This window comes from Carcharhinus amblyrhynchos, chromosome 15 (assembly GCF_965287045.1).
Source record: "Carcharhinus amblyrhynchos chromosome 15, sCarAmb.v2.hapA, whole genome shotgun sequence".
Taxonomy (NCBI): Eukaryota; Metazoa; Chordata; class Chondrichthyes; order Carcharhiniformes; family Carcharhinidae; genus Carcharhinus; species Carcharhinus amblyrhynchos.
Genome location: NC_137338.1, coordinates 17,685,564 through 18,831,517, shown reverse-complemented (window position 1 = coordinate 18,831,517; position 1,145,954 = coordinate 17,685,564). Strand labels below are relative to the sequence as shown.

General features: G+C 43.1%; 5 protein-coding genes and 2 pseudogenes across 7 annotated transcripts; 5 read left to right on the top strand and 2 right to left on the bottom strand.

The window, feature by feature from the left end:
- Positions 1-59,151: 59,151 nt before the first annotated feature.
- On the top strand, positions 59,152-64,765 carry LOC145353518 (NXPE family member 3 pseudogene; annotated as a pseudogene).
- A 75,289-nt stretch (positions 64,766-140,054) lies between these two features.
- Positions 140,055-168,317, top strand: zpld1a (zona pellucida-like domain containing 1a). Of its 2 annotated transcripts, XM_080203221.1 has the most exons (10): positions 140,055-140,160; positions 143,716-143,936; positions 145,564-145,745; positions 145,845-145,917; positions 150,787-150,884; positions 150,971-151,051; positions 154,228-154,399; positions 159,651-159,765; positions 164,472-164,501; positions 168,145-168,317. In XM_080203221.1, the coding sequence occupies exons 1-10, from the start codon at positions 140,055-140,057 to the stop codon at positions 168,315-168,317; spliced, it is 1,251 nt and encodes a 416-aa protein (XP_080059347.1). The 2 variants fall into 2 exon arrangements, with proteins under 2 accessions (XP_080059347.1, XP_080059348.1); XM_080203222.1 differs by lacking the exon at positions 150,971-151,051.
- Positions 168,318-202,703: 34,386 nt separating this feature from the next.
- On the top strand, positions 202,704-226,211 carry LOC145353517 (zona pellucida-like domain-containing protein 1; the record flags this gene model as incomplete). Its single annotated transcript, XM_080204326.1, has 9 exons — positions 202,704-202,937; positions 205,900-206,084; positions 207,744-207,816; positions 211,607-211,704; positions 212,605-212,688; positions 218,728-218,896; positions 221,148-221,262; positions 223,795-223,818; positions 226,072-226,211. Coding segments are annotated over 9 exons (1,122 nt in total), but the record flags the coding sequence as incomplete, so codon positions are not given.
- An 8,696-nt stretch (positions 226,212-234,907) lies between these two features.
- Positions 234,908-376,238, top strand: LOC145353114 (E3 ubiquitin-protein ligase DZIP3-like). Its single transcript, XM_080203487.1, has 25 exons — positions 234,908-234,960; positions 246,201-246,234; positions 252,366-252,400; positions 253,565-253,614; positions 265,691-266,005; positions 271,738-272,043; positions 277,909-278,559; positions 280,528-280,575; positions 282,827-282,924; positions 285,491-285,544; positions 287,482-287,549; positions 295,575-295,651; positions 311,838-312,001; positions 314,940-314,993; positions 315,515-315,664; positions 320,283-320,422; positions 325,611-325,679; positions 329,742-329,838; positions 331,065-331,168; positions 336,360-336,450; positions 338,552-338,659; positions 344,442-344,566; positions 368,112-368,211; positions 370,368-370,463; positions 375,866-376,238. The coding sequence occupies exons 2-25, from the start codon at positions 246,202-246,204 to the stop codon at positions 375,959-375,961; spliced, it is 3,129 nt and encodes a 1,042-aa protein (XP_080059613.1). The 5' UTR covers positions 234,908-234,960; position 246,201; the 3' UTR covers positions 375,962-376,238.
- A 144,108-nt stretch (positions 376,239-520,346) lies between these two features.
- Positions 520,347-807,524, top strand: alcama (activated leukocyte cell adhesion molecule a). Of its 2 annotated transcripts, XM_080203485.1 has the most exons (16): positions 520,347-520,681; positions 757,377-757,477; positions 763,076-763,295; positions 767,339-767,403; positions 769,670-769,751; positions 773,084-773,266; positions 779,052-779,176; positions 780,137-780,266; positions 781,656-781,768; positions 785,340-785,475; positions 786,956-787,071; positions 788,980-789,118; positions 791,570-791,617; positions 795,733-795,859; positions 797,568-797,692; positions 805,243-807,524. In XM_080203485.1, the coding sequence occupies exons 1-15, from the start codon at positions 520,609-520,611 to the stop codon at positions 797,668-797,670; spliced, it is 1,761 nt and encodes a 586-aa protein (XP_080059611.1). In that variant the 5' UTR covers positions 520,347-520,608; the 3' UTR covers positions 797,671-797,692; positions 805,243-807,524. The 2 variants fall into 2 exon arrangements, with proteins under 2 accessions (XP_080059611.1, XP_080059612.1); XM_080203486.1 differs by lacking the exon at positions 791,570-791,617.
- Positions 807,525-815,163: 7,639 nt separating this feature from the next.
- cblb (Cbl proto-oncogene B, E3 ubiquitin protein ligase) lies at positions 815,164-1,004,612 on the bottom strand. The gene is made up of 17 exons (XM_080203484.1): positions 1,003,907-1,004,612; positions 911,220-911,366; positions 893,332-893,488; positions 890,727-890,848; positions 874,720-874,857; positions 874,469-874,556; positions 873,143-873,274; positions 870,748-870,945; positions 865,564-865,749; positions 863,177-863,539; positions 848,748-848,848; positions 835,302-835,457; positions 832,100-832,179; positions 830,289-830,405; positions 827,723-827,863; positions 823,233-823,346; positions 815,164-819,008 (listed from the first exon to the last, which is right to left on the bottom strand). Exons 1-17 carry the CDS (start codon positions 1,004,299-1,004,301, stop codon positions 818,728-818,730), a joined length of 2,916 nt encoding a protein of 971 aa, XP_080059610.1. The 5' UTR covers positions 1,004,302-1,004,612; the 3' UTR covers positions 815,164-818,727.
- A 115,423-nt stretch (positions 1,004,613-1,120,035) lies between these two features.
- Positions 1,120,036-1,120,112, bottom strand: LOC145353575 (small nucleolar RNA U3; annotated as a pseudogene).
- Positions 1,120,113-1,145,954: the final 25,842 nt, after the last annotated feature.

The following is a 1,145,954-nucleotide window of genomic DNA, read 5'->3' as shown; positions in this document are numbered from 1 at the left end:
ACGTGTGATGATGTCATCCATGTCGATGATCCGGCATGTCTTGCAGAGGTTGCTGTGGCAGGGTTGTGTGGTATTGTGGTCACTGTTCTCCTGAAGGCTGGGTAGTTTGCTGCGAACAATGGTCTGTTTGAGGTTGTGCGGCTGTTTGAAGGCAAGAAGTGAGGGTGTGGGGACAGCCCTGGCGAGATATTCACCTTCATCAATGATATGTTGAAGACTCCGGAGAAGATGTTGTAGCTTCTCCGCTCCGGGGAAGTACTGGATGACAAAGGGTACTGTGACAGACTACCATCAGTAAGGATAGGCAACAGCACCTCCTCCACAATCATCCTTAACACTGGTGTCCCACAAGGCTGTGTTCTCAGCTCCCCACTTTACTCCTTATATACCTATGACTGTGCAGCCAAATTCCCCTCCAATTTGATTTTCAAGTTTGCTGATGATACCACCGTAGTGGGTCAGATCTCAAACAATGGTGAGACAGAGTACAGGAATAAGATAGATAATCTGATGAACTGGTGTGGTGACAATAATCTCTTCGCCAATGTCAACAAAATGAAGGAGATTGTCATAGATTTCAGGAAGTGTAGAGAACATGCCCCAATCAACATCAACAGAGGCAAATAGAAAGGATTGAAAGCTTCAGGTTTTTAGGTGTCCAAATCACCAACAACCTCCCTGGTCCTCCCATGCCGGGCAGGGAGGATACCAGACAACTGGAAAGTAGTGAATGTAACACCATTGTTTAAGAAGGGAGGCAGCACGTGGGCAATTATAGGCCAGTTAGCCTGACTTCAGTCATTGGCAAGATTTTAGAGTCCATTATTAAAGATGAGATCACAGTACTTAAAAGTCCGTGATAAAGTAGGACTGAGTCTGCACAGCTTTGTCGGACAAATCTGTTGGAGTTCTTTGAGGAGGTAACAAGGAAGTTAGATAAAGGAGAATGAGTGGATGTGATTTATTTAGATTTCCAGAAGGCGTTTGACAAGATGTCGCATAGGAGACTGTTAAATAAGTTAAGTGCCCGTGGTGTTAAGGGTAAAATCCTAGCATGGATAGAGGACTGGGTGACTGGCAGAAGGCAGATGGGGATACCACAACCTTTCACAATATTAACAATTTGGAGGAAGGAACTGAAGGCACTGTTGCTAAGTTTGCAGACGATACAAAGATATGTAAAGGAACAGGCAGTATTGAGAAAGGACTTGGACAGGTTAGGAGAGTGGGCAAAGAAGTGAAAGATGGAATACAATGTGGAAAAGTGTGAGGTAATTCACTTTGGAAAGAGGAATGGAGGCACAGACTGTTTTCTAAATGGGAAAATGCTTAGGAAATCAGAAACACACAGAGACTTGGGAGTCATTGTTCAAGATTCTCTTAAGGTTAATGTGTAGTTTCAGTCAGCAGTTAGGAAGGCAAATGCAATGTTAGTATTCCTGTTGAGAGGGCTAGAACACAAGAGCAGGAATGTACTTCTGAGGCTTCTGGTCAGATCCCATTTGGAGTATTGTGAGCAGTTTTGGACCCCATATCTAAGGAAGGGTGTGCTGGCCTTGGAAAGGATCCAAGGGAGATTCATAAGAATGATCCCTAGAATGTCATATGAAGAACAGTTGAGGACTCTGGGTGTGTACTTGTTGGAGTTTCGAAAGATGAGGGGGGGATCTTACTGAAAATTATAGGATACTGCGAGGCCTGGATAGAGTGGACATGGAGGGGATGTTTCCACTAGTAAGAAAAACTAGAACCAGAGGGCTCAACCTCAGGCTAAAGGGATGATCCTTTAAAACAGAGATGAGGAGGAATTTCTTCAGCCAGAGAGCGGTGAATCTGTGGAACCCTTTGCTGCAGAAGGCTGTGGAGGGCAGGTCATTGAATATCTTTAAGGCAGGGATAGGTTCTTAATTAATAAGGGAATCAGGGCAATGGGGAAAAAGGCAGGAAAATGGGGATGAGAAAAAATATCAGCCATGATTGAACGGTGGATTAGACTCGTTGGGCTGAGTGGCCTTATTCTGCTCCTATGTCTTTTGGTCTTATGCCAACACTATAAAAAAAGCCCACCAATGCCACCACTTTCGCAGAAGACTAAGGAAATATGACATGTGACACCGTGCTCAACAACTTGTACAGATGCACCATAGAAAGCATTCTTTCTGGTTGTATCGCAGCTTGGAATGGCTCCTGCTCTGTCCAAGACCGCAAGAAACTACAAAAGGTTGTGAATATATCCCAATCCATCATGAAAGCCAGCCTCCCATCCATTCACACTGCCTACAATTCCCACTGCCTTGGCAAAGCAGCCAGCAGAATCAAGGACCCCACGCACCCTGGACATTCTCTCTTCCGCCTTCTTCTGTTGGAAAAAAGGTACAAAAGTCTGAGATTGCGTACCAACTGACTCAAGAACAGCTTCTTCCCTGCTGCTGTCAGACTTTTGAATGGACCTACCTTGCATTAAGTTGATCTTTCTCTACACCTTAGCTATGACTGTAACACTACATTCTGCACCCTCCCGTTTCCTTCACTATGAACAGTATGCTCTGTCAGTATAGTGTGCAAGAAACAATACGTCTCACTGTATGCTAATATGTGACAATAATAAATCAAATCAAAATCATGATTTTGTAGACCTCTATCAGGTCTCCCCTTACGTCCAGTGAAAACAATCATAGTTTACTCAAATTCTCCTTGTAGGCTAGCAAAAGATAAACTGTATTCAACTGAAAGCAGACCTAGCAATGTTCTACTAGTGCCATGAAGAGAAACTCCCAGGCATTTTTATGATGCATGTTGATGATTTTCTCTGGGGAGTTTCTGTGGAATTTGAGCAATTTATTACAGGTAAAATAAAAGAAGAATTTAAGATTGGAAGTCAGACTTTAAGCAGCATTTAAGTATACAGATTTAAGCATTAATCAGTCTAAGGGCAGAATTTTATGTGGAAGGTTTGGGTGCACGCCTGACCTGGAAACATGTGAAATTGGGCGAGAAGACATCAGGAGGTGACCACACTGGCTTGGGAGGATATTGCCAGGCAGGGCAGTGCCTGAGACGCACATAGGAGGACTGTTCTGTGGTGCAGGAAGTGAATGAACGATCTACTGCACTCTGACACTTTCACTCTCTCCAAACTCACTCCCTGATGCCTGAGGGCATCAGGCAGGCTCAGTATTTGAGTCCACAGTGATGTCACACACTACCCACAGATGGCAGGAATCGTAGTATTCTGGGATCGCCAGTTCATGTAAGACCCTGCATACACGGACACTTAATCACTTACTTGGGAGGGGTCAGCACACACAGATGGCAGGTTTGCTTTACAAATGCTCATACCCATCTTCCTTCATGCAGGATAAGATCACGCATAATTAGTGGGAGAGACTGAAGACAAGAGGGGGGGTAATGTGGAGCCGATAATATTCTAGTAGGTCACAGAGCTCGCTCACGAGGGTAGAGATTGTTCCTGTGCAGTGGGTGAAGTTGGCCTCTCTCAAAAGGCCTGTGAGGATTCATCCCGTATACAATGGCCACAGATGGATGATGATTCTGCGTAACCTACAATGTTAAAACCAACCTTGTCAATTATCTCTTCTCTCTTCCAACTATCAACAAGAAAGGGGAGAGAAGAATTCAAGCCAGCGCTTCAGCTCCAATCCTCAGGGAGCCTCAGTTGAGGGTGTTGCAACACCATTGGATGAGGATCTGTCACTGAGATCACCTGCACCTTCCACCAGGGCAGATTCACGCACCTATAGTGGGTTCCAGTTCTACAGCAGACTCACTATCTGGTGATCACTCATGGACACATGGCCACAGCAGGGGGAGGCAGGTACAGTCCAGATCTCTTGGAGGATTGCTTCAGGCCAGGCATGTGCAGAGCCCAACTCCAGTGGCAAGCCTCTAGAATTGGGTCTGAGAGAAATGTTGACAATGCAGAGAGGGGAAAGGGATATGTCAGGACAAGTTATTGGAGGCTATGGCCATACTAAAACCAAGGATGGAAGATTTTGTTCACATTCTGTCTGATCTGCACATTGAAATCTCCATAGGGAAAGTGGAGGTCACCTTGGAGGCCCAGGTCCCCTCTGTCTGGCTGGGAGACCCCAGGGGCAAGCTGCCCCCATGGGCAAAATTTTCAGGATGGCTCAGCACTCGCCACCCTGAATGTGTGCAACAGGGTGGAAGTAGAGAGGAGGTTTTCTCTTGTTGGATAAACTAGAAGTTGGTGTCAGTTTGTTTAAAAATAAGGGATCACTCATTTACGACAGAGATGAGGGGGAATGCTCTTATGTTCTTATGAATATTTTCTCTCAGAGGGTTGTGGGTCTCTGGAACTCTCTTCTTCAAAGGGCAGTGGAAACAGAGTCTCTGAATGTTTTCAAGGCAGAGCAAGATAGGTTCTTGACCTGGCCTGTTGGAGGTTGTTGGGGTTACAGCTGAGGGGATTCGGAGCAGCAAGACACCTTTGGAGAGTCCTGGGTGGATGCCCCAGGAGTTTTTAGCTGACACACTTCCTACCTCTTGGTGCCTAAAGGTCCCTCCGGCCGGTTCTTGCCAGATCTGTGGTCAGACATACACATTTCAGCAGTGGCAAAGCAAGTGGGGGATAGGGCACTTCAGCCTCCCCCCAGATGCCCTTCTCCTCCAGGAGTAATGTAAATGGGTATTCCCTGGTAATGTAAATGGGTATAGTATGATAATAATGTTTTTTCTCTTTTCATTCACAGGTTTTAAGTCGGTCCACCTCGTGTCCAACGAGGGGCATACACGTGATGGGTCGTACTGGGGCTGCTCTTGGTTGTTCAAGATTGGCCTGGTGCTTCATGTCATTAGTGTATGCCTAAACTGGACAAGATACTGGGCAAGGCGACAGCTCAGTGACTATCGCTGATTGCTGTGCAGACACATGGATTTGGGCCAGTGTCTGCGGGAGTTTGCGCATTCTCCCCGTGCTTGCGTGGGTTTTCTCCGGGTGCTCCGTTTCCTCCCACACCCCAAAGATGTGCTGTTAGGCTGATTGGCAGGAATAAATTGTCCCTAAATCAGTTTCCCTCAATCTGGATGGCCATAACACATCAGACAGGGGTCGTGGGTAGAGAGGTGGACTGGTGGTGTTGAGATGGCAGCCTGGGCTCGTTGGGCCGAAGGGCCTGTTTCCCGGGCTGATTTTGTTCTTTGTTCTTTGTAGTCAGGGAGGGACCATCAGGATAGCTTGTTGGTGATCTGGACACCTAAAAACTTGAAGCTTCCCACAATCATAGCTCCTTGAAAAGTTGAGAGGCTGCAGCAGTGCAATTTGCAAGGGCTTTGTGCACATCCTTCAGCTGACAGAATGCTGAGTGCACCAGGACCCAGCAGCACCACAAGACCTGAGAACAGTGCTGAAACCTGGTCAGTGCTGCAAGTCGGACATCGGAGGCCTACAGAGCAACAATCCTCCCCCCCACACACAGAGCTGCCACCGACCTGAGAAAGAAAATGGTCACAACAAAAGGACACCCGTGAGCAAAGAGCCGTTGAATGCTACACACTTGCCTCCTCACTGATGGAGTGCCTGAATCAGACTTTTATGGAGCTTGTCTGTTTCACACCGATTCTGGATTGGCGAACACAGTGGTAAAGGGGGAGGTGCTGGTAAAGGGGGAGGTGCTGGTAAAGGGGGAGGTGCTGGTAAAGGGGGAGGGTGCTGGTAAAGGGGGAGGTGCTGGTAAAGGGGGAGGGTGCTGGTAAAGGGGGAGGGTGCTGGTAAAGGGGGAGGGTGCTGGTAAAGGGGGAGGTGCTGGTAAAGGGGGAGGGTGCTGGTAAAGGGAGAGGTGCTGGTAAAGGGGGAGGTGCTGGTGAAGGGGGAGGGTGCTGGTAAAGGGGGAGGGTGCTGGTAAAGGGGGAGGGTGCTGGTAAAGGGGGAGGTGCTGGTGAAGGGGGAGGGTGCTGGTAAAAGGGGAGGTGCTGGTAAAGGGGGAGGTGCTGGTAAAGGGAGAGGTGCTGGTAAAGGGGGAGGTGCTGGTGAAGGGGGAGGGTGCTGGTAAAGGGGGAGGGTGCTGGTAAAGGGGGAGGGTGCTGGTAAAGGGGGAGGTGCTGGTGAAGGGGGAGGGTGCTGGTAAAAGGGGAGGTGCTGGTAAAGGGGGAGGTGCTGGTGAAGGGGGAGGGTGCTGGTAAAGGGGGAGGGTGCTGGTGAAGGGGGAGGTGCTGGTGAAGGGGGAGGGTGCTGGTACAGGGGGAGGTGCTGGTGAAGGGGGAGGGTGCTGGTAAAGGGGGAGGGTGCTGGTAAAGGGGGGGTGCTGGTAAAGGGGGAGGGTGCTGGTGAAGGGGGAGGGTGCTGGTAAAGGGGGAGGGTGCTGGTAAAGGGGGGGTGCTGGTAAAGGGGGAGGTGCTGGTGAAGGGGGAGGGTGCTGGTAAAGGGGGAGGGTGCTGGTAAAGGGGGAGGGTGCTGGTAAAGGGGGGGTGCTGGTAAAGGGGGAGGGTGCTGGTGAAGGGGGAGGTGCTGGTGAAGGGGGAGGGTGCTGGTAAAGGGGGAGGTGCTGGTGAAGGGGGAGGGTGCTGGTAAAGGGAGGGTGCTGGTGAAGGGGGGGTGCTGGTAAAGGGGGGTTGCTGGGAGGGTGCTGGTAAAGGGGGAGGGTGCTGGTAAAGGGGGAGGGTGCTGGTGAAGGGGGAGGTGCTGGTGAAGGGGGAGGGTGCTGGTAAAGGGAGGGTGCTGGTGAAGGGGGGGGTGCTGGTAAAGGGGGGTTGCTGGGAGGGTGCTGGTAAAGGGGGAGGGTGCTGGTAAAGGGGGAGGGTGCTGGTAAAGGGGGGGGTGCTGGTAAAGGGAGGGTGCTGGTAAAGGGAGGGTGCTGGTAAAGGGGGAGGGTGCTGGTAAAGGGGGAGGGTGCTGGTAAAGGGGGAGGTGCTGGTAAAGGGGGGGGTGCTGGTAAAGGGGGGGTGCTGGTAAAGGGGAGGGTGCTGGTAAAGGGGGAGGGTGCTGGTAAAGGGGGGGTGCTGGTAAAGGGGGAGGGTGCTGGTAAAAGGGGAAGGTGCTGGTAAAGGGGGAGGTGCTGGTAAAGGGAGGGTGCTGGTAAAGGGGGAGGGTGCTGGTAAAGGGGGAGGGTGCTGGTAAAGGGGGGGTGCTGGTAAAGGGGGAGGGTGCTGGTAAAGGGGGAGGTGCTGGTAAAGGGGGGGTGCTGGTAAAGGGGCAGGGTGCTGGTGAAGGGGGAGGTGCTGGTAAAGGGAGGGTGCTGGTAAAGGGGGAGGGTGCTGGTAAAGGGGGAGGGGCTGGTAAAGGGGGAGGGTGCTGGTAAAGGGAGGGTGCTGGTAAAGGGGGAGGTGCTGGTAAAGGGGAGGGTGCTGGTAAAGGGGGGGGGGGGTGCTGGTAAAATTGGGTGTCCAGCCCATTAATTCCATTTAAATGGCTGCAGTGGTCGTTTTGGGCACGGTCCCAATCACGTCCATTTTCAGACCTTGCTAAAGGAGGAACTAGCGTAGCAACGGGTGCAGATTGCGCTACTCACCTCACCAAGTTTTCGTGCCCGAAATGGTCACAACACAGTGGTAAATTCAGGCCCCTAATATCTAGCTCAATGTACAGATGAGAAATAAGCAACAAATTGAAATGGGAATTAAATTTCCCATAAGACAATAAGACCAGCAGGTGTCGGGATTAAGAAACAAGCTTTTGGAATTTAAAAAGGACAAGTTTAGATCTGTGCCCTTACTGAATAATAAGTCTCACAACATCAGGTTAAAGCCCAACAGGTTTATTTGGTAGCACAAGATTTCAGAGCCTCAAGCTCCTTCTTCAGGTGAGAAGGTGACTCAGGTAAAGATGGAGCTTGAGGCGCCAAAGCTGGTGCTGCCAAATAAACCTGTTGGACTTTAACCTGGTGTTGTGAGACTTAATAATGTGCCTACCGCAACCCAACATCGGCTTCTCCACACCCTTACTGAATACTCAGTGCCAGGTTGTAGAATTAAAACCAGGTGAAAAAGATAAAGTGGAAACTGGGTTGTTGGATACATTTTTTTTGCAGAGTTAATTAGGGACCAGTCGAATAAGAAAGGGGAGAGCAGAAAAATTGTCAAATTGCCACCCAGCCAGTTGCCTCACCCAGTTGACAAGCAATCAGGAGGTGAAGCAAGAATTGAACTTCAGTCTGAGAGCAATCGTGTCTCCAAGGTCATGGAGAAGATTGGGGGCGGGGCGGGGGAGGGGGAAGAGTGGGTAGACCTTCTTCTCAAACAAAAGGGGAAGAGAGTCTGTACGAAGGCAGAGTGTATGGGAATTAGCGAGAGTGGAGCAGGGAAACCAGGGGTGGGTTGGAAAATTCCGGCTCCAGTCACAATCATAACAATCTTATAAATTCTTGTCTATGTAACAGCTACAGTTTCCCAATGCAGGGTAGTTCCACACAGAGCACCAAGGCGCGCTCTCAGCATACAATACAACTTAGTTTTGAAACTATTCTTTTCATTAGTGGCATAGTAACTCAGGATTACCGTTTCAAAGTGTACTGGAGGCAGTAGCCCGCCTTCATACGGATACGGATGTTATTTGGCTATTTATTTGATCAACCTGGGGCTTTGAAATTGTCAAACAATAATGATTCAACGACGGCCCATCAATCCTTTGTTTGAATACCTCCATTTCATTCCAAATTCATGGGCGATTTAACATCGAAAAGATTTATGAAATATATACAGTCACGACTTACCCAGATTTCCATTCTTATCAACAATTAAGTTCACATTCCCAACAGTTTTCCATGCTATTTAATTCATAAACTCTCCTCCGTTAAACCCATTCAGATGTTGTTCTTCGGGGTATGTTGACTTCTACCAAACTAAATTGCATCGCAAATCCAGATTGTTGTACTTTATTAGCCAACTTTCACGGTTTGGCTCCTGCTAAATGCTAAGTTTCTCTATCTACCATTTCCAAAATGTCAACGCACAAGCTCCTTGGGCGTTTGTGCATCCGGTTTCTGTTTCTCACTTGACAATCGGCACATATATTACTAACCTCAGCTGGAAATGCAATGGGATGAAAACAGTGTTAACACCTTGCCAGTTCGCTGATGCCTGGAGGATTCCTCGTAGACACAACTCTTCCACTAACCTCAGTGTACAATCTGCTTCTCTATATCTCCGTATCACGGGGAGGAGCTACCAGGGTGTGTTTGAGCACAGGATAAGAGATATCCTCCCTCAGGCGTAATTAAAACAAAACATTTCTTGTTTTTAATCCACTATGTGCTGACATGTACGCCTGGTAATAGCTGGATGGGATGAAGGGAGAACATCATCTGAGGAAGAAAACTGGCTCGAGTTTTGTAAGGGGAACCAACAATGTCGGAGATGACGGAGAAATAAAGAAATCACTTCAGGGTAAAAGAAGGTGACATTCCTCGAGAATGCAATAGAAACAGGAAGTGCTGAAAAAACCCAGCACAGCAATGATTTGCACTCCCCCTTCAGCTTGCATGGCCACCAAACATCTCGAAGGTTTTCACAGCCAGTCAAGTCCGTTTTTTTGAGGTGTGGCCGCTGTTGCCCTGAAGGCAACAGCCAATTTGCAAGCCCTCACTAACAGCAATGTGGTTTCAACAGATATGAACATAAGAACATAAGAAATAGGAGCAGGAGTAGGCCATCTAGCCTCTCGAGCCTGCCCCGCCATTCAATAAGATCATGGCTGATCTGTCGCTGCTCAGTTCCACTTTCCCGCCCTCTCCCCATAACCCTTAATCCCCTCTCTTATCAAAAACCCATCAACCCGCATCTTAAAAATATTTAGCGAGGCAGCCTCCACCACTTCAACAGGCAGAGAATTCCAGAGATTCACCACCCTTTGAGTGAAGAAGTTCCTCCTCAACTCCGTTCTAAACCACCCCCCCTTTATCTTGAGGCTGTGCCCCCTAGTCCTACTGTCCTTTCTGAGCAGGAAGAGTCTCTCCACCTCTATCCTATCCATCCCATTCATCATCTTATATGTCTCAATGAGATCTCCCCTCATTCTTCTAAACTCTAACGAGTACAAGCCTAGTTTATTCAGCCTCTCCTCATAGCTCAACCCCCTCAACTCCGGTATCAGCCTAGTAAACCTCCTCTGCACTCCCTCCAAGGCCAAAATATCCTTGCATGAGTGTGGCGACCAAAACTGCACACAGTACTCCAGCTGCGGCCTCACCAGTGCCCTATACAGCTGCAGCAAGACCTCCCTACTTTTATATTCAATCCCCCTCGCTATGAAGGCCAGCATCCCATTAGCCTTCCTGACCACCTGCTACACCTGCAAGCTGGGTTTTTGCAACTCATGCACAAGGACCCAAGGTCCCTCTGCACTGTCGCCTGCTGCAGTTTTTCGCCACGTAAGTAATAGTCCTTCCCACCATTATTCCTACCGAAGTGGACCACCTCGCACTTGCCAACATTAAATTCCATTTGCCAGTTCCTGGCCCATTCGCCCAGCCTATCTAGATCCTTCTGCAGACTCTCCACACCCTCTGCGCAATTTGCCGTTCCACCAATCTTGGTGTCATCAGCAAATTTCGACACCATACACTTGGTTCCCTCCTCCAGATCATCTATATAAATGGTAAATAGCTGAGGCCCCAGCACCGACCCCTGGGGCACTCCACTAGTCACCAACCGCCAATCCGAATAGCACCCATTAACCCCCACTCTCTGCTTCCTATTTGACAGCCAATCCTCTATCCACACTAACACCCTACCCCCAACTCCATGCCCCCTTACCTTCTGTAATAACCTCTTGTGAGGTACCTTGTCAAACGCCTTCTGAAAATCAAGAAAGACCACATCCACCGGCTCTCCTCTATCCACCACCCTAGACACATCCTCATAGAACTCCAATAAGTTTGTCAGACACGACTTCCCCTTAACGAAACCATGCTGTGTCTGCTCTATCAAGCAATTCCCCTCAAGCTACCTGTAACTCCCACGATTTTCCTTGGCTTGCAAAATCTTACAAACTGTCCTGGCTTGAGATAATTGAACCTGTGTTTAACCCTCTGTCCACTGGCATTGTCTCTATCTGAAAAGACTTGCTTACCTGTTAAGAGTTGCAGTCCAACCATTATCTTGTAATTGCCTCTCTGCCTATATATGTCCTGTTTGTGAACCCATCCATTGACTCTGTCTACACATCCCACTGCCTCCGCAAAGCAGCCAGCGTAATTAAGGACCCCACGCACCCCAGACATTCTCTCTCCCACCTTCTCCGGTCTGGGAAAAAGATACAAAAGTCTGAGGTCATCTACCAACCAACTCAAAAACAGTTTCTTCCCTGTTGCTGTCAGATTTTTGAATGGACCAACCTTGCATTAAGTTGATCTTTCTCTACTCCTTAGCTATGACTACATACATGATGAAATGTAGCACTACATTCTGCACTCCCATCTCCCTCTCTACGAATGGTATGTTTTGTCTGTATAGTGTGCAAGAAACAATACTTTCCACTGTATGTTCATGCATGTGACAATAATCAATCAACTCTCCACTCATCTGATGAAAGGGCAGCGCTCCGAAAGCTCGTGCTACCAAATAAACCTGTCAGGCTTTAACCTGGTGTTATGAGACTTTGCACAGTGTCAACAAATAAAACATCAGATCATCAATCAATTGAGGGATAAAAACTGGCCCGGGTATGGTACATCTGCTGTTTTTATTTCCGGCCTTGAGGGAAGGTGGAGTCTTGGTTTGATTCAAAGGTGACTCATAACTCAGACTGCAGTGTGATGAATGCTGCCTTTACTAAGCATGTGCTAGAAGTTGCTCTCAATTTACCCTTTAATAAGAGTGAGTGATGACAGTCTCATCATTAGTTCTACAGCAAAGTCCAGCCCAACGTAAACCTGGTCCAGTCTCGACTTTGATGGACTTCTGACCGAGCGCCAAGTGAAGGAAAGGACCTCCTCGCAGTGTGGGAGATATGTAGACCTAAACAGGAGAGGGATGTTATGTTGCCCACAAAGGCCACAGGGATGATCTGTAAATCTTCCCTTGGGCTTTACAAAGAACAAAGAACAACACAGCACGGGAAACAGGCCCTTCGGCCCAAGAGCCCGTGCTGCCATTTTAACATTATGAGTGCCTTCCTCTACCCATGACCTTTGCCTACACCTATTGGGGAAGATTGAGGAAAGACTAATTTAGGGACAATTTGTTATACCAACCAGCCTAAGAGCAAGTTTTTTGGGATGTGGGAGGAAACCGGAGCACCCGGAGAAAACCCACGCAATCACAGGAAGAATGTGCAAACTCCCGCAGGCACTGGCCCAAATCCATGTATCTGCACAGCAGGCTTTATGGAGTATAAACTGCCTAATTAAGTGAGCAGAAGATCCCCCAATGGGAAGCATCCAGCAGAGTTTTGGTATTTTATCTTTTTTAAAGATGTGGAGATGCCGGCATTGGACTGGGGTGGGCACAGTAAGAACTCTCACAGTACCAGGTTAAAGTCCAACAAGTTTATTTTGTACCATGAACTTTCAGAGCGTTGCTTCTTCAGGTGAGTGGAGTGTTGGGTTCACAAACAATGCATTGATAACTTGTAGAGACTCACATTCAACCATTATCTTGCAATTGAATCTGTGTCTTTATATGCCCTGTTCATCTGTCCACCCACCTGATGAAGGAGCAGCTCTCTGAAAACTCATGATACCAAATAAACCTGTCGGACTTTAACCTGGTGTTGTGAGACCTCTTATTCATTTTTATTCAGAAAGTGGTACATCTGCTCGAGGCACATCTTTTTCTTTCTTTTCTTGATACATCAACTTTCCGTTGACCCTGGAGGAGTAACTCATTCCTCATTCAATCTGTCATGTTTTCCACCCTATCACAAACCTTCCTTTTGTCCTTGTCCAACCCACCCCTTGCTATAAACCTAAGGACTGACCTCTTCTGGTCTCTGGACAATCACATTCAATGACCTGTACACAGGAAATGATGTGCCTTGGTGCTGGAGACCTCACTAGTGTGGCTACAGACATGGGGCTTGGTTTTAGCACTGCTTTGCGCCTGTTTTTGGGCACGAAACTTGGTAAAGTCGGGTGTGAGATAAGTAGTGCGATCCACGCCCGCCTCCGCGCCTGTTCCCCCTTTACCGAAGCCCAAAAGTGACTGTGACTGGGACCACACCCAAAACAGGTGCGACAGCCATTGAAATACATTTACATGCATTTAAATTGACTTAATGGGCTGTATGCCCAACCGTATCGGCATTTCCCCCTTTACCGCTGCATTTGCACATCCAGAATCGGTTCGAAACAGACATGCTGCACAAAAGTCCGATTCGACCATTCCAGTTAGTGAGGAGTATCCATCGGTTCTCTGCTTGAGATCAGTGGGAGGCAAGGGTGGCTCGGGGCGGGGGGGGGGGGGCGGGTTCCGCTGCTACTCTGCCTGAGATCAGTGGGGAGGAAGGGGGTGGAGGGGTCCACGATCAGTCTGGGTGGTGGGGGGTGGAGGGATACGAGGTCAGTAATTTTGTGGGAGTGGGGCAATGAATGTGTGGGGGCCAGGGGGAAGCATTATCCGGCCTGGGAGCGATGCGGCAGGGAAGCACCATTCTATCAATTTTTTTCAGCCCCTGTGCAGTTGGAGGTGCCAATTGGAGCTGCAAGGTTTTGGGCGCGTTAAGCTCAGCCCACAAGCTTGTGCAGGACGATTCGGAATTGCTGATATTTTTGCCGGCAATGTGCGTATGGGGGCAGCCGAGAATGGATCTAAAAGTCAGATCTGAAACACTCCCAGTTTCAACTCCGTCCAGAACTTAGAATCAAAATGGTAAAATAGGGCCCATGGTGTCTAATAGTTGCTGCTTTTGCCCAGAATCTGACTGCACATCTGCATCCGTGTCTCCTGCGGGCTATTGAGAGGTCTATAGTACACTCCCAACATTGTGATTTCACCTTTCCTACTCCTGAGGTCCATAACACCTCACTTCAAGGTCCCTCCAACGTGTCCTCCCTCAACACAGCTGTGAGATGGTAAAAGGTTCCTAATCGGGACTTTCACTGTTGAACTTGTAAGAGGCTGCAGAGCATGTGGAATACACTGCGATGCTGTGCACAAGCTGTTGTTTCAAAAAACCTCACATTATAATCCGCCAGTAGTATCTACATGCTAAGTGACCAGTCCAAGAGTAGCACCAAGGAACTAAAGAGAGAAATGAAAGTATTTTCAGTCAGAAAACACCCTGCCCAACATGCACAAAAAAGAAGCACAGGCTTTGCATGGGTGGCATGATGGCACAGTGATTAGCACTGCTGCCTCACAGCACCACCAATCCGGGTTCGATTCCTGGCTTGGGTCACTGTCTGTGTGGGTTTCCTCCGGGTGCTCTGGTTTCCTCCCACAGTCTGAAAGACATGCTGGTTAGGTGCATTGGCCATGCTAAATTCTCGCTCAGTGCACCTGAATAGGCGCCGGAGTATGGCGAGTAGGGGATTTTCACAGTAACTTCGTTGCAGTGTTAAGGTAAGCCTTACTTGTGACACGAATAAATAAATTTTGAACTTGTATTTAATAAATGTTGCAATAAGTACGGCAAATGGAATCACTTTGCTAAATGTTGCAGGTCAAGCAACAACTTCCCAATACCATAAGGCATGCTGCAGCTAGCTACTCCTCCAAGGTTTGAAACGTGAACAAAGTGAATGAGCTGGAGGTGAATCTCAACAACTAGAGCATCAAACTCCTTCAAGCATTTAACTGTGGAAATGTTGATTTTGTCACCAGAAAAGGTGAAACATTCATAACATTAAAACATTGCTCCTAGCAATGCACAACACAAAGTCAAAATCAACACTGGGGCAAAAAGCAATGGTTTGCCAAAGCCAAGAATCAAGCTAGAGAAACCTACTGGAGTTACTCCAGTTTTCATGCGAATTTGGCACTTGAAATATTTTGGGAGAACCATGCCCCAGATTTTTATTCAATTCAATTCAAATTTCACCATCTGCTGTGGGAAATCGAATACTGGGTTGCACTAGATTCTGCAGGGAACCAAATGGAAATTCTGTGGGAAGTCAATCCTTGTGCTCTACCAGATTCCACCAACAAAGTGAATCTCATTGAATACTGTGGACAAACCATACTCAAGAAACGTACAGTCACCCTACACTGTGCACAGGGTAAGCTGCAGTTCCACATTGTCGACCAGGATACCAAACCACCACTGAGTCTCTAGGGTACCTGACAGTGCCAAACCAAAGAGAAAGTGGAATACAAAGACCTGTTCAACTGTGATATTATCGGGAAGATATAGAACATAGAACACTACAGCACAAACAGGCCCTTCGGCCCACTAGTTGCGCCGATCACTTGTATACCTACTAAGCCATAGACCTATCTATAATCCCCAATCCCATTAGATCCCATATACTCATCCAGAAGTCTTTTAAAAGACCCCAGCGAGTTCGCCTCCACCACCACCGACGGCAGCCGATTCCATTCACTCACCACCCTCTGAGTGAAAAACTTACCCCTAACATCTCCTCTGTACTTGCTTCCCTGCACCTTAAATCTGTGTCCTCTCGTAGTGACCATTTCAGCCCTGGGAACTAGCCTCTGAGAATCCACCCTATCTATTCCTCTCAACATCTTATAAACCTCTATCAGGTCGCCTCTCAACCTTTGTCTCTCCAGGGAGAAGAGTCCCAGCTCCCTCAACCTATCTTCATAAGGCATGCCTCCCAATCCTCTGCACCCTTTCAATAGTTTCCACGTCCTTCCTATAGTGAGGTGACCGGAACTGCACACAGTACTCCAAGTGGGGTCTGACAAGGGTCCTATAAAGTTGCAGCATTACCCCCCGACTCCTAAACTCAATCCCTAGATTAATGAAAGCCAGTACACCATATGCCTTCTTGACCACATCCTCCACCTGCGAGGCCGATTTAAGAGTCCTATGGACCCGGACTCCAAGATCCCTCTGCTCTTCAACACAGCTAAGACTCCTACCCTTGATATTGTATTCCTTCATCCCATTGGTCCTGCCAAAATGGACCACTGCACATTTATCCATCTGCCACTTCTCCGCCCGGTCTTGCATCCTATCTATGACCCGCTGCAACTTCTGACATCCCTCCAGACTATCCACAACACTATCAACCTTCATATCGTCTGCAAACTTGCTAACCCATCCCTCCACTTCCTCATCCAGGTCATTTATGAAAATGACAAACAGCAAGGGTCCTAGAACAGATCCCTGGGGCACTCCACTGGTGACTGACCTCCATGCAGAAAAAGACCCATCCACAACCACCCTCTGCCTTCTGCAGGCAAGCCAGTTCTGGATCCACAAGGCCAAAGCCCCCTGGATCCCATGCCCTCTCACCTTCTCAAGAAGTCTTGCGTGGGGGACTTTATCAAACACCTTGCTGAAGTCCATGTAAACCACGTCCACTGCTCTTCCTTCGTCAATGTGTTCAGTCACATTCTCAAAGAACTCAACTAGGCTTGTAAGGCATGACCTGCCCTTGACAAAACCATGTTGACTATTTCTGATCATTCTAAACTTCTCCAAATGCTCATAAATCTTGTCCCTCAGAATCCTCTCCATCAACTTACCAACCACTGAGGTTAGGCTCACTGGTCGGTAATTTCCCAGGCTATCCCTGTTCCCTTTCTTGAAAATAGGAACCACATCTGCAATCCTCCAATCCTCTGGAACCTCTCCCATCTCCATCGACGATGCAAAGATCATCACCAGGGGCTCTGCAATCACTTCCCTCGCCTCCCACAGTAACCTGGGGTACATTCCATCCAGTCCCGGCGACTTATCTATCTTGATAGAGTTTAAAAGTTCTAACACGTCCTCTTCCTTAACATCCACATACTCAATCTTTTCAGACTGCCGCAAACCTGTAGTACAACCTCCCAGATCACTTTCCATCGTGAATACCGAGGCAAAGTACTCATTAAGCACCTCTGCCATTTCTTCCGGTTCCACACAGACTTTTCCCCCTTCACCTTTTATAGGTCCTATCCCTTCTCTTCTCATCCTTTTACATATTTGTAGAAGGCCTTGGGATTCTCCTTAATCTCACCTGCCAAGGCCTTCTCATGACCCCTTCTGGCTCTCCTAATTTCCTTTTTAAGCTCCTTTCTACAAGCCTTATACTCCTCGAGATCCTTACCATCTCTTAGCTCTCTGAACCTCTTATACACCTTTCCTTTCTTCCTGACTAGGTTCACCACAACCTTCGTGCACCACGGTTCCCGTGCCCTACCAAAACCTCCTTGTCTCATCGGAACGTTATCGTGCAGAGCTCCAGTCAAACATTCCTTGAATATCCGCCACCTTCCTTCTGTACTTTTCCCCAAGAACGCCTCCTTCCAGTTTATTTGTCCAATTTTCTGCCTGATGTCTTCATATTTCCCTTTACTCCAGACAAACACCTTCCTAGCCTGCTTGATCCTATCTCTTTCCAATGTTACCGTGAAGAAGATAGAATTATGATCTCCATCCCCAAGATGCTCTCCAACCGAGAGATCCGACACCTGTCCTGGTTCATTAGCCAGCACCAGGTCAAGTACAGCCTCTCCCTCGTGGGCTTATCCACGTACGGTGTCAGGAACCCTTCCTGAACACTCCTAACAAACTCCTCCCCACCCAAAGCCCTTACCCTTGAGATATTCCAGTCGATGTTTGGGAAATTAAAGTCTCCCATCACGACAACTCTGTTATTACTACATCTCTCTAGGATCTGTTTCCCTATCTGCACCTCAACTTCCCTGTCACTATTGGGTGGCCTAAAGAAAACACCCAGCAAAGTTATCGACCCTTTGCTGTTCCTAACTTCCACCCACAATGACTCTGTTGGCAGTCCCTCCACGGCATCCTCCTTCTCTGCAGCCATGACACTGTCCCTGATCAACAATGCCACTCCACCACCTCTTTTGCCCCCAACCCTGTCCTTCCTGAAGCATCTGAATCCTGGCACTTGAAGTACCCAGTCCTGTCCCTGAGATATCCAAATCTCTGTAATGGCCACCACATCACATTCCCAAGCAGCAATCCACGCCCTAAGCTCATCTACCTTATTTACTACACTCCTGACGTTAAAATAGACACACCTCAGCCCCTCGGTCTGGACACTTCTCTTCTCCACCACCCGTCTAACCTCCCTCTAATACCATCTACAGTCCTTCCCTACCCGGGAGCTAACCTCCTCAGTCTCAGTCTCCTCATCTCTGTTCCCTCCCCCCAACCTTTCTAGTTTAAAGTCCCCCCAGTAGCCCTAGCCAGTCTTCCCGCCGAGATATTGGTCTCCCTGGGATTCAAGTGCCACCCATCTTTACTGTACAGGTCACACCTGCCCCTAAAGAGGTCCCAATGATCCAGGAACCGGAATCCCTGTCCCCTGCTCCAGTCCCTCAGCCATGCATTCACCCTCCACCTCATTCCATTCCTGCTCTCATTCTCCCGCGGCGCAGGCAGCAATCCTGAGATTACTACCTTCGCATTCCTCTTTCTCAGCTGCCTACCCAGTTCCCTATAATCCCTTTTCATGGCTGCTTCCCTCTTCCTGCCTATGTCAGCGGTACCCATATGAACCACAACCTGCGGTTCCTCACCCTCCCCTTTCAGGATGTCTGGGACATGCCCAGAGACATCCCGGATCCCAGCTCCAGGGAGGCAAACCACCATCCGCGACTCCCATCTGCGTCCTCAAAAACGCCTGTCTGATCCCCTCACTATGGAGTCCCCTATTAGTACTGCCTTGCTGCTCTCTTTTTTAGTTTTTTGAAGTACTGGCTCAGCTCCAGAGAGCTGGCCACTGCTTCCTCCTCCAGATGAGCTGTCCCCCCCAGCAGTACTCAGGCAGGAGTACTTATTTTGAAGGGGGACATCCACCGGCGTGCTCTCCATCACCTGAGGTTTCCCCTTCCTAATAGTTACCCACGTGCCTGCTTCCCGTTGCCCTGGTGTGATAACTTGCCGATAGCTCCTATCAATGATCTCCTCACTCTCTCTAATGAGACGAATGTCCTCAAGCTGCCTTTCCAGTTCCTTTACCAGGTCCCGGAGGGACTGCAGCTCCACACACCGAGCACAGGTATGGATGTCTGGGAGACCAGGAGCCTCCAAGACCTCCCACATATTGCATCGGCAACAACATACTGTCCTCACACTCATATTTGCCCTTTTTAGAAATACAGAGAAAAAGGTAATATAAAAAAAAACTTATAAACTTACCTTGCCTCACCCTTTTTGCTTTGGCCTTCTGAGCCAAAGCCCTTACAGCTCACGCAAAAACAAAAGCAAACTTACCTGCTCTCACTCAGAGCCTCTCTAGCTCTCTCTTTTTTTGGTTAGAGGAGGAGGGAGGGGTGGGATACTCTATCTGTGTAGAGTATCGGGTTTCTTCAACTTTCCAATTTATGGGGGTCCAGAGAGAAAAAAAAACTACTTCCCTATGACCACTTCCTGTCTCCAATTTTAAACAAAAAAAAGCTTTAAAAAAAGAAACACAGTAACTTACTCACCAGTCTCTCCCTCTCTGATGTGCTCCCAAGGAACAATATATCACATGAGGCTGGATAACTCAGTAACGCCCACTGTCTGTCCTCCAATTAGAGTACCCGTCGCCATGAAACAGGAGGTAGTGGGTGAATTGCATAGAATGACAAGATTGGGTAACATAGTCTCCATAGTAGGACCACAAAGTAGTTTCCTATAATGGTACACGTGGTAAAGAAAGACAGCACTGTCAGGATCTGCACTGATCCAGTTTGCCTGAATAAGCTATCTCTGAGACCCCTTTCGTGTTGTACTGGAGAATTTCTTGTTTCCCGAGTTGTGATAATTAAACTTAACAATGTTTGCTTTTCTAAAACCCAGATAGTTTTTATTATCACAAAACTGCATGCAGTATATGGCTGAATCTTGGACACAGAGAGCAGTCCGCACTAATTCTATCCCAAGACTGCAACCACTACAAGGATCAATTCAATAATTATACGTTTTCTTAACAGCTTACATGACGTTAGTAATACAAGCAGTGGTACATTGAACAAAACAAATTCTATGGCTCCCTCATCCCCGACCTTATCTAATGTCTCATATGTTATCTCACGTTATGTGGAGTCACCTGTGTAAAGGTCGGCTCTCCCTGGTGTTAACCATGTCTCACCCAGGCTGTGCGAAGTCAACATTATCAAAACAAGCATTTGGCCTTCACTGGTTGTAGTCATTTCTTTGTTCAGAGTCAGTCAGCTTTACAGGGGTCTGGCATTTTGAAATGGCTTGGTCTGCTGTCCTTACTTTATACTAAATACTTGACCATTTTTCCCATCGTGCCACTGCTTCATGTCGTACATGCCGATTTGTACACTAACACATTGGGGTCTTTGGAGATGGTGTCACTGGACTAGTATTCCAGAGAACCAGGGTAGTCCTCTGGGGATCCAGGTTCAGATCACAGCATGGCAGATGGGGAAATTTGAACTGAATTGAATAAAAATTTGGGGGTGATTTTCCCAAAATATTTCAAGTGCCAAATTCACATGAAAACTGGAGTAACTCACGTAAGTTTTTCCAGCATGATTTTCAGAGTGAATCTCCCACATTCTGAGCACTGCAGAGTGCACAAGCGAGATTCACTTTGAAAATCAGTGGGCGGAACCTATTCCCACTGGAGTGGCTGGCAGCATAGCGCTGAGTGGGCCATTGCGCATGTGCCGATCTGTCAGCACCAACATTGGCACATGCGCAGTAGCCTCACACTGCTGACCTCTCACTTGCTGGCCAGCTAAGCTGCTGGCCAGCTCCATGGCCCCGATTGTTGGCCTCCCAGACCTCGCTAGGCTAGTCTCAATGTTGTCCTTCCCCTCCCCTGGTCAGCTCTGAACCCCCCCCTCCCCCACCCCCATGCAGATGGCTAACCCCGACCACCCCCTTCCCTCCCTCTGCCAATGGTCATCTGGCAGAGTGCCAGCGGGACATCCCATCCCTGCCAATCAGCCCCCCAATGGGACCAGCCCCCTCTGGCTCCACCCCCTTGGCACTGTCTGGTACCTGGTGGGCAGCGCCAAGGTGCCGCTTGGGCACTGCTATTTTGCCCCATGAGTGGTACCAAAGGACCACGCTGGCACTGTCCAGGCAGCACCACCCCCTTACCCATGATCTCCTAAGGTGGCCCACTATGGTCTCTCTTCCAGTGGGGTCATGCTGTCTGTTCCCTGCTGGTGGGGAGCAGTTATAAACCCCGCTGGAGGGAACCACTCCTGGTGAGATGCTGATGGGTCCAGAGACTTCAGCCCCAGGCCCGCTAATAGGATGGAAATAGGGATCTGAATATTCAAATCGGCTCTGCACCAATGTCCTCTAGGAAAGGAAATCTGCCATCCTTACCTAGTCTGGCCTACATGTGACTCCAGAGCCACAGCAATGTGGTTTACTCTTAAATGCCCTCTCAAGGTCAATTAGAGATAGGCGATAAATGCTGGCCATGCCAGCGATGCCCACATTCCCTGAAAGAATAAAAAATAGCATCCGATGAAGATGATTAACAGATTCTAGCTGACATGCCAAATGCTAAAGTTTTCAGCAATACTGGACCTCCTCTTAGGGAATGTTTTGAAAAAAAAAATTTTTTTTTTTTCCTTGTTCTTTCCACCTGGCCTTTTTACCTTCAAGCCCTTTTTGATATTAAGCCCTAATAGCTCACTCTGCTTCCCTCTCACTCCGCTGCCCGGTCCGACGCTGCCCGCTATCTACACCAGGCCTCCTTTTAAACTTGGCGCTGATTTAAAGCTGATGGGCCACAACTGCCTGATAATCACTCCCTCACAATTCTTAAAGCAGTAAATACAATAAGTAAATGCTTTAAACAGTTCTACAAAGAACAAAGTGCTTTAAACTTATTTTAAACAGGTGTACTGTGTGCAGTTTTGGGCGCCGCACCTGCGCAAGGATATTTTGGCCTTGGAGGGAGTGCAGAGGAGGTTTACTAGGCTGATACCGGAGTTGAGGGGGTTGAGCTATGAGGAGAGGCTGAATAAACTAGGCTTGTACTCGTTAGAGTTTAGAAGAATGAGGGGAGATCTCATTGAGACGTATAAGATGATGAATGGGATGGATAGGATAGAGGTGGAAAGACTCTTCCCGCTCAAAAAAGACAGTAGGACTAGGGGGCACAGCCTCAAGATAAAGGGGGGGCGGTTCAGAACGGAGTTGAGGAGGAACTTCTTCACTCAAAGGGTGGTGAATCTCTGGAATTCTCTGCCCGTTGAAGTGGTGGAGGCTGCCTCGCTAAATATTTTTAAGAAGCGGGTTGATGGGTTTTTGATAAGAGAGGGGATTAAGGGTTATGGGGAGAGGGCGGGAAAGTGGAACTGAGCCACGACAGATCAGCCATGATCTTATTGAATGGCGGGGCAGGCTCGAAGGGCCAGATGGCCTACTCCTGCTCCTATTTCTTATGTTCTTATGTTCTTATGAATGTTAGTCGGGAGCACTTTGGGTCCAGTGACCATAACACTATTAGTTTTAAAATAGTTATAGTAAAAGATAGGATGGGTCCATTGGTTAAGGTCCCATACTGGAGCAGGGGCAGTTTTGGGGGCATTAGGCAGGATCCTGCAGAGGTCGATTGGGTGAGTCTGTTTGGAGGGAAATGGGAGGCTTATATAAGTGTAGTATGAAGAGTTCAGAGACTGTACGTCCCTGTTAGGGTGCAGGGAAAGGCTGGCAAGTGGCTGATGAGGACTATTGAGACTCAGATCAGGAAAAAGAAGAAAGCATACATTACATTTGAAAGGGAAGTCAGGAGGGCAAAAATGAGAATATGAGATGGATCTGGCCATTAAGGTGAAAGAAAATCCCAAGAGGTTTCTGGAGCTATAGTAAGAGTGAAACGGTGGCTAGGGAGAGAATAGGACCCGTTAAAGATCAACACGGCTGTCTGTGTGTGGAGATGAGTGAGATTTTTAATGAATTCTTCTCCTCGGATTTACTGAGGAGAAAATCGTGGGTGCTGAAGAAATAAGGGAACAAGCGGTGATGCCTTGGGCCACATGCATTTTACTAGGGAGAAGGTGTTTGCCGCGTACAAACGCAGTAAGGGAGACAAATCCCCTGGGTTTGATCAAGTGCATCCTTGGATCTTGCAGGATTGTCACTACTGGGGAGTTGAATATCCAGGGGCATCAGATTTTTCAGGAGGACAGACAGGAAGATAAGGGTGCTGGTGCAGCTCTGGTGGTTAAGGATGACATCAGGGTAGTAGTGAGAGATGAGAAAAAGGTGGTATCCACTTGGGTGGAAATTAGAAATAGTAAGGAGAAGAAAGACACTGAGTCTATAGGTCACCAAATAATAACGTCATGGTGGGGTGAGCAATAAACAAAGAAATAATTGATACGTGTGGGAAGGCGATGGCCTAGCAGTATTATCACTGAACTATTAACCCAGAAACTCATCTATTGTTCTAGGGACCTGGGTTCGAATCCTGCCACGGCAAATTGTGAAGTTTGAACTCAATAAAGAAAATCTGGAATTAAGAATCAACCAGTGATCACGAAACTATTGTTGATTGATGGAAAAACCCATCTGATTCACTAATGTCCATTAGGGAAGGAAATTTGCTGTCCTTACCTGGTCTGGTCTAGGTGTGACTCCAGAGCAATGTGGTTGACTCTCAACTGCCCTCGAGCAACTAGGGATGGGCAATAAATGCTGACCCAATACCAGTGTCAAAGGAGACTACAATGAGATGAGGGAGAAATTGGCTAAGGTAGACTGGGACCAAAAACTTGATGGTGGGACAATTCCAAAACAATTTGTCACAGCAAAAGTATATACCCAATGATAACAAGAATATATATGTAGAAAAAGAGATAATCAAGCCATGGACATCAAAGCAAATAGAGGATATCAAATTGAAAGAAAATACATATGAAGTAGCAAAGATTAGTGGGAAACAAGAGGATTGGGAAATCTTAAAGGTGAACACAAATCCAGGAAATCCAGGAAAAAACCTATAACAAAATGTGACATAGATTGTGAGAGTAAACTAGCTCAGAATATAAAAACAGATAGCAAAAGTTTCTACAAATGTATAAAAATAAATAGAGTGGCTAAGGTAAACATTGGTCCTTTAGAGGATGAGAAGGGGGATTTAATAATGAGAAATAAGGAAATGGCCGGGGCATTGAACAGATATTTTATGTCAGTCTTCACAATGGAAGACACAAATAACAGGCAAAAATTGATAACATGAAGGCTATGGCAGGTGAGGACCTAGAAACTATTATTAGCACTAAAGAAATAATGTTGGGCAAGGGAATGGGGCTAAAGATAGACAAGGGGTGGCACAGTGGCACAATGGTTAGCACAGCTGCCTCACAGCACCAGGGACCCAGATTCAATTCTGGCCTCAGGTCACCATCTGTGTGGTGTTTGCATTTTCTCCCTGTGTCTGCGTGGGTTTCCTCCAGGTGCTCCGATTTCCTTCCACAGTCCAAATATGTGCAGGTTATGTTGGTTGGCCATGCTAAATTGACCCTAGTGTCAGGGGGATTAGCAGGATAAAATTTAGGGTTACGGGAATAGGGCCTGGGTGAGATTGTGGTTGGTACAGACTCGATGGGCAGAACGGCCTCCTCCTGTACTGTCGGGATTCTAAGTCTCCTGGCCCTGATGGAATGCATCCCACGATACTAAAAGAGATGGGGGGGGGAAATAGCAAATGCACATCTAATTTACCAAAAATCGCTGGGCCATGGGATGGTTCCGGCAGATTGGAGAACAGCAAATGCGACGCTACTGTTTGAAAAAGAAGGTAGCCAAAAGGCAGGTAGCTATAGGCAGGTTAGCTTAACTTCTGTAGTGGGGAAATCCTTGAAACTATCGTCAAGAAAGAAATGGCGAGACATCTGGATAGAAATTGTCCCATTGGGAAGATGCAGCATGGCTTCATGGAAGGCAGATCATGTTTGACTAATTTAGTAGAATTCTTTGAGAACATTATGAGCACAGTGGACAATGAGGCATCAGTGGCTATGGTATCTCTGGACTTCCGGAAGTCATTTGACAAGGTGCCGCACCAAAAGTTGCTACATAAGATAAAGGTGCACAGCGGTATGGGTAATGTATTAGTGTGGATAAAGAGTTAGTTTACTAACAGAAAGCAAAGAATAGGAGTAAATGGGTGTTTTTCTGGTTGGCGATCAGTTGTGTGCCTCAGGGATCAATGTTGGGACCGCAATTGTTTACAATTTACACAGATGATTTGGAGATGGGGACCAACTTTATTGTGTCAAAGTTCGCAGATGAATGGTAGAGGAAAGTTTGCTGAGGATACTGAACGTCTGCAAAGGGATATAGACAGTCTAAGTGAGTGAGCAATAGTCTGGCAGATGGAGTGTAATGTTGGTAAATGTGAGGCCATCCATTTTGGTAGGAATAACAGCAAAATAGACTTCTATTTAAATGGTAAAAAATTGCAGCATGCTGCTGTGCAAAGATACCTCTGTGTATCTTTGCATGAATTGCAATAAGTTGCAGATGCAATTAAGAAGCCAAATAGAATCTTGTCCTTCATTGCTAGAGGGATGGAGTTTTAAAATAGGGAGCTTATGCTGCAGCTGTATAAGGTGCTGGAGTACTGTGTACAATTTTGGCCTCCTTACTTGAGAAGGGATATACTGGCACTGGAGAGGGTGCAGAAGAGATTCATTAGGTTGATTCTAGAGTTGAGAGGGTCAGCTTATGAGGAGAGGCTGAGTAGACTGGGACTATACTCATCGGAATTCAGAAGAATGAAGGGAGATCTTATAGAAACATGTAAAATTGTGAAGGGAATAGATCAGATAGAAGCAGGGAAGTTGTTTCCACTGGTGGGTGAAATTAGAACTAGGAGGTATTGCCTTAAAATAAGGGGGAGCAGATTTAGAATTGAGTTGAGGAGGAACTTCTTCACACAAAGGGTTGTGAGTTTGTAGAATTCCCTGTCCAGTAAAGCAGCCACAGCTACCTCATTGAATGTTTTTAAGGCAAAGTTAGATTGATTTTTGAACAGTAAAGGATTTAAGGGTTATGGTGAGCAGGCGGGTAAGTGGAGCTGAGTCCACAAAAAAAATCAGCCATGATCTTATTGAATGGCAGAGCAGGCTTGAGGGGCCAGATGATTATTCCTGCTCCTATTTTTTTAAGATCTTATGTTATGTTCTTATCTTGTGGGAGGCTAGGGAAGAAATTGCATTCACCTTGCAGAGATATTTCCTTCATCTCTTCCCACTGGCAAAGTTCTGGGAGATTGGAAGGGTGGCTAATGTTTAAGAAGCGTAGTAAAGACAAGCCAGGAAATTACAGGCCAGTGAGCCTGACATCAGTGGTGAGTAAGTTACCGGAGGGGATTCTGAAGGACAGGATCTATCAACATTTGGATAGTCAAGGTCCAATTAGGGATAGTCAGCATGGTTTTGTGCGTGGGAAGTCATGCCTGACAAATCTTTAGAGTATTTCAAAGAGGCAACCAAGAGGATGCATGAGTATAAGGCAGTAGATGTGGTGTATATGGACTTTAGCAAGGCCTTTAACAAGGATCCACATGGCAGGCTAGTCTGGAAGATTAGGTCACTTGGGATCCAGGGAGAGCTAGTTAATTAAATTCAAAATTGACTTGATGGTAGGAAGCAGAGGGTGATGGTCGGTGGGTGTTTCTCAGTCTGGAGGCCTGTGACTAGTGGCATGCCTCAAGGATTGGTGTTGGGACCCTTGTTATTTGTTTTTTATATAAATGATTTGGATAAGGTATGGCTAGTAAGTTTACGATAATACTAAATTAGGAAGGATCATTGATAGCGAAGAAGGTTATCAAAGATTACAGGGGGATCTTGATCAGTTAGAGAAGTGGGCTGAGGCTGGGAAAATGGATTTCAATGCAGATAAGTGTGAGGTTTGCATTTTGGAAAGTCAAAACAGGGTAGGATTTATACAGTGAATGGTAGGGCCTTGGGGAATGTTGAGGAACTGAAGGACCCAGGAATACAAGTATATTTATTGAAAGCGATGTCACACGTTTAGCACGCTGGCCATCATCAGTCAGGACATTGAGTATAGGAATTGGGATATTATGTTACAGTTCTATAAGTCATTGGTAAGGCTGCGCTTGGCATATTGTGAACAGTTTTGGTCGCCTTGTTATCGGAAAGACGTTGATAAACTGAAAAGAGTGCAAAGGAGACTTATGAGGATGTTGCTTGGACTAGTAGGCCTGAATTATAGGGAGAAGTTGGCCAGGCTTGGACTTTATTCCCTGGAATGTAGGAACATGAAGAATGACCTTATTGAGGTGTATAAACTCATGAAGGACATAGATAGGACAAATTCATATAGGGTGCAATTTTTCGGCCACACTCGCCCCAAGACCAGAAAATCTTGCCCAAGGCCAGTAGACCTTTGCATGGTCTATATCCTGCCCATTACAATTCCCATGGCGGAAGGCACAGTAAAACTCCCCCATAGTCTTTTTCCCAGGGAAGGGGGATTGAAGAGGGCAAAGCTTTAAGGGGAGAGGGGAAAGATTTAAAAGAGATCTGAGGGGTACCTTCCTCACACAGAGTGTGCTGCAATTTTTGAATGAGCTGCCAGAAAAAGTGGTTGAGGCAGGTACAATAGCAACATTTAGAAAGCATTTGAATGAGTACATGGATGGGAAAGGATTAGAGAGCCAAATGTGGGCAATTGGGAGTAGCCGGGAGGACACAATGGTCAGCATGGACTGGTTGGGCCAAAGGGTCTATTTCTGTGCAATATTGCTCTGTGACTCTACCCTGGATGCGAAGTGTGGAATTGACAAATCCTGCTGGATGAAAAATCTTTGGATCTCAGTATGTTCATGTTTCCATTGGGCAGATATCATTTCCTCCTCATGCCCTATGAGATGTCCATAGGTTTCCAATGGTCTATGGAACAACGCTTTGCAGAAAAACCCTGTGAAATCATTGTCGAGGACTCCCTGGACTGGGGCTGTGCAATATAACAACGTGATGCATGTCTGCGATTGGTTCCCGAAGGAATCAGAACATAAAATTGAAGATCAACCCTGCTAAATATAAATTCAGAGTCAACCAGGTAGGTGCAAAGCACCCGATGGCTCTCTGCTTGAGATCAGTGGTGGGCGGTGGAGGGGAAAGTGGGTCCGATGGCTCTCTGCTTGAGATTGGTGGGGGTGGGAAGGAAAGGTGGGTCCATTGTCATTCTGCCGATGATCAGTGAGGGGAAAAAGGGTTCCGCTGCCACTCTGCCTGAGATCAGTGAGAGGGAAGGGGGGTTCCGCTGCCACTCTGCCTGAGATCAGTGAGAGGGAAGGGGGGGGTCCGCTGCCACTCTGCCTGTGATCAGTGAGGGGGAAGGGGGGGGTCCGCTGCCACTCTGCCTGTGATCAGTGAGGGGGAAGGGGGGTTCCGCTGCCACTCTGCCTGTGATCAGTGAGAGGGAAGGGGGGGGTCCGCTGCCACTCTGCCTGTGATCAGTGAGGGGGAAGGGGGGGTTCCGCTGCCACTCTGCCTGTGATCAGTGAGAGGGAAGGGGGGTTCCGCTGCCACTCTGCCTGTGATCAGTGAGAGGGAAGGGGGGTTCCGCTGCCACTCTGCCTGTGATCAGTGAGAGGGAAGGGGGGGGGTCCGCTGCCACGCTGCCTGTGATCGGTGGGGGGGAGGAGGGGCCCACAATCAGTCTGGGTGGCAGGAGAGAGATGGGGAGATAAGGGGGTCAGTAATTTTGTGGGGATGGGGCAATGTTTGTGAGGGCCAGGGGAAGACATTATCCAGCCCGGGAGCCACATTCTATCATTTTTTGTCTGTGCATGCATGGTTGGAGGCACCAATCAGAGCTGCAAAGTTTGGGGGCAGTGAGCCCCACCCACAGGCTTGTGCAGCACGATTTGGATTCACTGGTATTTTTTCAGGCAAAGTGTGTATGGGGGTGCCGGAGAACGGGTCTAAAAACACTCCCAGATTCAAGTCTGGCCAGGACTTCAAATCAAAATGGTAAAATAGGGCCTTATGTCTTATTCAGTCTCCAGGAATGGGTGACAATGACAGGACATTATCTCATACATAGCAAGTTCCAAACACTTTCATACTTAAGGCAAAAAGGATTGATGAAGAGAAGTTGAGCTAAAACGCAAATACTTGGTTTCTATCCTTTTCAATACATCTGTCTTGTCTTTGATTACAAACTCAGCGTCTTTACAAAGCTGTATCTCAGGGGACAGCCTCCCCAACTGCTTCACAGACACATCCCAATCGCTGGCCCCTGACGGACTTGGGGAGGATGGTGCTGGGGTCAGGCATGGGGGCTTGGAGGCTGTCAGGTGTCAGTGGGGGGGGTGGGAGGGGCATTCAGACCTGGGGGGGGCAGGTGGGGGTGTAGGGTCAGACCCGGGTGGGTGCGGGGACAGACAACTAGGGATTGGACACTGGGGATGGAGTGCTGTAAATTGGGGGTTTGGGGGGGTGTCGGACATTTGGGGGATGGGAGGTCAGAATATGGAAGGGTGGGGTGTCAAAACTCAGGAAATGGTTGGATATGAGGGGTGGGGGGCAGATATTTAGAGTTGGGTGTTCAACTGTCAAGGGGATTGGATAATGTGTGAGTGAGAGTGTCCAACATTCAGGGGTGAGTGGGTTGGATACAATGGGTGTGGGAGGTTGGGTATTGGGAGGGGTGCGATCATTGGAGGTATCAGGTACTGAGGGGTCGTCATGGGGAAGTTGAAATTGTGGTAACTGGTGGGGGGGGGGGGGGGGGTGGGTCGGACAATGGGGGAGTGGGAGGTTGAACATAGAGTGGGTCAGACATCGGGTTGGGGGATGAAGAGGGAATCTAACTTGGGCTGGGTTGGATAAAGGGATTGGATGGAGGTTGGGTTGGGTTCAGGGTTTGGTTTTGGGATGGGTTGGGGGTTGCCTGTTTTTGGGTCACTGTGGAAGGGGCGGGGGTGGGGTGGTGGTTGAGTCGGTCCGGTCAGGTAGTCTGGTTGAGGGATGAGAGTCCTGTAGGGGTTCAGTGATGGAGTATGTAATTGGAGTCAGTGCTTAGTGAATAATCCCCCTGGGGGTGGGGGCAAGGGGGTGGGAGGGGTCAGAAGTGTGGGGGCTTGGAGTGGGGGTGTCCCAAGTCTGAGTATTTAAAATAGACATGCTGAAGTTAGAAGTGCTTTTGCTGTTTCTCATCTTTCAACATAATACTGATCGATTGATTTTGATTTAATTTATTATTGTCACATGTATTAACATGCAGTGAGAAGTATTGTTTCTAGCATGCTATACAGACAAAGTGTACCATTCATGCAGAAGGAAATGAGAGGGTGCAGAATATGATATCACAGTCATAGCTAGTGTAAGGAAAGACCAACTTAATGCAAGGTAAGTCCATTCAAAAGCCTGAAGGCTGAGAGAACTGGAAGAACCATTTGAAGTTAGTGATTAAAGAGTTTTGTTGGATGGTTCCCAGAGCAACACAATTGTCATGGAGAAGGTAGCATTTTGGACATATTCACCAGGATGCATTCTGTTCTGCGTTCCCACAAGGTGAGGAAGGAGGAAGTAAAATCTGGCACAGTTAACGCTTAATAAATCGGTTGGACTTAAACCTGGTGTTGTCAGACTTCTTACAGTTAACCCTCACCAGTCTTTTCTGTTGCATTGTAGTCAGATAGAACAGCATTGGCAGAGCATTGAGATCAGATCGGCAGAGTGGTTGTCTCTCAATTGAAGAATAGTGCGTGTGGTTAAAGGGAAGTAATTGAAAAGGAGATTAATTAAATTATAAAATAGGTAGAAGCAAACTAATTAGATATAGGAAATATACTTTTGCGTATGCTCATCACAAGAATTCCACTGTGCGATTTATATCTCTATTACATTAACACATTGGTAAATCTGCAGATCCATTTTAGTATTCTGTTGTTTGAAATGATGTACCCTCCCTGTTTCATCCCTGTTAACATAATGTGCCTTCGCAACTTAAATCATGTTCCCTTTTCCGTTTTTAGGTCTCAAATTTTTCGATCTTGGCAACCCTAAAAATATTGGTCCTCACCTTGCTGTGGACGTGGAAAACAACATCATGGTAGAATATCACCCTCATGGCCCACCAATCCGATTCAACACTGTCTCCAGCCAGGATCTGCACTACATTGCAAACGAACTGGATGAAATTAAAGGAGGAAAGGGCACAGTTATAGCCATCACCCTGTGGTCTCATTTCAGCACTTTTCCAGTCGAAGTCTATATCCGAAGACTACAGATTATCCGGAGATCTGTTCTACAGTTGTTAGGCAGGAATCCGGACACAGTGGTGGTGATGAAGACAGCTAATGTCCAGGCCCTTCCAGGAGATGTCAGTTTGTACAACAGTGACTGGTACTCTTACCAACTTGATACAGTGATGAGAAAGATGTTCACAGGCATGAACGTGGTGTTTGTGGATGCTTGGGGGATGACAATTGCACATTACCTGCCACACAGCTTACACCCCGATCGAGTCATTGTAAAGAATGAAATAGATGTGTTTCTCTCTTATGTGTGTCCATCATAGCTCCTTGAAATTGGAGTCACAGGTGGACAGAATGGTGAAGAAGGCATTTGGTATGCTTGGTTTCATTGGTCAGAACATTGAATACAGGAGTTGAGACGTCTTGTTGAAGTTGTACAAGACATTGGTAAGGCCACACTTGGAATACTGTGTGCAATTCTGGTCATCCTATTATAGAAAGAATATTATTAAACTAGAAAGTGTGCAGAAAAGATTTACTAGGATGCTACTGGGACTTGATGGATTGAGTTATAAGGAGAGGCTGAATAGATTGGGACCTTTTTCTCTGGAGTATAGGAGGTTGAGGGGTGACCTTATAGAGGTCTATAAAATAATGAGGGGCATAGCCAAGGTAGATAGTCAATATCTTTTCCCAGAGGTAGGGGAGTCCAAAACTAGAGGGCACAGGTTTAAGGTGAGAAAGGAGAGATGCAAAAGTGTCGAGAGAGGCAATTTTTTCACACAGAGGGTGGTGAGTGTCTGCAACAAGCTGCCAAAGGTAGTAGTAGGGGCCGGTACAATTTTATCTTTTAAAAAGCATTTAGATAGTTACATGGGATAAGGGCCAAATGCAGGCAATTTGGATTAGCTTAGGGGTTTTAAATAAAAACGCGCAACATGGACAAATTGGGCTGACGGGCCTGTCTCCTTGCTGTAGACCTCTATGACTCTATGACTGAAAAGGGATAATTATTGTATTGGACCTGTTCTAATCAGGTTTTAGCCATAAGGTGCTTCATATGAACGTAGGAAATAAGAACAGGAGTAGGTCATTAGGTCCTTGAGTCTGCTGAGCTATTCGACTGGATCATGGCTGATCTTCTTCTTCAACACTGCTTTCTCAAACTACCTACATACCGCTTAATGTCTTGAATGTATAGAAATTGTCACTATGATGTGATTTGTGCATGAATGATAACAAGCTATCATTTCACTGGCTGACCAAGCACATACCAAACTGTTTAAAAAGGACTCCTTAAAGATATGCAAAGACATTGACTAAAGGACATAAGAGCATAAGGGCAAAGATGGCAGTCACAAGTCATCTGACATATGGTATTGCCAGCTCACATCTTTTGGCAAGTTCCAATGTGAAATTACAATTCAATCTTCGCAATTTGAATTGAGACAGAGTAAATTGCTTTAAATGCAGAGTTACATTTCAAGATGAACTCCCAGGAAACATGTGAAGTGAGAGAAAATTCCATTAACCCAGATAACCAAAGCTCATAACCATTATGGTGGCACAGTGGTTAGCACTGCTGCCTCACAGCGCCAGGGATCTGGGTTTGATTCCCAGTTTGGGTCACTGTCTGCGTGGAATCTGGACATTCGCCCCTGTGTCTGCGTAGATTTCCTCCAACAGTCCGAAAGATGTGTTGGTTAGGGTGCACTGGCCATGCTAAATTCTCCCTCAGGGTACCCGAACAGGTGCCGGAGTGTGGTGGCTAAGGACTTTCACAGCGTTAATGTAAGTCTACTTGTGACTGATAAATAAGTAAAATAAAGGAAAAGACAAAACCGTGCAAACTGTGAGGTACTGAAACAATGGCTGTCGGACACAGGCCCACTTAGTACCCACAGAAGTACGCAATGGGTGAAATAATTCTTGGCCAGGGTCCAGCTACTGCTTAAAGATTGCAAAGGAAGATTTCATCAGAGAAAACAGGCTGACACTGGGCTTTCTCTATCTATCTCTCTCTCTCTCTGTCTTTTGAGGTAATATGCATCACATAGTTTGAGAAGCCAACAACCAGAAACCTAGCAGTGAATCTTGTAGGAGTTCCATCTCCTACATTAGAATACATTGAGGAAACCCGCTCATCTAAATCACCCAAAACATCTAAAATCTGCACTTCAATGACAATCAAAGGACGCGTAACCATATATTCTTTTACCTATTTTTTGAACTCTACAATTTACTTCCAATACCTGTATGGGTGTGAGAGCCACTGACTGCATGAGAACTGAATGCTTGAGATCACATTTTTATTTCTTTCTCTCAGATTTAGCGATGAATAAATTTGCTCTTTCTTTAACTTAAGAAAACCTTTAGTTTGATTGGTTCCTTGTTGCTCACAGCGTAAATAGTTAAGTATCTTTTGATTTGAAAAAGGCATTTCCTCATGAAAAAGAAACCTAAACTTTTTGCTGTGACTAACTGAGGAGGTTGAATACAATGGAGTCTGTTCACCTTTCACCCGCTCCAAACAAAATCTATCAGCATACTACCTACAGTGCAGAAGGAGGCCATTTGGCCCATTGAAACTGCACCGACAACAGTCCCATCCCGGGTCCTATCGCCATAAGCCTCCGAATCCCCCCGACTCACTGAGGGTCAATTTAGCATGGCTAATTAACCTAACCCACACATTTTTGGACTGTGGGAGGAAACCAGAGCACTTGGAGGAAACCTATACAGACATGAGGAGAATGTGCAAACTCCACACAGACAGTGACCCAAGGCCAGAATTGAATCTGGGTCCCTGGCACTGTGAGGCAGCAGTGCTAACCATTGTGTCGCCTCTGTCATGACTATGCCCAGTGACTGAGCTTCCACAGCCCTCAGGGGTAGAGAATGCCAAAGATTCAACATCTTCTAAGTGAACAACAAATCCTTCTCATCTCAGTCTGCCTCTTATTCTGAGATTGAATAAGCCTGCAGGTGTTAGATCCTCCAAGCCAGCGCACGCATGCTTCTTGCATTTAACTTGTCAAACCCTATAAGATTCAACATAATGTCATGGATATGATTCCAATTCCAAATCTCTACAAGGCAAACCTTTGTTTGTTTCCAGTTCTTCCTGGAACGGGTCACTAGTCTGTTACCAGGCCTGCCACTCCACATCAACTGTGGCTGACCAGGTTTCTCTCCCTTACCGCCAGCCATTAGAAGGATTTGCAGGTTGACACTCAACCTCATTTTTCGAAGTTGTGGATGCACTTCCTTGGCTATCAGGCTCCAGTGTGTTTAACTTTATTTATTAGTGTCACAAGCCAGCTTATACTAACATTGCAATGAAGTTACTGTGAAAACGTCCTAGTTGCCACACTCCTGTTTGGGTACACAGGAGGAGAATTAGGAAGTGAACAAAATGATTGTGTAACCAGAAAAAAAAACCTATCTACACAACTGGAACCAATCAAAAGATTTCAAATGTGGGTAAATGATGCTCCATATCGATCTTTTTCACCATTGCCTTCGGACTAAAAGGGTTTGAATACTGAGGTAATCTTGGTCATTTGTTTGTTTTTAGATAGTATTCCCATTGTCTTATTTTACTGGAGATAACCTACTGTCTTTGATAGTGGATTAATGTTTAGTCATCTTAGAAGCTAAATGGAGAAGCCTTTCTGTAGTTCAGAGTATAAATTGCAGGCAAAAGTATAATTCGGTAAATTTCGTTTTTACTTTGTTTGTTATTACAGTAGAAGTCTCAGAACTGAAATCTTGCCTTGGTCTTTTCAATCAGTCACTGTAATTCAAATATCTTTTTGAATCTTTCTGTAATGTAGGAAACATAGAAGCCAATTTGTGCACAGCAAGCTCCCACAAGCAACAATTTGATAATCATCAGATAATCTGTTCTGGTGATGTTGACTAAGCAGTGAACCACTTTAAGTTCTTTGCTTTTCCTGCACTTTTCAGTTTCCTCTCTTCCCATCTCACTTGGGTGTGATGCACTCATTTCTTGCCAGGACTCTGCAGGTTCTATGATTTATGTTGGTGCCTGAAATGGAGTGTTTGATGTATGTTGTTGTGTTGTGCCAGTGCCAACGTCAATCGTGGCAAGCTTGAGCCTTGGCACTGCCGACGAGGATTTCAGGGGCCCCGACTGGTTGACCAACTCTGAGGAAATGAAGAAAGAGACACTGGCTGGGGACAGCTGGTGAGGGAGTGCTGGAGGAGTGCTGGTGAAAGCGAGATGTGGCGTGCCCCTTGAAAGAATATCACTACAACTGAAAGTCTCTGTGGACATAGAATCCCTGCAGAGCAGAGAGAGGCTATTCGGTCCATCAAGTCTGCACCAACCATCTGACAGAATATTTTACTCAGGCCCTCTGTCACACCCTATTTCTGTATTCCCACACATTTGCCACAGATAATTTCCCCAAACTACGCACCTTGGAACACTAAGGGGTAACTTAGCTAATCCAACTAACCCACACATCTTTGGGCTGTGGGAGGAAACCGGAGCATCCTGAGGAAACCCACGCAGACACGGGGAGAACGTGCAAACTCCACACAGACAGTGACACAAGGTGGGAATCGAACTTGGGTCCCTGGCACTATGAGGCAGCTGTGCTACCCACTGTGCCACCATGCCACCCGTACTCTCTGATTCAATCACGGAGAAGACTCAATAGTGACCACTTCAGTAACAGTGAACAATACTTGGTTTTTTTGGGCCTCCCCAATGGCACTGACAGCGGTTCTCCATCAGTTTTCTCTGACCAGTGGGAGAGACCTCATCGGCTGAACAGATCCAGGTCATTAACTTAGTTTCTCTCCACAGATGCTGGCAGATTTGCTGAATGTTTTCAGAATTTTCTGTTTTTATTTCAGATTTCCAGCGCCTGCGGTATTTTGCTTTTGCAGCAAGAATCCACTGGTGTGTTTCCAATTGATGTCTGATCCCAAATGTCACCCAACCATTGGCAAAAATGGGGCAGTTATGTGACACGTTGTGATTTTTCAGTGCCCAGTCATTTTTCCTGCCCAGTAGTGGGGATTAAAATTGACCCCACCATGTCTCATGTGCCTTCCATTCTGCTATCATTTTCTGGCTATAATTTTCTGGCCCGGGAGTGGACATGAGGAGTAAGATCTACATTCTTGGGCAGACACATCAGGAAAGCAGTCTATAACTCTTGGGGCTAAAGGGATCAAGGGATATGACGGGGAGGCAGGATCAGGATATTGAATTTGATGATCGAAATGAATGGTGGAGCAGACTCAAAGAGCCAAATGGCTTACCCTTGCTTCTATTTTCTATGTTTCTGTATTTCTAAATAGAAAAAGGAAAGCCAATAGTTTTGGGATTTTAATGGGATAAGTCACTTGGGGTGGCACGGTGGCACTGCTGCCTCACATAGTACCCGGACTCAATTCCGGCCTCGGGTCACTGTCTGTGTGGAGTCTGTACATTCTCTCCGTGTCTGTGTGGGTTTCCTCTGGATGCTCCGGTTTCCTCCTACAGTCCACAGATGCGCGGGTTAGGTTGATTGGCCATGCTAAATTGAAGGGTTGCTGGAATAGGGCATGGGTGGGATTGTGGGCAGTGCAGACTCGATGGGCCAAATGGCCTCCTTCTGCACTGTAGGGATTCTATTCTATGAAGTCACCTAAAGTATTGTGTGTCCTTACTGCCTTTAGACAGTCCGATTAATTAACCCTCCTATCATTACTAGTTAATTCTTCTTAAGCACAAGTGTGTGTTCACCTTCCTAAAATAAATGGCTTTTGTCATAAGTTGCCTTTAAGGGATAGCAGCATACTATTCACGAGCAGGGAATTATGTCATGTGATCCAATCCCAGTTTCACTTTTGCTTTCGAACAGACCATATGGCACAGAGTTCTACTGCTAATGTCTTTAAGCTTTCTACCCATGTATATGTTTTCTCATGTGCCCAGCATTTTAAATAAATCAACCCACAATATGTTTATCCAATGACGTATGAGTGATCAGTATCTTCATATCATAACAAAAATATGACAACATTAGCATCACAGATTTTTCAAATTCATTTATGGGAAGTGGGTGTTGCTGGCTAGTCAGCATTTATTGCCCGTCCCCTATTACCCTTGAGAAGGAAGTGGTGATCTGCCTTCTTGAACTGATACAGTCTATGAAGTATAGGCACATCCACAGTGTGGCTAGGGAAGGAGTTCCAGAATATTCATCCAGCAACAGTGTAAGAGCAGTGCTATATTTCCAAGTCTATATTGAGTGACTTGGGAGGAGAATGTCAAGATATCTGCTCTCCTTGTCCTTCTAGATGGTGGTGGTCATTGGTTTGGAAGGTGCTGTCAAAGGAGCCTTAGTGAGTTTCTATAGTGCAGTCATCAATGGACATCTCCACTTCTGACTTTATAATGGGGGAAGGTTATTGATGAAGCAGCTGAAGATGGTTGGATCTAGGACACTCCCCAGGGGAGCTCCTGCAGTGATGAGTTGGAGCTGAGATGATTGATGTGAAGTAACCACGACCACCTTCCTTCATGCCAGGTATGACTCCAATCAGTGGAACGTTTTCCCCTGATTCCCACTGACTCCAGTTTTGCTAGGGGTCCTTGATGCCATACTTGGTCAAACGCAGCTTTAATTTCAAAATCTGTCACTCTCACCTCACCACTGGAGTTCAGCTCTCTTATTCATATTTGAACAGAGGTGGAATGAGGTCAGGAGCTGAGTGATCCTGGTGAGATCCAAACTGAACATCAGCGAGCAGGGTTATTGCCAGGTAAGTGCCAGTTGGCTGCATTGTTAATGATCACTTTCATTGCTTTACTGATGATCAAGAGTAGATGCATGAGATGATAATTGGATAGGTTGCATTTGTCCTGCTTTTTGAATACAAAACATACCTGAGCAATTTTTTACATTGCTGGCTAGGTGCCAGTATTGTAGCTGTACTGGCACAGCTTGGCTAGGGGTGCAACAAGATCTGAAACACAAGTCTTCAGCAGTATTGCTGGAATATTAATAGGGTCTAAAACCTTTGCAGTCTCCAGTGTCATTTCCTGATATCACATGGAGTGAATTTAATTGGCTGTGATGCTGGAGACCTCCAGAGGAGGTCAAGACACATCATCTACTCGGCATTTCTGGCTGAAGATGGTGTGAATGCATAAGCCTTATCTCTTACACTGATGTGCTGGGCTCCTCCACCATTGAGGATGGGGATATTGATGGAGCCTCCTCCTCCAGTGAATTGTTTAATTGTCCATTATCATTCACAGTGGACTGTGGATCTTAGATCTGATCAGTTGGTTGTGGAATTGCTTGGCTCTGTCCATTACTTGCTACTTATGCTGTTTGACACACAAGTACTTCTGTGTTGTAGCTTCACCAGGTTGACACTTCATTTTTATGCAAGCCTGATGTTACTCTTGGCATTTCTTCCTGCACTCTACATTGAATATGGATTGATCTCCTGGCTGGTGGTGATGGTAGAGTGAGGGATACGCTGGGCCATGAGGTTACAGACTGGTTGAGGACAATTCTGTTGCTGATGATGGCCCACCGCACGCTGTGTTACCCAGTTTTGTTTTGCTAGATTCCTAGGACAGGACTTACTGTCCTCCCTGCGGTGTTTCTCGCACATTTTCCCCATTGACTGCATTCCGTCAGGAAACTTGCAGCAGGGGGAAACCGTTGGCGGGATCAGAAGATCTGGCTGGCATGAACAGCCATCAAACACTTTTTCAGTCTAACCACATTTTCCAATGTTTAGTGCATAGCATTATATGCTATGGAACATCAAGTACTCATCTAAATGTTTCTTAAGTGTTGTGAGGATTCCTTCTTTGCCACTCTTTCAGGCAGTGAGCTCCAGATTCCCACCACTCTCCAGGTGAAAAATGTTTTCCACAAACCCTCTTATCTGAAATCTATGCCCCCTGGTTATTCAGCCCTCGACTAAAGGGAGAAGTTCCTTCCTATCTACTCTATCTATAATCCCTCATAATTCTGTACACCTCAGTCAGACTTCGCTCCCCCGCCCCCCCAAATCCTTCTCTGCTCTAAGTAGAACATCCACAGGTGCTGGGATCTGAATCAAAACAGAAAATGCTGGAAAATCTCAGCCTCTCTTCATAGCTGAAACTCTCCAGTCCTGGCAACATCTTGGTGAATCTCCCCTACACTCTTTCCAGTGCAAATACATATTTTCTATAATGTGATGACCAGAACTGCACACAGTACTCTGGCTGAAGCGTAACGAGCGTTTTATACAATTCCATCATAACCTCCCTGCTCTTATAGCCTATGTCTTGGTTAATAAAGGCAAGGATCTCATATGCCTTCTTAAGCACTTTATCTACCTGCCTTGTGTTTTCAGGGATCTATGGACATGATCCACATATCCACAGTCCCTCTGATTGCATTCTACCATTCACTGTGTGTTTCTTGCCTTGTTAGTCCTCCTCATATCTTTTAAGGTTAAATTCCATTTGCTACCCCTCTGCCCATCTGAGCAGCCCGTCTGTATCATACTGTAATCTAAGGCATTTCTCCTCACTACTTCCCACATTACCAGTTCTCGTGTCATCAGCGAACTTACTGATCATACCTTCACTTTGAGATTATAACGTACAGTAACTTGCAGCAAGTGACCCAGCACTGTACCCTGCGGTACACCACCAGACACAGGCTTCCAGTTACAAAAACAAGTTTTGGCCATCGCCCTCTGCCTCTTGCCATTAAGCCAATTTTGGATTCAATTTGCCAAATTGCCCTGCTTACCAATTCTGAGATTATTGTTATGTGATCCCTGTGTTCTGTTTGCTATTGCATCAGCATGTGGTAGTATTGAGCTACAGAGAGATCAATCCAACTGTAACATGGGAGGCATTCGCAGAGAATGTGGATGATTTCACAAAGGTTAGTGGGGTTCTCTGGCCGCGCTCACCTGAAAACTGGAGATTCCAGCCCAACTTCAATGAGCCTTTACATGGTCCCCTCTCCCCTCCTCCTTACCTGCTAGAATTCCAGTGGCAGGTGGGAAGGAAGAACTCTGGCCGATAAGTTGCCCTTGAATGATTGATTCAGCGGCCAAGGGTTTAAATTCTGCTCCAGAGATGTGAGCCTGAAATCCAAGCTGCCTCTCCAATGCAGTAGTGAGAGAATGTTGTACCGTTCGAGGCGCAACATCTTGGATGAGTCATTAAACCAAGGCCTCTCTACTCGCTCCAGTCGGTGCATAAGCTCCCATGAGATTCTCAAAGAAAAACAAAGGAGTTCTTCCTGGTAACCTGGCCAATGTTTATCCCAGAGCCAACAGTACTGAGAAAAAAACAGATGGTTTGGTCAATGTTAAATTATTGTTTGAGGAACCTTGCATTGAGTAACAGGGTTGCCACACTTCTTTCAACAGTGGCTATTTACCTAAAATATTTTATTGGCTATAATGCTCTTTGGGGCATTCAGTATTGCAGAAAGCATGACCCAAGTGCAAAACTTTCCTGTAAAACATTGACACTGTTCCAGGACATTGGCCACTTAAATCTGGATGTGTACGGTGCAATTTTAACTTTAGGCAAAAATCTGCATCTCAACACCTGATAGAAGTCTACAGAATTATTCGAGGTGTGGACAGAGAGGATAGTCAGAAGCTTTTCCCCAGGGTGGAGGAGTCAATTAGGGGGCATAGGTTTAAGATGCGAGGGGCAAGGTTTAAAGGAGATATACAAGGCAAGTTTTACACAGAGGATAGTGGTGCCTGGAACTCACTGCCGGGGGAGATAGTGGAAGCAGATATGATAGTGACTTTTAAGGGGTGTCTTGACAAATGCATAAATGAGAATGGAGGTTCTCTGTTAACACATAAATTAAATGTTCCCCCACCTGCAACTTTAGGCGAAGCTTCTTTCATTATAATTGGTCAGCCGTTCATGCTGGTCCTTGTCCAGTGTTGGCCTGGAAACATTCAGTTTTATGAAGATATTAGAACTTACCTGGTAGCATTGGGGGTGGCATGGTTAGTGGTTGGCATTGCTGCCCAGGGACCGGGATTTGATTCCCAGCTTGGATCACTGTGTGGAGTTTGCACATTCTCCCCATGTCTGCGTGGATTTCCTCTGGGTCCTCTGGTTTCCTCCCACAGTCCGAAAGTGTTGGTTACGTGCATTGACTCAAAAAGGCGTCAGAGTGTGGCGACGAAGGGAATGTCACAGGAACTTCATTACCGTGTTAATGTAAGCCTTATTTATTACTAATAAGTATATTATACTTTTTAAAAATTTTGTAGAATACAATTTTGAAATGTATAAAGTGTCTTCTTCAGAAAGCAAGGGAAGTGTGGCGAGATGACTGGTGTTTGGTTGACAGTGTTTATATTTTGTTGTTTAATTTTTTTGATTTTATAATTAATTTGCATGGTTATAATTCTACATTAACCTGTCACAAATTACGATAACTAGTCCCTTTACTTGTGCTGCTAAAGTATTAATGAACAAAGCTACCGAAGAGGACACTGTGAAGGAAATTGTGGGGAAACTGATCGCAGTACATTGCAGGGAGTGCCTTCCTGTGTAGCTATTGCTTGGTTGGCGGTGTGACAGGGTGAACTGGGTGCGATGTTGCAAAGAGGATGCCCAGGCATTCGTCCCGTAAACCAAGAAATATGAAACAAATACTTTCAATCGTCCAGCTGGGGGCACGCATTAGCTAAAGCTTGAAGGAAAGCGGAACAACGAGATGGGAAAGAAAGCGAGACTTCTTATGAAATACCAGTAAAATTCAGCAAAACTATTGCTTCCAAAAATAGAATGAGATATCAAAGGAGTTTGTGGACGGACGTTTTTCAGATAATTCTGTTGCTGGTGAAGAAAGAGCTGCTGCATGAAAACGAGCGGAGTGTTAAAAAAATGTTGGTTAGCATTGCGAAATGTATTGGCACCTGTGTTCGCACAAAGTGAATAATAATCAACGCGAGTCAATGTACTGAAGAAATGCGGCTGAATGCTTTTACGATGATTCGCTAAAGGAACGAAGTAGCCTGGCGTGAAATCCTGCTCTGTTATGGTTATGTGCAACTCTTAAAATCTCGTGGAAGATAGTTACTGCTGGAAAATGTTTGAAGAATTGACAACTGATTGTTGTGGTTTGATGTTAACAGATGGTTTCCTGCTTCGACTGCTTACTCGTTTTCATGTTTGTCAGGGAGAAAGATATAAAACTGTATGCAAACTCTGAAAGTATGACCGCCCTCGAGTTTACCTATTGTGTTTTTCTTTCCCGACAGAATTTAAAGTGGACTGTCCCATCCAGACGTATCCTTATCCATCATTTGTATCTAAGAATGGCATCCAAATTTATTCCCTTTATCAAGTTTGTCCCTACATTCTCATAATCGAGCTTGTGACAACCTTGAACATATCATGGGAATCCAACTTCTGTTATTTCCTTAAACTTTTCAACTGTTGTGTAATATGTCCCCTTAATCTTCCTCCTCTGGCATACCATCCATAATGATGAAATCATTGCTGGCTAAAAAGCACCCCGAACTGAGGTGCAACAGGGACCTTGGTTCAATTCTGGCTTTGGGTGACTGTGTCTGATTGCACATTCTCCCCATGTCTGAGTGGGTTTCTTCCGGCTGCTCCGATTTCCTCCCACAGCCCAAAGACGTGCAGGTTAGGTGGATTGGCCATGTTGAAATTGCCCCTTAGTGTCCCAAGATGTGTAGTTTAGGTGGATTAGCGGTGTGGGAATGCAGGGCTACAGCAGGGTGTGCATCTGGATAAAATTTGATTTGCATTAATTTATTATTGTCATGTGTTGGTTTACAGTGGTTCTTGTGCACTATACAGAAAAACCATACCTTTCATAACATACATAGGGGAGAAGAAAAGGAGAAGGTGCAGAATATAGAGTTACAGCCATAGGTAGGGTGCAGAGAAAGATCAGCTTATTATGGTAGGACCATTCAAAAGTCTGATAGCAGCAGGGAGAAACTGTTCTTGAGTCAGTTGGTACATAATCTTAGACTTTGTATCTTTTTCCCGACTGAAGAAAGTAAAAGAAAGAATGTCTGGGGTGTGTAAGGTCCTCGATTATGCTGGCTGTTTTTCTGAGGCAGCTGGAAGTGTAGATGGAGTGAATGGATGAGAGGCTTTGCGTGATGGACTGGGCTTCATTCACAACACTTTGTAGTTTCTTGCGGCCTTGGTCAGAGCAGGAACCACACCAAGCTGTGATACATCCAGAAAGAATGCTTTCTATGGTGCGTCTGTAAAAGCTTGGTGAGAGTCACAGCAGACATGTCAAATTTCCTTAGCCTCCAGAGAAAATAGAGGCATTGGTGGGCTTTCTGAACTATAGTGTCAGTGTGGAGGGACCAGGACAAGTTGTTGATGATCTGAACATCTAGGAACTTGAAGCTCTCGACGATTTCTACCTCATCACCATTGATGTAGGCAGGGGGCAGGTCCTCCAACACGCTGCCTGAAGCCGATGACTATCTTCTTTTTACAGACATTGAGGGAGAGGTTATTGTCGTTGCATCATTTCACCATGTTCCTTATATCTTTCCTGTCCTTTGTTTCATCATTGTTTGAGATCCGACCCACTACGATGGTGTCATCAGCAAACTTGAAGATTGAGTTGCGATGGAATTTAGCTACACAGTATGAGGAGTATAGTAAGGGACTGAAGACACAGTCTGTGGGCATCGCTGTTGAGGATAATCATAAAGAAGGTGTCATTGCCTAACCTTACTGATTGCGGTCTATGGGTTAGGAAGTCTAGGATCCAGTTCCAGAAGGAGAAACCAAGCCCTAGGCCACGGAATTCGGACTGTTGACTCACCTGAGGGAGGAGCAGCACTCCGAAAGTTTGTGATTGCAAACAAGCCTGTTGGACTTTAACCTGGTTTTGTGAGACTTCTTACTGTGCCCAGCCCAGTCCAACATCATTCATAATGATGGATGTCAGAGTCATTTGGCAATAGTCATTTAGACAAGCTCCCTGGCTTTTCTTTGGTACACGGATGATGTTCATCTTCTTGAAGCAGGTAGGAACCTCAGATCGGTGCACAGAAAGGTTAATACCCCTGCCAGTTGGTCTGCCCAGGATCTGAGTGTTTATCAGGATATCCCATCTGGGCCGTTCACTTTCCGAGGATTGACTTTCAAGAAGGCTGATCTTATGTCTGCAATGGTGGGTGACCTTGGATATCGGTTCTGTGGAGTCTCACCAGGGCAGAGGGCATGCTCTCGCTGCCCTCTTGCTCAAAACAGGCAAAGAATGCATTGAGCTCATCATGGTGGGGTGCATTGTTGCCGGCAATTGTACACGCCTTCACCTTGTAGTCTGTTATGTTATATTGTGGTAAGATGCTCTTTCAGAAAGTTGGTGCAGGCTCAATGGGCCAAATGGCCTCCTTATGCACTGTAGGGATTCTATGATACAAAAGCAAGCAAGAAGATGAACTTAGAAACAGTCAATAGAAACTTCCTATTGAAACTCCTGCAAATTCAAATAATAGGTACGAAGCAGTAATACTGGGAATAATAATAGGAAGCAGGGCAGAAACCAAACCGACAGTTGAAATATAACAGAGAAATGTCCCCATTGGCCAAATGTAATCCTAAATTTCAGACAGGAAGTGGGCTGAGTTTACATTTTCAATGAAGTTGATTCGGTTCCTAATACATCGCTGAAGCTTTTTGGGGTCTGAGGCTTCAGCAACGGAACAATGATGGCTTTCCATTCCCTGAACGAGTAGAAGTTTTCTACAATTAAAAATTCAGAAGACTGAGGTGATTGGCCTTGGCCTCCACGATCAACTTCATTCTCTAATCTCTGGCTCTATCAAAATCCATGGCAATATTTGAGGCTGAACCAGGCTGGTTGTAATGTTGGTTTTGAACGTGATGCCCTGAGATAGCTTCTGACCACATAGTCATTAAGACCAGCTATTTCCACCTCCAGAACATCACCTGGCTCTGTCTCTGCTTCAGTTCATTTGCTACTGAAACCCTCAACCATGTCTTTGTAATGTCTCGACTCAACTATTTCTCCACACTCCTGGCTGGTCTCCCATATTCTATCCGCCATTGAGGTGATCCGAAATTCTGTTGGCTGCAGTCTAATGCACACAAATCACTCCCACCTATCACACCAATATTTACTAACTTACATTGGCTTCCAATTAAACAATGGCAACATTTTAAAATTCTCATCCTTTTTGTTGAATCCCACCCATTTGTTAAATGGACCCAAAGTGAGATGGTGAAATATGAAATTAGGTATGGATCCTGTTCCTGATAGTTGGTTTGTTTTGAAAATGCAGCAGTACAAATATCTGTCTCTCACCCACTGACACCCAGTGATGCATTTTAATACTCATTTGATAAATCGATTGAATGGATAATCAAACGATCGTCATCTTATTTAAGGGCTTCCTTGGATGTACTTTTGGAAAGTCAGCAAGGCTCCAAGGATCTTTAAAGTGGCATTTGTACTCAATTTCAGGATTCCAGGTCCCATTCCTGGCACCCCTAAGTTTTGATGTGGAGTCTAAGCTATGTGCCTTTATACGCCCTGTTTGTGAATAGAGCTCCCATTCATCTGATGAAGGGGCAGCGCTCTGAAAGCTAGTGGCTTTTGCTACCAAATAAACCTGTTGGACTTTAACCTGGTGTTGTGAGACTTCTTATTGTGTTTACCAAGTCTTGTCAACATGTGATAAGGGTCCAGGCTGGTGTGAGTATGGGCCCACAACAGCTCCCCATACTCTATGGGAATTCACAGGCCTTCAGAGGTGTTATGAGCCATATTCTGGATAAGGGAATCCTTTAGAAGGTAATTTTATTCATGCCCTCCATCTAGCCTCTGCCCCTTCACCCACTTCCATGCCTGCTCATAGGCACCATGCCAACCTATGCCTCTCCACTGATCTGCCTTCAGGGCACCTCCTAGCCTCCATGCCAATCTATGGCACTTCCATGCCCTGAGCATATGCTCTGTTCAGAACCAATGAAACCTATGGTAACAATGGTATGTGTGGCAAAGATCATAAAAACTCATTCATTCAGAACTGTCTTTTAAAAAGGCTGCTTTTAACTCACCCTATAAAAGGGTCAATCAACTAAAACTATAAAGTAACAATAGCAGAAATGAAAAGCACTTGACACCTCTTTGTGTAAAAGAACTGTCAATCAAGCATTCTTTCCCTTGGGCAGATTTGGTTCAAAAGTGTATTGGATGTCTGAACTCTCAGCCAAGCCTCATTATGAATTAGAAACATAGGAATAGAAGAAGATAGGAGTAGGGGTAAGCCATTCACCCCATCCTGCCACCTCTGCCATTCAATTCAGTCATGAAAGCTCATCCACTTCAATGCTACTGTCCTGTGCTCTCTGCTCTCTCTAAATCTAGTGATGATATTGGTATCCAGAGATCTATTGATTCCTATCCTGAGCGTGCTCAATAATTGAGCACCTCTCTAGGGTAGAGAACTCCAAAGATTCACCACCCTCTGTGTGGAGAAGTTCCTCCTCATCACAACCCAAAATCTCCTCCTACCTCTTATTCTGAGACTGTGTCCCCTGGGTCTAGACACAGCATACAGGGGAAACATCTCATCCAAATTTACTCTCTGACAGCCTGTAAGAATGTTGCCTTTTTAACCTCTTACTCTTCTTTCCCACCTGTAAGAATAATGCAGCTATAAATCCAGCCATTATCTTCCTGTCCCTCTGCAGTATCAGTGCAAAACAGACAAGTGTGAGGATTTATCTCTATGGGTCGTCTTTCTCTCAATAATTCAGCAGTGAATGTGGGGTTTGTTCTGGTGTGGGACAGTATTTGCCCCGGAAATGATGAAATTCCACCCCTCTTCCCTCACCCAGTCTGCTATGACATTGTTCTAGCCAGGAGCTTGGACATGCCACTTTCAGTGCCCAGGCTCTGGGAGCCTCAGTTACTGCACTTTAATACTACACTTTTGGGGATAAGCCTGAGGGTAAATATTTATTCAAGAAAGTTAAATTATTTGCCGGAGGGGTAGTTGGGGGTGGGGGGTAGCAGTCTGATGCTTCCTTCTAGTGAACCATCTAGTGGCAACTTTCTAACAGGCTCATTCTGGAGCTCATTCATTTATCCAATAACTCTGGAGTTTGTTATGACCCTGGGGAATTCCCACTCTGCGAGCAAGGGGTTAAAACAAGGATATTGATTACTGCCACTTTGCGAGATTAGATGTGTATGAATGGACATCATACCTTCACTCTGCTGCAGCCACAGAGATTCCCTCATTTCAATATTCTGCAGCATTGCTGCAGCTTTGGAGACGGGAGCTCTCACTGCCATCCTTCCTGTGTGAGCATGAAAACCAACTTCCGTTGTCCCAGAGGTCCTCACTGTTCAGGTTTCCCTCCCTAACAGACCTGTCCATCCATCTCCTATATTCCTTGATTCCCTTGTGTGTCTGGTGGATACCCTATTAGTTATCCCCTGAACATTTTGATGTGGATGTGCCTGTGGCCTCTGTGGATCTTACCCAGGGGGCCACGTGAGGCCATTTACACTGTACAATGTGCCACCCCATCCCACCCCACCACGCCCTCCCCCCAGTCCTGAGACTGAATGTAACCTTCCCCACTTGTAAACTCCAGTACAGGCCTAGCCTGGAAGCTCCTTCTGCCTGTAGCCATATGTCCCCCGACTTCCCCAGGGCAGCCATTACCCTGCAACCCATTAGAAGTCCACACTGCCTTAATGCTGCTCTGGTAGGTAGAGACCTACCGGTTACAACCATTTGAAAGCAATGTGATGCTGGCTGTGAAGCCACCCACTGATTCCGACAATATACCAACTAATCTCAAAGTGACGAGGTTGTCAGGTGCACATTGCATAAATACTGTTGTGAAACAAGTTGTTCTAATTGCATTGTGCTGTGGCCTTCAGTGTTGGGGGGTGAGGGGGGATGATTTTGGCAAGGGGATCTTATAATGACATGCAGAGATATTGAAATGATCTTCCAGATGTGTCACAGCAGAAAATGTGGCCTGCCATTGAAGGCTGGAGTGCACAATCATGAACTGATTTATAGAATCACAGAATTATTACAGCGCAGAAGAAGGCCATTTGGTCCATCATGTCTGCACCAGCTCTCCAAACGAGCATTATGACTTAGTGCCATTCGCCTTTTGAGTGTCTTTAAGACAGAGATAGATAGGTTCTTGATTAATAAGGGGATCAGGGGTTATGGAGAAAAGGCAGAAGAATTGGGATGAGAAAAATAGTCAGCCATGATTGAATGGCGGAGCAGAGCCGATGGGCTGAGTGGCCTAATTCTGCTCCTATGTCTAATGGTCTTATGGTCATATGGTCTTTCTTCCATACCCTGAATACTGTTTCTGTCCTAGTAATCATCCAATGGCCTCTTCAATGCCTTGATTAAACTTACCTCCACCACACTTCTAGGCAGAGCATTCCAGATCTCAACCACTTACTGGGTGGAATTTTCCCATCCTGTGCGCCAGGGGAATCGTAGCGGGTGGAACACAGACATCACAAAGATCCATTGACCTCCAGCTGGATTTTCTGATCTTGGGGCAAGCGCAGCCAGAACTTCCCGCCAACTGTGTGAAAAGTTTTTTTTCTCACATCTCGTCTGCTTTTTCTGCAAATCACTTTAAATCTGTACCCTCTCGCTCCTGATCCTTTTGTGAGTGGAACTGTTTCTCCCTATCTACTCTATCCAGCCCTCCTCATGATTATGGACGTCTCTGTCAAATCTCTTTTTCCTCTCCAAGGAGAACAGTCCCAACTTCTCCACTCTGAAATTTCTCAATCCTGGAACCATTCTTGTCAGCCGCTTCTGCACTCTCCAATGTGTCCACATCCTTCCTATTGCATAGCACCCAGATCTCTACACAATGTTCCAGCTGAGGGTTTAACTAGTGTTTTGTATAAGCTCAGCATAACGTCCTGGCTCTTGTATTCTATGCCCTATAAATAAAAGCCAGGAAAGTGTATGCTTTATTAACTGTTCTCTACACTTGTCCTGCCACCTTAAATGATCGATGCACATATACACCCAGGTCCCTCTGGTCCTACACTCTTCTAGAATTTTACACTTTACTTTATATTGTCTATGTACTTCCTACTAAAATGCATCACCTCGCACTTCTCCACAGTGAATTTCGTCTGACACTTACCTGACCACTCCACCAGCTTGCCAATGTCCTTTTGCAATTCTGCACTGTCCTCTTCACAGTCTACAATACTTCCCAATACTTTGCAGCATCCACAAACTTGAAATCATCCCCTGTACACCAAGATCTACATTGTTAGTATGTATTAGGATAAGCAAGGGGTCCAATACCCCAGGGGAACTCCACTATGAACCTTCCTCCAGCCCCAAAACTACCCATTGACCATTTCTCTCTGCTTCCTATTATTCAGTCAGTTAGGACATCACAATTTTTTGGCGATATGTTCCACTGTTGCTTGCCATGATGCCCACTGCAAACAGGAGTGGAAAGTCCTAGTCTTTATCTTTTCATATATTTAATTTGTGTCTAATTTTCTTGAAGCGTGTAAAAGTTTCATTGACAGCAAATAGGAATTACTCTCCTTCACTATAACCTCCACCACGAAACATAATCCGTCTCTCTGCTTTCAATGGCTTCAGCATATTTTCCTCTCTACTATCTCCGCTATTTCTTGCAATGGCAACCTGACATTAATAGCCAAATGCACGTTCATTTGTTGGCATGTTACGATGTAAGGAAAATATAAAACAATGTTGGAGATATATATGTGGTAAGAATGGTCATATGTTTCTCTGGTGTTTATCTCGGTTGTGCTTTTTATTACAGATTTCAGAAGTAGGAAGGATTGGTCCAATTCTGATAAGATAGGTGCTCTGTGAGTTCCAAGTATGGATCAAAAACCCATAATGTCATTGCTTTCCTCTTCCACATTCTTGTGCCTCTTTATTCTGCTGATAATGTTGGCATTGTTAATTCACATTATATACATCGATCGGATGAAGGTGTGTAAAGTAATAAAACAGTCTGTTAAGAGTAAACTGATATGCATGAAGTGGCTATGATTGAAAATATGATGTGTGAATTAAACCTGAGTGCAAATGGTAAAGTCTTCGTGTTTTCTTTCAATTTTATTTCCCATGAGATTACCTCTTCCATTTTTCATTTTCTCTTCAACTTTTTCCACTAATTTCTGACCCTCCCCTCCTGTGTTGGGATCCTGTTCTATGGGCAACAATCTTTCTCCAATGCCTTACCCGTGTTTTCCACGAGCATGTCTTGACATTGTCACCCAACAAGGTGACAGGATGTAGGGACATTGAGCATCGCAACTAGACCTATTCACTGGTCCCTTTTCATTCAATGATGACCCAAATGAGCTCTTCACTTTAACTCTCCTCAATTTCGTACAGGACTCACGCTGATGATCACTCAGGAAAGTATCTTCCCATCTTGTATAGGTGATCATCCTCTCGCTTGGTCTTTCTAGTGAGAAGTGAACCGAGTGCAGGGTGTCGAAATTTGCTGATGACACCAAGATTGGGGGAACGGCAAATTGTGCGGAGGGTGTGGAGAGTCTGCAGAAGGATCTAGATAGGCTGGGCGAATGGGCCAGGAAATGGCAAATGGAATTTAATGTTGGCAAGTGTGAGGTGGTCCACTTTGGTAGGAAGAATGGTAGGAAGGACTATTACTTACGTGGCGAAAAACTGCAGCAGGCGATGGTGCAGAGGGACCTCGGGGTCCTTGTGCATGAATCGCAAAAACCCAGCTTGCAGGTGCAGCAGGTGGTCAGGAAGGCGAATGGGATGCTGGCCTTCATAGCGAGGGGGATTGAATATAAAAGTAGGGAGGTCTTGCTGCAGCTGTATAGGGCATTGGTGAGGCCGCAGCTGGAGTACTGTGTGCAGTTTTGGGCGCCACACCTGCGCAAGGATATTTTGGCCCTGGAGGGAGTGCAGAGGAGGTTTACTAGGCTGATACCGGAGTTGAGGGGATTGAGCTATGAGGAGAGGCTGAATAAACTAGGCTTGTACTCGTTAGAGTTTAGAAGAATGAGGGGAGATCTCATTGAGACGTATAAGATGATGAATGGGATGGATAGGATAGAGGTGGAGAGACTCTTCCCGCTCAAAAAAGACAGTAGGACTAGGGGGCACAGCCTCAAGATAAAGGGGAGGCGGTTTAGAACGGAGTTGAGGAGGAACTTCTTCACTCAAAGGGTGGTGAATCTCTGGAATTCTCTGCCCGTTGAAGTGGTGGAGGCTGCCTCGCTAAATATTTTTAAGAAGCGGGTTGATGGGTTTTTGATAAGAGAGGGGATTAAGGGTTATGGGGAGAGGGCGGGAAAGTGGAACTGAGCCACGACAGATCAGCCATGATCTTATTGAATGGCGGGGCAGGCTCGAAGGGCTAGATGGCCTACTCCTGCTCCTATTTCTTATGTTCTTATGTTCTTAAGTCTCACAACATCAGGTTAAAGTCCAACAGGTTTATTTGGTATCACGAGCTTTCAGAGCACCGTTCCTTCATCAGGTGAGTGGAGCTCTGAAAGCTTGAGATGCCAAATAAACCTGTTGAATTTTAACCTGGCGTTGTGAGACTTCTTACTGTGCCCACCCCAGTCCAACACTGGCATCTCCACATCTTGACCTTTCTAGCAAGTCACTCCCCCATTTAATCAATAGTTAACTGGTAAATTGACCACAATGGCTAAGTATTTAAATCTGATGACTTGCACACAAGTGGGGGACGACAAGTGGAATGGGTGGCAAACATGCACAATACAAATACTAAGTAAGAGCATTGAGATGGACAACTTGGAGCTAATCTTTCCAGCTCCTGCTAATGACAGTGAGTCTCTACAACAACCACCCTGTACTGCCAAATAAGAGGTCACTGCCTACGAATTCTTTGTTTATTGAGAATATAATGCAGTAAAAACAGACTGTTGTCTTTAACTTCAACCATGGGGTGAAATGATTTTTTAATGTGAGTAATCCTTTATTTGAAAGCACGTTTCCTCAGTTCTTTTTCGACTGAAGGAACTTTCTTGACTGGCGTAAGTGGTGTATTGAAAAGAATTGGAAAATTTTTAAAATATTCACTATATTAAAAAGTTGTCCCTTTTCATAGTATAACAACTATTCAGTCAATGGAGCAAAGTAAAATTGGAGGTGTTTTTACTCCATTTCGAAGTTTCATTCCACAAAGATGCAACAAATGAAGTCAGAGTGGGTTCAGTGGACAGACAGACTGCTGCAATGTGGCTACCAGAATCACAGCTTCACCCCCGAAGAAAGGTCAGAGGGGACGTTCCTTATGAAAATGATCCAATGGCCAAGTCCACCTGACCCGCTGTCAGAGAGTCAGTACAGACTCGATGGGCCAAATGGCCTCTTGTGCACTGTAGGGGTTCTATGATAATGGATGTTTATGTTCCTTTTGGCCCAATTTTCTCTCCAAATTTTCTCTCCTCCTCCCTTCTTCTTGGGCAGTGATTAACTTTCTGGAATAAGTTACCACAGGCGGCACTACCTTATCCTATCTGCTACCTCTTCCGAGTGGCTATTAATCCCGTATAATGTAAAACGATGAAAGGCTAAATCCAATCTTGCCCTCATGCACTCATACATGTTTGCAGTGAAGAAACCACATTTTGCTTTTGTTAAAGGTCAGGTTTTCTCCCCATCTTTTAAACTTTGCCTAGCTATTATTTTCGGTTAAAGGGTATTTCTGTCAGGAAGGATGTCCCCAATTTTTTTCATTCATTTATGGGACATGGGCATCGCTGGCTGGCCAGCATTTATTGCCCATCCCTAGTTTCCCTTGGAGGGCAATTGAGAGTCAACCACATTGCTGTGGCTCTGCACTTACATGAAGGCCAGACCAGATTTCCTTCCCTAAAGGACATTAGTGTATCAGTTTTTACAACAATCAAGGATGATTTCAGAGTCAACAGTAAATTCTTAATTCCAGATTTTTTAATTGAATTCAAATTCTACCATCTGCCGTGGTGGGATTCGAACCTGGGTCCCCAGAACATCAGCTGAGCTTCTGGATTAATAGTCTAGCATCAATGCCACTAGACCATCACCTCCCCATGTCCTCTGTGAGTACTAACAAAAATGTAACTGGGGGGCTGCCATGGACATCCTGTGGGTAGATATTCCAACATGGTGTCTTATTAACACCAAGCTGACACATCGCAAGAAGCCAGGCAGCAAAGTGTAAATGCCAATCAGGCAAGTGGGCACTGCAACAGCAATCAGATAAGTGAGAAACCAGAGGCTGGGGCTCAGGAGATCATAGAGTCAAGAGGAATAGGAGCAGGGGCAGGCCATTTGGGCCATCAAACCTGCTCCACCGTTCAATAAGATTATGGTTGACCTAATTGTGGTTCTTCGCTCCACTTTTGTACCTGCCGAATAACCCTTGATATCTTTGCTAATCAATAATCTATCTAATTTATCCTTTAATGTTTTCAGCGGCTCAGTCTTCACTGCTCACTGGGGAAAGACTGCTAATGCTCTGAGAGAATAAATTCCCTCTGCTGCAAAAATCTGGTTTACATATTTTAGAAATGACGTTTAGCTTTAGGGCTTAGGGGCTTCTGAATGGGAAACAGTAAAGTAACTCTTAGAGGCAATAGGCTTATTATACTTAAAAGCTAATCCATGTTTATCTTGCATCAGCAATGTTGATGGTGAACATCTTGAGCACTTGATGATCCATCTATACGATTATAATGGAGTCGGGAAGTTTGAAAGGAATTGTTATTATTATTTATGTTGGTTTCAGAATCAAAACATTGTATAAAGGTATGTAATTGGTTTACATGTCAGGTTGAACCCATCCCAAAGCATGCCAAGTTGCCTTAGAGATAATGATTCAGAGTGGACCGTTGGTTAGAATGTGCTTTTGTTTAATTTACCTGTGTATGTCCGCCTACAGAAATTCAGGGTTTTGTGAGGGATAAGCGGCTGGAAGATTTACACTAGCTTGCAGTTAATGGGAGAAATCCACAGTGATCCCTACAAAGCTTTGTGGCATCAAATGGCCAGCTCAAGTACTTTGCTTGGAGAGAGTTACATAAAAGCTCTGGGAACAGATTAGGAAGAACGGTTTACTTAGATCCAAAGCCAGGAAAAAGAACTGAAGTGTTGACTGTCATGAGGTCTGAAGTAAGAAGACTAAACCTATACAGTTTTCTAGGATAAAAGCGTAGATTCTGGAAATCTAAAATAAGGAGAGAAAATGATGGAGAATCGCAGCAGGCCCTGACACCATCTGTAGAGAGAGAAACAAGGTTAGCATTGTCAATCTAAAATAACCCTCAGTACTCGAGATATTCAAAAATGCCCAGTGCATTTGGAACAAGATTTCTCCAGTTTCCCCTTGAAATAAAGGCCAACATTCCATTTGTCTTCCTAATTACTTGCTGTATTCACAAGCTAATCTGCTGCGATTCATGTACAGGGACACCTAGACTCCTCTGTATTCAAACATGCTGCTGTTTCTCCACATTTAGATAATACTCTGCTTTGCTATTCTGCTATTTTCCATTTTAAAGAAACAAAATAAACTTCATTTTACAAGGTCAGATAGATAAAACAATTTACAATATCTATCTTCTGTGGATGCTGTAATGTTCACAATTGACATGAGTTATATGTGGATTAAAAGACAAACCATGTTCAAATCAATCATACTACAGACTAGCATTATCACAGAATCACAGAATACTACAGTGCAGAAGAGGAGCCTTAGCCCATCGAGCTTGCACCCATGCATGAAAGGCCCTGACCTGCCCACCTAATCCCACTTGCCAGCACTTGGCCTGTAGCCTTGAATGTTATGATGTGCCAAGTACTCATCCAGGTACTTGTTAAAGGATGTGAGGCATCCCACCTCCACCACCCTCCCAGTCAGTGACCCAAGCCGGGAATTGAACCCAGGCCCCTGGCGCTGTGGGGCAGCAGTGCTAACCACTGTGTCACCATGCCAAAATAGGAAATATTTAAAATTTTAATCTCACAGTTGACTCAAATCCATATTTTGTTTGGGAGCAGCTGGGTTAGAATTTCCCCTGGTGATATATTGAGCTTTCCTCTATAAGCAGTGACACAAGAGATTCAAAGCTGTGGTAAACAAAACTAAAATGCAGGCTGTTTATTTTCCATGTTAAAAACAAGAGGAACAGAGACCGAGTAAGAGATTCAACCAGGAAGATGCGGAGAAACTATTCCCTCTAGTAGTGGAATCCAGAGCAAGATTTAAAGCTAAAATTTATTTATTAGTGTCACAAGTATGCTTACATTAACACTACAATGAAAATCCCCTAGTCATCACACTCCAGCACCTGTTCAAGTACACTGAGAAAGAATTTAGGATGGCCAACACACCTAACCAGCGCATCTTTTGGACTGTGGGAGGAAACTGGAGCTCCCGGAGGAAACCCACACAGACACAGGGAGAGCATGCAAACTCAACACAGACAGTGACCCAAGCCAGGAATTGAACCATGGTGCCTGACGCTGTGAGGCAGCAGTGCTAACCACTGTGCCAGCGTGCCGTGGTGGAATCATTAAATTAGAAGTGGCTATTTCAGAGTGAAATAAGGAGACTTTCGTTTTCGCTAAAAAGGTGAAAACCTGGGACTCACTCCTTAAAATGGCTGAGATTGATTGAGTTGCCATGGATGGTGCATGGGGATTTGGGGTGGGGGGAGACACCATGGTGAGGGCCAGAGGGCTGTTTTTAGTTTCAGTGTTTTGTTTTACCACTGGGACAAAGCCCGAGAGCAGAGTGGTGGGCAGCCTGCCTCAGCACCCAGCAGGTCCGGTGCCTCTGTACACCAACCTCCCCCTTGCACCCACCCCCCCCCCCCCCCACCCCCCCCCCCCACCCCACCCCCCCCCAACCCCCACAGCTTCCAGGATGGTGTGTCTTGCTCCAGTTAGAACCCATCTCCTGGAACGAAATTCCAAATATTCAGGACACTTCCTTCCGATTGCAGAGTCGGGAATGTTTTATCATTCTGTGCTCCTGGACCCACAAGTTAAAATCCCTCCCTCAGAACAAGCTTGTGTGGCTGAATGACCAGTTTCTAATACCGTGACAGATATTGCTTATAAACTAATTACAATATCATCCTTTTAAGATACAAGGAAATATCGAGACGAGGAGGAAGTCCTTCTGCCAAGAGGTGGTGAATCTACAGCATTCATTGCAATCGAAGGATGTGCAGGTCAAATCATTGAGTGCATTTAAGACAGAGAGAGGTAGGTTCATGATTTGTAAGAGGGTCAAAGGTTATGGGGAAAAGGTGGGTAAATGGGGCTGAGAAACTTATCGGCCATGAGAGCATTGGGAGCAGCTGGGTTAGAATTTCCCCTGGTGATATATTGAGCTCTCCTCTATAAGCAGTGACACAAGAGATTCAAAGCTGTGGTAAACAAAACTAAAATGCAGGCTGTTTATTTTCCATGTTAAAAACAAGAGGAACAGAGACCGAGTAAGAGATTCAACCAGGCAGATGCGGAGAAACTATTCCCTCTAGTGGCGGAATCCAGAGCAAGATTTAAAGCTAAAATTTATTTATTAGTGTCACAAGTATGCTTATATTAACACTGCAATGAAATTACCGTGAATTACCGGAGCAGACTCGATGGGCTGAATGGCCTAATACTGCTCCTATGTCTTATGGTCTCTCCTTTTATGGGCAAGGCCTGTTGTACTGTGGTGTTCTGTATAGAAACATTGAAACATAAAAGATAGGAGCAGGAGGAGGCCTTTTGGCCCTTCAAGCCTGCTCTGCCATTCATTAGGATTATGGCTGATCATCCAACTCAGTAGCCTAATCCTGTTTTCTCCCCATAACCTTTAATCCCATTCACCCCAAGTGCTATATCCAGCTGCCAGTGGCATCAACTACTTTTGTGGTAATGAATTCCACAGGGTCACTACTCTTTGGGTGAAGATACGTCTCCTCACCTCCATCCTAAATGGTCTACTCTGAATCCTCAAACTGTGACCCCTGGTTCTGGACTCCCCACCATTGGGAACATCCTACCTGCATTTTCCCTGTCTAGTCCTGTTAGAATTTTATAAGTCTCTATGAGATTCCCCATTCATTTGTCTAAACTCCAGCGAAAGCAACCCTAACCTAGCCAATCTCTCCTTATACATCAATCCCACCATCTCTGGAATCAGCCTGGCAAACCTTCAGGGCACACCCTCAGGAACAAAAATATCCTTCCTCAGAAAAGGAGACCAAAACTGCACACAATCCTCTAGCTGTGGTCTCACTGAGGCCCTGTATAATTGCAACAATACATCCCTGCTCCTGTATTGAAACCTCTTGCAATGAAGGTCACCATGCCATTTGCCTTTTTTGTCGCCTGCTGTACCTGCATGCTTACCTTCAGTGATTGGTGCACAAGGACACCCATGTCCCATTGCACACTCCTCTTTCCCAATTTACAGCCATTCAGGTAGTAATCTGCCTTCTTGTTTTTGCTTCCAAAGTGAATAACTTCACATTTATGCAAATCATACTGCATCTGTCATTGATTAGCCCACTCATGCAACCCATCCAGATCATTCTGAAGGATCTCTGTATCCTTGTCACAGTTCACCCTCCCACCCAACTTGGTGTCATCTGCAAACTTTGAGATATTACATTTTGTTTCCTCATCCAAATCATTTATATATATTGTGAATAGCTGGGGTCCCAGCATCGATCCCTGTTCTACTCTCCACTAGTTCCTTCCTGCTAATCTGAAAAACACCCATTAATCCCTACTCTTTGATTCCTCTCTGCTATCCATCTCAACACACATACCCCAGTCCCATGTACTTTAATGTTACACGATAATCTTTTGGATCTGGACTTTGTCACACACTTTCTGAAAGTCCAAATATACCACATTGACTGGTTCTCCCTTGTCAACTATACTAGTTACATCTTCAAAGAATTCCAACAGATTTGTCAAGCATGATTTCCTTTTCATAAATCCATGCTGACTCTGTTTGATCCTGCCACTGCCTTCAAAATGCTCCGTTATAAAGTTCTTGATAATGGATTTGAGAACTTTCCCCACTACTGATGTTAATCTTACTGGTCTATAATTCTCTTTTTCCTCTCTCCCTCCCTTTTTGAATATTGGAGTGACATTCTCCAATCTGCAGGAATTATTCCAGAGTCTGTAGAATCCTGGAAGCTGACCATCCATGCACCCTCTAATTCTAGAGCTACTTCTTTAGATATTCTGGGATGTAGATTATCAGGCCCTGGAGATTTATCTGCCTTCAATCCTATCAATTTTCCCAGTGTCATTTCTCTCCGAGCATTGATCTCCCTGAGTTCTTCCCTCTCACTAAATCTTGCATTCTCTAACATTTCTGGTATTTGATTTGTGTCCCCTTTTGTGAAGGCAGAACCATGTTTCTTTTTATTTTTGTGTTCCTATGTTACTTCCCTCAGACTGTTTAATTTAGAATAGATCAAGGATTGAACATTGCACCTACCATATAGAATCATAGAACCCTACAGTGTAGAAAGGGGCCCTTCGGCCCATCAAGACTGCACCGAACACAATCCCACCCAGGCCCTACCCCATATCCCTGCACAGTTACCTCTAACCTACGCATCCCAGGACTGTGGGAGGAAACCGGAGCACCCGGAGGAACTCCATGCAGACACGAGGAGAATGTGCAAACTCCACACAGACAGTGACCCAAGCCAGGAAGTGAACCCAGGTCCCTGGAGCTGTGAAGCAGCAGTGCTAACCACTGTCCTACCATGCTGCCCAGAGTGGTAGGTACCATGATGGGCCTTTTTTTCACAATAACACTGTTTGATCTGTGCCTGGAAAGCATTTGCTTTCACCATCTGGATTTTACTACTGAGACCAATGGAGGTTATTAAATTGTACATTTCGGCGCTTCAACACTCCTGCCAATGCCATAAACTGTCTACTTGCGAAAGAAGTTTACATTTCTGGAGATTCCACTATATGCCAGTGGTACGAATATTTGACAAAATTTCTACCAGGTTTAGAAAAGCCATTTGTATTTTGGTATTATGGTTTCAGCTGATTTAAGTACCAATTCTACACCAATCTGAAACCAATTCCTTATATTTGTTCTTCTATGAATGGGTGCAATTTGGAACAGTAATACCTGATTATTTTTACATGGCATATCTATAACTTCCTGCTGGAGAATTTGCTGTTAGGGGCTACTGCCAGGGTTACAGATTTTTTTACTATTTGCACTTGTAATGCAAAACAGCTGTTAATTTTTACTGCTAAACTATCCTGCTTAGGGCTACTCCTACTGCATGATCTGCATGATGGCTTGTGCCATCCTTGAGTGTCCAATGTAGCTCGGCCGCAGAAACTCAGTCATGTCTATCATCCAAACGTACTTGGGTCAATTGCCTCTTTCTGCTGCCCTCCACTTTGTCCTTCAGAACAAAGAAAATTTGATATGTTGGCTACGACTCCTACCAACGTTTACAGATGCACCATAAAATGTATTCTTCCCGGTTGTCTCACAGCTTGGTACGGTTCCTGCTCTGTCCAAGACCGCAAAAAACTACAAAGGGTCGTGAACAGAGTCCAGTCGATCATGCAAACCAGCCTCCCATCCACTGACACCGTCTATACTTCCTGCTGCCTCGGAAAAGTAGCCAGCTTAATCAAGGACCCCGTGCATCCCGGACATATTCCTTTCCAATTTCTTCCATCGGGAAAAAGATTCAAAAGCCTCAGGACACGTACCAATCAACTCAAAAACAGCTTCTTCCCTGCTGCTATGACTTTTGAACAAACCTACCTTGCATTAAGTTGATCTTTCTCTACACCCTAATTATGACTGTAACACTACATTCTATACCCTCTCTTTTTCTTCTCTATGTACAGTATGCTTTGTCTGTATAGCACACAAAAAACAATACTTTTCACTGTATGTTAATACATTTGACAATAATAAATCAAATCAAATAAAAAAGGAACAGTTTTTTCAGCTTTTCAGCTCTGATCAAATGGCCAAAAACCTGAACTTTTCTTTTTGCCACCTCTTAATTCCTTTTGCTCTTGCAATTTCAAATAGCTTGCCATTTATCGTATGGTCTGTATATGTAATTTCAGGGTGGAATTCTCCAAGCCCCTGCTGGTGTGTTTGATGGTGGGCACAGTGTGAGAGTTGAGCGCGAGGTCCAGAATTTGGTTTCATTTAGAAATTGGAACATTTATTGAATTGAATTGATTTATTATTGTCATGCCTATTGGGATACAGTGAAAAGTGTTACTTCTTGCAAGCTGTTACAGACAAAACATTACATTCATAGAGCCCATAGAGGAGAAAGTTTTCATTTGATTTGAATTATTATTGCCACATGTATTAGCCTCCAGTGAAAAATATTGTTTCTTGCGCGCTATACAGACAAAGCATACTGTTCATAGAGAAGGAAACAAGAGAGCGCAGAGCATAGCATTACAGTTATAGCTAGGGTATAGAGAAAGATCAACTTAATGCAAGGTAGGTCCATTCAAAAGCCTGATGGCAGCAGGGAAGAAGCTGTTCTTGAGTCAGTTGGGGTGCAGAATATAGTGTTGCAGTTATGGATAGGGTGAAGGAAAAGATCAGCTTAATGTATGATAGAACCACTCAAAAGTCTGATGGCATCAGGGAAAAAGCTGTTCTCGAATTCCATCTGGTTCAGTAATGTCCTTCAGGGAAGGAAATCTGCAATCCTTACCTGGTCTGTCCTACATATCACTCCAGAGCCACAGCAACGTGATTGACTCTCAACTGCCCTCGGGCAACTAGGGATTGGCAATAAATGTTGGTCCAGCCAGTGCCTCCCATGTTCCATGAATGAATAAATACAAAAGTGGTTGGTACATGTTTTCAGGCTTCTGTATCCTTTTCTGTATCTGTTTACTGCGGGATCTTCCACTGGTGCCCGCCATGGTTTTTTGGAAATCCCACCGGGGGCTAATGTAAACCTCATCAGCATTCTGTTTAAGGGATGGAAATGAAGGCTCTATCCCAAGCCAGCCTCTGCCATTGTCAGATTCTCCGCATTGCTGGCAGAAAAACACACCAGCATAAAACACATTCAGAACACCATGGTGTGCACATCAGCACTCATCCTGACCACTTCCGTCTTTTTTGTTTTTTTGTTGTGGGAAGAAAGGGAGGGACTGATGAAGCCAGTATGATATGGCAATACCAGCAGAGATCCAATCGAAACTTACTACAAATATGCTGCCACCAATCCACAACATCATTTTAGTCATTATTTGGTATGTCACTAAAGGTTTATGCTGCAATTGCCCAGGGTATTGATTGTGCTGCCAAAGAATGCCAGCACCTTCTGCTGCCATCTGCTGATGATCTTCTGAGGGTTCCTGCAGTTTTCTCATAAAGCATCAGTGCTCTGCCTATTCATCAGAGGACTACAACAACTTGTGTGTGTGTGTGTGTGTGTGTGTGTGTGTGCGTGTGTGTGTGTGTGTGTGTGTGTGTGTGTGCATGAGAGAGAGAGACTATTATGTGTATATATATATATTATATATATATTATCAAAGGTAGTTTGCATGATCAACATTTTGTACTGGGTATAATTTAGTACTTCTGTTTAAAGAATGCGTAAACCTATAGTTCAATTCATGCTGGACAGATGATTGCATTTGGGGGTTTTTGGTTTCAGATAAAATTGTACTTCAATTGCGCTTGGCGAGAGTTATGGCATGAAATGTAAACAAATGTAGGGAGAAGTAGAAGTCATTGCTTAGCAACCAGGGGCAGCTTTAGGATAGGGACTTTTGAGTGTAGGTTTAACTGAATTCATTAGCAGTTGGTTTTCGAAGGCTAGAGAGGGAACAGCCTTCTTATCTTTGCTGGAAGAAAAACCGTACTATAGAATAGCACATAAGAAAATGAATGCCAGAAACTTAGACAACAGCTATTCAAAGAAATTAGAAAAATGAAAAGGAGTTTCCAAGAAATCTGAAGTTAAATGAACAAAGAGGAATTACCTTGAGAGTACGATACTGTTTCTGAGAGTCAGAGTCAGACCTGGAACAAGAAGAGCTGATGGCTATAGACCAACCAAATGTCTAATGGAACTGTAAGGTTTGGCATCTTTATTACCAGTGTTTGAAATAATGGTATTCTGTTAGGGACTGAGTAACTTAGATTGTGTGAAAGCATTCAACATAAAAGAGACCTGGAAGGAAACCTGATGCTAGATTCTTTGTTAGAAGTGGAGTGGAGGCTTTGTTTGTAAGGATAAATGGAAAACATGGAGTGGATCTTTAATGCAAACAGCTGATGGAAAATGTTGTTTGAAAGAAGATTTTAAAATGTGACTTTTTGAAGTTGGAGTATATAAACCCTTATTAAACATTTGTGATGATAGTGGTGCAATTGATTTGGATATATTGGAGGGAATGCAGCTCAGATTTTGGGAGAGCAGAGTAATTACTCATTTCATCTTGGCAAGTGATTATGTTAAGTAGAATTAATGAACTTTTGCTTACTTAAGTTCCCTTAGGATTTTAGATTAGAGGGATTGTCAAGGTCATATGATGATGAAGTTTATGTGCAGAGAAAGAAACAGATTTCGTAGAAAGGAGGGGGAGTTTGTTTGTTCTGACTGAAGTTAGGAGAACTTTGCAGGCCTCTGTAAGGTCTACATATCTACTTGAAAACTTCAAGGCTGACTACACTTATGATAGCAAGTATATCTGTGGTTGCTAACTCAATTTAGAGTAGCACTTAAGTCCCTAAGGTGTGTTTGCATATTTGGAACTGAAACAGTAATAAGTTGGAAATTAAAGCTGTTTCATTTTTAAATATGGTTCAGTGTTAATAGTTAAGTTACTTCATTTGTTTGAGTTATATCTAAACTATTATTAGATAAAGTTTTTTTAACCATAAAAAAAATCCATATTTTGCCAGTGGAATCATTATTGAAAAGAAGTATCCTTTCCTCCTATGTCAAAGTAGAAAAATTGTTGGGGTATACTTTGGCTTGACAATATCCCTTGGGGTCCTGGTCCATGACTCCAACACAGACATCTGGGGGGATTGTTAGAGAAATCTATGGAAGATTAGTTGAGTGACATCAGTCATTTTGTTTTTAGAGCCAGTGCTATTTTTGAAAACTATACATTTCTGAAGCTAATTTTCTAAATTCAATCATGGACTTCACTGGCTAGGCCAACATTTATTGCCTGTCCCTAACTGCTCTTGAATGACAGTCAGCCACATTGCTGTGGGTCTGGAGTCAATGTAGGCCAGACCAGATAAGGACAGTAGATTTCCTTCCCTAAATGACATTAGTGAACCAGATGGGTTTTTCTGACAATAGTTTCATGGTCATCAATAGATTCTTAATTCCAGTTTTTTTTACTAAATTCAAATTCCACCATCAGTGGGATTCAAACTCGGGTCCCCAGAACATTTGCTGAGTTTCTGGATTAATAGTCTATTGTTAATACCGTTGGCCATCGCCTCCCCTTATGGACGAGTAAAAAAAAATTGTTTTATAATCAATGTTCTCATGTTCAATAAATGTGTTTTTTCTTGTTGTTAAAATTACCAGCCCTGTGATTCTGTTCCTCCATATTTTCGTTAAAAAATGTAAATGTTATTATCTTCTGAGCCAGAGTTCCATTCTAGAATCTAACCCTGCCCCCACCACCCCCCACCCCCCCACCCCCACCCTCAACACCCTGATAGTAACACCAACTGGGATTGTAGCACTTTATTATAACAATATGCAGAGTACTGCCATAAGTTTGAATTTCTTGCTCATATGTCCTGCTTTAAAATTGTCAGTGCTTATCTGTAAAATGAAAACTTATCTTCTTAATAATATGATTATCTTCTGTTTTAGATCTTTGAAAGTTGAACATTGCCAATCATATAAAGCTCAGCCCTCACCTCTCTGTGGATAAGGTAAACAAGATCAAAGTGGAATATTATGCCCGTGGCAAACCCATCCGAATCGCCCCCATTGCAAGTCAGGATCTGCCATTCATTGCAAACAAACTGGATGGGATTAAAGGAGGAAGGGACACAGTGATAGCCCTCACCATATGGTGTCATTTCAACACTTTCCCAGTCAAAGTGTACATCTGAAGGCTCCAGAACATCCGCAGGTCAATCTTACGACTGCTGGATAGGAGTCCAGACACATTGGTTGTAATAAAGACTGCCAATGCCCAGGCCCTTCCACGAGATGTCAGTCTCTACAACAGTGACTGGTATTCCTATCAACTCGACTTAGTGATGAGAAAGATGTTTGAGGGCATCAAGGTGGCATTTGTGGATGCCTGGGAGATGACAATAGCCCATTACCTGCCACACAACGTACACCCCCTGAGGATCATTTATAAAGAATGAAATAGGTATCTTTCTTTCACACGTGTGTCCATCCGCAAAGAGTTGTGGACTGGTTTAGATGTGTTCTAACCAAGACTTTGCAATCCTAATCTTAGTGTTGAAAATACTCTGAAAACAAACTGCCATCAGGATTGTAAGCTTTAGGGAACTGCCTTACATTAATGTACATGTCATTGATTTCTACAAGTGTTTACCTAATCATCCATTAAACATTAAAAGTTTCCAAGGAAAAGGTGTCAAACATAATGCCCATGGGCAACTAGAGTTATCTCTAACATTAACACACTAGCCTAGAAATCTGAGTGTGGGATCCTTCATATGGTGTGGCTTCAGATAAAAGACTTTTGCTTCAGTTAAAAGATTTCATTTAAGGTATTTCTGCCTTTGTGACTAACTATGTTAAGCTTTAAAGCTAATTTGACCTCATTTTAGACTCAGCTGGGAATTTTGGGATGACCTTAGAAATTGACTGCATTCTTTCGAAATACAATGTTAACCAAATCTAACGTCCATCAACTGCCATGGTGGGATTCGAACCTTCATCACCAGAACACTGTCTGGACTTCTGAATTATTAGTCTAAGTGACAGATTGTGATGCCACTATCTTGATCTTGCAGTGGGGATCTCAAACAGGACTTCCATCTACCTTTATAGAAAGACCACGAGGGCGATTTTCCTGAATTGGGACTAAGTGCCCACACCAGCGGAAAACGTGGAGACATAAGAACATAAGAACATAAGAAATAGGAGCAGGAGTAGGCCATCTAGCCCTTCGAGCCTGCCCCGCCATTCAATAAGATCATAGCTGATCTGTCGTGGCTCAGTTCCACATTCCCGCCCTCTCCCCATAACCCTTAATCCCCTCTCTTATCAAAAACCCATCAACCCGCGTCTTAAAAATATTTAGCGAGGCAGCCTCCACCACTTCAACAGGCAGAGAATTCCAGAGATTCACCACCCTTTGAGTGAAGAAGTTCCTCCTCAACTCTGTTCTAAACCACTCCCCCCCCCACCCCCCCACCCCCCCACTTTATCTTGAAACTGTGCCTTCTAGTCCTACTGTCCTTTCTGAGAGGGAAGAGTCTCTCCACCTCTATCCTATCCATCCTATTCAACATCTTATACGTCTCTATGAGATCTCCCCACATTCTTCTAAACTCTAACGAGTACAAGCCTAGTTTATTCAGCCTCTCCTCATAGCTCAACCCCCTCAACTCCGGTATCAGCCTTGTAAACCTCCTCTGCACTCCCTCCAAGGCCAAAATATCCTTGCATAAGTGCGGCGAGCAAAACTGCACACAGTATTCCAGCTGTGGCCTCACCAGTGCCCTGTACTTTCCTGTTGGCATTGGCAGCATCCATCCCAGCTGATGGATGCTAATTTAAGCACAGTGGGAAATGTGCTGGCCAACCCCACTGTTCCGAGACTGGATCATCATTTTTAAATGGTAACCCAATCTCTGCGCTCATTTACTCGACCCCCCTCCCCCACAAAAAATGAAATGGTGCATCCCTCCCCCACACACTGACCAGGGGAGCACCACTAACCTCTCACCAAATAGGGGCATTCTCCCCTTCACCTACAAATAACAGGTGATTCCCATCCCCTCACCACGCAGGCATGAGAGTGACTCCCTCTCTTTCAGACCCCACTCTCAGCCCCCTTCCCCCTCAGATCCCCCCACTTGGCCCCCCCTTCCCCATCAGACCCACAATCAGCTTCCCTTTACATCATGCACATTGGCAGTACCCCTAGACACCCTGGCACTGACACCCTGGCCTGGTGCCTTGGGCACCAAGGTATTCGGTGAGGTAGGTTCACTGGCCATTTGGTCTTTTGCTGCTGCCAGGCTACAGAGGGAAGGTCTTCCAGGGTTCCAAGGGGGTTGGGTGGGCTCAGGCTGGGGGCAAGTGGTTGAGTTCACCACTCTCTGCCAGACAGGGATCCAATGGCTGGATGGTCCCTTCTAGTCCTGGAAGATCTGAAGATCACTCCAGCACAGTGATTTCAGGCAGCACCATGATCAATTTCTGCATTCCTGCCTGTCAGCTGAGCGAGTATAAACAGCGGGCCCAGAGAACCCCCCTCCCAAATGCTTGTGTCAGGTGTGAACTTGGTGCATGATTTATTCAACTTTGATGTGGAGTTGCCAGCGTTGGACTGGGGTAAGCACAATAGGAAGTCTCACAACACCAGGTTAAAGTCCAACAGGTTTATTTGGTAGCACAAGCCACAAGCTTTCGGAGCGCTGCCCCTTCATCAGGTGAATGGGAGCTCTATTCACAAACAGGGCATATTTGGAAACAGGGCAAATATGCCCTGTTTGTGAACAGAACTCTACTCACCTGATGAAGGAGAAGTGCTCTGAAAGCTAGTGGCTTATGCTACCAAATAAACCTGTTGGACTTTAACCTGGTGCTGTGAGACTTCCTATTGCGCTTATTCAACTTTACCAGTAGGGTGGCAGTAATGAGCATGCACTCAAATAACAGGCAATGGAAGTTTTCGCTTCAATGGCACTTTCTTGAATAATTCAAATGTGAAAGTACTCACTATAAATCTGCTTATTCACTTTGAATGAGATCTGAAAGTGCTTGTGCTTTATTTTTCAACTGCTATTACATTAACAAACTCCATTTGATTTGATTTGATTTATTATTGTATATGCATTAGTACAAAGTGTTGTTTCTTGCACACCATACAAATAAAGCATTCCATGCATGGAGAAGGAAATGAGAAAGTGCAGAAGTGCAGTGTTACAGTCATAGCTAGAGTGTAGAAAAAGAGCAACTTAACATAAACCAGGTCCATTCAAAAGTCTGATGGCGGCAAGCTTGCACTTTAGATATTATCACACTAGCTGCTTAACTGCAAACAACATCCTTCCCATCAATAAATATTGGATGAGAATTGTTCTATCTATCCATTAGATCTTGAAACAAAATGATTTTTATTTGAGATCTTTGTCTGGAGAGATACCTAGCCTGAGGAGAACACACCATCATTCCAATAACTTCCCTTCACATTGACACCAGTGGACATTACAGAATTCAGTTAACTTCTACCTCACAATATTAAATTATCTTTATTTCAAATTTAGTTCACACAATAAACGTTTTCTTTCCCTTGTTCTTACTGGATTTATTGTTTCTGTATGCTTCTTTACAAGCTTAATAGTAGCTTGTGGTTGAATACGATCATTTATATTTTTGTATGGAAATAAAAATGTCTAATAAAAGTGATTAGTATCTAAAGCTCAGGACTCATCCAGTGTCTTTCTGGATAAATGCGCAGTATAGTTTGTAAAATAAAGTGGACGCGTTATTTAGGAATTGGGTTTGGCAATTCTGGATATAGTAATAATATATCAGGAGGCAGACAAAGAAGGACATGAATGATGATGTAATGGAAGGAGTGAGTTCAATACCAAGGCTGTCTGCAGGCAATGGAGAAGTCAGAAAAATGGGACCTGATATTAACGGCTCCACAACAGGTATTAGGAGTTGGCAGAAGTTTAAATGCTAAAGGATAAGGAGCATGCTCTCAACCTGACACACCTACTACGGTGATTTGTTGTGATTGTCCCTTTCGGGCAACACAGCAGAGTAAGGGTGATTCAGCCTGGGTGACCAGATGGAATTCAAAGTGGGCAATCACAACAGGGGTGGAGTCCTTTCTTAGGCAGGAGACATGTAGGGCACTAGGCGCAACCTTGAGGCTACTGTTTTCTTATTAATAAATCCTTTCTGTATTGACAAATTAAATCTGTGAAAGTGCAGCACTACATGCAGCAACAAAGCGTTGGCAATGGAGAGAACACAAGATGGTCCTGGGTCAGAATCCACAAGAAGGAGGAGCGAAATGCAGAGATGTATCTCCACTTACATTGTGGACAGCCTGGGAGGCTCAGTTCATTGGAAATCTTGAGGGCCAGATGCAAAACAAACCTGAATTGGCTAGTACAAACAAAACTTGTACAAAGAAATGTACAAAATAGGAGAAAATAACCCACTGAAGCAAGAGCTGTGGCTTTAAGTTAAAAAAAAAACAAAAGGCAGAGTTGCTGCTAAGTTTTTTTAAAAAAGAGAATTCAGGAAGCAGTGCTTCAAGTGAGACAGAATGCCCCAAGTGATCTGCAGTGAGGGGTCCCTAAGCATGTGAGAATCAAGGATCTGAACCTGACAAACTTGGATATACTCAGCGCAAAGTATGTGGGGGTTCCATGCTAGCATTCATCACACTGATGGCTTTCAGGCAAGCAGAGAAATTCTCAACCTATAAATCTATTAAAAAAGAAGGAAAGTTAATACGTTCCTTTTAAACAAAACAGTCCCAACCACACCATGAGAGCGTTGAATTTCCAAGTGTAGGCGAAATAGACAAAAGCCAACACCTTTGGAGAAATAAAAATGGTCTCTCCAGCCAACTAAAAGAAGCAAAAACTCCACAGATCATTGAAATGACCTTCCTTTAGAAAAGGCAGAAGTTTTAAAAGTACATAAAAGAGCAGCCAGATTCTCACTAAAACTCCAAAAGCATGGGAAAAGCACAAAGAGAAAGCCGGCAGTTTGCTGACAGCTGAGTAGAAAATAAAGGCAGTCTTAAAGAAATAGTACCCTTGAAAAGGTAATACTTTTAAAGTGACATTGCACTTAAAGCAACCACCACAAGAAGGAAATGGCTGTGGGCAGAAGATTGGAGATGACCCCAGATAGAGGGCAATTCTCAAAAAAGGGCCCATAAGTGATGAAGACCGCAAGGAAGAGGCAGGAGAAGACCTCAGAGAAAGCAAGACAACTCATATTAAGTACAATTCGAAATATATGTGGGTTAGTTGAATTGGCCATGCTAAATTCTCCCTCAGTGTACCCGAACAGGTGCCAGAATGTGGCAACTAGGGGATTTTCACAGTAACTTCATTGCAGTGTTAACGTAACCCTACTTGTGATAACAATAAATAATAAATAAATACATAATATGATATAGTGTCATAATAGGAAACTTTGGTCGTGATTCAAGTTGAGTTTAAAGTTTTAAAGTTTATTAGTATTACAAATAGGCTTATATTAACACTGCAGTGAAGTTACTCGGAATATCCTCTAGTCGCCACACTCCGGTCCCTGTTTGGGTACACTGAGGGAGAACTTATCATGGCCAATTCAACTACCAGCACATCTTTGGACTGTGGGAGAAAACTAGAGCACCCAGAGAAAACCCATGCAGACACAGGGAGAGAGTGCAAACTTCACACAGACAGTGACCCAAGCCAGGAATCAAACTCAGATCCCTGGCACTTGAACCCCTGGAATTACTGGGGGCAATCTTACCAGAATTTGGCAATGTGTTGGTTCTGGCAAGAAAAATAGAATCTTGCCAGCTGCAGCATAATTTCTGATTGAATCCTGAGGCGCTCGATTCAGCCACGAGAATCACATCATGGTCACAGTGACTGCCCTCTGATTCATCAGCCCTGGCTCAGCTTACTTGCTGTGATCACTGGGGAGTTCCATATCACTGGTTCCCCAGCACTTTTTCCACAGCGACTGCAGGGGATGGCAGCCAGGAAGCCCGCAATGTGATCCTCAGAGGGACCCTTCACTAGACTTCTTGGTGGTGTGTAACAGAGGCGAGATGTACCCTACCCCTGCTCCAGGAGGTGTCCTTCCAGCAAGGTCACCACCCCCGCTGGGGATGCAGTGTCAGTCCTTGTGCGTGCCAGCTCACTGGACAACAGGATGGGGCAGCAGCGGTGCGAGAAGTTGAATGATGTTCTTCGCTCAGCCAGGGTAAGCCAGCCTCATGCAGTCTGTTTCTGGACATCCCCCGCCCCCCCACACCTCCAACCTCCACCTTCATCTCTCACCCAACCACTCCAACCTATGCCAACACCCGTAAGGAGACCCTCCTCTCAATCACTTTATGCCCCACAACTTGCTGCCATGCTCCTCACACTCCGGCTCCCACTCAAGACCCACCCCTGCCTCACTTCTTCACCATCTTCAATGTCATCTCTGTTGCCTACACTCTCTGAATCTGTGTCAAACTCAACCATGCCAAGTATGAGCAAGCACACCCAACTGGAGTAATACCGCAGCTCAGAACCCTTACGCCACTTGAAGTGTGATCCCTCGAGCTGGACAGGGAGGAGGAAGAACACGTTTGCGCTGATGGTGAAATGCAGGCAGCAGACAAATGTGAAAATCCTCAAGACACGCTGTCATTCCTCAAGTCTCAAGTGAGTAACAGATGTTCCCTCATTTATCCCCTGTAATGCACTAATGCCAATTCCCTTCTCTTCTGGGCAAAGCAGCCAAGCAGCCCGGACCATTCTTTTCCCCCTGGACCCTCCGGACACGAGCACCTCCGAGGGAGACTTCTCAGACCCCACCGCTGAAGATGCGTCACAGCCGTCACCCGCACCCAGCACCAGTGCAGATACTCACACCATGGTGGGTTCACTAAGCAGGTAGGCTCCTGGATCACTCACTGGTGAGCACCTCACAGCTGAAGATCCACAAGAGGTGAAGGCAGGGTTGTCCTAGGGACACAGCACTCGGAGGGATGCTGGAGGCCAGGACTCTGCTGGTTCCCTGCCCGGTGATATGTCCCTGGGTCGAGTTGTCCAGAGTTGATGGAACTGTGAAGACAAAGTCCCAAGCATCAGAAAGGGATGACAGCATCTCTCCTCAGACTGCAAAGATTACCTTCCGTCAGAGAAAGTGATGCCATCACTCCTACGCAGTGAGGCCAACACTGTGAAGGTAAAAGCAAAAATAAAGTTTATTTATTAGTCACAAGTAAGGCTTACGTTAACACAGCAATGAAGTTACTGTGAAATTCCATTAGTCACCATACTCCAGTGCTTGTTTGGGTCAATGTACCTAACCAGCACATCTTTCAGACACCGGAAACCGGAGCACTTGGAGGAACCCACACAAACATGGGGAGAATGTGCAAACTCCACACAGACATTGACCCCGAGCCGGAATCGAACCCAAGTCCCTGGCACTGTGAGGCAGCAGTGCTAACCACTGTGCCACCGTGGCACAGGACATGCATTCCATGATAGCAGATGTCCGTTCCATGATTCAGCTTATGACGTCCATGTCTGAGGGCGCGAACCCCATGGTGCAAGGCTGCAAGTGCATGGCACAGGCACAAATGAGAACTCGCGGGTGTCTGCGCCAGAGGATGGTAGGGCACCTGGACCTCACTCCAGCTGCCCCTCTGTCCCATGGAGGAGCACTGGGGCCATCAGGCACCTGGAGGGATGAGGATCATCTGGGGCACAGCCCTGGGTCTTCCACCCAGGATACCCCTGGCGGGTCCAGTCTGAGTCCTCACTTTGTGAGTGACACACCCCCAGTCCCACACACTGATGAGGGCACCACTGCAATACCCGTGCAGCCTGACAGCAGACCAGGGCCTTCAATGTCCAGTTGCACCCCGCCCCCCCACCAGGCGACACCCACCAAAATAATCTCCTGCAACACTGAGTGGAAATCAGCTGGCCTCCTCAACCTCAATAGTGGATCCTGGGAAAGCACTTATATGTAGTGGGAGGGTGAGGAAGACTAAGAAGTGATAGGAACCTGGATGGCATGAGTGAACGTAGGCACAAGTGTAGAGAAATCACCGCTGTATATAGTTACAAATACTAAATCGCCCTGTTCACAGAGGTTGTACGATAGCACATTGGTTAGCAGTGCTGCCTCACAGTGCCGGGGATGCTGGATTAATTCCAGCCTTGGGCCACTGTCCGTGTGGAGTTTGCACATTCTCCCTTTGTGTGGATTTCCTCCAGGTGCTCTGATTTCCTCTCATACTCCAAAGATATGCAGATTAAGTGGACACCATACTAAATTGCCCTGTTGCGTCCCAGGATGTGCAGATTGACATGGGAAACATGTGGCATCACAGGGTTGGGTGGGGGAGATACGCTGTCAGAGATTCAGTGCAAACTCGATGGGCCAAATGGTTTCTTCTGCACAGTAGGGATTCTACTCTTTATTCCCTTCTGTTCTATTTTTACTGGCACGACAGCTAGCCATAAAGCATGATTTTCAAATTGCAATGCCATTTGCAGTTAACTAGGGGTACAGTTATTCAGCTCTTTCTGAATCATTTCAAACAGTGAGGTACTCCGAAGGATGGTCGCTATCACTCTGGCTGAAAGTCCGATAAGGAAAATTAGCCCACCAACCCAAAACTTAACACATTTCTCCCTTCCAAATACCAATCAACTGTGTGAAATGTTCAAAGCTCAGATATGGATATCAAATAGATCTGAAAAAAAAGAATAGCCTTGAATTTAGCTAAAGGCACTGAGGAAAATATCTGTTGCCCTATAGGGAACTGAATTGAGAAGATTATTTTAAAGCATCAATCCACCTGTTCCCACTTTGACCATTAGAGCGAATCTGGCATGTGTCGCAGGGGCATTCAGCAGATAATGGTGAAACGGTGGTTGGAGCCCTTGTAAATGACGGAAGGGGAATTACATTTTGGACAGCTACCTTGTTAAAATGTTATTTTATCTCCTCGCTCTGAGTGCTACCTTATTCCTCTGAGTGTAGGCAAGCTTCTAACTTGATCCGAACTGATAAATTCGCACTCTTGCGGCACAAACAGTAGGAAGAACTAATTCAATTTTAGGTCCATTAAATTCAATCCGAGGTGATGATGAGGCTCAGAACAAATCCCGCTCTACAGCTGCAGCACATCATGTGTTGAAGTCAAGTGGACCATAGATTTATCACACGAAGCTGTTAAGGCACTTGTCTGGAATAAAGTATCTATATAACCTGCACTGATGCTACAAAAGCCTCATCACAGGTGTTTACATCATGGAAGGAGGTTCTTTACGAGCGTGCAGCCATTTGGGTTTATAGACTCAATTAACTAGGTCACAGTTAAAACAGTGTACAGTTTGGAGTGCTTTATTATCAAAACAGTATTAAAGCCATAAATAGCATTCAGCAGAGTTTCACCAGAACTATTTTAGGCACAGGAAAAGCTCTAATTATTAAAGTTTGATGTACCAGTTTGAGGTACTGGTTCGATTCCTGGCTTGGGTCACTGTCTGTGTGGAGTTTACATGTTCTCCCTGTGTCTGTGTGGGTTTCCTCCGGGTGCTCCGGATTCCTTCTGCAGTCTAAAAGGTGTGCTAGTTAGGGTCATTGGCCCAAACAGGCGCCGGAGTGTGGCAACGAGGGGAATTTCACGGTAACTTCATTGCAGTGTTTATGTAAGCCGTACTTGTGACTAATAACTAAACGACTGTAATTCCACCTGAGCAGAGAAGGCCAAGAAGCTATTAATCAAGGTTATTTAGAGATTCTGAACAGTCTTTTTCTAGAATGAATAGGGAAACTCTACTTCAACTGGCTGGGAAGTTGAAGGAGACACTTTTTTGCACAGCAGTGGTTCGAAGTATAGAATATTTTGCCACAGATAAACATTTGTGGGCAGCACCGTGGCACAGTGATTAGCATTGCTGCCTCACAGAGACTCAAGTTCGATTCCAGCTTGGGTCACTGTCTGCATGGAATTTGCACATTCTCCCCATGTCTGCATGGGTTTCTTCAAGCGTTCTGGTTTCCTTCCACAGTCTCTAAAGATGTGCAGGCTAGGTGCATTGACCATGCTAAAATGCCCCTTAGTGTCCCAGGATGTGTATGTTAGGGGGATTAGCGGGGTAAATATGTGAGGTTATAGGGAAGAACCTGGGTGGGATTGTTGCCAGTGCAGAGTCAATGGGCCAAATGGCCTCCCTCTGCTCCATAGGAGTACTATGATTCAGGGAGGAACATATTTTTAATGAAAAATTAGAGAGTTATTTGAAGCAGAGAAAAATATAGGAGAATGGGGAGAGAGTGGCACAGGAGAATTAATTTTAGTTTCCTGTAAGATTATCTGACTAACCACTCTCTATTCTGTCAACGTCTAATGTGCAATGCTTAAGATACCTGTATCAATTTTAGAGACATGAAAAATTGATGAAAGAAGGAGGTCATTCAGCACAAAGTGTCAACGTCAACCAGCTTAGTCCCATTTTCCAGGGCTTGGTCCCTAACCTTGTAGGCACTAACACAATATCCGAGTACTGCACCTTTCCCTTTCAGGCAGTGAGCTCCAGATTCCCAGTCTCTTTTTAACTCCTCTTTAATCCTCCTCCAGATTACTTTAAAAGCATACTCCTAATTACTGCTCATGGATATATGTCCTTCCTATCTTTTCCAGTTAGGCGCCTCATAATTTTATGCACCTCAATTAAATCGCTCCTCAGTCCCTTGTATTTCAAAGGGACCAACCCCAGGCTGTTCAAGCCTTCCTCATAGCTACAGTTCTCCATCTACCTCCTAATCTCAACCTCCTTGTTACCTCAAAAAGTCCAATCAGGTTGTTGGCATCGTTTTCCCTTAACTAATCCATTTGGGTTGTCCTGGGTGAACCCATGCCTTTCTAAATGATGACTTAGAACTTTTTCTATTAATTTTATCACCACTGAGGTGAAGCTGATTATCCTGTAGGCAGCCCTTTGATTTATAAACAGTGGTACAAAGTTAACCATTCTCTGGCACCAGTTTAAAGCTTTTTTTTTATTAGTCACAAATAGGCTTACATTAACACGCAATGACATTACTGTAAAAATCCCCCAGTCACTCCGGTGCCTATTCGGGTACACTGAGGGAGAATTTAACATGGTCAATGCACCTAACCAGCACGTCTTTCAGACTGTCGGAGGAAACCGGAGCACCTGGGGGAAACCCACGCAGACACGGGGAGAATGTGCAAACTCCACACAGACAGTGACCCAAGCTGGGAATCGAACCCAGTCCCTGGTGCTGTGAGACAGTAGTGCTAACCACTATGCCTGTGCCTGATCAGTGGAAAGCCATGGTCAGAGACTTTGCTACTCCTTCCTTTGCTGCTCTTGGCAGCCTGAGACACATTTCACCTGGACCTAGTAGAATCATAGGCCAGGATTTTACCAACACATCTGCCCAGATTCTGGGGGAGGGTAAGGCTCAGAGAAGGGCATTCTCCATTGGCCTCGGATGGAATCATACAAACCTCGGGTGGATGAGCTGGTAAAATTTCGCCCATAGAATCCCTGCAGTGCAGAAGGAGGCCATTTGGCCCATTGAGTCTGCATCAACTACAATCCCACCCAGGCTCCATCTCCATTACCCCATGCATTTACCATAGCTAACCCCCCCGACACTAAGGGGCAATTTAATATGGCCAATCCACCTAAGACGCACGTCTTTAAACTGTGGGAGGAAATCAGAACACCTGGAGGAAACCCACGTAGACATGGGGAGAACTTGCAAGCTCCACAAAGACAGTGACCCACGCCAGAAATCGAACCCAGTCCCTGGCACAGTGACTAATAAATAAACTGATTCTTTGAGGGGTCCAGCATGCCAGTTTAATGTCCAGAGCTAGATCTAGATCTAGTTGCACAGTCTGGAGGCAAAGATTAATCCTTTGGAACACCCAGCCCTAAAAATGTAGAAGTGCCTTTCAAATCAAGCTTCAGTAATACACAGCTCATGCAGTGAAGGACCCCAGGCAAGGTAGGCTGGTGATAGGAGACCCCATTCACTCTGTTCAATATCATGACTAGCACCATTTTTGAGGTGCCCTGTCAGGGTGCAGACCTTGTTGTCATGCATTCCCCTGGATGCACTTTAGTACAGGCTCAGGACGAATATTCTTTGACAGGGTGGCAGGGAGTGGAATGTGGGGGTCAGATGCGATGAGTAGATGCTAAACACTATTCATCCTGCTTGAGTACAGAGGGAGCTATGTGGGGATGTGGCTGTAATGTCTGAGGGGTTGCTGTGAGGGAGAACAGAAATTCAGGTGATAGGAAACACTAGGGTGGAACTCACTGGTGCAAGGAACAATGAGGGTCAGGGCTCTATTGGGACTCCCCAGCTCACTGTGGTGTTCTTACTCTTTTAATGCATGATTTGAGGGTGGCATGATGGCACAGTGGTTAGCACTGCTGCCTCACAGTGCCAGGGACCTGGGTTCAATTCCACCCTCGGGTCACTGTCTGTGTGAAGTTTGCACATTCTCCCCATGTCTGAGTGGGTTTCCTCTGGGTGCTCTTGCTTCCTCCCACAGTCCAATGATGTGCAGGTTAGGTGGATTGGCCATGCAAGTGTCAGGGGATTAGTAGGTGCAGACTCAATGGGCTGAATGGCCTCCTTCTGCACAGCAGGGATTCTATTCTATGCTCACCAGAATCATGGAGCCAGTTGAGTTGGCCTTTCCATTGATTTTGATTGACCAGAAGCAGAGACTTCACTGCTGTGTGTGGCCAGCACCATCAGCCTGCAGCTACTCAGGGAGCAGGACCATACATGGAGGGAGAACATCAGAGACAGCGATGGCCAAGAATCTCCCAGCATCAATGTTCCTACTTTTAGTTGTCCGAGCTGCAGTGCTGGTGAAGCCTGCATCTGTCCCGGGAGACAGTGGGCCACCTCTGCCACGTACTGCATGAGCTGGCACTCCATGTAACTGAGGATACTCAATGCCTGAGGCCCTTAACTTTCAGCCGCTCTGGACTTCTATGCTAGCAGTATGTTCCAGGACAGCACAGGGGATATCTGTGGCATCTCCCAGTCTGCCACTCACTAATGTATTAAGGAGCTGACAGATGCCCTTTATGTGAGAGCTGATAGTTTATGAACATTGACAGGAACAAGATGAACCGGGACGCCAGGGCCATGGGTCTCACCCATCTATCAGGGATGCCCCAGGGGCAAGGCCTGATTGACAGCACTCATATGGCTCTTAAGTCAACACTGTAGCAAGTAACACCATTCAGGAACAGCAAGGGATTCCACTCTCACAATGTTCAACATGTATGCGACCACACAATGTACATCATGCCCGTTGGGTGAGTGCCCATTTCCCGAGGAGTGCCCATGACAGTTACACTGCAAATCCCAGCTGTCTTTGAGGGAGAACGATAGCTGGAGGAATTGGCTCCTCAGGGACAAAGGATACCCACTCAGGAAGTGTCTGATGATGCCATTGTGGAGGCCATAAACACCCATAAAGACTTGTTACAATGAGGCTCACACATCAATGGCATCTTGGTGGAGCAGGCGGTCAGACTGTTGACGATACAGTTCAAGTGCCTTTACGATTAGGGAGTGCCCTACAATGCAACCCCCAGAAGGTCTCCCGCATTATTGCGGCCTGCTGCATTTTCCACAACTTAGCACTGCAGAGGGGAGACAACCTGGAATTGGAGGAGATGGGAAAGTGCAGGATCTGATAGTGGACAGTGAAGAAAATTATCTCACATTGCAACGAGATCTTGATCAATTGGGCCAATGGGCTGACAAATGGCAAATGAAGCTTAATTTAGATAAATGTGAGGTGATGCATTTTGGTTGATCGAACCGGGACAGGATTACTCAGTTACTGGTAGGGTGCTGGGGAGAGTTACAGAACAAAGCGATCTAGGGGGTACATGTTCATTGCTCCTTGAAAGTGGAGTCACAGGTGGACATAGTGGTGAAGAAGACATTCGGCATGCTTGGTTTCATTGCTCAGAACATTGAATACAGGAGTTGGGGCATCTTGTTGAAGTTGTACAAGAAATTGGTAAGGCCATAGTTGAAGTACTGTGTATAGTTCTGATCACCCTATTATAGAAAGCATACTATTAAACTAGAAAGAGTGCAGAAAAGATTTATTAGGATGCTACCAGGACTTGACGGATTGAGTTATAAGGGAGGCTGGATAGACCGGGACTTTTTTCTCTGGAGTTTAGGAGGCTGAGGGGTGATCTTATAGCGGTCTATAAAATAATGAGGGGCACAGATCAGCTAGATAGTCAATAAGTTTTCCCAAAGGGAAGGAAGTCTAAAACTAGATGGCATAGGTTTAAGGTGAGAGGGGAGAGATACAAAGGGTCCAGAGGGGCAACTTTTTCACACAGAGCGTGGTGAGTGTCTGGAACAAGCTGCCAGAGGTAATGGTAGAGGTGGGTACAATTTTGCCTTTTAAAAAGCATTTAGACAGTTACATGAGTAAAATGGATACAGAGGGATATGGGCTAAATGTGGGCAATTGGGATTAGTTTAGGGTTTTAAAAAGGGGGCAGCATGGACAAGTTGGGCCGAAGGGTCTTTTTCCATGCTGTAAACCTCTATGGCTCTATGACTCTATTGTAATTCCACATGCAATGACAAACTTAGTTATTGATATTAAACCCCACAAGGTGGCAGTATAGGATGCTAACACCCTGGTGCTAAAAGAGCGTGCTGAAGAAATTTGTACATTGGGCACTGTGCTGACTCACATCGGCTCCTTGGAGACTGGCAGCACCACAACTCACTATTTTCACAGCTCATGCAGTGTTTTTCATTGGTATCAATGAGGAACATATCTGCAGTACTACCTGTGCCAGGGAATCAATGTTAGTTTGCATAGCACTTGCCTAATGACTGTCAATGCACATACATGTGCAAATTGAAGGCAGATGCTATTAAATAAACAAAGCCTGATCCGGGTTATATTCTTGCCCAAGCCTCAATTCAATGTTTTGAATTTATTCCACATTAAGGTTACTGATGGTTGTGAGGGTAAAAATTGAATTCAGCCAGAATCTTCCAATTCTCCTGTGGAGTAGTGCCATGAGAATACAGGGGATAGCAGTGATTAGCACTGCTGCCTCATAGCTCCAGGGACTGAGTGTATGGAGTTTGCACGTTCTCCTCATGTCTGCCTGGGTTCCCTCCAGGTGCTCCAGTTTCCTCCCACAGTCCGAAAGATGTACAGGTTGGGAAAGTCGCCCCTTGGTGTCAGGGGATTGGTAGAGGAAATACATGGGATTACAGGAATAGTGCCTGGATGGGATTGTTATCGGTGCAGACTGCATTGGCGGAATGGCCTCCTTCTGCTCTGTAGTGATTCTATGATTGCATATATTACACCCCGTCCAAAAATTGGGAGTGCAATACATTCAAAATGGACTGACTAGTCACCCTAATATTAGTGATGGGAAATCTTTGGAAAATAATGAATTAATAAATATATATCTGTGAAAGGCACGTTTATTTTCGAGATGTATTTTTTATGTATGAAATATATATCAGTGACTTGACCTGGACGTACAGGCATAAAGTTTAGAAATGATAAAATTATTATAAAGCTTGTAATAATTGTGGAGAATAGGTGCAGGATTCTTGGATGCTGGTGAAATGGTCAGACACCTGAAATTTACCAGAGAGCTGAATGAGGAAAAGCAATCTGAACAAAATGAGGGAGTAGAGGAGATGGTGGCGTAGCAGTATTATCGCTGGACTAGTAATCCAGAGATCCGGATCTGGGGACCCGGGTTCAAATCCAACCATGGCAAACGGTGAAATTTGAATTCAATAAAAATCTGGAATTAAAAGTCTAACGATGACCATAAAACCATTGTCAATTGTCAGGAAAATCCATCTGCTTAGAGAAGGAAATCTGCCATTCTTAACCTGGTCTGGCCTACATGTAACTCCAGAGCCTCAGCAATGTGGTTGACTTTCAAATGCTTTCAGGAATGGCAATAAATGGGCCCACCACCCATGAACTGTTCAAAACAAAAGAACAGAGATATTTAGGAGTATGCAAATCTTTAAAGTAGAGGGGTATGACATGTTAACAAATTTGTTAAGAAAATTCCTTTATAAAGGAATCGAGTTCGAAGGCAGGGGAGCCAGGTCAAATTAGTTTGAACTCTCTCTAACAGCTCCAGCAAACCACCCAATGAGATCATTGGCCCCAGCCCTGTTCAGCTGTAACCCATCCAACATGCCCAGGCCCCACCTCGGACCAGCACCCATCATCAAAACTGGTGCCAATGTCCCAGGAATCTAAAGCCTTTTCTCCAGCCTCACACTCATCTGTTTTATGCTCTTATGTTTATTAGTGTGTCAGCAGAAGCAATCTGGAGATCACTACCTCTGAGATCCTGTTATTCACGTCTTTCCTAGCTCTCTGAAATTTGCCTACAGGATCTTCTTCTGCCTCTTTCATTTGTACTGATATGGAGCACGGCCTCGAACTGTTCACACTCCCTCTTCTGAAGGTTCTGCTTCTCTCAGTGATATCTTGGGTTTTAGATCTTGCAAGCTGTGCCCACTAATTCAATTTTTACTGTCTTTCCATGCTTTTAAAACTCTATTCTATCTCTTTTCAATCAGACGTTTGGATAGACCTACCTCGTTTAAGTTGACCTTTCTCTGCACCCTGGCTATGACTGTAACACTACATTCTGTACCGTTCTTACGTATGGTGTGCTTTCTCTGTATAGCGCAAAGGAAACAATACTTCTCACTGTATATCAATACATGTGACAATAATCAATCAAATCAAATCAAAAGTACCAAGGAGGCAACATGTCATCCTGCAATCATGTCTACAGCTTCAGAAATGCCTGACTTTTCCCCTAAGTATTGAATGTCCAATATATAGCCATGTCTAACCCATTCTTACATGACATTGTCTACATGGCCTTTGACAAGGTACTGCATGGTAGGTGTTGCATAATGTTAAATCTCACGGGATCCAGGATAAGGAAGCCAATTGGATACAAAACTGGTTTGACAATGGAAGACAGACGGTGGTTGTAGAGATTGTGACCAGCAGTGTGCCTCAGGGATCACTGCTGGGTACACTGTTATTTGTCAGTTATATTAATGATTTGGATGAGAATTTAGGAGAAGGTTAGTACGTTTGCAGATGACACCAAGATTGGTGGCATTGTGGGATGGCGAAGGTTATCTAGGATTGCATCAGGAGCTTGATCAATTGGGTCAGTGGGCTGATGAATGTCAGATGGAGTTTAATTTAGATAAATGTGAGGTGAGATATTTTGATAGACTGAGCTAAGGCAGGACTTAGTTAATGGTAGGGCATTGAGGAGAACTATAGATCCATCATTCATGGATCCTTGAAAATTGAGTCACAGGTGGACAGGCTGGTGAAGAAAGCATTCAGCATGTTTTGTTTCATTGGTAAGAACATTGAATACAGGAGTTGGGATGTCTTGTTGAAGTTGAACAAGACATTGGTGAGGCCACACTTAGAACTGTGCAGTATATAGTTCTGGTCAGCCTATTATAGAAAGGATATTATTAAACTAGAAAGAGTGCGGATAAGATTTACTAGAATGCTATCAGGACTTGATGGTTTGATTATCAGGAGAGGCTGAATAGACTGGGACTTTTTTCCCTGGAACGTAGGAGCTTTGGATGCACATCTATAAAATAATGATGGGCATAGATAAAGTAGATAGCCAACATCTTTTCCAAAAGTTAGGGGAATCTAAACTAGAGGGCACAGGTTTAAGGTGAGAGGGGAGAGATACCAAAAGGTCCAGAGGGGCAGATTTTTCACATGGAGAGTGGTGAATATCTGGAACAAGCTGCCTTAGGTAGTGGTAGAGGCGGGTACAATTTTGTCTTTTAAAAAGCAATTAGTCAGTTACATGGGTAAGATGGGTATAGAGGGATATGGGCCAAACGTCGCTAACACCTGGCAAATTACTCACATCCTCCTCCGTGAAGACTGAAACAAAAAAGTTATTCAGGGCCTCAGCCATTTCCCCATCCCCTACCACTAAGTCCCCCCTCTCATCCTCTAAGGGTCCAACATTGGTGATTATTTTCCAAATGTCGCTGGATTCCGGGGAAGTGCTGGAAGATTGGAAAACGGCTAATGTTACGCCATTGTTTAAGAAGGGTGCCAGGCAAAAGGCGGGGAATTATAGGCCGGTTAGTTTAACGTCTGTTGTAGGTAAAATGTTAGAATCCGTCATCAAGGAGGAAATTGCGAGGCAGCTTGAGGGGAATTGTTTGATAGAGCAGACGCAGCACGGTTTCGTTAAGGGGAAGTCGTGTCTGACGAACTTATTGGAGTTCTATGAGGATGTGTCTAGGGCGGTGGATAGAGGAGAGCCGGTAGATGTGGTCTTTCTTGATTTTCAGAAGGCGTTTGACAAGGTACCTCACAAGAGGTTATTGCAGAAGGTAAGGGGGCATGGAGTTGGGGGTAGGGTGTTAGCGTGGATAGAGGATTGGCTGTCAAATAGGAGGCAGAGAGTGGGGGTCAATGGGTGCTATTCGGATTGGCGGTTGGTGACTAGTGGAGTGCCCCAGGGGTTGGTGCTGGGGCCTCAGCTATTTAACATTTATATAGATGATCTGGAGGAGGGAACCGAGTGTATGGTGTCGAAATTTGCTGATGACACCAAGATTGGTGGAACGGCAAATTGTGCGGAGGGTGTGGCGAGTCTGCAGAAGGATCTAGATAGGCTGGGTGAATGGGCCAGGAACTGGCAAATGGAATTTAATGTTGGCAAATGTGAGGTTGTCCACTTTGGTAGGAATAATAGTAGGAAGGACCATTACTTACATGGCGAAAAACTGCAGCATGCGACGGTGCAGAGGGACCTGGGGGTCCTTGTGCATGAGTCGCAAAAACCCAGCCTGCAGGTGCAGCAGGTGGTCAGGAAGGCGAATGGGATGCTGGCCTTCATAGTGAGGGGGATTGAATATAAAAGTAGGGAGGTCTTGCTGCAGCTGTATAGGGCACTGGTGAGGCCGCAGCTGGAGTAATGTGTGCAGTTTTGGTTGCCGTACTTACGCAAGGATATTTTGGCCTTGGAGGGAGTGCAGAGGAGGTTTACTAGGCTGATTCCGGAGTTGAGGGGATTGAGCTATGAGGAGAGGCTGAATAAACTAGGCTTGTACTCGTTAGAGTTTAGAAGAATGAGGGGAGATCTCATTGAGACATATAAGATGATGAATGGGATGGATAGGATAGAGGTGGAGAGGCTCTTCCCGCTCAGAAAGGACAGTAGGACTAGAGGGCACAGTCTCAGGATAAAGGGGGGGCGGTTTAGAACGGAGTTGAGGAGGAAGTTCTTCACTCAAAGGGTGGTGAATCTCTGGAATTCTCTGCCCGTTGAAGTGGTGGAGGCTACTTTGCTAAATATTTTTAAGACGCGGGTTGATGGGTTTTTGATAAGAGAGGGGATTAAGGGTTATGGGAAGAGGGCGGGAAAGTGGAACTGAGCCACGACAGATCAGCCATGATCTTATTGAATGGCGGGGCAGTCTCGAAGGGCTAGATGGCCTACTCCTGCTCCTATTTCTTATGTTCTTATGTAACGTGGGTAATTGAGGCTAGCTTAATGGTTATAAAAAAAGGGTGACATGGACAAGTTGGGCCAAAGGGCCTGTTTCAGTGCTGTAAACCCCTTTGACTCTCACTTTATACCCACAACCATTTCCAGCAGTGCAATTAATAGAAGGAAATGTGCTTTATTCCCCAATACTAATACAAAGGTGCTGAGGCCAATTTCATTGGCCCAATCCGTGCCATATCTGAGATCATATCAATTAGCACAGACCAAGGATTAAGCCTTCAACTTTCATCAGTTCAAATATTGTTTGCACAAGGTTTCTGAACTATCAAGAGATCATCTTTTACCATCATCATTTTACACTAGTGGTGGAAGTAGTTGTGCCTATTTGTAGGCAGTCCCCAGAGCTTGACATCACTCTGACAAATGAATCAGCCCACTGCACACTGAGATTTAGTGAAAACTGGAGGCAACTAGGCCAGCTGATATTCTTCGCTACATAAATCACATTAACTGGACTTGTGTGAATACTAAAAAGGAGAATAATTACAGTGACTCGAAAGTTTAAAGTGCATTCAGCACTCACAGTTAGAGAAGCTGATTAATTCCAGCTAGAGACGAAAAGCAATTTGCAAGCTCCGGCAGCTGTCAGATTTTTGTTAACAGTGTACAATAGGTGATGCATTCCAGAACACATTGAACAAACATTCCCACTTCATTTTTCCTCAGTCTTCTCTCTTCCTCTCTTAAAGGGGCTGGCTCATTCCAAGGTGTGGTCCCACGATTACTGACAGTCTTTTTGTCTGCGTGACCTGCTCTCACTTGGACTCAGCTGGCAATCTGACTATGGAAGGTGTTGGCTCCTTAAAATAGATGGAGGCAAAACTGGTTTGAAATGAAACTTCTTTCATTGAGCGTCATTTCAAATTATGAACTACGGAAACGAAAAGAGGCTGGAGAGAGAAAGAGAGAGGGAGACCAAAAGCTGATCCCTTTTCAGCCTTGATCTTGAACTTGTACAGGATTCAACTGAATACACATAGCTGTGGCCACAATATATGAATTCTTATCTGTGTTACGAAATTACTAGGAACAAGCAGTGTCTGTAACTTACAAAAACAGTTCGCAGCTGTGACCATGAAAACTTCTGTTTATGAAAAACTTGCATGGCACTTTCAAAAAATACAGCCAACTTCTAAGCTAGTCCCAGAATTCCCAGCTGAGTTTTAAATGTGGCTAAGTTAGCTTTACAGCTTAGTATAGTTAGTTACGTAGGCACAAATGCCTTAAAATGAAGACATTGAACAAAAGCAAACCATACAAAGGATCCCACAGAGGGCTTCACAGGCAGGGGAGGTGATGGCGTACTGGTATTATTGCTGAACTATTAATGCAGAAACTCAGCTAACATTGACTGGGGGCGGCACAGTAGCACAGTGGTTAGCACTGCTGCTTCACAGCGCCAGCGACCTGGGTTCGATTCCCAACTTGGGTTGCTGTCTGTGCAGAGACTGCACGTTCTCCCCATGTCTGCGTGGGTTTCTTCCGGGTACTCCGGTTTCCACCCACATTCTGAAAAACATGCTGGTTCGGCGCATTGTCCCGAACAGGTGCCGAAGTGTGGAAACTAGGGGAATTTCACAGTAATTTCATTGCAGTGTTAATGTAAGCCTTACTTGTGGCTAATAAATAAACTTTAAAAAAAAACTTAAATGTTCTGGGAACCCAGATTTGAATCCCGCCACGGCAGCTGGTAGAATTTGAATTCAATAGAAACATCTGGAATTAAGAATCTACTGATGACTGTGAAACCATTGTCGACTGTTGGGAAAACCCATCTGGTTCAATAATGTCCTTTAGGGAAGGAAATTACCGTCCTTATCTGGTCTGGCCTATCTGTGACTCCAGAGCCACAGCAATGTGGTTGACTCTCAACTGCCCTTCAAGGATAATTAGCAATGGGCAATAAATGCTGGCCAGCCATCGACACTCGTGTCCCATAAATGAATTAAACAAAAGTTGAATCTTTCATTCACTTGACATCCAGATGTGTACTTTCCAGAAGGGCACATAGAATAGAAACTATACTTCTGTGCTGTCTACTCTATAGTTCCACAAATGTCAGTTTGGCTGAATATTCCTCATACCCATGAGGACTGAGGCTCATTTTTTCTTTATTTCTTTATTTATTCATATGATGGCAATGTGGCTGCCATAGCCAGAATCTTTTGCCCATCCATAACTGCCATGGACAAGGTGGTGATAGAACCTCCCAGTCCATGAGGTAAAGATATTACCACAGCGCTGTTAAGTTGGGAGTGCCAGGATTTTGACAATGAAGGAATGGCATTTGGAGGATGCCTGATCAGGAAGGGAACTTGCGGATGGTGGTGGTATTCCCATGTGCCTGCTGCCCAACCCTTCTAGGTAGTAATGGTTCTTGTTTTTTGAGGTGTTGTGGGAAAAGCCTTGTTGCATTCTTACAGTGATTTTTGTAATGTTAATACAGTGCAGGCACAGCTGGTGGTTTATCACCTTAAACCAATCTTATGCCAATCAATCAAGTTACGCCATAGGCATGCTGCCAGCCTCCTTGATTGTTAATGAAGTTGCACCCATCCAGGCAAGTGGAGAATATTCGATCACACTCTTGACTTGTGCTTTGGTGGTGATTGAAAGGTTTTGGTGAGCAAGAAGGTGAGATAGAATGACCTATCTCAGGGCTATCCTTGTAGCTACAGTATTTATGCAGCTAGTTTAGCTAAGGTTCTAATCAATTGTGATTCCTAGAATGTTGATGGTGGGGATTCAACATTTGTCAATGCAGCTGAATGTTGAGGCAAGGTAGTTGGACTCTTTTATTGGAGATGCTCAATGCCAGGCACTTGAGTGACACAAATGCCACTTACTGCTTATCAATCCAGACTTGTGCATTCTCCAGGTTTTGCCGCACGTGGGCACAGACTGCTTCATTATTGGAGGAATTATGACTGGAACTCAACACTTTGCATTCACTGGCAAACATTCTCGCTTATGACCTTATGATACATTGCACAGTTCTCATAAAGTGTACATTCCACTGAGAAATAAAGATTCCATGGGAAGAGAGATCCATCCATAACTAACTAAAGAGGTTTAGGATATTATTAGATTAAAAGAAGAGGGGGGAATTTTCCCATTAGACCTGCCATTGTAGCAGGTTGAGGGAGGCGGGGCAGTGGGGGGAGGGGGGAACGGGGTTGGGGGGGTGGGGTGGTGTGGAAATGGACCATGTGAAGGCAGGATTTTCCAGTTTTGGGGCGAGCGGAGCCAGAAAATTCTCCCCGAAGTGTATTATTGCCAGGAAGAATAAAGTAAAAGTTTATTTATTAGTCACAAGTAGGCTTACATTCACACTGTAATGAAGTTACTGTGAAAATCCCCCAGTCACCACACTCCGGCTTTAGCTACACTGAGGGAGAATTTAGCATGGCCAGTGCACCCAACCAGCACATATTTGGAGTATGGGAGGAAACCAGAGCACCTAGAGGAAACCCATGCAGACATAGAGAGAACGTGCAGACTCCGCACAGACAGTGACCCAAGCCGGAATTGAACCCAGGTCACTGGTGCTATGGGGCAGCAGCGTTAACCACCATGCCACCGTGCTGCCCCAGTAAGCCTGAGGTTTGGAAAAGTTTCAGATCCCAGAAAAGGATGACCCAAAAAAAGGGAAAATAAAATGAGTAACCTCACCAGGAAACTAAAAACTGATTGCAAGAATTTCCAATGGTGTAAAAACAAAAGTAAAACAAATATAAACATGAGTCCCTTCGAGGCCCAGTCTGGAGAAATCTTAATGGCAGAGCCATTAAACAAATGTTTTGTGTTCATCTTCATTGTAAGATGTACCCGAAAAACTGGGGAACCAAGGGTCTATTATGCATGAGGAACTGAAAAGGGATTAAGATAAAAGGGATTAAAGAAAAGGTAGGAAGAGAAATTAATGGAACTGAAAGCCAACAGACAGCTTGAACCTGTTGACCTACATCCTAGGGTTTGAAAAGAAGCAGCTGCAGAGAAAGTGGATATCCTGATTGTGGTCTGATAACATTCGAACTGTCCCAAAGGAGTGGATTAGAAAATATAACACTGCTCTTAAAACGGGAGCGAAAAAGTAGAGAGCTGCAGGCCAATTAACCTGACATGAGCCATTGGGAACATGCTAGATTCCATCACTAAGGAAGAAGTAATAGGACACTGAAAGAAACCACAATATGGTAAAAGTGTCAGCCTGGCTTTATGAAGGGTAACTATGTCTTTTACAAATCTATGAGATATTTTTGAGGACATAACTCAGTCTCAATAAAGGAACAGCAGGTCATGTAGTATACTTGAATTGTCAACAGGTATTTGATAGATTGCCATAGGTTTGGGAATAATTAACATAGATGGAGGATACAGAGATACAGAGCAGGGATAAATGGGTTACTTTTCCGGTCGGTAGGCTGTTACTAGTATGGTGTCACAAGGTCCTAGTAGGGGCCTCGGCCACTTACAATGTAGATTAAGTGACTTAGGTGAAGAAACTAAGTGTAATATCTCCAAGTTTGCTGCTGATACAAAGCTAGTTGGAAATGATGAGCCATGCAGAGGACATGATATTCTGAAAGCTCTAATTTAAGAAAGCCTAACTGAGCGGGAAAAGAAGATGGTAGTTGGAGTATAACATAGGGAAATGTGAGGTTATTCACCTTGGTAGGAAGAATAGAAAGCCTGAATATGTTATAAACAATAGAAACTACAAAGTGTTCACAGGGTTTTGAGTGTCCTTGTACAAGAAACACAATTAAGAAATCAAGTGACATGTTGGCCTTCACTGCAAGGGAGTTGGAGTATAAGAGTAAGGAAGTACTGGTACAATCATGTAGGGCTTTGGTAAGACCAAACATGCAATACCGTGTGCATTGCCAATTATAGAGATATTCGAATCAGGGAGGTCAGAATTGGAGGAGTGCAGATATTTTAGTGGGCTGGGGGAGATTACAGAGCCAGGGAAGGATTGGACAATGGAAGGTTTTAAAAAGCAAGTTGAGAATATTAAAATTTGCCGACATATTTGATCTTCTATCTCCACTGACTATTTAGGAATTTAGAATGTATTCCCAGCAGTGGGCATACCCCTTTGATATTACCCCTCCTCACAACTGTGATTGTTTCCTTTAGGAATAATGTAATCTCCACCTTCTTTCCTTTCTGTTCCATCTGAACATAAGAGCTGTCATATTTCTGCCCTTCTTTAAGCCATGTTTTAGCAATAGCCACGATATCATACTTCCAAGTTTCTATCTACACCCTCAGCTCATCTGCATTATTCACTAGTCTCCGAGCCCTGAAGAATATGAGACTAATCACCGAACAATTCTTCGTCATCCAATTACCCGCCTTTTTATTCCTCTGCCTTTCACCCTCACTTGCTAATTTCCTACCTTCCAGTTTTCCTTCTCTCCTATTTGAATCTATGCTCTGCTTCACATTCCCCTGAATAATAGACAAGCAGATAATATTATTTCACCCATTGCTGTGAGAAAATATTTTAGCACTGATAAAAAGCACTTTACAAAAGGCATAAAATAAAAATCACTCCCTCTTGTTCTCCTACAGCACCATTGATGGTGAGAGATAACACCTTTCTGAATCAGTGCTTTTACCTTCCAAATACAAACATGCTCATCACGTAATTTTAAAGTCATATTGGAACAACTTCCCTATAGCTTTTTTGGTAAGTGCACCAATGTAGCTCTGTGCAGTGTGGAACTGAACCATATAAGGTGCAAATGCCAGTCAGCTGGTCTCAGTACTGAAATTTGGATGGAATTTAATGAAGCCCAGTTGCCTGGACATGATACCTAGAGGCGGCACAGTGGTTAGCACTGCTGCTTCACAGCTCCAGAAACCTGGGTTCGATTCCCGGCTTGGGTCACTGTCTGCGTGGAGTTTGCACATTCTCCTCGTGTCTGCGTGGGTTTCCACCGGGTGCTCCGGTTTCCAGTCCAAAGATGCGCGGGTTAGGTTGATTGGCCATGCTAAAAATTGCCCCTTGGAGTCGTGAGATGCGTAAGTTAGAGGGATTAGCGGGTAAATGTGTGGGGACATGGGGGTAGGGCCTGGTTGGGATTGCAGTTGGTGCAGACTCGATGGGCTGAATGGCCTCCTTCTGAGCTGTGGGGGTTTCTATGATTCTATGATGTCAGGGCTGTGGGGAAGCGAAATGGGAGAATTGGGCAGGAATATCTGCACCATGAGAATTGTTCAAGTTGGGGGTGGGAAGGGTCCAATGGCTCCTGCTCAGATCAAGACTGCAAGAAGCTACAAAGAGTGTGAACATTACCCAGTCCATCACAAAAACTAACCACCTTTCTATTGACTCCGTCTACACTTCCTGCTGTCTTGGAAAAGCAACCAGCCTAACCAAGGGCCCTGTGTACCCTGAACATTCTCTCTTCCATCTTCTTCCATTGGGAAAAAGATACTAAAGTCTAAAAACATGTGCTGACAGATTTAAGAACTTTTTCCCTGCTGTAATTAGACTTTTGCTTGGTTTTACTATATATTAAGTTGAACTTTCTCTTCACTCTACTTATCACTGCAACACTATATTTAGCACCCTATCTTTTTCTGTTTCCCCTATGTACTCTATGAACAGTATGCTCTATATAGCGCACAAGAAACAATACTGTTCACTGTTTCCCAGTACATGCAGCAATAATAAATCAAATCAAATCAAAGTGAGCATTCCACAAACTGGCGCTAGAATGCCAATTAGACTCATCAATAAGCTACTTGAGAGCAATTACTTTTGAGGCTACTGGAACTTAGTTGTGTTTCGTTGATCTAATGGGATCCCCATAGCTTCCCTGTGCCTTCCAAAGGCAGCCCACCAAGCCTTGTAGCCCTGTTGGGACATTCAGTGCCTGATTAAGTGACCCAGCATCGGAAAGGGTTTAGCTGGCCCTCTTACTCTCGCCTTCAACCCCCTCTGCCCTTTCCACCCGCCATTTTCCTGCAAACCCCATCCCAGCCCACTCAGCTGTGTCCAAGGATCCAGCGGCAATCCCCAGGCTAGGTCTCGGAGCATTGCTGGCAGCAGCCACTCCCCCTGGTGGCGCAGTCGGCAGTGAACAGCTGATGGTGTAGGATTGGCCAGAATCACAGTAGTACAGTGGTTAGCACTGTTACTTCACAGCACCGGGTTCAACTCCCAGCTTGTGTCACTGCCTATGTGGAATTTGTACATTCTCCCCGTGTCTGCGTGGATTTCATTTTCTTCATTAACACTGTGAAATTCTCCCAGTCACCACAGTCCGGCACCTGTTTGGGTCAACATACCCAACCAGCATGTCTTTCAGAATGTGGGAGGAAACCGAAGCACCTGGAGGAAACCCATGTAGGCATGGGGAGAATGTGTAAACTCCACACAGACAGTGACCCAAGCTGGGAATCAAATCCAGGTTCTTGGAGCTGTAAGGCAGCAGTGCTAACCACTGTGTAACCGTGCCACCCCCAACTTCATTGCAGTGTTAATGTAAGTCTTACTTGTGACGAATAAATAAACTTTATACTTTAACTCTCAAGGACCGGATTTCCGCCCTTGGGCTTGATTGTATGGGAAGTCCAAAGCTGTGTGTTCATGAGCCTGAGGGCACATTGATCATGTTGGTCCTCCCTCAGGGAAGTGAGACAGTGCTGTGGCGGGTGTGCCATCACTAGCACTAAACCCCAGCCATTACAATCGACCATGGTACGGGCAATAACCAATTAATGCTGACTGCTACCCACCGATGACCTCTGAAAAATACATATGCATAAGATCCATTGAGGTCAGGCAAATTCCCCGTAGCGTTTAATAGCTTGCTGATCCTTTGGCCCGATAATGGAAATATCATCAGACAGCTGAATGAGATGGCAGTGTAAAAGGAGCTAGAAAAAAAATGATGCCCTCTGTTCATTTAATTAGTTCTCTGTCACAGATAAGATAGATGAATGCAATGCTGATGCATACGGGAACTCATTTCCATTTTCTCCAAGTGGGTGCGGCCCCTGTAAACAATATGGTGCAAAACATTCCAGGAAACACAAAGAACATTTCTTGGATGTGGAATTTGCTTTTTGAGTCGGACATTGACCTCGATAACTAAAATGCTGTTAACGACCTGAATTTTAAAAAAACATTTTCAATTCATCCTTCGTTGTTGATGGCAATGGTCTCCGCGATTTCTAATTCGTTTTTTCAACTTCTTATTTAGAAATCAATTCACTCTGGGTATCACTCAGCGCCCTTTCCCCAGCTGAGGAGATTAGGCGATTTGTTTTCAGATCTTTGCCAAGCGCCACGACGCAACCAGTCACGAACATAGGAGATTAACTGAGTTTATCCGAGGTTCTTTCTGCCTCCCCGTCACTGTTGTGAAATTGATCGAGGTGACCTAATTAGTATTAATTAAGCCATACGAAATGACTGTCTCCGCCACGCTAATTCATACAGGGCCTCGAGGCACTTGAGAGGCTTATTGCATCCAGGTGGATGGCAACAACCTAGAAAACTGAACCCCGCCTTGCATTAAAAAGAACGACACTTGATTCTAATCTTCTGGAACATTTCATCAGATTAGGCATTTTCCTTGGGCGGGTTAACATGACAATTCGGCGAAGACAACCTCATTCTTAACCAGCTGCGTGTGTTGAGAGGACGGGTACTGTACGATAGCAACAACCAGAAATCCGCAAAGGCTTCCTGACGCTAATCTATTAGATTTCAGCAAAATGTATGTGGAAAAGCATAAACCAGCTGTTTAGACAATCATCACAATATTTCACAACCATCTGGAATTTAATGAATGAAAGAGATGCAATTATTATATTATTATCGTTGGTAATAAGCAATATATCATTTAGGGAGAACTAAATAGAACTTTAGGAGAACTTGGGATGACAAAGTTGTTAGCCCTGCTGCCTCACAGCTCTAGGGTCCCAAGTTCAATTCCAGTTTGGGTCACTGCCTGTGTGGAGTTTGCACGTTCTTCAGCGTGCGTTTCCTCCGGTTTCCTCTCACAGTCCGAAAGATGGTGCTGGTTAGGTGCATTGGCCATACTACGTTCTCCCCCCGTAACATAAAAAAGTTAAAGTTTATTTATTCGTCACAAGTAAGCTTACATAAACACTGCAATGAAGTTACTGTGAAAATCCCCTAATCGCCACACTTCGGCCCCTGTTCGGGTACACTGAGGGAGAATTTAGCATGGCCTATGCACCTAACCAACACATCTTTCAGACTATGGGAAGGCACCAAAGCACCCGGAGGAAACCCCTATGGATAGAGGAAGAACGTACAAACTCCACACAGACAGTGACCCAAGCCAGGAATCGAATGCAATTCGAATCATTGCAGTGTTAATGTAAGCCTACTTGTGACACAAATAAATAAACTTTAAACTTGTTTGTGATCCTAATAGAGAAGGAAATTTTAATCCTAAACAGAACTTCAAGTTAAAATCTTAACTTCAAGTAAGGCAACATGAAAGACAAATTGGTAAAAGACAAGTTGAGGGTTGGTGGTAGCAAACACATTTAAAGAGTCATTAATACGTGGGCTGGTGGTGGTCAAATATATGGAGCGACCCAAGAAGCAATTAGATACTATGATAAAGGTCAAGGCAAGTTTCAGTGAACGGTTGAGCTAGATAATCAAGTGTCTACTTACCTTTGTGCTGTGGTTCTATATAAAGAGTTTGAAGGTGATTGGAATTCAGTGTTGAAAGGATCAGAATTAGCTGACATTTTGGAGAATTTAACTCTAAGGCAAGAAGTAGAACTGCAGAAAAGTTCCATAAAATTAAATCAGACGCATAAAAATGAATTGCAATTGCCAGACCATTTAGAAGGCACATGTTAGGCCACATTTGGAATACTATGTCTACCACACTACCAAAAGGACACAAAGGCTTTGGAGAGAATACAGAAAAGGTTTAACAGGATGTTGCCTGGTATGGACAGTATTAGGCAAGAGGAGAGATTAAATAAACTGGGATTGTTCTCCCTGGAAAGACAGAGGCTGAGGAGGCGACCTGATTTTTTGATTTGATTTGATTTGATTTATTATTGTCACATGTATTAACATACAATGAAAAGTATTGTTTCTTGCACGCTATACAGAGTATACTGCTCATAGAGAAGGAAAAGAGAGTGCAGAATGTAGTATTACAGTCATTGCCAGGGTGTAGAGAAAGATCAACTTAATGCAAGGTAGGTCCATTCAAAAGTCTGACGGTATCAGGGAAGAAGCTGTTCTTGAGTCGGTTGATACATGATCTTAGATTTTTGTATCCTTTTCCTGATGGAAGAAAGTGAAAGAGAGAATATGCAGGTGTGTGAGGTCCTTGTTTAAACTGGCTGCTTTTCCAAAGCAGTGGAAAGTGTAGACAGAGTCAATGGATGGGAGGCTGGTTTGTGTGATGGATTGGGCTACATTCATGACCTTTTGTAGTTTCTTGTGGCCTTGGGCAGAGCAGGAGCCATACCAAGCTATGATACAACCAGAAAGAATGTTTTCTATGGTACATCTATAAAACTTGGTGAGAGTCGTAGCTAACATACCAAATTCTCTTCGTCTTCTGAGGAAGTAGAAGCGATGGTGGGCTTTCTTAACTATAGTGTTGGCATGGGAGGTCCAGAACATGTTGTTGGTGATCTGGACACCTAAAAACTTGAAGCTCTTGGCCCTTTTTACTTCATCCCCATTGATGTAGACAGGGGCACATTCTCCTTTACGCTTCCTGAAGTCAATGACAATCTTCTTTGTTATTTTGACATTGACCCTAGCCCTTGTCAATATCCTGTCTCCAGAAGTCCCCTTTCCCCCAGATTTGAGTGGAGTAACTCCCTACCGCACAGCCTAAGGAGTCCATCCCCTCTGTCAGGCACTTCCAAGAAGCCCCTGGGTGCAGCAGCAGAAGAGATCCTCAAGATAGAGCTTTTCACACTTGACAGTCTATCCTCTGGTACAGCCCACCCCCGAGTCAAACCCCCTGCCCCCAATCCCCCAAGTCAAACCCCAATCTCATTCTCCCCTGGGTTAATCCCCCATGTCACCTGAATTTTACCCCCAGTCTCTCCCGACTAGGCCCCGATACCCTTAAGTCTTATCGCTTATCTCCCTTGACTAAGCCCCCAGCATCCTGGAATCTTTGTCCCCAGCACCTCACACCTAGGTCTCCAGCACTCTGAAGTCTTTCCTTTGGTAACCCCTGACTAGGCGTCCAGCACCCTGGAGTCTTACGAGCTCCATCCACCCACTCCTCCCTGTCCTAGTCTCCTCTAACTAGACCCCCAGAACCCTGGAATCAACCCCTCAGAAACCTTCCAGTGTTACCTTGGTCTCCCTTGAAAATAGATTGAGACCCTGGTTATCCATGCGTGAGAAGGAGCAGCACTCCAAAAGCTCACAGTTCCAAATAAAACTGTTGGATTTTAACCTGGCGTGGAGAGACTTCTTACTGTACACACCCCAGCCCAACGCCGGCATCATTGCACTTGATGATCAGCCATGATCAAAATAAATGGTGAAGCAGGCTCGAAGGGCCGAATGGCCCACTCCTGCTTCCAGTTTCTATGTCTCACACACAAATGCCACAGTACCACGACCCAGCGCAACAATCGTGGCTCTGCACAACAGCCTAGGTAAAATAAAATATTCCGACTCATAGCAATCAATCCATGAGACAATCTCATCTTCTTTGTGTTAACAAAAGGATGAGAAACAAGACATTGCAAATTAACGGTTCATCCAACAGCCAGCATATTGTAAAGTATTAGATTTAATTCATAAAAATTATCCCAACTTTTCCTACTGCAGTAATGACAGTGGTTCCATGCAAGCGGACTGACTAGATATGATTTATGTATGTCACAAATGAGTTCTTATTAACCAAGTCTTTATTTCTAATTTGTCATTGCTAAAGAAGCGAGAGTGGATTTAATACGAGTCTTGCGTACCGTAGTTTTGAGCTAATACCACAAAATGTGGACACTGGATCACAAAACGCATTGCCATTAAAATATCTTTTGACAACCAGTTATGGTAACCATAACAACAGATCTGGTTGCATATCAGAGTCAATATTTCAGTCGATACTTCTGAAAAACCTGGAGGCAAGAAGAACAGCAGCGAAGGATTCGTAAAATTCGATGGGAGCCAGTGAAAAAATGCTCCCCTGCAACAAATAACTTCACGGATCCTGAATTGTGGCGTTCAAAAACTGCACCACTTTCAATCACTAGAACCCTCCTGTAGTTTTTAATGGGATATTCAGGTGATTAAAAAGGAACTAAATTCAGTGAGAAAGTCATGCAGTTCATTACACGACTTATTATTAATTAAGGTGACCTTTTTCACAAATGGATTCTTGTTCCTTGTGGCAAGATGTTCTGAGTTCAATTATTTCAGCACCTTAGTTGCCAAGCTTTCTTTTCTCCCTGTAGAAATTATAACAAGATAAATAATGCGACATGGACTCTGCTTTTGCACAAAAGGATTACCGAGTCAATATTCTTGGTTCACCTTCCGTAAATAATCCTCCGCATGTGAAAGCGATTCATTTAACACTTATTCAGATCTTCGCTGAGCTATTAAGTAAGAGAAGAGGATTTGCTGATAAGATGTGATGTTTCTTCATGCATTGCTCTTTAGAGCTGGGCTCATAATCTGAGTTAATTAGCTATCTTGCATCAACATTTTCCATTTCTTCGCAAGTTTTAATCGTGTCATATGGTCATAGAGTCATAGAGTACCATTGAAAACACGCTCAGCACGGGCGACCGCCACGGCTCCTGCCTTGTGAGATTCCTAGCAAGCCGTGATTAAAATTCGTTGTGGGCTGGTATTGACAAAATCAAAAACCAACTTCCAAACAGTGGCATTAGGATGTTTCACCAGCCAGCCTATGAGTGTTTACCATCTCCATCCTCCTTATAAATAACTTTTTTAAAAAATATATGAAGCTCAGGCACTTCCAACATCCCTTCAGAAGTAAAAATTTCACTGGCTAGGGGAAATCCAATAAGCCACACTCTATCTATTTGACATGACATCCAACAAGATTTATCATCTCCATTTTGAATCTCAGCCTATCTATATATATGTGTGTGTTCTTATCATCGAATCATAGTATCCCTACTGCGCAGAAGGAGGCCATTCGGCCCATCAAGTCTGCGCCTACAACAATCCCACCTAGGCCCTGTACCCCCACATATTTACCCTGTTACTCTCCCTGACACTGAGGAAGAATTTAGCATGGCCAACCAACCTAACCTGCACATCTTTAGATTGAGGGAGAAAACCAGAGCACCTGGAGGAAACCCACACCGACATAGAACATTACAGCGCAGCACAGGCCCTTCGGCCCTCGATGTTGCGCCGAACAGTGGAACCAATCTAATGACCCTCTAACCTAAACTATTCCAGTGTTATCCATATGCCTATCCAATGACCATTTGAATGCCCTTAAAGTTGGCGAGCCCACAACTGCTGGAGGCAGGGCATTCCACGCCCTTACTACCCTCTGAGTAAATGGGGAGAACGTGCAAACTCCACACAGACAGTTACCCAAGGCCAGAATGGAACCTGGGGTCCCTGGCGCTGTGAGGCAGCAGTACTAACCACTGTATCATCCTCACTTATCTGAATGAGATGGCCTAACAGGCCACCCAGTTGCATCCACGGTTCAAGAAGGCAGCTCACCACCATCCTCTCAAGGGCAACTAGGGATGGGCGGTAAATGCTTGCTAGCCAGTGGTGCCCATATCCCACAAATGAATAAAAAATGTTATTTGTGGTAGCAGAAGCAAGCTGCAGCTATTGAGGTGTTTAAGACAGGTGAGCTGGGACGATTGGGAGTGAAGCTCACTAATTACATTGTGATGGATGCAAAAAAATGCAAATTGAAGTTTCACCCATTTGGGTGGGCTCCTGATCGAGTTGATTTTTTAAAAATTGCTAAAATGGGAATGGGTGCAAAAGTGGGCACCATTCCCGCTGTTCATATCACACCCCATTTTATGACATTATTCCACCACAAAACGGGCGCGATGAGGTTGTAAAATTCCACCCATAGTGTCTTTCATGACCTTTGTGTCCACCACAAGGTGCTTTACTGTTGAAAGGTTGCTCTTTAGAAAACATCACATCCAAATTGTACTTGGGTAGCTCCCACAAATGCTGGTAGCTTGGAATTCTTTTCCTTTAGTGCTGCTGTGACTGAGGGATAAACATTAGCTCTTCTTTAAATTAGTGTTGTGAAATCATTTGAATTCAACTGAAAGAACAGCCTCATTGAATTTCTCAGCGTCGCCACCATTGCAGCACTTCCTCAATGCTTCACTGGAGTGTCAGCCTAGATTTGCACATACCTAGTCACCGGTGTGGGCCTTGAACTGACATTCTCCTGACACAGAGACAAGAATGCTACAGTTGATACTATCATTACAGCCATCATCGTTACTTTAACAAGTGTAGATACAATTCATGTCAACATTAAGTAGGAGTCCAGCATCGCTGAAGACAACAGAACATGAATAGAAATTTAATTACCACGGGAAGTACATCACTAGAGGGAGTAACATCTCAACTGGGCAGCACGGTAGCACAGTGGTTAGCACCGCTGCCTCACAGTGCCAGGGGTGTGGGTTTGATTCCTGGCTTGGGTCACTATCTGTGTGTTGTTTGTACATTTTCCCTGTCTCTGCAGGGTGGTGCTCTGGTTTCCTCCCACAGTCCAAGACATGTTGGTTAGGTGCATCGACCATGTTGCATTCTCCCTCAGTGTACCCGAACAGGCGCCAGAGTGTGGCGACTGTGGGATTTTCACAGTAATTTCATTGCAGTGTTAATGTAAGCCTACTTGTGACATCAATAAATAAACTTAAATCAACTTGTGGAATTGGGAAACTTCCTGATTGGTGAGGAAGCTACCAAGCCATTTAAACATCTGTAGGTGGTGGGATTGAACAAAACCTAGAGGCTACATCACTTCAGAAAACCAGCCACAATGCTTACATTTAAATAAATTAAAATCCAAAAAATTCACAATTTTTCCTTCCAGCTCGCTCAGGCAGAAGAAATCTCAAAATAAAAATACTGTAGATGTTGAAAAGCTGAAATAGAAATAAAATATTCAGCAATCCTGGCAGTGTCTGTGGAATGAGAAATGGAGCTAACAATTGAAATTGTGATCTTTCATCAGGAGGTGAAAGTTTGCCCCAGTTTTACTGTCTCAAAGTGGACTATCTAAATTGAGTAGATTTTGGGGAGGAAAGAACAGTTATTCCTTGCATCTTAAGCATGTCCTGAGAAACTACGGACTGGATTCTCTGACCTCACCCACAGTTAGGATTCTCCAGTCCCACTGCAGTGAATGGAGAATTGGCTGAGCGCCAAATTCTCCGTTTTCGCTGGCAGTGGCGGCAGGGCATGAATGACTAGAGAATTCCGGCCTATGTGTTAGACGTCGGGGATGAAAGTTTCTGTCCTGGAATGACAAAACCATCTATCTATCAATGGAGATGGAGGAGAATTTGGGGAAGGACTCAATGAAGACAAGTCCATGCCTTTTGATCTCCTATAAAATTTCTATACACTTTGGGAACAGTGGGAACTTTGCCCATTAAGAGATATATTAGGAAGCCTTGCAATCTTAATATTAAAAGTATTTACGTTTTCAGGTCAGGTTTTCCATAGTGCATTGAATTGCAGGTTGGAAACCAACTTTTAAAAATTAACCTTTTTAATTGCAACTTCTTTAAGAAGTCTCATTTCCTTGTGGACAATTCCCGATGAGAACTTCCTGAGAACTGGCCCCAGCTGTGTAATTAAAAATGCGGATAGCCATTTGATCCATACAAATGCTCCTTAGTGACTTAATTAGTTCGTTAATCTCAATTAAAAGTAGGGCACTTCTTTTTATTCTTTCATAGGATGAAGGCATCACTGGCAAGGCCAGCTCATCTCTAATTGCCCTTCAATTAGGCCCATTGCAGAGGGCAGTTAAGCATCTGGACTAACATGGAGGTTGGGCTTCCTTCCCTAAAGGAGATGAATTAACCAGGCAATCAATGATAGTTTCATAGCCACCATTGCTGAAATTAATCCCAGATGTTATAACTGAATGCAAATTCTACCAGCTGCCCTGGTGGGATTTGAACCCATGTCCCCAGAGCATGATTGGTCCTGTGACATTACCACCATGCCACATGGGTCTCTTGTACATTGCACCGCAAATGTATCTGCAATTGGCCTCCAGGGGAATTTTAGGACTAACCTATTTATAAGGTTTTGGGTCTTTCATTATGAGGGACATGGATTTTATTTAAACCCTGTATGACTCTGACAGTCTTACAACACGCTGTGCCCCATTTTACCATCACATTGTGCCTGTTTGAGGGCATGAAAACTTGGCAAATTCAGGCGTGAGGCGAGAATTGCAATCTGCACCCGCATCTGCGACAGTGCCCCCTTACCCAGGCTTGGAAATGGTCGCAATCGGGATTGCGCCTGAAACGGGTGTGACGGTCATTTAAACGCATTTAAACTTGACTTAATTGGCTGCACGCCCAATATTACTGGCACTTCCCCCTTTACCTCTGCATTCACCAGAGTATAGTATATTTAGATAACACCTTTTGTGTAGCAAACATCCCAAGGTGCAAAACAAAATATTATACTGAGTTTCATTAGGCGATATTAGGTCAGATGACTAAAGGTTTACTCGGAGTAGATTTAAGGAGTATCTTTAAAGGAGAAAGCAAAGTAAAAAGGTAGAGAGGTCAAGGAAAGAATTCCAGAGCTTCAAGCTGAGGCAACCAAAAGCACAGCAACCAATCATAGAGCGATTAAAAGGAATGATCAAGAGGCCAGAATCACATAAACACAGTTATCTCAGATGGTTGTGGGGCTGGAGGAGATAGTTTAAATTTATTTATTAGTGTCACGTGTAGGCATACATTAACGCAGCAATGAAGTTACTGTCAGAATCCCCTAGTCGCCGCTCTCCAGCACCTGTTTGGGTACACTGAGGAAGAATTTGGTGTGGCCAATGCACCTAACCAGCACATCTTTCGGACTGTGAGAGGAAAGTAAAGTAAAGTTTATTTATTAGTCACAGGTAAGGCTGTAGATAAAGGTCAGCTTAATGCAATTATGTTACTGTGAAACCAGAGCACTCGGAGGAAACCCACACAGACATGGGGAGAACATGCAAATTCTGCACAGATAGTGACCCAAGCCAGGAATTAAACCCAGGTGCCTGGCGCTGTGAGGTAGCAGTGCTAATCATTGTGCCACTGTGTGCCAGAGAAGGGTTATCAATTAATTCCAAAGCTAGATGGTAAAGTAGAAAACCAAACACTATTTTTGTTTCTTAATGCTAGATTTACTTACAGAATGCAATGCTACATATACCTCCCTCCACCTTAACCCACACCTGCTGGCCCAGCATTCTTTATTCATTTGCTCTCTTAATAAAACTGTAAATAAAATTAAAAAGGAAAGGTCTTTATTTATATGTGGCCAAGTTACTGAATCAATGCCCTTTATCTATGTGTCCTTAACTTTGATAATACAATTTACATGACATTAACATACAATTAACATGACTGAAGTCATGGAGGTCATAGAAAGAATAAATTGTCTTGTAATGGGCACCCAAATCGAAAAACAAATGGGTAAGGAGGTCACTTATCACCAGGATTACGGATGGTAAATGTACAACTTGATGTAGTTCTTGCTTTTCATGATTTCAACAAGTCACACCCTGTGCCCTAAATTTTAGTTGTCAATTTTACTGAACAGACAACTGTGAGGGTTATTTTATGATAAGTAATCGAGTATCCTGTTGACAACACAATGTTTGTTGCCTGGATTCGGCTTATGCCAGTATGGGCAACAAAGCTGCTGTTGCCTGCGGCTGAATGACAAAATGATTTTTATCCTCTTGACATGGCATTCATTTATATTCACTTAGCACAGCTTTGCATCTTTTGAGGTTAGTGAATCCATATTCTGTCTGCAAACAGACTGAACACTAAAGAAGACAATAATAGTCTCTGTTAGTTGCACAGGTAGAGACAGCATTTTAATTCAACGGGATCCCATTACCAGATAAAAAGGGTACTAATGAAACATTCTTGTGAAGATAGCAACCAGGCATGTTTCCAATAAAAAAGCATTCAAACATTGCATTAAATGTCCACAAAATCTTACCTAAAACTGACAGTGGTAAAACTTAACTAAAACAAAGCAGCCAGCATAAGTAAAGACCCGACGCACCCCGGACATTCTCTCTTCCACCTCCTGTCGGGAAAAAGACACGAGTCTGAGGTCACATACCAACCGACTCAAGAACAGCTTCTTCCCTGCTGCCATCAGTCTCTTGAATGGACTTCCCTTGCATTAAGTTGATCTTTCTCCACAGCCTAGTTATGACTGTAACACTACGTTCTGCACTCTCTCATTTCCTTCTCTATGAATGGTATGCTTTGCCTGCGTATTGCGCAAGAAACAATACTTTTCATTACATGTTAATACATGTGACAACAGTAAATCAAATCAAATCTGTGCGTTGGTTACAGAGTGAAAAACGGAGTGAATCCGGTTGATGTTGCCAATGTGATTTCAGTCCAAATCTTATCCTTATTAGCAATAATTTTTATGTCCACTAAAATGACCTGTGACCTGTTCTCTCTGGTTCACCTGGCCCATGACAACTCCATATAAACAGTCCCCCAGCACTTGTTCTACAATGACTGCAGGCCATGGCAGCCAAGAATTTCAAACCTCGCTTTAGAGGGAGTCTTCATCAGGATGGAATGGAGCAGAGGGGAGATACACTCCACCCCTGTTCCAGGAGACAGCTGTCGAGCAGGGCCACCCCCCCACCCCTGGCTGGGATGCTGTGTCAATCCTGGTCAGTGCAAGACCATTCCAGAAAAGGACGGGGCAGCTGTGTCAAAAGAATATGAACAACCTCTTTGCTCAACCAGAGTAACTGAACCGCCCCCAGTCTCCAGTTGGATCCATTCCCTGCGCACCCTGAACCCTTTCTCTCGTCCAACCATCTCGGGGGTTGCCAACACCAGTACAAGGCCCCCTCTCCCTCCCCCTATCACCATGTTTCCCCCAGTAGCTGTTATGCTTCTTGTACTCCCATTTAAGCCCCACACCTGCCGCACCCCATCACCATCTTCAATTTTCCCACTCCCACATATACCCTCTTTACCTGCGTCATTGCAAGACAAACTCATCCACAGCAAGCGTGAGCAGGCACCGCCAGCCGGAGTCATGCCTGAGCTCAGAGCTCTCACGGGCTGCCCCGGGTGGAGGAAGAGCATGTCTGCACTGATGGTGAAGTGGGGGCAGCAGACAAATCTGAGAACCCCACGACACACTGTCATTCGTCAGGTCTCAACTGAGTAGTCAATGTTCCCTCCAAAAGAGAAATTGCTGGAAAATCTCAGCAGGTCTGTAAGGAGAGAAAAGAGCTGACATTTCGAGTCCGGATGCCTCTTTGTCAAAGCTCATGGACGTGTGGATATGAGGCCAGGATTGCTGTATTGAAATGTCAAGCAACTAGAAGGTGTGGGTCCTGCTTGCAGACGGACTGAAGGTTTTCTGCAAAATGTTCCCCCAGTCTCTGGTATCGAGGAAACCACATTGGGAGCCGTGAATGCAATAGACCGAATTAAAGGAGATGCACACCTGGAAAGATCATCAAAGGTTCATCTGGACTCGAAACGTCAGCTCTTTTCTCTCCTTACAGATGCTGCCAGACCTGCTGGGATTTTCCAGCATTTTCTCTTTTGGTTTCAGATTCCAGCACCCGCAGTAATGTGCTTTTTATCAATGTTCCCTCCATCTCCTGTGTAACGCACTGGTGCAATGTCCCTTCTCTTGCAGGCTGACCCGCCCAACAGGTTCTTGTGGCACCTGGGCCCACCAGACACGAGCAGCTCTGAGAGAGATTTCTCCAACCCAACCTGGAAAAGGCATCACAGCTCTCACCCGCACCAGGGACCACCAAAGATATTCACACCTTGGTGGGATCACTAAGTAGACAGGTTTCTGGGTCATTCATTAGATCCATCCTCCCTTCCCTTCCTTGACCTCTCTTTCTCCATTTCTGATGATGAAGTGTCCACTAGTAACCATTACAAGCCCACTGACTCCCACAGCTACCTTGATTACAGCTCTTCACACCTCACACCCTGTAAGGACTCCATCCCATTCTCTCAGTTCCTTCGCCTCCATCCCATCTGTTCCAATGATGCCACTTTCCAAAATGGCACTGTTGAAATGTCTTCCTACTTCTTCAATCGTGGTTTTCCGCCCACTGTGGTTGACAGGGCTCAACTCATCCCTTCTCTGTCCTCACCTCCTTTCCTTCTCTCCCAGAACCAGAATAGGGTCCCCTTGTCCTCACTTTTCACCCACCGCATTCAAAGCATCATCCTCCGCCATGTCCACCAATTCTAACATGATGCCACCAAACACATCTTCTCCTCACCCCCCATCAGCATTCCACAGGGACCCCTCTCTCCGGGACACACTGGTCCACTTCTCCATCTCATCCAGCACCTCACCCACTGCCCAGCCATCTTCCTATGCAATTGTAGAAGATGCAACACCTGCCCCTTTACCTCCTCCCTGCTCACCTTCCAAGGGCTCAAACACTCTTTTCAGGTGAAACAGCACTTCAGGTGCATCTCCTTTAATCAGGTCTATTTCATTTGGTGCTCCCAATGTGATCCACTCCATACCGGAGATTGGGTGAATGTTTTGCAGAATGCCAGCTGTCTGCCAGCAGGACCCAGACCTTCCAGTTGCTTGGTATTGCAACACAGCATCCTGCTCTTATGTCTACATGTCCATCCTTGGCCTGTTGCAGTATTCCAGTGAAGCCCAATGCAAACTGGAGGAACAGTATCTCATCTTTCAATTAGATACTGTACAATCTATCAGATTTAACATTGAGTTTACCAACTTCACTCTATTTCCATTTATTTTATTTTACGTCACTTTATTTTATCTTATTTCTTTTTTTCAAATTTCCATCGTTCCATTTCTCCACCTTTTTTTAATCTCATAGAATCATAGAATCTCTACAGTACAGAAGGAGGGCATTCAGCCTATCGAGTCTGCCTACCGACCACAGTCCCACCCAAATCCTATTCTCGTAACCCCACACATTTACTTTGCTAATCCCCCTGACACCAGGGGCAATTTAGCATGGCCAATCAACCTAACCCCCACGTCTTTAGACTGTGGGAGGAAACCGGAGCACCCGGAGGAAACACATGCAGGTGCAGGGAGAATGTGCAAACTAAACACAAACAGTGACCCGAGGCTGGAATTAAACCTGTGTTCCTGGCGCTGTGTGGCAGCTGTGCTAACCACTGTGCCACTATGCCACCCCATCTCGCCGTCCATCTTTTCTCTCCCCCGATCTCCTCTCCCCCACCCCACGGGGTCCATGAGTTACATGTCTCAGGTTGTCCTTGGATACTCTGCTTACCTTTGTTCTGCCATTTACACATTCGGATCTCTAAATAGCCGCGATCAGCACCCTTCTTAGCCATGACCATAGAAACATAGAAGACAGGAGCAGGAGGAGGCCATTTGGCCCTTCGAGCCTGCTTCACCATTCATCACAATCATGGCTGATCATCCAACCCAATAGCCTAATCCTGCTTTTTTCCCATAACCCACTTTGATCCCATTCGCCCCGAGTGCTATATCCAGCCGCCTCTTGAATACATTCAGTGTTTTGGCATCAACTACTTCCTGTGGTAATGAATTCCACAGGCTTACCACTCTTTGGATGAAGGAATGTCTCCTCACCTCTATCCTAAATGGTCTACCTTGAATCCTCAGAATGTGACTCCTGGACTCCCCCACCATTGGGAATATCTACCCTGTCTAGTCCTGTTCGAATTTTATAAGTCTCTGTGAGATTCCCCCAATGCATTTGAACTCCAGTGAAAACAGTCCTAACCTAATCGACCTCTCCTCATACACCAGTCCCACTATCCCACTATTTCCATTCCCTTTGTCTCATTGTCTGTAACATCTTTGTCAATTGCCTCTCCCCATCACCCCCCCACCTCAACCTGAGAGTATAAATCTCATCCTATTTTCTATTGTCTTTAGCTCTGACAAAGGATCATCCAGACTTGAAGTGTTAGCCTAATGCTCTCCTCACAGATGCTGTCAGACCTGCTGAGATTCTTCAACATTTTCTGTTTTTGTTTCAGATGCCTCAGAAGTGCTGCCCTGGTATGAGCCACTCACATTGGAATTCAGAGCAGCTGTGAGTTTAAGGGTCACAGATAGTGGGTGACAACCACCCCCCACCCCCACACCCACTCCCTGCCACATTCCATGTGGCACCACATCCTGCAGGTTCTGGCATTGCCACATGTATTAGTGTATAGTGAAATGTACTGAATCTTGTGTGCCGTACAGACAAAGCATACTATTCATAGAGAAGGAAATGAGAGAGTGCAGAATGTGGTGCAAGATGCAATTTCCTCACTTATGTCAGCATAGAAATAATATTTAACCAAAGTTACGTTAAAACAAGTAAGAAGTAGTCCATCAACACTTGCAATGTCAATGTAAGGGACAAAGAGTGAAGTCTGACTTGCATTTATGTAGCACCTTTAGTGAAGTCAAAACACTCTAAAGCACCCTATAACCTATGACGCAGTTTTGAAACAAAGGGAACACAGTGAGCAACGCACACATAGCAAGCTTCCAAAAACATAAATTTGATAATTACCAGATAATCCTGCCTGCTCGTCATCAAAAATCTTGCCATACGATCTTTTTCGTCCACCTGAGTGTGTAGACAGGACCTTGATCCACATGTCAAACAAAAGATAGCAGCTGGGATTCTCCAGTGTCGAAGCCACTGCTACCGGTGAGAACAGGGAACTTGGAACTCAGCCCACCTTTCATTCACTGCAGCGGGAATCTCAGACCTCATAGCTGGGCTGCAGAGAATGATGTGCCACTCAGTTGGCATTTAAATATGGCGCCAGGAAAATTCAGCCCGCAACGGGGCAGTAGGCAATCTAATCAGTGCCCATCCTACCACATGATTCAATGAGCAATTCATCTGTGCCTAATTAGCGGCCTCACAGCGCCAGGGACCCTGGTTCAATTCCCAGCTTGGGCCACTGTCTGTGTGGAGTCTGCACGTTCTTCCTGTGAGTGTGAGGATTTCCTCCGGGTGCTCTAATTTCCTCTCACAATCTGAAAGACGTGCTGGTTAGGTGCATTGGCCGTGCTAAATTCTCCCTTAGTGTACCTGAACAGGTGCCAGAGTGTGGCAACTAGTGGATGTTCACAGTAATTTCATTGTAGTGTTAATGTAAGTCTACTTGTGACACTAATAAACAAACTTTAACTTTAATAAGACTTCATGCAGAAGCTTGGGCACGACGCCCTGACCTGCCAATTAACAGGAAACATGATGCTAACCCTGCCTGCCACTGCATTTAGGGTGGAATCTTATCAACGGTTCACAACCCACTGCCACGGCATTGATGATGGAGAATTTGGCGCCCAAACCAAACCTTAGTTCATTGCGGTAAATGAACAGGGAAGTAAACCCCAGTACTCTGGCCAATATTTATCCCTCAATCAACAGGAGATTATCTGGTAATTATCACATTTCCGTTTGTGGGAGCTTGCCGTGCCCAAGTTGCTCACCGCACTTCCTACATCATTTCAAAAACATGAATGATTGTAAGATTCCGGCCTTAGTCCCTGATTTTACTGGCACAGCTGCCCTGAAACCAAGGTGGGCAAGGCTCACAGAACATCATTCCTCATTGGCCTCGGGTGCGATCTTATGGCCCTAGTTTCAGAATGGAAAATTCCATCCAGTGTGTTTAGAACATTGAACATAGAAAAACTACAGCACAAACAGGCCCTTCAGCCCACAAGTTGCACCGATCATATTCCTACCTTACAAGGCTTACCTATACCCTCAATCCTATTAAGTTCCATGTACTCACCCAGAAGTCTCAAAGACCCTATCGAATTTGCCTCCACCACCACCTCTGGCAGCTGATTCCACACGTCCACTACCCTCTGAGTGAAAAACTTATGCCTGACATTTCCTCTGTATCTACTCCCCAGCACCTTAAACCTGTATCCTCTCGTAGCAACCATTTCAGCCCTGGGAAAACGCCTCTGAGAATCCACCCGATCAATACCTCTCAACATCTCATAAACCTCTATCAGGTCACCTCTCATCCTTCATCTCTCCAGAGAGAAAGGACCGAGCTCCCTCAACCTATCCTCATAAGGCATGCCACCCAATCCAGGCAACATCCTTGTAAATCTCCTCTGCACCCGTTCAATAGCTTCCACATCCTTCCAGTAATGAGGCGACCAGAACTGAGCACAGTCTTCCAAGTGGGGTCTGACAAGGGTCTTACAAAGCTGCAGCATTATCTTCCGACTCCTCAACTCAGCTCTTTGATTGATGAAGGTAAGTACACTATACGCCTTCTTAACCATATCCTCTACCTGCGAGGCCGATTTAAGAATCCTATGGACCAGACCCCAAGGTCCTTTTGATCCTCTACACTGCTAAGAGTCTTACCCTTGATATTATACACCTTCATCCCATTGGACCTGCCAAAATGGACCACTACACATTTATCTGGGTTGAAGTCCATCTGCCACTTCTCTGCCCAGTCTTGCATCCTATACTGAAAGCAACAAAACGTTTATTCTGAAAGCAACAAAAGGTCACATTTTTAAAGCAATGAACTCGCTGTAAGGCACTTGCAGATGTCATTGTGAAGTGGAAAGTACTGTAACAAATCCAGCTTCTTACTTTCCTCCTCGTAGAGATATGGGGCTGCTCTTACATAGTCTTCATCCAAACAGGCCATCAATCATACCCTGCGGTAACTCAACAAAAGATTTTATCCTAAAACACAAACAAGCACCAGGCTGCAAAATCAATTGGATTCTGTTCAATACTTTAAAAAAAATGGACATTATGTGCAAAAAAAAACACCTACATGCTCGCCTGGTATACTAGAGACCATTTTGCCCCTGAGACATATTTACGGTTTTATTACTGGCTGAAAAATATGAAAAGAATCAACAACAAAGAATGACTGAAGACCTGACTAAACACTTGTGCCTAAAAAAATAAAGAAAATCGGCAACTGTTCCAACACTAAACAATTACTGGACAGGAAGCCTTTTAAATAACCCTCCCTACAGAGCACCAAAGGATATTACTATAATATTGTATGTGTTTCACTATACTGCCAGGCGCGTTATACTGTGCAAATTGCACTGATGCAATGCAACTTGGATTCACATTGACATGAACTACCTATTTAGAGTGCAACATGACCCAAAAACATTATTAGACAAGAAATGTGGACCTTCAAACCAGACCACAACCATTGCAATACAGTCCAATACCAAGTTTAAACAGTTTCCAGGTAATGGATTATGTGCAGTGATTTTCAATGCTCCTGCACTTAGTAGATTGAGTTCAATCTAATCATTTCTTGGAGTACAAGAATGACTTACGTATAGCTGCTTTAAAATAATAAAACAGGAATATTAGAAATCAAAACATGACACCAAGTCATGAGGAGATATTGGATAGAGAATTTGGTAGAATTTCGGATCCAGCGTGAAAATCAGAATGATTCTCACCAACGCTGCTTGAAATGAACCTGCCATCTGGCCTATTTGGGAAACCTGATTCTGTCAGTGCATTCTCCAGTGCCTTTGATTGAGAGGTGATCTGTTATACACAGGGCATAATTTGTCCATGAAGGAATGGAAATGTTTCATTCCGCTAACTTCTGTCACCAAATCACCCATTGCGAGGTCAAATCTATGGTTCAGGCAATGCCAAGTAATAAGTCTGTAAGCTACACCTGTTTAGTGTCCTGTATCACACTCACTCCATCACTAGCAAATGCTACAAGATGCTGCTTCACGTAGGAGTTGTCATGTTTTCATGAGGCATGCGAAAAGATGCTTAACTATTAGATTAGATTTTTGATCTGGATGTTCAATCAGATCTAAAAATACAAAGGGCGGGATTCTCCACCCTTCCCCACCAGTGGGATCTTCCACTGGTGGAGCTGAGAGTGGGGGCAGAAAGTCCCACCTGAACTGTGGATCACCCTTCTTATCACTTTCACATCTCAGGTAATCTACATGGTGGTGCAGAGGTTAGTACAGCTGCCTCACAGTGCCAGGGACCCAGGTTCGATTCCTGGCTTCGGGTCACCGTCTGTGTGGAGTTTGCACATTCTCTGCGTGTCAGTGTGGGTTTGCTCTGGTTTGCCTCCACAGTCTAAAGGTGTGCAGGTTAGGTGCATTGGCCGTGCTAAATTCTCCCTCAGTGTGCCTGACCAGGTGCCAGGGTGTGGCAACTAGGGGATTTTCACAGTGACTTCATTACAGTGTGAATGTAAAATATACTTGTGACGTGAATAACTAAGTTTTACTTTAAACTACTAGAGTAATTCTGTTGCTGAGGCTCAACAATAAGAATCACAATTTTACTCAATTACTTTGATATGTTCGCAAATTTTCTTCCTCAGCATGGTAGCTTTGTGGTCAATAATTTGTGCTGCAATGGGAACACAACTCAATTCCCATGTCAACACCATGTGCACTTTGAAGTTCTAGCAAGGCCAAGTAAAGGTACGTTGTCTTTGATCCAGACAGTATGCATAGTGAAAAACCACCTTTTGATAAGATGTATCCCGTTGGTCAAAAACATTTCCAATGGATGTCTTCCTCTGCATTTTCCACGATTTAAGAACATAAGAAATAGGAGCAGGAGTAGGCCATCTAGCCCTTCGAGCCTGCCCCGCCATTCAATAAGATCATGGCTGATCTGTCGCTGCTCAGTTCCACTTTCCCGCCCTCTCCCCATAACCCTTAATCCCCTCTCTTATCAAAAACCCATCAACCCGCGTCTTAAAAATATTTAGCGAGGCAGCCTCCACCACTTCAACGGGCAGAGAATTCCAGAGATTCACCACCCTTTGAGTGAAGAAGTTCCTCCTCAACTCCGTTCTAAACTGCCCCCCTTTTATCTTGAGGCTGTGCCCCCTAGTCTTACTGTCTTTTTTGAGCGGGAAGAGTCTCTCCACCTCTATCCTATCCATCCCATTCATCATCTTATACGTCTCAATGAGATCTCCCCTCATTCTTCTAAACTCTAACGAGTACAAGCCTAGTTTATTCAGCCTCTCCTCATAGCTCAACCCCCTCAACTCCGGTATCAGCCTAGTAAACCTCCTCTGCACTCCCTCCAAGGCCAAAATATCTTTGCGCAAGTGCGGCGCCCAAAACTGCACACAGTACTCCAGCTGCGGCCTCACCAATGCCCTATACAGCTGCAGCAAGACCTCCCTACTTTTATATTCAATCCCCCTCGCTATGAAGGCCAGCACCCCATTCGCCTTCCTGACCACCTGCTGCACCTGCAAGCTGGGTTTTTGCGACTCATGCACAAGGACCCCGAGGTCCCTCTGCACCGTCGCCTGCTGCAGTTTTTCACCCCGTAAGTAATAGTCCTTCCTACCATTCTTCCTACCAAAGTGGACCACCTCACACTTGCCAACATTAAATTCCATTTGCCATTTCCTGGCCCATTCGCCCAGCCTATCTAGATCCTTCTGCAGACTCTCCACACCCTCCGCACAATTTGCCGTTCCCCCAATCTTGGTGTCATCAGCAAATTTCGACACCCTACACTCGGTTCCCTCCTCCAGATCATCTATATAAATGGTAAAAAGCTGAGGCCCCAGCACCGACCCCTGGGGCACTCCACTAGTCACCATCTGCCAATCCGAATAGCACCCGTTGACCCCCACTCTCTGCCTCCTATTTGACAACCAATCCTTTATCCACGCTAACACCCTACCCCCAACTCCATGTCCCTCGACCTTCTGCAATAACCTCTTGTGAGGTACTTTGTCAAACGCCTTCTGAAAATCTAGAAAGACCACATCCACCGGCTCTCCTCTATCCACCGCCCTAGACACATCCTCATAGAACTCCAGTAAATTTGTCAGACACGACTTCCCTTTAATGAAACCGTGCTGCGTCTGCTCTATCAAGTAATTCCCTTCAAGATGCCTCGCAATTTCCTCCTTAATGACAGATTCTAACATTTTACCTACCACAGACGTTAAACTAACCGGCCTATAATTCCCCACCTTTTGCCTGGCACCCTTCTTAAACAACGGCGTAACATTAGCCATTTTCCAATCATCCGGCACTTCCCTGGAATCCAGCGACGTCTGGAAAATAACCACCAAGGCATCCACTATCACCTCCGCCATTTCTTTCAGAACCCTCGGATGCATTCCATCCGGTCCTGGGGACTTGTCCACAATCAGCCCCTCCAGTCTGTCGAGCACCGCCTCTCTAGTAACAGTAATGTCATTGAGACCCTCCAGTCCTACCACCTTTCCATCGCTAACACCCGGCAAATTATTCACGTCCTCCTCCGTGAAGACAGAAACAAAAAAGTTATTCAATACCTTAGCCATATCCCCATCCCCTACCACTAGGTCCCCTTTCTCATCCTCTAAAGGACCAACATTCACCCTAGCCAGCCTCTTCCTTTTTATATATTTATAAAAACTCTTGTTATCCTTTTTTATATTAAGCGCTAGCCCAGCTTCATAGTTTCTCCTACCCTTCTTTATCAACTTCTTTGTCAATCTTTGTTGACATTTAAACCTCTCCCAATCCTCTTCTCGCCCACTACTCTTAGCTACTCTAAATTCCTCCGCTTTTAATTTAACACTTTCCTTCACCTCCTTCGTGAAGGAAAGTTGCGCAATGCCGTGAGCTTGCAACAGTTTACATTCTACATTTTAAACCTTCACTCCAGCTGCATCGATTGTGCCTGGAAGTTTCCAGCAGTTCACTTTGGCGGGAAGTTCTGGCCCCGCAGAGGGTGCATCTCTGCCGCATCTTCCCTGGCAGCATGGAGTGAAGTCAATAGGAAATCCCATTGATAGGTCATCCTATTATAGAATGGATGTTATTAAACTAGAAACAGTGCAAAAAAGATTTACTAGAATGCTACTGGGACTTTGAGGTATTAGGAGAGGCTGGATAGACTGGGATTTTTTTTCCCTGGAGTGTAGGAGGCCAAGGAGTGATCTTATACAGGTCTATAGAATAATGAGGGGCATGGATAAGGTAGACAGGTAATCAACAACTTTTTCCAAAAACTAGAAGGCATATGTATAAAGTGAGAGGGGAGAGATACAAAAGGGTCTAGAGGGGCAGTTTTTCACTCAGAGGGTGGTATCTAGAACAAGCAGCCAAAGGCAGAAGTAGAGGCTGGTGCAATTTTGCCTTTTAAGAAGTGTTTAGACAGTTACATGGGTAAAATGGGTATAGAGGGATATGGGCCAAATGTGGGCAAATTGGGACTAGTTTAGTGGTAAAAACTGGGCAGCATGGACAAGTTGAGCCAAAGGGCCTGTTTCCATTCTGTAAACCGCTATGACTCTATGGTGGGACCAGAAGATCCCACTGCCAACTAACAACACGCCACTTCCCACTGCCAAGATTCACACCAAGGGAAGACCAGAGGATCCTGTCCAGAACATCATTTGGTACAAATGCCATCATTTGAAAGTCTCAGACGTGAAAAGTGATAAGCTATTAATATTCACAAATATTTTACACTCATGTTTTTCATCCTTACGGTCTAATCAAGGGTGTGTCTTTTTTTTTCCACATTCCCTCTGTCCACACATCTGTGCTGGGATACAGACCTGCCATTGCATCGAGCTCCGATCCAGATATATAATGTGCGGTCAATTTGGATGCTGATTCTGAGGCAGCAGCCATGGAACTCCCCCCTTTGTCAATATTCTGTGTGACAGTGCTCAAATGTTCTTTCTTCACTTTCTTTATGAAAGAAGGAGATTATGTGTTTTTTGTTTAGTGGCCACAGTGTTGCTATCAGGTAGCTTTGAAGGTGTGTCCTTTTTCCTCCCAATTACACATACAGCACGCTGTTGAGTTTGGAGTTTTTAAGCAATTGTCCTGTTTCCTGTGGGCAGCTGTTACGAATTCTGGGTGAGGCCTTTCCCCCTTCAGGCTGGAAGTGCAGGACAGCGGGTTTTAGGCTGTTCGGAGGGAGATGGGGCTTTGGGTGGGTCCGAGGGGTGGAGTGGGAGAATCCTGGGGCTGGTTGATTGAGGACATGGAGATGTTAGAGGTGCCTAAATGCACTCTGGCAGTGCTACACCATTGCAGGAGATGGGGAACCAGCAAGCCTCCAATTAAGTATTGAACTCATTGTGGAGTCTATTAAGAGTGTTTGGAACAGATTTGGGGACAGGGGAAATGAAGGGTCGGGTTACTTTAGGGTGCAGCTGTCATGAAGCTGGCAGTAACAGTGCTTTCCTTAAGGCTGAATAACTAGTGATAAGAGTCAGAGGAAGCAGTCAGGAACAAACAGGGGACTGATTTGATAAAAGTGCATCTTATAAAATCTTTACTTTTCATGACAGCCAATCTTTATCACTAAAGATACAAATTGGAGTCTTTCTTGCTGACACTGTCTGCCTCTGGGAGAATATCCAGTCTGGCCATTACACAAAATTGCTCTGAATTATGATGTGATTTAAGAGCAACACACGCTGTGAGTGATTTTAAAAGCTGACCAGGAATTTGTGAGACAAGAAATAGGCTCTTGAGCCTTGTTCAAAGGATTATCTGACCTTACTCTTCACACTTCTCCGGTCTTGTATGGTTGTGAAGCACCCAGTCTATGCTCCTTTCTTCCATTTATTTGAATGGACTGCAGGAAGGATGTGCGCATTTCTTTGCAAACACATTCAAGCTGATTTCTCCTCATCAATAACATTCGTTTAAAAAAAATCGAGACTGACTTCTTTAATCCAAGTAATAGGATTTGATGTTGCAGAGTTAATGGTCTCAACTCTCCCCAACAAGGGAAATTCTTTGTTTGGGTTGATTCAGTGCATAAAAATATTTTGTGCGCAAATGTAATCCGGTGCCTTAACAAAAGGGAACTCAGTTTAAATATTGGGAGTGCCTATCTCTCTCATTTCTGTTATTGTAATTTCAATAACATTCAAGCAAAGCTGTCCAAACGTCAATGCGGGGATGATGGATATTAAGCAAAGTATTCACTGAAAGGAGTAATTTTATTATCATATTTCAAAGGAGAAGGTGCTTGTGTTATTTAATCGCCACAATTAAATTATTGTGTAGACTTCCAAAAAAAACAATCTCAAAACACAGGTTTATATCAATTACATCCCTAACAGCATTGACCTTTAAGGCAACTCATACATACAGTAATAACAGAAACATGGCTTGTGAAGGGGTTGACACAATGAGAATGACAGCATTGTTCCCTAGGCATCATTATCAGTAGCCTGATATTATGTCCAGCAAATTCTGAACCATCTTTTCAGAGATTGAATGACTAATTCCAGATGTCATTCTCATGAATCTGCATTTTTTTAAATAAAGGAACGCTAAATTTAACTGTTGGCATGTTTGTTTTTAAATTTAGAAAGAGCAGAAAATGCACAGAATGTCTGTCAACAACTAAAAGGATCACAAGTCAACACTTCAGACTGGTATGTGATGAAGGGTACCCTCCTGACATGCTAACCTGCATTTTCTTTCAAATTCTGATAGAAACTTCTGCCTATTTGCAATATCTCATTCACATTTCCATTTTCTTCTCTCTTATCCTAAAGCACTTCTTCTTCGAGTATCAAAATTGGGTTCCACTCCAGCTGCTTTCAAAGATAAGTCCTGATGATTATTCAGAGTCCCACGTGAGTATAGTTTGGAAATGCACCTTTCCCAGTGGGTTTAAATCCACAGTGCAAAAACTTCCAATAAACCCAGCAATAGATCAGATCATCATTGATCTGTAACTTCCTCAGAGTGGCAATCACCGGTGGATAGCCACTCTGCTGGAATTCCAAAGCCCTGGTCTCGCCAAATCTTCCTCACTCAGGCCGGGTGAGACAAGTTCAGTGAAGCCCACTCCCGACTGCATCAGTGTGGAGTCAGTGAAGCACAGCCAGGAAGGATATAAGAACATAAGAAATAGGAGCAGGAGTAGGCCATCTAGCCCTTCGAGCCTGCCCCGCCATTCAATAAGATCATGGCTGATCTGAAGTGGATCAGTTCCACTTTCCCGCCCTCTCCCCATAACCCTTAATTCCCTTGTCTATCAGGAACCTATCTACCCGTGACGTAAATATATTTAGCGAGGCAGCCTCCACCACTTCAATGGGCAGAGAATTCCAGAGATTCACCACCCTTTGAGTGAAGAAGTTCCTCCTCAACTCCGTTCTAAACTGCTCCCCCCTTATCTTGAGGCTGTGCCCTCTAATCCTGCTATCCTTTCTAAGCGGGAAGAATCTCACTACCTCTACCCTATCTATGTGCGTTTAAAGGGACCATTCAAAGGGAGAAGGGAAATGGGGGTGGGGCTGGTATTTCAGACACACGACTGGGGGGATGAGTTGGACCTAGACACGGGGTGCAAGTCCACGGTGTGGTGGGGGGGGTCGGGGTTGAAGTCAGGAGTAGGACCAGGTAGGGGTCAGAGTCAGACTTGATGGCGGGGAGTGGGGTGAGGTCAAATCAGGTCAGGAAGTGGGGGAAGAGTCAGTATAGACTGGGTAGGGGTTTTTGGGCCAGTGCTGGGATGTCAAGCTGGCGATGTGGAGGACGGGTCAGTGGGCATGTTGCTTGATTGCGGGGTATTGGAGGTGATAGTTCAGGCATCAGATTGAAAGGTTGGAGTTGAGGGATGAGGGGTGTTGGTGGGTGGGCGTAGGTGACCCATGCAGCGTTCAATATGGATGTTTGAAATAGTTATTCTGAAGTTAGAGATGCCTTATAACTTTCTAACTCTGTCAGAATAACTGTTAGCATAAAACTGGCAGGGCCATAGAAGTTTGCAATTTGAATCACTTTGTCGGATGCTTCCCAGCCTAGTGCAGGTGTCCAGAGGAAGGTAGCATTCCTGGGCAATTGCTGGGTCAATATTTACATGGCAACTTCGGACAAGTTGTTGGCACTGCTGCCTCACAACCCAGGTACACGGGGTTCGATTCCCGGCTTGGGTCATTATCTGTTTGGAGTTTGCACCTTCTCCCCTTGTCTGTGTGTATTTCCTCCAGGTGCTCCAGTTTTCTCCCACAGTCCAGAGATGTGCCGATTAGTTGGATTGGCCATGCTAAATTGACCCTAGTATCAGGGAGGTTAACAGGGTAAACATGTGGGATTATGGGAACGGGGCCTGGGTGGGATTGTGGTCAGTACAGACTCGATGGGCAGAACGGCCTCCTTCTGCATTGTAAGGATTCTATGATTCTAAGAATTCCCCAGTGCCCCCAAGATGTATTTTTTGAATCCATTTGTGGCTCATGGGGGTCACTGTCTGGCCATTTATTACCCATCTCTAATTGACTGAGAGCAGTTGAGAGTCAACCACATTGCTGTGGGTTTGGACGGCAGATTTCCTTTCTTAGAGGACATTAGTGAACCAGGTGGGCTTTTCTGACAATCGACAATGGTTTCATGGTCATCAGTGGATTCTTAATTCCAGGTTGGATTTATTATTGAATTCAAACTCCACCATCTGCCATGGCTGGATTCGAACGCAGGTCCCCAGAGCATTACCTCATGGGGTTGGCAGGCCAGGAAGTTATGGGCTTAATCACTGCTGTAGTTTACGAGGACAGTAACCAGTGCATCAAAAACATTCCTCAAATTAATGTTGTCAGGTTGTATTTCATCTATCAAATATTTTTTTCCGAGTGACAATTCATTTTGGCTGCACACTGTCACTAAAAGTTGCCCAACACCAACATTAGAACGAATGCTGCGCTTTTTGGATTTTATCCTTTTTCTGCTTTTGAACAGTGAAGGCGCTGATTAATGTAGCTCAGTATCTCAGCAAGGTCCTCTGCCTCCACAAGAAGATTTTGGTTCCTACCCAGAAGGAAAGAAAACATTAAAATCTGGGAAATAAGAATACTTGTTCAAGTTGTCTTTTTCCAATTGTGTAATTAATGGTGAAATCTTGAACCTGAGTTCGCCGTCTATAAGGTTCCTCGAATCCATAGAAACTCCACAGCGCAGAAGGAGGCCATTTGGCCCACCAAGTCTGCAGCAACTCTCTGACAGACTATCTTACCCAGGCCCTCTCCCCCAACCTATCCTCATAACCCCACACTCTCCCCATGGCTAATCTCCCCAACCTACACATCTTGAGACACTAAGAGGCAATTTAGCATGGCCAATCTACCTATCCTGCACATCTTTGGACAATGGGAAGAAACCGGAGCACCCAGAGGAAACCCATGCTGACATGGGAAGAATGTGCAAACTGCACACAGACAGTGATCCGAGGCCAGAATTGGACCCGGGTCCCTGGCGTTGTGAGGCAGCAATACTAACCACTGTGCCAGCAGGTGCTCAAGACCCAGAAGTCGCAATTCTCGCTGGCGGGCACATGACTTTGGATTGTCCCCATTCCTCATTGGCAATATCATCAGGTTCACGCCAATAATGTGCATGAACCTGCTTTAGATGCCTTTGCATGCATTTTGATATCATTAAACACCGCCATATTTTGACCCCCTGCCATATCTTCATATCACACTGACATGACATCACATAGGTACGGTTTACAACAGGCTCACACGGATGTGAATCTATCCTGGGAGATTCCCTGTGGGATGCAAAGATAAGTAGGGGGAGTGGGACATGGGGGAAAGGGATGTGGCCAGGCAGTGCCCTGGCAATATCACCTGTACTGCCCTTGGCACAGGTTGACACTGCCAGGTTGACACATGCCACAGTGGGAACCCCTCATGGTGGTGGAGGGCGAAGGGGCTTATGGTTGTGGGGTTGAAGGAGGATGATGATCATGGCAGGGTGATGGAGAAAACGCCGATGATCATGGAGGGAGAGAAGATTGGGCACTAAGCTCTGTGAACATTGCCCACTGCTAAAGCAGTTGGATGAAAGAAAGGGTGGCTTGCCTGAAGACAATATAAATTTATTACAGTGCGTGGTTCGGGCAAACAGGCAAGTCCTGGCTATCAGGGTTGGGGTGGGAATATTCCAACAGTGACTCCTGAGACATGGTGATGACAATTGCCAGTTGGGTGATCCACCATGGGCGAAGGATTAACATTAGAGAGGGTGCCCTGCCATGGCAGGATCTGCACAGAGGTTGCTAGGATTTACTTGGCAGTCTGCCCACACAGCAGCAGACTATCCTGACCTGGGTAAAATGCTGGCAGGGTTGGGCAGTGGCCATTAATTTAGCCTTATTTGATTCAATTGGCTGCTCACACTGCTGAGATTCCTGCTGCTGGGAATATTCCGTGACAACGGATAGATTTCATGCTCTCGTCCCAACAACTTCTCCACTATGTTTAGGACAGTCACCCAGCCTTCCAGCCAGTCACAAAGAGCTGGTAAAATACAGTCTCACATCTTCAGGAACTTTGGTCCGGATTTCAGCCTAGAGGCAGGTTCCGTGCAGAAGGACTGTTGTGATTTCCAGAGGAACAGGTTCCCAGAATGACCACAGGTAGCCTGATTGGTCAAGTTTAGAGATCTTCAGGCACTAAGCCTGTTTCACAAGGTCAAAGTATACTGGAGTGGCTATGTGTATTGGGACAATGAGAGAGGTGCAGCTCTCTGCAGTGATCACTACAATTGCACGAGGGTGCAAGGGATTACACTGACAGATCTCAGTTGCTGGGGCTGTGATGGTGTCCAATGATGGTGGTTAGGGAAGGATTCTGATTACACTCGGGGGTTTCTGATGATTTCAGTGGGTGGGAGATTTTATCTCTTGAAAGCTCCAAGTGCCAGGCATCCATGGTCCATGGGGAGCTGCTGGGGCATAAGGATTACCCCTGAAGTGGTAACACATGGTGCCCGTCCAGTCTCCAGCCACTGATGCAGAGCGATCTTATAACCAAAAGCATCTGCTTACATCCTTTAATATATAATCGTAGAATCTCTACAGTGCATATGAAGGCCATTCAGCCCATCAAGTGTGCACTAACTCTCTGATAAAGCACCCTACCCAGGTTCCATTGCCATAACTCCATGTATTTAACCTGCTAAACTCCCTAACCTATGCATCTTAGAAAACTAAGGAACAATTTGTCAAGGCCAGCCAACATAATCCGGACATCTTTGGAGTGTGGGTGGAAACCACAGCACCTAAAGGAAACCCATGCAGACATGGGGAGAATGTGCAAACTTCATACAGTCACCTAATGTTAGAATTAAACCCAGGTCTCTGGCACTGTGAGGCCAGTAAGAAGTCTGACAACACCAGGTTTAAGTCCAACCAATTTATTTGATAGTAAACTCACTGTGAGGCAGCAGTGTTAAGCACTCTGTCACTGTACCACCCCATGTATCTGCATTGAACAGGTACTGACATCTTGAATTGCTTTCATTATCTTTGTCAGTTGGATGGTACCCTCCAATATAAGTTAGCTACGGTAGCTTGTATTGTGATCATTGGTTGCACACTGCACAACATGACCAGACAAAGAGGTCCCAACTTGGATGACATGGATAATTTGGAGGAGGAGAGAAAGGAAGAAGAGGTTGAGGAAGATTAAGTAGGTTCCTGAGGGGTCCAGAGCCGAGACATTAGAGAAGTTCATTGGAGCTCTTCAGGGGCAATTAGCAAGCTGGTGTGAGCGCCATGCAAGTTCAGCATGGTTTCGTTTGAGTGATTCTCCACCATTATGACTGGGATGATCTTTTCACTCAGCTTCCATCATAGAGGGAAAATAGCCAGCAAGCTCACAAATCTAAATCATCCCATCGATACCCACATTAAATGAAAGTAGGATCTCCATCACCAACTGTTTTCCCCAACACAGACTATGGCCTGACATGACCTTTTCCCCTTTAACTCCATCTTCCTTTTGACACTGAGCTATGATAAAATTCAAGTCTGCTCATTGGCCTAATCAATGATAAAACAAAGGCAAAGTAAATGAACATACAAATTGCAGAGAACATCACTCAATTGACCCAGACTATCTACTACCATGACACCTTTATTCCCATCCACTTGTACACAGTGCTTTTCGGGTGGCTAAGAATGAGATGGAGGTGGCCTAACTTCTTGTCTCTGCTCACGTCCAAGATGCCTCTGACGACTGTCTTCATCAGGGAGGTGCTCATGGAGGCTTCGCTGTTGTGCTTGCGTCATTTGAGGGGCAGCCTTGGTCATGGGACCTTGTGTCATGGATGTTTTCCCAGTCTGAGGAGTGGATGATCCCTCAGGGATTTCCCCTCACCAGCCTCCTCGACTTGAATGCTGGATGAGGCCACTAGCAACAATGCAGCTGGCATCCATTCCAAGCATCACTGTGCCATCAGTGACATTGAGCAGACAATCTTACTGAGTCTCTCTCTTCCTGTGCATGGCAGCACATACATATAGTGAAGTCTGCGACAGATACATCGAACATAAGAACATAAGAACATAAGAAATAGGAGCAGGAGTAGGCCATCTAGCCCTTCGAGCCTGCCCCGCCATTCGATAAGATCATGGCTGATCTGTCGTGGCTCAGTTCCACTTTCCCGCCCTCTCCCCATAACCCTCAATCCCTTCTCTTATCAAAAACCCATCAACCCGCTTCTTAAAAATATTTAGCGAGGCAGCCTCCACCACTTCAACGGGCAGAGAATTCCAGAGATTCACCACCCTTTGAGTGAAGAAGTTCCTCCTCAACTCCGTTCTAAACCGCCTCCCCTTTATCTTGAGGCTGTGCCCCCTAGTCCTACTGTCTTTTTTGAGCGGGAAGAGTCTCTCCACCTCTATCCTATCCATCCCATTCATCATCTTATACGTCTCAATGAGATCTCCCCTCATTCTTCTAAACTCTAACGAGTACAAGCCTAGTTTATTCAGCCTCTCCTCATAGCTCAATCCCCTCAACTCCGGTATCAGCCTAGTAAACCTCCTCTGCACTCCCTCCAGGGCCAAAATATCCTTGCGCAGGTGCGCATAGGTTATCATGGAGTATACGAGGTGTCATGTGGTTAGAGGGACACACAGTGGCACGGATGGGTCATGGGAGTGAGGTGGCGATGAGGAGGTGTGAGGAGCGGGGCCTAGAAGATTGCTTTATGTTTTTTATGCTAACTGCGATGAAGCTCCTGGACACCGAGGGGGGCTTTTTAAACAGACCACCCTGGTGCGTAGTAGGCACTATGGCTGCCTCCTCACTGCTTCCAGAGGGCAGCAGGCCCGACTCCAGCACGCATCTGCACCTCAGAGCAAAAACTCTGCAATATGAGGCAGCTTCCCCAAGCTTTATTCACAGAGTCAGGAACTATCCCAATTCTATACAGCTGACTCGGAAGTGAAAACCTAGGCCCAAGATCCAGGGCACAGGCTGATATATATACTGGATAAAAGCAAATTACTGTGAATCCTGGAATCTGAAACCATAAGAGAAAATGCTGGAAAATCTCAGCAGGTCTGGCAGCATCTGTATGCAGAGAAAAGAGCTGATGTTTCGAGTCCAGATGACCCTTTGTTTTACGGGGCATTGACAAAGGGTCATCTGGACTCGAAATGTCAGCTCTTCTCTGTCACACAGATGCTGCTGGACCTGCTGAGATTTTCCAGCATTTTCTCTTTTGGATATGGGTTGACTTATTTACCTGGAAACTGCCAAAGGGAATGGGCCAGGAACTGGCAAATGGAATTTAATGTTGGCAAGTGTGAAGTTGTCCACTTTGGTAGAAATAGTAGTAGGAAGGACTATTACTTACATGGCGAAAAACTGCAGCAGGAGACGGTGCAGAGGGACTTCGGGGTCTTTGTGCACGAGTCGCAAAAACCCAGCCTGCAGGTGCAGCAGGTGGTCAGGAAGGCTAATGGGATGCTGGCCTTCATAGCGAGGGGGATTGAATATAAAAGTAGGGAGGTCTTGCTGCGGCTGTATAGGGCATTGGTGAGGCCGCAGCTGGAGTAGTGTGTGCAGTTTTGGTTGCCGCACTTCCGCAAGGATATTTTGGTCTTGGAGGGAGTGCAGAGGAGGTTTACTAGGCTGATACCGGAGGTAAGGGGGTTTAACTATGAGGAGAGGCTGAATAAACTAGGCTTGTACTCGTTAGAGTTTAGAAGAATGAGGGGAGATCTCATTGAGACATATAAGATGATGAATGGGATGGATAGGATAGAGGTGGAGAGGCTCTTCCCGCTCAGAAAGGACAGCAGGACTAGAGGGCACAGCCTCAAGATAAAGGGGGGGCGGTTTAGAACGGAGTTGAGGAGGAACTTCTTCACTCAAAGGGTGGTGAATCTCTGGAATTCTCTGCCCGTTGAAGTGGTGGAGGCTGCCTCGCTAAATATTTTTAAGACGCGGGTTGATAGGTTTTTGATAGGCAAGGGGATTAAGGGTTATGGGGAGAGGGCGGGAAGGTGGAACTGAGCCACGACGGATCAGCCATGATCTTATTGAATGGCGGGGCATGCTCGAGGGGCTAGATGGCCTACTCCTGCTCCTATTTCTTATGTTCTTATGTGACTGAGATGAACTAACTGGTAGCAGACTCGAAATCAAATCTGGCCTGTATATGCCAATACCACACCAAGTGGCCTAATCAATCCACTCAGCAATTAAGCTTAAGTTTATTTCAGAAGTGTAAATAGACTTATACCTAATTAGGCTTACATTCATACTGCAATGAAGTTACTGAGAAAATCCCCTAGTCACCACACTCCTGCACCTGTTTGGGTACACTGAGGGAGAATTTAGAATGGCCAATGCCCCTAACCAGTACATCCTTTGGACTGTAGGGGGAAACCCATGCAGACACGGGGAGAACATGCAAATTCTGGACAGTGACCCAAGCCGGGAATTGAACCCGGGTCCCAGGCATTGTGAGGCAGCAGCATTAACCCATCGTGCTATCTCACAGCACAAAGAGTTGGGAACTCCTGAGATTCTTAGGGAGTTCAGCACACACATCCACAACAAAAGTGTTTAAAGGCCTCAGGACTTTAACCATCATTTAAAAGAACTTCAAGTTAATAGGCTCATGTGTTTGGCAACACTGCCCAATATGGAGGATAAAATCAGCCATTGCCACACTTTGAAAAGTTCCGTTGCTTGGGAGTGAAATTATAATCATACTGCATGGAAAAATGTTGAATTTTTTGTGTTACGACTGCTTTTGAATGAATACGTTTTATTACCAGAAGCAACCTTCTAGCTAGCAACTTGAAAGGCCTGCTTTTAACATTGCCTGTCTGACAGGAATAGAATGGGCAGATGATTAAAGTCGAAGTTGCGAACTTTCCATTGTACTCCCAGCGTAATTGCTCTTGCTGCTACTTGAATACTGAATTTCAGAGGGATGAGGGCTACTTGCCAAAGGCAAATGGAGGCCTGAATATTTAAGAATCACAGCACTATGATGCCAATGGTGTCTATTTTGCTGGGCTTGTAAGCGAATCATAGTGGATCAGGGCTAAAATATGACCAAACCTTTTTAAATGATACCATTTCTTAATGGTTATCTCCAGACCTTACCAGAAAACCTTCAGCATCCACCAGACCAGATTTTTCTTCCTCTCTCTTGACCATGATTTCTCTAGAAACCTCCCAACTCCCCGCACCACTTACCAAACCACCAGCTACCACTCCCTAGACTCTCCTGCCCTGCAAAAGCCTGAAATAAAAACAGAACGCTCGAAATCCACAGCAGGTCAGGCAGCATTTATGGAGAGAGAAATACTTTGACTTGAGGGCAATGCTCCTTCAGAATCCCATCCCTGCCCGCCAGCCCAGTTAACCATTCCCACTGGATTTGGGTGAGATTATTAGCTCCTATACGGTAATGAAGCTCAGGGTGTTAAAACAGCACAGCTCTCAAACTGGCACCATTGTGTACGCTTCCCAAGCATTCATCCCCTGAGTTAAAATCAGGGCTCGAAAGTGTTTCAGATGTTATTTTTGCAGGATCAACACAGATTGAGAAAATACTGGTATACTCAGGGGGTAGGTTAATGGTTTGCTTGCAGGTATCATTTCTGCATTTTTTTGCGCCGCAGACAATCACCTCTTCACAATGAAACAAATGTAAAACTACAGTTCAGTTAAGACTGAATGGGTGAAACATCCTGGCAAAATACATAATTGACTCTGATAACCGAGGCTCGCTTTCAGGGTCTGATTTATTCAGCAGTTAGTCTTTCCAGACTTATTGTACACACTGCAGACAGGAATGGTCAACAGTCTTGATGATTCAGTAGTTTCGCTAAATCGACAACTTGCAGTGTAAATCTCACAAAAAGATAGTGCATTGAAAGGTGGAGATGAAACAGAAAGCGCAGTCAAAGCCCAGACCTCACAATCTACTCAGGTTTCTGGGCTGCTGAAAAGAATGCTACAATAAATTCAGATTTGGTAACTTTTCCCATGTTACTCCATGTACAGTTTTTTTTTAATCGCCGTGCTTAAATAATGAATTCTTCTGTTTGCCTTAGGTTACCACTGCTCCTTTTTTTCTCCTTTCCCCCCCAGTAATATTCTGTATGGCAAGAGAGCAGAAAACTTGATCACATGAAGAAGGACAAGGCATATGGAGCACAGTTGACCTGCCAGCTACAAGTTACTTGGGTAAGTGGAAAGATGATTATTAAAACAAAAATGCTTTTACTCACTTATTTTCCATGCCTGTTAAACAATAAGTAACGTTGACCCTAACTTAGCTCCTATTTTTTTTCTTAACAGAGCTAAGAATTTGTACCCTCCAACATTATCATCCTTTTTTTACCCAAAAAAATTACAGAATCCAGAGATCACTTCTGGAGCGCTTAATATCAGGCAACACCTAAAATTGTCATCTAACCCTTACTGTTATTGATGCCAAGTCCAATGAAAGCAGAACTTAAAATGAATTCCACGAAAGGATCTCACAAATTGTAAACTTTAAGATATCCTAATTTCCCTACCCATTAATCTTATTGAACAGTTTTTTGAATATGCGACAATTTAACTATTCACCATTTTAATTCTAATTTGACTGGCATATTAAGGATGAAAATTCCCAGATACCTTCGCTGTTCCAACAAGACTTTTATAAAAAATAATTTTATGTCATGAATTGAAGTCTAATTTAGAATGAACCTGCCCACAAAATGTGACGGTTCCAAACATTTGTTCGTCGACAGATTACTTGTTTGCTTATCCTCCGTATCGACGATATTATGAAAAGCTAATCCTACTTTGAATCAGTTCTACCTGATTTGTAGTCATCTCTTCATGAGCATGGGGGAATATAATATTGCCTTGCAAATTTGTTATTTACCTTTGTGTTGATGTCAGAAAGATGTTTTTATATAGGAGACAAACCCAGGCAAAGGCATCAAGTTTGGAAACAAAGTAGGAGAGAAGTCAATGCAGATTGGAAAAATATGATCACTGAAGTCTAGTTTGTCATTTAAAAACCCAGGAACTGTTTGGGGAATGGGAGTCTGTGATGAGGGTAGAGAGATTTGTAGGCATGAGGTCCTGGAAAATGTGAAGGTGCCTTGATTTTAGTGGAGGCAAGGATCAGAGAAGAGTGAGCATGAATGAGACAATATATTTTCATCTTGGAAGGAGCAGATAGAGAGAATTCTCACAAGTAATGAGATAGTATTGATAAAATGGAGAGAGTCAGCAAAGCCTGTGGTATGACTTGAGGCAAACACCAACCATAGGAAGATCATTCAAAATAATTCAAAATTAAATAAATTGAAACACAACTTCTAATGTGTTTCATAGGTCTTCACAAAACCCTATCAACAACATCTAAAATGTAACTTAGTTTCCTTTTAGCACTTAAATGGGACGGGATTGGGAAGAGATAAAACATTGGAACTCCTGATAATTCTATTATAGCAGAATTTGTAAAAGCAAAACAACTGATCGAGGTGTTCAAAATTATGAGAGGTTTTGATGGGGTAAATTGTTTAAGAGTTAAAGTTCATTTATTGGTGTCACAAGTAAGGCTCACATTAACACTGCAATGAAGTTACTGTGAAAATCCCCTAGTTGCCACACCCTGGCGCCTGTTCGGGTACTACACTGAGGGAGAATTTAGCATGGCCAATGCATCTAACCAGCACGTCTTTTGAACTGGGGCAAAGTATTCCTACTAGTTAGTCAGTCCGTAACTAATAGACTCCATTCAACATCATCACCAATATAAAAAGCAAAGAAGAAGTTTGGGTGAACGTCTTCATCTGAGTATTGTCAAGAAATGGAAACATTTGCCAGAAACAGTGTCTGGGACAGAATTCAAAATAGATTTTAAACATTAAGTGTATGCCCATTTGAAAGCAAAATGTTTAAGTGGTCTGCTGTGGGAAAAAAATATTGAACGGGTTATATAGATAAGTCTTTCAGGGAGATGTTCAGCACATGATGGATCAAATTAACCCCTACACTGGGTTATTTTTCATCTTATGCAAAAGTTTGAAGTGGGTGATAACAGTTCGGCAGCCTGTTCAATAAAAATTGCAGCTTGTCTGGTCACTTCCAAGGAGAAACCAGACAAAATGGGATTGGTCGCCGCTGAGCAGCGATGGTTATGGAGGGAGATAAAATCTTCAAAGTTATGAAGAGTTTTGATACAGCAGACAGGGAAAAAAACTGACTCCACTGGAAGTGTTGGTAATTAGAGGACACGGATTTAAGATAATTGACCAAAATTCCAGGGAGGAAATTAGGGAAATGTTATTATATGCATTTGTCATAATCTGGACTGCACGACCTGAGAACGTGATAGAAGTTGTAACCTTCAAAATAAAATTGGATTTTATCTTGGGGAAGAAAGGATTTGCAAGGTTATGGGGTAAAGAGCAGCAAGCAGGACTAATTTGATAGATCTTTCAAAGCAGCGGCAATAACTTGGTGGGCCAAGTAACCTCGTTGGGTGTCTTAGGATTCTATGTTTCATTGCTCTTTGTGGAATCTTGAGGTTCAATGTTTCATACAATAGTGGTTACAGTTTGTTGGCTGTAAAATGCTTTGGGACATCTTGAGATTCTGAAAGGCGCTATATGAATGATTTTCTGACTCAGGCATGAGAGAGCTGCTACTAAGCTAAGGCATCACATTGATTGCTTTGATTGAAAATTGTCTTCAGCGCAGTATTGAATGATTAGACCATTGGTTATCAGATCAGTTATTTATTTCTGGTAATCAAACCACAACCTGTGAATTAAATATTAAACATAATTAATTCAAATTCACGTTTTAAAAATAACTGGATTCCTCAGATCATAATATATTTCATTAAGGCAGGCCATTCATTTTTGTAAATTATACCAACGTGCATTATACAAAATTATCAAATTGTATTCTTCCTAATTGACGATAAATTTATATTTGCTTAGATTCATTAAAAGTATGAAAACATTAAACTAAGAAAGCTGACATGATAGATATGAGCAATGCTCTAATAAATACATTTTTTCATTGTCATTAAGTCAAATTGTTGAATTACTTCCCATTGTGACATTTTTACATTGAAATGCTGAATTACCACAATTCTATTTAAAATCTACAAGATCTGTAACTCATGAAATCTGGAGCACTGGCCATTTTTGCCATTCGTGTATAGTTTGGCTTCTTGTGTAGCCAAACTGATGTTGTGCTTTCCTTGGTTAAAAAAGCTATTCAGAGAAGTAAAATGAACAAAGGGACAAGAATAAAACTAAGGGTGTGATCTTGCCTGCTGTTCATGCCAACGCTTCCACTCCAGCGAAGTTGGCATATTTGGCCGCCAGCCAAGTCTCCGTTCACTGCGGCAGGATAGGAAAATCCTGCCGGCGTGAACGGTAGTAAGATTCCAGCCTAACTTATTTATCACTTATCACTGTTTTCCAAACAGCACTGTAAAGGTTCAACAATATAAGACATTTTCAGTGCATTTCCTTGGTAGACACACTTCTAACGCTGACTTTTGTCTTTAAAAATTAACCTTCGTGAAGTTTTTGATCGGATAAACATGTTTTATCTTTTAAACATGGAAGAGGCATAAAAGAAAATATTTCCAATACTGAATGAAAATCCTCCAGGCCAACAATAAATTCTTTATTTATTCTATCAATTTTTGGACTGTGTGCCTGAAGATGTTAAGGGTGATAATTTGTCAATACAAGTGGCTCCTGTCAAGCGTAGAATGTGTTCTTTTCTACCTACATGTTGGATAGTCTAAAGCTGAAATCAATCAGAAAGTCTAAACAAATCAGGTGATGTTGAGATAATGCAAAGTTTTCAAAATTAATTAAGAGACGTACAAGATTGGTAGCAGCCAATTATATGGACAACGGAATTCCACTAGGAGTTGTTATAAATCCTATACTGCAGATTAATCCAATTACCTGCATTATCACTAATGAAGAATGAAAATACATTAGTCATTCTGCTTTGTGCTGTCATTGCGTTGACGAAAGGTATGAATGCGCTGGTTAGAGATTAAATTATCATTGCCGTGTCATTATGTCACAGAAACAGACAACTAGATGTCGACACAGAAAAAAAATCCTCATTAAGAAGAGATTGCTCATAAACACCAGAAAATTACTCACTATTATTCTGAGGAAGTGCTAAATCTGCGTGACGTGTATTTTTTTGCCGGGTGATGAAGCATCTATTGAGCACACAAGGCAGCCACTTCATTTTAATATAATCCATGTGGAATACCCTAAGAACAAGTTAGAAAGGCGATGGAACGTGGGGGAGAGATAAACTTTGATAGCCAGTTTTTTCAGGTTCTGTAGGGAGTAAGGGGAACATCATGTGAAAAGCAGTAAATTAAAAAGTGAAAATTGTAAATGCTGAAGTGAAAGTGAAAAATATTGGAGAACACAGCTGGTCAAGTCATGCCAGTATAAAGAAAAGAAGGTTGTGATGTTATGGGTGTGTACTCTTCATTCACATTTGATTTGATTTATTTATTATTGTCACATGTATTAGCACACAGTGAAAAGTATTGTTTCTGCGCGCTATACAGATAAAGCATACTGTTCAAAGAGAAGGAAATCAGAGAGTGCAGAATGTAGAATTACAGTTAAAGCTCAGCTGTAGAGAAAGATCAACTTAATGCAAGGCAGGTCCATTCAAAAGTCTGACGGCAGCAGAAAAGAAGCTGTTCTTGAGTCAATTGGTATGTGACTTCAGACTTTTGTATCTTTTTCCCAAAGGAAGAAGGTGGCAGAGAGAATGTCCGGGGTGCATGGGGTCCTTAATTATGCTGGCTGCTTTGCCGAGGCAGCGGGAAGTGTAGACGGAGTCAATGGATGGGAGGATGGTTTGCGAGACAGATTGGGTTACCTTCATGACCTTTAGTAGTTTCTTGTGGTCTCAGGCAAAGCAGGAGGCATACCAAGCTGGGATACAACCAGAAAGAATGTTTTCTATGGTGCATCTGTAAAAGTTGGTGAGAGTCGTAGCTGACATGCCAAATTACCTTCTGAGAAAGTAGAAGCGTTGGTGGGCTTTCGTAACTATAGTGTTGGCATCCATATATACATCTGGGTACACACATCATAACCTGTCTTTCCTCTTCACATATGCTGACTGGCCGGCTGTGTTTCTCCAGAATTTTCATTCTTTATCAAGACACAAGTGTCTTGAGATTCCATCCATGGCAGAAAATGACTGAAAGATTGCACACTGTGTTACAAAGCAGGGGAGATATCTGAAAGAAGATGTCAGATTTGAAAACAGCTATAAAGGTAACAAATTAAATTTAATGTGCATGGCATACTTGTCACAAATAAATGAAAAGGAACTTACCCTAATCTGCTTGCTCCCAAAAGATAGCATGGTGAATTTATAAATGCAATGAAATAACCGTGAGAATCAAGATTGACGTTAATATGAGGCAAGATGCAATTCTGAATAGGATGTGGAACACAAGCAGCAATTAGGAGGCTATTTTTGACAGTCAAGTCGTGCAAATGAACTTAGCAAAATTATTATCATTTTCTTTGGACATCCAACACATGTTCACCTTCCACAACACTGCAGAGGATGGCATGCAGTGACAGTGTTGTCCCAAACTGCTTAACAAAGATTATGGAGATGAATTCACTGTCCTCATCAGATCACCGGCGTAAATCCCGATTCCCCGTTTAGTGGGACGCCAGCCAAAAGTTGGGATGCAGGCTATCAGAATTCACTCACCCCTCCCCGTTGGTCCTGATTGGTTTCCCACTCATAGAGGGCATCAACTGGACTGTTTTGCAAGCCCGTTAATTGGAATAATACAATTAGTGGGTCTGACAGCACACTTGCTAGTTCCCTGTCAGTCACCCACCTTTCCAGCGGGCAACGCTCCAGGTGAAGAAGATTAGCTGTGAGGATTCAGTGTGTTGGACCCTGAGGGACTTCAAGGAGCTAGATCCAGTGTCCACTTTCCCCTTTTCCACTGTTAGGCTGCAGAGCTGGGGATCCCCCATGTGTCCTGTAGGTTGGATGGGCTTGGGCTGTGGTCAAGGGGTTGAACTTGCCACTCTCCCCAGGGATGGGAATCTTGTCTCTTCTAGCCCTGACAGGCCTGAAGGTCACCCCTGGCATGATGGTTTTAATGTGTCGATAGTAGTCATGATGTGGAGATGCCGGCGTTGGACTGGGGTAAACACAGTAAGAAGTCTGACAACAAGTTAAACCGGGTATTGTCAGACTTCTTACTATGATGGTTTTAGGCAACTCAATGATCAACATTTTCATTCCTGCCTGGACATTTCAAGTGGCCTGATCAGGCCTGAAGCAGCCCCCGGAGTTGAGAGGGTTGGACTATGAAGAGAGACTAAATAGACTGGGTCTGTACTCGTTGGAGTTTAGAAGGATGAGGGGGGATCAAGATAATGAAGGGGAAGGATAGGGTAGAGGTAGAGAGATTCTTCCCGGTTAGAAAAGATAGCAGGACTAGAGGACACAGCCTCAAGATAAGTTGGGGGGGGGGGGAGCAGTTTAGATCAGAGTTGAGGAGGAACTTCTTCACTCAAAGGGTGGTGAATCTCTGGAATTCTCTGCCCGTTGAAGTGGTGGAGGCTGCCTCGCTAAATATATTTAAGACACGGGTAGATAGGTTTCTGACAGACAAGGGAATTAAGGGTTATGGGGAGAAAGCGGGAAAGTGGAACTGATCCACTTCAGATCAGCTATGATCTTATTGAATGGCGGAGCAGGCTCGAAGGGCTAGATGGCCTACTCCTGCTCCTATTTCTTATGTCCTTATGTTCTCTTATGGCCTGATCACTTCAATCTCCATGCTCCGTGGAAAGCTGGCAAACTTTTACCTCACATTTCACTCCGTTCTGCAGCGGGGATTTCCCTTTCTCTCTGTCAGAAACTGCAGATGTGAGCAGACTCCTTTGAAGTTCTCTGACAGGGAGGAGATGCCATTTTTACTGGGGGATAGGTTCCAGTGAAAAGCTCTGAGCACAGCTGTTCACTCAGCCGCAATGTATTAACACAGCTTTAATTTGAAATTTGAGCCTTCCTAGAAAGCTGAAGCTTTTGAAACCCTCTCTATTCCATTTAAAACATTTGATCTGTTTCAATTTCATCGTGCAACACAATGGATGTCTACTCAGCCTCCAGTCAGTTGTGTTTAGTGACTTTTCCCTTCACATTTGAATGCATCTCAAGCACGTCCATTGATCTTAACTGCAATGTTTTAAAGTCTCTAAGCCTGTGGTTTCTTCAAAGGGAGTCAGTGGTCTGCAAAAGAGAAGTAAAATCCTTCGTTCCCTTTGAGGGGCATGGAGATTAAAGTGATTTGGCCATTTCAAATGTTCACAGCTAACAGGCAGGAATGAAAGTGTTAATCATAGAGCTGCCTGATTTTTTTTTATTCATTCGTACACTGGCGGGGCCAAAATTATTGCCCATCCCCTGTGACCCGAGGGCAGCTGAGAATCAGCCACATTGCTGTGGTTCTGGAGTCATACGTAACCCAGACCGGGTAAGGATGGACATTTCCTTCCCTAAAGGATATTAATGAACCAGATGGGATTTTCCTGACAATCAACAATGTTTTTGTGGTCATCAGTAGACTCTTAATTCCAGATATCTTTTATTGAATTCAAATTCCACCATCTGTTGTGATGGGATTCGAACCTGGGTCCCCAGAACATTAGCTGAGTTTCTGGATTAATAGTCTTGCATTAAACTGCTAGGCCATCGCTTCCCCCAGCCAGGGGTGATCTTCGATTCTACCAGAGCTAGAAGGGGCAGTCCAGCCATGAGATGCCCCTCCGGGGGTGAGGTCAACCCCGAGCCCCCAGCCCAATCCCAACTAAACCCAGGACCTGTGGGGGACCCTTCTTCTCCAGCTGGGCAACAGCAGAGAGCATGTGGGCAGTGGGGTTATCTGTAAAGGGGACAATTAACTGTTGCCACTGCCAAGGCGTGTGGCCTGAAGGCGGGCCTGAGCGGTGGTCTGAGCGGGGAGGTGGGCGATGAGGGTCTGAGGCAGGATGGGGTCTGAGGGGCTGAGAGGGGGCTGGGAGGGGGAGTTGGGTCACCCTCATGTCTGCATGGTATGTGTGGCAGGGGCAGGTGAGCCGCTATTTGAGTGGTAGAGGGTAGGATGCCTGCCCCTTTGCTGAGGGATTGGTGGTCCTCCATTGGTCAATGGTGTTCCAACCTCTGAACAGCGCGACTGGCTGGCATGAATCGTGCGATGCATAATCAGGTGGGTGAATCCCAGCTAACACACGGTCCCAGCATCTGCACAATTCACTCCTGTTTACACACCAGCAGGAGCATTTAGCCTGACAATGGGTGAATCGTAGCCCATATCTAGATATCACAGTCTTTAGCTATGGACTCTTGCCTTTGCTGCTGTCCTCCTGGAATGAGAGTTCCAACCCCCATGGATTATCGATACTTTTTATTCGCTTCCATGATGTGTATTCTTAGAAGAACAAAATTATGCCACACTCAGAATAATTCTCAGGATCTGACTTTTCCCGTCCCTCCTGTTCCTCCGTCCTCACCCCACATCCCCAACTCATTAACACTCGGTTTCACTGGTGCACTCACTCATTGGACGTCAATGGAATAGAATCCTTTTCCATTCATGTCTAACAGGGCAATGCATACAAGGTAAGCATGGTTCTGTTGGTCCATTCATTAATTCATCTCAGTCTTATTATGGCAGCAATTCTGGACAAATTGGTTACCCTATCCTGCTTTTGCAATTGGTACATGGTGAACTGAATATATGTGTTTAAAGTTTGTTTATCAGAGTCACAAATTAACACTGCAACTAAGTTACTGTGAAAACCCCCTAGTTGCCACACTCCAACACCTGTTCAGGTACACTGAGGGGGGTCTTAGCATGGCCAATGAACCTAACCAGCGCGTCTTTCGGACTGTGGATGGAAACTGGATCACCCGGAGGAAACCCATTGCAGAAACAGGGAGAATGTGCAGACTCCACACAGATAGTGATCCAAGCCGGGAATCAAACTGGGGTCCCTGGTTCTGTGAGGCAGCAGTGCTAACTACTATACCACTACGCAGAGTGGGGTAAGATATTGTGATCTCAGCAACAATATATGCAGTACAAACTAGCTGACATAATATGTCATTGCCAGTACTTGCCAGGAATGATGAGTTGCATGGATATTTAGTAATGTGGTGTTCACCACTGCCACCAGTAGTGACATGTGTTTTTAGGTTTTCTTCCAAAAGACAGCACAGATATGTCACTGTCTATAAGTTAGTCTGAGCAATTTTGATGCACTGATCCACGATGATTTCCAAGTCAGTATGCATTGACGAGTTGAACTACCTAGTATTGGCAGTAGCTGGCTGTCATTTTACTTTGTAAAACTCCCTCTGATATTCATCCTGATCCAGCTCTGCTGAGTTAACGGCTCAGTAGTAGCACTCTGAGCCCTGATTGAGAAGATTGTGGGTTCAAGCAGCATAAGAGCATAAGAACTTAAGAAATAGAAGCAGGAGTAGGTAATCTAGCCCTTGGAGCCTGCCCCACCATTCAATAAGATCATGGCTGATCAGTTCCACTTTCCCGCTTTCTCCCCATAACCCTTAATTCCCCTGTCTATCAGAAACCTATCTACCCGTGACTTAAATACATTCAACGAGGCAGCCTCCACCACTTCAACGGGCAGAGAATTCCAGAGATTCACCACCCTTTGAGTGAAGAAGTTCCTCCTCAACTCTGTTCTAAACTGCATTCCCCCCCCCCCCCTTATTTTGAGGCTGTGCCCTCTAGTTCTGTTTTTCTTTCTAAGCAGAAAGCATCTCTCTACCTCTACCCTATCTAGCCTCTTCATTATCTTGTACGTCTCTATAAGATCCCCCCTCAGCCTTCTAAACTCCAATGAGTCCAGGCCCAGTCTATTTAATCTCTCCTTATAAGCTAACCCCCTCATCTCCGGTATCAGCCTGGTGAACTTTCTCTGCACTCCCTCCAAGGCCAATAATCCATACGCAAATAAGGGGACTAAAACTGCACACAGTACTCCAGCTGCGGCCTCACCAGTACCCTGTACAGTTGCAGCAAGACCTCCCTCCTTTTATATTCTATCCCCCTCGCTATAAAGGCCAACATTCCATTCGCCTTCTTGATCACCTGCTGCACCTGTAGACTGGGTTTTTGCAACTCGTGCACAAGGACCCCCAGGTCCCTCTGCACCGTAGCATGCTGCAGCTTTTCACCCTTTAAGTAATATTCCTTCCTACTATTATTTCTACCAAAGTGTATAGGGCATTGGTGAGGCTGCAGCTGGAGTACTGTGTGCAGTTTTGGGCGCCGTACTTACGCAAGGATATTTTAGCCTTGGAGGGAGTGCAGAGGAGGTTTACTAGGCTGATGCCGGAGTTGAGGGGGTTGAGCTATGAGGAGAGGCTGAATAGATTAGGCTTGTACTCGTTAGAGTTTAGAAGAATGAGGGGAGATCTCATTGAGACGTATAAGATGATGAATGGGATGGATAGGATAGAGGTGGAGAGACTCTTCCCGCTCAGAAAGGATAGTAGGACTAGGGGGCACAGCCTCAAGATAAAGGGGGGGCGGTTTAGAACGGAGTTGAGGAGGAACTTCTTCACTCAAAGCGTGGTGAATCTCTGGAATTTGCTGCCCGTTGAAGTGGTGGAGGCTGCCTTGCTAAATATTTTTAAGACGCGGGTTGATGGGTTTTTGATGAGAGAGGGGATTAAGGGTTATGGGGAGAGGGCGGGAATGTGGAACTGAGCCACGACAGATCAGCCATGATCTTATTGAATGGCGGGGCAGGCTCGAAGGGCTAGTTGGCCTACTCCTGCTCCTATTTCTTATGTTCTTATGGATAACCTCACATTTGCTAACATTATACTCCATCTGCCAGATCCTCGCCCACTCACTCAGCCTATCCAGATCACTCTGCAGACTTTCCACGCCTTCCACGCAATTCGCTTTTCCACTTATCTTCATGTCTTCAGCAAATTTTGTTACCCTACACTCAGCCCCCTCCTCTAGATTGTCTATGTATGTGGTAAACAGCTGAGGCCCCAGCACCGATCCCTGCAGCACTCCACTAGTCACTAACTGCCAAACAGAAAAGCATCCATTGATTCCAACTCTCTGCTTCCTGTTAGATATCCAATCCTCAATCCACGCTAACACTTTACCCCCAACTCCGAGTACCCTAACCTTCTGCAGCAACCTTTTATGAGGCACCTTATCAAATGCCTTCTGAAAAAGGACAGTTTAAGGACATAATCTGGGCTGATTCCTCAGTAGAGTTGATGCAAAGTGCTGCACGTTGGAACCATCATCTTCCCGGTGTGATGTTAAAACCAATGCTGCATCTGCCCACTCACCGAATGTGAAAGGTCCCATTACAAAACATCAGAGAGCAGGGGAATACTCGAGTGAGCTGACAAACAATTATTCCTCAATCAATGTGAACCAATCATTACCGCTGTGGGAATGTGCTGCACAAATATTTACCCACCTTATATTTTCAAAATACGTACTTCATCGGCAGAAATGCAGTTAGGAAATATACAGTAAATGGCAGAACCCTTAAGAGTTAAGGCATTAACATTAAGAACCCTTGATAGGCAAAGGGATCTGGGTGTACAGATGCACAGGTCACTGAAAGTGGCAATGCAGGTGGAGAAGGTAGTCAAGAAGGCATGTTTGCCATCATCGGCCAGGACATTGAGTTTAAAAATTGGCAAGTCATGTTGCAGCTTTATAGAACCTTAGTTAGAGGTCATACTTGGAATATAGTGTTCAATTCTGGTCGCCACACCACCAGAAGGATGTGGAAGCTTTGGAGAGGGTACAGAAAATATTTACCGGGATTTGGCCTGGAATGGAGGGCATTAGTTATACGGAGAGGTTGGAGAAACTTGATTTGTTCTCATTGGAACGATGGAGGTTGAGGGGTGACCTGATAGAAGTCTACAAGACTATGAGGGGCATGGGCAGAGTGAATAGTCAGAAGCTTTTTCCCAGGGTGGAAGAGTCAATTACTAGAGGGCATAGATTTAAGGTGTGAGGGGCAAAGTTTAAAGTACGAGGCAGATTTTTTACACAGAGGGTGGTGGGTGCCTGGAACTCGTTGCCGGGAGAGGTACTGGAAGCGGATACGGTAGTGACTTTTAAGGGGCATCTTGACAAATACATGAATAGGATGGGAATAGAGGGATATAGTTCCCGGAAGGGTACAGGGTTTTAGTTAAGACGGGCAGCATGGTTGGTGCAGGCCTGGAGGGCTGAAGGGTCTGCTCATGTCCTGTAATTTTCTTTGTTCTTTGTTCTTTCCCATGTCCTGAGCACGTGAATAACATGATTGAAATAATTGTGCATTTAATTTTAGCTGTTGTCCCAAATGCAAATGCAAACAAGTTGTTTCTGCAATGTGCTGGTTGCTACTGGCAACTACGGGCAGGGAGGCCTCGCAGCCTATATTTACCAGCGGGAAAATAGAGTCAGCAGCGGGAATTGTCCACAATGGAGAACCAGGCCCAGGGCTAATAGGCTCATAATTGAGCCAATAAAGGTCATCATCCCCGAGCCCACTGAGGTTTAGTGGTTGCTCAGGGATTCTCCCAAACCAGCAAGGGTTTCCAGTGTCTCCTGAAGGCCTTTCAGCAAACCCTGCCAGATTTCCCACTGGCCTCTGAGGGGATTTTCTCCTTTCAAAGGCACCGACTGAGGGATCAGAAAGAGAAGGTGCCCGTTGAGAGCCAACTTATGCCCTGACTTCCCATCTCCTTCCCCTCACTGGCAAATCCCTGCCCACAACGTATTCCGCACAACCCACCTCTCTCCAGAGAACTGGCATGTTTCCTAGTGAAGACCTCGCCATTATACTGGCCACTAATGCCGGCAGGGGTAGCTGGCGATGGAGAACTGCCTGATTGGCATCTCGGGGGAATAGGGTTTCTGTCACTGGGATCCTAAATCCGGGAAGGCCTGATGCTGATCAGTTAAGTGTCTGCCAGGCATTTAATCTGATCGGCCTCTTCCACCAGGTAACATGAGTTTCCCACTGGTTCTCCAAACAGTGGGCTGGACCCATGTCAGGTACATAAAATCTGAACTCTATACTGAGTTCATGAGGGAACGCCTTTTAGAAGCAGCAACAGAAATAGGAAAACGCAGCATGATCATACACAAGCTAAATTCCTCTAGATTAGCAGATGATTAACGTCTGTGGTAAAGTAACAACAAGGGGTGTTCTCAGCCTGGTATACAGGACAGCACGGTGGCACAGTGGTTAGCACTGCTGCCCTTCAGCGCCAGGCACCTGGCTTCAATTCTGGCCTCAGATGAATATTTGTGTGGAGTCTGCACATTCTCCTCATGTCTGCGTGGGTTTCCTCCAGGTGCTCCAGTTTCCTCCCACAGTCCAAAGATGTGCAGGTTAGCTGCTTTGGCCATGTTAAATTGACCCTTAGTGTCCTGAGATGCGTAGGTTAGCAGAGTAATTGTGTGAGGTTATGGGGAGAGGGCCTGGGTAGGAATGTTATCAATTTAGACTCAATGGGCTGAATGGCCTCCCCCTGCACTGTAGGGATTCTATGGTTCTATGACAAATACATTTCTAAACACTTTATCCAAAGTAAAGTTTAAGTTTATTTATTAGTGTCACAAAAATGCATGCATTCACCCTGTAATGAAGTTACTGTGAAAATCCCCTCGTCGCCTCAATCTGGTGCCTGTTCAGGTATATAGTACAAATAATAAAATAACAATTAATAGATATGCCTTATTATTTTAATTGTGGAAAATTGTATTGGGTAGAATAGAATGGCAGTAAAATGCTTCTTAAACTGTACTTTAGGAAAGCAGCTCGCATTTATATAGCACCTTTTATGATGTTTGGACTTCGCAAAGCGTATTACAGCCGATGAAGTACTTTTGAAATGTAATCACTATTGTGGTCCATGAAATGCAGCTGGCAATTTATGCTCAACTCCCACACATAACCATATGATAGTAGGCTGAGAATCTGTTTCTGTATTGATAATATTCACAATATTGATGGCGGGGGGGATTATTGAGGAGTAACGCCCCTGCTCTCACTCAAATAATGTCATGAGATTCTTTATATTCACCTATAAAGGGGGTCGATCTAACATTTAATGTGAAAGACAGTCGCCGAGATCTTATTGCCGTTCACGCCAGTGGGGTTTTATGGTCCCACTGATGGTGCACCCCCGCCAAGGCTTTCTCGGCGGCAAGGGGTCAACTCAATGTAACACACCATTCACAGCACCATAAGATTCTGCCACTGTGCAACAAACCACGGAGAGGGAGAAACATCCCGCCCGGAAGCCCACACAGCGCTGCAATGGAATAGCAATCTTACTTTTTGTACTCTAGCCTTGGAGTGGGACTCAAACTGATAACCTTCGAACTCAGAAGCGAGAGTGCTACTAACTGAGCCACAGCTGACACCGACAGGTTATGCTTATGCAACTTGTTCACTTGCTTTTTCAACAGCTTTGCAATGAAGCAGTTAAGCTTTCTGCTGCTATTAGCTGTCAAGATACACTCAGCAGATGGACAATTCAATGGGTACAACTGCGATGCTAATCTTCACAGCAGGTTCCCCGGTAAGTTGGATCCAAACTTGGCAGGAGGCCGAGGATAATGGTCGTTGAACGTTTTGTGAGCGGACAGCTGTTTCCAGTTATGTTCGGAAAGGCTCAATATTAAGTCCTTGCTTTCCATTCTTTGTAGCAATATTTAAACCTTAAGTGCAGAGGGCATGATTTAGAAGTTTGCAGGTAATACAAAAATTGTCAACGTGTGTTAGGGAGGAAGAAAGCTGTAACAGGAGGGTATCAATGGATTGGTCAAGTTGGTAGAGAATTGCCCAATGGAACTCTGTCCAGGGAAATCAGATATTACATTTGGGGAGGACAAATAAGGTAGACAATAAGTGGTTGGATACTGAGCAATTCAGAGACATAAAGAGATCTTGGTATGCACGTCCGAAGACCCTGAGGATAGTGAGACATATAGAGAAAGCCATTAAGAAGACATAGGGGATACTTTCCCTTATTAGATGAGGCGTAGACTATAGGAGCAACAAATATGTGCTTGGACTGCATAAAATTCTCATCATGCCACATATCATATGCTGCCTGAAGTTCTCATTACCACGTTACAGAAAGGATGTGATCAGAACAGAGAGGGTAGTGTAGGTTTAAGAGCATGTTTCTAGGATCGGATAATTTTCACTCAAGGCAATGCCAGATAGACAGGAGTTGATTAATTTGTAACAGAGGAGGTTGAAGGAACATTTCATTGAGGTGTATCAAACTATGGGATACAAAGATTGAGTAGATAGAAAGGATCTATTAATTGTCCAAAATTCCCTGCAAAGATCCCAGTGGATTAGTAAACTGCAAGCACAACACGACTATTCAAGGAGGGAGGGAGACGGAAAACTGGAAGCTGTAGTCCGACATATGCCCTTGGGTAAATGCACTATTAGGAAGGTATTAGCAGGATACCTAAAAAAATCATAATACAATCAGGCTGAGTCAACATAGTTCTGTCAAAGACAAATCATGTTTAATAAATTTATTAGAGTTCATTGAGAGTGTCACAAGCAAGGTGGATAAAGATGAACCAGTAGATATAGTGTATTTGGATTTCCGAAAAGCATTCAATAAGGTGCCACAAAAAAGTGTTCACAGTGTTGGGCTGGTATATTAGCATGGATAGAGGGTTGGCTAACTAGCAGGAAACAAGGAGTTGGCATAAATGAGTCATTTTCAGGTTGGCAACTGTAACTAGTGGAGCTCCACAGGGATCAGTGTTAGGGCCTCAACTATTTATGAACTATATTAATGATTTGGATGAAGGGACAGCCTGTAATGTGACAAAAATTACTGAAAACACAAAAAGATATAAAGCAAGTTGTGAAGAGGATATAAAGAGTCTGCAAAGGGATGTAAATAGGTTAAATGAGTATGCAAAAAATGGAATTATTCTGAGAAAATATGAGGTTGTTCAACTTGGCAGGAGAAATAGGAAAACAGAATGTTATTTAAATGGAGAGAGATTTTGAAATGCTGCAGCACAGAGGGATCCTAGTGTTCTTGTACATGAATCAGAAGAAGTTAGCATGCAGGTACAGCAAGGATAGCAAATGCAATATTGGTCTTTACTGCAAGGGGATTTGAGAATAAACATAGGGAAGTCTTGCTACCGTTATACAGGGTGTGGGTGAGACTGCAGGCAGAGGACTATGTAGAGTTTTGGTCTCCTTATTGAAGGAGGAATATACTCGCATGGGCAACAGTTCAGCGATGGTTCACTCGGCTGATTCCTGGAATGAAAGAGCTGACTAATGAGGAAAGATTTAACAGGTTGCACCTAAGCTTGTTGGAATTTAGAAGATGCAGGTGATCCTATTGAAACATATAAGATCCTGAAGGGGTTTAACTGAGTAGATGCTGGGAGGATGTTTCCTCTCATGTGGGAGTCTAGAACTGAGGACACAATTTAAAAATAAGTGGTCTCCCACTTGGAGGTGAGGAGGAATTTATTTTCTCAGATGATTTGTACCTGGAGTTCTCTTTCACAGGTTTTCTATGAGCTCGTGCCAAACTGTACATTCCATCTGTCTGATCTGTTAATGAAAAGCTAGTGCTCAAAGCTGAAAATTTCTAATTTTACTCAATCTCCTTTCTGCTAGGACGTAAAAGCTTTCTGAAGAAAGACACTAGTTTAATTCACTCTGAAATCAGCATGGCGATTTATGTTTGATAATCATGTATTTATCCACTGGCAGTGTATTTTCTATCTTGTTCATTTGTAACAGCTTTTCCTTTAGTTGGGTTTCTCTCCCTTATCTTCTGAAAGCTATTATAGAATCCCTACAGTGCTGAAAGAGGCCATTCGGCCCATTGATCCTGCACCGACAACAATCCCACCCAGGCCCTTTTCCCTTAATCCCACGTATTTTCTCTGCCAATGCCCCTGACACTAAGGGGCAATTCAGCATGGCCAATCTACTTACCCTGCACATCCTGGAAGGAAACCAGAGGAAACCCACGCAGACATGGGGAGAATGCCCAAAATCCATGCAGTCACCCGTGGCCGGAATTGAAGCTGGGTCCCTGGCGCAGTGAGACAGCAGTGCTAAACACTGTGCCACCATGCCACCTTTAAAGAGCATCTTTCTCATGCAGTGATATGAAATCATTGATAATGAGTCCACAACCAATCTCTCCCAGTCTGGAGAGATTTGTAAAATGGGCTGCAACTTACTATTTTTCATAAAGTAAACATCCATCCTCATGATTCTTACTGGGGTACCATTCTGAACTATTCCAAGCATTAGTGGCCCTCTGAAGCTGTAAGTAAATGAGTCCATAAGGGTGATTTACAGAAAGTTAAAATAACTTGATTTGACCAAATGACATATCCTCAAAATGCATTTCCACGCCCTGGGAAAGATTTCTTTCCCTGCTCTCAGTGCATTAGTGACATTGCTGGATGATTTCCCATGTCTGCTGTTCTTAGTCAAATCACAACTGCATTCAAAAAGATCAAGGAAATTACAATCAGGTAAATTGTTCCGCTGTGTTTACAATGTCGCTAATGCAGAACAACCCCAGGGAAGAATGTCACCCAATTAACAGTGCTGATAAGTGTGTTATTTTGTGTAGATAATTGAAGATAGATTAGGCCCGAATTTCTTCCTCTATCAACTTTGCAAACGGACTCACCACACTGCCAATCCATGTTTCACATTTCCTGTTCCAAATTGAATAACCTTCCATTGTCCAAGTTAAAATTGAATTACCATTCTTCAGCTCCATCAGATAATTGATCTGAATTTTTTTTGAATGCTATCTTGTGCCCTTACACATATCACTTAGTGGTATCAATTGGCATCATTAGCAAAGTTTATAATGTTACTAGAATCTAGAGAAGAATTGAATGGTCACCATCTGACAACCTGAATGAAGTTATATCATTTATAACATGATGTTTATATTCCAAGATAAGTATTTGTCAAGTACGTATCAACAAAATTAAATTTAACTGCAGTAAGTGGCGATGTTGTTCGCAATATATATATCGGTCTATCTTTGCTTAACTTATTTGATCCGATTATAATTGACTGAATTCAACATTTCTTCCTCCAGGTGAAAACGACATCCTTGTCTTTTGTGGAGTTCAGACCATAACAATCAAGATCAATTTTTGTCCAGTACTATTCTCTGGCTACTCAGAAACAGATTTAGCATTAAATGGCAGACATGGCAATGCACATTGCAGGGGTTTTATTAATAACAGTACCTTTCCCACAGTTGTCATATTCACCATCAACCTCAATACACTAGAAGTCTGTGGAAATAGCCTAGTGGTAAGATTAACTCTCTTCTTTCTCTTGTGAACAATAGATTATAGGTAATATTTCAAAAATACCTCAGAGACATAGAAACACTGAATTGCAGTGTGAACCTGTCATCTTGTTAAGCATCCAACATTTTCCATGTATGAATGTGTGGGAAGACTCACTCTAGATGTAAAGTATTAGATTCGATGCTTCTAAACGGATTCTTTTCATGTAATGATTCACTTGCTCTCAAAAGCTAGAGAAAAAAGCTAATAGCACCAGCCTTGTCTTTGCAAATAATTCTGGAGTGATACCTAGGTCACATTGGAGATGGAAAAGCGGAGATAAAATCACCTGGGGTTTCTCTCATGCACATCATAATGGCGACCTATACTCTTGGCTAGCAGATGATGCAGTTGCGACATGCTTTTCAATCAGGAATGCCAAGTGCAGCCTAAGATTGGGTCCTGAACCTTTTGATTGAATGAGGCTGCCATGTAGTTGGTCTGCCCCACCTCCAGGGATATCTTCCCCATCCACAGGAAGAGAATATTAGACATTTGCATCATTGGCATTGGTCCAAAGTTAAGGCTGGGGAGGGGATTGGCGAGAAGGGAATTGTGGATTTGGAGAGGATTTCTGCTTTGCCTGATCCCACAGAAAGATGCTTTTTATAAATCCAATTTTACCTTAATCTGCGGCAGCTTTTGAAGAAGCCGCAATGGATCAGGCTCATCTCCTGCTTCTCTCAATGGGAAACAATTTTCCAAAGGAATCCCTAACAGACTTTAGGTTCCTTATTGTTACATACCCCTATTCAATCCCATACCTCATAGGACATCCTTCCCCATGTGCCTAAAGCTCTGTGATTGAACATCTCCCTGTTCAGTCGTATGAAGACTCATGGCAGAAACCTATGACTCTGAATAGATACCATCCTCAAATCAAGGAACAGCCAACAATGAATGAATAACCAGGACACCTGGAAAATGAACACAAAAAACTTGATAGCAGCCAGAATATACAAATGGATTGACATGGACCTTCCCAATGTGTAATGAACTCAACAAAGCCCATGAGGTTGGCCTCTTGGAGTATGAGCTCCCTGATTGAGGTTGGCTGCCGAATCAGGAACCCTTACCTGTATATATAATAAGGAGTGTTAAGCCTATTCTGGATTCTGATATTGGACCTGAAAGCACTCTTAAGAGTAGTAAGAAGTCTCACAACATCAGATTAATGTCTAACAGGTTTATTTGGAATCACGAGCTTTCCGAGCGCTGCTCCTTCATCGGGTGACTCACCTGTTGAAGGAGCAGTGCTCCAAAAACTCATGATTCCAATTAAACCTGTTAGACTTAACCTGGTGTTGCGAGGCTTTTTACTGCGCCCACCCCAGCCAAACGCCACATCTCCACCTCACTCTTAGGGGTGAAATTGAGTTTGCAAATGAAGGGAATCTGGTGAAGGGAGACCAGCCTCTGAGGCATTATTTCACATTGGTACATTTGTTATTGTTGTATTCCTGGAATCAGCCAAAATTCCTACATTGCTTTCAAATTCTCCCTTGATAAATTATATTCCCAGGAGGTACACATGCCTCCTGTTTTGAACTGTGGAGTCAGTAAAAACTGTTTTGTGAACTATTTTGTAGGTTTCTGCTGCTCAAGGACTCAATGCATTAGGTAATATTTCGATGGTGCAATTTGGGAACATTTCAGGTTATATTGACACGCCAGATCCACCAACCATTATTAGCTATCTGCCAGGGCTACTGTATAAGTATAGCTGCAGCTATCCATTGGAGTACCTTATCAACAATACCCAGCTGGCTTCGTAAGTATACATTTTAATTGGAAATATACCTCATTTGCCTTCGATCTTGACAAATATTCTGGCACAGTTTTTAAAGTACTTTTACAACATTGTTTTTAGATCATCTGCAGCAATTTCAGTGAAAGACAGCAATGGTACATTTATCAGTACTTTGAACTTACTCCTGTACAATGTAAGTTTCCCATTAATTTGTCGACTGTAATTCAATTCGCAGTAGTCAATATAGCCATACTTCTGTTCATCAAACAGCTCCAAATTAAGGAATGAATGCAAAATGGCCATGGAGAAACAATTCTTTAAAGTCATGCTTTTGTTCATTTTCTGTATTGTGTACGTATCATATCTCTGCAAACCATGGTCAGGGTTTTAGAACCCCCTCTGCCCCCGCAATCTGTCCAGCAGGATATTCCAGTGCCTTTGAACTGAAAGGAGATTTCAATGGCTTAATGTGTTTGAAACTGGAAACATCTGGGCCAGGATTTTACATCCCTACTGTGGCAAAACATCAGCTCTTTTCTCTCCTTACAGCCTGCCAGACCTGCTGAGATTTTCCAGCATTTTCTCTTTTGGTTATTTATTTAAATGGCTTGCCGCATCTGCCGGGGAAGGAGAAGGGGGAGGCACTCCACAGTAGGGCCATAAAATCCTGGCCCAGATACTTATAGTTTCAAACACATTAAGTGACTTCTGTTCGAATCGTATTGTAGTTCTTTGTAATTGCAAGTTCAATTCTTGCACTATGAACTAACTGGCTGACACTTCAGTGCGTTACTGGTCCCCGGAAGGATAGAGGGTTTTAATTCAGCTGGGCAGCATGGTCAGTGCAGGCTTGTAGGGCCAAAGGGCCTGTTCCTGTGCTGTAATTTTCTTGGCTCTTTCTTTGTTCTTTGGTGGAGTGCTGCACTGCCAACTTTCATTGGATATGAAAGTCAGGAGCAGCACTCCTGTGATACCCCGACATGCACTCCCAGCTGGTGTTTCCGAGGACTTATGCTGGGTTTGCAATTCAAAACTGGAGATATATATCATTTCACAATACGATCTCAGGGGGATTGATGATACATAAAACATTTAAGAAGATGTCATACGAACCTATAAATTAGGAGCAGGAGTTGGCCATTCAGCCCCTTGCTGTCATACACACGTCTCAGAATCTTACCACTGTTCACATTAGCGAGATTACTTTCCTTCCCGCTATACTGAAAGGAGACTTGGCTGGCCACCAAATTCTCTGACCTTGCTGCAGTGGGAGCGTGGCCATAAGATCATGCCCAACAATTCTTTCCACTGGCTTATTTTTAATTTGTCTTCTTCCCTCTCTCTCTCTCTCCCTTTCTATGACACACAAACAATTTCAATTTTCTATATCTCTTCCTTCCCTCTCCATGTGGAAGTGTTTTCTGCCCCCTGTTTTCTCTTTGCATGATGTTTATTCCATTCTGTGTCTGTGCCTCTAACACTTCAGCCAGTTTACATTCTTTTAAAGCCTAGGGCCACTTACAAGACGGGAGGAGTTACTGTTTGCATTGGGAGTGAGTGGACGAGATCAGGAATGCACCACATGAAGGGACACAACTATTTGCTCAAGCTTCAGCTGAGGATTTGTGATGAGGTTTAAATGCCCATTGAGCATTGCTCCTTAACTAATGGTGCACATTCACACGAAAGTACATGACCTTTTGCAGCTATATTTGAGTTGGCCTGATTGGCCTTCTGTTCCAGAAAAAGGCATGTAAAAAGGGACAGTGGATGAAACATGCAAGAGCCATGGCTGCTGGACAGAAGCTGTTTGCACACACCAAGTCTTAGTATTTTATTTAAAGTTTCCTTTATGTTTATTAATTAGTGTCACAAGTAGGCTTACATTAACACTGTGATGAAATCACTGTGAATATTCCCAGTTTAATGGTCATGGCTTACAAGGCACAATGCCTAAAGACATGACATTATTACATTACTAGACATTATTACATGACATTATTATATGACATTATTACATTATTAGAATAGATTATCTATTCTTAGTGTAAACTCATGGAGGCAAGCTGGCCATTACCTGACAGATAGTTATCACACATGGCTGTATTCACATTGATCCAGACACTCTTTTCGAATGTGCGGTCTTATCTGAAGGGGAGGATCAGCCATCTTGAAGCTCCAGAATATCTTTCACCAACAAGGGGTGGACAGGGATGCCATGTCTAGGATGGAAGCCAGGCCAAAGGCTTTGCACTGGCTTCCAGGGTTTGAGATGGAGAGAAACTTAGGTGGCACAGAGGTGCAATGATTAGCACTGTTTCTTTAGGGACTTGGGTTCGATTCCGGCCTCAGGTCACTGTCTGTGTGGAGTCTGCATGTTCTCCCTGTTTCTGAATGGGTTTTCCTCCCACAGCTTCCTCCGGATGCTCCGGTTTCCTCCCACAGTCAAGGATTAGGTAATTGGCCATTGGCTAACTCGCCCCTTAGTGGCCTAAGATGTGTAGGTTAGATGGATTAGCCATGGTAAATGTGTGGAATTACAGGGATAGGATAGGAGAGAGGGCCTGTGTAAGATACTTTGTCAGAGAGTCAGCAGACAAGATGGGCTGACTGGCCTTTTCTGCACTGTAGGGATTCTATGAAACTACATAGGGAAAGTTAAAATTAATCCTCAGATTTATTTGTTCATAATTACAAAGCTGCAAATGGAATGGGGCCCCAAGCAGTCCAAGAAGCTTTCAAATGGGGACAATTCAAAGAAGACCAGGAGCCCGCTCACAATTCATATATGAAAATGAGCAGATGCTGTTACACGTCCAGGGGACAGGAGACAGGGTAGAAGGTTGGCCTGGCTGGAAGACATCAAGTGTGAGCTGTAATTCCTCTCACAACAGATTCAGAGTTGTAACCCTGCCCCAATACCATCATGTCCACAAGCACTGCAAAATAGGTTGATGAGGGAGAGAGTGATGGGAGAAAAGTGGCCAGGACCCACAGGAGTTAGGAGGGCTTGGGCCTGGATTAAGCAACATGTTCACATCAGGATGGATCTGGGACAGGCAGGGAGGCCATCAGAATGGTGACTGGGGCCTGAGAGAAAGGGGAGATTTCATCAAGAGTAAAAAGAAAATAGCACAGATAGAAGTGTTCTTACTTTAGTTCATTCAGAGGATATGGCAGCACTGGCATGACCAGGAGATATTGCCTATAACTGGATATAGGTGAGGGGTGGCATGGTGGCACAGTGGTTAGCACCACTGCCTCACAGCACCAGGGACCTGGGTTCAATTCCCAGCTTGGGTGTCTGTCTGGGTGGAGCTTGCACGTTTTCCCTGTGTCTGTGTGGGTTTCCTCCAGGTGGTCTGGTTTTTTCCCACATTCTGAAAGATTTGCTGGGTTGGTGCATTGACCCGAACGGGCGCCAGGGTGTGGTGACTAGGGAAATTTCACAGGAACTCCATTGCAGTGTTAATAGAAGCCTTACTTGTGACTAATGAATAAATAAACTTTTTAACTTTATCTTATTGAACCAATTCAAAGATAAGAGTTTTGATGTGCTTCTGGTGTCACATTTAGATCAAACCCAGTAGGGAGGACAGATTTCCTTTGGTAAAGGATGTTTGGGAACTGCATGTGTTTTTACAGCAATCCAGTTGTTGCATGGTGTCCCAGTTATTGACACAGTCATTTTATTCTAGATGTATTTGAATTAACTGGTTTTAAATTCTCCAGCTACCAAGGGACAATGTGACAGCCCCAGATCCTTAACCCAAACCCACCACTAAAAAGCTGGCCCAGTATCATAACAAATATAGACTAGGAGAAGCCTGGGATATAATTAAGCAGGGGCCACAATTGAGCCTGGGAGTAGCTGGCAAAGTGCCTGGAGTGGAAAGTTAACAAAAGAAACAATGGAGATTGATGTTGAAAGATAAAGCAATTTATTTTCCAGTTATCTGATTAGTTTGTGGTGTGATAGAGTTAACATAAACTCAACACCAATGCTCACTAAAATAATGTCATCAGCCAACATTACCGACAGAAAAAAGGATTTTTAGATGTATTATGTTGGATTTTCTAAATAAGAAGCAAAAACTAAACACAACTTTATGCATGGATCATCGATTATTGATATTTACCCCTGTCTGGGATCCAGACGGGTCGAGTATGGAATCAGACAATGAACACATTATGTGGCGCGACGGTCCCTCCCCTGGGATGGCGAAAGAAGGAAGTTTTGTGGAGGGCAGCAGGCCAGCGATAGAACTTGAAAAAAGAAAACAAGAACAAAGAACAAAGAAAATTACAGCACAGGAACAGGCCCTTCAGCCTTCTGACCATGCTGCCCGACTGAAACTAAAACCCCCTACCCTTCTGGATACCATAAACATCTTTTCACATTCTATTCATGTATTTGTCAAGATGTCCCTTAAAACTCACTATCGTATCTGTCTCCCCAAGCAGCGAATTCCAGGCACCCACCACCCCCTGTGTAAAAAAACTTGCCTCGTGCATCTTCTTTAAACCTTGCCCCTCGCACCTTAAATCTATGCCCCCTAGTAATTGGCTCTTCCACCCTGGGTAAAAGCTTCTGCCTACCCACTCTGTCCATGTCCCTCATAATCTTGCAGACTTCTATCAGGTCGCCCCTCAACCTCGATTGTTCCTATGAGAATAAACCAAGTTTCTCCAACCTCTCCTCAAAGCTATTGCCCTCCATGCCAGAGCTGAAAAGATATTCTGGTGTTTTATTTTGATTTGCATTGTGAACTGGAAAGTATTTGATCAGAACTTTGGGATTGGAGAGTAAAGGGATGAGAGTACTGAGCATGATGAGGTAACACAGTGTGACACAAGGTTGTGACCCTGAAGCTCCAATCTTCACAGGTCTGCTGAGATTTTCCGGCACTTTCTGTTTGTTTTCTTGATTGTCTGAATGTCCGTTTCTCATTTCACACTTTGCTTCTGACTTCTCACATGTTACTAACACAGAATATGATAAATTGGAAAGCGGAGGTAACCAGACTTCTGAGAACTTTGAAAAATCTTTTGATTTCTCCAGGATTCGGCCTATAATCTCCCTCTAGTGATCCCACCCGTGGGCCTACCTTTAAAGACCAAAGTGTATGCAGCGGTGAAAGCTACAAATCTAGATGGAAGGTAACAGCACGATTTTCACATTCATTTGATCCATTGTAAATATGATAAACGTTCTGGATTTAAAAATGAATCTCTTGTTTGCGTAGATGGCACGTCTTTATGGATTATTGTTACACCACACCGTCTGGTAATCCAAACGATGAACATAGATATGATCTTTTCTTCAGGTGAGTCATAGCTATAGGGCCAATAAGCGCCAGTACTCATATACCAGCTTGGTATGGCTCCTGCTCTGCTGAAGACTGCAAGGAACTACAAAAGATCGTGGATATAGCCCATTCCATCTGGCAAACCAGCCTCCCATCCATTGACTCCGTCTACACTTCGTGCTGCCTCAGCAAAACAGCCAGCATAATTAAGGATCCCACAGACCCCAGACATTCTCTCTTCCACCTATTTCCGTCGGGAAAAAGATACAAAAGTCTGAGATCATGTACCAACCAACTCAAGAACATCTTCTTCCCTGCTGCTACCAGACTTTTGAATGGACCTACCTTGCATTAAGTGGATCTTTCTCTACAACCTAGCCATGACTAACCTAGCCATGACTAACTCTACATTCTGCACACTCTCATTTCCTTCTCAATGAATGGTATGCTTTGTCTGAATAGCACGTAAGAAACAATACTTTTCACGATATGTTAATACATGTGACAATAATAAATCAAATCAAATACTGCATTCTGGCTGTCTATCCGTAAGTTAGATTATATCCTATACTTAGAATGCAGTTGGTAAGGTTTCAAATAAGTATAAATGAATAAAAGCACAAACAGCACACAGTGCTACAATGGTTAGCGCAACTGCCTCACAGCACCAGGGAGCTGGGTTCGATTCCAGCTTGGGTCACTGTGTGGAGTTTGCACATTCTCCACATGTTAGCATGGGTTTCCTCTGGGTTGCTCCAGTTTCCTCTCAGAGTTTAAAAGACATGCTGGTTAGATGCATTACCCCTGCTACATTTCCCCTGAGTGTGCTTGAACGGGCTCTGGAATCGGTGGCTATGGAATTTTCACAGTAACTTTATTACAGTGTTAATGTAAACCTACTTGTGACACCAATAAACAAACTTTAAAAGCTTTTCAGTGGCACTGAATTGAAATAAACCATTAATTTCCTGCAAGGATTTCCTGATATCCATTTCTGTGACAGTTATAGCAACTGTAAAGTTGGAGCTATTTTTAAGCTTTTCCACATTTTGAATTATATATAAACATCAGAGATAGGAGCTATCTTCCCCTGAGCCTGGTTTACCAATCATTAAGTTCATAATTGATCTTCGATCTCAACTCCACTTCCTCGTCCTATCCCCATATCAATCTCCTTAGTGTCCAGAATCTCCCAACCTCAGTCTTCATTATATTGACCGACTGAGTACCTGCAGCCTTCCATTTCGGAGATCCACATCTGCTCAGAAAATAAAATTTCTCCTAGTCTCAGACCTACACTGCGAACGCCTTAATCTCTGTGATAATGAACCACAGTTGTAGACGCACCGGCCAGGGAAATCCATCCCTGTCAAACTTGCTAAGAATTTATGTTTCACTGAGATTAACTCTTATTCATCTAAATCCTAGAAAATGCAGGTTCATTCTATTTAAACGTTCCTCGTAGGACTTCCCTCTCATCCCAGGAATCAATCTAGTGTCCATCATTGTACCCCATCTAAGGCACATATATATTTCCTTAGGTCAAGAGATCAAAATGGTACACAGTACTCACCAAAACTCTAAATAATGGCAGCAAGCCTCTCTCACCTTTGTACTCAGGCCCCTTTGCGATCACTATATTATTAGCATTCTTAATCATTCGCTCTGCCTATGTGTAACCTATAGTTATTTATATATAGAATTCCACACCAATCTCCCTTCATTCCAATGTTGACTAATTTTTGACCTTTTAAGGAATATTCTGCTTTTTTATTCTTCCTATCAAAGTGGATAATTTCCCTAAATGATACTTCATCTGCCACTTTCTTGCCCACAGAGTTAACTTGTCCATATCCCATTGCAGGATTAATATTTCCTTTGAAAAATTATTTTTGTGAGTGGAATTAAAATCATTTCCCCCCATCCATAAGGGGGAAAAATTAATTGTACTGGATGATATTCTCCAATTCTCCCTGTATACATCTATGCTTATCGGCACTCTCCATCAGTTGGGAAGATTTCAGATGCTCAATGCTGTTCTGTCCATGGCAATAACTTTACCGTACAACTGGAAAATGACCAATCCAACAACAGTAGTTTGAGCTCCATGAATTTGAACAGAACTTCACTTTGGCACATTATGGAAGCATGGGCTTGGAGCCCCAATTTTACACCTACTTCAAGTGAAGGGATAGAAATACATACTGAGTATATATCCAACTTCCCAATGTACACTGGGAGTGCACATTTATAAAACCTACCTTACATTGATAGGTGCCAGAAGTAAACAGAATGTCGAACAATGATATTTTAAGCAATTAATTTAATGATTTGATTTGATTATTATTGTCACATGTATTGGTATGCAGTGATACACATTGTCTCTTGCACGTTATACAAAGCATACTGTTCAAAGAGAAGAAAAGGAGACGATGGAGAATGTAGTTTTCCAGTCATAGCTAGAGTGTAGAGAAAGATCAACTTAATATACGGTAGGCCCATTCAAAAGCCTGATGATCGCAGGGAAGAAGTTCTTGGGTCAGTTCGTACATGACCTCAGACTTTTGTAGCTGGAGAATTTAAATCCAGTAAATTCAATACGTGTTTTTCCTGATGGAAGAAGATAGAAGAGACTATATCTGGGGTGCCTGGCGGTTTTGTTATACTGGTTGCTTTGCTGCAGCAGCAGAAAGTGCAGAGTCAATGGCTGGGAGGCTGGTTTGAGTGCTGGACTGGGCTCCATTCACAACCCTATGTAGTTTATTGTGGTCTTGAACAGAGCAGGAGCCATACCAAGCTGTGATACAACCAGAAAGGATGCTCTCTATGTGCATCTGTAAAATTTATACTCTTCCTTAGGAAGATAGTTGAATTTAGTGTGACATGTTGATTTGTGTGGTTTCAATCTGGATTCATTTTAGGTTGGTAAGAGTTAGTCCAGGTCAAACCAAATTAAATAACCAAATATAGATCCTTACTCATCCAAATGATAAATGCAAGGTGTTGGTTTGCTTGGATCCTCGATATACTCTCAATATACAATTCATTCCTTTATTGTAAGAATAGTGACCATTATAGTAATGTGGATGAGTTCAAAGTGAAAACTATTAAACACTAGCACTTGCTGGGAGTGGGCGTTGGTCAAGTTTCTCACTCTTGCTAACTTGGCTGTTTTTTGTTGTTGGTGAAACCAGCTGTACCAAGGATCCACAGACAACAGTTATAGAAAATGGCAGGAGTCAGATGGGCAAATTCTCATTTGAAGTTTTCCGTTTCGTGAAACACAAAAACCAGAAGATGTCTCCAGTGTTTTTACACTGCGTAACAAAGCTTTGCAAGGCAGATGACTGTCCCTTCTTGGCACCAGTAAGTGGCATTATTTACATTTATTCAAAATAGGAGTTTTTGAGACTGTTCTGTTGTTTGGATCCTGGATCAGAATCCCAAATCGCATTAGGAAGCCAAACTAAGAACAACGAAAATTACAGCACATGTACAGACCCTTCAGCCCTCCAAACTTGTACCAACCATGCTGCCCAACTTAACCAAATGCCCCTACCCTTCCAGGAATCATATCTCTCTATTCCCATCCTATTCGTGTGGTTTGTCAAGACGCCCCTTAAAAGTCACTATCATATCCGCTTTCACTATCTCCCCCGGCAACGAGTTCCAGGCACCCACTACTCTCTGTATAAAACGTCTGCCTCGTACATCTCCTTTAAACTTTGCCCCTTGCACCTTAAATCTGTTCCCCCTAGTAATTGACTCTTCCACCCTGGGAAAAAGCTTCTGATTTTTGACTCTGTTCATGCCTCTCATAATCTTGTAGACTTCTTTCAGGTCGCCCCTCAACCTCCGTCACTCCAGTGTGAACAAACCAAGTTTCTCCAACCTCTCCTCATAGCTAATATCAAGCAACATTCTGATAAATCTTTTCTGTCCCCTCTCCAAAGCCTCCACATCCTTCTGGAAGTGTGGCGACCAGAATTGAACACTATATTCCAAGTGCGGCCTAACTAAGGTTCTATAAAGCTCCAACATGACTTGCCAATGTTTAAACGCAATGCCCCGGCCAATGAAGGCAAGCATGTTGTATGCCTACTTGACTACCTTCTCCACTTGCAATGCCACTTTGTGACCTGTGTACCTGTACACCCAGATAGATTCCTTTGCCTATCAGTAATCTAATGGGTTCTGCCATTTACTGACTACATCTGAAGAATTTTCTTACTTTGGTATACATGTGTGGAAAGGACGCTTCACACCAGGAATAATTCCACTGACAAATTAGGGATCTTTTATCGAAGCAAGCTTTATTCACAACATAGATTAAATATAACTCTGATGAATGAAATTGCTTAACAATTAATAGTTGAACAATATTTTAAAATAGTGAAAGGAAACAACTTCAATTTCTAACTCATCACTGTTTCAGGTCCAGATAAGCAACACTCTCTTGCAGACTTAAAATTCAATTTTAAAGAGAGCCATTTACAGAGCCATTATCGCATAAGGCACTCTCTATTTTAATGCAACATTGGAAAGGAATGATAGTACTCAATACTCACTGGCTTTGAGTTCAATAATCATAAAACAAACAAGGAATTATAGATTTTAATCCTACGGGAGCCCCCAGTTTTGTTAAGGAACAGATCAGAAACTCCAAAGTATATTTTGATATTAGCTTAGACTGCAATTATTTTTTTGATTTTGGCATTAGTGTGAGCATAAGGAGTTTTTCTCCAGGTTTTTCTCCATTGACCCACTAGGAAGCTTTTATTAAAACAAACTTTATTTACCATATCGTTCCATTGTAACAAAAAGAACTAAGATAACTTTTACCAATTGAAATATTTAAACATGGCAAGGTCTATATCCTAACTGCATGTTATCTCTATTAGTTCCATCTTAAGCAATATTCCCATATATGTAAACTCCTCTTCAGTTAGCAAAGCACACAGGCTTATATGAGTTGCTAGTCCTCCAGTCTTTTAACTCCTCTGGACAGAGATACAGAGAGAGACACCTGTCTTCTGACTCTCAGACAGCATCCTCTAGAGCAAGACCTGTCATCTCACACAGCAGATCTCCAGAGAGAGATACCTATTTTCTAGCAGGTCCTAGACTTCAATTTCCAGAGAGACAGGGGGAGAGACAAAGGGTTATTGCTCCTTTTTCAAATTCAAACAGCAACCACCTGCATGTCTTCTGTAAGCCAACCTCCACCCATTCACACAACTTCTGTCAATCAATCTAATTAAATCCTACTCTGAAAGCTGAGGGGACAACCCTAAAAATAACAAAAATGCTTTCACTCAGATTAAAACAAACACCCCATTAACTAAGAGCAATTATTCTTCTGCATTCTTAGCATGTGAACTGCCAGTTGCAGACAAATCAACACCGTAACCAGAGCTGAAGATTCCCTTCACACGAAACATGACACAAATACACTTCTTAAAGGCACAGTCTCATCACAATTGTACCAAAAGTCCTCCCAGATCTATCCTATTCAACCCCTTCAGAATCTTAATGTTTCCGTATGATCATCTCTCATATAATTAGTACAGGCCCAATCTGCTCAACACTTCCTCATGTGACCAGAACTATTATGTGGGGCTTTGGTAAGACATGCCTGAAGTACTGTGCACAGTTTTCATTTCCTTACCTAAGAAAGGACATTCTAGTCTGAGAGAGAATTCAGGAAAGTTTCACTACATTGATTCATTGTTAGGAGGGCTCTCCTACGAGGCGCGATTGAATAGAACAGGTCCATATTCTCTGGGGTTTAGAAAAATGGGAGGTGATCTCATTGAAATACGTACAATTCTTAGACTGTTTGACATAGTGGATGCTGAGAAAAAGGCAAAATACTGCAGATACTAGAATCTGAAACAAAAACAGAAAATGCTGGGAAACATCAGCAGATCTGACAGCATCTGTAGAGAGAGAATACAGCCAACATTTCGACTCTGGGTGACCCTTTCATCAGAGCAGAGAGTCTGTTTTCCCTGGCTAGAGAGTCAAGAATTATGGTTATAGTTCCAGGATAAGGAATTTAAGAAAATGACAAGTAGAAATGTCTTCACTGAGAGGATTGGCAATCTTCAAAATCCTCTGCCACAGATAGCTGTGGATATTCAGTCAGTGAGCGTATTCTAGAATGAGGTTGATAGGTTTTTGAGCACAAAGGGAATCAAGGGAAATTGTGGGAAAGTGGAGCTGATGTAAAACCATGGCATAGTGGGCAGCACGGCAGCACAGTGGTTAGCACTGCTGCCTCACAGCGCCAGAAACCCAGGTTTGATTCCCGACTTGGTCACTGTTTGTGTGGAGTTTGCACATTCTCCCCGAATCTGCATGGGTTTCCTCCAGGTGCTCCCGTTCCCTCCCACAGTCTGAAAGATGTGCTGGTTAGGGGCATTGACCCAAACAGGTACTGGAATGTGGCGACTAGGGGAATTTCACAGTTATTTCATTGCAGTGTTAATGTAAGCCTTACTTGTGACTAATAAATAAACAGCTAAACTTTATTGAATGGCAGAGTATGCTACAGCAGCTACAAAATCTAACCTTGTCCCATTTCTCAGGTTCTTAAGCCCTTTGGTATCTCCTGTTCATTTCATTCAGAATGTGTGAGGTATTTAAAGTGAGGTAGGTTTAGAGTCTTGGTTCAGTGCTCCATGTGCCAGGGAGACACATGTTGAGAATGCAGAGGTCAGAAGAGGAAAAAATGTAAGGTTTTTGTCTTCAAATACATGTGTGATGGAGATGAGAAGATTTTCTTTCCTCCCAGGGGGGTCATTGGTTTATGGAATTCTCTTCCCTGGATAATAGTGGGAGTAGGGTCATTAAGTATTTTTACAGGTGGAGTTAGATAGATTCTTGATTGACAAGGTGGACAGGAAAGTAGACTTGAGACCATAATCAGATCAGCCATGATCTCCTCAAAGGGTAGAGGGGACTTGAGGGGCCGAATGACCTACTCCTGCTCTTAGTTCATCTGTTTGAATGTATGTTTGTATGTCGGCCTGCATAGCAAGGAATGTGAAGCGAGCAAGCAGGAACTTTATTGAAGTCTTTGATTTCGTCTTACCCTCTTCCCTTTAAGATGATCCTCATTTGCTCCCTCCTTCAGCTTCTTTGTTTTCCACCTTGACATAATAGAAAATCAGTCTGTACAGGTTAGTACAAAGTGGATAGACTTTCTGCATTCGACCTGCAGTCCATCTGAATGGATAACATTAGTGCGTCGACATTCTGGAGGGAGATGCATAGAAGGACGGTGAGAAGGGATCCACTAAAGGAATCCAAGGGTCAGCAGTTGGAGGGGTGAGTTGGACAGGAGAGGATAGGCAGTATAAATGACCAGTGGGAACACTGTGTGAGAAGATCAATGGGACAGTGGGATGGGGCAATTAGGCCTGCTTTTCGTAAAGCCAAGCGCCTCACTGATCTCTTCTGAGGATGTCAATAGAGGCACAGAAGGAAACTAGTCTCAGCTTGGAGGATATCAAGCTCGGAAGAACAGAACGAGAGCAGGGATAACAAGGATTAATGAAGAAATAGAGAATTGGAGGATAGAGTGTCTGAAAGTGGGGAAGTAAAATGAGGCATGATAATAGCAAAGAGGAGTCTTGGTGAGGTAATGAGAAAAGAACTTTAAGAAGAAAGAATAAAAATGGAAATGGATGGATGGACTCAGATCCAGAGAGGCAGCTGAATTGTGCACATGAATGAGCCAGGGGAAAACCCAGGCTACATGTTTAAAAATAACAAACAGAAAAACCTGATTGTAAAAGAGAAATGTGAAATGGACAGTAGATAAAAGCCAGGAATCTAGAGTTATGATGGGACAACAATGATTTGAGTAGGGTGGAGTCAGCAATGGAGCACTAATGAGTTGCTGTCCCAGTTCGGAGACCAATTTCATTTTATTCATTCGTGGAACATGGGCATCTCTGGCTGGCCAGCATTTATTGCCCATCCCTAGTTGCCTGAGGGCAGTTGAGAGTTAACCGCATTGCTGTGGCTCTGGAGTCACATGTAGGCCAGACCCAGGTAAGGATGGCAGATTTCCTTCCCTAAAGGACATTACTGAACCAGATGGGTTTTTTTGACAATTGACAATGGTTTCATGATCGTTAGTAGATTTTAATTCCAGACATTTTTATTGAATTCAAATTCTACCATCTGCAGTGGCGGGATTTGAACCTGGGTCCCCAGAGAATTAATTGAGTTTCTGGATTAGTAGTGATAATACCCACCGGGCCATTTTCACCACTGCCCCTCCCCCCCACCCCATCTCCGCCCTCAGCCTCCATGTCACAAGTCCAGAAGCTGTTTGAGGGCAGTGTCGGAGATATTTCTGTACGAATAAAGATCCACAAAATATGTAGAGTTTCCATAGTGACGACAAACAACATTTCTACTTTCTTTGGTTCAACTTTAGCTAGCTGATTCCAATTAGTGCAACCACCCAATTTTATTTTCAGTTACTGTTAACCTCAAACATTTTCAAATGCATGATGAAACGCGGTCCATTAGAAATGACTTCACATTAGGGGAAGTATCATCAATGTCGACTGAGTAAATTATATTTGATTTCAATTGACAGAATTGCTACAAGAGAAAGCGAAGAGACATAATGGAGGTCACTACCACAATCCCTCGCAGTTCCACTGGGAATGCAGTAATTACTGCAGGACCTATTATCACCAGGAGTGAAAGTGGTAAGGTTAATCTGCTACAGTGCGACAACAAACATTCATTATCAGTGTTAAGATAAGTTCAGATTTCATGTGATTGTATCTTGTGCTGTAAGGCTAGAAATTACTGTTGGCAATAATAAGCAGATGAACACTTCAAGGATAATTTGATGAGAGAACTCATGCGCACGCCATATCGAAATTGGATATCTACCGTACATGATTTTCCAACTAAATGGCTTTGAAACATTAGTGATGGCTGTTAATCATTGTTATTTCACTATATGACCAATTTCTGAATCATGCTTTAGTATTCTAATTGTCCAGATTTTCCACTCAATGGCAAACAAATGGCACTGTGTTTGTTCCGTTGTATTTGGTTATAGACTTTGTTATGATCTTTGACCAGACCATTATGCTTTTGATAAGATTCAGTTACGGACTAATTATATATACCAAAAACATTTGAGATTCCAGATACTTGCTCAATGAATAAAGCCACAGGATTTCACAAACAAATAAACTTTACTATACGAGATCAGATAGATAAAACAATTTATAATATCTACTTCATACTCTAACATTCAGGTTAGTATAAGGCGAGTTATGTGAATTAACAGGCAAGCTGTGGTCGAACACATCACACTTCACACTAAATATCTAATGCAGGCTATACAGATATTGGAAATGGCAACAACCCCGTAAGTTATTGACAACAATCTACATAGTTCACCTTGATTGTAGTTGAGGGCCAAGGACTAAGCTTGATGGGTCAAGGTTGACTTCAGGGAATTAAATTAAATTGGTTAGAAAATTTTAAAAGTAATGAAGGGCGGAGAGCTACATGAAGTCCTCAGGAGGTATGAGGATTTATAGCAGGATGAATTGGGAAAAATCTGAGGCTTAAGAGCCAAATTTCATATGGATCTGGAAGGTACACCTAAGTTCTACAGAGCCAGACCTGTGTCTTATTTGTTGCCTGAGAAGGTGGAGACCAAACTTAGATGATTAGAAAATTTGGACATCAAAAAGTTTGTGCAATTTGCGGAGTGGGCAACTCTGATTGTGCCAGTAGTCAAACCTGATTAGATCATATGATTTTGTGGAGACTAAAAAGTAACAGTAAACTGGGCAGTGAATTTACAGAGGTACCCTGCACCAAAAATAGGGGACTTATACACAAAACTGGTTGGGATCTAACATATACCAAGTTAAACATTAAACATGCGTACCAGCAGCTGGGACTGGATGATGCTTCTATACTTATTAGCACAAGTAAGGGCTTGTACCAGTACACCAGATTATCATTTGGAGTCTTATTTGCTTGTGCAATTTTTTAATGCACAATGGAAGACCTATAGTAAGATTTGTCTAAAGTAGTCATTTACTTGGATGATGTGCTAATCAAAGAAGCCACAGGAGAGGAGAACCTAACTAACCTGGAGGAAGTTTTAAAATGGTTCCAGAAAGCTGGAGTAAAACTGGAGAGAGTGAAATGTAATTTTAAGGTGGATGGGGTGACTTATTTGGGCTTTAGAGTGGATGCAGTAAGATGAACTGAGCTGTGAAGATGGTGTCATTCTGTGGGGAGTGAGGATGGTCATCCCCATGCATGGCAGGAAGTTGTTACTTTAGGAGCTACACCCAGGGGTGTCCAAGATGAAAACGTTGGCTCGCAGCTATGTTTGGTGGTCTGGGCTAGATGCAGATATAGAGAGCATAGTTAAGCAGTGTAACCACAAGCAGCACACTGGCACAGTGGTTAGCATTGCTGCCTCACAGCGCCAGGGACTTAAGTGCATCTGCAAGCATTTAAATTAATTCAATGGGCTGCATGCCCAAACTTACCGGCACTTCCCCTTTTACCACCGCGTTCGCCTGTCCAGATTCGGCACAAAACTGATATGTTCCGCAAAGGTCTGATTCGGGTGCTCTAGCTTCTGAGGAGGTAAGTTCCGAACATCTAGTGGCTCTCTGTCTCAGACTGGTAGGGAGGGAGGTGGGTCAGATGACTCCACTCATATCGGTGGTGGGGGGGAGGTGGGGGTGCGGAACGGGCAGGAGAGCAGGGGAGTCCGCTGCCATTCTGTGTGTGATAGGTGGGGGGGAGGGAGGAGGAGCCCACAATTGGTCTGGATGGTGGGTGGGTGGGGGGATAAAGGGGCTAGTAATGTTGTGGGGGTGGGGCAATATCTGTGGGGGCCAGGGGGAGGTACTATTCAGCCTGGGGGGGATGTGGCAGGCGAGCAGCATTATATCATTTTTATTCTGCGCGTGCGCATTTGGAGGCACTGATCAGAGCTGCAGGGTTAAACTCCATCCACAGGCCTGTGCAACGTGATTCAGAATCCCTGATATTTTTCAGGCAGAGTGTGTATGGGGACGCCTCAGAATGGGTCTAGAAGTCAGACCTGTAACACTCTCAGTTTCAAGTCCACCCAGCGAATGGTAAATAGGACCTTGGTTTCCATTTCATGTCAACAAATAGCATCAAACATATACAGACCACACCTTACCACCACTCATCAAATGGCCTCACTGAGAGGGCTCTATAAACCTTTAAGGCAGCCATGAAAAAGCAACCACCAGCATCCCTGCCAACAAAATCAGCACATTTCTCCTTAACTATAGGATGATGCCACTAGAGAAACTCCTGCGCAGTTGCTGATGGGTAGACATATGAGGACCGGGTAGGACCTTGTGTTTCCCAATTTGGCAAGGAAGGTGGAGGTGTCTAAAAGAAGAGTTACAATTCAACAAGGACTAAGAGGACATTCAAAGTGGACAATCTAGTATATGTCAACATTTGGGACTGGTTTGAGTTGGGTCCAAGGTGTTGCCATTACCAGTATGGGCCAGTATCACATGAGGTAGAAGTTCAAGATAAAATCCTGAAAGAGCATTTGGATCAGTTGAGAAAAAGGGAGTCACACAGAGGGCCAGTGGGGCAGTCTGCTGCAATTATACCTGTAAAGCTGTCATGAGTGCAAGAAGTGCAGAAGAAAGTCAACCTGAGGGAGGGCCAAGTAGGGTTCCTGTGTGAATTGAAGAAATAATAATGACAGAAGCATCTTTCCAACTTGTGAGTCCAATTTCTGAAAGTCAAACTGAAGTTATGACAGTTATGGAGACACCGTCAACTAAATCACTCCCAGTAGAAGAGAAAGTCCCCTGAAAGAGTATGTTAAAAAACTAATTATTTTTGTTTTATTGTAAATAGTTTAACTTTTGTCGGTATATGGTAATAAGGGACTTAAAGGGTGAGGGATGTAGGAGCAGGCCATTTTAGGGGGTGAGGTTTCGGGGTCATGTGACCTGATTGGCCAATCGGATCCAGGGGCTGAGCACAAGCTTTCCCACCCGGTTTAAGACTGGAGTTGAAATAATCGGTAGCACGGTTCTTGCACTCTGCACATAGTTTATTCATTGCAATAAATGGTTTGTTTACTTACTAGACTTGGTGCTCGTCAATCCCTTCGGATATTATAGGATAACAGTTATGAAAATGGATAGGAAATCTATTCTTTCTTATTACCATGCGGCTGGGAAGGATGGAAAATCACTAGGGTTATACATTAAGGAAAATTCCCTCCTGGTCAATAAGTACAAACAGCAAAACACGACACCAGTTAAAGCTGGATTCTAAACTAAGTTCCTTTTACTTTGTTCCAACAAGCTCTCCAAACTTCTAATGTGAATGTTTCCGTTTTCCATCTTTGAACATCTTTATGTTCAATCTGAGTGCGACTGACAATTTGGGCAATTTTCTGCTGTGAACACATACAATCCAGGACATTACTGACATTGTCCAAACCCTTTTCACATCGAATCCTCGCAATCAGCACAGAGAAGAAACTTTGATCAGAACACTTTGTGCTTGATTCACATCCAGGTACTGGAAGTAAAAAGATGGCTTATTAACACACCGTGCCACCCAGTTCAAAAGATTGCTTTCATTGTGCCCTCTTTGAGAAAAATGCCTGACACTGTTTTGGGTTGACTTGACTCCATTACTGAGATGACAGGTTGCAATGAAGAATAATGGGTGATTGAACACTATGATGCAGTATTGCAATGGGCGTTTCAACCTGGAGTTATAAGATTACCAGAAAGTAATATGTATGCTCCAATGTAATATTACCCCGATAAAAGATATTTGCCTTTCAGTTTAATAAACATTTATTAGCAAGGGACAAGCAAATGTTGTCGGAATTAAAATACTTTGCTACAAAATCATTATAGGATGGGAAAACAAATAAGTTCAAATTTCATCAGGGTAAATATTTCAATTGTTGAAGTTTTTATACATTGCTGAACATCTGGGATATATTCCGATGGAGTGTTATTTTTATACAGGTGTGAACATGTTAGGTGGCATGGTGGCACAGTGGTTAGCACTGCTGCCTCACAGTGCCAGAGACCTGGGTTCGATTCCTGGCTTAGGTCACTGTCTGTGTGGAGTTTGCATGTTCTCCCTGTGTCTGCATCCGAAAGATATGCTGGTTAGGTGTATTGGCTGTGCTTAAATTCTCCCTCAGTGTACCCGAACAGGTGCCAGAGTGTGGTGAAGAGGGGATTTTCACAGTAACTTCAATGCAGTGTTAATGGAAGCCTATTTGTGACAAATAAATAAACTTTACTTTATTTCAGCACTGTGCAGATCTATAAATTACATCAAACCTTTGTTCACATATTGCCTAATTACTTTACTCTTCTTCTGCCTCTGACAGATGACACAGCGACAAACAAATCCCAAGTTGGTAAGACATATTCTGTTTTTTTTCCTCTTTTTATTTATTATTGTCACATGTGTTTGTATGCAATGAAAAATATTACTTCTTGTATGCTATACAGACAAAGCATACCAAAAATAGAGAAGGAAACAAGAGAGTGCAGAATGTAGTGTTACAGTCATAGCTAGGGTGAAGAGAAAGATCAACTTCATATAAGGTAAGTCCATTCAAAAGCCTGAAGGGAAGAAGCTGCTCTTGAGTTGGCTGGTACGTGACCTCAGACTTTTGTGTAAAAGCAAATTACTGCGGATGCTGGAATCTGAAACCAGAGGAGAAAATGCTGGAAAATCTCAGCAGGTCTGCCAGCATCTGTAAGGAGAGAAAAGAGCTGATGTTCAATGTCCAAATGATCCTCTGTCAAAGCTAAAAGGCATAAGAAATGGGAAGTATTTATACTGCAGGGTGAGGGAATGAAAGATGAGTCATAGTCACAGAAACCAGGGGAAAAAACTGCTAATAGCTGTCCACAGAGAGGATGAAGGGAATGAATGGCCAAACAGCTGAGAAGCTAAGATGAAGATGTTGGTGGGGGGTGGTGGTCGTAGGAGAATAGGACAGAGGTAAGATTTAGAAAAGGAGAAGCAAAGGGGAAGAAAAGGTAAGGGAAAGGGCATGAAGTAGGGAGAAAAAGTTTTGGGGGAAGAAAAATGAAGAGAGATAATAAAGAAGTAAAAGGCGGAGAACAGTAAGAAATAAAATAACTTGAAACATCAGCTCTTTTCTCAGACTTTTGTATCTTTTTCTCGATGGAAGAAGATGGAAGAGAGAATGTCCGGGCTGCAAGGGGTCCTTAATTATGCTGGCTGCTTTGCCAAGGCAGCAGGAAATGTAGACAGGGTCAATGGATGGGAGGTTGGTTTGTGTGATGGACTGGGCTTCATTTACAACCCTTTGTACTTCCTTGTGGTCTTGGGCAGAGCAGGAGCCATACCAACCTGTGATACAACCAGAAAGAATGCTTTCTATGGTGCATCTGTAAAAGTTGGTGAGAGTTGTAGCTGACATGCCAAATTTCCTCATTCTCCTCAGAAAGTAGAGGTATTAGTAGACTTTCTTAACGATAGCATCTGCATGAAGGGACCAAACGGTGTTTGAGAAACATCATCCACAAATTTCTGAAGTTTAAAATGTCTCGTTGTCCCTCACAACATACTTTACTAAAACCTTCAACACAGTCAAGGGAAAGTAATTGCTTGGCTTGCTATATATAACATTATAATTGCGGTCCTTAACATTAAGTCTGACCAGAACCTGCTTCTTCTGAACTTGTACGTACAATAAAGCTTGTACTGGTAAATTATAACCAGCAGAGCCTAACTCAAAAGGAATTAAAAAACAAAGGTTTGTGCGCAGGGTGCTCCTGTGGATTATTACAAAGGCTGCAAGAGCGTCCAAATACTTTGTACTTTTACTCTGGGTTCCATCCTGGCTATTGCAAACTGGAATTCTGGCTCTGAATTCAGGCTGTGGAGATGCTGGCATTCGACTGGCGTAAACACAGTAAGAAGTCTCACAATACCAGGTTAAAGTCCAACAGATGTATTTGGCAGTAAATGCCACTAGCTTTCGGAACAAATGCCCTGTTTGTGATCAGAGCTCTCCACTCACCTGACGAAGGAACAGCGTTCTGAAAGCTAGTGGTGTTTACTACCAAATAAACCTGTTGAACTTTAACCTGGTGTTGTGAGACTTCTTACTGAACTCAGGCGGCAGGGATGTCCGCATCTGGTGAATGTGGATCCTGCCTCCATCCCCAGACCCCCACCTGGTTTCCCCACCATATAAGATGTGGCAGCCCATAAAGCCCATCATAGAGGATTAACTACCAAACTGGCAACCATATAAGGAGTTTTGATGTCTTGTCTGTGAGATAGTTATTCAACCCGTTAACCCTCACACCTCTTCACATGTTTCTCCAAGGGGTGGAAAGGAATGAAAACAACACAGAACGCCTAGAATCTGGACTAATAAATGCAGAGTTGTCTAAGAGACATCAGCAATTACATTCATAGTTCCATTATTTGAACATGAGAAATAGGAACAGGAGTAGGCCATTCGGCCCCTCGGGCCTGCTCAGCCACTCAGTAAAGCCAAGGTTGTTCCAACCGTGGCCTCAACTCCACTTGCCTGTTTGCCCCCTTAACCCTTGACTCACTTGTCAATCAAAAATCTATTTAATTTTCTGTTGAATATATTATATGACACAGCCTCTACTGCCGTTTGTGGAAGAGAACTCCAAAGATTTATGAACTTCCAAGAGAAGAAATTCTTCCTCATTGCTGTCCTAAATGGGAGATCCGTTATTCTGAATCTGTGCTCCTTGTCCTGGATTCTGTCTTGAAGGATGCTGTCTCTCAGCACCTACCCTATCAAGCCCCTTCAGTACTTTTTATTTTAAATTAATTTCAAATGATGTAGCTTTCACTGGCTAGATCAGTATTTATTACCCATCCATTAATGCCCTTCAGTAGGTGGTGATGAGCTGCCTTTTTGAACTGCTGCAGTCTGTCATGTGCGTACCCCCACAGTGCTGTTAGGGCGGAAGTTCCAGGATTTTGACCCAGTGACAGTGACAGTGAGATATTTCCAAATCAGGATGGTGAGTGACTTGGAGGAACTTCCAGGTGGTGGTGTTCCAGTGTATTTGCTGCCCTTGGCGTTCTAATTGGTAGTCATGATGCAGAGATACCGGCATTGGACTGGGGTAAACACAGTAAGAAGCCTCACAACACCAGGTTAGAGTCCAACCAGCTTATTTGATAGTAATCTCCCAAGCTTGTGAGATTACTATCAAATAAACTGGTTGGACTCTAACCTGGTGTTGTGAGACTTTTTACTGTTCTGATTGGTAACCAGGTGTCAGGCAAAGATGGGCAGGACCTTTATGGGTCTTCTCTACCCATTATGGGTAAACCTCCTCCCCCCACACCAAGCTTACACCTTCCACTTTATCCTTCTCCCTTTCCTCTCAAACCTGCCTCCCCTATCTTCTGACCACCCTGACCCCAGCAAAATCTCACCCCCCCGCCCCCCCAACTTACCTTGCTGTCCATTTCCATTGCATGGAGTCCCAATAGCAGCTACCATCTTGGGAGCACAAAGCTACAGGCCACCTGATTGGCTGGCAGCTCTCTGAGATGGGACTTCCTGTTCCTGAAGGGTGGAGATCCCACCTCTCTTGGCCAATTGCTCATTAAAAGGACTGCCATTTTTCCTGTGGGCTCCCCGCTGACTTCCTAGCTGGGGTCTTTATGCCTCATAAAATCCAGCCCTATGTTTTCCTGCCCCTGCCCACCAACATTCACCTACAAATCATCAGGAGAGAAGAATCTGGACAAGTTAATGTTGTGTTTAACAATTGCCTAATTTTTCTTAATAGGTACCAAGGGTGCGTGAAGTTAGCAAATACTCAAAACATTATCCGCTTTAAGAGATGCTTGAATCAGATCTCTATAGACTTAGATAAATAAAAGAATCACTTCAGCCTCAAAATCAGATTGCTAATGTTGAAGTGGGATATTATTCAAAACAACACAAGATAATTTACTGTTAGATAAACAAACATTTTGCAATTAGTAAATCTCTGACCTTTTTTATGTTTTCCCTGCAGGCAACATAGGAAAAACTACCTTTCATTTCAACTCTGTGACAACTTCATTAGTTTCTGGAATCGCTATCCTGAGTGTGCTGACCATTTCCTTTTTTATAACCTCTGTCATTCTTAATAGGAAATGGCAAAATAGTAGCGCTTTAACTGGAATCAGAAATCCTGTTTTTAACTAGCTAGATCTGGGTATGGTTTTCTTATCTATATAATACAGTTGGTTAGCATATTTCCTGATTCCGCTATTTTAGGGCAGGAGCTAATGAGATTTTGTTTTAAATCCAAAGAATCAAGCATAGATGTTGTTGTAATCCAGTTCATTTACATTTCCTACCATTCAACAGTCAGAAAAGAACACGCAATTATTCCCATAAAATTCTTGGCGATAGTTAAAGGTAATGTCCCATTTCTTAGACATCAGCTAGATTGTGGTACAGGAGGGACTGGCTCCAAAAGGTTGATAGCAAGCTAAAGAGTTGGCAACAGCAGTGGCATCTGCTTGATATATTAATTTGGGAATGGAACACGACTATCCATTAAACTTAAATACGAAAGGGAGATAAGAAAGAGTGAGTCATTGTGACATTTCAAGACTGTTTTGATTAGATTTTAAGCTGAGCATTGTTACCACAGGCACCCCAGTATTGACATCAAGCATTCCCAGGTCAGAAAAAGAACATTTCCTCTCTGGATCTGTGTGATATTTCCAATTCCCACACCATGGCTAGGTTAAGTGAGGTTGTCATTTCCATGCCAAGTGGAAACCAATTTTCCGCTGTGGGTGCATTGTTGCTGGAATTGGATTGAATTTACCAAAACCTATTACATGTAGCTCTCTTAACACTAACAGTTAAAGGAGATTTTTATTCTATCAACGCTAGCTGAATTTGAAACCCCGTAGCAAGTTCACGCCATCGGAGGTGGCCCGCTACTGGCCGGCGCAAGATTTTTTGATGCCCGTTCTGTGCATCCCCTGCCACCAGGAAACCCGTGACGCAGGTTCGCAGCCAGAAGATCCTGTCAGTGAAAATGTCCAGAAAATTCCAAAAGTTCTATCTCAGAAGCAACAGAACAACAAATTCATCGTCTCACCCACATTTTGTTTGAAAAGCTGTATTTTTCACACTATAGTTTGAAATGTCGTCCTTGTGCAAACATGACTTGTGTCCATTTTTCTGTCAGTGACATATCACCATGTCTCAATTCTTAAGCTGTCTTGCTGGCTCCATTTGAGGTATTTATAAGATCATAGGACACTGGGTATCATGTATTTCAGTTAGTGGCTGCTTTTTGCATACTTCAACATCACAAAGATTTCACCTTGAGGATGTTATACTCAATAACAAAAAAGAAAAATGGGCAGAATCTATAACTGCCCATTGCTCAGAACAAAAATTGTCTGTAAAGAAATGAAACATTAAATGCTGACAACAAAGTAAGTCCAATGAGAAGAAAGGAAGAGTTTCATTTCTATAGTGCCTTTCATGACCACTGCACATTCCAAAGCTTTTCTGTCAATGAAATACTTTAGAAGAGTTGTCACTGTTGTAATGTAGGGACTGTGGCTTGTCACTTGTACCCAACAAACTCCCATTAACAGCAATATGATAATGACAAGATAATCTGTTTTTTTATATAATGTTGACTGAAGAATAGATATTAGCCAGGACACTGGGGGAGGTAGTTTCCCTGCTTTTCTTCAGAATAGTGGCATGGGATGTTTTGCATCCATCTAAGAAGGCCGATGAGGTGGCAGTATAGTGTCTCATCTGAAAAAAAAGCACCACTTTCAATAATGCAGTACTTCCCCCGTACTGCACTGGAGTCAACCATGACTTTTATGTTCAAGTCCTGAAGTGGGGACTTGAACCCAAACCATCAGATTCAAAGGTAAGTGTGCTACCAACTGAACCACTGCTGACAATACCCCCAAAAGCAACAGAAAACAAACATGGCACAGCGGTTAGCACTGCTGCCTCACAGCACCAGAGACCCAGGTTCGATTCATGGCTTGGGCCACTGTCACTGCAGAGTTCTCCCCATGACTGCGTGGGTTTCCTCCAGGTGCTCCGGTTTCCTCCCACAGTCCAAAGGTGTGCAGGTTGGGGGGATTGGCCATGCTGAATTGTCCATTAGTGTCTGGGGGACTAGCTAGGGTAGATGCATGGGGTTTTGGGGATAGGACCTGGATGGGATTGTGGTTGGTGCAGACTGAATGGGCCGAACGGTCTCCTTCTGCACTGTAGTGATTCTGTGATTCTAAAACAGGCAATGCCAAGAACACAGATTAGCCAATAACACATTGGGAGAAAGAATCCATCACAAAAGCACAGGCTTTCTGCCCCGTGGACTGAACTTTCTTGCTGGGAATTCAGGATCAGAAACATTATCCATATTTTATCTGATGGGAGCAATCTCCCAAAATTGTAGCTGTGATGGCAAACCTCCCTCTCAGTAGTTTTAGCAAGAAGTTGGGTGTGTGCATTCCATTAAAATTCAATGTAAAATTATTAGAACTATTCTGGCACTTTATTAACTTTAATAAACAATTTGCTACATTATCTAGATATTGAAAATAACCATTGCCTATTAATTTCAGCTCCGTCGTCTAACTGTAATACGTCTGCTAGCCTGCAGTTCATTTGTGCTTTTTTCTACAGACTTTTTTAATATGTTAAAAATGACCTGGGTCACCTTTTTCACCGTTTCTAGTTTTGAAAATACCAAAACTATTCTGCACCCTAAATAAGTTCAAACCTGTGCAAATGGAAATCCATTAACAGAAAACACTGCCGAATGAGAAGCCTGAAGATAAAGTCGTTATTTTTTTTTCAACCTTTGGAGGCGATGGAAATGCAGAAGCAAAGCAGATTTTCCCATCAGAAACCAAAACACTCAGAATGTTCTAGAAGTCCACAAGTTGGTGCAGTTGTAAAATATGTTATAAGTTTTGAGTTATTCTTAGTGTAAATTGTAGCATCGGCTGAGAAATGGGCTACCAAGGTCTGATTGCCCATAGTGGAATAACGATCTGTAACATTAACTCATGTATGGATAACTCCAGTGAATGAGTCTGAAACACATCATTCTCTTGATCTGCAATACCTCAGTAACAATGTGCACTGCAGGGCTGTACTCTGATGACATTGTCATTCATAAAACCATTATATAATAAATTGTATGTAAAGAGAATATCTCAGTCTTCCTTTTCTTGCATCACATTACAACATTTGAAAACTATTTTGCTCCTTTTAATCCTATACATAGTAACAGTGGTTACACTTCAAATTCCATCAATTTGAAAAGACTTTGGGATGTCTATGCCATAGTGGCACAGTGGGTGTCACTTGCTGCTTCACAGCACCAGGGACCTGGGTTCAATTCCTGGCTTGAGTCACTGTCTATGGAGTCTGCATATTCTCCCCGTGTCAGTGTGGGTTTCCTCCGGGTGCTCCGGATTCCTCCCATAGTCCAAATGATTTGTTGGTTAGGTGCATTGTCCATGCTAAACTCTCCCTCAGCGTACCCGAACCTGCGCTGGAGTGTAGCGACTAAGGGACTTTCACAGTAACTTCATTACAGTGTCAGTGTAAGCCTACATGTTGACATGAATAAATAAACTTAAACTTCAAATATCTCTCAAAATAATTTGGAACCAAGCCGTTGAATTAGATACATGTACTTGAAATCAATTTCATCTTTGGGCAGACTTCAAATTTACCAGAAAATTAGTCAGATAATTCAGAGGATATTATTCTACATGTCAGTATGGGGTGACATTACAAACAGAAGTGAATGCCCAGGAAATTCAACTCTATTGTGGCTACATTTGACTTGATGGTAGGGATCAAAAAAGCATCTGGGCCAAGCATAGATACATCTGATACAGCACACACCCAGGCACTCGTTTTGGTGAGCACATTAATGCAGGCTTTGAGAGCACATGTCAGAAATACACAGATAGGGACATCAGTAACACTGATTTGACACCAGTCAGTTCTGGCACTTTTAATCTTGCTGTTCTCACTTGTATCCTATCCTAAACCCATACAGTAGAATGTGCATTCAGGAACACCCATCGCTGACTCAGGCTTACCACCTGCCACCGAACCTGAACATTGAGTGCATCTTCCCCCAGCATGGGATGGTTGGTCATCCTTGGATGTCACTCGTAGCCACTACTCCAGTCCTCAGGCCACACTCACCATTGCCGTCCCCACCTGGTTCTCAGGCCTCAGTTGCCACCACCATTGCTGATCTCAGGGCTCGCTCACCATCACCTTTCTGGTACTTGGGTCTTACTCAGCATCGATGCCACATCAGTTCTCGGGTGCATCTTGCCGCCGGCCACCATGAACCTTCTACCTGCACGCTTTTCCTCCAATCACAGGTTGTTTCATGGCAACAGCCATTGTCCAATCAATTCTCATGCTTATTCCATAGCTGCACATCCTGTTCTTTGCTGCTCTCATGGTTCTCTGAGTCCTTTTAACCATCAGGCTTTGCTGGTGTCTTCACTTTGCTGGTCTCTTTATGAATACACATCAGGCTACCTCAGTCATACACTGGAATTGGAAAAATCACTTTACACCAAGCTCAGTATCCACCCCATCATGATAAATCTGGGAAAGAAAATATCAATGCTGAATATATTTGCCCTGTGTACACATTAATAATGCCTATAAAACATATCCTTTCATCAATTTACATTGATGTTACTACTGGATAAGAAGGTCACGGAATATAACCCTGGCTCAAAATACTGTAACTTTTACCTTTTTTAGAGAATATGGATGTACAGAATCACAGGACCATCAATTAGCTTTTAACAACAAGAAAAATCATTCATTAAACAGAAAACCTTTGGCTATAATACATTACTCCTTCACTCCTCACTTAGCTTTACAAATATATACACATTTCAAGGATGGTACATGTTAAACAATATATCTTATATTATAATGTTCTCAGTAAATATACAGTTCCTGACATGCAACCGGTTAATAGGGTCAGACCACAACCCACTCCAAAAATCTTGTGGAAGATGCCACCCAATCGATCATCTGTAGATTTCTCCTCAAAGGACCCCCAGATGATTGTCACACAAGTGTTTTCAAACTCCTCTCTCAAAAAGATAGGCAATAAAATCTTGTTTCAAACAATTATTTCTCTGAGCTATTTTAATTAAGGATCAGTCTCCATGTTTTCCAACTCCCCTTTCTGTATTCCATTGAGAATTTAGCATGGTCAGTGTGCTTAACCAGCACATCTTTCAAACTGGGAGGACACCAGAGCACCCAGAGGAAACCCAAGCAGACACATGGAGAATGTGCAAACTCCACACTGACAGTGACCCAAGCCAGGGATTGAATTTGGGTCCCTGGCGCTGTGAGGCAGCAGTTCTAACACGGTGCCACCCGTATTCCAGTCAATTGCTTTAATGGATGGATGAATTGTCATAGCTTGTGCTGCTGACTCCCACATACCCTACTGATTGAAATATCACATGATAATCTTGATGACACGTGCCCAACATCTTCTCACCAGATTTTGGATTGGGCACAAACCCTCTTAGGCAACATAAAACTCTGACCTGGAGTCATTATGCCACAAAAGGAAATAATTCAATGCACCGAGTCCATGCCAGCTCTCTGAAGTGTTATCTAGTCAGTCTCATCCCTCACTCTATCCCCATATCCCTGCAAAGATTACTTCCCTCAGGTGCCCATCCAATGTCCTTTAAATTATTGATCGTTCCTGCTTTCATCCCTCTCAGAGGGACTCCACACTTCTTCCAATCAATAATAAATCCAGCATCTGCAATCTATCCCACCCTAAGAGGTTCATGTCATTTAGAACCCATCTTGGTACTCCTGCACCCCCAGAGGTGATGGCACAGTGGTATTAGCACTAGATTATTAATCCAGAAACTCAGCCTATGGGGACCTGGGTTTGAATCCTGCCACAGCGGATAGTGGAATTTGAATTCAATAAAAAATATCTGGAATTAAAAATCCGCTGATAAACATGAAAACATTGTCAATTGTCGGAAAAGCCCATCTAGTTCACTAATGAACTTTAGGGAAGGAAATCTGCTGTCTTTACTTGGTCTGGCCTACATGTGGCTCCAGAGTCACAGCAATGTGGTTGATTCTCAACTGCTTTGTGAAATGGCCTATTAGGCCATTCAGTTCAAGGGCAACTAGAGATGGGGAACAAAAGCTGGCCAACCAGTGACACCCATATCCAATGAATAAAAGAAGACTCCAAACTTTACAACTTTATCAGTTTCAGGCATATGACATCATCAAACTTGAACACTTCCTAAAAAATGTTTACTCCCATCCTCTTCTCACAAAACTCATCCCTTCCTTCTTTTCAAAGACAATATATTTACAATCTTTTCAATCTCTGAGAATATAATTTTGGCCTGCAGAAACATAATAAACATTTTTTACTTTGAGTACAAAATATCTGAATGCACATAGCATTTGGAACAAAACTGATGGACTGATAATAAAGAATAGTAAGGATGATCTAATCCCCATCAGAGACATGGTTGCAGGATATAATAGATTGGAATCTGAATATTGTAAGGTATATGACATTTAGGAAGAATAGAAAGCTAGTAGGGATGGCTCTGTTAATTAAAGACGACTTTAACACAATAGGGAGAGATAACGTAAGCTGAGAAAATCAGGATATGGAAGCAGGTTGGGTAGAGTTGAGGAAAGATAAATTGCTTGTGGGGGCAGGGAACCATTGAGGTATGGTAATACCTTGGGCAGGTTTTCAATAGGCACAGAGTGCCCAAACAAAAGGTACCATCCCTGTCCTGGTCACAATGCTACCAGGTTTTACCTGGCAGACTGAACAGTTGGCACCAGCCTGCACTGGAAGAAGTTTCCAATGCTTTAACAATCTTTATTCTCAATTTGCTCAATGTGAATTTAACAAGCTTTGAGTGATTTTAGTGATTAATAATAGATAAATAACAATAATTCAGTCTACATTGTTGCTATCAATAGACCTGGTTCCAAAGTGGCAATTGCTCCTGAAGTCAGATGCATTATCCCCAGGGCTAAAGGGAGACAATAGCACAGTGATATTGTAGCCAAAGTAGTAATCCAGAGACCCAGGGAAATACTCTGGGGGCCCAGGTACGAATCACAGGGAAGGAAATCTGTCTTTGTTACCTGGTCTGGCCTATATGTGACTCCAGATCCACAGTAATGTAGTTGACCCTTAATTGCCCTCAAGAATGGGCAATAAATAATAGTCCAACCAATAATGCCCACATCCCATGAAAAAGTTGCACACAATGTGTGATAACACCCATGATTTGAATGGGGAATCACTGATTGACCTCCCTGTAGGACTCATTGAATATGAGATCCCTGGGGATTGGCATTAACAAACCAGGTGGAACATGTATATTGAGCCCTATATAAATCAGCCCCTGAGTAGGTCCATTGTTTCATATCCTGGTTGGGACCTGTTGTGTTCACCATTGTACAATAAAGCATTGTTCCTTTACAGCCCACTCCTGGAGTTATTATGCAATACAACAATCCTTTAATTACTTCCATACTATCATTCCCTATACCCCTTGCCATACGGTGGTTGACATAATTTGAAGCAGATATAGGGGAATTTACTTGTGTAACAAGGTCAGCTACAAGCTTCATTAGTTATGTAACTCACCACAGGATAAGAAGGGTGTTACAGCCTTTGAAACATAGAGCCAGAATAACTGAAAGATTATGAGTGATTGCATAAATTGACCATGTTCTCACTGGAAAAGGGAAAGTTGAGAGTGAATATGATTGCTGTATCTAGAATTCTAAAATTATTAGAAAATGCTGACCATCACAAACTATTTCACCTTGTTGTGTACGCCAGGCCCAGAGGACACAGCTACATTAAAAACTATTCTATAGATGGTGTTCTGCCCTCCCTGTTGCATATATCTTGTGACAGGAAGTGGCATGCCATTCACCTGTGGTGGGGTCTTCTGGTCCCGCCGTGATCAATGGGAATTTCTATTGACTCCACACCCTGACGCCAAGAAGCTCACGGTGGGGATGTACATCGCTGCTGTACATCCAGCCGATGTAAACTGCCGGAAACTTCCAGCCGATCAGTGAATAGGTGGTCAATCTATGGAACATATTCCCGAGATGGATGATGGAAATAACTGGTATTGATTCATTTCGGTATAAATTCGAGAAACTTATTTGATAAAACAAAATTTGGGGAGAAAATATACGATTCATACGAGGCATGACATTTGGTAAATTGTTCATGCAGAAGAGGAAGAAGGTGGCTTTGGAGTTATGATCCCCAAAGTTCTCCACCACTGAAGTTTTCCCTAGATCACCTCTGGGTCTGTTGTTGACTAATGGATGTGCATTTGCTACAACTCCATAGTTATTGTATCATGTGACCAGTGTCCCATCCATTGACTCTGTCAACACTTCCCGCTGCCTCAGCAAAGCAGCCAGAATAATTAAGGATCCCATGCACCCCAGACATTCTCTCTTCCATCTTCTTCCAACAGGAAAAAGATACAAAAGTCTGAGGTTATATACCAACCGGCTCAAGAACAGCTTCTTCCCTGCTGCTGTCAGACTTTTGAATGGGCCTACCTTGCATTAAGTTGATCTCTCTCTACACCCCAGCTATAACTGTAACATTACATTCTGCATTCTCTTGTTTCCTTCTCTGTGAACGGTGTGCTTTGTCTGTATAATGTGCAAGGAACAAAAGTTTTCACTTATGTTAATACATGTGACTATAATAAATCAAATCAAATCATGTTTCTACCAGGATGGCAGAAGGCAAACTAGATAGACCATTGTTCCTACAATGACAGGAGTCATTGAAGGTGCCAATTTCTGCATTTCTGTGACTATTAATAACTGACTCACAAAATTAAAGTTACTCTATAATTCCCCTAGTCGCCATACTCTGGCACCTGTTCAGGTCAATGCATCTAACCAGCACATCTTTCAGACTGTGGGATGAAACCGGAGCTTAGTTACTGCATCTTAGAGATACCATGGAGCGGAAATTTTGGGTCCTGTAATTTGCTGCTGGAAGTGTAGTGAGGCTGGACCTAACTTCCGCAACCTAGATTGATTGCTTGTTTTTAAAAAATAGAAATCTTTCATGAACATGTTAATGTGTCCATATTTTGATACTGCATAGAGTTATGCCTCTAATTTTCCGTCCACATGTGCCCCAAGACCAGAAATTTCCACCTGAGGTCAGCAGACCTTTAAACGGTTGCCCAAATTTTCTGTCTTGTCAGCTACGATTCCTGCTGGAGGCAGGAGCAGAATCTCTTGCGGGTGACTGCAAACACCCAGAGTTAGTGTGCATCCTGCATTAATGGGGAGTTATGGTGGGTGTTGGCAATGCCTCCTCTGGATAGCCATGCAAAGTGCATTCATAATAAACGTGGCATGCACAGAAAAGATAAATTAGAGGGAACACTGCTTTCTGTTGGAACTCACAAGGTAATCTGGATCCATTGCCATTATTTCTCAAAGCCCTCAGATTTTTGACCGGGAGCTGTTTATAAGACTATCAAACTGAAATTCCCTCCCTCACAACGTTGTGGGTCAACCTACAGAACATGGACTGCAGTGATTCAAGAAGGCAGCTCACCACCAAGGGCAACTAGGACTGGGCAACAAATGCTGGCCAGCCAGCAACGCCCATGAGTGAATAAAAAAGACATATAGAACACAAAATTTCAATGGGAAGGAAAAGCGACTCCTGTTAGTAACTTAGTAAGTAAGATGCTAGGCGTGACCTGAGCTATTGCTCACACTACGTTCCCGCTGCAGCAAGATCAGGGAATTTGGCGGCCAGCCAAATCTCCATTCACTGCAGCAGGGTGGGAAAATCCTGCCAGTGTGAATGATGGTAAGGTTCTGGCCATTGCATGATGTTTATCCTTCTGATCATTAAGCTTAAACTCTGCCACAACTTCTATTGACTTAATAAGAAATAGGAAATAGGAGCAGGAGTAGGCCATCTAGCCCCTCGAGCCTGCCCTGCCATTCAATAAGATCATGGCTGATCTGTCGTGACTCAGTTCCACATTCCCGCCCTCTCCCCATAACCCTTAATCCCCTCACTTGTCAAAAACCCATCAACCCGCGTCTTAAATATATTTAGCGAGGCAGCCTCCACCACTTCAACGGGCAGAGAATTCCAGAGATTCACCACCCTTTGAGTGAAGAAGTTCCTCCTCAACTCCGTTCTAAACCACCCCCCCTTTATCTTGAGGCTGTGTCCCCTAGTCCTACTGTCCTTTCTGAGCGGGAAGAGTCTCTCCACCTCTATCCTATCCATCCCATTCATCATCTTATATGTCTCAATGAGATCTCCCCTCATTCTTCTAAACTCTAACGAGTACAAGCCTAGTTTATTCAACCTCTCCTCATAGCTCAACCCCCTCAACTCCGGTATCAGCCTAGTAAACCTCCTCTGCACTCCCTCCAAGGCCAAAATATCCTTGTGTAAGTACGGCGCCCAAAACTGCACACAGTACTCCAGCTGCGGCCTCACCAATGCCCTATACATCTGCAGCAAGACCTCCCTACTTTTATATTCAATCCCCCTCGCTATGAAGGCCAGCATCCCATTAGCCTTCCTGACCACCTGCTGCACCTGCAGGCTGGGTTTTTGCGACTCATGCACAAGGACCCCGAGGTCCCTCTGCACCGTCGCCTGCTGCAGTTTTTCACCACGTAAGTAATAGTCCTTCCTACCATTATTCCTACCAAAGTGGACCACCTCGCACTTGCCAACATTAAATTCCATTTGCCAGTTCCTGGCCCATTCGCCCAGCCTATCTAGATCCTTCTGCAGACTCTCCACACCCTCCGCGCAATTTGCCGTTCCACCAATCTTGGTGTCATCAGCAAATTTCGACACCATACACTCGGTTCCCTCCTCCAGATCATCGATATAAATGGTAAATAGCTGAGGCCCCAGAACTGACCCCTGGGGCACTCCACTAGTCACCAACCGCCAATCCGAATAGCACCCATTAACCCCCACTCTCTGCCTCCTATTTGACAACCAATCCTCTATCCACGCTAACACCCTACCCCCAACTCCATGCCCCCTTACCTTCTGCAATAACCTCTTGTGAGGTACCTTGTCAAACGCCTTCTGAAAATCAAGAAAGACCACATCCACTGGCTCTCCTCTATCCACCGCCCTAGACACATCCTCATAGAACTCCAGTAAATTTGTCAGACACGACTTCCCTTTAACGAAACCGTGTTGCGTCTGCTCTATCAAGCAATTCCCCTCAAGATGCCTCGCTATTTCCTCCTTGATGACGGATTCCAACATTTTACCTACAACAGACGTTAAACTAACCGGCCTATAATTCCCTGCCTTTTGCCTGCCACCTTTCTTAAACAGCGGCGTAACATTAGCCGTTTTCCAATCTTCCGGCACTTCCCCGGAATCCAGCGACATTTGGAAAATAACCACCAAGGCATCCACTATCACCTCCGCCATTTCTTTTAGAACCCTCGGATGCATTCCATCCGGTCCTGGGGACTTGTCCACAATCAGTGCCTCCAGTCTGTCGAGCACCGCCTCTCTAGTAACAATAATGTCATTGAGATCCTCCAGTCCTACCACCTTTCCATCGCTAACACCTGGCAAATTATTCACGTCTTCCTCCGTGAAGACCGAAACAAAAAAGTTATTCAAGACCTCAGCCATTTCCCCATCCCCTACCACTAAGTCCCCCCTCTCATCCTCTAAGGGTCCAATGTTCACCCTAGCCAGCCTCTTCCTTTTTATATATTTATAAAAACTCTTGCTATCCTTTTTTATATTAAGCGCTAGCCCAGCTTCACAGTTTATCCTACCCTTCTTTATCAACTTCTTTGTCAATCTTTGTTGACATTTAAACCTCTCCCAATCTTCTTCTCGCCCACTACTCTTAGCTACTCTAAACGCCTCCGCTTTTAATTTAACACTTTCCTTCACCTCCTTCGTTATCCACGGCTTATTACCTCTCCTCCTACGGTCCTTTTTAACCATCGGAATAAATTTCCGCTGAGCACCAAGAAAGATCTCCTTAAAGATCCTCCACTGCTCCTCAGCAGACCTACCTTCCAACGTGCTCCCCCAGTCAACATTCGCCAATTCTTCTCTCATCCTACCGTACTCCCCTCTGTTCAAACAAAAGACGCGTGTCCAGGAACCCACTTTCTCCTCCTCCATCTGCACCAGAAACTCCACCATACAATGATCACTCTCCCCAAGAGGATCCTTCACCGCAAGGTCCCTAATTCTACCCACCTCATTACATAACACCAGATCCAAGATAGCTCGCTCCCTCGTCGGCTCCAACACACTGTTCAAGGAAACTATCCCGGCAGCATTCCAAGAACTCCTCCTCGAGCCCACCGCGTCCAACATGGGTCGACCAATCAATATGTAGATTGAAATCTCCCATAATTATGGTCGTTCCATTCCTGCACGCCGCACTTATTTGCGCGTCAACTACCCGCCCCACCTCCAGATCATTATTCAGGGGCCTATAGAGGACACCCACCAGCGTCTTCCTCCCTTTGCTGTTCCTAATCTCCACCCACAACGATTCCACTTTCTGCTCTTTGGTTCCTATATCATCCCTTGCTACCACCCTGATGCTATCCTTAATCAGCAGAGCTACGCCCCCCCCCTTTTCCCTCCCGCCTATCCTCCCTAAACACTTGATACCCCTGGACATTCAGCTCCCAGTCCCTGTCACCTTGCAGCCACGTCTCTGTAATGGCCACCAGGTCATATCCATTTGTGCTGATCTGCGCCACCAGCTCATCCACTTTATTCCGAATGCTTCGTGCATTCAGATAAAGTGCCTTCATCCCAGCCTTCACCTGGACCCTATTTGCCAGAACGCCACCAGCCATACTCACGCCCCCTACTCCCTTTATTATTGGGACATCCTCGGCCTCTTCCCTTACCTGTACCCTCTCCTTAACCTTAGACCCCGTAATGTCACCTACCCTCGCACCCTCCCCCCCCCTAATTAGTTTAAAGCCCTGTTTACAGTCCTATTTACACGATTCGCCAGGACTCTGGTCCCAGCACGGTTCAGACCAACCCCATCCCGCCCAAACAGGTCCCACCTACCCCAAAACTGATGCCAATGCCTCATAAATTCAAACCCATTCCTCCCACACCAATCCCTGAACCACCCATTCACTTCCTTAATCTTATCAACCTTACGCACTCGGTTCAGGCAGTAGCCCAGAGATAACCGCCTTGTCGGTTCTAGTGTTGGCTATAATACAGGAGCTCCACTGAGAAACAAATGGAGAAGATTGGAAGCCAATAATAAGGAAACAGAGAAGATAGATTTGGACATCTGTGGTTGCTAGAGATGTTTGTAACATGATAATCTAATCTCCTATTGTGAAATGAGACGCATTGTCTGACCCTTTTTATTTATACATAAAAGCAAGCCAAATTGAAAAGTAAGTGAATATTTGACAAAGGGATTATTAAATTACATAGTTTCTCAAAATAATATGTGTAATGTAATCTAAATAGAACAGGAACTACACAATCTCTGTAAAAAGAAATGTAATGAAGCTGATTAGCACGCCTCTCATATAAAAGAACACTACTCATCTAAGATCACTCAGCACCATGATTTTAGCCAGTGATTAAGCTATCAGACTTCTGTTAGGATTGGCAATTCTAACATCTTTAATGCTATTTGAAATTATAGTGCCCAACAGCTATTAAGGATTTCCTGAAAGCATTCTGAAATATATGGGTGAAAAATCTTGCGCAGTGCATCTTTGCTAGTATTGAGCATGTTGGAGAGTTAAAGGTCAATAATTGAACTCAATCAGATCATCCAGATTATTTCAATGATAAACATGGGATTCGAAAAGAAGGAAGGACAAGCTTTATTTATCAAATATCTAATCATCCTCTATAAGAAATAACTGTGCAAGGAAATTGCAGAATAATGGGTTAATGGATATGTTAGAATGATAGAATCAAATGGCACAGAAGATGTCCTTCAGCCCCTTGAGTCTGCGCCAAATGCAAAACACACCTGACCTCCTACATAATCCCATCTACCAGCACTTGACCCATAGCCTTGAATGTTATGATATGCCAAGTGCTCATCCAAGTACTTTTTAGAGGATTTGAGGCAACTCACTCCCATCACCCTCCCAGGCAGCGCATTCCAGGCCATCACCGCTGGCTGGGTTAAAAAGCTTTTCCTCGCATCCCCCCTAAACCACAGTTCATCACACTGTGGCCAACAATTGGCAACCCAAGAGTGATGGTAAGTGAAGTAATAAATTTGCAATGGGGGAAGAACAGACTCAGAAAAGAGAGGAGTGGACATTGAGATACACGTGATGTTAATAGTCACTGAGTAACTACTACCCATATCATAACCTTTCTAACATATTCAGGACCTGCAGCTAGGATGGAGTTCTGGAAGAGATAGTTTGAAAGATATAAAATGGCTTTGTGTTTACAAGAGAAACCTCAGAAACATCAGGTCTGTACATTTTTCTATGCTGTGGGAGCCACAGCTGATGATGACCTCATGTGGCAAGGCATCAACAAATCCTAGCATTATATGATGAGGTTGTTGAGGCTTTTGAGAAATATTTCAGCCCCCAAAAGAATTTGGTTCTAGAAAGAACATAATTCAATCAAAGGAGCTAAAGGCCATGGGAATCTATGATTCCTTCATTAATGAACGATATTAATTGGCAAATACCTACAGTTTCCAGAGCCATGAAACATAAATTGGTTAGAGACTGCATCGTTGTTGGTGACCTCGATGACATACAGTCTGTTTTTGACCCAAGGAAAGGCTAAACAATTCACCAGGCAGACTGAGTTAAAACTCTGAAATCAAAGTGACATCAAGGCTTCAGGGAAGTTGATCCTGTACTTAGGCGCAAGGTCAGGAACCCCATCCAATACAACCTCTGAGAAAAGGCCATCAAAAACATCAAAGAGGCAGGGAGAACTCTTCCATCTATATTCAAGTGCTCCAGATGTGTTACAACAGACAACATGAAGATTGTCAATGTATCAACAATTCCACTCTTCACTACCCAAAAAGAAGCAAGATATGTCTCTGGCTTTATCATTACCAGTAAAAAATAAAATCATGAGTAAAGTGTTTTCAGATCATAATGTGAATAATTTGAATAATGAAGAGGGTTTGGAGCTTCTGTTGAAGTTTTTGGATAAATTTTCCAGAAAGGATGACTTATTGGAAGCATATGAACCTTGGTAAGCCTTTCACAGATTTTAAAAAACAAGTAATCTGTCCATGGAAGAATATAACATGGACTTTGACAGATGTTATTAGGCGCTGAAAAGATTTTAACTTGATATCCTGGAGTCAGTATTTGGATTTAACTTACATGACTATTGATTCATGTTGATAGACTTCTAGTATTGACTGGGCTCAATTCTGAAGTAAAGACAAATATTGTTGCCCTAAAAAAAACTGCTCAGAAGACAGTCATTACCATCTATCATCCAACTGAAAACAGGTAACTCTGTGATAAAGCAAAGGAAGGAGGATTCAGCAGTGGCCAAGTTTCAAGATCGACAAAATATTAAAGAAAAGATGGGCTTATTAATAGACAGTTTGAAGATGGCTACACCTGTACTTATAACCGATTTGAGAGTTGAGACAAAAAGCAGGTCGAGGATGGCAGTCTCAGACACATCAACCTGAGAACTTCACAGGGAATGGTTAATCAATGTTACTGGTATGATTCCAAATATTGTTGCTTTGCCCATAGTGAAAGTATCAAGCTCTCGAAATAATGCATGAAGCAGATAATTCCAAGGCTGGGAATGATGAAAAGGATTGCCATGAAGGAATTGTGTTGGTCTCTGACAGGTTAAATCCAGTGATTAGTATTTTGGTGGCTGATTCATTTAATTGTGCAGTTTTAGATAATGGTTGCAGTTCCACATTGTGTGCGGTGGACTGGCTTAAATGCTACCTTCATTCTCTTGATGAGACAAATTGGCGCAAGGTCAAGGAATATGAAAGTGTGCTTCAGGTTTGGAGATGACAACATGCTAGCATGTTCCAAAAGGATAGATATCCCTTGTGGGATAGCTGGATTCAGACTTTTCATCAATACAGATGTGTTTTCTAGTGACATAGCTGCATTGGCAGATTTCTACTTATCGACTACAGTTCAGCCTTCTACACCATTATTCTTACGAAGCTCATCTCCAAGCTCCGCGCCCAGGGGCTCGGCTCCTCTCTCTGTGACTGGATCCTGAACTTCCTAACTCACAGACCATAATCACAGACTAAAGATAGGCAACAACATCTCTTCCACAGTCATCCTCAATACCGATGCCCCGCAAGGCTGTGTTCTCAGCCCCCTACTATACTTCTTTACACCAATGACTGTACAGCCAAATTCCCCTCCAACTCGATTTTCGAATTTGCTGATGACACCACCATAGTGGGACTGATCTCAAACAATGACGAAACAGAGTACAAGAAAGAGATAGAAAATCTGGTGAACTGGTGCGATGACTTCTCCCTCAGTGTCAGCAAAGTGAAGGAGATAGTCATCAACTTCAGGAAGAGTAGTGGAGAACATGCCCTTGTCTACCTCAATGGGAATGAAGTAGAAATGGTCCAGAGCTTCAAGTTTTTAGGTGTCCATGTCACTAACAACCTGTCCAGGTCCTTTCGTGTTGATACTGTAATTAAGAAAGCCCACCAATGCTTCCAATTTCTCAGAAGGCTAAGGAAATTTGGTATGTCTGCTCTGACTCTCACCAACCTTTACAGATGCACCAGAGAAAGCATCCTTTCTGGCTGTATCACAACTTAGAGTGGCTTCTCCTCTGTCCAAGACCGCAAGAAACTATAAAATGTCATGGACAAAGCCCAGTCCATCACGCAAAACAGCCTCCCACTCATTGACTTCCTGCTGCCTCGGAAAAGCAGTCAGCATAATTAAGGACCCCACACACCCCGGACATTCTTTCTTCCACCTTCTTCCATTGGGAAAAAGATACACAAGTCTGAGGACACATACCAATTGACTCAAGAACAGCTTCTTCCCTGCTGTCATCAGACTTTCGAATGGATTTATCTTGCATTAAGTCTATCGTTCTCTACACGGTAGCTATGACTGTAATACGACATTGTTCACCCTCTCCTTTCCTTCTCTATCTACTGTATGTTTTGTCTGTATAGCGTGCAAGAAACAATACTTTTCATTGTATATATGTGACAATAATAAATCAAATCAAAATGTCTATGTCCTTTTGAAGTTCATCGAAGTTGAAGGGAGGGTAGGTGTTAGATGGAAACTGTAAACAGCATAGGAGGTTAATGTAATTGTTTATGCTATGGTGAGATGTAATGGTGACATAGGTTAGTAGATATGTTAATTGGATCATAATCTTGTTAATGATGTAATTCTTTGTAAATAGGTTTTAATTAATTGCTTAAAGTTGATATGGAGACAGTGGTGTAGTGGTATTGTCATGAGACCAGTAATCCAGGCAGCTAAAACCCTTGGGACCTGAGTTCAAATCCCTTGTCAGATGGTGAACAGTGAATTCAATATGACTCTGAATTAAAAGTGCATGGGATGATTGTTGTCAAAACCCACCTGGCTCACTAATATCCTTTAGGGAAGGAAATCTGTTGGTCTGGCTTAGTCTACATGTGACACAATGTGGTTGACCCTGAGGTGGGCAATACATCCTGTAAATGATTTTTTTAAATTCACATTGACTAAAATGATATTAGTCCGGCAACAGCACTGAAACAGAAATAAGTAATAGAGACAATATCAGGTGATAAATATATGGTAGCTAATGACTACAGTGTAAAAAAAAAGACAGAGGAATTAATTAGCATGACACAGAGAGGGTATTTAGAAAATTATACTGTCAGTAAAACTGCTCTTTAACAGATTCAAAAATAGACATTTCATAAAGTGTCTCTGAAGTAGGCAAATTCTGTTCATGGTTACTCCTCATTCAGTGACCTGTTCATTTCTGAGAGGGATTGCAAGGGGGTATGCAGCTGTTTGTTCAGCAGGGACCAGCCCCAATTAAAACTTCCATACATTTCATAAAGCCAACCTGCACCTCTTAAGGTGCATGTCCATTCTGGCTGCAGCAAATGCTAAAAGTGGCAGGGACTTCCTGAAAAGAAATAAGCCAGAGTAATGGAGCAGTAGGCCTGAGGACTCTGAAGATCTTTAATGCAGTACGGGGCCAATAGTGCAGGAGTTGGAAAGAAGGAGAATGATCACCTTTCTGCAGTAGATCAGGAAGCTGCCCAAACATGCATGGTGAAGGCAATGAGAGCAGATTGCCACAGAAGTCAATGCTGGGCACCCTGGAGACTGTATCATCATAAATTCAAAGACCTCACACAACTGATCAAGATTAGCGAATGCATCTTTAAATACTATCTGCTCCTCACCACAATATGAGCCACACATATTGCTCATTGCAGCACACCCCATCATTCATCCCTCAGTAACCTCTAGCAAGCAAGGAAATTATTGACCCGAGTAGCAAACTAAGTGATAGGAAACAAGATGAGGAAGCTAGGCAGCATTTTAATTGGCAAAATGTAACTAGTGATGTCTCGCAAGTGTCTATGTTGGAGCCTCTTAGCAATTCACTGTAATTATTTATGACCTAGATTTTGCAATAAAAAGCCTCATATCCAAATTGACTGATGATATTAAGTTGGGCGCACGATATGTAGTGTAGATGGAGACATAAAATTGCAGATAGAGGTTGATAGATTAAGTAAATGGGCAAAACCATGCAAATAGACTTAAAGATGGGCGGATATGACATCATCCATTTGGGACATAAAAAGGATATAGAACAGGATGTTTTCTAAATGTTGAAAAGTCTTAAGCAGTGGAGGTTCTCAAAGACTTGGAGTTCCAGATACACAGACAATTAAAACAACATGGCCTGAATTAAAAATGCTAATTGAATACTGGACTTAATGTAGAGAAATGGAATACAAGGCATGGGTGGCCAGGTTGTGGGAGGGTTTGAGATTCATGCTTCAGTTATACAATACCTTCTTTAGACCACCCGTGGAGTATCCTGTGATGTCCTGAACACCACAACATGTTGTGTAGCAGGACTTTCAAACAAGTGGTCACGTGCAATCTTACACGTGCACTTTTTGTTTGCTGTCAAGGTGGAATCACTTTGCCAGAGGGTACTGTGCAGCGCAAAAGCTGGCAGTGATTACAGGGCTGCCTCTAGTTGATATGATTCTGTAATATAAACTTAGTCTAATTGGAGAACTAAGTAAAATATCTCAGGGGAGTTGTAGCCGGCTACTTTGCTTTAAACTACCCATCACGATTTTAGCAATTTTGAATTTTTGCTGTTGTCAATCAAACTGTTTCATAGTTTTACACAACCATACCTTTCCTTTCCACATTAGTGAACTCAGATACAATTATTCACTGTATCCCACTACTGACAGGGTCTGTTCTTTTCAATCCTAGGCATTCCAAATATCATGTTACCTAAATAACGCAAAATAAATTCAGTTCCGATGCATTATGAAAAGCCAAATACAGTATGGTGAAAAGTATGTACACACCTCTTACAAGACTCTTTCTTCCCTGTGTTTCCCTGACAGGGGAGACCCATTTTTCTGTTTGGTCTTAGAAACTGCTACTTAATACGTAGCTCTGCTTTAGTCACAGTGTCTCACTCCAAAAACCCATACTCACTGGGGCATATCCTCTACAGGTTGACAGCCATATATCAATGCAAAGTGCTCACCGTTCCTTTAGAAAATGCCTACAGCCAGTGGTAAAGTTACAAAGCATGATTGATGAGTAAGTGCGCATTCACATTCTTGCATGTGGCAGTTGCTTATTGCCATTGATATTGCAGTATTTGCCCTGTAGCATAAACAGAGTGAATTCGATATGGCACCGGCAGTAAAAGTTGTCAAAATTGCTTCCAGATAAAGCAGTTCTGCCTTTAAACTCGAGTGTAAATTACTTGATCAAGTAGTAATATTTTCAAGGCTACGGTTTTAAATTACCTTCATTACCACTGACAATTTGGCTCATTTTACTTTCTTAAACTTATCATTTAATAATGACATTGCCATTTTAACAATCCTCAGGAAGTTCTGACACCATTATCTTTAAAGAACAAGAAGCAAGCATGAATTTCTTAGTTATTTTCCGCATGTTAACAGGAGTCATTTCCTCTTTCAAGACAGAACGACCAATATTTCTGAGCAGCTTTGGGATACCCATACCCAGGACTTTGTTCTTCCTGCCATCCATGTCCTTCAGAAGAGTCCCTATGAGAGGAAGTTATACATTTTCTCTCTCCTGGTTTCACACCATTCCCTGTGATGCCCTCTGAGCTGCTTGAGTTCTGAATTCTATCCAGGTATGATAAACGTACTTGCAAGACATGTAGTGAGGTTATGCCTCTACTTTCTCAGGATGGTAAGGAAATTTAGCATGTGTGCTACAACTCGCCTGAGATATTTTACACCGTTCTCCAATTAGACTAACTTTTACAAATGCACGGTAGAAAGCCTCCTTTCTGGTTGTATCACAGTGTGGTATGCTCCTATTCTGTCCATGACTGCAAGAAACTATAAGGAGTCATGAACGAAGCCCAGTCCATCATGCAAAACAACACATCCATTGACTCTGTCTACACGTCCCGCTGCCTCAGCAAAGCAGCCAGCATAATCAAGGACCCCATGTACCCGGAACATACTCTCTTCCAAATTCTTCCATCGGGAAAAAGATATAAAAGTCTGAGGATATGTTTCAACCGACTCAAGAACAGCTTCTTCCCTGCTGCCATCAGACTTTTGAATAAGAACATAAAAACTAGGAGCAGGAGTAGGCCACCTGGCCTCCCGAGCCTGCTCCGCCATTCAATAAGATCAGGGCTGAACTTTTTGTGGACTCAGCTCCACTTACCCACCCACTCATTGTAACCTTTAATTCCTTTACTGTTCAAAAATTTATTTATCCTTGCCTTAAAAACATTCAATGAGGTAGCCTTAACTGCTTCACTGGACAGGGAATTCCACAGATTCACAACCCTTTGTGTGAAGAAGTTCCTCCTCAACTCAGTCCTAAATTGGCTTCCCCTTATTTTGAGGCTATGCCTCTTAGTTCTAGTTTCACCCGCCAGTGGAAACAACTTCCCTGCTTCTATCTTATCTATTCCTTTCATAATCTTATATGTTTCTATAAGATCTCCCCTCATTCTTCTGAATTCCAATGAGTATAGCTTCAGTCTACTCAGTATCTCCTCATAAGCCAACACTCTTAACTCTGGAATCAACCTAGTGAATCTCCTCTGCACTCTCTCCAGTGCCAGTATATCCTTTCTCAAGTAAGGAGACCAAAACTGTACACAGTACTCCAGATGTGGCCTTTCCATCACTTTATACAGCTGCAACATAATCTTGCTGTTTGATGCCATTATTGGTGCCATTATTAGTGCAAAATCCAAATAAGCTACTGAGCTATCAGGATGAGAACAATGGGAAAAAGGCACTGATCTTTCTGTACACTGTAGCAATGACAGTAACATTACATTCTGCACTCTCTTGTTTCCTTCTCTATAGATGGTATGCTTTGTATAGCACACAAGAAACAATACTTTTAATTGTATTCTAATACATGCGACAATAATAATCAAATCAAGCTATTTGAGTGAAGTGAAAGAGTAAATAACTATTCCTGTCGTATCTGCTTGTCCATTGGTTTGCTACTAAAATGATTTGATTTATTATTGTCACATGTATTATCATACAGTGAAAAGTGTTGTTTCTCGCGTGCTGTACAGACAAAGCATACTGTACGTAGAGAAGGAAATGAGAGAGCGCAGAATGTAGTGTTACAGCCACAGCTAGGATGTCGAGAAAGATCAGTGCCTTTTTCTCATTGTTCCCATCCTGCTAGTTCAGTAGCTTACGTAGATTTTGCATTAATAATGGCACCAGTGGCTAGACCCAGGATCATCCTACATAAATTCCTTCAGAGGCCATAGGTGAACCCAAAGGTTTTTGTCCAAGAGCCAGCACTAAGGAAATTCCAGTCCGTGCATTTTGTTTATGGCTTAAAGTACTTACTGTCTCGCTGCTTTGTCATTACATGTTAAAACCTCTTCTCTTTTCAAACATTTAACCTTTGATTCACTGCTACTATCTATTTTAGTGATCTTCCTTGGCCAATGTCCTATTCCAGGATATACCAAGCTATTATTTACAGTGCTGGACCATGGTGAAGCAACAGGAGCCTTTATTTTCTGTCATGTGTATGTGATGATCCCTATCACAATGTTATCTGACTGATACTGGAATTAATTCAGCTCTTCTGCGGGAAGTGAATGGAAGATAACCAGCAACCTTCATACGAATGTTACGTGGCACATAGCCAAGTCAACATCTGAACTAGCCAATAAGGCACATTACTCACAAAAATCAAGGACAAGTAACCAACATCAGAGACATTTGTATTTGACTCAAATCACAACTCCAGAACTGCAAGTGTTGAATGAGTAATGAAATCAGCTGGCAGGTATGATTATGCATGAGCAAAGACGCTTACCAAGGCAATGTCTTGAAAACAAAGGGTGAGTTCTTAGAATTGTAAACAAAGGAAACAAGAATCCACTGAGCAGGAATTGTGGTACTTTTGTTAAGATTGCACCTGGTAAGAATTTCCCTTGCTATCCCACAACTGACTGTGGCAAATATTCCAGGATTTATAGGGGATTCCCTCATTCTTATTGGAATTTACTTGCAAATCAAATCGGTCAAAAGCTGCTGAGTGAGCACATGGAGCTACCTGGGCACCATCATCCTGAATATTTGAAAATCCTGTCACTTGAATAACAACCATGCCTACAAGCAACCTGGAATTTAGCTGCAATGTCTTTTAGCAAAATTTGATCAATTGCTGCAGATCTGTCAAGCCCAGATATATTAGTGATCAGCATTCTCATTTGGCAGGGGAACAGTTGGTAGGAGACCTTTTTCCTTCAATGATGTTCACAGGGGTGGCACGGTGGCACAGTGGTTAGCAATCTCTTTTCAACCTTGCCCCTCGCACCTTAAACCTATGCCCCTCAGTAACTGACTCTTCCATCTTTCTGACTATCCGTATAGGGAGCATGAGTCAGATCAGGACACCATGCTCAGGTCTATGAAACAAGCTTTGCAAAATTTTCATTCAGCTATTCTGACCAGAATTTACTTCACCGTGTCTGATGAATGAAATACTCACCATTTTTAAGGGAAGCGATGGCCCAGTGGTATCATTAGATTAATTAATCCACTAACTCAGCTAATGTTCTGGGGACCTAGATTCGAATCCCACCATGACAGGTAGTGGAATTTGAATTCAATAAAAAAAATCTGGAATTCGGAATCTACTGACAACCATGAAATTATTGTTGATTGTCGGAAAAACCCATCTGGTTCACTGATGTCCTTTAGGGAAGGAAATCTGCCATTCTTACCCGGTCTGGCCTACATGAGACTAGTGACACATCAATGTGGTTGACTTTCAACTGCCTTCAAGCAATTAGGGATGGGCAATAAATCATGTATGAATAAAAAAAAAGCCTGTGAATGAATACTTGGGTGTCTGGGAAGTCTGAAATTACCATTTTAAAAAGAAACTCAAATTCCATGTTTTTTGTGATTCAATTTTTCAAAATTTCTATAGGATGAAACCCACCAAAGCAAAACGGGGACCACTTGACAATATAGTCAGTGGCTCTTAAACACAGGTAAATTAAGGGAAGGAGTGGAAAATGTAATCCATATTACTTAGATCAACTGATTTGTAAATGGAACAAATATTTTGGCTTTCAGTTGATATCACAATAGCTGCGAACATTATACCTGTGTGAGGATACAAGCTCCTTAGTTTTGAAATTTCGCCTCAGGCAAGTTGTGTCCTGTAATAAAGAAAAGTTCAATTTTTTTAATTCTAAAATTTACATCTGAAAAGTATGCCACACAGTGACATCAATGCTATCCAATCAGCTGCGGGGAAAGCTCTATAAAAGTGCAGGAGCTATAGATCACTAAATTCAAGTCAGCAAAGCCATACAAGAGGCAAAGTATCACTATTTTCTGGATTGTTTCATACTGGTATGTTTTACATTAATATTATTTGTTGACTTATTCATTGGCTGTAACTGCCTATTGACTTGTCCTGCTACCTATCGATTTATTTCGGTGTATTACACATAATCTAGGTGCTTGTTTATTATCTAAACACATCGTAACTATTTATTGATTTTTCAGAATCAATTTTGAAATATTTTACTTAGTATTTTGGAAACAGGGAACATGTGTCGTATACAGAACTAAGATGATTAGTATGAATATTGTGCTTCATGGTATGATATATCTGGGAAGTATGTACGTTTTAAACAGAGGAGTATTTGTATAACATTGTACGACCCCGGATTAACTCTGAAGTTTCCTTTAGTTTAGTTTCATTCTCATCGTATTACTTGTGCAGTTCTCCAGGTTAAGTAGAAGTTTGGTGTGAAAATAACTTTTGTGAAGTAATTTTCAGTAGAAATGCTACAATTAAACACAGTAAATCAAGACAAACTGGTAAATTTGCCCATGTGTAAAATGTTAGGACAGCTCAGCAAGTTTACGTGATGAGTAGCAGAACCATCCAGATGGGTAACGCCCCACAATGAAGTCCTGATATTCAATAGGTTAGCAGGACCATCAAGGTGGGCAATGCCCCACAATGGAGACCTGATGTTCACCAGGCTAACTGATCTCGGATAGTGCAGCAGCAGCAGTAGACACAACATTGTCTTCCCCACATAGGAGACAGGAATAGGATTGACAACATCAGACAAAAGTTCTCCCTTCTGGAACTCCAGCTGACTCCAGCATTGAGCAAAGACTGGATAGAGACAGCATGCTGCCCCTGCAGTCAAATAGTGTAGTGGCATTTACTATTTGGTTTCAGGTACGAAGAATGATTCATAGGGCAAGGTATCAGCCTGCATTACGGAACATCTTCCAAAGAAGCAGGCAACATCTTCACAGGTGAAGAGGGACAAAGCAGTAAATGCATTGTGAAAAGCGGTTCAATGTGTGTTGCATGCCAAGCTTGTTGATGTCAGTTTGAGCAGAAGTTGGACTATTAGGCTTCAGAGCCTTGATCTTGGGAAAAGAACAGTGAACCGGGGGTGTGCCATGTTTAATTGCTATGAAGTGACTGGAAAGTGTCTGTGAATGTTAGTAACAAGTGGGAACAGAATCGGGTGTAGCTGTGATGATGTCCACTGTTCAAAAGCCTGCTGAGATTTGGGCTCAGCCATGAAGGTGAGGACTGTTAGGGGCCACAGAAATATCAGCCAACATTTACAGAGAAAAGGAGTGGAATAGAGGAAAGGAAATTCAAACAATTATTTTAAATTGTGTCCCCAATTCAGTCAAAAAAGCTTTGACAAAACTTGAGATATTTATAATGTTTTGATTACTTTTTCCATGTATGAGTTGGCAAATATCCAGATAAAAATACATAGTTCCACAATTTTATTGATATCTGTTTGTGCGATGACTTATTCAAATGATGTTGTGTTAATCTAGGGAACACAAACATTGAATGAAATGTAAGAATACAAGATACACAATGCTTATTCGGATATTTACTGTTGTTGCTGTGAAGTTCTCCAATATTTCCTCTTGTTTATTCTACTGCCTGACATCTATTGTTGGGACAAATGTTGGAAGCAATTAATAAGGAAGTAATAGCAGCGCATTTGGTAAATCATAATCTAATCAGCATGGCTTCATGAAGGGGAAATCGTGTCTGATTAATGTACTAGAGTTTTTTGAGGAAATCTTGAGCATAGAGGAGAGCCAGCAGATGTGTTGTATTTGGATTTCCCAAAGGCATTCAACAAGGTACTGCACAAAAGGTTACATCATAGAATAAGAGCCAAGGTGTTGGAGATAGTGTATTAGCATGGATAGAGAATTGACTAATGGGCAGGAAACAGCAAGGGGGGATAAATGGTTATTTTTCAGGTTGACGACCTGTAACCAGTGGGCATCAGTGCTGGGACTGTAATTGTTTACACTGTAGATTAATGACTTGAAGGACGTCTATGTACTTTAGCCAAATTTATAGAAGGCAAAAAAAAGGCAGAAGGCAAGTTGTGAAAGGGACACAAACAGTTCACAAAGAGATATTGATAAGTTAAGTGAGTGAGCAAAAAGTTGGCAAATGGAGAATAATGTGAGAAAATGTGAAGTTGCTCATTTTGGAAGGGAGAACAAAAGAACAGAGCATTATTTAAATGGAGAAAAACTGCAGAAAGCTGCAGCACAAATGGACTTGGGGGGGGGGGTACTTGCGCGTGAAATACAGGAAGGTCTTCCTGCAACTGTACAAGGTAATGGAGAGACCATGTCTGGAGTGCTGTGAGGAGTTTTGGTCCCCTTATTTAAGGAAGGATTTTGGCAGTGATTCTCCCAGCCTGTTGCACTGCTCTTGTAGCTCAGTGGGCCGGGAGACTCAAACGGAGGCCGTTTTGCAGGTTCCTCACTGGGTACCATGGCCTCCACAGCTGGCTTTCCAGCACCATCAGCTCTGCGCTAGAAATCGGCACAGAGCCGCATAGTTCATTTAAATCATCATTTAAATGTATTTTGAATGTAATTAGTGGGCCCGGGACTTAAATCTCCAGAGCTGTTAGCCTCTCCACCCCTCCCGGATTGTTTCACTCCAGCAGAATTTACTATAGCTCCCCACGTGCAAGGAAGTGGCAGGCTGACCCCGCTGGAGAGAAAGAGGCCATTGAAGCCCCTCAGAGGGGCAGAGTAAGGGATGGGTGCCCCCCGGGCATTGCCACCTTGGCAGTGCCAGCCTGGCCTTGGCACTGCCCAAGGGACAAAATGACAATGCCCAAAGGGCACCTTGGCATTGCCCACCAGGCACTGGCAGTGACAAGGGGGCAGGACCTAATGGGGGCGTGGCCTAATGTGGAAGGGCCTCTGAGGGAGATCGGTGGGGGTGGGGGGGGTCCCCGCCACTCTGCATTTGGGATCGCAAGGAGAGGGAGAGAGATCAGCGATCGGGGCTGGGCATTGGGGTGGGAGCGGGGGGCATTGGCCTGCTTGGGGGGTGGGGGGGTGGGGATTGCGGCTACAGGGGAGGGGGTGGTCGGAACTGTGGGGAGGGGCCGATCAGGACTGTGGGGTGGGAGTGGAGGGCATTGGCCTGCATGCGGGGAGGGAGGGGGTGGGGATTGCGGCTACAGGGGAGGGGGTGGTCGGAACTGTGGGGAGGGGCCGATCAGGACTGTGGGGGGGAATGGTTGGGGTTGCTGGTGGGAGGGGGAGATCAGGAGATCAGGGCTGTGGGTAGGCTAGGGGGAGATCAAGGTGGGCTATGGGAATAGGGATGAAGGCTGGCCCGAACATGTCCTGGAGGCCAGCAATTGAGTCATGGGGGGGTTGGTATTGCATAGTCAGCAATGTAGGGCTGGCCAGCGATCAGGAGGTCGGCAGTGCAGGGCCACTGTGCGTGCAACAGTCTCGGCACTAACAGATCGGCGAATGCACAGTGCCCACTCAGCACTGTGCTCCAGCCTCTCCAGCGGGAATAGGTCCCGTCCCTTGATTCCTGTTAGTGCACCCTGCAGTGCACAGAATGTGAGAGATTCATTTTGAAATTCCTGCTGAAAAAACCAACAGGCGTTACTCCAGTTTCTACACAAATTTGATACTTTGAATTTTTTGGGAGAATTGCCCCCATTATTTCATTTTAAAGTAGCTCAGAAAAATGGATAATCCCTGATATGGAGGAATTGTCTTATGAGGAAAGTTTAAAAAGGTTCATTGAAATTTAGAATAATGAGAATCGTAGAATTCCTGCTGTGTATAAGGAGGTCATTTGGCCCATCAAGTCTGCACTGATTCTCTGATAGAGCATCTTACCCAGACCCTATTTCCATAACCCTACGTAGTTACCGTGCTAATCTCCTTAACCTACACAGCTTGGGACACTAAAGGGCAATTTAGCATGTCCAATCAACCTAATCTGTACACCTTCGGACTGTGGGAGGAAACCAGAGCACCCAGAGGAAACCCACGAGGTGTGATCCTGTTGAAATCTTAAGGAGCTTAACAGGCTAAATGCTAAGAGAATGTTTCCCCACCATGGAAGAGTCTAGGACCAGAGGGCATAGTCTCAGAAAGAAGGAGCACCAATCAAGTCTGAGATGAGGAGGGATTACTTCTCTCAGAGTCATAGAATCATAGAACCCTACAGTGCAGAAAGAGGTCCTTCGGCCCATCGAGTCTGCACCAACCACAATCCCATCCAGGCCCTACCCCCATATCCCTACACATTTTACCCTCTAACCTACGCATCCCAGGGCACAAAGGAACAATTTTAGCCTGGCCAATCAACCTAACCCACACATCTTTGGATTGTGGGAGGAAACCCACACAGGCACGAGGAGAATGTGCAAACTCCATACAGACAGTGACCCAAACTGGGAATCGAACCCAGGTCCCTGGAGCTGTGAAGCAGCAGTGCTAACCACTCTGCTACAGTGCTGCCCCTTGGGACTTTGGGACCTTTTACTATAAAGAGTGTGGGGACAGTGTCCTTGTGTATATTTTAGGCTGAGATCGATAAACTTTTGATCAGTAAGGGAATTAAGGGCTATGAGGAAAGGGCAGGAAAGTGGATGTGAGGGATGTTGATCCTGTTGAATGGTGGTGCAGGCTGAAGGGATCAAAAGGTCTACTGCTGTTTCTATTTCCTAACAGAATTATTGTAGGCTTCTCTCTGGTAGCTCAACACAGTGGGATAACAGTGAGAATGAGGAAAAAAGCTTACTGCTGCCTCACAATTCCAGTCTCCATTTCCTCCGTTCTACCTTGTCAAGACTGTAGTTGTCTTCCCTCCGAGCTTGAAACCACATGTAAATGCTGGTGGAGAGAGTGAATCCAGTTCTGGGTTTACTTCCATCTCAGATGCCTCAGTCACCTCTGTTTCCTGGAATCACCATGTGTAAGATGGTATTCGGACTATGCTAGTGGTAGTAGTGGTCCTATGCTCTCTACTAGCGGGTACCTATATTTCCTGACCCCAAGACCAGAAATTCTACCTTTAACCTACCATGCATAATCAGTGACCATTAGTCATAGCCGTGGATTGGAGTTACGGTCAAGTTGAAGGAATGGGTGGGAGCAACAAGTGGGCTAAAGAAGATAATTTAGCCAACAATTTCACATACCCCTGTATAATATTTTGTTCCATCATGACTAAACTGCATAATTCTATGTCAAAAACTACCTACCACCATATTAATAATAAAGTAAATATTAAAATGCCTCCAATGTCACATCACTTTATTTGCCAAATAATCCCTTCCTTTTTGAATTGGGGCGTCACATCCAAAAATGACCAAAGTTTTCCAATCTTTCTATACTTCTCCAGAATCCAAGGAATTTTGGAAAATTACAACAAATGCATCAACAATCTATGTAGCTATTTTTTGGGGATCCTAGGATGCAAACCATCAGGGCTAGGGGATTATCTGCCTTCAGCGCCATTAGTTTGTCTAATACTGTTTTTCTAGTCAAGGTGATGGTGCTTAATCCCTACCACATATTCCCTTAGTATTAAGGGAATGTTCGAAGTATCTTCCATCGTAGTGATGGTTAGATGACCAAGAGTAAGAACCTACGCTAAACTAATTTCTATTGAAAATATTTTAATTAGTAACTATATATAAGTGCCCATAGAGACAGTTCCTGATAGTTTCCTGGTTTACATTTGAGCATGTGGCATAGCTGCTGAGACCAACAGCAATCTTGCATCTGTTATTCTATGTTGAAGCAAATAGTTAAACCCCCAGCCTACTGTCATCCAATTAAAGTTCTTGATTTACTTCATCTTTCATCAATCTCTTCCTAAACTTGGTGGTTCCATGTGGCTCTTCAGTTGGGTTTGATAAGTTAATGAAAAAAATCAAAATGGAGTGCAATTATATGGTTGCAAAGCAGTAATAAAGAAATAGTATATATTAGAGAAGCTAAAGAGGGCAATGACTTTGACATAAACTATGTGTAACCGATGTATATTCATTTTATATTCAGAACTTAGAATGATTCGGATGATAACAAGACAGCATGCACACATTTTTAGCCATGCATACAGTTAGTTCTGGATTATAACTAATCTGTTGGAGAAAGAATTAGGCAAAGTTAAAGCATTTCTTTTCCTGAGAGAAGACAGAAATGAAAATCACAGTGTCAATCAACGTGAGATCCTCACGCACTTAATGAGAGCTTATAGGGTATTGGCAGAAGGTGGTGAACAGGCTTTCTGATGCAATGCTGTTGTCCACCAGACAATGAATGGAAAAATCAAAATAAACAATGGTACTTCATAGGACAGAAGAAGGAAAATATACCGCATGTCTCAGTGTGTCTATGTTTTGTCATTTACAGATATCTGACCTATAAACAGGGAAGATGCTATCCCCCATCTATTCACTGATTGCTATTACAATTATCAAAGGAATTAATTCTCAGTCTATTGTTATAAAGGGTCAAGATTGTGGTGAAACCTATCGGCTTCCAGGTAACCTCATATCTCTGACAGAATTCTAAACGTACACCTATAAAATGCCATGTGAAGTAGTTTCGCCAATGGTGACAATACAAGCATTTTTCACTGACTAGAGATACCAACTCATTCTAGCCATGTTCCATGACAACTCCTTTCTTGGGGATTAGATTCTTGCCCTTAATGGTGTCCAATTGCATAATTCCGTGTATCTAATGCATTCTGAATGCATTTGAGTGTTAAAATTAGCCTCAGCAAGCCTAAGCTCTACAACTGATGATCCATGCTGGGGAGCTTTCAGGTGTGGTCAGAACAGGGCTTCACTATGAGGCAGTAGCAGGGATGGTGACATCCTTTGCCAAAGTTCAGTATGAACAATGGGCATTTGTTGGCAATAACAGAAATTTGTTGAAATCTTAGAAATGTGCACCAAAAAGAATCAACATAGAAGATAAAAGCAGGGGAGGCTATTTGGCCCTTCGAGCTTGCTCCACCATTCATTACGATCATGGCTGATCATCCAACTCAATAGCCTAATCCTGCTTTCTCCCCATATCCTTTGATCCTGTTCGCCCCAATGCTGTATCTAGCCACTTCTTGAATGCATTCAAGGTTTTGGCATCAACTACTTCCTTGGTAATGAATTCCACAGGCTCGCTACTCTTTGGGTGAAGAAATGTCTCCTCATCTCCATCCTAAATGGTCTAACCTATATCTTCAGACTGTGATCCCTATTCTGGACACCCCCACCATCAGGAACACCCTTCCTGCATCTACCCTGCCTAGTCCTGTTAGAATTTTATATGCCTCTATGAGATTCCCCTCCCTCATTCATCTGAATTCCCGCGAAAACAATCCTAACCCAGTCAATCTCTCCTCACACATCAGTCCCGCCATTCCTGGAATCAGCTTGGTAAACCTTCACTGCACTCCCTCGAGAGCAAGAACATCCTTCCTCAGAAATGGAAACCAAAACTGCACATAATATTTCATATACATCTTCAGGAGAGCAGAACAGAAAGGACAAAAAGATCATAAACACAGCATTTACAAATGTTATTTATTCATATAGCTAATATTACCTGAATTAAGAAATTAATTTAATTTTAATTTAATTAATTTTGTTTGTTATGCAAAATATAGCTAAATTAATACAGATAAATGCAATCAGAAGTAATTGAATTGTTAGCCCGAGCACTCAAACAGGTTTAGAACAACGTCAGGTGTCCAGGTTAGCACAAATCATAAACCACTCTCAGTCCTCACTTACACATCAGTACATCTTAATCATTCTGTGTAACTGATATATATTCATTTTCTATTCAGAAGTTAGAATGATTCAGATTGCAGTAATGTTTGAAAATACAACATTAAAGTTTACTTATTAGTCACAATAAGGCTTACATTAACACTGAAAAGAAGTTACTGTGAAATTCCGCTAGTTGCCAGTGTCCGGCGCATTTTTGGGTCAATGCACCTAACCAGCACATCTTTCAGAATGTAGGAGGAAACCCAAGAAGACAAGGGGAGAAGGTGCAAACTTCACACAGACAGTAACCCAAGCTGCGAATTGAACCCAGGTCCCTGGCACTGTGAAGCAGCAGTGCTAACCACTGTGCTACCGTGCCGCCCCACTGTGCTACTTTGCCATCCCACTGTGCCACCTTGCCACCCCACTGTGCTACCTTGCCGGCGTTGCAGAAAAAAATTGAGATTTTGATGTAATGTATAAGATAACAAGGTTATCTTCCACAGTGCCCATTGCAACTTTGGAGAAAAACACAGAAAAACACTTTGGTCTGGATTTTCAATGAGTACGGGGTATTTGGCGCTCAGTCAAATCTCCGTTCACTGCTGTTGAACCAGAAAATCCCGCTGGCACAAACAGCTGGGAAATTCAGCCCTGTTTTTTTAGGGATTGGACAACTTTTCCACCGAGGAAACAAGCACTTGGTGCCTTCTGCCATTGACTTCAGTAAGTGACCTTAGTCACTCACACAAACCGCAATGATCAAGGCAGGATGCCCCCCCTCCCCCTCGTGGAGTGTTGAAAACAACGGAGGGTCAGGGAGTGGAGGGGGGGGGGCAAATGGTAGGGAGACAATGGGATCTCCCAGTCCCACTGATGTCAATGCCGTTTTGTATTGTTCACCAGTCATGCTGCTGGAGAACCTGGTGTGTGTGGGGGGTGGGGGGTGGGGTTAGCTAGGGCATCAGTGAGACTGGAAAATCTCGCTGGAGATTGAGGCAGAAAATTCATGCAGACTTGTTTTCAAAATTGTGTATCAATTCTTCCCAAGGACAATACCACAATGGAAAAGTTGCCAAGGAAATAGTCACAACCCCATCACTTGAAACCTTTAGGTTATTTTGATATAACAGTTTCCATTATATGGACTGCTATTTCAGCAGATTAGGCCTGGTTTAGCTAGCACTCACCATATAAATGTTGGTGGAATATGAATGGTCTGTGATGGCAACACAATGAAAGCTCAATCAGAAATTAAAGCAAGCAGGTCAAGAGAAGGAACACTAACATTTTACGTCAGGTTTTACTGGAATACAAATTTATGCTACCACAAGAAATACTAGCCTAGAAGTTAGTTTTTAACAATATATGCTTTTGAGTAAACAAAAAGCAAATGAACAGATAAACTAATTGAGGACTTTATAAATGTGATAAAGAAACTTGAAAGAAAATGTAAATACTATCTTGGAAATTGATAATGCATCCCATCCCTAGTAACACCCACCAAGGCCACAACACTGAATATTCCTTCTCTAAAGAGAGGAGGGTAGTGGAAGAGAAAAAGATAATTGAGTCAAGCACCCCATCCCCTCAACCACCTCTGGACCTGCTCATGACCACTTTGGCCAGGTTCATGAGCAGGCTACTAGAAACTCATTCCCAAATGTGGGACTTGAACCCATGAACCTTGGATTGAGAACCCCATTAGCTGCTAACTGAGTTATATACGTGAACGAGCATTTTTGCAAGTCCAGCCGCCATCCTACCAATCTAACACAGATGCTAATTTGTTTAATCTGAATGTGTTCACACTTCTCCTAAAAGAACAGAAAAGGGGAAATTTTTAATCCATCCTGCCCACGAAATGGTGCAATGATGTGTCGCAAGGTTAAAATTGTCACGCAAAGAGTCGCTCACTTCTCTGCTTGATTCCTGCCTGGTGCCATCTTACCTTTTTCAGGCAGCTGAATCTCCCTTTCAATACGGCCAGGAAGGCACCACCTAGACTCATGAGGAAAGATTGGTTGTCTCCTTCCTGAGCCTGCTTTTCCAATCAACAAATGTCTCCAATTCCGCACTACTTCCCTTGATGCTGCAGGGCAGCATCCAGGTTCCATTAATGTAAGCTATTCGGAGTTAGCTACTTCTCAACCTCAGCCGCGGCTCATTTCAGGTAGACAGCTAAGTATGGAATGACATGGACTGGAATTCTTTGACCTAGGCAATGAGTGGGATTCTCTGATCCCGCTGCAGTGGATGGAGTTTTGGCTGAGCACAGAATTCTCCATTCTTGGTGAAGGGTGGACAAGATCAGAGAATCCCAGCCCTGGTCTTCTGAGTGCTCTATACATATCTTCAGTTAATTTCCAATACATGTTTTTACTGAGTTAGTACAAGAATCACAGGGAGAATTGAATATGAAAATATGTGCAAATCACGGCAAGAATTAATAAAAGCCCTGGCCACAAACTGATAATATCTGACTGTCAGAAACCTGTTCCATGTTAAAATCCATTCTAACAAATGGGTTTAACCCAAAACAGTGATTTTAGCTACTATCAATTACTGTAACGTTTTCCTTCCTGATAGTATAATCTATACAATTTCTTTTGGCAGATAACAATGATATCAAAGTGACCTGTGGGACTCAAGATGTGCAATTATCAATCTTCTTGTGTCCAATTTACTTCGCTGGCTACAACGAAAGCCAAATGGCTTTAAACAATAAATTTGATGACAGCAGATGCAAGGGAACAGTTGATGCATCAGTTTCTCCTCCCCTTCTCAGATTTTCCTTTCCCATCAGTGACATAAACTCTACTTTCTGTGGAAACAAACTTGAGGTATGTCAGTCTTAGATACCCGAAGAAATGTCGATGATAGCGCATGTTGCTATTTGATACATGTTATGTACAGAATTTAAACAGAAGATATAGCGCATGATAACAAACATACAAATAGCAAAGCGAATGGAGTGACAGGGACCGGAATTCCCCCACCTCACCAGTGGCTGGGATTCTCCGGTCCTGCTGCAGCGGATGGAGTTTTGGCAGAGCACTAAATTCATGGGTTGGGGGGTGGTTTTGGGGGGGGGGGGGGGGGGGGGGGTGTATATAAGTTCAGAGAATTCCAGCCATGGTCTTCCCACTAATCTCCAGGTATTTCCAGTTATGTATATACATATATACTTATTCAATACCAACAAGAGTTAGAGGCAGAATTGGATACAAAAGTAGATTGCAACTTGGTACTTTTTTTCACGTGAATTTCCATAGTAAATTAATGTTGGCTAAAAAAGTGTAAAAAAGTGATGCCGCAGTAAAAGTGAGACACGGCTCGTTTGTACAGTTGTCCGACTCATCCATCCCTCTTGAAGGGCGATGTCATCAAGAGCGTAATCTTTCTGTTGAGGGCCAAAATCTCAATCGATGAATTGTTCAAGGGTCATTTGCTGGAATGCTGTAATATTCCATATCATGGAGTGATGGGACACAAGTTGGCAATTGCTATTTCCCAAACTCTGAGGTCCTTGTTTCAACAATATTACCATCGAGTGACGCCTAAACAATTCCTCATTTGGACAGGAAGGTTAATGGACTATTAACAGGGTCATTTCACTTACATTATGGAAGCCCTAGCCTTTGATAGCATTTGGGATTGTCTTGCCTTTTTTGCTGGCAAACAATAAAAACAAAGAGAACAACACTGTTGACATTGTTGTTATGGGTGGTAAAGTGGCATAGCAGTTGGCAATGCTGCCTCACAGCGCCAGAGACTTAGGTTCGTTTCTGGCTTAGGTCACTGTCTATGCGGGGTTTGCATGTTCTCTCTGTGTCTGCATGTGTTTCCTCCAAGTGCTCCAGTTTCCTCCCACAGTCCAAAGACGTTCTGGTTAGATGGATTGGCCATGCTAAATTGACTCTTATTTTGCTCCCATTGTCAGAAAAATTTGTGATGATGAAAGATTGGAGAAACTTGGGCTTTCAGGTAGTTAAGGAAATATCTCGGAGTTTTTTTAGGTATGTAATTAATAGTAAGGAAAGTGTGAAATATTAACTTAAATTAATCTGTACAGACAGAGAACACATCTGGCAAGGAAGAAGCACAATTAATATTCATGTCACACAAGTGCTAGGCAATGGTCACCTCAAACAAGAGAGAATCTAACCATCGCCCCTTGACGTTAAATGGCATTAGCATCGGTGAATCCCCTATCAACATCTGGGAGTTAACATTGACCAGAAAGTGAATCGGACTAGCCATATAAATACTACCTGAGCAGGTCAGAGGCTCGCTGCAGATCCTGCAGTAAGTAACTCATCCCTGACCCCACAAAGCCTGTCCATCATCTACAAGGTACAAGTTAGGAGTGAAATGGTACATTCTCCACTTACCTGGATAAGTGCAGCTCCAACAGCACTGAAGAAGCTTAATACTATCCAGGACAAAACAGCCCACTTGATTGCTATCCTTTCTGCAAACATTCACTCCCTCTACCACTGGCCAACTGTGACAGCCATGTCTACTATCTACAAGATATACATAAGAACATAAGAGATAGGAGCAGGAGAAGGCCATCTAGCCCTTCGAGCCTGCCCCAACATTCAATAAGATCATGGCTGATCTGAAGTGGATCAGTTCCACTTACCTGCCTGCTCCCCATAACCCTTAATTCCCTTATCGATCAGAAATCTATCTACCCGTGACTTAAGCATATTCAACGAGGTAACCTCCACCACTTCAATGGGCAGAGAATTCCAGAGATTCACCACCCTCTGAGAGAAGTTCCTCCTCAACTCTGTACTGCAGAAACTCACCAAAGCTCCTTACGCAGCTCCTTCCAGACTCATGACTGCTATCATCTAGGATAATGGCAGCAGATATATGGGATGCTACCACCTGGAAGATCACCTCCAGGCCACTCACATTCAGGATTTAGAAATATATCACCATTCCTTCTCTGTCACCGGGTCAAAATCCTGGAACTGCCTCTCACTATGGGTGTACCTACACCTTAAGGATTGCAGCGATTTAAAGAGGTTGTCACCACCACCTTCTCAAGGGAAACTAAGGGTGAGAAATAAATGCTGGTCTAGCCAATGACACCCACAATCTTTCAATGAGTTAAAAATTCAATTTGGAACAAGGAAAAGGTAACTTTAGGACTGATAAGAAGTTGTTCTCCCGATAGAATGGACAAGTGTGCACAGCAATGGAGAAATTTAAAAAAGTCCTGATATGTAGCAATGAGAGGATAGGGTTGTTCTAATTTGATTAACTTTCTTCGCACCTAAGTATTTCTTTTGAACACTGTCTCCCAGATCAGTTACTACCCTCGTGTGTGTAATAATCTGGGAGGCTCCAAACTAAATGAAGCAGTGAGGTTTGTGGAGAATATGGAAGCTGGTCTTATTTTTATTTATTTATGAAGCACAAGGCTTACATTAACACTGCAATGAAGTTACTGTGAAAATCCTCGAGTCACCACACTCTGGTGCCTGTTCAGGTACACTGAGGGAGAATTTAGCATGGCCCGTGCATCTAACCAGACTGTGGGAGGAAACTGGAGCACCTGGAGGAAACCCATACAGAGACAGGGAGAATGAGCAGACTCCGCACAGACAGTGACCCAAGCTGGGAATTGAATGTGGTTCCCAGGCACTGTGAGGCAACAGCGCTAACCACTGAGCCACTTGACAGCCATGTTCGGAATACCACCGCCTACCAATATGTTTCCTTCTTGAATATCTTTTGAATATCCATTAATTTACCCTGGTATTTATTTATATTTTCATCTACATACAGATCACCAGTGCTGAAGGAACGGGTGCTTTTAAAGACTTCTCAAACATCCAGTCTGTCGAAGTCAGTGGTACAATACAAACATATGATCCAATAGCAAATGTCATAACATATAACCAGGAACTGTTGTATTTGTATTCCTGCTCCTACCCTTTGGAGTATTTTATCAATGATACTAGGGTGGAAGTGTAAGTGAAGAATTTGCTTCTTGTTTGGTTAAGTGAATCCACTTTAGAATAGAATTTTTAAAAATCTGAGTTAGATGTCTAACTATTTAAGAGTTAACATGTTCCTTTAGAAAATGTATGATTTAATTCTATTCTTGTTGCATCCTTTGCTGATAATTTTTAATATAACTGCTCGCGATGTTTTCTGATATATCCAAATAAAAGGTGGGAGTAGGAATTTTCCACTCTTTTTTTTTGGGAAGGGGCGTGTAAAATCCCGTGTGAGTCCCAAGTTGCCTCTTACACCAGTGGGATTTCCTGTTGAGATTGTCCCCAACACCACCAATGATGTAACACTCGCATAGATTCAAATGTCGTATCAATATCATATCATTATCATTATCTGTACCCAATAATCATTCCCTCCCCCCCATCCCGGGATTGTCAATTCACATTGGCTTGAGTACAGTCTGGATTCCATTGGGACACTGCCAGGGAGAGGAGTTCTGTGGCCAGGGATGGGTAGCAGGGATGGGGTGGGGGGGTGGGGTGGTGGGGGAGGGGTGTTGCATGGCAGGAGTTTCTACCTTCATTTTTCATTTAAAATCATACAATCCCTACTGTGCAGAAGGAGGCCATTCAGCCCATCAAGCCTGCACCGACGACAACCCCACCCAGGCCCCGTAATTCCATATATTTACACTCTTCATTTCCCTGAGCAATTAGCATGGTTAATGCATCTAACCAGCATGTCTTTGGACTGTGGGAGGAACTCGGACCACTGGGAGGAAACCCACTGGAGAGAATGTGCAATCTCCACATAGACAGTCACCCAAGGCCAGAATTGAACCCAGGATCCTAGTGCTGTGAGGCAGCAGTGCCAACCACTGTGGCACTGGGCCCCCAGCATTGGGGCACCCTTTCAAAATGGCTCCTCAATCTTTTGTAAACTTGAGCTCGCCCCACCAGCATGACGCCGTGGGGCCTGCCCGTTAACTTCCTCTTGCCTAACTGGCTAGAAACGTGGCAGAGGAAGCCGATCTTGGGGTCGGTGGCTTCCACCCCACTCTTCCCACCCACTGCGCCACTCTGCACAAAAATGAGAAAGATCCACCCACCCTGTGCCCAACCCCAGCACGGTCCAAACAGAATGGGGTCTGATTAGGGCGGGTTGATGGGGATTGCACTGCATTCATGTCTATCTCCATCGTAACCTACCTGTGAACGGGGGCAGGAAAAGCATCCACTCCATCCGGCGGCTCTTACTTTACACTGACAAGTCACATCACAAGTAAGTCATGTTTACTCACTAGTTTGTGATCAGCAGTGATAACCCTGATTGAATTCCCTCCCCTAATGCCGAACTACACTCCAAGCAGCACTCCTGCTGAGAATAGCAGTCCCGTGTCACATTCCTCATTTCTTGCACTCATTTTAGCCTCGCAATCCTCTAAATACCCTGTTTGATTCAGACGAGCCAGAAAAGTCAATGCTCCATTTGGACAATGGAGTAATCTTTACAAATCTGAAGCATTCAATCAATTGGGTAGATTTCTCCTGCCACATTATTACAGAGAACAATCTGATAAGTGTAATGGATTGAGTGTGATAATAAGATAACTTGGATGCAATTTATCATTATGATTTCATACTGATTGATTTATGTAATTGTATTTACAGGGCAGGAGTCAGTATAGCCATCAAGGATAATAATGGCACCTTCAGAAGCACCCTTGCCCTTCAGCTTTACAGTGTAAGTAACCGCATCATCTGTGCAGTCAGCAAGCGAACAAAGTTGCAAAATTTCACCAGGGCTTAATTCACAATGGATAAATGAACTCAGTATTCAGCCTCCATCTCCTGACTTCAATATATTACAAGCAAGAAATCTGAAGAAGAATTTGAAGATGTACAGGCAGATTGCAATGCCTGGAGTTATTAGATCCTGACCAATTCTTCTTTGGCCATTCATTTACATTCCTGGAAAATTGAACAAATTCCACTATAGATTAAAGTTCATTTATTGATCACAAGTAGGCTTACATTCACATTGCAATGAAGTTACTGTGAAAATCCCCCAGTCACCACACACCAGCACCTGTTTGGGTACACTGAGGGAGAATTTAGCATGGGTAATCCACCTAACCTGCACATCTTTGGACTGTGGGAGGAAACCGGAGCACCCAGAGGAAACCCACACAGACAATGTGCAAATTCCCCACAGATAGTGACCCAAACTGGGTCCCTGGTGACGTGAGGCTGCAGTGCTAACCATGGTGCCACTGTGCCACCAAAAGCTTGAGGATGAAAACAATTACTGGACAGAGTAGATAGGGAGTAATTGTTCCTGTTCATAAAAGGATCAAAAATAAGCAGGTCCAGATTTAAAATGATTTGGAAAAGAAGCAAATGTAAGAACAACCTTTTCCACACAGTGAGTGGTTGAGGTCTGGAATGCACTGTCTATGAGTGTGGTGGAGGCAGGTTCAATCGAGACATTCAAGAGGGCATTAGATAGGTATTTAAGTAGAAGCAATGTGCAGGAGTACGGGGAAAAGGCAGGGAGTGGCACTAAGTTACATTTGGCTTGTTTGGAGAGTTGAGGGTGCAAGCATGATGAGCCAAATAACTTGCTTGTGCACTGTAACAAATCATTGAAAGTGGTGAGACAGATTAAGAAAATGCTTAACAGTCAAAGAGGGCATAAATAGAGGTATAGAATACAAAAGCAATGAAGTCATGGTGAAACTTTATAAAATGCTAGTTTGATCTCCACTGGAGTATGTTGTTCATTTCTGGGCATTGTCCAATGGGAAGGATGTGAAGAATTTAGAGACTGTGCAAAAAACACATATGAGAACAGTTCCAGGGATGATAAACTTCAATTGTGTAGACAAGACTGGAGATTCTGGGATTGTTTTGCAGAGTCAGTACAGACATAGCAGGCCAAATGGCCTCCTGTGCTGTAACTATTGCATGATTCTATAAGTTCAGAAGGCAGAGTAAGCTGTCATTTGAGATGATGTCTTAAGAAGAAGAAGATCTTGGTAAGCAATGGAATTGTAAAGTGATGAAACACCTCCAGTAAAGTGATTATTGAGGCTAGGGAAATTGAAGTTAGCCACTTGACAGAGAAAAACACAGTAATCGCAGACGTAGATAAATCGAGATTTGATTAAGTTTAGAGAGTAGAATCCACATAAAAGGGATATACAGTGAAAGTACAGTGAACTGGGGAAAAATAGTGACCGACAGGGCTGCTTGCGAAGCTTTGAGGAAAGATAGGAAAGAGCCGTACAGGATAGGATTATGAGATTGGAAGTAGGGTGGGCAAACATTAAGAAAAGAGACAAACTCCTTTCAAGTCCAATTTGGTACTCAGTGATCGGTCAGGTCCTGGTCAGAGGGAGTAATGAACCGGAGTTGAACTGTTGCACTTTCTTTCAGTGAGATAGATGTGCTTGTACCATAGTTTCCAGATTTACTGGTAATGTCTAAGCTGACATAAGAATGAGGAAGTAGTGGAATTCATATCGCTAATATTGCGGTGGTGATTTTCAATGAAAAGGTTGACTGACGTTAACCACATTGCCAGATGTAAACAAGGCATTTGGGTGGTTAAGACAGTGCCCTTCAAGAGGCAATGCTACAGTGGAATTGTCACAAGACAAGAGATCCAGGGTAATGCTAAATGCGGAATCAAATCCCACTATGGCAAATGGTGAAAGTTTAATTCAATAAAAGTCTGGAATTAAAAGTTTAATGATGACCATGAAACCATTGTCTATTGTTGGAAAAGTGTAATGTGTATACTAATGCCCTTTAGGAAATTAAATCTGCTGTTCTTACCTGGTCTGGCCTACAAGTGGCTCCAGCCACACAGCAAGGTGTTTGATTCTCAAATGCCCTGTGAAGGGCAATTAGGGAAAAAGTGGTGGATCAACCAACGGCGCCCACAACCCATGACAGAATATAAAAATCCTCTGAGTTTGCAATGTACTCTTGCTCACCTGTTTCAGGCAGGCCTGAGCATCTTCATGCTGGTTTGCTGCTGTCCAAGAGATTGTTCTCAATTCCTACTGGTATTGGGCAGGAGAGTCACCTGCAAAATAGAAATAAAGTGATCAAAGGTTATGGGGAAAAGGCGGGAGGATGGGGTTAAGAAAATTATCAGCCGTGTTCGAATGGCTGATCAGACTTGATGGGCTGAATGATCTACTTCTGCTCCTAAATCTTATGGTCTTAAGATGAAGTAAGAATGGAGATGGTCACAATTTAAAAATAAGGTGTTGCCCATTTAAGACAGAGATGAGGAGAATTTTCTTCCCTTCAGTAGGTTGTGAATCTTTGAAATTCTCTTCCTCAAAAGCCATTGGAGCAGTGTCCTTAACTATTTTCCAGCCAGAAGAAAATAGCAATATGAATTCTATTACTTCCTCAATCTTACTCCAGCTTAGACATTACCAGTAAATCTGAAAACTATGGTACAAGCATGTCTACCTCACTGAAATAAGGCTAACAGTTTGACTCCCACTTATCACTCCCTCTGACCATGACCCAACCGCTGACACCAAATTGGACTTGTTATTAAAAAGACCCAACTTTCACTGGCATGTAGTGGTGAGTTTGACACTCCCCCTGGTGGCCCAACAACAAACTTGAGTTAAAATTGGCACTTGAGATAAAACAGAAGGCCAGATCAAGAGGAACAAGAAGTTGGCAACAAAAGAAAAAATAAAGGGAAGCTTTCTGCACAGAAGAAAGGAGATGAAAGCAAAGAAAGAATCCTACCCAATGTCAGCAGGGTGAGGGAAGAGATCACAAATACTGAAAAGGCCTGGATAGAGCGGACGTGAGCAAGACATTTCCATGATTAGAAGAGACTAGGATCCAAGAGCAAGCCTCATAGCAAAGTGATGACTCTTTAGAATTGAGATGAGAAGGAATTTCTTCAGCCAGAGAGTGGTGAATCTGTGGAATTCGTTGCCATAGAAGGCTATGGAGGCCAAATCATTGAGTATATTTAAGACTGAGATAGTAAGGTCTAAATTGGTCAGGGAATCAAAGGTTACGGGAAAAGGCAGGAGAATGGGGTTAAGGAACATTAGCCATGATCGAATGGCAGAGCAGACTTGATGGGCTGAATGGTCTAATTCTGCTCCTTTATTTTGTGGTTAGATTATGGAAAGATTATTGGGAATAGGCAGGAATGTTGAGTTCAGATCAGCCACGATTAAACTGACATGGGGAGCAGGCTCAAAGCATCGAGTACTCCTGGTTCATATTTGCACGTAAGCTCGGCCAGATATAATGAAATCAAAAAGACAAAGGACAACTGAAATGGTAAAAACACAGCAAAAGGCAGCAAGACAGTTGTGGGATCAGACAAAAGGGAGATTTAGTTGAACATGGCTTTCAAAATCATGAATATATTTTGATTTGAATTATTTTCAGATTTAGGTCTATAAATAAAACCAGATTACTGCACAGAAAATGTCACAACTATCATGCCACAAATGTAATAGAACTGCTTTCTTTTTCAGGATGCAGAATACACAAATGCCTTGATCATACCAGAGTCTGGACTCATCTTGAAAACCAAGATTTATGTGGAAGTAAAAGCTATCAATTTAACCAGCAAGTAAGATTTGTTCTATTTGTCATGCCTGAAAAATTCTGATTGCTTTCATAATTAGAATAAAACAAACTTTTGTTTCACAAAAGATTATTGTCCTGAGAAATGCCACATGTGAGTTTGTGTGAACTGTTGAAAAAATATGGCCAGAATTTTACCAGGATGGCAGGGGAGCCTGTGGGGGTGGGGGAATGTTAATAGCTTAAAATAGCATGGACACTATGATCTTGTACACGCTGACCCAAGTATGATTTTATGGTAGGACAGACTGTGCTTCGGACTGGACACCTGCCCTTGTCCCTGTTCAGGCCCTTAAGCAACCACCTAAAGGCCTTTTCCGCCCAGCCTCAATTTTTTAAGCCGCGGGCACCCAATGACTGAGGTTGGGAAACAGAATAAGTCCTCACCTTCACTCTCAGGTGGGAAGGGAGGCACCTCTATTTGAAAGGCCTGTTCAAACTGGGGAGGTGGTGGCATAGTGGATTTGTCACTGGAGTAATAATCATAGATTCAAGGGACCTAGTTTCAAATCCCACCACGGCAGATGGTGATATTTGAATTCAATAAAAATCTGAAATTAAAAGTCTAATGACGATTGTTGTAAAAGCCATTGGTTCACTAATGCCCCTTTAGGGAAGGAAATCTGCCATTCTTGCCTGGTCTGGCATTAATGCGATTGGCTCTTATTTAGAATGCCCTCTGAAAGGCACAGTATGCCATGCAGTTAGGCAATAAATAGTGGCCCAGCCCACATCCCATAAATATAACATCCTACTGTTACTGCTCGATTAAAGTCCTACAAAATCAACTCCTTATTGCCATCAGGGGGAGACAAAATCCATAGGTAATTTAAAAATTGGGAAACTCCCATGCACTATTTACTATAACCTATTTTCCACCACACAGGTTCAATGTCCTTCTTGATCGCTGCTATGCTTCAACCTCACCTTTTAATTTAAATTCTTCACAGACTTATGATCTCTTCATTGGGTGAGTATTCCAAACCCCACTGCTTATAATAGGTTTATTAATTATTAATTTTTTTTTCTATTAGCTTACTTGTATGCAATTCCATTCACTCCCCATTGCAACTCGCATATTGCTTGAAATTCTAGGGATGAACTGTCAGATGTAGAAATCAGATTACACTTGTAAAATAGCTTTGATGAAGAGCCAAGGAAAAGAGCAAGAAATAGCTTCTTGAGCATCTCCTACATTCAAAATAATAAGATGGTAGACCCAGGAACAATCTCTCAACGTATTTACATCTGTTGTAAATCATATGTTTTCCAAGTATCAGTTGTCTGCAACCTGTCCAATAAAAAGCACCATTTACCCATCATCATTATCCTCATGGGCTTACATTGCCTCCATGTTCAACACGCACTGAATTTAAATTTTCAACTAAAAACCACTTCACTGCCTCATTTCAGTCTATTTCTACATTCTCAGCCAGCATTTATAGATTAGAAATTTATCTCGGTCAGCATAACAAATGAGCAATATTAAATTAATCGCCCGTTTGTTCTATTCCATTGCTGTCAGATGAATTTCAAGTCCTGTATCTCTTCTCATATTCTTCAGCCTTACGATTATGGTAGTATGTTATCCTGCTCTCCTTTTGTTCCACTGTCGATGACAGAGCCTTCAGTCACCTTGACTCCCCTGCCCAAGAATTTTCGGCCCTTAGATGCTACAGTAATCATGAGTGACTATAGATTGGGCTAAACAAGTTAACAATCATGTTGCGGCAGAAGAATTTCAGGAGAGTGTACAGGGTGTTTGTATTGAGACCAATATGTTGAGGAACCAGTTGGGGAAAATGCTATTTTAGATTTGGTATTATGCAATGAGAAGGGGTTGATTAATAATCTTATTGTGCGGGAAGATTTAGGGAACAGTGACCATAACATGATAGGATTCTTCATTAAGATGGAAAGTGAAGTCCAGTAAGAAATGAGAGTCCAAAATCTAAACAAAGGAAACTATGAAGGTATGAGGTGTGAGCTGGCTAAGATAGATTGGGAAATTTCATTAAAAGGCATGACAGTGGATAATATTTAAGGAATGACTGTATGCATTGCAACAGTTATACCTTTATTCTTCCTGCTAAAACAAACTATTTCACGTTTGCCCAAGTTGAACTCTATTTGCCAATATTTGGCCCACTCACTTTGTGGAGAAAATAAAAGCATTCATCCACTTGTGGCACTGGATTGCCAACCTCCTAGGCATCTCCTGTGTGCTAACGGCTTTGACTCCCTGTGCCCATGTCAAGTTTGTTCCCCTGCTGTGCCTCCTGCTATCATCAGCCAGATATAGAACATCCTTCCTAACCTCAATATGGTCAAGGAGGATGTGTAGGGAGGTATCGTTAACTTAGGTCCATGACTCATTCACCTCCCTTTCGTGACTTCTCCTCATTGGTAAACGATGACAATAAGGATTCTGGACATCTTTTAAAAATAGTGCCTGAATATGGTGGCTGGATGCACGCCACCAGACCTGCCCCACCCCAGAATACAGCACGAGAAACCAGATTGTGCAACTAATGTGATCGGGGCCAGAAGAGATGGGGCTGGAAGAGATGGCATGGTTTCCTACTGACCTCCATGGTGGGAAACATTCCCCTTCCTCACCATGGGACTGAGTCTCAGGTTGGAGAATTCTGCCTAATGTTTACAGATCTATGCAAATCAGAAAATACCTGTCCTTTGGACCTTTGCTTTGTGAGAGAAGTCGCTACAGATCTGTACAATCTGCTGAAATTTAACTGGACACAACACCCAGATCAAGAACAGCTCTTTCTATAGAAGGAATGATAGGTTCTTCAAGTAATTGCATCTTTCAAACACACCAGGGAGCAGCCACCTTATCACTCAGATCAGCAAGTAACAAGTACTCTATTTGCTCAGGGCAGTACCTTCATCACTTTCCCTGCATTAAGGAGCCATTTTTCAGATAAGGCACAGAACTTGCACCAAATGGCAGGGTGTCCTCACATTCAGCAAATTATAGATGTGACTCATGTGAGTATCGGCACTTCTAATATCCTCAAGAGTCCATGAATATATATTCAGCCAAGGTTCAGGAGATATCTGTTGTTAACATCTATTATTCAAGAAGCATTGAAGATGGCTTTCAATTTACAACAGCTCATTGCATCTACATTTTTGGAAGGAGAGAAAACAGCTGGTTGAGGATATTTTGGAAACCAGCAAGCATAGCTGCTGACCACATTGGAAAACCTTCTTCTTCTTAGGCAGTCTGGCTGGATCGAGGATGACTTGATCCCACTCCAATTCTGCTGTTCTTCTCAGAGTCTCCTGCCTTGAGCAAGTTCTGAGTAGAACAATTGCCCCAGAGTCTGGTGCCAGGCATACAAACTACATGCCCTGCCAGGCAATGCTAGTTTTGAGTGATTAGCACCTCAATGCTGGGCAAGTTGACTGGGTTGGGGACAATGCTGTTGGACTGTATTTCTTACCAATAGATTTGGGGGATCTGGCAAAGGTAGTGTTGATGATACTTCCCAGTGCTTTGAAATACCTTGTGTAGGTTGTCCAAGTCTCCATAGAATACAGGAGAGTGGGAATCACTGCTGCCTGGTTAACCATGACCTTAGTGTCACATTGGAGATCCTGATCCACAAATACTCTTTTAGTTTGTTGGCCAAAAGCTGAGCTGCCACATTGCAGGCAACGATGAATTTTGTCACCTGTGTCTGCCTTCTTCAAGGGGGCTGTCAAGATATAGAAAATGGCCCACATTTTGCTGACCGCTCTGGGAAACACTCAGAAAATAGGGAACTGCTTTGAGGTAGAAGTGAGACATCATTTTGCTCTTCTTCAGTCATCACCTCCAATTTCAAGAAAAGTGATCCTCCAACTGTAGCAGAATGGTATTGTGTGATAAGCATCAGCGGTATTGGAAAATGCTTGAACTGGTGCCTCCCGCAAGTTGTCAAACTCCCACCCTGGGATCATGTTATTCTTAATGGACTCAATCAGAACCATGTGCAAAGCCTTTGTTCCTTCCACCATTCCCCTGTCGGGAATACCCTCTGTCACGATTCTCCCATCCCACTGCTCTAATTTGTTGACGCAGCAGGTCAGAGTATCTTGTGGCTGGTGATGCGTGGGATTCGCGCATGCGCTCCCACTCCAATAGAGTCTGCTCCACGTTGGAAATTGGCGAGGAGGTGCGGAAGCAATTTAAATTTTATTTTAAATTGAATTTAAATGTGATTAGCAGAACCAGGATTGAAGTCTCCAGGCCCGCTAGCCTCTCTCCCCTCCCCTTCTCTTCCTCCCACCAGAGTGGTTCACACCAATTGGGTTTAGAGTAGTTCCTTACTAATGGGGAAGTAACAGCCCAACCCCGCTGGAGTGAAAGGTGGGGCAATCAAGGCCTCCTGGAGTTGGGCAACAGGGCGTTGCCCCCATGCTTTGGCACTCTGGCAGTGCCAGCCTGGGCCCCCTGGCACTGCCCAAGGGGCAAAGGGCTAAAGGGCACATTGACACTGTCCATTGGGCATGTGGCAGGGCCAAGGGAGCAGGACCTATGTGGGTGTTGCCTACAGGGCAGGGTCTAGAGGGCGTTTGGTGGGATGAGGGATCCCACTGCCTGTCTGCATAGGGACCGGTGGGAGGAGGGAGGGAGGTCAGAAAGGGGGTGGTGTACCTCTATGGGGGGGGTAATTGAGGGGGTGGAAATTGGAGCAGGCCAGGAGGGGCGGTGTGGGGCTGACCCACGAATGGTGGGGGGGGTCATGAAATCGGGCCATAGAGACACGGAAGGCTGGCGATGCAGGGGTAATGGGTCGGCCAACAGATCAAGTTGGCCAGCAATCAGGAGGTCATCAGTGTGGAACATTGCGCATGCGCTGATCTCAGCATTGACAGATCAGCATATGTGCAGTGGCCTGCCCAGAGTGCCTGATTTCAGCCTCTACAGTGAGGATAGACCCTGTTCCCTAGTTTTTAATGACATTCACACTGGCGGTCTCCACAGTGTGGGAGATTCTTCTCTGAACTCCCACTGAAAAACAACAGTGTGAATTACTTGTTATGAAGTAGCATAAAAGGTTAAAAATATGGTGTTTGACAAATTAAATATTGAAAAGAAATGCCAAAAAAAATCATATAGCATTGTCTCTTTAAAAAAATGTGTTTTTGTGCTTGGGTTTTTAAATTAATGAAAGTAGGTTGCAGAAGCCAATTTTGCAGCATGTGTCAACAACCAGAGTTCCAGCATAGCAAAACAGGCTTTTGAATTGCAGCAATGAGCTTGAAGCAAACACTCAAAGACACAGATCCGATTGAATTCAAATGTGAGGGCTGTTGACAGCCTCAAGCCACTCAAATTGCAGAAATACTGTGAGGTAATTCTAGGTATTTAAAACTGGACAAGAGGAACTAACAGTTAGGGTAATCTTGCCGCCTCTTTCATCAGAAGAAGGGAGAGACGAGTCTCTCACATAGAATCCTGCAGTTTAATGTGTCTTCATAAAACTCACCATCAAAAATAGATCAACACGGAAGATTTGTCAGACCTGAACAGCAAAACCTTTAGACTTCTAACAAGTGTTGATTGTATGTATATCCTTTTGAGAATGACTGGCATTTAGAAGCCTTTGTTTCATTCATGTATTGTACTTTCCAGACAGCATTTTATTGGAGAGTTTATACAGTTTATCATTAAGTGTTTTAATAAGGTTGTCAGCTGTTTTAATTTACCAAAACTAATACCTTCCTCTTCCCTCACACATACTTACTTAAGGTTATGAGGTGAGGTATATCCCTTTGGGTGGTTCCAAAATAGTGCAGAGGACTCCATCACCTCTGCATTGTAACATACTCCAATTTTCATGTGAATTTGACACTTCGAATTTTTTTGGAAGAATTCCAGCCACTATTTCATCTGCACTGATCATGATCTATTGGTAAGGAATATCTTAATAAGGGAATTGGTAAGCATAAATGTAGCATGTTGAGAGTAGCCGGAATGAAGTCCTCCATCTGAACGCAATTTATGGTCAATGTGATTATAGCCCAATGCCGGGGCTGGGTCACAGTACGGAGCAGATCACGGGTAATAGTCCTAGAAGATCACACTTGTTGAAATACTAAGTCATTAATTGAATGCTTTGTATATTGATTGCTATCATGGCAGCAAGTCCAGGAGCTATGACTGGACACAGCTATTTTTCTGCCCCAGAATGCAGGCGCATCCTGCCCACATCCCTTCCACATTCCCTGTTGTTTCAATATAATTCAAGGCACCGCTGGCTAAAGCAGCTTTCATTGCCCATCCTACACACTCTGGCTTCCCCCCCCAATAGTGAGTTCCAGTTCATTAAACTATGCTGTCTTTTCTAACTTCATACTCCTCAGCCAAATTTTCTGGGTAAGCCTTCCATGTTCAGGCAGGTTATTCAAATGGTGGCACAGTGATTAGCACTACTGTCTCACGGCGCCAGAGACCCAGGTTTGATTCCCAGTGGGTCACTGTCTGTGTGGAGTTTACACATTCTCCCCTTGTCTCCATGAGCTCCCTCCGGGTGCTCTGGGTTCTCTGTAGCTGAGAGTCCGATAAGCTGTATTGCCTGCCCAGTGCCAGGGGTATCTGCTTGGGGATGGCGAGGAACTTTCAGACGGAGGGGGAGAATCCAATTTTCACGGTCCACATAGATCCCAACGATACAGATAGGACTAGGAATGAGGTTCTACTTAGGCTTCCTCCCAAAGCCCAATGATGTGCGGGTTAGATGCATTGGCCATGCTAAATTGTCCCTTAGTGTACCCAAACAGACAACTAGGGGATTTTGCAGTAACTTCATTGCATTGTTTATATAAGCCTGCTTGTGATTAGTAAATGAAGTTCACTTTAAGAAATTCCCATTGTAAAGTTTGACTTCTCCAAGCTGGCAGCACAGAAGGGCCAGCTGAAGCTCAACCTTTGCAAGACTCACAGAATTGGGGCTTTTCTGTTGAAATCTTAGCTGAAATAATCTATTTGACCTTGTAGATGTAATAAAGAAGAACAGACCAATATAGTGTCCAACGGGAAGGATCAGTTTGCCAGGTTCTACTTTGAGGCATTCCGTTTCACTGAGCATCGAAACCTGTCAGTCTCTACATTCTATCTACACTGCATAACACGTCTCTGTGCAAAAGCAGCTTGCAGTGAATTTTATGTAAGTACAAAGCACATGTATTTTTGAGTAGAAAAATAGGAGTTGAAATTCAACTGCATGTGAGGCAGGAGAGTGGATCAAGAAGGTAGAAGTGGGGAAGCCTCAACCTTTGCAGTTATTCAAGAGGTTTGAGGTTCTTGCAGCTTGTATGGATAAAAGCAAGGGTTGCAGGGTGTCATCATCGAATCCTACAGCGCAGAAAGAGGCCCTTCGGCCCATCGCGCCTGCACCAAACACAATCCCACCCGGGCCCTACCTCCATATCATATCCACTAATCCCTCTAACTTACACATCCCTGGACACTAAGGGGCAATTTCTTAGCATGGCCAATCAACCTAACCTGCACATCTTTGGACTGTGGGAGGAAACCGGAGTACCCAGAGGAAACCCACGCAGATATGAGGATAATGTGCAAACTCCACACAGACAGTGACCCGAGACGGGAATCAAACCCAGGACCCTGGAGCTGTGAAGTAGCAGTGCTAAACACTGTGCCACCGTGCCAGGTGGTTGAGTGAGCAGACCATGGCACCATCATACAAGAACCGTACAAGCAGGAGAGAGTTTAGAAATATAGGCTGGGATTTTACGACCTCGCTGTAGCAGGGTTAGTAAAATCTTGCCCAAGGCCAACAGAGAATTCTGTTCTGCGTGCCTCGCCTGCCCCAATTCCGAAGCGGGTGTGGCAGTAAAGTTCCAGCCATAGGACAGGATTTTACAGCCTTGCTTGACCTGAGACAGAAAAATCTTGCCCGAGGTCATTGGACATTTCCATTGTCCAACCTTCGCCCACTCCGATTCTGTGGTGGGCAGGGCAGTAGTCTTAGAGGATGGATAATCAAGCGATAGATACAGTCCTCTGTAGTTGAGAGTCTTGCTCAGTGCCACGGGCATCTGCTTGGGGATGGCGAGGAACTTTCAGAATGAAGGGAAGGATCTAAGCTTCGCAGTCCACATAGGTACCAACTATATAGGACTAGGAACGAGGTTCTGCTTAGGGAACATGAACAGCTAGGGACTAAATTAAAAAGGAGAACTTCAGATCTGTGCCCTGAGCAAATTAGTGTAGGATAAGTAAGATTAGAGAGCTGAATGCATGGCTGAAATATTGGTGTGGAGAAACGGGTTTCAATTCGGGCCGCACAGTAGCACAGTGGTTAGCACTGCTGCTTCACAGTTCCAGGGACCTGGGTTCGATTCCCAGCTTGGGCCACTGTCTGTGTGGAGTTTGCACATTCTCCTCGTGTCTGCGTGAGTTTCCTTTGGGTGCCCCGGTTTCCTCCCACAGTCCAAAGATGTGTGGATTATGTTGATTGGCCAAGCTAAAATTGCCCTTAGTATCCTGAGATGCGTAGGTTAGAGGGATTAGTGGGTAGATATGTAGGGATATGGGGGTAGGACCCGGGTGGGATTGTGGTCAGTGTGCAGACTCGATGGCCAAATGGCTCTTTCTGTGCTGTAGGGTTTCTATGCCTATGTCTAATTCATGGGGCACTGGCTCCAAAACTCAGGAAAGTACCATCAGGCCAGTCTTCACTTCAACCATGCTGGGCCCAGTGCTCTGGCAAGTTTGATAACTCAGGCATGCGAAATGGCTTTGTGAAAATACTTTGGTATTAATATATTTTACATTTTAAGGAGAACTGCTTAAAGATTGAGCATCTTATTAAAGCGAGTTGGCTTATCTGCAGAAAATATGGCAGATGCTGAAAAGCAGGATAATTACTCATTTTAGCCATGATTATTTAGCAGAAGGCATAATGGACTTTGGTTTACCAAAGAAAAGGACCCCTTTTCAATTAAAGTAATGGAAGGCGAGTTAGGCATACAGGGTCATATAGTCATGTGATACTAGAAACGGGAGGAAATCATTTTATAATTGAGAAAAACAGTTTGCTGTTCAGTTGGCAACTAGAGCTGTTAAAAATAGGGGGTTCTCTCAATCTCTCCGAAAGCTCCGAGGGTGTTAACCAAGTTAAAGCGTGTACGCCTGGATTTGCTAACTATATGTAAGTTGTGGAGTCACATCCCAAATTGTACAGGCAAGATAATGTACATAATCTGGACAGAAGGCAGGAATGTTTATGAAAAATGTCATATATGTGTCTGTAACCTATCTGTAACTGAAAATTAGAGTGGAAATGTCGAAGAAAGTGGTGCACTCTGGATAATTAAGCTCAGCTACTCTTTTCAATTTTTACCTGCAGAAAAATTAATTTGCATCTATTTTTCTCCTTTCATCATCTTCAGAACTGCAACAGGAGAAAGAGAGAAGCACCAATTATAGTCTCTACTCCTGTACCAGTTCAATTATCTGATCCTTCAACAATTATCTCTGAACCAATCTTGACCAAGAATGATAATGGTATGTTTTCATCATTTTAATTTATATTAAAATACACAAAATAAAAAAAATGGAGATGTAATTTACACAAAGTTAAACAAAACAATGATCCACCACTATTCTAAAGGCAAGGGAACAAGCAAGTAAAAATGAGGCTATTCTTCATTCTATTGTGTTCCCTGATTTTCCCCCAGAGCTGGAGCCAGTTTTAGCAGAACTGCTACTATCCACTAATACAATTAATACAGTATGAATTTTGCACTTTATTTACTCTTGTTCTGGCCTAAACTGATCTGAAATTTAAAATATTGAGCCACCTCAATCATAGGTTGATTCTCCCGAACTAGACTTCACTATGTTCTCTGAAACTCACTCATTATGATTATCAATCATATTATAGTTTGAGTTTATTTATTAGTATCACAAGTAGGCTTACATTAACACTGTAATGAAGTTACTGTGAAAATCCCCTAGTCGCCTACTTTCTCCTTTATTCCAAGAACTAGAATTTGCTCACAAATCTATTGTGTACCAAATGTCTTGGGGAAGTCCATGTACACCATATTAACAGCATTACCCTCATGAACCTTCTCTGTTATTTTTCAAAAAAACTCCAGCAAGTTAGTTAAACATGATTTTCCCTTAAGAAATTTGTGTTGCTTTCTTTTGAATCAGCCGATATTTTTCCATGTGACTATCGATACTATTACTAATAATCGTCTCTAGAAGCTTCCCCACCACCAAAGTTAAACTGACTGACTGAAAATATGGCCAGTGCTCCTGCAATTTCCACTTTACAGCTGAAACTCCTTCCTCCTATCTTCATCCTGCCCTGCAGTGAGAAACTTCTCTTTGCCCTGCAGTGAGAAACTTCTCTTTCATGTTAATTTCAACCTTGACCTAAATTTCCCTGGTTCACGTTCCTTTGATCCTTCTTCACTCTTATTCTCTCTCTCTCTCACCCACATCTACACCTATTCCTATCAGCAGCTCCCTAGATTTGGCCATCTTCAGAAATCCTGCAACATCTAAATCTCTATTTGAGGTAAAGCCTTCTCTAATAAATATTTTTGTTACGTCTAATATTCACATTGCCTGTTTTAGGTCACTGTATTATCCCCCTCTGTCCCTGGAACTTTAACATTTGCCAACACTGTCTCAAACTCCCAAAGTACACTCCTGTAGCTTCCCATGCATATAGTGCATTCAACTTGCCAAATAAGTCTCTTCTTTCTGCACCTTTTAAGCTCTAATGCAATGGGTAACACGGTGGCACAATGGTTAGCACTGCTACCTCACAGCACCAGAGACCTGGGTTTGATTCCTGATTTGGGTCATGGGCTTCCTCCAGATGCTCTGGTTTCCTCACACAGTCTGAAAGACTGGTTAGGTGCATTGGTCATGCTAAATTCTCCTTCAGTGCACTCGAACAGATGCAGGAGTGTGGCGACTAGGTGATTTTCACAGTAACTTCATTGCAGTATTAATGTAAGCCTACTTGAAACACTAATAAACAAACTTTAAATTAACACATCTCCTGTAATGTCTTTTCAGCCTGCCTTTATCATCATATTGGGCATTTTCTTTTCATTTTCCATAAACTGTCCCTTTGCACCATCATTCATAGACATGGAGTCTTCTTTGTCATGTCTGCTGCAATACCCTCATCAATATCTCTCCCTCTGCTCCTAACTGCTCAGCCACCACAGCTGAGCACAGTGACTACCGGAAAGCTGGAAAGGTGTCAACATATGCCTACAAAGAAGAATCCCAATTATTTGCACTCCAAGCCACTCAATTTTCCAACATTCATTGATTCCTTGTTGTGTTTTCACAACTTTCCTGTAAAAATCGGTCCTCAAAGATACAGTAGACAATCTAAATATTGGAACTCCAGCCTTCCCTGATGTATCCTCGCCAAATTCCCTCACCGAGAACCCCTACCTCACCAGTGCATTACATTTGCTTTCCCCCTCAAAACTGGCAATAGTTTGATTTGATTTATTACTGTCACATGTATTAGCATACAGTGAAAAACATTGTTTCATGCCAGCTATACAGACAAAACATACCGTTCACAGAGAAAGAAAGAGAGGGTGCAGAATATACTGTTACAGTTATAGCTAGGGTGTAGAGAAAGATCAATTTAAAGCAAAGTAGATACATTCAAAAGTCTGATGGCAGCAGGGAAGAAGCTGTCCTTGAGTCGGTGGGTATGTGACCGCAGGCTTTTGTATCTTGTGTTTGTGTTGTGTTGTGATTGTTGGGCTTTGTAACGACACAACAGTGATTCGATTTGATGTGTGAGGGAATGTGCGATTTTGGCCAAAACGTTACACAGTTTAGTCCATTTAGCACAGATAAAGGCCAACGGCTCATTCTGATCACAGATAGAATTTTTCCCTCTCGGAAGGCCAATCTTTTATCACGTTTATCTTTAGAATTAAACTCTGATAAATTGGGAATAATATTTACTTATAGTTATAATATTTATATATTAATTAAATATTAATAGTTTCTATAATGGTTTTTGTTTTGTACTTTTATCCACAGTGGTGAACACAAATGGTGATTCAGGTAAGGCAAACTGCTGCCACAGCACGTTTCAATGCTCCACAAAATAATTTTAACCAAATTAAAAATCAAGAGAGATGACAGTAAAGGCCAAATACTATAATAGAATTAGAAACAGCATATGATGCTCAATTGTGGTTTCAGAACCAGTTGCTCTTGATTAACAGGATGGAATTTCCCATTGGTATTTGCTAGCACTTAGCATTAGTTTAAAGTTTACTTATTAGCGTCATAAATAGGCTTACATTAACACTGCAATGAAGTTATCGTGAAAATCCCTAAGTCGCCACACTCCACCATCTGTTCGGGTACACTGAGGGAGAGCATAGCACCTAACCAGCACGTCTTTTGTATTGAGGGAGGAAACCAGAGCACCCAGAGGAAATCCACGCAGACACGGGGAGAACGCGCAGGCTGCGCACAGACAGTGACCTAAGCCGGGAATCAAACCCAGGTCCTGGGGCTGTGAGACAGCACTGCTAACCACTATTGCACCGTGCCACCCCTGAACCTGTCAGAGAATGGTCAACTTATTCCTACATAATACTTATTACTTTAGACATAAAAACCTGGCAAACAATTGTTCAGATAATTAGAAAAATATGGAACATCCAACATTCAAATCCATTCAATTCCGTTCGGGATCTTCTTTATGTCCCTAAAGATGGACAGCTGATGTACAGTCCAAAATTATTTCTGGCAGAAATGAATTGGTGCTGACCATTGATATTCTCTTGGGTTCAATGGTGTCAGCCACATCCATAAGTCTTTGGTACTTTTATTGGTTGATGTATGACCACCACTGATCTGTATTGATTTGCACGGAAACATAATGACAGCATCACTTTGCAATCTGAACTAGATCATAGCTTCCCTACAGTGCAGTAGGAAGCCATTTGGCCCATCGGGTCTGCACTGGCTTTCTGACAGGGCATCCCATGCCTTATCCCCGTACCTCCACATATTCATACCATTCGGCCCCCTAATTTACACATCTTGGGGATTACACTTAGGGAATAGTTAGCGTGGCCAATCCTCCTAACCTGCACATCTTTGGAATGTGGGAGGAAATCAAAGCACCCGGAATAAAAGCCCACAGACTCCACACAGACAGTCACCTGGGGCTGGAATCGAACCTGGGTCCCTGGCGCTGTGTGGCAGCAGTGCTAACCACTGTGCCATCATGCCACATGCAGATATCCATGCCAATCATACGAATCCTTCTTTACTCTCTTCAAAGACAGATTAAGTAAATACGTGATGACATGAGGTTTCATGTTAATCCCTGTAAGCCTGGTAGCCGTGGGAAATATGGTGTATAGAAGACTTCTCTCTGGCAATGCTTGAGGGGCCCAAGTCGAGGCTTAATCAATATGCTGTTTTATTGTGGCACGGACATCTGACTAGTAGTTCTGATTAGACGTATAATCATTTATATTAAAAATGCAACAGGCTACCAGGCTGGCACTGCCCAAGGGGCACCCACCCCCCCCTCCACTCTCAACCTCCTGGGGGACCTCAATGGCCTCTGTTCCCTGCAGTGCAGTTAGGCCAGCAGTTCCCTGTTAATATGGAGCAGTTGTAAACCCCGCTGGAGTGAGCCACAACAAAGAGCTGCCACCAACTGCAGCAAGAGCCCACAGCCTTGTTTGGGGAGGTGTGGGGATGAGGGGGAGGGACTGTGTGGAGGCTGTAACGAAGTGCAAATGAAAATTTCCATGTGCTAATCAGCTTGGTGTGGGACTGATTACTCTGTAAATCTTTGGCTGGGAGACTCATTGTGCAGTGGGCTGGAACAATCAGCCCCAACATCACAATTCTACGGGGGCTGGCATTTCCCTGGGCAACATCACCAACGACTGAAATTCCCCTGCCCCCCACCTCTCCAAATGAGACTGTGGGTTCTTGCTACAATGGTGGAAGCCCTATGTCGTCTTATTCAAATATCCATTACACATATGTGAACCGAGATTATGAATGGGGGTATTCTATTCAACTTATTGGGCGTCACAGTTGGGTCCAATCTTGACCTATTTGCTATCCATATAATTGTACTGAAGTTACTCCTTGGTAAAATCCATCTTATTCTTCCTCTGCTCGATGGTCTAGGGATGATGAGCCTGACTGTAGCATTCTCATCAAGTTTCTGATTCAATGTTCATTACTGGATCATTATGCTGTTTGTGAATTACAAGCAGGTGCACTGTTATATTTCTCACACACTGTTTAATATGCTTATTCTTTTTCCCCTTCCAGCCTTAGCTACTAAACAAGCTATAGAAGTATATACCGGACTGGGAGTTGGTGTGGGAATCCTCGCAGTCATCTGTATTGCCATGATGGCAGGTGGTGTACTGATCTACCGAAAATTCCAGCGAAAAAGCAACTTGCATTAGGTTGGAAAACCCATGGAGGAGAGCAAAAATAAACAACTTCCCTTCACCAAAAACTTCATACAACATTGAAGCTTCGAGTAGTGCTTTTTAAAGTAGATATGTTGGGTCATATTTTATCTTTACTTGCAATACAAGCAATATTTCCTGATGTATAACAATGCAAACTTTATTTAATGTCACTAGTGATGAAAAACATTTTATTTTATTCTTCATGTTGACTGCACCTATGCTGGGATTGTGCTGTGACACATTGGCGCGAAGGGTGTTCGCCTATAACCAGCTTAAGTGAACAGGGTGCAGTAACTAAATTCGCATCAGGAAATGATAGTGTGCACAGTGCCGCAAAATATTGGTTCAGAATTCCTCTTGAATGATTCCATGATTTAAATATTCTGGCTGGCCAATCAAGTTACTTAAATTACTGCTTCTCAAAGTTGCAATTTCTTTGCCACATCTATATTCCTGGAACATTTCTGTCCTTTTGGTCTAACGTGTAAACAGGAGGCAGATGCAGAGCAATGTTGTGCTATAAATGAGTAAATTCGTAAATTTGTGCAAGTATGATTTCCACACAACTTTTAGCCAATATTCTATTAGCGTAGAATTAAAAAGTAAAACCAGAGCCACTCCGTGGCTGAATGTATATACCGCTCAGTTTTGCTATCAAGTCAAATGAACATGGAAGATCCCTAATTTAAACCCTGGTCTTTCGCTGTTTCCGCTGAATTTAGTGTTAGTTGTGCTCACCTGAGTTGACAATAGAGGTGAACAGTGGCAGGTTGAAATCAGTGAGTCAGCAACATCTAATTGCTATCAGTAGTTCCAGCTACAAAATACCCTAAGTTGATGTCAGGTGAAGCCAAGATTTGGTTCTACATGGGTAATTAGCCCACTAGCATTCACTATCCCACCTCGTACAAGAGGATTAACATGTTTGATGGTATACCCCTGGAATCGTAGTCTCATATGATTGACGAACTTCAAAAGAAATGGATAGGAGGAAACATTTAATGGGGAGAAATATAAAATCAGACTTTTTGAGGGTGACTGCCTATACACTGAAACAAAACACAAAGGTATTTAAATTTAGTTGATATTGTTCAGCAGTTCCCCTGTAAAAACCATACCTTTGTTGCACTCATATAGTTCTGAATTACTTTGTTAACATGGAACAGCTCGAGGAATCAGTAAGCTACATAGCATTAAGTTATATTTCTCACTAGTGTCCTTTAGGGTATCCTTACCTGCTGTGGCCTACATGTGACTCCAGAACCACAACCGTGTGGTTGATGCCAAATACCCTCTGAAATGGAGGGCAGTCAAGGATGGGCAATAAGTGCTGGTCCAGCGATGCTCATATCCCGTAAATGAATTAAAAACAGCTCGCTGGACTCCACTGGGGGTATTTGCCTAGATTTTGGGATGCTGGAAATAGTTGGACATCAGATGGAACTGTGCGCGTGCATTTAATGGAACCCACCTTATTATCAGGTATTCACTGCACCCTATGCATCTGGATGCAGGCCCTGAACAATCTCTCTTTTTGGGCACTATCTTACCATTCATGCCCCACTGCCACCGCAGCAAGGACACAGAATTTGGCGGCCAGCCAAATCTCCATTCACTGCTGCAGCAGGGCCAGAACATCTCATCGCTGTGAACAGCAGTAAGATATCAGCCACGATTCTCCCATCCCGTTGTGCTAATTTTTTAGATGTGGAGATGCCAGCGTTGGATTGGGTAAACACAGTAAGAAGGCTCACAATACCAGGTTAAAGCCCAACAGGTTTATTTGGTCGCACATGTCACTAGCTTTCGGAGTGCTGCCCCTTCATCAGATGAGTGGAAGTACAGAACTCTCACTCACCTGATGAAGAGGCAGCGCTCCGAAAGCTAGTGGCTTGTGCTACCAAATAAACCTGTTGGGACTTTAACCTGATGTTGTGAGACTTCTTACTAATTTTTTAGCACAGCTGGCCAGGAGAATCGTGCGGAGAGGGGTGGGGGGTGGGTAGGGGGTGATGAACAGCATTCAAGAGTTCGTACCCTGCTGGCATCTCCAGATTTCAGGGGAAGTTAGCCCTTCTGGACAATTGCTGGGTTAAAAAAAAGCGTAGAATATCTGGGAATTTCCAAGAGGAATTCCCCAGCACATCTTGGGTTATCTTCCCTAATCCAACGCTGGGGACCCAAGATGTTACAGGCCAAATGTGATGAATACAAAGACTTTTCCAATGGGTGTTGGACATCCTATTCTGCAATCTCAAACTACTTTTTTGTCCCTTTTTGAAATAACAAATTATATTAACTACATTTCAACTTCATGAATCCAAATTTGTCAAATTGGGATGAATTTACAAAGGAAAGGAATGTAAGATTTATCTTGTGCCTTCAGAAATCCAGTTCTACTGCTTTTATTAAATCTGATAATACCAGTATTCTCAATATCTTTCATTGGCATATTAGCTTGTAAACAGTCCTCAGTTTTGAATTCATGCTTTTTTGCAGCACTTTGACATCTCTTGTCATTTGGTTTTGGTTCTTCACAGTATATGTGTCTAAATATGTCCTCAAAGTGTTAAGACAGCAGATGGTACAAAAGCTTTTTTAATGCTGGATCAATATTAACCTGCTAAGCAAACATACTGTAAACCACAAATAATCAAGATATTTACATTGTTGTATTTTCATACATTCTAATAAATGTTCACTCTGTAGAAGTGACACTCTTGTTTCACTAGAAAATCTCCGTACATTGCCAAGTAAATATATTCGTGTGCATGACAACATATCAGTCCATTTCCTGTGATTAAAGAAATGTAATATTACACTATTTTCAGAAAGCCCGGGTCTCATATTGCATCGCCGTACCTAAGTTGGCGTAGTTTAAGTGTACCAGACAGTTACATTGAACTGACCTTCAGTTCTCTGAAGCAATCCCATTTGATATTACTGTTGGATGGGAAGGTCCCAGAAAAGAATCCTGGCTCAAAAAACTATAACTTTTACCTTTTGTTTTAAGAAAACATGGATGAATAGTCACAGGATTGCCAATTAACTTTAAACTGACAAAAATATATTTATTAAACATAAAATGTTTGACCATAGTACGATCCTCCTTCACTCTCACAATGCAGATTTTGAGGATAACAGAGGTTACAAAATAAATCTCATGCTCTGATGAAGAGTCATCTAGACTCGAAACGTTGGCTCTATTTTCTCTCCAGAGATTCTGTCAATCCTGCTGAGATTTAACAGCATTTTCTGTTTTTATATCTCGTGCTATAATATTCTCAGTAATTACACAGTAAAGGAATGGGCTAACTGTGGTCAGACAAACCTGACTCTAAAACCAAGTGGCAATATCACCCAATCACATTTCTGTGCATTCCTCCTCAAATCCCCCCAGATGATTATTACACTATGAGCCAGCTGATCTCACTGGACTTTGGCTTCCACACAAGTGTTTTAAAACTCCACTCTCGCAAAAACATGCTTCAGAGTCTGCAAGCATATCTTTCTCTCAGCTGTTTTCAGCAAGGACCCAGTTCCAGGGTTTCCAACTCTCCTTTCAATGGTGGCACAGTGGTTAGCACTGCTGCCTCACAGCAACAGAGATCTGGGTTCGATTCCCGGCTTGGATCACTGTCCGTATGGAGATTGCACATTCTCCCCGTGTCTGCATATGTTTCCTCTTGGTGCTTTGGTTCCCCTCACAGTCCAAGCTGTGCAGGTTAGATGGATTGGCCATGCTAAATTCTTCCTCAGTCCAAACAGGCACCAGAGTGTGGCGACTAGGGGATTTTCACAGTAACTTCTTTGCAATGTGAATGTAAGCCAACTTGTGACTAATAAATGAACTTTACTTTAAACATGTTTCCACACAATCGCTAAAGTACATAGCCATCGATAGAACACATTGCTTCTCAGGCTGTATTAAGATGTCACCAAACATTTGTTACCCCTGATGTTTGGTTCCTCAGTTTAAAGCTGGTTACTGCAGCTGTCTCTTTAACTCAGAATATTTTCTCTGCCTTTTACTTGAATTCCAATCAACAGCACCGTGTTCAAATTCCAGTTTATTTTGCCTGTCTGTCTACAATTTTCCTGGAATCTTTTTTCTCATTCACTGGTTTCTAGAACTATTTGTTCTTTACTATCTGTGACTTGCTTTCTTCCCATTACTCCATTGTCCTGATTCTGGCACAGCTCTGAGAGTTGTTTCTTCTCCAGCTGCTAATCTCCAACTGCCGTGGGTCCAGTTAAAAATAACTCAAAAGATCTTTCTAACTTAAAGGTGGCCTCTGGTTGCTAAGCAACAGCCATGCCCCTCACTAAGCTCTGTTTGCTTTACACATCCTATTCTCTCAAATCGGAATGAAGACACAATTTGAAATGAAAGCAAAACTCCCATATATACAAACAGTCTGGACAAGTCTGGAAGAGCCTCTGACGAATGGTCATCCAGACTCAAAATGTTGGTTTTATTCTCTCTCCACAGTTGCTGTCAGAGCTGCTGAGATTTTCCAGCATTTTCTGTTTTTGAATAAACATTGTACTTTTGATAGTTCCTGAACAATATGAAAGCCAGTTCTCACTTCAGCAGGAATTCAGCATTTCTGTTTTCAGAAACAGAAATTTCACTATGGTGGGAAACTCCCTTATCCTCCCATATCATAGAATCCTATAGTGCAGAAAGAGACCTTTTGGTCCATCGAGTCTGCACTGACCACAATCTCACCCAGATCCTATCCCCATAATCCCATACATTTACCCTAGCTAGTCCCCCTGACACTAAGGGCCAATTTAGCATTGCTAATCCACCCCATCTGCGCATCTTTGGGCTGTGGGAGGAAACCAGAGCACCCAGAGGAAACCTACGCAGACACAGGAAGAATGTGCAAACTCCATACAGACCAAGCCGAGAATCGAACCCAAGTTCTTGGCGCCGTGAGGCACCAGTGCTAACCACCCAACCCACCCTGAGTGGCATGGACCATAACAGCAGGAAAAGATCAACAGGCGGGAAAAGTGTTTGTAATAATCAAAGAGATCTTAAACAGCAGGGTAATGGAGATATAATCGAGGCTTGGTGTCCTGATGATAAGGGAGTGCAAGAGGCTGAGGCTATTTTCACTCAAAGGGGTAAAGCAGATCCGAACAGATTAACAATGTTGATGGGTTTAATGATTTCAGAGGCCAGAAAGAGATGTTTGGACACTGGTGGGCACAGAAAATACAGTAGCATGGGTGATCCGTGTCCATTGGGACACAGTGGCCAGTGGGAAGCTCAGGTTGGTGTGAGGAAAAGGGTTGGAGTGGCTGACGTGGGGTGAGTGTCTCGGGAGCAGTAAAGGAGTGTAATGTCTGTTGAAGATTGATATTCTGGTAGGAATAATAATTGCAATGGCTGTGATAGCTGGGGACAGGATAACTAGCCACGTGCAATCTAGTGCTCTTCAGCTCATTATGTGTATCTCCATGAGCAGCTCAATGAATCTTGCAGCAGACTGCTTCAGAAGTCGCTGTCCCTACCATTACCTCATGGAGTCAAGGGTCCAGGTATCATCTTTGTCTGGCTGCTGCTCAGCCCTTCCCCATATTCCTTCCTCCCTCCCTTGGTCATCTTCCATGCAACTTGCATTATTACCATCAGATCTCCAGCATAGGCTGGCACTTACAGACGCTTCCCAAAGAAAACAAATGCAACAACTCAGTTAATTATGGAAAATCATAGAATCCCTACAGTGTGGAAGAGGCCATTTGGCCCATCAAGTCTGCACCGACTCTCTGACAGACTTTCTTACCTCTCTCTTGCCCTGTCCCTGTAACCCCACGCATTCAGCATGGTTTATCCACCTAGTCTTGCAACAATTTAGGAGCAACTTAGCATGGCTAATCCACATAACCTGCACATCTTTGGACTGTGGGAGGAAACCGGAGCACCTGGAGGAGTTGTAGACAGTGCAGATGGATGTTACAGTTTGCAGAGGGACATAGATAAGCTACAGAGCTGGGCTGAGAGGTGGCAAATGGAGTTTAATGCAGAAAAATGTGAGGTGATTCACTTTGGAAGCAGTAACAGGACTTCAGAGTATTGGGCAGACAAGGAAGAATGTGCAAACTCCACACAGACAGTCATCTAAGGCTGGAATTGAACCTGGGTCCCTGGAGCTGTGAGGCAGCAGTGTTAACTAACTGAGATGCCATCCCACCCACTCCAGGTGTCTACTTCACCAGGTGCATGCCATTTATATGCAGTTGTTAAAGTGAATATTTTAATTTCTCACTGGAAATGAACATAATTTGGACAGAGATCTTAACACTAGTGAGCTAGCTTCTTAAATGAGCAAGCATGATATGTTGACGCACACAAGAGGAATTCCCAACATTATTTGTCAGAAGGTTTGACCCGCCTTTAACTCTTCATTAAACGCCCAAGAACATAGGGCGGAATTCTCCCAAAAAAGTTGTAGGTGTTGATACGTTGGAAAACTGGAGTAATTCATGCTGTTTATTTCAGTGGGAGTTCACACGAGAATCTCCCACACTCTGTGCACTGCAAAGGCCACCAGTGTGAATATCATTAGATTACAGGGGCCAGGGCCTATTCCCCCATGGGAGGCTGAAATCAGTGGGCTCCTGTTCATGTGCAATGGCCCCGGAGTTCAGCCATTAGTTCGCTGGCCAGCTTGATCACTGGCCAGCCCGGGACCCTCACAGTGCTACCCCCCCAGCATCCCAGTCCATTCGTGGGCCAGTTCTGAACCACCCTCCCCTGTCCCAGCCCATCCCGATCTCCAGCACCCACCACCATCCAACAGTGATGATACATCCTACACCCTCCCCCACCTGGCAGCACCCCGTCTGCCCCCAGCAGCCCCCCAACTGGCCCGATTGCTGGCCTCTATCCAGCCCCAGATTCCAATGCAGAATGGCAGCAGGACTCCCACCCCTACCGATCACTCCCTAGGCCCCAACCCTCGCAGACCCCGGCCCTCCACTCAATCCCCTTGACACTGCTCCTTTCCCGGTGGGCAGTGTAAAGTTGCTCCCTGGGCATGGCCATTTTGTCCCTTGGGCAGTGCTGGGGGCACAGGCTGACACTGCCAGATGCCTTTGCCCATGAGGCACCACCCCCCACTACCTGACCCTCTGGGGGACTCCGATTTCCTCACCTTCACTCCAGCGGACTTGTCCCGCTAGTTCCTTGAAAGTGGGGAGTTAGTCGGAATCCTGCTAGAGTGAAATACACCTGGCAGGGTAGGAGCTGCTTGTGAACCTGGAAGTTCAGTCGCGCGCCTGCTACTCACATTAAGATAACATTAGAATAAGATTTAAAGTACTTACCTGATGTTCCCACCGGTTTCCAGCGTGAATCAGATGGTGCTAGAAATCCGGCGCTGGGAGATGCACTGTGGCAGGAACTAATGCACAAATCCCGCTCATGCCTGGACAAGAGATTCTCTCACCATGCCTTGCTAGAAAACTAGTATGGTGGGGTGGGAGAATCACCCCCATAATTGCTGAAGTTTATCCTGCCCCCAAAAAACTGATTTTTGGTCTTGTGCCAATTTAGTTTCCCCCATCCATCCACCCACCTACCACTGGTTTATGCCTTTTGTAGCCTCCACACAACTTGCGTCCCTACCTATCTTCATATCATCCGTAAATTGTAGGCTAGATTACAGCTCCTTCATCCAAGTCATTAATCCCAAATTATCAAGGCCCCACACTGATCCTTGTAGCACTCCATTAGTTACAAATTGCCAATCTGAAAAGGGCCCATTTATTGTAACTCTCTGATTCCTGTATCCAATCCTCAGCAAAACAAGACTTAACCAATGGCTGATCTGAATGCCAGAATTCACATGAGATTCATAGCATGTTCTTCCACACCTAACACACAGCTTCTCAAGATGGTGAAGAGAAAGACGAGTTCAATATATTCAAAAGTCTGATGACTTGCCTCCATGCCCACCCTGTCATCAGACTTTTGAATATATTGAGCTGATCTTTCTCTTCACGTTCCCTGTAACTGCAGCACTATATTCTCTACCCTCTCCTTTCCTTCTCCCCTATATACTCTATGAATGGTATGCTTTGTCTGCATAGTGTGCAAGAAACCATGCTTTTTTTACTGTGTCCCAATACATGTGACAACAATAAGTTTATTTATTAGTTACTAGTAAGGCTAACATTAACACTGTAATAGTCGCCACACTGCTTGTTCAGGTCAATGCAGCTAGCCAGCACGTCTTTCAGACAATGGGAGGAAACTGAAGCATCTGGATGAAACCCATGCAGACACAGGGAGATTGTGCAAAGTCCACACAGAGACCCAAGCCAGGAGTCGAACTGGGGTCCCTGGTGCTGTGAGGCTGCAGTGCTAACCACTGTGCCACTGTGCAGAAATCCATAGAAATCCAGCTGCCTCTCTCCATCAACAACAGAAAATGCTGGAAAGTCTCAGCATTTCTGACAGCATCTGTTCTTCCTCCAGCAGATGTTGTCAGAACTGCTGTTACTTTGCAGCATCTTCTGCCTTTCTGCAGGCATTCTGTCGCGCCGCTCTCCACGCTTGGGTGCTGGATTTCTTTGGGCTGAGTGCCGTTGCTGGCAGGTGCCTTGTGGCGGCGCTGCTGGGGGCGGGCGGGCTGGGAGACGGGAGGCGGGCCATCGGGGATGATTCGGGGCTTGTTGGTGAGGAGGCGTTGGGCCGGTGGCTGAGGGCTGACCAGTTGAACAGGTAATGAAAGCAGCTGGATTCTTAGCAGTGTCAATGGGAACCGCGTCGCCGGGTCGTTGTCGTTTCACAATTCCTTTACATTTTGCATCAGTGGAAGTTAAATTTAGAAAAAGTGTGTTTAGGAGCAACTTGGTTGTGAAGTTGGGAATCAAACTGGGAGCTGTGCTGTCAACAACCTGGAGCACTGAACAACTGCAAAGGACAGTTCCACTTTCTCCACCCTCACTACATGATAGTTACTTTGATTATCTTCTGCCCCCTCCGATCCCATTGCTTTTGGGATTTGAATTGATTTATTGTTGTCACGTGTGTTAACACAAGTGAAGATTATTGATTCTTGCGCGGTATACAGACAAATCATACCGTTCATAGAGGAGGAAAGGTGATAGTGTAGGATGTAGTGTTACAGCCATAGCTAGGATGTGTAGGATGGAGTGGCACAGTAGGATGGTTAGCACCACTGTCTCAGTGCCAGGGACCCGGGTTTGATTCCCGGTCTGGATCACTGTCTGTGTGGAGTTTGCATATTCTCCCTGTGTCTGCGTGGGTTTCCTCCCGCAGTCTGAAAGATAAGAGGCTAGGCGCATTGACCCGATCAGGCGCAGGAGTGTGGCGACTAGGGGATTTTCGCAGAAACTTCATTGCAGTGTTATTGTAAGCCTTACTTGTGACTAATAAATAAACTTTTTTAAGGAAGATGAACTAAATGCGAGGTCGGTCCATTCAACAATTTGACATCACTAGGGAAGAACTGTTCTTGAGTGGGTTGGTACGTGACCTCAGACTTTTGTATCTTTTTCCCAACGAAAGAAGGTGGAAGAGAGATGTCCAGGGTGCATGTGGACCTTAATTATGCAGGCTGCTTTTCCGAGGCAGCTGAAAGTATAGACAGAGTCAATGGATGGGAGGCTGGTTTGTGTGATGGACCGGATTTCATTCGTGACCCTTTGTAGTTCCTTGCGGTCTTGGGCAGAGCAGGAGCCATACCAAGCTGTGATACAACCAGAAAGAATGCTTTCTATGGAGCATCTGTAAAAGTTGGTGAGAGTCGTAGTGGACATGCCAAATGTCATTTGTCTTCTGAGAAGGTAGCGGTGTTAGTGGCTTTCTTAACAATAGCATTGGCATGGAGGGACCAGGGCACATTTTTGGCAATCTGGACACCTAAGAACTTGAAGCTCTCAACCATTTCTGCTTCATTCCCATTGATGTAGACAGGGGTATGTTTTCCACTACACTTTCTGAAGTTGATGACCATTTCCTTCATTTTGTTGAGGGAGAGATTATTGTCATTACGCTAATTCACCAGATTCTCTGCCTGTTTCTTGTACTCTGTTTTGTCATTATTTGAGACCTGACCCACTACAGTGGTGTCATTGGCAAACTTGAAAATTGAGTTCGAGGGGAATTTGGCCGCACAGTCATTGGTATATAAGGAGTATAATAGAGGGGCTGAGGACACAACCTTGTGGGGTATCACTGTTGAGGATGATCATGGAGGAGGTGTTGTTGCCTGTCCTTACTGATTGCAGTCTGTGGGTTAGGAAGTTCAGGATCTAGTGTGGTTTATAAAAACTTGAGTTGCTTAATTTTGCACTATTGGAGTTTAATTTTTTTATTTATTAGTGTCACAAATAGGCAATGAAATTACTGTGACAATCCCCTAGCTGCCACATTCCGGTATCTGTGTTCGAGTAAACTGAGGGAGAATTTAGCATGGCTGATGCACTTAACCAGCATACCTTACGGACTGATCGAGCAAACCAAAGCACCTGAAAGAAACCCACACAGACATGGGAAGGATGTGCAGACTCCAAACAGACAGTCACCTAAGCTGGGAATTGAATCCGGGTCCCTGGAATTGTGAGACAACAGTGCTAATCACTGTGACATTGTTGATTATTGGTAGCCATGGCTTTGAGCGAAACAGTACTCTTCATTGTGTCCCAATAAGTATGTCAATAAATCAAATCAAATTGCCTCTGAATTGGTTGTTGGTACAAGTTTCACATCAGAGAGTTGAGGACATGATCTAGATTGACTCTCAGTATGGTGTGGGACTTGCTGCTCTTCGGATAGGATGCTAAACTGTGTCTCCAATTGCCTCATCTGTGGACATCAAAGATTCTGTGATGCCAATTTAAAGAAGTGTTCTGAAGTATCCATGACCATATCTTTCAACTAAAACATCACGAAAATAAATAGTCTGGTACTTAACAGATTGCTGTTGTGGGAACTTGCTGTAAGCAAATTGCAACTCTGTTTAAAAAACTGTTAAGAACAGAACAGAAGTTGGTGTTTCAGCCCCTAGTACTTGCTGTCCCGTTCAATAAGATGATGGCTGATTGGACTTTGGCTCACTCCATTTTCTTTTTATTCGTCCAAATGAAGTAGGTGTCACTGCCTAGGCCAGTATTTAATGCCCATCACGCACTGTTCTTGAAAAAGTGGGAATGAGCCACCTTCTTTAACTGCGCCATGTGGTATTGGTATACATCAGTGTCGTTAGAGAGGGAGTCAGCGAAAGTGAAGGAATGGTGATATATTTCCAGGTCAGGATGATGAATGGCCTGGAGGGACCCTTCCAGATGGTGGTGTTCGCATGTATCCATATGACAATAAGAATTGTGAACAGAAGTTGGCCATTTATCTCCTCAAGCTTACTCTGCCATTTAATAAGCTGATGGCTAATTTAATGATTACTAAGTCCATTTTCCTGCTTTATATCTCCCCTTAGTGACTAAAAACCTATCAATCTCAGCCTTGAAAATATTCACCACTCTTTGGGAGAAGAAATGTTTCCCCATATCTGACTTAAATGAGCACCCCCTTATTCTGCAACTATATCCTTTGGTCCGACACTCCCCCATGATTGGAAACATCCCCCCAACATTTGTCATGTCTAACTCCCTGAGAATCTTTCAATATTCAATCATATCACCTCTCACTCTTCTGAACTCCAAGCAGTATAGTCCCAACCTGTCCAGTGTTTCCTCACGTGGGAGTTCCTCCATACTCGGGATCATCCGAGTAAATGACCTCTGTCCTGCCTCCAAAGATGTATTTTTCCCTCAGTAAGAGGATTGTAGTAGCTAGCCCCTTTAAGGGGTGTACATTGGAAGGGTCATTTGACCTGATCACCGAATGGGATCGAGCTTGGGGTCCTTAAAAAGTTTATTTATTAGTCACAAGTAGGGTTTCGTTGACATTGCAATGATGTTACTGTGAAAATCCTCTAGTTGGCACACTCCGGCGCCTGTTCAGGACACTGAGGGAGAATTTAGCATGACTAATGCACCTAACCTGCACATCTTTGGACTGTAGGGGGAAACCGGAACACCCGGAGGAAACCCACACAGACACAGGGAGAATGTGCAAACTCCACAGAGACAATGATCCAAGCTGGGAATTGAACCCAGGTTCCTGGCGCAGTGAGGCAGCAGTGCTAACCACTGGCCATGCTGCCCACGCGGCTGAATGTGGGAGTTTGCAGCCAGAGTGATCCTGGTGGTGTGGAATGAAGACATCTATTATTGTACTCTGTAAGAAAAGGCAATAAACCGGTTGCTGTTCATTTGCTAACTGGTGGTCACCTATCATTGCATTTATTACGTTGGCAATGCAGAAAGCGGCAACTCCATTTACAAGGGAAAATTTGAAGGAAAGTTTTATTTGCATGAGTTGCAGAACAAGTCCAGTCAAGTCAAGGAAAGGAGATAACCATGCCTGTCTGGAAAATTAGAACCTTTACCAGTAATAGGGAAAAGTGGGTACAGCATGTGGAGCATTTGAAACATTTTTTTATGCTCATGAATTAGAAGGGGTGGATAATGGGGGGGGTTATATTGCTGACTGCACGTGGGACCCGGATGTATAATTTGATCTGAAGTTCAATACTCTTGGATGTTCTCAACATGAAAACACTTGCAGAGCTCGTTGAGCTAATAAAGGGACATTGTCACCTTCAGCCCTCAGTAACATTACAGAGATACAAATTTAATTCTACAGGGAGAACCCCAGTGGAGATCATTGCAGCCTTTGGAGGAAGCCTCAGACAAATTATGGAGCATTGTGATTTTTGAGCAGCGTTAAACAACATGTTAATGGACCAATAGGTATGCAGGGTAAACATGATTCCAGTGTGTTATAGGCAGCAGTCAATACAACTAACTTTGATAGGGATGTTGGGCCGAGTTATAGACAATCCAAGAGATCAAATTGAAGTGGCTAGAATTTTTTTTAAATAGAAGAGGGGCCTGCACAAAGTCATCAAAATACCAGGGTGTGTTCCAGGAGGAATTGGGGAAGATCAAAGGATTACACGCAAAAAATTCACGCAAAAATCCAGAAGTGACTTTGAGAATTTTTAGAGCAAAATCTGTGACCTATGCCTTAGTAGAGAAGGTTGAGATAGAGCTAAAACAACTGAAAGACCTAGGCATCATTAGACCCATACAATTTGCAGAGTGGGCAACACCCATTGTGCCAAGAGTTAAACCAAACAAGACTGTTTGTATTTGATTACAAGCCAACAGTGAACCAGGTTATGAATAGGTATCCCATCCCCAAAACATAGGATCTGTATGTGAAGTTGGCTGGTGATCCAAGCAGTGGCCAAAGAATGGTTTGATCGAGCAGATGCAGCATGGATTCGTTAAGGGGAAGTCACGTTTGACGAATTTATTGGATTTCTATGAGGATGTGACTAGTGCGGTAGACAGGGGAACTGGTGGATATGGTGTTTTTAGATTTCCAGAAGGTGATAAGGTGCCTCACAAAAGGTTGCTACAGAAGGTTAGGGTGCACGGAGTTGTGGGTAAGGTGTTAGCGTGGATAGAGGATTGGCTGTCTAATAGGAAGCAGAGAGTTGGTATCAATGGGTGCTATTCTGGTTGGCGGTTGGCGACTCATGGAGTGCTGCAGGGATCGGTGCTGGGGCCTCAACTATTTACCATTATGTAGATGATCTGGAGGAGGGGGCTGAGTGTAGGGTGACGAAATTTGCTGATGACGCTTGCCGATGACACGAAGATGAGTGGAAAAGCAAATTGCGTGGAGGGTGTGGAAAGTCTGCAGAGAGATCTGGATAGGCTGAGCGAGTGGGTGAGGACCTGGCAGATGGAGTATAGTGTTAGCAAGTTTGAGGTTATCCACTTTGGCAGAAATAATAGTAGGAGGGATTATTATTTAAAAGGCGAAAAGCTGCAGCATGCTACAGTGCACAGGGACCTGGGGGTCCTTGTGCACGAGTCGCAAAAACCCAGTTTGCAGATGCAGCAGGTGATCAAGAAGGCGAATGGAATGTTGGCCTTTATAGTGAGGGGGACAGAATATAAAAGTAGGGAGGTCTTGCTGCAACTGTACAGGGTACTGGTGAGGCCGCAGCTGGAGTACTGTATGCAGTTTTGGTCGCCGCACTTGCGGAAGGATATATTGGCCTTGGAGGGATTGTAGAGGAGGTTCACTAGGCTGATACCAGAGATGAGGGTGTTGGCCTATGAAGAGAGGCTAAATAGGCTGCGTCTGTAATCGTTGGAGTTTAGAAGGATGAGGGGGGATCTTTTAGAGATGTATAAGATAATGAAGGGGATGGATAGGGTAGAGGTAGAGAGATTCCTCCTGCTTAGAAAGGATAGCAGGACTAGAGGGCACAGCCTCAAGATAAGAGGGGGGAGGGGGACAGTTTAGATTGGAGTTGAGGAGGAACTTCTTCACTCAGGATGGTGAATATCTGGAATTCTCTGCCCGTTGAAGTGGTGGAGGCTACCTCGCTAAATATATTTAAGTCACGGGTAGATAGGTTTTTGGTAGACAGGGGAATTAAGGGTTATGGGGAGAAAGTGATCCACTTCAGATCAGCCATGATCTTATTGAATGGCGGGGCAGGCTCAAAGGGCTAGATGGCCTACTGCTCCTATTTCTTATGTTCTTAGTTAGAATTGGACAATGCAACAAGGGGATATGTCACCAAAAATACCCTTAAGGGGTTGTACCAATACACATGTTTATTGTTTGGGGTTTTGTTAGCTTGTACCATATTCCAAAGTACCATGGAGAGTTTGCTACTAGCTTTGCCTAAAGTTGTCATTTATTTGGATGACGTTTTAATAACAGGATCCACTGAAGAAGAATATTTGACCAATTTGGACAAAGTTCTGCAGTGATTTCAGGAGGCGAGAGTGCATCTCTAAAGAGAAAAATTCACTTTCAAGGTGTAGGAGATGGCTTAATTGGGTATTGAGTTGCTGTACAGGGGTTGCACCCCATGGAGGACAAAATGAGAGCAATTAAGAAGGCACTGGACCCCCGGAATATCTTGGAACTTACGTCCTTTCTTGGAATGGTCAGTTATTATGGGCAGTTCCTCTTCAATCTATCAACATTGCTAGCACCCTAGCATGTGCTGTTAAAGAAGCACTAGTGATTATGTTGAAAAGCACCACAAAAAGAAGCTTTTTAACCAAGTAAAGCAAGTACTCCAATCATCTTGCTTACTTGTGCATTTCAACCACGCTAGAAACCTTGTATTTACTTGTGATGCATCACTAAGTGAGATCTGTCTCATAGAATGGATGATAGGTTTGAAAGATCAATTGAATACACGTTAAGAACGTGTGAAACTTGGGTACTTATGGATAAAAAAGGGCGGCCTAGCCATTATTGACAGCATCACATAGTTTCACCAACATACATACAGGCACATTTTACTATCATCATAGACCCGAAGCCACTTTTGAGGCTTTTCAAGAAAGATAAATCAACTCCACCAATTGCTTCTGTTAGGAGACAACGATGGACTTTGTTCTTATCAGCCTATGAATATATCTTTGAGGATAGGCATGGGGTGCAAATAGCTAATGCAGATGTTTTAAATCATCTCCTGCTGTCAGAGAGTACATTACCCCATCTAGTGCTGGAAGATATTGTAATAGCCTTAAACTTTCTGGACACTTTATCAGTGGCTGCACAAGTTAAGTATTAAATAAATAGTGACCCATTGTTGTCGAAGATTTAACATATGATAATATATGGATGGCAGAATGAGAATGCATCAGAAGAAATGAAGCCTTATCAGCTCAGGAAAGATGAGCTTAGTTGTGATGATGCTGTCATCCTTGAGGGATCCAGAGTAGTCGTCCCCAGACCTGAGTGAGAATTGCTGGATAATGCCCTTCCAGGCATCTCGAAAGCTATGATGCTGACAAGAAATTATATTTGGTAGTCTCGCATTGATGCTGATCTAGGAAAGATTGTGAAGCCAATTACAAAAGAATTGCCCACTAAAGCCCTTTTACGCCCTGGGAATGGCCAAGTCGGCAATGGGTGAGAATTTATGTGGGTCTGTTTATGGGCAAAGGTGAGTGGGGTGCTCGAAATGTAAGCCGCAACTTCATACACCACAGCAGAGAAACTGTGCCACTGCTTTGCGATCTACACGGTACCAGAAGTATTTGTCCTGAACAACGGATTGACATTCACAAGTATTGAATTCCAGAAATTAATGGAATTTAATTGAATCAAGCATATTCGAACTGCACCATATTATCCTTCATCAAGTGGGCTGGCTGAGTGTGCAATTCAGACCTTCAAGGCTGAAATGAAGAAACAGACATTGGACACCAAACCAGTAGGATTCCTCTTAGCCTATAGGACCACCCTGCACAGCTGAGCTACTCATGGATCGCTGCTTGAGAACTTTATTAATCAATTCTAATATTTTTGAAACAACCAAAGGAAGATTAACTGACTGGTAGTTTCTTGCAATTTGCCTCCTTTGCTTCTTGAACCACATTAGCCATTTTACAATTGTTTCTGACAGTTCCAGAATCCAAGGATTTTTGGAAAGTGACTACTAATGCATCCACAATCTCTGTAGTCGCCCCTTTTAAGATCTTGGGATGCAAACCATCAGGTGCAGGAGACTTGTCAGCTTTTGAACTCCATTATTTTGCCTAAACTAATTATCTGGTGATGGTGACTGTATTTAATTCCTCCCTTTTTTTTTACTATTTTTGGGATTCTTGGAGTATCCTCTACAGAAAAGACTGGCATAAAATATCCATTAAACTCCTCTGCCATTTCCTTGTTCCCCATAATTACTTCCCCAGTTTCATTTTCTAAGGGGCCAATGCTTTCTTTTACTTCTCTCCTCCCTTTAAAACAGACAACAGAGCTTTTTTAAGTGCATTAATGTTTCTCACTAGCTTGCTACTGGTTTATTTTCTCATTCCTGCCCTTGTCCTTCTAGTTGGTGGAGATTGTGGGTTTGAAATGTGTTGTATAAGGAACCTTAGTGAGTTCCTGAAGTGTATCTTGTAGTTGGTACACAATGCTGCCACTATGCGCCATTGGGGAGGGAGCGAATGTTTGTGGACGAGGTGCCTTTCTGCCTGTTTCCCATTATGTTAGACAAATTTTGAACAATAGGGAGTCAAAGTTGCAGCAGTGACTCTGCTTCAAAATGACTTCATTGTCTCTAAACTAGACAAGCTGAGGTCTTGAACTGTGCTGTGTAAAAATGCAAGCCTTTTGTTTCAATTTCACAGTTCCAAATCTTAATTGTAGTAAAATAATTTTTAATAATTTTCTAATCTTGCATAAAAAAAACAATGTCTTTACTTAGTAAATTAATGAAATATGAATCTATTAATAAGTGGGGCTGAAGATTGTTGTTGATCTACATGTGGAGATATGAATATTTCCCATGACAGGTTATAATAAATTCTGATTTTTATAAAATGTTAAGCCATGTTTATATTTGTTGGCAAGGGAGCACCTTTCTGAAAATATTTGTAGAAGCCATGATGACTGATGGGGGAGAGGGAGTGGTGGTGGGGAGGGGAGAGAGAGAGAGAGAATGTTTGAATGTTTACTGCTGTCCTTTGCTAATATTTTTTGTTTTTCATTTGAGGGACATGCCACTGGCTGGCTAGCATTTATTGCCTATTCCTTGTTGCCCTTAAACTGAGTGGCTTGCTAGGCCATTTCAGAGGGCAGTTGAGAGTCAACCAGATTGCTGTGGCTCTGGAGACACATGTAGGCCAGACCAGATAAGGAGGGCAGATTTCCTTCCCTAAAGGACATTGGTGAACCAGGTTTTTCCTGACAATTGACAATGGTCAAATGGAATTCTTAATTCCAGATATTTTTATTGAATTCAAATTCCTCCATCTGCCGTGGTGGGATTCGAACCTGGGTCCCCAGAACGTTAGCTGAGTTTCTGGATTAATAGTCTAGCGATAATTTCACTAGGCCATCGCCTCCCCTTGATTAACTCAGCAGGTTAAACTTCAGTAGTACCATTGTACGATTTTGGTTCCCTAAGCATTGGCTATCGTCATCCAGTGTTTTAAGATACTCAGATTTAGTTTATATCCCCATGATCAAACAGAAATAGATATGAAATTCCGAGATGCTTGGCTTGTGTCTCTCTCGATGCCTGAGTTTTCACACTTATTATTTCACACCTGACCCAAAAGGAAGCAACACAGTTATCATCAGCATATTTATGATCCTGTTATCATTGCTGTGAGCAGAATATATTTATGCAAACTCTCAGGTGAATTACATTTCATTTATTTGTACAAAATGTTTAACTGATTTTTTTATCATAAAAATGCTAGTTAGGATTTATTTCTTTATTACTTGTGTGTATTTATAGAAAGCAAACATTGCCGACATGATTGGGTCTAAGACTATAATTTTGGTTAGCAATCTTGTGGTGTAATGTACATTTTACAGCTAAAATAAATTAGTTTTGAAACTGAGAGGGAGAACCTTATGATTCTATGAACATGGTTAACATCAGTAAATATTCTTCATAGTTCTTCAAGACCAGACAAATTAAAATGTGGGAGCCAAAGAGATGAATTTGCCAAGTATAAGGGAGTCTTCCTGGATGATCGCTGTGGATCAAAGATTCCTTGTTTTCATTCTAGCTTGATGGGTTCTTAGATGGCTGATAAGTCCAGTATGCAGCCTATAGACTCCCCATTGTGGGGCGATGGCTGTGTGGTCAGGTAGATAAATTGCTTGGAAATTCATGCACCATCCCTCCAATGCCTTGACTTTGCCTTTGCATGTCTGATGAAGTGTCTCGATGTGGTTGGTGTCTTTTCAAATGAACCTTCTCTATCTAGTTAGTCGCAGACCTGGGACTCCCAGGAACCAGCATGAATGTTTGATTGCTTCAGGGAAACTTTGGGGACATCCCTTAAGTGTTTCTGCTGTCCCCTTGGGAGATTTTCACCATGACCAAGTTCTGAGCTAAGCAGTTGTTTTGGGACTTTGGTGTCAGGTATATAAAAGACATGTTCTGCGCAGCACAGCTGGTTTTGAATGATTAGCCTTGATACTAAGCATGTTGGCTTTGGAGAGAACGCTGACCTTGCGAATACACTGTTGGTGGTATTTCTCCTGTTCGTGGTGGTTTGCTGAAGTTTCTGAAACAGACAAGAATGTGGGGATCATTGATGCCCAGTAAAACATGCCCTTAGTCTCAGGTTTGAGTTTCTGGTCCTCAAATCCTCTTTTTCTCAGTCAGCTGAAGACATAGTTGGCACCTTAGAGATAATGATGAATTTTGATATGTGTCTTGCAATTTAAGACCTTCTAGCCCTCCCCCAACAAGTCTCCCTTCCCTTTGAATATCCACAAGAAGTTATGCTTGGATTAGAGCCCTGTTCAAGAAAGAAAAGCTTTGATAAGTTGGATCTGGATGCAACTCTCATTGGCTCTCAGTGAAGCCAGAGACAATCAGCATCCTTCTAAGCTTTAAAAAGTGAATTATGGTATTTGAATGCAAGTCAAAGCAATTTTTGGCTAATATAAATGTTTAATTTTTATATTACTGGCATATGTAGAGTTATAAACCCATCTGAAAAATTCACAGTGCTTTACATACCTTTGAAGAGATGTAACTTTTGTCACATAGACAAGCTTTGTACTAGCAATGTCCCATGGATGACAAGCTAAATAGGCTTCTAAGGGACATTACAAGAATTCACACTTTAGATTTAGTGATTGCACCAACACTAAACTTATGGGATTTGAATGCAGCCTTAGGCCAACTGTTGATTATACTTGTCATTGGTTATCTATGTTCTAATCATTGTTTGCATAGAGTAAGAAAAATTTATCCAGTGGGGAAAATACACTATCTTTTCCAATAAATTTAGTTTCTTTCCATGCTCATTGTTTGATTCTTAATAACTAACCATGTTTCTTATTATCTCCTGTAGAATGGATGAAAAGAAAAAGAAGTTGGAAAAGCCTGTAAGTACATGTATTTGCTGGTGTCCTAATGGATAATTTAAACACAACTCTTGTGGCGAAACGTAAATAGCGTGTATCAATATGTTGCTTATTTTTTAGCATTCAGCTGTGATAAGTCCAGGAAAAAGGAGAGGACCTTTAAAAATCAGAGAAAGAATTTGAGAGAAATTTCTTTAAAATTGGTGAGGTTGGCCCTCAGTGCTACATAGAATGGTTAAAGCAGGTAAAATTAACACACTTAAAAGGAGACTTAAGGGATACATGCATTAGGAAGTAGTAAGAACATAAAGGGACATGGGGGCAGATTGGGACAAGAGATTTGAAATGGGAGGAAACAGGTATGCAGTATACACATACGCAAAGATTGTGGTAACACCTTGAACAATCAGTCCACTTTCCAACTAATCAGCATCCTTTTCCCATGCAGCATAAGTTCAGTGTTCCCTTTAAAATTTGGTATTCTTGTGATAAACAGCATGCATCTTTTCTCAGCAATACAAAATAAAATTATGCTAGAGTCATAGACCTGAAGGTTTACAACATGGAAACAGGCTCTGTGGCCCAACCTGTCCATGCCGCCCAGTTTTTACTGTTAAGCTAGTCACAGTTGTCCCTCTGTACCAATCTTACCCATGTAACTGTCTAAACGCTTGTTAAAGGACAAAATTGTACCCAGCTCTACTACTACCTCTGGCAGCCCACTCCAGATACTCACCACCCTCTGTGTGAAAAAATTGCCCCTCTGAACCCTTTTGTATCTCTCCTCTCTCATTTTAACTTATGCCCTCTAGTTTAGACTCCCCTACCTTTGAGAAAAGATATTGACTATCTACCTTATCTATGCCTTTCATTATTTTACAGACTTCTATAAGATCATTCCTAAGCCTTCTACGCTCTAGAGAAAAAAGTCCAGTCTATCCAGCCTTTCCATATAACTCAAACTATCAAGCCCCAATAGCATCCTAGTAAATCTTTTCTGCAATTTTTCTAGTTTAATAATATCCTTTGTTCAATAAGGTGACCAGAACTGTACACAGTATTCCAAATACTATTCAATGTCTTATACAACTTCAACATATTCAGTGTTCTGACCAATGAAACCAAGCATGCTGAATGCATTCTTCACCACTCCGTCTACCTGTGATTCCACTTTCAAGGAGCTGGGAACCTGTACCTCTAGATCTCTTTTGTTCTATAACTCTCCCCAACATCCTACCATTAACTGAGTAAGTCTTGCCCTGGTTTGATCTACCAAAATGCATCATCGTACGTTTATCTGAATGAAACTCCATCTGCCGTTCATCAGCCCACTTGCCCAATTGATCAAGATCCTGTTGCAGTCTGAGATAACTTTCTTCACTGTCCACTATATCACCAATCTTGGTGTCATCTGCAATTTTACTAACCATGCCTCCTAAATTCTCATCCAAATCATTAATTCTTAAGGCAAATAACAGTGGACCCAGCACTGATCCCTGAGACATACCACTGGCCACAGGCCTCCAGTTTGAAAAACAACCCTGTACAACTACCCTCTCTCTGTCTTCTGTCGTCAAGCCAATTTTATATCCAGTTGGCTACCTTACCCTGGATCCTGTAAGATTTAACCTTATGCAATAACATACCATGTACCTTGTCAACAGTTTTTTTTAAATTTATCGTGGCATGTACCATCATTAGTAAAGTCAGTGTTCATTTTCCATCCATAATTTCCCTTGAAAAGTTGGTGTGAGCCACTGCCTTGAATGTGATGAGTGGCTTGCTAGTTTATTTCAGAAGATCTCATTGTTATGGATCTGGAATCACATTTAGGCTAGAACTCTTAAGGATGGCAGATCTCCTTTGCTGAAGGATTTCAGTGAACCAGATGCGTTTTCCTGACAATCCAGTAGTTTTCTGGCTAACGTTACTGATACTGTATTTTTTATTCCAAATATAATTAACTGAGCTTATTAATTCCATGTATCTGGATCATTCGTGATGTGGAGATGCCAGCATTGGACTGGGCTGAACACAGTAAGAAGTCTCACAACACCAGGTTAAAGTCCAATCAATTTATTTGATAGTAAACTCACAAGCTTTCGGGGTTTGCCCCTTAGTCAGGTGAATGGAGAGTTCTGGCCTCAGACAGAGCGTATAACAGCACACACAGTTTACAGATTACTGATGAGATTGCAAGTCTTTACAACTAACCTGCTATTCAAGTCTTAAAGATGCCAACAATGTGAGTGGAAAGAGCATTAAGCACAGGTTAAAGAGATGTGTATTGTCTCCAGACAGTACAGTAAGTGAGGTTTTGCAAACCCAGGCAAGTCATGGGGGTTACAGATAGTGCGACATGAACCCAAGATCCTGGTTGAGACCATCCTCATGTGTGCGGAACTTGGCTATCAGCCTCTGCTCAGTGACTCTGCGCTGTAGTGTGTTGTGAAGGCCTTCTTGGAGAACGCTTACCTGAAGGTCAAAGGCCGAATGCCCATGACCGCTGAAGTATTCACCAACAGGAAGGGAACAGTCTTGCCTGGTGATTGTCGAGCGATGTTCATTCATCCGTTGTCATAGTGTCTGCATGGTCTCCCCACTGTACCATGCTTCAGGACATCCTTTCCTGCAGCGTATTAGGTAGACAATGTTGGCCGAGTTGCAAGATTATGTGCTGTGTACCTGGTAGATGGTGTTCTCACGTGTGATGATGTCATCCATGGCGATGATCCGGCATGTCTTGCAGAGGTTGCTGTGTGGTTTTGTGGTCACTGTTCTCCTGAAGGCTGGGTAGTTTGCTGCAGACAATGATCTGTTTGAGGTTGTGCGGTTGTTTGAAGGCAAGAAGTGGGGGTGTAAGGATGACCCTGGCGAGATGTTCATCTTCATCAATGATATGTTGAAGACTCCAGAGAAGATATCATAGCTTCTCTGCTCCGGGAAGGCACTGGACGATGAAGGGTACTCTGTCCACCGTGTCCCGTGTTTGTCTTCTGAGGAGGTCGGTATGGTTTTTTGCTGTGGCATGTTGGAACTGTCGATCGATGAGTCGAGCACCATATCCTGTTCTTATGAGGGCATCTTTCAGCATCTGGGGGTGTCTGTCACGATCCAGGATCATTCGTCCAGGCCTCAGTCTCGATAACTAGTCTTGTAACACAAACATAATGCTCCCATATCCCACTGTGACCACACACACCTCATGAAGCTAGCCAGTAACACCAAAGTAAACTTCATAAATTCTCAGGGGCCAGCATTTAATGTGACTTTTTTTTTAAATAGAGGCAAACAGTACTCAGCATGTTTTAAAAGTAGCTAAATAAGTGCATAGAAAGTAATGAGCTGGCCTAAGGCTTCATTTCCAATGAGATGATTCAGTTCAAGGTCCCACAGCACAGTCTTGTAAATTATTTGATTATTTGGATGAACTCTTCATCATTCCTGGCTGAAGTTACATTTAAATGAAAAGCCCCATGGGGTTTATGCCAGCAGTCAGGAAATATCACTAACATGATTGAGATCTTTGAAGTAATAGATATGAGAGGCAGTGTGATTGCTTTTGTGCACATGGACCTGATAAAGTTCCGCAGCATAGACTTGTTTGCAAAATTGAAGCCCGAAGGTTTAAAGGAACAGTAGCTGAATGGATACAAAATTAGCTGAAGCACGGAGGGCAGAGATGAACGGTCATTTTTTTTAGACCCAAAATGAATGTCCAGTGATCTTCCTCATGGGAGAGCATTGACAACCAGGGCTATTTTTGGTGTATAGTCAAGTCTTGGTTACTAATGTATAAGGAATAATTTCAAAGTTTGTAGATGACCCAAAATTCAATAATATAGTAGTTAGCAATATAATTGCGGAAGTCATAGAAATGGGCAGACACATGGCAGATGACATTTAATGCCTAGAAATTTGGTGTGATTCATATTACTAGGAAAATGAGAAGAAACTGAGAGAGATGAATTTTTTTGTGGGAGGTGGGGGGGGATTGGGAGTGTGGTGTTTGCACACGGTTTTGAAGGTATTGAGAAGACATGTGGATCCTTGGCTTTATGAGCAGGTACATATCGAATGGATGAGCAAGGAAATTGTGCTAAACCTTTATAAAACTCTGGTTAGAATCTGATGATGAAAAATTCTGGGTACACGTTTTAAGAAAGATTTCAGTGCCTAAGAGAAGTTTGATAGAAATTTACCAGAGATGAAAGGCTAAAGAAATTGGGGTTGTTGTCTTCAGAGCTGAGGTTAAGGGGGATTTGACAACAGTATTCAAAATAATGTGGAATTTTAGTTAAAGTTACTAAGGAGCAATTGTTTCCAATTGCAGAATAGTCACTAACTAGAGAACTCATTCAAGATACGTAGCAAAAGAGCCAAAGGTGACATGAGGAAAGAAAATTTACAGTACAAGTTAGAATGAACTGCCTGAGTGGGGGTGAAAAGAGATGTCCTTTACCTGGTCTGGCCTACATGTGACTCCAGATCCACAGCAAAGTCTCAAATGCCCTCTGGAATGGGGAACAGTTAGAGACGGGCAATAAATTTGGAATTCCATTCTTAAACTCGCTGCTCCTCTCCTTTAACATGAGCCTTAAAATTTACTCTTTTGGCAAAGTTTTTGGTTTCCCGTCCTAATGTCTTCTGATTTGGTTCGGTGTAAAATTCCATTTGATAATGGAATAACGTACCTTGAAATATTTTACTTTGTAAAAGGTGCTGCTTGTTTAAATGTTGTTGCAGCAGAGCAGTGACCAAAAATGGAACAGTTTTGTCTATTTGTGCGCGTCTTCAATTCAATATTGGATTGCAGCTAGTAATGCTGGTGCTTTCGGGCTGTTGATTGAATTGGATTTTGAGTGATTAGATTAAATTGAGCTGTCACTAAATCATCACTATAAAAGCACAAAATTGGGTTTCACTTGTACAAACCTTGTATCACATTGAAGTGAAGTCAAAATGAAAGGGAAGTAAAGTACATGATAGGGCTTAGTTTTATAATTTTGCGCTCAATACTGACATGAAACACTGATGTTCTGTGCATTTCTGAGTTTTACTTGGAATATTCAACATAGGAACAGGAGAAAGTGATTCACCCTCTCAAGTCAGCTCTGCTATTTGGGGTTTCATCATTGCAAAACTGTACATTAAATCTACTGTTCTGCCTTCACTCCATATCCCTTATTATCCTTAACTGAAAAAAGATATATTAGTCTGGCTTGTAAATTCTAGTTTACCTACAGTCCACAGTCTTTAGGCAGGAACATTTCCAGATTTCTATCACCTTAAGCGTGCAAAAGTGCTTTTTGAGTTCTCTCTGAATATGGCCTAGCTCTAATTTTGTGATTATGTCCACTGATTCTTGATTTTTCCTTCAGAGGAAATAGTTTATTCACACCTACTCTACAGGTGGCTTGGCGGACACTGGTTAGCACTGCTTTGATTCCCAGCTTGGGTGACTTTCTGTGTAGAATTTGCACATTCTTCCCGTGTCTGCATGGGTTTCCTCCAGATGCTCTGGTTTCTTCCCACAGTCCAAAGATGTGCATGTTAGTTGCTTTGATCGTGCTAAATTGCCCCTTGAATCCCAGAATGCATAGGTTAGAGGGATTAGCGGCATAAATATATAGGGTTACAGGCATAACGCCTAAGTGTAATTGTTGTCGGTGCGTGTTTGATGGGCCAAACGGCCTCCTTCTGCACTGTAGGATTTCTATGATGAGTCCTTTTAACATTTTAGCACTTTCATAAGTTTGTCCCTTTTTCCGTTATTTTTAAATAACTCTTCAGTTAGATTTTGCGTATTAATTTCTCCTGTGTCATACTCACTGGTAAAATTCCCTTCTCGCAAGAATAAATGACTTACTACCAACTGTCCACCAGAATAGCTTTCGAGGCTGATACAGGTTCTGTGGAAAACCACTTGGTTCATCATCGAGGTTCACATGGGAAATTATTGCTTTGTAACTTGTTGCTATGTGACACAGCATGTTAGAACATGCTGTGTACTGGAAAATTTCAGCTTGCTGTATGTTTTGCAAAATGGTCTTTAAAAGGCTTTTCACATGACTTTTTCAATCAACATTCATTCACAATTCATACATGAATTCGTGCCATGTTACTAAATGACAATTTTGTTTTTTTTACAGGTTAACTCTAACGCACAAAGCTCTAGTGATGCTAGGTAAGGGATGTACTTGTAGTTAATACATAATCAGACTTGCTGATCACTGAAAAATAGAGTACATTATTTGCAAAAAAAAGGGGAGGGGCTTAATAGCCATGGCTGAGCAAAGATAACAGATGCTCAACAAATCTACTGAATAGCAGGAAATGAAATAATAATGAAACCTAGTTCAGTAACATAACCAGTAACGAACTCCAAGGGCCAGCCTCTAAATCTCTGCTTTGCATAAAATTTTTAAGTGATTTGAATAAACTGTCAAAAAAATGAAATATGCCAAGTTATGTAAGAAAATAGGAAGATAGGAATGCAAATCAAATAAATTAGTAGACATAACAGTGCAAAAATAAATCACAAATGAAATAACTCACACAGTGGCACAGTGGTTAGTACTGCCGCATCACAGCACCAGGGACCTGGGTTCAATTCCTGGCTTGGGTCACTGTCTTTGTGGAGTTAGCACATTCTCCCTGTGTCTGTATGGGTTTCTCCCCAGGTGTTCCAGTTTCCTCCCACAATGTGAAAGATGTGCTGGTTAGGTGCATTGATCTGAACCTAGTTCAGTAACATAACTAGTAACTAACTCCAAGGGCCAGCCTCTAAATCTGAAGTGGCAATTAGGAGAATTTCGCAGTAACTGTTAAAGGAAGCCCTACTTGTGACTAATAAATAAATTTTAAACTTTAGAGTGTGTGCACAGCAAGAATCATAAATCTAACAAATCATTCATGTTGTTTTGAATTATTGGGCTTAAATTAAGAATGTTTTACATCTCAAGCAATCACAAAACTAAAACTGCATGGGTGAAATTGTCAGTGTCACACTTTCTGATTTAAGTTTTGCATGTAATTTCTTCTAATTTCAATTTTCATTTACCCTTCTGTGTATGAAACCAGCTGATTCGTGCCCACTTTTCGAATTGAAGGCAATTCTCAATGACTATTTGTGCCCAGGAGTTAAGTATTGCATAAAGCTGCTGGGAGGCTTTGAGCGAAAATACATCCAGAATATTTTGAACTGTTAAAAAACGAATTGCATGTTTCGCACAGTGGTTCATCAGTTTTATTCAGTGAGTAGTGAGCTATACAGTCAAGAAGGTCACTGGTTCAATATCTGATTTGTGCTGAGTTGTGTAACAACAAACGTCTTTAAATTCTTCCTTAGGACAAAGCAAATGTCTGAAGCAAAAAATGAAGCTATCCGCCCCAAAAGAGGTAATAAATCTTTTAATAAATTGTGTTTTTAGATATTTAGATAAGATTTCAATGCTGAGATTTAACCAAACAATTGTGTTTACAAGCATTTCTGTTCAACAAACAGTCTCAGACATGGCAGATGCCAGGCATCTAGCCAATGTTGGTTGACGCTGAACATATTAGATAGTGATATTTAAAAATGTCATCTAATGGCAGAATGCTTTGAATAGAAATATGATGATGGATCCAATGCAATTTGGTTTCTTTCACAGGATGATCAGATAATTTGGGCACCTACTTAAAATCTTGGTGAACATTTAGGCATATTTAATAATCATGCAAATTGAAAAAATAAGTTAGCTTCCTTTGTTAGTTCCCTCCCACCTCGCTTCTAAGACGCAGCTTCGACACTTGCTGGAGTGAGGCAATCCTGCAAAATTCCAGAAACTTTCTCATGGCAGGCATGCCACATGTTTCTTGGTTATTTTGGACAATGCCCACTCCCTAAGTTTCCGTTCATATTTTTTCGATAATAAAAGAAATATGAACATAAGGGGTAGAATTTTACCACCTTGCCACACCAGCGATCAGTGCAGCGAGCTGGAAAAATAGCGTGCAAAGCTAAAAATCCAATTCGGGCCCAGTGCACAATGATTTGCCATCTTCCCAGCCCCTTTAGAATGGTGCTAACTGCCTCACGCCCAGAAAGGGCAGAAAGTTGATTGGCATGAGATTGACTGGATTTCAGTATCATTAACGAGCTCAGCATGCAATCGTTTCCCCTCTCCCAGCTGCTTCTCACTTCTCTGACAGGAGGGTACTCCAGCGAGGATCACGACAGGTCTTCATTAGTGACGTGATAGATGTGACAGGGGAGCTTGAAGGCTATTGAAGACCCGGGTGGTCAGGGGCATGGCTGGGGCAGTGCACATCAGGCTATGTCCACCAGGCACCCAGCAGTGGCCTTTGTGCCGGGGGGTGGGGCAATGATTTAGGTGGGGGGGGGGGGGGGTGCGGCGGTGTTTGTCTAGGGACCCATTGTGCGAGCCCTGATACCCCTATGCTGGAGACTCATGGGGAGAACATGCTGCCGATGAAGAGGGGTGTGACCCTGCATCAACCTAGGCACCGAAAACGACAATGGTAATCTGTTGACCCTGTAATGTCCCCCTGACTATCATCAGGGAACCTGTACCAAATTTTAGAGAGCAGGCCACAAACTAGTCAAGCAACAGCCTGGCACAGTCATATCTATGGAATCGTACCTTACAGACAGTGTTGCAGACATCACCATCTGAGGTACGTCCTGTCCTAGCAGAAGAGGTGCTGGCAGCACAGTGATATACAGCCAGGGGCAAGATGCCCTGGGAGTCTTCAACATTGACATGGATGCTATGACGTCTCATGGCATCAGGTCGAACGAGGGCAAGAAAACCCGCTGATTACTACCTCCCCTCCTCCTCTCTTCTGGTGAATCAGTACTCCTCCATGTTGAAAACCACAAGGAGGAAACACCGGGGATCATCATTGAGAGTGGTTTGGGAGCAACATCTATTGACTCAGCTGGTCGAGTCCGAAAGGATATAATGGTGAGAGTTCCAACATGAGGGGAAAACTTGCCTGCCACAGATGTATCTGCCCATGACAATATCTGTGGGAGTGACCACGCACAGTCCTTGTGGAGACTAAGTGCTGTCTTCACAATGAGGATGCCCTCCATTGTGTTATGTGGCACTATCGCCATGCTAAATGGGATAGATTTCAAACTGATCTTGCAGCTCAAGATTGGCAACCATGAGGGCTGTTATCCATCAGCAGCAGCAGAAGTTTTACCTATGCACTAGTTTCAATATATTGTGAATAGGCACCCAAATCCCTTTACTTCCACATAGTGTGTTGACATTTGAATCCAACGCTGAGAAAACCGAAATGAAAGCTGTAAATGAGCTTTACCTTACAATGCAGGTACCTTACAATCATGACTATGTGGTGTCTGTGACGTAGCAAGATTATCATGTGATTTTTTTGCCAAACAATGTGCCTCAGCACCAGCTCTCTCCAGCAGTACATGGAGATTGAGTGCTGTAAAAGATTATAATTTTCCATACACTTGTTAATTTACTGCTGTATTAAAGATGGTTTGGGCTCTTAACCACCAGAAAGCAACAATTTGTCCTTTATGAACTGTAGAAATTTGACATTTCTAGATTTTATCTGAATTACAGAATCCAGCAGAAGAAACTAACCCTTGGCAATTGAGAACCAGAAAAATCACACCTCAGTGATTCAAAGTTCAAAACATTAATGAAAGAAAGAAGACAGTGCTTAATGGCACAGTGGTTAGCATTGCTGTCTCACAGTACCAGGAATTTGGATTTGATTCTGAATAAGTTTGCATATTCTCCTGGTATCTGCATGGGTTTCCTCCAGGTGCTTCAGTTCCCCCTCTCAATCCAAAGTTGTGCAAGTTAGGTGGATTGGCCCTTAATATCTCAAGATATGTAAATTAGGGGAGATTAGTCGGGTAAATATGTGGGGTTGAAGATGTGGGGCTGGCTAAGACCCACTGGTCGGAGAGTCGGTGCAGACTCAATGGCCTTCTTTAGCCCTATAGGGATCCGTTGCTCACACATTACGCTGATTAGTGATGGACATTGAAAATCCTTGAAATTGCTGGCATAAGATTAGATATTTTTTATTGATATAAAGGGGCAATTCTAAAAAATGGTTAAACGATCATAAAAGAGCAGCCCCATTAATTTAGCGCATATGCCATCAGGGATCCAAATTTACCACAAAGAAACCTATTCTTGATGGAAAGAGAATAGTAAATTTTGTAGAACTGTAATAGATTACAGTGCAGTCCATCATATCTCTGCCACCTATTTTCCAGAGGAATCTCGCTTCCTCTGACTCGTGCATGAGAAAATCAGATCTAATTAAGGTTTCCAATTCTGGGCTGACATTATGCAGCTTGTTGATTGGAAAGACAAACATTGGGACTGGTGCTGATGTACAGCATTTTACTCTGGTTGACTATTCTTTTCAATGGGGTGGGAGACCAGACACAACCAAGCACAGATCTACAGAAGCAATCCTATGCCAGTCCCAATTCTAATTCCTTTTTCTCCTCCCTCTCTAAACTCCTACCTGTTCTCTCCTTTGAAAAGGAGTATGATAATGTCTAAGCCATGAACTATCCCCATCAGTATCACTGGGCCTTAGCTGCCTGAAGGCATAGTTTAGATTCTCTTTCTACATCAAGGTGAGACATAGGTCAGTCAAGTCATTCCATTTTAGGATAAGACAGTTCAAATGACAGTAAACTTGAAACAGTGTCACTATTGGTTCTCTGTTGCTCGATCTAAACCCTGGAACCCCTTACCAGCACCATGGGTGTACCTACACCACATGAACTGAGGCAGATCAAAAAGGCAGCTAACCATCCCTTTTTCAAGGTCAGTTAGGGATGGACAATGAATGCTGGTTGAGCCAGTGACACCCACGTACCGTGCACAAATAAAAAAGTAAAGGATTAGATTCAAAATCCTGGGGGTTCAGTTATGTGGTAATTGGATTGTGCAGCTGTTTGTTGAAGGCAGAAAACACTTGGCTTTCAGAAACCTTTTAAGAATGATATCTATTATCGTGAAAAATATTTCCAATTGAAAGTGGAGTTTCTGGCAGCAAAAATATTCTTCTCTGGGCTATTTATTCCACGTGCTTTCCGGCCATCTCATTTACACCGTAACACAACCGTAATGAGAGCATAAATAACAATCACCTTACTGTGCTCGATTTTTCCTGCAATGTAAAAACTGAAATCAGATACCTACATAAAGGAAAAAAGTCTTTACAATAAGATTGTTGTGGCCAGCTCAAATCACCCTGGAGCCAGTTTACATAGTGTAGTATTCGTTCCACTGTTATTTTCTCAGATCTAGGACATGATTTAGATGAAAAATTGGTGACTCCTCCTGAAAGTATTTACAGTATATCACTGTGGAAGCTGCAGAGATGAATTCAGCTTTATTACTGTAATGGGAAATGAAGCGAACTTGCTACGTTTGGAAGGTTCACCAGTTTTGCCAGTGTCTCTGGCAGCAGCAAGCTCAACACATCTCTGTGGCCCAATGATTAAATCTCTCATACAAACCCTTCCCAGGGGAATGGTGTAGCACTGCAGCCAAATAATAAAATTGAGAAATAACCCTATCAAAGGAATTACATGCAAGTTTGTCTGTCAGTTGCGCCAGTGATATGAAAGCTAAATGGAGCAAATTCCACAGCACAATGTCTCTGTATTTAACTGAACAATGTCTTTAAGCAGTTCTAAAATAATAAATAGCAGGCAAGTGGTATATTGAACTTAATACTGAGAAGTGAGGTGAGATGCCTGAAGATCAGAGTGTGGCAAATGTTGTGTCTTTGTTTAACAAGGGCCGCAGGGAAAGCCTGGGAACCGCAGACCGGTGAGCCTAATGTCTGTAGTGGATAAGTTGTTAAGAGGTATTTTGAGAGACAGGATCTGCAGGTATTTAGAAAGGCAAGAACTGATTAGGAACAGTCAGCTTGGCTTTGTAAGTGGAAAATCATGTCTCAGAAATTTGATTGAGTTGTTTGAAAGGGTAGCTGAGAAGGTAGATGAGGGCAATTCTGTTGATGCTGTCTAATGGACTTTAGCAAGGCCTTTGACAAGGGACTGCATGGTAGGTTGTTGCATAAGGTTAAATCTCATGGGATCCAGAATGAGGTAGCCAATTGGATACAAAATTGGCTTGATGACAGAAGATGGGTGTAGAGGGTTATTTTTCAAACTGGAGGCCTGTGACCAGCTGTGTGCCTCAGGGAACAGTGCTGGGTCCACTGTTATTTGTTATTTATATTAATGATTTGGATGAGAATTTAGGAGGTATGGTTAGTAAGTTTGGAAATGACACCAAGATTGGTGGCACCATGGACAGTAAAGAAGGTTATCTCAGATTGCAGCTGGATCTTGATCAGCTGGGCCAGTGGGCTGATGAATGGCAGATGGAGTTTCATTTAGATAAATGTGAGGTAATGCAGGACTTACTCAGTTAATGGTAGGGTGATTGTGAAAAGTTACAGAACAAAGAGATCTCGGAGTTAAGGTTCATAGTTCCTTGAAAGTGGAGTCACAGCTGAATAGGGTAGTGAAGAAGGTATTTGGTATGCTTGGTTTCATTGCTCAGAACATTGAATGCAAAATTGGGATGTCTTGTTGAAGTTGTATAAGACATTAGTAAGGCCACACTTGAAGTACTGTGTCCTGTTCTGATCATCCTATTATAGAAAGGATAATATTAAATCAGAAAGAGTGCAGAAAAGATTTACTAGGATGCTATGGGGACTTGATGGTTTGAGTTATAGGAGAAGTTGGATAGACTGGGACTTTTTTCCCCGGAGTGTAGGAGGCTTAGAGGTGATCTTATAGAGGTCTATAAAATAATGAAGGGCATAGTAAAGTAGATGGTCAACATTTTTTTCCAAAAGATGGGGGAGCCAAAACTTAGAGGGTTTAAGCTGAGCAGGGAGTGATACAAAAGGGTCCAGAGGAGCTGTTTTTTCACACAGAAGGTAATGAGTGTCTAGAACAAGCTGCTAGAAGCAGTAATAAAGGTGAGTTAAATTTTGTCTTTTAAAAGAAGCATTTAAACAGTTATATGGGTAAGATGGGGAGAGAGGGCATGGTCCAAATGCGAGCAATTGGCACTAGCTTAGTCGTAAAAACTGAGTGGCATGGACAAGTTGGGCTGAAGGACCTATTTCTGTGCTATAAAGCTCCTAAGTGTGAAGTGTTGCTTTTTGGCAAAAAGGTTGCAGAGAGGCAATGCAGATTAATTTGCGTGGTTTAAGTACTGTACAGGGCAGAGCAACCAGGAGATGCATGTGCATAGATTTTGAACGCAGCATAACATATTGCAAGACTAGTTAACAGAGCATATGGGATTTTAGGCTTCACCAATAGAGATATTGCGTTATGCCAAATCTTTCATTAGAGGCAACCATATCATTGTGTCCAGTTCTGCTCACCGTTTTGAGAGGGTGCAGAGGAGATTTACCGCAGTGTTTCCAGGGATGAGAATTTCTTTTTGATTAGTTTGGAGAAGCTGGCATTTTTCTCCTTGGAGCAAATGAGATTGAGGGGTGATATTATACAAGTTTCCAAGACCCTGATAGGTTTAGTACTCTAGTTCTACCGATAAAAAAATGAACGCACCATTCAACTTTTGATTAGTTTTTGGACCCTTTCTAACATTTTAATAATCTATGTACCTATCTCTTTAGACATTTTTTTCTTTGTTCTTACATGGGATGTGGGTATCACTGGCAAAGCCAGCATTTGTTACCCACCCCTAATTGCTCTTGAACTGAGGACAGTTAAGAGTCAGCCACTTGGGTCTGGAGTCACATATAAGTCAGACCATGTACTGATGCCAGATTTCTAAAGGACATTAGTGAACCAGATGGGTTTTCACAATAATCGATGTTTGTTTCATGATCACTATTACTGAGGCTGGTTTTATATTCCAGATTTAGTGATTGTATTTAAATTCCATCATCTGCCATGGTGGGATTTGAAGCTTTTCATCATTTTGAAAGTACACTGTTCTAACTTTTTTAGTGGATGACTTCAGATTTGATGATATTGAAATCCATAGTTTTGCCCATTCACTAAATTTATCACTGTCTCTTTGTAATTTTATGTTTCTATCTACGCTGCTTGCAATACTGCTTTTCTGTTTTGTCATCAGGAAATTCGGATGTATGGCTTTTTATCCTATCATCTAAATCAGTAAGCGAAGTAATCTTTAACGCCATCATAGATCCTTGTGGAACACCATTATTTACACCTTGCCATTATTCCTATTCTCCACCTCCTACCTTTCAGCTAATTTCTTAACCAAATGAATAATTTGCCTTCAGTTCCATGAGTTTCAACTTTTTAAAATCATTTATGAGTTTTCAAAATTGCTGGCTAGGCTAACATTTATTACCCATTCCCAACTACTCTTAACTGCCTTCTTGAACTGCTGCAGTCCATATAATGCAGGTGCACCCACAGTGCCCTTAAAGAGGGAGTTTCAAGATTTTGACTCAGTGGCAGTGATGGAATGGTCAAGTGAGATTGGTGTGTGACTTGAAGGGGAACTTGCAAGTGGTAGTGTATCCGTGCCTCTGCTGCCCTTGTTCTTCTGGGTCCAAGAGTCATGGGTTTGAAAGGTGCTGTTGAAGGAGGCTTGGCAAGTTCTAGATGGCACACTGTGTGCCACTGTGAGCTGGTGTTAAGGGAGTAAATGTTTAGGATGAAGGATATGTGTGCCAATCAAATGTGTTGTTTTGTCCTGAATAGTGTGAAGCTCCTTGCGTGTTGTTGGAGCTGCACTCATCCAGGCAAGTGGAGAATATTCCATCACATGCTTGACTTGTGCATTCTAGATTCTGGACAGACTTTTGGGAGGCAAGAGGTGAATTACTCGTCACAGAATTTCCAGTATGTGACCTAGAATTATGGTATTATACAATGCTGACAACACACATTGTGACTCTTTGCAAGAGCGATTTGTCTAGTCCTACTCCCCCAACTGTTGCCCTGCAAACTTTTTCTCTTCAGACAATTGTCCAATTTTCTTTTGAAAGTCGCTATTGAATCTCTCTCCATCACACTCTCAATTGACTGAGCGGCAGAAGCAGAGGTTGATGGTAAAGGGGTGCATTTCTAACTGGAAGCCTATGACCATTTGTGTCCCACAGGGATCAGTGTTGGGGCCCTTGCTGTTTGTGGTTGATATGAATGATTTAGACTTGAATGTAGGAGGATTGATCAGTAAATGCACAGATGATGTGAAAATGGTAGGGTAGTTAATAATGAGGAAGATAGCCTTAGATTACAGGAGAATATAGACAAGCTGGTCAAATGGGCTGATCACTGGCAAATGAAATTCAAGATGTGGAGATGCCGGCGTTGGACTGGGGTAAACACAATAAGAAGTCTCACAACACCAGGTTAAAGTCCAACAAGTTTATTTGATAGTAAACCCACAAGCTTTCAGAACGCTGTTCCTTCGTCAGGTGCGCGGAAAGTTCCACTCACTTACCACTCACCTGATGAAGGAACAGTGTTCCAAAAGCTTGTGGGTTTACTATCAAATAAACTTGTTGGACTTTAACCTGGTGAAATGAAATTCAATACAGATAAGTGTGAGGTGATGCAGTTGGGCAGGGCAAACAAGGCAAGGGAATACAGGAATGGCAGGATCCAACGGATCTTGGTGTGCATGTGTGCAAGCTCCCTTAAGGTTGCCGGACAGGTGGATAAATCGGTAGAGGAGGCATATGATATACTTGCCTTTATCAATTGAGGGATAGAATTTAAGAGCAAGGTGGTTATGCTGGAACTATACAAAATGTTGGTTAGGCCACAGCTAGAATATTGTGTGCCGTTCTGGAATCCACATTATAGGAGAGTTGTCATAGTACAGAAAAGATTGCAGACAAGATTTACCAGGATGTTGCCTGGACTGAAGAGATTTAGTTTGAAGAGAGATTGGATAGACTGAGGTTGTTTTCTTTGGAGCAGAAGAGACTGACGGGACAGGATTGACATGTATAAAGTTATGAGCTTTCGGGTTAGTCCCTTCGTCAGGTGAATGGAGAGTTCTGGCCTCAGACAGAGCATATAAAGCACAGACAGTTTACAGATTACTGATTAGAATGCGAATCTTTACACCTAACCTGCTGTTCAAGTCTTAAAGTGGCCGACAGTGTGAGTGGAAGGAGCACTGATCACAGGTTAAAGAGATGTGTATTGTCTCCAGACAGTACAGTAAGTGAGGTTTTGCAAACTCAGGCAAGTCACGGGGGTTACAGATAGTGCGACATGAACCCAAGATCCTTGTTGAGACCGTCCTCGTGTGCGGAACTTGGCTATCAGTCTCTGCTCAACGACTCTGTGCTGTCGTGTGTCGTGAAGGCCGCCTTGGAGAATGCTTACCCAAAGGTCAGAGGCTGAATGCCCGTGACCGCTGAAGTGTTCGCCAACAAGAAGGGAACAGTCTTGCCTGGTGATTATCGAGCGATGTTCATTCATGCGTTGTCGTAGCGTCTGCATGGTCTCCCCAATGTACCATGCTTCAGGACGTCCTTTCTTGCAACGTATCAGGTAGACAACGTTGGCCGAGTTGCAAGAGTAATTACCGTGTACCTGGTGGATGGTATTCTCACGTGTGATGATGTCATCCGTGTTGATGATCTGGCATGTCTTGCAGAGGTTGCTGTGGCAGGGTTGTGTGGTATTGTGGTCACGGTTCTCCTGAAGGCTGAAGACCCGGCCGTCCCATCGTATCAGGCAATGGGACTCTGTGTGAGAACCTCTCTGGCTACGTTGAGGGCATCCTGAAACCCATTGTACAAAGAACCCCCAGCTTTTGTTGCGACACTATGGACTTCCTACAGAAACTCAGCACACATGAAGCAGTTGAACCAGGGACACTCCTCGTCACAATGGATGTCTTGGCGCTCTACACCAACATCCCCCACAACGATGGCATTGCTGCGACTGCCTCAGTACTCAATGCCGACAACTGCCAATTTCCAGATGCAATTTTACAACTCATCCGCTTTATCCTGGACGACAATGTCTCCACCTTCAACAACCAGTTTTTCATCCAGACACACGGAACAGCCATGGCGATCAAATTTGCACCTCAATATGCCAACATCTTCATGCACAGGTTCGAACAAGACTTCTTCACCGCACAGAATCTTCAACTGATGCTATACACTAGATACATCGATGACATTTTCTTCCTTTGGCCTCATGGAGAACAGTCACTGAAACAACTATATGAGGACATCAACAAGTTCCATCCCATCATCAGACTCACCATGGACTATTCCCCAGAATCAGTTGCATTCTTGGACACATGCATCTCCATCAAGGACGGTCACCTCAGCACCTCACTGTACCGCAAGCCCACAGACAATCTCACAATGCTCCACTTCTCCAGCTTCCACCCTAAACATGTTAAAGAAGCCATCCCCTATGGACAAGCCCTCCATATACACAGGATTTGCTCAGATGAGGAAGATCGCGACAGACACCTCCAGGAGCTGAAAGATGCCCTCATAAGAACAGGATATGGCACTCGACTCATAGATCGACAGTTCCAATGCGCCACAGCAAAAAACCGCACCGATCTCCTCAGAAGACAAACATGGGACACGGAGGACAGAGTACTCTTCGTCATCCAGTACTTCCCCGGAGTGGGGAAGCTATGACATCTTCTCCGGAGTCTTCAACATTTCATTGATGAAGACAAACATCTCGCCAGGGCCGTCCCCACACCCCCACTTCTTGCTTTCAGACAACCACTCAACCTCAAACAGACCATTGTTCGCAGCAAACTACCCAGCCTTCAGGAGAACAGTGACCACAATACCACACAACCCTGCCACAGCAACCTCTGCAAGACATGCCGGATCATCGACATGGATGACATCATCACACGTGAGAATACCATCCACCAGATACACGGTAAATACTCTTGCAACTCGGCCAACGTTGTCTACCTGATACATTGCAGGAAAGGATGTCCCGAAGCATGGTACATTGGGGAGACCATGCAGACGCTATGACAACGGATGAATGAACATTGCTCGACAATCACCAGGCAAGACTGTTCCCTTCCTGTTGGCAAACGCTTCAGTGGTCACGGGCATTCAGCCTCTGACCTTTGGGTAAGCATTCTCCAAGGCGGCCTTCATGACACACGACAGCGCAGAGTCGCTGAGCAGAGACTGATAGCCAAGTTCTGTACACATGAGGACGGTCTCAACAAGGATCTTGGGTTGATGTCGCACTATCTGTAACCCCTGTGACTTGCCTGAGTTTGCAAAACCTCACTTACTGTACTGTCTGGAGACAATACACATCTCTTTAACCTGTGATCAGTGCTCCTTCCACTCACACTGTCGGCCACTTTAAGACTTGAACAGCAGGTTAGGTGTAAAGGTTCGCATTCTAATCAGTAATCTGTAAACTGTCTGTGCTTCATATGCTCTGTCTGAGGCCAGAACTGTCCATTCACCTGACGAAGGGACTAACCCGAAAGCTAGTGAGTGTACTATCAAATAAATCAGTTGGACTTAAACCTGGTGTTGTCAGACTTTTTACTGTGTTTACCCCAGTCCAACACTGGCACATCCACATCACATAGTTATGAGGGACATAAGTAAAGAAGACAGGAAGAAACTATCCCTTTGGTGGAGGGATCAATGACCAGGGAGCATACATTTAAGGTTCGGGGCAGGAGGTAATGCAAGTAATGTTGTAGCTGAAAAGGGGAGGTCAACTTATACACCTGAGTAAATGCAAAACCATGATTTCTGTGGCCAAACAAATATGCTTTTCTTGTATGCCGAGTCAACTTGTATGCTACAATCTACAGTCGTTTTTTTGCAGCACTTCACTGGGCTCCATTTCATTTTCTAATGTGTTGGCTTTCAAAGTGGCTCACACATGAAGAAAAGCACTTTGAAGGTGACATTAGAAGTCTGTTCACTTTTTGAGGGAAAGAGGTCACTCACTATCACTTTTTCAAAGGGAAATTGAAGATGGGTAGTAGACGTCAGCCTTACCAGGCTTATGTCAAATTAAAGAATTAATATAAAGCACTAAACAAAAATAAGTTAGAGGGAAAAATGTCCCTAGAAAATTCCTCTGGACGATCTGTGTAATGGGATACTTTTTCAGAAGAAAAGCATTCATATATTTAATTCATGCTTGTATTTTTGTGATTTATGGATGTTTTGTACTGTGCAACAAAGCCAGGAATTCCATGCTGCTGATGCACAGATTCCATTGCCTGGTCTTAGATAATACAAGGCTTATGAACTTCTCCCAAGAAAGTACACAATGATGATTTTAGACTGCAGTTTTTGTAACAATGCAAAGGCAAAAAAAGTAGGTCTGAGACCCCATCAAGCATTCTCAAAGTTTGAAAAACATTGATTTGTCCTAAGTAGTAAAAGCTGCATTGTTAATTCTCCATTCATTTTTGTCTCTGTCCAGTTGCTGTGCCAGTGGAAGAACCAAGCAAGTGTTACTTATTGCGAGAACTCTCAGCAGAGAGATCGTCCATTGAGAAAGGAATGCTGGATGTTGATCGACTCATTTTAAAACTCTTAACCTCTGGCACTTTGGACTTCATCTCCCTGAACAATATTACAAGATATCCTGTCAGGAACGACAGGACCCGAGCTCTCCTGGACCACTTTTTACAAATAAATAATAATGGCATTTTGAGGCAATTTGTTTCTCACATGAGGGACCCAGTAATACTAAATGCAGAAGCACTAAACTGGGCTGAGTATATGCAGGGATGCAGTAAGTATACTTCCCTTTATCTGGTTTCTACTTTGATGTTTGTCGTACTTTTTATGCTCAGTCCAGTATGTATTTTTAGTATCAATATTAACTGATCTAGGGAGTAGGATGCTTTTACTGTAATGAAACTAAACACACCACCTGAGCATTGCGCAAAGCTGAAACGCCAGAATTTTTCCACCATTGCTGGAGAAGCTTAGCTGCTCCACCAGCCCCATTTCATGGTGGTTCAGTGGGAATTAATTGGTGAATCAACCAAGTGGTCCATCACCATCTTGTCACAAAATCAGTTTTTCAATTTCGCTCCAAAATGTAAAACTAAGTACTACATCCTTGAGTCTTATAAATCATGGATTCTGTGTTGTGTATACAGATCAGGAGAGGATTGGTCTCTTTTCCCCTGTCGGAAAGAAGGCTGTGGGTGAGAGATCTTTAAAACGGTGAAAGATTCTGACAGAGTGGGTACAGAGAGAATGTTTCCTTTTATGGGGACGAACATTAATAGAAGCTGTCAATATAAGATAGTCGTCAAGAAAAAGCGGAAAGATTTTAAAGTTCACCTAGCAGGAACTGTAAGATCTAATCATGTATTACAGATTGTTCAAATCATAAACTGAAGCTGAAAGTGTTTCATTGGGAAGCAACAGTTCAAGACAGCACATAAGCAGAATAGATATTGTCGACACACTACTCATGGTGGGTAAGGATCCCTGACCTTGGATTGAAAGGGCAGAATGATCTAGTGTCTGCCTTCTACCATAATAATCTCCTGCTTGCTGTTTGGCTAATTAGGGCATTAAGCTATCTCTTCCCTTCATTTGTGCCTTTTCCCTCTTAACCGCTTGTTTACGTACATTATTTTTAGAGGTTAGTGGGTATTTCATGCTAATCAGTTGCTCAGTTACATTTTCCCATCCAGTTGTCTAATCGTCCATCAGTCCATAAAAAGTGGGAACAGGAGTAAGCCCCTTGAGCCTGCTCCACCATTCAGTAGGATCATGGCAGATCTGACGTTCTTCATGTTCACTTTCCAGCCCCGACCCCATAACCCTTGATTCTCTTTCTGATCAGGAATCTATCTATCTCAGCCCTAGATATACACAAGGACTCTCAAGACACAGGTTTGTAAATTACACCCCTTTCACTCCAGCCCCTGGTCCATAAGGTTACCCACTCTGCTTATTTCTTGGAAGGATTTCTGCTAGTTAATTTCACTGAGACAAAATTATGTAGTTAAGTGGGAAAGAGTTCCATCTTATCAAGCCTAGTAATGCCTACCAAAGAACAGCTTCCATGTCGTGTCCTTGGACAGATAACAGGACTCCTAATGAAAACATAAATCAATCCTGACTGTTATTCTATATCTGTCTTCACTCTGGCACAATGCTGAGGACTTCTTCTTAATAAGGGAGAAAAGGGAGAGAGAGAGCTACTTTGAAGATGTGCAATTAATTTTGTAAGATTTTGTAGTGTCATTAGACAATCATTTTGTACAGGCCAGTTTTGCCCCAAGGTAACTGGAGGTAATTCCAGATGAGCGGGTGAGGGATGGGCCAGCAGCACGCTGCAACTTTATGGAGTCAGCTCTTGCTGACAACTAAATATTAAAAGGTTTCCAGTATTTTTGGGCCTAGTTTGTTTGGCTTCCTGCAATCCCTTTAAGATTGCTAGTTTAGATTGCTGAAAATCCAGAAATGCAATAGCTTCACTGCTAACTTAATCCAAGTAGGCACTTCAGTGTCATCCAAAGGAAGTGTTGCATTGCTACCTAAGACATTAAACCGAGACTGTCCCTGTTTGGATGGACAGAAAATGCATTATGGCATGTTCACAAAGAAGGGCAAGGAATTTTCTTGATGTTCTGACTTGCATCACCAAGACTTGGTTATTCGTCTCATTGCTGTTTGCAATTTTTTACTATGCGCACATTGCTTACATCAACAGGGAGTGCGCTTCAAAAGTAATTAATTAGCTGTGAAATGTTTTGGGACATCCCAAGGACATGATATGTGGTATTAAATGTAATTCTTGTTTAATTGGATTTGGGAAACTTTGTGCATAGCATGCATGTAAAAATGTCATCCAGATGGTGCAGATACTGCCAGTACTTCTTGTGTTATATAAAGGCCCGTGCTGTATGTACAGCATCAACTTGTTTCTTCCTGAGCTGAGGAGGCTGTACCCACTGCCCTTTGAGTTATTACCTCTCGTTGAAGGAAAGGTTGTGGTTCCTCCTCAGAAGTAGATTAGATTGCAAAACTTCCAGTTGACCCATTGTTCTTTCAGGATTTTCTGACAATTGTAAGATTCGGATGTCACAGGATGGGGCAACAGTAGTAGTAAAAATAAATTTGGCCTCCTTCTGAATGGTGTGAGAGCAACGTATAAACATGCTGGACAGCAAGGAGAACTGTTTTTAGATCACATAGCAATAAATAGCAAACAGTTACATGGTTACAGGCTGTCATTTCAAATGACATTAAAAAAGCAGACAAAAAAAAGGCCTGAGACTTGGATTTACAGTCAAAAAATTGTGAGTCTGCTGTTCTACTGCCAATCTGTTAACTGTGGACAAATGTCACATAATGCTTGCAGGAAAACAAAAATAAAACAATGCATTCTTAGTTGAGATAGTATATTAGTACCAATCCAGGTCAGAATTTTGAATAATGGGAAAAATTCAATACCCTATTCACAATTGCATGATAAATGATGAATGCATTAAGTGCTTTTTGGAAATTTGGATTCTCCAAGTCTACTTACAAAGAATGTATTGAGAACAAAATTGAAAAGGCAGTGTTCCAACCTCAGTCGGCAGCCATAGATTGTCCAGCCACTTTGCTGAATAATCTTGAACATTTATTGACACTTAGCTTTACTAATGGAAATTCCAGCACTTAATTACACCAAGCATTCATTACAAGCATCCAGCAGCAGGGATGCGCCAAGCTGGTGTGAAATCATGCTGGCATAAAGTGGTGCCAAAGACATTTTGATGCTAATTGGGGCTGGCAAGTTTTTGACATTGGGCAATGACACAGACTTGGCACTGCCATTTGATTTGAGAAATGTGCCAGTGCACAACCATTCTGGGGACATATTGGCACCAGTCTCTGTTAAGGATGCATTGACTTTAATTGCTTCTGAATAATATATGAACCAGAGAGAAAGACACTCACTATTTCAAACTACCTTTGTGGAAAGTAGTTTTAGATTTTCAGATTTCATGGGCAAATTGAAATAAAGAATGGCTTAAACCTATTCACTTTGGCCAATTCAATAAATATCATACTTCTTCCAGTAGGGAGACAGCTGTTGCCTGTCGCAAGTCTGTTTTAACCCTTATACGATGGACAAATAACTATGAGTAGACATCTTTGTAGTACAACCAATATTTATTTAAACCCACACAATCAATAATCACCCAGCCAACCAACAATAAGTTATCTTACAGGAAAATATTAAAGTTCAAGTCCAATACAAGACCTTGACTTAACTTTGTGTGACTGGCAAGTACCCAAGTAGATATTGGCCTTTATCTGTGCATTGATCTCAGTAGTTGTCTGCATAGTTTGGTCCTTTGGTCTGGTCTGGCACTCTGGCTCTGGTCTTCCTTCCTTCCTTCTCAGATGTGGTGGGTCTCCTTGTGCTGGTCGTCACTGGCGATGGTCACCATTGTTGTAGCTTGTTCGTGGGGTAGAGAGAGAGAGAAGATTCCTGGTTGCGCAGCACCCTTTATACCCTATTGGGTTTCATGCTCCTTTTAGCCATTGCCAATTAATTGATCAGAACGTGATCCCCCTGATCAATAAGAGTCCAATCAGGTAGTGTCACACCAATGTCTGGGTGTGTCCCCAACAGCCATGTCTATAGGTGCTGGAGACACGTAGGTCACTTACCTCCCTCCTAAATAAGGGTTCACTGTGCCCTCATGCCTGGTAAACAACCAAGTGTGACCATAAAGTCTCTTTCATCCTGGAGAAGACCCATATCCTGTTTATTCACTCGTCAGGGTTGCAGCCTGTTTGTCTCTGTCTTTAAACTGTAGCCTGTTGTTTTAGTTCTTGCCCAATTGTCCCAGAGTGTTTTACAAATCGCCATTTTAGACGGCCCGTTTGGCCACACTGCATTACTGATTTATGACTTTTTTTGTACTTAATAGAACAAGCACAATAGAATCCACTCCAAGCATCTTCCTCCATTTGATTTTCTCCATGAAGTTCACCGCAAAATGGGAAAATTATTACGGATGCAATGATATTGAGAAACCATTCAGTAGGGTTATCTAGGGTTTCACAGGTGGCATCTATAAAACAGCCAAATGGCATAACAGATTTACAAAGCCTTCATATTTAAATGTGATAGTTGCTTAAGATCATTTATCAGAAAGATCGACCCTGACAGCTGGTGCAACATTTACGCAAAGGACCTCTTTCCAAATGTGTCGATGTGCTACTCCGATGTATGGAGTATATAGGGAAGAAAGATGGTTTAACTTAAAGAAAGATGGACACTTAGAAAAGTGGCTGTCGACTATATATTTTTTCTCACAATTCATCCGTGTAGGATTTAATCCTACTTTGCGAAAGATGCAGATAATTTGAAGAGTCTTTTTAATCTGTTTTGAAGCACTAAGAATGGTTATGATGCCATTTATGTTTAATATAATCATAATGTGGTATTGATGGTCACCCCTCTCTTGCATTGTCCAAGGGGGGGCCTTTTCGACTTGATCTCTAACATATTAGATCCTCTTTTACTAGAAAGGCATTAGGGAAAACTGTTTTCTTACATTTAATGCTTTATACTGAATATTTGTTCCATGAGAAAATTAATCATTGCCTAAAATTATTTACTTCTCTGCCCAAAATATCATTCTACTTCAATTTTTCAATTGCAGTAGGTTGGAACATGTGAAAACATGTTTATATCTATATTTTCACACAAATAATTTATCAGCCTATAGAATCAGAGATCACAGTCCTTTAATCAATCAATCATATCCCTTTAATCAGTCCTCTCAAAAGGCATATATAAAATTTACAATGGTACGGTGGCACAGTGGCTAGCACTGCTGCCTCACAGTGCCAGTGGCCTGGGTTCAACTCCCAATTTGGGTCACTGTCTGTGTGGAGTCTGCACGTTCTCCCCATGTCTATGTGGGTTTCCTCCAGGCGCTTCAGTTTTTTTCCTACAGTCTGAAAGACATGTTGGTTAGGTGTATTGGCCGTTCTAAATTCTCCCTCAGTGTACCTGAACAGGTGCCGTAGTGTGGCGACTAGGGAATTTTCACTGTGACATCATTTTGCAGTGTAAATGTAAGCCTATTTGTGACACAAATAAATAAAACTTTTTAAAAAACTTTATTGAGCAAAAGAGGTGACACCTGGAGGAGATATTAGATAATTTATATGGATCAAATCCAACACCTCTTTTGTCTATCTCTACAATATTGTCCATTCATTTTAACGAAATTAATGTGAGGAATTCTAATCCAATTCCTAGCCATTAAGTCAAAAGTAGAAAACTAATTTAAATCTTTGGTCAAAATAGGTATCTCAGTACCTATTCCAAGATTGTTCTTGAGTTAGTGGGGCAATAATATCTGGTGAGTATCCTACCAAATCAGGCCAAACCTTTAAGCATTTTTGGGCGCTGTCTTTGTCAGCACAATTACTATAAAAATAAATTGTGCCATTTTTACATATCTCCCCTGGATTTTTGTTGCCTAGGTGACAGCTGCTGCATGTTCTTCATTAAGAAATATGCAGATGTTTTTAAATACGTCTTGGAGGAATATGGCGTGGAGCGCTTTGCTGAATACTTTGTGAAGTCTGGAATGCTGAAGGAATCGGAGAGCAATGATTTATGCAAGTACAACTATAAGGAGGGAGCAAAACGTTTTATGCACATCCTGTTCACCAAAAAAACCATTCTGTGTGTGGCTGACATGTGGTTTACATTAGTGGAACATCAGCAAGACCTCCCTTATCTTGGGCCATACATCAACAGTTTCCTGAAAGCATTTGATGAACAAAGTAAGTGTGTTATTTTGTTTATACCTGTGTAGTGGTGACAGAATTTCCTCTGATTGCAAAAGTAAATTTGAATCTTAAACATCAAAATCTTGTGTAAAATGTATGCTTTTTTGACAGACATATAAAAACCAGAGTCACATATAGAAAATATAAGACTGCTGATTTTTCCCTGATACTCCAGCAGGTGGCATTGTGATGGCACTTTAAGGGGGGAAAAAAGTCTTTCTGACATTGTATATAATGTACACCTACACAAGTCCAAGTGATCAAGGAATGAACTGATTAAGACCAAGCAAAATCAAAATGTGTTTAATATAGAGGAACACGACTCAGTTAACATTTCAGCTCAACTCTCTTTGCGCCCCTTCCTAATTCTTGGCTGGGAGGTTTGATTTTGATAATGCGCCCCACCTCCTTGAATAGAACTTCAAGGATCTGACTTAAGAAATCCTTGAAACTGAGAACCATAGAAGTCGAAGGATAACCTTCAACAACTTCTCGGGTGACCTGTTGAGGAATGTTTAGGTCACCTCAGTGCTAAAATTCCATTTTCCACCACACAGCCCAAAATTGACAGTGGATCTGGTAGAAGGAGGGACAGTGCACCACTTCTCCATGCCATTTTCTGTCCACTGATGAAAGTCTGGATCTGTGGACATAAGGGAGCTCCCTGCAACCTCCTTCCTCCACTCCTTCCTTTTCCTTGTCCCATTATCCCCTCTAACCCTTCCTGACATAAATATAGTACTGCACTGAATCTTGACTCTCCAAGTGCGGTGTCACAGGAAATCAACTATTTAATGAATAAATACTAAAATTAAGGAACTTAGTCATGTAGCAAACTCTCTCCATGACAGAGAAAACCTAATTATGAAACATGATGAATTTTCCATAGCTTCTCTCAGTATACACAGTGACTGGCTAATTTATGGATATGTGTGAAAATTGAATATTTCTCGCAGAATCAAGCATTAGATTTATAGCTGTAATATTGCTTTTACACTTTAATTGGCTTGAGTATAAACATCTAGTGGAAAATTCTGTGTATGGGTGTGAGTTCCCACACAATTCTGCCATATCACTGGGGGAGGTGTGATGAGGAAGGTTGGAGCTTCCTGACAAAAAAAAAACAGCAAAGTAAAATGAGATTGAAACTTGTCGGGGATCATTATACTTTAGCCATTGACATGGCAATTCAAGGAGACTGATTATTTATTTTGTTGGGCTTGCCAGTCCCAGTAATTCCACCAATTATTTCATCATCCAAAAAGAAAGGATTTGAGTGTAGATGAAAAATTATTGCATTTATAAAGTGCCTGTGACATAGCTATGTGACACCCAGCCATAGAAGAAGATTTAAGAAACAAAAACAGAAAACATTAGGAATATGCAGCACATTAACAGAGTTAACATTTCAGATTGAATGGGTCAGGCTGAAGGATGAAGAGGAATAGTTTACTACAGTCGCATCAGATGTTGTTTATGAATTTTATAAGGGCCGTTTCTGTAGAATGATCTTTAACGTCAGATGTAGGCTCTTTTCAAAGGATGAGGAGGAATTTCTTCTGTCAGAGCTGTCAATCTTTGGAATTCTTTTCCACAGAGAGCAGGGTAATTGAATATATTCAAGGCTAGGTTAGATGGATTTTTGATCAACAGAGGAGTTAATGGTATGGGGAGAGGCAAAAAAGTGGAATTAAGACCACAGTAAGATCAACCATGATTTTATGAAATGGCGGAGAAGGCTCAATGGGTCAAGTGGCCTACCTCTGTTCCTATATTGTACATTTCACACCAGTTTGAAGTAATTACTTTTTCTTATGTTCAACTGATCAGCTGATCCTGGTAATTTTTAAACAGGATAGTAGTTTTTCTTTTAAATATCACCATTTTTATTAAAAAAATGCTTAGCAACCTTTTGTTTATTTAAAAAAATAGCACACTTGGGTACAGATCAGCCATGATCTTATTGAATGGCAGGGCAGGCTCGAAGGGCCAGATGGCCTACTCCTGCTCCTATTTCTTATGTCCTTATGTTCTTAAACTGCGTCAGAATCATTATGTGTAGCCAAACTCTCTCTCTTCCAGTGTTGCTTCTACAGTTGTCCTGCAATGCAATTGCACCGTAATACACTGTGCCACAAGTGCTCCCACAAACCAGTTACTCCTGCCTAGCCTCCCAGTTGCTCTTGCATTCCTAAAATGGTTGCAAACCTGAGGAGGCCAAAGAATAAAGAGAACAAAGAACAGTACAGGAACAAGTCTTTCGACCCACCAGGTCTGTGCTGACACAGATGCCTCTCTAATCTAATATTTTCTTGCCTCTACGTGGTCCACATCCCTCCATTCCCTGCCTATTCATATATCTATCCAGATGCCTCTTAAACATTGTGATAGAATCTGCTTCCACCACCTCCTCTAGCGCCATTCCAGGCATTCACTGCGCTTTATGTGAAAAACTTGCCCCTCACCTCTCTTTTAAACTTTTCTCCTTTCACTATCAACCTGTGCCCCCGAGTAATTGATCCTTCACCCCTGGGAAAAAGACTCTGACCATCCACTCTTTCCAAGCCTGTCATAATCTAGTAAACCTCTATCAGGTCCCCCCTCATCCTCCAACACTCCAATGAAAACAATCCAAGTTTGTTCAACCTTTCTTCATAGTCCATATCCTCCAAACCAGACAACACCCTGGTAACTCTCTTCTCCACCCTTTCCAATGCCACTCTGCAGTGCACTGTGACCTTGCAACCCCCTCACACTGTGTCTGAATCCTCACCCATCCCTGAATCTTTCTGCGCTGACACTGCTGCGACTTACCCATGCTGAGGCTTTGTGGTCCCCCTTTACAGTATTGACTTACATCAGAAATGCCTCAATGCTAATCCTGTGTTTATAAGATAGAAGTAAAGAAATAGAAATTAAATACAAAGTAAAGGGATAACTATTAATTAAGATCATGCAGTTACAGTTTCATGGAGTAATGTCCAGGGTCATGGAATTCAATCCCCAAATTATTGGTAAAAATCTTGCGAAATTCCACCTTCATTATATCATTAGCAGAACAAAGACTACATCAATATAAGAGTTCTAAGGAATCCAACAAGGATTGTCACATAATGATTATCTCAAGTGATGTAAAATGGCTTCCTGGAAGCTGTTTGATTTAGTATATTCCAGACAAATTGGGAGTTGACTCAGAAATTATGCTGCCTGTTTCTCAATGATACTTGGACGGCACGGTGGCACAGTGGTTAGCACTGCTGCTTCACAACACCAGGGACCCAGGTTCAGTTCTGACCTTGGGTCACTGTCTGTGAGGTGTTTACATATTTCCCCACGTCTGTGTGGGTTTCCTCTGGGTGCCCTGGTTTCCTCCCACAGTCCAGAGTTGTGTGGGTTAGATTGATTGGCCATACTAAATTGACCCAAGTACCAGGGGGTCAGCAGAGTAAATGAGGGTTATGGCAATAGGCCCTGGGTGGGATTGTGGTGGGTGCAGACTTGATGGGCGAAATGTCCTCCTTCTGTACTGTCGGGATTCTGTGAATCTAAGATGTTATATTAAGGGAAAATAGCAGGTTCTCAAAGTCTAATATTTCTGCATCACCTTCATAGTAATATGATGGTGATAAAATAAGTAATATCAAATTGCTAATTCTGTACCATTTACAAATTATGATGCTGTCACTGAAAAACAATCACCTGCCAGGTGAACGTTATTGTTAGAAGTGTAATACAAGGAGCTGATATTATACCTCTGATTATTCAAATCAAAAGACAAAATACTGATAAAAGTAGACATTCCAATTTCTTTGGAACTCATCAAACCATTGTGCAGGCATGTATGTAGTGGTTCATGTATTACTAACATGACTGGAATGTGTGCAGTGATACCTGGATTTTGAAGAAAGATGTCTTTCTGGTGTATATGTTTAGTATAACTTAATTGGCACAGTTGGAACACTTTGCATTGTCTAATCTTTGTAGCGAGGTTTCATGTTGACTTAAGTTACTACTCTGATATGTTTCTGTCTTTAGCTTATGAGTTGGAGGGCTTATAATGCAGTCTAAAGATAGAAAATGCTAGGAATACTCAGTAAATCTGGCAGCATCTGTGTGAAAAAACAGAATTAATGTTTCAGGTTCAGTAACCTTCATTATATTGTTTATATGTTGGTTTTAATTTTCCAGACATTCCTAGATTCCAGGACGGTTCCATTAGATTGGAAAGTAGCAAATGTAACTCTCTAATCCAAAAAGGGAAGAAGACAGAAAGCAAGAAACTACAGATCAGTTAACATTAACATCTGTCATAGGGAAAATGTTAGAAGCTATTACTGAAGAGGTTATAGCAGGGCACTTTGGAAAATTCATGGTAACATGGTCTTCTGAAAGGGAAATCATATTTAACCAATATATTGGAGATATTTGAAGAAGTAACATTTGCTGTGGATAAAGGGGGACTGATGAATGTGCTGTACCTAAATTTCCAGAAGACATTTGATAAGGTGCCACATCAGTGGTTATTGTGGAAAATAAAAGGTCATTGTATCTTAGATAACATATTGGCTTGGATAGAAGATTGGTTAGCTAACAGGAATCAAAGAGTAGACATAAATGGGTCATTTTCTGGTTGGCAAGTGAAATGCAATTCCACTGTCTTTTCCTTTTTGTCTGTTCTTCCGAAACACTGAATACCCTGGATGTTCAGTTCCAATCCTAAGTCACCCTGCAGCCATGCCTCTGTTATCCCAACTATATCATAACCCGTTTACATTAATTTCCGTGATTATGTTTCCACTTTATTGTGAATGCTCCATGCATTCAGGCACAATGCCTTAAGGTTTGTTTTTTTAACATTCCGTGTCCCGTTCCCATTATTTTTCACTGTGGCCCTGTTTGATTTTGACCGTTGGTTTCTCTCCCTGTCACTTTTCTTTCTCCCCTTTCTATATTTAGTTCTTATCCTTGTTTCCCCCTCCTCTGACTCCTTGCATCCATCTGTCATTTTAATTTAAACCCTCCCCAAACTCTCTAGCAAATATTCCCCCGAGGACATCTGTACCAATCCTGCCCAGATGCAACTGGAGCACTGTATACAGTATTGGTCTCTTTATTTAAGGAAGGATTGCAAGCAGTTCAAAGAAGGTTTATTAAATTAATCCCTTGATTGGGCAGGTTGTCTTATGAGGAAGGGTTAGACAGGCTTGGCTGAAGCAACTTGATTGAAACATTTAAGATTCTGAAGGTTCTTGATAGACTGGATGTGGAAAGGATGTTTTCTCTTACGGGAGAATCTAAAACTCAGGGTCATTTTTTGGAAGAAGACAGAAATGAAGAGAATTTGTTTATTAGAGGGTTGTGAATTTTTGGAATACTTCCTCAAAAGGTGGTGGAAGGAGAATTTTTGAATATTTTGAAGGCAGAGCTAGACAGATTCTTGGTAAGCAGAGGATAAAGGGGTTGGAAGAGGTGGGATTGGGGAGCTGAGGTCACAGTCAGATCAGCCACAGACTTTTTGAATAGTGGAGCAAGCTCTTGGGGTGAAGTGGCTGACTCCAGCACCTTGTTCGTCCGTTCAAATGTAACTGTTCTGATCAAGGGTAATCAACCTGGAAAGTTAACTCTGTTTATCACCAGAAAATGCAGCCTGACCCAAGTATTCCAAGGTTTTCAGTTTTTATTTCTGATTTCCAGTGTCTGCAGTATTTTACTTTTTTGTAACAATATGGTCTGGTGGTAAGTGGACCCCACCTTTGCAATCGAGCTTGCTGTAATTTTTCTTTTATGCATTCTCTTTATAGAAGACAAATATGTGTGAGCTTATGAATTTTCCATAACTTTTTCCTTCTTCATATTCAGCTGGACCCTTCTGCCCACAATTTGACCCTGAATTGCCAGTCAAACCACTATTAATAAAGAAATGCTACGTTAACATGTATCGCCTACTTCATTTAATACATGTGGAAGGCACAGAGGCTGTTCGGACTATTTTTGATGCCCACATCTCACCAGAAGAATTGGAAGAAGAAATTACAAAGAATAAAGTCTTAATCAAGAATCGCTTAGAGGGAACAGATTTTAGCAACGTCAGAAAAAAATGGATGAATATTATTTATTCAACAGAGAAATCAAAAACTCTGCATTTTACACTGCCTCTGTTTCAGTTTCTTGCTGTGTTTATGAAGAAGTTTCCCCGTCCTAAAAAGGGCTGGACTGGGCGGCTTGCAAGATCAGACACATCCCCGGGAGCATACTTGCGACGGATTTGTGAGATGAGAGATCACCTTTTGAAAGATGTTTTCCACGTGGACCTAACTTATGAAAAATTTGACAGAATATGGAATGAAGCAGCAGAGATACTTGTTCACCTTGGAGTCAATGATGAAAGGCTCCAGGAACTTCGCTTACAGCCGATGAACATTATCTTCGTTGATAGGAGATACATGGAGAAATACTTTAACAAACCATTATCCCAACTTTTGGAAGAACTTATTGTTAGACATCACAGTGGTAATTTTTTAAAATTTCTTAAATACCAGTTGGATTATTCACATTTGTTTTTCAGTGAAAGTGTTACTATTGTGCTTGACAGATGCCCAGAATATTTTTTACCAGGCCTTTAACAACCGTTAGAGGAAAAGGACCAATAGTTTATTGTTTCATCTGAATTGAACCGATATCGAAACCAGCTGCAGCCCCATCTTTTATGTTTAACTTGAGTCTTGTGTTTTTGAATTGTTTTTAAAAATCTGATGCATTAAAAAAACTTGCAGCAGTATCAAAAGTAAAACCAACAAAAATTCTGAAAACGTCTCCCTAAACACATTTGATAAGCACATGCCCAGGTTGATATACAGTCAGGCAGATAAGGGAAGATTCTTCGGGCTGTACTAAGTTAAGTGATCTCAGCTGATCAATGATAGAGCACTATATTTGTGTTTTGAATCTCTGTGATATGGAGGAGAAAATCAGACAGGTTTCCTGATGTCATTATGTGCCCAATAACTTGTCCCTCACAGTTGAATACAGTCTAGAGGACAAGTGAAGCATGCCATTTGAGTGAAGCACTGGAGTGTGACCCATAATATTGGGACTGTCACCTTCAGGAAGGGAAAGAAGTAAAGTAATTTGGACCTTCCATGTAAGGAGATGTTGACACAACCCAGACTTTTCCCGCTTAATTCCATGAAGGATAAAAAAAACGGTTTGGGGACAAAAAGAAATATAGGTCAGAATTTTACTGTGCGTGTGTGTGTGTGTGTATATGGGGGTGTTGGAATCCGGCCGCCAGCTTCCCGTTAGAAATTCGTGACCCGGAAATGCGCGAAGGCTATGGCGCCCAGCGGGAAGCCCGCTAAATAGCCCCCAGTGGGAAGCCTGCTCAACAGCCCTCACTGATGTCTCATCTCTGTTATACTATCTCTCATAAAGTGCATCACTCCATACTTGCAAACATTAAATTGCATCTGCAATATGTCTGCCCAATTCACCAGTTTGTCTGTGTCTTCCTGAAGTCCACTGTTATCGTACTCACGATTTTTAATGTTGCCAAGTTGGTATCATCCCCAAACTTCAAAAATATGCGCTTATATAACCAAATGTAAGTCATTTGCACAATAATAATTGTACAATTCATTTGTATAATAATAAAAGCAGTGGTCCTCATACCATAGATTTTTGATAGACAAGGGAATTAAGGGTTATGGGGAGAAAGCGGGAAAGTGGAACTGATCCACTTCAGATCAGCCATGATCTTAGTGAATGGTGGGGCAGGCTCGAAGGGCTAGATGGCCTACTCCTGCTCCTCTTTCTAATGTTCTAATGTACCAGCCCTATGGTACATACTTCTCTCCTGCCAGAAAAATATCCATTCATCACTATTCTCTGCCTCCTTCCCCTTTGACAATTTGCAGCCAAGGCAATTGTTTCATTTAAAACATTGTTGATTGAAAAAGTTGTAGGATGTCTCTACTGCTGTGGTGGACTTCGTCACAGCTGTCAAAATGTGAGCATAGTTTTAGAGCAGGTTGTTGGATGTAGTTTGGCCTGAATTCTCCTCAATGAGATGGAAGTTCCTTTAACAAAAAAATATTTTTTTTTAGCTTTGTAGTCATAGAACATTATCGGTCTGGGAAAAGCAGTGTAATTGTAATAATATTGTATTAACTCTGTGTAGCGAATGCATGTGCTCTACTATCTCCTGAGTGTCTGCTTCACTTGTTAGTACCTGGAATAGTTTTCCAGCAAGGGGAAGGCAGCAACAGCCATGAAATGGAACATGTATAACTGTGAAGAGTATGAGTAAATGTTTACTCTTAGCTGACTGATTGCTTTCTTTAGGCTTACAGCTTCTTGCAAAGGTACATGTGGTCTTATGGCTGCTGGATAGTGTACAGTTTGATACCTGCTCATGTAGGTGAATATTTGCAAATTTCTGTTTTTTGCCTTTGTGCAACAATGCTGTTTCTCTTTCTTCAGGTATCAGTTCAATTTGTGCTTGCTCATTGGCAGTGGATCAGTGTGCAGGTAAGCCTTACAGCAGTCAAGTGTTCTTTTTGGAGAATTGATTTTTTTTCTTCTAAATTAGTCTGGCTAACCCTTCAAGTAATGTTTCACCTATGTATTTGAATATAGAGTGAATCTGATGAAGCAATCTATTAGTGAAGTTTCTCCAGTCAATAACACTAGCATAAATAGGAGATTAAAGACATTTCACCCCTACAATGGTTCTTTAAGATCTTTGTACGAAATCAAAAATAATACCAAAAATCCGTTTTGTATGAGGCTATACGATTGCAGTTTTCATTCAATCAATTGCACACCAAGAAACAGCAATCACTACACCTGCAACCAATCACGGAGCACGCCATTAGCTTTAGGCTTCTGTTTGCGTACTGGCTCTTTAGTCTGTCCTTTGAATCGATCAAATCCTAGAAGTTTGTAACCAGAGATCAGTCATATTTTAAGATATCCCTGGACAGAGCATAGTAAAAAAAATTTCCAGTGACAATTGAGCAAAGTAATACTTATTTGGCAAACAGTTGTCCTGACATTTCTTCACTCCCAATCTAAGTAAAAGTTCAGCATTTATCAACATCTTGAGGCCACTCCCAACAATTTTTTCTGGGCAGCTTGATGCCCTGTAATGGGCCTCATGAACAACCCTACTCTTGGCTACACCCTCCCTTCAGACTTCATAGTGTGTTGAGTCATGCAGGATAGACACTTGTACATACACGTTTCATTATGTCCGCTCTTCCTTCACTGTTGTTTATATCATTATAAAACTTTATATAGCAGTTCATCTGTTGGGCATGTATATACAGTACTTTGTGGTTATTGATCTGTTGATGTACGTAATAATGGAATGATTTTTATATTCAATAGTTGGATGTTAACGAAAATATTTTGTCCTTTGTGTTTCACATACCTGATTGATTCAAGTTAATTATGCTCCTGCTAATGCATAATGCCTGTTGTGGTTACTTGCTTCCTGCCTAACTATCCACTTGCAGCCATTGCCCCAACATAAAAGGTTCCTCCAAGTCCAAGTGCCCAAGCTTTGTCTCAGCTCTCAAGTCTGGCATCTCAGTGACTCAGCCTAGGCACAAATATGACGATCTGATCTTCAATGCAGGATGGGAAAGGAGAAAGATAAAGGAAAGGTGTGTCAGAGAGTGGCAAATAAGCCTGCAAAGAATCAAGAAGTAAAGTGTGAAAGATATGCAGAGGATGAAGAACTGAGTGAGTTGGATATATTTAGATTAAGGGAATTATCGTAAGACACGGTGACGGCAGGAGAAAGTCTGCAAAGCATGAGGAGGGAGGCAGGGTGTAAGGCAAACCAAATGGAGAAAGAGATGAAAAGAGTTGGATTGGAAACTATACAGAGGAACATTTACAAAACGAGAGACATTTTTCTCACCTTTTTCTGAATGGCACTGTAAATCAGCTAATTAGGGTAAAAATGGATGCAAATTTTCTAAACCGACAGAGTTTGCCTTCAGGAATATCTTCTTTGCTCATAGTGGTGAGAATGTCGAACTCACAACCACATTGAGTGATTGTGAGGATTGGTATAGATGCATTTAAAGAAAAGCTAGGTAAATCCATGAGAAAGAAAATAATAGGAAAATACATTGATAGGCTGAGATGAAGTAATGTGGAAAGAGGCTTGTGTGGATCATAAACACAAGTACATAGAGCCTTTTATGTACAGTAAAATTCTATGGAATTCTAATTGTGTCAGAATATTTTCACATAGTGTCAATGTCAGGTTGCTATTTTGCTTAGATATGCAAAGTTATGCAAATAGGATAATTACCTTTTTTTATGAAGTACTTGGTGCAATTTTCAACAACATAATGTCTATGGATTAAAGGCAACCCTTAAACTATTTTGATGGGAATGGAGAAGAGATCCAGAATTATGATTGTTAGCCGGTGGTCCTTAATTCCTGCAAATAGTTGTGTGGTCCATTGAATTCAGCAGCTGTGTATCACAGCAACGCTGCAGACTGGTAAACAGCATTACAAACAGTTCCTTGTTTTTATTTGTTTTTTAATGAGATGTGGGAAGGTCAGCATTTGCTATCCAATCCTCAAAGCTCTTGCTGCACCGCAGCTTTCCCAATTATGCTCTCAGTTCTGCCACTTGTTCCTGTGGTTTAAGCTTAAATGATATAAATTAGCATCATGAATTAATAGTCTGTCAAATAGAAATGGCAATTCTAAATATGTTATCTTTTTTTTAAATAATCAAGCCTCTTGCACTGCAGGGCAACAAACCAAAAGACTTGGCGTAAAAGTGGTTGATGCTGAAGATGAGCAGAAGGAAAAGGAGACTTCCGAAGATGAGTTTGCGAAGTCTGTTCCTGTAAGTTACTGACTTTATGAATCTAATATAGCATCACATGGTCTTTGGTATTTCTTCGTCTCTGTGTCAATAACAAATATTGCATCACTATTTGTGGACTGAAGTCCAGGGTTACTGTGAAACAAGTAATCACGTAACAATAAACAGAATTAGAAGCAAGCTATACTGACGCTCATGTTGAGTTCAGTAATACTCAGTATTTCGCCCCCACTTGGTTGTTCCTGAAAGGATTTATTAAAAATTGAGGAGTTACTGTAATTATTTTCCCCTCCTCTCCAGGCTCAGGAGATTCCACATCCAGCAATTCTTCTTTGGTCATTCAAATGGCTGTTTTTTCTTCTCATTCCTGAGGTATGGACATTGCTGGAAGAGCAGCATTCATTGCCCATCCCTAATTGCCCTTGAGAAGGTGATGGTGAACCTTTTTGTTCAGCAACTTCAAAGCACCAGAATAAAATGGATCCTTGACTTTGTTGGCAAATATACAAGGTAGAAGGTTGACTGTTTAGCAGTTAGTTGAGGGAATCCAAGTTAAAGTCCAAAAGGTTTACTTGGTAGCAAAGGCGCTAGCTTTCGGAGCACTGCTCCTTTGTCAGGTGAGTGGGAGATCTTTTCACAAGCAGGGCATGTAAAGGCACAAACTCAGTTTACAAAATAATGAGTGAAATGCGAGTCTTTACAGCTAATCAAGTCTTAAAGGTACAGACAATGTAAGTGGAGAGAGCATTAAGCACAAGTTAAAGAGATGTGTATTTCTCCAGACAGGACAGTTAGTGAGATTTTGCAAGCCCAGGCAAGTCTTGGGGGTTATAAATAGTCTGACATGAATCCAAGATCCCGGTTGACGCCATCCTCATGCGTGCGGAACTTGGCTATCAGTCTTTGCTCAGCGACTCTGCACTGTCAAGTGTCGTGAAGGCCACTTTAGAGAACGCTTACCTGAAGATCAGAGGCCGAATGCCCATGATCATTGAAATGTTCCCCAACAGGAAGAGAACAGTCTTGCATGGTGATTGTCGAGCAGTGTTCATTCATCCATTGTCGTAGCGTCTACATGGTCTCCCCAATGTACCACGCCTTCGGCCATCCTTTCCTGCAGCGTAGCAGGTAGACAACGTTGGCCGAGTTGCAAGAGTATGTACCGTGTACCTGGTGGATGGTATTCTCACGTGAGATGATGGCGTTCGTGAAGTGGTCTGAAAGCTAGTGGCATTTGCTACTAAATAAACCTGTTGGACTTTAACCTGGTGTTGTAAGACATTTACTGTGTTTAACCCCAGTCCAATGCCGGCATCTCTACTTCTTGGAATCAAGGGAACCAGAGGAGGACTTGTAGAAGGGATGAGTTTGGAAAGGAAGCACAGAGTGATGATGGATTGGAGATAGAGTTGGTACCAACCTTGGTTGGGGGTGGGAGGAGAGTTGGGGTGCAAAAACAGGAAGAGGTCCCAGATGCAATTATGTGGATAGTTTAAATCTTGAACAGAAAAATCCATGGGCTCTTCATATTTTGTATTGGACAAAAGGAAAGAAGTATAGGAAATGGAAAAGATGTCATAGTCAATGATGAGACATTAAAATTGAAGTAGCCACAAGAGATGAAATGAACTGACAGCATATAAGCATATAAGTAACTTTTATTACCTGTTGCATCATCAAGATGGACTAAGAGTGAACGTAACTACTGGTACACTTTTACCAATTAGTATAGTCACCATGGTATTTAGTGAATACTGTTTGGCAGCTTACGCTTTGTGATAGGAAGTAGCAAAATACTTCACGCAATACAGCAATACATCTAATCGTATTTCACCCCATTGTAGTGGATCTTTGTGCATCTGTAGGTAAGCCAGGCTGCATGATCAGTTTTATTAATGAGAAACAATTGAGGTGGAGCTGTAGATCAAATAACCATCTCTTCCTAGTTTTTGTTTGTGAGCATTATGAAAAATTTAACCTTGCGTATTTGAGAATGGGTCTGGTAATCCCTGATATAGATTGTGATCATTTCCTCTCAATTCTGACATGGGCAGAACTATGTACACATTAATTTTGGAATAATTTTACAAATTTGTACCTTTCAGCAGCACATGAAAACATACTCGACTGTGCATATTGTTGACATGGTGTCATTGAAGATTATGAAAATATGTACTGTGTTACAAACATTGGATTTCAATTTTTGCACTTGCCTTTTGGAAGAAGATTTATTTGTCACCACACACTTCCCATTTTGTGTTGCAAGACTGGGATGACCCAAGTTATAGCCTGTAACTATAGTGATCATTCCAGCAGGAGGTATATTTACTGCTTGCCATGAACAAAAGATTTCATTTTTCTTCACGCACACAACAATCCTTCTGCAAAGTAGCAAAATAACAAATCATACTAACTGTAATTTTGGAATTTGGATTAAAGGTTGCTGCAAAATTCAGGTTCCAGATTATTCATTCTGAAGTGAGCATTTAGCCACTATACTATAGCCCATTCAAAAGTTTATTTTGCTTTTTTAAAAGAAATTTCAAAAGGTTAAAATATTTTGTATCAATTTATGTTGGACAAATAGGCAACAGGAGACTCGAAATCAAAGAAAAGACGGAAAAAGTCAAGAGGTAAAAAGGTACGATTTTACAATGTTTTAGTGCATAGTTGTATGTGATTTGAATGTGTTACTGTATTTTCCCTGAATAATCAGAGGTGTATTAATGCTGTCTTTTTCATTTCCAAAAGCTTGATTGGATTGTAGTAAAAATCACCTCATGCCATTTGCAACATAAATTTATTGTCTACTTCAGTGGAGTGTTTGATATAGACCGAGTGTCTCCCTGTGTCGATATGCATACTCTTTACATTGCAACGTCTGTTGGCGTCCTGACTTCGTACTTGGGATGTAAAGAGGTCAGTGCAGCTGTTTTTGAAGGAATGGCAAACCACTTCAGAAAGTGGTTTCCCAGATCCCAGTATAAGAAGCAGCATCATCAATGACTAAAATAAACCTTGATTTGATTTGATGTGATTTATTTTTGTTACATGTATTAGTATACAGCGAAAAATATTGTTTCTTGTGCTCTTTATAGACAAAGCATACCGTACATAGAGAAGGAAAGGAGAGAGTGCAGAATATAGTGTTACAGTCATAGCTAGGGTGTAGAGACAGATCAACTTAATGTGAGGTAGGTCCATTCAAAACTCTGACGGTGACAGGGAAGAAGCTGTTCTTGAGTCGGTTGGTACATGTCCTCGGACTTTTGTATCTTTTTCCCAATGGAATAAGGTGGAAGAGAGCATGTCTGAGATATGTGGGCTCCTTGATTGGCTGCTTTTCTGAAGCAGGGGGAGGTATATACAGATGGGATGGGAGGCTGGTTTGCGTGATGAACTGGGCTTCGTTTACAATGCTTTGTAGTTGTTTGCGGTCTTAGACAGAGCAGAAGCCATACCAAGCTGTGATACAGCCAGAAAGAATGCTTTCTATGGTGCATCTGTTAAAGTTGGTGAAAGTCATAATAATCATGCCAAATTTCCTTAGTCTTCTGAGAAATTAGAAGTGTTGATGGGTTTTCTTAACTATAGTGTCAGTGTGGATGGAACAGGACAAGTTGTTGGTGATCTGGATGAGCTAAGATGTCTGTGGGGAATTAAAAATGTCTTCAGGCCCATTAACCTTTCCCAGCCATTCCAAACAGTCACCAGGTGCAAACATCTGTCATATGTTTAGACTGTCTATTTAGATTTCAGCTATAATTAGGATGTTAAATAAGTTTTAAAATTTTCATTGCTGGATGTTTGCTTGTAATTGCTAAATTTAATTAAACTTTATTTAGTGAATGAAGTTGAGGAACCAGTTCTTGATAGTATAGTCCCTGAACAAAAATTATATTGGGTTTGTTTAGATTCCCAGTCAAAATATAGAAAGTATTATGTGGATTTGGCTGATAAATTTTGAGTACGGTTTTACAAGAAACAGATCACAAGATTTAGTAGTCAATTATTCTGAAGGTGTGTGATAATTTACTACTCTCCACTTAGAGAATACATTGTGGTATAAACTGATTAACTCAGTTAATAGGATAAATTACAACCTTTACTGGTTTGGAATTAAATTCACATCTCTTGAAGGTGAAAACAAGCAATTATACTTACATTAATCAGCCAACAAGTCTCCTGTTCTATTTTGAACGATCTCAGCTCATACATGCTAGCCCCAAACCTGCAGATAAACCATCTAACTCTATTCTCATCTCTTGTAACACTGAATTATGGAGGCCTGCTTGCAGAATTGCCATTTGGGGTCAGTGCAAGATCTAGTGTTCTCTCAAAAATGTATATGCTCTACAACGAAACCACCCAAACCTGCAACTTCAGTCTGCTGTGGCTGGATTGTGTTCGAGTCCTAATTACAGATTTCAGACTTGTGTGAAGAAGATCCTGACCTAATTGTAGCTCTGTTATTCATAGAAGAACTTCTCTTTATGTATCAGCAATGCTCTCTCACTATCTATCTATCTAAATTTAAATGAAGTACTGCCACTGAAAGTAATCATTATGTGAATACAGGGTAAAAAGATTGAAGCTGCAGCCCAGACACTTTCACAGGAAACTGAAATGCTCAAGGAATTAAAAAGGTAAGGATTCTTCATGATAACTCAGACGTTTAAATATTTCTCTGATTTTTTTTCACGAGATGTCAATAAACACGATGATCATATATAGGTAATTTTCTTAAAATGCTTTTATGGTGATTGCCCATTTTGTGGCTGTTTCAGTGATTTTGGTGCCATTGCTAGCTGCAGGTTCCCACACTAGTTGGTAAATAGTGCGTTCTGCAGCCCTTGTGCAGCTTTTTAGCACTTTCTGCCAGCAGCACTATCTCCATTGTTCAGTTAAAATCTATGCTGACAACTGCAAGCAATCTGCATTGAATAACGCCATTGTCCAAGCACAGACTAACCTGTTCCATAACATATCATTTAGGATCACTTCAAAATCACAATACTCCGATGATTACTTCAGTTCAGCAGTTGCTTTGCCTGGAGATTTCACCCTCAAAATAAATTTGAATCTCTGCAGTATGACTGATTGTAGTTGAGCCTTCACTAGATCCACAAGCTCACTAAGTAATTTGGGGGCCGGCACACTCATGGTTTTAAAACTGGAAATAAGGTCATAGATCTGTCTTCCATAAATACTTAGGAGAATTACTTTGCATTTTACCTCCTTCCCTGTTCCGTTTGCTTGGCGATAATACCTAAGATGTTCTGTACGTTGTGTCCAGTCGTCCGTTAAGGAGTCAAAAGAGTCTATTTGTCCGAAGAGAGGCATGCTGGCACATATATATTCTCTTTTTCTCAGACTTCGATTAAAACAAGATACTCAAAGGTGTTGGGCTAGAGGCAGTTCAGGATCGTTTATCCTTGTCACCAGATGTAATGATGTGCTTTTAGAAAGCACACCACTTTTAGAAAGTGAACAAAAAGCGATTTGTTTCATGATCTTCAAGAGCAGCAGCATGTTTGCAGCTAATTCTGAGATACTGTGCTTAGGAGAACCCCCATCCACTGGGGTGATTCTCTACCCTGAGCTGCAATTGGTCACCTAGCCCAAGTGACCCTTATTCTGCTGTGTTTCAGTTAAAGGAACAATTACCACAGTTTTCAACTTTTAAAAACAACTGTTTTGGCCGTTACTGAAGTAAACATTTCATTGTGAATCTTGTTAGGTGTTTTGCAATCATTTTACAGGCTGTGTGTCTAAATACAGTATGCAATTGATGAGCATCATGCCATTTTCTCAACTTACATTGTATTCTAAGAACCTAACCAGTAAAAAGTAACAATGAATGCCTTGACTCGTTATGTTTATTGTGAAGGATCCTGAGGGTTACAAGATTATTATTGAAAGATGCATTTATACACTGCAAAGCCAATGATTTTGCATCAATAGTAACATGTACTGTATAAACGAATTTTTAAAATCCAAAGTTGCTCTGGAGTGAAACAGACTCTCTTCAGGCAAATTCACCACACATTGTCCCAGTGATGACTCAAACTGGGATTCAACATCTGCTTTGTAATTGCAGTATTACTATAAAGGAATATAAAAGAGCCTTTCGGATTTTGACCTGCTTTGTGGTGTTTTTTTCCATGGAATGTGTATTGCACTCTTTTTCAGGATAATTGTTTTTAAGTACATGCAGATTGTAGGCCAACTCTGAAGCTACTATGCCTTCTTAACCATCCATCAGGGGCCTATCGGTTCTTGTCCACTTTCAATCTAGTTCTTAATTTTGTTAATACTCGGGAGAAAATAATCTTTGCAGTCATACAGCACTTTGCATTCATACAGTACTTTATAGAACATTGCAAAGTGTTTTGCAGCATTTTAATCACTTTTGAAATGTAGTTAGTTTCTGTTGGAATATAAGCAAATGTGGAGGCCACTTTTCACAAAGCAAATCATAAAAAGTAATGAGAATCGTGACCAATTAACCTATCTTCTGGTGATGTTGGAGAAGTACACCAAGAGCACCCCTGCTCCTTATAACAAAAGTTGTTTGAAATATTTTAAACCCATCTGAACTGACAGACAGACGGCTCTCACTTTATATCTCTTCCAAAATTAGATGCCTCAGACAGTGCAGCACTCACTTGATACTGTGCCAAAATGTCAGTCTAGACTCTGTGGTCCCATCGGAGTGGGGTTTCAATCCACAATCTTTTGACTTGGGTGAGAGTATGACCACTGAACCTTACTGATAGCCTGAAGTTCCCCAAAATAGCAATGTTTTGAAAGACAATGGGCGAAATTTATTGCCCGCTACCCCCACTCCCAGACAGGTTCAGTGGTAGATTGGCTGTACGAAGGGTGCTGGGTGAATATCCTGCAACGTTTCTGTCTTCCTCTATTTAAGTCTGGGGCAGGAAGGCATTCCCACCCAGATGCCAGTTGAAGCTTTAATGCCCACTTAAGGGCCAAAAGAAGGTATCTGGCATCAAGAAGGGGAAAACTACTGAAACCACTTCTGTTCTGTTTCTTCTGGATGCTGATCCACATCTTTCCCTCATTTGCCTTTCTCCAGTGATCCCTGGTAAAGGTCCAAATGAATTTGTGACAGTAGTCACCACTCCAGGTGGCCCTGCCGGTAATGGAAACCCACTGGCCTCTGATTGGCCAGCAACTCCCGGCGGGTTGGAGGGGCAGAGATGGAAGTCATGCAGTTAAATATCCACCATGGAGCCAGGAGCCCTGGCACAGTGTTCCCACCGCCAATTGGGGATTTAATTCACCCAGGCTCCCAGAAATCGCGTCGACAGGGAACATATACCCAGTTTTGATGGTGGAGCCAAACCCCCACAGCCCTCAATAATTTCTGCCTAATGCATCTCTGATTCCTTCTCTCCCTAAAACATTCTGCCTGATTATTATCTCTTATTTTAAAACACATCTTAAATCCTAACTCCATTGGTGCAAAGAGCTATTTGTTTCGCTCTGCGTCAAATTTTCTTTAATGATGCCCCAGAGATTTGTCTTGGAACTTCTGATTATGTTAAAGGTATGATATTAGTACAAGTTGTTGAAGCAGGAGAAAATATCAACATTGCTGATATTCCTTATCACTCAGTCTTGACCACAGGAAATTGTGCATTTCTGAATTGCTAACCATTGATACTTCCATCAAAACAGTTTGCTGACATTCACTGCAGACCCTCACATGATGACAAACTACTTCCTGAGGTACAGAAGATAAATTCTTTGGAGTGGAAACACTGATGCAGGAGAGGCAAATGGTCGGAATGAAAATAGACTCTTTAAATTGATCAGAACAGTGAAAATTCAGATTTGTGATCACATCTTTGTTTTACTTACAAATTTATAAATTCTTAATACTTATTTATAATCATATCCTGACAATCCTGGATTTCTCCTTCAGTGCATTTTAGGAATTTGTTTCTACTGTCTTGATTGTGTATGTAAATGAATAGATGGTTTTTTTTGTCACTATTAACCAACTTTGTTCTGATGTTGCAAATTTTGTAGTGCATTAGCAATTCGCATCTAGCGTTCCAAATTTTGCCGAATAGAATGTTTCAGCTAATGTGTTTCTTGCACTGAGAGATACTGATGAGTGCGTGAGGCTCTTTAAGTTACATTACTTCAATTCACAGTAGAGTTAGACTGCCCAAAGACAATTGCAGTGTAGTTCCCTTCAAAACCTGGAGAATTACTGACCAGGTGTGTACTTTAGGCATTTGATATTCTATTATGCACATATGTGTGACATGTAATGATATGCATATGTGTCAATGCTTGCTTAATGGCATTTGGTATTTTGTAAGAAACCAGAATGTCCATTTGAATATATATGGTCGGAAGGCTATTATAGAAGCTGTATTGTTGGGGGTCCCAGACCCAAACCCCAAGGTATATTGTGAAGTTACTTTAGACTCCAACAATTTTATTATTGTTGGCATAAATGTGGCGATAGAATGCTTTACCCCAGGTGTGACTTAACTGACAAATTAAGATTCTTTTATCAAAACAAGGTTTGTTCATAACACACTTTACATATAGTGCAAACAACATGAAGTAACTTAACTTTTGACAGTTGAACAATACTTGAAATGAAAGGAAACAATTCTAATTTCTAACTTATAACTATTTCAGTTCCAATTAAGCAATATTTCTCTTATAGACTTAAAACACATCCTAATTAAAGCTAGCAATCACAGATATACTTGCTGTGACATGGGTAACAGTTGTGAAGGTTCCAGAGAGTCTTTGCAGAGAAATTGGTCAGAGAGAGAGAGAGCAGCTTATAGGATTCTATCTTTTTAACAGCCCCCTCCAGTAACAACACGCAAAAAAAATTTCTGCTATAAACCCAACTCCTCCCACTTCTAGTATCACATGACTATATAACTCAGTACACCTAACTCACCTTCCATGACTTTAATAAAAAAACAGTAAAAAGTCTGACAACACCAGGTTTTAGTCCAACCGATTTATTTGATAGTAAACGCACAAGCTTTCGGGTTAGTCCCTTCGTCAGGTGAATGGAGAGTTCTGGCCTCAGACAGAGCATATAAAGCACAGACAGTTTACAGATTACTGATTAGAATGCGAATCTTTACACCTAACCTGCTGTTCAAGTCTTGAAGTGGCCGACAATGTGAGTGGAAGGAGCACTGATCACAGGTTAAAGAGATGTGTATTGTCTCCAGACAGCACAGTAAGTGAGGTTTTGCAAACCCAGGCAAGTGTTGGGGGTTACAGATAGTGCGACATGAACCCAGGATCCTTGTTGAGACTGTCCTCATGTGTGTGGAACTTGGCTATCAGTCTCTGCTCAACGACTCTGTGCTGTCGTGTGTCGTGAAGGCCGCCTTGGAGAATGCTTACCCGAAGGTCAGAGGCTGAATGCCCGTGACCACTGAATGCATTCAGCCTCTGACCTTTGGGTAAGCATTCTCCAAGGCGGCCTTCACGACACACGACAGCGCAGATTCGTTGAGCAGAGACTGATAGCCAAGTTCCACACACATGAGGACGGTCTCAACAAGGATCTTGGGTTCATGTCGCACTATCTGTAACCCCCAACACTTGCCTGGGTTTGCAAAACCTCACTCACTGTGCTGTCTGGAGACAATACACATCTCTTTAACCTGTGATCAGTGCTCCTTCCACTCACATTGTCGGCCACTTCAAGACTTGAACAGCAGGTTAGGTGTAAAGATACGCATTCTAATCTGTAAACTGTCTGTGCTTTATATGCTCTGTCTGAGGCCAGAACTCTCCATTCACCTGACGAAGGGACTAACCCGAAAACTTGTGCGTTTACTATCAAATAAATCGGTTGGACTAAAACCTGGTGTTGTCAGACTTTTTACTGTGTTTACCCCAGTCCAACGCTGGCACATCCACATCATGTTTAATAAAAAAAACAGGGATCTTCTCTAGTTATAAATGAAAAGCAATTAGCTTCATTCTAAGTAAACACTACAGGGCTAAAGTGAATATTTATCCTGCTTTCCAGCATCTGCCGCATTCCCACCAGACATACCAACTGCTTTGAGGAAAATAAAAACACAACTTTAAATACTCCACAGCAACATAAAATATTTCAATAGCACAGTATCATCACACTATCAATTAGATATGGATAGAATAGTGTCAGTATATAAGAAATAGGAACAGTAGTAAGCCATATGGCTCCTGAAGCATGCTCTAGTCTTCTATATCAATTTCACTTTGCCACCCCATTCCCAAATTCTCTAACTCCCTTAGTGTACAAGAAGCTATCAATCTCAGCTTTCATATCAATCCTCATGAGGTGTTGCCAATCCTTTGTATTGATTGTCATCTGTTTCAATGATGCAAGAAAATATTGCTAAATACCAGCAGACTGAGCATGAACCAGACGGTTGAAGGATAGTACCAACACATTGTCCCGATATCCATTCTTGTCAAAGTGGTTGACAAGCTTCAGAAGCAGTTATAAGGTTCTCATTAGTTTCTGGTGGATTAGAGAAAGAAATTAAAATTTAACAGGACTAATCAAGATAGCTTACATTTTTATTTGATGCACAAGACCTTTTCTCCCCCTCCTGATGAGACTCTTGAATTCCTTTCTGCGCTGAAGCATGGTCTTTTGGACAGTATTGACAGTTTTAATGTTTGCTGCTTGCTGCCATGCTCTGCAGATCACTGAGAACTTTGCGACCATGGCCTGGAAAGAACACCTAGCTCCCCTGGTTAACCTCGATCAACAGTCATTTAGTTGTAAATATAGGCTGCCTTATCCCTCCAACCTGCCTCACTGCCATTTCAACCTTTTGTGTATTTGGAAGATAAATCTTTGAATCCAGCACCAAACTAAAAACATCTGCTCATAAAATGGCCCCAATTTGTTCTAAGATCACCAGGCTGATACTGGAGATGAGGGGGTTAGCTTATAGGAGAGATTAAATAGACTGGGCCTGTACTCGTTGGAGCTTAGAAGGCTGAGGGGGGGATCTTATAGAGCGTTACAAGATAATGAAGGGGCTAGATAGGGTAGAGGTAGAGAGATTCTTTCTGCTTAGAAAGGAAAACAGAACTAGAGGGCACAGCCTCAAAATGGGGGGGGGGGGGGAGTTTAGAACGGAGTTGAGGAGGAACTTCTTCACTGAAAGGGTGGTGAATCTCTGGAATTCTCTGCCCATTGAAGTGGTGGAGACTACCTTGTTGAATATATTTAAGTCATGGGTAGATAGATTTCTGATAGACAAGGGAATTAAGGGTTGTGGGGAGAAAGCGGGAAAGTGGAACTGATCCACTTCAGATCAGCCATGATCTTATTGAATGGTGGGGCAGGCTTGAAGGGCTAGATAGCCTACTCCTGCTCCTATTTCTTATGTTCTTAAAAGATAATTCAGTTAAAAAGGTTTATTTATTCGTCACAAGTGAGGCTTACATTAACATTGCAATGAAGTTACTGTGAAATTTCCCAAGTTGCCACACTCCGACACCTGTTCATGTCAATGCACCTAACCAACACATCTTTCAGACTATGTGAGGAAACCGGAGCACTGGGAGGAAACCCACACAGACACAGAGAGAATGTTCAAACTCTACAAAGATAGTGACCCACGTCGGAATCAAACTTATCGGTTATCCACTTTGGTAGGAATAATGGTAGGAAGGACTACTACTTACAGGGCGAAAAACTGCAGCAAGCTACGGTGCAGAAGGACCTGGGGGTCCTTGTGCATGAGTCGCAAAAACCCAGCCTACAGGTGCAGCAGGTGGTCAGGAAGGCAAATGGGATGCTGGCCTTCATAGCGAGGGGGATTGAATATAAAAGTAGGGAGGTCTTGCTGCAACTGCACAGGGCACTGGTGAGGCCGCAGCTGGAGTACTGTGTGCAGTTTTGGTCGCCGCACCTGCGCAAGGATATTTTGGCCTTGGAGGGAGTGCGGAGGAGGTTCACTCGGCTGATGCCGGAATTGAGGTTGAGCTATGAGGAGAGGCTGAGTAGATTGGGCTTGTACTCGTTAGAGTTTAGAAGAATGAGGGGAGATCTCATTGAGACGTATAAGATGATGAAAGGGATGGATAGGGTAGAGGTGGAGAGGTTCTTCCCGCTCAGAAAGGACAGCAGGACTAGAGGGCACAGCCTCTAGGTAAGTGGGGGGGTGGGGGGGGGGGCAGTTTAGAACGGAGTTGAGGAGGAACTTCTTCACTCAAAGGGTGGTGAATCTCTGGAATTCTCTGCCGTTGAAGTGGTTGAGGCTACCTCGCTAAATATATTTAAGACGCTGGTAGATAGGTTCTTTGGTGGGCAAGGGGATTAAGGGTTATGGGGAGAAAGCGGGAAAGTGGAACTGAGCCACTTCAGATCAGCCATGATCTTGTTGAATGGTGGGGCAGGCTCAAAGGGCTAGATGTCCTACTCCTGCTCCTATTTCTTATGTTCAAATCCGGGTCCCTGACACTGTGAGGCAGCTGTGCTAACCACTGTGTCACTGTGCTACAGTGCTATCGCTGCAACTGTGACAATTTGAAGTTATTTGATAATTAAGCAATTGCGTTAGAAGGAAATCATAAGCTTGCTGTCATTGTGCCATAATGAGGCTGTGTATTCCATTGACCATTGTTCTGTTATTTTGCAGTTCCCTGGTACAGAATAATGAAAACCCCGAGGAACAGAATCAGGAGCTCCCACAGGAGCCTGAAGCTACAGGATCTGGTAAAGTTGATCTTATTTTTATCCACAATGGTGGGGAAGATATGAGAATGATTGGTATCAAGAATTTCCTACTTAGAAGTTTAATGGGATTAATTTCAACATTTCAAACCTTACCTTCCTATGGAATTTCAGGTATACATGTGTAGTCAAGGTAATTAAGTGTCCCATGCCACTAGATAAGTTGGTACTCTACCTTCTTTTGTACAGTTGGACACTCAGGCCCTGATTTTACCAGCACACCCGCCCTGAATCGGGGTGGGCGAGGCTCGCAGAACAGCATTCTCTGTTGGCCTCAGACACGATCTTACAAGCCTCGGGTGGACATGCCAGTAAAATTCCAGCCTGTGTGTGTGTCCAGTCACAGCTGGGATTCCATGTCCTACCAGTCAATGACAACCTATTAGTTAACTAAGCCACTCATACCCCTTAAGCGTATTGGGCCATTAAATACTATCAGAAACAACATGCTATGGTCAGTTTCATGTGAGCCAGTTTGCTTTAAGATCGACAGTCCTGGTTGTGCTATAGGTTGAGGAAGCCACTTGATTACTAATGAAGGAGGAATTTTGCCATTCTGCACAGAGGGAGGGAATTACTTACATGTATATCTTGTAATGAGCCTTTTTGTTCTCATTAAAGAGTGTGGATGAATTCTGCTAACTCTGTTAGGACCAAACTGCAAAGCAATACATCTCTCTCAGCAAAAGCAGAAAAGACAGGTTACAAAAGCTACCAACAAAATAATTAAGGAAGTAGCAAATAAAAGGGATTTGGTTCAGACTTGTTTCCAACTAATTAAATTGCAAAGGCAACTCATTTTTAAATGTCAAGCATGAACCAGTAGAGTTCAACTGAGTTCTGAGTTTCACCACCAACTCTTTCCCCATTAGCAACATGAGCAGTCTAAACTGGTATGTCTGCTTTTGTAGAAAGAATATCTGAAGAATATTTGAGAAAATCTAATAAAGCTTAATTAAACCATATAGGAGGAAGAGATAAATCTAGCAAGTGCACTCAAAACACTTAAAACTGATCTCTGCACTTGTATGCAAGCCAGTACTTTGCACCTCTTCATCTATTCATGAAAAATAAACAATAAAGCCAGTAATTTATCATGAATTCAAGAGAACAAAGATGTTGACCTGAAAGAAACAGTAAAATGGTATGGCAGAGAAGGAGTGAATGTCAAATTTAAAATTTCATTAGAATGACAGCTAAAGCAGTTGTTGTTTATGGTCAAATCAACCTACTTTCTTTCTGTGACAAAAGGTCACAGACCTGAAACATTGGGTAGAATCATGTGCCCCCATTATGGCGTGTTTGGTGGCAGGCAGCATTTAAATGGTTGCAAGGGTGGGGACCCCGCTGCCTTCTTGCCTTCTGTTAGGAGATCAGATTAGAAACCGGTGGGTATATTGTGAAACCAAACTAGACTCCAGCAATTTTCTATTTTTATCATTACTGTGAGGATAGTATGTTTCATTCCAGGCATGTTTCTACTGACACACTGGAAAACCTTTAGCAAAGCAAACTTTATTTAATGGTACATTTACATTAAAACAAAAGAATTAACATTTAATAATTGAACAATACTATAAGACCATAAGATATAAGAACATAAGAAATAGGAGCAGGAGTAGGCCATCTAGCCCTTCGAGCCTGCCCCACCATTCAATAAGATCATGGCTGATTCTGAAGTGGATCAGTTCCACATCCCCGCTTTCCCCCCATAACCCTTAATTCCCTTGTCTATCAAAAACCTATCTACCTGTGACTTAAATATATTTAGCGAGGTAGCCTCCACCACTTCAACGGGCAGAGAATTCCAGAGATTCACCACCCTTTGAGTGAAGAAGTTCCTCCTCAACTCTGATCTAAACTGCCCCCCCCCCTTATCTTGAGGCTGCGCCCTCTAGTCCTGCTATCCTTTCTAAGCGGGAAGAATCTCTCTACCTCCACCCTATCCATCCCCTTCATTATCTTACACGTCTCTATAAGATCCCCCCTCATCCTTCTAAACTCCAATGAGTACAAACCCAGTCTATTTAGTCTCTCTTCATAGGCCAACACCCTCATCTCTGGTATCAGCCTAGTGAACCTCCTTTGCACTCCCTCCAAGGCCAATATATCCTTGCGCAAGTGCGGCTACCAAAACTGCACACAGTACTCCAGCTGCGACCTCACCAGTGCCCTGTACAGTTGCAGCAAGACCTCCCTACTTTTATATTCTATCCCCCTCGCTATAAAGGCCAACATTCCATTCGTCTTCTTGATCACCTGCTGCACCTGCAGATTGGGTTTTTGCGACTCATGCACAAGGACCCCCAGCCCCCTCTGCACCGTAGCATGCTGCAGCTTTTCGCCTTTTAAATAATAATCCCTCCTACTATTATTTCTGCCAAAGTGGATAACCTCACACTTGCTAACATTTTACTCCATCTGCCAGGTCCTCGCCCACTCGCTTAGCCTATCCAGATCCCTCTGCAGACTTTCCACACCCTCCATGCAATTGCTTTTCCACTTATCTTCGTGTCATCAGCAAATTTTGTCACCCGACACTCAGCCCCCTCCTCCAGATCATATATATAAATGGTAAATGGTTTAATGGTAAATATGGGAGCAGAATTAGGCCACTTACCCCGTCAAGTACTCCGCCATTCAATCATGGCTGACTTTTTTCTCATCCTCATTTTCCTGCCTTTTCCCCAGAACCCCTGATCCCCTTATCAATCAAGAACCTATCTATCTCTGTCTTAAAGACACTCAATGACTTGGTCTCCACAGCCTTCTGCGGCAAAGAGTTCCACAGATTCACCACCCTCTGGCTGAAGAAATTCCTCCCCATCTCTATTTTAAAGGATCGTCCTTCAGCTTGAGGTTGTGCCCTCTGGTTCTAGTTTTTCCTACTAGTGGAAATGTCCTCTCCATGTCCACTCTATCCCAGCCGTGCTGTATCCTGTAAGTTTTAATAAGATCCTCTCTCATCCTTCTAAACAGAATTCTTAACTGCTAACCTATCACTGAGTTAGCAAAACACAGGCATACTTGTTTTGACTTAAGCCACCAGGCTTGAAGCTTTCAGAAAGCCTTTGGAGGGAGAGAGAGAGAGACACTGTTTTCCTCTAGCGGCCCAGACAGCAACTGCCTGTTTTTCAAAATGCAAATAAAATTGTTTCTTTAAGCTTAGCTCCTCCCATTAACCACATGAGTCTGTGTCTGTTAATCAACCTGATCAAAAACTCACAGGACTCTGCATTGCCTAATCTAAAATCACAGAAGGTCCATTAACTCACATTTCTAGCTAAAATCAAGCATTAGTCTGTATTCTTAGCATCTGCTGCATGTTTACCAGACATATCAACTCTTGTAACAAAACACATCCTTCTAAAGTAACCCCACCTTAAACACAAAATATAGCACACTATCATCACACTCCATCTTGACTAAGTCAATAGTGGGCAAGTCCATGGATAGCTGTCCCATCGCACCACAATAAAAACCCTAAAGTGGACAATTACTACCCACTTTTAAGGGCTTCATCCTGCTGCCCTATTATTAACCAGGCAGCTTGAAGGAGGCTTGCAATGTGGGGAGCATGGTGTACATATCCTGGTATGTTTACTTGGGAGCTTCCGAGGGTATCCCTTGATCACTTGTTCAGATGCCCTTGTTGCCTGACTAAGTGTCCAAGCAAGACCCTCCACCAAGAACCACCCCACCTTGTTGTGGAGCCACACCCCCACCCAGGGAAGGCTGACTGCTGGCCTGTTAAATGCCTGAGGGTTACAAGATGTGGCAAACTTTCTTGAAAAGAAGCAGCATGAGGATCTCACCAACTTTCCAGCCAATGAACCCCATCGCTTTCTCAAGATTCTGCCCATTAACTCTGTTTCTCGCTCTAAAGATGCTGCCAGACCTGCTGAGATTTTCCAACATTTTCTGTTTTTCTTTCAGATTTTTAGTAGTGGCAGCATTTTCCTTCTTTGCTTACTGATTTACCATAATTATAATTTGGATGCAAAGTGATTTGTCATAGCTGGCATTATTTAGGATGATGAATAATCAAAGGGTGATAATCTAACCATTCTGATACCATATTCATATGATTTAATTCTACATCAGCAGTTTTACATTTAATCACAGAAACAATGATCTTGTTTCTTTAAAACGCAGAGTAAAGCAACAATATTTCTCTCTCATAACCTGTTACAATTCAAGATACATTTACATATTAGAAACATTTTCTCAAATCTCTTGTTAAAGACTCTCTTCTATTTTCCTTGCTGCAATACGAAATTTATCTCCAGCAAATTATCCACAGATGTGGAGATAATCAATTCCTTCTCTGAAGTATATGAGGGAATGGGCCCTTCACTAAATAAATAGAAAACCAAGGTCCTTTTCCAACCTGCTCCCACAGTACAACATCTACCCCATCGATTATGAATGCAGACCATTTTCCATATCTTGTGAGCTTCCTCTTGTTGAAAATAAATTTAGACAAAAATCATCTCCAATGTGTCAGCTCAGTCTTTGGCCAATTGAATAAGAGTCTTTTGAGGAGTAAAATTTCAAACCCAAGACTAAAGTCATAGTTTACCAGATAGCAGTGATCCCCATTCTCCTGTATGTTAGAGACTTGGCGACCTACAGCAAGCATCACAGAACACTGGGACAAGTACCACCAAGACTGTCTTTGAAAGATCCTCCAAATTCAATAACAAGAAAAGTAGTCCAACAGCAGCAGCCGCTTCCAAGCTGACTTGCCCACCATCAAGGAGCTGATCACTCATAAGCAGTTCCACTGGGTGGCACGGTCGTTCGTATACGTGACACCAGACTCTGACAGTAACTGCTCTACTCAGCATGATTTTGATATCATTCTTAACCATCATGTTGTCTATTGCAGCCTGGTTTTCTTTTTAAGAAACTTCACGAAACTGTGAAGAAAATATTCAAGCAACAATGCTGCAGAGCTGTAGAAATCTACAGCCTTTTCCGTTATCTCCACTAATGCATTCATAAGGCAAAACAGCTTATCAACTAGAGAGATTATATGAAACAGGTTTGAATGCATAATTCATCCATAGTATCTCTGAATCTCTTTTATTTCTCCTGATTAATTTAGCGGTATGATTAGTCTAACAGTATCCAAGCAAATTTTTGCCATGGTATTAGTTTCTTCAACTAGATGTGATATGAATTTTATTTTCCATAGTGATGGTGGATTTATAATCCATGGATGACAAGGTTCTAAATTAGATGTGATCAATTTTGCATGCAAATAAAAATTATATTACACCAAACTCCAAAAAACAGCTTAAAGCATTTGTATTACAAAATTATGTTAGTAACAGCTACACGTTATCATCTTGGGGAGGGTGGAATCTACATTTCACAGGGTGAGGGCATTGCTGACTAGGCCAGCATTTGTTGCCCATTCATAATTGTCCTTCAGGAGATTTGGTGAACATAGGCGGCATGGTGGGAAATTGGCTAGCACTGCTGCCTTACGGCGCCAGGGGTCCGGGTTCGATTCCTGGCTTGGGTCACTGTGTGTGTGTGTGTGTGTGTGTGTGTGTGTGTGTGTGTGTGTGTGTGTGTGTGTGTGTGGAGTTTGCACATTCTCCCCATGTCTGCACGTGTTTCCTCCAGGTGCTCCTGTTTCCTCCTACACTCCAAAAATGTGCAGGTTAGGATGATTGCCCCTTAATGTCAGGGGTAAATACTTGGGGTCACAGGGATAGGGTCTGTGTGGAATTGTTGTCAATGCAGGCTCGATGGGTCGACTGGCCTCCTTCTGCACTGTAGAGATACTATGATTTCTTAAACTGTTACAGTCTGTGTGGTGTAGGTACCCTAACAGTGCTGTCAGAGAGGGACTTCAAGGGTTTTGACCAAGCAGTGGTGAAGGAACAGCGATATGTTTCCAAGTCAGTATAATTTGTGTTTTGGAGGGAACTTGCAGTGATGGTGTTCCCATATGTCTTCTGCCCTTGTCCTTCTGGATGATAGTGGTTTTGGTTTGGAAGGCTGCCCAAGGAGCAGTACAGCGGTGGCATGGTGGCACAGTGGTTAGCACTGCTGCCTCACAGCTCCAGGGACCTGGGTTTGATTCCTGGCTTGGGTCACTGTTTGCGTGGAGTTTGCACATTCTCCTCGTGTCCGTGTGGGTTTTTTCTGGGTGCTGTGGTTTCCTCCCACAGTCCAAAGATGTGCAGTTTAGGTTGATTGACCATGCTAAATTTCCCCTTAGTGTCCTGGGATGCCTAGATTAGAGGGAGTAGCGGGGCAAGTATGTAGGGTTATGGGGATAGGGCCTGGGTGGAATTGTTGTCGGTGCAGTCTCAATGGGCCAAATGACCTCCTTCTGCACTGTAAGGTTTCTATGATTTCTATGATCTTGTAGATAGTGCACACTGCTCATCAATGGTGGAGGGAGTGAATATTTGTGGAAGGAGTGTCAATCAAGCAGGCTGTTTTGACCTGGATGGTGTCGAGCTTCTTGATTACTGCTGGAGCTGCACTTATCCAGGTAAGTGAAGAGTATTCCATTACACTCCTGACTTGTGCTTTGTAGATGCTGAACAGGTTCCGGGGAATCAGGAGATGAATTGCACATCACAGAATTCCTAGTCTCTAACATATTTTTGTAGTCCCCGTACTTACATGGTGCATTCAGTTCAGTTTCTGATAACCCCTCAGGAGGTTTATAATGGGGGAATTCAGTGGTGGCGATGTCATTGAATGTCAAGGGGTGATAATTAGATTCTGTCTTGTTGGAGGTGGTCATTGCTTGCCACTTAAGTGGTGCAAATGCTACTTCCTTCTTTATCAGCCCATGTCTAAACGTTGTCCAAGTCTTGTTGTATTAGAAATGGCCTGTTTCAGTATCTGAGGAGTTACGAATTGTACCGAATTTTGCACAATCATCAAAGAACATTCCCATTTCTGACCCAGTGACCTGGAGGATGGTCAGTGATGAAGCATCTGAAAATGATTGGGCATAGTAATATCCCTAATTAAATGATGAATTATAAAGGTGCACACATATTGCATCTTGAACAGTGCCACAAACCCCAACCGGTTGCTGCTTCACAACAGTGCTCATGCAGAAAAATAGCAAAATATTCTGGATGGTGGAATCGGAAACAAAAATTGAGAAAGCTGGAAAATCTCAGCAACTCTGGCAGCATCCGTATAGGGTGAGAAAACACAGTTAACATTTCAAGTCCACGTCAGCCTCCTTCAGAAGCAGAGTTGGAAAATTATGATTATATATGAGAGAGGTTGGAAGAGCTGGAACAGTGATTAGTGGGAGCTGGGAGAGATTGCAACAAAGATGTAGCAAAACTTAAGAACAAGTAACAGAAAGCCTGGCGCAGGGGGAAGGATTTTTGTACAGGAACAAAAATGCTTGAGATATAGAAAAAGAGTAAAAATGGAGAAGAATGTCACAGTCTAAAAGGTTTGTTTGTTTGTTTATTTATTTATTTATTAGCCACAAGTAGGCTTACATTAACACTGCAATGAAGTTACTGTGAAAATCCTCTAGTTGCCACACTCTGGCATCTGTTCAGGAAAATTTATCATGGCCAACACACCTAACCAGCACATCTTTGGACTGTGGGAGGAAACCGAAGCACCCAAAGGAAACCCACGCAGACACAAGAAGAACGTGTAAACTCCACACAGACAGTGACCCAAGTCGGGAGTCAAACCTGGGTCCCTGGCACCGTGAGGCAGCAGTGTTCTGATTGATAAGGGAATTAAAGGTTATGGGGAGCAGGCGGGTAAGTGGAACTGATCCACTTCAGATCAGCCATGATCTTATTGAATGGCAGGGCAGGCTCAAAGGGCTAGGTGGCCTACTCCTGCTCCTATTTCTTATATTCTTATGTTCTTAACCACTGTGCCACCGTGCCATCCCCAGCATTGAGTCCAAAGAACTGTAATGTGCCTTATCTGAAGATAATGTATTGCACCTCCAGTTTGCGTTGGATTTCACCAGGACATTGCACCAGGCTAAGGAAAGACCTGTAGGTATGAGAGCAACTTGCTGAGTTGAAATGGCAAGCCACAGGAAGGTTGAGTTCGTGCTTGCAGGCCGAGCAAAGGTGTTCCGCAAAGTTATCACGCAGTCTACATTTAATCTCCCAAATGTCGAGGATGCTGCATTGCACCATCTGCTCATGCAGACTTGATTTAAGAAAAGCTTGAATTATCTCTTCTTAAGCACTGAATAAATCTACATGAAATTGATGTAAACATTCAGCATGCAGATGATCAAGCTCCCCTTCTCTGAGCAGGTAAATTTCAACCACAGGACATGAACACTCGGTAGATGCAGTGCTCTCTCCTTTCCTCTACAGATTTCCCCTGTTATATTGCAAGGGGTCACCACAATGCAGGTTGATCACCCTTTGTTTTAGATTTGATGGGTGGCTTTACAGTCAAATGCTGTATCTGCCACCAGCCCTCTCAATTTATCTGGATTGGGTCTTTCATTGATGCGTACTGGTTTGCATGTACCAGTGGCTGGATTAATGAGTTCTTTCTCTAGTGAATCAAAATTGCAGTTCAAACAAGGCAAGGTAAACAATATCTCGGACAGTCAACTGCAATATAAATACATCATTTTTATTGTTGCTTTTCTGCAACTGGATAAGTGTTAAAAATTTACAGTTACTTCAGCTTTGTGATTTCCGTCAAAAGGAGTGGTAAATATTGTTTCTAACGTGTAGAGTACCTTGATGTGCTGTTGCAGAATATCAGCAGGTAGCATGGAACAGATACATTTTCATTGTAGCTGTTCATCTATTTCTAGTTCTCTTTTGGACTTTTTTTTTACAGCTGAAGAGACTGATTGTAAAATTTGGTTCAATGTGCTTGTAGGTGACATGTTCTCACCCACAGAACTTTTCACTCACAGGATCAGTTTCCTCCATGTTTCTGTCATTGTGTTTAACCCCATATTAAAGCTCCCTATAATTGTCCTTGCATTTTAATAGTCTGAATGTAAGTTATTGTCAAAGCTTTGACAAAGGGTCATCTGGACTTGAAACATCAGCTCTTTTCTCTCCTTACAGATGCTGTCAGACCTGCTGAGATTTTCCAGCATTTTCTCTTTTGGCTTACAATAGCAATAATTGGCACTCAGATTTGGGGAAACTCCGAATTTGATGTTAATGCCAATCTGAGGTTAATGACAGGCTGCCTGCTGCCTACCTTTCTCTGACTTGCTTCCCGGTTCCATCACGCCAGATTAATGTGATTTTTGGTACGGTTGAAAATTGGCCAGTTAGAAAATGTTGTATCTTCATTAAATCTGAATGAAGGGAATTCTTTGAAATCTGCTTCTTTGCCAAGAATATTTACTGCCAAAAGCTGTCTGGAAATCTGCTGCTAGTCTGCTGTAACCTTTGCAAAGGGGATCTTTCTGGCTGCGTTAGCTATCGTTTTCAAATCTTTCATCAACAGTCATCAATGTCACTGCAGCTGCCAACTAAAGCAATATAGCTAAAAATCAATAAAACATATTTGGAACAGACCCCTGGATTGCCAGTAAGACTCCCATGTATCATTCTAAACTTATACATCGTATACACAGAATCATATAATACTCACCACTAAACATATCACTGTCGTAATTGAGAATAATTGCACAAAGAATGGAGGAAAAAGAGAAAAAAAAGGAGGCAACTCTCCCATTTTAGAAGTACAGGACAATAACATTATGTGGAATAGAATCTAAATGTCCTTTTAAGATTAGAAGGTATTTAATTGCTTTTCAATTTAGAAATGAATCCTGGGGTCAGTTACAGGTCAGGCTCTGAAGCTTCACATAACAATTAGATGACAAATCAGGCTATTCAGACTGACCTGTTGTTCTTAATATTTATCCCTCCATTGAGGAATTGGTCCTAATCCCATATACGTTCCCTGTTTTGAAATCCCTTTACTCGCATTTCTTTCAGCCACCCATCTAATTTGTTATTAAATGCTAAAAATGTACCTGAAGATCAAGCCTTGATTTTGCTTGACTGGCAATCAGTTAAGTTGTTGGAAAGACATTGGTAGATTCTTATCATGAGAGATAGAGGTGAATTGCAACACATCTTAAGATGGTTTTGCATCCATTAGGAAGGGAGTTGCGTGCAGCAGCTGGAAGGCGTAAGAGTTTCTAATGGCAAAGGATGCTAGTTGACAATTTTTAAAAGCCCCACCCTATACACATATCTTGTTTGATCGTTTGTAACTTGCTTTAATTTACTTCCCTAAGGTGTGCTGCAGCTGTTGGAAAAAGTGAAAATCAGGGCTGGTAGACCTGAAGTCAGTCACCTGGGAAGAAAAGCACAGCTAGTGTGGCAAAATGAATCTGCCTGAATGGGAAAATGTTTGACTATGACTGGAGTGTTAGAGAAAAATAGGACATACAAATACTTGACACAATGTATAATGATGAACAGATAGAACTTAGGCCATGAATCTCCAACTGTGTGTACTCATGCACAGATTGAGCTGCAGCTGTAAGGGACCAGAGAATTGCAGGGGAGAGGCCATAGCACGTTTAATACCAGAGAGAACCCTTTCGGGATTCTCCCAGCCCCCGTGTCCCGATGTAATTTGGTTCATGCCCAGTGAGGGCATGAACGACATTAGCATATTTAAATAATCATTTAATTATGTGGGACCTGTTTAGAGCCAGATCATCCCAGCTCCGGCAATTCACTGACCCTCGAGTGCAGCGGCAACCTGGCACAAATAACTACTGGTGTCCGCAAATGGAGACCAGTTGTCATGGCCACACCAAGGGGCTCAGAAGCAATTGAAACTCCGGAACGGTTGGGAATATGGCTGGCCAGGGCCCTGGCATTAGGCATTAACCCTGACAGTGCCAGGTTGGCAGTGGCAAGAGGTGTAGCCTGAAGGAGGCAAGGCCTCAAAGAGGCTTCTGAAAGGGGCGGAGCCTCTAGTGGGGTTTCACCCGCTAGAATGGGGGGAGGGGCAATGCTCTGATGCTGGTGTGGAAGGCGGGTGGGGGTGAGGAGATGCCTGGGGAGGGTTGGGAGAGACCTTCAACTTAACTTTGAGATTGGGGTGCCCTTTAAAAAGTGCCCCAGTCTCTATGGAGCTGGTCTCGCTGGCACCATTAGGTCTCCACTTCAAGAATAATTGTAAGTGTGGGAGAAGTCGGTGGGAATCTCCCTTAGCAACAGAGAAGCTTCTCAGTGTCATTAAATTGTGACTTAAATCGTGTTGACCCTCCCAGTGGGGACCTCAATGGTTTCCAGCTGAGAACAAAACCAAAACTTTTGGGAGAATTGCACCCTTAGCTTTTTATATAAATAAAAGGCTTGTGTGCTCCTTTTGTCTGCATGACTTAATTTCTAGGTATTAGTGTTTTTTTTGCAATTTATGTTGGATTTTCCCATGAACTTCAGGACCCTAATGTCATAACAAATGGATGGACCTGAGTCTGCATGTTCTGGCAGTGCAGCTGATGACACAATCTGTCTGGAGGTGGACCCCTAATTGTCTGCAGTGCCTCAATGCTTGTCCTCCTATTAAGGAAGGTGGGAGTGGGGATGCAGTCAATGCCACTGCCCAATCAGAGGACTGACAACTATGGAGTCTTGGCAGCCCCTACCCAGGAGTGCCCCTGGAACAGACCTCGGAGGCATGCATTTACAATTAAAATTATTAGGGATGCAACTTGTTGGACCCTTTTTACTTCTTCAGAATAAACTTGAGCATGACTGGTTTGGAGTAAATACTCCTTTCCTCCCAACCCCATGTAGTGCAGCCAACCCTGCAGGCAGACCCCTCCCAAGCCTACCCAAACGTGGCCTCCCTCCTGCCTCATTGATCCCAATGGACAGTGGCAGTGGCCCCCCCCCGGGTTGCTGATTTCACGTAAATCTAATTTTAGTGTAACTAGCGTGCTTGGGACTGAATTCTCCAGACTTGCGAGCATCTCCCACCCCACCAGAATGTTTCATTCCAGGCAGGTTCAGAGTAGCTCCCCACTTCTGGGGAGCTGGGAACCCAACCCTGCTAATAAAGATTTAAATGACTTACCTCTCTTCCTACCAGTTTCCAGCATGGATCTGGTGGCACCGGAAACCTTGCACCGGGAGTTATCCGCACAGCAGGAACGTCGTGCATGCCCAGCCGTGAGATTCTCCCACCCCACTGTAGTAGAACAGCAGGGTGGGAGAACTGCTCCAACATGTATGAAAAAGTGTGAAATAACAGATTAAACATTTTTTAAACAGTATTTTTCAACATCTTTGTTAGCCAGCTGGTTGTTACGTGAAATCAGCAACAGCATGACAATGGCCCAAATTTTCTTGTCAAAATAGCAAGTGCGGTTCGCCTTACTGTTATTATTTACATGAAAATGCCACAGCAGTTTCAAGCAAGGGTCAGGTAAGCCATTAAACTCAAAAATCCAAAGATTGCTTTCCCAATTGGCTCCATCATTAACTTTCTGAAAACAGTACCTTACTATCTGCCTCAGTATCCAAATGTGTTGAATGGATTGAAATTGCTGTACTTGTGTGGAGTTATGAACTTAACTCATCATAGAAAGTTATCTTGTCCATTTTAGTTACAGTCCTCTATGAACCTTATAATGGTTAATTACTGCCAGTCACTCACTAATTTATACTTCCTTCTCAGTCCTTATGTTGTTAATTTCACAATCCTACAAACTGATTGGCTAAAGAATCATAGTATCCCTACAGTACAGCAGGAGGTGATGCGGTCCATCGAATCTGCACCGACCCTCCAACAGAGTGTCCGACCCAGACCCTGTCCTCGTATCCCCAAGTATTTACCCCGCTAATCTCCCTAACCAGTGGTTAGACAACTGGCTCAGAGTGGCAGGGGCCCGGGTTCGATTCCCAGTTTGGGTCACTGTGCAAAGTCTGCACATTCTCCCCATGTTTGTGTGAGGTTCCTCCCACAGTCCGAAAGGCAGGCTGGTTAGATGCATTGGCCATGCTAAATTCTTCCTCAGTGCACCCGAACAGGCACCAGAGCGTGGTGACTGGGGGATTTTCAGTGATTTCATTGCAGTGTGAATATAAGCCTACCTGTGACACAAATAATTATGCAAAATAAAATCCTACACATCTTTGGACGCCAAGGGGGCAATTTAGCATGGCCAGTCAACCTACCCTGCGCATCTTTGCTGTGTTTATTTAGGTCTCAGATGTCCCATTCCTGTCCCTGGAATCTTAAATGAGAAAAACACAGATGTTTGAAAAATACAGTCATCCTCACCCAGCTCAATTAGTGGTATAATTTTACCCATAATTTTACACTAGTAAATAATAAAAAAAACCTACACACCTTGGGACACTTTCAGCAACTTACCCCATAAAAAAACCCTTAAATGGACAAGTACAAGCCTAACTGTTGGTAGACATCATTATTCTCACTTTCTCATTTTTCTGATTTTTCTTATTTTCAGACTTCTGGTCTCTCCCTCCGAGTTATTTTAATTAAGTCTTCAAGGTGCTGCCAGGCAGTGCTATTTCTGTCTTCTCATGGTCCATGCCACAGTAAAAGTGCAGTTGTTTAGTTCAAATGATGTCTCTTTATTTTTCTCTCTCTGTTTCTTCTCTTCCCTTCCTTATGCGCTGTAATCTTACTGTCAATGTATGCTTAAGTTCATTCTCTATGTTTAAACCCATTTTTACCTAAGCTTCTATATGTTTAAATCGAACAATGATATTATTATTTGTGCCTTCATGAAGTATTTACTTGAAGCCTCAGTCGCTACAAAATGACTGGTCAGGAACTTGATATTTGAACCCAAAGCTGTGTTCTGGTCTTGGATTGTGGAGCTTGAAAATCTATCCTAGGATAGATTAAAATCATTCAACTAGTTGCATTGATGATAGTTTCAGCTCAGTTAAGGTTTCTTTTAAAATTTGAATTAAATTATTTAAAGTTCCATTTTGGTAAAATTTGTAATGCAGAGGAGGTTCACTAGGCTGATACCGGAGATGAGGGGGTTGAACTATGAAGAGAGGCTGAATAGACTGGGTTTGTACTCTTTGGAATTTAGAAGGATGAGGGGAGATCTTATAGAGACGTATAAGATAATGAAGGGGATGGATAGGGTAGAGGTAGAGTGATTCTTCCTGCTCAGAAAGGACAGCAGGACTAGAGGGCACAGCCTCAAGATAAGGGGGATGCAGTTTAGAACAGAGTTAAGGAGGAACTTCTTCACTCAAAGGCTGGTGAATCTCTGGAATTCTCTGCCCGTTGATGTGGTAGAGGCTACCTCGCTAAATGTACTTAAGACACGGGTGGATAGGTTTTTGGTAGACAAGGGAATTAAGGGTTATGGGGAGAAAGCGGGAAAGTGGAACTGAGCCACTTCAGATCAGCCATGATCTTATTGAATGGCGGGGCAGGCTCGAAGGGCTAGATGGCCTACTCCTGCTTCTATTTCTTATGTTCTTATTATGTTCTTATGACATTTTAAAAACTTGACAGTATGTATCTGTGTCTGTGTGTTGCAATAAAATGGCAAGTATATAGATTACACCCCAGTTTCAGCTTTTGGCCGTTATTGCAAAGGGGATTGATTATAAAAATAAGGAAGTTTTGTTGCAATTTGAGAGGACATTGATCAGACCACATCTAAAATACTGTTTATAGTTTTGGTCTCCTTTCTTCAGGAGGCACATACTTGCATGGAAGTAGCTCAGAGCTGGTCCACTCAGCTGATTCCTGTGATGAACAGACGAGAAGAGGCTGAGCAGGATGGGCCGATAATCATTGGAATTAGAAGAATGAAAGATAATCTTATTGGAACATTTAAGATTCAGCTCTGACAAAGGGTCATTTAGACTCGAAATGTTGGCTCTACTGTCTCTCCACAGATGCTGTCAGACCTGCTGAGATTTTCCAGCATTTTTTTGGTTTTGTTTCCAATTCCAGCATCCACAGTATTTTGTGTTTATTTAAAATTCTTAGGGGGCTTCACTGGGTGAATGTTGAGAGCGTGTTTCCCTTCGTGGGGGAATCTAGAACTAGGAAGGATACAGTTTGAAATAAGGGGTCTCCTGTTTAAGTGGGAGATAACAAAGAGTTTCTTTTCTCAGATGGCCGTTAGTCTTTGGAATTCTCTACCCTGGAGAGCTGTGGAGAGTGAGTCATTGAATGTTAGATTTTTGAACCAAAGGGAGTGAGGGTTAGGGGACCTGGGGCAGAAAATGGGAAAGTGAAATAAAAAAGTCAGATCTTATTGAATGATGGAGAAGGCAGTGTGGGCTGAATGGCCTACTATTCCTATTTCTTATTAACTGTTTTTGAATCTGTAAACATCAGAAAAATCATTCAGCTGACAGTGGAATGAAAGGCACAAAAAAACTACTTCATTTTTAATTTCAATTTTCAAACAAACATCTGTAAAATTCTACGCCAACTATCTAATTTCTGTTTTTGTAGTTTGAAAAGGTTGATGCCCTGACCAAGTAACTTATATTTTTTGATTTGTTTCGATTTGCATTATTGTCACTGTATTAGCACACAGTGAAAAGTATTGTTTCTTGCTCAGTATACAGACAAAATATACCGTTCATTGAGAAGGAAACAAGAATGCAAAATGTATTGTTACAGTCATTGCCAGGATGTAGAGAAAGATCAACTTAATGCAAGGTAGATCTGTTCAAAAGTTTGATGGCAGCAGGAAAGAAGCTGTTCTTGAGTCAGTTGGTACATGACCTCAGACTTTTGTATCTTTTTCCTGATAGAGGAAGGTGGAAGAGGGAATGTCCGGGGTGAGCGGAGTCCTTAATTATGCTGGCTGCGTTGCCGAGACAATGGGAAGTGTCGACAGAGTCTGTGGATGGGAGGCTGGTTTGTGTGATGGATTGGGCTACATTCATGACTTTTTGTAGTTTCTTGGGATCTTGGGCAGAGCTTATATTATGAAAGTAAACAAAGATTTGTTGAGGAAATGGATAGGAAGAAAAAATAGGCACAGGGAGAGACAAGCTGAGAATGAGATGTTTCTCCTCTTACCAGCCTTCAGGGAGTAAAGGGCATGAGTTCATTTTAAGTCAAAGACTTGGGAAATAATATTTGTTTTAATCTTTGAAGTATAGTTTTGATATAAGTTTTTCGTTTGTTTTTCAAATTTCTTTTTCTGTTTTGGTGCTAGGTTTGAAACCAGTTCAGGACAGTTTAACAATTACATCTGATCTCAAGGATAATCAGAGGGTACCTTCACCACTTCTAGTCTCTGCTACTTCTCCAGCTGAATCCTGTGACTCCAACAATAGAAGTGAAGATGAACCTGAAAATGAGGAGACTAGCCAGATCAAGGTAAGTAGCTTACAATGTGAAATCCTATTTCTTTATCAACACCAGCTGCATTATGGGATATATATCGGAGAATTTCACAGTAACTTCTAGCAGTGTTAATGTAAGCCTTACTTGTGACTACTGAATAAACTTTAAACTTTACTTTATTATATTCTCATTTTAAAGTGTTATAATCTAATTGCGTGGAAGGTTATGTGGATGCCTTGGTTTGACATTTGCAGTTAATGAATAAACCGTTGTGGGGTCACATATAGCTGGAGCTATCCACATATATCTATATACATGTGTATCATTGAGTTAATTTCAAAGTGGGTGAGTGAATACCAATGAGTTAAACATAAAGCAGCGCAGTGGGCCAAGAACCTCAAGTCGAGGCTGCTTAATAGGCTTCCTACTGGTCTCCACCAGTCTCTGGCCGCTGGATTTCTGGTGCCTTCAGCTCTGTGTCAGAAATGGTGTATAATTTGTTCAAATGAAGATTAGCATCTTATTAGTGGGCCCAGGACTGAAGTCTCTGGGCCCGCTAGAGTCTTCCTGCCCTCTGACCAGGAGTGTTTCACTCCAACGGGGCTTACTAGCAGGGAGCTGGTGGCCTGACCCCACTGGAATGAGAGGGGGCCATGGAGGCCTCCCAGGGAGGTTGAGGGCACAGGCGGTGCCCCCTGGGTATTCCTAGATTGGTGGTGCCAGCCTGGCCCCTTGGCACTGCTCAGGAGAGTGAAATGGCAATGCCCAGGTGGCACCTTGGCGCTGTCTAATGGGGGCAAGGCCTCTGAGGGGAGATCAGTGGGGGTGGGAAGTCCCACTGCCACTCTGCACTCGGCGGTGACAGAGGGAGGGAGGCCAATGATCGGGGTGGGGCGGGTAGAGAGAGAAAGATTGGGACTGCGTGGTAGGGGAGTGAGAGATCAAGGTGGGCAGTTGAGGCCGTGGGTGGTTGAGACTGGCCGTTTGGGGGGTGGGGTTGATTGGCCAGAGATGCAAGGTCACAGAGCTGGCAATCGATCAGGAGGCTGGCAGAGCGGGGTTACTACTCGTGCCAATCTCCACTCTGACAGATTGGTGCATGCACAGTGGCCCGCTCAGTGCTATGCTACCAGTCTCTCCAACGGGAATAGGGCCCACCCACTGAATCACACTAGTGCACTCTACAGTGCACAGAGTGTGGGAGATTCATTTTGAAACTTCCGCAGAAAGAAACCTGCGAGATTTATCCTAGTTTTTATGCGAATTCGGCACTTAGAATTTTTTAATAGAATTCCACCCAGTGTACTTAGAAGATGTTCGTGTAAGATTCGTCAGTGCAGAATCTCATATAATTGCAAGTTGTACATGAAGGTTATTTTCCAAACATACGTTAATTTGTTCACAAGTCTCACAGGGTTTCTAGTTGTCAGGAGGTACTGCTGAACCACTGGAGTCTTCAGTAATAGTGCTTCCGCAGTGGTGTTAAGTGCAGTATAGGGAATTTTCAAATGATGTCCCAGCAACAATTAGAGAACAGCAATGTATGCTCAACTCAGAATGAGTTGTGACTTGGTAAAGAGCCTGCAGGTGAAGATGTCTATGACAATTTCAGTCTTATCCTTTATCATGGTAATTGTTGGGAGGTTGGGAGATGTTGTTGAGGTCAGTTTGGCAAATGGTTTTGATGTGTCCTGCATACCGCAACCATAATGAGCCTGTGGTAGTGGGTGTGGATGCTGAATTCAGTGGTTGAGGTATCAGTGAAGCTAACTGCCTTGTCCTAGATATATTGAGTTTCTAATAGTTGTCGCAGCTATAGCAATCCAGTGTCCTGCTACTGTTTCCATCATTAACCCCATGAACGTTGTTAGATTTGTATTTTTATTGTCCACCTGAATTCTTGCCTCCTCCATCCTGGAAAGCTAACAAACCTTTTCACATGAATGATGTGGCGTGAATGACTGACAGGAATCCTTGGTGCAGTTGGATTGTACATTTTATTTTCTGTCCCTTGGAGATAAAGCCCTTTGCCATTAGGTGGCACCCAAGTAATTCTGACCCATCAATGTTGGCGCTAATCCTTTCAGACAGTACTTTATAATGAAGGGAACACTTGTTTTTATGCTGTTGCATTTGACAGCCTTGCTACTCCTTTATTTTTGTGCCCCAATTCATTTAATTAGGTAGGTTGACATATCATCAATATTGTCTGCCTAGTTTGTATTAACAATATTCAGCACAGCTAAGAGATTCTTCCTTTCCATGCCATCCATATAATCTGCACCAAAGTATATGCCCTAAATTAGGCAACTGCTCTCATGTCCTGGGGAGCGAGAATAGAGCTAATGTTTTGAGTTTGGATCATCCAGAGTTGAAACGTTGGCTCTATTCTCTCTCCACAGATGCCGTCAGACCTCCTGAGGTTTTCCAGCATTTTCTGTTTTTGTTTCAGATTCCAGCATTCACAGTAATTTGCTTTTATGCTCTCATGTCCTGAGTTGTCAGTTCAATTTAGGTAAGGTCATGGTTTGCCTTTGAGTCAGAAACTTATGAGCTCAAATCTTAGTCCAGAACTTCAAAACATTGTTATGGCTGACATTTCAGTCTGGTACCGAGGCAGTGTTGCATTCTTAGAGGAGCGGTCTTTTAAGTCAGATGTTAAACTGCATCTTAAATCCATCTGTTCCAGTGGCTCAGTTAGATGTTTAAAATGTCATGGCACTATTCAAAGAGCAGGAAATTCTGATATTCCATGTAACAATAGTAACAACACAAAGTGCTTTGTGATGTTTCTAAAATATGTTCAGATGTCACATCAGTTCAATTTTATTCCATTGTTCAAATAAATCATTAACTGAATGAACAAATAAATGGGCTACTTTATAAAATAAGTAGCGTCTACTTGTGGGCTGGAAGAGAAAGGTAAAAAATACTGTGTTGCTGTCTCACTTGCGCTCTGTTTAATTTGCAGATTTTGGACGGAATGGTTGATGCTTATGTCAACACTGATGATGTTGATTTCAAGGTAGTTTGAATAATTACTTTTTTAGAAACACAATGCAGTTTTTTTTTGTCTTTCTCCATTATTGTTAACCCAGTTTTCATGCTGTTCATTCTCCTTGGCAATATGGGTTTGAATTCACCTTAAACTGATGTGAAGCCTTCTCTATGTGGGTCCTATGTGAAATGAGTTCAATAATTTCAACTCAGTTCCTACAGGGGATTGAGAGTAACACAGAAGTTGCTCTTATTTTGCCACCCATGGCCAGAGAGGCCATGGGGATTGGTCAAGTGAGAAGTGGAAAACACTCTCACCATTAGTACACAGATAATCCAACTGTTTGTCACTTAGTTTGAACATGGCCTCATTTTGCCGTGTAATGTACCGTGTGATGGAAAAGATAAGCATTTAAAATCTGTCTCTTGTTGATCCATATAGAAGGCATTCATAACATTTCATACATAGTTCTCAAAATTGCAAAAAAAAGGTTATTTTAATTCAATCAATTAACTTTTTATTAGAATAAGTTCTACTCTTCTCTGTAGGAGACTTTCAAGAAAATAGAGGAAGAGAGGAATGGATTGATGCATACCATTGAGGACCTGCGTGACAGTTGCAAACAAATAGAAAATGAAAGCCATCTTGAAATAAAAGCATGGAAACAAAGAATCCAAGAGAAAGAGAAACAGTGTGTGGTATGTGCCTAATGTTTATCATTAAACAAGTATCATGAAGGGCCAATATGAAGCTATAGTGTTGCTTTAGTTTAAAGGAATAAGACATTTGCTTTGCATTTTACCTCGGTAGGATTGCATAGGATATATGACACAGAAACAGGCCTTCAGGCCCAAACAGTCCATGTTGTATTTATGGGCCACATGAGCCTCCTTCTGTCTTCTCTCATTTAGTCCAACATAGTAACAATCTATCTCTCCTCGTAAGTTTGTCTAGTTCCCCCTTAAGTGCCTATGTTTGCAAAGATATGTCTGGTACATTCTATACAATGCTTCAAGACAAATGCAGGATGTAGAAATTTGTGTTATTGCCAAAATGATTAATCAATGAGCATGTTGGAATGTGAACAAATACTTGATTTAAATACTAACCCAGGTTTAGGCATCACATGTGGCATCATATCACGCTAACATCCAAATGCAACAAAAAGGTGCCTGTTAAAGTCACCAGATGTTACTCAACCTGTGACGAAACTTGTCTATCCAATGCCTCTTGACATTCAATAGCAATTTGACAATTTGAATTTAGATTTTTTAGTATTTGCTATCAGTAACATAAAACAGGTGCATCATTATATAAAGCTAACTTGTTCACTAATGCTCTTTAGGAAAAATAAACTGACTGTCCATATCAAATCTAACTATGCTTTGTTATGTTTATGTGTCTTAATCTAAATCTGTACCAGAGCTATTTATTTCCATACAATGGACCTTATAGTACTTTCGATAAATGAAAAAAGAAAAATATTGCATTTAAATATTGTCCTTCATGACCTCAGAATGTTGCGAAGTATTTTACAGCTAATACAATACTTTGGAAATGCCATCATTGTTGTAGGAAACATGGCAGCCAATGTGTGCACAGCAAGCTCCCACAAACATGTATGAAAAGAATAGTTTTGGTAGTGTTGGTTGAAGGACAATAGAGTCACGACACCATGGAGAACATTCCTGGCTCTTTGAATAGTCAGGATGTACAGATGCCGGCGTTGGACTGGGATAAATACAGTAAGAAGTCTCACAACACCAGGTTAAAGTCCAACCAGTTTATTTGATAGTAATCCCACAGCGTTTCCGAAAGCTTGTGGGATTACTATCAAATAAACTGGTTGGACTTTAACCTGGTGTTGTGAGACTTCTTTCTTTGAATTGTGTCATGGGGTCTTTTACGTCCACCTGCGAGGACTGAATGGGCCTTGGTTTAATATCTTATCTGAAGGAAAGAATTCAGTTGAATACCAGTTTATGCAACATTATGCTATTTTATGGGATTGAGTTTTACAGGGCCCCCTACCCCATAAATGTCAAGGCAGACCCAGTTCCACTTGGCTAGCTCACCCCTCAGTCACATAAAGCCATACTTTAAAGTATGTCGGGGGTTTCCTTGAAGCCAGTTTAGCAAGTCCAGGTGAAGAGGTGGGGGCCAAAGTGGACCTGGCAGTGGGAGATGGGAAGTGGGGGTTGAGAACACCTTGAGGTGAGGAGGACCCTCCAATGGGCACAGGAGGCCCAAAAGGAGGTACCCCACCTTGATTGGCCACCAGCCTGATCAGTGAAATCTGCTGGTCTGCAAACTTGGCATGGACTTCTCTTATCACAAGTAAACTCACAACAGCGAAGGGAGGAGACCCTTGAATGACCGACAGTTGGCCTTTATGGACCTCAGTTGGTCTCCACAGGAGACTGGACTGATGGCTCCCCTGCTACTGGTAATTGCGAAGGGGCTAGATGGGTATGTGCCAGGACTGTTTCCTAATTCTAAAGCTCACCCCCGCCACCCCACTCCCATCCTCTGACTTGCCAACCCGCCAAAAAATCCAGCCCATAGTGCTTACTAAGTGACTGTGTTGAGACTCCCCTCACCAATGTCATGAAGTACTCTTAGAATCAGCAAAAAGTGAGTGGAGAGTAAATTTGGGTGGAGCCAGATCCATCTGGCAGAGATAAAAAAGCAGTGTGCTAATAATGGACCACAATTTAAATTTTAAAATCCCTAATATAGGAATGTGGGCTGGAATTTCCCGGCTGTTCACTCTGGTGGGATCTTCTGGTCCCGGTGACGGTGGCAGCGTGGGATGCAGTCAGTGGAAAATCCCAGGCAATTCCGGTGAATGGCATGCTCCCCCCCACCCCCTCCCATCACATGAGAGAACAACCATGGGGATGCTAGGAAATCCGGTCCCTCCCAATCCCAAGCATTTAATAGAAGAAGCAACTTTTAATAAGAATTTGGAAATTTGAAACACATTCTTGCAGAAGGAATTTGTTGCTGTGATCAGTGTAATGAACCAGTGAAAGGGCTTAATATCAAAATAGATTTTCTGGAATTGTTAATGAGAGTACATCCTCCATTTCACATCGCTAAGTTCGCAAAGAGCACAAAGTGATGCTGGGTATCAATATTTAATTTTGTTTTCTGCCTTAACCATCCATTAAACCCATTAACCACCCAACAATATATTTCAAATGGGTACCATTTGGAACGTATGGATTTGATGGCCTGGGCAATTATCTGAAATTTACATGCAGTGCAGAACAGTGTTTTAAAGATAATTTTCAACTCCTTTCTGTAATTAAATAAATATAATGAAAATAAATGTAATGCTTCCACTGGAAGTGTTTCATGTTTTCTTTTTTAATTATTTGCATCACTAGCATAATTTTGTGCACTGCCTTGCACCGGATTAGCAGAAACTAATTGCAATTAAGCTAAATATTAGAAGATAAAAAGATTAAAGTAGATGGCTGGCCAGATAATTGCAATGCTATCAGACTAAATTTTGTATGTTGTGGATTTGACCTTTGCCTGAGGATACAGAGGTCCCATACCTATGAGGTTATGCTGCACTTGATTGTAGGAATTTTCTCTACTTGTGCCCTAACCTGTGTATTCTTTAAAACTGCTCAGCTTTATTGACCAGCATCACTGAAAATTAGCATAAACAATTGCGTTGACAGTGTGCCCAGTTTGTAGTTAGGGGTAAGTTTTTCATTCAGAGGGTGGTGGAATCGGCTGCTGGCGGTGGTGGTGGAGGCAGATTCGTTAGGGTCTTTTAAGAGACTTCTGGATGAGTACATGGGACTTAGTAGGATTGAGGGTTATAGGTAAGCCTAGTAGGTAGAGATATGTTCGGCACAACTTGTGGGCCGAAGGACCTGTTTGTTCTTCCAACTGAGACAAAAATATGAATTTTAGAAATGTGGCTTAAATTAGTTTGGAGATAGTGGCTGCCACAATGGAGAAATCAGTCCCAATGGTTCAACATTCTTGTATACAGTGCAGTGATATGTATTTATAAAGGGGCTTTAATGTAATAACACACCCTAGGTGCTTCTCAGGAACATTAAAATAAAACTGAGTCACAGAAGGAAATCTTAGGTATGATAACCAAATGCTTGACCATAGACTTAGGTATTAAGGAGTCTCTTAAAAATAGAGAGTGAGATAGGAGAGACAGCAAGATTTATGGAGGGAATTCCAGAGTTCAGGGCCTTGCCAGCTGAAGAACTGGCCACCACTGGTGAACACAGTAAGAAGTCATACAACACTAGGTTAAAGTCCAACAGGTTTATTTGTAGCAAATGCCACTTGCTTTCGGAACTGGCTGTTCCTTAGTCAGATAGATGGGAGTTCTGATCACTTGTTCCAAAAGCTAGTGGCATTTGCTGCAAATGAACTTGTTGGACTTTTATCTGGTGTTGTGAGACTTCTTACTGTGTTTACCCCAGTCCAACGTCAGCATCTCCACAATGTGACTGCCACCGGTGAAACAATTTAAATCAGGAATGTTCAAGAAGCCAGAATTTTAAAAGTGCAAATATTTTAGAGGGTTCTAGAGCTGGCGACCATTGTAGAAATAAGGAGGGTCTAGCCATGGAGGGATTTGAATACAAGGATGAGAATTTTAAAGTGGAGGTGTTGCTTAACCAGGACCCAGTGTAAGTCAGTGAGCACAGGGGTGATTGGTACATAGATTTAGTGTGATTAAAAATACAAACAGCAGAGTTTTGGATCTCTTCAAGTTTACAGGGGTGAGAATGGGGGAGGCTGGCCAGGACTCTGCTGGAATAGTCAAATGCATAGGTAACTAAAGACGTGGATTATGGTTTCAGCGGCAGATGAGCTGAGGCTGGGATAAAGATTGGCAGTGTTACAGAGGTGGAAATGGGCAAATTGAATGATTATGCAGATATTTGGTCACAAACTCATCGTGGGGTCAGAACAGACTGGTTCAAGGATTAAATCAATGGCTGTGGAATTGAGTTTGCCCTGGGAACTGAGGATAATGGTATCGGTCCACAGTCTTGATAGTAGTAGAAAAGGAACAAAGCAAAAACTCATGACCCACTTGTAGTTCAGTAGTTTTACCTGTCTTAAGTAATTTAGAAACATTTCACTACACATAGTAAAAAAAAGTGCTATAATTACCTTTATTCTTTCGCAAAACTTTTGGCCATTAATTTTCAGAAATTTTTATCTTTGGCCACCCTCATCATTCGCTTCTGCAAGAATGTTCATGTTTCAATTACAGATTATCTTAATGTACTTATTTAAAAGACAATTTTCTTCATCCCTCAGGGCCTCCAGCAAGAAATTGTCAGCATCCAGCATCAACTCCAGGAGGAATCTTACAGGTTGCTCCAAGAACAGAAAAACCATCAAACGCAGATAATAAAAGTCAAAGAACAAATTAGAGTCAAAAAATCTCAATTTGAAGGGTACTGTAGCATTTTAAATAGAGTGCATTTGTGCATTGGTTGTAACAATTATTACTGTTAAAATTTGAGCTGTTGCCCAACTTTCTTTTGCTCTGCATGTCAAAGTGCTGTGCGGTTTAAGTAAAAGGGAATAACTTGCCACAGAATTAACAATTACTCTTTTATACAAGCTTGCAACATGTAATCTTGCCTCCACCAAAAGGTGGACAGTGTTTTGTTGTAGATCGTGTAGTTCAAGATAAAAATTAGTGAATAGAGAATGTACAAAATTAATAATTACCCATACAAAAGAGTATATGCAATCAACAACACAGGTATTGACTTGCACAGAATTTTATTCTGTCTCAAATGTTTAAATTTTCTCAAATTTTAGAATCTTTTTCAGAACCATTTAACTGAGACATGAATAAAAGTTATGCAGGTGCTTCTTTGTCCCACAGAATTGTGTCTCACCACCATGACAAGGAAACAGGGGCTGCAACAAATAAATGTGCAAAATAGGGAAAACTGGCAGCAATTATATTTATTCTAGATAAGTTATTGGCCACATCAAAAGTCCCCTCACTGTAATCATATGAGAGTGTTATTAACTCACTTGATGTTTCAACCAACACATTTATGAAATGTGGTTACTTTTAACACCTGATTTAGGCATCAGATAGGTTGATATTGATTTATTATAATATAGATTTGCATGCCAGCTTTTTTCTGTCAATGTTATAAGGGGCTGCCTTGAAGCTGAATTGTATATTTTTGATGTTGTTGCTGGCTGCAGGAAGTGGCAGCAATGCATAACCTGCCCAGCTGGGGGTTCACTCACCAAATGTCAGTGGAAGGACTTCCATGTTCTTGCCCATATGTAATATTACAAATTGGAGTGAACAGGGTTGACATAGTGAATGGCCTGCCCTTATTCTGTACTTTGTAACTTAATTAATAGTGGATTTTCATTCATGTTGTACATCTTAGAAAGAGTGAATCCCTACCCACTGAGTGAGTTCACTGTTTTGTGTCACTCCTCCAATACCCAGTTTTACAGTAAAAAGCAAGACATTTTCAACTGGGTTTCTTGGCATTGTCAAGATTGGTTTCAGAGTGTAACTTGTTCATTCCCTAAGATATTCATTACCCTTCTGTCTCTTCAATACATAATTATTTCCACCTCCTAGCCCACATAGATCTTCAGTACTCTGAGAGCTTTTAAATAATATTCTGCTTTTTTATTTGTATGATCAAAGTAAATAAATTCGCACTTGTACATTTTACACCATTTGCCATCTTGTCCTCTCACTTAGGCTGCAAGTATATAGACATTATCTGTTTCTTCCACAAAATTTAGTTTCCCAGCTAGCTTGGTATCCTCAGCAAACTTTGATATATCACTCTTTGTCTCTTCATGTAAGTCATTAATATAGATTGTAAATAGCTGAGGCCCCAGCACTGATCCTTGTGGCACTCCACTATTCACAGCCTGCCAACTTGAACAGCTGCTTCATTTATGCCCACACTCTGCTTTCTATCTGTAAACCAATCCTCTATCCTTGTTAAAATATTATCCCCAATTCCATGAGTCCATATCTTGCCTATTAATGTTTTGTTTGGCACCTTATCAAATGCCTTTGGAAATTCAGGTATTCTGCATCCACTGGGGAACCAGTAGATGTAGAGTACCAGTGTTTATCTGCCCTACTAATTACATTCTCAAAAGCTCTAATATATTTGTCAAACAGGATTTCCCTTTATAAACCCATGTTGATTTGTTCTAATATGCTATGCTTTGCATCAGCCATTAAAAAAGCACAGCATTCTCTCAATGAAACCTGTCTGAACAAGACAAGCAACTGAAGAACTGTAACAGAAATAGATTGAAGAACTATCATGGAGCAGCACAATCAGAACTAAGTAGTATCAGTAAAGATATTTCATCCAGAGTCAAATCAGGTATTGAAAATGAAGTAGAAAGAGAAAAAGAAGATTGAATTGAGAAAGAAATTATAGAAAAGGAAAAAAAAATAAAATATTAATCTGCAGCACTAATTAATTTATTTGTTTAACTGCATCATTACCAAAAAATACTGACTTAATTAATCCAGACTGGGAAATTAAGATCTCCAATACACAATGTGAAACTTGACTGTGGTAAAAAATTAAATGATTTTATCAATGTTCCATAAGTTCTTTTTCTTTCCACCACATTGTATATGGGGTGGAATTCCACGTTTACTATCAGAAAGTGGTATAGCTACCCTATTTCCTATGAGAAAAAGCATAACTGGACATCTGTAAAGTTAGTTGAGTTAGATCTTGGAAGAGAGTCTAACTTAGTAAGATTTAATCCAACAATTCATGCTACCAGTCAATTAATGGAATGTTTGCAGAATCAAACTTCTTTTGATCCAGTTTCAGCATTACATAGATGTTTTGCCTGTGATGGATATGCATGTAACTACCAGATACTTTGTCCAGTAAAGTGGTGTCGGGGGGATTGTAAATTGACAGTATTCAGTTGTCGGTCAAACTAAGTAGGAACGCAGGGTAGCCTGTATATTGGAGTTAAAATCAGAATGTCATTTAGGTGGCCTGAGGGTCTGACAGTTCTGAGTTGTATGCAAATCTTCTGTTTAACAATTAGGTGATTTGACACAGATTAAGACCCTCCTTGCAGTAGCTGAGGCAAAGAGAAGATTGATAATAAGCCAATGATAATTACTGTTTTTCACAATAACAAGGGGAAATAAAGAATTCATTATCTTGCCTCCGAGACGTAAAGGATTGTCTTCCTCAGACTTGGTCTCAACGAGCAGTTTGGTTTACAAGTTAATCAATGAGTCCCTGAACAGAGAAAAGGCTTGAGCGAGGAATAGCTATCCTACTTCCTTTAAGAAAAGGCATAACTAGATGTTTGCAAAGTCAGTTGAATTAGATTGTGGAAGATTTGATTTGATTTGATTTATTATTGTCGCATGTATTAGCATACAGTGAAAAGTATTGTTTCTTGCGTGCTACACAGGCAGAACATACCGTTCATAGAAAAGGAAACGAGAGAGAGCAGAATGTAGTGTTACAGTCATAGCTAGGGTGTAGAGAAAGATCAACTTAATGCCAGATAGATCCATTCAAAAGTCAGACAGCAACAGGGAAGAGGCTGTTCTTGAATTGGTTGGTACGTGACCTCAGACTTTTGTATCTTTTTTCTGAAGGAAAAAGGTGGAAGAGAGAATATGCGGAGTGTGTGGGGTCCTTAATTATGCTGGCTGCTTTGCTGAGGTAGTGGGAAGTGTAGGCAGAGTCAATGGATGGAAATCTGGTTTGTGTGATGGATTGGGCTATATTCATGACCTTTTGTAGTTCCTTGCGGAGATGGGCAGAGCAGAAGCCATACCAAGCTCTGATACAAAGAGAAAGAATGCTTTCTATGGTGCATCTGTAAAAGTTGGTGAAAGTAGTAGCTGACATGCCAAATTTCGTTAGTCTTCTGAGAAAGTAGAGGCGTTGGTGGCCTTTCTTAACTATAATGTCGGCATGGGGGGACGGTGGGGTGGACCAGGACAGGTTGTTGGTGATTTGAATTCTTTCTACTTCACCCCGTTGATGTAGACAGGGGCACGTTCTCCTTTACGTTTCCTGAAGTCAATGACAGTTTCCTTCGTTTTGTTGACGTTGAGGAAGAGATTATTGTTGCCGTAGCAGTTCACCAGATTCTCTTATCTCATTCCTGTACTCTGGTATATAAGGAGTAAAGTAGGGGGCTGAGAACACAGCCTTGTGGGGCATCTGGTTTGAGGATAATCTTGGAGGAGGTGTTGTTGCCTATCCTTTGTGATTATGGTCTGTGAGTTGGGAAGTTTAGGATCCAGTCATAGAGGGAGGAGCCCAGGCCCAGGCCACGGAGTTTGGAGATGAGTTTTGTGGGAATAATGACTTTGAAGGTTGAGCTGTAGTCAATAAGTAGGAGAGTCTAACCTAGTCAGATTTAATCCAACAATTCATGCTACCAGTCAGTTGATGGAATGTTTGCAGAATGAAACTATTGCCATAACCTCAGGAAAAAAATCAAGGCTGAAGCTGTTTCAACTGACAAAATAACATAAGTGATAGAGGTGATAGTTACAGGTTGTTTCAACATTCAACTTCTCTTGAGAAATGAATTTAAGTTACCATGAAGAAATTCATTGCATCCGCCTCTTGACTTAATGCACATTCTGAAATCTGTAGACCACAAAAACATTATAAATGTGTGAGTAATCAACAATTGTTTTTAATTCTTGCATATTGCAGAATTTTCAATTGCATGAGGAGGCGGGCAAGCCCACAAATAGCTGACACCCATTATCAGTTTGCTGGTATGTTCCCACCCACAGCCCATTTTGGAACATGCCAGTTTGGGTAAGAAATGGCTGCCTGCCTGCAAGTGGCATTTGGAATTTTCCAGTTGACAGGTGGGTCAACTGCAGTGACCAGAACCCAGCCAGGGGATGGAGGTGGCCTCCCCGCGTCAGTTAAGAGTACAAAACTCCAGTTGACTCTTTAAACCTTCTGCTCCCAATCTTCAAAGCCGTGACTTGTAACTGACCACTGTGGTCAGTTTTTAATTGCAGAAATGTTATCAGCTTTAAGAGGGCACCTCCATCTTTCAGGTTCTCTCTGTCACACATCTTCATCAACAACACTGACCTCCGATGGTGGGGCTGCTGCTCTTCGTCAGCGCTTAATGATATTCCTGCCTTGGAAACTAACCTGCCATCCTTAACTGGATTGCAGTTATACATTTGGCTATGAAATTTGACTGTTAGCTTGCCAAAACAAATGGACAGTGATTGCTAAAAGCTAAAACGAGCCCCAGTTGTTCAATTGCAGAATAGTGCAATCTAAGACAATAAAATAAGTACATGGCACAGTGAGAATAGTTTTCATTTTTCTAGCAAAGAGCCTGGACAGGGAAGGCAGGCAGAAAGGCCAACTTTTGTGATAATTAAAAGCTAACTCCCTTTGGAAGAATTATTTATTTCAGCTAGGTGGAAAACTTTGCCCAATGGATATATGATGCAAGTTGTGATGTCTTTGTAAGTCGCAGCATGCCAGATGTATACCCTAGGCACAAAGCTGTTAAATATGTTAAGGTATAGATATTTCAGAATTCTCCAGGGATTTTTGTGGGGATTTCTTATGCACTTCATTATTGTTTCAGATATGAAAAATCAATGAATGACAAGAATGAGGAAATTGAGAGATTAAGAAAAGAACTCCAAAATGAACAGTAAGTACTGTATTTTAACCCTTGATAGCTATTATTTTTAAAATATTGTTGGTAATTCTCCTGCGGTGAACAGAAATGAGTTTGAATTTATGTAGTATTCCAAGGTAAATCTGTACTCTAGACAAGGCTAGTTGAACTTTTGAGGTTCAAGAACCATAGAGTCATAGAGATTTACAGCATGGAAACAGGCCCTTTGGCCCAACTTGTCCATGCAGCCCCTTTTTCTCTCTGCCCCCAGAAAAGAAAAAACATATGTTTGGGCGGGGAAAGAAATGGTGGAAGGTTTGTTGTGGAGCAATTAAAACAATTTTCCCAAAAAATGTGTACATGAATTATAAAAAGAATGAAGGCATATTTTTTTAAAAGAGAAACCTCCTTTAGTAGTGCAACATAGCCAAGGACAGTGATTCTTCTTGCACATCCAGTCATAAAATTACAGCGAAGTCAAAACATTTATATTAAATGCAAGATAGATTGCCTGTTTTGTGTAGCATCCTTTGTTATTCTCCATTCCTCACATCGTAACTATGCGCGTAAGCATTGCAGCTAAACAAAAGATTCAGAGAGGCACATTTTTGCTGCATACAGCTAGCCAGTCTTCGGTTGATCCATCCCTTCTCTAGACTAACAGTGTGACAGAAATCAGTGGAATATTTTACCAGCACTACATTATCACGATCTAATTGTCACGATTCTAAAATACTTTTCATGATCACCGTAGGTCGCCATGCCCTCAGCTAGGAAGAAATCCTGCCCTAATCCCTAAATGGGAAAACCAACTTCAATGGGGTAAGGACAGACCTGGGCTAAATAAATTGTAGGCAAAGGGAGAAGGCATGGGTGGCGCAGTGGTTAGCACTGCTGCCTCACAGCGCCAGGGACCCGGGTTTAAATCCAGCCTCTGGTGACTGTCTTTGTGGGGTTTGCACATTCCTGCCATTTCTGCATGGGTTTCCCCACACTCCAAAGATGTGTGGGGGGTAGGTTGATTGGTCATGATAAGTTTCTTCTTAGTGTCGGGGGACAAGAAGGGTAAATGCTTGGGGTTACAGGGATAGGGCCTGGTTGGGATTGCTATCAGCATGGGCTCGATGGGCCAAATAGCCTCCTTCTGCACTGTAGGAATTCTATGATTCTATGAAAGATTGGTTGGAAAAGAAGGTAACAGAACAATGGCCTATCTTCGAGCGAATTCTGGTGCAGTCAAGTTATATTCCCTCAGAAGGGGAAAGGAGGGCAAACAAATCCAGGGAACTCTGGATACATGAACGCAGCAGGCATGGCTGTGATATTAAGTGAATACTTTGTATCTTTCTTTACAAAGGAAAAGATTAGTGCTCAGGCCAAGGAAAAAGTGAAGATAATTCAGATGCTAGAATGGTTAAAAATTGATGCGGAGAAGCTATTAAATGGGTTGTCTGTATTTAAAGGTGATTAGGTACCAGACCAGGTGACATGCTTCCTTCAGTGGATGTTGAGGGAAGTCGGACTGGAAATTGGAATATAGTGTCCATTGACATTCAATGGTACACCATTACCAAATCCCCCAATATCAATATCCTGGGGGGATTACCATTGACCAGAAACTGAACTGCACTAGCCATATAAATAATGTGGCTACAAGAGTGGTTAGAGACTAGTAATCCTGTAGCAAATATTTAACCTCCTGACTCCCAAAAACTTGTCTATAGTCAGGAGTGTGATGGAATATTCTCCCTTTTCCAGAGTGAGTGCAGCTCTAACAATACTTAGGAAGTTTGACACCATCCAGGATAAAGCAGCACACTTGACTGGCATTTTTTCCACAAAAACACTTGCTGCTCCACCACCAACGTACAGTTGCAGAAGTGTGCATCATATAAAAGATGCACTGGAGCAACTCATCTGGACTCTTTAGACAGCACCTTCTAAACCTGAAACTTTCACCACCTAGAAAGACAAGGGCAGCAGATATGTGGGAAAACTACCACCTGAAACTTCCCCTCCAAACCACTCACCATCCAGACTTTGAAATATAACAGTTTCTTCACTGTCACTAGGTCAAAATCCTGGAACTCCCTTCCTAACACCACTGTGGATGTACCTACCCATATGGGCTGCAGCAGTTCAAAAAGGCAACCCCCCAACACCTTCTGAAGGGCGATTAGGATGGGTAATGAATGTTTGCCCAACCAACGCAGCTCACATCCTGTAAATTAATTTTAAAAAAGAGTTCTGGGCACAGTACTTTCAGAAGGATGTGAGAAGCATTGAAAAATGTGCGGAAAAGATTCACAAGAATGATTCCAGGGATGAGGAATTTCAGCTACTGAAGATAGCTTGGAGATGTTCAGAAGAGAAAGTTGAGAGGCGGTTTGATAGATTTGTTCGAAATCGTGAGGGGGCTGATCAGAGTGGATTGGAGGAAAACTCGTGATAGAATCAAGAAGACGGGTGCAGATTTAAAGTAATTAGCCAAAGAAGCAAAAGCAGCATAAGAAGAAACATCTTCATGCAGTGAGTTTTAAAGTCAGGAATGCGCTGACTGAAAGCATGGTGGAGGTGGGTTCAATTGGAGCATTCAGAAGGGAATTAGACTGTTATCTGAAAAAGAAGAATGTGCAGTTACAGGGAGATTGGAGAAGCATGACACTAAGTGAATTGCTTGTCCAGAGAGCTGCGCAGACACAGTGGGCTGATTGACCTCCTTCTGCACTGTAACAATTCTGTGAGTCTGTCATCCTCTCTACTTCTCTTTCCTCCTAAGGCTTATTAAAGCCTACCTCTTTGTCCAAGCTTTTGGACTCTGTTCCATTATCTTCTGAGGTGCCTTGGTGTCTGTTTCATAATGTCGCCTCTAAAGCACTAGGCAATGTATTATTGAAGTTAAAGGTTCTACATAAGTACAAGATGTTGCTATTATCCTGAAATAACTGGTCTGCATTATCTTTCATCTGCAGTTTCAGAGCAAGAGTTATATCTGATGGGGGACAAGTTCAATTGGAAATAACAAAAAGTATAAATGAATTATATAAATCCGTTTAGAAAAAAGGAAACTAATTATTCAAAGTGTTTCCCTACTTTCTGCACAAATACAATTAGGAATACATGTGCTACTAGTTAAATATGTATTCAATGAGTAGCTTTTTCAGTCAGAATCAGGCAGCTTTTCATAAGTTGCCAGACTGATCTCAAATTGCAGACCCTATTCAAAGGGATGGAACTTCCTGAGACTTCCTATAAGTGACATTATTAGGAAGACTAGTGAGAAAGACATCCAATATGGCAGATGGGAAATGTGATATTTTAAATAGTAAGAAGTATGTAATTTTAATAATTTGCATTATGTATATCTTAGAGGAGTACAAAAAGCTACTACTTTCGAACATACTATCACTGTTAAGGCACAGCCAAATTTTCTAACCTTTGGTAATGAATGATCAGAACATGTAGTGCCACATGTCTAAGTGCACTTGTTTTTTTAACCACAAGGCTCAGTCTGCAGCCTTGCTCGCCGAGTACAAATCGGAGTCCTACAGAATTCGATTAGTGATGATCCCAATTTTCCTGTCATCCAATCAATTTACCCTTTTATTTCAAACCAGTGATGGATTATGAAGGTACAAAATTCATATCTTTCAAACTCCACTGAAAAGTCTGACCCTTTGATTTTCCCAGGATTATCGATGGAGGTGATTGTACGTGTTACCGTATAATTGGTACCGCACAACTATTAGGGGAAAAATTAAGTTGTATACAACCAAAACATCATTGATCCATTTCACTTTATTTTAGAATAGGATGTATATCAAAGATGATCGAAAACATGTCACTTTGCATTAATATTTTCAGTGGAGGTCGTGCAGCTTCTGGCTGTGTGTAAATTAAGTTGCTAATATGGATGAAACTTCAATTTAACTTCATATCAAATTGATCTGTTAGACTCGTTTAACCTGTCATGTCCCTTGTGGCCTCTACCTTTGATGAGTGCTGTATCTGAGTTACCAACATTGAGTCGGGGACAATAATCCATTTATAGCTCCGCAGCATAAAATATTTTAAGTACTGTTGGCATTTTCACAGAGAACAATGGCGCCATGAAAAGCTACAGCTGGAGGAAGAACTTGCAATTGCACAACAAAATGAAGTGGAGAGCATAAGGAAAGCAATCAGTCAGGAGGTGAGATGTCTGGTTACACTTGCACAGATTCGTTGATGGGTACTTAGTGACACTTGGATATTATCTTTTAATGCTGCATCTGTCTCCATTTCAACTTAAATCAAGGGTGTCAACAGATGATCAGATGATATAGTATTATGGCTTGAAAAACAACTTTTATTTCTATTTCTTCAATCTAGTATTGACTGGTGGCTGATGTGGTAGTTTGTTTCTGAATTTGTGGAACATTGCTAATAATGTAATATTCTATCAGTAAGTTATGTTTATCGGCAGCTTCTTTTTGACTTACTGTAACATGCAGCAAAACTTACCTTTTACAGAACAATGTAAAATATTTAAGGGAAAGTATTGTGGTTTCTATTTCACACAATGTGGCCATCGCTGACTGGGTCAGCCTCTATTACCCATTACTAATGACCCTTGAGAAAGTTGTGGTGAGCCATCATCTTGAACTGCTGCAGCCCATGTGGTGTAAGTACACCCACAATGCTGTTAGGAAAGTGGAGTAAGGGACATGCCAGGTGATGAGGTCACAGTATGTCTTTGTATATAAGTCTGCTGCTGCTTTTGGCCCACAGCGGCTCACGGATGACCAGTTTTGAGTTGCTAGATCTGTTTGAAATCTAAACTGTCTAGGACGGTGGTAGTGCTTCATAATATGATAGAGGGTTACCTCACTATGAAGGCAGGATCTTTAATCTGATATTAAAGTATTTTGTACAATGAACAATTAAATGCTAACTTTGTAATAGATAATAACTGGATATGAAACTCTTTTAAAAGGTCCAGTTCCTAGAAAAAGATCAGTCCGTCTTAGGCAGCAGTGGATATTCAGGGACTGTGCGGTGCCTACTCCTACCAGTACTGTCATGGGCAGATACAACTATGACAGGTAGATTTGTCTGAATGAGGTCAGGTAGGTTTTTCCTCTGGTTCCCTCACACACCTGCCATAGACCCTGTCTAGCAACCACGTCCTTTAGGACTCAGCCAGGTCAGTAAGTTGTGCACTCTTGGTGATGGATATTGAAGTCCTCTGCTGGGGTACATTCTATGCCCTTGCCTCATTTTAAAATGAAATACTTTCTTGATTATCTTAACATGTATAAGGGAGGTAATATCCACTTGATTCACTGCCGAACTGTGATTTGTAGTTATGTTCTTTATAAAGGTAGACTTGAATTAAGTGAAGGAATACATATTGAAGATGTTATGTTTTTGTGGCAGAGTCTTTTGCTGGAGATGCGCAGAGATTTCTTACTCGGAAACCTGGAAGATGCCTTGCTGGAGACGGAACATCAGCTGAGCATGCTTGGGGATAAGATGAGGGGGTATGGTTATTTCATTTTACTTTGACTCGTATCTACGGGCAGTATATTACCTATAAATAAGAAGAATCTTTGCCTTATTAAATTATTGCCCTTATCAAATTAACAAACAGAAGTTAAAACTTAACTCTCAATAGTTCTGACAATCATTTGTTTTTAATTTTTGTTCTCAGGAGAGCATCTCATTTTTGGTTCCATTAAGGACCATTAGGTAGGCTGCACACAGATCATGTTCCTCTTAACACAGTCTAAGGCAGCCCAGTTTTGCAAAAGAATCCTCAAACAGGTTTAGGTAATTTTTTGCTAACCCACTGAATGTAAAATCTGTTTTGGTTTTGGGCCCTGGGCACTTCTTTTTCTGCCTTTGCCAAATTGCCTTTCAATGCACTTTGATGCATGTTGTTTAAAAACATGAATTAGAAGCAGGAATAGTCTATAGGGCCCCTCAAACCTGCTCTGCCCTTTAACATAATCTTGGCTGATCCTCAACTTCAATTTCCATTTTTCCACCTGCCCACCTTAGTTCCCTTGGTACCCAAAAATCTACTCATGTTAGCTCCAATTAGCCTCAAATGACTGAGCATCTAAATCCATCTGCAATAGAGAATTCTGGAGATTCACATACATCTGAATGAATAAAAAAAATTCTCATCTCAGCCTGAAACTGCCCCGAGTTCTAGTCTCAGCACCAAGCAAAACAGCCTCTAATCATCTCCTTTGTCAAGCTTTCTGAGAAACTTGTATGTTTCAATGAGGTCACCTTTAATCCTTCAAGACACGAGGGTATAAGCCCACTCTACACAATCTCTCCACTCATCCCAGGCATCAATCATCCCAGGCATCCCTTCTAAGGCAATTATTATCCTTACTTGGGTACAGAGACCAAAACTGTACACAGCACTCCAGGTGTGTTCTTACCAAAGCCCAGTACAGTTGCAGCAGGATCTCTTTACTCTTATAGTCCAATTCATTTGCAGTAAAGGCAACATGCTATTTTTCTTTGTCAAACTTTTTCTCTTTCTTTCAAAGTAGAACATAGAACATGGAAAAACTACAGCACAAACAGGCCCTTTAGCCCACAAGTTGCGCCAAACATATCTCTACCTACTAGGCTTACTTGTAACCCTCGATCTTATTAATAGAACATAATTAGATAATAGATAGATCATTATAGAACAAATTCTAAGGAATGCAAGCTCCAACAACTCATTGATACCAATGGCTAAATAAGACCCTCCTCTCCTACCCGTCCTTCCCAATCCCAGCCCTTACCATATATTCGCCAACTCCTCTGACCTTCCCCTCTGAGAGTGATCATGCTGTGCTCAGCAAAGACTTGGCTTCATACCCTCACACCCACTTCAATGTATTTCCAACTCGACATGATGCTGAACTTTTCTGCTGCCGCCTTTGTCTCCTTGCTCACTTCCTTGGGCTGGAGTCCACCACCTGCTAAACAAACCAAGCATGTCTTCCCCTCACTCCCTATCAACATTCCGCAGGTGCTGTTCCCTCTGGGATACCCTGGTCCACCTCTCCATCACACCCCTCCCCACATCATCTTCCCATGCAATCTCAGAAGTTGCAATACCTGCTCCTTTACCTCCTCCCTGCTCTCCATACAAGGGCCTAAACACGCTTTTCAGGCATCTGCACCTCTTTTAACCTGGTCTGTTGCTTCCAATGCAGTCTATTTTATATCAGAAAGACTAAATGCAGATGGGTGACTGCTTTGTAGGACACTTTCAGTCTGTTCGCAAGCAGGACCCAGACCTTCCATTTGCTTGCCATTTTAACACATCACCCTGCTCTCATGTTTACATATCTGCCTTTGGCCTGGTGCAATGTCCCACTGAAGCCCAACACAAACTGGAAGAACAGCTCCTGGGGTGGATTTTTCCCATCCCGCCCACCACGGGAATCATAGCAGGCAGGACAGAACCATGCAAAGGTTCATTGACCTCGGGTGGCATTTTCCAGTTTTGGGCAGGATTTTCCAGCCGTGCTTACCCCTGATCTTCCAGTTGGGCTCTTTGCAGCCTTCTGGACTTAACATTAAAAAGTTGTTAAAGTTTATTTATTAGTCACAAGTAAGACTTATATTAACACTGCAATGCAATTACTGTGAAATTCGTCTAGTCACCACAGTCTAGTGCCTGTTTGGCTCAATGCACCTAACCAGCACATCTTTCTAAATGTGAGAGGAAATCGAAGCACCTGGAGGAAACCCACATAGACACAGGGAGAACATGCAAACTCCACACAGACCCAAGCTGGGACTTGAACCCGGGTCCCTGGTGTTGTGAGGCACTGTGCTACCATGCTCCCCCATTTGAGTTGAATTCAACAAATTCAGACTATGAACTCTCTCCTGCACCTTCACCTTACTTTCATCAATTTATTTTATTTATTTATTATTTATTTTCATTTCTTCTGTTGCTTCATTTTTCAATTTCTTAAATCTTGCTTTCCATCTATTTCCTTTACCACTGTTTCCATCAACCCCGTCCCACTGGGGTCACTGTTACATGTCTCAGGTTGCCCTTGGACACAGAGCTTACCTTTGTTCTGCCATTTACACATTCTGATCTCTTAATGGCTGTATCACCATCCTTCTTAGCCATGATCAGCACTATTTCCATTACCTTTGTTTTTTTGTCAGTGGCAACTTTGTCAATCTCTCCTGTCTTCACCAACTGCTGGCTCTCAATCTGGCTGTCACAAATTCTGCACCTCCTCATCACAACAATATAAATCTCTTATTTTCTATTGTCTTCAGCAATGACAAAGGGTCATCCAGACTTGAAACATTGAGCAGGATTCTATGAGAAAAATTCAAAGTATCCACCTAGCATGAAAATGGGAGAGTTGCCAATCTGTTTTCAGGGCATGTTTTTACTCCCAATCTTTTGAACATACTGATTGAAAAAATAGACTAGACGGTTTCTAATTTCTACTCGCAGTGGACAGGACTTAATTCTCCAGGCAGCAGAGGGAGACCTCTGTGGCTGCACATGCTCAATTCCAACAGCAGAGGCCTGAGAGAAAGAGAGAGAACTGTCAGGCCTCTGCTGTTGCAGCCAGCCTCAACACAGTGCCTCCCCCACCCTGCAATTGCAGGAGTGCGTGGCTGATTGTGAGCCCCACAGTGCCTAAAAAATGTATCCCCTGCCCCTTCTGCTACCCAATCACGTCACACCATGCCCCCGCCCCCCCCCCCCCCCCATGATCACAGGTAGACTGGCAGCAGATCCCCCCTTCCCTCCCTCCATCGCCCATGGGCAGAGTGACAGCTGTCCCCAGCGTTCCCACCCCCCCACCGATCACACCTGCAGTGTGCAGCGGATCCCTCTCCAGTCAGGCCACGTTGGCCTGACCCTGTGACCCCATAGGCCCTACCCTCTTTAGGATCCATCCCCTGGCACTACCTGGTAGACAGTGCCACGGTATCAGACTGGCAGTGCCAACGTGCCAGGTTGGCACTGCCCAAGTGGCATTCCCGTCGCCCTCGCTTTCCCCAGGGTGCCTCAATGGCCTCCAGTTCTACTGGCAAGGCCAACACGACTGTTCCCGTTCATGGGGAGTAGGTGCTTTCCCCGCCAGAGAGAAAATCTCCTGGTGAGGCCAGAAGGCAAGTGAATTCGGACAAATTGAGTGCCAGGCTCACTAAACACATGCAAAACACTATTTAAATATATTTAAATAATTTATTCAGTCTCTCGTTGGAAATGGGCAAAATAGGCAGGGCAAGTCAGTAAAATGGCTGCTATTAGCTCTGTTCTGTCTCCACAGATGCTGTCGTCCCTGATGAAATTTCCCAGCATTTTCTGTTTTTGTTTCAGATTCCAGCATCTACAGTAATTTGCTTTTGTACAATTATCCTTCCTAATCTGCTGTATCTTCAGGTTAACTTTCTGCATTTATTATACAAGCACACCAAAATCCCTCTGAACACCACTTAATAGTTTCTCAACATTTAAAAGATATTCTATTTTTCTATTCTTCCGCCCAAAATGAGTAGCCTCACATTTCTCCATATTGTGACTGTAATTCCCCCAAAAGAATTCTAAGTGTTGAATTTGTGTGAGAACTGGAGTAATTCACACTGGTTCTTTCAGTGGGAGTTCACACTATAATCTTCCACACTCTGCACACTGCAGAGGGCATCAGGGTGAATATCATTAAAAACTAGGGGACGAGGCCTATCCCTGCTGAAGAGGCTGAAATCAGCACACTGGACAGGCCACTGGCATGTGCCAATCTGTCAATGCCGAGATTAGTGGATGCACAGTGACACCACACTGACAACCTCTTGATCACTGGCCAGCCCTGTGACCCCTGCAGCTCCTGCTCCCTGCTCCCCCCCGATGGCCTGATCGCCTGTCCCCTGACCATTCTCAGACTGCGTGCTGACCACGCCCTCCTGCCTGAAACTTATCCTTCCTCTGCCACCCCCACAGACCCAATCACCTTGCTTGCCTTGTTCACTGCCCTCCCTCCTTCCCCCACCAATCCCGACTGCAAAGTGGCAGCAGGACACTCTCACCTCCACCAATTGTCCCCAGGCCCCACCACTCCCCATATGCCACATCCCCGTACGCCTTGCCTCCTTGGCACTGCCCCATATGCACTTTGCTCCTCAGGCAGTGCCAGGGGGCACAGGCTGGCACTGCCATGGTGCCAATTCCCAGGGGGCACCCCTGCTGCCTAAACCTCTGGGTGACCCCAATTGCACCCCTCCCTTTTACTCCAGTTGGGCCGCCAGTTCCCCATTAATGGGGAGCTACTCTAAACCCCACTGGAGTGAACCACTGGGGGAACTCTAGTGGGCCCATAGCCCCAGGTCCGCTAATCATATTGAAATTCCATTTAAAATAATATTTAAATTATTTCTGCCCCTCCCTGCAGTTTTCAGTGCAGAGCAGACGCTGGCAGATAGCGCTGGAAGATGCTATTGGGGTGGGAACGCATGCTCTCTAGTTTTTCAGTGCAGCAGGATGGGAGAATTGCGACCTTTTCATCATCCTTTTGCCCACTCAGTTAACCTATCTGTGTATTTCAGCAGACTCTCTGCGTCCCCCTTAAAGCTTGCTTGTATTGTTAGCAATATGAATGAGGTTTAAAAAGTAGGTGCAGCACCAATGAGATTTTGGGCTGAATGTTTACTTTGTGCACATGTGTACTGAAATTGCAGGCAGATTGCTGACCCATCACAGATACAGGCTGCTATAAACAAGTGGGACGCTGTTGCTGCTGATCTCAGAAGCAAAATTGAATACACAAAGGTATGTACTGTCTAAGTTTTACTACCCCTTTCCTTTGAGGAATATTGCATTATAATTTTGTAAACACATCTGATCTAAGTTAGAACCTTGAGTCTACTCAAACAGCCATTAAAATATACCTACAAATGCAATCCTTTTTTTAAAACCTTGTGTCTTTTATGGAAAATCTTGCCCTGTGTTGCTATGGTACCTTGTTTCAAGTAAAGCCAGTAGTAGGATGCATAAGCAGACCCACATCTCTTAAAATCTAACACGTCACATTTATTTGTATTGAAACTCATTTGCCCATTCTGCAAGTTTATTAATATCTTTTGTCATTTACTGCAGTTCTCCTTAGTATTGACTGTCCCCTCCCTATTTGCTGTCATCTGTAAGTTTAGACATAATACTTTTGATTCCAAAGTTTAAATTGTTAATATAATTGTGAACAACAGTGGCCACAGCAATGATCATTGTGGTATCCTACTTCCCACTTTCTGGCATTCTGAATAGCTACCCTTTACCCCTATTCTCTGCTATGTGTCTTGAATCCAGCAGGCTATACATATTACTTTTAATCACCCAAGTTGCCCATACATTTAGTCCATTCCAAAACTCAACTTCTCTATGCTTTCAAAATCTTTAAACTGAGTCTTTGAGTAATATAAACTGGGCACTTTCACTCCACAAAGCCTTTCCTGTTGCTGCGACGTAGACGTGTAGGGTGAGAATTGGGATTAATAAAATAAAATATTGCAAGGCTATGAAGAAAGAACAGGGGATGAAATGAATAGCTCTTTCAAAGAACTGGCTTTGGAACAATGGGATGAATGGTGTTGTTCTGTGCTCTGTGATTCTGTGAAGGCTGCTGTTGAAATATATTTGTGGTTTGCTTTGAAGCCAAGCCGCCTTCATTTGAAGACCTCAGATCAAAGCAGTTCCTGGCTATTACACATGCAAACGAATTATCAAACAAATTTCCTACCCTGACAGAAAATGAACACCAGCTATTTTGTTGTCTTTTTTTCTCTTTTGATACTTAGCGTATCTACCAAATAGCATAGTTCCCAGGACAACTCTATAGTATCTGTCAAGCCTTTTTAAGCATTTAACAAAGGGATATAAGGGAATGGATGATGTAATTAAATTGTGCACATAAGTAATCATAGAAGGTATGGCAAGCAATTGTGAAAACAAATGGCATGCTAGCTTTTATTGCAAGAATGTCATAGTGTAACAGTAAGAAATTGTTTCAATTATACCTTTGGTGAGACCACACCTGGAGTACCCTGTACAATTTTGGTCTCCTTATCTAAGGAGCAATACAGTTGCCTTAGTAAGTGCAGTAAAGGTTCACCAGATCGATTTCATGGAATGAGAGGATTGTCCTATGAGAAGATATTGAGCAGAATGGGCCTATAGTCTGAAGTTTAAAAAAGGGTACATGATCACACTGAAGTGTATAAAATTCTTCAGTTTGACCGGGTACATGCTAAGTGGCTAATTGCATTGGCTGGAGAGTCTGGAACTGAGTCATAGAGTCAGAAAAAGGGTTTGACCATTTCATACTGTTGAATAGAAATTTCATCTCTTGAGATGATTGCAAATCTTTGGAATTCTCTATTCCAGAGGGCTGTGAGTGCTCAGTCATTGAATATTTTCAAATGTGAGATTTTTTGACATGCAGGATATGGGATTAGAGTGGAAATACGATGTTGTGGTGAAAGAGCTATGAGTTATTGAATGACAGAGCAGGCTGAAGGGGTCACGAAGCCTACTCCTGGTTCTATTTCTTACATTCTTTTGCATTGACAGTAAACAACCCATATCTACTTAATGGAATTAATCCAATCCCCTTTCAACCTGGGTTATTTTCATTCTTCCTATCTTCAGAACTATAAAATTAATTTGATACTCATCTCACTAACATCAGCTGAGATCAGATACTTAATTCAATACAAACCAGATTTCGATTTGAAACCTTCCTGGACTGTAAGACCTAAGTGCATATTAAGCAAAACAAATACTCATTCACGATGATCTGGAATTTCAAACAAGTTAGTTTCCAAAGGAGAAAAAGACACAAAGCAGTGATTATTAACTGACCTTTTCCACCGTTTAGACAAACTTCAATAACCATATCTACCTGATCAAAAATGGAGCTAAGTTGAGAAATCTTCCTGTGCTCGACAATCCTGAACCACCAACCCAGCTTGCTTTGCGCATTCTGGTGAGTAGATTGTTTTCCCTATGCAATAGAATTTGAATAAGTAAATAATTGATTTTATTGCCATTGTACAACAAGTTCAAATGGGTTTTTTTTTCAGTTTATTTATTAGTGTCACAGGTAAGCTTACATTCACAAACTGCAATGATGTTAATGTGAAAATCCTCCAGTCGCTACACTGCGGCGCCAGTTCAGGTACACTGAAGGAGAATTTAGCGCGGCCAATTCACCTAACCTGCACATCTTTTGACTGTGGGAGAAAACCAGAGCACCCGGCGGAAACCAACACGGACAGGGAGAATGTGCAAAGTCCGCACAGTGACCCAAGCCGGGTCCCTGATGCTGTGAGGCAGCAGTGCTAACCATTGTGTCACTGGTGTTGAGAACATGGAGAACAGAAAAACATGAAAGATTTGTTGGATTTCTATTTAGCTCTTAAAAGCAGAAAATAAAATAGTCATACACTCTAACATTTGTGTTAACATAATGTGGGTTCGTGTTAAATCCATCCAATGTTTGTCTTGAACCAATATTGCCAGATATTTACATCCATTTTTCCCATTATATTTGGCCTTTTTGAAGGGAAACTATGGAAATGTTAGTAATATTATAGAAATCATTGTCGAACCCCTACAGTACAGAAACGTAGAGACTATGTGCCAAGGAAGCAAGTCAGTATGCTTCCCAACCGGAAACCATGGATGAACAAGGACTGTAGTATCCACTGTTTGCTGAAGCCCTAGCCTGAGGCATCCAAGTCAGGTGACCCTGACTTACACAAGAAATTCCGATACGATCTATAGAAAACCATAGAATCAGCTATCGAAAATCTATAGAAAAAAAGTTTAGGAGTCGGGAGGTAATGCTGCAACTTTATAAGACCCTTGTCAGCAGGTCGAATGGGATGAAGGAGTACAATATCGAGGGTAGGGCTCTTAGCAGTGTTGAGGAGCAGAAGGACCTTGGGGTCCGGGTCCATAGGACTTTTAAATCGGCCTCGCAGGTGGAGGATGTGGTCAAGAAGGCCTTCATTAATCGAGGGATTGAGTTTAGGAGTTGGGAGGTAATGCTGCAACTTTATAAGACCCTTGTCAGACCCCACTTGGAGTACTGTGCGCAGTTCTGGTCGCCTCACTACAGGAAGGATGTGGAAGCTATTGAGAGGGTGCAGAGGAGATTTACAAGGATATTGCCTGGATTGGGAGGCATGCCTTATGAAGATAGGTTGAGGTTGCTAGGTTTCTTCTCCCTGGAGAGACAAAGGTTGAGAGGCGACCTGATAGAGGTTTATAAAATGTTGAGAGGTATAGATAGGCTGGATTTTTGGAGGCTATTTCCCAAGGCTGAAATGGTCGCTACGAGAGGACACAGGTTTAAGGTGCTGGGGAGCAGGTACAGAGGTAAGTTTTTCACTCAGAGGGTGGTGGGTGAGTGGAATCGGCTGCCGTCAGTGGTGGTAGAGGCGAACTCGCTGGGGTCTTTTAAAAGACTTCTGGATGAGTACATGGGATTTAATGGGATTGGGAGTTATAGACAGTTCTGTGGCCTGGTAGGTATGGATATGATCAGCACAACTTGTGGGCCAAAGGGCCTGTTTGTGCTGTAGTGTTCTATGTTCTATCAAAGATGCCAAGAGACAGCACCAGACTAAGCTAGAGTCCCAGGCTGGCCACATGAACTCCCACTGACTATGGCAAGGTCTGCAAGACATAACAGGCCACAAGATAAAAGGATGTAGAATCACCACTACTAGTGTATCCCCCCTGATGAGCTCAATGCATTCTATGCCCGTTTTGAGAAAAAGGTCAGCGAGAGCACACCTTTCACCCTAGAAGCCTTGGTCGAACAAGTATCAGAGGTCACCTTTGCAGACATTAGATCAGCCTTCTCGAAAGTTAACCCATGGAAAGCGACTGGCCAGGATGAGGTACCTGGATGAACACTCAGATCCTGTGTGAACCAGATAGCGCAGACATCTTTAACCTCTCCTTACACAGATCTGAGGTCTCTATCTGCTTGAAGAATACAATCATCATCTTCGTGCCGAAGAAAAGCCAGGCAGAGTATTTTAATGACTGTCGCTCAGTGACTCTGATATCCATCATTACGAAGTGCTTCAAAAGGTTAGTCATGTCACAGATCAATACCAGCCTCCCAGATTGCCTGGTTTCACTACAGTTTGCCTATCGCTGCAACAGGTCCATAGCAGATGCCATCTCCCGGGCCTTACACCCAACCCTGGAACACCTGGATAACAAAGACATTTCTGTCAGACTCCTATTTATTGACTACAACTCAGCCTTCAACACCATTATTCCTACAAAACTAATCTGCAAACTCTGTGGCCTAGGGCTTGACTGCTCCGTCTGCAATTGGATCATAAACTTTCTAACCCAACAACACCTCCTCCATGATTATCATGAACACTGGTGCCCCACAAGTCTGTGTCCTCCGCTCCTTACTGTAGCCATTATACACCTATGACTGTGTGGCAAAATTCCCCTCCAATGCGATTTTCAAGTTTGCTGATGACTCCACTGTAGTGGGTCAGATTGCAAACAATGATGAGACAGAGTACAGGTAAGCAATAGAGAATCTGGTGATCAAGTGCGATGACAATTTTCTCTTCCTGAGTAAAATGAAAAAGATAGTCATCGACTTCAAGAAGTGCAGTGGAAAGCATGCCCCTGTCTACAGGGATGAAGTGGAAATGGTCGAAAGCTGCAATATTTTAGGTGTCCAGATCACCAATAACCTGTCCTGACCCTTCCATGCTGATGCTTTAGTTAAGAATGCCCACCAACGCTTCTACTTTTTCCGGAGGCTAAGGAAATTTAGCATGTCTGCCACAATTCTCACACAGAAAGCATCCTTTCTAATTGTATCACAACTTGGTATGGCTCCTGCTCTGTCCAAGACCACGAGAAAGTACAAAGGGCCGTGAACAAAGCCCAGTCCATTACACAAACCAGCCTCCCATCCATTGACACCGTCTACACTTCCTGCTGCCTTGGAAAAGCAGCCAATATAATTAAGGACCCTATGCATCCCAGATATAAAAATTGTCAGGATATTGAAACCTGGAGGCTATTTGACACTCTACATACAGTTTTGGCATTTTTTTCTATTTAATTGAACCCTAGAATCATATGATCCTACAGTGCAGAGGGAGGGCATTCGACCCATCGAGTCTGCAATGACCACAATCTAACCCAGGCCCTATTCCCGTAATCCCACGTATTTAACCTGAGAGTCCCCCTGATACCAGGATCAATTTATCATGGCCAATCAACCTAACCTATTGGGTCCAGAGCAATTAAGGCCCATGTGACTACCTTGCTGAGCGTGACATTAACATTGGCACATTTATGGCCTGTATGATTCAGAGTTGGATTAGTAAATTTGCTGATGACACCAAAGTTGGAGGTGTGGTAGATTGTGAGGAAGGGTGTCATAGTCTGCAGGGAGACTTAGATAGGTTGCAGAGCTGGGCCGAGAGGTGGCGGATGGAATTTAATGCGGAGAAGTGTGAGGTAATTCACTTTGGTAGGAGCAACAGATGTGTCGAGTATAGGGCTAATGGGAGGACTTTGAATAGTGTGGATGAACAGAGGGATCTAGGTGTGTGTGTACATAGATCCCTGAAAGTTGGGAATCAAGTAGATAAGGTTGTCAAGAAGGCGTACGGTGTCTTGGCGTTTATTGGTAGGGGGATTGAATTTAGGAGTCGCAGTGTAATGTTGCAACTGTACACTACTCTAGTGCGGCCGCACTTGGAGTACTGTGTGCAGTTCTGGTCCCCGCATTACAAGAAGGATGTGGAGGCGTTGGAGAGGGTGCAGAGGAGGTTTACTAGGATGTTGCCTGGTATGGTGGGGAGGTCCTATGAGGAGAGACTGAGGGATTTAGGGTTGTTTTCGTTGGAAAGAAGGCGGCTAAGAGGGGATCTTATTGAAACATATAAGATGATTAGAGGTTTAGATAGGGTGGATAGTGATAGCCTTTTTCCTCGGATGGAGAAAGCTAGCACGAGGGGGCATGGCTTTAAATTAAGGGGGGGTAGCTACAGGACGGATGTCAGGGGTAGGTTCTTTACCCAGCGGGTGGTGAGGGATTGGAATGCCCTGCCTGCTGCAGTTGTAAATGCGTCTAGTTTGGGGGCGTTTAAGAGATCTCTGGATAGGTTTATGGACGAAAAGGGATTGGTATAGGCTAGTGGGTCATTGTTTTTGTAACTGGTCGGCGCAACATCGTGGGCCGAAGGGCCTGTTCTGCGCTGTAATGTTCTATGTTCTATGTTCTATGTTCTATGAGTCATGCGGTTATTGCACTTGCCTAACAAGCTGCTTTGCACCTCATGTTTATGATTTACTTTGATCTATTTTTAGAGACTTTGAGTGCAAAGTAAGGAGGTAATGTTGAACTTGTATAAGAACCTAGTTAGGCCTCCAGTTCTAGGCACCTTACTTGAAAAACAATGTGAAGGCATTAAATGGAATACGAGGAGAACCACAAGAACATAAGAAATAGGAGCAGGAGTAGGCCATCCAGCCCTTCGAGCCTGCCCTATGAGGAGAAATTGGAGAGGTTGGGACTGTTTTCTTGATGAAAATAAAGCTGGGAGTAGCTTTGTTGGAGGTATTCAAGATCCGATGTGCTATGGACAGGATAATAGGCGGCATGGTGACACAGTGGTTAGCACTGCTGCTTCACAGCTCCAGGGTCCTGGGTTCGATTCCTGGCTCGGGTCACTATCTGTGTGGAGTTTGCACATTCTCCTTGTGTCTGCATGGGTTTCCTCCAGGTACTTTGGTTTCCTCCCACAGTCCAAAGATGTGCGGGTTAGGTTGATTGGCCATGCTAAGAAATTACCCCTTAGCGTCTAGGGATGCTTAAGTTAGAGGGATTAGTGGATATAATATGTGGGGATAGGGGGGTAGGGCCTGGGTGGGATTGTGTTCGGTGCAGACTCGATGGGCCGAAGGGCCTCTTCTGAACTGTAGGGTTCTATGATTCTATGATAAATATTAAGGAACTGTCCCGACTCAACAGAACATCAAGAACCAGAAGGCATCGATTCAAAATAATTGTTGAAAGGAGTAAAAATGATGTGAGGAAAAGAATGTTTGCCCAGAGTGTAGTTGGAATCAGGAACCAACTTCCTGATAGGGTGGTGGATGCAAATTCAATCAGGTTATCAAAAGGGAATTAGATTGCTCTCTGGAGATAAAGCAGGGGAGAGAGGGACTTGGTAGAATACTCTTTCAGAGAGTCAGTGCAGACTGAATGAGCTGAATAGCCTCTTTCTGCACTGTAAAAATTCTTTGATTCGTTATTTAGAGCTATTGACTTTTTTCAGTTCCATTTGGTATCATTCATGCAATCATACTTGTTTTGAAAGCAGAGAGAGTGAATAGTGAGAAGAGGAAACTTTGTATATGAGAGGCATTATATCTAATAACTCGACCTCACATTCTCACTAATGTGTATAATAAGAGCACTTTCCATCAGGGATAAGAGTCAGATCATTAATGCTAGCTGTCTTAGCTCTTCCCTAGGTCTGAGATGATGATATCAATTTTAATACCCGCAGTTCTAGCCATGCTAAGAGCTGAAGACCATGAATTAAACTTCATCTGTATGGCTCAGCTACAACACTGCCTTTATCTACTAGTATTCAAGAAAATCGTGAGATGTGTTAATAGGAGACCTGGGAAGAAAGTTTAATATTACAAATATTCCACAGCTACTACAATATTGTGTTATATTTAAATTCTATTTATAGAAATCTGGAAGGAAAACAAGCTGTCAGCATTTACCAGGGTTCCAGCATTCTCTGCAAATGCATGCCACAACTGCTACTACTTCAGCAAATGCAACATCCAGCCTGCTACAAGGGTACAGAAACCGGTAAGTATTAAACCAATTGTAAGTTTGTTTGGTACTGATTTCTTAATGGAGTCAAATTCATTACCATTGAACATACCTACTGATTATAATGTAAAAGCATCTCCTGTAGGCCACTGATTTGAATACATTTGAATTGGTACCACTGATTATCATCAACCTCCTACCATTGAAATCACACTTTCTTCCCAAATTGCATATGAACTGAAAAATGTACCATTTGTTCCTTTTTCAATTTATTTTGGCTGCAATTATATTGATATTGTTTCATCAGTTATCAGAATCCTAAACCAAGTATAATTGAATGAAATCTTCATAGTTGTCAGCAATACCGATAATTTCAAAATTATTCCGTTAATCATCACCACCGAGCTATGCCACAGCAGCTTCCTCCATGGCTAAGCAAGGCTGTACAATAAGTAATGATCTATGTAGATCCTAGGCTCCATTACCATTACACATTGAGTTTAGATATATCAGTTCAGTTAGTGGTACTCCAATTGTCTTTAGTGCTTCTGGACCAAGCTAGAGAAAGAGGCTCAGGGATCTATTTATTACTGTTAGCCAATGACCCTTTCTAGAATTGTTTGTAGTAATTAGGTACAAAGTATTTGACTCCGTTATGGTGTCTCCAGTGGGAAAACAGTCTCCCAACAGATGAGATATTGGGAGACATTCATGTTGCAGTAACCCAAGAAGAAGTTAACAATTCCAGAGTGGAAAGGGAGAAATTGGGTGAAATAAAAAGATTGAAATCTTTGTTCCTTTCTAAATTGGCATAGTTTTTTTGTTTAATAACGATACATTTGATATCATTAACTCAATTATCATTAATTCAGTTATCATTCTCTCCTAATTTCCTCACTGAATTGTACGCAATACAGAAGCCAAATGGTGCCAATGAAACTCATTTGTTTTCTTGCCTTCATTGTAACTAAGAAATCTGACTTCATGTATCAAAATGTCAATATTTTTAAAAACTGAGCATGTGATAAAATTACATAAAAATGATTACATTTTGTATTTTGCATTTTGGCACCAATGTATCATGTTATTTAGAAATAAACCTATAACAGTGAGAATAGACATGTGCAAAATCATGCAAATCCATCAGAGCAGTTCCATAATCACTGTCACCTTGGAAAGTATTGTCATGACAGTATAAATAGGCTGGTAGAATGGCTGGACTTGTAACAGACGTAGTTTAATGCAGAGAAGTGTGAAGTGACATGAAGTGAAATCATAAGGGAACACCACCACCTGCAAGGTCCCCTCCAATTCACATCCCACCCTGACTTGGAACTTTGGCACCATTCCTTCACTGTCATTGGGTCAAAATCCTGGAATTCCCTTTAGTCATAGAGGTTTGCAGCATGGAAACAGGTCCTTCGGCCCAACTTCGCCCTTTTTTTTGAAAACCCTAAGCTAATACCAGTTGCCCACATTTGGCCCATATATCCATCGTACCCATGTAACTATCTAAATATTTTTTAAAAGATAAAGTTGTACCCGCCTCTATTACTATCTCTGGCAGCTTGTTCCAGACACTCACCACCCTCTGTGTGAAAAAATTGCCCTCTGGACACTCTTTTATCTCTCCCCTCTCACCTTAAATCTATGCCCTCTAGTTTTAGACTCCCCTACCTTTGAGAAAAGATATTGACCTTGTCTATGTCCCTCATTATTTTATAGACCTCTATAAGGTCACCCCTGAGCCTCATACGCTCCAGAGAAAAAAATCCCGGTCTGTTCAGCCTCTCCTTATAACTCAGTCCATCAAGTCCCGGTAGCAGCCTAGTAAACCTTTTCTGCACTCTTTCTAGTTTAATAATATCCTTTCTATAATAGGGTGACCAGAATTGCACACAGCATTCCAAGTGTGGCCATGCCAACATCTTGTACAACTTCAACAAGACGCCCTAACTTCTGTATTCAGTGTTCTGACTGATGAAATCAAGCATGCCAAATGCCTTCTTCATCCTTCTGTTCACCTGTGATTCCACTTTCAAGGAGCTATGAACCTGTACCCCTAGATCTCTTTGCTCTGTAATTCTCCCCCAACACCCTACTATTAACAGCAAGTCCTGTCCTGGTTCAATTGACCAAAATGCATCACCTCACATTTGTCTAAATTAAACTCCATATGCCATTTGTCAGCCCACTGGCCCAATTGATCAAGATCGCGTTCCAATTGGAGATAACTTTCTTCACTGTCCACTATGCCACTAATCTTGGTATCATCTGCAAACTTACTAACCATGCCTCCTATATTCTCGTAGAAAATAGAACATTACAGCGCAGTACAGGCCCTTCGGCCTTCGATGTTGCGCCGACCAGTGGAACCAATCTAATGGCCCTCTAACCTAAACTATTCCAATGTTATCCATATGCCTATCCACTGACCATTTGAACGCCCTTAAAGTTGGCAAGTCCAGAACTGCTGCAGGCAGGGCAGTCCACGCCCTTACTACCCTCTGAGTAAAGAACCTACCTCTGACATCCGTCCTATAACTACCACCCCTTAACTTAAAGCTATGTCCCCTTGTGTTAGCCATCACCATCCGAGGAAAGGCTCTCACTATCCACCCTATCCAATCCTTTGATTATCTTGTATACCTCAATTAGGTCACCTCGTAACCTTCTTCTTTCTAATGAAAATAACCTCAAGTCCCTCAGTCTTTCCTCATAAGACCTTCCCACCATACCAGGCAACATCCTGGTAAACCTCCTCTGCACCCTTTCCAATGCCTCCACATCTTTCTTATAATGCGGCGACCAGAACTGTACGCAATACTCCAAGTGCGGTCGCACCAGAGTTTTGTACAGTTGTAACATGACCTCACGGCTCTGAAATTCAATCCCTCTACCAATAAAAGCTAACACACTGTACGCCTTCTTAACAACCTTATCAACCTGGGTGCCAACTTTCAGGGAGCTATGCACATGTACCCCGAGATCTCTCTGCTCGTCAACACTACTAAGAGTCCTTCCATTAGCTCTATATTCTGTACTCCTGTTACTCTTACCAAAGTGGATCACCTCACATTTTTCCATATTAAACTCCATTTGCCACCTCTCATCCATATCATTAATATAAATGACAAATAACAATGGGCCCAACACTGATCCCTGAGCACACAGCTGGTCACAGGCCTCCAGTTTGAAAAACAACTGTCTATAACCACCCTCTGGCTTCTGTAAAGAAGCCAATTTTGTATCCATTCAGATACCCCACCCTGGATCCCATGAGATTTAACTTTATGCAACAACCTACCATGCGGTACCTTGTCAAAGGCCTTGCTAAAGTTCATGTAGACAGCATCAACTGCACTGCCCTCATCTACCTTCTTGGTTACCCATTCAAAAAACTCAAATAAATTTGTGAGAATGATTTTCCACTCACAAAGCCACGCTGACTGTCCCTAATCAGTCTTTGTATCTCTAAATGCCTGTACATCCTATCTCTCAAAATACCTTCCAACAATTTACCCACCACAGATGTGAGGTTCACTGGCCTGTAGTTCCCAGGTTTTTCCCTGCAGCCCTTTTTAAACAAAGGCACAACATTTGCCACTTCCAGTCTTCAGATATCTCACCCTTGACTAGCGATGATTCAAATATCTCTGCCAGGGGACCCGCAATTTCCTGCTTAGCCTCCCACAATGTCTTGGGATATACTTCATCAGGTCCCGGTGATTTATCTACCTTGATGCACTTTAAGATCTCCTTCTCTGTAATATGTACATTCCTCAAGACATCACTATTTATTTCCCCAAGTTCCCTAACATTCCTTTCTAACAGCACTGAGTGTACCTGCACCACGGGGACTGCAACGGTTCAAGAAGGCAGTTCACCACCACCTTCTTAAGGACAACTAGGTATAGACAATAAATGCCTTCATTGCTAACATTGCCTTTGCCTTCCTAACTGCCGACTGAATTTGCACATTAACCTTAAGAGAATCTTGAGCAGTTACTTCCAAGTCCCTTTGTCCCAAAAATAAAATTGGCAGGGAGAATGAGGAGGCAAAATAAACTAAAGGGTGCAGTTCCAAAGTGGGTGCAAGTTCAGAGAGAACTAGAGGTATTAAAGTTTGTTTATTTGTTAGTCACTAGGCTTACATTCACACTGCAGTGAAATTACTGTGAAAATCTCCTAGTCGCCACGCTCTGGTGCCTGTTCAGATACGCTGAGGGAGAATTCAGCATGGCTAATCCACCTAACTTGCACGTCTTTTGGACTGTGGGAGGAAAGCAGAGCACCTGGAGAAAACCCACGTAGACAAGGGGAGAACATGCAGACTTCACACAAGCAGTGACCCAAAATGGGAATCAAACCCAGGTCTTTGGTGCTGTAAGGCAGCAGCGTTAACCACTGTGCCATCGTGCTGCATAAACCATTGAATGTTGGAGGGAGATGGAGAAAATGGACAAAAATGTTTATGGGATTTTGCATTTATAAGCAGAGGCTTATAAATGCAAGGAAGTTGTGGTGAACTTTTATAAATACAGCTTCAGCAGGAGAATTGGGTCCAATTCTGCGGACTGCACTTTAGAGCCCTTTCTGGAGGGCTCAGAGAAGATTTATGGAAAAGATTCCAGGGATGAGAGACTTCAGTTACTTGTATAGGTTGGAGAGACTGGGGTTGTTCTCCTCAGAGCAGAGGAGGCTGGGAGCAAACTTGATAGAGGTGTTCAATATCTTGACGGGTTTAGATAGAGGGAAATTATTCCCATTGGCAGAAAGGTTGAGAACCAGAGGACATGAATTTCAGATGTTGGCAAAAAGACCAAAGGTGACATGAGGAAACAATGTACACAGCTGGTAGCTGGGATCTGGAAAGCACACCTGAAAGTGTGGTGGAGATAGATTCAATAGTAGCTTTCATAGGGGAATTGAATTAGCACGTAAAGTTGGAAACATTTGCAAGGCTAAGAAGCAAGGGCAGGAGAGTAGGACTCGCTAAATTGCTGTTGCAGGGAGCTGGCACAGACTCAATTGGCCAAATATCCTGCTTCAGTGATGCCGCAGTTCTATGGTTTTATACTTCCCAATATTATGCATGTCCCAGATCCCCTATAATCCGCCTAATTCAAATAGTCTATAAACATGACAGTCTAATCCCTTCGTTACTTTGAACCTCAATCAAATCTCCATATAGCCTACACTTAAAATAAGATCTAGCTCCCTAAGCCAGTTTGGTAACTAAGGAGCTTTAAGTTTGATATCTATCTAGTGACTTCTCACCCGTCCTTTTATCTGGTCTTTCTGTGACATCGTGTGTGGGAACCAAAGCTCAGTACAATATTTTAGATGGCACTTAATCATGGTCTTGTACAACAATACTGCAGTGATTTTTATTTCACATTGGATTATCCCAAAATGCATAATATTTTGTTTGATCTTACTACGGCCTTACAGCACCAACTTATGTTGCAACAGATTCCTGTACTTAACATCTAGGATACTTGCTTACTCAAGTCTTAAACCCTAAACTGGCACAGTTTACAGGTGCATAACATTGTGTGTATATTAGGTAGCATTTCCCAGACACAAGACTATTCCGTCCAGATCTTATGGTATTTCTTTTCTCGCCTATGGTTCTGATACCCATCTAAATTTTTGTATCATTTGCAAACTTGCAAGCAGTTTTCCCAATACCTTGCACTAAATCATCAATAAAGATTATAAAGAGTAACATTCAAAATACTGATTCTCGCAGGAATCCACCTGGTAGCAGATCCCTACACCAAGCCAATGCTATTAGTAACAACTTTCTGTCTTTGAAAGTGCAGTTTGTAGCCAACATATAACTGCCCAGCATCTCAGTAATAGTCTAACTTGTATAGTCTATAGTCTATAGACGTGCCCAGCATCCCAGTCTATAGTCTATCTTATATAGTCACCACGTGTGATATCTTGTCAAAAGATTTTTGAAAAGTTCAATTACATGACATCAACGGGCTCCTTTTCTTATTTACCTCATAACTTACCACTTACCTGACGAAGGAGCAGCGCTCTGAAAGCTAGTGGATTTTGCTACCAAATAAACCTGTTGGACTTTAACCTGGTGTTGTGAGACTTCTTACTGTGTTTACCCCAGTCCAACACTGGCATCTCCACATCAAAACTGAGACATCCAGCAATTGTGAAAAATGCTATATAAGTGCTTGTCTTTTTTTCTTTTAACTGTGGCACAAACAGTAAAATCCTTTTCAGCTAAATTAGTATCCTTGTACCTCCTAAACCATGTGTGCAGGGCTATACAGCAGCCTGGAAAGGTACCACACAGGCCCTGTTCATTTTTAAACACTATGCCTGTGTAAAACAAATTAAGGTTGCCATGCACTGAAAAAGTGCCTGTGAATGAAGTAATGGGGAATATTCATCAGAAATCAAATGGCTGCACATGACTTCTGATAGAGTCCTCAGGACAGGTGAAGGTGAATATCCAGAATAACACAGATTTCAAATGACTGTGTCGCATCAATCTTCACTCTAGTGGGTGATATTCACTTCCCAATAATGCAGCGCACCGCTGATTCCAATTCCGAAGTGTCAAAGTAGATGTGGATGTAAGCCTTGGATAAAATAAAATGTCTCAAAACATTTGGACAGCTGGTCCTGATCACATTCATACAAAGATGCTCACAGAAAGCTATGTTCAGCTTGTTCATATACTTAACAGCTAACAATAGTCTGGGACTGTTCCCATAGTCTTCAGTAAGGCCAATATCCATGAATAATAACAAGGCAGAACCAGGAAATTACAGACCTGTGAGCTTAACTACAGTTGTAGGAAAGTTGCTAGAAGGGATAAAAGATATGCCAGGTAGGATTCTCCAGCTGAATTCACCCTAAAACCAGGGAGTCCCACCCGAGACTAATGCACCTTTGCGTGGTCCACTACCTCTCCCACCCGTCCGCTCCAATTCCCGTGGTGGGCAGGACAGGAGAATTCCCCCCACTCTATATGACCATATTGACAGAAAAATGTTTAATAGAGATCTCAATGTGGCTCCTGGGCACTTACCTGACGAAGGAGCAGCACTCTGAAAGCTAGTGGATTTTGCTACCAAATAAACCTGGTGTTGTGAGACTTCTTTGTGTGTCTCAGTTTTCACAGCCAATAAAGTACTCCTGAAGTGTAAGCGTAGTGCAGGAATCCTAAACTCCTACAAATAGCAGTGTGATAAATATCAGATAATCTATTTTTGTGAGGCCGATTGAAGAATACATATTGGTCAGAACACCCTTGCTTTTCTTTGAAAACGTGCCCTGGGCTCTTTCACTTCCACCTGAGTGGACAGGTGGTCCTTGTTTTAACATCTCATTTGAATGACAGAAACTCCACCACTGCATCACTCCCTCAGTCCTGCACTGAATTGTTAACTTTGATTTTGTGCTCAATTTTTGGAGTTGGACTTGAACCCAGAACTTCATCTTCATCAGCTAACTTTTAGCTGCACTGATAGCAGCTTTTGTTGCCTTTACTGTTGTTATTATCTCTTAGTTTGTAAAGAGCAAGTCTCTACTTGTCCTTGATCAGTTAAACACTTTGTTTTACTCTGAGGACATAGATTTCTTTTGCACTTGAATGGTTTTAAAGGTATTCCATTTCTCTTCTGTGTTGACAGTTTTCCCATCCAGTAAAATTGCCCAGACCATCTCTTCGCAAATTTAGTCCAGATCTGGAACTACTATTATGTTTTTGTCAACTTTCATTGAATCTAATAATGTTATAGTCACTGTTGCCTAGGTATTTAATACCGTATCAGGGTTGCCACTAGTAACTAAACTCAGTACCTGATTATACATAATTTCCTTACCAACACATGTTAGGAACATTTACTATCTTTAAATCTGCTTGCTGCCCTTTCCTCACTATTAGAATACTTGCCTATGGATGAAATAATCCCGAGGGAAATTAAAATCTCTGACATTCTACAGACATTTCAATATTTAAACGGCTACTAGTAGTGGCTCTATTTTCTTTAGCTTTCACTATCTTTCATAAAAGAGACACTAAACAGGATGAATCTACTCTTGGTTTCTAAATATGTCTACAAGACACCACTGAATAAAGCTTAGGTAATATTGCTCTTGGAGACAGTCAGTACTTCCCTGGAAGAATCAAAAAAGATTCTGGACGAAGGTGGCATGACAGGACAGTTTACAGGAAGAAATGAATGGAGTGCATAAGAAAAGCATTGCAATAGTTATGGGTGACTTCAATCTACATGTAGACTTGGACGAATCAGGTTGGCAAAGATAGCCTGAAAAATGAATTCATGCAGTGTATTTCAGGACAGTTCCTTAGATCATATGTTCCAATGTCAGCCAGGGAGCAAGTTGTTTTAGACCTGATAATGTACAATGAGACAATTAGTCAATAATCTCCTAGTAAAGGAGCTCTTTGGTGATAGTAATCAGGACAAGATAGAATGTTACATTCAGCCTGAAGGTGAGAAGTGTGGACCTATGACTGAAGTTTTTAATCTTTGTGAAGGTAATTATAAGGGCATAAAGGCAGAGATGGCAAAAGCAAACTGAAAAACTAGGTTAAAAAGTAAAGCAGTTAACATACAATGGCAGACTTTTAATGAAATATTTAATAATTCTCAGCAAAGTTTTATCCCAGTAAGAAAGCATACTCGAGCAGACTGCATCACCGTGACTAAATAAAGAAAGTTAAAAATAGCATCAAATTGAAGGTAGCACTGTGCAATTCTGTGACGGTCAGTGGTAGATCCGTAGATTGGACAGATCCAATAAAGAATAATGGGAGAAAGTAGAGAATGAACGAAAGCTAGCTAGAAATATAGAAGCAGAGAAACATTGTTATAAGTATTTAAATAGGATAAGAGTAATTAAAGTGATTGCTGATCCTCTAATGAGTGAGTCTGGAGAATTAATAAAGGGAAACAAGGAAATGGTAGAAGTGGTGAACAGGTATTTTGTATCTGTCTTCAGTAGAGAAGATTTAGAAAACCTTCTCAAAGATACTTGACAATCAAGTGATGAAAGAGAGAGACAAACTTGAAACAGTTGCCTTCTCCAGGGAATTGATGTTGGGAAAACTACTGGACCTAAAGACTGATAATTCCCCAGGACCTGAGGGCCTGCATGCCAAGGTCTGAAAAGATGTGGCTGCAGACATGGTAGTAGTAGATTGGTTATGACCTGCCAAAGTTCATTTGATTCTGGAAGAATCCCAGTGATTATTCAAGAAAGAAGGAATACAGAAAGCAGGAAGCAGTTAGCCTAACATCTGCCGTAGAGAAGATGCTGGAATCCATTATTGAGGAGGTAATGACAGGATATTTAGAGAATCATAATGGGATCAGGCAGAGTCAACATGATTTTGTGATAGGGAAAACATGTTGAACTAACTTATTGCAGTTCTTTGAGGAAGTAACAAGCAACATGAATATAGGGGAACCTGTAGATCTAACATGATAGAATTTCCAAAAGACTTCTGACAAGGTGCTACATCAAAGTTTATTACACAAAACGAGAGCTCGTGGCAGAAGGGGATATAATAAGGATTAAGAATGGTTTAGTGAGCAGAAAGCAGAATAGGGATCACTGAGAATGAAAACTGCACAAGAGGCAGTCAGGAGATTGAATACAGATTGATTGGAGAGACAGCAGATTGAATACAGGGCGAGTGGAGAAAGAGTCATGAGATTGAATACAGGGAGAGTGAAGAGACAGTAAGGAGATTGAATACAGGGAGAGTGGAAAGACAGTAAGGAGATTGAATACAGGGCGAATGGAAAGACAGGAGATTGTCTCTCCACTTGCCAGGTATTCGATCAGGAGATTGAATACAGAGCAAGTGGAGAGGCAGTCAGGAGACTGAATACAGGGTGAGTGGAGAGACAGTCAGGAGATTGAATACAGGGCAAGTGGGGAAATAGTCAGAAGATTGAGACAGGGTGAGTGGAGAGGCAGCTAGAAGATTGAATACAGGGCGAGTGGAGAGACAGGAGATTGGGTAAAGGGGGAGTGGAGAGACAGGAGTTTGAATACAGGGCAAGTGGAGAGACAGGAGATTGAATACAGGGCGAATGGAGAGACAGGAGATTGAATACAGGGCAAGTGGAGAGACAGGAGATTGAAGATAGGGCGAGTGGAGAGACAGGAGATTGAATACAAGGCGAGTGGGGAGACAGCCAGGAGATTGAATACAGGGCGAGTGGAGAGGCAGCCAGGAGATTGAATACAGGGTGAGTGGAAAGACAGGAGATTGAATACAAGGCAAATGTAGAGACAGGAGATTGAATACAGGGTGAATGAAGAGACAGGAGATTGGATACAGGGCGAGTGAAGAGACAGTAGATTGAATACCGGGCGAGTGGAGAGACAGGAGATTGAATACAGGGCAAGTGGAGAGACAGGAGATTGAAGATAGGGCGAGTGGAGAGACAGGAGATTGAATACAAGGCGAGTGGGGAGACAGCCAGGAGATTGAATACAGGGCGAGTGGAGAGGCAGCCAGGAGATTGAATACAGGGTGAGTGGAAAGACAGGAGATTGAATACAAGGCAAATGTAGAGACAGGAGATTGAATACAGGGTGAATGAAGAGACAGGAGATTGGATACAGGGCGAGTGAAGAGACAGTAGATTGAATACCGGGCGAGTGGAGAGACAGGAGATTGAATACAGGGCGAGTGGAGAGACAGGAGATTGGACACAGGGCGACTGGAGAGACAGGAGATTGAATACAGGGCAAGTGGAGAGACAGGAGATTGAATACAAGGCGAGTGGGGAGACAGCCAGGAGATTGAATACAGGGCGAGTGGAGAGGCAGCCAGGAGATTGAAGACAGGGCGAGTGGAAAGACAGGAGATTGAATACAAGGCGAATGTAGAGACAGGAGATTGAATACAGGGCGAATGAGGAGACAGGAGATTGGATACAGAGCGAGTGAAGAGACAGTAGATTGAATACCGGGCGAGTGGAGAGACAGGAGATTGAATACAGGTTGAATGTAGAGATAGGAGGTTGAATACAGGGCGAATGTAGAGATAGGAGGTTGAATACAGGGCAAATGGAGAGACAGTTGGGAGAATGAAAAGAACATGCAAAATCAAATTGTAGCATCACAGCAAAGATGCAGTTTAATTGAGTGGAGAATAAGCTAGCTGCTTGGTGAGAATGTGATGAGTATCTAGTCAGTGTTTAAGATTTATTCCATTCCTTAGGTTTAAAATCATATTTAATAAAACATATAAAAAGCACCATAAATAATTAATTTAATTCAGTAATTATTTATAACACATTAAGGATAGCAGGCCTGGTGATCTGTCAAAGTTACAGTATGTGGGAACTTCTGAATAACAGTGTGATCCAAGCTAAACCCATCTGTAATGAGTGTGTGTGGCTGGATGAACTTTAGCCCAGCGTCATTGGAGGCTGGGCTGCAGATAATGCAACATATCACCGAGGAAAAGAATTAGCTGAATCCTTTGTTTCAGGAGGCAGCCAAAACTCGCAGGATGGGGTCTTTTGGTTTGGAAAGTCATCAGAGATAGGAGGGTGTGACTGGAACTGAGGCAGGTAAGGGAACCCAGAGGGCAGGTGTGTCAGCCTCTGGAATTGTCCAACAAATTTGAGGTTTTCTGAACTGCTTTTGGATGATTGTATGGCCTGCAGGGTGTACAGGCTGACTGACCATGATACAAGAAGCCATTCAACTGAGGGGAAGCACATAAGAGCGTAGTGGTAGAAGAAGGCAGTAAAGTGAAGGGGATCGACATTCTTCCCTGCAGCAAGGAACCCCCAAAATCTAGGCGGCTGTGTTGCCTTCCTGGTGTCAGTGTTCAGGACAGCTGCCCCCGGCTAGAGAGGAACCTGCAATGGGAGGGGAAAGATTCTGTTGTCATGATCCAAGTAGGTACTAACAACATAGGCAGAATGAGGAGAGGTTCGGCATAGAGTTTGAGGAGCTGTAACAACAGGATCTCCAAGGTTATAATCTCTGGATTATTACCTGAACGAAGTGCAAATTGGCTTAGGGTATATAAAATTAGAGCAATGAATACATGGCTCAAAGACTAGTGAGGGAGAAGTGGGTTTTGGGTCATTGGCACACTGGTATCAGTTCCGGAGAAATTGGCAGCTGTACTGTTGGGATGGCCTAGATTTTAATTATTCCAGGTTTATGCAAACTGCATAACTAGGTAAGAATTTAAATAGAAAGTTGGAGGGGGAGGGTTCCAGAGAGGGGACTAGTAGACTAACAATGTAAAAGGAACTCGTGACTTTGCAAAACACCTATTTAGGAAATGATACCCAGAGCAGCAATTAGGGTCAAAGGGAGAATAATGGTAAAAGACAAAATTAATAGCCCTTAAATACAAGTCGTATTTATCATAAAATAACATGAGGTATGATTTTATAGCCATTTCAGAGACGTGGTTACAAGAAAATCAAATCTGGGAACTAAATGTTCAGGAATATGTGACTTTTCATAAGGGCAAACAGGAAGGAAAATGTGGTGGGGTAGCTTTATTCATGAGATATGGAATGAGTACGATTGCAAGAAATGATCTTGGATCGGAAGATGTAGAATTCGTAAGGGTGGAGATAAGAAATAACAAGAGGAAGAAGACACTGGTGGGAGTAGTCTATAAGCCTCCTAACAGTAGCTTTAGTGTCGGATAGAGAATAAGTCAGGAGATAATGAGGGTTTGTAAAAAGTCAGTAAATGGGTGACTTTAATCTTTGATTTGATTTATTATTGTCACATGTATTAGCGTACAGTGAAAAGTATTGTTTCTTGTGCGCCATACAGACAGAACATACCGTTCATAGAGAAGGAAACGAGAGAATGCAGAATGTAGTGTTACAATCATAGCTAGGATGTAGAGAAAGATCAATTTAATGCGAGATAAGTCCATTCAAAAGTGATGGCAGCAGGGAAGAAGCTGTTCTTGAGTCGGTTGGTACGTAACCTCAGACTTTTGTATCTTTTTCCTGATGGAATAAGGTGGAAGAGAGAGTGTCCTGAGTGCATGGGGTCCTTAATTATGCTGGCTGCTTTGTTGAGGCAGCAGGAAGTGTAGACAGAGTCAATGGATGAGAGGCTGGTTTGCGTGATGGTTGGGCTATATCCACGACCTTTTGTAGTTTCTTGTGGTCTTGGACAGAACAGGAGCCATACCAAACTGTGAACCAGAAAAAATGCTTTCTATGGTGCACCTGTAAGAGTTGGTGAGAGTCGTAGCTGACATGCAAAGTTTCCTTAGTCTTCTGGGAAAGTAGAGACGTTGGTGGGCTTTCTTAACTATTGTGTCTGCTTGGGAAGAGCCAGGACAGGGTTGTTGGAAATCTGAACACCTAAAAACTTGAAGTTCTTGACCCTTTCTACTTCACCCCCGTTGATATAGACAAGGGTATGAAATCCACTTCTTCTGGATTGGGAAAATCAAATTAGCAGAGGTAGCCATGAGGAAGAATTCATAGAGAGTATTCAGGATAGTTGCTAGGATATATTGTGGACCCAACAAGAGATCAGACTGTTCTGCATCTGATAATGTGTAATGAGGCAGGCTTAAGAACATAAGAACATAAGAAATAAGAGCAGGAGTAGGCCATCTACTAGATAGATAGATAGTGCACTAGAAAGCTTTAGATTGGCTAGGAGGGAGTTGAAGAGTGAGTTGAGAAGGGCTAAAAGAGGACATGAGAAGACTTTGGCTGATAGGATTAAGGAGAATCCTAAGGCGTTCTATAGGTATGTCAAGAACAGAAGGTTGGTCAGGGCAAGATTAGGGCCAGTTACAGACAGCAGGGGGAAGTTGTGTGTGGAACCGGAGGAGATTGGAGAAGTATTGAACCAATATTTCTCTTCGGTGTTCACGCAGGGGGACATGAATATAGCTGAGGAGGACATTGGGTTGCAGGGGTGTAAAATAGACAGTATTACGGTTGATAAAGAGGATGTGCTGGAAATTCTTGAGGGGCTGAAAATAGATAAGTCCCCTGGTCCGGATGGGATCTACCCTAGGATTCTCTGGGAGGCTAGAGAGGTGATTGCAGAGCCTCTGGCTCAGATCTTCAGGTCGTCATTGGTCTCTGGTGTAGTCCCGGAGGATTGGAGGATAGCGAATGTTGTCCCATTGTTTAAGAAGGGGAACAGAGACTTTGCCGGGAATTATAGACCGGTGAGTCTTACTTCTGTTGTGGGCAAGGTTTTAGAAAAAATTATTAGGGATAGGATTTATAGTTATTTGGAGTGTAATGAATTGATTAGAAATAGTCAGCATGGTTTTGTAGCAGGTAGGTCGTGCCTTACTAACCTTATTGAGTTTTTTGAGAAGGTGACCAAAGAGGTGGATGGGGGTAAGGCAGTTGACGTGGTATACATGGATTTTAGTAAGGCATTCGATAAGGTTCACCATGGTAGGCTTCTGCAGAAAATGCAGATGTATGGGATTGTGGGTAATCTAGGAAGTTGGATCAGGAATTGGCTATCAGATAGGAGACAGAGGGTGGTGGTGGATGGTAAATATTCATCATGGAGTGCAGTTACGAGTGGTGTGCCTCAGGGATCTGTTTTGGGGCCACTGTTGTTTGTAATTTTTATTAATGATCTGGATGAGGGTATAGTTGGGTGGATTAGTAAATTTGCTGATGACACCAAAGTTGGAGGTGTGGTAGATTGTGAGGAAGGGTGTCATAGTCTGCAGGGAGACTTAGATAGGTTGCAGAGCTGGGCCGAGAGGTGGCGGATGGAATTTAATGCGGAGAAGTGTGAGGTAATTCACTTTGGTAGGAGCAACAGATGTGTCGAGTATAGGGCTAACGGGAGGACTTTGAATAGTGTGGATGAACAGAGGGATCTAGGTGTGTGTGTACATAGATCCCTGAAAGTTGGGAATCAAGTAGATAAGGTTGTCAAGAAGGCGTACGGTGTCTTGGCGTTTATTGGTAGGGGGATTGAATTTAGGAGTCGCAGTGTAATGTTGCAACTGTACACTACTCTAGTGCGGCCGCACTTGGAGTACTGTGTGCAGTTCTGGTCCCCGCATTACAAGAAGGATGTGGAGGCGTTGGAGAGGGTGCAGAGGAGGTTTACTAGGATGTTGCCTGGTATGGTGGGGAGGTCCTATGAGGAGAGACTGAGGGATCTAGGGTTGTTTTCGTTGGAAAGAAGGCGGCTAAGAGGGGATCTTATTGAAACATATAAGATGATTAGAGGTTTAGATAGGGTGGATAGTGATAGCCTTTTTCCTCGGATGGAGAAAGCTAGCACGAGGGGGCATGGCTTTAAATTAAGGGGGGGTAGCTACAGGACGGATGTCAGGGGTAGGTTCTTTACCCAGCGGGTGGTGAGGGATTGGAATGCCCTGCCTGCTGCAGTTGTAAATGCGTCTAGTTTGGGGGCGTTTAAGAGATCTCTGGATAGGTTTATGGACGAAAAGGGATTGGTATAGGCTAGTGGGTCATTGTTTTTGTAACTGGTCGGCGCAACATCGTGGGCCGAAGGGCCTGTTCTGCGCTGTAATGTTCTATGTTCTATGTTCTATGTTCTATCTAGCCCTTCGAGCCTGCCCCGCCATTCAATAAGATCATGGCTGATCTGTCGTGGCTCAGTTCCACTTTCCCGCCCTCTCCCCATAACCCTTAATCCCCTCTCTTATCAAAAACCCATCAACCCACGTTTTAAAAATATTTAGCGAGGCAGCCTCCACCACTTCAACGGGCAGAGAATTCCAGAGATTCACCACCCTTTGAGTGAAGAAGTTCCTCCTCAACTCCGTTCTAAACCGCCCCCCCTTTATCTTGAGGCTGTGCCCCCTAGTCCTACTGTCTTTTTTGAGCGGGAAGAGTCTCTCCACCTCTATCCTATCCATCCCATTCATCATCTTATACGTCTCAATGAGATCTCCCCTCATTCTTCTAAACTCTAACGAGTACAAGCCTAGTTTATTCAGCCTCTCCTCATAGCTCAACCCCCTCAACTCCGGTATCAGCCTAGTAAACCTCCTCTGCACTCCCTCCAAGGCCAAAATATCTTTGCGCAGGTGCGGCGCCCAAAACTGCACACAGTACTCCAGCTTAAATAACAATCTCAGAGTAAAAGATCACCTGGCAAACAGTGACCATAACATGGTAGAATTTAGCATACAGTTTGACACTGAGAATCTTGGGTCAGAAACAACAATGTTAAACTTAAATAATGTAGTTACAAATGAATGAGGGCAGAGCTGGCTGGAGTGGACTGGGAAAGGAGTTTAGTAGAAAAGACTGTTCATCAGCAATGGTTGTTACTCACAACAAAGCTATATCTCAATGAGGAAGATAGATTCTAGGAAGGGGTTAAATCAACCATGGTTAACCAAGGAAGTTAAGGATAGTGTTAAACAGGAAGAAAAAACATATACAGCAGAATTTTATGATCTCACTTGACCCAAGACCAGAAAATCATCATCATAGAAAAGAATCATACAATTAGAGGCCCTTGGGTCCATCGAGTCCACACTGACACACCAGAAATACCTGAACTCCCACCTAGTCCCAACTGCCAGCACTTGGCCCAAAGCCCTGAATGTTATGATGTGCCAAGTGCTCATCCAGACACTTTTTAAAGGATGTGAGGCAGCCCGCCTCTATCTCCCTCCCAGGCAATGCATTCCAGACCATCACCACACTCTGGATAAAAAGTTTTTCCTCACATCCCCCTAAACCTCCTGCCCCTTACCTTGAAGCTATGTCCCCCCGTGATAGACCCTTCAACTAAGGGGAGTAACTGTTCCTTACCCAGTCTGTCCATGTCTGTCATAATCTTGTACACCTCGATCAGGCCACCCCTCAGCCTTCTCTGCTCCAACGAAAACAACCCAAGCCTATCCAACTTTCTTCATAAATGTTCCATCCCAGGCAGCATGCTGGTAAATTTCCTCTGTACTCCCTCCAGTGCAAATACATCCGTCTTATAATGTGGCAACCAGAACTGCACACAGTACTCTAGCTGTGACCTCACCAAAGTTCTATACATCTCCAATATGACTTCCCTGCTTTTGTAATCTTTGCCTCAATTGATAAAGGCAAGTCCCATATGCCTTTTTCACCACCCTACTAACATGCCCTTCGGCTTTCAGAGATCTGTGGACAAACACACCAAGATCCCTTTGTTCCACAGAATTTACTAGTGTCCTATCATTCGTTGAGTACTTTCTTATCAAATTACTCCTTCCAAAGTGTATCACTTCACATTTTTCAGGGTTAAATTCCATTTGCTATTTAACTGCCCATTTGACCATTCCATCTATATCTTCTTGTAGCCCAAGACACTCTGCCTCATTGTTCGCCACCCATCCAGTATTTGTGTCATCCACAAACTTACTAACCCTCCCCCCACGTAGTCATCCAATGTCATTTATATAAATGACGAATAATCGAGGTCCCAACACAGATCCCTGCAGAAGCCACTGGATACTGGCTTCTAGTTATACTCACCCAACGTCAACAAACCTTCTCATTGTCTGCCCCTTGCCCACTCTGATTCCATGGCTGGTGGGGCAGTAGAATTCCAGTGACAATGTGGCATAGATTTGCGGTAAGACTGAGGATTAGGAAAGTTTAAAAACCAACAAAAGATGACCAAAAATCAGAAAGAGGGAGGAGATAAACTATGACAGTAAACTAGCAAGTAATGTAAAAACAGACAGTAAGATCTTCTTTAAATGTATAAAAAGGAAGAGAGGGGCCAAAGTGAATCTAGGCCCCTTAGGAAATATGACTGAGGAAATAATAATGGGGAACCAGGAAATAGCAGAGGAATGAAATAAATACTTTTCGTCAGTCTTCCTAATAGAAGAAGACATTAATTCCAAAAATAGTAAATGATCAAGGGACAAAGTGGGAAAGGAAATAAATGCAATAACTTTCACTTGAGAAGAAATACTAGGAAAAATAATGGGGCTGAAGGCCAGTAAGCCCCTAGACCTAATGAATTGCATCCTAGGATAGTAAAGGAAATAGTTACAGAGGTAGTGAATGCACTGATGATTATCTTCTAAGAATCCTTAAATCCTGGAAATGTCAGGAATTCTCAGGTGACTTGACAGGGTAGATACTGAGAGCTTGTTTCCCCTTGTGAAAAACATCCACGACCAAAGAGCATAATCTCAGAGTAAGGGGTTGCTCATTTCAGAAAAAGATGAGGAGGAAGTTCTTCTCTGAGAGAGTAGTGTATCTGTGCAATTGTTTATTGCAGAATACTGCAGTGGCTGAGTTGTTAAGTATGTATATGGCTGAATTAGATTTTAATCAGGAAATCAAGGGTTATGGGAATAAGGCAGGAAAGTGGAGTTGAAGATTACCATCTCAGATCAGTCATGATCTAATTGAATGGCAGAGCAAACTCAGTGGGCCAAAAGGCACACTTCTGCTCCTACATTTTATAGTGAGTTGTGTAACTCACTATGGAGTGCCGTAGTCATCAGTCTTGGAGCCTCAACTATTTGCAATCTACATCAACAACTAGGATGAAGAGACCTAATATACCATAGATAGGTTTGTTGATGACATCAACATAGGTAGAAAAGTAAGTTGTCAAGAATAGGTAAAGAGTTCACAAAGGGATCTAAGTAGGTTAAGTGAGCAGGCAAAATTGGGCAAATGCAGTATAAAATGGGAAATAATGAATTTGTCCACTTTGATAGGAATAATAGAAAAGCAATGTTCTATTTAAATGGAGAAAGATTCCAAAGCTTAGCCATACAGAGGGATCTAGGTGTCCTGGTACGTGGATCACGATAGGTTAGTATGCAGGTGCAGGAAATGATTAGGGATTGGTGTGGGAGGAATGGGTTCGAATTTATGGGGCATTGGCACCAGTATTGGGGTAGGTGGGACTTGTTCGGGCGGGATGGGGTTGGTCTGAATCGTGCTGGGACCAGAGTGTTGGCGAATCGAGTAAAGAGGACTGTAGACAGGGCTTTAAACTAATTAGGGGGGGGAGGGTGCGAGGGTAGGTGACGCTACGAGGTCTAAAGTTAAGGATAGGGTACAGGTAAGGGAAGAGGCCAAGGATGTCCCAATTGGTGGCGTTACGGCAAATAGGGTCCAGGTGAAGGCTGGGATGAAAGCGCTTTATCTGAATGCACGAAGCATTCGGAATAAAGTGGATGAGCTGGTGGCGCAGATCGACACAAATGGATACGATCTGGTGGCCATTACAGAGACGTGGCTGCAAGGTGACAGGGACTGGGAGATGAATGTACAGGGCTATCAAGTGTTTAGGAAGGATAGGCAGGAGGAAAGAGGGGGTGGCGTAGCTCTGCTGATTAAGGATAGTATCAAGGTGGTAGCAAGGGATGATATCGGAGCCAAAGAGCAGAACGTGGAATCGTTGTGGGTGGAGATTAGGAACAGCAAAGGGAGGAAGACGCTGGTGGGTGTCGTCTATAGGCCCCCGAATAATGATCTGGAGGTGGGGCGGGCTGTTAACACGCAAATAAGTGCGGCGTGCAGGAATGGGACGGCAGTAGTTATGGGAGATTTCAATCTGCATATTGATTGGTCGACCCATGTTGGACGAGGTGGGCTCGAGGAGGAGTTCTTGGAATGCTGCCGGGATAATTTCCTTGAACAGTGTGTGTTGGAGCCGACGAGGGAGCGAGCTATCTTGGATCTGGTGCTATGTAATGAGGCGGGTAGAATTAGGGACCTTGCGGTGAAGGATCCTCTTGGAGAGAGTGATCATTGTATGGTGGAGTTTCTGGTGCAGATGGAGGAGGAGAAAGTGGGTTCCCGGACACGCGTCCTTTGTTTGAATAGAGGGGAGTATGGTAGGATGAGAGAAGAATTGGCAAATGTGGACTGGGGGAAGTGCGTTGGAAGGTAGGTCTGCTGAGGAGCAGTGGAGGATCTTTAAGGAGATCTTTCTTGGTGCTCAGCAGAAATTTATTCCGATGGTTAAAAAGGACAGTAGGAAGAGAGGTAATAAGCCGTGGATAACGAAGGAGGTGAAGGAAAGTGTTAAATTAAAAGCGGAGGAATTTAGAGTAGCTAAGAGCAGTGGGCGAGAAGAGGATTGGGAAAGGTTTAAATGTCAACAAAGATTGACAAAGAAGTTGATAAAGGAGGGTAGGAGAAGCTATGAGGCTGGGCTAGCACTTAATATAAAAAAGGATAGCAAGAGTTTTTATAAATATATAAAAAGGAAGAGGCTGGCTAGGGTGAACGTTGGTCCTTTAGAGGATGAGAAAGGGGAGCTAGTGGTAGGGGATGGGGATATGGCTAAGGTCTTGAATAACTTTTTTGTTTCTGTCTTCACGGAGGAGGACGTGAATAATTTGCCGGGTGTTAGCGATGGAAAGGTGGTAGGAATGGAGGGTCTTAATGACATTACTGTTACTAGAGAGGTGGTGCTCGACAGACTGGAGGGGCTGATTGTGGACAAGTCCCCAGGACCGGATGGAATGCATCCGAGGGTTCTGAAAGAAATGGCGGAGGTGATAGTGGATGCCTTGGTGGTTATTTTCCAGACGTCGCTGGATTCCGGGGAAGTGCCGGAAGATTGGAAAACGGCTAATGTTACGCCGTTGTTTAAGAAGGGTGCCAGGCAAAAGGCGGGGAATTATAGGCCGGTTAGTTTAACGTCTGTGGTAGGTAAAATGTTAGAATCCGTCATTAAGGAGGAAATTGCGAGGCATCTTGAAGGGAATTGCTTGATAGGGCGGACGCAACACGGTTTCATTAAAGGGAAGTCGTGCCTGACAAATTTACTGGAGTTCTATGAGGATGTGTCTAGGGCAGTGGATAGAGGAGAGCCGGTGGATGTGGTCTTTCTGGATTTTCAGAAGGCGTTTGACAAGGTACCTCACAAGAGGTTATTGCAGAAGGTCAGGGGACATGGAGTTGGGGGTAGGGTGTTAGCGTGGATAGAGGATTGGTTGTCAAATTGGAGGCAGAGAGTGGGGGTCAATGGGTGCTATTCGGATTGGCGGTTGGTGACTAGTGGGGTGCCCCAGGGGTCGGTGCTGGGGCCTCAGCTATTTACCATTTATATAGATGATCTGGAGGAGGGAACCGAGTGCAGGGTGTCGAAATTTGCTGATGACACCAAGATTGGGGGAAAGGCAAATTGTGCAGAGGGTGTGGAGAGTCTGCAGAAGGATCTAGATAGGCTGGGCGAATGGGCCAGGAAATGGCAAATGGAATTTAATGTTGGCAAGTGTGAGGTAGTCCACTTTGGTAGGAAGAATGGTAGGAAGGACTATTACTTACGTGGCGAAAAACTGCAGCAGGCGACGGTGCAGAGGGACCTCGGGGTCCTTGTGCATGAGTCGCAAAAACCCAGCTTGCAGGTGCAGCAGGTGGTCAGGAAGGCGAATGGGATGCTGGCCTTCATAGCGAGGGGGATTGAATATAAAAGTAGGGAGGTCTTGCTGCAGCTGTATAGGGCATTGGTGAGGCCGCAGCTGGAGTACTGTGTGCAGTTTTGGGCGCCGCACCTGCGCAAGGATATTTTGGCCCTGGAGGGAGTGCAGAGGAGGTTTACTAGGCTGATACCGGAGTTGAGGGGATTGAGCTATGAGGAGAGGCTGAATAAACTAGGCTTGTACTCGTTAGAGTTTAGAAGAATGAGGGGAGATCTCATTGAGACGTACAAGATGATGAATGGGATGGATAGGATAGAGGTGGAGAGACTCTTCCCGCTCAAAAAAGACAGTAGGACTAGGGGGCACAGCCTCAAGATAAAGGGGAGGCGGTTTAGAACGGAGTTGAGGAGGAACTTCTTCACTCAAAGGGTGGCGAATCTCTGGAATTCTCTGCCCGTTGAAGTGGTGGAGGCTGCCTCGCTAAATATTTTTAAGAAGCGGGTTGATGGGTTCTTGATAAGAGAGGGGATTAAGGGTTATGGGGAGAGGGCGGGAAAGTGGAACTGAGCCACAACAGATCAGCCATGATCTTATTGAATGGCGGGGCAGGCTCGAAGGGCTAGATGGCGTACTCCTGCTCCTATTTCTTATGTTCTTATGTAATGAGAATGGATATAAAAATGGAACCCATATAGGGCCATGGAGAGTCCAAGGTGCACTGTGTACTGTTTTACTCTTATTTGAAAAAGAATATAAATGCGTTAGGAAAAGTTCAGAGAAGGACCAATTGACTTATTCCTGGACGAAGAACATATCTTACAAAGAAAGGTTGAACAGATTCAGCGTTTATCCACTAGAGTTTAGAAAACTGAAACGGATGAGAACCTGAGAGGACTTGAAAGGTTGGAGACTAGAACTAGAGGACGTAGTTTAAAAATAAGAGGTCTCTCATTTTAAGATGGGGATGAGGAGAATTTATTTTCTCAAAAGGTTGGTGGTCAGTTGAATTCTCTTCCTCAGAAAACAGTGGCGACTGGGTCATTGAATCTATTAAAGGCAGAGTTTGCTTTTTGATAGTCAAAAGATTATGAGGGGCAGGCAGCAAAGTGGACTTAAAATCATGATCAGCTCGTTCATGATTATATAAATGGTGGAGTAAGCTTGAATGGCCATTTGGCTTCCTCCTGCTCCTATGTCCAATGTTTCTGTGGCTGAGCAATACTTTTTTCTACCCTGGGGTCTTAATTCAAGTCCAACAATTGATATGAATCATATTTTTCTGTCAGCTGTAAAATTCCAAAGTGGAATGAATTTAGAGTCTTTCTTAGCCTTTCACAATATAAATTGCTAGTAAGCTAACAGTGCTACTCAGCAAAGACTGTAATAATGCATGGTATTGGGAAAGGAAAATTTCCACTTTAACCTGGGAGGAGCTTTGATATTTAAATTAGATACTATGGCCTGTAAATGTGGCTGTGCAATTTTGTTGGTGGGGGGTGGGTGTGGAGAGGTTAGCTAAACAGCTTAGCCTCTACTATGGAGATCAGAAAGGAGAAGCTCATTGAATATTGGAGGTGCATGCCTGCCATCTTACTAAAGGCCAAACAATCAGTATGCAGTGCCTATGCTCCAAATATATGTTAGGGCCTTTCATTTGCAAAGATCCAGCCACCACTTTACTACAAGCTTTGAGGCCAGCATTGCAAGATTGGTTTGCCCTGAGGCGGTTGGTGCTGTACTCAGAAAAACACGATCTCCCTGCAGACAGCAAATGGTCCTCAAGGAGACCATCCATGAGGCAACAACCAACAAGGTATGGTATTATAATACACCTGCCTGAGCAGAAATACCCTTTCTGACACCAAACTCAAAGGTAGCAGATTGCCACTGGCTACTGTGTCCTGTCCTGCCTCCCTCCAAACTATTGAACACCACTACCCACCCCTTCTTATTGATCACCACCTTAATTGTCCTCCCTTCATTCCTGATCTATAGATTGCCATATTGTCTGCCCAGCCGTTAGTCTCACTTTGTTTGCAAACTGCATATTGCTGGCCCCAGCTAGCCAGCTAAATGTTGATAAAGATCCCAAACTAAAACCTGGTACACCTTGAGATGAGTACCTGCATAAAATAAGCACATGTGAATTTCGAGACCATTGTTTGTGTAGCATTGTGTAATTGTATGTCATTTTTCTTGCAGATCGGAATTAAGCAATTTTGTTGACCAAGGAGAAATTGAGCAGGAGTTGTGGGTAGGGATTGAAAATCAAAAAGCCTCAAAGCAGTTGGTGAAGCAGGAGGTATGAAATGAAATCAGATATTGATTGTATTTCTAAAATATGGTTAGTGAAATATCTGATCTTGAAGGTGACCAACTGACAATTTACTACTTTAAATGCACTTCTTTGGAGCAGGCAATCAATGTGTTTTAAAATAGTTTGAAAAATGAGAGGAGACCTCAGGGTGAAGACTGAGGGGTAAGTGCATCTCAGTGTGATACTGCTTCTTAACATGCCATAAGGCTGTTAGTCTTCACTGATTTAAGTTGATGTCTGGGAGGTGGGGGAGGCCACAGCATAGACTGCACTCAGTCTCAGAGCTCTTGACGGAGGAGAGGAAAATCAGCCACAATCCCTGTTGCTGATTGTCATCTGGTGACCCAAGCTCGAAAATGCACATGTTCCTGTCAGGTCAGGATGGCATTGGGGTTCACCTCATGGTAAAATAGTCTTACAGCATGCTTTGGATTCTATGGGTAGAAGTTTATCACAACAGTAATATCGGATGGGCGAGGATTGCATTGTCTGTCTGTCGTATGAAGCACACAATATTCAGTTTCATCTACTTTAATAGAACTGGGCATCCGGTGGGATGTATATTGCGCAGACAATACCTGTACCATCCAGATTTCTGCAATGCCCAGGATTAATTTGTATCCAGTGTCTGAATAATGACAACTTTGGCAGATTGCTGAAGAACTGTATGTTCCTATCGTGTTGTCCTACAGTTTGAGCACTGCCCTCAGAGAAGATGGGGAATAAGAGGAAACTAGGGAAGGAAAGAAGCATGTAAAATCACTGCTTTTAATTCTTCGCAAAATGACCAGAATTGCCTCCAAAATCAGCAAAGTCCTTTGGTGGGTGGGAAAAGTAGCGCTGTGCCTGTCGACAGCAATGGCAGCTTTTTCCGCCTTGAGGGGCATAGATCATCTAGATAGTCAATGTCTTTTCCCAAAGTTAGGGGAGTCTAAAACTAGAGAGCATAGGTTTAAGGTGAGAGAGAGAAATACAAAAGTGTCCAGAGGGGCAATTTTTTCACACAGAGGGCGGTTAATGTTTGGAACAAACTGCCAGAGGTAGAAGTAGATGTGGGTAAAATTTTGTCTTTTAAAAACCATTTAGACAGTTACATGGGTAAGATGGCTATCGACATGGGCCAAATGCAGGTAAGTGGGACTAGCTTAGTCGCTAAAAAAAAGGGCGGCATGGACAAGTTGAGCCAAAGGGCCCATTTTCTTGCTGTAAACCTCTATGACTCTATTGTATGACACTTTGAAAGAAATTGACAGGCATGGGTTGTGCCCGCCCAACCACCCAAAGCCATGGTGTCACTTTGGGAATGCTGCGCCAGCTTGGGTGCACACATTCTGAGCTCCCTCAGAATTTACCTCATCAGGTGCATGCTATTATTGACTCCATTAGAATCCCTACAGTGCAGAAGAAGGCCGTCCAGCCCATTGAGTCTGCACTGGTCACAATCCTATCCAGGTCCTACCCCCATAACCCCATGTATTTGCCCTTGCTAGTCCCCTTGACAGTAAGGGGCAATTTACCATGGCCAATCCACCAAAGTAGCATGCCTTTCGGACTGTGGGAAGAAACTGGAGCACCTGTAGGAAACCCACACAAACACAAGGAGAACGTGTAAACTCCACACAGACACTGATCCAAGCTGGGACTCGAACCCAGTTCCCTGGTGCTGTGAGGCAGCAGTGCTAACCACTGTGCCACCATGCTGCTCTGTAATATGGGGGTATGAGTCCAGCATATGGGCCTGATAATGATAGTTAATATATTACAATGAGGTTCCCAACATTGAACGGCAGGAAATGCTGTCCACTCCTGCGAGGCGGGGGGAGGGGGGGGGGTAATATTGTCCTGCATTCACATTGGCATGGAATGTAACTGATTTCTTTTCTACTCTCTCTGCTAAACGCAAATGGGAGTGGAAAATCTCAGCCAATATGTCTGAACAACATCCCTGACAGTTAAACACATTCCATCCCTAATAATTACCTCCTTACTTCAAGGGCAAAATCTTAAGTTTGTTACGAAGCAATTCTGATCCAGATCTAGAATTAAAACTTGAAGTGCGTGCAGTCTGAATTTCAAAATATGTTGAAGCTAAAAATTCATAACATGTTAATCCGTTGTAATTTTATCCTTTTGTGTTTAAGAGTATTGAGGAAGACCCTTGCGTCATTTGCCATGAGGAATTAGTTCCCCCAAAGGATTGTTATGAGCTGGAATGTAAACATATTTTCCACAAAAAGGTGGGTGTGTGCTGTAGCATTTTTAATATACAGCTGTATGATCTTCCCGAGCACTGATTATGATCTAGACTACATTTTAAGTAAAAGATTATGCTTATTTAATTTATTATTACCTCAAAAATTCAAAGGCTGAAGTAACCACCTCCTCTAAGATATACATTTTGAAGCAAGTATAAATGTTGTTTATCGTTGAGATAAGTACATGAATTTCACATTTTTCCACCACAGATCATACCAAAAACAGGGAAGTTATGAGTGTGGCTACTCCAGTAAAGTAAAAAGCTTATTTATCAGTCACAAGTAAGGCTTACATTAACACTGCAATAAAGTTACTGTGAAATTCCCCTAGTCACTACACTCTGGCGCATCTGTTCGGGTCAATGTACTTAACCAGCACATCATTGTGGGAGGAAACTGGAGCACCCAGAGGAAACCCATGCAGACACTGGGAGAACATGTAAACTCCACACAGGCAGTGACCCAAGCCAGGAGTCAAACTCGGGTCCCTGGCACTGTGAGGCAGCTGTGCTCAGTGCTAACCACTGCGCTACCGTGCAGCTCCCAATAGGTTACAGCTCAACCTAGACTCTAGGAGGGTTTACTGTGTCTGTTTGTAGACAGGTATTAATTGTTTCTCTCCCACTGTCTGTCCAACTGAAAGAATTACATGCATAGACTTCTTCATAGGAACTTGTTGAAGTTAAAAATTTCATAAACACAGTCAAATTTTCAGCAATTTTGGTTGTGCTAGAAATGTAAAATGTAAAAGTGTAAAACTCACGAACTTGATCGAGTTTTTCAAGGAAGTGACAAAGATGATTGATGAGGGTTGGCAGTGGATGTTGTCTACATGGACTTCAGTAAGGTCCCTCGTGGCAGACTGGTGCAGAAGGTGAAGTCGCATGGGATCAGAGATGAGCTGGCAAGATGGATACAAAACTGGCTCAGTCAAGGAAGACAGAGGGTAGCAGTGGTAGGGTGCGTTTCTGAATGGAGCGCTGTGACAAGTGGTGTTCCTCAGGGATCAGTGTTGGGACCTTTGCTGTTTGTAATATATATTAATGATCTGGAGGAAAATGTAACTGGATTGATTAGTAAGTTTGCATATGACACAAAGGTTGGTGGATTTGCGGATAGCGATGAAGACCATCAGAGGATACAGCAGAAAACTGATCAGTTGGAGATTTGGGCGGAGAGATGGCAGATGGAGTTTATTCCGGACAAATGTGAGGTAATGCATTTTGCAAGGTCTAATACAGATAGGAAATACAGTAAAATGACAGAACTCTTAAAGGTATTGATAGGCAAAGGGATCTGGGTGTACAGGTATACAAGTCTCTGAAAGTGGCAATGCAGGTGCAGAAGGTAGTCAAGAAGGCATAGAGCATGCTTGCCTTCATCGGCCGGGGTATTGAGTTTAAAAATTGGCAAGTCGTGTTGCAGCTTTATAGAACTTTAGTTAGGCTGCACTTGGAATATAGTGTTAAATTCTGATCGCCACACTCCCAGAAGGATGTGGAGGCTTTGGAGGGGTACAGAAAAAATCTACCAGGATGTTGCCTGGTATGGAGGGCATTAGGAGAGGTTGGAGAAACTTGGTTTGTTTTCACTGTTGCGATGGAGGTTGAGGAGAGACCTAATAGAAGCCTACAAGATTATGAGAGGCATGGACAGAGTGGATAGTCAGAAGCTTTTTCCCAGGGTGGAAGAGTCAATTACTAGGGGACATAGATTTAAGTTGCAAGGGTCAAGGTTTAAAGGAGATGTAAGAGGCAGATTTTTTACACAGGGAGTGGTAGGTGCCTGGAACTCGTTGCCGGGGAAGGTATTGGAGGCGGATACGGTAGTGACTGGTAAAGGGCGTCTTGACAATACATGAATAGGATGGGAATAAAGGGATATGATCCCCGGAAGTGTAGGAGCTTTTAGTTAAGACGGGCAGCATGGTCGGTGCAGGCTTGGAGGGCCGAAGGGCCTGTTCCTGTGCTGTAATTTTCTTTGTTCTTTGTACTGTTTACCCTATAACTAAGCAACTGCAGAAGACACCTCTGAGAAAAACTTTGAAATCGATCTCCAATCTTTATAAAACATTTGCTTTTCAACTGAGCTACATTGCTTAAGTAGCACAAAATGAACACTGTCCAGCTGAGTGTTTTAGCCAATATCGGGCCTCTGTTCGTTTTTATCTTCACCAAACTATTGGCTTGTGTGCATCAGTTAATTTAGAAGTAATGTTGCTGGGTAAATATCTGTGGTTTAAAAATAGACCTTAAAATTAGAAACATGTTTTTTTTTGTAAATTCTTTTATGGGATTTCGATGTTGCAGAGTTGCCAGCAAGGCCAGCATCTCATGTTGTCTTTGAACTGAGCGGCTTGCTAAACCATTTTAGAGGACAATTAAAAGACAGCTATAGGAAAATTATGGCACAGAAAGAGGCTATTCAGTGCATCATGTCTGGCAGCCAAAAAATAAAAAAAATTAGTCTCCCATTCTCATCTCACCTTTTGATACCCGGTCTGTGGGCTTGTAGGTTACAGCATCTCACATATTAATCCAGGTACCTATTAAATGAGTTGAGGGTTTCTGCTTCACCCACCACCCTCTGAATGAAGAAGTTTTCCTCATGTCCCCTCTAATCCTCCTAACAATCACCTTAAATGTGTCTCCCTAGTAATTGACCTCTCCACAAGGGGAAACAGGGCAATCCTATCTACTCTAGCTAGCTCTCTCATAATCTTGTACACCTCAATTCTGTCACCCATCAGCCTTCTCTATTCTAAGAAAACCAACCCCAGTTGATCCAGTCTTTCATCATACTCGACACGCAAAAGATCATTAGCAAAAGAAACGAAGGCAAGATGATGAGAAACTTTTTCACGTCGCAAGTGGTTAGCATCTGGAATGCACTGTCTCAGAGTGTAGTGAAAACAAATCCAATCAGGACATTCAAGGGGAAGTTGGATTCTTACCTGAAATGGATGACTACGTAGTGCTACAGGGAGAAGGTAGGGGACTGAGGTTAGGAATTTGTTCCTATGGAGAACCAGTGCAAACAGGACAAGTCAAATGGCCTCTTTCTGGACTGTAACAATTCTATGATTCTTTAAGAGAAACTCTACTAAGTATAGCAACAGAAAAGCTGATTTGCAAAGGTGGCTCAGATGTGGAATGTACTCAGTTATTTTGTATAAATATAAAAATGGCCATTTAAAAGCTAATTCAGTTAAAATTAGCGCTAGCCAACATTCACCAAAAGGTTCTGACCACACCGCTACTACGGGTATAATCCTTATTAAATGTAAATCATCCAATCAACATGAGACACATTTATTTTTCATGAGCACTTGACAATAAATTAACATTTATTGCTTGATTATATTTTGATTTTTTTCAAGGTTTCAGCACGATGGCACAGTGGGTTAGCACTGCTGCCTTACAGCGCCAGGAGTCCAGGTTCAATTTCCGGCTTGGGTCATTGTCTGTTTGAAGTTTATGCATTCTCCCCGTGTCTGCGTGGGTTTCCTCCAACTGCTCCGGTTTCCTCCCACAGTCCAAAAGACATGCTGGTTAAATGCATTGGCCATGCTAAATTCTCTCTCAGTGTGCCCAAACAGGCGTCAGAGTGTGGCGACCAGGGGAATTTCACAGTAACTTCATTACAGTGTTAATTTAAGCCTACTTGTGACTAATAAATAAACTTTACTTCTATTTTAGAAGGGAAACAGCAGTTTCTTCCATGATAAATGTACAATGTTTCGGGCATCTACACATGTACAACCTTGTTGCCCTGAAAAGTACTGCCATTCAAGTTGGTTACTTCAGCTTATGCTCACAGCATTTCTATGTGTTTTTAAATTAGAAATTATTTTTAGTATAATATACTTATTTTAATGGTGCAAAGACATGTTTTATACAATAAAAATTGGGCCAAGAAACATTTCTTCAATAATCAGTACAGCGAACTTGAGAAATTCAGAATTAAAAAATTAGTTCCTTTTGTATGCACAGAAGAGATGCTAGAGCTGGCACAATCTAAATAAATTAATGTTATATTGGCATCATGTTGTGAATAAACAGTGAAAAATTTAAGCTGGAGAGGACGCAGAAGCAATTGTGCCAACAAACATCTTGGAAAAAAGTGGAAACCAATGCGCGCAATTCTCCAGTCCATTCACCGATCACACAAATCCCGTTATGGCCCTCTTGCAAGGTTTAGCGGCCATAAGAGGATCTGCGCAATGGTGAGATTAGATTACCAAGTACATTCATGCCCAGAAAGGTTATGAATCTGATGTCCATAAATTAGAGTGCGCTTAAATGTGAGTAGATTGCTTTCCACTATTGCTTCGGGCCATGTCAGATGCCTCCCCCTGCTGGTGTGATCTCCACAAAACCAATTGCGATGACCATGTCGGGGGCACGTTGGTAAGTACAGCCCCCAGGTGGTGAAGGACAAGGCTGGGCAGTGCCCTGGCCTGTGCTGTGGAACTGCCCTCTGCCAGCTTAGCATTTCCAGATTGGTATTGTGTAGGAATGTGTGTTATGCCAACATGGTGGTGAGGGGGTGTCACTGAGAAGGAGGATGCCCCCCTCCCCCTCAATGCCATTGGAGAGAGGGTTGCCCAGCAATTTGGGGAAGATGGGGAGGGGGTTACTGCCTGATGCCAATGAAGATGGGGAGGGGTCACTCTGACGCTTGTGTGGTGGGGGAGGTTGGCCCTCTGATCAAAGGCTGGGGCTTCCCACCTTGGGTGCCAGTGGCCCTGATGGCCATGTAGGGGGGTGCCTATAATCTGACCTTGAGATTGTGACGCTCTTTAAAAACAGCACGCCAGTCTCTGGAGCTGGCCTTGCTGTCTTTATCAGACCCCCTCCTGCCAGAATGATGGCCCACCCCTGCTTTAGTTTGGCAAAGTGTCAGAAGATCTAGAATGAAAACCTGGCTGTGTTTTTGGGGAGAAACATGCCCGTTTCCACTCAAAAGCTGACACTTTGCTGTTTATTCAGTCCAACATATATTGTTAGTTTTATACATGTAAGTTTTATGGTTCCATTTTAATACTGCCCAAGACTGATTTTCGCCCAAGACTGATTTTCATCCAAAACCTAGGGCTTTAAAGATTGCTGTTTATGTCTTAGACCCTTATTTCCAGATAAGTCATGTAATCGGTGGTTCTGGTAGCCCAGTTTTCTGGGAAAAGATAATTCATCCACCATGTAGAACAGCTAATGAAATTATACCTTTGTAACTCAAACACTACCTAATTTACGCAATGACAGGCATCAAAGTGTATGAACCTATCATTGGTTTTAAATTGTACACTATTCTCTATCATCTAGCAATGCAATGATTTTCTGCCTTGCCATCTAATATCTGAACTGTTACATTTTTCTTTCCAGTGTATTGATTACTGGCTGAAGGAACAAAGCACATGTCCGATTTGCAGGATTCTTGTACTAAAGCCCGAGGACTATCCACAGCTTTCAAAAAAATAAGGTTATTTTCGTGCTATTGGACAAATTGGGCTTTCAAGCAAGAATATAAACATTGGATTATGAACCTATATTTGAAATAAACATATTCAAATACTGATTGTACAGAATCTGATGGTTGGAAATGTTTTGGTGATCTCTTTCACAGTATTTTCTTTGACTGAGTTAATCCTTAATAATTTCAAACATCAAAGTTTTGACATATGCATAATATTTTCATGTAATTGTTGTAAAAATCATTTTATTCTGTTTCTAATGCCTAATGTTACGGTGTTGATATCAGGAGTGTAAATAAACATGTTTGATTTGCATTAGTCCCTTGTGAAATTAATGTAGAAGATAAAAAAAAACATGAAATAGGACTTTATTTTCTTTTTACAAAGCATCAATCTCCTTTAAACTACTGCCTTAGTCATGTAGACTCTCCCCCTCTGGCATCCAGACACTTCCAGCAGGGATCACAGGTTAGCATTCAGGAGGCAGCAGTCTCATCAGATTTGTTTTTTCCTTCCTCCTTGTAGGGAGATTTGAATGTGGGACCTGTCTGTCTCAATTACTCTCAGAAGTGCATTTACCAACTAAGAAGGTATTTTTTTAAACAGGAGACCAAAGTGCACTTCCTTAGCTGAAGAGTGAAAGAACAAGAAAAATAACAAGTCATGCCTAGTAACGAGAAAGGGTGAGAAAGTTCAGTTAAAACAATTGAAAGAAAACAATCAGGTTGATGCCATCAAAATTGCAATGTAAGAGAAGTTGCAAAAACTTGGCATTCAAGAACATGAACATTGTGTAATTTAGAATTGTTTACCTTACTGCACTTGTTTAAAATTAGAATCCCTACAGTACAGAAGGAGTCCATTCTGCCCATTGAGTCTGTACCAACCACAATCCCACCTAAGCCCCAGTCCTGCAACCCCACACATTTACCCAGCTAATCCTCCTGACACTAGGATCAATTTACCATGGTCAATCAACCTAACCCGTACATCTTTGGTGTACTTTGGTAGGATAATGTTAGAAGTAGTGCCTGTGAAAATTGCAATATTTATGGATATAAATTACAACAGCTAAAAACGCAATGACATTACGTAGTTAAATACACCATAGTGACTGTGTTACTGGGATAATGGAAGAAAAGAACAATGGACAATCCAGAGTAAGAGTAATTAACTGGAGGAGAGCTGCCTTCAATGGGGCAAGAACAAAGCTGGGCTGAATAGACTAGAGCCACAGGTTGGTAGGAAAACTGTAGCTGAATAATGGACTACCTTCAAAAAATAAATGGTTCTGGCACAATCAACACATATTCTGTCAAAAGAGAAACGTAGGGCAAACAAATCCAGAACTCCGTGGATGAGAAGAAGAAAGAAATTAAGATAAAGAAAAGTTGCACTTATGATTGATGCTAGACAGAAAATACAATTTGGAACCTGGCTGAATACAGAGGTTCAGAAGTAAAAATGAAAAGCAAAGAGGGATAATGAGAAGAGGCTGGCAGCCAACATAAAAGGAGCAGTAGGGATTTTACACATGGAGGTAGAGGGCATGGTTGAAGTGTTACATGAATACTTTGCATTGCCTTTAATAAGGACGTAGATGCTATGCAGACCATAGTGACAGAGGAGGAAACTCTGTCATTGGGAGGGTTCAAAGTTTAATAAGGAGATATTGTTGGACGAAGTGCCAATTCTTAGTTGACAAGACACTGGGACCAAATAAAATGCATCCAAGGATATTGAAGGAAGTGAGAATAGAAATTGCAGGGGCACTGACCATAATCATTCAGTCTTCTCTAGGGCTTAGAGGAGGTAACAGAGGACTGGAGAATTGCAATCAGTATGCGCTTGTTCAAAAAAGGCTAAAGCAAAAAACCATGGATGCTGGAATCCGAAACAAAAACAAAATGCTGGAAAACCTCATCATCTGTGGAGAGAGAACAGAGACAAATGTTTCAAATCTGGAAGACCCTTCATCAGAGCTATTGCGATAAAAGGTTGTACGGTTAAGTCCTGCAATTATAGATTAGTCAGTTTAAGTTTGGTGGTGGGGAAGCTTAGAGAAACAAATATTCAGGATAGAATTAGTAACCACATGGAAAAATGAGCATTGATTAGGAAGAGCCAGCATAGATTCTTTTAAGGGAAAATTGCTTTTAACTAACTTGCTGGAGTTTTGAAGAAGTAACAGCAAGGGTTGATGAGGGTAATCCTGTTGATATGGTGTAAATAGACTTCCAAAAGACATTTGCGACAGTGTCACACTTGTGAAAAGGGTTCTAGCTCATGAGATAAAAGGGACAGTTAGGAATGTGGATATAAAATGAGTAATAGGAAACAGAGCAATGGTTAATGTATATTGTTTGTGCTGGAGGAAGGTTTGTAGTGGAGTTTCTCGGGGGTTTTTCCAGACACATTATTGATCTTGATCTCGGGGCAATTTCAAACTTCGTGCTTGACTCAAAACTTGGAAGCGTTGTAAACTGAGGAGGACAGTGCAGAACTTCAAAAAGACATAGGTAAATTGGTAAGTGAGCAGATAGGTGGCAGAATAAGTTCTGTGCAGAGAATTGTGAGGTGATTCATTTTGTTCAGAACAATATGGAAAGACAGTATTAAATAAAGGGTACAACCCTAAAGGATGTGCAGGAGAAAATGAGAAACTTCCTATGAAGGTAGTTAGGATTATTCTCCTCAGACATCAAAAGGCTAAGAAGAGAATTGATGAGATCTGTTCAAAGCCAGGAAGGGGGTGGGGCTGGACAGAGTGGCTAAGGAGAGACTGGGCCCAATTTTACAATCGAGTTGTGTCCGCTTTTGGGCATGAAAACTTGGTAAAGTTGGGTGTGAGGCAACTAGCGCGATCCGCACCCGCTTCCGTGCTGCTTCCTTCTTTACCAAGGCCTGCAAATGGCCACAATTGGGACAATGCCCAAAACGGGCACAACAGCAATTTAAATGCATTTGCATGTATTTGAATTGACTTAACACCCAACCTTACTCGCACTTCCCCCTTTACCGCCTCATTCGCCCATTCCGGAATCGGCGCAAAGTAGACATGCTCCGTGAAAGCCCTATTCAGGCACTCCAGTTAGTGAAGAGGTAAGTGCTGAGCATCTGATGGCTCTCTGCTTGAGATCGGTCAGGGGTGGGAGGAGGGGTCTGCTGCCACTGTATCTGAAATCAGTGGAGGGAAAGGGGGCGTCTGCTGCCACTCTGATTGAGATCAATGGGGAAAAGGGGGTCTGCTGCCTGAGGTCGGTGGGGGGAAAGGAGGGAGGAACCTGTGATTGGTCTGGATGGCAGAGAGGGTGGGGGGGGTGGATAAGGGGGGGGTCAGTAATGTTGTGGGGGTCGTGCAATGTCTGTGGGGGTCAGGGGGACGCATTATCGAGCCTGGGAACAATGTGGCAGGAGAGCAGCATTCTATCTTTTTCTCTGCGCATGCACAGTTGGATGCACCGATTGGAGCTGCAGAGTTGTGAGCACGTTAAGCCCCGTTCCCAGCGATTCGAACTCGCTGATATTTTTTCAGGCAGAGTGCTTATGCAGGCGCCTGAGAACAGATCTAAAAGTCAGCTCTGAAACACTCCCCAGTTTCAAATCCGCCCAGCACTTAGAATCAAAATCGTGAAATCGGGCCCACTTGTTGCTGTTTGTAAAAGGATTGCGGTCGAGTGGGCACAGATTTAAAGTGATTTGCAAAAGAAGCAAATATGTCATTAAAAACATTTTTTTTTCCACAGAGTAGCTCAGGCCTGGAATGCACTGCCTGGGAGTGTGGTGGAGGCAGGTATGCAAAAGGGCATTGGATTATTGAATTGAAACAATATGCAGCATTATCGGGAAAAGGATAGAGAGTTTCATTCAGTCAGAATGCTCGTGCAGAGAGTGGGTGCTGACACAGTGAGCCAAATGGTTGCCTTCTACACTGTAATAAGTCTGTGATTCCTAGCAAAGATCTTACACTTTGTAAATGTTATGACCCAGGAGGAGGGATAAATTCATTTCCCTTTATTCAGTCTACTCGCAAAGATTTTTATTAAGTGTATTTTCCCCACAGTTGCATTTTCCAATGAAAATGTTCCTATCTTTTTAATAAGAACATAAGAAATAGGAACAGGAGTCGACCATCTAGCCCCTCGAGCCTGCCCCACCATTCAATAAGATCATAGCTGATCTGAAGTGGATCTGTTCCACGTACCCGCCTGCTCCCCATAATCTTTAATTCCCTTATCGATCAGAAATCCATCTACCCGTGACTTAAACATATTCAACAAAGTGATTAAGGAGCCAGTCAAACCAAATTTTTGAGTCGAAGAATGGGGAAGTTTATTTGTTATTAAATCCAAGAAAAAATAATAAAATATACAATGACACAAACACACACACGTCAAAGGAAGAAAAGTTAGAGTCCAAATAGAAGTTAAAAGAAGTACAATTAAGTTCTTTTCTTGTTCTTGAACCATAGATTTCTGCTTGAAGTTAGCTGGTTTCCTTTAAAATTCAGGAGTTGAATTGAAGTTCAGAAAACTACACTTTGTTGGAGACAATTTCCTTTTAATTCCATGATCCTCTGCCCAGAAATTTGTGGAAGTTCTTTCTGAGGAACTGCGCTATCAATGCAATGCTTTTTAGACTGTTGCGAGGAAAGATTCCTTTAGCGGTTTTTCCAGAGGACTTTGATCACTTTTCTCTGCATCTAGCTTGCCAAAACCTATTCTTAAACCTCCTGTCTGTATATCCCAAGAAAGGATTAACATGATTAACAAGTCTTGTAGTCATTGTTGTGAAACAAGTAATCACATTTCTTAACTTTCATCTCAGAAACATTTGTCATATTTCAGGATAGCAGAAACCAACAGGAAATAGAGTTATTTCATCCTCCACAGAATGCTTTGAGCATTTGTTTGAAGAATGCAGCTGGTAAGCAGTTCCTAACATCTATACTGCTGATTACAATGCAGCATTTTGCATATATAATGCTTTCTTTTCAAGACTCCTTGTTTGAAGTGAATCTTGACCTCACTCCCCCCGGTATGAAATTCTATGCAACATGTCAGGGCAGATCAACAATTCAAACCATTGAAGAACTTTACTGAATAGTGGTCAACTTAGAATACCAGACATCAGGTGACCGGTAGTAGCCATCTTTGGTCAGTGTCTTGTATTTTTTTGAAAGGTCCTCCTTAAACAGTTCAGTATGTTTTTAGTTGGCTCAATGAATTTGAAGGTGGAGCCAAACAGGGTGGGCACTGTTTACATAAAAGGAATGGTTGCATCTCCAACTATATCTACTTAGTTTCCTCACTTAGTTATGCAATCTCCCTTGCCTGATGATGTGTGACATTTGCTAATAAATTATGACGAACACTATTAGCCTCATCGTTAGCTTGATAGCAAATTTTAAGCCAAAGTGTTTGCCAGCAAAATGACATGAATGCGTTTCCCTGGGATAACTGGATCCCAATTCAAGAAACCTATGCCAGAAATTTTTGTGTTTGACACACCATAAAAGAAATAAAGAATGATCTGCATTTACGTAGGGGCTTTTCATGACCACAAGGTGTTTCAAAGTGCTTTACAGCTAATTAAATACTTCCTGAAATTTATCACTGTTGTAACGCATGAAAGCCTCCAGCTAATTTTCACTTAACAAACTCCCATCCGCACAATGTGAAAATCACCCGATAAACCTGATCTCTGTGATGTCAACTGAGGGATAAATATTGATCCGGTTGCCAGAAATAATTCCCCTGCTCTTTGAAATAGTGCCACGGATTTGTCTGCATCCACCCAAGCAGTCAGATGGGGGGCGGGGGGGCCGGGGGGGGCGCAATTTAACATCTCACCCAACAAAGGCAGAAATATTAAGAGATAAACGTGAATGCGTTTTTAGGGATTGTCATGCTCATTAAAATATCAGAGGAATGTAGTCCAAATAAACTAAGCTTTCACTCACCAGTGCCGCCAAAGGTAAAATTTCAGCTGCTATTATTATGTCGAGTACATAAACATTTTTAAATGTAGAATGGCATTGGACCAATAAAAATGAAGTTATTACATTTTGTTCTTTACTTGATCAATCCAGGAACTGTAGACTGCACTCCTCATACTTCATTTCAATTAGTATGTAACAGCTACAGAGCACAGACATGAGAATAGCGGGGTTTTCTCATGCAGTTGCCATAGACACTTAAATTGACAAGATTTATTTTGTTGCAGAACATCTGCCTACACAAGCTGCTGACAGGTTATGAATCAAATTTTCTTGTGGAATGTTTCAGTGAAAAGGTTATCAAAAAGCATAATCTAATTTTATTTGTACGTTATATGATCCAAACAGCACAAAATCCTTCTGAAGTTCCCGGTTAGAAGATGGGCCAGGAGGCTTTGAGTAGATCCAGTTCGCTTTATTTGGATGTTTGATCGTTCTCTTACTGCAAATTAGGACATGATGAGTAAAAATTCTTGACATAATTTCACACAGTTATAAATTATATATGTATTTTTTTTTAAATTGTAACTGGTTAGCCACAGTTTGTTTCCTGCCAGCAATGTTACTAAAATGCTTGTTTTAACATGAAAATGTATTTGCCTTATAAATGAAAGGGTTATCATCTATGGTGGTATGGATTCATATCCCACTCCTGGTTTCGGAAACACACCAGAAGCCTAGGCATTGGCTGAGGAAGCTACTGTCTACATTCCTTAATAGGCAACGTATGTAGCTCATTGATTGCGTAAGTGAAATCAAAGGTTATCCCAACAAGGAAATAGCGGATTAACTTTAAGTGCTTGATTTCTACATATCAGCCAGATGATCACTGGGGCTACTCTCCCCTCTGAGGGGCAGAACTGACTGGTTGTGATTTAACCCGAGGATCACTACACCTCGAGTGAAAAGGTGAGGCCTTTATGAATAATCTCAGCCAGTACAGGAATTGAACCCATGATGCTGGAGTTACTCTGCAATCCTGCCAAGTTGGTGCCGGAGGGTGGCAACTTCTTACAAGCTGTGCCCAGCATACCATCTAATTCAATCTTTTACTCTCATTCTGTGCTTCCAAAGCTTTGTTCATTAAGTTGTTCCAGCTATGACTATAAAACTACATTCTGCACTCCTTTCCTTCTCTATGAACGGTGCGCTTTGCCTGTATACCATGCAAGAAACAATACTTTTCACTGTATGCTAATACATGTGAGACAATAATAAATCAAAAAAATCATAGCCACCCAGCCAAATAACTCCCCAAATTTAGCACATGTCACAGTGTCCATTGGAGATATATTTTCAATTGCAGCATTAGAAAATATAATGACCCATTGAGCACTGTGCTGTGATTGAATTGAGAACAGTACATTATGATGCAAATTCTCTTGTGGTTGACAATTATTTGGCATTGGTCTAGCAAGTTTGATTTTATCAGAAGTTCCTGTAATGTAAACCAATTTCTTTCCACTACCACTTTGCCATAATGGTCACTGAGGGAAGTAAGGATAGAAATTACAGAGGCTCTGGTCGCAATCTTTTAAGCCTCCTTAAATAAGGAAGTAGTGAAGAGGACGGGACAAGTTTACATGTTACACTGCTGTTCAAACAAAAATGGAGAGGGGTAAACTCAGCAATTACAAATCAATAAAATGAGACTGAAGAAATAATCTGATGCAGAATCCATGAGCTCTTGGCGAAAACATATTAAGTCAATCAGTAAAAGCTAGCACAGATTTGTTAAAAGCTAAATATCTTGACTTGACTGATTCCTTTTGATGAAGTTACAGAGTGCTGAAAGGAGTTGTGTGGTCACTGTGAATCGGACTGTCACAAGGTATTTGATAAAGTACCGCATAAACTTGTTCACAAAATTGAGGCCAGTTAGATTAGACTGTATAGCATGGACAGACTGACTAAGAGAGTCGGTGCAGACTCAGTGGGCTGAATGGCCTCCTTCTGCACTGTGGAGGTTCTATGGAATCTGTGGATGCAAATTGGACCAAAGGATGGAAGGCAGAGTAGATCCAAATGGTTGTCACTCTGAAAGGAGGCACAGGGGTCAGTATTAGAACCACTGCTGCTGTTAATTATCTGGATTTGACTTGTGTTTACATGGCAGCAAGTCAAAGTTTGCAAATGACAGGAAACTTATAAATACTACAAACAATAAACAGAATAGCTACAGACTTAGAAGGACCAACAGATGGACAAAGTGCACAGATATGTGACGACACTTAAAGCAGAGAAGTATTAAATGATTCATTTTGGTGGGATAAATGCTGAGAGGCAACAAAATAAATGGCACAATTTTAAAGTGAGCACAAGAAAAGAGAGACCTGTGAGTGTATCTTCATAGCTCTGTGAAGGTTGTAGAATAAGTTGCGAAGGCTGTTAAAATAGCACAATGGATCCTTGGTTTCCGAAGCACAAGCATGGAGTACAAATGCTAAGCATGTATACTTTAGCCCCAACTGGAGTAGTATGGCCAATTCTGGATACTATATTTTGTGTAGGCTATCTAAGACTTAGAGGGAATGTCAGGGAAATATAGTGGATTAGGAGCAGTGAAGTACGTTATAATCTTAGCCCTTTTTTGGGAACTAATCTAGATCAGGCATACTCCTTGGATGATTATTCTCACTTAAGGTTGAGAAAGATGCATTTCACAGACATTTATCTGAAAAATGGATCCAATTGTTCCTGAAGGAAAGGAGCCATCAAAGAATGTTACCGTGTTTCAGTTAACCTTTTTAACAAGTTTTAGCCAGACTATAACAACCCAGATTTTATAAGAATTTGAGCAATAGTGTACCTCTCCACTGAAGAGTGTGAGGAGATGCGACCTAGAGTTTGAACATAGACAATGGGCTGGATTGTCTGGCCTCCTGCTGTGTATTTCTTGTGGCAGGAGACAGCACGCTGTCCACTGGTGGTGGATCATCTGGTTCCGTATCTGTCAATGGTATTTCCCATTGATTCCACCCAGCATGAATGGCCGGAGAATTCCAGCCAAGATAACCTACAAGTTAAATAGAATTTTATTAAAGAACCCAACACTCAATTCATATTTGATGGTAAGTCAATTGCAACATTGGTAGTTCTAGGAAAAGAAGGTATAATCTTGTTTCTATTAGAGAATTCAAGTTTAAATGTTATGGAGGGATATTTAAGATATCCATCAGTTCAAAGTAAAATCTAACTTGAATTCCTGACTGGAAAATTACAGAATCTCGTGAGAAAAGAATGGATGTTGGGGAACTTGGGGAAAAAAAAGTGGTATCTTGAGGAGTGTACATATTACAGAGAAGGAGGTGCTGGAAGTCTTGAAGCATATCAAGGTAGATAAATCCCCACGACCTGACGAAGTGTGTCCCAGGACACTGTGGGAAGCTAGGGAGGAAATTGTGGGTCCCCTAGCCGAGATATTTGAATCATCAATAATTGCGGGTGAGGTGCGTGAAGATTAGAAGGCGGCAAATGTTGTGCCTTTGTTTAAAAAGGGCTGCAGGGAAAAGTCTGGGAACTGCAGGCCAGTGAGCCTCACATCTGTGGTGGGTAAGTTCTTGGAAGGTATTTTGAGAGACAGGATCTACAGACATTTAGAGACACAAAGATTGATTAGGGACAGTCAGCATGGCTTGGTGAGTGGAAAATCATGTCTCACAAATTAGATTGAGTTTTTTGAAGGGGTACCCAAGAAGGTAGTTGAGGGAAATGCAGTTAATGTTGCCTACATGGACTTTAGCAAGGCCTTTGACATGGTACCGCATAGTGGGTTGTTGCATAAGGTTAAATCTCACGTGATCCATGGTGAGGTATCTAAATGGATACAAAATTGGCTTGATGGCAGAACACAGTAAGAAGTCTGACAACACCAGGTTTAAGTCCAACTGATTTATTTGATAGTAAACTCACACATCGATGGCAGAAGCCAGAGGGTGATTTTAGAGAGTTTTTTTTTCAAACTGGAGGCCTGTGACCAGCATTGTCCCTCAGGGATTTGTGCTGGGTCCACTGTTACTTGTCATTTATAGTAATGATTTGGATGAGAATATAGGAGGCATGGTTAGTAAGTTTGCAGATGATACCAAGATTAGTGGCACTATCCATTAGTGGATAGTGGAGAAGGCTATCTCCAATTGCAATGGAATCTTGATCAATTGGGCCAGTGGGCTGACAAATGGCAGATGGAGTTTAATTTAGATAAATGCGAGGTGATGCATTTTGGTAGATTGAACCAGGACAGGACTTACTCGGTTAATGGTAGGGCGTTGGGGACAATTACAGAACAAAGAGACCTAGGGGGACAGATTCATAGCTCCTTGAAAGTGGACTCACAGGTGAAGAAGAATTGGCATTCTTGGTTTCATTGGTCAGAACATTGAATACAGGAATTGGGATGTCTTGTTGAAGTTGTACAAGACATTGGTCAGGCCACACTTGGAATACTGTGTACAGTTCTGGGCTCCCTATTATAGAAAGGATAGTATTAAACTAGAAAGTGCAGAAATGATTAATTAAGATGCTACTGGGACTTGATGGTTTGAGTTTTAAGGAGAGGCTGGATAGACTAGGACTTTTTTCTCTTTTTCAGCATAGGAGGCTGAGGGGCAATGTTATGGAAGTCTATAAAATAATGAGGGGCATAGATCAGCTAGATAGTCAATATCTTTTCCCAAAGGTAGGGAAGTCTAAAACTAGGGGGCATAGGTTTAAGGTGAGAGGGGAGAGATACAAAAGGGTCCAGGGGGGCAACTTTTTCATACAGAGGGTAGTGAGTGTCTGGAACAAGCTGCCAGAGGTAATAGTAGAGGCGGGTACAATTTTGTCTTTTAAAAAACATTTAGATAGCCACATGGGTAAGATGGATATAGAGGGATATGGGCCAAATACCCATATACGGTCTACTGAGACTAGCTTAGTCATTAAAAGAAAGGGCAGCATGGACAAGTTGGGCTGAAGGGCCTGTTTCCACGCTGTAAACCTCTATGACTATGATTCTGTCTTACAATTTTTAATGCCTTGCTGAGGTGATGTAGTGGACAGTTTTTCAGGAATGCCATGTATTAAAGGATACACTGAGGGGAATTTTCAGCCCGTGTTCGCTGTCAGACAGAACAGCAACATGGGCTGAAAACCCACAGGTAATCAGGAAATGTGATTCTCTGTGGACAGATTGCGTTCCGCGATTTTCCCCGCCACTCATTGGCAGTGTCACAAGGTTCACACCCACAAAACGCAAGAGCCTCAGTTTAATGTATTTGAATAAATTTCAATATAATTATCAGACCCCTTTCTCCCTCCCCTCACCCACCAGATTTTCCCTCTTCACTGCATTTTCACGACATCGTCTTGGTGAGGTTTACAACCAGATCATCCAGACGTGAATCTGTCAAGGGGATCCCTCCAGGGGCGCAAGGGTGTGAGTCTAGCCTCCGGGGCCGAGGGATATGCCTGGATACTGCATCCTGACGATGCCCCCTGGCACAATTTGACAGCCTGGCAGTGCCAACCTGTGCCAGGGGTCGTGTCGGGGTGGACTGTGGACTCATGAGGGTGGGGGGTCATGTATGTGCAGTGGGGGCCCAGGCAGAGAGTGTGCACTGAAAGGGGAAAGAAATGTGGCAGTGGTCAGTGGGAGGGGGGAGGGAGATGTTGGTGATAATCGGTGGGGCTGGGGGGGGGGGGGGGCGCGGTGGTGGAGGGGGAGGTTCCTGAAGAAGAGAGGAGGGGGTGGAGGTGAGGGAGATGCTGGGGACAGCGTTGAGGGTGGAGGAAGAGGGAGAAATCGGCAGTGATTAGTGAGGGGAGAGGGAGTTACGGTGATGGTTGTTGTTTGGGAGGTGCTGATACTCCCACAGTGGGGTGGGGGAAAGATTACATTTTGCCCTGATCTGGAACATGGAAATATTTCAGATGACTCGATACAGATAAAAAAAAATCAAACCTGGGACTTTAGAGTCAGCAAGACTGGCCTTTACTAACTGAACCTTCGTAGAGCTGTCTATCAATTTTAATTAACAACAAAGAAAGTTGGGCCTCAGCCCACCCTTGTTAATCTTACCCTCTACTTGTCTTTAAAAGAGTATATCTTAAAATCCCTCATGAAGCACTAATATGTGACAGGTTGTCAGTTGATCATGCTTTCGCTGTGAGTCAGTTACTGAAGTATTCTCATTGAAGCAAACAGCTAGAAAAAGACAGAAAACAAAACCAGCTACATAAATAGTAGTTGAGACTGTTAATGAGTGGTAACAAGACCGTGGCACAGTGGTTAGCACTGCTGCCTCACAGCGCTGGGGACCAGGGTTCAATTCTTGGCTCGGGTGACTGCCTGTGTGGAGTTTGTATGTTCTCCCCGTGTCTGCATGAGTTTGCTCTGGTTTCCTCCCACAGTCTGAAAGGCAACCTGGTTCAGTGCATTGACCCGAACAGATGCCAGAGTGTGGCGACTAAGGGAATTTCACAGTGACTTCATTGCAGTGTTAATGTCAGTCTTACTTGTGACTAATAAATAACTAAAATAAACCCATGAGAATCGCCTAATTTATAGTCACAAGCTTTATGGATTTTAGGTTATCTTTAATCTACTGTAATTAGTCATTCTTCCCTAATTCTATCATATCATATTGGCAATTTCATAAAGAAAAAGTTGTAAATATTTCAACTATTTATAGAAACAGTTAACAAAAAGATTTTTAACAGTCTTAGGAAAGCTTGCTGATCATTTTATATTTGCTCCACTGCCAGTACATCTGAGGCAATGCCTTTCCTATTCCTACATCGTAAGTAGTCTTACACCAGGTTAAAGTTCAACAGGTTTATTTGGTATCACAAGCTTTCAGAGCACTTCCCCTTCATCAGGTTCTTTCATCCACCCAATTAATGAAGGAGCAGCGTTCCGAAAGCTCATGTTACCAAATAAACCTGTTGGGCTTTAACCTGATGTTGTGGGACTTCTTATTATGCCAATTCCAGTCCAACACTGGCATCTCCACATTATTCCTACATAGTCAATGTTGTGCTGAGCTATGTCCAATCCCAAGATCGAGCTATCCCCTTCCTCCAAACCTACCATCCCGCACCTCAGTTTCTCCTTTCCCAATTTCATAGCGTTCTCTGAACTTCACTCCCTTACTCTCTTTTGCTTTCTTTTTAAAAAGATCTTCCCCAAGTCTCTTTTAAGCCATCTCTCCTAACTTCACTGCAGTTTGGCTCACATTTCACACGTTTTCTCTTCCCCCTATACTGGGTGTGGTGTCTGAAGGCCATTAGACATATGCAAATATGACCAGAACGCACACGGACCCAGAAACTTTCTCACGTATGTCAGAAGTGATCAATTTGCAAGCATTTGAATTGTACGAGAACTTGTGTAATGAATCCAGCTTGAGCCTGCTGATCAGGACATGTGAAGAATTGATGCTTATTGATTATTTTGTGTGTACTGTAATCTAAATGCTAAGGAGGTGCCAAGCCAGGTGGGCAAGCATACTAACTACAAATTTGAACAAGAGACATTTTAAATGTTGAAAGCAGTCAAATTTTATTCAGATACCAATGATTGCATTCAGATGCACCCTAATTAAATCTAATTAACCAGAAGTGACCTGTGGGGATTTTTGCACATATATCCAAATATCAGCTAAGTACACAATCCCATGTTACGATTATCCTTGCCATCAATGTCTGTACTGGAATGCAGATCAAGCAGGTTGGCTGGTCTTGTGCAACAGTAAATACAAGTGCCCCATGGTGAAAATAACTCTATTCCAAACAAAAAATAATTTTAAAAGTCCTTGGTCTTTGAAACACAGAATATAAAGGTGTTTTTCTCAATCCTATAAAGCACTCAATAGCCCACAATGCTTGACACAGAACATTACTTTAAATGACCTTCAATTGCCTCAGCTAGGTACACAGCAATTGACTGAGGATTCACAGTGCCTGAAGTCATCCAAAATACCTTTGGAAACTTAGAGACTGGAAACTATTGTTGATTGTGGTTTGGCCATTTGTATTATTAAGCACTTATTGTTTCTTCTACAGATTATCTTGAAGGGAAACGTTTCTGATGCTGCAAAAAGAGCCAGTGCAAATTGGGGAGCAAGATCAACCTAGCTTGCAGTCTCTATATTTCAAAAAAGCGAAGTTTCCAAGGACTTCAGCAAATGTTTGTTGTATGAGGAATGGTTGAGAACTCTGGCTCTGTACTTGTTGGAATTCAGAAGGAAGTGGAAGGCGGGGAGGTCTTATTGAAACTTACAGGATGCTGCGCGGCCTGGATAGAGTGTACATAGAAAGGATTTTTCCACTAATAGGAAAAAGTAGAACCAGAGGGCACAACCACAGACCAAAGGGACAATCCTTTAAAACAGAGATGAGGAGGAATTTCTTCAGCCAGAGAGTGGTGAATCTGTGGAGCTCTTTGCTGCAGAAGGCTGTGGAGGCCAGGTCATCGAGTGTCTTTAAGGCAGAGATAGATAGGTTCTTAATTAATAAGGGGATCAGGGGTTTTGGGGAAAAGGCAGGAGATTGGGGATGAGAAAAATATCAGCCATGGTTAAATGGCGGAGCAGATTCAATGGGCCAAGTGGCCTAATCCTGCTCCTATGTCTTATGGTCTTATGAAGTTGGTTGATACTCCAGTGCTGTACTGAGGGAGTGTTGCACTCTCAGAGTTGCCATCTTTCAGTTAACGCAATAAATCAACGTTTTGTTTGCTCCTTCAGTTGTGCTTGGGTATTATTCAAAAAAGCACAGGGAAACGCGCTTGATGTGCCGGCCAATTTTACTAACAAGTTAAAATGGAATATCTGGCCATGTATTTAATCGCTGTTTGCGGGATCTTGCTGTGCATTCTGTCATGTTTCTTACATCGTGACAAATGACTAGATTTCATAAACACTTTGCTGTATTGGCTGTACAGGCTTCCTGACAGCAGGGTGGATGGACCTTCACCACGTGGACTGCAACAGTTCAAGAAGACAGATCACCATCACCTTCTCAAAGGCAAATAAGGGCTGGGTGACAACTGCTGGCCACCGACAGCCACATCCCATGAAAACAAAACTTAAAAAGTACTTTGGCACATTCTGAGGTTGTGAATGATTCAGTGTAAATTTAAGCCTTTATTTTCCTGTATTATAGATAAATGTGAGGTAATATATTTTGAGTGGAAAATCAGAAACTTGAATTAGACACTCAAGACCTAATTTCCTGAAAGTTCATAATACGCACAAATAAAACCCTGGGAGATTTTCAGGCTGTAATAACAGTGGTGGGTTGATTTGTTCTGCTACACCTAAGAAGTGTGGTAGGGGTGACGAGGTGGCACAGTGGTTAGCACTGCTGCCTCACAGCACCAGGGACCCAGGTTCGATTCCCAGCTTGGGTCACTGTCTGTGTGGAGTCTGCATATTCTCCGCATGTCTGTGTGGGTTTCCTCTGGGTGCTCCGGTTTGCTCCCACAAAGGACGTGCTGGTTAGGTGGATTGGCCATGCTGAATTCTCCCTCAGTGTACCCATACAGGCAACGGAGTGTGGTGACTAGGGGATTTTTCACAGTAACTTCATTGCAGTGTTAATGTAAGCTTACTTGTGACGAATAAATAAACTTTAATATTCAAGGCTTGGGAGTAGCAGGCAGCTAGGATGAGAATGATTTCCCAGCATTGGCCTTCTGAATGATTCCTGCATTACTGTGGGACCAGCTGTTTCAGAGGAAACAAGACATCCTTTATAGTAGGAGGATTTGTCGGATGTGAATGCCACAGCAGTCTTTGTGTTATAGGGATCTGAGTAAAATTACTTAGTAATTACCCAGTAAAGTACATATTGACTTTTTCATTTGTTAAAAAGTGCTCCCTATTAAATAAGGCTATTACCTCATATCACAGGCTTATCTGAAAATACTACAAATGATGAGTTATCTATTTGACTGCATCTATTTTAATTTCCACAATATTTCCCATCTCCGCCTGCAAAGTCTTCATTCAAATTCGACTACCCTCATACAATCCCACCAACTTTCTCCCTCCAAAATTGTCCAAACTGTTGTTTGGTCCCATCCCACACCAAGTCCTGTTTAGCCACCACCTCTGCCCAGTATATTAATGATTCTGTGATTCTTAGAAACCCTGCAGTGCAGAAGGCGGCCATTCGGCCCATTGAGGTGACACTGGCAACTATCCCACCCAGGTCCTACCCCCATAACTCTACGTATTTACCCTGCTGGTGCCCCTGACAACGAGGAATAGTTTGGCATGGCCAATCAACCTAACCCACACATTTTTGGACTGTGGGAGGAAACCCACACAGACACAGGGCAGATGTACAAACTCCACACTGATAGGGAGCTGAGACCGGAATCAAACCCAGATCCCTGGCGCTGTGAGGCAGCAGTGCTAACCACTGTGCCACCATGCCACGCAGAACATGCAAACTCCACACAGACAGCAGGGACCCGAGGCCGGAATTGAACCCGAGACACTGGCGCTGTGAGGCAGCAGTGATACTTGTGTTTAAATCCCTCTGTGAACGTAACATTCCTATCAGCAAAACCTTCTCCAGGTTTACCAATTTTGTTCCCCCAGTTCTGTTCCTCTAACTAAGGCCTCTATTACATCTACACAACCCTTCCTTTTTTCCATGTTGAGTGTAAGTTTGGCTCACACTCTGGAATTCCCTCCCCAAATCCCTGTGTCTTCCTCCTCTCTCCTCTCTTTTGAAATCGTGCCCTTCCCCCCATGTCCTCCACCCCACCTACCTCCACCTTTGACCAAGCCTATGGTCGTTCTTCCCAATCAGTCCTCCTTTGGCTCAGTTTCCCTCCGGCATTGTGGAATGTTTTCTGTGCTGAAAATACTATTAAAGAAAATGGAAGCCACTATACCTGGTTGGATAAACCTATCGTGCAACACAAGTATAAATTGTAAGACCATTTTCTTGTACCATCACCATGAAAATGAGTCTGAAGGATGAGGATCAGAAATCTATTGTTATTTATTGAGAAACCAGCAATACTTATCTGAATTCAGAGAGATCTGTAAAGATGCTGCATTATGTTGCATAGTTGTTTACCAGCAGATAAATGGCATCAAAAGGTAACAGCAGAGTCCTGCAATCATACATTATTAAATAGAAAAGTACATCTTCTCATTTCAAAACTCAAATCTTTTCTTTGTCAGGAACAATGCCTGGAACTATGTCTTAAGCCATACATATTATTTGTTTTTCTACTCAGCATCTGGTGCCATTTTCTGTCTCTTGGCAACTTTCTCCTCTCTCCTCACTTAGACCATAAAGCAATAGTTAGAATCCCTACAGTGCAGAAGGAGGCCATTTGGCCTGTCGGGTCTACACCGACCACAATCCCACCCAGGCCCTATCCTCATAACCACGTGCATTTACCCTAGCTAGTGCCCTTGACACTAAAGGGGCAATTTTAGCACGGCCAATTCACCTAACCCACACGCCTTTGGATTGTGGGAGGAAACCAGAGAACCCGGAGGGAACACACAAAGGCACAGGGAGAACGTGCAAATTCCACACAGACAGTGACCCCTAGCCAGGGATTGAACCCAGATCCCTAGCACTGTGAGGTAGCGGGGCTAACCACTGTGCCACCCCAGGATACAACATAGAAGGAGGCCATTTGGCCTGTTGTGCCTTTGTCATCTCTTTGAAAGAGATATCCACTCCACTGCTCTTTCTCCATAGTGCAGCAAATTTTGCCTTTGTAAGTATTCATCCGATTCTCTTTCAGAAGTTGCAATGAAATTTCCCTTCTCCATCCTTTCGCACAGTGTGATCTAGGTCATTAACCACATGCTGCCTAAAAGAAAATCTTATACTGCCTCTGGTTCTTTTATCAATAACAGAAATCCATGTACTTTGATCACAGACTTTAATGTCATAGAAACATCGAAGATGGGAGCAGGAGGAGGCCATTTGGCCCTTTGAACCTGGTCTGCCATTTATTATGATTAGTGCTGATCATCCAACTCAATAGCCTAATCCTGCTTTCTCTCCATAACCTCCGATCCCATTGCCCCAAGTGCTATATCCAGCCGCCTTTTGACTAATTCAGTGTTCTAGCATCAACTACTTCTGGTGGTAATAAATTTCACAGGCTCTTTGGGTGAAGAAATGTCTCCTCACCTCCATCCTAAATGGTCTACCCTGAATCCTCAGACTGTGACCCCTGTTCTGGACCCCCACCATTGGGAATATCCTCCCTGAATCTACCCTGTCTAGTCCTGTTAGAATTTTATAAGTCTCTATGAGATTCCCCCCACCTCATGCGTCTGAACTCCAGTGAAAATAATCCTAACCTAGTCAACCTCTCCTCATACATCATTTCTGCCTTTCCCGGAATCAGCCTGGTAAACCTTCACTGCACTCCCTCGAGAGCAAGAACATTCTCAGAAAAGGAGACCAAAAGTGCACACAATATTCTAGGTGTGGCCTCACCAAAGCCCTGTACAATAGGCACACACTCTGACTCCTGTACTCAAAGCCTCTTGCAATGAGGGCCAAGATGCCATTTGCCTTCTTTACTGCCTGCTGCACCTGCACACTTACCTTCAGTGACTGGTGCAGAAGAACACCCACATCTCACTGCACACTCCTATAAAAAACCCATCTGGTTCACTATTATCCCTTCGGGAATGTGGGAAGAAACCAGAACACCCAAAGGTAACCCACGCAAACATAAGGAGAACGTGCAAACTCCACACAGACAGTCACCCAAGGTTGGAATTGAACCCAGGCCCCTGGAGATGTAAAGCAGTAGTGCTCACCACTGTGCTACTGTTTTGCCTCGTGTTAGTGGAATCAATTGCTCCCTATTTACTCTATTAAAACCCTTCAAAATTTTAAACGCCTTTCTTAAACTCCCTCCTTAACCTTCTTTAAAGAGAACATCCAAGTTTTTCAACAATGAAGCTTTTCAACCGCAGTATCGTTCTTAGTAAAAAGGCGCAGTGATTTCAACACCAACCCCTTGGAGCATCACTGTATATTTTCCTCCATTAGGAAAAAACTCCAGTCATTCCTACTCTCCATTTTCTGTCCATTAACTATTATCATATCCACACAGCCGCTGCCCTTTAAGCTCAAGGACTTCAATTTTGCTAATAGGTCTATTAAGTGGTACTTGATCAAATGCCTTTTGAAAGTCCGTAAATACATCATCAACCACATGCATTCACTAATCCTCTCCAATGAACTCAAATCAAGTTACACAAACATGATTTACCTCCAGTAAACTGCACTGCCTTTCATTTATTAACCTACTTTCCAGGTGCCAATCACCTTTATTCCAGATTTTGGGCCCGATTTTATCATTGCGTTGCCCCTGTTTTTGGTCATTTATCAACGCCCAAAAAGGCCACGATTGGGACCGCACCAGAAACAGGCGCATTTAAATTGTCTTAATGGGCTGTACGCCCAATTTTACCAGCACCTCCCCCATTACCACTGCGTTCGCCCATCCGAAATCGGTGTGAAACAGACATGCTCCATATAAGTTCGATTTGGGCGTTCCGTCAGTGACGGTTAGTGAGGAGGTAAGTGCCGAGCGTCAGACGGCTCTCTGCTTGAGATCAGTGGAGGAAGTGGGGGAAGGTACATCTGCTGTCACTCTGCCTGTAATCAGTGAGGGGGAAAGGGGGGGGTTCCGCTGCCACTCTGCCTAAGATCAGTGAGGGGGAAGGGAGGGATCTGCTGTCACTCTGTCTGAGATCAGTGAGGGGGAGGGGGGGGGTCCGCTGTCACTCTGTCTGAGATCAGTGAGGGGGAGGGGGGGGGATGTGCTGCCACCCTGCCTGAGATCAGTGAGGGGGAAAGGGGGGGGTCCGCTGTCACTCTGCCTGAGATCAGTGAGGGGGAGGGGGGGGGAATGTGCTGCCACCCTGCCTGAGATCAGTGAGGGGGAAGGGGGGGGGTCCGCTGCCACTCTGTCTGTGATCAGTGAGGGGGAAGGGGGGGGGTCCGCTGCCACTCTGCCTGAGATCAGTGAGGGGGAAGGGGGGGGGTCCGCTGCCACTCTGTCTGAGATCAGTGAGGGGGAAGGGGGGGGTCCGCTGCCACTCTGCCTGAGATCAGTGAGGGGGAAGGGGGGGGTCCGCTGCCACTCTGTCTGAGATCAGTGAGGGGGAAGGGGGGGGTCCGCTGCCACTCTGTCTGAGATCAGTGAGGGGGAAGGGGGGGGTTCCGCTGCCACTCTGCCTGTGATCAGTGAGGGGGAAGGGGGGGGTCCGCTGCCACTCTGCCTGAGATCAGTGAGGGGGAAGGGGGGGGTCCGCTGCCACTCTGTCTGAGATCAGTGAGGGGGAAGGGGGGGGTCCGCTGCCACTCTGTCTGAGATCAGTGAGGGGGAAGGGGGGGGTCCGCTGCCACTCTGCCTGAGATCAGTGAGGGGGAAGGGGGGGGTCCGCTGCCACTCTGTCTGAGATCAGTGAGGGGGAAGGGGGGGGTCCGCTGCCACTCTGCCTGAGATCAGTGAGGGGGAAGGGGGGGGGTCCGCTGCCACTCTGTCTGAGATCAGTGAGGGGGAAGGGGGGGGTCTGCTGCCACTCTGCCTGAGATCAGTGAGGGGGAAGGGGGGGGTCCGCTGCCACTCTGCCTGAGATCAGTGAGGGGGAAGGGGGGGGGTCCGCTGCCACTCTGTCTGAGATCAGTGAGGGGGAAGGGGGGGGTCCGCTGCCACTCTGTCTGAGATCAGTGAGGGGGAAGGGGGGGGTCGGCTGCCACTCTGTCTGTGATCAGTGAGGTGTTGGGCAGGGTCCGCTGCCACTCTGCCTCTGATCGATGAGGGGGAAAGGGTGGAGGGGCCCACAGTCAGGCTGGATGATGGGGTGTGCTGGGGATAAGGGGGTCAGTAATGTTGTGGGAGGGAGGTGGGAGGTGAGCAGCATTTTTTTTCTGCACATGCGCAGTGGGAGGCGCCGATCGGAGCTGCAGGGTTTTGGATGCGTTAAGCCCCGCCCACAGGCTTGTGCAGCGCGATTCAGACTCGCTGATGTTTTTTCAGGCAAAGTGTGTATGGGGGCACCGGAGAACGGGTCTAAAAGTCGGATCTGAAACACTCCCAGATTCAAGTCTGCTCAACTGATTCAAAATGGTAAAATAGGGCCCATCGTTTCTGAAAGTGACGTTAGGCTGACGGGCCTATAATTGCTTTTATTCCCTTTCCCTTCTTATTGGAAATGATGTGACAATTGCAAACCTGTAGTCCTCTGCTACCACTTTGTTTTCTTAGGAGATTTAGAAGATTGTGGCCAGAACAACCACAAATTCTATCCTTACCACCCTCAGCAATCCAGGCTACATCCCGTCTGGATCGGACAGCTTTTCCATGTTGATTATTACTTTAGGTAGCTCTCTACCTATCTGCGTCTTCCAATTCTCTCCTTTGGTTTGACATTGTCGGCATCCGCATCTGTGACGAGGACAGATGCAAAGTAATCATTTAATATCTCTGCCAGCCCCTCTGCCTCCACAAGACAGTTCTCTTGTTGCCCCCCAATAGTTCCACTCTTCCTTTAGCTGCCCTCTTGCCCTTATATGCATAAGAATGTAAGAAATAGGAGCAGGAGTAGGCCATCTAGCCCCTCGAGCCTGCCCTGCCATTCAATAAGATCATGGCTGATCTGACAGTTGTTTAGTTCCACTTACCCGCCCTCTCCCCATAACCCTTAGTTCCTTTATTAGCCAGAAATCTATCTAGCTGTGACTTAAACACATTTAACGAGGTAGCCGCCACTGCTTCAATGGGCAGAGAATTCCAAAGATTCACTACCCTCCAAGAGAAGAAGTTCCTCCTCAACTCTGTTCCAAACTGACTCTCCCTTATTTTGAAGCTGTGCCCTCAAGTTCTTGTTTCCTTTCTAAATGGAAAGAATCTCTCTGCATCTACCCTGTCTCGCCCCTTCATTATCTTATATGTCTCTATAAGATCTCCCGTCAGCCTTCTAAACTCCAATGAGTACAGGCCTAATCTACTCAATCTCTCCTCATAAGCTAACTCCCTCATCTCCGGTATCAACCTGGTGAACCTTCTCTGTACTCCCTTCCAAGGCCAATAAATCCTTTCGCAAATAAGACTTCCCCCCTTATAAAATTTTTAAGCTTCCTTTTATCTTAGCCATTAATCTATTTTCATACTTCCCTTGGGTCCGCCTTGTTCCCTTTTTTAAATTTCAGCTTGGCTCTTTATATGAACCTCGCATTTGTCATTTTTGTGTTCTTTTCCTCTTTAAGTTTAATCTTTATGGGCGAGATTTGCTGGCCTCCCAGCCGCATGTTTCCTCCGGCAGGAGGTGGCCCGTCGTTTGCTAGCGACGGGATTCTCTGTCCCCGCTGCCACTAATGGGAATTCCCATTGACATCACTCCATGCCCGTGGCAAACCCATGGGCAGAGGGGTTGGGGGGGTGGGGGTGGGCGCAGGGGGGTGGGGCGGTGCGTACAGTGCCAGCCGGACCAGAGAATCCCACCGCCATGATAATTCCAGCTATATCTTCAGTCATCCAAGGAGCTTTAGTTTTGGATTCCCTTGCTTATATGTAGTCTGTACCCATCGTAAATCTTCCTTAAAGTTACACCCCCGCACCCCCCATTACACTTTCACTGTTTTACCTCCCAACATTTAATTCATTTCCACACGGACCAGACTAGCCCTCCTGCAGTTGAGTATTTTTACCTTTGATTTTTTCTTATCCTTTTCCATGGCTACCCGAAATCTTTAAGCATTGTGATCGCTGTTACCAATACAGATTTTTTTAAGTTTAAAGTTTTAAGTTCATTTGTTAGTGTCCCAAGTAGGCTTACATTAACACTGCAATGAAGTTACTGTGAAAATCCCCCAGTCGCCACAGGCCTGTTCAAGTCCACTGAGGGAGAATTTAACATGGCCAATGCACTTAACCAGCACGTCTTTCAGACTGTGGGAGGACACTGGAGCAAACCCACACAGACATGGGGAGAACATGCAGTCTCTGCACAGATGGTGACCCAAGCCGGGAATCGAACTCTGATCCCTGGCACTCTGAGACAGCAGTGCTAATCACTGTGCCACTGGGCAGCATGGTGGCACAGTGGTTAGCACTGCTGCCTCACAGAACCAGAGACCTGGGTTCAATTCGCGGCATGGGTCACTATCTGTGTGGAGTTTACACATTCTCCTCATGTCAGCGTGGGTTTCCTCTGGATGCCCCGGTTTCCTCCCACAGTCCCAAGATGTGCAGATTAGGTGAATTGGCATGCTAAATTCTCTCTCAGTGGACCTGAACAGGCACTGGAATGTGGCGACTGGGGGATTTTCACAGTAGTGTGAATGTAAGTCTATTTGTGATTAATAAATAAACTTTATTTTTTGCTCCACACCCACTGAAAGATATTGCAGTTGCCTCATTTCATTCCTCAGAATTAGACTCATCATTGTTTCCTTTGGATCAGAATTATGCTTATTAAGAATGTTCTTCTGAAAACTTGAAGAATTCCTCCCCGTCTCTGCGCTCTCCCTTTTTATTTTCTTTTATCATCTCCCATTATAACCACTGCTCTAAAATTCTTACATCTTTCTACAATTTGCCTGCAAATTTGCTGCTGCATCTCCTTCTCGCAATTTGGTGACCTATATTACACACCGAACAAGTATAATAGCTCCTCTATTGTTCGCTAATTCTAACCCGTTATGCCTTCAAGTACATCATCCTTTATCATGTTATAACATTATCTTTGATAAATCCTGCTAAAAGCACCCTCTCCTCACGTTCCTTTTTCCCTTCTCTATCTTCCTTGAATTTATTGTAGCCAGGAATATTAAGTGCCTGTTTGAGAGTCAGACCTTCATTATTGCTACTATATTATAATTCCACGTGATTACTTCAATATTCGGCTGACCAAACTTGTTTACCACCCTATGGACACCTATGTGTTTGTATTCTAAACCCATCCCAGTCCACCTTGCATTTGCCCCTATCCGATCCCTTCTATTTCTGAATTACAACATCCTTTACCCTAATGTTGTTTGTCTCTCCCAGTTCTCTATGCACCTTGTGTCTCTACTTTATTGCTTCATCCTAGTGCTCCTCCTCCTTTCTAGTTTGTTTAAAAAACCCTCCCCTATGCTCTCGTTTCACAAAAGCTTATTGCCCTCTAATGAGTGTTATTCCACTTGGAGGAAACACTAAGGGTGGCAAGACTCTTTGGTATCCATCACCAAGAGTGGTTTGGTAGTATCATCGCAGACCGAGCTGGCCAGGTCCTAAACTGCTAAACTGGGTCTAAACTGGGTGGTGAGTGAGCCAACAATTGGGAAAAATATACGTGACCTCATCCTCATCAATCTGCCTGCCACAGATGACTCTGTATATGACAGTATTGGTCAGAGTAACCAATGCATAGTCCTTATGGAGACAAAGTCCTATCTTCACATCGAGGATACCCACCATCATGTTGTGTAGAACTTCCACTGGGTTAAATGGTATTGGCTTCCAACAGATCTAGCAACTGAGCAACCTAGCCTGAGTCATCAGTGCCGTGGGCCATCAGCAGCAGCAGAATTGTACTCAACAGAATCCATAACCTCGTGGTCTGTCATAACCCTCACCAAGCCAGTGGATCAGCCCTGGGGAATGCCAGTAGAGTATGCCAGGACCAACACCTGGCATACCTGAAAATAAGATGTCAACCTGACTAAGCTACAACATAGGATTTCTTGCATGCCGAACAGCAGGAGCAACAAGTAATAGACCGAGCTAAGCAAGTCCACAACCAATGGATCATCTCAAAGATCTCGCAGTCCTGCCACATCCAGCCGTGAATGGTGGTGGACAATTCAACAATTCAACGGAGGAGGAGGCTCCACAAATACCCCCATCCTCAGTGATGGAGGAGCCCAGCACATCAGCGCAAAAGATAAGGCTGAAGTATCCACAACAATCTTCAGCCAGAAGTGCCGAATGATTGATCTATCTCAGCTTCCATTCAAGGTCCCCAGCATTACAGATGTCACTCTTCAACCAATTTGATTCACTCCACATGTTATCAAGAAACAGTTGAATGCACTGGATATTGCAAAGGTTTTGGGCCCTGTCGATAATACTGAAGACTTGTGTTCCAGAACTTGCCACACACCTAGCCAAGCTGTTCCAGTACAGCTACAACACTGGCATCTACCCAGCAATATAGAAAATTGCCCAGGCATGACCAGTACACAAAAAACAGGACAAATCCAACCTGGCATTAGTCTTTACTGATGATTGAGAATAGACTGATGATCAGTAATTGGCTGGGTTGGATGTCCTGTGGTGTAGTTTCACCAGGTTGACTCCCTTTCCATCACTTTACTGATGGTTGAGGGTAGTGATGGAAGGGGGTGGGTGCTATAATATTTAGAACTGATGCCACACAGCACCAGGGGCCCAGGTTTGAAGGGATGATTTGTGGAGTTTGCACGTTCTCCCTGTATCTGTGTGGGTTTCCTCTGGGTGCTCCAGTTCCCTCCCATACTCCAAAGATGTGCAATTTAGGTGGATTGGCCATTCAAAATTGCCCAGAGAATGCATGTTAGGGGAATTAGCCATAGTAAACGTGTGGGGTTACAGCAATGGGTGGAGGGATGGACCTGGGTGGGATGCTCTGTTGGACAGTTGGTGCAGATTCGATAGGCCAAATGACACCTTCCACACTGTAGGTTCTAGGGAGTCCATGGGTCATCAATAGAGCTATCAAGCGACACTTATCATAGAATCATAGAATCCCTACAGAGCGGAAAGAGGCCATTCAGCCCATCGAGCCTCGACTGACACTATCCCAACCAGGCCCTATCCCCATAATCCCATGTATCTACCCTGCTAGTACCCCTGACACTAAGGGACAATTTGGCATGGCCAATCCGCCTAACCTGCACATCTTTGGACTGTGGGAGGAAACCGGAACACCCAGAGGAAACCCACGCAGACATGGGGAGAATGTGCAAACTCCATACAGACAGGGACCCGAGGCCAGAATTGAACCTAGGTCTCTGGTGCTGTGAGGCAGCAGTACTAAGCACTGTGCCACCCTGCTGCCCACTTTTTCAGCGATAAACTGCTCACGGATGCACTGATGCTCAGTTTGCATTCCACCAGGATCATGCAGTTCCTGACCTTATTACAGCCTTGGTTCAAACATGAACAAAAGAGCTGAATACCAGAGTTGAGTTGAGAGTAACTGCCCTTGGCATCAAGGCACCATTTGATCGGATATGGCATCAAGGAGCCCTAGCAAAACTGGAGTCAATGAGAATCCTAGCACAAAGAAAGAGGTTTATGGCGATGGGAGGTCAGTCATCTCAGTTCCAGGACATCTCAGCAGGAGTTCCTCAAGGTACAGTCCTCAGCCTAAACACCTTTAGCTGCTTCATTGATGACCTTCTGGCCATCAGATGGTCAGACGTGAGGATGCTTGTTGATGATTGCACAATGTTCAGTATCATTCATGACTCCTGAGATACTGAAACTATCCATGTCCAAATGCAGCAAGATCTGGACAATATCCAGACATGGGCTGACAAATGGCAGGTAACATTTGTATCACAATAGTGCCAGCCAATGAACACGTCCAACAAAAGAAGATCTAACTATTGCTCCTTGACATTCACTGATTTATCATAGTTGAATCCCCCACCATTAACATTCTAGGGATTAACATTAAACAGAAATGGACTGACCAAACAAATATTGTGGCTATAATTGCAGGTCAAAGGCTAGGAATCCTGCGGTGAGTAACTCAAGTCCTGATTCCCCAAAGCCTGTCCACCATCCACAGGTACAAGTCATGAGGGTGATGGATGAGTGCAGCTCCACAACCACTCAAGAAACTTGATACATCCAGGACAAAGCAGCCCGCTTGATTGCTATCCCTTCCAGAAACATTCAACCCCTTCACTGACGAACAGTGGCAGCAATGTGAATCATCTACAAGATTTCACTGCAGGAACTCGTTAAAGTTCCTTAGGCAGCACCTTCCAAACACGAGACCATTTCCTTCCAGTAGCAACGGATACCTGGGACCACCAACACTTGGAGGTTCCCCTCCAAATCACTGACCATCCTGACTTGGAAACATATTGCTTTTCCTTCAGTGTCGCTGGGTCAAAATCCTGGAACTCCTTCTCTAACAGCATTGTGGGTGCACCTACACTGCAGGGACTGCAGCAGTTCAAGAAGGCATCTCGTCACCACCTTCTGAAGGGTAATTAGGTATGAGCAATAAACCCTGATCTAGCCAATGACGCCCACATCCCGTAAATTAATTCTTAAAATTCACGTGCAAAAACCTTCAGTTTTTAACGCCTGCGTTTTTCAGCTCTTCAGTTTTATTCTCACAATGCAGGAGTAAATCAGTCTGAGGGATGAACCTGAGATTCCAAGGCATCTTCAAAGAAAATCATGAAAGCAAATTGGGGACTCAAAGGTGCTCGCAGGTGCTGGATTGTCATACATTCTTCAAATGTTCTTAAAGTCTTCAAGATTTTGCTCCTCTTTCAAACCTTTTGCATTCTACATGCCTCAGGCACTGCTCAGCCTTTTCTTTGGTCATATTCCGGATGATAACATCAAGAGCACACCCTTGCCTCTGATCAGAGCAACATCAACATTGTTATAATTCATGTCAGAACTCCAAAGTGTTTTATGAAGTCTGCCTGGATCATAGGTTTTCCACTTTAAATAGGCTAAGGTGAGCATGAGACAGTTCACTTCAGGTATGATTCAACTAACCCATTAGAGAGCTTTTATCAAACCATGTTTATTTATGAATGCAGCTAACTTGTATAGAAAGAAAATTAGCAATAACTTTTACCAATTACTAGCAAGAAAGGCAAAAAACAACCGTGATATTGTACAACCCCTTAATAAATATATAAAATGTTCCAATCAAACAAATGTCCCTATACAAAACCCTTGCCACAGATTTAGCACAGAAAATATGAATGCTCACATGATGCTGGAACGTAGTCCCTTGGTTGGATAGTACAGTTCTCTTGATGCACATACAGACAAGCTTGAAGTCAAAACAGCTTCCCAAAACATCAGGGAGAGAGAGAGAGAGACTCTAAATACTAGCTATCAAAAACATCATCAGCAGAACTTTCACTCCAGAAAACTCCTGGAAGCTAGCCAGCAGAATTTCCAATACCATGGAGAAAGAGAGAGAAACACTGCTTTTCAATTTAATGTCTACCCCTTTCTAAACTAAAACCTGAAGCCAGAACCAAACTGAAAATGCAACCTTGAATTCACTAGGCAGGGAAAAAAAAACTGCCCAAAGCACATACCCTGCCAATTAGTTTTCCTCCTAACAATGCAGGGTCATAAACCAAATCCCAGAAAGTACCTGAGGCCCAGAGTAAAAATAAACAAAATCCCATTTAAACCATTGATGCACCCATAAAAGAACTTCTAGCAGACAGCCTGGCAACAATGAAACCAGAAGGCCTGCTTACAACCGCAGAGAACGTGATTTAAAAAAAAATTCTTAAAGGTACAATAACATCGCAATCATAAATAGCAAGAAAAGCAATTTCAACCAATGAAGGTATGGAATTATCTACACCTGCCTGATTTGATGCTGAACCTCAATCCTGAGATACACACACACACACACACAAACACACACACTTTGTACTCGTGACACCACCACATATATTGTCTGCTTACGTCATCACATAATGTTATTGTGTATGATTTCCATAATCTCAGGGTACAGAAGAGCAGAAGAATTTTAGCTTTTGAAAGGCAGAGGTCAGACAACACAAAAATGCTTTAATTAAATCCAGAAACATCCTGAAATCCATCTCTGGAAAGTGATAAGCATCCATTTTGGAGGTCACTATTTCTGCTAACCCATTTGACCTATTTGACACACTGACCTCCTCCATTGGCCACACATGCATATTTCCAACAGATGTTCTGGATAGTGATCAGGAATGGGAATCTGAGACAACTTTCACTTCTCTTATTCCAGAGAGCTAATAGTACCTGTGTCTTCATCAACTCACCCAACAACCCAGGGGTCCAATATGGAACTTTCATAGTCCATATGGCTCAGCTACTCACTGAATAAACTCACTGAACTATTAGGGGAATCTGTTCGGTACACCTGGGAAACACAAATTTCTTTGAACTCCACTTGTTCAGGGTGGTACGGTGCAACAGTGGTTAGCACTGCTGTCTCACAGCACCAGGGTCCTGTGTTGGATTCCCGGCTTGGGTCACTGTCTGGATAGAGTCTGCAGTTCTCCCTGTGTCTGCATGGGTTTCCTTTAGCTGCTCCGGTTTCCTCCTACAGTCTGAAGCTTTTCTTGCTATTTATGATTGCAATGTTATCGTACCTTTAAGAAATGTTTTGTTTTTAATCACGTTCTCTGCGGTTGTAAGCAGGCCTTTTGGCTTCATTGTTGCCAGGCTGTCTGCTAGAAGTTCTTTTATAGGTGCATCAATGATTTAAATGGGATTTTGTTTATTTTTACTCTGGGTTGCATGTACTTTCTGGGATTTGGTTTATGACCCTGCATTGTTAGGAGAAAGACTGATTGGCAGGTTATGTGTTTTGGACAGTTTATTTTCTCCCTAGTGAATTCAAGTTTGCATTTTCAGTTTGGTTCTGGCTTCAGGTTTTAGTTTACAAAGGGGTGGACATTAGATTGAAAAGCAATGTTTCTCTCTCTCACTCCATGGTATTGGAAATTCCGGTGGCTAGCTTCCAGGAGTTTTCTGGAGTGAAAATTCTGCTGATGATGCTGGTTAGGTGCATTGACCATGCTAAATTCTCTCTCAGTGTACCTGAATAGGCGTCAGAGTGAGGCGACTCAGGGATTTTCACAGTAACTTCATTGCAATGTTAGTGTAAGCCTACTTGTAACATTAATAAATAAACCTAAAACTTAAATAGCCACGTGGCATGATGTGGTTATAAGTCAGACAGGCCGACAAGGCCCCAGATTTGTAAAAACATAGAGAAAGAAACAAGAAAACCCAGTAGGTGCGCAGACAGCAAACACGGTGGAACAGCATGTTATGTGCAATAGTGTATTAGATGATTTCGGATTATTCTTATATCTAAATTTTCCAGTCCTGTCCTCATCCAAGTATTCATCCAGTTCGATTAAAGTTGATTGGGGCAACATCATCAGCGCTTTTGCCCATGGATTTACTTGACACATTTCTGTGGGAAGAAAATTCCTTTTAACCTCATTCATAACTTGGTCATTTCTGACTTCTTTCTGTTTCCATGCTGTATAATCAAAGGCAAAAAGCCTATTTACATCTCCATCACTGATTGCTCTCAGCACCTTAAGATTCTGGATATTTTTTGAGATATTAAAGTCCTTATGAGAGTAAGGAATCCAACCAATCTCCTGAGTAGGAAGGGATAAACTTTGCAAATTTCCATCCATCAGCACAGCCTCTGTACAGCCGATAAGGAACTACAAAAGGTCATGAATGTATCCCAATCCATCACGCAAACCAGCCTCCCATCTGACTCTATCTACACTTCCCGTTGCCTCGGCAAAGCAGCCAGCATAATTAAGGATCCCACTTACCTGAGACTTTCTCTCTTCCACCTTCTTCCGTTGGGAAAAAGGTATAGAAGCCTGAGGTCATGTACCAACCGATTCAAGAACAGCTTCTTCCCTGCTGCTGTCAGTCTTTTGAATGGACTTACCTTAAGTTGATCTTTCTGTATACCCTATCTATGACTGTAACACTGCATTCTGCACTCTCTCTTTTACTTCTCTATGAACTGTATTCTTTGTCTTTTTCTTTTATTTCAGAGGTTGTGGATGTCATTTAATACCCATCCTAATTTCATTTGAACTGAGTGGCTTGCTAGGCCATTGAGGAGCCCAATTAAGAGTCAACCATATCACTGTGGACTTGAAGTCATGATGTGGCGATGACGGCGTTGAACTGGGTGGGCACAGTCAGAAGTCTTACAACACCAGGTTAAAGTCCAACAGGTTTATTTGGAATCATGAGCTTTTGGAGCGCTATCTGGATAGCCAAGCTTCTTCCCTGAAGGGAATTACATTTGTCAAACATATGTGTTATTACAATAACTGATGATAGTTGTCATTCACACCATTACTAAGACAAGCTTGGTATTCTGGATTTATTCATTTAATTTAAATTCTATCAGTTGCCAATGTCTCAATAACATTATAAGTTTGGGCAGCACGGTAGCACAGTGGTTAGCACTGCTGTTTCACAGCTCCAGGGACCTGGGTTCGATTCCCGGCTTGTGTCATTGTCTGTGTGGAGTTTGCACATTCTCCTCGTGTCTGAGTGAGTTTCCTCCGGGTGCTCCGGTTTCCTCTCACAGTCCAAAGATGTGCGGGTTAGGTTGATTGGCCATGCTAAAATTGCCCCTTGGTGTACTGAGATGCGTAGGTTAGAGGGATTATTGGGTAAATATGTAGGGATATGGGAATAGGGACTGGGTGGGATTGTGGTCGGTGCAGACTCGATGGGCCGAATGGCCTCTTCCTGTACTGTATGATTTCTATGATTAGCCGGGGTCTGTGGGTTACTGGCCCAGGGACATTGCCACTGTACCACCACCATCCTTTTCCCTGCATCAAACAAGTGCTGCCCAGCATTGCTCACAATCTATTGCCTTGAATCATCTTAGTTACTTTTCCTTGAATACTTTGAGATATCAAAGTCCTTCAGAAAGAAAGGAATCCAACCTTAATCTCCTGAGTAGGAAGGGATAAGCTTTGCAAACTTCCATCCATCAGCGCAGCCTCTGTACAGCCGATAAGGAACTACAAAAGGTCATGTAGCCCAGTCCATCACGCAAACCAGCCTCCCATCTGACTCTATCTACACTTCCCGTTGCCTCGGCAAAGCAGCCAGCATAATTAAGGATCCCACTCACCCCAGACATTCTCTCTTCCACCTTCTTCCGTCGGGAAAAAGGTACAAAAATCTGAGGTCACGTACCAACCAATTCAAGAACAGCTTCTTCCCTGCTGCTGTCAGACTTTCGAATGGACTTACCTTAAGTTGATCTTTCTCTATACCCTATCCATGACTGTAACACTGCATTCTGCACCCTCTCATTTCCTTCTCTATGAACGGTATGCTCTGTCTGTATAGTGCGCAAGAAACAATACTTTTCACTGTATACTAATACATATAACAATAATAAATCAAATCAAATCAAATATACTGGAAAATCACAACTTAGACAAGATGTTATTGGTGGCTTGAACAAAAAACCTGTAAAGTGAAGGACAATAATGAGTCTTTCAGTGCATTATGCTTGACAGTTCATTACTCTCAACAAAAATCTAAACTCTCCCGTTGTGTTTCTCTCCATTTACCTAGTAGATTATTCCACACTTGTATTCTTTCATTCATTAAACCTTTTCTGAGATCTTTTGTAAATTTATTCCTCCCTAATGGAAATTTATGTCCTCTGTCCTGCCTGTCTTTATCGTAATTTTCTGTGTTCATCTTATGTATGTTATTTCGGTGGCGCAGTGGTTGGCACTGCTACCTCACAGTGCTAGGGAACCGGGTTTGATTCCAGCCTTGGCTGACTGCCTGAGTGGAGGTTTTGCGCGTTCTCCTTGTGGGTGTGCTCCAGTCCCTCAACTCCACAGTCCAAAGGTGTGCAGGTTAAATGGATTGGTCATGATCTACACACAGGGTTACGGGATATTGGACGGGGAAGTGGGCCTAGATAGGATGGTCTTCCATGGGCGGCATGGTAGCACAGTGGTTAGCACTGCTGCTTCACAGCTCCAGGGCCCTGGGTTCAATTCTCAGCTCGGGTCACTGTCTGTGTGGAGTTTGCACATTCTCATTGTGTCTGCATGGGTTTCCTTCGGGTGCTCTGGTTTCTTTTCACAGTCCAAAGATGTGCGGGTTAGGTTGATTGGCCATGCTAAGAAATTGCCCCTTAGTGTCCAGGTTAGAGGGGTTAGTGGATATAATATGTAGGGATATGGGGGTAGGGCGTGGATGGGATTGTGTTCAGTGCAGACTCGATGGGCCAAAGGGCCTCTTTCTGCACTGTAGGGTTCTATGTTCTCGGATGATCAGTGCAAACTCAAAGGGCTGAGTGGCCTCCTTCTGCTCTGCAGGGGGTTTTATTGTTCTAAATGCAGCACTAACACTTTAGTCTTTATCTTCTCTCGGGAATGTGCAGCTTATACTTTGTCTATTCTTTCTACGTTAGTCATTCAGTTTGAACTGAAGATAATTCTTGTTACTTGTCTGTGCACCTTATCTCATGCATGCATGTCATTTTGAAATGTAAGAACCAGCACTGCACATGATTCCGTGAGTATCTAATGAATGCGTTTTGAAACTTTAGCGTTGCTTCTTTAGACATTCTTTTCTGCAGATGTAACCCAACATTTTCTACACTTTTCTCCACCTTGTCTTGACATTCAAGGTGAAGTGTTCATTGAGTTTCAAAGGTAATCCCTGTGTTAACTTTATTCCATCCACTGAACACGATATTGCATGTTCTTTTCCCCAAATCTAACCAAGCATAGAATTATGGTTAATTTGATATTAATTAGCAATGCTATAAGGCCTCAAGGCAGGGAACAGGAAAATCTCAGACTGGTGCAGTAGGTGGTGCTCTTCAGAGGACAGAAGGACACTGTTTTGTCAGGGCAGATTAAATTTGCAGCTGGTATGGGAACCCTCAAGGCTGGGACCTGGAGCTTCAATTTGGATCCACAATTGACATTTTGCACTCCTTGGTTAATCAAAGTATTGCAATTGTAATTGAGACTAGCTTGAAGGAGTTACTGAGCTTGACAGGATGCTAATTGTCACCTCCCGATACTTGCTTGGTATTGTGTACAACCTGAAATGGATAAAACTTCAAATTGTATCTCTTTTAGATTGGAGAAGGCTATGGACAATTGCCTGTCCATGAATCTTGAATGTTGTGAATCTTAAACCTTCTCCGTTTTCTCAGTGGAGGTTGAAGAAAAGTTTTCTTACCCTATTTTGCATCCATAATGGATGGCATGGTGGCACAGTGGTTAACACTACTGCCTCACAGTGCCAGGGACCCTGCATGTTCTCCCCGTGTCTGTTTGGGTTTCCTCTGGGTGCTCCGGTTTCCTCCCACAGTCTGAAAGATGTGCTGGTTAGGTGCATTGGCCATGCTAAATTCTCCCTCAGTGTACCTAAACAGGCACTGGAGTGTGACAACTAGAGGAATTTCACAATAGCTTCTTTGCAGTGTTAACGTAAGCCTTGTGACAATAATAAATAAATAAACTTAAACTTAAATAACGTTGGCCAAAACACATCAGTGATCTAAAAGAGGAGGCAAAGTGTAATCCAGCATATCATGATAAGAAACATAGTGGCCATGCCCATTGGATCAGGGCAAATGCTGCTTGTCTGCCTAATGTCAGTGACAAAAACTCCTTGTGATTAACTTGCAGGCAGGAAGGGGCCAACATTGAAAACCCAGCCACTTATGGCAGGATGTTAGTTAGGTTTCAGAAATGAGCCAATTGACACCAATTATCCCTGAGGCTATTGGAAGTATGTGGGAGCCCAATGATAAATGGGGGTTGCATGGCTTTCCAGTGCCTACCATCCAGCGAACCCTGTGAGGTTCACCAAAGGACAACCGTGTGAAATTGGGATCTTTCACTCTCAGGTATATTGCTCAATCGAGGGACTCAGCAATGAGAAAGGAGACCGTAGAAGGCCATTCCCCTGTCCTTGTCTCCTACCTCTCTGCCCTCTCTCCCGTGAACCCCTCCCCACAACACACATCCTGTCCTTATTCATCTTGTTCAAAGGTCCAGATGAACTCCCTGCAACAATGCCAACTGCTCCTGGTTAAACCATAAGACATAAAAGCAGAATTAGGCTAATCAGCCCATCAATTCTGTTCTGCCATTCAATCATGGCTGATATGTTTTTTACCCCATTATCTTGCCTTTTCCCTGTAACCTTTAATCCCATTACCAATCAAGAATCTGTCTCTGTCTTAAATTACACTCAATGACCTGACTGCCACGTCCTTCCATAGATCCACTACCCTCTGGCTGAAGAAATTTCTGCTCATCTCAATTATAAATTGTTGTCCTTTTACTCTGACGCTATGTTGGATCCTAGTCTCACCTACTAACAGAAACATCTTCACCACGTCCACTCTATCCAGGCCTTTCACTCCTCTGTAAGTTTCTCTCTAGTGATAGAAAGTTGCACCATCTGATTGGCTGGCAGCTCCTGGTTGGCGGGATTCAGTTGTCGGGGTCCTAACTCCTGGGGAAGACCCGGTGCTGCCCAACTAAGTGTGTGAGTGACATTTCATTTGGTTGGACGTCCCCTGTGGAAGCAACATCAGTCATCCAACCAGTGGGTGGAACCTTGTCAGGAACATTAAATTGGGCTCAGAAATTCCAGCCGGCTTTTTTTTCCATGATGCTGGGTGCCTAGGCAAACTAGATCGTACCCACCCCAACTCTCTCACCAACCCTTCATTCATCTCTGCCTGAACTCAGCTATTTCAATACATTCAGGAAAACAAGTTGGCACCTGTGGTTTATACGGTTCACTGCTACACCAGGTTAAGTGAGTAATTATTACAATACCTTTGCTAAAGATGTTCCAGACACTTGCACCTGACTATAATGGGTCAAAGAAATGGGACTAAACACTTACAGTAAACACAAAACAGCGCCGAGTATCAGTGGAACTCACAATCCATATAAAGGTCAATTTGGGAAGTTTTCAATTTCTCTAATGAACTTTAAACTTCCAAAAAGAGCAAGCTGCCATACAGATTGATAGGTAATATAGTGTAGCTGCTGAGAACCATGTTGTGTTACGGGTTCCTTAGATTTCTCAATCATTAGATCTTGAGACTTGTATGTTTAAGCATTAACTGTTTATTGTTAATCTTTAATATGTACACAGCCCAGATATTGGGTGGCATTCTCCAGCCACTCTCACCCCTAAACTGGAGAATCCCACCCAAGGTTGATGGACTTTTGCGTGATTTGCCTCCTACCTGCTATGATTCCCGTGGAGAGCAGGATGGAAGAATTCCCCTTCCCTTTTATCATGCATGATGCTATCTCCATGCGGAGTGCTCACTCACCATGTGACTCTTTACATTATACTGTGGCAGTGCTCTTCTCCAGTGCCACACTAACCCTTGCCCTGCTGAGCATCTTTTCATTACAACAACATTTTGGCACAAAATACAGCAGGTGCAATACTTCATTCCCTCATCATGAGTATAGATGCAGGATGACATGTGGGGCAGCATGGTGGTACCATGGTTAGCATTGCTGCTTCACAGCACCAGGGACCCAGGTTCGATTCCAGGCTTGGGTCACTGTCTGTGTGGAATTTGCATGTTCTCCCTGTGTCTGCATGGGTTTCCTCCGGGTGCTCTGGTTTCTTTCCGCAGCCCGAAAGACGTGCTGGCTAGGTGCATTGGCCATGCTAAATTCTCCCTCTGTGTACCCCAATAGGTACTCTGCGGCGACTAGGGGATTTTCACAGTAACTTCATTGCAGTGTTAATGTAAGCCTACATGTAACACTAATAAGTAAACTTTAAAACTTAGATTGGGACCTGAATATTAAAGGGCATGTAACATTTAAGAAAGACAGGAAGTAGAGAAATCTGGAGAGGTGGCTTTGTTAATTAATGATGGTATTAACACATTAGTGAGGGATGACCAAAGTTCTGGAAACCAGGATTTAGAAATAGTTTGGTTAAAGATGAGGAATAACAAAATCAAGATGTCACTTGTGGGAGTGGTGAAAAGGCTCTCTAACAGTAACCATACAGTAGGGCAGCACTTGAAGGAAGGAATAAAGGGAGCTTGTCAGAAAGGTACTGCAATAATCACAAGAGATTTTAATCTACAGATTGACTTGGAAAATCAGATGGGCAAAGGTAGCCTAGATATAAATGATACTTTAGAACAGCTTATTCTGGCATTAACCATTCTTTACTGGGGTCGGGGAGTAAGGGTGGCACAGTCTTTATATGACCAGTTTAGTTCAGTTTCTGGTCAATGGTAACGCCCCAGGATGTTGATAGTGGGGGATTCAGTGATGGCAATGCCATTGAATGTCAAGGGTGAATTGTGCCAGGTTGCCCAGGTGTGTGGCCATCTGATTGCGTCATCTGACTCCCAGTAAAATCCTCTTACTGGTCCAGGGAAGTTAATACTAATTGTAGTGACAACAGCACTGCTTTAACTAAGGGAATAAGGCCAGGATTGAACATGGGGCCTTTGTGGTGTGTGTGGATAAGTATCACGCGACACCATAAGCTTATCCAATAGTCCACTAGGAAATATTTGCACCGGATTTTGTTCAGTTTTCATCATTTTAGGTTTACAATGGCCTATCCCTTTAAAATATTTTGGGATATAAGCAACAAAGGACAAAGCATCCCTCTGAATAAGTTTGCTGCTATGAGGCTATCATTACTCCCCTACTGTTACAGTGAATGGCAACCAAACAGCTGGCACAATAGTTATTACCATAGCAACAAGTTTCGTCATTAGATTTGTGCATTTTCTTCTTCTCGGTACTAGAATGGGTGGGAGTGGGGCTGGGAAAAAGAGAAAGTGAGTCCTGGCTAATCAGCAGGAAGAAATCTGACTCCTGGAAATTAGCAAGGAGCTTCCATCTGCTTTTCCTGATGTTTCAGGTGGAGCATCCATCTGTTGTCCCTGATAGTGTTGGTGGGGTGATTGGTAAGATGATGACCCTCGTGTTACGGCTGATGTGGTAGGAGTGAATATGTGTTGGACATTGTAACAGCGTAGTACTTCAGTTTTACTCGTACATAAGAACATAAGAACATAAGAAATAGGAGCAGGAGTAGGCCATCTAGCTCCTCGAGCCTGCCCCGCCATTCAATTAGATCATGGCTGATCTGTTGTGGCTCAGTTCCACTTTCCCGCCCTCTCCCCATAACCCTTAATCCCCTCTCTTATCAAAAACCCATCAACCCGCTTCTTGAAAATATTTAGCGAGGTAGCCTCCGCCACTTCAACGGGCAGAGAATTCCAGAGATTCACCACCCTTTGAGTGAAGAAGTTCCTCCTCAACTCCGTTCTAAAACGCCCCCCCTTTATCTTGAGGCTGTGCCCCCTAGTCCTACTGTCTTTTTTGAGCGGGAAGAGTCTCTCCACCTCTATCCTATCCATCCCATTCATCATCTTATACGTCTCAATGAGATCTCCCCTCATTCTTCTAAACTCTAACGAGTACAAGCCTAATTTATTCAGCCTCTCCTCATAGCTCAACCCCCTCAACTCCGGTATCAGCCTAGTAAACCTCCTCTGCACTCCCTCCAAGGCCAAAATATCTTTGCGCAGGTGCGGCACCCAAAACTGCACACAGTACTCCAGCTGCGGCCTCACCAATGCCCTATACAGCTGCAGCAAGACCTCCCTACTTTTATATTCAATCCCCTTCGCTATGAACCTCCCATCAAGAGTCATATATTGACTTTACTTGCCAATTACCTCAGTCTGCGCCTCACCTATTAAGAAAGACGTCTCACAACACCAGGTTAAAGCCCAACAGGTTTATTTGGTAGCACAAGCCACTAGCTTTCGGAGCGCTGCCCCTTTATCAGTTGAACCTGATCAAATAAACCTAATGGACTTTAACCTGGTGTTGTGAGATGCCTCACCTACTCAGACAGCTGAGAGCGTTCCAGTTCCCTGTCTCTGCCTCGTGCACCTTTTGGGGGTTTGTTGAGAAAGGATACAATAGCAACGTTACCAAGATTTCCGAGTTGAATCTCCCCTACTCCTTGCAAGCAGACGCCACAGCTTCTGACCAGCTCTTGGTTACTCAGCACAGAAAAGGAACTGAGTGTGATTCAGCTGATGCCCTCCTATCCCAAGGTACTTTGTGTTAGTTCTCCAAATTACACTGGAGGGGTGGGGGGGAGGGGGTGGAATTCTACCATGCCCCTGCCAGCAGAGTCAATGGTGAGCAGCGGGGTGGGGGGGAGGAATTCAGCTGCAGGCAAAGATTAGATTTCCCATCAGTGTGAATTTACAGCAGGACCTTCTGACGATACCTGCCATGGTAGATCAGGAATCTCATTGGAGCTTGGCATTAAATTAATTTGCATTCCACTAATGGGGTATAAATGAAGGCCTAACCAGAATTTCCACCCCCCCGCCACCCACCCAATTCTCCATTATACACCAATGGGGAAACATGCCACTCCAGAACATGCCACTTAACTGAAGGAGACCTGAGGCTGCCTCCTGAGTACAGGATGGAGGCCACCAGCAATCCTGGACCACAACATCCATCAGGTGGATTTATCAGCTTCCGTGCCCTCGAGGAGGCCCATCTTGTCTCATCAGGTGATCCACCTTCTTCATTCAGGAGGACCATCTCCTTTCTTCAGAAGTGGATCAGTGATGTTGGACGCCTTTCCAACACGCGTTTCCACAAAAGGCATTTCCACAGAAGGCAATGTAAAATCCCTGGATGCTTAACTCATCAGACCAGGAGAAGAAGACATGCCGCTGTTGTTTCCTGTCAGCCTCGCAGCAGGAAACTCACCCCACTCCCACCCCCACCATGTCAATTCCCACGGGGGGGGGCAGTTTTCCCATCCCACCTGCCACGGGAATCGTAGCCAGCAAGGGGGACAGACCATACAAAGGTCCATTGTCTTTGGGCAGGATTTTCCAGTTTTGGGATGAGCACAGCCAGAAAATCCCACCTATTGTCTCTGTGCCAATAAATCATAGAATCCCTACAGTGTAGACGGAGGCCATTTGCGCCCATTGGGTCTGCATCAACCACAATCCCACCCAGGCCCTATCCTCATAGCCCCATGCATTTACCCTAGCTAGCCCCCCCGACACCAAGGGGCAATTTAGCATAGCCGATCCACCGAGCCCGAATATCTTTGGACTGTGGGAGGAAACCGGAGCATCTGAAGGAAACCCACGCAGACACGGGGAGAATGCACAAACTCCACACAGACAGTGACCCAAGCTGGGAATCGAACCCGGGTCCCTGGTGCTGTGAGGCAGCTCGATGAGCATTTTAAAATCTCCGCTTTGATCCTAACTTTAATGATGTGGGGATAAAATCGTAACTTTGCTTTGTACTCACCGCTACTCATTTATCCACAAAACTTTGGCAAATCAAAGATTTGAAAGCTAAAGTATTTTGGGGATTATGAACATTTATTTGTAACGTCGATCCAGTTTTATTTTATTTTCATGTCTTCTCCAAAGCCTTTGGACTCTGAGCATTCAATTATTACAGGATGTGATCCAGTCACCATTATCCCATTTCAAACAAGTAACGAGTGCTAATTGATCCTGCTTAATAAAAATTGTCCATTTTGCTGCAATATTCATAAACCTTTCAGTTCTGTTTCAGAACCTAGATGGATTGATAATAAAATTAGACAGAAAATCAAAGGACCGTTTTAGTACCTAATGGCAATTACCATGTCATGAATCTTTTAAACTTATTACAGGAATCATTAAAGTGCATAATACTATACATTTGGATGTCTCTCACTTAGGGATTATAATTTTTAACATTATCATAAATCCACACAGGGCGCTCCCTTTAATGATCTCACTTCCGAAAGCAAATATTTTATGGGCAGAGAAAAGCATTTGCAGTACATTAAATGGAGTGATGGCAACCAGTCCATTACAGTGTAAGGGAATTCACTAGAGTGTAGCTGGCCTGGACCTACAGTGATTGGAGAATAGGAGTCCATTCAGATTCTAACCAAGTCAAAGTGCTCATATTCATCCCCCCCCCACCCCCGCATCACCCCCAGTCAACCTCACAAAACAGCTTATCTGTTCATTACCACACTGCTGCTGGAGGGAATTTGAATTGGGCAAAAATTAGCAGTCACATTTATGGAATCATCAAATTTTACAGCCCAGAAGGAGGCTATTTACTTCCTGCATTACAACAGTGAGTTCACCCCACAAGCATGTAATTGGGGTGTAATAGCCTTGAGTCATCTGGTGGCCATGAGAAGCACTATATAAATGCAGATCTTCCTTTCTTCAGGCCACCAGGAGCAACTAATCTGGATATCTACAATACTGTACTCTCATGTTCTTTGTGATGTTTTGAAATACCAGCCCTTATTGTTCCAAAAAATCGCTGCAAGTGTTTTTCTCTGTGTTTTTTTCCCATGAGTGTCAGGTTACGGTCCTAACATGCTTTATAACGCACATATTATAAACTATCCACCACAACAATTAAATTTTATCTCGGTATCCTGTTTCCAGTGTTCTTTTACTATCTGCATTCCAAGGGCTGGAAAACTTGACACCTCAACAAGCCAGGGGCAAGGAAATTTTGTCAGCCTTAGCAAGCTGAAATGCAAACCAACTTGTTAATATCCCACTGATGCCAATTTGTCATTATTTGCTTCTCAATTTTTCTGCTCATCTGCTGCACTTTACTTCCTGACTATCTTGAGTAGTATCTGTTCTTTTCTTTACAATCAGATATAGAACATAGAACATAGAACACTACTGCACAAATAGGCCCTTCAGCCCACAAGTTGCGCCGATCATATCCATACCTACCGGGCCATAGGACTATCTGTAACTCCCAATCCCATTAAATCCCATGTACTCATCCAGAAGTCTTTTAAAAGACCCCAGCGAGTTCGCCTCCACCACCACTGACGGCAGCCGATTCCACTCACTCACCACCCTCTGAGTGAAAAACCTGTGCCTCCTCTCGGCGACCATTTCAGTCCTGGGAAGTAGCCTCCGAGAATCCACCCTATCGATGCCTCTCAACGTTTTATAAACCTCTATCAGGTCGCCCCTCAACTTTTGTCTCTGCAGGGAGAAGAGACCTAGCTCCCTCAACCTATATTGGCTAAAGGTCAGAAGAAAGAGGGGTGAATTTCCTTGGGGTTTTTCCCCATTTCCCCACCAGAACTGCAGGGAAAACTCATTTACATACAGAAACAAAGATGTCAGTCCAACTTTGCCAAAGTTACTGCAGCAGGGCGGAGGAAACATGGAGGAAATTGGACCCGCACCCCACCCACTTTGGTATCTCCCCTGTTGTCCCTTTGCTGCCACTCTTAGAAATCTCGCTATTTCTTCACCAGTAAGGGAGCAAAACTAGACACAAAGCTCCACAGGACTGACTTTGTGAATGAATGTACCATTGACAGATTTGCAAGCCATCTCCAGCATTGGCTTGGAATGATCCAGCGATATGGGATGTTAATGGTGTAATGACCTACAGTAAAACCCAGCTACATAGATCAGCTGATGTGGCAAGGGATGGTATCCTCATAAAGATACAGTCTCTGTACAAAGAATGAGTCTGGGAGCTAGGAAGCATTTATTTTCTTAGGTATTAGTGTCGTTTGAAATAAATTGCTAAACTATCATTCACTAAACATTGACATAGACCTCTGAAAAATTTGAAAATTCTCCAGTGAGGAGGACAATTCTCCTTATCGGGGTAAATTACCATTTAGTTGAGATTGCACTGCTGTTTCCCAGAACTTTGCTTGGGTAGCCAGACAGAAATTACTCTGGGTTTTCTCTGATATCAACTGCAGGTCTTTTTTCCTCTCTCTCTACTTATCCCAGGAGAAAGCCTTGATCAAAGGTAGTATGAATGGTGCGTGGGATTGCATGTTATTGAGATAGGATGAGATTAATGGGAACTGATGGCCCATTTTCCCTATTTCTGTATATTCAGAAATATACAATGTCTTTTGTCCTTTTTATCAAGTGTTTGCCTTAAGAGCTTTTTCAGTGAAGACGGTGAGATCTTGTGACTGTCGGCTATTCCTCAATAAAACCATATGAGATTTATACGGCCGTGATATCCTTGTGCTGGATTCTGTGAAGCCCCAGCAAATACCACCAGCATTTTGCCACTGAATGTTGAGGGAGTTGGTATGCTTCAATTATCCTGATAAGGGCTGAAATATTACCAGCTCCCAGAAGGCAGGATGGAAAGTGGGGGGCAGGCCTGCAGTAAAATTGCACCAAGCTCGGTCAGAACAGTTTCCCGATGATGTCCCGCCATTCGGGCATTTTACCAATGGCAAGGACTGGAAGCGGGCAGGCTACCAGCACCATGGAGCCAACTTTCACAATGCCCAATTAGGACCCATTTAAGCGCGCCCAAGACATTCGTCGGACAGATCAACTGCACCACCGTGTGAAGAGGCCACCAGTAAACAGAACCAGCCATCCAGTGACAGCTCAGGGAGAAAACAGCAGAAGGCCATGAACAGGGAATGTAGCCCTCATGATATCCCTAAAGCGGTTCCCTCGCCCCCCCCCCCCCCCTCCATCACTCAGCCCTGTAATTATTTACAAAAATCTTCCTCTCACCAGCCTCCTGTCATGACCACATGGTGCTCTGCTGTTTGCCCCAGCAGCTCTTTGGGCATGGGGGGGCAGGAGCCCCAGCCAATTGATTAGCTGCTGCCTGTAAAGTGGGGTCCTGAGCCTCACCAACCACCTCCCAAGGAGGAGTCCCACATTCAACCCCCATCACTGCATCCCAGCTGGAGAGTGGGACCACTGCCCTTTCTCAAGAAGCTGCCTTATTTGTGCCTCTTATACGTCCTATACATACCTTGCAGGTGAACAGGAATTTCTACGGATGTGGACAGTTTGCAACACGGAGCCTAACAGCAGGTTTTCCTCATGTTGAAATAACATTTCAGGATCAGGATTGTCCAGATTGGATATACCTGAGACTATGCAATCAGTGCCTGTGTCCTGGGCCAGTTCCTTCAGGCACTCTGCATTCCAGAATATCAGACTAGGGGACTTGAAGAAGGGAATACATCATTCTCTGATACCTCATATGTTGGAATTCTCCATGATATTGGCTGATGTTGGGCGAGAAAAGCAGCGTTGATACCGTTGATGGTACTGGTAGCTTTTCCGCCGTATAGTGCTTTGAATTCCAGTCACAGGTCCCATGACATATTGCTGGTGGGGCAGCATCTGACTCACCCACCCCACCATCGACACAGACCCTCACTGATCCAGGGTGCCATTTTTAAAGGCCACCCCAGTACACAATGGGTTCACCAAGTGCAGCAGTTGACACCACCAACGCCAGCAACATCTGACACGCCCCCCTTGGCAGTGTCTGTGCACTTAGAACCATAGAATCCTACAGCACAGAAGGAGGCCATTCGGCCCATCGAGTCTGTGCCAACCACAATCCCACCCAGATTCCGCAACCCCACACAGTTACCCTGCGAGTCCCCTGACACTAGGGTCAATTTAGCATGGCCAATCAACCTAACCCGCACATCTTTAGAATGTGGGAGGAAACTGGAGCACTCAGAGGAAACCCACACAAACACAGGGAGAACATGGAAACTCTGCACAGACAGTCACCTGACGCCGGTATCGAACCTGGATCCATGGCACTGTGAGGCAGTAGTGCTTACCATGGTGCCACTGTGCTGCTATGGTGACACAGTGGTCACTACCCAGGCACTAACCTGACATCAATCCAGCATTACCAGTGGAGTGCCAGTTTAATGCCAGGGTAGGGCTTGAGCAGTATTTAAACATGACCCTCTCCCTCCCTGGACAATGCACTCACCTGAGTGCTCTGGAAGATCTGCTTGACAGGGGTACACCAGTGGAGACCAGTCGTGCTATGAGCCGTTCTGCCATAATACCAGTGTAAATGGATATTTTGACGTGAGGAGGATGATTCCAGCATATGGACCTGATAACAATATGTAAATTTATTACAATAATGTTCCTGATGTTGAGCCTCAGGTCCAGCACTGACAGGGGGGGGAACAAATGGCATCTTGCATTCATACATACATGATTTTGCATTTCTCGTGATATTTTCCACTCCTGTTGCTGAACCTGCCTGATCTGAACAAGTTCAGAAAATCCCAGCCACAGAATTATTACAACACAGGAGACCGTTCAGCCCATCGTGTGTGTATCAGCTCTGTGACTGACCAATTCTCCTAGTGCCATCCCCCTGACTTCTCCTCTTAAGCCTACACATTCTTCCTTTTCAGATAACTGATTCCTTTTTGAATTCCTCGATTGAAACTTGCTTCCACCACACCCTCAGGTAGTGCATCCCAGAACTTAACCACTCACTATGCAAAGAGGATTTCCTCATGTTGTTTGATCCTTCCAGTGCCAATGAATTTAATTCTTGATGCTGCCATGAGTAGGAACATTTTCTCCCTCTCTACACCCACCAGACCTCTCATGATTTTGAATACCTCTTATCAAATTTCATCAGCCATCTCAAACTTACACGCTGAGTTCGCAAGCATTCAAGAGCGGGAGCAATCCCTGATGGATGAGAAGGAGCAAGAAGGGCTTTGTTGATGCCCATCCAAAATCCCAGCTTCTCTTCCTGATGTCACCAAAATATTTTTAACATTTCCTTGGCCATTTTCTGAAGAGCCTGCAGAAATTCCTATGTGGAACCATACTTCAAGCCTGGTCCTCCCATGCTGACATTATAGTTAAGAAAGCCCACCAAAGCCTCTGCTCTCTCAGAAGACTAAGGAAATTTGGCATGTCAGCTACAATTCTCACCAGGTTTTGCAGATACACCATCGAAAGCATTCTTTTTGGCTGCATCACAGCTTGGATGGCTCCTGCTCTGCCCAAAACACAAGAAACTACAAAAGGGTCACAAATGTGGCCCAATCCATCACACAAACCAGTCTCCCATCCGTTGACTCTGTCTAAACTTCCCGCTACCTTGGAAAAGCAGCCAGCATCATTAAGGACCCCATGCATCCCTGACTTTCTTTCTTTCACCTTCTTCCATCGGGAAAAAGATACAAAAGTCTGAGGTCACGTACCAACCGACTCAAGAATAGCTTCTTCCCTGCTCCCATCAGATTTTTGAATGGACCTACATCACACTAAGTTGATTTTTCTCTACACCCTATTTTTTATTCATTCGTGGGACATGGGCATCGCTGGGTGGCCACCATTTATTGCCCATTTCTATTTGCCCTTGAGAAGGTGGTGATAAGCTGCCTTCTTGAATCACTGCAGTCCAAGTTCTGTGGGTTGACCTACAATGCCGTTAGGGAGGGAATTCCAGGATTTTGACCCAGTGACTGCGAAGGAACGGCGATATATTTCCAAGTCAGGATGGTGAGTGGCTTGGAGGGAAACTTGCAGGTGGTGGTCTTCCCATGTATCTGCTACCTTTGTCCTCCTAGAAGGAAGTGGTCATGGGTTTGAAAGGTGCTGTCTAAGGATCTTTCGTGAATTGCTGCAGTGATCTTGTCGATAGTACACACTGCTGCTACTGGGTGTCAGTAGTGGAGGGATTGAATGTTTGTAGATGTGGTGCCAATCAAGTGTGCTGCTTTGTTCTGGATGGTGTCAAGCTTCTTGAGTGTTACTGGAGCTGCACCCACCCAGGCAAGTGGGGAGTATTCCATCACACTCCTGACTTGTGCCTCATAGACAGTGGCTAGGCTCTGGAGAGTTAGGAGGTGAGTTACTCGCCACAGTATCCCTAGTCTCTGCCTGCTCTTGTAGTCACTATGTTTATGTGGTGAAGTACAGTTGAGTTTCTGGTCAATGGTAACCCCAAGGATGTTGACAGTGGGCGATTCAGTGATGGTAACACCATTGAATGTCAAGGGGTGGTGGTTAGAGTGTCTCTTATTGGTGATGGTCATTGCCTGGCATTTGTGTGGCACGAATGTTATTTGCCACTTATCAGCCCAAGCCTGGATATTGTCCAGATCTTGTTGCATTTGAACATGAACTGTTTCAGTATCTGAGGAATTGTGAATGGTGCTGAACATTGTGCAATCGTCGGCGAACATCCCTACTTATGACCTTATGATGGACAGAAGGTCATTGATGAAGCAGCTGAAGATTGTTGGGCCTAGGACATTACCCTGAGGGACTCCTGCAGAGATGTCCTGGAGCTAGGATGTCTGACCCTCCACAACCACAACCATCTTCCTACGTTCCAGATATGACTCCTAGCTATGACTGTAACACTACATTCTGCAGTCTCTCCTTTCTTTCTCTATGAATGGTATTCTTTGTCTGTATAACACGCAAGGAACAATACTACTCACTGTCAACTAGCACATGTGACAATAATAAGTCAAATCAAAATCAAAATCACTCACCATCTGGTACAAGTAGGCAGAGTAGCCATAGACCATGTGGCAATCTTATGACTTGGAGTTCCACAATTCCTCCCAAAACGGGCAGCTGTCCTGGTCACCTGTATCTGGTCCTTATCCAAGATGGCCGTAGCCAGAGCAGCAGAGGGCAGTCAATGACCAAGATGTGGCAGCTCGTCGTGTCTGCTCAGAAAAGCTTGTACATATTTGCAATTATGCATAAGTACTTTAGCTTTCTTACATGTTTCAATCACCTCAGGGACAATTCCATCTAATTCCGAATGATATGCTGCAGTCAACAATGGGGGGATACTTTCGAGTAAAATGAATGGTATTGATTGTAAATCTCACTAAATATATTAAGGTTAAGTGACTGATTTTGAGGTTGAAAGGAGCACAGCATTGAAAAACCTTTCTCCTACATTGGTACCTTTCGCTTACAGAGGATACTTTTGTTTCAACTTGTGGCATGGAGTGTTTGATTGCGTTTTTCCAGCTTTTATGGAGTCTTGTTAATTGGTCTTTAATTGTTAACCCATTTTGTTGTTTTGCTGCCTTGCCTGAAGGCAAGCTTGTTGAGAGCTTAATAAAGCTGCAGCCATCTGTTAATCTGTGTGCTTCCCCGGGGATATTTCATTGTCTGGTGCACATATACACGCCTTGACATCCCATTGCCTGTCTCTGTACTTTAAAAGCTTATTTATTCATGTCACAAGTAGGCTTACGTTAATATTGCAATGAAGTTGCCGGGAAAATCATCTAGTCATCACACACCGGTGCCTGTTCGGGTACAGTGAGGCAGAATTTAGCGTGGCCAATGCACCTAACCAGCACAGCTTTGGGGTTGTGGGAGAAAATTGAAGGAAACCCACGTAGGCACGAGGAGAATGTGCAGATTCCACACAGATAATCCAGGAATCGAACCCAGGTTCCTGGCGCTGTGAGGCAGCAACGCTAACCATCGTGCTACCGTGCTACTTGCGGGCTGTGTGTGTGGGTGGAGGAGGGGAAACAGAGGTGGCACCACCAAAAGGATGCCTTACCAGATTAGGCAATGATTTAGGATGTGCCCTTACGCCACCACAGGCGAATTGTACTTTGAAAAATCCAAAGAAATCTACACACAAAGCCCGTGGCTTCCCTAATGTGCTGTCACAGGCACTCTCAGATTTGGTGACTACTTTGTGGACAAGAACTGGTTGAGCAACACCTCTCATGGTGGCAGCTGCATTAAGCTTTTGTGCCCTTGAATGCTCTAAGCGCTAACGGTGTGGTTGCTGCGTCCGCAATTGTTTCACGCAGCTAAGCCGCACTTTCCCCTGGAGAATGCGATGGCTGCTAGGGATGGGTGTTTGTCTCTCAGGGCAGAGTTAGCCGAAAGCCTCATTCGTAGAGGAACTGCCCAAACAGCATTAACAGATTGTATATCCAATTGCTTTTAAATAATGATGTGTATTTGAAAGGAACTAAAATTAATGGTTGCAGAAAACAGCACAATGGAGTAACATTAGACGATGAGCTTTTGTTAAAGAAGTCGTGTCAACAAATATGCAGTAGCCTGAATTAGCACCTGTAGTTTCTATGATCTGGATCTTACAGACCCCCACCAGTGTGTTTGAAGGTGTGAAGGGGTCAAGAACTCGCAAAATGCCGCTTGCGGCCTTCCCAACTGCCCCTGACCAGTCAGTCTCCCATTTCATGTTGGACGAGGTGGGGTATCAGACAGCTTACCCATTCTTAGGCTAATTGAGTTCTTTAAGTAGCCAAGTAATGACCACCGAAGAGCCTTTATCTGCCTCCACTGCTATTTTACCCACAGTGGCAAGGGGCCCATGCCAGCTGGGCAACCCACAATTTTTTTTTAAACTTTATTCCAATCCAATCAAGTCAAATTAAACCCAATTCAGAGTCCCAACAAGTTGGGACTTTCCCGATCCAAGCTGACAAGACAGGGCTCTCACCTCCTGTCTTGGGCTTGATCTACATGATCCAAGCTGACTGGAGTAGGTGTAGCTCCTCCTCCAGGGCTTGATCTTATTTGCATCTTAGCCAAATCACAATTTTTATTGCATGGGCTGGTGTTGAGTAAGTCGGGGATTGGGGGAAGCCTCTTTTGGATGTAGCCATGGCCTTTGAGGACCATCCTTAAGATCATGCTTCCCCTTTATCCTCCCCTTTTCCTTCCTCCTCCAGCCTATCAAGCCCAACGCCTGAATCACCCCCCCCCCCCCGCCCCCCCACCCCCACTCCAAATCTTTCTTTGGTATCAACCAGTCAGACCCAACGTATACCCTGGACTTACCTTAAAGCCCGGCTCCATACCTCCTCTTGTTTGGGGACTACATATTGTCTCAGCAGTGACCAGCACTCAAACCTGGCACTGCTGGGGCCACAGTCAATCAGATTGCCCTCTGGATCTCCGAGATACGACTTCCTGCCCAGGTGAGGGTGGAAGAGTCAACCTGTGACAATGAATGTTGCTTCAAATGTAAAATGGCTGCGGGATAGTTGGCTTTTTGGTGGGCAGGTTCCTTACTGATGTTTCAGTCAGAGGTGCGAGGAAGCAAATCTATCAATTCAGTGGTCTCTGCTGGAAAACATATATGTGGAGGCTGAGCTTGGTTGTGATGCATCCCATTGTCAAGTAGCCTGCTGACATTCATTGTCTTATTTCACATATGATATACAGGGAGGTCCTGCATCAGTAGATGTGGAACTTAAGCACAAATCATGGCCTCACGGAGGAGGGCAGCCATGGGGCAAAAATTAGGGGGCATGAAACTTGCCTGAATGCCTCAGAGATTGATTTCAACACACTACAAGAAGGAGAGGCCTTCATTTTAGTCCCTGATTTGAGATTTTGGTGATTGGAACCAGAACAATTGCCGGTGTCCTCGGAATTCCTGTTAACAGAAAGGTGCCAGGCAAAAGGCAGGGAATTATAGGCCGGTTGGTTTAACGTCTGTTGTAGGTAAAATGTTAGAATCCGTCATCAAGGAGGAAATAGCGAGGCATCTTGAGGGGAACTGCTTGATAGAGCAGACGCAGCACGGTTTCGTTAAAGGGAAATCATGTCTGACAAATTTACTGGAGTTCTATGAGGATGTGTCTAGGGCGGTGGATAGAGGAGAGCCGGTGGATGTGGTCTTTCTTGATTTTCAGAAGGCGTTTGACAAGGTACCTCACAAGAGGTTATTGCAGAAGGTCAGGGGACATGGAGTTGGGGGTAGGGTGTTAGCGTGGATAGAGGATTGGTTGTCAAATAGGAGGCAGAGAGTGGGGGTCAATGGGTGCTATTCGGATTGGTAGATGGTGACTAGTGGAGTGCCCCAGGGGTCGGTGCTGGGGCCTCAGCTATTTACCATTTATATAGATGATCTGGAGGAGGGAACCGAGTGTATGGTGTCGAAATTTGCTGATGACACCAAGATTGGTGGAACGGCAAATTGTGCGGAGGGTGTGGAGAGTCTGCAGAAGGATCTAGATAGGCTGGGCGAATGGGCCAGGAAATGGCAAATGGAATTTAATGTTGGCAAGTGTGAGGTGGTCCACTCTGGTAAGAATAATGGTAGGAAGGATTATTACTTACGTGGCGAAAAACTGCAGCAGGCGACGGTGCAGAGGGACCTCGGGGTCCTTGTGCATGAGTCGCAAAAACCCAGCTTGCAGGTGCAGCAGGTGGTCAGGAAGGCGAATGGGATGCTGGCCTTCATAGCGAGGGGGATTGAATATAGAAGTAGGGAGGTCTTGCTGCGGCTGTATAGGGCATTGGTGAGGCCGCAGCTGGAGTACCGTGTGCAGTTTTGGGCGCCATACTTACGCAAGGATATTTTGGCCTTGGAGGGAGTGCAGAGGAGGTTTACTAGGCTGATGCCGGAGTTGAGGGGGTTGAGCTATGAGGAGAGGCTGAATAAATTAGGCTTGTACTCGTTAGAGTTTAGAAGAATGAGGGGAGATCTCATTGAGACATATAAGATGATGAATGGGATGGATAGGATAGAGGTGGAGAGACTCTTCCCGCTCAGAAAGGATAGGAGGACTAGGGGGCACAGCCTCAAGATAAAGGGGGGGCAGTTTAGAACGGAGTTGAGGAGGAACTTCTTCACTCAAAGGGTGGTGAATCTCTGGAATTCTCTGCCCGTTGAAGTGGTGGAGGCTACCTCGCTAAATATTTTTAAGACGCGGGTTGATGGGTTTTTGATAAGAGAGGGGATTAAGGGTTATGGGGAGAGGGCGGGAATGTGGAACTGAGCAGCGACAGATCAGCCATGATCTTATTGAATGGCGGGGCAGGCTCGAGGAGCTAGATGGCCTACTCCTGCTCCTATTTCTTATGTTCTTATGTTCTTATGTTTCCGATGACTTTTCACTCTCGGCAGCTGGAAGGTACGTGCGTGTGTGCACTTTATTCAGGAAAGGAATACACTGTCAAACCTCATAGCCGTCTGGGTTCATGCGTGGATTCTGATTATGTCAATTAGGTAACTGGTGTGCAACCCGCAATGAATCACTCTCAGGAGTGAAGGAGGAGAAAGCTGGGCAAAACACTGATCCATGTTAAAACCAATCACACAATGAATACAGAATGAGTCGCTGCCACTGCTGATGAGAAGGAAAGCTTGGCGCAGGCATTATTACTGGATCATTCTCCTCAACAATATTTCCCCGGAGTAGCACGTTACTTTGTGGCTCGGGGATCGCTGGCGAGTAATTTCTGGAGCAGGAATGGCAGTGACAGGGATTACATGTTTCAGCTTGTCTCACACCTCAGGCTTCTTTAAATTAATAGCAGCATTGCCCACGCATCGCCCACAGAGCTGACCCAGAGATTAGATTTGATAAGCATTAATGTTTTCATCTGTTTTCCAAACAAATTTAAGCTTCACCTCCCCCGCCCCCCCCACCCCCCCCACCCCCCGCCTCTGTCCCAAACCAAATGATGAGATGATGGCTAGCACTTTACAACCATAGAATTCCTCCAGTGCAGAGGAGGACATTCAGCCCATCTAGCCTGCACTGACAACAATCCCTATCCCCGAAAACCCACATATTTACCCTGCTAACCCCCTTGACACTAATGCCAGGATTTTAGCTGCACTCCCACCCCCGTACTGGGGCGGACAAGACTCGCAGAATGGAATTCTGGCCTCAGCAGGACCTTACGAGCCTTGCCCGAGTGAGGTCGTAAATTCCCAGCCTAAGGATCAACTTATCGTGGCCAATCCACCTAACCCACAATCTTTGGGCTGTGGGTGGAAACAGGAGCTCCTGCAGGGGACCCACACAGACACGGGGAGAATGTGCAAACTCCATACATACACCCGAGGCCGTAATGAAACTGGGGTCCCTGGCACTGTGAGGCAACAGTGTTACCTATGGTGCCCCTATTCTTTAAATTAGAATTGTTACACTTGTTACATGGCGCAGCTGAATGAATGAATGAACAAGAGTTCTCTCATGAGATGGCCAAGCTCCTCACTCGAGTGATTACCAAACACAAATTAACTACCTATTGCTCTTAGCTGTCAGTTGTGGGACCTTGCTATTTGCAAATGGGTACCTATACAGCAACACTCATTTTACTTCAGGCTAATTGTATTTGGAATACTTTGAGACATTCTTTCCGCACTGTAGGATTCTATGATCTATGATCTATGATTACTGAATGGAGTGTTAAGTGCAGCATAAATGAACATATTGGTGAATACAATGAAGTGAAGTAGTTATAGGGGCCAATAAATTTTTAAAAATGTATAAAACTTCCTTTATATTTCCAAATGGGAAACAGGAGTGAAAAGTACCTTTGCTGTATTGTTTGGCCCAGGGGTCAGCAACCTATGGCTGCTGTGGCTCTTTAAGCTTTTTTGTTTTCAGCTGCCAGTTTTTTTCTAGTCGGATTGCATTAACATAAGAAAAGACTCAAAGAAATTAAATCAAGCAAAGTAAGAGCGTGTTTTTATTCTGAAGATAAAAGGCTAATCGTTGTGCTGCACTTGACAGTTTCAAATGATTCTTTCAACAAAAAAACGTAGTTATGCTTTAAATAAACCTGTTTGAACGGTATAGCTGCATCTTGGTTATAGATAATACCTCAAATTCGAGGGTAGTCCTGATGTGAAGATGCCGGGTCTTTGTTCTCTTCCCGTTGGGGAACACTTCAGCAGTCACGGGCATTCAGCCTCTGATCTTTGGATAAGTGTTCTCCAAGGCGGCCTTCACGACACACAACAACGCAGAGTCGCTGAGCAGAGACTGATAGCCAAGTCCCGCATACATAAGGACAACCTCAACCGGGATCTTGGGTTCATGTCACACTATCTGTAACTCCCACGACTTGCCTGGGCTTGCAAAATCTCATTGACTGCCCTGTTTGGAGACAATACACATCTCTTTAACCTGTGCTTAACCCTCTCTCCACTCACATTGTCTGTACTTTTAAGACTCGATTAGTTGTAAAGACTCGCATTCCAATCATTATTCTGTAAATTGAGTTTGTGTCTTTATATGCCCTGTTTGTGAACAGAACTCCCACTCACCTGACAAAGGAGCAGCGCTCCGAAAGCTAGTAGCATTTGCTGCCAAATAAACCTGTTGGACTTTAACCTGGTGTTGTGAAACTTCTTACCCAAATTCGAGGACCAGGGTTTCATGGGTTTTTCTAATATAGCTGAGACAATAAATTATTTTAAAAAGGTGCTATTAGAAGTTCTTTTTTTAACATGCAAATTAATAGCAGAAAAAATGTCTTATCCTAATCTAAGATGGTTAGAATTCTGTCTTAAGCCATAGAAGGAGGCCATTCGGCCCATCAAAGGAGCATCTTATTCATCCACTTATAGTTAAATTCAATACATGTATTATATTTATTATATATTGACTGATTTATTATTGTCACATGTATTGGGATACAGTGAAAAGTATTATTTCTTGTGCATTACACAGGCAAAATATACTGTTCATAGAATACATAGAGGATAGGGTGCAGCAATGTTGCAGTTACAGTTAGGGTGAAGAGAAAGATCTGTTCAATGTGTGATATGACCATTCAAAAGTCTGATGGCAGTAGAGAAGAAGCTGGTCTTGAGTTGGTTGGTACGTGACCTCAAACTTTTATATCTTATTCCCAAAGGAAGAAGGTGGAAGAGAGAATGTCCAGGGTGTGTGGGGTCCTTGATCATGCTGGCTGCTTTGCCGAGGCAGCAAGAAGTGTAGACAAAGTCAATGGATGGCAGGCTGGTTTGCGTGATGGACTGGGCTACGTGATACATGCAAATTATACATTCTACCAGAGATACTTGGCAATTTGCCATGTATTTGGTATTGAAAAGCTGAATTTTCATCTTGTTGCTCCCAGTAGTGTTCATTTTAAGCATTTCTTTTTTTAAAAGAAGGAGCTGTTCAGGCATAAAAGATTGCTAACCCCTGGTTTAGCACAAGCCCGACTCCTGAAATACAACTGCTCACATTTCACCAGATGGCATTTCTGAGTTAATTAAGATACATTGAATGATGAAGACTAATGCAGTATAACGTAGAGAAGGGATTCGAAGGCACATTGATTCTGGGTCAATCTTAAGCTCATCAAATATAAAATAGTATACTTCTCAGGTGATACAACTTTAAAATTCTGCTGGGTAATAATAGGTGCAGGAAATGTTGGCACAGTGATATTGTATCCATTGAAGAGGCTTGCTACTTTTTTTGGAATGGTGAATGGAGCCAGATGATAGTTTTAGAGACTGCAAACAACATTACACAGAACATTGACATTGGCAGTAAATCTGGAAGATCCATAACCTTTTATCACCCAGAACAAAAACTAACAGGAAAGCCACTGGGTGAGAAGTTGGGAATTGCTTGCTCTCATACTTGTGGAGATGCTGGCATTGGACTGGGGTGGGCACAGTAAGAAGTCTCACAACACCAGGTTAAAGTCCAACAGGTTTATTTGAGAGCACGAGCTTTCAGAGTGCTGCTTCTTCATCAGCTGAGTCACTTGATGAAGGAGCGACACTCCGGAAGCTTATGCTACTAAATAAACCTGTTAGACTTTCACCTAGTGTTATGAGACTACTTACAGTGCTCTCATACTGTGGGAGCTGTGAGTGCCCGTCGTGTTACAAACTGGTATCTGCAGCGCACGCACGCACTTTAAAGTAAATTGGACAATATTAGTGAGGGTGTTAGAATAAGTGCACCAGGTGCGTTGCTATTGGATAGATAATGACATTTTGCTGACTCTGAGGTTTTTTATACAAACTAGTTGTACACAGACACGGGTGTATGAAGAGGCATTCTCCTTGGAATACGGTATGACTTGCAAAATGAACGGAGAACAAGCTGAATGAAGAGGGAGAGAGGCATTCGAAAGGAAGCTATTTCCAATTAGGGAGCAATTCTCCTACCTGAAACTCAGTGAGGATGAATGTGTGGGATATCTGTACTTCAGTAAGGACAGTCTCCTTACAAGTGTGGTCAGCCACATCCTCAGTGAGTAGCCCAAAACCGCAGCCTCTGAGCACCCTGAAGGATATCAGGCATCTGAGAGTGGCTGAGAAAGTAGGAGTTGCGCACACCCCCTGGAAATCATGTACAGATCCGCAGGATGCAATTGGTATGGTAGCAGACCAGCTGAATATTTAGTGGTTCATTTGGTTGATGGCTTGATGCTATGGAACTCTGAGTGCCACTGTAGTCAATGGCATCCTGTATCTATGAAAAACATGAGATCTATGTAAATTCCAGTGCCCTTGCTTCCTGGCCCACAGTCAAAATGGAATAAGCCGTACGCCTTCACAAAGACTGCGACCATGATCTCCAAGAAGCACTTGTGTGTGAAGGGTTTGTGGGGTCCTGTAGAGATCACGTGTGAAGCCCTGGAAGGAAAAATTGAGCTCCACAGTCACTTTCACTGACATTGGCACTGGATGCCCTCCAAGTCCCTGCGACACCAAATCTGGCATCAAGGGACAGATGTGACCAATTCATTCCCTGGACAATCTTTGGCAACATTGGTTCTTGTTTCTCTACAGAAATGACAAGGGCCATCTCTAGATCTTGGGTCCAGCTTGGTGCCTACAAGTGATGACGCATCATCTATGTGCAGAGGAGGCCCTGTCACCCCCGACCTTGAGAGTTCTGCTCCTGCCTTTGGTGAGCCAAGTGCACATCCTTCTTCATCTCCTCCGCTGCGATAAGTGATGATATGTACAGATAGATCACCATACTCCATCTTCCTGACAGCCTCATCATTGCAGTATTAAAGAAGGAGACTTGACGGTCAACATTTGTCTGTTAAGGATCACTCTTTGTCCATTCATCGTTCAAAGCTGCCTCTCAAGGCTCATTGCCATATGTTGGAGGATATGGGATACAGCATGGATGCCCAATATTTAGTGCACATGATGGTTGGGCAAAACTCCACACTACCCCTGCCCCACACCACATTACTGAGTAACAATACCTCTGGCCACCTGACTACATCCCGAGCTCTCATTGCAGCATGGGTACTTTCTGCACAATAACCCAAGCCCCAGCACCACAAGGCAGCCACAAAGAAGCTTATGTCATCCCCCACATTCCGCCCCCCACTCCAAATGCTTGGAGCCACACCTCGAGCGCTGCGTCATGTTGAGAACAGTTATCTTGGTGCTCTGTTCACCAGCTGCACGTGGCTGCCTCACAGTGCCAGGGACCCGGGTTCGATTCCCACCTTGGGTCACTGTCTATGCAGAGTCTGCACATTCTCCCCATGCCTGCATGGGTTTCCTCTGGGTGCTCCTGTTTCCTCCCACAGTCTGAAAGATAATGCTGGTTAGGTGCCTTGGCCACGCTCAATTCCCCCTCTGTCTACCTGAACTGGCGCCAGAGTGTGGGAATGAGGGAATTTGCAAATAACTTCATTGCAGTGTTAATATAAGCCTAACTGTGACACTAATAAATAAAATTTAAAACTTTGAAAACTGTTATACATTGTGTTACGAGACCATGCCACTGCCGCGGGGTTTAAATATGATGTGGGGAATCATTCCAACATGCAGGCTTTATACTGATATGCAAATACCTTGTAACGACAGTCCTGATAATGGACAGTGGGAAATGCCATCCGTCACTGACCCAGGCAGGGAGTAATCACATTCTGTATTTATATCACTGGGAAATGAGGCTGGGGGTACAGGGAACTTCCAAAACCACATTCCTGCTGGCACAAACCCTGTCTTGGTCTTGATCTACATGGTCCAAGCTGATTGGAATAGGCAGAGCTCCTCCTCCAAGGCTTGATCTCACTTGCATCTTAGCCAAAAGGCCGAGATGCCACTTTTAAAAATTGCTTCAAATGAAGCTGAAATGTAACCTAATGACTTCAATCAAGCACAGCATGTTGAGACTACACTTGATCTTAGCCAAAACTCCCCTTTAGAACTTTTAACTTTAGAGTTCTTCGTGAATATTGAAGCAGCTTTAACAGGCTTAGAGAAGAGCAGGATTCCTACCTTGTTGGCACTGTGAATGGCATCTGGAAACAGACACAGTGCCCAGTGCCAGTATTTCCAGGGCCGCCACTCCCATCTTTTGGGGATCCTGAAAATTTAGGCCTTGGGCTCTGAAGATATTTTAATACCCGGACGATGTGGAGACTTTGTTCAGGAGTGCAGAGGCTGGCATGCAAATGGTTTGCCATGCATATTTATTAACTGAAGCTACCTACTGCCCTGTGGAAGACAATACGCCTCCCCAACATCTGTGATGCAGGTGAACACACATTACACGGGTCGTGTCAATTAACTTACGGTGCCGTTTAATAACCTAACTGGTCAGAACAATGACCTGCCATGTCATAGCAATCTCGATCATTGGAAAATTTGGACTTTGAATAATTCATGGTACATGTCTTACAAGTATACTCATATCTAATTACCTGCATTAATTTGCTTTGTTAATACACCTCGTACTTTGAAATTGGTTTTAAAGATATGGCACCTGCCATAAATCTTAATGAGATCCTAATTACTGGCAACATTTTTAACACGGTAATGACACCAACTCGCCATCTGTCGTAGGGTGGTACTATATGGATATGACATCAGCTCTGACAGAAAGCACTGAGATTAGTGGTCAGCTCAAACCTCCATTTTTAGCATCCATTTAATGTCAAAATAAATGAGTAAACCCATTCAGAGTGTTCTATTTTAATAATATTCCTATTTCTTATGTACCTCGAAATGACGTGTAGCTCAAACTGACAGGCAAATATTAAAAAATGCATGGGAACTTAAGGACCTATCCGTGAACACGCTGGAAATTCTGATTAGCTGCAGTCAAACTGTCATGTTTCCCTTATTCATCACTGTATCTTTATATAGCACAGCAACAACTAGGCAGCAGGCACTTTTAGTGCGAAAGAAAATGTTCCAAGGTGCTTCACGGAGCTGGAAGGAAAAGTTGGCCAGAGGTTCTTCCGGGAGGAGAGGGAGGCAGAGAGACAGAGAACAGGTTTCAAAGCGTTCTGCCTGGACAGCAGAAAGCAGCACTGTCACTGGAGTGTGCGTGCCACAGGCTGAGATAAAAGAAGCACAGAATTCGGGGTGAGGAGCTGAGGGGGACAACTGGAGAAAAGTTGAGATAGGAATGGCTGTTGTCATAGAAAGATTAAATTGTGAATTTTAGCCTCCAGTAACACCCGCAGTCAGAGGTGTGTTGGGTCTAAAAATAGTGCCACTGGCCTGTGTGCGGTTTCATAGAATGTCCTCACTACAGAAGGAGGCCATTCAGCCCATTAAATTTGCACCGACTCTCCAACAGGATATCCCACCCAGGACACCCTATCCCTGTAGCCCCACATATTTATCCCACTAACCTACCCATCTTGGGACACTAAGGGGCAATTTAGCATGGCCAGCCCACCTAAACCTGCACATCTTTGGACTGTGGGGGGAAACCGGAGCACCCAGAAGAAACCCACGCAGATACAGGGAGAACGTGCAGACTCCACATGAACTGTCGCCCTAGACCGGAATCGAACCCAGGTCCCTGACTCTGTGAGGCAGCAGTGCTAACCACTGTGCCACTTCCCAAGCTCCATTCCAACCCGAGTCATTTTAATGGGGGGGGGTGGGGGGGGCGGAGTGGTGGGGGGACGTGGAGTTTGGTGGAGGGTAGGGCTACCTGCCCACAAGAAGCTGGCAGTTGGTCCAACTTGTGAATGCCCACTTGAGGCCAATTAGAGCAGACTCCGTAGGTGACGAGGGCCTGTTTCATCACCTGGACGCTGCCTTCTAGTGGCAAGCTGAAGGGCCAGTTTACCCAGCAAACCTTGAGCTCCTCCTGCCTGCCCAGATTCCTCAGCAGCAACAAGCCGCCCTGCAGAGGGGAACCTCCTCCAACCAGTTAGAGACAGCGTTCCGCTACTTTCTCCTTCAGTGACTTGCTGTGAGAGCCTGTTGCCGCTTTTAAGCTCCGATAGTCTGTCCAATTTCAACAGCCTGCCTCTCATCCTTAACTGGACGGTAAACCAGCCCTCTGGCCATTAATTAGCTATGAAATGGAGATGCCAGCATTGGACTGGGGTGGACACAATAAGAAGACTCACAGCACCAGGCTAAAGTCCAACAGGTGTAGTTGGAATCACAAGCTTTCAGAGCATTGCTCCTTCCTCAGGTGAGTAGAGAGGTAGGTTCACAAACACGATATATAGAAGCAAAGACACAATTGTAAGATAATTACAGGTTGGAATGTGAAGACTGGTTGGAATGTGAGTCTTTACAGATAATCAAGTCTATGCAGGTACAGACAGTGTGAGTGGAGAGAGGGATAATCACGAGTTAAAGATCCCCTTGGCAAATCTTATTTAATCTTGTACGATTTTAAACATTGAATATGCTTTTTCACACCACAAGTTGCATCATTAATTTTAATTGGAGTGCAAGCATTCTTCTCCTCAATGCCTTGTTTACTCATTAAGTTTCTATTAATGTAAACTCCTTTCCATGTTGTGTTCTGTTCTTTCTGCTCTACTGAACTCTTTTTGCTTTTTAATTTAATTCAATTTATTTTAATTTAAATCTGTTTCACATTTCAAATGAATACAATAAGAAGTCTCACAACACCAGGTTAAAGTCCAACAGGTTCATTTGGTATCACGAGCTTTCGGAGCACCGTTCCTTCATCAAGTGAGCACAGACAATGTGAGCGGAGAGAGGGATAATCACAGGTTAAAGAGGTGTGAATTGTCTCAAGCCAGGACAGTTAGTCAGATCTTGTAAGCCCAGGCCAAATGGTAGGGGGGGTTACACAAGTGTGACAGGAACCCAAAATCCCGGTTGAGGCCGTCCTCATGTACACGGGACTTAACAATCAATTAGCTGATCCAGGAAAAACCATCACAGCGGGACTCTGCTCCCCACACAGTGCAGGCAGGTTGCAAATCCACATCAGTCAGGTTCAGATGTCCGCAGAGAAAACCTAGCCCAAGGATGAGAATTTAAAATGTAACATGTGAGACTGCGAGGTCAGGGAGGACACAGATAATGACTGAGCGGAACTTGGTGTGGAATCAGATATGGGCAGCAGAGTTTTAGATGAGCTGATTTTTATGGAAAGGTGAAATCTTGAAATATTCAGGCCCAGAGGTAACAAGGTGTCTTAATTGTGCTGTGTCTACATTATTGATGAATACCTACCTCTCAATACGCTGTATATATTTACTTCAGAAGTGTGCTGCATTCATATTTTTCTGTTCGTTTCAACTTCAGAGTCTTCTTTTAAAAAAAATCCTTATCATATCTCGAAGCACTTCTCATACATAAATTCATCCGGTTGAGGTTCAGTTAGAAAGGCACGTTCTCTAACCATTCCATATGCAGTGAAATCTCACACACACCACACTTAGATGAATGAGCAGGTAATTTATTCTGAGTGTTGGCTATGAGGGAAAGTTTGGCCAGAGTCTGAGCTTAAAGTTTGATTTTAATACTAACACCTCATTCAAAGTCATCTTCCCTGGTGACTGCACTGAAAGGCCATGGACTCATACTCTGTATCGATGCTGGGGCCCACACACAGCCTGTGCGCAGGTAACCAACGGAGGCAAGCAGATGCTGCAATGCAGATGTGAAATTATTCCTTGTCGATTGAGCCTTTTTATCCACTCGGTGCAGCGTTCTGCTTTCGTTTGTACCTGAAACTGGAACTGACAGAAAAAACAAGAAAAACCAGATCCCCGCTGTTAGACACGCAGCAACTGCCATTCTCTACAGCTGACCTTGAGAGAATATGTGGGTCAGGAGGAGTTCAGTAAATTTGAATATCTCAGGCAGACAAGTGGCCGAGACAAAGTGCAGCATGGGAAGTGCAGGCCAGTGAGGATGTCATAAGAACATAAGAAATAGGAGCAGGAGTAGGCCATCTGGCCCTTCGAGCCTGCCCCGCAATTCAATAAGATCATGGCTGATCTGAAGTGGATCAGTTCCACTTTCCTGCTTCCACCCCATAACCCTAAATTCCCTTGCCTATCAGAAACCTATCTACCCGTGACTTAAATATATTTAGCGAGGCAGCCTCCACCACTTCAATGGTCAGAGAATTCCAGAGACTCACCACCCTTTGAGTGAAGAAGTTCCTCCTCAACTCCGATCTAAACTGCACCCCCCCTCTTATCTTGAGGCTGTGCCCCCTAGTTCTGTCGGGCCTACTCAAGAAACTGCCTGGCACCCCTCTCATCAGACCAATTAGCAAAATGTTCAAAATTTATCCCCTCAGGGGCACTGGCCGCAGTGAGTGAATCATAGAATCCCATAGTATAGAAGGAGGCCATTTGGCCCATCAAGTCTGTCCCGACAACAATCCCACCCAATCCCTATTCCCATAACACCACACATTTATCTCATCCCCTGACATTAGGATCAATTTAGCATGACCAATCCACCTAACCAGCACATCTTTGGACTGTGGGACGAAACTGGAGCACCCGGAGGGAGCCCACGCAGACAACGTACAAACTCCACACAGACAGTGACCCAAGCAAGGAATCGAACCCAGGTCTCTGGGGCTGTAAGGCAGCAGTAACTATCCACTGTGCTACAATGCTAGATAACACCTCCTTCTGGATCTTCCTGGTGGCTAGCAGTCCTCTCCCTACCTTCCAGGCTGAAGAAGGGAACGTCTTCAACCTCACCTTCCCCAGTGGCCATCTTAAACATAGGCTGAAGAAAATGACCCAGCTAACAGTAATGGCTTCAGTCAGGCAATTGAGGTGGACCTGTTAGAACTCCCTGATCAAGGCCAAATTGACAGGCCAATCAGGGAGCCTCTTGCTTCGCACTTAACCAGGCGTGTCAGTTCCTCTGGGGCTCCTAGCATACAATGCTAATTGAAAGCACTTTGTGTGCCGTTGCCAAACTTATAAATAAAAGGATTTTGGTGAAGGGATGTCTGCCTCCGAGGACTTATTATGGACAGAAGGGATTTTTTTTGTTTAGTTAGGGCATCATGATTGGCACAGGCTTGGAGGGCCGAAGGGCCTGTTGCTATGCTGTACTTTTCTTTGTTCTTTGTTCTTAAGCTGTGCTTAGAACATTTTGTAGACATATAGATAAAGGGAGGGAGGACTGGTTACAACTGATAGCTCCTTCGAAGAGCCAGCACAGATACGGTGGGTTAAATGGCCTCCTTAGCTGGAATACTTTAGTCCGAACTTCATTGTACCATCAGAGAATTGTACAGTGCAGAGGAGGCCATTCAGCCCATCAAGTCTGCACCAACTCCCTGACAAAGCGCGTTACTCAGGACCTACATGCACAGGTCACAAAAGATCCGCCGCGATTTTACTGAATGGCGGAGTAGGCTCAAGGGGCCAAATGGCCTACTCCTGCTCCTAGTTCTTATGTTCTTAAGCCTAGTTTACAGTCCTTCCGGCACATTCCCATTAGAATGATGACAGGAAAGCAATGGAAGCTGAGAGTTTCTGGCGATCCCATGTTGTATCAATACTGAAATGTTGACCTCACCCTCTCTGGGTTCTCAACTGTGGTGCCTTGGGACATGTATCATTTTTAATGCTGTGTTTACAAAACAGAATATTTCTCTGAAACCGGAGGAGACCACTTGTTTTTAATATATACACAGTTGTTCATAAATCAGAATTGGTGATTACATTTTGGCTTCAGATCTTTGGCTGGGCTTGCTATGTACAAAGAGCAAATTTCGTGGAGCTATTATATCCCTTCTATAAAGATTTTTTTTCAAGTTTATTCATTAGTCACATGTATCTTACATTAACACTGCAATGGAGGTACTCTGAAAATCCCCTAGTCGCCCCCCTCTGGCGCCTGTTTGGGTACACTGAGGGAGCATTTAGCATGGCCAATTCATCTAATTAGCACGTCTTTCGGACTGTGGGAGGAAAACAGGGCACCTGGAGGAGATCCACGCAGACACAGGGAGAACGTGCAGACTCCACATAGGCAGTGACCCAAAGTGGGAATCGGACCCAAGTCCCTGGCGCTATGAGGCAACAGTGCTAATCACTGTACCACCTCTCTGATGCGGCCTAAAATTGCACAGATATTTTACCTGCATGTTTTTTTTCACAAAATAATGCTTGTTTTAGTATACTACTCCTCTTGGAGTGAGCTGCAAATTGCCATTTGTCATCCTAATTATGTTTTTAACCCACCCACCCGCTTCTGAATATTCATATATCCATCAACCTGAGCTCCAATGTTAACCCTGATGACCTGTCAGGAAAGGGGTGAGTGTATGGTTAAAATAACAGCAGAGTATTTACTACCAGTTCGTAAGTCAGCTGTTAACTATTCAGAACAAGTGTGTCCCTGTGAAAATAAAGGATAAAGATGGCAGGATTTGGGAACCCAGGATGACAAGAGAGATTGTGAGCTTAGTTGAAAAGAAGAAGGAGGCATACATAAATTTCAGGAAATTGAAGACGGATAAGTCTCTTGAGGAATACAAAGATAGCAGGAAAGAGCTGAAACAGGGACCTCGGAGGGCAAAAAGTGGCCATGAATTGTTCATAGCAGGCAGGATTAAGGAGAATCCTAAGGCTTTTATGTGCATATAAGGAAGAAGAGCATAGCTATGGAAAGGATAGGTCCGCACAAGGACAGTGAAGGGAATTTGTGTGTGAAGCCAGATGAGGTGAGTGACGTCCTTAGCGCATACTTTTCATCAATATTCATAAAGGAGAAGGACATGGTGATTGTAAAAAGGATGTTGACATTCTAGGACATGTTGAGATAAAAAGGGAGGGGGTATTGCAGGTTTTGAACAGCATTAAGATGCACAAGTTCCCAGGCCTGATAGGGTCCATCCCAGAATACCGAGAAAGGTGAAGGAAGAAATTGCTGAGGCCTTGGCCAAATCTTTGTATCCTTTTTAGCCATGGGTGACATACCAGTGGATTGGAGAGTAGCTAACATTGTTCCTCTGTTTAAGAAGGGCTGAAGAGACAGTCTGGGAAATTCCAGGCCTGTGAGCCTGGAGAAGATTCTTAAGGATAGAATGTTCTCATATCTGGAAGAGATATTGCTTATTAGCAATAGGCAACATGGTTTTGTGAAGGGAGGCTGTATCTCACAAACTTGATTGAGTTATTTGAGGAAGTGACAAGAAAGATTGATCAGGGCGGGGCAGTGGATGTTGCGTACATAGACTTTAGTAAAGCCTTCGTTAAGGATCCTTATGCAAGCTAATACAGAAGGTGAAGTCATATGGGATCCGAGGTGAGCTTGAGCTTAGGCATAGAGAACAGACAGTAGCAGTGGAAGGGTGCTTTTCTAACGGGAGGCCTGTGACAAGCGGTGCTCCATAAGGATCAGTGCTGGGGGCCTCTGTTGTTTGTAACACATATAAATGGTTTGGAGGAAAATGCAGGCGGTCTAATTAGCAAATTTGCAGATGATACAAAAATTGGTGGAGTAACAGATGGTGAGGAGAGGTGTCAGAGGATACAGCAGGATACCAAAAGATGGCAGATGGAATTTAATCTGGGCAAATGTGAGGCGATTCAATTTGGAAAGTGTACTGCAAAAGGAAAGTGTACAGTAAAAGGTAGAACCAACTTACTTAGAAATATTAGCTACAGAGGGATCTAGGCATGCTGATCCACATTTCCCTGAAGGTGTATGGTCTACTGGCCTTCATTGGTCTGGGCATTGAGTAAAGGAATTGGAGAATCATGTTGCAGCTGTATGAGACTTTGGTTAGGCCGCATTTGGAGTATTGTTACAATTCTGGTTGCCACACTACTGGAAGGACATTGATGCATTGGAAAGGGTACAGAAAAGATTTACCAGGATGTTGCCTGGTCTGAAGGATATGGGCTATGAAGAAAGGATGAACAAACTTGAATTGTTTTCATTGGAGCATCAGAGAATGAGGGGGAACCTGGTAGAAGTTTAAAAGATTATGACAGGCTTGGAAAGAATGGATAAATACCCAGTGTGGAAGGGTCAATTACTTGGAGGCATAGGTTGAAAGTGAGAGGGGAAGAATTTAAAAGACATTAAGGGACAGGCTTTTCACACAGAGTTGGGTGAGTGCCTGGAACGCATTGCTGGAGGAGGTGGTGGAAACAGATTCTATAACAACATTCAAGAGGCAACAAGATGAATAGGCAGGGAGTAAAGGGATATGAATCATGTAGAGGCAAGAAAATATTAGATTAGAAAGACATCTGTGTCGGAACAGACTTGATGGGCCAAAGGATCTCTTCTTGTGTTGTTCTGTTCTTTGTCCTTCATACCAATGCAGTTTCGAGAGGCCAAATAGCCTCCTCCTGCACGGCAGGGATTCTATGATACCATATTTTCAGCACACTCCTGCTCATTGTCCTATTATGTGGAGATGCTGGCATTGGACTGGGGTAAACACAGTAAGAAGTCTCACAACACGAGGTTAGAGCCCATCAGGTTTATTTGGCAGCACTAGCTTTAAGGAGATTGAGACCCTGAAAGCCAGTACTGCCAAATAAACTTGTTGGACTTTAACCTGGTGCCTGTGTTGTGAGACTTCTTACTGCACTGTCCTATTAAACAGGGAAGCAGCTGAAAGCAGACTCGGGCACCATGAATACATTTAATCCTGCAGTAAGGACTCTAATGCCCTCATGCCATTTTGGCAGTAGGTTGTTGCCCCATCCCTGTGTCACGCGAGCTCTGAGAGACGCTATTAAAAGGGGCACACACTTGCGGCAAACTGGATTTCAGGATCTCTGTGCTATTTGGGTTCTCAAGCGAGATACCAGTACCCAGACCGATTTCTTCTTCCTTTCTCTGCCTCAGTAAGATCATCATGGCTGGTATTTTCAGTAAGTCGATATAGTTAGGGAAGCAGCGGTGGAAGAGCAGTGGCATCTTCTATTAGAGGGAAACAGGTGAGAGCATGGGCTTGGTAGTAGCATGGGCACTGGTAATGGGTGCAAGCACACATAGTATGCAGACAAAGGGTTGGATTTATGGAGAGGTGTATTGCTCACCCCTCCCCACCCGCAAACTGACCAATTTTAAATATGCCTACCCCCCGCCACTGTGATATTATGCTGTGGGCGGACTTAATGAGCTCGATGTGGCACTTCTGCTCATCAGACAAAGAAAGTTGCACACTTGAAAGTTGCCAGCCGATCTCAGTTGTGGGCGCTGTGGAGACTGAGTCCCACGAGAAGCGAGCAAGTGAATCATGAACTCAGCAAAACACAGCCAAGTTTGCACTGCTGCCTCAGAGCTCCAGGGTATCGAACCATGACCATGCTAAATTCTCCCACAGTGTATCCGAACGGGTGCCAGAGTATAGCGACTAGGGGATTTTCACAGTAAATGCGTTGCAGTGTTAATGTAAGTGTACTTGTGACATTAATAAATAAACTTTAAAATCCTTGGTTTTTGGATCTGCTTTTGAGTTCAGAGTTGGTGAAAAGTGACCTTCCCCCCTCATCCCCAACTCTTCCCCCCCTCAGTACATTGGCAGTGTAATATTGGGGTGAATTGGTTTTTTAACAAGCTCTATTGTCTATTTGTGAGGTTTTGTATAACTGTGGGTGGATAAGTGGGCTGCTGCCATGTTATGGGAAAATGGTGCGTTGATATCAGGTTCGTGACCTGTTGTCACCATGCCAGATTTCATTCACCTGTGGGACACTAACAGTCTCAATTTCCACATGTAAAATGCTAGCCCTGAAGTCAATTCTTTGGATGTATTCAAAGTGTCAGGAAATCTGCTTCATGTCCTGTTGAGACTTCTACAATGGGACCTACCACCAGACCACGCTTTGCCATTTGCTAACAAAGTCATCACACCATTAACATCACTGTCATGGCCTCCTTCCTGCTTCTAGAGAGAACATCAGTGACATCTTCCAGTGTGAATTAAACACCTTGCCATGACCCTCTTTGCCTGGACTGACCACTACATCAACCTTTTCACATACCTATACCTTAACATGAGCAAATGGAGAGATGGAGCAGTGACCTGTTTCCCTTGCGTCCATGACATCCTTGTTGTTATCTGTACCTAATATCACAGTAGTGTCTGATCGCAAAAACTACACACTGAGGAGCATAGAAAATAAAGTAACATTTATTGGGGCCTCAGTTATTTACCATTTATATAGATGATCTGGAGGAGGGAACCGAGTGTATGGCATCGAAATTTGCTGATGACACCAAGATTGGTGGAACGGCAAATTGCGTGGAGGGTGTGGAGAGTCTACAGAAGGATCTAGATAGGCTGGGCGAATGGGCCAGGAACTGGCAAATGGAATTTAATGTTGGCAAGTGCGAGGTGGTCCACTTTGGTAGGAATAATGGTAGGAAGGATTAGTACTTACGTGGCGAAAAACTGCAGCAGGCGATGGTGCAGAGGGACCTCGGGGTCCTTGTGCATGAGTCGCAAAAACCCAGCTTGCAGGTGCAGCAGGTGGTCAGGAAGGCAAATGGGATGCTGGCCTTCATCGTGAGGGGGATTGAATATAAAAGTAGGGAGGTCTTGCTGCGGCTGTATAGGGCATTGGTGAGGCCGCAGCTGGAGTACTGTGTGCAGTTTTGGGCGCCGCACTTACGCAAGGATATTTTGGCCTTGGAGGGAGTGCAGAGGAGGTTTACTAGGCTGATACCGGAGTTGAGGGGGTTGAGCTATGAGGAGGGGCTGAATAAACTAGGCTTGTACTCGTTAGAGTTTAGAAGAATGAGGGGAGATCTCATTGAGACGTATAAGATGATGAATGGGATGGATAGGATAGAGGTGGAGAGACTCTTCCCGCTCAGAAAGGATAGTAGGACTAGGGGACACAGCCTCAAGATAAAGGGGGGGCAGTTTAGAACGGAGTTGAGGAAGAACTTCTTCACTCAAAGGGTGGTGAATCTCTGGAATTCTCTGCCCGTTGAAGTGGTGGAGGCTGCCTCGCTAAATATTTTTAAGACGCGGGTTGATGGGTTTTTGATAAGAGAGGGGATTAAGGGTTATGGGGAGAGGGCGGGAATGTGGAACTGAGCCACGACAGATCAGCCATGATCTTATTGAATGGCGGGGCAGGCTCGAAGGGCTAGATGGCCTACTCCTGCTCCTATTTCTTATGTTCTTATTTATTAGTCACAAGTAAGGCTTACATTAACATTTCAAAGAAATTACTGTGAAAAATAGGACTAAGCCATTCATCCTTTTGAACTTCCACCATTCACTATGATCATGGTTGCTCATCCAACTCAGTAACCTGTTCCACCATTCCCCATATCCTTTCATCTCGTTAGCCCCTAGAGCTACATCTAAAGTAAAGTTTATTTATTAGTCATCAGTAAGGCTTACATTAACACTGCAATGAAGTTACTGCAAAACTCCCCGAGTCACCACAGTCCGGCATCTCTTTGGGTCAATGCACCTAACCAGCACATCTTTCAGACTGTGGGAGGAAACAGGAGCACCCAGACAAAACCCAGTCAGAGGGGAGATCGTACAAACTCCACACAGACAGTGACCCAAGAGGGAATTGAACCTGGGTCCCTGACACCGTGAAGCAGCAGTGCTAACCACTGTGCTACAGTCCTTCTTGAAAGCATACAATGTTTTGGCTTCAATTGCTTTCTGTGGTAGTGAATTCTACTGGTTCACCACTCTCTGGGTGAAGAAATTTCTCCTCATCTCAGTTCTATATCGTTTACTCCATATCCTCAAACTATGACCCCTATTTCAGGACCTGCTCACCATTTGGACCATCCTTCCTGTATCTCCCTTTGTCTAGTCCTATTAAAGCCTTATAGTTTCCTATGAGGGTTCTATGAGACAAGGATGTGGTGGCATTGGAGACAGTTCAGGGGAAGTTCACCAGAATGATTCCAGGGATGAAAGGGTTGACGTATGAGGAGAGATTAAACTGTTTGGCAAAATACTGCAGCTGCTGGAATCTGAAGCAAAAACAGAAAATGCTGGAAAATCTCAGCAAGTCTGACAGCATCTGTGGGGAGAGAATAGATGTAGAGATGTCGGCGTTGGACTGGGGTAAACACAGTAAGAAGTCTGACAACACCAGGTTTAAGTCCAACCAGTTTATTTGATTGTAGGTTCCACACACCTGACGAAGGGACACAGTTTCCGAAAGCTTGTGGGATCACTATCAAATAAACAGGTCGGACTTAAACCTGGCGTTGTCAGATTTCTTACTGGGAGAGAATAGAGCCATCATTTCAAGCTTGGATGACCCTTTGTCAGAGTGGAAAGGAAAGGGAATCAGCAGAGATTTATACTATGAGGGCTGGGGGGGGTGGAGGTTGAATGGGCCAAATGAAATGTCAATGAGGATACAGAAAGCTGAGAAGGTGCTAAAAGTGTCCATTAAGCATCAGAATGCGTGAGGTGGCAGAACAGAGGTGCAGATTGTAAAGGGACTGCCTGAGGAATGTGGCAGTCACCCTGAAGGGGAGAGAGGGAGGAAGGGGGCAAGAAGGAGAGCTGGAATTGAGAAGTGGAAAATGGAAGGGAGAGAGAGGAACGATGAAATGGATGAATGAGGTGAAAGAAAGCGAAATAAAACAAATGGAAGTGGAGTGTAGGTGGGAGGAGAAAGTTCATGCTCTGAAGTTGTTGAACTCAAGTGCCCAATCGGAAGATGAGGTGCTCCTCCTCCAGTTTGCGTTGGGGTTCATTAGAATATTGCAAAAGGCTGGGAGGGTGGGGGTTGGGGGTGGGGGGGGGCATGGAGGTACACAATGCAAATCCCACTAACGGATAACTGAACTCGATTTCTCGCGACACAGATTTATGATTGTCCCTTTGTCACGATGGAGGGGTCCCAGACAGGCACTTTCAACAATCCCCGCTGGAGTGAAAATAAGCCCTCTCGCCAGCCCTCCCTAAAGCAATCAGACTTCCTGTGAGCCTTTCATTACACTGAAGAACAAGCCACAGCTGCCAGAGATCTGTTTTGGCACGACATTATACATGAATTTCAGAATAAAGTTGACATATGAAGAAAAATATGAACAACTTGCTGCGCAAAAAAAAATTAAGCGTCAAAGCATTACATTGATAATTTGGAGAAATGAGTAATCGATAAAAATGGGATTAAAAAGTGCCAAGCAGCTGAGCTAACTAATAAAGCATTTTTTTCCTCTTTTTTTCTTGAGAAGCAGGGCCAGTGAGAGACCAGACAGGCCCCAAGTCCTGGTTACCATGGTGAGGGGAGGGGAGCAGCTGGAGAGGGCCAGGCTAAGGAGTTGGGTTTAACCCCGGCATCCACAATATTCCGCTGTTAGTTAACTGGCACCAATCTTGCATTCACCGCAGCGGAGTTCATATACATCCGGGGAAGCAGGTTGCCTTTCAGCCTGGGATTTCCACCTTGCCAGGCCCAGGGTGTGGATGGTTTTTTGGGGAGGGAGGAGGAGCTTTGGGCAGGTGTGTGTGGGCAGGTGTGTATGTGAGTGTGTGAGTGTGTGTGAGTGTGTGAGTGTGTGTGTGTGTGCATGTACATGTGTCTCACTCCCAGTGTCAGGGTTCTCACTCACTTGCTCTCACATGCACTTATACCCATTCCCACCCACGAAGGAGGAGTTCAGGATGACGGTGAAGGTGGCAAACACACTTCCCCTCCACCCTGTCTGACACTCCAGCTGTCTCAGGCCTCGCTGTTGCTCCCTGGCCTAGGCTTTGCCACCCTGCCCCCTGTGGTCATTTTTTTGTTTATTCATTCTTGTGACACAGACATCGCTGGCAGGCCAGCATCTATTGCCCATCTCTAATTGCCCTTGGAGGGCAGTTGAGAGTGAACCACAATGCTGTGGCTCTGGAGTCACATGTAGGCCAGACCGGGTAAGGACAGCAGGTTTCTTTCCCTAAAGGATATTATTGAACCAGGCGTGTTTTTTTGACAATAGTAGATTCTTAATTCTAGATTTCTTTTTATTGAATTCAAATTCCAGCATCTGCCATGTGGGACTTGAACCCGGGTCCCCAGAATATTAGCTGAGTTTCTGGATTAATAGTCCAGCGATAATACCACTAGGTCATTTCTCCTCCCCCTCCAGCCCCCACTTGAATTTAGTGAGAGCACCTGCACAGGAAGGCAGGAACATGGCCAAGGGTGAGCCATATCACCCAGCATGCACCCTGGCTGCCAACACAAATGGCCACATGGATTTAGCTCTCTCTGTAATACAGAACTCTGTTCTAGGGTGGAGCGCCTACGACATGCTTGTGTACCATGAAGTGGCTACTTGGGGAGGCAAATGCCTAGTGGTATTATCGCTGGATTATTAATCCAGAAACTCAGATAATGTTCTGGGGAGCTGGGTTCAAATCCTGCCACGGCAGATGATGGAATTTGAATTCAATAAAAATATCTGGAATAAAGAATCTACTGATGATCGTGAAACCATTGTCGATTGTCAGAAAAACCCATCTGGTTCACTAATGTTCTGTAGGGAAGGAAATCTGCCATCCTTACCTGATCTGGTCTACATGTGACTCCAAATCCACAGCAATGTGGTTGACTCTCAACTACCTGCATCAGGCAACTAGGGATGGGCAATACATGCTGGCCAGCCAGCGATGCCTACGTCCCACGAATTAATAAAAAAGAACTTGTGAGAGGGGTGGCCCTGCTGGTAAAGGCAATAACTGTGAGTTGAGCCCTGGCCCTGAGAAAGCACAGGTCCCAGTGTTTAGCATCTTGGGCACATCCTTCTCCTGAGCCTTGGCTGTATGTATGGCTCAAGAGACCTCTCCACATGGAAAATGAACAAGCATACGGTGAAATATTGGTGTGCAGAAGGAGACTATTCTGCCCATTGCTCTTTTGTAGAGTAATCTATTCCCCCAAGCCCCTCGCTGCTCTTTGATTTGATTTGATTTATTATTGCCACATGTATTAGTATACAGTGAAAAATATTGTTCCTTGCGCACTATTTGGCAGCCGATACATGGGAACACCATCAACTGCAAGTTCCCCTCCAAGCCACTCACCCTTCTGGCTTGGAAATATATCTCCGTTCCTTCGGAGTCGCTGGGTCAAAATCCTGGAATTCCCTCCTTAACGGCATTGTGGGTCAAACCTCAGAACATGGACTGCAGCGATTAAAGACAGCAGCTCATCACCACCTTCTCAAGGGCAACTAGAGATGGGCAATAAATGCTGGCCTAGCCAGCGACACACATGTCCCATGAATGAATAAAAAAATACAAAACATGCCGTTCATAGAGAAGGAAAGGAGAGAGTGCCGAATGTAGTATTACAGTTATAGCTAGGGTGTAGAGAAAAATCAACTTAATGCAAGTTAGGTCTGTTCAAAAGTCTGACAGCAGCAGGGAAGAAGCTGCTCTTGAGTCGGTTGGCACGTGATGTTTTGTATCTTTCCCCAAACCACTGTGTTTTATTTTAACCTTTGAAGGATTTGTCAACAGGAGGATTATCGAGCACATCATCGAGCTGCTGATGTCAAGGTTTAGGGTGGCTGGAGAATTCTGGGGCCGAGCTTAAATATTCCCCTCAGAGAGATTCCCAGCCACGGATCATGCAAGCTCACCGTGCGGAGAGAGCTACACTGCAGAGGCATCGAGGCAGGCACTGGGGGAAGGGGAGGATCCAGCTGGAGAAAGAGGGCCAGTTCAACCAGGGTTATGCGGGATGATCTAATTGGTCACTATTTCTGGTGTCATAGTCATTGCTCTGCCTTCAAAAACTTACACAGAGCCTTCGCATTAGTAGCGTTTTTACACGCTTCACCACTGTCTTAATCCTGCATTAAAGGACATTCAAACCATTCATCAACCTCTATATCAGTGACATACTGACAGTGCAGCCTCAGAAACTGCCATGAAGCCACACTGCAGACACGTCAAATGTGATTAAGGTGAGGAATAAAAAAGGCAAAGATAATAATTGCCTTTCATCCATTTTTCACCCAATTGTGAACCCAGGCTGCCTTCCATATCAGGAGGATTGATATTTATCAGGTCCCTTCGAGATATTCGTGCTCACTGATTTCTGGGATCCCAGGCCTATGAAGGCCCAACTGCTGCACCTCAGCTGCTTTTAGGCCAGTCTGACCCAGCAGACCTTCTGGCACTGGGGTGGACATCAGGTTTAGCGGTTAGCGAAGGAGCAAGGCTAATGAAATCCAGAGAGAGGGCAACAGATACTATCCCACTGTGTCATTGCCACTCCTGTGGTGGCAGGGTGGCACAGAGGTTAGCACTGCTGCGCCAGGGACCTGGGTTCGAATCCCAGCTTGGGTCACTGTGTGGAGCTTGCACGTCTGCATAGGTTTCCTCTGCGGGCTCTGGTTTTCTCCCACAGTCTGAAAGATGTGCTGGTTAGGTGCATTGACAGGTGTGGGGACTAGGGGAATTTCACAGTAGCTTCATTGCAGTGTTAATATAAGCCTTACTTGTGACTAATAAATAGACTTCACTTTTACGTTTCCTGTGGAACTAGGACTCAGCACCGCTCTGCAGGGGAGCGGGATGGTCAGCTTTCCACTGCTCTGGGAAATGAGCATTATGGCAGCTCCCTCCCAGCTTCTCAAGGACAATTAAGGGATGAGAAATAAACACCTACCTGTCCAGTGACACTCACATCCCATGAATGAAAGCGTGTCAACGTTCTCCCAAGCAGCAGCTCCACCCAACACATCATCAACCTCTTGTAGCTTGGGGTATTTTCTGTTTGTTAATTTCCGGGTGATGTTGTGGACATTGGGGAAGGTGTTACAGGCAAAGCAGTAACTATCTGTATCTGACTGGGATGTCATCTGATTGGTCTGCCAATTGTGCAAGGCGACGCCTGTCTCACTAAGGTAGTGCACCGAGACAGTATGGCGGACACGCTCTTCCCACCAGAGCTGAATGGTTTAACCAGGGTGGCACAGTGGTTAGCACTGCTGCCTCTAAGTGCCAGAAGCCGAGGTTCAATTGCTGGCTTGGGTCATTGTCTGTGTGGAGTTTGCACATTCTCCCCGTGTCTGCATGGGTTTCCTCTGAGTGCTCCGGTTTCCTCCCACAGTCGGAAAGATTTACTGGTTAGGTGCATTGGCCATGCTAAACTCTCCCTCGGTGTGCTCGAATAGGCACCAGCGTGTGGAGACCTGGGGATTTTCACAGTAACTTCATTGTAGTGTTAATGTAAGCCTACTTGTGATACTGATAAATAAACTAACTGAACTAGGGTTATTGAATCCTTTATGAGGGTGTGTCTGCAGCACCCTGGAGATGATCACACTCTCCTGAGTGGGTGGCAGAGTTCCAATGCCACTCAACGTGACACCGCAATGGCAAGAAGCTGACTCCTGCACGTGTTAGCCATTTGACTGAACCATTTAGCAAGCCAACCAAACTACTCAACGTACTTGCACTCAGCCAGAAGTTTTCTTTGAAGCCCTCATCTCTCTGCTGCTCAGATGAACTGGGAGAGGATCGGATGTCCAGCGAACTGTGCCTTGAACTTTCCCTGCTCTTGGGACTTGCTGCCGCCTACTTGGCCATTTAACCATGAGCTTAAATGTCTGCTCATTATTTAAGCTATACTAGGTGCCAGTGGCTCTGTTGTTGATTCGAAGCGGGGAACTCAGTGAGATGGCACGGTGGCACAGTGGTTAGTATTGCTGCCTCACAGCTCCAGGGACCCAGGTTTGATTCCTGGCTTGGGTCACTGTCTGTGTGCAGTTTGCACATTCTCCCCGTGTCTGCGTGGGTTTCCTCCGGGTGCTCCGGTTTCCTCCCACAGTCCAAAGATATGCAGGTTAGGTTGATTGGCCATGGTAAATTGTTCCTTAGTGCCCCGAGATGCGTAGGTGAGAGGGATTAACGGGGTAAATATGTGGGGTTATGGGGATAGAGCCTGGGTGGGATTGTTGTCGGTGCAGACTCGATAAGAACATAAGAATTAGGAGCAGGAGTAGGCTATCTAGCCCTTCGATGGGCTGAATGGCCTCATTATGCACTGTAGGGATTCTATGATTCTAATTCGTAACCTGAAGAAATTTGCTCACGTTCTGCAGGATTGAAGAATGTCGAGGAATCCGTGTGGCATTAAAGAGATGGACATTAGCAAGTGATGGTCTTGAAAATGGAACTCAAATTGGGAAAGCCAGCTGCATATTTGCTTGGGTGACTGAAAGGTTGTGAGTAATATGGAAATATTCCACGCAGGTGACTGCAAGACCTGAGCTGTTGTGAAAGAAAGAGCAGAGGGACCAGCACTGATGTGTTGGCAGGAGTCAATAGTGGCAGAACATTGGCAGTGCTTAGTTTGTGCATGGGTGCTAGGGCACTGAATGAAAAGGGAAAAGGAATCTAAGAATTACTGAACACTCTGTTGTCCAGGCCCCTAGATATTCCTCTCCCCCCCCCACCTCCCCATCCCCCAACACCACCAAAACAACAGTGAATGGACGGGCTTAAAATCAATTAAAACAACTTCCTGTCCCAGGCTGTACCATCCCTGCTTAGCAACATTTTAAAGTTTAAACCTTATTTATTAGTCACAAGTAGGCTTACATTAACATTGCAATGAAGTTACTGTGAAAATCCCTTCATTGCCAATGGGTTGGCAGTACCCAACTGGCAGTACCCACCTTGTAGTGCCCACTGGACTCACTGGCAGGATCCATCCGGCACACTGGTGATGGGGCCTAAGTGGGACTATGATGGGAGCGCTATGCATGGAGAAGCTAAGCATGGGGATTATGCAGGTGGGGGGTAGTGCAGAGGGGGTTGTGTGGGGAGGCTCATACAGTGGTGGAACATATCAGGGGTCCTGAAAAAGGGGCATGTCGAGGGTGCTGAAACGGACTCATTGGGAGGGCCCCAATGCTCTGATGCCCGCAATCCTGTTGGGGAAGGGGTGAAGAAACATGCCACTGATGGGGGGAGAGGAGGGGGAGGCGCTGCACTGGCAATCCCGGTGCCTTTGGGGTGGGAGGGGGTTATCTCCCAGTGTACTGAGAGATTGGGCACTCTTCCAACGTAGCACGCGATCACTTTGCAGCCGGGCTCACTGCCAAGTTAAGGTCCCGCAACCCCCAGAATCAGCACACAACTCACCACTCTCACAAAAAATGACTGTGTATGGGATGATTACAGTCAGGATTGTGTCAGGCAGACCAGCACTGAGCACCCCAGTCTTCTCGCCATTACGACGCATCAGTTTTTTGGGAGAAAATCACAGCCAACTACATGCTGAGGCTATACCTGTCCCTGGCATTGCAAAGGATAAATGCTGCCGTGGAACATTCCTAGTCAAGACCATGCTGTACCACTTGTCTCTTGTGGAAACATTTATGCAGAGAAATACCTTTGACCACAAATCCATCAGGCAGTGGTCTGTGCAGAATGTCTTATAGGCTGTGCAGGAAATGGAGATGGTGGGTGGTTCCCTGAGCAGAATATCAAGGTCACCTGGCAGAATGCCACATCACCAGAACTTTTAATCAAGTACCAAGACCTAGCTTCACTGAGGGTGGTAAGAAAGACCCTCCTTGTTAGATCCTTCCCACAGACCCGGAGTCTCGCTCCATCTGTACATTGCCCTCAAGGTGACTGTGTTTGGGAAGAGACTGTTGTCCACCTCCTTGTGGAATGTAATTTGCAAACAAGGCCTGAAGAGAGAGGAGGCGGATTTTGATAAGTTTCATTCCAAGCAGCTCTATGACACAGGATTCTGTGCTCCACGGACTGTTCCCACACCGAGACAACATCAACTGCTTCTGCTGGAGGATCATCAACTTGATGAAAGACGATCATTTGTCCATCTGAAACTTGTTGCTCTTCCAGTGCCAAGGGTTATCCCCGACTGGGTAATGCAGACTGGCACATTCGAGGACTATGCACTGAGGGAGGCACTGAAGCCTGGGGCAGCTGCTGCAGAGACACAGTGGGGAAAGATTGCTGTTAAAGATTGTTCAGCCATTGTGCACTGAGGGGAGGGGGATTGTACACATCCCACTCAGGCTGTATAACTGATGTTGAGGGTGGAAGTTTCCTGGGAATCATAGTGGGCAGGGGTGGGCCATACAAATGCCCATTGACCCCAAGTGAGAACTTCCAGCCTTTGGGTGAGCACAGCGGGACACTCCCACCTTGGATGTATACAGCGAATATTGCGTATGTCACAATTGTATTGAAGCATCTTAGAGTGCAACATCATTTATGTAGACAGTTTATCTCCTCACAGAGTGACCATCAAGGCAGGGTTTTTCAGCTGCACTCAGCCCGAAACTGGAAAATCCAGCCAAAGGTCAACAGCCCTTTGCATAGTCCACCCTCTGCCCGCTACAATTCCCGTTACGGGCGCGACAGGAACATTTTCCTCTCTGTGTGGAGTTTGCACATTCTCCCTGTGTCAGCATGGGTTTCCTCCAGGTGCTCCAGTTTCCTCCCACAGTCCAAAAATGTGCAGGTTATGTTGATTGGTCATGTTAAATTGGCACTAGTGTCAGGGGGATTAGCAGGGTAAATGAGAATTACGGGAATAGGGCCTGGCTGGGATTGTGGTTGGTACAGACTTGATGGGCCAAATGGCCTCCTTCTGCACTGCAGAGATTCTATGAACGATATGTTAGGATTGCTCATGTATACTGCAATGTTTCATTCCTCTCTTGTATGTTCCTCTAACTTTAGGAGGAGCCCCCCAAAAAAATGGATTTAAACACAGAGTGTTCATGTATACTGAAGGTGCCGCAGCAGCAGAGTTGAAAGGAACCTGGAAAAGCTCCAATTTTGTGACAGAATTTTCAGTAGATTATCAGTAGGTTATCAACCTGTAAATGCCATCAGCTCCTGGCTGTATCTAAGATCAAACAAACATACTTTTGAGTTGCATAGTAGCAGAAACATTGGGTCAGATCATGTTAGAGCAGATCATCTTGTGCTATGTTTTGTTAATTAGATTTTACATCGGAAATACTGCACAGAATCAAGGCATTCGGCCCAACCAGTCCCTCACATCCTTTGGCTTGACAGTATTGTTCCCTGAAAATTGGCGAAAACGCACGCTTATTTGATTTTGATTTGATTTGATTTATTTACTTCGAACATACAGTGAAAAGTATTGTTTCTTGCACACTGTACAGACAAAACACACTATTAATAGAGAAGGAAAGGAGAGTGTGCAGAATGTAGTGTTACAGCCACAGCTAGAGAAAGATCAACTTAATGCAAGGCAAGCCCATTCAAAAGTCTGACAGCAGCAGGGAAGAAGCTGTTCTCAAGTCAGCTGGTATGTGACCTCAGACTTTTGTATCTTTTTCCCGATGGAAGAAGGTGGAAAAGAGAATGTCTGGGGTGCGTGGGGTCCTTAATTACACTGGCTGCTTTGCCAAGGCAGCGGGAAGTGTAGGCAGAGTCAATGGATGGGAGAACGGTTTGTGTGATGGACTGGGCTACATTCACGACCTTTTGTAATTCCTTGCGGTCTTGGGCAGAGCAGGAGCCACACCAAACTGTGATACATCCAGTAAGAATACTTCCTATGGTGCATCTGTAAAAGTTGGTGGGAGTCATAACTAACATGCCAAATTTCCTTAGTCTTCTCAGAAAGTGGAGGTGCTGCTGTGCTTTCTTAGTGTCGGCATGGGGGCCCAGGACAGTTGTTGGTGATCTGAACACCTAAAAAGCTCTCGAACCTTTGTACTTCATCCCCGTTGATGTAGACAGGTCATGTTCTCCTTTACGCTTCCTGAAGTCGATGACAATCTCCTTTGTTATGTTGACATTAGTTTGTTGACATATTACTGACACAGCAAGGGCAACAGAGCATCAGAGACACTGCGAAACGCTGGGGCGAGTCTGCAGCACTGTCTCCTTTCCTTCTCTATGTATGGTATGCTTTGTCTGTATAGCGCACGAGAAAGAATACTTTTCACTGTATACTAGTACGTGTGACAATAATAAATCAAACCCAAATCAAATTCTCGTTGATGGATGAATTTCAAGGATTCAGGGGAACAAATTGAAGAAGCAAAGAGAAGGAAATAGATGGCATTGGAGTTGAATTAGAATAAAATTAAGTAGAAAATAAGAAATAAAGAAAGGGGAAGCAGATTGGATGAAGAGGCAGAGAGAAAACAAAACAGTAAGAAGTAAGAAAAATTTAAAATTTGGGTTTTAAATTTTAACAATTTTAACTTTAATTTAACTTTAACAATGATACTACATGCAGGAATGTAAACTCCAAGTTAATTATTCCCATCCAGGCTGGAGAGGTTGAGTGGCATTGTGGTAAGATAAACCTTCCCCTGAAAAAGATAGTTACATGATAAATAACAGCCCTCACCTTTTAGAGCGGTTTTTCAAAAAAATTTATTTAATTATTTCAAGGGGTGTGGGCATCACTGCCAAGGCCAGCATTTATTTACTGCCCATCCCTAATTGCCTTTGAACTGAGTGGTCTTCTCAGCCATCTCGGGGGTGGGATGGTGGGGGGAAGTTGCTGCTAAGAGTCAAACACTTTGCTGTGGGTCTGAAGTCACATGTCAGGTAAAGACAATGGATTTCCTTCCCTAAAGGGTATTAATGAACCAAGTGGGTTTATACGACAATCGATGATAGATTCACGGCCACCGTTACTGAGACTTTCAATTCCAGTTCGATGAGCAATTAATATGATAAAAAGCCAATTTCACAAAATCAACATTTGAGGGACGCTGATGTTTTCAGGAGGCTAACATCAGAGTGGCATAAATCACCAGGCAATTTGTGCCACTTGAGAATTTTCAAGGTATCACTTCCTCCACACAAGCTGCTGAAGGATTTACACATTAATAACTACTGAACTTGCTGTTATTTTAGCAGTAAAATCTGATAGCTGTTTTCCCCCCATCCCAGCACAGGGTCACTGGTGACAATCTATAATAATTGCCACCACAAACAGCTTGACTCAGATTGACTAACCTAACGTTGACCTAGGATCGCGGGATTTGCTTCAAACATACAGTTCAATATCAGACCCTGAACTATGTTAAACCACGAGGCAACTGGGTGGTTGAGAATAATTTTTCACAGTTTTCTTGTCTTGCATGAAGATGTAAAGCTACAGTGAAGAACTCTCCTCACTGTGGAACGTGTATAACACTGTATAACGCTGCCCAGGCAAGCTCGTGCTAAGACAAATACAACTTGGGGCTATGACCGACCCACAAAATCCATGGTAATCCCAAAGAGCCAGAGGGTGGGATTTTCCGTGCCCCCCTCCCTTTGGTTAGGTTTATTATTGTCACATGCGTTAGTGAAATGTATTGTTTCTTACGTGCTGTACAGACAAAGCTTACCGTTCATAGAGAAGGAAACATGAGAGTGCAGAATGTAGTGTTACAGTCATAGCTAGGGTGGAGAGAAAGATCAACTTAATGCAAAGTAGGTCCATTCAAAAGTCAGACAGCAGCAGGGAAGAGGCTGTCCTTGAATTGGTTGGTACGTGACCTCAGACTTCTGTATCTTTTTCCCGACGGAAGAAGGTGAAAGAGAGAATGTCCGGGGTGTGTAGGGTCCTTAATTATGCTGGCTGCTTTAATTAGGCAGTAGGAAGTGTAGGCAGAGTCAGTGGATAGGAGGCTGGTTTGGGTGATGGATTGGGCTACATTATAGTTCCTTGGGCAGAGCAGGAGCCATACCAAGCTGTAACTAAACGATCAAAAAGAATACTTCCTATGGTGCATCTGTAAAAGTTGGTGAGAGTTGTAGCTGACATGTCAAATGTCCTTAGTCTTCTGAGAAAGTAGAGGCGTTGGTGGGTTTTCTTAACTATAGTGTCGGCATGAGGGGACCAGGACAGGTTGTTGGTGATCTGGACACCTAAAAACATGAAACTCTCAATCCTTTCTACTTTGTCCCAGGGCATGTTTTCTGGCTGCAGAAGTGGCTCACTTTTGCCCGATCTTTGGTCCCGCTGATGTCTACGATGGTTTACATGGCATCCTGCCACCATGGAAATTGCCTTGGAGGTGGGGGAGGGGGTCACTTTTAGTGAGACTGGAAGATCCTGTACAGGGACACTGAGGGGAAAATGCACATTACTTTGCATATTATAAAAAGAAAGGATGATTTGCATTCATACAGTTCTGATGGCCATTATATGTCTCAAAGTGCTTTAAGGATAATCTAGTACTTTAGAAGCATAGCCACTGTGATATGGAAATGCAGCCAATTTGTACTCAGCAAGCTTCCATAAACAGCAACATTACAATGAGCAGATATTCAGTTTCTGTAATGTTGTTTGAGGAATAAATAGTTGCCAGGTGACCAGGGTTCTTTTATGTCCAGCAGAGCATTGGTTCAATGTGCCACCCAAAAGGTGACAGTAGCTGCACTTTGTCCATACAGAAAGTCCTCACCCTTGTGTAAGTTTTCCCACAATGGAGAGTGGGAGAACTGTAACCTCATTCACCCTCATTGTCTGTACTATATCCAAATTGCATGTTTTCAGCTCCCTAACAGCAGTCTTCACCTGTCCATGATTCCACCCGCAACTGTCAGTCCTCCAGTTCATTTGATGATGACTCGAGCAACACCTTCATGAGAAGCTATTGTTTAAGTTAGACTTACAGGTTTAAAATAGGAACACATGAGCCACTACAGTTAGACTCCAACAATGTATATCAATTCAAGAAAGTCTGTGCAGAAATGATAGTGAAGCTACATGCGGGTAGGGAACGTAGCCCAGTCCATCACACAAACCAGCCTCCCATCCATTGACTCCATCTATACTTCCTGCTGCCTCAGAAAAGCAGCCAGCAAAATCAAGGAGCTCATGCACTCTGGACATTCTGTCTTCCACCTTCTTCTGTTGGGAAAAAGATACAAGAGTCTGAAAACACATACCACGTCTCAAGAATAGCTTCTTCCCTGCAGTCATCAGACTTTTGAATGGTCCTATTATATATTAAGCTTCGCCCTGCCTGTAACTGCAACACTATATCCTGCACTCTGTCCTTTCCTTCTGCCCAGTGTACCCTATGAACCGTATGTTTTGACTGTATAGCTTTCAAGAAGCAATGCTTTTCACTGTATCCCACTACATGTGGAACCATGGCACAGTGGCTAGCAGTGCCAGTGACTGGGGTTCAATTCCCAGCTTGGGCCACTGTCTGTGTGGAGTTTTCACGTTCTCCCCTGTGTCTGTGTGGGATTCCTCCAAGTGCTCTGGTTTCCTCCCACAGTCTGAAAGATGTGCTGGTTAGGTGCATTGACCAGAACAGGTGCCGAAGTGTGGTGACGAGGGGAATTTCACAGGAACTTCATTGCAGTGTTAACGTAAGCCTTACTGAAGACTAATAAATTAACCTTAATAATAAATCAAATTTTAAAAATCAACATCACTCTCCCAGACTATATCACCGCAAGACCTTTCTTGCAGACGCTTAGATACAAATGTAGCCACCATTTTCTGAAGCTGGAGTTAACTCTACTTTGGGAAATTGTGCTTTTGCTGACACTGTAATGAAACAATTTCTCCAACTTTTCCTACGCTGGGTTTGTGAAACAGCTGCCTCTTGTTATCGTTGTCCCTGGCTACATCCTTTTCTTCTTTCTGCCTGGTAATACAGAAAAAGCCAAACATTTTCTCAGAAATAAATGCCTGGCAATTAGAGCAGCTTGCTTCAACAGCTCCTTATGTAATAAAACATCCCGAGGCGCTTCACAGGAGAATCATCGAAAAAAATTTTTTTTTGACATGGAGTCATGTACGGGGATATTAAGACGGTTAATAAAAGCTCAGTCAAAGATCTTGGTTTTAAGAAGCATCTTAAATGAGCAGAGGAAGATGGAGAGGTGGAAAGCTTTCTGAAGGTTGGTCAGTAGCTGAAGGCACACCAACCAGTAATGAAAATCTGGGGTGCACAAGAGAACAGAATTGAAGGAGCTCAGACTAGACTGAAACTATCTCAGTTAGCACAGGGGACTGTTCTGTTCCGTTTCTTTTCTGCAGTCGTCCCAAATGCTTTCAGCATCAACACACGTACGCTTTTGAACGAAGTCCTTCAGGAACAAGAGCTCAGATAATATTTCCCCTGGTGAGTGTCGGTGCAGTGAGAGCAATAAATGCGACCTCATCAGCACTCCCCCACCTCCCAAGAACATATATGCATATTTTTTAAAATAAAAAGTTATCACAGCACAATGACAGTCTTGAGATGTTCTGATCTGCGTGGGCCAGTACGGCACAGCATGATGCATCCAAGTCATCAGGGAAACTTGCCCATTACATTCTCGCAGTGACAGATTCTTGTTTCCACACACACAGGGAGCCTCATGCACACTTGTTTTCAAATCGCCAACGATCTCTAACACACATCTGCAACCCTTGTGCGAAATGCAAACAAATATTCGGCTGTATTAACTGAATCTTATTGTTGTCACAACCTTGCGCAGGAAGGGTGGGGAAACCAAATGTGTTCAGTTCTTTCCCGAGTGGGTGGGTTGCAGCTTTTAACATGATTGCTCAGATGCTGCATTTTAACCTGATGAAAATCGAAAGGGAAGAGTTTCCAGATTGCGAATTGCCCATCTCTCAAAGAGCACTGCAGAAGTGCTTGCTTGATTATGAAGGTTTCTTCACATCAGAGCGACTCTGTTTATTGCACAGGCAAATAGCCATCAGTGGGTGCTTAAGCACCTCATTTGTGCAGCGGTAATAATGACTTCGGATCACAAGTCCGCGGGTCAATTTCAAAGAAGTTAATGATTGGTTGTGGAAAGGATTAACTTCTTAGAATTCTTGGAGCCAGCTCTTGGCCAGATACTCTATTAATGCTTTACATGACCTTTCAGCTTTCATCTTCCGAGAACATCATGCTTTGATATGCCCCTTTGAAATGATGATGTGTTGGGATGATTCACAGGATGGTTACAGCACAGGTGGAGGTCTTTCAGCCCATCCGTGTCTGTGCTGGCTCTTGGAAGGAGCAATTCCCTAGTGCCACATCCCCACTATGTCCCCAACTGCATTGTACTTTATTCCTTTTCAAATAACAATTTCCATCCCATCTTGAATGCCTGAATTGAACCAGCCTCCACCACACTCTCAAGCAGAGTGTATTCCAAATCCTAACCACTTGCTGTGTGAAAACATTTGTCCTCATATTACAATTGCTTTCTTTGCCCATTATCAGAGGGTGGCACAGTGGCTAGCACTGCTGCCTCACAATGCGAAAGCTGTGGGTTCGATTCCAGGCTTGGGTCACTGTCTGTGTGGAGTTTGCACATTCTCCCCGTGTCTGCATGGGTTCCCTCCGGGTGCTCTGGCTTCCACCCACAGTCCAAAGATGTGCTGGTTAGGTGGATTTGGCCATGCTATGTTTACCTGAACAGGCACTGGAGTGTGGTGACCAGGGGATTTTCACAATAACTTTGTTGCACTGTTAATGTAAGCCCACTTGTGACTAATAAATAATTTAACTTTACCTTAAATCAGTGCTGTATTGTTCTTGATCCTCCCACTGAAAGTTCTAACAGATGCACTCAATAATTGGAATCAAATGAATCTTATAACACCAAAGTCATTCCCTGAGAGAGATATCTCAATTTACCTGGTAGTTATTTGCATTCTCATTTTGATTCTACGTTTTAAAAAAATATTCTTTCCATTTCTTCCCTTACTTTTCTGAAAGCGCTTGTTTATGCTGATGTAGAGTGCAATTTTCCTGCAAAAAAACTAAGTGCCCATCAGGCGGGAATACAGGAGTTTTTACTGCCCATTTTTTGGGCAAGATTAGCTGAATGAATTTACAGCACTCTGCATATCACAGAGCCCATCAGGTGATTTATGCCAGTGAAGGGCCATGGGGTCTAATCCTGCTCGAGAGGCTGGCATTAGACAGCAGAGAGGGCCAGTGCATGTGTGCTGATCTCCCAGTATGCTGGGAGATTGACTGATAAATGCCTTCCCCCCCTGCCCCCTATCACTGGCCTCCTGAGGGCTGCACCCAGCCTCCAATCCCTGACCAACACCCCCCTTCCCGACCTCCAATCAATCACTGGCCTCCTGATGGCTCGATCTGGCCTCCAATCCCTGACCCCACCACCAACTGCTACACCCCCCCACTCCGCATGCAGAATCCTCTCTTCCCTCCCATCCTATCTCCCCCCACTACCCTTGGTCTGGCTCCACCCCATCTGGCTTTGCTTCTTCAGATTCCAACCCCTTGGCACCGTGCAATGCCCAGTGGACACTACCAGGGTGCCAGGCCAGCAGTGCCAGGATGCCAGGTTGGCAGTACCAGGGTGCCAGGCAAGCCTAAGGGGCAACCCTCTACCCCTGGCCTCCCAGGGCCCTCAATGGCCTCTGGTCCTGCTGGCAAGGTCATCACACCTGTCCCCCATTGCTGAGGATCATATGTGATCCCTGCTGGCATGGACCTCCACCAATGGGGGCAGAACCTTTAGCAAGCCAGATGAATGAGTCCCGGGCTCACTAAAGAGATGCAAATAAGCATCTGCATAGTGTAATCATCCTCACACTGTTCGCAGCACAATGCTGATTACATTGTAAGATCCCACTTTTTTTCCCTCCTGCTGACATTGCCCGGCCCACTGTGCTACTCGAGCAGTGCTGCGGGCCTGGAAAATCGTGCCTGTATCATTTTGTAGATCCCACAAACCATCTGGCTCCTCACCCAAATATCAGTCTTCATGTGCAAGCATGGTCAGTGAACTCAATCACGTGTCAGCCAAAGTCTTCATAGCAGGAGTGATTTTAACCAAACTGACCCCCTCCCTCCCTCCCTCCCTCATCAGGCCCAGATGCCATTTTAACTGAGATCTGAGCCACCGTGCTTCATTCACTAATTCACTTACAAAAGCACCTTCAAAATCCTAATTCGCTTGCCTCCATTCACCATAGAATTTCGGCTGCTCCCTCTCAGCCTCCCCTCCACCTTTGATGCCCTAGTCCCCAAAAACCTGTGCTATCTCTCAATCTTGAAGTTCTCCCCATTCACCGAATGCGAGCGTCATTGGTTAGACCAACATTTATTACCCATCCCTAACTATCCTCTATTTCAGAGTCATCCACATTGCTGTGGCTCTGGAGTCACATGTAGGCCAGACCACATAAGGCTGGCAGATTTCCTTCCCTAAAGGGCATTAGTGAACCAGATGAGTTTTTCCAACAATCAACAATGGTTTCATGGTCCTCAGGTTTTAAATTCAAATTTCACCGTCTGCCAGGGTGGGATTTGAACCTGGGTCCCCAGTTCTTGCCTGGGTCTCTGGATTACTAGGCTGTTGACAGTATCACTATGCCACCACCTCCTCTACATTCATTCTATTAAGCCCATTAAGGGATACAGGCCTGAAAGGATATTGGTTTAGACCAAGTCTGGTTGATCATCGTGAAGTACTGCTAAGTCTGCCCTCATAGAATTCAAGCTTCCCTATTAGGCAATTGAAGGCTCGCCCAATACAGAAGGAGCAGCGGGGGCGGCAGGGTGGAATGGTGTTTAAAACCAGTTGGCCCCATTCAGGATGGTAATCAAAAGACTCAGGGTTGATCTGTGCTCTGTAGCCACTGAACAGTGTTCACAACACACTGTAAATAAAGGGTGATCAGAGATGGAAGACTGGCCTGGATAGATTATTACACTAATCACAGCCAGAGTGTCACTAGCAACGCTTTCTGTTTCCAGGCCCTATCATTATCTCTGCTGTGCTCCTTTGTCCCCTCCTATCCCTCTTCTACTGCTTCTCCCCACTGACATCATCCAGAAACTCTGGGCGAGATTTTCTGGCCTCGCTCATCCCAAAACTGGAAAATCCCACCCGAGGTCAATGGACTGTTTCTCCTGTGTGGCACGGTGGCAGAGTGGTCAGTACTGCTGCTTCACAACACCAGGGACCTGGGTTCAATTCCAGCCTTGGGTGACTGTGTGTGGAGTTTGCCCGTGTCTGCGTGGGTTTCCTCTGGGTACTCCAGTTTCCTTCCACAGTCTAAAGATGTGCAGGTTCAGTTGATTGGCCATGATTAATTGCCTGTTAGTGTCAGAGGGGATTAGCATGGTAAGTATGTGAGATTACGAGGGTAGGGCCTGGGTGGGATTGGTGTCGGTGCAGGCTCAATGGGCTGAATGGCCTCTGTCTGCACAGTGGGGATTCTGTGGTCTGCCACCCTCTCCCCAACCCGCTACGATTCCTGTGGCGGGCAGGATGAGAAAATCCTCCCCCCTTATCTGACATCTTGTTATGAATGAAAAGCCATTTCCTTCAGTTAAATATTTGGAAGGCGGAAGTGATTGCTTTCAGTCCCCAATCCAAACTTCACTGCCTAGTCACCAACCCCCGCCCTCTCTCCCTGGAAACTCAGATTGATCCAGTCCATTTGCAACATTTTTGAACCAAAGTTGAGCTTCCAACTACATATCCTCGCCACCATTAAGATGGCCTGTTGTAATATCGCCCAACTTTGCCACTGCCTCAGTCCATCCCCCGCTGAAACCTTCATAGAATCCGTACAGGGCAGAAGGAGGCCATTTGGCCCATCGAGCATGCATCGACAACAATCCCATCCAGGCCCTATCCCCATAACCCCAATATTTACCCTGCTAGCCCCCTGACACTAAGGGCAATTTTAGCATGGTCAATCTACCTAACCCGCACATCTTTGGACTGTGGGAGGAAACTGGAGCACCCGGAGGAAACCCACATAGACATGGGGAGAATGTGCAGACCCCACACAGAAAGCCACCCAAGGCCAGAATCAAACCCAGGTCCCTCGCTTTGCGAGGCAGCAGTGCTAACCACTGTGCCACCATGCCGTCCATTCCTTTGTTTCTTCTAGCCTTGAATTTACCAATATATTTCTGGATGATCTCATCTTGTTCTCCCTGCCTTAAGCTTGAGGTGAGCCAAAACTCAGCTTCCCTGTCCTTACTTGCATCGAGTCCTGTTCTTCTTATCACGCCTGTCCTTGCTGACCTACTTTGCCGCCTGACTGAGCAACATCTTGCTTTTAAAATTCTCATCCTTGTTATCAAATCCCTCGGTAGCCTCACCTTCCCTGTCTCTGCAATCTCCGCTATCCCCACAGCCCTCCGAGACCTCTGCACTCACCATTTTGTTCCCTTGAATGTCAATATTAATCTATTTAGTGGCTTTTTAACAATTCAGCAGCTATTTCACTGGGAATGCACAATGCAGTTAATATGCTCATTTAAATTATTGTACGGTTAAAAATGTGAGAAATACTTGTGTCTGTCGTTTGGAAATTGTGTTTTTATGAATTATCTCTTGGATTATTTTTCTTGCATGTGTTTTATCTCTGAAATTTGTATTAATCGAGTGTTCAAAGCCGCCATTTCAATTTCAGCAAAATTCAGAAGGTAGGATTCCGTCTGGTACTCAACGTGTCAGATGTCACTCGGCAAAGCAGTCTGACCTCTGACCCTGAAAGTAATGGATTCAAGCACCACTTCAACAATTTGAGCATAAAATCAAAACTGACACTCCAGTTTTAAGGCAGCTCGGTGGCACAGTGGTTAGCACTGCTGCCTCGCAGCATCAGGGCCCCAGGGTCGATTCCCAGCTTGTGTCACTGTCTGTGTGGGGTCTGCACCTTCACCCCCTGTCGTGTCTACGTGGGTTTCCTCCGGGTGCTCCAATTTCCTCCCACAGTCCAAAAGACGTGCTGGTTAGGTGAATTAACCATGCTAAAATTCTCCCTCAGTGTACCCAAACAGGTGCAGCAACTAGGAGATTTTCACAGTGACTTCACTGCAGTGCTAATGTAAGCTTTATTTGTGACATGAATAAATAAACTTAAAAACTCAATGCAGGACCACATTTGCCCAACCCGTCCTCTAAGGTGGTAATAAAAGATCCCGTGGCACTGTTTACAAAAGAGCATGTGAGCTCTCATTGTTTAATCAACACTATCCAAAATGAATTATCTGATCATTTGTCTTGTTCCTGCCACAGGACAAAGAATTGAGAGAGGTCCGATTATTGAGACAGAGATGTCAGGGTGGAGATCCGAACCAGATATCCCCAAGGTTGTCTAGCATGGCAGGAAGACCTCACACTTGCCGGAGTCAGGCAAGTAATTAAGTGTTTAAAAAGGCAATTAACTTTAATTTTAACAAGGTTTTCTGCAAGAAGTCACGGGAACCTTTTTAAAAATTATTAATTTGTGGGACATGGCTGTCGCTGGCTAGCCAATATTTATTGCCCATCCCTAGTTTCCCAAGAGCAGTTGAGAGTCAACCACATTGCTGTGGCTCTGGAGTCACATGTAGGTCAGACCAGGTAAGGACGGCAGATTTCCTTCCCGAAAGGTCATTACTGAACCAGATGGATTTTTCCAACAATCAACAATATTTCATGGTCATCAGTAGATTCTTAATTCCAGCTATTTTTATTGAATTCAAATGCTACCATCTGCTGGGATTCGAACTCGGGTCCCCCGAGATTAGCAAAGTTTCTGGACTAATAGTCTAGATAATACCACGAGGGCATCACTTCCCCTTCAGAACCTCACCAGGTGTAAGTAGGCAGGGAGCTAGTTCTGGATGAGATGGCATCCATCATGAGACATAGTGAGCCTTGGCAGATAAGATGGTTCAATGTGGGCTTTTCCATAGTCAGCCCAGAAAAGAGGAAAAGAGCAGTGGGACATTTTGCAGGAGTGGCATATAGAGGGCTGGCACTTGCAGGGGTTAAGGCAGAGGTAGAATGGGGCACAGGCAACTGAGAGTGTTTATGAGGCATGGGCCTCCTCTCACATTTTGGCTCTCCCAGTGAGGAAGGGTGTCAGAGAGGAAGAAAACTGCAGCCACAGGCAGAGGGGTAGCTGGAGCACAAGCCCTGGTTGGGGGAATGGGATGAAGGAAGGAGAAGGGCACAAAGTGGCACACAACCAGCATTTTTTAAATTCATTTACAGGATGTGGGTATTACATGCTAGACCAGCACTTATTCCCCAACCCCTGAGAGGTGGTGGTGATCTGCCTTCTTGAACTGCTGCAGTCCATGTGGCGTACAAACACCTAGTGTGCTGTTTGGAAGCAACTCTGGCTCAGCAACATTGAAGGAACAAAGCGATATAGTTATAAGTCAGGATGGTGAGTGACCTGGAGGGGACCCTCCAGGTGATGGTACCCCTTGTGTCTGCTGCGCTTGTCCTTCCAGATGGTAGTGATTGTGAGTTTGGAAGATGCTGCCTAAGGAGCCTTGGCAAGTTCCTGTGGTGGATCTTGCAGGTGGCACACACAGCTGCCACTGTTGTCGATTGTGTTGGCAGGATGTGGAAAGAGTGCCAGTCAGATTGACTGCTTTGTCCTGGATGGTGTCAAGCTTCTTGAGTGTTATTGAAGCTGTACTCATCCAGGCAAGTGGACAGTATTCCATCACACTCCTGACTTGTGCCTTGTAGATGGTGGACAGACATCAGGGGTCAGGAGGTGAGTTATTCGCCACAGAATTCCTAGCCTCTGGCCTGTTCTTGTAGCCACAATATTTATATGGCTAGTCCAGTTCAGTTTCTTGTCAATTATAGCCTGCAGGATGTTGACAGTGGGGGATTCAGCAATAGTAATGCCACTGAGTGTCAAGGAGTGAAGGTGCTCCCTTGTTGGAGATGGTCATTGCCTGGTACTTGTGTGGCATGAATGTCACTTGCCACGTGTTAGCCCAAGCCTAGACATTGTCCAGGTCTTGCTGCATCTGGACATGGACTGCTTCAGTACCTAAGGAGTCATGAATGGTACTGAACATTCGGCAATCATCATAAAACATCCTCACTTCTGACCTTTTGATGGAAGGAAGGTTATTGATGGAGCAGCTGAGGATGGTTCGGCCTAGGACACTACGCTGAGAAATTCCTGCAGTGATGTCCTCAAATTGAGATAATTGACTTTCAACTACCATCTTCCTTTGTGCAATGTACGACTCCAACCAGCGGAGAGTTTTCCCTGATTTCCATTCACTCCTGCTTCTTGATGGCACCCTCAGTCAAATGCTGCCTTGCTCGCAACAGCAGGTAATCTCACCTCACCTTTGGAGTTCAGATCTTTTGTCTGTGTTTGAAACAAGGCTATAATGAGGTCAGGAGGTGAGTAATCCTAGCAAAACCCAAACTGAGCATCAGTTATTGCAAAGTAAATGCTGCCTGATAGTACTGTTGATGACCCCTTCCATCACTTTACTGATGAACAAGAGTAAACTGATGGGGCGGTAATTGGCCAGATTGGATTTGTCTTGCTTTTTGTGATTACCTGGGCAATTTTCCACAATGCTGGATAGATACCAGATGGTTAGCTGTACTGGAACAGCTTGGCTACAGGTGTGGCAAGTTCTGGAGCTTAAGTATTATTGCTGGAATATGTTGAGGGCTCAGGGTCCATCAACTTTACAGTATCCAGTACTTTAAGCCAATTTTTTGATATCATGTGGAGTGAATCAAATTGACTGCAACCTGCCATCTGTGATGCTGGGGATCATGACGTGGAGATGCCGGTGTTGGACTGGAGTAAATACGGTAAGAAGTCTCATAACACTAGGTTAAAGTCCAACCAACTTATTTGATAGTAAACTCACAAGCTTTCGGGGTTTGCCCGAACCACATATAGGTAATTAAACTGTGATAATCTGTGACAAACTGTGAGGCAGTATGGTGGCACAGTGGTTGGCACTGCTGTCTCACAGTGCCAGGGATCTGGGTTCAGTTCCTGGCTTGGGTCATTTTCTGTGTGGTGTTTGCACGTTCTGCCTGTGTCTCTGTGTGGGTTTCCTCTACGTACTCCGGTTTCCTCCCACAGTCTGAAAGATGTGCCCTGAAAGCTTGTGAGTTTTGTACAAAAATGCTGGGCTCACCCTCTTTGAAGTTGAGGATATTTGTGGAGCTTCTTCCTCCAGTAAACCCCGATCCCCAGAGCATTACCCTGGTCTCTGGATTATTAATACCACGATACACAATACCACTATGCCATCACCAGCTGTGCGAAGAACAAATTATCACAAAAATAGTAAATGCTGGAAAATCTCAACAGGTCTAACAGCATCTGTGGAGAGAGGATAGAGCTGGGAAGACAAATGGTGATACAGACTCGAAATATTGGCTCTATTCTCTCTCCACAGATGTTGTCAGACCTGCTGAGTTTTTCCAGCACTTTCTGTTTTTGTTTCAGATTCCAGCATCCGCAGTATTTTGCCTTTATACAGACTAAAGTAAAATTAAAAGTTTATTTATTAGTCACAAGTAAGGCTTACATTAACACTGCAATGAAGTTATTGTGAAACCCCTCTAGTCGCCACGCTCTGGCGCCTGTTCGGATCAATGCACCTAACCAGCATGTCTTTCCGACTGTGGGGAAAGCCGGAGCACCCGGAGGAAACCCACGCAGACATGGGGAGAATGTGCAAACTCCACACAGACAATGACCCAAGCTGGGAACTGAACCCGGGTCCCTGGCACTGTGAGGCAGCAGTGCCAACCACTGTGTCACTGTACTACCTCACAGCTTATCACAGATTATCGCAGTTTAATTACCTATATGTGGTTTCACACCAGTGTAGACAATCAGGCTGAGAGGGTTATAGAATTCACTGGATTCTCCCAATTGCAATGGACTGTATGCACATGGTCATCAAGGGTGCCACAGACATAAGAACATAAGAAATAGGAGCAGGAGTAGGCCATCTAGCCCTTCGAGCCTGCCCCGCCATTCAATAAGATCATGGCTGATCTGTCGTGGCTCAGTTCCACTTTCCCGCCCTCTCCCCATAACCCTTAATCCCCTCTCTTATCAAAAACCCATCAACCCGCATCTTAAAAATATTTAGCGAGGTAGCCTCCACCACTTCAACAGGCAGAGAATTCCAGAGATTCACCACCCTTTGAGTGAAGAAGTTCTTCCTCAACTCCGTTCTAAACTGCCCCCCCTTTATCTTGAGGCTGTGCCCCCTAGTCCTACTGTCCTTTCTGAGCGGGAAGAGTCTCTCCACCTCTATCCTATCCATCCCATTCATCATCTTATACGTCTCAATGAGATCTCCCTCATTCTTCTAAACTCTAACAAGTACAAGCCTAGTTTATTCAGCCTCTCCTCATAGCTCAACCCCCTCAACTCCGGTATCAGCCTAGTAAACCTCCTCTGCACTCCCTCCAAGGCCAAAATATCCTTGCGTAAGTGCGGCGACCAAAACTGCACACAGTACTCCAGCTGTGGCCTCACCAATGCCCTATACAGACCCTGCCAGACTTGTGCCCAGTAAGACATAATACTGTAACATAGGGAGTGCGTCCATTCACACAGTGTCTTCCCACCCGGCAAACACTTTGATGGAGCCAGGGAGCTCCAAAAGTCCCGGCTGCACACAGGAAATGCAAGGAGACCTCAAGCTTTGCCACATCATACATAACGGTGGAACAAAAAAAAATCACAAGGCTGCAAGCTTCCAAATAAGAGGAAGCTGTGAGCCCGCGTCTCTTCCGAGTGCTCCTCCGTTATTCTCCTCCTGCACTGTCAGCTGAGGTGGGGGCAGTCTGCTGACATCGCTGCCCGATGACTTGGGGTGATGTCGCCCCCTGTCTGCCTCAGGCCAGGAAGCCTCCAGCATACTGAGGGTCTCCTACACAAGTGGAGGAACCCCCCTCCTGTTCTTGGAGCTCACTATGGTGCTGGTGCCACCAACAGGGGGGGCTGTGAGATGCACGGTCAGAGATCCTCCTCTCCTTCAGGGGTAGAAGGCTGTCTCCTGGTCTCTGCAGCTGTTGGATCTGGTCTTTGACCTGTATGAGAGAAAAGATTATTTGATTTGATTTGATTTATTATTGTCACTTGTAGTTACAGTGAAAAGTATTGTTTCTTGCGTGCTATACAGACAAAACATACCATTCATAGAGAAGGAAAGGAGTGCAGAATGTAGTGTTACAGTCATAGTTAGGGTGTTCCATCACATCCTTATGTCCACTCAAGGGTAGAACACCTTGTGATCTTTGGTGGACACGTAAGCACCATGTCTTGTTTCACCAGAGAATCTCTTGCGCTCATCCATTGACCCACTCACTCTCTGTGTCTCCATACCTGCACCCCACCCCCCGCACTGCTGTCCTCACTTGACCTCTGCGACTGTGGATCAGGTTGCAAGGTAGGGGACACCACCACAAATCTTCACCCATTCCTTTACATGCCAACTATTTGACCTCCCCATGATGGTGCTAGGTTGAGTGCCTCCAGCATGCAGTCACATTGAGGCAGTGACAGGCCGGGATTATCCAGTCAAATACTGCCAAGCCTGCCACAGGCAGTGCCCCATTATCAGGGGCTGGTTTAGCATTCCTTTTCTAGCTAGCACGCCCTGACTCATTGCCACATGAGCATCCCTAAGGCTTTCAGAGTGTGGTTCACTCACCTGGATTACAGGAGGCCATTCACCCACTTGTGGCACTGCTACCAGATTTTGGGGACAAGCCTACAACTGCTGACTGCTCTATGATATCCAAACAGGCTTGCTTGGTCTGATGTGTAGATCCCTGGGGAAGAAGATCTCCCGCCTTACTGAGCATCCTGTACGAGAACCTGCAGGGAGCCATTGTAAAACCATTGTTGGACAGGGGCAGCAAGGTGGCACAGTGGTTAGCACTGCTGCCTCATAGTGCCAGGGAATTGGATTTGATTCCTAGCTTGGGTCACTTCTGTGTGAAGTTTGCACATTCTCCACGTGTCTGCGTGGGTTTCCCCCGGGTGCTCCAGTTTCCTCCCACAGTCCAATGATGTGCAGGTTAGGTACATTGGCCATGCTAAATTCTCCCTCAATGTACCCAAATTGGCGCTAGAGTGTAGTGACAGGAGGATTTTCACAGTAACTTCATTGCAGTGTTAATGTAAGCCTTACTTGTGACGAATAAATAAGCTTTACTTTTCAATAAATAAACTTTTACTTTTGGTGACTAGTGGAGTGCCCCAGGGGTCGGTGTTGGGGCCTCAGCTATTCACCATTTATATAGATGATCTGGAGGAGGGAACCGAGTGTATGGTGTCAAAATTTGCTGATGACACCAAGATTGGTGGAACGGCAAATTGCGCGGAGGGTGTGGAGAGTCTGCAGAAGGATCTAGATAGGCTGGGCGAATGGGCCAGGAACTGGCAAATGGAATTTAATGTTGGCAAATGTGAGGTTGTCCACTTTGGTAGGAATAATGGTAGGAAGGACTATTACTTACGTGGCGAAAAACTGCAGCAGGCGACGGTGCAGAGGGACCTCGGGGTCCTTGTGCATGAGTCACAAAAACCCAGCCTGCAGGTGCAGCAGGTGGTCAGGAAGGCGAATGGGATGCTGGCCTTCGTAGCGAGGGGGATTGAATATAAAAGTAGGTAGGTCTTGCCGCAGCTGTATAGGGCATTGGTGAGGCCGCAGCTGGAGTACTGTGTGCAGTTTTGGTCGCCGCACTTACGCAAGGATATTTTGGCCTTGGAGGGAGTGCAGAGGAGGTTTACTAGGCTGATTCCGGAGTTGAGGGGTTGAACTATGAGGAGAGGCTGAATAAACTAGGCTGAATAAACTTGTTAGAGTTTAGAAGAATGAGGGGAGATCTCATTGAGACGTATAAGATGATGAATGGGATGGATAGGATAGAGGTGGAGAGACTCTTCCCGCTCAGAAAGGACAGTAGGACTAGAGGGCACAGCCTCAAGATAAAGGGGAGGCGGTTTAGAACGGAGTTGAGGAGGAACTTCTTCACTCAAAGGGTGGTGAATCTCTGGAATTCTCTGCCCGTTGAAGTGGTGGAGGTTGCCTCGCTAAATATTTTTAAGACACGGGTTGATGGGTTTTTGATAAGCGAGGGGATTAAGGGTTATGGGGAGAGGGCGGGAAAGTGGAACTGAGCCACGACAGATCAGCCATGATCTTATTGGATGGCGGGGCAGGCTCGAGGGGCTAGATGGCCTACTCCTGCTCCTATTTCTTATGTTCTTATGTTCTTAATAGCATGGCCTTAGGCTTCCATCGGCAGTTTAGTGGGCACCTCTTCTGCCTCCAAGTAATTGAGTAGCCATTCACCATATTCTGAACCATCCCCCCATCCCAAACATCTGAGCTTCTCACCCTTGGGACTATAAATGTTTCAGGCTGCTGTTGCACATCACAAGCATTGAGTCTGATCCCTCACTGAAACAGCTCTGTAACATTTAATGCGGCAGCAGAAACAGATTCAGCTTTACAGATGAACAGCAAGCATTGCGCTGCTTGAAATCCTGTGCTCTCAGGAGGCAAGGAGCCAGTTCAAAAACAGGCTGCAGTGTTACACTACAGTGACATTTACATGGTCTGCACAGCTTCATCGAAGTTGCATTTTGAAAAGTATAACTCCAGGGTGAAGAGTTCACTCCACACAAGCTAATGTGGTATTGAACATTGCGTTGTGTGCATGAGAGTTTACATATTCTGTGTGCATGCAGCTTGCCCGCAGCACAAATCCCTATCCGTACGTTCTGGGACTAATCCAGTGTTGCCTCCTTTTAATGTTTGCTTTGATCTTTTCATCAATGCCCTATTCTTGAATTAGGAAGCAGAACATGTAACAATGTCTCTTCTAATGTTTAGCTAAGCTGGGTTAACGTGGCGGTGGTTTGCACATGGCTTTACTCTGCTGTTACGGTTGTATTTCCTTTTATGCTGTCACTCTGAACTTGCTGAATCCATTTTTTTTCCTCTGCTAGATTCCAGTTTTGTCTGTTGCAAACCAGAGGCACTGTCTGGGATGGTGGCTTTATCTGACCTTGCGTCCTTTCTTAATTGGCCATTATTCACTTATGTCCCTCGGCAGTGTGTGTTGGTGGGTTAATTGTCGACAGGGGTGTCATAGCCGATCTTTATTCTCTCCTCAACAGACATCTGCCAATGCACATTTTCCAATAGAAATTGCTGGAAACTATTTTGAAATAGGAATGCGGAAAAAATTCCCCTCCCTAATCTAGGTTAATTGTAGCTTTCCAACTATCACCCTGCTTAGATGACAGAACATAGCACAGACTAGAATCTTCCTGAGCTCTAAAAATCAGCCCCCAATTAGATAAACCTTCTCAGAGGGAATGCTGCCAGTCATTTTTAAAGGAACAACATTTTTAGTTCCAATTTTATTTTCTTCTTCTCCTAAGAAAGCTGATCTTGCTGGGTTATGGTTTCACAATGGGAGCCGTCTAATACCTCACCTGGTCCATCCTATATACAGCACCCTTGATGATGAGGCCCTCCCAGTTCTGGGAGTCCATTCAGGCAGAGTAAGTACAGAATCGTGGAACGCAACCTGCTCTTAAGAACAACAACTTGAACTTAGATTAGAGATCTTGGGACATTGGCAGACAACTTATGTCACATAGGACAGTGACGAGGGGTGAGGGGTGAGCAGCACTTGGTGTAGATATGATGTGGGCAGTGGAGCTTTCGATGAGTTGAAGATCATGGATAGTGGAGGATTGAAGATTAGTCAGGAGAACATTGGAATAGTCATGTTTGGAGGGGAAAACAGCATGAATGAGATTTCTAACAATTGATATGCTGAGGCAGTGCAGCTGAGTGATGTTATAGAGGTCAAAGAGGGGAGTCTGAATTTGATTTGATTTGATTTATTATTGTCACATATATTAACATAAAGCGAAAAGTATAGTTTCTTGCGCGCTACACAGACAAAGCATACCATTTACAGAGAAGGAAAGGAGAGGGTGCAGAATGTAGTGTTACAGTCATGGCTAGTGTGTAGAGAAAAATCAATTTAAGGTAGGTCCATTCAAAAATCTGACGGCAGCAGGGAAGAAGCTGTTCTTGAGTTTGTCAGCATGTGACCTCAGACTTTTCTATCTTTTTCCCGACGGAAGAAGATGGAAGAGAAAGTGCCCAGGGTACATGGGGTCCTTAATTATGATGGCTGCTTTTCTGAAGTGTAAACAGAGTCAATGGATGGGAGGCTGGTTTGCCAAATGTTTTGGGCTACATTCAGTCCATCAATCCAGACGTGCATCTTGGTGATAAATAGTATCTAAGGTCAGAATACCGAAGCTCTGAACATCCAGTTCAATCAGGTAGAGAGACAGAAGATGTAGTCCTCTCCGCCAGGATACTAGTAAATCGGCTATCACCTTTCTAAATTCCAGAGCTTTAATGGAAAGCTATTCAAAACTTTTCACTTTTGGAAAGATGCACGTTCACAGACTTCATTAATGAACCCAGAAGGTATTTATTAATAAGAATTGTACAGCAGGCTATTTCCCAGAATGCCTAGGAGACTCTCTCACCGTGAGTCCCAATTGGTCACAAGTGGCCCTTACACTGTGGTGTTGCCCTTAAAGGGACAATCACCACAAGTTTGTAAACATCAGAGTAATATATGCAGTTGTGAAAAGAATTGCATTTAATGTTGATGTTCATTTTATTGAGTGGTCTAAATTGATCTGTTGATGGATATGTTCTGACATAATCAAAGTGGTTGTATTTGGAGTTTGGAGCAAAGACATAGAGATTTGTGATGGGGGTTAAAGAGTGGTGATCTGAACAGAAATTAATGTTCTGATGGTGTGCCATAAATACAACGGTTGAGATTCTGTGGCCTCCCGGCCGCATGCTTCCCCCCGGTGGGAGGTAGTGGGTTGTTTCTTAGCGGCAGGATTCTCTGGTCCCGCTGCTGTCAATAGGAATTCCCTTTGATGTCACCCCATGTTGGCAGGGCAGGGGTGAGTTGCCAGCAGGACCAGAGAATCCCACTGCTGTGAATGGCTGGAGAATTCCGGCCAACATTCTTCAAAGTGCTTTGTCTGAAGACAGGTGAATATTAATGATACAACACTTGGAATGATATACATGCAAAGGTGCCTTGAACCATAAATATGACCATACCATATGCACAATGTCCCTTGGATGATGATTGTCAATATTGTCCCCTATGTGTTTGTATTGGGTTCTTAATGAATTTAGTTCATATTGACAAAGAAAAGAACAAAGAAAATTACAGCACAGGAACAGGCCCTTCAGCCCTCTAAGCCTGCACCGAACATGCTGCCCAACTTAACTAAAACCTTCTACCCTTCCGGGGACCATATCCCTCCAGTCCCATCTCATTCATGTACTTGTCAAGACACGCCTTAAAAGTCATTATCATATCTGCTTCCACTACTTCCCCCGGCAACGAGTTCCAGGCACCCATCACCCTCTGTGTAAAAAATCTACCTTGTACGTCTTGCCCCTCGCACCTTAAAACTATGCCCCCTAGTAATTGACTCTTCCACCCTGGGAAAAAGCTTCTACCTAACCACTCAGTCCATACCTCTCATAATCTTGTAGGCTTCTATCAGGTCTCCCTTCAACCTCCATCGCTCCAGTGAGAACAAGTTTCTCCAACCTCTCCTCATAGCTAATGCTCTCCATACCAGGCAACATCCTGGTAAATCTTTTCTGTAGCCTCTCCAAAGCCTCCACTTCCTCCTGATAGTGTGGCGACCAGAATTGAACACTATATTCCAAGTGCAGCCTAACTAAGGTTCTATAAAGCTGCAACATGACTTGCCAATTTTTAAACTCAATGCCCCAGCCGATGCCATATGCCTTCTTGACTACCTTCTCCACCTGCATTGCCACTTTCAATGACCTGTGTGCCTGTACGCCCAGATCCCTATGCCTATCAATACTCTAAAGAGTTCTGCCATTTACTGCATATTTCCTATCTATATTAGACCTTCCAAAATGCATTACCTCACATTTGTCCTTAACAAAGGCAAAGAAATGCTTGGGTCAAGGATGTGAAAGATCTGCTAAGTACCCATTCTTGGTTGCTTTTCATGCTGACATTGAGGATATGTAAACACTGTTCTGTGGATGGGATTAGACTGTGAATGGCTCCCACTCTTGAATATCCTGCCAGCTGTTACTCGCAAAGTTTAATGTGAATCATGGCAACTTGGACAGAGTTTCAGAGGGTGACCAACAATCAAACTATGTCACAGTGAAGGAGTCAATGCCTATAGGTGGGCAGCACAGAAAATTGGGAAGGAGAGTTTGAAGCAAAGAATAGCAGTGTTTGAATCACAGTCCAATTTTTTGCGAGCGAACTGAGACTGGAAGTGTCTGCCTCACCAGCAGCAACACAAATCAAAAGGAAATACGTCAGATTCTAGCTGATATGGTTGATGATCAGTGGACTGAATCCAAACAAGGAATTTATTGTCATTGTCAATGAGATCAAAAGCAAAAGAAAAGGAAACCAGTTTTGTGAAAGTTCAGATAGAGCCACAAGTACTGTATCTGGAAATTACCTCATTTTTTAAAAGGAAACCTGAATATGGAGGAGCTGGCAGAACAACCTATAGTGTTTCGAATCATATAACCAGAACTATGAAGGGTATTTTACACAATGGGGCTTCAGTTGCAGTGTCAATATGGTAAAATGACCTCTTTATTCCAGGGATATCAAGGGTCCCACAGATATGTTGATGCAAACAAAACACTTCAAATAAATACACTGCCCATCTTGCATTAAATAATCATGGTGCTATTCTATGGAGGTTTTTCTGTTTTGAATTATTTTGGTCTATCTGGTTGCTCAGACAGCCAACTCACTTTTGATAATTCTGCTCTGACAGCAGATGCAATTATTCTCCATGGAACCCTCCAGTCAGCCATGTTTTTATATATTTATATATATACAGTGATGTTAGTGCACATTTAAGAGAGATTTTTTAATCATGGTCACAACCTTGGGTGATATCATTGCCTGAAGGAAAGAAAACTGTGGGCAGGTCAGGTGACAGAAGTTTTTCAGTTTTCAGTTTTGCTTTGGCCGCAGTGTTAGAGGCAGTCTGAGAAACATGCTGGAAAAGAAGTCTCTTTCTCTCTCTGGATTTTGCTTTGAAATTTTTTTACCAGTTAGCTGAAAGGTTTATTGCCATGTTGCAGTAAAGAATCTGTGCTCTGGTGTTTTGGGGAGCTGATCAGATGCAAACTGCTCTGAGTTTTCAATACCATTTGACATCAGCATTCAACCCAAGGAACTGGATTCCAGTATCATGTGAGCTTTAGCCTGCGCAGTGATAAATCTGTTTAAAGGTTTTGGTTTATTGGATATTGGGTTTGATTGGAACATCTGATACATATTAATTAAGGATTATGCATTATTGTGGTTGTTCTGTTTTTGCTTGTAACTGGTAAAAGTTATTGTTAATTTTTGTTCCGTATTTGTTAGCTATATTCTTAAATAAACTTTGTTTGATAAAAGCTCCCTAGTGGATCTTTTGAGTCATGCTGACTGAGGTGAAACATATCATCTTATCCTAGCCAAATTCAAGATACAAAACTTATGATTCAGGCAGGGTCCATAAAATACTTTGGAATTTCCAACCTGAATTGTAACTACACACATACATTCTCCTTGTCTGGTTAAACTGAAGGCAGCACCAATGAAAATGCTTCTGTTGTTAGACACACAGTGAGGATTGGGGTTCCCTCATACCCTTCTCACAACATCAGCTCTGGTTTCGGGGAACTAGGGAACAGGCAGACTTTGAATTCTGGATCACATAGGTATCTGGAAGACAGTCTTCATTGGTTCTTTACAAATGCTCGGGCTGTTTTCTTGAAGCTATATGCATTCTCCCCAAGGGGATATTTTCCATCTCTTGCATGATAGTATCCTTTTGCTAGCTGTTATCTTTCAGAGAACTTCTTTTTTGCCCTGTGACATGGATGAGTCAATCAGAAACCAAGGGTGATGAGGTGACCAGCCCTAGTGCAATTATAGGGATGCTTGTCATGCTTCTGGCTTCATTTAGGGTTTGCACATCCAATTGTTGGTTCAATAGGGGTCCACTGCAGCTGGAGGTCATTGCCTTCCATTTATTAAAAACTGTTCTTTGTATTCTGGCAGAAATACACCATAGTCTGTCAATTGCTTCATTTTACATATCCTGTGTAGTATTGTATAACCTGTCTCATTTCAAAAGTAAAGAATCGGAGATGATACTTGAAATCAGTTACAGATTATTAATTCTTTTCAAATGGCGTTGTTTGTATAGCTCTGCTTGCACCAATCAACCTTAAATGGCTAACTGCAACATAATGTAGAGATCCTCAGTCCATCTGCACTGGTGTGTCAATAGGCTTTCCTCCAATACATGTACAGATGCCCCATGCAGAACCCCTGCTCTCCTTTCCTTCTTCCATACTGTCTGTGTAGCATGCAAGAAATGATACTTTTCACTGTGTATCAATATATATAACAATAATAAAGTAGATCAAATGTATGAGTGAGCAAGCACAAAGGCAGCAGTTTGTCACTGAGTGCAGCTAGTCACGGAGTGTGAATGTAAGAATTTGGTGAGTGAAAGCATTTGGTGCAGTGAAGGGGCAAGAAACAGCGAGGTCGTTGGTGAGTATTTTGCTCATTTTGTTTTTCCGCACCTGGGTAATTTATTAGTAATTGTGAAGTTTACTAGCGGTAGGGGCTTCTTCACACAGAGAGTGGTGGGAGTGTGGAATGAGCTACCAGATAAAGTGGCAAATGCGGGGTCACTTTTAACATTTAAGAAAAACTTGGACGGGTTCATGGATGAGAGGGGTGTGGAGGGATATGGTTCAAGTGCAGGTCAGTGGGACTAGGCAAAAAATGGTTCGGCACAGACAAGAAGGGCCAAAAGAAGGGCCTGTTTCTGAGCTGTAATTTTCTATGGTTCTATGGTTCTATAGTCAGGTTAGAGTCATAGGACTCTATTTTACCATTTTGATTCTAAGTGCTGGGCAGGCTTGAAACTGGGAGTGTTTCAGATCCGAGTTTTAGACACATTCTGAGGTGCCCCCATACACACTCTGCCTGAAAAAGGTATCAGCAATTCTGAATCGCGCTGCACAAGCCTGTGGGTGGGGCTTAATGAGCCCGAAACCCTGCAGCTCCGACTGGTGCCCCCAGCTACACATGCGCAGACAAAAAAAGATAGAATACAGCTCCCCTGCCACTTCCCTCCCAGGCCAGATAATGCCTCCACTGGCTCCCATAGACATTGCCCCACCTCTACAACTTTACTGACCGCCTTATACCCCCACCTACCCATCACCCAGACTTATCCCTCCTCCCTTTTCTCACTGATTACAGGTAGAGTGACAATGGACGCCCCCCCCCCGACCTCCTTGCCCCTCACTGATCACAGTCAGAGTGGCAGCAGACCCCCTTCTCCCTCCACCAATTTCAGGCAGAGGGCCATCGGATACTTGGCACTTATCTCCTCACTAACTGGAGCGCTCGAATTGGACTTTTGTAGAACATATCTGTTTCGTGCCAAATCTGGATGGATGAATGTGGCAGTAAAGGGGGAAGTACCAGTCAGGTTGGGCATGCAGCCCATTTAAGTCAATTTAAATGCATGTAAATGCCCATTTCGGGCGCAGTCCCAATCATGGCTATTTTCAGGCCTTGGTAATGGGGAAACCAGCGAGGAGATGGACGTGGATCTCACTACTCACCACATGCCTGACTTACACCCGGAAACAGGCACAACGCAATGGTAAAATCGAGCCTGTAGAGTCATAGAGGTTTACATCATAAAAACAGGCCCATCAGCCCAACTTGTCCATGCTGCCCCTATTTTTAAACCACTAAGCTAGTCCCAATTGCCCGCATTTGACCCAGATCCTTCTGTATCCATCTTACCCATGTAATTGTCTAAATACTTTTTAAAAGACAAAATTGAACCTGCCTCTACTACTACCTCTGGCAGTATTTTAAAAACATATAAAAAATACCTGAATTACAAAGACCAAAATAAAGTTCATAATTCTCAGCATTAAGTATCAATATGCCTTACATACTACACAAAAAAAAGACAAGGTGCAGGATTTTATGGCCTTGCTCATCCCAAAACTGTAAAATCCCACCCACGCTGTACAAGGATTCTGATGCTTGTTGGAATAAAGGGAAAATTAATAACCTTTTGCAGAGGTTGTCATAAAATAGTGCGAAGGCATTGGACAAATCTATCATCGATTTGGAAATCGATAAAGTAATGAATGCATTTAAAAATAATAAAAGCCTGACTCTGCTGGCTATATGCACAAATTTTGTGAGACATGTAAAGATGTATTTACATTTTTACTTCAGCTTGTCTATCATTATTCTGTAGATCGTTGGCTCCTTCATGGACAGATGCAGTCATAAGTCCTTCATAAGGAGGGTAGATACCTGACAGAGTGTGAATCATATTGCCCCGTTTCGTTATTAACTGCAATCTGATAATTCTAACACTAATACTAGCCCATAGAGTAAATAGGATAGTAACTGAGATTAGACCCCATACCAAACTGAATTTATAACAGGACATTACTCTGGAGATTATCTCCACAGGATATTTAATATTATGACACATGCCCAAATTAGTGGCAGTGTGGCCATAATCTTGGGGTTGATTCTCCCAAAAAAAATGAAGGAGCACCAATCAACACCTCGCCATGGCCAGAACCAATCCTTCCCTCCACGTGCAGTACCAATTTCCCCAATCCGCACCCCAATCCTTGCCCCTCCTATTGTACAGCCCAGATCGCCCCCCCCTCAACGTGCAGCCTCAATTGCCCCCTCCCTCCATCTCCCATCGATTCCTAATGCAGAGTGCACTGTGTCCCCCCCCCCCCCCACTACCACCACTGATTGGCACTGCCCCCAATAGGCCACACCACTTTGGCACTGCCTGGTGGGCAGTCCCAAGTTGCTGGGCTGGCAGTGCCCCAGGAGCACCCCCACCCAGCCCGACTTCCCGATGTGGGAGAGCCTCGGTGTCCTCTGTCCCCACCAGTGAGAAGACCCCATTGATGGGGACTAGCTTTAATCCAGGCTGGTGAGAATCTCTCCCAGCGGGGGTGGGAGACATTAGCGAGCCTGGAGAATACCGTCCTGGACTTGCTAATGATATGGAAATGTGCATTTCTATTTTGTAATCTGCGCGGCTTATTACATCAAAAAACGTTGCCTGGGAGACTCGCCATTGCCGGACACCAGTCACAAGTCCCGCTACAAGCCCCCCGCTGATGTCTCTAGGTGCAAGACTGCTCGGGCAGCGCAACAGGCCAGGAGAATCGCTCCCCTCCCCCCTTATCTTTAGATGCTGAAAAGCTCTCTGGCTGTTTGGACAGCACAGTGGTTAGATCACAGTGCCAGGGATATGTATCCGATTCCTGGTTTGGGTCACTGTGTGTTCTTCCCGCGTCTGCGTGGGTTTCTCCGAGTGCTGTACTTCTGACAATAATAAAATAAATAAATGATTAAAGTGGAGTATCATGGGTATACCTATTCCAGACTTTAGATCGGCTGAGATCTGGACCTAGCTTTGGGAGATGGATCCATATCCTCTATTCAAATCCATGGGCCTCTGTTAGAATGGTCATATTTCTGAAGCTTTTGGGGTTAGAGAGGGGGACAAGACAAGGTTGTCCTCCGACTCCCCACCTCCCTCTGTTACATTTATAGAACCCTCATTACAGAGACAATACATACTTAAAAGGTGTTATAGCTGAAGAAGACCACAAATTGTCATTATATGCTGATGGTATCCTGCTACACTTACCAGATCCTACGACATCCACAATTTTTCAGAGGACAGTTTTAAAAGGTTTGGCTATCACTCAGGTTACAAATTTAATGTTGATAAAACAAAAGCAATGGAAATAATGGACGGCATGCTGGCACAGTGGTTAGCACTGCTGCCTCACAGTGCCAGAGACCCACGTTCAATTTCCAGCTTTGGGTCACTGTCTGTGCGGAGTTTGCACGTTTTCCCCATGTCTGCATGGGTTTCCTCCACGCACTCCGATTTCTTCCCACAGTCCAAAGAGATGCTAATTAGGTACATTGGCCATGCTAAATTCCCCCTCTGTGTACTCAAACAAGCGCTGGAGTGTGCCAACTAGTAGATTTTCACAGTAACTTCATTGCAGCGTGAATGTAAGCCTACTTGTGACTAATAAATAAACTTTACTTTAAATGGACAGATCTTCAACCGTATTGTGGCACACAGTGCCTTCAAATGACCAATCAGGGCATTAAATATCTCAGTATCCTTGTTGCACTATCAATCGGTAGATTATATAGAGTAAATTCCACGCGTATCATTAACTGTATCAAAAGTGATTTGGATTAGCGGCTGACCCTATTCTGCTTTCTGTTAGGGTAGATTATAATTATTAGGATTAATGTCCTCCCTAGATTTTTGTACCTGTTGCAGATGCTACCCATTCAGATTCGAACATTTACTTTCAATAAGCTGGTTCGTGTGAACTCCTGTTTTATATGGCAAAGAAAATGGCCCAGAGTGCGATTTCAAACATTACAGCTGACTCAGGTGGAAGGAGGTTTAGCATTCCCCAATTTTAAATTCTATTTTGGGCAGCTCGACTAAAAATCCATGACAGCTGGGTTAACAGATAAAAGTAGCAACGTTTGCTGAGCCTGGAGAAACTTCAGGTACAAACTCCACATACACAATGCTGGGAATTGAACCTGGGTCTGACTGGCACTGTGAGGCAGTAGTGCTAACCACTGTGCCACCATGCTATCCATTATTTCCACTGCTTTTGTTTTGTCACTATTAACTTTGTAACCTGAGTCCTAGCCAAACCTTTTAATACTCTCCTCAGAAAAATTGTGGATGTTGTAGGATCTGATGCCAACTTCCATTAACTGCACTGCCATTTATGGGTAATAGCATAATGGACAGCAGAATGAGTGAATGGATGAGGTTGATTATCTATATTTGGAAAGAAATTCAGAAGTCATTTAATTTACCCAGTTCAATCTCGGCTCTGACCACTATTGGGTCTGTAAGTAAATTTCATACCTCCAATGCACAATAAGGGCTTTAAGAAATGGCCTGAATATGGTCTTGCCTTCCTTCACCAGGTATTTAAGCAGGATACTTTGAAATCATTTGAGCAGGTCAGAGGGGAATTTGGCCTTCCAAATACTGACTTTTTTAGATATCTATGGGTAAGACACACTTCCTTTTAAAACATGAAGACCTACACATAGTAAGAAGTCTATCTCCAACAGAGTCATACTTTGCAAACATTCAATGAGATGTCCATGTAGACTACATCAACTGCATTACCTTCATCTACACACCTAGTTACCTCCTTGAAAAAGGCATTCCTCTATATGGGCCCCACCAATTCCTTATATATTAAAAGGGAATGGGAGATGGAATTTTTCAAAGAGATGACTAGGTGTGTAGATGAAAGTAATGCAGTTGATGTCATCTACATGGACTTCAGTGAGGCTTTTGACAAGGTCCCACACAGGAAACTCATCAAGAAGATAAGACTTCACAGGATCCAGAGCAATCTGGCAAATTGAAACACTTCAGCTATTAAGAGAGGCGGGTTAAGCTGGGATTGTTTTACTTGGAGCAGAGAAGGCTGAGGAAGGACCTGACTGAGGTGTATAAAATGATAAGGGGCATAAGAAAGAACTTTTTCCTTTAGTAGAGAGGCCAATAGCAGGGGGCATAGATTTAAGGTAAGGGACAGATTTAGAGGGGATTTAAGCCAAAGCTTTTTCACCCAGAGAGTGGTGGGAATCTGAAACTCACTGCCTGAAAGGCTGGTAGAGGTGGGAACCCTCCCAACATTTAAGAAGCATTTAGATGAGCATTTGACATTCCATAGCATACAAGGCTACGGACCAAGTGCAGAACAATGGGATTAGGATGAATAGGTACCCGATGGCCGGTGCAAGCATGATGGACCGAAGGGCCTCATTCTATGCTGTAAAAATTTATGAATCTATGACTCTGATTCTAACTACAACAGGAGATACGGGTGGAAGATTGGAAGAAAATCTGTTCTGTGTCCCATCGTGTATCTGGAGAGACTGTTTGGAGGATCTTGCTGTATGCTATTCGACTTCCCACATTACTACATGGGAAAAGAATCTAAGGTTCAGAATAAATCTTTATTTAGAAAGAAGCAGATTAATCAGTCAGATTGGATTTGCTAAGGAAATGTTTGTGTCTCACTAACATGATTGAATTCACTTTGATGAGGTGATAAGGAAGGTCAGTGAGGACAGTGCATTTGAGATGGCCACTTGGATTTCAGCAAGTCTTTCAAGTCTTTTTCTGGGCCCATGGGAACAAAGAACAAAGAACAAAGAACAACCCAGCACGGGAAACAGGCCCTTCGGCCCAACGAGCCCGCGCCGCCGCATCACCCTACACCTATTCTACCCTGCATGTCTACGAATGGGACCCTACTCAGTCAGATTCAGGGAAGAAATAGTGTCAATTTGGTAAAAACCGATTAGCCTAAGAGCACATCTTTGGGGTGTGGGAGGAAACCGGAGCGCCCGGAGGAAACCCACGCAACCACAGGGAGAATGCGCAAACTCCCACAGACACAGGCCCAAATCCATGTGTCTGCACAGCTAGCAGTGCTAGTCACCGAGCTGTTGCGGCGCCCGTCTACCGGTCCAGGATCAAGCACACACACCGACACGAAGTACTAGGCCACTCCTGGACTTCCAAGAGCAGCCCACGCACGACCCGCCGTGTGCATGCCCCTCGCTTGACACGAGGTGGACCTCCACCTGTGGAATAAAGACAAAAAATATTAATCATACAGCCTGCCCTTCCGGTGTCTCCCGAGGTTTAACCCTATTTAATAGCCCCTACCATATCCCTCCATTCTTGTTTCACTCATGTGCCTATCTAACTGCATCTTAAACGAGTCCAACGTTCCTGCCTCCACCACCCTACTCGGTAGCGCATTCCAGACCCCCACAACTCTCTGCGTAAAGAACCTTCTTCTCACCTCCAAATTATACCTCCCCCCCCTCACCCTTAAATGATGACCTCTCGTGTTCGTACCCAGTCTAGGGAGCAGTCTCTCACTATTAACTCTATCTATTCCCTTCAGTATCTTATATACTTCTATCATGTCCCCTCTCAATCTCCGTCTTTCCAAGGAGAATAGCCCCAGTTTCTTCAACCTGTCCTTGTAACCCAGTCCCCCCATGCCAGGCAACATCCTGGTAAACCTCCTCTGCACCCTTTCCAGAGACTCCACGTCCTTCCGGTAGTAAGGTGACCAGAACTGGACGCAGTACTCCAAATGCGGTCTAACCAACGTTCTGTACAACTGAAGCATTAGACGGCAGCTTTTATACTCTATACCCCTTCCTATAAAGGCTAACATCCCATAAGCCTTCCTAACAACGTTCTCCACTTGTGACGCAACCTTCATGGATTTGTGAACCTGCACTCCCAGGTCCCTCTGTATGTCTATACTCCTAATCGGCCTACCTTTTATCACATAGCTCCTCTCTGCATTATTCCGTCCAAAATGCATCACCTCGCATTTGTCAGGATTAAATGCCATCTGCCACCTATCTGCCCACTGCACCAACCTATCTATATCCTGTTGTATCACCTGACAATCCAGTTCCGTACCCGCCAACCCTGCCATCTTGGTGTCATCAGCAAACTTGCTGATCACACCACCTACGCCCTCTTCCAAGTCATTTATGTAGACTACAAAGAGGAGAGGTCCCAGTACTGAGCCCTGCGGCACACCACTGGTCACTGGCCTCCAGCCCGACAAGGTCCCCTCCACAACTACCCTCTGTCTCCTATTTCCCAGCCAGTTCTCAATCCACCTAGCTACCTGGCCTCGTATCCCATGCGCCTTATATAGAAGTACTATATTGAATCCAAAATTAGCTTGGAGACAGGAAGCAAAGGGTGGTTGGGTGTTTTTGTGGCAGGAAAGCTGTTTCCAGTGAAATTCCCTAGGGATCAATGCAAGGTTCCTTGTTTTTTGCAGCATATATCAAATATTTAGATATGAATGGAGGGGATATGATTAAAGAGTTTGCACATTATACGGAAATTGACTGGGTGTTTGAAAAAGTGGTAGCAAGCTATCAATGGTGTAGTCAAGTAGGCAAAACAATGTTGAAAGCACCTGCCCCCCAATACACTGCTGAGGAGAGGATTACATTTTGTCAATAGAATATAAGAGCAGTGACGTTATTTTGGAACTGTAATTAAACACTGGTTAGGCCATGGCTGGAGTACTGTGAGTGCAGTTCCGGTCTCTGCATTGCAGAAAAGGTGAGATCGCACTAAAGAGGGCCCAGAGGAGATCTGTGAGGATATTACTTGGACTGGAGTAAGTATGGGGCAGCACACGTGCACAGTGATTAGCACTGCTGCCTCAGAGCTCCAGTGACCTGGGTTTGATTCCCAGCTTGGGTTACTATCTGTGCAGAGTCTGCACGTTCTCCCCATGCCTGCGTGGGTTTCGTCCCACCGTCCAAAAATACGTGGGTTAGATGCACTGGCCATGGTAAATTGCTCCTTAGTGTCCCAGAATGTGTAGATTAGAGGGATTAGCGGGGTAAATGTCTGGGGTTATGGGGATAGGGCCTGGTTGGGATTGTTGTTGGTGCAGACTCAATGGGCCAAATGGCCTCCTTCTGAACCTTTGGACTGCAAAGTTTAAGTTATAAACAGGGCTGAGGTGTAAAAGTAAGCATCCAAGCTGGTGACACTTCCGGGCTGGTTCCTCGTTAGCCAGCACAGACACAATGGGCTGAATGGCTTCCAACCTTGCTATTCATTTCTGTGATTTCTTTTGCTGTCACTCGGCCAGGATTTAGGAGCAACAAGATATAAGTATGTTTTAAGAATGTCTTTACACCAGCAAGCAAAAAACATTGTTAAATTTTACGCTCGGAGGTGTTCTAGATGCTAGTGTCAGGGGATTACATTGACCGTGGGTGGGTGGAGATTTAACGACAGGCAGAGAGTGATCCTCTGCTTGTGATGCAGCAGTTGTGAGGCATACACAGGGTCTGCTGTTAGATGACTTTGCTGCAATATTTGAGTCCAATTACCTGCCATCCCCAATCTGCTGCTAAAGGTCTTTCTGACAAAGATTACACTATTTTATCAAATAACTCTCTGAGTCTGGGTTTTCAAACTAATAATCATTTCTTCAGTATACAATCTTTGCTGAAAGAGAATGTTCTCTAAGTAATTACTTCTCTGAGCTTTATTTATAAATACTCTAGCTGGGGAAAGTGAGCAGAATACTAACTTTCAGTATAATGCGCTTTCAGTGCATGGGGCCCGCTATTGATGAGGAACCCACTAATGAGTGGAACAGGCTTTGCCCTGACATTAGAGTTTAGCCAAGGTATTAATTGGAGCAGACTGCTCATGCCTCAGAGATTAAAGGAACGCTGGCAGAGGAGAGGATAGATCCTTGCTACAACTATCAGGACAGAGACAGCACCTTCGATGATGGAGTCTCAATTGAGAGGCTGCCTCCCCATTCCCCCCCGCTTCTCTGTAGCCTGCCTGGAGTACTCACCATATAATGGTCTAAAGACCCTCGTTGACTTCACTTTTCTTCGCTTTAGACCAACTTAAGCTACAGCTCCACTCATCCCTCATTCTCCCAAGACATCTTCTCAAACTCCCACCTGAACAGCTGCCTCAGACACTCAGCCTTACTTTAGTGGTATCTCACACCCAATGCACACAGTCACTCCCACCCACCACCACAAACAGGTTATGTCCTCCATCTTCTCACCGCATTGTTTTCCTCACACCGAGAACGCTTTACTTTCTCCATTTGAAGGGGACAAGATCACAGGATTGCAGGGAGAGGCAGGGGCTGAGTGTGGCCTTCACTAGTCACCACCCTGTCTGCTGTGGAGAATGACATGCTAGAAATCAGTGTAGTGCCAGAGTCTGTGCTCCTTGGAAATGCGGGGAATGGGCTCTCCCGGATAACTTGTGACACGGTCAATATCACGTAGTACGTGGTACAGAGCAATTAATTCTTGGTAATTTGGAGTCACCTGCATCTGACATATGTCCTGCATAATGATAACCTTGAATCCTTGCCTAATTCCAGTTTTAATTCATATCTTTTATCTTCCACAGATTCCTTCAAATGTGATACTGTAGATGGTGTAAGAGACACATTCGTACCACACAGTGCTAGGCAGTGACTATCTCCAACAAGAGAGAATGTAACCATTTTCCTTTGATATACAGTGGCTGTATCTCCCACTGTCAACATCCTGAGGTCATCCATTGACTAGAAGCTGAACTGGATCAACCATACAAATAGTATGATTGCGATAGCAGCTCAGACACAGAGAGTTCTACTGCAATAACTTACCTCCTGATTCACCAAAGCTTGCCCACCATCTACAAGGCACAAGCCAGAAGTGTGATGAAATACTCTCCACTTGCCTGGATGAGTGTTGCTCCAACAACACTCAGGAAACTTGAATCCATCCAATATTAAACAGCCCGCTTGATTGACACAATTGGCAGCCCATTGGCACAGTGGTTAGCACTGCTGCCTCACAGTGCCAGCGATCCAGATTCGACTCCCGGCTTGGGTCACTGTGCGGAATCTGCACGTTCTCCCCGTATCTGTGTGGGTTTTCCCTGGGTACTCCGGTCTCCTCCCATAGTCTGAAAGATATGCTGGTCAGGTACATTGGCCATGCTAAATTCTCGCTCCGTGTGTCCAAGCAGGTGCCAGAGTGTGGCGACTATGAGATTTTCACAGTAACTTCATTGCAGCGTTAATGTAAGCCTACTTGTGACACTAATAAAAATAAACTTTAAACAACATCCACCGCCTTCATCAATCGCCCCATCCACCACCAATGCACCTCTGGAAGCAGCATGTACCATTTACAGGATGCACCTCAGCAATTCACCAAGCCTCTTTCAACAGTACCTCCCAAACCAATAACCTTCGCTTGAAGGACAAAGGCAGCAGCTACATGGGAACACCATCACCTTCAAATTCCCAGTCAAACCACACACCATCCTGACTTGGAACTATATCACTTTTCCTTCACTGTTGCTTGTCAAAATCCTGGAACTCTCATCAGAGAATCATAGAATCCTACTGTACAGAAGGAGGCCATTCAGCCCATTGAGACTGCACCGACCACAATCCCACCCAGGCCCCATGCCCACAACCCCACATATTTATCCTGCTAATTCCCCGACAGTAGGGTCAATTTAATGGCCAATCCACCTAACCCGCACATCTTCGAACTGTGGGAGGAAATCGGAGCACCTGGAGGAAACCCATGCAGACATGGGAGAATATGCAAACACCACACAGACAGTGACCTGAGGTGGAATTGAACCCGGGTCCCTGGCACTGTGAGGCAGCAGTGCTAACCACTGTACCACTGAGCAGCAGTGAGGGTGTACCGACACTGTACGGACTGCAGTGATTTAAGAAGGCTGCTCACCGCCACCTTCTCAAGGGCAATTAGGGATGGTCAATATATGCATCCTAGCCAGCAATACCGACATACTATGAACTGCTAAATTCAGAGAAAGACCAAGGAGTTCTTGGAGGAGGTCACACACTCTGAGAAGATGTGCACCCTCCAGCAGCTCAGATATACAAATATTAGTGTGATCCTCAAGGTAGTCAGCTGATTTGCCACATGATCAATCACATTGTCAATGAGCAGGTGCTGGGTGGAGACAGGGACATAAGTGGAGAGTTCCGTGTAGTGAGAGGACCATGTAGGATGCTTTAAGCTCTGCTCTGTCGGACATAGGTGCTGAGCTTTGGAGGCCCAGGACAGAGAGAAAAATTTTGGAGCAGCAGCAGAAATGGTGTGCGGCTCGGTCAGCATTGTGAGAAGTCTCACAACACCAGGTTAAAGTCCAACAGGTTTATTTGGCAGCACGAGCTTTCAGAGTCTCACACTCCTTCTTCAGGTGAGTGAGTACTTGTGTTTGCAAACAGGGCATATGTAGATACAAACTCAACTTACAAGAAAATGGTTGGAATGTGAGGTTTTACAGGTAATCAAGGCTTAAAGCTACAGACAATGTGAATGGAGAGAGGGCCAAGCACAGATTAAAGTATATTGTCTCCAGCTAGGACAGTTGGTGAGATTTTACAAGTCCAGGCAAGTCATGGGGGTTACAGATAGTGTGACATGAACCCAAGATCCCGGTTGAGGCTGTCCTCATGTGTACGGATCTTGGCTATCAGTCCCTGCTCAGTGACTCTGCGTTATCATGAGTCGTGAAGGCTGCCTTGGAGAATGCTTACCTGAAGATCAGATGCTGAATGCCCGTGACTGCTGAAGTGTTTGCTGACTGGAAGGGAACACTTCTGTCTGGTGATTGTCGAGCAATGTTCATTCATCTGTTGTCATAGCGTCTGCATGGTCTCTCCAGTGTATCAAGCCTTGGGACATCCTTTCTGCAGCATTTCAGGTAGACAACGTTGGCCGAGTTGCAAGAGTATGTACCGTGTACCTGGTAAATGGTGTTCTCACGTGAGATGATGGCATCGGTGTCAATGATTCAGCATGTCTTACAGAGGTTGCTGTGGCAGAGTTGTGTGGTATTGTGATCACTGTTCTCCTGAAGGCTGGGTAGTTTGCTGTGGACAATGGTCTGTTTGAGGTTGTGCGGCTGTTTGAAGGCAAGAAGTGGGGGTGTGAGGATGGCCTTGGCAAGATGTTTGTCCTCATCAATGATATGTTGAAGGCTCCGGAGAAGATGTCGTAGCTTTTACGCTCCGGGGAAGTACTGGACCATGAAGTATTTTCCCCCAAGTCATCCCCACGACACCACAATCTACTACCCTGCCACAGCAATCATTGCAAGACATGCCAGATCATCGATATGGATGCCATCACCTCGCATGAGAACACCATCCACCAGGTACACAGTACATACCCTTGTTACTCGGCTAATGTTGTCTACCTGATACGCTGCAGGAAAGGATATCCTGAGGCATAGTACATTGGGGAGACCATGCAGACACTACGGCAATGGATGAATGAACATCGCTCAACAATCACCAAACAGGAGTGTTCCCTTCCAGTCGGGAAACATTTCAGTAGTCACGGGCATTCAGCCTCTGATCTTTGGGTAATCGCTCTCCAAGGCAGCCCTCAGGACACATGACAGCGCAGAATTGCTGAGCAGAGACTGATAGCCAAGTTCCACACACATGAGGGCGGCCTCAACCGGGATCTTGGGTTCATGTCAGACTATCTGTAACCCCCACGACTTGCCTGGGCTTGCAAAATCTCTCTAATTGTCCTGGCTGGAGACAATACACATCTCTTTAACTTGTACTTGGCCCTCTCTCCACTTACATCGTCTGTAGCTTTAAGCCTTGATTACCTGTGAAGACTCGCATTCCAACCTTGTAAATTGAGTTTGTGTCTATATATGTTTGTGAACACAACTCCTCACTCACCTGAAGAAGAAGCCGGATACTCTGAAAGCTTGTGCTGTCAACTAAATCTGTTGGACTTTAACCTGGTGTTGGGAGACTTCAGCACCAGTCCAACGCCGGCATCTCCACATCATGTCTGTCAGCGTTCCCAAAGGCACTGCACATGATTGGAGAGAGATTGGAGGAACTGGCTCCAGCATGAGTGTCATGACGTCTCAGGCCTTTTGTGCTGATGTTCACTCCATGGAAAGAGTGAGCAGTGCATGGAGCATCTTTCACCATTGGCAACAAAGACATGCCAGCTCTGCCCAATGGCCTGCTCAATGGCCTGGATACTCAATCGATCACTTGGAAGATTTTGAGCACAGGAGTCAGAGACTCCTAAGATAAGAAGTTGAATATTTGTAACCTTAAGGTAGTTTATTTAATTTATTAAGAAGTAACTGTTTAAATATGATGCATTAGCTATATAGACAGGGAAAAGCCCAAGACAGTTGTGGACAGTTCACCAATCCCAGAGTCGATGGAGAGTTGGTACAGAGTGTGTTAATAATTTGTGATGACAGCATTCTGCTCTCTATTCATAGTGTCCGAGAACTCTTCTCTTGGTTCATTTTCACTAATCCATCTTCCATCTCAAGAAGATAGCTGCCTGATGAGAACTGCCCCTCTGTGTCCAAGTACTCATTAATATACTTCCTTTGGCTGGTATTTTACTGTATATCAATCACTTGTTTGAACATTTCCAACCAAAGAATACAGGAACCAATAGCCATGATCTCAGGATGGTCCCCTTTCCTCTGTCCAGCACTTAGCTCAAGGTCATTTTCCAAATTATCTCATGATGAGGGTCACGTGTTAACCCTCAAACACTTGTCCTGATTAAAGGGTATGCAAGGCTCCATTTCATGTCATGCTGTTTGTCAGGTAACTGTGCATGTGTGAGACCTGTTCTTCAATGCAGCTTCACCATGTATTCCTATATAGTTACTTCAGAATGACTCCTGTACGTTTACACCAATGCCCCTGAGTGATGACTTCAGCGAGGCTAATGAGGCTGGCTTGTTAGGGTGTGAATTACCTGATGAATCTTCTTTGATGGTTAAGTCAGGGAGCCTCACGTTCCCTTTTTAAAGCAGGCGTGTCGGACTCCCAGCCTGCATTCAGCAGGGAGTAACTGGAGAGCTGCTGTGTACAGATGTATGGTGTAAATAAAGTAACTTGGTGACGGGACTTTCACCTCCGTGGATTTATTACACACTGCTCCTTCTTTAATCCATTGTTAAAATTCCACTTTCTTAGGTCAGCTTCACATTTCCTTACCTGCTGGATGTGGTCTTCAGTGACAGTTTTTCCCAAATCTTCAATCTAAGCAATGAAGACCCCTTCATTATCTACTGTAATATTTAGATCAGAGACAGTGTTGAAGTGCTCCCATTCACGCACCATGCTTTTTGGTAACCTTTCTACCTTTTCCCACAGATACTCCTTTCGCATTTGTTGAAGGTTTATCCGACCATCTGGGATTTTACCGTATACCCTGCCAATCGACTGTATCATCCAAGCATTCACTGTCCTCAAAAAGGTGATGCGGAGATGTCGGTGTTGGACTTGGGGATGGGGAGCGGGGCACATTAAGAAGTCTCACAACACTAGGGTTAAAATCCAACAGGTTTATTTGGTATCGCCAGTTTTTGGAGCGCTGCCCCTTCATCAGGTGAATGGAGCTCCAAAAACGCATGATTCCAAATAAACCTGTTGGACTTTAACCTGGTGTTGTGAGGCTTCTTAGTGTATTCAAAAAGACACACCATTCAATAATTCTCAAAGGAAATAGAAATTTGGCTGTCACCATTGAACTTACTTCCTTCCTGAGCAAGGTGTGCACACCACACAACACACGCTCCATCCGAAGAGTCTTCCTGATTTTCAGGTAACTTTTTCACAAGATCGAAGGGAGTCTCTGATTTAAGATTATTGTTTATTTCCTCCTGCATAACCCCAATGTTTCAGATAATGGCCAGACGATCTAATGCAGTTTCTTTAAAACGTTTATAGGCAAAAACACAAATAGTTTCAAGAGAAGGCTATCAATTTATTGATTTCCTCGATACTTTCCTTTCACTAGAATGTATATTAATACATATATACTCCAAATTTGCTGATGACACCAAGATTGGGGGAACGGCAAATTGCGCGGAGGGTGTGGAGAGTCTACAGAAGGATCTAGATAGGTTGGGCGAATGGGCCAGGAAATGGCAAATGGAATTTAATGTTGGCAAGTGTGAAGTGGTCCACTTTGGTAGGAAGAATGGTAGGAAGGACTATTACTTACGGGGCGAAAAACTGCAGCAGGCGATGGTGCAGAGGGACCTCGGGGTCCTTGTGCATGAGTCGCAAAAACCCAGCTTGCAGGTGCAGCAGGTGGTCAGGAAGGCGAATGGGATACTGGCCTTCATAGCGAAGGGGATTGAATATAAAAGTAGGGAGGTCTTGCTGCAGCTGTATAGGGCATTGGTGAGGCCGCAGCTGGAGTACTGTGTGCAGTTTTGGGCGCCGCACCTGCGCAAAAATATTTTGGCCTTGGAGGGAGTGCAGAGGAGGTTTACTAGGCTGATACCGGAGTTGAGGGGGTTAAGCTATGAGGAGAGGCTGAATAAACTAGGCTTGTACTCGTTAGAGTTTAGAAGAATGAGGGGAGATCTCATTGAGACGTATAAGATGATGAATGGGATGGATAGGATAGAGGGGGAAAGACTCTTCCCGCTCAAAAAAGACAGTAGGACTAGGGGGCACAGCCTCAAGATAAAAGGGGGGCGGTTTAGAACAGAGTTGAGGAGGAACTTCTTCACTCAAAGGGTGGTGAATCTCTGGAATTCTCTGCCCGTTGAAGTGGTGGAGGCTGCCTCGCTAAATATTTTTAAGACGCAGGTTGATGGGTTTTTGATAACCGAGGAGATTAAGGGTGATGGGGAGAGGGCGGGAATGTGGAACTAAGCAGCGACAGATCAGCCATGATCTTATTGAATGGCGGGGCAGGCTCGAAGGGCTAGATGGCCTACTCCTGCTCCTATTTCTTATGTTCTGATGTTCTTATGTTCAAGGTGAGTTATTTCCATTCCCATTTGGTGTGGTGTATTTTTTCTAACTCTGCCGCTGACCCTCAATCATGGCATCATGAAGGCATAGTCATTAGCAATGCTGTGTCACAGCACGGAGGACCCAGGTCTCGATCATGTCCGTGCGGAGTCTGCATGTTCCCATCATGTCTGCGTGGGCTTCCTCTGGGCGCTCCAGTTTACTCTCACAGTCCAAATGACATGCTGGTCAGGTGCATTAGCCATGCTAAATTGTCCCTTAGTGTAGCCAAACAGGTGCTGGAGTGTGGCGAATAGAGGATTTTCACAGAAACGCCTCTACTTTCTCAGAAGACTAAGGAAATTTGGCATGTCAGCCACAACCCTCACCAACTTTTACAGATGCACAATAGAAAGCGTTCTTTCAGGTTGTACCACTGTTTGGTATAGCTCCTGCTCTGCCCAAGACCGCACAAAACTACATCGGGGCTTGAATGTAGCCCAATCCATCACGCAAACCAGCCTGCCATCCATTAATTCTATCTTCACTTCCTGTTGCCTCAGAAAAGCGGCCAGCATAATTAAGGACTCCAGGCACCCCAGACATTCTTCCACCTTCTTCTGTCAGGACAAAAGTCTGAATTCACGTATCAAATGATCAAGAAGGTGGAAGAGAGAGTGTCCAGGGTGTGTGGGGTCCTTGCTGTTGTCAGACTTTCGAATGGACCTACTTTGCACTAAGTTGAACTTTTTCTACACCCTCGCTATGACAGAAACACTACATTCTGCACTCCCTCTTTTCCTTCTCTATGAATGGTATGCTCTGTCTGTGTAGCATGCAAGAAACAATACTTTCCACTGTGTACTCATACACGTGACAATAATAAATCAAATAACTTTATTGCAGCATTAATGGGTACCTAATTGTGACACTAATTTCTTAAGAGTTCATATTGTTTTACACATTGCCATACTTATCTCATTTTTATCTCATTCACGAGCCCTGGAGAAATTTGCAGCCAATACAATTCTTTCAGAATACCTCTAAAACAGAAATTAAATGTTCTCCCTTGATTCCTGACATGACCATAATTTGATTGTTCGTTCTTTATCTTAAGCAACATTTTATTTTCTCAGAAGCAATTCGTTAGATTGTGCCTGACTTCTCGTTTTCATTTTAAAATTATCCCAAACTCAAAGAGCAGTGCTGCTGGGCTGACAAGCTGTGTTAGTATTCAATTTATTTCTTCCCAGGACAATTTTTGTTTGATACGTTGAAACCATCCGGACTGTTTTTCTATTTGCTGTTTTAAAAATTGGAATTTTTTTTATCCCAATAAATGTAAAATAGATTCCCCCATTGAAGGATTGAATTGGCAAAAAGTTATTCTATCAATTCCAATTTCAGGAATAATTATGCCTTGGCTTGGTGGTTTTAAATGTTGTTTTTACATCAGAGACAGAATGTTAACATCAGCTTTTTGAGAATTTCCAACACCCAAAACAAGTTTGGGAAGGATTTTCTGCACCATGCCCTGAGGCATGTTTTGTGATGATGGAGGCAGCCCCACCATTAGACGGCAGTGGGATCTTCTGGTGTCACTGCTGTCAACAAGTTTGCACATTGTTCGCAAGATCTGCTGCCAGAAAACCCACGGTGGGGTACCACCATCAACAGGACGGAAAGATCCCATCATTGGGAACAGCTGGCCTTTCAACCCTCATCCAGGAAGGTAACGAATGGGTCAAATGGTTAGAGCCAAGTCTCTGAAATGCAAAATCTCAAATTCAAATTTAGTATCAGTAGTTAAATTCCTTAATTTGCAACATTGCAGTTCTTTTCTATGATGTTACTACTTCCTTGGCCAAAATTTAGATTAAGGGTGGTACAGTGGCACAGGGTTAGCACTGCCACCAGGCACCCGAGGTTTAATTACAGCCTCAGTTGACTGTACGTGTGTAGTTTGCATGTCCTCCCCGTGTCTGTGTGGGTTTCCCCCGGGTTCCTCCCACAATCCAAAATGTGTGGGTTAGGTGGATTGGCCATGCTAAATTGCCCCTTAGTGTCAAGGAGATTAGCAGTGCAACTACATGTACTATACATTTGAAACACCATCAAGTCATTGTTAAAGCAGGGTGTTCTTTGTTAACATAAAAGTTACTGGGTGAAAGTATAACCTCATAATGTACTTGTATCGCTGTGAAAAGATTCCACTGCTTGTACAAAGATATGTCATAAGTGATGAAGAAGTTAGGCAGAAGTCCAATTTAAACTTGCCATGACATTTGTACCAAAGCTCTCAGAATCAAAGAATCCTTTGGCATTTCCTTCTGCGACGGGATCCTGAACTTCTTAACTCACAGAACACAATCAGTAAGGATAGGCAACAACGCCTCCTCCATAATCATCCTCAACACCAGCGTCCCACAAGGCTGTGTTCTCAGCCCCCTGCTATACTCCTTATACACCTATGACTGTGTGGCCAAAATGCTCTCCAATTAGATTTTCAAGTTTGCTGACAACACCAACGCAATGTGTCGAATTTCAAACAATGAAAGACAGTGTACAGGAATGAGATAGAGAATCTAGGTGAACTGGTGCAGCAACAATAATCTCTCCCTCAATGTCATTAAAACAAAGGAGATTGGAAGGTTCCAGGAAGCATAAAGGAGAACTTGCCCCTATCTACATCAAAGGGGATGAAGTAGAAAGGGTCGAGAGCTTCAAGTTTTTAGGTGTCCAGATCACCAACAATCTGTCCTGGTCCTCCTATGCCAACACTACAGTTAAGAAAGCCCACCAACACGGCTACTTTCTCAGAAGACTAAGGAAATTTGGCATGTCAGCCATGACTCTTACCAACTTTTACAGATGCACCATAGAAAGCATTCTTCCTGGTTGTATTACACTTGGTATGGCTCCTGCTCTGTCCAAGATTACAAGGAACTACAAAAGGTCATGAATGTAGCCTAATCCATCACACAAACCAGCCTTCCATCCATTGACTTTGTCTACACTTCTTGCTGCCTCGGCAAAGCAGCCAGCATAATTAAGGACCCCACACACCCCGGACATTCTCTCTTCCGCCTTCTTCCGTCAGGAAAAACATACAAAAGTCTGAGGTAAAGTATCAACCGACTCAAGGACAGCTTCTTCCCTGCTGCTGTCTGACTCTTGAATGGACTTAGCTTGCATTAAGTTGACTTTCTCTACACCCTAGCTATGACTGTACCACTACAGTCTGTGGTGTGTGCAAGAAACAATACTTTTCATGCGAATACATGTGACAATAATAAATCAAATCAAATCCCTACTGTGCAGAAGGAGGCCCTTCAGCCCATTGAGTCTGCACTGAACACAATCCCACCCAGACCCTATCCCCGTAATCCATGTGTTTACTCTGCTAGTTCCCTGATACCAAGGGACAATTTAGCAATCAACCTAACCTACTCTGGAAGGAAACCAGAGCAGAAGAATTGCTAAAATTCAAATGAAAGAGTTAAAGTTAAAACTTATTTATTAGTCACAAGTAAGGCTTAGATTAACATTGCAATGAAGTTGCTGTGAAATTCCCCACATTTTACTGACTGTTTCTTTCAAAAGTGGTTAAGCAACAAACATCAGAACTTGAATAGAAGCAAATGACTTGCGGATGCTGGAATGTTGGAAAATCTCAGCAGGTCTCACAGTATCACTGGAGAGGGAATGGAGCCAACGTGTCAAATCTGGATGACTCTTCATTAGAGTTGAAGACAAAGAAAATAGGATGAGATTTATGCTGTTAGGGTGAGGGGGGTGGAGATGAGGAGGAGTAATTGACAAAGATGTTACAGACCAGAAGACAAAGGGAATGGAAATTGTGGTGATCATGGCCAAGAAGGGTGCTGATAATGGCTATTAAGTGATCAGAACATATAAATGGCAAAACAAAGGACAGCCTGAGACATGTAACAGATGGACCCAGTGGGTTGGGCGAGGGTGGGGGTGGGGGAGAGATGTGGAGGGCAGGGAGACAAGACAGAAAGCAAGATATTGCACCCTATTTTACCATTTTGATTCGAATTGCTGGGTGGACTTGAAATTGGGAGTGTTCGTTTGACAAGAGGTTATTGCAGAAGGTCAGGGGACATGGAGTTGGGGGTAGGGTGTTAGCGTGGATAGAGGATTGGTTGTCAAATAGGAGGCAGAGAGTGGGGGTCAATGGGTGCTATTCGGATTGGCGGTTGGTGACTAGTGGGGTGCCCCAGGGGTCGGTGCTGGGGCCTCAGCTATTTACCATTTATATAGATGATCTGGAGGAGGGAACCGAGTGCAGGGTGTCGAAATTTGCTGATGACACCAAGATTGGGGGAAAGGCAAATTGTGCGGAGGGTGTGGAGAGTCTGCAGAAGGATCTAGATAGGCTGGGCGAATGGGCCAGGAAATGGCAAATGGAATTTAATGTTGGCAAGTGTGAGGTGGTCCACTTTGGTAGGAAGAATGGTAGGAAGGACTATTACTTACGTGGCGAAAAACTGCAGCAGGCGACGGTGCAGAGGGACCTCGGGGTCCTTGTGCATGAGTCGCAAATACCCAGCTTGCAGGTGCAGCAGGTGGTCAGGAAGGCGAATGGTATGCTGGCCTTCATAGTGAGGGGGATTGAATATAAAAGTAGGGAGGTCTTGCTGCAGCTGTATAGGGCATTGGTGAGGCCGCAGCTGGAGTACTGTGTGCAGTTTTGGGCGCCGCACCTGCGCAAGGATATTTTGGCCCTGGAGGGAGTGCAGAGGAGGTTTACTAGGCTGATACCGGAGTTGAGGGGATTGAGCTATGAGGAGAGGCTGAATAAACTAGGCTTGTACTCGTTAGAGTTTAGAAGAATGAGGGGAGATCTCATTGAGACGTATAAAATGATGAATGGGATGGATAGGATAGAGGTGGAGAGACTCTTCCCGCTCAAAAAAGACAGTAGGACTAGGGGGCACAGCCTCAAGATAAAGGGGAGGCGGTTTAGAACGGAGTTGAGGAGGAACTTCTTCACTCAAAGGGTGGTGAATCTCTGGAATTCTCTGCCCGTTGAAGTGGTGGAGGCTGCCTCGCTAAATATTTTTAAGAAGCGGGTTGATGGGTTCTTGATAAGAGAGGGGATTAAGGGTTATGGGGAGAGGGCGGGAAAGTGGAACTGAGCCACAACAGATCAGCCATGATCTTATTGAATGGCGGGGCAGGCTCGAAGGGCTAGATGGCCTACTCCTGCTCCTATTTCTTATGTTCTTATGTTCTTATGTTCAGATTCGACTTTCAGACCCAATCTTAGGCACCCCCATATGCACTCTGCCTGAAAAAATATCAGTGAGCCTGAATTGCGCTGTACAAGCCTGTGGGTGGGGCCTAATGCACCCTAAAACCCTGCAGTCCTGATCGGTGCCTCCAACTGCGCATGCGCAGAAAAAAAAGATAGAATGCTGCTCCCCTGCCACGTTGCTCCTGGGCCAGAAAATGCCTCCCCCCTGGCCCCCACAGAGATTGCCCCACCCCCACAACATTACTGACCCCCTTATCCCCCCAACCCACACCATGCAGACAGATCGCAGATCACTCTTCCCTTTCCCCTCACTGATCTCAGGCACAGTGGCAGCTGACTCCCACTTCCCCCCTACTGACCCCAGGCAGAGTGGCAGCGGACCCCTCTCCTCCACTACCAATCTTAGGCGGAGAGCTGATGGATGCACAGCACTTACCTCCTCACGAACCAGAGTGCCCAAATTCGACTTATGTGTAGCACGTCTGTTTTGCGCCAATTCTGGATGGGTGAATGCGGTGGTAAAGGGGGAAGTACCGGTAAGGATGAGCAGGCAGCTCATTAAGTCAATTTAAATACATGCAAATGCATTTCAAAGGCCGTCGTGCCTGTTTTGGGCGCAGTCCAAACCGCAGTCATATTTGGGCCTTGTAAATGGGGAACTGACGTGGAGGCAAGTGCAGTTCGTGATCCTCAGCTCACCCCTACTTTTTGGCACAACGCAATGGTAAAATCGGACCCATTAACTTGAAAACTGTTTTAAAGGAGAAAAAGATAAACAAAATAGACATGGCAACAATTCTGTTCCTTTTCTACAGTTGGTCTGTATGGTCATAGTGTCTTTTTAAGAATGGTCTCTCTTTAAATATTTTGGTCTTAAAATCCTGGTTACAATAAAACAACTGTTGCACGAGAAACATCTTACAAAAGGCAAGAATGTTATGAAACAATTTGAATTGCATAGAATCATAGAATGCCGACAGTGCAGAAGGAGGCCATTTGGCCCATTGAGCCTACACTGACAACAATCCCACACAGGCCCTATCCCCGTAACCCACATATTTACTCTGCTAATCCCCCTGACGCTAATTTAACATGGCCAAGCAACCTCGCCTGCACATCTTTGGAGTGGGGGAGGAAGTCGGAGCACCCGGAGGAAACCCACACAGACACGGGGAGAATGTGCAAACTCCATACACACAGCCACCAGAGGCCAGAATTGAGCCCGGGTCCCTGGTGCTGTGAGACAGCAGTGCTAACCACTGTACCACCGTGCCGAGGAGGGGGAAAGCTGGGCTCCTATTGTGCAGTCACGGGCATGGGGGCCCAGATAGTGGCAATTAAAAGAGCGCACCATGTCACCATTTCTGGCATCAAGTTCCTGGACATTCCAAGGTTCTGGCCTGGTATTGCAGCCTTGAGAGCTGTTAGCTTAGACTTTGCTGGTGCTTGGATGGTCACAGCAGATATATTCTCCAAACAGCACTGGAATGGTGGATCAACTCATCCCAGGTCTATGTGTTATAAATGCTCAATGTGCTACAGAATAATGGCTGGAGTCCTTTCCAGAAAAGCATCTTAAATTTAAAGGGTCAAAATGTGCATCATTGTCATCTTCCTCCTTATTGCTCCCTTCTCGAGTCTTAGGGTAACAGTTACACAGTCTCTCTCTATCAGTACACTCAGACTTTTGGTTGGGTTCTGTTTTACGTGAAATAGAACTTTGTGTGAAAATCAATATTGTCTCGCCTTAAGGCCCTTTATCATCTTGGTGAACCACTGGCCATAATGTCTTCATCCATCTTACTTTTTAACACTAGGGAATAAGCAGCTAAGAGGATCTGTTTAAAATCATCACACTCTGCAGACGTTCAAAGATGTGTGGGTTAGGTTGATTGGCCATGCTAAATTGCCCCTTAATGTCAGGAGGACCAGCTAGAGTAAATACATGGGGTTCTGGGGGTAGGGCCTGGGTGGGATTGAGGTCGGGTACAGACTCAATGGGCTGAATGGCCTCTTCTGCACTGTAGGATTCTATAACTCTGGGTGGAAGTTCCCATTTTGGCATAAGGAACATGTGGTTGGTACTCATATCCTCTGTTACCCAGACACACTATCAGAAGGATGTGGATCTTTGGAGAGAGTACAGAAAAGGTTTACCAGGATGTTGCCTGGTATGGAGGGTATTCACGATGGGGGGAGATTGAACCAACTGGGATTGTTCTCCCTGGAAAGATGGAGGCTGAGGGGTGACCGGACAGACATCTATAAAATTATGTGAGATATAGATAGGGTGAACAGTTGGAAGCTTTTTCCCAGGGCAGAAATGACAGTTACAAGGGGACACAAATTCAAGATAAGGGGGGAAAGTGGGAAAATTCAGTGGAGATGTGCGGGGGGAAATCTTTTACGTAGAGCATGGTGGGGGCCTGGAATGCACTTCCAACTGAGTTGGTTGAGGCAGATATGTTAACGACATTTAGGACTTATCCTGATCGGCATATGAACAAATGGGGAATAGAGAGGTATAAGCGGTTGGTTTAGATAGGACAACGTGAACGGTGCAGGCTTGGAGGGCCGAAGGGCCTGTTCCTGTGCTGTACTGTTCCTTGTTCTTTGTTCTTTCAGTGCCCCACTCTAAACGGAAGAAAGGTATTTGTGCAAGGTTTCGGGTATGACCTCTTTCCTGACCTGAATGGCTGAAAATGGTTTTTCACCATTCCTAACACATTGTTCTACCTTGCTCCTCACTTGTCCTGTGTCTCTAGTCCATGTGCCCACACGTGGTGGCAATTCCGCATCGAACAGGAGCGGCAAAGCAGAGGGGGAAGTGCTTTCAACTATATTTTTTCCAGCAAAGGTCAGGGGTTTGGAGACAGCAGTGCCCGCTTTTGACCAATTTGTGCCTGAAGCTGCTCGACTTGACCTCAGCATTGGGGAGTCATCTGCTTCAGGGGAAGTGAAACTTTGGATAAAATTTTGAATTTGCAAGTGATCCGCACTTGCCGCCCCGAGGGTCAGCGTCCAATGCTCAGCTGCCAACCCTCTGACTGACATTTAACACTCAATTGAACGTTGATTGGCAGTGGGCAGGCCTTCCATCTGCCTTGGAAGGAAGTCTCACCTGCCAGAAATGGCAGACAGCCTAGCCACCAGCGTTGCAGTGGTCAGAAGCGGTACTGCAACCTGGGGCATAGACCAGAGACTTTGGAGAAGGTTAGCCTCAGGGATCTGTGCAGCAGGAAGGTAGAGGATGCCTGGGTGGGTGCGGGGGTGAAGTTGGGAGAGTACCAATCACTTCATTGTGGGGGGGTAGGATAGGGGAGGACAGGGACCAGAAGCCGCAGCATCTCGGGGAGGGAGGGCACCCCCCAGCCTGAGGGGGCCTTCAGAGTGAGACCGTTGATAGCTGTTACCTTCGCTGAGCCTCTGAGGGAGCTGCCTGAGAATGGGGAAAGATGGAAATGCCCATTTCTCACCTTGCCTGCACTCGCCAGCCTAAAACCAGCGGCTCGAAAGGGTAAGGCACTCAAGTTATCATGAGGTGCTCCCCTCTTAAGGGTGTTAATCGGTGTGTGGGCAGGTTTCTTGCCTGCGGACCTGCCCACCTAAGCGTGCAGTGGGTTTGGGTGAGTAGCTTCCTGGGAGGAATCCCATCTATTCAATTTTGCACCCCCCCCCCCCCCCCCCCCCCCCGCACCCTCCAATGCCCCACTGCTTCGGAACCTGCCTTGAGGGAGCAAATTCTATCCTTTGTTGCCAAGTTAACTTCCTCAAAACCCCCTTTGCATCATCTAACTCCTCTCGTACTCTGCTACATTCTACCTGTAGATCAATGTTTTACTCCAGTGTTTAGCTTTCTTTTCCATGTATAACTCGCTCCATCATGTGCCTGCCAGTCGCAGTATAACTGATTGTGTCAGAAACCAATGCTGTCCTGCCAGCCATCAATTTCCTTTTGCAACATATTGACCTGTTCACTGAACTGTTTGTCCTGCTGTAAGAAAACACATAAACACCACAGGCCAACCTATTACAGGTGTTTCCCGACTTCATCTTTCTTTTCTGAACCAATGCAGAACACGTATCAAAGGTACAATCATAAGGGGCATTCCTCCGCCCCTTTTAGGAATGGGGCAGGGCTGTAAAACCTCTCAATCCAAGCATGCCTGCTTTCTTACTCAAACTCTTTAGCAATCATTCCCCAACATATCCCGATGTCATTCTGACTCCTGGCTCCACTTGATAACTACTCTATGGTCATGATTTTACCGGCTATTCATGCCATGCTCCCACTGCAATCAGGTTGGAGAATTTGACTCCCAGCCAAATGTCCATTCACTGCAGCGGGATGGGAAAATCCCTCCGGCATGAACGGTGGTAACATTCCAGCCTATGAACTGAACTAGTGCTGGAAAATGATATTAGAATCAATGCGGGCTGAACGGATGGCACAGTTAAAGTTAATTTATTAGTCACAAGTAAGGCTTAGATTAACTCTACGGTGAAGTTACTGTGAAATTTCCCTGGTCACCACACTCCAGCACCTGTTCGGGTCAATGCACCTAACCAGCACGCCTTTCAGAATGTGGGAGGAAACAGACGCGGGGAGAACATGCAAACTCCATACGGACAGTGACCCAAACCAAGAAATCGAACCCAGGTCCCTGGCGCTGTGAGGCAGCAGTGCTAACCACTGTGCTGCCTAAGGCACAATGGGTTGAAGGGCCTTTTACTGTGTTCTAATGACTAGATGACTCTGCTGAGGTGACCTTATGCTCTGCTGACCATTTGTGTAAGAATTCTATAATAATTCTGGAAAGTAGCTATGAGGAGAAGTTGGAAAAACTCAGTTTGTTCTCACTGGAATGACAAAGGTTGATAGAGTTTTACAAGATTATGAGTGTCATGGATAAAGTGGATAATCAGATGTTTTTTCCTCGGGTAGGAAAGTCAAGTACTCGGGGAGATAGGTTTAAGATGGGTGGGGAAAAGTTTAGAGAAGATGTGCGAGGCAGGTTTTTTTATACAGAGGATGGTGAATGTCTGGAACGCACTGCCTGGCAAGGTGGTGGGAACAGGTACGATAATGGCATTTAAGGAGCAACTGGACAAATACATGACTAGGATGGGAGTGGAAGGATGCAGACTCTGTAAATGCATATGGTTTTAGTTTAAGTAGGCATCATGATTGGCGCAGGTTTGGAAGGGCCTGTTCCTGGGCTGTACTATTCTTTGTTCTTCGTATAATTTATCAAAGGTCCCATTCCTTACAGATTTCAAATTGGATGGAGGAAGTCTGCCATGAAAGGGAAGATGCAGAAAGAGCAGATGGAAGTGGGGACTTTGCCCAAGGTGCTCCCTCTTGTGCTCATATCCACCCTCCCACTCTCACCCACCCAACCACAAGAGCCTTACACCCTGATGCCAGGAACAGCTGAGTCTGCTTCTGCACAGGTGCAGATGGCTGGTGGGCCAGAGGATGCAGGTCACAGGATCTGAGCAGTCAGAGCAGGGAAATGAGCCAAGCTGGAACCATGCCGAAACAACAGAAAAGGGAAAAGAGAGAAGCTGAAGGAAAACCATTTTGTCGGAAAGCGCTCGGATATTTAGCAGCGTGCTGGTGTGGCAAATTAATTGAAAATTCTTACGAACCATCATTTTCATTTCGGATCTCCATTGGTGCCTTTCACCTGCTAAGTGGACATAAACGTTGAGGTAAATGGTAACACAGATGTAGGCGACAAGCAGTGGGTGTCAGTGAAGTGGAAGGGTTATTGATTGTGAGAATGTTCTTCGTGTTGTGGGGGAAGACAGCTCACCACCACTTTCTGAAGGGCAACTTGAGATGGGCATTAAACACTGGCCCAGCCAGCAACACAGATATGCCGTAAATTATATTTTTAAAGCAGTCGAACAGTATCCATGGACTCAACAATGGTGTGAGTAAAACTGGTTTCCAACATCTGAAATATATATATAGCTCCATGTTTGTGGCTGATTTCAGTGAGTGGCACTATATTGCTGGAAAATGGAAGGATACAAAAGAGTGAAACGTGGTAGCAGCCAAGACGTAGAGATGCAGGCACAGGAGGTTTGCAGGATATCTGTTGAGAAGGGTGAAATTGGAACTACATTAGGGCTATGTCACAGTCTGGATGATAGAATGAGGCAGCATGATAGCATGGGTCACTGCACCACCATCTGTGGCAAAATCTGGAAGGAATAGCATATGGTTGCATTATGGGTGGCACAGTGGCACGTGGTTAGCACTATTGCCTCACAATACCAGGGACTCCGGTTCCATTCCCAGCTCGGGTCACTGTCTGGGTGGAGTCTGCACGTCCTCCTCATGTCTGCATGGGTTTCCTCCGGGTGCTCCAGTTTCCTCCCACCGTCTGAATGATGTGCTAGTTAGGTGCATTGGCCATGCTAAATTCTCCCTCGGAGTACCCGAACAGGTGCCCGAATGTGGTGACTCAGGGATTTTCACAGTAACTTCATTGCAATGTTAATGTAAGTCTACCTGTGACGCTAATAAATAAATAAAATAAACAATAACAAGACATAAAAATGACTGACTTTGGCCAAGTCTGTGGTTGGAAAGTGAATGGCACTGGAATAATTTGACCTGGAAACGGTGGGAAAATTGAGCATTTGAAAAACCTGGAGGTGAGTAAGAGGATGGAAATAGGATTGGTCTTTAAAGTGGTTGGAAGGATTGAAAATGGCTTTTTCAGAAAGCTACAAAATCCAGTCAACTGACAGAGTAGACACCCAGTTTGTTCTAATCTCAGCAGTGGCAATAGGACCTCAATTCCAGTGGATTAGGGAAAAAATTACTGACTGGGAGTTCTAATCCTAAATGCAAGAAAATTGACATCAGTTGAGAAAGGATGAATCAGACAGTGATATCCCCACTGCACTGCATGGATAAAACAGCCTCCACATATTCACCTGATTATGCAAGCAAAATGGTCTCTTAGGAAAATTTCAAAGAGCTGCCAGAGACGATGGAATGGTGTTTTAGTAAAACACAGCATCTTCCAGCAAGAAGAAAGGGAAAAGGATTTTTTTTTAAAAAAAAAGCTTTTGAACTGTAATAGCTAGTGTGTCGGTGGTAGTATGATAATTTATGATCTGTTTCTTCGACTGTTCAGCCACCAAGCCCGTCTCCGACTGCTCTGGGAAGTAAAACTGCTTATAAAGCTTTCCATCAGGGTGATGCTTCCTTTGCAAGAAAGATCTGTTGGTTTCAGTGTCCGCTTAAAAATAGAACTCCTTTCTTCCTCTCTAAAGCTTAAAACATCCCTATGCTCACAGCAGCAATTGGAAAAGTCATGGCAGTAGTTCTGTACAAATCCACCCATCACCATCCCATGCTATATTTATGTTAATTTTCCAGTCTGTTATAATACTGAGTTATGCAGCACTGAACGAACTGTCAATCTGTCTCACCTTTTACTTGGATTTAACCATATTCTAATTTTCCACTTTGTCAACCTAACTCGCAGCAATTTCCGTACATTTGTAATGTTCCCTTGCTTTTATATCATAGAACCTGTGCACTGCAGGAGGAGGCCATTTAGCCCATCGAACCTGCACCGACAGCAATCCCACCCAGGTCCTGTCACTGCAACCCCATGTATTTACCCCTTGACACTATGGGGCGATTTTACCACTTTGATTCTAAAGTGCTGAATCTGGGTATAAGTCAGATCCGAATTGGAAACCTGTTCTCAGGCACCCCCCCCCCATATGCACTTAGCCTGAAAAAAGAAATTGCAAGTCTGAATCGTGCTGTGGGCGGGGCTCATTGCACCCGAAACGCTGCAACTCCAATCGGAGCCTTCACCTGCGCATGTGCAGTGAAAAAATATTTGAAAAACTCTCCCCTGTCACATCGCTCTCGGGCCGCAAAAAGTGGGTAAAGCGGCCCGGGAGCGATGGCCCCCACAGACATCACCCATCCGCACAACATAACTATTCCGTTTATCTACCTACCACCCCTCCACTACCCAGGCTGATCGTGACCCTCTGCCCCCCATTCCCCTCCACCGATTGCCCACAGAATGGCAGTGGAACCCTCCTTCCCACCCATCGAGCGCCTGCAGAGTGGCAGCGGACCACCCCGGCCCTCCCCCTCCCTCCACCAGAGATCCATCTGATCCATCTGGCCTCTATCCTGCTCTCCACCCTCCCACCAGAGAACGACCTGGCCCTCCCTCCTCCCCCCACCCCCACCAGAGAACAAAATGACCTCCCTCCTCCCCCCAATCCTCGCCAGAGAGTGATCTGGCCCTCCCTCCTCCTCCCACAACCAGAGATACATGTGGCCCACCTCCTCCTCCCTCCCCTCCCACCAGAGAGCGATGTGACCCACCTTCCTGCACCACCCCCCCACCCCCACCCCACCGATCTGTTAGAGAGCCACTGGAATCTCTGAACTTACCTCTTCAGAAGCTGGAGTGCCCAAAGCAGATCCTTGCCAAGCATGTCTGTTTCTCGCTGAATCTGGGTGGGTGAACGTGGTGGTAAAAGGGGAAATGCTGGTAAGATTGGGCGTCCAGCTCATGAAGTCAATCTAAATGCATGCGAATACATTTAAATTGATGTCGCACCCATTTCAGGCGTGGTTCTGATCGCAGCCATTTTCGGGCCTTGGTAAAGTGGGAATCTGCGCGGACACAAGTGCAGATTCACACTCAACTTTACCAAAATTTCGCGCCCCAAAACGGGCGTAACCCAATGATAAAATCAGAGTCTTTGGGGCAACTTAGCATGACCAATCAATCTAGACTGCATTTTTGTGGGAGGAAGCCGGAGCATCTGGAAGAAACCCACACAGTGACGGGGAGTATGTGCAAACTTCACACAGCCACCCGGGGCTGGAATTGAACCTAGGTCCCTGGCACTGTGAGGCAGCAGTGCTAACCACCGTGCCATTGTGCTGCCCAGTGTTGCTTATGAGATCTAATCATAAACCAAAATTCCCATCACAATAAATTAGGCAATAAGATTAGACCTTCCTGAATGATTGAAGGATTAAAACTATTATTTTGCTTTTGAAGGTTCTGAGTCCTGTCCCAATGTTTGAACACAGTAATGATTCTGGGTCAATTGTGTTTAGGAGATCTGTACCAAAAAACATCATGAAATGTGCCACAGACGCGATAGTTTTGATACAAAATGCCAGGAAAGTCGTCATTATTGCTTGGATGAAAGAGTAATGTTATTGCACCCAGCAGACTTCCCTATCACCAGCTTTTTTAATTTCCCCAAATAAATGTTATTCCTGTTCCGGTCAGGCTTTCTGTTAGCAATTACGAAGGGATGAATAAGAAATTATTCTGTAATTGTCATGTTTGTACGTCTCTCAGATGAACACGTGCCAACTTTTTAACAGTGTCTTCACAATATTACAAGGTGCAGTACGAGTGAATGAAGAAGGACAGAAGTTATAACTAGTCATTAGTACATCAATGGAGTATTTTTCATCTGGTAAGAATGTTTCTGCATCCAGAATTGCCCCATTCCTTTCCGCATCTATGTTTGACAATCTTCTCCATGTAAAAAGACCAACCAAAGTTTTTAGATTATGTCATTAAAATTCACAAATATAAATTTATGTTTGTTGTATGCATGCTCACTTGAATAGCAATAAACCAGGGCATTTTTTTATTATGTATCTTTTCTGGATAGATTGCTTCACTCTAACCAGCTTATTTCAGGTTTTCCAAAAGGCATAATGTTTTTGCCATGATAGGTCCGTCAAATTTGGGTTTTTATCCAATTTCCTTAATATTTTAACCTTCCCTCTCAACTCTAAGAATTTTTTTTTACAATAATCTTATATATAATGCAGCAACTGTTCTTGAATACCTCTGTTTGCAGTACTCTGCAATCACTGTAAACTTTCTCAAGGAAACGGTGGCAGCACAGTGGCAGGGTGGCACACTGATTAGCACTGCTGCCTCGCAGAGATCTGGGTTCAATTCCAGCCGCGGGTCACTGTCTGTGTGGAGTCTGCACGTTCTCCCCGTGCCTGCGTGGGTTTCCTCCGAGTGCTCTGGTTTCCTCTCACAGTCCAAAGATGTGCAGATTAGTTTGATTGGCCATGCTAAATTGACCCTAGTGTCCAGGGGGACTAGCAGGGTAAATATGTAGGGTTATGGGAGTAGGGCCTGGATGGGATTGTTGTTGGTGCAAACTTGATAGGTCAAACGGCCTCCTTCTGCACTGTAGCAATTCCATAAACACAAAGCAAGTTGCATTTTTATGGTGCATGAAATGTAGAAATAAATATCGTAAGCTGCTTCACGATGTAAAATCAAACAAAAATTGACAGCGAAGCAAAGAATGCTAAGATTGAAGTGGCTAAATGCTTGGTCGGAATGGGGGAGGCTTAAAGAATGCTTAAAAGAGGAGATGGAGGCAGAGGGGTTTAAGTAGTTAATTCTCTATACCGTTTGCAGAAGAGCAGATGTGTTCTATCAATGCTTTGACTAATTTGTCTTCAGCCGACATCACTAATTCACATTGTCTGGTTATTGATCTAATAAGTGTTTGGAGGACCTTTCTGTCTGTTAATTTGCTGCCGCTTTTCCTTACATTAGAACAGTGACTACACTTCAAAAGCACTTAACTGGCGGGGGAAGCACTTTGCAATATTCTGAGGTCATGATAAGTGACAGATAAAAGCATATTCTTTTATTTGCTCTTTGACGATCGGGGTTTCGAAGCAACAAAAATAAAGGCGCCATTAGGACATCCTCACACCTGCAGTCACAAATACTATTAAATATTACACTCGAAACTGCCCTCAGTCTTTGTGTCAGGAGATTGCATTGACTGTGAGTGGGTGGAGATTCAGCAACAGGCGGATGGTGATCCTGCACTAGTGATTCAGCTGCTGTGTAATATGCACGGGTCTGCTGTTAGCTGACATTGCTGCAATATTTCAGTCCAATTACTTGCCATTCTCAATCTCCTGGTAAAGGTCTTTCTGACGAAGATTGCATTATTTTATCTAATAATTCTCTCAGTCTGGGCTTTCTAGCTAATAGTAATTTCTTCAGTATACCTTCTTTGCTGAAACAGAATGTTCTGTAAGTAATTACTTCATTCAGTTTCGTCTGTAAGCAATAAATACAGAAACTGGAAATATTGGTTCTGTTATATGCCATCAAGGAGGAAAGCGGTACAATATTCCAGCTTTTACTTCATTGGGAACTCTGGTCACACCCCTACCATTCAAATATTTTGTTGCCCTGAAGACTCATTCATGGCTTCATAGTAGACAAGCAGTTATTCATGGAATCAAGAATGGTGTGAATAAGGCTGGGTACAAGCTACCAACATATGAAAGTTGGCACCACGTTTTTGACTAATATCAATGAATGGCACAATATTGTTGGGGAATGGGAGGGTGGGAAACAATACAGCAGATGGGAAGCATGAAGCTGACACAGGAAGAAATGCCATTGCAGAGCATGTGGCGAGGCAGGCAGAAATGGAACCACATCATATATGTTATCTCACAAAGTCACTGCATGAAAACTGTGGCAAGATCAAGAAGGAATGATACATGATAGCAATTATGAGACGTGTAAGTTGGTGACTTTGATCAGGGCTGTATGTGGAATGAAACAGCACTGTAGGAATTCAGCCACAGACTGATTGATACAGAGTGAAACTTACACACTCACGTTACCCTTTAGGGAAGGGGATCTGCTCTCATGACCTTGTTTGCTCTACGTATGACTCCAGAGCCACAGCAATGTGGTTGACACTCAACTGCCCTCAAACTGCCACTCAGTTCAAGGGTAACTAGGATGGGCAATAAATGCTGGCCAGCCAGTGAAGCCCATGTCCCACAAATAAATACAGAAAAAATAATGGTGGGAAAACCAGGTGCATGGTTGAGTGGAGATCCATAAAGTTGAACACAAAAATGGAAATAGAATTGGCCCATAAAGTGGCTGTAAGGTGGGCTTTTTTAAAATCAGCTGCGCAAGCCAATCCCAATTTGTGCTATATTAAGTACTCTCAGCAATGGCCGGAGGCTTCCGTACCATTAGATGAAGGAGGAAAATACCTAACTGGGATTCCTGAAGCTAAATGTAATCCTGTGATTTCTGCATTGGCATTAGGCGAGACAAGATGAATTAAGCTGTGATAGCCCTACAATTTCTCATGGTGAAACAGCCTCCCAAAGTGGACCCATACAGAAAGGATATACTGGCACTGGAGGGAGTGTTGAGGAGATTCACTAGGTTGATTCTGGAGTTGAGAGGTTTGGCTTATGAGGAGAGACTGAGTAGACTGGGGCAATACTCATTGGAATTCAGAAGAATGAGGGGAGATCTTACAGAAACATACAAGATTATGAAGGGAATAGACAAGATAGAAGCAGGGAAGTTGTTTTCACTGGCGGGTGAAACTAGAACCAGGGGCATGGCCTCAAAATAAGGGGGAGCAGATTTAGGACTGAGTTGAGGAGGAACTCCTTCACACAAAGGGTTATGAATCTGTGGAATTCCCTGTCCAGTGAAGCAGTTGAGGCTACCTCATTGAATATTTTTAAGACAAGGACAGATAAATTTTTGAACAGTAGGGGAATTAAGGGTTATGGTGAGCAGGCAGGTAAGTGGAGCTGAGCCCACGAAAAGATCAGCGATGATCTTATTGAATGGTGGAGCAGGCTCGAGGGGCCAGACGCCAACTCTCGCTCCTAGTTCTTATGTTCCTAAAAGCAAACCATTGCAGATGCTGCCAATCTGAGACAAAAACTGGAAATGGTGGAAACACTCAATAGGTCTGGAATCATCTGAAGAGAGAAACAGAGTGAATATTTCAGATCAATGTGCCTTCCATTGCCAGCATTTTCTGTTTTTAATTTATCCCAGCATTCAAAACCTGACTAGGCATGCAAAATAGCCTCTCGAACATGATATCGAAAACTGCCAGCGACAAAGGAACTGTATCTCAATCTTCCAGAAAGCAAAACAAATAAAGGAAAGATATTGAACTCTCACAGATAGTGTGTCACTGGTCAGATAATAATCTATGATTTGTTTACCAGACTGTACAGTCGCCAACCTGTCTCTGACTGCTCTGCCAAGTTAAACTACTCATAAAGCTCTCCATGAGGACAGTACAATTCTTGCAATGAAGACCTTTTGGGTCTCATCATTTGTTTAAAATTAGAACCTGTCTCTTTCTGTCTCAATTGCCAAAGCTCCCATGCTCAGAGCAGCAACTGTAGAAGGGAGCTATGTACAAATCCCCCTTTTATAATCCCGTGATATATTCTGTCAATTTTCCAGTATCTTTTAGCACTGAGTTGGGCAACACATACACAGAGTTAAAATGAACTATCAACTGCCTCACCCCTCTCCTTCAATTTAACATTATTTTTTCAGATTCTCAACACACTACATCACACCATTCATGCATTTTCAATGCTCCATTTCTTCTATTTCTTTTCATGGGATGTGGGCATCACTTGTTGTCCATATCTAACTGCCCTCAACGATGAGCATCCCTCTCGAACTGTTGCAATCCATGTGGTGTAGGTATATCCACCATGCTGCTGAGAAGGGAATTTGATCTAGTGATAGTGAAGGAACAGTGATAGAGTTGCAAGGCAGGACAGTGTGTGACCTGGAGGGGAACTTGAAGGTGGTGGGGTTCCCATGTATCCCCTATCTTTATTGTCCTAGGTGGTAGTGGGCCCCGGCTCAGAAGGTGTTGTCAAAGAGCCTTGATGAGTTGCTGAGGCACATCTTATTTCAGAGAGTGTATTTCATAGAATCCCTACAGTTCATAAGGAAGCCATTCAGCCCATTGAGTCTGCACCAACCACAATCTCACCCAGGCCCTATCCCCATAATCCCATGCATTTACCTGAGCTAGTACTCCTTAACACTGAGGGGCAATTTAGCATGGCCAATCCACCTAACCCACACATCTTTGAACTATGGTACACACTGGTGAAGGAATGCATGTTTAAAGTGGTGGGTAGTGTCAATCAGGTAGGCTGCTTTGTCCTAGGTGGTGTTGACCTTCTTGAGCATTGTTGGAGCTGCACTCAACCAGGCAAGTGGAGAGCATTCCTTCACAAATATGTGCCTTGTAAATGGTGGACAGACTTTGCACAATCGGGAGGTGAGTTATTTGCTGTAGAATTCCTAATCTCTAACCTCGTCTTGTAGCCGTAGTATTTATATAGCTAGTCCAATTCGGTTTCTGGTCAATGGTAACCACCCTCAGGAGGACTCAGCAATGGTAATGCCCTTGAACACCAAAGAAGACGGTAAGCTGTTCTCTTGCTGAAGATGGTCATTTTTTTTTGCAGTACAAATTTTATTTGCCCCTTATCAGCCCAAACCTGATGGAATCTTGCTGCATATGGATACAGACTGCTTTAGTAGCTGAGGAACTGTGAATGAGCTGAACATTGTACAATCATCAGCCAACATATGCTCTTACGATGGAGGAAAAGTCATTGATGCGACGAGGGAGCGAGCTATCTTGGATCTGGTGTTATGTAATGAGGCGGGTAGAATTAGGGACCTTGCGGCGAAGGATCCTCTTGGGGAGAGTGATCATTGTATGGTGGAGTTTCTGGTGCAGATGGAGGAGGAGAAAGTGGGTTCCCGGACACGCGTCCTTTGTTTGAACAGAGGGGAGTACGGTAGGATGAGAGACGAATGGGCGAATGTTGACTGGGGGAGCGCGTTGGAAGGTAGGTCTGCTGAGGAGCAGTGGAGGATCTTTAAGGAGATCTTTCTTGGTGCTCAGCAGAAATTTATTCCGATGGTCAAAAAGGACCGTAGGAGGAGAGGTAATAAGCCGTGGATAACGAAGGAGGTGAAGTAAAGTGTTAAATTAAAAGCAGAGGCGTTTAGAGTAGCTAAGAGTAGTGGGCGAGAAGAGGATTGGAGAGGTTTAAATGTCAACAAAGATTGACAAAGAAGTTGATAAAGAAGGGTAGGGGAAACTATGAAGCTGGGCTAGCGCTTAATATAAAAAAGGATAGCAAGAGTTTTTATAAATATATAAAAAGGAAGAGGCTGGCTAGGGTGAACGTTGGACCCTTAGAGGATGAGAGGGGGGACTTAGTGGTAGGGGATGGGGAAACGGCTGAGGTCTTGAATAACTTTTTTGTTTCGGTCTTCACGGAGGATGACGTGAATAATTTGCCGGGTGTTAGCGATGGAAAGGTGGTAGGACTGGAGGGTCTCAATGATATTATTGTTACTAAAGAGGCAGTGCTCGACAGACTGGAGGGACTGATTGTGGACAAGTCCCCAGGACCGGATGGAATGCATCCGAGGGTTCTGAAAGAAATGGCGAAGGTGATAGTGGATGCCTTGGTGGTTATTTTCCAAACGTCGCTGGATTCCGGGGAAGTGCCGGAAGATTGGAAAGCGGCTAATGTTACGCCGTTGTTTAAGAAGGGTGCCAGGCAAAAGGCAGGGAATTATAGGCCGGTTAGTTTGATGTCTGTTGTAGGTAAAATGTTAGAATCTATCATCAAGGAGGAAATAGTGAGGCATCTTGAGGGGAATTGCTTGATAGAGCAGACGCAGCACGGTTTCGTTAAGGGGAAGTCGTGTCTGACAAATTTATTGGAGTTCTATGAGGATGTGTCTAGGGCGGTGGATAGAGGAGAGCCGGTGGATGTGGTCTTTCTTGATTTTCAGAAGGCGTTTGACAAGGTACCTCACAAGAGGTTGTTGCAGAAGGTAAGGGGGCATGGAGTTGGGGGTAGGGTGTTAGCATGGATGGAGGATTGGTTGTCAAATAGGAGGCAGAGAGTGGGGGTTAATGGGTGCTATTTGGATTGGCGGTTGGTGACTAGTGGAGTGCCCCAGGGGTCAGTGCTGGGGCCTCAGCTATTTACCATTTATATAGATGATCTGGAGGAGGGAACCGAGTGTATGGTGTCGAAATTTGCTGATGACACCAAGATTGGTGGAACGGCAAATTGCGCGGAGGGTGTGGAGAGTCTGCAGAAGGATCTAGATAGGCTGGGCGAATGGGCCAGGAAATGGCAAATGGAATTTAATGTTGGCAAGTGTGAGGTGGTCCACTTTGGTAGGAATAATGGTAGGAAGGACTATTACTTACGTGGCGAAAAACTGCAGCAGGCGACGGTGCAGAGGGACCTCAGGCTCCTTGTGCATGAGTCGCAAAAACCCAGCCTGCAGGTGCAGCAGGTGGTCAGGAAGGCTAATGGGATGCTGGCCTTCATAGTGAAGGGGATTGAATATAAAAGTAGGGAGGTCTTGCTGCAGCTGTATAGGGCACTGGTGAGGCCGCAGCTGGAGTACTGTGTGCAGTTTTGGTTGCCGCACTTACGCAAGGATATTTTGGCCTTGGAGGGAGTGCAGAGGAGGTTTACTAGGCTGATACCGGAGTTGAGGGGGTTGAGCTATGAGGAGAGGCTGAATAAACTAGGCTTGTACTCGTTAGAGTTTAGAAGAATGAGGGGAGATCTCATTGAGACATATAAGATGATGAATGGATAGGATAGAGGTGGAGAGACTCTTCCCGCTCAGAAAGGATAGTAGGACTAGGGGGCACAGCCTCAAGATAAAGGGGGGGGCGGTTTAGAATGGAGTTGAGGAGGAACTCCTTCACTCAAAGGGTGGTGAATCTCTGGAATTCTCTGCCCGTTGAAGTGGTGGAGGCTGCCTCGCTAAATATTTTTAAGACGCAGGTTGATGGGTTTTTGATAAGCGAGGAGATTAAGGGTGATGGGGAGAGGGCGGGAATGTGGAACTGAGCCACGACAGATCAGCCATGATCTTATTGAATGGTGGGGCAGGCTCGAAGGGCTAGATGGCCTACTCCTGCTCCTATTTCTTATGTTCTTATGTTCTTATGAGGCAGCTGAAAAATGTTTGGACCTAGGGCACTACCTTGAGGAAGTACTACAAAGCTGTTCTGAGATTCTTTCTAGTTCTATTATATTCTCATTATAGTTCTAATTATAAGTCTCAGTTCTCCTCACAACAAATTGGAGAATAATATTAACACTCACTTAATGATTGGAGGGTTAAAACTTTGGATGTCATGAGTACACAGCATGGTGGCACAGTGGTTAGCACTGCTGCCTCACATATCCTGAGACTCAGGTTCAATTCTGGCCTTGGATGACTGTCTGTGTGGAGTTTGCACATTCTCCCCGTATCTGTTTCTGGGTTTCCTGTGGGTGCTCCAGTTTGCTCCCACAGCCCAAAGATGTGCAGGCTAAATGGATTAGCCATGGGAAATGTGAGGGGTCATGGTGAGAAGGCCTAAGTACAAACTTGATGGGTTGAATGGCCTTTTCTGCACTGTAGGGATTCTATGATTGATCTGGACACAACAACAAGCTGCATTTACAGGTCATTTATACAAATTAAAATGAGCCAAGGTGTTTCACAGGAGCAGACGGCCAGATGCTTGGTCACAGAAGTAGATTTTAAGGAGCTCTTAAAGCAGGAAAGAACGATTGAGTGGAGACGTTTAGGGAAGGCAGCTGAAGACATGAAAACACATATTGGAGCAATCAAAATTGGGGATGCTTGGGAGCCTGGAATTAGATAACCTCAAGTGTTTCAGAGGGTTATGGGATTGGAGACCATCATGAAGAAACATAATTTTAAAGCAAGGATGAGAATTTTAAAATGGAAGTGTTGCTCGACTAGGAGCCAATGTAAAAGGTAAAATCATTATCATCACAGATGACAATAGGCTGCTCTACCCTTTGAGTGAGGGGAGTGGTAGTAATTCAACCTGAAGATCACCACACCTCAGGCAAGGGGCAGGGTTGGGAAAGTGGGGCTTTTGTGAATAACTTCAGCCAATACAGGAATTGAACCCATGCTGTTGGCATCACTCCACATCACAATCCAGCCGACTGAGCTAACTGACTTCCCACATTCAGTAATATGTCACAGTCTCCAATGTTCTCCATGGGAGATGCATTTTCAGTTGCAGCATTAGAAAATATAATAACCCACTGAGCACTGTGTTTGGAGTGAATTGAGAACAATTAAATATGATAGGGATTCTCTTGGGGTTGCCAATTGTTTGACTTTGGACCAGCGAATCTGATTTTTGAGTAGCTTCTTCCCTGCTGCCATCAGACTTTTGCATAGTCCTACCATATATTAACCTAATCTTTCTCTTCACCCTATCTGTAACTGCAGCCGCTATATTTTGGACTCTATCCTTTCCTTCTCCTCTATGTTCTCAGTCAACAGTATGTTTTGTCTGTATGGTGCACAAAAAGCAATACTTTTCGCTGCATCCCAATACATAAAAAGTTAAAGTTTATTTATTAGTCACAAGTAAGGCTTACATTAACACTGCAATTAAGTTACTGTGAAAATCCGCTATTTGCCACCTTCTTACACCTGTTTGAGTCAATGCACCTAACCAATGTGTCTTTCGGATTGTAGGAGGAAACTGGAGAACCTGGAGGAAATCTACGCAGACATGGGGAGAATATACAGGCAGTGACCCAGACCAGGAATCGATCCCAGGACCCTGGCACTGTGAAGCAGCAGTGCTAACCACTGTGCCATCCTGTCAATAATAAATCAAATCAAACCAACATCTTTATCATTGAGAAAATTCCATACAATGAAGTAGAGGAAGCCAGGGTGAGGATGCAAACTGGACCAGAGCTGGAGGGAAGAGAGAGAAACCATTTGCACTGCCAGTCTGGGCACTTGTTGAAGATAAGGAGAGACTGAACAGCAGCCCTGAGAACTTTAAATATGGGGTGTTGTGGAGAACATAGAATTGATGTAGGAATGAATATAAAATGAAGTGACTTCCTTGCTAAGATCAGACTTGGGGGAATGAGTACTGAAGGTCTCAGCGGGATAAAGAAGGGAATCTAGGTTGGGACAATTAATGTTAACTAAATTTCAGCTCTGATGAAGAGTCACCCAGATTCAAAATGTTGGCTCCATTCTCTCTCCAAAGATGTTGTCAGGCCTGCTGAGATTTTCCAGCATTTTCTGTTTTGGTTTCAGATTCCAGCATCTGCAGTATTTTGCTTTAAAATAAATATCAACAGGTGAGAGATTTAACTGGAGAGTGTTTTTTTAAAAAGCTCTGTAGGTGGTACAGTGGCAAATACTGCTGCCTCACAGCACCAGGGACCCAGGTTTGATTCCCAGCTTGGGTCACTGTCTATACAGAATCTGCATGTTCTCTGCATGGGTTTCCTCCGGGTGTTGCAGTTTCTTCCCATAATCCGAAAGACGTGTGGGTTAGGTGTATTGGCCATGCTAAATTCTCCCTCAGTGTACAGACAGATGCCAGTGCAGTGACTAGGGGATTTTTGCAGTAATTTCATTGTAGTGTTAATGTAAACCCACTGTGAAGCTAATAAATAAACTTAAAAAAAACTTAAGTATGGAGCATTGTGGAGTACCTAGAATGGATGTAGGCATATAAAATGAAGCGACTTCCCTAAGATCAGAATTGGGGAAAATGTGCAAAAGGAGATCTCAGGGGATTAAAGAAGGCAAGCTAAATTGGGACAACCTAAATAAATATCAACAGGTGATGGAGATTTAACTGGAGGCTTTTCTTTAATGCAATGTTGAGACTTATGGATGGCACAGTGGTTAGCACTGCTGCCTCACAGTGCCAGGGAGCTGGGTTCAATGCTTGGTTCACTGTCTGTGTGGAGCTTGCACATTCTCCCCTTGTCTGCGTGGGTTTCCTTCAGGTGCTCCAGTTTCCTCCCACAGTCAGATAGACGTGCTGGTTAGGTGCATTGACCATGCTAAATTCTCCCTCAGGGTATCCAAACAGGTGCCAGCGTGTGGATTTTCACAGTAACTTCATTGCAGTGTTGATGTAAACCTGCTTCTGACACTAATAAATAAACTCCGGGGGATATTCTGTAGATATCATGCAGCAGGGTTTTGTTTCTGTTTGTATTCGAGATTTGCAGAGCTATTTTTTTCCATTTGAAGCAGTTGTGCAGGGGGAGAGCGAGACAGAAAGAGGAGAGAGAGATATAGATGTGGGGACTGCAAGTTCCAGGAGCCGTTGCTGTTGCTGGTGAGTGCGCATGTATTGCTTTCGCTGTGGGGCTGAGCCGTTCACCTGCTCCAGGAGCCTGGCCGCCCTCTTTCCCAGCAAGAGAAAGCGCTCTGTCACAGTGACAGCGCCCAGCCTCGCTCACTCACTCACTCACTGACACACACACGTGACATAACGCTTGTTCCCGAGGAAAGTGGGCAAGAAACTTCCACAGACGGATCGAGAGAGAAGGGGGAATAAAAAAAAAGTTTTTTCCATTCCCTTCCCCCGTCTCTTCAACCCAGCCTTTCGACTCGTTAAGTGATCCGCAGCGAGAGAAATACTGTAAACAGACGGGAAAATGGGAGCGCCTGGCACTGGAATCCTGCACCCGGGCTTAATCCTCCTGCTTCTGCTGGGGTTAGGGATGCAAGGTGAGAGATTTAACTGTCGACCGGTTCCTTTTTCCCCAAATGCAACCTTGAAATGCTGAGATTTGGAGAATATGCTGTAACTTTTTTTTTGGAGTTTATTCGGGATTGTCTCTCGCGTCGGAAACAAGTTAACCAAGTTCATTCCCCATTCTTAAATTGTCTTTTTTTTTGTGTTTTTAAAAAGCATGGGATGAGTTTGTTTATTCTGTTTTGTATCCATGGCCAGTACATTTGTTTGTTTTTTTCTCTCTGTATGTGTAACTGTAATGCTACCATGTTATTTTGATGGTTACATTGTTCTGTCTTTTAAACACCACTCGTTGCTTCAACATCAGCTCAGCATCAGTTGAAGGAAAAGGCGGGGAGTAGGGGGTGTAGAGTTGCGGGGGGGGGGGGGGTGGCAGGTGAGGAGGACTCGTTCATCTGGTCCTGCAGGTAGGGCATCTGCACAAAGCTGCAGATCGAATATCCTTTTGATAAATTTGGATTATAATAACAACAAAAAAAGTTATGAACCATTGGGAAGTTATTAACTTGTTTTCTTCTTTTTTAAAAAAAAGAAGGGTAAATGTGTACAATGAATGTTGTGGAAGTTTCACGGCTATTCGACTATAGTGTATCTCACTCTTCACAACTGACCAAGAGTTCAAGTTCAAGATTCGAGCAAGGATGGATGCCTGCCTGCCTGCCTGCCACTGAGGGGGGGGGGGGGCAGGCGGTGGGGTGCTCAGACTCTCCGAACAAGGAAATACAATTGTAATTATACCCTGTGGTTCAACTACAATTAGCACCTACCAATCGGTGGTGTAAATTGGGTTAAAAAATTATCATCTTATGTCCATTCACAACTAATAATTGGGATCACATAATGCACAGTTGTCCAATTATTATTTATCTACTGACCTCCAGACAGAAGAATGATGGTAACAAAAATAGGTTTTGACCAGTGATTTCATGAGCTGTGGTTCAATTAGATCCTTCTGTGCACATTGTGTGAGGAAAGCCTCCCTTTATAATACATACAAGGTCCTTGGCTGTTATCTGCAGCTACGGTTTCTCATCAAGAGTTTCTCTGTCGAATTTTAGCAGCTAGCGAGCTTACGTGATGTTTAAACTTGTGATTTTTAACTCTTGCAAAGGACGATAGCTAGTCTTCTTTGTTGAAAGAATGATAACCATATCCCATAAATAATACTGATATTCCTTTTTTTCCACATTGCTGGACTGAATTATTATTTGGAAATAGGCAGCAGGTTAATTTTTTAAAAAAAAACATCTTGCACAAAGCCACACAGCCTCATCTTGCACAGCCATTGCTGGTGAATCTGTGTTGAATTCTTGACATGTTGCCCCCGGAGTCCAACTTTCTCAATTATTGGATGTGACATGAATCACTTGCTAAAGGAGAAGTCGAATTGAACCTCCGGCATGCCTGTCCGGTGACTCCCCCGCGTTGTGTTGTGTGCACTGTGTGTAGATCGGGACAGGTCAATGACATTCTCACATGGTGCACGGAAAGGGATTTCTGCTGCGACCTGGAAGCGCCACTCCGCTAATATTAGACATCTAAGGAGAATGAATAGGCTTCTTTAAACAAAATAATGGATAATATAAAACTTATCACCGGAAAACGTGTCCATTTGAAACAGGTCGAGAAGTGTTGAACTTTTCGCAATTGTGACTTTTCTTGCTTTTTAACTTTGGAAAGCTCAGTTCTAAACATTTTTTAGCTTGTGTATTTTTTTCTCTCTACCAGTCACCAAGCGTCTACGAGGGCGTTGGTTAGCGTTATATTATTAATGGCATTGCTGTCACTGTAAGTCTGAATTGCGCAGACAGGATGTCGAGAGTAGGGAAACTTTTTTTTTGGATATCGTCCTTGATTTTTATAAACTCAGAGGGGGAGAAAAAGGGGAAACATTTTTACTTTTCTGAACTTTCCTGTTGTAGCTATCTGGGCGGGAATTATTGTGCTTTTTTAAAACTTAAGGGGGTCTCAGAACATCAGGTTAAAGTGCAACAAGTTTATTTGATAAAGCCACAAGCTTTCGGGGTTTGCCCCTTCGTCAGGTGAGTGGGAGTTTCCTTACTGTGTTTACCCTAGTCCAACGCCGGCATCTCCACATCATGACTTTTTAAACCTGCCACTGGATTTCCTTAATCCCTTTGAATTCATCTGACTTGAAGAGGGTCGGTCTTGAAGGCTGACTGAACGTCTCATGGTTGGCTTTTAAGTTCGAATGCAGTGCTATTCTGGTTAAGCGCCTGTTTGATATCCTGTGTTCTGAAGTATAATTATATCAGGTGTTTACTCTTCAGATATAATTTAATTCATCCTGTAGTAGGAGGACTGATTTAATGTTGTCAAAACAATTGTACTTGTGAACAAAGGTTGTTGTAAACTTGTACAAAGGAAGTTTTGAAAGAAAAGTGCTGGAATCTGAAAATACATTGCGAGTTATTCATCATCAGTATTGAGAAAATATAGACCATTGTGTCAGTTAAATTGAGTTTTAAATAAGAGTCTGTGCCTGAAATGTTAATCTAGCTTTGTTCCTGATAATGATGCATCTGTTTTGTGTATTCACTATTTTTTACATAACAAAATATGTCCAATACATCAAGTACCTTATGTCACAGGGATTGCTAACGTTTAATCGACAATACAATGTTTCAATAACTAACAATCTGTAGTTATACCACACCCACATTTGGCAAAAGGAAAACAGAATGCATTGTTTTTGGATCTGTGTAGTCTAAGGTCATTGCGGTGACATTTGAATGTACTGTTCCAACAGGTCCCGATTTTCCATTGCATTGTAATAGGACAGTTCTGGAATATCTCAGTACTGTATCATTTTGCCTCCACCCATCACAATGAGGTCAGCAGTACCGGATGAATTAAAGATGTGTTGGACAAATAAGTAATTGTTCAAATCCTCATTTCAAGATTTAGTTTTGACCGGTTGTCTGATGTCACCATCTGTCACCTTGAACCAGGAACATCTAGGACAACCTGCTTTATCTACACTTCTGCTTGAATCCATCATTGGGAAATAAGCCCATGCATGCTTGTCCTTTCCTTTCTCTCGCCGTTGCTTCCTGATTTCTCAACTTGTACTCTCTTGCATTTATTCTCTGAGATCTAACCTGTTTCACTTCGAAAATATCAGTGATATTAACTCGCCGAGTCAGTTTTTATGCCCGAACCTCTGTCAACCAGCAGCATAGAGTCCCAGTTATGTGAAGGCATTCAACATTTCACCGAAACCAAACCTTACACGAAAAGATCACTGTCTTAAGATATGAGTGACTTACAGCAAAGTAATTAAAACAATGTGAGACTTATTATCATCATAAATGGGTGGTACCGTAGTATAATAAGAACATAAGAAATAGGAGCAGGAGTAGGCCATCTAGGCCCTCGAGCCTGCCCCGCAATTCAATAAGATCATGGCTGATCTGTCGTGGCTCAGTTCCACATTCCCGCCCTCTCCCCATAACCCTTAATCCCCTCGCTTATCAAAAACCCATCAACCCACATCTCAAAAATATTTAGCGAGGCAGCCTCCACCACCTCAACAGGCAGAGAATTCCAGAGATTCACCACCCTTTGAGTGAAGAAGTTCCTCCTCAACTCCGTTGTAAACCGTCCCCCCTTTATCTTGAGGCTGTGCCCACTAGTCCTACTGTCCTTTCTGAGCGAGAAGAGTCTCTCCACCTCTATCCTATCCATCCCATTCATCATCTTATACGTCTCAATGAGATCTCCCCTCATTCTTCTCAACTCTAACGAGTACAAGCCTAGTTTATTCAGTCTCTCCTCATAGCTCAACCCCCTCAACTCCGGTATCAGCCTAGTAAACCTCCTCTGCACTCCCTCCAAGGCCAAAATATCCTTGCGTAAGTGCGGCGCCCAAAACTGCACACAGTACTCTAGCTGCGGCCTCACCAGTGCCCTATACAGCTGCAGCAAGACCTCCCTACTTTTATATTCAATCCCCCTCACTATGAAGGCCAGCATCCCATTCGCCTTCCTGACCACCTGCTGCACCTGCAGGCTGGGTTTTTGCGACTCATGCACAAGGACCCCGAGGTCCCTTTGCACCGTCGCCTGCTGCAGTTTTTCACCACGTAAGTAATAGTCCTTCCCACCATTATTCCTACCAAAGTGGACCACCTCACACTTGCCAACATTAAATTCCATTTGCCATTTCCTGGCCCATTCGCGCAGCCTATCTAGATCCTTCTGCAGACTCTCCACACCCTCCGCGCAATTTGCCGTTCCACCAATCTTGGTGTCATCAGCAAATTTCGACACCATACACTTGGTTCCCTCCTCCAGATCATCTATATAAATGGTAAATAGCTGAGGCCCCAGCACCGACCCCTGGGGCACTCCACTAGTCACCAACCGCCAATCCGAATAGCACCCATTAACCCCCACTCTCTGCCTCCTATTTGACAACCAATCCTCTATCCACGCTAACACCCTACCCCCAACTCCATGCCCCCTTACCTTCTGCAATAACCTCTTGTGAGGTACCTTGTCAAACGCCTTCTGAAAATCAAGAAAGACCACATCCGCTGGCTCGCCTCTATCCACCGCCCTAGACACATCCTCATAGAACTCCAATAAATTTGTCAGACACGACTTCCCCTTAACGAAACCGTGCTGCGTCTGCTCTATCAAGCAATTCCCCTCAAGATGCCTCGCTATTTCCTCCTTGATGACGGATTCTAACATTTTACCTACAACAGATGTTAAACTAACCGGCCTATAATTCCCTGCCTTTTGCCTGCTACCCTTCTTAAACAACGGCGTAACATTAGCCGCTTTCCAATCTATAATGGTTAGCATTGCCACCTCATAGTGCCAGGGACTTGGGTTCGATTGCAGCGTTGGGTGATTCTGTCCTGGATGTTCTTCCTGTGTCTCTGTGGGTTTCCTCCGGGTACTGTGGTTTCTTCCCACGCTCCAAAGGTGCACGTAGTTAGGTGGATTGACTATACTAAATTGCCCCTTGGTGTACCAAGATGTGTAGATTAGATTAATCATCTATGGTAACTGGTGTGGTGTTATGGAGAGAGCCTGAATTTTAGATCGTCTGTGTAGCCTCAATGGATCAAATGGCCTCTTTCTGCACTGTAGGAATTCTGTGGTTAAATGGACCTTGTGGTAAGAGCTGCATTAGTCATTCTGTGATTTTACAACGAGATTGGAGGTGAACTTCAGTTCACAAACTGACACCTTTATCATTTGGGACACTTAGACTGGAGGGAATGAATGTAATCCTAAAATCAGCAAATAAACGGAACACTCAAACAGTGTGGGACTGTCTGGTGTTGTGCATGCTAGGAGGATGAAAAGTTGGATGGAAGACTTATTTTCCCCTAATAGATTTATACGTTTAGAACCTTTGAGGCACAGAAACATTACACATCAGTAATGTTATAAATCATTCTGTCGCTGTCACGACACTTAAGATTGTTGCGGCCGGCTAAAACTTACACCATCTGAAACCAGAACACAGAAACCTCTTTTAAAGCAGCAGCCTGTTCTGTAACCTGGCAACCACCAAGGGTGTCTCAGCATCATGTTCAAGTGCTGGATCCGGGGAGATGCTAATGTGACACAAATCGGTTGCGCATTTTGCTGTCAAAATACAGGAACAGTATTGTAAATTATAATTACAGGAATCTACAGAACCCACTCCCTTTATTTATCGTGATTTGCCACATTATTTAAAGAGTCAGATTTGTTTATTTCAGTGTTATCACTGTCGTCTACAGATAGTAAATTAGGGTGCTAACCAAAATGAAATCTGTCAGCATTGGTGACTAGAGCATTTCCCGTTTTGGAGACCACTTTTAGCAGCAAATATTGCTGGGCCAGATGAAGCACTGCCAGCTGCAGAGCAAAGCTTACTGCACAGTGCCAACTTTCTGAATCTCCAGAGACACCCCCTGCAGCACCATGTGGCACTGCCATTGGCAAAGTGGATCACCAATCTTATTGCCCTCCAACAGGAGGAAAGTTTGGTATGCTGTAGGCCCAAAGCACATTGAAGATTGGCAAAGCGATTTAGGTGGCATTTTCTGAACTCATTTAAATGGGGTCTCTTGCAGTCAGCAGGCCGAAGAGAATTTCATTCTACCACTCAGATTCAAATCCAGAGTTTAAAGACAGCCTTCCAAATTCCTGGGAGAAGTGAGAGTGGTGAGAATATTGACAGTTTTGCAAGATTCAGGTTTTTTTCTTCAGCTGATAGTACGAGTTTGGATTTTACTGGCTGCGCACAGTGCTAGTAATGCTGAATAAATTCCATGAGCCAGTAACAGCACTGAGAGGCGCATCCTCCATAATTCATAAAGTTCCAATGAATAATGTCAGTTGAAGTGAAAATGGATTGATGAGTGGGGATGAGAGTGGCTGGCACTGCAACATGCCAGGGAGGAGATTGGGTTACCACAGGCACGCAGGTGTGAGAGCAGCAGTCAACACAGGTTAGCAATTGGAGCCATTGCAGTAAGAACTGTGGAGGCCAAACGATGAGAGTCTGGAAAACACCCAAGTGTGGGAGGTATTTTCTCAACTTCAGGAATTTGTGTTGTACCCTCTTTAAAGACTCAATATCCTCCCTGCAGTGTGGCGCTTGATGCTACACACAGCACTGCTGTCTTAACGCCACACAAATGCTCATAATTTCCTTGGCTTTTTATATTCTATGTCTTTTTTGATAAAACGCAGTATCCCATTAACTTTCCTCTGTGATATTTTCAACTTGAAAAGACGCTTTTCATGTCATAGAATGTTAGAATCTCTCAGCACAAAATGTTATTTGGCAAGCGTGCCTGCACAGAATATTTGAAAGACTTGTATAGTTTCTTTCCGTGTTCTGGTCTATACCCTTTAACAGTGCAGATTTATCCACGGAGCACATCCAATTGACTTTTTATAAAAACACCCATGAATCTGTCTCCTATACCCTTTAATGTATTGTGTTTTAGATTTTAAACCTATGTGTGAAAGAAATGTCTTCCCAATTTCCTTCCAATTATTTAAAATTTATGACTTCTGGTTGCTGACTCACTTGCTGAAGAAAGCAGTGCATCAAAACCTTCCATTAGTATGAATACATATGTTAGGTCTCCCCAGAATTTCCTCTGCTCTTCGAATCACAATCTGAGTTTCTCCAATCTCAACCACGTAATTGAAGTCTTGGCACCATCTTGGCAATTTTCTTATTTATTCTGTCGTGGAATGTATGTGAGGTTGGCAACAAATCCCATGCCAATCTATAATTTCTCTCAAATTGAATGGTTTACACAGCTAAGAATAAACCCACATCAGTCTGGGTCTGGACTCATAGGTAGGCGAGGCTGGGTAACGATGGCAGGGGGGAGGGGGTGTGGGGGGTAGGAATTCGGACATTAATGAACCGGATGGGATTTTACAACAAATGGTGATTAGTTGTCCCGATCAACATTACTGAAGATAGCTTTATATTTCAGAATTATTAATGGAATTCAACTTTTACTACCACCTCTCCAGCACACAAGAGGCCTAGCCAAAGATTTGTAAATATAGCATGACTTGCTTCTTTTGCATATTCAAAAAACAAAGAAAGTTACAGCAGAGAAACAGGCCCTTCGGCCCTCCAAGCCTGCACCGACCACGCTGCCCAACTGAACTAAAACCTATACTCTTCCGGGGACCAGATCCCTCTAGTCCCATCCTATTCAGAGGTTATTTCCTCAGGTGGATGTAGCTGTTACTAGGGGGCATAACTGTAAGGTTTATGGTGGGAATATAGGAGGGATGTCCAAGGTAGGTTCTTTACTCGGAGGGTGGTTGGGGGTGTGGAATGGACTGCCTGCTGTGATAGTGGAGTCGGACACTTTAGGAACTTTCAAGTGGTTATTGGATAGGCACATGGAGCACTCCAGAATGATAGGGAGTGGGATAGCCTGATCCTGGGTTCGGACAAAGCTCGGCACAACCTCGAGGCCGAAGGGCCTGTACTGTGCTGTGTTCTGTGTATTCATGGTTTTGTCCCGATGCCCCTTAAAACTCACTTTCGTATCTGCTTCCACTACCTCCCTCCCAACACCCTCTGTATAAAAAAAAAACTTGCCTTGTCCATCTCCTTTACACCTTGCCCTTCGCATCTTAAACCTATGCTCCCTAGTAATTGACTCTTCCACCCTCAGGAAAAGCTTCTGACTATCCATTCTGTCCATACCCCTCATAATCTTTTAGACTGCTATCATGTGGCCCCTTAACCTCTGTCGTACAAATAAGAACAAACCAAGTTTCTCTAACCCCTCCTCATAGCTAATGCCCTCCGTACCAAGCAACATCCTTGGTAAATCTTCTGTTCCCTCTCCAAAGCCTCCACATCCTTCTGGTAGTGTGGCGACCAGAATTGAACACTATATTCCAAGTGCAACCTAACTAAGGTCCTATAAAACCGCAACGTGCCCCGGCCAATGAAGGCAAACATGCTGTATGCCTGCTTGACTGCCTTCTCCACCTGCATTGACACTTTGTGACCTGTGTATCTGTACACCCAGATCCCTCTGCCTATCAATACTCTTAAGGATTCTGACATTTACAGTATATTTCCTATCTGTATTAGCCTTCTAAAATGTATTACCTCACATTTGTCCAGATTAAATTCCATCTGCCATCTCCCCGCCCAAGCCTCCAACCGATCTATGTCCTGCTGTGTTCTCTGATGATTCTCATCGCTATCTGCAATTCCACCAATCTATGATGTTAGTTACTATCGTGCAAATTTTACCATAGTGCTCAATTTTATATTGCTTGTAAATTTCAAAATTGTACTCCCTGTACCCAAGTCTATAATATAAGGTAAGTAAATAGTGGTGTCCTTGATGGAGCCTACTGTATACTTTTCTTCAGCCAAAAAGATCTATCCACAAATACCTCCTGATTCTATACACTTTGACAAGGTAGCATATGGAAGATTGTAGGGTTCCTAAAGTGTATATACATTAATTCAGCTGCATTCCTCTAAACCGCCATGTCTGTTACCTCCACAAAAGCTTTCATCAGGCCTCTTAGCAAGAATGACAATCTAAATATGTGGTTATTTCATCCTTACTAAAGACTCTTAAAGCTGTAAATTTAGGATAACTGATGTGTACGTTAAAATAAAATTGTTACATTGGTCACTCTCCAGTGCTTTGGCATCCATCAACCTAGCAGAACCATATAATAGAAATTTGGTAGGTCTCTGTAATTTCCTTCCTCATTTTCTTGTTGACACTCAGAAGTATTCTATTGGCAATTGACACTTCGATTTCCTTTAGCCAAACCACCATATTTATGATTTTTCACTTGCCTTTCTTTCATCCATTTCAACATTCACCTTTCCTCTTTCTTTTTTAGTCAAAATTGATGTGAAAAACTTGCTAAAAAATATTGGCTTTTTTTGATCATCATCTATGAATTGGCAACCCTCTCCACTTGAGGGCACCTTGCCTCATTTTTTTACTATTTTCTTTATCTGATAGACTCTTAAAGCACCCAAGTGATCCTTTTGATGCATTTTGAAATTCTTCCCCTGTTCCCTCATGGCTTTCCTTATTCTGCTCTTGACCTCTTGTACTTCCCTATTCCCCTTCAGTATTTCTTTTCCATTATTTGTTCCGACATGTTAGGCCTTTTGCTTCAATTTTAGTTGATTTCTAAACTTTGCTCCCACCAGGATGTCTTAGGACTACTTCCTTTTGAATGGCCAGATGCTTTCAAATCTCTTTTTATTCCAAAAACATTCCCATCATTGTTCTGTTGTTCTCTGTGCCAATTTACCTCAACCAATGTGATCCTCATATTTCTAAAATCTGCCCACCTGCAATCTGACGTTCTACCTTCTCTACAGACTTTTGTTTCCCTTTCTCATCGAGGTTTAAAACTGATCATGTTGTGGTTACTATGCCGCAGGAACTCACTTGCATTTAGCTTGGTTATCTAATCTATTTAATTGTACACTTAATTACAACACTTTATGTGCCCTTATCTGTCTATGAACACGATGCTTGATGAAACAATCCTGTGTACATTTGAGGAATTTAATTTACTCCTTTTCTGTCCTAATTTGTAAGTGAATAATTAAAATTTCTCTGAACAGTAATATTGATATTTCTTCTCAACTCTCAACCCGGACTCTAGCTTTCCGCTTCCGTTTCTTTCCTGCAATTTGGATGCCTGTAATGCCCCCCTATTATTGCAACAAGTCCTTCTTCAATGCTTGAGCTCAAACATATTGATTCTGTCTGTACAGTACCTCCTCCCTTTCTGCATCAACTCTCTCTTCAGCATGCACTTTCTGTTAACAATATTGCCACACGACCTCCTCTGTATATGACACACTTAGAAAGCAGAGCAAAGGATGTTGACATGCTTATTTTTTCATTTGTGTCCAGGTTCCAGCCAGGACTCTGTTTATTACCAACTAATTCCTGTTCCCCCATTTATCTACATAGAATCCTACAGTGCAGGAGGAGGCCCATTCTGCCCATTGAGTCTGCAGCACCCACAATCCTTCCTTAAAAATGGAGACCAAAACTGCACTTGTATTCTCGGTGTGGTCTCACCAAAGATCCAGACAGCTGTAGCAAGACTTGCTATTATTATTCTTGTACTCAAATCCCCTTGTAATAAAGGCCAACATGCCAGTTGCTTTCCTGCTGCAAAGGCATGTAACCTTTTGTGTTTCTTGTACTCATACAAGGGAGTACAGAATCCCATTTGGCCTGCTGACCCCAGAAGCAGACTCTAGATAGCCACCAGGCTAGGCAAATGCCAAGGCAGGCTAGTTAGAAAGTCCACCTTAGTTTTCCAGGATCTTTCCCTCATCATTTTAGACATCAGGTCCTTTAACCCTCACCTGTCACACCTCATCATCTCCCCATGCCACTACCATGACAAGCTCATCTTTACCAATCACCTCCAGGCCAATTCATGCTGCTTCATATTCCCCATGCCACATCCATACCAACTCATAGTCCCTACCCACTCTGCTATGCATCTTTATTAATTAATTAAGTAATTAAGAAGGCAAATGGAATTTTGTCTTTCATTGCTAGAGAGACAGAGTTTAAAAACAGCAAGGTTATGTTGTAGCTGTATAAGGTGCTGGTGAGGCCACACCTAGAGTAATGTGTACAGTTTTGGTCTCCTTACTTGAGAAAGGATATACTGGCACTGGAGGGGGTGCAGAGGAGATTCACTAGGTTAATTCTGGAGTTGAGAGGTTTGGCTTATGAGGAGAGACTGAGTGGACTGCAGCTGTACTCATTGGAATTTAGAAGAATGAGGGAAGATCTTACAGAAACATACAAGATTATGAAGGGAATAGATAAGATAGAAGCAGGGAAGTTATTTCCACCGGCAGGTGAAACTAGAACTAGAGGGCTTGGCCTCAATAAGGGGGAGCAGATTTAGGACTGAGTTGAGGAGGAACTTCTTCACCCAAAATGTTGTGAATCTATGGAACTCTGTGCCCAGTGAAGCAGTTGAGGCTATCTCATTGAATGTTTTTAAGGCAAGAATAGACACATTTTTGAATAATAAAGGAATTAAAGATTACGGTGAGCGGGCAGGTAAATGGAGCTGAGTCCATAAAAAGATCAGCCATGATCTTATTGAATGGCGGAGCAGGCTTCAGGGGCTAGATGGCCTACTCCTGCTCCTAGTTCTTGTGTTATGTTTATACCTCCTGCTTCATTATGCACATTGCTGTGCCCTTTTTCTTACTACCAAAATACACCACTTTACACTTGGCTAATTAATTTATGTATTACACACCTATTCTGTAAGTTCACTTCCTTATTTTCTCAGGTTGTTCCTTTGTATCAACTATATCTCCCAACTTGATGATTTACCCATATTTTGAAATTATTCTTCTGATTCCCGAGTCCAAATTATAACATAAGTTTGTGAACAACAATGTTGCCAGCATTGAAGCTTGTGTAACTCCCCACTTCCCACTTTATGGTAAGCTGAGTAGCTAGCCTTTACTCCCATTCTGCTTGTAGCTAGCTTGCTATCCATTCTGCTACCTTCCTGTTGATTCTGCATGTTCTGATCTTTGTCATGAGTCTACTATGCAGCATCTTATTAAAAGCCTTGGGCTTAGCCCTAAGCCCAAAGTGGAGGAAATGTTATTGAAGGTGCAGATTCTGCAGAGAAGGAGGCCAACAGCTCTAATTAGTGTTTGTGCTCCACATGGGCCTCTAGCCAACTATCAGCTAACCTATCAGCATATGCATCAATATTGTCTCCCTCATATATGTACCTAACTTTCCTTTAAATGCATCCATACCAGTTAGACCTGGGATGTTGCTTTAAGGAACTTCTGAGGCAATGTCCTGAAGTTAATAGATCTGCGTCAGCCCCAACCTTCTCCCTTTGTGTCATATGTCTCCCGCCACCAGAAAGCTTACACCTTGATCTAATTATGCTCTCCAGGTTAACTATTGAATTCAAAATTACTAATGCGTTTTAGCTGTGTTGCTAGCCCATATTTCCCACCTCTGCACTGTGCCATGTTTTGTTTTGTTGGCATCACTGATATTTATTGAGTCCTGTTCAGATTCCTCATTGCTGGGTCCAGAGGAGGTTCACAAGAATGATTCCAGGAATCAAGACTTAGTCATATGAGGAGCGGTTGAGGAGTCTGAGGGTCTGTACACGATGGAGTTTAGAAGGATAAGGGGGGATCAAATTGAAACTTACAGAATGCAGAGGGGTCTAGATCGAGTGGATGTGGAAAGGATGTTTCCACTAGTGGAAGAGACTAGAACCCAAGGGCATGACCTCAGAGTGAAGGGATGCTCCTTTAGAACTGAGATGTGGAGGAATTCCTTCACCCAGAGGGTGGTGAATCTGTGAAACTCATTGCCATAGTGGTGTGCAGGCCAGATCATTGAGTGTCTTTAAAAGACAGGTTCTTGCTCAATAAGGGGATCAAGGGTTATGGGGAGAAGGTGGGAGAATAGGGATGAGAATCATATCAGCTATGATTGAGTGGCAGAGCAGACTCGATGGGCCGAATGGCCTAATTCTGCTCCTATATCTTATGGTCTTTCCTAAAAGGAAGCTGGCGCTTCAATTCCGTTTGAGATCCCGAAGTGGATCTGGGTGCTCCTATTATAATATTTATTTCCTTTTCATTTTCTTTGGCTATTCACCTATTGTTCCTCATCCATTGCCTGCACTGATTGGTATGATTGCCTACTCAGATCCTAGCTTCATGTCTGGGTCATTTGTATCTTACAATTGCCAGGCATTTGCCCAAGTCAACATCACATGCTCTAAACTCCTGAAATCTCGCAGGAATGGTGACACCACAGTCCTTTCCATGTGCTGTTAATTTTAGACTTAATTAGTTGTCAACCTTTAAAACTTTAATTGCATATGATATCACCTAGTGCAGTTGGCATCATCTTCCTCTTCTGCTCCTCAGTTCCACTCACCAAATTCCTGTTTTAGAAGTTTTTTTTTTGTCACCTTGCTCCCACTGCACGTTGCGATGTGTTTTTTTTGGAATTTGTCATTTCTTGAAAGACTTCATTGAGCTGTCAAATTATTTATGTCTTAACTAATGGATCTTGAGCATTTTTTAAAAAAACAATCAATTTGTAGAACACATTGAGGGGTTTAACCCTCTGCCTTCCCTCCGTTTGGAGTTGTCATACCTAGCACACGGTGGTGTGTGTGTGTAAATGTACAGCGTCAACAGACTTTTTTTCACAGCTAAATTTCATCTCTTCACCCTCAGACATTCACTACGGTCACGGCATAGCAGTTAGTTGTAAGAACACTTGAGTTTTTTTGTGTTTTGAAAGCCCCTAATCCTGTTGGCCTGGCCCAAATCAACTGACTCCATGTATTGTCATGAACTGAATCTAGAACTTCCCTTCCCTCTACATTTTCACTACTACAGGTCAGTCCTCTAGAAGGATATGACACATTCCCCTGACCAGGCCTTTAGCCATCAAGGCTCCATATCCTAGAATTTCCTGCCTAACTCTTTCCTCCTCTGAACCTCCCTCCTCCTTTTTGAGATGCCTTGTAAAACCGATCTCTTTGTGGAACAACCTTCCTTAAGAACCTTTTATTTTGTTTAAATGAAAATGTTTTCCAGCAAATTCCCTTTGACTTCACATCCATTCTTTTCTGATTAGGCTCCATGAAGCACCTTTGAACATTTTTCTGCATTAAAGTTGCTGTAACGATATTGTACTGAAAAACTATACATCTGGTAAATTGCTAACTGCAGAATCATGTTATTGGCGTACAGCAGATAAATCTCATTTGAAGTGTGCCCTACCTAACATCTGAAAGAGAGATTGCATTCTATTAACTTTTTTTTCTAAGTTGCTTCCTAGCTAATTTCCTACCCATCAGACCAGTGAAGATAAATGAAATAATTCCAGTCTGCTTTCTCCTTTGCCGTTTATTCGGCAGAAAGTTGATGACAATTAGGAAATGTGTCTATTTTGCAGTCCATTAAATCACTCCTGGCAAAGAGCTACAAACTTAGCTATCATTCATTATCCTGTCTAGGTGGGGCAAGGGAAGGAACAGCCAGTGGACAGTAATTCACTTTCCTAGAAAACTCGGGGAGGGAGGGAAGGCAGGTAGGAAGAACAGGATGGAAAACATTATCTTCCAATATTTACTGAGATTAATTCTTGTTGAATGTCCTCAAAAGATAGAGTTGGCACAATTGAATTTCTGCTCATGTCTGCAATGTAACACAAAGTCCAGAATGTGGCCGTCTGCATGAGGCAAAGAATGAAGCAATTCCTTTTAAAGTAAAAGTTTATTTATTAGTGTCACAAATAAGGCTTACATTAACACTGCAATGAAGTTACCATGAAAATCCCCCTAATAGCCACACTCTGCCAACTGTTCGGGTACACTGAGGGAGAATTTAACAAAACCAATGCATATCTTTTGGACTGAGGGAGGAAACCAGAGCACCTGGGGGAAACCCACACAGACACAGGGAGAATGTGCAAACTCTGCACGTACAGTCACCCAAGCCAGGGATTGATCCTGGGTCTCTGATACTGTGAGGCAGCAGTGCTAACCACTGTGGCACTCAAATGAAGAAGGGAGAGAAAGAGAGCAAGGGAGGAAGTATAATGGCAGTATGATTAACATGTTTGCTCTGATGGAGTTAGCTCAGGTAGATGTGGCAGTGATAGCACTCTCACAACTAACTAAATGATGGCCTATTATTAAGATTGATCTCCAGCTAGGGATCAAAACATCAACACTTTTTGAGGAGATGGGATGGAGATGAAAGAATGGAGACAAGGAGGGAAGTAAAAGTGAATTATTAAAGTCAGTAACTGCTGCCTCATGGATCTGCTGCAGTTTCCTTTTTGAAGTAGCACAAACAAACATTGAAAAAAGTGCTGAATTTGAGATGGAGTTGTGGACAAGTATTCTGTGAAATACTGTTTACAAGCTGTCAGCTCATGACTCTGTTACTCTGATCTTTCTGCTGACTGAGAAGCAGCAATGCAGTGTTATTGTAAATATTGCCTATGGTGACAATGCAGCATGGCCCAAGCAAGGGACAGAAAATATTGAATTCATGCTATCCAAGTAACTCAGCAAGGCAGCCATGGAGTAGCTAACCCACAGAGAGCCAGCATAACCACTAATGTGCGCTGGGTTAGCTGATCTGCTAGGGCAATGGAAGGATGTTATGGTTACACAAAACATAGAAAATAAGAGCAGGCTATTCAGATCTTTGAGCCTGTTCTGACATTCATTCTCTCCTCCCCATATCATTTCATCCCTTTAACCCCAACTTCTAACACAAACCCAGGTCTGTGGCGTTGCGAAGCAGCAGTGCTAACCACTCTGCTACCGTGCCGCCCCGTAGAACTACTTCCTATGGTCAAGAATTCTATGGGTTGATCACTTTCTCTGAAGAAATTTCTCCTCATCTCAATCCTAAATGGTTTACCCCGTATCCTTAGACCGTGACCCCTGGTTCTGGGCTCCTGTATCATCAGGAACATCCTTCCTGCGACTACCTTGTCTAGTCCTGTTAGTATTTTATAGATTTTTAGGAGATTCCCCCCTCACTTTTTTAAACTGCAGTGAATATAATCCTAACTGACTCAAACCCTACTCATATATGTTAGTCCTGCCAATCCCAAGAATGACTCTGGTAAACCTTAGCTGCACTTTCTCCATAACAAGAAATTTTTCGGACAAGGAGATCAAAACTGAGCACAGTGTTCCAGGTGTGGTCTCGGCAATGCCCTGTATAACTGCAGCAAGGCATCCCTGCTCCTATACTCAAAACCTCTCGCTATGAATGCCAACATACCGTTTGCCTTTTTCACGGTCAGCTACACCTGCATGATTACTTTTAGTGACCGGTGTACAAAGACATCGAGATTTCATTGCACACTCCCCCCTCTCAATCTGTAGCCGTACTGGTAATAATTTGCCATCTTGTTTTTGCTACCAAAGTGGAAACCCCATATTATGCTGCATTTGCCCACTCTCACTCAACTTGTCCAGACCACACTGAAGAATCTCTGCACCCTCCTCGCAACTCACCCTCTCAACCAGCTTTGTGTGATCTGCAAATTTGGAGATATTACATTTTGTTCCCTTATCTAAATCATTAATTTATATAGTGAATAATTGAGGTACCAGCACTGATCCCTGCAGCACCATATCAGTCACTGCCTGCCACTTAGAAAATGATTCCTTTATTCCTACTTTGTTTCCTGTCTGCCAACCAGTTTTCTATCCACCTCAATATACTACCCCCAATCCCCATGTGCTTTAATTTTACACCCTAATCTCTTATGCGGGACCTTGTCGAAAGCCTTCTGAAAGTCCAAACAAACCAATGGCTCCTCTTTGTCAATTCTACTAGTCATGTCTTCCAGGAATTCCAGTAGATTTGTCAAAGATAATTTCCCTTTTGTAAATCCATGCTGGCTCTGTCCAATCCTGCCAGTGTTTTCTAAATGCTCTGCTATTATACCTTTTATAATGGACTCTAGCATTTTCTCCACTGCTGATGTCAGACTGGCTGGTCTATAATTCATTGTTTCTCTACCTCCCTTTTTAAATAGTGGGATTACATCAGCCACCCTCCAATCTGTAAGAGCTGTTCCACAGACGATAAAATCTTGGAAGATGACCACCAACACATCAACTGTTTCTAGGGCCACTTAAGTACTCTGCGATGCATATCATCGGGCTCTAGGGATTTAATCGGTCTTCAGTCCTATCAATTTGCCCAACACCATTTCCCTACTAATACCGATTTCCTTCATTTCCTCCCTCTCTTTAAATCCTGCGTTGTCCCTCATTAACCCTGAATTAGATTTTCCCATTCACTGATTACTATTAGTGATCTGTCTGGAAGGGTGAATGATGGCAGTTAACAGAGGAGGAATCACAGGCCAGGGTGATCCTGTTAAGTGTGTAAATCTTTGATCAGAAACTTGCTGATCAGGTGTGTATCAGCTGTTTTTGACCACTTCCAGCCCAAATTTCGCTTCCTTTCCTGAATGCAGTAAGAAGTCTCACAACACCAGGTTACAGTCCAACAGGTTTATTTGGAATCAAGAGCTTTTGGAGAATGCACTTTCCTGAATGCATTAACCGTTTGCCAGATGCTGGATTGTTGCTGGTCTCTTGGGGGAGTGGGAGGGCATCAGAACTGAACTCGGTCCACAGACAAGCAGATTCCAGCAAAAATCTGTAAACGATAAGGAATTGGCATTGAAATCAGTGGTGGCACCTCCACTATCACATTCAACACTAACTGGGGATCAGATACCAGGATCTTCATGCTTAAAGCTACGTCGAACATTGCCCCCAGAGTCAAAACTTCCACTTAATTCCATGGCACTTACCTTGCCCCTCTCTAAATTCGAGAGCCACCTTCACTACCATGTGACTAATGGATTATCTGGTGTTACTTTCTTTTTGAATTTTAGGACCTTAGGGTGTAGGCCATCAGGCTCAGGGGGTTAGCTTTTAGTACCACAAGCATTTATAATGCTTTCCCTCTGCTGATATTATTATTACTTTACATTCCTCACTCTCATTAGCTTCTTGGTACCCCACTATTTTTGTGGCTTGTATAATTTCCTTATTCCCGTTTATTATTTCCCCCATCGATACAAGACCAATGTTTAGTTTCACTATAAGAAGTCTCTCAAAACCAGGTTCAAGTCCAACAGGTTTATTTGGAATCACGAGCTTTCAGAGCGCTGTTCCTTTATCAGGTGAGCATGCCCACCCCAGTCTAATGCTGGCATCTCCACATTGTATTTTTACTATGTTTTTCTTTTTGTTACACCTATCGAAGCCTTTATATTTTGTCTTTATATTTTGTGCCCATTTATTCTCGTGTTTCACTTTTCCCTCCTTTCTTCGGCTCACCATTTGCTGATTTCTAAAACTCTCCCAATCCTCAGACTATTCTTTGCACCAACATAAACCTCTTCTTTTAATGCAATCCTGATTTTAGCTTCTTCAGTCAGCCTCAGGTGGATTACTTTTCTTCTGATGGAATGTGTTTTTATTGAGAATTTTGAATTGCTTCTTTAAATATTTGCCGTTGCTTATTTGCATCCATACTTCTCAAGCTATTTTCCCAATCAGTCTCCATCAACCTACACATCATATTAGACTATATTGAAGATCTTTGTTACAGATTTGAATATATCATCCTCAAAGTACATATGAAATTCATCATATTATGATTTCTCTGGTCCTTTACTCTGAGATTGCTAATTAGCCCTGTCATATTGCATTTATTTTATTCATTTGTGGAACATGAGAGTCACTGACTGGCCAGCATTTATTGCCCATTCCTAGTTGCCCTTGAAACTGAGTGGCTTGCTAGACCATTTCAAGGTGTCAACCACATTGCGGGCCTGGAGTCACATGTTGGCCAGACCAGGTAGAGACGGCAGATTTCATTAATGTTTCATTGGATTCAGATGGGTTTTTCCAACAGTGGTTTCGTGGTCAGGAGTAGATTCCTAATTTCAGATTTTTAAAATTGAATTCAAATTCCACCTTCTGCTGTGGTGGGATTCGAACCCGGGTCCCCAGAACATTAGCTGAGTGCCTGGATCTAGCAATTAATCTGAGTCTAGCGGTAATACCACTAGGCCATCACCTCCCCATGCTACAAGACAGCAAACAACCATAACCCTGGATGGTTACACAATGTATTATTTTAGGAATCTAATGCATTCGATGAACTCATCCTCCAGGTTGCCTCTGCCCCACTGATTTGAACCGTCTGTATGAAGATTACCATCCTTCTACAATTATTTCATTATCTTTGATGCAGTATTTTCTTTTTTAACCATCATTCCCTTCTTGGACGTTATGTGCTAATGTTAAGCACAGGGTGGCAGGAAAGGATATGGAGCTTACCTTTACCCAAATTGCACTACTCTGTTGTCTAGTCTTTTCTCTTTAGATTTCTAAATTTCTCCTCATCTTGACACCAGCATTGTAGCCAGTGCAAACACCAATTAATTGCTCCGTCATTGCCCACCTCTTTTTCTAACTCTCTGTCCTGCTGAAGTTCTGACACCTTCATCACCTCCCAGAAATGACAACTTTTTAACATTTTCTGTCAGCTATCGTCTTGTATAAACTCCACAGTGTCCAATGCAGAAGCTGTGGGTTTCTCATCCCAGGTTAACTCCTACTTGCCCATCATCCCCATCCAACACTCACCGACTCCTTGACCCCCAAAAATTTAAACTGAGAATCCTTATCATTGCCTATAAATCTCACCATTGCCTTGTCCTGTGCTATTTCTGAAATCTTCAGGCATAAGTTGCCTTCTAACTGCTGCATTTCTGTGATTCACACCTTCTGTGCATCCTTTCTGCGTTTGGTCCACTGCTGGTGGGAAAAGTTTCCTATCACGGCAATGTAATTCCTTGGACGTTCCTCCCTACACATTTCTGCCTCTTTTATACATTAGGGCTGAATTTTCCTCCATAACTGTGAGGTAACAGGAGTCCTCCGCGCCGGTCTTTTCGGCAAGCTTGGAATTGCAACCTTCTGGTGCCATTTTGTAGAACGTCCCGATCTGCTACTGAATTGGGAGACACCCCCCAACTCCCCCTCATCAGCGACAGTGTCACCCCCACACCAACACTGGGTTGCCAGCATTCAGCCATCCTGATGGGAACCCTGGCAGACCCACCCCTGAACGGCATCCAGCGTAGCCCCTCCACCCCAGCCCCACTCCTTGGCACTGCCCGTGACAAACTGGAGGTGCCAAAAGGGCAGGGCCAGATGCCCCCCAACCACCCTGAGGTTTCAAAGGCCTCCCATTTTCCCCCTGCAGCCATGGCCATGGCGCTTGGCCTCTGATTCTTGCCGGCTCAACGTCCCACCGGTGAAGTGGGAAGCATCCAGGAGGGGAGAGTGAAACAGCCATGTTGGACTTTGCCTGGATCTCTGTGTCAGTACAAAGGATGTGAAACTCATCGCCATCACAGTCTGGGAGCGAAGCCATTCTTGCCAGTAAAATGGATCCGAGAAGATAGCAATTCCATTTGTGCTGCGCACAAGTCAGATTTTTGGCCTCTTGCTATCTTCCCTGTCAATTGCGCTGTTCGATGGGTGCGGTGAGCTGATAAGAGATCCCCCATAACGTATCTAATATAAACAAACTCTTTGACTTGACCTTTAATTGCTCCTAATCTCCTTCCTGCCTGACGTTTTTTTTTATACAACTGTCCGTGAAACTCTCCGGAACTTTTCTTACATTAAAGGCATATAAACATCTGTTAAATACAAAATGGTATTGTGAGACTTTTATCATTTAATCTCTCTCTCTCTCTCTCTCTCTCCGACTGAGTGTGGCGTGGAGTAGGATTGTTACATTCAGTACTGATCTTGGAGTACCTCTCAACCGAGGTGGGAAAAGAAAACAATCAAAATTTCCTATCTAGCTACCTAATCTGGGCAACGTAAATTTGTAGATAGATATCGGAAGAGGGAAAAGTTCTTGCTGAGCTGTGATGACCTGCATAGATGCAAGTCTGACTCTAATTACTGTTTGCGCTCATGTGAAGAGAGGCTGCTGGTAACCATGCAACCTTACCTCAGAGTGAGTCAGTGCCTTCATGAACGGAGGAAGAGAATTGAAGAGTCAAATTTGAATGCCAGCCATTTACAATAGATAAAACAGTTATATAACAGAACTTCCAACAGCGAGTTCTGCGCCCACTAATGACTATGCAAGCATAGCTTGATTAATCACAAATTTGTCTGTGTGTGAATAATTTGTGTAAATACTTCTCAAAGGCATTCGATGTAAGATGATAACGCACCAATGGGGAAACAAGCATGGCATTTAAATTTTAAGTAAAGGATGTAAAAGTGTACACACTAACAACAATTTGACCTCACACTCTCTGGGTTCACCCAATCTGGCATCATATTGCAGACTCTTGATGTTACTACCAACAGGATGAAGCCTAAAATGTTGGAATCTTCAACTGGTCGGAATCTGTTTGAAGACGGCCATATTTGATTTTCTTCTGTCTCGTTTGCAGTAAAGTTACTTCTCTGGCCTTGAGAAATATGAGTTAAACCAGAAAAACATTGAACCTGATTATTTGCTCAGCTGAATTCTGTTGTCAGTCTGCAATCTTGCCCTAATTGGTTTCCTTCCTCAGTTTCAGTCAGAACTACATGTTCTTTCTAATGACTAAGGAAACAGGCTAACACAACACCTACAGAAAGTGTATTAAGTTATTTGTTGTTGTTATTTACTGATAGGATAAAGTATTGCCAAGCAGCAACAGTTTACTCTGGTCCCAGTGGAAAGCCCACAATCGCCAAATGAGAGGGACACTCTAAACCTGATCTATGAGAGACAAATTAGTCACTTTCTTTTCAAAGCTTATTTATTAGTGTCACAAATAGGCTTATATTAACACTGCAATGAAGTTACTTTGAAGATCCCCTAGATGCTACACTCCGGTGCCTGTTCAGGGACCCTGAGGGAGAATTTAGCATGGCCAACGCACCTAACCGACACGTCTTTTGGACTGGAGGAGGAAAGCGGAGTACCCAGAGGAAACCCACACAGGCACAGGGAGAATGTGTAGACTCCACACAGATGGTGCCCCAAGCCGGGAATTGAACCGGGTCCCTGGCACTGTGAAGAGGCAGTGCTAACCACTGTGCCACCCTGTTTTCCCTTTTTCTAAAATGTGCAATGTGTAATCTCTCTCTCCATCCATATTCTGGCTTTATGGTGTCACGTTTTGTGGACGCAGGGAGGGAGGTGGGGCGCAGTCGGGTGTTGAGTGGATCCTACAACTTTGATAACTCACTCTTTCATTGCTTGCTAGCATGTGTCTGGTGATGGCCCCCCTGTTAGTTTGCCTCCTGCCCTTTGTGAATATAGATACTAGGAGGTGTCTGATCTCAGTTTAGTGGTACCTGCAGGAGTTAAGATTGAAGTAAGAATGAATCTACATCTGTTCACTGTCCATTGGTGCTTTACTCAGAAAATCAGAACTGTAAGTAATCCTAACACAGGTGAGCCTTTCATCATCTGCTTAATAAAATGGAAACATCTGTTCTAATACCTGCAGTGTTGCAATAAACTGGTCAGTGACTTTTACAGCTGTTTATCATTAAGCAGCCTTGAATACGGGAAATTAGAAGCTTTTAGCTGCTGCAGGATTCAGGTGCTTGTAGCGATTTAAAGTGCCCACTTCTTGAGGAAGATTCTGACTACCGCAGAAAGCCCAGCAAATTCTGTTGGTATAACGAGCGTCTATTGATTGCAATAAAATTGTTTGCACTCATCTGGACTGCAGTGGGGAATAAAGTTCATAAATCCTTCTGTGGATGCCAGTTACATACTGTTGTTAGTAGGTTCCAGTGTTGCTATGGCAATAATGACAGAAAATGTGATGTCACTCAATCATTACCACCTTAATTACACTCATTCCTTTTTGGCTGGACACTTCAGATGCAAGAAAATCACTCTGGGAGACAAAAGAGCAGAAACTGGCTTCGCAAGAACATTCTAAAACCTTCCCCCCCCCCACCCCACTCCTAATTGTAATGAAGCGTTGTCCACCTTTGCAAAGGAATATTTGGCAGATATTTTTTCTGTGCAGAATTATAGAAATGACTTAATATAGAGAAAGGTTTGCCTAAAGCAAAGAAATATGTGAAGGAACTATGGACTTCAATACACCGATAAATGAAACGGTTCAACTTAATGTATCACACACTTCTTCACATTGCAGAAATATCTCAAATAAATCACCTACATTAAATTGTTTTGAAATATTATCTCTATTATGTTAGAAAACTTGTTATTTCAGTAAAATGTCCTGATTATATATATGTAAAAAGGTCCTGATTTACAAAAAAGGCAGAAATCTGTTCCTTCCCAAAAGGTTAAGAGGTTTGGTAAATGTTTATTGATAAGGATGGCTCCCTTCATTTCTTTGGTCTCCTTGCTCCCTGTGGTTCTCAATAAATTATGAAACATTTATAAGATTAAATTTTGGCACAAGAAAGAATAATTCTATTTACTAATGGTGTTTCAAATTAAAGGATATTCATTGTGTGAAATGAATCATCTTGGTTTCTTCACTTTATAATAGGATTAGACAGCACGATTGTTGCTATCCAATTTACACTTGAACCTAGGGTTCAAACTGAACACACATTGCTAATTTCAGACGGCTGATATTTTGCTTCAATTTCTTTTCTCTAAGATTCATTAAGTTTATTCTAATTGCTATTTCCTAACAGAAAATTGGACATGACTATTTAAAGTTGTTAAGGATATCTATGGTTGTCCCTGGCAGAGAGACAAGGATGGGTGTGTAAAACAAAACAAATTCATTAAAATTTTTTAATTAAAAAACTATGATTTTCTTTTGAGAATTATGGAGTATGAACAGTTTTGTTCTTAATTAAAAAAAAAAGGAAATGAACCGAGTCAACAAGATCTTAAAATTGCAGTGACCTTTTCAAAACGATTTTGCAAAATGTTCATCGATTCCCATCAGAAATTTATGATGTGAACAGTTCGTTATATGCAATGTGTACATGAAAATTAAATAGTTAGTGTAAAAGGGCTGCATAATTTGGTTGGGCAGGCCCTGAGAGAACAGAGTTGCTGTTGTGACAGGAAGCCTCTTTTTGCTTGCTATCATTATTGTTACATTAGTGCCTTACCGCCATGTGCATCCCTGGAGACCCTCAGAGGTCCAGATTGGTTCAATGAATTAAATATGTGCCAGGCATCTCCTAAGAACTGTTTCTGTTTGGACAGAGAAAATGATGAGCGGAATTAAAGAAAATAAATGCATTCTATTATTACAAATGTCTTGTAGCATAAATGATTGCTTTACAATTGCATTTTGCAAAGAGATCTTTAAATATTCCTAATAGTCAGTCCATTGAATAAATTCCTGTCGTGAGGACATAGAAAGAAACTGAATAATGATAAACCTGTGGCTGCTAATTATATAAAGCCAGCATGCCAATTAAAAATTAACGATTAAGAAAGTGCACTAATTTTTTCTGATAAATAATATATGATGCAGTCATTATGTCGGTGGGCCAAGTGTTTTACTGGGAAAAAAATGTCACTTCTGGTGTTCGCGTTTCTGCTCATCCTTTCTTGAGGCAACTGCACCTTCTAATGGGAGTTTGTATTTGGTTTCTAAAAGCCAAACAATTTGCAGACGCTGAGATATGCTGTGTTCCTTTTGGAACGCGCAAGCACATTTTAATGCCAATCTGCTCCTGTGACAGGGTGAAACCTGTGCTGACAGCACACTGTTGGGGATTGTGGTAAAACTATTGTATCTCTGGGCTGGAGGTTTTTAAATTCCATGCTGTATCTCATTCTACACTATCAAGTTTCATGTAGTTTGACTGAAATAAATAATTGAGCTGATGCTTCTAAATCCACTGATGATTTACATCAGTGGGTATAGGTAAATTTTCACATGCAGACAGCTCTGCTCCATGCCTTGGAGCAGACATATCCTAAGTGTGTTTTTGCACCATTGTCATATAAAACTCTTGAACCAGATTTACAGAAGTTCTTGCAAGTAGGTGTTTCTGAAAGGCTATAACTCAGTAATCACAGTCCTGAGGGGACAGTCAATATTGCATTCTTGTAACACTTCCCGTATCGGAACAGGAATTGATTTTATCCATTTTTTAGCAGCTGGAACTTTGTTTTGTGGCCTCCCGTGCTGTCCATTGCTGGGCTGTTTTCTCACATGAGGCAGCTATTTAATCAGTCATAGTGTGACTTTACCGTAGTCAATTAATTCATTTGAGTCATGCATCATTCATTTGATGAACTGTGAACGAGTTTTTAACTCGTATTTGTGAATTGAAAATCTACCAAATGTTTCTAATGAAGCTGGGGCTGCTGTAAATGTTCTGAAGTAATAGTAAGCAGATTTTTAAAACCAACTCCCTATCAAATCCCTCTCCTGTGCAACACCACCATAGAACACAGGAACGTCTGAAATATGAACTCACCCGACAAGCTGCACTTGCTATTCCAAAAATATGTCAGATTTGCATGCTAATTTGTTGAATTCAATATCCTTTTGAGATACTAAGTGATTTGAACTTAGCCTAGGGCCCTCAGTTGGGTAAATCCCGTCACGGTACCTGGCCCAAATGATAAAATTAACTCCAAGTTAGTATATGTAGACCAGCCTACTCTTGAGTTTGACATGCCTAAAGCCACAGCTGCCAGAATGGGTTATTTTTTTGTTAAAGAAACCACCCCCACCCCCACCTTGAGCACTCTGCTCGCTGTGGTGTAAACTGGCCATAAGTGACAGAGAGAGCAAGCTAATTTCATAGCCAGAATGCGCAAGGTCTTAGATTTAAGAGAATCTGATGTGGCAATTGTTCAAAGCGGGAGTCTAACTTGTAATTAGATCTGCACTCCAGGCAGGATAAACACAAAACTGGAGTCTTGCTGAAGTCTCCACTTGTCTCTGTGCAACATGGAATGTCTGCATTGTGTTGTGAGGTTGATGCAGTACCAAATACACCAGAGTTAGAAAATTCCATTCATCAGCTAGTCTAAGAAGAATTTAACTTTCACCCTTGAGTTAACAAGTAAAGCAATTTGCCAGGCCGTTAAATAACATGGATTTCACCATTTTTAGCCTCCCCTGATTTCTCTGTTGCAGCTCTTGGTGTTGACAATTACCTGATCTATGCCAAGAGTGCTCTTTTTGCTGTCGGATTAGTACTTTTGGTTACATTTATCATGAGCAAGTTCAAGATGGTGCGACAATAATAATCTCTTCCTTATTGTCAGTAAAACAAAGGAGGTAATCATCGAATACAGGAAGTGTAGTGGAGGATGTGTCACTGTCTACGTCAATGGGGATGAAGTGCAAATGGTCGAGAGCTTCAGGTTTTTAGGTGTCTAGATCACCAACAACCTATTCTGATCCCTCCATGCTGATACTATGGTTAAGAAAGCCCACCAATGTCTCTACTTTGTCAGGATGCCAAGAAAATTTAGCATGTTTACCAGGGCTCTACAGATGCGCCTTAGAAAGCATCCTTTTGGATGTTTCAGAGCTGGCTATCTCTTCTGCTCTGACCGAAACCGCAAAGGGTTCTGAATGTAGCCCAGTCTATCACGCAAACCAGTCTCCCATCATTTGACCCTGTCTATGCTTCCCGCTGCCTTGGAAAAGCAGCCAGCATAATCACGGATCTCGTGCATCTTGGACATTTTCTCTTCCACCTTCTTCCATTTGAGAAAAAGAGACAAAAATCTGAGATCGCCTATCAACTGACTCAAGAACAGCTTCTTCCCTGCTGCCATCAAAATTTTGAATGGACCTACCTCATATTAAGCTGATCTTTCTCTGCACCATAGCAATTGCTGTAACACCATGTTCTGCACCCTTTCCTTTCCTTCTCCCCGATATACTCTATGAACAGAATGCTTTTCTGTGTAGTATGGTTACCAGTGCTGCCTCTCACTGCCAGAGACCCAGGTTCAATTCCTGGCTTGGATCACTGTCTGCACATTCTCCCTGTGTCTGTGTGGGTTTCCTCCAGGTGCTCCCGTTTCCTCGCACACTCCAAACATACGCAGGTTAGGTGGATTGGGTGTTCTAAGTCGCCCTTTCATGTTAGAGGGATTAGTAGGGTAGATATATGGGGTTAAGTGGATAGGACCTGGGTGGGATTGTTGTCAGTACAGATTCAATGCGCCAAATGGCTTCATTTTGCGCTGAAGTGATTCTATTCAATGATTTGTCAAAACTGAGATAAATTGTTAAAAAATGCAGTAGGTTTTAGCAAGTTCAAAGGCAGTGAAGTTCAGCGATTGGGTGGAAGACTAAATGACCAAAGGGAAGATGGCTGAAGGCAAGAGGAGTTGATCCTGGGACAAATAAAGAATTAGTGGATCTAGTGTAGTCATCCTCAAATCTTTTTGAACAAAGAAAATTATGGCACAGGGTCAGACCTTTTGGCCCTCCAAGCCTGCACTGAGCACGTTGCCCTGACTTGTGCTGCCCTGACTAAAGCCCCTGACTCTTCCGGGGACCATGTCCCTCTATTTTCATCCTGTTCGTGTATTTAAAAGTCACTATCGTACCTGCTTCCACTATCTCCCTCAGCAGCATGTTCCAGGCACTCTCCACCCTCTGTGTAAATAAAAAAAAATCTGCCTCATACATCTCCTTTCAACCTTGCCCCTCACATCTTAAACCTGTTCCCCCTAGCAATTGACTCTTCCACCCTGGGGAAAAAGCTTCTAACTATGCACTCTGTCCACGCCCCTCATAATCTTGTAGATTTCTATCAGGTCTCCCTTCAACCTCCGGTGCGAGCAAACCAAGTTTCTCCAACCCTTTTTTGGTTGAAGGACCCCTTGGCAATTTGATTAGCAATCCCGCATCCTCCCATATTTGAATTATAATTCCAGAAATTAGTCACGGAAGCGCTGTGTGGAATGCATGTGTTAATCACATTAGTAAGAGAATTTACTTGTAGGAATTAGTGAGATGGGTGTGCCTGCTTCTCACTGCACGGTCGGTAGCACTTGGATATATTTTTGTAAACTTCCCTTTTTCTGAAGGCGTGAATTCACCTGGAACTCGCCGCCAGCTCTAGCAACTGCAGGTCCACGTGGTAATCTTTTGTGCCACTCTCGGTACCCCTCCGTATGTGCTCCCCTCTGAGGTGAGATCCACTGAGCATGAGGCAGCCGAGATTCGCTCCCGGCTCGTATCGAGCCTGGCATTTGACAGCCAATCAATTATCCCATGGAGCAGCGTATCCTTCCTGAGGAGCCGTGCCCAGAGCGGAGTGCAGTGTTCCAGATGGAACCTCTGTGACCCAGCAGTGAGGAGATTGACAGCATAAATCATTATTTCTAACCTTTACAAATACACGCACTGCTTGTTGGAGTTTTATTTAATGTTTTAGTTTAATTCATTTTAGACCGGAGCAAACAAAGATGGTAGGGTGAATTTTACATGCCCCGGGCGGCTGTTTTACTCGTGGGGTTTGGGGGGGTGCGGGGCATGGAAAATAGGGTGGGTGTTCACCCAGCACCTTCCTGCCTACCTCCCTGAGCTATAGCCCTCCCATAATCTGGTGGGTGGGTGCTGAAATAAGCAGCCTGCCCACCACATTCAAATTAATAACCAAAAGTCAATTAGACTTGTTACCAAGCCAATCAACCCGATATGTTGTTTGGGGCTGCCCATTGCTGATGGTAGGGAGGCTTTCCCCTTGAGTCACTTTCTACACCCCCCTCCCGTACCCCCACAACTTCCTTCATGTCTGCTCCTTCCCTTAAACCCACTGCCTACTCAAACTTTCCTGGCTCAAGACCCCAGACTTACTTTCTCTGGGGATCCATGGCTCTCGATCGTCTTTAGTGCCTGTAGACCCAGCAGTTGCCACTGAAGTCTTCCTGATGCTGCCAGGACTGGTATAGGGCTGCCAGCCGGTTGGATTGTCTGGCAGTTCCTGAGGGTGCAACTTCCTTCCTAATGAGTGGCAGAAGTCCCACTTTCCCCTCTTCTGCCCTCAGCGCTTTGTAATGGTGGGTCAGGTTGGTGTGCAGTATGTAGACTCCATGTCAACATGGTTTCAATATGGAAACTGGTGAACAGAAAAAAGAACATAAGAACATAAGAAATAGGAGCAGGAGTAGGCCAACTAGCCCTTCGAGCCTGCTCCGCCATTCAATAAGATCATGGCTGATCTGTCGTGGCTCAGTTCCAAATTCCCGCCCTCTCCCCATAACCCTTAATCCCCTCTCATCAAAAACCCATCAACCCGCGTCTTAAAAATATTTAGCGAGGTAGCCTCCGCCACTTCAACGGGCAGAGAATTCCAGAGATTCACCACCCTTTGAAGAAGTTCCTCCTCAACTCTGTTCTAAACCGCCCCCCCTTTATCTTGAGGCTGTGCCCCCTAGTCCTACTATCCTTTCTGAGCGGGAAGAGTCTCTCCACCTCTATCCTATCCATCCCATTCATCATCTTATACGTCTCAATGAGATCTCCCCTCATTCTTCTAAACTCTAATGAGTACAAGCCTAGTTTATTCAGCCTCTCCTCATAGCTCAACCCCCTCAACTCCAGCATCAGCCTTGTAAACCTCCTCTGCACTCCCTCCAAGGCCAAAATATCCTTGTGTAAGTACGGCGCCCAAAACTGCACACAGTACTCCAGCTGCGGCCTCACCAATGCCCTATACAGCCGCAGCAAGACCTCCCTACTTTTATATTCAATCCCCCTCACGATGAAGGCCAGCATCCCATTCGCCTTCCTGACCACCTGCTAGCTGACATTTCGAGTCCAGATGACCCTTTGTTAAGGCTGTTCTGGACTCAAAACGTCAACTCTTTTATCGATGCTGCCAGACCTGCTGAGATTTTCCAGTATTTTCTCTTTTGGTTCCTGTGTTTCCCTAGTTTGAGAACCATTGGTCCAGAAGAAGTACATTTCCGAACAGCAGAATCATTGCCAAAATTTGCTTACTGGGGGGAAAGAAAAACTGGATGTAAAGTTTGTGAGCTGAAATTATTGAGCTCCATATTTCAGTTGGGCATTTTGCAGCCTAACAGCTAGAGCTGTTCCCCTAGCTTTCATTGAACCTCATTAGAACAGAGTAGAAAGCTGAGTCATCGTGGGAATGAGGTGGAACATTAACATGACAGGTGCCTGTAAGTTTGTGATCATGCTGGTAGACTAAACTGCGGCGTTACACAAAGCAGTTACCCAATTTCCGTTTCAGCTCCCCAGTCAAGAGGAGACCAGACTGTGGACAGTGACCACAGTATATGAAATTGAATGATCTGCAAGTAAACAGTTGTTTCACCTGGAGTATTATCTTCACAGTCTGACAAACCTTACTTCACTAATTAACTCTCTTGAGAGTGAGTTCTGCATTAATATATTCAGATCTGCAAATTTTTCAAACATTAATGAGTTCTCCACCTCCACATCTCCAACATCCTACATCAGTCTGTGTCCTCCAGAGGAAAGGCCAGCCAGCACGAGCTTTTCGAGCTTGGTTCTGTGGTCAGAGATGCAATAGGGAGGGGTGGATTCTCTGGCCTCCTTACTGTGTGTTTATCGAGGCAAGAGGAAATAAGAGAACACAGTCAAAAAGCTCAAAATGTACATACAACAGCCGGAATTTTACTGTCCCCATCTGCTACGGGAATGGAAGCAGGCGAGGGGCAGAGCATGAACAGATCCGCTGACCTCAGGCGGGATTTTATGGTTACAGGACGAGTGAAGCCATAAAATCCCGCCCAACGGGTCTGCCTATGAAGGGAACAGGTAGGTTAGTGTTCCTGCAGTGCACAGAATTTTACCCCCCCTCCCGTCAGGGTGGGTTCTGAGGGCCAGCATAAAACTGAATGGATGGGATTAACCCCATCTACCCTTAATGCTGTGATCGCCACCCCCCACAAACCCCCAGGATGTCCCCTACCCTCAAACCTCATGGACTTATTTTTCAAAGGTCCTGGGACTTAGTCCCAAGCAGGGCACTGCTAGTACCACTCCTGGGCCACCCTTAAAATTCTAGCTTTAGATGTTCCAGTGAAGGCTGCCCACCGAAGGCATGACCCTGCATTTTCTCCGTACAGATACTGGAACTGATACTTGCAGCAATTTTGTTTTTAATTGTACAAAGTTCAAACACATCAAAGTCAGAAAAATTACTGCGCTTTCTTACAGCTTTGGAGCACAATGAAATTGCTTTTAGTTTCCACTGCATCATCATTTGGAAGGAAATGAAAATTCTGGATAGTGAGATGGTTGAAGATTTCAAGCAGTTGTGACTTTGATCAGCAAACAATGTATTTTCCAGTTTTATTGGTCCTGGGCATTGAGTGAGAATATTGTGGGTTCAGTACAGCACAGAAAGAGGCCATTTGGCCATCAGGTTCACGTGGAACAGTCCAGTCGGTTCTGTTGTCCTGCGCTATCCTCTTAGCCCTGCAAGGTTATTTCTCTCAAATGCTCACCCAGTTTTCTATTAGAATCAGTCATCAGAAATCTCCACTTAACCATTCTGGTAGACAATGATTTTCAGATCATTACCATTTGTTCTGTATATAAAAGCAAATCTTTCCCAATTCCGCACATAAGTAGTTAGTGGGCAGTCAATAAATGTTGAGTTCTTCAAAACATTCTCCATCTACAAAGCAGGGGAGCAGTAACTGCTCCACCATGATTTTTCCCTAATATTTATAAAGACTTGTAGAGCAATAGTTTTCAAACTTGAGGTGTTAGATGTTCTGGTCACATTTGCTGTCATTTGTAGGGGCAGTACGGTGTCTTAGTGGTTAGCACTCTGCCTCTCAGCGCCAGGGACCTGGGTTCAATTCCAGCCATGAATCACTGTCTGTGTGGAGTTTTCACATACCCCCCTTCGTCTATATGGGATTCCTCCAAGTACTCCAGTTTCCCCCCACAGATGCGCGGGTTAGGTTAATTGACCATGTTAAATTGACCCTAGTGTCAGAGGATTAGCAGGATAAGTATGTGGGGTTGTGGGAACAGGGCCTAGGTGCGATTGTGATCGGTACAGGTTCAGTGGGCCGAATGGTTTCCTTCTGCACAATAGGGATTCTATTATTCCCTCTGCATCTCTTGCCGAGTGCTTTAAGAATGTGTCTCCCCTTGTCCTTGTACCATCAGCTAATGCAAATACCTTTTCTTTATCCACCTTCTATCTACACCTGTCAAAACCTTACAGCACTGTCCAGTGATTAAGTTCATAATATACAGTATAATCCTCCACAAAGTCAGGCTAAAAATGTCACGATACCTTTTTGCGCTGTTTATGATCAGAACAGCAGTTTTAACAGGGTTGATTTATCTTAGCTTATTCCCTGTCACTTCATCAAAATTCTGCCTCAGAAATCAAAATGATGAAATAATCTTACTCGGACAGCGGGAATTATTTTTGAGTGATTAAGCTTTGTGTCAGAGGACCTGGTGGTATTTCACTGGCAATTACACCTAACCTCTGATGACTATCCTCTCCTCAGGCACTAGCACTGTATTGTTAGGATTAATTTAAAACCAAAGATCCATTAGCATTTCATTGAGGTAGATTTAGACTTGGATCCCTATTGTGAAAGTAACACCTGTAACTAATTTTCTGACTGCAAGGGAACACAGTGAAATGTTAATTCTACCTGCATGACATTTCAAAAGCACGTGGTTTTATCTCCATGTATGAAATGCAGTGCAACATTGTTTATCGTGTATAGTGCGACACAATTTTCACCCAGTGCAACACTTTAACACAGTGTAAGATGGTGTAATACCATTTAGCGCATGCTATTTCAGTGTTTTAACGTGTGCCCTGTGACACCATCTCATGTAGCTGCAGTTATCACACACAGCTTAATGCTGTTTAATGTGTATAATGTGACATTGTTTATCTGAACACTTTAGGAATTGTATAAAGTTTATTAGTGTCACAAGTAGGCTTACATTCGCACTGTAATGAAGCTACTGTGAAAATCCTCTAGTCGCCACGCTCGGCGCCTGTTCGGGTACACTGAGGGAGAATTTAGCATCTAACCAGCACGTCTGTTGGACTTTGGGAGGAAACGGGAGGAAACTTGTGCAGACTCCGCACAGACAGTGACCCAAGCCGGGAATCGAACCTGGGTCCCTGGCACTTGAGGCAGCGGTGCTAACCACTGTTACACAATGTTGCTCCAGAATTTCGTCTGCTATCAGCAGGCTTCAGTTGGGAGCGTTGCTGTCCCAGCCAAGCTGGCTGAATCCACATTAGGCTTAGACTGTTCTGTCTCATGAATGCGGTAATACATATAATTTACCATGCAACCTATTGTGTGTATGCACTATTGGTTGGCAGTGGGATCTTCTGGTCCTGTTGACGGTGACCCCGCCATGGGTTTCTCAGCAGTATTTAACAGGAAACCCCATTGTCAATGGTGGGGCCAGGAGATCCCACTGGGAGGAATGGCCAGAAACTTCTGGCCAATATAACCAAATACTCTGTTTATCCAAACAATCCATGTTAGTTTTTGCATCCAAGCCATAATTCCAACCATAGTTACCTATCTGCGTCCCAGATCCTTTAACTCTCTTTCCCTGGGGTCAGTCCGGTTGCTCTTGCGTTCAGCAGCACCACAGAAGGCCATGGCTGCTACCAGAAAAGGACCGCTGGAGTTGCAGGATCATGGATAAAGGTAACAATTTATATGGGGTGGGGTAGTGGGCAGGAGACAAAGAAGCAAGAGCAGTGGGATGTCCCTCAGTGGATCCCTTCCCAATGGTTAACCCCTCGATCAGTGATCAGGCGCTGAGTGCCTTTGGTTTTAGGGTGTCCCTTCACATAACAGACTCAGTGGCGGCTGGGTTGGTCAACCATGGGCCTTCCCAGTCAAAGTTTAATTCGGGTGGGGGCAGGATGGTGACGGTGTTTGGGTAAGCTACCCTTCCCTCCTCCAAGTTGGCGCCAGCAGGAGCACAAGATTCCAGACCTAATTTTGTACATGTCACCCCTCGTTCTAAACTGCTGAGCTGGTGGAAATAGTCTGCTTCTATTGACACCTCTGAACCATTCAATTCTAAACTTTGCTATTGCCATGTAATTTGTGATCTAACTTTAAAAAAGTAACTATACTGAACAAAATTTAACAAGGAAACTGATGCATCATGTTATTATATCACTTTACAACATCCCCATGGCATTCAAAACACTTTGCAAGCAGTGTATTATTTTCTTAAAGTTCAATTGTTATTATACAGCAATTTCTGTACATTAGGATCCCGCAGGTAGTAAATGAATCAATTGATCATTTTTTTTTGGTGGTGTTGGTTAAGGGAAGCATGGCGCGGTGACACAGTGGTTAGCACTGTTGCTTCACAGTGTCAGAAACCCAGGTTTGATTCCCGGCTTGGGTCACTATCTGTGCGGAGTCTGCATGCTGTCCCTGTGGGTTTCCCCTCGGTGCTCCTGTTTCCTCCTACACTCCAAAAATGTGTGGCTTGGGTTGATTGGCCATGCTAAATAGTCACGTAGTGCCAGGGAGACTAGCAGAGTAAATATGTGAGGTTACAGGGATAGGGATTGGGTGGGATTGTGGTTGGTGTAGACTCGATAGGCCAAAGGCCTCTTTCTGCAGTATAGGAATTGTATCATTACAAAAAATGTTGTCTAAGACCCCTGTCTCTCCTGTTCATAGTGCAATAGCTTAAAATGACAGAATAGGACCTTTGTTTTGACATCTCGTCTGAAAGAACTTCCAACAGCACAGCACTTATTAGACAATGTACTAGAATGTCAGACTAGATTGTGTGTCAAATCTGTAACGCCCGCAAAAAAAAATGGGTTCCTCCAATTTCTCACCTATTATTTCTTTGAATAGCAAAACATGCCATAGTCCTTTAGTCTATTAATGATAGTGGACAAGTACTAACCATTGAATTTGTCACATGCCTTTCCTTGAATGGCTCAGTGACCACACACGTACAAAATAATAAGTAGGTTAACGCTTGTGCTAAAATAACAGACTGTAAAAATGACATACAACTTATTACTTCCTTATTCACTAATAGCACCCACAATTGTAATTTCTAGACTATTCTTTTAATGTCATAGTAAGAAGTCTCATAACACCAGGTTAAAGTCCAACGGGTTTATTTGGTATCATGAGCTTTTGGAGAACTGCTCTTTCAGGTGATCCACCTGATGAAGAAGAGGTGCTCCAAAAGCTTGTGATACCATATAAACCTTTTGGACTTTAACCTGGTGTAGTGAGACTTCCTACTGTACTCACCCCAGTCCAACGCCGGCATCTCCACATCATGGCTACCACCGACACTCTTAACATCATACGATATGTATTTTGTACTTCTTTCTATCTTTTCAATCCAATTACTATTCCTAGACGTCATACCAGAAAAATATGCAAAGTAAATATTGAATTTAATATTTATTTTAATTTGCTATCAAATTTTACTTCAGCTGTTTGTTTTACATTTCATCAAACTTTAATGCCATCTGTTCTATCGAAGCATGAATATTAAATTATACTTTAACCGCTATTTATATTTCACAATAAATTTGAACCTCTACATTCAATTTGCTGTTCGCAAATATTTAATGAGCCTGGAGTTGATTTTTCAGCTTTACACACTGGAGCTGTCAGTACCGCATCCTCCAATCTGATACTATTGTTGGAGGTAAGGGACTACCCAATTGTCTGAGATATCTCCTCATGCCCGGAACACCCCTGTTTTAAGTATCATTTCACTCAATGAGTGGTATCAAAATTTCATTAGAGGGACAGGAAGTTACCCCACCTCCCATTGCAACACTAAATATGGTTCCCTGCTTTACTGCACAAATTTGATGTCACTTCCTGTCCATGTGCAGCCTGACCCAACTGTCTATAAAGTTTATCTATTAGTGTCACAACAAGGCTTACATTAACACTGCAATGAAGTTACTGTGAAAATCCCCTAGTCGCCACATTCCGGTGCCTGTTCAGGTCAATGCACCTAACCAGCACGTCTTTTGGACTGTGGAAGGAAACTGGAGCACCCTCAGGAAACCCACGCAGACACGGGGCGAATGTGCTGTCTTCACACAGACAGTGACCCAAGCTAGGAATCGAACCCAGGTCCCTGGTGCAGTGAAACAACAGTGCTAACCACTTTTTTCCATTGTGCTGCCCCAGAATTATGTGTGCCATCAGCAGACATTAGGTGGGAGCATTGCCGTCCCAGCCAAGCAGTGTCCCAAGCTGGGAATTGAACCCGGGTCCCTGGCACTGTAGGGCAGCAGAGCTAATCACAACTGAGTCAAGGTACTGCAGATGGACTTGTCAACCCTAGTCATTTTCTATTGATTTCGAGTGACTACTTTTAGACTAATGGAAATATAGAGGGTGTTTTCATTTGTGTTACAGAAATAACATCTGTATGAGAAGTTTTAGTGTAGAAAGAACTATCCAAGATGCTCCATTAGATGCGTTTAAAATAAATTTGGAGTGAAAATGAGCCATGTACATCACTGGGTGTAAATGTAGGCAGGAAGGAACTAACAGATGGACCTGCAGCATCTCGGTTACTGCATGACTTTCCTGGTGTTACATCCATTTGTCCAAGAAAATGCTTGGATGTGGTGTGATTACCATTTGAAACCTCATTAGTGATAATGATGCTGTTAGGGAGGTGGGGGAAAAGCAGCACTGGGAACAGAACAGCTGCCATAAAGTAAACTAAGTAACAACAAAATACGAACCTGCCTTCAAAGCTATTCAGTGAGTCTTCCTATGATGTCCTTTTATATAAATTTTTATCTATAGAAAATAGCGATACCAGTCTGTATGAGTGTGAATATGCCTCAATGTCAGATATCTGCTCCATCATCGAGAACATCTGCACCTTCTGCCATATTAACATTGTCTGTCAGTACCCTCCCTTAGCTCATCCACTCAATACATGGCTATCCAGTGTTCTCCTGATCAGCCTTCCGTATTATATGCAATGTAAACTTGAACTCATCTGAAACTGTGCTGCCGTTATCTTTAACTTGCATCGTTTTGGGTGGCACAGTGGTTAGCACTGCTGCCTCACAGTGCCAGAGACTCGGGTTCAATTCCAACCTTGGGTGACTGCCTGTGTGAAGTTTGCATGTTCTCCCAGTGACTGCGTGGGTGTCCCCCAGGTGCTGCAGTTTCCTCCCACAGTCTGAAGATGTGCAGCTCCGGTGGGTTAGCCATGCTTGATTGCCCCTCATTGTCCAGAGATGAAAAGGTTGGGGAGTTAGTAGGGCAAAAATGTGGGATTATAGGGATAGGATTTGGGTAAGATGCTGTGTTGGAGAGTTGATGCAGACTTGATGGGCTGAATGGCTTCTTTCTGCACTGCAGGGATTCTGCGATTCTAAGCCTTGTTCACCCATCCTACTAGTTCTCACATTAACTCCTAGTTGGCAACTCCTCAAGTTTTAAATTCTCATCCTTGTGTTCAGATTTCTCAATGTCCTCTCCCCACTTTATCTCTGTAATCTGTTCTAGTGCTGCAATCTCTGAAGAACTCAGTGCTCTGCCAATTCCGGTACTTTCTAGATTTTAATCTCTCCACCATTGTCAGATATGCCTTCAGCTGCATGAGCCGTCTTATCAAAAACCCTGCCTAAAACCACTGAAGGTGGCAGGGCAAATTGAGAAAGTGGTTAAAAAGCAAATGGGATCCTGGACTTTATAAGTAGAAGCGAAAAGGTGATGCTGAACCTTCTACAAAATGCTGCTTTGACCTCAAAAGGAGAATTGTGCACAATTTTGGCACTGGACTTTAGGAAGGATGTAAATACTTTAGAGAGGGCATAGAAAAGATTTACAAGAGTGGTTCCAGGGATACAGGATTTGAGCTCACTAGATAAATTGGAGAAACTGGGATTGTTCTCCCTTGAGAAGTTTGAAAGGAGAATGAACTCTATTCCAAGTATTCTGTCTAAAGGCAGCACCTTGGCTTGTTGTCTGCTGATGTTTCATCCAGAGCCATTTTCCTTGGCAGCTTTTGGCAGTGGAGGTTTAGCCGTTGCCTTCCACTCTCAGGGCTAAGGCAAGAAGGCATGTCTCAAGTCTACCTCAGCCAAAACAGGAATCAAACCCACGTTTCTGTCGTCATTTGTGAAGCAAATGCTAGCCATCTAGCCAACTGAGCTAACCAACCTTCTTGGTTGAGGTGGGCAAAATCACGCAGGTCTAGACAGCGAAGCTGGAAAGAAACTATTCCCATTGATGGAAGGACGAGAATCAGAGGACACTGATTCAAGGTGAAAGGCAAAAAAATTAATGGTGACATGAGGAAAAACAGTTTTGTCCAGTGTGTAGTTAGGGTCTAGAATGCACCGCCTGAGACTGTGGCGGAGGTAGATTCAAAAGGAAATTGGATAAGCATCTGAAGGCAGAATTTTTTAAGCTGAGGGAAAGGGAAGGGCAAGTGTAACTAAGTTGCTTTTACAGAGAAATGGTGGAGAATCAACAGGCCAAAAGGATTCCTTCTGTAATGTAACTATTCTATGATTCTCTCAATTTTTCTCCACAGCCTTTCTTAAAATTTTAAACCCCATGGAGGGTTTAAAACACTTACGCAGGTTCATATTTCCTATTTAGTGATGACAGACTGTTCAATTGTAAGGTTAGGTATAAAAGCTAAGCTCAAACTCAAAGGTGGTGGCTTAGTGGTATTGTCACAGACTTAGTAATCCAGAGACCCAGGGCAATGCTCTGGGAACCCCGGTTCAAATCTTACCGCTGAAGGTGAAATTTGAATGAAAGCCTTGCGTACTGTTGTCGTAAAGCCATCTGATTCACTGATGTCCTTTAGGGGAGGAAATGGATGTGGAAGCATCGGAGAGGGTGTAGAGGAGATTTACCAGGATGCTGCCTGGCTTGGAGGGTAGGTCTTATGAAGAAAGGTTGAGGGAGCTGGGGCTTTTCTCTTTAGAGTGGAGGAGGATGAGAGGCAACTTAAGAGGTTTATAAGATGATGAGGGGGATAGATAGTGTGGACGTGCAGAGACTATTTCCTTGGGTGGATGTAGCTGTTACTAGGGGGCATAACTAAAAGGTTCATGGTGGGAGGTATAGGAAGGATGTCTGAGATAGATTCTTTATTCAGAGTGGTTGGGATGTGGAATGCACTCCTGCTGTGATAGTGGAGTGGGACACTTTAGGAACTTTCAAGCGGTTATTGGATAGGCACATGGAACACACCAAAATGATAGGAGGTGGGATAGCTTGATCTTGGGTTCAGACATAGCTCGGCACAACATCGAGGGCCGAAGGGCCTGTACTGTTCTATGTTCTATGCAAAACTTTTCCCCTCCATCACAACCTGAAGTCACAGCATTCAATTTTTGATTGACGTTATCTGACGATGCAGATTGGTGATGGAACATTACAGGTCTATCATCACTGGAGAAGAGGGAATGTACGGAGACCAATTGTTGAATGGGCAGGTTTATTTGAAAGCAATGTAGACATAACTGAGTTAAATTCGGCTGTTTTCAAATATGCTCAGAACTGTCCAATTTTGGATACTGCCAGTTCTGAATTTAGTTTACTGGCTTTTGATAATGTAACCTAACCTGTCACAATCTTCAGGGATTCTACCAGAGAGCGTATTAATAATAAGCATCTTTCCTGTCGGATGTAGCGCAACAGTTCAGGTGAAATGTGAAGTCCTCTAAAGGCTTGTTTGGTTGTCATATTCGCCGTGTTTTATGCGTTGTTACATGCTGATCCCTGACGCCTGATGATTATTATAAACTCTTACAAAAAAGAATCCCCAAATATGACACAATCTTTACATGTGGCAACACATACTCCCAGTCAACAGAGGAAGGCACTGAAACTTCCTTCACCTCCGAAATGGAAGGGGATTGAAGAACATTGACAGCCCGAGGGGGAAAAAGAAATCTTTCTCATTTTTATATCGTGAATCACTGCTTGCAGACTTCCTTTTTTACATGAGAACCACGGTTTAAAGGAAAAACAAGGGATTTGGTGCGAATCGGCATTTCTTTCCCAATTTTCTTTCCTTGGCTTGCTTAATTTAATTTGCTAGTATAGAGATTAGGTTTCCTGCGGCTAGGGATTATCTTAGTAAATATCAATGTCCTATAATGGAGTTACGCATCTCATGTAAAATTCTGCGACTTGGTGGTTATAAATGTAGTGAAACAAGGGAAGTCAGGTATGGGTCTCTGAGGAGACAAAAATAATGGGCCCTTACAATGTTCTGCTCAGATGAGAAAGAGGCTGAGGACTGATGGAAACTAGTTAACCTGTTCCTGACCTAATGTGTTTATGGTGGTTCTGCGAGAGTGACAGCTTCTTTATGTTACCTGAATACAGTTAGCAAATTAATTCTTTTAACAAGTCTCGCAGCCTTCAGGTTTTTTTTCTCCTCGCCCCCTTTTTTAAGGCACAGCGTTCTTGGTGGAATATGAGGCGAGGGAGGTTTAACTGAGATTCTTTCTTAACTATGTGGCTCAAACAAGGAGGATTTGGCCCCAGAGTTCTGGCAGATACCTGGCATTAAATGGCTGCAAGAGAATCAGCATGGATGGCAGGGAGCTGGACACACCTGTCCCCTCCCCGAAGGTGAGGAGAAGGGGATTCTCGCCGCAAACAGGAAGAAGCCTGATTTTATAAAAAGGAAGCAGGGCCAGCAGGATGGCACGCTGTATTCTGATGACTCCCGTGTTCTGAGCACTATGTAACTTGGATGCCAGCTAGTTATTAGCATTTGTCGAGAGTCGCAGCGCAACCTGGATTTTACAAGACCTTAGGAGGTGGAACACTGCTACAATGAAAGCAGCACTCTGAGTAAAATAAAAGAGCAATTTCCCCTTTACTGGACATTTCACCTAGTCACATCAGCTACCCACCCCAAAGGAGGGGGCCATTTCTTCCGCCTCCTCAATCTGGCAGGCATTATTTCAGACACGGTTATCAGTCTGATTTATTTTAATTAGGTGACCTTTCCTAAAATTTTGTTCATGAATATTCCGGTGTAGGTCAGCAATACAGTTGACCATTTCATTGCCTTTGCAATGGTGGAGTGGGCTCTGAGATCTCCGTCCTTCTGCCTCTGAGTTATTGTGATGGCCTAAAAATCTGAAGCAAAATCTGAATTTCTGCAGTGGATAATTTTCTCGCCCTTGACGGATGTCAGTGGGTGTTTGGAATTACAATGCAGCAAAGTTGTTTTGCTTCTAATTGAACTGACATGATCTACAATGCAGTTCCACCTCTGGAGGAAAATATGGAGCTTCCTATGCCTGTTTATGAGTTTCATTGTAAAATCAAAGCAAACAGCCAAATCAATAGTAAATCTGTTCATCAGATCACCAAGGGAAAAGAGTTGAGGTGGGAACACTGCCTGGCTTTTTTCATTTACCTAATTGTATATCTTACCAATATTTCATTACGCATAGTAAATCGAGAATTTTTAAATGCCCAGGGAAAGCAGTGCATGATGAAAGGGGAGAATATGTCCAGACTTCCCTGGAAGAGATAGTGAAGGCAGGGTGCACTGGCTCCCTGGCTGTGTCAGTCACCTAGTCACTACAATTACCCCTTCTCACCAGGAGGGAGGTGGCACTAACACTGGGTGCCTGCTTTCTCTCTTTCAGGCCATCAATGCAAGCATTTTTCATCTTGAGACAGCCAAGGTAATGTGTTGCGTAGTTCTCTGTTTTCCTCCCTTGTCCATCTTGGACACTAACTCACTCATTATCACTCTTTTCGAGTAGTACTTTCATGTCCTTCCCAAATGCTGTTTGATCAAGAACACCTCCAGCTCCCTATCCTGCACTATGATGCAGCAAAAACCTTTCCCTGAATACAGTAAAACCCTCCCATCCACCTATAATGCTGTCAAATCCCATGTTTCTTACTTCACTTCGTCTTTCCAATTCGTTTGCCACCCACTCTAACTCCCAGCCTTACTCCCAATAACTTATCTCTCTCCAGGAGCAACAGACTGCCGGTGTGAACTATGAAGCCGTTGTGCTCTGCGCTGCTGTTGTGATCGAGGTCAGACACGCAGCTCATCCCCCAGGAGTTGTTTGAAGTCAGGTGCCCGTGACTAACTGAATACACGCGCTGTTGCTTTGGTATCTCTGTGAAGCTTCTCCCAGCAATCACTTTGCAGCTCCTATTTATCTCCATCATTCTAAGGGGTATAAGGCGAAGTAAATCTCATGATTGGCCATTAAAGGTGGAAGTGAGGAGGGCCTGATAGAGTCTGAGAAGGAGCTTTAAAGGTAGGAAACATTTTTTGGACTCTGCTCAGATACCTGTACTTGCCACTGAGGAGGTCAGAGGGCTCATAAATCTTTAGTGTTGCCCGAAAGCACCATTCCACTATTTTCTCATTTATTCTTGCCTTCGATCCTTCTGCTCTGCAGTAAACTGTAGTTAGAGCAGGAGATAAATAATGGTAAGATTATTAACATTTGATGAGGGTGGGCATGACTTCCTGCACCCGTAGCTGTTGTGCTAGTTTGCCGATACAAACCACCCCAGGCCATTTTCCCTGGAGGTGGGATGTGGGGCGAGCAGATCTACCAATGGCGGTTAAAGGCCTATTGCCGGGATTTTCCAGCAGGCTGCCCCGCCCTGGGAGGTGAGCTCGCAGCAGCAGACAGTGGGGTAACATTGCCCCAGACAAGCTTCCCGCCCCACACCCCAGCCTGGTTTCAGCCACAGCTCCAGCGGAGGGACTCGCTCTTTGCAACACTGTCTTTTCATCCAAAAGATTGGAGAGAGGGTGCCCCCATCTTGAAGAACCCTGCTTCCATCTTACTGGAACAGTTTGACTTCTGCTGAAGATCTTCCAGTTGGCCCTCCAAGCTAAAGATGGTGAGCCCACCCTCTCGGTACTAACTAACCAGTTCAGGGTGAATCATTGTCAGGTTACTGACACAGCGCTGGCTCCTGACTCCCATTTGTTCCTGATTTCAGACTCCTGACCCGAGGACAAATGAGCAGCCAGTGGTGTTTGTGATAATGATTCATGAGCCTCCCAGCTGCAGCATACTGACTTGTCCCTCAGGGCAGTAGCACAAACTAGCATTCCGGGAACGCTCCCGGGTGTCCTTGTGAAACAGGCAGGTGAGAACCACCTGTCCAGGAATGCCCTCAGAGAATCAGCTGGGATTAACTGCAAGCCAGCAAGTTTATTTATGAGCGTCACCAAGTTTAAAGTTAAAGTTTATTTATTTATTAGTCACAAGTAAGCTTTGCAGGAATACTGCAATGAAGCTACTGTGAAACAAGCTTACATTAACAAGATTACATTACATTGCGGACCGGACTCGATGGGCCAAATGGCCTAATTCTACTCCTATATCTTACGAACATATGAACACTAATGAGGTTACTGTGAAAATCCCTAGTCTCCACGCTCTGGTGCCTGTTCGGGTACATTGAGGGAGAATTTAGCATGGCCAATGCACCTGACCAGCATGTATTTCAGACTGTGGGAGGAAACCAGAGGAAACCCATCCAGACACGGGAGAACATGCAGACTCCACACAGACAGTAACCCAAGCCGGGAATCGAACCCTGGTCCCTGGCGCTGTGAGGCAGCAGTGCTAACCATTGTGCCACAATCAGGGAAGAAAGCTGTCAAGAAATCATGTGCCTTTCTGTGCAACATGAGGAACCAATCATATCCCACGTTCTTGCCTCTTGCGTAACTCTTAAAATCACAAGAATTAGTGCCATTTAGAAATTGCACACCCACCACGACTGAAATGAGAAGATATTCATCTCCATGTTTAATCTGCTTCAGCACAGCAGAATACCAGTGAAAAGTCAATTCATTCGCATTATCGTTCATTTCTTGTGCTTTAATGCGAGTTTGAGCTTCTTTCTTTAATGAGCCTTTTTCTTACAGATCCTCTACAATGTAGAGATTACAAGGACAGTACAAGTGGATGGTAATATATTTTTATTAGGTTTGAATTTGAAATACAATGCATTCTTTCAATTGTACGTTTTTGCCTTGATTCTCCTCACTGTATCTTTCCCATCCCAGAGAGGAACATGTGACCAGTACTGCTTGTCCCTCCTCAACAGAGCTGTACCAAGAGCTGGTTACAGAGACTGTTCATTGACTCCTTCACCCATTCCGTCAATATATCTCCACCCTCTGCTTGGCTGCCCCTTGGGTTCTCAATGACCTGGATCGTTAACTCTCCCTCGCTTTAGGTACTGTCTGACCTCACAAATGTTTCCAGCTTTCATTCCCTGACTTAAGTTGAGCAATCTGCCTGGCAAAGAAGGCAAAGAATGGCCAGCGTGACCCAAAGTGCATCCTTGGAGTCCACCCGCTAACTAATAGACGTTAAGTTTAGTTTGTTTTGAACATATTGAGTTGTTTTTGGAGGCAGTAGTTCTTGAATAATATCGGAATGCTACTAATTATTGGTTGTTTAAGCTCTTGATGGGGCTGGCCCAACCCTAACTGCTGCTGGCAAGGCTTTGTGGTGCAATATTGGTTTCTAGTGTTGGCACTAGACAGGGTGGTGCTGTGAGGCTGTAATCAATGACATTGATACATTTTGCAACCTCACCACAACCCCATTTATGCTTCATTTAGTTTTGCACTGAACTGGAACATAACTGCACATATCCAGAAGGGTTTTAATATCGTTTCAAACTTCCCTTCTGGCTGGTGCACAAAACAAATGCTCGCAAATAAGGCGGCTCTCGTTTCCAATTCTGCAGGCATGTTTTGAGATCAGAGCTGCAATATAAAATGATCTTATGCGGATTGGTGAACTAAATTATCCCTGGCTTTGATGAAGGGTCAAATGTACATAAAGGTTGACTGTAAATGCATTGGTTCCATAAGAAGGGAGGGAAATCATTTTCTTTCGAGGTTTCTGGCGTTTGAATGTGATCATGGATTTTTACGGAAGTTTCAAATTAGAGCTTTGTGCAAAAGCCACACCTACTTCTCCTGTTTTGTGCTTGGCTGATGTAGCGTGCATGGGTTCTCCCAGTAGTACATTTCCCACTTGCTACATGTCACATCCTTGACTGAAGTGGTTCTGACATTTCTAATTTCTTCAGCTGTGACCTGAACAGAAAAGAGAAGGTCATTGGACCTGAATGGATGCTCAGTCAACACCCCTCTTTCACAATCTGTTGATGGCTCTTCCTGGTGCCGACACCACATGCATGATCTTGCCAAAAAATGGCAGACTGTTGGCCCTGATGCAAAAAATGAAGGGTGTCCCACTGATGGCATTGGCGTGTTTTCAGGCCAAATCTTAGTGGCGGCACGGTGGCACATCAGTTAGCACTGCTGTCTCACAGTACCAGGGATCCGCGTTCGATTCCCAGCTTGGGTCACTGTGCAGACTCTGCACATTCTCCCCGTGTCTGCATGGGTTTCCTCCAGGTGCTCTGGTTTCCTCCCACAGTCTGAAAGATGTGCTGGTTAGGGTGCATTGACCCGAACAGGCGCCGGACTGTGGCAACTAGGGGAATTTCACAGTAACTTCATTGCAGTGCTAATGTGAGCCTTACTTACAACTAATAAATAAACTTTATTAGTGATAATTTTTATGCCAATGACTTCCAGCAACATAAGAACATAAGAACATAAGAAATAGGAGCAGGAGTAGGCCATCTAGCCCTTCGAGCCTGCCCCGCCATTCAATAAGATCATGGCTGATCTGTCGTGGCTCAGTTCCACTTTCCCGCCCTCTCCCCATAACCCTTAATCCACTCTCTTATCAAGAACCCATCAACCCGCTTCTTAAAAATATTTAGCGAGGCAGCCTCCACCACTTCAACGGGCAGAGAATTCCAGAGATTCACCACCCTTTGAGTGAAGAAGTTCCTCCTCAACTCCGTTCTAAACCGCCTCCCCTTTATCTTGAGGCTGTGCCCCCTAGTCCTACTGTCTTTTTTGAGCGGGAAGAGTCTCTCCACCTCTATCCTATCCATCCCATTCATCATCTTATACGTCTCAATGAGATCTCCCCTCATTCTTCTAAACTCTAACGAGTACAAGCCTAGTTTATTCAGCCTCTCCTTATAGCTCAATCCCCTCAACTCCGGTATCAGCCTAGTAAACCTCCTCTGCACTCCCTCCAGGGCCAAAATATCCTTGCGCAGGTGCGGCGCCCAAAACTGCACACAGTACTCCAGCTGCGGCCTCACCAATGCCCTATACAGCCGCAGCAAGACCTCCCTACTTTTATATTCAATCCCCCTCGCTATGAAGGCCAGCATCCCATTCGCCTTCCTGACCACCTGCTGCACCTGCAAGCTGGGTTTTTGCGACTCATGCACAAGGACCCCGAGGTCCCTCTGCACCGTCGCCTGCTGCAGTTTTTCGCCACGTAAGTAATAGTCCTTCCTACCATTCTTCCTACCAAAGTGGACCACCTCACACTTGCCAACATTAAATTCCATTTGCCATTTCCTGGTCCATTCGCCCAGCCTATCTAGATCCTTCTGCAGACTCTCCACACCCTCCGCACAATTTGCCTTTCCCCCAATCTTGGTGTCATCAGCAAATTTCGACACCCTGCACTCGGTTCCCTCCTCCAGATCATCTATATAAATGGTAAATAGCTGAGGCCCCAGCACCGACCCCTGGGGCACCCCACTAGTCACCAACCGCCAATCCGAATAGCACCCATTGACCCCCACTCTCTGCCTCCTATTTGACAACCAATCCTCTATCCACGCTAACACCCTACCCCCAACTCCATGTCCCCTGACCTTCTGCAATAACCTCTTGTGAGATACCTTGTCAAACGCCTTCTGAAAATCCAGAAAGACCACATCCACCGGCTCTCCTCTATCCACTGCCCTAGACACATCCTCATAGAACTCCAGTAAATTTGTCAGACACGACTTCCCTTTAATGAAACCGTGTTGCGTCCGCCCTATCAAGCAATTCCCTTCAAGATGCCTCGCAATTTCCTCCTTAATGACGGATTCTAACATTTTACCTACCACAGACGTTAAACTAACCGGCCTATAATTCCCCGCCTTTTGCCTGGCACCCTTCTTAAACAATGGCGTAACATTAGCCGTTTTCCAATCTTCCGGCACTTCCCCGGAATCCAGCGACGTCTGGAAAATAACCACCAAGGCATCCATTATAACCTCCGCCATTTCTTTCAGAACCCTCGGATGCATTCCATCCGGTCCTGGGGACTTGTCCACAATCAGCCCCTCCAGTCTGTCGAGCACCACCTCTCTAGTAACATGTCCCCTCTGATTTGCCCATCCTGCAATGACTTAACTGTTGCAAGCAGTAGGGGTGCCCTTTACATGGGGAGCTCCAGGACTCTGCTGAGCCTCAGGCTGATGATGTACCCAGGGTCTAGACATTTCATTGCAGCTGAAGTTGCAAAGGCAAAGTCTTGAGTATCAGGAAGGCGTGGTAGCAGCTCTCATCGGAGTACAAGGCCAATTGCAGGAGTCACATTATCTTTTATCCAAGGAGATGGTACCATCACTGCTGTACCAACACTACAAAGGTGGGATCCGTAGTTGGGACCTTGGTGCAGGAAATGCAGTCTATGAAAGGAGATGCCCGTACCATACTGCAGAGCTTCAACTGCATGATACAGACACTGGTGGGAATCCAAGAGTATCGGTGCCAGAGAACAGTGGGGATCCTGGATCTCACTCCAGCTTTCTCTCCATCCCATAGAGAAGCACAGGGGCCCCTGGGAACCTAAACAGAAGAGCACTGGCAGGAGTATAGCCCAGGGCCCTCCAGCCAGGGAACCCCAGGCATTGTCAGCCCATCTGGCATGCCCTTCCCTGTGAGTGACACACCTCCCCAGCATTGAGGAGCGAAGCAGACTAAAGTTCTTGACCTCTCAGTAAAATCCACCAAGGTCATCTTAGGTAAGAGGGCATGGAAGTCAGCAGGTCACATCAACCTCAGCTGTGGATCCTGGGGATACATCTAGATGTAATGGGGGTCAGGAAGATTAAGAAAGTAGAACTGTAAAATCACAGACAGCACAGAAGAGACCATTAGTCCCATCTTGTCCCATGCCAGCCCAAGGTCTTTCAAGTGTCTTTTCTAATCCCGCTTTCTTGCATCCAATCCATAGGCCTGTACCTCACAACACTTCAGGTGCAGATGCAGGTACTTTTAAAAAAGAGATTAGGGTCTCTGTCTCCACCATTCAACTTGGGCAGTGAATTCCAGACACCCTTTCTGTAAAAAAAAACAAAGTTCTTTCTCATGTCCCTTCTACACCTACTGCCACTTATAGGAATTAATGTCCCCATTTCTAGAATTCTGCACTAAGAGAAACAATTTTATCCTGCCCTCTTCCTCTCAAAATGTTGTACACATCTGACAAGTAACTTGGGGTTTCCAATGACCAGGAAATTAACTTGATTATCCACATAAATACTGTGGCTACAAAAGATCAAATGCTGGGAATTGTGAGGCAACTAACTCCCCTCCTGACTCTGCAAAGCCTCTATAAGGTGTAAGTCAGGAGCGTGATGGAATACTCTGGATTTGCCTTGATGAGTGCCGCTCCAAAAACACCCATGAAGCCTGACCAAATCCCAGACAAACAGCCTGTGCTACTGGCACTCCATCCATCAACTTCACCATTCACTCCCTGCACCACTAACTCACAGTGGCAGCTGTGTGCACTATATACGAGATGTACTGTAGCAAGGCTTCTTTAACAGCACCTTCCAAACCCATAACCTCTACTGCATAGAAGGACAAGGGCAGTAGATGTACGGGAACATCATCAATAGCAAGTTCCCCTCCATGCGGCACACCGTCTTGACTTGGAAATCTGTCCCTACTCCTTCATCGTCGCTGGGGTCAAAGTCCTGGAGTGCAGCGGGTTTAAGAAGGCAGCTCACCAGCGCCTGATTCATGGAAAATGGGGATGAGAAACCACTGCTGGCCTTGCCAGCCTGACTCACATCCCATAATAGAATTTAAAAAAGACTTATGCTGCAGATATCCTGCAACTACAATTCCTGGAAGGCTTATGCTGGAATTCTCTGGCTGTACACATTGGTAGGGACTTCCGGCAGCGTGGAGTAGATTTGGTGGGAAAATCTCAGAGATAGTGGCAGGACCGGAAGATCCCACCGCTACCAGCTCCTGCCATGAGAAACAAACTGAGCGGAGGCCAGATAACACCCTCCCCCACCCCCACCTTATTCCTTACTTCCTGCATCATCTTTCTCTTCCCATTGTTCTCTGTCTCTGGACAGAGCTGGATAAAATACTCTCCATTTAGTGTCCAGCAGCTGAACTTTTGAGAGTCACAGGGAAAGGAAAGTAAGTGTGCTTATATAAAGTCTGCATTAACCTTGGCTCCACAGGATGACCAGTTGAGTGGGTCTCCTGGACCTGGATGCAGACCTCACTTTGGCTGACTTTTTGTCCTGCAGAAAAAAAATCAGGTTCCAGTAACACTGCTGAAGGCTTTTGCAGTCCAATAATACCTATGAAGCACTAAACCAATTTTAAAGCGATTGGCCCTAGTGCGGGACCCTCTCGGGTCAGCTGATAATTGTACTATTGACTTATTATCACTTGTATTGGGATACAGTGAAAAGTATTATTTCTTGAGTACTATACAGACAAAGCATACTGTTCATAGAGTACATAGGGGAGAAGAAGAGAGTTAAAACAGTTTATTTATTAGTCACAAATAAGGCTTGCGTTAACGCTGCAATGAAGTTTCTGTGAAATTCCCCTAGTCGCCACACTCCGGTGCCTGTTTGTGTCAATGCACCTAACGAGCACATCTTTCAGACTGTGGGAGGAAACCCATGCAGACGTGGGGAGAACATGCAAACTTCACACAGTCAGTGAACCAAGCTGGGAATCGAACCCAGGCTCCCGGTGCTATGAGGCAGCAGTGCTAATCAGTGTGCCACCATGCCACCCATAACAATATAGTGTTACAGTTACAGGGTGAAGAGGAAAATCAGCTTAATGGATGATAGAACCATTCACAAGTCTGACAGCAGCAGGGAAGAAGCTGTTCTTGAGTTGGTTGGTACATGACCTCAGACTTTCGTATCTTTTTCCCGGTGGAAGAGAGAATGTAGAGAGAATGTACAGGGTGCGTGGGACCCTTAATTATGTGATTGCTTTGCTGAGACAGTGGAAAGTGTAGACAGTCAGTGGATGGAAGGCTGGTTTGTGTGATGAATTGGGCCACATTCACGACCTTTTGTAGTTTCTTGCGGTCTTGGGCAGAGCAGGAGCCGTACCAAGCTGTGATACAACCTGAAAGAATGTTTCTATGGTGCAAGTCGATGTGGACATGCCAAATTTTCTTGACCTGAGAAAATAGAGGCATTGGTGGGCTTTCTTAACTCTACCTAGTGATTGAGTTAAATGTCAAACATCTTCATGGCGCACAACACTCACTCCTCATGTTGGTTTGATGTTAACAATGAATGAAATGTGAACATATGCACTGAAGGGACCAGGGCAGATCTGAACACCCAGAAACTTGGTCACTGTCCCTGACAGGTAGCATCCTTTGAATTATTTGTAGGCTCTCCTGTCTCTCTTCCTCTTCCTCTCCTCCTGTAAAAATGAATACAAAACGTGCTGCCATTACCCATTATTTCACCCATTGATGAGCAAGCCCATGATTCCTTTACCCACCCTCTTTCTGCTCAAGTTTCAAACTTTAGATTTAGTTTTGTTTGAAAAATAGAATTGTTTTATTTAGCAATGTCAATAGCCAGAGAGAGAGAGAGAGAGAGACCTTTTATAAAAATGAATATTCCTGGATGTCAGCCTCAATAATTCTGGTTTAACTTGCAAGATGTAGAGATGCCGGCGTTGGACTGGGATAAACCCAATAAGTCATCTCACAACAGCAGGTTTAAGTCCAACTAGTTTATTTGATAGTAATCCCACAAGCTTTTGGAAATGGTGTCCCTTCGTCAGGTGTGTGGAAGGTTCTGATCAGAGAACGGCATATAAAGACACGCATAGTTTACAGAATATTGATTAGAATGCAAGTATTTGCAGCTAACCTGCTATTCAAGTCTTAAAGATGCAGACAATGTGAGTGGAGATAGCATTAGCATATGTTAAAGAGATGTGTATTGTCTCCAGACAGGACAGTAAGTGAGATTTTACAAGCCCAGGCAAGTCATGGGGGTTACAGATAGTGCGACATGAACCCAAGATCCCGGTTGAGGCCATCTTCGTGTGCGGAACTTGGCTATCAGTCTCTGCTCAGCGACTCTGGGCTGTTGTGTGTCGTGAAGGCTGCCTATCTCCACTCACATTGTCTGCATCTTTAAGACTTGAATAGCAGGTTAGCTGTAAAGACTTGCATTCTAATCAGTATTCTGGAAACTGTGTGTGACCTTATATGCCCTTCTCTGATCAGAACCTTCCACATACCTGACGAAGGAACACCGTTTCCAAAAGCTTGTGGGATTCCTATCAAATAAATGGTTGGACTTAAACCTGCTGTTGTGAGACTTCTTAGCTTGCAAGACCCAGTGGCCAGAGGGCCCACAGAGCTTAATTACAGGCTTTACAGGTGCGGACAATGCGAGTGGAGAGAGGGTTAAGTGTAGATTAAAGGTATCTCTCCCTATCTCCACTGGATTCCATTTTTCTATGGAGGCCCAAAGAGAGGAAATATGTATGATCAGTCCCTCACATTAAAACTGACTACATTGTCACTAATGTACAGTGAGCTGATCAGAGGCTAGGAATTCTGCAAAGAGTAATTCACCTCCTGACATCCCCATGCCCACCAACCCCCCCCCCCCCCCCCCCAAATCTGTCCATGTGAAAGGCACAAGTCAGGAGTGCGATGGTATACTCTACCCTTGCCTGGATGCGTGCAGCCCCAACTAGAAGCTCAACCCCATCTAGGACAAAGCAGTCAGTTTGATTGGCATTCCCTTTATCACCTTCACCACCCACTCTGTCCACCACCACCTCCACCAACAGTGTGTACCATCTACCACCTCTTTAGCCTGTGCTTAACCCTCTCTCCACTCGCATTGTCTGCATGTATCAAGACTTGATTGCTTGTTAAGACTTGCACTCCAACCATTATCTTGCAATTGAGTCTGCGTCTATATATGCCCTGTTTGTGAACACAACTCTTCACTCACCTGATGAAGGGCCAGCGCTCTGAAAGTCCGTGCTACCAAATAAACCTGTCGGACTTTAACCTGGCGTTGTGAGATTTCTTACTGTGCCCCCCCACCCCCCCCCCCCAGTCCAACGCTGGCATCTCCACATCAAAGCAGCTGGAATTTGAGTGCCACTCTCCAATCTTGCTGCACTACAGTGTGAAAAGAGCTTTAGTTTTTAAATCCAGTTTCCTCATCTATTTATGCAGGTTTTATTTTGCTGAGTGCAAACTTGAGGTAAATTAACATAGATTTCCTGTGGGTTTGCTGCCACAGTTCCCTGTCCATTGATATCAATCGATTGCAACTCGTGCACTTTCAAGTGAAGATTTGAAAAAACATTGTTTTCTTTGTGTGGTTTCTTTACAGATGTAAAACATTGTGCTCTCTTACTTGGTATTGCAAATTTGTTGAACTGACAGTTTTTAGATGAGTAGTTAACACTGCTAAGCTTTGTTATCAGCAGAAGTGTCAAATTCTTTTTTTAAAAGTTGACTTGAAGAGTCCTTTTGTACGTAATAAAACAAAATCTATCCAAATATCTTTGCTTTGCATAGGAAGTCCTTTTTGAGAGTATTCTTTTGAGCACTCTGCCAATATTTCCATTAAAACATTTTTTAGGAGCAATTGCCAATACCTCTGTATTTCCATGGTAACACCTGGTGACATTGTCATTGTATCCAGATAAGGTTTGTTGAGCGCATTGCCATTATTTCCATAGAGACGCTTGTGGACACACTACCTATTCACCCACACAACGTATCTTCTGAAATATTACACTGTATCCATAGAAACTTGAATACATGGCCAACACAGTAAACCCTTTTTAAAATACTGAACTGATATGCAAAAGAAAAGTATTGTTACTCAATAAATAAAGGGAGTCGCATCCTGCATCACAGTTTTTGGCGATTTAGCACTAGATTGCCTGCATTATACAGCTATGGCTTAACAGCCAGGTTTTTGTGTTGTTGATTTTTCTCTTTTCCCCTTTTTGATGACCAATGCTACAATACAGTTCCATGGCTGTCGCCTAAGCGGTAGGCCGTTTGGCAGTGGCGATTCATTCTAGCTGAAACTAATACTGTCTGTAGTGCACACGGTTGCCAACAGGGGCCTCTAGGAAGTATTCGGGGGCAGGAAAGTAGATGGGTTTATTTTTCTTCACTGCTCCCAAACCAAACACCTAGTCTGTTCGGGTGGCACAGTGGTTAGCACTGCTTCTTCACAACTCCAGGGACCTGGGTTCGATTCCCGGCTTGGGTCACTGTCTGTATGGAGATTGCACGTCCTCCTCGTGTCTGTGTGGGTTTCCTCTGGCTGCTCTGGTTTCCTCCCACAATCCAAAAATGTGCGGGTTAGGTTGATTGGGCATGCTAAAATTACCTCTTAGTGTCCTGAGATGCGAAGGTTAGAGGGATTAGTGGGTAAAATATGTAGGGATGTGGGGGCGGGGCCTGGGTGGTATTGTGGTCAGTGCAGACTCGATGGGCCAAATGGCTTCTTTCTGTACTGTGGGGTTTCTAAGCTGAGACCAACCGAGTCAGCACAGGCAAAAATCACACTCTGAAATCGTGATCTGTACCAGCTTGATGGAAAATCTCAACAGCCCTGGAAGCATACAAAGGATTCGTAATGTCAGCTCTCTCCACGTAAAGATGCTGCCGGACCTGCTGAGATTTTCCAGCATTTTTTTCTTTTCGTTTCAGATTCCAGCATCCGCAGTAATTTGCTTTTATCTGTAACAGCTTGGTCTCTCATTGCAAGTGCTTGCATTGAAGCATTTTTTTTAATTGTCGGTGTTTATGTAACCATGGTTTGGGATAATTGCTGAGATTTTCACATTCATGTCTCAGAAAAAAATTGTACACAGCTTTCTACACTTTGTCTTTGCTGTCGGAAGATCACAGTAGGTATAGTAACTGATCACAAACCAACATGAGCAGTTTCAGTAGGTGAAAACGCCACAGGAGAACCAATAGTGGACTTCAAGTAGGAAAATAATTGTATAAATTATATACAAGTTAGTTATCTGAGGTCACTGGAGTCCGTGTTTATAAAGTGCTTGAGATTTCATAGCGAGGGGGATTGAATATAAAAGTAGGGAGGTCTTGCTGCGGCTGTACAGGGCATTGGTGAGGCCGCAGCTGGAGTACTGTGTGCAGTTTTGGGCGCTGTACTTACGCAAGGATATTTTGGCCTTGGAGGGAGTGCAGAGGAGGTTTACTAGGCTGATGCCGGAGTTGAGGGGGTTGAGCTATGAGGAGAGGCTGAATAAGCTAGGCTTGTACTCGTTAGAGTTTAGAAGAATGAGGGGAGATCTCATTGAGACGTATAAGATGATGAATGGGATGGATAGGATAGAGGTGGAGAGACTCTTCCCGCTCAGAAAGGATAGTAGGACTAGGGGGCACAGCCTCAAGATAAAGGGGGGGCGGTTTAGAACAGAGTTGAGGGGGAACTTCTTCACTCAAAGGGTGGTGAATCTCTGGAATTCTCTGCCCGTTGAAGTGGTGGAGGCTACCTCTGCTAAATATTTTTAAGACGCGGGTTGATGGGTTTTTGATGAGAGGGGATTAAGGGTTATGGGGAGAAGGCGGGAATGTGGAACTGAGCCACGACAGATCAGCCATGATCTTATTGAATGGCGGGGCAGGCTCGAAGGGCTAGATGGCCTACTCCTGCTCCTATTTCTTATGTTCTTATCTGATAGATTTAGTCATCCACAGTGCCTACCAATACTAGCAAGGCCAATATTAATTGCGTGAGTGAATTGATTTTGGAGAAGGTGATGATGAACTGCATTCTTAAACCACTGAATTCAGTGTGGTTACACTAGACCCACTGTCCTGTTAGGTCAGGAGTTTGACCCAAAAGTGATGAAGGAACGATGATATGGATGGTGTATGATTGTGAGGCAACCTTAGAGGTGTTCCTGCTGTCATTAACCTTTAGGTGTTAGAGATGCAGATTTGGAAGGTTTTGCTGAAGAAACTCTGGTGAGTTGCTTCTGTGCCACATTATGCCTGTATAAAGGACTGTATAATAAAGGTGGTGGAAGGCATGCTGGTCAAATGGGCTGCTTTACTTTGCCCTGGTAAATGTTGAGCTGCTGGAGTATTATTGAAGTTTTGCTTATTCAGGCAAGTGGAGAGTGTTCCATCGTATCACACTTTGAGGATGGCACGCATGCTTTGAGGAGTCAGGAGGTGATGTGATTTGATTTATTATTATCACATATATTAATATACAATGGAAAGTATTGTTTCCTACACACAATATAGACAAAGCATACCATACACAGGAGGAAAGGAGAGGATGCAAAATGTAGTGTTACAGTCATGGCTAGGGTGTAGAGAAAGATCAACTTAATATAAAGTAAGTCCATTCAAAAGTCTGATGGCAGCAGGGAAGAAGCTGTTCTTGAGTCGGTTGGTACATGACCTCAGACTTTTGGCTTTTTTCCCTCAACGGAAGAAGTTGGAAGAGAGTGTGTCTGTCCTGGATGCGTGGGCAATTATGCTGGCTGCTCTTCCGAGGCAGTGGGAAATGTAGACAGAGTCAATGGATGGGAGTCTGTTTGTGTGATGGACTGGGCTTCGTTCATGACCCTTTATTGTTTCTTGCGGTCTTGGACAGAGCAGAAGCCGTGCCAAGCTGTGATACATCCAGAAAGAATGCTTTCTGTGGTGAGTAACTCGTTGCACAATACCCAGTCTCTGGTCTGCTCTGACACACAATATTTGTGTGGCTGGCTCAGTTGGGCTTCTGGTCAGTGGTAAACTCCAGGATATTGATGGTTGAGTTTCAACAATGGTAATGCCAGTGAATGTCAAGAGGTGATGTTTAGATTGTCAGATTTCAATTGATGTCTGGCTGACATGGTGTCAACTGAATCTATTGTGTACACCTTTATATTATGTCAATATTTCCATAGACACACAGTCAGGATATCTTGCCTGTGTTCCCATAGACACATTTTTGAATATCTTTGACAATACTGTCACAGATACACTCTTGTCAGCATTTCCACTGACAAAGTCTGGTTATCTTGTCATTGTTTCCATATGAAGCATTTTAATGGAATCATCCATGGGTAGTTTGCCAGCAAACTGTTTTCCCACAGAGACGATTTTGACACATTCTTAATATTTTCACAGATACCTTGCCAGTCTTTGTGGAAAAGCCTTGGATGTTTAACATTCTGCACATGCATAGCTGCATTGTAGTCTAATTCAAGATATTTAACTGTAAGGCCAATTTAGCTAGTTTGTAGTTCTTAAGAGCTTACTAATTTGCAAAAAAGCAGGCATAAAGTGCATGTTCGAGTCAAGAGTAAGATGTAATTATTTCTTCAGGCGCATAATACGCTTTATAAATTGAATATTTTTCACTGCTGCTCAGTTGATAGTTCAATAGTTGCTTTTGTACTAAAGCCGTGAACATGTAGAGCAGATGAAATGAAATGCTGTGATGGCTAGAATTTTTTTTACGAGTAATTAACTTAACCAATTTAACTTCATTACCCAAGTCAAATTTGGAGTTTCCAATGGGTTGAATAAGGTCAGTGATAAATATTTCACTATCCTATTTAGTTCCCCCCTCTCTTTTCATCTTTTGTTTGATCACAAATGTTTTGAAAAGTATTTGCTTATCAATTCAGCGAGCATTTAACTGTTCAGGCGCTGTGACTGTAAAAGAGACAGGTTTTCTTTTAAGTTTTTAAAAAGGAAAGGAAATGGCATCCATTTTATTTAACATTCAACAAGTAAAAATAATAACAATGCACCAACACACCCAAACCTACATACATACACGCGCACACACACAAGTTAAATTGTTTGAGTTCCAAAAGAGAGTCAGTCATATTGGGATGCTTGGACAATTTCAGGCTGTGTTTGGTGATTCTTCTGGTTTCTGTGGCAAGGCGATTAAAATATTGATGTACGATCCTTGTCTTTTCATCTAGAGCCAGCAGCTGTTTGGTTTACGTGGAAAATGGTGTTTAACTGCTCAGAATGCAGGCAGAGCACATGCATGCAGAATGGCTGGAGCGAGAAAATGAGCATGTAACATCACTGGCACAGTGGTTAGCATTGCTGCCTCACAGCGCCTGGGACCCCATTTTGATTTGTGTCACTGTCTGTGCGGAGTCTGCACATTCTCCCCATGTCTGCGTGGGTTTCCTCCAGTGTCCCGGTTTCCTCCCACAGTCCAAAAGATGTGCTGGTTAGGTGCACTGGCCATGCTAAATACTCCCTAAGTGTACCCAAACATGCACCAGAGCGTGGCGACTAAGGGATTTTCACAGTAACTTCATTGCAGTGTTAATGTAAGCCTACTTGTGACGCTAATAAATAAGTTTTTAAACTTAAAAAAAACCTTGCTGCTCCCACAAATAATTTTCTGCACCCTGTGGAAATCAGTGTCATAGAGGTTTACAGCAGGGAAACAGGCCCTTTGGCCCAACTTGTCCATGCCACCCCTTTTTTTAAACAACTAAGCTGGTCCCAATTGCCCACATTTGGCCCCTATCCCTTGATAGCCATCTTACTCAAAATGCTTTATAAAAGATAAAATTGTACCCGCCTCTACTACTACCTCTGACAGCTTGTTCCAGACTCTCACTATCTTCTGTGTGAAAGAATTGCCTCTCTGGACCCTCTTGTTTCTCTCCCGCTTACCTTAAATGTATGCCCTCTAGTTTTAGACTCCCCTACCTTTGGGAAAAGATATTGACTACCCAGCTGATCTATGCCCCTCATTATGTTATAGACCTCTATAAGATCACCCCTAAGCCTTCTACACTCCAGAGGAAAAAGTCCCAGTCTATCCAGTTTCTCCTTAAACCTCCTTAGTCTGCTGACATCCTAGTAAATCTTTTCTACATTCTTCCTAACTTAATAATACCCTTTCCATAATAGGGTGACCAGAACTGTACATGGTATTCCAAGTGTGGCCTTACCAATGTCTTATACAACTTCAACAATACGTCTCAATTCCTGTATTCAATGTTCTGACCAGTGAAGCTAAGCATATCGAATGCCTTCTTCACCACTCTGTCCATCTGTGACTCCACTTTCAAGGAGTTATGAACCTGTATCCATAGATGTTTTTGTTCTATAACAACGCCCTATCATTAACTGAGGGAGTCCTGCCCTGGTTTGATCTACCAAAATACATCACCTCACATTTATTAAATTAAACTCCATCCTTTTATGCAAAAGGCTGGCTCACTTTCATGTGAGCACAAACTAGCCAGTTACCCAAACCTGGTCATTCCCAGCTCTATTGTTTAAAGTGATCAGGTTAAAATGATCAGCGGAGCCCATTTCTTAGTCATTCTCCATTGACTAAAATCATTGAGCTTAGTGGCTTGGTCTTCACCTACCTGAATAGTTAGATTATATCCGAATGTCTTTGAGTAGTTAAGGAGCTGCCAGTTTACAGTCATTTCAGTTTATTGTCCTTGATGTGCTATATCCAGACAGCCCAACCCTGTTCTGGTAGCTTTGTAATTTGTCAGGTGTAGTTATGTTTTGAGACTTACTGTGTAGATCCTTGAGTATTTTAAAATTTATTCTTCAGCTTTAAGAAGAAAGGAAGTCATTTTTGCATTTCGTTTTGCACTTTTTCCTCAAATCAGGCTCCTGGCAGAAGTTCTGTTGTATTTTAATTCATTCATGGGCATCTCTGGCTGGGCCAGCATTTATTGCCCATTCCTAGTTGCCTTTGGAGAGCAGTTGAGAGCCAACCACATTGCTGTGACTCTGGAGTCATAGGTAGATCAGACCAGGTAAGGACAGCAGATTTCCTTCCCTCAAGGGACTTTAGTGAATCAGATGGGTTTTCCAACAATTGACATTGGCTTCATGGTCATCAGTAGATTCTTAATTCCATAATTTTCTGTACTGAATTCAAATTCCACCATCTGCTGTGGCGGGAATTGAACCCAGCTCCCCAGAACATTGGCTGAGTTTCTGGATTAATGGTCTAACGATAATACCACTGGGCCATCGCCTTCCTAACTTGCATTTTGAGGCCACCACCCCCAACCCACCAGCACTTGAGATATAGTTAGAATTGAGACAGATACTGGAGATTAAGACTATGACCATCACTAAAAGCTAGCCATAATCTTCACCTGTGGCATCTGTGAGCATTCCGTGGCCATTATTTTCATTTAATTTGATTTATCATTTTCACATGTATTAGTGTACAGTGAAAAGTATTGTTTCTTGTGTGCTATACCGTACATAGACAAGGGAAGGAAAGTGCAGAATGTAGTGCTATAGTCATGGTTGGAGTGTAAAGGAAGATCAACTTAATATGAGGTGGTTCCTTCAAAAGTCTGATGGCAGCAGGGAAGAAGCTGTTCTTGAGTTGTTTGGGACATGATCTCAGACTATGGAAAAAGGTAAAAGAGAGAATGTCTGGGGTGCGTGGGGTCCTTAATTTTGCTGGCTGCTTTTCTGAGGCAGTAGACAGTATCAGTGGATGGGAGGCTGGTTTGTATGATGGGCTGGGCTTCGTTCACAATCCTTTGTAGTTTTTTGTGGTCTTGGGCAGAGCAGGAGCCATACCAAGCTGTGATAGAATCAGAAGTTGGTGAGAGTCATAGCAGACATGCCAAATTTCCTTGGTCTTCTGAGAAAGTAGAGGTGTTGGTAGGCTTTCTTAAATATAATGTCAGCATGGGGGGACCAGGACACCTAAAAACTTGAAGTTCTCGACCCTTTCTACTTTGCCCTCAATGATGTAGACAGGGGCATGTTCTCCTTTTATGCTTCCTGTAGTCGATAACTACCTCCTTCATTGTGTTGACATTGAGGGAGGGATTATTGTTGCCGCACCAGTTCACCAGATTCTCTATCTCATTCCTGTACTCCGTCTTGTCATTGTTTGAGATCCGACCCACTACGGTGATGTCGTCAGCAAACCTGAAAATCGAGTTGGAGGGGAATTTGGCCACACAGTCATAGGTGTATAAGGAGCATAGCAGGGGACTTGTGGGGCACCAGTGTTGAGGATGATCGTGGCGAAGTGTTGTTCCCTATCCTTACTGATGGTGGTTAGGAAGGTCAAGATCCAGGCGCAGAAGAAGGAGCCAAGCTCCAAGCCTTGGAATTTGGAGAGGAGTTTCATAGGAATAATGGTATTGAAGGCTGAGCTGTAGTCAGTAAATGGGAGTCTGACGTAGGTGTCCTTGTTTTCTAGGTGTTCCAGGGTTGAGTGCAGGGCTGGGGAGATTACGTCTAAGATAGCAGACTGTAGTGGATCCAGGCAATGTGGGCGACCGGAATTGATTCGTGCCATGACTAACCTTTTGAAGCATTCCATTATGATGGATGTCGCTATTGTAATGGTTGTAATCTATTTTGCTTTATTGCTCGAAATACTTTTTTCGACCTTTTTTTTTAAATGGGAGACGCTCAGTTATGCAGCACCTCATTGTATGTAAATTATTTTCACTATTTAATTAAAAGTTGCTCAATTTAAAAAATCTATGAATTCATTTTGTCACCAAATTTTGACTATGCCCTGGTAATTCAAATAATTGCACCATTTACTTGAAGTGCATAAAACAAATGTTAAATTATTGGTAGCCTGCTCCAACTGCTGAACAATAGTATTTAGTAACTGACCTGCAGGGGGTGTAATTTTTCATAGAATCCCAGCAGTGCAGAAAGAGATCATTCGACCCATCGAGCCTGCGCCGACAATCCCACCCAGGCCCTTTCTTTCCCCACCCTCTTAACTCATGTATTTACCCTGCTAATCCCGCTGACATAAAGGGACAATAGAACAAGGCCAATCAACCTAACCCACCCTTCTTTTGGAGGAAACCGTAGCACCCGGAGGAAACCCACAGAGAACGTGCAAACTCCGCACGAGGCTTGAAATGAACCTGGGTCCCTAGCGCTGTGAGACAGCAGTGCTAACCACTCTATCACCCAACTGGATCTTCCATTTTCCTTGATCTGAGGTGGACCCTCTAATTGTCAAGATTTACGATACTAGAGGGGTGGTGTGAAACTGACACATCCTTCACGTGTTGTAAGGTTCATTTCCTGGTAGTTCTGAGATTTGTATTCCTGGACAATAGCTTCTTGTAAAGTAGATACAGCAGAGCCTAACTCCCTGAACTAAATTCTGGAATGCATCTTTCTTAAAAATAACGTTGGGATTTGTCATACATATTTGAACACTGGAGAGGCTCATTTAGTTAAGATTATTCTTCTAGAGTGTTTGGGAGCAAACCATTTCTGGATTTTGGAATCATCTAGTTTGTAAAATGACATTAGAAAGCCTAACTGCAGGGCAGTATGATGGCATGATGGTTAGCACTGCTGCCTCGCAGCGCCATGGACCCGGGTTCGATTCCCAGCTTGGGTCACTATCTGTATGGAGCCTGCACATTCTCTGCATGGTTTTCTCTGGGTGCTCCGGTTTCTTCCCACAGTCTGAAAGACGTGCTGGTTAGATGCATTGGCCATGCTAAATTTTCCCTCAGTGTACCCGAACAGGTGCCGGAATGTGAGGATTTTTCACAGTAACTTCATTGCTGTGTTAATGAAAACCTACTGTGACGCTAATAAGTACGCTTTAACTTTAAGTACAAGTGTGAGAATTGGAAAACGCTACGGATATAGATGTTTGCCTGAAATGTGAAACAGTAATGAAAAATTGTAACACTTGCCCAAATACTGTACTTCCACGCTGCCACTCACAAAATACTGTACTAAGATTATGCTGATGACGTCAAGGAAATGCTTGGGTCTGCTCAAAGAATTTCCAGGCATGGTCTTTCTGAACAATAGATTTCCATACTGGAGAGGTTACAGAGTATTGTCTAAAAGTACAGTGAATAATTTGAGCAAAATGAAAATGTTACAGCAGAAATGGAGAATCTGTCAGCTGCCCAGGGGTGTGAATCGGACAGCAACAAGGCTGTGACTGTCTCCAAAAGAACAGCCACGTGACATACTCTTTGCATCTGTGCAGATGCTGTGTGTTGGAGGGAAGCGTCACTTAGAGACAACTCAGGAAGTTGCCAGCAAGAAATAGTGCACTGTCAGCAGAGCAGTAGAGATTACAGCAAGCCCTTCCCCACCACCTCTTCCCCCTTCGCCATGAAGTCTTAATGGGTAGACATAGTGCCTGGTGTGGCATGTGCTCAGTAGGGAAGAGAATCAGTCTGTGCTATAATTGCTCTGAGTTGGTGCACTGGTTAGGGGAGCTAACATCCTATCAATGAGTTCATATTGACCAGAGACTGTTCAGGTGCTCTTGCTGCGGGAATGAGTTCAAAACATCACCAGACCTCACTGTGCACCAGCAAATTTACGCTGTGGAGTGAATGTTCACCTGCTGTGCATGGGGGAAGGGATTCACCCGGTCATCAAACCTACAGACACGTGATCGGGTTCACAAGTAACTAATGATTAGCTTTGGTTGGTAATCACACCCAGGACTGAACCATATTCACTGGGACCTGTTTCTGCTGATAATAGAATCCAGTGCAAGTAATGATCTTAATATGGACAAAGCCAGATAAGTCATACCCCTATTCAACAGAGAAAAAAAATTGTGGTGGTGTACTTGGGGTAGAGAGGGAAATATCTGCTTTATAACCCTTCAGTGAGGCCTGCTGACATTTGGACAGCGTGAAGGAAGTTTAAGATGGGGCTTGATTGCAATGCTCCCAATGATATAGTTATCTGCCAATATTGTTTAGTCTCACACATGAAGAGGGGAGGCAGATAAAAAAAAAATCTGGAATTACTGATGACCATGAAACCATTGTCTATTGCCAGAAAAACCCCATTTAACTCACTGATATTCTTCAGGGAAGGAAATCTGCTGTCTTCACCTGGTCTGGCCTACATGTGACTTCAGAACCACAGCAATGTTGTTGACTCTCAACAGCCCTCTGAAATGGCCTAGCATGACAGTCAGTTGTATCAGCTGTTACAGAGTTTCAACAAAGAAATGAAACCGGACGGGCCACCTGGCATCGACCGAGGCACCAGGAAAGAAAACAGCAAAACAGTCCTACCAATCCTGCAAAGTCGTCCTGACTAACATCTGGAGGCTAGTGCTAAAATTGGGAGAGCTGTCTCACAGACTAGTCAAACAACAGCCTGGAGATGGTTGTGATTCGCTGATTGCACAATGTTTAGTACCATTCATGATCAAGTACTGAAACAGTCCTTGTTCAAATGCAAAACTATCTGGACAATATCCAGGCTTGGGCTGACAAGTGGCAAATAATATCTGCGCCACACAAAAGCCAGGCAATGACCATCACCAATAAGAGACACTCTAACCACCGCCCCTTGACATTCAATGGCGTTACTATCACTGAATCCTTGTGGTTACCATTGACCAGAAACTCAACTGGACTCATCATGTAAACACAATGGCTACAAGAGCACATCAGAGGCTAGGAATACTGTGGCGAGTAACTCACCTCCTGACTCCCCACAGCCTGTCCACCATCCACAAGGGACAAGTCAGGAAAGTGATGGAATGTTGCCTACTTGCCTGGATGGGTCAGGCTCCAACAACGTACAAGAAGCTTGACACCATCTAGGACAAAGCAGCCCGCTTGATTGGCACCACATCTACAAACATTCAATCCCTCCACCATCAACGCTTGGTCGCAGCAGTGTGTTCTATCTATAAGATGCACTGCAGCAATTCACCAAAGATCCTTAGGCAGCACCTTCCAAATCCATGAACACTCCCACCTAGAAGGACATGGGCAGCAGATACATGGGAACACCACAACCTGCAAGTTCCCCTCCAAGTCACTCACCATCCTGACTTGGAAATACACCACCAATCCTCCACAGTCACTGGAATTCCCTCCCTTATGGCATTGTGTGTCAACCCACAGCACGTGGACTGCAGCGATTCAAGAAAGCAGCTCACCAGCACCTTCTCAAGAGCAACCAGGGATGGGCAATAAATGTTGGCCAGCCAGCGACGTCAATGACCCATGAATGAATATAACAAAATTGAAGAATGAGATCATAAAATCATAGAACCCTCAGTGCAGAAAGAGGCCCTTTGGCCCATCGAGTCTGCACCGAACACAATCCCACCCAGGCCCTACCCCCTTGAACAAAATACCAAAGTGCTGCCATTGAAGTGTTTGAATAAGATCAGCAATATCAACAGCTAAACAGGTAAAACTGGGGAACGTACAGGGCTTAAAACAAGATATTTACTAAATTTGATATAAAGATGGAATTGACATCTTGTTGGCATCAATGAGTGATCCACCATGGAGTTTATGGCTGAGATTTCCCATGCAGTGCTCTGCAGCGATGGAAGGTGACTGCTGTTGGCCAGCGTTAGCATCTTCTGGTCCTCTGGTTTTCAACAGGGCTTCTTTTGCTGCCAGGAAACGTGTGGCAAGAATGTGTTATCAGCGGGATTGGAAGATCCCATGAGCGCAAAAAGCTGGCAAGATCCGGTCCATGGATATTAATTTCAGGCCTAACATAAAGCTATCTATTTAATCTGATTTTTGAAACTGCATCTGAAAGGGATTCGCAATAAATAAGTGCTAAAGTTCCACGATTAGTGTTATCTTGCAGCAAAAAGAATCTGAATTTGTTTTATTGAAGTGAAGGAATGTGAAGCTTTGAACTTTTACTCATCAAGTCGTGTAAGGCAAATTTATGTTCTGCATTAAAATATTGGTTGATATTACATATTGATTGTGAAAACTATCTGTTTAAAATCAATATAATCTTACAACTGACCTCAACCACTTGAGCAAAGGCAGCTGCTAATAATGCCTGCCCAACTTCAATGTAACTTGAAGTGTACTGCAATTTCAACGTCCATCACCTTGCTTTGTTTTATCAATCACAGTGAGTAATAGAGTTCAGGAGGTGGCCCTTAAAGGTCAAAGGTCCTTTCTCATTTCAAATTGGCCTCACTGTTTCCTTTAAAAAAAAGTGTGGGGCATTTCAGCCCCAGTTCCTGTCCCTGATTGCAATCGACTGATGTCCTGCTGAAAGCGTGCATGAGTAGATAGTGGAAAATAAGGTCAGATGGGGCTGTCCTGGATCCCATATTCGAGTAGTCTATAAATGATAGGTATGAGTTTGAAAATTGGCGGAAGAGGTACCCTGCAGAAAAATTTTCAATCCTGAGAGTATCAAGGCAGAAAGATTACAAAATGCTGGGAGGCAGATTTGTCATGTCCTATTTCATTCCATTCACTGTGAAACGGCTCAAAACAGAGGCCAGCAATCCTCTCCTTCCCCCCGGAGAGGGGCAATGATTAGACCATCAATCCGATTGGCTGGTCCCAAGCATAAGAGGATGGGAGTTTTTTTTGTTGTCTATTTTCTGAGCCGTGGCTAATCTGTGATCAGGAGAGGAAACCGAGGGAGAAACAACAGAGTAATGAAGAAAAGGTAGCTTGTCAGATGGCAGTTGCACAAGACAGCCTCTTTGACATGATACCCACTTTCGTTTCAAAACCTAGATAAGAGAACTGGAGAAAGAAACAAAGTTCAGCGGGGTGGAAGCCACCAGAAAATCTAATGCATTTTTAATGTAGTGCTGTTATTGAAACTTACAGCACGCGGTGATAACCAGTGATAACCAATTGCAATAAAATGAAAAACAGGTGTCAACTGCAGTAATTATTATTTAACCATCTCATTACATAAAAGTTCATGAATCAATTTAAATATTTTTGATGGAACATTACTCTAAGTGTTTTTTTAAACAGTAGTTCTTTTATCATTAAAATTATTCTGCAAATCACTCACAGCTGTGCTGCATATGACTCACGAGCTTTCCTAGCTCATGAAGAACACTTGCATAGTGAACCTTTGCCAGTGCCGAATTCTACCTGGACGCGATTATTAACTAAAGAGAAGAACGTCGATATTGTCTCCAAGCACACACAAACCTGCAGTGCATCATGTGCTATTAAAATTGGGGAAACCAGTCAGGTTTTTTTTTATTCCTGGCCGAATCCTGTCTCCTCACATCTCAGAGTGCTGTTTTGAATAAAATATCCTTGACTGTATTCATCAATCTTTGCCCTGCTGTTACTCAGGCATTCATGCAGGCAAAATTGTAGAGTTTGTGATCGGCCCCCTGTCATTTGGAGCTCAACTTAATCTTTCCACAATCCTTAAGTTTATATAAATTGATGATTAAAAACAATAACATAAATGAATATATAGAAAAGCACAATGTAAATTTTGAGTTTGTGCCCAGAGGCATTTTTCTTTATTTATTCACCAGATGTGGGTGTCGCTGGCAAGGACACCCTGGGTTGCCCATTGTTAGAATCCAGCAAGTAGTAATTGCCAAACAAACCAGTCCCTCCAACTGTCACTCTCCCTCAAAGTCAGCTGGGATTTGCAAGTGGCCCAAGATGTATGGGCCCTCCTCGGGAAATGAGTACACACCTGTATGATGCGCATTCTGTGGTCGCAGATGAGTTGGATGTTGGGGGATTGGAATCCCTTGTGGAGTCTGAATGGTGCCTACCCACTGTCACATGGGTGCAGTCCATGTAGCCCCTGGGGCATCTCTGCTAGGTGAGCAAAGCCCATGACCCTGGCATCCTGGTTTGTCTGCTCTCGGTCAAATTGAATTTAAAAAATTCAGCCTTGGAATAAAGGGTATCTGTCAGCTCCCTAATACATTGGTGAGTGGAAGACTGGGAGATGCCACAGATATCCCCTGTGCTGTCATGGAACATACTGCTAGCATAGAAGTTCAGAGCGGCTGAAACTTAAGGGCCTCAGGCATTGGGTGTCCTCCAGTTACATGGAGTGCCAGCTCATGCAGTATGTGGCAGAGGTGGCCCACTATCTCCCGGGACAGATGCAGGCTTCACCAGCACTGCAGCTAGGACAACTAAAAGTAGAAACCTTGATGCTGGGAGATTCTTGGCCATCGCTGTCTCTGATGTTCTCCCTCCATGTATGGTCCTGCTCCCTGAGTAGCTGCAGGCCACGCACCTCAGTGATGTCTCTGCTTCTGGTCAATCCAGATCAACGGAAAGGGCCAACTCAACTGGCTCCATGATTCTGGTGTGTCATGCACCAAAAGAGTAAGAACACCACAGTGAGCGCTGAGGAATCCTAATAGAGCCTTGACTCTCATTGTATATAGAAACATGCATCGAAACTAGAAGCAGGAGTATAGGCCATCTGGCCCTTCAAGCCTACTCCGCCATTCATTTTGATCATCAAATTCAATGCCCTAATCGCACCCTCCCTCCATTTCCTGTGATCTCTTTAGCCCCAAGAGCTATATCTAATTCCTTCTTGAAACCACACAATGATTTGGCCTCAACTACTTTCTGTGAATTCCACAGATTCCCTTAAGACTTACATGAGCTAATGTGCCTACATTAGCTACCCTGCAATCTACAGGAACCATTCCAGAGCTTGAAGAATTTTGGGAAATAACTACCAATGGATTTAGTATTTCTAGGGCCAGTTGTTGATGTTGAATAATGTTGAGCGTCTATTGTTTCATGGCATCTGACCTGGCATATTCTGCACCCTGCCAGAACAAAAAGATACAGCCCTGACCTTGTGTAGCGCTAAGGTGCATGAAAGAGAATGCATGACAATAAGGTCTGCATCCTGATAGAGCACTTGTGAAATGGTGCCAGGCATCATATTGAATGGGGGAGGTGGTGCCAGCTATCACCATCCTACCTTGCCAGGGAGTTTTCCACTGTGAAAGCTGTGTACTCTCAGCTTGAATTAAAAAACACATCCACATTGTTAAGGCTTGGTGACAAAGCGTTAACCTTTGTCTCCAGACTGTGTGCAATTAGATCTAGCTCTGGACATTAAACTGGCATACTGGAATTGTCAAAGAATTGTCAATTGGTTGGGCCTGGCAACAGCAATCATCTCCCCCCAAAATAGTTTTTCCCCTCTTTCACCATTATTCCATTGTCCTTGTCCTTCTTCTTTGCAAAGCACATTTGCCAGAATATAGAAATATTTTATTTCCTCCCTACAGCCTTCATTTTGGTATAAAGTAAAATGAAATAACCTTGCCTTATTTATGCATGACATTTTCCAAGTTGTAAACCTCTTTCTTTTTTTTTGTAATTTAACAACTAACCACAAAAAAACCACCTTTATCTCCTTCTACCTCCTTCTACCTTTTTCCTTGTAGAAAATTCAACTCGGCCCTATTTACTTTGAGTGCCTGCCATTCATACCTAGACCTTTTTTTTAGTGTCTTCAACCTTGCACATACCCAGTTCGGAGCTTAATTAGTCTCACATACACCAGCACAACCACAAGCCTCATTACAGATTAACACAATAAGCTCCAAAAATAGCAAAAATAATAGCATATTGCTTCACACCCATCCTTACATGCTCTTGTGGAGATAGTGGTAACTTCCATCTTGAACTATTGCAGTCTATGTGGTGAAGCTACACCCATAAGGTTGATGCATGGAAAGTTCCAGGATTTTGGTCCAACAACACTGAAGGAATAATGATTTAATTCCACAAGAAAGGATGATGTATGACTTGCAGGGGAACTTGGAGGTGGTAATGCTTCCAGCCAAAGACTCCATGGTTTGTAAGGTGCTGTCAAAGTCTTGGTGAGTTGCTGCAGTGCATCTTGAAATGTAGATTTTTCTTTTATTCAGTTGTGGGACATGGGTGTCACTGGGTTGTTGTGAGACTTCTTACTGTGTCACTGAGTGGCCAGCCTTTAATGCCCATCCCTAGTTGCCCTTGAGAAGGTGGTAGTGAGCTGTCTTCCTGAAATGCTGCAGTCTAGACATTGTGACCCACAATACTGTTAGGAAGGGAATTCCAGGATTTTGACCCTGTGACTGTGAAGTATCGGTGATATATTTCCAAGTCAGGATGGTGAGTGGCTCGGAGATAGTATACATTGCGGCTATGGGTGCAGGAGATGGAGGGGCTGAGCGTTTAAGCTCTGGGATAGTGTCAAGCTTCTAAATTATGTTGAAACTGCATGAATTCAGGCAAATAGAGAGTATGGCGTTGTTCTCTTGTTATGTGCCATTGGTAATGAAAAGGTGTTGGATTGTCAGGATATGGGTCATTCTGCAGAATGTACAGCCTCTAACCTGCTTTTGTAGCTTATGTTTATGTGGCTGGGCCAGTCAGGTTTCTGTCAATGGTGACTCCCATGATATTGATGGGATCAAACAGACTTTACAAAGAGTCATCTGGACCTGAAACGCTAGCTCTTTCCTCTCCTTACAGCTGCTGCCAAACCTGCTGAGATTTTCCGGCATTTTCACTTTTGGGCTTCAGTTTCCAGCATCCGCAGTGCTTTTAGTTATTGATGGGGTCAAAGATTGTAACGCCATAGAATGTCAAGGGGAGGTGTTCAGGCTGGAAATAGATGTTGCCTAGCATTTGTATGAGGGGAATGTGACTTTTGAACCCTAGTGTCGCCCACATCTTGTTGCTTGTCAGCACGGACCGCTTCATTATCTGAGGAATTGGAAACGAAATGGGTCACTGCTCGACATTAGCAAGCATCCATGGTTCTCACCTTTTATGTAAAGAAAATCATATAACACCTTTTATAAGGCTGCAGTGTCCAATTTCGGCTCCTTGTAATCCAAAGTACACAAAAGCAATCAAATAGATGTAGTCTTGCTTCACTAGGATGTTGCTCAGAGCCAATTATGAAGAAAAACTGGAGTTTTTTTTTTCTTTTGTAGTTGTAAAGGTTAAGTGGTAATTTGTAGATTTTCAGGATAAGGGCTTATGATAAAAGCAGATAGTAATGAATTGTTTCCATTGGCTGGCAAGATGAGAGTGAAAGGATATGAATGCAAGATGGGAACAAAAGTAATTAATTGGGAGATTGGAAAATGGTCTTTAAAGTTCAACAAAGATAGACCCAATACTAGGAGATGAAGTGGTGTCTATGTGAAATGCTGCAGTCCCTGTGAATGTGATACACTCACGGTGCGGTCAGGAGATGATTTCACGGATCCCGATAGCGGATCAACAATGATAGAGCCAGTGACTTGCAGGGGAGCTTGCAGGTGATATTGGTCCCATGCCCTTGGGGCCCTTGTCTTGCTCAGAGGTAGAGGTCATGGGTGTGGAAGATGCTGTCAAAGGAAGTTGTTGCATTGCACCTTTTACATGGTACACACTGCTGCCATTGTGTCCCAGTGATGGAAGGAGTGAGTGCTTGAGGTGACGGATGAGGTGTTAAGTAAGTGGGCTGCTTTGCCTTGGATGGTACACGGCTTCTTGACTGCTGTTGAAGCTGCATACATCCAGGCAAATGGGGAGCACACACATCTGACTCCTCTTCATAGATGGTGAGCAGACTGGGAGATGGGTAAATCCTCTATTGCCTGGCAATTGTGTGGTATAATTATTACTTTCCACTAATCAGACTGAATGTTGCCTTGCTCTTGTTATGTATGGACATGGACTGCTTCTTATCTGAGGAGTAGTGACTGGAACTGAACGCTGTGCAATCAATGACTTATTACATCAGCAGTGTTCTGTGAATATAAAATACTCCAAGATTCTTCACAGGATATAACGCTGAGCCACATACGCAGATATTAGATCAAATGACCAAAAGCTTGACCAAAGTGGCTGGTTTTAAGGCATTTCTTAAAGAAGTTGAGGCAGTGAGGTGCAGAGTCCCAGAGCTTAGGACTTAGGCAACTGAAGGCATAACCAGGAGTGGTGAAAAAAATGAAAGTGGAGATGCACAAGAGATCTGAGTTAAGTGAGTGCAGTTGTGGGTCTGGAGGAGATTTTTGAGATTGGGAGCAGTGACTGCATGGAGTCTGGGTGTAAATGTGCGTAGATCATTGAAGCTGGCAGAGCAGGTGAAGAGAGCAGTTAATAAAGCGTATAGCATTGTGGGCTTTATCAATAGAGGCATAGAGTAGAAAGTTTGTTTATTCATCACTAACAAGGCTTACATTAACACTGCAATGAAATTACTGTGAAAAAACCCTAGTCACCACACTCGGGCACCTGCTCGGGCAAACTGAGGGAGAATTTAGCATGGCCAGTTCACCTAACCAGCACGTCTTTGGACTATGGGAGGAAACCCATGCAGACATTGGGAGAATGTACAGACTCCAGACAGACAGTGACCCAAGCAGGGAATCAAACCCAGGTCCCTGGGTACAAATGCAAGAAGATTATGCTGAATTTATGCAAGACCTCAGCTGGAGTATTGTGGACAGTCCTGGACGCCACACTATAGGAAGGATGTGGACGTTTTGGAGAGAGTCGTTTATACAAATGATTCCAGGGATAAGAAGCTTCAGTTATGAGAATAGGTTGGAGAGATTGGTACAGTGTGGGGCTTGTTTCCTGGGAGAGAAGATGGGGAAGTAAAGGTTCGACAGAGACATTCAGCATCTGAGGGGGCTGGACAGACTAGATAGGGAGAAACCATTCTCATTTGTAAAAGGATCAAGAACAAGAAGGCATCAATTTTAAAATGATTTGCAAAAGAAGCGAATGTGATGCAAGAAAATAACTTCTTAACACAGCAAGTGGTTAGGGTGTGGAATACTCTGGAAGTGTAGTGGAGGCAGGTTCAATGAAGGTATTCGATGTTTCTATTCAAATAATCAATGTGCAAGGGGAAAGATAGGGGAATGGCACTAAATCATGTTCCTTGTTTTGATCCAGTGCAGAAGTGAATGGGCCAAATGGCTTCCTTCAAAAATCTCAAATTCTCAACCCTCTGAGTGAGACTTAGGTTGCAGCTGTACAAAACTCTGGTGCAGCTGCACTTGGAGTATTGCGTACAGTTCTGGTCACCGCATTATAGGAAGGATGTGGAAGCATTGGAAAGGGTGCAGAGAAGATTTACCAGGGAGATGTTGCCTGGAGTGGTGGGAAGGCCTTACGAGGAAAGGCTGAGGGACTTGAGGCTGTTTTCGTTAGAGAGAAGAAGGTTAAGAGGTGACTTAATAGAAGCATATAAGATGATCAGAGGATTAGATAAGGTGGACTGTGAGAGCCTTTTTCCTCAGAGATGGCTAGTACGAGGGAACATAGCTTTAAACTGAGAGGTGATTGATATAGGACAAATGTCAGAAGTAGGTTCTTTACTCATAGTAAGGGCATGGAATGCCCTGTCTGCAACAGTAGTGGATTCGCCAACATTAAGGGCATTTAAATGGTTATTGGATAAACACATGTGTGATACTGGAATAGTGTAGGTTAGATGGGCTTTAGATTGGTCTCACAAGTCGGCGCAACATCGAGGGCCGAAGAGTCTGTACTGTGCTGTAATGTTCTATGAAGAAATTTCTTTCATCGCAGTCCTAAATAATCACCACCTTTTCTGAAGACTATGCGCATAGGAGCAATCAGAGGAAACATCCAACATCTACCCTTTCAAATCCCTCCCGAATCTTGTACACTTCAATGAGATCATCTCTCACATTTCTAAACTCCAGTGAGCACAAGTTTCATTTATTCAGCTTCTCATCATAGGTCAAATCTCTTATCCCAGGCAAAAACATAGTGAATTTATGTGACGCTGACTCAATTGCATATATATATGCTCCCATAAATATGGAGAACAAAACTGCGTGCACACTATTTCGTTGTCCTATCGTAGCCCTGTATAATTGTAGCAAGATCTCTTTTTATTCTTGTACTCCAATCCCTTGGCGACAAACACCAACATGCCTCTTGTCTTCCCAATTGCTAGCTGTGTCTGCATCCTAACTTTGCGTTCCTTTTACAAATACACCTAAATCTCTCTGAACATCAACATTTCAAAATTTCAGGCTGGATTTTCAATGTATCAGGATAATTATGGGGCCCCTTTAAAAAAAAAATGGTGGGTGGACCTCAATTCCGAGACTCCTTACCCCATTCCTAGGCTGCCTGATTTTCAGGAATGCTTTGAAAGAGTACAGGCTGCTTCATGCAATCCTAACCTGGCTGGCTCCATTGTGGGCATGGGCATGGCCTACTTGGAGTCATAAACCCTAGTCTGCATGAGGGGACCTTTTAAATGCACATTCAAAATGTCCCCTTGACATCCCTTATGTCAAGCCATGCCCCTGTGGTGCTTCAAAGCCTATCCTGTCCTCTATACCAAGCTATGGCACTTTCATGACCATTGACCCAAGACGCACTGTACAGAACCAATGAACCATATAGTAACAGTAGGATGCGTTTTTTTTTTGTAAATAAATGCTTTTGAAAAAGTAATTCATTCATTAATTTCCACTATACCTTTTCTTAAAAAGTCATTTTGCTACAGGGAAATAAGAATGTCGACCATCCAGAGCCTTTAATATATCAATAAGAAAAACCTCAAGCCTTTGAAATCAATTAATCTCATGTAAATAAACACTAAAACTGACCACAGATATCCACAGAATCTCCCGAGTGTGGAAGGAGGCCGTTCGACCCATCGTGTCTGCACTGACTCTCCGAAAGAGCATCTTACTCAGGAACCCCCCTCCTTGTCCCCATAATACCACACATTTACCATGGCTAATCCAATTAATTTACACACTTTTAGACACTAAGGGGCAATTTGGCATGACCAATCCAGTTAACCTGCACATCAGAGAGTCTGAGCTGTCTGTCAACCAATTTTTTTTTCCCCTTGGGGTGAAGCTCTTTCTACGAGAAAGCCTGTCTGAGAGGCCAGACATCCGGTACTCGGCAGCAAGCTTCCATATGTTTAAAGTAAGGAAGGGTATTTATTCTCATATACTTGCCCTGAATTAATGCAACATTACACACTTGTTCTCCCTTTTCAGTCTCTCCCTTTTCAGTCTCTCCCTTTTCAGTCTCTCCCTTTTCAGTCTCTCCCTTTTCAGTCTCTCCCTTTCTCTCTCTGTCTCTCCCTTTCTCTCTCTGTCTCTCCCTTTCTCTCTCTCTCTCTCCCTTTCTCTCTCTCTCTCCCTTTCTCTCTCTCTCTCTCCCTTTCTCTCTCTCTCTCCCTTTCTCTCTCTCTCTCCCTTTCTCTCTCTCTCTCTCTCTCTCTCTCCCTTTCTCTCTCTCTCTCCCTTTCTCTCTCTCTCTCCCTTTCTCTCTCTCTCTCCCTTTCTCTCTCTCTCTCCCTTTCTCTCTCTCTCTCCCTTTCTCTCTCTCTCTCCCTTTCTCTCTCTCTCTCCCTTTCTCTCTCTCTCTCTCTCTCTCCCTTTCTCTCTCTCTCTCTCCCTTTCTCTCTCTCTCTCTCTCTCCCTTTCTCTCTCTCTCTCTCTCCCTTTCTCTCTCTCTCTCTCCCTTTCTCTCTCTCTCTCTCTCTCTCTCTCCCTTTCTCTCTCTCTCTCTCCCTTTCTCTCTCTCTCTCTCTCCCTTTCTCTCTCTCTCTCTCTCCCTTTCTCTCTCTCTCTCTCCCTTCTCTCTCTCTCTCTCTCTCTCTCTCTCTCTCTCTCTCTCTCTCCCTTTCTCTCTCTCTCTCTCTCTCTCTCTCTCTCCCTTTCTCTCTCTCTCTCTCTCTCTCTCTCTCTCCCTTTCTCTCTCTCTCTCTCTCTCTCTCTCTCTCCCTTTCTCTCTCTCTCTCTCTCTCTCTCTCTCTCTCCCTTTCTCTCTCTCTCTCTCTCTCTCTCTCTCTCTCTCCTTTCTCTCTCTCCCTTTCTCTCTCTCTCTCTCTCCCTTTCTCTCTCTCTCTCTCCCTTTCTCTCTCTCTCTCTCTCCCTTTCTCTCTCTCTCTCTCTCCCTTTCTCTCTCTCTCTCTCTCTCTCTCTCCCTTTCTCTCTCTCTCTCTCTCTCTCTCTCCCTTTCTCTCTCTCTCTCTCTCTCTCCCTTTCTCTCTCTCTCTCTCCCTTTCTCTCTCTCTCTCTCTCTCTCTCTCTCTCTCTCGCACAAGCACACACAAACCAATTATGATCATATGACCACTGGGTTAACACTTCTGAGACTCCAGTTTGGATGAGGGATGCCATTGTGATCCAAGGGAAAGTTGATAATGGCCATTGAGTTTTGATCTTCCTCTCCATAATGAAATATGGATACCGGCAGTCTCCATTGTCTTCAGATATTGTCCAATCCTTAAACAAACAGACGTGTGAATTCCACAAATGGTTCTGAGTTACCGTCACCTATGTCATATTTAATTAGGTATTCACAGGAGATTGATTTGTGGCAGCCATCTTAACAGCCTGTTTGTGTCCTATTTCAATTTTTAAACATCTTGATTGAACGTTTAGAATAGGACATGCCTATACTAGGCTTGATAACTTGGAAAAAGCCTTGTTTATCCTGTTCTCTGCTTTTCGTTCATTACCAATCCACTGTGCCTGTTATTTCCCCAAGTCTAGAGGCCCTTATTTTGTTCATTAACCTTTTGTGTGGCACGGAATCTAGTACGTCCAATGGTTCCCCTTTATCTTCCCTGTTAATTATATCCTTAAAACTTCTTTCAGAAAAGTAAAATTTGCACATTATTTCCCCTTTTTGTAATCATGTTGACTTTCTCATTGTAATTTTTTTTAAAGTGTTGCTAAGACATCCTTACGACCGGCAGATTAACTGTTGCCTTCCTCTCTCCTTTCTTGAATAAAGATGTTAGCTTTACTAAATTCTAATATGCTGGGACCATTCTAGAATTTAGGAAATTTTGAAGAATCCACTATGTGGAAAGCTATAACTATTAGAGCACTAGAATGTAGGTCATCAGGTCCTGATGATTCATCAACTTTTAGTCCCTTGGGTTTCTGCAATACATTTATCTGATGTTATTAACTACCTTTAATTTTTCATTTTTAGTTTACCATCTATTTCTTTTATTCAACTTGTCTATTGTGAAGACAGGCGCAAAACTTTTATTCAAAGACTCTGCAATTCACTCTTTCCCCAATATGCTTTACTTAGAAACATAGAAGATAGGAGCAGGAAGGGGCCAGTTGGTCCTTTTGAGTCTGCTCCGCCATTCATTACGATCCTGGCTGATCATCCAACTCAATAGCCTAATCCTGCTTTTTCCCCATAACCTTTGATCCCATTCGCCCCAGGTGGTATGACCAGCCACCTCTTGAATGCATTCAATGTTTTGGCATCAACTACTTCCCTTGGTAATGAATTCCACAGGTTCACCACTCTTTGGGTGAAGAAATGTCTCCTCATTTCCGTCCTAAATGGTCTACCCTAAATCCTCAGACTGTGACCCCTGTTTCTGGACTCCCCCACCATCGAGAATATCCTCCCTGCATCTATCCAGTCTCGTCCTGTTAAAATTTTATAAGTCTCTCTGAGATTCCCCCCTCATTCATCTGAACTCCAGCGAAAGCAATTCTAACCTAATCAATCTCTCCTCGTATATCAGTCCTGCCATCCCCAGAATCAACCTGGTAAACCTTTGCTGCACTCCCTTGAGAGCAAGAGCATCCTTCCTCGGAAAAAGAGACCAAAACGGCACACACTACTCTAGGTGCGGCCTCACCAAGGCCCTGTACAATTGCAACACATCCCTACTCCTGTGTTCAAAACCTCTTGCAACGAAAGCCAACATGCCATTTGCCGCCTTTACCACCTGCTACACCTGCATGCTTACCTTCAGTGATTGGTGCACAAGGACACCCAGGTCCCGCTGCAGACTTCACTCTTCCAATTTAAGCCATTCAGACAGTAATCTGCCTTCTTGATTTTGCTTCCAAAGTGAATAACCTCACATCTATCTAAATTTATACTGCGTCCGCCATTGATTTGCCCACTCACCCAACCCATCCGGGTCATTCTGAAGGATCTCTGCATCCTTGTCACAGTTCACCCTCTCACCCAACTTGGTATCATCTGCAAACTTTGAGATATTACATTTTGCTCCCTCATCCAAATCATTCATATAAATTATGAATAGCTGGGGTCCCAGCACTGATCCCTGTGTCATCCCTAGAGTTACTGCCTGCCAATTTGAGATTCCTCCTGTTTCTGCCTCTTGGGACCCTATGTTTACTTTAGCTATTCATTTTCTACATACTTGTAAAAATGCATCCAATCTATATTGCATAAATATAATGCAATATAGATTGGATCTCATGCTATTTTTTTCCTTATCAACTTTTTGATCACCCTTTGCTAGTTTCACAATCTCCCCATCCTCAGGCGTTCTACTGTTCTTTGTAATATCATAAGCACCTTTTAATCTAATACTGTCCATAACTTCCCTTGTAAACCAGGGATGGATCTTTCTCAGAGGTTTTAATTTAATGTATTTGTGCTGAATGTTTTGAGTCTTTTTTTTTAGAAATCCCACACTGCGGAATGAGGCCATTCGACCCATCAAGCCTGCACCAACAACAATGCCACCTTGGCTGTATCCCCATAACCCCACATGGGAATTGAATCCAGGTCCCTGGAGCTGTCAGGCAGCACCGCTAATCACTATGCCACTGTGCCCCAGTTCTTTGAGTCTTCCCCTGTGTTTGTTTACTGCTATGCCTTTTAATCTATTTACCCAATCAATTTTACCCTGCTCTCCACACAGACCATTGAAGCATGTGTGGTAGTTGTGTGACTGCCAACGTTGGGTTATGGAAGAGGTAGGGGTTGGGAGAGTTTGATGGAGAGCATGAACAACAGGTATCCGGGTTCCATTCTGGCCTCGGGTCACTGTGTTGAATCTGCACATTCTCCCCATGTCTGCATGGGTTTCCTCCAGGTGCTCCAGTTTCCTCCCACAGTCCAAAGATGTGCAGGTTAGGTTAATTGGCCATGCTAAATTGACCCTAGTGTCAGACAGTTAGCAAGGCGAACGTGTGGGGTTACAGGGTCTGGGTGAGATCGTGGTTGGTGCAGACTGGTTGGGCCAAATAGCCTCCTTCTGCACTGTAGCGATTCTAACAGAGAGTTTGGGGAGCCAACAACAAAATTACCTTGACTCAGGGGATTATGGGTGGGATGGGGATGGAGATGCCATGGGAGGGATGGAAAGAATTGGAGGGAAGAGAAGAATGATATAGTTAGGTGAGATGATAAGATTGCTTAAGTGTGGCAACATTGCAGGGACAATTATTGGATATATTTTTATGCACAAGCTATTTCTTGAGCTAAAAATGAAAATTCACTAGCATTCAATGAAAATATAGAAAAGCTGTCAAGTGAGTTAAAAGAATGGGGCAGCACAGTGGTTAGCACAGTGCTAGGGACCAACCTCAGGTCACTGTCTGTGTGGAGTTTGCACATTCTCCCTGTGTCTGCATGGGTTCCTTTCAGGTGCTCTGGCTTCCTCCCACTGTCCAAAGATGTGTCGGTTAGGTGGATTGGCCATGATAAATTGACACTAGTGTCAGGGGATTAGCAGGGGAGCAAAGGGTTACAGGAATAGGACCTGGGTGGAATTGTGATAAATGCAGACTTGATGGGCCAAATGGCTTCCTTCTGCACTGTAGGGTTTTATGATTAATTCTATGATTATATTAGCATAACTTCTTTGAAGAAGTCTGTATCCGCGAGCTTCTAACTTCAATGGGCATGCCTCCATAGAAATTTAGACTTCAGGAAGGAGCAATTATAATGTTGCTATGCAACTTGAACTCTAAACCAGGACTTTGCCATGGAACAAGACAAGTGATTGGGAAGTTGTTTGCTTTGATAATAGGTGCTGAAATTACAACAGGCAGATTTCAAGAAAATAGTATGTTTGTTCTTCAAATAATATTGATCCCATCAGATGTAAACCTGCCTTTTCAACTCGAGGGAAATCCATTCCCAATTAGACTTTAATAGTCAAGTCACAAAGCTAGACTTTAGATAAAACTTGTGTTTGTATTTCTTGCCCTGTTTTTACAAATGGGCAGTTTTATGCAGCTTCTTCCAGGATGCAAAGTTTTGATGCTGTTGGTGTTTAGAGAGCGAATAACTGGAAATCCTGTATTGAAAGAAGTAATATTTGCAATAATGGTACTAACCTGACTGCAAATATTTTGAGTCTCTGGTCTCCAATAATACCTTGTAATGATTAGCGTTTAACTGGAGATAAATCTCTAGTTTCATTGCTTCTGAATAACTGAGTTTTTGAAGATAGGTGTCACATGGGCATACACACACGAGAACAATCCTAAACCTCAGTGAGCTATTAAATACATGAGCTGGTGGCAAGTGTGGAACAGCCCCCATCTTTTATAACACTTGAGGGCAGATATCATCCTAATGGTTCCATTTGCTTTTAGAGCCCGAATTCTAATAGGAGCTGATTGGACGTACAAAAATGGTTGCTATTTGACAGCAGTAGTAACTCAATATAATTTTCCACCATTAAGAACTGTGGCAAACTAATGATTTAACCGGTTAGCACTTTCTGCTCTGCGTTGTATTCAATAATCTTGTACAGTACTTAATAGCTTTCAGATTCATAACAATGCTTCAGTAAAGATCTTGCGTTCCCTACCACCCCTGTCCTCCTTTCTTCTGAGTAAGATAGCAAACAGCATACACGTGACTTGATTACTGTGATGCTACTTGCCCACACTCTCCACTTTGAAATGTTCAGAGAGCATTTTAAGCCTTTAATGCATTCTTGAAAGAATACTCATCGGGTGTAGGAGGATAATTAACGTATTTACAATGATTGTTTCAATATAATGTTTTCTATTATTTGCTTAATGTTATGAAGCAACATATATTCTGTAACAGATAAACTCTGAACTAATGCCTGGGCTGCAATACTGAAGTAAACCTTGATTTTCTTTTTCGTTTGGCTGCTATACGCGAACTCTCACACATTTGGAGTAAATAGGCTGAGCTAGACTTGTCGCCTTAAAGTAGGGTTTCCTTTAATGTTCTTCCTTTTGATATTTCTATTCCATGTAATTTTTGCTGAAAGGTTAAGTTTAATCAGATCTGAAATGTTGTTGGCTCATTGGCTTCCCCTTAGATCTTTTGTTGAAAATGTAACTGGATTGCATCTGGTTTGGGAAAATGAGAGGGATGATCTCCCCAAAAACAAAACCCACATCAGTAGCAAGAGTTTATTTATATTGAAAGGTGTGTCTGCACTCTTGATCCTTTTTTTTCAATGGAATGAAAGCACGGTTTGAATATCAGTTCGAGCCTTATTAGAGCTGTACGGCAGATGTGTGTCTGCCACGGGCAACGCTAAAAGCACTTCCACCTTTTGAAAAAAAAATTCCGAGTGGCAATCGTGAATTTCCCCTCCTTAGCAGCTACAGTTAGAATTATAAACTGCCTGGCACTATTTGGAATGGAGGATCACATGGCAGAGATGGGCATTTTCCTGGATCTTATAGCCCGCCACAAAATCTGTGCACTGTGCATCCTTGGGTAGCTCAGTGACACAGTGGTTAGTGCTGCAGCCAGGGATCCAGGTTCGATTCCCGGCTTGGATCACTGTGTGGAATCTGCACATTCTCCCTGTGACTGCGTGGATTTCCTTCAGATGCTCTGGTTGCCTCCACAGTTCGAAAGACATGCTGGTTAGGTGCTTTGGCCATGCTAAATTTTCCCTCAAGGTACCCGAACAGGTGCCAGAGTGTGGCGACGAGGGGATTTTCATAGTAACTTCATTGCAGTGTTAATGTAAGCCTATTGTGACTAATAAATAAACTTTGCAACAAGGTTGAACGAGAAGAGCACTAGGTGGAAGTATAAATGGATGACGGTAGTTCTGGGAGATGAATAGAGCACTGCAGCATTGTATTGGTATATGAACTAATACAGATTCACAAGCAGATATGGTGCTAAACTCGCAAAATGAATCTTTGATTTTATTTCCTTTCAACATGTCTAGTCATTGTAGTTCTTGACAATAAGCACCTCATCTCTGCTGAAATGTGTTTACTGTCTGCTAGCTAAAGAGTTTGAGCCTTAATCAATTTTTACCTTTCAATAAAGAGCTTTGAATTGAGGGACTCTTTTCTCATCTTGAGTTAAATCAGATCTGTTCCTGATTCCACTGTAACTTGGAGGACACAATTAATTAAATACTCTGTCATTGGCTTTTTTGCTAGTTAATTCAATGTTCCTTATGGAAGTTTAATCTCGTCCCACAGCCACTAATATGTAACATGAGATGAGCTTTTTTTTGGCATTTACCTTTACTGCTAATGAACTAAAAAGCTTTTGAGATCCTTATCAGGGCACTTTTCATACTATGCGAATTATCTGGTGTTGAGCAAGAGACCTGGGTTGGATTTTCATGCTTCCTGTCCATGTCTGAAAAGAGGTGGGTAGGATTTAAAAATGGTGGGCTGATCTCGATTACCAGCTTGTGGGATGTGTGAAGGCACAAGAGGAGTGTTTGGGTAACAGGTCCTGCCCTTTCCTACTTCATTGCAGGAATGGGCATTTATTGCCTCACTATTTTCACGTGTTGGATTTGTTTTGTGGCACCTCAGAGGAAATTTGTTTTGTGGCACGTCAGAGGAATTGTGAAGCATTGGGGAACTCTAGTCTGGAGTTTAGAAATTTTGACAGGAAGTTCAAAAGGTGATGACAACTTCACATTCTATTAATATAATGCTGCTTGATAAATTACGTTTGTTTTAATATTGATTAATGATGGGGCTTTGTTTATAAAAGATAAGTGATCAATAAGTAGATTGACTAGCATAATTAGTGTTTAGAAGAATTTGAGTGTTTTTATTAGTGGACAAAGTTCTCTTCAGCATTTGGGAATCAGATTTTAACATGTCAGTTTTCTAATGTGATTTAGTTTTTTCCGTGATTGACAGCCCAGCCATCTGTTGAGCCTTTCAAGCCATGGAGTAGATGTCCATCTTGCATTGACATAATTATATTGTAATCTCATTACAAATACAGCTGGGCTCCACTTCAAGCCCCACTAACGGATTCAGCTCAACAGGAGTTGTGACACAGCTATAAAGGGATCGTGAGCTCTGTTTTGATTGACATTTTTGAGTACTCAAGGGGATTATTTTTCTGGTGTGGTTGATAGTTTTATGAACAAGTCAACAGGCTTATTTTTTTAAAGGGTGTTTGAATGGCTGTTTGTTTATATTGACATTTAATGAGCATTTCAAGACATGCCAATATTATAATATGGATCTGAAGTTCCATTGATAGTGGATACTGAGTGAAAGGGCGTGGGTGAAATGGGGACAAGTGGGGCGTGTGTGAGTGGGTGGGTGGTAGTGGGTGAGGGTTAGTACCCTGGTACAGAACTGGACTGACATCCTAGTAAATGGATTCTCATTTTCCCACCTCAGCACCTGCATGCAACCCATCCCTGTCTCAAGCCTGTTTCTGAAGGTGTTTGCCCCAACTCCAGCCCATCCTGGTCACCGCAGCCCGCATTAAAGGTAGCATAGAGAGCACTGCCAGGCAAGGGACAGGAATGCAACTTTTGGAAAGGACCTGATTTGTAATTCTTGCTTTGAGGATGAAAGTCTTAGTCTTGGGACTTACGGCAACAATGCCCTTTTTAGCAATTGGAGTCCATTTTCATAAAGTCATAGAATCCCTACTGTACAGAGGGAGGCCCATCAAGCCTGTATCGACATCAATCCCACCCAGGCCTAATTCCTGTAAACCTGCATATTTATCCACCAACACTAAGGGGCAATTTAACATGGCCAATCAACCTAACCCGTGCATCTTTTGGACTGTTGGAGGGAAACTGGAGGACACGGAGAGGATGTGCAGACTCCAGACAGACAGTGGCCCAAGCTGGGAATCAAACCCGGGTCCCTGACACTGTGTGGCAGCAGTGCTAGCTACTGTGTCACTCTGGCGCCCTGTTTTAAGTAGGCTACATCTTTTTATGCTTTTGCTGTCTGCTTATCCTTTTTGCACTTTTTTTTTGCGTCTGTTAGAGTCCAGGCTTTGTGAGAACAACCTACGTGCACCACATCTCCTGGCTTTCTAAGCTGACCCATGTTAGAAATCTATACAGGTCCATCCTGTGCCATTTTGGTTGTATCACAGGTGCTTTATGTTAGAAAGTATCAAGGTCACAAAAGCTATTAAATCCAAAAGGTTCGAAGTGTCGTTGATGCACTAAAAAAAATAGATTTTTGCTGGCACTACATTTGCATGGAATGATAATTTTATCTTTAGTGGTGCTGTCAACTGAGTGGTATCCGTACAATAGGAATTGACAGCGCTATGAAAATGTAAAATCGCTAAGAATTTTGAATGTTGCCCTGAGGACTTCTGAGCATGGCTGAGTCATTCAGTGCAGCTATGTTTCAGCTTTAGTGCTGAGCTCAATGCTAGTTGGCGCACTGCTCACAAAGCAGGCATTGGCAGCTGGAGTACACTGGTAGTAATAAATCTACCATGGTCCCTGCTCCTCGTTGCCACAGCCACTGAGTTATGGGCTTGACAGAAACATGAAAAGAATCTCATTTCAGCTCCCAAAATACAAGTAAGAATTTGAGGAACCCAATAACAGAAACACAATTTGCCTGATTTGGCCACTATGATCCGATAGCTCCCGAATGAAATGGACAGAATTCCGGAACGCAATCTCGAAAAACACCCAGGAATCAATCTTATAAAAATTGACATGGTCAGGCACCAAGCAGGAGATTCAGCATGATGCTGGCGCTGGCACCCGTCCAAGGTTAAAAGTGGGCAGCTTAAACCTTCCTGGTTAAATTTAGCCATGGGTGCCAAATGGGCTTGCTCCGCTAAAGCTCACCAGATTTAGACCTGGGAGTATTGTCTGACCGTGACGTGGAGTTGGATGTTTCAGGTCAGAGGGCCGGACGCCCATTTTAAAGACCCTGCCTGCAAATTTGGATCTGGTGGGAAACTTGGCATATGGATAACATTGGAATAGTTTAGGTTAGAGGGTCATCAGATTGGTTCCACTGGTCGGCACAACATCGAGGGCCGGAGGGCGTGTACTGCGCTGCAATGTTCTATGTTCTAGGATGCCGCCAAACCTTGCCTCTGCTCTCGCTCTTTTTTTTTAGTGCCAGGAGAAGTGACCATGTCTGGGAGTTGGGGGGGGTGGGAGGGGAAGAAAACCCATTTGAGCACACTGCTTCCAGCCGAATGCCGTGCTACCGTCACCCTTGAGGTTCGCGCTTTTGTGGTCAGTAAATATCTTGGACTGAACCCAATCAGAAGCCTTCAGGAGTGACGGCGAGGGGAAAAGATTAATGGGGAGGGGAAGCTGGAGAAAAGAGGAATTCAAATGAGCTCCTCTAGACTAAGTTCTTTTATATGGGGTATAAATGGCTGTTGGTAAGCCAGTATAACACTTTGCAGCAGTACAGCTGTCAACAACAACAGATAAATTCTGAGTGGCTGTTCAAAATTCTAAGGTATGCAGTGACTGGGAAAGGCAGTTTTATTACCCTGTTGTGTGCCCTCCTGGTCCATTGAAATGGTCTTATAATTGTCAGGCTGGAAGTTTGTTTTGCAAAAGTCATAATCTACTGAAGGTGAACGTTTCCAAGGCAGCTAAATGTCTGGACAGGCTGTATTTCTGAATGTCCCTGGCGCAGCTGCCATTCCATTTTAATTTATTTGTATGTACATTCTTCAGTGGGACACCTGCTGCAAAAATGATGAGCCAGTGGCAAGGATTTACTCATTTGAACTAAAAAGCTGCACCAATTTTCAGCGCGTTTTAAATACCTTTACCAAGCAGTAACTGGTAATTCCACCAACCTTTTGCATTATTCTGTCCATGTCCGGGGAGGGTTTGAGGGTGGAGGGGGGTGGAGTGGAAATCCCAACTTGAGTATGAAAGCGATTTAATTTTTAAGGCATTGAGGAGGGAGTGAAGGTTAATAAAGAGGTTAATATTTTAGGGGGTGATGGTCGAGCAGGATTTGATATAGGCTGCAGAGTCGGGGCTGAGTTAAAGTTGGCAGAGAATGGGAGGTATTGGGGGGTGTGGTGGAGAATCTTGGAATAGTCCAGCGGTGAGGAAGGATGGAAGTCTCCCATCATAAGTCCTGTAGCAGGGAATAGGGAGTGTTTCCCGCTGCAGAGGCCAACAGGAAATCACACCGTAGCCACGAGCTAGTGGCCCAGTTTGCCGCGGGTGCAAATCTCATCATGGCCACTAAACCTTGCAAGCAAGCCAAGATTTTTTTTCATAGAGCAGAGTCGTAGAATCCCTTCAACCCAGAAGGAGGCCATTCGGCCCATCGAGTCTGCAGCAACCCCACCCAGGCCCTATTCCCGCAACCGCACGTGTTCGCCCTGCTAATCCCTCCGAAACTAGGGTCAAAGCAGCAGGGCCAATCAACCTAACCCACACATCTTTGGACCGTGGGAGGAAGCCCACACAGCCACGGGAAGACATGCAAATTCCACACGGCCAGTGACCCAAGCTGGGAATCGAACTCAAGTCCCTGGTGCTGTGCTAACCACTTTGCCTCCACGCCACCAATTTGATTTGCGAGTGAGGTTTTCCCCCGTCCCCTGTTGGAGACATAGTCAGGTTCATGCCTTGCTGGGCACGAAGCAGCTTTCCATAAATCAGAATCAGGTTCTCCAGACGGACAGTGTACACCAATCTCCCCAATTCCCTGTGCACTAAGTGCCTGAAGATCTGGTCTGAAAACACAGCTGTGTTTCCGGATAGAAAAATGCCGTTTGCACTCAGAGCCTGACACACTTGGCAAATTATGGGAAAATTCTGCCCTGTGTCTTCCAGCACCAACCTCATTAATTATGTACCGAAGGCTTAGAGTCGCATTTCGTGGACTGATGGGCATGAAAGCATGAGTCCTGCCCTCATATCTGGGTGTTATATTGAAAAGGTGCCCAAACATTACTCACCTACTGTTAAAGAAAGGAGATGAGTCTTAGGGAGCACTCTGAGGCTGAAAGGTGGACCTCTTTGATGACACTGAATCAGGAGGTTCCCCACCCCATGCTGTGGTATTCCTGCGTCCATATTTGTTGGCGACCTCCGTCCTGAACTCCGGAGACAGCCCTCAGCTTTGTTCGAGTGGGTCCTGTCTCTTGCACGCTATGTTTTTCCAAACATGTTCTTAACTGGCACAATTTCCCACTGGCATCATGGAGAATGGGGAGGGGGGTGGGTGATTCCAGTAGGGCCTTGATCTGCATCCTGTTAGCAGGATGCAGTTCATTTTTCCAATGGTCTCCAGTGGGTTCAATGGTCCATCAGGATGGGTACCAGCAGGAGGACTTTGGGAAATTCACACTGGTGTAATCCGGGGAAGCAATTGGAGTATTCCGCCCAAGGTCCTGGATAAGGGTTTTGGATAGGATGGAGATAAGTGATTTTCTCAAGGTGTAAGTGGGCTGCCTTAATAACAGAGAGAATGTAGGGTTCTGAACATTTCTGCCACATTTCATCATTGGGCTAAGAGTGCAGTCAGCTCACTTGTTACCTCTCTACACAACCAGAAAAGCTAAGGTCAGCTACATTGGTAAGGAAAATGATCACGTCATACTCAGAGAAGATGAGCGAGTGAAACCAGGAAATTTTTAATCATTTAGCCGAACACCTGCCATCTGGAAATTGCTAGACTGTGTATAATTAAATATGGGCTAACTGAACATTCGGAATTCTCGATCAGAAAGCGAGCAAGGATGTCATTATTAAAGGTAGGTCACGCTTGACAAATCAGATTGGAACTTGAAGAAGTGGCTGAGGTTCGTAAGTGCAGCAATCTCTATCGATGTCACTTATATGGAGTTCTTGGAGACACTTGATAAACTCCCTCATGAGTGAGCTTATGGGTAAAGTAAAAGCAAAGTTTGTTTATTAGTCACAAGTCAGGCTTACATTTACACTGCAATGAAGTTACTGTGAAATTCCCCTCGTCACCACACTCCAGTGCCTGTTCAGGCCAATGCACCTAACCGGCACGTCTTTCAGAGTGTGGAAGGAAACCCACACAGGCACGAGGAGAATGTGCAGACTCCACACAGACAGTGACCCAAGCTGGGAATCGAACTCGGGTTCTTGGCATTGTCGGGCAGCAGTGCTAACCACTGTGCCACCGTGCTGCCCCATGGTGGCATAGGGGCATATAATCAGGTGCCCCCCCCCCCCCCACATCCCTGCCTCCAACCCAGTTTTGAGGCGCATGGTATTGTGAAGGGGAAAAGCTGTTGCTGAGAACCGTCCTGTGTGATTTCCACCCCGATTCTTCATTACTGGCTCAGGTTACCTAACAGCACAGAAATTAAATATGATACCGCTTGTTCTGTATGGCGCAGGAACTCACTGACTCTGCAAGCACCCACTCACTAAACTACTGGGGGCACAGCAGTTGGAAACCTCACCTTCTGCAAAAACTTTGACAATTGTCACGTCGTATCGGATTCCACCCTCTGAAAACTAGTAATGGTGGTGAACGTTTTAAAATTTTATCCTGTAAATGCATTGTGGATGGGAAATACCATTTAAATCCAAGTTAGGATTTAAGCTGGTCACTGATGTCCTGGGTGCATTTAATTGAAATTTAGATGCAGATTTGGCCACGTTAAAAATCAAAAGATCCCATTTTTAAAAAATGGCATTGCAGAATGTTTGGAAACATTCCAGTCAGGCGAGCGGAACCAACACCAGGTTTTCCCCATGTTGCTCTTACACTCAGATTGTCGAGATTGTTGCGTGCTGTTAGCTTCTCATACCAGATTTTAAAAAAAAGCGCCTGCCAGATTGTGTTTTGTGGAGAAGGAAAGAAAACAATTCCTGGAATCTCAGGCAGCCTTCAAACACATCTTGGAACACTGTGTGCACTTGGCAGCTCTGTTCACTATAACACTCACATTTGACTTTTCATAATTTTCACCTGAGGTCAAGCAAATGGTCTCTCTTGTGGGCACGGTAATTAGTGCTTGCTCGCTTGGCCAAGTTCTGTATTTCTATTCTGCCGTTTTCCTTCATCAATAATTTAAAAAGAAGTACGAGATCATGCATGGCAGAAACATTGTGCACTGAGTGCTTGGGAAAAGCACTTGTTCTTGCCAGGAGTCTGTTAATCTGTAGGCAAATCACTGCTGCATTGCAGTGCCCTCACCTTTGGGCACACACATACACACAAATGTGCTCTCTCTCTCACTCTCACTCACACACACAGACAAAAACACACAGTAGCTCACTCTCACACTCATACACTTTCACACAGAGATGCACACACTCTCACAGACACACACTCTCTCTCACCCCCCCCCCCTCTCTCTCCCTCTGTCACTCACACACTCTCAGACTCTCACTCTCTCACTCTCACTGTGTCTCTCACACTCACTCTCTCACTCTGTCTCTCTCACACACACACACACACACACACTCACTCTCTCACACACAATCACTCTCACTCTCTCACTGTCTCTGTGTCTCTCACACTCTCTCACTGTGTGTCTCTCACACACACACACTCACACTCTCTCACACACTCACTCTGTGTCTCTCACACACTCACTCACTCTCTCACTCACTCTCTCACACTCACTCTCACTCACTCACAAAAACACACAATCGCTCACTTCACACTTGTATACTTTCACACAGATGCACATACTCTCACACGTGTGCTCGCACACTCTCACTCACACGCGCGCACACTCTCTCACGCTCACGCACACTCTCACATCACATCAAGAACTGCAAAGGCTACAAGTGAAATTGATTTCTGGCAGGACGTATAAATTTTTTAGTAAGTGTATATGGGGGTAATAAAGCAAAAGATGCCAAGCTCCGAATATAAATCTGCCAAGCTGAAACCACTTTCTCAGCTGTCGTTGCTGTGTAACTTTTAGTTTTCTTTTCTTGCCACCATTTTCTCTCCTCTCCTGAAAATAATGGCAACATTCCCATTTTTAGAATGGGCTCTGGTAGCTGAACACGCCGGTGAACCTGGCTTCTGAGCACCTGGGCGTCCTTTCCCAAGAGCACCCCAATCTCAGAGCACACTGGGAGACCCTGTCACTTGCCCCATGGACATTGGGACCACCCCGACCGGCGGGTATTACGTTACCCCGAAATGGGTTTCTTTCATTGGGGCCATTCTGATGGATCCTCCTGCCTGACTCCTAACCCCACCCCCCTCCATCATCTGGACCCCGGGCATGCCCCCCATCAAGACCACCTTCACGATCTACCCCTGCACAACACTCTTTTTCCCCCAACCCCTCAGCACTGCCCTGGCACTACCAGGGTGGCTGGTGGTTACTGCCGGGCACTGATGGTGTGACAATTGGGATCCGCCTGGTGGGATTTCCTCGTGGGCACCTGTTGCCGTGCCGACAACCACCTGGGGGCTTCAGTGGTCTCCGATCCCCCTGGTGTGACCATTGTGACAGGTGGGGACCAATCGTGACTCTTGCCATTGTAAAACCGTGCCTGAAGGTCGGTGACTTGCCTGTGCTGGGGTTGGAGCGACAAAGGGTCATCAAGACTCAAAACATTGCCTCTATTCTCTCTCCACAGATGCTGTCAGACCTGCTGAGGTTTCCCAGCGTTTTCTGTTTTTCTTTCCGATTCCAGCGTTCTGCAGGATCTAGTAGAGGTGTGGTCAGGTCGGAGAATTGCTCCCAACATTTGTTTGCAGCATTCTGAGAGGAATTGCAATCGTTTTGTTATTCTGGAAAGGTGTAGGCTGGAAATTTGTGCTGGTGAGTCTTTGGGTGGAGAAATTTCAGTCCCGGGTGATCAACATTGTTTGGCGGAGTGTAGGTTCATTCGTGCGTGCTGTTCTCTTGGGCAGACTCTTAGCTCATTGTCTGCTAATGCTTTATCCACAGAATAGGTTTCAGTACAGGAGGAGGCTGTTCAGCATGTTATGCCTGTACTGGCTCACCCCCAAGGAGCAATTCACTCCCCAAGATAATGGTTTCAGATAAAAATCCAGTACCCTCTCGACTGCCTCTACCAATATCCCGCTCTGATTGGACATGCATTCGCCACACTCTCAGACATTTCAGACCCTAACTCATTTTCCTGTCAGCTTTGGACAGTACTTTATTCCACTTTCGAGTGGAGGGTACTGAGTCAGGATCTCGCCTCTCCCTCAGCTGGAATGTGAAACGGGCAGCACGGTGGCACAGTGGTTAGCACTGCTGCCTCACAGTGCCAGAGACCCAGGTTCGATTCCCGACTTGAGTCACTGTCTGTCTGGAGTTTGCACATTCTCCCCGAGTCTGCATGGGTTTCCTCCGGGTGCTCCAGTTTCCTCCCACAGTCTGAAAGACACGCTGGTTAGGAGCATTGACCCAAACAGGTACTGGAGTGTGGCAGTGTTAATGTAAGCCTTATTTGTGACTAACAAATAATCTTCAAAATTCTAACTTTGAATGAATCCGTACTGCATTACGCTGAATCCACAGGCCAGCCAACTGAGCCATCCACGCCACCACACCCACCTCCCCAACCTCCCCTTATGTTCATGTATTACCAATTTCAATATGGTACGAGTCACGTTTCCAGCAATGTCCTTTAAAAAATATTCTTTAAAAAAAAGCCTGTATTTAGAGTGCTAATGGCTGTATTGGTATTAGTGTATGTTCAACAAAACAGTGATTTGAACATTTGAATCCCTATAAGGAACGCTGCTGGTGCTATTGTTTGAGAGGGGCATTGGAAGAAAGGTAAACCGTTTGCAATGAACACCCAACTTTTTAATCCGTAGGATTAAAAAAAAAACTGCCTTTCTTGCAAGTCGAGCTGAGAGCAATGACAAATGGATGTTTGCAAACATAGTTTTTTGTTGGCATAATGAAACTGCAGTGCCTAGGTTAATTCATGCAATTGTTGCTTTGGAACTGAGCCATGGGGGTTAACTGATTGGAGTTGATTTGCCGGTAAACGCTCCTAGATTAGCAGGGGGAAAAAAAATCCACTAAGTTTCCCATAGTTGATTGCTGCTTTCGCTGTTGAAAAATACTAATTAGTATTTGACTTGAGCATGAAGAGTAGACAGTGGAATGTTGCGGGCGTTGTGATTTGTAATTACAGTAGCAGTGCTTTCAGCAGGTGAAAAGTCTGTTTGGAGATTCCAGTGCTGTGCAGCTGGGATGAGAGGCTGCCTTGCCTCTTTTTTCAGCTGTGGCTTTGCTAACTTGGCTTGCTTCAGCAATCAGAGAGAGAGAGATACCTGCAAAACCTTTGTCTTTCCTCCTGACACACCCAGCATTATTTGACCAAGTTTTGCAGCTGGCTTTTATCCCAGTCTTTGTATATCCCCGGAAGATGAAAATCCACAAACTGGTCTGGGACGTTGCCCATCGCAGGGCACCATTCCTGTTAACAGGCTCCCATTATCTTCACAGAAGATGGCAGCTAGTTTCGAGATGGCTTTCATGCTTTTAATGTGTCCTTGTCTGGAAACAGTGTACGATTTCATTGTGTGTCTTCTCTCTCAGTATCATCCACCAGCAATTCAGCCAGTGACTGAACTTACACCCTTAGTTGCCTTTTTTAAAGCTACAAGTTTTATTTAAGAGTTCAGTATCTCTGTACGTAATTTGGGATTTTCTCCATCATCAAGACAGTCTGTACATTCAGGAGAAGAAAGAGGTTACACAACAGCAATCATGCTGAGGCAAGGTTTCCAGGCAGTGTTGTGTTTCTATTTCATTTGCTTCTTGTCCATACTAAATTAAAGGAATAAAAGTTTAAAGTAAAGTTTATTTATTAGTCACAAATGAGGCTTACATTAACACTACAATGAAGTTATTGTGAAATTCCCTCAGTTGCCACAGTCTGGCGTCTGTTTGAGTCAATGCACCTAACCACACGTTTTTCAGACTGTGGGAGAAAACCCAAGCAGACACGGGGAGAACGTGCAGACTCCGCACAGACAGTGACCCAAGCCAGGAATCAAACCTGGGTGCCTGGAGCTGTGAGCCAGTAGTGCTAACCACTGTGCCATCGTGCCACCCTTTTAAAATGCCCAATTAATGTGATCATCATCACAAAGTGGTTCAACGAGCGCTGTAGAAATTCGGTCTGTGATCATTTTGACTAGGTTTCGGATTTTTGACCCTTTTTGAATTAAAAGCTTTTCCATTACATGAGATGCAAAAGCAAATGGTGAACTGGGCTAGTGTACAATTTAAAATTGATTTTAGAGTTGTCACCTTTTACTAAGTTTCAGAAACAGGAAAGGATAAGATGGTGTGGATTCAGTAAGTCGTCACAACACCAGGTTAAAGTCCAACAGATTTATTTGGTAGCACTTCAGTGTCGACGTGCACGATCTGCTTAGACTTTAACTTGGTGTTGTGAGACTACTCACTGTGCCTACCCCACTCCAAAGCCAGCAAGTCCACACCATGGTGTGGATTAGAGCAAGAATTATATTAGTATCTTTACTCACAAGTGTCTTCAGTGGGTGGCACGGTAGCACAGTGGTTAGCACTGCTGCCTCACAGCGCCAGGGACCAGGTTTGATTCCTGGCTTGGGTTACTGTCTGTGTGGAGTTTGCACGGTCTCCCCGTTTCTATGTGGGTTTCCTCTGGATGCTCCGGTTTCCACCCACAGTTTGAAAGACGTGCTGGTTCAATGCATTGACCCAAACAGGCATCAGACTGTGGCGACTAGGGTAATTTCACAATAACATCATTGCAGTATTAATTTAAGCCTTCCTTGTGGCTAATAGATAAACTGTTAGGCCATCAGACAGAATAAATGGGGAAAAGTGACATGTCATCCAGTTTCCCATTTTTGAAATCTCCAGTTCAAAGCTGGATGTCTAGCTGGCTCACAGCATTTTCACATTCTCTGCTTTCAACTTTGCTGTATTAAAGTGAACTGCAGAAGGCTGGCTTTCAAAAATCCTTTATGTCTGTGAACATTGCTGTCTAGGAGAGCAGACAGTGGCATTCAGATTACCAGATGATATGACTTGCACAACATTCCTGAAAAGATGTGTGAATGCATCGGTCCTGGATAAAATCTGGACTTTTGTTGTGTTAAGAATTGGACGCGTTTCTGGCAGTGCATGTGGGGACGAACAGCAAGTGGATCAGAAACCTAATAACACTCAGCAGTATCTGGGGATGAATAGAGTGCTGAAAGATTGTTCTCCTAAACTGGACTTAATGGAAACAAATAAAAGATCAGCAAAGTGTATTGGTCACAGCTGAACCCTGGGTGTTGTTTGCTATTTCATATGTCAATGCCTTCCTCCTCTCCTATTTACAAAGCCATTACATTCTTCACGCACCCATTGTGTTTCTAAATAATGCCTCCTTACAGCCCAGAGATATCAGTTTAATAAAATCTGAAAACCTGAAAATATTCAGCTGGTTATGCAGTATTATTGGAGAGAGATGCTTTGGGTCTATGGACTTTCATCAGAACTGGAAAAAACTTGATGATGTGACATGTTTAAAGTAAACTCAGAGAATAGAATTGCTACAGTGCAGATAGAGGCCATTTGGCCCATTGAGTCTGCGCCAACTTTCTGACAGAGTATCCCTCCCAGGTCTTTTCCCAGTAGCTGCAGTCATTCGTGCCACAAATGTGCGTCTTGGGACACTAAGGCCCATTTTATGCTGGCTGATCCATTTAACCTGCACATGTTTGGACTGCGGGAGGAAACCCACGCAGACACAAGGAGAACGTGCAGACTCCAGGCAGACAGTAACCAAGGCCGAAATTGAACCTGGGTCCCTGGCACTGTGAGGCAGTAGTGCTAACTGCTGTGTGTGGCCTGAGCTAAACCTATTCCACAGGGTAACTCCACAAATCATGCTGCTATCAGATGAATGATTTGGCTTTTTCAACTTTATAATTATTTACTTTTCTTTATGTTGTCACTTCCAATGCCAACATGGATCAGCTAATTTGAGATCAACCTGGGATTGAGCCAAGAACTTTCCTGTTCAACCAGCAAGGTTCCCGATACATTATTTGTTTCTGTTTGTCTAACTTTAAAATGGGCACGAAAACTTTGACTCGCCGCATGCACATGAACTTACACACAGCCATTCAAACTTCCCATGCAAGGACTCCAGTCAGTCAAATGCAGAGTGCGTACAGCCCAAAGAATGCTAACAAGCAGATACCTGCAGATTTACACAGCAATGGTTTCTGCAGGTACCCTTTCCCTTGCAAACAATCCAGATGTTTGGGAGAATGAAATAATGCTGTTGCAAGTAATTTGAATGTTTATGAATTGGCTGTTTAATAACATTCTTGAAATGGGAAATAAGAAGACGCACAATGCTTCTCAGGGAATCATAGAAACCCTACAGTGCCGAAAGAGGCCATTTGGCCCATCGAGTCTGCACCGAACATAATCCCACCGAGGCCTTACCCCATATCCCTACATATTTACCTGCTAATCCCTCTAACCTACGCATCTCAGGACACTAAGGGGCAATTTTAGCATGGCCAACCAACCTAATCCGTACATCTTTGGACTGTGGGAGGAAACCAGAGCACCTGGAGGAAACCCACGTAGACACAAGGAGAATGTGCAAACTCCACACAGACAGTGACCCAAGCCGAGAATCGAACCCAGATCCCTGGAGCTGTGAAGCACCAGTGCTAACCACTGTGCTACCGTGCCCCCCTCTAGTAGAATTCTCTAGTAGATTTGCTCAGTAGATATATTGTACTGAAGCATGCAGACAAGATTGACCCTGAGTTGGAGCACTGGTCTGGCCTAAATAATTAATTCAGTTGGGGAGTGACCCTGATGCCAAAATTGGACGTGGTGCCTTTGAGCTAGAGCAGTGAAAAATTCTGCTGGTATTCTTAACACTATGCAGTGACATATGAAAGGAAATGTGTGGAGAGGAGTATCCTTAACCGCAATGTTGTGATATAACCTTATCTCACTGGCGACACTATTCCTGCAAAGGATCACTGACTGTCCACCATGAAACAGTTCTTGCAGAGACAAGTTTTGAAAGTCTGTGCTCTGTAAAAGATTCAGCAATCACGTATAAAAATTGAGGACTCAAACTTTTGACCCTTCATAAAATCTTATTCAGGTGAGTGATGGAGGGAACAACATTCCAAAGGTTGCAAGCAGAGATTCACACAGGTAGGGGAGTCCCTTTTACCTTCAGTTCTGGCATATTGTTTGAATAAAGTTGCTCTGTTTTTAGTCTCCCTATGTCCACGGCATAATATTTTCCCCAGGGGGTTTGGTTCAAGTATTTCTGTATCAGAGACCAGTGTTCGCCTCTTTAAGGTCGTGCTAATGTAACATGGAGACAGCAGCAGCAACGTGTGGGCTTCAGCGCATATTTTCAAAGTCATAATTAGGATGAACGTATAACCTATTATTTGGTATAACTGAAAGTATTCCGGTTTCTTTATGATAACAGCTCAGTATCAGTTGCCAGATTTGCTAGTGCCTATTAACAGAAATGCATTTCAATTTACCAGTAGAATATGTTTCCTGAAGATTAACAGAACTGGCAGATGACTTAACCTACTTTGACTTTCCCAACTAGCACTCCACTGTTCAGGGTTCTAGTATGATCCTCCCAGCTATTAACGCTGAAACTAAAATAACATTTTTAGCATCTCGTTACACAAACAGATTTGGGATTAAAGCAAGAAATTAAGAAGGAGATCTGTTTATTTCAGTGCATCAATCTCTAATGGTCTATGACCAACACAGTAAAGCTATAGTTAAAGTGATCTTGGTTCTCGTGTGCATTTACGGATTATTCAACATGAAACAAAGCATACCATTTTGCTTTTCTCAAAGTCTGCTCGCACAGGGAGGATATTGAAGCTTTGGGAAGGGTGCAGAGGAGAGCAATAAGATTCATTCCGAATTTAAAAGGCTAGTTGCCCTGATAAGGTTAACAGGCCTGTGTGCGGGAGAAGCACAGGCTTGGAGTTGATTTGATTGACGCTTATAAAATAATGAAGGGACTAAATTGTGCTTTTGTAGACCAATTATTTCAACTGAATAGGTTAGGAAAGATCAGCGAATGTAATTTCAAGTTATGTAAAAGTGGAATTAGGTTGAATATGGACTGCTCTTTTCCGAGAGAATAATGGATCCATGGGCTGGGTTGCCTGCACGTTCAATGAATGCTGATTTCAAACCAACACATCTTGGAACACTAAGGGGCAATTTAGCGTGGCCAATCCAGCTAACCTGCTTGCGGCATTTCTTCAAGAAAAAGCTGAACCTGTTTCTGATTGGACTGAGAGCTCATCTTAGATAAGAAGTATGAGCTTGTACCGCAAAGGCAGTATGTCTGACTTCAGATCTGAAGGTTGCACGTTCAAATCACTTTAAGCTCACAGAGTATTTGTGCAGTTGATCCCTGAATTTTGGGGCAGCAGAGTAGCACAGCGGTTAGCACTGTTGCCTCACAGTGCCAGAGACCTGGGTTCGATTCCTGGCTTAGGCCACTGTTGCTGTGGAGTTTGCACATTCTCCCCATGTCTGCGTGGGTTTCCCCTGAGTGCTCCTGTTTCCTCCCACAGACCAAAGATGTGCGGATTAGGTTGATTGGTGATGCTAAATTGACCCTACTGTCGGGGATTAGCAGGGGAAATATGTGGGGTTATGGGAATAGGGATTGTGGTTGGTGCAGACTCAATGGGCCAAATGGCCTCCTTCTGCATTGTAGGGATTCTATGATTCTAAGTAAGGTACCTATAATGTAAATCAGGGCCAATATGCTTAACTGGACTGGTTTTGTTGGTAGCCTGTTAATTTTACTCAAATTTCTTGAGTTAGCCCATTCATGTTAAGGGTTATGGGGAGAGGGCAGGAATGTGGAACTGAGCCACGACAGATCAGCCATGATCTTATTGAATGGCGGGGCAGGCTCGAAGGGCTGGATGGCCTACTCCTGCTCCTATTTCTTATGTTCTTATGTTATTCATAGACCCAGATAGAGTGGTTGAAGGACAAAGAGGTCACTAATTGGTAGGAGTGGGAAGTTAGATAGAGAAATAATGCAATTAGGAAAACAGATTCTGAAAACCTAGACAAAAGCTGAAAAGACATCCAGCAGCATTAAAAAAGCTTTCAACTGTCTGATAAATATAGCAACAAAGGAAACACCCGTGTACAAATTTGAGGCTACAGCTGGCCATTTCCATCAATTGCTGTGCCAGTTATGTGCATCATATTATTACCCATTTTGGGGATCCTTGCTGCTGATAGCACAGCTCTATGACATGTCTGCATCCTGTGAAGATACTTGGCTTTTAAGTAGGTCCACATTTTGGCTAAGATCGAGTGTCAGACCAAGCCCAAGATGGGGTGCAATGCCTTATCTTGTCAGCTTGGATCTTGTTTATCTCCCTTGAGGGGACCAAGGATTGGATTCAGTTGGAATTTGTTATTTGGGGCAAGCAATCGATTCGGGTTTGCCCAGTCCATTCTGAGCATTGGCTTGGGGGGTGGGGAGCATGGTGGCACAGTGGTTAGCACTGCTGCCTCACAGTGCCAGAGACCCGGGTTCGATTCCCGGCTTGGGTCACTGTCTTTTGTGGTGTTTGCTTGTTCTCCCCGTGTCTGCCTGGGTTTCCTCTGGGTGCTCCAGTTCCCTCCCACATTCTGAAAGACGTGCTGGTCGGATGCATTGACCCGAACAGGTACCAGAGTGTGGCGACTAGGGGAATTTCACAATAATTTCATTGGTGTGTTAATGTAAGGCTTACTTGTGACTAATAAATAAGTAAATTTTACTTTTTGTAACTCTAAGGATGGGATAAAAAAATTTTTAAAAAATTAAGTAGGTGTGGCAGTGCCGACGAGCTAATGTTATCGCAGCAAGTGGCAATTGCCTCAGTGTGCTTGCTTTATATGATGTGTTAGATAAACTTTAGCGTGCTGTGATTGAGTGCTTCTGAAATTCCATCCAGCGTAACGGTTAGTCAGGCCTTCACAGATATGTATGAAATCATGCTGTTATCATAACTCTCACGCTGACAGCTGAAATATCAATTGTGGTTTAGTGCCTCTGACTGAAGGTTGTAGCTTCAAGTCTCATTCCAGAGTACAGAATCTAGGCTGACACTCCAGTGCACCACTGAGGGAGTGCTGCATGGTCAGGGGGCGCAGACATCTAGATGAGGCAACACACTGAGGCTCTGCCAACCCTCTCAGGTAAACTTAAAAGATCAGACAGCGCTATTTTTAAGAAGAAAGGGGATATTTGCCCTAATGATACTTACCCTCAATCAACAAAAAAAACCTGCTTGTTATCAAATTGTGTTTGGGAGCTTGCTGTGCACATCATGGCTGCTGTATTCTCTACTACACAGTGACTACTCTTCAGAAATAATTATTGGCTGCAGTATGCGTTCAGGCGTCCTGAGGTTGTGTAAGGCAGTGTATAAATGCAAGTTCTTTCTTCTGAAGCCTTTGTTGTCAAGATGAGATCTAGTAACTGTTGCTTTGCTGCCACCTACTAAGTGCAGAAGCAGGTGTGAGAATGCTGGCTGGTAGGCAGAGCGCTGATGTGAACTGTAATCTGCCTGGCATTCCTGTGGGATCCTCCTATTTCCAATACTGCAGCTCACAGGATTTTTCCATTGTGAAACCTGTTGATGGCTAAGGCTCTTGATAGCCTTGTGTGTGTGTGTGTGTGTGTGTGTGTGTGGGGTGGGGGAGAGGGGGAGGGAAAGAAATGTGACTTGAACATTGTGTTCCTCCTCTCATTTTGCAGTCTTTTCCTTAAGGCTGGCAGCTTATAGGCCAACCTGGATCACAAATTTTAATAATGCCTTGCTATTTTATCTTGCCGCTGATATTTGCGGCCAGACTGTTTCACCTCATCTTTTCCCCCTCCCACTCAGACTCCAAGGCCAGCGAGAAGATGTTGGGCACGTTTCCCGATGTTATCGAGCCTCAGTTGCTGGAAACAGTTTCGTTTCTCTTCTGTTCTATTCTTTTCTTAATTTTAAAAATTATTATTTTGTCTTGTGTTGTTCTAATGAAGAAAATAGCACTAATTAACATTTCCTTGTATTTCCTCATGGAAAGAGCATCTTAGTGAATTTTGATTGGACCAGCAATAAAGGCTCAATGGGAAGAATTCTCCCCAAAACTTCTAAGCATCGAATTTGCAAGAAAAGTGGAGTAAATCCTGTTGGTTTTCTCGGTGCAAGTTTAAAAAAGACTCTATGATCATTGCCTCTTAGCTATTATGTTCATCTCTTGAAATAAACCCTCGATTTGTGGTTAGCACTGTTGCCTCACAGTGCCAGGGTTCAACTCCCAGCTTGGGAGTTGTCTGTGATGAGTCTGCACATTCTCCCCGTGTCTGTGTGGGTTTCCTCTGGGTGCTCCAGTTTCCTCTCACTGTCCAAAACAACGTGCTGGTTAGATGCATTGTCCATGCTAAATTCTCCCTCAGTGTACCCAAACAGGTGCCGGAGTGTGGCGACTCGGGGATTTTCACAGTAATTTCATTGTGGTGTTAATGTAAGCCTACTTGTGACATAAATAAATAAACTTCAAATTTCAAAATCTTTAAATAATGCAGCTTTGTTTCTCATGGGTTTTAATAGCCATATTTTTTAAAACAAAAGGGTTTGAGCTTTTTTTTAACTAAGTTGTTATCAATGGCATGAATTAAGGAAATGGATGTGGTGCAAAATTGAGGTCTATTACTTAAGGCATTGTATCTATATGGCAGTATGAAACCCCAGATTTTAGGATAGGACACTATTCACCAATATTGTTCATCGAAACTGCCAACTATGAATCCCAAGCTAGAAGCTTGATTTGTTTTTTGCATTCAGCTCTTCCCTAGAGGGAGTTGCAATATTTTTGGACTGCTAGGAGGAAGGACGCAGGCAGAGGAGACATTCCTGATAGGTCACCCAAGAAGGGTGCATTTTGGGGCAATTATGAGGACATTGCTGGAGAGCTCATTCTCCTAATTGCTTGAAATAATGTGGACTTGCAAAAGTTAACTCGGAGAGAAAACAGAAAGAAATCACTGCAGGATAAAGTCCAAGGGAATATTCGAGCGTTCAACCAGAATGAGAGATTTGAAGATGTCGAGAAGCAAGCTATTAATTTTGATTATTGATGAAACTACCAGTGACCACGATCTACGTTCTCCATTTCAGCCACATACGCTAACAAAAGGATTTACAAATAAACATTCTACGCTTTCAGGAGTCCAGCCAGAAGACTATCCCCCAGAGGCACATCAGAAAAAATATTTTTTTTAAAGCAGCTGCCAGATAATGGGTCAGCTGGAAATGACTCAGAGTGAGCGATATCAGTTTAAAAAAAAACCAACAAAACAGATTGGAAAGTAATATTGGAAGGAAAGGCAAGATTTTAAACAGATAGCAAGTGTGTCAGTTATATGTCACCTGTTGACCTGAAGGCAGACTGTTACAAATTAAGTTGGCTACTCATTACTGTTAAAATAAAGCTTTTCTGACTGAGAGATTTTCAAGACGGCTCAACACTCTGTGAGTAACTGAGCAGAGTTGGTGACCAAGAAGAGTTTAGGTTCAAATTCTTGTTATGCAGAACATAATGAATGCTCAGATTAAAGAGATTATTATAAGAGACCACTTGGGTGAAGGTCCAAAGGTCATAAGATAACTGTTGTACCATACTGGATGCAAAACCTGCAGCATGTTCTGCCCAGGTTACGGGGAAATACAATAGAAGCATAACGTAGAGGGCGATGGTCAGTGATACGCAAGGATATTTTGCCCTTGGAGGGAGTGCAGAGGAGGTTTACTAGGCTGATACCGGAGTTGAGGGGGTTGAGCTATGAGGAGAGGCTGAATACACTAGGTTTGTACTCGTTGGAGTTTAGAAGAATGAGGGGAGATCTCATTGAGATGTATAAGATGATGAATGGGATGGATAGGATAGAGGTGGAGAGGCTCTTCCCGCTCAGAAAGGACAGTAGGACTAGAGGGCACAGTCTCAGGATAAAGGGGGGGCGGTTTAGAACGGAGTTGAGGAGGAACTTCTTCACTCAAAGGGTGGTGAATCTCTGGAATTCTCTGCCCGTTGAAGTGGTGGAGGTTGCCTCGCTAAATATTTTTAAGACGTGGGTTGATGGGTTTTTGTTAAGCGAGGGGATTAAGGGTTATGGGGAGAGGGCGGGAATGTGGAACTGAGCCACGACAGATCAGCCATGATCTTATTGAATGGCGGGGCAGGCTCGAAGGGCTAGATGGCCTACTCCTGCTCCTATTTCTTATGATTGTATTTCCAAAAGGGAGAAGGGGAGGCTTTTCATGAGCATCTAACCATTAAGCTGCTTTAAGCCCTCACATATTGAGGTGACTTCATTATGATTCAGTTTGGGATCATTGCTGCTCTGATGGGAAGGAAGTGACTGTTGTTAAGCTAACTCGGCAAATGATAGTTCTATATTATTTCTTTGCCCGCCAAAGGAATAGAGCTGTCCTCTAAACATATTTAATGACCTCTGAAATCTTACCAGATCCACGTTCTCCATTTTTCTGTACCAGACTGGGGTTGGCACTGTTGAAATCTTAGTTAATGCTACTACTGGATAGTCAAATCCAGAATGGAACCCTGGCTCAATAGATCACAACTTTTATTTTTAGCTTAGTATTAAACGTGAAATGATTGATTTATAATACAATACTTCACCCTGCCTAAAGCTTCACAAATGTCCACAGATTTTTAAGGATAACACAAGTTACAAAATGTATTTTGTACTATAATGTTCTTAGTAAGTATACAGTCTTTGTAAACCAAGGGGCCAACTGTGGTCAGACACACCACATTCTGAAACCAATTGGCAAATGCCATCCAATAGAACTTTGGTGGGTTTCTTATTAAATCCATCCAGATGATTATCATACTGTAAGCCAACTGGTCTCTCTTTGATTCTGATTTCTGCATGAGTGTTTAGAAGCTCCACTCTTTGAAAGTGAGCTGTCAGAGAATCATAGAATCCTACAGTGCACAAGAGGCCATTTGGCCCATCGCGTCTGCACCGACCACAATCTCACCCAGGCCCTATCACATTAACCCCAATGCATTTACCCTAGCTAGTCCCCTGATAATAAGGAGCAATTTAGCATGGCCAATCCATATGCACCCGGAGGAAATCCACGTGGATATGCAGAATGTGCAAACTCCACACAGACAGTGACCCAAAATGGGAATCGAACCCGGGTCCCTGGCACTGTGAGGCGGCAGTGCTAACCACTATGCCACTGTGCCATCCCTGTCAGGCCCCTGCCACTGCAAGCAGCCTCAAAGAGCAACCACCACCCACCTACCCCACCAACCACCCCCCCCCCCCCCCCCCCCCACAATCACAGGGGTCTGTGGCCTGAGATGCAGACCCTGCTAACTCCACCCCTCCCCTGGGGCCTGCTACCCAGATCAATCATGGACCCCCTCCTTTCCCCACCGATCATGGAGCTCTCTGTCCCGCTCCGATCATTTGCAGAGTGGCAGCAGACTCTCTCTCCCCCCCCCCCCGCCCCCCCCCACCCCCGCAGCCCCATCTCCCATTGGCACCAGCTTGCCATTTTAACACACAATCCTGCTCCCATGCCCGTATGTCTGCCCTGGGCTTGCTGCAATGTTGTGGGTATGCCCGAAAGCTTGTGAGTCTATTATCAAATAAATCAGTTGGACTAAAACCTGGTGTTGTCAGACTTTTTACTGTGTTGCTGCAATGTTCCAGTAAAGCTCAATGCAAACTGGAGGAACGGCATCTCACCTTCCAGTCTCAACATCAAATTCAACAACTTCAGATAATTAGCTCCACCCCACCTTGATTCCTTTTGTTTTCATTTCATTTTTAACTGTTCTCTGACTTCTACTCCTTTATTGTCTTTCCTAATTTTCTTCCCTCCCACAGTCTTTTCCCCCTATTTTATCCCCTCTTTCCTTGCTTTTTCTCCCCCTTTGCTTCCCATTTCTCCCATTTTCTTCATTTTACCTCTCTCCCATCTCCCCCTCCCACACACACACACTCATACCTCCATCTGTTACAGCTTAAAGCTTCTCTCCTGTTTGGCCATTCACACCTTTTATTCTCTCAATGGACAGCCATTAGCAGTCTTTCCTTTCGTTTCTGTGGCGATGACTCATCTTTCATTCCCTCGCCCTGCAGTATAAATATCTCCCACGTTCTCTGCCTTTTTAGCTTTGACAAAAGTTCGCCTGGGCTCAAAGTCAGCTCTTTTCTCTCCTTACAGATGCTACCAGACCCCCTGAGATTTTCCAGCACTTTCTCTTTTGGTTTCAGATTCCAGCATTGGCAGTAATTTGCGTTTATTACTTATTTATTTGATACCTGCGTCCTGCCTATATATCTGGCTGCCACATGTGAAAGGCACTGGATATCACTAACCTGTGTTGAAGGAAGAAGAGAGACCCCCTCCAAAGACACTGAAGCTGAAAGGTCCACCTGGTCGATGCTACCCCACCCAGTGCTCTGGTGTTCCAGGGTCACTGGCAGTTTCCTTCTGAACCCTGGATGCAACCCCAGGCCACCTTCAGCTGAATCCTGAGCTCTACACATCACGTTGCTCCAGACACATTCTAGAGCAGCGCGTTTCCCCGCAGGTGTCGCAGAGAATCACAATTCCAATTGGTCCTTCATCCGCATCCTATTAGCGGGATGCAAATCGGGTTCACCCTGGCCTGCAGTGGGATTCCTGATCCACCATGATGGGCAGCATCAGAAGATCCCAGTGTAATTTCACACCAACGTGGAACTAATTTTTGGGCCTCCTGCTGCAATCTACCCCTGCACCCCTCCTGCCATTGATCCTTCCATTTCAGGGCACGAAAGAACTCTGCCCGCTGCTCTGAGTTTTTCAAGCATGGGCTGGTTGTGTACAGTCAGTACTCTGCCTGTTGCAAACAGCTGAGGGACTGTGTTGCTTAATACAATCCGCTAGTCATAGGAGTGCATGGCCAATGTGCCTGGCATCTCACCAGCACTGAAATACATATACCATAGTGCTCTTTTGTGTGACGGGTGAAATGTCTTTTTGGCTTGTTATACGCACTCTGCTAGTTGAAAATATCATTCATGTTGCTTCTGTATTGTAGCAGCGTGGAATGGCTGGCTTGACCTGTTGCTCAAATGTTTTAAAATATCTTAATCTTTCAGGGTAATTTGAGGTAGATTGAGTCAGAAGTGGCCCGAGGCCCAGTATACAATCAGTTGAGTGTGATGAGTTGATGCTAATATGTGATGAACTGAGAATAGACAGTACTAAGCATCAGAAATGATAGATGGAAGGTGGAAGAAATGGGAATTGATTATACAATACCTATCTTTTCAAACTCATTTCATACAAGCAACATTTCAATTTACCCTTCCCCATGAAAGGATCGTTTGAGGGCCATCGTAGTACTTGGAAATAAAAATACTAACAGTTAATAATACTGCAGGAAGATTCCATATGAATTGAAAATGCGGTTGATCGTAACTAAGTCCGACAAAGTCGTCACACATTATCCGCAACAGCAGTAATCGCATCATGGAAGACATACTTTTCCCTCCCTGGGGTCTGAATTCAATTGTAGGCCGGAATTTTTCAGTTGTTCACGCCGGTGGAATCTTCCAGTCCTGCCGATGGCACACCGCGCCACAGGGTTCCAGGTGGCGAGGGGTGCATTTAACAGGAAACCCCATGGACAATGACAGGATGGGAAGACCCCATCACCAGCCAAAGGCGGGCTGACTCCGCCAGCATGAAACAGAAAAGCCCGCCCATTGTTTCTTTGTCGTTAACCTGGATGAAAACAGCAAATTCGTGGGACATGGGCGTCGCTGGCTGGCCAGCATTTATTGTCCATCCCTAGTTGCCCGAGGGCAGTTGAGAGTCAACTACATTGCTACAACACACACCAGGATTAAATTTAGTATCGTTTGTTTTTTTTTGATCCTGTTATAAACCATTGGTTGAGCCTATGATTTTTCTTTCCTTGATAACTTGTTCATCTGAATATTGCAGTAATGTATGCTTGATTTAAATGGGAAGGTGGCAAAGGAAAAATGTCTCCATAAAATGACTCCCTTGTGAACCAGTGGGTAAAAGCCCCATGATATAGTCACAGAAAGTAGGCTGTATGCTCCTTGTAACTTCAGTCAACAATAGTTGGAGTAATTAAGGTTGTACAGTTGACTTTAGTCTTTCCAAACTGAGAGAAGAAAACTGATAGGATTTTTGTTCCTCAACATGACCAGAGATCCCAATTATTCTGGCCTATGATTGAAATCAGACCCCAGGGAGAGAAAAGTAAGTCTTCCAAGATCCAATTACTGCTGTCGCGGATAATGTGTGATGATTGTGTCGAATTTAGCTACGATCAACCGCATTTTCAATTCATGTGGAATCTTCCTGCAGTATTATTAACTGTTAAGCATAGGTGAAGGTAAATGCGCCTAGTTTGGGGGCGTTTAAGAGATCTGTGGATAGGTTTATGGATGGTAAGGGTTTGGTTTAGGTTAGAGGGTCATTGTTTTTTAACTGGTCGGCGCAACATCGTGGGCCGAAGGGCCTGTTCTACGCTGTTATGTTCTATGTGAGCACATGAACAGCTCAGCTAGGAGTTACTGTACAACTAGTAATATCCAAGTTTGCAAGAGATTTGAACCTTCAACCTTCGTATTCTGAAGCAAGGTTGGGGTACCAGGAAGGAATGGGCCAGTTTGTGTAATGGCCAGAGCTTGTACTTACATCGTTGTAGGCATCTGTAAGCAAATTAAATGGGAAATATAGTCATTGGAATTTCCAATGCAAAATGTTGACACAAAGGTGGCGCAAAATACATCGCACATGATTTGTATAAAGAAAGTATATGAAAATTCTCGATGGTTAATGTAATGCATAGATGATTCTAAAACACATCTAACGATTGACCCCCAGTCAAATGTCCTCACGTGTACAACTGCTTACATTCAATTATTCAATTTCTGTACATTTTGAAATGCACTGGACATGCCTGAACTTTGTACTGTAATCATTTCCATGTGGGTCAGTGCCAGCTGCCTTCATGAAACCTTGGTAAACAACACCCACTATTAGCAGAAGTTGCTGCCTTTAGGAAAGGAGCAAATGAGAGAACATTGGCATGTAGAAGTAAAAAATAAAATGTGCTCTGTAATAACAGTGGCCTTGAGCTATGAAATGGGATACATCATACTGCAACTGTATAGTTCAGAGCTCTACAGGATTACAGAGGAAAGGGGAAGAATTACATTTATTTATCTTCTCCCAAGAATATCCATGTTAGATTTTTGTATCCTTTTGCTTCGGATCAAATTTGAGGCAACAAATATCTTGCACTGCACCTGAATGTAAGTGTTCAGTGTAAGGCATTCTGTGTGTTTGAATGGAACTGAGCAATGTTTGGTTAGATCTGATTTGCATGTCTTTTATAGTTTCCTATTCAGGGGTATGTGGGATTAGAATAATTCCAAAAAATGTAAAATTTCCCCTTTAGCAATGATACCCATTGAGCAAGTTGTTTAATGGCTCTTCAATACGGAACAAACTTTAAAACTATTTCAGCCTTCTAGAAGATCATAATAGGCACATCTTTGATGCAAGATTGGAATTTCCAGTAACTAGAGGCAAATTATTTCTTACTCTGGTTGAGCAACACGGTGGCACAGTAGTTAGCACTACTGCTTTACAGCACCAGGGACCCGGATTCGATTCCCGGCTTGGGTTACAGTGTGGAATTTGCACGTTCTCCCCGTGTCTGCATGGGTTTCCTCCGGGTGCTCCAGTTTCTTCCCACATTCTGAAAGATGCGCTGGTTAGGTGCAAACAGGTGCCAAAGTGTGGCAACTAGGGGAATTTCACAGTAACTTCATTGCAGTGTTAATGTAAGCCCTACTTGTGACTAATAAATAAACTTTAAACAACATCAGTCTTTTTATCTCCTTTGCTCAAACAATTTCATTTCCCTTTTTTATTCTCTCTGTCTGCCCCATCCATCTCTCCGAGGTCACTAGATGAATTTGCTTGAAGGAATTCATTCAGTCCTTCATAAATCAGCTTGTTAGAAATAAAACTGTGTTTGCTCATCGCAGCACCATATCTCTTAGATAATTCCAAAATTTTGGACTCATTGGGCGGAATTTCCTAGCCCTTCCCACCAGCAGGAACTTCCGGAAAATCCCGCCCAATGTCTTAAGCCCATTTGGTATCTTAATCGCTCATTGCATGAAGAACAATTTCCTGGCACCAACCCTAAACTTGTCATTCATTCTTTGAAAGTGAGTGCTATTTTTGTGAAGTTTGGAGGCATCTTTTAGATTTACCTTCTTCCATCTGTGCCACTTGTGCGACAGTCTTAATTTATTTTGAGGCTGTGATTTAGACTGGCCTTTACAATTATTTTTACTGTCATGTTACCACTGAGAGTCTCCCTTATCCTTTTTGAAGTGTGAACTAATTTGCAAGACAATGAGGGTGATTGACACAGTAGGTGTGGCGAGGATGTTTCCTCTTGTTGGTCACCCTAGAAGAAGAGATCGTAATTTTCGGATAAGAGGCGGCAGAATTAAAACAAAGATGAAGAGAAGTGACTCCTTTCAAAGGGTCGTGAGTCTGTGGAATTCGCTACCACAGCATGTGGGGACATCAAGTAAATTTAAGGACTGGGTGGGCAGATTTTTAATTAGTATGAGTTTGAGGGTGAATGCACAGGAGAGTTGAGATCAAGATGAGATCAGCCATGATGGTATTAAATGGTGGAGCAGGCATGACAGGCTAATTTGCCTAATCTTGTTCCTTGTTCTTATATTCTTGTGAACAGCCTAATTCACCTCATAATCTAATTACTTTCCTGTTTCTCATATCCAGAGCTTGCATATGTTCTTTGTAATTCAATCACTGACACTAGACATAACATTCAGATGTGATCTGATTGGAGAACTGATAATTTCAGCATAACATCCTCTGACTTGTACTCCAGCTGTACAATACAAAGAATGCTGAGATTACTCACCAGGTCAGGCATCTCTTCCCAGTATTTTCCGCTTACAGTTCAGATCTCTAGCATCCACAATATTTAGCCTTTTGAATACTATTTGATGTGTTAGTTGCTAGTCAAGAGTGCTTGGACATTGGGGAGCCAGGAAACTATGACTCAGTAATGTCACATTTACAGGGTACACCAGTGATTTTAAAAGTTCCCATGCAAGGGTTTACCCAGCAATTGTCCAGAGGACTCACTTCCCTTGGACAATTGCACTGGGACCCATCCAACAAAGTGATTTAAATCGCTAACTTAGGATGGTTCTGCCAGTTTTACCCTCATAGTTACTTTGAATGAGAAGGAAAAAATACTCCTCCTAACTTCAGAATAACCCCACAGGAGGTCCAACTTACCTTCTCTTTTTCAATAGTCACTGTATAGTTTTGGTCACTTTTTACCTCAAAGGATATTATTGCTGTAAAGGAGTGCAGTGATGGGTCACCAGACTTGTTCTGGGGATGGTGGGGACTGTTTTATGAAGAGAGAATGGGTAAACTGGGCCTATATTCTCTAGAGTCTTGAAGAATTAGAGGCAACCTCATTGAAACCTCCAAAATATTTAAAGGAATAGACAGAGTGGATGAAGGTTAGATGTTTCCCTTGGTTAGAGGGCCTCCAGAACCAAGGGGGTGGGGTGGGGTTGGAATCCAACATCAGGGGGATGCCACTTAGGACCGAGATGGGAAGAAATGAGTTTACACAATGGTTCTAAATCTTTGGAATTCTCTACCCCAGAGGCATGTGGAAGCTCAGTCATTGTGTATACTTAAGGTAGAGCTCGATAGATTTCTGATTAACAATAACATAACGGTGCTAAGTCTACTGATACACTTACATTTCTTGAACTTCTCTGTAGCAACTTCATTTTTAGGGTTTGATTGCACTGTGCAATACCCTCTACTTACTGTCTTAAATTTGATCTGCAACTGCTCATCTCACTTCTTCTGCTTAGACTAGCATGTTTGATCCGTTGACAAATTCCATTAGATTTGATTGACTTCCTAGTTTAGTATTGCTGACAAATTTGATGCATTTTCATTGAATTTCAGATTGCAATTGATTTGATTGGAATTATAATGCAGGTTGCAGTATCGATCTTCACTCCCCCGTCTTTGAATCACTCCCCTATCAAACCCACACATTGTTCTCTCCTCCAACCATTTTTGATTCATTTCCAGCTGCATTTGAAATCTCTGAATTATCAAAGACTTACCAGAACAACAATTTCCATTTATGGAGCACCTTAAAGTGCATTAGAAATGGATGCCCAGGTTGTGAATAGACTGGCTTAATTCCAGATTGTTGCCGGCACGAGGGATAGAACCAGTAGCTGGGGAATTTGGAGCTGGATCGGAAAACAATGACTTTCGGCTTCCCCAATGTTTAATTGGAGTAAATATCGGCTCATCTTGTACGGAATGTCTGTTTATCATATTTGAAAGTTTTGGCACCATCTACTTTAATCTTTTCATAACATTAAAGAAGTTCTGATGACCTGATGTAGCTGCTACCTGTACCATTGAGTAGCTCTTCATCTGCATCAAAGACAGAATTTATTCTTTTTTTTCCCTCATTTCGAATACATTTTCCATGCAGAGGCAGATAATAAGTCCAAGATCTTATACTCATTCCCATGCTCAGTCTTGTTGCTCTGAGCTAGCACTGAAAAGAGGTTAAATATTTCTCTACAAAGGAAGAGAGAAAAAATTGGTACGTTTCTTTGTACGTACACTTTGATGCCTAAATTCTTGAGTACTATTTTAGTGCAATGGTTAATGAGCTTCCCCGAAGTGCCAATGTGATAACTTTATGCAGGTTAAACTAAGTTATTTCAAATAATGGATGAGGAACATGAAGCAATGTTGCAGAAGTGCATTAACCAGTTCACTAAAAGCATAGAGAGTGTGAGAACCGCCAAGCCTTTGTGTTCGGAAAAAGGTCCGGTCGTTTTGAATGGTTTGCCGAAACCACCCATGCAACGACAGTTATTAACAGAATTCAGAAATGATCATCTACAGCTGCATTTTGTATAAAAGTGGCTCCCATTCACACCCTGGCCCAAATTCAGCATTTAACGGAATATTTGTCTAGATTAAATTGTATCGTCATTTACCTTTTTTTGTGTGTGATAGGTGTGTGGAAAAATATTGACCGCTCAAGACACCAGAGCAACGTGATGTTGATTTCTTTTATTGTTGAAGTCCTGTCCGATTTAAACAGGTGTGAAAATCTCTCAGCTCTCCCGTGGCAAAAGCCTCTTTTTCCAACCACTACCACCGAGCAACCATGCACCAGGGATGAATGAACAACCATTTCTTTTAAATCAGCCATTTACTGGCACTCCTGCATTTATTGACCTTTTGGGGTTCTGCCCAATTTGCTCTGGTTAATTGGAATTGACAGATGCTTGTTCATTCCTTTAATTGTAAATGACAGATGCTTAATTAGTGTTTTCTCTATCTATACAGCCAAGCTGCACCTCACTGTTAACCTTTGATTGATATTTGTTAAGATTTTATTACTTGCTCGGTCAGAGGTTTAGTAACAGTAGGGAAGTGTTTAGTGCTTAATTGGATGGCTGAAACTCTCCTAGCAGTTGAATTACGAGTAGCTGGATAGTTCTTAATTTAATTAATTTTGACAAAGTCCGCAGGAATATTTGTAATTGCTTCCCCCTCCTCAGACTAAACTCTGCTTCTGTTCTCAACTTCGGTTTAAACATAATATGATGGCTTAGCAGCTTTTTGATATGCGAATCATTATGGTTCGAGTTACATTAATTGAAAGCTGAGGGGGTGACTGAAGTTTCCTGAGTTTAACACAAAGGAAGAATCTGTGTGTGTGGAATGATCAATGTCAGTGTAAAAATATTTCAGATCGGTTTTCGGATATGACATATACAATCTGGAATGACTTCAATCAGGCCATCGAGGTTGGCCTTTTGGAACTCCCTGATTTAAGGATCCACTAAAAGATGTCCCTGATTTAAGGATCCAGTCGATGGGCTTATCAGGGAGGTTTTGCCTTGTACTTAACCGGATGTGTAGACTGCTAACTGCTAGCACTCTGTGTACTGCTATTAGAGTTTGTAAATAAAGGGGTTTCAGTGAAGGGACTTCTGCCTCAGAAGACTTATTATAGAATCATATAGTGCAGAAGAGGTCCTTTTGGCCCATTGAGTCTGTACCGGCACATTAGAAATACCTGAACTCCCATCTAATCCCATTTACCCGCACTTGGCCCACACCCTTGAATGTTATGATGTACTAAGTGCTCATCCAGGTACTTCTTTAAAGGATGTGAGGCAACCTGCGTCCACCACCCTCCCAGGCAGCGCATTCCAGACAGTCACCATTCTCTGGATAAAAAAGGTATTTTCCTCACATCCCCACTAAACCTCACCTTGAACCCATGTCCCCTCATGAGTGACCCTTCAACTAGGTGAACTGCTGTTCCTTATCCACTCCATCCATCATAATCATGTACACTTATATATTTAAAGTATGTTATTTAAAGTAAATAGAAAAGTAACGTAGTATAAATACAGGGTAACTCCAAGTTTGTTTTTGACATGTTCATCACAAAAATGGCAAGATAAATACTGCAGCCAAAAAAACCAGATTGCCCGGGCTAAAAGTCAATGAGGTTAAAAGAAAGCTTGGTTTTAAGAGGTGTTCAGTTTCTGGGCTTACAGGTAAAGGATATTCGACGTGTACCACTGAATTTCCATTCCCATGACCAAACGTTGCAACAGAAGGTCATCTAGACTTGAAACGTTGGCTCTATTCTCTCCCCACAGATGCTGTCAAACTTGCTGAGATTTTCCAGCGTTTTGGGTTTCTGTTTCAGATTCCAGCATCTGTAAGGTTTTGCTTTTAGCCAAATGCTGAATGGGATGTTTTTATTTGCAAATTGGAGATGTAGTTTAGAGACTTGCAAAACAATCTCAGCAGAGGCTGCTTAGTGTAACTATACTGTGGCGGATGCCACCACAAAAGGCATTTGTTCGAGTCATTTATAGTGGTAAAGGCAGCCAAAAGTTGTGAAAGCAGGAAGCAAGGATGGCTGCTGAGTCTTGCACTCAACAGAATTTTCCATAATTATTGGTTAATTTCCTGTGATATTGTGCACAAGGGGCCAGATTTTTGTGGAGGAGATGGGAATTGGGCGGAGAGTTCATTTGTGGGTCACAAATACATCCTTGATGCAAACTAGGAGATAATTGATACTTTCATTGAGACACACGTTTCCATGGCGAGGGTCAGCACTGGCAGGAGGGTGGAGCTTGGGGTGGAAGTGGGAGATAGGATATTAAGGAATAGCCCATGTGTTGGCCTCACTTGGCAGCCATTGCTGCGAACGGCTTAAAGGAAAGGGGAGAATGAGCATCTTCAGATTGGCCAGGGACGATGCAGAGCTGGAACGCGGGATCGGTTGGGGAAAATGTTTTTAAAATCACACAAAACGGTTGCCATGCCATTTTGCCGAACCTGTTCCCAATAGACTTCAGCTGTTTAGATTTACAAAACGCCTAACCACCCCCACGAAAACCTTGGATCATTAGAAGACAGGTTATTAATTATATAACTATGCCCAATTAACAGCGTGGGTGACTTTTCATTCCTGCCCTTCCCTAAGGCTCTTGTGAAAGTCTGCATGGTCGGGAACAGAAGGGGCAGGTGGGAACAAGGGCCACCGCTGCCACTTGTTTCGGGTTGTCCTCTCTCTCCATGCCAATCCAATTTAATTCTTGGAAATCCGACCGAAGATAGCAAGACCGAGTATAAAGGGGCTAGAGTATTGAGGGATAATTAGACCAGAGTCTCCGGATGTCATTTCATCACCATTTTATATTACAGCCTTATCTCTTTATTTAAAGTTTTGATTTTATTTTGCTGTGTGACGAAACTGAGATAAGAAGTTTTTTTTGTTGAAAGAAAGTTTTATTTATTAGTCACAAATAAAGCTGACATTAACGCTGCAATTAAGTTACTGTGAAAGTTGATTGGTTTGTTTTTGGAGGAACAAGGGGAAGACCAGAACAGGAAGGGAAATAGTGGTGAACAGGGTAGTTAGTGATGCAATGGTAATGTCATTTATCTAGTGGGTCCCCAGGGCAAGGCTCTGGGAACCAATTTTTGAATCCTACCAGGACAGATGCTTTAAAAACTCACTAACATATCTGGATTTAAAAGTTTAATGTTGACCATGAAACCATTGTCAATTGTCGTAAAAACCCATCTGGTTCACTGATGTCCTTCAAGAAAAGGAAATCTGCCGTCCTTACCTGGTCTGGCCTACATGTGATTCCAGAGCCACAGCAATGTGGTTGCGTCTTAAATGGCCTAGCAAGCTACTCCGACATATTCGACTGCTGCAAACGGAACAAAAAGGAATGAAACTGGTCAGACCACTCGGCAATGACCTAGGCACTGGAACCGACAATGGCAAACCCAACCCAGACAACCCTGCAAAGTCCTCCTTACAAACATCGGGTGTCTTGTGCCAAAAATTGGGAGAGCTGTCTCCCAGACTAGTCAAGCAAAAGCCTGACATAGTCACCCTCACGGAATCACCTTATACCCAGGAATGGTGATGAAGGTGTATAGTGCAGGAGGCATGCCAGGAACCAGGCATACCTAAAAATGAAATGTCAACTTGGTGAAACTACAAAAGAGGACTACTTGCGTGCCAAACAGCATAAGCAGCAAGTGATGGACGGAGCTAAGTGATCCCACAACCAGTAGGTCAGATCTAAACTCTTCAGCCCTGCCACATCCAGCCATGAATGGTAGTGGGCAATTAAACAGCTCACTGGAGGAGAAGGCTCCACTCATATCCCCATCCTCATTGATGGAAGAGCCCAGCGTATTGGTGCAAACAGATAAGGCTGAAGCATTTGCAACCATCTTCAGCCAGAAATGCCGAGTGGATGATCCATCTCCGCCTCCTCCACAGGTTCCCAGCATTACAAATGTCAGTCTTCAGCCAATTCAATTCTCTCCACGTGATATAGAGAAATAGCTGGAGGCAGTGGGCTCTGATAACGTTCCAGCAAGAGGACTCCTGAACTTGTCGCTCCCCTAGCCAAGGTGTTCCAGTTCAGCTACAACACTGGCACCTACCTAACAATGTAAAAAAAATTGCCCAGGAAACAGGACAAATCCAACATGACCAATTACTGCCCAATCAGTCTACTCTCAATCACCAGTAAAGTGATGGAAGGGGTCATCAAAACGCTATCAAGCTGAAGCTGCTCAGCAATAACCTTTTTACAGATGCTCAGTTTGGGTTCTACCAGCGTCACTCAACCCCTGATCTCATTACAGCCTTGGTCCAAAAATGGACAAAAGAGCTGAATGCAGGAGGTGAGGTAAGAGTGTGTGCCCTCGACATCAAGGTAGCATTCGACCAAGAATGGCATCAAGAAACCCTGCCAAAACTGGAGTCGATGGGAATCGTGGGGAAAAAAACTTTGCTGGTTGAAGTCATTCTGGACAAAGCAACCCGTAAAATTGCTGTCCCTCCCACAAGCATTCACTCCATCCACCGTTGACCAGCGGCAGCCGTGTACACCAAATACAAGATGCGCTGCAGCAACTCACCAAAGTTCCTTCAGCAGCACCTTCCAAATCCATGATCACTACCATCTAGGAGAATGAGCAGCAGATAGATGGGAATGGCACCATCTGCAACTCCAAAGCGCTCCCCATCCTAACTGGGAAGTATATCGCCGTTCCTTCATTGTGGCTGGGTCAGAATCTGAGAACTCTCTACCAGCACTGGGGATGTGCCTGCATCTTGGGGACTGCAGCAGTTCAATAAGGCAGCTCACCACCATCTCCTCGAGCAACTAGAGATGGGCAAAAAGTGCTGGCCTAGCCAATGATGTCCACATCCTATAAATGAATTTTTAGAAGGAGGAAAGAAGAGAAGGCTGTGTAGGATGGAAGGCTGGGAGGAGTGGGGATGATAGAATGGAGGAGAGAGAGAGAAGGTTTACTAGGCTGATGCCAGAGTTGAGGGGGTTGAGCTATGAGGAGAGGCTGAATAAACTAGGCTTGTACTTGTTGGAGTTTAGAAGAATGAGGGGAGATCTCATTGAGACGTATAAGATGATGAATGGGATGGATAGGATAGAGGTGGAGAGACTCTTCCCGCTCAGAAAGGATAGTAGGACTAGGGGGCACAGCCTCAAGATAAAGGGGGGGGCAGTTTAGAACGGAGTTGAGGAGGAACTTCTTCACTCAAAGGGTGGTGAATCTCTGGAATTCTCTGCCCGCTGAAGTGGTGGAGGCTACCTCGCTAAATATTTTTAAGACGCGGGTTGATGGGTTTTTGATGAGAGGGGATTAAGGGTTATGGGGAGAGGGCGGGAATGTGGAACTGAGTCACGACAGATCAGCCATGATCTTATTGAATGGCGGGGCAGGCTCGAAGGGCTATAATGGCCTACTCCTGCTCCTATTTCTTATGTAAAAGGAATGGGAGTAGTTTGGAGAGTAATGACAGGAAAAGAGAAGGAGATGGAGGGATGTGAAGGAGATGGTTAAACAGAGAGAGCAGCCAATACTTTGCTGCTGTGATGTGTGTTTCAGAGTGGCAAATGCAGCTCTACTTGGGGACCAAGAGATGCAGTTGTAAATAGGTCACACGAGTGCTGGCTAGGGGAGGAGAGTATAAATTAGCAACTAAAAGGACACCTATTCATTAAACAAAATAGTTCCCACAGTGAGCCATGAAGTCGCCAATTGATAGGCGCAGTTAACAATAGCAACGGCTACAAAAAGTTGTTGCCAATAAGGGGCTGAGGTCAGTAAAGTAGAATATGAAATGAATATGTAATTATTCACTAAAGTTATTGCCAATAGTTTGCTGTTGATAAGGAACAGTTTCTTGGAGCTGTTTGTTTGAAGCAGCAGGGCAAAAAAATAGTCGGAGATGTCATTCCAAAGATGCAAAGAAGTGTTCACACTGGGGCGGGGGGGGCGGGGTGTGCGGAGGAGGGAGGGGAAAGAGAGGGAGAGAGAAAACAGTGGAGTGGTAATCCAGCGACCCCGGTAATACGCTGGAGATTCGGGTCTCACCAAATGGTGAAATTTGAATTGAATAGAAATCCGGAATTAAAAGTCTAGTGTCGACCATTGTCGATTGTCAAAAAAACCCGTCTGGTTCACTAATGCCCTCCAGTGAAGGGAATCTGCTGTCTTTCCCTGGTCTGGCCTACATGTGACTCCAGAGCCACAGCAGTGTGCCTGACTATTAAATACCCTCCATCCATCCAATAAATGCTGAAAGAAATTTAAAAAAAACACCAATATCCACTTTCAAATTTCTAGTTTGGGAATAGTTCCCTGCTGGATAAACTCACTCAAGGGAAGGAAAAGATCAGGATGGTGGTTCAGTTGGTACAAACAAATCATATGGCTTTTCCATTGATTTGATTTATTATTGTCACATGTATTAGTATACAGTGAAAATTATTGTTTCTTGCATGTTAAACAGACAAAGCATAATGTTCATAGAGGAGGAAATGAGAGAGTGCAGAACGTAGTGTTACAGTCAAAGCTAGGGTGCAGAGAAAGATCAACTTAATGCAAGGTAAGCCCATTCATAAGCCTGATGGCAGCAGGGAAGAAGTTGTTTTTGAGTCGGTTAGTACGTGACCTCAGACTTTTGTATCTTTTTCCTGACGGTAAAAGGTGGAAGAGAGAATGCTCGGGGTGCGAGGGGTCCTTAATTATGCTGGCTTTGTGCATTTACTATTAGTGCACCAGTTTGCATAGGCAGGTCAGTCATATATACATGTTGGTAGTGAAATTTGTAGTGCAAAAAAAATTGATGCACAAATGTAACAAAAATGTGATAACAGGATGATTTAAACAGGAAGTGTGTGTTAACAGAAGATTGTTCACATAAATAGATTGAAGGAAGTGAAGTTTCTTCTTGCTGTTTTTCTGACCTTTGGGTAAGCTGGTCTCTCCACAAAGAGAGTGGCTAAGTAGCTGCCAATGTGGAGAGACTTCCAGAAGAACAGCGGTTACACCCTCATTGATTCCAGTAGCTACATGGACCACAGCTCCACCAGCTGTGCATTGACCCGAAAGACAAAGGTTGCATTAGTAGCTCTCGACCACAGACTTAGCTGGATTTGGAGAAATATAGGGGTGAGCAATCGTGTGAATATAATTCCAACACATGTCTTAGCAATGAAATAAACAGTGTCAAAGAGGCAAAACCTCTCCATGTGAGACAAAGCAACGTTCCAAATGTTAAAAAGTGAATTATGCACAGGCAAATTGATCCTGATTCCACTGAGGAGCTCAGGTCAATTCCAAACCCTCCTTTAAGGCTGCTTTACACAAAATGGAGCAAATTGTAAATATTAAAAAATATAAAACTAATATTTTGGAATGTTTGACCGCAGTGTTCACCACACACATGCGAGACGTTGAGATTCAGGACTGCGGTTAAGATTGTGCAATCGGTGGCAGCTGACGGCAGCATGGTTCAGCTGAGGTGGTCGGCACTGAGCAGCCTGTTGACGGTTGCTGTTGACGTCTGCACCTGCACAGCAGACTCCAGGGTGAGACACTGGAGGGCAGCTGTGGCCTTGCAACCCAGCTAAGGGTCAGTGCCTTCAGGAAAGACGGGAAAGCAAAGGAGAAGACACCTTGGGGTAGCGGGGGGAGAGGGGGGGCAGCAACAAACTACATTGACCTAAAACTGACAAGGTAATTAGTGAGAAATCCTAAATCGACCCAGTGTGGAAAGGAGACTGTTTAATCTCAGATCTTTTTTTTTCAAGGAGGAGTTGTGGCAAAGTGCTATTTGAAGTCTGGAGACTTGATTGTTCTTGAACTGTTAACTCGTAGTTTTAAAAAAAAATTAAAGGGATGTGGGTGACACTGGCAAGGCCAACATTTGGCGCCCATCCCTAATTGCTATTGAGGAGGTGCAGACCAACGCACAAGTAGCAGAAGTAGCAGCCCCTCAAGCCTGCTCCACCATTTAATAAGTTTATGGCTGATCTGATAATAACTCAGATTTGTATCCCACCTATCCCTTGATAACTATCAATCTTTTGCTAATCAAGTTTTTATCTGCCTTAAAAATATTCAAAGACTCTGCTTCCACCACTTTTTTTTTCAGGAAGAGAGTTTTCCAAAGAGACGCAACACTCTGGGTGTTAAAATTCTGCCTGATACATATTAAAATGGGTGGCCCCTTATTTTTAAACAATGACTCCTAGTTCCCGATTCTCTTGCACAAGGAAACATCTTGTCCACTCGACCAAAACCCCTAAGGATCTTGCATGTTTCAATCAAGTCTGCCTCATAGCACCAGGGACCTGGGTTCAATTCCAGCCTTGGGTCACTGTCTGTGCACATTCTCCCAGTGTCTGCGTGGGTTTCCTCTGGGTGCTCCAGTTTCCCCCCACGGTCCAAAGATGTGCGGGTTAGGCATATTGGCCATGCTAAATTGCCCCTTAGTGTCAGGGGGACTAGCTAGAATAAATGCATGGGTTTGTGAGGATAGGATCTGGGTGGGATTGTGGTCGATGCAGACTCAATGGGCTGAATGGTATCCTTCTGCACTGAAGGATTCTGTATCTATCTATCTATATCGCCTATGCAATCTTTCTTCTTGAGACAACCTATTCATTCTAGGCATTAGACTGGTAAACGTCCTCTGAACTGCTTCCAGTGCATTTATATCCTTCCTTAACAAGGTGATCTATACTGCACACAATACTCCAGATATGGTCCCAGTAGCATCTTGTGCCACTGAAGCATAACTCCTCTCCTCCCATGTTTATATTCAATTCCTCTCTCAATAAATGATAACGTTCTATTTGCATTCCTATTGACTTGCTGAACCTGCATTCCAACCCTCTGCATTTCATGCACAAGGACACCCACATCTCTCTGCGCTTTGGATCTCTGCTATCTTTCACAATCCACATATTGCAGTAAGCTTGAACGTGAGTTCAAGTGCAGCTCATGTAGCCAAGCAGTAGGGTAACATGTGCTGAAAATGTGCTTTATTTTGGTCAGACCAAACCAACTACTGCTGAGACACTTATGATATTTAGGAGTGCTGAAGAGAACAGCCAAAAGATTGATTGCTTGCCTCAGAGGTCACCGAGTTGCGGAGAAGGCTGGGTTTCTTGAGGAAGGAAGGTTACGTTGGAAAGTAATTGTGAAATAAAAGGTTAATCTGGAACGTTAGTTCTGATACAAACATGAAACTAGGATAGATTCAGACAACCTCTGCCAATCCTATTGACAGGAGAAAGGATTCCCTGCAATGAATATGTTAAAACGTAACAGTGTGGTGAAAGACTTGAGCAGAGGGACAAAGGGAAAAAGCAGTAGCAGCTGAGGCTTAACACAACAGTAAGAAATTCAGCGGCAAGTCAGAAAATAGGTGAAGAATATAAACATTTCAAATAGATTCAAACCAGGCTGAGCAAAACCAGTGAATACTCTAAATTATTGTTTTTTCCTTCCCGTGTATTTGCAATGGAAGGGATGAGCAGATTATGTGAATTTGCAGAAACAGGCAGTAGTAAGTAAAATCAATTACTCCAGTATATACTAAATTGGTAGTCCGGGACAAGCTATGAAGGCTCCAAGCAAGTAAATCCCTTAAGGTAAATGCAACTTATCCTAGAATGATGTGCGAGCCGAGAAAGATTGCGAGGCAGTGACTATCACCATGATTCGCTGGGAAAGTGCCAGTGGATTGGAATGGACAGCCACGTTCAAAAAGTATGAAAAAAGAACATACACAGGCAATTACACGGCAATCTCATTCTGATTCTGTGAAGAGCAAGTGATAATCCAACTGTGTGGTGCTCTGAAACGGGACCTTTAAATATTGTGTCCAGTTGTGACCAGTGAAACACAGGTGCAGGAGGTTGTGCAGATAAAAGCAATGAGGTCAGTTCTTTGTGTCAAAGCCCCGAGTTATAAGAAAAGACGAGAGAAGCAGAGAAAGAATCCACTTCGAAAGGAGGCATTCAACGAATGACCTTCGGGAGGTATATAATCAAGCTGGAGAATGGAGGAGGTACAAACAAAATATTATTTCAAATTAAGAGTACAAAGACACACGATTGAATTAATTCGAAGTAAATTTTGGTCAAATGTCAGGAAGTTCTTTTTCCTTCAGTAATTTGTGTCTACATTTTCATTCATAATTACAGGGCTTTGCAAAGCATTTCATTGCCAGTGACGTAAATTACTGTGGTAGTGCAGGGAAATGAGATGGCCAATTTACATATCGCAAGGCTCTACAAATATCAATATCAGGAACAGAAAATGCAGAAAAACCCAGCAGATCTGGCAGTGCCTGTGGAGGGAGAAACAGCGTTGACATTTCGAGTCTGTATGACTCTTCTCCAGGATTAAAGAGAGGGAGAAATGTGATGGATTGTGTTTTATGAGGGGGGGGGGGGTCGAGCAGAGTTGGGAGGTCAGTGATTGATTGGCGCTAGGAGAGATTGTAACAAAGGTGTGTAGATCATGTGGCAGAGTAGGTGTTAATGGCAGAAGCTGCTAGTAGTTGCATAAAGGTAAGACATTGAAATGTATTAATGGGAAAATAAAGGCCAGTGCTCTGTGAAAGCAAAACTAATGAACAAGTGACAGATGAACTGGTGGAGGATTTTTTTTGGGGACAAAAATGTTTTGCACCATTTTTAAAAAAAAATCAAGATGGAAGAAGTGCTATCGCAGCCCGAAGTTGTTGAACTCAGTGTTGGGTCCTGAGGGCTACACCGTGCCTCATTGGAAGATGAAGGGCTGCCCCTCCAGTTTGCATCAGGTTTTTCTGGAGTTATTGCACAAGGCCAAGGACAGACATCTGGGCGTGAGAGCAAGAAGCTGTGTTGAAAAGGCAAGCAACAGGAAGGCTGGGGTCACACTTGCCAGGTGTTGCGCAAAGTTATCACCCAGTATGTGGCTAGTCTGAATAAACTGGGTCTGTACTCGTTGGAGTTTAGAAGGATGAGGGGGGATCTTATAGAGACATATAAGATAATGAAGGGGATAGATAGGGTAGAGGTAGAGAGACTCTTCCCACTCAGAAAGGACAGCAGGGTTAGAGGGCGCAGCCTCAAAATAAAGGGGGGGGGTGCAGTTTAGATCTGAGTTGAGGAGGAACTTCTTCACTCAAAGGGTGGTGAATCTCTGGAATTCTCTGCCCGTTGAAGTGGTGGAGGCTGCCTCGCTAAATATATTTAAGTCACGGGTAGATAGGTTTCTGATAGGGGAATTAAGGGTTATGGGGAGAAAGCAGGAATGTGGAACTGAGCCACTTCAGATCAGCCATGATCTTACTGAATGGCGGGGCAGGCTCAAAGGGCCAGATGGCCTACTCCTGCTCCTATTTCTTATGTAGTCTCCCCAATCAAGAGGAGGCCACATTGAGAGCAGGGAATACAGTACACCAAATTGAAGGGGACCAAATAACAGTGTTGGCTGAAAGATGAATATTGGCCAGGGCATTGAGGGAATTTCCTTACGCTTTGAATGGTCTCGTAGGATCTTTTGCAGCACCTGACAGAGCAGCCTGGGCCTTGGGTTTAACATCTCACCTGAAAGATGGCAACCATGACAGTGCAGCACTCCTTCATTACTGCTCTGATTTTGTGCTGGAGTGAGGTTTGAGCCCCAGTCTTCTATGTTGGTAAGGGTGCTCTGGCTGGCAGAATGGTCCATGTACAGAGTGAATATCCAAGTGGAATAGTGGAAGGAAAAACCATGCAATCGTTTAAGAAACAATAGCGTGCTGTCGTGTGGCAACATCAGGATCTATCTGAATGGATTAAATAAAAGGGGCCAAATAACCTTCCTCACTGACAATTATTTTGTGATTTATTTGTGTTCCACCTGAGCCTGTTCCTTGTATTGGCCCAGATACAGGCTGTACGCTCATTGCTGTCCCACGCTTATGTAATTGCCGAATGCAGAAAAATCTTCCGTCGAGACAATTCTATGACACTGACATTAAGTCATAAACTACTGAAAAAAAGATTGATTATGCTGTTAAAATAATTTATTTTTCAAAAAGACACCTCTTAGCACCCTGGAGGCTGAGTGTGATAAACTGGACTCAGCAAGTCAGGAATGTCGTATATTCAGATGGAGTCTCAGTGCCATGAGCTGAAGGGGAGGAACGAGTTGGTGAGAGACTGCACTCTCGGTACCTATCCAGGCTGACATTATGAGCACGTGACTGTTGAATGAGGGTGGCAGCTCACTCACCTGTGATGCCGCTTAATGACATGTAGTTTGCTAACACTCGCGGTGTAAAGCTGTGCTCAGCAAAGGCTTTACGTCTTCAACAAAATGAGGGGACAGATTGGCAGAGTGGAGCAAGCTTACCTGAAGAAGTCATAAATTCGCGTTCAGATGGGGTTCGCACATCAGAAATCATTTGCGTGAAAGAAGCAGCAGCTAGGTGTGCTCTGAGTGAAAACACATTGAAGCTAAATGTTTTCCTCTGACATTTATGTGCATTGGTTGAATTATGTGTTGTAGCATGTAGCACAGAAACAGCTTTTCAAGTCCCAACATTGTTTGGTAAATCCATAATTAAAATGTACAAAATATTCTTTACAAGATACAACAGCTTTCAATTCCAGAGAACCCACAAGTCCTCATATTTGTAATAGAAGCGGTTGGCACAAATTATGGTTATCCTGTAGGTTTTCACTAAACTGTGGTTGTTTGTTGTGACGAGGAAAAGATGTAAGGTTTATATTAACTGTTTTACATTTCAAACATAACATCTGAACATGAAGAATTAGTTACAGGAGTAGGCAATGCAGCGCCCCCCGCCAAGCCCGCTCCACCATTCGAAACTACCATCTCATCTCAGTTTCACCTCCCACTTTCCTGCCCGCTCTTCATGACCCTGTACCCTGCTGCTAATTAAAAACTTAGCTGTCTCTTGAGCGTGGCATGGTGGCACAGTGGTTAGCAGTGCTGCTTCACAGCGCCAGGGACCTGGGTTCGATTCCCGGCTAGGGTCACTGTCTGTGTGGAGTTTGCACGTTCTCCCCTGCGTCGGTTTCCTACAGGTGCTCCGGTTTCCTCCCACGGTCCGAAAGTTGTGCTGGTTGGGTGCATTGGCCATGACTAAATTCTCCCTCAGTGTACCCAAACAGGCGCCGGAGTGTGGCGACTAGGGGATTTTCACAATAACTTCATTGCAGTGTTAATGTAAGCCTACTTGTGACACTAATAAATATAAAAAAAAATTTGTTCAGTGTTCCGCCATCCACTGCAGTCTGGGCTAGAGAATTCCAACATTCACAATCCTTTGAGTGAAGTAATTCTTCCTCATTTCTGTTTGAAATCTGCCGCTCTTAGCCGATAACTATGACCCTTCGTTCTGGAATGAGAAGGAAGGGGAAACTTCGCCTCTGTGTCTAGTCCTGTCAAGCCCTTTTAGCATCTCATATACCTCAATGAAATTTCCTCTCACCCTTCTAAATTGCAGCAAGTATGCTCAATCTCTCTTCATAATACAAGTCCTTCATCGCTCACTTGCTCGCTCTCTTTCACTCTGTCTCCCTCGTGCTGTCTTGCTTGCACTCCTGACCACATTCTTGCTCGCTCTCTTGCACTCCTACTCTCGTGCTCGCACTCCCTCTTGCTTGCGCTCCCTCATGCATTTCCTCCCACCCTGCCCCCCTCGTGCCTGCCCTGCCCCTCTCGTGACTGCTCCCCCCCCACGGGCACTCCTGTGCCCCCCGTCTTTGATCTCCCTTGCCCTTGTGCACGTCCACATATTTATGCTGCTAAATCCCTTTAATCTATGCATCCCAGGACACTGACATTACGCCTTTTGAAAACATTACTCCTTTATCATCTTCAAAACTTCTTTGGACAAAGCTGCATAAAACTATCCATTGTAAAAACAGGCCTACAAATAGAAATGCGATTTTTTTTTTCTTTTTGCTAGTCTGGCATTGTGCCTTGTTTATAATCACACAGAACCGTTGCAGGTTTACAACTGACAAGCTCAGTATTATTCGAGGAATAAACACGGCATTTTCTTGAAATCTGTTTATAATTCAGCATCTACCATCGAAGAAAACTGCTTCCTAACTAGCAATCTTGTTTCATGACAAAAGCCTTGTTTAGGATTCAAGATTAACAGATTATAACTGCTGCTTCTTTATGTCCCAAGTAGACAATGTTTGAAATCCCAGTTTGTGGAATATTCTGCAAGTGCCTGGATGAGTGCAGCTCCAAAAAACACTCGAAGCTCAATACCAACCAGGGAAGAACAGCCCGTGTGTTTGCATGGCGTCCGCCACCTGCAACATTCACTCCCTCTGCCACCAACACACAGTGAGAGCAGTGTGTACCATCTACAAGGTGCATTGCAGCAGCTCACCAAGTTATCATTGCTAGCACCTTGCAAACCCGTGTCCTCTGCCACCTAGAAGGGCAAGAGCAACCGATGCATGGGAAAATCATTGCCTGCAAATATTCCTTCAAGCCACACACTATCCTGACTTGGAACTATACTGCTGTCCCTTTATTGTCATTCAGTCAAAATCCTGGAACTCCCTTCCTAACAGCACTATGGGTGTACCTACACCAAATGGACTGCAGCGGTTCAAAAGGGTAGCTCACCTCCACTTTCTCACGGGTAGGGTGGGATGGGCAATAATCGCTGGCCTAATCCAGTGACATCTACATCCTGTGGGAGAATTTTTAAAAAAAATGTTTTTGAAAACAAAGTTCTCCCTCACTTCCCTTTCACTTCTTGCCCCAAACCTGAAATCTGTCTTCCTTTCTTCGTTGTACCATTAGCTAATTGGAACAACATTCTTGCTCTATCTTATCAAAACCTGCCTTGAATCTCGACACCTCTATCAAATTTCTCCTCAACTTCCTTTGTTCAATGAGTAAGGCTCCAGCTTCTGCATAACTTCGTAGCTAAAATCTCTCATCAGTGGAACCATTCTGACAAATGTCCTCTGCAGCATCTCAAAGACTCCTTATTCTTTCTGATGACCAGAACAGGACAGAATATTCTATTTCTGGCCTAGCCATAACTTTACTAACCTCTCTATTTTGCACAACATACCTTCATTTACGAAGCCCAAGATCCATTATACTTTGTTAACGGCCCTCTCAATGTGTTAATATACATATAGCTATGTATATATTCAATATGAAATGCTCAACAGGGAATTCAAAAGAAACTTTCTTACCAAAGAGTGGTGAGAAGGTGCAACTCACCAAGTTAGGGGTTATCGCTAGTGATTGAAGTGGACAGTATAGATGCGGTTAAAGGGAGACTAGACAAGCGCATGATTTGATTTGATTTATTATTGTCACATGTATTAACATACAGTGAAAAGTATTGTTTCTTGCGCACGTTACAGACAAAGCATACCATTCATAGAGAAGGAAACGAGAGAGTGCAGAATGTGTATTACAGCCATGGCTAGGGTGTAGAAAATGATCAACTTAATGCAAGGTAGGTCCAGTCAAAAGTCTGACAGCAGCAGGGAAGAAGTCGGCTGGCGTGTGACCTCAGACTTTTGTATCTTCTTCCTGAAGGAAGAAGGTGGAGGAGAGAATGTCCGGGGTGCAGGGGGTTCTTAATTATACTGGCTGCTTTGCCGAGGCAGCAGGAAGTGTAGACAGAGTCAGTGGATGGGAGGCTGGTTTGCATGATGGACTGGGCTACATTCATGACCTTTTGTAGTTCCTTACCCGCTGCACAGAGGCTGTGGTGATAGATGAAAGTTTGCGAAGCTTATCCCTCCCTATTCAGGAGATTGGTTGGATTCCCTACGTTCAGAATGGTGGAACAGACTCCATGGGCTGAGTGGCCTCCCATGTCTTATGGTGTAATGGTCTTATGTTATCCTATGTAATGTGTCCTGCACATGAAACCCCAGGTCTTTCTGTCCGTGCACATTCTTTAGAACTGTGTCATTAAATATATACTGCCTCTCGCTATTCCCTTCTGCCAAAATACATCAGCTTACACTACTCTGCATTAAATTCCATCTACCACTCACCTGAAATTCTGCTCATCTATTGGGATCCTGTTATGTTTGGTTGGTATCACTCTCACTGTTTGCCATACCTCCAATTTTACCCTCATTGGCAAAGTTCAGGTTTTTGCTCTATGCCAATGTCTTTTGAATAATTATTTCTAGCAGTGATCCTTGAGTAACATTGCTGTCTACCATCCTCCAACCTCCTAAACAACCATCATACATTCAACTAATGTTCTTTCCTTTTGGTCTATTTATGTCCTTTCATTTCCTGTTGTGATTTATTGTTGTTTTAACGAGCTCAAAATTTGATCCATTGTGAATGTAAAGTTTGATATGCCTGTGCATGTTTGATACCTGAAGTTTGATGGATGAATATGTAGTTTCCTGCAACAAGTCTACTAAGTCCGTGTAGATAAATTGTGGAAAAAAAAATCCCACGAGCATTCAGAGTGAAATATTTGGCTACTCGCCCAGCTTGTTTCTCCCAGTATTTTCCGTTGTTCTCAACATGCCATGAACAACTAATTGAATGTACAGCTCCTGCCCTCCTCCCATTATGTACAGATCCTGTCTGAACGCTGCAGTGTTGTTTTGTGTATGTTACCAGGTTGCAAGCTTACAATAGGAACAAAATAAATATTTTTAGTGCTTCCGCCCCTCTCAAGAAGTAAAACACCATCATGCTTTGATCTGATCAGCCCCAACGTGTTGGCAGACCAGTTTGCTGACCTATGAATGGTCAACTGTGCAGATTCATAATTGGCCCTATTACACTCATTCTCAATAAAACACCTTTTGTACTTATCCACTGGCTTTATTCATGCTGGACACTATCTGGTGGTGGGATACAGTTGCCACATTGTATTGTTTGCTGAGAACTCACCTTCAAGTATAAGTGCTTTAGATGCAACAGAGAAGGGGCTAGAAGAGGTGGGGGAGTAGCAATACTGGTTAGGGAGCATATTACAGCGGTACAGAGGGTGGACAATTTAGAAGGGTCATGTAACGAGCCACTGTGGGTGGAGCTCAGAAACAAGGGCACAGTCAGTATGCTGGGGGTATACTACCAACTGCCCACGGCAAGTTGAGGAACGGATATGCAAGGAGATTCTGGACAGGTGCAGAAAAAATAGAGTAGTTGTAGTGGGAGACTTTAATTTCCCTTGTATAGACTGGAAATTGCTTAGGGCTGGAGGTCTGGATGGGGAGGAATTTATAAAATGTGTACAGGGAGGTTCTTTGGAACAATATGTTGATAGTCCAACTAGAGAGGGGGCTATACCAGACCTAGTACTGGGGAATAAGCCCGTTCAGGTCATCAAAGTTTCAACAGGGGAACATGTGGCAAATAGTGACCACAATTCCATAAAGTTTAGGATAGTAATGGAAAAAGATGAGTGTTATCATATGGGTAAGGTGCTGAATTGGGGGAAGGCTAACTACAGCCGGATTAGGCAGGATCTAGTGGCTGTTGATTGGGAGAGACTGTTTGAGGGTAAATCCACATCTGGCATGTGGGAGTCTTTTAAGGAGCAGTTGACAGAGCTGCAGGACAGGCATGTGCCTATAAAAAGGAAGGATAGGAAAGGTAAGGTTCGAGAGCCGTGGATAACCAGGGAAATTGTGGGTCTAATCAAAAAGAAAAAAGAGGCACACGTAAGATCCAGGCAACTAAAAACAAGTGGAGCACTGGAGGAATACAGAGGAAGTAGAAAAGAGCTCAAACAGGGAATTAGAAGGGCAAAAAGGGGTCACGAAATGTCCTTGGCAGACAGGATTAAGGAGAATCCTGAGGCTACGTTAGGATATACGTTAGGAACAAGAGGGTTGTCAGGGAAAGGATCAGACCTCTCAGGGACAAAGGAGGGGAATTATGCTTAGAACCCACAGAATTAGGTGAGATCCTAAATGAATACTTTGCATCAGTATTCACAAAGGAGAGGGACATGTTGACTGGGAGTGTCTCAGAGAAATGTGTTGACCTGTTAGAAAAAATTCTCAATTACAAAGGAGGAAGTGTTTGTTAGGTTTTTGAAGAAACATTAAGACAGACAAATCCCCAGGGCCTGATGGCATCTATCCTAGACTGCTCAGGGAGTCGAGACATGATATTGCTGGGCCTCTAACAGAAATCTTTGTCGCGTCACTGGACGCAGGTGAGGTCCCAGAGGATTGGAGGATAGCAAATGTGGTCCGGTTATTTAAGAAGGGTAGCAAGGATAACCCGGGTAATTATAGGCTGGTGAGCTTGACGTCCGTGGTAGGGAAATTGTTGGAGTAGATTCTTAGGATGTGTGCGTATTTAGAATGGAATAATCTCATTAGCGATAGACAGCATGGTTTTGTATGAGGGAGATCATGCCTCACAAACTTGGTTGAGTTTTTTTGAGGAGGTGACAAAAATGATTGACGAGGGAAGGGCCGTGGATGTTGCCCATGTGGATTTTAGTAAAGCGTTTGACAAGGTCCCTCATGGCAGGCTGGTGCAAAAGGTTAAATCTCACGGGATAAAAGGGGAGCTAGCTAGATGGGTGGAGAACTGGCTTGGCCATAGAAGACAGAGGGTAACAGTGGAGGGGTCTTTTTCCGGTTGGAGGTCTGTGATCTGCAGGGCTCTGTACTGGGACCTCTGCTGTTTGTGATATATATAAATGATTTGGAAGAAGATGTCGCTGGTGTGATCAGTAAGTTTGCGGACGACACAAAGATTGCTGGACTTGCGGATAGTGATGAACATTGTCAGAGAATACAGCAGGATATAGATAGACTGGAAAATTGGGTGGAGAAATGGCAGATGGAATTTAATCCAGATAAATGCGAAGTGATGCATTTTGGTAGATCTAATGTAGGGGGAAGCTATCCAATAAATGGCAGAACCATCAGGAGTATAGACGCACAGAGGGACCTGGGGGTGCAAGTCCACAGAAGTGGCAGCATAGGTGGAGAGGGTGGTGAAGAAGGCATATGGCATGCTTGCCTTTATTGGACAGGGCATAGAGTATAAAAGTTGGCTTATGGTGTTGCAGCTACGTAGAACGTTGGTTAGGCCACATTTGGAGTACTGCTTCCAGTTCTGGTTGCCACACTACCAGAAGGATGTGGAGGCTTCGGAGAGAGTACAGAAAAGGTTTACCAGTATGATGCCTGGTCTTAGCTATGAGGAGAGATTGGGCAAACTGGGGTTGTTCTCCCTGGAAAGACGGAGGATGAGGGGTGACCTAATAGAGGTGTGTAGAATTATGAAGGTCATAGATAGGGTGAACAGTGGGAAGCTTTTTCCCAGGTCAGAGGTGATGAACACAAGGGGTCACAAGTTCAGGGTGAGGGGGGCAAGGTTCAACACAGATGTCAGGGAGACATATTTTACACAGAGGGTGGTGGGGGCCTGGAATGCACTGCCAAGCAAGGTGGTTGAGGCAGACACGCTGGGATCATTCAAAACTTATCTAGATAGCCACATGAACAGACTGGGAATAGAGGGATACAAATGAATGGTCTAGTTGGGCTCATGAATGGTGCAGGCTTGGAGGGCCAAAGGGGCTGTTCCTGTGCCGTACTGTTCTTTGCTCTGAGAGGGCGGTTTGGAGGCACAATGTTTAGCACTGCTGCCTCATAGTGCCAGAGACTCTGATTCGATTCCTAGCCTGTATCACCGTCTGAGCACATTTGCATGGGTTTCCTTCCACAATCTGAAAGACGTGCTGGTTAGGTAGATCGGCCATGCTAAATTCTCCCTCAGTGTTACCTGAACGGGCACCGGAGGGTGGCAACTAGGGGATTTTCACAGTAACTTCATTGCAGTGTTAATATAAGCCTTACTCGTGACACAAATAAACTTTAAAAAGCGATTTTTCTTCAGCTGTCTTCATGTTTCTTTCTCTTGATTTTATTTTTCAAAGCTTTTTGCAGGACTTTTTCAACTGTATCTCAATTCTTGTTTTTATTTTCCTTTGTTTTTTTTGTGAACAGGTCAGTTAAGAGTAGTCGAGGGCACAGGTTGAGGAGAGAGATAATTGTTGTACCTTGCAGTGTGGGTTCAGTGCACATTAACACAGTACATATTCAAATTCCCTTGAGGGCTGATGCCTTGGAGTTGCCATGGCATCAGTATGGACACTGTTCATCCTTTGCTTAAGATGGCCCAGTCTATGTATGAATGGAGTAGTATTGAAAATAAAGCCTATGGGTACTCTGTGAAAGATACCCGGTGTTGAATGCGACCAGTCAGTCCAAAAACAGGACTTCAGTTGTCTACCTGATGTTTTCCCACAATTACTGAATGGCCACTCTGGAATCTGGGCTGACTGATTGAAAACAGAATGAGTGATACCCTAGCCATGAGTAAGAGGTTCCTCTAACAGTCAAAAGGGTCTGATCAATAATTCTACAGTGTATGATTCAGAAGGGAATTTGTGATCGTAGTAACAGACTGAAACAACCAAAACTGTTAAGGTGCAAGTATTCATAATTGCGTAGTGAGATGTATTTCATGTTTTGGACTATAATGCACTTTCTACATGCTGTACAATGCCTATAAAAACGCACGTCTGAAGCAGCCGCAAAGTATATTTGTTGAGCAAGTTGTGGGAGGCTAGCGTGTACACTACAAACTCCAGTAAACAAGGGGTCCTGCCCTTTCTTTCGTTACTTGAATGTTTTAAATAGGTTTTTGAAGGGTAGTTTTGATGGCCCACAGATGTCTCTTGCAACCATCTGCAAAATAGTCTTGTGTCTGAAAGAAAACAGAGACCGATAACTGAGATTAGGAGGTGCCGCCCGCACGTATTGTAAAAAATCTGAAGCATTGGGATGCTGAGATTCAGAAGGTAGATAAATTGGGGCTGTATTTAATAGGGTGGAAAATCTGAAAACTCAGTAAAAGGGCGAGGCTGGTTCTGATATCATTACGACATTCCTAACAAGCCAGGAACTAAATGTGACCGGAGGAAACTGTCAGATGGTCAGATGTCCTGTTGAAAGATTTAGGAACAGAAGAATGGATAAACTGTGCTGTAGTAAATTAGTATTGTCCCTTGTCAAAGGGTGGCACAGTGGTTAGTACTGCTGCTCCACAGCGCCAGGGACCTGGGTGCAATTCCCAGCTTGGATCATTCTGTGCGGAGTTTGCACATTCTCCCCGTGACCGCATGGGTTTCCTCTCTCATTCTGAAAGACGTGCTGGTTAGGTGCATTGCCCCAAACAGGCGCCGGAGTGTGGTGACCAGGGGAATTTCATAATAACTTTGTTGCAGTGTTAATGTAAGCCTTACTTGTGACCAATAAATATACTTTAAGTGACCAACACACCAATTTGAGAGTGCACAGGGATCAGGCGAGCTGTTTGTTATCTGTGTACACCCGTGTGACATTTTTTGACTACCTCATTTGTTTAAATTTAAATATGCGATATTTATCTCTAAGTGCAAAAAGCTCCATAAACTGAAAAACAGATGCAAGCACATTCTTTCTGGAAATTCTATGAAGCACAATTACAGTGAGTTTAATTTTTTTTTTGACCTGTTCGTATCATGTCAGCCACAGCTGCCGCTGATGCGTTTCTGTGGCGTGGTGTTCTGTGGTGCGATCATTTAGTGAAGAAAGCACTTCAGCAGCAGATGAATCCCAGTGGCATTCTAATCTTTACTGATCGCAATTTGTTAATTGTCCATCAAAGTGTGTCAGCTTAATATTTCATTGTTCAATAACTTGTCAGATCCAGACAATTCAAATATTAGTCTTGTCAGCACAAACAGAGGGTGGAAAATTGATTCTCAAGATGATTTAGCAATGTTGAGCAACACCAGTTACAGACTCTACTATATATTACATTTGGTCCCTGCTGGAATCTCACTACATATAATTTTTCACTTTGTTTTAATGGCTACGTTAGTTGCTTTCGCATATTTCTTATCACCTTTTTCAGTTTCAATTTCCATTTCCTCATCTCGTCAATTGATTTTGTATTTACTTGAGGCACACATATTCTTTAATACATGATATTCCCATGGTAATACACCTATAAAAATTTGAATGCAATGATGATTCAGTCTGTAATAGGGTTTGCATGTGTTTTTCAGGAGCAGCTGTTTCTTGGCTGCAAGATTAGCCATTAGGCCTAATGGGAACGCAGAACTCAAACACAAGTTTTATATTTTTGGGTGCTTGCACGCTTACGTGCTGAAATATTTCTAAACGTTTGCATTTAAAGACAGCACCGAATATTATAAATGTCCACTTTCTGGTGCAAAGTGACTTTTGTCTCACTTCAGGAGGGTGAATGCCACCACAATAGTGAAGCATTTCTGCTGCACATTACATTGCAATGGGTGCATTGCAGTGAACCAAATCCTTTTCCCGTCATTCAGGTTTTCAAAGGCAAACGTGCGCCTTCAGTTTGAGTTGATGTCAAAGTCCCGTCACCAGGAGGAGCAAACTAATTCTTGATGTTGATTGAGAATTCCTAAGTAGGATTGAATCCAAGAATTCCGAATCTGCAGGTGCCCCAGTTTTACACTTTTCTACCAATGACCACCTCTCATATTTAGATGTAGTCTGGGTCAAAAATGGTTGCGTTTCGGGGGATTCCAATACTTTGAAGAAATGGATTAAACTCCATTGATTGCTCAGTTGCTGAAGGTAATTGTAACTGATTCACACAGAGACCAGGGTTCTTGTGCATACAGATCTTTAAAAGTAATTCGAGATATTGGCGGGAATTTTCATGCCAGTGGGATTTTCTGGTTCCGCCAATGGCCCAGTGGTAACCAGAAACCTTGTTGACAATGGTGGGCACCGTAAGAAGTCGCACAGCATCAGATTAAAGTCCAACAGGTTTATTTGGTAGCACAAGCTTTCAGAGTGTTGCATCTTCTTCAGGTGAGTGAATAGTTGTGCTCACAAACAGAGCTTGCAAAATCTCTCTAACTGTCCTGGCTTGAGACAATTCACACCTCTTTAGCCTGTGCTTAACCCTCTCTCCGCTCACATTGTCTGCACCTGTAAAGACTTGATCACCTGTAAAGACTCGCATTCCAGCCATTATCTTGTAAATTAAGCCTGTGTCTATATATGTCCTGTTTGTGAACACAACTCATCACTCACCTGAAGAAGCAGCAGCATTCCGAAAGCTTGTGCTACTAAATGAGCCTGTTGGACTTAAACCTGGTGTTGTGAGACTCCTTACTGTACACACCCCAGCCCCAACGCCAGCATCTCCACATCACGACAATGGTGGGACAAAAAGATCCCACTGCAGGAAGCATGTGGCGGGGTGCCTGGAAAATCCCATCCACTGAGTACAAAAGCAGGGATGTTATATTGAACCTCCCTAGAGCTTTGTTTAGGGCACAGCTAAAAGTCTTGTGGCCAGTTCTGTTCAGCACACTTTAGGAAGGATGAGAGGGTGCAGAGAAGATTTACCCTAACAGCTGTTAATTGAGGAACTGTAGCTACAAGGTTAAGTTGGAGGAGCTGGAGATGTTCTCCCTGGAACAAAGGGAAGATTTGATAGGTACAAGATTTTAACAGGCTGAGATACAATAGATGTAGAAAAGCTGTTCCTGTTAGTACAAGGGTTGGGGAGTCCGAATTAAAGCTTTGGGCAAGAGATGCATATGGGATGTTAGGAAGAACATTTTTTTACACAGCGACTAGGAGTGACCTAGAATTTGCCATCGGTGATGGTGGCGGAAGTGGAGATGATCAGTGATTACAATAGAAAATAGTTTAGGCATTTGAGTGAAACAAACTCTCAGGGCTACATGGATAGAACAAGAGAATTTATTTAAAGTTTATTTATTAATGTCACAAATAGGTTTACATTCACACTGCAATGAAATTACTGTGTCGACACACTACAGTGCCTGTTTGGGTATACTAAGGGAGAATGTAGCACAGCCAATGCACCTAGCCAGCACGTCTTTTGGACTGTGGGAAGAAACTTCTCTGACCAAGACTGCAAAAAAAACTACAAAGGGTTGTGAGTGAAGCCCGGTTCACCATTCAGCCTCCGACCCATTGACACTCAGAAAAGCAGCCAGCAAAATCAAGGACCCCAGGCATACTCTGTTCCAGGTTCTTCCTTCGGGAAAAAGATACAAAAGTCTGAGGACATGTATCAATCCACTCAAGAACAGCTTCTTCCCTACTGCCCTCAAAAGTTTGAATGTATCTACCTCACATTAAGTTGATCTTTCTCTATACCCTGGTTATGACTGTAACTCTACATTCTGCACTCTGTCCTTTCCTTCTCTATGAACTGTATAGTGTACAAGAAATAATACTTTTCTGTGTACAGCAAACATGTGACAATAATAAATCAACTCAAATAGACCAGGAAGCAGTGGGAAAATAGAGAGGAGCCAAGTCAGGATGTCTCCTGCCGTCAGAGAAAAAAATAAGGAAAGTGAACAGCGATAAAACCCTGATGTGTCAAATGCCAGGGAATCATCCACATATTTTGTATTGTGCATGGATTTCGTGATAGGTGCAGAGGCCCCAATCCCATATCAGTACATCTCTATGTAATCCGATAGGCCTACAATGCAGTCTGTGTCAAAAAACAACAGATTCAAAAGCCAAATGAAACCATAGGAAGTGTGTTTTTAAAAAAAAAACTGTTTGGCTTGAAGCCTCTGACCTCGTCCATGGCTGGCACTGTCCAATCCCGCTGCAGTGAATAGAGATTTGGCTGAGCATTAGATTCTCTGTTCTCGCTGGCAGCAGTAGCAGGGTGCACAAGACCAGAGAATTTTGGCCCTTATTCAATTTGTTCCTGCCTTGCAATGACCTGATCCTGTAGAAGGCCAGAACCTTGCATTGAAAAAGGTCAGGTGTAAGCTATGGAAACTGCTTCACGTGCTGTTTCTGGAGTGCGTGAAACAGTCAACCATGTCGTCACAAAATCAGACATGTTTTCTGTGTTTTTATGCCGCAGTGCGAAATCCTGAGGCATCTCTGCAGCCTTTGTGTCATTGACTCGGGCAACGATTGGGTGAGCAGGTGGGCATTCATCATACTCTTCATGATCCTTTGGCTCCTCAGTTGAAGAAGGTGCTGCATCCATGAGTACATCTCTGTCAGGTCCATTGTGCTGTGGCAGATAGCGGAATTTGAATTCAGTCAAAAATATCTGGAATTAAGAATCTTCCATGACCATGAAACCATTGGTTGTTGGAAAACCACATCTGGTTCACTAACGTGAGGGTGGCAGAATGGTCAGCACTGCTGCACCACAGCACCAGTGATCTGGGTTCGATTCCTGGCTTGGGTCGCTGTCTGAGCAGAGTCTGCACGTTCTCCCAATGTCTGCACGGGTTTCCTCCGAGTGGTCCTATTTCCTGCCGTAGTCCAAAAGATTGGTTAGATGCATTGGCCATGCTAAATTCTACCTCAGTGTACAGGCGCCGGGGTGTGGTGGCTAGAGAATTTTCACAATAACTTCATTGTAGTGTTAATGTAAGCTGACTTGTGACCAATAATAAACAAACTTAAGCAAAAAGTAAACTTAAACTTAATGTCCTTTAGGGAAGGAAATGTGCCGTCCTTATCTGGCCTGGCCTACGTGTGACTCCAGAGCCACGGTGACCTGGTTGAGACTCAACTGCCCTCGGGCAATGGGCAATAAATGCTGATTAGCCAGCAACGTCCCTGACCCATGAATGAAACAATATTCTCACGGCTTCTCTGATTGAGATTGCCTTTCTGTGCCCAGGGATTGACAGTTTCGTGCTATGGACCGGCATGTATAATTAGCTGAGTTAAGACTATTGAAATTCATTTCACATCAAGCCTTTACACCTGGCAAAGAGTACGGCATTATATCTATGCGAGATTCAAATACACCCCAGAACTACGAGACCACCAACAGGAAAATCTGAAAATCATGGTGTACCATTATGGCCTGCCTCTTGTACCAGCAAATGGAAAAAGTTTTATTTCCCTAGACTGAAGATCACAAAACAGTTGCAATTTTAGAATTCTATCTTGTCCCAGGAGATTAAATGCAGGCTTCAGTATTGTTTGGATATTCTGTACCAATTTCTATAGAAAATTGCAGAGCAGGTGAACACTCTGGTAAATACACACTGTAATTCGTTGTTGCCTGACAATTTGTGTTAACTAGCAGGGAAATGAACCGTACACTATTGCCAGTGAGCGTTCGAATTTCACTTGGCACAAACACAGTCGAATTAATGCCAGATCCAACATTTGTAATGCTGCTGGAATTCTATAAACAACAAGAATGTACTTGCCCTTTATTTTCCTGCTCTACTTGAACCTGACATATCGACCAGTTTTTTTTTAAAACATGTCTTTGCTATCACTGACTTCTGTCTACTTTCGATGTTATACAATTATTCAATAAATTTATGAATGCAGGAACATGGGAACGGGAATTCCAGCTGTTCGTTGCTGTGTAAGATGGGTAACATTAACACTATTTATTCCAGAGAAGCGGCCGCTATCAGTTTCCCAGTGGAAAACTCACAGTTGCTGAGGAGGGCACTGAATGCTGACAAGCTTCCCAATTATCCTGTGTCGCAAACAGAACCCGTGTGGTGACTGGGGTTCCACAAATCAATTTCAACACGAACAGGAAAGAGTTCCATCCCATAAGTATTAATTTCTTCCTGAACATTACGATGTGAGCTGTCACTCAATGTCACAATGCAGGGGAACACTGCCTGTAAGTTTCCCTCCAAGCTACACACCATCTTGACTTGGGGGAAATAGATCATTGTTCTTTCACTAGGTAAAAACAAATTACTGCGGATGCTGGAATCTGAAACCAAAAGGGAAAATCCTGGGAAACCCCAGCAGATCTGGCAGCATCTGTAAGGAGAGAAAAGAGCTGACGTTTTGAGTTTAGATGACCCTTTGGCAAAGTTTTGACAAAGTGTCATCTGGCCTCGAAACATCAGCGCTTTTCTCTCCCTACAGATGCTGCCAGCCCTGCTGAGGTGTTCCAGCATTTCCTCTTTTGGTTTCATCGTTCTTTCAGTGTCTCTGGATCAAATTCCTGGAACTTCCATCCCTAACAGCCCTTTTGAATGTGCCGACATCACATGGACTGCAGCGGTTCAAGAAGGCAGCTCATCACCACCTTCTCAAGGACAGTTAACAATGGGCTGTAAATGCTAGCCTCGCCGTCGATGCCCACGTTCCAAGATAGAATTTTTAAGAATGTATATCCAGGGAGGAACCATAAAATGTTTAATAAGTGGCAATCCATGGTGGAGCATACAGGATGTTCTAAAGCAAATGATCAGGTTCATTCTGCTTTGACCCGAGCTGCTTTTTTTATTGAAACTAATAGAAACGTCCACATACAGGAGTGTGAAGACAAATGAATCTTGTGCAATCAGCTGAGTTTCTATTGAAGAAACAATGGGTGAGCGAGGTCTGAGGTAAATATTGCACTGTTTAGATTGGCAAGGCAGGTAACCAGAAGTCTCAAAAATCATCATGAGTGCATTGCTGCATAACCTCACCATCGAGACAAGGGTAAGCATGCAGAAGGGAGAGAGGCATAAGAGCCTGAAGCCTGAACTGACTGGGAAAGAAAGGGGTGGTGGTGGGAGAGGTGGGTGCTGACGGAGACGTGCTAAGGTGGGGATCTAAGCAGATGTTATACCCCAACTTAATTTATTTCAGTAAATACAAACCACAGATTGGTGTTTTGACATTCAACAGGTCCGAGTTTAAGAATAATAAAAATCTACAGTGCCCAAGTGGGCCTGAAAATTGAAGTCAGGTTATTGTCAGAGAAAACATTAAACACATTAATTGCAAACATCGTGACCCTCAAATGTGACTAATTGAAATTCTTCTAGTTTACGTTTTGGAAATGAGGAAACGTACTTCGAAAATGTATTGATGTTTAACAAGCTTCTAGAGTTTCACGACAGAATGATACTTTGTTTAATGGTAAAATATGTGTTCAGATAAATATGATGGTGGTAAACACTATTACTTGCATCTATCCGCAGATGAAGCTGGATTTCTTTCTATTTATTTTATATTGCTGCCGACCTGTGCTGTTGGTACCTACCCAACGCGCACATTTATCCAGTATTTCTGGCCAGTGAATTCCAGAATGCTTTACTTTCAGGTCATAGCTTGCTGTGCTAAACATGCACAATGGGGACCGTTGCTTGTAGCATTGGATTCACACAATATTAAAGCCGCACTAGTTCTCAGGAGAGGGTGAAAAGGTATCATAGAATCTCTACAATGCTGAAGGAGGCCATTTGACCCTTGAGTCAGTACCAACAACAAGAAGATTGACCTGGTCTATGTTGCACCAATTTCAGTTAGTTATTGTTTTATTTGTGTGGTTCATGTTTGCAGAGAAAAATATAAAACTGAGGCAAGAGAAGGAAAATGGGATGCAAGGCAGCTTTTCAGAATGCAAACGCAGATGCAGTTGGACAAAGACTTCCTATTGTGTTGTAAAAATGGCTTTGTAATAGATTTCAGGTGGCATGTTTCACATATACCATGCTTAAGGATATTCCTTATGTATGTGATTTTTACCCTACCTTTAGCCTATACTGATGAGTAGTGTAAATGGACTCCTACGAGAGCAGACATCTGAGCATCAAAACTGTGTAAATATACCCTTCTGTTAAAGAGCACAATGTGTGTGTGTGTGTGTACGTGTACCCAGCACTAGCACAATATTATTTGTGTGTGTGTGTGTGTGTGTACATGTACCCAGTACTAGCACAATATTATTTGTGTGTGTGTACATGTGCCCAGCACTAGCACAATATTATTTGTGTGTGTGTGTGTACATGTACCCAGCACTAGCACAATATTATGTGTGTGTGTGTGTGTGTGTGTGTGTGTGTGTGTACATGTGCCCAGCACTAGCACAATATTATTTGTGTGTGTGTGTACATGTACCCAGCACTAGCACAATATTATTTAATGGTACAGAAAACATTTCCTTCAGCATTGTCAAGTTTTTGTTATTCCAACATATGGAATGCATTTTTCATTTGATTTACCTCAATGCAGCTTATTCAAACTGGCACTTAAGACTTGGTAATGTAGTGATTAATATTTTAAATAAGATCCTGCCATTTGTGATGAAGATCACTCTTGGCACATTCAGAATTTTCCTTAAGGCACCTTTCTGAAGATGAAGCTGGATTTCTTTCCATTTATTTTATACTGCTGCCTACCTGTGCTGTTGGTACCTACCCAACGCACACGTTTATCTGATATTTCTGGCCAGTGAATTCCAGAATGCTTTACTTTCAGGTCATAGCTTGCTGTGCTAAATGTGCACATTGGGGACCATTGCTTGTAGCATTGGATTCAGTGCAATATAAAAGCCGCACTAGTCCTAAGGAGAGGGGGAAAAAATATCATAGAATCTCTACAGGGCAGAAGGAGGCCATTTGACCGTCAGTACCGACAATAATCCCATCCCTGGTCCTATCCCTGTAACCCCACTTGTTTACCCTGCTAATCGTCCTGACACTAAGGGTCAATTTAGCATGGACAATCCACCGAACCTGCCATTCTTTGGACTGTGGGAGGAAACTGGAGCACCCAGAGAAAACCCATGCAGACACAGGGAGAATGTGCAAGCTCCACACAGACAATGACCCGAGGCCAGAATTGAACCCAGGTCCCTGGTGCTGTGAGGCAGCAGTATGCCGCTGTTCCACTAAGTCTGCGCTAAACCTTTTCCACAGGGTAATTCCACAAATCATGCTTGCTGCTATCAGATGAATGATGTACGGATTTGGTTTTTTCAACTTTATAAATATTTACTTTTCTTGATGCATCTGCTGTCACTTGCAATGCCAACTTTAAAATGATTGATGCAGCCTTTTCTAAATTAGTCAGATCATTTGTCCTCCTAGGCTACCAACTACAAATCAATCATTCTTTTCCTCTCTAATTGAATTCTTCCCCTTCTTGTGGAGGTGTGGAATTGCACTGAAGTGTCACTGTGAATATATGGCAAAATGCCATGTCTCTGAGTGGTTTGTAATGCACAGTGAGTCCAGGGATTTCCTAGGCCACTTTAGTTCCATGTTATATAATCTAATTAATAAAATGATGGAAGGGACCAGCAATGCAAGGGATCAGATGACACCTGCTTAGCAATGACTTGCTCACTGATGCTCTGTTTGGCAGGGTCACCCCTGACCTCTGTACAGCTTGGTTCAAACATGGACAAAGAGCTGAACACCAGAGGTGCAGTGAGACTGTACACCCTTGACATTAAAGCATTTGACTAAGTGTGGCATCAAGTAGCCTGAGCAAAACTGAGCTGATGTGAATCTGAGGAAACCCCTTTTGCTGGTTGGAGTCATATCTAGCACAAAGGAAGATGATTGTGGTTGTTGGAGGTCAGTTAACTCAGTCCCAGGGCATCACGACGTGAGTTCCTCAGGAGCGTGTCCTCGGCCGCACCACTTCAGCTGCTTCACCTTCCTCCCATCATATGGTCACAGATGGGAATGTTTGCTGTACAATGTTCAACATCACTTGCAACTCCTCAGACACTGAAGTAGTCCATGTCCAAATGCAGCAAGACCTGGACAATATCCAGGCTTGTGCTGACAAGTTGCAAGTATAATTTGTACCATCTCCAACAAGAAAGAATCTTAAGCATTGCCCCTTGACATTCAATGGCATTATCATTACTCAATCCCCAGCTATTCTGGAGGGTTACCATTGACCAGAAGCTTAACTGGATTAGCCATATAAATACTGTGGCTACAAGAGCAGGTCAGAGTCTAGGAATTCTGCAGCATATAATTCACCTCCTTACTACCCTCAATCTACAAAGCACAAGTCAGAGCTGTGAAGGAATACTCTTCACTTGCCTGAAGGAATGCAGTTCCAACAACCTTCATGAATCCTAACATCATCCAGGGCCAAGCAGCCTGGCACCCCATCCACAAACAAACGTTCACTCCCTCCATCACTGACACGCAGTAGCAGCAGTACGTTCCATCTACAAGATGCACTACAGGAACTCACCAAAGCACCTTTATACAACCCTTCCAAATCCGTGCCCCACTATCACCTAGGAGCAGATACACCTGGAAATTCCCCATAAGGTTGCTCCCATCTTGACTTGGAGATATATTGTCATTCCTTCACTGGAAATAAACTCCCTCCCTAACCACAATATGGGGGGCACTCACACTACATTGACTGCAATGGTTCCGGAAGGCAGCTGACTGCTACCATCTCAAGGGCAGTTTTGGATGGGGAATCAATACCGGCCTAACCAACGAAACCCTCATCCCTTAAATTACTTTTTTAAATATCTAGGTGATATTGTGAGGCATTACAACAGTGATTTGACATATGTAATATTCTGCTACCACATATTCACAATCTAGCCTGTATTCATTTGGGCAAGATAATGAAAGTTGCTGTCACTGAGTCCAAAGTATTTGAGAGGAGGAGGAAAAAAAAAATGCAAGAAGGTCAGAGGGTTAAAGAAACCCACACAAAAATGGATTGAAAAGCAGAGTCAAGAGAGAAGCTGTCTGAAGGTAATGTTCTGTCAGTATCAAATTACCTTGCACCAACGCAGATAAAGAGATTCTTTGAATGGTAGTGAAGTGTCAGTCCATAACTGATTTTCTCAGCTAGGTCATGAAGAGATTTCTGAAGATAACCGGCATGTTACTTTCTTCCCTAAAGGTACGGGCTAATTACTGCAAACTCTGCCCTTGATGTTCCTGGGTCTCTGGTCTGTCAGCAAAAGTACAGAGCTCCTGGTTGGCTTGTTATATTAAGGTGTAGAACCTGTCCACAATAGTGGAGCTCAAGTGTTTTGTATAAATGGGGGTAGGTGGAGAATGTAAGGGTAAATTAGAGAAGCACATCCTATTGTGTTGGTGTTACACACACAACCCTGCTGTCTGGGAGATAGAGTCTCAGGAAAGGCCGAAAGAAAAAAAGCCCCTCATTATTTCTGCACTGTTTCGACGAGAGCATACGTTTTATATATTTTTAGAAGGGCAACATGGCAAGAGCCATAACTATTATCACTTCACACTGGTGAAAATAATTGATTTGACAAACAAAAGATGTAACCTTAGTTATCTAATTTGAACAGGCACAATCTCTAATTGTGTCAAAAATTAAAGATTTTAATTGCTGAAAATTGTTTCACCACTTTGGTGAATGCCACTTTGGTTCAATACTCAAACCTTTGGTAGTTCAGGTGTATGTATTAAAGATGCCACGCAAAGAACAGAGTTTTATTTTGCTCAAAACTTGTCTACCTCACTTGGTAGTGCTGTTACCTCACAGCGCCAGGGACCCAGGTTTGATTCCCGGCTTGAGTCACTGTCTGTGCGGAGTCTGCACGTTCTTCCCATGCCTGCGTGGGTTTCCTCCAGGTGCTCCGGTTTCCCCCCACAGTTCAAAAGACGTGCAGGTTAGGTGCATCGGCCATGCTAAATTCTCCGAGTGTACCTGAACAGGCGCCGAAGTGTAGCAACGAGGGGATTATCACAGTTAACATCATTGCAGTGTTAATGTAAGCCTACTTGTGAAACTAATGAATAAACTTTAAACTATCAACAATATGATTAATTTCCTTTGAAGTCACTATTGTATGTAAGTCTTGTGTGAAATATGATTCCTTTAGGGGTGGCATGGTTGCACAGTGGTTAGCACCGCTGCCTCAGGGACCTGGGTTTGATTCCCCGCTTGGGCCACTGTCTGTGTGGTGTTTGCATGTTCTCCCCATGTCTGCGTGGGTTTCCTCCGGACGCTCTGGTTTCCTCCCACAGTTCAAAGACATAGTGGTTAGGTGCATTGGCCATGCTAAATTCTCCCTCAGTGTACCCGAACAGGTGCCGGAGTGTGGCAACTAGGGGATTTTCACAATAACTTCATTGCAGTGTTAATGTAAGCCTACTTGTAACACTAATAAGGTAAACTTCAAACTACCAACGGCATGATTATCTTGCTTTCACGTCACTATTGTGTGTAAGTCTTGTGTGCAACATGTCTGCTTCATTTGACTACCTAACAAATCCCTGCGCGTCAAACAGACACGAGTATGTGAAGCATTTTTGACACTTTTGTGAGGTCTTTAGTAACTTTGTAAATTAAAAATTTGACCTTTTGGTGCAGCTGAAAGAAGACAGTTCTCATCCCATCTGAACAGAAAAGGTACAAGTGCCAAGAAGTGCATTTTAAAAAGCACGCTTGCTGTTTGGACATTTTGGCGCAACATGTGAAAGTGTGTGCTGCGTAGTAATCAGTGTAGCTTGGACCATCCAAAGTGTTTTTTGGAAAATATTGCCTCGGCAACATTAAGCTGCTAAAATGAAGTACAAACCTGCTGCCATCAAAGCACAATGAAGTGGTTTCTGTTAGTACATTGTCACTGCTGCAGAATCTATCACAAAATAGGTCATTTCTGAGTTGACTTTTATTTTCACTCTTTCCTCATCTGTCATTTGATCATGAAAGTAAAAAATCTGTGTGAATGTTTGTCCAGGTATTAATCTTACTGACGTGCCTGTTGGTTAAAATGCATAAAATTGCCCTTTGGATCAGTCCTGTTGATAGTTTCACAGGTTGCAATAACTCCTTTATGGAGCAGTGCAATAAGTCCTTGGAGGCGGAAGTCCCTTTACCAAAATTCCTTCGTTTTCAAGGTCCAACAACGCTATACAAAGTGCTCTCAGCATGCAGTCTACATCCGGAGTGCCAGGGGAACACACTCCTGTATAAGTACAGAACGTGGGGCTCCCCGAGTAGACCATCAGTTTGGCCCTGTTCATTTTCAAGCAGGCCAACCTCAATTGCCTAACGATTTAAAATCGTTACAGGCGGCTAAATCTGTATTAATAAAAATGAACAGAAGGAAGGAACGTGTTTCCATCTTGATCATAACCTGCTCAATCGGACAGCACCTCTTTGGGATATGGAACACTGATGAGTTTGGTATTTATAGCCCACCTCGGTTTCTGAGGGTATTATGAGTCTCGTGGGCCCAGAGATGTGTAGGCCAAATGCGGTAAGGATGGCAGCTTCTCCTCTCTGAAGGACTGTCACAAATTAGGACTGATGGGTTGGGAGGCTGAGGGGGAAACTCACCTACAAGATGGCAGAGCTTCAAAGCAAGCACGTTCCAAAGCAAATCGTGAACGATTGCAAGTTTCAGTCCACTTGATTCTGAATTTCACAATCCTCCGAAAATAGGCTTTTCAAGCATGTCATCAACTAAACTGGTAATTGATAGTGACCAGTAATAACCTATGTTTGCTTGTATTCTTCCTAATGAGTCACCATGACAGCTCATAATCTGCTGTTCCAATAAATTGATGCAACACCTGATGGATATCAAGAGTGGTGATGTTCACAAAGGCATATTTACAATAGGAACCTTGTACTCTGCAACATCCAAAGTAATCCCTCCAGGTACATCATGCTTAAACATGCAGAAGGCTCAGTGTTCCAAACCTACAGATAGTGTTTGATCGTGATACAATACACGACACGTTTCAGTTCAACCTGTAACATGATCGTGTAAGAACAATAGAGAATCGTCCACGAATACCAGATAATTTACCAATGAAATCTGATCAGGAAGTGCTCCAAGACATCTCTATACGTGAGCAATGTCACAGAAATTTAAGTTGTTGTAGTCTACAGCCCTAAGCAAACTGATGGGTTTCTGTTTGGATCAAACACCCAGCTGCCCACAATTAATTGACAAGAATTTGTCAGATGGTGGCTTTCCCCACATGGAAGAGTTGGTGACCAATGCGTTGCCATCAATGCTGGCCACATTGCAGCCTCCCAATGCTCTGAGGCACATTAATTGCCTGAAGATGGAACTTCCCGTTAGTCAAGAGGAAGTCCTGCCTCAGAGAGAGGGGCAGGGTGGCTGGGGGGGTGGGCCACAGGGTTGTGGCACAATCCTGTAGGTGTCACAAACCTTGTGGAGCAGAGTGTACCTGAAGTTCAAAAGGGGTTGTTAATGGAAGTGCTCCATTACCCTTTTCTTGCAGAGGCCTGCAGGAATTCCCCTGGCCCCTAAACCCTTCCCACCACCCTGAAAATTGAACTTGGGCAGGAAATGGCCCTTCAATGGGCATTAATTGGCCTCTTAAGGACCTCAATTGATGCGTGGGGGGGAGGGAGGTGTTTGGTTGGTCTAAGCTATAGATAAATGTGTGTATAAGATTGTGGGACCAGGTAATATATGAGTTTACCTTGTATGAAACTCTGATGAAATGCAACTAGTTTCCCAGGTTGTTTACCTGTCAGGAGAGTCTAGAACCAGGGAATATAGTTTCAATATAAACGGGTCATCAGTTAAAATGAGATGAGCAGAAATTGCTTCACTTGGAGTTGTCAACCTTTGGAATTCTCTACCACAGAGTGTGATGGATACTCAGTCATTGATGAACGCTGAGATGGACAGGTTCTTTGACTCGGGTGCTGGAATTTTACCGCCTCACCTGCCCCAGAAACAGCGCGGGCGAGACTCTCAGAACAGCATTCTCTGGTCCCCGACTGGATCTTACGAGCCTTGGGCAGGCAAGGTGGTAAAATTCAAGTAGGGGTATCAAAGGCTACAGGGACTGAGAAAGAAAATGCACTAGAGATCAAAGATCAGCTGTGATTTAAATAATGGAGCAGGTTCAAGGAATTATGCTACGTCCATTCCTTCTGTTCCCAGTTTAACTACAGAGTGAGAAGTTACCAAATTCAATTCTCAATGCTCAACTTGTACTGAGTTAACATGTATCAGCCAAATTGGCAATAAGGATAAGCCTCAGAATTCCTTGATTAGAAGGCAGTACCTGTTTTCGTCTTGCGCTAGATTGTTATTCAATTACTGGAGATACAATTGTACAGAAGGTGGGCTAAGACAGGATTAGGCATATACATGGCAAGTTCATACTGCAGCAAGGCATCAGAGAATGAATAGTATTTATGAAATCGAAACTCAGCTTTAAATAGGAAAAGGAGGAGGATGTAACTTTGTAAGGAAAAGGTTTTGAAATCATCAGAAAGGTCATAAAAATGTTTTTAAAAGATGCTTTTGATCCTTTCAGTTCCACATTTTATTTTTGTTAGTAAGTTATTTAACATAAAGTTCTAAAAGTCGAGACAAAAATGTAGGACGTTCCGACCAGGGGAACTCCTGTCCACTGATGAACCTGCACAAGTTACCCAGACAGAAGTCCAGCTCCAATGGCTCATGGACCCTCTAACCCATGCCTGTGTCATGTGCTTCCTCATCATTAGTACTGGGGAAACTGTAATTATGGGACAGGGTGCTGTGACTTTATCTGTATTCAGATTCAACAACATACCACTGGAAACAGTCAGCAAATTCTGATGCCTTGGATTCACTGGCTAGACAAACTGTCTCTTGATGAAGAGCTCAGCACATGCATTGGTAAAAACAACATTGGCCAGCTCACACAACCGGCATGGAAAAGCAAGGACCAAGGTATTTATCTACACAACAATAGCCTCAATACTTTGGTAGGAAAGCCTGGACAACTTACAACTAGCAAGAACAAAGTTTCAGTAACTTCCATCTGCAGTGGCCATGAGACTTACTTGGCATCACTTTGAAAGGCAAAATCACAAGTGAAGCAATGATTTCCAGGGCAAACATGCATACATGTGCTGATCAAACAATGAAGCCTTCACAGGTTTGGACATAGGCATGCACACAGGATAGAAGATGGCCACATCCGCACTGAAGTGCAATATGGAGGGTAGCCCATGACACCAAAGTTTTGATTTAAGGATTGTATGAAAGGGGACACGAAAGTCCTTAATATAGGGTGTTTCCTCTGGCTGTGGCTCCAGAATAAGGGGATATATTCTCAGGATAAGGGACAGATCAAGACAAATGGGAAACTCAAGGGGGATGTTCGATGCGAATGATGTCACTAGTGACTGTGGGCAGACATTGACACCATTAACAACATGTAGTTTCAGAAGCTCCAAACTAGAAGCCAGACCTACACACGAGACTTTAGTCGCGATCATCTCACCCCACCAGCAAAGCGCAACTTCACTTGTGGCAGACTTTGCTTTTCTAGAGTTGGTTTGTTCAGGTTTTAAAGAAAATGATCTCAATGGACCTCACAAAGGTTCTGAGACTGCATTCCCAGTGTTGGAAGAGAGAGAGGTAATCTCATTGAAACTTAGCAAATTCTTACAAGACATGACAGGCAGGTGTGGATATGATGTTTCCTCTGGCTGCTGACTCTAGAATGAGGGAATACAATCTCAGGATAAGGGGCAAGCCATTTAAGATTGGAGATGAGGAATTTATTCACTGAGGGTTCTGAGTCTTTGGAATTCTCTACCTCAGACTGCTGTGGAAGCGCAATCATTGAGCATGTGTAGGTGATGGCATAGTTGTATTATCACAAGACAAATAATCCAGAAACTCAGCTGATGTTTTGGAGACCTGGGTTCGAATCCCACCATGGCAAAACAAATATTTGAAATTAAGAGCCTACTGATGATCATTAAACCATTGTCAATTACTGGAAAAACCCATCTTGTTCACTTATGTCTTTAAGGGAAGAAAATCTGCTGTCTTTACCTGGTCTGGTCTGGTCTGGTCTACATGTGACTCCAGGGCCACAGCAATGTGGTTAACTCTCAACTGCCCTCCAGAAGTAACTAGGGATGGGCAATAAATGCTGGCCCAGCCAGTGACGCTTATGTCCCATGAATGAATGAAAAAAAAATGCACAAATTGATGGATATTTGGCTATCCTGGAAAAGTGGCACTCAGGTTGATGATCATAGAATCATACACTGCAGGAGGCCACTCAGCCCATTGAACCTGTCCCGACCACAATCCCCACCCAGGCCCTATCCCCATAACCGCATGCATTTACCCTACCTAGTTCCCCTGACACTAAGGGGCAATTTAGCATAGCCAATCCAACTAACCTGCACATCTTTGGACTGTGGGAGGAAACCCACGTAGACACGGGGAGAATGTGCAAATTCCGCACGGGCGATGACCCAAGCCGGGAATTGAACCCAGGTTCCTGGCACTGGGAAGTATCAGTGCTAACCACTTCGCCACCATGCCAACCAAGCTGTGATTTAAGAATGACCAACTTCTGTTCCTATGTATCTCACAAGTGGAAAGATGTCAATAATAAACAGCCTTTTTATTTGTATTATTAAGTGACTTGTTGGTGAATTCAAGTGTTGTTGGTGATTTCAAGAATATTGCAAGTAAAATGCAAGACCCCAACTAGGTTAATATACCACTGTGCATTCAACTACTAAAATGATTTGGTCAATACAAATTTTAATCAGAATATATATATTTCCTGCCGGTGAAATAGATCTAGAACACACTGTTACCACAGCTATTCAGTAGAGTGTGCCTAATGTTTAGAGATGTGATTGCGCACTTTGAAAGACACTCCCAATTAGGGAACATTCCGTTCCATAACCTTACTGCATGAGTTAACAAAGACAATTTACATATCAGCAATACAGTAACAATTCCACATTCAGCATTTGAGTGCCAAGTTTTTGTTGCATATCTGTAGCTCCAGTTGGTAATATTTTTGTTCCAAATTATGTTTGGCACTCAAAACTCCTGGGATGTGAGAGGACGAAACTCAAGTAAATTGCTTGCTGGGAATGGGGTGGAACTCAGATCTGCTGGTTTTTCAATCCATTTACACTCCACCCGAAATTCCGATTTGGAAAATGATCCACTTGCTCCCCTTGTTTACCATAATTCCCATGCTTCTGTACACAATGTGTGGAATTTTTCCATCCCTCCCACCACGGGAATCGTTGCGGGTGGAGGTGGACCATGCAAAAGTCCATCGACCTCAGGTGGGATTTTCCGATCTTGGGGCGAATGGGGCCGGAAAATCCCACCCAATGTTTCTATTTATGAAACCCAAAGTCTCAAGTTTTGCCAGTTACTCTCTCAAACTCTGTCACCTTCAAAGATCTATGCACATGAACCCTGAGGTTCGTCTACCTCTGCACACTCCTTTGAACTGTGCCATTAAGTCTGTATTGCCATTTCTTATCTCTTCTGCCAAAATGTATCACTTCACACTTCTGTATTAAATTCCATTTGCCACTTGGTCATTCTGCTGCTCTCTGTATCATGGTGGTTGATGTATAAGCCAATGATTGAAACCTCCACAAATAGCAGTGACATAAACAGAGTATATCATGTGAATTGCTTGTTGCATCTTTGAAATGTGAAAAGAAACACTAGAAATTCATATTAAATTAATGTGGCATGATTTATTGAACAGACTATATAAATAAATGATTCATCACAATGAAAAGGTCTTAAAACCTGTCAATTTCATTGACGTCTGCATCTGACGGAAAGAGTTCATAGAATTGATTTCAAGTCACTTAATTGGCCACAATGTCATTATCAGGATCTCGCTCTGGATCAAATGTGATACTTCCAGAATCGTCCTTCCAGAACAAATCATCCTCCTTCCATCCGTTGAATTAGATATTCCTCATTATTTTTGAACGATCTGATGACACTTGATTCATTATTAGCGTTGCATATTTCCCCTCCTTGTGACAGTATTTTTTTTCTCTCCGTCAACCATCCACTTATTCCGTTCCATGCAAACAAGAAGCTAGAAAGGCTCGTTGAGGCACGGATAGATGTTGGACTATGGACGTTAGTCTTCCCCTCGGTATAGCTGCCCTATGTATGTTTCTTAGCAGGTGTCTCTTGATCTCATTTCTAAACAGGATCTGAATATGTCCCACATTTAATGAGGTACGATAAGTCCTCACTTAAAGTTGTGGATATATTCGTGAAAATAGCAACTTTTAGTGAAACAACTTTGAAGTGAATCATGGGTTCCCATAGGAATCAGTGTTGAAGCCCAGATACAAAACAGTCTACAAATTGAAATATTGTCTGGTACATGTGCACCATGGTGCATTCCTAACTGGAATAAATTGCAAAGTAGAATAAAACACTGAATGTAGGCTTAAATTAATACTGCAATGAAGTTTACTGTGAAAAGGGAAAGAGCCCTCAGAATCCTGTACGGTGTACGGGTGGTAATAAAAATAGAACGGGGAGTATTCTGTTAGGATCTTCGAGTTCAAAATATGTTAAGTTAGTAGCACGCATTCTGTTTAACTCTTGTACAGTAAACATTTTGTTGTGGTGTGATTCTTGCAGATGATTGAGTGTTCAAATTTATTTTTTAGGAGTTGCTGGTCTCCTGAGATCGTAACACAACATTTATTGTACGCACCTTATTCCTTTATTCTACTTCAATGTGCTGATTGAAGCAATTAAATCTTTTTAGAGCCCAGGATACATATCAATTTGATAGGCAGTTCATCAGTTGGAGATTAAGTACAGGGCACTTAGCTGTACTCTGGAGGGGAGATTGTGAAATTTAGCATCAGTTAAAGGAAGGAGGTTCTGGATCTTCTGAGGAATAGTTTGAGGGGCGTTTAAGAGATCTCTGGATAGGTTTATGGACGAAAAGGGATTGGTATAGGCTAGTGGGTCATTGTTTTTGTAACTGGTCGGCGCAACATCGTGGGCCGAAGGGCCTGTTCTGCGCTGTTATGTTCTATGTTCTATGAATTGTAGTTCTACAGAATTGGCAGAACTGCAGAGATGTCTTAGATTTTACAACATGGGGAAATAATAATTTCACATATATATTTATAAAGGAACATGCTTGGACTTTGAGGGCACTTGAAGGTCTGAGTTTGATGCCCTGTGTGGCCCTGAGGTTCAATGGTTCAGAGTGTTTGCTTTCTGTAACTTTCAACTAAATTTACTTTGATGTTTTTCAAAAAATGCTGATAACTTCCATGTCAAATATCAATTCAACATAGAGTTTTAATTAAATTTTGGTTTTATATAATTTGATGGAACAAATTTAATGATTTTATTCTGAGCAAAATCATAATTTGACATTTATACCGGGAAAGTACATTTTCTGTACTGAAATTGCTTACAATTTCTGCTTATAATGCAGGCAGAGTTATAACTTAACATTTCTTCTTTTCCCCTGAGATTATCTTTGATGTAAAGTGATATAAAGAAATATAAGCTTTAGACATTAGATTAATTCATTTTGTAGATCTTTGAATAGTCAGTTTTGTTGTAGATTATGGAAGTACCTAGTTTTCCTCAGATAAACATAATTGACGACAGGAGAGTCAAAATTAGTGGCTAATGTCATTGGTGCCCAAATTATTTCATAGGATGAGTTTTTGTTGGCAAGTCTTGCGTTTGTTGCCCATCCCTAACTGCCCTTGAAATGAGTGGTGTGTTGGACCATTGTCAAGGGCAGTTAAGAGTCACCCACATTGCAATATAGGCCAGACTAGACAAGAATGGCAGATTTCATACTTAAAAGGCCACAAGTGAAACAGATGGATTTCTACAACCATCCATGATCGTTTCATGGTCACCATCGCTGAAACTAGTGTTATATCCCAGAATTATTTAATTGAATTTAAAGTCTACCAGCTAGCTTGGTGAGATGTGAACCCACACTTTATTCTGGGCTTCTGGATCACTAGACACAGGCCTGGATTTTAACTGAGTCGTGTTGAGTTGAAAAAAGCACAAGTTAACTGCTTTGTATAAAGTAATGGTAGTTAGTGTTGGCCCAGTGTACACTGACCTGAAGCTCCTGAACACTTCGCCTCTTTAGTGCGGAAAGGCACCTTAATGCCGTGGTTTTCAGCACTGAGTTTTGCATTTATTTTTGGTGGGGGGTGTGGTGGACGAAGAGGTTGGATGTTGCTGTAATATGCGGGTGCATTCAATTTGGACTTGTGGAAAGAAACAAGTGCCACTATAATGCTGCCTGGCCTGCTTGCTATTTCCAGAAATTACTGTTCATATGAATCTTTAGTAGTTTCAATTCTTTTAACCCTGGAAGATATGCCAGTTTGATTTACTCCATCATGTTGCATGTAAGGTCCTTGAATGACAGAAATAATACTGAAAAATTGGGTTGGATTTGCAGAGGTCTGGAAAATATTTCCACTAATTCCATTTCCATGTGAGCACCCTGTAATAGAATTGGACACAAGAGATTTGTTTTAAATTAGAATTAAAATCAGTTTTTAGCCTGGTAAATATGTAAATATGGTGTGACAGCTATTAATATTGATTTGACTAATAGACGTTTGTACTGGATGTGATCTGTGAACTGATTGCAACATTAGCCAATCTTTAACGGCATATAAAGTAGTTCAGTTGGGATTCACTGCAATGTTAGTGAAGTCACTCTTAGCCTTTATGCCTATGTCAGGTTTGTCTCACCACAGTCTACAAGAGTGAAATAGTTCTATAATGCTACCCTAATTACCTGTTTATTTAAAAGCATTTTAAAACATTCTTTACAAGCAGCACTTTGATATAACGAATGCTCTGCTAGTTGGAATCATACTAAACACACAGAAGTAGCTATTGGAGGTTAATCATCTCAATCCCAGGATATTATTGTCAGGGTTCCTCAACAGTGTCCTAAGCCTAACTATCTTAAGCTGCTTCATCAATGAACTCCCTCATCTAAAGATTAAAAGTGGGGATGTCTGCAGATCGTTGCACAATGTTCAGCACCGTTCATGATTTCTCAGGTACTGAAATGGACCATATCCATCGGCAGAAACATTCAGATAACATTCAGACTTGCACTGAGAAGAGGCAAGTAACATCCGCGCCACACAAGTGCCAGGCAATGACCATCTCCAACAAGAGAGCATTTAACGATTGACTCTTTGACATTCACTGACATTACTATTGCTGAATCCCCCTACTATCCATATCCTGGGGGTTACCATTCACCAAAAACTGAACTGCAACAGTTATATAAATTCTGTGGCTGCAAGCACAAGTCAAAGACTGGGAATTCTGCAACAAATTCCCCAAAGACTGTTCACCATCTACAAAACACAAGTGAAGATTGTGATGGAATACTCTCTACTTACCGGGATGGATGGAGCTCCAGAAGCTCGAGGTCATTCAGTTCAAAGCAGCCTGATTGGCATCCCATCCATGACTTTAAACATTCAATCCTTCCATCTACAAGATGCACTGCAGCCACTCCTCAAAGGTCCTTAGATAGCACCTTCTAAACACATTGACCCTACCACCCATGAAAGGATAGGGACAGCAGATGCATGGGAACACCATCTGCAAGTTCCCTAAGACACAGATCATCCTATCTTGGAAATATATTACTGTTCCTTCACCTTCTTCGGATGAATATCCCAGAACTTCCTAACAGTACCGTGGATGTAGCTATACCAAAGAGATCGCAATGGTTCAAGAAGGCAGCTCACCACCATCTCCTCAAGGACCATAAGGGATGGACAAGAAATGCTGGCATAGCCAGCAACATTGGCATCCAATGAATGAATAAGTAAAACAAAAATGACAAGCATTGAGTTACAAATTAGATTGGGGTTCAGGACTGCTAATCCATTTGAAGAGGGACCATCTACAGAAAAGTTGGAGAGTCTTGGTTTATGTGGTCAGGGCTTGAAGCACAAACAATCATCTCACTCAGCTACAGGAAGCATTTTAATGAAGCACAGGTGCTGGCTGTCTAAGGTAAAACTGGATTGGCCAGTTTTCAGATGTCTATCCAATCTTAACATGTATCTGACCTGCAAGGACTGAGACCAGCCCAAAATTTGGGCCCTGGGTAATGTTCAGTTTAACCCACAAGTCCCAGCACAGGCTGTACACACAAGTTGTCCTCTTCAACCGGCGTAAAGGTTTGGAAGAGCTGTGCGATTCAATCAATCACTCGGAAAAATAATTTGAGACTACATCAGACTGAACCTCATTACATTACATTAATTGACCAAGTCGCCTGTGGTATATCCATAAGCAGCACGCTTATATTTAATATTTAATATGGCCCTAAATAAAGAAAAGGTTTGTGGTGGGCAATAAGGATGGACTGGTAATAGATGTGGGGCCACTTATGAATACCATGGAAGTGGATAAGACATCCTTCTCTAAACAGCACAGTGGTGCTTTTTGGCAGCTACAGAAAGAAATCTATCTTGCTTTTCAAAGCCCTACCTCCCTCCAAGAGAAGCAGGCCCAGCTACTGCTCCAATCATTGTGATCCAATTTTAATGACTAGGCCTGAAAGCAAATCCCGAGCCTCCAATTTATAAATACACTGAGGCCTGTGTATTTCAGCTGCTGCCAGAATAGAATCAGAGTTTCACAGCACAGCAAGAGGCCCTTTGGCCCATCATTTCTGTGCCGACCATTAAGCACCCAGCTATTTGACTCTCATTTTCCAGCACTTGGTCCGTAAAGCTTGCATGTTGTGGTGTTTCACACGCTCATCTAAATACAGAAATGCTGAAAAAATAGCCTGACTTACAATTACTTATTTGGTGCTGGTGAGGCCACACCTGGAGACCTGAGTTTTGGTCCCCTTACTTGAGAAAGGATATACTGGTACTGGAGGGGGTGCAGAGGAGATTCACTAGGTTGATTCTGGAGTTGAGAGGGTTCGTTTGAGGAGAGACTGAGTAGACCAGGGCTATACTCATTGGAATTCAGAAGAACGAGGGGAGATCTTACAGAAACATGCAAGATATGAAGGGAATAGATAAGGTAGAAGCAGGGAAGTTGTTTCCACTGACGGAAACTAGAACTAGGGGGCATGGCCTCAAAATAAATGGAGCAGATTTAGGACTGAGTTGAGGAGGAACTTCTCCACACAAAGGGTTATGAATCTGTGGAATTCCCTGCCCAGTGAAGCAGTTGAGGCTACCTCATTGAATGTTTTAAGGCACGGATAGGTACATTTTTGAACAGTAAAGGAATTAAGGGTTATGGTGAGCGGATGGGTAAGTGGAGCTGAGTCCATGAAAAGATCAGCCATGATCTTATTGAAGACCTGAGGTGCCAGATGGCCTACTCCTGCTCCTAGTTCTTTATGTTCCTGTGCACGTTTGTGGACAAGGCAAGTCTCTGAAACCGACATTTGTTGCACCCATTTTAGGCACGTTTTGAGTTTTTAATACCTAATTCTCCTGATGGCATACTTTTTAGTAAGGTGGGTTTGCAATTTATTTTATTGTGGCAAGAGCCTGGTGTTTGGAAATTACATGCAAATTGCATCCAACGGGATCGCAATGTCTTATTTAATTTGGACCAGTGTTATTAGTGTGCACTCCTGGCAGGGAGTCCTGCTTGTCAAGCATGCTCATTAAGAAATCACAGGCACACACATTCCTCATCATTTTCCATCATTAAATTTAAATATGCCTCCCCGCTAGGCACACAGGTTCATGAAATCATCTCGTTTGTCTCTCTTTGGATCTGCGAAGTGAGTTTTCACATATTTTTGTGTTTCAACTTCCAACAAATGAAACAGATGAGGGCTAGCAGGGAGAGGGTTTAGCCTCGTTATAATTTACAGTCACGTCAGTCAGTCATGCTTCAAGTGGCATTCTCATCGCTGAACGAAAAAGTTGAGTCCCAAATCAAAGGTGCCACACTGTTCATTTCCTCGCTGCTATTTGTGGAAGCTTGACGCGTGCGACTATCTGCTGCACTTCTTACATTACAGCAGAGGTCATAGTTCAAAACGAAAGTGTCGATTAGCTCCAAAGCAAGTTGGACCATCTTGAGGTCATGAGAAGTCTCACTTCCTTTATTCCAATCCAGACTTGAGATCAAACTTGTGACCTCCCTAGTTTATCCATCAAGCAATTGGAGGGCATCTGGCCCTTCCATAATTTATTTTTAAACTTTTAAATTATTTCACTAGTTACCATTGTCACTGGCTAGGCCATCATTTATATACAGAATCATAGAAACCTTACAGTGCAGAAGGAAGCCATTCAGCCCATCAAGTCTGCACTGACAGTAATATCACCCAGGCCCTATCCCTGTAATCCCACATATTTTTCCCGCTGATCCCTCTAACCCATGCATCCCAGGGCACCAAGGGGCAATTTAGAACGGCCAATTAACTAACCCACACCTCTTTTGTACTGTGGGAGGAAACCAGAGCACCCAGAGGAAGCCCACGCAAACACAGGAGAATGTGCAAACTCCACACAGACAATGGCCCAAGCTGGGAATCAAACCCAAGTCCCTGGCGCTGTGAGGCAGCAGTGCTAATCACCGTGCCACCATGTTGCCCCTTTTGTTGACCACCCCCTGCCGCCTTGAATCGCTGTAGACTGTGTGGTATAGATACACCCAAAGTGCTGTTAGGAAGGCAGTTCCAGAGACTTGACTCAGTGACAGCGAAGGAATGGTGATGTGGGTCCACAACAGGATGGTGTGCAGTTTGGAGGAACATAGGAGGCTGAGGGGTGATCTTATAGAGGTCTACAAAATAAAGAGGGGCACAGATCAGCTAGATAGTCAATGTCTTTTCCCAAAGGTAGGGGAGTCTAAAACTAGAGGGCATAGGTTTAAAGTGAAAGGGGAGAGATACAAAAGTGTCCAGAGGGGCAATTTTTTCACACAGAGCGCGGTGAGTGTCTGGAACAAGCTGCCAGAAGTAATAATAGATGTGGGCACAATTTTGTCTTTTAAAAAGCATTTAGATAGTTACATGGGTACGATGGGTATAGAGGCAATTGGGATTAGCATAGGGGTTTTAAAAAAGAAAGGGCAGCATGGACAAGTTGGGCCTAAGGGCCTATTTCCATGCTATAAACCTCTGTGACTCTATGACTGTTTCCCCTGCCTTGGAACAGCAGCCAGTATAATCAAGGACCCCACACGCCTTGGACATTCTCTCTTCCACCTTCATCGGGAAAAAGATACAAAAGCCTGAGGTCACGCACCAGTCGACTTGAGGACAGCTTCATCCCTGCTGCTGTCAGACTTTTGAATGGACCTACCTTGCATTGAGTTGATCTTTCTCTACACCCTAGCTATGACTGTAACACTACATTCTGCAGCCTCTCTTTCCTTCTCTCTGAACGGTATGCCTGGTCTGTATAGTGCGCAAGAAACAATACTTTTTGCTGTGTACGAATACATGTGACAATAAATCAAATCAAAAAATCAAAAGTTAATTGGAAACTGAATTTTGTGAAAGAACTGACAAAACTATGATCTATATAGACTAAACTGTATTTTGCACAACCCGCTAGATTATCCAAAAATCCATATTTTCTGTGGGCAGTTGAATGATGTCACCCTCTATCTGAATTATGTTGACATTATTCTCTCCCACCTTTCAGCTTCTCTCGTTTTGTAGTTATCTTTCACTCGAGGAAATGTAGTCCGCCATCTGTTTATTTGATTCATAATGGAAACTCCCATGGAAATTTGATTGCCAAGAAAATTCAGCAAGTTACTCTGCACTCTCTCTCACTAACGCTTGCTGGTTGCAGGTGAGAAAAATTGTAGAGAATTAAAAACGTGCAACTTGTTTTGAAGCAATGTCCTTCCAAAGCAGAACGGAAAGGTTATGTTGGAACTAATAAACAAGCGTGAGCCCCTATCCTTGATTTCTTCCTGTTTCTCAACTACATGCTGTTTTTCAGCGACATGGTCTAAAAACGTTCCGTATGAACGCTGATGACACCCAGCTGTACTCCTCAACCACCACTTTCAACCCATTCCAGTGTCTCCACATTGTCAGACTGCTTGTCTGTCATCCAGTATAGGCGGCACAGTGGTTAGCACTGCTGCCTTACAGCGCCACGGGACCTAAGGGCGATTTCTGGCTTGGGTCACTGTCTGTGCAAAGTCTGCACGCTCTCCTCATGTCTGCGTGGACTTCCTCCAGGTGCTCCCGTTTCCTCCCTCAGTCCGAAAGATGTGCTGGTTAGGTGCATTGGCCACGCCAAATTCTCCCTTAGTGTACCTGAACAGGCGCCAGAGAGTGGCAACTAGGGGATTTTCACAGTAACTTCATTGCAGTGTTAATGTAAACCTACTTCAACATTAATTTAAACAATACTGGGTGAACAAAAATTCCCTCCTTAAACCCCTGTCTTTATTTATCATTTCTTCTGTAAAACGCTTCTTGAAACTTACCTCTTTGACTAAGTTTTTGATGCCATGCGATAATAAATCCTTATGTAGCTTCATGAAAATTTTTGTTTGATAATGTGCCTATGAAGAATGCTGTACTAATTTAAAGGCGCTATATCAATGTAGGTTGTTATTGCCACTTTACATTCTTTAGAGCAGAGTGACAGAGTTGTTACAATGCAAAAGGAGGCCATTCAGCCCATTGTGTCTGCATCAGTTTGTTGAATGAGCAATTCACTTAGCGCCATTCTCCCTGCACATTCTTCTTTTTCAGACAACAGTCTAATTCCCTTTTGAATGCTTTGATTGAACCTATCATCATGATAACTGATTGAGGTTGTGGAGTCCAGTATTAGATAAAATACAGTACACTGTGTACTGCAGGAGGACATCTGACCTGGGGTCGAAAGTCAGACACATTGCAGTTGTGTGTTCACATAATGAAGGTGTGTTATTGATAACATTAGTTGACAGCAATGATGTATGTCGGTCCTGCATCATAAGAAGAAATCGCCTGCCTCTACCACCGTCGTGGCACGGTGGTTAGCACTGCTGCCTCACTCACTAGGGACCTGGGTTCGATTCCCGGCTTGGGTCATTCCCTGTGTGGAGTCTGCACCTTCTCCCTGTGTTTCCTCCGGGTGTTCCAGTTTCTTCCCATAGTCTGAAAGACATGATTAGGCACATTGGCCATGCTAAATTTCCCCCTCTGTGTACCCAAACAAACTCTGTGCTTTATATGCTCTGTCTGAGGCCAGAACTCTCCATTCACCTGGCAAAGAGGGAAACCTCGAAAGCTTGTGAGTCTATTATCAAATAAATAGCTTGGACTAAAACCTGGTGTTGTCAGACTTTTTACTGTGTTTACGCCAGTCCAACGCCGGCATACCCACATCATACCCAAACAGGCGCCAGAGTGTGGCGACTAGGGGAATTTCACAGTAACTTCATTGTACTGTTAATATAAACCTACTTGTAACACTCATAAATAAACTTTAAACTCCCAGTGCATTCCAGACCTTATCCACTCACTGCTGGAAAAAGTTTTTCTCGTATCACTTCTGCTTCTGTTGTTAATTACCCTAAATCTGTGCCTCCTCTTTCTCGATTTTTTTCACGAGAGGAAACAGTTTCTCCTTATCTACTCTGTCCAGGCCCCTCATGATTCTGAATACCTCTGTCAAATCTCCCCTCAAACCCTCCTCTCTCCAAGGAAAACAGTCCTAGCTTTTCCAAGCTATCTTCATAACTGAGGTTCCTTATTCCCGTGAATCTTCTCTTTTGCAATGCCATTTTACATCAGAAAAAGATTGGAAATGTCATTGCTCGCTCCCTTGACAGGAAGGAATGTTATTACTTTAACACACAGATTACGAAGAAAATGGAAGTCAGCATTAACTAATTATTTCTTGTCTTGCGTTATTCCTGTTTCGGTAATGAACCAGTTATGGATTTCCTTTTTCAGCTAACTTATATGATTAATATTGGGATTCTTTTGACAGCTGTTTCACATAGCACTGATTATCCAATGTTATTAAATTAAAAATATTCCAACATAATCTAAGGTGAAGAGCTGCAGGCAATGTTAGCTGGTTGTCAAAGTAGTCAGTTGAGTAGAACTCGACATTGCTAATACCATGAAGCTTCTCATTTAGCAAAGTACCTCCTGCACGCGGGGTGGGGGTGTGGAATAACATATTAATTGGCGAGTCTACCACAAATTGAATTCAATTGAAATTGAAAGGTTGTCTGCTTTGAGTAAATGTGGGGCGTGGCATTCAGTAGAGCGGTAGAATTTTCTAGTCCCACCCACCTCAGGAATCAAGTGGGATGAAAATTTTGACGGACCCACGAAAGGTCAATTGACTTCGGGCAGGAAATTCCGATCCTGTAGCAGGCAGGAGTACAAAATCCCACACGTAAGGTCCCAGGTTCAGTTCCCAGCGCCCTGGAACATGGCAATTTCCTGCGAGCTGTCCCTCTCATTCTATCCTCTACTCTCGTTCTATGCTTTTAAAAATGCGCTCTAACTCTCTTAAACTCTCGAGTAATGTTTTATTTATCTTTCTCTACACCTTAGCTCTGACTGTAACATGGCATTGTGCACCCCTCTCCTTTCCTTTTCCCCTATGTACTCTATGAACAGTATGCTTTGTCTGTACAGCACTGTGATGACTTCAGCCAGACTGATGAGGTTGGCTTGCTAGAGTATGAACTACCTGATGAGTCCCATGCAGCAGTACTGTACAACCATAGGCTTCTCGGGTTCCCAAACTTGTCCCTTCTGTGGTCTTGTGGAGTCTGTGGACCGTGTCCATGTTTTGTGTTTTAGATTGCACACCCTTTTTGTTTTCCTTAAAAAAAATCTTTTACTGTTGTTTTGTTTGCAGTTCAGTCCCACACTCCTAATCTACTGGCACAGAGGGGGGCGGGTTGGGATGGCGACTTCCTCGTGAACCTGCTCCTGGGCCTGGCGAGATGCACCATTAACAGGTCCAGGCAGCGGGCGATCGACGGGGTCGTCCGTCCCGACTGCCTGCCCCCCTACTGCGGCTACATTTGCGGCCAAATGTCCCTGGAGAGGAAGCATGTGGTGTCCATGGGTGCAGTTGACGCCTTCTGTGCCTACTGAGCACTGCAGAGACTGGGGTGTATTATAAACCCTGATAACCACATTATGATTTAATTTTTTAAGCTTCCTTTGTATTTTATTTTTTGTTCGAACTATTCCCCCTCCTTTTGGGGAGTTGCCCCTTAAATTTGTCCCTAAGTTAATTTGAGTTGGTTTTACTCGTTTGGCCCATGAAAAGAACTACCTGATGAGTCCTAATTGCTGGTTAAATCAGGGAGCTTCATGCTCCCTATTTAAAGCAGGTGGATCAGATTCCCAGCCTGCATTGAGCAGGCAGCAACTGGGGAGCTGGCTGTGTACAGATGTATGGTGTAAATAAAGTAACTTGGTGACAGGGCTTTTGCCTCTGTCAAGTTATTACAAGCGCCTAAGAAACAATACTCTTCACTGTATCCCAATACATGTGACAATAATAAATCAAATCTAATCAGTTCTTATTGAACTAACCAAGTCAAGTTCTCACTATATCCTTTGTGGGAAATGTCACTGCTTTGAATCCTGCTCAGTGATCTTTACTGGAAAAATACATATGTTTGTGGACATTGACTGGGAGAAGCCCTGATGCCTCCCACACATATGGAGCCAGGTTCCTACTCTTCATTATCTGCTCTGGCAAACAAAGTTTAGGCTATCAGAAAGGGTACATAGGAGTCTCGAGGTGGAGAGGGAGGTATTGGAAAATTAGCATCAACCACAATTTATTGCTGTATTAGTGAAGTGGCATTAGCAGATATGTGTTTGTTGTGTTTATTTGTAATTTCTTTATCTCTCAGGCATTAGCTCATTTAAAATGAATATGCTAATGCCTGTAGCTGCAAACAAAGGAACATCCGACGAACATGTAAATATTCACCTGCTAATATCAGTAGTAATTTCTTGGCTTGTACGAGGTGAGCTCGGGTCTCTCTTCCTGTTGTCTCCTTGAAAGTAACTTCATACCTGACTCATGTTTTGGTTTTCATTCAGGTTGAGGTCAGCTCATTGGAAAGCTACTGCCGAAGCAAACAAATATAATGCACTTAAGTATTCACGTGATGCTGCCTTTTGCAATTTCCAGCTGTCTCCTTGTAACTGGCCTTCATTGGCTCATCCTGACTTCACTTCCTTCCTGATTTTAAAATTACATTAAACTGACATATCATAACTCGATAACTCTGCATTACCCTTTCCAAGAAATATTACTGCAGCTTTCCTGAACTGCAGTAATCAGGTTGGCCTTCTTTGGTGTCTGGGGAGGGGTTGGAGGGATATCGTTTGGTAATTCCTGACCTCCTACTTTCATCTGACCTCTGAACTGCAGAAATAATTTTTGTCATTGGTGCACCATAGGTTGTTCCATTGAGAGTATCTTGTCCTATTTTTGGTCTGTAAACTAAATGTCATTAGTAGCATTTTTTTATCACCACTAATTGTCTGAACTGCAAATGCTCAAATTGAGGTTTCTTACTGCATTGTTTCCTTAGTTTTTAAGCCCCGTCTATCTTCTGTCACCTTCACTTATATTTGGCAACTGTCTCACTTCACATATATATACACGCGCACACGTGCACACATGCACATAAATATGCACACGCACATACACATACACACGCATTGCACGTGCATGCACACACACACAACTCACCCAAATCTGGGGCTTACTGTTGACCAGAAACTGACTGGATCAGCAATATAAATACCAGGGCTACAAGAGCTGAGAAGTATTATGCCACCTCCTGATTCCCTAAAGCCTGTCCGCCATCCACAATGTACAAGTCAGGAGTTTAATGGAATACTTTCTTGGTTGGATAAGTGTGGCTTCAACAAACAAGGAACTCTCTGCCCTCCAGGAGAAAGTGGTCCATTCGATCAGCACCCCATCCACCAACCCACCAACATAAACATTCACTCCCTGCAGCACTGACACACAGTAACACCTGTGTCCTCTACCCCAAGAAGAGCAAGGGCAGCACAATTGGGAACAGCACAACTTGCAAGTTCTCCTCCAGCCCATAACAGCATCCTGACTTGGAACAACATTGCCATTCCTTTGCTGTTACATGATCAAAATCTTGCAGCTTCTTCCTAAAAGGACTGGAGATGTACTGACACCAGATGGACGGTGCAAGAAGATGGCTCATCGCCACCTTCTAAAGGGCAGTTAGGGATTAAAAAGATTTTTTTCATGAGTAAAAATGATTTCCATATATTATGAAAATAGTGAGGAGTTGGGAGATGAATACTTCCTTCCAACTGAAGGGCCAATCCCAAGTTTTTTGACTTAAGTGTTTTTGTCCTGACTTAGAGTCGAAATATAAACTGACCTATTACCAGCATTTTCTGCTTTTGCTTTGCTACCCAGCATATACTGTACATTCTTTTGTTTTACTGAGACCTATTTTTCTCCTGTGTGGTTTGGCCTGGCTTTGACTTATTTATTCCAACTCTGACCATCATACTAGTTCCTTAGCTCACTCCCTGCACTTTTGGATTGCTTGGATGTGTTGCACACATTCTGATGTACTGTACCCAACATTATAGAGTGCAATGACATATGGATCACCAGATGAGTGGCATTTACTAGTAGCCCAATCTAAAATGTCAGTTCCGCTGCCAAGCTCAGTATGCATCTGTCAGTCTCTGTGGTTTCCATTTTCTAGCCATTCTGAAGATCAGTTTACAAATCTCATCTTTCTTGCATCTCATTCCATATCTCCTGACACTGATTTTCTCAGACGGGAATGCTTTGTGAAATGACATTTATGTATGAATGTGTGTTGACTTGGAAGCTCATGACAAGCTAACAGTGGATATTGGATATTCTCCTGGTGCTCGAGAAATTGTGTTTAAGAATCTCAAAAAACATAGGTGAAAACTTTGCATTCCAGTAGCTGGTTTATATAGTTGAGTACAGAAGTAGTTTAAAAGGAATTTCAATTAAAAGTGTTTAAAATCATGAAAAGTGCAGTAAATAAAGAGGAAATGTTCCCAGTGACTGAAATATTGATAACCATACATTACAGATTTAAGGTGATTGGCAAAAAATTTGCATTCTTGACATGGAGTCCAAACATCCACTCAATGTTGGGACAACTGTACCCAGGCAAAGCATTGTCAACTCTTGCTCTGTGGTCAATTCTTTCAATTGCCTAATGCTTACTTACACGAGGCAGAGGTGTCAAGTGTTTGCAGTTTATGCTATTGATATTTTAAAGGGTCTGGATAATTCACACCTTTATAGGGTTGTAGTAAAATGAGTTTTTCTGAAAAAAAGGAGGAAATTTTTTTTAAAACATATTTACAAATCCTATTGTTACTGTTGAGTTCATTGGATTTTGTACAGAGTGAATAGTTGATGAGTGGGCATGGAAATGAAGAGAAATGGGGGCAGTTGCAGGGTGGTGGAGGGGAATAGGATGGTATACAGGGTATGAATGGCCATGGGAGTGGGGTTCATGAGATGGCACAAATTGGCATAGATGTAACATGGGGAGTTGAAAAGTAAAGTTTGTTTGTTAGTCACAAATAAGGCTTACATTTAACACTGCAGTGAAGTTACTGTGAAATTCCCCTAGTTGCCACAGCCCAGCACCTGTTCAGGTTAACGCACCCTAATCAGCACATCTTTCAGAATGTGGCAGGAAGTCAGGGCACCCGGAGGAAACCCACGCAGACATGGGGAGAATGTACAAACTCCACACAGACGGTGACCCAAGCCGGGAATCGAACTCCGGTCCCTGGTGCTGAGAGGCAGCAGTGCCACCCGTGCAGATGAGGGGGGGCTGGAGGGCTGTTCTTTAATTTGGAGTCTTCATAGCAACTGATATCAAGTCTCAGATCATTTTGGGGAGCCTCTTAAACAGCCTTCCTTGGTACCCAGCAGTCACTGTGGCTGCCTCTGAACCCTTTCTCAGAGCAGCAAACCCAACCTTTGTTATCACCTGCCCTGGAATGAAAATCCCACTTTCCTCCGAGGCAATCCCATTGAACCCAGAAATTCCCAGACTCCCACTACACATGAAGGGGAAGAAAATCCAGCCCTGTATTTCCATGGGTTACACATGCTGTTCCCTTTTAATATTGATATTTTACTGTTAACCTTTTGAGATTTATATTCCGCACTCTTATTCAGGAGGTATGTTCGTCTTATGCTGATATGTAGAATCACCTGGCAATTTTGGGTGGAAATACTAAACAGAGAATACCAGCAAAACTGTATACACATATGGCAAGAAATAAAATATTTAAAAATTTAGAATAAGATGTAACTGGCTTTGACTTTGATTTTTGACAGTCCTCTTTGATAGAGGCGTGGCATCATAGAAAAGATGACCTGTATCCAAAAATGGAAGCTGGACAATAGAATTGAATGTAAGAATATGTGGTCAGTACATACATTGTTTATGATTGAGAGTCAGCGTGGAATGCAGTGTGTGGGAGGGAGATTGGCACTCCATTGTTGAAAGCCCAGAAGAATGTTAAATTAAGAGAGAACAGCTGTTGCCAGGAGCAGTCAGCGATTTCTTTATTATGACAGAAATTGAAGGCCGTCAGTTTGTTTTGAGAAAATTAACCGAGTCAGGGAAATAATTAGGCGCAAACTCAGATTATTATCGGGCGAGACAAGTGAAGATGACTGAACTGCTTTTTATTTGTTCTAAGTTAGCATTGTCCTGATATGTAAAACGTTACATTTTTTGATTTGCATGTAAAATTTAAAATCTAATAGAGTTAAGGAAAAGGAGAGGGTTTCTGATTGTTTTCTTCTTTTTGCAACTTGTAAATGCCTCATGTCTACTAAATAAAAGTGAAATCATTCATATTTCAGTATGAGTTTTAGAACTGTCAGATTTGTGCACTTTTATATTTCTGATTAAGTGCATTGGATGCACTGAGGACCCAGGGTAAGTGCATAGATTGCACAGATTTAAAGCAGCCTCAGGATGCATGTTACTGACAGACATTTGTTCCAAGACTACCATGGTGACATAGTTTCCGAGTCCAATTAGGCTGCATTTGCAGATGTGTTTCTTACTGAATCTACATAATGACAGTGAGTAAGGTGCTTTATCTTTCTCAGTGTTCTTTGTTGCTGGCTATCCTGTATCCATGTTTTGTTTTTGGTCAGGAAATCCATTTAAAGCTTTAGTTTTGTCAGCCAAATCTGGAGAAAGCTTGCCAAACTGCAGTACTATTTCCAGGAAGCACTGTGCCTAATGATATTTTGGGTGGGGGGGGTAGAGATAGCTCAAAGACAGCCTTTGATTTGTCATTGGGTCTCTCCTCTTCCTTCCCCCTCCCCACCCCCCACCACCCTCAATTCTCTCAATAGTTCTCAGGAATAAACTTCTTCATCATCCATGATCTTCCCTGCACTTAACAACAGGTCAACATTTGCTTCCCCAGCTTGATTACTCTATTAAACATTGATTTGGAACCTAACTATAATCCTTATTCTCTGATCCTGTTCTGCTATTACAATACGATCACAGTTATTTGACGGTGCTTAGAGCCAACTAGTTCAAAACTGCAACAATGCCGTATATTTCCCCTGTTTTCCTGTTTCGCTGGCAAAATGTAGCTTCTGTCCAAGACCGCAAGAAACTACAGAAGGTTGTGAATGTAGCCCAATCTATCACACAAACCAGCCTCCCATCCATTGACTCTGCCTAGATTTCCAGCTGCCTCGGCAAAGCAGCCAGCATAATCAAGGACCCCCATGCACCCCGGACGTTCTCTCTTCACCTTATTCTGTTAGGAAAAAGATACAAAAGTCTGAGGTCACGTACCAACCGACTCAAAAACAGTTTCTTCCCTGCTGCCATCAGACTCTCGAATGGACTTTTACCTTGCATTAAGTTGATCTTTCTCTACATCCTAGCTATAACTGTAACACTACAAACTGCACTCTCTCATTTCCTTCTGTATGAACGGTATGCTCTGTCTGCCTAGCGCGCAAGAAACAATACTTTTTGCTGCATGCTAACACATGTGACAGTAATAAATCAAATCAAATAAAAACCAGTTTCTACACAATGCAAAATACTTTTCCTGTACTATTTTAGAAGTTCCTCAAATTATCCTCTGTTAAGCATGTCACATTTATAATCTCCTATGATCTAATCTTGAAATAATGGTAGCTTTTGACGAAAAGCTCTGTCTAACTGAAATCAAAGTGTCCATTGGGCTAAAACCCACATCTTATTTTCCACCTTTACTCGTTTAAAAGTCTTGTTACTGTTTTTCCTCCCATTAAACTACAGCAAATTCTCTCCTCCAGTTTCTTGTGATCTCCAGTGGAACAGAAATCATCGAAGTCAGCATGTTGCATTTGTGTCATATTGAGATAGGCTGAGGCATAGATCCGGGCAAGAGTACTTTGATCAGAAATGCTTGTCTTAAAATTTACGCCTGTCTTCCAAGGCTGGTGAGCTCCCTGAATATGACCCCACTATCTGAATAGTTCCTGACACACACTTTCTCCAACCCCACCTCCCCACATACTCTCAGTCAGGCTTTTCCTCACTGCCTTTTCTTAATAATGAACTTGGTTGTAACCTTAATAACCCTATAGAATACGCAACTACTTGCAGGCAAGTGTTGAATAGATAAAGCCCTTCGAGCAAACAAGTCCAGCAAAGGTTCACCAGACTGATTCCCAGAATGGCAGGACTGACATATGAAGAAAGACTGGATCGACTGGGCTTGCACTCACTGGAATTTAGAAGAATGAGAGGGGATGTCATCGAAATCCTGATGCCACTGGACAGACTAGATGTGGGAAGAATGTTCCCAATGTTGGGGAAGTCCAGAACTAGGGGTCAGAGTCTAAGATTAAGGTTTAAACCTTAACCTTAAATCATTCAGAACTGAGATTAGAAAAAACTTCTTCACTGAGTTGTGAACCTGTAGAATTCTCTCCCACAGAAAACTGTTGGAGCCAGTTCATTAGAAACATAGAATCCTACAGTGCAGATGGAGGCCATTTGGCCCATCGAGTCTGCACCCAGGCCCTATCCCCATATCCCCACATATTTACCCCACTAATCCCTTTAACCCAGAACATTAAGAGGCAGTTTAGCATGGCCAATCAACCTAACCCACATATCTTTGGACTGTGGGAGGAAACTAAAGCACCCAAAGGAAACCCCCGCAGACACAGAGAAAATGTGCAAACGCCACACAGACAGTGATCGAAGCAGAAAAGCGAACCCAGGTTCCTGGAGCTGTGAGGCAGCAGTGCTAACCACTGTGCCACCATGTTGATAGATCTGTTGATAGATATGGAGGGAAAGCGGAAGTGGGACTCTGAAAGTGCATGGTCAGCCATGATCATGTTGATTGTTGGTGCAGGCTCGAAGGGTCGAATGGCCTACTCCTGCATCTATTTCCTATGTTGCTAAGAACATGTGAGACAAGAAAAAGTGAAAGATACTTATTTAAACTTAACGCGGATAGATGTGTTCAGACCTGAATGACTGTCACGGATCTTGGACAGCATAGAAAAAGAAAAAATAAATAAATCCTTTACATGTAATTAAAGACGTAAGGAAGTAATTTCCTGGGGCTAAAAGAATTCTTTAGGTTGTAGGTGGCAGTTCATCTTTACAACAGTGTTGGCTTTGTGAGCTTGCGTGAGTTCAGTTGCCTTTGAATAGAAACATTCTTTTCTTTCCCGCTCAACTTTCTAATCCCGTCTCTTAAAAGTTTGGACTCTTTTTGGAGCATTGTAGCATTTGTGAAATGACTGTATTTCACGTGCGGATATCAGTTAAGTCTAATGCTGCCCATATATGCAGCTTTTCTAGGGGTGACATGGATAGTGAGAGCAGATGAATAGAAATAGTGGATGAATAATATTCTCTTTCCCAAAATCAATTTCAGTTCTCATCATTACCTTATCAGGTTACTGAGTACAGATGAGGGATTGATCCTGAGACGAAACTAGACTGTAACTCAAAGCATTTCCTGTGTCGCTATCTCCTGTTATTTTCTACTTAGTGTTTGTTGTTTCTGATAATTAGTGTATCGGGGAAGATGGAAGCTATATTCAACCTTCTGCTAATTATCTGGGCAGAACCTGCTCTCATAAATCAAATAATTGAGTTAAAATTAATTCAATAAAGAGTATTCAGCATTACAATACTGAATGCATTTTCTTTTATTATATTATAACAGGCAGGCAGCCAGCCAATTCCATTGTACCAAATCCAGTAGTTGCTGGTTAATCAGAGCATTAGAAATGCATTTTTGAACATCCTCTAATTATCTTTGATTATCTTCAGTCTCTATGTAATAAAAATTCTTACCTACCAGATGCACTGCACGAAAATCATGCTGCATTCTAACCCACCATAGAGACTTGTATTCTAACTCTTAAGATGATATATTGAAAGGAACGTTGGTAGGCTTGTAGCATGTTGCTGTGATGTAGCAGAGTGGTTAGCACTGCTGCTTGACAGTGCCAGGGGTCTGGGTTTGATTCCCAGCTTGGGTCACTGTCTGTGTGGAGTTTGCATGTTCTCCCTGTGTCTGTGGGTTTGCCCTGGTTTCCTCCCACAGTCTGAAAGACATGCTGGCTAGGTGCATTGACCCGAACAGGCGCCAGACTGTAGCGGTGAGGAGAATTTCACAGGGACTTCATTGCAGTGTTAATGTAAGCCTTACTTGCGACTAATAAGTAAACTTTAATTCCAAAGCATTCATTTTCATCAATGTTCTTCAACGTCTATTTAAACTCTGAGAAATTTGAGAGGGTTGTATTAGGGATCCAGCTGCAGTTTAAATCGGAGACTTGAGCTGGTGAGCAGTGTTGTCTTGCCTTGTCAGGTCAACCTGTGACGAGGGATATCTCAGGCCAGGAAAGGTCTGGTATGGGCAACAACATTTTAAGATCCTTGTGGCTCAGAAGTATAAAAGCATTTAACAAATGGCGGTGAACTTTTTAAACCACCTAGTGTTCTCCTCCTCTTAAAGTGGTGAGTCATACTACATTAGGACACTGGTATCCTTTATGAAGGAGAATCTGTCGTCCTTGATTTGATCTGGCTGACATGTGACTCCAGACTTGCAGCAATGTGGTTGAAACTGAAATACCCTCTGAAATGACCCAGCAAGCCACCCCGTCGTATCAAATGGCTACAAAGTCAATAAAAAGTCACGAAACCAGATGGACCACCCAGCATCAACATTGGCATCAGAAAGGACAGACCTAGTCTTGTTGACCTTGCAAAGTCGTCTTAACTAACATCTGGGGACTGGTGCCAAATTTGAGAATGTTGTCTCTCAGACTAGTCTAGCAACAGCCTGATAATCATACACATAGAATCATATCTTAAAGATAATGTCCTGAACGCCACCGCCATCATCCTGTATGTCCTGCTCATCATGGGCATTACCCTTGGAGATCCCTCCCCCCTGCTTGGAGGAAGCACTGAGGGTAGAAAGGGGGGCAAAATGTTCTGGGTAGAGGACTTCAATATCCATCACCAAGGGTGGCTGGGTAGCACCACTTCTGATTGAGCTGGTTGAGTGCTTAAAGACTTGGCAGTTAGACTGGGTTTGCAGCAGGTTAGAGAGAGCCAACAAGAAAAGCATATTTCACCTAATCCTCACCAACCTGCCTGGCTGAGCCCATTGGTAGGAGTGACCACCTCACAGTCTTTGTGGAGATGAAACCTCACCTTCATGTTCAGGATACCTCCATTATGTTGTGTGGCACTGCTATTTTGCTAAAGGCGATAGGTTGTGAACAGATCTAGGAACACAAGACTGGGCACCCATGAGGCACCGTGAACAATCACTAGTAGCAGAATTATACGCAACCACAATCTGCGAACTCATGACCTGGCATTTCCCCCACTCTACTGTTACCACCAAGCCAGGAGAATCAATCCTGGCTCAGTGGAGAGTGTAGGAGAGCATGTCAGGAGCAGCACCAGGCATACCTAAGAATGTCAACCCTGGTGAAGCTATAGCATCCTCTATTTACATGCAGCAAATAATAGACAAGAGATTCCATAACCAGTGGATCAGATCTAAGCTCTGCAGTCCTTCCATATCCAACAATGAATGGTGCAGGAAAATTCAACAACTCACTGGAAAAGACAGCTCCAACATTTCCCCATCTACAATAATCCACATCAGTGCAAAAGATAAGGCTGGTGGGAATTGTGGCCAGAAGAGCCAAGTGAATGATCTATCTTGGCCTCTCCCATAAGTCCCCAGCATCACAGATGACAGTCTTTAGCCAATTTGATTCACTCCAATTAATATCAAGAACTGGCACTGGTTATTGCAAAGGCTATGGGTCCTGATAATATTCCAGAAAGCATACTGAACTAACCAAGCTGTTCCAGTGCAGTTATAACACTGTCACCTACCTGGCAATGGGGAAGACTGCACAGGTGTGTCCTGTAGACAAAGAACAGGATAAATCCAACTCAGTCAGTCTGCTCTCAATCATCAGTAAGGTGATGGAAGGGGTTATCAGCAGCACTGTCAAGCAGCATTTACTTAGTAATAACCCGCTCTTGGACGCTCAATTTGGGTTCGACATCCTTGCCTCCACACCCCATTCTGTTGCTTCCTTCAAAGGGAAAAAGTCTCACAGCAGCAGGTTAAAGTCCAACAGGTTTATTTGGTAGCAAACGCCACTAGCTTTCGGAACGCTGTTCCTTTGTTAGGTGAGTGGAGAGTTCTGTTCAGAAGTAGGGCATATTTCTGATCAGAACTCTCCGCTCGCCTGACGAAGGAGCAGTGTTCTGAAAGCTTGTGGCGTTTACTGTCAAATAAACCTGTTGGACTTTAACCTGGTGTTGTGAGACTTCTTACTGTATTTACCCCAATCCAACACCGGCATCGACACATCCTTCAAAGAGAACAGGTTATTATGTCACCCAGCTTCGGAAGGGAAGTTGAGTGGACAAGAGTCTGGTGGGAAGTTGTGGACGAGAAGAGTTCGTGACTAGGCATGAGGAGAATTGATAGTGATGAAAATAAGCTGTACGATTATCTTTACTCCCCAAGCTTGCTTACAAAGTGAAGGTAGTTGAATGAGGTGCTGGTGGGTAGCCAGTATCTGGAAGGACATCAGCAACTCCAGCTCCAAAATCTATCAGTGACCACACTCAACAAAAAGGATTTTGTTGATTGCAAAACATTTCTGAGGTCCTGTGGTCGGGAAAAGCATTATGTTAATGAAAGATATTTTGTGTAAATCCATGTAAAACATGGGCAAGCAAGAAATAATAACACCCGCTTATGTTAGTAGAGGGCCATAACTTGCCGAGGCCAACACTTAAAAAAAAAGAACTCCTGTTAGCAGGGAGCAATTATTGCATTTTTATGATGAGAAGGTAGAAAGCATGCATGTGCCATAAGCACCCCACCAAAAACACATTTGGAATTGGTCCATTTCTACTCTGGTGCATGTTTGCTTGTGACTGGCCTTCGCTTAAATCTTTGTTTCTGTGACGCGCAGATAAAGAGTTGGAAGCCAGTCTTAAATTATCTGAACTTTTTGGCATGACTTTCCCGAGAGACTGGTCAGGAGTCATCTCAAATAATGAATCATGAACTCTTAAAATCTGGTGACAGAAAGCAGCTTCCTTGGTTAAATTACTAAATACCCTCGGGCTGAATCTCATTGAGACGCGAGCACTTTGCAATGTGCAAGGACACTGCCCTTTCTTACCTCAAGGGCCTAGAGGATCCAGCCCAGACGGTTGAGGAATCTCTCTGAAAGAAAAACTGAAGAATTCCACTGTTGGTGTAATTAATGTGGGTAGTTCTGACCACATTCCGAAACTGCAGAAAGGGACCTCACGTTTTATACAGATATGATTTGCCTTTGCTGCACAGCTGTGAAATAGAAGGCTAACAAATATACCTATATTGCCATCCGTAGCTTGTAAGCCGACAATATGATGTCTGGCGAATGTACTCCATAATGATATAAATGTGCTGGCTTCAGTCCCCAGTGAGGATCTGAAATTACAGTGATGATGTGACAGTCAGAACTCCACTTTCAAAAGCTCTGATAATCAGGTGGCTGGCTCACTCTGACTGTTCTACACTCTAGCAGTAAGTTGACATTGTATCCCTGCGTATTTTAGAATAGGAATAATTCTGACATGGCTGACTTTTGGCTCAACTTCTGATCCCCTGTGACAGAGAGTGCAGCATGTTTTTTTTTTCATCAAATTGAAGACAGAATCTAAGGCTCACAATGATATCCCTGATTACTGGAACTGACAGACTTTGAGCGATGAGGGTTTTATCTTCTGCAGTTTCGTATCTACTTCTCCTCCTCTGCTGCAAATACTGATTTCAGGTGCACTACCTACTTCCCAGTATCTCGTGGCACTTTGCCATGCGTTTTCAGGCTGTTCAACCTTGGACAGTACCACAGCCAGTGGAGTGCTTGACCTAGACTTTCATTTGCAATGTAGAAAGCACGACTCCAGTTATTATCTGTTGTTGTGGTTATGTCTCCTGCCTGACGGTGCCTGCCCACACTGCTTACATCACAGGGTAGCTGGGGTGGACTGAAATCTGGCTTGGCACCTCCTGGAGCAAGCAAAGGCTTAACCAGAGGTAGGTAGATGCCAGGGTGGACAGATTAGAAGTCATGCCTCCATTCACTGGAACATTGATCCAGTTCCATACATGACTGTTAGCCGTGACTGCCTCTCACCACCCTGTGCCATCTCCATGGTTAGCACTGCTGCTTCACAGCTGTAGGGACCTGGGTTTGATTCTGCTCTTGGGTGACTGTCTGTATCTGCATGGGTTTCCTTTGGGTGCTCTGATTTACTCCCACAGCCCAAAAATGTGCAAGTTAGGTGGATTGGTTATGCTAAATTGCCCCTTAGTGTCTAGAAGATTGAAAGCTTAGGTGGATCAGCCATGGTAAATGTGTGGGATTACAGGGATAGGGTGGGGGAGCGGGCCCGGGTATGATACTCTGTCAGAGTTGGTGCAGGCTTGATGGGCTGAATGGCCTCTTCTGCATTGTAGGGATTCCATGATTCTATGATATCTGCTACCCACTCCATGCCCCCTCCATATTCACCGATGCCCGTTCACTGAACGTCCATGTGAACAGAACTCGTGTGCCTTACAATAACACAGGCAAAATCTTTGAGAAGATAAAACCACCAAAATAAAAGAAACACCCATTCAAACCTGACAAAAACAACTTGATCCTTTTAAGGGTTCCATTAAAATTGTCAACAAAACACAGCTATTCAAACTTCAATTCAAAACAAGCTTGATTCTATTGAGTGATCAAAAACTGTCAAATTAAACATCCATTCAGAAACCTCTTCAAAACAAAATCCTCTTAGGAGTCCACAAAATTGTCAATTAAAACAAATCTCACAATCTGATTGCAACTGTATCAATAACTACTGCTGAGCTGAATGAGGTTGCAGTTCAGCCAAGAATTCATAATGACATTCCATTGCACAATTGTGTCAACAAAATCTCCAGGGCTGATTATGGTAAAGCCTTTGAAATAGTGGGGAAAAGGCCATATGGTGGCACAGTGGTTAGCACTGCTGCCTCACACTGCCAGGGACTTGGGTTCAATTCCAGCCTCAGGCAACTGTCTGTGTGGAGTTTGCACGTTCTCCCTGTGTCTCCATGGGTTTCTTTTGGGTTCTCTGGTTTCCTCCCACAGTCCAAAGATGTGTGGTTAAGTTGATTGGCCATGATAAATTGCCCCTTAGTGTCAGGGAGATTAGCAGGGGTTATGGGGATAGGTCCTGGGTGAGATTGTTATCAGTGCAGGCTTGATGGGCCCAATGGCCTCTTTCTGTACTGTAGGGTTTCTATAATTCTATGGCTAAGTGGCCATCTGTTGCACTGCTTCAAAGGCTGAACAGATGGCTAACTTGTCAATCACCGACAAGCTTAAAGCATGGGTGTGCAATTGAAGCAGGGCAGAACTCCCCCATTTTGAATCAAAGTACTGTGGTGAGGACAGGAAAATGGATTACCTCCTGCCGTGACAGCCGGCATGAAATCACGCCAGATTATGCAGCATCAATTTTATTAATTATGTGCTGGGGTGTTTCATGCTGTACCCAGTGTTGGGACAAGTCTGGATGGCGTGTAGTCCGGTATCATGTCTGGGTGCCATATTGAAAAGACGCTCAACATCACGGACTCACTATTGAAGAAAGAAAGTGGACCTTCTGAAAATGAAGATATATCTTTGGGTGCACTCTGAGACCCTGAGGTGGATCTTCAGGAATATACTGAGACTGGAAGATGGACCCTCTCCAGAATACATGATTTAGAAGGTCTACCTGTAGATACACACCTGACCTACTACTGTGGTGTTCCTGATTTGCGTGTAGCCTTGATCCTGAACTCTTGAAGCAGCGCAAGCATTGTTAAGTTTCGTCCTGATATCTGCATGCCACATTGTATAAATTCTGGTGTGTTTTCCCACTGGAATCATTGAGAACCTGGTTTGGTGAAGATTGGATGCCAGTTGGTCTCTCACCGTCCTCTAATGGGTTTTCTGACCTGCCATGGTGAGCACCAATGGAAGATCCTGCCATAATCTCATGCCTGCTTGAAATGAATTTCTGGCCCTCCCACCATAATCTCCTACCATGCTTGTCAGTGGGAGCTTGGGAGAATTCCACCCATAGTAAAATCTGAATTTAAAGACCGTTCAATGCAGAAGAGCACTTTATCCAGTGGATCATGTACTCTACTGCATGTGAAGACTTTACCACGTTCACAGTGCTGCATATTTTATTAGTTGCTTACTGTTCTAAGCAAAGTCCAATCGTCAATAACTACATTAGAAGCATATTTATTTCATCAAAAAGCCATTGTATAATGACATGTTAGCAGCCCTCTTTTGAACTTCCTGTCAGAGGTTCCTGACTCTAGACCAAGGCTTCCTCCATGGTTTGCAACTCCTGAGATATCATGAACTTCGTTGCCTACCAAAAGCTGGCATGAATCCATGAAAGTAGCGGGCGTTCTTAAATGTCAACCCTTTTCATGGAGTTGGACAAGTGCTGCATGCATTCACTACTCGCACCTTGTTCTACTCAACTAATAACAGCTGGCAAGAGGAATGAGGAAGAGAATCCTACCCACCATTTATTTAAAGCCTTCCTGCCTCAGCTCTAATCCAGACTGAGGCATGAAAATCTGACTCCTGGCTGCAGATATCCAGCTAGTGATCATGGACTAATTAGCACCTTGGGATCAGCAAACTCGGCACAAGGCAGTGGTCAAGCCAAGAACCTACCTGATGTTGGTCACTCAGCTATTCGCATTGTGAGCATACCAGCAATCCTGGTTTTTAATATCAGTAGGTGTGGGGAGAGAATAGAGCCAGCGTTTCAAGTCTGGATGACCCTTCGTCAGGCAAAGGGTCACCTCAACTCAAAACGTTGGCTCTGTTCTCTCCCCAGAGATGCTGTCAGACCTGCTGAGATTTTCCAGCACTTGCTGTTTTGTTTTTGTTTCAGATTCCAGCTCCCGGAATATTTTTATTCTGGTTTTTTCTGTTTCATTATTTTACCGGGGTGTAGGGGATGACAAAGAAGCTTCAAGATTTGATCTCCAGTCTACTCATTAGCAAATTTCATAGAAACCAGAATCAGGATTGCACTGTTAGCTTCAATGTACCTGGCTGCTGCGAGGGTTCAGCCAGTATTACTGATAATGATCCCTGCTGGAAACTGCACGTGCAAGCCATACTGAACCTGCTAGCATTCACACTCCAGTCTCAGAAGTGAACGATGGCCAATTAAGCTAGGCACTAGAGGCCGCTTAAGACCTGTGGAATTGTATCCTTTAAGTAATTGCCTTCAGAAAGGAAAGATTTTAAAAAAAACTGTTTAAAAGTAATTTGGACTGTTGCGTGTTTGAGAACCCAGTCAGGTACATGGTCTTGTACCCTGTAAATCAATACAATATGTTGTACTTCAGTCCATTTAATCACCAAGATTGCAACTGATGTCATTCTAAACGGCCTGAAATAATTGGCTAAAAGTGATTACAGTAGGGTCCTTTATTGTGTTTACACACGAGATGGAGTTCTAATGCAAAGTTAATTAGATCTCTCGGCATTTTGTGGCACCTTTCCTCTCAAATCTTCTCAGGACGTTTTACACAAATCTGAGATTAAATTGTAGCACTGATGGTTTGAATGCAGCACTTTTATCGGGGGGAAAAAAGTCATTGGCAAGAGCCACAAAGTGTGAGGGATGTGAATGTACAGTGGAACAGGATCTATAGAAGCAGCTCTGCTCCCATGTAAATAGGATTAAATTCAGTGACCCACAGGCAGAATTTCATCAAAAAAAAATCTCTCACAAAGCTCACAATGCTCAATTTTCAATTATTGAAACTGTCGATAGAACAGTCCTGCATTTCATTTTTTTTTCAGACTAGGTGATGTTTCTATGAGTTCCTCGTGCATTTGTATTCAATTTATCCCCCAATTGCACATCTTAAGTGTATGGCAAATCAATTGTAAACAAAGTGTGCTGCTTGAGATGGGATGTGTTGGCAAAAGAGGTGTTTTCAATGTATGCCCGCCCACCCAGGCCACAGAAATGTGTTTGCTGTTGTTAGCCTTTGTACACTTCCCCTGGTTTAAATGAGATTAGTTAGATGTGCAGTTATTTTAGAGTGGCTTTAGTTGCCGCAATATAAACTGTGCCATTTCTGGATCAGCAGGGGTAGCAGTCGCTATTACAGAAACACAGCAAGGTTCCCAAAACCCTCTTTTGTTGGAGGTTAGTAAAATTGCGCTCATTTCAGATCAATCAAGGCTTGCCAGCACCCTGAAAATAAACTGGACTGATAATTGTTAAAAAAAATAATAAATTTTTTTAGACATCGCAAAATATTTACTCAAAACTTTTGGAAATTGATATTGCCTTTTTATATGTTATCCCAACATGAAGAAAAAGAAAATGTAAGATAAAAACCAAGTTGTTTAGCTAGCTAGAACACTGATAAGCATGAAAGATTACTGGGGTATTTTGAAGAACACGCACTAAATTAGCAGGATGTCACTGACTGGCTGTGCCACACGGTACCAGGATGTGCATTCTTACCAGCTCAAGTTCCTGGCCTCCTCCTGACAAGAAAATTGCAAGGGTTCAGCCAGTCTTTGTCTAACGGGTGTGAAAGATTGGGAGCTGTTCATTGCATATCATTGAGAAAGACTGAAGACTTGTATTTACAGAACAGCTTTGATATCTTCAGAACAACAAAAAACACTTGCAAGTCAATCAGCTAATTACTAGTTGCTGCTTTGGAGGCAAACAGCAATCAATTTGGGTAGAACTAAGTTTCCCAGTAACGGAAATCTGACTGAGTTAAGTTTTTATTTTGAACGGTGGTGGTGGGCTGTAGTTGGCGAGGGATAGTATTAACAAAGGGCTGACTTTGGAAGGGATTTTTAGCCCGCACTCTCCGCCTGAGGGAGTGACGACAGCTCAAAATCCGGAGAGCGTGTATTGCGCTGGCAAGTTTCAGAGTTGCGATCTTCCCGACCCCTCACCGGCGGAGTGGCATGAAACACGTCGCGGAGCCCCAGGAAACTCATCTTAATGCATCAGCATGTCATTAGCGAGGAATTGGCCTGTGCCAAAGGGCAAGCCCCAGTGGGGGTACCTCATTGAGGGGTGGGGGAGGAATTCATTTAGATGTGCTTGTGGATGGTGGAACAAGGGATGCTGACAATGGCCATTGGGCTGGATAGGTGGGCGATGGCTGGAGTTGGAGATCGGTGCTGGCTCAGACTGTGGGAGGGGTGGAAACGGTCGGTTTCCCTGGAGAGAAACGCACGGGTTTTGTCACTGGAAACAGCATGGTGTTTTTTTTTTTTGGTGAGATTTAATACAATATGAGCGGGATTTTCCCAAAAAAATTCTAAGTGCTGAATTTGTGTAAAAACTGGAGCAAATCCCACTGCTTTTTTCAATGGGATTTTCAAAATGAATCTCCCACACGTTGCACATCACAGAATGTCCCAGCATGAATCACGGTGAAAATCTTTGGGCGGGGCCTATTCTGCTGGAGCGGCTGGCAGCAGAGCACAGAGCGAGCCACTGCACGTGCACCGATCTGCCAGCACCACGATCAGCGCATGCGCAGTAGCCCACACTGCTGGCCTCCCGATCGCTGGCCAACTCAATCACTGGTTGGCCCCGCAATCCCACATCGCTGGCCATGTAACCCCCATGCGATCCATGTGATCGCTGGCCTCCTGGACGTGTCTGAACCTGATGCCCAGTGGGCAGTGCCATGCTGGCAATGCCCAAAGGGCACCCCCTGCTTACCACTGACCTCCTGGGGGTAGCCTCCATTGCTCCCCTTCATTTCAGTGGGATCAGGCCACCAGCTCCCTGCTAGTGAGGAGCTGTTGTAAACGCCTCTGGAGTGAGACACTCCTGGCGGGGACAGGGGAGACGCTAGTGGGCCCGGAGACTTCAGTCCTGGACCCGCTAATGAAATGTAAATTATATTAAAATGCTGCTTTGAATAAGTTATTCAAAGTTAGTGCTGATTTCTGGCACGGAGCTGATGATGCCAGCAATCCGACAGGATAGGTGAGCGGTGGTCATGGCGCCCGTTAGGGGGTCTGCTGAACAGTCTTGTGGCTAAGTCTCGCTGGGCTGCTGGGAGAGTCTCCCTCTATCTGTGTTCACCTGCTCCATGTGTCGTAGGCAAAACTCCCTGTCAGGAGCAGCAAGTTATTTAAATTGTAAAGTGTCCAGGTTATTCATTCAGCAATGGTGGTAAACAGTTAGGGTCTAGAAAATGAAAATGAAAGCATATCACATGTTGTGAGGTGGGAAGCGAAAGTGTTGAGACCAAAGCTTTTGTGTGTTTTTTTTTCCCCAAGTTTCCCTGGCTAATTGGAGCAATGCAACTGCACTATTGACAGCACTAATGATCAGTTAACACATTAATAAGGTGCAGGTTGTAACTCTGCCAAGTACATTCTGTACATGTTAAAATTTAGGTACTTTTGTACTACTATGCAAAGATGTGAAGCGAGTTGACACTTTTTTTGTCACATAGAAGATGCCTTTTTTAAAATTAGGTGCTTTCTGGAGGTGTAGGTTATTAACAGAAGGAGCAATGCAAGGGCAAGGCTAATGCACCAAATTATTTTGAGTTTTCCTGATTTTCTCTTTCCGGATGGAGGTGACATGCCCTGTGGGATTGGTGTTGTGCAAGTCCAGGGGATGAGTATAGGCAGCTTATTTGACTTTGGAGATGCTGTGAGTGAGCTTGACCCTCATCTGATATTCACTTTGCAGCAGAGGTCACTCGACCGTTCACAGACGCAGGAACTTTCATTAATTTATCTTTCCCTTGCCAGTCTGAGAATGCTAAAGACCTTTCGGAGCATCTCAATGGTATCCTGACTGTGATCAACTAACGAGCAGAAGCTCAGGACTGAACATGAGAGATTTATTGTTTGTATGGCTGAGCACCACTTGAAGCAATTGAGCAATATGGAAGCATTTCTGGAAGCATTATACTAATCCAAGAAAAGAGTTGAGCCCACTAACACACGGCAGCAGCAATCTGGGCAGTTGCTCATTCCCATTCATTAATCTGTGCCCAAATTCCTGATCAGTGCTTCCAAAGAACGATGCCATTTGCTGGGAACCATTATTTCTCCAAATTGCCCTATTCATTCTATAGACCATTATCTGCGCTGAATTTGGGAAGAATGAAATAGTGAAAGGCTAGAGCTTTGCGTCCAGGGCAGCTGGATACTATTCCATTCCGGAACAGGCTTGTGGCATTAATTTAATAAGTTTACTCAGCAGGGCCAAAGAAAGGCACTGGTCCATCTGTTTTTCTTGCTGTCAGATAAGGAAATGAACAACATAAATAGTTGATGTGTTTATTGCCGAGAATTGGCTTTGTTATGTTGATCCTTGTGTACACCCAGCAGCAGGCTATGGTAAGGCTAATGTCTTTTGCTGTTAGGATCCTGACCTATTGCTGACATACTGCCTGCACTTAGAGTCTGGCAGAGAAACAAAGAACTTCAGAATGCATAAAATCGTGTTGAAAAGCAGCTCTGCACTAAATTATTGTGTTATGCGTCGGCTCTATTGTGAACTTGTGTACCTAATCATCCCATTTTTTTTCCCCCTCAATCTTCATATCTGTTTTATGTTCGGTCAAATGAGACTTGAATACAATGAAACTCAGCAGATAAGATATAAACGGATGGAACGTAAGCTGTAGTTGTCAGTTGTCATTGGCAGTGGTACTTACATTTAAAGCACAAGACACCCGTGGTCGTTCGGGCAAGTAAAGGAACTTAAGCCTGCTCAGAAAAATAATAATAAATTGGGATTTTTTTTGTTCTGCTCATTTGTATTTATTTTGCAAGTTTCAAGACATTTTATGTTAGTCATATTTACCTTTGCTGAAAACTCCATCCTGGCTTGCGGCTGGGATTGCCACTGAAAAATGATGGAGCTTTGGGTAGGATGTCAAACTCTCTGTCCGCACTTGAAGCAGGGCAGACGTGGACGAGATCAGAGAATCCCACCCAATTCCATTTCATGTGTTTTCAGGTAAATCACAGTACAGTCTAGAGAATGTTCCTGATGTGTTCCAATTGTCACGGACAACAAGCCAGGATGACTCTAGGCTCGCCCAACATTGATAAATGTACTTTCTGTTGTAGGACTGAAGTGTACAGGCTTAGCAGATCCCAGGTATACACACTTCTGTGTGCCACATAAGCTGCTGTCAGACAGGACACTACAATTAACCTAGATCCTGATCCAGGGAGGGGAAATACCGGACCAGATTCTCAGCGTGACAACTGTGTTCTGTGCATGTAAGGATCTCCTAAAGTCAGAATCTGGTTTTTGTTTGTGATGTTTTCACTTGGTTGAGTTGGCACCACGCTGATCACTGACAAAGACTGACTGAGGTTGATGAACCTGAGGTTAACTTGACCAGGCAGCCTTAATTTAACACGAGTTGGCGTGAGGGGGATGCTTTTGTGTAGGAAATCATTTGCTCCCATGTAAGCAGAGTGTGTTTATTATGGGGAGTTGCCTCTAATACAGTAAAAGAGAGATTCTTCCTGTCAACAAGATTAGATTGAAAATCTGGGCCAGTTAGAGAAATAACAAATCTGTCTAACTAGCCCCTTTACTTGAAATGTGAAGCCATCTCATTCAAAGCTTTCTTTGTGCCAGTAAAGCTGTTGGCACTGCTCTTCCCAATGAAGAAACTTGTGGCACTAAGAGAAACCCCCCCCCATTCACTGCAGATACTGAATTTGGACTTTGAATGTAACCAATCATGTCTAGACAGTGTTCATTGGAAAGTAAAGTCTAAAAGCTCTAATTGTATTTTCAAAAGGGATGACTTAAGAATTTCAATTGATTTCATTTAATATTGTCACAGGTATTTATATACAGTGAAAAATATTGTTTCTTGAGCACTATATAGACAAAGCATACTGCACATAGGAGAAGGAGAGGGTGCAGAACGTGGTGTTACATTCGCAACTAGGGTGTAGAGAAAGATCAACTTAATGTGAGGTAGGTCCATTCACAGAAGCTGTTTTTGAGTCGGTTGGTATATGACCTCAGACTTTTGTATCTTTTTTCCCAACGGAGAAAGGTGGAAGAGACTTTTTCCCGGGTGCGTGGGGTCCTTGATTATGCTGGCTGCTTTTCGGAGGCACATTGTTCCACACAATTTCCATTAATTCTGTATTTTTCTCTCTCTCTCTCTCTCTCTCTCTCTCTCTCTGTTTCTCTCTCTCTGCTGCATCCCTCAGCCCTTGTTCAGTGACTCAGCTTCAGGTGACAAACAACCCTCCCCATTCCCTTTGTGTGCGGTTTACCTCTATAGCAATAATCACAATTTATTGTGAGAGGAGTTTTGAGACAGTTGGATGTACAGAAACATCCAAAAGCAAAGGTGCAAGGGAAAAACTGGATGCTGAACCACAGAAGAAAGCACTGGGAAAGATGAACAAGTGATGATGGGGCTTAAAGGAGAAGTAGGAGATAGAAAGGTGGATGGGTTTTAGAATGAATGTTTCAGAGAGTGGGGCCAGGCTGGCTGAGAGCAGTTTGCCAATGGCAAGGCAAGTGAATGGGAACAAGTACAAGGAGCTAGAGTCTAAAGCACAGACCGTTTTGGGGTTGGACGTTGTAACTTAAGAGAAGGTGATATATACGGGGAGGGATGAGAATGTTATATTTGAAACTTAAGGTAATGGGAATCACTGGAGATAGCAAAATGAGGTGTGATGGGTGAGTGGAACTTGGTGCAGGATGGGGCATGGACTGAATTGAGCTGATGTGTATACAGGGCGGTGGATGGAAAGCTGGTCAAAAGCACAAAGTCATCTGAAAATGACAAAGCGTAGATGATGAGTCTTTTAATAGCAAATAGCCTGAGGTAGGGTTGGAGTTGGCTGACATTATGGGAACTCTGTACATACCAGCAAATGTGATTTCCTGGGGGAGTGTAAAAGACAGACAGAACCTAGACCAGATGGGCAAGAAAATCTGGGAGAAAAGAATTCACTTTGACTCTCATACCATCAAAACTAGTTTAGCAAACCACATTGACCAAGCGGCACAGTGCTTACACTGTTGCCTCACAGCACCAGGGACTTGGGTTCAATTCCCAAATTGGATCATTGTGTGGAGTTTGCACATTCTCCCTGTGTCTGTGTGGGTTTCCTCCAGTTTCCTACTATAGTCCGAAGATATGTGGGGTAGATGGATTGGCTATGCTAAATTGCCCCTTAATGTCAGGGAAACTAGTTAGGGTAAATGCATGGGGTTATGAGGATAGGGGCTGGATGGGATTGTGTCGGTGCAGACTCGATGGGCCGAATGGTTTCTGCCTGCACTGTAGGAGTCTATGATCCTATAAGCCAGTGCTTTATCTATTTTTTGTACTATGTATTTTCCATTCAAGTCAGAAAGCTAATCCACTTCTCCCTTGAAGCTTTGGACTCAGCTAGAAATGTGTGTCATAAATCTAGTATCCTTTTAAATAAAAAGAACCTCCTACCATCCAATTTAGCCCTACACTTGTTTAATTTGTACTCATGACCCTGTTTTCCAGTCTACCAAAGGAACACAGTTTACTCGGTTAACTATTTGGTTTAATTCATAACTCACCCAATGTCTATGTATCATTAAAGACTTCTTAAGCTCTTGTGATCAACCGAGACTTTTGAAGGTGAGAATTGGAGATGATATAAAGATAGGTAGGAAAGCAAGTTATGAGGGAGATACCAAAGCCAAGATTTTCCAGGACTCGCTGCAAGCAGAACAGAAAGCTTGATGGATCAGCAAAAGATCTGATGACCTCCTTGGGTGGGACGGGAAAATCCAGGCGAAAGAGTTTGCAGAGGGATGTAAATGGGTTAGGTGAGCGGGCAAAAATTTTGGAGTACAATATGGAAAATTGTGAAGAATGTGCACTTTGGCAAGCAGAATATTATGTAACTTGAGCAAGGCTGTAATAGAGAGGAATCTGGTGCAGGATTTTACAGCCTCGCTTGAGTGAGACTGGAAATTCCTGCTTGAGATCAATGGGCATTCCTATTGTCTGCTCCTGTCCTGCTCCGATTCCATGACAGGCGATGTGGTAGAATTCCAGCATTGGTGTCTTGGTACGTGATTCACAAAAAGGTGGCGTGCACATCGAGCACGTAAGTAGGAAAGCAAATGGAATGTTGTCCTTTTAATGCATGGGGGAAGAGTATAAAAGTAAGGAAGTCTTGTTACAGCCACTCAGGGCATTGATGAGACTGCACATAGAATACTGTGTATAATTTTGGTCACCGTACTTGAGAAGGAATACACTTACATTGGAAACAGTTCAGGGGTGGTTCACTAGGCTGATACCTGGGATGAAAGGGTTGTCTCACGTGGAAAAGGTTGGGCTGTAGAAGAATGAGAGTTAATCTTATTGAACCATGAGACGCTGAGGGGGCTTGGCAGGGTTGATGGCTGAGAGGATGTTTCCTTTTGTGGGGGAATCTAGAACCAGGGAGCACAGTTTGAAAAGTAAGAGGTCTCCCTTTTGAAATGAAGATGAGGCCCTCTTGCTTCTCTCGGAAGGTTGGCCGTCTTTGGAATTCTCTTCCCCAGCAGAACGAGGAGGTTAGGCCACTCAACGTATTCAAGGTTAAGTTCGACAGATTTTTAATCTACAAGAGAAGTGAGGATTATGGAGGGAGGGTGGACAGGTAGCAAAATGGAATTAAGGATACAATCAAATCAGCCATGGTGTTATTGCTCAGCCGAGCAGGCTCGAGGGGCCGAATGGCTTATTTCTGCCCCTGTTCCTTATGATCTTATGTATTATTATTGTGATAATTTTGAACATTTCCCAAAGCCTCTAAAGCATCCACCATATGAGCGAGGTGCAAACTAGATGCCTCGGGCAAGGACAAAGTGGTGTATAACATTGAGTCATCCTGTCAATAAAATCGAGCATCGTATTTGTTTTGGCTTTGGTTTTGGCTTCTTGAAATTGTTCATAAACTGTGTTGAGAATTATAAACTGTAATGCCAAGATCTTTTGCTGCCTCGACTATTTCAGTTCTATTCCATGTAAGTATAAGTGTACTTGATGTTGATCCTGCCACATGCATAAATCTGCAATTATTCAGGTTAAATATAATTACCCTTTTAGAATTACAAACAAGATTAATAGGGTAGGCCTAGGAAGAATGTTTCTGGCACAGTTGAAAATTATGGGCTATAAATACAAGATAGTCACTAATAAATCCAAGAAGGAATTCAAGAGAAACTTCAGAGGGTGTGGCAAGAATGTGGAACTTGCTACCACATGAAGTAATTGAGTTGTTTTCGAATTCTTTCATGGGCTGTGGATGTCGCTGGGAAGGCCAACATTTGTTACCCATCTTTACTTCCCCTTGAGATGGCAGTGGTGGGCTGCTGCCTTTGACTGCTGAAATTCATCTGATGCAGATAGAGCCTAGGTGCTGTCAGAGGTGGTAAGATGGTGGGTGCGGTAGATGGTGGCTCAGTCTTGGAGGAGCTGCAATTTGCACCTGCTAATTTGTCATGGGACCGTGTCTCAGAGGCTGAAATGTTCTGGCCATTCCCGCTGGCCGGATCTTCCAGTCCCACCGACAGCGACCCCACACCGATGGTTCTCCAGCAGCGTAGGGGTGGATATAATAAGGACACCGGTTCCCAGCGGTGAGACAGGAAGATCCCGGTTCTGGTGGGGAAAAAAAACAAAGTAACACGCTTTTGTTTTTCCAGATCTTAACCCACACGCTGCCACAAAAAACATGTAGGCATAGTTCATGCCACCAAGTGGGGGAGGGAGGGCATCAACCAACCCAACAAAGCCCAGCTGCACTGAGATTGGGGTGCCATGTTTAAACGGCGCGCCGATCAGAGTGGCCAATGACTTTTCTCCCCACACCACCCCACCCCCCCAACAACTCCCCCAACCACAGATCTCAAGGGCTCCCATCCCCCCCCCCCACCCAAACACCCCGGCCGTAGCACAAGTTGGTATGGGCTAGGGCCAACCTGGCAGTGCCAAAGGGCATTACCAAGCCACTGTCTAGTCATGTCCCTCCCCTTCCCTCCCCCAGGGAGCTGTACTCACCTTTACAATGCTGGGGGGCGGGCGGGATCTCCATGATCCATGACTTCTGGGGTTTCACCGAATCTTGAGCCCCTGCTGCCCTTCCTGCATCTGGCAAGTGTGAGTTCAAGATCGCGCCTCCCCCTCCCCACCCCAGTGTTTGTTCCAATAGATAGGCAAGGTGCATAAATGTCAAACTCAGAAGCAGGAGTGCTATCACTTAACCAAGCTGCAACTTTAAACTGAAATTTTATTATTCAACATGGTTTAATTGTGAAGCCTTCTGGCAAGTGAGTAAACTTTAGTACTACTGCTTAAATTTGGTGAAGATCTATTTGTGCTACACAATCCCACTGGATTGTGGCATGTGCCATTAAAGAGGATGCCAAGATCAATCAATTTGGCCATCACTTATGTCACAAAATTAGAAATTTTGAGTTGTGTTGACTTTGCATTTTCCAAATGAGCAGCCCTGGTCAATACAGCTGCTGGCTGCCTCAGCAGTTCAATCTTCATCAGTGACTGGAATGCAATTATGGGTGTCCCACCCTCGTCACCCATCTCACCACCTTTGCTCAAGCCTAAAAATGATTCAGACACCACTTAGCACCAATCTGGTTTTGCATCACACCATTAAAGGATTAAAACTGGGGGGAAAAAAAATCATATAAATCGCCCCAGGAACAACATAATGCTGGGAGTGTTAGTTTGTGTATTGCTATGACCATTATTAGGGCAAGATCCAAGATGTGTTACACCACTTGGAATGTGCCCAGGATCAAAGTAGAAGGAAAAGTAGATTGCCAAACTCTCCTCCTCCTTCTCTTGTTTTTGTTGTATGTTCTGGCTCCCTTCCTAAAGTACAAATACCCTGATACTGCACTCACGGTTGGGCATTTCTACCTCAGTATCAGTTATTCTGAGCTGAGATTCACAAATTTGCAATTCCAGCATTTGATAGCGATCAACTAACTGATGATTTTCCTTCCCTGGGTGCACCCTTGTGTATTCCATCACCTATTGCTGCGCTGTTTGAGATCAGCAACTTCCTTGGCCAGATTTTTACTACTGAGGCGGGTAGCCCGAGTTTCAGCTTAAATAGTCACATTAGACCCAATTTTTGCTCTGAGGAGGGGGTGGGGAAGGTGGGAATGGGGGATTTCTTCTGGGCCCAACTCTATCATTGGCTGTCCAGGGGTAGAGGAGTGACGAAGCAGACTATGTAGAAGGCCCACCTTAGTTCTCTGGGACTTTGTGCCATGGCTCTTAGGGCTCTCCAACCCTCATTGCTCACATGCCCTCCTCTCCACCTCAAGCTCTCTTATGCCCCCTTGCCAACTCGTGCATGTCAGCCAATCACCCTCCATGCCTCCTTAAGCCCTCATGCCACCTTGTACCTCGATGCTATCCACTCCCGTTCTGACTGTCTCTCGACTACTTACTCAGAAGAATTTGAGTCATTGGGGAATGTTGTTTCCAATCTAATTTTTCAACAGACAAACCAGCACAGTACCACCAGGGGCACACAATAACTCATTATGCTGCCCATAACTAATTGCCATGTTTTGCAGTGATGCTCGCCTGCGGATACATGAGATCATCTTTTTAAACAGAAGCTATTGTTATGTGACATGTGCATCATGCCTCAAGCATTCAGTTCCATCCATGAGGTGGAGTGTCGAGGCTTTTGATTCAAAATTAGCTTTCAGACGAATATGCAGTTGACTCCAGATAAGCAGACACCTGCCTGAGGCAGCATCTGTTTCAAGAGTGCAGTCCATTGCACTAAGGAGCTTGCCCATTGAGACTGCAAGCTCCCTGCTTCACAAAGGGATAATAGTTGCACTGTTTGCCATTCATTTCTCTGCCTCTAAATTTTCTGTTGTGAGCAGACTGCTACTTTGATTAAGGTTTCAGTAACTATTGCGTGTCACTGAGCTAGAGTTCAAAATTCTGCAGATGTTGAAACTGACGTACTAATTCTGCTGAATCTGTTCTGTTTCGTTTAGATTAAGGCTCTAAGCATTTACTGACACTGGGATAAATAATCAGTTTCATTGAATGGGCAGTAATCTGACAGATGGGATTGCCTGCATTTCCAATTTTCCTTTGATTGACACATATCCGGATACAAAAACCAGTCCACCCAATAAAATTATTAATTTAAATAGACTAAGCAATTAATCATACATTGCACGTTAATTATTTTTGTACACGTCTGGATGACCTATTCCCCTCTGGTTGTCTAAATTAATACTTTTGATTGAATACTAATCAGCAGTAAGTGTAATTTGGCAGTCTATGGGTACACAATCGTGGCCTTTTCATGGCTGTGCATTTTTTATAATGATCAATAGATCTTTTCAGACATTAGCTGCTTACCTTCACCTTCACGGGCGTCACAGTGGTTAGCACTGCTGCCTCCCCGCTTCGATTCCTGGCTTGGGTCACTGCCTGTGCAGAGTCTGCACGTTCTTCGTGTGTCTGCGAGGGTTTCCTCCGGGTGCTCCGGTTTCCTCCCACAGTCTGAAAGGCCATGCTAAGTTCTCCCTCAGTGTACCTGAACAGGCACCGGAATGTGGCATCTAGGGGATCTTCACAGTAACTTCATTGCAGTATTAATTTAAGCCTACTTGTGACAATAATGAATAAACTTTAAACTTTAATGATGGATAAAGCTGGGCAGCTTCAAGGGGAAACTCTTACGCACACCAACTAGGTAGTAGAAAGAGTAAAATTAAACAGTTTACTTTGTGATCCATAAGCAGTTATGAATGTGCGAAGAGCTTTCTTTTCATAAACAGCAGTCCTGTGTAGATTTTCTTTCCCAAAGCTCTATTGCTTACTCCTGACCCTTATCTATCCCTGATTTGATTGTTCTTGGACTGTTGTTCCATCTCCCGCTGAGACTGAATGCAATAATGTCACTGACTGGTGGAAATTATACATGCCTTGTTCACATTTGCAGCGCAGAACTTAATATACAGGCTTGCTCAACCACACTGAGCAGAGAGGTAGAGATGTTCCGATTTTAATTGGACTGTGTTTATACGCTGCTTGGCCAGGATGAGGGTAAAAAAAGCAATTGTGGCAAATGAGAGTGTTGTACACAAGCACTGACAAATGGGATAGAACAGCTTAAGTGCGTACACTGATGCTTGGCATGAATGCAGATTTATTGATTTTCTTTTAAGTTACCAGGAATGTAGCTTGCCACCAGAACTAGACAGACTATGCTCTCCATGGACTGATGTCAAATTGAATAAAAGAGGAGTTTTGTTAATTTTGTATTTTTATTTGGAAAGCAATAGTGAGAACACTTAGAAGCAGGAATCTCAGCTGTTGTTTCTTCCCACACTTGTCTAAAATAGGGACAGTAAGGTCAATTTTAGCCCTAGGCTGAGATTGGTCGACAGTGTAGATTGGGGGTTGAAACTGGGTCTTCCTAGCCCAAAAGACTGAGTTCTAGACTAGGCAGATGATGTAGCACAGAGCTATTAAGGAGTATGTAAAACAATGTTCTCACTATGTTCTTGCACGATACAACAACAGAGCCAGGAGCAATAGCCTGAGTTGAGAGCATCTTTGTTATATACTGCTGCTGATTGTAACAGTATATCTCTTTCATAGTTGTAATTGTGGCTCAGACACAATCAGGTGTAGAAATCTGCACTTAGGTCTCACTTCATTACTATGGTTCATTGGAAATTCTACAGCTGCCTTAACACCCCTGCTGAACAGACTGTTCAAGCTATTTTCACCCTTTTTTTATCAGGAACAGGGACATGGGGAACAGATGAGATTATTCATTACTACCTCTCGTATTCTGTGCTGTAATTCTATCTTCAATTGAGTGAATGCGGTGGTGTCATTATGTTGGTTTTCTGTTACAAAAGAAAGCTACACACGAGATAAAGAAATCTTTGTGAACAAGGTTCTCTAGATATTTGCGCGGGTAGGTTGCTCAGTTGGTCAGTTAGTGATAATGGTGCGTATAAAATGTCTGTCCGCATATTCTTTGACCACACACAGTGTCTACTTGCTTAGGCTTGACCCAACAGTGCAACAGTCACACGTTAACTTTTGAAAACATGAGAGATTAGTTGGCCACCAAAGCTAGTACCTGACATTTGCATTATAGAATCCAAGAAGTAGTGATTACATTATAAACATAGAAACAAAGAAGCTAGACATAGGAGTAGGCCATTCAGCTCTTCAAGCCAGCTCTGCCATTCATTGTGATCATGATTGGTTATCAAGTTCAATATCCCGATCTCTCTTCTCTTCACCTCCCCGCCGCCCATATTCCTTGATCCCTAATCTAGAATATAGTGTTACAGTCATAGCCAGGGTGCAGAGAAAGATCAAGTTAACATGAAGCATGTCCATTCAAATGTCTGATGGCAGCAGGGAAAAGCTGTTCTTGAGTTGTTTGGTACGTGATCTCAGACTTTTGTATCATTTACCTGACGAAAAAGGTGGAAGAGTATGCCTGGGATATGTGGGGTTTCTGATTATGCTGGTTGCTTTTATGAGGCAGCGGGAAATGTTGGCTGAGTCAGTGGGTAAGAGGCTGGTTGTGTGATGGACTGGGCTACGTTCACAACCCTTTGTAGTTTCTTGCAGTCTTGGAAGCAAAAACAAGAAGGCAGATTACCACCTGAATGGCTGTAAATCGGGAGAGGGGAGTGGGCAGCGGGACCTGGGTGTCCTTGTGCACCAGTCACTGAAGGTAAGCATGCAAGCAGTAAAGAAGGCAGTTGATATGTTGGCCTTTATAGAGAGAGGTTTTGAGTAAAGGAGCAGGGATATGTTGTTCAATTATACAGAGCCTTGGTAAGGCCCCACCTAGAGTATTGTGTGCAGTTTTGGTCTCCTTTTCAGAGGAAGGAGATTCTTGCTCTCGAGGGAGTGCAACAGAGGTTTACCGGGCTGATTCTGGGGCTGGCAGAACTGATCTAAGTTGACTCAGTTAGGATTGTTTTCACTGAGTTCAGATGAATGAGGGGGGGGATCTCACAGAGATGTATAAAATTCTAACAGGACTAGACAGGGTAGAAGCAGAGAGGATATTCCCGATGGTGGGAGAATCCAGAACCAGGGGTCATGGTCTGAGGATTCGGGGGGACAGTTTAGGACAGAGATGAGAAGACATTTCTTCACCCAAAGAGTGTTGAACCTGTGGAATTCATTACCGCAGGAAGTAGTTGATGCCAAAACATTGAATGTATTCAAGAGGCAGCTAGATATAGCACTTAGGGTGAATGGGATCAGCGGTAATGGGGAGAAAGGATTAGGCTATTGAGTTGGATGATGAACCATGATCGTGATGAATGGCGGAGCAAGCTCAAAGGACCAAATGGCCTCCTCCTGCTCCTATCTTCTATGTTTCTATGGTCAGAGCAGGAGCCATACCAAGCTGTGATACATCGAAAAGGATGCTTTCTATGGTGCATCTGGAAAAATTAGAGTCGTCGTGGCATGCCTAATTTCCTTAACCTCCTGAGAAAGTAGACGTACTGGTGGGCTTTTTTAACTGTAGCATCAGTGTGGAGGGATCAGGATAGCTTTTTGGTGACCTGGGCACCTAGAAACTTTAACCTCTTGACCATTTCCACTTTATCACTTTTGATGTAGACAGTGGCATGTCCTCCACTACTCTTCCTGAAGTCAATGACTACCTCCTTCATTTCCCTGACATTGAGGGAGAGTTTTGTAGATGCGGGGAGTTACAACAGGACGTAGCTTAAGTGACTGGGCAAAAAGATAGCAGGTGCAATTCAATGTGGGGAAGCATGAGGTCATCCACTTTGGATTAGAGAAAGACAAATTGGAATACTTACTAATTAATGGGAGACTAGAAACTGTGGAGGTGGAAAGGGATTTAGGTATCCAAGTATACAGATCATTAAAGCTAATGATCAGATGCAAAAGTAATCATAAGGGCTTATGAAGTGTAAGCTGTTATCTCAAAGGGGTTGGAGTACAAAGGAGAGGACATGATGCATAAATTATTAGAGAGCCCTGGTCAGACTCCATCTGGATTTACTACAGTTAGCTTTCAGCACCACACACGGAGGAGGATATATTGGCCTCGGGTGGGTTATAAAGGATTGTATTATGAGGAGGCAGCATATGGCTTGTATTTCTTCAAGATTGGAAAGGTAGGAGGATTAGGCCAGGAGCTGATATAATCAGGATATTTAAAATGATGAAAATCAGTAGGGTAGATCGAGAGGAACCATTTCTTCTGGTGGGGATCTGGACAAAGAAGCCCACGATCTTAAAATTAGAGCTAGACCAATCCATGAGTGACATTAGGAAACACTTTATCACATGATGGAGAGTGGAACTCTGCAACTCCCTCCCCACCCCAACAGGCTGAGTTAAGTAAAATCCTATAGAATGAGACTGACAGTCATTTATTCGGTAAAGCTAGTAAGGAATCTTTGATCAAAGATGAGCAGTGAATGGAATTGAGGTGCAGATTCGCCATGATCCAACTGAATGGTTCAAGGAGTTAAATGATCTCCTCCTGTTCCATAAACTCTTTGTAGCTATTTGTCAAAGGGTGAGGCGGCACAGTAGAGTCTGAACGTTGGATCAAGCACAGCCCAAACAGATGGCTGTCTTCCCCCACTGTGGTTGGTTCCTAATTGTTTAATGCTGGCCCAGTTTCTGCACAAGAATAGCTCTCTCAATTCAGAATGGGAAAACTGATAAAAAGTTAAACAATTATGAAAAAGACCCAAAAATATATGAGAGTGGATTAGATGCATACAGTTGAAGAAAATGCAGTGATGGGCACAGAAATGCTGTGGTAGTCGTAATATTTATATTGCAATATTGATGATCAACCCTCGCTCATAGTTGTTTGAAAACGGAACGATGATGGAAGGTCAGGCTTTCTGTAAGAGCGGAATTGGGTGCAATGCAAAACTGTGTTTTCCAGAGGAGCTTTTATAGTTGGCTATTCTGAGCAAAACTAGACTTAAAGGAGAGAAGGCTTTGATACATAAGCAGCTCCTATTACTTGCCACTTGAACATTCCTAAACAAAGCTGCAGGGTGCTCTTCCTTCCTACATTTCCATAGTCATATGTTGATTTAAAAGGGGAAAAAAGAAAAGGAATGTTCTAAGCAAATACATTGGCCATCGAATGTTGTGTATCCTGGTATGCAGGCATTGCATATCTAGTGCCAGCTGAAACATAACCTTGCCAGATTTTGTTGAAACCAGATGTAAGGAAGTCCTGGTTTAAATAATGGATCGTATAGTAAGCCTGGCATATTTCTTTTGGAGTTGCCTTTGGGAATCAGCAGTCCAAATGCAAACTACAAGCCATCTTGTCACTTAAAGCCAATTTGCTGCATGTTTTTTTTAACCTCTCTGGTCTTCCATTCTATTTTTTGATATAATGTGCAGATGGAGATGAGCGGTGGTATATTGTTATTTATTTGTTCATTCACGGGATGTGGGCATTGGTGGCAAGGCCCTGATCTAGTGCCCATCCCTGCTGCTTTCTTCAACTGCAGCAGTCCATTGTCTATTGCAAGGAAAGGAGCGTTTCTGCTATGTAGAGTCGCAATGAAGCATTTCCCCATCAGCTTATCGCAGGTTAGATTGGCTTCTCATTTCCAAACCATATATTCAAATTCAGAACACAAGGATAGTCCACAATGCAGTGCACAGGCCAAGGCATTTGTTCTTAAGGGCAGAAATAAGGTCCATAAAGTGCACCTAGGGTTGTATTTTACAATTCCCAGCTGAAGGTGAGGGAGAACTCTTCAGATAAAGTAGTTGGTCAGCCCAACACTTACCATCTGCACCTAACCTGACCCCCATATTATGCGGGAGGAAGGGGTGGGGTGTCTATTAAGGCCCTGACAGTTAACTGCCAAACAAGGGGTTTCACTTCCCACCCAAGATTTTTAAATGGTTCTGGAGTTGTTTTTCATTCGTTTGTGGGACATGGGCATCACTGGCTGACCAGCATTTACTGCCCATCTCTAGTTGCCTTTAAGAAGGTGGTGGTGAGCTGCCTTCTTGAATCGCTGCAGTCCACGTGCTGTGGGTTGACCCACACTCCGTTAGGGAGGGAATTCCAGGAATTGCGAAATATTTCCAAGTCAGGATGGTGAGCAGCTTGGAGGGGAAGTTGCAAGTGATTTGGTTTGATTTATTGTTGTCACATGTATTAGTATACAGTGAAAGGTATTGTTTCTTGCACGCTATACAGACAAAGCATACCGTTCGTAGAGAAGGAAACGAGAGAGTGCAGAATGTAGTGCTATAGTCATAGCTTTGGTGTAGAGAAAAATCAACTTATTGCAAGGTGAGTCCATTCAAAAGTATTACAGCAGCAGGGAAGAGGCTGTTGGTACATAACCTTACACTCCTATGTCTCTTTCCCAAAGGAAGAAGGTGGAAGAGAGAATGTCTGGGATATGTGGGGTCTTTAATTATGCTGGCTGCTTTGACGAGGCAGCAGGAAGTTTAGACAGAGTCAATGGATGGGAGGCTGGTTTGTGTGATGGATTGGGCTACATTCACAATCTTTTGTAGCTTCTTGCGGTCTTGGGCAGAGCAGGAGCCATACCAAGCTGTGATACAACCAGAAAGAATGCTTTCTAAGCTGCATCTGTAAAAGTTGGTGAGAGCCATATCTGACATGCCAAATTTCCTTAGTCTTCTGAGAAAGTAGATGCATTGGTGGGCTTTCTTAACTATAGTATTGGCACTGGGGGGGCCAGCACAGGTTGTTGGTGACCTGGACACCTAAAAACTTGAAGCTCTTGACACTTTCTACTTCGTCTACGTTGATGTAGACAGGGGCACGTTCTCCTTTACGCTTCCAGAAGTCGATGACAATCTCCTTCATTCTGTAGACGTTGAGGGAGAGATTATTATTGCCGCACCAGTTCACCAGATTCTCTTATCGCGTATCTGTACTCTGTAGTTCTCTGCAGACTTGCATCTCAATGTTTGTGTGATTGTGGCATAATATTTTGTTCTCCGTAATGATTAACGCTTGAATGCTAAACCTGCAGATGTCTCTGTTTACCTTCAGGCAAGTTCAAATAATTGTAATAAGCAATCAGAACCAAAATTGCATGCTAAAACCAGACTTTCAAACAGGTGTGTTGTATTAGAACAACACCCATTCAATCCCAGGTTCCACACTTTCACCAAAATAACCTCAATAACTTTCTTCTACTTCACACTCTTTCTGCATAAATGATAATCCCATCTTTTGTGATTTTACTTATCAGAAGCATACATTTCTTTTATTGCAAATGGAACACAATTTCCGGTTTCGTCCCACAGTCTGAAAGATGTGCTGGTTAGGTGCATTGGCCATGCTAAATTCTCCCTCAGTGTACCCGAACAGGCATTGGAGTGTGGCGATGAGGGATTTTCAAAGTAACTTTGTTGCAGTGTTAATGTAAGTGTTTTGATAGGTAAAACCCATGAAATGTTAATCTGCTGAAGTAACATAACATTGGATTTCACTGGTGTAACTAATAAATAGACTCAAACTTATCTGTTGTCAGCCAGGGATTCCCACACGTGATCACTATCCAGTAACCCTGCTGAGTGAGGACAAATTGGGCTGTATCCCTCCTTCACCACCTTGTTGTAGCTCTCAGTTAAATGCTCAAACGTAAAAATTCTACAACCTCGCCCAAGGCCGGGATTCTCCAGCCCCGCCGCAGTGAATGGAGTTTCGGCTGAGCCCCAAATTCTCTGTTCTTGCCTGGCGGTGGTGGCAGGGTGAAGGAGATCGGAGAATGCCACCCAAAGAGTGGTGCCGGTATCCACAGCACTGTGCCCCAGTGATGCATTTAACACCAATGAGAAGATAAAACATATCAGAGAAATATAGCAAAGAATGGGGACCTGTTTGGTGACATGAAACCCATGAAAAGTTTATCTTCTGAAATAATACAACATTGGACTTCATTGGATTTTAAGGAAAAACGTTAGCAGGAAAATATGTTGGTTAAAGGAAGGAAATTAAGATATTTGGTTTTAAGATTACACTGCAGTGTAATTCACATGGTTCGATTGTTGCAATTATAGATTAGCAGAACACACTAACTTTGACCTTTCTTGTTCTTGCGGAGAATGTTACTTTGCGTCCTACATGGCGATCTCTCAAGTAAAATCCAAACTATAATCAAAGTTATATTTTAGAATCTTCTAAATTATTCTTTCTCATGCCAACTTTCTCATCCAACTGTGAATTACCATGAATTTACTTTCTGTTCTTGTGTTATCTGATAGGCAAGGGTTAAGAAATACTGTTTGGTCCCCTCACTTCCTTTGATATTGTAATACTGTTAGAAACTGAGAGAACATCCTTCCTGTCACTGTTAGTTGGAAAAAAAGAGTCTTGTATTACTCAGAGTTAATATTTAGCAATGACGCAAAGCAGTTTTCTTTTTAAAGAAAAACAGTTGAATCCGTGCTCATCACATGGTGGAAATTAATCATGCTTTTATACAAAATGCAATGGGCTACATCACCTTTTACTTTGGTATAATGTATTGTTCGAAAAGGTCAAAGTAAAATCTAAGCTCTCATTGCAGACTTGTATCTCATTTGTTAGCCCAGAATTTTCCAAAACCATTCATTGTAACTACGACACGAGAGGTTTTATTTTTGAGAGGAGATTGCGCAAAACCTGTCTACGCCACAGCATCCATATACAGTGATCTCCTTGATTATCTGCACTAAATTTGAAATATGTCTCTGGAAACCTTTTGCTGGTGTTTGCATTACCTTACCCTCCTCCCATACAAGAGATCAGCTTAGCTGGGGTTTCCCGCATTTATATTAGAATGCACTGGTGGATATCCTCTTTCCGAGGTGATAGGCCCTTTTAAACAGTCCCTTGTGATTGCTAAAATATTGACTTCATTGCCATTACCCTCACTTAGATTCATTTCTAATCATCAAATCAGCACATCTCTTGCAATGGCTCTCCCATCCACAATCAGGTGACAAAGGGGCAGCCAGTGCTCCGAAAGCTAGTGGCTTATAAGAACATAAGAAATAGGAGCAGGTGTAGGCCATCTAGCCCTTCGAGCCTGCCCCGCCATTCAATAAGATCATGGCTGATCTGTCGTGGCTCAGTTCCACTTTCCCGCCCTCTCCCCATAACCCTTAATCCCCTCTCTTATCAAAAACCCATCAACCCGCGTCTTAAAAATATTTAGCGAGGCAGCCTCCACCACTTCAACGGGCAGAGAATTCCAGAGATTCACCACCCTTTGAGTGAAGAAGTTCCTCCTCAACTCTGTTCTAAACCGCCTCCCCTTTATCTTGAGACTGTGCCCCCTAGTCCTACTGTCTTTTTTGAGCGGGAAGAGTCTCTCCACCTCTATCCTATCCATCCCATTCATCATCTTATACGTCTCAATGAGATCTCCCCTCATTCTTCTAAACTCTAACGAGTACAAGCCTAGTTTATTCAGCCTCTCCTCATAGCTCAACCCCCTCAACTCCGGTATCAGCCTAGTAAACCTCCTCTGCACTCCCTCCAAGGCCAAAATATCCTTGCGCAGGTGCGGCGCCCAAAACTGCACACAGTACTCCAGCTGCGGCCTCACCAATGCCCTATACAGCTGCAGCAAGACCTCCCTACTTTTATATTCAATCCCCCTCGCTATGAAGGCCAGCATCCCATTCGCCTTCCTGACCACCTGCTGCACCTGCAAGCTGGGTTTTTGCGACTCATGCACAAGGACCCCGAGGTCCCTCTGCACCGTCGCCTGCTGCAGTTTTACGCCACGTAAGTAATAGTCCTTCCTACCATTCTTCCTACCAAAGTGGACCACCTCACACTTGCCAACATTAAATTCCATTTGCCATTTCCTGGCCCATTCGCCCAGCCTATCTAGATCCTTCTGCAGACTCTCCACACCCTCCGCACAATTTGCCGTTCCCCCAATCTTGGTGTCATCAGCAAATTTCGACACCCTACACTCGGTTCCCTCCTCCAGATCATCTATATAAATGGTAAATAGCTGAGGCCCCAGCACCGACCCCTGGGGCACTCCACTAGTCACCAACCGCCAATCCGAATAGCACCCGTTGACTTTGCTATCAAATAAACCTGTTGGACTTTAACCTGGTGTTGTGAGACTTCTCCCGTGCACCTCAGTCGAGTCCCATGTTTCCATCCTTTTCCTCACCCACGTGTTGCTACTTGGCAACATGACTTATAGGCATGCTTCAGGTTTGATATGCATACTGACCCAACTCGGGACACCTGTCCAGCACTATTCTCAGTTCCACTGCAGTCTGACTTTTTTTTATCCAGGTGAAAAAGTGGACATGCAAGAACTCCTTTCAACTCAATACAGGCAGCACAAAGCTCTCCATTTTGTCTGCTGTTTAAAAAAAAAAGTTCTCATCTTAGCCACTGATTCCATCCCTTCACAGCTCCTCACTCAGCTGGAGCACAATGCCCATTTTTCACCCATGTTTATCTGCAAATTTCAAAAGCGAAATGCCCTCAGTCCCCTGAGTGTCCATCAGCTTATTACTCCTGCAATGCATCAAATCAGCGAGCCAGGTTCTTACCTAAAAGTCCCTTCTTGGCCTTGATTACAATAAAATCCCGGTGAGTTGAATCCCAGGGGACCTGCCTGCACCTTTGTGGTAAGTGGAGCTTTGTGTTAGCCGAGGAAACCTCGTTCCCACACAAATGCATCTCTGTGTAACTTAATGTGCCTGCATAGGTGGTCAATATCAAAAACAGATTTGAATGCCAAATGGAAGCACAACAAAGGTATGGAAAAGTCATTATTCAGACATTACAATGACCTGACCTTGTAAAAAGCCGGAGCTTTGCATTGAAAAATGTTGGGTGTTAGCTCCAGCAAAGCTCCACAACCTTTTCCTGCTTAGCATGCTGTCTCCGCTCATAAACAATGCAGTCCACCATGTGGCCAGTGCAGCCAAACATGTTTTTGGTGTTTTTTGTGATGCAGTGTAAAGCCCTGGAGAATCTCTCCAGTCTTTGTGACACTGGCTAGGCAGACGGGCAGGCATGTGGCTGGGCATTCATTAGGCTGCTTGTTGAACTGATTCAAGAGGTTCGCCTTGCGGTTCATAATGGGGTCAAGCCCAGAGGTGGAATCGTCCATTCCTCATGATGCCCGCTTTCCGCTTCCCACCACGAGTTTCCACTTGTTGTATCAACTTCGCCTTCTCTCTGATGGACAACACTTTAAAGTTTCTCACCGGTTTAGCCATGCTCACAGGCCATGCATGTCCTTTCACAGGGAGATCTCATTGTCAAGTGATGGTTTGCCCAGTGCTCCTATGGTCTAATTGCTGTCTGATTTATCAGTGTGGGTCGTATGTCAGTATCAGTTTAGACAGGTTTTGCTAATCTGAATTTTGGCTTATTGGTTGGGGGGGGACACATTATTCAATGGGATTTGCCAGTGGTAATGGTTAATGACTTTGCGTTGACTCATCACCATTTCACTGTACGTCCACAATTGACTCCAACCCCGCAGACCAATTTGCATTCCCCCATTTCATGTTTCTCCTGCAGTCACAATTGTCGTGGTCTCAGGCTCTGACCAGCTGCAAGATTCAAGAGGAGTAAATCATACAAGAAAATTTGAGAAAAATCTACACACCAGAATCCATCGTAATTAGCCAACTGAAATCAGCATGTTGACAAATGGTTCTCCTGAGACAAACTTGTCTCCTATGTCCTGGTCTCATGTGCCTTTCTAGTCAAAGAGGCAAACTTGTCTCGGGAACAGTGTGCAAGCTCATTCGGCTCATTGACAACCAATCTGTGTTCTCTTCTCAGGCAGTATAAATTGTTGTTCCCATTACAATTTATATTCTTATAAACCTGTCCTGATGAGTGCAGGACAAAAAGCTTCGACAGCATGTATTTTTTTTCAGCAATACTCATCAACTTTCTGTTTGACATAGGTTATCCCTCTGATGTGTCCTTTATGATCAGAGACTGTTCTTGCCATCACTGTAAATTCTTCCCGAATCTGATTGCCTTAAATGCGCATAGTTTTGATGAAACACATCTTGACAAAGTTCATAATCCCCGCAGTGAGATGTGGAGAAAGAAAGATTTGAGCAGGTCCTATGCCACCAAAAGTTGGAGAGTATTTATTTTTTTTTACAGGATTAGACTTGTGAATTTGTGGATAGGCCTGTGCACAGTTCATTCTCAGTAAACACACGCTATATTACCACTCTAATTTTAAGCTTGCTTATGTGTTTCTTTTTTTCCTCGACGCTTTCAGCAGTGTTGTTTTTGAAATGGGGATTTTTGCTGACCTATCTTTCACCCCTATTAGCTTGTAGAATAAGATGCAGCGATCAGTTAGCAAGCTGACAGCTTTTCCAGATGTTGTGCTCCCAATTCTGGCTATTTTCAGAATGCTAGGCGTTGCCTTTTTTTTATTGATTGCGTGTCACAACAGCAAATGATGCTGAACTGAAATGCGAACATATGCCACTGTTATGTCTTGTCTGTTTGTAATCATTGTCAAATGAAATCTTAGCACGTTTTCCAGGTTATAGCAACCAGAGATCCTTATAAATTCTCCAACTGTACCAAAATTATACCGCCAACAATAAACAATGTTTACATGCACTATTTTAATATCAATAGAGGCATCCCCTAGTACTCCACAGAGAAAAAACAGATGCCAAGTGTTCAAACAAGGAGGGAAACTGCAATCTTTGGCCCCTTCCCTCAACCGAAGTTTCAGGAACAGTATTTGATCTTTCTCCTGTGCACTCTAAGTCTTTGGACCGAACGTTGACATAAGTAATGAGAAACTTTGGCTCCATCCCTGATTTTTCCTTTCGGGAGGGGATGTAGGTTCTGTGGAATGAGTCTGTTGGCATCTGGGGTCAGGGGAGTGTAATTAACATCTGGAGCAGACCATTGATCAGGCTGTAATTCTGACTGAAGGATCTGTACCAAGAGTATTGACTTGTTTAATCTCCATTTCTCCTGAAGACAGACTGTGTTTTCCGATATTTCCTGTTTTCACCTCAGACCTCATTCCTTTCCAAAGAGTCACAGAATTGTTACAGCGCAGGAGACCATTTGACCCACCGTCCCTGCACCGGCTCTCCAAACGAGCATTATGACTTAGTGCCACCTCCCCTGCCTTTCCCTGTGCCCCTGCACGTTGTTTCTCTTCAAATAATTACTTTATGTCCTCCTGAGCGCCTCAATTGAACCTGCATTCACCAGGCAGAGCATTCCAGACCCGAACCGCTCGCTGCGTGAAAAAGATTTTTCTCACAACACACTTGCTTCTTTTGCAAATCACTTTAAATCGGTGCACTCTTGCTCTTGATCCTTTTATGGGCAGGAGCAGCAACTTGCACGTAAAACAAAAATAAAGACACCTTTGTGTGTTTTTCAGACCTTGGGATATCTCAAAGCACTTTACAGCCAAATGAAGTACTTTTGAAGTGTAGTCACTGTTGTAACGTAGGAAATGTGGCAGCTGCTTTGTGCTTGGTAAGTCCGCACACCGCAGTGTGACAGTCACAAGATGAAAAATTCTTGCAGTGTTTATTGAGAGAAAGTGACCAGAACACCAGGGATAGCTTCCCTGGCTCTTTGAAATAGTGCCAAAGAATCTCCAACCTGAGAAGCAGACTGGGCCTCGATGTGTTGACAGTGCAGCATTCCCTCTGTACTGCACCCGAGTGTCAGCCTTGATTATTTTTGCGCTCAAATCCTGGAGTGGGACTTGAACTCAAGGTCTTCTGACCCTGAGGGAAGACTGTTACCAACTGAGCCACTGTTGACGAACATTCTACTAGTTATAGGACGGATGTCAGAGGTGGTGGGGGAATGGAATGCCCTGCCTGCTGCAGTTGTAGATGCGCCTAGTTTGGGGGCGTTTAAGAGGTCCGTGGATAGGTTTATGGATGGAAAGGGATTGGTTTAGGTTAGAGGGTCATTGCTTTTCTCTTAATTGGTCGGTGCAACATCGTGGGCCGAAGGGCCTGTTCTGCGCTGTAATGTTCTATGTTCTATTTCTACTGCCTCTGCTGTTCTTCTGCTGTCTTTTCAGTCTCCCTGAGATGATCTTAGAACATAAGATCTAGGAGTAGGCAATTTAGCCCCTCACACCTGCTCCACCATTCAATAAGATCATGACTGATCTCATCTTGGCTTCAACTTCACTTCCCTGCCCTTTCTCCATAATCCTTCATCCCATTACTAATTAAAAACCTGTCTCCTCATGAAATTTACTCAAATGTCCTGGCATCCATTGCATTCTGGTGTAGTGAATTCCACAGATTCATGACCCTTTGAAAGAAGTAGTTTCTCCTCATCTCTGTTTTAACTTTGCTACCCCTTATACTAAAACTATGATCTTTTGTACTAGGTTGCCCCACAAGACGAAGCATCCACTCCAAGACTACTTTGTCAATACCTTTTATCACCTTGTATACCTCAGTTAGATCTCCTCCCATTAGCTACTCAATCTCCCTTCATAAGATAAACCTCTCATCTCTGGAGTCAATCTATTGAACTTCCTCTAATCTTCCTCTAATGCCACTACATCCTTGCTCAAATAAGGGGACCAAAACTGTACAGTACGCCAGGTGCAGTCTCAGTATAGTTGCAGCAATACTTCCTTATTTTTATACTCTATTCTTTTAGGTATAAATGCCACAATTCCATTCACTTTCTTTATTACCATCTATACCTGCATACCGATTTTCTGTGATTCATGCACAAGGACACCCAGATTCCTCTGCACTGAAGCAGCCCGAGGTTTCTCTCCATTTAGATAACAAGTTGCCTTTCTATATTCTGATCAAAATGTATAACCTTGCACTTATCGAATGTTAAACTCTGTCTGCCACATTTAGGCCCACTCACTTAACCTATTTATATCCAGTTGTAAATTTCTTATTTCCTTATTACACCTTACTATTGCATTTATTTTAGTGTGATCCTATTTTAGTGGCTAAATTCCAGCCTTGTTTCCAAGTCATTAATATAGATTGTTAATAGTTGGAGCCCGAGGACTGCACCCTGTGGCATCTCACTAGTTACATCTTACCATCCAGAAAAAGACCCATTTATTCCAACTCTTTGCTGCCTACCAGTTAGCCAATCTTTTATTCAAGCTAAATTACCTCTAATCCCATGTGATCTTATGAGCATTAAACTTCTGTATGGAATCTTATCAAGCACCTTGCTAAAGCCCAGATATATTACATCCACAGTATCCCCATTATCCACTTGGCTTTGAAGATCTTCACATTAGTCAAACATGATTTACCCTTTAAAACACCATGCTGACTCTGATGAATAGTGTTTTGACTTTCCAAATATCCTTTTGTTGCTTCCTTAATATTGATTCTAACAATTTAACAACAACATGATGTTAAACTAACTGGTCTATAGTTTCCTACTTTCTACTTCCCTTTTTGAATAAGGGCATTACTTACCCACATCCAGGGAATTTTGAAATATTATAACTAACAGATCAACTATCTCTTCTGCAACTTCCTTTAATACTCTGGGACGTAGACCATCTAGCCCTGTGGACTTGTTTTTCTTTAATCCCAACAGTTTGTTGAGTACTATTTCTCTGCTGATGAAGGTTGTTCTAAATTTCTTCCTTTCTATTCCTTCTGCATTACCTATTGGGATGGTACAAGAGTCCTTCATCATTAAAACTGAGGCAAATATTGTTTGAACGATTCCACCATTTCTGTGTTCACCACTGTTAATACCCCAATCTCATCCTCTAAGGGACTAAAATTCACTTCAGCTACTCTCTTCCCTTTAAGTTAAGTTTATTTATTAGTCACAAGTAAGGCTTACATTAACACTGCAATGAAGTTGCTATGAAATTCCCCTAGTCCCCACACTCCAGCACCTGTTTGGGTCAATGCACCTAACCAACACATCTTTCAGACTGTGGGAGGAAACCGGAGCACTCGGAGGAAACCCACGCAGACATGGGGAGAACATGCAAACTCCACATACACAGTGACCCAAGCTGGGAATCCAACCTGGGTCCCTGGTGCTGTGAGGCAGCAGTGCCAACCACTGCCATTGTGCTGCCCGTAGAAACTTTTAGAAGCTTTTGTTTTATATTTTGAGCTAGTTTGCTTTCATAATTTAGCTTTGCTCTTTTTATTACTTTTTTTTAAGCAAACGTTTGTTTATCTTTTTAAACATTTCCCAATCTTTCAGCCTGCCATTGCCTTTGTAATACGGTATGCCTTTGCTTTTGTCTTTATGTTATCTTTAAATTCATTGCTTAGCTATGGATTTTTTTCTCCCTTACAATCTTCCTTCATATCTGGAATATATTTTAGTTGGGAGAAATTGAACATGTCCTTAAACAACTGCCACTGCTCATCAACTGTCCTATCTTCTAGTCTTCCTGCTGACTCCATTTAAGACCATATCTGTCCTCATGCCTATGTGATTACTTTTGTTTAATTCCAGAATGCAAGTATGGGACTCCTGTTTCTCACCCTCAAACATAATTTTGAACTCTATCATGCTATGATCACTCTTCCCTAGAGGATCCTTAGCTGTGAGGTCATTAGTTAATCCTTGCTCGTTACACAATCCTAAATCCAGAATTTCCTGTACCTTGATTGCTCCAAGAAACAATCTCTAATACATTCATTGAATTCTCCCTCAAGGCTATCCCTGCCAATTTGAATAATCCAGTCTATATACATATTAAAATCACCATAGTTATTGCTTCTTACAAGCCTCCTGTATTTTCTGGGTTATTCTGTGCCCCACTGCGGAGCTGTTGTTTGGAGATCTATAGATTACTCCCACCAGGGACTGACTTCCTTTGCTATATCTTATTTCTACCTAGACTGATTCACATCTTATTCTCCTATGCTTATATCATTTCTCACTACAGCACTGATCCTTTCCTTCACTAGCAAAGCTACACCACCTTCTTGTCCTTACTGTGTTTCCTTCCGAAATACTGGGTGCCCATGGATGTTCAATTCCCAGACCTGGTCTCCTTGTAACCATGTATGAGTGATCACTACAAAATCATACCTCCGATGACACCAAGATTGGTGGAACGGCAAATTGCACGGAGGGTGTGGAGAGTCTGCAGAAGGATCTAGATAGGCTGGGCGAATAGGCCAGGAACTGGCAAATGGAATTTAATGTTGGCAAGTGCGAGGTGATCCACTTTGGTAGAAATAATGGTAGGAAGGACTATTACTTACGTGGCGAAAAACTGCAGCAGGCGACAGTGCAGAGGGGTCTCGGGGTCCTTGTGCATGAGTCGCAAAAACCCAGCCTGCAGGTGCAGCAGGTGGTCAGGAAGGCGAATGGGTTGCTGGCCTTCATAGCAAGGGGGATTGAATATAAAAGTAGGGAGGTCTTGCTGCGGCTGTATAGGGCATTGGTGAGGCTGCAGCTGGAGTACTGTGTGCAGTTTTGGTCGCTGTACTCACGCAAGGATATTTTGGCCTTGGAAGGAGTGCAGAAGAGGTTTACTAGGCTGATACCAGAGTTGAGGGGGTTGAGCTATGAGGAGAGGCTGAATAAACTAGGTTTGTACTCGTTAGAGTTTAGAAGAATGAGGGGAGATCTCATTGAGACATATAAGATGATGAATGGGATGGATAGGATAGAGGTGGAGAGACTCTTCCCGCTCAGAAAGGACAGTAGGACTAGGGGGCACAGCCTCAAGATAAAGGGGGGGGGGGCGGTTTAGAACGGAGCTGAGGAGGAACTTCTTCACTCAAAGGGTGGTGAATCTCTGGAATTCTCTGCCCGTTGAAGTGGTGGAGGCTGCCTCGCTAAATATTTTTAAGACGCGGGTTGATGGGTTTTTGATGAGAGAGGGGATTAAGGGTTATGGGGAGAGGGTGGGAATGTGGAACTGAGCCACGACAGATCAGCCATGATCTTATTGAATGGTGGGGCAGGCTTGAAGGGCTAGATGGCCTACTCCTGCTCCTATTTCTTATGTTCTAATGTTCTTTGTCTCTATTTGCACTGTTAACTCATTTGTTTTGTTCCGAATGCTTTGTGCGATTTTACTGTCCGCTCATGCCATTCTCCTGCTGCATCAAAGATGGAGATTTTGATGACAAGCCAAATCTCCATTCATTGTACCAGGATAGGAAAATTCTGCTGGTGTGAACAACCAGAAAGTTCTGGGCTTTAGATTTGTTCTATTATTAAATTTCCTTACTCTTGTTTAATCCCTTGTTACAAAATGACATTCACATGTTCTGCCCCTTTTTGTTTTCTGGTAAAAATCTGCCTCATCACTAACTTCCTTTTAATTTTAATTTTCTAATTTTCCTTGCAACTGAACCCTCCTCCCCCTCTTTAGTTTAAAGTCCTATTTAAATCTATCTCATTTCACAGGTCCATGCTCCCTTTTATACAGTTTTAACCATGACCCTAGCTCCAGTTAATTGATAGACGCAAAACCTTTATCTTTAAATCAATTCGCATCCTTATTAGGGTAATATAAAAGAAATCTTAAATACCCATGACTTCTACAAGACTGATTCTCTTGCATTGTATCATAAGCAAATGCTTCTATTCCCCTATAAATCTACAAAGTTTACAGACACAGATTTTAATTATAGACCTGTAGGGGTGTCTTTACCCACTCACGCTGGGCAGGCATGGAGAGAAGTCGGACTTCATCATGCTTTAAGATTGAGGTTTCCTCTTCTTCTTATTCTGTTTTTCAAAATTCCAGTATTTATCCTCTGAGCCCATTTGAGACACATGCGATTCTACACGTAGACAATGACCATAGGCACGTCATTCAAATTGGCTTATTGCAAGCTGCCTGACCATAGGGCAGATGTCCGCCGTTAATTTGGCACTCAAAATCCATCTTCTGACTCCATTTCGTATCTGGTTCCTGTCCATTTGATTGATTAGAATGAACTTGTTATCAAAGATGTGTGTAACAGCTTCTCCCTTGAAAGCAACCATTATCCAGAATCCTGCTGACTTTATTACCCATCATAAAACCCAAGACGTTTGTTGTGAGTAAACACAGATCATTTCTTCTTGCAGCCACACACTCGCAGGCTGGAGTCAAAGCCTTTCTATTCTGAAGTTAACCGAATTTCCCATCAGGCCAGAGGGTTGTCCTTTCTTTGCTTAGCCATTTTATATTAGACTATAGATCAGGCGATCTGTTAACTTTCTGTTGTTTAGAACATGTTAGCTCCTTACCTTCAGCCTTGCAAGCAACTTGCAGCTTTCTCTTTCTGTTGTCATCAACGATATAGGTCAAACATTCTGCTTTTGAGCATTAGTAAATGTTTTATGTTCTTGTTTGCTATGTGAAACACTATAATCATTGACTCAATATTCCTTTCACTGCTTAAACTCTCATAAGTTTCTCCCAAACTCTCCTGAATAATGCTCTGATTACGCTACATGGCAAGTGCAGTGATTTAGGATGTCATTCATGATTTTGTTGAATGGTGAACCATCTTTCTTTTGGCAGCACGGTGGCACAGTGGTTAGCACTGCTGTCTCACAGCGCCAGAGACCCGGGTTCAATTCCAGCTTGGGCCACTGTCTGTGTGGAGTTTGCACATTCTCCCCGTGTCTGCATGGATTTCCTCCAGGTGTTCCGGTTTCCTGCAAGATGTGCAGGTTAGGTGGATTGGCCATGCTAAATTGCTCTGTGGTGTCAGAGGGACTAGCTAGCGTAAATGCATGGAATTATGTATTGTGGAATTGTGGTTTGTGCAGACTCGATGGGCTGAATGCCCTCCTTTTGCACTGTAGGGACTCTATGACTCTTGCCACTGGATTTGGAGGATTTTGTATCACTGGGTGCCACTGGTGGAACTTCTCCAAAGCTTTGAGGGCCAATTATGGGGAAAAACCTTGGAATCCATAATTCAAGGTAAAATTAGGGGACGTTTAGAAATCTATAGATTGATCAAGGGCAACAGCAAGTCATATTCAAGAAATTTCTAAAGTACTTTTGAAAAGATGAACTATTGGCTAGGTAGAGGTAGTGTTATAAATGTTATGTATGTGGATATTTCAGGATATTTGGTAATCTCAAAATAGACTTGTTAGAAAAATGCAGGCCATTGGTATAATAGGAATTGGGTGACAAATTGGTTGTTGAACAGAAATCAAGGTAAGTGAATGTTGCTCGACTGGTGAAACTGGTGTACCCCAGGATCAGTGTTATTGGTATACACAAATTATTTGAATTTGGGAATAAGGAATTTGTGACAACACACAAATTGGTTTGACAGACAGTGAGGGGAAAGGTAAAAGGCTCATTAGAAGAGCCATAGGCCATTCAAGCCTGTCCTGCCATTTAATTCGATCATGGTGGATTTACATCTGAACTCAATTTATCTGATTTCATAGAATCATACAAATCCCACCGTACAGAAAGAGACCATTCAGCCCATCGAGTCTGTACCAACCACAATCCCACCCAGGCCCTACTCCCTTATCCCTATATATTTTACCCACTCATCCCTCGAACCTACACATCTCAGGACACTAAGGGCCAATTTTAACCTAACCCGCACGTCCTTGGACTTGGTTCCAAAATCCCTTTATATCCTTGCCTAACAACATTTCAAAGCTGAGGTTGACGAGGTTTTTCCATTGACCTCTCAGAGAGCTTTCTCGAGGGACTGGGTTCCAGATTCTCCCATCCTGCTGAGCTGCTTTTTTTTTGTGCAGCAAACCAGGAGACTCTAGCGGGAGACTTTTTGGGAGCTCCCCGCTGGGTTCCCAGGCTCCGGCGCTGTCAGCTCTGTGCCGGGAATCAGCACGGAGTTGCAAGATGTATGCAGCATCTAATTTCCATATATTTTATCCCCATTAGTGGGCCCGGGACTGAAATCTACTGCTGGGGAAATGTGAGGGGTGGAGGTGGTTTGAACTACCGGGGGGGGGGCGGAGGTAAGGCATCGGGGTGGGGGGGTGGGGCTGAGGTGGGGTGGGGGTGAGGCTGGCCTGGGCATGTACAGGAGACCAGCGGTCGGGGAGTGGCGTGACCGGCATTGCGGAGGTTGTGGGACAGGCCAGCAGTCGGGAGAATGGCAATGCGTGGCTACTGTACATGAGCTGACCTCGGCACTGACAGATTGGTGCATGCACAGTGGCCCACTCAGCGTTATGCTGCCGGCCTCTCCAGCAAGAATAGATCCCGCCCATTGATTCCCGCTAGTGCACCCTGCAGTGCAGAGTGTGGGAGATTCATTTTGAAACTCTTGCTGAAAAAAACACAGCGTGATTTCCTCCCATTTTCACGCAAATTCGACACTTAGAATTTTTTTGGGGAGAACCTGTCCGTTTCAGGAAGAAATGGAGGGTTTGCAGAAGAGCTAGCAGGTGAGAAATGCAATTTTATAAGGAAACATGTAAAATGATCCATTTTGGGAGGAAAGTGTGGGATGTGAGAATTCACGCAATGTTGACCACAGTTGTCTAGATGTCATGATTTTCTAAGATGCCATTGTTGGACTGGGCTAGGCACGGTAAGAAGTCTCACAACACCAGGTTAAAGTCCAACAGGTTCATTTGGAATCGCAAGCTTTCTGAGCACTGCTCCTTCACCTGATGAAGGTACAGCGCTCCAAAAGCTCGTGATTCCATATACGCCTGTTGGACTTTCACCTGGTGTTATGAGACTTCTTTCTGTGATTTTCTAAGCACAAGTGCCATTCGATAGAAGCCATGAAAAGGGCTTAATAGTCTTTTGGCTTTTTATAACAAGGGCCTAAAGCATAGGAGCTCCAAATAATAAGAGGATTGATCAATACTTTAGAACACTGAGAATACTATGTCCCATTTTCACATTACTATAGGAATATTGAACCCATGGAGTATCAAATTTGTCAGAGACTTGACACAGAAATGAAGAAAGACTTGAGTTACTTGAACTGTTTTCATTGGATTAGACATGTTCAGGGGAGATTTCAAAGAATTTATCAAAAAACTAGAGTGGATTTTGTCTGTGAATAGGGCAGAACTGCTGTGACTGGGGAGACAGTAATGAAGAATTATCATTGAGTTCTAAAAGAGAGAGTGATTACCATAAATTTCTTAATGCAGATTGTTGGAGCATGGGTTGCTTTGCCAGAGGGAACTAGTCTTTTCAAAATAATATCGAAAAAGTAGAAGATAAGGCCATGGGGAAATGGAATTAGTCTTGGCACAAATATAATGTGAGAATGGTCTCTTTCTCTACCCCAAGCTTCTGTAGCTTTACCAAATTACTGATGGTGCATTCCTAATGTTTGTCTTGGAATATAAAAAAATTGAAAATCCCTGAAAATTTTGAACAAAGTTTCCTTGGTGGAAGATCGATCTTGATCTATACAACAGAATATTTTACTCAGTCCAAGGTCTCCTCTATTTCTAACGACTTACAAAGGCTTGAAGGAATGATTATATGTGGTGTGATGTGTTACAGCGTATATTCTTTCCACATTCTCTTACATGTGAAACTAATGATTTAGCTGAAATGTGTGAAGTGTCGGAAACATCAATTGAAATTCTCCGACCTCGCCCACGGCTGGGATTCTCTGGTCCCGCTGCTGTGAATGGAGATTTGGGTTAGCACCAAATTTTCTCAGTGGCAGCAGTAGTGGGGCATGCAAGACCAGAGAATTCTGGCCACCGTAAATTAGAGGTACCACTCAAGATAATTAATATAATTTTAAATATTAAGACATTGTCAATAGATTTTTCTTTCATTAACAATGTTCTTTCATTAACATGGTAACAGTGAAACCACAGTAAAAAGTCTGACAACACCAGGTTTTAGTCCAACCTATTTATTTGATAATATTCTCACTAGCTTTCGAGGGGACAGCCTCTTTTTACTGTGTTTACGCCAGTCCAACGCCGGCATACCCACATCATGACTACAGTGAAACCACTGCAGACCAATATCAATCAGCCCTAAACAAGAAGTTACTCTGTTTCTGGACCTTGTGATGGAGTTTTCTCGTAGGAAATCAGATACAGTGTCACTCTCATTTCAATAGTGACTTCCTGATGATGTGCTTTTGATAGCACAGGTCAAAACATAAATGTCCTGTTAGGACAGAGCATAGAACCCCCGCAGTGCAAAAGGAGACCAATCAAGCCTGCAGCGACAGCAATCCCACCCAGACCCTGTCCCCTTAACCCACACTAACCTTGCTAGTCCCCTTGACGATAAGGGATAATTTAGCACGGCCAATTTACCCAGCCTGCACACTTTTGGAGTATGGGAGGAAACCGGGGCACCTGGCGGAAACCCACGCAAACACTGGGAGAATGTGCAAACTCCACACATTGGTAATGGTGGTATCACCTATAATGAATCAAATAAAAATAATAAAATTGAGTTATATTCGCAACAAGTACTTCATTAGTTGAGTTTATTTATTTTGTGGATTTTGTACTTCAGAAACCACAAGGGGTTGTTGTTCTTTGATCAGCCAGTGTCGTGACACGCTCGTTGACAATAAACCGATGGAAATTCAATCCTCAATACTATTCATTGATTGGACTGAAAGCTGCCTGTAACCTTCTTTGGAGACTGCATATAGACTATTGCACTATTGCTCTAGCTAAATGAGGACTCAACCCGTGGTATGATCGAGATATAACTATACTGCTAAATATTTAATATACAGCCTCCTTCCCCACTGCCCAACTGTAACATTCACTTAGCTGACCTGCTTATCAATGACTTTGAGAAAACATTCTTTCTCATCAAAGAGACAAGGAATGATCTGGACCCAGAAGATCAGGTATGAGTTTGCTGGTGACAGCAGCTCGGAAAGTAGCAAGAAAATTGATTAAACAACTATAGGAAGAAATTGGCTGGCCGAGTTTCTGTAGATTTAAAAAAAAGAACATTACTCTGTCCCCCTTTCCCCAGACCTACTATTAATGTACGCGGGTAGAAAAACAAGTTCTTTTTAGCTGAAGTTGGAAACTAATGTTCCCAGTTGAACTTGCCAGGGAATGAATTTAGGCAGCATGAGTTTGGTGTTTGACTAGCATCTGTTTTGTGTTACTGTCTGGGACCAATTTTACCTTGATCCATGAGGGACCGAATTCTTGGCGGCAATTTGGAGTGGCGTTAATTGTACAAATGGCCAAATGTATTTCAAACATAACATAGAATCATAGAATAACTACAGTGCACAAGGAGACCATTCGGCCCAGCCAGTCTACACTAGCTCTCTGGCAGAGCATCACAACGCTGAAACTCCACTAATCCCCCTAACCTACACATCTTGGGACACTGAGGGGCAATTTAGCATGGCCAATCCACCTAACCCACACATCTTTGGACTGTGGGAGGAAACCGGAGCACCTGGAGGAAACCCACGCAGATGTGGGGAGAATGTGCAAACTCCATGCAGACAGTCACCCAAGGTGGGAATTGAACTTGGGACCCTGGCGCTGTGAGGCAGCAGTGTTAACCACGTTGCAATCATGCTGCCCATCTACTAGTATATGTGTATGTGTACAAAAATTTAATAGAAGGGTATTTTTTCTTTGTTTTTTTTTGTGTGTGTGAAAATGTAGGCAATGCTATTTCTTGGACCAATCTACAAAATGAATCCAATTTTTTTTCTCTACCTCCAACTGTCTTGCCCAGTTAGGGTGAGACTAAGTTCAGATATGGTGCCTATTATACTCAGTGAGCTTGGCTGTCAGCACTGTCTATTCATTCAATGCTCCACAGAATAATGCTTCATAGCAACATTCCCACACTGATTAAAATTTATAGATTTAATTTGATTCTTCTCAATTTTTCCCCTTTTTGTTCTCTTCTCTGAATGCAATGATTATTCCGATAATATATTTCCTACACTGCAGCAGTGACTGCACTACAAAACTATTTAATTGACTGTAAAGTGACTTGAGATACCCTGAGGTCATGGCGGGTGCTATGTAAATGCAAGTGCTTTTCTTTTCACCAACCCCCAATACTTTGCCTCCTTCTGAAATAGGCTTTGTCAGTCTATTCAATTGTAAAGCTCACCAGTCTCGTCAATCATGCCATCGCTTTAGGGCCAGCATTCCTTTAGAAAGCAAAGGCACTTGTAAAGGAACACAATGATTTTATTACAAACAGCGAAACCTCCTCTTCTGAGGTCCACACAGTCACTTTATACCAGGAGTGGCACAGTCGTTAGCACTGCTGCCTCATTGTGCCAGGGACCCGGGTTCAGCTCTGGCCTCGGGTGAATGTGTGCAGAGTCTCCACGTTCTCCCCATGTCTGCATGGGTTTCTGTCAGGTGCTCCAGTTTCCTCCCACACTCCAAAGATGTGCAGGTTAGGTTGATTGGCTATGCTTAATTGATCCTTAGAGGGCTAGCAGGGTAAATACATGGGATTACAGGAATACAGCATGGGTGGGATTGTTGTCAGTGCAGGCTGGATGGGCCAAATGGCCTCCTTTTGCACTGTAGGGATTCTATGATTCTAGGAGTGGAAAATTTAATCAACTAAGGTATAGAGAACAAGACAAAAATGACATTGCTAATATGCTAAAAAGTCATTGCTAATATTCAATGTGCTTGATTAGACTGCATTTCTTGCCACATTGTGTGTGGCAGGTGGAACTTGGATGTGAATGTTACATTCCTGGTTCTCCTGGTTTTCGCCAGTGGAAGAAAGGGGTGGGTTGTGTAATTCTCACATGGGAAACCCAAACTCGGCAGGGCACACTTGAAATCCATGCTGAAATTGCTCAGTTTGGCTGTTGGAAGTGCCCTTGGTTGATAGTGTAACAGTCGTGCATTGATAGAGTATACAGAAACACTCTTGAAGGGTGAGTAAGGTCAGTGTAACGGTCGTTATCTTATGTTTTTTAAATGCCCTGCTCTTTACGTGCTTAAAAAAAGGCTGCAGCCAGCATTGAGTGTTTAAAAAGAAACCTCTCTGGTCTGCTGAGATTGACAGGCGCAGGTTTAAAAATAGTAGCATCCATTTATCCAGATTCACTAGTGCTCTTTGCTGACATGTCTTTGTTATGTATGCTTGGCTGAATTTTGAAAGCTATAATTATCTCAGCGGGGGTTTCTGAGTTCACATTTGATCGGCAGTTTAAAGAGTCTACTAAAGGCTTACCTGTCCGTGGTTTGTGATCTGAATAGAAGTTTGTTTTTATAAGATATAATCCATGTGAAATTTGAAAGAGTTCCCTGAATAGGAGGTTTTTTTTTTTGCTATCAAGTGTTTTAGACTGAGGGCTGTATTAGAGTATTAGAAGTTTTTCTTTGTATTTCGATATCGATTCTGAGATCTGGCCATGCTGAATAGTCGGTGACTGGCCATGGTGGTGGTAGAGGGTATGAGGGGCTGTTGTGAGTGGGTGGCAGGGGTAGGCATTGAGTTGGCATGTTGGGGCATTGGTGGGTAAGGGGCATGTGTTGGCATGGAAGGTCTGAGAGGCCATAAAAAATGGGTGGGGTAGTGAAAGGGTCTGAACAAGATGACTGGAAGACCAAACAATTCCTAAAACAGTTGGAGGAAGTCCCATAGAATTCAGGCATGCCCTCTAACTAACTTTCCTGGTTGCCTGGCTGCCTCTTCTCCTCTTCACTCCCTGAAAAAGCTTCAGTTACTTTTAGTGGCGGCTTGGTTGAATTGGGAAATTTCCCAAGTTGAGTTATCCATTTCCTTAGCCAAAGTTAAGTCCATTGATTTAGCTGTATTTAAATTATTGGCGTTCCTGCTTGGCCCCGCTCCATATTCGGATAAGCATATCCGAAAGATCGACATTGCTTGCGTCCTGCGGTGCCTCCTAAGTACGGCCAGGTAGCTGTACATAGGCCTGGTTTTCCTGAGTGCAATTAGCACCAAAGAACTCTCTTTGATATTTCTGTGTCTCGTAATGAGCATGCACTTCCTGCACCTCTAACCACCTCTTCCCCCCCCCACCACCACCCCCCTGCTCCACTTCCGTTTTGGAGACTTGGTGGGGGGAGGGCGCATTTAGTGTCTGACAAATGGTTGTGTCCAGTTTTGCACACATCACTTAACGGATGGATACCAAGTTTACGAGTGTGTGGGGGGAAATCACTAAGATGGCAGCAGGGATGAGAGGCTTTACAAGGAAACCCCAGAGGAACTGAGACGTTTTCCAGTACAACAATGAAAGCAAAGAACAGATCCAACAGAGGTGCTCAAAATTACAGAGGGACTTTGATGAAGCAAATAAGGAGAAGCTGTTTTCATCCAGCAGTGATTTGGTAAATGGCGAATGGGACATTTCACTACTACCTTCTTAGAGCCACTAGCAACGTGACAAATGTGCTTTTGCTTGAGAAAAAAGGCACCAAAACGTTAAGTTGGAAAATGGAATGCCCCAGAAGAAATAGCGGTGGAAGTGCTTTTCAAATGGAAGTCAGTAAAAACTTGAACAGGAAAATGTAAAGTCACAGGGCCAGGGTAGGGGAGTGAAATTAAGTGGGGAGAGGGTGAGGGGGAGATGGGTAGCTATTTTAGACAGCTGGTACAATTCTGGTAGGCCAGTGGGCCATGCTGCATTGTAAAATCCTGCAGATAATGATTGAGTGGATTTCCTGTTTAATTTTCCTCCACTTAAATTAGGAACATAGATCTAATTGTTGTTTTAATATCATTCTCAGCCAGTGCCATTAGCTAACAACAGGGAATGATGTTTAGTCTTCCTGATCTGCTTCATCACACGGGACATTAGATTGTGAAGCAAGACTCCAAAATCCACGTGTCTGGCTACTTCTGAGAAAGATCCCCAGCCGATCAGTCGATAACAGAGACGAAACACTGCAGCGTGGATGCTGCAAAACTGAAATCAAAAGAAGAAAATGCTCTAAGTGCTCAACAGGTTTGGCAGCACCTGGGTTCTGACAAGAGGTCCTTGCTCCTGAACTGTTAACTCTTGTTCTTTTTATCTCTGCCCACAGATACTGCCTGACCTGCTGAATATTTCCAGCATTTGCTGTTTTTGTAATCTATAATGGAACTGAGATTTTACAGCCAGTCAGTCACATATAATGGTAATTTCCTGCCAAAAGTGGCTCCTCCCAGCACTGGGGACATTTGGAAGTTAACACCAGGAAATTAAGTGTTCGCACTTGGCATGACTTTGTATAAACTAGGAATGGTGTTTACTCTTTAAACCCCTGAGGGATTAGTGAAATGCTGTTGTTTATTTTACAATAAGAACACTCGGCAGTGGGACTGCTAATTTGATGATAGTGCATTGTGTCTATGGTGAAATGGGTCATGTGTTTGTGTGTGTGTATTTTTATCAGGGCAGGGAAATAGAAGTGGATTTTTTGCGGTACTATTCACCGGTAACGTACTCAGCTCTTGGATCAGACAGGTGGGGTTTTCCAGGAGGACTGGGCTACTGCTACTTGAGACTGGGATAATGGTACCAAACAATTCCGGTACAAGACCTAAAATATTGAAACTGCGAACTTTGTTTGCCTACCCCTCAGATTTTGATGCTTCCTTCTGAGAGAAGTGATCTTCATCCAAGGCAAGCTAAAAGCAGGCACAGCTGAAATCACACTCTGCAAACTCTTACGTTAAGCTTTTTTAAATGAATGTTTAGGACTGACGTACTTCCTTTATTCTTTGGTACTTGGTGTGCTTAGCTGTTTTATTTTGTTTGGCTGATTTGATGTTTTTCATATTTTTATTTTCTTCTCTTTATCACCACCAAACGTGGCACAGAGTGAAATGCCATGCACCTTTTTCGAGGTTTGGCTTGAGATTTTGTTTTATTTGCAGGAAACATCTGTCACCGCTTCTGAATGTACAAGAGCCACGTTACGAGCTCAACTAATTATCTCAAATTGGGAGTTAATATAGCAGTTAGCGCTCGCGGGATTGTTCAGCAAGTGCTGCCCAACTGCGGAATAACATCTAACAGCAGACATTTGGTTTTGCAAGGTGGGCTGGTTGGGTACAACCAGCAAATGACTGAAGGAGGCACGAGGCGCCTGTTATTTTCGATTGCTTTCCCTCTGGAAACACCTCAGCCAGTCAGAATTGGACTTGCCTATCAATCAGCACCCTTTTCTCCTGCAGTACAAAGTGCATTGATTTGACATTCTTGTTTTTGTCCTGATGAGTGCAAGATGAAAAGCTTCGGCAAAATGTTGCTCTTTTCAGCAATAATGCGGTATTTGCTTTATGTGCCCGTTTTTCCGCATGAGTTCATTTTTACGGTAACAGGAGATAAATGCATGGTGATTCACAGCAGCTGAAGTGGAGTGGAGAATAATGCTGGCAACGGTGCATAGCGGGCTGGCTCAATGGGAACTGGTATTGACTGGTGCCTCTGCTTGGGTCATTTATCATTGCTGGATCATTCTCCCTGATTGCAGCTCAAGTAGAGCAAATGACTCTTCAACTTTGATTTCATCGTCCTTGTACTCCTAGAGAACAGCTTGACCTTGAACCTCTCACTTGCTCTGTGACACCTATAATTTTGGTAACAGAATTGTGTCACGCTGTCTTTTAAAGATTTTCATAGGCTGCGCGGCAGCACGTTCCTGGGCATGCTCAAGCAGCAGAATCTTTCTGTATGTGTGTTGCATACTATATTTGTATCTTTGTGGCACCATGATTTCAACCCCAGTTTGCGGTAGTTTGAAAGCTCATTATCAAATTTTTCATTCCCTGTAGGCTGGCACAGTGGTTAGCACTGCTGCCCCCCTGTGCCAGGGACCCGGGTTTGATTCCTTGCTTGGGTCACTGTCTGTGCAGCATGCACCTTCTCCCCATGTCTGCGTGGGTTTCCTCCCACAGTGTGAAAGATGAGCTAGTTAGGTGCATTGACCCAAAGCAGGTGCCAGACAGTGGCAACTAAGGGAAATTTCACAGTAACTTCATTGCAGTGTTAATGTAGGCCTTACTTGTGACTAATAACCTTTATTTTACTTTACTCCATGTGGGATAGCTGCTCAGGAGACCAGACTGGAAGTGGCTGCAAAAAAGTTGAGGGAGGAATGACTTTGTGTCCCGCATCTGTGGGCAGGAGATGCCCACGCATCATGTCAAGATGTTGGCAGCTGGTTTTAGCTCAGTTGGTTGGACAGCCAGTTAGTGATGCAGAGTGACACCATCAGCATGGGTTCAATTCCCATGACGGCTGAGGTTGTTCATGAAGGCGCTGCCTTTTCAATCCTGTCCCTCACCTGAGGTATTATGACCCTCAGGTTAAATCATCACCAGTCAGCTCTCCCCCTCAAATGGGAGAGCAGCCTAGGGTCATCTCTGGCAACTTTGCTTATCCAAAGCCTGTAAGAAATACTTTTGTCATTTAGGTAACTTATGTTATGACATGGATTTTTTAAACTGTATATTAATTCATTGGATGTGGGTGTTGCTGACAAGGCTAGCACTTACTGCTGACCCCTAATTGTCCTTGAGAAGGTTTGTAACATGCTAGTTGGCAGTTCTGTCTACTGATCTCCTTGGTAAACCTTATTTAATCTTGTATGACTTTAAACATTAAATATGTTTTTTCACACAACAAGCTCCATCATTAATTTTAAATAGAGTGTTCAATGCCTTGTTTACTACTTAAGTTCCTATTAATGTAAACTCCTTTTCATGTTGTATTCCCTTCTCTCTGCTCTACTGAACTCCTTTTGCTTTTTAATTTAATTAAATTTATTTTAATTTAAATCTGTTTCATATCTCATATGAATATAGTAAATAGTCTCACCACTCGAGGTTAAAGTCCAAGAGGTTTATTTGGTAGCACAAGCTTTCAGAGCGCTGCTGCTATATCGGGTGAGTGGAGAGTTGGGTTCACAAACAGGGCATATATAGACACAGACTCAATTGCAAGATAATGGTTAGAATGCAAGTCTTAACAAGTAGTCAAACCTTTACAGGTACAGACAGTGCAAATGGAGAGAGGGCTAAGCACCGGTTAAAGAGATGTGAACTATCTCAAGCCAGGACGGTTAGTAAGATTTCGCAAGCGCAGGCCAAATGGTGGGGCTATAGGTAATGTGACATGAACCCAAGATCCCGATTGAGGCCATCCTCGTGTGTGGAACTTGGCTATCAGTTTCTGCTCAGTGATTCTGTGTTGTTGTGCGTCTTGAAGTGCATCCACCACATGAATGTAGGCAGACTGAAAACCCATTTTGGCCCAGTTCACTCATAAATCTGACAGGTTCGTGGTAAAAGAGCCAAAGTTTATCTAAGGACTACCTCCCCGCAAAATTACAAAGCTGAGTGTGTGGGGATGGGCTGTCAGGTTGGGAGTTTCCTTGATCCCTGGCTGAGGCTATACGCCGAATGGCAGGAGATGTACTGGCCCATCACCAGCATATGTGGGGTTCACCTGACAAGTGTAGGCCCAAGCCATACCATTGACGATTAGTGAGAATTTCTTAACCTTTATTTTACTGCCACCTTGCGAAGGGGCAGTTCGATGAACATAAGAACATAAGAACATAAGAAATAGGAGCAGGAGTAGGCCATCTAGCCCTTCGAGCCTGCCCCGCCATTCAATAAGATCATGGCTGATCTGTTGTGGCTCAGTTCCACTTTCCCGCCCTCTCCCCATAACCCTTAATCCCCTCTCTTATCAAGAACCCATCAACCCGCTTCTTAAAAATATTTAGCGAGGCAGCCTCCACCACTTCAACGGGCAGAGAATTCCAGAGATTCACCACCCTTTGAGTGAAGAAGTTCCTCCTCAACTCCGTTCTAAACCGCCTCCCCTTTATCTTGAGGCCGTGCCCCCTAGTCCTACTGTCTTTTTTGAGCGGGAAGAGTCTCTCCACCTCTATCCTATCCATCCCATTCATCATCTTATACGTCTCAATGAGATCTCCCCTCCAACGAGTACAAGCCTAGTTTATTCAGCCTCTCCTCATAGCTCAATCCCCTCAACTCCGGTATCAGCCTAGTAAACCTCCTCTGCACTCCCTCCAGGGCCAAAATATCCTTGCGCAGGTGCGGCGCCCAAAACTGCACACAGTACTCCAGCTGCGGCCTCACCAATGCCCTATACAGCTGCAGCAAGACCTCCCCACTCCTATATTCAATCCCCCTCGCTATGAAGGCCAGCATCCCATTTGCCTTCCTGACCACCTGCTGCACCTGCAAGCTGGGTTTTTGCGACTCATGCACAAGGACCCCGAGGTCCCTCTGCACCGTCGCCTGCTGCAGTTTTTCGCCACGTAAGTAATAGTCCTTCCTACCATTCTTCCTACCAAAGTGGACCACCTCACACTTGCCAACATTAAATTCCATTTGCCATTTCCTGGCCCATTCGTCCAGCCTATCTAGATCCTTCTGCAGACTCTCCACACCCTCCGCACAATTTGCCTTTCCCCCAATCTTGTGTTACCAACAACAATTCTCTGTGGAGTAGTAGGGGACACAGCAAAAGCATGGATCCTGTGCCAGAATGTCCACCTTGCTCTAAGGCAAAAGCATATCACCGTGGGTGCTGGAAATCTGAAACAAATACAGAAAATGCTGTAAAATCTCAGCAGGTCTTACAGCATCTGCAGAGAGAGAACAGAGCCAGCCTTTCAAGTCTGGGTGATTCTTCATCAGACAAAGTCATCCAGACTTGAAACACTAGCTCTGTTCTCTCTCCACAGGTACTGTCAGACCTGCTGAGATTTCCCCACATTTTCTGTTTTTGTCCACCTTACTCTTCTGTTTGTGCCAGGATTGTGTTTGGAGAATGACTCCCTTCTGATGCCACTTTCTTTATACTTTTTACCAAAGAGGTAACCAGTGGGCATACACTGGCTCTTACATTGGATTGTAAGAACCTGGGGGAGAAAAAGCAAAATTTGCACCACCAAAAATATCCTTTCATAAAATTGCAAACAACTGTTCACATATACTGCAAAACTGGAAACAAAAAAAAACCAGAGGATACCTCCAGCATTCCTCAAAATTAACTGCAGATAGGCAGAGAGTTATGTAGTGAGTGGTTGTATCATATAGAGCAGGAAGTTTGTGGGCACATTCCCCGCTTGTTAAATTAGCTGGACTTAACTAGGATAATGATAGGATAATGACAGGGGTGCTACTGTTCGAAGGTCTTGTGGCACACTGGGTAGCATTCCTGCCTCTGAGACAGAAGCATAGGGTTCGAATCCCACCCCAAGACTTGACGGCCAAGGAAGGTGTGCCCGTAACATGGCCAAACAGGTTGAGTGTCAACCTATAAATCCAACATGCCAATGACTGGTGGTAAGAGTGGTCAGCCACCCTTGATGTGGAGTGGTAGCCCTCAAGCTATAAGCCAGTGGCAACGGACGGGAGACCTGGTCTAGCAGTGACTAGTTTTGGAAACAGTCAGAAATCTGTCTCCGTGCACCACTAGGTGCAGGAAGAGAACTGGAATCAGTTTCTGCCATTCGCCACAATGGTCCTGAACACCAGATCTCAGAGGCAGGGATGCTGCCCACAAGATCTCCAATTGGCAGCATCCCTGTCATTATCCTATCTTTATCCTACATCCGTCCAGCTAACTTAATGAGTAGGGAGTGTGCCTACAATCTTTCTTGCCTACGTGATTCAGCTACTCGCTGTATAACTCTCTGCTGATCACCTTCTAGCAATGCCTGTTGGAAATACACTTATGAGTGTTTAGTGAAGACAAGGTCAGGTTCACGTGTCATACCCTCCCGTGGTCCAAAAGCCTGTCGGCTTTCACTGAGGCTAACACATTTGAGATTAAGTGCTAAGGCACTTATGGAGCTGTACACCATTAAAGGGCCTGCGGCAGGGGAAAGGGGTGGTGGGAGAGGGGGAGAAGAGTTAGCAATGAAAATTGACCAGAAGTGTAGAATGTGACAGGAAGTTGACAGTTGCTGCCGCAACTGTTTCTTGAGATGGATTTGGTTGGTTTCAACTGGCCTCGGCTCTGTGTTTTCCCCTGTATTGCGAGAGTCTGGTGGCTGCCTTGTATCACGGATTTTGTTTAAAAAAAAGAGGCAGGTCAGCGTGGCAGCTGTTTCCATTACTTCGTTTCAGTTAATCAAAGCTATTGTGTAGAAGCTGAACATGTGATATTGTTTAAACAGCATTTTCCTATAATAATTCTTTTAGTGCACTTCAGGGACCTTTTTTTTTGCAAGGTTTCCTTTAGCAAATCAGATATTTATAATTGAGTCGGTGGCATAGATTGCATTAAAAAAATTAACGCACATTAATAAATTGAAGAAAGATAAATCCGAAATAAGACAGGACAAATTTTTTTTTGGCAAAAAGTAAAATAGATTTTTTTTTTGGCTCACCCCGCTGAGGCTTTTAAAGATTGAGGAGCAGAAAATTCTCAGTTTGTCTGTCAGTGTCAGGGTGAAGCACCGTCAGGTCAGTTCCAGAATGGGTTAGGTGCATGGTAAAGTTGCCCCTGTTGCGATTCAACAATGCCTCTTGATCACAGCCTCAGAATAGGTTTTCCCCTCGCCGCACCAATGTGCAGGTTTACATTAGCCCTTATTGTGACCTCTGAGTCAGATTGCTGAGTGCTGCTGATTCTGGATAGTGACTGCTAGTAATTGGATTGCTAGCAAGTAGAGAGAGGAGACCTGTGTCATCAATCAGCGCTGAATTCAAGTTTAGGTTTGACAGTCGGAAGGACATTTTGCGAACCCGTTGCAGCTTCCCCCCCCCCATTATGACTTGTGCTAAATTTAACAAAAAGGAACCTGCCACTGCTCACTTCTAAGTTGTCCCTGTGAGTTGCGCAGCTCTGGTGGTGGCAGTCGCCGATCACAGGGACTGGCAGCCGCCAGGGAGGGGGTTACCCGCAGATCTGAGGGGCGCGGCCAGGAAGAGAAGATCATTGCGCTGGTTCAGCTGGGCGAGAAACAAAACACCGATGTGAAAGTGCGGTCACCCAGGAGCAGGGAGCTGCCGTCGGAGGCCAGCTCACGAAAGGACGTTGACAGTTTTAGCCAAATGTAACTCGGTTGACATCCCTGTTGGAAATGTGGAGGGAGGAAACAAAAAAAACAAACCACATAGGGTGGCACAGTAGTTAGCACTGCTGCCTCACAGCGTCAGGGACCTGGGTTCAAGTCCAGCCTCGTTTGCATGTTCTCCCCATGTCTGCATGGGTTTACTCCGGGGTGGGGGGGGGTCCGGTTTCTTCCCACACTCCAAAGATGTGTGGGTTAGGGTGATTGGCCATGCTAAATTGCCCCATAGTGTCAGGGGGACAGCAGGATAAATACGTGGGGTTACAGAGATAAGGCCTGGGTGGGATTGTTGTAGGTGCAGGCTTGATGGACTGGATGGCTTCTTTCTGTACTGTAGGGATTCTATGAATTACTGGCCCACGTTAATTAATTTCAGAGCATCATTAACGTAGACTATTCTGGATCCTGTGGAAGATAGTCGGTCGAGAGCAAAAGGTAAAAAATTAGGAAGAAGTGCATTAAATATTATAAGACATTTTTGGATGGAGGAGGATTCCTGCAGCTGCAAGTATACTCTGCTTTCAAAATCAAGTTAATTTGAACTGCTGTTTTATTTTGCACCATCTCTTTGGCTCAGATTGTTTATGAGAAGGTTGGGGTGGGCGTTTGGATAGGGAGGGTGGACGGAAGAGGAAGAATGTTTGCATTCAGGCCCTTGGTTCTTGCATCAGTTTAACAGCAGGATGTAAGTGACATTTTTGTCTTCATCTCCTGGGCTGCAGCAGCCAGAGTAAGGTCGGCGGGCTGTTGGCACGCGAGCCTTTGACAACAGAGGGAAGAGAGGATGGGGTAGTGGGAGAAGCTTGAGGGGTGGGCGTGGAGATTGGAAGTCAGGGTAGGGGGTATCGGAAACATTTGAGGAGCTGCGGTTGGATAAGTTGGAAAGGGTGAAGGGAAATCTGAGGCCATAGACTGGGATCAGGCAGGAGGTGGGGGAAGGAGTGGGGTGATGAGATTGGGAATTGCCAGGTAACTGGAAGATTGTGTTGGGGCAGGAGAGGAGGTGGCGGTGTGGTTGGGCAGGGAACTCAATGGTATTCTCAACAATAGTTTGGAAAAAGGCTTTTCTCTGCTGGATCTGGCAGTTCTAACCTTTCTATCCTCTAGTCAGCTGCTGGGTATATTCAGGTGCCCAAAGTTATATCTAAAACTGAGACAACATGTGAGGCATGTGTGCTCTTTGGAATAGTTAAATAAACACCTATCCCCTGGGAGCACATTGGTTGCCACTGCCCTTACCCATCCTGTCTCTGTCCGAGGCAGAAAGTCAACAGGTTCAGAGTAGGTAGCGTTCCAGTTTGAGATCTTTAACACCCAATTAACATCCCATTTTTTGGGGGGGTTTAAAACTCCCCCCTTATATTGGCATCTGATTCATGTTGGTTAATTTACAGGATAATTTGAATTTTTATTGTGCAAAAATAACTTTGAATTTTCAGATTCAGGCATATAATTAATTGTCCTATGTGTTGGTAGGGAAACCATAGAGAACTATTGTTCTTTGATGAATTATTCTACCTATTATGTACAGATTGTATAACATGATACTTTCCTGTTTGGAACTGAATTTGATCCAGAGTGAATTGATTTGAAAAGTTCCCAGCAATTTGTGATTCATGAGATTGTGTAGGTAATTGAGGCCTACAGAACATCCAAGGTGTCTCTATTTCGATATCTTGGCACAGATCCAGTGTTATGCCACCACTTTATATTATCCTCTTCCGGAGATGTTGGCTAGGATTTTTTGGTTCTGCCAGTGGCGGGGCAACGCCTCGGGTAGGATGGGCAAACTTGGACTGCGGCCAAATGCCAGCCGATCATTGGGTGGGCCCCAAATTTGCCTGTCCTGCCCACGACTATGCCTACGTCACGGGCAGGACAGCTGCTAGCTGACTGGAGAATCTTGGCCATTGATGCCAGAGCCCTTGCCAACCACCCACTTTACCTTACTGTTATTCATGTGTAAATATAGACATCATCAGGTAATTCAACAATCAGCATCACTCTCAGGCCTTATGACCACAGAATCCCGTTTCTCCTTTAGGAGTTGCCAGATAATGATTCCTATTGGGAATCCCTCTCTAAAAGTATTATTGTGTGGAAGTCAGGTGAGTACAGGATTGGGGGCTGTATGATAACATTGGCTCCAACCATTTACTGTCTAGGGTTACATAGATGGAGAAAAGCTGCGTGGACTAAATAACCTTTGTTCCCTTGAAGCTAGTGATTTCAGCAAATGGAGGAAGAATATTGGCAGAGGAAAAGAAAACTCTCTTTACTGAGGGCTGCTAAGTTTGAGTCCTTTGCCTGGGCACAAGGCAGATGCCTCAGACAGAATGTACTTTTCTAGGCCTCAGTACAGCCTAACTTAAAGAGTTAGGCCAACCAGATAATTTGACCCAGTCAGAACTAATTGGTCTGCAGGAGCAGCACTGATTGTTGTTAAATGGGCTTTCCTGGGTGCTATTCAGGAACAACAACCAAAGGATTTCCTGCAGCTTTGCTAGCCTGATGTCCCTGTGGTTAAAACACCTTTACCTGTGGACCTTGAGCAGTTCCTGCTCCCCCTCTCTGAGATTATGGACCGTGAACTAAATTTTCATTCTGGGCTCGGGAACCCAATGTTTGGACAATACTGGGGGGTCCAAACTCCAGGCCCTTTCTCTGTCACTCGTGCGACACTATCTTCAGATGAACATGCCCTGATCGGGCTGGGGTAAAACTGAGCCCCCAGTTTGTGGCATTGAATACTGCCAGGGGACAGGAGCTGCCTGCTGAGGACGTGACGGGGCTGCTGCTGCTGCTGCTGCCTTGTAGAATAGAGAAGCCACTAGAGGAGCACATTTTCCTGATGCAGAGAAATGACCATTGATAAGGTATTCCAAATCAATCTGATCCAATAACCCCTTCAGGCCAAAAGATGTTCCTGAGGGGGAAAAAAAATTACTTGAATGTTCCCTGCATTGCATCTGACAGATGTGCACTGACACACACAAGCCTTTGTGATCTGCATTGTAGAAATAACTTCCTGGCCTTCCCCAGCCCATTATGAACATCTTATGGTTAATTGGACGTGAATGGGTTCCTGGCTCTCACCACGAAAGTTACAGCGCGCTCTGGAAGTGCCAAGGCACTGACATGTCACGCACCACAGGTATTTTTAAAGCACGCCCGCCCCCATTCTCACCCCCGTGGTAAATCAAAAATCAAGCTTCATCTTTCTCTCCCCAACAAGAAATCCCTCGGCAGTGACAGAGAGATGGAGATCTGACATCATGCCAGTTTGGACCTCTGCCCTATTTTCTACAATTATCATCTGGGAACTCAATGTTCCCAGACACTAATTGCAGAAAAATAATTTATGAGCCTTGAAATTTACACATTGGAATCATTCCTCAAGTGTTTTTAGCACATTTGTTAGGACATTTATTTTAAGCAGGTTGAAAGGCTTCTGTTAAAATAACTGAAAGGAATTTCAGTCTAAATTTCAAACAGTTTTTCCACAATGCAGTGATCCACAATGAGTTGGCTTATATCCAAGCTGCCTTAAGGTCTCAGAAAAGAGGGAAATCCTCACCATGAGTCCAAAGGTTGTTATATAGTCCATGTGTTAAATTGCATGTACTTTAAGAGCAGTATTCTGTTGCTGCAGTAATCTACAGTACATTAAAATAACTGTTATGGCCCAAACAAAATGCATTACAATAGTAAGTCTGGGAGATTTCTATCTTCTGTTCAGTGCTGACATGTATTAATTCACATGGAACAAAATACCAGTCTCTCTTCCTCAGCATTGTTTTGAAAACAAAGAGTTGGACCAGGAAGCGAATGTGAATCAAATAATTACCATCAAAGTTATTGCGTGGTTGTTAAACAGTGAGGAAGCACTCTATTTAAATTCCGCAGTAACCGAGTAAGTTCACTCAGTCAGTTCAGCTGAGCTGTGTGGATAAAAAGTTAAAGTTTATTTATTAGTCGCAAGTAAGGCTTACATGAGCACTGCGATGAAGTTGGGCATGGCACAGTGGTTAGCACTGATGCCTCACAGCACCAGAGACCAGGGTTTGATTCCCGGTTTGGGTCACTGTCTGTGTGGAGGCTGCATATTCTCCCCGTGCCTGGGTGGGTTTCCTCTGGGGTGCTGTGGTTTCCTCCCACAGTCCGAAACACGCGCTGGTTAGGCGAATTGGCCATGGCAAATTCTCCCTCAGTGTACCCGAACAGGCGTGGCGACGAGAGGATCTTCACAGTAACTTCATTGCAGTGTTAATTTAAGATGACTTATGACTAATAAATAAAGTGTTTTTTTTTAACTGTAAAATTTCCCCAGTCACCACATTCCAGCACCTGTCCCCAATTCTTGTTCTGAGCTGAGTTGAATGAACAGCAAGAGAGTCAGTGGAGTGGGCGTCAGAAGTTGCTGCCTTTGAGAGAGCAAGATTGCGACTAGCTGTGGACAATATAGAGGGGAATATAATCAATACTGTAGCCAGGGTGTAGAGTAATTCACATTGGGAAAGTGTAGTAGGAATCTGGACTCGGAGCTTTGCAAGCTATACTGGATCTTTCCTCCATCCCGGCAGTCCTTAGTGGAAACTCCAGTGCAGCAGGCTTTGTGGGATTTGACATCCATGAAGGATGGGAACATAGGAATCAGGAGCGAGAGTCAGCAATTCAGCCTTTCGAGCCCGCTCCGCTATTCTATATGATCATGGCTGATCTCCATCTCACCCTAACTCCTCTTCCCTGCTTGTTCCCCATGGAAGTGCAAGTGGGCCTGTCAGTCTCTGCACCTGAATCCCCTTACGCGCCCGTAGTTTGCAAAGCTCTGAGTGAATGGTCAAATTCATAAAATTAACCTGTAAAATTGTTATTAAATAATAGATAATTAATAAAGTGGGCACACAGGTGGAAAGGCTTGGGAGTTCAATGTAGGGGAATGTGAGGAATTTCTCGTGCCAGACAAGACCATTCAAAATATTTCCATAATCATAAAAGATTAGGAAGTGTGGAGAAGCGAAAGGATTCAGATCTCTATGTACACAAATCACTGGTGCAAAAAAGTAATTTGAAAAGTCTGATAGGATGCTGGCCTTTATCATGAGTTTGAGTGTGAATGCAAAAATGAGAGAAGGATGTTGTACAGGATGTTGAGCAAACACTGAAGATCATGTCCAAAGAGGTGCAGGTTAGGTGGATTGGCCATGCAAAATTGTCCCTTAATGTCAAGGGGATTAGCTAGCATAAATGCCCAGGATTGTTGGTGTTGGTTTTAGGTGGGGTTATGGTGGGTGCAGATTCAATGGGCTGAATGGCCTCCTCCTGCACTGTAGGATTCTATGATTCTACATCAAGGGATATGGAGTGGAAGCAAGTAATTGGAGTTGAGGTATCAGATCAGCCATGATTGGAATGGTAGCACAGTGGTTAGCACTGCTGCTTCACAGCTCCAGGGACCTGGGTTCAATTCCTGACTTGGGTCACTGTCTATGTGGAGTTTGCACAATCTCCCCGTGTCTGCGTGGGTTTCCTCCGGGTGCTCCAGTTTCCTCCCACAGTCCAAAGATGTGCAGGTTAGATTGATTGGCCATGCTAAAAATTGCCCCTTATTGTCCTGAGATGTGTAGGTTAGAGGGATTAGCGGGTAAACGTGTAGGGATTTGGGGGTAGGGATTGTGGTCAGTGCAGACTCGATGGGTCAGATGGCCTCTTTCTGCACTGTAGGGTTTCTATGATTCTAACTAAATAGTGGATCAGGCTGGAGAAGCTGAATGGACTGCTTGTATTCCTGTGGCATATCGTAATATTCCATCTGAGCTCCCAAAACTTGGAGTAATCAGATCTCTCTTAAATACAGCACCAAAACACAATTTCTTAGTGCTTTTTCATGTTAATGTTGTATTTTTGACATGTTAGGACAGCAATGTGTTACAGTGTTAATATGGGGTTTGGGTTGTTTAGTCCAACAACACCAATGATGCCTGAGAATCGAGTGTTGGTGATTTATTTGTCTAGTTTCTGGTAAAGCTTCATGATTCTGAGTAATTTTTAGCCACTGTTTCCCCCCCTGAACAAAGGTTAATTCTGAAAGATGTGTAAAAAGATGGATAGCTGTGTTTGGAAGCTAACACCGGCATTGAGAGTGGTCTGGAGACACCAGCTTTTGGATTCTGTTTCAAAAAAAAAGTTGCTGTATTTAAATGTTGTAAATTGTACATGACTGATCAGGGAAGAGATATCAGCATGCAGTGGAACAAACACTTGTGTGATCAAGGATATAAAAAGGACAAGTGCCCCATCCTGCAGAGGAACATTTAACCTGCAGAATATAGATGAGATTGGTTGGTTGTATTGAGTGTTATTGGGCCTAAATCCGATGAGATGTCCCAGTAGAATATAAACACAGAACGAGAGAAAACCAGACAGTCACGTAACTAGCCTGTCTAATATTTCTTGATTCACAAGTTGCTGTGGATAAATTGTTCTGTAGGAAGTTTGACCCCAACCATCTGCCGCCCCCACTATGCAGACAACAAAAAATGTTGTGAGAAGGCAGTGATTTTGACCATGACTCATTAATAATTGAGACAATACACTCTTGAGATTTAATACTTACGGTGAACAGTTGTCTCCCTCCCCCCCCCGCCTCCTCTTAATCTGAGTAGAAAAACAATTATATCCCCAATTGCTCTTGAGAAGGTGACGGTAGGCTGCGGCCCTCGTGGCGTCGGTACTTCCACAGTGCTGCTGACAGTGCAGCCGTGAAGGAATGGTAATAGAGTTCCAAGTCAGCATGGTGTGTGGCTTAGAGAGGAACTTGCAAGTGGCCACGGATATCCTGTTTTGGTAGGACGAGCCTTGAAGTGGGCAGCCAGGCGAATGATTCAGAATAAACTGCCCAGATACTGACCCACTCAATATTGTACAAAGGCTCGCCCCATTTCAACTTTCCAGGAGGGTCTGAAAATCAGGGCAGCAAACAAACTGAGGAGGATCTGCCACACCCGTTTGAATGTCGGTGTTCTGCTGATTAGAGAGCGATTTGTGAGTGAACTAAGATTTTACGTTGGAAAAGGGGCTATTTATAGTGCCGCGCTTTCCTGAAATCTGTGAACCGGAGTGGGGGGGGGGGGGGGGCATAAATAACAACTTCCCCTCCTACCTGTCCCTCCCTGAAAAATAATGGGCAGAATTTTCCCACAATTTGTCAAAGTGTCAGGTTGAGGCTGAAAATTTGAGTGTATCTCTCCAGAAACACAACAGAGTTTTCAGAGCAAATTTTCTGGCATTTAGTGCACAGGGAGATTGGTTGATGCTGTCAGCCTGACAGGGCGAGGCCTGATAGAGCCAACAAGGCCAGCTCCACAGAGGTTGGTGCACCCCGGATCTGCATCTAAAATATTCTCCCTCAGCCCCATGGACATGGAAGACTCCCCTTCCCCCCCCCCCCACTCTTCCCCACGAGCTTTGGAAAGGGGGGGCGGACCCCCACTACACCACAGAAGTATCGGGGGGAGGGTGGGGGGGGGGGCCACACTTCCTCCAGCACACTGCCCCACCATGTTGTCATCAGGGTTCTCCCCTCTTTTCCCCCCACTACCACACGTAAGAGGAATGTCTCCCACCAACCCTCCTGGCAGGGTCCACTTGGCACTCTCACCTGGCAGGGGTCAGTGCCTAGTCTTGACCCTCAATCCCCTTGGAGCCTCCAGCCGCCTTCGCACCCCCCCCCCCCCCGGTGTGGTCACCACAACTTTTGAAAGGCAGTCGTGATTTGCGCTGGCGTGATGTCACACCACCAGGTTTGGGGGAGGGGGTGTGGTGGGCAGGACAGGGTGCGAGAGGGCCCATCGTGGGTCGAGGCCACAGGTTAAAGCCGTTGAAGTATATTTAAATTTATTCAAATTAATGAAGATCAGGTTCATGCCCCTTGTGGGTACGGGCTGGATCACATCACTATTGGGGGGGGGGGAGCATCTCAAACTGAGATCTTGCTGGCACAGAGAGACCACAACGGGACTTGCAGCCACGGTCAACAAGGCTGCTAAAACTCGCTTAATACCAGCAACACAATAAGTGGCAGTAGCAGTATGAAGTTAAATGTTAAACCTCAAGCATAAAGCTACCTGAAGGTAATAGAAAAAAGTTAACTCGTTATTAGTCTACAGCAGCATTAAAAGAAGCACCACTTGTGTATATATATATATTAGAGCAGGCAATGGAGGTATAGCCACACCTTGTGGCACAAAACTGGTATTGCAATCTTCATTAGCCGTCAGTACTCCATGTGCTGTCTCACGACAATTTTATATGCACGTGAACTTCTCATTCTTTCTATTTCTAATGATTTACAGTTTGAGGTATTAAAAAAATTGTTTCCACCAGCTTTTCTGTGTTTGCATTTTGTCTTGTTAATTTTTACCCAGGTAAGAAGCAGGTTCTTTCAAGCTGACCTAGGGCTCAATATTGATTATAAATTGCAGTAACTTTTCTGCAAAAAAAAACCTCCAAATATATACCAATTAATGATGTGCTAAAGCTGATCCAGAGCGATGGAAGTTATGTCAATAATGCTTCCCTTTTCCTGAGGGGACTGACTCTCCCACTCACTGAGCAGCCAGCCTGCTGGACGTGTAGGCTGGGATTTGTATTTTCGGATAACCTAACCTGTGGGGGAGGTGTGGTCACCTTTGGCGAGACCGGAAGATCCCGCTGGCAGGAAAACCCTGGAGAGACTAAATAGACTGGGTTTGTACTCATTGGCGTTTAGAAGGATGAGGGGGGATCTTATAGAGACGTATAAGATAATGAAGGGGATGGATAGGGTAGAGGTAGAGAGATTCTTCCTGCTTAGAAAGGATAGCAGGACTAGAGGGCACAGCCTCAAGATAAGCCGGGGGGGGGTGGGTGGGGGTGCAGTTTAGATCAGAGGAGGAACTTCTTCACTCAAAGGTTGGTGAATCTCTGGAATTCTCTGCCCATTGAAGTGGTGGAGGTTACCTTGCTAAATATATTTAAGTCACAGGTAGATAGGTTTTTGACAGACAGGGGAATTAAGGGTTATGGGGAGAGAGCGGGAAAGTGGAACTGATCCACTTCAGATCAGCCATGATCTTATTGAATGGCGGGGCAGGCTCGAAGGGCTGGATAGCCTACTCCTGCTCCTATTTCTGATATTCTTATGTTCTAAACCCAGAAAATCCCAGGCATAGTTTCTACAATTAGGAAATTCTTCTTTCACCTTCCGTGATTAGGTTTTCATGAGCCGGACGCTCCTCTGGTGATTGAAATAACCGATTACATGTGAACAAGGATGAAGAGGAGGCCATTTAGCCCCTCAAGTCTGCTCTGCCATTTATTAAATTCACGGTTGATCTGATAGCAGCCTCAAATCTGCATCCTACCTACCCCAGATAACCTATCACCCCTCCCACCCCTGCTCACCAAGAAGGTATCCATCTCTGCCTTCAAAATATTCAAAGACTCTGCTTCCACCGCCTTTTCGAGCAGAGTTCCAAAGACACGCAACCCTCTGAGAGAAAGAAGTTGAATTGTTTCCATTTGAAATGGGTGATTCTTTACTTTTAATCAGTAAACCCTGATTCTAGATTCTCCCACACGAGGAAACATCCTGTCCACATCCACCCTGTCAATATCCCTCAGGATCTTGTACGTTTCAATCAAGTTGCCTCTTGCTCTTCAAACTCCAGTGGATATAAACCTACCCTCGCCACCCTTTCCCCATAAGACAACCCACCCATTTCAGGTATTAATCTGGTAAACCTTCTTTGAATTGCTTCCAAAGCATATACACTCTTCCTTAAATACGATGATCAATACTGTGCATAGTATTCCAGGTTGGTCTCACTAGTGCCCTGTGCAAGTGAAGCATAACCTCACTATTTTGGCATTCAATTTCTCTCAAAATGCATGACAGCGTTCTACTAGCTTTCCTACTTAGTTGCTGTACAGCCATTTGCTATTTATGTGCTTCAGACACTCACATCCTTCTACCTCTCATGCTCTGCAATCTCTCACAATTTAGATAACCTGCTTTATTTTATTCTTCTTGCCAAATATAATTATATATCTATATATATTTCCATAATATATTCCATTTGCCAGAGTTTTGCCCACTCACTTAACCTGCCTTTATTTTTTTGTAGCTTTCTTGTGTTCTCTTTACAGTTTACATTCCTATCTATCGTTGTGTCATCAGCAAATTTATTAACCATCCCTTCACCCAGATTGTAAAGAGTGAGGTCCCAGCACTGATTCCTGTGGCACACCATATGTTATATCTTGCAAACCAGAAAAAGACATTTTAGAACAAAGAACAAAGAAAATTACAGCACAGGAACAGGCCCTTCAGCCCTCCAAGCCTATACCAACCATGCTACCCGACTTAACTAAAATCCCTAATCTGAGAACATAAGAACGTAAGAAATAGGAGCAGGAGTAGGCCATCCAGCCCTTCGAGCCTGCCCCACCATTCAATAAGATCATGGCTGATCTGTCGTGGCTCAGTTCCACATTCCCGCCCTCTCCCCATAACCCTTAATCCCCTCGCTTATCAAAAACCCATCAACCCGCGTCTTAAAAATATTTAGCGAGGCAGCCTCCACCTCAACGGGCAGAGAATTCCAGAGATTCACCACCCTTTGAGTGAAGAAGTTCCTCCTCAACTCCGTTCTAAACCGCCCCCCCTTTATCTTGAGGCTGTGCCCCCTAGTCCTTCTATCCTTTCTGAGTGGGAAGAGTCTCTCCACCTCTATCCTATCCATCCCATTCATCATCTTATACGTCTGAATGAGATCTCCCCTCATTCTTCTGAACTCTAACGAGTACAAGCCTAATTTATTCAGGGACCTTCTAGGGACCATATCCCTCTATTCACATCCTACTCGTGTATTTGTCAAGACACCCCTTAAAAGTCATCACGATATCCACTTCCGTTACCTCCCCCGGCAACGAGTTCTAGGCAGTCACTACTCTGTGTGTAAATAATCTGCCTTGTACATCTTCTTTAAACTTTGCCCCTTGCACCTTAAACCTATGCCCCTGGTAATTGACTCTTCCACCCTGGGAAAAAGCTTCTGACTGTCCACTCTGTCCATGTCCCGCATAATCTTGTAGACTTCTGTCAGGTCTCCCCTCAACCTCCGTCATTCCAGTGAGAACAAACCAAGTTTCTCCAACCCCTCCTCATAGCTGATGCCCTCCATACCAGACAACATCCTTGGTAAATCTTTTCTGTACCCTCTCCAAAGCCTCCACATCCTCCTTGTAGTATGGCGACCAGAATTGAACACTACATTAGTGCAACCTAACTAAGGTTCTACAAAGCTGCAACATGACTTGCCAATTTTTAAACTCAATAGCCCAGCCAATAAAGGCAAGCATGCCGTTTGCTGCCTTGACTACCTTCTCCACCTGGGTTGCCATTTTCAATGACCTGTGTGCCTGTACATCCAGGTCCCTTTGCCTATAAATAATCTTAAGGGTTCTGCCATTTGCTACATATTTCCTATCTATATTAAACCTTCCAAAATGCATTACCTCACACTTGTCCGGATTAAACTCCATCTGCCATCTCTTCGCCCAAGCCTCCAACCAATCTACATCCTGCTGTATCTTCTGATGGTCCTCATCGCTATCCGCAAATCCACCAACCTTTGTGTTGTCCGCAAACTTACTAATCAATCCAGTAACATTTTCCTCCAGCTCATATGCCAAGTCATATTTATGCCTACCATGTCCTGTTAGCCCGTCTATTTTCAAAACATTACTCCTATATCATCAGCTTTTATTTTCCGCAATAACTTTTAACATGCCACCTTATCAAATAACTTCTGAAAATCTAAGTACAATATATCCACCATCTCCTTTATCCACAACACATGTTCCTTCCTGGAAGAACTCCAGTAAGGTGCTTACACCTGATTTCTCTTTCACAAAACCACGTTGACTCTGGCTGTTTATCTGAACATTCCCAAGTGCCTTGCTATAACTTCTTTAACAACAGTTTTCTAACGTTTTCCCCTATGACAGATGATACTGGCTTGTAGTTTCCTGCTTTCTGTCTCCCTCTCTTTTTGAGTAACGTTTGCCATTTTCCAATCTAATGGGACCACCTTCTCCAAGAAATAGCCTGTCTGATATTTGAAATGGTTTTGCCGGATTTTATCCTTTACATTGACGATCGTACGTGTATCCCCAGATGTTATGTTACTTTGTAAAAACATTCAGTTACTCAGATCCTGGTTGGTGAATTTGACACTCAGCCAAATCTCCAATAACTGCATCGGGACCAGAGAATCCAGCTGGCGGGAACAGCCTGAAAATTCCGTTCCCTATGTTACTTTGTAAAGCATTCCGTACTGGTGGTGATTGGGAATATAGCGTGGATGCAGCGGGATCAGTGTTTGTCTATCAATGTAAAATAACCAGGAGAAATGGTGAAATGATGTAAACGGTTGATGCAGTTTGCTGTCAGATTACATATGCATGAGTCCATATATTGCCATGAATAGAAAGTAATAGCAGCACATTATTGAATTCAGAAAAGCGATGCATGTATAAACGGGGCTGTTGTGCTGAATTATATCACAATTTATGCTATCCATTACTGAGATAATCTTTTAGTGCTTCATCCTGGGTCATGGACGGATCTTATTGTGATCTATGTTCGTTTTTAAATGTTAAATCCTGAAGGGTATTTAAACCTCTTATATGACAATAACTTGCAGTTTTACAACATATTTAGCGTAACAAGCATTCCAAGGCCTTCAGTTGGTTGGCAGCAGTTCTGAGCAGGAATAAGAAGGCAGAATATGAGACCAGGTAGGGTCTAAGAAAGCCTCCAAGGCTGGGGTGGATATAGGACAGCATAGGCCTACACTGTGGACACGTGATGGCCAATAGCTTCAATGGTGAAGGGAGCAGGAAATGTGTAGAGTCAAAATTATTAATTTAAACAGGGATGTTTGCAAAGTCGTCATCATCCTTGAAAATAGGCCCTCGATTTGCCTAATACATGAGAAATAGGAAGCCTGCAATGATCAGTGGAATTAAGAGTGAAGCTGATGCATGGAGGCCTTTATCATACTTTCTCATTGTCATCTGATAAATACTTGTATGTTAGCTTTACTTCTTGAGCCTCACAAGAGAGATTAAAACGTCCCTATTTTCAGTTAACTGAATTGACCATTTGTGTTTTCTTTCCCCCCACCCCAGCACAAGCAATGTCCACGGTGACTGCAATGGTGGGAGAAACTGTAACACTGAGTTGTGAAGCAGATACAAAGGGTGGTTTGTCCTTGGTGTCATGGAGAATGGTGAGTGATTTATGGACCATCGCAATTTCTTGGACACTGTTAATATATTCAGTTGCTGATGTGAAGAATTTCTAAAATAGTCGAGGCCTCTGGCTTTTATGCAGATATAAAAGGAATTGATCAACATTGCTCATAAAGGGTTCATACCAGGAACCATCACAAGTGGCTCATCCTGTGGCATCTCCTTCCTTGATCCAGGCAATTACCTCAGAATTGGGTTTTCCTATATTAATGTTGAAAATTTAGAGTCATCCGATCGTATTTTAATGGGAGGAGTTTGAGCCACGTTAGAATCATATAATGCAGAAGAAGCCGTTCAGCCCATTGAGTCCACACCAACACGTTAGAAACAACCTATCCCCATCGGTCAGCACTTGGCCCATAGCCCTGAATGTTATCATGTGCCGACTGCTCATCCGGATACTTTTTAAAGGCTGTGAGGCAACCCACCTCTACCACCCCCATAGGCAGCGCATTCCAGACTCTCACCACCGTCTGGGTAAAAACGATTTTCCTCACATTTCCCCCTCACCTTGAACCTCTGTCCTCTCATGACTGACCCTTCAACAAGGCGAACAGCTACGCCTGATCCATGCTATAATGTGGCGACCAGAACTGCATACAGTACTCCACCTGTGGTTTCATCAAAGTTCTACACATCTCCAACATGACTTCCCTGCTTTTGTAATCTATGCCTCGATTGATGAAGGCAAGTGTCCTATATGCCTTTTTCACCACCCTACTAACATGCACTTCCACTTTCAGAGATCTGTGGACAAACACACCAAGGTCCCTTTGTTCCACAGAACTTCCTCGTGTCCTACTGTTCGTTGAAAACTTTCTTGTCAAATTCCTCCATCCAACGTATATCACTTTACACTTTTAAAGGTTAAATTCCATCTGCCCATTTGACATCTAATCTTCTTGTAGCCGAAGACATTCTGCCTCACTGTTAAACAACCCCCCACATAATCATCAATGTCAATTATATAAATGACGAATAAATGGGCACCCAATGCAGATCCCTGTGGAATGCCACTGGATACTGACTTCCTGTCACTAAAGCAACCTTCTGTCATCAATCTCTCTTTCCTATAACTGAGCCAATTTTGAATCCACTTTATCAAATGACCCTGTATCCCATGTGCGTTTACCTTTTTCACAAGTCTCCCATGTGGCACCTTGTCAAAGACTTTGCTGAAATCCATATAAATTACATTGACTGAACTAACATCGAATAGACACCTGGCCAGCTCAAAAAATGCCATCAAATTTGTTAGGCATGATCTCCCTTTGACAAAGCCAATGCTGACTATCCCTGATCAAGCTTTGCCTCACCAAAGGGAGATAGATGCTGACTTTCAGAAGTTTCTCTAACAGTTTCCCTTCTACTGATGGGAGAGTCACTGGTCTGTAATTCCCTCTTGACAAACTAACCCTGACTGTAATTGTACTCAGGCTGGGTGAGACAGGAGTGTGCCCTTGCTAGCATCAAAGCAGAGTAACTGAGACACAGAGAGGAAGGAACATTCCCTTTTTTATGGCTCTTGGACTGGAACCCGGTTTTGGGGAGGGGCTTAGATGTGCTCTTTGGCTGGTGTAACAAATTGTCCCTAAATTAGTCTCCCCTTAATCTGGTTTCCAATGTGGAGTGCCATAAGCATAGACAAAGGTCATGGGTGGAAGAGGGAACTCACAATGTTAAAATGGCAGCGCAGGCTCATTGGATGGAAGGGCTTGTTTCCCGTGCTGTGTTGTTCTTTGAGGGAGATTGTCAGAATGGAGGGGAAGTTAGCACTTCTGGGCAATTGCGGGGTAAACCCTTGCGTGGAAACATCCTGGAGGGATTCCCCAGCACATTGCTAGGGTAACCCCCTATGTGACACTCACTGGGGAACCCAGAAGTTATGGGCACATCTGCACTTGGGGGAGGATTGTATAGAAACTGATGCTTCCCATACGAATCGGCAACGTTCAGGCTTTTGAGAATTACAGGCCTCAAAATCACATGGCTTTGTCATTGCAGCCAACAAATACACATTTTCAGGGCCATTGTCATCTTAAGCCACAAAGCTCGCACAATGCTTATTTCTGAAACACCAGGGATTATCTTGAGTTCTTATCTGCTCGGGGACCGTTTCAGTGTGTGGTCAGCATTTACTAGTTTTCGAGCTTGGGTTCTCAATGTCTGTGCATTAGGGCAGTCAAATGTTAGCCAAGGTTCCCACTTGCAAGCATTATTCATTGATGCCTGCACAAAAGTGTTTGAACGTCCAGAAGAAAACTTTTTTTCTCTCTTTGCTGGGTGTAGTAACATTCTCAAATTCTAATGGTGGGGGGGGGGGTCCAAGTATCTTGCAAGCTATCACTAGACACCCTTGCCCCAGGAGGGATGACATGGTGCAGGCAGACAACTCTCAGGCCTGTTAGCACCATGGAATCTAATTGATTTTTAATATTATGGCCCCTGTTTCTAAACTGTATGGATTCTGTGATTTGGCTGGAGAAACTGGGATAGCCTTTCTCTGAACATCAAGATCACTGGGTGATGGGTTAAGAAGTCCGACGGGTGGAAATCCTGATCCAGGGCGGTACAGTCATTAGCACTGCTGCCTCACATCGCCAGGGACCCAGGTGGCCATGGGTCGCTGTTTGTGTGGAGTTTGCACATCCTCCCCATGTCTGCATGGGTTTCCTCCGGGTGCTCCAGTTTCCTCCCATAGTGCAAAGATGTTCAGATGAGGTGGTCAGTCCATGCTAACTTGCCTCTTAGGGTCTGATTTTGCCATTGGGTTGCGCCCGCTTTTGGGTGTGAAAACTTGGTAAAGTCGGGCATGAGGCAAGTAGAGTGATTCGCACCCGCATCCGCACTGGGTCCTTTAACAAGGCCCAAAAATGCCCGTGATCGAGACCGCACCCACACCCAAAACAACAAGTGTGGCGGCCATTTAAATGCACTTGCATGTAGTGTCTGACGGTTCTGTGCTTGAGATCGATGGGAAGGGGGAAGGGGGGGGGGGGTCCGCTGCCACTCTGCCTGAGATCAGTGAGGGGGAAAGGGGGTCCGCTGCCACTCTGTCTGTGATCAGTGAGGGGGAAGGGGGGGGTCCGCTGCCACTCTGCCTGAGATCAGTGAGGGGGAAGGGGGGGGTCCGCTGCCACTCTGCCTGTGATCAGTGAGGGGGAAGGGGGGGGTCCGCTGCCACTCTGCCTGTGATCAGTGAGGGGGAAGGGGGGGGTCCGCTGCCACTCTGCCTGTGATCAGTGAGGGGGAAGGGGGGGGTCCGCTGCCACTCTGCCTGTGATCAGTGAGGGGGAAGGGGGGGGTCCGCTGCCACTCTGCCTGTGATCAGTGAGGGGGAAGGGGGGGGGTCCGCTGCCACTCTGTCTGTGATCAGTGAGAGGGAAGGGGGGGGTCCGCTGTCACTCTGCCTGTGATCAGTGAGGGAGAAGGGGGGGGTCCGCTGCCACTCTGCCTGTGATCAGTGAGGGGGAAGGGGGGGGTCCGCTGCCACTCTGCCTGTGATCAGTGAGGGGGAAGGGGGGGGTCCGCTGCCACTCTGCCTGTGATCAGTGAGGGGGAAGGGGGGGGTCCGCTGCCACTCTGCCTGTGATCAGTGAGGGGGAAGGGGGGGGTCCGCTGCCACTCTGCCTGTGATCAGTGAGGGGGAAGGGGGGGGTCCGCTGCCACTCTGCCTGTGATCAGTGAGGGGGAAGGGGGGGGGTCCGCTGCCACTCTGTCTGAGATCAGTGAGGGGGAAGGGGGGGGGTCCGCTGCCACTCTGTCTGTGATCAGTGAGGGAGAAGGGGGGGGTCCGCTGCCACTCTGCCTGTGATCAGTGAGGGGGAAGGGGGGGGGTCCGCTGCCACTCTGCCTGTGATCAGTGAGGGGGAAGGGGGGGGGTCCGCTGCCACTCTGCCTGTGATCAGTGAGGGGGGACGGGGTGTCTGTTGCCGTTCTGCCTGAGATCAATAAGGGGAAGAGGGGAGGGGCCTACAATCGGTCTGGATGGTGGGGGGAGTTGGGGGTAAAAGGGGGTCAGTAATGTTGCGGGGAAGGGGGCAATGGCTGTGAGGGCCGGGGGGAGGGGGGGGAGGTGGTGGGAGGTATTATCAGGCCCGGGAGCGATGTGGCAGGGCAGCCGCATTCTATCTTGTTTTTCTGCTCACGTGCAGTTGGAGGTGCCAATCGGAGCTGCAAGGTTTCAGAAACCAACATGCTTCTGCAGCGCGGTTCAGAATTGCTGATGTTTTTTCAGGCAGTTTGCATATGGGGGCGCCTGAGAACGGGTCTAAAAGTCGAATCTGAAACACTCCCAGTTTCCAGTCCAGCAATTAGAATCAAAATGGTAAAATAGGGTCCTTAGTGACCCCAAATTGTGTCGGTTAAGGAGATTAGTGGGGTAAATGCATGGGGTTACAAGCATAGGGCAGGGAGAGGGGTAAGATGCTCTGTCAGAGAGTCAGTGCAGGTTCAATAGGCTGACTGACCTCCTGTAGGGATTCTACACTCAAAGAACAAACAAAGAACAACACAGCACGGGAAACAGGCCCTTCGTCCAACAAGCCCGCGCCACCATCTTAACAATGTGCTTTTCCTCCTCCACCCTTGACCCAGGTCTATGCTTATGGTACCCCCATTGGAAACCAGATTAATGGGAGAATAATTCAGGGACAATTTGTAATTGCAATTCTCACCAGGATTCCAGTTTGTGTTGTGTCTCTTGCACCTAACCAATGTCCAGGGTCTATCATTGGACTCGTGCACTTTTATTTAGCCTCCATATTTTTGCTTTGATCTGATTTACTATTGTCACATACATTAGCATACAGTGAAAAGTATTGCTTCTTGCGCACTCTACAGACAAAGCATACCATACGTAGAGAAGGAAAGACAACAGTGCAGAATGTAGTGTCATAGTTATAGCTCGGGTGTAGAGCAAAATCAACTTAATACAAGGTAGGTCCATTCAAAAGCTTGACAACAGCAGAGCAGAAGCTGTTCTTGAGTCGATTAGTATGTGACCTCCCAACTTAAGGTGGAAGCAAGACTATCCGAGGTGCGTGGGGTCCTTAATGATGCTGGCTGCTTTTCCAAGGCAGTGGGAAGTTAGACAGAGTCAACGGATGGGAGGCTGGTTTGTGGAATGGATTGGGCTTCATTCACAACCTTTGTAGTTCCTTGCTGTCTTGGACAGAGCAGGAACTACACCAAGCTGTGATACAATCGGAAAGAATGCTTTCTATGGTGCATGTGTAAAAATTGGTGAGAGCCATAGCAGACTTGCCGAATAGGCTTTATATTACCTGCTGCACCTAATGCACTAAAGAATTCCTGAGGCCTCCCCTGCTTCATCATCATGGCAGAATTGGGTTAGCTTGAAGTAACATTTAGCTCCTTGCTCCAGGAAACGTGTCAACTGCTATCCTCCATCTTGTCTGGCACATGAAGAATAGGAGCTTGACCTATTGCCAGTTGAGCCTCAGCGGATCACCAATTCTCTGTCCTTAAAGCCTGTGATGGAACCCCAAACACACGAGAGGTTTGTAGACTATCGACCGCTGATCCTCATTTCTTTCCCTCTCTCTCTCTTTCAGAAATTCAATGAATCGGACATTGAACAACTAATTTCGTTTTCAGCAGCTGACAATATGGTAATAATCAAAGAGATTCCTGGATACGCAGACAGGATAAATATTACCAAGGAATTCTCCTTAATTATCTCTAATGTTGGAATTCAAGATGAAAAGATATTTTACTGCTTCACCCTGGTGGGCATAAACATAGTTGAAACTCCAGTCTCACTTAAGGTTTACAGTAAGTATTGAAGATAATTGTGTTAAAATCATCTTCCGTATTCATGGATGTCCACCAGGGACAGTTGTGGTCACATGTTGTGCTCACCCAATATTTTGCCAATAAACACAAGAGGTAGTAAATTTGATTTGATTTATTATTGTCACAAGTATTGGTTAACATGTCATCCTGAAGGCTGCCCAGGGATGTAGGTGTTTGAGACTTTAGTCTGGAAGGAATGCAACAGGATGTAAAACTGCGGCTACTTGCAGAGGGTGAGGTAAGGCCAGCCAATGGAGCGAATTGTAGGCAAGGCCAAGATTTTGAGCCAGTGGGAGTTGGGGCTCAAGGTGAGGGGTTTACTGCACAACAGATTGTAAGCGATTAAGTTTTGGATTGTACGCAGTCTAGTGGTCAAGAGACCATCAAGGAGCGCATTGCAAAAGTTGCATCAAAGGTCACGTTAAACAATGCATGAAAGAAAATATTGAAGCAACATTTACTTGCCCGTTTTCCCAGGATCCTGCTGGTAGTCTGGTGGAACAAAAGACTAGAATCACTGGGGCCTGGCCTGATTTGGGATTTCCCATTAAGATTTGTAAAGGGTGGGTCAGAAAGAATAGAGCTGTGGGAATTGACTATTTATACTGAGAGTTGTGGTTCATCAGCCCACGTAGGATATGGTCCAATTCTGATTGTTGGTGTACCCAGTGAAGTAAGGCATACCCAGTCACGAGAAGGGATATATGTGAGGTTTTATTCAGAAGGAAAGGGAACCTTCAGGCATCTTCTTTTCACAATTTCAGTTTCGCCTTTAAATGGTGGAACATTTGGGCACGTTATCTTAGAGTCAAGGATTCCCCTAGCCTGATATTCCTGAGAGTTTTCCAGCCCCTCTTTCAATAGGACCGCAAATCAGAAATAGACATATCGGGCTGAATTTTATCCTCGAGTTCGGTAGTGGGGAAAATTCCTGCTCAATCTGCCTGTCTCAGGAGAAAGTGTCTGTCAGTATGGGATCTTCATTGTGTGTGTGGTGGGGTGATAGCAGGTGCAGTCTGCATCTATGTCAATTCATAGCCCCTCATGCATTTATACCAAGGAATGCCTCCCAAACAGCCACCAAGTCTCATTGTGTTCTGCATACCACCCTATATAATAACAATCAAGAGTATAATGACACAAGGATAGAGAACAATAAAACTTAAAAAAAACAGTTAAGAGCTTGATAACATCCCACTTTAATTTAAAAAAAGCTCCTATTTACTGCATGCCAATAAAAAAAAGTCAGTCTTCCAGAGCTTTTAAAATAGTAATAGCAGAAACCACAAGCACTTGAAACCTCTTTATCTCGTGCAGGTAAACATTGTGTGAGTGACAGAAAAGATTTAGAGAATTAGAGCTGTCAAGTGATGCTTGTCCTGGAGCTCAGGTGTTTGAACGGACTATTGGATTTCTGGGATCTGAACAAAGTCTCATTACACGTCTCTGAGGCAACTTGAGCCACCACCTATTTGAAAAGCTGGCCTGATTCGACGCAAAATATGGGGGAGGGGGCTAAGACAAGTCTATCCCCACCATGGAGCCAGCCTGACCAGGAGTGTAGGGTGCGTGTTTGCCACACAAACCAGCCGGCCCCCATAAAAGACACTCCTGAAAATCAGAAACTGCAGAGATAGGGTCAGCAATCCCAGAATTGGGCCCCAAGCGCCGTGTTTAAAGGGATACCAAGCCCTCCCAACCCAGCATTGACTTGTCCCTTTGAACACAGCACCCTGTTGCAATGTGCAGTTGCTGAATTTGTTCCAGTGAGTAGATGTGTGCATTACTGTTAAAACAGACAAATGTGCGTTATGTTTTTGAAATGCTTCAAATTGACAGCTTTCCATTTGCAGAAATGCATATTAATTAAGATACTCACTTCATCATAATACAAACCAATAATCGAGGGCTTGCATCCTTTACCTGCTGTGCCACCCATTCCCACTGTAAACACTAGCATATGCACTCTATTAGCACTTCCTGAAAGCAGATATGGATTTGGTTGAGTGCTGACATCTGTTGTGAAGTGTTGATTTAGTTGTGGTAAATGGCACTTTCTCTGACAAAAATATCAACAGTGTCACTGAACAGATAGACGGGGCCCTATTTTACCATCTTGATTCAAAGTGCTGGGCTGACTTGAAACTGGGAGTGTTTCAGACCTGACTTTTAGTCCCGTTCTCCGGTCCCCCCCCATACACATTCTGACTGCAAAAATATCAGCAGGTCAGAATCGCGCTGCACAAGCCTGTGGGCAGGGCTCAACGCACCCGAAACCCTGCAGCTCCGATCGGCACCTCCAACTGAGCAGGCACAGAAAAGAAATCGATAGAATCTTGCTCCGCTGCCACATGGCTCCTCCGAGCTCTCACAGACCCTCCCCTTATGCCCCCACCCATCCACCATCCAGCCTGATCGTGGCCCCCTTCCTCCCACCAATCTCAGGCAGAGTGTCAGCGGATGCCCCCTTTCCCCCTCCCACCTGCCCCCCCCCCCCCACTAATCTTAGGCAGAGTGGCACCGGACCCCCCTTTTTCTCCCCCTCCCCCACTAATCTCAAGCAGAATGACAGCAGACCCCCTTCCCCCACCCCCCACTGATCACAGGCAGAGAGGCAGCGGACCCCCTTCTCCCCCCCACCACCTCCCAACAATCTCAAGCAGAGAGTCATCTGACACTAGGCACTTACCTCCTCACTAGCTGGAGTGCCCAAATCGGGCTTTTGTAGCGCGTGTCTGTTTCACACCGGTTCTGGATGGGCGAACACAGTAAAGGGGGAAGTGCCAGTAAGGTTGGGCGTGCAGTCCATTAAGTCAATATAAATGCATTTAAATATCCGTCACGCCAAGTTCAGGCCTGGTCCCGATCATGGCCATTTTCGGGCCTTGTTAAAGGGGAAACAGGCACGGGGGTTGGGGGGGGTTGCGGATAGCACTACACACCTCACGCCTGACTTTACCAAGTTTTCACGGCCAAAAACGGGTGCAGTGTTGAGCCCTATGATTTGGTTTTGCTGCGTATTGTGTTTGGCATATCCGTACTTCAGTAGCATTTAAAGTGCCTTAATAGCTGAGTCTCTTAATAGCTGATTGAACATACTGACGTAGTCAGTTGCGTGTGTACATAATGTTAAGTATTCATCTGTCTTTCCTCTGTTTTAACCTGCCGGAATAACATACACCAAACCTCAGAGGCTCCCTGAGTGTTGCAGTCTGAGCCTGTGACTGGATGAAGTTATGTTTTCTGCTCAAGTCAACACTTGTCATTTACTCAGATATGGCAGTTTACAATTTTCACAATTATCCACGTTCATTCCCTTTCAAGTGTGACAGCTTTTATCAGATTCTGTTTCAGGCATGGCAGGCAGTTGTCGTTAATTGTACTGCTCATGCGAGTACCACTCGCATCGATCCTGCGCGCTGATATATTTTCCCTCGGCTGTGAAGCGAGCTTGTCACCTCAGCTTCCTGAACCTCTTCAATGGAGCTGTCTCCACACAGTCTATGATCATCCTTCATTCCTATCTAAAATGGGGCACTTTGAAAACTGGATCAGCCCCATGTACTCTGCTGCTGAAGTGAGCTGGTTATTTTCTTAGGACTGAATAATGCTGTGGTCACGCATTGGGTTAGAAATGTATCAAGTCAACAGGGTGGTGAATCTCTGGAATTCTCTGCCCGTTGAAGTAGTGGTGGCTGCCTCGCTCAATATTTTTAAGACGTGGGTTGATAGGTTTTTGATAGGCAAGGGGATTAAGGGTTATGGGGAGAGGGTGGGAATGTGGAACTGAGCCACGACAGATCAGCCATGATCTTATTGAATGGCGGGGCAGGCTCGAAGGGCTAGATGGCCTACTCCTGCTCCTATTTCTTATGTTCTTAAGTCTTGCAGAATGGAAAGTAAATTTCCTTACTAAAATAATTCCCATATTCTGTATTCTGGTGCATGAAGTAGCTTCAGTTCCTTAACATGTATTTTCTATGAATCATTTTTATGCCTAACTTTTTCTTTATTTCTTTTAGAAATACCATCTAATCCTGTGATTGTGGAACCAGCTGCATTCCTAAAAGAAGGGGAACAACAGCAGGTGCGTGCAAGATACACACATGAGTACCATCAGCAAAAGAGCTAGCTGACTGATGGCCGGAATTGCCTGGGAAGCTCTGGGTATTATGGAGCTGCGTTCCATGTGTTAAACTTTTCTTTTATTCATTCGTGGGACATGGGCATCGCTGGCTGGCCAGCATTTATTGCCCATCCCTAGTTGTCCTTGAACTGAGTAGCTTGCTAGGCAGTTTCAGAGGGCAGTTGAGAGTCAGCCACGTGGCTATGGCTTTGGAATCATAAATAGGCCAGACCAGGTAAGGACAGCAGATTTCCTTCCCTGAAGGACATTAGTCAACCAGTTGGGTTTTTGCGACAATCGGCAATGCTTTCTTGGTGATCAGTAGATTCTTGATTCCACGTATTCATTTATTTTTATTGAATTCCAATGCCATGGCGGGATTCGAACCCAGGTCCCCAGAACATTTAGTTGAGTTACTGGATTAATAATCTGGCGGTAATACCACTAGGCTATTGCTTCGCCTGATAATAAGAGGCCATGGTTTGTATTTGTGGTAGACTGCAGGTGGAATTTTTTGTTACTTGCACTGAGTGCTGCCCGAGGCGGGAAAACTGGTGCACAGCCCGCAGGCGACACAGCCGGCTTCTCTCGCCACATTTTGCAGCACACTGTGTGGAAGAAACCTCCCAGAGTGGGCCGTGCTGTCATACTAGCTGGGCAGGGCAGGATCTAATAGTGCAACGCCGAGTCGCACTGATCTGTCATTTATATATTAAAAAAATACATCCACCTCCATGGATAAGCTGCCCACATCCCCCCCACCCCCCGCAACATGCACAATGTATTAGGGGAACTGCCCCCCTCCTCCACCCCGATGGTGCTCTCCAGAGGGGGTCCCCTGGCACACTGTGACATAAAACTAGAAAACGCTGGCAAATCTCAGCAGGTTTGGCAGCATCTGTAGCGAGAGAAACAGAGGAGAGTCCTTATGATTCTTCTTTATTACCAAGGATGACAATTGCTTTTTTTGTTCATTCATGGGTTGTGGGCATCGCAGGCTGGGCCAACATTTATTGCCCATCCCCAATTAGCCTTGAACTGAATGGTTTGTTTGGTCATTTCAGACAGCATTTAAGAGTCAACCACGTTGCTGTGGGTCTGGAGCCACACGTAGGCCTGACCAGGTACGGTTGGCAGATTTCCTTCCCGAAAGGGTCAAGAGTGAACCAGATTGGTTTTTATGACTCTCGTTTCATGGTCATCATTGGGCTTTTAATTCCAGACTTCTTATGGAATTCAGATTTTAACATCAGTGGTAGGAATGGAACACGAGCCCCCAGAGGGTTTCTCTGGATTGCTAGTCCAGTGACAATACTGTGCCACCGCTGCCTCATTGAAGCAGCCAGTATAAACTGATACAAATAGCATGGATATCTGGAAATGGGAAGGAATTGAGATTTGTGTTGTTGGCATTTGATCTTGTGGCTTTTATTCCTAAAAATCCTTTTGACCTATCATGCATTATTCTGTTACATACACATCATAGAATAATGAATAAAGTTATATTTGTAGTGCTTAATTTAAAGTTAAGAGTTTATTTTCTTTATCAGAAGTAAGCTTACATTCACGCTGCAATGAAGTTACTGTGAAAATCCCCTTGTCACCATATTCCGGAGCCTGTTTGGGTACACTGAGGGAGAATTTAGCATGGCCAGTGCACCTAACCTGCACATCTTTGGACTATGGGAGGAAACCAGAGCACTCAGAGGAAACCCATGCAGACATGAGGAGAGCGTGCAGACTCCAGATAGTCAGTGACCCAAGCTGGGAATCGAACCTGTGAGGCAGCAGCGCTTGCCACCGTGCCACCCCTGTGCTGATTAATGGCAGATGTTAATTACACTTTTTTTAAAATTCAAGCGTACAGTGATGGGCAACATTATCAGAATTGTTTTTCAACATTCACTACATTTCAGGCATTACACACTCTAATGAAGCACAGAACCTGCCATCCTTACCTGGTCTGGCATTCCCAGCCCATTATTTTCTATTCATTAACGTTAACTGGCATCTTCTGTCTATCAGACTATGTACACATGGTGTTAGCAAGGAGCAGTCATACAGGTACCTTTCAAGGCTCTGTAGATTTATGCACAAATTTCCATTCATACTCTGCTATTATGGACTCCCAACAAGAAAAAAACACTGATGGTTGATGCATGCAAAATGTAGCACTTTTCAGAAATGTACCTGTGTTTTTGTTTCCACCTATTCCCTTTCACCTCAGGTTGGTGTGTGTGTTGTGAGCAGTAGCTACCCTGTTGCTGACGTTACCTGGCATCATGAGCCTCTGGATCGGGATAGCTCAGGTATGATTCTAGGATCGCTGAATGTATGTTGAATATGTTTATCAGTTCAATTTGACATTTCACATGGGGGTTGATACCTGTCCTTCAACAAGATGGATGCATTTGTGAGCTAGGCTGTTTGGGTGCAAAATAGCTCAGATTTCAGCCTAGTCCTAAACTTGTATGGAGGAAACTTCACTGGATAGTAATCAGGAGAGGCAACTGGACGATTTCTGTCCTACTGCACCTAAGCCACTGAAGTAAGTTGTGGCATCGCTACTTTTTTAAAAATTAATTACTTTGTGGGACATGGGCGTCACTGGCTGGCCAGCATTTATTGCCCATCCCCAGTTTCCCTTGGATGGCAGCCAAGAGTTAACCACATTGCTATGGGATTGGAGTCACATGTAGGTCAGACCAGGTAAGGACAGCAGATTTCCTTCTCTAAAGGACATTCGTGAACCAGAAGGGTTTTTCCGACAATCGACAATGGTTTCATGGTCGTCAGTAGATTCTTAATTTCAGATTTTCTTTTATTGAGTTCAAATATCACCATCAGCTGTGGCAGGATTTGAACCCAGGTCCCCAGGATATTAGCTGAGTTTCTGTCTGCAATCAGCAGTGCAGGTTCTTAAATAAACACAAAAAATTCTGGATGAACTCAGTGGGTTAATCAGTGTGATTTTGCAGGCTCGTTTACTCCAGACACACATCCCTTTACAGTCGATAAATCTTACGAGATTATGGGATTTACGCCAGCAAGATCTTGGCTTGAGATCTTCTCTGTCCTACCCTCCAACGCTCTCCTTGTTTGCATGATCAGTTTCGTGCCCTTTGTGCACGATTTTAAATGAATTTAAATATTAGAAGACCTTAAACCTTTGCATCCGGCCCCTTTGAATGCTCTCTCTCTTCCCCATCCCTGGCATGATATCAAAAGAAAAACCAGTCATAGTAACCACGCCAAAGATGTGGAAGTCAGTGTAGACCCTGGGTGGTAAGGGATGTGGCCCTGGCACCCTGGCAGTGCCAACTGGGCGCCCTCATCTTTGAGGGTTTTGGGGGAGGTGGGGAGTAGTGCTCTGACCTTTGAGTGGTAGGGGGATGGTGTGTCCCTGTGTGTGTGAGGATTTGGGGTGTTCTCCTTGTTTGTGAGGGGTCCCAGTGACCATTTGCAGGGAGTGGGGAGGGGAACCGTGGGGCCTTCAAGTAGGGCGGCACGGAAGCACAGTGGTTAGCACTGCTGCTTCACAGCTGCAGGGACCTGGGTTCGATTCCCGGCTTGGGTCACTGTCTGTGTGGAGTTTGCACATTCTCCTTGTGTCTGCATGAGTTTCCTCTGGGTGAACATAAGAACGTAAGAAATAGGAGCAGGAGTTGGCCATCTAGCCCCTTCGAGCCTGCCCCGCCATTCAATAAGATCATGGCTGATCTGATAGTGGTTCAGTTCCACTTACCTGCCTGCTCTCCATAACCCTTAATTCCCTTATCGATCAGAAATCTATCTAGCTGTGACTTAAACATATTCAATGAGGTAGCCTCCACTGCTTCAATGGGCAGAGAATTCCAGAGATTCACTACCCTCTGAGCGAAGAAGTTGCCCTTCAACTGGGTGCTCCGGTTTCCTCCCACCATCCCAAGATGTGCAGGTTAGGTTGATTGGCCATGCTAAAAATTGCCCCTTAGTGTACTAGGATGCTTAGCTTAGAGGGATTAGTGGGTAAAAATATGTAGGGATATGGGGGTAGGGCCTAGGTGAGATTGTGTTCGGTACAGACTCGATGGGCCGAAGGGCCTCTTTCTGCATTGTAGGGTTCTATGATTCTATGATTAACTTTGAAATGGGGGGAAATTCCACCCAACATTTCAAGTGCTTGAGTGACTCAGAGTCCTGAAAGACTTGAAATGTTAACTGCATCTTTCTCCAAGAATGCTGCCAGACTTGAGTTTATCCAGCGTTTTTCTGTTTTTATTTAAAATTTCCACCAACTGCAGTATTTTGCTTTCATTTTAGTACATGATCTTAAAACATTTTATGGCCCATTTATTTGCTCTCTGACATCCACTGAGCTGTTCTAAGATGGAATCGCCGAGATGTACTTTCATAGACACCAAAGGCTTCTGTTTAGTCAACCACTGTCAGATCATAGAATCACAGAAACCCTACAGTGCAGAAAGAGGCCACTCGGCCCATTGAGTCTGCACCGACCACAATCCCACCCGAGCCCTACTCCCATATCCCTACCTGTTTTACCCACTAATCCCTCTAACCTACGCACCTCAGGACACAAAGGGGCATTTTTAGCGTGGCCAATCAACCTAACCCGCACATCTTTGGACTGTGGGAGGAAACCGGAGCACCCGGAGGAAACCCATGCAGACACGAGGAGAATGTGCAATCTCCACACAGACGGTGACCCAAGCTGGGAATCGAACTCGGGTCCCTGCAGCTGTGAGGCAGCAGTGCTAACCACTGTGTTACCATGCCACCCCTAGATACACGAGAATATTATGGGATGGATTCCAGGAACAGCATTTCTGCTACTCCAAGATCCAGCTAAGTGTGGTAAATTTAACCTGCATGATCTGACCTTTTCAGAGTCATAAATTCATGGATTACCCTGCAGAAGGAGGCCATTCAGTCCATCAAGTCTGCACCAACTCTCCTACAGAGCATCTTACCTCGGGCCTCCCTCCCACCCTACTACCATAACCCTATGTATTTTACTCTGATAATCCTCCTAACCTATACATCTTTGGACAATAAGGGGCAATTTAACATGGCCAATCCACCAAACCTGCACATCTTTGAAGTTGGGAGGAAACCCACGCAGACATGGGGAGAAAGTGTAATCACCACACAGACAGTGACCCGAGGTGGAATTGAACCTGGGTCCCTAGTGCTGTGAGGCACTGTGCCACTGGGGACGCAAGAATGTCCAGTCTCCTGTTTGAAAACCCCTGCTGCTGCAAACGCTTGTATGACAATGCCAGTAAAAGTTTCAGGGTTGCAATAGCCTGATACTGCAGCTACTGGGCTGTCAAAGAAATTTTAATTGAAACGCGTGTCCGAATCCATTTCTTGGTGGATGATTCAAGAACCAGAGGACATGGGTTAAAATGGTGTGTGGAAAAATGAAGCAAGTGGTTACAACTTGAAGTGCACTGCCAGACAGGTGCTGGAGGCCTGTAAAAGGGAGTCAGAGAAGCACCTGGAGATAAGTAATTTGAAGGACTACAGGGGGAGCGGGATAGCTAAATTGCCCTTGCAGAAAACTGGCATTGGCCTGGGTAGATTGAAAGGCTGAAACCAATCTATGATCCTAATGGAAATTTCACTTATTCTTTTCTAGCCTTGGTTACTGAGTATGAAGTTACCACTGATGAAAAAGGTTATTACACCACAAGATCTACTCTGAGATATTCATCAAAAAGGGAGAACAGAAAAGTTTCCTTTTACTGCAAAGCAACTTACTTTGAAGGCCAAGACAAGCAAGTGTCCAAAGACTCTCTGCCTGTCACTCTGTTTGTACACTGTAAGTAGCAATCACCAGGTCAAATCTCTGCTAAGATAGTGTTGACCATCTAATGAATTCAAATGTTAGTTGTAAATGTTGGCCAGAATGCCAGCAGAACTCCTTCGCCTCTTCACATCCTGCCAAGAAATCTTTTACATCCATCCAAACATTCAGATGAGATCGCAGTTTAGCAGTTTATCAAAGTCTCTCTGAAAGTGTAGCATTCCTTCAGTGCTAAACTGAAGTATCAGCCTATATTTATGTGCTTAAGTTTGACAGTGAAACTCAGAAACAAAATGGCTATTTACCACTGTTAGATGTTTATCAGCATTGACCTGTAGTTACTCTAGTTCACCACCAATTTCACACCATAGCAACGTTACCTGCAAATCCCAGGTTGTGTATTCAACAAGTGTACAATTTAAAACATCAAAACATAACAAATAGGAGTTAGTGTAGGCCATTCGGCCTATCAAGCCTGCTCTGCCATTCAGATGATGATGGCTGATCCTCTATCTCAATGCCATACTCCCACTCTCTCTCCAAATCCCTTGACTGATTTGATTTGATTAGGTTTATTATTGTCACATGTAGAAGCATATAGTGAAAAGTATCGTTTTTTGCGCACTACACAGATAAAGTATACCCTTCAGCTTTACTGTCTAGAAATCTTTCTTCCTTAAATACATTTAGTGATTTGGCCTCCACAGTCTTGTGTAATAGAGAATTCCACCCTCTGAGTGAAGAAATGTCTTATCTCAGTCCTGAATAGCCTGTCCTATATCCTGAGACCATGTCTCCTTGTTCCCGGATGACCCTCCACACCTTGCCAGGGAAAACATCATCTCAGCATCCTATCTATCCAGTCCTGTCAGAATTTTGTGTGTTTCAATGAGATCCCCTCTCGTTCTTCTAAATTCCACTGAATACAGGCCTCGTTGACCCAATCTCTCCTCATACAACGACCCTGCCATCCCAGGGGTCAGTCTGGGTGAACCTTCCCTCTATGGCAAATGTATCCTTTCATAGGGAAGGAGCCCTAACCTGCACACAGTACTCCAGGTGTGGTCTCACAGCTGCAGTAAGCATTTTTGTTGTTGTAGTCAAATCCTCTTGAAGGCTAACATACCATTTACATTTACTTGTCAATCATTCTGTATCTGTACCTAAGAATTTCAGTTGTGTCCTGCCATCTGACTTTGTTAGTCTTTCAACTCCCTGCTTACTACACCCCTTCATTTCAAAATAGCCGTGAACCACCACTGCCAGGCCACCCTGGGCCACAGCAGCAGTCATTTTCAAACTACCATTTCAGCTACACCTCTGTTTCATGAACAGCTTGTCATTTCCCCAGAGGGAACTCTTGGATAATGCATGCCCCTGTCCCTCATGGCCCTCAAGGAATCTCAAAGATGTATACTTATTTTACCAAGTCTCACCAAGCCCTGGTTGCTTTTGCCAGTAGCTTAGCCTAGTGGACAAGCCACCCACGCTCCCCCACTCAGGTTAAAGTAACAGAGAGTAGCATATTGCAACTCAATCCATTTTTTTAAAGATGTAGAGATGCCGGCATTGAACTGGGGTGGGCACAGTAAGAAGTCTCACAAAACCAGGTTAAAGTCCAACAGGTTTATTTGGAATCACAAGCTTTCCGAGCACCACTCCTTTATCAGGTGACACAAGTGTTCTGAAAGCTCATGATTCCAAATGAACCTGTTGGACTTTAACCTGGTGCGAGACTTCTCATTGTATTTCTTTTAAAGTCACCCCAGCGGCTCGGGCTAGTTTCCCTCGCTGTTAGTTTGAAATTGCGCATAGTCAAAATAGTGCCCCATCTTATAACACAATACCATTCCTCCCAGCAACTCTGTGAGTTTTGTGTTGAATCCCTCCTTAGTCTCTCCTGCTGCCAATATACCAGCCATCTTCAGCACCTTTCCTCATTGTGCAGCTCAGTCAGACTGCATTTGCTTATTTACACGCTTATTCACCTGATAATGGCCAGGGACCCTCCAATTTTAACTTCTCTTCCAGACTCGGAGCATTGCTGCTGAAATTCCCTAAGTTTCTTTCCTCGCTCTTCTCCACTGATGCATCCATGCGCTGCCCATGACAACATTATTTATAAACATGCAGTCAGCTTCCATATACCCAATGGCAATTACAAACTTAACAGCTTTTGATTCCTCCACACTCAGATCGCATGTCTGATATCACTTTCTACATTTAAAAAAATTCTTTCAAAGGACACTGGCCAGACCAGCATTTATTGCCCATCACTAATTGCCCTCGGGAAGGTGGTGGTGAGCCACCTTCTTTAACTGCAGCAGTCCATGGTATACCCACAGTATACATACCGTCCATGGGAGGGAGTTACAATGAAGCGACAATTTATCCTTCACCGTATTACTATATATTTCATTGATGTGGAGATACTGGCATTGGACTGGGGTAAGCACAGTAAGAAGTCTCACAACACCAGGTTAAAGTCCAACAGGTTTATTTGGAATCATGGGCTTTCAGAGCGCTGCCCCTTCATCAGGCACAATTGCAAGATAATGGTTGGAATATGAGTCTTTATAGGTAATTAAGTCTTTACAAGTCCATATTTGTAGATGGTATACACAGCTGCCACTGTGCATAGGTGGTAAATAGGGTGCCAGACAAGTGGGCTGCTTTGTTCAAGATGGTGCTGAGCTTCTTGAATGTTGTTGGCGCTGCCTCCATCCAGGTAGGAAGGTAACATATTGAAGGAATAGCTTCGGCTGAATTCACATATCCAGTGCATTAAGAACGGATATCTACAGAAGCAAAATGGTTGATTTAATTAGCTCCTTCTGCAAGTAGAGAAAGAGAAACGGGAAAAACTAGTCTTCAGTTTGATTATTTGCCTGTTGAACTCGGCTGGTGCGAGAGGGTGCCTTCAACGATGAACCAAAACTGTCAATCAGAGCAAGATTGCAAAGCAATTGCCAGTCTGATGATTTGTGTTTTTCCAGATGGATGGAATGTCCTCTATCTCAAAGGAATTGGTATTTATCCTTCACCAAATTACTAGAACTGAGAGCCTTACCTGGTTGAGAGCTTTAGCTGGTCTTGTGAATTTTTTTATTTGTTCGTGGGATGTGAGTGTCGCTGCATTTACTGCCCATCCCTGAGAGCATTTAAGGGTCAACCCCATTGCTTTGGCTCTGGAGTCACGTATAGGCCAGTCCAGGCAAGGACGGCAGATTTCGTTCCCTAAAGGACATTCGTGAACCAGACGGGTTTTTAACAACAATTGACAGTAGTTTCATTAGTCATCATTAGACTTTTAATTCCTGATTTTTTTCAAAAAATTAAATTCAAATGTCACCATCTGCCGTGGTGGGATTCGAACCTGGGACCCCAGAGCATTATCCTGGCTCTACTGGATTACTAGTCCAGTGACAATACCGCTGTGCCACCACCTCCCCAGAGATTAAAACATTTTCCATATGGCCACTCACAGACATGGAAGCAAATGTGATTGGAGACATTGGGGATGTAAAGAAACCCAAAATTGCATTATCTGAAATATTTGAGTCACGATATTGTGGTTCTTGCCTGATCACCAACATTTCACACACTTCCCTATGGTGAAAAAGACCGACAGTCATGCCAAAAGATAATACAGGCCGATTCAAAATCCTAATTAAAATATATCCTGTCATCATGTGGAAGAGGACTTATGTTTGATATTTTATAATTCATTCTGAATTTGTCAGGAACACCACCCAAGGCGACAACTAACAGCAGTAAAGCCATTCCCAGCGATTCATCGTAAAACTCATTCACGATCAGCCTTCAAACTAATCAGTGAATTGGCCTGTGACAGGTCAGCACTTAAGCAGATGCCATTATCATGTGTACTCAACAGTAATAATAAAACTATTAGCTAGTTTAGAGCATTTGATTAATGGCATGGTCAACCTGGCCCAGTACTCCTTGTGCACATTTAAAGTTGATTATTTCTAGCTTTCATTCTAACAATGTTTCATTTGATATTAGCTCCCATATACATTGCATTTAAAGCAATTAAAATCATTTTCTTTCTGAAATCATTGAAAAGCAGTTTTGCAATTTAACATAGCCAGGAGTTAGAGAATCTCCTGGTCATTTGGTTTATTCTGCACTGACATTGGATAAATAACATGGCAGTAAAATGTTTTTTTTAAATACAACCCACCTGATCAATGATTTGATTACCTCCAGTGACTAAAATGTATGTTCATTATAAGCGACAAACCTAAAAATGTGGTGGGGATTTCCCCTCTAATACAATAGCAACTTTCATTTATCTAAAACCTTTGACTCAGAGAGTTCAGGCAGGTTGATTTCCCAGGCTAGGGTAGAGTCAATGATCAGGATAGCCAATGAGATTAAAATGAGGTATCATCTAATGCGAGTTTTTCATGGTCAAAGGTGCCAATGTAATTTCACAAGCAGTATTATCAAACAAAATTTGATACCAATTGGGAGATTCAATCAAAAACTTGGTCAAAAAAATCAACTTGTAGCAGCATCTTTAATTGAGGTAAGGGATGTAGAGAGGCAGGTAGATTCTCAGAAGGAGAACTTGTGCCTCAGCAGCTGGAGGCATTGCTCTCAGTGGTGGGATGATTACATCAGGGATGAAACAAGAGGTTAAAATTGGGGGGGGGTGTGAATATCTCAGAGCATGGCGGGACTGGAAGATTTGCAGAGTTAGGGAAGGTTGAAGGCTTAGAGGGATTTAAAGATAAGGATGAGAATTTCTTCAATGGCTGCATTGTTGAACAGGGAGCCACTGCAGGCCAGCGAGCAGAGGAGTGAGGGGTGAATAGATATTGGTGCGAATTGGGATACAGGAGTTTTGGATGAGGTTAACTTTATGAAGTGAGGAGGATGGGCAGCCAGCCAGGTGGGCATTGAAATGGTCAAGACATAGATTGGGGCTTCAGCAGTAAATGGGCTGAGATGAGGGTTGAGTCTTTGTGCATTTTCCAGTGGGACAGTAATGATTTTGCCAACTTAGTGTTTCACTAGATGGTAAAAGCCAAGGGAGTTTTTAAATGTAGCTGCTGTGGACATACAATTTCCACATGACATCAACGTGCCAAGGTTTCTTCGACAGCACCTTCCAAACCTGCTACCTCTACTACCTAGAAGCACAAGGCGGGTGGGGGCAGATGCATGGGAACATCAGCTGCAAGTTCCCCTCCAAGTCGGACATGATCCTGACTTGGAACCATATCACTGCTCCTTCACTGTCGCTGAATCAAAACCCTGGGACTCTCTCCCTAACAGCACTGTGGGTGCATTTAAGGCAGCTCACTATCATTTTGAGAGCAATTAGGGATGGGTAATAAATGCTGTCCTTGTCATTCACACTCTACATTCCATGAACAAATATATAAAATAAAATCCCCATTTAAAAAGTAAAAATATGTGTAAAAATCCTTCCCTGGGCTCGGTGAGTTTATCCAGCTGGTAAATGGACCCAACAGACAAGTCTCTCAAGTTCAGTCCTGTTTGAGCAGAAGTATTTGAATCAGTTCAGGCAGCAGTTGGGATTATTACAGTTGTCCTGAGGCTTCTGAACTGGAGAGAGAGGAGCCAAATCATTCCTGCTCTTGATCATTACTGATGCCCAGTTATGTGATGGTGGACAATACAAGACCTGCAGATTGACAGATCTTGCACTATTTTGCTTTAGGAAATGAAATGCAAGACTTGTGGTGCGAAGTATGCAAAAAATTCTCAGGAGTGTAAGAGCCAACATGTATTACTTTGTTTTGATCAGACAAAACTTCAAAGGTTTCATTGCTAGTGAACCCAGCGCAAGACATTGAAGAAGGGACAAATGTTACATTATTGTGCGCAGGCGATGGATATCCTCCACCAGACAAATTCATCTTCAGTAAGAATGTAAGTCAAATATAATTATTACATTGGTTTTAAATTAATTCATGCCTTTCATTTAATAAATAAGTTGGTTTTTTTCTTTAGCATCCTTTACCCCTTATTTGTAAATGCCACAAATTATTTTCCCAGCTTAGTTCACTTATGAAATTTCATTGTCCATACATTAATTTGAAAACAACAGAAATTCAACATCATTGAAGTTTATCTATTAGTGTCACAAGTAATTAATACTGCAAATGAAATTACTGTGAAAATACCCTAGTCGCCACACTCCGGCACCTGTTCGGGTAGGTAGAGCGAGAATTTATCATGGCCTATGCACTTAACCAGCACTTCTTTCGGACTGTGGGAAGAAACCGGAGCACCCGGAGGAAACCCACGCGGACACAGGGAAAACGCGCAGATTCTGCACAGGCAGTGACCCAAGCCGGGAATTGAACCCAGGTCCCTGGCGCTGTGAGACAGCAGTGCTAACCACCATGCTACCCCATTGGGCCTCTCTCCACAGGAGCTGCCAGACCTGTTGAGTTTTTCTAGCATTTTTTGTTGTTATTTTGATTGGCCCTCCAATGTTTCGAGGGGATGTTTTGCCAAGCTACTAATAGCAATACAGCGGGAAACCAATAGAATCCCAGCATGAAGTAGGACCATAATATGTACACCCATGGTACAGTAACCTCATGAGGTGTGTAGGCATGAATACGTGTATAACTTTGCATCTATATTTAAGCAAAATATTTATTTATAAAAATCTATGCCTAAATAAAATAGAGCCTTGAGAACACAACACATTAAAAAAAAAACCACACACACCAACTTGTTGGGATATTATAATTTACTGTCAGAAAAGTGTTTTCATAATTAGTATATGTCCTTGCTGACAGCAGACTCTGAATATATTACATCTCATTTGTTGCCTCTATATTGTAATGATCAGATGTATATTGAATATGAATTTCACAGGGAGTAGACAAATCCAGGAACACAAACCAGTATGAACTGACTGATGTGACACAAGAGGATACTGGTGAATACACATGTTCACAACAAGATAATCCTGACATAAAGGATGCTGTTAACATCACCGTGCACTGTAAGTCATTCTTTAAAAAGTAGAAATATTTGTAGATGTTTTTTGTCCTGTATTATTGCTTTTGAGCATGTTTCCTAATTAAGAGAATGCTCCAAAATAACCAAAATAGGCCAGCAATTTCCTGCTACATTGTTGGATACACTTAGTCACCTCTTAAAGGAGGAAGCGTGGCCAGGTCTCTCTAATCAGATTCACCCTAACAGTGTAACTTGACAACAAGCTTCTGATTACCCCAGTTTCTGCTTGATTAAGGAACCTTAATTTACCCTGTAGAAAGCGTCAAAATCAAAGATAAATTGCCTCAGATTTGAACCTTTTCTGTGAATGCCTGTGTGGAAATTAAACGTAACTCTCAATGGATGCAAGTCCATAACACAAAACTAATCAGCTGTATTTCCCACTGTATGTAAGGATAGAGAAAGCAGCCCACTGCTGTTCCTTATTTGCATAAACCAATGTAAATTAACCAGAAGAGATAACAGTGGAATTCTAGGTGCATTGGCAACATAGACAAAATAAGCAAAAGGACAGAAAGCAGAGCATGTAGTGAGCAGTTATTTTTAAGATCTTAATATTGATGGAAATAAAAATGGGGAGAGATGTAAGATGGCAGATGATTCATCATCACTTGTTTTACACCATTGCACAATCTAAAATTATCCCAAGGGTGTTAAATAAAACATTTTGATCTTCACCGATCACTGAAATTTCATTATATGAATGTTGATAGCCAGATTGTACTAGTTTTCTATAGTTTTCCAAAAGTGATCATGATAGCGAAGAACAAAAATGTTTCAGAATAGTTGTCAGCCAATGGGCTTACCCTTTATAGTGTAAATACTAAAGACTCAGACGTGCAGCTTTTTGGGGAATATGTTATTGTCACAAGTAGGCTTACGTTAACACTGCAATGAAGTTACTGTGAAAAATCCCCTAGTTGCTCCCGTGCCTATTCGGGTACACTGAGGGAGAACTTAGCATTGCCAGTGCACCTAACCAGAACGTCTTTCAGACTGTGGGAGGAAACAGGAGCACCCAGAGGAAACCCAGGGAGAATGTGCAAACTCCACACAGACAGTGATCCAAGCCAGGAATCGAACCTGGATCCCTGATGTTGGAGGCAGCAGTGCTAATCAGTGTGCCACCGGGGTTATTAGTTGAGGTACCAGATGATGCTCTGGTCCTGAGGAGCTATACCCCAGTAAGGATAAAGCAATCTTGAGAGATCGGGAATGGAGGACGGAACATCTGCCAAGATAACCTGCAACTGAAGAGGTCCAGTTCTTTATCCATAATACTCTTGAGTTTTAATCTGGGAAACAAATGACAATGGAAATGTAGAAGAATCAAATGAGAAATAATAATGTATAAATGTCCTATTGTTAACAGACTTGACCTTGACTATGAATCCTAATGGAGATATCTCTAAGATGGTTGGGGAAAATTTGACCATGGAATGCATTCCTGAGTCTTCTGGAACTGTGGATGTTACCCTGACAAAAGTAAGCTGATGAATATTGTTTCCAACCAGAATTAACTAGAATTATTGCTGTGGAATTTGGTCTGAGTTGATGTGATAAGAACAGAGTGAATGTCAACATTTAGACTCTTGAAGGTGGATTCTCTGGGAGCATTTAATCATTTGCTATGGTTTCAATGATTTATTCGCATGAGAAATTAATTTATATTCTCAATTTTACTTCCCCATCTCTTTGTAAACTACTTAGAACAGAATGTAACTTAAGGCAGAGATTGGGTGGGCAAAACATGCTTTCCACTCGCTCAATGCTGCCGATGTGAAGCCCAGATCATTGGGGGGAAAGGGGGGGGTGGGGGGATTTTCACAAAAGCACTGACTTGGTGGAAAAACTGTTCTAAATCCCGACCGTTTTGTCGGTTCAGGTTCTCATCTGAATCTCCATGTTCTGCACGGCACAGCACCCAGTCGTGAATCTCATTAAAAACCCAGGGGTGTGGGGCACATTCGCACCAGAGTTTGACAGTTCTGGGACTCTGCACATGCACAGTGGTCCTGATCTGTCAGTCTCCCTGTTTGCTGGCCAGCCCAGGATCTCTGCAATGCTGCCCCTTCAGCCCTGAAGTGTGGCCTGATTGCAGCCCTGAACCCCACACTCCCCCCACCCCCTGTCCCAGAGCGCCCTGATGTTCAAACCACTCCCCCTGATAATGGCTATCTCCCCACGCCCCACACCTGGACAGACCACCCCTCTCCCCAGCCCACCCTCCATCCCTGACTGAACCTGTCTGCAAAGTGGCAGTGGGATCCCCCACCCCTAGGCCCTGCCCACAATAAACCCCACCCTTGGCACTGCCCTGTGCCTGGTGGGCAGTGCCAAGGTATCTCCCAGGCATGGGCACTTTGCCCCTTGGGCAATGCCAGGAGGCACAGGCTGGCACTGCCAGGGTGCCCATGACCAAGAGGCTCCCCGCCACCTGATCCCTTGGGGAGGCCCCGATTGCCGCCCCCCCCCACCCCTTCATTCTGGCAGGATCTCCGACTAGTTCCCCCAAATATGGGGAGCTAATGTAAACCCTATCAGAATTAATTACTCCTGGCGGGGTGGGAGATTCAATCGGGACACAAAAGTTCCTGAGAATCACATTTAAAACATTTAAAATACATTTTAAAAAGATCCAAATTACTTACCTGCCTTCCCGTCCGTCCCCAGCATGGTCCGACCGGCCACTGTTCACCTGCTCTGGAAGAAGCGCATGCGTTCCCGGCGCGTACGAAAATTCCGGTACAAGGCCTATGACGTGCACCCCCCCCACCGCAATCTGACAGAAAAGTAGCGGGGTATTTCCATCCCGTCAGAGCTCTAAGCACCAAATGGGAGTCCAGTTCCATTTCCTTGGATCTGATCTGGCAGGAGGGGAAATTGCCCAGTTCAAACATTGAAGTAGCTGGAAATCAGTGGCAATCCGGCAGAGGACCAAGGATGGGCTGGTAGAATTTAACGCTAGCCCTGGGGAAACATATCTTTTGTTTATATCTTTTGTTTATTAGCCTAGTTTGGGGGCATTTAAGAGATCCGTGGATAGGTTTATGGACGAAAAGGGATTGGTTTAGGTTAGTGGGTCATTGTTTTGTAACTGGTCGGCGCAACATCGTGGGCCGAAGGGCCTGTTCTGCGCTGTTATGTTCTATGTTCTATTTGTACAATCGGTGTCCAAACATGATGGAAGCCAGAGCAGCAAAATAAATGGAACAGAAAAGGTCACAGTGCTCACACTTATACTGGCCTGAGAGAGTTGAAATCAGCTGTCTTTAAGTCATGCACTAAACTCTTTCAATCTCCTTTCCTTCGGTCCCTTTTCATTGTTATTTTCTCTTAATGTTTTCGCTTCTCTTCTTTTCACCCCTTATTCCTTCAGGAAATAACACTTCAGGATAAAGTACATGAGTAATTTGAGACATGCCAAATAGTAAGTGTCACCTGCTTTGGAGAAGGAAATCACTTTGAATCTGTGGAAGGCTTTGGCTAACCAGCACTAGAGTTTTCTTTCACCTCACCGCTGGAGGAAATTATTGTTATGTTGAGTTAAATACTTCATTATGGTCCAAGACAGATCTTGACCTTTTCTGTCCTTCAATTCCTTTATTCCTATATTTCCTTTCTTTCCTCTTTTCTTTCAATCATTTTTGAACTTGATTTCTGTCTCTCGTTTTTCTCCAACATGCTTCTCTGTTTCCTTTCCTTTGCCACTCCACTCCCTCTTTTTTACAAACAAACGAACATAAGTAGAAGCAAGAGAAAGCCAATAAGTCCATCCATGTTCAGCTGATATATTAGGCATTGCAGTATCGTGCATCTTTTCCAAATACTGGTGATATTGATTTACAAGAAGGCCAAAACGGGAAAATCTTAGTAGTTTCAGGCAAAATGTCAGGAAATTCTTCTTGAGATTAACTTGATAAAGTAAATTCCAGGAGAACATCTTTTCCTATAATGGCAATTAACAACCACCCCGTTCTACCCACCATCTTTCTCTTATTCACCCATCCTTCCCACCAAACACCCCCTGTAGCCCACCCCCTCCACTGCCAAACTACCTGTTTGATCTAATATGACATTCCCTTGACATTCTATCCATCCTTAGCATTTCTCTTCTTCTCTTTTCATTCTGTTAAGTTATTCCTACTTTACTCTCTGTAGTTGATGCCATACCTCTCACTGTAGTCAATCCTAAATAGAACCCAGGTTTAATCATTCCAAGGCATAGTACATTGGAACCCTAACATTACTATCAGTTAGATGTCAATGTATAATTTGAACAAGCTGAAATGTGGCTGCAGTTGCTACGAATCAAAGTAATAAGATTTTGCCTAGCTTGTTAGGAAATCTAAAAGGTATTGCTTGAAGATAGAAGAGGATATCTGTTCCATTTGCTAATTCATTTGAAGTACTTGATAGATGGTTGTAAGTGCATCTCTTGGGCATGAAGTGCATGTTGTCTTCATTCAACAAAGCTAAATCCTATTGCGTGTCCGGCCACTGTTTTATAAGACCTGCGTCCAAACCATTTATCTTCATAGTTCATAACTCCCAGGCAACAGTGGATAACTTTTTCCCAACTCATAAGTGAGATCTACTGTCAAGCTATGAAGACTTTAGTAAAGGAGGAAGTTGTTTCAATATGGGAAGGACTCAAATACCTGTCACTTGGTACTCCAGAGGGTTTGTTAGCCTGTCTTCTCTTTGCCAAATCTCCTCATTAGGACTGTGACAAGTGAACTAGGTCTATTGAATTAAGTTGCTGTCTGTAACATTTGATTTGGCGAAAGGATCTATGTGTTTGCTGCAATCCTGATGAGGCAGCTGTGAGATTTGGCACCACATTGATGGAGAGCAGGAGTAAGAATCTTGCTGAGGGCATTCGATTTTCTAGGAAAAGTGACATTTTGTATAAATGATGATGGTACAGAGCTTGGCAGTTGATTTATGTGCTCCTCCCTGTGCTGTGACAACACCTTGAACTTCTCTTTTATTCCAAAAGGCCTGGGCTGGTTTTAATACAGTATGTTTCTGATATGTTCTTTCTGTGTTTCAGAGAAACAAGGTTTACCCAAATCCGTTCATGGTGGACTCACTGCAGTACATGCACTCTGGTACTTATACCTGCTTAGCCAAAATAAAGGAAGTGAAGGAAATGAAGAGAGAAAAAACAGTGATTGTACGAGTGGAAGGTAAAATAAATGCATTGATATAGCATTAATCAGGTCCAACCTACTCTGACTTCTTCCCTATCTTTTCGAAAGCAGTAATTCTGAATTATTGTTCAATGAGTACTAATCATTTTTCAAGACCTCACTATGAATCCCACTCTTTATTTACTTATTACAAGTAAGGCTTACCTTAACACTGCAATGAAGTTACTGTGAAATTCCCCCTAGTCACCACATTCCGGTGTCTGTTCGGGTCAATGCACCTAACCAGTGTGTCCCTCAGACTGTGGGCGGAAACTGGAGCACGCAGAGGAAATGCATGCAGACACGGAGAGAACATGCAAATACTACACAGTGACCCAAGGCAGGAATCGAATCCGGGTCCTTGGCGCTGTGAAGCAGCAGTGCTAACCATTGTGCTGCCCCAGTGACTTTAGATGGGACTACAGCTGAGTGTAATCCTGCTATCATCTAACAATCATATGTATAATTTCCAGGATCACTCAACAACAATCAAGAGTTATTTTCCCTAGCCCTAGGGCACTGAAGCGGCTATAGTAACACCACGAATGAGATGGGTTAAATCAGCCCTGACTTGGAATTGAAGTTGAACCCTTCCCAAGTGTCTGTGAACCAAACATGACACAAGGCAGGGCTTTTACCAAATGAATTTTCAAAGAACCTAATTTTATTAACATAACAAAAACAGAAAACACTGGAAAATCTCAGCAGGTCTGACACCTAGTCGCCAAACTCCGATGCCTGTTTGGGTACACTGAGGGAGAATTTAGCATCATCAATGGCACAGACAGTGACCCAAGCTGGAAATCAAACCCTGGTATTAACCATTGTGCCACCTTGCTGCTCCATGTCTGTGCAGGGTCTGCACATTCTCCCTGTGTCTGCATGGGTTTGCCCCAAGTGCTCCACTTTCCTCCCTCAGTCCAAAAGACATGCTGGTTAGGTGCATTGGCCATACTAAATTCTCCCTCAATGTACCCAAACAGGTGCCAGAGTGTGGCGACTAGGGATTTTCACAGTAACTTCATTGCAGTGTGAATCTAAGCCTACTTGTGTTCCTAATAAACTTTAGAAACTTCAGAATAGAGCCAACATTTTGAGTCAGGATAACCCTTTGTCAAATCATTTTACTATTGCTTTACTTTAGACACACTGAACGCCCTATAAGTTGTAGGCAAATGGACCATCGGGCGCTTAAACTGTTAAATAACTAGTTGACCGAGTTGTTAGCCAAGTGGATTACTTTACTATGGGTTGCAGTCTCTTTTGCATCACCAGAGCAGTAATCTGGTCATGAGAGTCACGTGACTATTATTGAACCCTCCTGATTTTCATTCCATTAATTTCAGAGGAATTGGTCTGATTCCATCAGATAAATGCAATCGACCCCACCAGATTATCACTCAAAGATGACAAAAACCTTATTCCTATGTTTGTTCAAGTCGGCCCTGTCAATAAACCACTTTCTTCTTTATTACAGGAATGCCAAGGATAAATAAATTGACAAAGAAGGTTGTGGACAATGTTAAAGTGATCAGCTGTGTCGTGGAAGGTTTTCCCAAGCCCATTGTGCAGTGGAGCATCAATGGAACATCTGTAAGTAACAGAGAGGGAGATGTCCTCTGACTTCCATCTGAAACAGAATTGTGGCCAACAGTGCTTATTATGGAATCATGTGCTTTATAAAGAAGGCTCACAAACAAGGAAGTTGCACTAAAGCTATGTAAACCATTGCATTAACTGGGGTATTGTGTCCAATACTGAGCACCACACTTTAAAAGGAAGATGAAGGCTTTGGAGATGGGACAAAGAGATTTATTAGAGTAGTTCTGGGAATAAGGAAATAGTCATGTGGATGGACTGGAGAAGCTGAGGGTGTTATCTTTATCACAGATAAGGCCAAGAGGAGATTTGATTTTAAAATCATGCAGGGTTTTCGTAAGGGTAACAGAGAAAATGGTTTCTATTGGCTCAAGGTTCAGTAAACAGAGATAATGTTCAACCTAAGTGGTTAGGATTGAAATGTTGAGATTCAATAGCAGCTTTCAAAAGATAATTGGGTAAGTGGTTGAGGTAATTGCGGTGGGTATGGGAAAGACTGGGGTTTGGCACAAACTGGATTGCTCTTTGAAAGAGCTGGTATAGACCCAATGGGCCAAATGGTCACTTTCTGCACCGTTCTATTCTACAACTTTAAAAATTAAATGTGTCACTTTCCAACTTTGGAGTGCCAGTGGAAGGCCACACTCACTCACGCCGCAAGGTCAGGTGTGCTGCAGGTGATTTTCTGACCGTTTAAAGTGAATGGAAGATCGTACAGACTGCATCCAGATTTCTGATTTGCACTGTCAGCAGGCAGAGCACCCCAAGCTGCGTGAAGGCAGAAAATAACCCCTCTGTTAAATCTGAGGATATTCGACAATGATCGCTCTTTCTATCAGTGGTCATTTAGAAAAATTTCATTTTGTATTTCAGTGATTTTATCCACTGGGAATGATATTAAAATTCCATGCCAATTCTGATTTAGATAAATGAGTTATCCAGATCGAAGAATAGAATCACTGATGAAGCACTTTTTTAGAAACAAAGTTATAATTATGTGCTTTGAAGTTACATTGTTCAGTATTTATAACACACTTGTAACTGAAGTTCCCCCATTTGCTATATTGACAAAATTTACACACATTACTTTAAAAAGCTTGTTTTTGAAAACGTATATACATTGTCTTAAGTGTCTGTTGGAACAGTATTTTGTGTTCCCTTTAAAATCAGAGAGCGGGGCGTGGTTCATACTGTAATCCCAAGACAGCATTGTCCAGGGTCACACATAAAGAAAGGAAATTTAGGAACAGAATGACCACCAGCGCCTCTGGGACTCCACCTTAAATACTTCATTGAAATGCCCAGTGCCCATGTGTGAACTTGGGTGTTATTTCACTGGGTAGTAACCAGGAGAGGGAATTGTGATTGAATTTCTGTGATTCTCTTCCTTTCCCAAGGCTAATTGTACAATTATAGCATTCTGACCAAATCTATCCGGACTGTATGCTTCAGTTCTACATTGTGCAATGCTTTTTACCAAATGCTTCATGAGGAGGTTTCCTTTTGGGTCTTTCTGAAGGTATTTGTCCAATAATGTATAGATTTTTGCTGTGGCAACAATTGAAATTGAGTGGCGCCTTCCCAAACTCTTACCGAATATGTGAAAAAACAAAGAAATGCTCATCTCATCATTCAGAGCTGAATTTGAACCCAGATCCCAAATGTGAAATGGCAGTAAGGCAAATGTAACAATCCTGTGCTATGGAACAAGGAGCCTGGCTAGATCAGGGACAGAGCAAAGATGAGACTACAATTGTGTGACCCACTCTATTGTTGAGTGAGGATCCATAATCGGAGGCCTAACATCTTCTCTCGAAGTCTTACCCTAGATTTTCAGAACCCACAATAAAAAAAATTGCAGTTCCCTAATTTGAATGAGAAATAGAAATATTTTCATTGCAGCCTAGAGATGAACCAGTAAAGGACAAAAGATCACAATGGAACCACAGGATAACAGTCAAGCCTTCAGAGAACATTACAGTAACATGCACAGCCATAAATCCCCATGGACAGGATCAAGATACGGTGAATCTAACAGCCAGTGAGTATTCTGCAACATTTTTCAAATAAACTGAGAAAAGCTTATTGAACACATCAGTTTGCTTAATAAAGATCACCTGCAATGTTTTGATGTTCAGCAATAGTATTCCAATTGTATTGTAGAAAGTGTTTCCGAAACGTCTGATGATCATTTTCAATTAAGTAAAGGATAGTGCTTTCTCGCAATCTGTGTATTTCAATGTTGGTGAGCACACGGCTGTCTGTTTCACACACCCTGTGCTGAGATACAGTTAAATAGTCTTCTTCTTTGGCAGTCCCTCAGGGTCAAGGATGATTTGCTTCCGCTCCGGGAAAGCGGGTTCTGCGGTGGCTGAGTAGTCCAGTCTTGGAGCTGCAGACCCTGCCACAGGTTTGGCAGGTGGTGTTTCATGAGGTGGCTGGGTAGGAGGCTCTGGATTCTGTGCTCTTTCTGCTTGGCTTGCATACTTCACCAGGTTACCTTTGAGAGCTGGTCGGTACCTTTTGTGACTGCTTCATCTCCAGTTAGTATGTTCTACAGCAAACAATTCCCACTTGTCAGTGGGGATGTTGCACTTATTCCGAGAGACTTTCGGAGTGTCCTTGTAGCCTTTCCTCGGCTCTCCTAGTTGTCTCACTTGGCCATTGCTGAGCTCAGAGTAGAGCACTTGTTTCTGGCAGTCTGTTGGGCACACAGTGTGGCCCACCCATCTCAACTGGTCTGGGGATATCGACCTGGGAGGGAACGCTCTCATCGGTACACCAGTGGAGGTTACGTTGGTGATATCGCTCCAGGGATTTAAGGTGTCTGCTTCAGCTTGACGCAGAACATCTCTGAGGTACCTTTTCTTACATTAATGGAGCATTTTCCATGACTATTTGAGTTCACCCAGAAGGAACACACATTCTCCCTCATTCTCCTTCACCATCTTTATTGCTACATTGTTTGTTCTTATTTTATCCATATTGGCAAAGACTTTAAACATTTAGTTTCTAAGTATATTGCTGCTTCGTTGCGTTGAAATTCAGCATAACATCTCTTTCTTTACATTTGTCTGTTCCCGGACCTCAAAACTATGATCTGTCTTACCTCACTCAGTTTTTACCATCTTCTATAGGCTGCAGGTTATTAAAAGCCACGCTTGATGTCATTTGACCATTGCCTTTTGATTTTTCTCCCCACGTTTCACAACCTTGATGACAACCTTTTTTTTCAGCCTGATTTACAATCGAAGTGTCAGAAAGATTAATTGACGCACGGAAATGAACTTGTTCTGTTGTCTGAAAATTACACTTGTTTTTTTTCCCGTGCTAAGTGATAACTGAAGGCACAATTACACTGCAAAAGTGTTATCTTAGCTGTTTCATATTCTTGCTCAGAGCCTCTGTCTAGCTGATGTTGCAGAAAGAGTCAACTGATTACAATGATTTTGTTGCATTATTTTAATGACGACTTTGCATATTCAGTGGTTGGAATGGGCTAATATTCCCAAAATTTGTCAAGAGTGTCAGGCTCTGAGTGCAAACCGGCAAGTTTCTCTCTGGAAACACAGCTGAGGTTTTCATACCAGATTTTCTGGCACTGAGTGCGCAGAGAGTTTGGAGGTGTGGTTTATACCATCATTCTGGCAGGGCAGGGCCTGATACACCAGCAAGGCTGGCTCCACTGAGATCAGGGCACCATCTTTAAAGGGTGTCTAAAGATCTATGTTTAAAATATACTCCTCCTATACCCCATTCCCCAAGCATGGGGCAATCACACTCCCACCAACCACACAAGTATCCAGAGGCACTCCCCCTGCCAACCTCCACAGGCTTTGGCCTTCCCCACTACACATAAGGGGAATCTCTTGCAATGGGCCTCCCCAGAAGTCCCACTCCCTGGCAGAGTTAGCCACTGCCACCCTGACCATGGAGCATTACCAACCTGCGCCAAGGGGCAGTGCCATGGGATCTCATTACATCACCAATGAGGGGGTGCAGAAAATGGGGAAGCTGGATCTCACCAGCAAATACCTCGTTCCCTGACTCTCAGGATTTTGCGCCCATAGGGAACACGGCTGCAAAATCTAGCCCCCCCCCTCCTTCCCAACATACAGGAGCCATTTTCATTGTATCATTTTATTTACTAATTTCTTTGAAGATGCATGTTGTCTCTCCTGCTTTTGACAGGGGATTGTTCACTCGTGCTGCTTCATGGGCAGTACTCAGGCTTCAGTGTTAAAGCCATTAATATTTTGGCTCTGAGCAAAATTGCCTCCACAATGTTGTTCACCAACTGTTTGTTCTATTTTGTCTGTTTCTGATTTTCTGTCCTATGAGCTGCCTCTCACGTCTATCTAGAGGTAAGTGACTACCTTGAAGGACAGACCTTCTCTGGCTCTCCTGCCATAAAATTAAGGAGCTGGAACAAACCTTCAGGAATGGATTCCATGGGTTCAAATTACTGTGTCTTTATTTTTGCATTTTTCAGTGCGATTCGAGGAACCATTGGATGCAAGTCTTGAACAAGACCCTTTAGGTAGGCACTAGAATGTCACTTCAGCTGTAACTGGACTGTCAAAAATATACAGTTTGCTGCAATGTCAAGTCATGGAATGACTGGAATACAGACTGGAACGATATTCCATTTCATTCTCATTGGGAACACCAGTACCATTCATACTTTGCCTGGGTTCCTCACTCTTTTTTTTATTCCTTTTGGCTTTTAGGCCAAGCTTTTTTTCCTTCCCTTCCCCATCTTTCTTTCATGATGGTGTTAGTTTCTTGATTCTCTGGCCATTGGAAATTTCCACACAAGCTCAATGGATCTTCCAATGGTCTGTCAAACTTTCTTTCTCGCCTGCTACAATTCCTGTGGCAGGCAAGATGGAAGAATTTCCGCCGCGGCATTTAGAGAACTGACTTTGTGCACTGTGACCTCTGACATCAAGGTGTGTATATAAAAGCTGGAGAGCAGAGGGCCATTGGGCACCATATCAAACATTTGGCTTTCTGTGCATTCTTCATTTCTGAATCTGAGTATAGAATATTAGAGCCAAACATTATCAAGTGGTCAATTCCTGTCTGCCCCAACATAGCCAATCTATAAGCCAGCAATATATTCTCTTCCAACATATTAAATCTGCTCCTTTCCCAGCAACCTACTTCTGCTGAATCCATTTGTTCAAAATCCTGGCATCCTGATCTCCAAATCCTGTATCCTCTTCATTACCAAGGTCACTTACTTTCCCTGCTGAAATATGCTTTTCCTTTAGTTCTACCTAACCACTACCAGTACCCAAGTGACTTTGGGGCTGGCACAGTGGTTAGCATTGCTGTCTCATAGCACCAGGGACCCAGTTTTGATTCCTGGCTTGGGTCAGTGTCTGTGTGGAGTTTGCACGTTCTCCCGTGTCTGCGTGGGTTTCCTCCAGGTGCTCCGGTTTCCTCCCACAGTCCGAAAGATGCTTTGTTTAAAAGTTTAAAGTTTATTTATTAGTCACAAGTAGGCTTACATTCACATAGTAATGAAGACACTGTAAAAATCCCCTAGTCGCCACTCTCCGGCACCTATTCGGGTACGCTGAGGGAGAATTTAACATGGCCAATGCATCTAACCTGGACATCTTTGGACTGTCAGAGGAAACCGGAGCACCTGGACGAAACCCATGCAGACACAGGGAGATCGTGCAAACTCCACACAGACAGTGACCCACACCAAGAATCGAACCCAGGTCCCTGGCTCTGTGAGACAGCAGTGCTAACCACTGTGCTGCCCCTAAATTCTCCCTTTTCCTTGCTAAATTCTCCCTCAGTGCATCCGAACAGGTGCTGGAGTGTGGTGACTGGAGGATTTTTATGTAACTTCATTGCAGTGTTAAGGTAAGCTTATTTGTGACACTACTAAATAAACTTCAACCTTCTCTAAACTTCTGTCAGCTAAATTCAGCAAGTCCTGTAACTTACTTTCTGACCTCTCATCCTCCATAATGGAAAATGGGGGAGGAGATTTAACTTGTGGCCAAGGCTGGCAGGAATTCAGATCGACAATTTCTCCACACGAGAGTCTGTACTGGAATGAGATATGATCCAAATGCAGCATTGTTGGAACGGAAACAGCCAATTGCAGGCCTGTTCTTGTTTTGTGATGGCCACAGAATTTTGAGGCTCCCTGTTTGGAGCCAAGGCATTCCTGAGCTGTAGAAACTGGCAGCACATTGATCAGTACCTTCAACTACAGAATCATTACATTTGGTCAATTGTAAGTATTGCTAAGAGAAAAGATGGATATATGCCTCCATACCATTGTAATGTAAAGGTGTTCAGCAGAGCAAGGGTTAACATGGGAACAGCATAGACAAAGAACAGAGAAAAGTACAGCACAGGAACAGGCCCTTTGGCCCTCTAAGCCTGCACCTATCATGATGCCTGACTAAACTAAAACCATATGCACTTAGAGTCAATATCCTTCCATTCCCATTCTATTCATGTATTTGTCTAGTTGCTCTTTAAATGCCGCTATCATATCTGCTCCCACCACCTCCCCAGGCAGCGCATTCCAGACATTCAACACCCTTGGTATAAAAAACTTGCCCCGCACATCTCCTCTAAACTTTTCCCCACGCATCTTAAACCTATGTCTCCTAGTACTTGATTTTTCTACCTTTGGAACAAGCATCTGACTATCCACTTTGTCCATGCCACTCAATCTTGTAAACCTCTACTGGATGCCCCTCAACCCCCGTCATTCCAGTGAGAACAAATTGAGTTTATCCAACTTCTCCTCATAGCCAATACCATCCATACCAGGCAACATTCTGGTAAACCTCTTCTGCACCCTCTCTAAAACATCCACACGTTTCTAGTAGTGTGGCAACCAGAAGTGTTCACAATATTCTGAATGAGGCCTAACTAAGATTCTGAACAGCTGCAAGCGTGACCTGCCAATTTTTATCCTCAGTGTCCCGACCGATGAAGACAAGCAGACCATTTGCTTTCTTGACTACCTTATCCACCTGCATTGCCACTTTCAGTGATCGGTGGACATTCATGCCCAGATCTCTCTGCCTGTCAATACTGCTAAGGGTTCTACCATTTATTATATTCCTACATGCATTGGACCTTCCAAAATGCATTATCTCATCTTTGTCTGGATTAAACTCCATCTGCCATTTCTCTGCCCAAGTCTCCAACCGGTCTATACCTTGCTGTATCCTCTGACAATCCTCTTCACTATCTGAAACTCCACCAATTTTTGTGTCATTTGTAAACTTACTAATCAGACCAACTACATTTTCCTCCAAATTATTTATATATTCTATGAACAACTAAGGTCCTAAAACTGATCCCTATGGAACGCTGCCAGTCACAGCCTTCCATTCAGAAAAGCATCCCTCTACTGCAACCCTCTGTCTTCTATAGCCAAGATGTGGAGATTCTGGCATTAGAATGGGGTAAGCACAGGAAGAAGTCCAACAGGTTTATTTGGCAGCACTAGCTTTCGGAGAGGCCAAGCTCCTTCATCAGGCGAATAGGAATTATGTTCACAAACGGAGCATATAAAGACACAAACTCAATTTACAAATAATGGTTGGATTCCCGCATTCCAACCATAATCTTGTAAATTGAGTTTGTATATGCCCTGTTTGTGAACACAAGTCCTCATTCACTTGATGAAGGAGCTTGTCTCTCCGAAAGCTAGTGCTGCCAAATAAAACTTTTGGAATTTAACCTGGTGTTGTGAGATTTCTTACTGTTCTATGGTCAAGCCAGTTCTGTATCCATCTTGCCAGCTCGCCTCTGATCCCAGGTGACTTTACTTTTTGTACCAGTTTACTCTAACCTTGGCAAAGGCTTTAGTGAAGTCCATGTATACAATTTCCACTGCTTTTCCCTCATCTATCATCTTTGTCACATCCTCAAAAAAACTTGATGAAGGTAATGAGACACGACCTCCCCTTCACAAAACCATACTGTCTATCACTAATAAGTCAATTTGTTTCCAAATGTGAGTAAATTCTGTCTCTAAGATCCTTTTCTAATAATTTCCCTTCCACTGATGTAAGGTTTACCGGTCTATAATTTCCTGGATTATCCCTGCTGCCCTCCTTAAACAATGGAACAACATTGACTACAGGTGAAGTTCTAGAGGATAGCCAATGAGGATACAAAGATTTCTGTAAAGGCCCCAGGAGTTTCTGCCCTTGCCTCCTTCGGTATTCTGGATAGATCCCATTGGGTCCTGGGAACTTATCTATTTTAATAATTTTTAAGATGCCTTTCTGATATTGAGATGAACTAGAATAGCTACGCGCTCTTCCCGAGGCTCCGGTCCTGATATGATGTATAGAGTCACATGGTAATAGATGATAATAGATTCAGGGAACAGTCTAGAAACAACACTAAGTAAGCAACCTACCTCCATGGCAGCAGCAGCACCATGCATGACCGCAATCTGGAATCTGTGAATCATTAAACACAGATAAGAAATGGTTCACGTTCAAATATACAAGTCTTAAGATCTCATGTGACGTCTAAGGAACCCACATTATGACAATTGTTACCATATCGGATCATTGTATGGTCCAGTTGGTTTACAAGTTTAGCTGAATATTGTGACTTTATAAATCTGACTGGAATGTTTTCTTCCTGCAGACTCAAACAAGAAGAGTGATAGCAGCAAAGGCAATGACCAGGCCAAGGTGATAGTGGGAGTCATCGTAGGCCTATTAATAGCAGCAGTCATCGCTGGCGTGGTTTACTGGTTGTACAAAAAGAAAAGGTATGCAGCAATATACCAATGTAGCTCCTTTAATATGAGACATTCCAAAGCACTTCACAGGTCTGTTATGAAGTGAAATCTGACCGCACCCACACAAAATTATGTCATGGTGGATGTTCAAAAGGCTGGTCAAAGAGTTAGGTTTTAATAAGTGTCTGAATGGAGGAATGAGTTAAAAAGGTTGAGGGAGGAACCTAGGGCTGAGGCAGCTAAAAGCATGTCTGCCAATGGTGGAACAGTGGCTGCAGTTCGATGAGCACCAATATCAGAGAGTTGTGGGGCTGGAAGAGATTACAAACATGGGGAGGGGGCTAGATCATAGAAGGACTTGAAAACAAGGTTGAAAATGTTAAAATGGAGGCGTTGCTTGACAAGTTCATGTAAGTCAGTGGCTGGGGTGAATGGGCAAACGGGACTTGGTACGAATAAATACATGGGTAGCAGAGTTTTGAATCATCTCAAGTTTGTAGTGTACTCGCCACAATGTGCGAGGCCAATGAGATATGCATTGGAAAAGTCAGTCAAGAGTTAACAAAAGCCGGAATGAGGATTTCGGCAGCTGTTGGTCTGAGGCAGGGGTGGGGGTGGGTACTGTTACGAAGATAGAAATCAGTGATCTTACTGATGGCGAAGGTATGTGGTCGGCAGCTCAAACTGGGGTCAGAGATGACCTTCTGACCTAATTTGTGCCGTGACTGAGATCACTGATTTCTACTTCCACAACAGCACCTGGTGATTTCTGTGTTTGAGCTCAACAACTGCTTAAATCCTTGTTAATGCCTTTGTTAACTCTAGACTTAACTATTCCAACTAACTCCTGACTGGAGATTATCCAAAACTGCTGTCCGTGTCTTAACTCCCTCTGAGTCCCATAACCCTATCATCCCTGTGCTCGGTGACCTCCATTGGCTTTTGGTCAAGCAGCATACTGATTTTAAATTTCTCATCCTTGTTTTTAAATCCCTCCAAGGCCTCACCCCTCATTATCTCTGTAATCTCCTGCAGCCAACAAACCTCTGCACTCCTTTAATTCTAGCCTTTTGTGCATCTCCAATTTTAATTGCTCCACTATTGATGGCTGTGCCTTCAGTTGCTCAGGCCCCAAGTTCTGAATACCCTTCCTGCACTTCTCTGCCTTCCTACCTCACTTTTCTCCTTTAAGACATTACTTAAAAACTACTTATTTGCTCAAGTCACTGGTGGCACAGTGGTTAGCACTGCTGCCTCACAGCACCAGGGACCCGGGTTCAATTCTGGCATCAGTTGACTGACTGTGGCATTTGCTCTGGTTTCTTCTTGTGTCTGTGTGAGTTTGCTCCGGTTTCCTCCCACAGTCCAAGGATATGCGGGTTAGGTGGATTGGTCATGCTAAATTGCCCCTCGGTGGCAGGCAGATTAGCAGGGAAAATTTGTGGGGTTACGTGGATGAGTCCTGGATGGGATTGTTGTCGGTGCAGGCTGAATAGCCTCCTTCTGCACTTTAGGGATTCTATGATTCTATCTGACCTACTAGCTCAGTATCATATTTGTTTTATTATGCTCCTCTGAAGCAATTTGAAATCTTCCATTACGTTAAAGGTGCTATAAAAGTTTTATGTTTTCTGTTCTAAATGTGGACATGTAATGGTAGCATTGGTGCAGCAAAAGTTTATTTCCTTTGTCTTTAAATATAAATTGAAATTGACTCTGCAATGTGATTCTCTAACAGCCCAACATCAAAAACCAAAACCAATGAAAGAGGCACTGCTGATGAGATCAAGAAGATAAATAAGGGAGATAACAACCATACGTCAGGTTCCTCAGCTGTATAACCATGTTGTCTCAATAAGCCAGGTATGGCTCTCCACAAAATACAAAAGCACTCCAGCCACTCCTAATAAATTAACTATAATTTCACAGCTACATTAGCTATCATCACTGTTATTACACTAGAAGTGCCATTGTATGTTGCAATGAATAATAGGTAGAGGGTAAGTATTGAAGGTGTAATTTCATATCAGCATCATCAGCAACCTGAAGAATAATGCTGGAGCAGTTTATGGATGTCATCCAAGTCCCATGACTGAAGAGTGAGGTTATCATGATGCCTTTGGAATAATTGTCATATGATTTACAAAATTTATTTACACAAGTGGATAGTAAGGGAATAATTATTCTGCTCTTCCAAAGCAAAGTTATGAGAAGTGCCTAAAATTACTTTACAAATTGTTTTATTTGCTGTATTCCCTTGAAATTTTTTTAATTCCGCATGTTTTGCATATGAATTACATGTCATTTTGTTTTATGTTTGCACTTTTGATTTCACACATCTACACTCTCTTTCATTCCAAACAGCCTGAGCTGATTAAATTTTTTAAAAATATTGGCATACAGGGAATTGGGATGTCTTGTTGAAGACATTGGTGAGGCCACACTTGGAATATTGTTGACAGTTCTGGTCACTCTATTACAGAAAGGATATTACTAAACTAGAAAGAGTGCAGTAAAGATATACTCGGATGCTACCAGGACTTGATGGTTTGAGTTATAAGGAGAGGCTGGATGCACGGAGACTAGATTACAAAATATATCACCAGATATAAAAGAAATATACAGTTGAATTTTTTTTAAATTACAATACTCACTTCCAGTATACAGTACTTTTAATAAGGATCCACAACGGCAAGTACAGTGGCAAACACTGCTGCCTCAGTGCTAGGGACTCAGGTTCAATTTCGATCTCAGGATCTAAGGATTATGGTGAGCAGGTGGGTAAGTGAAGCTGAGTTGACAAAGAGATCAGCCATGATCTTATTGAATGGCAGGGCAGGCTTGAGGGGCCGGATGGCCTACTCCTGCTCATAGTTCTTATGAGCCAGAAATTCAACATACACTAACCAACTTCTACCACTACTAACCTACACATCCCTGGACACTAAGGGGCAATTTTAGCATGGCCAGTCAACCTAACTCGCACATCTTTGGATTGTGGGAGGAAACTGGCACACCCGGAGGAAACCCCCTAGATTCACTTATTTCTATGTTTCTCAAATGCTCATAGAATCACAGAATTTCTCTAGTGAGTTTACATGTTCTCCCCATGCCTGCATGGGTTTCCTTCAGGTGTTCCAGTTTCCTCCCACACTCCAAAGATTTGTGGGTTAGATTGACTGGTCATGCTAAATTGACCCTTAGTGTCAGGGTATTGTTTGCTGGAGCAGACGAGTGAAGGAGCAGAGAGACAGATAAGAAATTACCTGTTAAAAACCTGTTTAAATAAGTTTAAAGCACTTTCGTAGTAAGAACTTACCTTGTAGAACTGTTTAAATCATTTAAAAGCATTTTTGCGGGCTTTTTGTATCTACCGCTTTAAGAATTCTAAGGGAGTGGATAGCAGGGAGTTGTGGGGGAGCAGGCTTTAAAACAGCGCCAGGTTTAAAAGGAGGCCTGGTCTCGACGGCGGGCAGCGTTGGAGTGGGCAGTGGAGTGAGAGGGAAGCAGAGTGAGCTATTAGGACTTAGGATCAAAAGGGCTTGGGAGAAAAAGGGCCAGATAAGTTCGTGTTGACACTTTCAATATTACTACAGTGAATAATGGAAGGGCATGTGATGTGTTGTTTCTGTATGATGTGGGAGCTGGTGGACCCCAGGGTCCTTCCCAGTGACCATGTCTGCAGTAAGTGCAGGTTGCTGGAGGAGCTCCAGCTCAAGGTAGATGAGCTGGCCTCTGAGCTACAGACACTGAGGCTCATCAGGAGGAGAGAGGGTGCCATTGTCAATGGGGAGCAAGTGACATCCACCCCCCCTAGACTGGCTAACTCTAAGGGTCAGGAACAAGAGGGGGCTGCTGAGTGGAGGAAGGACGGTGGGGAGCGGAGGATGCAGGAGGGTGGGGAGCGGAGGATGCAGGAGGGTGGGGAGCGGATGCGTCAGCCTCTCAATCTGCATAACAGGTTTGAGGTGCTTGCTTCCAGTCCGGACGAGAACGAGGGAGGTGAGGTTGGTGAGCAAACTGCACACAGTACAGTGATGCAGCAGGACATAGGCAAAGAGAAGGTGAGAAGGAACGTAGTAGTGATTGGGGATAGTGGGGTTAAGGGTATTGACACTGTCCTTTGTCACAATGACAAAGTGCACAGAAGGGTGTGTTGTCTGCCTGGTGCTCGGGTCCGGGACGTCACATCTGGGCTGCAGAGGAACCTGGAGTGGGAGGATGAGAATCCGGTCGTTGTGGTACATGTGGGTGCCAACGACGTAGGCAAAATGTGAACTGAGGATCTGGGGAGGGAGTATGAAAAGCTGGGAATGGAATTAAAGAGTAGAACCGACAAGGTGGTTATCTCTGGGCTACTGACTGAACCGAGTGCAGACGGGCGTAGGGTAGATAGGATTAAGGAAGTGAATGGGTGGCTCAGGGATTGGTGTGGGAGGAATGGGTTTGAATTTATGGGGCATTGGCATCAGTATTGGGGTAGGTGGGACCTGTTCGGGTGGGATGGGGTTGGTCTGAACCGTGCTGGGACCAGAGTGCTGGCGAATAGAGTAAAGAGAACTGTAGACAGGGCTTTAAACTAATTGCGGGGGGGAGGGTGCGAGGGTAGGTGACGTTACGAGGTCTAAAGTTAAGGATAGGGTACAGGTAAGGGAAGAGGCCGAGGATGTCCCAATAGTAAAGGGAGTAGGGGGCGTGAGTATGGTTGGTGGCATTACGGCAAATAGGGTCCAGGTGAAGGCTGGGTTGAAGGCGCTTTATCTGAATGCATGAAGCATTCGGAATAAAGTGGATGAGCTGGTGGTGCAGATCAGCACAAATGGATATGACCTGGTGGCCATTACAGAGACGTGGCTGCAAGGTGACAGGGACTGGGAGCTGAATGTCCAGGGGTATCAAGTGTTTAGGGAGGATAGGCGGGAGGAAAAAGGGCGGGGGGGGGCGTAGCTCTGCTGATTAAGGATAGCATCAGGGTGGTAGCAAGGGATGATATAGGAACCAAAGAGCAGAACATGGAATCGTTGTGGGTGGAGATGGGGAACAGCAAAGGGAGGACGACGCTGGTGGGTGTCGTCTATAGGCCCCCGAATAATGATCTGGAGGTGGGGCGGGCTGTTAACGTGCAAATAAGTGCGGCGTGCAGGAATGGGACGGCCGTAGTTATGGGGGATTTCAATCTACATATTGATTGGTCGACCCATGTTGGACCCGGTGGGCTCAAGGAGGAGTTCTTGGAATGCTGCCGGGATAGTTTCCTTGAACAGTGTGTGTTGGAGCCGACGAGGGAGCGAGCTATCTTGGATCTGGTGTTATGTAATGAGGCGGGTAGAATTAGGGACCTTGCGGTGAAGGATCCTCTTAGGGAGAGTGATCATTGTATGGTGGAGTTTCTGGTGCAGATGGAGGAGGAGAAAGTGGGTTCCCGGACGCGCGTCCTTTGTTTGAACAGAGGGGAGTACGGTAGGATGAGAGAAGAATTGGCGAATGTTAACTGGGGGAGCGCGTTGGAAGGTAGGTCTGCTGAGGAGCAGTGGAGGATCTTTAAGGAGATCTTTCTTGGTGCTCAGCAGAAATTTATTTCGATGGTTAAAAAGGACCGTAGGAGGAGAGGTAATAAGCCGTGGATAACGAAGGAGGCGAAGGAAAGTGTTAAATTAAAAGCGGAGGTGTTTAGAGTAGCTAAGAGTAGTGGGCGAGAAGAGGATTGGGAGAAGTTTAAATGTCAACAAAGATTGACAAAGAAGTTGATAAAGAAGGGTAGGAGAAACTATGAAGCTGGGTTAGCGCTTAATATAAAAAAGGATAGCAAGAGTTTTTATAAATATATAAAAAGGAAGAGGCTGGCTAGGGTGAACGTTGGACCCTTAGAGGATGAGAGGGGGGACTTAGTAGTAGTGGATGGGGAAATGGCTGAGGCCTTGAATAACTTTTTTGTTTCGGTCTTCACGGAGGAGGACGTGAATAAAAAGACAGTAGGACTAGGGGGCACAGCCTCAAGATAAAGGGGAGGCGGTTTAGAACGGAGTTGAGGAGGAACTTCTTCACTCAAAGGGTGGTGAATCTCTGGAATTCTCTGCCCGTTGAAGTGGTGGAGGCTGCCTCGCTAAATATTTTTAAGAAGCGGGTTGATGGGTTTTTGATAAGAGAAGGGATTAAGGGTTATGGGGAGAGGGCGGGAAAGTGGAACTGAGCCACGACAGATCAGCCATGATCTTATTGAATGGCGGGGCAGGCTCGAAGGGCTAGATGGCCTACTCCTGCTCCTATTTCTTATGTTCTTATGTTCTTATGAATAATTTGCCGGGTGTTAGCGATGGAAAGGTGGTAGGACTGGAGGGTCTCAATTACATTATTGTTACTAGAGAGGCGGTGCTCAACAGACTGGAAGGGCTGATTGTGGACAAGTCCCCAGGACCGGATGGAATGCATCCGAGGGTTCTAAAAGAAATGGTGGAGGTGATAGTGGATGCCTTGGTGGTTATTTTCCAGACGTCACTGGATTCCGGGGAAGTGCCGGAAGATTGGAAAACGGCTAATGTTACGCCGTTGTTTAAGAAGGGTGGCAGGCAAAAGGCAGGGAATTATAGGCCGGTTAGTTTAACGTCTGTTGTAGGTAAAATGTTAGAATCCGTCATCAAGGAGGAAATAGCGAGGTGTCTTGAGGGGAACTGCTTGATAGAGCAGACGCAGCACGGTTTCATTAAGGGGAAGTCGTGTCTGACAAATTTATTGGAGTTCTATGAGGATGTGTCTAGGGCGGTGGATAGAGGAGAGCCGGTGGATGTGGTCTTTCTTGATTTTCAGAAGGTGTTTGACAAGGTACCTCACAAGAGGTTATTGCAGAAGGTAAGGGGGCATGGAGTTGGGGGTAGGGTGTTAGCATGGATAGAGGATTGGTTGTCAAATAGGAGGCACAGAGCGGGGGTTAATGGGTGCTATTCGGATTGGCAGTTAGTGACTAGTGGAGTGCCCCAGGGGTCAGTGCTGGGGCCTCAGCTATTTACCATTTATATAGATGATCTGGAGGAGGGAACCGAGTGTATGGTGTCAAAATTTGCTGATGACACCAAGATTGGTGGAACGGCAAATTGCGCGGAGTGTGTGGAGAGTCTGCAGAAGGATCTAGATAGGCTGGGCAAATGGGCCAGGAACTGGCAAATGGAATTTAATGTTGGCAAGTGCGAGGTGGTCCACTTTGGTAGGAATAATGGTAGGAAGGACTATTTCTTACATGGCGAAAAACTGCAGCAGGCAACGGTGCAGAGGGACCTCGGGGTGCTTGTGCATGAGTCGCAAAAACCCAGCTTGCAGGTGCAGCAGGTGGTCAGGAAGGAGAATGGGATGCTGGCCTTCATAGCGAGGGGGATTGAATATAAAAGTAGGGAGGTCTTGCTGCAGCTGTATAGGGCATTGGTGAGGCCGCAGCTGGAGTACTGTGTGCAGTTTTGGTCGCCGCACTTACACAAGGATATTTTGGCCTTGGAGGGAGTGCAGAGGAGGTTTACTAGGCTGATACCGGAGTTGAGGGGGTTGAGCTATGAGGAGAGGCTGAATAAACTAGGCTTGTACTCATTAGAGTTTAGAAGAATGAGGGGAGATCTCATATAAGATGATGAATGGGATGGATAGGATAGAGGTGGAGAGACTCTTCCCGCTCAGAAAGGACAGTAGGACTAGGGGGCACAGCCTCAAGATAAAGGGGGGGGGCGGTTTAGAACGGAGTTGAGGAGGAACTTCACTCAAAGGGTGGTGAATCTCTGGAATTCTCTGCCCGTTGAAGTGGCGGAGGCTGCCTCGCTAAATATTTTTAAGACGCGGGTTGATGGGTTTTTGATAAGAGAGGGGATTAAGGGTTATGGGGAGAGGGCGGGAATGTGGAACTGAGCCGCGACAGATCAGCCATGATCTTATTGAATGGCGGGGCAGGCTCGAAGGGCTGGATGGCCTACTCCTGCTCCTATTTCTTATGTTCTTATGTAAATACATGGGGTTATAGGGATAGGTCTATATGGGATTGCTCCCTGTGTCTGTGTGGGTTTCTTCCCACAATCCAAAGATGTGTGGGTTAGGTCAATTGGTTATGCTAAATTGCACCTTACTGTTGGAGGGACTAGCAGGGTAAATGGGGTTAGGGGGTAGAACTTAGTGGGATCATGGTTGGTGCAGACTCAATGGGCCAAATGGCACTGTAAGGATTATACCGATCAACCTCCAGCATTAGATGAAGCTGAGGACTTTCAGTTTCACTTTTAGTGTTGTTTGCTAGGCTTCCTCTTTTGTGTGCTGCTTACTCACTGCTACATTGACATTTCCCACAGTGCTTCTACCCTTAACTCCTCTTCCTCCTGGTCTTGCCAACTCCCTCTTGGCGTTTGTCTGTCACCGTTCACTCCCAGCTTCTTCTTCCCTCGTCCTTGGTTTGTTCTTTAGTAACTCCTGGGTCTGTTCTAATTCTTCAGTAACACAAGTCCTCAGCTTCATCTAATGCTGGAGGTTAAGCAGTGAAGGTAGTTCAGGGCTTCAGCTACTACCTGCACTAACCAACTTCTGCCACTTGATGGAGCTTTACTGATGAAAAGTACTGTACATGGGGAGTATTATAATTTTTAAATTCAACTGTTTATTGTATTTATGTTTGGTGATGTATTATATTTTGTAAACTAGGAATACACAATGCTGCATATGTATGGTACAGTATTTCTACTTATACCTAGGGTAAGAAATGTCTGAAAGAACTCCTAAGTAAAACCCCAGCTTTATTGATTGCTGTGGAAACCAATGATTCATTTAAAGTTGTTGTGACTTTCATGAACTCAACCACAACTTTAAGTAAGGACTTAATGTATTTGTTTTATGCTCTGGCACCATTTACTTGGCCCAAATGACTTTTCGCACTTAGCTTCCTAGTTTTTTTTTCATGCAAATCCTGAAAGTTCATTAAAGTTGAGTTCAATCCTAATAGCACAAGCATCCTTTTAATAATGATAATTGTTAATGCAATGCCAATCAACTGTTTCCTGAAGGGGTACACAAACTGTTGCATCTATTTCCAGCATGGAGTAAATCCTTAATAGTTTAAAAAAATCTTACTGTTCATTTGGATTGGGGGAAGAAACAGATTTACGATTTCCTTCTGTACCTGATTTAATGCTAATTCTTCCTCTCAGGCATTTGGTGGTTCTTCAGTTCTTAAATCAGTTGGTTGCATCGTTCACTACACCCCAGATTTCCCATTCCCCTCGTCATTATCAGTCCATGTTTCTAGCAAGTTATAGCACAATTAATATTCAAGCAGAAGAGTAAAGGAGAACGTCTGACTGAAGACGCTACAGAATCTGATGCTCCATCACGCGAATGCCAAACAGCGATTTCCAATTTGATGATGGTAGTTTGTTCTTTTCTCTTCCTTCTAGGGAAAGAAAACATCTATTCAGATAGATTGGCCAGGGACGTGATTGCCATTGAAAACAGTGAATTGTAAGATATGCTGAAATCGGCCGTGAGCTGAAATTGCCATTCTCCACCAATACTGGCAATGCCTTATCTCTAAGACACAGAAGTACAAATATCTCCAGCTGAATATCCAAATATTTTTAATGAAACACATTGAACCTGTTTGTTACTCTTTGAGGACTGAAGTAGCAATTTACTTGAGCAGTTGTACACAAGGGGTAATTATCTCCTTTCAGACACAACATGCAGTAACTTTTCTTGGGATTCAACACATGACTAATATTAGAAAAAGATGACTTGAGATATTTCTTACTCACAAGGGACTCAGTCCTCTAAGGGATAATGTAAATTGCCCACTGTAACAAGTGAGGGTTTTTAAAAAAATGTGTTTCATTGTTTTGAATATCTGCACTGATGTGTTTGCTTTAAATGTTAATATAATTTTCCAGGGGGTGGTGAAATGCTTTCATGTGCCATTTCCTTATGGCATTGGTTTATGGGTTAAATGTGGTCATACTTCAAATGTATTTTTTTAAATATTAGCTTCAGGTTAATTTCCATGGCAATTCTGGTTAGTAAGAGTTGGTACAAAGCAACAATTCAAGAAATCCACCAGTTGAGTTGATGTTAAACCATTGTTAGACTTCAGCGGAACTTCCATTATCTTCAACGATGGATCGAATACTCAGCAAATAACTGAATCATAGTGTTTGCCACCTAGAAACAGGAAGGTAGAGAAGTTGGTAAATATTGAATTTGACCATTCTGGGTTGCAAAGTTTATTTATGTTGGGGAGATTGGGCTTAACAACTCTTGCAAAGCTTTATCCATTAAATTGTCTAAAAAATAATCTGAAATGTTGATACTCAGAGCACAGATAATGGAGGTTCCACTGGCCCTAATCAATTACTGGCTTGCATTTAAATTTTCCTCATCCTTGTCTCAGCCTTGCTACTAGTTTAACCAAAACTTGTTGCACAGTTTAAAAGCACTCCGTGCAATGGCCAATTGCAATTTGTTGGAATGTCTGTTTTTATAGTGCTGTATCACCCTGCCCTCACACTAACATCATGTTGGAAAAATGCATTCACATATTTCATCCATTGGGAGGCACAATGGAACTGGAAAAAGGGAAGAGATGCGTGTTCAATTAATGCATCCTTTTGTATTAATCTTAACCTAGGCATCCGACAGGTAACATTCTTAAATTGTGTGATAGAACAGATGGTATCCAAGCAGCTATGAAAAATTTCAGAGGCCAAATGCAAATTATAAATAGGAATCAAGCTATTTTGTTTACAAGCATTCTGCAAACCCCTTTGACAACTCAGCAACTTGGTTTATTAACATTTGTGTATTATGTAGACATACAATGAGCAAAAAAATTTGAGGATGGGAAAAGTCAACTCTGATTACTGTGTAGCATCGTAAATACACCCAAAGACAGTGTTTACAATGTCATCGCACACTGACTGGATCTCTATAAGGATTTGACCAGAGAGTTTTTTTTTCAAAAAAAGTTGAAGCTAGCAATTAATCAGGTGTTTAATTTGCCATAAATGTACGAAATGTCTAAACATTGTGGGATGACTGATGAATACACAAAATGTTTGTATGATAAACATGCACGTTTAAGGAATTTATTCACTTAGTTTCTGTGGTGACCTGATATACGGGCTATTTTTCTTTGCAAACTACAATCTCCATTTCTGTGATGCCCCTTATTTCATGTACTGGAGTGAGATTTAGACTTAAAAATATTTGCCAGATGTTTGTTGTAGCACATTCAAAGAGGTTGTGGACCTTTGGAAATTCACTTAACTCTGCAGAATATTTACTGTATGTTGGCAGTGCAGGCAACCAACTAAATTTGGGTCATTTAAAATGGCAGTGACTTTTTTTTTTGTTCATTAATCCATGATATGTGGTGTATTATGTGCCCATAAAGCAGAAAAAACATGCAGCTGGACCTAAAGGTTCCACAAAGAATTGGTGATTCCGCAATGATTGAACAAGTCTCAGAATTACACACATCTGGGGAAAATAATGATGTCTCCTAATCCTGCAAGATGGATCCACACCATTGATGAAAAAACATGCCAGCTGCATGAAAAAGTAGATGGACCTGTGCAAACAGCAGTATAAATCCCCATAATAAAAATGAAGTGTAAGTTATTCGATCGTATGGGACTGGCCCAAATTAGTTAGCCTGATTCCCTGTTCACAATCTTTAATCTTTCCAGTTTGCTAAAAAAAAATAAATGTTTTGAAGCTTTAAATGGTTTACAGTGTATTATTTATTCAGAGATAAGAACTGACCAAAATCCTACCCTAAGCTTGTTTATGGTCAATGTTTTTAGAGGTACAAGGCTCTGCTCAGCTACTGATTAAATATATGCACAGGTTTTAATCAACTCTACTAAGCTATTGCATTGAGTTACAAATCTTGAGGTATCTCGAGCTTGTCAAGTGATGGCAAATAGGGGCTTCATAAACTGGCCTCAGACTAGTTAAATATCAAAAATGCTTTGAGCACAGAACTGATGTACAGAACAAAACAGACTAAACATGTGAAGAATTCCCAACATCCAGTTGATTGTATAACCTTGGGAGTAAAGTATACATGGAAAAAAAAATCAGATATACTACAGCAGATGATGTTCACTGTATTTTCTAAATGCGACTTAACTTGAAGTAACTGGTTAAAGGAAAAGTGGAGAGAGAAATTGGGAATTTAGCCTAGAATTATTGGCAAATTACAATGATCAGAAGCATGGAGTATTAAGTTTTGTGTTTTCCTTTTCTCCTTCAAACCTGCAGTTTTTCAACGATTCATTTTAAAAAGCCAATAACACATGTAATTATTCTATTAGTAACTACAAGCTGCAAATATTCCATGCATGTACGTGTCAACTTTTGACCAATAATTTGATATCATAATCTCAGATTATGTACCCATCCCTCTAATTCAGTACTGCACTGAAATGAAAATGATCATCTTTAGTAGAATTTATCAAGGAAGCAATCTTTGCCACTTTTCCTCTTTTTATATGAATAAAAGCATGCAGAGCAAATTTTCTAGTTCGGACCAGCAGTAGCTGTGTGTCTCATTACTTCATGCATTTTTTTTGTTCAGCAGTCTTGTCTTTTTTAATTCTTTCGCAGGATGTGAACGTTGCTGACTCAACCAGCATTTATTTGCCAATTCCTAGCTGCCCTTGAGAAGTGCAAGATTTGTTAGGCAGATCATCTCATGTCCAGTAGAATCATGAAAACAACAATCAATACAACTTAATTAATGAGATCTAAAGGGCACAAAAGACATGGGAGGAAGAGTGTACTTGGGTATGGAAAGAAAAGTAAAGAGATGCTATGCAAGAGATAAAGCAATAGTACATTTTTTTAAAAACAAAACTCATATCTGCAAGAAACACCTACTATATGGAAGAATGAGACTCAACAGTTTAAATAGTTCTTTTTATGATCCAGAAACATTGTTAAGGTAATGCCAGTCAGTTATCAAATTGTTAAAAATGTCATTGAATACAATGCTTAAGTTCAGTTTAATATGCAAACAGGAAGTTTTTAAATAAAATTGAAGGTGAACTCTTTGTGCATAGAAATGGGTAAAGTGGGATAAATTGACCAGTAAGTTATGCCAATTCACTATTCACCTCCTTTCACCTGAACAAAGAACAACACAGCATGAGAAATAGGCCCTTTGGCCCAACAAGCCTACGCCACCATCTTAATGTGCTTGTCCTCCTCCACCCCTGACCCATGTCTATGCTTATGGTACCCCCATTGGAAACCAGATTAAGGTTTCCTAGCTGACTTACACACGCATTAATAATGGAGAGCTTTTGTAAACCTCCTGTTTTTTTCAGAAAGATTTAGACTAATGTTTTCCCATGGCTCCTGCTATGTCAGTTCTACATTTTAAGGCATTTCATATAAACCCAAATCTCTCATATCAAGCAAATTTATAAACATTTGTTTAGTCTTGAGAGAATGCAGAATTCAGGCAGCCCCTACCCACCCATTAGCATGAGGACTGAGATAGTGCAGGGGTGCAATCTGGTGCCAGGGAGGCCCAACCTTTGTTTGCAGCACCCAGAGATGGACTCTTGACATGACAAATAAGTGTTAAAAATTAAAATTTAATCTATTCTCAATTGAATTCACTGCTAACATTGTGGTGGTGACTGATCTGCATCCTTACAGGCAGATGGTTTTGCCAAATGCTAGCAGCATTTAATGTTGGAAGTTGAGGAACCTTGACAGTTAAGTTGCAGGTGGATTTTAACAGCTTACATGCTCAGTTTTGGGCTGGAGTACACAGGGTTAAAATTACCCTCTCTGTAAGAATAAAGTTATAAAGTTTATTTATTTATGTCACAAGTAGGCTTACAGTAACATTGCAATGAAGTTGCTGTGAAATTCCCCTAGTCGCCACACTTTGGCACCTGCTCAGGTCAATGCATCTAAATCAGCATGTGGAAGGAAACCGGAGGACCCAGAGGAAAGCCATGTAGACAGAGGGAGAACATACAGTGACCCCAAACCAGGAACTGAATCCAGGTCCCTGAAGCTGTGAGGCAGCAGTGCTAACGGCTGTGCCACCGTGCCAAATAATATGGATGTTATAACAAGGTAAAAAAAGGACATATTATTTGTGTAATTAATCCACAAACATGATGCAAACATCAGTAAATTAATCTGCAGCCAGTACATTGTAAATTGCAGAAAGAATTGTCTTTTCAGTAAATTATATTCATTTCAATTGGCAAAAGAGACAATTTATTATGTACAGAATCAAATAGCTATGAAAGACTACTTTAAAAAGGGCACTGCAATGTTACTGACCATTAATGTGTTAATTAGCACACACCATAGCAGGTTATTTGGTTCATTAAACAACAAATTTAAGTCAATGATATAGATATCAGAAAAAATTTGACATTGATCATTCTCCAACTTGTTGAGTACTTCAAAAGAGTCAAAAGATTTGTCTACACAGTTAAATCTCATACATGAAAAACACTTACTTAAAGTGCCGGAGGATCACTAGTGCTCGAGGTTTCACAAATTCTGCATCTATGATTTTTCACCTTGGAGAACTCTAAAGACTAAAGATGTTCAGCAATACTCATTTTTCCTGTCAATCATTAATGCATTACTTAACTGGGAAATTTCTTCACAATTGGCTGGCCGTTCAACTGCTATTAAATTTTAGGTATGTTAGCAAATCTGGTCTAACAATTTCTAGAAGAATGTGTCTATAATTTAGCAATTGCTATGCGATTTAATGCAAATCTGGAAACTGGCAATTTCACTTGAATTTTTACTTGGTGATAGCAATTAAGGCAACATCAACTTATACCATTTAGCAGCAAGGAGTTGTCAAAATTTTTTTGTTGATTAGAGCAATTTTTACACAAATTATCCAGATTGCTAGAGGCAGTATATATTTGGGAACATAGGAACAGGAGTAAGCTATTTAGCCCACTATGTCTGTTCCACCATTCAATGAGATGCTGGCTGATCTTTGACCCAAATTTATACACCTGCTTTTGCCCCAACTCCCGAAAATATCTTTAGCTTAACAAAATCTATTCTGTTTTAAAATTAATGCTTGATCTAACATTAATTGCCATTTGTAGGAATGTTCCAAATTTCTGTTACCCTTTTGGTTAAGAAGTACTTCCTCACTGCAGTCTGGACTCTAGTTTATAGACTATGCCCCCTAGTCCAAGACTTCCAACTAGCAAAAAGTTCCCCCCAATGTATCCTTTGTTCCCCTTAATATTTTGGGAACTTTGGACAAAGCCCCAATGACTCAATAATTATTAAGCCCCAATAATTCCAGGCATTAAAATCCTAGTTCTTTGTGGCTTAACTCTTGAAGCTTGGGTATCATTCCTGTAAATCTATGCTGCATGCTCTTCAAGCCCACATATTCTTTGAAGGGTGATGCTTTGGACAACCGACAGTACTCCGTGTGGTGGCCAGCTTCTGGCACAAAGATGGACATGCACAAAGATCCATTTGACTGGGAAAATGTGCTGCCTCCAATGTTAAAAGAATGTTGACAAATCCCTTCCTCTATTCAGCCCCTCACCTCCACAATACATAAAATCTTGGTAAACAGAAAGTGGCCAATCTGAGAAGAATCAAATGGTCCAAAATTGAGTACTTAAAGCTGGTCAAGCTGTGCTTCTTCAGCTCAGCAAAATCCATTCCCAGTTTTAAAATTAACAATCGAACTAACGTCAATTGACATTTCTCAGAGTTCCAAATTTTTACCATCCTTTTTGTGAGAAAGTGTTTAGACAATGGGCAGCACGGTAGCACAGTGGTTAGTATCCTGGCTCGAGTCACTGCCTGTGTGAAGTTTGCACATTCTCCCAGTGTCTGTGTGGGTTTCCTCCCACATTCCAAAAATGTGCAGGTTAGGTTGATTGGCCATGCTCAATTGTCTCATTGTCAAGGGGATGAGCACAGCAAAGACATTGAGTTATAGGGTTAGGATCTGGATGGGATTGTTGTAGATGCAGGTTCGATGGGTCAACTGGCTTTTTCTTCACTGTAGGAATTCAAGATTCTATGATTATGCTCCCCAGTCCTCAACATCCAACTAGCAAAAGATATATTAGAAATACATGCAACCCTCCCTCCTCCCCCATGCAGCTAAAACCCAATAAAAAAGATTGGGTGCATAATAAAGTTTACTGGCACCCTATTTAACTTGGATGCTCTGCTGAAGGGGAATTGTGCTTGAAAAATTTTCTGGCACTTTTTTTTAAGTATGTGACCAGTAGACTGGACAAGGATGAACCAGTAAATGTTGAGTATCTGGACATTCATAAGGTGTCACAGAAATGATCAGTGAGCAAAATTAAACCTAATGATATTGGAGTAATATATTGGCATGGATATAGACCTGGTTGGCAGACAGGAAACAGGCAGTGGGAATAAATGGGACCTTTCCAGAGTGGCAGGCAGTGACTAGTGGTGTACCGTAGGTTTCAGTGTTAGGACCCCAGCTATTCACAATATACATTAATCATTTGGACGAAGAAATTGAATGCATTATCTCCAAATTTGCAGGTGACACTAGCTGGGTGGCAGTGTGTGCTGTGAGGATGATGCTAAGAGGCTGCAGGGTGACTTGGATAGGCTGACAGAGTGGGCAAATACAACAACATGAATAAGCGAGGGGTTACCCACTTTGGTGGCATAATAGGAAGGAAGATTATCTGAATGGTGGCAGTTTAGGAAAAGGGGAAGTGCAGTGTGACCTGGGTGCCACGGTGGAACAGTTGCTGAAGGTACAGCAGGTGGTGAGGAAGGCTAATGGCATGCTGACCTTCAAAGCAAGAGGATTTGAGTATAGCAGCAGAGATGTCTTGTGACAGTTATACAGGGCTTTAGTCAGGCCACCACTTGAGTATTGTGTGCAGTTTTGGTCTCCTGGTCAGAGGAAGGGCATTTTTGCTATTGAGGGAGTCCAGCGAAGGTTAACCAGACTGATTCCTGGAATGACAGGACTGACATATGAAGAGAGACTGGATCAACTGGGCTTGTACTCACTAGAATTTAGAAGAATGAGAGGTGATCTCAGAGATATATAAAATTCTGATGGGATTGGTCAAGCTGAACGTGGGAAGAATGTTCCTGATGTCTGGGAAGTCTAGAATGAGGGGTCACAGTATAAGAATAAGGGGTAAGCCATTTAGGAGATTAGGAAGAACTTCTTCACTCAGTTGTGAACTTGTGGAATTCTCTACCAATGAAAGCTGCTGGAACTAATTCATTAAATAAGAGGGAGCTGGGCATGGCTTTCGCGGCTAAAGGGATCAAGGCATACGGAAAGAAAGTGGGAGTGGGATACTGAAAGTGCAATATCAGTAATGATCACATTGAATGGTGGCGCAGGCTCAAAAGGGCTGAATGGCTAGTGCTTCACCTATTTTCTATGTTTCTACTCTGTTTTAACTCAAGGTGTGTTCTTGAGGCCATTTGTAGAAAGCAATTATGTCAGGAGTAACAAAATCATCACTGCGTCACAGATAAATATTTTGTGGAGTTCTGAAACAGTGAAAGTTCAAGAAGTAATTACATATTCGGTGAACAAGTGTTCATAGTGGGAAGAAAGCAAAATATTTTCTGTTGTCATTTATACAAGTTGATTAGCACAGTATTCTTTTAAGTAATAACTTAATGTATCCATTATAAAGGATTGGGCATTAATTCACAACTACTTAAAATGCCTACTTGTTGAACTTTGATCACACTAAGTGCCAAATAGAACATAAGAAATAGGAGCAGGAGTCGGCCATCTAGCTCTTCGAGCCTGCTCTGCCATTCAATAAGATCATGGCTGATCTGAAGTGGATCAGTTCCACTTTCGCGCTTTCTCCCTATAACCCTTAATTCCCTCGTCTGTCAAGAACCTATCTACCCGTGACTTAAATATATTTAGCGAGGTAGCCTCCACCACTTCAATGGGCAGAGAATTCCAGAGATTCACCACCCTTTGAGTGAAGAAGTTCCTCCTCAACTCCGGTCTAAACTACCCCCCTTATCTTGTGGCTGTGCCCTCTAGTCCTGCTATCCTTTCTAAGCAGGAAAAATCTCTCTACCTCTACCCTATCCATCCCCTTCATTATATTCGTCTCGATAAGATCCCCCCTCATCCTTCTAAACTCCAACGAGTACAGACCCAGTCTATTTAGTATCTCTTCATAGTCCAACCCCTTCATCTCTGGTATCAGCCTAGTGAACCTCCTCTGCACTCCCTCCAAGGCCAATATATCCTTGCGCAAGTGCGGTGACCAAAACTGCACACAGTACTCCAGCTGCGGCCTCACCAGTACCCTGTACAGTTGCAGCAAGACCTCCCTGCTTTTATATTCTATCCCCCTCGCTATAAAGGCCAACATTCCATTCGCCTTCTTGATCACCTGCTGCACCTGCAGACTGGGTTTTTGCGACTCATGCACCCCCAGATCCCTCTGCACCGTAGCATGTTGCAGCTTTTCGCCCTTTAAATAGTAATCCATCCTACTATTATTTCTGCCAAAGTGGATAACCTCACACCTGCTAACATTATACTCCATCTGCCAGATCCTTGCCCACTCACTCAGCCTATCCAGATCCCTCTGCAGACTTTCCACACCCTCCACGCAATTTGCTTTACCACTCATCTTCATGTCATCAGCAAATATCATCACCCTACACTCAGCCCCCTCCTCCAGATCATCTATATAAATGGTAAATACCTGGGCCCCCGCACCGATCCCTGCAGCACTCCACTAGTCACCAACTGCCAATCAGAATAGCACCCACTGATACCAACTCTCTGCTTCCTATTAGACAACCAATCGTTTGAAGATAGTCACAGTACATTGCTCATAACCATTTCCCAGATCAGTTCTTTCCCCAGAACTTAATGCAGGAGCCATTTTCTGCTCTAATTTGTAAATGAATCCACATTATTTTCCAACATTAAGAATCTCAGATCTTATTAAAAATGTCCAGTGATGGGAAGAATGCACAAGATGAAATAAGGAAGTGATTGGAAATTACACAGCTTACTGCACTTACTTACTGAGACAAGCTAATCATTTGACATTTTCAGAGAAAACTAGTGAATCACAGACAACAAAATCCTAGTCATTGTAAACCTGTTTATGAGTGTTGAGTGGAGATCCTTGGACTCTGAAGTTTAGAATGACAAATCTATTGTATACTATGAAAACAAGTTCTAGATACTGTCCCGGCATTCTCAAGCTAAAAAGAAAATAAGAATCCGTCACTTCAGCAAAAATAATAAAAGTATTTTAAAAATGGACACAATTTATTTGTTAATACTGATTTTTATAAAATATTTTACAAGAAACATAAAATATTTAAAAAGGTTACTGAATGCTCAATTGAAAAAAGATCAAAAGAATGTTGAACAAAGTATAAATTAATTGCACACATTACTATTTTGTCCTGTGTTAGACAAATAAAAAGGGCATCCTGCTCAACAGTACATTGAGTCAGAAGAAAATAAACCCAAATAAAAAACTGCAGTAGTTTCTTATTGAAGAAAAGTCCTCCGGTTCAGAGCACAGGTCGTACCTGATTGCCAATGAACTCTATCAACAGAATGATGAGGCTTCCATCTACAGGCAGTCCTTAGTAGTGCACTGCATCATTTCAAGGAGGTGAAGAGTTACCGTTCAGCTCAGAAGTACAGAGCAATGTTAACATATCACACCAGAATACAGTTTCTACAAAAGAGACTTTTGCTCACCATTTAAAGAACACAACCTTCAAATCACATGTTCAACACAAGTGAAGCTACTAGATGGTTACATAAGAATAGTTGAGGTGTGACTGTCAGCAGAAAATATGATGGTTACATCGTGAGCCTACAGAAAGTTAGACAGCAGCTCAATATCTCCTGCAGGATAGCTGGTACCTGCAAGTTGCTACAGGACTGTATATTTTTCACAGGTTTCATCTCTCATATGAAATCCAGAGTGTCCCATAATGTCAAGGGCCCCATGAAATGTCCTCTAAATACTCAATGTCACAAACTTCAAGATGATTTCCAGAGTTCAGACTTTGTGCAACAAATGAGCCCGTGAATAATATACATCTCCAGTTACGGGTGCCTTGAGAGAAAAGCCTCTCTGTTTTGCTACTAATGCACATTACAGCTATGTAGCTTTAAACATTTACACGAAAAGACATAAGAAAACTAAATAAGACAAGCTGACCAGTGCAAAGGGAAAAAAAATCAAATTGAGAGTGAACAAAAATCTGAATATCGGATGGATGTGCCTGGCAAAAAGATGCCACTCAAATTTATTTAAGGTAAACCATTTGGCAAGACAAGTGTCACTCCTGAAACGGATTTCAAAATCTAATTCTAATAACAACTGCTGACTTTGCTGTAGATCTGGAATGGTGAGTTACAAGTGATCTGGCGAGGTGCATCCTCAATTGAATAATGATCAGTTTGCAGGATTTTAAAACCAATGCAAAATAGTTCGTCCCTCCAGAAAATGTTCTTTTTAAAAAAAAACGAACACAGCTCAATACAAGACTAATAATGGCTACAATATTAACATTGTGAATCGGCTGTCAAACTGAAAATACTGAAAAAAATTAACATTTGCCTTAACATTTTTGAAAACTTCTAATGGAAAGCAGCAATTCTCCCACTACACTCAGAGGTATTATTTTGATTTAGATGGAGCAAACTGTGAGGAGTGAATATTCCAACACCGTCTGCAACAGACTCTTTCAAAAGGGGCACAAATTGGCTGTAGCATCAGCCACCTTCAAGTTAACTTTGAACAAAAGTATAAAACAATGATGTCTACATTACCCCAACTGTATTTAATCTGTTGGAAATCATGGTGAGCTGGACTGAGTGCATTAATGCATTTATAAATATCATAAAAATAAAAATTCCATTAAAAATATTACTTGCAATTCCTCCCCCCCCTTATCTCTTCAAAGTTTAAGATCTTTGAAGATCCACAGGTTGTCTGTAACTTTACCAATGCTATTGTGTGGACAGGCCAGTAGAGGACAGTATAATTGCAGGAGACATAATTTGAGCATTCACAGCCGATTGCGTACCACAAAATACTGTAGTCTCAGCAGCTAAGATCAAGAAATTACCATAATCCTGTTGCTGCAATTTATGAAAAATATTATTCAATAACCACAATATTATGCATCAGTCATTTAAAAGGCAGCTAGTTTTAATATTTTCTTTTAGCTTCTGGGTTTAGTGATCAAGACAGCTTAAACTGCCTCAGAATAAGAAACAGTTCAAGTCAGGTTTCAACTACTACTTAGGACTGAATTATTCAGGCTCAAAGTTATGAACCAGTTATCTGCAACGCTACTTACTGACTTTTACTACAAAAGGCTAGTCATCATTTACATAACAATGATGGATATTTGCCCTGAGTTTTGATTCACCGGAAATTGTGGTGACACAAGGCAACGCTAAACCTGCCATTCCTTTCACCAATGTAACGTAGAGAACTGGCATCAACAGAACCAAGTTAGTTTATTATCCATTATCGAGTAAATAAGTTCCTCCTACCAATGCGAAGAGAGGAGTAGACACTTCAAGAATTGACAGGAAGCAGTTCACCATTCACAGCTACCATGACATCTGGCACAATGTTAGCAGTGCAAAGTCCATTTCTTTCTTTGGACTGAATTGTTGGCTGACACTGGTTTTAAATCACGGTGATACCAGACTTGAAAACTGACTACTTGAACTTTTTGAAAAAGGGGTGCTGACACTGATAACATATTGCCAGAAGATAACGGTATCATCCCAATGCAAACTCACAAATGGCAAAATTGATATTCTTATTCTGCTACACATGGCAAAACTGATGCTCTTATTCTGCTACACAGCTCGATTAATATATTGGCACATAATTGAATGGAGGCAGTTTTACATTCATTTGGCCATAATCAGTGTTTAGATGCGGTGTATTGTCTCTGATGCATTCCTGTATCCAGCATTATAAATGATTTTATAAAAAAGCTGACAAATTTTAACTTTGGAATTGATCCAGTAAGCAATGTCACAATTCACAAAGGTGGGTCAGCACTTTTTGTTGCACTAACCAGAAACTTCAAAACTAGTTTGTTCTGTCAGAATACAACACAGCTGAAGTAGCTGGGTCATAAGATAAGGAGGGAAATAGAAATAATTAAAAAAATACATTAAAGGCTGTGCACAATGGAAAGCTGCCAAGGCTACAGTCAAAAAATTACCTTGAAAGGCAATACATAGACAAATATATGTAACTCCACATTCGGAAATTAGTTTTTTTTTAATAAAGAAATTTCACTTTATCTCAGAGAAGACTCAGTAGTGAAGGCCACATGCTTTTTGCACCTGTTGAATAGACTGAAATGCAGCAAGTTAAAGCATCTTCATAAAGAAGTTACTTAGTCTGTGCCTGGATTAAATGATGAGGGAGAAGAGGTCAAAAACGGCAGTGTGTCCCCATCAGTGCTGATGACATGAAAGGAATGCTGCAGCAGGGCTGACAGGTCCCAGAGTCCAGACGTAAAAAAATACCAAGATTGATAAGACTGTATTATTCCACTTAAAACAGTTCAGATGACTTTCAAAGATTCTTTTGACAGCGGTAAGCAGCAAAGATCTCAAGCAATTCACAGGAGTGAAATTCAAGGACAGTAAACTTTCTTCTTCTTCAGTTGAACCCTGATTCTTAACATTATGGCTAATAAAAATACATACTCATCATTCTCTATCTTCTACCAGAAACTCTTTCAAGAAACCCGCAGAAACACACTGTACTCAGTCAGCACACAATTGTTCCACCAGTTGAATGCTACTTTAAAATTCAATGCTCTCCAGAAATAATTTGAACTGCTCCTTGCTATGGATTGAGGCGCGTTGAAATTGGAGGAAAGCAGGCAAATTCTCTTAAAATATTTCTTGCCATCTCTACATTATTGTTCGCTATTTGAAGGGCTCGCTTTACATCTTCAAAGGAGTAGCCTTCTCCCATCAGTTTTGCAATTTTAGCATCCACATTTTCTCCTGCTTGGCTACTGTGCAAAGAGGTTGGCTCTTGAACGTGTTTGTTCTTGTGATAACTATCTGGTGCAGTCCTACGGGGCAGTGGCTTAGGAGGTCTGGCAGGAGCTTGGGAAGTATCTGAAATAGAAAATAAACCAATGAAATATTAAAGTCCAAGGACAGATGACAAATTAAAATTGTCAAGCGACATGTCCTTTCATCAGTTCAGTTGATTGTTAGGGGTTTAAGTAATGAAATGCCCAAGTAGCCAAGCACTTCTAGCAAAAAAGAACCCAACTTGCACAATTTTATTCATGTCACTGTGATATATGGACATTCTACAGCATGCACACTCACTGTTCGATAACATTTGGGGCGACACGTTGACACAGTAGTTAACACTGCTGCCTCACACCGCCAGGGACCCAGGTTCAATTCTGGCCTCAGGTCACACTGGAATTTGCATATTTGCCCTGTCTGCGTGGTTTCCTCGGATGATCTGGTTTCCTCCCACAATCCAAAGATGTGCAGGTTAGGTTTATTGGCCATAGTGACTTGCCCCTTAGTATCAGGGGATTGGAGAGTAAATATATGGGGTGATGACAATAAGGCCTGGGTGACATTATGGTCAGTGCAGACTTGATGGGCTGAATGGCTTCTCCCTCCACTGTAGGGATTCTATGATTTCCGTATACCATCAGGTAATTATAATGCAGAAAAGGTGAGAACTCTCAGATTACTGTCAATTGTAATTCCTCAGTAAAACAAATTTAGTAGCTAATAGTCATCAAATCTGGTTTTAACACCAGCGGTTCCAGTGTTCCAAAGAGAAGTTACCTAGTATCATCCGGCAAAGAGGAAGGATAGGCAAGGCAGGATTAGAGAGCCGTGGATTACAGGGGGTATTGAAGACTTGGTCAGGAAGAAGAGAGCTGCATATGTTAGGTCGAAACAACTGGGAATGGAGAGAACGCTGGAGGAATAGAGAGAGAAGGAGGGAGCTTAAAAGGGGAGTTAGAAGGGCAAAAAGAGGGCATGATAGGACTATCAGCTTTGGCTGATAGGATTAAGGAAAATCCAAAGGCATTTTATTCTTATATTAGGAACAAGAGAGAGTGGTTAGAGGGAAAATTGGTCCTCTTAGGGACAAAGGAGGGGAGCTATGCATCGAGTCTGAGGGAATGGGGGAGATCCTGAATGAATACTTTGCGTCGGTATTCACGAAGGAGGGGGGTTTGGTGTCATGTAATGTCTTGGAGGGAGCTGTAGATCATTTGAAAGAAATATCCATTACGAGGGAGGAAGCGCTAGGGTTTTTAGGTAGCATAAAAACGGATAAAGCTCCAGGGCCTGATGGTATTTATCCCAGGCTGCTTAGGGAGGTGAAAGATGAAATTGCTGGGCCTCTGACGCAAATCTTTGTCTCTTCTTTGGACACAGGTGAGGTCCCAGAGGACTGGAGGGTAGCTAATGTGGTACCGCTGTTTAAAAAGGGCAGTAGGGATAACCCTGGTAATTATAGACCAGCGAGTTTGACATCGGTGGTAGGAAAATTATTGGAAAAAATTCTTAGGGATAGGATGTATAAGCATTTGGAATGTCGCAATCTGATTAGGGATACGCAACATGGCTTTGTTCAGGGGAGGTCTTGCCTTATGAATCTGGTAGAATTTTTTGAGGAGGTGACAAAAACGGTTGACGATGGACGAGCCGTTGATGTCATCTATATGGATTTCAGTAAGGCGTTTGGTAGGAATAATGGTAGGAAGGACTATTACGTGGCGAAAAACTGCAGCATGCGACGGTGCAGAGGGATCTCGGGGTCCTTGTGCATGAGTCGCAAAAACCCAGCCTGCAGATGCAGCAGGTGGTCAGGAAGGCAAATGGGATGCTGCCTTCATAACGAGGGGGATTGAATATAAAAAAGTAGGGAGGTCTTGCTGCAGCTGTACAGGGCACTGGTGAGGCCGCAGCTGGAGTACTGTGTGCAGTTTTGGTCGCCGCACTTACGCAAGGATATTTTGGCCTTGGAGGGAGTGCAGAGGAGGTTTACTAGGCTGATGCCGGAGTTGAGGGGGTTGAACTATGAGGAGAGGCTGAATAAACTTGTTAGAGTTTAGAAGAATGAGGGGAGATCTCATTGAGATGTATAAGATGTTGAATGGGATGGATAGGATAGAGGTGGAGAGGCTCTTCTCGCTCAGAAAGGACAGTAGGACTAGAGGGCACAGCCTCAAGATAAAGGGGGGGCAGTTTAGAACGGAGTTGAGGAGGAACTTCTTCACTCAAAGGGTGGTGAATCTCTGGAATTCTCTGCCCGTTGAAGTGGTGGAGGCTGCCTCGCTCAACATTTTTAAGACGCGGGTTGATAGGTTTTTGATAGGCAAGGGGATTAAGGGTTATGGGGAGAGGGCGGGAATGTGGAACTGAGCCACGACAAATCAGCCATGATCTTATTGAATGGCAGGGCAGGCTCGAGGGGCTAGATGGCCTACTCCTGCTCCTATTTCTTATGTTCTTATGTTTGACAAAGTCCCTCACAGTAGGCTGGTAGAAAAGGTTAAGGCACATGGGATACAAGGACCGGTAGCTAGATGGATTGAAAACTGGCTAGGCAACAGGAGACAGAGAGTAGGAGTGGAAGAGTCCTTTTCTGGCTGGAGGTCAGTCACCAGTGGTGTTCCGCAGGGCTCAGTACTGGGACCTCTTCTATTCGTAATATATATGAACGACTTGGAAGAGGGCGTACGTGGTGTGATCAGCAAGTTTGCAGATGACACCAAGATGGCAGGTTTGGCGGATACTGAGGCGGATTGTCAGGTGACACAGCAAGATATAGATAGGTTGGTATACTGGGCAGATAGATGGCAGATGGAATTTAATCCTGACAAATGCGAGGTGATGCATTTTGGAAGGAATAACGCAGGGAGGAGTTACATGATAAAAGGTAGACCGATTAAGAGTATAGAAATACAGAGGGACCTGGGAGTGCAGGTGCACAAGTCTCTGAAGGTGGCAACACAGGTAGAGAAGGTTGTGAAGAAAGCTTATGGAATGCTAGCCTTTATAGGATGGGGTATAGAGTATAACAGCTGTCGTCTAATGCTTCAGTTGTACAGAATGTTGGTTAGACCACATTTGGAGTACTGCGTCCAGTTCTGGTCACCTTACTACCGGAAGGACGTGGAGACCCTGGAGAGAGTGCAGAAGGGGTTTACCAGGATGCTGCCTGGTATGGAAGGACTGAGTTACGAGGAAAGATTGGAAAAACTGGGGCTCTTCTCCTTAGAAAGACGGAGATTAAGGGGGGGATCTGATAGAGGTGTATAAAATAATGAAGGGAATAGATAGAGTCAGTGGCAGGCTTTTCCCCAGATTGGGGACAACTATTACGAGAAGTCACGATTTAAGGGTGAGGGGGGAGAAGTATAATTTGGATACTAGAGGAAGGTTTTTCACGCAGAGGGTCGTGGGGATATGGAATGCACTACCAAGTAAGGTGGTGGAGGCAGGCATGTTGGACTTGTTTAAGGTTTACTTAGACACGAGTGAAACAGGGATGGAGGGTTATAGAAGACGGTATTAAAAAGGGTCAGAGCCTCGGGACGACACTGGAAATGTAATATTACATGTTAATGTTTTGCCTCTTTTAATCCACAGGTGTCGGTCCACCTTGTTGTCAAACGAGGGGCATGCACACGGTGGGTCATGCATGGGCTGCTCTTGGAGGTTTCGAGAGTGGCCTAGTACTTCGTGTCATTGTGTGTGCTTAATCCTGGACCAGCAGACGGGCGCCACAACAGCTCAGTGACTATCACTGCTAGCTGTGCAGATACATGGATTTGGGCCTGTGTCTGTGGGAGTTTGCACATTCTCCCTGTGATTGCGTGGGTTTCCTCCGGGTGCTCCGGTTTCCTCCCACACCCCAAAGATGTGCTCTTAGGCTGACTGGTGTACCAAATTGACCCTACACTATTCTCCCCTGGATCTGGCTACATTAGGGGTACCATTCACATACACACGGGGCAGGGTAGGTGTAGGAAAATGCTTTGTTGAAATGGAGGTGCGGGCTCGTTGGGCCGAAGGGCCTGTTTCCCGTGCCGGGTTGTTCTTTGTTCTATCCTTTTGGACTGATGATTTGCACATCAGTGTTTGATGTCAAAAAAGTGTTGGAAAATGATTGAAAATGAGCACCATAACTGGATTGTGTTTATGCAATGTTGGTAATAGTCAAAATACTACAATTCTGACATACTGGAATAGTGTTTCTCATAACCCAGATCCATCAGTATTTGCGGCCAATAGACTATTTGGTTCCATTTATAGCCTTAGTTCCTCAAGTTCATGCTTTTCCCCTCATACCTGTTAATGAAGGGAGTTGATCATATTCTTGTGATATCCTGTTGGATTTCTGATTATCTTCAACTGTCCTTCTAACTGGAGGTACAGGAACACTTGCTGGGTCAAACACGGCATCTATTTGCAAATAGAAAACATTTGAAGTAATTCTCAACTTTTTTAAACAGTTATTCAGCACCTCATCACATGCCTCAGAAATGTCGCAAAATGCTTTTATATAAAGTGTATTATTCAAATATTGAGTTACTATGTGGGCAAGCAAAGTAAATGGTTTGTCTGCAGCAGTGATGAACATGCAAATTAGGGGCAGGAGTAGACCACCCAACCCCTTGAGTTTTCTCCAACGCCATTCAAGATGATCATGACTGATCAGCCTGAGGCCTCAACTCCACATTCTGCTTATTCCTGCTAGCCTTTGATTTCCTTGTTGAGCAAGGCTCTAATTACCATGCCTCAAAAATATTCAAAGGCCCTTCCTCCACTTCCCTCGAGGAAGAGTTTCAAGGATTCACAACCCTTAAAAAAAACTCTCATCTCAAACTTAAATGGAAGAACCCTTATTTCTAAATTATGTCCCCTAGATCTAGTCTCTCCCACAAGGCAAAACATCTTTTCTGCATCCACTTTTCCTTTTAATTTGATTCTATTTTAATGCTTTAGTGAATGATGAATGGTGTCTCCTTTCCTTCTTGTTTTGTTTCTTACTGGAATGCATCTTTTTTCTCCTTAAACATCTGCCACTACATCTCTACTGGCTTATCACTCTACCCAATTTCTTAATTCTGCCTTCGCTCTGTCTTCATGCAAAATTTGTGATCATTGTTACTGGAGGGTCCCTTCAAGGTCATTATTTAATCCTGTCTCATAGCACCAGAGAGCAGGCTATTCTGGTAAAGTGCAAAGAAGTGTTGCTCTAAAAAAAAAACTGTCTTGCAAACATCAATTAACTCATCATCCAGGCTATCTTTGTCCATCTGATTTATCCAATCTATATGCAGACTAATATCACCTGATCATCACCTTACCTTTCTCACAAGTTCTGATTATTTATTCCTTTATACTCCGTTCTATGGTTATGGTTACAGTCAGGGGACCACAAACCACAAGAGACTTCTTTACTATTTCTCGGTACTACCCAAACTAATTCTACATCTTGATCTCCAGAACCAAGGTCATCTCTCTCTCTCTATTGTACTAACATCACCCTTAATTAACTGCAGATAACATGGAGGAGTTGAGATTTATAGAAGGTCAAACTCTAGTTGGATGTTAGATTGGCTAAGGTTGAGTACAAGAGGACCACATTTATTGAGCCAATTAACATTTGTTGCCCTTGCCTTCTCCATAACCTCTCTATTGGTGTTAAACAAAGTAATTCATTTGGTGACTCGCAACTTAGCAGGGGGTGATGAATTGGTTCCTTAATTACACTAACTACTCATATTTGGAATTAAGCCAACTTCTTTCAGCATCTGTGCAAATCACCAATATGGAAGCAGAGTATATAATACAAAACTCCATCTTATATTTTAGGAAATGCTTTCTGCTTATGCCCTCCCCATTACAACTCTTTTTGAAGCAGTTGGATATCATCCATGATGATTTACAGTAGATATTTTTACCAGAATGGCAATACAATTTCTAACTACGATCATGCTTGTTTATAGCAGTTTCCATAAATGACCCAAATCAATAAGCGCCCACCCTACTGCAAACGTCACATGCCCCAGCTCAATAAGATATTACTCGAAGATCAAAACAGTTTGTTTTAATAGCATAGTGTATTACGTGAAGATACCAGAGAAAGGAATTGAACAGTTTTCAAGCAAACTGAATAGAATGTTTGATATAAACTGAACAATGCACTGTCACAAAATTACTTCTGAGATGATCAGTAAAACACACCTTTGCAAAAACTGATGAAGTTGGCAGCAGCAAACAACTTGAGTTCAAAAAAGGACTGAAGTAATTAGTAAGTCTGTGAAACTCTATAAATAACTTTCTTCTACATTTGTACAATAAAAATGGAGCCTGGTTTAAATTACCACAGTTTAATGATGTGCTAGAGAGTTTGTAATAGAATTCAAATGATCTTGGCTCTAAAATACCTAAGTTGATTGAAGACCAAGAAACACAATTTACCGAGTGTTAAACGTCACCATCATATTAAGATATTGCAGTCCAAAAAAGGTACAACACTGAGTGAGATCAGATTTGAATTTACACTCTTAAGTAATGCAAGAGGTCTTACAACACCAGGTTAAAGGTTTATTTGGAATCACGAGCTTTTGGAGCACTGCTCCATGATCAGATGAATTCTCCACATCTAAAATAATGAACTGCGCTCAGGCTCATTAACAGAACTAAGACAGCCAAGCCAACTGGGAGTCTCGGGGCTAAAGGAATCAGGGGATATGGGTAGAAGGGAAAGGATCAGGATATTGAATATGATAGGCCGTGATCATAATGAATGGTGGAACAGGTTTGAAGGGCTGAATGGCCTACTTCAGCTTCTGGTTTCTATGAGTGCATAGCCATCTCTCAAAGCAGGGAGATCAATCAAGAGCATGCGTGGAAAGTGAAGTGGACAGCATAGACAGTCAAGGGCTCAGGCAAGAGAAGAAAATAAAAACTTACAAGAAGATATGGAATTCCATAGAAATATTCCGTACACAGATATTATGTTAAAAATCCCACATTGTCAATAAAAAAATCTTGCATCACATTTATAATGAAAACTGGCTGAATAAACTTTGTATGCTATACAGTACTACATCCTCTCCTCAATGGAGATGCTACAGTGCCATCACTTGTTAGGGTATAATTCAAGGGGTACCAATTTACATAACTGACTTCTATTATAAATGTAGACATTTGGTTTTATAATGGAAATATAAAAACAAAGTGTAACATTTTAAAATGGGGACTGAATTATGTGTGTACACTCTGGTCCAATTACCTCCAACCTTTTCAATTATTTGTGCCCGATGATTACATCTGGCATTCGTTCCATCTGTGTTAACGCATTATATTAACAATATTTCAAGAGTATACAAACTATGTAACTTGAAGAATTTAACAAAGAAACCCAATTACTAGGGCTCATGTTATGTTTGTCAATAAACCAACAAGCAGAGGCAGGATCAGAGTCAACATGGATTTATAAAGGGGAAATCACACTTGACAAATCTGTTGGAATTCTTTGAAGATGTAACTTGTACAGCTGACAAGGGGGAGTCAGTTGATGTGGTACGTTTGGACTTTCAGAAAGCATTTGACAAAATCTCGCATTAGAGATTATCGTGCGAGATTAAAGCACATGGGATTGGGGGAAGTATACTGAGATGTATAGAGAACTGGTTGGCAGAGAGGAAACAAAGAGTAGGAATTAATGGGTGCTTTTCAAAATGGCAAGCGGTGACTAATGAAGTGCCACAGGTATTCACAATTTATATGAATGATTTGGATGAGGGAACAAAACGTAATATCTCAACGTTTGCAGATGACACCAGGTTGGGTGGGAGGGTGAACTGTGACAAGGATGCAGAGATCTTTCAGAATGATCTGGACAGATTGTGAGAGTAGGCAAATCAATGGCAGATGTAGTATAATTTGGATAAATGAGAAGTTATTCACTTTGGAAGCAAAAACAAGAAGAATTACTACCTGAACGGCTGGAAGTTGGGAGGGGGAAGTGTGCAGCTGGACTTGGGTGTCCTTGTGCACCAGTCACAGAAGGTAAGGAAGCAGGTGCAGCAGGTAGTGAAGGCAGCAAATGGCATGTTGGCCTTCATTGTGAGAGATTTTGAATACAGGAGTAGGGATTTATTGTTGCAATTATACAGGGCCTTGGTGAAGCCACACCTAGAAAATTGTGCACGTTTTGATCTCCTTTTCTGAGAAAGGATGTTCTTGCTCTCGAGGGAGTGCAGTGAAGTTTTACTACGCTGATTCCAGGACTGATAAGGAGAGATTGACTAGGTTAGGATTGTTTTCGCTGGAGTTCAAATGAATGAATGGGGAGGGATCTCAGAGATGTATAAAATTCTAACAGTCTAGTTGGGTACATGCAGGGAACATGTTCACGATGATGGGGGAGTCCAGAACCAGGGGTCACAGTCTGAAGATTTAGGATGGAGGTGAGGAGACATTTCTTCACCCGAAGAGTGGTGGGCCTGTGAAATTCATTCCTACAGGAAGTAGTTGAGGCCAAAACGTTGAATGTATTGAAGAAGTGGCTGGATATAGCACCTGGAGTGAATGGGATCAAAGGTTATGGGGAGAAAGCAGGATTAGGCTATTGAGTTGGACAATCAGCCAGGATCGTAATGAATGATAGAGCAGGCTCGAAGGGCCAAAGGGCCGCTTCGTGCTCTTATCTTCTATGTTTCTATATAAAACCTGACAGTTGAGTATATTTAAGGAACAACATTCAGAAACTCACCTTTACTGACATACAGAAACAAATCACAACATACAGAAAATTGGATTACCTGCACTGAAATGGAACGGGTCATGGCCAGATGTGGGTCTGCTGCCTGAGCCAGAGGATCTGGGCAGATCAGGGAGGCTGACCCTTACAGGTGGTGGGGGCGGAGGCAACGAGAGAGTAAGGAAGTCAAATGTGTCATCACCTGCAGGTAAAAAACACATACATTTAATCCTTAGTGGGTCATCAATGATGTACAAACCTAAACAACATAAAAAGGACTGCAAGACAGCTGATGCAACAAAGTTTGTAAATTAAAGTTAACCTCAAATTCTAAATGGTAAATGCACAGTGGGCACTGCTGCCTCACAGTACCAGGGACCCAGGTTCGATTCCCAGCTTGGATCGCTGTCTGTGGGGAGTTTGCACGTTCTCTCCATGTCTGTGTGGGTTTCCCCCAGGTGCTCCAGATTCCTCCCAGTGTGAAAGACATGCTGGCTAGATGTATTAACCTGAACAGGCACTGATCCAGAGTGTGACAACTACAGGAATTTCACAGTAACTTCATTGCAGTGTTAACATAAGCCTTACTTGTGACTAATAAATAAACTTTACTTTAAATCTATGAAGGGCAAAATTGGAGACAAGCAGTTAAAAAAACTGTCACCACAATTTTCAACAAAACACAAGTGCTAATTTTGCATAAAATAAATATTTCTTACAACAAAATGTTGTAACATTTGTGAAGGAAAAATGGTTCCTATCATAGAACACAGAAAAACTACAGCACAAACAGGCCCTTCAGCCCACAAGTTGCGCCGAACATCTCTACCTACTAGGCTTACCTATAACCCTCAATCCTACTAAGTCCCATGCACTCATCCAGAAGTCTCTTAAAAAACCCGATCGAATCCACCTCCACCACCACCGCCGCCGCTGGCAGCCAATTCCACGCACCCACCACCCTCAAGTGAAAAACTTACCCCTGATATCTCCTCTGTACCTACTCCCCAACACCCGAAACCTGTGTCCTCTTGTGGCAGCCATTTCAACCCTGGGAAAAAGCCTCTGAGAATCCACCCGATCAATACCTCTCAACATCTTATACACTTCTATCCGGTCACCTCTTATCCTTCTTCTCTCCAAGGAGAAAAGACCGAGCTCTCTCAACCTATCCTCATGAGGCATGCCACCCAATCCAGGCAACATTCTTGTAAATCTCCTCTGCACCCTTTCAATGGCTTCCACATCCTTCCTGTAACGAGGCAACCAAAACTGAGCACAGTACTCCAAGTGGGGTCTGACCAGGGTCTCATACAGCTGCAGCATCATCTCCCAACTCCTAAACTCAATTCCTCGATTGATGAAGGCCAGTACACCATATGCCTTCTTGACCACATGCTCTACCTGCAAAGCCGATTTGAGAGTCCTATGAACCCGGACCCCAAGATCCTTCTGATCTTCCACACTGCTAAGAGTCTTACCCTTAATATTATATTCCTTCATCCCATTTGACCCGCCAAAATGAACTACCACACACTTATCCGGGTTGGAGTCCATTTGCCACTTCTCCGCCCAGTCTTGCATCCTATCTGTGTCTCGCTGCAACTTCTGACATCCCTTCACACTATCCACAACACCTCCAACCTTCATGTCATCAGCAAACTTACCAACCCATCCCTCCACTTCGTCATCCAGGTCATTTATGAACGGTCATCATGACCATTTTTTGGGTAAAAAGATAGAAGCTGTGTGCTCAGCAAAGTGCCAAGGATAGGCAATGAGGACAGAAACAAAGGAAAAACTGGTGAGAAATAAAATTTTAAAATATTCTGTAAATATGGCATCAAAAATTACCAAAACCAATATTTCATTCAGTCCAACCATGTGGCTTACTAACTGGTTCAATGCGCTCCAGTACAGTTTACTGTGCTGGATTAACAATTTTTTTTCTATTAGCCATTATATCAAAGCTTTAGTCTGATTTTGGAACTGACATGAAATCCATAAAAGTTTGCTATAACTTTATTTTATTTTTTAAACCTTGTAATTTTTTTCCACTGGCTGTTGTAAACTCTTTCATCAAAACAGTTGGTTCTGAGCAACAATTATCAGTATCTCTTGTTATGATAAATCAGCAAAACATTCAGACGCAGCCAGGACAATGAAATCTGCCAAGCTCCAACCTAAGTGATAGCACCTCACCTGATATCTATGCATAGTTAATGCTAAGAGAATTCAAAGAACCTATATTGGAAGGAGGACATGGGAGGTTTTGAACCACAGGTCATCAGCCCAGGAAATAGGCACGTTAACTTGTGCCTGCAGATGCTCCACCTTCACTCGAGTCTGAACATTTTCAGGAATATTCTATTGGAAAATTCTTTCCAGCCTCTCAGTTAAAAAACAAAGTTTTTTTTAGGTTAGAGACTGAGCCAAGTATGTCTCGAAGGGAGAATTTCAATAGAACAGGAAGTAGTTTGTGGGACATTAAATAAACAGAAACTAAAATTGCCAACAATCTGATTTTACTACCCGTCATACATGTTGAAGACAAATATTTATGTAGTTGTAATCAAAGTAACGATATTAAATCTTTAACTGTATGCTGTCATGTGAAAACTACATACCTGGAGGAACTAGAAGGTCATAATCAGAGGGTGTTCTGTTCAGTGAAGAACAGCTGGGTTTTTGGTTATCTCTTGCTGGAAGTCGAGCTGGAACAATCGGCATCTCAAAAACATCATCTGAAAATACCAGAAATATATTTACCTCATTTACAAAAACATCCAGTGCAACAAGCCATTTCATATTCATTTTCTTCCCTCATTTCCTAAAGGTTCAGTCTTTTATGGGTTACAGTTCTATAGATGCTGGCAACTCACAAGTGACCATTCATTATGCAGTAGCCTACAAAGGGAGTGCAAGAGCCAAGATATAAGTAGGCTTAACCATTGTTAAGCCTACTTATATCTTCAAACATCCAACTTAATGCACTTTTCATATAGGAAACAAGAACCAAGACACTCGTTGATTTTCTTACACACTAGCCCAAAGTTTTTTTAAAGATGACTTATTAGTGTCACAAGTAGGCTTACATTAACACTGCAATGAGATTACTGTGAAAATCCCCTAGGTTCCACACTCTAGTGCCTGTTCAGGTACATCGAGGGAGAATTTAGCATGGCCAATGCATCTAACCAGTGTGTCTTTCGGATTGTGGGAGGAATCCCATACAGACATGGGGAGAACGTGCAGACTGTGAACAAACAGTGACCCAAGCTGGGAACTGAACCAGGTCGCTGGCATTGTGAGGCAACAGTGCTAACCACTCTGCCACTGCAAGGTCAATTATAACATCCCAACTTCTGCTCTGGCTGAAATCGTGGACACTAGAGTCAAGAAATGGAATGCAATCTATATAGTTTAGTGTCACATTTGCACATCACTTATGCTTTTTTAAAAGCATTACATCTTTTTTGAAGAACAGTACCTTATATAACAATATTCATTTAATAGATACAAGATTTTGTGGACGGAGAACAACTTTCCCTAACATGCAAATTATTGAGAAAGATTGAAAGACTTTCTGCCCAAGTCATAGATTCTAAAAACAACTCTCGTCATGATCAGTGCAACAATATATAAGCTCTTATCAATATAAGTCTTAATCTAAACTAAACTCGTGGTCATGTTCAGCGTGTGTTTGGATCAGAAAGGAGCAATCCCTTGGAATCGCGAAGTAAAATGAAAAAACCTATCATTTTAGAACGTACCCTTAAGTAGACAGCAACAAAGTGTTGAAAGGTCAGCGGGTAATGTAACAAATACCTTTGCCTATGGACACCAAGTAACAAACTATACAATAACTTGCATTTATAAAGCATATCAATGTTGCAAAATGTACAGAGATATCAATACAATTTGATAAAAGATATGCAAGGAAATATTAAGATGTGACCAAATGCTTGATCAAAGAGATACATCTTAAGGAGCAACCTAAAGGGGCAGGTGGAGAGTTTGGAAGTGAGGGATGGTGATGGAAGGGCGGAGGAAATATTTTCAGATCGAAGACCTAGGCTGCTGAAGGACTTAGCCAGCGTAGTTGTTGGGCTGGAGCAAGTTTGTAAATCGCTGTTAATTTTATCTAATTCTTACCTATTCTTATGATGAATATTGTGTGATGACAAATGCTCACAATTTATATGCAACAGGTATCAACATTACTAGCAATAACTAAGAAAATGAGGCAACACTTCCTTTTTAATGGAAGCACGTTTCTCTCTATAGCACCAAAATACATGGACCAAATCGATTAAAAAAAAGCTGTACTCAGTATTTGAACAGATTTCTGTCATTTTGTTAGTGCTAATATTTTTACCCATTTCAATTTATTCAAAATAATTTTAACATTCAAAAGGTAAAATCAAATATATGTTACCTTTTTCCAACACTTTAGAATTCTTTGCTTCCGTCGTGCTAATGGGTGTTCCATTAGCACACTGCCCATTTTCAAATACTCTGAAAAATTAAACAATATGAAAAATAAAATTCGCGCAAGTTGCAGAAGTAAGAGTGAGGCAATAATTCAACTTGAACACAAGGATGAAATTAGACATTAGGGATCACAAGCCAATATGAGGAGATATTGGTGGTATCATGATAACATCACTGAATTAGTAATCCAGAGACCCAAGCTAATGTTCTGGGGACATGGGCTTCAATTCCACCATTGCAGCTGGTTGAATTCAGTCAGCAACAAAAGAAAGTCTTAAATTGAGAGTTGGCCTCAGTAATGGTGACCATAGAACTATTAGCAATTGCTGTAAAAACTAATGTTCTTTAGGGAAGGAAATCTGCTGTTCTTGCCTGGTCTGGCCTATATGCGACTCCAGATCCACAGCAATGCACTTGACTCTTAACTGCCCTTTGCAATGGCCTAGCGAGCCACTTAGTTGAAGGGCAATTAGGAATGGACAACAAATGTGGGCCTTGCCATTAACTCCCACATTCCATTAAAAAAAGTCAGCAAGCGCAAGGTAACAGTTCAAACTTGCTTTTGAAATACAAAGTCTACAGGAACAAGTACAGCGGATTAGTACGCTGCCTCTCAACTCTGAGACCAAGGTTTGAATCTATTGGGAGATGACATACTTTACTGACTGTGAAGTAAATTTGAACACTTGAATTAAATGGTGCTTAATTTTTACGAGTAGTTTAGAAGACAACATTTTCTTTAAAATCTTATTTACAGCTCTCTTGAACTCATTTGTCATAAATAGAATTAGCATTTTGTCGTGTTTTTCAATTCTGGATAGAGTTGTTTTTCCATCCAATATCACTGTCTTTCCTTGCTTGGATATGGTTCCAGCATTGTTGGAAACCTGAATACATTTCACCAAATCAGCCATGATTCACGAATTAATCTAGATAGTGAGCAAAGGGAACTATTTCACTCTGGAGCATCACAGCCAGGGCAAATTCTGTCTTCATAGGACATCCATACATTCACTATCCCTTCCAACTTGGATTGAGGGATAGTCAACAGGATTTGAAACTGAATTTTAACTTTATTGACCAGGGTAACAACATCAGTTGTGACATTCTGTCTGGAGCTTGGTCTAAATCACCTAACTCAAACTACCTAACTCAGCACTGACTGAAGATCGAAGCTGAAGGCTTCCTCCTCAGTATGATTGACCTACTGAATGGATAACCTTCCTAAGCCTTATAATGATAATTAATCTTCAGTGCTTATCAAAAAACTTAAGCTATCTTGAAAAGTAGAGCTTGCTAAAGTGAACTAGCAATTTAGGTTAAGGGATAGATCAGCAGAGATGTAGTGCTAGATATTTAAGGGGATATTTCAGAATACACAACATAGATACATTTCAATGAGAAGGAAAAATTCTAAATGGAGGATCCACCATCTGTGTTTAACTAATAAAATTAAAAGGCAAAGTTAAAAGGAATAAAATTGATCTTATTCGATCTATCCACTACAGCTCTGAAAGTATTCCAGATTTGTGTTTAGCTATTTTCTAGTTTCCTGTTTATCAATGCAAAACTTACATATTGATGTTTCTAAGCTCTCTATGCCAATCGCTGAAGAATCTCACTTCAAACCTTAAAACAGATAATGTCCAAGACGCATAAAATAAGTCCTCAACTCAAAGTTCTAAATACAGTATGGATAATTCCACTTTGTACTTTTCATGCATCCATAGCTAATTACTTCCACCTGTTGGCCAACTCCAGGTGCCATTTCCTGCACCTTTATCAATTTCCTATCAGAAACTTATATAATAAAAACTAAACTAGTGGCTTTCAAAGTAGAGCATGCATTCAGAAAAGGATCAGACAACATTCTGCAAATATGATTGAAGTTAAAATTCTGACAATCTTTTAAATGTAAAGGAGTTCCCAAAATAAACCTAATACGTTTTATTTAAGGCTTTTAAATATTCATATTATAATGTATTTTTAAATTATTTACAGTTGGCCATATATACTGGAAGAGAGGTGGGAAGAGGAGTACGTCAATGACCATTAGCTGATAGCAGCTATAAGAATTCATACATGAACAGTATCGTTTGGCTGAAGCAACAATAGCCCTCAAAACCAAACTCAGCACTTTTTCATTATTCTCAGTATCAGAATGGAGGGGAGAAAACTAAAGAAAATAAATATACAAAATGCTTAAAGTGTATCTTTACATTTCATACACAAATAAAAATTCAAAATTATTTCCAGTCCACTGTTGAAATTAACAGATTTACATTAATCCATAATAAACCTGTTACTCCAGAATCCAGACACAGCATAGGGTCACAGGTACATTAGTTCCTTGAGAGTGGTGTCACAGGTAGAAAGCATGTGAAGACAGCGTTTGGCACACTTGCTTTCATCTGTCAGAGAATTGACTACAGGAGTGGGACATTAGGTGACAACATTCAAAACACTAGTACAGCCATTTGGAGTACTGCGTACAATTCTGGTCACCCTGCTGTAAGAAGGATGTTACTAAACTTGACTGGGTGCAAAAAAGATTTACAAGGATGTTCCCGGGACTGGAAGATTTGAATTGTAATGAAAGGCTGGACTTTTTCTCTGGAACTTAGAAGGATGAGGGGTGTTCACAGAGGTTTATAAAACCATGAGGGGCATGGGTAAGGTGAATAGCCGAGGTCTCTTCCTGGGGTGGGGGAGACCAAAACCAGATGGTGCAGACTTAAGGTGAGAGGGGAAAGATTTAAAAAGGACCCGAGGGGCAATTTTTTCACAGTGGGTGGTTGCATATGGTATGAGCTGCCAGAGGAGATGGTGGATAGGGACAATTGCACAATTTAAAAGCCATTTGAACAGATACATTGATAGGAAAGGTTTAGAGGGACTTGGGCCAAACACAGGTAAATGGGATTAGTTCATTTTAGGAAATCTGGCCAGCATGGGCAAGTAGGGCTGAAAGGCTTGTTTCTGTGCTGTATCTCTATGATTAGTCACTAAGTTTTTGGTCTAATCAACATTATTGTTTTTTTTAAAAAGTACATATGACAAATTTTTGTACCACTGAAAAGGAAAAATAACAATCACTTCATAATTTAATGGAAGTAAAACTAGTCAAGCCTAAAAAGGAAACTTACCTTGATGCACGAGGCTTCACAGTTTGCGAATGAGGAGTTTGTGCAGCTGTGGACACAGGATATGATGTTGGAATCTTGTATTCGTCTTCATTAAACTCATTAAGCCCTCGTATTCTTTCTGAGTTTGGCTGTGAATTTGTGAATGGATGTGGATATCTACAGAAGTAAATCTTTCATAAATAAAATGATTCACGGGAGAGGAGTTACCTATCATACAGCATTATGCAATATATTTTCCGGATTTCTAGCAGCTGTTACCATAACTGACAACAGCTACGTTAAGAGAAAAAAACATTTTGCAGTGACAATCCCCACACAGTCCATAAACTCTGCAATACTTCCTATTTGATGTTAAAAACTTCCATACAATTTTTTTTTGTTTTGATCTCTGCCAACATGCTAAATTTGGTTAGTTTAAATTAAAACTCCAGACGAGGTAAATCTACAAGACTGACAATAACCTATTCTAGGTAACTACAAAAATAATGTTTAATATGATTCCAGTCTTTGGTCAGCAACTAAAGAAGAGGTACATGCATGCCTATTGGCAAGCAAATAGTCATTAGTGTCACACATTATGCCATAGTGTCATTATGTCTAGTTGCAAAGATGTTGAATTCTTGATTTTGACTGTGCTACTGTAGAGTTTTTGGCAAAAGATTACACATCTTCCTAAAGAAGAAAGGAAAATAAAAATCGAGAAATCTTCATTGGGCTGCTCTTACACATTTTCTATGGCTGACTGATGAGCTACTTCAATACAATGATTAACAAAAGACCTAGATGCGCATTTCACCTTTTCAAATTACAGCAATTTATTCTGAAAAATATTTTGAAAACAGACTCGGAATAGTAAAATGATAGCTTAAAGCAAACCGTTCAGGAAAACATGAATGCCTGAACTTTGGCATTACCTTAAGCAACAGAAATTAAAAGCAACACAGTGTAAAATTAAAATCAGACAAAAATTAAGTTTCACTTCCCTTTAACCTCTCGATCCCCCCAAATCATGCACAATTTTCCAGATTAAAAACTTTTGCAAAAGACTACAACTTGACTGTCACAGGACTACGGGCCAAGATGAGTAAATGCTTTTGTCACTTACACTTCCTCCTAAGATTATACATTGCAGCAGAAGTTGAAAACTAATTGCATTGCGTAGCAAGTTTAATATGGACATTTTACCAATCTTTGAGGCTTTTGTACAATTATACTAATTTATGGATAGCTATTAAGAGCGAGACAGCCTCCAGTGAGCAGAACCAAGCCAACAAAAATCAGAGTCATGCACATGTTTAAAATATTAATAGTGACATTTCTAATTAGCAGCAAGTGAAATTGACGGCAACTATTTAAACACAGAATGGATTTTATTGCGGAATGATACTTCCGAAATACGTCAAATTTTAAAATCAAAATAAATGAATAGTGTATTGGTTTTTTAAAATCCAGTACAGTGGTAACTAGAGTTCAAATTTTTAGTTGCATGTATTTGTCAGAATGCAGAATATCGTAATTCGGTATAAAGTCAAAGTAAGGATCCTCATAGCAGGCATAAATTCTATTATTTGTCTCCACGGGTATTCATTCCACAAGTTCATACCAAGGTTGATTTAAGTTGGCCTTCTTGTATTGCCTTAAACTGCAAACTGGAAGCCAGCAGACTGCTCAACTTCAACTGATATCAGCTGAAATTAAGTAACTGCCATTGTTTTGATAATTATTGCCCCTCAACAACAGGGTGAACTTTGATAATGATTACTCTTCAGTTGATTTTGTTTCTCATGCAATCTGAAAACTGAAATAACTGTTCGGGAGACTGTATTGTCACGTAGCACTCTTCTGGTGAGGCAGCAAGAACCAACAAGTGTTTATACGGCACCTTTAATGTAACAAAATACCCCAAGGTGCTTCACAGGGGCAAAGTAAAAACTGATACTATGCTACATAAGAAATGCCCAAATAAGGTAGGCTTTAAGGCAACATGTTCAAGGCAGAGGCAGAGGCACAATGAGGTCTAAGGAAGAAATTTCAGAACTTAGGGCTTGACATTTGAAAGCACAGCTACCAATGGTGGAGCAACAAAATCAGGAATGCTCAAGCGGCCAGAAGACCAGATGCATTGGAGAGCTGTGGAACAGCAGCAAATTAGAGTCAGGCAAAGACAGAGACAAGGAGGTTAAAATGAAGAAGTGAATTTTAAAATTGACTTGTTGCTGGAAGCCAATATAGGACAGTGAACACGGTGGTGATGGCTAACAGGGATTATCATGAAAAAATATATAGGCAGTAAAGTTTTGGATTTCAAGTTTACAAAGGATAAAAAACAGGAAGCCAGCCAGAGATGCATTTGAATGAGGAAAACCTTTTGACACAGAGAAGGGTGGGTGTCTGGAATTCACTGCTCGAGGTGGTGGTAGAGACAGAAATCCAAAGCTCATTTAAAAAATACCTGGACCTACACCTTAAGTGCAGTAAGTTGCAGTGCTATATGCAGGGAGGTGGGATTAGAAAGAGCACTTGGGTGCTTTTGGGTTGGCATGGACAAGATGGGTCAAATTGCCCCCTTCCGTACTGTATCATTTCTATGGTTCTATGAATAATCAAATCTAGAGGCAACCAAGACATTCTCAAAGGGTTCAAGCAGCAGCTGAGCTGAGGCAGGTGATGTTACAGAGGTGGAAATGAGTGGGCTTACTGAATGTGAATGTGTGATTGGACGTACCTGTCAAGATGAAGTATGACACAGACAACGTAGTTCAACCTCAGGCAGTTGTCAGAGAATAGACTGGAGTTGGCGACTGTAGAACAAAAAGTTTGTACTGGGGACCGAAGACAGTGGATGGAATTTTCTGTTTTTTGGTTGAAGTGCTGGTTCAGGATTTTTAAAGGCCGCCCAATCTCCAGCACTAAATATTAACACAGAGAATCACCCCAACAGCCACCACCAGCCCCCACCCACACCCCGCCTTGACCTGGAGCTCCCCAGAAAAGCCTCCCACCCCCAGTCTGCAAATAGGATTTATCAACATGTAAATGAGGTTCCTGACCTTCCTGGACAGGTGTGTAGGGGCGCGAGTCTGAGCGTGCATGAGAGAACAATCGAACGCAGGATCTCACCAGCACAATTCTCATCTTTGACCTCTCAGTGGATTTTGTGCCCGCGTCGCCTTTTGCAAATCCCGGCCAATAGCTTGGTTCTTGCCAAAAGTTTAACTGGGGGAAATTTCTGCTCATCAGTTACTGGATAATGGACAAACAGTCTAATAATTTAGAAAAGGCAGGAGAGTCAATAGAGGTGGTGGTTAGATAAGCGGAATGTCATCAGCGTACTTGTAAACCTAACATTGCTTATAGATGATGTTGCCATGAGGCAGCTTGTAACTAAGAAATAAGAAGGATCCAGGACAGATCCTTGGGGGGACAACTGAGTAGGGGTAGGAAGAGAAGCCATTGTAGGTAAATCTTTAGCTATAAAGAGCTAGGTAAGATTGGAAACAGCCAAGTGCAGTCCCACCCACCTAGATGATGGTCGAGAGACTCCAGAGGAGAATGTTGCTATTAACGGTGTCAGTGGAAGGTTGAGAAGATGAGACGGGTTATTTACTTCAGTCACAGTCAGTCATATGGGATGGCAATCATAATTCATAATTCTATCTCCTTCACGATAGCATTGGAAAGAGATAGGATTAGGCAGGCTAGGAAGGTGTTTATCTGGAGTAAGGGGAAATATGAAGACATCAGGCAGAAAATTGGATGTGTAAAAGTGGAAGGTGTTGTTCTTGGGGAAAAGTACTGAAGGAAGGTGGCGGATTTTCAAGGAATGTTTGTTTGGAGCTCTGCACGACAACGTTCCAATGAGATAGGGAGGTTTTGGTAGGTCGTGGGAACCTATAAAAGGTGAAGGGGGAAAAGTCTGTGTGGAACCGGAAGAAATGGCAGAGGTGCTTAATGAGTACTTTGCTTCGGTATTCACGATGGAAAGTGATCTGGGAGGTTGTACCACAGGTTTGCGGCGGACTGAAAAGATTGAGTGAGTATGTGGACATTAAGAAAGAGGATGTGTTGGAACTGTAAAATTCTATCAAGATAGATAAGTTGCCAGGACTGGATGGGATGTACCCCAGGTTACTGTGGGAGGTGAGGGAAGTGATTGCAGAGCCCCTGGAGATGATCCTTGTGTCGTCGATGGAGACGGGAGAGGTTCCGGAGGATTGCGGATATGGTTCCTATTTTCAAGAAAGGGAACAAGGATAGCCTGGGAAATTACCAACCGGTGAGTCTAACCTCAGTGGTTGGTAAGTTGATGGAGAGGATTCTGAGGGACAGGATTTATGAGCATTTAGAGGAGTTTAGTATGATCAGAAATAGTCAGCACGGCTTTGTCAAGGGCAGGTCATGCCTTACGAGCCTAGTTGAGTTCTTTGAAAACGTGACTGAACACATTGACGAAGGAAGAGCAGTGGATGTGGTTCACATGGACTTCAGCAAGGCGTTTGATAAGGTCTCCCATGCAAGACTTCTTGAGAAGGCGAGAGGGCATGGGATCCAAGGGGCTTTGGCCTTGTGGATCCAGAACTGCCTTGCCTGCAGAAGGCAGAGAGTGGTTGTGGATGGGTCTTTTTCTGCATGGAGGTCAGTCACCAGTGGAGTGCCCCAGGGATCTGTTCTAGGACCCTTGCTGTTTGTCATTTTCATAAATGACCTGGATGAGGAAGTGGAAGGATAGGTTAGTAAGTTCGCCGATAACACAAAGGTTGGTGGTGTTGTGGATAGTCTGGAGGGATGTCAGAAGTTGCAGTGTGACATAGATAGGATGCAAGACTGGGCAGAGAAGTGGCAGATGGACTTCAACACGGATAAATGTGCAGTGGTCCATTTTGGCAGGTCCAATGGGATGAAGGAGTACAATATCAAGGGTAGGAGTCTTAGCAGCATTGAGGAGCAGAAGGACCTTAGAGTCCTGGTCCATAGGACTCTTAAATCAGCCTCGCAGGTGGAGGATGTGGTCAAGAAGGCGTATGGAGTACTGGCCTTCATTAATTGAGGGATTGAGTGTAGGAGTTGGGAGGTTATGCTGCAACTTTATAAGACCCTTTTCAGACCCCACTAGGAGTACTGTGCGCAGTTCTGGTTGCCTCACTACAGGATGTGGAAGCTATTGAGAGGGTGCAGAGGAGATTTACAAGGATGGGAGGCATGCCTTATGAAGATAGGTTGAGGGAGCTAGGTCTCTTCTCCCTGAAGAGACAAAGGTTGAGAGGCGACCTGATAGACGTTTATAAAATGTTGAGAGGAATAGATGGGTAGATTCTCGGAGGCTATTTCCCAGGGCTGAAATGGTCGCTACGAAAGGACACAGGTTTAAGGTGCCAGGGAGCAAGTACAGAGGAGATGTTAGGGCTAAGTTTCTCACTCAAAGGATGGTGAGTGAGTGGAATTGGCTGCCGGTGGTGGTAGAGGCGAACTCGCTGGGGTCTTTTAAAAGACTTCTGGATGAGTACATGGGATTTAATGGGATTGGGAGTTACAGATAGTTCTACGGCCCGGTAGGTATCTATATGATCAGCGTAACTCGTGGGCTGAAAGGCCTGTTTGTGCTGTAGTGTTCTATGTTCTATAGTAGATGTAATTTGTGACTTTGTTAAGAGCCACTTTGGTACTCTGGCAGGAACTTGACTAGAGGATTCAAACAAGGATAATTTAAATTTTAGCAGGCAGCTAAAATTCATGGAATGGCTTGCACAACTGGCCCAATTTTCACCGCATCTCTATTGCGGAGTATAGCGAATCTTCCCAACAACCAGAATAAAAGCATGTTAGGTCCTGTGAGATGAGGCATAAAATTACATTCAGTCATTTCGCAGTTTAATGACACATAACCTTGAATGAATTTTAGTTTAAACAGAGAATGGCATCTTCACTGACATTTGAGGCTGCTCTAGAAAGCAATACTGGAGACAATCTTAAGCCCATATTCGTCATCTGTGGGAATGGTGGTGAGGTTGAAGACTCAATGAAACCCTGGAAGCCCCAGATCTTCTAGATGAGATCACAACTTCTGAATTTTGCTGCTCCTCGCCAGTTATGTAATTAGATTTATGCCCAAGACGGGTGCGAACCTGATTTAAATATATTTTAGTGTACCCAGAGATAATTGAAGATTTGGGGGGGGGGGGGGGGGGGGCGCGGTGTGGTGGTGGTGGTGCAGCAACTGGAAATTGGCGAACATGATCTTACTGCCTTTATTTCTTGCAGTGAGTTTGGAGGTGCTGTGTGTCAATATGTCACTTGCTACACGTTTCAACTAGAGGGCACCAGTGATGCACTCATGTTTAAGGCCATGGATATGGTGCCGGCAAGAGGACTGCTTTGTCCTGGATAGTGCTCATTCCTACTCACTTGCTGCTTAAAAATATTTTTCTTCATGTCATCTCTAGTCCTTGCTTCAACCACCTTCAATCTGTGCCCGCTAGACCTGTCAATCACTGGAAAAGGTTTTACTTCATATATTGTTACCCTTTATGATTTTAAAGACTTCTGTCACATGTCCTTAGCATTCTGCACTTCAAGGAAAACTGCTTCGGGTTCTCTAGCCTGATTTCTAGTAAATACAGTACATAAATTCTAGTAGATTTTATAACATTTCTGATATAGGACTCTCAGAAAGGTTTTGACATGGTGTCATGAAAGATTACAAATAATGAAATCCAAACTAAGTTGAGAGTGGATAAAGAGTTGGATAAATATAAAGACTACTTACAGCAACTATTGTACGAGACAGTTAATTGCCACAGGGTTAGCTCATGCTGGGAAGAATCTTAATTTTAAACCACCACCGCCAGTCCCCCCACCCCCTTCCCTCCCAGGAGGTGCAGTCCAATAGTCAGGAACTGTCTATAATCAAAGCGCATTTTGTCATGACTCCAATTCAGCCATAGTGACAGCATTTCACCTTGGGGTTTCCCGATGACCCAAAGGCAGCTGGTGGGAAAAATGTGCCGCATTTGTCAAAAGGAGGATCTCTAATCCAAAAGATCTCTGCAAGGGTCAGAACTGTGCATTAATTACTGAGCCCTCAACTAACATAGGATATCTGCTCAATGCTACATGTCCACCCCAGTCTTTCCAACTCTTCCCTGCAGGTCCTATGTTGAGTTTAGAGGGAACAAAGGAAAGCAATGCTTCCAAAGGGCAAAAGCACGAGGGAATCTCAAGTTAAACAGATAGTGATCAAGGAAGTGGACAGGAAGAGTCTGGTCTCTCGAAACTGGACACTGCTCTGCCAGAAAGATGAGGAGCATCTCCCCTTCAAATGCCAACACCCACACTCCTTCAGCACCCTCCCACACAACTCAGAGCAACATACCCTGAAGACCCACCACTCCTGTCCTCTGAGTTACCACCTCAGCCATCACTGACATGCTAATCCTTGTGCATTCTCACACCCAAGCTCAGTCATCCTCACAAATGTTGCTCCTCCCCTCCCCCTCTCTTTCTTATCCTGCAGGGAGAGCGAGCACGCACTTGAATTCCAAAGAGATGTGAGGTGGCCCTTCAATGACAGCAATACCGATGGCCACCAACAATGCACATCCGCCTGGCCCACCAAGAAGGACAACTGCTCCAGGAAGCTGCCAAAACCAACGCTGACCCAACGTGAATGTCCGAGCCTCCCATAATAGCTCAGATTTGTTGAGAATAATATTAGTGAATGAACTCTCAAACCAGAATAAACTACCTACATACAGTGTGATGGAGCTGATTATTAGTGCACAGTAATAGGGATTAGTTGGATACAACAGTGTTTTTCTATAAAGTGAATTTCTCACCTTTATTATACATGTTGAAAAAGGAGAAAGGTCTCAGAAAACAAGCCACCCAAAGTTGTTTTCATTACCCACTGAATTTATAGATATCAACTATGGAGAAAGTTATTTACCTGCCTACTCACTTTAATACACTTTTGCTCAATAGGATGTGTATGGAGGGGAAGTATTTAAAGAATTCACTTGATTACAAAAGTAGAGCAATGCATATGTGCTTCTTCATAGAATCAGGTCAAAATAATTCCTGATAAGAGAGGGGATTAAGGGTTATGGGGAGAGGGCGGGAATGTGGAACTGAGCCACGACAGATCAGCCATGATCTTACTGAATGGCGGGGCAGGCTCGAAGGGCTAGATGGCCTACTCCTGCTCCTATTTCTTATGTTCTTATTATGTTCTTATGTTTTAATGAAGAACATTTGTTGCAATTGTTTCGTTTTGAAAACAGCTACAAAATCATCTGCTGCAGTTCATTTTATCTTCTTTTCTACAGAAGGAGTAATTGTTTCTTCAAACCAAAAGTCCTTTGATCTTTGATAACGGATTCAAAATCCTAATGAGTTGTTCCATTGCAATAATGATATGGCACTTGCCAGACAACTGGAAAATTGCCCAGGTGCACAAAAATGGCAATTGACAGCCTCTCAGCCTCCTCTCAAGCATGAGATATGGGTTATAGATAGGTCTATAGCTTAGTAGGTATAGATGTGATTTCTTATGTTCTTATGAGGAGAATGATGGATGAGTCTTCAGTCTTGCCATAATAATATTACAGTAACTTTATAAAGTCAAGTGCGTGCATTAAATAATGATGCAATTATTTTCTGGCAATTCTCGTTTGTGCATTCTGCCTCTCTAAATGGTTTCCCATTACGATGGTTATTGAGGTATATTTTCAAAGGTTACATTCTGTTATGTGCATTAGTTTCAACACTATGTGCATTGCCCAACAGTAGAACTTAGATCAAGATTTGCAATCTTAATTCAGAAGATCAAGGAGTAGAATCAGTTTGGGTGAAGCTAAGAAACAACGAATTGCAGAAAACATTGATGGGGGTTGTTCAAAACCACAGTAGTTGTTCTAATGCATAGCAGAATACAAGTCAAGAACAAGAGGCATATGTAATTATGGGGAACTTTTAATCATCATACAGACTGGGCAAGTCAAATTTTCAGCTGTGTGTGGAGGATGAGTCCATGGATCAGATACAAGATCGGTTAATTTCTAGATCACCACATCAAGGAACAGGATATTTTGGAGCTAGTTTGTGGAATGAAAAAGGATTAATGGATAACCTCATAGCGAAGAGGTCTCTAGGGCAGTGGCCATAATATGATACAATTTTTTATATTGAAAAATGATTTAGTTCACTCCAAAATCAAGGTCTTAAATTTAAAATCAAATCACATAGGTTTGAGGGACTATTTGATTAAAGTAGACTGACAAACTACATTAAAAATATGACAGCAGACAAACAATAGTTAGCATTTAAAGAATTAGTACGCAATTCACAACAAATATGCATTAATTTAAAGCATAAAAACCCCATACAAAACATTCCAAATCATGGTTAACAAAAGAAATTAAAGATAATATTAAGTCAAAGGAAGAGGCTCATCACGTTGCCAAAAAGAGTAGCAAGGCTGAAGATTAGAAAGATTAGAATTCAACAAATGAGGACAAACAAATTTATAACAAAGCTTGAATAATGAAGATTACTATTAATTAGCAAGAGACATTATATATTACCTCAATCTCATGAGCTCTAATTTTGTGTAGTAATCTTGTGTGGCTCCTTATTGAGTGACTCTAGAAATTTAAAATGCACCATATCTACTGATGCCTCTTTATCCATCATATTAGTTACATCCTCAAGACTCATGGGGTTGGGGTAATATACGATGGATTGAAGATTGTACTGACTGTTTTCTGACCACTAACCAAACAGAACATTTTCTGGTTTGCAGTGCAGCAAGGAACAGTAATTAGGCTCAGCTATTTACAATCAAAACACAGGAAGCAAAGGGACGTCAGAATGACGTAGACAAGTTGAATGCGTGGGCAGGACATTCCAGATGAAATGCAGAGAGGGGAATTATGAAGAAATCCATACTGGCTGGAAAAAAATTTAAAAAGTAAAACAATTTTTGAATGGGGGAAGACTAGAAAATGTTTTCATTCAGAGGCACCTGGCACAAGAGGTTATTGCAGAAGGTAAGGGGGCATGGAGTTGGGGGTAGGGTGTTAGCATGGATAGAGGATTGGTTGTCAAATAGGAGGCAGAGAGTGGGGGTTAATGGGTGCTATTCGGATTGGCAGTTGGTGACTAGTGGAGTGCCCCAGGGGTCAGTGCTGGGGCCTCAGCTATTTACCATTTATATAGATGATCTGGAGGAGGGAACCAAGTGTATGGTGTCAAAATTTGCTGATGACACCAAGATTGGTGGAACGGCAAATTGCGCAGAGAGTGTGGAGAGTCTGCAGAAGGATCTAGATAGGCTGGGCGAATGGGCCAGGAAATGGCAAATGGAATTTAATGTTGGCAAGTGTGAGGTGGTCCACTTTGGTAGGAATAATGGTAGGAAGGACTATTTCTTACGGGGCGAAAAACTGCAGCAGGCGACGGTGCAGAGGGACCTCGGGGTCCTTGTGCATGAGTTGCAAAAACCCAGCCTGCAGGTGCAGCAGGTGGTCAGGAAGGCAAATGGGATGCTGGCCTTCATAGCGAGGGGGATTGAATATAAAAGTAGGGAGGTCTTGCTGCGGCTGCATAGGGCATTGGTGAGGCCGCAGCTGGAGTACTGTGTGCAGTTTTGATCGCCGCACTTACGCAAGGATATTTTGGCCTTGGAGGGAGTGCAGAGGAGGTTTACTAGGCTGATGCCGGAGTTGAGGGGGTTGAGCTATGAGGAGAGGCTGAATAAACTAGGCTTGTACTCGTTAGAGTTTAGAAGAATGAGGGGAGATCTCATTGAGACGTATAAGATGATGAATGGGATGGATAGGATAGAGGTGGAGAGACTCTTCCCGCTCAGAAAGGACAGTAGGACTAGGGGGCACAGCCTCAAGATAAAGGGGGGGGGCGGTTTAGAATGGAGTTGAGGAAGAACTTCTTCACTCAAAGGGTGGTGAATCTCTGGAATTCTCTGCCTGTTGAGGTGGTGGAGGCTGCCTCGCTAAATATTTTTAAGACGCGGGTTGATGGGTTTTTGATAAGCGAGGGGATTAAGGGTTATGGGGAGAGGGCAGGAATGTGGAACTGAACCACGACAGATCAGCCATGATCTTATTGAATGGCAGGGCAGGCTCGAAGGGCTAGATGGCCTACTCCTGCTCCCATTTCTTATGTTCTTATGTTCTGAATTACAAAAAGTTAACATGCAGGTACAGCAAGAAATTAGGAAGGCAAATGCTCTGTTAGTTATGGACTAGAGTTATAAGAGTAAAAAAGTTTTACAACAATTACAGAGGACCACAACCGAAGGGCTGTGTTGTTTTGATCACTTAATCAAAGGAAATGTACAAAATGTCACAGTGGAAATGCACAAAGATTCACTGCACTGATTCCAGAGATAAGAGAATTATCCTACGAGGAGATATTGAGTAGACCAGGTGTAAATACCCAAGAATCTCAAAGAATGAGACAATTGAATTGAAACAAAATTTTTAAATGGATTGGCAGGGTAGGTGTCGTGAAAATGTTTCCCCTGGCTGGGACACCAAAACATGCGACAGTCTCAAAACAAGGGGTCAGCAACACGGGACTGAAATAAGGAGAAATGCTTGGTGAATCTTGGGTATTTTCTAACAGACAATATTGTAGATGCTGAGTCATTAAGGACAATATATTCAAGACAGAAGTTGATATGTTTGAGTATTAAGGGAAATACACAATGTGTAAACACAGAAACAAGTCATGCCAGCTATTGTGCCCCACACAAACGTGCTCCTGTCTTTCCTCATCTAAATCCATCATCACAGAAATCATAGAAACCCTACAGTGCAGAAGGAGGCCATTTGGCCCACCTAGTTTGCACCAACAACAATCCAACTCATGTCCTATCTCTGTAATTCTATCATTTACCCCACTAATACCTCTAACCTACACATCCCAGGACACTAAGGGGCAATTTAGCACGGCCAATCAACCTAACCCTCATCTTTGGATCATGGGAGGAAACCAGAGCACCTGCAGGAAACCCACACAGACATGGCGAGAAAGTGCAAACTCCACACAGACAGTGAACCAAGCCGGGAATCGAACTCAGGACTGTAGAGTTGTGAGGCAGCAGTGCTAAACACTGTGCCACACCAATAACCCTCTATTTCCTTTAGATTGAGTAGTGTAGGAAGGTGGAGTTGTCCTTATGATTCAATAAAATCTTCCGGATTATATTAAATGGCAGAACATGTTTTAAGGGCCAAATGGCATTGTCCAGTTTCTATTTCTTATGTATAAGGCATGATTGAGCTGGTCTGACAATACTATTTACTTAGTATAGATGCCTCGCTTCTTTTCACCAAAAGGATGTGGGCTTAATAGATTAATCAGAATTTAAAATTTGTCTGTAATTCTTGCCATGTTGAAATGTAAGTTTTTTCTCAGGTAGAAATACAAGCCTACAAGAATTACATCTACACAGCTGAATTCTGAACACGTTTATTTAAATCAGCTGTGAAACAGCATTTTCAAAATCAATTGGCTGATGTCATCCAATTTAAAATCTATTGATTGTTCCACCCACATTCATGCTAAAGAATAAATCCACAATTTAATTATTAATGGACTTTTTCTCATCTCTCTGAGGTAGGAATTCATGCTGAATCACGCATCCACATGAGCTATCTGCCTCATAGCATCTCATTAAACTAACCACTCTTGTACATGTAAGCCTGTACAGTGAAGACTGTTAAACTGATCAAAACAAGTAGTCATTCCACTGCCTCAATCTGATAACATCTGAAGTGGCTTTCCAACAGAGATCACGGAGTAATAATTAAAGTTTATTTATTTATTAGTCACAAACATACTTACTTTCACACTGCAATGAAGTTACTGTGAAAATCCACTAATCGCCGCACTCTGGCGCCTGTTTGGGTACACTGAGGGAGAACTTAGCATGGCCAATTCACCTAACCCGCACATCTTTGAACTGTGGGAGAAAATCAGAGCACCCAGAGGAAAGTCACGCAAACACAGGGAGAATGTGCAAACTCCACAAAGACACTGACCCAAGCCCGGAATTGAACCCGGGTCCCTGGCGCTGTGAGGCAGTAATGCTAACCATTGTGCCACCATGCCACCCAGGGATCACATCTGATCTTTGTCCTTCCTTAACAAAGATACTATTAATAGTGCCCTCATTACTGATCATAATTGAATTAGCCACCTTTTTAGTAAGTTAAAATCAGCACTACATCACCAGAATAATACCACAATAATTGGGATTAAATGAACATTAACAACCCAATTAAAATATCATGCTCCAAGTGTCCTCATTCTTTACATTTGTAATAAATAACATGATTTATAATTATTCAGCAATGGAAAGCCAACAAAACAGATCTGTTGGTACAACGCTGAGTTTTTTTTAAACTAAATCTAATAGTAACGTACTTTGTGCTGTTGGGAAATGCTGCAAGTGTTGGTGGCGGTGGAGACTGTCGTGGTGGAGGTACATCATATTCATCAGTCCGCAGAAGTCCATTGCTGATTGTCTATTTAAAAAAGAGAACATAAATTATTATTTCTGAAAACCTACAGCCCGTCACTGACTTAGCTTTAAAGCAAGCATTTTCCCTTACCATGCAATTCATGTAGCATTCAATTATACAATTATGTATCAGTAAACAGTGCATTTAAGATTTAAATTTATTGGTTTTCATGAATGAGTGACCTTGAGTGAAAACTCTTATCACCAAGGATGACTAAGATCAATGTTCCTATCGGACACAATTATCTAATAGCATCTAAGTAATATAACAGAGCCACTTACAATTCTTTCATTTTAAGTTTCTTTTCTTTCCTTTCCTGTTGTACTCAGCTTTGGTTAGACAATTTGCCTGCAGCGTGAAGAAACTAAAACTGTCCAAATAAATATGCACTAGGTGGAGACAAGAATCAAAATTGATATAACAAGACTTCTAAACATGACAGCTGAACACACATTATTCCAGTAATCTCGAGGCATTGGAATAAGAACATTAACTATGCTAAAGTCCTTGTTCAAGAATGTGTAAAGATAAGCCCAGTAACTGCAGACCAGTCAGTTTGACTTCAATGCTGGAGAAACTTCCAGAAATAATTCAAGCTAAAATTAAGTCACATGGACAAACAGGGGTTAATAAAGGGAAGCCAGCATGGATTTCTGAAGGAAAAATCACATTCAACTAATTCAGGACTTTTTTGAAAAAGCAATGGCTGGATGTGGTAGTATACATGGACTTCCAAAGGTATGTCATACAATGCCACACAACAGACTTTTCAGCAAGGTTGTAACTCATGGAATGAAAGGGATTCCGGCACAAAATCAGCTGAATGATAGGAAACAAAGATTAATGCTTAATGGATGTTGTCATGCGAGAAGAAGGGTCGTGGAGGAGTTCCTAAGGGGACCCTTGTTATTTCTGATATTTATTAATAATCTTGATCTTGCTGTACAAGGTACAATTTTAAAGATTGTGGATAATACCAAATTTAGGAGGTTTGTGAACTATGAAAAGGAATATGTAGAATTTTAACAGAGCATAGACGGGTTGGTAGATTGGTGGCAGAGGAAGTTCAATGCAAAAGGAAAGTGAAGTAATTCATTTTGACTGTAAGAACATGGAAGACAATTTAAAATAAAGGTTACAAATTTACAGTGGCACAGTGGTTAGCACTGCTGCTCAGTGCCAGAGAACTGCATTCAATTCCAGCCTCCGGTAGTTGTCTGTGTGGAGCTTGCATGCTTTCCTTGTGTCTGCGTGGGTTTCCTTTGGGTGCTCCAGTTTCTCCCCATACTTCAAAGATATGCAGGTTAAGTAGATTGGCCACAGTAAATTGACCCATTAGTGTCATGGGGATTAGTAGGGTAAATATGTGGTTATAGGGAATAGGGCCTGGGTGGGATTGTTGTTAGTACAGACTCAACGGGCCAAATGGCCTCCTTCTGCACTGCAGGGATTCTGTTCTAAAAAGGTGAAGGACTGTGCAACCTAGGACATGTGCACATAAACTATTAAAGGCTTCAGGACAAGTTGAGAGCAGTTATTAAAGCAAACAGTATCCTCAGCTTTATTGATAGGGGCACAAGAGTGTAAGAACAAGGAGCTTATGCTGTATTTGTATAAGTCACTAATTTGGCTTCAGCTAGAGTATTCTGTCAAGTTCTGGTACTGCACTTTTAGTACTGCTGCCTCACAGCAGCAGAGACCCAGGTTCAATTCCTGGCTTGGATCACTGACTGCGCAGACTCTGCACATTCTCCCCGTGTCTGTGTGCATTTCCTCCAAGTGCTCTAGTTTCCCCCCCACAGTTTGAAAGACATGCATTGGCCATGCTAAATTCTCTCTGTGTACCCGAATAGGCGCCAACGGGATTTTCACAGTAACTTCATTGCCGTGTTAATGTAATCCTACTTGTGACACGAATAAATAAACTGAACTAAACATTAGATTGGGAATAGAAAAGATGCACAAGAATGGTTCCAGGGATGAGGAACTTCAGTTATGAAGATAAATCAGAAAAGTTAGAACTATTTCACTTGGAGGACAGAAAATTGAGAGATTTGATAAGTATTCAGAAACCAGTATGAACAATGAGGACAGAGTAGATAGAGACAAACTATTTACATTTGTGAAAGGATCAAGAACAAGAGGGCACAGATTTAAAGCAAATAGCAAAAAAAGCAGAAGTGCTATGAGGAGAAACATTTTTACATAGAGTGTACATTCTGAATCCTAAACGCACTCAAAGAGTTTGGTGGAGGTAGGTTCAAGTGATATATCCAAAATGAAATTAGACTTGTCTGAAAAGGGAGAATATGCAGAGGTACAAATATAGGGGAATGGCATGAAGTGAGGTTCTCATTCAGGGATTCAGTGCAGCCACAATGGGCCTAATGACCTCCTTCAGGCCTGTAACAATTCTGTGATTCTGTGAATAGGAAGAGTGGATCTTCATTCTACACCTGCATTATCTGACATAGTAAATCAAACTATACATCATAGTTTCACTGAAGTCAGAAAACGTAACAAGTAGGTCACCATTGTTAGTCCATTACTGAGGTGCAATACAATGGTTTATCATCAACTGCATTGACAGTAAGCTGCAAATACATATTCTACTTAGAGTCATAGAGGTTTACAGCATGGAAACAAGCCTTTCAGCCCAACTTATCCATGTTGCCCTTTTTTTAAAAACCACTAAGTAGTCCCAATTGCCTGCATTTGGCCCATATAGGCCCATTTAGGTTTATAAAATGTCGAGAGGAATAGATAGGGTGGATTCTCAGAGACTATTTCCCCGGGTTGAAATAGTCGCTACGAGAGAACACAGATTTAAGGTGCAGGGAAGCAAGTACAGAGGTGATGTTAGGGGTAAGTTTTTCACTCAGAGGGTGGTGAGTGAATGGAATCGGCTGCCGTCAGTGGTGGTGGAGGTGAACTCGCTGGGGTCTTTTAAAAGACTTCTGGTTGAGTATATGGGATTTAATGGGATTGGGGGTTATAGACAGGTCTATGGATTGGTAGGTATTGATGTGATCGGCGCAACTTGTGGGCCAAAGGGCCTGTTTGTGCTGTAGTGTTCTATGTTCTATCCCCATCTACCCATCTGACCCATATAACTGCTAAATGCTTTTTAAAGGATAAAATTGTACCCGCCTCTACTACCACCTCTGGAAACTTGTTCCAGATACTCACCAACCTGTGTGTGAAAATATTGCTCCTAGAAACATAGAATCCTACTGTGCAGAAGGAGGCCATTCGGTCTATTGAGTCTGTATCGACCAAAATCCCACCCAAGCCCTATCTCCATAACGCCATTTATCCTAGCTAGTCTCCTGACACTAAGGGGCAATTTAGCATGGCCAATCCACCTAACCTGCTCCTCTTTAGGACAATGGACCATTTATATCTCTCCCCTCTCACCTTAAACCTATGCCTTCTTGTTTTAGGCTCCCCTACCTTTGGGAAAGATGTAGCTGATCTATGCCCCTAATTTTTTTTGTAGACTTCTATAAGATCACCTCTAAGCCTCCTACACTGCAGGGAAAAAGGCCCCAGGCTATCTAGCCTCTCCTTGTAACTCAAACCATCGAGTCCCAGTAGCATCGTAGTAAATCTTTTCTGCACTCTTTCTAGTTTAGAAATATCCTTTCTATGATAGGGTGACCAGAATTGTACACAGTATTCCAAGTTTGGCCTTACCAATGTCTTGTACAATTTCAACATAATCATCCCAATTCTTGTATTCAATGGTCTGACCAGTGAAACCAAGCATGCAGATTGCCTTTTTCCACACACTGCCCACCTGTGACTTCATTTTCAACAAGCTACGAACCTGTACCCCTAGATCACTTTGTTCCATAATTCTCCCCAATGCCCTACATTAACTGATTAAATCCTGCCCTGGTTCGATCTACCAAAATGCATCACTTTGCATTTATCTAAATTAAATCTACCATTCATTAGCCTACTGGCCCAATTGATCAAGATCCCGTTGCAATCCTAGATAACCGTCTACACGATCCATTATGCCACCAATCTTGGCATCATCAGAAAATATACTAATCATGCCTCCTAAATTCTCATTCAAATCATTCGCATAAGTGAAAAATATCAGTGGACCCAGTACCAATCCCTGAGGCACTCCGCTGGTCACAGGCCTCCAGCTTGAAAAACAGCCCTTCACAACTACCTCAGTCTTCTGTCATCAAGCCAATTTTACATCCATTTGGCTATCTTATCCTGGATCCCATGAGATTTACCTTCTGCAACAACACTTACCACATAGTACCTTGTCAAAGGTCTTGCTAAAGTCCGTGAAATCTATGTAATTAAAGTTCTTGCAAAAAACAGGTTTAGCGTACCAAGTCACATCACACTTCAAATGCTTGTATAGCAAGAAAATGTAACCATTCAGGTGTGTTGCAACCTCAACCAATAAAAAGGTACCAATCTGACAGCAGCAAAATCACAAAACAAATTAATCCCAATCCTTACACTTATTTTTCTACTGGATATCATGATTTCAAAGCCACAAAAATACATACATAAATTTAAACCAGAAATATCTCCAGACGCCTTTTCATCTCCACCTACCTTTTCACAAGGTATGGGGCTGGAGTTTTACCTCAGTTTCTAGATGTATCAGAGTTCTCCTTGAATGAACCTGCTAAACTAAATAGCAGACTTCCAGACATACCAGTGCTACAAATGGATTACTCCTGATATATAAAAATATGAGCATGCAAGGAGTCCAACTTCTAGAATGTAGTTTAAATATTTTCCAGCTAAGACTAATACTACACACAAAGGTCAAAGCTTGTAAATAGTGATTTACATGCTTGGTAACAAGCTACTGTTCTCGTCAATCACAGAAAATTCTGGCATTTTAAAAACACACCCTGAGTGACAAAGGGTTTTTTTCTTTCAAATATGTCAGATCCAGGAAAAACATTTTTACTCAGAACAGCTGCCACTGAATTCACCGCATCTTCACTGCTCTTAATAGGAAATCTTAATGCTTAGCAGAATAACATGCCTCCTGCTAAAACCAATCCTTTATTTGGAAGTGGGAGGGTTCTTTTGGAGCATTCTGGGCAACAACTGTAATGAAGATTCTGTGGAACAGTATGTGGAAAAGCACTAAATGAAGTATAATTCCTTTTTATTCTCTAGTAAGTTATATATTTGTTGTAACATTGGCACTTACGAGCAGGAAAAGTTCCTATATCGCAAGGCCTAGAACCCTACCAATTTTTCTCCCCTCGTTGTTTCCAGTTATCAGCTATGTTGGAAATGAAATAAAACAATCTTCATTGGGTCAAACTTAAAATGCATATTACTTCCAACTGAGTCCTCATTGCTCTATTTTCATACAGGTATTGCAGAAATTTAATTACCGATCTTTCCATCCAATTTCCTATGTAATTGGATTTATTCTAACCTACAACACATGCCTTAGCTTTCTTTTGAACAGACTTATTATGGGCACTAAATGGCCCAGGCGAACATAAACATACAAGAGCCCGAGCTGGTTTGACAGGGCAGATAGGAAAGGATGTTTCCTCTTGTGGGAAAATCTAGTCCGCCTTACAAGCATTTGGGTGCTTGTACCAAAATTGGGAGAGCTGTCTCTCAGACTAGCCAAGCAACAGCCTGCCATAGTCATACTTGTGAAATCATATCTTATGTCCCAGACATCACCACCATCCAAGACATGTCTGACCCAATACGGACAGACCCAGCTGAGATGGCGCAGAGTGGTAAACAGTCGAAAGGGAATTATTCTGGGAGTCCTCAACATCGACTGCGGCCCTCATGAAACCTCACAACATCAGATTAAATATGGACAAGGAAAGTTTTGCTGATTACCACACATTGCACTGCAGATGAATCAGTGCTCCTCCTTGGTGAGCACCACTTGGAGGAAGCTCTGAGTCAAGGACACAGAATGTACTGTGGGTGGGGGACTTCAATGTCCATCACTAAGAGTGGCTCAGCAGCACCACAACTGATTTAGCTGATTAAGTCCTATAAGACATAGCTACTAGACTGAGTCTGCGGGAGGTGGTGAGGGAACCAGCAAGAGGGAAACAAATACTTCACCTCATCTTCACTAACCTGCCTATTGCAGATGCATCAGTCTACGATAGTAATGGTAGGAGTAACCACCACACAGTCCTTGTGGAGACAAAGGACTATCTTCACATTGTGGATACCCTCCATCGTGTTCTGTGACACTATCACTATGCTAAATCGGATAAATTTTGAATAGATCCTGCAACTCAAGACTGGATATCTATGCAATGCTATGGGGTTTCAGCTGCAGCAAATCTGTACTCAACCACAACCTGATAGCTCGTGGCCCAACATATCCTACACTCTACCATTATCAAACCTGGTTCAATGAAAAGTGCAGGAAGTCACTGAGATGCCGCACCTGGCATTCCCAAAAATAAAATGTCAACTTGCTGAGGCTGCAACACATGACTATCATCTCAGTTTGAGAACATTACTGCAGAATTCCTCGGGATTGTGTCCCAGGCCAACCAACTTCAGCTGCTTCAAATGATATTCCTTTCAACGAGCAGGAACATTCACTGATGATTGCGCAATATTCAGTACCATTCATGACTCCTCAAAAATTGAAACAGTCCAAGTCCAAATGCAGCAAGACCTGGACAATATGCCAATTGGGCTACAAGTGACAGGTAACATTCCCATCACAAGTGTCAGGCAGTGACCATCCCCCATAACAGAGAATCTAACCATTGTCCCTTGACATCCAATGGCATTACTGTCACCAAATCCCCCGCTATCAACATCTTGGCAGTTGCTGTTGATCAGAAACTGAATTGAACTAGCCACATGAATACAGTCACTACAAGAGAAAATTAGAGGCTAGAAATCCTGAGATGAGTAACACGCACTGTGACTCCCCAGTGCCTGTCCTCGATCTACAAGGCACAAGTCAGGAGTGTGATGGAATACTGTCCATTGGCCTGGATGAGTGCAGCTCCAACAACACTCTAAAAGCTCAACAACATCCAAAACAAAGCAGTCTGTTTGACTGGCACCTCTTCCACAAACATTCACTTTCTCCACCACCAACAAACAGTGGCAACAGCACGTAATATCTACAAGATCACTGCAGAAATTCACCAAGTCTCTTTTGGCAGCAACCACCAAGGCCACGGCCACGGCTATAATCTAGAAGGACATGGGAAATACCACCATCTGTAAATTCCTCTCCATGCAACTCATCATCCTGACAATATATCGCCATTCCTTCACTGTCACTGGGTCAAAATCCTGGAACTCCCTCACTAATAGCATTGTGGGTGTATCTACACCACAGAGACTGCATAGTCACCACCACCTTCCCAAGGGAAGTTAGGGAAAGACAATAAATGCTGGCCTAGCCAGCAATACCCACATCCTGTAAACGAATAACAGTGACTGCGGAAAGAAATGGGAGGGAGGTCATGCAGCTGTGCTGGAATGTGAACAGCAGCTTCAGACTTTGCTGTGTTTCTGTTCCTGTTTGCTTTGTAAGGCTGGCAATTAGTTTAAATGTGGTGTAGGCATACATGCATGTAAAGGAGGGGAGAACCGGTGTCAAGGGTACAACTGATGTCAGAAGTTGAGAAGACTGCAAGTATTCTCAAATATATACCAGTGCAATTGTGATTAATGAGCCTTAAAGCACTCTAAGGTGTGCTTTGATTAACTGTTGAAAATGCTCAGTTTTATTCTGGACCCCTAAACATTAATGCATCAGCCCATATTTTGAAATGAATGGATTTGAAAATCTGAACTTTCATATTTTTACACAAGTTTAGGCATGTTTTAGTGTCTCAGGTACACATTTATTTCAAATTTATACATTTGGGGTTGGGCATTCTGTAATCCAGAAATTGTCCCAATATTCCAAATGGCAGAGAGTTCCTTGTTCTTCTTTGAACAGCTTTATTGGATCTTATGATATCTAGATGCAAGGGTAGATGGGGATTCAGCCCCCTAACAATTTGTGCTCAAACTGGGCATTCAACTTCCTAACTGGCAGCTCAGGGCGACCAACCATCCTGGATTTTACAAGATTGTCTTATTTTCGATTTGCTTGTCTGATGTTGCTTGGTGCCTGTCCTGTCCTGTGTTTATTTGATGTTTGACACGCTCTCCTGACAAATTCAGCAGCCTCCATTCCTCAATTTCTTTTCCCTGAGATTTGGTCAGCAATGATATAGACTGATATCTTCCCAAGCAATCAGTGGATCCTGGATCATTGACTATCTTGAAGGTTGAGTTAGACAGATTATTGATTGATGATGTTGTTGAATGGCAGAGCTCGCTTGATCAGCCAAGTGGCCTACACCTATTTCTTAAGTTCCTATGTACTGAACCAAGTTGATGCTTGCTTTCATAATTATTCACGAGCCTGAATAATCCAATAGACAGGAAGCATCAGAGATCAATTCTATTCTAAGCCAAAGGTGATTAGGGACAGGGTCCCTAACTAAATTTCTGCTTCCTATTCTAGTGGTATGATCTTGATTGCAATACCACCTTAGCTGTGATATATAAGATTTAGAGTTTTGCACGTCGGAACAAGCTGACATTAGATCAAATGTCTGTGAAATTGCCAACAAGAATTACCATACATCTGTCAACTTTGTTTCCGTTATCAAAACTTGCACCTGCTTTGAGCAGCAGATATACAACAATAAAACTGAAAAATGAGGAAAGGGACAGGAAGTGGCTTCAAGGCTAAACGTGCCAGGATGCTATGGTCATTCAGATCAGTCCTAAAATAACAACAAATGAAAAAACAGCAGCCTAGTTTACACTCCTGTCCCCAGTCAAAAACTAAACTGGAATTCTGCACATGGGAGTGTGTCACAGGTATAAAACAGGAGTCTGCACATGATATGTTGCTGCAAACATTGCATGTCAGAAGTGCTCCAGTTGTCAAACTGATAAAGGCTCCAGTGTAAGGGTCATGGAATCATACCTGATACATGTATGATGACTTGCACATGCAAATAATTCTTTCTGTGGGATGAATATTTGATTTGTCACATGTATGAGCATAGTGTGATAAGTATTATTTCTTGTGCATTATATAGGTTTAACACTTCCCAATCTGTGCTAACTCAGTAGGCAGGTGGATAGGAGAATTGGGATGGTGAGGGGTGGTATTCAGTGAACACTATCTTACCTGTTCTATATTTAATTTCCAAGGAGCAGTCATCGCTCTCAACAGTGGCCACAATGCCTAATAAACCATTTTTAAAAATGCCACAGCGCAATGTTTTCATTTGGTATTTGGGTGCTTGACTTCTGCTTTCGAATAAGAAAATAAGGAAATAGAAACCAGTGTGTTTTGTGGCAATGAAAAATAAATTGTTTAGAACATGTTCAGGGCACATTCATTTACAATATTCTAATGTGATAATTACACATGGTACTTTAATCATAATTGTTCATCCAAGAAGGATTAATGATCTAGATGTAAAAGCAGGAGTATGAGCAGCAATTTTGCAAATAACACAAAAATTGGTGGTGTGCTAAATAGCAAGGAGGAAAGTCTTAGATTACACGTCGATATAGCTGGACTAGAAAACGAGCAGAAAAATGGCAAAAAGAATATAATCCTGAAAAATCTGAGATGATGCATTTTGAGGGGACTAACAAGGCAGGTGAATACAGAATGAATGCTAGGAAGTACAGAGGACCAGAGGGATCTTGGGGGTGAACGTTCACATATCCGCGAGGTGGCGGATGGAGTTTAATGCGGAGAAGTGTGAGGTAATTCATTTCGGTAGGAGTAACAGATGTGTTCAGTATATGGCTAACGGGAGGACTTTGAATAGTGTGGAGGAGCAGAGGGATCTAGGTGTATGTGTACATAGATCCCTGAAGGTTGGGAATCAAGTAGATAAGGTAGTTAAGAAGGCATACGGTGTCTTGGCGTTTATTGGTAGGGGGATTGAATTTAGGAGTCGCAGTGTCATGTTGCAACTGTACACAACTCTGGTGCGGCCGCACTTGGAGTACTGTGTGCAGTTCTGGTCCCCACATTACAGGAAGGGCGTGGAGGCTTTGGAGAGGGTGCAGAGGAGGTTTACCAGGATGTTGCCTGGTATGGAGGGGAGGTCATAGTGGGTCAGTGTTTTTTTCTTAAAAAAAACTGGTCGGCGCAACATCGTGGGCCGAAGGGCCTGTTCTGCGCTGTAATGTTCTATGTTCTATCCTTGAAGGCTGCAGGACAGATAGATAAGGAAGTTAAGGCGGCATATGGGATACTTGCCTTTATTAGTTGAGGCTTAGAATATGAAGCTATGTAAAATGCTCATTAGGCCACAGCTAGACTACTGTCTGCTGTTTTGGACACCACACTGTAGGAAGGATGTGATTGTATTAGAAAGGGTGCAGAAGAGATTCACCAGGATGTCCGCCTGAGCGTTTCAGTTATGAAGAGAGGCTGATCCAGCTGGGGTCGTTTGCCTTAGAGCAGAGAAGGCTGCAGGGAATTTGATCAAGGTGTACAAAATTATGAGACACATTGATAGAGTACATAGGAAGGAATTTTTCCCCTTAGTAGAGAAGGTATAGATGTAAGGTTAGGGGGTAGGAGATTTAGAGATGACCTGAGGAAAGGTCTTTTCATTCAGAAGGTGGTGGAATCTGGAACTTGCCATCTGAATGGGGGCTCAAGGTAGGAACCCTCAACATTTAAGATGCATTTAGATGAGCACCTGAAACACCAAATAATACAAAACTATGGACCAAGAGCTGAAAAATGGGAATAAGATAGGTGCTTGATGGTTGTCACAAACACGATAAGCTGATGGGCATCTTTTTGTCATGTCTATGAGAAGCGAAAACTCTTGCCTGCTATACGGCATAAATGCAGAATCAAATACGGCAGACTCCTTAATTTGCAGTAACAACTGTGCAAGCAGCTAACATTTGGATACTGGGATGACACTCACTAGACACTGCACAGATAGCTATTTGGACAAATATATTCGACTAATATGCTTTGTTACCAGAGTCGTCTTATTTAATGTACATTTGTGGGAGTGGGTAATTCGGGAGTTAGATAGAAAGATAGATTAACAGAAAGCTGTAAACCATCACATGATGTGGAGATGCTGGCATTGGAGTGGGGTAAGTATAGTAAGAAGTTTCACATCAGGTTAAAGTCCAACAGGTTCATTTGGCAGCACAAGCTTTCAGAGTCTCACGCCTTCATCAGGTGAGTAAGGAGTTGTGTTCACAAACAGGGCATATACAGACACAAATTCAACTAACAAGGTAATGACTGGAATGCATGTCTTTATAGGTAATCAAGTCTTATAAGGTACAATGTGAGTAGACAGGGCCAAGCACAGATTAAAATCAGGTGTATATTGTCTCCAGCCAGGACAGTTAGTGAGATTGCATTACATGCACAGGCACTGACACAGACTTTAATCTTAGCAGTTAAAGTGCACAACAGGAAAACATTCAGCTGCTTAAGTAAAATGCTGTTTTTCTGAAAATCATCATATCATGCAACTGGAGAATTAAAATGAAGGAAACGTAACGAGAAGAAAGTTGAGAGAGAAGATGTGAAAATGATTTGGGGAGGCAAATTTAAAGAGATTTGCTAAATTAAATACATAACCTAAAAACATAGCAGAGATTTAAAAATCTTGGGTGGCCTTGCTGAAATCTGGTCTGCAATGAAATTTGATTACTCCAATATCTTTATTCACCATTTATTGCATAGACTCTACTCATTGGAGACCTCTAGCCAAAAATCAGCAGTTTTTTCTGGTTGACTGATTTAAAAATAAGAGATTAGAAAATAAAATCAATATAGTTGAACTTAATGGAAGATCACTGAAAATATCTGTAAACAATAACTTGAAGGCAAACCCTAGCCAGCTTTACAAAGACATAACACATGAAAACAAAAATATCCCTGTCAAAAGCACTCTGAAAAATCCAATACTGTATATATCCCTTATGATGGACCAGATTCATGTAGTATCAACCTCAGCAGTTTAAAAATTTAAATAGTAACAACGAAAGATTATTTCACACACACAATTGACTAGAAGAATATGAGATGGTTGCAGTCTCTGGTAATTATACTGTAAACATTAACACATTGCAATTTAGCATTTAACTGTAACTAATAATGCTATCCACAGAAAACGGCAGAAGACACAGATTAGAAAATGCATTGTGACCCATAACTTAAGTAGCAAACAAGTTTTAGACAACAAAGGACTAATAACTCTACATTAATCATACAAATTCTCTTTCTTGCCATATCTAATTCTCTTTCTCTCTCTCCAAAATCATTTTCAACCATCTCTTTAACTCATTTATACTGCTTACCTCAGTGGTTCTCTATGGTAACGTAACCTATTTTGTTTTGTTTTGAGTTATTGCCTTTCCAGATGTGTTTTAACTATCAAATCTATGTTCACTTATAATTAGATCCTCTGGCATGATGAATAATTTTCTTACATTAATTTTATTAAATTCTTTCATAAATTTGGAAATTTACAGATTACTTTTGTTCATTTTGCTAACCCACAAGTGATTCTGCAGTGAATATTTTGCCACATTTTTATTAAAGTATCATACTTTTTGTAATCCCCAAAAGGCACAGAAAAAAGTTACACGTGAAAATAAATTGCATTTTCTTGAGTTTCTCTTTATATCTAAACAATGAGCAGGCTGACTTCTTGGCATAAACCAGACCATAAGGATGACAAATCATGCAAAATATAGTTTAAATATTACTGAATACTGATGAAACTCTAATTGATTCTTGTGTCTCAATGTATATCACCAAAAATGCAGCTGAAAAGTTAAAAAGACAGGGCAGACTTAATTAATCCTTTCTCTACTCTGGCTTTCGTGCATCTGTTCCATATTGATAGAAATATTTCTGCTGCCCAACATCCTTCCTATAATTAAATCACTAGCTGAAGTGTGGTCAGTACCTGATGTACCAGTAAAATACCCCAATTTGCACCCCATTCCTCTACTAAAATCAATCAAGTTAAATTAAATGTATTTACAACAATTATGTACTCTCTTGGAAAATATGTAACTTATTCATCTGGGTCCGATGCCCATGTCATGTACTGCATTCATATTTTAAAGTTACAAGTTTTATAAATATTTTGAACCAGTTATGGAAATTATTAAAAGCTAGTGGACAGTTAGGAAAAATAATTAAAAAGACAATAGAACATTGTTCTTTATCTCTGGATTGGGAGGAGAAGTTGCTAGAATATTTCAACCATTGTAAGTTAAACTTGTACATGTATTTCCTAAAACAAATAGCAATTTATAAAAAAAATCCAATTGTAATAAGTAAACAATGTGCTACTCACAGGAGCAGAAAACCATTCAGTTCCACCTATTTCACCAATAAATTGGATCATGGCAGATCGACATCTAAATGTCGGCAATCCATCTTGGTTACGTAAACATTAGCCTTTTCCAACAAAATTCAACAATCCCAGCTTTAAATTTTCAATTGATTTAACCTCAGCTTGTTGGAAGAGGAAGTTCTAGATTGCATTCAACCCGTGTGTGAAAAAGTGTTTCCTGACATCAGCACTGTGTGGTCTAGCTTTAAATTTAAGGTTATGCATTCCTGTTCTGGATGCCAAACAAATCTTTTATTAATCTCCAAAAACCGCAATTATAACACCCCTTTATTTTCTACACTCCTATGCAACCCTTTTAATTTAAACCTTTTAGGTCCAGCGTGTTTGAGTGGATTTGTGCCATAACCGGTCCGAGATCAAAAACTATTCTGTGTTGAGGTGCCCAGAATTGAACAGAGTATCATAAAGGGAATCTAACCAGAATTTTCACAGAACTGTAGTACAGCTTCCACTCCTTTGTATTCTGGCAACTACTCCTCCCAACCCAGAGACAAAGAATAATGTTCCATTGTCTTTTTAATTATTTTTCATACTTGTCCAACGCTTTTAATAATTTCTGTAATTGGACCTCTAAACCACACTCCTTATTCACAATCTGCAGCTTTCCACCATGTAAAAAGCAGATTGATCAATCTTTCTTGATCCAAAGTAGATAACCTCACACTTTCCCATTCAAACTCATTCCATCCATGCTAAGGACTTCACATTTCGAAATTCTGCAGCAGTCTGCTGCTTAGACATTTTCATTATGTGCTTAATGTTGCAGTCTCAGCTTTCCGCATTCAATTAGCTACAAAATAAACAAATCCAAAAATCTAATAAAACAATACTGACTTTAATAGACACTTAATCATAGCTCTATTCTATTCCTTACCTTTGCACTGTCCTGGGATGCTTCTTGGCGCCTGCCCGGTTTGCGTGGAAAACTTGGCTCTGTTGCATGCCAGCTCTGTCTACCATTCAAGTTATTAGGTGCTGTGTGGCCAGATTTAGGAGATCGATCACAAGTAGATCGGCATTCTGAGGATGTGGTGGAGCTGTGCACATCCCTGGGACACCAGGCTTCATGTGTTATATGCTGGTCCCTTAAAGAAGCACTATCAGAATTATGTAGCAAACGTGCAGCCCTGCTTTCTGGTATGGGAGGTGGTCTCTCAGGTGGAAGAGGTGGTTCTCTAATGGGAGGTGGTGGTGCTGGGAGAGGCTTGTCCTGTTTTCGTACCATGCATGGAGATGACTGAACATAAAAAGAAAAACATTTCAGATGACCATAAATCTTAATTTCCTAATATCAAACAAGCAACAAGTTCAAAATTAATTTAAAGGCTTTTGAACTTCAGTTTGCCTTATTTTATTGATAACAAATGTACTAGTTTACCCTTTTCCACTGTTTGGACAAACAAAAACTTTATAAATAACAGTATTTTATGCTATGATTTTTTTTAAATATCAAAGCAAGGGAATCCACATACTGAACATCAAAAACAGCAAGCTAAATAAGTGATACTGCACTCAACAAGTCACAGCAAAGTTTTGTAGCCCTCCCAAAACTGGCTAAGCATAATGGCGAATAGCCAGGCAACAAAGAGGGTTAGCCTACTCCATGAATGCTCCAATTGTCAACCATGGTGGAACCAAGCAAGTGAAAGCAGGAGAAAAGACTGAAGCATTTTCAATCATCTTCAATTAAAATGCCCAGATGGGCCATCATAGAATCCCTACAGTGCAGGAGACGACCATTCGGCCATCAAGTTTGCACTGACCACAATCCCACCCAGAGCCTATCCCCATAACTTCGTGTATTGGCCCTGCTGGTCCTCTGACACAAAGGGGCAACTTAACATGGCCAATCAACCTAATCTGCACATCTTTGAGCTGTGGGAGGAAACCAGAGCACGCAGAGTAAACTCTCACAGACATGGGGAGACATATAAACTCCTCACAGACAGTGACCCAAGCCAGGAACTGAACACGGGTCTCTGGCGCTGTGAAGCAGCAGTGCTAACCACTGTGACAACCTACCATTCTTTTTAATAATAAATTAAGGGAATCTGCATACTAAACATCAAAGGCAGTGAACTATAAAAGTGATATTGCACTCAATAATTTTCTAGCCCTCCCATAGCTGGATACCCTACCCTTCAACCCTAGCTATCACAGAATCAACCATCCAGCTAATTTAGTTCACTTCACGTGGCATTAGGAAATAGCCGAGAGCACCAGGCACAGCAAAAGTTGATTAAGTCTGACAATGTCTTGGCTGTGGTGCTGAAAACATCTAAGCTAAAGCTCAATGATTTTCATAACCAAGCTGTTCCAGGATAGCTGTGACACTGGCACAGATTCAGCAAATTAAAAGAATAACCACATATGTCCCACAGACAAAAACAGAATGATATAAAATTTCAACTTGGGCACAGTGTAAAATGGGTGGTATCAAAACAACTGCCTATAAACTCACTGCTAATATAATTTCACAGGCAGCCAATATGGCATTGCCTGTTTAGCAGTACCATCTACCCCAACAAGTTTTACTCTGTCAACTACCCTGTTAGCCTTTTTCCACTTGTTAGTAAAGTGATGGAAGGAACCAACAAGAATACCATTAAACAATATCTAATTACCACTCAGTTCAATATCCACATTCCAATCAAAGCTCTGATTCAAACATGTACACAAAGCTGAATTGCAAAGGAGAGGCTGTCTATTAAGGAAGCATTTGGTTAATTACCAAAGAAACCTAGTAAATCTGAGATTGAAGAAGTCAATGGAAAAACTCTACCACAGTTAGGAGTTACGTCTTACAAAATGAAAGATAGTTGTGGTTGTCAGAGACCGCTGAAGCCACTGGGCATTGCCACAATTTTTCTGGGAACAGGCCCTCAGTCAATCATCTTAGCTGCATCATCAATGACCTTCACTCTGTCATCGTATCAGGAACTGCTTTTCACTGATGATTCCATTGTGCTCCGTTTACGTTTTTTTTTTAAATTGCATGGGACATGAGCATCACTGGCAAGGACAGAATTTATTGCCCTTAAGAAAGTCATGGTAAGCCCTGCCCAGATATGAAACCAAGAAACCAAATAATTTGTACAAGTGATGTTCATGCTAATTTTCTGTGTCCAAAAAATTATTTTAAACTCATAATATTATCCAACAAGAGCACCTTACAAATCCAAGGTAAAATGCATAATAATGCATATAATAATTGGCCTTTATAGCCGAATCACTTCATAATAGTTGCTTTAAATAAGTTACCTTTGGTGAACCAGTGGGACTGGCACAGGGTGAGCGAACCACTGCTTTCTGAATGAGGTCTAACCGAGGTGGCACTGGGGGGAGGTTCAGGTGTTGAATTTGGAGTGGGTCTGGAGCTGCTTTTCGGCGCTGTGCAATAGGCGATGAGTTTGGTGATGACACTGGTGATATTTGCCTGTCTGTACACTGCAGATCAAACAGGGTTATGAGACAATAAATGCTCCAGAACCGAGAACTACATAAAGAATGCTGATGGAAAACTACAATAAAAGTTGTTCTCAAATAGCCAACACAGATGCTACCGTGGATTTAGCAGCACCACTTGTTCAGAAAGCATTTCTAGCTAAGATTAGAATTTTACAACAGAAGCCCAACACCATACTGGCTCCCCAAAAAGCCATAGAAACACTGAAAATATGAGTAGGCCATTCAGTACTCCAAGTTTGCTCTACCATTCATTTAGTTTGTGGCTGATTATCAAAATCAAGACCCATAACCTGCCTTCCCTCCCCCCTATATTCCTTGATCCCTTTAGCCCCAAGAACTATACAAAAGTTCTTCTTGAAATCTCAATCTTTTGGCCTCAACTATTTTCTGTGGTAGTGAATATCACACATTCACCACTCTTTGGGTGCAGAAATTTCTCCTTACTTCAGTCCTAAAAGGTTTGCCCCTTATGCTCAAACTATGACTCCACCACCATCGGAATCATTCTTTCTGTATCTACCCTGTCTACTCCTGTTAGAGTTTTATATGTTTTTATGAGATCTCCTCTCACTCTTCTAAACTCCAATGAATACAATCCTACATCGACTTGTTCTCTCCTCATAAGAGGGATCTACCATATCAGTAATCAGCCTAATAAACCTTTGCTGCACTCCCTCAATAGCAAGGGCATCCTTCCTCAGATAAGGGCATCAAAACGGCATAGAATTCTCTATGTGTGGCCTCACCAACACCCTGTGCAATTACAGTAAAATATCCTATTACTACACAAATCCTCTTGCTATCATTTGCTTTCTTTTTTCCCTACTGTACCTGCATGCTTACTTTCACCAACTGCTGCACAAGAACACCAAAGTCTCGCTGAGTATCTCTAAATTTAAACTGATTCAAATAATAATCTGCCTTTATTTTTGCCACCAATTATTTACCTTATGTTGCACATTCCCACTAACTCAGCCAAATCACGCAAAGTATCTCTGCATCCTTCTCACAGCTTACTCTCCCACCCAATTTGTATACTCTTCCAAATCATTAATATACATGAACAGTTGGGGTCCGAGCAGATCCCTGCAGTACCCACCATTCAGGAACACAAACTTGAGGGAAGAGATTTCAGCGCACACCTACAGTATTACAGTTCTGAGATTTTAATTTTATCTGTGATGTGCTATCTTCTATGAATTTCTTTATGCTTATCTAACAATTTAAATGGACAGATTTTAATGCTGAGGTTTATACTGATTCCAGGCTGCAAGGTGTTCAATATTCAGGGATTTGGTGGAAATTGCCATGTAACAAGTGTCAAGAACTCTGTTCCTGGGTGCTTTTTTTAAAGATGGCAGTGAGTCAAAAACAGCTGTTTAGAAAATCCAATTGAAAGCTGAATATCTACAGGGTATGAAACCAGAAAGCTACAGGCCAGTCCATCTAACTTCACTGGTGGGGAAATTATTGGAAGCAATTCTGAGAGACAGAATTAGCCTGCATTTGAAGAGGCAGGGAATGATCAAGAGCAGTCACCATGGCTTTATGAAGGGGAGGTCATGGCTGGCCAAATTGAGTGAATTTTTCAAAGAAGAGACTAGGTTGAAGGTGAAGGTAACGTATTTGACAGTCTGCTTGAACTTCAACAAAGCTCAGGTCCCACATGGGAGACTGATAAGAGCCCATGGGATCCAAGGGCATTTGGCAAATTGGATCCAGAATAGGCCAAGTGGCAGGAAGTACAGGATGTTGGTCAAAGAGTGTAATTTTGACTGAAGCCTGCGCCCTGTGGGGTCCCGCAGAAATCAGCATTGGGAGCCCTTACTGTTGGTGGGTTAAATAAATGATTTAGACTTGAAGGCAGGAGAGTTGGTCAGTATGTTGATGGAAAAATCGGTGAGGTGGCAAATGGTGAGGAGAATAGTCTTAAATTACAGGAGGATATAGATGAGCTCATCAGTGGCACATGAAATGCAATCTGGATAATTGGGAAACGATGCACTCGGGCAGGACAAACAAGACAAGGGAATACATGAAGAATGGCAGGACCTTGGGAAGCACCGAGGGTCAGAGGGATCCTTGGTGTGCATGTACACTGGTCCCTCAAGGTAACAGGGCAGGTGGATAAAGGTAGATCAAATATTTAAGAAGGCATATGGTATACTAGTCTCTATTAATCAAGGCATAGCGTTTAAGAGCAAAAAGGCTATGTTGGAACTGCATGAAGCCTTGGTTAGGCCACAGCCGAGTACTGTCTGTAGTCTGGAATCCACATTAAAGGAAGGATGTGACAGCACAGGAAAGCATGCCGAGTAGTTTTACCAGAATGTTGCCAGGGCTGGAGAGTTTTAATCGTGAAGAGAGATTGGGTAGACTGGGGTTGTTTTCCCTGCTCCACAGGAGACTATGGGGGACAGGATTGAGCTGTGTAAAATTATGAGGGGCACAGATAGAGTTGACAGGAAGAAACTTTTCCCCTTGCTGGAGAGTTCAATGACCAGGGAGCATGGATTTAAGGGAAGGGACAGGCAGTTCAGAGGGGATGTAAGGAAAAGCTTTTTTGTTCAGAGGGTGATGGGAATCTGCGACTAATGGATCTTTTGTGCTGTAAACCTCTACGCGTCTGAGGTAACTGCTGCTGAAGAATTCTGAAAATGTTTACATAGGTTTTTAAGAACTTATCAGCTGTATTGATATCAAATACAGGAGTTGCCTTTTGTTAAAATATTTCAAGAGCTGAAAAATCTTATTATTTGACAATTATTTATGAAGTGACTCCAAATGCGGGATTTTCACTATAACATCATTGCATTGTTAATGCAAGCACTCATGACTCTAATAGATAAACTTAAATTTTTTTTCCCCAAATCACTACCTCAAAAGTTGTATTTTTAACCCACTATCTCATTTGCAACTTGGAAATAAAAGAGTGTGTCTGTGTGATTCCCCAAATGTTATGAGTGAAAAAAGCTAATATTGCTCTGCAACAAAATTTATTACATTAATATGGTACAATAGTCTGTTACACAGCATTGTGCAGCTGACTGAAATCCAAAATTTCTTATAATTACTATTTTTCCAGTTATTATAGTTACAGGTCGCACTGCAGTTAGATTTTAGAGCAAGCTTGTAGCAGATAAAGGGAAGGTATGATGATTTTCCTGCATGATATGAAACCATTTGCGAGTATTTCAAAAAGATGAAAACAATCATGAAGGATTTTCTGCATTATTTTAAATGAAATTTAAAATGACCATATTATGCCATTTTCAGCATTTAAGCCTGGATTCATTATTCCAAATAAAAAAATTCAATTTATTTGCTCCATTAGTATATATGCAACTTCTAATGATTAATCCAAGTCAATACCATTAGCATAATGGTTAGCAGTAACTCAATCTCCTCATAAAACCACTTCAGTTACAAAATTTGTTTGAGGCAAAAGACATTGGGTTGCATGCACTTCTGCATCTTGACAACTGCAATCAGACTTGACAAAATGCAAAATACAAGACCCAAGATAAAGAATTCATTAAGTTTACTTTACCAGAAAGGTCACGTTTAATTTTATTTGGAAATGCATAGCGCTGTGCATCTTTTCAACAGCATCATCTAACAGAAATGCCAGTCAGTTTTAACACAATCAGTTCAGAATTATTGCTATGAGTAGCTCTCGCTGCGACTTAATACAAGAAAGTAATCATGAATCTTAAAATTCCACAGAAAATTCAGTGTTCAAATGGTTCATAAATGTTGTGCAACACTTTCACTGCAAGGCATTCCCCAAAGCTGCTGAAATATAGTGCCCGTGTTCAACTCCAGCTGCAGATAAATCACTGCGGTGGAAATTCAAATTATCTTGGTCATCAAATAGCTAAATTTTAAAAACCTATGGGCCAGAATTTCAGTTGTTCACACCAGTGGGATCTTCCAGTCCCACTGACAGAGCACACCTGCCATAGGTTTCCTGGCAGAAAGGGTGCATTCAACAGGAAACCCCACTGTCAACAGCAGGACCAGAAGATCCTACTGCTGGCCACTATCAGGCCTCCTTCACTGCTGCTAAACACTTGATGGATTGTATGGAAAATTCTCCCATGAGCTATGAAACATACAAGCTACTGCATGTTGACAGACTCAGATCTGGAATACAACTCCATCATGCACCTTCATGCTGATAATCACTTCTGACAATGTGCCCAACTTGCATATCAATTTTAATATGGCAGTAATGTAAATTTTATGTCGATCATGATCCAAGAAACTCACATAATGTTGGTGCTATAATATGCATTATTCAGTTAGCTCAATGGGTTAATTTCTAATCATCTTTCAATTGCAATTGATTGTGAATCTATACATATCCAACTAAACAGGTTTCAAAACAGCAACTTCAGGGAATGACACTGTTCTTTTTATTGAGGTTCACTTTATAGTTTCACTTTCAATAGCTCTCGAATTAGGATCGCAGGAAGTAAATTGTCATCAAGATCCAGGGTGAACAGATTTCACAAGTTATATTAAAGTGCAACGGATTTTGTAAGATCGTCTAATTACTGTACACGACCATCACATATTGATTTGTAATGGTACCGGCCCAATAGTGCATGCATATTGGACACAAGATTATCAAATGGATATGGAAGAGGATTCTCATATTTTGTTTTTATTAATTGTGTAGCATGGGGTCCAGCAGACCAGATTTAAGCAACTTAAAAATATAATGCAGCAAATTGAAAAAAAAATCTGATTGAAAACACTGCTAGTTTTGTCAGCCAATAAATGTGCCAAAATTGAACAAATGTTAAATCACAGCAGTGTGTTATTACACAGCTGTTTGCATGTAGCTGAGCCACTGCTGCCTGCTGGCAATCTCTTAAGACCACTTTTCAATACAAGTCAATTGCTGAAGTTGATATGTATCCAACCACTACTCAGAAAATCAGATTCAGACACGTTCTATTTTCAACCTACCTTTCGAAATGAAGCCAACTTGTTCATAACAAGTGAGTCATCACGATCATCATCGTCATCCAGGTCTAACATTGGCATATTAAGACTGTCTAGGCAAAACTTGGCTCCATCATCTCTTGGATCAAAAGGGTCAACAATAATTGGTTCAGTCCCTTTGATCTCACAACGGCAAAATGGGCATCCTTGTCCATCAGATTCCTATAAAATATAAATCAGATATTATATGAAAACAACGATAGGTGTGTGTTTTTAGGTATTAGTAGAATGGAAGGTGGTTTTCTGCATACAATTAAAACCTCATTTACACTGATTAATGGTCACCCCTACAGCACAACGCATCTGTCTAACTTCATTTTTTTTCCATCTGAGATTACACGGTCTGAGGCTTATTAATCGCAAGAAAGAAATATACTACAGCACACAGAAGCTTTGCTCCACATTTTTCATTAAATGTGAATATTAAACCAAGTACAATATATTTTCTCAAACTATGAAAAATGTGTATTAACAATAAATGGAGTTAGATTGCAACCTAAACTAAACCAATCCAGAAACAATTTTAACATTACAGAATTGTGGAATTCTAGACATTCCAGCTTCCCAACATGAGTTTTCATTTTATTAGTCAAAATGTGAGCTATTTAAAACAAAGGTCTAGAGTGCAGTTAAAACAATGCTAAAACATATTGCAAAGACCCAAAAGGCTATTTTAGAAGTGTTTACAATTAGCATGATAATGGCACATAACTACAAACGGTTTTCTTCTACAATTTGAATATAAAGGTTAGTTATATTGGCACATGATCATTTGTGTATTTGAAGCAGGAAATGGCACCTTCAGCAGTCACTCAAGGAATCTGACTTTCAAATTGATAAAAACAGATCTTTAATTACAACAAAACAGTAACCACCTTCTTTCGATAACAACAGGTTTATTTGGAATCACAAGCTTTCAGAGTGCTGCCCCTTCATCAGGCACTTGCCTGATGACGGAGCAGCGCTCCGAAAGCTCGTGATCCCAAATAAACCTGTTGGACTTTAACCTGGTGTTGAGAGACCTCTTATTGTGCCCAAGCCAGTCCAATGCTGACATCACCACATCATCTCACCTTTTTTCTGACAGAGGGACACCATATCATTAAACTTTGGCCAGGGACAACAGTTTTAATTAATCAATTAAAAAGAACATTACTACAGAGCAAGAATTAACTAACAGCACAAGTTCAGATCTTTACAGGGAGGATGTGGAAGAGCAGAAGTGCAGTAAATCTGTCAAGACCAGAGAAGTCCTCTCAAAGTTAACACAGGACCGCAGAGGTCTAGTCAAAGTTAATACAGGACTGCAGAGGTCTAGTCAAAGTCAACACAGAACCGCATTGTAAAGTTTGCTCAGCAGCCAGCCAAAATGACAGGCTGGTCAGTGCCAAAGGGGAAAACCAATGACAGGAGGACACATCCATGGTCCTTAGGGATGACCCCCAGCAGGAAGGGATGGAGGGCAACAGTCAGATTGGTTAGGGTGTGGTGGGGGAAACATGGGTCTTCAAGTGCATAAGAACTGGTCATCGTAAGAGAAGGAAAACAGGAGATGAAATTTGCAGGGGACCATGCAAAGATCTGATCAACATGCAGCATATGGGTAAGGAGGGGGGGTGCTGGGTGGACAGGAGCCCCAATCAGCAGAGGGATCCAAAGACTTCCTCATGGGAGAACTCCAGTTCCTCTTGGCTCGCAAGGAATACTGTGAAAGACACTTACCTCCTTGAGCTTTTACTGCTGGATTTTCCAATAACTCAAACTGTGGGCAATAAATCAGCAACACTGATTACCCTCCCACGAACAAGCTTCCGCAATAAAACTGCATTCAGAAAGTGTTGCTAAGCATTTTACATGGGGTTATGGCATTCTAGTTTTACAGCGAATTGTTTCCAAAATCTTAAGCAAATTTCCAAAGTTCAAGCACTTTATGTTTCAAAAAATCTTCAAAGACACGGATTTTTAAAACTAGAGTTTGGATATGAATCTATTACTTTGCAGGATTACATTTCCCTACTTAAGTGAAAACATAATATTTTAGCAGGACAAAACTTCCTGTAGGTTATGACAGCTTGTGCTTTCAATTTTCTGTGCATGTAACATTTGATTTTAAATCCATCACAGATTTTCTTTTGACTGCTGTGACATTCCATAACGGTGGGAGGAGAATTCCTCCATCGCATCCAAAAATAGGGTAGTTTACCAGTACACATTTCATAGTTTACTGATTCTAGGGGTGAAAAATGGCATTGTCTTTCTCGAATCTATTTTGCCAATATGGAACGCAGAAGTTAATGCTAATTAAATGAAGTGTACAGAAAATCTGTGGATTCTGCATCCAAATTCTACGCACACATACCTGCCATGCTGTCAGACAAGAGGTGCACATTAAGTGACCGCACGGCTCAATTTTCACGTCCTTATCATTCTCAGCACAGATTTTACACAACTGAAACGTGGAGCCCATTTCACAATACAGCTCATATTGTTCCTAGATAGAAAAGAATTTTATGCTTTAATGTGTTTGCAAAATTAGTCGGTTAGCAACATCAACATACATTTTCAGAAAAGAAAGCCAGTCCTCTGCTCTGGCTAACCTTTAACCAAATCAAAGGATAGCACAGTGACAAAGTGGTTAGCACTGCAACCTCTCAGCGCCAGGGTCTCAGGTTCAATTCCAGCCTCAGGTCACTATCTACGTGGAGTCTGCGTGGGTTTCCTCCGGGTGTTCCGGGTTCCTCCCACACTCCAAAGGTTATATGGATTGGTCATGTTAACTTGCCCCTTAGTGTCAGGGGGAACTAGCAGGGTAAATAGGTAGGGTTAAGGGGATATGGCCTGGGTGGGATTGTGGTTGGTGTAGACTCGGTAGGCCAAATGGCCTCCTTCTGCACTGTAGGGGTTCTATGATTCTATAATAGAATAAGAAAGGCCTGGAATAACACCTGACCCTACTCCTTCATCTATATAAAAGCTTCTGCTGGAATCCTTCAAGGGGTAAGCAATTTCTGATTAAATGCTGTTATTTAGCGTTAAGCAAATTACATTATTAGAGTGTTCGGATGCTTGAAGAAACTTACAGAATGAAATCACACGGCACTTGAGTTACAGGCTGCAAATCTGGTACTGTGGACACGGTACATGCCTTCAAAATGAAACTAGTCTACTAACCTAATTTACTGTTGGCAACAGTTGCAGCCTCAGAGGCAATTTGCCATCCTGAAAGACTTCAAGGTCAGCTAGACGGGATGTCGGCTGGAATTGTAAAGGAATCAAAAGAAGGGAGGCGAATAGTGGCTGCTTACATCTTAAAAATTCAACGTAGAGCTGTTAGCTCTGGTCCTCCCAGTTCCACGGTAAAACTTTAAAACATAGCTTTCTGGTGACACTCTCCAATATTCTCTTTAAGGGATACTGATCGACTGCCAAATACTTAAGAAAACTGAACACACCAGATGTAACACATGCACCTATAACTTGCAAGCAGGTGTAAGGCTGCCTATTGTCTTATGCAGTGGCCTAATGCATGCCTTGGATGTCTACACAGCAGCTTTTACTAATATGACTTCTGGCACAGAACGAACATGTGTATGTTGCCTCCCATATTGGAGGTATAAACCAGACACAAAACTTCAATTTCCAAATCACCAAGACTCAAACTATATCCAGAGATCAGTCATCTTACCTGTGTGACCTTTATGTGGTCATGAGGTGTTGGTTCACACAATCCAGTTAGATCTGGATTGTAACTTCGTCCATCCGGGTACAAATAACTAAACAAATTTAAAAGTTTTCTGTTTAGTTACAGGCATCAAATCACAGTTTTGACATTGAAACAGCTTTTGACATTATTACTTCAGTATTATTTTACCACTGATCAGAAAGGCAAAGGGACAAGAAATTAAAATGAAGAAAATTTCATTAACAGCTACATACAATCCTTCTCGACATCCATCTATTAGCGCTTGGAAGAGGGGTTTGTTATGTGGAATTGTCTGCAAGATGTTTCCATCATTCGTGACGTAACCGATGGCCCACTGTCCAAGCCGTGTGCAGCTGAGTCTAAAGATGTAGCTGGGCACAAAGAAAATAAAATTGAGTTTGTACGTATGGTGCAAACGTCTTTTCTCTGGGTCACTGTCATTGAATCATTTGTAAAAACTTTCACATAACAATTAAAGGAATCAACCATTCCAATTTCTCAGATGACACAGATTTCAGTTTTCTTTAAAACCACTGATAAAATACTTTTTATAAGTAAGGTATTGTTATTTTGAAAAGAGAAGGCTAAAACTAGGATTATCACTTTAGAGAATCATCAAAATCATCAAATCATAGTGTAGAGGAGGCCCTTTGGCCCATCAAAGCTGCATCGACATACAAGAAACACCTGATCTCCCATCTACTTTCATTCACTCAAGTTAAAGTTCATTCATTAAGTCACAAGTAAGGCTTACATTAACACTGCAATGAAGTTACTGCAAAATTCTCCTAGTCGCCACACCCTAGCGTCTGTTCAGATCAATGCACCTAACCAGCATGTCTTTCAGACCATGGGAGGAAACTGGAACACCCCAAGGAAACCCATGCAGGTGGGAAGAACATATAAACTCCATACAGTGACCCAAGACAGGAATCGTATCTGGGTCCCTGGCGCTGAGAGGCAGCAGTGATAACTATTGTGCCACTGCACCACCCAACTAGCATTTGGCCCATAGCTTTGAACTTAAGACTGTTAAATGCTCATCCAGGTACGTTCTAAAGGATGAAAGCCAACTCACCTCCACCACCCTCCCAGGTAGCACATTCCAGACTGTGACCATATCCCCCCAGAAGAGCAGCTGCTCCTTATCCACTTTGTCTATGCATCTCAATCTTCTACATCTCAATCAGGTTGCCTCCAAGTCTCCTTTGCTCCAATTAAAACAACTCAAGCCTACCCAACCTCTCTTCATAACTTAAAATGCTCCAGCCCAGGCAGCATCCTCTTCACCCCCACCAGTACAATCACATCCTTCCTATAATGTGGCGATCTGAAATGTGGAGATCAGAACTGCACACAGTACCCAAAAATCTCAGTCTCTGCCGTAATTCCGTACCTTCATCATTCTTTTGGATGAAGTAGTATTCGTTCACTATACCAATGCCCTCTGGTTCCAACCAGAGATTGCTTGTTTGGTCCTTAATGGGCCCTACTCTTTCCCCGGTTATCCTCTTTCTGTTGGGTGTACTTCAAGAATATCTTAGGATTTTCCCTACTCTTACCAACCAAAGCTTTCTCATTTCCCGTCTTTGCTTTCCTAATTGCTTTGTTAAGCATTAATGCATTAAATGGTGCATTAGTCCATTGTATTAATGCCTCCAACAATTTGCTCCCCTTGTACCTCCTAAAAAGCTTTTCTTTTCCTTCTCATTGAATTCTAAATATCTCAAGCTGTCCATGGTTGCCTGGGCTTGATAGTTTTTCCAATCACCCTAAAGGGAACATGCTGGATGTGTAACCTTCCCATTTTGAGCGCCCACTATTGCTCTTCTGTAGATTTCTCCATTTGTAGCTGTTCCCAGTCGACCTTGGCCAGATCCTGCCTTATTTTATCAAAATCAACTCCATCATTTTACCAAATCATTAATATAAATGACAAATAACAGTGGATCCAGCACTGATCCCTGAGGCACACTGCTGGTCACAGGCCTCCAGTTTGAAAAACAACCCTCTACAACCAACCTCTGACTTCTGTCAAGAAGCCAATTTTGTATCCATTTTGATACCTCATCCTGGATCCTGAGAGATTTAACCTTATGCAACAACCTACCACGTGGTACCTTGTCAAAGGCCTTGCTAAAGTCCAAGTAGACAATATCAACTTCACTGCCCTCATCTATCTTCTTGGTTACCCCTTCAAAAAACTCAATCTAATTTGTGAGACATGATTTTCCACTCACAAAGCCATGCTGACTATCCCTAATCAGTCCTTACATCGCTGAATGCCTGTACATCCTATCTCTCAAAATACCTTCCAACAACTTACCCACCACAGATGTGATGGGCTGGACTGTAGTTCCCAGGCTTTTCCCTGCAGCCCTTTTTAAACAAAGGCACAACATTTGCCACTCTCCAATCTTCAGGCACCTCACCAGTGATTATCGATGATTCAAATATCTCGGCTAGGGGACCCGCAATTTCCTCCCTAGCCTTCCACAATGTCCTGGGTTACACTTCATCAGGCCCCAGGGATTTATCTACCTTGATGCACATTAAGATTTCCAGCACCACCTCCTCTGTAATACGTACACTCTTCAAGACATCACTATTTATTTCTCCAAGTTCACCAACATCCATGTTTTTCCAAATAGTAAACACTGATGTTGCCAGCACAAGGTGGCTAAGGGCCGAACAGAAGTATAAAACATTTTGCAAAAATATACACAGAGTGCAGAAGTTGCTGTTGTGATAAGGAATATTACAATAGCTGCAGAAAGACTGATATTATGAAGGTTAAGATTGAAGTGAATAGAAATAATGATGATGACAGCAAATTGTTTACTGACAATTGCTACAGACCACAAGCATAAAGTGAGCAAGCAGATGTTTGAGCTGATAGAGAAGTACTGAACATCTTAACCTATTAATCACAGGAGATTACAATAATACCAAAGGTTGAATGAGACAAACAGAAGTAAAACGGAGAATAAAAATGAATTCACTTTAAATTAATACTGCTAACACTGTATGTATATGGTTGTCAAAGTACAAATTAGAGTCTGTATGCGATTTAAGAACTTATAAATCTTAAAGCTTCTAGCAGTTCTGACTTGGGCATGTTATGACTTCTGCCAGTAGTTAAGGTGACAGCAAAAATTGATTCAAGAATGACAAAATGGTACACAAGGTAGAACAGAGTTTCAATCTGACTGCTCATAAATGCTAAAATAGAAACAGAACATTAGAAATACTCTGCAGGTCATGCAATATCTTTGGAGCAAGACAGATCTGAAATACTAGCTTGATTCCTCTGCATGAATGCTGCCTACCTATGGAGGATTTCTAGCATTGTCTATTTTTATTACATATCTGCAGTATTTTGTGTTTGTTCATTTATGTTGCCTGGTTAGCTGATTCATAGCAGCACTGCCACAGACTCAGCAGCCAGTTTCTTAAGGTACTTGATCAACAGAGTTGTCAACTTCTGAAGCATAGGTTCCCCAGCTATCAACACTATTCCTGAAGATACAACATCCAACCTCCATTAACCCAACACCATTAGTGTTATAGAACACAAGGTTCCTTTCATATACTGCTTAAAGAACAAAGAACAACACAGCACGGGATACAGGCCCTTCAGCCCAAGCCACCATTTTAACAATGCACTTTTCCTCCTCCACCCTTGACCCATGTCTATGCTTATGGTACCCCCATTGGAAACCAGGTTAAGGGGAGAATAATTTAGGGACAATTTGTTACACCAATCAACCTAAGAGCACATCTTTGGGGTGTGGGAGGAAACCGGAGCACCCGGAGGAAACCCACGCAACCACAGGGAGAATGCACAAACTCCCACAGATACTGGCCCAAATCCATGTATCTGCACAGCAAACAGTGATAGTCACTAAGCTGTCATGGTGCCCATCTGCTGGTCCAGTTTAAGCGTACACAAGTGATGCGAAGTACTAGGCTACTCTCGAAACATCCAAGAGCAGCCCACGCACGACCCACCGCGTGTATGCCCCTCGTTAGACAACAAGGTGGACTGACGCACCTGTGGAGTAAAACAGAAAAACATCAACACATGTAACAGTTGATTTCCAGGAACTTCCCGAGGCTCTGATCCTTATTTAAAACAGTCTCCTATAATCCTCCATCCCTATTTCGCTCATGTGTCTAAGTAAACCTTAAACAAGTCCAGCGTGCCTGCCTCCACCACCTTACTTGGCAGTGCATTCCATACCCCCACTACCCTCTGTGTGAAAAACCTCCCTCTAACATCCGAATTATACCTCACCCCCTCACCCTAAGCCCGTGGCCCCTTGTGATATTTGTCTCCAACCTAGGAAAAAGCCTGCCACTGTTTACTCTATCTATACCCTTCATTATCTTATACACCTCTATTAGATTCCCCCTCAATCTCCGTCTTTCTAAGGAAAACAGCCCCAATTTACCCAATCTTTCCTCATAGCCCAGTCCTTCCATACCAGGCAGCATCCTCTGCACTCTCTCCAGGGTCTCCACGTCCTTCCGGTAGTAAGGTGACCGGAACTGGATGCAGTACTCCAAATGTGGTCTAACCAACGTTCTATTCAACTGCAGCATTAGACGCCAGCTCTTGTACTCTATACCCCTTCCTATAAAGGCTAGCATAACGTAAGCTTTCTTCGCAACCTTCTCCACCTGTGTTGCCACCTTCAAAGACTTGTGCACTTGCACTCCCAGGTCCCTCTGCATTTCTATACTCTTAACAGGTCTACCCTTTATCATATAACTCCCCTCTACATTATTCCTTCCAAAATGCATCACCTCACATTTATCAGGATTAAATTCCATCTGCCATTTATCTGCCCAATATAGCAGCCTATCTATATCCTGCTGTGTTGCCTGACACTCCTGCCATCTTTGTGTCACCTGCAAACTTGCTGATCACACCACTTACTCCCTCTTCCAAGTCATTTATATATATTACGAATAGAAGAGGTCCCAGTACTGAGCCCTGCAGGACACCACTAGTGACAGACCTCCAGCTAGAAAAGGACCCTTCCACTACTACTCGGTGTCTCCTGTTACCTAGCCAGTTCTCAATCCATCTAGATACATCCTTGTATAACTCGTATGACTGTATTAAACACACATTCATGATTTGCTAACCATTTATAAAAAATGAATACAATCAATCCTGTTTATTGCCACGTGCATCTACTCTCCTTCAAGTTGAACTTTCTACTTATAGATTTTTGAAAAGGATAGCTGATGGCCATATTAGGAATATATTGTCAGGTGTATAGGCCAGATGACTAAGATTGTCATCTCAGACCCAATGAATTAGAAATAAGCAATGTAACGTTTAATAATATTACATACAATCTAAACAGAAGGATCAAATGAATATGTCATTGTGTGGTGCCAGCACATCTATAGACAATATTTTTAAAATCAAAAACTTTTCAATCTACAAATCAAATAACTAGTGAATTCGAATTGATAAGCAGGGTTGTTGCATGAAGACAGTTGTTCCTTCAAGATCATTTAAGAAAAAGGCAGCAAGAGGTCTTAAAGTCAAATTGGCACAATTAGAGTAATCCTTAGCCTGCTGGTGCCTTTTAAAAGGATGAGGATGCATTCATTTTACAAGTACCAATATGAACAACCAATTATAATCTGAGATATAAAACACATTTCATCCTAAAATTCATCTAAACATTTGTCAGTAAAATGTCAATTGGGCTATCAAGCAGCATTTCTTCAAAAAAATGTCCACTTCCGGCTTCCATCAGGGGACGCAGTTCATCTCATTACAGTCTTGGTCCAAACATGGACGGAAGAACTGAAATCAAGGTGAAATGAGAGTCACTGCCCTTGACATCAAGGCAGCGTTTGACACAGTGTGACATTAAGAGCCAAAGCAAAACTAGAATCAATAGGAATTAGGGGAAAAACTTTCCAATGGTTGCAGTCACAGCTAGCACAAAAGGAAGATGGTTGTGACTGTTGGAAGTCAATTATCTCAGTGTCAAAACATCGCTTCCGGAGCTCCTGTCAGAAGGGGTGGGGGGGGATGTTTGCTGATGATTGCAAAATGTTCAGCCTCATTCGCAATTCCTCAGATACCGAAGCAGTTCACGTCCACATGCAGCACAACTTGAATGACTTGAGCTGCTAAGTTCCATTTGTGCCATAGAAGCAAGGCAATGCTCCAACAAGAGATAATCCAGCCATCTGCTCATGACATTCAATTGCATTATCTCTCAGGTGATTGCAGGTCCCTCACTGTCAATATCCTGGGGGTTAACATTAAACTAGAAACTGGATCAGCCATAAAAATATTGTGGTTACAAGAACAGACTGGAGGCTGAAAGTTCTGCAGCAATATCAGCCCACATGATTAGCACCTCATGCACTACCTTCAACATTCACTCCCTCCATAACCAACGCAGTGTCTACCATCTTCAAGATGCACTTTAGTAACTCACTATGGTTCCCTTAGACAACTCTTTCCAAACCCACGATCAAAGGGCAACAGATGCACGGGAACACTGCTATCCTGATTTGGAACTATACCGCTGTTCCTTCATTGTCATTTGATCAAATTCTGGAACTCCCTTCATAACAGCACTGAGTGTGCCTAAACCACATGGGTTATAACAGTTAAGGAAGGCAGCTTACTAGCACCTTCTCGAGGGCGATTAGGGAAGGCAATAAATGCTGGCCTCTCCAATGACACCCACATCCAATGAAAGAATAACAATTGTATAAAAGTGTAAACAATCTAAAAAATTAAGAGTCTTTTATTTGAAAAAAATACTTCAGTACAAGGGATAATTTGGATGAGATTTACAAAGAAACGCTCAATAAAACGTTATGGGGCACAGAGACTTAACCAGAGGTTCCTTTGCTTTGGTTTAAGCAGCTCATTTGACACCCTCACAAGAATCAATGGATTATACTAATTTACAAATACACAATTTATATTTAGACTTTTTGAACCAGTAACAAATTCTTACACCAAATACAGCTTAACTCTACCATGAGAACACTATTATTAAGTATTACTTCATGAAGCATTTGATCACACATTTTTTCTATCATGAACAGATGAAAAAGGTCACAAGCATGTAATGTTGATTAGGTAAATGTAAATAACCAGAAGAAACAGTAAATGCAATATCAACCAAATCAAAGGAGAAAAAAGAGCAATGACTGATACTGAAGTCCTTGGTCAATAATATAACAAAAGTAACTTAAACCATTTTTAAAGTAAACACATGTGCATATTAATTCATTAGAACCTGCTGTCATCCAACATATTTTTTAAAAAAACTCTCCTTCATCTCTTTCCTGTAACCACAGATTCATGTGTACCAACAGCCTTTTATTATTATGCCAAAGTAACTATTCTCTGCATGCAATCAGCAACAGGATGTATGGTTGTGGGGCATCTTAGCTCGTCCTGAACTTGTCTTCAAGCAATATTTGTACACTTGCGCCTCTACCAGAAGAGGTGGGTAGCAATCAGGAACAGATTCCTGGCTGATTTTTGCCCCGCCTAAGGGTTCTGGGTTCATTTAGCATCAATACCATCATATATTCCATCTGTAGTCTTTGTGGACTGTTCAATTTGGCATAAGGAATCACAAAGGAGGATAACAACATTACTCTAAGAGTAGGTTTCCTCTCCTTTATCAAATTTCCCTAATTTCAAAAGGAAGTAAATTCCAGAAAATAGCAAATTCATTTCATATGATGATTCCATGATCAGCTTGTAATAGGTCTAACCAATTGATAAAATTAGTGAATCCGACAATTTTCTGCGGAGGGGATGGTCTTTTCCAGATTCTATATCTGAAGGAAAAATCCTGCAGCAAAAATCCCAGCTATATTTGCAGCAAATCCATTCCCAAATAAAAATAAGATTGGCATCAATATCAATGTTTAAGGACCAAAGCCCATTTGCTGTACAAGACCATTAACAAATGATACAAGCAATATCACGCATTTACTTTCAAAGAACAAAGAACAAAACAGCCCTGGAAACAGGCCCTTCGGCCCAACGAGCCCACGCCGCCATTTTAACATTACGATCCCCCCCCCTCCACCCATGACCCTTGTCTATGCTTATGGCATTCCACATTGAGGGAAGACTAATTTAGGGTCAATTAGTTACACCAATCAGCCTAACAGCACATCTTTGGGGTGTGGGAGTAAACCAGAGCACCCGGTGAAAACGCACACAAGCATGGGGAGAATGCACAAACTCCCACAGACACTGGCCCAAATCCATGTGTCTGCACAGCAAACAGTGACAGTCACTGATCTGTTGTGTTGCCCAGCATCTGGTCCAGTTTACACTAGCGACAAATAGTACAGGGCTATTCTCGAAACAGCCAAGAGCAGCCCTCATACGACCCATCGCGTGTATGCCCCTCGTTGGGCAACAAGGCGGACCGAAGCACCTGTGAATTAAAAGAGAAAAACATCAATATCATCCACATCCTTATACATTACCAGGGACGTCCCAAGGCTTCTGAACCTTATTTAAAACAATCGCCTATATCCCTCCATCTCCGACCCGTTCATGTGCTTGTCTAAGTAACTCTTAAACAACTCCAGCGTGCCTGCCTCCGCCACCTTGCTTGGAAGAGCATTCCATACCCCCACTACCCTCTGTGAAAAACCTCCCTCTAACATCTGAATTATACCTCACCCCCCCTCACCCTAAGCCCGTGGCCCCTCGTAATGTGCGTTTCCAACATAGGAAAGAGGTTACCACTGTTTAGTCTATCTATACCCTTCATAGTCTTATATACCTCTATTAGATCTCCCCTCAGTCGCCATCTTTCAAGGGAAAACGGCCCCAATTTGCTCAATCTTTCCTCGTAACCCAGTCCTTCCGTACCAAGCAGCATCCTGGTAAACCACGTCTGCACTCTCTCCAGCGTCTCCACGTCTTTCCAGTAGTAAGGCGACCAGAACTGGGCGCAGTACTCCAAATGCGGCCTAACCAACGTTCTATACAACCGCAACATTAGACTCCAGCTCTTATACTCTATACCCCTTCCTATAAAGGCTAACATACCATAAGCTTTCTTTACAACCTTCTCCACTTGTACTGCCACCTTCAAAGACTTGTGCACTTGCACCCCCAGGTCGTTTCTATACTCTTTATAGGTCTACCCTTTATCATATAACTCTCCCCTACACTATTTCTGCCAAAATGCATCACCTCACATTTATTAGGATTAAACTCCATTTGCCATTTATCTGCCCAATATACCAGCCTATCTATATCCTGTTGTATTGCCTGACACTGTTCCTCACTGCCTGCCAATCCAGCCATCTTTGTGTCATCTGAAAATTTGCTGATCACACGACTTACTCCCTCTTCCAAGTCATTTAAGTATATTACAAATAGAAGAGTCCCAGTACTGAGCCCTGCGGCGCACCATTAGTGACAGACCTCCAGCTAGAAAAGGACCCTTCCACTACTACTGTCTCCTGTTACCAAGCCAGTTCTCAATCCATCTAGATACCAGTCCTTGTATCCCACGAACCTTAACCTTTTCAATCAACCTGCCATGAGGGACTTTGTCAAACGCCTTACTGAAATCCATACAGGCGACATCAACGGCTCGTCCTTCGTCGACCATTTTTGTTGACTCCTCAAAAAATTCTACCAGATTCGTAAGGCAAGACTTCCCCTTAACAAAGCCATGCTGCGTATCCCTAATCAGATCGCAACGCTCTAAATGCTCATACATCCTATCCTTAAGAATCCTCTCCATCAACTTGCCTACCACTGATGTCAAACTCACCAGCCTATAGTTACCAGGGTTATCCCTCCTACCCTTTTTAAACAACAGTACCACGTTCACAATCCTCCAGTCTTCTGGGACCTCACCTGCGTCCAAGGAAGAGACAAAGATTTGCATCAGAGGCCCAGCAATTTCATCTCTCGTCTCCTTAAGCAGCCTAGGATAAATGCCATCAGGCCCCGGAGATTTATCAGTTTTAATGCTACCTAAAAGCCCTAACACTTCCTCCCTCGTAATGGATAGTTCCTTCAGTTGGTCTACAGCTCCCTCCATGACAGTAGCTGACATCAAGCCCGTCTCCTTCGTGAATACCGATGCAAAGTATTCATTCAGGATCTCACCCAATCCCTCGGATTCTAAGCACAGTTCCCCTCCTCTGTCCCTGAGAGGACCGATTTTTCCTCTAACCACCCTTTTGTTCCTAACATAGGAGTAAAACGCCTTTGGATTTTCCTTAATTCTGTCTGTCAAAGCCATTTCATGCCCCCTTTTTGCCCTTTTAACTCTCCATTTGAGCTCCCTCCTACTCTCTGTATTCTTCCAATGCTCTCTCCATTCCCAGTTGCTTAGACCTAACATATGCCTCTCTTTTCTTCCTGACCAAGTCAAAAGTTCCTTTCTATCACCAATGAATTTTCTAATTTAATGTCTTCAACAGATTTATTTTTCATTGAACTCCAATGCAAAGTTAGCAAAGCTCTTGTCTGATAAAGAATTTATCAATTTGAAGATGACATTTCTTCAGATACATCAGCAATTGGTTCTTGGGCAAACTTGTACTGCAGGTGTCATGCTCCTATTAATTTAATTATATCTGGTAAATTTGTACACCGTTCCAACAAATTTTCTGCTAAATGTAGTTGAAATTCTCTTTGTATTTTTCATTTTGGCAGCACAGCTAGCACTGCTGCCTCACAGTGCCAGGGACTAGGCTTGGGTCACTATCTGTGTGGAGTTTGCACATTCTCCCCATGTCTGTGCCAGTTTCCTCCAGATGCTCCAGTTTCCTCCCACGCTCCAAAGATTCACAGACTAGGTTGATTAGCAGGGTAAATATGTGGGGTTACAGGGATAGGGCCTGGGTAGTATCATTGATGGTGCAGGCTTGATCGGCCAGATGGCCTTGCTCTGCACTGCAAGGATTCCATGATTCTACATCCACTTCACTTCGTGCTACATCTGACAATATACTCAAAAAATTAGTAAAATGAATATTGGATCTGGTTTTAACACGAATAGGATTTGGATTAATGTTCAGAATTGAGAACTTCTTCATTCACTAACTTGTAAATGGCCATGAATTTACGGTGCTACTTGGTTTAAAGAAACTTTATTGACACCTATCAATAGATCTCAGTGTTGATTTCAGAAAGTGAAACAGTTTACAATTAGAAAAGGTCGAAGCAAGAAATCATTGTGAAAAATCATTTCTAATAAGAATTCATCTTGCATCATTGGTATATATTGAGCACCCAAATGTATCCCCACTTTCTAAAACAGCTTGTAATTCTCAATGAAAGCAAAAGAAGAGAGAAAGAAGGGTGAAGTATGTTGAAATCACTTGGTAGCACAGAACCCGAATAATGCTGGAGAGACACACATGATGCCAAAGCTTTCTTCAATATGCTGGCTGAGAAATCCTTTAATGGTTTCCCCATTACTGTCAACCACAAGTCTATCTTCAATAATCAACATATGCTTTTGGATTTGTATATAGCTTCATATATCACAAGACTGGCCTTATTAGAAATCTTGTAAATAGGGCTTTAGTCATTTTCTCACCTTGCAGGCTTATGCAGAAACAGGGTGCAAAGCTACCTTGCAGGGCAAACACAATCCTGATCGGATCATTGTTTTCTGTGTATTGCACATATTTGCAGATGGGCTTAAGACCACACCAAAGACCTGAAAAGTTACCCAAGGTTAAGCAAGCTGTTTTATGCTTTTGCTACAGAGTGGCAACATAAGTGATATTTTCCACCAACAGGTTGATGTTGTCATTGCAAAAAAGATGTTCAGTCTTCTACACAATTGAACAACATTTTGTATGAATTTCAGTTTGATGCCAGGTACATAAACCTTACATTTGAATTAAACAAGGTGTTCCTGTGGCTGTTTGTAATGGGCAGAGTACAGACCACATTTAACCATGCTCGCAAAACTCAAAATACAATATTTACTGTTAGATGTGATTTTGCAATTGTGCAGCGCTTGCTGAACAATTCTGAGTGCACAAATAGCTACACTAGCTACTGACTGAGGTTGTAATGTGGCTCATTAAACTTGCAAAAACAACATACATTTATACACAGGCATCTGTTCTCTGCAAACAAAAGGAATATGTTCAAACCTTTTTTTTAAACTAACTGGAAGTATGGGGAGCCTGTTGTTTCCCTTTGCTTTCCACAAGGCAACATCTGGGCCAGAGTTGATTTGTCAATCAAACAACATCATTTTTGTCCTGTGGTATAAATTGCCATTGTTTGAAAATGAGCTGCCTTGCATTTATCCTTATGAGATATAGAGTAAAAGCTGTTTCTTGTTTCAGCAAAAAATACACTGTTTGCTGAATGGCAGTACGTGACAAATGGTGTTCCTACTGGGGCCTCAGCTTTTCACCACATCCATTAATGATTTGAATGAAAGAGATTTACATATTCATAAACACAGATGACATTAAATTAGAAGGCACAACCTGTGTGGTTAAGAGCAGCAAGTGATTCAACGATTCTATGAAGTACAAATGGTAATTAAAAGGCTAATGGAATATTACCTTTATCACAAGGGGGTTGAACACAATGGGGTGGTATTATGGCTCAGTTGTACAGAGTCTCGATTTCACCCCAAATTAAATATTGCATTCACTTTTAGACACTGAATTTCAACATAGATATTAATATTGGAAGAATTGCACAGACTCACAGAACTGTACCAGAACCTAAAAGCATTAAATTATGCAAACATACGACATAATCTTGTCTTGTATGCTACTACAATGGAGGAGTGATCAAAAGAAGGGTATTTAAAATGATGATAGGAAAGTAATAAAAACAATTTTTACAATGGAAGGAAACAGAATGAGAAGGTACAATCTTAAACTCAGTTAATTGTTTAGGAGCAAAATCGGGGAATGCTTTTCAAGAAAGGCGCACGCAAATTCAGAACCTGATCCCTCAAAAGACTGTGGATGCTGGTTCAATTGTAATTTTTAAGATGGAATTGATAGACCTTTGTTAAAGAATGGTTTAAAACAAACAGCATTCAGTGCATCACAGGCTCAGTGGTCTCTCCTGTTTCTAATCTTCGAAATGTCCCTTCCATACAAATGTACATCAAAGCCTGTGACCTGAATGAATACCCAGTCACATGCATTAACTTCTTGTTACACAAGGTAGATAATTTGAACCATACTGTACTGCAAACCAAACCTGAGGGTATTAATTATCCAGATTACTTAAAATGCACAAGTTATGTTGTTTACCATTACTTAACCCACTTGGCATCGAACATGAATGCTAGAAGTAATTTTAAATGTGCAGAGCCAAAATATAAATAAGTACAAGCGTGAGCACAGTGGGATGTTGGCAAAGCTTTGCTAAAGGCAAATACTAGGTTGTGCCCTGGGCCTTCCAGATTATGTTCCATCAATACATAAAAGCTTGATGCAGAGTTAATGGTCTATTATACTTTGTCAGACATAACTGTTATAATTGAAGCTAATAAATCCCACCTTTCAGCAAAGTGGATTTGCCAGTTTTGGTACTTATTGTAGCCTAGCTTATTTTCACGAAGGGAACAGGATTAATTGAAGGCACTTCAAGCAGACCATATGGTACAAAAATAAACAGCCAGGTAACACAGGAACATTGAACTACAGAATATCAAGCTGCCCAAATTGCAAAGCAGGTGTATAGTAGATAGCATATGGTATCACAAGCAATTTCAGATAATTCAAGTCATTATCTAATACCATGTTATTATTTTCTAGATACAATAAGCCCTGTCTAATTCCATCTTAATAAGGCAGCATAGTGACACAGTGGTTAGCACTGCAGCCTCAGTGCCAGGGACCCAGGTTTGATTCCTGGATTATGCCACTGTCTGTGCAGAGTCTGCATGTTCTCCCCGTGTCTGTGCGAGTTTCCTCCAGGTGCTCTAGCTTTCTCCCACAGTCCAAAAGATGTGCAGGTTAGGTGCACTGGCCATGCTAAATTCTCCCTCAGTGTATCTGAACAGGCACTGGAGTATGGCATCCATGGAATTATCACAGTAACTTCACTGCACTGTTAATGTAAGCCTACTTGTGACAGTAAAAAATAAACTTTATCAGTTGATCCTCACTTAGTGTTGCAAGATTCATTTCAACATTGTTTCCCACCAGCCTGACGAAGTGCCCCCAAGACTAATCAGCGCAATTTTGGAATCCAGGCCTATTCGCTCATTGCTAACCCTCGAGTCACAACCTCTCCTTCCCCCTGACACACCCTTTCACTGCCAATCCTTCTGCTCACAGCCCCTGCTGTTCCCTAACTCACCCTCTCACTGCTGATTCTCAGACTTACGGCCTTTCCTGCTCTCCCAATCTCCCTGCTTCTCTCTCCTGAGCCCTCACTGGTCAGCAAGGGCACATCTGCAGAGCCCTCATTAAACAGAGAGAATTCAGGAGAGGAAAGTGGTGGGTTGGTGCATTTTAAAACTGTCACAGCTCCAGCTCTACGATTTGGCACAGTTTCACAACTCCATGTTGGATTATATCTGGACTTTGGACAGGGATGTCAGCTCAGGAGAGATAAGTGGTGAGTGGAAAAGTTGAGGACCAGGAAATTCAGCGAGAAAAAGGATCAATGATAGATTGAGGCTGTAAGTCAGACAATTGGCAACAAGAGGATGAGCCAGGGAGTGGGAGAGGCTGCAAGTCAGAAGGGAAGGAGTCGTCCTTAGTGAACAAAGGAGGTCCAATATTGGGATGTGGCAAACCAGAGATTCATGATACAGGATTAGCAGCAAGCATCATCATCAGCGAATGGAAGCTAATGCAGGTAGAAAGTTATCATATTTCTTTGATATTTTAAATTTTAGTTTAAAGTTATTTCATTTACCAATATAGGAATTGAGCCACGTGAAGTATTTCAACTTACAGGGCAAAATGTTTTAATTTTTTTTCTGATGAGAAGGGTCCTACAGCATATAACTAAAGCTTTTACAATGGCTTTAATGGGGAAAACGTGATTTACTTAAGCTGTTTCACTGCCAAGCAGGGTGGTGGAGGCAGACACACTGGGATCGTTTAAGACTTATCTGGATAGTCACATGAGCAGACTGGGAATGGAGGGATACAAAAGAATAGTCTAGTTGGACCAATGAGCGGTGCAGGCTTGGAGGGCCGAAGGGCCTGTTTCCTGTGCTGTATTGTTCTTTAAGTCACAATTTTCAAGAACACAACTACAAATTCAAATGGGGATTTATTGTAACCTTTGTAAATATTGCTTTTTTTCTTTTATCCATTCATAGGATGTGCGTCACTGTCTAGGCCAGTATTTATTGCCCATTGCTAGCTGTTCTTTTCAGTGAACATTTGAGAGTCAACCACAATGCTGTGGGTCTGGAGTCAGACATAGGCCAGACCAGGCAAGGCAGCAAATTTTCTTCCTGAAAGGATATTAGTCAACCAGGTGGGTGTTTACAACAATTGGCAATCGTTTCATGGTCAGTAGACTCTTTAAATCCCAGATTTTTATCCAGTTTCAATTTAACCATTTGCAGTGGTGGAATTCAAACCTGGGTCGATAGGGTATTACCCTGGGGGTTCTAGAATACTGATCCAATGACAATATTGCTACGCCTCTACCTTCCCTGACACAACATGCAGCATAACTTTTTGTATGAAATGTTAAAATCAGTTTAATTACATCCAAGAATTCAATGAAATGCCATCAAAAGACCTTTTCACCAGTTAGTATGATGTGGAGATGCCAGCATTGGATTGGGATGGACACAGCATGAAGTCTCACATCACCAGGTTAAAGTCCAAGAGGTTTATTTGCTGTCACAAGCTTTCGGAGTGCTGTTCCTTTCACCTGATTTCGCCATGCTAATTTCTCTTTGTGTACCTGAACAGCTTCCAGAATGTGGCAACTAGGGGATTTTTCAAAATAATTTCACTGCAATGTTAATGTAAGCCTACTTGTGACAAATAAATTTTTAAAAAGCTTAATACAAGGATCTGAACTGCAGACACAGGGAGACAGAGAATGCTGCAGGGAACAAGTGAGTGTCTTCCCAGCACTGTTGTTGGCTCGGAGGAACAGTTGTGCTTCCCTGATTCACCAAGCAATTGGACCCCCCCCCAAAAAAAATTGAGCTACCTCCTAATATTCTCCCTGATCACGAAAGCTCCATTTATATCAAGTTTGTTTAGTCCTTACCTGCCAGGTTTGTTGATGTATTTTTGGAGCCGAGCTTTCACCTCATCGTAGGTGAGAAAAGCCATGTAGCCAGGGTGTGTCACAGCCAAGAAATTCCAATTTCTTAAGATAGAGGTCCAAGGCTAACAATGAAAAACAGTTAACTTTTTTCCACCTGAATAAAGGCAACTGATTCAGCTTTTTGACAAAGTTAAAAAACCTAAATAACCACTAAATGCTAACAGATACCATCTACAAACTACTGGAAACACAATGTGCAACTTCTTCGTGGTTTTGGTGCTCTCCAATTACAGCATAGTTCTGTATCATTATTAATAACAAGAACTTTTGCTGAAGTGGTTCATTGAAACTAGATTTTGCAGCAATGTACAATTTGTCATATGCACATGAATAACCTCTTAAGTGGTCATTAGGCAAATCACCTACTCATTTGAAAGAAAAGTATAGGCCACAGAACTGCTGACGCTTACAGTATGGAAAAGAGTAATCTCTCCCATCATTCCTGTGCCACCTCTCTGTAGAAGTGGGTTGGGAAGCAGGAAATAATTGAAGATGATTAAGCGGGAGGATGGGGGAGGTGGGGAGTGGGGCCTGTCTACCACCTTTCTGACAATGGCAAAGAAGGTACCCAGAGACCAAATGCACCACTTAGGTGACCAATTAAGGCTTCTTCCTACCATCTCCAGCATTTAATGATTGCACTACAGCAGCCCATATTTAGCGCATCCATTGATCGAATTGGAAGGAAAAGATGTTTCTGGTGACCAAAAGGAACGTTATCTACTTGTAGACATAGAATAGTATCATAAATCCAATCATAGAATTCTTACAGAGCAGAAGGAGGCGATTCCCTTTCAAGCCTGCATTGATTCTGACAGATTATCTTACCCAAACCTTTCTCTCTCTCCCCCCCTCTCCCCTGCAACCCTTTTAGCATGGCTGATCCATCTAACCTACATGTCTTGGACACAAAGGGACAATTTATCATGGCCTAACCCACACATCATTGGACTGTGGGAGGAAACCGGAGCTCCCAGAGGAAACCCACACAGGCATGGGAGGAATGCACAAACTGCACACAGACAGTCACCCAAGGCTGGAATTGAACCTGGGTTCTTGGCGCTGTGAGGCAGCAGTGCTAACCACCGTGTCACCCTCCAGTTTCTACCAATTTTACAAACATATTAAAATGTACCACATCCAAATTGTGCATCATTTAAGTTTAACCCCAATCCCCAAACCTAAATTTTCTTTATAAATTTATAGAAGATAAATTTATAAAGTTATCTTTGCAGCCAAGAAATCTATTTTTTTCTGTAACCTCTTGCCAGTCATTGCGCGACACACCCATCCTAGAATTTTATACACATTACAGAATGAGGGCATAGAAACTGGGCCTAATATCATTCAAACTATATTATGAAATTACAGAACCAAGTTTCCACCAATCCCTTCAACAGACCATTCAAAGAGTGTTAGGACAACCAACAATTTCTCTCTCAGGACAGCACTGGAACACCATCATACATTTTTGTTGGGAAAATCTTCAGAGTTATAAAGTGAAGGATTTCCAACAGACTAACTATTAAAGTTCTTGTGGGAGCTGGGCCTCAACTCCATACATATACAGAATAATGCTTTTGTAGATGCAATGACAGTACGTTAGATAACATTACATGTAAAATAATTATGGAATTCCCACCAAGGCAATAATGGATTCGTCTTTTCTAAAATAACCTTCGTGACTTCTAGCATATCCACCCAAATAAAAGAAAACAGACACTTTTGATCCACGGCAAACCATAGTGATCCACAATTTGTCAATGAGTCTTGGTAGTATAATTACATTTTTCTGATCCTCAGTTTTGGAATCTACAGTACTCTAACTCAGGTCATTTACATTAAGATTGCAAGGGAACCCTTCAGCTTGCAAGAATCATCCATTTTGATGCATTGGTTTCTCCAGCATGACACCGTACATCAAAAAAAAACAAACTTACTGCCTATTTCCAAGGAGAAGGCAATTAATGCCTACTGCATCAGATCAGGTCAGATCCCTGGCTCTAAAGGCAATTCTAACTAAGATTGGTCCCTAAAATCTTGAAACCAGCCGTCCTCTTTTCTGCCCAATATATATCCATTGTAATCTTCCTAATCTGTTTTCCCTCCTAGCTTCGGCCCATATGTGCAGACAATTGGCCTAGTTTCTCTTCAAAATTCTTTCCTCTAGAGCTAATTACTTCTGAAAAACCTAACGAAAAAGTGCCAAGTTGTTGAGTTAAATATGGTTCTAACTCTTGGATTCCTAAACCTTTTTGTTGTTGAGCATACCACTTACCCCACTACCACTCAGAGTTTCATGTTACATGTGTGCATTCCTCTTTAATAGCTACCAACATAAACTGTAGGTAAACAGGAACAAGATTTTCCCCTTCACTTAATACACTCAACCCTTGTTTGTTTATGCCCAGCATCTTCCTCATGCCCCACGCATTGTGATGCTCTGCAGATTATCACAGCCATTTACCTGCCAATGTAAAATGCGCTTGTGTGTGTCATAACTATTCTTGTTTGCAGATAATTATTTTATTAATCATTAACTCACCTGAAAGAGCCTGGTGAAGATATCAAATTCAAAGATTGAAATATAATCATTACACGTCAAATCAATTGTAGACTTGAGTGCCATAGCTTCCAAACCAGAACTGATAGAATGAACTTCATGAAGGTACTGTCTAAAGACTTTCCACGGCACAATGGTCCTGAAAGAAAAAAAAAATCAGACTTTTTTTATATCAAAGATACGACAGTTTAACGTGAATTAAAATGTGCAATTATTTACATAATAAACATTTCTAAATTACGATAGAACGCCAATCATTTTTTCTGGTAATACAGTCCATTTTTCCTAGGAATTAGCATTTTGCAATAAAAGAATTGATCTCCTAACCATAACTCGTTCTATTTAAATGTTAACTTAGAAAAACAGTAACCAGCAGCTTACAGGCCCAAAAACAGCAATTCTGCAACGTGAAAGTGAACAACTTCTGTGCATTCCGTTAACTGAAATGTTATATGCAAATTTCCTCCACCGGGATTGGAGGGAAAAAAGCTGAGTACATGGAAGCCTCCAGGGGCAAACTAAATGTGATAAAAAGCCCAAAATTGCTGGGGTTGTGGGGACATATTTCCCAATAATATTTAGAATTATTATTCCCCAGCCCAGCTAAGTTGGTGCTGTTCTTCCCACTCACCCTAAAAGTAGCTCAAAATGCATTCAGACTCACCTGACATCCACCAGGCTTGTATTCTCCAACCCCAATCCCTCAACAGTTCATATTGGCACTCCTCTTTCTTTCAGATGAAGTATCATTTCCAGAATGCTTCATTCCTCCCCTTTATCATGTTTCCTATAATTTGCCCCTGCCCCCATGGCATTGCTCTCAAGGCATTACCTTATAAAATCTACCTTTATTTATTGACTATCGCTCAGCCTTCAACACCATTATTCCTATGGAACTCATCTCCAAGCTCCGTGACCTGGGGTTTGGCTCCTCCCTCTGTAACTGGATCCTGAACTTCCTAACCCAGAGACTGCAATCAGTTAGGATAGGCAACAACAGCTCCTCCATGATCATCCTCAACACCAGTGCCCCACAAGGCTATGTTCTCAGCTCCCTACTATACTCTTTATACATCAAATTCCCCTCCAATTTGATTTTCAAATTTGCTGACGACACCACCGTAGTGGGTCAGACCTCAAACAACGACATGACAGAGTACAGGAATGAAATAAAGAGAATCTGGTGAACTGGTGCAGAACCAATAATCTCTCCTTCAACGTCAACAACACAAGGGAGATTGTCATCAACTTCAGGGAGCATAGAGGAGAACATGCCCCTGTCTACATCAACAGGGATGAAGTAGAAAGGGTTGAGAGCTTCAAGTTTTTAGATGCCCAGATCACCAACAACCTGCCCTGGCCTCCCCATGGTGAAACGAGTTAAGAAAGCCCAACAACGCCTCTACTTTCTCAGAAGACTAAGGAAATTTGGCACGTCAGCTACGACTCTCATCAACTTTTACACATCTACCATAAAAAACATTCTTTCTGCTGTATCAAAGCTTGTATGGCTCCCACTCTGCCTAAAGACCACAAGAAACTACAAAAAGTTGTGAACGTAGCCCTATCCACACTTTCCCGCTGTCTAGCAAAGTAGTCAGCATGATTAAGGACCCAATCCACCCCCGACATTCTCTCTTCCACCTTCTCCCATCTGGAAAAAGATACAGAAGTCTGAGGTCACGCGCTGACCAGCACAAGTTTCTTCCTTGATGCCATCAGACTTTTGAACAGACCTACCTTGCATTACATTGATCTTTCTCTACACCCTAGCTATAACTGTAACACTACATTCTGCACTCTCATTTCCTTCTCTATGAACAGTATGCTTTGTCTGCATAACATGCAAGAAATAATACTTTTCCCTGTATGCTAATACATGTGACAATAATAAATCAAATCAAAATCTATTCCTAAAGTGGCTCAGTGACAAATGTTGTTGCTGCATAAATGCAAGATTTTGAATTGGAATGCATGCTCACCTAAAGTTCAACATTGTATCTGTGCAGAAAAAAAACAATATATTCCAAAAAAAAATGTACAGAATCAAATTACTGTCCAGTAAAACAATGCAAGATTATTGTGAATGAAATAATGGCTGTTCAATTTGCTTTTTAAAACCATTTCAAAACTGCAAACTTTTGGGGAACCTTGAAGCAGTACTATGCGTGTTACCTGTCCAAAGTATGACAGTTAACATCAAGTTCTTGTACATAAGGTACCAATCTTCACACAACAAAATTGTGTTAGCTGATTCTAGCATGGAATTGAATATAGTTGATTGCTGTTGTTATGGACAAATGAATGACAGATGCAGTATAATATGGATAAATGTGAGGTTGCCCACTTTGGTAGCAAAAACAGGAGGACATTTTACTATCTAAATTAGAAGGGGGGAACGTGCAACGAGATTTGGGTGTCCTTGTACACCAGTCATTGAGGGTAAGCATGCAGGTGCAGCAAGCAGTTTAAGAAAAGGGAAAATCCTCTTCATAGTGAGAGGATTCAAGTACAGGAGTAGGGATGTCTTGATACAATTATATAGGGCCTTGGTGAGACCACATACCTGGAATATTGTGTGCAGTTTTGGTCTCCTTATCTGAGGAAGAAAGATGTTCTGGCTCTACTGAGAGGGCAGCAAAAGTTTACCAGACTGATTCCTGAGATGGCAGAACTAACGTATGGGGAGAGATCGAGTCGGTTAGGATTGCATTTGCTGGAGTTCAGAAGAATGAGAAGGGATCTCACAGAAAACTATAAAATTCTAACAGGACTAGACAAGACAGATGCTAGCAGGATTTTCCCGATGATGTCGTCGTCCAGAATCAGGGATCACATACTGAGGATACAGGACAGATGTGAGGAAAAATTTCTTCACCCAGGGTGTGGTCTGCCTGCAGAATTCACTACCACACAGCAAGTACTTGAGGCCAAAACATTGTGTGTTTTTAAGAAGCAGTTAGATATAGCGAAGGGGAATATAGATATGAGGGAAGGTGTGATCAGGCTATTGAATGTGATGATCGGTCATGATCATAATTAATGGCAGAGCAGGCTCAGGGCCGAATGCCCTTCTCCTGCTCCTATTTTCTATGTTTCTAAGGCTTGCAGTAGCTGGAATTGAGACTTGTGTTAACCAGTACATGTTATGCGAGTTTCAAAATGCAACCCCAAAAAACTAGAGGTTTATGATTCAAAGTCGAGCACTCAAATGTATTTAACTTTACACAGTTACTGAAGTACACCACCCACCTCAAAGTTGGACAATAACTGAAGTAACTGTTTAGATCAAGCTGACATAAATGATGAAGTTGGACCATTCTCTTAAGATCAAGGGGTCACAAGAGATCTCTTTGAATGACCAGCACTCCCCATGTAAAAGTCCTATTCAAACATGACATGGATAATATTTCACATATAAAATATATTACCATGATTCTATTCCATCTCAACCAAAATGATTTCCATATTCATGTCAATTGCTTTCTAGTTTAAAATGTGTTCATTTTTTTGTCCTTGGAGTATTTATCCACAATAAATGATTGTATACAATTCCAAAAACAAGCATCAAAATAAATGCTGAAAGGTTTGCTCACTCTCGAGCAAAATCTCAAGAAGAAATCTAATACATTGTCAATTCTATCATGTGCACTTACTTCTCCCTGCATTTGAAACAAGGAAAACAAACATGTATTAAGTTCCTTTTGTTCCACCACAGGCTCACATAAGCCACAGCGCAGCTGTTAAACAACAACTTCAATAGTTATTACATGGCCACTAACCAAACACTAAATTTTCATTAAATCTCATTTAAAATCAATTCCTTTAGGTAAATAAAGCTAAAGTTAAGGAATCTAGTCAAGCAACTGATATTACACAAAATAAAAATGTCAGCCTCACTACAACCAATTAGGGGAATTAAAAAGTTCGGAAGAACCCTTGTGACTGTGACCAATTATGTAATGGTATCACTGGAAAAGTAATTCGGAAATCCAAAGTCACGTTCTGAAGACCCAGGTTCAAATCCCACCATGGCAGCTAGTGGAATATGAATTCAATAAAATATCTGGAATTAAAAAGGTCAATAATGACCATGAAACCATTGTCAATTATTATAAAAACCCACAAGGCATTCATATCCTTTAAAGGAAAAAACAACATCATCCTTATCTGGTTTGGTCCATGTGTGATTCCAGGCGCACAGCAATGAGGTTGACTCTTAAAATGCCCTCTGAAATGGTCTAGCAAGCTACTCAGTTAAAGGGCAATTTTGGATGGGCAAAAAATGCTGGCCCAGCCAGCGAAGCCAGGGAAAGATTTTTAAAAATGTCAATTTAAATCAACACCACTCACTATTGTTTCTCTTTAAACCACAAGCCACAATGTGACCACTATTGTCCGCTAATCATGATACACGTTACTGCAAATTTGTTCATACATAATTTGATCAGACGGACATTACATCAGGCACTTGATGCGGAACCAGTTGTGAAATGTTCTGCTTTCACAAGGCACTGAAAACTGGTCTGTGGGGAATGTTGTTTCCCTTTAAAAAGAGAGCCAGAAATTAAAATTAAAACTGGACTGCAGAATTATGTACTAAATGATGTATTTGGTTTATGCAACCCAGAACGTTATATGGTGCCCCAACACTTTAGAACTCAATCTTGTTCTTGACCTAAATGATATTCTTCTCATGTATGACACAATTATGAAGCAATCTTAAATGAAGGGCCATTTTCTGTGACATTAACTGCCATTCAATTAATTATTTGTTTTCTTTTAAAAATAAGTCACACCAAAGTCTTGGCCTTTACAATTTGTCCTAAATACTCAGCCTCAGTGGGACTTAGCATTTTGTACACATCAGCCCCAGCATTACTAAAAATGGAGAGGGGGAAGAGGAAGGATGTTTGAAAAGCAGTAGAAAAGCAGTGAATAAATTCGGAATTAAAAGGAAGAAAACAAAAATGTGAAACTAACAACAGAGGAGTATTGAAATAAACAAAAATGTGCAGTGACATCAAATAAAAATATATAAATATTTAGGGCCGAATTTTAAGCACAAAACAAATGGGCTTTGAACAAGTTAAAATCTTGCCCTTAACTTTACTGTTTAAGGAAATGGATTTGAAATGTTGTAGGTCATCAGGGGCACAGCCTTGGAATGCACTCAGAATTTCTGTTTAAATATACAGGAACCACATGAGAAAAATGACAATGCGCCATACGCTTTCAGTACTGACAATCTATCAGATACTATTCTGGATGCATGATAAACAGGAAACCAATCGAAATACCACATGAGAAGAAATGCACAAGAATTGACGTATTTTATTATATATGGCGACAATGAAAAGGTTACAGTTTTAAAGGTAATGCTAAAATGATTAGGTTCTACACAGTGTCCCTTAGAATGTTCCTCAAGTGCTAGTTTTCAGCAACAGCAAGGAAATGCAGTGGACATCATGGCCTTGTCCTTTACAGATTGAGGGAATATCAACTCAAGGGTTGCTTTGTACTTTCTGTGCAAGATTCTTAAGTCCATTGACCCCATTTCCTCATTATCTGCTCAGATTCAACATACTCCAGGAGCTCTATCACTGAGTTTATGGGAATAACTAATTTAAACAAAGTGCACTTCTCCCTGATCAATTTAAATCATTAATTTGAGCACTTTCATGACTGATGTTTATAGTAGCAACCCAAAGCCACGTGGTTGATTGCAATAAAAGAGCACAGAGGCAGTCATTAAAAACTCTTTGCTAAGTTTTGTAAATCAGTAACCCCAAATGAATTCATCTCAGCTGTCATGATCTGTCAGTAAAAAAAATTTTTGGACAACATTGACATCAAGTGGCACGGTAGCACAGTGGTTAGCACTGCCGCTTCACAGTCCCAGGAACCTGAGTTCGATTCCCAGCTTGGGTCACTGTCTGTGTGGAGTTTGCACATTCTCCTCATGTCTGTGTGGATTTCCTCCGGGTGCTCCGGTTTTCTCCCACAGTCCAAAGGTGTGCGGGTTAGGTTGATTGGCCATGCTAATAAAATTACCTCGTAGTGTTCAGAGATGCACAGGTTAGAGGGATTAGTGGGTAAATATGTAGGGATAGGGCCTGGGGGTGGGATTGTGGTCAGTGCAGACTTGATGGGCCGAATGGCCTCTTTCTGCACTGTAGGGTTTCTATGATTTCTATGAAATCTCAATGAAGATATCTCATCCTATTTACCAATTAAAAGTGAAATTTGTACAAGCTTAAAGTCAGTGAAACATAGGATTGTTCCTTAGATAGATAACATGTTTTGAGGTCCTAAAAATGTTAGAATCCCTCAATCTTTTACTTTCTATAACATCCTCTTTTACCTTCGAAAAATAATGAATTATTATTAAACTGAAGAACCCATTGTGTTCCTTGCATACAAGCCGGTAATGTACATCACCAGCCTCCGTTGGATTACAATGCTGCTGTTTCTAAAATAGTAAGTCTTTGATGAGTCAGAACCACAAATGCACATGAGTCACGTTCCTTACTGCAAATAGGCTGTCACCATTGTTTCCAAAAGGAGAAAACAGTCTCTCCCAAAAGGCTAATAGCTACACATAGGAAGCACAGAGAAAACATTTTGTATAGTGCAGATTTGCACTATGGCTAATGTGGATATAACTATTATCTTGCAACAAGACAAGAATACAATTTGACATCATAGGTATCATTTTATGTTCTACACAAAAAAAAAATGGTGCAGTACCAGGAACCAATGTCTAAAACCATAGAACAAATTAGAACATCCAATGTTAAATAGCCGAGAAATTATATATTTCTTTCATGAGACCGCATAACATTCTGGCTGAATTCATAACATTGAACTACACTGAACTGGGTGAAGTCTTAACTGCAGCATTCTGGCACAGTGGTTAGCACTGCTGCCTCCCAGCGCCAGGGTTCTGAATTCAATTCCAGGATTGTAGAGTTTGCACACTCTCTCTGTCTACGTGGGTTTCTTTTAGGAGTCCCAGTTTTCTCCCAAAGTTCAAAGATGTGCAGGTTAGGTTGACTAGCCATGCTAAATTGCCCCTTAGTGTCAGAGGGATTAATTAACAGGCTAAATCCTTGAGGTTACAGGGATAAGGCCTGGGTGGGATTGTTGTTGATGCAGGCTTGATGGGCCAAATGGCCTCCTTCTGCACTGCAGGGATTCTATAATTCGATGAACTGAAAACACCCTAAACAAAGCTTATGAGAAGTGTAGCACGCATTAAAAGCAAATGGACAGTATTATTTTTCAAATCTTACAGAAATAAGGAATATAGAGCAGCAGAATCTTCTGCAGCAACTGGAAATTTCCTTATGGTACAAAAGCTCAACCCTCATCCTTGTGGAATCTCACAGTGACTGTAAGGACACATTACAATAAACAAAATGAGGGAGCAGTAGACCACCTTGTCTTCCCAGTCTGGTCCTCTGAAAAAGGGAGAGCTATCTAAACTCGTTATACTAGCTGAGGCACTAAATGCCATCATTCATGGTGAACAATGGATTTTGACCAGAAGCACAGAAGCTGCTGGTTAGCCTGCAACTGGGCAATGTCACATGACCTTAGTTTCTGGCCTTTGGGAAGTTTAAATACTACAATTCAGTCTGCTGTTTAAGCCCCAGCATAGAAACAAAGGTAAAGAGCAGCCTGAATCATGTCTACGCCACCTTGAAGCCATTTTTTCATGAGGATTCCTGCGATCACCTGCCAAGTAGACCAAGTCTTTGTATGCCAACTTGGTCGCACTATATTACCACCAACTTTGAATTAATTCTGCAATTGTTGCTTCAGCAAGTTGAACCTGTTCAAACTGTAGCTCCTTGGTGATAGAAATCATAGAAACCCTACAAGAAAGAAAGAGGCCATTCAGCCCATTGAGTGTGCACCGACCACAATCTCACCTAGGCCCTACCCCATATCCCTACATATTTTACCCAATAATCCCTCTAACCTAAGCATCTCAGGACACTATGGGGCAATTTTAGCATGGCCAATCAACCTAACCCGCACATTTTTGGATTGTGGGAGGAAACCAGAGCACCCAGAGGAACCCATGCAGATACAAGGAGAATGTGCGAACTCCACACAGTGATCCAACTCAGGAATCAAACCCACGTCCCTGGAGCTGTGAAGCAGCAGTGCTAACCACTGTGCTACCGTGCCATCCACTGGACTCTGACTTCCTGGAGTCAGGAATCATGTGAACTGATATCACATATTTGTGGTGCGTTTTTCTTTTAAGTTATTCACAGCTGCAAAAACTCCTCTTTCCTATCTTCTTATTGCGTGCTTGTGTTTGTGTAACCATTTCCCAGGTTTGAATGCTTAAAATAAACTATACTTCTTATTTAACCCAAAAACATTTGCCGCAGGCCATCTTAAAAATTGATCTCAGTTTGGGGAAACACGCAACAACCTATTCCAAAACTTAAAACACCTCCGCTTACAGACATGCTTGAACAGGCTTATCCAATCCTTTTGCGTGAGGGATCACTTTCCAGAACGTTTCTCACTAAAGAGACTGATGAACAAATTTCAGAAGGATAAAGTTTAGCACACAATTAAATATGAATTTCAACTAAAAATTCAAGGTAAGAAAAAATTTGCTATGCAAAACAACAATGAAAAATAAAGATGAATATTAGCATGACATGGTTGTGACATGAAAGACCCATTCCTCCCCCTTCTCTGCTCCATCCCAAACTCTTCACATCACTCACCCCCTTCTCTCCCCCCACACACTCTCCAGTCATTCACTCAGATGGCAATGGGCCCTGCTCCTGCTGCCCCACGCCCTGTCCCAGCATGCTCAGGCCTCAGCTGCCCAGCACCTCTGTTCCTTGGCACCTTTGCCCCATCCCAGGCTATACGCAATGGCACCTCTATTCTCTGCAGCTTGATCCCAGCCTTTGGCTCACTACCCCTCAACCCTACAGGCTGAGGATTAGGGGAACAGTTCCATGCAGATTCTTCCGTTCAAACTTATCAGTTTGACTAATTTATCAGAAACTGGCTCCAGGGCTAAATAAAAAGGCTGAGGGCAGTATTCGCCCTCCGGCCACAGACTGGTCAAGCCTCAGATAAACATGGGAAAATATGGAGTTCAGTTACATCTCCCTCCGTTGCCCCAACAGTGATTCGCCCGTTGTCTTTAATGAGCTCCCCTTCCTTCTTACCACTCTCAATATTAGCTTTGATATCCTTGTATCTTTTTCTATTTCCATTTTACACTTCAATACTTTTTACCCCTTCCCTTTCTTGTATTTTTCAGTAGCTCTGCTAGATTAGTACTTACTTGCAATCGTGTAAAATTTCACCTTTTGCCTGATACTGTGTGTTGACCATGGTGGCTTCACTATACAAATGCAGCATTTGTTGTTATGAGGTTTCTAATTACTTGGTATTGTACCATCGTTTGGCTGTGGTTCACTCATTAGCAGTTCAGCCCAGTCTACCACGATCAATTTAATTCTACTATTGGTGCCACTCTCCAAATGACAACAAATGCAATTAAAATATTCATAACTATTAAGGATACATTGGGATAAATTCTTCCCAGCATTGTGGAGACAAACTGCCAAAACATTGATGGGAACATTTGTAGCCTTCAAAATTGCATTGCAAGCAAGATACAGACAAATATACTACATAGGCCTATTGTAATAAAGAAAACAAAATAACCATCATGTCAATGCTAGTTTTTCCTGCAGAACAATCCAAAATGACTCCCATTGCATTGCTGCTTTCTCAAAGCCTTGCATTTTCATCAGCTTCAAATATTTATCTAATTTTCTCATTAGGAGATGCAATAAATAGTCCCTGCCCCAACGACTCCCTGTGGCAAAGCACTTTGCACAGAGAACAGTCTGAAAATAAAATTTCTCCAAACCACTCTCTTCAATCTTAATCATTTTAAATTAATAATTTATTTTCACATGACATCTTACCAAAGAAGGCATTCCAGTCTTACTTACTCTATCGCTTTCATCAATTTTAAAATCTCTACTTAGACTTCCCTGCTCCAGTATCTCAATGTCATGCTCTTAAATATATATTCTTTCCATTTCTGGCATCATCCTGCTGAATCTAAACTGTATCGGCTCCATGACTTTTACATCCTTTCTATAACAGAATATGCAAACAAGATCTGAGCAGCAGCATGACCAAGATTTTGTATGAATTGATTATTCCTCATTTTTTTTACCTCTATTTATAACATCAAAAATCCTATTGGATTTACGAATCCATAACTTTCTGAACTTGAACCTCCAGGTGTCTCTGCTCATCTTTCAGTGTCTTTCCTTTGTTAGGACGACCATATTTCTAAAACCAAATGTTGCGAAAACAGACCAACACACTCACCTTCCAAGGTGTGGAATGCACACTGATTTGATTCTGAGGACATGCAAATACCCATTTCCAGCCACCATTTATTCATCTTGTTACCCCTTTGATGTTGGTATTTTGGCTCCATAGTCGTTTCTTCAATTGTGCGGCAGCATGGGGGGTGTAGTGGTTGGCGCTGTGAAGCAGCAGTCTAAGGACCCTGAGTTCAATTCCAGCCTCAGGTCACTGCCTGTATGGAGTTTGCACATTCTTCTCCTGTCTCCGTGAATTTCCTCTGGTGCTCCGGTTTCCTCCCACACTCCAAAGATGTGCGAGCTAGGTTGATTGACCAAGCTAAATTGCCCCTTAGTGTCAGTGGGATTAACAGGGTATGAGTGGGGTTACAGGGTTAGAGCATGGGTGAGACTGCTTTTGGTGCAGGCTTGATGGGCCAGATGGCCTCCTTCTGCGCTGTAGGGATTCTATGAATTGAATTTCTCAATGAAGATGGGGGTGGGGATTAAACAGCAGAGCACGTGGACTAGAACCAAAAAGTACAATCCCTGCGAAAATTAAAGTTCACCCCATCTATGGCTGAAAACAGGAGATCAACATCCCTCCCACCAATCAGAACCAAACACACACGCTTTACTGATCAACTTCAAGGCAATTTTGGGTCACATGACTTCTGATTTGAACCCCAAATCCTTCAATAGTCAAGTTTTTCATTTGGAGATGTCTTTTATGAACTAAGAATCATCTGTGGATATTACTCGCTCGGGTCACAGTGCCTCATCCAGGCAGTGTCCCTGCAGAACCCAGTCATCCTATCCTAAATCTACAATTGCAGACTTTGATCTCCCTCTCAAAGGAAAAATTGCCTCACACTTATCAAATGTTTATCTATTTTGAGAATCTGTCAGTGCCTTTCTGTCAAATTATCTACTTTTCTATCAATCACAAATTTCAAGTTCCATACATTGTACCCAAGTTCAAATCCTATCGAGAATAAAAGCAGGGCCCAGCATGGGCCCTGGGCTAAACCACTTCAAACCTTTTCACTAGTTTAAGCACTACTCATTTATGCAAATCTTGGTTTTCAGTCAACTTTCCTTTCAAGCCATTATGGTTCCTCTTGGACCATACGTCTATTTTTCTAAAAACCATCGTGAGGCACCTGATTTGATTTATTGTCATATGCATTAGTATACAGTGAAAAGGGTGTTATCAAAAATCAGTCACTGCTGTTTTGTAGAAAAACAGTGCAAAGTGTCTATACAACAAGATCCTCAAACAGCTCACCACCATTTTCTTAAGAGCAATTTGGGATGGGCAATAAGTGCTGGCCTAGCTAGTAATGATGTGGAGATGGCAGCGTTGGACTGGGGTAAAACGGAAAGAAATCCCACACCAGTTTAAAGTCCAAACAGGTTTATTTGTAGCAAAAGCCGCAAGCTTTCGGGACAGCCTGTCCCTTCGTCAGGTGGCTGTGACTTCTGTTCGTAAAAAGGACACAAAGACACAAACTCAATTTACATGCATGATGATACGCTGCAGGAAAGGATGTCCCGAGGCTTGGTACATTGGGGAAACCATGCAGACGTTACGACAACAGATGAGTGAACACCATTCGAAAGTCACCAGGCAAGACTGTTCTCTTCCTGTTGGGGAACACTTCAGCGGTCACGGGCATTCGGCCTCTGACCTTCGGGTAAGTGTTCTCTAAGGCGGCCTTCAGGACACACAACAGCGCAGAGTCGCTGAACAGAAACCGAAAGCCAAGTTCCACACACATAAGGACAGCCTCAACCGGAATCTTGGGTTCATGTCACACTATCTGTAACCCCCACAACTTGCCTGGACTTGCAAAATCTCACTAACTTTCCTGTCTGGAAACAATACACATCTCTTTAACCTGTGCTTAAAGCTCTTTCCACTCACGTTGTCTGTGCCTTTAAGAATTGATTAGCTGCAAAGACTCACATTCCAATCATTATGCATGTAAATTGAGTTTGTGTCTTTGTGTCCTTTTTACAATCAGAACTCACAGCCACCTGACGAAGGGCCAGGCTGTCCCAAAAGCTTGCGGCTTTTGCTACAAATAAACCTGTTTGGACTTTAAACCGGTGTTGTGGGATTTCTTCTAGCTGGTAATGCCCATACCCCATGAAAGAATAAATAAATTGGATAAATAACCAGTTCAATTTTCCTGGTATAGGTCGATTTCAGAATGCTGGCTTGGACAGAGCTGCTCTTCATCAAATGATCCAAGAGATCTTTTCAGTTTCTTCAAACAGGCAGACAGAGCTCAGTGTGGCATCTCTCAAAAAGAAACTGCACATTTACAAAGTTGTTTCTAATTCTTTTGTGAATCACCTTCAATCTGTGATCTACCTTACAACAGTGACTACATTCTATTAGCTGAGTGGTACTTTGGGACATCCTGAGCTCATGAAGGATGCGGTATAATGATAGCCTTTGTCTTTTTTTTGAAATGAGACTCTAAGCCTTGCTGAACTGCAGCTGCTCAAAAGAGCACAAATTTCACCTTGGACAAGTCACAAATGAGTCCATCAGCAATTTACGTATTTCTTCAAATGTAGTACTTTGGGGATAAGAACATAAGAAATAGGAGCAGGAGTAGGCCATCTAGCCCCTCGAGCCTGCCCCGCCATTCAATAAGATCATGGCTGATCTGTCGTGGCTCAGTTCCATGTTCCTGCCCTCTCCCCATAACCCTTAATCCCCTTGCCTATCAAAAACCTATCTACCCGTGTCTTAAATATATTTAGCGAGGCAGCCTCCACCACTTCAACAGGCAGAGAATTCCAGAGATTCACCACCCTTTGAGTGAAGAAGTTCCTCCTCAACTCTGTTCTAAACCACCCCCCCCGCCCCACTTTATCTTGAGGCTGTGCCCTCTAGTCCTACTGTCCTTTGAGTGGGAAGAGCCTCTCCACCTCTATCCTATCCATCCCATTCATCATCTTATATGTCTCAATGAGATCTCCCCTCATTCTTCTATACTCTAACGAGTACAAGCCTAGTTTATTCAGCCTCTCCTCACAGTTCAACCCCCTCAACTCCGGTATCAGCCTAGTAAACCTCCTCCGCACTCCCTCCAAGGGCAAAATATCCTTGCGGATTGGAGCATAACAAGTAGGAAAAAGAAATTGAAATTCTTTTCCATTTCAAGTTGGGCCGAAGGGCCTTTTTTCATGCTGCACACCTCTATGACTATGACTGTAGACTGAACTATGTATTCCTGATAATCCACAAACCAGAATATATTTTAGATGCTTCTTATCTGATGAATGAGAAGAAAAAGTTCAGATGATTTGTAATTCCCATTCTTCAAAAAGGAAACTCTCCTAAAGGGTTCTGGTACAGTATTAAGGGAAGGTCGAAGCTTTCATGAACTGTAATGCAAGATCACAGGCAGACAACTCTATCTCAAAATTTCTAGATTCTGACAATGCATGCCTATCGCAAAGGGCCAAGATTGTTGTCACCAAGTTCTTGTTGGCTGTGCAAGTATATTACAGACTTGAATTTGCCTTGGGCATGCAACTAGAGCACAGCATGATACGTGATAAACTGCCAGCTTTAACCAAATTAGCTTTCCAGATACACTTTCAATAAGCAAATTTCTAAAACACAAACGATGAAAAATCCCTGAAAGAGAAACACAAAAAGTAGATTCCAAGATCTTCATGGGAAATTAAATTCCAGGGAATGAATCAGGCCAGCCTCTAACTGACAAACCTGTCTGACCGAAATGGGATAAACCATCTTCCAAGATGACCAAATTTAAGTCAATCATCAATTGCATTAAACAGACTAGATTCTCCTTAGAGAAATGGTCTTGAAAGACTTAAAGTAACAGATGCATACTAAAGGTCTTGTTCATAGATAATACATTATCTGAAGTGCATCATACACAAGCAGAACTACCTCGCATCACTAATTTCCATTACTACCCCCTGGTGAAGTATTGTGCAGCTTTGACTACATCTGGTCCAGATAAAGTTAAATGAAGCACGTGTGGAATAAAACTACAGAACCTAAAAAAAAATCCAATACTGATCAAACACATTCCTAATGCTAATTATTTCCCACATCTTATATAGCATCATTATGTAGCACCATACAACGATAACAACAATGACCTTCTCAGGCAATTGGGGATAGGCAATAATTGTTGTTCAGGAACTACGAAAAAAATGTGCATTAAATCCCTTGTCAGTCTAACTAGTTACGTCTGTATCGGGAAGTCTAAAGATTTTATAACCTGATCACCTTTTGCTTGCCACGCAAATGCACCTAATTGGGGGGAGGGCAGAGAGGGTTGGAAACAAAGAAAAAGGTAAAGAAGTTCAGCGATCAACCCAAATCTACAGAATTTTTTTTTCAAACTGTGAAATAACTGCTTTGTCAGATCAACACTCAGTACTCTTTCAAGCAACAATTGAAGAAGATGCTCTGAATATAACCACAAGTAGACAGGCCTGGAGAATATAGGATTGGATTTCATGTATGAACAAAAAAGAAGTAGATATAATCTAAATTATATATCAAGCTAAACAGTAAGAGAGCTTCTGAGCTCCATTTATATTCTGCCTCTCAAATAATGTTGATCTGCTAACAGATCTAAATTGGTCTACTTAGATTACAATTTTAAATCCGTCAAAGTAATGATCTTCATTTATTGTGCAGTGATGCCCAATCTGTGTATTTAGAGTGTTTACAGACCTTTAAATGAACCAACATGTACACTATGCAACCACACTACATTACAGCTCAACCATTACAGAATATACATAAGAACATAAGAAATAGGAGCAGGAGTAGGCCATCTAGCCCTTCGAGCCTGCCCCGCCATTCAATAAGATCATGGCTGATCTGTCGTGGCTCAGTTCCACTTTCCCGCCCTCTCCCCATAACCCTTAATCCCCTCGCTTATCAAAAACCCATCAACCCGTGTCTTAAAAATATTTAGCAAGGCAGCCTCCACCACTTCAACGGGCAGAGAATTCCAGAGATTCACCACCCTTTGAGTGAAGAAGTTCCTCCTCAACTCCGTTCTAAACCATCCCCCCTTTATCTTGAGGCTGTGCCCCCTAGTCCTACTGTCCTTTCTGAGCGGGAAGAGTCTCTCCACCTCTATCCTATCCATCCCATTCAACATCTTATATGTCTCAATGAGATCTCCCCTCATTCTTCTAAACTCTAACGAGTACAAGCCTAGTTTATTTAGCCTCTCCTCATAGCTCAACCCCCTCAACTCCGGCATCAGCCTAGTAAACCTCCTCTGCACTCCCTCCAAGGCCAAAATATCCTTGCGTAAGTGCGGCGACCAAAACTGCACACAGTACTCCAGCTGCGGTCTCACCAGTGCCCTATACAGCCGCAGCAAGACCTCCCTACTTTTATATTCAATCCCCCTCGCTATGAAGGCCAGCATCCCATTCGCCTTCCTGACCACCTGCAGGCTGGGTTTTTGCGACTCATGCACAAGGACCCCGAGGTCCCTCTGCACCGTCGCCTGCTGCAGTTTTTCGCCACGTAAGTAATAGTCCTTCCTACCATTATTCCTACCAAAGTGGACCACCTCGCACTTGCCAACATTAAATTCCATTTGCCAGTTCCTGGCCCATTCGCCCAGCCTATCTAGATCCTTCTGCAGACTCTCCACACCCTCCGCGCAATTTGCCGTTCCACCAATCTTGGTGTCATCAAATATGGTCATTTTTTTTTACAGTTTGCAAGCTAGTTAATTGATCAAAAAGCTGAACAAATCAGAATAATTCTCTCCATCCACAGTTCTAAAATTAAAAACAAATTGGAAATGAGTTCTGCTAAACTGGGCTTGTTTTGCAAAATCCCCACATAGTAGATCACCATTATCATCAATCTATTGCAGGCATTGCCCCAATAGCTGCACATCTAGTGAAGCTACAGCACAGGGCTATATGCACCAGAGAAGAGAGATAGAGTTTTATTGACAAAGCTAAGCTGTCAAGACAATAGATCAGAGCGAAACTCTGCAATTCTGCCACATCCAGTCATGAATGGTGATGAACACTTAAACCACCAGCAGGAGGAGGCAGTTACATGACCATGCAGGTACCTGCAATCTCTACCACCTATGGGAGGAGGACAAGGACAGCAAATGCATGAGAATACAATCACCTGCAAGCTCGCCAAGTCACAACTAATTTGAAAATATATCAGCATTTTTTCATCATTGCTTGGTCAACATCCTGAAACTCACTTTCAAACAGCACTATGGGAGCACCAAAATCATACAAACAACGGTTCAAGAAGGCTCACCACCAACTTCAAGGGCCATTAGTTAATAAATGTCAGCAGTACTCGCACCGAATGAAAAAAATAAAACAAATCATTAGAGGTCATTCGTCAATAATAATGGATTTCTAACAGTAAAAAGTGCTCCAAAACTAACAATGGAAACTATATTTTAATTGGGGCTAAATATTTATCTGTGGAATACAATGGCCTTTATTGTATCTTATCTGCAAATCTACTGCTGTAACTGAGAAGCAGATTACGAAATGCTGCAAAAGGTCAAACCAGAGAAGATAATCAAAATGTATTGGAGAGATCCAGAGAAGTAGCAGCAGACATTTATTGCTCCGGTACTCTCAAAAAGCAGCAACAAAAGCATGCCACATCTATTTTAAACTATACGATAACACATGGAAGCTGATAATATCACTTACACGCACTACCAACATTTGGGCGATGAATTCACTAGTAGGGACAATTGCTAAAAATATTTAAACTGTCTTAGCAAAGTAGTAGGAAACAGGTGGATGTTCGTCTCCAAGTCTGACAAAGCTTAGGGTTATTTGCAAAATCTAGTACAAATTACCATTGAAGTCTCACTCAAAGTAGCCATTAAGATAAATGTTTTAAAGGAGCGGCACAATGGTTAACATTGCTGCCTCAGTGCAGTGGGGCTGGATTGGTGGGGGTGGGGGGGGGGGGGGGGGGGGGGGGGGGGCGGCGGCACTGTCTGTGGCATCTGCACATGACCCTATGTCTGCGTAGTTTTCCTCCGGGTGCTCCGGTTTCCTCTCACTGTCCAAAGATGTGCGGGTTAGGTGGATTTGTCATGCTAAATTGCCCATTAGTGCCAGGGGATTAGCTTGCGTAAAACCTTGGGTTATGGGGATAGGGCCTGGGTGGGATTGTGCTCAGTGCAGATTTGATGGGCTGAATGGCCTCATTCTGCACTGTAGGATTCTATAAAATTTGCTAGTGTAGGAAAAGATGTTGTTGAGGTTGGGAAGTACATCATGCCATGCCTAAACAAGGTGTGCTTGGTGGCAACACTGAAAAATTCAAAAGTACTCTATTTCCCCACATTGACACTATTTATCTTCATCAGCATTCTTTTGCAAGACAACTTTTTTAAAAAAACACAAATCATACATTGCAGCATTTTGAGAAACTATATAAAATCTCTTCAAAGTTGTACTTACTTGTCATCAAAAGCCCGTTTCCAAAATTCAGCAGCATCTGCTTTTGTGATACGAAAGTTGTCGCCCTGAAAATGGCCAGAAGGGAAGATGGCCTTGATTTCTGCCAGCATGTGACTAAAGATGAGTGACAGCTTTGTAAGATTCCTCCTGGGGGAAAAAAAGCAGTGCATCAGAAGACAAGACAGTTCAACCCACCTCCAAAATCAAATATTTATGCATCACACACTTTGAAATTCAAAAAGAAAATCTCAACAAGAGCACAAAGCTGTGCAATTTTCAAATTTTGTGCATTATTGAGGAAACAGTTGGTAAATTTAAAAAGCTCATAACACAAAGAGACACAGTAAGCTACCAGCTTTATACTGTACAGTCTATATATAACTAAATCTTTAGGACTGAATACTATTACAATGAAATACCACTAAAAATTCAACACCACTGTTACAAATACAAGTCTTGTTATCAGCAGAAAGTACAGATTGGTTCACACATTTGAATAAACGTTAAAAAAATGGAAGATCACATCATCTGACTGAGAAGACCAAGTTCAAATTACTGAATATTTAAGAAGATAATCAAACTCATATGCGCACAAGCATATTAAACCAGATGGACTCCCATTTATATCTCAATATTATTGCATTTCTCATATATAATTAGTCAACTGATAAGTAAAAGTGAAATGTACCTATTTGGAACAAACTAAAGGCTGATGTTCTAAGAGAGCAAGATCTTAGGAACTTCATTGATCATGAAAACAAAAAATAGATGTCAGAGAATGCTTAGTATTCTTGTTTATTGTAAAATTTTAATGCTGGATTTAAAAATATTTTTGATTTATTATTGTCGCATGTATTAACAGAATGAGAAGTATTGTTTTTTGCACGCTGTACAGTCAGAGAGAAGAAAATGAGAAGTGCAGAAGACAGTGTTGCAGTCATAGCTAGGGTGTAGCGAAAGTTCAACTTAATGCAAGATAAGTCCCTTCAAAAGTTTGATGGCAGCAGGGAAGAAGCTGTTCTCGAGTCGAGGTTGGTAAGTGACCTCAGACTTTTGTATCTTTTTCCCAACGGAAGGTGGAAGACAGAATGTCCAGGGTGCATGGGGTTCTTAATTATGCTGGCTGCTTTGCCAAGGTAGCAGGAAATGTAGACAAAGTCAATGAATGGGAGGCTGATTTGCGTAATGGATTGGGCTACATTCGCGACCTTTTGTAGTTTTTTTGCAGTCTTGGGCAGAGCAGGAGCCATACCAAGCTGTGATACAGACAATGTTTTCTATGGTGCATCCGTAAAAGTTGGTGAGTGTTGTAGATGACATGCCAAATTTCCTTGGTCTTCTGAGAAAGTAGAGGCACTGGTGGCCTTTCTTGACTGTAGTGATGGCATGGGAGGGACCAGGACAGATTGTTGGTGATCCAGACACCTAAAAACTTGAAGCTCTTGACCCTTTCCACTTCGTTCCCGTTGATGTAGGCGGGGCAACTTTTTCATAACTTTTCACAATATAACGATTTGGAGGAAGGAACTGAAGGCACTGTTGCTAAGTTTGCAGATGATACAAAGATATGAAGAGGGACAGGGAGTATTAAGCAGGGGGGTACAGAAGGACTTGAACAGGTTAGGAGAGTGAGCAAAGAAGTGGCAGATGCAATACAATGTGGAAAGATGTGAGGTTATGCACTTTGAAAGGAGGAATGAAGGCTTAAACTATTTTATAAATGGAAAAATGCTTAGGAAATCAGAAATCAGAAAGGCTTGGGAGTCGTTGTTCAAGATTCTCAAGGTTAATGTGCAAGTTCAGTCAGCAGTTAAGAAAGCAAACGTAATGTTAGCATTCATATCAGGAGGGCTAGAATACAAGAACAGGGGATGCACTTTTGAGACTGTACAAGGCTCTGGTCAGACTCCATTTGCAGTATTGCAAACGGTTTTGGGCCCCATATCCAAGGAAGTGTGTGCTGGTCTTAAAGCGTCCAGAGAAGATTCACAAGAATGATCCCTGGGATGAAGAGCTTGTCGTATGAGGAATGGTTGAGAAGTCTAGGTCTGTACTCGTTGGAGTTTAGAAGGATGAGTGGGGGAGGTTTTATTGAAACTTACAGGATACTGCGAGGCCTGGATAGAGTGGATGCAGAGAGGCTATTTCCACTAGTAGGAAAAACTAGAACCAGTGGGCATAATCTCAGACTAAAGGGACGATCCTTTAAAACAGAGATAAGGAGGAATTTCTTCAGCCAGGGAGTGGTGAAACGGGCGAGCAAGTGGAGCTGAGTCCACAAAAAGATCAGTCATGATCTTACCGAATGGCGGAGCAGGCTCGAGGGACCAGATGGCCTATGCCTGCTCCTCATTCTTATGTTCTTAGGCGAATTTGTGGAACTCTTTGCTGCAGGAGGCTGTGGAGGCCTGGTCGTTGAGTGTCTTTAAGGCAGAGGTAGATAGGTTCTTGACTAATAAGGGGATCAGGAGTTATGGGGAAAAGACAGAAGAATGGGAATGAGAAGAGTATTAGCCATAACTGAATGGCAGAGCAGACCCGATGGGCTGAATGGCCTAATACTGCTCCAATGTCTTATGGTCTAACACAAATGATGGTTTGCATCTATTTAGCAACATTGGAATTAAATATCAAGGCACTGAAGACAATAGAAAAGCAACAGGAAAACACCATTCATCCCTCACATGGAGGTACTCTACAGCACATTTGGAACAGCAGTCATGGTTTAAGCTTGTTTTACAAATAAAATCCAAAATACCAAATAAGCAACAATAAAAACTGAAAAGTCAATGTAGAAATCAAAATTCATAGCATTTTCTGATTCTTGTTTTGCAACACAGATTTTATACAGCATGTGACCAAGACTTCACTCCATATTAACAAAATTAATTAAGCACATTTGTTGCCAAAGTTCCATTCCGACTGATCTTGTATGCTAACGTATTGCCATTGCTTTGTGTGGCGTCTCCATTTTAATTTACTCTTCCATGCCATCATCCCATCTCTAGATGCCCCAGGAATTGTTGGAAGAAGGGCCCAACATTAGTGGAGGTCAGAGCAGATGAATGGATTGAAGCTGGAACAATGAGGCCCGAAACCATGGTAGGAAATGAGTGCTGGGGCACCATGAACAGAAGGTAGGAGTAAAGCAATTGGTAAATTTGCAGAATTCACGATGCAGGAGTGAAAAAAAGTTCAAAGAGTTTGAAGCATCTGTATGGGTTGGGTAAAGGAGTGACAAGAGTGTGACTGGTTACAGAAGGATTATGTAACAGCCCAACAAATCATGAGAGTACGCTTCCCATGAGCATCCAGTGTGAAAACATTTCCATTGGCGGGAGCTAGAGTTCCAAGCAGATCAAGCAGCTTGGTGGCATTGCTGCTTCACAGCGCTAGGGACCCAAGTTCAATTCCTGGCTTGGGTCGCGGTCTTTGCAGAGTTTGCACATTCTCCCCATGTCTGCACAGGTTTGCTCCGGTTTCCTCCGACAGTCCAAAAGACATGCCAGTAATGTGCATTGACCATGACAGTACTCTAAAATATATCCAACGGAACTACACATGCTTCAAGGTTCCCACCAACAAAAATGACCACCACAATAGGACTCAGCAGCACAGCACAACTAAGAACAAAACCTCTTCACTCCTTATCTACAAGTATTGGAACATAATTGTATTTGTGAAAATCTTTCTCATCATGAAATGAGCTTACAGCAATAAAAATCACTTGTCATTTTGGTTATGCACTTTACTACAAATACAGTTCATGATCAGCTGACACAGAACATGGAGGTCAAAATCTATGTGCAAAGATGCAAAAGATTACCAACACACTATCACACATCTGCAACTTCAAGATCATTACCTTGATCAAATTTAATTTCTGCTCAATTTTAAAATCACTCATGTAAGTAAATATCAATTAGAGATATGTTGCACTTGTACTGTGGTTCTGTTCCTTTCTCCTACAAATGATTTTAGCACAATATGTTGTCACAAAACATACTAACAATTTCAAATCCGCCAGCTGGAAACCTGAATGTTTTTAAAACAGAGACTGAAGTGTGACTGGAGCCACAACCAAAGATGGATGCACAATTTGCATCATGGTACCTTCCACATTCCAACCTCGCATATGGATATATTTACATTAGTGCCTTGAAAGTGAACAACTGACTAATTCATATGCACATAGGTTCCCTTCATGCATTTAAATAAGGTCTCTCTTGATTATCAAGATTTTTTGGCAACTGCCAAAACCTTTAATTTGTAAGAAGTCTTCATTACCCACTTTTCATTTTCAATTTGCATCACCTCTTCGATCCAAGAGATGCTATGAGATTAATACCCAGGACAGTTTGTTTGTATTCTTTTGCATCTCTGCATATAGATTTTGACCTCCATATTCTGTGTCAGCTGATCTTGAACTGTATTTGTAGTAAATGCATAACCAAAATAGCTAACGATTTTATTGCCGTAAGCTCATTTCATGATGAGAAAATTGCATTTGCAAAAATCTATGTTCCGTAGTACTACTTGTAGATAAGGAGCAAAAAGGTTTTGTTCTTAGTTGTGCTGTTGTGAGTCCTATTGTGGTGTCGTTTTTGTTGGTGGGAACTTTGAAGCATGCGTAGTTCTGTTGGATGTATTTCAGAGTACTGTCACAGATGCTTAACTAAGTTTATTTATCAATGTCAATGAAAATCCTACGTCTGCCAAAACCCCATCAAATATAATGACATGAGGGGAACCACATATCCTGTCTCCATCAAGACAATCACCTGGGCTACTCAGCTGACTAGAGAGGAATCATTAAAACTAATCATTTTGGACATTGAAACCCTGGCTTTAAGGGGATTCCCAAACACAAACTTATCAAGTTACAATGGAATGCACTAGCCATGACTTCGTTTGAATCACTGTGTGGCAGTCATGTGACACACATTACACCCCATGTGTGTCAAGCATCTGCTTTCCCTGCAGGGCAAGACAAATAGTCAAAAGCGCTGTAAAAAGATGATTCGATGAGGTCCTTTTCTCTCAGCTTAGAAATTTTAGAACCTTGTTTGTTGACTGTGATGACCCAGGTGTTGTAGACAGAGACTTCTTAAAGGAAGTCAAACCAACACTACTGTCTCCAGGTGTACAGACAAATTGTCTCAAATGAGGAAAAACAATGGGAAGCTGAAAAGTACACTTCCTTAATCTATCTTCCCCACTCTGTAATCTATTTGTGAACATGTGAACTTCTAGTGTGTTCATGCACATGAAATCCAGACAGTATTTTGTTAAAACTATCCTCTTTGTTAAGATTCAAGAAAACCTGCCTGGTTGTCTTTACAATCAGCTGTTAAACAGTTCAACAGTCACCAAATTGGCAAGTATATCATTTTTCAAAAAAAAAGAAATCCTGTCACAGTCAAACGAGGGATGGGAAAAGAAGGAAGCCATTCAACTCCATCGCAACTAATCTTAACGCCATCAACAAAAAAGAGAATGGATTAAAAACTTTAAAAAGATGCATGTAAATATTTCAATAAGGGTGCTTACAGTTTTGAGAAACTACAAGTGAGCTTGTCCCGGGTACTGGTCTCAGCACCTCTTAGATCGAAGAGACTATGCAAATTGAAAATGAAAAGTGAATAGTGAAGACTTCTTACAAATTAAAGGTTTTGGCAGTTGCCCGAAAATCTTGATAATAAAGAGAGACCTTGTTTAAATGCATGAAGTGAACCCACGCACATGCGAATTAGTCAGTTGTTCACTTTCAAGGCACTAATGTAAATATATCCTTTACCCCTATTTACCCATTTCTAGTGTGTTCACATTACTCACGTATTGCATAAATAGTTCAAGGACCACATGAAGATCCGGGGACAAAAAAAAACAAGAATTCTTAAACTGCCTAAATAAATATAAACGTAGGGCTTCTGGATAAATTTGAACAGACTGCAGAAACGTTATGTCTACAGTACAAAGCTGCCTCAACTTTGGCATGCTTCTTCAGTATGGAGAAGAGGGCATACAAAGAAGCTGTGGGAAACGACATCTTCACAATATAGTGGGCCTTGTAATTCTAACAGGCTGTGGCACAATCTCATGCCTAAAATGCGTCAATTTGATAGCACAAAACCTCCTAGGTCAGATGGAAAGCCAGAAAATATTTGAAGTGAAAACAGTGACATCTGAAAGAAAAAAAATGCAAAAACTGCACTGGACACCCCTGCAAGGAATGATTCCACTTCTAGGAAGTAGTCGGGGCAGAAATAAGGCAGAAATTCCATCCCTCTCAGCATAAACCTTGTGGCACCACACTTACTAAATTTAGTCCTCTCAAAACTTTCATTACTGGCAAGGATCACTGTAGAACCAGCAGAAATAACACTACGGAAATTAATGTTGCAGAAGAACCACTAACTTTATGAATTTTGCAAGGATTTTGAGATTAGTAGCATGGTCTTGTATGGTTTATTAAAAAAGTAGACTTTGTGGTGTAATTGCATCATTAAATTAATCTACAGAAGGGAACTTTTCTTATAATCTTAAGTACTGGCAAATTCAGAATCAGTGATCAAAAGACAAACGGGATAGTGGAGTATCACCAAAAGTTTTTTTTAAATTGCAGTGTTTTTTTTGGGTGAATTCACCAAACAGTATGTTACTCAGCCATATAGATCCAGGAAGGTTTCAAATTAAATTCTCAAGTTTGTTAATCTCAAAGTACTGGTTTGGTCTCAGCACTTCTAATCAAGTAGGATCACTGGTCACCATTCAGTGACCCTTACTGGAAAACTATACGTGTAAATATCAGAGGGTGCTGAGTCAATCCTTTAATGACTCAATTGAGCATTTCTAACGCTCAATTTACATATTTAAGAACATTAATTTGTGTAAGGTATTTGAAAACTGCAACAACCATTGGAATTTGTGACAAATGGTGCTCCTCAGGGATCAGTGCTGGGACCTTTGCTGTTTGTAATATAAAAAATGATTTGGAGGAAAATGTAACTGGTTTGATTAGTAAGTTTGCGGACAACACAAAAATTAGTGGAATTGCGGATAGCGATGAGGGCCGTCAGAGGATATGGATCAGTTGAAGATTTGGGCAGAGAGATGGCAGAAGGAGTTTAATTCGGACAACAGAGAGGTAATGCATTTTGGAAGGTCTAATGCAGGTTTGGAAATCTCCAGTAGAATGGTAAAACTCTTAAGAGTATTGATAGGCAGAGGGACCTGGATGTACAGGTACACAGGGCACTGAAAGTGGCAACTCAGATGGAGAAGACAGTCAAGAAGGCATATGGCATGCTTGCCTTCATCAGCCAGGGCACCGAGTTTAAAAATTGGCAAGCCATGTTGCAGTTTTATAGAACCTTAGTTAGGCCGCACTTGGAATATAGTGTTCAATTCTGGTCACACACTACCAGAAGGATGTAGAAGCTTTGGAGAGAGTACAGAAAAGATTTACCAGGATGTTACCTGATATGGAGGGTGTTAGCTTTGAGGAGAGGTTGGAAAAACTTGGTTTGTTCTCACTGGAACGATGGAGGTTGAGGGACAACCTGAGAAGTCTACAAGATTATTGCAGGCATGGACAGAGTGGATAGTCAGAAGCTTTTTTCCCCCAGAGTGGAACAGTCAATTACTAGGGGGCATAGGTTTAAGATGCAAGGGGCAAAGTTTAAAAGGTGATGTACGTGGCAAAGTTTTGTTTTTTTTAAAACAGAAGGCGGGTGGGTGCCTGGAACTCACTGCCGGGGGAGGTAGTGGAAGCGAATACAATAGTGACTTCTAAGGGGCGTTTTGATAAGTACATGACTAGGATGGGAATAGAGGGATATGGTCCTGGAAGAGTAAGGAGTTTCAGTTCAGTCTGGCAGTATGGTCGGTACAGGCTTGGAGGACCGAAGGACTTGTTCTTGTGCTGTAATTTTCTTTGTTCAAATGGGAGAATTTCTCCAACCGTAAATTTGTTTTCTCTGCTGAACAAAGAGAATTAGTAAATTCATTTAAGCCAACATAGGTTTTCTGTCTGAGACTAGAAATTTTACTTAACAGACAACAACAAATTAATTGAGAGTATTATGCTGAAATAGGGATGGTGAAATAGCAGAAATTCACTGACATTTTGTACAAATGAATTGAGGATATGCAGAAGGAAAATTAACATCTCAAAATACAGGCACAAATGTAGGTGTCACTGGGAAGGGCAGCATTTGCTGTCCAACCCTAATTGCCCTCAAGAAGGTGGTGGTGAATACTGGAACATTTACACAACATTTTTTCAGACAATATACTGTATGAACTGTTAATAAGGAAACAAAATATTTTATGGTGTTTTTTTTTGAGTACTCTACTGCGCTTCAAAATCATTAACAAATGCAAAATGCCATTTTGTCCTATTAAAAACTACAGTTTATTTGATGCGTCACAGAGGATTTATTAACAAAATAAAAGCCCAATAAATTTAAGTGGCAGTACAGTACAAGATTGGCTCAATACCACGAAGCAGAGGCTGTAGCAGGTGGGTGCTTCTTTGACTCAAAAGGTGGATTGCAGTGGTGTTCACCATTTGGGTTCATTACTCTTACATTTTTATAAACTACCTATTTTCAGGTATAGGAAGCAACAATATAGATGATACAAATATGGCAACCTAAAAGATCACGGGGTTTCAAACTGCAATGTATGAAACATCTCTGGGTTTGTGCAGTATTTGTTGTCTGGTGTGGATTTAGTCTACTGCAAACGTGTCTATTTCTTAAAAAAAAATCAATTTCAGTGTGTCTGTGGTTAAAGGAAATAGAAGGTTTGGATATTTTCCAGTTGATGTTTGCTTTGCCGGTTATATTTTTCCCTGATGCTGGGGCATACAGCATAGCCCAGGAATAAACCAGCAGTTTTTTTTGTATTCGCTCATGGGATGTGTCACTGGAAACAACTAGCATTTATTATCCGCTCCTAACGGCCCTTGAGAAAGTGGTGGTACATCATCTTGAACCCCATTAGGTATACTTGTTAGTGTTAGGGAGGAAATGTCAAGATTACAACTTCATGACAGAGAAGGAATGATGACATAGAATGACTTATGGCTTGGAGTGGAACTTGCAGGTGACAGCATTCTCAGGTGTCTAGTGCCTCTTCCTTCTAAATTGCAGTGGTCACACATTTGGAGGGTGCTATTGAAGGAACCTGGGCAAGTTGCAGCAGTTCATCTCTTCGATGGACAAAGGCAGCTACATTCAACCAGCTTTTTGAACTTCCATGTATGGGTCTGCGGTTTCCTTGCAGAGTTTGTACTCTTACGATGAATTTGGAGCCAGCAGTATTCCTCACTAAATATTTGGAGCCAGCAGTTTTCCTCGCTAAATATATTTAAGACGCGGGTAGATCGGTTTTTGGTAGGCAAGGGGATTAAGGGTTATGGTGAGAAAGCGGGAAAGTGGAACTGAGCCACTTCAGATCAGCCATGATCTTGTTGAATGGTGGGGCAGGCTCGAAGGGATAGATGGCCTACTCCTGCTCCTATTTCTTATGTTCTTATGTTTTATCACCTGGAGCAGTGCACTGTCTAGGACAAAGAGACCATAATCCACACTAACCTGGCTTTTTGTCTGGAGAAAAAAGAGACTACCCAGTAACTTTCAGTGATTTCCCAAGGCTACAGGATGGAAACAGGTTTCCAGATGGAGGAACAAAAGACTGCTGACCTGCTATTTAACCATCCCTATTTCAGCATTATTCCCTGGGATACTCCCACATCTCCAAGCTGGCTTTTCCTGAAAAGAGCTGATCCTTCCAGATTGTGCAAGGAGTTAGGTAGAGTCAGTAGGACTGGACCATATAGTGTGTGCTGGAAGACTGCTGGAAACGCCACCAATTTATGCAAAAAATCCATATTTTTTAAACTAATTCACCACATCACAAAATCAGAGAATCTACACTTCATTTAGCATTCCGTTAATAAAATATATAATGTGTGACAGTGAGATTAAACTTTATTAGTGTTGCAAGTAGGCTTACATTAACACTGCAATAAGTTACTGTGAAAATGCCCTAGTCACCACACTCTGGTGCCTGTTCAGGTACACAGAGGGAGAATTTAGCATGGCCAATGCACCTAACCAGCATGTCTTTCGGACTGTGGGAGGAGAGACACACACACACACACACACACACACACAGGGAGAACATGCAAAATCCGCACAGACAGTGACCTAAGCCAGCATTCAAACTAGGTTCCCTAGTGCTGTGCAGCAGCAATACTAACCACTGTGTTACCGTGCCGCCCAATGTTTATGGGGTTATAGCTTGACTAAAAATAATTCACTTGACTGGTTTGTAAATACAAACCAATGACCTGAATAGCAAATTCGAACAAAGGGTCACATTCATATAGCACTTTTAATACGGAAAACAATCCAAATAAATTTTACAAATCAAAGTTGGTGTAGACAGGGATTTGACGCAAGGAGAGAGAGAGAGAGCGCGCGAGCGAGCAAGTGGGGGGAGAGATTAGAAGAGGGTGATCAAAATTCAGCAAAAATGGGTTAAAATATCTAAAAGGAGCTGAGATTGATATGCAGAGATGGTTAGGGGGAAACTGGAACCATCAACAGCATGGGATCCACTACACAGGAGATAGAGAGAGGGAGTTGTGCAAACAAAGAACCAAAGGAAGCTTAGAGGGTGTTGCAGAGATAGAGTTCAGCAAAGTCATGAAGCAATTTGCTAAGAATTAACTGTTCAATTTTAATGTTGTGTGACAGGGACCAGTGCAGATCAAGTATCATGGATCTGTCTAGTAACAGCAAGAACAAGAACTTTACAAGGAATGATAGGACATGGTCCACCCAGCAACAGGTTAAAAACCTGCTTAGCGACAGCAGCAGCCAGCATTCAAACAGAATGATGACATGCAACGTTTCTCAGTAATAAGATTAGTAGGCATTCAGACAGAATCAGGTGTAAATAGCTCAATCATCAGAAAACAGCTTAATTAGATAATTAATAAATCAGTGGACGCACACACATGCTATTTTCAAGTGTCACGAAATGCGAGATGCAGACAGCCCAAACACACACATAGGGAAAACTCACAAGAGGAACCAGGGCATAGTGCCAGCACCAGAGGTGCTAGTTTACATTTCACAGCCAAGAGGTATTGTAACATCTTAGAGCTTCTTGGCCTTTTGACTAAGATCGAGTTTAGTATTAGAACATAGAACACGAAACACTACAGCACAAACAGGCCCTTCGGCCCACAAGTTGCACCAATCGTATCCCTACCTACCAGGCCTATCTATAACCCTCAATCCCATTAAATCCCATGTACTCATCCAGAAGTCTCTTAAAAGACTCAGGTTTAAGGTGCTGGGGAGCAGGTACAGAGGAGATGTCGGGGGCAAGTTTTTCACTCAGAGGGTGGTGAGTGAGTGGAATTGGCTGCCATTGGTGGTGGTAGAGGCCACCAATGGCAGCCAATTCCACTCACTCACCACCCTCTGAGTGAAAAACTTACCCCCAACATCTCCTCTGTACCTGCTCCCCAGCACCTTAAACCTGTGGCCTCTCGTAGCGACCATTTCAGCCCTGGGAAATAGCCTCCGAGAATCCACCTTATCTATACCTCTCAACATCTTATAAACCTCTATCAGGTCGCCTCTCAACCTTCGTCTCTCCAGGGAGAGAGGACCTAGCTCCCTCAACCTATCCTCATAAGGCACTGATTGCCAACAACTCTGTGCTTTTTGTTCAGTAACCAATCCTCTATCCATGCTAATACATTACCTCTACTGTATGTTGGTGTCCCGCACGTGATCAAAGTCAATGAGGTTACACCGAGGCTTCAGTGTGCACAATCTAGGCCTTTTGGCTAAGATGCAAATGAGATCAAGCCTTGGGAGGGGGTGCAATGCCTGCTCCAATCAGCTTGGATTATGTATATCAAGCCCCCAAGACAGGAAAAGGCTTGCCTGTTTTGTCAGCTTGGATCTGGAACATCTCATTTGTTAAGACTTTGAATTGGACTTTGATTGGATTGAATTGTACATAAACAAAAAAAAATTTAGAGCCAAGAGGCCAGTTTAACATCTCATAGCCAAAAGGCCATTTTTAACAACTTTGCAGCCTTAGAACCAAGTTAATGCAAAAACCCTTCAATAACGGCAGTTTACATATCTTTGCAGGACCAGGAAAAGTCACTTCCCAGGCTTGCTTATACATATTTTGAAATAAGAGGTAATTTCTATATAAACTGTGTTTAGTAATAATTAATTGTCTTAGGGTATTGTACCCCTATTCATGTGTATTTGTCTTTTCTTTAATAAATAGCCTTTAGTATTGTTAGTGACTGGGCTGGTTATTCTCAGTGGGGATTTCACATGACTCCTCACACCAAATACAAATACTGTATACCACCATAGACCACTGCTTCAAGTTGAGACACCCTCACAGGTAATATACACGCGGTTTGTGACACAATTAACAAAATAGTTAAATAACTAATAAATGAGACCAGTTTCTCACCATTTTTAAATTGTTCATTTTAGCATATAACATAATATGTCTTTAGTTTAAAGAAATTTAAATTTAGATTTGTCTGCAGTGTGAATTTCAGTCTTAAGAATCAGGCTGTCAGATTATTGTAGTAAAATATTTTACTCCTGGCCTTAAGCTAAATACAGTTGTTCCAATCAAGTATTCTCCAAATACCTGGATGATTGCAACTCCAATAACACTCAAAGCTCAACACCATTCAGGAAGAAGCAGCCCAAACATTCATTTTCCCCACTACCAGCAGGCAGTGGCAGAAATGTACACTATCTACAAGGCACAGGCAGAAACTTAAAGCTCCAATATAACACCTTCCAAACCACAACCACTACCATCTGGAAGGACAGGGGCAATAGATACATTCCAGCACCTGGAAGTTCACCTCCAATTCACTCGCCATTCCATTTCTTCATTATTGTTGGGTCAAAATCTTAGTACTCCTTCCCTAATAGCACCTACGCCTTAGGGGCTGCAACGGTTCAAGGTGGCAACACACCACCAACTTCTCAAAAGCAAATTGTGATGGGCAATAAAACGCTAGCCTAGCTTGTGAAGCCCACATCCCATAAACGAATTTTTAAAATCCAAGTACATATTCAAGACTCATTAAAAATAAGAGAAGTTGCTGGATGACGTGCCACATGGTACCATCAGCTAGAACTGTACATCTTGACTACACAGTAAAGGGACTGGACAGATAAAGACTGGGTGTTGTAATGGGATGGGATATAATCTAAGCAGCATAATTACCCCAGTCCATTTTCACTTACCTACATGGGACTAGTACAAAGCGGCACACGAAAGCCTGCAGTGTTCCAAGAAACAATGACAGTCCTTTTAATAAAACATCCCCACTTCACAGCAATAGACAACTACATTAACTTACCATAATAATATTCTGTTCTATTATATGTATGCTCTAATCAAATTTGCTAAGAGAAATTGAAAAAGCAGAAACATCCATTTGAAGGAAATCTGCTTTCTTTAAATAGCAATTATGATTCTACCACAGATATTACCATGATGATGCAATAACTTTGGCAGGAGTTAGGAAACCAATGTGGCACAGTTTCTACCGTGACAAACACTATACTTAAGTTTAAGTCATCTGAAGAACACAACACACCCTTTCCAGGGAAGTGTTAGATTACCTACTCAAAATGCCAACTCAACACTGACACTTTTCAAATTATAGTTCACTGTTGTCCCTCACACACAGAATTTTTTTAATATAATGCAACAAAATGACCTTCCTTAGAACAGCCAACTACTCTTAAAATGGTTTAAAAGTTATGTGCAGTGACTCAACTACAGAAAGACTAGCAGCACTATAACGATATCTGTGGCTAGTTTCACATAAGCTCTCAAAAATTCTTACTTGAAAAAGTGATGTGGAGTTGCTGGCTTTGGACTAGGATAGGCAAAGTAAGTATTCTCACCACACCAGGTTAAAGTCCAACAAGTTTATTTGGTAGCATGAGCTTCCAGAGCACCGCTCCTTCATCAGATAAGTGCAGGATTTGTTTCACAAACAGGGCATGTACAGACAAAAACTCAATTACAAGATAATGGTTGGAATGCAAGTCTTAACAGGTAATCAAGTCTTTACAGGTGTAGATAATGAGTGGAGAGAGGGTTAAGCACAGGTTAAAGAGGAGTGAATTGTCTCTAGCCAAGAGAATTAGTGAAATTTTGTAAGCCCAGGCAAGTCGTGGGGGTTACCCACAGTGTGACATGAACACAAGATCCTGGTTGAGGCTGTCCACATGTGTGGTATCCCATACTTGGCTATCAGTTTCTGCTCAGCAATTCTGTGTCGTTGTGTCTCGAGAAGGCCGTCTTGTCGTGAAGGCTGTCTTGGAGAATGCTTACCTGAAGATGAGGCTGAAAGCCCTTGACTGAAGTGTTGCCTGACAGGAAGGGTACATCTTCTACTTGGCGATTGTCAAGCAGTGTCCATTCATCTGTTGTCCTAGCGTCTGCATGCACCATGTCTCGGGACATCCTTTCTTGCAGCATATCAGGTAGCCAAAATTGGCCGAGTCACAATAGTATGTACCGTGTACCTAGTGCATGGTGTTCTCACATGAAATGATGGCATCCATGTTGATAATCTGGCATGTCTTACAGAGGTTGCTGTGGTAGGGTTGCATGGTGTCGTGGTCACTGTTCTCCTGAAGGCTGGGTAGTTTGCTACAATGGTTTGTTTGAGATTGCGTGATTGTTTGAAGGCAAGTATTGGGGGTGTGAGGAAGGGTTTGGTGAGATGTTCATCTTCATTGATGACATGAAGGTTCCAGAGAAGATGTCATAGCTTCTCCACTCCGGGGAATTCTGTCTGCCATGTCCCATGTTTGTCTTCTGAGGAGATCTGTGCAGTTTTTCGCTGTGGCACATTGGAACTGTCAATGAGTTGAGCACCATATCCTGTTCTTATGAGGGCATCTTTTAGCGTCTGTAGTGCCTGTTGTGATCATCCTCATCGGAGCAGATCCTGTGTATACAGAGGGCTTGTCCGTATGGGATGGCTTCTTCAAATGTGTTTAGGGTGGAAGCTGGAGAACTGGAGCATTGAGAGATTATCCGTGGGCTTGCAGTACAGTGAAGTGCTGAGGCGACCGTCCTTGAAGGAGATGTGTGTGTCCAAGAATGCAACTGACTCTGGACAGTAGTCCATGGTGAGTCTGATGGTGGGATGGAACTTATTGATGTCATCATGTAGTTGTTTCAGTGGTTGTTCACCATGAATCCAAAAGGAAGAAAATGTCATCAATGTATCTAGTGTATAGCATCGGTTGAAGGTCCGGTGCGGCAAAGAAGTCTTGATCGAACCTCTGCATGAAGGTGTTGGCATATTGAGGCACGAATTGTGAATTTCGTCCCCACGGCTGTCCCCATGTGTCTGGATGAAGAACTGGTTGTTGAAGACAACAACATTGTGGTCCAGGATGAAGTGAATAAGTTGTAAAATTGCGTCTGGAGATTGGCAGTTGTCGGTGTTGAATACAGAGGCAGTTGCAGCAATGCCACCATTGTGGGGGATGCTGGAGTAGAGTGCCAAGACAGCCATTGTGATGAAGTGTGTTCCCGGTTCAATTACTCCATGGGTGCTGAGTTTCTGTAAGAAGTCCATAGTGTCGCAACAGAAGCTAAGAGTTCTTTGTATGACGCATTTCAGGATGCCCTCGATGTAGCTGGAGAGGTTCTCATACAGCATCCGAACTACTTAGCCTTCAGGAGAACAGTGACCACAACACAACACGACACGACTTTGCCAAAACCTGCAGACAGGTCAAGGAGTATGAGAAAGGACAATTTACGTTTGTCACAGCCACAAAGAGTGTCATTCATGAATTTGGTAAGAGCTATTTTGCTTCTGTGGCAGGGACGGAAAGATGATTCATGAGGTTTGCTTGAACAGAACTCTACTTGACTAAGGGAAAAACTGAATAAAACTAGCAAACGCAAGAACATTTTTTGTCCATTGCTCCAGCTCTGGAACACCACAGTCACAGTCAGGTCAATCTTAACCTCCAATGTTATCAAGTCAAAATAATATAAAAATGTCAACCTATTACCCAGTAGTTTGTAGATCACCTGATAAGCCTACCGTAATTGTAGCAATGATCATCACTGATTGTGTTGCTGTTATTACACCATCATGCAGAATGCTTCAGATGTATAGCAGTCAGCCACAATACCCATTTCACAGAAAATGTTGGATCACACAAAAATCAATTAACTTGCAATCATCACAAAAATGATGCAATTAGAAGTTCTCTCCACAATATGCAACATCTTTTTCTGTTTATACACAATTAAATTTTCACTGATCTGATTTGTTTGAACAACATTAGGGAAGGGGAGGCGATGGCCGAGTGGTATTATCACTAGACTACTAATCCAGAAACTCAGCTAATGTTCTGAGGACCTGGGTTCAAATCCTGCCACAGCAGTTGGTGCATTTAAATTCAATATTAAAAAAATCTGGAATTAAGAATCTACTGATAAACATGAAACCATTGTTGATTGTTGGAAAAACCCATCTGGTTCACTAATGTTCTTTAGGGAAGAAAATCTGCTGTCCTTAATGGGTCTGGCCTACATGTGACTCCAGAGCCACAGCAATGTGGTTGACTCTCAACTGCACTGTAGCAACTAGAGATGGGCAATAAATGGTGACCAGCCAATAATGTCCATGTCCCAAAAATTAATTTAAAAAATCAAAAACTGCCAGGTTGGAAGTCATATTGCTTCTTCACACATCCTACAATACACACCTTATAAAATATACCACTTTATTGGTATCCATTTTTCTCAGATGTTGAATTATGCCCTGGGTTTATGTCATTCCTGTACTTACTGAGCATCATTTATGATGACTGTTGAGTCCAATTTGAGCATGGCCCTGCAGGAACAGCACACTTCCGAACCAAGCCCTCTGTCTTCCAGATTTATCCCAAATTATTTTCAGAGGCAGTGGAAGTAGAAGCTGTTCAGCTGCTTTTCTTGGCTTACATTTGTGCATACCTTGTTATGGGAAAATATGGTGTTGAGAATGCAAGCCTGGTACACAAGAAGCTTTGTATTTTTGATTAATTTGCCATTGATTCACACAAACTTTTGACATGACAGCTGTGGCCTTGGCAATCTTAGGTGCCAGTTTCAACATCAAGGGAGAGGTTGTTGCTAATTGTCAATCCAGAGTCAGGTTGTCAATGTTGATGGAAGATGAATTCTCCACATCCTGAGCTCTTCCTGATGCTGACTATAAAAATCCCTTGCTTGCCCAGAAGAATCAATCTCCAAACTGTTGCAAGCGAACTTCAGTATAGAATGCCAGTATGGCGCCATTAATAACTCAAGAGTTTGACATTGCATGCTTTGGTCTTCGTTAAAGGGAAGTCGTGTCTGACAAATTTACTGGAGTTCTATGAGGATGTGTCTAGGGCAGTGGATAGAGGAGAGCCGGTGGATGTGGTCTTTCTGGATTTTCAGAAGGCGTTTGACAAGGTACCTCACAAGAGGTTATTGCAGAAGGTCAGGGGACATGGAGTTGGGGGTAGGGTGTTAGCGTGGATAGAGGATTGGTTGTCAAATAGGAGGCAGAGAGTGGGGGTCAATGGGTGCCATTCGGATTGGCAGATGGTGACTAGTGGGGTGCCCCAGGGGTCGGTGCTGGGGCCTCAGCTATTTACCATTTATATAGATGATCTGGAGGAGGGAACCGAATGTAGGGTGTCGAAATTTGCTGATGACACCAAGACTGGTGGAACGACAAATTGCGCGGAGGGTGTGGAGAGTCTACAGAAGGATCTAGATAGGCTGGGCGAATGGGCCAGGAAATGGCAAATGGAATTTAATGTTGGCAAGTGCGAGGTGGTCCACTTTGGTAGGAATAATGGTAGGAAGGATTATTACTTACGTGGCGAAAAACTGCAGCAGGCAACGGTGCAGAGGGACCTCGGGGTCCTTGTGCACGAGTCGCAAAAACCCAGCTTGCAGGTGGTCAGGAAGGCTAATGGGATGCTGGCCTTCATAGCGAGGGGGATTGAATATAAAAGTAGGGAGGTCTTGCTGCGGCTGTATAGGGCATTGGTGAGGCCACAGCTGGAGTACTGTGTGCAGTTTTGGGCGCCGTACTTACACAAGGATATTTTGGCCTTGGAGGGAGTGCAGAGGAGGTTTACTAGGCTGATGCCGGAGTTGAGGGGGTTGAGCTATGAGGAGAGGTTGAATAAATTGGGCTTGTACTCGTTGGAGTTTAGAAGAATGAGGGGAGATCTCATTGAGACATATAAGATGATGACTGGGATGGATAGGATAGAGGTGGAGAGACTCTTCCCGCTCAGAAAGGATAGTAGGACTAGGGGGCACAGCCTCAAGATAAAGGGGGGGCGGTTTAGAACGGAGTTGAGGAGGAACTTCTTCACTCAAAGGGTGGTGAATCTCTGGAATTCTCTGCCCGTTGAAGTGGTGGAGGCTACCTCGCTAAATATTTTTAAAACGCGGGTTGATGGGTTTTTGATAAGAGAGGGGATTAAGGGTTATGGGGAGAGGGCGGGAATGTGGAACTGAGCCACGACAGATCAGCCATGATCTTATTGAATGGCGGGGCAGGCTCGAAGGGCTAGATGGCCTACTCCTGCTCCTATTTCTTATGTTCTTACGTTCTTATGTTCACACAGTCTCGGCAAGTTGAACAGCTTGCCGTCAGCTCTGGCATGGAAGTAGACATCCTCTTTTGAGTTGCTGAAAGCATACAATAGCAGCATGGAGAAGAATATGCCAAAAGCGAGTTGGCACCCAGCCCTGCTTTGCCCCAATGCTGATCTTCTGAGCCAATGGCATGATCTTGCACATCTCCAGGACACCTGAGGCACAGCTTAGTTTGGCAGTAGCCACTAATCATACAGAGTGCATGGTAATAGCATTGTCCCAGCAACTTCTATTTTTGTTCATCTTGCTAATTGCCAGGTGCCCTATATATGTTAGCCAAACTGTGTAGGCAGTACCCACCTTTGCCTCAAAGTGCCCTAGGAAATACAGTCCCTTAGTGAGGAGAATAACGCTGAAGGTGGCAATCGCCTTATAGAACTGATCCTTGATATTCGGATGGAGGGGAGTGTCAGGGCACAGATGCACAAGGTTAACTGGGCCTGCACTTGTCGACAATCAAAGGGCAAGAGGTCTTTCTGAGCCTTCTGCAGGAGTAGAGTGCTTTTTTACTGCCAAATCCACTTCATGCTCACGTGTTGCCTCTTGGGTTTTCCCCTGCCAGACGAAGCTTCTCTTTAGGGCTAATTTTGATTAAGCTTAGTTTCTTGCAGCGCAGCAATGTCCACATTGAAGCTTTGTGTGTGTTGTCGATCACAGCTGTTTAACGTGCGTCATCAGCTTGCAGAATGCCACTGATAAGGCCAGGATGCAAAGTCATTGCATTCTGTTGAGCAATGCAAAAGATTGTTTTTTTTTTCCTTGTCTTGCCTGATGCATAGAGTAGCAACCCACCTGTTATGGTGGTTCTCAAAGCCTCAGGCACCAATTCTAGAATCCCTGCAGTACAGAAAGAGGCCATTCAGCCCACCGAGTCTGCACCGACCACAATGCCACCCAGACCCTACCCCCATATCCCTACGTATTTACCCACTCGTCCCTCTAACCTATGCATCTCAGGACACTAAGGGCAATTTTAGCGTGGCCAATCAACCTAACCCACACATCTTTGGACTGCAGGAGGAAACCAGAGCACTTGGAGGAAACCCATGCAGACACGAGGAGAATGTGCAAACTCCACACAGACAGTGACCCAACCCGGAAATCGAACTCAAGTCCCTGGAGCTGTGAAGCAGCAGTGCTAACCATTGTGCTTCCGTGCTGCCCCAATAGTCAACCATGTTATTGTGATTCTAGAGTCACATATAGGCCAGATCAAATAAGGACGGCAAATTTCCTTCTCTAAAGGACATTAGCAAATCAGATGGGTTTTTCTTGACAATTGACAACAATTTCATGGTCATTAGTAGATTCTTAATTCCAGATTTTTTTATTGAACTCAAATTTCACCAACTGCTGTGGTGGGATTCTAACTCACATCCCCAGAGCATCAGCTGAGTTTCTGGATTAATAGTCTAGCGATAAATACCACTAGGCTATCGCCTCCTCCCTTATTGAAGCAAGCCAGGTGCATCAACTGACCGGGGTCTGCCCAGCTTGAGGACGTCAGTAGCCATAAAATGATATGCTAACATAAGCCATGAAGCTGGAGTGTCCTCTTCAGGACACAGGTAAATAGCATGGAGTGTCAAAGCATCAGAATCCACATCTCAGCATTGCTAGTGTTTTCTAAAAGAAAGGAAGACGCCAATATTGTTTAATAGCAGCTCTGCTGAAGGGTTTGCCAGAAAGTTGCCCGACACCACATATGGGATTCCACTCTGGGGCTTGTGCACTCACTTCACTTTTTGCCATTGTTGTACTGTTAGCCAGCAATAGGAACTACGACCAAAACATGACAAGCAGATTTACCACTATACACTGCAACAGGAGGCGTACAAAACTTCACACAAAGAAACAAATTCATTACATCTTAGCATTCACTCAGTGACTCTCGTCTCTGTGGGTTCTCTTAGATTCTCCTCAACTTAAATTCAAAATTTATTTTCCTCATGCATTAATAGTATGCTCCTCAATGTTGCACTTCTGACATCCATGCATCTTTGGTTTCCTATTCCATCAACCCCCTTTGTTCTTTGACAGGTGATGTATGCTAAATTTGGAAGTTTTATGCTCAAATTCTAATCCAGCAGCAAAACAAAGCCACTTAATCTTTGAAGTTTTTTTTAAAAAAGTTTATTTAGTCACAAGTAAGACTTGCATTAACACGACAATGAAGTTACTATGAAATTCCCCTACTCTGGCGCCTGTTCAGGTCAATGCACCTGACCAGCACGTCTTTCAGACTGTAGGAGGAAACCCACACAGACATGGGGAGAACATGCAAACTCCACACAGACAGTGACCCAAGCCAGGAATTGAACCCGGGTCCTTGGTGCTGTGAGGGTAATCTGCAAATCTTCTCTTTACAATAGGAAAAAAAGGTAATTTTCATAGCATTTAAGTTACTGCAATTCCTGATATGGGATCCCAAGTGCAAGTAGTTACCCTTGAATTTATAACAGTGGACAGCACTTTAAGAATCCCAACTTTGACCTCTCTTTGGCTTCCTAAACTGTCCCTTTGAAGTTCAAACTCCAGCATTAGTGCTAATATTTCTGCTGGCTAGCGACCTAAGGTGACTTCAGACTTTAGAAGCATACCCGTTTCTTCCAGTAGCCCTTTCATCAGGACTAGCGTTGGTGAGAATCTAGTCCTCCTTTGGACGAGTAGACTTACTGGATTCTCTATGATTTCCACTACTTTTTAGATTTGTGTTCACTCACCCTCTACAGACTGCAAGTTGAGTAGGAGAACCATTGAAAAAATGTTAATGTCCCTCCTCACACAACATGCATAATCATTCAGGCAAAACTCAACTTTGATGGACTGGACATATGCCCAGGTGACCAAAAAGCATCCCCCTAGTCACATCCTGTTTCCTCAACTCCCATATGGCCAATATCCCAAGGGAGGACAGAGAACACACTTCAAAGACACACACTCATTCCTTGAAACATGACAGCATTGATAATGACTGGGAGGAGCTTGTTAGCAACTGTTCAAAAATGGCAACAAGTCGATCAAGCAGCATCATGCTTGGAGACAAGCATGTTAACAATGTGGCAAAGTGACGGAAGGAAGCAAATCCCACACCTCAGATTCCATTACCTTGTATGACTCCTGCTCTATGTGCCTGAAGAGCTATGGGTCAAGAATCAGCCTGTTCAGTCACAAACAACGCCAGAAACTCATCATCCTGAATTGATGTCATTCTCGAATCGAATGACAGTTGACAGTGATTTGTCACATCATCTGACCCTATTCTATTAAGCAGCTTGCAAATCGTTAAACACACTAATTCCCTCTGTGATTGCCACACCTAGTAACCAAGGGCGATTAGGTGGCATAGTGGTTAGCACTGCTGCCTCACAGCACCAGGTCCCAGGTTCAATTCCTGACTTGCATCACTGCCTGTACAGTCTGCACGGGTTTCCTCTAGGTGCTCCGGTTTCCTCCCATAGTCTGAAAGATGTGCTGGTTAGATGATTGGCTACGCTGAATTCTACCTTAGTATACCCAAACAGGCGCCAGCATGTGGCGATGAGGCAATTTTCACAGTAACCCCATTGCAGTGTTAATGTAAGTCTACGTGTGACACTAATAAACTTTAAAAACTTTAACCCCCTCTCATTCCCATTTTAACTTTACTGAAATGTCCATTTCATCTATCCAGCATTTTATGCTTTTAAATTAAATATCTAAGAATATATTCTTCCAAGTATTTGGAAAAATTACAGTGATACAAATCCAAGTATATTTACAGATAGAAACAAGAGGAAGTGTTTGTTTTGTGGTTTGCAAAATGCAATGAAATTTCCATTGAAATGCCAAGTGGATTTTTAAAAAAATGATTAAAAGAAACACATTAAACCACATGCTAAATGATTCCTCAAAATACGTCAATACCCTGAACGTACCAGTAGAACATGAAAGAAAGTATAAGTCAGGTACTCCATGTAACCTGACATATACACTACAATATTGACAATTTCTGACTAACAGTTGCTTAGTGAAAACCACCGATGATTTTGTGCAGATATCACTTATGAGAATACTTTCAAGTGGAGTAGCCAGGTCCCAAGAGACAGAATGTTTACTCTACAAATCAAATCACTGGTATGCACCTTGTGCACAAAATTAGACCTTCAACACAATGTGTAGAAAGCCTGTTTTGATGCTGGTCTAGATAGAATATTTACATTTAGGTTCTTTTAAAGGCAGGTTTTTCCAAAAGTCTATGATTTCTATTGCACCAGATTTATTAAATTAGCACAAGTAAATGCTGGCAAGTTTTCTGTCGATATTAGGATTTTATTTATTCAGTGTTCCACTGAGTCATACAAATACAGTACGACCCAGAAATTCTTCAGACAACACACTGCAATAATTCATCATGCTGGGTGAGAAGATGCCAACTGTAGGAGAGACCTCTTGCCTCAAAGAGGAAGTCAACTCAATGTGCTGTATTCATAGGGGCAGTCACTCCCTCGCTCCTTTAACTGGAACGGAGGAGATGTAAGCTCACAACCAATGCTGGAAGTGCTAGGCCTATGAAACCTCACAAGAAGAAATACTCGCAGTGAAGTCCAAGAAAAATAAATGGCTGGCTCCTTTACACTGATCTATGCTTGAGAGCACATTGAACTAAGATATTCATGACAAACAGCCAATGATGAGTTTAAATTTAAAGCCCAATAATTGCTCGAAAGCCCAAGTCACACTTGCTGCTTTTTAAACCCTTGGAAATGGAAAATTTCTCCTAATTCTACATAAAATTAAAAAGGCCACTATTTTCAAGAAAACAGTAATGAAATGAACTGAAGAAATACAATTATTTTGGAATACTCTGAATATCCTTGATCAGATCTGAGTATTGTGACAATAACTGGTTAATCACTATGGAATTATTGTATTGTCAGCACCATGCCTGATCAATTGCATTTAGTAGTGCATAGTAGTCCTTTACCTTAGGATAAGCCTGGTGGATAATTTGGTCTTGCAGCAGAAGCTGTAACGAGCCTCTGACTGATGGCATATTTGACTTAGTGCATTGACATTGTGCGCCCGCAATACCCAAATGCTGCTTTACACAGTCCTTAATTTTAAAGGGCAACAACTTGGACTGAAACTACTTGAATAAAAATATTTTTGTATATTTGCCTGAGGATAGGAAGAAGTGCTAGGGAAGGTCGCACTAGGCCTGTTCAAAAGCAGAATTGGCAATTGCCCAGAAACAGTCACTTGGTTAGAAATGTGTAACAGAAACGTGTTGAGGTAGAAAGACAGGCCATTAATAACATCTCAAAACTTGAATAAACCTGATACCTGGTAGATTTAATTAACACTTGTCAAAATTAATTACGAGTATTTTAACAAGCACCACCACAAACTCACAATTCACTAAGGCATAGCCAATTATTATTTCATTTGATGACAAAACCAGTGTTCAATCTATTTGGCAAGCAAACTACATTGGGACTTGGGTTAAGAAAAGTCAAATTCTCTCTAAACAATTCAAGGAAATGAGAAATGCAGATTTACATTTTTTTGAAGACCCAGGCAAAGTAATAATCATTATTCCATTTGCATCACAAGCTTTACTCATCACTGCCAGTTACAGGGAATAAGTGTCATTGTTAATACATCATAATGGGTAAAGTTTAAGTTTATTTTATTAGCCTCACATTAGTGTTACATTAACATTATAAATGAAGTTACTGGTGAAAATGGCACTCGTTTTGGTACACTGAGGCCAAATTTAGTGTGGCCAATGCATCTAAGCAGCACGTCTTTCAGACTGTAGGAGGAAACATGACCAACTGGGGGAGAGTGAGAGAGAAGGAGACCAAAATCTAAGTCACAGCATGCTCCAAGATGGGGTAGGATGAATAGAGCTCAAAGTCCAAGCTGTACAGAATGGGCAAACAGCCCCTTCAGTGATTCACAAAGCTGATACCTATGCAGACCCAACATACAAGATGACGCATTTTTAATGTTTCTACAAATCAAATAATTTAATTTGCTGGGGAAAAAAGCTGAATTACATCTTAAACTCAATCTGAAACTACAAATAGATTTTGAACCAGAAGTTTCATACATTCACTTAAATTAGAAATTTTTGTAATGAGGCAATTCATTTTACAAGATTAGTGTAAATATTGAAGAAGTGTTTGCTTAAAAGTAACAAAAATGTAATGACCACAACTAGCACATTTCCACCCAAGAGAATTCTCAAACACATTTAAATTTATACCATTCACCTACTATGTATTTTGCTGCAACCTACACAACATAAAATTATTTGGAATAATGCAAGAACATGGAGTGCTATTGTGCATAATGATCAGAATTCGAGGGACAGTTGGGAACCTGGCAACAAATTAATAATTTGTTTCATGCAGAACTTGATGCAGCCCTCGAGGCAGGATATGTTCTCTTGAGTTCAGCATTAAGGAGCAAACTTTATACAATGGCAACACCGGCACTCAAAATAAATGTTTCTAAACCCCTTGGAAAGGGATTCTAAATGCATTTTAGAAAGTGATCTCAGAATCCAGTTAACATATATTTATAATATGCCAGTTTTTATATTCAAGGGTCAAGAGCGGATATCATTAGGTTAAAAAGCACTTTCCAAAATAATTTCAAATAAAGGACTGCCATAGTAAAACCATGCATCTTTAAAACAAACACTCAGGAGAAGGACTATAAAAGTAATGTATGGATACCATTAAAGATATGGGTAGTGTGAATGTTCCCCCAGTGGATATGGGGTATTGCCATCATTTGCATGTGATACAAAGCAATGCACAGAATCAATCAATTCTGCTTTTATATACTGAAATTTAAGAATTAGGATTTGAACACTATTGAACTATGTTGAGAGCCACTGCTTTATTAAATATGAAAATTGTGTTTGTGATAATAGAATTACTGCGCAGTTAAAAATGGTCATTTTAATTCAAGTCATTATGAACTTCAATACAAGCAATTACCAAAAATCTGTTCCATGTTGCCCCAATGTAAATTGTTGAAGTTTTAGCATCCATACAACAAATTTTCCTTCTTCTATTCAAATCTTTAGCCTCAAAAGCATGCTTTAATGGCCCTACTAATGAAATCCACACACTAGAATGTAGAAATAAACAACTGCTTCACCAACAAATGACATGAATACCTGGCTTCAGATCCTCCAACATTTTACAAAGGTTGAGCCAATCTGTTCAAAATTGAAATCCTCTGGCCAAACAGCACCTGCAAATGCTGACTTACATCCTCCAGTGTCCACTATAACAAATTCAACAAATCGATGTAGTTAAATCTAAACAACTATACAGTTATGCATTTGCTCATAGAAGAGGTCAAAGCTTACTCTAAGCAGGTAACTTAAAACAAGACTTAAGAGCCATTTGGAGTCCTGGTAGTGTCCTTAATAAAGTGTGTTTCAAATGATTGTGAATTTTAAGAAAACCATTTTGCATTCATCCATGCACTGATACATTAATTGGTTGTTTTGCAGGGAAGAAATGACGCAAAATAAATATTTGGAAGGGAATAAAGGCTTGAGGCATGAATGATATTTTTTTACATTCACTCGAGGACAGTACTTCTGACAAAGTTTCCAGGTCACATTTTCTTTCCCTGCTGCGGCCCCAGTGACTCCTGAATGGTTTGTGTTTCAAAGACTGCAGCCACATTTATCACTTCACCACAATCATGATGAAGGCAGCACTGTGCAGTTCATGTGTTTAGGTATTTCCTGTTTGCCAACAGCAGGCCAAAGTTTCTTTTACAATTGAACTCAAGTTTTTCAGTTATTCACTGACAAGGAAACTAATAGCTGTAGAAGATAATAGGCAACCAAACAGTGAGGATTTACCAGCTTCGAAAGTTTAACCAATGTACTTCACAGCTAGCTTGCATCACCTCAGTACTACTCACAATCACAATTTATTTTCCAGTGACTTGTACACATACTTCAAAACAGGCATGCTCTTTACTTTCTTTGCATTGAGTTTTCTGAAATCATACATTACCAATAGCAAGTAACATCTTGGACATAAGACTGACTGGCCTGTACGACCACATAAATTTCCAGTCAGTTTTCTATTGTTCTGGAATGAATAGCTCTATTTCCCCCCCCCCAAATAGGAATTCCTCCAATTAGTTATTCAGTAATTTGGAAGAAAAACTGTATAAAATATTGGAAAACATTAAGAAATAATAGTTGACGTATCAGTACTCATTGTCTCTCCAAACCGAACTGACAGTTTTGTTTTCATCTCAAGTCTACTAATGAAATTGCTGTTGTGTCCCTTAGGAAGGAAGGATGGGCATTGGAGGGTGAAAGTGAGACACAGGCAGTAGTAACCCTTGAGGTGTCAAGCATGAACCACACATACAGAAATGAAACAAAAAAAATCAAATGAATCTCGATTTGATTTAAAATACACGATTTAGAATTCTTTATTGTTCAGTTAGCAAACTCACTGCATGGGGGAAGAGTGAACTAGATAGATCATACAAGTCTCTGGTTCCACGAATGGTGCGCATTGAATCGACTGGTCTCAGTGGACAATAGTAAAAATGCTGGAATTGTTTCATTCCTGGGCTAAAAAAGGAGAAAAATAAACCTGCTCTAGCTTTCACTTCTCATCACCATCTGGTGCCTTAGTTGAAAAGCATGCATACGAGCTTCAGCTGAGGACTGGTTCAGCTGTGACACTGCTTATGCAGAAAAAAAATGCTCAACTTCTTTGATAGCAGATGACCAAGGTCGAGAATGTTCGTATTGTCATGACAATTCAAAGTACAACTTCCATTCTCACACTGTCATTTCGACATTTATCTGAATTTTCCTTAGGATCCCTCCTTCTCCTCGTTTACTTATCAAGTAATCTTAATGTTGTTTATACAACATTAAGTGGTATGAGAACCAGAACTTCAGCCGAATTCTAGGAAAACCAAAGCCAAGTTATTCAGTTCTTACCGAAAACACCATACTGTTGCTCCCAACTCAAATCACATTTTCTGAACATTCAACCAGGCTGAACCAAACAAAGTGTAATCAGTATCTGATTAGAACTTGAACTGAGGGTTAAACCCCATATCTCATACTTCACGTGGAGAGCATAACCCTTCCCTGCCTCAACACTATTGCTCAGACCACTATCAGGACCCAATTCCTTCAACACACCATTATCACTTATATATCTTCTTCCTACACAATTTCTCCAAAATGCTTTGAGCCTACATTTTGATTTGCAGTAGGTCTTTCTCACCCATTACCACTGTCCCCACTGACTTGTTTCCTAACATAAATTCAAAATAATCTCCGATTATAAATCCCTCTTCAGCCTTACTTCATCCTCTCTAACCTCAACATCCCAGTTTATGTCTTCAAAAGATTCCAAGTTCCTCTCTTATTTTCCCTTCCCTCCCTCTACAAATGAGAGTTCTCAATTATCTTGGTTCATCCTATTTGAACTCCCGCTATTTACCATTTATATAGATGATCTGGAGGAGGGAACCGACTGTATGGTGTCGAAATTTGCTGATGGCACCAAGATTGGTGGAACGGCGAATTGCGCGGAGGGTGTGGAGAGTCTGCAGAAGGATCTAGATAGGCTGGGCGAATGGGCCAGGAAATGGCAAATGGAATTTAATGTTGGCAAGTGCGAGGTGGTCCACTTTGGTAGGAATAATGGTAGGAAGGATTATTACTTACGGGGCAAAAAACTGCAGCAGGCGACGGTGCAGAGGGACCTCGGGGTCCTTATGCATGAGTCGCAAAAACCCAGCCTGCAGGTGCAGCAGGTGGTCAGGAAGGCTAATGGGATGCTGGCCTTCATAGCGAGGGGGATTGAATATAAAAGTAGGGAGGTCTTGCTGCAGCTGTATAGGGCATTGGTGAGGCCGCAGCTGGAGTACTGTGTGCAGTTTTGGGCGCCGCACTTACGCAAGGATATTTTGGCCTTGGAGGGAGTGCAGAGGAGGTTTACTAGGCTGATACCGGAGTTGAGGGGGTTGAGCTATGAGGAGAGGCTGAATAAACTAGGCTTGTACTCGTTAGAGTTTAGAAGAATGAGGGGAGATCTCATTGAGACGTATAAAATGATGAATGGGATGGATAGGATAGAGGTGGAGAGGCTCTTCCCGCTCAGAAAGGACAGTAGGACTAGGGGGCACAGCCTCAAGATAAAAAGGGGGGGCGGTTTAGAACGGAGTTGAGGAGGAACTTCTTCACTCAAAGGGTGGTGAATCTCTGGAATTCTCTGCCAGTGAGGTGGTGGAGGCTGCCTTGCTAAATATTTTTAAGACGCGGGTTGATGGGTTTTTGATAAGCGAGGGGATTAAGGGTTATGGGGAGAGGGCGGAATGTGGAACTGAGACACGACAGATCAGCCATGATCTTATTGAATGGCAGGGCAGACTCGAAGGGCTGGATGGCCTACTCCTGCTCCTATTTCTTATGTTCTTACGTTCTCTCTATTCAGCTGACATATTCAGAATGGTTTTGAATTTTTTTCCCACCCTCGCGGAAAGGATTTGGAAAGTTAGATTTCATGTTTTTGTTTAAAAACCTTGCGCATAATTGCAAGTTTTTAAAAAAGGGTTTGAGGTAGTAGGTGGTTAAAGTAATCTATGAGCCGTTTCCTTGGACTGTAAATACAGTCAATACAAACCAACAATAAAATGATTGATTGGCTTACATTGATGAACAATTGACATCCATCATGGAGGACCTTAATCTATTCCTATGAAAAGTCAGAAAATTATGCAAAATGTCAGACACCCAAAAAATTGGCTTTTGGAAACACCTGTTGATACAGGTAGTATCTCAAATCAGACTGAACAAAAAACTGAGTTGTCCGAAAAACTGATTTTCACAATGCATAAATTTTAATTGAATAGAACGTAACTTATCCGGACAATTTGGCTAGTTGCTGCATTGACACTGGGCTAGTTATCTGGTTTACTGCTTGCACACCCATCTATTGTCATACTCCAAGCGACCCTTGAATTCACCTATGCCTGAGTATACAATACTAAATCTGCAAAGACCTAAAGACCAGAATGGTGTTGGTCCCAAGTTTGCTGGTTTTGAGATAATGAGAAGGTTATAGGTTCAAACCCAACTCTGGTGATGAGCTCAAAAATGTAGACATCTCAACTCAGAATTAAGAGAATGCTGCAATATCAGTGGTTCATCTTTAATGACGCCTCCAAAATAAAGCCCCAGATCTTATGGCACTACTTTGAAGAAAAGCAGGTACTCTGTATCCCAGTCAATATTAATCAACATCACAAAATCAGTGGTCTGGTCAGTAGAACGTTGCTGTTTTTGGGAGTTTGCATATGCAAACTTCAAAAGGACTTCATTGGCTGTGCATACAAGTAAATATAAATGCATACATGTGTGTATCTATATATTATATCCACAAAGACTATATCGCTCAACTTCAATAAAAATAAAGCGATGATCCAACAATTTGACAGAGCAAATGATACAACTAAACGGGAGAAGTTATTGCTGCCTTGAATTTGTAACATTTTGCATCTCTTCAAAAAAGGTCCCAAAAACCTAATATTTTGACTGCCCCTTCAATCAGCTCTACTAAACCCTCAGGTGAATGGTCTATCATATTAAAAGGAACAAACTGTTCCAAATAACTGATATTCACAATTCTTACCTAATAATTGCAATTAACATTATCTCTGTTGTTGAATGTTGTAAGTTTAAATTGTGGCTTTCATATTGTCCTTTTAATTTAGAAGCTGTGGATCCAGCACTTCGGTCATTAGCCACTTCCAAAGATCCACCAACAACTCTCAGACCGATCTTGAATCCGTGAATCTGCCCTGAGCTATGAGAAATTGTTTTAACAGCAACAGTTGCGAGCTGCCTCCCACACACACAGCTCCCAAAATACAAAAGCAACTTATAATGCATTTCCTCAGCAGGCATTGCCATTTCTAACATCTGCATCAAACCTCACAATGGACAAACTAATCTTGCCCTCTGAAAAGAAAAATGCTAATTATTTTTTCACTTTTTGTAGTAAAGGAAATAAACAATTCAGACTTTATAATATTTGTATCTTGTAGAAATGTTGATAACACCATACAGATGAAGCACATTTTGCTCAAATGGCGCCGGTCAATTTGTCTGACCTAGTTACTTTCCGTGAACAATCTGCTGAATTAGCACCGCTGGATGCAATACTGTCCTTTCTAATTAGTAAAAAAATTAAGAAAACTCCAAATGCAAATGATGTACAAGAAATACACTCTGTTAGTCATCATCTGAAACAGAAAAAGATCAATATTACAGACAAACCTCCATCGGAAAGCTGTTTTCTTTCAGTTGCTGGCTACCTTTGCTGCATACTTCCACCACTTCTTGCTTCTATTTCATTTTTTGAAATCAGGCACAAAGGGATGCAATATGAGCAGGAGTGGATTTTGCAAATTGGGGATTGAGATCTTTGGCATAATAAGATCAACTTGTCTCAGATAAAGGCTGATTTAATTTTAAACCTCTCCCAAGACTTTTACGTTCAGCCGAACGGGACTCTCACAGAATCTGAAATGGTATGTTCAAATGCGAAAATAAATACTTTGCGACAGAGTGCTTCTAAACTACCTCGCCAAAAGATATTTTTGGAAAAATACAAATCACTCACACATCTAACTTTCAAAGGAAAAATTAATAGGGTGCAAGCTAGAGAGAAATAAATATAAGGTATGCAAATCTGAAGTATCCTGGGTGACTAAGGATGGTGATGAGAAAATAAGAAACAAAAAGGTACATGAGGCATACCGGAATAATAATAGCAATAGAAATCAAGGAGTGCATCTCAAATGCAGGAGAGGTGCTAAGGCTGGAATAAGGAAGGCTAAGAGGAAGCGTGGGGAAAGGATGTCAGACGGTGCTAAAACAAATCATAAAATGTTCTTTAAACATATTAATGGTAAAAAATTAGTGAAGGATAAAGCTGGACCCATAAGGGACATGCAGGGTAAACTACTCATTGAAGCAGAAATATATGACAAAGGTGCTAAATGAGTACTTTGCTTCTGTCTTTACCAATTTAGAAGATGGTGCCAATTGCCCAGTTGAAAATGTGGGTGTTGAACAACTGAGCAAAAGTGATAGATAAAAGAAAGGTGCTAAAAGGGCTAAGAGCACGGCAGATAGCTAAGTCACCAGGCCTGGACGGGATGCAAAGTAGATTACAGAGGGAAGTAAGGGGTCAAATTGCACAGCTGGTGACAGAAACTTTCGAGACCACTCTGAACAGAGGATTAGTCCATGGGGATTGCAGATGTGATGCTGTTGTTTAAGAAAGGGGCAAAGGGTAACCCAAAAAACTACAGCTTGGCATCAATGATGGAAAAACTGATGGAGGCCATAGTACAGGATAAGATAAATATACACTGAGAAAAATATGTTAATACTAGTCAGTCAACATGGCTTTGTTAAGGGTAGGTCATGTCTGACAATTTAATGGAGTTTTTTCATTAGGTGACACAGACAATGGATGAAGGTATGCCCATGGATATTGGATATTTGGACTTTGAAAGCATTTGATACTGCGCCACATGGCAGTTAATTAAAAAAATTAGGAATGTTTAGATTGATGGGTTCTTGGCAGCATGGATTAGAAGTTGACTACAGACAGGAAGCAGAGGGTAGGTATAAATGGTCATTTCTCAGACTAGAGATGAGCTGAAAGTGATGTTTCCCGAGAATTAATGTTGGGGCTCTTGCCTTTTCTGATTTATATAAACTAATTAGAGATGGATGTGGAGGGTAAAATTTAAGTTTGCAGATGATACTAAACTAGGGAGAATAGTGAATTGTGAGGATGATGCTGAGCAGGGAACACTGAGAAATTGGCCAAATGGGCTGACACCTGGCAGATGAATTTCAATGCAGTAATGCATGAGGTAATGCAGTTTGGTAGAAGAAACATGGGGAGACAATACAGGCTCAATTCTACAACAACATGGGGTGTACAGGAACAGAGGGACCTCTTTGAGTTCAAATGCATAATTCATTGAAAGCGCCCAGGCAATTTGAAACAGTTAAGAAGGCTTATAGGATCCTTGGGTTTATAAGAACGTAAGAACTAGGAGCAGGAGTAGGCCGTCTGGCCTCTTGAGCCTGCTCCACCATTCAATATTTAAGATAGAGGCATTGAGTATAACAGCAAGGAAGTGATGTTACAAAGTATGGTCAGACCACATTTGGAGTAGTGTTCAGCTCTGGGCACCTTATTTACGAAAGGATGTTAAAGGCCTAGAAAGCGTGCAATGGATATTTACTAGAATGATGCCAAGAATGAGGAATTTTAGATACAAGGAAAGGTTGGAGAAACTGGGCTTATTCTCCTTGGAGCAGAGAAGATGCCAGTGTTGTGACCATGCTGAGATGTTCAAGATTATGAACAATTTTGATAGGGATATTCTGTTTCCATTAGTTGGTATGTCAGTGGCTAGGGACCACAATTTCAAGATGGTTAGGAAGAGAGGTAGGAGTGAAACAAGGAGAAACTTCTTTACTTAGAGTTGTTGGGATTTGGAATGTGCTGCCTGAGAGACTGGTGAAGGTGGATTCCATAGATTTCAAAAGAAAACTGGATACATAGAAGGGTTAGAAATAGGGCCGGAGAATAGGACTAGCTGGATACTCCTTTCGAGAGCTACTGCAGAAATGATGGGCCAAGTGGCCACCTTCTGTGTTGTAAAATTCTATCATTCAATAACTAGGTTTAATAGGTAGCGTGCGAGAGTTGAATTCACGTTATGCTTACTGAGGCCCTCGAAATTGCAAGAATTAATGGCAAATGTGGAGAGCGCAAGGAAGTTATTTCTCTATATTGAAAATGCAACTAGGGGGCATTCTCCATAACATAACAGACTGTTACTGCCAACCTAAAGAATTCAGAAAGTGACAAACGTATTTAACATCTAGATGGCTTATTAAAATAAAATGGGTTTCTTGCCACATTGGTGTTGGGGATATAGATATGTGAAGCAAATACCATTTACTGTGTAACCCAATTTTATTCTGATTTCCAAATATCACCTCATCAATAGTGCTTTGAGTGTTCTACAGAGTCTACTGATTTCAGCTTGAAGTCCAACTAGCATAGGATTGTAGTTAATTGGCAGTACAGAACTTGAGTATTGCTCAAAAATACATGTGGAAAATTTTCCATCTTGCACTCATCAGGACAACTGCAAGAGTACCAACATCAGGGAAAACAACAACTTTATACTGTATGAGAAAAAAGTGCTGACTGGTTTACAGGTGAATTCTTATTTGTGGAGGTGTTGCCATGAAGGCGGCACCAGCTAATGGTGACTGACAGTTAACTGTCAAGTATTGGTGGAAAATTGAATCCAGGCAACTTGACTGACTGGTCATAGCATTGCTATGAGAAACAAACCAGTGAACAACTCTTAACATCTAGATGGCTTATTAAAATAAAATTGATTTTTGCCACATTATGGTGTTGGGGGTATAGTTATGTAAAGCATATAACGTTTACAGTGTAACCCAATTTTATTTTGATTTCCAAATATCACCTCAGCATTTTGCTTAGCTGAAACAGGCACAATGTACGTACATGTTCTCACCATCTGCAAAGAGGGCTGTGCAATATATGCAGCCTCCAGCATACACAAATGTGCCACACTGAACTCGACAATCTTGGACTGGTTGCCTGTGTGATTTTTAGCACACAGAATTATTTAGCAAATGTTGTCCAGAGTTAAATTTAACCTTGGATAGTTTTTTGCAGGCACAGGCTGGCTGGATATGATCTGTACCTTGCCTGTTGTAAACAGCAGAAGGGACATGCTGTTTGTACAACCTGCCCGTCTTTGGGACACATGACCTACATACTTAGTATTATGCTGGCATTGAAATTCATATACATTACTTGTTTGTGTGTTAGACTTGATGGCAACACGTAGGTCACATTTTGTGATTATGTTCGCCTGACAACTCCAATGTGCAGAAATGATTTCTGTTTCCCCTAAGCTTATATTTTTGGGATTTAGCAGTCTATTGAATGCTGCATGCTGTTTGTTTTCTCTTGTACATCCAGAAATCCACATAAATCCAGACTTTCCCCTCTTAAGAACTGGGGAGAATATTCATTTCATTCTGCTGAAGAAAGTAACATTCATATTAAGTGCACTGCTGGAATTTGCAAAGTTCGGCCAAGTCGCAAACATTAATAATTAACAAAATAAACTGTTCTTAAAACTGCAATTTACCATCCCAGCAATCTAGAGGCTGTTCATAAGACCTCATCTGAAAGATGAAAATGACACTGATGCTATTTAGAACAGAGGAATGATCAACATCACCAGATTACGACCTTAGTTGATGGGGAAAAAGCAATAGACAAAATTTTAGCTCATTCCAAACTCAATCACTTCTACACGCTAAAATCATCGCAAAATATTTTCAGAGCTATTTAATGCCTACATTGTAGCATTTGGTATCTCTGAAGTTGAGAACAAAGATTTAGATGTGATCTTACCACCCGTTCACGCCAGACTCCCACTGCAGCGAAGATGGAGAATTTGGTGACAAGCCAAATCTTCATTCACTGCAGCAGCTTTATGTTTGGTTGCAGTTTACAAATTGCCACGTTTCCAGTTAATTTAGTGATCTGAAACTGAAGCTGTAGTTCATTTTGTTCCTCCTTCACAGCTTTTCCATATGCTTACACATGACACAGAATGACCTTATTTTGTACTGAAATGAACTTGAGGTAATTTTAAAATGTACGTATGCAGGCATTCAGAACATGTAGCTGCATGTTTATATTATTTAATCACTGGGGGAGTTGGGGGGGGGGGGGGGTGGAGAAAGAGAGAAGAAGAGTGGTAAGGACTGTTCGTCTTTTTCATTCCCAAATTTAGCAACCTTTAACCTTCTCAAAAAAACTCTGATATTGGTCAGAATTGGAATCAGAACCTAAGTTTCAATCTCTTCTCACTGTAATTTTCCAGTCGTTGTTAATCACTTGCGCTGAAAATTCTGAGCTTTGTTGAATTCTCTTTGGTGTATTCTGTGAATGAAGGATTTAGCCATAGAACCGTCAAATACTCTTTCCATTCAGGGCAATATGCTTTCTTTGCCTCAATTCTTGGTCTCTTTACATCTGTGACTGTGGTGGCTTGATCCCGACACTCTGGTTATGTCTGTATAAGACAGCTTTCTGAGTACAGAAAAGTTGCCTGAAATGACTCAATTTATTTCTATCTTTCCTTCCTCCCCAGAAACATATGGCCTACTTGAAATAGCAACATGATTCAGATTAAGAATTCTGTAATGTGGGAAATTCGGATATCAGTTTACTCAAAGAAAACTGGGGCACCTTGTTGGTATTTCAATTTGCCATACCCTTTAAAATAAAACTGCAACCCTTGAAGACAACAGATTTCACTTTTTAAACATAAAAAGATAGCAGTACTGACTCTAATTTTCAGGATTTCATGGCAAGTTATTTTAAATAGCTGACCGTTCAATTTGCTTATGGGAATACATCTACTGAGGATTACATTTTGTTTCCATAATAACGTTAAGGCATCGCCCCTTATCATTTCAATGGTGTTGTTTTTATCAACTTAAAAATGTATGTGCGTAGAAATCCATCTCTTTGGTCTTTTCAATATTTTCATGAACTACTCATTTGGAATAACTACTTTTTTATTCATTTGTGGGATACGGTTTTGCTAGCTGGCCAGCGTTTATTGTCCATTCTTAATTGGCTTTGAAACTCAGTGGCTTGTTAGGCCATTTTGACAGGACAGTTGCAAGTCAACCACATTGCTGTGCTCTGGAGTCACATGTAGGCCAGACCAGGCAAGGACAGCAGATTTCCTTCCCTAAAGGACATTAGTGAATCAGGTGGGTTTTTACGACAATGACTTCATGATCATCAGTAGATTCCTCTTTCCAGTTTTCTTTTTATTGAATTCAAATTTCACCACCTATTAACCTTTCTGAATTTCCAAAGTAAAATTATAAAACCTTTTAACACAAAGAGACCATTTGGCCTGCTCTGCCTGTGCTGGCCCTTTGGGGAGCAGTCCAATTTAGTCCCAGCTTTTTGTCCACAACACTGCAAGTTGGTCCTTCAAGTCCAAATCCAAATGTCTTTTGAAAATTCCTATAAGATCTGCTTCCACCTTTTCAACTAGTGCGTCCCAGATCTTAACTATCCTATTTCGAAACAAAAAAAAATCCTTATTAAGTGGACTCATACAGTTTGAATTTTCCGCTGCTCAAGAGTCTATCGGGATAATGCTGGAAATTCACGATGAGCAGTTTTTGAAAGAATTGCCATACTGGGGAGAAATATATATCTTTAGGTGAATAGTATTTTAAGTGTTTTAAATTTAGTTCCGATCAACTGTAATACGTGCAAAGTGTGGGCTAGTCACCTGTGAATTTCTAAATTGGTGAGGCGATGGCCTAATGGTAATATCAGTAGACTATTAATCTAGAAACTCAGCTAACGCTTTGGGACTCGGGTTCAAATCCCGCTACAGCATGTGGTGAAGTTTGAATTCAATAAACGATATCTGGAATTAAGAATCGCCTGACGACTGTGAAACCATTGTTGATTGCTGGAAAAACCCATCTGGTTCATGAATGTCCCTTAGGGAAAGAAATCTGCCATCCTTACCCAGTCTGGCCCACGTGATCCCAGAGCCACAGCAATGTGGTTGACTCTTAACTACCCTCCAATGGCTACGAGGGTTGGGCAATAAATGCTGGCCAGCCAGCTACGCTCGTGTCCCATGAATGAATAAGAACTTTTAAGTGATTACTAAATTAGGGTAACTATATTTTCAAACCTGAGTTCAGGGAGACAAAGCCCAAAATGCACCCACACCATCTGAGGCCAGGCAGTGCGTGCTGATTAGCTCCCAGGACACCCACACAACCCAATTCTAGCCACCATCATTCGTTCCTCATTACTTGGGTATTTTGGGTCTGAAGTTGTTTTCCCTTCACCCAATTTGCAGGCACAGAGCCTGATCACTGCATAAAGTCTCACAGCAAGTCCATCCTTTCTACTAGTTGAAGACAAGAGATTGCCGATGGTCCTACCAATCAGAGCCCACCACACTGCAGCCCCAGACACTTCACTCATTGATTGCAAGGCAGTTCAGTGTCACAAGTTCCTGATTTGAATCTGCACAGAGTTAATAGTTAAGGTATTCATTCCATGATGAGTTTCTTGAATCAGGGACTTTTCCAGAGATGCTACTTGCCTAGGAATCAAGTACATTTTCCACACAAAATATAATACATAGACTCCATTTGAAGAATAATTACTTAAAAATAGATTTTGAAATTATTTTTAGTACACTTCAGAGAGTGTGGTAATAATTGACAATGTTTGTGTTTATTTCTGGCTTAAAATGCTACCAAAAATTCTTTGTTGAATCAACTTCCCTGGTTTCTAAAATATAATGTCAAGAATCCTTCTCCCTCCCCCAACCCCCCCATATTTGGGCTGTGGGAGGAAACCCACGCAGACATGGGGATAATGTGCAAACTGCACACAGTCACTCACAGGCAGAACTGAACCCAGGTCCCTGGCGCTGAGGCCACAGTGCTAACCACCATGCCATCCCCATCTTGTCATACTACATATGGCTCTATTCCCATAGAAATCAAAACATTAGAACAATATTAAAACGGATCTTTAAATATTTTTGTTCATCAAGCACGTACAAAAATAAAGTCTGCATACTGTTCAAAGATGTATAGCCATGGAAACCATTTTGCTTTCAGTTTTCATAGTAATTTTGTTTAAAATGTAAATAAGTGCCACATGTACAGACAAATCAAGGTCAGAATTACGATTTCAGAAAAAGGGCAATTCCATCAATGCCACTCTGAAAACTGGCACAAAGTGACATGAAAGGATGAGGATTAGGATACTGACACAAAACACAGCGCTCATACAAAATGTTTCAAACAACCAGCTGTGGACAACATAAGAAGAAACTAGGAATTACCGTTAAGTTTACTTTCAACATTTACATCAGCACTGTTCAGGTACTTGTTAACTGAAAAGGTGGCAGCATAATTAAGATAATTAACAATTCAATTTAACGAATAACCACATATCCTGTTATCAATGGAAATTTAACACCTTTAATGCTGTATTTTTATTATTTTACTCTTGGGCATATTCTTTGTTACTGACTGCTGCTAAAACATTTAAACCATTTTCGGAGGAGGAGTGTGAACAGAGGGCAAGGACATATCTCAAAAGGAAACAGACAAGTAAGAAACATTATGGTGGGATGGCTTCAAGGAAAAACAGATGAGGGAGCAAGAGAAGATCAATGCTGGATACCTTGAAAATTGAATTAAGTTGCTGGAAAATGAAAAGAATAGCGCAGGGACAGATAGACACAGAAAAGAATTTGAACCAAGGACCTGCCGTTGAGCAGAGCACACAATGAGGAGGAATGATGTAACACAATGAAAAACCAATGATATATAGATAACTGTAATAGAAATCTTCACATGAAACCAATCTTCTGCCTATACATGGGGCCCAATGACTGGATTAGTCTATGATTTATAATTCCCAGTATAAACACACACTGCCTATAAAAAGGAACAAACTAATAGTCTAAATCTTTGGGATCCTTTTCAGTCCATGTAAAAAGCATTATATTAGACTATACCTCTAAGCCAACAGAGGTTTATGGAACTGGTCAAACCCAGCACGTGTATTACAACAGGTCAAACACAGCACATGTATTACAACAGAGGATGTAACGACTAACTGGTAATGTGTTTCTATCACCCTTTTATGTTTGGAAATATTTGTCACTGAGAGTGAAACTACTTCAAACTGGTTTTGGTATATATACTCCTATTAACAGGAAACCCTAACAGAACTATCGGCTTTTACAGAGTGCTGAGATACAGGCGCGAGTTGTAAAATAAAAATCAGCTGTACCTCCAAAATTTAGAAAAAATTAATTTAAGGCAAATAGTGATTATTCAAAGTTTACAGTCAAGCAAAAGATTATTTCATCCAAATTCAACAGCTTTTTTGAGTCACAAACAGAAATGGAAAAACCAAGGCACTAAATGGAAACAAGGAGAGCTTCACCCAAGGCTTACTTCACTGTTTTAAAAAAATGCAAGTAGATTCTTCCTACAGACTTTATTTAAATGGGCTGTGAGAACTTTGCATCTGTCAGTTAGCAAAAAGAAAAAGTGCCCACACAAATGCTTAAAACAAATGTTAAATTACACTCCTCCTCTTCTAGGGAATCCCCAAAATGGGGACTCCTTTTATAATGTTACTTTCAGAATCACAAATATTCTCCAGAGCTTCCCCCCCCCATCATCACTGAACCATTTTTTAAAAAAATTATGTTCTACTTCTAAGTCTACTTCGAAGATGTTGTACAAAAGTGTAGATTTAACCCATTTATATTTATCATGAAACTAGGTTAAAAAGTCACACTACGTACAACCACTGTGCAAGTACAAGGCAATGAACTGAAACACTGTATTAAGGACCCTGCCTTAGTAATGCAGCTTCCATTGTCAAGCATTTTTTAAAATCCTACTGCTCAAATCTGAATTTCAAATTCATAAGAATAATTCAGCAATTTGCAATTTTTAAATGAAATTGCGCTTTAAAGAGATTTGGAGAGAAAATGTACCACAGAAGACAGTGCAAGGCATGAGTTATGCAAGTGAAATAAAAATGTAATGCAAATTCTCTTCTGTTCAACAGATCAAATAGTTAAATATACCAGCTGCAAAATGTTTCCCACAGCCCCCACCTCCCCAAGTTACTAAAATAAATTATAATTGCAAAAGTCCTTCCCCATTTTTGAATTTGCAAATTAAACTATCACATCTCAATCTAATTTTGAGAAGTTCACAAAACCATGCATCTCAAAAGATTGATGAGACTGTTCAAACAAAATCAACTTAAATAATGGGGGCAACTGCAAACATAAATGCCCCAATTTCAATGCAAGCCGGAGCAATCCCGGGCTGGAGGAGTGATTAATGGGAACTCGCCCCAAACCGACCCAATTCCAACTGGATGCATCAGACTAAAATTGGGACCAAAGTCTTCAGCAGCCATTGCAGAAAAATAAATTTAATGGCTTAAATTTTGTCTTCACTGCCTGGCCTGTAATCTGACTGATCTGTACCTCAGAACCATCTTTCAACTTTGATTCCAGATCCCTTAATGTCCTGACTAAATTCATGCATCAAAATTCAGTCTTGAAAGTTTCAGGTGAACCACTATCCACAGCTATTTGGGGTTAGAGTCCCAGACTTTTAGTACCTTTGCGTGAAAAGATACTTATCGATTTTTTTTCCTAAATGGTCAAGCTCCAATTTTAAAACGTCTTCTTATTCTGGATTACCCATTTCTGACGTACAGAAACCTCTTACTATCGCTTTATAATTTTTATTTATGGGACATCCCTAGCTGCCTGAGGGTAGTTGAGAGTCAACCACATTGCTGTGGCTCTAGAGTCAGATAAGGATGGCAGATTTCCTTCCCTAATAGACATTTGTGAACCAGGTGGGTTTTTCCAACAATCAACAATGGTTTCATGGTCATCAGTAGATGCTTACTTCCAGTTCTTTGTATTAAATTCAATTTCCATCACCAGCTATTATGGGTGCCCCGAGCATTAGCTGAGTTTCTGGATTAATAGTCTAGCAATAGTACCACTAGGCCATCGCCTCCCCTATCTTGGGAGAATGAGAGATATCTAACAAGTTTGGCTATTTGCATAATTTTGGTTTGTATTCATGAAATTTGAATGGGTTTTTTTTTAAATAAAAAGCACGGAGATTCCCTTTCACCTTTTTCTTATTGATGGGCTATTCTGACTAAGCATTCAGGTTGGTCATTTCTATATATCTTTTAGTACCTATTCAGTGGGGGTCTCCATGCCCTATTAATTTTTAATTCATAGATTCCATGCTCCTTCAGTTAAGATTTGTAGCTGTTTTGCTTTGAGAATAACAAAACAAAAATGACAGAGAAAAATCAGATACAGGAAGAAAAAAATTAAACAGAAAATGCAGGTCGATTTTCATTCCTGACATCAAAAAAACTACTAGTTGTTTACAACATAATGCTGATGTAAAATATCCATGATATACTACACATTTTAAGAACTTAATAAAATCACCTGTTACTTGTGTGCAATTCTTTTCACCTAAAATATGATTAGCCTACACAAGAACTACAGTACCAACATATTGTGTAAGTAGCAGTGTGATGACAAAGGCATATGGTCTATGACAACTATATTTTGGCCAATTTTGTTTCTCAGTGCCAGTTTGTAGTGGCATGGAAGCAAAGACATACATCTTGTCTTGAAAATGTCATCAATTTGAAATGCTGTTTCTCTCTCACCAATATTGCTGTCTAACTTATTGAGCATTTCCAGTATTCTCAACTTTTATTTCAGATTTCAAATACAGTAGTATTTTGTTTTTGTAGTTTATCTTTGTTATCTTCAGTATTGTTACCTACTGTACAACTTGCTGTGACTGTTGCTTAGAAGCTAAACGCAAGCTCATGCAGCTGTTGCTCACAAATACAGGGTAATTGTCACACAATAAACCACTTTCACACCTTTCCTCACGACTTAAAGAAATTCAAGTTTGAAGTGACTAAATTTATAACTCTTCCTTTGCAGAGGATGCCCACGACCTAGAAGGATGATTGGGAGGTGGTGGTTTGGGGATGTAACATGTGCACATTTCAGATTCAGAGGAATAAAAGATTTGCCAATTACACTTTTTTAAAAACATTAAGGTTCAAGGGCTAGCAAGAAGCAATGCAATTCGTTAGGTGTCACTTCCTTGTAGCTAACACAGCTCTGCACTAGAATTCTCCCTCCTCTCCAAGAAATAACTCTTTTAAAGATAAAGTGATAAGAGATAAAGTTTATTTATTAGTCACAAGAAGGCTAACATTAACACTGCAATGAAGTTACTGTGCAATTCCCCCAGTCGCCAGAGTCTGGCGCCTGTTCAGGTCAATGCACCTAACCAGCACGTCCTTCAGAATGTAGGAAGAAACCGGAGCACCCAGAGGAAATCCAATTACAATTCATTTCAACACAAGAAAAATAAACAGCAGGAAACACACAGACCGCTGGACCACCTGATCTTCAATATGATTTGAAATGGTTTACGTTGTGTGGTTTCTGTCAATGCAAAACAAAAAAGTGGAAATATACAATTACAGAAATGGTAGTGTAATGGCTGTAGTGATCCATTAGCGATTCAGAAATTGAGAGTTTAAATTCCAGCAGAGAAAATGTTGAAGCTAAATTTAATAGACCTGAAAATTTTGGTCCAGCACAAAAGCAAACAAGGTAAGTAGGAAAGTTCTTAAATAGTTACAGACAAGTTACTTTTTTTTGGGTGGCATAGTGGTTAACACTGCCGCCTCAGTCCCAGAGACCTGGGTTCAATTCTGGCCTTGGGTCACTGTCTGTATGGAGTTTGCACGTTCTTCCCATGTCCGCGTGGGTTTCCTCCTGGTGCTCCGGTTTCCTCCCGCAGTCCAAAGATGAACGGGTTTGATGGATTGCCAAGCTAAATTGCCCCTTAGTGACCCAGGGTGTGTAGTTAAGAGGGATTAGCGGAGTAAATACGTGGGATTACAGGGATAGGGCTTGGATGGGATTGTTGGTCAGTGCAGGCTTGATGGGCCAAATGGCCTTCTTCCACATTGTAGGGATTCTATGATCTGGTTTACTAATATCTTTCAAGGTAGGAAGTCTTTCATTTCCATCTGTCTGATGTGTAACTTTAGTCATGATGTGGAAATGCCGGTGTTGGACTGCAGTAAAGGCAGTAAGAAGTTTCACAACATCAGGTTAAAGTCCAACAGGTTTATTTGGTAGCAAAAGACACGAGCTTTCGGAGCGCTGCTTACTTACCTAGAGTGCACTTAACTGATGAAGCAGCAGCAGCTCGAAAGCTAGTGGCTTTTGCTACCAAATAAACCTGTTGGACTTTAACCTGGTGTTGCGAAGACTTCTTACTGCGTAACTTTAGCCCTGCATTGGCAAACAGAAACTGCTAACCAGCCACAGTTGAAAGCGCTTTAGACAACACGGGCAGTAATTCACGTGACTGCTTCCTAAGCAAATATCTCTGTTCAGCTCAAAACTCCATAATTGTTCTCTTCCAAAATTTGGAACAATGCCGTGAGATTATCAGGACAATCTTAGTGCAGCTTCTAGGTTTGTGGACAGCAGCCAGAAACAGGCGTGAATGCATAGATAAGTCCCATTAAAAAACACCCAAGTTACAATACAATCAGAACAAAGATTCACATAATTACATCAATAACCCAAGTTCAGTCTTGGAAAGATCTCTTCTGCTTTTCATTTTACCGGAGGTGCAAGAATAAATGTCCTTTAAGAATGCTCATAAGCCCAAGCAGACAGCGTGTTCACTGATTAGCGCTGGATTTCCCAAGAACTCTCAACTGGTTCTCAGAACCATAGAACACTGCAGTGCAGAAAGAGGCCCTTCGGCCCATCAAGTCTGCACCGAACACAATCCCACCCAGGCCCTACCCTGCTATCCCTACCTATTATATCCACTAATCCCTCTAGCCTCTGCTACCCTGGACACTTAAGGGGCAATTTCTTAGCATAGCCAATCAACCTAACCCGCACATCTTTGGACTGAGGGAGGAAGCCGGAGCACCTGGAGGAAACCCATGCAGACACGAGGAGAATGTGCAAACTCCACACAGACAGTGACCCGAGCCGAGAATCGAACCCAGGACCCTGGAGCTGTGAAGCAGCAGTGCTAACCACTCTGCTACCGTGCCGCCCCATCTTGGGAAAATACTCTCAACTTTCATACCAACATCTAGCAGTCTCAAAGGTGCACACCTTCCTTATTGAAGTTCTCCACATACATAAAACTCACAATGTGAAATTTCAAACTTCCATTAAAATTACTTTATCAGGAAAATTAACTAATGTGTAAAACACTAATTATTAATTTTAGACCTTGATAAATTTACATTAGGTAAGGGCATTGTGATGGAACAGAACATAAGACCACATATTTTTATTAAAATATATCTTCGCGGCCATTTCTTAAATTTAAATGGAACATTTTGGCTGACAAAGACCACTAAGATGGTTTTCCCCATGTGAGTTATTGTCTGCAATTCACTAGAACAAAAGAAGCCATGTCGCAAAGATGAAAATGTCACACCTTGATATTTCTGAGAAACTCCTAACAGACCACCTATGGACTGCTCAGCCAAATTTCAAAGGGAACCACACAAATGCCATTTGTATTTGATAACCCAGGCTTTCCAAAAGAGACAGGCAGTCCATTTAAAAAAAAACAATGGTCTCTCAAACATTCCTTTTAATCCAAAAATGACAGGAGCATCAACTGTCCTGAAGACCAAGCCAAATTCCAGACACTGATGAACACCCTCTGTTGAAGGCCTGGGGTAGAGGCAAGGTCCTGACCAAAACTCTGGCTTGTTGAGGAAGTCAATATTGACTTCCAAGCTGCAAGTCAGGCTGCTGCTTTAAAGCCTAACTTAGCAGGCTAGACAGCAGCAGCTATGGACAGGCTGGGCAACTGGTCCCATTTACCCAGCCTCTGCTGAATCATCTAAAAAAAAATTCATCTTCGAGTACATATTTCATATCGTGAAGTGAACACCACTGAAGAAACAAACCTTAAGTTTATTTGTTAGTGTCACAAGTATGCTTACATTAACACAGCAATGAAGTTACTGTGAAAATTCCTTAGTCGCCACACTCCGACGCCTGTTCAAATACACCAAGGGAGAATTTAGCATGGCCAACGCACCTAACCAGCATTTCTTTCAGACTGTGGAGGAAACCAGAGCACCCGGAGGAAACCCACACTGACAAGGGAGACAATGTGCAAACTCCACACAGACAGCAACCCAAGGCGGAGATTCAAACCTGAGCCCCTGGCTGTGAGGCAGCAATACGAACCACAGCAAAACCATCATCTTACATCACCAGTTTTCAACCCACCATCTTCAAGAAAGAATTTTTCACAAGGTTTTGATTCTGGTCTCTAACTAGCATGAACCAACTCTCTGCAGTTCACATACTGAAAAAATTATTTTCACTATCCCTCTCTTTACTGTAAGTGGACAGATGGAGGACACTGCAGACACTCCTTTATCTGGTCTTTCAACGTGTGGAATAAACAAACCTTTTTGAATTCATCCTACGTCGAAATTACTGTGGGGTTATTAGTAGGAATTGGATCAAATCAAAACTAAGGGTTAGAAAATACACTACTGCCTATTAAAAAAGAAACACATCCAAACAGCTTTCTGTTTACACAGATGGAGAGAGAAAAAAATTAGTGCTGCTTGAACAACCCTCCTCCTGTACATAACTGCATCAATGTAGAGGAATACCAGGTAAATGCAGTTCAGATACACATCAGAAAACAATTGAACAAAATGGTGGAATAGAATTAAGCAGAATGATTTATCCCTGTTCAAATATAAAAAGAAGAAAATGCAAATTAGAAGCTAAAACTAGTGGCCAACTTGATGCTGCAAACTGAATTTTCGGAACAAAGTTCATTTGATTTGCTTTAATTTTTATGCCTTGACATTTAAATTCAGGAAGTCTACATTTCTCAGGACGATTGTACATTCCCATTACAAAAAAAATTCACACAAAATGTGCTTAAACATTACACATTTTGTAAGTCTTACATAATGTGTTTCTAGTCAGTCTGGAAACGAGGAACAAAAACAGAAAATGCTAAAATCTGGCGAGAATAGACGAGTTGAATGTTTCAGCAGCCCATGAAAGAACTGACTATGCTATCAGAACCGTCAACACAGATATGCTAATAGTACTAATTGTAGACTAGTCAGTACATGCTCAATAGCACCACATTGCACAAATAACCTTATTCTTCTACTCTGTAATATTATTCACATGCAAAGGAAACAGAGCAATCAGTTCAGCGTTCTCCTCTGATGAAGTATAAATGTCAGCAAAATGTCACAAAATGCACCAGAAAGTATAACACATGCTGAAGGAAACTATTTCATGACAAGAGTACAGAAATCAAAAAACATACTTTATATTGATACATTTATTTTAGCAAGTTTCAGATTGGATGATGGCTTTCTGGGAAGACAAAACCAAAATCAGCTTTTGAGCTCATATTCCAAAGCCTTATTATAATTTTGCCAGATATCAGATGTCCTTATGCCAGCCTTCATTTGGACAAATTAAACAACAAAGGCTTTACCGTTAATAATTTCCAAACTTTACCAGATTTCATTAAAACATTATATTTCAATAGCTAACCATGGTTTTGTAATCCATAAATAGCACTTGTGGCACTCTAGTATTTGACAATTAGCATACTTTTTTTTATATAAATTTTTCTGGATATGGACATTGCTGATAAAGCTTGCATTTATTGTCCACCCTTGATTTCCTTCGAGAATATCTGAGGTAGTCGACAATTGCGGGCTGTCTAACTCTCAAAAACATCACCTCATCCACCATCTTAAAACATTCTTTCACTTCACTGCTGGCACAAGTTTGTGCTATCTACAGTGTAGACGCTACATGATGCACTGCAGTAACTTGCCTTCAATGCTAACTTCCAAACTCACACCTAGAAGAACAAACGCAGCAGACACATCGGAACACCACCATTGGGCAGCACGGTGGCCCAGCGGTTAGCACTGTTGCCTCACAGTGCCAGGGACTCAAGTTCAATTCCCTGCTTGGGTCACTGTCTGTGTGGAATATGCATGTTCTCCCCAAGTCTCTGTGGGTTTTCTCCAGGTACTTCAGTTTCCTCCCATAGTCCAAAAGGCATGCTGGTTAGGTGCACTGGCCATGCTAAATTAACCCTCAGCATACCTGAATAAGTGTCAGTGTGTGGTGAATAAGAGTGTTTCACAGTAATTTCATTGCAACGTTAATGTAAGATTATTTGTGACATTAATAAATAAAAACAAACACCTGCAGGCTTCCCTTCAAGCCCATGCACAATTCTTACATGGAACAATATTGTTGTTTCTTCAGGCGCTGGGTCAAAATCCTGGAACTCTTCCTAACAGCACCGAGTGTGTCTACACTATATGGACTGTAGTGGCTCAAAGTGAAGGCCCACTGTCACCTGGTCAAGGGCAATTTAGGATGGGCAACAAATGGTAGCCTTGCCATCAACAATCATATCCCAGGAATACAAAGTAATTGTAAAAATCTGTTACATTCCCTCTTGAACTTTGATTCCACTATGCTAAAATAGAACAGTTTTGGTCTTTTGTTAATTATATCCCATTCCCTGTATTATTCTGGCGAATCTTTACTGTGCCTTTTGTGTGGTTGTAAAATCTTTTCTACTAACAAGAAAACTACAAGTAGTATTCAAAAATGCTGAATGGTTTTCAACTCTGCTCTAATTTCCAAGAGTGTGTATGAAGCTTAACTGAACCAAGTCTATATTTCTTTTATTTGTCACTATAGTAATGAAATGCTACATTCTATTTGATTACAAAGCACTCTGGTAACAGGAAAAAAAAAGCAAAAGAAAATCCTTTCGCCGTGAAATTTATGAATACTTGCAATTTATAACTAAATGTGGTAAATTAATCTCCAATTTAAACATAAACACTCAGTATCCTGAATCCACTAATATCTCAAAACCCAAATGCATATAGACCAAGATTCATACCGTTCCACAATTCACCACGTTTCCTTTTCTAATTATTTCACATAATAACACTAAATTTTAAACACAATTCAACCAACTACTTCGGTAATATTTTACAGAAATATTCCCAGTCATGCTACTTTTTGTACAATATATAAAGCTTTAGTTTCAATCAATTATGCACAAAATTTTATTGGCACTTTCTCAGCAAGCATATATTAAGTTGAGAAAACTTGCAGTGGCAATATTGTAATCATTAAGCTTCCATAACAGCTTGCCTGGGTAACATGGAGGCAAGGCCGATTAAAGTCAATTTACAAAGTAAAGTTGGATGCCATGCTTAACTCAGTTGGTAGCTTTCTAGCCCAAATTACAAAGCTGTGGGTTCAAATTCTACTCCAGGACATGAGCACAACAATAAAAAGCTCACGTACCAGTACAATACTGAGAGAGCGCTGCATCATTAACTGCTGTCTTTCAAATGAATTGCCAAATCAAAGTCTTGACTGCCCTCTCAAGTAGTTGTCAAAGATCCCATGGCACTATTTTGAAAAGTGAGGGAGCTTTTCCCAAAATGTACTGGCCAATCAACATCACAAACATTATATGGCCATTATATGACAGTTTGAGACCAATTTAGAACACATTTCTCAAATAAGAAACTATTGAAATGATCCTTAAAAGTATGGGAGCTTAAAGGAACCATACTTCAAAAGTACTTCACTGGCTTCGATGCATTTTCGGATATTCTGTGGCCATGAAAGGTACTAAAGAAACGCAAACCTTTCTTTTCCTTTTCAGTGTTTTTTCCAGGCCTGCAATCAATTCAACTCTGATTACAGATTTCAGTTTCCCACAGATTTTAGTCATTTTCAACTCTAAACAAAGAATGGCTGACCTTCACATCGTAGCTAATTTACTAATAGCAGAAATAATTTTAGCTCAGTGCAGTTACACAAAAGTACATTAACTGCATTTTTTTTACACTATTAATTGGGAATAGACAGCTTGGAATATCTTATCTCAGTGCTTTTCAGAAACACGGAATACAGTCTTAGTTATACCTTGGCCGATACATTTCCCTCAAATTTTGCAATTCACCCGAAAAATGTGTTTCAGTCCCAAGGTGATCAGCGTTAATGCTGGAACCACCGGCAACAGTATTTCCAAAAATAAATGGCCCTAACCTAGCCATTTCCCAATGCAATTTTGAACTCTTGCAATTGTGTTTATTTTAGTCAGTTACAATAGTTACTTGCCACTTAAGCTGAAATCTTAATTCACATTTCAGTTTTCGCTGAGAAATCATGCCCAACTCACACATCCTTTCATCACACATTTCTTTGTTCTCATACTTTCAGCTGGGAAATGGGACAACAATTTCAAATGAAAATTTTTTGGGAACAAGGTGGATAACGAAAGAAAAAAATTGAGCTAAATAAAGTAAATAATAGTACATAAGAACATAAAAAATAGGAGGAGTAGGGCATCTAGCCCTTCAAGCCTGCCCCACCATTCAATAAGATCATGGCTGATCTGAAGTGGATCAGTTCCACTTTCCTGCTTTCTCCCCATAACCCTTAATTCCATCAGAAATCTATCTACCCATGACTTAAATATATTCAGCGATGTAGCCTCCACCACTTCAACAAGCAGAGAATTCCAGAGATTCACCACCCTTTGAGTGAAGAAGTTCCTCCTCAACTCCGATCTAAACTGCGCCCCCCCCCCCCATCTTGAGGCTGTGCCCTCTTGTCCTGCTATCCCTTCTAAGCGGGAAGAATCTCTCTACCTCTACCCTATCAATCTCCTTCATTATCTTAAACGTCTCTATAAGATTCCCCCTCAGTCTTCTAAACTCCAACGAGTACAGACCCAGTCTATTCAGTCTCTCTTCATAGGCTGATACCGGAGATGAGGAGGTTAGCCTAGGGAACCTTCTCTGCACTCCCTCCAAAGCCAATATATCCTTCCGCAAGTGCGGCGACCAAAACTGCACACAATACTCCAGCTGCGGTCTCACCAGTACCCTGTACAGTTGCAGGAAGATGAGTGAAAAACTGATGCTTACTTAATTATGTTTTATTAAAAGTTGCAACCACAAACAGGTATATCTTACTGGTAGTCTATTTTCTGTGTTCTGCAAATTTTTAAATAGCTGAAACATTTCCTTTTGATTTGTAGAGGAAACAACAGGCGAGCATGCAAAGAGAATTTATTTAAATTTATCGTTACACCATAATATCTGTAGCAAAGTAATCATTGAAATGTCTGGGTCCAGAAAATGAATGATCTGATCCCCGATCAGACTGCAATGAATATTGCAATGTGTTCTAGCAAGCCCTGATCTATTTTCAACAATTATTGCTACGTAATAGTTTCAAAATTTCTTACAAACGTGGCATCCTGCAGTACTCAATCCTGTTTAGAGGCCCACATTTGAATTCATAGTCAGATTCACCTTTGTGGCAAGGTTAAATTAAAAAAAGGGGTGAGAGAAAAGATAGGATAGGATAGGAGAAAGCTGACTGCGTTAGTTTGATCCTACATTACGTTTTGTAATAGCATGCTGTTATGAAGTAAAGACCACAAAGTTCATTGCTCTTGCAGATAGCAGTGAATAAACAAAATAAAATTGATTTTCAAACATCACAGACTTGATATAGCTTGTCACTTATCAGAATCTTGCGTCTAAATGTGATCTTTCTGTTCTATGCTAATGAAACATAAGGCATGTTGACACTTAATAACTCCAAACCCATAGAAAAAGTCAAACATGAATACCCAGCTCACAGGAAGGGGAGGAACTGGATTTTTAAAACTATACATCGCAGAATATTTATCGTCAGTCACATGGGAATTCAGGTTAAAGTTTGCTGTTAAATCTCAAAAGATGTACAATCATAGAAGCTATGCCGCATCTTCAAAGGCTTCTATAAAACTGATTGCAACTTTCCTCCCACATTAACATGAACTGAGTTAGTGGGTGCAGCCAAACATTATAAACAAACAGTTTAGATTTTCAGCAAATGTGGACATCCTTTGAAAGTGAGAATTCACAGTACAGCTCCGAATTCCCTGATCAACACAAAGGCAATTGGCTCTTAATCTGTTTAGATGAGACAGGCTGGTCAGAGTGCGTTAATCAGTTGCCATTTACTAAGGAAACAAAATGACATTTTGTTTACCACACATCAAATGAAATGAGTAATACCAGTTGTGGTCAGCCATCTGATGTAGAAAGGTGCAATTAGCATTGCAAATATAAAATTTCCTGCTAACAGCATGTTGATATATAACCTGTTTAATATAGGTTACAGTGCTTGTAGAAAAGTGCTTTATAAAATTAAAGTTTCAGAGTCTACAATGCAGGTTTTGAACACCCCCACAAATCATGGGAGCATACATTCAGGGTCACATCTCTGCACAGTCTGCATTCCACACAGTGACGGCTTCAATAAAATCCCTCTCAAGGCAGGTGATCTTACAGCCAACTTTTCAATCTGGTGCTGGATACGTCAGTGATTTGGAAGTTGAGCACTGATACTGCCGTTACGATGCACCAATCCCAGCAGCATTTGTGGCATCACCTTTGTTATTCAGCAAAAATGTTTATAAAAAGATTATTAATTTCAGTAGCTCAACTCGAGAAAAAAGTAGAGCATTTATTCTCCATTAATTACTCTCAATTGACATGGAAAAAATCAACATGTTCACCACAATGCTTCCTGGAGCATTTTTAGGAACTGGATATAGTAATCAATTTATTCATAGGCTCACTACTCACAACAATTTTAGGTCAGAAACAAACAGGATTACAGACTGAAATAAGAACAGGAAATATTGGAAAAACTCAGCAGGTCTGCCAGCACATCTGGGGAGAGAAAGTAATGTTGAGTCCGTATGACTCTTCTTCAGAGCAATTGGGAGGAAAATACATGATGGATATTATACTGGTTAAGAGGGAGTGCAGCAAGGGGAGCAAAATAGATCAGAGATGTGGGAGCCAAGGAGAAATTTGACAAAAGATGTCATGGAACACAAGAAACAGGGGTCAGTAGTGTAAAATCCATTACATGTCTCCACCTCTTAGCTCTGAAGAACAGTCAGACTCAAAATGTTGACTATGTTTCTCTCCCCACACAGAGATTTTCCAACTTTGTGTGTTTTATTTCAGATTTCCAGCATCTACAGTATTTTGCTTTTATTATAGGATTACAGACTGCATGGAGGATGGTCACAGCCTCACCAGAAGACAAAAGGAGGCAGAAAAGATACGTGCCACCATCCACTATTTGGTGGAGTTTTCCCATATGAGTTTGTAGCTCTCAATGTACATTCTGAACACCAAGGGAAAAAAAAATGTACTCATGGTACAATATGAAACTGCTACACTGGATCAAATTAACCATCCATCAGGTACTGGAACATCTTTCGATACTTGAAGGAATCATGCATAGTGTATCTTTTCAGCTAATGTAAAGGAAATTTAGAAAAATAGGGTAAACTGGAAAACCTATTAAAGGCTTCTGGGTTTATTAGGCTTGACAAGCAGCAATATACAATTGGCCTCTGACTGTTTTTAAACAGACTTTATGGCCACAATTCCATATACAGCATAACCTTTTACTTCCAAACTCTCAATATTTCCATAATTTAAACTAAAAGGCTTCTAATGAATAACTTTTCATTGATCACAGCTTAAATAGGCAGCAGCTTAACTGCAGAGATGCCAAACGTGAACAGTATAGGAGTGTAAATACTACATTTTTACAAAATGCCTTCAACATGGATGCGTTTAAGGAACAGGCCAGAGGCACCTGGCCAGATTTATCCTAAAATACGTGGTATGCATGTGTCTGGCTCAAGCACATCTGATATGGAACAGGGTTGACTGGAGCCAAAGTCAATTAATGCAGCCACAGAAATTGGAATATTGTAGGCACAGCAACATTTCTTTTATATATCCTCTACATATAGTTTGCATGCCTGCATCTTATACTGCTATACAGTACAGTGGCAATAATTGAAGATATCAATACCACAGGAAATTATTCTTTTATCAGTATACAAATTCCATTCTGGAGAAACTAGTATAGAGCTCATTTTCATGATATTTTCTTAGCAAACCACAAACATGCTACAATGGAACAGTCATTTCAAGTATTCTCCCACATAGACTTCCCTCACCAGCCAGCATTACTCAATTGATTAGCAATTCAGGGTGTAAATAGAGAGAAATCGCTGCCATTACTAATTATTGCAAAGAGAGCTTGAACTGCTTCAAAAATAGTTACCCTGACAGGCCACTACCATGTTGTACTAACATTTACAGCTGATCTTTCCTTGGGATAAGAGACAATGAAACCATTACTCTATTAACAGTAAATTATAACTTGAAAAGTACCAAACAGAAAGGCACAACCGACCTAATCATCTCTACACTTTGCATTTCCTTTATAACTTGCAATATTTTGCACTTCAAAAGACTAGTGGGAATTTCATCATATGTGAAGGGTGGACTATCACACTTTCCTCTTTTTGTATAATTTCCATGATTTCAAAAATCACATGCTACTTTTGGGTTAGAACAAACTTAATCAAGAGCTTTCAGTTTTTTTTTTAAGTGTTTGCAACTTTGTATTACCATTTGATTCTTCCCCTTTATAACCCAGCAGTACTAAAGCCAAAAATATTGTAACTCAACCACCAGAAAGAGGGAACCAGTCTAATTTACAATTGAGGAGCTGTATCAACAATTATGCATAAAATATATTTTTGGGGTGGGGCAGGAGAAGGAAAACAAATCAGCAAAAAAAAAAGCAACTGATTTCATGATCCTCCTAAGTATCAATTAAAACACAGCAAACAAAGCACAAGGTAGATGGGGTACTGCGGGAGCACTGAGCAGCTTACTTAAGCTGCTATGTAACAGCCCAAATTTAATCAAAATAATGTTAAGGCTAATAATATTAACATAAATTAGACACCAATTTCTGGTGACCAGGCACACGTAGCTAAATGCGGCAATCAGCAGCCAAGAACACTCATTGGCCATCAACATGAACCCATGAAGATTAAAAATAAGCCATGATGCTTTTGAAAGGAAGACAGTGTTGGGGAGAAATAGAAGGGGTGGACAAAGGAATACAACTAGGCTCAGAGAGACAGAGCCAGAAACAGAGACACCAAGATGTGCAAAAGTTTAGATAAGGTGTTTTCAGCATAGAGCTTTAGGGCAGCTGAACACTCTGCGACCCACTGCAAGGTTGAGGGAAGATTACTTAAAAGTACCAGAAATCACTCTGAAGCTTTCAGAAGGGCATAAAGGGCTGAACAAGACTGCTGCAATAGGGTACATCAAGGGAATGGAAAGACTCAGATAGAAGCAAGGGTTTGAATGTGATATTTTGGGGGTAGAAAGCCAGAATAGATAGGAAGGGGTTGAGGATAGCAGTTTCAGTCTTCCAGATCACAATCTGTATAACATGGAGGGATTGATTCATCCGAAATGTGATGTTGCACAGGTAGCGTGTCAATAGAGAAACAGTAAAAAAGGGCAAGACAGAGCAGCATATAGTCAACTTTCCCAAATATGGTGATCCAATGTAGAACATAGAACATTACAGTGCAGTACAGGCCCTTCGGCCCTCGATGTTGCACCAACCAGTGGAACGAATCTAATGACCCTCTAACCTAAACTATTCCAATGTTATCCAATATGCCTATCCACTGACCATTTGAACGCCCTTAAAGTTGACGAGTCCACAACTGCTGCAGACAGGGCATTCCACACCCTTACTACCCTCTGAGTAAAGAGCCTACCTCTGACATCCGTCCTATAATTATCACCCCTCAATTTAAAGCTATGTCTCCTCGTGTTAGCCATGGATGCTGTCATCAAGTGGCACCATCTAGGCAAGATACTTGAGGAAACAGAGGGCATTGATGGCATAGTTGAGGGAAGAGTAGCTAGTTCTACTAACACTGGCTGAATTTGGATAAAGTAGAACCAGATATGGATCCTCCCATGGAGCTAGGAGAGATAGTGGATGGAGGCAGAAAAGGTGAGATTAAGCTCCAGTCAGTTACCAAGTAAGGCACTTGCCACACTGACTGCCCTTTCAGTGCAATAAGAATGGCAAAAGCCAGATTGAGAGACATAGAAATGGAGGTGAGCTGCAACATGATCGGGACTAAAAGGACCCAGCAGGAGATGACAGAGGAGTTAAATATGGCAATCGTGGCTTTGAAGAGAGTCAGACAGTGGCTGAGGAAAATAAATCACAGTTAACATCCCAGCAAGGAATTAAACTGAGGGAGCACGATGCTAGTCTCACAGATGTGCTCAGCTTTGAAAGCACTGGACTGCTGGCCTAGAATAAGGCAGCTAAAGGGTGGGTTTTGAGCAGGAAGGAGAGGAAACAGCTACATAGATGGTTTTGACTTCGCCGTAACCTTTTCAGATTTGCACCAAAAATCTCCACCCTCATTCACAGTTTGGATTCTCCAGTGCTGCTGAAAATGAATGGAGTTTTGGCTGGAATGCCAATTTCTCCATTCTCACTAACAGTGGGATGGTTGTGGACAAGATTGGATAATCCTGTGTTGGTGTCTGAAGTGGGAGAAGGTGGTCATGATAAAGTAAGTTTGTCTGAGCCATTCAAACAAGGGCCTGCTGAACAATGACAGGGTTAATTGTGTACTACTTAAATTGGGGTTTCGTGACCTTGTGATTTCAGAGAGAAGATGGGTCCTATGAAAGGAGCAGTGACAAAAGTGGAGGGAAATGATAGGATTGCTGGAGACAAGTGTTGAAGACACAGACAAGCAGGCTACACGGGCACAAATATTGTGACAGCTGGAGGTAAAAAGACACTCTCCCATGGACAGAGAGAGAGAGAGAGAGAGAGAGAGATTGTGCCCAGCTCTCAAACTGGGTAACATTGGAACACTATCCATGTGATATAGCTCATACAGGGAGAAACTTCTCTTTTTATTGCACAAAATACAAAGTGTGAAAGGAATTTCTACTTAAAAGTAGAAACAATTTATTTTTGTTCACTGATGATGATACAAATTATACATTTTACTTCTACAGTAAAAACATTCAGCACCACACTCTAATCTTTTGTTTGTTGCTCAGTTGCTGGAAGATTGACTATTTGCGTAGCAAAACAGTTGTGTCAATTCTACAGGTATTACTTATCCATGTATCAGACAACATGGACAGTTGTACAAAGCATCACAACTCACTGATCCAACAAGTAGGTGGACAGATTATAGTTGTGATGACTTGGTCATATCCTCTGCATGCATAACTCCAGGTGGCAGAAGCAAACATTTACAGCCAAACCTTTGCATCCAACAATCAATCTTATTTAACTGTCTAAAAATAACTAAGCCACGTTTGACGGCCCACTGAAAACAGGATTAAAACAAAAATCTCAAGAGCCTTTTAACCATCCATCTGAACTTGCAATTGTGATATTAAGCTAGTTCAAATTAATTCCGTGTCTGCTGTGAAACCTGTTTAATTTTCAAATGAAAACTATTAAAAATGCTACAGGACGTCTACCAGTACAGTGCTGTGTGGATTGTGGACCTCGGCAGAATTTATATATTCCCATTTTCTAATTTATGCACAACACAAGACATTAGTACAGGCTTAGTAAACATGTTATGTGCATCAACAAATTGAAAAAACAAAAAGTTAACTATAACAAGGCAAAAGATGCATTATAGAGCCAGACATTGCTTAAAGCATAGAGAGATTAAAACAAAAAGTACCAAGAGACAAGTGCTTCTAAGTCAGCTAACCAACTTCAGAAAGGTTAAGAAAGAGAAAAAAAGGCTAGGAAAGGGAATGCAACCTTGAGGTACATCCTGAGTAAGTGCAAACAACTACTAGGAAATAAAAAGCTGAACTATTTCAATTTGTAAGGTATAATGTCCTACATCCCAGAGGATAGAAAGCTTAGCTGTGGTTAAGATTCTTAAATGTTGATTGTGAGATATGGAAAAGTTGTGAAAGAACCAGCCTTTGAGAGTGTAAAGTGACTTTATCTTTAGTTGCTAAGACCTGTAAAATTCTAAGAAAAATAATTCATACTGTCCAAAATGCAAATTAGGTGGTGCAGATTCAAGCAATTAGAATATAGTTTAACATACATTGCAAACAACTCAGCTTCCCTTTGCAAAATTGATTTTAACGATTATCTTTACAATTTACCACTGAACTGATGCTGTAGAGAAGTGTGTATTCAGTGCAACACAAAATAGTCAAAATTAAAAAAAAGACAAATTTAACATTTAGTTGCCATATTTTAAAAAGCTAACAACAATCCAGTTTGAGTTTGTATGGAAAGCTACATGAACACAATCAATTCAGTGGTACAGGAATGATTGGAGTGACAATGTGTGAGAGAGCAGTGGAAGAGAGAAATATGGTTTCTCCTCTCCATCCCTACACTGCCCACACTTACCCCTCCCCAAAAAAAACCACCAACCAGCATGAAAAAAAATCAAAGATACATTGATGTGTGCTTTCCTGAATTAAGCTTTTGTTCAACTCACAGGTCTGAATGCAATTCAATAAATACTAAAACAAAAGAACATAAAAGGAACTCACACAAATTCTAAGTCCAGATTTTCTACATCTACAATTGTAGTTATATATCTGCTAAAACTCAAAAAAATACTATGTATGTATCATGGAAAACATTTACATAACTTAAGTACCTTCAGAATGGCGAGCTTAGTAGAGCTCAGTAAATTTCTGTTTAACAAATTTAGGTGAAATTATGTGCTAAGATTGGTATGGTTAACACATTATCTTGGAGCTTTAACTGAACAGTTAAGCACTACAATTATAACTGCAGTTCAGTATTTCCTCTTACATTCGTAGTACACTTCGCACCATGTGGCCTCAACTTCAGCTGTAGCATGTTGATAAATATTAGGACACCAAGACACTCATTAACTAGGTGACAGTGGAGTAATACAATGGATGGTTTTACTGTGGCAAAAAATTAGGAAAATAAAATCAATTCAGAAAAACTAAACTTACGTAATTTTTTCAAGTTTGAGCAGCCTTTCCCGAAAGTACACAGATTTGCAACTGGACATAAATTTTAAATTTCTTAATTTTCTAAATTATATATTACTGCAAAGACCTCTAGAATTATGGCATTAGACCACTATCTTAAAATATGTAAAAACAATAATTTGTTTTATTGTCACAGGTCAGAAACTATATGACTGCACCAATCATAGAATTTCTCAAGTGATTTCAAAACATTTTAAAATCTACAATTGAATGGAAATCTGCCCAGAACACTTCATAGGTAATTAAGCGAAAGCAGCTAGTTGTTCAGTGTGAAAATTACTTGGGACCTCAGTTCATACCCTATTTGCCCTGTGCGAGCTTCTGTGAAAACTCAAATCACTGTATCTAGCGAAATAGAGCTGCAGCTGAACTCCCAGTGGATTCCAGGAACAAAAGGCATACCCATCTGTTACCCAGTGAGCTAAACATTTAAGTACTTCATCAATAAAAATTAAGAACAAATTCCTAGTGGATTTAAAGCAACAAAAATAAACTCTCCAGGAACAAAAAGAGCAATAAAAGTTGCCAGCTCTTTTAAACTTTAAACAAACATGTCTATTTCATTGCTTACATTTTTCTTTTGAATACTAAAGGTTTTATTACAGGAATCCACTCAGAAACTGCAGTGAGTAAGCCTTCAAATCCTCACAGATCTTGGGATGAATGGGCTAAGGCTGACTGCAATCTTTTCACATGTTTGGTGGTATCCTAAGGTGACATGGGCAACACAAACATTCAACAACTTTAATCACTGACAGTAAAAAACAGCAGAAGTATGATAGGATCCGTCTCTTCCATGCCCCACTCCTACCTTTCTTCATTTAAGGGTCAAGATCCCAATCATAGCAATATGCTGTCCACTGTCAGCCCAGCCTCCCTAACACAATCTCTCTATCTACTATCCAGTTCAAGCCCAATCCTAAGCTTCTTTTCCTCAAACTTATTTGATGGAGTAGTGGGAGAAACACAAATTGCATTTGATGTGACCAGCATTGGATGGACACCAAAGATGTTTGCAAGAAAGGTCTTACATAAATAAAAGCTTAGTTGGGAAATTTCTATGTAGTTTTTTTAAAATGAGACTCCACAATTGCTAAATGGTTCAAAGAACTTCACCAATATCAATCATGTGGAATCAGTTGAAGGTTTTGCGAAATAAAAAGCTGAAGAGTGTCTTCCTTAAGTCTTTAAAAATCAAGACCTCCCAATATGAAGTAACAAAGGTAAGCTGCGACTGTATTTGTTAACAGATTGCTATTAAAAATAGCACAGAGAATTGTTTCAGCAGGATCACTCTATCCATCTGCTGCAGAATGGTCTTCCAAAATACAATACGTATATTCTGAGTCTTCACAACAGTCTTCTGTTGCCTGGGGTCACATGAAAATGTTTTTTTTCCCCCCACCATCTGTGCAAAGCAATTTTAGTGTTAAACCCATATAGTAGAGAGCTTTTACACACATGGGCAGAAAAGGAAGCAAAAAAGAAAAGACTGAAGCTGTATTAGGAATGCTTTGGAGCTGAAGAAAGACTAAACATTCAAATGTATTTAGCAGCATTAGGACAAGATTGGAAAACGAATCATACATGGATGGCCTTTTGATTAATTTTTAAACTTAATAAAATTTTACCATTTAACATTTGACAAAAAGCTCTCTCGCAATTTAAGAAAAATCCACAATTGTTACATTAGACTGGCCTGATTGCAATTGAGGAGAGTGATCACTTTGGCTGCTCATTTTTAAGATACCCCTTTGGCACTTTAGAGAAAAAGAGCTCATCAGTATAAGAAACAAGACTAAATTGCAGAAAATCCAGTTACAAGATCTTGATTTGTGGTCTTCTATTTAAATCTCTGCAGAGAAATTTAATCCAGTCAGCTAGTCAACTAAACTACTTTTGAATGTTGTGATAAACAATGCCCTTTAGGGAAGGAAATCTGCTATCCTTACCTAGTCTGACCTGCATGTGGCTCCAGACCTACAGCAACTTGCCAACTCTTAACTGATCTCAGTGACAATTAGGGATGGACAACAAATGCAGGCCTTGCCAGTAACACCCACATCCATGAAACAGCATTGAAAAAGAATCATGAAGAGGTAACAAAATCTTTTGGAATTCTTAGATAGATTCAAGGCCTTTGACTTTACAAACAAAAAACCACCAGGACACGTTACTTAACAGAGACAAAAAGTAAAATACCACAGGTGCTGGAAATCTGAAATAATGATAAATCCTAAATATAAACAGAAAATGCTGGAAACATTCGGCATCTGTGGAGAGAGAAACAGAGTGAATGTTTCAGCTACGAGAGCCTTCAAGACCTGAGAACATTAGCTCTGTTTTTCTTTCCCGATGCTACCAGACCTGCTGAGTGTTTCCAGCATATTCTGTTTCTAGTGCTGAAGAGGAATGGGTACAAAAAAAAGCATACAATTAATGGTTTAATATCAAAGTTAAAAAAACTGCACATTTTGAAGTCACACCAAGCAAGAGAACTATATTTTTATGCCAATTGTTGATATAATCAGGAAAGTACCACCTGAAAGGGTTGTAGAGCAGAGTCAATAATAACTTTAAAAAAGGAAAATGGAAAAACACTTGGAGAAAGATTTCCAGTGCTCTGGCTCTTTCAAAGAACCAGTTTTCTCAGAAGATTTAGGAAATTTAGCTAAATGTTAGCATAGAAATAAATATACTTTCTCAGAAGGCCAAGGAAATTTGGCACATCAGCTACAACTCTCACTAACTTTTACAAAATGCACCATAGAAAGCATTCTTTCTGGTTGAATCACAGCTTGGTACAGCTCCTGCTCTGCCCAAAGCCACAAGAAATACAAAAAGGTCATGACTGCAGCCCAATACATCATGCAAATCAGCCTCCCATCCATTGATTCCGTCTACACTTCCCACTGCCTCGGCAAAGCAACCAACATAATTAAAGACCCAACACACCGCGGACATTCTCTCTTCCACCTTCTTCCGTCAGGAAAAAGGATACAAAAATCTGAGGTCACATACCAACCGACTCAAGATCAGCTTTTCCCTGCTGCTGTCAAACTTTTGATTGAACTTACCTTGCATTAAGTTGATCTTTCTCTACACCCTAGATATAACTGTCACACTATTATGCACTCTCTCGTTTCCTTTTCTATGAATGGTATGTTTTGTCTGTGTACCATGCTAGAAGCAATGCTCTTCACTGTATGCTAATACATATGACAATAATCAAATGGGCCAAATGGCCTCTTCTTGTGCTGCCAGATCATTCAATGATTCTGTGAAAGAAAATTATATTTAGTAACATTTACTTTCATGGACAGCTACCAAACCACTTCTTCCCAAAAGGGTTCTAAAAACAAAAGCAACTGAAACAAAAATATGTATTGGTTTTGAAGTCGGCAGTCACCAATTGTAATGGATGTGCAGCTGCAAAATATTTAACAGTGGAGTTAGGATGGCAATGGCTCATAATTGTAATTTTGATCCTTCAACATTTCCTCCTAACGCTTATTTTTAGACTATGTTTGCATGAACCCACTTGCCAACAGACAACAGCTACATCAATGTTGATAGAGGCTAATAGTTATGTTTCTGTTATATAGAATTAAATATACTTAGCAAAAAATACATTCAAAGGTTTGAAAATTTTGATAAGATGGAGAATTTTAAAACAATTTTTATTTTAAGCCTAGCCTTTGAAGATATAAGCATCTTCATTTCCACTGATTAAGTTATACATGCTGCATTTTTTTAATGATCTCATGCTTGTGGTTAGTACTGCTTTAAATAAAGGCTACAGAAATCCACATCGCCCATTTGGCAGCCAGGCTGTAACATTCTTCCTAGTTTTTTTTAGGAAAACAGCCCATGGTTTGTACCAAATCCTTTCATCCATAATAAAAATGAATAATCACAGTCAAGGTTATGTAAGTAGATATACTTAAATTGTGCTGTAACAGGAAACAATTTTGAAAAGATGGGGGGGAAACTATTAGCCTCAAGGCCTTCATTATGTTCAAAATTAGAGGGATGTATATAAAAATGATGAACTCTTTCTTGCAGGTATTTTTTTCCCCCTAGACAGAACAAACCTGCATAAAAGCAGTGCAACATTAAGAAATCTTGGATTAAAAATAAACAATTACAAAAGTATTGAAATTTGATATAAAAATCATTCCATTGCAAACATTTGAGGCTCATTCTATATTTCAATCTCTCACTACTCATAATTTTAAAATTTCATCAACATTTGTCATCCAATTTAGAAAAGCTAATTTTAAAATATAAACAGACATTTAGTATGATGTAAATATATTTTGCAATCGATTGCCACAATTGAGCAAAAATATTCAAAACATGGTCAAAACAGCCTTCACTAGATATCAGTCAGACCTCTATTAATGCTAAGTACTAAAGCACACCTCGATCAACACTATCCAAGATGAACAATAAATCAACAGCCATATAAACATTCCTTCATAGTAAACTCCCATTTGAAAGAATACACTACAGGGTTGAATCTACATGACCAATCCAGTTTCAGTCACCAAGAAAAAGATAAAATTGAATCTGAAGTAGCCTATTTTTAGGGTTTTTCACTTATTTATTCTGCATTGACGACTCTGCAAAGAATTCTACAGTACAAGAGGTGGCCATACAGCTATACTTGTACCAGCAGTTTGAAAGAGCTGTCCAGTTTAGTTCCACACCCCAACTTTCTCCATAACACTGCAGATTAGTCCTCTTCAAACACATGCCTTTCAAATGGTACCTAATGCCTCCACCCTTTCAGGCAGAGGGCTGCAGATACTAACAAGTCACTATGAAGACGTTTCTTTAAGTTTTTCTTATAGTTCTTAAATGATTTTAAATCTAGAATCTCCAAACACCAATTCATTTGTCAGAAGAAGTAGTTTCTTCATACTTGCTCTTTCACAAGTCCCCATATTATGACGACCTCTAGGAGCTCTCCCCGCAACCACCTCTGCTCTATGGAGAACAATCCCAGCTTGTCCAATCGTTCCACATAACTAAGCTCCCTCATCCATGGTATCATTATGGTAAACCTAACTGCATCCTTTTAAAGGCCTCAAAATACTCCTAAAGTATGATGCCCAGAATTATGCACAGTACTCAACTGAAGCCTATTTATTTCCAAAGCCATATATCACATGCTTTCTTCAACAACTTTTCCTACCAACTCCAAAGATTTGTGATATGAACCTCCAAGTACTTTGGTTCTTGCAACCCCACCCCATAGCACCTTTTAGATTACCTCTCCATGTTGTTTCTCCCACTTATCCATCCTAATCTGCACCTGCCCAAGTGTCTGCCCATTTCACCAGTCTACATTTTTGAGGTTTGCTACTATCATGTTTGCTATGATATTTGCCAAGTTGTGTGTTGCCCACAAATTTTGAAATTGTACTCCTACATCCAAGTCCTAGTCACATACATTAAGAAAAGTAATGGTCTCAACGGACTTAGAAACCTTACTGCACACTTCTCTCCAGTCAAGAGAAAATTCACTATTACCCTCCTATCTCTTAACCAATTCTATACACAACTTATCAACCCTATAATACCATGTTTATGTTTCCCAACTAAGTTGTTACTAGATATTTTACCAAATGCTTTGAGAGCGTTTGTATAAATAACTCAGACGACACAATTCGCCCTTCATAAAACAGAATTTACTGTTCCTTGTAAACCCATGCTTTTCCAAATAAGATTTCATTTTGTATGTACTAAATAGAGAGCCTAATATCACATTCTTTGCAGGTGTCAAGTCCAGTACCCTTCAGCTGTGCTAGGATTTTAGATCAAGATGATTTGATAAATCAATACCTGTCACTGAAATGCAAGTTTAGAGAAGGATTGGAGATTCCTGGAATAATACTTCATTACAAATAGATATCATGGAGCACTGGACAGGTATACTCTATTTCAGAATTGACCAGTTTAAGAATTGGATGTTGAATACAGTAATCTGGTAATGAATACAGTAACTTAGATATTGGAGGATAAAGATTTTCAAATTAAATCTTGTCAGTGCCTAATTAAGGCCATATTAAGTGTTACCATTCATTTCTTCTTTTCTCAAACATTAGCTAATGCAACATTGAAGAGGCTGATATTTTGTAAGATCATCACAGCAACTTTGGGTTTCTTATCAACTTTACTAACAGAGCAAATAATTGCGCAATATCAGCCTAACAGCTAACACTACACGTTGGAAGTATACGCTACAAAATTAAAATGTCAAAAACTGCAAATACAATAGCCGTTCATTAAAATATTAAAAATATCATATGAACTTGCAGCAGGAGGTGGCCATTTGGCTCCTTGAGCATGCTCTGCCATTTAATAAGTTTCTTTATTATCAACTTTCTACAAAGATGCAAGAAAACTGACAAGATACCGAAAGAATTACAGAACACGAACTCACTCAGGTCAACCTAATACACAGACTACACTGAGAGACTCTGCCATCACACCTCTCACTCTCAACCACCTCATACACCAGCTCTACAGCAAACACCACATCCTGAAACCAACATACAGTCCATATTCTCAACTTGCAGTCAGGACGCAGACCAGTTGCGAAACTCTGCCAAACAGACGAGACAAAGGAACTACACAATTTACACGCACACCAAGAAATTCAGCATCACTGCCAGCAGCAACCAAGCCTCCTCAGGTACCACAGTCGGAAACAGTACCACTGCAGGGAAGTCCATTGTTAACTTGTCGGATATACACTTCAACCAGATGAAATCAAAGTTCTCAGTTGAGGGGTCAATTTCTGCCCCACCACCAAATTAGACCCCACCAGTCTCGCAGCAGATAGAGGAATTCATCAGGCGAATGAGGCTGCGGGAGTTCTTCCACAAACGCCAAGAGGCCAACAGCGAACAAAACGAGACAGCCAATAAACCGGAACAGCCAACAGAGATCCGCAGTGCAGCAACTGAAGAGGAAAGAGTTGAATTGGACTCTTCCGGAAGACCGCTGCCCTCGACTTGACATGTATGCCCAAGCCATCAGGAGGTGCATCAACACCAAATTCATTAGCCGCACTCACAAGACAGCCCCAATCATCACCCAAGCACAACGCAACGCCATCCACACTCTCAAGACCAACCACAACATTGTCATCAAACCAGCAAACAAAGGAAGGACCATCTTCATACTGAACAGAATGGAATACTGCGAAGAAGTGTATCGACAACAGAACAACGGGGAACATTACAGACAGTTACCCGCAGATCTGACCAAAGAACACACCCATCAACTCACTTTGATCGAGACCTTCGATCTGGACTTTCAGAGCACTGTCCATGCTCTCATCCCACGTACTCCCCATATTGGAGATCTCTACCACCTTCCCAAGATACATCCAGCCTTCCCATCGTATTGGGCAATGGGACCTTTTGCAAAAACCTCACCGGCTGCATCCAGGTCATCCTGAAACCTATTGTACAAAAGAACCCCAGCTTTTGTTGCAACACTACGGACTTCCTACAGAAACTCAGCACACATGATCAGTCGAACCAGGAGTATTTCTCATCACAATGGATGTCTCAGCACTCTACACCAGCATCCCCCACGACGATGACATTGCTGCAACTGCCTCAATACTCAACGCCGACAACTGCCAGTTTCCAGATGCAATTTTACAACTCATCCACTTTATCCTGGATCACAATGTCTTCACCTTCAACAACCAGTTCTTCATCCAGACACACGGAACAGCCATACGGACCAAATTCGCACCTCAATATGCCAACATCTTCACGCACAGGTTCGAACAAGATTCTTCACCGCACAGGACCTTCAACCGATGTTATACACTAGATACATCAATGACATTTTCTTCCTTTGGACTCATGTGACCACTGAAACAACTATATGACGACATCAACAAGTTCCATCCCACCAGACTCACCATGGACTACTCTCTGGAATCAGCTGCATTCTTGGACACAAGCATCTCCATTAAGGACAGTCACCTCAGCACTTCACTATACTGCAAGCCCATGGATAACCTCATGAAGCTCCACTTCTCCAGCTTCCACCCTAAACACATTAAAGCTATCTGTATACACAGGATCTGCTCAGATGAGGAGGATCGCAACAGATACCTCCAGACTCTGAAAGGTACCCTCATAAGATCAGGATATGGCACTCGACTCATCGATCGACAATTCCAATGTGCCACAGTGAGAAACCGCGCCAACCTCCTCAGAAGGCAAACACGGGACACGGTGTATCTTTCGTCGTCCAGTACTCCCCTGGAGCGGAGAAGCTACGACATCTTCTCCAGAACCTTCAACATGTCATTGATGAAGACAAACATCTCACCAAAGCCATCCCCACTTCTTGCCTTCAAACAACCGCACAACCTCAGCAGACTATTGTCCGCAAACCACCCAGCCTTCAGGAGAACAGTGACCACAACACTACACAACCCTGCCACAGCAACCTCTGCATGATGTGCCAGATCAACACAGATGTCATCATCTCAGTGAGAACACTATGCACCGGGTACACGGTACATACTCTTGCAACTCAGCCAACATTGTCTACCTAATATGTTGTAGGAAAGGATGTCCTGAGGCATAATACATTGGGGAGATCAGGCAGACGCATTGACAACGGATGATTGAACGCCTCTCAACAGGCACCAGGCAAGACTGTTCTCTTCCTGTTGGGGAACACTTCAGCGGTCACAGGCATTCGGCCTCTGATCTTCAGGTAAGCATCCTCCAAGGCGGCCCTCACGACACACAACAGCGCAGTCACTGAGCAGAGACTAGTAACCAAGTTCTGCACATGAGGACAGCCTCAACTGGGATCTTGGGTTCACATCACAATATCTGGCTTGCCTGGACTTGCAAAATCTAACTGTCTTGTCTGGAGACAATACACCTGTCTTTAACCTGTGCTTAACACTCTCTCCACTCTCACCTGTCTGTACCTTTAAAAGTTGATTAGCTGTAAAGACTCACATTTCAATCATTATTTTGTAAATTGAGTTTATGTCTTTATATGCCCTGTTTGTGAACAGGGCTCCCACTCACCTGACAAAGGGGCAGCAAGCACTCTGAAAGCTAGTGACGTTTGCTACCAAATAAACCTGCTGGACTTTAACCTGGTGTTGAGAGACTTCTTACTGTGTTTAATAAGATCGCAGCTGATCTGATTGTATCCTCAAATCTGCATTCTACCTATCACTGATATTCTATCATCCCCTTGCTGACCAAGAATTTATCCATGTTGGGCTTGAAAACGTTCAAAGGCTGCCATTGGCAGGCAATGGATCTTTTCGTCCTACTGTTGCCAGCATATTTCCCATTGAATGCACCTCATGCCGCCAGGAAACCTGTGGTGGGGGTGTGTCACCAGTGTGGGGTTGTGTCAGTGTGAACAGCCTGCAAGTTCCAGCCGTAGTCTTGGGACTTACTTCTCTTATGATCGCTGTTATCTCAAGGAACGTTCACTGAAATCATTAATGAATCCCACTTTTTGCGCAATACCAGGTGTAGTATAGCCTGCTCTCTGACGGTCTCCAGAATATGATATTCTAAGATACTAATCTGGAAACACTCCACTTTCAATAATTGGTAGAGCATTCACCTCAAAGCGATGGAGAACACCGCTACCCAGCATAATGCTTCAGTGTGATACTGCGGGAGTTCTGCACACTTCAAGATGAGATGTTAAAGCTCCTTTATGCTCAGGTGGCCATAAAAGAATCCACTGCACTAATCAAAAGAACAACATGAGAGCTGTCCCAGTGTGCAAGCCACCATTTGTCCTTCAATCAACACCACCAAGATCTTTTATTTGTTCTTATATTTTACTGCTGTTTAATGGATTTTACTGTGCATACAGTGACTGCCCTGCCTGCCTACATTAAAATAACAGTTGCAATTTCATGTACCTTTTTCATACATGAAGCACCTTGGGAAACCCCAAGGGCTTGAATAGTGTTGAATAATAATGTTTTTTTCCTTTACCTCAGCTTACATTTGGGGGAATTTCAAAAGAGAGTCACAACATTAACAGTTCAAAGGAATCATTTTATCATCAGTCTATCAGGGAGACAGGAAGATGAAAAAAATGCTGGGTCTAGAAATTAAACAAGCTGAACATCACAAGTTCACGTTCCAAACGTACACTCCAGAAGTTTCAACCCAAGACAAAAATATATGTTGATAGGGAGTTTTTAAAAAGATTTGAAATGACAAATTAGTTCCAGGCAGCAGTAATTTAAAGAGGAAAAATATTACAACACCGAGCATCAAAATCCTTTGGTGTGGTATTTCACACAAACTTTCCAATAGAGAAATCACAGGTACAGCAAAATTCCTTATAAGACAAAAGGCAGAGTCGAAGCTGACACGTTTGTGCAAGTCTAAAAGCCTTGCAGCTCACACACAGGCACAAAAAGGTTTATCTTTTAAAAGAAAGAAACTTTGAAAGAAACACCTCATGCAGGAGAAATAGTTAACAACCCCATGAATAAAACCCCATTTAGAAGAACATCTTCATTCAAAGATGCGGTTATTGAATTTATAATGGTTGCAATTTTAAAATGTTAAATGCATTTGTGGTGCAGCTGAGTTACACATACAAGGAATGTTCCAGCTGTTATTTTGTTTAAATTTCAGTGACTGAATTGTTGAAAAGGGAAGAACACAGTGCAGAATCATCTAAGAACATAAGAAATAGGAGGAGTAGGCCATCTAGCCCCTCGAGCCTGCCCCGCCATTCAATAAGATCATGGCTGATCTGTCGTGGCTCAGTTCCACATTCCTGCCCTCTCCCCATAACCCTTAATCCCCTTGCCTATCAAAAACCTATCAACCTGCATCTTAAAAATACTGAGTGAGGCAGCCTCCACCACTTTAACAGGCAGAGAATTCCAGAGATTCACCACCCTTTGTGTGAAGAAGTTCCTCCTCAACTCTGTTCTAAACCGCCCCCCCCTCTATCTTGAGGCTGTGCCCTCTAGTCCTACTGTCCTTTCTGAGCGGGAAGAGAATGTACCAAATACTTTCTAATTTAGGATTGCCCCATTACCAGAGCCTCCATAAAGCTAAACCTGGTATTCCCACTGAGTAACCCCTGAAAAGGAGTGTACATGAGCAAGCATCCCCTCTATGCATTCTGGACCAACGATGACTTGGCTGGGCTACAAATTAAAAGATAAAAGGTCAAGGTGGTTAAGTTCTACAGGCTGGTTTCTTGTCCTACTCCAACAGAGTTTAGACTTGCTTTGATGTATAAATTAGCAGGCTAACATACTTCAGGCATGAACAACTCCTTAACTGCAATATCTTTTTCCACACTTTGGTGAAAATTTCAGATACTCTGGGATTTTCTGCTCAAAATTATCACAATTCAGCAGAAAAGCATTTAATTTTTGTTCACAGGGTGTGGACAATGCTAACTAGACCAAAGTTTATTGTTCTTCCCTTCAGAAGGTCATAGCGAGTCACCCTCCTGGACCAGTGCAATCATCCCACAGTGCTGTTAGGAAAGCAGTGCCAAGGTTTTGACCCAATGACAGAAGGTAAAACGCCATTGTTCCAAATCAGGACAATGTAGGACTTGGAAGGGAATTTATAGGTGTGGTATTTCCATGCATCGGCTGCCCTTGTCCTTCTAGGTGGTAGGGGTCACCGGTTTTGAAGTTGCTATAGCAGGAACATTGGTGAGTTGGTGTAGTGCACTTTTAAAGGCACACATTGTTGCCACTGTGTAGTGGAGGGAATGAATACTCGAGATGGTGAATGGGATACCAATCACACCGACTGCTTTGTCCTTAAATGGTGTTGAGCTCATTCAGCATTATTGGAGTGCACTCATCCAGGCAAGTAGAGAAGATTCCATCACACTCGTGATGCATCTTGTAGATGGTGGACAGGCTTTGGGGAGTCAAGAGGTAAATTACTTGCCTCAGAATTCACAGCATCTGATCTGCTCTTGCAGCCACTGCATTTATATGACTGGTCAGTTCAGTTTCTTGTCAATGGTAACCCCAGGATGTCAACAGTGGGCAATGACAATGCCACTGAATATCATGGGGAGGTAGTTACATTCTCTCTTGTTTGCCTTTACCTGCATGTGCATGGCAGGAATGTCCCTTGCCATTATCAGTCCAAGCCTTGCTGCATATGGGCAGACTCTTCCAATATTTGAGAAGTCACAAATGGTGAACATTGCGCAATCAGTAAACACGTCCCCATGTGCAATCATCAGTAAATATGCCCATCTTGTGATGGAAAGATCATTGAAGAAAGTAAAGATGCATTAGACACTATGCTGAGGACTCCCTACAGCCATGTGAAATGATTGACCTTTAACAACCACAACCATTTTCTTTTATATAGTTAGGACTCCAAACAGAGGAAAGTTTTCCCAGATTCCCATTGATTTCAGTTTTGTCTAATAATACCACTCACATTTAAACATTTGATGTCAAGAGCAGTCCCTCTCACATCTCTTGTATTTTGCCCAAATTTAGATCAAGAACATAATGAGGCTAGGAGCTGAATGGCTTTTGCAGAACCCAAACTCAGCAGTGAGCAGGATATTGCTGAGTATAGACTACAATAGCATTGTTGACCACATCTTGGAGTCAGAAAAAAAACTTGAGTCATAACTTGCATAAAAAGGAGAAAAGGTTGAAGGTCAATCATCTCAATCCCAGAACATGACTGCAGAGGCTCTTCAGCATAGTGTCTTTTGCTCAATCATCTTTGATTTCTTCATCAATGACCTTCTTTCCATCACTTTGCTGAGTAGACTTATGGGGCAGAAATTGCATTGGATGTTGGATTTGTCCTACATTTTTTTGTAGACAGGACATACCTGGGCAATTTTCCACATTGCTGGGTAGACACTAAATGTTGCAGCTGCACTGGAACAGCTTGGCAAGAGCCACAGCTTGTTCTGCAGCACAAGTCTTCAGCACTAATTACTGAAATGTTGTCATGGCCCAGAGCCTTTACAGTATTCAGTGCCTTCAGTTGCTTCTTGATATCATGCGGCGTAAATCAAATAGGCTGGGAACCGGCATCTGTGATGCTGGGGATCTCTGGAGGAAGCCGGATTAGATCATCCGCTCAGCATTTCTGGCTGAAGATGCTTACAAATGTTTCGGCCCTGTCTTTTACACTGATGTGCTTGGCTTCCCCACCATTGAGGATGGGAATATTTGCCAAGCCTCTTCCTCTACTAATTGTTCAATTATTTACCACCATTCACGATTGGATGTGGCAGGACTGCAGAGTTTAGATCTGTTGGTTGTGGGATTGTTAAGCTCTGTCTACTGCATGCTGCTTCTGCTGCTCGCATGCAGGTCGTCTTGTATCGTAGCTTCATCGCGTACAATTCTGCAGCTGCTGATGGCCCACAGTGCCTCATGAACAACCAATTCTTGTTTGCTAGGTCTGTTAAAAATCAATCCTATTTTGCACGGTGGCAGTGCTATCCTCAATGTGATGACAGGGTTTCATCTCCATAAAGACTATGCAGTAGTCATTCCCCCAATATGGTCATGGGCAGATGCATCTGCAACAGGCAGATTGGGGATGACATCAAGTAGGTTTTTCCCTCTTATACACTATCACTGAGAGACATTAAAGACCACCACTCAGTAATTCTGTGCTTTTATCACACTCCATGTTTCTTCCAGTTGGTATTCAACCTGGTGGAGTACTGATTCATCAGCTGCAGGGAAGGACAGGGAGAGCAGTGGGAGTCTCTCAAGTCAGCAGGAGGCTTCTTTGTCCATGTCTGACCTAATACTATGAAGCTTCATGGGTCCCAACAACAATGTTGAGCCATCTCAGGACAACTCCCTCCTGACTATATGCCCCTGTGCTGCTGCCACCTCTGCTGGGTGTGTCCTGCCAATGGGACAGGACATACCTAAGAATGGTGATTTCTGGGACAGTCTCTGTAAGGTATGATTCTGAGTACAAATATGCAGGATGCTGCTGACTAGGCTGTGAGATGGTTCTCCAAATTTTGGCCCAAGCTTCCAGATGCAAGTAGGACTTTCGAAGTTTGACAAGGCTGGTTTGCCATCGTGGCTCCTGGTGCCTAGGCCAATGCTGGGTGATCCATTTATTTTCATTCCTTTTAGGCTTTGTGGTTGTTCGATACAACTGAGTGACTTGTTCGGCCACTAAAGAGTCAACCACTTTGCTGTGGGCCTGGAGTCAGATCAGATAGGAACAGCATATTTTCTTTGAAAAAAGGTATTAGTGAACCAGATGGGTTTTTAAACCACACTTGATGGTCAATATTACAGAGGCTAGCTTTCAATTCTACATTTATTAATGAAATTTCACTAGGGTCACGTGGGATTTGAACCCATGTCACCAAAGCAAGAGTCTGGATCTCTGAATTACATGTCCAGTGACATTATCACAATGCCACTACCTAAGTCAAAACATAATATTTCCTCAAATTATTTTTCTACTTCATCTCATTAAGAAATATCATTCTGATGAACTGCTGGCATAGTAATAATGTATAGGTTAGTACTCGGATGTAGATCAATAATATGATTCACGGCTCCAATGTTCCAGTGTGATTATCATGGCCTTCCCTCATTAAAGGGATAAAAATGTTAGTATTGTGATTTTTTAATGTTGAAAGATTTGGTCTATAATGTCCTAAGATATTTACATCATCAGGTATTATTCAGCAGGACAGTATTTTATTTTAGCAATGTTATTCCAGCTTCTCATCAATAGAAAAAGACAAGGGAAAACCAATGGGTTATGTTAATTTGAAAACTTAACTGCTAAATCTCCCCTCACTTTTACAACCGTGTTGCAAATTTTCCCCAAAATTGCTTCACATTCTCAGGAATGAACAATAAAATGTTATTAGGGACTTTAAAAAGACACAATGACATACAAAACTAAAACTCTCCTGTAATTTCCCATTCATCCATAATACATTAAATTTAATTCAAATCAGGCATCTATTCCATACTTGAACACTACAGTCTAATTTCAAGATCAATCAATACTCAAAGAAATTAAGAATACTTGGAACTAAAAACATTACTCTCCTTAAAAAGCACTCATCTTAATAGTCTTCCCATTTACTTGGATATAGCTCCTCTGGCAACAAATCAATTCTTCTTGTGTGAAACTAGATAGGAAGTGCTGGCAGACTAGCTGACAAAAAGGACACCATCATCAAATCCAAATGGGTCAGCGGTCAAATTAAGAGGTCAGATGATTACTTTCAAAAGAGAAGGGAAGGTTACCTGTAAAGTGAGTAAGTAATAATAAAAGCTGAAAATGCTGGAAATAGTTGGGTCTGGAGGAGTGAAGAACTTTTCAGGTTAATGACAGTGTTCATACCTGAAGGAAAAAGAATTGCTGAAATACAGGGAAAGAATGGTGAAAGAAGTGGAATTGTTCTTTGAAAGAGCTGCCACAGGTTCAAAAGGACCGAACAGTCTCTTTCTAGACTGTACTATTCTTTGATTCCATGTCTACCAGCAAGGAGAGCATGGTCATAAGATTTACTCAAATCACCTTAAGCAGTGCAAGAACTGTGTCTCAAGGAAGAGGAGCCTTAAAAAAGTAAGTAAAGGAAGATGGAATAGAAACTGCAGTGACTTGAGATTCAGATTCCCTGGCAAGAGGTCAGAATAATGGTGGGGAAGGGAAGGCAGGTGTAGTACTTTTGCATAGATGTGAAGGTACAGACAGAGGGAACAGAGATACAGAACTCAGGCGATGTCTAGCCATGGAGAAAAATGGTCTTGGTGCAGATACACTATCCACTGATATAGGGCCTGCATTCTAAATTAAAGTCCCAAAAAGGGAAATCAAAGTTCCTATTGGCCGATAATCCGATCAGATTCCGTGGCAAAAATCACTTCTATTCCAATTGGAGGCCACATTATGCCCACAGCACTTTTCAGCAAAGAAGCCACCTAGGCCAGGAGTACATGCAGACAGTTTGTACAATACAAGATGAGTCGCAAAAACCCAGCCTGCAGGTGCAGCAGGTGGTCAGGAAGGCGAATGGGATGCTGGCCTTCATAGCGAGGGGGATTGAATATAAAAGTAGGGAGGTCTTGCTGCAGCTGTATAGGGCATTGGTGAGGCCGCAGCTGGAGTACTGTGTGCAGTTTTGGGCGCCGCACCTGCGCAAGGATATTTTGGCCTTGGAGGGAGTGCAGAGGAGGTTTACTAGGCTGATACCGGAGCTGAGGGGGTTGAGCTATGAGGAGAGGCTGAATAAACTAGGCTTGTACTCGTTAGAGTTTAGAAGAATGAGGGGAGATCTCATTGAGACGTATAAGATGATGAATGGGATGGATAGGATAGAGGTGGAAAGACTCTTCCCGCTCAAAAAAGACAGTAGGACTAGGGGGCACAGCCTCAAGATAAAGGGGGGGCGGTTCAGAACGGAGTTGAGGAGGAACTTCTTCACTCAAAGGGTGGTGAATCTCTGGAATTCTCTGCCCGTTGAAGTGGTGGAGGCTGCCTCGCTAAATATTTTTAAGAAGCGGGTTGATGGGTTTTTGATAAGAGAGGGGATTAAGGGTTATGGGGAGAGGGCGGGAAAGTGGAACTGAGCCACGACAGATCAGCCATGATCTTATTGAATGGCGGGGCAGGCTCGAAGGGCCAGATGGCCTACTCCTGCTCCTATTTCTTATGTTCTTATGTTCTTATGTTCTTAAACAGCAGTGAGGTCGATTGCCTGTTAATGTGTTTGGTTATTATCGGTCAAGGGATAAATATTAGCTATGAGAACATTCCTGCTTTGCTTTGAATGGTGCCAATCTTTGACATCCATGTTAGCCATGGTTGGCACTTACTAATATCATACACCTTTGCAAAAAAATTAGCATTTCTAACAGCCATGTGACAATACGTACTACAAAGAGAAAGACAGGTGTGTGGTTTCTTTCTTCAATCCAAATCAATTTTGTTGAAGAACACACAAGAATAATTTTGAAAGCAAGCAAAGCTTCTGAGGAAGTAAATGGGAAAAGTGAATAGGAGAGGGCTAGGAAAATAAGTCTGTAGCCTTTGGTCTCACACCTTTAGAAAGGGTGATTGGAGGATTACAGTTTAGGTGAATGACAGCAAACAAAGGAGAGATAAGGATACACAATGAGTGGGTAATTCAAAGTGGTAGAAACAGTGATTTGAGTGCACATATGGTAGGAAGTGAAATGAAGTAATGCGACATAAAGGGAGCAAGTGTATGGAAAGGGAGCCAATGAGACCCACAATTACCTCAACTACTACTGTAGCCTGTAACCATTCTCTGCCCACTAGGAAATGCCACCCACAATCTGTTAACCTACAGAAAGGGGAAATTAAAAACAAAAGAAAGAAGCTAAAGAACCAGAAGAAAGCAAATGGAGAAACAACATACGACAGCAGAGACAAGTGAGAGAAGCCATTTTCTCTGAGTTACTGTTTGAAAATCTGCAGAAGGTTGATCAGTAATAGATTTAAAAAGCTTACATTTGTATGCACTTAGTGTTAACTATTGTCCATTATTAATTCTGTACATTTGTAATACTAACTGCTCATGTAAACACGCATTGTAACTGCATTGCTCCCTCTGCCAGTGAAGGTACTGCAATGTCCTATTGAAAAGGGAAAGGTACAACTTTCATTTTAGATGTCAATTTATAATGGAAATATCAAAATAAGCACTGTTTTTCATTTCAATATGGTAACTCAATTCCCCCTCCCTTGAACCACTCTTCATCTAAAAACCACACCTGCATATAAATTATATAAATTAGAAGCAGGAGTAAGCCATGCCATTCGGTCCCTTCAGCCTGCTCCACCATTCAAGATGACATGGTCGATCTGACTGTAGCGTCAACTCCACACTCCACCTAGTCCTGATAACCTTTGACTCCTTTGTTAGTCAAGAATCTTTCTACTTCTGCCTTTAAAATATGCATAAGAAAAACATAAGAATGAGGAGCTGGAGTAGGCCATTTGGAGGCGATCCTGCTCTGCCATTCAATAAAATCTTTTTGTGGACTCAGTTCCCCTTATCCACCCATTCACCATAACCCTTAATTCCTTGACTGTTCAAAAATCTATCTTTGCCTTAAAAACATTCAACAAGGTAGTCTCAACTGCTTCACTGGGCAGGGAATTCCAAAGATTCACAATCCTTTGGATGAAGAAATTCCTCTTCAACTCAATCCTAAATCTACTCCCCTTATTTTCTGGGTATGCAGTGGAAGCAACCTCCCTGCTTTTATCTTATCTATTCCCTTCATAATTTAATATGTTTCTATAAGATCCACCCCCCCAACATTCTTCGAAATTCCAATGAGTATAGTCCCAGTGTATTCAGTCTCTTTAAAACTAAAACATATACCATTTCCCACAAAGTTCTTAGGAATGTTACAGCCGGAAAGCTGCAGCCCTTGACGCTAGTGGGATTCTCTGGCACCGCTGCAGAGTGCCAAATTTTTTATCTACACCTCATTCATAATAACATGTCCTGCAAGAGTAGACAACAGTTTCCCTAGTCGCAACTTGCAGGTGGCCCAGATATTTTGCAACAGATCCAACTCAACACATTGGAAAGCATTACTATTTGTGCCTTTTTACATCACTAACTTCAAGCCCTTAGCTGCTCCTTTAGTTTATGCCCCATAGCTTACAAACCTTAGCAAAGTTCATTTATTTCAAGTTGAGTGCAACATATTTCAAAGTGATAGTTTTTTTGGTTTGACATGCTGACTGCTTTAGACGCAGAAAAAAAAAATCAAATATAGTGCTACAAAAACTCAGTGCTGGAAAAATTCAGCAGAACTGGCAGCATCTGTGGAGACAGAAAAACAGCCAAAACTTTGAGTTTAATGACTTAAATATATTGTTATATTCTAATAAAATCCAATCTAGGTCATTATAACAGATTAAAAGATCCTTCATTTTTTTCTGGCCAATATATTTTAAAGCACAAATAACTCTTGTATGCACTCACTTAACCAATCTTAGCCAGGACAGTACGATCACCTCACTTCCTGGTGCTGTAGCTTAAGAAAATCAGCTAGAATCCTGACCAACCTAAAAAGTTCTATTGAAAGTAAACATGCATCAAAGTTGATCCACCAGTGACTATTTTCTCAGGAGGTTCAGGAAATTTGGCAAGTCTGTTTTTTTTAAAAACAGATGTACAATAGAAAGCATCCTTCCCAGATGTATCACAGCTTGGTACGGGTCCAGCTTTGACCAAAAACGCAAGAAACTACGCAGAGCTGTGAACGTAACCCAGTCTATTGCACAAAGCAGCCTCCCATCCACTGACTCCATCTACACTTCCAGCTGCCTCGGAAAAGCAGCCAACATAATCAAGGGCCCCACACACTCTGGACATTCTCTTTTTCACCTTCTTCTGTCAGGAAAAAGATATGAAAGCCCAAAATCACATACCAACTGACTCAAAAACAGTTTCTTCACTGCTGCCATCGGACTTTTGAGTGGACCTACCTCGCATTAAGTTGATCTTGTCCTACACCTTAGCTATGTCTGTAACACTACATTCTGCACTCTCACTTTTCCTTCTCCCCTGTGAACGGTAGGTTTGGTCTGTATTGTGTGCAAGAAATACTTTACACTGTGTACTAATACATGTGACAATAAATCAAAAAAAAAGGTTTAGAGTTGGCTCAATGTTCTCCACAATCAAACAACCTGGCTGCTCATGCTGTGTTGACTTACATTTCACAATCAAATCAGGTGAAATACTTGGTGACACCCAACACAGATAGTATGTTGCGTGGCATTGCGGCACAGAGGTTCGCACTACTGCCTCAGATACAGGGATCCGCGTTCGATTCCCAGCTTGGATCACTGTATGGAGTTTGCACATTCTCCCCATGTCTGCATGGGTTTCCTTCGGGTGCTCCAGTTTCCTCCCACTGAAAAACGTGCTGGTTCAGTGCATTGACCCAAATAGGTGCCGGAGTGTGGCCATTCGAGGATTTTCATGGTAACTTCATTGCAGTGTTAATGCAAGCATTACTTTTGACGAAGAAATAAACTTTATTGTATCCTTGCACAAATTACTGCCTTCAAGAGAACACAGGAAAGGACAGTACATAAAATTATCACCTTATAAATAAGTTTTCTTGCTTCATGTTGGTATTGAAACATGCAAAGATAATCTTAAGCCATTATGCCCAGATTCTCAGCAATGCAACTCTTACTTTACACAAGTTCAAGATCAGCTTTGTACAATTTCTGTTAAGTATAGACAGTAGAAATACTTCAATTCCCACTCAGGTCACCACCTGTGTAGAGTTTGCACTTTCTCCCCATCTGCATGGGTTTCCTCCAGGTGTCCCAGTTTCCTCCCACATTCTGAAAGACATGGTTAGGTGTATTGACCCGAACAGGTGCCAGAGTGTGGGAACCAGGGGATTTGCACAGTAACTTCATTGCAGTGTTTATGTAAGCTTTACTTATGACTAATAAATAAACTTTTATTTTAGAAGTGTGATTTCTTTAACAACTCAGCGAAAGCAAGTCTTCATCTTGAATGCAACCTGTGCTAATGAGTTTACTTTCAAAGTCTGCTAAACTGCCAATACATTCAATAGAAAGCAAACTACTTTTAAGATGCATGGCCTTATCACCCTGGGCATTCGTTCATTTTCAAGCAAGAGGGGAAAATAAAGCTTATTCCACCGACTTCTAGAAACATCACATAACAGGAACACTGGGTTTCACCTAAAAGTGGAAAACTACATACTTCCATGTACTAAACGCCATCTGTCACAGCTTCACCCACTCACTTAAGCAAAATCCCATTGTAATTTCCTGCACCTGCAACAACCAACTGTGCTTCCTAACATACAAAAGCACCATCTGCAAATTTGAATATACAACTCTTTTCCTTCATCTAAGCCAGGGATGCAGTGAAAAGCTGGAACCCCAGTAGATATCGCCAGGTAAAACCACAAGTTATATCCTGTCAGAATTCACTGCTTTATCCCACCCAGCATTTATAAAAAAGGTACCTTCAACTCTGCGTGCTTCCATTTTTGCAAATAATGATGAAACTTTAACTGCCTTCTTTATAGACAACATCCATCAACACTCCCCTATCCATGCTAGTAACTTCCGTAAAAATCCTAACTAGATTAGTCTGATATGATCAATCCTACACTGAGCCAACTATTTTTGATCAGTCCACAGTTACGTGAGCACTCGGTTACTCCAGCCCTGATAAATTCCTGTAACTTCTTAACAAGTGATATTACACTGACAGATCTGTAGCTTCTCATTTTCTCCCATTCCTTCTGAAACAATGGAATAACATTTGCAATTTTCCTGGGTGGGATAAAGCTGCCCATTCCCTGTTCATTATTAGACTGCTGAGAAAAGTATATGAAATACAGCATCAGGCAAGATCTATATCAGGCTTAGCTTTACTGGCTGTTTTGTCAAATAATGTGCTTCCATGTAAACTTCAGAATTTTGCATGTAAAAACTGCCATTTGGGACAAGACACGAGAACCACAACTGCCCAAAAAACATGCCTCAATGTCCCAAAATACAAAAGGCACCATTATTCACAACTAAATTTAATTTATTTTGTTCTCATTTTGAGCTAGTGCAACATAAGCAAACTTTGATAAAGGGACATGATACTGGTTTATTTATATTTAATTAATAATTGGACAGAGAGAAATAAAATTGCATATTTTTACAGATTTAAAATACCAATAACCTTAAAAGATGCTTTGCCAGAAAGCAATTTACCATAAGATTTACAGCAAAAGGACACATTAGTCAACCTCAACATATTCCATTTGAGATTTTGCCAAATGACAACGCCATTACAGATGGAAACCTACAATGTAACACAGAGGTATCATGATGCTACAAGAATACTGCACCAAAACTGCTCAACCAACTTTTGTCAAAATTTCCACGCCCTGGGTGGAACTAGAATAGGACATACCACAATACTGGTTTCCAGAACCATAAGATTCAGTGCTTAACTCTGCACTAAATTACCTACCTTGAAACAGGAGATTTTAAGACATGGAGCCAAAACTGAGAAACCAACCCTTTGTGGCCAAAAGGAATAGTGAATCTCTTACCATCCAAAATATTTATTCTAAGAAGAACACTGAAATTTAAATTTCACATGTGCCAGGACTTTAATATCATTCACACACCAGAAAATTTTTGGTTCCCTTCCAACTGTGTTTTCTGCATCTCAACAGTCAGATTTTTACTACTATCCTGCCTACATAAGAAACTAAATGGGACCAAAAATTGCCACAAATCAATTTACATCATATCAACAGAGCTGACCTATTTTAAGTGAATTTTATCTGATTACAGATTAGAGCTGCATTAAATCATTAGCCTCCACCTCCGCGCCCTCTCCTATTATGGCTTAACTCAGCATAAAATTGAAACTGTTCAACAAAACCAAAAAGCCTCTAGATAAAAAAATCCTCTAGTCCTGCTGTCCTTTGAGCAGGAAGAATCTCTCCACCTCTACTCTATTCGTTCCCTTCATTATCTTATACGTCTCTATAAGATCCCCCCTCATCCTTCTAAACTCCAACGAGTACAGACCCAGTCTATTCAGTCTCTCTTCATAGTCTAACCCCCTCATCTCTGGTATCAGCCTAGTGAACCTCCTCTGCACTCCCTCCAAGGCCAATATATCCTTCCTCAAGTGCGGCGACCAAAACTGCACACAGTACTCCAGCTGCGGCCTCACCAGTGCCCTGTACAGTTGCAGCAAGACCTCCCTGCTTTTATATTCTATCCCCCCTCACTATAAAGGCCAGCATCCTATTCGCCTTCTTGATCACCTGCTGCACCTGCAGACTGGGTTTTTGCAACTCATGCACAAGGACCCCCAGCTCCCTCTGCACCATAGCATGCTGCAGCTTTTCTCCCTTTAAATAGTAATCCCTCCTACTATTATTTCTGCCAAAGCGGACAACCTCACACTTGCTAACATTGTACTCCATCTGCCAGGTCCTCACCCACTCGCTCAGCCTATCCAGATCCCTCTGCAGACTTTCCACACTCTCCACACAATTTGCTTTTCCACTCATCTTCGTGGCATCAGCAAATTTCGTTACCCTACACTCAGCCCCCTCCTCCAGATCATCTATATAAATGGTAAATAGCTGAGGTCCCAGCACCGAGGAAAAATATGTTACTTCTGAGGAAAAATATGTTGTTATCTGAAGCGCCAAAATAGTCCCAGTGAAATAAACTTGTACACAGTTTTTGAAGACAGTTTACTTATCACAGACAAATTCATCTGCTGAATCAAATAATATTGAAGAAATCTGTCAAAGCACATGATCAATAGTCAATTAATGCTGAATGTGTTCCAAATTAATGGCAAATGGAATTTAATGTTGGCAAGTGTGAGGTGGTCCACTTTGGTAGGAAGAATGGTAGGAAGGACTATTACTTACATGGCGAAAAACTGCAGCAGGTGACGGTGCAGAGGGACCTCGGGGTCCTTGTGCATGAATCGCAAAAACCCTGCTTGCAGGTGCAGCATGTGGTCAGGAAGGCGAATGGGATGCTGGCCTTCATAGCCAGGGGGATTGAATATAAAAGTAGGGAGGTCTTGCTGCAGCTGTATAGGGCATTGGTGAGGCCGCAGCTGGAGTACTGTGTGCAGTTTTGGGCGCCGCACCTGCGCAAAGATATTTTGGCCTTGGAGGGAGTGCGGAGGAGGTTTACTAGGCTGATGCCGGAGTTGAGGGGGTTGAGCTATGAGGAGAGGCTGAATAAACTAGGCTTGTACTCGTTAGAGTTTAGAAGAATGAGGGGAGATCTCATTGAGACGTACAAGATGAATGGGATGGATAGGATAGAGGTGGAGAGACTCTTCCCGCTCAAAAAAGACAGTAGGACTAGGGGGCACAGCCTCAAGATAAAGGGGGGGGCGGTTTAGAACGGAGTTGAGGAGGAACTTCTTCACTCAAAGGGTGGTGAATCTCTGGAATTCTCTGCCCGTTGAAGTGGTGGAGGCTGCCTCGCTAAATATTTTTAAGACGCGGGTTGATGGGTTTTTGATAAGAGGGGATTAAGGGTTATGGGGAGAGGGCGGGAAAGTGGAACCGAGCCACGACAGATCAGCCATGATCTTACTGAATGGCGGGGCAGGCTCGAAGGGCTAGATGGCCTACTCCTGCTCCTATTTCTTATGTTATGTTCTTATTATGGTCAACTTATCATCAGCTATTCATTGGCCAAATTTAATTTTCAAAGTACACAAAGGAGGTGGCAAATAGAAAACATGCCTCAGAATTTGAAGTAGCATCTTCGAGCAACCATTCCAGAATTTCAATAGTTGAGTGCGATTTTAAAATACATTTAACATGAATTTGATCAGACAGGTCATCTCAGCAATGTTGAATTGTGTCAGTGAGACTGCATACACTTTCAGTCAGTAATACTCAATTTGAGTTCATCTTTAGATTACTGCATTATCAGCTGTGCTCCACAGATTGATTTACAATGTGCAATTTATGGATGAAGTACCCAAAATTCAGGTGGCATTTACCACTTTTTCAACAACGCAGAGTTCTGCAGCATAATCTCAATTTCAATAGCAAGGCTTATTCTGTACAGACTCGAGAAAAAAAACGAGTCAAATGAGGGTTTCAGGACCATAATTTACCAGGAATTTGATCTCAAGTGTGCAGAAATCCTTTCATAAATGTTCAAAATGCATACATTATGCTGATAAATCAAAAACTGCTTGTTCATTAGCTTTCCAGCACATTGACTGTAGGTTTGGGAGTTGGTGGTATACTGGTAATATCACTGGACTTGTAATCACAGAATCCCTACAATGCAGAACAAGGCCATTTGGCCCATGGAGCCTGCATTGTTAACAATCCCAACCAAGCCCTACCCCCGTAATCCCACATATTTATCCTGCTAATTTCCCTGACAATAAGGGGTAATTTAGCATGGCCAATCAACCTAACTTGCACATCTTTGGGCTGTGGAAGGAAACCAGAATACCCAGAGGAAACACAGGGAGAGCATGCAAAATTCACACAGATGGTTACCCAGTTGGACGGCACAGTGGTTAAGGTCCGAAGTTCGATTCCCGGCTTGGGTCATAAGAACATAAGAAATAGGAGCAGGAGTAGGCCATCTAGCCCTTCGAGCCTGCCCCGCCATTCAGTAAGATCATGGCTGATCTGTCGTGGCTCAGGGTCACTGCCTATGCAGAGTCAGCATGTCTTTCCTGTGTTTGCGTGCTCTGACTTCCTCCTGCAATCTGAAAGACCTGCTAGTTTTGGCCACTGAAGGGGAATTTAGCACGGCCAGTGTACCTAAATAGGCACCAGAGTCTGGCAACTAAGGGATTTTCACAGCAACTTAATTGCAGATTTAACGTAAGCCTACTTGTGACACTAATGAATAAACTATCACACAAAGCCAGAATTGCACCCGGGCCCCTGGTGCTGTGAGACAGCAGTGCTAACCCAGTAATCCAGGAGAACAGGTTAATACTCTGGGACACGGCTTCAATCCCAGAATGGCAGCTGGTGGAATTTAAATTCAATTAATAAAATCTGGAATTAAAAGCTAGTCCCCGTAACTGTGACCATGCAAAAATCTGTGGTTCACTAATGCCCTTTTTGGGAAAGAAACCTATCACACTTATCAGGTCTGTCCTATACCACAGAAAGCATTTGGAGGCTAAAACATTGTGTGTTTTCAAGAAGGAGTTGAATATAGTTTTTAGAGCTAAAAGGATTAAAGGATAATACAGGAAAGCAGAACGGGTTACTGAATTGGACAACCAGCCAGTTCAGATGATCAGTTGGATGAAAGGCAGAGCAGGCTCGAAGGGCCAAATGCTACTCTGTTTTCTGTTTCAATATGTAACGTTAATGTGATTGATTCTGAACTGCCCTCTGAAATGGTTGAGCAAGCCACTCAGTCCCAGCACAATTGGGGATGGATAAGAAGTGCTAACTTTGCCAGTGACCACACATCCCTTCAAATAATACATGTTTTAAAATTCTGCCTATACATAAAGCAAAAGCTGGTGCTCCTGCAAAATAAAGTTACTTCCTAAACACTGCCACTTCAACCAAAATACTTCACAAACAAAAAGCAAATAGCAGTGTGTTCTATTTCAATCTGGCAGGTCTTCGATGTTGTCAGATAATGGCACACTGGTAGTCAAGTCTGCTAAGCGTAATCACACGTGGCTCAGTCCCACTGTCATGGCAGCCTCAACTGCATACAAAGACAGTGGGCTGAGAAAGTGCACAATTTGCTGCCTTTTGTTTTGTCTGGACTGACTTCCTGTTTCTACTCACCTTGAACTAGTCAGCATTTTTGCATGCTTGCTTGCCATATGTTGGCAATGTAACATCGTTGGTAGTGTCTTAAAGTACGTTCAATCTTGCTTCTGCACTCAATGGTGGACTGCCTGACAGTACTTTTCAACTGAGTTGAGGAACTGCTGGTTTTTATCTGGGTATGCAGCATTGCTGATATTGATACGACCACAGCATTTCTATTTAAATTTTTAAAAAAGTTCAAGAATTGTATCCTCACCCTGGTGCACAGCAGAGAATAGTGTGTGTCACAGGCAGCACTGGGGTAGCCGTGGGTGTTGAGAATGCTGTTTAGAGATTCATGATGATGATCAGATCCAGCTGGTGCTAATGCCCTGATCTTGGATACCTCCAGGACAACTCATGGCATGGATTGTTTTGAAAGGTGTCAGTTAAAGAGACGACTTGAGCTTTGTGCAAGTTCTCATTATCTTTCCCAGGCCATCGTGTCGGAGGCCATGCCTTGTGGTCAGTATTTAAATCCCCAAGAAGGTAAAGATGTTCTGACTTAGAGGGTCTGCTGATAGAAGAGGCAAGCTCCTCACAGAACTGATCTTTCAACTCGAGTGGAACACAGTTTTGAGGCATAAATATTTACATGGTTAACTGCCCATTCGATTTGGGGGGCAAATGAAGAGAAAATAATCCAAAACATTTGTGGGGAGGTGTGTTGGGGCATGGCAGGGGGATGCACCCACAGAGCGAAAACTCAAAAAAAAAGGCTGGGAGAAGCAGGAGATAAAGAGGTAAGAAGTGGCACATGTTGTTCTGAAAACACTATTTAAATCATGCTAATAACCTGCATCTATGGTTATGCTTAGCTCATGTTGAGAAATAAGATAGCATTATGCTATACTTCTGCTTTCTCTTACTGCTTTTTTCCCCTCATATTCCATTTTTCTCCGAGGTAACATTACTCAAAATATTAATACAAAAACAAAATACTGCAGATGCCGGAAATCTGGCAAGGGAAAAGCTCAGATAATCAGGCAGCATCTATGGACAGAAACAGTCAATATTTACTTTGATGACTGTTTCAAAATATTAAACATTGAATGAACTGGATAAATTATTTCTGAACTGTATTTTTAAGGAAACCAAGGTTCCCTTTATACAGTTTACATTTGTATTGTACTGTTTACATTTTTCTAAGTTAATGGCTAGGTTTTGGGATAGTTGGAACTGAAGCTATCAGTGCTCGGCACTATCATGGTGGAAATTAGATTTTTGCACCCACAGGAAAACAAGGAAACCCACACTTCCCAATTCTTTCTGGATTTTGCATCCGCATCACCGTTCTGTCTGGCAGCAAGCATGAACTGAAAAAAAAATCACCTTTAAAGAAGTCTTTGAACTTCCTTCTAGCAAAAGAAAAAAAAAGATACGCCTCAAAATTGTTTAGTATAAAAGGTGTGCTGTGACAAATACAAAGTTGGGAAGCTCTACTTTATAGCAAAACCTTCACCTTGCTTACTCATTTCTCTTTCCCTGCCAGATGAATGTATAATATTTTTCTTTCATTGATAGACTGGTTGCGACTTGCCAGTCTCTCAGAAGGTGACCCCTCTGCTCTCGTGGGGAACGTATGGCAATGTTCAGTCTATCCATTCCACGTCATTGGCAGCCTTTTTTGTAAGTGTCATCAATCAGCTGAAACTCCATGCACATGACCCTGACATTCAATGTTGACTCATCCCCCCAAGTTAGCCTATTCAGATGGTATAAGTCCATTTGTTGAGCAGGGACAATAAGCTCCAAGCATCCAATGAAGTCCAATAGGTCAACATGATACATCCAGCATAAGTGAAGAAAGTTAACATGCACTTTTTAATGTACTATTTCGTGTTCCATTTTTAGCCTGCACAGCAATGCACACAACGTGCACCACCGATCCGTTGTACAGTTCTGCCCATACATATGAATAAATATGCTAATAACACTGACTTAACTGATGTTATTTTCAAATTCCACCACACAAGTTCAAAACTCAGACGTAATATCTAAATTACATGCTCTCTGTTCATTATCACTGGCACAAAAATCCACTTCCAAGAGCATTTAGATACACAAACAAAACTTTCTACCCTTAAATACTTCATGACTTTAAACACTTCTATCAAATCTCATTTTGCCTTCTTTGCTCTCAAGTACACAGCTCCAGCTTCTCTGGTATATCTCCATAACTAGAATCCTCAATTCCAGAAATATTCTAGCAAATCTCTTCTGTATCCTTTGCAAACTTTTCACATCCTTCTTAAATTGTGATGCCTAGACTGGAACAAATATCATAGAATGTCTATGTTACACAGCACAGGAGGCCATTAGGCACTTTGGGGGTGCCATCCCACACAGCAGTAACTTACTTCGTATCAATCCCCACTTCCCCATAGTCCTGCCCGTTCTTCCTTTTCAGACAACAATATTATTCTCTTTTGAATGCCTCAATTAAACCTGTCTCCACCACACTTACAGGCAGTGTATTCTAACCACTTGTTAGATGTGAAGGCTTTTGCATCCATCATCATTGCTTCTTTTGCCAATTACCATAAACTGGTCGCTTCTCAATCCTTCCACTAAAAAGGAATATTCTATTCCCTAGCCACTCTGCCAGACCCCCCATGACTCGAATACCTCAGTCAAATTTCCTCCCAACCTTTGCTTCTCCAAGGAAAACAGTCCCAACTTCTCCAAACTACAAAACTAAAGTATAGAATCACAGAATCCCTACAGTGTACAAGGAAGCCATTCGGCCCATCGAGTCTGCACCGACCACAATCCCACCCAGGCCCTGTAACCCCACCTAGTTACCCTGCTAATCCTCCTGACACTAGGGTCAATTTAGCATGGCCAATCTTAGCCGTACATATTTGGACTGTGGGAGGAAACCGGAGCACCTAGAGCAAACCCAGAGACACAGGGACAATATGCAAACCTCTACACAGACCTCCACCAAGACCTGAATTGAACCTGGGTCCCTGGTGCTGAGAGCAGCAATGGTAACCACTGTGCCATAATGCAGCCCTAAAATTAGTAGTAAGAGGAGCACATCAGTTTCTTACATGGGGCAGAATAAAAAGGGAGTTTTACATCCAGCATAGCAAAATGCTCCAAAAGTATTCTGTACATCAAATAAGTTTATCATGTCATTTATCATATCCTTTGTTTGGTTAATGTAAAACAAGCCATGATGTCTTCCTGTGTCACAGTGCTTTACTAATACAATTTATTGTTCCTGTAAAAATAAAGTTGACAAAACCCCATTCTACTGCCTTTGGCTTAACTCATCTGTTCTGGCAGCATGTTTTGACACTCCTGGCAATTGTATTAACTCTGCTTCTGCCCAATGTCTGATTTAAAGCAGCAGTAAGTATTTAAAGATGACAAGAGAAATAGTAACATGAAGTTCTCCCTACATGACCCCATCTAATTAACCTTATGAAATACTGCAGTACCCTCAACCTGGAGGACATTCGAGGCCCACGTGCCTTCACTTCTGACTTTCTGCAGAATTGCTAGATCCCTGGAATGAAGAGCTTGTTCTATGAGGAACGGTTGAGGACTGTGGATCTATACTTGTTAGAATTCAGAAGGATGATGGAGGATCTTATTGAAACTTATAGATACCGCGAGGCCTGGATAGAGTGGACATGGAGAGGATGTTTCCACTAGTAGGAAAAAACAAGAACCAGAGTGCACAACCTCAAGGTAAAGGGATGGTCCTTAAAAAAAAAGGGATGGGAGGAATTTCTTCAACCAGAGAGTGGTGAATCTTGAAACTCTTTGCCACAAGAGGCTGTGGAGGCCAGGTCATTGAGTGTCTTTAAGACAGAGATGGATGGGTTCTTGATTAATAAGGGGATCAGGGAATATGGGGAAAAGGCAGAAGATTGGGGATGAGAAAAATATTAGCCATGATTGAACGGCAGAACAGACTTGATGGGTCAAGTGGCCTAATTCTGCTCCTATATCTTATGGTCACACAACTCTCAGCTTCTATGCCGCTTACTCGGCAAGGAGAGGTAGTGGTTAGTGGAATTGCAAGCCAGCACGTTTGCTTTGTCTTTTCTAACTCTCCAGCACAAGGAGAGAAGACAATGCTTGTAGGAAGCAGAATTACACTAGCCTCCGTAAACTTATGGAAGCAGCTTGCCAGATGCCCTGCCATCCAAAGTCGCCCATGTTTCCACCACAGCCTTCCCCCTGACCCCTGCGCTTTCCCATTGAGCAAGCCTGGCCTCCACTTGGAATGACTGAAATTAGTTCAGTGTGTGAAGAAACCCACATCCCATTAGTCTGTTTTGCAATATTTTTAAGTGTAATCACAAGCAAGATGTTGGTTGGCATCATGACAAAATTTAGCGACACTTAGATTCAGTTTTCTATTTTCATATAGAAATCAGCCAGATTTACAAGCTATCAAGTAAAGACGATACTTTCAAACACTGCTTGACAATACATTCTTGAAGTGTTACATTTTCCATTACACTGTGCTCCAAAAAGCAGTAAAAATATTCTGGAGGTATTCCTCATTAAACATTTGGGAAATGTTTAAAGCAAACAATCCAAACTTCAGGAGGATGCATTTCTTTAAGGCAATTCACATCTGACTGTCAGCAGTACAGCTCATAATGACTACATCCGCTTGGTAATAACATCCTTTTCTTGGGGCCATCTTATGGGTAAAAAAAGATTCTGTCTGGTATGCATTAGATTTCCTTTATTTTAATCTCTAATTCAAACGTTTATCAACAAGTTTCAAACTATTCTACTCTTCAGAAAAATGTATGGCATACAGAATCATTCTTTTGTCTTCCCCCTCCTTCCCATACTTACTGGAGGACAGAGTTTATTTTAGACTGCTTAAATTGTGCATTTCCTTTTTCCTGTACGTGAATCTATCTTTCAGCAGGAATCCAAAGACAATCTAGGCTAAATAATGATGAATCACTTCTGCCAAGTTTTTTTTTCTGTTGTTTATTAGATTCAAGTTAATTGCAGATTTTCCAAGCCATGGCTATTTTTTCCTCTTTCCAATGGAAAGTGTTTATACTTCCTGTGCAAAAAAAACTTTTCATCAAAAGTAAGAATTTTAACTTCCTTTTTCTACTTTTCACTCCCAAAACAGTGTAACCAGATGTGCATGTATGAGCTAGAGGCAGGAAATCACTCATTGTTGTTCCATTTTCGGGGAAAGGGAGCTTGTATGCTGTTCATACATGGAATTCAGGATTACAGAAAGCCTGGGTAAAACTAATACATTGCATAACGTGGTGGTACTTTTGAAGAGAAAAACTAGATACATATCAAAATCATGCACGTGCAACTTGTAATTTTAAGAATCTGATATTTGCCAAAAAGATTTGTAACACGGAGAGAGATCCTAATCTATGCTGATGACAGTCCACTCCTGAACATTTTCTTTGCCGGCAGAGAAGTACTGGATTTTCCGTCACTTCTGAGCTCATGCAGCATTCTGGCAAAATCTGTCACTTGGGATACACCCTTCTATGCTAATTTATTAAATCTGCACAACTCCCCAGCTAACTCAGTTTCCCCTTTTTACTTCAAAATGACAGTTTAAAAAAAATCTTAGGTTTTGCACCACCTTTATTATGCTTTCAACTTGAATGGCATTCTGCATTACAAACCTTGGTCTTTCCAGGATACCTTAATTTTAAAAAGATAATTCCTTTCAGCTATTACTTTAATTCACTGAAGGGACTTTCACTTGTATAATGTCTTTCAAAACTTCAGGATGTCCCAAAGCACATCAAAGGCAATTAATTATTTCTTTTAAAAGTGCAGGCTGCGCTATCACTTTGTAGGCAAACACATTTTGGTCCCGCAAACAATAAGCCTAATGACAGATGGAAGGACAGCACACCAGGAGAACTCCCAGCTGTTATTCAAAAAGCGCAATTAAATCTTTTATCTCCTCCTGATGTGTCTCTCTCAGTTTAACGTCCCATCCAAAAAGATGGCTCCTCCAACAATGCACCATACCGAACTCAGTTTCAGTCCTGTATTCAAATCCAGTAGGGCTCGAACTCATGATTTTCTGACCAAGATAAGGCTGAGGGAAATGCTACTCACTAAGCTATTGTTGACATGTGACAAAACAAGTTTTTTCCCCCCTCACTTTCCAGTCTGTACAAATGCTTCGATGACAAGAAATGCTGCCAACACCAGTTGCATAAACACGTTCGGGCAAAAGTGTGACAATATAGGCAAAGGGGAAAAACTGGCACTCTCGCAGTGCACCGGATTCTATTCGGATAGAGTTACAAATGAAGTTGCAGAGTTGGTAATCCAGAAAACAACATCAGTAAAACTACCAATCTGCTGACTGAAATCAACTGTACAGAGTGTACAAATCTCGTTTAACAGTTCGAATGGCAGGCATCAAACCACAAAGAACAAGTTCAATTTACAATAGTCAACGGAAACCACGAATAAGACTCGAGTCAGAATCATTCCTGGAAGTGCTGTTGCATAATAGCAACTTTTTGAGTGGGCTTATTCAAGCTTATGCGAACGGTACATCAGTTCAAACACCGACCCCAGTGCAGTGTTGTTGTGCGATGACGCTTAGAATTAACTACCATGACGTTGTTATAGTTTGCAGCTGATTACAAGAAATTCTACAGCCATATTTATTCTTCCCAAAAATCATGGCAAAGGAATGTTTTCTTTTATAGCGGCTGGGTATTGACGTCTTGCTCAGCTCAACTAATCATTACACTTTGCAGTCTGCACACTCGGAATTAGCTAAATCTCCTTCAACGGTTTTCTATTTACGTTCAACAATTTGATACTTCATAATAACCCATTCCAGTAACTTAGAAGAATTCCTGTCCAGTTAGTTTTAACGGAGGGAAAATGAACACGGTTTTAAAGGTTAAAAAAACACCAAATGGATTTGAAACTCGACAATTTCTTCACCGGAACCCACTCATTTAAGATATTTAACATGATTAAAGTCCACACGGAAAATACCAGAATGACAGTCAGTCACCGTGTGAAGGCATAGGAAGAGAAATATTAAAGAAAAAGGCAAAACACTTCGGATGCTGTAAAACAGCTGAACTTCTCCAGCATCGATGTCCTTCAGGGAAATATTACATTGCTTAAGTGTCCACAAGTGCTCAGGGAAGTTGAATGCTGATTTGCACTAGAAGAAAGGCGTGGGGAGCATGAAGTGCCAGTGCTATGATGACGATGGTAATAGTTATGTCTAAGTGGGTCTCCATGAGTGAGCCTGTGTGTGACAGTGAGAGTCTGCATATGTGTCTGAGAGAGGCTGCGTGAGTGTGTATGAGAGAGTGAGTGTGTATATCTCTGTGTATGTGAGCGAGTGTGTATGTATGTATGACAGTGAGTGAGGATGTGTCTCTGCCTGAGTGTGTCTCGATACGTACGTGAGTGTCTGTGTGTGTGAGTATGTGTGAATGAGTACATGTGAATGAGTACGTGTGTGTGTGTATGTGTATCTGTGTGTATGTGTGTATACGTGTATGTACGTATATATGTATGTATGGGAGTGAGTGTATTTCTGTCTGTACCTGTGTGTTTTTTTTGAGGGGGGAGGATTTCCTTTTGCCATTTACCTATCCTGAGACTGCTCCTCGTACATCCTCTCCTTGCCCTCCTTGAAGAGGCGGATGGCCCGCTTGGACTTCTTCATCAAGCTGTCGATGTAGATCTTGAAGTACTCGTTCTCGCTCAGCACCTGCATGCGCTCCTCGTACTTGGACAGGACCAGGCGGAGGTGCTGGTAGGTGTCCGGCAGGATGTCCAGGATGTACGGCGGGCTGTTCTTCAGCTGCAGCTTGGAGTTCTGGCACAGCCTCACCACCTTGTCCATCAGCTTCCAGGTCTTCTCCACCATCCGCTTGTCGGCCGCCTGCTTGGGCGGCCCCACCGCGTCCTGGATGGCGTCGATCAGCCCCAGGATCCGACCCTTCCTCACGTTGCTACGTGGATTCCTCGGCGCCGCCGCCATGTTCCTGACCCCCCCTCTATCTCTCTGTCTGTCTTTGGTACTTTTCTCTCCCCTCACTCTCTCCGCTTCAGAACTATAAACACCACCTCTCGCCCCCTCACGACTCAGTCCACAATTAGGCCTCCAGAGCCGGCCTGAGGGCTGTCCAACCGCACCATGTGCAGGCGTTTATGTCCTGAGAGGAAGCGGCAGTTGGGCTGTGTGTATGCGGAGGGAGGGGAATTGTTTTAAAGGCCCGGACGGAGGAAGGCCAGCCCTCACCAACTCCACACTGAGACTGGGCGGACTGCACACAAACACCCCGAGCGGCACCAGGCTAAACACAGCCGGGGGAGGGGAGGGGAGGGGTGGGCGGACCTCCTGGCCGCGTGATTGACAGCCGTCTGCCCCAATCAGTTCTAGTGGACCCGCCCCTCTCCCCACCTCTGCGCCAATCAACGTCCGGGGCTAGTCCGAGGCCCCGCCTCCCTGCCCAGACCCGCCTCATTTCCCCTAGCAACCAATCACACTCGGATCCTTCTGATTGACAGGGAGCCGAAACCAATCCGATCCGATTGACATTCTGGCGTCCAATCCAAATTGCACCCCTCTGACCGACGGCGCAAAGTAGCCAATCGCAGTGGCGCTGGGCGGAGGGGGCGACTCTACCCGCTGCTGACTGGCGGTTCCGACAATGGCTAAGGGGAGGCGGGCCGACCAATCGGGTTCAGGGAAAGACGACAGCCGGCGACCATTGGCCTATTGGCAGCACGGGCCTGGCCAATGGAAGAGGGAGCTGTCCCCGGCAGCAGCTTGGGTGACTGACAGGGTTGGATGCTGGGGGAACAGCAGGGGGCTGATTGACAGCTCAGCTCCACCACGGCCGCTCTCCCGCCCGGCTCTTTAAACCTCAGCTCAACACTCAAGCCTCTGCAATGCCCGGTGGGGGCGGTTCTTTAAAGATGAGCTCCATTGATAAAAACGCGGAAGTCAGCTGATGCCCGCTTATTTACATCGCGGGGGAACCAATGGGAGTGAGGAGTTTTGGGCTGGTGCTCATCCAATCCGCACTCAAGCGGCAATTTCAACTCCCCGCAGTGTAGCAGGGGACTCACAGGGGATAGAGCCAAGCAGCCTGGTCACTACATCAGATAGTGTGGGTTTTTACAACTTTTACAGATGCACCATAGAAAACATTCTTTCTGGCTGTATCACAGCTTGGTATGGGCACTTGCTCTGCCCAAGAGTGCAAGGAACTACAAAAGGTTGTGAATGTAGCCCAGTCCACCACTCAAACCAGCCTCCCATTCATTGATTCTGTCTACACTTCCTTCTGCCTGGGCAAAGCAGCCAGCATAATTAAGGACTCTGCGTACCCTGGATACTGTCTCTTTCACCTTCTTTCTTTGGGAAAAAGATACAAAGGTCTGAGGTCACGTACCAACTGACTCAAGAACAGCTTCTTCCCTGCTGCTGTCAGACTTTTGAACGGACTTACCTTGCATTGAGTTGATCTTTCTCTACAGCCCAGCTATGACTGTAACGCTCTCATTTTCTTCCGTATGATCGATATAGTGTACAAGAAACAATACTTTTCACTGTATGTTAATACATGTGACAATAATAAATCAAATCAAACAAAAGTCTGAGGTCACGTACCAACTGACTCAAGAACAGCTTCTTCCCTGCTGCTAATGACTTTTGAATGGACTTACCTTGCATTAAATTGATCTTTCTCTACACCCTAGCCATAACTGTAACACTACATTCTGCACTGTCTCTAGCCCAATTTCAGCCTTGGGAAGGACTTCTTCACACAAAGAGTTATCAATCTGTGGAATTCCCTGCCCAGTGAATCAATTGAGGCTACCTCATTGAATGCTTTTAAGGCAAGGATAGATAAATTTTTGAACAGTAAAGGAACTAAGGTTATGATGAGCCGGCAATTAAATGGAGCTGAGTCCACAGAAAGATCAGCCATGCTCTTATTGAATGGCAGAGCAGGCTCAAGGGGCCAGATGGCCTACTCCTTCTCAGAACGGAGTTGAGGAGGAACTTCTTCACTCAAAGGGTGGTGAATCTCTGGAATTCTCTGCCCGTTGAAGTGGTGGAGGCTGCCTCGCTAAATATTTTTAAGAAGCGGGTTGATGGGTTTTTGATAAGAGAGGGGATTAAGGGTTATGGGGAGAGGGCGGGAAAGTGGAACTGAGCCACGACAGATCAGCCATGATCTTATTGAATGGCGGGGCAGGCTCGAAGGGCCAGATGGCCTACTCCTGCTCCTATTTCTTATGTTCTTATGTTCTTATGTTCTTATGTTAGTTCTTATGTTCGTATGTTCTCTTTTTCCTTCTCCATAAATCGTATGCTTTATCTATATGGCATACAAGAAACAATACTTTTCATTGTATGTAATATATGTGACAATAATAAATCAAATCAAAATTAAATTCAATGCACCATCATTTTAATTGCAAGAATAAAAAAGAGCACTTTGCACCAAATTTATAACCAAATTCTGCCCCACTAAACCAAATTTGTCAATGACATCATCTGCACTGGTTTTCTCCAGGTGCTCCAGTTTCCTCCCACAGTCAAAAGACCTGCTGGTTAGGTGCATTGGCCATACTAGATTCTCCCTCAGTGTTCCCAAACAGGCACTGGCATGTGGCAAATAGGGGATTTCCACAGTAGCTTCATTGTAGTGTTAATGTAAGCTTACTTCCGACATAAATAAACTTTTTTTCAATAAAACTACTCCTTTGAAAATCTTCCCTCCACACTTTTTTTTATTCATTTGTGGGATATGGGCGTTGTGGGCTGGCCAGCATTTACTGTCCAGCCCTAATTGCTCTTGAGAAGGTGGTGCTGAGCTGCTTTCTTGAAACCGTATAGACTCTTAACCACGGACAGCCTGCTTCTACCTCCTTCCTAAAATTCTTCCTAGTTGGCCCAACATGTCAGCCTGTTTTTAAAGTTTATCTTATTAGTGTCACAAGTAGGCTTACATTAACACTGCGATGAAGTTACCATGAAAATCCCCTTGTTGCCACACTTTGGAGTCTGTTTGGGTACACTGAGGGAGAATTCAGCTTAGCCAATGCATCCAACCAGAGTGTCTTTCGGACCATGGGAAGAACAGGAATACCTGTAGGAAATCCACTCTGACACAGGGAGAACAAGCAGACTCCACACCAATAGTGACCCAAACTGGGAATCAAACCCAGGTCCCCAGGCGGGGAATTATAGGCCGGTTAGTTTAACGTCTGTGGTACGTAAAATGCTAGAATCTGTCATTAAGGAAATTGCGAGGCATCTTGAAGGGAATTGCTTGATAGAGCAGACGCAGCACGGTTTCATTAAAGGGAAGTCGTGTCTGACAAATTTACTGGAGTTCTATGAGGATGTGTCTAGGGCAGTGGATAGAGGAGAGCCGGTGGATGTGGTCTTTCTGGATTTTCAGAAGGCGTTTGACAAGGTACCTCACAAGAGGTTATTGCAGAAGGTCAGGGGACATGGAGTTGGGGGTAGGGTGTTAGCGTGGATAGAGGATTGGTTGTCAAATAGGAGGCAGAGAGTGGGGGTCAATGGGTACTATTCGGATTGGCGGTTGGTGACTAGTGGGGTGCCCCAGGGGTCGGTGCTGGGGCCTCAGCTATTTACCATTTATATAGATGATCTGGAGGAGGGAACCGAGTGCAGGGTGTCGAAATTTGCTGATGACACCAAGATTGGGGGAAAGGCAAATTGTGCGGAGGGTGTGGAGAGTCTGCAGAAGGATCTAGATAGGCTGGGCGAATTGGCCAGGAAATGGCAAATGGAATTTAATGTTGGCAAGTGCGAGGTGGTCCACTTTGGTAGGAAGAATGGTAGGAAGGACTATTACTTACATGGCGAAAAACTGCAGCAGGCGACGGTGCAGAGGGACCTCGGGGTCCTTGTGCATGAGTCGCAAAAACCCAGCCTGCAGGTGCAGCAGGTGGTCAGGAAGGCGAATGGGATGCTGGCCTTCATAGCGAGGGGGATTGAATATAAAAGTAGGGAGGTCTTGCTGCAGCTGTATAGGGCATTGGTGAGGCCGCAGCTGGAGTACTGTGTGCAGTTTTGGGCGCCGCACCTGCGCAAGGATATTTTGGCCCTGGAGGGAGTGCAGAGGAGGTTTACTAGGCTGATACCGGAGTTGAGGGGATTGAGCTATGAGGAGAGGCTGAATAAACTAGGCTTGTACTCGTTAGAGTTTAGAAGAATGAGGGGAGATCTCATTGAGACGTATAAGATGATGAATGGGATGGATAGGATAGAGGTGGAGAGACTCTTCCCGCTCAAAAAAGACAGTAGGACTAGGGGGCACAGCCTCAAGATAAAGGGGAGGCGGTTTAGAACGGAGTTGAGGAGGAACTTCTTCACTCAAAGGGTGGTGAATCTCTGGAATTCTCTGCCCGTTGAAGTGGTGGAGGCTGCCTCGCTAAATATTTTTAAGAAGCGGGTTCTTGATAAGAGAGGGGATTAAGGGTTATGGGGAGAGGGCGGGAATGTGGAACTGAGCCACAACAGATCAGCCATGATCTTATTGAATGGCGGGGCAGGCTCGAAGGGCTAGATGGCCTACTCCTGCTCCTATTTCTTATGTTCTTATGTTCTTATGTTCTTATGTCCCTTGAGGCAAAAGCGCCTTGCAGCAAATTCTTCAAAACAGTTACAACCGAAGCCTGCCCCACTGAATTGATTTGTCACTGACCTCATCTCCTACAGTGATTTTCCCTCCCCAACTTCTAACCTCATAGTCTCCCAACCCCGGAGAGCCCACTCCCATCTCCTCCTGAAAATCCACAAACAGAACTGCCCCTTTAGACCCATTGTGTCAGCCTGTGCCTGCACCACTGAACTAAGTTAGCTACTATAAAGGGTTATCCTGACTCAAAACTTTGGCTCTATTCTCTTTCTTCACAGACACTGTCAGACCCACCGAATCTTTCCAGCATTTTTTTGTTTTTGTTACAACCAAAGTTAATCTACATTAAAGAAGCTCTTGTCCTGCCCCCGTGCCCCTCCGCCTTCTCACCCACGGTTTCATTCACGTAATAGTCCTCCAACACTAACTTTGGTACTTGCGTTTTTCACATAGTGAAACTTCAAGAGAGAATGTACATGGATAGTTGTCTGAGTGACAGGAAACAAAGTTCAGGTGAACAATTATTTTATCAGACTAGACAAGTGTGGTTCTCCAGAGCTCAGGACTGGGATCATTGCTTTTCTTGACATTTATTCATAACCTAGACTTGGGAGTCTTTCAAGATTTGTAGTTGACACAAAACTCAGGGGATAGCAATAGATTTCAAGAGAATGTAGACAGACTAATGAAATGGGTACACATGTGGCAGATGAAATTCAATGCAGAGGTGTGAAGTTGGAGGTGCATTTTGGTAAGAAGAGCAAGGAGAGGCATATAAAACACAGAGTGCAATTATAAAGACAATTTACGCTACATATGCACTATTCATTGAAAGTGACACGAAGGGTTGAAAAAATTGACTACCAAGGCATGTGAAATTCTGGACTTTAGAAATGGAGACAGAGAGTACAAAAGCCAGGAAATTATAATAGACCTTTATAAAATGTTGATTTACCCTCAACTGGGCTATTGTGAGCAATTTTGGACATTGTACAGATAGAAAGTTTGTGAAGGCTTAGAGACAATGTGGAAAATAATTACGAGAATGGGGGGCTTCAGGTACGTAGATAGATTAGCAAGGCTGGGATTGTTTTTCTTCGAGAGGAGAATGTTCATACAAATATATGAATTAGGAGCAGAAATAAACCATTCAGCTCTTCATTCAATAAGATCATGACTGATCTAATTGTGGCTTCAATTCAACATTCTGTCGACCCCCGATTACTTTCAACTCCCTGTTAGTCAAGATTCCATCTATCTCTGCCTTAAAACTATCCATGGCCCTGCCTCCACCACTTTTTGGAGAAGACAGTTCCAAGGCTCACTGTGAGAAAGAAAATCTTCTCCTCCACGTTAAAGGGAGACCCATTATTCTTAGCCTGCGTCCCTGGATCAAGTCTGTCCTGATGTGTAGATGCCAGCATTGGATGGGGTAAACACAGTAAGAAGTCTCACAACACCAAGTTAAAGTCCAACAGCTTTACTTGGTAACACAAGCCATTAGCTTTTGGAGCGCTGCCCCTTCATCAGGTGAGTGGGAGTTCTGTTCACAAACAGGCATATAAAGACACAAACTCAATTTACAAAATAATGGTTGGAATGCAAACCTTTACAAATAATCAAATCTTAAAGATACAGACAATGTGAAAGTTTACACTTCAATGCAATAGTACAGATGAGGCGTCAAATGAAAACTCTGTATGCCCATTCAGATTGATGTACAAGATCCCAGAGCATTATTCCAAAGGTGAGCAGGGGAATTATCCCAATGCCCTGGCCAACATTTATCCCTCAATCGACATCACAAGAAGTATAGAGTATCTGGATAATAATATCTAGATTGATCCAAGGAATAAGCAAAGCAAAGGTGCTGTTTGTCAGATCTCGTTGTGCACAAGCTGGAATCTGCATTTCCAATATTACAATGGTGACTAGGTTTCAAAAATACTTTTGTGGCTTTGGGAAATTATGTTGTCATGAAAGGTGCTAAATAAATGCAAGTCTTTTTTTCTTCATTTCAATTGCAGCACCCATCTTAATGAATAGAGATTAGCTAATTTGATTGAGACTGAGGATCAAAGTGGACCCTTTGTGTTTTGCATTGCTCAGTTCCATTTGGGCTGTTTTAATTAGAAACTAAAACATCGGAAGAAGCAATTTCTGAGGAAAAATGACCATTCATATCATTGCGCCTGAAACTGGCAGAATCATTAAAATCAATGACTGGAACCACTGTCAACATTTTAAAGTTTATTTATTAGTCACAACTAAGGCTTACATTAACACTGCAATGAGCTTACTGTGAAATGCCCCTGGTCACCACAATCCAGCTCACCAACACACCTTTTTGGATGTGGGAGGAAACCCACACAGACACAGGAGAATATGCCAACTCAGACAGCAACATAAGAACATAAGAACATAAGAAATAGGAGCAGGAGTAGGCCATCTGGCCCTTCGAGCCTGCCCCGCCATTCAATAAGATCATGGCTGATCTGTCGTGGCTCAGTTCCACTTTCCCGCCCTCTCCCCATAACCCTTAATCCCCTCTCTTATCAAAAACCCATCAACCCGCTTCTTAAAAATATTTAGCGAGGCAGCCTCCACCACTTCAACGGGCAGAGAATTCCAGAGATTCACCACCCTTTGAGTGAAGAAGTTCCTCCTCAACTCCGTTCTGAACTGCCCCCCCTTTATCTTGAGGCTGTGCCCCCTAGTCCTACTGTCTTTTTTGAGCGGGAAGAGTCTTTCCACCTCTATCCTATCCATCCCATTCATCATCTTATACGTCTCAATGAGATCTCCCCTCATTCTTCTAAACTCTAACGAGTACAAGCCTAGTTTATTCAGCCTCTCCTCATAGCTCAACCCCCTCAACTCCGGTATCAGCCTAGTAAACCTCCTCTGCACTCCCTCCAAGGCCAAAATATCCTTGCGCAGGTGCGGCGCCCAAAACTGCACACAGTACTCCAGCTGCGGCCTCACCAATGCCCTATACAGCTGCAGCAAGACCTCCCTACTTTTATATTCAATCCCCCTCGCTATGAAGGCCAGCATCCCATTCGCCTTCCTGACCACCTGCTGCACCTGCAGGCTGGGTTTTTGCGACTCATGCACAAGGACCCCGAGGTCCCTCTGCACCGTCGCCTGCTGCAGTTTTTCGCCACGTAAGTAATAGTCCTTCCTACCATTCTTCCTACCAAAGTGGACCACCTCACACTTGCCAACATTAAATTCCATTTGCCATTTCCTGGCCCATTCACCCAGCCTATCTAGATCCTTCTGCAGACTCTCCACACCCTCCGCACAATTTGCCTTTCCCCCAATCTTGGTGTCATCAGCAAATTTCGACACCCTACACTCGGTTCCCTCCTCCAGATCATCTATATAAATGGTAAATAGCTGAGGCCCCAGCACCGACCCCTGGGGCACCCCACTAGTCACCAACCGCCAATCCGAATAGCACCCATTGACCCCCACTCTCTGCCTCCTATTTGACAACCAATCCTCTATCCACGCTAACACCCTACCCCCAACTCCATGTCCTCTGACCTTCTGCAGTAACCTCTTGTGAGGTACCTTATCAAACGCCTTCTGAAAATCCAGAAAGACCACATCCACCGGCTCTCCTCTATCCACCGCCCTAGACACATCCTCATAGAACTCCAGTAAATTTGTCAGACACGACTTCCCTTTAATGAAACCGTGTTGCGTCTGCCCTATCAAGCAATTCCCTTCAAGATGCCTCGCAATTTCCTCCTTAATGACGGATTCTAACATTTTACCTACCACAGACGTTAAACTAACCGGCCTGTAATTCCCCGCCTTTTGCCTGGCACCCTTCTTAAACAACGGCGTAACATTAGCCGTTTTCCAATCCTCCGGCACTTCCCCGGAATCCAGCGACGTCTGGAAAATAACCACCAAGGCATCCACTATCACCTCCGCCATTTCTTTCAGAACCCTCGGATGCATTCCATCCGGTCCTGGGGACTTGTCCACAATCAGCCCCTCCAGTCTGTCGCGCACCACCTCTCTAGTAACAGTAATGTCATTAAGACCCTCCAGTCCTACCACCTTTCCATCGCTAACACCCGGCAAATTATTCACGTCCTCCTCCGTGAAGACAGAAACCAGGAATTGAACCTGGGTCCTTAGCACTGTGAGGTAGTAGTGCTAACCATTGTGCTTTGCTTTGCTTATTCCGAGGATCAATCTAGATATTATGGAACTCTGGTTTCATTATTCAGTTATCATGATTTGCAGTCAGTTCCTGCACATTTAAATCATGCAGAAGTGAACTGGAACGATTTTTAGTTCAACATTTGGTGAATTGCTCCTTCAGAGAGCCAGCATGGATACGATGGGCAAAACAGCCTCCTTCTGTGCTGTAACCATTTTACGGATCATGAAATAAAAGTCTACAAAGTTCCAAATCAGGACACAATAATCTGATTTGATTTGATTTGATTAAATATTGTCACAAGTATTCAGTGCAAAGTACTGTTTCTTGCCCGCTATACAGACAGTACTGTTCATAAAGAAGGAAATAAGAGAGTGCAGAATGTAGTGTTACAGTCATAGCTAAGGTGTAGAGGAAGATCAACTTAATGCAAAGTAGGTCCATTCAAAAGTCTGTTGGCAGCAGGGAAGGAGCTGGGATGGTGTGGTAGTGCAGTGGCCAGCATTGCTGTTTTACAGCACCATGGGCCTGGGTTCAATTCCTGGCTTGGGTTACTGTTTGTGTGGAGTTTGCACATTCTCCCTGTGTTTATGTGGGTTTTCTCTGGGTGTTCCAGTTTCCTCCCACATTCTGAAAGACGTGCTAGTTAGTTGTATTGACCCAGGCTGTAGTGACTGGGGGAATTTCACAGTAGTTTCACCGCAGTGCTAATGTAAGCCTCACTTGTGATTAATTAACTTTAACAGTCCTTCAGTCGATTGGTCCGTGACTTCAGACTTTTATATCTTTTTGGTCAAATTCAGAACATAGCAGATGCATTTAATGTTGCTACCTTATTATTGAAATAGATTATTTGCATTCACACAGCTAATGTAGTGTGATTAAAGTAGGAAATTACATTACAGTAATCTCTCGATGAGTCAAATCCCAGGGGATCCGCCTCCAGATTTGTGTTAAACGGAGCTTCGTAGCAGTTGAGGAGGCCCCATTTCCACTTGACTGCATTTCTGTGTAACCCGATCAGCCTACAATCACGGTCTATGTCAAAACAACAGATTCAAAAGCCAAATGAAACCCAGCAAAGTGATATATATGTGAAAAAGTCTTTATTTGGTTCATTCACACCTTTCGATTATCTGACCTTGTGAAAGGCTGGGGCTTTGAATTAAAAAAGGACTGAAGTTAGCCCCAGGAAAAAAATTATGTAATCCTTTCCTGCTCGGCATGCTCTTTGTGGACATACGGTTCACCAAATCATCAATGGGTCACACATGTTTTCAGGGTTTTCAAGCTGCAATGCAAAATCCCAGAGCTTCTCTCTGGCCTTTGTGGCATCAGCGGGGGAAATAGGTGGGCGGTGAATGTTCATTGGACTTTTCAGGGCTCCCCAGTTAAGAAAAAGAATGTACTACATCAGTGGCGCAATGGCTAGCTGGCTTCAATTGCGGCCTTGGGTAACTGTTTATGTGGAGTTTGCACGTTCCCCCTGTGTCCACATGGGTTTTCCTCCTGTGTCTACATGTGTTTCCTCCAGGTGCTCCAGTTTCCTCCCACTGTCCTAAGATGTGCAGTTTTGGTGAATTGGTCATGCTAAATTCCTCCTCATCTCAGCCTTAAATTGGCACCCCTTTATTGTGAGTCTGCGCCTCCAGCCCTAGACTCTCCCATGAGGGGAAACATCCTCTCAACTTTTACCCTGTCAAGCCCCTTAAAAAACTGATGTGTTTCAATGAGATCACCTCTCATTCTTCTAAATTCTGGTGAGCTGAGTCCCAACTTGTTTAACCTTTTCCCACAAGACGATCCCTCCATACTGGGGATCATCACAGTGAACCTTTTCTGAACTGCCTTCAATTAAATAATATCTTTCCTTAAATAAGTGGACCAAAACTGCTCGCAGTACTCCAGATGTGGTCTCACCAGTACCTTGTATAGTTGCAGCGAGAGTTCCTTACTCTTATACTCAGAGGATGAGAAAGGGGACCTAGTGGTAGGGGATGGGGATATGGCTAAGGTATTGAATAACTTTTTTGTTTCTGTCTTCACGGAGGAGGACGTGAATAATTTGCCGGGTGTTAGCGATGGAAAGGTGGTAGGACTGGAGGGTCTTAATGACATTACTGTTACTAGAGAGGCGGTGCTCGACAGACTGGAGGGGCTGATTGTGGACAAGTCCCCAGGACCGGATGGAATGCATCCGAGGGTTCTGAAAGAAATGGCAGAGGTGATAGTGGATGCCTTGGTGGTTATTTTCCAGACGTCGCTGGATTCCGGGGAAGTGCCGGATGATTGGAAAACGGCTAATGTTACGCCGTTGTTTAAGAAGGGTGCCAGGCAAAAGGCGGGGAATTATAGGCCGGTTAGTTTAACGTCTGTGGTAGGTAAAATCTTAGAATCTGTCATTAAGGAGGAAATTGCGAGGCATCTTGAAGGGAATTGCTTGATAGAGCAGACGCAGCACGGTTTCATTAAAGGGAAGTCGTGTCTGACAAATTTACTGGAGTTCTATGAGGATGTGTCTAGGGCGGTGGATAGAGGAGAGCCGGTGGATGTGGTCTTTCTAGATTTTCAGAAGGCGTTTGACAAAGTACCTCACAAGAGGTTATTGCAGAAGGTCGAGGGACATGGAGTTGGGGGTAGGGTGTTAGCGTGGATAAAGGATTGGTTGTCAAATAGGAGGCAGAGAGTGGGGGTCAATGGGTGCTATTCGGATTGGCGGATGGTGACTAGTGGAGTGCCCCAGGGGTCGGTGCTGGGGCCTCAGCTTTTTACCATTTATATAGATGATCTGGAGGAGGGAACCGAGTGTAGGGTGTCGAAATTTGCTGATGACACCAAGATTGGGGGAACGGCAAATTGTGCGGAGGGTGTGGAAAGTCTACAGAAGGATCTAGATAGGCTGGGCGAATTGGCCAGGAAATGGCAAATGGAATTTAATGTTGGCAAGTGTGAGGTGGTCCACTTTGGTGGGAAGAATGGTAGGAAGGACTATTATTTATGGGGCGAAAAACTGCAGCAGGCGACGGTGCAGAGAGACCTTGGGGTCCTTGTGCATGAGTCGCAAAAACCCAGCTTGCAGGTGCAGCAGGTGGTCAGGAGGGCGAATGGGATGCTGGCCTTCATAGCGAGGGGGATTGAATATAAAAGTAGGGAGGTCTTGCTGCAGCTGTATAGGGCATTGGTGAGGCCGCAGCTGGAGTACTGTGTGCAGTTTTGGGCGCCGCACCTGCGCAAAGATATTTTGGCCTTGGAGGGAGTGCAGAGGAGGTTTACTAGGCTGATACCGGAGTTGAGGGGGTTGAGCTATGAGGAGAGGCTGAATAAACTGGGCTTGTACTCGTTAGAGTTTAGAAGAATGAGGGGAGATCTCATTGAGGCGTATAAGATGATGAATGGGATGGATAGGATAGAGGTGGAAAGACTCTTCCCGCTCAAAAAAGACAGTAGGACTAGGGGGCACAGCCTCAAGATAAAAGGGGGGCGGTTTAGAACGGAGTTGAGGAGGAACTTCTTCACTCAAAGGGTGGTGAATCTCTGGAATTCTCTGCCCGTTGAAGTGGTGGAGGCTGCCTCGCTAAATATTTTTAAGAAGCGGGTTGATGGGTTTTTGATAAGAGAGGGGATTAAGGGTTATGGGGAGAGGGCGGGAAAGTGGAACTGAGCCACGACAGATCAGCCATGATCTTATTGAATGGCGGGGCAGGCTCGAAGGGCTAGATGGCCTACTCCTGCTCCTATTTCTTATGTTCTTATGTCCTTATGTGTTAAATATATGTTGCATATTCCCTCAAGACATGGGCAAGAAGTTTTGGAACCAATCATTTGTCATTGCTGTCATAACCGCTGCATCCCCAGTGCTTCCAATGCAGTAGATAATGCCATGCCTTTCCCTGAATCAGTCCAGCCAACCACTGCTGCAGGCAAACTCCATGTGGCTCAGATTGTATTGCCAGGCACCATAGAAAGCATTATTTCTGGTTGTGTCACTTTAAAATTTTGTGATGGGAGGAAGCTATTAATCGCTGAAATCTACCGTCAGTTGAAAAAGCTGCAACTATGTGTGGCCTATTGAAGAACTGCTCGTTCAAACAGGAAGGCTGTGGCCACAGCCAGGACGCACCACTGTTTGAGAGTGACTTTTTTTGGAGAGATTAGTGACTGCCAAAGCAGGCCTGCCCCAGGGAGCAGCAGTGCCCCACTCTATACATTCTCCTGCTCTATCAAAGGCCACAAGAAACCACAAAGAGTCGTGAATGAAGCCCAGTCCATCACGCAAACCAACCTCCCATCCATTGATGTTGTCTACATTTCCTGCTACCTCAGAAAAGCAGCTAGCATAATCAGCAACCCCATGCACCTCAGAAATACTCTCTTCTACCATCGGGAAAGAGATAAAAAGTCTGAGGTCACATATCAACTGACTCAAGAACAGCTTCTTCTCTGCTGCCATCAGACTTTTGAATGGACCTATCCTGCATTAAGCTGATTTTTCTCTACATCCTAGATATGACTGTAACACTACATTCTGCACTCTTTCGTTTCCTTCTCTATGAACAGTATGCTCTGTATAGGGCGCAAAAAACAATACTTTTCACTGTATACTAATACATGAGACAATAATAAATCCAAAAAAACTAATCTAATCAAATTCCTTTTTCTGCAGGATTGGATCAAAGATGGAAAGATTCTCTATTTAGGGAGCCTTGAACCACATTAGCAGAGCTTGTTAAACATCAGAATAGGCAGCGCAGCCTTTCTCATCCTTTCCCTTGCTGGACAGAATGAATACCTGCTTGTCGCACTATTCCAAAATGTTTGCCTTGTGTTTCCTAATGGTGGACAAAGTTAATGTTGAAATCTCGCACTCCTTTGCAACGTCTGCTTTTCACCTCGTGCCACAGTTCTCCACTTGCTGTATCACCTTCATCTTCTCTCCAATCAACAACATTTGAAACTTTCTCAAACTCTTTGCCGTAGCTGCAGCTTTTGTACATACTTTCACAGGGAGATTGCAATGTCAAATGATAGCCTGTCCAACGTCCCATGATTTCAGACTGTGTATTCAAGAGGTGGCTGAATATAGCACTTGGGCCAAATGGGAGCAAAGGTTATGGGGAGAAAGCAGGATTAGGCTATTGAGTTGGACAATCAGCCCTGATCGTAATGAATGGCGGAACAGGCTCAGAGGGCCAACTGGCCCCCTCCTTCTCCTATCTTCTCTGTTTCTATGTTTCTATTTCACAGTCTTGTGTGGTCTGACTCTCTTCCGATTGGTTGACGCAATCATATGATAAAATTAAACAAGTCCAGCTAATCCAGAATTACCAGTGTGGAATTTTATCTTATCACGGAATCGTTCTATGGGATTTGCTATTTTGACAATGAAGATGATTGACAACTTTGATGTAACTGGAATGCCGTGTCATCTGATTTTGAATCACTATGTCACTGTAGTTGGAAAATAACTTTCTAAGTTTGGTTATATGGAGAACAGGATGTGAAAACTCAGTTGTCAGATCAAGAAGTTTCATGGTTCAATTACTGATCTGTCCTGATTAACCAACTCCAATCATAAGTCTCAGCCTTGGGTAACTTCAGCAAACTTGGCAGGAGAAGAGAAAAAAAACCAGTGATTCCTGCTGGAGAGAAAGTACTTAAGAACAAACATTAAGGACAGAATCAGGCTCAGTTATGGTATTCTTGAGTGTTGAATAGTCTGCTACCAATCTAGATCCGTATATGAAGAATAATCATTCAAGAGGGACTGCCAGGTATTTGTGGAGATTCAATCAAGATAAAGCTAGCTGCCTTTTCGAGGGGATAGAGTGAAACAATTATAAAAGTGAGTAGCATTGATAGCATGGTATAGAATAAATGGGTGGCACAGTGGCTAGCACTGCTGCCTCGGAGTGCCAGGGTTCTGGGTTCAATTCCCAGCTTGGGTCACTGTCTGTGCGAAGTCTGCATGTTCTCTCTCTGTCTGTGTGAGTTTCCTTCAGGTGCTCCGTTTTCTCCCACAGCCTAAAGATATGTGGCTAGGTGGATTGGTCATGCTAAATTAATGTCAGGGGGACTAGCTGGGGTAAATGTGTGGGGGTGGGGGTGGGGGTGGGATTGTGATTATAAAGATAGATAGGTTCTTGATTAATCAGGGGTTATGGGGAAAAGGCAGGAGAATGGGTATGAGAAAAATATCAGCCTGGATTGAATGGCAGAGCAGACTCAATGGGCCGAGTGGCCTAATCCTACCCCTATGTCTTATGTTCTTATTATCTTATGGTCAGTGCAGGCTCAATGGGCTGAATGGCCTCCTTCTGCAGTATAGGATTCTATGGATTCTACACAGTCATTCTTACACACGCACACAAGTACTGGATACATTAAAATAGCAGACTTTTGCCCATTACAGTTAATCGAGTCTCTGATTTACTATTTCTGATCTCCCACATATTAGGCCTAGGGTTGCTTACTTGGATTCAATGATATAAAGTAAAGGTGAGGGTCTTGAAAAGCAAAGGTTTCACATCAGGCTATGAGATTTCTTGTAGTCAGGTATTTGTGATCTTAGTTCTCTGGTGAACTTTGAAGCAGGAATAGAACAAGCACATTGGCTGCTTGAGGATTCAGTTAGTCTCAGAGTCTGGTTCTCAGCCTGGCTGATGACTGACGGACCTGTTGACTCCCGGGATATTCAAGGTATAGTCCTTGAAACCAGCTTTGATCACATGATCCTTGAATTAAAACTTCTGAGGCCTATCCAGTCTCATCTGGATGAGGAAGGTTATTGGCATCCAATGGGAAGCTGATAGCAGGCACTGAATTTTCCCTTTTGCCCACTATCAGGGTTTGACACTGCCAAAAGGGGGGGTTCTGGAGCAGGTTGGCGTGTGGGCGCATGAAGTAGGAGGGGGCTGATGGACAATGGACCTTTGGTGACCCCATATAGCAGGGTGTCACAAACTTGAGGTTCCTGGTACTAGCAACTGAGAGGGAAGAGACCTGATGCCAGTGAGTGGGGGTTGGGGGGGTGGTCTTGACCAACAGGTAGGAGGTGGGACAGTCTGGAAATCTGATGCACCTTGATCTCCAAGGAGCCGGCATTGTCAGCAACTTTAAGTCCCCACTCCAAAACAATTTCTAAGTGTGGAAAAATTCAAGGAGAATCTTCCCAAGTTCCAAAAAAAAAATTGGAAGTTGAATTGTGAACTGAATTGCACCGACCCTCCCATGGGGATGTCAGTGGTTTTCTGAGAGAATTCTGGAGAGAACTTTAGAGAGAATTCCTCCCCAATATGCAGGAGCCATCTTACGTCCAATTTTTCAAGTCTTGTCTAAAAGTTCGTATTAGGACATGCCGGAACTAGGCATGATGCCACGTACTTCTTTGGCTAAAGACACAATCAAGCTATGGCCATGACCCTTAACCAACATGTCACTAAAAATAACTTTGAGTGGGAATATCTTGGCATTAGCATGGATTGACAATTAATCCAAAATTAAAATGGAAACAATTTGCAGGGCAGGCAGCATTTGTGGAGAGTGCTAAGTATCTTTTAAATTTTCTGTTTTTACTTCAGATTTCTGAATCTGTAGCATTTTGGTTTTGCTTTAATCATTTATTCCTCCGGGTTTCCTTTCTGCTAAGAAGAGGAATCCAAACTTTGTTAAGCATCTATTCGGGCTGGCAATGTTGGCAATGTTGGAAGGCACTTTATCTGAATGCACGAAGCATTCGGAATAAAGTGGATGAGCTGGTGGCACAGATCAGCACAAATGGATATGATCTGGTGGCCATTACAGAGACGTGGCTGCAAGGTGACAGGGACTGGGAGCTGAATGTCTAGATCAAGTGTTTAGGAAGGATAGGCGGGAGGAAAAAGGGGGGGGGCGTAGCTCTGCTGATTAAGGATAGCATCAGGGTGGTAGCAAGGGATGATATTGGAGCCAAAGAGCAGAATGTGGAATCGTTGTGGGTGGAGATTAGGAACAGCAAAGGGAGGAAGACGCTGGTGGGTGTTGTCTATAGGCCCCCAAATAATGATCTGGAGGTGGGGCGGGCTGTTAACACGCAAATAAGTGCGGCATGCAGGAATGGGACGGCCGTAGTTATGGGGGATTTCAATCTACATATTGATTAGTCGACCCATGTTGGACGCGGTGGGCTCGAGGAAGAGTTCTTGGAATGCTGCCGGGATAGTTTCCTTGAACAGTGCGTGTTGGAGCCGACGAGGGAGCGAGCTATCTTGGATCTGGTGTTATGTAATGAGGTGGGTAGAATTAGGGACCTTGTGGTGAAGGATCCTCTTGGGGAGAGTGATCATTGTATGGTGGAGTTTCTGGTGCAGATGGAGGAGGACAAAGTGGGTTCCCGGACACGCGTCCTTTGTTTGAACAGAGGGGAGTACGGTAGGATGAGAGAAGAATTGGCGAATATTAACTGGGGGAGCGCGTTGGAAGGTAGGTCTGCTGAGGAGCAGTGGAGGATCTTTAAGGAGATCTTTCTTGGTGCTCAGCAGAAATTTATTCCGATGGTTAAAAAGGACCGTAGGAGGAGAGGTAATAAGCCGTGGATAACGAAGGAGGTGAAGGAAAGTGTTAAATTAAAAGCGGAGGCATTTAGAGTATCTAAGAGTAGTGGGTGAGAAGAGGATTGGGAGAGGTTTAAATGTCAACAAAGATTGACAAAGAAGTTGATAAAGAAGGGTAGGAGAAACTATGAAGCTGGGCTAGCGCTTAATATAAAAAAAGATAGCAAGAGTTTTTATAAATATATAAAAAGGAAGAGGCTGGCTAGGGTGAACGTTGGACCCTTAGAGGATGAGAGGGGGGACTTAGTGGTAGGGGATGGGGAAATGGCTGAGGTCTTGAATAACTTTTTTGTTTCGGTCTTCACGGCGGAGGACGTGAATAATTTGCTGGTTGTTAGCGATGGAAAGGTGGTAGGACTGGAGGGTCTCAATGACATTTTTGTTACTAGAGAGGTGGTGCTCGACAGACTGGAGGCACTGATTGTGGACAAGTCTCCAGGACCGGATGGAATGCATCCGAGAGTTCTGTAAGAAATGGCGGAGGTGATAGTGGATGCCTTGGTGGTTATTTTCCAAACGTCGCTGGATTCCGGGGAAGTGCTAGAAGATTGGAAAACGGCTAATGTTACGCCGTTGTTTAAGAAGGGTGGCAGGCAAAAGCCAGGGAATTATAGGCCGGTTAGTTTAACGTCTGTTGTAGGTAAAATGTTAGAATCCGTCATCAAGGAGGAAATAGCGAGGCATCTTGAGGGGAATTGCTTGATAGAGCAGACGCAGCACGGTTTCATTAAGGGGAAGTCGTGTCTGACAAATTTATTGGAGTTCTATGAGGATGTGTCTAGGGCGTTGGATAGAGGAGAGCCGGTGGATGTGGTCTTTCTTGATTTTCAGAACACGTTTGACAAGGTACCTCACAAGAGGTTATTGCAGAAGGTAAGGGGGCATGGAGTTGGGGGTAGGGTGTTAGTGTGGATAGAGGATTGGTTGTCAAATAGGAGGCAGAGAGTGGGGGTCAATGGGTGCTATTCGGATTGGTGGTTGGTGACTAGTGGAGTGCCCCAGGGGTCGGTGCTGGGGCCTCAGCTATTTACCATTTATATAGATGATCTGGAGGAGGGAACCGAGTGTATGGTGTCGAAATTTGCTGATGACACCAAGATTGGTGGAACGGCAAATTGTGCGGAGGGTGTGGAGAGTCTGCAGAAGGATCTAGATAGGCTGGGCGAATGGGCCAGGAACTGGCAAATGGAATTTAATGTTGGCAAGTGTGAGGTGGTCCACTTTGGTAGTAATAATGGTAGGAAGGACTATTACTTACGTGGCGAAAAACTGCAGCATGCGACGGTGCAGAGGGACCTCGGGGTTCTTGTGCATGAGTCGCAAAAACCCAGCTTGCAGGTGCAGCAGGTGATCAGGAAGGCTAATGGGATGTTGGCCTTCATAGCGAGGGGGATTGAATATAAAAGTAGGGAGGTCTTGCTGCGGCTGTATAGGGCATTGGTGAGGCCGCAGCTGGAGTACTGTGTGCAGTTTTGGTCGCCGCACTTACGCAAGGATATTTTGGCCTTGGAAGGAGTGCAGAGGAGGTTTACTAGGCTGATGCCGGAGTTGAGGGGGTTGAGCTATGAGGAGAGGCTGAATAAACTAGGCTTGTACTCGTTAGAGTTTAGAAGAATGAGGGGAGATCTCATTGAGACATATAAGATGATGAATGGGATGGATAGGATAGAGGTGGAGAGACTCTTCCCGCTCAGAAAGGACAGTAGGACTAGGGGGCACAGCCTCAAGATAAAGGGGGGGGCGGTTTAGAACGGAGTTGAGGAGGAACTTCTTCACTCAAAGGGTGGTGAATCTCTGGAATTCTCTGCCTGTTGAAGTGGTGGAGGCTGCTTTGCTAAATATTTTTAAGACGCGGGTTGATGGGTTTTTGATAAGCGAGGGGATTAGGGGTTATGGGCAGAGGGCGGGAAAGTGGAACTGAGCCACGACAGATCAGCCATGATCTTATTGAATGGCGGGGCAGGCTCGAAGGGCTAGATGGCCTACTCCTGCTCCTATTTCTTATGTTCTTATGTTTATGTTCTAAAATACTCAAATTGAAGGTTCAAATTTGCACTTGAGCCATCTGCTGGGTGCCCACCCTGTAAATCAAATAAATAAATCAGAAGAAAGCTGAAAACTGGTCTTAACAAAGGTAAAAGATTTAGCATTTTCCCATTTGGCAACAACGCTTTTTATTGCTATAATAACCCCAGGAGTCAACTGTAAAGGAACAGTGCTTCGTTGCACAAAATAAAGTAGAACAAACCCATAAGCCTGTGGCGAATACAAACAGGTCCCATGCAGGACAACACAATAATGGACCCACTCAGGGGTCTGCTTTATACAGGGACCGGTAAACTAGTTCCACGTGGTATGGTAATTACCGATCACTTGGGAGATCAAGTCCTACAGAAAAATCAATCAGGGATTCCTCATGCAAGTCCTGGGGGGGTTAGACAACTGCACTTAGAAACATATTTCATGACACTGGTTTTGAGAATTTGAAATCATTTTTTTAAAATGCATGATGTCAGGGTTACTGGAATTGAAATCATTTTGGAGGAATTCATCCTGAGCCAGATTACCATGAAAGCTCTTCAGCACTGTGTACACGCCAGGTTCTTTCAACTTGCTCATGAAGTGATTGACATCCACGTCACGTTGGACCTGAAAGCTTGATTGCAACGCCCTGCTTACAGGTTTTATTCAAAATGAAATGAATTAATCCATGTCTGTAAGAAAATACAGGAAGAATGAACAAGCTACATGCAGCTGACAGCACACAGAGGAATGGGTTGAAAGATCTGACTCATTCACTAATCTGGTTACACATCACAGAATCATAGGATGATACAGCACAAGAGCAAGCCATTCAGTCCATTATGGCTGTACTTGTTTTTTTGGTAGAGCTATCCAGTTAGTCCTACCCCCCTTCTCTTTTCCATGATATGGCCAAGGATAAAAGGCAACCTGGAAAAAAAGTAATTACTCTGAATTCAACACACAGCTCTGCAGATAATTGTTTTTCCCTGTCAAAGGTCATTTTAAACAAATAGCAGATCAACTATTTTTGACATGACACTCGAACACTTCAGGCATTTCAGTTGAATGCTGCATAATTTTTTCTGGCATAATTTAAGGTAGGCAAACTGCTTTTGTGGAGGAAGTCAGTGAGAGATCTCAACATTGCTATTTCCAGATCTGTGGTACAAGTAATTTGGCAGAACTGTTTTGTACTAGACAATTAGAGTAGATGCAGTTAGTGCTTCAGTTTATTTGGGTAGTTACTGTCCCTCAGATACCTGAGCAGCAGCTCCAAATGAGGATATTGATAAATTCTCAGAATTAGCAGTAAGCAGAAAGACCAAAATAAAAATTAGTGAGAAAAAAAGAAACACTAAAAAGACCTGAACTTTCTACCAAGGAGTCCCAACTTTAATTTCAGTCTCAGTTAAAGGTTTCCTTAATGGTTACTTTGTGAATTTGATCCAGCTCAGTATCCAAACTATGTTCCACGTATGACTTGAACTGGTACAGTTGGATGCATACATTTAGACCTTAAAAGCCAAGCAGTTTTGACCTAGCTTTTATTCACTGTTATGTGTTGTTTAAAATTTATGGGCCCAATGGTTTGGAAAGGGCGGATAAATCCTAAATAAATATAGAGAGTGCTGGGAAAACTTAGCAGGTCTGGCAGCGTATGTGGAGAGAGAAACTGAATCAACATTCCAAGTCCAACATGATCCTTTGGAACTTTCTCCAGCATCAACAATATTGTGATTTTATTTTATTTTATTCCAGTTTTGGTCTTACTTGAGGAAGGATGTGGTGGCTCAAAGAAGGATCACCAGATTGATTCCAGGGATAAAGGTGCTCTTGAATGAGCAGCAGTTGAATTGTTAGGGCTTGTGGTCCATAAAAAAACAAGACAACTGGGCATTCCTAGTCAAGCTTTTTTGGTTCGGAGATGGAAGCTAGCTGTAGATAGATCCCTTCACATGTAAGCATGCACACTTCTGGCCATTTTCAGCAAAGCTAATTTGCTCATTCAAGGCTTTTGAATGCTGGAGTTAGCTTCAATATTAGAGGACAGAGAAGGGGAAATGGAGAAGTCAGCAGGGAAACTTATTACTGAATTATTATCAATCTTAGTCACACCATAATTGTAGAAGTTCAGAAGAATGGGGAGGGGTGGAATCTGATTGAGGTATATAAAATGCTAAAGGGGATTGATAAGATGGATGTCCCATTCGTGGGACAGTCTAGGACACAAGGTCAAACAAGAGAGAGGAGGTAGGTTCAAAACTGAGATGAGGAATGACTACTTCTCTCAGAGGGTTGTGAACCTGTGGAACCTAGAGTGGAGGCAGAATCAATCAACAGATTCAAAAAAGAGATAGACATGCTCCTGATGAAAAACAGGATAAAGGGGTATGGGGAATAGACAGGAAGGTGGAGTCGAGACCAGGATAAGATCAGCCGTGATCATGTTGAATGGCAGAGCGCGTTCAAAGGGCTGAATTGCCTACTCCTGCTCCTAATTTCTATGTTCCTATGTTTTATTTCAGGTATGTCCTAACTCCACTCATATTAATAATTTGAAATACGTGCAAATCATAAGTGCCCCCAGTGTTCCATGGTAAGCATTCATGTGGTCCACAAAAACAAGATAACTGGACATCCCTCGTCGAGCTTATTTGGTTTGGAAATGGAAGCTAGCCATAGGTAGATTCTTCCACATGTAAGCATTTTCAGAAAAAGCTAAGTTACTCATTCAGGGCTTTTAAATGATGAATTTAGCTTCAATATTAGAGGACAGAAAATGGGAAATGGAGAAGCTGGCAGGGAAACCTATTACTGAATTATTATCAATCTTAGTCACACCATAATTGTAATTTTCAAACTGCTCACCACTTTATAATGTTTGGCAAAACTTTGACTTGGAAGTCGTTGTACTATATCCGTCCTTTTCAGCATGGTCTCCCACTCACTGAAGGTTTTGGGTCAATGACTGGCTGAATATGTCATCTCAGTAATGAGTCATGGTCTCAATGAGCCTGTTGATTGCCAGATTTGGATAAGTTGTCTCTGGAATTTGTGATGTGGCTATAATAATAGAACGGCAGTATCAGCTACTTTCAACAATTAATATTGGCTTCCTAAACTATACCATTAAGGCAAGCTAGAAGAGCAATCCCCTGGGTCATGATTGTGCAATGTGTAATATATTGTGGTCGTTGCTGGAACATTTTACTTCAACATTACAATGTTCCATTGTTAGTTTATATTTCAATTATTTTGTTCTGTTACTCAGCTCAAGTCTATGTAGAAACTCACCAAGAATAAATACCTACCTAAACTACTTCCTACATATTTCCCCAAATGTATTTGTGTCAGTAACTGGCTATGCCACAATGGGAGCTCTCTCATGTGATATAAAATTATGCTTTTGAGTTACATTGGGTCTCATGGTTGAAAGAACCTTTTTTTATCAGTCACAGAAGGGTGATAATATTCTCACCTGTGTGTGTGAATGTTACTAGTTCAAGTCGCACCCCAGTGATTTGAGCTAGAAGTCTAGGCTGACACTCCTATGTAGCACTGAGGGCATGTGACACTGCCAGAGGTCATCTCTGAGATAAGTCTTTAAGCTGAGACTCAGTACTGCATTTTCAGATGCAACATAGAAAGCATTCTTTCTGGTTGTATCACAGCTTGCTATGGTTCCTCCTCTGCCCAAGACCGCAAGGAACTACAAAAGGTCGAGAATGAAACCCAATCCATCACACAAACCAGTCTCCCATCCATTGACTCTGTCTATACTTCTCACTGCCTCAGCTAAGCAGCCAGCATAATTAAGGACCCCACGCATCCCAGACATTCTTTCTTCCACCTTCTTCCTTCAGGAAAAAGATACAAAAGTCTGAGGTCACGTACCAACTGACTCAAGAACAGCTTCTTCCCTGTTGCTGTCAGGCTTTTGAATGGACTTACCTTGCATTAAGTTGATCTTTCTCTAAACTCTAGCTATGACTGTAACATTACTTTCTGCACTCTCTCATTTCCTTCTCTATGAACAGTATGTTTTTTCTGAATAGCATGCAAGAAACAATACTTTTCATTATATGTTAATACATGTGACATTAATAAATCAAATCAAAAGACGGGCGTTAAAGATCCCATGCTACTATTCAAAGAAGAATAGTGGCATTCTTCCCAATGTCATGACCAATATTTATTCCTCAATGCACAGAAGCAAAATAGATTATCAAGACATTTTTTTTCATTGTGGTTTATGGGAGCTTGCTGTGCATAAGTTGGTTGCTGCAATTCATACATTACCATAGCAACTACACTTCTAAAATTACTTAGCTGTGTTTTACGTGGGATTTATAACACAAAAGCAGGACATTCGGCCTGACTGGTCTATGCCATTATTTGTGTTCCATGTTGTGATGGTCCTTGTGCTTTTGGGGGATGAGAAAAATTATATTTCCTGTGGGGTGGTCCTTTAGGTTTCTCTAGGATTTGATTTCTGATAGACAGCCACTGGCTTCCAGTAACTGATCATGTGACCTGGTTGCTTTGGAGATTGACAATATATAAAAATAGTGAGCTAGTTATTTACATGAGTGGGTTTGTAGGGTGGTTAACACTAGCAGGTTAAATTAGGAGGTTAGCACAAGCTGGAGTAAATTTAATGTCTCTTTGAGCTTAATTCAATTGAAATTTTGTGTTTAAGTGAAACTAATTACAATTCTTGATAACCAAAAGAGAGAGAGGTTTAGAAGCAATTGTCCAGAGTTAAAGAATGTTAGAGTTCTGACCAAGATGATTAGGCTTCAGGCATGTGTTGAATAGGGCGATTGCAACCATAGAAAGGATAGAGGAGATTTGCAAGGACAACCTTGTCTGAAGGAAATGAAAGGCCCAAGAAAGCTGAACCATTATTCAAATCTTAAAACATTTCTCAGATCCAATGGTTAATCTTCCAGGTTTTGATGAGTATCTGACGTGTTTTTGGGATTGAAGTCTGATGGGTGTAGAGGGAAAGTAGACATCAGGAGTTCATTATAGGTAACTGCTTTCATTATACCTTTAGCTAACTGACTATTTAAGACAGGGTATAGTTATTAAGATTTGCATTAATTGATTTTGGTGTACTTAAATGCTTTGGTTTTAAACCATGAACCTAGTGGCTTTATTCCTGAGAAAATACCTGGATCTTTGGATTTTACAAAAAACATATAGCTGGTCTCTACCAGGGTGAAAACACTGCAAACCTCCTCCCATTACTTCACCGCAGACTATCACCGTACCCTTTTGTTCCATTTCCAAGTCTAAGTTTCTGGCATCACTTTAAGTACAACGATGCTATTTTCCTGAACTGCTCTATGTGATAACACATACCAACTTCTTACTATGGTCAATCAGAAAATTTCCTCCTGGTGCCACATTTTATCTGATTACCCTAATAAATAAAGCAAAAGCCATAAGCCTCTGCTGAACACAAACAGGTCCCATCTGGGACAAAGCTACAATGGACCCACTCGGTGGCCTGCTTTATAAAGAGCTCGGTATACAAACTCCATCTGGTGAGTTAATTATCAATCCCCAGGAAGTTCATATTCAATGAGTCCTACAGGGAGGTCAATCAGTGATTCCCTGTGCAAGTCCTGGGGTTTATCAGACCATACATGTAAAGCACTTTGGGACGTTTAGTTATATTTAAGCCAAAAGTAAGTCCAAGCTGTTGCTGAATTCCTTGTTGGATTTATTAGTGACACTCTTATATTTATACCCCCTTACTTTCGAACCAATCAAAAGTAGAAACATCTTTTCTACATATATCCTATCAAACCCCTTCATAATTGTAAACACCTCCATCAAGTCTCCTCTCAGTATTTTTTTCTTTTGGAAACACATCCTGCTCAGCTTTTTTCTGGCTTTAGAGTTCTTTGGGATTTCCTGACGTTGTGAAAGGCGCTATATAAATGCATATCTTTTTGCCTTTAGGGATGGCATTTGCATCATCGCCAGAGAAAGTTTCTGCCAGCTTGTTACGTGGGATTTCTGCGTGCATTAAAAATGGATGAATTGTAAGTATCACAAAGCTCAAGCATTAGCAGCTGATGAGGCATTTTTCACACTTAAACAGGAACGCTTATCGCAATGGTAACCAAAAGTGCTCAAGGCCTTGCACCTGCCAATGATAAAGACTTTGAAACCATCACTGAATTGGTTATTAGGCAATTTTCACACTTGAACACAAAGACTCATAAAAAAAGTTTAACACATTTGTTGGCAAGAAGGCTTAATACTCTGTTACAGTGTGGCTGATGGATATTTTCATGAATGAATGCTGATTTATTTAGCAACTTTTGCTTTACCAGGGACCTCAACAACTGGAAAAGGTAGAAAAGTAGCTTGTGCGCGTTTTACTTTCTAATCTTTTATTCTTTCATCAATTACTTCTTAAAGTTAGCCTTGCTGTACTCTGAGGGAGGAAAAAAGTCAGTTAAAAAAAATTCAGACAAGAAGTCACTTCTGGGTCCATAGTTTTCAATGGAGTTAGCACCTCTGAACCTCATATGTTGTACACAGCTCACAAGGAATGGAAAACTGACTTTCCAGTCCAAATAATATGGGAAAAGGTTCCGTTCGTATCACTTGACCTTGGGCCTTTTACTTTTCACACGACAATTGCTGGTGTAAAAGCGCATATTATCAACTCCACCCCCATTATGCCATCTGCAGTAACATCCACCTGTCTTCTGTTAACAGGTTTTCAGCCATTTCCTGCCACCAATTTCTAGAACTAGCCCCAAATTTCCTTATTGAAGTCCACTTCCTCCCATTGGAATTTTGTCACCTGTTGTTCTGCCGGCTTTGTGGCAGATATGGTGAGACCAGCCACGAGGAGTGCTTTTTGCAGTAAAGTAGCTTTTCTCAACAGTGCAGGATAATTACAATAAAAGTGTAGGCTACAGCATATTTTGCCCTTGGGAACTCCAATCCTGGCACAGAAAACAAATGTCTGTGCAGCATGGTTCCAAAACATTTCTGTCTAAATTGCTCACTTAATTTAAAGAAAACATTTTGTACTGTAACATAATTAGAGTCATTATAGCACACAGAAGAAAGCCATTTAGCCCATTGTGTCTTTGTACGGCTCTCTCCACAGCAGTCCAGTCAGCACTATTCACCCTGCTTCAAACCCGTGGCTCTTCAAGTTTATTTCCCTCAAGTGCACATCCAATTTCCTTTTGAATTTGTTCAATTTCTCTGCTTCTACCACCCACATAGGCAGCAAGCTCCAGGTCATTACATTCACCATGTAAAAAATAAATGTTTTACCTCACTTTAATTGCCCTGTGTCTTTAAAGTGACTTTAAATCCGCGTTCCCTAGTCATTGTACCATCAGCTAATAGGAACAACATTCTTGGTCTATCGTATCTAAACCTGCCTTGAACTTCTACACTTCCATCCAAATTTCTCCTCAACTTCCTTTGCTTAATGAGAAAAACCCTAGCTTCTAACATGTAACTTTGTAGTTAACATTCCTTATCATTGGAACCATTCTGGCAAATCTCCTCTGCAGCCTCTCAAAGATCCCCCTATTCTTTCTGGTGACCAGAACTGAACACAGTACACCAGTAGTGTCTCACTCAGGACTTTAAATGCTCAGCATAACTGTTTTGTTTTTGTATTAAATGTTGTACTTTATTCACAAAGCCTATATACTTGATTAACTACTCTCTCAACATGTCTGTATATTTTATATATATCAATACCTATTATCAATACAAGATTTTCACCAAGAAATCCGGCGAGAAATTCAGAAGAACAACTTTACTCGAAGAGTGGTGAGAATGTGGAACTCACTGAGTTAGTGGTTATTACTAGTGATTGAAGTGGACAGTATAGATGCAGTTAAAGGGAGGCTAGGCAAGCACATGAGGGAGAATGGAACAGGGAGCTACAATGACAGATCCAGATAAGGAAAGTTGGAGGAGGCTAGAATGGAACATAGACTGGTCAGGCTGAATAGCCTGTTTCTGTGTCCATGTTATTATCCTATGTAATATGTTTTGCCACTTTCAAAGATCAATGCACACAAACCGCTCAGTCTTTCTGTCCGTGTACACTCTTAAGAATTGTACCATTAAATATATACTGCCTCTCCCTATTCCCTTTTGCCAAAATGCATCACCTTACACTTGTCTGCATTAAATTACATCTGCCACTCGCCTGCCCATTCTGCTCATCTATTCAAGCCCTTTGGTATCATTCTCACTGTTGGCCATACCTCCAATTTTACTCTCAATTTTAACATTTTTGCTCTATTTCAATGTTTTATCTGTATCAAAACAAAGCAGCAATCCTAGCAGTGATCCTTGAGGAACACTACTATCTATCATCCTCCAATCTCAAAAACAACCATGTGCTGTGACTCACTGTTTTGTGTCCTTGAGCTAATGTTTAAAATCTAAACTGACAATGACTCTCCTATTCAACGAGTCTTACATTTATTATCCAGCCTTTTGTATGGGTAATGTACTTGCTACTTTACCAAGCACTTTGTAAAAAGCCATAAACAACATCCATTACATTCTCTTCATCAACCTTCTCATTTACTTCCTCAATAATTATCTCATATTATCTTATGAAAACTTGAGCACTAAAACATTCACCCATGGTAAATACAGTTTGATCTTTCTGGATCTGCTGGAGATTGGCGTGTGTGGCCGGATGCAGGAAATCCAGATGTTGTGACTCGCTTCACCTACACAGTGTTCATGTGCATCACCAATAGATTACACATCTGGAAGCCAGCCTAATCTAAAGGCTAGGGAGCAATCCAGAGGCGAGTGCAGCACTAGGCATGGTGGCACAATGGTTAGCACTGCTGCCTAATAGCGCCCTGGGTTCATTTCCCAGCTTGGGTCACTGTCTGTGCGGAGTCTGCACGTTCTCCCCATGTCTGCATGGGTTTCTTCCGGGTCCTCCAGTTTCCTTCCACATTCTGAAAGACGTCCTGGTTAGGTGGATTGACCTGAACAGGCACTGGAATGTGGCGAGTAGGGGCGTTTCACAGTAACTTCATTGTAGTGTTAATGTAAGCCTACTTGTGATTAATAAACATACTTTATTTTTACTTTAACATTTTTACCTGGGGAAGGGTTTGCAAAGCCAGTGGAGACCTGGTCATCCAGCATTAATTTAAAATCGGTAAATGAAACAGACGCACTAGCCTATTGTGAGTGAGTTGGTCACTCAAAGCCACTCTCCTCTGACCCCCACTACTCCTCTGTGCTGCCCCTGTTAAAAATGGAATTAATTGAATTACAGCTGGGTTGGGGTTCAGACTTATATTTATAACCTCCCATCCAGAGTCACTGACAAAATATCATGTCAACAAATGGCAGGTGATCAAAACTCCTGGAATAATTCCAGCCCTGCGTGTAATGTGGGAAACTTAGGTTTACAATTGTCACAAAGGATTCAGAGAAACCAACTCCCTGGATTTTCTTCATTCATGTACTGCCCCGCCTTCTAAGCCCACAGCCTCCGCATGTAGAGGAACAAGAGCAACAAAGGCACGCTGACCTACAAACTCCCATCCAAACCACATAACATCCTGACTTGGAACCATAGCACCATTCCTTTACTGTCACTAGGTCAAAATCCTGGAACTCCCTTCTTAATAGCACTGTGAGTTTACTCACACCACTTCAGCTGCCGTTGTTTAAGAAGGCAGTTCACTCCCTTCTCCAGGGAAATTAGTGACGAATGGTGGCCTCAGCAGCGACATTCCTGTAAATGGAATAAGTTTTTTTTTAAATTCCCACTTTCTAACAATATGCTGTTTGTAGTATGGACTTTATTTGGATAACAAGACCCCATATAAAATCTCAAACTAGATCTGGCATTCTTTTCCTCCAGTTGGTCTCTTTTTCACAATCTATTCTGTTCTTTAGATATCTTGAAGTAACTTACCCAAATGGTCACTTTATATTTGTGAGGCTAAACGTAAGGGCATGACCATCATTGTTAAGTTTAACCAGATCCTCACTTGATACATAACCCTGGCTGATTTTGGTCTCACTGATTTTTGTAGGAACTATAAGCAATTGTTTTTTTTTTATATATTTTTCCATGGGTTACGGGTGTTGCTGGCTAGACCAACATTTATTGTCCATCCCTAATTGCCCTTGAGAAGGTGGTGGTGAGGCTGCCGTCTTGAACCACTGCAGTCCAAGTTGGGTAGGGACGCCCACAGCGCTGTTAGGAAAGGAATTTCAGGATTTTGACCGAGTGGCAGGGAAGGAAAGCCAGCGATGTATTTCCAAGTCAGGATGTTGTGTGGCTAGGGAGGGGAACTTCCAAGGTAGCGGTATTCACATGCATCTGCTGCCCTTGCCCTTTTTGGAGGTTGAGGTTGTGGGTTTGGAAAGTGCTGCTGTAGCAACATGTGGGAACTCTGAGAGTGGATTGGAGAGGAGGTAAAACAAAAATACATGATTTCCACCCAGCACTGAGGCAGCCCAAAATAAACTGAAAGCTACCCTCACATTCTAAATTTAGCGAGATATTATGATAGCTTCAACCTGAACTAACAGAAAAATTAGAACAGGTTTGATGGGAAATCACACAGAAAATCTTCATTACCTTTTCACTGGTGGAGTTTGATATTCCTGCCATATAAATTTGATAACAACAATGAAAAATAAACTGCTGGTTTGACTGATCTCCTTGCCTGCAAATAACAATTACAGAGCAAACAAAACTGACTTTGAAAGGTAACCATACAGCTACCACGAGTTAGTGCCTTACAAATAATATCTCAAGAAATGCAATGATGTGTGCAGTTGCAAACATTATAGAAGCTGTTTGCCAGGTACAGCCATGGACTCTCAAACCAGATGTTCAGGAGGTTGAATCCCAATCTGGAATGACATTTGAACCTGTCTGCTTGCAGTGGGTGTTTTGTCAATTCTCAACTGGGCTATTAGAATAAACGGTTACAGAAACAGAGCAGCCCACTTCAGGCAAAAAGAAAAATGTGGCAGGAATCATTCCACACTGCACTAAAAGTCCAATCAGAGTATAGGAACGTGTGTGTGTGTGTGTGTGTGTGTGTGTGTGTGTGTGTGTGTGTGTGTGTGTGTGTGTGTGTGTGTGTGTCTGTCTGGAAAACCCTGCAGACCTCACTCAAAGCAAAAATGCAAAGGTGGACAACTTTCAGGGTGGCACGATGGCACAGTGGTTAGCACTACTGCCTCATAGCGCCAGGGACCTGGGTTCAATTCCAGCCTCATGTGACTGCCTGTGTGGGGCTTGCACATTCTCCCTGTGTCTGTGTGGGTTTCTTCCAGGTGCTCTGGTTTCCTCCCACAAACCAAGGTGTGTTGGTTAGGTTGATTGGTTGTGTTCAATTGCTGCTTAGTGTAGGAGGGACTAGCAGGTTAAATACGGGGATAGAACCTGGGTGGGATTCATATTGGAGCAGTCCAATGGGCTGAATGGCCTCCTTCTTTACTGTTGGGATTATATGAAGATAATGGCATAAATTGGAAGAGCTTGCAAACTTTTTAAACACTTGCTTGGTAAATTTATGAAATTAAACTTCAGGCATTCAAAGATTGATATAGACATCAAAGTGACACTTTATGATCCAGTCAGGAGGTTCAATACACATTGGGTGCCTGGCCCCAGATGGTTGTATCTTAGACATTATTCTAAGGAATCAATGCAACAATGTCCTGGGACTGAGCTGATTGACCTCTAGCAGCCACATTCAGCTTCCTTTCTGCTAGCCATAGGTAAAGTTGCCATAGTCCCAGATGACCAGAGACTCAGATGATTTAACCTGAGGATCACCACACCTCAGTCGAGGGGCAAGGTTGAGAAGGCGGGCCTTCATGAATAAGAACATAAGAAATAGGAGCAGGAGTAGGCCATCTAGCCCTTCGAGCCTGCCCCGCCATTCAATAGGATCATGGCTGATCTGAAGTGGATCAGTTCCACTTTCCCGCTTTCTCCCCGTAATCCTTAATTCCCTTGTCTGTCAAAAACCTATCTACCTGTGACTTAAATATATTTAGCGAGGTAGCCTCCATCACTTCAACAGGCAGAGAATTCTAGAGATTCACCACCCTTTGAGTGAAGTTCTTCCTCAAATCCGATCTAAATTGCCCCTCCCCCTTATCTTGAGGTTGTGCTCTCTAGTTCTGCTATCCTTTCTAAGCGGGAAGAATCTCTCCACCTCTACCCTATCCATCCCCTTCATTATCTTATACGTCTCTATAAGATCCCCCCTCATCCTTCTAAACTCCAACGAGTACAGACCCAATCTATTTAGTCTCTCTTCATAGTCCAACCCCCTCATCTCCGGTATCAGCCTAGTGAACCTCCTCTGCACTCCCTCCAAGGCCAATATATCCTTCCTCAAGTGCGGTGACCAAAACTGCACACAGTACTCCAGCTGCGGCCTCACCAGTACCCTGTACAGTTGCAGCAAGACCTCCCTACTTTTATATTCTATCCCCCTCACTATAAAGGCCAACATTCCATTCGCCTTCTTGATCACCTGCTGCATCTGCAGATTGGGTTTTTGCGACTCATGCACTAGGACCCCCAGGTCCCTCTGCACCGTAGCATGCTGCAGCTTTTCGCCTTTTAAATAGTAATCCCTCCTACTATTATTTCTGCCAAAGTGGATAACCTCACACTTGCCAACATTATACCCCATCTGCCAGGTCCTCGCCCACTCGCTCAGCCTATCCAGATCCCTCTGCAGACCTTCCACACCCTCCACGCAATTTGCTTTTCCGCTCATCTTTGTGTCATCAGCAAATTTCATCACCCTACACTCAGTCCCCTCCTCCAGATCTTTTATATAAATGGTAAATAGCAGTGGCCCCAGCACCGATCCCTGCGGCACTCCACTAGTCACCAACCGCCAATCAGAATAGCACCCATTGATACCAACTCTCTGCTTCCTATTAGACAGCCAATCCTCTATCCACGCTAACACCTTACCCCCAACTCCGTGCACCCTAACCTTCTGTAGCAACCTTTTATGAGGCACCTTATCAAACGCCTTTTGGAAATCTAAAAACACCACATCCACCAGTTCCCCTCTGTCTCCCGCACTAATCACATCCTCATAGAAATCCAATAAATTCGTCAAACACGACTTCCCCTTAATGAATCCATGTTGCGTCTGCGTCTGCTCTATCAAACCATTCTTTTCTAGGTGCCTCGTTATTTCTTCTTTGATGATGGATTCAAGCATTTTTCCAACTACAGGTGTTAAGCTAACTGGCCTATAATTCCCTGCCTTTTGTCTGCTACCTTTTTTAAACAGCGGCACAACATTAGCTGTTTTCCAATCTTCTAGCACTTCCCCGGAATCCAGCAAATTTTGGTAAACAATTACTAAGGCATCCACTATCACCTCTGCCATTTCTTTCAGAACCCTGGGATGCATTCCATCCGGTCCTGGGGACTTGTCCACCTTCAGTCCCATTAGTCTATCAAGCACTACCTCTCTAGTGACAGTAATCACATTCAGGCCCTCAACTCCTACCATCCGTCTATCTTTAAGATCCGGCAAACTATTTGTGTCCTCCTCCGAGAAGACCGAGGCAAAAAACTTATTTAAAGCCTCAGCCATTATGGGAATTGAACCTTAGCCGTTATGGGAATTGAACCTGCGCTGTTGGTGTCGCTGTATGTCACTAACCAGCATGTGGAGATGGCGGCGTTGGACTGGGGTAAACACAGTAAGCAGTCTCACAATACCAGGTTAAAGTCCAACAGGTTTACTTGGTAACAAATGCCACTAGCTTTCGGAGCGCTGCCCCTTTGTCAGGTGAGTGAGAGTTCTATTCACAAACAGAGCATATAAAGACACCAACTCAATTTATGAAATAATGATTGGAATGAGAGTCTTTACAGGAAATCAAATCTTAAAGGTACAGACAATATAAGTGGAGAGAGGGTTAAACACAGGTTAAAGAGATGTGTATTATCTCCAACCAGTACAGTTAGTGAGATTTTGCAAGCCCAGGCAAGTTGTGGGGGTTACAGATAGTGTGACATGAACTCAAGATCCCGGTTGAGACCGTCCTCATGTGTGCGGAACTTGGCTATCAGTTTCTGCTCAGCGACTCTGCGCTGTCATGTGTCATGAAGGCCACCTTGGAGAACGTTTACCCGAAGATCAAAGGCTGAATGCCCATGACCGCTGAAGTATTTCCCAACAGGAAGAGAACATTCTTGCCTGATGACTGTTGAGCGGTGTTCATTCATCCATTGTTGTAACGTCTGCATGTTCTCCCCGATGTACCATGCCTTGGGATATCCTTTCCTGCAGCGTATCGGGTAGACAACGTTGACTGAGTTGCAAGTGTGTGTACCGTGTACCTGGTGGATGGTGTTCTCATGTGAGATGATGGCATCCGAGTCAATGATCTGGCGCGTCTTGCAGAGGTTGCTGTGGCAGTGTTGTATGGTGTCGCGGTCACTGTTCTTCTGAAGGCTTGCAGCAAGAATGTTCTCTTCCTGTTGGGAAATACTTCAGTGGTCACGGGCATTCAGCCTCTGATCTTCGGATAAGAGTTCTCCAAGGCGGCCTTCGCGACACACGACAACGCAGAGTCATTGAGCAAAGACAAATAGCCAAGTTCTGTGCACACGAGGACAGCCTCAACTGGTATCTTGCGTTCATGTCACACTATCTGTAACCCCCACGACTTGCCTGGGCTTGCAAAATCTCACTAACTGTCCTGGCTGGAGATAATACACATCTCTTTAGCCTGTGCTTAACGCTCTCTCCACTCACATTGTCTGTACCTTTAAGAGTTGATTATCTGTAAAGACTCGCATTCCAACCATTATTCTGTAAATTGAGTTTCAGTCTTTATATGCCCTGTTTGTGAACAGAACTCCCACTTACCTGATGAAGGAGCAGTGCTCCGAAAGCTAGTGGATTTTGCTACCAAATAAACCATTGGACTTTAACCTGGTGTTGTGAGACTTCTTACTGTACTAACCAGCCATCCAGCCAACTGAACAAAACTAAGCCCCACAAGCACCTATCATGTGTATGACTCCAGCCAATGGAGAACTTACCCCTTAATTTCTCCTGACTTTGGTTTCACTCAGGCTCTTTGAGGCCACACTTGGTCAAATGTTGTCCTGGAGTGAGGTGTTTCACTCATGTTTGGACCTTGGCTATAAGGAAGTCTGGAGCTGGGTGTGCCTGTCAGAACCCAAACTGAGTATTGGTGAGCAGGTTATTAGTGAAAAGTGATAGCTTTGTCGGTGACACTTTGCAACAATTACTGACAGTTATGAGTAGACTGATTGGGCTGTAATTGACTGGATTGGATTTGCCCTGCTCTGTGTGGACAGGGGTAACTTATCACTTTGTTGAGTAGATGCCAGTGCTGTAGCTAAGCTGAAACACTATGCCCAGGGATGTGGTTGCACAACTCTTCAACATCAGAGCTGGGATGATGACAGGTCCCATACAAAGTCTGGAATTTTACCACCATTCCCGCTGGCGGGATTTTCCCATCCCGCTGCAGTGAATGGAGATTTGGCTAGCCGCCAAATTCTCCAGCTTTGCAGCAGCAGGAGTGTGAAACAAACGGCAGCTTCGATTGCGTTCTAAGCCTTCAGCCATTTCTTGATACTATGTGAAGTGAATCCCATTAGCTGAAGAATGGCATCTGTAATGCTTGGGACCTCAGGGGAGGCCAAGATGGAACATCGAAACGGACTTCTGGTAGAAGATGCTTGCAAATGCTTCAGCCTTGTCTTTTGCACTTAGCAGCTGATCTCTGCCATTGTTGAGGATGGGTGTGCCCACGGAGCCTCGTCCTTCTATCAGTTGTTTAGTTGTTCACCGCCATTCAAAACTGGACGCGGCAGGAGTGCAGAGCTTTGATCTGATCCATTCATTGCTTAACTCTGTCTATAGCACGTTTCCATTACCTTTTCAGCTTGTGCATTCCAGATTGCAGCAGCTTGTTGGCCGGAATTTTCTCGGCACGACCACCCCAATTCCGCGAGGCTCGGAGAATGGCATTCACCATTGGCCTCGGGCGGGATTGTATGGAAGTCAGGTGGATGTATCGGTAAAATTCCGCCCTTGTGTAAATAATTCTTCGCGTCACCACTGGTTCTTTTGCCAGTCATCTTAAAATCGTTTCCTTTGGCTACCACCTTTTCTGCTACTGGTAATCGGTTCTCCTCATTTATTCCAACAAAATACTTTTGATTTTGAATACTACCAAATCTTACATTAGCCTTTAGTGCTCGAAGAACAGCCCAAGCTTCTCCAGTCTATCCTTTACTGAAGTCCTTCACCTCTCACACCCTCCTAATAAATCTCTGCAGTAACCTCCCCAAGGTCTAATCTTCTTTCCTAAATTGTGCTGTACAGAATTCAAAACAATAACCCACCCAAGACCTAACAAAGAACAAAGAACAAAATCAGCCCGGGAAACAGGCCCTTCGGCCCAACGAGCCCGCACCGCCAACTGAACACCGCCAGTCCCCCTCTCCACCCACGACCTCTGTCTAATGTTTTATGGCCATCCAGATTGAGGGAATCTGATTTAGGGACAATTTATTCCTGCCAATCAGCCTAACAGCACATCTTTGGGGTGAGGGAGGAAACCGGAGCACCTGGAGAAAACCCACGCAAGCATGGGGAGAATGCGCAAACTCCCACAGACACCAGCCCAAATCCATGTGTCTGCACAGCAATCAGCGATAGTCACTGAGCTAACCAGCATAACATCCAGTTTTCTGTTATCTATTTGGTCTATTAATAAAGCCAATGATTCTGTTGCATTTTTAACAGCCTTCTCAATTTGTCCTGCCACCTTTAATGCTTTGTAAAGCTCTAAACCGCTCTGCTCTCCCACAGTTTGTAGCTTCTTGCCATTTATACAATACTATCAGCCTTCAGTTTAAAGTGGCTAAGTTCACACCTTTTTGGTGTTGAATTGCCCATACACCAAACCACAATGTCACCTTCCTACAGCTTTACCATCTGCCAATATCAGAATATTGAACAATTATACTGCACAAAACGCATCTATTCAGCCCATCTCTCCTGTGCCAACTCTGAAAGGATTATCCAATTAGTTTCATGCCCCGATATTTCCCCTTGCTTTGGTATCTTGAGGGAAATCTGACAAATTGCAAATGACATCTCCACTTGCACAAAGCAAAGTATGTTCCTCACCTAATAAAATAGATCAGATGATGTTTGGCTTTTTGATGGTGTTGCATTAGCTGCTCTCAGCCAGGGTGGAGGAGTGGGCACTGGAATTATTTCAGTGCCATTGGGATAGGTAGGGGGAAAATCTGTCCTGCTTTCTACTCTCAATGGCTTCCCAGTTATTTCTCCTGGAAAACATCCCTGTGTGAGCCATTGGACAAAGCCAGGATTAGGAATAACTGTGATGCTCCCCATGATGAAATAGCCTGCTGACTCACACAGTCTGAACTCACAGCTAGAAACAAGGACATATGGACAAGGAGGTGGAGAATTCCCACTGCTTGAGGAACTCAGCCTTCATAACTCAGGCTGGAATGGGACAATGCTGAGAGAACAATCCCAGATCAAACAGTGATACAGGGTTGTTTTATCAGTTGCCGTGCAGCCTTGTTGAGGGGCAGTGTAAATCTAGCTTTGGTGGACAGCTTTGACAAAGGGTCATCTGGACTCGAAACGCCAGCTCTTTTCTCTCCATACGGATGCTGCCAGATCTGCTGAGATTTTCCAGCATTTTCTCTTTCGGATTCAGTCTCGTTTGGAGCATGTGCACTTAAACAGTTAACTTCTTTCGGGACTGAGGGCTAGTCAGAATTGCGGATTAAAAGAGATTTTACGTAACTACCCAGAGCCAGCACTAAGGCCAATTCTGCAAATCAATTGAATGTGAAGTATGATAAATGGGAGAACAGATGGTTTGCAGATATATGAATTTAAACTGTTACACAAAGCCCACATAGTTCTAAAGGCAAACTCATGGAATTCCACTTATCCAGACATGCTGCCTTATGGCCCCAGAATGTTTTACAGAGCACGCCCAGACTGCCAGTAGAAAATACCAAAGCAGTTTTTTTTTAGGATCTTGATCCAATTTCCTTTTTGGCTGTTTTTGTGAATGAGTGGATTTTCCTGCCTTTTTATTGGATCGGGAAATTCTGACGGACTGACGTCATCAGAACAAGGCTCACGGCAGCCTCCAGACAGAGGAAACAGTTATCCATGTGACTTACAGTACTTTAGTGAGTAATCGTCACCAATTCTCCAGCCAGTTAGGGGTTTAGGAAATGGATCATTCATGGGAGCATGAAAAATTAATCAGCACTCCTGCTGACTTCAATTTTTAGTCACTGACGTGCAGTCCTCCACCCATGCAAAGTGCCATCACTGCATATTTGTCTGTTTTCTACATACTTTCTTCTATACAACAAAGCATTACTGAACTCTGAAAGGGATTGATAAGGGGGTAGGTTTAGACTTGCCCGTACGTTGAATGGGTCGGTCACTGTCTGCCAGGGCCACCACTATTCCAGGAAGATTCCAGGTGCAACTCCTGGGCTTCTATGGGATTGAATACCGGATAAAATGGACCTCAACGTTTCGAAGTGGGAAGGTGAAACACCAGCCGGAAACTCTTCCTGATCAAGTGGGCCATCCTGGGAGTAAAAACATACGGCAAAAGCAGGACATCCACGGCAACCCCACAACCCCATTTATTAGTGCCACAGGTCGGCTTACATTAACACTGCAATGAAGTTACAGTGAAAATCCCCTGCTGCCACACCTGTTCAGATTCACTGAGCAGGATTTTAACGGCCTCGTTCGAGTGAGACTAGAAAATCCCGCCGGATTTCTGCTGTCCACTCCCTGCCCGCTCCGATATCATGACGGGCGGGGCAGTAGAATTCCGGCGACAGAGGGAGAATTTAGCACGGCAAAAGCACCTAACCATCATGTCTTTCAGATTGTAGGAGGAAATCGGAGCAGCCGGAGGAAGCCCACGTAGACATGGGGAGAATGTGTAGATTCTGCACAGGCGGTGAGCCATGCTGGGAATTAAATCCGGGTCCCTGGCTCTGTGAGGAAGATGCGGATCTTTCCGTGAGGCAGCACAGACTAATCACCTTGCTATCCACAATTCATTGACATTAGGATGGGAATAACTACCTCAGTGAATTAGCAGAGACTTACCAAACTGTACCCAAATAAGAACTAACTTCTCCAGGAAATATTGTCATACATATCACAGGAAATGTTATTGGAAGAGATTTTCTCAAGTTTGTACATATGCAGTCACACAATCCAAAACTTTCCGGCAAAATTCTACAGTCATCAGTGAAGTGACAGTGCTCACTAGTGACCTCAGAACAAATTGCCCAAAAAAATCCAGCAATCTCTCTGAAGGAGTTACCCTTTGCTGATGTCTGTTTGAACCCGGCGCCAAGTCAAAGGCAAGGTGGTACGGTGGCACAGGGGTTGGCGCTCCTGCCTCACATTGGTGGGGGAACATTGATGGGGATGGGGGGAGGGGAGGAATGTGATACTATGGTGATGGGGGGGGTGGTGACAGGGAGACGATGCAAACAGTGGGGCAGTGGAGAAGGGGAAGGGAGAGCCAATCATCAAGGACATGGAGAAAGAGGGGGGAGTGGGAGCCAGTCACTGGGAATATGGAGGGAGAGGGGGGAGTGGGAGGCACTCACTGGGGACACAGAGGGAGAGGGGGGAGTGGGAGCCAGTCACTGGGGACACAGAGGGAGAGGGGGGAGTGGGAGCCAGTCACTGGGAATATGGAGGGAGAGGGGGGAGTGGGAGCCAGTCACTGGGAATATGGAGGGAGAGGGGGGAGTGGGAGCCAGTCATTGGGAATATGGAGGGAGAGGGGGGAGTGGGAGCCAGTCACTGGGAATATGGAGGGGGGGAGTGGGAGCCAGTCACTGGGGATATGGAGGGGGGGGAGTGGGAGCCACTCACTGGGGATATGGAGGGAGAGGGGGGAGTGGGAGGCAGTCACTGGGGATATGGAGGGAGAGGGGGGAGTGGGAGGCAGTCACTGGGAATATGGAGGGAGAGGGGGGAGTGGGAGGCAGTCACTGGGAATATGGAGGGAGAGGGGGGAGTGGGAGGCAGTCACTGGGGATATGGAGGGAGAGGGGGGAGTGGGAGCCAGTCACTGGGGACATGGAGGGAGAGGGGGGAGTGGGAGGCAGTCACTGGGAATATGGAGGGGGGGGAGTGGGAGCCAGTCACTGGGAATATGGGGGGGGGGAGGGGGGAGTGGGAGGCAGTCACTGGGAATATGGAGGGAGAGGGGGGAGTGGGAGCCACTCACTGGGGACACGGAGGGAGAGGGGGGAGTGGGAGGCAGTCACTGGGAATATGGAGGGAGAGGGGGGAGTGGGATGCAGTCACTGGGAATATGGAGGGAGAGGGGGGAGTGGGAGCCAGTCACTGGGGACACAGAGGGAGAGGGAGGAGTGGGAGGCAGTCACTGGGAATATGGAGGGAGAGGGGGGAGTGGGAGGCAGTCACTGGGGATATGGAGGGGGGGGAGTGGGAGCCAGTCACTGGGAATATGGAGGGGGGGGAGTGGGAGCCAGTCACTGGGGACACGGAGGGAGAGGGGGGAGTGGGAGGCAGTCACTGGGGACACGGAGGGAGGGGGGGAGTGGGAGGCAGTCATTGCAATCGGGGGAACCGGTTGAGGGTTACGCTACAATCGGGGGAGTGAGGTGAAGGATACTCTGCAATCAAGGGTAAGGGGAAGGGTAGGTGAGAGGGATTGTGTGCGAGGGTGGGGTGCTGGGGATGGTGGGCGGGGGGGGCCGTGGGGGGACCAAGAATGTGGGAGATGGTCTCCAATGTCTGTGAAGGGGAGGGGGAGGCTGTTCCCTGGTAGGGGGTGGCCAGTGGTTTGCAGGCAGGAGCGCTGCCATTTTCGTGTTTTCTGTGCATTTGGGGCCATTGATCTGAGCTGTCAGCTTTCGAATGATTGAAGACCAGCACACCATGTTTCCCCCACCCTCCTCCCTCCCCCCACACTCCCCCAATGGCGAGAGAAGGTCTGAAGGATTTTTTTTTCCTGCTCTAAGTATATAAGATTGCAGATTTGGACTCACCCAAAAACAGATCAGAAACTCTCTCATTTTAAAGCTCGTTCTGGACTTCACATTTTTGATAAGATGTCCCCCAACTTTTCAACAGTTTTTGCAATGAGATTATTAGCATCAGAAGAGCAAGTTCTTTTCTGTTCATTGACTTCAAATTGATTGCACTTTGAGGGGAATTTAACAGCGTACCATATAAAGGAGCATAAAAATATTGACGCAACTGTCCTGGCTTTCGTGTCCAGCGAGTGCATCCCTATAACTTGTGACAAGCATCAAGGGCAGCTCTCATGGTAGCAACGTTACCAATATACTCAAAAGAATAGCCCACACCCCTCTCAGTTAATCCGACTAAAACCTCTGACTGGGCTTTGAAAGTTGCTGTCCGTATTACCACATGACTCCAGATTTCATTACGCCCCAGGTCCAAAATGGACAGAAGTGCTGAATTCAAGATGTGAGGTGAGAGCGGCAGCTCTTGACCCAGTGTGGTATCAAGGGGCCCGAGCAAATTCACAATCAATGGGAATCGAGGGTTAAGGGAGTGAGTTGTCCACTGATTGGAGTCATGGGGTGACTGTGTTTGTTGGAAGTTGCTGCAAGAATTCCTTAGGATAGTTTCCTGGCCCAACCATCTTCAGCTGCTTCATCAATGACCTTCTCTCCTCTTCGCAGAAAGGTTGCTCAGAGTGATTGCACAAAGTTTACTACCATTTGTGCCTCCTCATATATTGCACTAGTCCATGTCCAAATGCAACAAGACCTGGACAATGTTCGTGTTTGGGCTGATAAGTAGCAAATCATATTTGCACCATGCAAGAGCCAGCCAATCATCATCTCCAACAAGGGAGAATCCAACCATCTCCTCTTGATATTCAAGGCATTACTATCATTGAAACCCCGCCAATATCCAGAATGATATCATTGACCAGGGATGGAGCTGGAGCAGCCATAAAAATTCTGTGCTACAAGAGTAGGTCAAAGGCTGGGGATCCCTGACTACAAAAAGGTTCAAGAAGGGAATGTGATGGAATTCTCTTCACTTGCTTGGTTGACTGCAGCTCAACACTCAAAAAGAACAAAGCAGCCCACCTCACCTATAACATTCACCACCTTCATCACTAACACACAGTGGTAGCAGCATGTTCCATCTACAAGATGCACTGCAGCAACTCATCAAGTATTCTTCAGCAGCCCCTTCCAAATCCAAGACCTCTACCACCTAGAAGGACAAGGGCAGCAGATGAGAATGCCAGCACCTGCAAGTTCCTCTCAAAGCCACACACCACCCTGACCGTGCGGGCTGGGAGATGCAAGCGGAGGCCATGGAGCGGGCTCCCCGCTGGGGACCATGGCCTCTGCGTATCTCTGGCCGCAGGAATTCTGATTTAAGATCGAGGTGAAGTGGGGAGGAGTTTAGGGGTGTCATGGCTGGCCTGGGAGGTCAGCGGTCAGGGGGTTGTGGGGTGGGGGGGTTGGGTCTTTGCACAGTCAGCATTGCAGGGCTGGCCAGTGATTGAACTGGCCAGCAATCGGGAGGCCGGCAGTGTGGGCTGTTGCGCATGTGCCAATCTCGGTGCTAACAGATCGGCGCATGCGCATTGGCCCACTCAGTGCTATGCTGCTGGCTTCTCCAGTGGGAATAGGCCCAACCTACAGATTTTTAGCATGATTCATACTAGCGCTGTCTGTGATACGCAGAGTGTGGGAGAACTGCAGTTTTTACTTGAATTCAGCACTTAGAATTTCTGTGGGAGAATTCCACCCCATATCTTCATTGTTACAGGATCAATACTTGGAACTTCCTCCCTAACAGCACTGTGTGCTTACCAGAACCAGAAGGTCTGCAGCAGTTAATGAAAGATGGCTTACTTCTCAAGAGCAATTCAGGACGGGCAACAAATTCTGGTGTTGCCAGTGACACTCACAAACCATGAAAGAATCAAAAAGGTCTCCAGATGTTGCTGTCAACTTCAGAAGAGTATTGACAGTAATATTCCGCTGATATTTCTACTCCAGAATCATTGGGGTGAATTTGCCCATTCTGTCCGCCATGGGAATCGTAGCAGGTAACAGATAGATCATGGAAAGATCATTGATCTCAGGCAGGATTTTCCAGCTTCGGGGCAAAAAAGCCCACCCATTGTGTTATAAGCTTAACTTTTTTTGCAAAAGATTGTAATAGAAATGTCAAGAAAGCTTCATGGATCAGGCGTAGTGCCTTAGAATAAGTTTGGTTGTGCCCGGGGGCATGGAAATGTGGTTTTATACATATTGCTAAAATAAAGGGAACTGAAAAATGAAACAGAATTCTGCCCTAAGTAGGTCAAAACATCACAGCGGATTTATACAGCCATCTTTCTCATTGAATTAGCAACTCAGTTTGACTTGGAATCCATATTTGAATCCTTCCAGATTTGTCCTTTTAAGTGATGAGGCTTTCCTCCCCCTCCTTTGTTATGATGACCTCCAGGGAAAAAGCACAGGACCACTACATCCTCTCCATGTCAAAGATTCTGTATTTGTGGTATACCTCCCTCCTGCCCCCACCCTGCAGCTCTCTGCTTTTGGTGGTTTGTGGTAATAATTTTATTTGAACCTCTGTCTCACATCCTTCTATGTTCTTTTGACAACAAACATGGAGATATGGTGTTGATTATGCCACAGTTTTCTCTGTGACAGATGTGCTCTCTGTGGGACTAAGTCCATATGCTTTCAAGCACGCAGTTTTGACTTAAAAACCTCTTGCTCAATAATTCTCAATTCATTTTTTGCTAAATGCTTTTTTTTCCGTCTAGCAGCGTTCCTTCCTAATCTCTCCCATCTTCACCCCCTGCTGTCAGAGATAGGATGACCACTCGTTTAACATATGCAGAGGAAATAAAGATCCTGTTCCCCCCCCCACCAGGTAATCTACACAATAGAGAGGGAGATGAACCAGGCTAATGTGTCAGTGAATGGGGATTGTTTTGGAAATAACCATTCATCTGGATTCAAATATGGGGCAGGATTCTCTCTGCTGGCTTCGAATCCAAGGCAGGGTCAAATGGGGGCCAGAAGCCCTAAGCCTGGATTTTAAGACCCTGTAAGAAGTCTCACAACACCAGGTTAAAGTCCAACAGGTATATTTGGTGGCAAAATCCATTAGCTTTCGGGCGCTGCTCCTACGTCAGGTAAGTGGGAGTTCTGTTCACAAACAGGGCATATAAAGACACAAACTCAATTGACAAAATAATGGTTGGAATGCGAATCTTTACAGGTAATCAAGTCTTAAAGATACAGACAATGTGAGTGGAGAGAGCGTTAAGCACAGGTTGAAGAGACGTGTATTGTCTCCAGACAGGACAGTTAGAGAGATTTTGCAAGCCCAGGCAAGTTGTGGGTGTTACAAATAGTTTGACATGAACACAAGATTCTGGTTGAGGCCATCCTCATGTGTGCGGAACTTGGCTATCAGTCTCTGCCCAGCAATTCTGCATTGTTGTATGTCGTGAAGACTGCCTTGGAGAACGCTCACCCGAAGATCAGAGGCTAAATGCCCGTGGCTACTGAAGTGTTCCCCAACAGGAAGAGAACACCCTTGCCTGGTGATTGTCGAGCGGTGTTGTGAGACTTCTTACTGTGTTTACCCCAGTCTAACGCCAGCATCTCCACATTTTAAGACCCAGCCCTCTCTCCAACCTGTATATGTTCAAATTAAGTTTAAAAATGCCAACATTGCAGCTGAAACCAAGGAGGCAGAGAGGGCCCAAAGCCTGCTTGGAACATTTACCCCCACTCCCACCCCATCCCGTCTGCCTCCAGGAAGGTAGGGTATTCCCTGACATCTCAGGGTTCAGCTAGAAAATTCCGGACAGCGTGTGTCAATAGGACCAGGATTTTAAGTGACTAGGTGAGATGTGGAAGAAAATTCCGGTAAGAGGATGGCGCTGACATTCCTGACACGATGTCCAGTCACACTCCTGCCAACGAATTAACTCCTGGCAGGCATGGAAGGGTGTTCAAACATTCCTGGATTTTGTTTTGATTTGATTTATTATTGTCACATGTCACACAGATGGAACATTCCATTTATGAAGTACATTGGGGAGAAGGAAAGGAGAGAATCCAGGATACAGTGTTGTAGTCACAGATAAGGTGGAGAAAAAGATCACTTACTATAAGGTAAGTCTATTCAAAAGCCTGACAGCAGCAGGGAAGAAGCTGTTCTTGAGTCGGTTGGTACGTGAGCTCAGACTTTGTATCCTTTTCCCAACGGAAGAAGCTGGGAGAGAGAATTTCTGGGGTGGGTGGGATCCTTAATTATGCTGGCTGCTTTGCCGAGGCAGCGGGAAGTGTAGACAGAGTCAACGGATGGGAAGCTGATTTGCATGATAGATTGGGCTACATTCATCACCTTTTGTAGTTCCTTGTGGTCTTGGGCAGAGCAGGAGCCATACCAAGCTGTGATACAACCAGAAAGAGTGCTCTCTATGGTGCATCTGGTTTGGAAGCGGGTTTTTAGTTGATGAGTGTGGCATCAGCTGGTACCGACTGGTGTACTGGCCCCAACTCTAAAGGCCTGCCAGGACCGGAATGCAGCTGAAGACCTCCTGCATTCAAGGCAGGCAAACCCTTTTGAACTGTGTTGTCCAGCCAGCCATTCCCCATAACTCCTCTCTGATGCTGGGAGCAAGCCACGAGGTCAGCAAGGCAGGCATACTGAAGGCCAGCTGGAAGAGCTGCTTTTGGACTTGACAAATCTATCACTGAGATTTACCTACATGGGTGGCACAGTGGTTCGCACTGCTGCCTCACAGCTCCAGGGCACTGGGTTCAATTCCTGGCTTGGGTCACTGTCTGTGTGGAGTCTGTATATTCTCCCTTTGTCTGCTTGAGTTTCCTCCGTTTTTTCTCCCACAGTCCAAAGTTGTGCGGGTTAGATGTATTGGCCATGCTGAATTGACTGTCAGTGTCCTGGGATGCATGGGTCAGAGGGATTAGCAGGGTAAATATGTGGGGTTACGGGGATAGGGTCCAGGTGGGATTGTTGTGGTGCAGACTTGATGGGCCAAATGGCCTCCTTCTGCACTATTGAGATTCTATGATGATTCTATGAAAAGGATGTGAAATTAGTAAAAGGCATCAACTTGATTGTGTAGCACATGCCTCCCTGGACCCATCTCCCCTTGTACACCTTCGACTCATCGTTGGTCTCTGGGTCAGATGTTTAATAACTTCTGTGGCTGATGCAATTCTACAGATGTCTTTGCCATCAAGAGATTGAACTTAATTAAACTTTGCAACACCAGGCATTCTTGGATTCTAGAGAAACTGATTAGATTGATTTAAGAAATCAGTATCAAAAGCCTGCTCTCTTCTCCTGCATCTCCTTCCTCCCCACTCTAAATATCCTCTCAGCCAACCACTGCCCACCTCCTCACCCACCTTACAGGACAGCTCCCAGCTTTTAAAATCTAATACCATGGGCAAGATCTTACCGAAAATATTCTAAGTCCCAAAGCAGGTGAGTTTTAGATCTGCTTTTTCAGCGAGACCACAAGCCTAATGATATATCTGTTTCCTGCCAGTAGGCAGAGGGATGGGGGCTAAACCTGCCAGAAAGTTGGCAGATCAGAGTAGAGGGCACAATTGCGCATGTGCAGATCTCTCTGTTCTGTGTTCTGCCTCCCACCCCTGGATATTTCTGCCCTCTCCCCCACCCACGGCCATTCGATCCCCCCCCCTCCACTGGTCCTTGTTCGGCCAATCGTCCCCCCCACCCTGTCAAGGGTAATTGTCTCTCCCCATCGGCTTGGTCCAGCCGATTGCCTCCCCTTCCCCATAGAATGGCCCAGTCAATCACTGCCCCCTAGTTGATGGCTGGTTGCAGAGCGCATAGTGTCCCAAATCCCGTATAATCCCAGTACCACAGTGTCCCCCCCTCTCCCGCCTCCCCTTGGACCCCACCCCCATCAGGCCCTGCTCCTCCCAGGAGGCCTTGCTCCCCTCAGGCCCTGCCCTTGGCACTGCCCAATGCCCAGTGGACGCTGCCAAAGTGTCAGGCTGGCAGTGACAAGCTAGCACTGCCAAAGGGGAACTGCACCTACCCCGACCTCCCTGGGAATGTCAATGGCCTGTGGTCCTACCGATGGTGCCATCCCAATAGGCCCCCATTGATGGGGACCATACATGGTCCTTGCCGGTGAGGATCTTCACCAGGGAGGCCGTGAAGGCAAGAACAATTGCATCCCAGGCTCACTAATAATATTGTTAAAACTTTTAAATTCTCGCTAGATATCGGGGCCTGGTAAGATTGCGACAGGTAAGAAATTGGGCACAAACTCATTTCTCGCCAATTGTGCGACCTTATCTCGATCTACCTCGGCTCACCCCACCCAACAACCGGCAGGACGAGAAAGTAAGAATGCCCCCAACCCCGCAGTATCTCTGAAAATCTCATCCCGTGCACATGTGAAAATTCAACGACCTGATGGTGTTCATTATTACATTTCCTTGTCCCCTTCTCCCATAGTTGGCTTTTTAGTGTCAAGGTGCATTTGCCTGTGCCACTCTGCGCCATTGCTGCACCAAGGAAATCTCTCCCAACCTTGATTTAAACCTCGGTACCCAAAATTTAGAGTAACCAATCGGCAACCAGCATTGGCCAAATAGCTTCTGAGCAGGGCAGAACATCTATTTTACACATGAGGGGATGATGGGAGATCTTCAAACTTGTGCCAGAATGAAAAACAACTGGCACCATTGTAGAACTTGGCTTTGCGAGAACAGGAGATCAACATTAGCAAAATGTTCATACTGTTGCAATTCAATTTTGTGTTGATGTTGGTACTGAGGACATTCCCCATGCCAGTCCGCTGGGACATGGGGATCCCCCAGCAGAGGATGGAGCAGAGGGGGCTTCCTGGTCGGCCACAGCTTCTCTCTCAGCCGGCCCCACCAGCCTCACCCAGCATTGGGGGTGAGGGGGGTTCCATTCCAGGTGCCATCACAATGACATTGGCAATAAAGGTAGGGTTAAGGTTAAAATGACAATTATGCTGCCGTGCGTAACTTTCCTTTGGCCACGTCAAGTTTCTGTATGGTTTAGATATATGTTATCTAGATTTACCTTCTGTTACGATGCATTACAATGCCCCACATCATTGGAGATGCATTTTATGATGTGTAATTTAACTTAGATTTGATAACAGAAAATAAGCATTCGGGCAGGTTCCCAACACAGGTCCCACACTCTGGTAACAGGACCACAAAGGGTGGAAGGGTGGCGTCCCAAAGCCTGCACTTACTGGAAGCCAATCTGGGTAATTTGTGTGGTCAAAATATACCCTGGACAGTGGGCAAGGGTTTCTTTTCACTTTCTGTAACAAAACCTCCTGAATTGGTGAATGTATCCGGGATGGGGCAGGTAGAAGCTTCGAGCTGTTCCGAATTGGAAATGTCTCCTAGACCCAGCTTTCAAAGAAGCATTAAGAAGGAGTGGTACCTTATGATGGCAATTAGCCTTTAACTGAAACTAAAGCAACACCGTTTTCCTGTCCTCGTGAACCCATCACAGTCGATGCTTTTTCATTTTCGTTCGCCGTTCTGTTTCGCAGCTGCTGGATACGCACATGGTCACGAAGCTGAAGAGAATTAGCAAGGCGAGGACTGTGAGGGGCCTTTATTCCATGAATCATTCAATGAGCTACTGTTTCCAGGGTGTCAATGCATTTGAAGGAAGAAGCAATGCTGATGATTTTAACTTTCGCCATGAGAAACTGTTTCATGAGAAACTGTTTATCGCCTGCTGTGGTGAGGCATCTCTCAGAACTTGTAAATAACTTTATGTGGGAGGTTGATATTTAAATCCACAAAGTCAATTCTCAAAAAAAAATTTTCCAGCAAAGCAGTCAGCCTACAATTGGGGCAGCACGGCGGTACAGCGATTAGCACCGTTTCCTCACCATGCCAGGGGCCCAGGTTCGATTCTAGCTTTGGGTATCTGTCTGTGTGGAGCTTACACAGGAGTTTTCCCTGTGTCTGCATCAGTTTCCATCGCGTGACCTGGTTTCCTCCCTTAGTGCAAAGATTTGCAGGTTAGGTAGATTGGCCATGGTAAATCTGTGTAGTTATGGGAAATGGGAGAGGGGAGGGCCTGGGTGTGATGCTCTTTTGGAGAGTCAGTGCAGGCTCTTTGGGCAGAATGGCTTTGATCTGCATTGTAGGGATTCTATGATTCTATTGCCCGTATTGCAATAGTTATGTCAATTTTTCCAGAGCTCTTGAAGAAGAAGTTTCATGTTTCTATTGTGAGTAGCCATGTGTCGTTAAAGATATAACTGGTGGCAAACTTTTTGTAACTTTAGATCTTAAGTCTCAAGCGCAGACACTCTTCCGGAGAAATGAAATAAGACAGAAGTTGAAGCAAAAAAAAAGCATAGAAATTGGGTAGAGGGAAGTTCTGAGGACGTACAGTGAAGCATATCACAGAAACAAGGCTAACCGCTTAGTGATAGAAACAACTTCTCACACATTGTCAATTTGGATGGGTTCCAATATTCAACACTTCCAAGTACTCACTGTGGTCTGTGCATTTAAAGATGAGCGAACTCTGCCCAAACCTTACAGTTAATAATCTTCATTCTAGCTTTGGAAAACGTGAACCAACAATTGAATTCTTTCTGGATAAAGTGTTTACCGAAGCCAGGGAGAAGAGGTTAAATGGAATCGAGGAGGGGGAGGTGGTAATCCACTTTGCTGCTGCATAGATTCTCCTGTACGAGTTTCCGTGCAGAATACAGTCAAATCTATTGGAAATGATGGATGTGGCTTGTGCTACCATCCTGATAAGGCAGTGGGTTGTGAAATACCTGTTTGTGAGCAAGAGGACAGGCATGGCAAAGGCATTAGAAGAGGGAAGGACAGTTCAAAGTGTGAACTTTGTGAATTTGACACATTTTCCATAATCTTGGGGAAAAAAAGCTTTAATGCAAGGATGAGTGCAATCCTAAGGGATTAGAGAGGAATAAAAACAAAGTACGTGATTGATGTCACATCCCTTTATTGCCCTTGTGATGGAATCATATCAATAAAGCAATAATATTTCCCTTAAATACTTCCCTTAAATCCAGGGACACGGGTTCGATTCCCGGTTTAGGTCACTGCCTGTGCGGGGTCTGCATGTTCTCCACGTGTCTGCGTGGGTTTCCTCCTGGTGCTCCGGTTTCCTCCTACAGTCCAAAGGTGTGCGGGTTAGGTGGATTGGCCATGCTAAATTGCCCCTTTGTGTCAGGGGGACTAGCTAGGGTAAAGACATGGTGTTATGTGGATAGAGTCTGGGCGGGGTTGCGGTCGGTGCAGACTCAATGGGCCGAATGGCCTTCTCTGCTCTGTAGGATTCTATGATTCTAATAAGGTTTCCAAATTCCCTTTAAATAAGGTGAAGATAAATAAGCTACAAATGTACAAATATATTTTCACACATAATAATCTCTGTTAGTTCGTCACTTACGGATTTTTTGCAATTCTTGTTCTGCAACAAAAATAAAAGGGACAATTAACATGCCCCTCAGATAGAACTTTGTTAAGATGACATGGCAATTAGCAGGCAACATGAAGCTTGAGGATATGGGACCAGGGAGGGTAAAGCCTGAGGAGGGGGAAAACTGAGGGAGAGAGACATAACGGGATGGGGGGCTGCAGGTTTGGGGAAAGACAGCTGAAGCTCGGAGATAAAGAGGAAGAAACAGTGCCAGTTGCTACATTGTGTAGCAATATTGGGAGGACCAAAGCCTTTGGGGAGCAGTCGTACCAAAGAATGGCAGAGTGTCGGTTTCGGCAAAAGAAAAAGCGTGTTTCACTTCAGAGAACCATATCGGTTTTTTCCCCATAACTTACCACACACTGTGTCATACAAAAACATGTGGGTGTGCATCACCCCATCATGTAGGAGCACTGGGCCTAAATACACAGCAAAGCCCAGGATTTCTCCCGGGGTGTAAAGGCCAATATAGCCCCCCCAAGGGAGAGGTGCTATTCGGATTGGCGGTTGGTGACTAGTGGTGTGTCCCAGGGGTCGGTGCTGGGGCCTCAGCTATTTACCATTTATGTAGATGATCTGGAGGAGGGAACCGAGTGTAGGGTGTCGAAATTTGCTGATGACACCAAGATTGGTGGAACGGCAAATTGTGCGGAGGGTGTGGAGAGTCTGCAGAGGGATCTAGATAGGCTGGGCGAATGGGCCAGGAACTGGCAGATGGAATTTAATGTTGGCAAGTGTGAGGTGGTCCACTTTGGTAGGAATAATGGTAGGAAGGACTATTACTTACAGGGCGAAAAGCTGCAGCATGCTACGGTGCAGAGGGACCTGGGGGTCCTTGTGCATGAGTCGCAAAAACCCAGCCTACAGGTGCAGCAGGTGGTCAGGAAGGCGAATGGGATGCTGGCCTTCATAGCGAGGGGGATTGAATATAAAAGTAGGGAGGTCTTGCTGCAGCTGTATAGGGCACTGGTGAGGCTGCAGCTCGAGTACTGTGTGCAGTTTTGGTCGCCGCACCTGCGCAAGGATATTTTGGCCTTGGAGGGAGTGCAGAGGAGGTTTACTAGGCTGATACCGGAGTTGAGGGGGTTGAACTATGAGGAGAGGCTGAATAGACTAGGCTTGTACTCGTTAGAGTTTAGAAGGATGAGAGGAGATCTCATTGAGACGTATAAGATGTTGAATGGGATGGATAGGATAGAGGTGGAGAGACTCTTCCTGCTCAGAAAGGACAGCAGGACTAGGGGGCACAGCCTCAAGATAAAGGGGGGGCGGTTTAGAACGGAGTTGAGGAGGAACTTCTTCACTCAAAGGGTGGTGAATCTCTGGAATTCTCTGCCCGTTGAAGTGGTGGAGGCTGCCTCGCTAAATATTTTTAAGACGCGGGTAGATAGGTTTTTGATAAGAGAGGGGATTAAGGGTTATGGGGAGAAAGTGGGAAAGTGGAACTGAGCCACTTCAGATCAGCCATGATCTTATTGAATGGCGGGGCAGGCTCGAAGGGCTAGATGGCCTACTCCTGCTCCTATTTCTTATGTTCTTAGGTACATGGCCACCTGGCAATTCTCCCTGGTACTGCCCCTCGGCACAGGTTAGCACCATGCTACCCTGGCAGTGTCAATGTGTGCCAGCAGGCTGCACTGGGACAGATCCCAATGGAAACTTCATGGGGGAGAGGGGATTCACTTACTCCAGCTGAGGAGGGGGGTGTGAATGCCAACTCTGGTTGGGGTGGGTTGGGGGGGGGGGGGCGGGTATTGTCGACTCTGAGGGGACAGGGTAAATGCCGGCTTCAATCTGGGGGTGGCGTGAATATCAGCTCCAATCATACGTCCTATGTTGAGTGGGGTGGGGGGAGCAGTCATTTTTGCTCTGGTCAGGGCACCCTTTAAAGATGTTCCCACCTGATTTCACTCCATCTCAGTGTATCTATTGCTAAGATCCTGATTCATGCTTTTCTTACCTCAGGCAGTGACCATTCCAAAGAGGGTTCCTGAACAATGGTGACATGAGGAGGGAAAAGCAAAGCCGGGCCTGAGGATTTCCTCCTGTATCCCTGAAGGTTCGAAAACTACTCAACTGCCCAATTTGCAGCCCGCTGCCAGGTTTCTCTTGCAGCTTCTACCTGGATTATTGCCTTTTCCTGAGTCTTTGTAAAATTTCCATTTCAATGTGGCACCTATTGGCAGCCTCGCACCACGACTTTTACATTTAAATTGTTAGCCTGAAGCAGGGGCCTTGACGGATTTGAAAATGAAGATTGATGTCGCTGGGTGAGAGTAAACTGACCTGAGGTAAGTGGACTTGACATGATCTCAGCTCCTCCCACACATCATTCTCGCTGAGGGAGGCAGATAAAAAAACAACCACAGCCTCTGCTTTTAAGATGTCGCTCAGCATAAATTTTATCTGATTAAAACTGTTGAAATTTATCCTCTCATTTTCCTTCAAAACTTCCTCAGAACAACCAAACTGGACTGTGGAAATATTTTATCATTTGGTTGGTTATAAAAGATGATGTGTGCCCTGCGCATATTTAGACTTCAGGGCTACCTTGGTCAAAAGGGCACATTCGGACATTTTGCGAGCCTTAGGCCTGTGTGTTAAATCCTTAAGAATGGTATAAAAAATGTGAAGGAAAACATAGCTAAGTTTAATCATGTTATGGTGCAATTTCCTCGTACTTTTTATTATGTTTAAAATATTATTTCAGCCAGCACAAATTGTTAATGCTGAAAAAAATATTGACATTTAAAGTTCTACAGGAAGCAAGGTTTTGTGGACAGGAAGTTCCATTTGCATGTGTTTAAAAATATATAACTGTGAGGAGACTGATGTAGCAGATTACTACAATCTCTTTTTATCTCTCAATTTCAATCAAATCCAGGTTAATGGACTTTCTCCTCTCATACTTGCAACTGTAGCTAAAAATCCATGACTCCCTGTGGTTGAATCATTGTCAGGATTTTCTTGTTAAAAATAAATCGAGGCGCAGCATTTGTAATGGCTAGTATTCAGAATTATGTCACAATTTTCCCTTTTCAAGGCTCCGTCTTCATTTTGTGACATCCTGATCTCCCTAATCATTTTTTTAAAGAACTTCTGGAGTCATTGACTATGCGGCAGTCACAGAAAGCTACGTGTTGAGTTAAGGTTCACAGAAAATATGTAAGCATGAACTATTGGCGGTCACAAACTCAGGAGTTTGTTTTGCTTATAAAAATATCAGCTGCAGGAAGCTGTACGCTGCTAAAGCAATTTTATTGTCATGGGTCCTGGTGTTACAAAGACTGAAGCAATGATGGAAAGAGTTTACATGTGATTGAACCAATGTTCTTCAGAACAAGACAAAGCATTAACTGTGAAAAATTCATTCAGCTCATCAAATTCAGTTCCTTAGAATCCATAGAATCCCTACAGTGCAGAAGGAAGTCATTCAGCCCATTGGTCTGCACACCGACTCTCTGAAACAGCATCTTACTCCGGCCCTTCCCCCAACTCCCTGCCTATCCCCATCACATTTGCCTATACATCTTTGGACACTAAGGGGCAATTTCACATGGCCAATCCACCTAGCCTATACATCTTTGGACACTAAGGGGCAATTTCACATGGCCAATCCACCTAGCCTACACATCTTTGGACACTACGGGGCAATTTAGCATGGCCAATCCATCTAGACTGCACATCTTTGGGAGGAAACTGGAGCACCCGGACCAGACACAGGGAGAATGTGCAAGCTCCACAGCCAGTTACCCAAAGCTGGAATCAAACCCGGGTCCCTGGTGCAGCAGTACTAATTGATCAACACACCCTCATTTCGGGTCTACTTTTCTTACTTAACCTCCTGAGGAAATATTTTGCAAAGTTTGTCTTTGAGTCCATAAGGCCAATTAAGAAGAACAGGAGAAGATTTCTCCAATACGTGACTTACATTTTAGTTCCTTGGCATGACTGTCTTTTTGTTCGATCGTGCCCTGTCCTGAAGCTGCTACTAAAAGTTGCATCGTGGGCATGTAATTGGATTAGTCATTTCAGAATGATAGTTTAAATTGCTATATTTGGGATTTTAATTTATTGGTCAAACCAGGTCGGTCAAGGCAGCCTTGAGGAGGAGTTCATAGAATGTATCTACGATAGCTTCCTTGAACTGTCTGTAATGGAACCGACAAGGGAGCGAGCTATCCCAGATCTGGTCCTGAGATGGGAATAATTAATGATCTTGCAGTTAGGGATCCTCTTGGAAGAAGCGATCACTGTATGGTTGAATTTAAAATACGGATGGAGCGTAAGGAGGTAAAATCCAATACCAGTGTCTTGTGCTAAAACAAAGGAGACTATAAAGGGATGAGGGAGGAGTTGGCTAAGGTAGACTGGGAGCAAAAACTTTATGGTAGGACAATTGAGGAACAGTGGAGGACTTTCAAAGTGATCTTTCACAGTCCTCAGCAAAAGTATATACCAGTGATAAGGACTGTAGAAAAAGAGATAATCAGCCATGGATATCTAAAGAAGTAAAGGAGGGTATCAAAATGAAAGAAAATTCATAAAAGTGGCAAAGATTAGTGGGAACCTAGAGGATTGGGAAATCTTTAAAGATCAGCAGAAAGTCACAAAAAAAGCTATAAACAAAGGTAAGATGGATTATGAGAGTAAACTAGCTCAGAATATAAAAGCAGACAGCAAAAGTTTCTACAAACATATAAAATGAAAAAAAGAATGACTAAATTAAACATTGGTCCTTTAGAGGATGAGAAGAGTGATGTAATAACTGGAAATGAGAAAATGACTGAGGCATTGAACAGGTATTTTGTGTTGGTCTTCACAGTAGAAGACATAAATAATGTGCCAAAAATTGATGACAGGAAGGCAGGTGAGACCCTAGAAACTATCATTATCATGAAAGAGGTAGTGATGGGCAAGTTAATGGGGCTAAAGGTAGACAAGTCTCCTGGTCCTAATGGAATGTATCCCAGGGTACTAAGAGAGATGGCGGGAGAAATAGTAAATACACTAATGGTAATTTACCGAAATTCACTGGACTCTGGGGTGGTTTCTGCAGATTGGAAAACAGCAAATATTACCCCACTGTTTAAAAAAAGAGGTCAATAAAAGGCAAGTAACTATAGGCCAGTTAGCTTAGCTTCTGTAATAGGGAAAATGTTTGAATTGACTATCGAGGAAGAGATAGTGAAACATCTGAATATAAATTGTCCCATTGGTAAGACGCAACATGCATTCATGTAGGGCACGTCATGTTTGACTAATTTGGTGGAATTCTTTGAGAACATTACATGTGCAGTGGACAATGGGGAACCTGTGGATGTGGTGTATCTGGATTTCCAGAAGGCATTTGACAAGGTGCCACACCAAAGACTGCTACATCAGATAAAGGTGCACAGTTTTACGGGTAATGTATTAGCATGGATAGAGGATTGATTAACTAACAGAAAGCAAACAGTGAGGGTAAATGGGTGTTTTTCTGGCTGGCGATCAGTGACTAGTGGTATGTCTCAGAGATCAGCGTTGGGACCACAATTGTTTACGATTTACGTAGATGATTTGGAGTTGGGGACCAAGTGTAGTGTGTCAAAATTCACAGATAACTCTAAGATGGGTGGAAGAGCAAAGTATGCAAAGGACGCTGAAAGTCTGCGAAGGGATATAGATAATCTAAGTGAGTGAGGGTCTGGCAGATGGAGTACAATGTTGGTAAATGTGAGGTCATCCATTATTTAAATGTAAAATATTGCAGTATGCTGCTGTGCAGAGGGACCTGGGTATCCCTTGTACAGGAATCTCAAGGAGTTGGTTTGCAGGTGCAGCAGGTAATTAAGGAGGCAAATGAAATTTTGTCCTTCATTGCTAGACGGATGGAGTTTAGAAACAGTGCGATTATGTTGTAGCTGTATAAGGTGCTGGTGAGGCCACACCTAGAGTAATGTGTACAGTTTCAGTCTCTTTACTTGAGAAAGGATATACTGGCACTGAAGGGGGTGCAGAGGAGATTCACTAGGTTGATTCTGGAGTTGAGAGGGTTGGCTTATGAGGAGAGACTGTGTAGACTTCAGCTATACTCATTGGAATTCAGAAGAATGAGGGGGAGATCTTACAGAAACATAAAAGATTATTAAGGAAATAGATAAGATAGAAGCAAAGAAATTGTTTCTACTGGTGGGTGAAACTAGAACTAGAGAGCACGGCCTCAAAATAAGAGGGAGCAGATTTAATACTGAATTGAGGAGAATTTCTTCACACAAAGGGTTGTGAATCTGTGGAATTCCCTGTCCAGTGAAGCAGTTGAGATTACCTCATTGAATGTTTTTAAGGCAAGGACAGATAAATTTTTGAACAGTAATGGAATTAAGGATTATGGTGAGTGGGCGGGTAAGTGGAGCTGAGTCCACAAAAAGATCAGCTATGATCTTATTGAACAGCAGAGCAGGCTCGAGGGAGCCAGATGGCCTACTCCTGCTCCTAGCTCTCATGTTCTTAAATTGAGAATTAGAATTTGGTTTTAGAAAAAAGCTGGAAATAAAACATTGGTATCAGGAAAAGAGACAATCTGTGCGACAGTAAGTTGCAGTCGTCCTCAACAAGTTATGATTACATTGAAATCATCCTTCAGTTCAGAGGCCAGAACAACAGCTGAAGTGGCCTAATTAGGAATTTCATCTAGGTTCAGGTATGAAAATCATCCCATTGTTGATGGCGTTGTCTTACTGTCATTGCCTAGACAGTAGCAGCCTCGCATTGAAACAAGAATGGCAATGTTCCACAAACTATGGAAAGTTCAAGTCATACCCTAAGGTAGTAGCATTGTCTTATTCAAGTCCCTAAACTGTCCTAAACTGAGACTTCATCGAGCACCTGTATAAGACCAAATATGTTTCAGAACGTTTGCCATCTCATCTTCCAGGTTTATTCAAATCTCAGAGATTGAATCTATTTTTCATTGTCCTTGCAGCAGTGAATGATACAGCTGTGAAATTCTTGATCAAAGCTGAAATCTTTTTCAGGCCTTTGCAATGAAGGAGTGGAAGATTCCAGGGAGAATGTTAGTTTGCCCTCTTTCTATCGTCCATGTCCTGCAGTTTTCTCTCTCGAATCAATCTTCCATTGAAAGGTTTCACAGCTTTTACAGTCAAGTCATTGTATCACAGTCCAAGTGTCTGTGGCTGTGTGGAGTTCCTACTCCACGTATGTGTTTATCTTCAAGGCTAAAGATAACTGACGACAGATGTTCACAAAGTCTTCCAAGAAAGCTAAGAATACGGTTGGAGGTTGAGACCCTTTGTGAGAGTGACTTGGACAGAGGGAAAGGTTGGATAGAATCTGTAACAGTACAGAAGGCTTAATAGTTTGATGAAAGTATGTAACAGTTTGAGATTTTGCTTGGGGTCAGATACAGAGCAATGGGTTAATAGACATGTTAGTAGCACCATAATCATATTCATAGAATAGAATCCCTACAGTGCAGAAGGAGGTCATTCAGCCCATCAAGTCTGCACCGACAACAATCCCACCTAGGCCCTATCTCTGTAACCCCACACATTTACCCCACTAACCTCTCTTATCTATGCATCTCAGGGCATTAAGGGGCAATTTAGCATAGCCAATGCACATAACCCACACATCTTTGGACTGTGAGAGGAAATCTGAACACTTGGAAGAAACCAGAAACTCACACAGACACAGGGAGATTGTGCAGACTCCACACAGGCAGTGATCCAAGCCGAGAATCAAACACAGGTCCCTGAAGTTGTGAAGTAGCAGTGCTGACCACTGTGCCATAATGCCATCCCTATATTAGTGATGTAAATGTGATATCAGTGGTCAGATGACTGGGAAGCTCCAACAGAATTTAGCGCAGAAGAGTCTGCATCCTGTCTATATGTGCTTATCTTGAGGTCTTTGTGGAATCTTATTAATAAATAGTGTGAAGTTAAACCATACTGATTATCTCAAGTCTGTTAAAGGGAAACAAAGCCTGGTCAAAGTTTGGTGAGGACAGGAACCTGGTATTAGCACTCACACTCAGTGACAACATTGAAACAGCCAGTTCCATCTTGTCCCAGGTGGCAGGGCGACGCAGTGGCACAGTGGTTAGCACTGCTGCCTCACAGTGCTAGAGACCCTGGTTCGATTCCTGGTTTGGGTCACTGTCTGTGTGGAGTTTGCACATTCTCCCCGTGTCTGAGTGGGTTTCTTCCAGGTGCTCCAGTTTCTTCCCATACTCCAAAAATGTGCGAGTTAGGTGGATTCAGCATGCTACATTGCCCCTTAGTGTCAGGGTAGATATGTGGGGTTATGGGATAGGGCCTGGGTGCCATTGTGGTCTGTGCAGACTCAATGGGCTGAATGGCATCCTGCTGCACTGAAGGGTTTCTATGATTCTATGGATAATCAGACCAATCTCTTGGGAGGACGGGGTAGGTGGCAGGGCCACCCACAGACAAGTGGTGGATAGTCAATTCAGTTCAATATTGAGAACAATTTTGGGGTTTTCTGCAGCACATTCCTCACTCCATCCACTGTTCAATGCATTTCCTCTTTAAGGGCTTCCTTCAATGAAATGAAAAGTTTAGAAGTTGTCGATGTGGGTGTTTGCAGAGCGAGCTATTTTAAAGTGAGGTAGCTATCCCGCTGAGCTAGTATCACCAGGGTAGCTCTGCTTCATCCACCCACATGTGTTCAAGATGAAGCCACAGGTTGATATGCAACAAAGACATTTAACACTCATTGCAATGATTAAACTCCCAGGTCGAGTAACTGTCTGATTGTGGTATTTAACCTTTGAAGGAGGGCAGTTGTGTTTTCGTACAAAGGTAGAAGCTATAAAATGATCCAATTTTGTACCCCCAGCCTCCTTCACATCCAGCATCCTGAGAGAACCAAAGCCTCAAAATCCGTGATGCTGCACACTTATTTATATTTGTGTGATATTTCTCTGTCTGGTATTTTAGCAGAGGCCTTGACCAATTAAAAATAAATTTTGTCTCTGATATCGGCAGCAGTGTGTGAGTTCATCACGCTTGTAGTTATTTCCCTCAGAATGTTCAATCTTCTGCTTTTAAGTTATAGAGCACGTTGCATAATATTCTGGATATTTTGAATCCCAGGCCATTGATGTGTGCTGACTGATCAAATGAAAGTTCATTTTTTGTTAAATGTCAACCTCCTATCCTCTCATTTCATGTTGCACCAACCGTCCCCTATCCAATATCATCACACCATCATCACACTCCTTCTGCTTTAACAACCTCGCGGAAATCCATTGCTGATGATGCAGCAATTCTAAGTTCAAAGTCTTTTTCGCTGGCGAGTTACTTAAGGATGCACATCATGTGGCGATGTCAGTGTGGACTGGGGTATGCATAGTAAGAAGCCTCGCAACACCAGGATAAAGTCCAATCGGTTTATTTGGTATCACAAGCTTTCAGAGCACTGCTCCTTCATCAAGCGAGTCACCTCTTGAACGAGCTGTGCTCCAAGAGCCCGTGATACCGAATAAATCTGGTGTAAGGAGCCACATCAGAAGGCGGCAAGGTGGCACAATGGTTAGCACTGCTGACTCAGAGCGGCCAGGGACTCGGGTTCAATTCCAGTCTTGGGTGACTGTCTGCGTGGAGTTTAAAACTTCTCCCCATGTCTGCATACGTTTTCTCCAGGTGCTCCAGTTTCCTCCCACAGTCCAAAGATGTGCAGGTTAGGTGGATTGGCCACGCTTAATTGTCCCTTAGTGTCCAGAGATGTGTGAGTTGGGATTAGTGGGGTAAATATGAGGTTACGGGAAGAGGGTCTGGGTAAGATGTTCTGTCACAGACGTGGTGCAGACTTGATGGGCTGAATGGCCTCCTTCAGTACTGTGGGGATTCTATGATTCTAGATTGATGATTCCAGGAGTCTGAAGCTCCCTGGTATCAGTTAAAGGAGGCCCAAGGTCCAATACTGTGTGTATCTCAGGCCTATAGGTATGGAAATTATTCCTGCTAATCTTCTCATTTCAGAAATCTTGAGCAGCTGACCCAGGATATAAAGCAAAAAATTAAAGTTTATTTATCAGTGATAAGTAGGCTTACATTAACACTGCAATGAAGTTATTGTGAAAATCCCCTAGTCGCCACACTCCGGCATCTGTTTGGATGCACTGAGGGTGAGCTTAGCATGGCCAGTGCACCTAACCAGCACAATCTTTGGACAGTGGGAGGAAACCAGAGCACCTGGAGGAAACCCACGCAGACATGGGGAGAACATGCACCCTACATAGACAGTGACCCAAGCCGGGAATCCAACTCAGGTTCCTGGCACAGTGAGGCAGCAGTGCTAACCGCAATGCCATCATATCGTATCTGCCCCCCCCCACCCAACTGTGCCAAATCATTGTAAGCCGCTAGACAGGCAAGCAAAGTGATCAACAGGGCTAATGAAATAACATTGTTTATCTCAAAGGGGCTAGATGACAAGGTGGGGGGGTGTGATGAAGTTATGCTTCATTAGTGGAGCCTTGGTCGGACTCACCTGGACTACTGCCTTCAGAACTGAGGAATAAGGCGCAGGGTGAACATAAGAACATAAGAACATAAGAAATAGGAGCAGGAGTAGGCCATCTAGCCCTTCGAGCCTGCCCCGCCATTCAATAAGATCATGGCTGATCTGTTGTGGCTCAGTTCCACTTTCCCGCCCTCTCCCCATAACCCTTAATCCCCTCTCTTATCAAGAACCCATCAACCCGCTTCTTAAAAATATTTAGCGAGGCAGCCTCCACCACTTCAACGGGCAGAGAATTCCAGAGATTCACCACCCTTTGAGTGAAGAAGTTCCTCCTCAACTCCGTTCTAAACCGCCTCCCCTTTATCTTGAGGCTGTGCCCCCTAGTCCTACTGTCTTTTTTGAGCGGGAAGAGTCTCTCCACCTCTATCCTATCCATCCCATTCATCATCTTATACGTCTCAATGAGATCTCCCCTCATTCTTCTAAACTCTAACGAGTACAAGCCCAGTTTATTCAGCCTCTCCTCATAGCTCAATCCCCTCAACTCCGGTATCAGCCTAGTAAACCTCCTCTGCACTCCCTCCAGGGCCAAAATATCCTTGCGCAGGTGCGGCGCCCAAAACTGCACACAGTACTCCAGCTGCGGCCTCACCAATGCCCTATACAGCTGCAGCAAGACCTCCCTACTTTTATATTCAATCCCCCTCGCTATGAAGGCCAGCATCCCATTTGCCTTCCTGACCACCTGCTGCACCTGCAAGCTGGGTTTTTGCGACTCATGCACAAGGACCCCGAGGTCCCTCTGCACCGTCGCCTGCTGCAGTTTTTCGCCACGTAAGTAATAGTCCTTCCTACCATTCTTCCTACCAAAGTGGATAACCTCACACTTGCCAACATTAAATTCCATTTGCCATTTCCTGGCCCATTCGCCCAGCCTATCTAGATCCTTCTGCAGACTCTCCACACCCTCCGCACAATTTGCCTTTCCCCCAATCTTGGTGTCATCAGCAAATTTCGACACCCTGCACTCTGAATGAACCCTGAATGAACCCAGTTACATTATGGGACATGCTGCTTGTATTTCTGAGGTAACTGAAGATTAAAAAAGGACCTGAATTAGATGTTCAAAAGGTTGGTGGAGAAAGATTATTTCCTGTAATATATGAATCAACAACAAGGGACATTATCTTAAAATTAGTGCTGGGCTTTTTAGGAAGGAATCAGGAAGTGCTTTGTCAAACGAACAGTGGAATATTGTTGTGGCACTGGGGATCTCCAGAGACCCACACTCCCTCTTTTTGGGTAGGTCCACTGAACCAGAACAGGCGTTGGCAAGGCCACTGGCAGATCTTCCCCTCGGAAAAAGACCCTGGGGGTGGCAGCCTCGCCTGCTGAGAGTTGCCGGCGAATCAGAGGCTGGAAGTTTTTGTGCTCAGCAGTGCCCCAGGGGAGGGGATGGCTGTTGCAGGAAAACACTTACTGGAGTCCCAGGATTGCGGAGCGATGCAGGCTATTGGGAAGTAATGTGAGGGGAGAGGGGGGGGTTTCACGGGGTGGGGGCATGGGCAGAGGGGCATGGAGAGGATGGCAGCAAGAGCTGGGCTGTCTCTCAGTAGGCACCTGCTCTTCCCAACGTCCAGTTCTTTGATCAGGTACTGTGTCTTGATCCTCTCCCTCTACATTCCTCATCTCCCCACTTCCACCCTCCCTGCAGGGGTGAGAAGCTGGCCACCCAGTTTTCATTGCCATGCACATCATATGTCAACAGACCTGCCCACCACTGGCTTCACACCAGTGGCAGCAGGTTGAGGCTTTTAGGCAGTCATTGATTGGCCACTAGAGGCCTCAGTAGGCAGCTGGGTGGGAAGGGTGACCTTCCCAAGCAGAGAAATTCTGGTTGAAGTGGGAAGGTGGCAGGTTTCCTGTATGCCACAGAATTACACACCCTTCCTACCTCGAGGCTTGCCAGCAGTGAGACTGGAAGATTCTGCCCAAAGGGTTGAAATCTGAAATCCTCTCTCTGAGGGATGCCTGGAAGGTGGATCAGTGGGAGGTTTCAAGTGGAATTTTCTAGATTTTTGTTGAGTGAATACAAAGGAAAATTGAACTAATGAGGGTAAATGGAGACAAAGTTCAATCAGATCCAACATAATCTAATTAAAGGCAAGGGCAGGGTGACCTACTCACAGGGAATAAATTAATGGATACTTTGACATCCCAACAGTGGGGTTGCAGCCGAACCTGTAATAACAAGGGGAGTGTAGGCAAACCCCAAGGGGCTGAATGGCCTACTCCTGCTTTCACTTTCTGACTTAATTTCTATGCTGGATATAAAGCATATATTCAGTATACATTCCTCAGTGAAAATTGTCCCAGAAATCTTTCTCTGCACTTTGCATACACCATACTTCCGTTAGACAGAGGTGATGGTGTAATCACTAGACAGTAATTCAGAAGCCCACGTTACTGCTTTGAGGTAGGGGTTCAAACGACATTATGGTAGCTAGGTGAGTTTAAATTCAATTAAGTTTTAAAAATCGATAACCATGACGATGAAACCATGATTTATTGTTGCTTGAACCCCATCTGGTTCACTAAGGTTGTTCAAGGAAGGAAATATTCCTTCCTTACCTGGTCATGTGACTCCAAACCCATGATTAACTGCCCCCTGAAATGACATAGTAATCACTCAGTTCGAAGGTGGCTCACCACCACCTTCTCAAGAGCAATTAGGGATGGACAGCAAATGCTGGCCCTGCCAGTGATGCCCACATCCTGTGAAAAAATACGAAACAAACCTTTCACCGCCTAATCTAGATCTCCTTCGTGGTGGCTAAACTCAAAAGAGGTGATTTGACAGAGGCCTCTTGAGGTTGTGGTTGCTTTTGTTTCTTGCTATTTGCACTAAGAGTTGAGCTTTTTGCAAACCATTTCTGCTGCCTGGTCATTCTGCCATATCCCTTCATGTTTCTTGTGTATTTGAAAGGATTAGTTCCAGTTGGGTAGCAGCATCATGCTAAACGGCTCCAGCCATGGAACTGGTACAATGTTTTATCCTGGTTAGTGGGAGGACTGTCTGAGTGGTCCCTCGTAGACACGGAACTCACTACAAAATGCTCGTCTGGACCCTAGCCTATTGGCTTAAACATCAGGAGTCAGTGTACGCTCCAGTCTTCCCCCAAGGCATCAATAATTTTTGTGACCGTCATCCATTAAGGATACATTGTCCATTTCTGTGAGGGGGTGGGGGATATGTCTGGCACTACCATATGCTTCCGGGAATGCCTTAGAACGGAGAAGTCTTATCTGATATTGCTGTAGTAAGTGGGATCTGAAACAGACATCATTCTTTCCTCTTTATCTTTCTCCATCTCTCTTGTGATTCAAGAGGAGAAAATACAAACATATGTTGCAAAGAAGAAAGGACATTTATACAGCACACTTCAGAGCCTCTGGATATCCTACAGTGATTTATAGCCAATTAACTCCAGTTAAGTTGCCTTCACGGTTATATGTTAGGAGAGTTTGTTAGTCAATTTGAATGTAGGAGAGTCTCACAAACATCAAGAGACAATGACCAGAGATCCTGAGTTTTTTTTACAGAATGGCTGAGGGATAAATATTGATCAGGGTAATGGGAGAAATTCCCCCTCCTGCCCCCTTCTTTAAATAATGCTATGGAATATGAGAGTAAACAAGATTACATTTCATCACTGTCCTCATTTACATGAACTCCATTAGTTACCACATGGGGATCAGACCAGTGAATCTACTGATTCACTCGAGCTAAACTGCTTTCAAAAAACTTAGAACATCATTGAAGTCTTGTTCATCAAAAGGTCTTAACTGCCTCACACTGCGGTTTGATAAGATAGGCTTATTACTATTTGTCTTTCAGACTGTTCCATTACTCACTCTTTAATAACCTCCACCCGCAAATGTCTTGAAATTGTTAATGACTTACTCATAAAGAGTGAGAATGAACTGCGCACAATTTTACTTAAACGTTGTCAAATCTTCGAAAAGGTGGATTAATAATTCTCGGTACCACATTAGAATGACGAATGTGTAAATCTTTATGTCATAGGCACAGGGAATCAGATTCAAGGTTCCACCCGGACCTGAAATCGGGCAGGTGTTGCTAGAAATAGCCTGTTGTGGCTTTCCCAGCTCCATCTCATCCCCCTGTCTACATCAACAGGGGCTAAGTGGAAAGGGTCAAGAGATTCATGTTTTTCAGTGTCCAGATCACCAACAACCTGTCCTGGTCCCCCCATACTGATACTATAGTTAAGAAAGCCCACCAATGCCTCTACTTTCTCAGAAGACAAAGGAAATTTTGCATGTCAGTTACAACTCCTGCCAACTTATACAGATGCAAAGAAAGCATTCTTTCTGATTGTATCAGTGCTTGGTAAGGCTCCTGCTCTGTCCAAGGCCACAAAAATACACAAAAGGTTGTGAAAGTAGCCCAATCCATCATGCAAACCAGCCTCCCATCCATTGACTCTGTCTACACTTCCCGCTGCCTTGGAAAAGCAGCCACCATAGTTGAAGACATCACGCATTCCATGCCCGGACATTCTCTCTTCCACCTTCTTCCATTCAGAAAAAGATACAAAAGTCTGAGGTCACGTACCAACTGACTCAAGAACAGCATCTTCTCTGTTGCCATCAGATTTTTGAATAGGCCTACCCTGCATTAAGTTGACCTTTCTCTACACCCTAGCTATAACTGTAACCCTACATTCTGCACTCTCATGTTTCCTTCTCTATGAACGGTATGCTCTGTATGTATAGCACGCAACAAACAATACTTTTCACTGTATGTTAATACATGTGACAACAATAAATCAAATCATTTTTCTGCTGGCAGGACGGAGGACAGCAATGTTTTCTGCCTGCACATGCTGGTTGGCCAATCAGGCTCACGAGTGGCCTTGTGGGGCCTATTGAAGTGGGCTGACTGGAACCAGTTTCACTGTCTTGTAGGCAGCTTCCTGCCAGCTGACCAGGAGGCCATTGCTGCAAACTGTGGGGAGTCTTTCTCAGCTATGGGTGCGGCCTCCCTTCTCCTCCCTTGTCCCTGTCCACACGTCACGGACGGTTCCTCTTCTCCCCCATCGCAATCCTCACCAGGTTGCAAAGGTATTTTCTAAATGTAAATTTTGAGGATGTTGGAGAGGAGGCACCTCCATTTTGAGGCACTGTCCCTCCCTCGCTGACCTGACACGGCATCCTAACAAAGAGAACAAAGAACATCCTGCGGCTACTTTCATTTTGGAAGGCCTCTGATCATTCCTCCAGCTGCCAGAGTCCTACCAGTGTCCATAATTGGACAGATAGCCCACCCTCTGGCCATGAATTGGCCTTTCTGGGGAGACTCACATTGGGTGACTGTTCCCTACACTGTGTGACCTGACCCTGTGTGAACCTGACAGTGAGGTTCAGAAGCCTGGTGGGAAAACCCTGGGATCTTCTGACCCTCAGATATGGCGCGAGTCTGGTGAGAATTATAATTGGTCTCTATTTGCAAAGATAGAAGTGATGGCCAGGTTAGGGGGACGGGAGGCCTTTGAAGTCCCTGGCTGGGCTGTGCCCATCAGTGTGCCAGAGGCACTATCCAGGGTGGGGCCCGAGTGGGAGTGAGGCCCGAGTGGGGGCTGTGGGTGGGGTCATGAAGGGATGAGACATGTCAGAGGTCATGAAGGAGTGGGGCATGTCAGGAGCCATGAAGGAGTGGGGCATGTCAGGGATCATGAAGAGATGGGGCATGTCAGGAGTCATGAAAGGACCCCAATGCTGTGGTGCCAGCAATCCAAGTTGGGGAGGGGATGGGGAAAGAAGCTGCCGATGAGGGGAGGAGGAGGTTTTGATGTCTTTGTGGGGAAGAGGAGGCCTCCAAGTGTACTGTGAAAACAGGCACCCTTTCAAAATGGCGCCTGATTTCTTTGCACCAGCATGTTTGGGCCCCTATCCCGTCCAGAACCAGCATGCGACTCACCACCCTATTAAAAAATGACTAAGTGTGGGACTATTGAGGATTGTTCCGTGCTGGGATCTCCAGCTTTCTCGCCGTTGTGACAGTGCTTTTTTTTTGGAAAATTGAGGCCAACATTTCATTTCCTGTTTATATTTTCCCTCATTGTCTGTTTTCCCCATTTCCCTGCTATAGCTATATTAGAGTCTCCATGGAACATGGTGAGGGAACAGAAATAAGACTGGGCAAGACTTCTGTCTGCTGCTTGTGGTTTTTCAATTATTCTGTCCCACATTGCAGGGATGGTGGGGTCATGAAAATAAATCAGGCAGATAATACAAAGCTTGAGACTCACAAAAATGCTACAGGAGTCTAGTTCTTTTAAAATTAAAAGCAATGAGTAGATGACAGTCAAGATGTTGCCTTGCCCATCTGTGTTCCGTCTGTTGATGTCAGCCAGGATGTTGGTTGGCTTTAGTCTCACCAAGTCGGAGAGGAGGAAAATCAGCCATACGGCCTGCCATCACTTACTGATGAGAGGGCCTATCCAGAGGGCTGCTGTTGCCTGCAGGATAGCTATACAGTCATTGAGTCATATGTTTCTTCAAACGCACAATAAAAACATAACAAAACCTACTCCAATTTATAAACCAAAGAAAAGGTTTAATAAAGAAACATCATTACTGTAAAATTGGGGCCTCGCCCTGGGCCAATCCAAGCTCCCCACAATTCCAAACAGGTTCTTATTTAAAGTGAGTCAGCTGGTCAGCTGACTATTACATGATTCTGTAATTGGTTTCATGGTTTACTGGGTCAGCTGACCCTTATAGCTTGTTACCATTGGTCACATTACATCCAATACAAAGTGGTCACTGGTTACATTCTAATATTATAAAGGTTTACAGCATGAAGACAGGCCTTTTGGGCCAACTTGTTCATGCCACCCCTTTTTTTAATCACTAAGTTAGTCCCCCTTGCCTGCGTTTGGCCCACATCCCTCTATACCCATTCTAACCATGTAACTGTCTAAACACTTTTTAAAAGACAAAATTGTACCCGCCTCTACTACTGCCTCTGGTGTCTTCTGTGGAGTCTTCAGGAGAGAAAAAAAAGTTGCTTTAAGAATAAATAGTACAATACTTTTGACGTTGGAAGGTAAGTAAATGAGATTATGCCTGACAATATTTGCAGATGATTCATCTCAAGCAGTAGTTTCTGGATGTATCTCTCTACATTTAGCCCTGTGTGAGTCTCATTTCACAACCTATGTGCTCGCTGTCAGAGTGACATTAGCTTTGAAGATGCCTGCTATGATTCACCTTGTCTCCCAGTGAGAAGGCCCGGGGTAGGGAAGACATTTTTCAAATTAATTTCCACGTAAAGTGAAAAGCTGTGAGAAGCAATACATTTCAAGGCGAATTATAATGTTTAAAAAAAACCACATGCAATGAAGATTTTTTTTGTGCATATAGCTTAATTACATGAGGGCAGCACTGGGGTACAGTGGTTAGCACTGCTGCCTCACAGCACCAGGGGCCCAGGTTCAATTTGTGGTTTGGGTCACTGTCTGTGTGGAGTTTGCACATTCTCCCTGTGTCTGTGTGGGTTTCCTCCCACAGTCCAAAAGATGTTCCGGTTAGGTGCATTGGCCGTGCTAAATTCTCCCTCAGTGTACCCAAACAGGTGCCAGAATGTGGTGACTAGGGGATTTTCACAGTAACTTCATGGCAGTGTGAATGTAAGCCTACTTGTGACACTAATAAATAAATAAACTAAAAAACTAGTTAACTAAATGTATTCAACAACTGTAGCCTTTTGATTGGCTTGGAATTCTGGATTTGATGCAAGTACCCAGCTTTGTACCCTTAACAGGGGAAGATGATTGTGTTGCTGCATGAACAATATGGTAACGCTGTGTCGTCTTTAGAGAGAGATCCGTACAATAGTGTGTTACTAGTGTGTTGTCGGAAAAACCCATTTGGTTCACTAGTGTCCTTTAGGGAGGGAAATATGCTGTCCTTACCTGGTCTGGCCTACACGTGACTCCAGAGCCACTGCAATGTGGTTGACTTTTAACTGCCCTCCAAGGGTAACTAGGGATGGGCTATAAATGTTGGCCAGCCAAAGGTGCCCATGTCCCATGAATGCATTAAAAAAAAACTTGTTCGGTCTTGGTAATAACACACACGTAATCAGGTTGGAGTAAAGCTATATATGAGAGCTTTGACTCCCTTTAGATTTGGAGTTCTCAAGGTTGAGTTAGGGAGTTTGTAGATTGAAGGTCCAGTTCCAGTTCATGACATTTATCTGATTACAAGGGAGCACAAAACCAACCTAGGTTGTATATACTACCTGAGATCAGCTCTGTAAATCTCCAAAGATTTTCTCTCTCAAGCTACCAATATTACTTGAGAAGGCAAATGCTGAACTCTGCTACTGTGTTATCAGGATTCGAGCTGGTGTTGCCAACTCTTCAAGATTAGTTCAGAGTCTGTATGAATTGAAAGTGAATCCCTTGAACATTTCTTCAAGAAACCTGGGAGACAAATCATAAGGGCATTAAAAGATGTGAGTTTTTTTTTTCATTTTCTCTGAATATTCTGGTGCATTAGATATCAAAAAATACTGGTGATTTGGGGGGGGGCGGATGGGGAGGGGAGTGTTCTAGAACTGGATATGTGGGTGAAACTATGGGATTATGATCAATGGCATTGGCAACCGTGGTTTCCATACCAATTAGAAAATCAGGGAAATGAGCCTGCTTTGAAATTATTTGGCAGGAAATTAACAATAAAAAGTGTGTACTTTTCATGCTACATTTTCAGATGGAGAAGGTAGAAGCTTACCTACCACGACACTTGATAACAGATAATTAATCACAGTTATGGACATTACGGGCAACCTGAAGCTGCAATGTGAGTGAAATTTAACTATTCATACAATATCCTGAAATAGCCCAAATGTTGTCGCTGAATGGCTGAGTTAGCTTTGGTCTAAAATGTAGGGTGTATGCAAAATGTGGGTTACATTAGGAAAACATGAAAGAACTACTAAATTATGACCACAAAATTATAAACTCACAAATACAACAAATGATGTAGATGGTACGTTAAGAATTAACTTAATCTTTTATCAAATTTACTTACCATTTTAAGATGATTGTAGTAAGTGTTTCAGTGTGGATTTTGTTTGTTGATGAATCCTGTTTATGGAGAGTTAAACAGAAAGTTTCATTTTGAGTAAATTTCCTCTTGTTCAAAGTACCCATCCCATATTAACCTGTTTATCAGCACTGCCTGGGAATCAGACTGTGGCACAGCTCAGGGACTGAATCTGATTGGGGACAGTATTCCCACTACAGGAAATTTGCAACTTCTTGGACAAAATATAATCATCACTCAGAAGCTTTCATGGTGTGATTTTTGCCCAGGTCTTTCAATTGGAATGGCTTCAGTTTTGTCTGAGGGGATCCATAAAATGGAACAGATTCAATGTAGAGGATAAATCTAATTAGAGGAGGGGGAATGATCTTTTAGAGGAACCTACCAGCCAAATGTGAATTGAACTTGTCCCCCTGAAGTTTAGTTTTACCAAGAAGGTCATGGACATCAGGATTCACTGCTTCACATCTGGGCCTGTTTCAGTCAAGACCAAAATGACATACTTAGGCAACTTTTATGCCTTTTAATCTTTCTGTTCTATGACATTTTAATCAGGCTGCTGAGTGGGTGTATCTCCTCAGAATAAGATACAGAGATAAGTACTCAGGAGCACAGACATCTGACTCATCAAACCCTTTATTCCATAGATACCTACGCCCCCACCCCATTCACTGTTAACTCTATAAATAGCCTCTTGAATTTTGCTCCCCTTATCCTACATCGACACAATGGACCAAGGTTATATTCCTGTGACTGGCTTCCATGACAACGGATTGTCGCACTGTTACTTTTGAGCTGTGTGATGATCAGTAAAACAACGGTGCTTGAGAAGAATGGCTGTCCACTCCCCCCTCAGATAAGCAAAGATTTTCAAAAGAAAAATAACGCAAAAAACTTTTAAGATTCTGTAAAAGCTACTTGCTTTTATATATACTTCTTCGGTTCTCAAGAATCCCATACATGCCAACCTGTAAAACCTAGCAACAGGAGCCAGACCTTCACAATCCCACATTGCTGTTAGATTTAGCACGTCCCTATCAGAGTGCAATCACACATCTCCAAACCTTGGTGTGAGGGGGAAATGAATGGTTCATAAGCTGCTGTCAAAGTCATGGCAATGGTGGTCTAAAGTTTAGGTGGGTGTTCAGGGGGTTTGGGTGGCGGGGGGGGCAGCCAGAAGACAGGGGGGGTAATTGGAGGTCACAAAGGTAGTCAATGCTCTTGCTGTTGCCGAAACGGACTTTCTACAGCAACTTCAGGCAAAGCAGATGCATGATTAAATGCAATGTCCTACTGTTAGCTTTGCACAGATGGCATTTCATTGGGTCTGACCCTGTGTGGGGTGACAATCGGAGATGAATTGGAACTCTATTTGCTTACACTGAAATGTAGCCTGGCCTTTCTCAAGCAACCCCCTTCCAACATGGGCTGGGTGGGAAACCTGTATTGTGTTCCTCAGTCGAGTGCAGTAGAATTGGGGGAAATGAAGCCACACCCCATTTTTCATGGCTCTAGTTGCAGTAAAGTAGCAATCTTGCAGCCACCTTGATCAGCTGTGGAGTAGGTGAGTGTGTAAGAAAGTGGGTAAGATGGGGGAGGGGGGTGAAGTGGTCAGGTGGTTAGTGGGGAGCTGGGGTGGTCAGTAAGGGAATGGGGTCTGGGTGGTCTGAGGAGGGTAGTTGAATGTTCAGCGGTGAGGGTAAATTGGTGACGGGTTGGGTGGTCGGAGGGCTGTCGGGTGGTAAGTGGGAGACGTTGGGTAGTGGGACGGTCAGGAAGCTGGCACGTTGGTTGGTTGGGAGTTCAGGGGGTTAGTTGGGGACCTCCAGGGGCCTGGCTGGGGTCACTGGGGTGTGGGGTAGTTGAGGGTTTGGGAGGGTGGTCAGGGTGCTCAGGGGAGTATTCTGGAGGTAGGGCTCGTATCTGGGGGCTGGGGAGATGGCTGCTGTGTAGTTAACGGCAATCTAGAGTTTAGGTTTGGGCATATAGTCAGGGGTATTGGAGGGGGATAGGAGGTAGTCAGATGGCTGGAGGCAGTTGGAGGTCAAGAAGGTAGTCAGTGTGGGCGGAGGACAATTCAGGGATAGTTGATGGCTCAGGATGGTGGTCGGAGAAGGTGGGGGTTTAGTGGGGGATTTAGGGGTGGAGTTGGGACTTTGGTGGAAGGATGGTGGGGTGCGGTGTCAGTGCTATAGTTACCCAGGTTTTAACTGATCTAAGCTCCTCTGAGTAAATATTACTGTCGGACAGTTGGAACCATTTGTATTGGAATTTCAATGGTTCCCAGTGCGGGGAAATTGTGCTACATAAGCTTGAACTTTCCAAGCTATTGCCATGAAGTTCATAGGTGAGAACTTCCAGGATGGGGGGCTGGTAGCTTTTGGAGTGGGGGAGGTTCCTCAGAATATCTTTGTTATGTCTGTCTCATCAATGATGTGCATTGGATGGCAAGCCATATATTTGTGATAGATACAAACTAGGCTGAATATTGGAGCTGGTTCGAGGTGATGCAAAGGGCTTGTTGTAGTGTTATTTCATGTCCAGTCCAGTATCATTAAGTTTGGATTAGCTATCAAGAAATTTGTTCATACGTAGTTACTGTAAATGAATCTTTCCCATTCTGAAAATTAAATAATGCAAACAATGGCTAGAGTTTAGTGAGTGTCTGGCTAGCGTGAAAATGGGAGAGTTCCTGATCTGATTTTTGGTGGGCTTTCAACTCAATCTAATGTACTTATTCATTTAATTTATGGGCTAGACTGTTTCTAGTTCCTGTAAGCAGAGGGCTGGGCTTAATTCACTAGCCAGCCTGCAGAGGGAGCAACTGTGCATGCCCAGACCTCTAATGCACATGCACAATTTTAGCAGCAGGGGTCTGACACAGAGAGAGAGAGAGAGCTGTCAGGCCCCTGCTGCTGGAGCCAGCCTGAATCAACACCCCTTCCTCCTGCAATCACAGGTGCCCATAGATAATCCCAACAAAACACAGGCATCTAGCCCGTGCTGCCACCCCTGCCGCCCAGACTGATCGTGTCCCTCTCCCCCAATCCATTCCCATTGCAGAATGGTAGTGGGACCCCCTCCCCCAATCCGATCCCATTGTAGAATGGCAATGGGCCCCCTTCCCCCTTAATCCCATCCAATCAATTGCAGAGTGGCAGCAGACCCTCTACCCCTGATCAAGCCACCCCCTCCATGCCCCACCCCTTCATAGAGTCATAGAGGTTTACAGCATGGAAGCAGGCCCTTCGGCCCAACTTGTCCATGCTCCCTTTTTTGAAAAATTTTCAGCTAATCCCAATTGCTCACATTTGGCCCATATCCCTCTAAACCCATTGTACCCATGTAACTACCTAAATGCTTTTTAAACACAAAATTGTACCTGCCTCCACTACTACCTCTGCCAGCTTGTTCCAGATACTCACCACCCTCATGTGAAAAAATTGCCCCTCTGGACACTTTTGTATCTCTTCAACCTCTCACCTGTGTCCTCTAGTTTTAGACCCCCCTACCTTTGGGAAAAGATATTGACTATCTAGCTGATCTGGGCCCCTCATTATTTTATAGGCCTCTACAAGATCACCCCTCAGCCTCCTAAACGCCAGAGAAATAAGTCCCAGTCTATCCAACCTCTCCTTATAACTCAATCCATCAAGTCCCGGTAGCATCTTAATAAGTCTTTTCTGTATTCTTTCTACTTTAACAATATCCTTTCTATAATAGGCTGACCAGAATTCCAAGCATGGCCTTACCAATATCTTGTACAACTTCAATAAGGTGTTCCAACTCCTGTATTCAATGTTCTGACCAATGAACCCAAGCATGTCAAATGCCTTCTTCACTACTCTGTCCACCTGTGACTCCACTTTCAAGGGGCTATGAACATGTGTCCCTAGATCTCTTTGTTCTGTAACTCTCCTCAACATTCTACCATTAACTGAGTAAGTCCTGCCCTGGTTCAATCTACCAAAAAACATCGCCTTGCATTTGTCTAAATTAAACTCCATCTGCCATTCATTAGCCCAGTGGTCCAATTGATCACATTCTGCTTCTTCAGGCCCTGACCCCTACTGCCCTATGCCTTCAGCCATGTCCCCATAGGCCTCATTCCCTGGCACTGCCTAGTGGGCAGTGCTAAAGTACCCACTGGGCATTACCCAAGTGCTAGGCTGGCAGTGCTAAGATTCTGGGCTGCCAGGGCCAAGGTGCCAGGTTGATACTGCCCAAGGGGCACACTTCTTGCCCCGGGGGTGGGGGGGGGCCGAATGGCCTCCAGTTTCACCGGCAAGACCAACACGGTTGTTCCCCGTTCATGGGGAGCAGGTGTTTTCCTCGGTGGAGAGATCCTGCCCCAACAAGGCCATAAAGTCAAGCGAGCCCAGATGACTGAGTGCCAGGCTTGTTAAACACATGCAAATTAATATTTAAATATATTCAAATGTATTTAAATAATTTATTCAGCCTCTTGCTCATTTCCGGTGAGAGGCTGACTGCACCGGAAATCTGGCTCTCGTAAGATTGGGTGAGCTGAGAAATCGGGCATGAACCTGATTCCTTGGCTCTCCTGCAATTTTACCAGCTCACTCTGCCCATCGATGGGCAGGGCAAGCCATTAAAATTCCGCTAAAATTAGAATTCTGTTAAAATTCCACCCACCCACTCTCACTCCTGCAGGGATCTAATTGTTGTTAGATTGTTTTAAAATGTGACATTTTAAATTAATAATTTTTCCTTTATCTTTCTGTCTTTTTTATTTTCTCTTTCTCTCTTAATCCAATTGCCCTGTTGCCCTCATTATTTCTCTCTCTTTATCTGATTGGACATCAAGTTCACCCACTCAAATTTCCATTCCCTCTATGTATTTTAATCTGCTTGGTTAAGGAGATACACAATAACTTGCCCTATATAAAAGCAAATTACTGCAGATGCTGGAATCTGAAACCAAAAGAGAAAATGCTGGAAAATCTCAACGGGTCTGGCTGCATCTGTAAGGAGAGAGAAGAGCTGACATTTCGAGCCCAGGTGACCCTTTGTCCTTTAGATCAGACCTGCTGAGATTTTCCAGCATTTTCTCTTTTGGTTTCAGTAACTTGCCCTGTTCTTTCAGATGCCGTGGTTGGTTTCCCTCGCTGTGGGGTTTTCAGTGCACAGATCCAGAAATTTCTGATGCAAAATATAGTTGCAATTAAATGGCGAGGCTAAGAATCTAATGGTAAATGCAATTAGATTCACCCCATATTAAAGTGCAGCCCTATTTCTCTTGATGACATGCTGTGCCACCTACTGGCCTGCTCACAACTCATTCCATGCTCCAATTCATTTTTGAAGAAGTTACCACATTGATATTTAGAGAAACAAAAAGAGAAAATGCTGGAAAATCTCAGCAGGTCTGGCAGCACCTGGAAGGAGTGAAAAGAGCTGACGTTTCGAGTCCAGATGACCCGTTGTCAAAGCTTTGTCAAAGAAGGACTTAGCTGGCTGACAAAAATGTGATAAACATGAGCTGGAGCCATAGCAAAGCTTTCTGGATCTGTCAAGGCAGCAACATATCTCTTTTAAAACCCTGATGAGCTCTATCAATGATTCATCTGGTGGAACATATGTCTTGTTATATATAGCATTCCTCTATTACTGTTTGGACACCTCATAGTGAGGTCATTATATCCATGGCAGCAGGAATACACAAGGAGTTCACCAAGCCTCCTTAGGCAGCACCTTCCAAACTCATGACCACTACCATCTTGAAGGACAAGGGCAGCAGAGATCTGGCAACACTGCCACCTGGAAAATTTCCTTCAAATGACTCACCATCCTGACTTGGAAATATATCATTGTTCCATCATTGTCTTCCGTAAAGGAAGGTGAGGATTGAATATCAGTGATAAATACGTTCTGTGATTTTCTATTTATTCCAGCTTTGAATACCAGGATCTAGTGCATGTTACCTCCATATGTATGAATTTTATCCTTGTATAAAGCCACAGAAAGTCCAAACCTCCCAACTACTTTGTTTGCAGATTTCTTTAATGGAAACCATTTCAGGTCTTTCACATTATCTGTACCCTCAGAGAGTAGAGGTCCCTACATTTAGAGGAATATAGCTGCTTTGCTGTTACGCCAAACTGGATGAGATCACCAGCACTCCTCAAAGATGCATTAGTCATCTGATGAATAGATGCTCAAATAGCACTCTGTCTGATATTACCAAGTTCACCGCTGGTTGCTACCAGGTAATGAAATGACATGGTAAAAAAAAGTTGAGAGTGATGGTAACATTCATATTCTTAGTCAGAAGCATGTAGATATGTGAAACAAAGTCCTTATGTAGATTCTAGAGCTCTCTTGTTGCACCTTTGGTGAAGGACAACCTTCAAGTGCAAAACTTACAATCATAGAATCCCTACAGTGCAGAAGGAGGCCATTCGGCCCATCAAGTCTGCACCAACCACAATCCCACCCAGGCCCTATCCCCATAACCCCATGCATTTACCCTGCTAGTCCTCCTGACAAAAAGGGGCAATTTAGCATCGCCAATCCACCTAACACACACATCTTTGGATTTGCCACTAAATTTTTCATAGAACCTGCGTAGTCTGTAATTCCCCTGGCTTCTTAATTTAGATATTTAAGATCATAACGGGATTCAATGGGGTAAACATAAAGGTGATAAATTTAAAGAAAGGTAAAAAATAAAAAAAATGGGGTAAATATTCCTTCTGGTGAGGGAATCCCAAATGAAGGTAGAATCTTAAATTTGAGCATGAAATCATGAAGTATTTTTCCACACAAAACACATTGGAAATCTTATACTTGCTCCTCCAACGGTCGATGGAGGCTGGGTGAAATTAAACATTCAAAACTGTTTTCAGTAAATTTTGTCTCAGATAAGGGTACCAAGGGATAAAGGGCACTGCTGGGTAAAAGCAATTAAAATCAGGCACAATCTAAGTGAATGGTAGAAGAGGTTTGAAGGGCTGAATGGCCTATTCCTGTTCTTACATACACAGATCTTACCAAATATGTTCCTGAAAAGTCTTGAGAAGAAGGGTCAAAAGCTTTCTGTTGTCCAAGACTCTTACAGGCAGTCAGAAGCAAAACTAAGGCTGTCTATCAGCAATGCAAAAAAGCATTAAGTTAAAAGATCGTTCTTTTTTTGCAGTCATCATTTCGCAAACTTTTGGCCATTTTCAGGATCAAAAACTCATCATTTCTCTTCACCTCAGTCAAATTTGGCAATGGCCTCACCTTCTATTTCTTATTCCAACTACCCCAACCCCACCCACACCTCTCCTCATCTCTCCCACTTGTACATTCTGAATATAAATGCAGAAAATTCAGGGATACAGCGCAATGGACCCTCATTGAAATATCTGGTCTCGCGAGAGGGCAAGCTTGAGAGTGGCTGGGCAGTGGGTCAATGGGAGATGGTAAACCCTGGGGGTTGGTGGGAACAGTGTGTGGCGAGGGACCTCCAATAGTCCCAGGAGGCCAGTTAAGGAGGGCCTCACCAGAAGGAAACCTACTGGGCTGGTACTTGGATTTTCCCCCCATGCATAAAATCCAAGCGATGGTGGGATGAGGCCTGTAAGTGGGAAACAACTGCTCACTTAAGGACCTCAGCTGGCCCAGCCCTGCCTTCAATCCCACAGGTGGGGAGCTTAAAACCCAGCCCAACGTTTCAAAAGCCTAAAAGTAACATTTCTACTTAAAACAGATACGGCACAAAAATTATAATATTGCTCATGATTAGATACATAAGCTCATAACATGTTACAGGCATTCATACACTTGAATGGGCAAATGATTTTCCGATTGGATTAACTGGTTGTCTAAGTAGCTGGTTAAATGAATAAGATTGATCTGAGCTATTACCCAGGTCTCTCATTCATTCACCAAGAATGATTCGTACTCATGATTAGTAAGCAGCCAGCAAGTAGCCTCAGTCTTTCCAGCCGTTTTTTTTCTCTGCAGATGCTGTCAGTACCTCTCTCTCGTGATTCATTCCCCAGCTATCGGGAGTTGCAATTATCCATAAGCGACTTGCCTACTAACAGCAGCTAGTCACTTTACAAGGATAATCCTGACAGAGGGGGTCAGGCAGCCTTCAGCAGCTGCCAGGCATGCTCACCAGCAAGCATATCAGATTTGAACGTTTAAGTGAGTCAGTTGCTGCAACAATTGTGTCACCACCACTAGCTCCTATCAATCACACGCGCTTAAATGATGGAATTATTAATGTACTGAGTAAAAAAGGAGCGAGTGTTGGAAGCGATTATCATCTACTGACTTCTTTGTTTTTTCTGCAATTTTCTCTCTGATTCACTCCTTTCTACCTTGAATTTGGTGACTCATAATGTATTGCAGTTCCATAGTTAATGGCAGCATTCATTATCTTGCTCAAGAAGCTTTTCTTCATGGCGAAACGTGACAGTGAGTGTCAGAAGACTATTCCTTGTCTTCGTCCATCTGATCTGCCCTTTAGCAGACATCGACAAGCATTTTGCAGCTAGATTGTGAGCAGAAATCTATGGTCCGTTTCTCCTTCTCAATAGTCGAAGATAGCCGAGTTTAATGATGAATGGGATGGATAGGATAGAGGTGGAAAGACTCTTCCCGCTCAGAAAGGACAGCAGGACTAGGGGGCACAGCCTCAAGATAAAAGGGGGCGGTTTAGAACAGAGTTGAGGAGGAACTTCTTCACTCAAAGGGTGGTGAATCTCTGGAATTCTCTGCCCGTTGAAGTGGTGGAGGCTGCCTCGCTAAATATTTTTAAGACGCGGGTTGATGGGTTTTTGATAAGAGAGGGGATTAAGGGTTATGGGGAGAGGGCGGGAATGTGGAACTGAGCAGCGACAGATCAGCCATGATCTTATTGAATGGCGGGGCAGGCTCGAAGGGCTGGATGGCCTACTCCTGCTCCTATTTCTTATGTTCTTATGTTCTAACTGTAGCACGGTCAAGTCAGCAGAAAGAGAGTTTGACCTGGGAATCTCCTGGTTTGCTCTATCCGCTGTCAAAGAATAAAGAACAACACAGCACGGGAAACAGACCCTTCGGCCCAATGAGCCCGAGCCACCATTTTAACATTGTGAGTTCCCTCTTCCACCCGTGACCCTTGTCTACACTTATGGCACTCCACATTGGAAACCAGATTGAGGGGAGACTAATTTGGGGACAATTTGAGCCATCAGAAAAGTTACATATCTTCCCAAGGAATTCAGGTTCCAAAGATACAGAGGTGAGATTGATTTAGCTGTGCCTAATTGTACCTTAGTGTCAGGGGGATTAGCAGGGTAAATAGGTGGGATTACAGGGGTAGGACCTGGGTGGGATGGTTGTGGATGCAGGCTCGATTGGCCAAATGACCTCCTTCTAGACTGTAAGGATTCTATGATTTGAAGATTCTACCATTGAGTTGAAAGAGTGAAGTGAGAACAGTTCTGCGTTGGATATTGCAATCTGTCAAATGGTTTTGCCGAATTGTCCACTCACTTTTACAAGCAGTGAGTACATGGACAGATATACCACTCTGGAGGATTAACAGCTGCAAAGCACACATTGCAAATTTTTGGATAATAATACAGTCAGTATATCTTTTAGAAGTAATGAAAAATCCAATATTCTAGAAAGTCATGTGTCCTATTTCATCACTAACCTAGTATTAGGTCTGAGAACATCTTTTTCTATAGGTTCCTCAAACTATGTGATGCCATTGATATAGGATGAACTCCTTCCATGTTGGGCAAATGATGTCCGAATTGATCACTTCCAAATCAAGGATTTGATTTGATTTGATTTATTATTATCACATGTATTATCATATAGGGAAAAGTATTGTTTCTTGCATGCTATACAGACAAAGAATACCGTAGAGAAGAAAACAATGCAGTGCAGAATGTAGTGTTACAGTCATAGCTAGGGTGTAGAGAAAAATCAAGTTAATGTGAGGTAGGTCCAGTCAAAAGTCTGATGGCAACATGGAAGAAGCTGTTCTTGAGTTGGTACGTGACCTCAGACTTTTGTGTCTCTTTCCCAGCTGAAGAAGGTGGAAGAGACAATGTTCGGGGTGTGTGGGGCACCCAAGGCAGCAGGAAGTGTAGACAGAGTCAATGGATGGGAGGCTGGTTTGCGTGATGGATTGGGCTACATTCACGACCTTTTGTAGTTTCTTGTGGTCTTAGGCAGAGCAGGAGCCATACCAAGCTGTGATACAACCAGAAAGAATGCTTTCTATGGTGCATCTGTAAAAGTTGGTGAGAGTCATAGCTGACATGCCAAATAGCAATTAATTGGCAAGGAAGATTCTTTGTAATCAACTTCAGTAAGGTGTCTCAAGTCCATTCACAGAAGAATATCCTCTACTGTACTGTTATAGTACTTCCCATTACTTGTTTCAACAATCCAGGGCCCATTCAGACTTTGACCAGCAATTTAGTGCAAAATTAGAGTTCTATCGTTCTGTGGACCCTTTTTCACTGGAACCAAGACAGCTTACGATCACCCTCAACATTTTACATCATCCAACAGCAGAGTCCAGCAGAAGAGAGGTAGAACTGAAAGAGTTAAAAAATAATCAGTAGTTTTACCGGGTGAATGTCTAGAGCAGACCAGGCAATTTAGAGCATCCATCTTTAGTCTGTGCTCAGTACTTGGATGCAAGACACAAGAGAGTCTGTGGTTTGACAATTTGAACATGGCAATAGTTTATGTCTCCCATCCGATAAGGACCAACTCAAATGCTTTTTCTTGTTTGAGATAATCTTGTGATGCCATGACCTCTACTGTTGCTGCAACAGAGTGTGGCATGGTGGCACAGTGCCAGGAACCTGGGTTCAATTCCCGGCTTGGGTCACTGTCTGTGTGAAGTTTGCACATTCTCCCTGTGTCAGTGTGAATTTCCTCCAGGTGCTCTGGTTTCTTCCCACAGTCTGAAAGACCTGCTGTTAAGTTGCATTGGCTAAATTCTCCTGCAGTGTACCCACTATAAGCACTGGATCTTAACACTCCAGTTCTACTTTCCCTCAAGTTTAACACATTCTAGGGAGTCATCTCTGTTGACAAGCATTATTCATTACATTATTATAGCCTGGGATGGCATGGTGGCACAGTGGTGAGCACTGCTGCCTCACAGGGTCTAGAACATAGAACATTACAGTGCAGTACAGGCCCATCGGCCCTCGATGTTGTGCCGACCAGTGGAACCAATCTAATGACCCTCTAACCTAAACTATTCCAATGTTATCCATATGCCTATCCACTGACCATTTGAACACCCATAAAGTTGGCGAGTCCACAACTGCTGCAGGCAGGGCATTCCATGCCCTTACCACCCTCTGAGTAAAGAATCTACCTGTGACATCCGTCCTATAATTGCCACCCCTTAATTTAAAGCTATGTCCCCTCGTGTTAGCCATCACCATCCGAGGAAAAAGGCTCTCACTATCCACCCTATCTAACCCTCTGATCATCTTGTATGCCTCAATTAGGTCACCTCTTAACCTTCTTCTTTCTAGCTTGGGTCTGGAACCCAAGTTTGATTCCGGAATGTGGTGACGAGGATTTTCACAGTAATTTCATTGTAGTGTTAATGTAAGCCTACTTGTGATACTAATAAATAAATTTTTAAAATTAAAATGAGAGTTTAGCACTGTAGGTGACAGTTTCCTAGCTATAGATAATTCCAAAAGTATTGGATTTTGTGGGCAGCTTTTACATTCTCTACATATATGCAAAGAAGTGTCCTGTTGAACAGGTCATTAAATAAAGAAATTATTGGTGGGTATAGAAAAGGCAATGTAATAATTGTGGGAAAAAACATTCCTGCTGTTCTTTGAACAATACTATTGAATAGTTATACTCACCTGAGATGACAGAGGGCCTTGGGTTAACATCTCATCTGAAAGATGGTACCTTTGACAGTGCAGCACTCCCTCACTCAGCGCTGAGTAGGCTACATTTTGTACTCAATTGAATCCCACAAGCTTCTGATTTTCAAATCAGTGTGCTTCGAACTGAGCTATGAATCAGGCACTGACTTGTTAGTTATCTAAGTTTCCTGCAGATATTCAAAACAATATCTCAGAATTGTTGATAAGACTTTTCAAGGATTAACTATGAGTTGCTTGTGTTTCTTCATAAGGTTACAAAAAAAATTAGCTGCACACATGATTTGACTGTTTTCAGCGAGCTAAAGCATGCTTTAACACGCGCACACATCAAGCCAGGCACCTGAAATAAAAAAGAATCATCTTCCGGATCCAGCTGTGAGTTCCAATTAGATGTTATCTAAAGAAGAGAATTAATGTGGGAATTAAGCCAGGTCATACTTGTGTTCCTCTGCATTGTGGTGGATCCAGATCTGGAAAATGGATAGGCACTGGAGGCTAGTCAGAAAAGAGTCAGTGAAGAGAAAGAGACATTGTTTAGGAGTGATTGGCGTGTGCAGGGGTGGCGCAGAGTGTCTCTCGCCTTCACACGCCTTGGACAAAGATCAGGAAGAAAACACCAGAAACCTCAAGAAATCTCACAAAGGGAGGCAACAATATTATTCCATGTTGCAAGCACCTGGTCCAGGTGCATAAGCACAGCAGACATCTCGGTTAACAGTTTAATCTTATGATGCTGGAGGGTGCCAAGCAGGAAGAGAGGGGCAGAAATGGTTTGTTTGACTGGAGAGTGCAGAGTGCTTTGTGTGCTCAGCAATAAATTACAAAGGGGCTTCACCAAAAGAATACAGATCCTCATTTTATCACACGTAATCTTCCCTGAACCTGTGCACACACACACACACATCAAGCCAGCCACCTGAAATTAAAAAAAACTCATCTTCCAAATCCAGCTGTGAGTTCCAATTAGATGTTGTTTAAACAAGAGAACTAATGTGGGAATTAAGCCAGGTCGACACTATATATCTTTAATATAGCTGCAGTGCGAACAAGCAGAACAGAATAAGTATCCTAAACAATATAGATAATTGGACAGGAGAGCATGAAGGGAGTAAGACATGCTGAATGAAGCTAGGGGTAAACTCCAGGTTGATGGTTAATAGCCTAATGTTCATGTCATATGATGTTGTTATGCATTTAAGTAAAGAATTGTGTCCCACAGCATCAGCTTCACTCACATTTAGATTTGTTGGGAAAATAACCATTTTTGCAGGTTTGCTTTGGTTTGTAGGGTATACATCTTTTTATACTAAAAGAAAAATATGGCAAACATTTTCACAGTAACTTCATTGCAGTGTTAATGTAAGCCTAATGAAATGAACTTAAAAATAAACCTCAGTCCATGCAGATATGCTTTGGACATGCCACAACGTACATTATATAGGGCAATCTAAGCAGTTGTCCAGTTTTCACTGGCCAGCCGCTGAGACCTGTAATTGCATCCTGCTCACATTGTTCCCATCAGGGAAATGAATTAATTCCTTAGGTTATCGGTGCAGTGGCAATGTCACAATGTTAATAGTGATGCGCTGCAAGTGCCACCTAGGGACTGACTGGCAAAAGTACATCAGCTGCAGTCGGTTTCTGTCATTCGTAAAGACTAAATAATAGTCTCCCAAAGATGCTGCTGCAAGTTACAACAGGACAGGTGAAGAGAAAGGGAAGCTGGTCTGGAATTAAGCAAAATATGATCTTCTTGAAAAGAGCCGGGATGAATTCTAGTTGGTTTTGCCACTCTCCAAGTTCTCCTGTTCCTTGAAGCATGTTGATGGATAGTAAGACTCCTTCAGGGTGTCAGGTGAAATGCAACATCCTAAATGGATTTGAAAAGATTCCATTTAGAAGTTTGCTACATCTAGTGCAGGAGGCAAGTTTACATCTGCAGTTAACAACCAACAGCCAGGGACCACCTGTCACAAAATACCAAAAAACCCTAAAACGTTATTAAAAAAAAGAAAAATTATTCCAATTTCAGCATTGCTTGAGATAATTTTTATGGAACTCCTTCTTTATAACAATGCAATAAACATCTTCAAATGCTCAAATGTTCTGCAAGTTTCCCTTGGGCACTGTTAATGCAAGCCTTACTTGTGATTAATAAATAAACATTTTTTTATTTTAAAAAAAGACATCAAATTATAGAATCCAAGAAATTGTTTTTTGAATTACAGCACTATGGGTCATTTAGTCTGTTAGATGTGCGCAAGCTGTTTAACTAGCGCTGGCCATTTCCAATTCATTTTATGCATTTCCACTCTTTCTTTTCAATCCTTTTGAATGATGTTATCATTTCTGCTTGTAATAAAGTATCCCATATTCTAACAACTTTCTGCATGGAAATTTTCTGTCAGCTTCTTCCTTCATTCTTCTAACAGTAATCCTGAGTTCACTCATTCCCACTTATTTATCAATTTGCCAACTGCTGGAAACAATCTTTCACAATTTATCCCCTCAAAGCCCATTATAGTCATGAAAAACTTCTCTTAGGCTGCTCCTAAACCTTCCCTCTGCCAGTGAAAATGGCCTTTTTAAGTGCTTTTCTGTACCATAACCATTTACCTCCAATATAATTCTAATGACTACTGTATCCTCCAATAGCCTTCCTGTAATGGTGTGTCCAGAACCACAAGGAACACTCTAAACTGAGACCGAATTCCACAAATTCAAGTTCTTTTCCTTTATATTCAAATACTTTTTACATAAAACGAGTAATCCCATTTGTTTTTTAATGATCTTCACAGTTTGTCACCTTAAAGATTGAGTATCTGTACCTGTTAGTCTCTGATTTTCCATTCCACTGACATTCTTACAATTCAGAATGTGCTTCCTTTCACTGGGGTGCAATGCACTCTGTACTCATAATCCCAGGTATCCTCTCCTTGTCCATGTGTAAGATGACTCAGTGAACCAGTAAAATCCAATATCCGTGTGTACTCTCTCCAGCATTACTAGGTAGTGATCAGAAACAAGATTCCTGTTCATCAATAGTGAGGGAGCCTACAACATGCCACATTCCCTCACTTAACTATCAAAGCCACTGTACCATACATCAAATGCAGGCATTTCACGAGAATCATAGAATCCCTACACTACAGAAGGAAGTCATTTGGCCCATCGAGTCTGCACCGATCACAATCCCACCCAAAAACTAACCCCATAATACCATATATTAACCCTAGCTAGTCCCCCGACAATAATGGGCAATTTAGCATGACCAATCAACCTAACCTGCACATCTTTGGACTGTGGGAGGAAACTGGAGCACCTGGAGGAAACCCACGCAGACACAGGGAGAATGTGCAAACTCCACACGGACAGCTACCCAAGGTTGGAATTGAACCCGGGTCCCTGGTACTGTGAGACAGCAGTGCTAATCACTGTGCCACCATGCCACCCCACCAACTCACCAAATAAATCATGTTGACAGAAACATCATTTCTTTCGTTTGCTTACATTTTTTGCTTGACTTTAATGTGGATGCTGTTGCCTTTGTTACTGCTTGTCAAATGTCCTGCGTTTACTATCACAAATGATGTGGGATTAAGCATTACCATGGCTGTTCAAGGTGTCCTGCCAGACATAGCAATTCCTCTCAGTATTGTAATCTTGCTTTAGTCTCTTTGACACTTACAGTATAATGTTGGATGGAATTATTCAATTTCTTTAGCACAATGCAACAGATATAATTCTTGTGGCTGCCTCCATGCTGTATATTTCTAACAAATAGTAAGGATTCATTTTTTGCTGAAATAGGTTGGGATACTCGTTTGTCATCTTGTTTGGGTGATGTAAATCAGGCAATTTGTTTTTATTCATTCGTGGAACATGGGCATCACTGACTGGCCAGCATTTATTGCCCATCCCTAGTTGCCTGAGGGCAGTTGAAAGTCAGCCATATTGCTGTGGGTCTAGAGTCATATGTAGGCCAGACCCACTAAGGATGGCAGATTTGGTCATCAGTAGATTCTTAATTCCAGTAGAAATGTTTTTTCTATTGAATTCAAATTCTGCCAGCTGCCATGGCAGGATTCGAACCCAACTCCCCTGAACTTGGGTTTCTGGATTAATAGTCTAGCAATAATACCACAGGACCATCGCCTCCCCTTAATGCCCCTAATTTGACCAATGTTGCCACCTGAGGCAGGGTTTGGCTCGGAAGGCCATCCACTCTGTCCGCTCCAGGTGAATAACATGCCTAAATACATGGTCTAGGCTCACAAGTGGATAATTACCTCTTGGCAAAGTACTGGAGGATGTTGTATGCCTACATACTCAGCTATAAGAAGAAGGAAAGAGGTTCATAAGCTGACCCTCATTTTTGAAACATCACCTTTCCTGAGATGTTTAAAGAGCCACCCTACAAAGAAAGCATCACATTACCATGTAATCATTTCTAATCTGCATCTCTTACCATTATCAAGTAGTTGGGTGGCACGGTGGCACAGTGGTTAGCACTGCTGCCTCACAGTGCCATGGACCCAGATTCAATTCCCACCTTGGGTGATTGCGTGGAGTTTGCACATTCTCTTCATGTCTGTGCGGGTTTTCTCCGGGTGCCCCGGTTTCCTCCCACAGTTCAATGATGTTAGGTTGATCAGCTATGGCAAAACCCCTTAATGTTCCAAGATGTGTAGGTCAGTGGGGTTATGGAGATAGGGCCTGGATGAGATGCTCTGTCAGACAGTTGAGGTATACTCAATGGGCTGAATGGCCTCCTTCTGCACTATAAGATTCAAAGTTAATTCTAAGCCTGTTTAGTCCTAATAAGCCAAAGAAAGATTGGTTACATGTTGGTAGTCCATCACTTGATAGGCTTGGGGCAGCACGTGTACAGTTAGGTAAGGTAAGCTCTCCAATTATACAACAGTCTATTGTGCTATTCCCTAGGATGCTAACCTGCCACTGATCCAGTTTCTTATTAAAATCAATACTGTTATTTGATTGTCCTCAGAGACAGTGGAAGTGTACTCTTTACCTAGCTGTTGTGTGTCCCTTCAGAAATAATGGCAAACTAATCACTCAAAGTGCCCTGGATCCTCTGCAGAAATTAACTCCAGATAGCAACATGATTATTAATAGCACTGAATGTCAGTCCTGATATATTCAATTTTCTTAATATATTCCCTCACATTGAAGTGTCAATATCACTGGGCTCACAGCCCTCTATGTTAAAAAATTTACCTTACTGGGAATCTGCGTTTTACCTAAAGGATTAAAACAGAAAAAAGTCCTTTATGTTATTCACTTTATTTTTAAATGTTATCTTATTCTGCATTCACCTTAAGGGCATCAGTCTGCACAAGGTTACCTTACTAATTCTAATAAATATTACCAAGGCTCTTTTAAATGCTCCCATTGAATCTGAGTCTGCCTCTTTTTCAGGCAGTGTGTTCTGGACCAAAAGGATTTTTTAAAAATTTATTCATGGGACATGGATGTCACTGGCTGGCCAGTATTTATTGCTCATCCCTCGTTGCCCTTGTTCAAAGGGCAGTTGAGAATCAACCACATTGTGTGGCTCTGGAGTCACATGTAGACCAGACCAGGTAAGGATTACAGATTTCCTTCCCTAAAGGGCATTAGTGAATCAGATTGGTTTCTTCAACAATTGACCATGGTTTTATGGTTGTCAGTTGATTCTTAATTCCAGATATTTTTATTGAATTCAACTTCAACCATCTGCCCTGGTGGGATTTGAACCCAGGTTGCCAGAACATTAGCTGAGTTTCTAGATTAATAATCTAGCGATAATACCACTAAGCCATCATCTCCCCTAGATTTGCCATCTAAAGGAAAGGTTCCTCGTGTTGCTTCTGGTTTGTTTGCCAAATCACTTTAAATCAATGTCCTCTAGTTACCAATCCTTGAAACAACTTCTTATTTATTCTATTTAAACCATTCATGGGTTTAAACACTCCTATGTTCTCCTGTTTGAAGGAGAACAACCTTCACTTCCCCTATGTCTCCACATAACTAAAGTCTTTCATCCTGGTATCATTCTAATTCATCTCTTCTGCACTCTCATCAAGGCCTTGACATCTTTCATAAAGTGGAGCACCTTCTCAATTTGTTCAGTCACTATAATGATGCTCGTTCACAGAATTCTTGAAATATGATTGTGTTGCCTCTTCCATTGCCTCCTCTGCAGTCTTCTGTTGCCTTTACTTTGAGATCTTTATTGCAGATGGACCTTTTCTGAGTGTTATGCTGTATCCGGAGTCATCTTCAATGTTCCTGTCTATGGCTGTTTGTTTCTTCTTTTGGTTGCTCTTTATATGCATTGCCACATTAAATGCATTATCACATTAAGACTGTAATTTTGTCAGTTTTTTCTGCAGTTGTCGGTTTTCTATCTGTGTTTTTCCCACCATTTTTAAGTTTTGGCATAAACCTGACTGTTCTTTTCTTCCAAACCTCCAAAACTTCTTGCTTTTATTGATTGAAAGCTCTCTCAGCGACCTCTGCAGTTTTTTTTCTTGCCATTTGGAGAGTCTGTTTTCCCTCCTCTGGCTAATGTGCCTGTTTCTTTTGTCAGATTCACCTCGACACTCTCGTGGTCCTGGGGGTTGCTGTTTTTCAAACATTTTATCTTTTTTTTTTAACAAACTTAGGGCCTCATTACTTTTTAAAGGCTCAGAACTTCACTGCCTGTAGTCCATCAGTGCAGGGACCATGGGACCCCCACAGGCTCTGCTCCAGTTGGTAGTTTCAGTCTCTTCAATTCCTCTTTCTTAAAAAATGCTTTGCAGAAACTCTTTGTTTTTCTCTAACCCAAGTTCCATTTCCCTTAAACTCAAAGTCACAACTCTTGCTTCTCGGGGTTACTTCCTCTTGATTTGTTTCTCTTTGATTTGATTTATTATTGTCACATGTATTAACATACAGTAAAAGTATTGTTTCTTGCACGCTATACAGAGCATACCGTTCATAGAGAAGGAAACGAGAGAGTGCAGAATGTAGTGTTACAGTCATAGCTGGGATGTAGAGAAAGATCAACTTAATGCAAGGTAGGTCCATTCAAAAGTCTGAAGACAGCAGGGAAGTAGCTGTTCTTGAGTCGGTTGGTACGTGATATCAGACTTTTGTATCTTTTTCCCAATGGAAGAAGGTGGAAGAGAAAATGTCTGGGGTGCATGGGGTCCTTAATTATGCTGGCTGCTATACATTTCTAAATTTTCAATTGAACTGGCCAATTCAGGTTTGCTCTTTTTTTATCCTTCAGGGACTGGCAATGTCTCTACATCTCAAATCGGTCCATTCACCCAAAGACAGGCATCTAGGTTCAATTAAAACAGGATACTCACAGGTGTTGGGCCAAAAGGCAATGTCACCATAATCCCATCCTCATTGCCAGATATAATGATGCACATTCATAGACTTCATGTACCAACCGACTCAAGAACAGCTTCTTCCCTGCTGCAGTTAGACTTTTTAATGGACCTACCCTGCATTAAGTTGACCTTTCTCTACACCATGGCTATGACTATAAGACGTCACTAATAAAGTCTTTATTAATAAGGAGAACTGTACAGAGGACAGCAACTCACTCACCTGCCCTAGCTCAGCCCACCTGGCTACCCTAGTGCCAACATGTCTTCTGTCCAAGAGTGTTCATCTGGCAGCAAGGGTCTTCAGATGCAATAAAAGAACTAATTTCAGAGAGTAAATCAAAGAAAAATGTTTAATAAAGAAACTTGATAACAGTGACACTGAGGCCAGGCCATGGGCCACACAAGCCCCCCACAATCGCCATCTGCTTTCTAGTTATACCGGGTCAACTGATCAGCTGACCATCATATCATTTTGCCAGTGTAAATGGTTACGTTATATAATAATTCTGATGTTATCATTAGTTATATTATAACAAAGAAAGGACTCCTTCCCCTGGGGTGATTATCTAATCTCAATCCCAATTGGTCCCCCAAGCCACACCACCTTCTTCTGCTATTTTGTTTTTAAAAGGAAATCATCACAAGTTATCATAGTTACCTTTAAAGATTTGTGTTCTTATACCACTCCCCCCATCCACCTTGTTCAGGCCCCTAGGCTCCAACATCCCCTTTAATATTGTATCCTTTAGTTTATATTCCCCGGCTATTCACTCCTGCGGGATTCTCTGGTCCCGCTGACAGTGTACCCCCCAGTGCGGGTTTCCAGGCAGTGTGGGGTGGGAATTCCCATTGACAATGGTGGGCCCAGAGGATTCCGACCCCCCCGGGGGGATGGCATGCCACCTTCCACCACTGAGAGAAACATTGAAAGGAGGTTAGAGAATCTCGTGCATTGCCTCTCCAAATGTAACACTTGTGTGTTCAATTTCATCGATAATGTACTCAGCCATTCCAGCAGCCTCACTCTCCTCCCCATGGTTTATCACATTTCCAAGTTTCATATCATTTGTAAATTTTAAAATTATCCCCTGTATATCCAAGTCCAGTTAATTGATATATATCAAACAGAGCTGAGGTCCTAATACTGCGCCCGAGGGAACGCTATGGTATACACGTTCCAGGTCTGAAAAACGACTATTTGCCCTTCCTCTCTGCTTTCCGTCTATTGGCCGTATTCCTTTTCATCTCATCAGCTTTAATTTGGCTAACGAGTCCCATATGTTGTACTTTGTCAAACTGCTTTTGAAAATCCTGAACACAGTATCAACAGCAGTGGCTTTATCAAGCCTTTCTGTTACACTATCAAAGAACTTGATCAAGTTAGTCAAACACATTTTCCTGCAGCAAATCCAGGCGGAGTTCCATCCATTAGCCTACTCTTTCGCAAATACCAATTACTTTTGACCTGGATCGCTTCCCCGCGACGGACGTTAGACTGACTGGCTTGTAGTTTATCCTTCTTCCTTTTTTAAACAGGGGTGTAACACTTGTGTTGGAGCAACTAATATAAATCAGCACCTTCTGAGAAAATGACGAGAAAGCTTAAGGAATCCAAAAGCCAAACTAACTGCTTGCTATGAAGCTCTGTGCAAAGCCATTCTGTCCAAGTTATTTACCAGGATGTCAGATGCCGAAACACTGAAACTTCCCACCTCCAACAAAACAATAATGGAAGAATTTGTGCTAAGACACCACATAGTCTTATGGTAATATTGTACAGAGTAATATCAAAACATGTACAGAACCGTTACACTAATGAGTCCAAAGGTTCCGGCTTCTGAAGTGGTTGGTATAAACACACAGACATTAAAAGGTCAGACAGTTTTCAATTGCAATGACCTCTTTTTGATGTCATGACCATGAGTTGCAGTTGGCCATATGATATTAATGAGCAGTGACTCTACGAGAAAATAGAAGCTGTCTGGGCCTAGAAAGAAACAACTTTGAAGCACCATGGTCATAAATAGTCATGAGCTGCATCAGTAATTGATCTGTAATTGAAACTAAATCATCAGGCAAGGATCACAGTTGACTAAACTGCTTCCTGCTGTTAAATGCAGAGGGATTGGGTTGGAGTTTTACATTGGAGATGGGAATCGGCAGACGGTACTAATGCCAAGGTCCCGCTCCTGCCTGCATCTCGAGACTACCTGATCCAGGTGGCAAATGACCTGCAGACAGGCCTAGTGGCCCAGGTGTGGGTTTATTTATTAGTGCCACAAGAAGGCTAACATTAACCCTGCAATGAAGTTACTACGAAAGTCTCCTAGTCACCATACTCCAGTGCCTGTTCGGGTACACTGACGGAAAATTTAGCATGGCTAATGCATCTAGCCAGCAGTTCATTTGGACTGTGGGAGGAAGCCCATGTAGACACAGGGAGAATGTGCAGACTTCGCATAGACAGTGACCCAAACTGGGAATCGAACCTGGGTCCCTGGCTCTGTGATGCAGCAATGCTAACCACTGTGCCACCATGTCACCCTTGGGTGACGGCCTGTGTGGAGCATGCAGGTTTTCCCTGTGTCTGCACGGGCTTCCTCCAGGTGTTCCGGTTTCCTCCCATAGCCCGAAAGACGTGCGGGTTAGGTGAATTGGCCATGATAAATTGCTCTTTAGTGTCGGGGGACTAGCAGGATAAATATGTGGGGTTATGGGGATAGAGCCTGGGTGGGATTATTGTTGGTGCAGGATTGATGGGCCGGTTGGCCTCCCTCTGCACTGTAGGGATTCTATGATTCCATGAAGTGAAGGAGGTTTGATTTAGCAACTGTGATGGTTTCTGCAGTCGACTTGTTGGTGTTTTCCTGTTTGAGGTGGACTCAGCATGGCGAGCAGGTTATGAGAGAGAGGGAAGGTTTCTTGTTCCTCATTCATTCCGCAGTCAGATCGCAGAGATGATTCTCAACAGAGCAGTGTTTATTTCTGTTTATAACCAAAATGCCACCGTGTTGCCCTTTCTGACAATGGTTTGAATTCAGACCCAGGATGAATCATTTACAATATTGAGGCAGAGAGTTCAACCTCAGAATCCAAGAACAAAAAAAAACATGCAAAAGCAGGAGGTGTAATACCTGTCCTTTCCCCTCCTCTCGCCTAACCGTCCGAGAGTCCCCAGTGTCCCTTTCAGGTGAAGCATTGATTTATGTGTAGTTATTCCAAAGTAGCCTGCTGAATTTGCTGCTTGCAATGTGATCTCCTCTACATCAGGGAGACAAAACGCAGATGGGGTGCCTACTTTGCAGAACACCTGAGTTCAATCCACAGCCCGAGGCTGAGATTTCCATCATTTTAACTCTCCAGCTCGTTTTTACACTGATTTCTCTTGACCTGCTGCACTGTCCCAGTGAGGCTCAGTGTAAGCACCTCATCTTTTAACTCAACACTTTACAGCCTTCTGGACTCAACACTGAGTGGAACAATTGCAGACAATAAACCCTCTCCCTCATTTTGTATCCCTTTCTCTGCTTATTATGGGCTTTTTTTTACATTTCGATTAACTGCACACCTCGCTCCAGGCACATCTCTTGTTTCTTTATCTCAGCCCAATTCCATTCCCTGAAGGTCCAACTCATTCAATCTCTCCTGTCTTCCACTCGATAATGGCTCTTCCCTTTGTCCTTGTCCCAGCCACCCTTTGCTCAAATCCCTATTACATCTCAAACTGTTCCACATTCTGGTGAAAAGTCACAGGGCTGATATATTACCTCTAACTTCTTTCTCTGCACAGATGGGGTGGAATTTTACTGCCCAGCCTGTCACAGGAATCAGAGCAAGCAAGGGGCAGACCATGAGAAGGTCTGTTGTCCTCGGATGGGATTTTATGGTTTTGGAGCGAGCGAGGCTGTAAAATCTCATCCGTGTTTTAAAGTTTATTTATCAGTGTCACAAGTAAGGCTTACATTAACACTACAATTAAGTGAAAATCCCCTTGTCGCCACAGTCTGATGCCTGTTCAGGTACACTGAGGGAGAATTTAGCATGGCTAATGCATCCAACCAGCACGTCTTACAGACTGTAGGAGGAAACCAGAGCACCTGGAGAAAACCCACACGGACATGGGAAAATGTGTAGACTCCATACAGTCACTCAAGGCCAGAATCAAACCCAGATCCCTGGCACTGTGAGGCAGCAGCACTAACAACTCTGGGAGCGTGCCCCCATGGTGCCTGGACTATTGAGTTTGTTCCAGCATCTTCTGTTTTTGTTTCAGATTTCTAGTAGCCACAATGTTTTCAATGATTTACCATTGCTGTGGAAACCATTATTTGGATATGGTGAGAATGAACCCTTGTGAAATGCTTTGTGTCAATGAGCTGCCAAAGGGTTCCTTGTTAGTGGCTGTGTTCATTCTTCTTTGTTTCATTCATGCTTCCACCTCCATTTCACTTCAGAATCTCCTCTTCTCTTGTTCCTTCTCAATTTTCTCATGACAACATCACCACTTGTAATAAATTGAGGATGATTCCATGTGGCTTGAATTAACAAAGGTTCTATTGGCAGCAATAAATAATTTTATGTACAAAAAGTCAGACTGAAGTATTTATTTATTAGTCACAAGTAGGCTTACATTAATATTGCAATGAAGTTACTGTGAAGATGCCCTAGTCGCCTCACTCCGGAGCCTGTTCGGGTACACTGAGGGAGAATTTAGCATGGCCAATGCACTAAACCCGCATATCTTTCAGACTGTGGGAGGAAACCGGAGCACCCGGAAGAAACCCACGCAGACACAGGGAGAATGTGCAGACTGCACAGACAGTGCTGTGAGGCAGCAATGCTAACCACTGTGCCACCCAATCTCTCCTCCAACAGATTACTAACATTGCTGAGGTGTCACCCCCCTCCCCCCCCATGGGAATGCCAGTTACTCTGTGCTGCATGAACCTGCTGTGTTACCTCAGAGAAAAGCAAGATCCAATACCCTAGCTGTCACCCCTCAGTGAGTCAGCCCAGGCTGCTCCTTTCCAATCTTTTAGGCAACTGTGTATGTGGAAGGGGTAAGTAGGGCAAGAAGGGAATGGTACGATTGCCAACTCTGTTGGAACTTATTTCTCAAGATGTCATCACATGACCCTCCTACCTCCAACTGCCCTGCCCATACCTGCACACTCCTACCACTGGTCACTTGGCAGTCCATGCTCACAATGCTTTGCCTTACTTGTAGGAATTTTTTTTTTGATCTTCAACAATGCTATAGTTAATAAAGAAAAATGTTCCAATTCTTTTTGAGCCTGAGGGCTCCAGAGCAATCCTGGCAGGTTGGCAAAGCAATGTGAAAGTAAAGTTTATCTATTAGTCACAAGTACATTAACACTGCAATGAAATTACTGTGAAATTCCTCTTGTCGCCACACTCCAGCACCTGTTCGAGTCAATGCACTTAACTGGCACGTCTTTCAGAGTGTGGGAGGAAACTGGAGCACCTGGTGGAAACCCACGCAGACACGGGGAGAACATGCAAACTCCACACAGACAGTGACCCAAGCCAGGAATTGAAACCGGGTTCCTGGCACCGCGAAGCAGCTGTACTAACCACTGTGCCAGCGTGCCACCCCATGGTAATGGTGTGAAAAAGTAACGCGACAGACATTTCATGTCCTTCAATTTCAGATATTTGTGTCTCCCCACTTTCAATCCATGGTGGCTAGACAGTGATCGCCTGTCTTCTCATTAATGGTAAGGGTCAGAATTTCTTTCTGCTGCTGGGCTTGGCGATCCTTGATTTCCCACCCGTTGAAGTGAATGAATGGGGGGGAGAAACTCCCGCTGGAAAAGCAGAAACTCCTGTCAAATTTCCCCAAACTGATGGCGGGCATCTCCAGGAAAAATCTCCAGGGAACAGGCTGAAAAGAGAAGCTCTGAGATGAGTGGCTTTGGATGTATTTTAGCTAATGACATCCCTTCTGTGCCTCGAAGGGATCACTCCTAAAATAAAACCGTCTGAATAGAGCTGCATTTTCCGCAACGGCGATGTAATCAAGTGAATTGAACCTTTGTGACCTGCTAATGTTTGTGTAATTTTAGCTGTGCGACATCCCTAACTAGGAAACTGACTTATATAATGATAAAGCAGCCAGAAAATAGGAAATACTAAAAATTGTCATTAGCTGCTAGAGATCTGATATAATTATTCATTATATTATATAGTTATCTGCGACGTGGAGATGCCGGCGATAGGCTGGGGTGGGCACAGTCAGAAGTCTCACAACACCAAAGGTTTATTCGGTATCACGAGCTTTCGGAGCACTGCTCCTTCAAATGGGGAACTACTCTAAACCCCACCAGAGTGAAATATTCCTGGCGGGGTGGGAGTTGCTATCTGGCCTGGAGAATTCCGCCCCGGATCCGATTGTGACATTTAAATCAAGGTTAAAAACAGATTTAACTCTGTCTAAACCTGTCTTCCCACCGGTTTTCTAGTGCAGTTCCGATTGCGCCAGCTCTCCGGCTGTGGGAGAGGCGCACATACATCGCAAACGTATGCACGAGTCCCGCAAAACGGCCGTAACGTGCATCTCCCAACCCGAAGCGCCAAAAAGTGCGCACATTAGGGTGGGAGAATCGGGCCCATGGTTGCAGGGTGGTCACGACTAGGAGTTAAATATCCAGGGGTATCGGACTTCGGAAAGACAGACAGGAAGGTAAGGGAGGTGGTGCAGCTCTGATATTTAAGGATGATAGTTACTCACCATGGATTGGTAGTTTGTAACTGAGGACCAAGACGCTTTCAACCTAATTCTAACTAACTATGCAAGCATATTAGACCATAAGAGCATAAGACATAGGAGCAGAATTAGACCACTCGGCCCGTTGAGTCTGCTCTGCCATTCAATCATGACTGATATTTTTCTCATCGCCGTTCTCCCGCCCTTTCCCCATAACCCCTGGTCCCCTTATTAATCAAGAACCTGTCTATCTCTGTCTTAAAGACACTCAAAGACCTGCCCTCCACAGCCTTCTGCAGCAAAGAGTTCCACAGATTCACCGCTCTCTGGCTGAAGGAATTCCTCCCCATCTCTGTTTTAAAGGATCATCCCTTTAGCCGGAGGTTGTGCTTGGGAAAGGTTGCTTCAAGCTAGACAAGAAGCAAGAGCATGAGGCAGGTGAACTGTGTGATCTTCGTCAGTTAAAGTGCAGCAATCTGCTGCTCTCACTGAGGGCCCTTTGGCCTCAACTCTCTGGAATCAAGTAAGTTGGTATTTATGGAGAAAGGGTGGATATTTAATATCAGAAAAGCAAAGTTTGGACCAATGTAAGGTCTCAGACATTTGTCGGGGAGATTCCTACTCATGTTGACAGTTTCCACATTCTGAAGACCGACCAAGAGAAAAGGAAACGTGGGGTTATATGTTATGCCCCTTCCTGTGTATGTTTTGATGGGGGTGGGAGGTGAGGGTTGAGGGCAAGGTGGAGTGGGCTCCAAGGAGCGTGCCCACCACATTCCCACTTACCTCTGAGGTGTTCCACATAAGACAATAGGTGGGCGGGTCCTGGAATTGCCCGCCTGCCACTTTTACATAAATAATTAACAGCAATTGAGTTTGTTACCAAGCCAATTGACTGGAATAATATGAAAGCTGGAAATCATAAAATCATGCAGTGCCGAAGAGGCCCATCGAGTCTGCACAGAAACACCTGAACTCCCACCTAATCCCACCTGCCAGCACTTGGCCCATAGCCCTGAATGTTATGATGTGCCAAGTGCTCATCCAGGTACTTTTTAAAGGATGTGAGGTGGCCCACCTCCACCACCCTCCCAGGCAGCGCATTCCAGACCATCACCACCCTCTGGGTAAAAAGGTTTTTCCTCACATTTCCTCTAAACCTCCTGTCCCTCACCTTGAACCTATGTCTCCTCGTGACTGACCCTTCAGCTAAAGGGAACAGCTGCTCTTTATCACTCCGTCCATGTTCCTCATAATCTTGTACACCTCGATCAGGCCGCCACCTCAGTCTTCTTTGCTCCAATGAAAACAACCCAAGGCTACGCAACCTCTCAGCGTAACTTAAATGTTCCACCTCAGACAGCATCCTGCTGGGTTTCCTCTGTGCAATTACATCCTTCCGATAGTGTGACGACCAGAACTGCACACAGTACTCTAACTGTGGCCTCACCGAAGTTCTATACAACTCCAACATGACAAGTGTAGCAGATACTGGATTGGGAGCAGCCCTTGTTCTGCTATGAATACATTCTGCTGTTTACACTGATGTCACTATCAGCATCTTCTTTTGTTACAACCAACATTTTCTTTCCTTGTGTCCATGACATCTTTGTCAAATTTCCTCAGTTCCCAGCTATCCCTGACCTTCTATTCTGCTCCACTCCCTCTTAAACAGTACCAACTCCATGACATTTCTTTCACTTTGAATCTCTATGAAGAGTCGTACAGACTCAACAAATTAATTCTGTTTCTCCTTCCGTAGATGCTGCCAGACATGTGAGGTTTTCCCAGCACTTCCTGTGTTTCCATTGGCTGGAATGATAGTTGGTGTGGGCGGGCTGATGGGATAAGTCCATTTTATTCGGAAATTGTTTAAAAGATGGGGAGGAAATGCGGGGTAGAATCTTCATGGGATGTGCTGGGGACCATCCCCCTCTGCATGCTAACTCTGCCTTTGCTCCTCCCCATCTGGCCTCCAGTGCCCCTTCCTCCCTCCCTCACCACCAGCTTTTTGTCCCTTCCCATCCAATAACGCAATATTCCTTTCTCCGGAATCACATGCCCTTCATCCACAGGCCTTCCTGCAGTTCCAGCATTTGATTTGATTTGATTTGATTTATTATTGTCACATGTATTAGCATACAGTGAAAAGTATTGTTCCTTGCGCACTATACAGAAAAACGCACACCATTCATAGAGAAGGAAAGGTGTAGTTGCGGACTGTAGTGTTACATTCATAGCCAGGGTGTAGAGAAAGATCAACTTAATGCAAGGTAGGTCCATTCAAAAGTCTGACAGCAGCAGGAAAGAAGCTGTTCTTGAGTTGGTTGGTACATGACCTCAGACTTTGTATCTTTTTCCTGCAGAAAAAGGTGAAAGAGAGAAGTAAAGTTTATTTATTAGACACAAGTAAGGCTTACATTAACACTGCAATGAAGTTACTGTGAATGCCCCTAACCCCAACACTCTGGTGCCCATTTGGGTCAATGTACCTAACCAGCATGTCTTTCAGAATGTGGGAGGAGACCGGAGCACCTGGAGGAAACCCACGCAGACACGAGGAGAATGTGCAAACTCTACACAAACAGTGACCCAAGCTGGGAATCGAACCTGGGCTCCCTGACACTGTGAAGCAGCAGTGCTAACACGGTGCCACTGTGCCGCCCCAGGGTGCGTGGGGAGCATGAGTTCTGGTGCTGCTGGAGCTGCCAGCCAACCAGATTAGTTGGAAGCTCTCAACGAACAGGTCCCCCTCCCAGTGAGGGGCAGAGGTCGCCCTCCCTGCTTGTTTAACCTGCCCCCAGAGCGTCATAGCTGCAGGGATGGACTTCCCATGGGCGCATTGGTCAGCTCTTGCCACAGAGAGGTGGACTATACGCAAAGCCTACCCCACCCCACCCCACCTCCCGCTTGTGAAAGCCGACCGACCCATGGTGATATATTTTATATTTGACTTGTGTGCTGTAATCGCAGCAGGACAATTAACAAACAATTCATGATTTAGTAAATGTGAACCACTCGGAAAAGTACTGAAGAAAATGCATGAGAATTATCAAGGATAAGCTGCCATTTCACCACCTGATGAGATAAAAAGCGACAGAGAGTAACACCGAGTCATTGTCATACACCTTTAACCAGTTGTGATTAGAAATAGTTCTGACAGAAGTCTATAAAGAGGCTATGTGGATTTATTTTCAAACAATGGGATATGGTGGACAAAGAGCTAGATAAAGGAGAGTTCTTTTTCAGGGGGTTTGTGAATTTATGTATTTATATAACGCATCATTCTAAAATGTTCAAGAAAATTGAACATCCAGATTTGTGAACAGTGAGGCGTACATCAAATAACTTCCCCTATCATGATTGTGACCTGAAGGATCTGATTTCCAGACAGTGTTTTATTTTCCAAACACCGATATTCCCACCTTTCTTCTCAAAATACCTTATTGCTTTGAGAGCATTGACAAGGCACAACCATAAATACCTTTCTGTTACCATCCAGCTTCATGCTATTGTACCAGTTAATGCGTGCCTCTGTCGATGTCCCTGTCAGATCATTCCCAGCTGTCACTCACACTGCTCATATTGTGCTGGCTAAAAGACACAACACAATTCCAATGGTGCGTCACTGTTATGAAAGTTAGTGCACATCTTGTAAAGAAACAGCTGCAAGGTCAAGACTTATACAAAGCATGTTTTACCCCGATATTATATTAGGAATTATATCAGAAATTCAACAAACATTTTGTTATGAAGATGAATAGGAGATTTGATTTGATTTATTATTGTCACATGTATTAGCGGACAGTGAAAAGTATTATTTCTTGTGCACTATGTACGGAAACTAGAGGGTTGTTTTTCAAACTGGAGGCCTGTGACCAGCAGTGTGCCTCAGGGATCAGTGCTGGGTCCACTGTCATTTGTCATTTATATTAATGATTTGGATGAGAATATAGGAGATATGGTTAGTAAGTTTTCAGATGACACCAAGATTGGTGGCATAATGGACAGTGAAGAAAGTTATCTCCGATTGCAGCAGGACCTTGATCAATTGGGCCAGTGGGCTGACAAATGGCAGTTGAGTTTAATTTAGATAAATGCAAGGTGATGCATTTTGGTAGATTGAACCAGGGCAGGACTTACTCAGTTAATGGTAGGGTGTTGGGGAGAGTTACAGAACAAAGAGATCTAGGGGGACAGATTCATAGCTCCTTGAAAGTGGAGTCACAGGTGGCCAGAGTGGTGAAGAAGGCATTCAGCATGCTTCGTTTCATTAATCAGAACATTGAATACAGGAGTTGAGATGTCTTGTTGAAGTTGTACAAAATATTGGTAAGGCTACACTTGGAATACTGTGTACAGTTCTGGTCACCCTATTATAGAAAGGATATTATTAAACTAGAAAGAGTGCAGAAAAGATTTACTAAGACTTAATGGATTGAGTTATAAGGAAAGGCTTGATAGACTGCAACTTTTTTCTCTGGAGTGTAAGAGGCTGAGAGGTGATCTTAAAGAGGTCTATAAAATAATGAGGGGCACAGATCAGCTAGATAGTCAATATCTTTTCCCAAAAGTAGGGGAGTCTAAAACTAGAGGACATAGGTTTAAGATGAGAGGGGAGAGATACAAAAGTGTCCAGAGGGCAATTTTTTCACACGGAGGTGGTGAGTGTCTGGAACAAGCTAGAGGTAGTAGTAGAGGTGGGTACAATTTTGTCTTTTAAAAAGCTCTTAAAAAGTTACATGGGTAAGATGCGTATAGAGAGAAATGACCCAAATGTGGGCAATTGGGATTAGCTTAGAAGTTTGAAGAAAAGGGCGGCATGGACAAGTTAGGCCAAAGGGTCTGTTTCCATGCTGTAAACCTTTATGACTCTATATAAAGCATTCTGTTCATGGAGAAGGAAAGGAGAAAGTGCAGAATATAGTGTTACAGTGATTGGTAGGGTGTAGAGAAAGATCAACTTAATGTGAGGTAAATCCATTCAAAAGTCTGATGGCAGCAGGAAAGAAAGCGTTCTTGAGTCAGTTGGCGCGTGTCCTCAGATTTTGGATTTTTTTCCTGATTGAAGAAGGTGGAAAAGAGTATGTCCAAAGTGCATGGGTCTTTATTTATACTGGCTGCTTTGCCAAGGCAGTGGGAAGTGTAGACAGAGTCATTGGATGGGAGGCTGGTTTGCATGATGGGCTGGACTTCGTTCATGACCCTTGTAGTTTCTTGCGGTCTTGGGCAGAGCAGGAGCCATACCAAGCTGTGATACAACCAGAAAGAATGCTTTCTATGGTGCATCTGCAAAAGTTGGTGAGAGTCATAGCGGATATGCCAAATTTCTTTAACTTCCTGAGAAAATAGGCTGGAGGGCTTTCATAACTATAGCCTCGGCTTGGAGGGACCAGGACAAGTTGTTGGTGATCTGGACACGTAGAAACTTGAAGCTCTTGACCATTTCCACTTTGTTCCTATTAATGATCTTTTGTAGTTTCTTACAGCCTTGGGCAGAGCAGGAGCCATACCAAACTGTGATACAACCAGAAAGGATGCTTTCTATGGTGCATTGTAAAAGTTGGTGACAGTCATAACTGACATGGGTAAATTTCCTTAGTCTTCTGAGAAAGAGGCGATGGTGAGCTTTCTTAACTATAGTGTCAGCATGGGGGGGACCAGGACAGGTCGTTGGTGATCTGGGCACCTAAAACCTTGAAGCTCTTGATCCTTTTTATTTTGTCCCTGTAGATATCGACAGGGACATGTTCTCTTTTACACTTCCTGAACACGATGACAATCTCTTTTGTTTTGTTGACATTGAGGGAGAGATTATTGTTGCCGCACCAGTTCACCAGATTTTCTATCTCATTCCTGTACTCTGTCTCGTCATTGTTTGAGATCTGACCCACTACGGTGGTGTCGTTAGCAAACCTGAAAATCAAATTGGAGGGGAATTTGGCCACACAGATGTAGGTGTATACTCTGTGTAACTGAAAACAATTTCCAGTTTTCATGGTGATGGAGAAAAAAACAGGGAATTACACCCAAAATGTTGAACTTTAAATAAGGGTGAGTTTTTTTTTAAATGGACACCATTTGGCTGGGAATGTGCAGTGGGTCAGTGACAGGGGCTGCCGTAGGGTATTCCTCCAGACAAGGTACTCCTAAGAGAATCCCCAAGACTGATGACCATCTCTGGTAAAGACAAAGGGACATAATGAGCATGTCATCTCAAAAGAGCCGGTGTGTAATGCCGAGATGGAATTGTGGATTCACCATCCACCCGCAATATGCAAACGATGGGTTAAAAGCCAGGTGAAAGAGCTGCCATGGTGTGTGTCAGCGTGTGCTCTGTGAGAAGAAGTGGCTGGAAGTTCCGTGTGTGACACAGTAACAGAAGCAACCAGTAGAGCTCCTTTTTGCAAGTATATTCTGAATCTCTCTCTCACTGAGGAAGTCACCTCAGTGAAATTATTAGGACCGGAAAGGGAAGTGGAATTTCTCTATCAAGCCACAGAACACTGGAATTGAAGAATCAGCTTTTGCCTACAGAAGTCAATTCTATTGGAACCTTGAAACTATTTGTCTATCGAAGACAACTCTACTGGAATTAAATCATAACAGCGGCACGCTTCGTCATCTATTCTTCCCTGATCAAGGGCTGTTCCGTATTTTTTAAAATTTATATTTATTTTCAATTGGATTCAGTTCTCATTTCTAATCTGTATAAGTGTGTACGCATATGTTTTATTTTTTTTTGCCTCACTTTTTTTGTAGTTTTTTTATGTAATGGTGTCACAAGTAGTCTTACATTAACACTGCAATGAAGTTACTGTGAAAATCCCCTAGTTGTCACTGTCTGGCGCCTGTTCGGGTACACTGAGGGAGAATTTAGCAGAGAATCATAGAATCATACAGTGCAGAAGGAGGCCATTCAGCCCATCGAGTCTGTTCCAGCCATAATCTCACCCAGGACCTATCCCAATAACTCTATGCACTTACTCAAGCTAGTCCCCTGACACTGAGGGAGAATTTAATGTGACCAATGCACCTAACCCGCACATCATTGGACTATGGGAAAAAACTGGGTCACCCGGAGGAAACCCACGCAGACACAGGGAGAACATGCAAACTCCACACTGAAAGTGACCCAAGCAGGAATTGAACCTGTGTCCCTCGCGCGGTGAGGCAGCGGTGCTAACCACTGTGCCATCGTGCCACCCCGTTAATAAACTCACTCAACCTTTAACTCAAGAAAGCCTGGTTAAATTGGCTCCTTTTTAAACATAACTGCTGAGTCTGGAAAAGGTACCCACAGGAAAGGGAATCTTGTTAAAGCTTGTTACTACCAGCAGAGGGTTGGGGGAGGGGGTGTTAAATAAAGAGCCCGTCTCCCTCCTCATCCAGGTTTGTAACAATCCGGTGATATCCCAGCGTGACATCGAGGGATCTCACCTAGATCAACAACTTTTGTGTTGTTGTAAGCCTTGGACATGGGGGGGGGATCCAGTTTGGAACTAAAAATGTTTCGTTTAAAGGAACTAAAGATTGAGATTCAACTCACCTGTTTTTGAAATACAGCCATTAGATTCCATGGAGTTCAGAAAGATAAATCAATTCACAATATGTATCACATACTCGAACATTCAGGCTAAGCCTGAGGTGCATGCGATAAACATATGAACTGTGGTCAAACACTGCACACTATAGAGTAAGTGACAGATGGAACAAAAACAATGTCCATGGATTTCGAACAGGGTTAGACAGTGTAGATTCAGAAAGAATGTTCCCATTGGTGCAGGAGTCCAGAACTTGGAGTCATAGTTTGAGGATAAGCGGTAAACCTTTTAGAACTGAGGTGAGGAGAAATTTCTTCACCCAGAATATGGTGAATGTGTGGAATTCACTACCATAGGATGTAGTTGAGGCCAAAATGTTGTCTGGTTTCAAGGAAAAATTAAATATAGCTTTTGGGGCTAACGGGATTAAGGGAGGAAGGGGAGCTTTTGGATATTGAATTCAATGATCAGCCATGATCAAGATGAAGGGCAGAACCGGCCTGAAGGGCTGGATGGTCTACTCTTGCTTCTGGTTTCCGTGTTTCTATGTTTCTCACAATCCATCCTGACATCAATAAACACCAAGTCAAACAATCGCATTGTTACTCCGTCTTACAAGGGATTCCTAACTTCACCTTCAAAGATCTCTCCTTGCAATTCTCTCCAAAGATTGCTCCCTCTGAGATGGGTTTAACAATGGCCCACCTTACGGTGTTTCAATCTTGCCTTCAGAGATTTATTTTCCCTGGATTCTCAGGTCTGTACTTTAGCTGCTACTTACTGGCATAGTTTCAGCTCTTTGTTAGACAGCTGGTGTCACTGAGATGGCATTGCCTCTGAGTTTGCCCAAGTTCCTGTTCCCTGGCTGTACCCTGCTATACATGACGCACAGGTGTCCTTGGTCATATCTCACTGCTGTGCGTCAGACCTTTTCACTGCGTGCAAATTAACTGCTGCATTTTTCTGCTGTTCTACAGACATTTAAAATATAATATGGCTAACTCTCCTGTCATGTCAATAGTTCTGTCTGAGGAAGTCTGCAGAGAGAGTCAACATTTAAACTGCACAGCAGAACACAAGTGATATGCAGGGAAGAAAACGCTTCAGTGGAAACATGAGGCCAGCACCATGGCTCAGAGGTTAGCACTGCTGCCTCACAGCACCAGGGGCCCGGGTTTGATTCCCGGCTTGGGCCACTGTCTGGGTGCAGTTTGTATGTTCTCCCCATGTCAGGAGGCTTTCCTCCAGATGCTCCAGTTTCCTATTACAGTCCAAAGATGTGCAGGTACGGTGGATTGGCTGTGCTAAGTGCCCCATTAGTGTCCCAAGATTTAGAGTTAGGGGATTAGTGGGGTAAATAGGTGGGGTTAAGGGGATAGAGAGAGTCGGTGTAGACTTGATGGGCTGAATGGCCTCCTTCAGCACTGTAGGGATTCTATGATCCTAACTCTCACAAGGGCTATCTCATAAAGATGAAGCAGTCAGCTGAAAGAAAATAGACACACAAGGGGGAGTGGTCCGTTTAATATTGAATTGCCCCCTTTCTTTGTTCAGCTATCCTCCACCTCAAACATCCCCTCCAAACAGCAGAAGGCAGGCTTGGGAACAGGGCAAAGTGCTGTTGGCATCAGTTCTACTGCTCGAGGAAAAGCTAAGCATGTTATTTACTTGAGTTGATTTAAATTAAAAATTTATTAATTAGTGTCACAAGAAAGGCTTACATTAACACTGCAATGAAGTCATTGTGAAATTCCCCTGGTCGCCACGCTCCGGCGCCTATTTGGGTACACAGAGGGAGAATTTGGCACGGCCAAAACACCTAACCAACACATCTTTGGACTATAGGAGGAAACATAGGCAGACACAGGGAGAATGTATAGACTCCACACAATGACCCAAACCGGGAATCCAATCCAGGTCTATAGGGGAGCTGTAGGGGAGCAGACTGTGTCACAATGCTGCTGCTACTTTGAATCACCTAATACATCAATTGGCAAAATTAAGGGAATGTTCCCCATGCCCCACTGTAATGATGCATCCCTTCTCTTTCACAGTAAATTGTTGAGATTCCTTTCACAAATATTGTTTTTAACATTCATTAATTAAGGCCCGTTTCACTGTTATTTTAAATTAGATTAAATCCAGCAACACCCCTCCCTCACTTTTCTTTCTATGGACAGCTCTTAAGCTGCTCTTTATCAGCTCTATTCAAGGGGATTTCTCCAGTTTAACTGCACAAGTTGTATCTTAAGTGTTAATGTACCTTCTTCTTTTGCATGCTGTTTATTGTGTCTTTCCAGCATTCACGATTATCAGGCTGTCCTCCTCTTGCTTTGTAAAAACACATTAATAGTTTAGAACTTATTATGGAAAATGTGCGAACATTTTTTTGTCCATCATGGCTGCATCCAGGCAATTTACTTTGATGCAACAAACAGTTACGGCGTTTTAGTAATTTAAGAGCTGTTAAGGGACAGTGAAACATTCACCTCTGAGGCACAGGGACTATCAGCCCTGACAGAATCACAAAACAAACAAAGTGGCACAGTGGCATAGTGGTTTGTATTGCTGCCTCAGAGTGCCAGGGACACAGGTTTAATTCCCAGCTTGGGTCACCGTCTGTGTGGAGTTTGCACATTCTCCCTATATCTGCGTGGGTTTCCTCCGGGCACTCTGATTTCTTTCCATAGTCTGAAAGGTGTGCTGATTAGGTGCATTGGCCGTGTTAAATTCTCCCTCAGTGTACCCAAACAGGTACGTGGTGACGAGGGGATTTCACAATAACTTCATTGCAGTGTTAATGCAAATCTACTTGTGGCATTAATAAATAAACTAAGACACTAAACCAAAATGGAATCAGGGCTTCCTCACTGTCAGCTAAAGGTGAAATTTGGGTATTCCTGTGCATATTTAACAATAACATTGGAAAAGCTTCAGGGATAATCTGGAGGAACAGTGTTGCCAATGGTAAATTCAGAGTACCTCCAAAGGAGGCAAGCAAAAGGAACAAATGTGAAGACTAAGCCGCTGTCTAAACTAGTTAAGACAGCAATGAGCAGAGGTTCTGAGGCATGACTTTCAAGAGAAAAATAATTTGGACTTTATTTATTCATTCCTAGGACATGGACGTCGCTGGTTGGTCAGCATTTGTTGCCTATCCCTAGTTGTCCTTGAACTGAGTGGTTTGCTAGGCCATTTGATTTGATTTATTCTTGTCACATGTATTAGTATACAGTGGAAAGTATTGCTTCTTGCATGCTATACAAAGCATTCCATTCATTGAAAAGGAAAGGAGAGAGTGCAGAACATAGTGTTACAGTCATAGCTAGGGTGTAGAGAAAGATCAGCTTACTGCGGGATAGGTCCATTCAAAAGCTTGACAGCAGCAGGGAAGAAGCAGTTCTTGAGTCGGTTTGTACGTGACCTCAGACTTTTGTATCTTTTTCCCGACAGAAGAAGCTGGGAGAGAGTAAGGACCCCACACACCCCGGACATTCTCTCTTCCACCTTCTTCCATTGGGAAAAAGATACAAAAGTCTGAGGTCACGTACCAACCGACTCAAGAACAGCTTCTTCCCAGCTGCGGTCAGACTTTTGAATGGACATACCTTGCGTTAAGTTGATCTTTCTCTACACCCCAGCTATGACTCTAACATGACATTCTGCACTCTCTCGTTTCTTTCTCTATGAATGGTATGCTCTGTCTGTATAATGTGCAAGAAGCAATACTTTTCACTGTATGTTAATACATGTGACAATAATAAATCAAATCAAATCAGATCCAGGGTGCTTGGGTCCTTCATTCTGCTGGCTGCTTTTCTGAAGAAGCAGGAAGTGTAGACAGTGTCAATAAATGGGAGGCTGATTTGTGTGATGGATTGGGCTTTATTCATGACCTTTTTTCAGAGGACAGTCAACCACATTGCTTTGGCTCTGGAGTCATATCTTGGCCAGACCAGGTAAGGACGGCAGATTTCCTTCCCTAATGGACATTAGTGAACCAGATGGGGTTTTCCAACTATTGACAATGGTCATCAGTAGATTCTTAATTTCAGATTTTTTTTATTGAATTCAAATTCCATCATCTGCCATGGCGGGATTCGAATCCGGGTCCCCAGAACATCAGCTGAGTTTATGGATTAATAGTCCAGTCTAGACATGAGCAAACAACGACAATGTGGTAAGATATCGGCTGGCCTGGGCCAATTGGGTGCCCACTGTAGAAAGGAGCACTGAGCGAAACCACAGAATTTTCCCCAATGGCCACATCTGCCTAATTCTGTGATATCGATTTCAGGCTGGTGTATATGAAGACAGCTGCAGATTCAGAGATTATAAACAACAACAATTCACCTCCTGTGTTCATCCATTCAAACTACCCGCACAACCTCCATAAAGTGGAAGAAAGACTTTGGCACAACCCAGTGTTATTGTTGAAAAGGGGAAGGCAAGAGGATCACCCAGGTACACTTACAACACTGCACTGCCTGTGATTGTACAGTAGGTGGCAGACGTTAGTAACATTCGGTCATATTTAACTCACGCTGAAATAAGAATTGGCTGTCGCAAATTTCAACAACTCCGGGACATTAAAAAAGCATTTATTATGCCTTGCGACACAACTTCAGCTGTGGAAGAGACTTATCTGTGAATGGTTATATGGCACAATTGTTAGCACTGCTGCCCCACAGCACCAGGGACCCAGGTTCGATTCCTGGCTTGGGTCACTGTCTGTGCAGAGTCTGCACACTCTCCCTGTGCCCGTGTGTGTTTCCTCCACATGCTCTGGTTTTCTCCCATGTCCGAAAAATGTACTGGTTAGGTGTGTTGGCCATGCTAAATTCTCCCTCAGTGTATCTGAAGAGGTGGCGGAATGTGGTGACAAAGGGATTTTCACAGTACCTTCATTGCGGTGTTAATGTAAGCCTACCTGTGACACTAATAAACTTATAGCTGTCACAGCAGCAACATCCCACAGCTTCAGATAATGGTGGAGCAGATCAGATGGAAGATGCAAATAAACAGAACATAGCAAGCCAGTGAAAGTGAGGTCAGCTTTCTTGGACAGAGCGGAATGGTATATTTTTAGTGCAAGGGACACATATTTAGCAAAGATCTTTAAATTGATTTTTTTTGTCACAGCCATCCATTTAGTGGACCTGCTCCACGCATAAGATCCAGTGCCCCAAAAAGTCAGACAGCTATAAATTTTTTAAAAACCTGCAGCAGAGGCAAATAACTCTGATGTTTCTTTAGTAAATCAAGGTGACTCAATGGGGCAAGCAACAAACTAAAACATTTATTGACTGGGAAGAACTATGTTTAACGAAAGGTTTAACAGCACAATCATACAGGTCTACTCCCTACTTCACCCAGACTCCAACTGCAGACTCCAGCCCTGGGAATGCATGTCCTCACTCCCAATAGGACCAGGTTCGTGTGCTCGTGCTCCATGGGGTACAGTCCACTCATGTGACCGGCAAAGGATTGCCCATTAAAGGGACCATGCCATCACACTCCCCAAAATGCATTTCAACTGAAAGATTTAACAATGTGTTCCACTCAGATTGGGGAAGGCCTCTTCAACCAGACTGGGAAATCTGGGAACACACTCCACACAATTAAGAGATCACTAGAAGAGCTGAGTGTCTCTAGAACGCGGCGAGGATTGTGGCGTAATTGTGATTTTGCGCCATACTTGTTCAATGTTCATCCACTTTTGTAAATAGACTAGACTTCTACTTCTTTCTAACGTGGTTTCATTGCGATTCCTACTCTTTAAGTCCATGAACCCCCATCTTCCCATCTTCAAGGGCACACTCCAGGGTTCTCCCAGGGCCTTAGCAAACCATGTGCAAGAAGCCTTGTGTGTGTGTGTGTGTGTGTGTGTGTGTACGCATGCGTGTGTGCCTGCAGGTTGATGCATGTTTTATTTTTTATCCCAATTGGTGTAAGTATAATAAAACTAACATTTTTCTTTGTTAAGCTCAAGAAAATCTGACCAATTTGATCTTTTATGTTAGGGGTGGCACGGTGGCACAGTGGTTAACACTGCTGCTTCACAGATCCAGGGAGCCAGGTTCGATTCCGACCTCAGGTGACTGTCTGTGTGCAGTTTGCACATTCTCCCCGTGTCTGCATGGTTCCCTCCGAGTGCTTCAGTTTCCTCCCACAGTCCAAAGATGTGAGGCTCAGGTTGATTGGCCATGCTAAATTATCCCAGTGTCAGGGAGATTAGGAGGATAAATATGTGGGGGTTACAGGGATGGGACCTGGGTGGGATTGTTGTCAGTGCAGGCAGGTTGGGCCAACGGACCTCCTGCTGCACTGTGGATTCTATCACAGAGCGTAAACAGTTTAACACTTGCTGAATTGGCAAGTGCATCATTTTAAAATTCTGTTACAATGGAATGAGTAGTGGGCATTTGCCTCCTCACCAGATGGTAACAGCTGTTTGAATGGAAACTCAGGTGGTTCCACTTGTATTTGTGAATTAAAACAGGCAGGAATAAATATAAAACCACATTTGACAATGAATCCAATCAACACAGCAACATGGAGGTAACTTAAATCTACTTCAAATCTACAAGCAATTGAATTTACAATTTTCTGCCTGATTTACTTTCTGATGTAACAGTATTCTGAAATATATTGATCTTTTTTCAGCCCTGTCAAGTAATGAATCTGAGTGGGAATAAACTAGAACTAACCCCAGAAAGCATTTCCAGTTTGTAGGCAGATGGATGTAAGTTAATGGCAGCGTGGGGATCTTTCCACTTTCCACATAGGTGTAAATACAAATCAATATAAATGAAAACTGAACAGTTTCTACATTGGATAACTGACCTCCCTCAAAGATAAGATTAACAACATATACTGGAGTAATGGTTCCCATTGAGGGGCCATGTCGATGCAACCAAAATCCTGGAATTCCCTCTCTACCGGCATCATGGGTTAACCCACAGCACGTGGACTGCAGCGATTCAAGGCAGCTCACCACCAGCTTCTCAAGGGCAACTAGGGATGGGCAATAAATGCCGGCCAGCCAGCAACACCCATGTCCCATGAATGAATAAAAAGAAGTTGAATGGACAGAGCGCAGACTTGCCCTGCACGTCTTTATCGGAAACTATCCAGCGTTAATGGGAGGAACCCAATCAAATTTAAACCGGGACAAGATGCACCTCATGTCAGGTCCCAAAGCAGGTCGACTGGAGGTTTTAAAGAAACATTACCATTGTCTTTATTTGAGAGCTGGGAAGCATGAAGAAGATCTCAATAAAGTTAAAGCTTAAGGATGAATTTCAGACAAGATACATTAGAACATAAGAAATAGGAAATAGGAGCAGGAGTAGGCCATCCAGCCCTTCGAGCCTGCCCCGCCATTCAATAAGATCACGGCTGATCTGTCGTGTCTCAGTTCCACATTCCCGCCCTCTCCCCATATCCCTTAATCCCCTCGCTTATCAAAAACCCATCAACCCGCGTCTTAAAAATATTTAGCGAGGCAGCCTCCACCACTTCAACGGGCAGAGAATTCCAGAGATTCACCACCCTTTGAGTGAAGGAGTTCCTCCTCAACTCCGTTCTAAACCGCCCCCGCTTTATCTTGAGGCTGTGCCCCCTAGTCCTACTGTCCTTTCTGAGCGGGAAGAGCCTCTCCACCTCTAAAGGGTTAAGTCTTAAGTCTTTAATATTTAAAGGTTAAGTCAGTGCCATCCACAATCAAACTTAAGGTAAAGGCAGATTTTGAGCAACTGGTCACAGGGGGAATTCTCGATCACATTAATGTGAGTGATTGGACCATCCAATAGTACCCGTGATGAAGAAAGATGGACCAGTATACATTTGAGACAATATTAAAGTCACTATCAATCAATCCAATACTGTGTGTCGAGTGGCACTCTTTACCTCTGATTGATGATTTATTCACTGGGTTGGCTGGAAGCCAACATTTCAGTAAAGTTGCCCTTTGCCAAACTTACTGCCAGATGAATGTAGATCCAGATTCACAACAATATTTAGACAGTTGTGACACGCAAAGGGCTATTCAGATATAAAAGATTTAAATTTGGTATCACAGCGATATCGGCAAACCAACATGCCATGGATCAAATTCTAAGTGGATTGGAAGTTAGTTCGACATTATCTTAGTTACTGGAAAGCATGAGGAAGAACGTCTCCACAACCTGGATGCCACACACCAGAGATTAGAAATTGTACAAGTTTTTTACACAGAGGGTGGTGGGTGCCTGGAACTCGCTGCCGGGGGAGGTAGTGGAAGCAGATACGATAATGACTTTTAAGGGGTGTCTTGACAAATGCGTGAATAGGATGGGAATAGAGGGATATGGGGTTTTAGTTAAGTCAGGCAGCATGGTCGGTACAGGCTTGGAGGGCCGAAGGGCCTGTTGCTGTGCTGTAATTGTTTTGTCCTTTTGTCCAGGAAGATAAATGTGAATTTTTCCAATCTTCTATTGAATATCTAGGTCACGTCACTGACATGAAGGGACTGCACAAATCACCATCAAAAGTTAAAGCCATTACTGAGGCATCAAAATGTCAATCAACTTCGATTGATTTTGGATTTATTAAACTATTATGGAAGGTTAGTCCCTACTCGAGTGACTATCCTTAAGCCTTTACACAATTTATTGTGTCAAAACAGGAAGTGGCTGAATTTGTACGAGAAAGCCTTCATACATCCTAAAGAAGCACATTAACACTACCCAGTGCCTGTTTGGGTATACTGAGGAAGAATTTAGCATAGCCAGTGCATCTAACCAGCACAAGTAGCAATCCAAGCCAGGAATTGAACCCAGGTCTCCAACACTGTGAGGCAGCAGTGCTAACTGATGTGCCACCAGCACATTCTCAAATTAATATTACTATCGAGTTGATTGTTTTGAGTTCAGGCTTGAACTGATGGGGAAACAGCTGCACTTCCAGCACACTATACACTTTCTACATCCAGCCATTAGGAAATAGAGCAGTATTGCTTGGCAAATCTGAGCAACGCTGTTCTAGTTAATGTAGGAACCTGTTCACGCTATATCAATGGGGGAGTGGGTTAAGCTACAAACCAGCAACTGGGCTGTAACTAAAAATGAGATTATCCAGGTCAAATAGAATGGAAACAAACACTTGCAAGTCAAAGCTTTCCTTGGTATGTACAAGAGCACAATAATTCTAGAATTTACTTTAACACAAAACTGAGAGGTTCAAGAGACAAACCCATCAGTGGTATGGCTGCCCACAATTTTCTGATTGTCAAAATTTAATTTAAATATGACTTTGCATAGTAAGGAAACTGCGGGGCTGGCGATTAACTCAAATAATCTGAGAAACGGATTATTATCAATAGGGAGCTATGTGCATCAGCAAAAAATGTGATAGAAAACCAAAAAAAGGTGCAATTTGTGGAGATTCTGGGGAATAAAATTACATGTTGAAAAGCAGATAGATTTACTCCGTTGCAAAACACTATTGCAGATTATGACTAAATGTGGCTTAAATCAATAAAGTAAGTTGTGCAATTTACAAGAAGACATTGCAAAATGCCTTCAGTGTCCAAACGAATGGAGTTACAAAAGAAAGTGAAAACACAGTTGAGAAAATGTTGCAGCCGAGAGTTGAGAAAATACAACACTGATGTGAAACTGATAGTGGAAGTCTACTCGATGCACAATTAATAGGGTCATGTACAAAGCAAAAATAGCTATGGGACCATAAGACATAGGTGCAGAATTAGGCCACTCAGGCCATCGAGTCTACTCCGCCATTCAATCACGGCTGATATTTTTCTCATCTCCATTCTCCTGCCTTTTCCCCATAACCCCTGATCCCCTTCTTAATCAAGAACCTATCTATCTCTGTCTTAAAGACACTCAATGACCTGGCCTCCACAGCCTTCTGTGGCAAACAGTTCCACAGATTCACCAGTCTCTGGCTGAAGAAATTCCTCCTCATCTTGTTTTAAAGGATCATCCCTTTAATCTGAGGTTGTGCCTTCTGGTTCTAGTTTTCCTACTAGTGGAAACATCCCCTCCATGTGCACTCTATCCAGGCCTGGCAGGACAAGATGGAACAGACAGAATAAATGTAAACAATTGAAGTCTGCTGATTTGGAATAAAATTGACAAAGACACAAGGAAGCTGCAAAGGCACAATTTGACCAACTGAACAGTACAAGGCAAGAAATTTGTTCCACTGACTGAAATCAGTAAGCTGCATTCAAGACAAGATGCAACAAAATCAGAACGTTACAGAGGAAAATACAAGCACGGATAAGATTGGAACTGCAAGAGTAAAAGTCGTACCAATAAAAAAGGCCTGGGGAATGAGCCACGCTTTAGAGATTGGTCTCGCTGAAAAGACAGAAAAGAAACAAATTGTAAATTAAGAGAAGGCAAAAGGGTGATCGTACACAAGCGGGTGGCACGTTAGCACAGTGGTTAGCACTGCTGCTTCACAGCTCCAGGATCCTGGATTCAAATCCCGGCTTGGGCCACTCTCTGTGTGGCGTTTGCACATTCTCCTCATGTCTGCGTGGGTTTCCTCCGGGTACTCCGGTTTCCTCCCACAATCCAAAGATGTGTGGGTTAGGTTGATTGGTCATGCTAAGAAATTGTCCCTTAGGGTACAGGGATGTGTGGGTTAGAGGGATTAGTGGGTATAATATATGGAGGTTGGGCCTGAGTGGGATGGTGTTTGGTGCAGACTCGATGGGCCGAAGGGCCTCTTTCTGCACTGTAGGGTTCTATGCTCAAATGGAGGTCTGCCTGGAAAGGTTACAAAAACACACTTGAAGGTGGCTGCTCTTATCGGAAATTGAAGAGGTGAAATACTGAATCATCGCAACAACAGCCTGAGTGAGAGTGGAACTGGTTTAATAAGATCTTCTACTGATAGAGGCTGGGTGACTAATTATACTGAGAAGTATTCTCCACTGAAACTTCTTCACCAAAGTGACCTTCACCAGAAGATGAGAAAAAAATAAAGACAGGCATATCATTTTTTGGATGGTTTGTAGCCCCCTGGTGTAAATCAGAATGAAATGCACTGTGCTGTTTGCAGGTAAGAATATTACGATAAAAAGGAAAGATGTCTCCTTTAATTTCTGTAAAATTATACTTCCTGAATTTGGTTCCCCTTTTAACACCATAACCAGGGTGGGTCAAAGGAATTACACTCCAAATGACCTTTCCAGGTTTCATTGAAAAGTGAAAACTTTGATATGTTGACAACATGCAAGCTATATTTTTTAAGTTTATTTATTTGTATCACAAGTAGACTTACATTAACACTGCAATGAAGTTACCATAAAGTTCTCCTAGTCACCACACTCCATGCCTGTTCAGGACACTGAGGGAAAGTTTAGCATGGCCAATTCACCTAATCAGTAGACCTATTGGACGGTGGTAGGAAACCAGATCACCTGGAGGAAACCCAAGCAGATACAAGGAGAATGTGCAGACTGCGCACAGACAGTGACCCAAGCCGGCAACTGAACCTGGCCCCCTGGCGCCGTGAGGCAGCAGTGTTAACCATTGTGCCACCGTGCCACTCTGGCATTACACATAAAGGGAAACACAAGGCAATTTCCACAAGATCACATATAGATCCAACAGTTTTCCTGTGCTAGGTTACTGAGCAATAATGGACAGCAGTTCTCATCACTATTAAAATATAAATCAGTCAGTAACTTTGAATGACTGCACATGCTCTGTGAAAAGCAGAAATCTGGAAGCTTCTATCTTGCTTGTGTTGCTTCTTCAGAAATTGTGCTCAAATAGTATTGTGGAAACTCAGTTCCAAAATATAGGGTTCAGCATGCCCCACCTTAATTTACCAGAAGTACACCCGTGCAACTCAGCAGAAAAAGATCGAGGTTGTCCATTCTACAGCAAGCATGTTGCACTGTGGCACAATGGTTAGCACTGCTGCCTCACAGCACCAGAGATCTGGGTTCAATCCGCTGGCTTGAGTCACTGTCCGTGTGGAGTTTGCTCATTCTCCCCGTGCCTGTGTGGGTTTCCTGCAGGTGCTTCCATTTCCTCCCACAGTCCAAAGATGCGCTGGTTAGGTGCATTGAGCTGAACAGATGCCGGACTGTGGTGACTAGGGGAATCCCACCGTGACTTCATTGCTATGTTAGTGTAAGCCTTACTTGTGACTAATAAATAAACTTTAAGCATATTTTTTAACAGTGGGACAAGTCTTAATTACTGTCAAATAGCCTCTCTGAAAATTAATTATTTTTAGAAGTATTGGGTCTGTTTTAGATTTTAATTATTGTTGAAAATTGAAAGAAAATAAAAAATTGTAAGTACTATTTTTAACTTTTTATTTCTACCTCTTTTAACTCTCTCTCTTAATTCTATCTTTCTTTCCCCCCTCTTTATTCTGTTTTCTGTATGTAATTTGACCTTAGATGAAATATTCTAATTTACCACTCAAATTAGTACACATTTCTCAAGTAAGAAACTATAGGAATGATCGCTAAAAGTATAGTCTTAATTTACTCTTCCGGATTCAGATTCTGTGTTGTTCAAGTCCAGAATTAGAGAAGCCCAAATATCCCAGAGAGTGACAGGGCTGGAGGAGAATAAAGAGAAAGGGACAGGTGAGATCTCAGAGGAATTTGTAATCAAGGGTGAGAATTTTACAGTTGAGATATTGCTGGGGGAGGTGTCATTGTAAATCAGCCAGCGCAGGGGTGATAGGTGAATGTGACTTTGAGTGAGTTAAGACACTGACAACAGTGTCCTCAGGTTTACAGAACATGGGAAGCCAGTTAATTGTGCTGGGAAAGTCGAGTTCAGAGGTAACAAAGGCATGGGAGGAGGTTTCGGCAGAAGATGAGCTGGAACAGATGTGAGGTGATGTTACAGAGATAGAAATAAGCAGGTTTAATGAGAGGAAATTTCCACTCAGCCAGTATTGGATGTCAAATAAACTGATAATTAGCAATGATGGAGGAGTTGGCGGTGCAGGGGGCGTAGAACTGGGTGTCTTTGGTAAAAGTTGTGCTTTCCGGCAGCATGTAGGTGAGAAATAGGAGGGGAGTCAAGGATAGCTCTTTGGACACACCAGTTTTCCTGTGATTGGTTCCTGAGCAATAATGGCCAGCAGTTCTCATCACTATTAAAATATAAATCAGACAGCAACTTTCAACGACTGCCCATGCTCTGTGAAATGCAGAAATCTGGAATTATTGTCCAGTGGGGTGGGACTGCAGTCACCCAGTTCCATTCCTGGCTGTCTAATCATTACCACCGGAATTGAGAAGATTGGCTTATGAGTGGTTACCAGTGGTAACAGTGCATCAAAGTATCAAGAGAAGCCATTTGAAGTGACATAAGAACATAATAAGAACATAAGAAATAGGAGCAGGAATAGGCCAGCTGGCCCTTCGAGCCTGCTCCGCCATTCAATAAGATGATGGTTGATCTTTTCGTGGCCTCAGCTCTGCTCATCATAACCCTTAATTCCTTTACTGTTCAAAAATGTATCTATCCTTGCTTTAAAGACATTCAATGAGGTAACCTCATCTGCTTCACTGGGCAGGGAATGCCATAGATTCACAGTCCATTGTGTGAAGAAGTTCCTCCTCGGCTCAGTCCTAAGCCTGCTCCCCTTTACTTTGAGGCCATGCCCCCTAGTTCTAGTTTCAGCTGCCAGTGGAAACAACTTCCCTGCTTCTATCTCATCTAGTCCCTTCATTATCTAATATGTTTCTATAAGGTCTCCCGTCATTCTTCTGAATTTCAATCAGTATAACCTCAGTCTACTCAGTCTCTCCTCATAAGCCAGTCTTCTCAATTCCGGTGGTACTGATTAGACAGCCAGGAATGGAACTGGGTGACTGCAGTCCCACCCCGCTGGACAATAGTGGAGAAGCTGTGGAGGAGGATGGTGTGGACAACCATGCGAAAGTCTACAGATAGATGGTGAAAGATGAGGAAGGATAGTTTCCCTTTCTCACAGGCGCACAGGATATAATCTCAGACTTTGATGAACACCGTGGCAATGGTGGAAAGCTGATTGGATGAACGCAAACATGGAATTCCAGGAATGAGAGGCGTGCTCGGGTACTGTGTACAGTTTTGGGTTTCTTACTTGGAAAAGGATATAAATGCACCAAAAGTACTTCAGAGAAGATTCACTCAAAAGATACTTGGGATGATGGGGGCACCGGGGGGATTATCTTATGAGGCAAGTTTGCATAGGCTTGGCCTGTATCCACCGGATCTCAGACAAGTGAGAGGCGTGATATTATTAAAACATATAAGATCCTAAGAGGACTTGGAAGAGAGACTGGAAATAGGAGAAACAGTTTAAAATTCAGGGGTCCCCCATTTATTTGATCTGATTTGATTTATTATTGTCACATACATAAGTATATAGTGGCAAGTATGGTTTCTTGTGCGCTATACAGACAAAGCATAGCTACTAAAGCTAATACAAAGACTCAAAATACAGTTTACTGATTTTGAAGATGTGACTTTATTTAACAAAATGATTGAACATAGAACATAGAACATAGAACATTACAGCACAGAACAGGCCCTTCGGCCCACGATGTTGCGCCGACCAGTTACAAAAACAATGACCCACTAGCCTATACCAATCCCTTTTCGTCCATAAACCTATCCCGAGATCTCTTAAACGCCCCCAAACTAGACGCATTTACAACTGCAGCAGGCAGGGCATTCCAATCCCTCACCACCCGCTGGGTAAAGAACCTACCCCTGACATCCGTCCTGTAGCTACCCCCCCTTAATTTAAAGCCATGCCCCCTCGTGCTAGATTTCTCCATCCGAGGAAAAAGGCTATCACTATCCATGAATGATATGAGGAAACCCTGCACTCAATGTATAGAATGCGGGTAGCCAGATATCCGTCTGAAGAACAATGCCCTTGTGAAGGCAATTTATACATTTCCCAAATCACATTGCCCACCTTTCTAGTGGTCAGTAAATATTAATACAAATCAGTCAATAACCATCCTGCCATTAATAATACACATCATAACTGAGCGGGACTTTATTTATTGTAAAATTACATATGTTACCTCCCTTCTGTTGCCCAGTAATATGGATGCTGGACAGTGAAATGATTCCCACCCAATTGAACCCATGTGACTCTCGTCCGACCCTGAGAAGTTCTTCATATCTGCTTACCACCTGCATTATCTCTCGGGGTTGTATGACCCGATTGATAAGGCTAACGTTGGCAGCCATCTTGTTCCCGACCACTGCTGATGGTATTACTGCTTTCAGTGGGACTATTGTTCTTCCCCTCTCCCTGTATTTTGTCACTGACTGAAGTTTCGCAAAATGTCACCAAAACCAAAACACATCCATCTTGTAAATTCAGAATGCATGTTTTAAATAAGAAATATTTGTTAATTATGCAGAGCTGTCTTCTATGGCAACAACCCTGGCTGCCTTACGTTCCCATAGTCCAAGTTCATTCATTCTAAAGTTAGTGTCATGTTAGTGCTCTTAAATCTATGGGTATGTGTTTATTAGCCAAATTAGCCCCCTTACATCAGTCCCCCCTTTCGGCCCTTGGCCAAGGACCAACTAAGGCACTAAATGGATATGTATCTAAGTAACTAATCTTAGCCCTTATTAAGTGTTTTGACTTTCAGATTCTCTTCTTCTTTACCCTACTTGCCGTCACCGATGCTGTTCTTCTTGTGGACTTAGAAAGTTGTGCATTTCCATATTTGATCAGGTATGTAATTACTGCTAACACCAGGATCACAATGAAAATAATATAATCCCTTCCAGGGTCAATGTTCCTGGAGAGCCTATCCAGACTGATAGGCAACCACCCAAGGTAAATGGTTCAGAGTCTTTGAGTTTCTCCACCTCCTTCTTGATGTGGACAACCAGTTTAGTTATGTTTACTGAACTGTCTGGTATGTAAATGCAACACGCTGGTCCAATTGCCACACACGTCCCTCCCCTTGCTGCCAAGATGATATCCAATACCATTATAATCCCTCGGTATGCATGGCAACCTTCTCACCATTGATCATCATGAGGACAGCTTATGTACTGGCAACTTATTCCCAATGGGGCACACAATTATCTCTCACATTGTTTTAACCACTGCATATTGGGTAAATATTATATCAACAACCATCTTCCTTCAGTCATTGCTCGCTGATGTCTTGGCAGACGAGCAAGTTTATACATGAACAGACATTTCTTTAGGGCAACAAGATCCCTTCCATCCAACAGGGAGCCAAGCATAGGCTCTATCTCCATGAATCCAATGTACCATTTTTAAGTTGGATATTATGGTTCACTGAAGCAATACAATGTTTTACATGACTGGTCATTACTGAGTGGGTTCAGGCACAGCATACTCCTTGTGCTTACTGTATAATCACTTTTAAGCCAATGTCTGCATATTCGGTGCTAGAAAAAATGGAAACACATACATTCATTATAACAATTTCCACAATTCTCCCTTGACACATGTTTTGACCATTAGTCAATGTTAAACAAGCAAAATACATTTATACCTCCCATTACAATCACGGTACACTTGATGCGGTCTTTTTGTCATCAACGTTGGGTGTAGTTCCGTTGTCCTGCCACTGGGGTGCGGACTTGGGCATGGCTTGACTTCTTTTTTCAAGAGCTCTCACAACTCTATAAAACATAAATCTGATGCCTCACAGCATTGTTAGTCCCTTATCAATTCAATCATTCCTATCTCTTTCCCTTTAATACTACCCTGGTTTTTATGTGCTGTTATCCAAATTAATCTAATTGCCAATCTACAAATTCAAATTACTCCGGTGAAGTTCTCAAGCTACTACATTATTACCCTCTGTTCAAAAGGATTAGAAATCCACTGGGGTGATCTACTGATAATTACCCCTTCAGGATTACTTATTGAGATAAGGTTTTAACTGAGTCTAGTTTCACCATCGCGGGCTGGGCTTCTCATCAATGAGGGCACATGTTTATCCTGCAATAATTACACTCTGAGGGCCTCCCCACTTGACCACGAGCCCTTTTCTGTCTGTCATAAATTTCACCATTACCTTATTCCCTGGTGTAAGTAACTTAGGAGTGTCCTCTTCTGCTAGTTTCGTCCAGTCTCTGTAGGAGAACCACCTGGATTTTAAGAGACTGTAAATGATCAATTAATTCTCTCACACACTGCCCTTTGGCTGATAAGTTCTCCCCAACCGATAATGTATCCTCTGCATTTCTCTTCCCATCATCAGTTCAAAAGGGGTAAACCCTGTTCCTCGAGAAGGAGTAGCTCTTTGTTGTAACAATATTGTAGGCAAAGCCTGCACCCAATTGTTTTCTTCCTGTCAAATAGCCTTGGCTAAACTGTTCTTTAATGTCCTGTTCGTCCACTCTACTAATCCTGAACTCTGGGGGTGGTATGGTATGTGAAATAATTGCTTTATTCCCAATATTTTACAGGCTTCCCTTAAAACTTTCCCTGTGAAGTGGGTTTTCTGATTTGAATCAATCTGAAGAGGCATACCCCTGCTGCGTACTACCTCATTTACCAATATCAAAGCCATTGTTTTGACTGTAACCTTTGCATGCGAGTGCCTCTACCCACCAAATAAACTGATCAATAATTACCAGGTCATGGGTCTTTCCTTGCACTCTGGGTAAGGACCCTGTAAAAGGCTGTGGCTGATTATCCATCTAGATCTGACAGAGACAACCTGGTTCCACTAGGGTGCACTGCAGGCACCTGTGACAATGCAGTCCCTGCCCATGTGTGCTAATCCATGACATGCCTCCAATAAGGTCTGTCATATTGCTTCTTGGCGCTATTCTACCTTCCCTTCTCCATATGGTGTCTCAACCTCTCGGTCCTCCATGTTTTTCCCATTCCTATTTGTCTTCCTCTGATGCCTGTTCCCGTATCTGTTTCACATTGATGTCTGTGACTTCCCTGGCTTGTGCTGCTGCCACATTTGCTGTTTGGATTTCTTCCAAATACTGTTCTAAGAGGTTTTTAGCTGCCTTATCTGCTCTACTGTTTCCTTCTTGAGCCTGGGTGGAAATCATCTGATGGGCCTGTGTTTTATGACTGCAGCATCTAAGGAAGTGTGAGCTGCCTGAGGTAAATTCCTGATTAGCTGTTCATGCTGGATATGTCCCCCTGCTAGATGTTACAAATCCCCTTCTTTCTCAAGCTGTCATGTACTCATGGACCAGACCAAAGGCATATTGGCTGTCTGCGAACACATTTCCTCGTTTCCCTTTACCCCTTTCGAAAGCATTGGTCAAAGATAATGCCTCTACTGAATTGCTCCCTGGGATTTGTTCTCCTGCAATCACTGTTCCTTTTGTCATTCACCATCACCCATAGAACATAGAACATTACAGCACAGTACAGGCCTTCGGCCCTCAATGTTGCGCCGACCAGTGGAACCAATCTAATGACCCTCTAACCTAAACTATTCCAGTGTTATCCATATGCCTATCCAATGACCATTTGAACGCCCTTAAAGTTGGCAAGTCCACAACTGCTGCAGGCAGGGCATTCCACGTCCTTACTACCCTCTGAGTAAAGAACCTACCTCTGACATCCATCCTATAACTACCACCCCTTAATTTAAAGCTATGCCCCCTTGTGTTAGCCATCATCATCCAAGGTAAAAGGCTCTCACTGTCCACCCTATCCAATCCTTTGATCATCTTGTATGCCTCAATTAGGTCACCTCATAACCTTCTTCTCTCCAATGAAAATAACCTCAAGTCCCTCAGCCTTTCCTCATAAGACCTTCCCACCATACCAGGCAACATCCTGGTAAACCTCCTCTGCACCCTTTCCAATGCCTCCACATCTTTCTTATAATGCGGCGACCAGAACTGTACACAATACTCCAAGTGCGGCCGTACCAGAGTTTTGTACAGTTGTAACATGACCTCACAGCTCCGAAATTCAATCCCTCTACCAATAAAAGCTAACACACCGTACGCCTTCTTAACAACCTTATCAACCTGGGTGCCAACTTTCAGGGAGCTATGTACATGTACCCTGAGATCTCTCTGCTCATCAACACTACTAAGAGTCCTTCCATTAGCCCTATATTCTGCACTTCTGTTATTCTTACCAAAGTGAATCACCTCACACTTTTCCGTATTAAACTCCATTTGTCACCTCTCGGCCCAGCTCTGCAGCTTATCTATGTCCCTCTGCAAACTGTAACATCCATCCTCACTGTCTACAACTCTTCCAACTTTGGTGTCATCAGCAAATTTACTAATCCATCCTTCTACACCCTCATCTAGGTCATTTATAAAAATGACAAACAGCAGTGGCCCCAAAACAGATCCTTGAGGTACACCACTTGTAACTGAACTCCAGGTTGAATATTTCCCATCAACCACCACCCTCTGTCTTCTATCAGCTGGCCAATGTCGTGCGGGGTTGGCCATTGACATACTTCCTGGCTCCATCTACATACAGATTAATCATTCCCTCTCCACTGAGTGGTTCCTTTGCTAACCCTTCGCTTCTTTTGTCATTCCCACAATACATTCATGCTCTGTTCCTTGCACTGTTAACCCTCTGCAGGATTTTCTCTTACATCTCTGCTGATCTCGACATGTTTTTTCTCCTGGCAAAAGATGTGCCTCCCACTTTGAACGCCTTCCATCAGAAACTCTTTTTAACCTCCCTGCTTCTAAAAGCTGAATGATGGTGTGTGGGCTGCAGAGAATTATTTTTCCCATTAAGTTACGTGGCTTGGACACTTTCACAGTCCAGGAGACACATGCCAAAGCCCTTACTCATCGATGCATTCCCCTTGCTACTGAATCTATGTATCCCCGTGCCGTTGGGTTACTACTGCAGCTTGTGCTCCATCACCTGACAAAAAATGTGGAATAGCTTGGTGTGATCCAGTTGACCCAGGGCTGGGGCTCCTGCCATGGCTTGTTTTAAATCTGAAAAGGCTTTGCTTCCGTGTCTCCCCATAACTACTTCCTCACTACTCACCTTTCCTCCCTCAATCAGATTCTGTAAAGGTTTGGCAAGTACAGCATAATCCTCCACAAAGTTCCTACAATAACTAAAAGGCTCCAATATTTGTCTTACCCCTTTCTGACGTATATAAAATATGACCTTCTCGCAGTCCTCTGGAATTCCCCTTTTCCTTCCTGACTTCTACAACATAATAACATCTTTGAATCAGAAATCAAACCTTTCAACTTGATTCTGGGCAGTAACTTATTGTGGTTGCTCGTTCACCTTCTTAAATAACAACATCATTCGTAAAAAAAATCCCAAGCTCAGAAGACAGTGTTGTGAGCTTTCAGCTGTCCAATCGTGTTTATTTTATCTCTTGTTTAAAAAGCTTGTTCCTTCATCCGTAGCTATCGCCTAAACAGTGTTTTACTTCTTAGAATCCCTCAAAATGACTCTTTTTGTTACATTGTTGTTCTCTGTATTCACCAAATGAATCCCACCTTTAATCCTGTCCTAATCTGTCTACTATCATCTCTTCTATAATATCTCTTTTATTGCCCTGTTCACTTCCCATATCTCATCTGTATCTCGGTTTACCTGCTCCTTTCCTTAAAGTGCCCATTCCTTCCGCTGGATCATTTCTCTCAGCTCTTTCTTATCACCAATCCACCAATCATGAAACTCCCATTCTACCTTATGTAACTCTTCACTGAATGCTCTCTCTCCCCTCTGCTATTTTTGATTTAAGATGATGATTTTCCTATTTGAAAGCTACCACAAAATCTTAAAACACAAAGATCCATTGTGCGTGGGACAGAATGGGTTCACTCTCTACTTGTTTCAAAATGGGACGTAGTACATTTTCTCAACTGAATGTCATCACATCAAAACCCCCTATTCCTGAAACAATGATTAATCCCAATCTTTCCATTGTTAAGATTAATCCAAAATAAGATTTATTATCGTTTTAACTATCCCGATTCGAAACCATACCTGCTAAAGACTATTGCGCTCTCTTCACCTCCTTAATACTTTACAGATGTAACATTTTGCCATTTTTGGACCAATGCAGACACAAAGAGCCCAAAACTCTGTCAAATTCTTATCCCCTATTTTAAAGAATGATCTTGGCCATTGATCACCCTCCAAAAAATCGAGGAATTCTACACTTCAGTATCTTACTTTAATTTTTAAAGTGTTTGCATTAGTCTTCATTCTGCTGTTACCTGCAATTCCCAAGCATCCACACAAGGGTGCTCTCGCACTCACTGACAGCCCGTCTACCACTCTCTCTCTCTCCAAACCAGATCCCTCTCTGCCCTCATTTTTTAATCCCTTACTTCCCTGTCTGAGAATTTCTCCCTGGATTTTTTTTCTTTGTTGAATCACGCTCTCTCTCTCCTCTGTCCTCTCCGCAGGCTGCCAGATCACAGACTGTTTGACTGTTTGTCTCTCTGTCTCTGTCTTTCTCTCTCTATCTCTGTCTCTCTGTCTGTCTCTATGTTTTATCACTCTCTCTCTCTCTGTCTCTGTCTTTCTCTCTCTATCTCTGTCTCTGTCTGTCTCTGTGTTTTATCACTCTCTCTCTCTGTCTCTGTCTCTCTCTCTGTCTCTGTCTTTCTCTCTCTATCTCTGTCTCTCTGTCTGTCTCTATGTTTTATCACTCTCTCTCTCTCTGTCTCTTTCTCTGTCTCTCTGTCTCTCTCTCTCTGTCTTTCTTTGTCTCTGTCTCTTTCTCTCTGTCTCTGTCTCCCTCATGTCTCTTCCTCTCTCTTTGTCTCTCTCTCTCTCCCTCCCTCTGTCTCTCTCTCAAGCCTTTGAGTCCTGCTCTAAGCCCACCCAGGACTCTCACTACTCTCCTGCCCCCTCCCCACCTCGTTGCGGACTTCTCGCTTTCCTACATATATTTTAACACTCTTTAGCACAATCTTACCATTGTGCCAACTTTGTGTTTGAGTCACGTCACCTGATGTGGTGTGGCTCCCTCTCTTTTTTGGAGTCTCGTCACCCGATGATGTGGCTCCCCGTGGGCATGGCTCTCTCTCTGGCTCTACTCCTAGAATAAACCGGGGTCTTTTTCATCTCTGGTCCTCCGTAATAAGTGCCCCAAACTCCTTACCTCTTCTCCGGCCCTCAGTAACACTGTGCCCCACAATCCCTCGCAGTGATTCAGGTGAGTCACTGATGGCCTGACAGGGACCCCTCTAACTAATTGGGATGGTCAATATAAAAACATACTCACCCCCACTTAGGAATCCTGTCCTACTGTCTGAAGCTAGTGACATCACCCTGCTCGCAGCGCCAAATTGTAGACAGGGGCTTCCTCTCGAGGCTATGTATATCTACTAAAGCTAACACAAAGACTCAAAATACCATGTACTGATGTTGAAGACATACTTTATTTAACCAAATGATCGAATGGGAGAATGATACAAGGAAGCTCTGCACTGAAGGTAAGGAATGCAGGCCGCTGGATATCCATCTTAAAACAACACCCATGTGAAGGCAATTATACATTCCCAAAATAACATTGCCCACCTTTCTGGTCGGCATTTTCCAGTAAACATGAATACAAATCAGTCAATAATCATCCTGCCATTAACTCCAACCAATAACAATACACATCATGACCGAATGGGATTTTATTTGTTATAAAATTACCAACGTTACCTCCCTTCTCATGTCCAAACAATATAGGACACTGGACAATGAAATGGGAGAATGATTCCCACCCAATTGAACCCATGTGACTCTCGTCCGACCCTGAGAAGTTCTTCATATCTGCTTACCACCTGCGTTATCTCTCGGGGTTGTATGACCCGATTCATAAGGCTAACGTTGGCAGCCATCTTGTTCCCGACCACTGCTGATGGTATTACTGCTTTCAGTGGAACTATTGTTCCTCCCCTCTCCCTGTATTTTGTCATGGACTGAAGTTTCATAAAATGTAATCAAAAGCAAAACACATCCATCTAATAAATTCTGAATACATGTTTTAAATGAGGAATATTTGTTAATCATGCAGAGCTGTCTTCTATGGCAACAGCCCTAGCTGGCTTACGTTCCCATAGTCCAAGTTCATTCATTCTAAAGTTAGCATTGGGTTAGTGTTCTTAAATCTATGGTTATGTGTTTATTAGCTTAATTAGCTCTCCTACATAACCATACAGAAGGGAAGGAGAGGGAGAAAAATATAGTGTTGCATAGTCATAACTAGGATGTAGACAAAGAAAAAAGGACCGTAGGAGGAGAGGTAATAAGCCGTGGATAACGAAGGTGGTGAAGGAAAGTGTTAAATTAAAAGCGGAGGCGTTTAGAGTAGCTAAGAGTAGTGGGCGAGAAGAAGATTGGGAGAGGTTTAAATGTCAACAAAGATTGACAAAGAAGTTGATAAAGAAGGGTAGGAGAAACTATGAAGCTGGGCTAGCGCTTAATATAAAAAAGGATAGCAAGAGTTTTTATAAATATATAAAAAGGAAGAGGCTGGCTAGGGTGAACGTTGGTCCTTTAGAGGATGAGAGGGGGGACTTAGTGGTAGGGAATGGGGAAATGGATGAGGTCTTGAATAACTTTTTTGTTTCGGTCTTCACGGAGGAGGACGTGAATAATTTGCTGGGTGTTAGAGATGGAAAGGTGGTAGGACTGGAGGGTCTCAATGACATTACTGTTACTAGAGAGGCGGTGCTCGACAGACTGGAGGGGCTGATTGTGGACAAGTCCCCGGGACCGGATGGAATGCATCCGAGGGTTCTGAAAGAAATGGCGGAGGTGATAGTGGATGCCTTGGTGGTTATTTTCCAGACGTCGCTGGATTCCGGGGAAGTGCCGGAAGATTGGAAAACGGCTAATGTTACGCCGTTGTTTAAGAAGGGTGCCAGGCAAAAGGCGGGGAATTATAGGCCTGTTAGTTTAACATCTGTTGTAGGTAAAATGTTAGAATCCGTCATCAAGGAGGAAATAGCGAGGCATCTTGAGGGGAATTGCTTGATAGAGCAGACGCAGCACAGTTTCGTTAAGGGGAAGTTGTGTCTGACAAATTTACTGGAGTTCTATGAGGATGTGTCTAGGGCGGTGGATAGAGGAGAGCCGGTGGATGTGGTCTTTCTGGATTTTCAGAAGGCGTTTGACAAGGTATCTCACAAGAGGTTATTGCAGAAGGTCAGGGGACATGGAGTTGGAGGTAGGGTGTTAGCATGGATAGAGGACTGGTTGTCAAATAGGAGGCAGAGAGTGGGGGTCAATGGGTGCTATTCGGATTGGTGGTTGGTGACTAGTGGAGTGCCCCAGGGGTCGGTGCTGGGGCCTCAGCTATTTACCATTTATATAGATGATCTGGAGGAGGGAACCGAGTGTATGGTGTCGAAATTTGCTGATGACACCAAGATTGGTGGAACGGCAAATTGCGCGGAGGGTGTGGAGAGTCTGCAGAAGGATCTAGATAGGCTGGGTGAATGGGCCAGGAACTGGCAAATGGAATTTAATGTTGGCAAGTGCGAGGTGGTCCACTTTGGTAGGAATAATGGTAGGAAGGATTATTACTTACGGGGCGAAAAACTGCAGCAGGCGACGGTGCAGAGGGACCTCGGGGTCCTTGTGCATGAGTCGCAAAAACCCAGCTTGCAGGTGCAGCAGGTGGTCAGGAAGGCGAATGGGATGCTGGCCTTCATCGCGAGGGGGATTGAATATAAAAGTAGGGAGGTCTTGCTGCGGCTATATAGGGCATTGGTGAGGCCGCAGCTGGAGTACTGTGTGCAGTTTTGGGCGCCGTACTTACGCAAGGATATTTTGGCCTTGGAGGGAGTACAGAGGAGGTTTACTAGGCTGATGCCGGAGTTGAGGGGGTTGAGCTATGAGGAGAGGCTGAATAAACTAGGCTTGTACTCGTTAGAGTTTAGAAGAATGAGGGGAGATCTCATTGAGACGTATAAGATGATGAATGGGATGGATAGGATAGAGGTGGAGAGACTCTTCCCGCTCAGAAAGGACAGTAGGACTAGGGGGCACAGCCTCAAGATAAAGGGGGGGCGGTTTAGAACGGAGTTGAGGAAGAATTTCTTCACTCAAAGGATGGTGAATCTCTGGAATTCTCTGCCCGTTGAAGTGGTGGAGGCTGCCTCGCTAAATATTTTTAAGACGCGGGTTGATGGGTTTTTGATAAGAGAGGGGATTAAGGGTTATGGGGAGAGGGCGGGAATGTGGAACTGAGCCACGACAGATCAGCCATGATCTTATTGAATGGCGGGGCAGGCTCGAAGGGCCAGATGGCCTATTCCTGCTCCTATTTCTTATGTTCTTATGTTCTTATAAACTTAATATGAGGTAGGTCCATTCAAAAGTCTGATGGCAGCAGGAACAAAGCTGTTCTTGAGTCAATTGATATATGACCTCAAAATTTTGTTTCTTTTTCCTGACAGAAAAAGGCGGAAGAGAGTATGTCCAGGATGTGTGGGATTCTGGATCATGCTGGCTGCTTTTCTGAGGCAGCAGAAAGTGTAGATGGAGTCAATGGATGGGAAGCTGGTTTGCGTGATGGACTGGGCTTTGTTCACAACCCTTTGTAGTTTCTTGAGGTCTTGAGCAGAGGAGGAGCCATACCAAGTTGTGATACATCCAGAAAGAATGCTTCCTATGATGCATCTGTAAAAGTTGGTGAGAGTTGTAGCTGACATGCCAAATTCCCTTAGTCTTCTGAGAAAGTAGAGGCTTTGGTGGGTTTTCTTAACTATAGTGTCGGCATGAGGGGACCAGGACAAGTTGTTGGTGGTCTGGACACCTAAAAACTTGAAGCTTTCGACCATTTCTACTTTATCCCCATTGATGTAGACAGGGACATGTTCTCCACTGCATTCCCTGAAGTCGATGACAATCTCCTTCATTTTGTTAACATTGAGGGAGAGATTATTGTGTCTCACCAGTTCACCAGATTCTCTATCTCATTCCTGTACTCTGTCTCATCATTGTTTGAAATCTGACCCAATACAATGGTGTTTTCAGCAAACTTAAAAATCAAGTTGGAGGGGAATTTGACCACTCAGTCATTGATGTATAAGGAGTACAGTAAGGGGCTGAGAACACAGCCTACTGGTTTCCAGTGTTAAGGATGGAGGAGATGTTGTTGCCTATCCTTACTGGTTGTGGTCAATGAGTTAGGAAGTTCAGGATCCAGTTGCAGAGGGAGGTGCTGAGCCCCAGCCACAGAGTTTGGAGATAAGTTTCATAGGAATAATGGTGTTGAAGGCTGAGCTGTAGTCGATAAATAGGAGTCTGACATAGGTGTCCTTATTATCTAGGTGTTCCAGGGTTGAGTTCAGGGTTAGGGAGATGGCATCTGTTGTGGACCTGTTGCAGCGGTAAGCAAACTGTAGTGGATCCAGGCAGTCTGGGAGGCTGGAATTGATTCGTACCATGACTAACCTTTCAAAACACTTCATAATGATGGATGTCAGAGTCACCGGCCGATAGTCATGAAGGCATGCTGCTTGGCTTCTCTTTGGTACTGGGATGATGGTCATCTTGAAGCAGATAGGGACGTCAGATTGTTGTAAATGCAGGTTGAAGATGTCTGTGAATACCCCCGCCAGCTGATCCGCACAGGATCTGAGTGCTCATCCGGGTAGCCCACCCGGACCAGTCACTTTACATGGATTTACCTTCAAGAAGCTGCTCTGACATCTGCAACCCAGATACAGGTTCATCCAGGGCTTCCAGGGTGGAGGGTATGCTCTCGCTGACCTCTTGTTCAAAATGGGCATAGAATGCATTGGCTCATCAGGGAGGGGTGCATTGGAGCCAGTGATTTTACATGCCTTCATCTTGTAGCCTGTTATGTCTTGCAGACTTTGCCATAGTCACCGGGGGTCCATGTGGCTAGACTGGGATTCTAGCTTGGTCCGGTATTGTCTTTTGACATCTTTGATGGATCTCCTTAGATCACGTCTGGATTTCTTGCATAGGTCAGTGTCGCCTGACTTGAACGCTTTAGACCTGAACTTCAGCAAGCGGTGGATATCCCTGTTCATCCATGGTTTCCAGCTGGGAAACAGGCAGATTTGCTTTTTTGGCACACAATCTTTTACACACTCACTGAGTTCGGGCTGGTCACAGTGCTTCTAAATACTCAGCAACCTATTGACTCTAAGCAGTCGCATAGGAGATCATCCCATTCCTCAGACCAACATTATATGAATTTCTTTGACAGATACTCCGGCTTCAGTTTTTGCTTGTAAACCAGGAGCAGGAGCACAGCCTTGTGATCTGATTTACCAAAGTGTGAGCGGGCGATAGAGCGGTGGGCATGTTTGATACCTGTGTAGCAGTGGTCTAGGATGTTTGAGCCTCTGGTGGAACAGGAGAAGTGTTAGTGCTATCTTGATAGGACACTCTTGAGAAGCATTTAAGACAGCAATAAGAAGAAAGTTGATTGTGAATCTTTGGAATTCTCTTCTGTAGAGAGCAGAGGAGACTGGGTCTTTGAATACTTTTAAGTCATAGATGGATAGATTCTTGGCCAACAAGCAAGTCAAAAGGTACCAGGTAAAGGCGGAGTGTGGAGTTTTTTTATTTATTAGTGTCACAAGTAGCTTACATTAACACTGCAATGAAGTTACTGTGAAAACCCCCTAGTTGCACACTCCAGTGTCTGTTCTTGTACACTGAGGGAGAATTTAGCATGGCCAGTGCACCAAACAGGCACAAATTTCAGACTGCGAGAGGAAACCAGAGCACCCGGAGGAAACCCATGCAGATAAGGGAGAGAACGTGCAGACTCCGCACAGGTCAGGAATCGAACCCGTGTCCCTGGTGCTGTGAAACGACAGTGCTAACCACTGTGCCACCGTGCTGCCCCATTGAGGCCACAATCAGATCAGCTATGATCATACTGCATGGTGGAGCAGGCTCGAGGGGCCGAATGGCGTACTCCTAATTTGTATGTTTGTACGTGAACAATATTGGGTAACATGGAGACCAGGAGGGACAGTTAGGTGGTCAGCAATTTAGTAAGCGCAAGGGCAAGGGTGCACGAGGTAGGTCTTATGGACAAGATGAGCTCGGAGAAGCAATGGGGGGAAAGAAACCAGAGAACGACGTGAGGTCAGAGCTAGTGTTGCACTAAATGGAAAAGCTACACCAGCTTGCCTGACATATTCTGATGAAATCCACATATGAAAACTGACAAGGTACCCAACTGAAGTGATTGAGTGCCTGCCCCATCCACTATATGATACCAGAGTCATTTATATTGTATATAAAATGTATACATAATATACATGCACACACTTAGGATTAGGATTCGCTTTAATCTCCTGTGATTATGAGTTTTGCTGTTATTTTTGCTTATTAATAACTCAAAGAAGGTGGATTTGGACTGCAGCTGTAAATAATTTAATGATTAAAGTTATTCATCCCCAAGATGTTTTCGGGTTTAATGTGTCAGAATACAATTTAGCTGACTGAGCTGGTTAGCCTCTGCTGAAGGTGCAGGATCTGTGCTTTGTTTTGTGGCTGTTGCCTTCTTTTTTGTCACCACATTGTGAACTGAGCTTGAGACAAAGGATTGGACGATGGGGTTAAGATGATCGGTCAAATTCAAGTTATTAAACAAGCTGGGGCTGGGTTTTCATATTTGAAGCCAGTTCAGGAGGATGCCCGCCTGCCTCTTCCGCAGCAGTGCCAGCCTGTGCCATACTCATCAGGTGGAGGCGGTATGGCCTGGAGGTGGACTGAGGAGGCCAGGCTAAAAGGCCTACCTTTGTTTGATGAGACATTGGACCAATTCTGCAGATCAGTGTGGGGATCTCAGAACCCTCACACTGTCTCAATCCCCTCACCCTTTATTCTTCCCCTCATCCCCAAAATCCACCCCTCCCCTCAAATGCATCACCCATATCCCGACCTTCATGCCAGCTCTGGAAATGGGAGTCGATCAGGCCCCAGCCACCATTGTTAAAGCCTTCCCAATATACAGCGAGATGGGAAAACCCAGCCCTTGGTCTTTTGTAGAAATTGCCTCAGTTTTTGGAGTTTTGTTCACAATAACTGTGATCACAACATTATCCTGCACAGTTTGCATGACTAGGTGCCTAAAAAAAATCGTAAGTTTTACTTGTGGACCGAGTCAAGACAAAAAGTGTCACTGAAGTTTCCACCCAGAGGAAAATGGAGTGGTTGGGTTTATTTCTCTGTGCTGTCTCCTGATGAGAGACATTGGGTGGTATTTTCAGCTCCCGAGGGGGGCAAGAACAGATGTGGCCCAGAAATGCAGGCACGGGCTGCATGCTGGTTTCCCAAGGCTCGACCAAGGGACAGACACTTTTGGGATGGGTTCAGGGCCACACAAGGCAGATGGACTCATTAAACACCTTGATAACTGTAATTAAGAGGCTGAATGAGATTTTCTGGAACAGGCCTTCAGTTTCTGTGAGGGGCAGTTTAATTGGCTGGAGGTCAACATCTAGCAGTATACCTACAGGCCTTCCTTGCCTACCTGGGTGAGGGAGCAGGCCACTGTCTGGAGAGATCCCCTCATGTTACCCCACGATGGTCTGACAACAGGAACCATTTTTCTGTAAAATTTCAATCAGTTGGTGAGAAAGGACTACCTCTGTTACTTAGCCCGTTGCTGCTATCAAGATGGAAAGTCTCTGATCAATTTTCCAGTTTCAAAGTCCAGCCTATTGTTTGCGTCAAAGTCTTTGTCAAGCACAAACGAATGAAGCTGAAAACCTGTATGATTATCAGATTCAAATGTTCCCACACCATTATCTGTCACATCAGCTCCCCTCACCAACGTTGCCAAAGTGGCTAGATTCAGCTCAGCTGGCTGGACAGCTGGTTCAAGAGCGATGCCAACAGCACGGGTTCAATTCCCATAGCTGCTGAGATTATTCATGAACGCTCCACCTTCTCAACCTTGCCCCTCGCCTGAGGTGTGAGGATCCTCAGGTTAAATCACCACTAGTTAGCTGTCACGGTGGCCCAGTGGTTAGCACCGCCGTCTCACAGCGCCAGCGACCAAGGTTTGATTCCCGGCTTGGGTCACTGCCTGTATGGAGTCTGTACATTCCCCCCGTCTCTGTGTGGGTTTCCTCCGGGTGCGTCAGTTTCCTCCCACAATCTGAAAAACATGCTTGATTGACCATGTTAAATTCTCCCTCAGTGTACCCGAACAGGTACCGGAGTGTGGCGACTAGGGGAATTTCACAGTAACTTCATTGCAGTGCTAATGTAAGCCTACTTGTGACACTAATAAGCAAACTTAATAAGTAAACTGGGACTATGGCGATTTTACCTTTAGATTCATCCACGTCACAGTTATTGCCTCATCTTCTGTAGGCGATCTGCACCCTATAACATCCATCTTTGCTCTTTCTGGGCACAGAGTGTTTTGTCAAGACTGTAGAGCAGGCTAGATTATTGAGATTGGAGATACTTACTGATCCACTCCCTGAAATGATCACTTTGGTAATGAGATCACTGCTCATCAGTAACACGATAACTCTGCAGCAGTGGCACAGACAGATTTGTCAACTCTCCCTGTTTGTCGCTCTCTTTCTTCCTTTCTAACTTGGAGCCGTTACCTTCAATTGAACATTAAAATGATGGAGGAGAGCAGCCAGAACGGTTGGATTTCAATTCAAACTAAAAAAAATTCAAAGGTGATTAAACAATCAGGGATTAATTATCTGCCCGAATATACATTTAACACATTCTAAAATATTGCCAGAAATACCATAACAGAGGAAATCATGGCTGCATTTATTACATCACTCTATGGCAACCAGAATGATTCTTATCCCATGAAGTCTAAACAGTCTGTGCAGAATAAAACTGTCTGACATGGACAGACACTGAGAAATATACTTCTCCTTTCTCTACTCTGCCCTCTACTGACCTTTAAGAGAAAACTGCAGCAAGCTGCATGTCAACTCATGCAGCTTAACACATTGTTAAAGTCATCGCAAAATAACCAGTGACCAGCCAGTAATGCAGGTGGCAGAATGAGGGCTGTTTACATTGAAATACGGAGGGGAAAGTTTGTCTGTAGATAAGCTGGATTTGGAGTGCTGGCAAAGAAAAGGATAAAACAAAACAGGAATAAGTTTAAGTTTTTTTTAAAAGTTTTATTTATTAGTGTCTCAAGTCAGCTTACGTTAGCACTGCAATGAAGTTACTGTGAAAATCCCCTCGTTGCCACACTCCGGTACCTGTTCGGGTACACTAAGGGAGAATTTAGCGTGGCTAATGCACCTAACCAGTGCATCTTTTAGATTATGGGAGGAAACTGGAGCACCCGGAGGAAACCCATGCAGACACGGAGAGAACATTCAGACAGTGACGCAAGCTGGGGCCCTGGTGCTGGGAGGTAGTAGTGCTAACCACCATGCCATACATAACACAAAAAGAGATTTTAAAAATCTAATGTGAAATGTAAAGCTGTCAATGGATTGTTTGATTTGATTTGATTTATTGTTGTCACATGTATTGACACACAGCGAAAAATATTGTTTCTTGCACGCTGTACAGATAAAGCATACCATTCATAGAGAAGGAAACGAGAGAGTGCAGAATGTAGTGTTACAGCTATAGCTAGGGTGTAGAGAAAGATCAACTTAATGCTTTTAACCACAATAGAGGAAGAATGTGAAAATAATGCGCTGCAGTATTAGAGAGAATCTGGTATATTAGGATTGCAGAAGCATTGTTTGCTCTAACTCTTGGCAGTAAATTCAGTATGCAGGATTTTCACAAAAAATAGATATGATAGAAGAGTCAGTATTAAAGGGGCTGGCACAAGACACAACACCTGTGCATCTTATTAGGAGTTGAGGCCTGCTGTGCACCTCTGTACATCGTGTGTACATGTGGTGGGTAAGCACCTTTGGCACTCAAGCCCAGGCGTGCAATTGGTTGCCTCATTAAAGTCCGGTGAGTCAGTGCCACTGTCTGACCAGCGCTAAATAAGGGGACAGGTATTGCTTCAACACAGATCAAGTAGATTAATGAGTTGTGCCTGAATACCTCAGGCATATTAGCCATAATACCATAAGGTTTCATGTGAGGGGAATAATCAAGGGCATTAGATTGGATGAGGGCAGAGTTTGGAAAGATAAGGAATGAGCTAGCTGCTGGGGTGGGAACAGAAATTGTCACACAGCACCGGGATATGGTATTTTTAAAAAGGAGAATAAATATGTGCCGTTCGAAGAAATGGCTTCAAGTTAAGATACAGAATTCTGTGGATAAATGTAAAAGATAGAAACAAACCATTATGGATTAAATTTACATGTATGATAAAATAAGAAGAGAGGGAAGTGAGGTTAAGGAAAGCAAAGAGGCAGAGAATCTGAAAACTATTGTTTCAACAATATTTCAAACAACAGTGTTCCAAAAATGCGTCAGCAAAAAAAAGAGAATGATTAAATGTGGGGTGAGCCCTCTAGAGGTCAGTGTGTCAGTAATGGGTAAAGAGAAATTAGCACTGTGTACTTAACAACTATTACATTTTCTGGAAGAGATAGATATTGAATTGATTAAAATGTGAAACATATAAAAAAAGGAATATATTAGAAAGTTATATTCGCTGAAGGAAAAAGGAGCAGATCTTTATAGAATACATTCAATGATTTTCAATATTGTACTTAAGTATATGCAGAGTGGATATGTAATAAGGGACTGCAGAATGAACATAAGAACATAAGAAATAGGAGCAGGAGTAGGCCATCTAGCCCCTCGAGCCTGCCCCGCCATTCAATAAGATCATGGCTGATCTGTCGTGGCTCAGTTCCACATTCCCGCCCTCTCCCCATAACCCTTAATCCCCTCACTTATCAAAAACCCATCAACCCGCATCTTAAAAATATTTAGCGAGGCAGCCTCCACCACTTCAACGGGCAGAGAATTCCAGAGATTCACCACCCTTTGAGTGAAGAAGTTCCTCCTCAACTCCGTTCTAAACCGTCCCCCCCTTTATCTTGAGGCTGTGCCCCCTAGTCCTACTATCCTTTCTGAGCGGGAAGAGTCTCTCCACCTCTATCCTATCCATCCCATTTATCATCTTATACGTCTCAATGAGATCTCCCCTCATTCTTCTAAACTCTAACGAGTACAAGCCTAGTTTATTCAGCCTCTGCTCATAGCTCAACCCCCTCAACTCCGGTATCAGCCTAGTAAACCTCCTCTGCACTCCCTCCAAGGCCAAAATATCCTTGCATAAGTGCAGCGAACAAAACTGCACACAGTACTCCAGCTGCGGCCTCACCAATGCCCTATACAGCTGCAGCAAGACCTCCCTACTTTTATATTCAATCCCCCTCGCTATGAAGGCCAGCATCCCATTTGCCTTCCTGACCACCTGCTGCACCTGCAGGCTGGGTTTTTGCGACTCATGCACAAGGACCCTGAGGTCCCTCTGCACCGTTGCCTGCTGCAGTTTTTCGCCATGTAAGTAATAGTCCTTCCTACCATTATTCCTACCAAAGTGGACCACCTCACACTTGCCAACATTAAATTCCATTTGCCAGTTCCTGGCCCATTCGCCCAGCCTATCTAGATCCTTCTGCAGACTCTCCACACCCTCCGCGCAATTTGCCGTTCCACCAATCTTGGTGTCATCAGCAAATTTCGACACCATACACTCGGTTCCCTCCTCCAGATCATCTATGTAAATGGTAAATAGCTGAGGCCCCAGCACCGACCCCTGGGGCACTCCACTAGTCACCAACCGCCAATCCGAATAGCACCCATTAACCCCCACTCTCTGTCTCCTATTTGACAGCCAATCCTCTATCCACGCTAACACCCTACCCCCAACTCCATGCCCCCTGACCTTCTGCAATAACCTCTTGTGAGGTACCTTGTCAAACGCCTTCTGAAAATCAAGAAAGACCACATCCACCGGCTCTCCTTTATCCACAGCCCTAGACACATCCTCATAGAACTCCAATAAATTTGTCAGACACGACTTCCCTTTAACAAAACCGTGCTGCGTCTGCTCTATCAAGCAATTCCCCTCAAGATGCCTCGCTATTTCCTCCTTGATGACGGATTCTAACATTTTACCTACAACAGACATTAAACTAACCGGCCTATAATTCCCTGCCTTTTGCCTGGCACCCTTCTTAAACAACGGCGTAACATTAGCCGTTTTCCAATCTTCCGGCACTTCCCCGGAATCCAGCGATGTTTGGAAAATAACCACCAAGGCATCCACTATCACCTGACCAATGCAAAACTTACTGTCAGGAAGGAATACAAAGCTAACCTGGGTAATTGCAATACACTTAGCTTAAATGTCGTTTAATGATCAATTAAATTTCAAAATATCTGATTAGGTGCATTGACCCGAACAGGCGCCAGACTGTGGCGACTAGGGGAATTTCACAGTAACTTCATTGCAGTGTAATGCAAGGCTTACTTGTGACTAATAAATAAACATTACTTTAAATATCTTAGAATAGAACAGAATAGTGTAAAAGGGTGGCACAGTGGTTAGCACTGCTGCCTCACAGTGCCAAGGACCTGGGTTCAATTCCAGCCTCGGGTGACTGTCTGTATGGAGTCTGCACGTTCTCCCTGCGTCTGCATGTGTTTCCTTTGGGTGCTGTGGTTTCCTGCCACAGTCCAAAGATGTGCAGGTTAGGTGGATTGATGATGCTAAATTGCTCCTTAGTATCAGGGGGATTAGCAGAGTAAATATGTGGGGTTATGGGGATAAGGGTCTGGGTAGGATTATTGTTGGTGTAAACTTGATGGGCCAAATGTTTCCTTTTGCACCATAGGTGATCTATGATTGATTTTGATTTGATTTATTATTGTCACATGTATTAGTTTACATCGAAAAGTATTGTTTCCTGCGCTGTATACAGACAAAGTCATAAAGAAGGAAAGGAGACAGTGCAGAATGTAGTGTTATAGTCATAGCTAGGGTATAGAGAAAAATCAACTTAGTGCAAGGTAGGTCCATTCAAAAGTCTGATGGCAGCAGGGAAGAAGCTTTTCTTGAGTTGATTGGTATGTGACCTCAGACTTTTGTATCTTTTTCCCGATGGAAGAAGGTGGAAAAGAGTATGTCTGGGGTGCGTGTGGTCCTAAATTCTGATGGCTGCTTTTCTGAGGCAGCAGGAAACCTAGACAGAGTCAATGGATGGGAGGCTGGTTTGCGTGATGGATTGGGCTACATTCATAACCCTTTGTAGTTTCTTGCGGTCTTGGACAGAGCAGGAGCCACACCAAGCTGTGATACAACCAGAAAGAATGATTTCTATGGTGCATCTGTAAAAGTTGGTGAGAGTCGTGGCTGACATGCCAAATTTCCTTAGTCTTCTAAGAAAGTAGAGGCATTGGTGGGCTTCCTTATAGGGTCAGGATGGGGGGACCAGGACAGTTTGTTGGGGGGACACCTAAAAACTTAAAGCTGATATCTAGATGATATTTGGATGAAAGGAAAATAATGATTATGCATTATAGGCAGTTTCTCAGAATGGTTGGAAACACAGTGATGTCTCATATGGTTCTGTTTTGGGACCACTTCTGTTTGCTATGTGCATTAACAATTTGGATGTAGGGTAGAATGATTAGTATCCAAATGTGCAGATGATCCGAGCTTTGGCTTAAAGGTGGCAAGTAACATTCACGCCACACAAATACCAGGCAATGACCATCACCAACAAGAGACACTCTAACCACCGCTCCTTAACATTCAATGGTGTTACCCTCACTGAGCCCCCTCTGTCAACATCCTTGGGGGGTTACCATTGACCAGAAACTCAACTGGACTGCCACATAAGCACAGTGGCTACAAGAGCAGGTCAGAGACTAGGAATACTGCAGCGAGTAACTCACTTCCTGACTTTCCAAAACCTATCCATCATCTACAGTCAGGAGTGTGATGGAATACTCCCCACTTGCCTGGATGGGTGCAGCTCCAACAACACTCAAGAAGCTTGACACCGTCCAGGACAAAGCAGCCTGCTTGATTGGCGCCGCATCTACAAACATTCAATCCCTCCATCACAGATGGTCAGTAGGAGCAGAATATTCTATCTACAAGATGCATGGTGGCACAGTGTTAGCACTGCTGCCTCACAGCGCCAGGGACCCAGGTTTGATTCCTGGCTTGGGTCACTATCTGAGTGGAGTTTGCACATTCTCCCCATGTCTGCTTGGGTTTCCTCCGGATGCTCCAGTTTCCTTCCACTGTCCAAAGATGTGCAAATTAGACAGATTGGCCATGCTAAATTCTCCCTCAGTGTACCTGAACAGGCACTGAAGTGTGGCAACTATGGGAATTTCACAGTAACTTTAATGCAGCATAAATGTAAGCCTATTTGTGACAAATAAATAAATAAATAGCAATTCACCAAAGGTCCTTAGGCAGCATCTTCCAAACTCACAAACACTTCCACCTAGGGCAAGGGCAGTAGATACATGGGAACCACCTGCAAGTCACCATCCTGACTTGGAAATATGTCACCGTTCCTTCGCTGTCACTGGGTCAAAATCCTGGAATTCCCTTCCTAATAGCAATGTGGGTCAACCCACAGTACATGGACTGCAGCGATTCAGGAAGGCAGCTCACCACCCTTTTCTCAAGGGCAGCTAGGGGTGGGCAATAAATGCTAGCCAGCCAACACCACCCATGTTCCATGAACGAATTAAGAAAAAAGGAGGCAAAGTAAATAATTCTGAGGACCCAAGGAAACTACAAGAACATTTTGATAAAATGGCAGCATGGGCAAGAAAGTGTGTGATGGAATCCAATGTTATTGAGTGTAAGGCGGTACATTTGGGAAATAACAATAGTAATAAATACACTTTAAACAAGGGACAATATAAAAGAGCAAAAGAGTCAGTAGATTCAGGTTCACAAGACCTGAAAAACAACACCTCAAGTCGATAAGGAAGCTGTTTAATAGGCTCAGCCTAGGTGCTGTGGCATTAGTGGGTGCCTGAACCAGAACACGACAGCAGCATATCTAGGACAAGTTACTGGATAATGCCTGGTTTGACATGCAATTCATTGAAGGAACACGTCAACATTGGCCTGCTTGCATTGTAGGCTGCACCCCTCAGTTGAGTCCCAAGAGGAGGAATTGGAGTTTGCTAATGGGAGATCCAGTCTTGTCTTCCGTGAAATTTGGTTTTCCATGGCTCCACAGGTTGGATTTTATCTTTTTAATGTACCCAGGGTTGGCTGCAGCCAAAGAATCCTGAGGAAGGCAGGCTGTGATTGCAAATGGGCCATAAGGTCCTTTGTCCAACATTAGGTGCCTATCGATAAAAAAAGGGAGGGAAATTTGTATTTAGCCTAACGAAAGTAAATCTATTGAAAAGCGCTAAAATATAAATTGCCTTGACCTTTTAGATACTATAGCGGGGCAACACTATAAATGATGAGGGCAGTGAGGATACTTAGGGTCAAAACATTTTGCAATGTGACTTTTTTAAGAAGATAAAATATGTGTAACTTATACATGGTCTCAATCGCAACAACGATGATAAAGAACATCACATGACAGATCTGAAGACTCTTTAAGTAGGGTAAGGAGCAGCTATGTAAGTTGAAAGTTTCTGTAGTTATTATTTATTTCTGACTCAAGTTTGAGAAAGATAAACATCTTCCATTTGAAGAATTGGAAGGGTTGGAGAACACTGGTGTTTATGCTATTTTCCAAGATAATGTTACAGTGGACGAGTGGAAGAATTGCTGCAGAAATGTAATCCTTACTGTTTTATCATCAACTACAACTAACCTTGTTTCAGGCTCTGTTACTTTTAAAGGACTAGAATCTTCCTTAGTTGTTTGTAGCTATGTGGATAACACATTAAACAACATCTTCCATTTAACAGCCCATTCAATTAACTACGAAATCTGCTTTCTACCTCCTAATCTCATTTTATTGCTAACCTTAGCCTACATTGAGTCATGTACAAATTTCCCAATACTATTCATCATGCTCTCTTCAAGCTCTATGATCAAAATACTGAACAATAAAGGACAGCGTTTAAGGGAACGCTCATACTGGGCCACACTTCGAACCTTCCCTGTTAATAACTACCCTTTGTTTACACAATTTCAAACAACTTCCAATCCATTCCACTGTTTCTTAAATAAAGCCATGGCATTGTTTTTTTTTAAACCACAGTCCTCTATTTGGCCCATTCTGTCCACGTACAGTCAAAAATCAATTTGGAAAATATTAGGGTGGCATGGTGGCCCAGTGGTTAGCGCTGCTGCCTCACAGCGCCAGGAACCCAGATTCGATTCCCAGCTTGGCTCACTGTCTGAGTGGAGTTTGTGTATTCTCCCGTGACTGCATGGGTTTCCTCTGGAGGCTCTGGTTTTCTCCCAGAGTCCGAAAAATGTGCAGATTAGGTGGATTGG

Bases quoted from the DNA above. Each gene is read 5' to 3' on its own strand.
- zpld1a (XM_080203221.1), top strand. From the start codon at position 140,055: ATGAAGCAGTTAAGCTTTCTGCTGCTATTAGCTGTCAAGATACACTCA. The intron at 140,161-143,715 runs GTAAGTTGGATC...TTCTTCCTCCAG, and splicing joins TCTTCACAGCAGGTTCCCCG to GTGAAAACGACATCCTTGTC. The intron at 143,937-145,563 runs GTAAGATTAACT...ACTATTTTGTAG, and splicing joins TCTGTGGAAATAGCCTAGTG to GTTTCTGCTGCTCAAGGACT.
- LOC145353114 (XM_080203487.1), top strand. From the start codon at position 246,202: ATGGATGAAAAGAAAAAGAAGTTGGAAAAGCCT. The intron at 246,235-252,365 runs GTAAGTACATGT...TTTTTTTTACAG, and splicing joins AAAAGAAGTTGGAAAAGCCT to GTTAACTCTAACGCACAAAG. The intron at 266,006-271,737 runs GTAAGTATACTT...TTTGTTGCCTAG, and splicing joins TGAGTATATGCAGGGATGCA to GTGACAGCTGCTGCATGTTC.
- alcama (XM_080203485.1), top strand. From the start codon at position 520,609: ATGGGAGCGCCTGGCACTGGAATCCTGCACCCGGGCTTAATCCTCCTG. The intron at 757,478-763,075 runs GTGAGTGATTTA...TCTCTCTTTCAG, and splicing joins CCTTGGTGTCATGGAGAATG to AAATTCAATGAATCGGACAT. The intron at 780,267-781,655 runs GTAAGTCATTCT...TATTGTTAACAG, and splicing joins TGTTAACATCACCGTGCACT to ACTTGACCTTGACTATGAAT.
- cblb (XM_080203484.1), bottom strand. From the start codon at position 1,004,301: ATGGCGGCGGCGCCGAGGAATCCACGTAGCAACGTGAGGAAGGGTCGG. The intron at 874,557-874,719 runs GTATGTAGCTGT...AAATTTGTTTAG, and splicing joins GATGGATGTCGAGAAGGATT to TTATTTGTACCCGGATGGAC. The intron at 830,406-832,099 runs GTAACATATATT...TGGTATTTTCAG, and splicing joins TTCTAAAGTGTTGGAAAAAG to ATGATGTTTTTGAGATGCCG.